The sequence below is a fragment of the Mustelus asterias genome, chromosome 12 (assembly GCF_964213995.1).
Source record: "Mustelus asterias chromosome 12, sMusAst1.hap1.1, whole genome shotgun sequence".
NCBI lineage: Eukaryota > Metazoa > Chordata > Chondrichthyes > Carcharhiniformes > Triakidae > Mustelus > Mustelus asterias.
In genome coordinates this window covers 104852490-106005922 of record NC_135812.1, presented here as the reverse complement: position 1 = coordinate 106005922, position 1153433 = coordinate 104852490, and the positions used below count along the sequence as shown (strand labels likewise).

Sequence of the window (1153433 nt, the reverse complement as noted above, 5' to 3'; positions counted from 1 at the left end):
GATGTTGCTTTATCTTAAGAAACACAGCAGCCAATTTGTACATAACAACTTCCAACAAACAACATCCTGATAAATGAGATCAACTCACCAAAATCAGCAGCTTTGCCATCATATTTAAACAGATAGTTTAGGGTCAGTCACCAACACAATGGTTACCAAGCCAATAACAGAAAACATTTGGTGTGGGCAATCAGGCAGGAACAGGAAGCCTAATTTTTTAAATAATCTTTTCAAAGCTTTGTGGAAAAGTGGGAGTTCTATCTCTGAGTGCAGCCGTTTGTGGATCAAGACATGATTGAAATCCACCCCAGCCCTCGTACCCTCCTGCATCCTCCCTCAGGCCTGCCCATACCCTCCCTGCCCAAAACACTGGGCTGACCGGTTTTGGGAGGTCCACAGGCCACTTCCTCCTCCGGTCATGACAGCTGCTTTTGGTGCTGCCAGGATTGATGGGGCTCTCAGCCTATCCAATTGGCTGGCAACTCCCCCTTGGGGGCTTCCTCCCCAATAAGGGGCAGACGTTTCACTTAGCCCTCGTTCAGCCCCCTCACAGGGCTTTATTGCTGTGGGATGGGAAGGTGTCCAGGGACTGGCTCCATTCTGACTTTCCTTCCAAGGCAGTGAGCCGTCAGCATGCCAACCCTCTGCCCCACCCCCACCAACCCTCTGCCCCACCCCCACACCTGCCAACCCTCTGTCCCACCTCCACACCTGCCAACCCTCTGCCCCACCCCTGCCAACCCCCTGCCGCACCCCCACCAACCCTCTGCCCCACAACTGCCAACTCTCTGCCCCACCCCCACCAACCCTCTGCCCCAACCCCACCCACTTCCCAAGTCTCTGGATGGAATTTGAAACCACACTGGTACTGCCTCATTCCAGAACCATTAAACAAATGGAGGCGGCTCCGCTACCATCCCCAACCTCAATGATGGAGAACCCAGAATATCAGTGCAATAGACAAGGTGGAAGCATTTCCAATCATCTTCAGTGTTGAGTGGATGATCCACCGGGGCCTCCTGCTGTGGTCCCCACCATCATCAGATTGAGGCAATGGAAACTGCAAAGACTATGTGTACTGACAACATTCAAGTTGTCCTTGCTGAAGACTTGTGTTCCAGAACTAGCCCTTAGCCAAGCTGTTCCAGTACAGCTACAATATTGGTATCTACTCAACAATGTGGACAGGTGCCCAGCTATGAAAAAACAGGCAGAAACCTATCTGGCCAATTCTCACCCCATCAATTTACTCAATTATCAACAAAGGTTGTAAAAAAATGACAGCCTAATAACTTCTATTTTGATAGGCTGGCCATGGAAACAGGTGAAAGCACATTCTCTGACTGCCTCATACATCACTCGACGCAGGCAGGAAATAAAGAATCAAAATAACTTTATAAAATCTTAAGGAGTTTATTGAGTATTATATAAATAGCTGTCTCTTCTTACTGAGAAAGACCCAAAGCAGTCTGCCTGGCTGACTGACACAGGACAGCTTAATGACTGTTCCTCTGCCCAGGACCGCAGCTCTAACATTGGCCTCAGCACCACACATTCCCAAACCTGAGAAGGTGAGATCACATGACCCATATCTGGACTCACTGTCTGAGTAAAGGTTGAACACAGTAAGAGTTTTAACAACCCCAGGTTAAAGTCCAACAGGTTTATTTGGTAGCAAATACCATTAAGCTTTCGGAGCGCTGCTCCTTCGTCAGGAGGAGATGACAAAGGAGCAGCGCTCCGAAAGCTAATGGCATTTGCTACCAAATAAACCTGTTGGACTTTAACCTGGTGTTGTTAAAACTCTTACTGTGTTCACCCCAGTCCAACGCCGGCAATTCCACATCACGAGTAAAGGTTAACCAGGAAGTAAGCCATGACATAAATTTATGAGCTTTGGAAATAAATAGTAGGGATCTACCTTCAATATTTGCCTCTTAATAAAGATAGAAAATAGAATAAATGATTGGTGTGAGGCACCCACCAATCCCTAGAATGGAAATGTACTTCCAAGCCAAAAACAGAAGAAACTTCCACCATTGCTACAGAGATGAGCTCTCCCCACCAACCACCACCCCCCCCACCCCCTCCATCACTCACCCAATCCAGAATCGGTTAACCGTTTTCACTGGTTTAGCTAATGTGTCACATCTACACTGTTGTCTCTAAATATATGGCTTTCAAACCACTGATGATTTCAAGCCCTTTTTTGATTAGTCTGTAATTCCCGGACCAAATCTTACAACGGTGTCAGAAGTGGGTTTCACGGCAGTGGTTCGAATCGTGAGCTTGGATCGTGAAAAGTAACAGTCTTTGTTAAATACGTGTGAGCATTGTTGAGAGTGGCAGAAAAGATCAGAAGAGTTTTGATTAAGTAAAACCGGAAGCACAATGGCATTGGCATTTCACAGGGCAGAGAACGAGGGCAAAGTGTGAGGTGAGAGTTTTAGAAGTGTTGGGGTTTACAACTGTATTCTCAGTAAACTTTCTGAGGATGTCCAGTGTTGAAATTCCTATGATAATACCTGATAATGTTTAAAGAGATAAATTTCCCAAGTGACCAACGGAAACAAACTGTTTAGCATTTTTACTGTAAGAAACAAACTAAAATCAACAGGTCAGAGGCTGGAATCCTGCAGCAAGTCGCTAAACTCCTGACTCCCCACAGCCAGTCCACAATCTACAAGGCACAAGACAGGAGTGTGATGGAATACTCTCCAATTGCCTGGATGAGTGCAGCTGCAACAACACTTAAGAAGCTTAACACCATTCAGAATAAAGCAGCCCACTTGAATGCTACCCCCATCTACAAATATTCACTCTCTTCACCACACACACACAGTGACAGCAGTGCGTACTATCTACAAGATGCACTGCAGGAACTCACTAAGATTCCTTAGACAGCACCTTCCAAACCCATGACCACTTCCATCTAGAAGGACAAGGGGAGTAGATACATGGGAACACCACCACTTGGAAGATCCCCTCCAAGCCACTCACCATCCTGACTTGGAAATACATCGCCGTTCCTTCACTGTCGCTGGGTCAAAATGCAAGAACTCTCTCCCCAACAGCACTGTGGGTGTACCTACACCATATGGAGTGCGGCGGTTCAAGGCAGCGGCTCACCTCCACCTTCTCAAGGGCAGCTAGGGATGGGCAATAACTGCTGGCCTAGACAGAGACGCCCATGTCCCGTAAACAAGTAAAAACATGGAGATGTTTACCTTTCCTCACCACTCCAGCTCGGAATTTCTGGTGTCTTTCAACAATTGATCCGCTCCACCTGAGTTTTCCAGATCTGTCTATCATTAAAGCGTACTTGGCCAAGTTGCCAATTATTTGAGAGTCTCATCTGTCCCGTTCCCTTTCCTTTGAACAGAAACTGAACTCTCAAAAGTCTCCTGGCTTGATCATTAAACCAGCTTTTCCTGCTTTTCCACAGCTGCTGGTGAACCCCAGCTTTCAGCAGAAGCTTCTCTCCTGGTTTGTCAGAGACTGCGAAATGTGCTGAAGCTGCCCCCTCAACGTCTCACTGGGTTTCTCTCTCCGACCTTCTCCTCCCGTGGAAATCTGAGACCAAATGGTCACTTCACCGAACTGAGATGTTTGCCAGGAATTCCAGACACACCCTTCCGAAAATTCTCTTTCACTTTGGATTTAAAGGGACATTTGGAAATGTGATTTTGTAACATTCAGTGTCGATGACACCAGAAACACAAACTTAATTTTTTTGAAAAGGGCAAGACGAGTTAGCACAGAGGGCACAAGTGTGAACCTGAATAAAATAAAAGAATGAATGGAAATATCAACTTATGAATCCGGAAGTAGGAGATTTTTGCTATCCTGCATAAGCAGGTTTGCCACAAGCAGGAAATACATTCCATACAGAGTGAAACAAGCGAAAAAAGAACAAGGATACAGCATATTACATTACATTATTGGTAGAAAATAATAGACTTAGTGAGGAGTTAAAACATGCAAGGGAGCTTAATTGACGGAGTTGGTTCAAACACAAACAGTTGGCTGCCCTGAAGCAGACAATATCCCAAGTTGACTTCAAATCCAACAACTTTAAGGGTTGAGAGTTTCAGGTTTTTAGGTGTCCAGATCACCAACAACCTGTCCTGGTCCCTCCCATGCCGACACTATAGTTAAGAAAGCCCACCAATGCCTCTACTTTCTCAGAAGACTAAGGAAATTTGGCATGTCAGCTATGACTCTCACCAACTTTTACAGATGCACCATAGAAAGCATTCTTTCTGGTTGTATCACAGCTTGGTATGCTCGGTCTGCCCAAGACCACAAGGAACTACAAAAGGTTGTGAATGTAGCCCAATCCATCGCGCAAACCAGCCTCCCATCCATTGACTCTGTCTACACTTCCCACTGCCTCGGCAAAGCAGCCAGCATAATTAAGGACCCCACACACCCCAGACATTCTCCCTTCCACCTTCTTCCATCGGGAAAAAGATACAAAAGTCTGAGATCACGTACTAACCGACTCAAGAACAGCTTCTTCCCTGCTGCTGTCAGACTTTTGAATGGACTTACCTTGTATTAAGTTGATCTTTCTCTACACCCTAGCTATGACTGTAACACTACATTCTGCACTCTCTCGTTTCCTTCTCTATGAACGGTATGCTTTGTATAGCACGCAAGGAACAATACTTTTCACTGTATGTTAATACATGTAACAATAATAAATCAAATCAAATAACATATCAGTCAACAGCAATTATTGGTGGGGCTGCCACCTCCAAAACTAGAGCAGGCGACCCCAGCCCTTTCTGGGGTAATGTAGGGAACACCCTCCCCCTTGCTCCCCCCACCCCTCCCCAATCCCCAACTCTGATCTACCTCTTCCTTCTCGGAAAGTCAAGAAAAGATCTGTGTATGTGGTCACCCAAGGCTGGGCCAAGGGAGCGTAGGCCAAGGCTGAGAAGAATAAAGGGAATAATGAATAACCACCCATGTTCACAGAGGAAGAGTTCAGCACCATAACCCTCTTTTGAGGTCTAGATTCTAAAGGAGGAGCAGAGGGTCTGCGCAAAGTGGCAACGTGGATGGAGAAGGTAGTCAAGAAGGCATACGGCATGCTTGCCTTCATCGGCCAGGGTATTGAGTTTAAAAATTGGCAAATCGTGTTGCAACTTTATAGAACCTTAGTTAGGCCGCACAAGGATTATAGTGTTCAATTCTGGTCACCACACTACCAGAAGGATGTGGAGGCTTTGGAAAGGGTACAGAAAAGATTTACCAAGATGTTGCCTGGTATGGAGGGCATTAGCTATGAGGAGAGGGTGGAGAAACTTGGTTTGTTCTCACTGAAATGACAGAGGTTGAAGGGCGACCTGATAGAAGTCTACAAGATTATGAGGGGCAAGGACAGAGTGGATTGTCAGAAGCTTTTTCTCAGGGTGGAAGAGTCAATTACTAGGGGGCATAGGTTTAAGATCCAAGGGGCAAGGTTTAAAGGAGATGTATGAGGCAAGCTTTTTACACAGAGGGTGGTGGGTGCCTGGATCTTGCTGCTGGGGGAGGTAGTGGAAGCAGATATGATGGTGACTTTTAAGGGGGTTTTGATAAATACATGAATGGGATGAGAATGGAGGGATAACGGTCCCCGGAAGGGTAGGGGGTTTTACTTCAGTCGGGCAGCATGGTCGGTGCAGGCTTGGAGGACCAAAGGGCCTGTTCCTGTGCTGTAATTTTCTTTGTTCTTTACTCTCGTAGTCAGTTTCATATCTAAGCTGATCTCAATCCTATCAGTTTCAATGTTGCTAACAAAATCTCTAAAATAAATGAAACTTGCCATAGCAACATTCAAACAGGTTCTGAAGCTTTGTGCGGTAACAGGATGTTGCTGCTCCATGAAATCAGTTATTCACTGAACTCACCTTTAGCAGCCTGTAGCTGAAGCTTTACCTATGGCTAAGGGAGGGGAGAAGCGGGATGGCGGTTAGCACTGCTGCCTCAGAGTAATCAGATCAGAAGAGTTTTGATTAAGTAAAGCCGGAAGCACAATGGCATTGGCATTTCACAGGGCAGAGAACGAGGGCAAAGTGTGAGGTGAGAGTTTTAGAAGTGTTGAGGTTTACAACTGTATTCTCAGTAAACTTTCTGAGGATGTCCAGTGTTGAAATTCCTATGATAATACCTGATAATGTTTAAAGAGATAAATTTCCCAAGTGACCAACGGAAACAAACTGTTTAGCATTTTTACTGTAAGAAACAAACTAAAATCAACAGGTCAGAGGCTGGAATCCTGCAGCAAGTCGCTAAACTCCTGACTCCCCACAGCCAGTCCACAATCTACAAGGCACAAGGCAGGAGTGTGATGGAATACTCTCCAATTGCCTGGATGAGTGCAGCTGCAACAACACTTAAGAAGCTTAACACCATTCAGAATAAAGCAGCCCACTTGAATGCTACCCCCATCTACAAATATTCACTCTCTTCACCACACACACACAGTGACAGCAGTGCGTACTATCTACAAGATGCACTGCAGGAACTCACTAAGATTCCTTAGACAGCACCTTCCAAACCCATGACCACTTCCATCTAGAAGGACAAGGGGAGTAGATACATGGGAACACCACCACTTGGAAGATCCCCTCCAAGCCACTCACCATCCTGACTTGGAAATACAGCGCCGTTCCTTCACTGTCGCTGGGTCAAAATGCAAGAACTCTCTCCCCAACAGCACTGTGGGTGTACCTACACCATATGGAGTGCGGCGGTTCAAGGCAGCGGCTCACCTCCACCTTCTCAAGGGCAGCTAGGGATGGGCAATAACTGCTGGCCTAGACAGAGACGCCCATGTCCCGTAAACAAGTAAAAACATGGAGATGTTTACCTTTCCTCACCACTCCAGCTCGGAATTTCTGGTGTCTTTCAACAATTGATCCGCTCCACCTGAGTTTTCCAGATCTGTCTATCATTAAAGCGTACTTGGCCAAGTTGCCAATTATTTGAGAGTCTCATCTGTTCCGTTCCCTTTCCTTTGAACAGAAACTGAACTCTCAAAAGTCTCCTGGCTTGATCATTAAACCAGCTTTTCCTGCTTTTCCACAGCTGCTGGTGAACCCCAGCTTTCAGCAGAAGCTTCTCTCCTGGTTTGTCAGAGACTGCGAAATGTGCTGAAGCTGCCCCCTCAACATCTCACTGGGTTTCTCTCTCCGACCTTCTCCTCCCGTGGAAATCTGAGACCAAATGGTCACTTCACCGAACTGAGATGTTTGCCAGGAATTCCAGACACACCCTTCCGAAAATTCTCTTTCACTTTGGATTTAAAGGGACATTTGAAAATGTGATTTTGTAACATTCGGTGTCGATGACACCAGAAACACAAACTTAATTTTTTTGAAAAGGGCAAGACGAGTTAGCACAGAGGGCACAAGTGTGAACCTGAATAAAATAAAAGAATGAATGGAAATATCAACTTATGAATCCGGAAGTAGGAGATTTTTGCTATCCTGCATAAGCAGGTTTGCCACAAGCAGGAAATACATTCCATACAGAGTGAAACAAGCGAAAAAAGAACAAGGATACAGCATATTACATTACATTATTGGTAGAAAATAATAGACTTAGTGAGGAGTTAAAACATGCAAGGGAGCTTAATTGACGGAGTTGGTTCAAACACAAACAGTTGGCTGCCCTGAAGCAGACAATATCCCAAGTTGACTTCAAATCCAACAACTTTAAGGGTTGAGAGTTTCAGGTTTTTAGGTGTCCAGATCACCAACAACCTGTCCTGGTCCCTCCATGCCGACACTATAGTTAAGAAAGCCCACCAACGCCTCTACTTTCTCAGAAGACTAAGGAAATTTGGCATGTCAGCTATGACTCTCACCAACTTTTACAGATGCACCATAGAAAGCATTCTTTCTGGTTGTATCACAGCTTGGTATGCTCGGTCTGCCCAAGACCACAAGGAACTACAAAAGGTTGTGAATGAAGCCCAATCCATCGCGCAAACCAGCCTCCCATCCATTGACTCTGTCTACACTTCCCACTGCCTCGGCAAAGCAGCCAGCATAATTAAGGACCCCACACACCCCAGACATTCTCCCTTCCACCTTCTTCCATCGGGAAAAAGATACAAAAGTCTGAGATCACGTACTAACCGACTCAAGAACAGCTTCTTCCCTGCTGCTGTCAGACTTTTGAATGGACTTACCTTGTATTAAGTTGATCTTTCTCTACACCCTAGCTATGACTGTAACACTACATTCTGCACTCTCTCGTTTCCTTCTCTATGAACGGTATGCTTTGTATAGCACGCAAGGAACAATACTTTTCACTGTATGTTAATACATGTAACAATAATAAATCAAATCAAATAACATATCAGTCAACAGCAATTATTGGTGGGGCTGCCACCTCCAAAACTAGAGCAGGCGACCCCAGCCCTTTCTGGGGTAATGTAGGGAACACCCTCCCCCTTGCTCCCCCCACCCCTCCCCAATCCCCAACTCTGATCTACCACTTCCTTCTCGGAAAGTCAAGAAAAGATCTGTGTATGTGGTCACCCAAGGCTGGGCCAAGGGAGCGTAGGCCAAGGCTGAGTAGAATAAAGGGAATAATGAATAACCACCCATGTTCACAGAGGAAGAGTTCAGCACCATAACCCTCTTTTGAGGTCTAGATTCTAAAGGAGGAGCAGAGGGTCTGCGCAAAGTGGCAACGTGGATGGAGAAGGTAGTCAAGAAGGCATACGGCATGCTTGCCTTCATCGGCCGGGGTATTGAGTTTAAAAATTGGCAAATCGTGTTGCAACTTTATAGAACCTTAGTTAGGCCGCACAAGGATTATAGTGTTCAATTCTGGTCACCACACTACCAGAAGGATGTGGAGGCTTTGGAAAGGGTACAGAAAAGATTTACCAAGATGTTGCCTGGTATGGAGGGCATTAGCTATGAGGAGAGGGTGGAGAAACTTGGTTTGTTCTCACTGAAATGACAGAGGTTGAAGGGCGACCTGATAGAAGTCTACAAGATTATGAGGGGCAAGGACAGAGTGGATTGTCAGAAGCTTTTTCTCAGGGTGGAAGAGTCAATTACTAGGGGGCACAGGTTTAAGATGTAAGGGGCAAGGTTTAAAGGAGATGTATGAGGCAAGCTTTTTACACAGAGGGTAGTGGGTGCCTGGATCTTGCTGCTGGGGGAGGTAGTGGAAGCAGATACGATGGTGACTTTTAAGGGGGTTTTGATAAATACATGAATAGGATGGGAATGGAGGGATAACGGTCCCCGGAAGGGTAGGGGGTTTTACTTCAGTCGGGCAGCATGGTCGGTGCAGGCTTGGAGGACCAAAGGGCCTGTTCCTGTGCTGTAATTTTCTTTGTTCTTTACTCTCGTAGTCAGTTTCATATCTAAGCTGATCTCAATCCTATCAGTTTCAATGTTGCTAACAAAATCTCTAAAATAAATGAAACTTGCCATAGCAACATTCAAACAGGTTCTGAAGCTTTGTGCGGTAACAGGATGTTGCTGCTCCATGAAATCAGTTATTCACTGAACTCACCTTTAGCAGCCTGTAGCTGAAGCTTTACCTATGGCTAAGGGAGGGGAGAAGCGGGATGGCGGTTAGCACTGCTGCCTCAGAGCGCCAGGCACCCGAGTTCAAATCTGACGACAGAGTGATGTTGGCATTGATCCCGAGCAGGTGTACAGCCCAGGCTCTGCAATGAGGAAGCTGATGACGTGTAGCACCTTGGGGCAAAACAAAGAAACAAAGAACAATACAGCACAGGAACAGGCCCTTCGGCTCTCCAAGCCCGCGCCGCTCCCTGGTCCAAACTAGACCATTCTTTTGTATCCCTCCATTCCTACTCCGTTCATATGGCCGTCTAGATAAGTCTTAAACGTTCCCAGTGTGTCCGCCTCCACCACCTTGCCTGGCAGCGCATTCCAGGCCCCCACCACCCTCTGTGTAAAATATGTCCGTCTGATATCTGTGTTAAACCTCCCTCCCTTCACCTTGAACCTATGACCCCTCGTGAACGTCACCACCGACCTGGGGAAAAGCTTCCCACCGTTCACCCTATCTATGCCTTTCATAATTTTATACACCTCTATTAAGTCTCTCCTCATCCTCCGTCTTTCCAGGGAGAACAACCCCAGTTTACCCAATCTCTCCTCATAACTAAGCCCCTCCATACCAGGTAACATCCTGGTAAACCTCCTCTGTACTCTCTCCAAAGCCTCCACGTCCTTCTGGTAGTGTGGCGACCAGAACTGGACGCAGTATTCCAGATGCGGCCGAACCAACGTTCTATACATCTGCAACATCAGACCCCAACTTTTATACTGTATGCCCCGTCCTATAAAGGCAAGCATGCCATATGCCTTCTTCACCACCTTCTCCACCTGTGACGTCACTTTCAAGGATCTGTGGACTTGCACACCCAGGTCCCTCTGCGTATCTACACCCTTTATGGTTCTGCCATTTATCATATAGCTCCTCCCTACATTATTCCCACCAAAATGCATCACTTCGCATTTATCAGGATTGAACTCCATCTGCCATTTCTTTGCCCAAATTTCCAGCCTATCTATATCCTTCTGTAGCTTCTGACAATGCTCCTCACTATCTGCAAGTCCTGCCAATTTTGTGTTGTCCGCAAACTTACTGATCACCCCAGTTACACCTTCTTCCAGATCATTTATATAAATCACAAACAGCAGAGGTCCCAATACAGAGCCCTGTGGAACACCACTAGTCACAGGCCTCCAGCCAGAAAAAGACCCTTCCACTACCACCCTCTGTCTTCTGTGACCAAGCCAGTTCTCCACCCATCTAGCCACCTCCCCCTTTATCCCATGAGATCCAACCTTTTTCACCAGCCTACCATGAGGGACTTTGTCAAACGCTTTACTAAAGTCCATATAGACGACATCCACGGCCCTTCCCTCGTCAACCATTCTGGTCACTTCTTCAAAAGACTCCACCAGGTTAGTGAGGCATGACCTCCCTCTCACAAAACCATGCTGACTATCGTTAATGAGTTTATTCCTTTCTAAATGCGCATACATCCTATCTCTAAGAATCTTCTCCAACAACTTCCCCACCACGGACGTCAAGCTCACCGGCCTATAATTACCCGGGTTATCCTTCCTACCCTTCTTAAATAACGGGACCACATTAGCTATCCTCCAATCCTCTGGGACCTCACCTGCGTCCAGTGACGAGACAAAGATTTGCGTCAGAGGCCCAGCGATTTCATCTCTCGTCTCCCTGAGCAGCCTTGGATAGATTCCATCAGGCCCTGGGGATTTGTCAGTCTTTAAATTCTCTAACAAACCTAACACTTCCTCCTTTGTAATGGAGATTTTCTCCAACGGTTCAACACTCCCCTCCGAGACACTCCCAGTCAACACATCCCTCTCCTTTGTGAATACTGACGCAAAGTATTCATTTAGGATCTCCCCTACTTCTTTGGGTTCCAAGCATAATTCCCCACTTTTGTCCCTGAGAGGTCCGATTTTTTCCCTGACAACCCTTTTGTTCCTAACGTATGAATAAAATGCCTTGGGATTCTCCTTAATCCCGTCTGCCAAGAACATTTCGTGACCCCTTTTTGCTCTTCTAATTCCCCGTTTGAGTTCTTTCCTACTTTCTTTGTACTCCTCCAGAGCTCCCTCCGTTTTTAGCTGCCTGGACCTACCATACGCCTCTCTTTTCTTTTTGACCAGTCCCTCAATTTCCCTGGTTATCCACGGTTCTCGAATCCTACCCTTCCTATCCTTTTTAACAGGCACATGCCTGTCCTGTAGCCCCAACAACTGTTCCTTAAAAGACTCCCACATGCCAGATGTGGATTTACCCTCAAACAGCCTCTCCCAATCAAGAGCTGCCAATTTCTGCCTAATCCCACTAAAGTTAGCCTTCCCCCAATCCAACACCTTACCCTTGGGACACCACTCATCCTTTTCCATCACTATCCTAAAGCTAACAGAATTGTGGTCACTATTTGCCACATGTTCCCCTACCGAAACTTTGAAGACCTGACCGGGCTCATTCCCCAGTACGAGGTCCAGTATAGCCCCCTCTCTAGTCGGGCTATCTACATATTGTTCCAAAGAACCCTCCTGTACGCATTTTACAAATTCCTCCCCATTCAGAGTCCCTGCTCTCAGCGATTTCCAGTCTATACCAGGGAAATTGAAGTCTCCCACTACAACAACCCTATTTTTCCTGCACCTATCCAGTATCTCCTGACATATCCGTTCTTCCACTTCCCTTGGGCTGTTGGGGGGCCTGTAGTACACCCCCAACATAGTGACTGCGCCCTTCCTGTTTCTAAGCTCCACCCAGAGTGACTCGTTACACGACCCCTCTGAATTGTCCTCCCTCTGCACCGCTGTAATATGCTCTCCAACTAATACTGCTACTCCCCCACCTCTTTTGGCCCCTCCTCTGTCTCGCCTAAAACACTTGTACCCCGGAATATTCAGCTGCCAGTCCTGTCCCTCTTTCAACCAAGTCTCTGTCACCGCAACCACATCCAAATTCCTCGTGAGCATTAAGGCCCTAAGTTCGTCTGTCTTACCTGCTACGCTCCTTGCATTGAAGTATAAGCACTTCAGACCTCCAGGCCCAGTGAGGTCATCCTCCCCCAGAGTGCTCTTCTTCTTTGCCAGCCTTGTCCCAGCCCCAAGCTCGTCCCCAGCCTCTACACTTGTAGACCTAATATTTTGATCCCCTCCCCCCTGCCATACTAGTTTAAACCCCCCCGAACTGCACTAGCAAAACTCCCAGCCAGGATATTCGTGCCCTTCCAACTCAGTTGTGACCCGTCCTTCTTGTACAGGTGCCATCCTCTCCTGAAAACTTCCCATTGATCTAGGAAAATGAAGCCCTCCCTCCTGGACCAGTCCTTTAGCCAAGCATTCAATTTTACGAACTCCCTATTCTTAGCCTCACTGGCACGAGGCATTGGGAGCAGCCCAGAGATGGCCACCCTGGAGGCCCTACTTTTTAGCCTATTTCCCAACTCCCTGAATTGCTCTCGTAGGATCCCCCTGCTCTTCCTATCTACGTCATTTGCACCAATGTGTACAATGACATCCGTTTCTTTATCTTCCCCTTTTAATATGCCTCCTATCCGCTCGGAGACATCCATGACCCCAGCACCAGGTAGGCAGACTACCATCCTGGAGTCCCGTCTCAACTACTAAATTACAATTAACAAATTTAATAGTACTTTGATCACTTTCATATTTGACATTTATAGATGTGATGTTTTGTGTGACTGTTGCCCTTAAAAGATTCCTCCAGGCTCTCTTCATCTCCCACCCCTCCTTTCTGGTGTCTGGTCTTCAAGACTCAGTCTTGGTGATGCCCTTCTGTTACTGTGAGGTGCCAGGTCTCCAAACATTAACCCAGCTGCGACTGATCGGTTAATAGAGAAACTAAACCTATATCCCATCAGTCATCTGACACATCATTTGACCCACCACAGATTAAGATCTTTATTATTTTCTCTTCAGTGTCTCAAAGCTTGTTAAAATTGACTCATTATGGTGACTGAAGTGGCATAGGATTTTATTCAAACAATTTGTCTGACTGTCCAACGATGTGCAGGTTAGGTGGATTGGCCATGCTAAATTGTCCCTTAGTGTGTAGGTTGGGTGGATTAGTTATGATGGACGTGCTGAGTTGCAGGCCTGGGTGGGATTATTGTTGGTGCAGACTCGATGGGCCGAATGGCCTCCTTCTGCACTGCATGGATTCTATGATTCTATTCTATGAAAACCTGTTCACAATGGAAGATGGCTTGGTGTCCAGGAGACACAGATTTGAGGTCACTGTCTAAAGAACAAGAGGTGACTTGAGGGATATAAATTGTCACAATGAGTTGTGATCATTCAAATTGTGTTGCCTCTAAACAGATTCAATAAGAATTTGGATCAGTATTTGAGAAGGAAATAAATGCTGCCATTTTGGGGAAGAGCAGAGATGTGGGATTAATTGGATAAATATTTCAGAGAGATGGTAAAGGCACAGTGGGCTGAATGGCCTCCCTGTGTGGTCTGTGATTTTATAATACCACACACAATGAAAATAAACCTCTTTCAAAGTTTACTGAGGTATTACCAGGCCATCTTATTACAATATTAGCATCAGGCGCAGTGCAGTGATACTATCTTTGTCTCTAAGTCAGAAGGGGGCATTTTTTGTTTAATTTTATTTATTAATGGGATTTGAGGTTTGTTGGCAGGATCAATATTTGTTGTCATCTTAATTTCCCTCGAGAAGGTTGTGGTGAGCTGCCCTCTTGAACCGCTGCAGTCCATATGAGGTAGGTACACCCACAGCACTGTTAGGGAGGGAATTGCAGGACAGTGATATATTTCCAAAGTTAGGATGGTGCGTGCTTTGAAGGGGAACTTGCAGGTGATGTTCCTCCTGCAATGATTTGCTGCCCTTGCCCTTTGTGGTGGTAGAGCTCGCAGGCTTGGGGAGCCAGGATTTGAGTTACTTACCACAAACCTCACAGCCTCTGACCTGCTTCATGTGACATGTTTGTATGACTCGTCCACTTAGGTTTCTGGCCAATGATAACCAGATGGTGGGAAATTAGGTAATGGCGGTTCTGTTGAGTGTCATGGGGGATGGATTAGATTCTTTCCTGCTGGAGGTTGTCATTAAAGTTAAAGTAAAGTTTAAAGTTTATTTATTAGTCACAAGTAAGGCTTACATTAACGCTGCAATTAAGTTACTGTGAAATTCCCCTAGTCGCCACACTCCGGTGCCTGTTCGGGTCAGTGCACCCTAACCAGCACATCTTTCAGGCTGTGGGAGGAAACCCACATGGAGAGAATGTGCCAACTCCGCACAGACAGTAACCCAAGCCAGGAATTGAGCCCGGGTCCCTGGTGCGGTGAGGCAGCGGTGCTAACCACTGTGCCACCCCCAGACAATTGTCTGGCATTGTGTGACATGAATGTTACTTGCCACTTGTCAGCCAAGGTCTAAACGTTGTCCAAGTCTTGCTGCAGGCAGAGACTGTCTACTTCTCTATATGAGGGTCTGTGAATGGTACTGAGTGCTGTGCAGTGAACGTCCCCTCTTCTGATCTTCTGTTGGAGGGAGGGTCATTGATAAAATAGCTGAGGGTGGTTAGGCCGAGGACTCAGCCATGAAGAAGCCCGGTAGCGATGTCTTGGGCCTTCAACAACCACTACCATCTTCATGTATGCCCTATGTGACTCCAACCCGCGGAGGATTTTCCTGGAACTTGCCAGTTGTACAAATCGGGATGACAGCGGGATTGGTGAGGCTGAACAATTGCCAGCCTGAAACGCTGTTAGATACTGAGCTGCTTCATTGACCAAAGTGAAAGACTTTTGCTCATAGTCCTTGCCCTCAGTTTGTGCTCTGAAGTTAGGGCCATTTCTGCTGGTGTTTCTTGCCTTTGTTCCACATTTCAAAACTCTCAGTTCCCGCAGCCTGACCATAGCTGTTTGGTGGTGACTTAACCGGAGGGTCACCACCTCAAGGTTGAGAAGGCAGAGCCTTCATGAATAACCTTAGCCAGTACGGGAATTGAACCCACACTGTTGGCATCACTCAGCATCGCGAATCAACCGTCTGACTCCCTCCAACGTCAAGCAGTGATCCAGACATTATTATGATGGCATTTTTGGAATCTTGCTGTGCACGATATGACTTCATGACTGTAAAACACTTTGGGGGCAGGAAAGGCACGATATAAATGCACATTTATCCTTGGGTGTAAACTCTGAACTGAGCTGAATTCAATGAGATGAGCAGGCAGGACAGGGAAAAGGAAGGAACATGGACCAGAAACAGTTGGTGAGAATAGCAAAGCAGCCGGCATAATCAAGGACCCCGTGCACGTTGGACATTCTCCCTTCCACCTTCTTCTGTCGGGAAAAAGATACAAAAGTCTGAGGTCACGTACCAACTGACTCAAGAACAGCTTCTTCCCTGTTGCCATCAGACGTTTGAATGGACCTACCTTGCATTAACTTGATCTTTCTCTACACCCTGGCTATGACTGTAACACTACATTCTGCACTCTCTCGTTTCCTTCTCTATGAATGGTATGTTCTGTCTGTATAGTGCGCAAGGAACAATATTTTTCACTGTATGCTAATACGTGTGACAATAATAAATCAAATCAAATAGTATATTCACAACTCAGGTGGCTGAATATATTGCATTTCAACATTAACTGCAGGTGGAAGACATCTGTAATTAAAAGTGAGCATTCCAAACTTTCAAAAATCACACTGCAATGAAACTATTTCAATTCGTCTATGCGTATCCCAAACAAGCCTCTTCCACCCATACTTCATCTAATCCTAACATAACAAAAAAAAGGGAAAGCAGCTGGATTACTGAAACTTTCCCACGTTAATTTTGCCCCGGAGGACAACCCAGCCAGTTTGTTGGCATTTATGGAGTCAAACAAAACCTACAAAAACACCCACATTCACATCGTGCTTTTATGTAGCAAAGTATCGTAAGGAAATTCAGAAGATTTTTCTCAATTAGACCATAAGACATAGGAGCAGAATTAGGCCACTCGGCCCATTGAGTCTGCTCCGCCATTCAATCATGGCTGATATTTTTCTCATCCCCATTCGCCTGCCTTTTCCTTTAAAGGTTTAACATTGAACAACAGAAGGAAATATTAGGGCAGATGGCCCCAAATCTTGGTCAAAAGAGGTAGATTTTAAGGGGCATTGTAAAGGAGGAGAGATGTGAAGAAGTTATAGTTCGGCAAACCTAGGCAGCTGAAGGCACGGCCACCAATGGTGGAGCGATGGAAATCAGGGATGTCGAAGATGCCACAAGAACCTAAGAAATAGGAGAAGGAGACGACCATAAGCTTGTTCCGGCATTCATCGCGATCATGGCTGATCCTGGGCCTCAATCCCATTTTCCCACCCACTCCCTAATCTCTTAATTTGCCAAAAATCTGTCCATCTCAGTGTTAAATGTATTCGACAATGGGACATCCACAATTCCAAAGATAAAGGCATGAGTGATTCATCTTCTAGAGTATTCTTGCCAATTTGATTGTCCCAATCTAAATGAAGACTAAAGTGCCCTTTTCCTTTGTTACAGGCTCCAATGATTTCTTGTTTAATACTCTGTCCATTGGTATAACTGCAGTTAGGAAGCTATTAACCACTCACACCAGTGTTTTCTGGCTCTTGTGTCATGATTTCAGCTGTTGTTACTCCTGGGCAGTCAGGTCCCAGAGCAGAATCCCAGCACGATAGATCATAACTTTTATTTTTTGTTTCGAGTCATGGATTAACAGAGTTGCAGGCCTGCTGATTAAGAAGAAAAGGTTCATTATAATACACTACTCCTTCACTCCCACTATACTTTTGCAGATATATTGCCACTGAAAGGTTGCCACTCAAGTGGATAGAGTTGTGTAGAAGGCCTATAGCGTGTTAGCTTTTATTAACAGGGGGTTGGAGTTTAAGAGCCATGGGGTTATGCTGCAACTGTACAGGACCTTGGTAAGACCACATTTGGAATATTGTGTGCAGTTCTGGTCACCTCACTATAAGAAGGATGTGGAAGCGCTGGAAAGAGTGCAGAGGAGATTTACCAGGATGCTGCCTGGTTTGGAGGGTAGGTCTTATGAGGAAAGGTTGAGGGAGCTAGGGCTGTTCTCTCTGGAGCGGAGGAGGCTGAGGGGAGACTTAATAGAGGTTTATAAAATGATGAAGGGGATAGATAGAGTGAACGTTCAAAGACTATTTCCTCGGGTGGATGGAGCTATTACAAGGGGGCATAACTATAGGGTTCGTGGTGGGAGATATAGGAAGGATGTCAGAGGTAGGTTCTTTACGCAGAGAGTGGTTGGGGTGTGGAATGGACTGCCTGCAGTGATAGTGGAGTCAGACACTTTAGGAACATTTAAGCGGTTATTGGATAGGCACATGGAGCACACCAGGATGATAGGGAGTGGGATAGCTTGATCTTGGTTTCAGATAAAGCTCGGCACAACATCGTGGGCCGAAGGGCCTGTTCTGTGCTGTACTGTTCTATATATATATATATATATATATATATAGAGGACGCGATGGCCTAGTGGTATTATTGCTAGAGTATTAATCCAGAAACTTAGCTAATGCTCTAGGGATCCGGATTTGAATCTGAATTTGAATTCAACAAAAATATCTGGAATTAAGAATCTACTGATGACCATGAAACCATTGTCGATTGTCGGAAAAACCCATCTGTCTCACTAATGTCCTTTAGGGAAGGAAAACTGTCATCCTTACCTGGTCTGGCCTACATGTGACTCCAGAGCCACAGCAATGTGGTTGACTCTACACTGCCTTCTGAAATGGCCGAGCAAACCACACAGTTCAAGGGAAACGAAGGATGGGTGATAAATGCTGGCCAGCCAGCGACACCCATGTCCCACACATGAATAAAAAAAGATTTGTAAGGATTACACAAACTACAAAATTTATCTTGTACTCAAATGTTCTCAGTAAATACACTTTCCATATAAACCAATGGATGAAATCTATTATCTCCAAATTTGCAGATGATGCAAAGTTGGATGGGAGGGTGAGCTGTGAGGAGGATGCAGAGATGCTTCAGCGTGGATTTGGACAGGCTGAGTGAGTGGACATATATATGGCAGATGCAGTATAATGTGGATAAATGTGAGGTTATTCATTTCAACAGCAAAAATAGGAAGACAGATTGTTATTTGATTGGGTGTAAATTGAGAGAGGTGGATACATGGAGTCATAGAGGTTTACAGCATGGAAACAGGCCCTTCAGCCTAACTTGTCCATGCCGCCCTTTTTTTTAAACCACTAAGCTAGTCCCAATTGCCTGTGTTTGGCCCATATCCCTCTATACCCATGTACTTGTCTAAATGCTTTTTCAAAGACAAAATTGTACCCACCTCTACTACCACCTCTGGCAGCTTGTTCCAGACACTCACCACCCTCTGTGCGAAAAAATTGCCCCTCTGGACACTTTTGTCTCTTTCCCCTCTCACCTTAAACCTATACCCTCTAGTTTTAGATTCCCTTACCTTTGAGAAAAGATATTGACTATCTAACTGATCTATGCCCCTCATTATTTTATAGACCTCTGAGGTCACCCCTAAGCCTCCTATGCTCCAGGGAAAAAAGTCCCACTCTATCCAGCCTCTCCTTATAACTCAAACCATCAAGTCCCTGTAGCATCTTTTCTGCACTCTTTCTAGTTTATAATATCCTTTCTATAATAGGATGGCCAGAGCTGTACACAGTACTCCAAGTGTGGCTTTACCAATGTCCTGTACAACTTCAACAAGACGTCCCAACTCCTATATTCTGACCAATGAAACCAAGCATGCTGAATGCCTTCTTCACCCCTCTGTCCACCTGTGAGTCCACTTTCAAGGAGCTATGAACCTGGACCTCTAGATCTCTTTGTTCTATAACTCTCCCCAATGCCTTCCATTAACTGAGTAAGTCCTGCCCTGGTTCGATCTACCAAAATGCATCACCTCGCATTTATCTAAATTAAATTCCATCTGCCATTTATCAGCCCACTGGCCCAATTGATCAAGATCCCGTTGCAATCCTAGATAACCTTCTTCACTGTCCACTATGCCACCAATCTTGATGTCAAGTACAAACTTACTAACCATGCGTCCTAAATTCTCATCCAAATTATTAATATAAATGACAAATAACAGTGGACCCAGCACCAATCCCTGAAGCACACTGCTGGTCATAGGTCCTCCAGTTTGAAAAACAATCCTTTACAACCACCTTCTATCATCAAGCTAATTTTGTATCCAATTGCAGTGAGACTTTGGTGTCCTCGTGCATCAGTTGCTGAAAGTAAGCGCACAGGTACAGCAGGTAGTAAAGGAAGCAAATGGTATGTTAGCCTTCATAACAAGAAGATTTGCATATAGGAACAAGGATGTTTTATTGCAATTATACAGGGCATTGCTGTAAGGCCACACCTGGAGTTTTGTGTGCAGTTTTAGTGTCTTGCTCTGAAGAAGGGTGTCCTTGCTATAGAGGGAGTGCAGCAAAGGTTTACCAGGCTGATTCCTGGGATGGCAGGTCTGTCATATGAAGAGAGACTAAGTTGGTTAGGATTGTATTCATTGGAGTTTAAAGCAGAGAGAGGAAATCTCATAGAAACTTATAAAATTCTAATAAGATTAGACAGGGTATATTCAGAAAGAATGTTTCCAATGCTGGGGGAGTCCAGAAGTAGGGGTCATAGTTTGAGGATAAAGGTAACCCTTTTAGAACTGAGGGGAGGAGAAATTTCTTCACCCACAAGGTGATGAATGTGTGGAATTCACTACCACAGAATGTAGTTGAGGACAAAACGTTGTCGGATTTCAATGAGAAATTAGATACAGCTCTTGGGATTAGAGGGATCAAGGGATATGGGGGGACGGGGGGGGGGGGGGGGGGGTGGGAGGGTGGGAGGGTAGGTGGGATCAGAATATTGAATTCGATGATCAGCCATGATATTAATGAATGGCGGAGCAGACTCGAAGGGCCGAATGGCCTCCTCCTGCTTCTATGTAACCTCCTACTGTAGTAATTTTGCATGCTTGTGTGCTTTGCAAAGATTGGGTTGTGGAATTACCTTTTTAAATATCTTCACGTCTTTATCTGGGTGTGTTTCAGGCTCAATAAGAATTAAGACCTTTTGTGTTTGAAGTTCAAGAAAGCCTGTCAGACTGGTTAATTTGCAATCCATACATAAATAGTTAAGCACGGACATTGATACCATTTTCCTCATCAATTACAAATAAACCCAATGACAGTCAGTTAAGGAGTGTGAAAGAAAGGGCAAGTCCTGGTCCGTGCCCTCCTCGATGGTAATAGCTGTGCAGAGCGAGGAAGGTCCAGATTACTGACCGTGCTTAAGAAATTTCAGACTAGATCTTTGGGCTGCCACTGTTCTTATAGAAATATCTCAAATGTTAATAACCACGTTCCTCTCATTGTTTAATGTAGGCATTAGCCCAAAGGGCAAAGAGGAGTATGTTAATTGTTCATGAAAAAACACCTATTGCAAAATTAACCCTTTCACATGCACTGTACAGAGTGAAGTGTGCAGCTGGTATCAATTCATAGCTAGCAGCTGGTTTGAAACGGCACTGAAAACACAACCCTCACAAACATTCATCTAATATCAACTTAAAAGTGTCTTTGCAAAAATGCTCACTTCATTAAAAAAATAGAAACTGAAATGTCAGTTGTAGGTAATCCCCTTTGACATTGAACAGCACCAGGTGTGGAATATTTAACATCAAACTGAAAATAAATTGATTTCTGGTTTGTTTTATTTATTGATTGTGTCCAAGCCAGGATTTTCCGGGGTCGGGGTGGGGCTGGGCGGGGGGGGGGGGGGGGGGGGGGGGGGGGGGGGAGGGAAAAGTCATGTTTCACATCGACTTAAATATAGGACACAATCGTCACATGGTTGGCACGGTGGCACAGTGGTTAGCACTGCCGCCTCACAGCACCAGGGACCAGAGTTCGATTCCGGCCTTGGGTCACTGTCTGTGTGGAGTTTGCACGTTAAGGAAAATCCCAAGACTTTTTATACATATATAAAGAGCAAGAGGGTAGCCAGGGAGAGGGTTGGCCCACTCAAGGACAAGGGAGGGAATCTATGCATGGAGCCAGAGGAAATGGGCGAGGTATTAAATGAGTACTTTGCGTCAGTATTCACCAAAGAGAAGGACTTGGTGGATGATGAGTCTGGGAAAGGATGTGTAGATAGTTTGAGTCATGTTCAGAGAAAAAGGAGGAGGTATTGGGGTTCTTGAGAATCATTAAGGTAGACAAGTCCCCAGGGCCTGATGGGATATACCCCAGAATACTGAGAGAGGCAAGTGAGGAAATTGCTGGGGCCTTGAGAAAAATCTTTGTATCCTCACTGGCTACAGGGGAGGTACGACAAGTTGACAATAGACTTCCCTGCAGTGGTACTGTTTTCTACTGTGGTACTGGGGGAGGCTTGGTTGCTGCTGGTGGTGATGCCGAGTCTCTCAAGTTTCCTGTTCTTGGTGTGCATGTAGATGGCATAGTTCCTTTGTCTCGTCTGCTTGGCAGAGTTTCGCAGCTGGTCTGCGTCCTGAGTGCAAGCCCACTGGCCCGCATTCCACAGGGACCGCTCCTTCTGTAACACCCTGGTCCACTCCTCCATCCCATTGCCATGCAACCTTCCCTTGTGATGCAGAAGGTGCCCCTTTACCTCCTCCTTCCTCACCATTCCAGGCCCTATACATTCCTTTCAGGTTAAGCAGCGTTTGACTCCTTCAGTTTGGTCTACAATGTTCACTTCTCTCAATGCAGTCTCCTCTACATTGAGGAGACTAAGCACAGATTGGGTGACCGCTTTGTAGAACACCTTCGCTTAGTCAGCAAGTATGACCCCAACCTTGCTGTTGCTTGTCATTTTAACTCAGCACCTTTCTCTCATACCCACATGTTTATTCATGTCCTGCTGCAGTGTTCCAGTGCAGCCCAATGTGAGCTGAAGGAGCAGCATCGCATCTTTCGATTAGGCACGTGAGAGCCCTCGGAACACAACATTGAGTTCGACAACTTTGCACTGTGACCTTTCTCCTCCATCTTAAATCTCCTTTTAAAAAATATCTCATGCATTTATTATCTCAACCCTCTCTTAAGATTAAGTTTATTCATTAATGTCACAAGTAGGCTTACATTAACACTGCAATGAAATTACTGTGAAAATCCCCTAGTCGCCACTCTGGCACCTGATTGGGTACACTGAAGGAGAATTTAGCACTGCCAATGCACCACACCCTTCCATTCAGTCCTGCCTCCTCTCCTCTCCCAGCCCCCCCCCCCCCCCCCCCCCGCCCCACTACCACCAACCAGGCCTTTTGTTCTTAAAGTTGCTACATCCTGTTGCAATCTCTCACAGCTACAGTTTGGTATCTAACAGATTTCTCCTTCTCTTTAGTTCTGGTGAAGAAGCAAACAGACTCGAAACATTAACTCTGTTTTCTCTCCCTACAGGTGCTGCCAAACCTGCTGAGCGTTTCCAGCATTCTCTGGTCTTGTTTCAGATTCCAGCATCCACAGTATTCGATTGCATCACATCAGGCTTAGAGTCCGACATGGGAATGTAAGTCACGAGATGGATTAAATTGTGGGGTTACAGCTCCCAACATAGAATCTCCTTTTATCAAAGACAATTTATCAATCAGTACCCACGACCTGTTTACCCTTCTTAACCAGATAATTTACATACAATTATTGTTCAAATCATTGTTAATGTTACGAAATAATTGCTTATAACCATGGCTTTTCAAATTACAGAAGCTGTCCTCCCACTCTGCATGGATTCAATATTTATTTTAAGTAAACATTCCACTAATCACTTTTCCGAAATCAAAATGAGGAAAATTAACATCTAAAAGTCCAAAAAGATCAATAATAACATCAACATGTTGAAGGATGTGTTAATTATTCTGTTGTTGAATTATACTTAATCCACTTGTGTTTCTCGTTCTCCCTCCTCCTTCTCTTGCAATCCAGAAGATCACCATTGGTCAATCTGGTGGTACAATCCCAGTTAGTGTTATGACCGGACGGGAAGATTCCAGAATGGAATCATGGCTTCAAAGACCATAACTTTTATTTTTTTTATGAACCGTGGAGGAACAGAGTCACAGGACTACGGATTAGTTTTATCAAAAGAAACTTTTATTAACAATGAAAAAAAACTGTATTATGATCCTTTATTCTCCCCTTACCTTAACAATTACACATACATTTTAAGATTAATGAGGATTCAAAATACACCTTAAGCTACAATGGTCCCTCATTAACACACAATGTCCCTTTTAAGAAGACAAAATGACTGTGGCCAAATGCTCTGGACCCAAGTTAGTTTTTGTGGATTTCTCCTCAGAATTCTCCCAGATGATTGTCACATGAAAATTTCCAAACTCCATCCCCAAAAACACACTTTAAAATCTTCTCTCTTCATAATTCTTTCCCTTAGCGGTTTGCATTCCAAAATCCAGTCCAGGTGTTCCAAATGACAGTTTTAAACAAAGTTTCCATTCTGCTTTTAACAGTGAATCTAGTCCAGGATTTTAACCAACCCCTTTAGGATTTCTTTCTGCTGTACAAATTGTTCGCAGTGCTTTAACTCTTGATTCCCAGACTCTAATAAAATGGCATCAAATGTTTGATTTATCTCTGAAGTCTGCTGTCCCACTTTAAATCTGGTTACTGCAATTGCCTCTTTAACTCCGAACACTTAGTTTACTTTTCCTTGAATTCTTCCGAATACCTTGGTCTTTGTTCTCTTAGTCCTGTCATCTTAAGACATTCTTTCTGTCCCAATTCCCTGGTTATCTGGGCTGTAACTTGTTCCTTAAGAAGCCAGCATCTTTGCAATCTCCTTGTCCTATCCAGCTTCTTCTTTGGCAGAGTTGAGAGATGTTCACTCCCCAGTGTGCTGTCTCCAACCGCAATATATCCAGCTAAAACGAAAACTTAAAAGCTTTTCTACCATACAAGGCCTCAGGTTGCTAAGCAACAGGTACATGCGTATGCCTTTTATTTGTTCTTCATTCCGTGACCCTCACTAAGTACAATGGAATCACAGTTGGAATTGAAACCAAGCCCCACACATGCAAAACACCTTTGTCCAGCATCTCCTTGGAAAGACGGAGGATGAGGGGAGACTTAATAGAGGTGTATAAAATTATGAAAGGCATAGATAGGGTGAACGGTGGGAAGCTTTTCCCCGGGTCGGTGGTGACGTTCACGAGGGGTCATAGGTTCAAGGTGAAGGGGGGGAGGTTTAACACAGATATCAGAAGGACATATTTCACACAGAGGGTCGTGGGGGCCTGGAATGTGTTGCCGGGCAAGGTGGTGGAGGCGGACACACTGGGAACGTTTAAGACTTATCTAGACAGCTATATGAATGGAGTGGGAATGGAGGGATACAAAAGAGTGGTCTAGTTTGGACCAGGGAGCGGCGCGGGCTAATTGTTCCTTGTTTCTCGTTTCAAGGCTTCATTCTATGATCATCTTGCTGGTGCCAGTACAGAGCGAGACTGCGGATAGTTGGGAACCTGTCTCGGGGGCAGGGAATTCATATGGTGTTCGTGGAAGTGGAAATGACTAGGGTTGGGATGAATTTTCCGATCAGGGCCATTGTGATCTCCTGGACTCGTTTCGATCGCCTCAGGGGGTCGGAGAGGAATTTCCCAGATTTTTTTTCCCCATATTGGCCCTGGGGTTTTCACTCTGGGTTTTCGCCTCTCCCTGGAGATCACATGGTCTGGAATGGGGGGGTGGGGGTGAGTTAATAGGTTGTAATGAACAAAGCATCGTAGCTGTGAGGGACAGCTCGGTGGATAGGATATTGGTATGTAGATAGGCTGGAAAATTGGGCGGGGATCCTGGATTCAGGATTCAATCCTGGACCGGGGAGCGGCGCGGGCTTGAAGGGCCGAAGGGCCTGTTCCTGTGCTGTATTGTTCTTTGTTCTTTGAATCTAACTCTAGGTTTTACCCTTCCAGGCACAGGGACATTAAATTAAACCCACATAAAACTATACCTTATTTCTAATGTTTACCAATACAAATATAAATCCCTTAAAGCTACCCTTGTTTTCCTAATAGTAGATTATTTGAGGATGACATCAATTCCCACCCTCAATTCACCAACCAGAAAGCTATTTGAATAGAGCGGGAAAGTCTACAGCTGCAACCCAGACATTTATTTTGGACTATAATCTGAAACCATAGTCTCCCAGTGGATAACCATTTCGATTTTAAAACTTTCTCAACGTTATCACTTTAACTATTAATAGACAGAATTTTAAGCCAGAGACTATAATCTGCAGTTTAAGAAAATATGTTTACGTTTAAAAAGAAAATAAACAAATGCGTGATAAATATTCTAGTAAAAAAAAGCCCCAGCAGCGCCTGCCAGAGTAAGACAAGAAGCAAATATCTTGGGGAGTGGGCAATTTCAGTTTAGTGATTCACTTGGATATCACAAGCAAAAAGTCCAGCATATGTAAAGCCGAGGTAAAAGGTAACATTCTCATTGCCGTGAGGCATTGATGGGAAATGCAATGGTGAAATTCTGATCTTGTTCTGCTTCCAGTGACCACGTACAAATATTGCTCCATTTTCTGTCCAGCCTTTCACCCGCTTCAACTTTTGGGTGACCTTGGAGTTCTTCCATACTTCTCCTGTAAGCCACTTCAATCTTCTTTCAGTTAAGCGGTTAGCGGTTAGCTTTTCCAGGAAACTTTTATGAACAATTTTGTCAAACCCATGCCCATTTCCCAAGAAAACATGTGTATAGATTTGTTTCTTTCTGGGAGGCAAGTTCTTCATTTTGTCGTCATGCAGTCTTTTCATTGTTTCAAGTGCTGTATTTAAGATTCTACCTTTGGTTTCATTGGGTTCCTGATCATCAGGCCAATAGAACAGAGTAAGCAAAAAACAGGCACTTGGACTGTAGTAGTTATTTTTCCAAAACTGCTGACTAAGTTCCCTCAGCTTCTGATATGTTAGCAACTTTGAAGACCTTGGTGCTACGCAAGCTAACGCAATGTGACTCAGTGTGAAGTTGACAAGATCATCGAGATCTAGTCTCTCTTTCTGATGGTCTTCAGGATACAGGGAGATTATTTTCTCTAGTTTTTCTGCAACTCGGTCAGTCTTTTGGTCAGACAACAGAGAAAAAATTGATGTGATGTTTCCTCCGCCATATTGGTAAATTCGTAGCCGTCTTACCAGTGGGGATAAATAATCATTGGAACTCTGTTTGAAGTTTTGCTCTTGCTGTTCTGAAAGAGTGAAATAGCGTGCATATATTTTTGCTTTCTTTATTAGCCATTTCCTAGGATTGTGTGCAGGGTCCTCTGTGCTACTGGTTTCATCTTCGTTATCTACATGTTTGTTGGTCTGAAAATAGCTTGAATCTTCAGATATCCATTCAAGTGCCTCATGTATTCCCTTTTGAAGGCCTTTCAATTTACCATGGAAGTTTTTCCAAGGTTCTTTAATTTCTTCAGGAATATCTTTACCCAGAAGATACTCTACCAGTTTTGTGTAGCTGCCATCTTTATCTTTTTCAAAGATGTCCAGTAGTGAAAGAAGCTGCAATAGATGACATCCAACCTCAACTTCACCAACAAAACCAGAGTTATTCATAGAATCTGCCTCTTTCTGTGCTGCCATCTGAGCAGCCCTGAAACAATCAATCGCCTTTAGAGCTATTCTTATTGCTTCTGTGAGTTTGTCACAAGTAACCTCCTCAGTTTGCCAGTGCGTTAGATCAAACAGTACATTAAGCTTTTTTCTGTACACTTGTCCTTCTGTATCCAAAATGAAAGAATTACGCGGCAGCTGATGCTTTGCATCTTCAGCCCACTTTATAGCATCAACAAAATGTTTGTCCATGTAATGCAGTCGTGCAAGCTGCTGTGCAAAGTATGGATCTTTCCCAAAGTATTCATAAGCTGCTACCAAAACTTCCACTGCTTTTTCTGGAGCTTTCTCCACATTGCGAATATCTTCAATAAGAGGAGAGAAAATGGTATCTGTACTGTCACCCTTGCTCCTTTTGTGACGTCGTATGAACAAGTCTCTAACGAACTTAAAGAACTCATCACGAGCAAACCTGTGTTTGAGAAATGCCTTCTCCTGAAGAAGATCCTTTGCAATTTGACTCTGAGGCTGATCTGACAACTGATGCAGTATTTCCTTCGCAACAAGAGGGTGCACAATTCGGACCGACCTAATCTCCGTGGTGCAGTCTCTGAAGTGTATGAACAAAAGGTGTGCCTGGTCATTCAAGGAGTTTATAAAGCTCTGCTGGCGCAAATGATCTATTTGAATACCAAGACTCAAAAATGCTTCACAATGAGACAGTGAAATGCTTGAATTCTCCACATAATGATTCAGCAAAGCAACATACTTTATCAGTTGAGTGACAGGTTTAGAGTAGTCAATGCCTTCTAGTAAATTTTTCACAAAGTCCCGGATGTACTGTTCTGGAAACTCTTCACTCATTAGAACGAATGTCAATATAAACTCTGGTTTAAAACATTCCTCAAGTCTTTTACGCTTGTGAGAAAACACTATCTTTTCGTCCTTTGTTAATTTGTGGCTAACAGCTACAGCTTCCAGTGGGATCTTTTTACACAGTTTTTCAGGATTATTGCATCTCCTGCAATTCAGAAGTATGAAAACTGTCCTCACAACATTGACTGCTTTACTGCCAATTGCAACTATTAATTCATGTTTAATGTCATCAAAGTAATCTTCATCAGCATCCTCAACAAGTAGTAATACTGGTAAGCACTGCTGAATATCATTTTCTTCATATCCAAGCAGCTGGATGGCGTGTTCACAGATTTTCCCAACAGCACATGATGGCTTAACAATCGCACACCGCAGGTCCTTTCGAGAATTCCACAAAACTTGTCGTGCTATGGTGCTTCCTCCACTGCCTGGATGATGAAATACATGGACTGTGGCAACTAACTGCTTCCCTGATGAACCCTTTAGTATGCCATCAATAATTTTAACAACTTCCTTGTAGGCATCTCGTTGTATTACTGCTTCACAATATCCTCTCTCTGCTAAGAGGAAATTCAGCCACCTGACTTTACCACCCCGATAAAATTCTCTCTCGACTTTGGTGAATTGCTCTGGATCTTCATAGTTAATTTCATCTTCACACTGATTGACACTCAGTATTTCCAATGTGAACATTCTTTCTTCATCCGCAGTTTTGAGTAAACACAGACCTCTCGTTGACACTGGTAAGTGCCTGTCATGATCAGTTAATGATGGGAGCATAGTTTGGATTGTGTCATTTACATGGTTTAGTTTCATCCCAACAATACTCATCTCGTCAATAGTTTCAACGCTGCATGAAGGCTGTGCAAGATTGGCCCATTTCTGATAGTTGTCTTCACACTCTGCAATACAAACAATGTCATTTCTGCCATTCATTTCTGCATAGAATTCATGGAACGTGTCCACCAGAGGCTGTTCCACTGGTGACAAAAGGAGGAAAAGTACAACAAAGGAACCGGCTGGTAGAATTTCATTGCAGATCAAGGAGACAGACCTCTTCAGGTATTTTTTTTTGCTCTTCACCCATGTACTCACATCACATGGTCTTTCATCACCACCATAATCATTGCAGCCATTGCAGAATATCCAACTGGCTTGATCGAATAAACACAAACGTTTCCTGAAGTCACTCATGCTCTCTCTGTCCTCATATTTGTAATTTTGTAAGAAGTGAACATTGGCTGTGTGATATTTTACGTACTGCTCAAAGAAGTCACTGGTCTTAGAATCAGGATCAAAGTCAAACACACAAAAGATTTTCAAATGCATCAGGAAATTTAATTTCTGTAAATCTTCTGGTTTACATTTGTTGATGACAATAACATACCATTGGCTGTTATCCATGCTCTTCATCCCGCCAGTTAGAAGGACTGAGAGTTTTCTTCCTAGATCCTCACAGACTCTGTTGCTTGGCACCTCTGAGTTTTCAGCTGCTTCCCTTCTTGTGTCTCTCTCATGCATACCCGAAATAAATTCATCCTGCTCTTCCTCACAAACAGGTTCAGTTTTTGCTCCACTTCTTTTGTAGATGGTTAATTTCTCATATTCTACTTTATTTTTCTTCTCACTAAAATTTGGAAGACGAATTCTATAAATTTTGTTTTTCACAGTCCTTATTGATGAGTTTACATCAACCTCGATAACAAATCTTCCTTCAGTTCCATCTCTGCTGATCACTTCCACAAATACAGGTGGCCAAATGCAAAGTCTTGCATCCTCATCATGTCTTGGGAAGCATTTATGAATGTAATCCAATGCATCAACATAAATGCTGCAATCTGTGACAGGTAAGCCTATTATTTCACCATGTGCGTGCCCAGAACTACTGTTACTATCCTCAACTCCAAAATGGATTGTACCATTAGTTCGAACATTCATGCATCCAGAGGCAAATTTGATAACTTCATGAGCAAATTTTGCTTGGAGTCGTTGTCTGTTCAACGTTGCGGCAATGGCAAGAGATTTGTATTCATGACAGGGGCAAATTAAATTTAGCACCCCAGTTTCTGGTGGAAGAACTTGGTTTCTTACATATTTAAAGTTAATATCATTCTTTTCAAATGGGCGAGGTTTGCATCGTATCTGAGGACTGTTTACATTCATATTTCCTTCAGTTATACTCGTGTGTTGTGAGTCAGCAGATCTGGCCAGAGTTTCTGACGCTGACACAGTAACCTGAACCTGGCTTTTCAATTTCCCTTTGCTTGGCAGAGTTTCTGTCTGTCGTGTTTGACTGGGAGCGCCTTTCTGACTATCTTGTGTTAAACAGACATTTTCTTGATCTCTTACTTCACTTGTGCTGCAATGGGACAATTCTAAACTCTGACTCTTCAATAACTCATCCCTTTTCTTCAAAATCAGTAGTATCTGACCTTTTGGTACATGCAGGTCTTTAAGTTCATCTTTGTTTATCACCTGCAGCAGAGCACCTGTGACTTGCTCTTCATACAATGTCTGTACGTGTTCAGCTTTTACCCGAATATATTGTAACCAGGTTCGTACATGGTTTTCATCCCAATCTTCCAGTCGTCGTTTTAATAATTCTTCTGCAAACAATTGAAACCAAAAATACTTTAAGTGAACATATGAAATTCAGGCTTTCAAACCACCAACAATACTCAGACTATACAACTTGTAAAAGTACAACTGTTTGAAGAGAAGTTTATTTATTAGTATCACAAGTCGGCTTACATTAACACTGCAATGAAGTTATTGTGAAAATCCCCTAGTCGCCACACCCCGGTGTCTGTTCGGGTTACACTGAGGGAGAATTTAGCACGGCCAATGCACCTAACCAACACGTCTTTCGGATTGTGGGAGTGAACTGGAGCACCCGGGGGAAACCCACGCAGACACGGGTAGAACGTGCAGACTCTACACAGACAGTGACCCGAGGCCGGTTAGCTCAGTTGGCTAGAGGGCGATGCAGAATGACATCAAAGAGGTGGGTTCAATCCCCATACTGTCTGTAATGGAGGCCCTGCCTCTTTTCCTTGTTCCATGCTTGCTGAGTGGTGCATTGCAAGCTATGAGTAGCCAGTCTCTCCTGAATGCAGGGAATACCTATGGTTATTTGAGACTATGGCTAGGAACTGTTATTTAACAAAGCAATTATTTGGCACAGATGAGAGTACGGCCATTCAGCCCATCAAGCTAGCTCCACCATTCAAATAGATCAGAGCGAATCATCTATCCCCATGCCAGTTTTCCCCACTACCACTGTCTTGAACATGGTCAATGATTGCCCCTCCACAAGCTTCTGGGATAGAGAATTCTAAAGATTGCAACACCTACCCATTATGATTCTGGAGATGTGTTGTAGAAATCACATGCTGTCTCTGTGAAAAGAATTTGCACAAATTAGTCAACATATTAATGTAACAAAGAGCAGCAACATTTCTGTGTTTGCAATTCAGTCTCGGGGAAGGCGACGGCCTAGTGGTATTATCGCGAGATTATTAATCCAGAAACTCAGCTAATGCTCTGGGGACCCGGGTTCGAATCCCGCCACGGCAGATGATGGGATTTGAGTTCATTAAAAAATATCTGGAATTAAGAATCTACTGATGACCATGAAAACATTGTTGATTGTTGGAAAAACCCATCTGGTTTCAACTGGTCCTTTACCTGGTCTGGCCAACATGCAACTCCAGAGCCACAGCAATGTGGTTGACTCTCAATTGCCCTCTGAAATGGCATACCAAGCCACTCAGATAGAGGAGCAATATTCAGGAAAATTACAGAAAGCTGCAGGAGTACAAAATCCTAATATAAATTATAGTTACAGTATAAAGAAAAAGAGGAGGGATTCTTGACGTATACAAAAAAACTTTCTTGATCAACCTGTTTGCAGCCAATGATTAAGGATAGCAATTCTGAATCTTGTCATCCGGAATGAAGTAGAGCGTATTTGGGGAATAGTGATCATATTACCAGGTTTAGAATGGTTAGGCAAACACACAAGGAACATTCATGTGTAAAAATACTTGAAGAAGGATAACTATAGCGAGTTGAGAAGGATCTGGGCTAGATGGATTGAAATTAAAAATCGGTGGGGAAATAGTATATTGAGATGGTTCAGATGCAGAATAGACACTTTCCCATGAGAGAGAGAAAGGAGGTACATGCTAAACTAGAGCTCTCTGGATGAGGTATGGAATTAAAATGGAAAGAATAAGGAGGGTAATGACAAATGTAGGGTATATTTTACATCAGAACACCAATATGAATATATAAATAGAGGAAATCTTAAAAAAGGAACATTATGGGAATGAGTGATACACATTAGAGCAAGTATTATAGAAAAATAGAGCACAGAAGGAGGCTATTAAGCCCTTCATACCTTAGTCTTTGAAACAGCTATCCAATTAGCTACATTTCCTCACTCTCTCCCCATATAGTCCTGCAATTCTTCCCTATTCAAGTCTAAATAGTGCTAAGAAAGAGTACAAGATAGATCAGCAACTGACATAAAAATAAACCCAAAAATATTTTCATTTGTTAAGGGGGTGTGGGCATTGCTGGCTGGGCCAGCATTTCTTGCCCAATACTAACTGCCCTTCGGAAGGCGGCCTTCCCGAACCGCTGCATTCCCAGTGGTGTAGGTACACCCAAAGTGCTGTTAGGGAGGGAGTTCCAGGATTTTGACCCAGCGGCAGTGAAGGAATGGCGATATATTTCCAATCAGGCTGGTAAAGTAGGAGAAACCAATTCCAGTGCCAGGGCTGTCACTACCCAAAGGGAGTAAGAAGTTTAACAACACCAGGTTAAAGTCCAACAGGTTTATTTGGTAGCAAAAGCCACACAAGCTTTTATTTGCTACCAAATAAACCTGTTGGACTTTAACCTGGTGTTGTTAAACTTCTTACTGTGTTTACCCCAGTCCAACGCCGGCATCTCCACATCATGACTACCCAAAGGGCACAGATTAGTGATTGTTAAAAGAACCAGAGGTGACTTTTTTTTTTACACAACCAGTTGTTGCGATGTGGATTGTAGTGGCTGAAAGCACAGTGAAAGCAAATTCAATAGCAACATTCAAAAAGAAATTGGATGCATTTTGCAAAGTTAAGAAGGATGATAGGGAAAGAATAGGGCAGTGGGGAGAAATTGGAAAACGCACAGGCACGAAAGCCAAAAAGACGTTCGTTATTCAGTATTCTATGATACTGTGTCTCTATGAAATAAGCTTGCACTGTTGCCATCCAGTACTCTCCCATAGTGCCATCCAGGTGATTGCCATGGGAACCAGAAACATTCATGTTTCTTCAATAAGGAGTCATCTTGAAGGACAGATAAAGGCTCACTGATGAGGTATTGTCTCATTCTTTCTTCCTCGCAATCCAGTCTTGATGTCATTTTTGCTATTCTCTGGTTTACCTTTTTTCATGATGTGGAGATGCCGGCGTTGGACTGGGGTGAACACAGTAAGAGTTTTAACAACACCAGGTTAAAGTCCAACAGGTTTATTTGGTAGCAAATACCATTAGCTTTCGGAGCGCTGCTCCTTCATCCTCCTGACGAAGGAGCAGCGCTCCGAAAGCTAATGGTATTTGCTACCAAATAAACCTGTTGGAATTTAACCTGGTGTTGTTAAAACTCTTACTGTGTTTACCTTTTTTCTCCAGGTAGGTTCACCCTTGGCAATGCCCAGCTCAACACCCAATCATCGACGCCTTCCCTATCTCCCCCACTCCTCACTTTCCATATTCATTCCCAAACTCTCCCCTCACCCCACCCACCCAATTCTCCTTCTTCCACCTGCCAACACCACTCCTTCCCATCCATCTCCCACAACTTCTCCACATCTAACAACCCAACCTTCCTTCCCATCAATCCCAACCTCTGGAGAGAGCAGTGGGGTTGAATAAAGGTCACCCCAATCTAACCATCTCATCTCTCTTCATTTACTCTCCCTTTCTCTAGCCCAACCCAACCCCCACTATAACTCTCTCCTCCTGATTCCTTCCAGATTTGCCACACGACTTTCATTTTCACCTCCTCTTTCTCCCTTCCTCCTTTTTTAACCAATTCACATCTCATCTTCCATCTCCCCTTCCCATTGCCCATCACTCTCTCCTTGACTCCACTCTACCTTGTAATGATCCCATTTCATCACTAATCTCCTCCCATTTCCAACTCCCACCTTCTTCCTGTCACACACACTCTAACTCTATAAATCAAGCCCTAATCTACCTGCTCTTCATTTCCCCACCAATTCCTCCTCCTTGTCCATTGCCCCTTCCTTCTTGATGTTCTCCATCTAATTTATCTTAATTGTCCACTTCATCTCCTCCCTTCTACAGCCCCGACCCAGATTTAAACCATTCCCGGCACTCTCTCTCCTCCCCATCTCTCCATTAATCCGCAGATCCCACTCATTTATTAACATCCTCTCCAATCGCTACCCTTTCTCTGGCCCCATCCCTATCGATCTGCCTCTTTTTCTCAGCTACATCTAGCCCTTCTCCTCTCCCCTTCGGCACAACTGCCCTGAGATTCCTTCATCTCTCCTTCAATCCTTTGTTCAACTCCCCCTCTCCTTGCCTCTCCAGCAAATGCAATTCAAAGGAACCCGGATCCCCGACAGCGACACCCGTGACAATGGAGCTTAGTTCCAGCAGCCACACCTTTTAATGCTTCAGTACATAACCCGATTCCATTTATGAAAATGCCAATTTCGCGAAGTGTGAGATTTTTAAAGAAAATAAATTTACTGCTAATTTCCGCACACTTTAAAGTGGGAGAAATAATTGAGTCTGAGACCAAAGGGTGGGGAACAGAGAATTCAACCAACAGGCGAGGCCTCGATAATACCCAGAGACATGGTCAAACTTAGCAAAATCTTTCCTCATTGAACTAATGACCAATACAATTGTACAGATAGTTCAAATAACAGTATTTTCAGTACCTTTAAAGCCGGAAATTAAACGCTGTTCGTCCCAGGCGCAGCTTCCAACCAAAGAAAAACTTGAAACTGAAACTAATTTAGAGGAAGTGAAAGTACCTACAGATATGACAAACTATCACATTATTGGCATTTTACCAGAAATCTCCGCTGTTCAACAACACCATCAGGTTCAGGGCCAGGGTAGGAGAGGTTTAAGTGATAGGTTCACTTAAAGTTTGGGAATAGCCTGACTTTAAAATGATGGACATTGGGAATGAGTGATATGCTCTAGCTCAGGGATAACTGTGGAAGGGGGGAGTGGGAAGGGATCAGCCGACTGGCATTTTTAGTATTTAAAATTAATTTGTGGGCACTGCTGGCTAAACCAGTATTTATTGCCCATCCATAATTGCCCTTGAAAAGGTGGTGGTGAACTACCTTTTCGAACCACTGCAGTCTCCGAGATGTAGGTGTATCCACAGTGCTTTAGGGAGGGAAAAATCTGCAGCTACTGGAAATCAGGATGCAATTTAACTGGAAACCGGAGAGAAAAAATGGGCAGTACGGTGGTTAGCACTGCTGTCTCACAGTGCCAGGGACCTGGGTTACCGTGTGGAGTTTGCACGTTCTCCCCGTGTCTGTGTGGGTTTCCTCCGGGAGCTCAGGTTTCCTCCCACACTCCAAAGATGTGCAGGTTAGGTGGATTGGCTATGCTAAATTGCCCCTTAGTGTCCCGAGATGTGTTGGTTAGATGGACTAGCCATGAGGAACTTGTGGGGTTACGGGGATAGAGTGGGGGTGAGGGCCTGGGTAACGTACGCTATCAGGGAGTCAGTGCAGACTCAATGGGCCAATTGTCTCGTCTGCACTGTCGGGATTCTATGATTAAAATCATGAACAGTGGGATTTTCTACAAATGTCACATCCTGCCAAAGCGTTTGTTTAAAATGTGCCTGATCATCCAGTCAGCTACCACTGTTTGCAATCCTGTAAACTAGCAGCAACTTGCTATTGGAGCTCAGTTGTGTATGCAGCAAGCAGCTCTCTGCGTGGAGGCCAGTCCATACTCCACTGCCAGTCACAACCAGTGCATTTAAGTAATCTACTTCACTCAACTGGAGGGCAAGGCTCACACAACAGATTGAGAGATTGAATTGGGGATTGCAGCTCTTCAGTACAATAATAAACCATTCAGATCCTCTAGCCCAGGGTTTCCCCAATTTGTTTCCAGCCATAAAACCCTTTTGACCTCCCAAGAGAACTGAGGGAACCCTGAGAAACATTCTTCTTACGTTGAAGAGTTGTTTTAGAGCAATTTGATTTATTATTGTCACATGTATTAACATACAGTGAAAAGTAGTTTCTTGCGTGCTATACAAAGCATACTGTTCACAGAGAAGAAAAGGCGAGAGTGCAGAATGTAGTGTTACAGTCATAGCTAGGGTATAGAGAAAGATCAACTTAGTGCGAGGTAGGTCCATTCAAAAGTCTGACAGCAGCCGGGAAGAAGTTGTTCTCGAGTCGGTTGGTACGTGACCCCAGACTTTTGTATCTTTTTCCTGACAGAAGAAGGTGGAAGAGAGAATATCTGGGGTGCGTGGGGTCCTTAATTATACTGGCTGCTTTGCCGAGGCAGCAGGAAGTGTAGACAGAGTCAATGGAAGGGAGGCTGGTTTGCGTGATGGATTGGGCTACATTCACGACCTTTTATAGTTTCTTGCGGTCTTGGGCAGAGCAGGAGCCATACCAAGCTGTGATACAACCAGAAAGAATGCTTTCTATGGTGCATCTGTAAAAGTTGGTGAGAGTCGTAGCTGACATGGCAAATTTCCTTAGCCTCCTGAGAAAATAGAAGTGTTGGTGGACTTTCTTAGCTATAGTGTCAGAATGGGGTCCATAAAAACATGCAAAAACCTAACTTATAAAAGACTTCTATTTATTTTGTGTACATATCTCTTTATAATTAAAAAAGTTCACTTATTTTTCAAAAAGTACTCAAGTCTTACCTGTTCGTCAATTTTAATGGGAGGAGGGATGCTGCTCCTTTGGTTCAATTGGTTAATGGGAGGGGTATGCACCGGGAAAACTGGGTTCTCATGTAGGGCACACACACATCAACCCCTCCCTCTCTCTCTCACTCTCCCACATGCCCACAATCCCAATTTGCCCCACACGCAACCTTTGTCCTGTTTTCTCTCCTTGCCACACTCTCCCACCGAAGGCCTTCCACCCCCACCAGCCACTCTGTCGCTTTCCTCATTGCTCCCACCTGCTCTCCCCATTGCTCTGCTGTCACTCTCCTTGTCACTCCTGCCCGCTCTCCCCATCAGCCCGCTGTCACTCTGATCTGGAAATTTGAAGGCTTAGTTTTCAGCTGATCCAGAGGCTGGAGCCCTGGGAACCTCCCACAGAACCTGGTTTGGAAAATCCTACTTTAGCCTATTTCATCGTTCAATTAGAATATTGCTGTGCCTCATCTCTACTCACCTTGTATCCACACCCTGATAGTCTTACCCGGCCTATCAATGGTCAAAGCTTAAATTGACACCCAGCTTCCACAGCCTTGAGGAGAGTACCAGATTTCTACTAATCTTGGCTGGAAGTCATCTCACAACACCAGGCTAAAGTGCTCACTTGATGAAGGAGCAGCGCTCCAAAAGCTCGTGATTCCAAATAAACTTGTTGGACTTTAACCTGGTGTTGAGAGACTTCTTACTGTACCCACCCCAGTCCAATGCCAGCATCTCCACATCTTGGTTGGAAATGTGTGCTAATTCAATGGCCATATTCTAATTTTAAGATTATGCTTCAATTGTTGTAAAAACTATTAAGTCCAGTCCAACTATTTTTTGCCTTAATAATTGAGGAATTGGAGGCGTATGGGATGATACTTGTTGCTACCCAAAAAGAAAGTACTTTCCTAAGGTTGGACCAAACATGGACTGTACAAATAAAGTATGCACATATTAATTCAAATTGTAATCAGCCTTAAACATCTTTATGTTGTGTGTGATTTTAGTCTATTTGGTTAATATTTTCTTATGAGTGGGTGATGAAATCATAATCCAGATGTTGACAAGTTTTACTGAGCTCAAAAGATATTTTGATTAAACTGAAATATCTCGAGTAAATGAATAGCTGCACTAACATTAACTCAGTTTGCCTCCCACTATTGGGCTCAGAAACTCGAATCAAGCCTAAAGCCCCCAATGTCAGGATAAGGAATAAGGAAAAAGGCCTTCGAGTTAATCCCCATTCCAGGAATCCAGTCCCACCTACCCACTTTAAACTTTCTCCCCAAAAACAGGTTTAATACCTCTTGAATCCATTGATGGCATTTCCTGATAAATTACTTCACAAATCCATCCGTCGTACTCTAAGTGCCATGTTGAGTGACAGAGGTAACCATGGTCCTTTAAACTTTCCGAGCACATAAGCCAGTCTTTAAAGTTGTCCAGTTGCTGCCTTTGCTGTTCTTCCATTAACCCTTCTGGTGGCGATTCAGCACTCGAATATTGGTGATGTGGCGATGCCGGTGTTGGGACTGGGGTGGGCACAGTAAGAAGTCTCACAACACCAGGTTAAAGTCCAACAGGTTTATTTGGTAGCACGAGCTTTCGGAGCGCTGCTCCTTCATCAGGTGAGTGATGAAGCTGTCACCTGATAAAGGAGCAACGTTCCAAAAGCTCGTGCTGTCAAATATTGGTGAATCTTTGATAAAATGTTATTATTCCTTCACAGGATGTGGATGTCACTGGCAAGGGCGATTACTCATCCCAAATTGCTTAAAGCATGATTTACCATTGCAATAATCCAGGCTGAAAATATGTATTGCATAAATTGCAGTCTCTAGAAAAAAGAGCACTGTTCTGCAGGTTATTTCTATTTCTTACACAAATCATTAATAATGCCTGGGGTGGTTGTAGGTGATAATCAGCGGGAAGTTTCCTTGCCCATCTTTGACTCGATTGCATGAGGGTTACAACCACAGTGCTGTTGGGAGATGCAGTTCCAAGATTTTGATCCAGCAACAGTGAAGGAACGGCGATTAAGTTGGGCCATGGCTTGGAGGAGAACTTGCAGGTGATTGTGTTTCTTAGCATCTGCTGCTCTTGTCCTTCAAGGTGGTGGGGTCATAGATTTGGAAGGTGTTGTTAAAGGACCCTTGGTGAGTTGCTGCAGTGCATCTTGTAGGTGGTACAAACAGCTGCCATTGTGCATCAGTGGTGCAGGGTGTAAATGTTTCAAGTTGTGAATAGGATGCCAATTGAGCAGGCTGTTTTATCCTGGATGTGAAGCTTCTTGAGTGTAGTTGGGATTGCAGTCTCCAGGCAAGTGGAGAGCATTCCACCACACTCCTGCTTTGACCCTTGTATACGGTAGAAAGGCTTTGGGAAGTTTATTTAGCACTTCATTTTTAGATGACACTGCCCATAGGATTCTCTCCTACACCCATTGAACCGTGTTAACTACCAGGCTTGATAATGGTAGAGAAAGAGAGAGAGATGCCAGGCCAAAGGGTTACAGATTGTCATAGAGTAAGAGGTTTACAGCATGGAAACAGGCCCTTCGGCCCAACTTGTCCATGCCACCCTTTTGTTTTTAAACCCCTAAGCTAATCCCAATTGCCCACATTTGGCCCATATCCCTCTATACCCATGGACGAAAAGAAATTGGTTTAGGTTGGAGGGTCACAGTTTTTTTTTTAACTGGTCGGTGCAACATCGTGGGCCGAAGGGCCTGTTCTGCGCTGTAATGTTCTATGTTCTATGTTCTATCCATGTAGCTATCTAAATGCTTTTTAAAAGACAACATTGTACCCGCCTCTACTACTACCTCCGGCAGCTTGTTCCAGACACTCACCACCCTCTCTGAAAAAATTGCCCCTCTGGACACTTTTGTATCTCTCCCCTCTCACCTTAAACCTATGCCCTCTAGTTTTAGACTCCCCTACTTTTGGGAAAAGATATTGACTATTTAGCTGATCTGTGCCCCTCATTATTTTATAGATCTCTATAAGATCACCCCTCAGCCTCCTACGCTCCAGAGGAAAAAAGTCCCAGTCTACCCAGCCTCTCCTTATAACCCAAACCATCAAGTCCCAGTAGCATCCTAGTAAATCTTTCCTGCACTCTTTCTAGTTTAATAATATCCTTTCTATAATAGGGTGACCAGAACTGCACATAGTATTCCAAGTGTGGTTGTACACAATTCATCTGCTGGGAGAGAAAGCTTCTCACAGCTACTTGTGGGCGCTCAGTTTGAGTTCAGATGGTGGGACACCCAGGGATGATTCTAGTAGTGTCTGAGTCACAAGTCGTACTCATCGAATCATACCGTACACACATCTGGTTGTTGCTTGACTAGCCAGTGAGGCAGCTTTCTCAATTTTGGTACAAGCCCCCAGATGTTACTGAGGATTTTTCAGGGTTGACAGGACTGAGAATGTCATTATCACTTCTGGTGCCTGGGTTGATGCCAGGTGGGGGTTCATCCAGTTTCATTCCTTATCAACGTTTCTGTAGCTGTTTGATATGATTGAGTGGCAATTTAAGAGTCAACCACATTGTCTGGAGTCACGGACCAGGTAAGGACAGCAGATTTCCCTCCTTAAAGGACATTAATGAACCAGATGGGGTTTTACGACAATCATTTAATGGTTACCATTACCAGACTAGACCAGCTTTTAATTCCCATGGTGGGATTTGAACCTGCACCCTCACAGCATTAGCCTGGGCCTCTGGATTACTAATTTAGTAACATTACCAATTACACCACAAGCTCCTTCACCCCCACCCTAAATGCCATATGAACTTCAGTAAAAAAAATAGGTGCCAAAACCTGCAGACCACAAATAGATATGATATTTTTAATATTGTATTGCTTTAATCCAAAGGACGATCAATAAAAAATTACATTTAAAGCATGATTTACCATTGCAACCGTCCAGACTTGCATAAATTGTAGTCTCCAGTTTAAAAAGAGCGCAGTTCCGCAGTTCTTGTCTGTTCCTTGCACAAATCCAGAATCATTAAAAATGCTTTTCAAAACATATTTAAAGCCACGTTATATCTTTACAAACTAGGGTGCAATCTTACGGCTGTTCACACCGGCGGGATTTTCTGGTCCTGCTGCCATGAACGGTGATTTGGCTGGGTGCCAAATTCCCTGCCCTCGCTTGCAGTTGGTAAGATTGCACCCATGTATTTTTTCCAGGATGAAACATGTACTGTATCACTATAGGTAGGTGATATCAGAGCTCTGTCTAACTCACTGTTATATCACCCCAGCACAGCAAAAGACAACCTTCATAATAGTTATTGTATATTTTTGGCAATTCGTCACAGTGCATCAAGTACAGCACAGAACATATAGCTGGAATGATTTAAAAGGCTTTAACAGGTATATCTTTCAGCTCTGGCACTTAATGAACTTGTGGTTTACAGTGTTAGCTGAACCTCAGTTCTTACTGCCTGGATTTTAGCTGTCTTTCTGAGAAGATCCATCACCTTACTCCCAGCATCTAAACAAACTTTCCTTTGAACAACATCCAACTATAATGCCTGGGGTCAGGCCACGTCAGGACATCCATCAGTGGAGCACTCCCAGTTTTATAGCCTTTAGCTGCACCCATACAGCTAACCAAGACCATTTAATAAAAACACTTTGGCTGGGAAACAAAACAAAATCAAGAAGCTTGTCATTTGAGAGAGGAAAACAGTAAAAGCACTCTCTACTATTGATATTTACCCCTGATGTGGAGATGCTGGCGTTGGACTGGGGTGGGCACAGTAAAAATTCTCACACCACCAGGTTAAAGTCCAACCGTTTATTTGGTATCCTACTCCACTCATCTGATGAGAGCAGCGCTCCGAAAGCTCATGATACCAAAATAAACCTGTTGGACTTTAACCTGGTGTTGTGAGACTTCTTACTGTGGACATTTTATCCCAGTTAAAATATGTTCAAATAATGGAATTCACCATCAAGTTTTTTTTTCTTTCTTAGTGTCACAAGTAGGCTTACATTAATACAGCTACGAAGTTACTGTGAAAATCCCCTAGTTGCCACACTCCGGCGCCTGTTCGGGTACACTGAGGGAGAATTTAGCACGGCCAATGCACCTAACCAGCACGTCTTTCAGATGGGAGGAAACCCACACAGACACGGGGAGAATATGCAGACTCCGCACAGGGTGGCCCAAGCCTGGAATCGAACCCGGCTCCCTGGCGCTGTGAGGCAGCAGTGCTGATCACTGTGCCACCGTGCTGCCCAAGAACCTGAACACATGCACAATGTGTTAATGGTCCAGTGTTAAGACAGACAAGGTAGATGGGAGAGTGCAAAAAGGGAAAAACACAGAAAGAAGCAGGATGCTATGAAAAATGGCAGTACCAATAATGAGCCTGGTCATGACGGAGAACCATTAGCAGTGGCCTGAGTCAAGGATCCTCTTTGGAGCTCCCGACAATCGTGCAGCATGACTATGACTCACAAAGGGAAGTGTAGGAACAGACAGCAGGTGGCGAGGACAAATTTTATCACTAACACAAAAGCAGACATACTGATAAAACCACAAGTGACAGGACAAACCACAGAGACTATGAGGCCCACAAACTGAGTTTGACCTAATTTGCAATACAGAGAAAAGGATAAGGATTGGCACCTGATTGAGATATGGTTTATTTTGAAGCAATGTGCATCTATCCATTGGATCCGCAAAAATGTATAAATATAGAGCTATGAGCTGTAAACAACAGGGCGTCTCTGAGCTTGACTTGGAAGGCTTCGCCTGCATGCACATGGTAAAAGCTTAAATAAATTTGCCTGGTTATGCTTCACTCAGGTCTGAAGGGCCAATCTTTACAAAACCCTCCAAACTGTGCTTTCGAGATCTAATGGAAAAAAGAATAATCCAGTTTCAATTATTCTTTCATTTAAAAATTGAGTAAACTAGACTTGTGAAAAAATCGTTTTCCAAGTAGAAAATTATGTCCTTGTGCACAGGAATGTAGTCAGCTAATGTTTCAGAGAGATGCTCTGCCAAGATGAGTGAGCACTAGACTATTTCTGGATAGACATATTGGGTCAGCTGGCCTTCCTCATCTGGCACAATAACAGGACGATGCCAATCTTCCTCCTCGGGTGTTTTCTGCCATTCAGTAAGATGATGGGAGATCAAGAAACTGGAGTACAGAACAGAGGACATTTACAAGAACGATTCCCAGGGTGAAGAACTGTAGCTACGAGAATAGATTGGAGGGCTTGGGACGGTTTTCCTTGGAGAAAAGAAAGGCTGAGGGGAGACATTATAGAGACATCCAAGATCCTGAGGGGGTATGGACAGGGTAAAGAGTGAGAAATTGTTCACACTCAAGAGAGCATCAAGACCTAGAGGGCACAAATTCCAAATACAAAAGGAGTAAAAGTGATGTGAAGAAATCTTTTCTCACCCAGAGGGTGGTTGGATTCTGGAATGAACATTTGAAAGGCGGTATTCAAAAGGGAATCGGATTGCTATCTGAAAAGAAAGAATCTGCAAGGTTACAGGGATAAGGCAGGAGACTGGGACTAGGTAGATTGTTCTTTCAAAGAGTCAGTGCAGACCCAATGGGCCTAATGGCCTTCTTCTGCGCTGCAAAGATTCTGTGAATGGTGATCCCTCAATTTCATTTTCCATATTGTTTGATACAATTGGCTATCAACCTCAGTGTTGAAATGTTCCCTGTCCTTACAACAATTTGTTGTAGTTAAAGACTGGAAGTGACTTGATGTAGGTGAGATCAGGAGTAGGATTTATACTTGGAATAGGAAACAGTGCAATTTTTTTGGGACTTGTTTGTGATGGTGAAAAGTCTACTTTGAACGTTTAAAATCACAATTCCCAATGATTTCAAATCAAAAATAAGTCACCAGCAATTCAGGTCCAATGGCATCATCACCAAATTAAGCATGGAATTGCATCAATTGTTGCAACCAGCTTCTGCACCAGCCTTTAAACTGCAGATCAAACATTAGTGCAAATGTCAGAACATAAAAAGGAACATATAGAATTGCATTTAATCACATTTCAAATATTTTTTTTTTTTTAAATGAAGACATTTACATTATTTTTCGCCACTCTTCTTTCACAACTAACAAACCAACACAAAGTTAACACTTATCAGAAATGTCCATTTAATCCTACCTCAGATACAATCCCCTCAAACCAAAGATGGATACAGATGCCCTAAATCAGCTTTGTACACACATTAAACATTGAAAAGACAAAACAATCACTCACCCGATGTAAAGGTAAACCCCCCAATAAATAAATAAGTTACCGTTTTTAATTATCAGCACATTAAAAAAAGATTTAAAAGATTAAAACATAAGCTGCACTATCCTGAGAAATAATGATTTTTCCTTTAAGTACCAAATACTGAGCTTTTACCACAAGCACACATTTTCAATAAATAGGTTTTAAGTTAAATGCAACATTTTATGTTACATCAGGGCTGTAGGAGACCCTGCTCCCTACAAGAGTCTGTTATCACAGCTCCACTGTCAACAAAACATTAAGCAGAGCTCAAGTACTTAGCCTATTTTAGAGAGGGAAGGACACTTGCCATGGGGGACCTGCAATAAGGTCACTTGCTGTCCCATCTTGGGTCTGAATTAATGCATAGTGGGGGGAAAAATAAAATAGGAAAATACGAAAGAGGAGATGATTTAATGTCACAGAAATTTCAACTGTAAAGACAATGATCTTTCATTCAAGTTGGGCAGGAAATGCAACGGGAAACATTCCAATGGCTCTGCATTTACCTCACCATTTCTATAATATCCTAGCATAAAATACATCTGCCATCTATTGTAATAGGCACAGGACGGAAATAAAGGCAATCAACCTTCAGCATATTTTGTGCCAACTGAACATACACGTTGGCTGTTCAAGCTGTTTTCACCTAAGGGTCTGTGGGTTAAACACTGAAAATTAAAGAGATTAATCTGTAACGCATAAAACCTGGTAACTGATGCTCAGTTTTTGGACTTCAAGAAAACATTTAAATTGCAAACACAGAACGGTGGCATAAAGCTACAAATACCATAAGTGCCCCAGTATAAAACCCTGCTCAAGCAGATCTGAAAGCACAGCTTTCAAAAAGGCTTTTTGTTTTGTGTGGATAACCACTCTCCCACTGATTGTCATTCATTCTTCACCTCCTTGGTTTAATTGCATTTTTGTCCCACTGTTTCAGTAGTCGCAGACCAGGGAACGCTGTGGGTCATCATGTTGTTTTGGTACGATTGAATATTTTGCCCTATTGAGTTGGGTGAACCAATGCAGCTGCTCTAATCTTTAGAACATGAATCAAATTGTCTTGGCATAATTTAGCCAACCACAGCCAAAAGTCCTTGCACCACTCAAAACCTAACCAGCATCCGTGAATGAACACTTTGTTTTGGTATTTCAGTGTTATAACATGGTTGTTACCCTCGGGTGAAGAATCATTTGATTTACATCCCTGAAACATGAAATAGTGAAACATGCAACAGCATCTGACAGTGCGGAGAGTCACAATTGCTTTTCTCACTTTTTTTTTAAAAAAAGACGACTTTCTTCCTGTAAGGAAAATATTTTCTTGTATTAAAAAGGTAGTTGTGGCAGTCAGACCGCAGGTCCTTAAATTGGAGAACCACTTTGTCTTGAATCATCCTGCAGGCCATTTGCAGTTTTCATAAGGCACTTAACAGTAGTTTGGTGATGTCTTCATTCTTTAAATGTCTATCTCCCAAACGTAGTCTCTTCGTATGCGCTGCGCGAAAAAGGCCTCTGGCTGGAATGTTTTGAAAAATAAACAATTTTCCCTTTAACCTTCTTTCCCCTTAGTTATATAAGTCCGTCAGTGACAGAGAGAGCTAACTGGCTTGGTTCCGCTGCCTCCTGATAGTAGTAAGGATGAAATAGTCTCTCCTGGCTGCAGACTCGCATGGCAAAATACGTGTGGCGTAATAAATGGGGGAAGCGAAAGGTAAAATAGTGAACAAACTCATCTGGGACCGAGCCCAAAGTTTCTTGCACTCCCTCTGGCAGCTCTCTGTAGTGGTGTTTCTGAAAAGAAAATGTGAAAATATGTACAGTCAAATATTTTTCTATTTTGCCTCGCAACGTAATGTCTATTTTCTAATCAAATGTCAAGGCTATCCTAGCACTCCACACTACAAGAACTAACTCTCATCCTAATGCACTTGGATATCTACACAACAAGGAGATGGCTGGTTGCAAATGTCTGAGGTTTAATGATTGTACCTTCCAATAACTTTTAACAAATTAGATCACTGCAAAAATATTCTGTCACATCACTAATAACTATAACATAGAATCCCTACAGTGTAGGCAGGAGGCCATTCGGCCCATCAAAGTCTGGGCTGACTCTCCCCAATGAAGCATTGTGCCCACCCCCCACCTCCCCGCCGCCATTTACCATGGCTAATCCATCTAACCTACACACTTTTGGAGACTAAAGGGCAATTTAGCATGGCCAATCCACCTAACCTGCACATCTTTGGACAGTCAGACAAATTGTTTGAATAAAAACCTATGCCACTTCAGTCACCACAATGAGTCAATTTTAACAAGCTTTGAGACATTGAAGAGAAAATAATAAAGATCTTAATCTGTGGTGGATCAAATGATGTGTCAGATGACTGATGGGATATAGGTTTAGTTTCTCTATTAACCTATCAGTCGCAGCTGGGTTAATGTTTGGAGACCTGGCACCTCACAATAACAGAAGGGCATCACCAAGACTGAGTCTTGAAGACACCAGAAAGGAGGGGGTGGGAGATGAAGAGAGCCTGGAGGAATCTTTTAAGGGCAACAGTCACAGAAAACATCACATCTATAAATCTCAAATATGAAAGTGATCAAAGTACTATTAAATTTGTTAATCGTAATTTAGTTGAAATGTTTTGCCCCAAGGTGCTACACGTCATCAGCTTCCTCATTGCAGAGCCTGGGCTGTACACCTGCTCGGGATCAATGCCAACATCACTCTGTCATCAGGAGGTGAACAAGTTGAGGCCAGAATAACCAGCTGAATCATCTTCCACCCCACCCTTTGCGCTACTGCCTGTTCAGTCTCATCCCACCAAGGTGAAGGTCAAAATAATGGTGCTCACTTAATGTACTCCAGCGATCTTTTGTTATATGGTGATAAACATATTAATGTAAAAAAAAAACACGAGTGAAATGCAAGGGGAGACAAGTATTTCTAGAAAAAAACTGATCTTCAAGCAGTTACATCACTCCAAAATAATAGTGACATCCTGTATTTAATGAGGCTTCTAAATCATGAACTAGGGTTGCAACACCATGGATATATCTAATTAAAACATTAAAAAGGAGGGAAAAATTACAGTACGAGAGAAAGCTAGCCGGAAATATAAAAAGAGTTTTTATGAATATTTTAAAAAGAAAAGTTAATAAAGTAAGCACTGGTCCTATAGACCGAGAGTCTGGAGAATTAATCATGGAAAACAAGGAGTTAGCAGATGAAGCGAACAATATTTTGCATTCTTCTTCATTATAGAGAATGCAAGTAACATCCTAGAAGTAGATATAAACCAGGAAATAGAAGGGAGGGAGGAACTCAGGAAAATTACAGACACCAGAGCAGTGGTACTGAGTAAACTGTTGGAGCTGTGAATTGACAAGAGTCCAGGTCTCTATCCTCGGGTCTCAAAAGAAATGTCAGAGAGATAGTTGATGCATTGGTTTTAATTTTCCAAAACTTCAGGCCCTGGAAAGGTCCCATTCGATTGGAAGATCACAAATACAACTCCGGCATTCAAAAAAGTAGGAGACAGAAAGTGGGAAACAACAGGCCAGTTAGCTTAACATCTGTCATACGGAAAATAAACAAGCTCAAAGTAATCAGGCAAAGTCAACATGGTTTTGTGACAGGGAAGTAATGTTCAATCAACTCATTGGAGATCTTTGAGGGAGTAACATGCTGTGGATAAAGGGGAACCAGTGGATGTACTTGGATTTGCAGAAAACATTAGACAAAAGTGCCACATCAAAGGTTATTACGGAAAATAAAATCTCATGTTATACATGTGTTAAAATCTGTGACTGTATTGGCAGTAGATGATGCTCCAAGTCACTGCTCAGGAATGTGTGGCAATTATGTAACCTGCCATCTCCAGGGTAACATATTGGCATGTTAGGAAGAATTTAAAAACGCATATTAAATGATGAGAGATTGAAGAGGTGTGAGATTCAGAGGATTCTGGGTGCCCGAGTTCACACATTACAAAAGGTTAGTGTGCAGGTATGACACGTAATTTGCAAAGCTAATAGATTGTTACCATTTATTGTGAGGGGAATTAAAAACAGAAGGGAGATTTTGGTTCAGTTATATATAGCAGCAGTCAGACCACATTTGGAATATTGTCTACAGTATTTAAGGATGGAAGGAAGTACATTGCAAGTAGTTTAGAGAAGGTTTACCAGACTAACACTTAAAATAGGTAGGCTGTCTTATGAGGAAAGGTTGGACCGACTAGGCTTATATCTACTGCAGTTTAGAAGAGTTAGAGATGACTTGATTGAAACATACGATATCCTGAGGAGTCTTGACAGGGTGGATATGGAGAGGATGTTTCCTCTTATGCGAGATTAACACATTTAATGGTACTTCGGTCACTTTCATATTTGAGGCTTATAGATGTGATATTTTGTGCCAACGTTGCCTTTAAAAGATTCCCCAGGCTCTCTTCACCCCTGCCTTTTTGGTGATTGGTCTTCAAGAGTCTTATCCTTGATAATGCGGCATAGCAATATCGTAAGCTGCTTGTTAACATTCCTGTGGAGCACCTTGAGGTTTTTTATTACAGCACTAAGGGCACTATATAAATGCAAGTTGTTGACTTGTAGGATACTACAGCTATGTTACAGCTGGAGGTTGACAGAGATCATTTGCTAGTTCAAGGATTAGTTCATCTGTTTTCAGATGATTTTTCCTCTGTCAAGGGTCTCGCTGCCTAATCCACTTGTCCAAAGTGACTGGGGCTTTGTGGATGGAGATGGCAGGTTACATAATTGCCACACATTCCTGAGCAGCGACTTGGAACACCATCTACTGCCAATACAGTCACAGATTTTAACACATGATCCAAATAATTCAGATGTACAACAGTTCATACAGTGATTAGCCATTTTATTACAGATTAGAGCACTAATGCTGGAAGAACTAGTGCAATTACCTTATTCCTCATTGCACGTAGCAAATCCCTCACTGAGCTCCCTTTGTACGATCGGAATTTTCTAAGATCTATAAAGGAAAAGATATTCTGGTTATTCTGAGATGAAACACAGGCAGTTGTACACAGCATCCTGGTCAACAGCTAGTGACCATGCACCAAAAGGAATAGAGATCAAACTGTAAATGGAGACAGGGAATTGAGTTTGTGCTGTCCAGCCCTCAATGACAGACACAGAAACTAGGATCAGAAGCAGGTTCACATACTCAAAGGCATCAAGGAAAAGACTCACTCCCCATAGAGAATGGGTTTTGTTTATAAATCACTGATAAAGCTTCAATGGAGTACTGAGGCGAATTTTGTGCAGCACACTTTAAGCAGCCTTGGAAAGGGTGCAGAGATTTATTAAAATAGCACCAAGGATGAGGGCTTTTAATGTGAAGTTACAGAAAGCTGAGATTGCTTTCTCTGTTCTAAGGGAAACAAAGGGGAGATTGGATAGAGGTGTGCAGAATTATTCTATCAAAACCCTTTATAAATAGAAACTGTTTCCACTGGGAGAATCAGTAACCAGAGGGCCAGATTTAAGGAAATTGAGAAAGTAACGAGGGGGGCAACATGGTGGCACTGCTGCCTCACAGCACCAGGGACCCAGGTTTGATTTTAGCCTTGGTTAACTGTGTGTAGAGTTTGCACATTCTCCCAGTGTCTGCGTGGGTTTCCTCCAGGTGATCAAGATGTTCTTTGGGAGAGTAGGTCCCGACTCAAAGGTCCGAATGGCTTCCTTCTGCACTGTAGGGATTCTATAGTTCTATGAGCATGAGATTTTTGTTTCTTTTTGGAATGCACTGTCTGAAGCAGATTTGATCAGGCATCAAACAAAAACTTCATTAGGAAGGATTTGCACGTCTATTGGGAACGGACAGGGGGATTTGTCTAATTGGATTGCCGTTGCCAAGAGCCAGCAGAGGCACATTGGGGCAAATGGCCTCCTTCTGAAGAGTAAAATTCTATAATTTCTTTATAAAAACCAATATAGAAATTAGTAGGCTGACAAATATTTTCTTGTGCCATTGCACAAACTGCATCCTTCACCCCATCACCTCCAATCCAGGCTCTTGCAGATTACAAAAAGCTGCATCACAGGCCTGTCTAGAGCTGGGGCAGACAGCCTGACTGAATGAGGAGACAGCAGGGGAAACCCTTCGCTCAAACTCATTCAAAACCATACAAGCTTCAAGAGTTGTGCCATCAAGCTGCAATTACACAATGGAGAGGCTGCAGCTGCCTGGTCTCCCCCAGTGCCCAACATCCATTTCCTATCAGAGATGGGCACAGTAAGAAGTCTCACAACACCAAGTTAAAGTCCAACAGGTTTATTTGGTAGCGCAAGCTTTCAGAGCGCTGCTCCTTCATCCGGTGAGTCACTCACCTGAGGAAAGAGCAGCGCTCTGAAAGCTCGTGCTACCAAATAGATCAGCTGGACTTTAACCTGGCGTTGTGAGACTTCTTACTGTGCCCACCCTAATCCAACGCCGGCATCTCCACATCATGGCTATCAGAGATGAACAAGGCAAAAAGGTTGTGGCAACTTGTATTCGAGAGGGAGGAAGCAGAAAATCAGAGGGAGACATTTGGGATGTTGATCGGAACACGAGCAGAATTCCAGGCCACTGATAACAGCTGCTGAGCGAGAGAGAAGTGAAATTAGGTGAAGAGATACAGGATAAATTTCCAAAGACTTACACAAACACACTAAAAAAAAAAATCCCCTTTTCCCGAGCACAATCAGGTAAAACAGTAACTTTACATTAGCTGTTTTCTTCTGTAATCGTGAAATAAAAATTGACAGGACAGTAAGAATTAACAGTTACCAATGGCAACAGCAGGAAAATAATTTTGCACAGCTACCTCCGATCTCTCTAACATGGGGTCAGAGGTGAGTACAGTACTCGCAAGGATGAATCAGCACAATTTTAACCAACCAATTATAGCAGAACACATGATCAGCCCACCTGTCTGCAGAGGTACAGTGATGTGCTCCTTCCAGTCACCTTGAACGACACTTCGTCCACCTCTCTCCAGTTCTCTTACTATTGGCCCATCCAGAGGCTCTTTCTCTATTCGATCACTGACATCCTGCAATCATTAACACAAAATTACAGGGCCCTGATATGAATTCCAAGTGATGTTGTGCAGCTGCTCTTAGCAGCAGTGGAATTTCTGATTTACAGATTTCAATGATGTACATTTTAGATTTTACAGTCACCATTTAAAAAATAAAATCAAAAAGCCCTTCCTCCCCCCGGTGTTTGAGTTGGTATTTTGAGTTTGTGAGGTACTGGGCCTGCAGAAACGATTATCTGTCTGTGCACAGTTAACTGATTCCAGCTGGAGATAGCGGAGGTTCAATCAATAATATATCGCCACACCAGGGAGCCGGGTGAAACCAAAAACTGGCTGATGGTTCCAGCTCACTAAAGGATGACCCCAATATGGATACAAACAGGATTAGACATTGTTTATTGACGTGTTGTTATACCATAGAGACCATAAAACTATGTCCATGGCTGGACTACCCTTTGGATAAAGTATGGGAGCACAATCCAAATTACTGCCTTCAAGAGAGGAGAGAAAACTTAATTGAGAAAGAGGAGATTCAAACAAGTCAGTCTACTGGGGTGGGGAACCTACCTGTGGACTGGATCCAGCTCAATTTCATCCAGCCCATGGCAAGTTTTCCAAAACAATATAGACCTATGACAGTAGCCCCTTTAAAATAGCATTTATCATTGAAATTGCTTTGGATAAAAGAGTCAGCTAAATTACTGTATTAATAATTAATATAATATTCAAATTTGTTGATGGTGGAGTGATTGGTTGCGTGTTTAGTACTGACATGGCAACTGTCCTAATTTTCAAATCTCGTGTCTCCTTTCCTGTCATGTCTCAATGCTCATTCCTATCCTCGCATCTGCAGGATGTTCGCAGACAATTCCAACCCTGCATGTTTACCTGTTGAAAAACAGCTACGGAAAACCAAAGAAAAGTGGAAGTGGAGTGTCGTGTTTTAAATGAAAAACAGACAATTTTTTTTGTGGAGGTGAAATGCAAACCCTGTGTGTCTGATTTGCTGAAAAGTGATTCCGTTACAAAAAGAGTCAACATGGAAAGACACTACAGCAAGAAGCACATCAATTTATAAACCGGAGGTGGAGACGCGCTGTGAACTGCATTGTTGTTTGGAACCACATACTGCTGTAAGCAGTTATTTTTTCAAAACTTCTTATTGCAAAGAATTGTCTATGTGCCAGATTAACAGGCGTGAATTTGGAAAACCAGTTGCAACAGGCAACATCATCAGTGCCAGCAGACGTAACAACACTCATCAAGGAAAAGAAAGCTCATCCATCACAATAAAACAGTGGATGAGTTGAACCTTTTTGGATTCTTGCTAAAAGTATTAAATGTTGTTTTTAGTGTGTGTGGGATCCGTGACTGATTTTGTCTGTGTGTGAATGGTCTGTGATAAGCTAAAGACTTCTCACCTCTGCTCTACAGAACAACATGGCGCACAATCAAATCCGGCCTTGGGTGACTGTCTGTGTGGAATTTGCACATTCTCCCCGTGTCTGCGTGGGTTTCCTCCAGGTGCTCCAGTTTCCTCCCACAGTCCAAAGATGTGCGGGTTAGGTTGAATTGCCCCTTTTTGTTATGGGGATTAGCAGGATAAATACATAGGGTTAGCGATAAGGCCTGGGTGGGATTGTTGTCAGTGCAGACTTGATGTACCGAACGGCCTCTTTCTGCACTGTAGGAATTCAATGATTCTAACTCCGGATGTTCCAATTTCCTCCCACAGTCCAAAGATGTGCCGGTTAGATGGACTGGCCATGCCAAATTGCCCCTTAGTGTCCAAAACTGAGGGGACTGGGGAGTAGGTGTGTAGGGTTACGTGGATAGGGCCTGGGTAAGATTCTGTGTCGGAGGGTTGGTGCAGATTCAAAGGAGGCGAATAGTTTCATTCTACACTATAAGAGCTCAATGATTCTTCTCTGACCAGTAAGCTGCTCTTGGTGGATTGGAGGTTTAGTCAGCTTTTCCAGTAGAATTTCAAACAGGAGAGTGCAGGTTGACTTTGTAAATCATTTATCCCTGTTATAATATTTATTTTTAAGACCTTATGAGCCGAACACCAGAATCTTTTTTTTAAATGTGCTATTTCAACACAGACATGGTTAGCAGACCACCCAGCAAATAAAGGAAGTGTCAAAAAACCTACCCCTCTCTCAAAGAGGCTGACAGGAGACAAACAATTTTGAAAAACCACTGAAGGAAAAAGCGCTCCATAATGAAGGTGCATTTCACAAAATTAACTTCCCTTCAAATACCCCCTTTTTCTAACTCAACAGCACAAAGCAAAGAAAACGACGAGCAGCAGCTCTTGGAGATAATAAGAGAAGGAACTGTGTGCTCGCTGGATGAAAAACAAACCTGGAAAAACTGAAGCTGTTTCTCAAGACTCCAAAAGAAAGGATTTTTCAGCACGCATTTTGCAGATGGGCGTTTCTGTGGGTCCATGTTCATCATCTCCTGAATTAAATCATGAGCAATAATATCCTCTAGAAAGAGAAATAAGGAATGACTGATAAATCCACCAAGAAACAATTGAATCCCTCTGGAGCTGCACTGGAGGAAGGGGGCGACTGTTTGGAGATGGAAACAATATTCTCTCCAACAGGCATTGGTCAACAACAACTTATATTTATATAGTGCCTTTAATGTAATGAAACATCCCAAGACATTTCACAGGAGCTTTATAAAAGCAAGCAAGCCACATTAGGAGATAACAAAAAAAGAAAATGCTGGAAAATCTCAGCGGGTCTGACAGCATCTGTGGAGAGAGAACACAGTTGACGTTTTGAGTCTGAATGATTTTTCATCCTCTGAACCTTTATGACTCTATGGCTTCTATGACAAAGAGCTATCCAGAGTCAAAACATCGGCTCTATTCTCTCTCTCCTCAGATGCTGTCAGACCGGCTGAAATTTTCCAGCATTTTCAGTTTTTGTTTCAGCTTCCAGCATCCATGGTAATTTGCTTTTATTTTACATGAGGAGATATTAGGTCAGATGACCAGCTAAAGAAAGGAATTTGGACCGAGGACTAAAACAATGGCTTCAATCTTCCCCCTATTTAATTGGAGAACATTTCTGCTCATCCTGTACTGGATAATGAAAAGGCGGTCAGGTGATTTTACAACACTGGAGGCGGTGGTGGTGAGCTGGACACGGTCAGCGTGAACACTATGCCATTGGATGTCATCAAGGGATGAGATAAGATTCTAAAGATCACAAAGCAATAGGAGAAGGCCCAGAATGCATCCACAGGGGACCACGAGAGGTAACAGTGCGGCATCAGGAAGAGAAGCCATTGCAATTGGCTACAATTAGATAGCTAAGAACAGAACCACATGACAGATTGCTGTTCGAAAGGTAACAGGAAGGATTCAGGATCCAGAGCTGCTCATCCAAACTGTCAACACGAGAGCAGAAGAGTTTAAAACATGTTCCAGACATCTGTAGGGTAGAAGGAGTTAAATCGTACAGCACTGAACGAGGGAAAGATGACCACTCTGTCTCAGATCACCCTGACCACGCAGTGTCAACTGGCCCACAAAAGGACAGTGGTAATGATTCAGAGTAAAGCATTACAAGGACCATTTTATAGAGAAATTACAGAACATAGCTGGACTGAATAACACCACCAGTTTAAAAACTCTGAAAAAACACAGCTCCTGCACAGGAACAGGTGCAGGCCAGTTCACTCCTTGAGACTGTTCCCTGCCACTCAGATCATGGCTGATCTGCAACCCAACTCCATATCCATTACTACCTTTGATTAACAAAAATATATCAGTCTCAGATTTCAAATTAATGATTAATGATCAAGCATCAATTGCTGTTTGAAGATCAAATCTAAACTTACACTACCTTTTGCATGTAGAAATATTTCCTTATTACGTTCCAGAATGATCTGTCTCTTCATGCCTCTAGTCCTGGACTCAGCCAAGAGAAACAGCTTCTTCCTGCACCCCTTAGTACATGTAACCCTAGATTAAATCACCCCATATCATTCCAAATTCCAAGGAGCACAAATCTAGTTTGTGTAATCTTTTCTCATAATTTGTTCAGGTATCAGTGTGCTAAATTTACACTGTACTCCATCCAGGATCAATAACCTCCATGCTTTGGTGGGATGTCCAAAGCAGCTCCCAGTACCCCAAGTGTGGTCTAACCAGCGCTCTGTATAGCAGAAGCATGACCTGCATTCTAATCTTCTAGGCGCAAAGGCCAGCCTCTGTGATTATACTCTGTACCAGTTCTTGACATTTTAAAATCTATCTACCTTGACCTCCGGGTCTCTTTGGGCCCTCGGGGTTTCTAGACTCGTCATTCAGGAAGTACATTTTTTTAGTTCCAAAGTGGATGGCCTCACATTTGCTTATATTGCAATCCATTTGTCATGGTTTTGCTCACTCACAATCTACTAACATCTCTTTGGAAATCTGTGCTCCTATCTACACTGCCAGCTATCTTTGTGCCATTAGCAAATACAGATCTGTGGTCTCCCATTCCACCCTTTCAATTGTTAACAAACAAGGTGAATATATGAGACCCCTACCACAGATCCTTGTGGAATACACTGGTCACATCCTGCCAACTGAGTAAATGAAAGCAAAATACTGCCGATGCTGGAATCTGAAATAAAAGCAGAAAAATCTGGATCAACTCAGCAGGTCTGGCAGCATCTGTGGAGAGAGAAACTTGAACTCTGTTTCTCTCTCAGGTGGAGTGTTACCTGGGTGCTTTGTACCTGGAGGTGCTCACACACCTTAGGGGCTGCTGATTTGGAAAGCGGTCAGGGACAGGAGGGTGTTACTGCAGCTGAGACAGGTAAGGGGTCCCAGAGGGCAGGAGTACAGGGGGCGGGGACACGCAAGAACGAGGGGCAAGAGAGAGAGAGAGGTACTCAGTAACACTTACCATGTACATCAGGCTTTAAATGTTGAAGGTTACACACGCCGAGTAAAATATTGGCTTGCCGCTGCAGGGCTTTTCCAAATGGGTGATTGCCTTCTGAGATCACATAATAGAACAAACAGCCAGCGGAGAAAATATCCACCACACATGTCTGGGAACAAAATTTCAATGTATTATGGATAATGAAACAGATTCAATTCCTCTTTAGAGAAAAACTAATCTGTCATATCATGATTGGAGGACGCAAATTCTTTTTCATGGTTAAATGTCAGTGATAAGATCATTTTCTTCAATGCTGGAAACAGTTTCCTTGTTTATACTGTAGCTTGCAGCACGATTTCACACAGATTCTGTACAATTGAGCTGCATGCAATCTTGGTGGAAAACAGATAGTCATTAAGTTGAAATATTTGGTTAAAAATAGATTTTTTTTAAAACTGCCAATGCTAAAAATCTAAAATAAAACAGAAAGAAAAGCTTGAAATACACTGCGCGCAAGTCAGTGCCTGAAGGAAAGGGTTAATTTTGAACTTTAACACAACACAAGTTAAAACAGGAACCTCTTTCTCAGGTACTGGCAGATTTGCCAGTGTATTTTTAACCTAATTTCAGTTAGCGACGGTGTTCAGAGAATGGACAACGACACTGGAATGAGTGAAACACACTTTCACTTGCCACTAAACGTAAATACTGTGCACTCCCAGATCAGAGGCAGCCCAGGGTAGCAGCAAAGCTCCCTCTGCAGCGTCTCAACAGCACCATCTTCAGAAAGCCACATGCCACTGTATCCATTTCCCTTGTCACCTCTCTGAATCACACTGTTGTATCAGCAGACATAAAGCACTCCCCACGATTTAGCACATCACTGAAACTTTTGATCAGAAATTGCCTTGTAATGACTTGAGATTATCCGGTCTCTGACCCATGTAGAAAGCAGCCAAGCTGCACTGTCTGATCAAGAACATTGTTAGCAAGTGGGTCCTCGGCACTGCAAATCACTTCAGCTTGCAGTTCAGCTGCTGTGTCCAAGTCCACAAAAGGGATGGTACTAGTGACGGCAGTTAAGTTGAGCAAGCAAGGATACAAAGGGAACCAGTCGTCCTTCAGGTCACAGAAACAACTATTGGGACACTTCTATTCTGTGGCCTTATCTTTGGCTATAGCCAAGAGTCAAAAGCAGGGACTGATGGGAGGTAGTATAGAATTCTTAGTATGAGGCCCTTCATTTTAGTTTTATCATAATAAGTAGACTAGGTTACGGTAATTATAAAGTGCCTAATATATATAGTGAGAATTCACAATGTGCCTGGAACAAAATATGCAAAGGTATTATAAACTGTACAACCACAAATTAACCAAGTATTATGTTATCAGTTTAAATTGTATTTTCAATATATATGTATTGTGCGCCTTGGCCAACTTTGCTCTGAATGCAGTATGATGGGAACACAATGGTAGACAGACCAAATTCTTTTAACACAATGGAGCACAGAAAGGCAGCTTCTCTTATCTGTTTTTGGATACACGAAAATCAGTTTAAACCAGAGGCCTGCTATTTAAGGAAGTAAATTCATTGATGGGTAGCGAAGCTGGCGCAGTCTCTCAAGCTGATAAAGGAGGCCCAGGTTCCAGCGAAAGAGTGACTCCTTTCACCAATTAAAAATCACAGATGTTGGCTATGGCCTGGGACACTGGTAATGACGTGGGTTAAGTTTCTTAGGTAAAGGGGAAGGAACCTACATGGGCAGTAAGCTAATAATCACCTATTCCTGTTGACAGGTGGAACGTTATTGGCTAAGATAATAATGGGTAATATTGTGATTGGGCCCTCCAATCCGATTGACAATACCGGGTGGGATATTGAAATGTTCAGAATAATATAATAATTTTACCTTGCAATATTATGCAGAGGGGACAGTCAACCCTCATTGACTGTGTCGCTCTCCTAATGCATGTAGTAGCAAATAAATTCCTTTTCGTTCTTTAACCAAATACTATCTTTCGCAGTCTATGTATTGGTTGAGTGAGTACCATGGGGAATTAGGGGAACACCTTCAAAAATTCCTCTTTCACTCGCGAGACCGCACTGGCCGGAAGCCAGAGAAGTTCTGGAACGTCAGGGAGGGAGGAGGATAAAGCTACACATCTCAGACACACTAGCAGCAAAAACTTGACAAGGAAGGTGACCATGACCATCCAGAAGACTGACCAAAGGAAGGAAGAAGCTGCTATCAAGACTCACCTTTGTGACGACAGATCAGAGGGACTCAGAGAATCAGGCCTGCAGCTTAACCAAACCATCTCTGGGGTATACTCTTGTTTTATATGGGTAATTTTAGGGTTAATAGTATTATTAATAAACTTATTGAACTTTTACTTGTGTTTGGCACAGTGTTTAGCACTGCTGCCTCACAGCACCAGGGACCTGGGTTCGATTCCCAGCTTAGGTCACTGTCTGTGCAGAGTTTGCACATTCTCCTCATGTCTGCGTGGGTTTCCTCTGGGTGCTCCGATTTCCTCCCACACTCCAAAGATGTGCTGGTTAGGTGCACTGGCCATGCTAAATTCTCCCTCAGTTTACCCGAACAGGCGCCGGAGTGTGGCGACTTGGGCATTTTCATAGTAACTCCATTGCAGTGTGAATGTAAGCCTACTTGTGACGCTAATAAATAAATAAACTTTAAAGTTTGTCCTTGTCCATCTTGCAAATAAGGGCACCGGGGTAAAACCTTTGAGTAAGTAAACTGGACAAAAGTATCTGAGGTTTTACAGGTACAACACATGTCTGCATGGGTTTCCTCTGGTTTCTCCCCACAGTCCAAAGATGTGCAGGTTAGGTGGAGTGGCCAGGCTAAATGGCCCCTTAGTGTCCCAAGATGTGTAGGTTAGGGGGTTTAGCGGGGTAAATACAGGAGGTTACGGGGATAGGGCGGGGTGCACTGGATAAGGTGCTCAGTTGGAGAGTTGATGAAGGAGGGCTAGAGCCTGAATAGAGTTGTAAATGTACATACACAGTGTACGAACAGAGACGGAATCTGCAGCTTTTAACTAAACCACCCAGAATTTCCTCAGACACACCAGAGTTTTAATGCATTGCCTTCAGAGACTCATCAGTGGTTCTCTTAATATTGAAGGCCCAGGAGTAGAATTCTATTTCCAGTGAGGGACAAGGATAGTCTGAATAATTGGCTGTAACATTGAAGATTGATTAGTCACAGATCAGTATTCATGACCAATAACCTGTCAGCACTGAAACACAACTGGAACAAGCTGGCAGAAAGGATGGCCTGAACTTTTCTTTTAAAAATGGCTCAATTCTGAGAGAGAAAGAGCAGGGCTGGTGCTCTGGAAGAACAAAGTCCTGTCCCCAGCTGAACCAACCTTGCCATCTCCACTTGTAAATGACAACCACACAAACTTTTCAATCAGTTGCGTGATTGGAGATATGGCCATCACATCTCACTCAGCAGGATGTTTTAAAAAAGCTTCAAGATACATGGCACAACACAAGAATTGAAATGGACGAGTTGAAGGCATTTTGTTTCTCAACCTGTAGTTTTTTTCACAGAAGACACCAATTTGGATGAATCCTGTTCTATGTTTCAAATTGGTAAAATTCTTCCCAATCATCTCCAGAGGATGGGATAGTCTGAAGAAAATAGTTACCACCTGCTGGCAACCCCAATCACTAACTCACCGGATTTGCCTTGCAATCCTCATTCAGCACCTCTGGCGCAATCCAACCTTCTGTGCCAGGCACCCCAGATCTGCGGCTGAAGCTGTGTCTGCCCACTGCCAGCTTCTTGCAGAGACCAAAGTCAGAAATCATGGCTTTCACTCTTCCATGGGCATTGGGCATTGAGATTAATATGTTGTGCGGCTTCAAATCTCTGTGAACTAATGAGAGTTTTGGTACTTCAGAAAAATGATAACATACAGGACTAGAAGGCAGAGAATCACTACAGCAACACTAACCCTTCCGAAGGACATTGCAGCGTCAAGTTGTAGAAAGATACAGTCATTACATTATAGGACAAATAGTCCAAAGAACTTTACAAATCTCACCATGATAACTTGAGAATTTAATTCAAGTTTAAAACCTAAACATTTTTTAAACTAGCATTAGTAAAAAGTAACCATTAAGTGGTCAGATTGCTGTGAAAACACAATTGGTTCACTAATATCCTTTAGGGAAAGGAACCCATTGCCTTTGCCTAGCCTATATGCAAGTTCCTAACCCAGTTCTGCGAATGTTCGCGAGGTTGATCCCGGGTATGGAGGGATTTTCTTCTGGGGGAGGGGTTGAGTAAGTTGGGCCTGTATTCATTGGAATTTAGAAGAATGAGAGGCAACCTTTTTAAGACATATAGGATTCTTAAGGGACTTGGCAGGGTAGATGCTGAGCGGTTGTTTCCCCTTGTAGAAGAGTCTAGGACAAAGGGCATAATCTCAGAGTAAGGGGTCACCCATTTAAGATAAAGGTGAGTAGGAATTTCTTTTCTCAGAGGGTAGTCAATCTGTGGAATTATTTACCACAGAGGGCTGTAGAGGCTGGGTCATTAAGTATGTTGAAGGCTGAGATAAGACAGGGTTTTTAATCAGTATGGGAATCAAGGGTTATGGAGATACGGCAGGAAAGTGGAGTTGAGAAATCAGTCATGATCTCATTGAATGGCAGAGCAGTCAATGGGCTGAATGGCCTACATCTGTTCCCAAGTCCTGGTCTTGTGTGGTTGACTCTTAAGCTGCCCTATGCAGTCAGTCATATCAAATTACAATTGTCCAACTGATCTTTGTTCCACAGAATAGCAACTGTTGAATAGAGTTTCATTACCTGTCAGTGGCACGTGAACTCTGCTTTTGCTTAGATTGCTTGTTCAGTCATAATTACTAGACTACTGCATCCTCTTATAATTAACACCTTTAATTCTGTACTTGACATGACTTGTCACTGTTTCGTTGCAGGAAGATTAGGCAATCATGTTTGAATCAACACCTCATCATTCCCATTACTGAAAGCCCCAAGTTTTGCTCTCGAAATGGATGATGGGGTTAATGCTCTGTATGGTCTGAATCTTTCACAACAGAAGGTCCCCAAGTTTGATGCCTGACTTCTGCTGAATCAGCTCCTTTCAGATTGGGTGGGTAGAAATGAGGAAAGACCAAATACAGATCAGATTCCTGCTCCTGACCACGGGCAGCTAACAAACATCTGCTATGTGACCTAGAGCTGTACCGAAGAAAGGGTCACCACCTACAATTATAGGAGCAAATATTGGTATCTTTGGAAGCAAATAATAATTAGTTAAACCACACTTGGAATAATGTGCAAGGTTTTATCTCCACATTACAAAACGGACATAAAGGCACAGAAGGTCCAACAAAAGCATTTCAAGAATGATATCAGGACTGGGAAGTTTTAACTATAATGGAAAAACTGAACTGGTTGGGGCTCTTATTTCTCAATAAACAGAAGACTGAGGATTGACTGAACAGAGATCTTTAAAATAAGGACGGGATTTGTTAAGGGAGACGTAGAGAAAATATCTTGCTTGTAGGGGAATTACATAACTATAAGCCATAAACATAAGACAGCTCCTAACAAGTATGACAGCTGAACTATTGGGTCAATATGAAACAGCACGACTGTGGTTGTATGCTGTTGTGTGCATTGGAGACAGTTTAAATCCTGAGTGCTGCTTACCAATATTCAGCGAGTGTAAATAAGCCAGGCCGGATGTGGTTTGCTGAAGTAGAGGAATAGGCTCCAGACCATGACGGTCAAAATCTTTTTGTTCAACGTACTGAGAAAGAGAAAATAGTTATTCCTTGTACAAGGAAACGACCAGCAGACACACAAAACAAAACATTATTTTTTTTTTAAAAACCTCAGGATTTGAAGAGCTTTCTTTCATGAACTAAACATAAATATTCTTGCCTCCCTAACCCTTTAGCTGCTCTCTCTCCTTCCTGGCTGATATCTACCACCCTGTAACCCACTGCAGCTTCTCTTAGCTCCTCCTTAAACCTTTAAAACATCTATTCCTTGCCCCTTTGAAGACATTTGGACAAGTGACTGAGCCAGGCAGCCCAACAGGATGCACCAAATCTTTTACTTGGTGCCTCCCCAGTAGAGACAGAACTTAAGTGTGGAATAGACTCCAGTTCCTACAACTCTTTGGCATTGTATGTTGGACATCCCTTGATGCTGCCTTTCAATCTCATTCCCAACCAAAAAAAAATTTTCCACAACCAGTGGGAATATTCATAGAATCCTACAGTGAAAAAGGAGGCCATTCGATCCATCGAGTCTGCACCGACCACAATCCCACTCAGGCCCTATCCCCATTACCCCATGCATTTACTCTAGCTAGCCCCCCTGACACTATGGGGCAATTTAGCATGGCCAATTCACCTAACCCGCACATCTTTGTACTGTGGGAGAAGACGGAGCACCCGGAGGAAACCCACGCAGGCACGGGGAGAATGTGCAAATTCCACAGACAGTAACCCAAGCCAGGATTCAAACCCGGGGCCCTGGCGCTGTGAGTCAGCAGTACTAACCACTGTGTCACCGTGCCGCCCTCAAGGTATTCCGTGATATCTCACCTCCTGCAGAGTGGCTGCACAGAGCTCAGTGGCGATATACTGGAATTGCCGATCCTTCTCTGTGCAGAAGTAACGGATTACATTTGGGTGCTCATCAGATTCACGGAGCAGCTGGACCTCACGGTCTGCAAAGCTGAAGCATTCTGGCAAAATCCTTTTCACTGCAACATATCGATCATCAAACTTGCCCCTTGAGAAGGTAAGTTAGTAAAGTTAACAAAAGCTAGAGCTTAAAATGTAATCTGCATTAAAGCTACTTAAGAAAGGTAGCTGCACTGGAATACAGTGTAGCCACTGTAATACATTCTGAAAATGAATCAACTTACTTGAACACAATAGTTCCTTCAGCACCATGTCCCAGGACATCTTTTGGATGAAACAAAATCTTTCCAACTCTCACGATATCAGAATCGTCATCTGAGAACAAAGGCAAGTAGATAAAGCTGATGTTTCCACTCTGGAACATGATGCAAGATAGTGACTGAATTTCTCCGAACAAGGCTAGATCTTTACCAATAACATGTTTACCTGCACTGGTTGAGTTTAATTTTCCTGACTACAAAGTGAGATGCTATGGACTAGCTACTCAGTTAGGCTGTTGCTAACATTTATTGGGACATAATCGCAAGGTGAAAGCTACATGAGCATGTTTCAATTTTTTCAGCAATATTCAGTCTGAATTAAAGTTTATTTAATTATTAGTGTCACAAGTTAGGCTTACATTAACACCACAATGAAGTCACTGCGAAAATCCCCTAGTTGCTACACTCCGGCACCTGTTCAGGTTCACCGAGGGAGAATTTAGCATGGCCAATGCACCTAACCAGCACGTCTTTTGGATTGTGGGAGGAAACTGGAGCACCCAGAAGAAATCCATGAAGACACGCAGGAGAACGTGCGGACTCCGCACAGACAATGACCCAAGCCAGGAACCAAACCGGAGTCCCTGACGTTGAGGCAGCAGGGCTAACCACTGTGCCACCCATGACATCCAATTATATCTCCATGCTGCCCAATTATATCTCCTACATGCCAAATACTGCAGGGTATGCAAACGAAGTGGGACAAGCTGGCTGATGCTATTTTAATTATCACCAACTACAAAACAGGACAACCCTGCTCCATTTTTCCCTTGCTTCTATTTTCCTGATATTATTGCCTCTTTATCTCACTGAATTAAAATTCCACAGGCTGCCATCAAGTTTTACCTCCGTCTTCTTGCTCTGTGGCTGAGCTGCCAAATTCTGAGATAGAGTGATTGGAGTACAGCGAATGGTTAGAGGCTCGTGGCGATGCACTCGGCGTGTTGGTGCTGGAACTTTCTGTTCGCAATCTGGACGACTCCAGGAAGTCTGATTCCGGACCCAAGAGAGGGGGGCGGAAAATGAGCTGCCGTTTCTGCATTAGTTCCAGCCTTTCTTCCAAGTGCTTCTGAAACTGTTGGTGCTGCAATTGTTGCTGCTGCTGCACAGTCTGAAAGAAAAAAAGCATTACTATTTTGATAACTCTCGCAGCAACATTTAAAACAATCCATTCCATTGTAGTTTGGCAGAATTTGTTTGCTTTTATGGTAATGATAGGATCTGATCTCGAATAAACTAAAGGATGGCCTAATACAACTGATCTTAAACTTTTATATTACAAAGGATAAAAGTTAAAGTTTATTTATTAGTCACAAGTAAGGCTTACATTAAGCTGTAATGAAGTTACTGTGAAATTCCCCTAGTCGTCACACTCCAGCGCCTGTTCCGGCACCTAACCAGCATGTCTTTCGGACTATGGGAAGAAACCGGAGCACCCGGAGGAAACCCACACAGACACGGGTAGAACGTGCAAACTCCACACAGACAGTGACCCAAGCCGGGAATTGAACCCGGGTCCCTGGTGCTGTGAGGAAACAGTGCTAACCACTGTGTCACCATGTCACCCAAGTTTAAGTGAGGTGTGAGAAGAGGTCATTTTGCCAATCCAGTTCATACCCTCCCACACCATCCCTCATTTAACACCCACCAAACTCCTTGTTTACCTCACAGATGAACAAGTGGCATCAATTTATATAAATTTCAAACTTATATAGACAAATCCACATTTAAGTTTTCATCATCCATGATAGCATTTAGCAGCTTAACTATTCTTAATAACGTGGTCTTTCCTTCGTTACTTATGAAAGCTGTTTCCAATAAGTTCAGTCACAATAAAAGTGAAGATGTATTCAAGATTTTAAACATTAGAAACTGCTTGCATGTTCATTTCCGTGATTGACCAGCAGAGGACATCCTAGTGTATGCTTTCTAATACATGAAGTGTATAAGGAAGTCCCAATTCTCAAACCAATTACAACCACCAAGCGTCTTTATTGTGGAGATTTATTTCCAGTGAATGCAACATCGACTGGCAAACTGAGGGGCTACAATTTACCAAAGTGCTTTCGAGCATCAGTATACAAGCTATCAAGCATCAGTATACATGCTATCGAACATCAATATACAAACTATCGAACATCAATATACAAGCTATTGATCAGTATACATGCTATCGAGCATCAGTACACAAGCTATCAAGCATCAATATACAAGCTATCAAGCATCAGTATACAAGCTATCGAACATCAATATACAAGCTATTGATCAGTATACATGCTATCGAGCATCAGTATATATGCTCCAGTCTAGGATGTCTTAAGGGTTCCCACTCCTGCCCATCTTATCAGGAAACCGTCAAATGAGCAAGACTCTTTCTCTCTGGAAGGATAAGGAGAAATCAGGACATGGTGCCAAGAACAACCTGAAATAGAACAGCAGAGCAGCACAATGGGAGTAATGTGTTTGTCTGACTTGTTAACAGAGGCTGAGTTTTACAGCATGGAAAAAGGCTCTTCAGGTCATTGTGTCTGAGCCAGCCATCCCACTTTCCCGCACTTGGTTCATGGCCCTGTATGCTCTGGCGTTTCAAGTGCTCATCGAAACGTTTCTTAAATGTTGCAACGGTTTCCATCTCTCCTCCTCCTTTGGTGATCACTTGCTAACGAGAATGATTGTCCACATAAGAAACTCTGGGTTACATAGATTCTGTAGGTCTTTGTGTAGCTGATGAGCCAGATCTTCGACTGCACACATGGCATGAGTTTCCAGGAGGTGGGTTCGGTCCTTGGACTCTAGATCATTGGTATTACTCTCTCTGACTACTACTTTTCCGGGCCTTCTCTTGCCATTAGGTGTCCTCAAAAGGGGCAATCAGGTCTCTTCTGAGCAAGGGTCTCCCAGGCAGTGGCCTCGATGTTGCATTTCATGACGCAAGCCTTCAGGATGTCTTTGAAGCACTTCCTTTGTCCTTTTGTCCAGGAGTCTTCCTTGAGCTGGGCAGATGATTTGCTTTAGCAGTCGGGACTCTTGACATCTTAAGCACATGGCTGGCCCAGCAGAGTTGGTTTCAGATGATTGTGGCCTCAATGCTGGTGCTATTGGCTCTATCAAGGACACTGATGTTAGTACGCCTGTCCCCCCAGCTAGTGTGGACAATTTGTCTCAGACAGCATTGATGGTACATCTTCAGGGCATTGAGGTGGCAGTTGTATGTAGACCAAGTTTCTGAGCCATATAGGAGATTTGAGAAGATGACTGCCTTGTACACAAGGACCTTGTTGCCAGAACACACATCGCATTATCGAAGACTCTTGTCCTTAGTGCTAGTGCTGACATGATGCCGAAGGGAAGATGTTTGTGTCGGAAAAGTTCCCGATGAGTTACTATCGTCAGCAGTGGTTGGGACTCTTCCACAGCATCCATTTGGAGATAGGCCTGTGACAGGTTCATCTTTGAAAATTTCTTCCCTCCTGCCAATCCGCTAAACAGGTCCTCAATGAGAGGAAGCAGGCACTGATCCGCACACACTGCTGGGCTGACGGTGACCTTGAAATCCCCACAGATTCTCACCGTGCCATCCATCTTCAAAACTGGAACAGTTGGAATGGCCCATTCGCTGGTTCCAGACTCCCCTGTTCAACAGTCATTCGAATTCTGCCCCCACTTTCGGCCAAATAGCATAAGGTACCGAACTCACCTTCAGACTCCTTGGACAAGTCTCTGGCTTCAACTGAATTTTGATCTTGACCCCTTTTACCTCATCCAGGGTCCCCTTGAACACTTCCTTATACTTACCTTGGACGTCTTGTAAAGCTGTTCTCAAATCCGCCAGCCTATTCACTACGCTCCAGTTTATTTTTAATTTCTGCAACCAGGAGCAGCCAAACAAAGCATGGTAGCTGCCCTTGACTACGTACAATGGTAATTCCTCACACTGACCCCATAGTTGTACCATTGTCCATATCCTTTCAGTGGCACCACTTACTCTGTACCGGTATGCAAGGTAATTTTGGCAGGTTTCAATGGCAGTGCTTTTAGTTTCTCTCTGTACACTGAGTCAGGAATCAGTGACGTTGCTGCCCCCGTATCCACATCCATGTTAATGGTCTTCCTTTCTATCTTGGGAAGGACCTAGAATCCATTAGCGTCTCTTCTGACTGATAAAATTCCATAAATTTCGGCTCCTCTGCTTCCTCCGCAGATTCAGCTGATTCCTGTCCCCTTCCTGGCTAGCAGCATATACCTTAAGCCTAATTCTCAGGTTAGTCTCTCTCTGACTTCCCTTTCCCTCTAAGCTGCGTCCTACAACTCTGGGCAATATGCCCCACCCGCTTACATGTGCGGCATTGGGCTTCATGAGTCCAGCATGTTGACTCTTTGTGGCCAGACTTGTCACAATGACAGCATTCTGTGGTTAACACCGCGTTCTGCTGCGCTTCGGCTACTTTGTGCTTGGGCACCGACACCCAACTGTGCTGCTTCATTTGCAGCCAGTTCCACTGTGGTAACTATTTCAAAAGCTGCTTTAAAGTCTAAGATTTTTTTTCGTTAAAAGTTTTCATTGGTCACTTCGTTACGGAGGCCACAAACTGAACGATCCCATAACGCATCTTGCAGGAAGCCGCCAAATTCACAGTGCTCTGCCTGTCTTTTTAACACAGCCACAAATTAAGCGATGGACTCCCCTTCCAGCTGTACTCTTTCATAAAACCAAAAACCTTCCGCTATCATGAGTGGTTTTGGAGCGAAATGGTTGCCTAACACCTCGCACAACTCCGGTAGGGGTTTCTCTGTCACCCTTTCGGGGCAGCACGGTGGCACAGTGGTTAGCACTGCTGCCTCAAGGCCAGAGACCCGGGTTTGATTCCCTGCTTGGGTCACTGTATGTGCAGAGTCTGCACGTTCTCCCCGTGTCTGCGTGGGTTTCCTCCGGGTGCTCCGGTTTCCTCCCACAGTCCGAAAGACATGCTGGTTTGGTGCATTGTCCGTGCTAAATTCTCCATCAGTGTACCTGAACAGATGTCGGAGTGTGGTGACTAGGGGATTTTCATAGTAACTTCATTGCAGTGTTAATGTAAGCCTACTTGTGACACTAATAAATAAACTTTAAACTTTTCAGGCTGTACAAGACCTCTTCGCACCGTGAACGTCCTACTCCCTACGGTGTTGAAAAAGACCGCCACCATAAGATCTTCATCTACATTATTGGCTTGTAAGTATGAATGAAGACACACTGTACATACTGTCCAGCTCTCCATTTCTTCATTGAACTGTCCCATCCCTCCGAACTGGCCCGCCATTTTCTGTTCCCGTCACTCACATTCAGTGGCCCCTCTCAGCTCGCGTTTCGCACTCTTCACGCCATCCACTCCCTCACCGACTGAGCTCCCTTACTCTTCGCATCGAATGCAACCCACGTTCCATCGCGACCGCTTCCCTACGACGATCTCAGTGCTCCTGGTTGAGGATCCTTCTCATTCTGGCCATCGACTGCAGCCCAAATCCCTTCACGACCATCGCCTTTGGCCCGATACCTAGTGAGTACCTTTTCTTTTGAGACATCAAGGCCCCCTAACGACTGCTTCCCTTGAACCTAGGCCCATTCCTGCGAGCCTACCCCGTTACCTCGTCAAATCCTGCCGTTTTCACAATCTTGGTGACGTCTGATCTTTCTCCCTTCTTCTGAAAACCTGGCGGACACGTGCAGTCTGTGGGCCATGACTCAGCCTCGTCAGCAGTTGTTAAATAGGAGGTCTAATTATGGACGGTAAAGAGACCATGAGGTAAATAGGTGTAAAGCAAAAAGGAATGGTTTATTCAACGCTGTGTCAGTAGCACAGTCAATACAAGAGTGCCGTAGAAAGCTCCACCGGCTTGCGCCCTGGGTCCACCTGACCCATTCTCTTTAAGGGGCAGACGCCCAACTACATACAAAACAAATGTTACCACAGGAGGTTTAGATCAAGCTCAGCAATGTTGCTGGCGACAATAATCTCTCCCTCAATGTCAGTAAAATGAATGAGATAGTCAACGACTTCAGAAAACGTAGTGGAGGGCATGACCCTGCCTACATCAATGGTGATGAAGTGGAAATGGTCAAGAGTTTCAAGTTTCTAGGTGTCCAGGTCACCAACAACCTGTCCTGGTCCCTCCACACTGATGCTATTATTAAGAAAGCCCACCAACGCCTCTACTTTCTCAGAAGGCCAAGGAAATTCAGCATGTCCACCACGACTCTCACCAATTTGTACAGATGCACTGTACAAAGCATCCTTTCCAGATGCATCACAGTTTGGTATGGCCCCTGCTCTGATCAAGATCACAAGAGATTACAAAGTTTTGTGAATGAAGTCTAGTCCATCATGCAACCCAACCTCCAATCCACTGACTCCATGTACACTTCCGCTGCCTCAGAAAAGCAGCCAGCAAAATCAAGACCCCACAAACCCTAGACATAATCACTTCCACCTTCTTCCGTCGGGAAAAAGATACAGAAGTCTGAGATCACGTACCAACTGACTCAAGAACAGCTTTCTTCCCTGCTGCCAGACTTTTGAATGGATCTATCATATATTAAACAGATCTTTCTCTACACCCTAGCTATGACTGCAACACTATGTTCTGCACCTTCTCTTTTCCTTCTCCCCTATGTACTCTATGAACGGTATGTTTTGTTTGTATAGTGCGCAAGAAACAATACTTTTCACTGTATCCCAATACATGTGGTAATAATAAATCAAATCAAAGAACAAAGAACAGCTGAGTGTCCCCAAAAAGCAACCAGCTGCAGTGAAATTGTATCCAGCAAATAACAGCCTTCAGCTGCTGAGGCCCCAAACTCTGGATCTATTTAAAAAAACTCTCCACCTTTCTCTGTTCCTTAAAAACACACCTTAAAATCTCTTCAAGCAACTTTTCCGTCTTTTTCCTTAATGGGGAAGCGTTTTCCAAACTCCACTCCCAAAAAGACACACTTCAAAATCTTCTTTCAAACAATGTTTGCCATTAGCTGTTTGCATTGAAAATCCACTCCAGAATTTCCAAATTATTCATTCAAACAAAGCTTCTGCTCCACCTTTGACAAGCAATCCAGCACCAGGTTTTCCACCTTTCCTTTCAGGTTTCTTTCATCTTAATGCTTTGATGTCAACTCCAAGATCCAAGCAGTATGGTTCAGTGTTGAGTTTTGTCTGATAATCCCTTCTATGAAGTCCCCTGGGATATATTGTCACATTAAAAATGATGCCAGGTTTACAAACCAGCAAACTGTGGGATGTGGAGAAGAATATGTGAAAACAACAAAACGAGGATGAATTACCGCTGAGAACGGGTCACTCGGATGATATTTGATTTTACTTCATGCACCTGTCCATCTCAAAACAATGCCCCAACCAAATCATCCATTATTTTGGTTACTTGACACAGTGTTGAGCATTACCTTAGGATAGGTGATGACAAAGGCCACCCATCCTGCCAGCAGAAAGGTACTAAAGACAATTGTGGCCATGTCCTTCAATACAGAATCCACAGGAGCTTCGAGCTTGGGTTGCGATTTGCTATATTTTTCTTTGAGGTCGTTAAGAATATCAAAATCCTCTGCAACATCATCAATGTTTGGGAAATGCTGTAAGAAATTTTTTCAAAGGTCAATATACATAATGCTACAGTAATAGATGTTTTCAGAAACGCATACATATCCAAGATTACATCAGTTTAGAGTACCAATACCTGTTATTTAGTGACATAAAATCACTGGTGTTGTGAAATGGTGCCATACCCAGAGATTTCTTCCTTTACCTGAAGGTTGGTAAAGTTGGTACTGAGTCATTCAGAACTAATTAAGTCACAAGCTTTAGCAGCAGTTGCTCCTATTCCAAGCTGGTGAAGCGCAGTAAGCACAATCATGTCTCCTTAACAAGTTTTCTTAAAGACTTGATTAGTTGTAAGTATTCGCATTCCAACCATTATTCATGTAAATTGAGTCTGTGTCTTTATAAGCTCTGTTTGTGAACAGAATTCCCACTCACCTGAAGAAGGGGCTTAGAGCTCCGAAAGCTTGTGTGGCTTTTGCTACCAAATAAACCTGTTGGACTTTAACCTGGTGTTAAGGACAGTAAGAAGTTTAACAACAAGTGAACAGGAAGAGGAAAGGATGGAATATCCCGACAAAATCAGCACGTTTCCTATTACTAATTGTCAATTCACAGGCCCAAGTGTATGCGTGTTGATATCGAGTGAGGAAGAGGTATTCCCATCAATGGTTAGTCTCCTGTTATAAAGAGAACTTTTCACTAAGTATGGGATTAGAGGAACAGAGGAAACAGGGACTAGAACAGAAAACTGTTCAGTAAAGTCAGACAGAGCTGAGAAGAAGTTGGCTAATGAAAAGACCAAAAGATATCTCAAGTGATTTCAAGGTTTACAAGATTTTATTACAAGTTGTGGAGCCCGAGTTGAAATAATTATGGACGGTGGCTGGATCTCAGAGTTGGTATCAAAGCATTTAAGACAAAGGAAACCTTAAAGGAGAGGTGGAAAATCTGGTGCTGGATTCCTTGTCAAAGGTGGAGCGGAAGTTTTGTTTGAAAGAATAGTTTGGAAAAACTGGAGTGGATTTTCAATGCAAACAGCTAATGGAGAGCATTGTTTGAAAGAAAATTTTGAAGCATGTCTTTTTGGGAGTGGAGTTTGGGAAAATACTCATCTGACAATCATCTGGGGAATTGATTGAGCCACGGAATATTGGTTGAGTGGCATCAGACATTTGAGTCAGAGTGGAGCTATTTTGAAAACTGCTTACATTTATGAAGCTAAGGGGGAGTAAAGGAGTAGTGTATTGTGATCAAACATTTCATATTTGATGTTTTTTCTTGTCACTAAAACTAATTAGTGCTCCTGTGACTCTGTTCCTCCATGTTTCCTTAAAAAAGAGGAAAAGTTGCGATTTTCTGAGCCAGGGTTCCATTCTGGAATCTTCCCATCCAGTATTAACACCAACTGGAATCGTAACATCCCTTATAAATTCTCTCATAGCTGCACCAATCCAACAGACTTGACAGACGCACTTTCTCAAATGGGATAATATTGTACAGAGCTTTGGTCAGATTCCATCTGAAGTACTATGTCATTTTTGGGAATAGGAAGCTTGCTGGTTTTGTGGGGATATTTTCCATCCTTTCCCCCCACTAACGGCGACAGTCCAGAGCACGTTTGTGAAAATGGTACTGGGGGAGGGTTAAAATATGAAGATTTGTTGCATACACTGGATTTTGTTTGGGGGCTGATCATGATAAAATGGATTCAATAGGATATATTTGGCATGTCAGCTATGACTCTTACCAACTTTTACAGATGCACCATAGAGAGCATTCTCTCTGGCTGTATCACAGCTTGGTATGGCTCCTGCTCTGCCCAAGACCGCAAGAAACTACAAAAGGTTGTGAATGTAGCCCAATCCATCACGCAAACCAGCCTCCCATCCAGTGACTCCGTCTATACTTCCCGCTGCCTCGGCAAAGCAGCCAGCATAATTAAGGACCCCACACACCTTAAAGAAGGACTCCACCTTCTTCCGTCGGGAAAAAGATACAAAAGTCTGAGGTCACGTACCAACCGACTCAAGAACAGCTTCTTTCCTGTTGCCACCAGACTTTTGAGTGGACCTAGCTCACATTAAGTTGATCTTTTTCTACACCCTAGCTATGACTGTAACACTACATTCTGCACTCTCTCATTTCCTTCTCTATAAGCGGTATGCTTTGTATAGCGTGCAAGAAACAATGCTTTTCACTGTATGCTAATACATGTGACAATAATAAATCAAATCAAATATACAGAAAACAATTCCTTCTGGTAGCTGAGCAGAGAACATGGGGATGTTATAAGATCTGACAGAGTCAATCTAGGAGGAAAATCAAAGCATTTTTTATTCCACAGAAACGGTGGTGGAAATCTGGAACTTTCCCCAAATGGCTTTGGAACAAGTGAAATTTTCAAGACTTGAGGTAGATAAGATTGTCAGGCAAGGGCTTTGAGAGATATCGAATAAAAGCTGGTTACTGATGCAAGAGTTCATGTTTAGATTAGCCATGATCTAACTGAATGGCAGAAGAGGTTCGAGGGCTGAATGGTCTCCTCCTCTTTCCAAGCTGCACGTTTTAAAAACACATCTTCTTCTGGAACATATCAACATAGTTTACAGGTCACACTATGTAAGTGCAAGAAACAATTTAGACATACATACATCTTCAAATATCTCATTCTGTGGGCTAGTGGCAATCACATCATCCGGAATTTTCTGTACATTCTCAGGAAAGTCACTTAGGATCTTGGTGTGGGCGGCTAGGGGCATTTCATGGTGACCTAAAAATAACAAATCCACAGCTCAACACAGCTGAAGCAGCAAATGACAAACATGAACTCAATTCAGGTTGCAACATAAGGAAAGACAAATGAATAGGACAGCGGTGTAAACATGAATGTGGTTAGGCGCACATTACAATAGTTATATCCTAATAGAGACAAAATTTGTCACATATTGGAATATTACAGACCAATCACTTCCCACATCAAAATCAAAAAGTTTTACAAGACCTCAGGAATGTTTTTCTATTTTACAGCTACACAAAATCAACCAAATCCGGTCGGTCTGATGGCTTCTATTAAATCTGCAACAAAACATTTGGCTTTATTGCCTAGCACAATAAAACCTAATAAACAGCCTTTGAAGAATAAATTCAATTTACATAAAGACAACAATTTAATTATTTTTGCTTTATCTCTGAGCTGTTCTTTCTCTCAGCCACAAAGGAATGCTGGAAGTGGAGAGAGAGGGTGTGTGAACTGCAGAACGCTTCACTGTAACCACATTTTTTATTTTGTAAACATAAGAACTAGGAGCCATCTGGCCCCTCAAGCCTGATCCGCCATTCAATATTATGACTGATCTTTTCGTGGACTCAGCTCCACTTAGCCGCCCGCTCATCATAACCCTCAATTCCTTTACTGTTCAAAAACCAATCTGTCTTTGCCTCAAAAACATTTGTGGTCAATTAATTTACACATTGATGTGAGGGAGGTGAGAATTCTTCCCCCTATTTTTACCTTGTTTTCTTTCTAGAGCTCCCAAATCATTAAGGCAAGTTACAGGTGGGATATATCAGCTTCTCACCAATATATTCATCACCATCGCTATTTTACTCTCCGAGTTGTTTTTCTTTTTCAAGCACCACTGACAATCAATGTCAAATTAAGGATGGCATGATATACGCTGGACCAATTCAACTCTGTTTATGAGGTCCTTGCAGCTTCAAAGAATCTGTCACGCCTTTGCCACAGACCCAGACCCCAAAGATGAAACAACATTGTGCTAAAGGATCTGCATTGCAGTCATCGAGAGCGACCAACTACACATTATCCACAACAGAAAGACATTAAAGTGAGTGACATTAATGTTCGAATCAGCACAGAGAAAATTATATTTCTTAAAACTTCCCGGCCCTCTCAAAGATAACAGTCTGCATGTTTTTCCTTTGTACTTATTTATTCAAGTCAACATTGCCTCTAATTTTTCTTTGTTGCGCACCTGTTCATCGCACTGTGCAGTCCCTTTAAGATTTTGGGCACTGTAATTATGCACATCTTAAGGGTGTTAAGAAGTCTCACAACACCAAGTTAAAGTCCAACAGGTTTATTTGGTATCACGAGCTTTCGGAGCGCTGACTCACCTGATGAAGGAGCAGTGCTCCAAAAGCTCGTGCTACCAAATAAACCTGTTGGACTTTAACCTGGACGACAACTTACTGTATATAAATTAACACTGCAATGAAGCTACTGTGAAAATCCCCTAGTCGCCACATTCTGGCGCCTGTTCGGGTACGCTGAGGGAGAATTTAGCATGGCCAATGCACCTAACCAACACATCTTTCAGACTGGGAGGAAACCGGAGCGCCTGGAGGAAACCCAAACAGACACAGGGAGAACAAAGAACAAAGAAAATTACAGCACAGGAACAGGCCCTTTGGCTCTCCAAGCCTGCACCGACCATGCTGCCCGACTTAACTAAAACCCCCTGCCCTTCCGGGGACCATATCTTTCTATTCCCATCCTATTCATGTACTTGTCAAGACACCCCTTAAAAGTCACTACCATATCCGCTTCCACTACCACCCCCGGCAACGAGTTCCAGGCACCCACTACTCTCTGTGTAAAAAAATCTGCCTCGTACATCTCCTTTAAACCTTGCCCCTCGCATCTTAAACCTATGCCCTAGAACATGCAAACTCCACACAGACAGTGACCTAAGCTAGGAATCGAACCCAGGGGCCTGGGCACTACAAGGCAGCAGTGCTAACCACTGTGCCACCGCACCATCCCACTGGTTGCCCACACAGCCTAGAAGATGGATTTAGAAGACTGCATGGTTCCACATTCCTGATCTAGTTTACTTTCCCTCCAACTCATTTTGCAATTTTGGTCATGTTAGCCGCAGAAAAGCTCTCATTCTGAGCTGATAAACCGCTCCCCACTTCATCCACCAAATACATTTCTGGAGAGCCCCTGCTATTACAGACATTCCTGGGGAAAGCCTGCTAACCCCGGTAACCTTTGGGGGGGGGGGGACCTTGAGCTTCGTCAATTATTTTGATAGCCCTGCCTCATGTTGTCCACCAGGGGGCACTTGAACACCATGTAAATACTCTTACCTATTAGAAACCACTGGTTCCTCAGGTAATCAATCGTATTTGTGACTCCTGGTGTGAACTTCACATCAATGCTGGGGGTAGTGTCACACTCCCCACGATCTGAGATTGTAATACGCTCTGTTTTGGGACCCTCAAGTAACGGGAATGCGCTACCCCTTGGCTGTGAACACAAAAAGAGCATTGAAGAAAGTTGTTGGAATACATTGCAATTAGAGGAACATGAAACATAGCATCAGGATTATCTATAAAACAACTCCCTTAAATCGCTAAACAATGCAAAACTTGTATTCCTTCGAGCACTGCCTCTTGGAAGCATCTTGTTCCCTCATTAAACACAAAGAAATGTTTTTTTTACAAAATACACAGATTATTGAAAGCTGGAGTTAGAGTCATTATTAAGCAGCAGGATGAAGTGAGGATAGGGAAAACCTGGCCACATGTGAGAACTGTGCAGTGTCTTAGCACAAACAAACTCTGTTCCTTACGCCCAAATAAGTTTAAAGTTTAAGTTTATTTATTAGCCTCACAAGTAGGCTTACGTTAACACTGCAATGAAGTTATTGTGAAAATCCCCTAGTCGCCACACTCCGACGCCTATTCGGGTACACGGAGGGAGAACTTAGCACGGCCAATGCACCTAACCAGCACGTCTTTCAGACAGAGGGGAAATTAGAGCGCCCGTAGGAAACCCATGCAGACACGGGGAGATCGTGCAGACTCCACACAGACAGTGACCCAAGCTGAGAATCGAACCCAGGTCCCCGGTGCTGTGAGGCAGCAGTGCTAACCATTGTGCCATCGTGCCGACCACAAACGTGAGCTAAGCAACTGTTTAAAAATAGGCGAGCTGGAATCAAAATTTATGATATTCTCAAAAAAGTAATTTTTTTTCGAAAATCAAAGGAAGTAATTGAAATGCTGATCGGTTGGTTAAAATAGTAAGCATTCGGTTACATTAGCAATCTCTGCTGAGTTAACTGACCCCAGCCAGAGTACCAACGGATTAGTAAAGGGCAAAGAACCATCAGCCAGAATCACCAGCCTGCTGAATGTAGAGGCAGCAGTCTCAAGCATGGGGCAGTGGGTGGACAGAGTCCAAACTGGTCCTTACCAAAGAGGAGATATACCATGGAGGAAAACAAACAGTAGCTGATGTCTGCAATATGCCAACAAACGCCTTTGTTTCAATAAAGTTACAGATGAATAACAAAAACTTTTATTTTAAAATAAGAGGGATACTGTATGGTACACAAATTTGCAACTGGATAAATAAAATTCCAAATACTTACCACAACAGCAACTCCTTCATGCACCAATGATGATGAGGCGTACAAACTGGTTGAGTATTTTCCCACATACAGAGTTGGCCTAAAAATGAAGAAGAAAGTTAAGATTAAACGGATTTCAGCGAGCCATCAGAATCCTGTGAATACATAATCAGGGAATTTTGCTATTTTTAACTTTTAAAGTATCCAGAAGCCACATCTTAGCTGTCAGGAAAGGCAAGTGATCTGTTCACACAGAACCGCCAATGATCTAGTCAGCTACAAGGACAAAGTCAACATCACAGCTGACTGGCCATTTAATTTTACAACATTAGTATTGTGAAATTCATGGGGAACTCATTGGGTACACATCCCTGACCCCTCTGATGGCCTGTTGGTCCAGTTCCCCATTACAGAGTATTCACAGAAGAGAAAGAGCTATATGACAGTGTTTATGTTCCTCCCACCTCCTCTTCATCTAACCTCAACCACATATCTCCCCAACCGTTTGCTCCTCATGCGCTTCTCCAACTTCCTGTTGAATGTCTAAAGTAGAACCTCTAATTATTAAATTATTAAAATAGAAATGCTTGTGTCTATGACTCAAATAATGACTCTGTGGAATGTAGGGACTGTTGTTATTGTAAGCAGTTGTTCTTTCCCAATAATGTCCCATGACCAGCAATGACTGTTTAATTGTTCTGTTTTTTGGTCCGGGTTTTTGAGGGAGCAATGTTGGCCAGTCCATCAGGAGAGAGCTCTGCTCTTCTACAAATAATACCATGGGATTTTTAACATCAATGCATAGAACACATGAGGTGGCCACTCGGACTACTGTGTCCATGCCAGTTCATAGAATCCCTACAGTGCAGAAGGAGGTCACAGACAGTGACCCAAGCCGTAAATCAAATCCTGGTCCCTGGCACTGAGGTTCTTCAAGACAACCTTCTCCCCATAGTTTGGTCATTTTTTTTCTTTTTAAGTACATAAACCAAATAAAGCAGCTCCTCCAATGACATTAGTTATTAGTCACACAGACCTGATGACTTTTGATGTCAGATTTTATGCTGAATTATAACTTACATCTGGTTTGTTCAAACAAGTTACAGCATTCACTATGGTTAAAAACTCAATGCAATGTCACAGATGTAATCAGCTAACGTGGGTGGGGCTTCCACAAACAGGGTTATTGCTGCTCAGCACCAAACCTGCTTTGCACTGTTTGCTGTTGTTCAGTTCTCTGCCAGCCTCTAGGCAGAGTGCTTCACAGAAGCAGTATCTTACCTTAAAGTGAAGGGGAAGTATCTCCTTTCGCCTCACTAGAAGCATTCCATAATCTCCCCATTCCCAAACATCTGATCACAATGCAGTAGTGACAATAGGCCATAGTTACATGCTCAGTACAAGCACACTGTTGCAGCAGGACACAGTGAGAGAAGAGAAGTGTCCAATTGCAAGGATTGGGATAGAACGGGAAGGAGATGGGATAGAATCCCCTGTTATATGTCTCAGGTTCTCCTTTTACATACTGTTTACCTTTGCTCATACAATCCCTACAGCACAGGAAGAGGCCATTCAGCCCATCGAGTCTGCACAATCCCACCCAGGCCCTATTCCCGTAACCCCACATATTTACCCTGCTAATCCCCTGATACTAGGGTCAATTTATCATGCCCAATCAACCTAACGTGCACATCTTTGGTTGTGGGAGGAAACCGGAGCACCCGGAGGAAACCCACGCAGACAAAGGGAGTACGTGCAAATTCCATACAGTGACCCGAGGCCAGAATTGAACCCAGGTCCCTGGCGCTGTGAGGCAGCAATGCTAGGTGACTGTCCAACCATGTCACCTTGTATGTACCAATTCTAACCAACATTTACATTCCCTCTGTCTTTACCACCACCCTAACAGTATAAATCTCATCCCATTTTCTTTGTCTTCAACTCTGACAAAGGGTTGCCCAGACTCGAAACATTAGCTCTAGTCTCTCTCCACAGATGCTGCGAGACCTCAGTAATTTGCTTTTAGGATGGAATCATGGTATGGTTCGATGAAGGTCATTCAAATCCTACTGAAATTTACACCCAAGATATTGTCCTTTTTCACAATTCTAACGTGCTTGCTTGCAGCTATTTTTAGATTGTTACGATATGGGATTATTGTTCAAGTTTTATATTGCTCTGCAGAACTCACTAGCTTAATGAGCAGTGGTAGAGTACTTACATCAGCTTTTGTTTGGTTTCTGCCTCTTTAGGAAAAGGATATTTCCACTTTGTGATGCGGCCCACCTCTCCCGACATGAATGTGAGGTAGCGGAGGGTTTCGATCCCGACATTTGTGTGCATCACTTTCCTCAGTCCTTCTCGCTGCCACATGTACATCGCCACCACTGGTGACGCGTAATTCTGAATCCAAAGAATGTCACCTGATTCGCTGTCCACTGTCACCACCAGGCCATCTCCATTCGACACAAAGTGGAGCATTTCTGCAAGGTGGTTAGAATTGGTACAGACAAAATGTTTAACTGCACCAAAAGAACGCTGGCAAAATGTTCAGCTTCTACCACTGACAGTATTGAAGACAATGGGGCTACACAAAAATGGCACATCAGGACAATCTTCTGGAGTTGGAGGGCTGGATACGAGTGTCAAAACCGCGACTGGACTACATATGGTTACTCAGAACTGTGACGCCGCACCCTCCACGCAAGACACAATGCAAACATGTCAAACTCCCACTTCCCATTTTGCCCTCACACTTTCCCCATCCTCCAACTTTCCTGCAAGATTAGTAAAGATTAATCTCTGTCAGGGCTTCACTGAAGTTAAAAGAAGCTGCTCGGGCAGTGGCAGTAAAAGAATGATGTCGGTTGCAATGTAATGCAGGTATGGCTACCTGGTGGTTACAGCACTGGGCTAGCAACCAAGAGGTTGGGTGTGCTAAACCCTCCAAGGCCAGCTGTAAAACTGAATTCAATAAATCTTCTCATTTGTGGGCTAACACCAGAACATCAAAACTGGTGGGTACCCAAACAAAAGACCCAAAAGGTTCACCAATGTCCTTGAGAGAAGGGAACTTTAGGATCTGTTGTAATGTTCATAGAATCATAGAACCCTACAGTGCAGGAGAAGGCCATTCGGCCCATCGAGTCTGCACCGACCACAATCCCACCCAGACCCTATTTACCCTGCTAATCCCCCTGACACTAAGGGGCAATTTAACATGGCCAATCCACCTAACCTGCACATCTTTGGACTGCGGGAGGAAACCGAAGCACCCGGAGGAAACCCACGCAGACACGGGGAGAATGTGCAAACTCCACACAGACAGTGACCCAAGCTGGGAATTGAACCCGGGTCCCTAGCGCTGTGATGCAGCAGTGCTAACCACTGTTCTTTTTAATTAAATAAACAAGAACACATTATGCGCTCTAACAATGGGTCATCCTGACTCGAAACGTTGGCTCTATTCTCTCTCCACAGACGCTGTCAGACCTGCTGAGATTTTCCAGCATTTTTCTGTGTGTTGTTGAAGCAAATTCAGCGGTTTGAAGAATTAACTAACTCTGCCTGGTCTGGGCCAGCAAGTGACTCCTGGTCCTTACTACTCAATGCCCTCAAGGCAATGAGGGATGGGCAATAAACGTAGCCATTGCCAGTGTGGCTCACGTCTAAGGAGCAAAAACTAAAAAACCGAAATTAACAATAACTTTTCCAAGCTGCAGTGTGATGCTTGTGTTCATTAGTTAAAACAGTCAATTTAGGTACAATATGAGCACAGAAGTGATCACATGACTGTACGGTTATTTCATATCTGCTGTTGCCAGGTAGAATTCTCAAAATGCACAGCAAGTTGCCTCTGCAGAGGCAGCAGAACAAGCAACTGTTCAACTCAAAGTATTCTTACTATATTCAGTGTCCTCATCGGGTAAGGTGGCAGAGTAATCGAAGTAGGTGGCATTCCATCGCAGTTCCCGGTTCTTGGTGTCGTACATGGTGATCGTGTATTCTGAAAACAAGAACGGCACAAAGGAGCCATTTGAGATTCGGGCACAGAAGGGATTGTGGGTGCTATTTATAGTCACTGGAATTCCATGTGCATTGAGATTAAACTGCATTCTGTCTCAGTCTGTGGCCAAGTTTCACTGACACAGCCTTAATCCAGTTGGATGAGGGCTCGTGCCAGAATGAAATGCATCAATTTTTTTTTTACCATGTCACATTCCCAATCTTCTCTACGTGCCCCACATCACACATTCAGTTTTCCTCATCAATTTGCTTCCTTTCTGAAAAGCATCAATTCCTCAGTCTTTCACACTGATGTTCCAGCTCCCAGCTATCCTCCAGTGCCTGCCTCTAAGTGGCTAGTGTTCATAAGTGAACAACGATGGTCCCCTCTCCCATCACAGGTGTAAGGTTGTTCAGTCACATCACAGCTAGGAATCACCATGTCCAGCAGTGGATAGAAATCAAGATTCCTGGCCCATTTCCCCCCTCCCTCACTTAGGGGAGCTGAGGTCAGTTCGAGTGCCTCGACCCTACTTTGAGATCAGCTAAATCTGGACTTGCCAAGAAAGCAACTTGCTGTTTGATGTGACTAACATGCAGAAACATGCTGAGCCACTGGGCGGAGCCAAAGTCACCCAATTAGACCAAAGCAAAGAAGCCTACACTTCTTTCAAATTACTGCAAACTGGGGGGTCCTCCCTCACCTGTGGCTTCTCCAACACACATTAGTGTTGATGTATAAAGGTGTATCATGATGAATTGATTCATATTTTAAATGGACTGACAGGCAGTGCCTACACTCTTCCCAGAGATCCCTGCCTGATATACATTCCCCCTAAAAAGGAGAAAATTAATTAAAATTATTGAGGAGCAACTATTACAAAAATACACTCCATTGGCAATTACCAACTACAGGAGGACGAAAAGAAATAAGAGGGAAAAAAAAGGAAAGATATTCTCCTGCTACCTCCCTCTTCCCTACAAACGTGTTTATGGGTACAGTTGATGAAACATCTCCACTGACATTGGTGCACTCTTGACTTGACAGGATCTTGCTTTTAAGAGGAAATATTACCCCAGACTTTTGCTACTAAAAGTGATCTGAAACTTTATCTCCAATTGACATCCAAGTCAACAAGAGCCAATTGACAGACACAGAGCTGCGGGCACAGTGGTTAGCACTGCTGCCTCACAGCGCCAGGGACCCAGGTTCGATTCCCGGCTTGGGTCACTGTCTGTGTGGAGTTTGCACGTTCTTCCAGTGTCTGCATGGGTTTCCTCCGGGTGCTCCAGTTTCCCCCCACAGTCTGAAAGACGCACTGGTTAGGTACATTGACCCGAACAGGCGCCAGAGTGTGGCGACTAGGGGAATTTCACAGTAACTTCATTGCAGTGTTAAGCCTACTTGTGACTAATAAATAAACTAAATAAAATAATAAACTAAGCTCATCCTTGCATTCAACTTTTGACTGTCTTTTCACGTTAGGCAGTCTACCCCACTACACAAAATGCAAAGAAGACAGCTCCTGTTTCATAAATATAACTTCAACAAGCTAGTCCACAGGACAGTAACTATAATCACCCAATCTTGAACTCGCACTGTGCTCTTTTAGGCTCAACTATAAACAAAGCAGGAGACAAATGACAAGTACTTATATCCACTCTAAAATCATTTCCTCAGGCAGTCCCCGTCTGGACAAACTGAGTGCCATCGGGAAAGGGAACAGAATCTCGAGTAACCTAGCTGTTTGCCATGATCAGGCGGTGCTGGATTTTACAATATAGTGATGAGCCCACAGGAGAGAATTAACTTTTGCAGACACTTTCATTCAGAAATTGTCAGAGATGTAACTCTTGCTTGGGTGTAATAGTTATAACTTTGCATGTATTTAAATTTAGTTCTACAATCATTATTTTAGCCTTGAACGCTGCTTAAGACCAGAATTAAACCCATCAAACATGGGAAATTTACTCCAGAGGCTATTACATTCCGGCTTTTAGCACATACACACATGGGACATATATAACATACCTGTACGTCCAAGGTATAGGAGAGGCGTTGACGGACACATGCTTTCCGCAAAAGTAGCTGTTAACGTCTGCTGCTTTACACCAGTCATTGGGTCCACAACGTACCAGATATCCTGCTTCTTTCCTGGGGGGGGGAAATAAAATAAAACTGCCTTTCAATAAACTGCATCACATTACTTCAGAAATTACCAAGCTACTCTTCATAAGGCACACCAGGAGACATGGATCCAGGGAGAACTAGCCAATTGGATACAAAATTGGCTTGCCGCTCGGAGACAGAGGGTGGTGGTAGAGGGTTGTTTTTCAGACTGGAGGCCTGTGACTAGCAGTGTGCCGCAGGGATCGGTGTTGGGTTCACTGTTGTTTGTCATTTATATGAACAATTTGGATGAAAATATAGGAGGCATGGTTAGTAAGTTTGCAGATGACACCAAAATTGGTGGTGCAGCAGACAGTGAAGGTTATCTAAGACTACAACGGGATCTTTATCACCTGGGCCAGGAATGGCAGATGACAATTAATTCAGATAAATGCAAAGTGTTGCATTTTGGTAAGGCAAACCAGGGCAGGACTTATACAGTTAATGGTAGGGCCTGGGGAGTGTTGTCAAACAGAGCAACCCAAGGGTGCAGGTACATAGTTCCTTGAAAGTGGTGTCACAGGTAGACAGGGTGGTGAAGAATGCGTTTGGCACACTTGCCTTCATCGGTTAGAGTACTGAGTACAGGAGTTGGGACGTTATGTTAGAACTGTACAAGACATTGGAGTCGTACAATTCTGGTCGCCCTGCTATAGGAAAAATCTTACTAAACTGGAAAGGGTGCAAAAATATCTACAAGGATGTTACTGGGACTGGGATGTTTGAATTATAAAGAGAAGCTGGATAGAAAACAAAGAACAAACAAAGAGAACAAAGGAAAGCTCAGCACAGGAACAGACCCCTTCGGCGCTCCAAGCCCGTGCCGATCATGCTGCCTTAACTAAACTAAAAAAAAAAGGCTGGGACTTTTTCTCCTGGAGCGTAGGAGGAAAAATAGCCAAGGTGAATAGCCAAGGTCTTTTCTCCGGAGTAGGAGAGTGCAAAACTAGAAGGCATAGGTTTAAGGTGAGAGGGGAAAGATTTAAAAGGGATCTGAGGGGCAACTTTTTCCACACAAAGGGTAGCGCGCATATGGAATGAGCTGTCAGAAGTGGTGGTAGAGGCGGGTACAATTACAAATTTAAAATACATTTGGATAGGTACATGGACAGAGGAAAGGGTTAGAAGGATATGGGCCAAATGCAGGCAAATGGGACTAGTTCAGTTTTGGAAACCTGGCCAGCATGGATGAGTTGGACTAAATCTATGATTTCAGATACAACGTCACAGATTGATTCAAGCCTTCCATTTCTTGTACTCCCGGGTATAAAGCAAGCTAAATGTCACACGATTGTAGAGGCTTCTGAGCCAGGTCTACTGAAACGGTACTGTTCTATAAATAACATCCCTTTAAGGAACACTTACAAAACAATTATTTCTCAACAGCCTACATTTTAAATTGACTTAACAACACCTATAACCCCCTAATTGCAAGAACTAATTTAAGTTGCAGGTGGCAACTATAAAAATACCACAGAATGCACTCTTGAATTTAATCGCAACATCTACAATCCACTTTAATGAATCCGTGAACAAAGGACTTATGGTACCTGTTCTAATCAAATGTTGAACTGTTTAAAGATTAGTGATTATCTAAAGCTTTGTTCACACCGAAGACTTTTTATAAACAGTCTGACTGGAATTAAAAAGTTTGAGTGACAGATCTCTGAGTAAACTATCACAGCTTGACTAGCAGCAGATACGATTTGGAGATATTAATTCAAAAGTTGTTTCCAGACTTTTATGATGTAGCAATCACGTCATCCATTAAATAAGCATTTTATTACCACTATTCTCCCCCACCACCCCAGGTCACCAATAAACAACATCAGATGGAAAAGATTTACCCGATTTTTACAATATCTCTCAATTTACGGTCTCTGCCAGTTACTAGCAGAGACAGAATCGACATGGAGCTGATTGTTGCTGGGTAATGACCAATGTGGTCACAGTACATCTATTTATAAAAGCAAAATACTGCGGCGGCTGGAATCTGAAACAAAAACAGAAAATGCTGCAAAATCTCAGCAGGCCTGACAGCGTCTGTGGGGAGAGAACAGAACCAAAGTTGAGTCAGGATGATCCTTTTGCTCTGACAAAGGGCCATCCTGTCTTGAAACATTGGCTCTATTCTCTCTCCATAGATGCTGTCAGGCTTTTTTAAAATTCATTTGTGGGATATAGGTATTGCTGCGTGGCCAGCATTTATTGTCCATCCCTATTGCCCTTGAGCAGAGTGGCTTGGTAGACCATTTCAGAGGGCATTTGAGAGTCAACCACATTGCTGTGGCTCAGGAGTCGCATGTTGGCCAGACCAGGTAAGGACGGCAGGTTTCCTTCCCCAAAGGACATTAGTGAACCGAATGGGCTTTTCTGACAATCGACAATGGTTTCACGGTCATCAGTAGATTCTTAATTTCAGATGTTTTTTTATTGAATTCAAATTCCACCATTTGCCGTGGCGGGATTTGAACCCGGGTTCCCAGAACATTAGTCGAGTTTCTGGATTAATAGTTCAACAATACCACTCGGCCATCATTGAGGGTCTGGATGACCTTTCGTCAGAGCTCTACCTCCACAAATGCTGTCAGACCCACTGAGATTTTCCAGCATTTTCTGTTTTTGTTTCAGATGCCAGCAACCGCAGTATTTTGCTTCATCAGAGTGTATTTGAAGTTTATTTATCGCAAACATTAAAGCTACATTTTGTAAACTTGTCCAATGCCTGCAAAGATTTTCTCCTTCCAACAAAGACAAGTGGTTGAGCATTGCACGTTGAAGTCTTTTCTTCCACACCCAGTTTTGGTACATTGTTTATAGCACATCTATCTTGGACAGGAACAGTTGTAATCAGAAAACAATTAAAGAGTAGTGTTTTGTGAAACTGGTAGTCCACTCACCCATGTATAGTACACCGTCAGAACTTCGACAAGGTGATGCCTGAACCAATTCAGGAATTGTGAACGGAAGTTTCTGTAAAAGAGAACTAATGGCTGTAGTTCAATTGCAGAAACTGGAAACAAGTTTTAAGTTAGGCAATACTGGAACTAAAAGGGGCTGCATTACATACAATAACACGTACTAAAACCTAACAGCAGAGTACATTCATTCTGAAATCAGGTGTCTATAAAATCTCCAGCTCTGGAATCTATTGGACTGATTTGGAAAGAGGGGGACCTGGACATGCCTGCAACTTCAGAGGGGCCAAGGGATAGCTGGTTTGGGACATTAATAAACCTCCACAATGAAGCACTAACTGCTCTTCTAAAGTTGGGGAAAGACACAAATTTGAGGCAGATTGGAAAATTACACAGAATTTACAGCATAGAGGCCATTCAGCCCAATTAGACCTGACTATACCCACATTATTCCAGCTTGATGCTCATACTTGAAATATAAAAAGTCCAATTTTCCAGCATTAACACTTACTAAGGTCAACAAAGTCATTCAAAACAAGAATTAATAGATAGCTTATTGATTGTAGAAGTATTTAGCAATTAGACTGGAGAAAATATGTTTTTGAACAGACACACATTTAAGTCAAACAGGTGGGACTATATGAGCTATAGCTTACAGTCAGTCCTTCATTGTTTTTGCCTCCCAGTGTATACAGGCTGCCGTCATTAGGATCAGGAAGAAATGCCGGTCTGCAAAGAAGAAATAAACAACTCATTGGCAACAGCATTTCTAATTATAGAGGATGATGAACCACCAGCCTCAGCTGGACCATTTATCTACACAGTACAGAGATCGACAGATAGCAAAAACCCAGGTGTTGCAAACACAAAACCAACTGGATTACACACTGCTGACATTATCCTTTTGTGAGGAGGGGCACACTGCAGTTAAGAGGTGCCAATACCTACCCATTTAGCAATTTAGTGTTACTCCCATGTACTAACATGGAGCAACGTGGGAGGAACACTACACTCCTGCATGTACTATAATGGAGCAATGTGGGAGAACAGTGCACACCCTGCCATGTACTATAATGAAACAATGTGGGAGTAACACTGTTTCATTACAGTACATGTCAGGATGTACAATGTGGGAGTAACACCGTACATCCTGCCATGTGCATGCAATACTGCACACTCCATTGTAGTTCCTTTAGAAATGTGAAATCAAGTAAAACCTCTGCAGCAGACTCTAATCCAGTACTTGAGCTAAACAGGCCTAGTGAGCTCCTTTAGTTTGAGCGTTTAATTTAGATGGTTCAATTCCAGCAACAGTACCCTCAGAGACACTAAGGTCTTAAAGTATTGTCCCTCTAAACATTTGCCCAGGTTCTCTAGCACTCGGTAAGCGGAGATACCCTGTGTCCTTGACCTTATATGTAAACAGATGCATAGTCACACTGAAACTTACTCTGTTAGATGCATGGGCACTTGAAGCACAGGATCTGTACAAGACAAAAAAAAGGACACTAAGTTTATAATTACACAGTAAGACAAAAATAAATAGGACAATGCAAATTATGAAGTCACCTAGAATTTCCATCGTTCCTGGTCCTAAAAGTTTTTTTTTTAAACTCATTAAGTTACAAAGTCATAGATTAATTACCCAAGGTCCCAGATTATACAAATCCATGCTCAGAAAAAGGTAACCACTTTACATTTGTTTAAAAAATGCACTAAGAGTATTAATGGAAAAACATGACTATATAATGGACCAAATGGCAATTTGATTTTATTCATTCATGGGATTGAAGTGTCACTGGCTGGGCCAGCATTTATTGCCCATCCCTAATTGCCCTCAAGGAGGTGGCTGTGAGCTACCTTCTTGAACTGAAGCAGTTCATGCCTGCATCAATAGAAGCTCCGTGTTACTGATTGTGGGTTCTATAGGCCCTTGCGTGGCTGATGAGCCTGATCGTAGAGCCTCATCTTTGACCGCACACTTGGCAGATGTTTCTTGGAGATGGGTTCAGTCCTTGGACACTGTGTTGCTGGTATTCCTTCCTCAGGCTCCTTTTCCGAGCCTCCTATTGTTGTCGGGTGTCCTCATAGAATTGTGTCCCTTCAATCAGGTGGTTTCTCCAACTAGCTCTCTTCTGCACAAGGGTCTCCCAGGACCTCGATGTTGTATTTCTTGAGGTAAGCCTTCATTCAGGGTGTTTTTGAAGCGCTTCCTTTGTCCTCTTGTTCGGGAGCCTACCTTGAGCTAGGCAAAGATGATTTGCTTTGGCAGTGCTCTGACATCCAAAACACATGGCCGGCCTAGCACAGTTGGTTTCAGATGATCATGGCCTCGATGCTGGTACTCTTGGCTCCTTCAAGTACACTGATGTTAGTGCGCCTGTCCTCCCAGCTGATGCGGAGAAACCATCTCAGACAGCATTGATGGTACTTCTCCAAGACCTTGAGGTGGCTTCTGTATGAAGTCCAAGTTTCTGAGCTGGAGAGAAGAGCTGGGAGGACAACTGCCTTGTACATGAGAATCTTGATGTCAGCACAAATTTTTATTTTTTATTCCAATTCAATCAAATCAAGTCCAATTCAGAGTCTCAACAAGTTGAGACATTCCCGATCCAAGCTGACAAGACAGGGTCTGCAACCCCTGTCTTGGACCTGATCTACATGAGCCAAGCTGATTGGAGTAGGTGCAGGTCTTCCTCCTCCAAGGCTTGATCTCATTTGCATCTTAGCCAAAAGGCCGAGATGCCGCTTTTAAAAATTGCTTCATATGAAAATGAAGCTTAAATGTAACCTAATGGCAGTGTCAGCACAAATGCTGCAGTCATCGAAGACTCTCGTCCTTACGGGTCCAAAAGTGGCACTTGCAGATTGGAAATGATGTTGGATCTCCACATCGATGTCAGCCTTACATGAGAGATGGCTTCCCAGATAGAGGACATGTTCCACTTTTGGGAGGGTTTCTCCATTGATCTTGAAGGAAAGAGGAACGGTTTCTTTCCCTGGGGCGGTTGGTAAAGTACTTGAATATTGAGGTTGAGGTGTGGAGACCGATTTTTTGGTATGCTCCCGCGAAGGAGTCAAACATAACTCGGAGATTCTCTTCTGAGAGAGTGGACATGGCGATGTCACCCACACGAGTTCCATGAGTGATGTCAGTGTTGTTTTCTTCTTGGGTTTGAATAGGTTGAGGTTGAAAAATATTCCGTCCATCCTGCAGATGGCGTCCACTCCACTGGGAAGCTTGTTCTTGACTAGATAAAGGATGGTGGCGATGAAGATGTAGAAAAGGGTGGGGGTAATAACACATCCCTTACTAAATATTAAATTTAAACAGCTATTAAAAGAAATGAACAGTTAAAGAGACAGGAATACCTTTACACTTAACAGTTCTTCCACCAACATTTCCTACAAGACATTGGCAAAAATAAACTCAGAACTAAAACCCCTTTTTAAGGCAACAGTCCATATACATTTTCTAATCTATAAAACTTCCAGTAACATTGCCACACAACGCCCTGCTGCTCTAGGGGAAATCTCAAACAGGCTCTCCTTTCAGAGGATGGTGCTCACAGGTCTGACTTCAGCAAGCACTGTCTTAGTCAAGATCTCACCATCACACCCAACAGCCTCACTTTAAATATGCTTCTTACTTTGATCTTCCATTCCAAACTTTAGATGGTCCTCTTTCCAGAATTGCGTAACTATTTTTATTGTTTGCTTTATATTTCTAAAGTAAACTTAGTAATTTGCCTCACAGTTATGATTTTCCGATTGTATACATTCCTTTTGAAATTCAACAGTCAACTTTAAAATCACTTCTCTTATCTGCCTCATGTAAATTCCTAGTTGGGCTGATTCCCTGGCCCCCTGTTCATTTCAACCACTTGCCTTCATATATGGCAGTACCACCACAGACCAAGCTGACCAAGTCCTAAAGAACATAGCTGCCCGATTAGGGCTGCGGCACATGGCAAGGGAACCGACACGTGGGAAAAACATACTTGACCACATCCTCACCAACCTGCCTGCCAGAGATGCATCTGTCCAAACAGTGGGGTGGTGGGGATTCAGTTGCATGGAAAATTAGGAAGTTAAAGGTAGGAGTGCAGGTTAGTGATAATTCCTAGGATCAACAAAAAGCAAAAGGTAGTGAGTGATATATCATATGAAAGTCATATTGCACCAAGGACTCGTACAAGAGGGGGGGGGGGGAATTGGATAATAAACAAGCTTAAAGGCTTTGTATCTGAATGCAAAAAGCATCCTGGATAAAATTAATGAGTTAACAGTGCAAATAGAGACAAATGGGTATGATTTAGTGGTGATTACTGACATGTGGTTGCAGGGAAACAAAGTTAGGGAATTGAATGTTCAAAGATACTCAGTATTTTGGAAGGGTAGCAGGAAGAAAAAGGAGGTGGTGTATCTTTGTTGGTTAAAAAGAGATCAGTGCTGTAGTGAAAAATGATATAGACACTAGAGTCCAAGATGTAGATTTAGTCTGGATAGAAATAAGAAATAGCAAAGGAAAAAAGTCCCTGTTGGGAGTGATCTATAGGTCCCCAAACAGTAGTTCCGCAGTAGGACCCAGTAAGAAAGGTATGGCAATAATCATGGGTGATTTGACAACTTGGTTAGCACAAATGTCACATAATTACAGAAATATTGCTGTTATTCTATGGGACACTACTGCAGTAAACTGGCTGGCATCAGAACAGTAGGTTTACTGACCCGCTAAGCAGAGTCAGCAAGGCCCAGAACATAGCCATGCACAACGTGCTAGCTGTTACTTAAAAAACAGACAAGTTTATCTTCATGGTTCCACCAGCTGTTTAAGATCCACTATGCAAAGCCAATGTTTGGACATTAGAAATGGCATAGCTGCCTCTTCGTGACAAACTCTTGGTACGAATTAGAAGACTTTTAGGATGTTGGAGGTTTGATCATCTCAGTCAGAGTTTTGTGGCAGACCCCATTGAGAAATGGTAGCAGCCTTAAGGGAAACGGCTAATCTACATCATTACAGGCCAGTAAGCTGAACGTCTACTGTAGTCATTAATTAAGGATTAAATTATCACATACATAGAGAAAAAAAACAGAGGTTGCTAGTAGGAATTTCAAAAGTAATAATCATGCCTGAGAAATCTCTCAAAATTCTTTTGAGGTGGTAGCATATGCTGCATGGGCTTTAAGAAAGCGCACGCAGAGGATGATTACTACCAAAGTTCAAAGTGTACGGAATTAGGGTTGGCGGTAGAAAAAAAGATTCAAAATTGCTTAGATGGGGAGAGAGAGAGAAGCTAAGGACAGTTTTTAAAGAGTGGTTTGCAGTAGGTGGTTGTTCATTTCTAGTTTGATCTCCGCTCACTTTGTGCAGTGATGTGAACACAGGGCTAGAGGGTACAGTGCCAAAATTTGCAGATCTCGGCAAAAATAGGAGAAAAACAAATTTCTTAGAAGTCCAAAGGCAGCCATAAAGGAATACTTATGAGATATAGGAATGTTTAAAGTTTATTTATTAGTGTCACAACTAAGCTTACATTAACACTGCAATAAAGTTACTGTGAAAATCCCCTAGTCGCCACACTCCGGTGCCCGTTCAGGTACACTGAGGGAGAATTAAGCATGGCCAATGCACCTAACCTGCATGTTTTCTGGACTGTGGGAGGAAACTGGAGCGCCCGGAGGAAACCATGGAGACATGGGGAGAACGTGCAGACTCCGCACAGACAGTGACCCAAGCCGGGAATTGAACCCAGGTCCCTGGCGATGTGAGACAGCAGTACTAACCACTGTGCCGCCCCTGGGGAATGGGGTAAGAAATAGATCTAATTCAAATGGTTCCACAATGTGTTACAATCCCAGTTGATGTTATAACTGGACAGGAAGATCCCAGAATGGAACCCTTGCCGAAAAGATTGTAATTTTTTACTTTCTCTAGAAAATGTGGAGGAAGAGTGCCATAGGACCATTAACTAGTTTGAACAATAAGGAAAAAAGTATTACACATGAAAACTTTGATTATGGTACCATATTCCTTTACTCCCCTTAGTTTCATGAATATACACAGATTTTAAGGCCAGCAAGAGTCTAATTTAACTTGTGCTAATCTTGGACATAGAACTTAACATCGAGTCCAGTTGATGGTCAATTATTGTGAAACACTTGCACTGCCTTTATAACCTCATATTTGTCCCTTAATACCTACATAAATTAGTATTACAAAGTATATCTTATGCTATAATGGTCTCAGTAACACACAGACTGGTTACGGTCCGACACTCTCCACTCTGTGACTTTGGAACACTGCCTCAGAAGGCAAGAAAATCAACAGTTTTCGAGGTATATGGGAATGTAGAACTCTAAATACAAACAGAACAGCTATGATCTTGTTGAATGGCAGAACAAGTGAGAGGTTGAATGGTCTACTTCTGCTCCTATTTTGTATGTTCATCCAAGTGTTAAAATTTCCAATGCACTCTTAATTTGAGGTTTTCCAGCACTAATATGCACCATTCTGTTGTTCATACAGTATAATTTGCATAATCAGAAACAATCCATGTTGCATCTTCCATGCAAGCATGTAGTTCTAATTACACCTACCCATTTCCAACAAGCTAATTCCATAGCCTCAAACCTCAATTATGGAGCATTTGCCACATTAAAAATGCTCAGCTAATACACCTGCCCCAATCCCGGTTCTTTCAATTATCTGAAATCTGTGTCCCCTGGTTAACTAGCCTCCTGTCAATGAAACTCTTCTTCACGATAACCGCCTTTATTAAATCTCCACTTACCCACCAATACTTTAAAAATCTCAGCTTCTAGTTTATCAAATAAACCTCCTCTAAACATTCTTCGAAAACCTTGGCTGAGGGATGGTGCTTAAAATTGAACACAATACTCCATCTTGAGGCCCAAGCAAATTTATAAAACTTTAATATAATTGCCTTACTGAATGTTTCTATTTATAAAGCAAATAAGTGTTATCAATGTGTCCTACCACCTACAAGGATTTGCATGTGATAACCCCAATTGTATGCATTCCTGCAGCTGTTTTTTTGTTTATATGTTTTCCTTGCTGTATGCTCAGCCAATTCAAAATGAGCACCACCCTTAAAAGAAGCTTAAAAGCAGCACAATGAGAAGTGACTCTTTATTCTACAAAACTTGGCAAGGAAATAACACAGTAAGAAGTTTAACAACACCAGGGTAAAGTCCAACAGGCTTATTTGGTAGCAAAAGCCACACAAGCTTTCGGAGCTTTAAGCCCCTTCTTCAGGTGAGTGGGAATTCTGTTCACAAACAGGGCATATAAAGACACACACTCAATTTACAGAATAATGGTTGGAATGTGAATACTTAGAGCTAATCAAGTCTTTAAGATACAAACAATGTGAGTGGAGAGAGCATCAAGACAGGCTAAAGAGATGTGTATTGTCTCCAGACAGGACAGTCAGTGAGACTCTGTAGGTCCAGGCATGGACCTCAGCAGAAACTGATAGCCAAGTTCCGCACACATGAGGATGGCCTCAACCGGGATATTGGGTTCATGTCACACTATCTGTAATCCCCACAGCTTGCCTGGACCTACAGAGTCTCACTGGCTGTCCTGTCTGGAGACAATACACATCTCTTTAGCCTGTCTTGATGCTCTCTCCACTCACATTGTTTGTATCTTAAAGACTTGATTAGCTCTAAGTATTTGCATTCCAACCATTATTCTGTAAATTGAGTGTGTGTCTTTATATGCCCTGTTTGTGAACAGAATTCCCACTCACCTGAAGAAGGGGCTTAAAGCTCCGAAAGCTTGTGTGGCTTTTGCTACCAAATAAACCTGTTGGACTTTAACCTGGTGTTGTTAAACTTCTTACTGTGTTTACCCCAGTCCAATGCCGGCATCTCCACATCAAGGAAATAGCATACAGGAGACAAAGGTCTGTGCATAAGTTCCTGAAAATGACATTCACAGACCATCTCAATCTGTGATTTATGAACCAAGACAACACAATAAGTATTGTCCATTAGTTCCTTCTTTCCTTACAGAAATCTCTCAATTAGTTCTGTTCAAAAAGGACAAATTTGGTCAAAATTACTGGATGCCACATTAGCTGAACCCAACGCATTCCTTACACATTTCAGTCTCAATGCATGATTCATGCACTAATGCTGCTGGAAGTCAATTCAATGATACTCAGGAGATTGAGTGAAGGGACTTGTAAAAGGAAGACTTGTCCTGATGCGGCAGGGAGATGAAATCCTGATGAAAAGCCTGGAGATGTTTGGAACTTTACCTACAAGGTTACATAGCAGCTGAGTGTGCCGTGACGCAGAGTTTTTGGTTGTGTTAATGAGACAATGTGGAAAGTACCTTTCCGTAGTTTATTTTAGCTTGCGTGTTACAGTAAAAGTCTTAAAACATGGAATCTAGTGGTGCGATTCTGTCGTTCACTGAGAAATTCATTTCTCTTTTTAAAAGTTATCAGTCTCTTCAGGGATCGTAACAAATTGCACAAAAAGTCAATGTTTAAATTGGTATGTTAATGTGGCTTCAAATACATGGTGGATCTGTGGAGAAAACCAGTTGAAGATTCAGGTGATAACCTCGATTTGTTTTTTGATACAGGTTTGAGATTATCAATTTCCAGAATAACCAGTTCCATAAAGAACATACTCCCCAGTTAATAAAAAAATCTGGCTCAACAAACACACATACTGTAGACTGGGATAGTTGCAGTATTTGAAACTGATTATGAAACAATTGTTATTACTGACAGGTCTCCTAGTTACAGTGTTAAGTTAAACTGGATTCCAGTACAGGGCAACTACCTCTACTTGCTGTCCTGCAGCTTTGGGCATTAGTTCAATATTCCCAATTAAGATAGAGTGTGGTGAATTCTCAAAATTACACATTTTGCTTCTAATCAATTCTAATAAAAAAATCAAATAGAAAGTATATATTTTTATTCATAGTAACTTCCCCTCCCATTCCAGAAGAACAAGGTAAATTGGTGCAGAACATAAAAAACACACACACACGCACACACACACACACAGGTGACAGTGTTGAGTTTGCACATTCCATCCGTGTCTGTGTGGGTTTCCACCGGGTGCTCTGGTTTCCTCCCACACTCCAAAGATGTGCAAGTTAGGTCAATTGGCCATGCTAAATTGCCCCTTAATGTCCCAAGCTGTGTAGGTTAGGGGGATTAGCAGGGTAAATACTTGGGGTTACAAGGATAGGGCCTGGGTGGGATTGTTGTTGGTGCAGACTCGATGGGTCGAATGGCCTCCTTCTGCATTGTTGGGATTCTATGATTCTAAGCAATGTTTAATTGCTGTTGCTGATGGACTAATTTAACTAACAGCAGCTCATAAATTCAAAACTCTGCTATTACAAGCTGTGCATAACCACATTCAAACTTTTGCTTCTGTTCAGAGTTCACTTCCCCACCACACAACCAGTCACAGCTTTGACAAGCTTAAAGATCTTTGTTAGATAGCCACCCAGAGGAAACTAAATTCAGCATTTTGCAGTAGCATCACATTTCACACTTTCTGAAATGTGCAAATACGTGACACACTCAAGTAAAGCAGTTTTCCATTGAATATTTTCATTGGTTTAACTCTTATGCCATGGATTTGACAAGAGAGGAAATAGATTTTTAAATACAGAATAAAGGCACAATAGGAGATGGGAGTGGAATACAAGGCAATTATCCAATTGAGGCCTTCGTGAAATGTGGCAAATTTGTACTCAAGGTCAATAGTTCCAGAAAATGGAACGGAAACAGGATTTACTGCTTGATCCTCAATGACCTAATTTGTTTTGTTGCAATTGTTGGCACAGTTCTAACAAACGTACAGAGACAAGCAGACCTGGGTGTGCACTGCATGGATGTTTGAAGACGGCAGGACACAGTGAGCAAAGCATATGGGGTCTTGGGCTTCATACGTAGAGGAATTGAGTACAATTGGAGGTGCAATTTGGAGGTTACACCAAACCTTTCATTAAACTCTGATTAAGCCGCAACTACAATATTATGTCCAGTTCTGATCACCACAGGTTTTAAGATGGATGGGGGGGTCCTTGACAGAGTGCACAGGAGATTTATCAGTATGGTTCCAGGGATGGGGAATAGTAACTACAAGATTAGGTTGGAGAAGCTTGGGTTGTTCTCTTTGGATAAGGTACTCAAAGAAAAACTGTTCCCATTAGCTGATGATAAAAGTCTAGGCCGAGGGGATACAGATTTAAGGTTTTGGACAACAGATGCTGGGGGGGGGGGGGGGGGGGGGTAAACATAGCAAGTTGTAATAACCTGGAACTTGCTGCCCATGAGGGCGGTGGAAGCAAAGATAGTCAATCACTTCAAAAAGAAATTGGATGGGTACTTGAAGAAAATAAACTTGCAGTGCTATGGGAAAGAAGCAGAGGGGAATGGGGCTGATTGGATTGCTCCACAAGAGAGCTGGCAAAGACTTTTGATAGGCCAATGGCCACCTTCTGTGCTGTAAATGAGGATATGTGAACTAGACACATGCAAACCAGACCAAATGTATTTCCGACAGGAAGGGGAAGAATATATAGGATTGAACAGGGGAGGCTACTGGGACGATTTTGGATTCTTCTAGCAATCGGCTGACATAAGCAAAGTGAGCCCCCTTCTTTGTTGTAACTCTTATAGGCATTGCAGAGAAGGAAGTTTGAATTTATCAGCTCATGCTGGTTTTGAAAGTTCCAGACATGAAAAAGCCAATATCTGACCCACTGCAACATCCAGTCCTCTCTCTGCTAATGATATGAATCACGAAGACAAAAGTTCAATGATCCACAGATTACTATATTTAACCAATATGTAAAAGCTGCCATGTTTAATGCATCAAGTGGAGGAATTAACTGACGGGAAATCACTTTGCTGCAAGGTATTTGACCTAGCTTATTCCTTTAACCTTTGAGCAGCCAGTCAGAAAGCAGAATTGGCAGAGATGTGGCAATGGGGCCCAGCCTTCCAACCAGAAAATGGTGTGGTTGTGACAGAGGGTGATTAAAAAAAATGCATCTAAATTGTGCCATCAATACCAGACTTCCAAAATTGAAATTCAAAATCAAATTCAAAAACACCAAATACTAATTTTAAACTGAACTTTTCGTGGTCGACTCCAACTCTTGAAGAAATTGCTTCTAAAGCCACATAATGAATGCAGACGAAGTCAAAAAGTCCCTGGAATTTGAAATTCCTTCAGAATGCTTTCCAACACACACATTCTTTACAATCAATTGCTGCGTCCTCTTAACAGTAATGAAAATTCTTCTGTAATTATTTTAAACAAAGTTGCTTTCAAATTATCACAAAATATTAGTTATCCTGTTTCATGTTACCCTTTCCACCATATACTTTCTCGTACAAACTAAAGAATCTTGCAAACGCAAGGGTCTGCAATAAATAATGAGGAAGAATGCGATTTTGTAGTATCCAGCATTCCAAATATAATACCAGATGAACAATATTATTGCAGAATCAAGTAGCACTGAGGCACAGGACGTAGGTATGGAAGTATAATTCCTCAATCCTAATTTTAGTTTCTAATTAGGAGGAAGTGCTGAGCAGAGGTCAAATGCTTTCCAATAATGAGAATTTTTAAAAAATCATCAAAACATTCTGGCCATCTGTTTTGCCACCAAATCAATGAAAGTGTTTGAGCATTCCTCTCAACCAATGGTGGATGGTTCATGCTTAGGGAGTGTGTTTGTCAAACATGTAAAATTAAAACGACACTATAAGTAGAGGCAAAATGATATATTCTTGTATTTCCAAGACACAAGAGATGCTACTTGCCTTCTTTCAAGGTCCATTTAATTGAGCCTGTTTGCTTGCTGACAGCATGTAAGCTTCCGTCCAGTGTTGATATAAAGAGTAGTGTTTCGGGCAGCACCGTGCTTGAACTTCCACAGCACTGTAGGAGACAAAAATCAACATATAAACTTCACCCAAGAAAGACAGTCCATTCTTCACCATTAATATCAATCCAAAACTTTAGAAAAGATCACCCCATATTCAATTTCTTTGCCAGAAAGGTCAGATTTCAACCACCAAAGAAACAGGGCAACATACTCCCTCCTTCCGCCTCCTCATGGAATAGCATGAATACCCAGCACTCAAAACATAACACAAGATGAACATTATTTCAGGATCAAGGAGTAGCACTGAGGCACAGGACGTAGGTGTGGAAGCATAATTCCTCAATCCTAATTTTAGTTTCCAGTTATGAGGAAGTGCTGGGCAGAGGCCAAATGCTTCCCAATAATTAGAATTTTTTTTTTAAAAATCACGAATAAATTCTGATGTGGAGATGCCGGCTTTGGACTGAGGTGGACACAGTAAGAAGTCTCACAACACCAGGTTAAAGTCTGACAGGTTTATTTGGTATCATGAGCTTTCGAAGCGCTGCTCCTTCATCAGGTGAGTGATAAATTCTGGTCATCCATTTTGCCACCGAATTAATGAAAGTGTGCGAGCATCCCCCCCACCCAACCACTAGAACACTGGTCTCCTATCTGGAAGTGATATGCTCCAACACAATAGCTGCTATCTACTTTAGTATTTAAAAAGCTGCAGGAAGAGAGGGCAGCTGTTTCAAAGATATCTGTTTCCATAAATGGAGTAAAACCACATACGATATAATTTTTGCATTCAATCCACTATTATAAAAGCTAAGCTTCAGTTCAAGTTCGGGATGTGGCTTGTGTGCATATTACTTTTCCTCTAGAAAAGGGCTCAATTTTGGGATGTGCTCCATGGTCACAGGAAATGTTTAGACCCCTCATTACAATACTTTATAGTTCACCCAATCAGCACTGGCAGTAATCTGGGAGAAGGTCACAAATCCATCCAATAAATTTTGAAACATCAGATGTGATGTGGAGGAACGACAAAGCTAAGAAAGACAAATTCTCTTGAACGGAGTTCATTTATGCTCATTTGGTTCCCACTCACAAACTGGGTCACCCAAATACAGAGGTTTAAGATTAGCCGATCACTTAACACTAATTTAGTTCATCAGATTTTCCCTTGGGAGTAACAGGCTGTAATAAAGTTAAATACATAACAGTGATCCTCTGAGCTCAATTCAAGGATTTGTTTAATGAAAACTAATAGAACCACACCTACTTCATAGTGAATTACATTTCATGCATAATACGAAACTCTTTCAGTACTCTCCCTTCATCTAACATTACCAAAGTAATGCAAGTTTAATCAAAGCAAACAATCATGCCAAGTTCCTTCTGGTCTACTAGCACAGGATAATTCCTACAGGTTCTGGAAGACACAACTCTTCATCTAATACTTTAACACTTTTACATCAGGATTTGAGCTTCATTAGCAGATCACTGTCCTTTGGTACTGATTGCATTTCCCCAGCAAAACATTCGCACTCCCTGCAATGCTAAATACAGACATCAGACACTAAGGCACCTGGAAAGGTTTGCTACCACTTGACAAAGAACACACATCAGGAAATCACTCATCTCAATGTATCCATCTTGCACAAAGGTGTTACGTCTAAGGAAGTTTCTTCAACCACCACCCACCTTCCATCTCCCCAACATGATGCTGGAAAGACTTCCCGCATGCCCAGTTTGAAATGAACACATTATTAAGCATATCTATATCTTTACTCCAAACCGTGTTACGTAATGAGATTTTATACAAATAGACAACAGTAGATTGATTCTACCTACAATCTTTATCTTTCTTTACAAGCCATTCGGCTTTGGGACTTTGGTCAAACTTCTCAGGAAGTTTCCTTTGGAATTTAACCTGCAGGTAGGATCATTAGCTTCCCCAAACAATGCAATGCAAAAGCCAATAAAGAGCTCAACATTCAATGAATGGCTATAAGTTAAAGCACACCCAACTTCAACATACCTCAGTAACCCTAGATATGAAACTAACTTTCTAGGAACACCTAAAAACAACTGCAGCCAAGAAACTTGATTGCCAAATCAGCTGGTTCAACATGGAATGTTGCTACCACCAGCCTCTGAACTGCCTTCCCATACTCAATAGCAGAATACTATGTCCCTGTTTGGTCAAGACCCGCACATGCGCGCATACAGTTGATAACCAGTTGAATACTACCATGCATATCATTATTGGAACATTATGCTCACCATCATTCCCTTGGCTTCCTGTCCTGGCAAACATCTCTCCCCCACATATCCACCCACAAAAATGTTAGGAAAAGTTTGCTATGCCCCCACCTGCCACTTAATGCTGAGCTATTCAATCCACCCCTGGTACAACTCCCATCAAGACGACCGATCTGGCAAAACCCTCCCACACAGGACTCCAACGCAAATTCCACCTGGACAAATGAATGGGAATCACTGGACATGACAAACAAGTACTTGGTCTCAAACTCAACCCAACAGCTGCCTGGTTTCAACCTTCCAAGAAAGAGTGGTCCATCCTAAACAGGTTCAGGATCAGCTACAGCCCCTGCTTGGCCAACCTCCACAGGTAGGGCATTAGTGCCAGCACCCCTTTGTGCCTGTAGGAGAGAGAAAACGGTGCACCACCTCACAGACGAGTGTCCCATTATAGAGACTCAGACATCCGTACCCAACACAGCAAGACCAACCAGAAGAAACTGCTTGGCTTAGGGACTTTGCGTTCACTAGATAAAACTTACAAGCCAGCTGAGTAATATTTTTAAAAGATTTGTAAACAGAACAGAACAAAGTACTGCAGATGCTGGAAATCCAAAATAAAAACAGATAGTGCCAGAAACACTCAGATCAGGCACATTTGTCCTGGTCAACATTTATCCCCCAACCAACATCACTAAGAAATTACACATTGCTGTTTGTGGCAACTTGCTGTGCACAAATTGGCCATCACTTGTCCTACAACCCTCACTATACTCCAGAAGTACTTGTCTGCTTTAGGACATCTTGTGGTTGTGAAGGGTGATTAATGTACAAATATATAATTACAACTCTTTCTTCCTTTCCTTCTTAAAAACAGAAATTAATTAGTTATACAAATGTCTGTGAAATTAGTCAATAGCTGCCCAGTGAAGGTGGTTGGCCCAGAAAAGCAAACACAAGTCATGTTCCCATTCCGTATCCGGCGCAGACTTCAGGAAACAGCATGAACGATAATCTCTCTCCACTGGTGCACACAAGTAGCCTTGTAGGAAAAACACAAGGAGGCTAATCCACTGAGCAGGGAAGTCAGTTAACCAAGAAAGAAAAAGTCATATGCACATGTACACTTCACTCCTTCAGTATTTCTAAGACTAAACCAATTAAAGGATCTTTTAAATCCAACACATCCAGTTGGATACTTTATCCTAGCAACCTAAAATTCTGAGGGGGCAAATTTTTACAAACATTGATGACCCCTGTAAGTGTGAATAACCAGCAGATGGCTCAGTGAAATGTGCAGTAGGATCTCAAGATAAGCAATTGTTCAGCAGCTGCTCCCTTTCTCACTTATTTCAAAGAGGAAGTCTTCACAGCCCCTTTGGTGTTCATGTTTGGTACAGTATTAGCACATTGAACCAAGCCATTCACCTCCTTCCCTCACTGCTCATTACAATTTATTACTTAAAACAAGCTACACCATGAGCGGCACGGTAACACAGTGGCTAGCACTGCTGCCTCACAGCGCTAGGGACCCGGGTTTGATTCCCGGCTTGGGTTTCCTCCGGGTGCTCCAGTTTTCTTCCACAGTCCGAAGGACCTGCTGGTTAGGGTGCACTGGCCATGCTAAATTCTCCCTCAGTGTACCCTGAACAGGTGCCAGAGTGTGGCGACTAGGGTATTTTCACAGTAACTTCATTGCAGTGCTAATGTAAGCCTGCTTGCGACACTAATAAATAAACATTAAACCATATAGCCCATTCACACTACAGACTGATAGAAATTGAGATGCTGCAGTTTTCCATGGCTGTACAGGTAAAGTCACAAATAATCTCAGCTACAAATCTGCATAGTCCAAGTACATCACCTGGCAGGTGGAACTGACATTGCTAGTGACACTAGTTCTGCCCATGTAACAGAAGTATTTTCATTAAATGGTAATGAAATTAAAAGTAGTGGCAAATAATACAGAATCATAGAATCCCTACAGTGCAGGAGGCTGCCATTCGGTCCATCGAGTCTGCACCAACCGCAATCCCACCCAGACCCTATTCCATTACCCCATTTACCCTGCTAATCCCCCTGACACTAGGGTCAATTTGGCATGGCCAACCCACCTAACTCGCACGTCTTTGGACTGTGGGTGGAACCCGGAGCACCTGGAAGAAACCCATGCAGACATGGGAAGAATGTGCAAGCTCCACACAGACAGTGACTCGAGGCCGGAACTGAGTCCGAGTCCCTGGCGCTGAGGCAGCAGTGCTAACCACTGTGCACCGCACCGCACCGCCCACAGTAGGTGCAGAAGAATCTAAAATAAAAACATTTTACTGAATGGTATGAATTGAAAAGTATCAAACAGGCAAAAAGGATTTTAAGCTCAAGTTTTCTACAGGGTACCAATATTGACTAGGTTGCACAAGTATAATTTTTTTGCTTTGTTTGCACTGTGTTGTGCCACCCACAGTTAACTGGACCCTTTGTGCTGCAGGAATAAGAAGCTGAATGCTAAATGAACAGGTAGTTTAAACAGCTAAAATAATCCAAGTGTAAAAATGGGTCAATTAATTCATGAAATTCATACATCTTTTAAGCATAACTTTCCTGAGATACAGAAATCCTCTACATGGTTTCCAACTGCAATGGGGTACACAATACAATTAACAAATAATAAAATGTCAAAGTGAATTAGCAAACCAAGTGCTCACAGAAATTGAAATATTTTGCCGACAAATCAGTAATGTGTTAAAATGCTGCACTGCTATAAACCAACGTCTTTGTGGCTCACTTTCTTTCCACCAACCCACCCCAAACACAATAATCCAACTTGCCCCAGAGGACTGAGCCTCACTAAAGGCACCTTTGTAACAGAACTCTAGGATTGCAGCAACACTGAAAAGCACACAGTACAGCACACTGTTTACACCAGCTACCAGACATGTTAAAGTAATAGCACTAGTGGAAATATTATTCCAAATCGTGGCTCACCAAATACAAACAATTGGCTGCAGGGCAGAAGAGGCCTCCCTTTTTATACAAAATAAAATGAATTGAAAACTCTGCTGCCGCATTCTAGCACGGAACAAGTCCTGTTTGCTCATCATCCCTGTGTGCTTGGCAACCTGCATTGGCTCCTGCTTGACCAATACCTCAATTTTAAAATTCTCATTCTTGTGTTCAAAGCCCTGAATGACTTCACCCCTCCCCATCCCTGTAATCTCCTCCAACAACTTTTGTGTTCTTTCACTCTGGTCTCTTACACATCCCAGACTCTCTTCACTCTATCATTGACATCCATGCTTGCAGTCTAAGTTCTAGAATTTACTTCCTAAACCTCTCCACTTCTCTCTCCTTTAAAGACCCTCCTTAAAACCTCTCTCTCGTTCACCAAACTTTTAGCAACATGTACAGAAGTGGCCCAGTACAGCGGAAAGGAATGAAGATATAGTCACGATACATGGGCACCAGCACAAAGGTTGCATCAAACCATAAGATCAACATTTTTACAAATAGATTGAGAATCTGCACGTTACATGGTTAATTCAATCAAGGAATTGAAACCACATTATAAAATAATCCAACTGCAAAACCATCTCAAGTCAACAGTTTTCAGTTGCATACATGATTTTGCAGAATTTATACATATAATTTATAACATTGTATTTGTCAATGTTCTCTATGTAGCAAAATTAAGGTGTCTTTAAGTAGAACCTAGTGTTATGTTTTGGACTGCCTGAGTTGATTATTTGACAGGACCAGGGTACTGTATGCATGTTACATAATTCATTCCTATACATAATGATTTATGCCCTGGTATTCAGCTGTAGTCAGTTACTCAAACAGTCCCAATTTCAATTCCCCCTGCAGGATATCACTGCGCATCCCGTGCAGTATGACAGGTTCTGAAAGGGCCAAAGATTAAAAACTTCAACACAAGGTTCAACCCAGTGCACAAAGATAATAAACAAGCAATCCTAGGAAACATTCTGGCATCTGCTGTTTTCTATATAACTAGACTTCATTTTGCAGAGAATAAATAAGGAATATGTTAAAAGAACTGAGTTCCGATGAAAAACCACAAGAGCAATGCTGCACAAACTTTACACAGCCACTGCAATCCAAAACCAAACAGCTGACCATGATGACTGAGCTCTTCCTGTTTTGGGTTGCCATCTAACACTGCCCCCATTACAAATTGAGGTTTTTTTTATTTTTGCTGTTTTTCATCACACAAAAGTGTTTTGCATGTAAATAAAACAGTATTTATGTAAATTAAAAAGAGTCTTTAAAAATAAAATCAGGTGAAAAGGAGTTGATTTTTATTATAATGCTTTTTTCACACCCACAGCTTGATTGGAGGAGCAGACAAAAGTCCAAATCCATTAAATTTGTTGCACTAAGTACAACACAGAATCAGGTTGCAAAGAGATAGAAATACACAGGTATGTCTGCACATATTAAAAACAGTGACTCTAGAGGATTGCTACTAATATTGCAAGTTCAATATTTTAACCTCTTCTAATTGACAGATTAATGGCAGCAGAATCACTAATAGAAATTCTATCTCTGCTGCTAATACAGGAATTCTGCCCCTAGAAAGGTTACGTAATTGCCTTCCAGGAATCTCAATTTTTGCCCCACAGAGTGAATGCTTGCCAAGAAAGTGATGTTATAACGTAATGTAGAGCAACTGTTGAAAACGAAGGGGAGGAACTATTTGTGTGAAAATTCTGAAGGTACCTTACTGAAGAAATTAATTAGCAACATATGGATTTAGAAGCTTACGGCATCACTTTCATTACATGCACACACAAGAACTAAACACAGAGCTTGTTAAGAAGAGAACTGTCCACCACTGTACTGTTCCATATTTGTTTACTGTGTTGTGGAACAGCATCAATTTAACCATAATCAAGTTAAAGATTAACTAGCTTATTTGGATCCTAAAGTCTCAGCTCATTGCACAATATATTTATTTGAAGAGAAAGGCATCCATCAACAGTAATGAAAACAACAAAAGATTCCTATATCACTGGTCTTTTCTTATTCAATGTCTTTTTGCAGATCACCACTGTTGCATTTTGTCATTCAGAAAATCAAACACTACAGCAAAAAGCTACAGAAGAATTAGAATCAGCTATGTACCTGGGCAGATAAAAACTATCACTCAGATAAAAAGTAAAGCGTTACGTATCTTGCGTATAGTGGTCAGGCTGCCTTAAGAGTTCAGAGTTCTGGCTTCCTAAGTGTAAAAAGGACACAGAGGCATTGGACAAAATGCAAAAGGAGTTACAAGGACGAACATCATTTAAATTAGCAACAATTAGAATAAAAAACAGATATTACAAAGAACTTCTTCACTCAATAGTAAGCTTTTGGTGTAGTGCAGTAGGCCGGTATTCACACAATTATTAGGAAAATCAAAATGAAATTGGTGCTGAAATGCCACAAGTGATCTGCTCCCCTCAACAAATGTTCGTTGACCATTGTTTTGTGCTCACAGGGAAGAGATTTCTGTGCTGCTATTTCTGTGTTTTGTAATATGATCAGAGGCACCAAGCACAATAAATAAAACTACTCTCAAAATAACAGAAACATAGAAGATAGGAGCAGGAGGCGGCCATTTGGCCCTTTGAGCCTGCTCCGCCATTCATTATGATCATGGCCTATCGTCCAACTCAATAGCCTAATCCTACTTTTTCCATATAATCTTTGATTCCATTTGCCCCAAGTGCTATATCCAGCCGTCTCTTGAATACATTCAATGTTTTGGCATCAACTACTTCCTCTGGTAATGAATTCCACAGGCTCACCACTCTTTGGGTGAAGAAATATCTCATCTCCGTCCTAAATGGTCTACCCTGAATCATCATGTGACCCCTGGTTCTGGACTTCCCCACCATTGGGCATATCCTCTCTGCATCTACCCTGTCTAGTCCTGTTAGAATTTTATAAGTCTCTATGAGATCCACCCCCCTCATTCGTCTGAACTCCAGCAAAAACAATCCTAACCTAGTCAATCTCTCCTCAAAAATTAGTCCCGCCATCCCCGGAATCAGCCTGGTAAACCTTTGCTGCACTCCCTCGAGAGCAAGAACATCCTTCCTCAGAAAAGGAGACCAAAACTGCACACAATATTCTAGGTGTGGCCTCACCAAGGCCCTGTATAGTTGCAACAACACATCCCTGCTCCTGTACTCGAAACCTCTCACAATGAAGGCCAACATGCCATTTGTCTTCTTTACCGCCTGCTGCACCTGCATGCTTACCTTCAGTGACTGCTGCACGAGGACACCCAGGTCCCACTGCACACGCCCCTCTCCCAATTTACAGCCATTCAGGTAGCAATCTGCCTTCTTGCTTTTGCTTCCAAAGTGAATAACCTCACACTTATCCAAATTATACTGCATCTGCCATTGATTTGCCCACTCACCCAACCTGTCCAGATCATTCTGAAGGATCACAAGTGTCACAAATGCTTGAAGGTTATTTCCCCAACGTCACCCATGAACAATATGTTTACACATGTATATTCTTACCCATGAAGTGAGAAATTCAATTTAAAGTAAGTCAGCAGCAAATCCTTTTTGCTGGTTAGTTTATTTCACTCTATTGCTCTGGAAGTTACCAATCTATCCATGTAACTGAAGTCCGTTTTCTCTGTCCTATCATTCTCGTGAATCTTTTCTCCATGCACTCTCATGCCTCCGCATCTTCCTATAGTGTCAAGCCCAGAATTGTTCCAATTGAGGCTAAACCAGTGCTTTATAAAAGTTAAAGGCAAAATTCTACAGATGCTGGAATCTGAAACAAAAACAGAAAATGCTGGAGAAACTCAATAGGTCTGACAGCATCTGTAGGGAGGGAATAGAGCCAACAATATTCTAGGTGTGGCCTCACCAAGGCCCTGTATAGTTGCAACAACACATCCCTGCTCCTGTACTCGAAACCTCTCACAATGAAGGCCAACATGCCATTTGCTTTCTTTACTGCCTGCTATACCTGCATGCTTACCTTCAGTGACTGGTGCACAAGCACACGCCCCTCTCCCAATTTACAGCCATTCAGGTAGCAATCTCAAATGCTCAGCTCTGACGAAGGATCATCCCGAGTCGAAACATTGGCTCTGTTCTCCCTTTATAAAAGTTCATCAGAACATCCTTGTTTTTGTACTCTATGCTTCTATTTATAAAGAGCCCTTCTATTTATAAAGAGCCATCTGCATTGTCATGATGCAAAAACATCAGTATAATTTGAAACAAAAAACAAGTTTCAGTTTGATACAGTTCCTTTCAGATCAGGATGGTAGTGGCACAGTGGTTAGCACTGCTGCCTCACAGCGCCAGGAACCCGCGTTTGATTCCCAGCTTGGGTCACTCTCTGCACATTCTCCCCGTATTTACTTGGGTTTCCTCCGAGTATTCCAGTTTCCTCCCACAGTCCGAAAGACGTGCCAGTTAGGTGCATTGGCCATGCTAAATTCTCCCTCAGTGTACCCAAACAGGCGTCGGAGTGCGGTGACTAGGGGATTTTCACAGTAACTTCATTGCAGTGTTAATGCAAACCTACTTGTGACACTAAGAAATAAATAAAGATCGATAGGATGAGGCAAGATGATTTACAGACAATTCATTTCATATGCAGTCAGTTTTGGTTTGTAGGCAAATACAGCAAGCAATTTGCATGCAAGGTTCCACCAATAGCACGCCTGCTTGCAGTAAATTGTCGCAATGCTTGGAGTTGATGCCATGCCTGTGCCAGACAATGTTTAACAGAGTTGACCACCAAGGCTCAAACCACTGTCTCAAGACAAGAAAGCTGCCAATGACAATGATGTTTGGATGTGATACTGATGGCAAGGAGGGGCACACATTCCATTGGCTCACAATTTTTTAGTGGAAGAGGCTCCACCAACTTAAAATAAAACCTTTGCCCACAACAGAAACAAATTTTATCAGAACTGCTTTCTCTCACCATTCTGAATTGCAAAGCGATTATTAATCTGGTTGCAGCTACTTTTCCTGGTATTCTTTAGGCCCAGCCCTAGTGTCTAGTCACCACGTTCTCCCTGAACAACCTCTAGATCTGGTGAGTAGAAGCAGATGATTTGCTACTGACTTCCCACATCCCCACACTCATCTGCTTTCTGCCATGTCATGGCTTGAATTGTTTTGAACTGTTCCTGTTTAATAAAAGGCCACTTTGTTGAACTTGTGTCCTATTGATGGGATCCAAAAGTTTGACATCATAGTCGAGAATAAACAAATTATGTTTTAACCAAAAGCAAAAAGAACTTTTTATTCATTCCAGAATGTGTTTATCACTGACACAGTCAACAGTTACTGCCCATCCCCGATTGTCCTCAAGAAAAGAAAGACTCATTAATGTAGCGTATTCATGACCACCAGATGTCTCAAATCATTTCACAGCCAGTGAAGTACTTTTGAAGTGGAGTCACTGTTCTAACACAGGAAACACAGCAACCAATTTGTGCATAGGAAATTTTCACAATCAATGTGATAATAACCAGATTGTTTGTTTGTGTAGTTAATTAACAGATAAATATTGGCCAGGACAATCAAAGAATCCCTGCCATTCGGCCATTCGGCCCATCGAGTCTGCAACAACTCTCCGACGGAGCATCCCACCCAGGCCCTAGCCCCATAACTCTACATATTTACCCTGCTAATTTTTAAAAATTCATTCGTGGGACATGTGTGTTGCTGGTTGGTCAGCATTTATTGCCCATCCCCAGTTGCCCAAGGGCAGTTGAGAAGTGCTGAATTGCTGTGGCTCTGGAGTCACATGTAGGCCAGACCAGGGTAAGGACGGCAGATTTCCTTCCCTAAAGGACATTGGTGAACCAGATGGGTTTTTCCGAAAATCGACAACGGTTTCATGGTCATCAGTAGATTCTTAATTTGAGATTTTTTTTTACTTAATTCAAATTCCACCATTTGCCATGGCGGGATTCGAACCCAATTCCGCTAACCTATACAGCTAGGGACACTAAGAGCAATTTAGCATGACCAAATCAACCAAACCTTTGGAATGGGGGGGGAAACCGGAATGCCCGGTGGAAACCCACGCAGACTCCTCTGCTTTTCTTCAAATTAATGCCGCGGAATCGCAGATGGATGGGCTTTGGTTTAATATCTCATCCAAAAATACACACTTGGGTAACAGCCTTGATTTCTGTGCTCAGGCCTTGGAATGTGACTTGAATCCAAAACCTTGCAATTCAGAGACAAGAATGTTGCCAATTGAGCCATTCCAAAGAGCAGATAAGGGTGAACCAACTTCTTGAACCGCTGCAGTCCATGTGAAGGAACTCCCAGAGTGTTGTTAGGTAGCGAGCTCCAGGATTTTGACACAGTGATGATAAAGGCACAGTGATATATTTCCAAGTCAGGACAGTGCTGAACTTGGAGGGGAATTTACAGGTGGTGGTGTTCCCTTGTACCTGCTGTGCTTGTCCTTCTTGGTGGTAAAGCTTATGTGATTGGTAGGTCCTATCAAAGAAGCCTTAACAAGTTGCTGCAGTATATCTGCGAACCGTGCGCACTGTAGCCAGTGTGTCAATGGTGGAGGCAGCCAATATTTAATGTGGTGGACAGAATGCCAATAGTTTAGCAATTTTGACTTATTATACAAGAATTGCAGATATACAGACCAGTCACTATTTGAGAGCTTCAATGAAGGATCGCATCCAATCTGCCTGAACAACATTTGTTTTGGCCGAGGTGGTATTGAGCTTCTTGAGTGCTGTTGAAGCTGCACTCATCCAGGCAAGTGGACAATATTCCATCACATTCTTCATTTATGCCTTGTAGATAGTCAAAAGGCTTCAAGGAATCAGAAGGTGAGTTAATTGCAATAGAATACCCAACCTCTGACCCGCTTTTGTAGCTGCAGTATTTAAGTTTCTAGTTAATGGTAACCCCAGGATATTTATGGTGAGAGATTCAGTGATGGTAATTCCGCTAAATGTCAAGGAGCTGTGGTTAGTTTCTCCCTTAATGGCAATGGTCATTGTCCGGCACTTGCAAGGAGTGAATATTACTAACCACTTATCAGCCCAAACCTGAATGTTGCCCAGTTCTCGCTGCATGCATGAACAGACTGTTCTTTTATGAAGTGTCGTAAATGGAACTTAAGACTACAATCACCTCCAAACATTCCCACTTTTGACCTTATCATGGAGGGACAGTAATTGAAGATGAAGATGGTTGGGTCCTGATAATCTCCCTCTAACAACATTATCATAGTTCATGCCAAGTATGGCTCCAAACAGTAGAGCGCTTTCCCCAATTCCCAGATATTTATCTGACATTAGTAGCCTTTTCAAAGCAATATAAGAATATCAGTACAGGAGGAGGAAATTTGGTGGCATAATGCTCTTCCAGCACTAACTGCATGTTACAATGTCCCTTTTACAATAGTAATTACATATTCAAGCTATCCATATGCCAGTGTTAGTTCCACACGGAAGCTGTGCCATGACATATTGAATCTTTGTTGACCTGTACTATTGTTGATTCAATGTGGAAACTTTCTATTCTATCACATTTGTCTGTTCTTTTTTGTTGTCACTTGTGTACAGATGCACCATAGAAAGCATTCTTTCTGGTTGTATCACAGCTTGGTATGGCTCCTACTCTGCCCAAGACCGCAAGAAACTACAAAGGGTCATGAATGAAGTCCAGTCCATCACTCAAACTAGCCTCCCATCCATTGATGACGCTGTCTATACTTCCCACTGTCTAGAAAAAGCAGCCAGCATAATCAAGGACCCCACACACCCTGGACATGCTCTCTTCCACCTTCTTCCATCGGGAAAAAAATACAAAATTCTGGGATCACGTATCAACCAACTCAAAACATAGAACATAGAACATAGAACATAGAACATTACAGCGCAGAACAGGCCCTTCGGCCCACGATGTTGCACCGACCAGTTATAAAAAAAAAAACTGTGACCCTCCAACCTAAACCAATTTCTTTTCGTCCATGAACCTATCTACGGATCTCTTAAACGCCCCCAAACTAGGCGCATTTACAACTGATGCTGGCAGGGCATTCCAATCCCTCACCACCCTCTGGGTAAAGAACCTACCCCTGACATCGGTTCTATAACTACCCCCCCTCAATTTAAAGCCATGCCCCCTCGTGCTGGATTTCTCCATCAGAGGAAAAAGGCTATCACTATCCACCCTATCTAAACCTCTAATCATCTTATATGTTTCAATAAGATCCCCTCTTAGCCGCCGCCTTTCCAGCGAAAACAATCCCAAATCCCTCAGCCTCTCCTCATAGGATCTCCCCTCCATACCAGGCAACATCCTGGTAAACCTCCTCTGCACCCTCTCCAAAGCCTCCACATCCTTCCTGTAATGTGGGGACCAGAACTGCACACAGTACTCCAAGTGCGGCCGCACCAGAGTTGTGTACAGTTGCAACATAACGCTACGACTCCTAAATTCAATCCCCCTACCAATAAACGCCAAGACACCATATGCCTTCTTAACAACCTTATCTACTTGATTCCCAACTTTCAGGGATCTATGCACACATACACCTAGATCCCTCTGCTCCTCCACACTATTCAAAGTCCTCCCGTTAGCCCTATACTCAACACATCTGTTATTCCTACCAAAGTGAATTACCTCACACTTCTCCGCATTAAACTCCATCCGCCACCTCTCGGCCCAACTTTGCAACCTGTCTAAGTCTTCCTGCAAACTACGACACCCTTCCTCACTGTCTACCACACCACCGACTTTGGTGTCATCAGCAAATTTGCTAATCCACCCAACTATACCCTCATCCAGATCATTAATAAATATTACAAACAGCAGTGGCCCCAAAACAGATCCCTGAGGTACACCACTTGTAACCGCATTCCATGATGAATATTTACTATCAACCACCACCCTCTGTTTCCTATCCGCTAGCCAATTCCTGATCCAATTTCCTAGATCACCCCCAATCCCATACATCTGCATTTTCTGCAGAAGCCTACCATGGTGAACCTTATCAAACAGCTTCTTCCCTGCTGCCATCAGACTTTTGAATGGACCTACCTTATACTAAGCTGATCTTTCTCCAGCTATGACTGTAACACTACATTCTCCACTCTCTCCTTTCCTTCTCTATGTATGGTATGCTTTGTCTGTATCGTGCGCAAGAAACAATAGTTTTCACAGTATACTAATACATGTGACAATAATAAATCAAGTCCAATACTTTAGCAAATTATTATACAAGAATTGTAGATATACAGACCAGTCGCTATCTGAGAGCTTCAATGAAGGATCTCATCCAATCTTCCTGAACAGCACTTGTTGTTGTTCTTTTCAACTCATGTGAATAAAATGAAGGGCATTTTTTTATTAACATAATTTACAGGTTATGTGAAAGTAGAGAACAGTCGTGTCAATATGTATATGTGTGACAAGAATTGTAATACAAGGCCATGCACAAAGACATATGTAGAATACCATGGTACAGCATAGTTACTTCTGCAAAAGAATCCTTCATCATGCATCACCCCATCTATAGTATTGGTAGCACAACATGCCACTAACTTTGACAAACAGTGGTCATTAAATGTTTTTCTTAACTTTATTTAAAGGGTGAGCAATGAGAAATAGTTATCTGCATAACACAGTAATTAGCCCCACTGCAGAACACTAGGACTTTACAATAACTACTATAGTAAAAGGGACACTGTAATAATTTTGTCTTACACTAATTAGACCCTGTAGCTACTTCCAAACAGTGGGTTTTTAGATAGAAACTCAATTTATGCAAATACTAATCAATAATGCAACCGCCACAAGCGGACGATTCAAATGTTGTGTATTAAAGTAGTTCCACAAAAGGGCATAAAATAATAGTGACATAAATAGAAATGTGTCGGTCCTATATGATGAATGAAGAGTTCATATTATCTAAATAGTAAAAGATTGCAGAGCTCTGAGGTTCACATGGATCTGGGTGTCTTAGTGCATGAATTGCAAAAGGCTAGTATGTAGGTACAGCAAGTAACTAGGAAAACTAATAGAATCATTTATTGAAAGAGTAATTGAATACAAAAGTAGGAGGTTATGCTTCAGTGATGCAGAGCACTAATGAGACCACGTGGGGTAGTGTGTACAGTATTGGTCGCCTTATTTAAGGAATGGTGCAAATGCATTGGAATCAAGGTTTACCGACCAATACCTGGAGTGGCTGGGTTGTCTTATGAGGGCAGGCTGACAGGCTAGGCTTGTATCCACTGGAGTTTAGAAGAGTGAAAGGTGACCTGATTTAAACCTTTAAGATCATGAGGGGTCTAACAGGGTGGATGTGGAGAGGATGTTTTTTCTTGTTGGAAAATCTAGAATTGGGGTTACTGTTTAAAAATAAAGTCAGCCTTTTAAAATGGAGATAGAACCATAGAAACCTTACAGTGCAAAAATAGGGCAGCCAGGCCATCGAGTCTGAATCGACCCTCCGAAAGAACATCCCAACCAGGCCCTCCACTCCACCCTCTCCCCATAACCCCGTGCATTTACCATGGCTAATCCACCTAACCTGCACATTTTGGCAACCAGAGCAACCAGAAGAAACTCACGCAGACATGGGGAGAACATGCAAACTCCACCCAGACAGTCACCCAAGGCCGGAATCAAACCACTGTTCCTCACCAGATGAGGCTTTTTTTTCTCTCAGAGGATTGAGTGTTTACGGAACACTCTTCCTGAAAAAGTTGCAAAAGCAGAATCTTTGATTATTTTTAAGGCCTATTAGATAGATAGATTCTTGTTAAGCAAGTGGGTGACAGGTTACGAGAGGTGGACGGAATGCAGATTTGAGGTTGCTATCAGATCAGCCATGATTTTATTAACTAGTAGAGCAGTCTCAAAGGGCCAAATGGCCTACTACTGCTCCTCGTTATTTTTTTTTAAGAACAAACTCCAAATCAGATGACTTACCAACATAAATCAGACAAACAGGTCGGAAGCTAATTTTTCACAACCCAAACTACTACAATGTCAAACGTAGGCCTCCCATATCCATGCAGAAAGCCTATTTCATTCACATTTTACTAAAATTTTGAAGGATTCTATATCTTCTAATGTAACAACCACATAAACAAAGCAGCTCCATTCTATCCATCTTTATCCATGTTGACTAAGTATTGTGACAAAACTGTGCCTTTAAGAAGTGTATCTGTGTCAAGTTTCTCGTGAACGAGATGTTAAGATCCAACTCCGTTTAAACAGTGTTGATTTGTCTACAACTGGCAGCCCACATGCTGAGCATGTAGAAGAATAACTGCTCCTAGTTATTGGGTGTTTGTTTTAATCTGAGTTAATGCAGTTGTGTTTTTTAGAGTTTGCCCTGGGGTTTTAGATTAGGATTGATTGACAAGAGTGTCATGTGAATGGGCAGACCTAGGCATAGAGAGAGAACAAGCAGGCAGTTGCTGTTTAAATTTGAAAGGAATAGCAGCTCTTTCTTTCTCCTTTTCTTTGGAAATTGAAGTGTGGGACCTGCTAGAAAATAGGTACCTTGTTCCAGAGGTCTGCAAAGCGCAACGGTGTTTTCTCCCTCTCTCTCTGGAGCTCTGCTGTGATGTGGAGATGCCGGCGTTGGACTGGGGTGAACACAGTAAGAAGTCTCACAACACCAGGTTAAAGTCCAACAGGTTTATTTGGTAGCAAATACCATAAGCTTTCGGAACGCTGCTCCTTTGTCAGATGGAGTGGAAATGTGCTCTCAAACAGTGCACAGCGACACAACATCAAATTACAGAATACTGATTAGAATGCGAATCCCTAAAGCCAGCCAGGTCTTAAAGATACAGACAATGTGGGTGGAGGGAACATTAAACACAGGTTAAAGAGATGTGTATTGTCTCCAGACAGAACAGCTAGTGAGATTCTGCAAGCCCAGGAAGCAAGCTGTGGGGGCTACTGATAATGTGACATAAATCCAACATCCCGGTTTAGGCCGTCCTCATGTGTGCGGAACTTGGCTATCAGTTTCTGCTCAGCGACTCTGCGCTGTCATGTGTCGTGAAGGCCGCCTTGGAGAACGCTTACCTGAAGTTCCAAGGCTGAATGCCCGTGACTGCTGTAGTTATTTTGCTATAGTTAGACTGTATTGTTAAATAAAGTTTGTTTTGATAAAAGCTTCCGAGTGGGTCAATAAAATCCCACCTGGAGCAGAACACCTTCTGCTCACACTAATGCCAAAATCAAAAATAGTTGGGGTCCAGTCTAACTTTGTAATATACCGTGGGAATTTCTATTCTGATCCCTAACAGTATATAACTCATTTATATATTCAATTTGCTATTAGATTAAGGGAAAAAAATCAGAGTGTTAGTCATACAATGCTTTTTACTAGCTCCCCAGTCAATTAGTGTTTCTTCTATGCGGTTTCAATTATCACAGTCTAGCTACAGTATTTGAATATAGCTACTGGACCTTCAGCTGGAATCACTTCAAATGGCAAAATGTATTTAAGCCTCATTTACTAAAAAGATAGGTCTGTGTTTCATTTAGAGAACCTGCTACAGCTCTGCACTGCCTTTTCACAGCATTAAGGAAAGTTCAGCTGAATCACACCTTTGTAAATCAGTGCCAGCTTTCTAATCTGGGTTGTAGAATATACACTATTTTTGTCCAAGTCACTTGCTTTCAAGGAGAAAAACACAAGATGAAAGATAACATCAAGAAAAGGGCCAGTTGCAAATATCTAACATAAAAGCCACATTAGACCATTTGTTCCAAACTCAAGATTGTGTCAGTAATATTTCTCAGGTGAAACATAAGTAATGCTGTCTCCACACCAGCCAGCACTGGCAGGTTCCTTTAACCAATGTTTTTCTTACCTTTCGATGCAGCTAGAAGCCAGGTGAAACAAGGCAATCCAAATAATGTCTTCATTTGAAAATAAAAACTAGAGATACTGCATCTTTCACATTCTCAGGATATCCCAAAGTACATCACAAGCAATCAATTACTTTCTGTTGAGAAAATCAGACACGAGGACTGGAGTAGGCCTTGTAGCCCCTTAAGTCTGTTCCACTCAACGAACAAAGAAAAGTACAGCACAGGAACAGGCCCTTCGGCCCTCCAAGCCTGTGCCGATCATGATGCCCTAACTAAACTAAAAAACAAACCTTCTGCCCTTACTCAGTCCCTCTATTCACTCCCTATTCATGAACCCATCCAGATGCTTCTTAAATGTTGCTAATGTGCCTGCTTCCACCAGCCCCTCTGGCAGCGCGTTCCAGGCACCCACCACTCTGAAAAACTTCCCCCGCACATCTCCCTTAAACTTTCCCCCTCTCACCTTGAACCTGTGCCCCCTTGTAATTGACACTTCCACCCTGGGAAAAAGCCTCTGACTATCCACCCTCTCTATGCCTCTCATAATTTTGTAAACCTCTATCAGGTCTGCCCTCAGCCTCTGTCTTTCCAGTGAAAACAATCCTAGTTTATTCAACCTCTCCTCATAGCCAACACCCTCGAGACCAGGCAACATCCTGGTCAACCTTCTTTGCACTCTCTCCAAAGCTTCAACATCCTTCTGGTAGTGTGGTGACCAGAACTGCACGCAATACTCCAAAAGTGGCCTAACCAAGGTTTTATATAGCTGCAATAAGATCTTGGCCAACATGTGACATAACTCCATGTATCTACTGCCTTTGCTACATGTCCCTAATACCTTTGGTGAGGATAAATCTCACTCTCAAATTTAAAATTTAGCAATTGAGTTAGCATCAAATTGTAAAGAGATTTTCAAATTTCGGCCACCCTTTGCTAGTGAGAAGTGTTTAACATGCCCATTATCACTAATCTATCTCGAGCCACTCAATTTCCTAGCCAGCTCAAAAATTTGCCTACAAAAATACTAACCATTTTACAGGCAAATTTGGCAGCCTACATGCATAAAACAAGGAACCACATAGAGCAATTGCTTGTCAATTGTTTCAGTTATGGTTGTTAAGGGATAAATGTTGGCCAAAATTGGTTTAATACCTAGTCTTTGAAAAAGTACATGTGATTATATACGCTGATCTGAACAAGCAGAGCAGGACTTCCATTTAACATCTTACCTAACAGACGCACATCAGTAAAATGCAAATATCTGAACATCGATTTCTGCTACAGTCATGCTTTAGTTTCGGTCTATGCTCAGAATAATCAGCAAATGCTTACTTTACCCTTGAAGTTTACTCTGTATTACTTGAAAATTATTGGGAATAAATAGGATAACAGACAGAACACTGACAGCTCCAAATGTCTAATTGCACTTGTTCTTAAAAAAGAAATGTTCATCTTAGTTGGAATGGCATGTGGATCAATTGATGCATTGTATCTCTGTACAGCAGTGGCTAAGGTTGTTTCCTCAATTCCTCAATATGATATTTTGCAAACTAGCTAAATCATTTGAAAGGCAAAATGCTTTACAGGTAAAAACTGTACATTCATCTACACTCCTCCCTTACATTTCCTACAGCCCATTATTGAGTTATACAAGATGTTAGCATACACACTAATACATGGTCAAAAAGGTGGGAAAGAAGTGACTAAAGACAGCAAGTTAACTTCTGGATTTCATCCGATTCATCAAAATGGCTACCACTTCAACACTACAACAGAGCAGCCAGCACTTAATTATAAACATCTAGAGGATCTATTAAACTGCAACCGAAGTAGAAAAATAAACAAGACTATGAAGGATGTGAAAGATCCATTAATACATTTGTTCTTGTATTTTTAGCTCTTTTGCGAGACTGAAATATTTAAATCTTTCAGCACTTGATGAACCTGTCATATTTCAAATGGCACACATTGGGCTGAATTTTGAGGCCATGAAGTCGGAGGCAACCCCATCTCAGCTGCTTGAGGGGAACCAAGCCTGATTTTATTCACATCTTAGAGCTAAAGAATTGCCCTCAGGGCACACACAGGTGGTTACTACTGTAACTGCACCGGGCCAAGTAACGCAGCAAGGGTAGGGTAAGAGGAGCAAGAGGTTATCGGGGAAGGCCGAAGATGACTGATGAAGACTGCAGGGGTAACCACTCCCACTGGGGAGGGCCCCTTCCGTTGGCCAGAGTGCCTGATTAGTGGCCCACCCCCACCACCCAAGCCCACAGGGAAGCCACCTGGGTTCACCAGGTAACCCCATGCAATGTCAGTTGCAGTTAGAAGATGCCAATTGGCCATCCTCTATCTTCCCCATGACTGGCTAAATGCCATAGCAGTAGCAAGGGGATGGGCACTGCACTCTGGCTCCCCCTCTTGATTTTTGAGCTCCCCCCAATCATAGTCCCGCAGGTCCCATAAAATTCAAACTATTGTTCCTGTTGCATAAGCTTAAGGATATTCTGCATTTTCCTAACATTAGCTGCAAAGGAGCAGCATAGAATATTAACTTGTATTGAATTTGCTTTATAAGCACAGAAACATGACAACAATTGATGGTTTATAGGACATGTACACTTGTTTCATTAATGAGGGGTTTCCAACTCCCATGACTCCAGAAGATACTATGAACCTATACAGGAAGTGGGAGATGAAGCAATAGCAACCTCAAATGACAACGTCAGAGGTTAATTTGCGCACCATACTTGGGGTCCCAGTGTGCCATAAAACACCTGGGATGAAGGCTAAACAAGTTGTTTTAATATTTATTGCTTCCTGAATTTTCACTTTATATATTTTCCACAGTATTGTCCAAAGTGCACACTACCTTCCTTTCCAGGCCCGTTCTACTGGGTGTCTCTTCCTTTTCCCTGCTTCAATGCCAGTGGCACACTTTTCAAACATTACTGCTCAGACCTCTGGAATTCCCTGCCCAAACTCTTCATAACCTTCAAAGACTTCCTCTTTGACCTCATCAGGACTAACCCCCATCTGATTATTCTCAAACAACATTTTTGTAGTCCAAACTCACCTTCCCTCTCCTTGTAAAACAAATGAGAGATTTCAAAGTGAAATGTACCACACAAACTGCAGTAGAAGCAAAATAAAATTCACCTTCATCAGACAACCTTTACAAATATTTACCTGCCTTGACTTGGTTTCCATATATAATGTCACCAATCTTTTAGGTCAGGTTCTCCATGTTTGAACAGACTGCTAGTTTTGTTCAATTCAGGAGTTAATCCTTTGACCTTGCAATGAACAAACTAGCAGCTGCATTTCCTATGTTACAGACAGGAGGGAGGATTAATTTAAATTGCATTAATTTTGCCCCCCACTTTCCATCTATCAACATAAAGGTGCTTTGATTTGTTTCCGTCTTTATAACCCGTGATATATTTACACAGTTTTCTATTAATAACCCCACAGCCAAATCAAGGGTTAATTAATTTGTTCAAAACATGAAAGGAGGAACAAATATTGCCTCCACACTCAGACAGTAAAGAGAGGGATAGAGAAAAGAAGGTTTTACAGTATAGAGACCATGGAGAAAATAAATATTGATTCACATGGGTTCCAGAGTCCAGAATCAAAGTGGGTTGAAAACTGATGCTGGATAATTCACTTTTCCAGTGGTGTTAACTTCACACAATGAGATAGGCATACAGAGATGAATCAATCTTGTAGATGATGGTACAGAATTTCCTGCAGAAGCAGAGTAAATGTGGGCAAGTTTTTCACCTGGGCAAAGCACCATATCTTCTTTTTAAGTTTAAGTTTATTTATTAGTGTCACGAGTAGGCTTAACACTGCAATGAAGTTACTGCAAAAAAACACTAGTCACCACACTCTGGTGCCTGTTCGGGTACACTGAAGGAGAATTTAGCATGGCCACTGCACCTAACCAGCACATTTTTGGATTGTGGAAGGAAATCGGAGCACCCAGAGGAAACCCATGCAGACACGGGGAGAATGTGCAAGCTCCACACTTTCTGTGAGGCAGCTACCTAGATGGGAAACAATAGACTGAGCTATGCAGTTCCACAAGCCAGAGTCCCATGTCACATAATTCTCACATTTCTACCATCGTTGACAAAGGATATGCATCGATCGTCTGGTTTCCACAGACTGTTAAATGTCTCAGCAATTAGAAATTGAAAGGAAGCTTGTGCAGTCTTTGTCTCAGCAGACAATCCATCTCCTATTGGCCAGCCTGGATTAATAAATGCTCTCTTTGAAGTTGAGCCGTGCAGTCCTCAGGTGGCTGTTAGTGCCTCCTCAGAGATAACGAGGTGCCCGTTTTCTAAAAGCAGCCAGGTAGCTTCTTTTGTTCAGGGTTCAGCGACAGACATTGGTTCAACAAAGGTCTTTGTTCAGTTTTAAAAGTTTAGAAATAGCAATGAGCATATATATAAATATTAGAGAAATAAGGTGTGACATCTTAGTCCCTCACACCTACAATATAACAGAGAGTAATATTTACAGTACTTGCCGAGTATTTCCAGCATTTTCTGGGATTTTTATTCCAGATTTCCAGCATCTACAATATCTTGCTTGTCTGCGAAAACGTACTTCACTGGCTGTAAAGCACTTTGAGATGTCCTAAGATTTTGAAAAGTGCTCCATAATGCAGATTTTAATTTTACCTCAACTCAAACGGGAACAGATCCATTTTCTAAACTTCAGTCGCAGATCAACAACTATTCCAAATTCAACGTAGGTGGGACAAACACAGCAACTTTATACAATAGCCTGTAGATAATCTCACAAAAGAGCTGGAATAATGATGCAGTTTAGCCTGTTTCGTAATTAAGACATGTAATTGAAGACCAAGTTCAGGGCATTCATCCAATCTTTTTTTTGAGATTTAAGTAATAAAGTACCACTTTTAATTAAATGTTCGCTACGAAATTTCAATGCAATTTTCCCCATTCCATCCTATTTTATGACTAGACAGTATGTTATTATACTGGACCTTTTGGACTAAGTGACAAATAGTCCAGTCATGAAAAATACTAAATGCAAGAAACAAAGTGTGACAATGTGTTGAACGTCTGATATATAGCAGTGAAAAACTATAACTTGGAATTTTATGGAACCTTTCAGATCCTCTGGAAGTCCCAAAACACTTCACAGCCAATTAAGTACTGCACTTCTGAAGTGCAAACATTGCTGTTACACAGGCAAAAGCAGCAGCTAATGTGCTCACAGCATGCTTGCAAAAACAGCAGAGATAAATTTGCTTGTGACTACAATCTTTATGCTGCAAATTCCCAATTGCAGTCCTCTGGGGAGGCAAGAGGAGAAAAGGCACAACTCACCCCATTTAGCTCGGGCACACTCGGGAGCAGCAGACAGGCTGCTATTGGCAGAAGCCTGAATGCAAGTTGCCCACCCATTTCTTTATCGCAAATGGAGAAGGATCACAAAAGAAAAGTTTTTTAAAAATTCCTTTTCTCACATGATAAATAGCTTCTGATCAAAAGAACGTGTAATTCTGTCCTGCAATGCTTTTTAGAATTTGCCCGTTATTAGAAGAGCTCTTTCAATTACATCGAATGAACTACTTTTTGAAATAGAATCACTGTCATAATACAAAGAAACAAGAAGAACAGTACAGCAGAGGAACAGGCCTCTTGGCCCTCCAGGCCTGCGCCAATCATGTTGTCCTATCTAGACCAACCGCGAATATCCCTCTATGCCCCATTTGTTCATATGCCTATCAAGATAGGATAATGTAAGAAAATATTGGCCAGGGCAGCAGGGTGCACTCCCCAACACTTCTTCATAAGTGCACTTTGGGGATTCTTGCATCCACCAGAGAAGATGGGGCCTCAATTTAACATTTGATCTGAAAGATGGCACCTCCATTAATGTAGCACTGCCTCAGTACAGCACTGGTGTATTAGCCTAGATTTTATGGTCAAGTCTCTTGAGTGGGGCTTGAACCCACAACCTTTTGATTCAGAGTGCTACCAGCTGAGCCATGGCTGATCGCATTATTCATCCTGCTGCAAGATCCCTTCAACACCTTTTCCTTCATCCACCTGTCTGATCTAATTCCTGGCTGCTGCTGCTCAATTCCCAGGAAGGAGGTAAAAAGCAATAAACAAAAACATATCAATAACTGAACTATGCCATCTAGATTCTGCACTAAAAATGTACAGTGCATGGCACTCAGCAAAATAAACCTTTCAATGGTTTGTTCGATGGTATGAGGAGACATTAAAATACACAATTCATTTGTGCAAGCGAAACATCTGATCATACTGCTAGCACCTGCAACATACCACTATTGACAGTGATCCAAAACCAGAATGAAACAGCTAGAAATGAGCTGCCAGCTCCTAATTTAAAGGCCACCTGCACCACTTTGAGCTGTGAAAGAGGATAAATGCTTAACCCATTCACATACAAACCATAACATTAGAGATTATTTCAAATCATTTTAATACAGGCTCACTACCATTCCATGTATTACAGAACAGCAAAGGCTGACAATTTTCTACAATCTTGTTGAACTGCTACAATTCAGTTACTCAAATGAGACCCCAACAGGCTGTCTCTGGAGGAATGTAAAGATCCCACGGCACTAATCAAAGAGCTCTTCAGATGTCATGGCCAACAATCTACATTCATTCAAATGCCAATGAGAACATCAGTAATCTATTTCTAATATGTGCCTAAGGCATTTTTGAGATATGTAATAAGGCAAAATAGAAAAATAAATACAATTTCCTTGTCACAAAGGTTTAGCATTAGTTCTGAAAACCTAATAATTAAGTCATTTTCTCAGTCCTTTTCCAAATTAACCCCAATTACATTTTTTTGTAATAACAGTAGAAGGCAATCTATGCGTGACTTTGGGCAATTTTAACAAAGGAACCACAGTAAGCAGGACTGCATTAAAAGGACAGATTAACAGAATGGATGCGTTACCATGTGTGGTAATGAGCTACACAGATTACTCTTGTGATCTGCAAGAATTAGTTGCGTCATTTAGGATGGTTTGTACAACTAGTTTCAACATCCCACAGCATCTGAAAGACAAGTTTTAAAAACACAGCAAGTGTTCAAACTGAGCACAAGATCACACTTAATTGTAATGTCCTGTAGGTCTCTGACAGCTGTCTTGACAAATACATGAATAGAATGGGAATAGAGGGATATGGGTCCTGGGATGGGTAGGGGGTTTTAGTTCAGTTGGGCAGCATGGTCGGTGCAGGCTTGGAGGGCTGAAGGGCCTGTTCCTGTGCTGTAATTTCCTTTTTGTTCTATATTGCTTCAAGTCATACAATGAATGTTCAGACAATAGGCCATTGACCTGAAATGTTAATTTTGTTTCCCACCCCACAGATGTTGTCAAAACCATTGGGTATTTACAGCATTTTCTGTTTTTACTTTAAATTTACAATATCTGCAGTATTTTGCTTTCATACCAGTTTGATAAGGTTTCCAAGGACAGACTGGTAATACAATACAATCTTTATACAAACATCAGGAAACGGGGTGGGGAATTGTAGAAAAAGTTGTGTCTGGGTTCACAAGTACAGGTCACTCAAGGAAAAAAAGATACGTATGGCCTTGTGCTGACTGTGTGAAAGTGCCTGCTGTGCTACAATGTACTGCTTTCGCAAGTGCACAGTAGCAAAATAATACAAGCAATGGAAAATGGGTTAGACAGCATGAGTGGCACACTGAAACCTTCATGCTGCTTTAACCAAGCGGCAAGGTGAAGGTTTGATCCCACAATAAACTGGTCCCCAATCTCAACTCAGAGTCTTCAGGGAAAGAGTGCCAGCTCGCTCCTCAAAGGCACAGGAAATTAAGCAGCATAGTCACTACCAGGCAATTTTAAGAGCAACACTGACAGAATATTAGATGGAGGGAATCATAGAAACCCTACAGTGCAGAAGGAGGCCATTCGGCCCATCGAGTCTGCACTGACCACAATCCCACCCAGGCCCTACCCCCACATATTTACCCGCTAATCCCGCTAACCTACGCATCTCAGGACTCTAAGGGGCAATTTTTAACCTGGCCAATCAACCTAACCCGCACATCTTTGGACTGTGGGAGGAAACCGGAGCACCCGGAGGAAACCCACGCAGACACGAGGAGAATGTGCAAACTCCACACAGACAGTGACCCCAGCCGGGAATCGAACCCAGGACCCTGGAGCTGTGAAGCAGCAGTGCTAACCACTGTGCTACCGTGCCACCCAAAGGGTGCATAGCTTAGGGAAACCAAAAGGAGGGAGAAATCACTCAAAAAAACATACACAGATTAATCCCAAGACATATGTGGCAGTTTTGTTGGGAATGCAATACACCCACACCTTTCCTGGAAACCTTGCCTGTGTAAACACTACACTTTACAATCTGCTTCACAAGTGTGCACAAACCTCAATCCTGATACACACGTCCAAATTTGCTGAAAAATGTCACCTTTACACCAAGCACTTAATAAGAACAATTAGATATTTTGCAGGTGGTTGGCAATGGATTAATTTTACTAAGCACAACAAAATAACCTAATTGAGGGAACACTATGCTTGGGCCAAGGTCTTGTATTAGGCTGTTATGTTTGGTTCAGGAATTCTATACAATGGGAAATGGCAAGTGCTCAAAACTGGGGAATGTCATGCGTGGTCAGGTATCTGTTTCCCTGACATCAATTTTATCACTTTCATGTAAGTAGTGTACTATGTTCCATTTCTGTCTCCAGCAGTACTCAGTGTGCCCAATAAGTGGTACCAGAGGCTTTCTTTGAAGTATAAATCAGATGCAATTACTGTCAACAGATGAGTTTTATTTCTGTAACCGCATTTTTGATCAGTTTTGACAGCTCATTACATTGCTGTGTAAGTCCGGCATTAGGAACCAAGTTGAAGGGAAAGGCAGTTTCTGTCAGAGTCTTCAAAGAGTTTTAATTTAAAAACTTATTGAAGGTATTTAGCTCATTTGCAGTAATTGAGGCATAATACTAAAATATGACAAAGAACAGCCTTAGTAGGGGACCCTCAGTACAAAGAATTACAACCACTTCTTAACCAGAACCGAACACTTCAAAACCACATCAAGGAATAATAGTGTAGTAGAGATTCTTCCCGTTTCCAATTTCTAGTTGATGGACCCTGATACAGGACAGCACAATGAACAAATTAAAAATTAAGCAAAAATGGCTCCACAAGTGTCTAGAAATGCAGGTCACTAGCACTTCAATGAGCTGCGATACGGATGCAAGGACATCAGTTCTAACCCTCATTCCAACCGACGCAAGTGCTGAGTTTGTGGTTATGCATTTAGAAGGTGGGACAAAGCAGAAAAGCACTTCCAGTGAGGAAGAAAAATTAGGAGCTGGTTACCAAAGACCATTCTCCTGACAACCAGTTAAAACTTCAGAGCACTCGAGCAGAATATTATTTAAATAGAGGGACTTGGGTGTCCTTGTACATGACCACAAAAAGTGAGCAGACTGGTACAACAAGTAATTAGGAAGGTAAATGGAACATTGGTCTTTGATGCAATGGTGGATTATAAAGTAGGGAATTCTTGCTACAATTCTATCGGGCATCGGTGAGGCCACACCTAGACCACAGCATAGTTTTGGTCTCTTTGTTTAAGGAGGGATATGCTTGCACTGGAGGCAGTTCAGAGAAGGCTCGCAAATCGAATCCTGGGATGCAGGGGGATCTCATAAGAAAAGGTTCAGCCTATACTATTTGGAGTTTACAAGAACGAGGTGTGATCTTATTGAAATATACAACATTCTCAGTGGGTTTGACAGGGTGAGATGCTGAGAGCATGCTTCCCCTTGTGGGGTGAAATCTAGAATTAGAGGGTGGAATTTCAAAATAAGGGGACTCCCATTTAAGAACAAGATGAAAAGAATTGTCTTCTCTCAGAGGATCTTTAATATTTGGAACTCTCATCCAGAGATACGTGAGGCTGGGGCAATGAATACGGTCAAGATTGAGTTAGACAGATGTTACATCTGTAAGGTAGACAGCTTCCACCTTTTTCCATCAGGAAAAAGATACAAAAATCTGCGATCACGTACCAGCCAACAGGAAAACAGTTTCTTCCCTGCTGCCAATAGACTTTTGAATGGACCTACCTTATATTAAGTTGATCTTTCTCTACACCCTAGTTATGACTGTAACACTATTCTGCACCCCATCCTTTCCTTCTCCCCTATATGCTCTATGAATGGTATGTTTTGTCTGTATAGCTCGCAAGAAACAATACTTTTCACTGTATCCCAATACATGTGACAATACCTTTCACTGTATCCCAATACATGTGACAATACCTTTCACTGTATCCCAATACATGTGACAATACCATATCAAATCAAATCAAAAGGGGGGCAGGCAGGAAACTGGAGTTATGCCACAATCAAATCAGCCATGATCTTATTGACTGGCAGAGCAAACTTGAGGAGCCAAATTGTTTACTCCTGTTTCGTTTTCTTATGTTATGTTCTTAGAGATGCATACCTGTCTGCCTTCTCACCCTGTAAGAATGCAATGTAACGAACGCCCACAGAACATTATGTACATTAGCTTGAAGAAACAAACCATAAATTGCTCTTCAAAATTATTTCCTCTGCTTTCTGCCAACTTTCTTTGCTTTCTACTTTCTCTCCTGAAGGTCAGTTTTTATGCTGAGGTTTGCTGGACAGTTCATTTTTCCACCTCTGTCCGAGGGGTGGCACAGTGGTTAGCACTGCTGCCTCACAGCACCAGGAACCCCGGTTCAATTCTCGACATGGATCACTGTCTGTGCAGAGTGTGCACATTCTCCCAGTGTCTGAGTGGGTTTCCTCCAGGTGCTCCAGTTTCCTCCCACAGTCCGAAAGACGTGCTGGTTAGGTGCATTGACCATGCTAAATTCTCCCTCAGTGTAGCCAGAGTGTGGCGACTAGGGGATTTTCATAGTTAATTCATTGCAGTGTTAATGTAAGCCTACTTGTGACACTAAGAAATAAACAAACTTAAACTCGATCAGAATATCCCTATCACTGTTTTCGGTGAGAATGGTTCAATGCATGGGAATAGATTGCAACACAAGACTTGTGCATTAAGTCATAAGCAAGTTGACTCTGGCCTAACTGAATGCCTTCACGAGTACAAATGGAGAGATGGTTATAGCATCTGCAGCTGAGTTTCAACAGCACACAACAGTTACGCCCAGCGCTGTGCCTGCATAATGTACATATATGATCTACAAGATCCACAAAAACTCAGCAAGTTTACTTCAACAGCATTTCCCTCACTTCACTCCCCTCTAACTGCTACCATCAAGAACAAGAGCAATAATGTTTTGGGAGCACCATCATCTCCAGGTTCCCCTGACAAGTCACGCACCAACCCGTTTTAGACACTGTCACTGGGTCACCATCTGGAATTCCAGACCTGTCAGTGAACCAGCAACATAAAGACTGCAGTTGTTCATACAGTCCCCAGTGCAGGAGGCCATTTGGCCCCATTGAGTCTGCACTGACCCTCCAACAGAGCATCTCACCCAAGCCCTATCTCTGTAACTCTACGTTATTTACTCCACTAATTCGATTAATTTACACATCTTGGGACACTAAGGGGCAATTTAACATGGCTCCTAATCCACCTAAACTGCACATCTTTGGACCATGGGAGGAAATCAGAGCACTGGAGAAAACCCACGCAGACACGGGGAGAACGTGCAGACTCCACACAGACAGTGACCCAAGCCGGGAATCGAACCCGGGACCTTGGCTCTGTGAGGCAGCAGTGCTAACCACTATCCACCCACCTGCTCAGGACAACCAGAGATAGGCGAAGATGGTGCTACACACCACACCAAGTTTTAATAAAAATGAAGATGCCTCTCGGTGTGATTTATTGTGTGGGAGTGAAGAGGATTAGAGAGAGCTCAGTTCTGACATAAAGCCTTTCACATTGCCCCCCACTCGGATCATTCTGCAATCTTGTGCCATGGAAGCAGAGGCTTCATCTCCCATTGCTGCTGGGATGGAGACGCTGAACACACCGCGGGAAGGATCAGCTCCTCACACCCGCCACAGGGCAGCTTTCCACCGGCTGTAACCGCAGCAGAGAGCGGGGCCTCGGGCCCAGAGCCGCTGCCGAGGCCTGTCACCCTCACAAGCCTTTCCTCCCTCCCCCGCCCGTCGGCGCCTTAGCCCCGGTCCGCACTCACCTTCCCCGGCAGCAGCCACCACAGCAACAGGCTGAGGACCAGCAACGAGACGCGAGGAGGCCGAAGCCCGGCCATGGCCACGCTGCTGTCGCTCGGTGAACACCCGCCCCACGCGCTCTCTCTCTCTCTCAGCCTCCCGCTCGAGCCAACGGAACCCAGCGGCCGGCTCCGGAGGCGGGGGGAGGGGCCACCGGCTATCCATCATCGGGGAGGGCGGGGCCAGCTCCGGGGGGAGGGGCCACCGGCTGTCCATCATCGGGGAGGGCGGGGCCAGCTCCGGGGAGGGGCGGGGCCCCGGCTGTCCATCATCGGGGAGGGCGGAGCCTACTCTTTGGGCGGGGCTCAGGATATCTGGCAACCAATAGCAAGGGGGCGGGCCATGTGTCCGCCATCCAGCTGCAAGGGGCGGGGCCAGTCCCCGCCAATCAACTGCAAGGGGTGGGGCATGTGTCTGCCAATCAACGACAGGAGGCGGGACAGAAGATAGGAGCAGGAGGAGACCATTTGGCCCTTAGAGCCTGCTCCACCATTCATTACTCAACAGCCTAATCCTGCTTCTTCCCCATAACCTTTGGTCCCATTCGCCCCAAGTGCTATATCCAGCCGCCTCTTGAATACATTCAATGTTTTGGCATCAACTCTTTCATGTGGTAATGAATTCCACAGGCTCACCACATCCAAAGATGTGCGGGTTAGGTTGATTGGCCATGCTAAAAATTGCCCTTAGTGTCCTGAGATGCGTAGGTTAGAGAGATTAGTGGGTAAATATATAGGGATATGGGGGTAGGGCCTGGGTGGGTTTGTGGTCGGTGCAGACTCGATGGACCGAATGGCCTCTTTCTGTACTGTAGGGTTTCTATGTTTCTTTGGTGGAGAAATGTCTCCTCATCTCCGTCCTAAATGATCTACCCCGAATCCTCAGACTGTGATCCCTGGTTCTGGACACCCTAAGAAGTCTCTCAACACCAGGTTAAAGTCCAACAGGTTTATTTGGTAGCAAAATCCACTAGCTTTCGGAGTGCTGCTCCTTTGTCTTAAGGAGCAGCGCTCCAAAAGCTAGTAGATTTTGCTACCAAATAAACCTGTTGGACTTTAACCTGGTGTTGTGAGACTTCTTACTGTGTTGACCCCAGTCCAACGCCGGCATCTCCATATCTGGACACCCCCTACCATCGGGAACATCTTCCCTGCATCTACCCTAAAGTAAAGTAAAGTTTACTTATTAGTCAGAAGTAAGACTTACATTAACACTACAATGAAGTTGCTGTGAAATTACCCTAGTCACCACACTCCAGCGCCTGTTCGGGACAATGCACCTAACCAGCACACCTTTCAGATTGTGGGAGGAAACCGGAACACCCGGAGGAAACCCACGCAGACACGGGGAGAACGTGCAAGCTGCACACAGACAGTGTGGAGTCTAGTCCTGTTAGAATTTTATAAGTCTCTCTGAGATCCCCCTTCAATTCGTCTGAATTCCAGCAAAAACAATCCTAACTTCGTCAATCTCTCCTCATACATCAGTCCCGCCATCCCCGGAATCAGCCTGGTAAACCTTTGCTGCACTCCCTCGAGAGCAAGAACATCCTTCCTCAGAAATGTCAATTCATGTTGTCAGCCAATCAATGACAAGTGGCAGGGAATTATCCACCAATCAGAGAGACCTGTGTCCAGTGGCCTCCCCCTGGGATCATGCAGGGCAGAAGAGGCCCTTCAGCCCATCGAGTCTGCACCAACACGTGAGAAACACCTGAACTCCCACCTATTCCCATCAACTAGCACTTGGCCTATGAATGGTGTGTTTTGTCTGTATAACGCACAGGAAACAATACTTTTTATTATTGTCACGTGTACATGTGACAATAATAAATCAAATCAAAATCGTAGCCCTCAATATGCTCATCCAGGATGTGAGGCAACCTACCTCTACCACTCTCCCAGGCAGCTTATTCCAGACCGTCACCACCCTCTGGGTAAAAATGGTTTTCCTCACATCTCACCTAAACCTCCTGTCCCTCACCTTGAACCTATGTCCGCTTGTGACTGACCCTTCAACTAAGGGGAACAACTGCTCCTTATCCACTCTGTCCATGCCCCTCATAATCTTGTACATCCCAATCAGATCAGCCCTCAGTCTTCTCTGCTCCAACAAAAACAACCCAAGCCTACCCAACCTCTCTCCATAACTCAAATTCTCCATCCCAGGCAGCATCCTGGTGAATCTCCTCTGCACTCCCTCCTGTGCGATCACGTCCTTCCTATAATGTGGCAGCCAGAACTACACAAAGTACTCTAGCTGTGGCGTCACCAAAGTTCTATGCAACTCCAACATGGTTTCCTTATTTTTATAATCTATGCCTTGATTGATAAAGGCAAGTGCCCCATATGCCTTTTTCACCACTCTACTAACATGCCCTTCTGTCTCCAGAGATCTATGGACAAACAAGCCAAGGTCCCTGTGTTCCACAGAACTTCCTAGTGTCATGCCGTTCATTGAATACTTCCTTGTCAAATTACTCCTTCCAAAGTGTAGCTCCTCACACTTTTCAGGCTTACATTTTATCTGCCACTTATCTGCCCATTTCACCATTTCGTCTATATCTTCTTGTAACCTAAGCCTCACTGTTAACCACCCGGCCAACCTTTGTGTCATCTGCAAACTTACTAATCTTACTCCCGAGGTAGGAGCACGGGAATGTAACCAATGAGTTGATTTTTTTTTTATTAACCTAGGGCAAAGTGAATTTTTATTCTGCCAGATGGCATTGTGCTCATTACGATGTACAAGTCTATCATGAAAGTCACATTTAAAAATTGTAAAATGTAAACACATAGCTAAAAAGACAACAAACACTTTATGTAAACAAAATTATAATGCCACATTACAAAATATAATGAAATAACACCTCCATAACTTTTCAAAGCTAATACTTGTGAAGATATCTTCTGCGTCTGTTAGGTTGCAGCATAAAGCAGAGTGTTTAATGATTGTCAATGGGTCTTATTGTTTAATGATTAGTGTCCTACCTGAATAATCCCTCATTTCAAAAAAGAAGAATGGGATGCGATTTGATATAAATTCAATATAAAAGTCAGTAGAGCAAGTCTCAGAGGTGGAAAAGTTTAGACACGGAGGATGCATCCTATTTAGATTAAAGTTCTTCCTACATCCGCTTACGGGATCATAGAATTCCTGCAGTGCAGAAGGAAGCCATTCAGCCCATGGAGTCTGCACCGACTCTCCAACAGAGCATCCCACCCAGGCCCTATTCCCATAACGCTATGGATTTACCCCCCTAATCCCCCAACCTACATTTCTTGGGACACTAAAGGGCATTTTAGAGTGGCCAATCAACCTAACCCACACATATTTGTCTGTGGGAGGAAACTGGAGCACCCGGAGGAAACCCACGCAGACACAGGGAGAATGTGCAAACTCCATACGGACAGTCATCCAGGGCGGAATTGAACCCGGGTCCCTGGCGTTGTAAGGCAGCAGTGCCAAACACTGTGCTACCTTCCCAGACCACTGGTTCCAGCATGGATCAGGAGAAGGCCAGCCCAATGGTACAGCTACTGGGGCAGTACGGCTATTAGTGCCCCATGAATCAAAAACCATTTCTCCCACACTTGTTTCTCAGCCACGCATTCATCTCTTTAATCTTATTTACTCTCTGCCAATTTGCTCATGCTTCAGGTAATAATCCAGACATTATTAATTTTGCAGTTTTGGTTTTTAATTTGGCCCCTAGCTGCTCATAATTCCTCAGCAAAACCTTGTTCCTAGTCCTACCATATTGTTGGTACCCACATGGACCATGACAACTGGATCTTCTTCCTCCCACTGTAATTCCTCTCCAGTCCTGAGCAGATGTCCCAAACCCTGGCAATATTGCCATCTGGACTCTCGCCCTGGCTGCAGGGAACTGAGTCTATCCCCTGACTATACCATCTCCAACTAACACAATATTCTTATTTATCTACCCTCCAATTGCCACCCCATGGACAGGTAACAGGTAAGAATGAGCATGTAACAATGAGAAGGAATGTAGGAGTGGCAGTAATGCAACAGGCAGTATTGGCAGGGAACACAAGGCAGTGGGCAGGAACAGGGGGCAGGAGCAATAAGCAAATAGCAGTGAGTAGGTACAACAGGTGGGTAGCAGTGGACAGGTGCAATAGATTGATAGCAGTGGGGCGGTAACAGGTAGAAATCAACAGGCAGCTGGTAGCTGCAGGCAGGTAGCAGTGGACATATAACCAATAAGGAGGTGGCAGGTACCAGCAGGCAAAGAATCGGTTGAAGGTAGCAGGTAGCAAGATCCGGTAGAGGCAATTCAAATGAAATGAGCCCCTAAACATGATCATCGATGGATGAGTAGTTTTGGTGCTGTAAAAATGTGATTTCCTCACCATGCTCACGTGTAGATTGTTATTCCTAGATCTCGGGCATTATTACACATTTTCTCAAAAAGCAACGTCAGCTTAGATGACAGTAAAGGGATATTGAAAGAGGGTGGCAGAATTTAAACCAGGGGTCTGGGGAGCCAGCAAGAGCCTCATGTTGCCTCTGACGGGGAGACCTGCCGTAAACTGGCCAGTAACAGGCATTCTCCTGCATTAAGTTGGCAATCCCATCTCCCAAGAACTGCTGGCCAATCAGGGGTCATGATGTGGAGATGCCGGCGTTGGACTGGGGTAAACACAGTAAGAAGTTTAACAACACCAGGTTAAAGTCCAACAGGTTTATTTGGTAGCAAAAGCCACACAAGCTTTCGAAGCTCTAAGCCCCTTCTTCAGGTGAGTGGGAATTCTGTTCACAAACAGAGTTTATAAAGACACAGACTCAATTTACATGAATAATGGTTGGAATGCGAATACTTACAACTAATCAAGTGCGGCACGGTAGCACAGTGGTTAGCACTGCTGCTTCACAGCTCCAGGGTCCCGGGTTCGATTCCCGGCTCGGGTCACTGTCTGTGTGGAGTTTGCACATTCTCCTCGTGTCTGCGTGGGTTTCCTCCGGGTGCTCCGGTTTCCTCCCACAGTCCAAAGATGTGCGGGTTAGGTTGATTGGCCAGGTTAAAAATTGTCCCTTAGAGTCCTGGGATGCGTGGGTTAGAGGGATTAGCGGGTAGAATATGTGGGGGTGGGGCCTGGGTGGGATTGTGGTCGGTGCAGACTCGATGGGCCGAATGGCCTCCTTCTGCACTGTAGGGTTTCTATGTTTCTTTCTATGTTTCTTTAAGAAACAAAACAATGGGAGCGGAGAGAGCATCAAGACAGGCTAAAAAGATGTGTATTGTCTCCAGACAAGACAGCCAGTGAAACTCTGCAGGTCCACGCAACTGTGGGCGTTACAAATAGTGTGACATGAACCCAATATCCCGGTTGAGGCCGTCTGCATCAACAGCTCTCCATTACAGGCAGTGCCACTGGGAGAAGTGGCGACTGCTGGTAATGCTGGTGGGACCCAGACCACTGATGAGATGCAGGAAGGTGGTCATAGGGAGGGGATTGCTGCCTAGAGCAGGAGGGGGACCAGAAGCAAGGGGAGGTTCTCTGTAGCTCTACGTATTTAGTTGAAATTATTACAGAATTGTTATAATCAGGAGACCATTCAGCCTATCGTAAAACTACAATATAGTATTTGTGAATAAATTGTGGATTAAATATCTGGGGTATGGAGCATTCACTGAACTTTATTTTTAACATGTAGAGTAACTTTGCTTGTGTCTCCATGTCGTCAACTCCATGTTTTCAGATCATAAGATTTTTTTGATGTAAAATCATTTGAAGAAACTTGTGCATTTTAAAAACTTTAAAATATTATCCGTATATTTGATTTAAAGCTGTCCTGCTGTCATCACTCTCCTGTTATCAACCAACATACCATTGCCTTAAACAACAAGACCTCGCATTTATATAGCATCTTTAACATCGTAAAATGTCTCAAGGCACTTCAATAGGCGTGTAATCAGACAAAATTTCACATTGAAACAAATAAGGAGATATTAGGACAGGAGGCCAGAAATGGCCAAAGGTTTTGAGCAACATTTTACAGGAGGAGAGGGAGAGACAGGTAAGAAACACCTGCTATAGTTTATGATTTTTCATACTGTTTTTCTCAAGCAATAAATTAAGTAAGAGAATGTGCGTCTCCCAATCCAGAACCTCTTTTGTTCCATACTTTACCAATATCTCGTATACCAAATAGGCTAGCAATTACCCAATTTGCAATAATCAGTTTGATTTAAAAAAAATAATAGTGTATAGTACACCGCAATATTTCACAGGTTAAAATGACTAGTAATTTATAAACCAACTACAGCAGAAAGCATGATAATCAGCAAACATTTAAAGTTTAAAATGATATCACGCTGAGAAGACATAAAAAAACTAAAAGAAATGGGTTTCTCTTCCATATTCTCTTATTCAAATTCAGTTTTTTTAAAAACAGATGATTGTTGGGCTGATAAAATGGCTACAGCTGTTCACATGCTGATAGTTCTGGAAGATTCTAAGCCGTTCCAATGGTCAAAGGTTAATTCATCAACCTCCTGGAATGTGACTTTTATTGTACGACCATTCCAGCCAAACCAACATGGAAGGAGTAGTAGACAAGACGTCTGCACCAGCCAGCTCTGAACAATGGCCAAGATGTTGGTGACTCCTGGTCTCCAACATTGCACTATTGGTTCCACAGTTAACTGCTGAAAACACGATGGATTTTAATGAGGGTCCTCGAAGAATATTATTAGCAGAATGGCTCGACACAAAACTACCCTGTCACACGACTGAGACTTGGGCTGTACGTATTACTTTAATTGTATAGCATTTGAATTCTGACTTTAGTTGCCATTTAACCTCGGAAGAAAAAAAAATCAGACTCCAGATAATTGCCTGCCTCTGACCTCAAGAAAGAATCCTATATTTCACCAACAGAGTGAACCAATTCCCGGAATACAAGAACGCTTGGCTACATCTTCAACCTGTAACCAACCTCCGAGGACAAAGATCAGGAATACTGCCAGAAAAAGTCACCTGAAAGAACTTTTGTTGCACATTGACTCACTGGATTCGGCCCAGGTGAATTAACGCCAATACCTTTTTGATTTTTCTAAAGTAACTCGCAATTTGTAACTTCTTTCCCTTTCTTTCTCTGCCTTTCTACCTTATATGCTTGTGAATGTCAATGTGTGTCATGGTACATCCCTGAAGTTTTGAATGGGTTAATGAATCCTAGTTTCGTTTCACCTTAAAGAATTTGCTGTGGGGGTTATTCGGAAAACCTATGGATGTGGTGTCTTTGGATTTTCAGAAAGCTTTTGTTAAAAGTCCCATGTAAGACACAAGTGTGAAAAATTAAAGCGCATGGGATTGGGGGAAATATATTGGCATGGATTGAGAATTAGTTAGCGGACAGGAACAGAATAGGAATAAATTGATCTGTTTTGGACTGGAAGGCAGTGCCCTGTGGGGAACCATAGAGATCAGTGCTTGGGCCGCAGCATAAAATAGGTCAACTGTTTGGATGAAGGGATCAGATGTAATATTGCCAAGTTTGCTGACAAAAAAACTAGGAGGAATGTGAGTAATGAGGAAGAAGTAACGAGGCTTCAAAGGTGATTTAAACAAGTGAAAAGTCAAATACATGACAGATGTCGAATAACGTGGAGAAGTCTGAAGTTATTCACTTTGGTAAGCAAAACGGAATGGCAGAGTATTATTTAAATGGTGAGAGATTGGGAAATGCTGATGTACAAAAGGACCTTGATGTCCTTGTACACCAATCATTGAAAGTAAGCATGCAGTTGCAGCAAGTAGTTAAGATGGCAACTGTATGTTGATCTTCACTGCAAGAGGATTTGAATACAGGAGCAAGGATATCTTACTGCAGCTGTACAGGGCCTTGGTGAGACCACACCCGGAGTATTGTGTGCAGTTTTGATCTCCTTACCCAAGAAAAGATTGACTTGCCATAGAGGGAATGCAGCAAAGATTCACCAGACTGATTCCTGGCGTGGCAGGATTGTCTTATGAGGAGAGATTGGGTCAATCAGACCTGTGATCACTGGAGTTTAGAAAAATGAGAGGGGATCTAATTGAAACATGATAATATAACTGCAACTGTCTTTAGTGAGAGATCTGAAACAGATGCCTTCAAAATCCAGACCAAGGTCAAGTAAGGCTGTGTGATAGGTGGAGAACTCAGTTATATCCGTGCCAAAACTAAACTGACCACCAGAGACACACATGATCTACAGTTTGTGGATGATGGCACTGTCATTTCCCACTCTGCTCCAGGTTTGTAAACCTCTCTCCTGGTGTCTTCAATTCCACATACAAGAAACTACAAGAAAGTCGCCAAAACAAAATTCACATAAACCCACACCTGGTGAGCCAAATATTCCATAAGCCAAGTATGTTGAAGGAAGAAGAGATGCTGTGCCAATGATCAGGTAGAGTCATAGCGTTTTACAGCACGGAAAGAGGCCCTTCAGCCCATTGTGTCTGCACCGGCCATCAAGCACCTATCTATTCTCATCCCATTTTCCAGCACTTGACTCGTGGCCTTGTATGCTATGGCATTTCAAGTGCTCATCTAAATACTTCTTAAACATTGTGAGGGCTCCCACCTCTATCACCCTTTCAGGCAGTGAGTTCCAGATTCCCACCACCCTCTGGGTGTAACAGTTTTCCTCAAATCTCCAAGCCTCCTGTCCTTTTAACTTAAATCAATGCCCCCTGATTATTGACCCCTCTGCTAAGGGGAAAGGTTCCTTCATATCCACCCTATCTATACCCCTCATAATTTTGTGCACCTTACTCAGGTCCCCCCCTTAGCCTTCCAAGGAAAACAACCCCAGCCTAACCAGCATCTCTTGATAGCTGAAACGCTCCAGCCCAGGCAACACCCTGATGAATCCCCCCTGCAGCCTCTCTAGTGCAATCACTTCCTCCCTATGGTGTGGAGACCAGGACTGCAAACAATACTCCCACTGTGACGTAACTAGTGTTTTATACAGCTCTATCATAACCTCCCTGCTCTCATGTTCAATGCCTTGGTTAATAAAGGCAAATATCCCATTTGCCTTCTTATTCACCTTATTTACCTGTCCTGCTGTCTTCAGAGATCTATGGACATGTACACCAAGGTCCCTCCGATCTTCTGTACTTCTGAGATTCAACTATTAATTGTGTATTCCTTTGCCTTGTTATTCCTCCCAAAATGCATCATCTCACACTTTTAAGCATTAAATTCCATTTGTCACTGTTCTGCCCATCTAACCAGCCCGTCTATATCATCCTGTAATCTAAGGCTTTCCTCCTCATCATTTACCACACCATCGATTTTTGTGTCATCTGCAAACTTACTTATCATACCTCCTACATTCACGTCCAGATCATTAATGAACACTGCAAACAACAAGGGATCTACACACCTAATCACAGAGAGATCAGAGAACTGAGGCAGGTGCATTGAGTTGGACATTGGAGGAGATGCTATGGAGGAGGACCTTATTGAAGCCTGCAGAATCAACCAGGGTCATGGTGAAAGCTGGTGAAATTTATAACTAATTAAGGCTATTTTGGTGCTGTTGTCATGTTGGAAACTTGATTGCAGAGATTAAAACACAAGAATGCTCTTCAGACAACTAGGGAGCCAGCACCAATCCCTGCAGAACACTGGATAAAAGCAGATTACTGCGGATGCTGGAATCTGAAACCAAAAGAGAAAATGCTGGAAAATCTCAGCAGGTCTGGCAGCCTCTGTGAGGAGAGATAGAGAAACAGATAAGTAGGCAGATTTTGGCAAGGTGTAAAAGTAACAGGATTGTTGTGGTAGGAGATTTTAACTTCCCCTATATTGACTGGGACTCACTTAGTGCTAGGGATGTGGATGGGGCAGAGTTTGTAAGGAGCATCCAGGAAGGCTTCTTGAAATAGTATGTAGACAGTCCAACGAGGGAAGGGGCCATACTGGACCTGGTATTAGGGAATGAGCCCGGTGGTCGGCGTTTCAATAAGGGAGCAGTTCGGGAACAGTGACCACAATTCAGTAAGCTTTAAGATATTGATGGATAAAGATAAGTGTTGTCCTCAAGTTAAGATGCTAAATTGGGGGAAGGCTAATTACAACAATATTAAGCAGGAACTGAAGAATGTAGATTGGGGGCAGATGTTTGAGGGCAAATCAACATCTGGCATGTGGGAGGCTTTCAAGTGTAAGTTAATAGGGATTCAGGACCGGCACATTCCTGTAAGGATGAAGGATAAGTATGGCAAGTTTTGGGAACCTTGGATAACGAGAGATATTGTGAGCCCAGTCAAAGAGAAAAAGGAAGCATTTGTCAAAGCCAGGAGGCTGGGAACAGACGAAGCAAGTGTGGAATACACCTGTACACCTAGAAAGAAACTTAAGCAAGGAGTAAAGAGGACTAAAAGGGGCCACGAAAAAGCATTGGCCAGCACGTTTAAGGAAAATCCCAAGGCTTTTTATACATACATAAAAAGGGAGAGGGATGGCCCACTCAAGGACAGGAGAGGGAATCTATGCATGGAGCCAGAGGAAACGGGCGAGGTATTAAATGAGTACTTTGCGTCAGTATTCACCAAGCAGAAGGACTTGGTGGACGATGAGTCAGGGAAGGGTGTGTAGATAGTTTGAGTCATGTTGAGATCAAAAAGGAGGAGGTATTGGAGTTCTTGAGAAACATTAAGGTTGACAAGTCCCCAGGGTCTGATGGGATATACCCCAGAATACTGAGAGAGGCAAGGGAGGAAATTGCTGGGGCCTTGAGACAAATCTTTGTATCCTCACTGGCTACAGGGGAGTTCGTGTCTTTATATGCCCTGTTTGTGAACAGAACTCCCACTCACCTGATGAAGGGGCAGCGCTCCGAAAGCTTGTGGCTTGTGCTACCAAATAAACCTGTTGGACTTTAACCTGGTGTGAGACTTCTTACTGTACAGGGGAGGTCCCAGAGGATTGGAGGATAGCCAATGTTGTTCCTTTGTTTAAGAAGGGTAGCAAGAATAGTCCAGGAAATTACAGGCCTGTGAGCCTTACATCAGTGGTCAGGCATTTTTTGGAGAGGATTCTTCGAGACAGGATTTATTCCCACTTGGAAATAAGTGGACGTATTAATGAGAGGCAACACAGTTTTGTGAATGGGAGGCCATGTCTCACTAACTTGATTGAGTTTTTCGAGGAAGTGACGAAGATGATTGATGAGGGTAGGGCTGTGGATGTTGTTTACATGGACTTCAGTAAGGGCTTTGACAAGGTCCCTCATGGCAGACTGGTGCAGAAGGTGAAGTCGCACGGGATCAGAGGTGAGCTGGCAAGGTGGATACAGAACAGGCTCGGTCATAGAAAACAGAGGATAGCAGTGGAAGGGTGCGTTTCTGAATGGAGGGCTGTGACAAGTGGCGTTCCTCAGGGATCAGTTCTGGGACCTTTGCTGTTTGTAATGTATATAAATGATTTGGAGGAAAATGTAACTGGTTTGATTAGTAAATTTGTGGACGACACAAAGGTTGGTGGATTTGTGGATAGCGATGAGGACCATCAGAGGATACAGTAGGATATAGATCGGTTGGAGACTTGGGCAGAGAGATGGCAGATGGAGTTTAATCCATACAAATGTGAGGTAATGCATTTTGGAAGGTCAAATTAGGATAGGAAATATACAGTAAATGGCAGAACCCTTAATAGTATTGATAGGCAGAGGGATCTGGGTGTACAGGTACACAGGTCACTAAAGTAGAGAAAGTGGTTAAGAAGGCATACGACATGCTTGCCTTCATTGGCCAGGGCATTGAGTTTAAAAATTGGCAAGTCATGTTGCAGTTTTATAGAACCTTAGTTAGGCCGCTCTTGGAATATAGTGTTCAATTCTGGTCGCCACACTACCAGAAGAATGTGGAGGCTTTGGAGAGGGTACAGAAAAGATTTACCAGGATGTTGGCTGGTATGGAGGGTATTAGCTATGAGGAGAGTTTGGAGAAACTTGGTTTGTTCTCACTGGAACGACAGAGGTTGAGGGGTGACCTGATAGAAGTCTACAAGATTATAAGGAGCATGGACAGAGTGGATAGTCAGAAGCTTTTTCCCAGAGTGGAAGAGTCAATTACTAGGGGGCACAGGTTTAAGGTGCGAGGGGCAAGGTTTAAAGGAGATGTACGAGACAGGTTTTTTTACACAGAGGGTGGTGGGTGCCTGGAACTTGCTGCCGTCGGGAGGTAGTGGAAGCAGATATGATAGTGACTTTTAAGGGGGCGTCTTGACAAATACATGAATAGGAATGATATGGTCCCCGGAAGGGTAGAGGGTTTTAGTTAAGTCGGGTAACATGGTCGGTAAAGGCTTGGAGGGCCAAAGGGCCTGTTCCTGTGCTGTAATTTTCTTTGTTCTTTGAGAGAAAGGAGCTGACGTTTGGAGTCCAGATGACCCTTTGTCTAAAGGTCTTTTTGACGGGGGGTCACCTGGACTCCAAACGTCAGCTCTTTTCTCTCCTTACAAATGCTGCCAGACCTGCTGAGATTTTCCCTGCAGAACACCACTGGACACAGGCTTCCAGTCACTTCTGTTCATTTCTGGACAACAGGAAGACTTTTCATCTAATGAGCAATTTCTTTCTCACATCACTAGTTTCTAATTTCTCTTTCTATCCCGTAATACTCTAGAATTCCCATTCCTGAGCTTCAATGTCCTTTCAATACTATTGATCAACATGTTACAAGGAAAATTCAAGAATGAAGAAGTGAAAAGAGTCTATAATTCTCCACAATGAAATAAATAACAAAATCAAATTATTGAGATTTATTTCACAACAGAAACAAACATTAATTAGGCAGTTTCTTAAACGCTGTTTTTCCCTTTGAAATTGCTTGCCAAATTATTCTTGTTAGTCTTCATTCCAAGTTTATTCGATATGCACCTGTCACTAAGGAGACATGAAGTTTCATAGCTTGATTGCACAGACAGGGCATTGTTATGTGAATTATATAGAGAAAAACTACCCATGCTGGTTAATGGTGTAATTTACTATCCTCTGACCCTTGCCAGTTATACATTATTCTGCTACATACATGGAAAAAATACCATTTAAGTCAGTTTTCAAAAGCGTTTCTACATGATAAACTGCTGAGTTTCAGTCTGTAAAGCAGAACTTGTTTTGAAACTGAGAAACTAGTTGAGAAAAGCTGTGAAACTGATTCCATCTGTTTACCAATGTTTCATTTGAAACTACTTCAAAACTGTTCTCAGGAGTTAGACTGAAAATCTTATTATGTTGTCCTCCTTGCCATAAATTGGAAATTGTTCAGTTGCATTACATGCAACACACAAACATTCTGACCAGGTGCAAGAAAGCCAAGGTCAACAGATCGCCTACAGATTTACATACAATTTTCTCTCACCAATAAGAATTGAATTTCAAAGAAAATTATATCGCAAAAATCAAGTATTTCTAGATAAAATCAAATAAATGATCTTACTACATTTCAGGTCAGCTGCCACAATTTCTAAGTAACGTGAGAAACTTGAATTGTTACCTACCTGATTTTAACCTTCAAAATTGAATCTTTGATCCCAGCTTAAATTTAAACAATAAGTTTCTTCTGTAGTATAATGAACTGGTTTATGCTTTTGCGAAAATATTAAACCAATTAACTAAGAAAAGTAATCTTAGAATCCCTACAGCACAGAAAGAGGCCATTCGGCCCATCGAGTCTGCACCGGCCACAATCCCACCCAGGCCCTACCCCCATATCCCTACATATTTACCCACTAATCCCGCTAACCTAACCTAATCAAAAGTAAATGAAAAACTACAGATATTGGAAAACAAAATGCTGGAAATACTCAGCAGGTCAGGCAGCATCCGTGCAGAGAAATATGAGTTAAGATTTCAAATGTGGACTGTTCATTACAACAGAATAATAAAACCTTGTACATTCAAAAAATGTTTCTAACCCACTAGACAAACTTGTACACTTATCTTGGAGAAATTAATGGGAATTTCTGAACATTCTTCTTGTTTTTAATGTACCTGTGATTATGTTTTACTTGAGAATTTACACAGAGTCATAGAGTCATAGAGGTTTACAGCATGGAAACAGGCCCTTCGGCCCAACTTGTCCATGCCGCCCTTTTTTTAAACCCCGAAGCTAGTCCCACTTGCCACGTTTGGCCCAAATCCCTCTATACCCATCTTACCCATATAACTGTCTAAATGCTTTTTAAAAGACAAAATTGTACCCGGCTCTACTATTACCTCTGGCGGCTTGTTCCAGACATCACTGCCCTCTGTGTGAAAAAATTGCCCCAATTTCCCTGAGAGCTGCTGATTGTGTGGTTAAAGAGTAGGAGCAGGAAATCAAAATAAGTTTGTTTGAAACCTATTGATTCCAACAAAAGCACGTGCTGGAGGTTGAAAGTAGGCTGAATTGACAATGCAACATAGGAACATTGGAGCAGGAGTAGGCCATTCAGCCCATTGAGCCTGCAATTCAACCAGGGCTGATCATCTACTTCAATGCCTTTTTCTATCATTATCCCCATATCCCTTTACACTATTGACATTTACTAAACAATCAATCTCTACTTCAAACATGCTCAATGACTGAGCTACCACAGCCCACTGGGATAGAGAATTTCAAAGATTCACAACCCTCTGAGTAAAAAACAATCTATCCTCATCTCAGTCCTAACTGGCTTCCTCCTTACTTTGAAATGATGTCCCCTATTTCTAGACTCCCCAACCAGAGGAAACATCTTGCATCTATCCTGTCTATCACTTTAAGTGTTTTGTAGGTTTTGATGAGATCACCTCTCATTCTTCAAACCTCTAGAGAATACAGGCCCAGTTTCCCCAATCTCTCTTCATAGGACAGTCCCACCATCCCGGGAACAAATCTGCTGAACTTTTGTTGCACTCCCTCTGTGACAATAATATCCTTCCAAAGGTAAGGGGACCAAAACTGCACACAATACTCCAGACAATTTCTCAATCCCTCTTGCAATAAAGGCCAACATACCATTAGCCTTTCTAATCGCCTACTGCACCTGTGTGTTAGCCTTCAATGACTTATTGACGAGGATACTGGTCCTTATGCAATCTATACTTTCTAATCCCTTACCATTTAAGGCATACTTTATGCGTCTGTTCCTCCTGCCAAAACGGATAACCTCACATTTTTCCACATTATATTCCATCTCTCATATTCTTGCCCACTCACTAAGTCCATCTACTTTGCATTTTCCACACAACACCCATTCTCACCTAGCTTTGTGTCTGCTGCGAACTTGGAAATATTAGATTTGATCTCCACATCCAAATCATTGATAGCTATTGTGAACAGCTTGGGCCCCAGAGTACTGATTCCTGGAGTACCCCATGAGTCACAGCCTGCCAATGTCAGAATGACCCATTTATCATGCACTGCTTCTACCTGTCAACCAATCCTTAACCCGTGGTAGTAAGAACATAAGAACATAAGAACTAGGAGCAGGAGTAGGCCATCTGGCCCCTCGAGCCTGCCCCGCCATTCAATAAGATCATGGCTGATCTTTTTGTGGACTCAGCTCCACTTACCCGCCCGCTCACCATAACCCTTAATTCCTTTACTGTTCAAAAATTTATCTATCCTTGCCTTAAAAACATTCAATGAGGTAGCCTCAACTGCTTCACTGGGCAGGGAATTCCACAGATTCACAACCCTTTGTGTGAAGAAGTTCCTCCTCAACTCAGTCCTAAATCGGCTTCCCCTTATTTTGAGGCTATGCCCCCTAGTTCTAGTTTCACCCACCAGTGGAAACAACTTCCCTGCTTCTATCTTATCTATTCCCTTCATAATCTTATATGTTTCTATAAGATCTCCCCTCATTCTTCTGAATTCCAAAGAGTGTAGCCCCAGTCTACTCAGTCTCTCCTCACAAGTCAACCCTCTCAACTCCGGAATCAACCTACTGAATCTCCTCTGCACCCCCTCCAGTGCCAGTATATCCTTTCTCAAGTAAGGAGACCAAAACTGTACACAGTACTCCAGGTGCGGCCTCACCAGCACCTTATACAGCTGCAACATAATCTCGCTGTTTTTAAACTCCATCCCTCTAGCAATGAAGGACACCCAGGTCCCTCTGCACAGCAGGATGCTGCAATTTTTTACCATTTAAATAATAGTCCATTTTGCTGTTATTCCTACCAAAATGGATGACCTCACATTTACCAACATTGTACTCCATCTGCCAGACCCTCGCCCACTCACTTAGACTATCTATATCCCTTTACAGACTTTCAGCGTCCTCTGCACACTTTGCTCTACCACCCATCTTAGTGTCATCTGCGAATTTTGACACACTACACTTGGTCCCCAACTTCAAATCATCCACTTAAATCGTAAACACATTAACACATTTAGGAGTACATTAACTCCTATCCCATGTGCTTTAATTTTGCCAGCCAACCTCCTGTGGGGGATTCCATCAAAAGCCTTCTGAAAATCCAAGTATTCTAGAACCTCTGTCTATTAATTTGACAGAAAATTATATTAAAGAGCCGAGTGAACATACTTTTTGTATTTTATCATTGTTATGGATATGAGGGTGTGTTGGATTGAATTATTGTTGCTGTTACCCTCTTCAGCCCATGACAGCAGTAGTTCTAATTTAATTTGTTTCCCGTAGTATCCTTTCCCTTGTTGAAATAAATTGTTTTATGTTTCTCAAATCTCAATTAATGAGATCCAATGTTAAAATAGAAATGTAGAAAATAGGAGCACTAGTAGGCCATTCAGCCCATCGAACCTACTCAGCCATTCAATGTGGTCATGACTTATCCTGTATCTCAACACCATACTCCTGTTCTTGCCCCATACCTCTTAACACCTTCACTGTCTAGAAATCTATCCTTTTCTTTCTTAAATAAATTCAGTGACTTGGCCTTCACAGCTTCTGTGGCAGAGAATTCCCAGGTTCACCAGCCTCTGAGTGAAAAACTTTCTCCTCATCTCATGGCCTATCCCATATCCTGAGACAATGATCCCTTCTCTAGGCAACCCCCACCCCCCACAACCCCCACCCCCCTACACCCCCCCACCCCCCACCACCCCACATCACCCACAGATACTCCCAACTCCCCAACCCCACCACCACACTCCCACACCCCTCCCACACACTCCCACAACCCCCCAACACATATCCCCACACACCCTCACACACACCCCTACCCCACCTTCACCCCCATCTCCTCTCTTTCACTCCCCTCCCCAACCAGGACTGAGATCTCTTTCGGCTTCCCAACCTAATAAATATTTTGTAAGGGTCAAGACTTGAGTCACGTGAAGCCAAATTCTCTGGGAATAAAGAGATTTCTTTAGACCCCGAGAAGTTTTGTCAATCACTCCACTTATCCTATTTGAAGCATAATCACAATACCTAAAATGAAAAGGATATGTTTATTACAAAACGATGATAATTGGTCAGAAATTAGGACATGTTACCTTATTTACTGGATAGTATGGCAGGGAAAATATTGAGGATGTGGGAGAGAATTTCTTCCTTACTCAACATGTTGAGACACAATGGATTTGAGCAGTATTCCTGAGCTGATATCCATCTGATTTCCACGTGGAATCTTTCGAATTTGAATGTGAAAATGATGCTTTGCACACTACCCTTAGTGCCTGTTTCTCTTTTCAGGCAAGAATTGTAAGTCTATCTCTGGTTAGTTGTTTCGGAAAGTTTTTATACGCTGTGATGGTCAGCATATTGTTGGATCACCCAGGCTTTCTCTTCACGTGACAAGTCCTTCATTTCTGCATTTGCTTTTGGGCTTCAGCCTTGAGCTGTTGGATTGCTGCCTTCTCGACTTGCAACCTTGAGTTGTCCTGCCGGACAATGAAGGCTGCTTGTTTTTGTTCTAGTATGTCTCATATTTCAGTATCACTTTCATCAAACAGGTCCAGGTATCGCTGGTGCTTGAACCCACTGGTCTGTGTATAGAAGTCTTTATTTTTTTATTTGTTCATGGGGCGTGGGCGTTGCTGGGAAGGCCAGCATTTATTGCCCATCCCTGAGGGTATTTAAGAGTCAACGACATTGCTGTGGCTCTGGAGTCACATGTAGCCCAGACCGGGTAAGGACGGCAGATTTCCTTCCCTAAAGGACATTAGATTTATTTATTCGCTCCTACTGTTCTGAAAATGCATGTGAAGAATTTCCAGCCTGATTGTTCCACTTGGAATGTCTCTCTTTGATTCTGCTGTTTTACGGCTAGATATTGGTTTTCTTTCTCTTGGAAGTTTGGGCCTTGCAATGTCTTGGTGTGAGGTGGATGTTCCGATTGAACAAGTTAATGATCTGTCCAGCAGGTGTAAGAACCCAGCATGAATCGAATATTGCAGAAATCACTTCAATCTTTGACCCAAACAATGACATAAGACCATAAGACCATAAGACATAGGAGCGGAAGTAAGGCCATTCGGCCCATCGAGTCCACTCCACCATTCAATCATGGTTGATTTCAACTCAATTTACCCGCTCTCTCCCCATAGCCCTTAATTCCTCGAATAAGACCATAAGACATAGGAGCGTAAGACATATGGACATAAGACCATAAGACATAATCCAGGCAGTGCCAATGCTTTGATCTAGGATGCCTCCATATGGTTTAGAATCAAAGAACGGAATCATAGGATCCCTACAGTACAGAAGGAGACCATTCGGCCTATTGAGCCTGCACCAACAACAATCCCACCCAAGCCCTATCCCCATGTATTTACCCTGCTAATCCCTCTGTTATAAATGGTCAATTTAACAGTGCAGAAGGAGACCATTTGGCCCATCGAGCCTGCACCAACAACAATCCCACCCAGGCCCTATCCCCATGTATTTACCCTGCGAATCCCCCTGACACGAATGGTCAATTTAACATGGCCAATCAACCTAACCCACACATCTTTGGACTGTGGGAGGAAACCGGAGCACCCGGAGGAAACCCATGCAGACACTGGGAGAATGTGCAAACTCCACACAGACAGTGACCCAGGACTGGAATTGAACTTGGATCCTTGGTGCTGTGAGGCAGCAGTGCTAACCACCGTGCCACCGCGCCACCCCTTTTGTATTTGTCCTTCTGGCGGAAGGGGGATTTTGTTATAATGAGGCCATGCTGAGCATACTTTATCAACAGGAAGACATCATTTTTCCCAACGGGTCAGCTCCAGAAATTGGAGTCACGGCTAATCCTGACATTAAAGTCCCCAGAAAGATGATTTTTTTTTCTTCTTTTCTGATGGCAGTGGGAGTATATAGAAATATAGAAAATTTATAGCATTGAAAGAAGCTATTTCACCCATTTGTATCTTTTCTAATCCAAAGAGTTATTCCGCCTGATTTCACTTTCCAGGTCTTGGTCTGAAGCTGTGTATGTTACAGCATTTCAATTCTTGCCCAAGTATGTTTTAAATTCAACAATGATGTCTGCCTCCACAATCCTTTCTAGCAGCTAATTCCGGACCCAGAAAAGAATTATGTCCAACCTCCCTCTAACAATTCCACAAATTACTAGTAATCTATGCCCGTGTTATTGGCCTCTCTGCTGAGGAGATCTTAGGATGGACAGATCTTCTATTCAGCCGCCTCATAATCTTATACATCTCACTTAAATCTCCCAACAGCCTCCACTGTTCCAAAAAAACTTCTGCCTTTTAAAAATTTGTTCTTGGGATATGGGTGTCACTGGCCAGACTGGCATTTATTACCCATCCTTGGTTGTCTTTTAGAAGGGAGTTTCAACTGAATGGCTTGCTTAGGCCATTTCAGAGGGCAGTTAAAAGCCAACAATGTTGCTCCAGGTTTGGAATCACATGTCGGCCAGACAGGTAAGGATTTCAGATTTCCTCCTCCGAAGGATATTAGTGTACCAGATGGATTTTTAACAAAGATTTTGCAGCTTCAAGATTGCTTGTATTGAGATGTGGTGATGAAGTGGATTAAATTTCCCCCAGCTGCCTTGGTGGGTTTTGAATTAAGGTGTTCGCAGCATCAGAACCACAGAATCCCTATAGTGCCATCCAGCCCATCGAGTCTGCATCGACTCTCCGAAAGAGCATCCCACCCAGGCCCTCCCCATTACCTCATCTCCATAACCCCACACATTTATCATGGCCAATCCACCTATCCTACACATCTTTGGACTATGAGAGGAAACTGGAGCAGCCAGAGGAAACCCACAAAGTCACGGGGAGAATATGCAAATCCCACACAGAGAGTGATCCAAGGCCAGAATCGAACCTGGGTCCTTGGTCTGGGTCGGTAGAATAGATTACTTATCCATTAACATTCCCATTGTGGCGCTGCCCACTACAAGAGGGCCTACATGAATGCAAGTAGTGATTATGAGTTTTAAGTATACTATGCAGTACAAAGTCTGAAAGACGTGCTGGTTAGGTGAATTGGCCATGTTAAATTCTCCCTCAGTGTACCCAAAAAGGCACCACAGTGTGGCGACCAGGAGATTTTTGCAGTAATTTAATTGCGATGTTAATGTAAGCCTACTAAATAAACTTTAAAACTTTAAACTGCATTGAACTGCTTGATAATACTGAGTCAAGTCTCGCTCAAATTGAGTTGTAGCTAATATATTAATGATAAGTTAAAATGCTTCTCTACTTCGTCCTTTGTTCACTGGGGCTGAGAGGTTTTAAATGCAGGGTGGGTACCTGAACCCATATTGCAACACACACTGCATGCCCCAAACTTCATACACTATTGAAAATTGAAATTAAATTATTTAATGCAGGTGGATCTCACAAAGTCCGGTTTCATCCTGAACTCTGGCTGGAACAAAGAGGTGACGCTTCCAATAAAGATTGAGATTGAATCTTTCTAAGGCTGGCTAATTGGGTTTCCCAATCATGCACATTGGGAGGATGAGTAGAAGGCCTGGTTGCAGGTAACTCGTAATACATGCTAGCTGTTGATATTGTGTTTATATCAGTTCATTGAAACATAGAATCCCTACAGTGCAGAAGGAGGCCATTCGGCCCATTGATTCTGCACCAACCACAATCTCACACAGGCCCTATTCCTGTAACCCCATATATTTACCCTGATAATCCCCGATGCTAGGGTTAATTTAGCCTGCACATCTTTGGAGTTTGAAACAACAACATCAGTTGTTGTTTTTGTATATTTATCATTGTGAACTTATAATGTATTTTGTTTAAAATACATCTGGATGAACTGTTTGCAACCCTGGAAGGTGTAGCTCCGGAAATGGCTTAGCCCCGAGAGGCGAAACCCCGGAAGGCGAAGGGTGACTTACAATGGACCCCATTCTCATTTGGAATGAGAGTTGTTGTCTACTGTATAAGGAAAGGCATATTTGCTATTGTTATTGTGTGCTGGCCTTGGAAAGGGTCCAGAGGAGGTTCACAAGAATGATCCCTGGAATGAAGAGCTTGTCGTATGAGTAACGGTTGAGGACTCTGGGTCTGCACGCGTTGGAGTTTAGAAGGATGAGGGGGGTATCTTATTGAAACTTACAGGATACTGCGAGGTCTGGATAGAGTGGACATGGGGAGGATGTTTCCACGAGTCGGAAAAACTAGGACCAGAGGGCACAACCTCAGGCTAAAGGGACGGTCCTTTACAACAGAGATGAGGAGGAATTTCTTCAGCCAGAGAGTGGTGAATCTGTGGAAGTCTTTGCTGCATAAGGCTGTGGAGACCAGGTCATTGGGTGTCTTTAAGACAGAGATAGATAGGTTCTTGATTAATAAGGGGTTATGGGGAAAAGGCAGGAGAACGGGGATGAGAAAATTATCAGCCTTGATTGAATGGTGGAGCAGTCCCGACGGGCCGAGTGGCCTAATTCTGCTCCAATGTCTTATGGTAGATTGTGCTATTGTATTAAGGATGGCATAATCACTGTTGACACTGTGTTATATTGATTTGTCGTTTTACAATTTATTATCGTGGGATTGTAATGTATTCGGGTTTGCAATTCATTGCTATGAAATTATAATTGAATTTGGTTTTGTATTTGGATAATTTGTTTTAAAAAAAATAAAAAGATTGGGAGGATGAGTAGAGGCGGATTCATTGGCTGCTGCAGGAGGTGTGACCCGGGCGAAGTGCCTGCTCTCTGGGGATGGCCGCGGTGAGATGGCTGGAGCTGGTGGAGTCAGCAGCGAATGTAATCCACCGACATCGGGCCAGTGAAGCATGTTTTACACGGCGGTGTAGCTCGGTATGTTAGAGAAAGGATTCTCCTTCCTGGAGAAGGTTTCATTTTGTGATTTAAAACGTTTGCAGCCTCTGATATTAAAGCTTCTGTTTTGGGTTTGGGTTTGCAGGCTGGCGGCTCCAGGCTGAAACCTCCGTGGGGTTTGTCGAGGGGAGGACTCGGGGCTGCTCTGCCCGATCCGGATCGCGGGAAGGGGGCAGTCTCGCTGACCCAGCGGCTGAACCGTGTCTCTCCCTCGGCCGGGCACCACATGGAGGCTGTGCCCCTCCCCAAGAGGAGCGCCTGAGGGTGAGTGAATGAAGAGAATGGATTCAGCAGCGGATTTTCACACTAATTATAAAACATAATTTAATTAAACATTTATATCGAGCGCTTGATCCCCCAGTTTGTTCCCATTGGTTTGGAGATTGTGTTTGACTGGACATCGTGATGATTCTTTAAACGTGTTAGACTTCTGATGCTGATGAAGACAACTTGAATCTGACTCCAGTCAGTTAAACTATCCTTAGTGCACGTTTCTCTCTTTTCTAAACAACTTTTCACCGAGTGTTAAAATTCCATTTTCTTACAGATGGTGAATTTCTGAATCTGCAGAAAGTGAAACCTCCCTAACAGGTAAACTAAAATGTTCAATTTGGGATATTCAATAGGGGATTTTCACAGTAACTTCATTGCAGTGTTAATATAGCCTACTTGTGACACTAATAAATAAACTGAAAAACTCAATTATATTAATGAGTATGGGAGTTGAATGTTTTCTCGCGTTTTGGGGGAAGGGGATACTTTTAGAGCAAAGGATTTTTAATAAAATGGGATTTGATTCAGGGATGCATTAAAAGATTTAGTGACTGAAGTAGAGACTATGTTGATCTGTACTGGGATAGAAGGGGAAACTGAGGAGGCTAAAACCCCAGACAGTTTGTACCTAGTGGCAATCTAATAGAACACTAAATTTAATCCTGCCTCGAGTTGAATTGGCTCCTATGGGAACACAGTCAGTGTACTAACCAAAGTCTCTGTGTAGGCTCGTACAATGCAAGAATGTTCTACTCTTTTCGGTCAGCACGGTGGCACAGTGGTTAGCGCTGCTGCCTCACAGCACCTGGAACCCGGGTTCAATTTCGGCCTTGGGTCACTGTCTGTTTTCCCGGTGTCTGCGTGGGTTTCCTTCGAGTGCTCCAGTTTCCTCCCACAGTCTAAAAGACGTGTTGGTTAGGTGCATTGGCCGTGCTAAATTCTCCCTTGGTGTACCCGAACAGGTGCTGGAGTGTGGCGACTAGCGGATTTTGACAGTAACTTCATTGCAGTAATGTAAACCTACTCGTGATTATGGGTTTTAAGTCCACTGTACAGTGCAGCAGCCTTTCTGGAAAGTTCTACTCCATTGAACTGCTTGATAACACTGAGTCCAGTCTTGCTCAGATTGAGTTGTAACTAATATATTAATAAGAAATTAAAATGCTTCTCTACTACGTTCTTTGTTTACTAGGGTTGAGAGGTTTTAAATGCCGGGTGGGTACCTGAACCCATATTGCAACACACACTGCGTGCCCCCAACCTCATCTGTTTTTGATAATTGAAATTAAATTATTTTATGCAGGTGTATCTTACAAAGCCCAGTTTCATCCTGAACTCTGACCATAAGACATAGGAGCAGAATTAGGCCACTCGGCCAATTGAGTCTGCTCCGCCATTCAATCATGGCTGATACTTTTCTCATCCCCATTCTCCTGCCCTTTCCCCATAACCCCTGATCCCCTTATTCTTATTAATCAAGAACCTATCTATCTCTGTCGTAAAGACACTCAATGACCTGGCCTCCACACCCTTCTGCGGCAAAAAGTTCCACAGATTCACCACTTTCTGGCTGAAGAAATTCCTCCTCCTCTGTGTTTTAAAGGATCGTCCCTTTAGCCTGAGGTTGTGCCCTCTGGTTCTAGTTTTTCCTACTAGTGAAAACATCCTCTCCACGTCCACTCTATCCAGGCCTCACAGTATCCTGTAAGTTTCAATAAGATCCCCCCTCATCTTTCTAAACTCCAATAAGTAATGGCTGGAGTTGGTGGAGTCAGCAGCGAATGTAATCCACCAACATCGGGCCAGTGAAGCATGTTTTACACAGCGGTGTAGCTCGGTATGTTAGAGAAAGGATTCTCCATCCTGAAGAAGGTTTCATTTTGTGATTTAAAATGTTTGCAGCCTCTGATATTAAAGTCTCTGTTTTGGGTTTGGGTTTGCAGGGTGGTGGCTACAGGCTGAAAACTCCGTGGGGTTTGTCGAGGGGAGGACTCGGGGTTGCTCTGCCCGATCCGGATCGCAGGAAGGGGACTGACTCGCTGACCCAGCAGCTGAACCGTGTCTCTGCCACACCCCCCCCCCCCCCCCCTGCCCAGGCCAGGCACCACATGGAGGCTGTGCCCCCCTCCCCAAGAGGAGCGCCTGAGGGTGAGTGAATGAAGAGAATGCATTCAGCAGCGGATTTTCACACTAATTATAAAACATAATTTAATTAAACATTTATATCGAGCGCTTGTCCCCCAGTTTGTTCCCATTGGTTTGGAGATTGTGTTTGACTGGACACTGTGATGATTCTTTAAACGTGTTAGACTTCTGATGCTGGTGAAGACAACTTGAATCTGAGTCCAGTCAGTTAAATAATCCTTAGTACAAGTTTCTCTCTTTTTCTAAACAACTTTTCACCCGAGTGTTAAATTTTCCATTTTCTTACAGATGGTGAATTTCTGAATCTGCAGAAAGTGAAACCTCCTCCCTAACAGGTAAACTAAAATGTTCAATTTGGGATATTCAGTAGGGGATTTTCACAGTAACTTCATTACAATGTTAATAAAGCCTACTTGTGACACTAATAAATAAACTGAAAAAAAAACTCAATTATATTTATTAATGTGCAAGTTGAATGTTTTCTAGTGGTTCGGGGGAAGGGGATTCTTTTAGAACAAAGGACTGTTTTAAAATGGGATTTGAGACAGGGATGCAGTAACAGAGTTAGTGACTGAAGTGGAGACCATGTTGATCTGTACTGGGATTGAAGGGGAAAGCGAGGAGGCTAAAACCCCAATATGGACTGCTTGGGACAAATGGCTGGTTTACATACAGTTTGTACCTAGTGGCAATCTAATAGAACACTCAATTTAACCTTGCCTTGAGTTGAATTGGCTCCTACGGGGAACACAATCAGTGTACTAACCAATGCCTGTGTATAGATTCATACAATTTAAGAATGCTCTACTCTTTTCAGGCGACACAGTGGTTAGCACTGCTGCCTCACAGCGCCTCGAATCCGGGTTCAATTCCGGCGTTGGGTGACTGTCTGTCCTCCCTGTGTCTGCGTGGATTTCCTCGGTGCTCCGCTTTCCTCCCACTGTCTGAAAGACATGCTGGTTAGGTGCGTTGGCCGTGCTAAATTCTCCCTCACTGTATCCGAACAGATGCCGGAGTGTGGTGACTAAGGGATACGGGGAGAAAGTGCAAACTCCACACAGACAGTCACCCAAGGTCGGAATCGAACCCAGTCCCTGGTCTGGGCCGGTAGAATACATAATTGTCCATTAACATTCCCACCATGGCTCTGCCCACTTCAAAAGGTGCTATATAAATGCAAGTAGTGATTATGGGTTTTAAGTCCACTCCGCAGTACAGCAGCCTTTCTGGAAAGTTCTACTCTATTGAACTGCTTGATAATAGAGTCCAGTCTCGCTTAAATTGAGTTGTAGCTAATATCATTTAAAATTATTCTCTATTTCGTCCATTGTCTACTAGGGCTGAGAGATTTTAAATGCAGAGTGGATACCTGAACCCATATTGCAACACACACTGCATACCCCCAACCTCATCTATTTTTAATAGTTCATCAGGCCAGTGAAGCATGTTTTACACAGCGGTGTAGCTCGGTATGTTAGAGAAAGGATTCTCCTTCCTGGAGAAGGTTTCATTTTGTGATTTAAAACGTTTGCAGCCTCTGATATTAAAGCTTCTGTTTTGGGTTTGGGTTTTGCAGGGTGGCGGCTCCAGGCTGAAACCTCCGTGGGGTTTGTCGAGGGGAGGACTCGGGGCTGCTCTGCCCGATCCGGATCGCGGGAAGGGGGCAGTCTCGCTGACCCAGCAGCTGAACCGTGTCTCTCCCCCTGGACGGGCACCACATGGAGGCTGTGCACCCCCCAAGTGGAGCGCCTGAGGGTGAGTGAATGAAGAGAATGGAGTCAGCAGTGGATTTTCACACATTATAAAACATAATTTAGTTAAACATTTATATTGAGAGCTTGATCTCCCAGTTTGTTCATAAGAACATAGTCACAGTAACTTCATTGCAGTGTTAATGTAAGCCTTACTTGTGACTAATAAATAAAGTTTAACTTTAAAACCATTGGTTTGGAGATTGTGTTTGACTGGACACCGTGATGATTCTTTAAATGTGTTAGACTTCTGATGCTGGTGAAGACATCTTGAATCTGACTCCAGTCAGTTAAACTATCCTTAGTGCAAGTTTCTCTCTTTTCTAAACAACATTTCACAGAGTGTTAAATTTTCCATTTTCTTACAGATGGTGAATTTCTGAATCTGCAGAAAGTGAAACCTCCCTAACAGGTAAACTAAAATGTTCAATTTGGGATATTCAATAGGGGATTTTCACAGTAACTTCATTGCAATGTTGATAAAGCCTACTTGTGACACTAATAAATAAACTTTAAAAAAACTCAATTATATTAATGAGTGTGCAAGTTGAATGTTTTCTAGTGGTTTGGGGGAAGGGGATACTTTTACAACAAAGGACTGTTTTAAAGTGGGGTTTGAGATGGATGCAGTGACAGAGTTAGTGACTGAAGTGGAGACCATGTTGATCTGTACTGGGATAGAAGGGGAAACTGAGGAGGCTAAAACCTCAATATGGACTGCTTGGGACAAATGGCTGGTTTCCATACAGTTTGGACCTAGTGGCAATCTAATAGAACACTAATTTTAATCCTGCCTTGAGTTGAATTGGCTCCTACGGGGAATAGAATCAGTGTACTAACCAAAGCCTGTGTATAGACTCATACAATTCAAGAATGCTCTACTCTTTTCGGGCGGCACGGTAGCTAGCACTGCTGCCTTACATTGCCTCGAACCTGGGTTCAATTTCGGCCTTGGGTGACTGCCTGTTCTCCATGTCTGTATGGATTTCCTCGGTGCTCCGGTCTCCTCCCACCATCTGAAAGATGTGCTGGTTAGGTGCATTGGCCGTGCTAAATTCTCCCTCTATGTACCCGAACAGGTGCCGGAGTGTGGCAGCTAGGGGATACGGGGAGAATGTGCAAACTCCACACAGTCACCCAAGGCCGGAATCGAACCCAGTCCCTGGTCTGATAGAATACATGTCCATTAACAAAAGGTGCTACATAAAAGCAAATCGTGATTATGGGTTTTTGAGTCCACGATGCAGTACAGCAGCCTTTCTGGAAACTTCTACTCCATTGAACTGCTTGATGATACTGAGTCAAGTCTTGCTAAAATTGAGCTGTAGCTAATAATGAATTAAAATGCTTCTCTACTTTGTCCATTGTCTATTAGGGCTGAGAGGTTTTAAATCAGGGTGGGGACCTGAACCCATATTGCAACACATGGTGCATGCCCCAAACTTCATACACTTTTGGAAATTGAAATTAAATTATTTTATGAAGGTGGATCTGACAAAGCCCAGTTTCATCCAGAAATATGGCAAGAACAAAGAAATGATACTTCCAATAAAGATTGAATCTTTCTAAGGCTGGCTATTTACTCATCCTCCCAACGTGCATGATTGGGAGATGCGGATTCATCAGGTGGTGTCCCCTGGGGAAGGTGCCTGCTCTCTGGGGGTGACCACGGTGAGATGGCTGGAATTGGAGTCAGCAGCAAATGTAATCCACTGACATCAGGCCAGCCAAGCATGTTTTACACAGCGGTGTAGCTCGGTATGTTACAGAAAGGATTCTCTTTCCTGAAGGTTTTATTTTGTGATTTAAAACGTTCGCAGCCTCTGACATTAAAGCCTTGGGTTTGGGTTTGCAGGGTGGCGACTCCAGGCTGAAGCCTCCGCGGGGTTTGTCGAGGGGAAGATTCGGGGCTGCTCTGCCCGATCCGGATCGCAGGAAGGGGGCTGACTCGCTGACCCAGCGCCTGAACCATGTCTCCCCCTGGCCGGGCACCACACAGGCGCTGCTCTTGGGGGCACAGCCTCTGAGGGTGTAAATGAAGAGAATGGAGTCAGCAGTGGAATTTCACACTGTAATTATAAAATATAATTTAAACATTTATATCGAGCGCTTGATTCTCTAGTTTGGTGATTGTGTTTGACTGGACAACGTGATGATTTTTTAAACGTGTTAGACTTCTGATACTGGTGAAGACAACTCAAATCTGACTCCAGTCAGTTAAACTACCCTTAGTGCAAGTTTCTCTCTTTTCTAAATGACTTTTCACCAAGTATTAAATATTCCATTTTCTTACAGATGGTGAATTTCTGAATCTGCAGAAAGTGAAACCTCCTCCCTAACAGGTAAACTAAAATGTTCAATTATGAATGTGGAAATTGAATGTTTTTTAGTGGTTCGGGGAAGAGGATATTTTTAGAACAAAGGACTTTTAAGAAGGGGATTTGAGACAGGGATGCAGTAACAGTTAGTGACTGAATTAGAGACCGTATTGACCTCGACTGGGATTGAAGGGGAAACTGAGGCTAATCTTCAATATGGACTGTTTGGGAGAAATGGCTGGTTTCCATACAGTTTGTACTTAGTAGCAATCTAATAGAACATTAAATTTAATCCTGCCTCGAGTTGAATTGGCTCCTACGTTGAAAACAGTGTACTAACTGAAGCTAATGTGTGGGCTCATACAATTCATATCTAGAATGCTCTACTTTTTCAATAGCACAATGGGACCGTTTGCATCCTAAACTGCCAGAAAAACCCTTTACAATCTTGTCCATTCCAGAACTTTAATTTTAGTGTAGGCTAAGTGTTACTGTTGATCCAATTTAATCATATCTGTCTCACTTTGTTACCACCTTTTTACTTCTGTTGGTTTAATCTAGGATTGAAAAAAAAGATTGCAGCGGCAATGGCTCCTGGATTACACCGTACTTGGTGCTGAAATCTGAGTTTCATCCATTTCTGTATAAAACCTTAACATTTGCTTAGAATCCAAGGGAATAGGGGAGATCCTAAATGAATACTTTGCATCGGTATTCACAAAGGAGAGGGACTTGTTGACCCATTAGAGAGAATCTCCATTACAATGGAGGAAGTGTTAGGTTTTTTAGGTAACATTAAAACTGACAAATCTCCAGGGCCTGATAGCATCTATCCTCGACTGCTCAGGGAGACAAGAGATGTAATTGCTGGGCCTCTGACGGAAATATTTGTCTCTTAATTGGACACAGGTGAGGTCCCTGAGGATTGGAGGATAGCGAATGTGGTACTGTTATTTAAGAAGGGTAGCAGGGATAACCCAGGTAATTGTAGGCCAGTGAGCTTGACGTCCGTGGTAGGGAAGTTGTTGGAGAGGATTCTTAGAGACAGGATGTATGCACATTTAGAACGGAACAATCTCATTAGTGACAGACAGCATGGTTTTGTAAGAGGGAGGTCGTGCCTTACAAATTTGGTGGAGTTTTTTGAGGAAGTGACAAAAACGGTTGTTGAAGGAAGGGCCGTGGATGTCGTCTATTTGGATTTCAGTAAGGCATTTGACAAAGCCCCACGTGGCAGGTTGGTTAAGGCTCATGGGATACAAGGAGGGGTGGCTAGATGGGTAGAAAACTGGCTTGGCCACAGGAGACAGAGGGTAGCAGTCGAAGGGTCTTTTTCTGGCTGGAGGTCTGTGACCAGTCGTGTTCCGTACTGGGACCTCTGCTATTTGTGATATATATATAAATGATTTGGAAGAAGGTGTAACTGGTGTTATCAGCAAGTTTGCGGATGACACGAAGATGGCTGGACTTGCGGATAGCGATGAACATTGTCGGATAATGCAGCAGGATATAGATAGGCTGGAAAATTGGGTGGAGAAATGGCAGATGGAATTTAATCCAGATAAATGCGAAGTGATGCATTTTGGAAGAACAAATGTAGGGGGGAGTTATACAATAAATGGCAGAGCCATCAAGAGTATAGAAACACAGAGGGACCTAGGTGTGCAAGTCCACAAATCCTTGAAGGTGGCAGCACAGGTGGAGAAGGTGGTGAAGAAGGCATGTGGTATGCTTGCCTTTATAGGACGGGGTATAGAGTATAAAAGCTGGAGTCTGATGTTGCAGGTGTATAGAACGCTGGTTAGGCCACATTTGGAGTACTGCGTCCAGTTCTGGTTGCCGCACTACCAGAAGGATGTGGAGGCTTTAGAGAGAGTGCAGAGAAGGTTTACCAGGACGTTGCCTGATATGGAGGGTCTTAGCTATGAGGAGAGATTGGGTAAACTGGGCTTGTTCGCCCTGGAAAGACAGAGAATGAGGGGAGACCTAATAGAGGTGTACAAAATTATGAAGGGTATAGATGGGGTGAACAGTGGGAAGCTTTTTCCCAGGTTGGAGGTGATGATCACGAGGGGTCACAGGCTCAAGGTGAGGGGCGAGGTATAACTCAGATATCAGAGGGACGTTTTTTTTACACAGTGGTGGGGGCCTGGAATGCGCTGCGAAGTAGGGTGGTGGAGGCAGACACGCTGGCATCGTTTAAGACTTGCCTTGATAGTCACATGAGCAGTCTGGGAATGGAGGGATACAAACGAATGGTCTAGTTGGACCAATGAGTGGCATAGACTTGGAGGGCTGAAGGGCCTGTTTCCTGTGCTGTACTGTTCTTTATTTGTAAGTTTAATGTAACGTGTAATTTTTGCAGCCCTTTGTCCTAGTATTTAATAAATAAATACTGGATCTGATTGATATACAACCTTCTATTTATGTATGCATTTATAATTAAAAGGTTTGAATACCTAAGTGTTTTTGGTCATTCTTTAATATAGGAGTGTTGCTGGAGAGCTGGATTCTCACACTCTCTTGCTCCCTGGCCCCTTACCCAAGCTTACCACTTTCCACGAGTGAGCCAAATGCAGGGAGAAACCAGCCTCTGATTGGATTAGTAGCTTCATAGCATTTTTCAAATTGAGCCCAGTTTAGGAACTGACCTATTTGGTGTACTGTAGTTACTTGGGCTTTTTCTACAGCACAATCTGCAGAAAGGCCATTTAGCCCATCAACTTTGCATCAATTCTGAGAAAGAACATCCCACTCGGGCCCTCCTCTCTGCCCTATCCCCATAACCCTGCATATTTACTCTGGCTAATCCACCAAACCTACATATCTTTAGACTGTGGGAGGAAAACCACACAGTTGCTCAATATTTAACCTGGGTCCCTGTTGCTTGAGGCAGTAGTATTAACCACTATGCCATCCAAATCAGTGACCTCTACCATCTAAAAGGACAGGGAAGAAAGTACTCCTCTCCAAGTCATACATCCTGACTGGGTCAAAATCTTGGAATTCCACAACAGCATCGTTTGTACCGATACCACAGACTGCAGTGGTTCAAGGTGGCAGCTCACGACCACCTCAAGGGTGGCGAGGGATGGGTACTAAATGCTGGCCCAGCTGTCAACACTTATATCCTGTTACCAATTAAAAATCTAGATTCAGAAATGCTGGAAGCTACAGACAAGTCCAAAGAGGAATTTTACTCCAGCCTCAAACAATCCTTAGGCCTGAATCCCAACAGGCAACAAACTGATCCTCCTCAGCAACTTCAACTCCAGAATTGGAAAGAACGGACTTCAGAGGAGGTGTAATTAGAGGGTTGGATAATCCTAACTCTGCTGCTGACAAAATACCTAAAACACAAACAACCTTGTCATAATGTATCTTGTTCTGTCAGCAGAACAAGTACCAGACGTCATAGTAACACCCTCTTGACACCTGCTCAAATACATCATCTGAGCAAGGGACCAAAGTGCATATCACTGCACCCCCCCCACAGGAGCTGATTGCTGGACAGACCACTCGAGAGAAAATTTATTAAATGTCTAAAAATCAGTAGCACAGATTTAAAGTGATTGGCAAAAGAACCAACAAGGCACAAGGAGCGACTTTCATGCAATGAGTGCATAATAGGATTTTTAATGCATTGGTTGGCACGGTGTTGGATACAGATGCAATAGCAACCTTCAAAAGAAAGTTGGCTCATTACTTGGGAGAAAATTGCAGGGATTTGGGAAAAGCAATGGAGTGGGATTAACTGGATAGTTGTGAAGAGTTGATGGGCAAATTGATGTATTTTGTACTATTCTAAAGTAAACTGGGGGGAGTGCTGATGTGATAATTTAACCTGAGGATCACCACACATCAGGCGAGGAGCAAGGTTGATGATGATGGGTCTTCACGAATAACCTCTGCCAGTACGGAAATTGAATCCGTGCTGTTGGCATCGCTCTGCATCACTAACTCGCTGTCCAGCCAACTGAGCTAAACTAACCCCCTGTATAAATGCACTTTAATAGGGTATATCTCTACATTAAAACAACTTGATTTGATTTTTCTCTTTTTGATCCGTTTAACCCCCCTGCCTCCTGGAATAACTGACCAAATGCTCAGTTCACAGGTTAAAAAAGTTAACAATCAGAGCGTCAGCATCCATGAAACAACATCATAGCATAAGTGAGCTACATCATCAAGAAATGAAAATATTGAAATTGAAAATAGATGGGGAGATCAGAACTTGGAATTGCTAAACCACCTATTCTGAAATTATAATACATATCCAGACAGTAAAGAATTCCAAGTAGTAATGGCTACTATTTTGGCACGTGTAATTATAGTACTATTTAGCTTGGTGACAGTTGCCCAAAGAATAACAAACCACACAAGTTGCTAGACTGAAGAATTTATTAAATAAAACATAGCAAGCCAGTCCTTCACAATGTTAATTTGATGTGAAGTACAATATGACAATTTATAAGAATCTTTATTTAATTTGGATTATGTATAGTGCATTTAGTCCATGGACTCATAATTCATTATTGCACACTTAATTCAGGTCACACAAAGGGCCTGACTACAACAAGACATGCAAAGGTTTTTTTCCAGCAGGCAAATATTGCCCATGGAAAGTAAGTAGAGAATAGCAAGAATGTGGGTTAAGACTGGAATGCAGTCAAATTGTGTTGTGGCCTTCGCATCCCTAGTATTAGATTGAAACAAAATACAATATTGTGCCTACAGGCCTAAATTAAAACAAATGTATAAAATTAAAAATACAACTTTATACACATCTTAAAATATATTACTTAGCTTTAATTAAACATTCTGCAAATAGTCATCAGCTTTCTCATATAAACTTCATCTTGAAAGACAATTTGTTAAATCCTTCACACTGTAGTCTTCAATTTTCTATTTGCAATTCATGTAGTGAGTGGCAATTTACGCACAAGTTGAATGTCTGCTGTGGGGAAACTTATGGCTCAAGAAATACATGGAGAAAAAAATATACTGAAAAGCCAAGACAAATTATAATAGCCAAGAGCACAGTGGCACTGAAGTACAAGTAACATTGACATTTCTGCAGACCTTGTATAGAAACATCACATACAAAATAAAGGCTCAGGATGGACACCCATTTTCTCACTGTAGGGGAACTAGAGAAAATCTGGTTTTAAAACAAATGTGACACTTAGGAGTTGGCCTACATGACAGATTTCCTTATACAACATTTTTATAGCTTCCCCTTCCTTCATTCAGAAAAATGCTACCAGGATTCTTCACCATAGTTTCAGTAATTTCCAGTAATTAAAAAGAGGTTAAAGTTTTTAATGAGAACATATCAGAAGGTTAACAAGTGGAGTTTGAAAGGCAAGTGCCTTCTCAATTACAGAAGCAGCAAGAGCCTCACGTCGTTTGGTCATATTTTGCAAACCACACAACCTTTAAAAGTAAACAGTAGATCCATTGTCATTGGTTATAGTTGTGACTGGCCAATTACTGAGTATGTTTAACTGTCAGTGAGGAACACCTTTTACAAGTCCTAACAATGCTATAAAAATTGTGAGCTTTTTAAAAAAAAACTAATATCAGAAAAATTGGATTAAGTGGTCTGATTATTACTTAACCTGCTCACTTAGATTTGAAAATTCTGACTCAGTTTACATTTGAGGGAATTGTCTATAATTGAGACGTTTCTACCATGCACTAGAATGATGAGGGAGAAAAAAACTCCTACTAGAACTAAGTGCCTTGCTCTTAAATATACCCATCCACTATTATGTAGAGCACTCTTAACTATATAATCTAAGGATTGAGTTTCTGTTATCACTGCTAGGTCATAGAAATGTAATCTGCAGTGGATAATAGCACTGTCCTATACAGTATAATATTTTTAAGGAATTGTAACACTTTTTATAAACCATAAATGTAAAACTTGAAAAATATACTTTTATATTATTTATCACAGTGGTTGTCACATAATCCTATAATTCCTCCCTCTTGCACAGACACACCACGTGAAAGTGGATTATTTCAGGAGCTGGTTGATCATGTTATCTTCGATCATGTGAACTAATAGGGAGATGTCAAAGAGTTGAAAAAGTATCTTGTGCAGCTATTTTACTCCTGAATTTGGGCAAAAAGGATGTGTCCATTTATAATGTGCATCCAATGAACGGTAAAAATGTAAGTTGTACAAAGTAACTTACCACACAATTTATAAAGTACCATCCAGATATAAAGGGAACAACATTGATCTTGCTTGCAGATGCAAACTTACCAGACTTTGTGTGCAGACTGTCAGCAGAACCCATCAGTCAATAAAAGAGGATGCAGTTGCAAATACACTTCTAATCATAAATCACCACAAAGCAATGAGCTGCAAGTATCCAATAGCAACTTACATGAAATTAGCAATTATAGACCAGCTTTGTCATTTTAGTGATGCATTATACGGTACTTTATAAATACTCAGATCCAACAAGGCAATCATGCATCAATTCTGCATCAAGGTTGTCTCAGGCAACCATACAATTACATGGATCTGGAAATCTTCTCTCAGACCTATGAGAACCTGACTAAACTGAAGCATTTCAGGGCAAACAAGTCATTTACAAGTACAATTACATATAGTCTCTATAGATGTCTGGGCTTTTATTTTCTTGGAATGACCTAGGCGATAAATGGGTTATAACAACATTAGCTGTTAACAATATGCATAAAGAGAGAGAGAGACATACACTCAGCAAACTGCACATACTGAGTACAACAAATTGCAAGTATTCCTGGAAAGGATAGTGGCACGAATGGTCCAAAAGACAGATGGTACAGCTGAAAGCACATGAACAGCAACTTCATAATACTGTAAACATAAAACTTTCGTACATCACAGTCGTTCAGCAACTTCTGTTGGTGTCTCCCTTAAAGGCCACACTGTGGATGAACGTGGGTCCATGGCAGAATGCATTATTGGAACATACACATCATCCATATTTGGCATAACAAATATTTTCTGCAAAATTCAAGAAGAAATTTTACTATTAGAATTCTATTAAAGCTCCCATGTCCATCGCAGTGCTATGTACATTTAAAATGATCCAATGTTACCTTAATATGAAATGTGGAAGGCAGAAGAAACTAGGGCTAACGGCTAAAAGGTCATAGTACAGAAAACTGTGAAAATGTTAAAAAGACAATTTGAAAGACACTATATCTGAACGAAGGAGCCATTGCAACAAGGTAGACAAATTAACAGCAAAATTTGGTATACACGGCTACAATAAGACATGGCTGCAGGGTGACAAAGGCTGGGAATTGAATATCCAAGGATACTCAATATTTAGGTAGGTACAAAGGAAAAGGAGGTAGAGTGGTATTGTTAATGAAATCAGTGCAACAGTGAAAGAGGATATTGGCTCAGAAAATCTCAATGTAGAATTGGTCTGAGGGAATTAAGAAGCAACAAGGGGTGTAAAACATTAGTGGGAGTTGTCCACAGGCCTCCAAACAGTAGTAGTAAGGTAGGGGGTGGCATTAAACAGGAAATTAGAGATGCCTGTAACAAGGGTGCTACAGTAATCATAGGTGACTTAAATCTGCATATAGATTGGGCAAATCAAATTAGCAGCAATACCGTGGTAGATGCATTCCTGGAGTGTGTACGAGATGATTTTTTAGGAACGAGTGTATGCATTGCTACAGTTATATGTTCCTTTCTGGCGTAAAAACACATCAAGGAAAGCAAAGCAGAGTACGAGAGTAAACTTGCAAGTAACAGAAAAGCATGAGGTAAACAAAATAGAGCAATGAAGACAAATGTAGGTCCCCTACAGTCCAAAACAAGAGAATTTATAATAGAGAACAAGGAAATGGCAGAACAAACAAACAACTACTTCAGTTCTGTTTTCATGGTGGAAGACACAAATAAATTCCCAGAAATCCTAAGGAATCAAGGGTCTACTGAGGAGGAGGAATTGAAGGAAATTAGTATTACTAAAAAAATAGTGCTGGTGAAATTAATGGGAATGAAAGCCGATAAATCCCCAGGGCCTGATAATCTACGTCCCAGGGTATGAAAGGAGGTGGCCATGGAAATAGTAGATGTGTTGGTTGTCATCTTCCAAAGTCCTGTAGATTCTGGAACAGTGCCATTATTTAAAAAAGGGAGAAAATAGGGAATTACAGACTTTTTAGCCTAACATCAATAGTCAAGAAAATGCTGGAGTCCATTATAAAGGATGGAATAACAGGACACTTAGGAACTATCAATAGGATAAGACAAAGTCAACAAGGATTTATGTTTGACAAACTGTTTGCGTTCGATAAGGTCCCGCATGCAAGGCTTCTAGAAAACGTGAGAGGGCATGGGATCCAAGGGGCTGCTGCCCTGTGGATCCAGAACTGGCTTGCCCAAAGGAAGAAGTTTAACAACACCAGGTTAAAGTCCAACAGGTTTATTTGGTAGCAAAAGCCACACAAGCTTTCGGAGCTGCAAGCCCCTTCTTCAGGTGAGTGGGAATTCTGTTCACAAACAGAGCATATAAAGACACAGACTTAATTTACATGAATAATGGTTGGAATGCGAATACTTACAACTAATCAAGTCTTTAAGAAACAAAACAATGTGAGTGGAGAGAGCATCAAGACAGGCTAAAAAGATGTGTATTGTCTCCAGACAAGACAGCCAGTGAAACTCTGTGGGGGTTACAAATAGTGTGCCATGAACCCAATATCCCGGTTGAGGCCGTCCTCGTGTGTGCGGAACTTGGCTATCAGTTTCTGCTCAGCGACTCTGCGCCGTCGTGTGTCGCGAAGGCCGCCTTGGAGAACGCTTACCCGAATATCAGAGGCCGAATGCCCGTGACCACTGAAGTGCTCCCCAACAGGAAGAGAACAGTCTTGCCTGGTGATTGTCGAGCGGTGTTCATTCATCCGTTGTCGCAGCGTCTGCATAGTTTCCCCAATGTACCATGCCTCGGGACATCCTTTCTTGCAGCGTATCAGGTAGACAACGTACATGGTACATTGTACATGTACAATTGTACATGTATAATTGTACATTGTACAACGAGCATGGTACATTGGGGAAACTATGCAGACGCTGCAACAACGGATGAATGAACACCGCTCGACAATCACCAGGCAAGACTGTTCTCTTCCTGTTGGGGAGCACTTCAGCGGTCACGGGCATTCGGCCTCTGATATTCGGGTAAGCGTTCTCCAAGGCGGCCTTCGCGACACACGACGGCGCAGAGTCGCTGAGTAGAAACTGATAGCCAAGTTCCGCACACACGAGGATGGCCTCAACCGGGATATTGGGTTCATGGCACACTATTTGTAACCCCCACAGAGTTTCACTGGCTGTCTTGTCTGGAGACAATACACATCTTTTTAGCCTGTCTTGATGCTCTCTCCACTCACATTGTTTTGTTTCTTAAAGACTTGATTAGTTGTAAGTATTCGCATTCCAACCATTATTCATGTAAATTAAGTCTGTGTCTTTATATGCTCTGTTTGTGAACAGAATTCCCACTCACCTGAAGGGGCTTGCAGCTCCGAAAGCTTGTGTGGCTTTTGCTACCAAATAAACCTGTTGGATTTTAACCTGGTGTTGTTAAACTTCTTACTGTGTTTACCCCAGTCCAACGCCGGCATCTCCACATCTTGCCCAAAGGAGGCAGAGAGTGTGTATAGATGGGTCTTTTTCTAAATGGAGGTCGGACACCAGTGGTGTGCCCCAGGGATCTGTTCTGGGACCCTTGCTGTTTGTCATTTTCATAAATGACCTGGATGAGGAAGTGGAGGGATAGGTTGGTAAGTTTGCCGACGACACGAAGGTTGGTGGGGTTGTGGATAGTCTGGAGGGATGTCAGAAGTTACAGAGGGACATAGATAGGATGCAAGACTGGGCGGAGAAGTGGCAGATGGACTTCAACCCAGATAAATGCGTAGTGGTCCATTTTGGCAGGTCAAATGGGATGAAGGTGTACAATATAAAAGGAAAGACTCTTAGTACTGTAGAGGATCAGAAGGACCTTGGGGCCCGGGTCCATAGGACTCTAAAATCGGTCCTGCAGGTGGAGGAGGTGGTTAAGAAGGTGTATGGTGTGCTGGCCTTTATCAATTGTGGGATTGAGTTTAGGAGTCTGGGGATAATGATGCACCTATATAAGATCCTCGTCAGACCCCACTTGGAGTACTGTGCTCAGTTCTGGTCGCCTCATTACAGGAAGGATGTGGAAAAGATTGAAAGGATGCAGAGGCGATTTACAAGGATGTTGCCTAGATTGAGTGGCATGCCTTATGAGGATAGGCTGAGGGAGCTCGGTTTTTTCCCCTTGGAGAGACGTAGGATGAGAGGAGACCTAATAGAGGTATATAAGATGTTGAGAGGCATAGATCGGGTGGACTCTCAGAGGCTTTTTTCCAGGGTGGAAATGTCTGCTACGAGAGGACACAGCTTTAAGGTGTTGGGGTGTAGGTACAGGGGAAATGTTAGGGGGAAGTTTTTCATACAGAGGGTGGTGGGCGAGTTGAATCGGCTCCCGTCAGTGGTGGTGGAGGCAAACTCAATAGGGTCTTTTAAGAGACTCCTGGATGAGTACATGGGACTTAATAGGATGGAGGGTTATAGGTAGGACTAAAAGGTCGGGATATGTTTGGCACAACTTGTGGGGCCGAAGGGCCTGTTTTGTGCTGTAGTTTTCTATGTTTCTATGTTAAACCTACTGGAGTTTTTTGAGGACGCAACTGGCAGAATAAATAAGAGTCGACCAGCGGATGTGATGGATTTGAATTTTCAGAAAGATTTTCAGAAAGTCCCACATAAGAGGTTAGTGTGGAAAATTAAAAGTGTATTGGATTGCGGATAATATATTAGCATAGATTGAAAATTGATTAGCAGACAGGAAACAGAGTAGGAATAAATGGATCCTTTTCGAAATGACAGGCAGTGACTCGTGTGGACTGACAGGGATCAGTGTTTGGGCTCCAGCTATTCACAATGTACATCAATTATTTGGATGAGGAAATCAAATGCAATATTTACAAGTTTGTCGATAACATAAAACTTGGTGGGAATGAGAGTGGTGAGGAGGATGTTAAGAGGCTTCAAGGTGATTTAGACAAGTTGAGTGAGTGGGGAAAAAACATGTCAGATGCAATATAACGCGATAAATGTGAAATTATCCATTTCAGATAAAGAAGCAGAATGGCAGAGTAATATTTAAATGGCGATAGATTGGGAAATGCTGACGTACAAAAGGGACCTGGGTGTCCTCATACACCAGTTATGAAAGCAAGCATGCAGGTAGAGCAAGTGCTTATATGTTGGCCTTCACTGCAAGAGGATTTGAGTACAGGAGCAAGGATGTCTTACAGCAGCTGTACAGAGCCTTGATGAAACCACACCTGGAATATTCTATGCAGTTTTTGTCCCCTTATCCAATAAAGAATATACTCGTCATTGAGGGAGTGCAGTGAAAGTTCACCAAACTGTTTCCTTGGATGGCAGAATTATGAGGGGAGATTGAGTCGACTGGAATTTCGAAGAATGAGAGCGGATCTAATTGAAACATATAAAATTCTCAGATGGCTGGACAAACTGGATGCAGGAGATGTTGTTTTCTCTGGCTGTGGAGGGGGGTGGGGAATGGGCAAGGGCAGGATATGGGGTAGGCCATTTAGGACTGAGATGAGGAGAAGCATCTTCACTCAGAGGGTGGCAAACCTGTGGAATTCCCTACCACAGAGGGCTGTGAAGGTCTAATCACTGAATACATTTCAGGAAAGAGATAGGTTTCGAGACTCTAAAGGTGCCAAGGAGTGGTGTTGAGACCATATCAGCCATGTTCATTTTGAATGGCGAAACAGGCTCGAGGGGTTGAATGGTCTACTTGTGCTTCTGTTTTCTATGTTTGCAGCCTCCATCGAGTTTTACTTGCATTATAAACAAAAGGATCATAAACTGAACTGTTATTGTTAGAAGTAAAACATTTACAACTTGTCAAGAATGTTAGAAATAATAATTTACTTAATAAGTTTAAAAACAAATTCCAGGCATTCTTCCACACCCTGTGCTAGTGAATACCACCAAGTCACATCAAAAATAACCAGTAAAGAACGGATGAAACTTAACCATTAGATTTACTGCAGCACTCAAATTAAAACTATACTTTTGGATGAAAATCTGTAGCAGCTTATCTAAATTACAAATACTCCAGTGTATGTGTACATGGCATATTTCAACATTAACTAAAGAAAATGTTCTATGGTGTAAAGGAGGATAGCTAACAATACTTTCCATATAAAAGTTCTTCCTTGTGTATTACCATGTGGACTGTCACTTCTGCTGAGAAATCTGGCTTTTGGTAGGCTACAGGGAAACCTCTAAATTGCAGGTGAAAGTCAGAACAGAGCCAGGAATAATCTCTCCGAGGCCAGTCTTCTGTCACCATCATCCTTCATTTACAACACGCTCAAAGTGCCGCTGGGTGGCTACAGTGCACAGGTCAGCTCTGGGGTCCTTCAACTGGCGGCCTGAGTGGAGCCAGCTGGTTTAAACCCCCGCTGCTCCTTCCCTATTGGGCGAGCCTCGACTCGCCTCATAGGGGAGCTTGTATTCTACGAGGCCTTGGAGAAATCTATTGACGATCCCCCGTGACCGTCATAACACAGGGAGTGTGAAGAACTTTTACATGAAACGAGTGGTAATAACCTGGAAGTTGCTGCCTATGAGTGTGGTGGAGCAGAGACGTGAATGATTTCAAAAGGAAATTGTTGAGCACTTGAATGAAAAAATAATTGTAGGCCATGGGGATAGAGCAGAGGAGTGGGACCAACTCAATTCTCCAAAGGGAGATGGCATACACTTGATAGGCTGAATGGCCTTGTTCTATGTCATAATGACATTATTTAACAGGGAGAGTGCATAAAGGAAGAGGGCTAGAAAGAAGCATGGAATGGCAGTGAAGTTTTCAGATATACTAAATAAGTTTCTTACCTGGAACTCTTGTTCAAGTTTCTTTTCTATCCAGTCAGTAACATGTGCAAAAGTAACTTCCCGCTCACCCAGTTTGGGTCGTGCTTTTAACTCTAGGTGTGGTGGCATTCTGAAACCATACCTTTAAACAAGAATTAAAGATCTCATCAGTCAACTTCAGAAACTTTAAAGCAAAATAATAAACCAGGTAATAGATTTATCAGCATTATGGAAACTTAAATCCACAGAGAAGCAATAGGACACAACAATGATTAACAGAACGACAAAATGTACTTCAGCTAACATACTGATAAGGTTCAAGTTAAACAGACACTTGGTTTGCAAGTTTATCTGATCATCGATAACAAAAGTTCAAACTTCCAGCATTACCAAGTGCACCCTCCCCCGACCCCGTGATGCCAGTATCTGTAAACCTCCTCCCCAGGATGCTGGCAGATGTTAACATCTCCCCCACAATGCCAGCATCTGTAATTCCTCCCCCCAAACACGATGCCAGCATCTCCCACATAACCAGCATCTGCATCCCCGCCTCCCACGATACTAATATCTGTACTCCCCCCCCCCCCACCATGGTATCAATATCTGTCCCCTGCCTCCACCATCAGTATCTGAAATATGTAAATAAAAGAAATAGGGGATGTGGGCCATTCAGTTCCTTGAACCTGCTCTGTCACGGCTGATCTTCTACGCCATCTCCACACTCTTGCCCTATCCCTTGCTTCCCTTGATCTGACTCAACATATCATTTGCTTTCCCCAATTGCTTTGTGTATTTGATGACACGGTCTTTGTGATTTCAGGCCCACTCTTAACTGCTCTCTCAAATGACTGAGCGACAATGGTTCAAGGTGGGGGGGGGGGGGGCGGCTCACTCCCAGCTTCTCAAGAGTAATTCAGGGTGAACAAGAAATGCTGGCCTTGCCAGCAACATCTATTTCCCATGAATGAATAAATAAAAGCTGCACTGCATTTCCTTCCCTCAAATAGCAGCATTCCAGTTTGGAATACCAATAAGACAAACTCCAGCCTGGATATAAAATCATATTAAACAACAAAGGATTGGCATGTCACAGACGAACAAAGTCCCACATTCTATGGCAGGCAATGGAAAAAGCCAATCTATGTTTTCTTACATATTTAGCGATCTCATCACTTCAAAAATGCATAATAGAGTTAATGCAGTAGTGGGTGACCACCTATAAAATTGCCTTGTAGAACCAGAGTGCAATTCCATTGAAATTTGTAAGTGAGCTTTCCCTTACCATATTCTGTCAGTAGGTGGTGGTGGAATATTCACAGCTAATGTTCCTTTACACTCCTGAACCTCGACTGTTAACAGCAGTGGTGTATTCGAGACCTCTTCAATTTTCTTCTTAATAAATTCTGTTTCTGTGGCTTTCTGGAAATACTTTGACTTTGTAATTTTATCCACAAGTCTCATTATCTTGCTTGGTCGATGTCCTCCCACATATCTGCACGTGGAAAATAGTTCATTTCTTATCACTGAGCATTCTGCATATTTCCATTTTGTTTAATTCCATGGTAATGGATATTTCTAAATAAACAGTTTTCCCATACATTGAATATTCATGGCATCTTCAAACATTAATTCTGAAATTCATTTGTGTTGATGGATTACTGATGGTGCGGAATCATGTTGAAAAAGCAAATGAAATACACCAAGGATGGAAATCATGTGTGCTTGCCATGGGGCGGCACGGTAGCACAGTGGTTAGCACTGCTGCTTCACAGCACCAGGGACCCGGGTTCAAATCCCAGCTTGGGTCACTGTGTGGAGTCTGCATGTTCTCCCCGTGTCTGTGTGGGTTTCCTCCGGGTGCTCCAGTTTCCTCCCACATTTTGGAAAACATGCTAGTTAGGTGCATTGACTCAAGGCGACTAGGGGAATTCCATAGTAACTTAATTGCAGTGATAATGTAAGCCTTACTTGTGACTAATAAAATAAATTTTTCAAAACTTTTAACTTTTGAATGTTTATATTCTTGTAACTCACCTTTAACTCACAAACTGAGAATGTAACTCTTGACTATTCTAAAATTAGTAAAATGAAACAAAATTTACACCTTGCTGCAGGATTTGGAATTGCAGCAGAACTGGTTGGTTCTGTGGAGCGTAAACTATTACAGCCCTCTGACAGTGCTATAATGAGAAAGCAGGTGCACCTTCATCTATATTTTTGCAACCATAATCACCTTTATTAAAGGAAATATGATGCTGTCATGATCCACATTAGAGTGAATCATATTACAGTCATCAGAAACCTGAACATTTTATCCAGGATCTTATTACATATTGTATGATAGACAGAAAGTATACACTGCTTTGGAAAGGCAGGGTTTGTTGCTTAAATGTTTCACATAAAACTTTCTCACTTCCATCAAACCATACACATGTGTGCAGGGTGGGGTAAAGGAAGTGCGTCCTGGTAGTGCACTATCCAACAGCTGCTTGAACAGCACCATTTATTGAGCTACAGACCAGGCTGCCAACTTTCAATCTCAGCTGGAAGCAATCCATAGGGCAAGGAGAAGAGAAAGTAAATGCAATTAAACAAGATGTGCAAAATTATTTTAAAGCTATCTAATATCCCAGAGTACCACAAATCTCTCGCATATGATTTATGGCGAATCAGCAATTCTTTCAGAGCAACTGGATTAATAAAACAGATTATATGGTGGGTAGAGTTCACTCTACAAGAGATATACTAGGATGGAACATTTCTAATATCTGGTTAAATGTCACTGAAATGTTCAGTGATTTTATTATTATTCTCAGTCTCAATTGACCTACCATTTTAACCACCATTAAAAAGGCATGCTGCACAGCCACCCAATACTCCCTTTCTCCCCCTTTGTTAATGATTGTGTTGCCAATGCAGTAATCACATTGTTTTAAAATTAGAATCAATTTGGAACATAAACAATTAGAATAAAGATAATCTTATTCTATGTGAGTGACAAAAAACACAGATCAATTAATGCACATTTAAGTTACTTTATAATGTACAATAAAATGTTACTTAATATTCATACCCTTCTGCAGCTGCTGCTAAAGTCTTGTCTCCTCCCAGCATATCCTGTGCATCTTCTTCATCTGAAGAACCAGCACTTGAGGACTCCTCATCACTATCAGCAAGACAATAGGCTTTTGGTCTACTCCTACATGAGGAGCATTGGAGGAGAAAGAAAAACAGGTTCAAACAATCATCCTGTTCCACATTATATTTTTATGAAGATTAAACCAAATAGGATCATGCAGAGGAAAGCTATAAAAAGTATTGTGAAAATTAAATTATTTTGCTCCCTAAAAGTTGAATTTTATTTCGATCCCAAAGGGTTTTCCAAAACATACAATGGTGGAAATTTATATTTTCTGAAACTACCCAATCTATTCTTTTAAAAACACGTAAATATAGCGTTCCCTGTAAAGAAATCACCACACTTTCTCAATCTAAAAGGAATTAATTCTAAAAGAGATTCTACCAAGATGTATAGTTTCTTTTCTTTCATTCCTAACTTTCCTCCATTGCCATAATTCTTTTGAAGGTTGGGGTAAGATTTAATCAGCAGCTGCCCTTCAGTATTTCACCAAAATGGCATTCTTTATGAAGAAATATCAAAAGTAAATACCGAGAAACATCAGAGACAACTCCAAAGATACTTCGTCAAGGAACTGAATCCAGGCATTCCTGGTCGAGTGAGTCAGTACACAACATGGTGCATTTACAAACAGAGCTCTTGGGGAGGGAAATACACTTTCCCTAATTTCTTGGTAACTACATGAGGGATTCCCAGTGTGCAGGTGTGATTGTGTACTTTGGAATTTTATGTTTCCATGGGATGAATGGATAGATGCAAGTGGTCAATTTAGAAAAAGCCTAGCTTGCAATGCTTCAGAATCATAAAAACATTAAACACAAGATTTTGACATCTGTGTTGAAGACTTGCATGGATTTAAGAATAACAGAGTAAATTTTGTTTAAATTTCTATCCTAATGATATTGCAGCTATGTAAGCACTTCCAGGTATAAATGAGTTGGGAATCTATTCTGTGAAGTCCACAATGAGCATTAACTTCATTTTTATACTTGATATTTACTGACAGTGATGTGTAATATTTGTGTGTAATTGTTATGCTTCATCATTAGAGATAGATATAATTCCTAAGTTTATTAAGTGTTAATTACTTGCTGTTTATTGGATACAGTCAACGGTGAAAATATTTACAAACTATCACTGATTTGGTAAATTCCCCACACACCTTCAATTTTGTTCCATAGAGAAGGGGCATTTTAAGTGATGCAAGAAAGCTTAGACCCATTTTGGCCCTACCCTTCCTCTACAGATGATGTAACATTGGTAAACGTGTTCTTGAGGCTACAAATGTCATTCAATACTGGGCCATAATCCCCTAGTTGAGAGTCCAACACTTTTATCATTGCAGTATTTAAACTGCCTCAACATTATAAAATAAATAGCTCAAATTATTTCTATGCCCAACACTACTTGATTTATTATTTCAATTAAGCTTCAAGATCCACTGTTTTTATAACATTGGCATCAGAATTCATCTCTGTAAATTAGTTGCACTGTGTAGCAGAGATGGAGTATTTTCAATGGAGAAAAAACTATTAAAGGTTACCTCAGAGAAAAGTTCAGAGGATGCATCATATAATATCTGATTGGAAATTCAACATATGGGAAAATACAGGACTTAGAAAGAGTTCAGTAGGGAACTGGATGGCACTGTGGGTAAAACTATCCTTTTACCTCTGAGACCCGGCATCAAATAGAGACCAGACTGTTGGGATGAAAGAGTCCTCTGTCTGCTGGCTGTAATGAAATGAGTCTGGTCAGTCTCAACCTATTTTTTTAAAATGGGTGCAGGTCCATATTCCAAAACTGCCAACAATTTAACACCAACTGGCAATCTCAAGCACACCAAGTATACAGGAAAGCTGATGTGGAAAATGGCAATGCCGCACTTTTGCAATATGGGATACTCCCTGAACTTAGCACTAGGACATTGCTGAGACCATGTAGAGGGATATGTAGCATCTGGCTGTAACTTTGAATGCTTGGAGTTTCTGTTGAGAGTAAAAACAGCAAAACCTTTTTGTTTTTAAGTTAATATTTCTAATTATGAGTTGTTCAAACATTTTAGAATATAATGCAAATGTTAATTTATTTAAAGAAAGGAGGAAGAGTAAATTGTTACCCATCCAGTTGTTGCAAATATACATTAATATGTTTATTTCTTTTCTAATAAAATGTGAATGTTTCACTGTGCAATCTTTAAGTTTGCTACAGCCATGACAGACATAGCATTTACAGCTGACAGCGATTATAATAATGTATATTTTCACAAATGCATCAAATGGATACAACAAAAAGAAAAAATGAAATAGACATTTAATAAGTAGTCAAATTAACATGTTTAAATCAGCAGTTTGACTAAATAGTTGCTAAGGGCTGGCTTTATTGCAGGTTGTAAGATGTTTTATAACTACACTTTCCCAAATTAATTTTGAAGACAGTTTACTTATATCTACAGTGCTGGACTTTCAACTAGGATGCATTCCTTTTGAATTCTCAGTCTCAATTAGAGTTTGTGTTTCCCTTGCATAAGGCAGTGATGGTATAAATAGCAAAATCTTCATTTATGAACATAATAGCTTCCTCATTTCAACAAGTGATCTGTGGTTATTTCCATTATTATAGGATGACTCTTCAAATCCTTTATAATTTGGCATCCACCTAATGTTTCAGTATTCTAAATGGTTACTGTACTGCAATTTTCCAAATTGTCCTATCACAAAAGACGATGCAAGGTATAATGCACATTTTTGTAGGTTTGATTCAAACTATGTGAACTTGGGTTACTGAGACTTACAGGCAACAGTTCAAGGGAGAACACCCTCAGAAAATTTACCTATCCATCCCAGGAGGCTGTGTTGCTTAGACACTGATCTGGATAATGGCTTAGCTGCAACTTGTTTACTGTATTAAATTCACTACAGTCCCTTTAAAAAATCATGTTAGCATACACGCTCAGAAAAAAACCGCATGCTTACCAAAATGCAAAGATGTAAAGGGGAACCGTCATCATGGGAGAAGAACCGGGAGAGCAATGTCTCAAATGTCAATTATTATCACATGCAAATAAAATATCTCAGTACAAGTTACATCCTTGTATATTTCAGAATTGAGACTTGTCTTGTCAAATACTTTTCTATGACGATGCCCCTTTAGTAACAGGCCATTATGGACAGATAATTCCATGCACACGCAGGATCAAGTAACAATGTTTACTTTTTGAATGGAATATTGACAGAAATACATTCCCACAGCTTACAAATGCTATATGGATTGTATATTACAATTACCACTCACCAGAATCACACAAATCCACAGATGATTCCGATCAAACACATTATAAATGGAGAAATGAAGGAAAAATGTATAAACAGAAGTTAGTGAAAACAGACCTTCTTTCAACTGAAAAGCACACACAATTGTGCAAAGAGTTGGTATTTTAATTTTAAATAAATTCATCTTGTGTTACGTATACAAGATAACACATTGCTGCATGTGCGTGTGTGTGTGTGTGTGTGTGTGTGTGTGTGTGTGTGTGTGTGTGCGCGCGACAGTGGTATGGTAATGTTATTCGACTAGTAATCCAGAGACTTGGGGCGATGCTCTGGAGACATGGGATAAAATCTCACCAGAGCAGCTGGTGGAATTTAAATTAATGGGTGGGATTCTCTGGTCTTGTCTGCAGCAGGAACCATTGCAAGCATGAATGAAAAATGTGGCGTTCCAGCCAAAACTCCATTCACTTTCAGCGGTATCGGAAAATTCCATCCCCGAACGAGGACAAACTATTTCGGCCAATAAATCTGGAATTAAAAGTTAGTCTCAGTAATGGTCACCGTGAAGCTATTAACAATTGTCATAAAAACCCATCTGTCCTTGAGGGAAGGAAATGTCATCCTTACCTGGTTTGGCCTACATGTGAATCCAGACCCACAGCAATGTGGCCAACTCTCAAGTGCCCTCTGAATCAACCTAGCAAGCTTCAGTTCAAGGGCAATAAGGAATGGGCAACAAATACTGGTCTTGCCAGCAACACCCACATGCCATGAAAGAATAAAACAACAATGTGTGTGCGTAGATAGCTTGTTAATAAATGCATTTTAAAAAAATGAAACTTTTGGAAGGTATTTCCAGTTAAACAAATTATCAAAGCAAACAAGCGAAATGGTGGAATACATGAAAATCACAACAGACTTAACATTTCACACAAAGGTGAAGCAAATTTTGGGAGATGGGTTGGGAGAGAAATTGATACATCAGATTCCTCACAACCCAGAGCGATAAAATAGAAGTAATTTTTCTGCTTCTTGGTTGTAAAGGTGTTGTTTGAAATGAGTTGGATGGTGGCAATCATCGCCACCCTCCTCCTCCGCCTGACTGAACTTGTTCTCACATTGACCAACTTCTCCTTTATCTAATTTCCTCCAAGTAAAAGGTGTGGCTATGGGTACCTGTATGGGTGCACTCTCCCCCTTCCTTTTCTCGGCACATTGATGACTGTATCAGTGCCATTTCTTGCTCTCAGCCTCAACTAGAAGATTTCATTAACTTTGCTTCCAATTTTCACCCTTCTCTCACCTTTACATTGTCCATCCTAGACTCTTCCCTTCACTTCCTCTGTCTTCATTTCTGGGTATATAATATCAATGAATATTCAATAAAAGCCAATGAATCCCAACAGTTACTTTGACTACAATTTTTCAAATACTACTTCTAAGGGTTCCATTCCATTCTCTTTGTTTCGCCATTGCATTTGTTCTGATGAGGCAACCTTCCATAGGAACATAGGAGCACACTTAGGCCATTCAACTCTTTGAGCCTGCTCCACCATTTGATAAGATCATGGCTGACGTGACTGTGATCTCAAATCCACTTTCCTCTCTACCCCATAGCCTCCTCGTCGATGATAAATCTAACTCAGTCCTGAATGAATTCAATGACCCAGACTCCATTGCTGTCTCATGAAGAGAATTCCACAGACTAAGACTCTCAGAAAAAACATTTTCCTTACCTCAATCTTTAAAAGAGACATCTCCTATTCTTAGACCGTGTCCCCTAGTTCTAGTCTCCTCACAAGAGGAAACATCCTCCCAGTTTCCATCCTATCAAGTCCCCTCAGGATCCTATATGTTTCAATAAGATCACCTCATCCTTCTAAACTCCATTGGGTCCAATCTGTTCAGCCTATCTTTATAAGATAAACTCTTCAACCCAGGAAAGAGTTGAATGAAACTTCTGTGAGCTGCTTCTAACACAATTATATCCTTTTTAGGAACAAAGGGACATAGCAGCAGGAGTAGGCCATTCAGCACCCCCCCCTAAAGAATTGAGGAAAGTGCAGAGAAATTAAATATACAGTTTGTGTCTGTCTTCACGGAGGAAGATACAAAATGTTGGGGAACCGAGGGTCAAGTGAGGCATTAATATTAGTAAAAAAAAGTAGTGCTGGAGAAATTAACAGGGTTGCATGTTGATAAATCCTCTGGACCTAATGAATGTTTAAGAGGTGGATGATCATCTTCCAAAATTCTGTAGATTCTGGAAAGGTGCCTGCAAATTGGAGGGTAACAAGTGACCCTACTATTTAAGAGAGAAGGGAGAGAACACATTGAAATCTACAGACCTGATAGCCTGACATCAGGAGTGGGGCAAATGCTAGAATCTATTGTGAAGGATGTGATACTGGGGCACTTAGAAAGTAATGGTGAAATTGGGCAGAGTCCAGAGAAATCATGTCTGACAAATCTGATTTTTAAAAAAAAGGATATTAAATAAGGGAGAATCAGTGGATGTGACGGATTTGGATTTTCAGGAAGTTTCAGTTAAAATCCCACACAAAAGGTCTGGAAACAATCCATGGTTGGATCACTTTTTCCATTAGTTTGTGGCACTTAAAGGAATATAAATTGGTTGTAAACAATGTATTCATTCTTTAGGAGGCTTTGCCTATCTTCCATCATACCTACTAATGTAGTTCCCCAATCTACCTCAGCCAATTTACCCCCTCATACCTTCATAATTTGCTTTGTGTAGATTATTCCAGCCTCTGTATTCAACGGATCATCTTCCAACATTTCTGCCACCCCCAGTACACAGGAATTAGGAGCAGAAGCAGAAAGCAGGCAAATTCAGCCCCTTGAGCCTGCTCGTCATTCAGTCAGATCATGGCTAATCTCGCGCTGGTCTCAAATCCACACAATGCCAAACATATCTTCATTCTATTTTTCAGCATTCCAAAGGGACCATTCTCTGTAATACCCTGGTCCACTACTCAATCATTCCCAACATCCCATGCCCTTCCCATGGCATAATTCCCTGCAAGTGCAGAAGGTGCAGCACCTAGCCTATTGCCCCCTCTTCTCACCCTTCAAGGCCCCAAACATTCCTCCCAGGTGAAACATGTACCTCTTTCAAGTTAGAATGCTGTATTCGCTGTCCACAATGCAGGAGAGTAAACACATATTGGACGATCTTGCGAAAGCCTCCATAAAATCTGCAAGCATGACCCTGGGCTTCCAGTTGCCTGTAGTTTTAATTCTCCGCTTTGCTCTCACACTGAGCTCTCTCTGTCCTTGGCCCACATCGCAGTTTTCCAATGAAGCCTAACGCAAGCTTGTTTTGCTTTCGGACTGCAACTGCTCATCATTCTGCCATTCATATCTCCTCTAGACACATCTTTTGTTTCTTTACTGTCCCATTACCACTACATTTGGCCTTGCACCATCAACTATTTTGTTATTTAATTTCTCCTATCCTTTCACAGACCTTCCCTTTTGTTCCTTTTCCATCCTTCTCCTTTAACTAGTTTAAGATTTAATTTCTAACTTTTCCCAATTCTGATGAAAGATCATCCAACTGAAACATTAACTCTGTTTCTCTCTTCACAGATGCTGCTGAGTATTTCCAGCATTTTCTATTTTTATATACTTTTCATGCAGTTTGACTACTAACCAGCTTGATACTTTTAAAGTATAGTTAGTTAGCCACTTAAAGAACACTACTCTTCTATTGTTTATTCAAGTAGTATTTTACTTTATTTTATAAAGTCATAACATTGACTAACGTTGGGTGGAAACATGTAAATGCAGACTTACTCACTTCTTTGTAAGTTACAATTCTGTTGGATAGTTTGTGCTTTCACCATTTTCATAATGAAACAAAGAGCTGTCATTGCATTCGAGTTTCTCAAGTTGATAAAGTGAAATGTTGTAAAGTGATAGGAGGTTCACGTGGAACATAAGCACCGGCATAAAGCCACTACATCGAATTATCTGTTTCTGCATTGTAAATACTATGCAAGAAGTTTAAGTTCAGGAACTTGCATCCTGTAGCAAGGATACTGCACGCAGAGAATGGATGGTGGACATTCAAGAGAAGGAAATCTGAAGTGGACCATAACATTACAAAGAAAGGAGGAATAAATTGGGGGCAACTACTTTACTAGAACAGAGAATGATCTAACAGATGTTTTCCATGTTATGAAATGTTTTTAATGAGTAAAAAGTAAAGTATTACTTCCACAGCCTGTATATAAAATACACATAAAACATGGAATGCTGTACAAGGCAAGTATCAAGGCAGAGACATTGGGGGTAATTTTAACCTAACCCATAAAAAGGGAATGAGACAGGATTGGGTCGCTCACCTGTTTAATACACAAATTGATTTTATGCTCCATTGAAGTTAAAGAAATGCAAAGTTAGGCAGAGTATAAAACAGATATTTAACTTGTACCGAACCGTTCCTGCTGGGCTGCTTAAGTTAAAATTATCTCAGATGCAGATTTGTCTTTTCACTATCAGGGCAGGGTGTAAAGGGGAAAAACAGACAGGGAGGAGCACCATTAACAGAACTCACCCCATTTTCTTTTATTTACTTGAAGGAAAATCAGGCAGACTCCACTACACATGCAATCGTTGCTGCCTGATTTTCCTTTCTCTGCTCTGCCCAGGTGACATTTTATGTCCTGACAGGATAGACATAAACATCATTTAAAAAAAGAACTGAACAAGTATTTGAAAGGGTACATGTGGGGGTTCACGTGATGTGAGCGCAGGAATGGCTGTGTTTCCATGAGCTCTGGTGCTATTCATCTTTTAATCCTTTCATTTATCCTGATGCACAGCCCAGGAGAGCCTAATCTTGAAGTGAAAACTCCATACTCTGTCCCAGGAAGAATTCTGGTCAAGTTTTGGGACAAAATGCTGAATAAGGTGATGAGAGAAGCAGCCAAAGACTGCCAGGGTGGAGCCGAGCCCTCAATATGGCAATTTGGTTCTTGACCTGGCGATGTCAAAAGCCATTATGATTACTTATAGACAACAAACTCGGCGCTTTGGAACAGAGGTTCAGTGTTCAATTGCTGAACTGCAGAGTATCAACAAGAAGCTAAATGAAGTGGAAGGAAGAATCATTATCATTGAGACTGCAGTTTCCTCAGTTGAGGTCCGCTTTCAATCCTTGGAAAACCAGCTAAATGGTATGTCAGATGAGAGCCGGGGCCGGAGGAGTGCCCCTATGACCAGCTTTCCTGTAAGGAGCTGAGGGCATGCTCCTAGCTAAATGTTTTGAAAACTGACTAACACGTTTTCTAATTCTTGACACGAAAGTATTAATCTTGAAGGGGCACATCATATCCTATTTACAAGGCCTGACCCCGACCGGTAGTCATGCGTTGCCATAGCTTTGATTGCAGATGTTTCGATGAAGTTGGAAAGCATTTGAAAGTGATCCGAATGCAGTTTGCCCTGCTTTATCCTGCTACCGAGGGCGACTTCTGATGGATCCTTAATGCTGTTTGACAATCCTACTAAGGATTTGATATCTCTAAATGCCATGGATGGCAATAAATTGGAGTCATAATCTGCATTTCATTGCTAATCCTGGACTTTACGCTTTTTCGTTACACTCCTCTTTTGATTTTGTGATGTTATTTATCATGTTATGATGTGGAGATACTGGCGTTGGACTGGGGTAAACACAGTAAGAAGTTTAACAACACCAGGTTAAAGTCCAACAGGTTTATTTGGTAGCAAAAGCCACAAGCTTTCGGAGCCTTAAAGCTCCGAGCATGCCCTCAGCTCCGAAAGCTTGTGGCTTTTGCTACCAAATAAACCTGTTGGACTTTAACCTGGTGTTGTTAAACTTCTTACTGTATTTATCATGTTGACAGGGGTGATCTAGTATATGAGCACCAAGGCAAAATCCGCCCGTCATCCTTTGAAAACCGGGGTCGTCCATTTGTTCATAATGGAATGCATCCCTTGGCATGTTCCTTTAATTACTCCAAGCTAAAGACACAAATTTGGGCTTGTTATGCCAGGGGTGCAAGGTGGCATGGGGGACAACCTGCATTCTGGGCCTGTGTCAAAATTGATTCCTAATGGTTTAATATCCTTAAAGAGCTTGAGTGTGTTGGGAAACATGCTGAGTAGGTTGTATGGCTGTGCAATATTTATCCTTTTTTTCTTCTGATAACCCTTGCATTTATAATGGTGGTATATACTATGTGGGTGTTTCATAGAAATCATAGAAATCATAGAAACCCTACAGTACAGAAAGAGGCCATTCGGCCCATCGAGTCTGCACCGACCACAATCCCAACCCCCATATCTACCCACTAATCCCTCCAACCTACGCATCTCAGGACACTAAGGCAATTTTTAGCACGGCCAATCAACCTAACCTGCACATCTTTGGACTGTGGGAAGAAACCGGAGCACCCGGAGGAAACCCACGCAGACACGAGGAGAATGTGCAAACTCCACACAGACAGTGACCCAAGCCGGGAATCGAAGCCTTGTATGGAATGCCTTGTATCTTTGTTTGTGCAGTTTGTTTCTGTATTTTTGTTATTTTGGGGTCAGAGAATCTCTGATGGGCTCTTGTAAAGGTGCCGACAGAGCACATCCTGGGAAAAGACACTGGCCAGAATTTTACTACCCCGCCAGCCACGGGAATCAGAGCGGGCGAGGGGTGGATAATGGGAAGGTCCGTTAACCTCGGGTGGGATTTTACGGTTTCGGGACGAGTGAGGCTGTAAAGTCCCACCCATTGTTTCATATCAATGGCAACGCTGATGTAGCTGGAGATGGAAGTAGTATGCTTTGGTACGCAACTAAGTGTGGTGCGAGAATCTTTGGTTGACCAGTCTTTTCTATACCTGTGTCATTATCCTATATTTAACTTGGCTGAATACGCAGTACTGTAGCTACTTTGAAAATCCTGAATGTAAGCTACGTGGCTCTGTCTCTAGTCTCCTATAAGTGAGGGCATGCACCATTATGCCAAGTACTCATGGCTTTACCTTGTTACCCTGTTTTCCGCCAATTCTGAAATATTCTTTTATCCTTGTATCTTTGGAGGCACCATTTGTAATAAATAATGAATGGTCCAAACCAACTGCATTGGTGCTCTGTCTCTTTCTGTATGTATATGTGGAAAAATGATTATGCTGTACTGTGTCAATTCTTGAAGGCATGTTGTGTTGTATTGTTCGTTAAAAAGGGGTATGTATAAGAGTGTGAAGAAATCATTGAAATGGGAAAAAGTCAATAGCTCTTGGTTGAAGAGCTCGCGCTTGCATAGACAATACTCGGCAAATGGCCTCCGCTGTTGTTGTAATATCCATGATACTTTGATTTTTTAATAATTTGTCAGCATTGATAGCAAATGTAATTCTACGTATTATGTTGAGTAAAAGATAAAGTACTGTCCTCCAGAAACAATTTCAAAACTACAAGCAAACATACGTAATACATTCCAGGCCAACTATTCAATCAAGAAAAACTCAGATAGAACTCAAAGACAAAGTGAGTTTTGACTTGTAGTTTAGGGGAGAGGAGGACTTGTAAGCTCCTTTTCAGCAAACGGATACATTTAGTGTCAAGGAGCTTCTTCATAAGAAGAAGCTGAAAAAGGTTCTTGCATGCTAGACGGTAAGAAAAAGGCAAGGATAATGTTGTATTTCCTGATATTCTGCCAGTTGCATAGAGCTCTTTAGTATATAATCAAGAAAACTAATTCTATTCAGCAATGAGATTGCATGCCTCATCACTGCCAAATATCCATTACAGTCCATTTCCATTATGTCTTTAGCTTGGCATGCAATACGAGAAATGGCTTCACATTGTACTTGGTGCCTAAAGGACTCTTTCCTTTCAGTGCAGTGCCAGAAAATCAAATTTTGATTTAAGAAATCTTACCCTTCTTTGCCAATGTCGCCTACTTTATATGCTTCTCCCAAAGGCTCCTTTCCCAGTTTGGTCAGGTTCATTTTAGTTTCCAAGGTCATTAGAAATGATCCATTGTAAGAAATCTCCAGATCAATCCACAATCCTGAAAAAAAAATATGGCTGAGTAACTGTCGCGAGAGAAGCAGTCTTCAAATGATACCCAAATTTTATCTTTTCAGCCAACTACTATGCGTAATTATTTGGGTAAAAGCTAACCGAAATAAGACAAATTAAAATGTGTATACATGATGAATAACCCACATTAATTTATTCAATGAGCTTTGTTATCAGGAATGTGCAATGTACGGACAAGAACTGTATTAGAATTAGATTTCACCAAGAATGGCAATAGGAATATGCACCCTGCCTCAATCATGTTACAATGGAGCCAATTTAAATTTACAGTTCCACAAACTATTTCTGGTCAATTGTAAAGAAAAATTGTTACAAGTTACTGCTACTTTCACAGCTCAATAACTGTCATGTAAAGTGGTACATTAGGATTCAGAATTAACAGAACTGCTCAGACAACAATGCCAATGTTGATCACAATTCCACAACTGTCTCTTGCAAATTAGATTACAGAATTGGGAATTTACTGCACTTTTATGGTTAAATAAGTCTCAAGACTCTTTACAAGTAAAAGGATTGAGAAACAGACAGCAAATCATTAAGTAAGAGAAACATGGTTATTCCCAGCATTTTCTGCTTTCACTATGGAAATTTATAGCGTTCTTAAAGACAATGAACCTATCCTTTAGGATGCCAAAATGGTAAATCTGTGTACATGACAAATATAATTCTAACTGGAATTATACCCCAAACACCAGCCTCAATACAGATACACATAACAATTTGATGCCACTTCTATTACTCATTGACCTATTCAAAAATGCTATTTTATGCTCCTCACATTCACGTGGTTATAAGAACTGGAGATATTTTCTTTGCTCCCATAGCATCTACCATTTCATCGCCTGATTTTGTGATAGAGTCAGAAGAATGAAATAAACTGCTTCAGCATCTTTTAATAAGAAGATTAACAATTCCATTGACACAGGGTAGTTTAAAATATGCTGTCATACAAAGCTCTTTGTGGTAAGTAATTCATTGTAAGCACACATGAAAGAGCTCTGAGCTATCTGCCAGGAAATTTTAAACGGTAAACTAATTTCTCAGATGGGTTATGTCACAGGTTAGTTTCTGCCAGAGCTGCTACATCACAAACTGTGATAGAAGCCTGAGTGAATGAAAGTCAGGTCTAAATGTTCAAAATAAAATACATCTGGACAACTTCCACCTAATTAGGATTCCACAACATTTTAACCATCATCAAATCCTGTATAAATTAGCAAACACATTCAGATAGCTCTTGTTAGCAATGCAAAAATTACATTGATGTAGTCGTAAAGGGTGTGTTGCTGAGTTTAAAGCTAAAATGACTGCCTCATCTGTCCCCAGTCTCAGTACTTTAATCTCAAAGTCTAGTGAACAAGGTACCGGTGAAACCACATCTTGAGTATTGTGAGCAGTTTTGGTCCCCTTATTTAAGGCAAGATATTATTTCATTGGAGGCAGTTCAGAGAAGGTTCACCAGGATGATCCCCAGTATGGAGTGACTGTCTTATGAGGAAGCTCGTTGGAATTTAGAAGAACGTGAGGTGATCTCGTTAAAACATATAGGATGCTTAAGGGGCTTGACAGGGTAAATGCTGGGAGGATGTTTTATCTCATGGGAGAGTCTAGGACCACAGGGCATAGTCTCAGAATAAAGAGGCATCAATTTAAGACTGAGATGAGGAGGAATTTCTTCTCTCAAAGGGTTGAGAGTCTTTGGAACTCTGTGCCACAGAGCTGTGGGGGCAGAATCCTTGTGTATATGTAAGGCTGAGATAGATAGATTTTTGATAAGGGAATAAAGGGTTACAGGGAAAGGCAGGTAGGTGGACATGGGGAATGTTGGGTCAGCCATGATCCTATTGAATGGCAGAGCAGGCTTGAGGGGCTGAATGACCTACTCTTGTTCCTATTTCTCTTGCTTTATAGTTGAAGAAAAATTTATAAGAAAAGGTAAATTTTCCATTTTGATCATTATCAGCGTGTGGCTCTTATCAACGAACACAATTTCAAAAGGGAGGCAGCACCATTTTCTTGGTCCATTTCCTCCATTGAATCCACTGATGTGGACAAGACACAGCCCAGGATCTGCCTTACAGCAGAGAACTCTTCAACTCAATGCCAGCAGTGATGGTCTGTTGTCGAAGGCACTGTCTCCATGTGGCATGTACCAAATCCACCACCAACCCTGATGGTTCAAGCAAAGCACTAGCTCAATGGCTGTTTGATGTTCAGATGTTTCACTAGGATGAAGAGTTGCTCCTTACAAGATAGTCTCCCTGACCAGAACCACAAGCAGGAAGTGAAGGGAGAAGACAAAGATTCCTTCAGTGCTTTAAAAAATATTTTGGTTTCACTGACCATTCCATGAGGTAGGCACACTGACATCAATGTGCCTGCTGTAAGCGCTGGGCACTGTAGTGAATACCATTCAAAATGTTGAATTTGTTTTGCTTTCTATTTTACTAACTATTTCTGACTGAATGTTAGCACTGTTCAAATTTAAATACATCAATTCCTTTCAATAAAGCTAATGTGCCAACTTGCCCGATATCAAATGTAATCACAATTCTCACTCCAGATGTAAGTCTCCTCTGCACAGTTACCAGCAGAAAAAACATAATTGGTTTCAGAATCTTATTTCTCATTTTCTAAATTTGAAGATTTTTTGAAACCCTTTAAGCAGCTTCAAGAAAATAGCAAATCATCTCAGCTATCAGTCGAGTTAGCTATATTTTTTCCAGGGCTCTTCCAATCATTGATGGCTGGTGTGAAGCAGATTCAAGCTCAATTTTCACCTTTTCCAAGTCACTGTTTAACTTCTCTCTTCAATTCCTCATTCTTCAGATGATCCAGAAGTGGTCCTTTTGCTTCCTCTTGATTTTTTTCATGTACCCCTTCCAACATCTTTTAACACCCATCCCTGCAGTACATAGAAACATACAAAATAGTTGCCCCTTGAGCCTGTGCTGCTATAGCTGAACCTCTATCTCAATGCAATACACCCATGCTCTCCCTATGCCCCATGCCACCCTTAGTGTCTAGAAATTCATTTCCTGCTTAGATATATCCAATGATTTGGTCTCCAAAGCCCTCTGCGGTAGGGAATTCCGCAGGTTCATCACCGAGTGAAGAAATTTCTCTTCATCTCAGTCCTAAATGTTCTACTCTGTATCCTGAGTGTCCGATTCCTTGCTCTAGATACCCCATGCTAGGGGGAACATCATCCCCGCATTCAGTCTGTCCAGCCCTGTCAGGATTGTATAATGATAAATGAGATCCCCTCTCATTCTCATCTGCAGTGAGTACTGGCCTAGTCAACCCAAACTCTCCTCATATGACAATCCTGTCATCCCAGAAATCAATCTGGTGAACCTTCACTGCATTCCCTCTATGGCAAGTACATCCCTTCTCAGGAAAATCCCGAAATCAATTGATGTGCTTTTTCTCAAATGAAACAAACATTCTTCACGCTTTCATTATTGCCAACACCTTATTACTTTTGTCTATCCACTTTATTTTCTTCACACACCTCCAAAACAGCACAGCGGTTAGCACTGCTGCCTCACAGTTAGCTACTGTGAAAATCCCCGAGTCGCCGGCACTGGAGTGTGGCGACTAGGGGATTTCCACAGTAGCTTCATTGCAGTGTTAATGTAACATACTTGTGACACTAATAAACTTTAAACCTTTAAAATCATTTCTCAAATCTCTCTAGAAGTCTCACATCTCTTCTCAGTATATGTTCCAGTATCAGATTCCATATCAAAATCTTTTCTTCAGTTCTCTATTTATATTGCCCAGTTAATATCCTCTTCCTTTACTAAATGGAATGTTTTCCATTGTAATCATTGCTCTCACCTCCTCCTCATTTTCAAATTGACCTCAAGTGCAAGTGAGCTTGAAATATCCGACCACATATCAGGATTGATTATGACTGTGCCTCAGTACAACAGGCAAGCAACTAGTGTGTTGGTGGGGGAGTGGGAAAGTGGAACCAACACATATTTAAGACCATAACCCACTGTGTGGCTTAGTATGTTTATTTAACACTGCTTTGTGCAATAAATGTTTTGTTCCAAGATCTTTACAATATGATGAAAACTAAGATATGAACAAAAGTAGTAATTAATGTATTGGAAATACTTTGATTCCTAAATGCCACTGATTTCTGGATCTACATCAATGAAATATTTCAGTGCAACTTTGAATCTAGAATATCTGACATTGAGTAACATTGAAGAAGTCACAATGACTTTTAACTGTGCTTACCTTGGTGATTAACTGAAGGTTTTGAAGCTTGACATATTCTCGGCATAGCAGCTCCCATATCAAGTTCAGTCAAGGTTAGCTCATTCATAAAATATGGCAGCTGGAACAGTATACATTAAACACGTGAAGTCAAATGTTGAGAAGGTTTAAAATTTAGTTTTAATCATGAAATTAACTTCTCAGTCAAATGCTGCCTTGATATCAAGGGTGGTCACTCTCATCAAACCTGTTTGAATTCAGCTCCTTTGTCCACCTGTGTACAAAGGCTGTAACAAGGACTGGAGCAGTGTGGTGGTTGCAGAACCCACACTGAACATCAGTGAGTAAATGATATTTGATATCACTGTCGATGCTTCCATCACTTTACTGCTAATGGAGAATGATGGGGTGATAATTGGTTGATTGGATTTGTTCTACTTTTGAGGAATCTATATTTTTCGCACCCTAAATCTAAAAGATTTAAAAGCGACCTGAAATAATACCTTATTTACAAAAAGTAAAGAAGCAGAAAGCAAATGTATGAGTTTCAGGTGAAATCGGTATTTTGGATTACACTAGCCCATTTCTGAACTACTAACTAAGAGACTCAAACTTGGGTACTTTAAGTAGAAGAATTAATTCAGCTTGTGATTGGCCACTAGCTAGGATGTGTCCTTCTTGTCAGTGTTCAGTTTTTGAAGTAAGGAACTGTGACAACAATTCAGGGCATTTCCGGTTTGCGAACAAGTTATTCATAGTTTATACCGGTTAGCCTCCATGCTAAGGAGAGCATTGTAAGTGGCTTAATTCTGTTTCTGGGCCATTTTAAATTTAAGTTCAGAGCGACTGATGCTGAAATTGAAGAGCACAAGTGAAAAACATTTCCATTCTTCAATATTATTTGTTACTTTTGTATTCAATACCTGAAAAAAGTGGCCATGTACACATATACTAAAGCAGGTTTGTATCTAATTATCATTTCCTCCTCTTCAATGAATGCTACTTTGCCCATACTTTGACTTCAAATTGATCATTTTCAGATGCCTAAAAATAACTTCAATAGATTTTTCAATGGATTTTGCAGTGAAAGGCAAATGAATGTCATTAGCCATCCATTACACTACACACTGTTGCATTGAAATTTGTGGCAATTGGAAATCCAGAACAACACAACATCCTTTCCCTGGGAATTTGGGACTGAGAGAGAACAAGGACAAGCAACTGAATCAAAGAATTGTTATGCCTAAAAGGAAACTATTTGGCATATTGTGTCGCCATCGGCACTCCAAATGGGTATCATGACTTAGTGCCCTTCTCCTGCCTTTTCCTCATACTCTTTCACATTGTTTCTATTTAAATGATCTAATGCCCTCTTTTGAATGCCTCAGTTGAACCTGCCTCCACCACACTTCCAGGCAGTGCATTCCAGACCCGAGCCACTCACCGTGTGAAAGAATATAGAATATAGAACAGTACAGCACAGTACAGGCCCTTCAGCCCATGATGTTGTGCTGAGCTTTGTCCGAAACCAAGATCAAGCTATCCCACTCCCTATCATTCTAGTGTGTTCCATGTGCCTATCCAATAACCGCTTGAAAGTTCCTAAAGTGTTTGCACAAAGACAATTAGCTGGTCAGAAGATTGGAAAGAACATAAAGAACTTCAAGGAATCAAAAAAGTTGATAAGGATAGAAATATTAGATTTCGAGAGAAAACTAGCTAGTAACATAAAGATGGATAGTAAGATTTTCTATAGATACTTAAATAAGAAGAGTTAACAAACTAAGTGCTGGTCCAATTGAAAGTGCATCTGGAAAGGAGGGCGATGGCAAGTGAATTACACAGGTATTTTGCATCGTTCTTCAATATAGAGGACAGAAATTGCTGTAAATCAGGAAATGGAAGGGTGGGAGGAACTCAGGAAAAATTATCATCAGGGAAGTGGTACCGAGCAAATTCTTGTGTTTTCAGGTTGACAATTCCCTTGTTCTGGGTGGACTTCTAGATCTTGGGGTGAACGAAATGGCTAATGAGGAAGAGAATTCCACAGGTTCACTATGGAAAGTTTTCTCACGTCACATTTGCTTCTTTCGCAAACCTCTTGAAATCTGTGCCCTCTCATTTTCGATCTTTTTACAAGCAGGACCAGTTTCTCCCTATTTACTCTGTCCAGCCCCCTCATGATTTTGAACATCTCTATCAAATTTCCTCTTAGCCCTTTTCTTTCCAAGGAGAACAGTCCAAACTGCTCCAATTTATCCTCGTAACTGAAGTTTCTCATTTCTGGCACGCACCATTATTGTAAACCTCTTTTGCACTCTCCAGTGTGGTCACACCCTTCTTGTAGTTTGGTACACAGAACTGTACACAATACTCCAGCTGAGATCTAACTAGTGTCTTGTATATGTTCAGCATAACCTCCATTATCTTGTACTCTATGCACTATTAATAAAACCCAGGATACTGTATGCTGTATTAACTGCTCTCTCCACCTGCCCTGCTATCTTTAATGATCTATGTACATATACAAACAGGCTCCTCTGCTTCTGCACCCCCTTAAGAATTGTACCCTTTATTTTATATTGTTTCTCCATGTTCTTCCTACCAAAATGTATCACCTCACACTTCTCTGCATTGAACTTCATCTGCCACATTTTTGCCCATTCCACCAACTTGTCTATTCCAGTATATCATTACTTAGATAAGGGGACCAAAACTGTTCATATTTTTCCAACTGTGGGCTAACTGGTGCCTTGCATAATTTTAGCAAAACTTTCCTACTTTTATATTCCACTCCCTGTGAAATAAAGGCCAACATTCCATTTGCCTTCCCTATTATCTGCTGAACTTGCATGCCACCTTTTTGTGATTTTGCATGAGGACCCCCAATTTCTGTTCTATGCTGCAGCTTTCGACAGCCTTTCGCCATTTAAATAATATCAGACTCCTTTATTCTTCCTACCAAAGTGCATAACTTCATATTTTCCTACATTATATTCCATCTGCCAAGACTTTGCCTACTCACTTATTTCTGATCTACACCGCCATTGAGGTCGTCACTGGATGATAAAAATAGAAAAGTTACTCCATCACCAGGACCAGCAACTCTCACTTAAGCACAGACAATTTAGTGCAACTTCCATAAATATCAAACAGTTTAAAAGATGAGAAAAAAGGAGCACAATATTATCATCCTTTCATTGTCAAATAGCTCAAAGCACCATTGTTCAAACTTATACCGATAATACCTACTTGGGAGGAGCTAAAAGCATTCCAAATAAGATTCCTTTTCAAATATCTAAGGGGCAGATTATATTTATGATCAATTTTTTTAAATGCATCCATGTGATGAGGGCATTGCTGGCCAGCCAAAGTTTATTGTCCATCCCTAATTGCCCTCGAGAAAGGGATGGTGCCTCTTCTGGAACCCCCACAGTCTCTGTGGGGTAGGTACACCCACAGTACTGTTAGGGAGGAAATTCCAGGATTTTGACCAATGAAGGGATGGTGATATACTTCCAAGCCAGGATGGTGCGTGATTTGGAGGGGAACTTGGTGTTCCCCTTAATATCTGCTGCCCTTGTCTTAAATAATGGCGTGGGTATGGAAGGTGCTGCCTAAGAAACCTTGGTAAGCTCCTGCAGTGCATTTTGTAAATGGTACACACTGCTGCCACTATTTGTCAGTGGTGGAGGGAGTGCTAATCAAGAAAGCTGCTTTATCCTGAATGGTGTTGAGTTTCTCCTGACTTGTGCCTTGTAGATCGTGGGCAGGCTTTGGGGAGTCAGGGGCGAGTTGCCAACCTCTGACCTATGGCTAGTCCAGTTCAGACTTGGAAAAGTGTAAGATTTTCCAATTTCTATAACCACACATTAGCAAAATGCAACTGTGTCATGGAAAATTATATTAACTGCAAACCAAAAGTTATACAGTTCAATGTTGATACATGGACTGAACATTTTCTAGTACATACCCTAATCTTGCTGAGTTTCATCTGGATTTTTCGCGACACCAAGTTTGACCAATATTTTTCACCCAAGAAGTCCCAGAAGACTCTCCCAAGCAATGCATTAACCCAAGCCACTTGTTGTTCTGAGTCCTCGATTTGACTGTTTGGCAACTGACATGTAAAGAAAATGATCAGGACTGTTAAATGACTAAAAAAAAAGTTAATGCATAATCACTGTTCCATTACCAGCAGGAATATTAACGTTTTTTTAAAGATGATAACATGACTAATGTTTTCTTGTAAAAAATCTGATCATTTTCACTACAACATTTATGAACTTATGCACTTTTTCAAAAGTTTGTGTAGCATTTGAGTTGGAATTATTGGACAGAGCAAAAATAAATATATACACAAGTTTATCTAATTCTAAAATTACACACAAATCAAAATACAGCAGATGCTGGAAACCTGAAATAAAAACAGAAAATGCTGGAAAAACTCAGCAGGTCTGGCAGCATTTGTGGAGAGAGAAATTTGAGTCTGAATGTCTTTTCTTCAGGGCTTGAACAAGTCATACAGACTCAAAATGTTAACAGTTTCTCTTTTCACAGATTCTGCTCGGCTGCTGAGTTTTTCCAGCATTTTCTGCTTTTATTTCTAAGATTACACAGTTGGACTCCCACTGGAAGACGCAAGTTGCGATCTGAAGATCTGAGACCAGAGTTTTGCAGAAGTCCCACTGCTGGGGTGGAGGGTTGGTGGCAAGGGTACTTTCTTTGGCAGGGGAGGTCACATTTTGGTGCTGGCAGCCAATTGAGTGGCTGCTGCAGGGAGTTCCATCCTATTAAGGTGGACAGAAGCCCACTCCCAAGAGCTGTTGGCTCAACTGGAGTAAAAAAATTCACTGAGGGCTGGTACGTGCTGCTGCAGATGCAGCCATTATCACTGGGGAGAGACCTCACCCATGGGCCATGAAATTCCAAAAAAGGACGGTCACACCCACAAGCCAGCTGGGAAGCCACCAATGAAGACAGGATGGGGCCCTTCCTTAACTGATCACACAGGTTGCTTATTTGCAGTCCTGGCAGCAGTCAATTTTCCACCACTCGCAAAATGCTGTGGCAGTGGGAAGATATTGGGTAACACCCTGTGCCATTTTGTCATCTCTCCTGACTCCCAGCCCATGACTAATGGGCCCAGAACATTCCAGCCTCAGATTCAGTGCTGGTTATATCATTTTAAGAGCAATTGTCAGAGGTGGACTGGTGGGAATGTTCTTTCCTGGAATCAACCAAGAAGCAACGCTGAACTTTCACGAAGTATATCTGCAGACTTCTGTCCTGCCTTAAACATGTTTTACAATAGTGTTCTATTTTTTAGAAAAAAATAAAGTTGTGTGGATTGGAAGAGAATGATCAAAAACCATGACTAATGTATTTGTTCTTACCTTATTATTAGCAGTGGGACTACTTTCTGCACTGTGGACAGGACTTAAGTTAGGACTGGAGACTTCCTCAGGAATGTACTTTGCCATGTACACAGCATAGTCCAGAAGCATTTTCTGGCGCACACCAGATGAGAGATCTTTCTGTTTGGATTGTGACATGATTTCTTCAACACTTCCCTTACTGCTATTGCGACTGTGTGTCAACATTCCTGACTGGCTATTGTGCCTACTGTGTGATGGCACAAAACCTAGAATAAAATGTGAATTTATTAGTCATGTGAACAAAAATGTTCACAAAAGCTTTACATCCAGCCTCAAACATTAAGTCAAAAATATCCAAGGCTACCAAACATACCCTGAAGGAGAATTGAAACAAATAGTTGGATGAGCAAGACTTCAAAAGTTGACATTAAATATAACCCTTATTAAATTTATTACTGGACAGTTCAAAACATTTATTACTGGAAAGTTCTTCAATTACTTACTATAAATGTTACTTCTCATATCCAGTTAAACTTTTCATAGCATTATTTAATGAGCTAAACAGGTAATATAAAGAAGTGCAGCAGTGGAGATTTGTGCTAAGATAGCAGTGGAACAAATCCATTGACAGTAAGGAAATTACAAACTGAGCGACAATATTAAAATGTAAATTCAGGATTACAACTTTCAAAGGTTGTAAATCTAACACATTTTGGACAGAATTTGTCTTCAATAATTTAGATTGAAATTGCACAACTTTATGAAGCTGAAGGTGAAACAGGTTAAGTCTTAAACATAAAATCAAGTCATTACCAATATTTCTTACAGAAGTAGAATACTAGAGCTTCTTTGCTACTTTCAAACATCTGTAACTCCCTCCAGCTCTCATTCCTCGAAGAACTCTTGTGTTCCTCTAACTCTGGTCACCCACGGATTTCCTCACTTCCTTCGCCCCTCTTTCCACTGTGCCTTCAGCCATCTTGGCCCTCAGTTCCAAAACTCTCTGCTTTGCCATCTCTTTATCTTACTTTAGTACCCTTCCTAAAACTTAATTTTGATCAAAGCTTTTAGTCACTCCATCTAATATGCATTTCTATGTCAATAATGTTTAATTTTTAAAATAAGATTCTGTGGATTGGAAGAAAATATCAAAAAGCATGACTATTTTTCTTACCTTGTTATTCACAGTGGGAATACTTTCTGCACTGTGGACAGGACTTAAGTTAGGACCAACTTTATGTCAACCATTTTAAAAAAAATTCGTTCATGAGATGTGGCTAGGCCAGCATTTAATGCCCATCATTAATTACCTTTGAGAAGTTAGGCAATGCTGCTTCCTTGAACTGCTGCAGTCCATGTGTCGCAGGAACGTTCACGGTGCTACTAGGGAGGTAGAGTCCCCCACCTGGAGTACATTCTGTGCCCTTGCCACCCTCAGTGCTCCATCTAAGTGCTGTTCAAAAGGACTACTGATTCATCACTGGTCGCCACATTATAGGAAGGATGTGATTGCACTGGAGGGGATGCCGAGGAGATTCATCAGCTTGCTGCCTGGGATGGAACATTTGTTATGAAGAGAGGCTGGGTAAGCTTGGGTTGTTTTTGTTGGAGTAGAGAAGACTGAGGGGCAATCTAATAGAGGCGCACAAGATTATGAGGGACATGGACAGAGTGGATAGGGAGCAGCTGTTCTCCTTAGTTGAAGGGTCAGTCACGAGGGGACACCATAGGTTCAAGGTGAGGGCCAGGACGTTTGGGGGGGGGGGGGTGGGTGGGTGGGTGGAGGAGGAAACCCAGAGGGTGGTGACGGTCTGGAATGCGCTGCCTGGGAGGTGGTAGAGGCGGGTTGCCTCACATGCTTTTAAAAAGTACCTGGATGAGCACTTGGCATGTCATAACATTCAAGGCTATGGGCCAAGTGCTGATAAATGGGATTAGGTGGGAGTTCAGGTGTTTCTCATGTGTCGGTGCAGACTCAATGGGCCAAAGGGCCTCTTCTGCACTGGATGATTCTATCAGCTGAGAGGGGGGACAATGGGTGATAACCAGCAGGAGGTTTTCTTGCCCATGTTTGATGTGATGCCATAAGCCTTCATGGAGTCCACAGCTGATGTTGGGGACTCCCAGGAAAACTCCCTTCTGAAGGTATATCACTGTACTACCATCTCTGGTGGGTTTGCCCTGTCGCTGAGACAGGGCATACCCAGGGATGGTGATTGTGATGGTGGTGTCTGGGACACACTGTTCGAGCTATGATTTGATTCGATGAGAATGACTATGTCAGCTGTTGCTTGACCAGTCTGTGGGACAGCTCTCCCAATTTTGGTACAAGCTCCAGATATTAGCAAGGAGGATTTTGCAGGGTCAATTCGGCTGGGTTTGCTATTGTTGTTTCCATGCCTAGGTCGATGCTGCGTGATCCCTCCAATTTCTTTCTTTTTTTTTGGAACTTATGTTGTAATATTTAATTAGCTCATAAAATTGTTGTAATCTGTTATAAATGTTCGAATGTGTAAAAAATGTCTGTATATTTGACTTTTGGAACTGTCAGATTATTCAGGCAAGTTATGTGCCCTTGCAAGGGATACAGAGAAACCAAGAAACTGAAGATATTGCAGTTTGACAACATTAGGCATAAGGGTGCGGATTTCAATTCAATTAAGATAGTGAGACTTTGGAAAAATTCCAAAAAGAAAAGTTGATGAGCATGAATATCCAGCAACTTTCCCAGAGTTGAAGAGTAGCTTGTTGTGTTCCAACAAAGCACAGAGGAGTTGGGGGGTTCAGTATAACTAAATCTAAAGTCAAAAGCTGAGTTACAATCCTAGGTAACAGTTTTAAGACTTTTAATGCTAATTAATGAAAATATTCATATGATTATGAATTTGAGAACTCAAAAATTTTTACTCCACCATTAAGTTCCATTTTGACATTTTCTGTACTATCTTATTAAATTACAACACTACATACTTGGAATTGCGCCAGTTTCGGGTGGCATTTCAAACAGTTCAATTAAGATTTATTCACACCCAAGCCTCATATAAATGAGTTTTAATGTACAGATGTCCACATTATTAGGATTCCGTGCAGTGAAATGTACACTATATTCCAAGATTTAGAGTACTTAATAAAATGAAGAAGGGAAAATAGGGCAACCTGCTCCATTTGAAAACTTTGCGACTAAACGCAAACATCATAGAATACTACAGTGCAGAAGAGGTCATTCAGCTCATCGAGTTGGCATTCTGACAGAGTATTTTACCCTGGCCTTCTCCCCCGCTCTGTCCCTGTAATCCCATACATTTATCATGGCTAATCCATCTAACCTGCACATCTTTGGACACTAAGGGGCAATTTAGCATGGCCAATCCACCTAACCTGCACATCTTTGGACTGTGGGAGAAAACCGGAGCACCTGGAGGAAACCCACATAGACATTTGGAGAATGTGCAAACTCCACACAGACAGTCACCCAAGGCCAGAATTGAACCCGGGTACCTGGAGCTGTGGGGCAGCAGTGCTAACCACTGTGCCATCGTGCCACCCATATTTTGCTATTAACAGCTTTACAAAGTTTATTTTTTAGATCTTCCACTTTTCCTTATCAATCATTTTCTCTTCTCCTTCTAAAGACTCAAGACTTTGTTGCTACATTGTTCTCAAGATCAGTGGCACATTGTCCAGGTAATTATTATTCATGCGTAGGCATTGATTTTGAGTGTAGGCGGCTCATTCAATTTAGAGACATCAGCACAGAATCCATTGCTGTGCTTACCTAATATCCACACTCATATACTTGTAGCAGAATTCACTGGATGGCAGCCAGAAGCAGTAATTCTGATCGAGTTCCTCATTGTAATTCCAGGACACTTAATACAATTATAATAGCCTTCTAACCTTAGCTGAAATCACCTAACTCAAGAGACTGAAGCTGGGATCTTTTGCTCTGTACACTAATTACTTATGAGATAAGCTTCCTCAGTCAGTCATCAGGAAATAACTGAAATTGTTATTTAACCAACTAATAAGGTTTAAACAAGGGCACAAGATAAATAAGAAAGGCTGAGAGAGACTGCAAACCAAGAGAGTAGGTGCCATGCATGGCTAATACAAATCCATATGGGAAAATATGAAGTAATACATGTTGCGACAAAGAGGAGAATTGAAAAATATCCTAAACAGAAATTTAAAGGGCAAGTAGACAGCAGCTTTTAAATTTGAGGGGCCTTTCAATAAATGCCAATGAGTGAAAGAGGATAAATCTGTGTAATACAGATAGAAAAGATATTGAAAGCATAGAAAAGGTACAATGCATGTTCACTAAGCTGTTGCCTGCTATAACAGGAATGATTACTCTGAGAAACTTGAAAATCTATCCCAGTGAATTCAGTCCTGAAGAAGTTTCAGCATAAATCTAAAAGGGTTAAAAATCCTGGATAGGTTTGAGAGGATGCATGAAAGATTATTTTCACTAGTCTATGAATTAATAACTTAAAATTAGTACCAGAAACATAGATCAGGGAAGTCAGAACTATTTTCATGCAATTGAATATGGAACATGTGGCTATAGAAACCAATTTAATTACAATACAAGGAGGAATGATGGCATAGAGAAAAGCAGGGACTTTGGATGAGAGTAGGTCATTAATGCTAGCTCAGGCACAATGGGTTCAGTGGCCTGCATCTCTGCAGAGATTATCATTCTAAATGTCTTCATTTTCCAATAAATTGTCTTCAATAAAACATGTTACATCGTATACATATATACCTTTATAAAACTATCCTCCCATTGTGATTTCAGTAGCATAGAAAACATTGGTTCACCTGGTATGCCACTTCCTCCAAGACTGGCTGGTCGCTTAGCATCAACTTTCGATTTGGAGGCTGAAATGAACCTCCTGAACCACTCTTCCTTTTCTCTACCAGTCCTTCCAAAAAGATACAAAACTTGGTCCTTCTGGCAAATTGGCTTTGCAGAATCTTGTGGCACAGATTTCCTTGGTTCCTCAAGTACCGTTTCAATTTTATCAGCAAGGGGTTTTTCCTCCACATTTTCCTTCTCTGTCTGAGTCTTGGACATGAAGTCATCTTGTCTGGCAAGTTCAATGCAAATCGGGTACTTTTTATTCCATACTCTTTTCCTGGCCAGACCCTTTGGAACTAAATGCACCTGTTAAAAATAAAGCTTACCATTTTACATTGTATTTTTTGTTTCAGTGTTTCATTAAAAAAAGGGTTTCTATTATCAAACAAAAATGAGTATAACCTTCTGTTGAGGTTCAGCAACATAAACCAAGACAATTGGTGACGAAAATCTAAGTTAGGAAATACAGCTCAGATAGCATTACTTTCCAATAAAATGACACCATAGATTTTACTTTTTGGCGGCTGACCACGGCGTGCCACAGGCCACCCATGTCACAGGATTCCATGTTTCATGTTTAAAGGAACCTACCACCTGAAAAAAGGAGAGGGTTTGGCACCCTCGCTGGCTGGCACATGAAAACTACAAGTCGGCTGTAATGGGCCAGTAAACCTTTCTTTTCTGAGGTGTTACCACCCTGGTAATGCTACATTTCAGCAGGTTAACATAGACACTAACTAGTTTACTCAGAAATGTTAGCTATTTGAACCATAGCTCAATGGAACGCAGGAAATCAGAATGCACACAGTGCACTAGTAAAACAATGCTATATTCCATTGAGATGAGCATTTGGAAGTACCCCCACTTGTTTGTTGCTGTTTTTATTTCTCTATTTTTGCTTGCTCCCAGTTGATCTTAAGCATGGCAATGTTGTTTTGACAAAATTTGGAAAATCAGTCCTATTTCGTAACTGTTTGTGTTGCTTTCCCACTTTATATTTGTCTATTCCCATATTCCAGAGAGCGAGCTCCTTCTTTCTCTAAATATGTCTCTTATATTTTGTAATTTCTCTACTTTTCTCATTCTTTAAAAAAATTTATTTCAAAAAGCAATGGGACAGGCACGTGAAAAAAAAAAGGGAGAACTATGGGGATTACACAAATAACAACAGAAATGTGGGGGAACATAGGGTTTAGTGAGGGAGGAACTGAAGAAAATCAGTATTAGTAGAGCAATAATGTAGGGAAAATTGATGGGATTGAAGGCTGCTAAATCTCTAGGGCCTGATAATCTACATCGAAGAGTACTTAAGGAAGTTGATGCATTGGTGGTCATCCTTCAAGATTCGATAGACTCTGGAACAATTCTTACAGATTGAAGGGTAGCTAATGTAACCCCACTATTTAAAAAGGGAGGTAGAGAGAAAACAGGAAATTATTGAAGTCAGCCTGATGTTGGTAGTGGGAAAATTCTAGAATCCATTATCAAAGATTTTATAGCAGAGCACATGGAAAATTGTGGAAAAATCGGTCAGAATCAGCATGGATTTACAAAGGGAAATCATGCTTGACAAATCTACCACAATTGTTCGAGGATGTAACTAGTAGAGTTGATGAGGAAGAGCCAGTAGATGTGGGTTATTTGGATTTTCAGAAAGCTTTCGGCAAGGTCCACACGAGGTTAATGTGTAAAATTAAAGCGCATGGGATTGGTGATAGGGAGAGGGAATAATACTGAGAGGGATAGAAAACTGGTTGACAGACAGGAAACAAGGAGTAGGAATAAATGGGTCTTTTTCCAGGCAGTGACTAGTGAGGTATCGCAGAAATTGGCGCTACGACCTCAGCTATTCACAATAACTATATATAGATGATTTAGATGAGGGAACTAAATGCAATATCTCCAGATTTGCAGATGACATAAAGCTGCGTGGGAGGGTGAGCTGTGAGGAGAAAGAAGAAATACTTCATTCAATGTGATTTGGACAAGCTGAATGAATGGGCAAATGTAATGTGGATAAATGTGATAAATATCCACTTTGGTAGCAAAAACAGGAAGGCAGATTATCTGAATGGCTATAAATTAAGAGGGGGGAATGTGCAATGAGACCCGAGTGTCCTCGTATACCAGTCACTAAAGGTAAGCATGCAGGTGCAGCAGGCAGTAAAGAAAGCAAATGGTATATTCGCCTTCATAGCAAGAGGATTTGCGTACAGGAGCAAGGATGTCTTGCTGCAATTATACAGGGCCTTGGTGTGGCCACACCTGGAATATTGCATACAGTTTTGGTCTCCTTATCTGAGGATGCTCTTGCTATAAAGAGAGTATAGCGAAGGTTTACCAAACCCGATTCCTGGGATGATGGGACTGACAAATGAGGAGTAATTGAATCAGTTAGGGTTATATTCGTGGAGTTCAGAAGAATGAGGGGGGATCTCAGAAACCTATAAAATTTAAACAGGACTAGACAGGGTAGATGCAGGAAGGATGTTCCCTATGGTGGGGGTGTCCAGAACTAGGGGTCAGTCTAAGGATACGGGGTAAACTTTTAGCAGTGAGATGACGAGAAATTTCTTCATCCAAAGAGTGGTAAGCCTGTGGAATTCGCTACCATTGAAAGCAGTTGAGGCCAAAACATTGTATGCTTTCAAGGAGGAGTTATGTATAGATTTATAAATCTATACATATTTATTTATAAACATGACCTGCCTTTCATGAATAACTAATTTAGTGGAATTCTTTGAGGACATTACAAGCGCGATGGACAACGGGGATGTGGTGTATCTGGATTTCCAGAAGGCATTCGACAAGGTCCCGTACAAAAGGCTGCCAAAAAAGATAAACTCAGGCTGGAGGGCTGAAGAAAGAAAAGGAGATGCCTTCGAAAAGATGAAAAATATTACAAATCTTACTTATTCTGCCCATTATCAAAGGGGTACACACAATTTGTGTTGCCTCTTCCTCTATTCACCAGTTTGTCGGTCTGTATTTTGCCTCTCATCCCAATGGATCATTTCCATTCCCAAAACAGGAGCACTCTGTCCTCCTTTCTGAATAGGGTCTCCATGTGCATCAATCTTCCCTACCCTGGAGCTTTCTTTTCCCACTTTCAAATGAGATGTTAAACCAAGGCTCCATCTGCTTTCTATAAGATTTTGTTTGAAGACAGCAAGAGTGTGCTCCCTGCATCTTGGACAATATTTATGTCTCCAACATCACTAAACAGCAGATTATCTAATTATTTATCTCATTGCTGTTTTCTTTATCAACACTTTATTTTCCCTTTCTGCTTCAGGAAGTGTCCTTTCTGGTCTCTTTTATCCTCTCGATACCAACTCTCAGAAAGAACCTACCTTGCCTATTCTCATAAATTTATGTTGGCTTGACAATATTTCAGCGCAAATAAACAGTCTCAGTCTCGTTCAGTTCCATCTCATGGTTGGTACCATATTTAAATATTCTGAAATCTATATATTTGCAAGTATTCTGGTACTCACCTTACTGTCTGATAGATCATAAATCTTCTGGCTGATGTATGTGGCTGTTGTCTTGGCCTCATTGAAAGAAGCCCTTCGAGAAATATTTTTATTCGGCTTTGAAAGCCTTAATACAGTCCCTTCAAGACGAGTGAAGACAGAATGGGTCAGTGTAGCATGGTAGGTTTCAGGATCATAATTGTAAATTTCATTCATCCAGCCCTGTAGAGGAGAAAAATGTAGAATAAAGGGATTGCACCATCTTTGAATATATTTATGTACCAGTGACTTTGTTCCCATCCATTGTTAAACAAACCACTAAAAATCAAAAAGCAACTGATTGCAAAGATTGGTAAGATACAAGATACAACAATTGGTTTAGGAACCAACTAGAAGCTTCAATGTTTTATTTTTCACTCCCAATAACTAAAACAATTTGCATTCAAGCAAAATTATTTGGATACAAATCCAAAATCATTGTTTTAGAAAGTTTGTGGTGATCTGAATTAGATATCAACTTGCATAAAGTTTAAAATTAGGCATTTCCTTCCACTCAGCCACTCTCTGATATAAGCGTTTAATTTTCTAGTGTAAAAATTTGCAGATATAACATAAATGAAATTTCTGAAATTCAATGGCTATGTTATGGCACTCCTTTCCCAGTAGTGGTAAGAGTTGGCAAATTATGTTGCAGTTATATAAAACCTTGGTTAGGCCGCATTTGGAGTATTGCGTGCAGTTCTGGTCGCCACACCACCAGAAGGACGTGGAAACTTTGGAGAAAGTGCAAAGAAGGTTCATCAGGATGTTGCCTGGTTTCAGGGGCGTTGGCTATGATGAGAGGTTGAATAAAGTAGGATTGTTTTCACTGGAAAGATGGGGGGGGTGAGGGGAGACCTGCTAGGGGTCTACAAAATTATGAGAGGCATAGACAGGGTGGATAGTCAGAGGTTTTTTTTCAAGGGTGGAAGTGTCATTTACAAGTGGGGGACAAGTTCAAGGTGAGATGGGAAAAATTTAAGGGAGATGTGCGGGGGAAGGTTTTCACGCAAAGTGTGGTGAGTGCCTGGAATGCGGTGCCAGCGGAGGTGGTGGAAGCAGTCACATTAGCAACATATAAGAGGCATTTGGATGGATACATGAATAGTAAGGAATAGAGGGTTACAGAGTAAGGGCAGATGGTTTTTTTAAGTTTGAGTAAGGGCATCACGATTGGCATGGGGTTGGAGGGCCGAAGGGCCTGTTCCTGTGCGGTACTTTTCTTTGTTCTTTGCTTTAAGATCATAACGCAGCAAATAGCAAACATCAGGTCTTCAACATGTGCTGAAAATTATTTGTTCTTCCAAGGACATAAATAATTTGGCATGGCAACATAGTTTCTGTTATTGAGCCTCTGACATAGCCAATGAACACAAGCCCTTTATTATATAAACGTTAGAAATCATCATAGAAATCATAGAAACCCTACAGTGCAGAAGGAGGCCATTCGGCCCATCGAGTCTGCACCGACCACAATCCCACCCAGGCCTTACCCCCACATATTTACCCACTAATCTACGCATCCCAGGATTCTAAGGGGCAATTTTTTTTTTTTTAACCTGGCCAATCAACCTAACCTGCACATCTTTGGATGTGGGAGGAAACCGGAGCACCCGGAGGAAACCCACGCAGACACGAGGAGAATGTGCAAACTCCACACAGACAGTGACCCGAGCTGGGGGGTTTCTCTTTGTGCTTTGCTATTTGCCAGAACCCATGGCGAAGCTGGGTAAAATACATTATGTGGAGATGCCGGCGTTGGACTGGGGTAAACACAGTAAGAAGTCTCACAACACCAGGTTAAAGTCCAACAGGTTTATTTGGCAGCAAAAGCCACTAGCTTTCGGAGCGCTGCTCCTTCGTCAGGTAAGTGGGAGTTCTGTTCACAAACAGGGCATATAAAGACACAAACTCAATTTACAAAATAATGGTTGGATTGCGAGTCTTTACATGTAATCAAGTCTTGAAGGTACAGACAATGTGAGTGGAGAGAGGGTTAAGCACAGGTTAAAGAGATGTGTATTGTCTCCAGCCAGGACAGTTAGTGAGATTTTGCAAGCCCAGAAAATGAGAGTGGAGAGAGGGTTAAACAAGCCTGGGCTTGCAAAATCTCACTAACTCTCACTATCTCTTTTTAACCTGTGTTTAACCCTCTCTCCACTCACATTGTCTGTACCTTCAAGACTTGATTACCTGTAAAGACTCGCATTCCAACTATTATTTTGTAAATTGAGTTCGTGTCTTTATATGCCCTGTTTGTGAACAGAACTCCCACTTACCTGACGAAGGAGCAGCATGCTCCAAAAGCTAGTGGCTTTTGTTACCAAATAAACCTGTTGGGCTTTAACCTGGTGTTGTGAGACTTCTTAAAATGCATTAAACAGAGGCAAATAGTTTTAAATGCTGGCTCTGCTGAAATTTTAACAAAATATCTTTGCAGTTTGATAACAGATTGCTTCAACAACCCATTTATTTTTCAGTTTTTCCTCATGTGGAAAAGGGTTGGGTGTGAAAAGAAAAATGAGCTGCTGCAATCTGCTATCAACTGAATTTATAGTACCAAGGCATTTGAATTAAAAAAGTCAAGTCTGGAACACAATAGGTAGAATTTTCCCATCCCACTCACCATTGGAATTGTAGCGGTCAGGACAAAGACCATGCAATGGTCCACTGACTTTGGGGAAGATTTTCCGGTCTTGGGACAAACGTGGCCAGAAAATCCCACGCAATATGTTAATTATTTTCCCCTCCATAGTTTTTGAAACTTTCCAGCAGAGTCTACAAAGTAAGGCCTTGATTCTTGCTCTTGGACATAGAAGATCCATGGTAAACATAGAAACATAGAAGATGGGAGCAGGAGGAGGCCATTTGACCCTTTGAGCCTGCTCAGCCATTCATTATGATCATGGCTGATCATCCAACTCAATAGACTAATCCTGCTTTCTCCCCATAACCTTTGATCCCATTCGCCCCAAGTGCTATATCAAGCCGCCCCTTGAAAACTTTTAATGGTTTGGAATCAACTACTTCCTGTGGTAATGAATTCCACAGGCTCACCATCTTTGGGTGAAGAAATGTCTCCTCACCTCCATCCTAAATGGTCTACCCTGAATCTTCAGACTATGATGGTAGTTTAAAAAGGAACAGGGGAATTCCCCTGGTGCTCTGAGAACATTTGTCTCTCAATCAACATCACTAAAACAGATTATCCAGTCATTTATCTTATTGTTACACAGGGGCCATGCTGCACACAAATTGTCTGCTGCTTTTCCTCATGCTGGGAAGAATGAACTTTAATTTATGAGCTCTTTAATTTATGTTCATGAGCTCAGCACACTTTATAACCTGTCAAGAAGCAAAGGTAGTTTTAAGTGATCTATGTTTGCAAGGTTGATTATTAGAAATAAGGTATAGATTTAAGTGAGTTTAATTTAGTGTTTCTGGGCAAAGGTTGAAACTCTAGTTAGATTCATATTAAACAAAGGTGTTTGCATGTATAGGGGTTTTGGTTTCAGTTCAAACTGTCTCTCTATCGTGCTTAGAATGTTTACCACGTGAAAGTTAAGCAAGAACTAGGAGAAAGAATGAGGTGTAGCTTAGCAACCAGGGGCCACTTTTAAGGAAAAGACCTGGTGTTTTTAAGCTTAACTGGACCCAGACAGAAGGAGCTTAGCAGCTAGGGGGAGAATAGTTCTCTCAGCTCTGCCAGAAGCAGAACAATGGAGTAATGTCCAAGAATGCAAGTCCCTGAGAAACTAAAGGACAGATAGTTCTAGAGGCCAGTGGATGAAAAGAGAAGTTCCAGGAAGTAGTCAATGGAACAAGAGGAACTGGAATTGGAACTGGGTACTGTTCATTGAAGTTAAAGGCACAGTTGAAAAGTGCAGACCTGGTGAAGTTGGCTAATGAGAAGTCAGAGAGATCTGCAGTAATCCTAAAAGTTATCTTACTATTGCCTGTAAAGTAATACTTGAAACAATTGGTGGCTGGATTCCTAAGAGTGTGTGTAAAAGCTCATGGTTATTCGAGACAAAGGAATACTGAGAATTGGAAATCCTGGAAGTGGATTCTTGCTGGAACCAAATGAGGAAGGGATTGTTGAAAGAAGATTCTAAGGCGTTAATTTTTGAGTGTGGAGTTTGGAAATACTCGTGTGGAAACCTGAATCCATAAGATTAATTGGCTCACAGTGTAATAATCATCTGAGGGGAATTTAAGGAGAAGTCCACAAAAGGTCCAGCTGGGTGATATCCACCACTGGGTTTCAGAGTGGGGTGCTGTTTGACCACAGTTAGCCTGCTGGGTTACAGGGATTGTGTGTTTATTGAGAACATCATAGCACAAGATACATTTTGTACCCTGTATTATCCATAAAATCTGGGTACATTTGTTTTTATTTGATATATTTTTGTCACATGTAGTGGGATACAGAGAAAAGTAGTGTTTCTTGCACGCTATACAGATAAAACACGCCATTCATAGAGTACATAGGGGAGAAGGAAAGGATAAGGTGCAGAATATAGTGTTGCAGTTAGGTAGGGTGAAGAGAAAGATCAGCTTAATATATGGTTTGTTTAAAAAGGGCTGCAGGGAAAAGCCTAGGAACTACAGGCCAGTGAGCCTCACATCTGTGGTGGGTAAATTGTTGAAAGGTATTTTGAGAGACAGAATCTACAGGCATTTAGAGACGCAAGGACTGATTAGGGACAGTCAGCATGGCTTTGAGAGTGGAAACTCATGTCTCACAAATTTGATTGAGTTTTTTGAAGGGGTAACTAAGGAGGTAGATGAGGGCAGTGCAGTTGTTGTCTACATGGACTTTAGCAAGGCCTTTGACAAGGTACCGCTTAGTAGATTGTTGCATAAGGTTAAATCTCACGGGATCCAGCGTGAGGTATCTAAATGGATACAAAATTGGCTTCTTGACAGAAGCCACAGGGTGGTTGTAGAGAGTTGTTTTTCAAACTGGAGGCCTGTGACCAGCGGTGTGCCTCAGGGATCAGTGCTGGGTCCACTGTTATTTGTCATTTATATTAATGATTTGGATGAGAATATAGGAGGCATGGTTAGTAAGTTGGCAGATGACACTAAGATTGGTGGCATAGTGGACAGTGAAGAAAGTTATCTCCAATTGCAACGGGGTCTTGATCAATTGGGCCAGTGGGCTGACGAATGGCAGATGGAGTTTAATTTAGACAAATGCGAGGTGATGCATTTTGGTAGATTGAACTAGGACAGGACTTACTCAGTTAATGGTAGGGTGATGGGGAGAGTTACAGAACAGAGAGATCTAGGGGTACATGTTCATTGCTCCTTGAAAGTGAAGTCACAGGTGGACAGAGTGGTGAAGAAGGCATTCGGCATGCTTGGTTTCATCGGTCAGAACATTGGATACAGGAGTTGGAATGTCTTGTTGAAGTTGTACAAGACATTGGTAAGGCCACACTTGGAATACTGTGTACAATTCTGGTCACCCTATTATAAAAAGGATATTATTAAACTAGAAAGAATGCTGAAAAGATATACTAGGATGCTACTGGGACTTGATGGATTGAGTTATAAGGAGAGGCTGGATAGACAGACATTTTTCTCTGGAGCGTAGGAGGCTGAGGGGTGATCTTATAGAGGTCTATAAAATAATGAGGGGCACAGATCAGCTAGATAGTCAATATCTTTTCCCAAAGGTAGGGGAGTCTAAAACTAGAGGGCCTAGGTTTAAGGTGAGAGATACAAAAGGGTCCAGAGGGACAAATTTTTCTCACAGAGAGTGGTGAGTGTCTGGAACAAGCTGCCAGAGGTAGTAGAGGCGGGTACAATTTTGTCTTTTAAAACGCATTTAGATAGTTACATGGGTACGATGGGTATAGAGGGATATGGGCCAAATGCGGGCAATTGGGATTAGTTTAGGGGTTTTTTAAAAAAAAAGGACGACATGGACAAGTTGGGCCGAAGGGCCTGTTTCCATGCTGTAAACCTCTATGACTCTATGGTAGGTCCATTCAAAGGTCTGATGACAGTAGGGAAGCAGCTGTTCTTGAGTCTTGTTCTCAGACTTTTGTATCTTTTTCCCAATGGAAGAAGGTGGAAGAGAGTACGTTCAGAGTGTGTGGGGTCCTTGATTATGCTGGCTGCTTTTCTGAGGTAGCGGGAAATGTAAACCGAGTCAATGGATAGGAGGCTGGTTTGCGTGATGGACTGGGCTTCATTCCCGATCCTTTGTAGTTTCTTGTGGTATTGGTCAGAGCAGGAGCCATACAAAGCTGTGATACAACCAGAAAGAATGCTTTATATGATGCTTCTGTAAAAATCTTTGAGTTGTAGTGGGCATGCCAAATTTCCTTAGCCTTTTGAGAAAGTAGAAGTGTTGGTGGACTTTCTTAACTATAGTGTTGACATGAAGGGACCAGAACAGGTTGTTGGTGATCTGAACACCTAGAAACTAGAAGATTTTGACCATTTCCACTTCATCACCGTTGATGTAGACAGGGGCATGTCCTCCACTATGTTTCCTGAAGTCGATGACTATCTCTTTCGTTTCATTGACATTGAGGGAGAGATGATCATTGTTTCATTTGTGAAGGTAAGTGGGAGTGAAGGAGTATTGTATTATAGTCAAACTTATGTTTAATAATTTTGTTGTTGTTAAAAGCTTATTGACAGTCCTGTAACTCTGTTCATCCACATATTCTAAAATAAATGAAAGTATGGTCTTTTGAGACAGGGTTCCATTCTGGGACTTTCCCTCCTTCCACCCAGTAGTATCAACTGGGATCGTAACAAATCAACAAAATACTTTTGAAGTGTAATCATTGCTGGAAAAGCAGTAGTTAACTTGCATACTACGAGCTCCCACAACCAGTAACAAAATGAGTGACTAAATCATCTGTTTGAAAGCTTTGATTGAGGTATTATTATTTGGCCATGACAGTAAATGAATTCCCTTGCTCTCTCTTGATTACTGTCATGGAGGGGTCTTTGACCTCAACCGGAGGGGTATTTGGGACCTTGCTTTAATAATATAACAGATAGTATGCTTTGAAAGTGCCTCATTGACTGAAGCCTTTGGAATGTCCTGTCACGAAAAACACTGTATAAATGCAAGTTCTTATTTTCACAATTGGAAACTAAACAGACCAATTTCGAGGGACTCGATTGTGAATATGATTAACAGTCCCAGTTGACTTCCCAGAAACTAGCATATTCCAATTATTGAAGAGTCTTCAAAGGCTTTTAGCAAAAATCAACAGCCTGGTTTGAATTTCAAAAGACTGTTACTTCCAGGACACAAATTCAATGATGCTGCTATATTTACAACTTAGATGGGATTTCTGACCGAGTGCCATTATTTCCAAGTAAATTATTTCAATAAAATAAATGGAGCTCAGCTTTCATATGCATGAATAATTCAGAAGCTGACACAATGCAAATTTGTATCATTGTAAAAGGCTCCTAGCCATAGTAATAGATTGATAGCATACTGCAGGAGATGTCAGTTTGTTTCCTAAAAGACTTAATCCTATCACTTCATCTTAAAGTTACAAAAGCGTCAACACAGATCTCATCTCCTAGAATACTTCAAAATAATAATTATTTTCATAAGATGGAACATTAATCAGAAAACCTATTGCATTGAACTGCCCATAATGAAACAGTAATCGGATAATAACTTACATTTTAAGAACAGCCTATTAGGAATTATAACTGAAGGATTGTTGGAAAAGATCAATTTTGAGATAGATAGGCAGAAGTCAAAGTGGTGAAGTGGAATGGTTTAGGAAGAAAATGTCAGAAAACAGGGCTGAGGTGGCTGAAGTAACTAATGTTGAGACAAAGGGAGGGAATATGATGTACCAAGCATCAGAGTTAATAGATGAAAAGGAACACCTATAGCTAGAAATGGGCAGAGCTGGAATTAGCCCAGCAGAGATTTGAGACCATAGAACATAGAACAGTACAGCACAGAACAGGCCCTTCAGCCCACGATGTTGTGCCGAGCTTTATCTGAAACCAAGATCAAGCTATCCCACTCCCTATCATCCTGGTGTGCTCCATGTGCCTATCCAATAACCGCTTAAATGTTCCTAAAGTGTCTGACTCCACTATCACTGCAGGCAGTCCATTCCACACCCCAACCACTCTCTGCGTAAAGAACCTACCTCTGATATCCTTCCTGTATCTCCCACCACAAACCCTATAGTTATGCCCCCTTGTAATAGCTCCATCCACCCGAGGAAATAGTCTTTGAACGTTCACTCTATCTATCCCCTTCATCATTTTATAAACCTCTATTAAGTCTCCCCTCAGCCTCCTCCGCTCCAGAGAGAACAGCCCTAGCTCCCTCAACCTTTCCTCATAAGACCTACCCTCCAAACCAGGCAGCATCCTGGTAAATCTCCTCTGCACTCTTTCCAGCGCTTCCACATCCTTCTTATAGTAAGGGGACCAGAACTGCACACAATATTCCAAATGTGGTCTCACCAAGGTCCTGTACAGTTGCAGCATAACCCCACGGCTCTTAAACTCCAACCCCCTGTTAATAAAAGCTAACACACTATAGGCCTTCTTCACAGCTCTGTCCACTTGAGTGGCAACCTTCAGAGATCTGTGGATATGGACCCCAAGATCTCTCTGTTCCTCCACAGTCTTCAGAACCCTACCTTTGACCCTGTAATCCACATTTAAATTAGTCTTACCAAAATGAATCAACTCACATTTATCAGGGTTAAACTCCATTTGCCATTTTTCAGCCCAGCTTTGCATCCTATCTATGTCTCTTTGCAGCCTACAACAGCCCTCCCTCCACCTCATCCACTACTCCACCAATCTTGGTGTCATCAGCAAATTTACTGATCCACCCTTCAGCCCCCTCCTCTAAGTCATTAATAAAAATCACAAAGAGCAGAGGACCAAGCACTGATCCCTGCGGCACTCCGCTAGCAACCTGCCTCCAATCCGAAAATTTTCCATCGACCACCACCCTCTGTCTTCGATCAGACAGCCAGTTACCTATCCAATCGGCCAACTTTCCCTCTATCCCACACCTCCTCACTTTCATCATAAGCCGACCATGGGGGACCTTATCAAACGCCTTACTAAAATCCATGTATATGACATCAACTGCCCTACCTTCATCAACACACTTAGTTACCTCCTCTAAAAATTCTATCAGATTTGTGAGGCACGACTTGCCCTTCACGAATCCGTGCTGACTATCCCGGATTAATCCGCATCTTTCTAAATGGTCGTAAATCCCATCTCTAAGGACCTTTTCCATCAATTTACCAACCACCGAAGTAAGACTAACCGGTCTATAATTACCAGGGTCATTTCTATTCGCTTTCTTAAACAGAGGAACAACATTCGCCATTCTCCAGTCCTCTGGCACCATCCCCGTGGACAGCGAGGACCCAAAGATCAAAGCCAAAGGCTCTGCAATCTCATCCCTTGCCTCCCAAAGAATCCTAGGATACATTTCATCAGGCCCAGGGGACTTATCGACCTTCAGTTTATTCAAAACTGCCAGGACATCCTCCCTCCGAACGTCTATTTCCTCCAGCCTATTAGCCTGTAACACCTTCTCTTCCTCAAAAACATGGCCCCTCTCCTTGGTGAACACTGAAGAAAAGTATTCATTCATCACCTCGCCTATCTCTACTGACTCCACACACAAGTTCCCACTACTGTCCTTGACCGGCCCTAACCTCACCCTGGTCATTCTTTTATTCCTCACATAAGAGTAAAAAGCCTTGGGGTTTTCCTTGATCCGACCCGCCAAGGACTTCTCATGTCCCCTCCTAGCTCTCCTAAGCCCCTTTTTCAGCTCGTTCCTTGCTAACTTGTAACCCTCAATCGAGCCATCTGAACCTTGTTTCCTCATCCCTACATAAGCTTCCCTCTTCCTTTTCACAAGACATTCCACCTCTTTCGTGAACCATGGTTCCCTCACTCGGCCATTTCCTCCCTGCCTGATAGGGACATACCTATCAAGGACATCCAGTATTTGTTCCTTGAAAAAGTTCCACTTTTCATTAGTTCCTTTCTCTGACAGTTTCTGTTCCCAACTTATGCCCCCCAATTCTTGCCTAATCGCATCATAATTACCTCTCCCCCAATTGTAAACCTTGCCCTGCCGTACGGCCCTATCCCTCTCCATTGCAATAACAAAAGACACCGAATTGTGGTCACTATCTCCAAAGTGCTCTCCCACAACCAAATCTAACACTTGGCCCGGTTCATTTCCCAGTACCAAATCCAATGTGGCCTCACCTCTTGTCGGCCTATCCACATATTGTGTCAGGAAACCCTCCTGCACACACTGCACAAAAACTTCCCCATCCGAACTATTTGACCTACAAAGGTTCCAATCAATATTTGGAAAGTTAAAGTCCCCCATGACAACTACCCTGTGACCCCCACACATATCCATAATCTGCTTAGCAATTTCTTCCTCCACATCTCTATTACTATTTGGGGGCCTATAGTAAACTCCTAACAACGTGACCGTTCCTTTCCTATTTCTAACCTCAGCCCATATTACCTCAGTGTGCAGATCCCCCTCGAAGTGCCTTTCTGCAGCTGTTAAACTATCCTTGATTAACAATGCCACTCCTCCACCTCTTTTACCAGCTTCCCTACACTTAGTGAAACATCTATACCCCGGAATGTCCAACAACCATTCCTGTCCTTGTTCTACCCACGTCTCCGTAATGGCCACAACATCGTAGTCCCAAGTACCAATCCATGCCCCAAGTTCATCTACCTTGTTCCGGATGCTCCTTGCATTGAAGTAGACACACTTCAACCCACCTTCCTGTCTACCGGTACCCACCCTTGACCCTGATACCTTCCCCAATACCTCACCACCCTCACTGACTTCTGGACTACCAAGTACGAGAATTCAAAAATTAGTGCATTGTGAAGCAGGGAACCAGTGCAGTTCACTAAGAACAGAAATGATTAACAATATGGATTTAGTGCAAGTTAAATGGTGAACAAATTGAAGTCCGCCATAAATGCTGCCAGGTCCTAAGCTTTTGAATTCTCTCTGGTTGCAGACACGGATGGGAGAGAATCAAAACCCTAATTCCCTTCTCTTACAGTCCATAATCAGTGGGATTTATGCACAGGAAAATTTGTGTTTCTTTCAGTCCTGGAGTGTGGGGTCAATTGGGATAGCCAGCAGCAAGTTTTTGTGGGTTTAATTGTTATTACGATTATTTATCCACGCATTCGTCCCAAAAGTCTAATGATACGTCACTCACACATACGTGAAAAATAGTTACAGAGAATAGTGCACTATTACCAATGACAAACAAAGGAACAGTTTATAGTTCATGTCTTTGGGTTGTCTTAGGAAAGATGCATACATTGTAGACACTTCTGAAGGTTAATCTTGGTGGATTTAAAAAACAGGAGTTGTTTATTAGGACTATTGCAGGATTCTCTTGAAGAGATGGATTGTTCAGCAGGTGACAAAGTTAGTTACTCGAGATCTTCTTACCAGGAGGCCAAATGTTTGTACTCCAGGTTTTAGAACAAAGAACAGTACAGCACAGGAAACAGGCCCTTCGGCCCTCCAAGCCTGTGCCGCTCCTTGGTCCAACTAGACCAATCGTTTGTATCCCTCCATTCCCAGGCTGCTCATGTGACTATCCAGGTAAGTCTTAAATGATGTCAGCGTGCCTGCCTCCACCACCCTACTTGGCAGCGCATTCCAGGCCCCCACCACCCTCTGTGTAAAAAACATCCCTCTAATATCGGAGTTATACTTCGCCCCTCTCACCTTGAGCCCGTGACCCCTCGTGATCGTCACTTCTAATCTGGGAAAAAGCTTCCCACCGTTCACCCTATCTATCCCCTTCATAATCTTGTACACCTCTATTAGATCTCCCCTCATTCTCCCTCTTTCCAGGGAGAACAACCCCAGTTTACCCAATCTCTCCTCATAGCTAAGACCCTCCATACCAGGCAACATCCTGGTAAACCTTCTCTGCACTCTCTCTAACGCCTTCACGTCCTTCTGGTAGTGCGGCGACCAGAACTGGACGCAGTACTCCAAATGTGGCCTAACCAGCGTTCTATACAGCTGCATCATCAGACTCCAGCCTTTATACTCTATACCCCGTCCTATAAAGGCAAGCATACCATATGCCTTCTTCACCACCTTCTCCACCTGTGTTGCCACCTTCAAGGATTTGTGGACTTGCACACCTAGGTCCCTCTGTGTTTCTATACTCTTGATGGCTCTGCCATTTATTGTATAATTCCTCCCTACATTATTTCTTCCAAAATGCATCACTTCGCATTTATCTGGATTAAATTCCATCTGCCACCTCTCCGCCCAATTTTCCAGCCTATCTATATCCTGCTGTATTGCCCGACAATGCTCATCACTATCCGCAAGTCCAGCCATCTTCGTGTCATCCATAAACTTGCTGATAACACCAGTTACACCTTCTTCCAAATCATTTATATATATCACAAATAGCAGAGGTCCCAGTACAGAGCCCTGCAGAACACCACTGGTCACAGACCTCCAGCCGGAAAAAGACCCTTCGACCGCTACCCTCTGTCTCCTATGGCCAAACCAGTTCTCCACCCATCTAGCCACTTCTCCTTGTATCCCATGAGCCTTAACCTTCTTAACCAACCTGCCATGTGGGACTTTGTCAAATGCCTTACTGAAATCCATATAGACGACATCCACGGCCCTTCCTTCGTCAACCGTTTTTGTCACTTCCTCAAAAAAGGCAGAGATACTGTGCCCCGCAGTTGCTGTTTGCAGACTGCCTTGGTTTTTCACCGTTTCTTGGAATAAGATGATTTGCTATCTGAAGACAGTTTTAATCTCATTATTAATATTTTTATTGCCCACCCAGGATGATTGAAGTGAGCAGACATTGCTATGCAATGGAAGATGGATGGTGGCGATTCACACCTACTTATGACTAAACGGTTTCTGCAACTCTCTTTTGTTAAGTTTCAAATTTGGAGAAATGAAGTCTAGACTTGAGTTTTGGGGAAGGTCCACAGATAATACAAGTTGTGAATTCCACAAATGCTTTCATCTTGTTATGTCCACTCAAGGGGTAGTCACTCCACTTATTGTCATTCAATTAGGAACATTCTGGAGACTTGAGGTAGTCTATGCAGAAATGGCAAAAGGCACTTGGCCCTTAACAGCCTTTTAATGTTCATTTTTAAGAGATGGTTGTTCCATAAAATTCTATGCTGAATACAGTCCACGTTAAATCTATGGCTATGAATGGACATGACAGTCCCTAAACAAGTCCATCTCTTTACCTCTCTATTCTCCTTCAAGTTGCTCATCAATACTTAGCCCTTTGACTGAGAATTTGGTCATCTGCCCCAAATCTCTCACATGATTCAGTATCAAATTTTAGTTGATATCACTCTTTTCAAGCATCTTGGGATATTTAACTACCTTAAAGGCACTCCATAAATAAAAGTACAGTAAAACCTTTATTATCTGGCATGCATGGGGGATGGTTGGTGCCGGTTAATCAAAAACGCCAGTTACCTAAGAGTTGCATTTTCAACCAATCCTGGGTGATCTCAAGGTTTACAATACTGCATAAAATTCTTCCTTATCGGCAGAGTAGGGAATCAGCTCAAACAAGAACAGAGAATTCTGGAAAAACTCAAAAGATCTGGCAGCATCTGTAGGGAGAGAAAACAGAGTTATCGTTTCAAGTCCGTTTGGTTCAACAGAACTAGAGAGAGGAAGAAATGTGTTAGATATTAAACTGCTGAGAGAGATTGCAGCAAGATGTAGCAACTTCAAGAACAGAAGCCAGATGGTCTGGTGTGTGGGGGGGCAGACGGGGGTGTGTGTGAAGGGGAGGCAGTTGAAGAGATGGTCATTGCATTGAGGCAATAAATGCATGAGATATTTTTTTAAAGGAAATTTAAGATGGAGGAGAAAGTTGTCGAACTCAATGTTGTGTTCCGAGGGCTCTCACGTGCCTAATCGAAAGATGCGATGCTGCTCCTTCAGCTCACATTGGGCTGCACTGGAACACTGCAGCAGGACACGAATAAACATGTGGGTATGAGAGAAAGGTGCTGAGTTAAAATGACAAGCAACAGCAAGGTTGGGGTCATACTTGCTGACTAAGCGAAGGTGTTCTACAAAGCGGTCACCCAATCTGTGCTTAGTCTCCTCAATGTAGAGGAGACTGCATTGAGAGAAGTGGATATTGTAGACCAAACTGAAGGAAGTGCAAGTCAAACACTGCTTAACCTGAAAGGAGTGTATGGGGCCTTGAATGGTCAGGAAGGATCTGTTCTGATGATGCCACCTTCCAAAACAGTGCTTTTTTTCTTCACTAAGGCTTCCCACCACCTGTGGTTAACAGGACACTCAACCGGGTTTGATCTATCTCCCACTCCTCTGCCCTCATCCCTTCCTCTCCCTCCAAGAACCATGATAGGGCCCCCCTTGTCCAGTCCACCCGTATCTGCATACAAAGGATTATCCTCTACCATTTCCACCAACATCAGCATGCTGCTATCACGAAACAGATCTTTACCTCACCTCCCCAGTCTGCATTCCACAGGGACCACTCAATCCCTAGTCCACTCTTCCTTCATACCCAACTCCCCACAGCACCTTCCCTTGCAAAAAGAGAAGGTGCAACACCTGCCCTTTACTTCCTCACCATTCAAGGCCGCAAACACTCCTTTCAGATTAAGGTGCTTTTCACTTCCACTTCCTTCAATTTGGTCTACTGTATTCACTGCTCCCAAAGCAGTCTCCTCTACATTGGAGAGACTAAACACAACTGGGTGACCGCTTTGCAGAGCACCTTCACTCAGTCCGCAAACATGACCCCAACCTTCCAGTTGCTTGCCATTTTAACTCAACACCTTGCTCTCATGCCTGTCATTGGCCTGCTACAATGCTCCAGTGAAGCCTAATGTAAGCAGCATCTCATCTTCCTATTCGGCACATTACAACCCTCAGGACTCAACATTGAGTTTAAAAAAAAAACCCATACATTTATTGTCAGTGCAATAATCCTTCCTTCCCCCTCCCTCCTACACCAGGTCATATTTGTTCTTAAAGTTGCTACATCCTGTTGCAATCTCTCACAGCTACAGTTTGGTATCTAACAGATTTCTCCTTCTCTTTAGTTCTGATGAAGAACCAAACAAACTCGAAATATTAACTCTGTTTTCTCTCCCTACAGGTGCTACCAAACCTGCTGAGCGTTTCCAGCATTCTCTGGTCTTGTTTCAGATTGCAGCATCCACAGTATGCTTATTTTAAGGAAACAGCTCTGCTTTATTGAAACTGAAGTATCTCAAACTCCAGGAAGTGTGTAGAGGAATGAACAGGGTTGTCAGCATTTCTGTGGATAGATTAACCTGTGACTAAGCCTTTTATTGTATCCGTGGATATATTCGCTTTGAACTGGCCTGTTATCATCCCCAGAGATGTCAACTCTTATGAATTGATTGCTAGAGACACAATTGCTCAATCAAACCCAGGTTCACTTACAATCTTGCCTAATTTTTAAATTATTGCATTCTGGATTTTAACTTCATTGTTTATGTTCGTCTCTTCTATTGCGCGTTTAATTATGAGTTTACCTACAAGTTTAATAGCTCATAAAAAAGTCGAACTCCCAGTTACTAGAAAATCCTGGTTGGTACAGTGCCAAATAACACAAATTTTACAGTAGTTGTTTCTTCAACAGTTGGCAAAGCAGCCATTGAGGGCGTTTATTTCAGCAGAAGTTATTGTATCGTCTTGGTAAGTAAAATTCTGTACGAGAGGTCAGGATGTAGCAGAGGGCGACTGTAATGCTGCTTCCTTCCCTGCCCCCACCCCTCCAACAGAAATCAGGAGGGGTGGGAGAACAAAGTTAATTTTAAGAGACTTACTAACTTTTTATCTACCCGAATTGGCTGATCACAATACTAAATTGTAGCTGGCAAGGACATCTGCGTAAAGTTGTCCATGTTTACATGCTGCCAATGAACTGAGCAAAAGAGTCAGGAAATTGTATTTAAAAATAAAGTTGTTCAATGTGGAAAATTGAGACAGATCTGTTTTTGTTGGTCTTTCCAAGTTGTCTTGAGGTGATGGTGGTGGACCTTTAACTACAGAAGCTCTTTTGATGATGGGGCTTCTAACATGCTATTAGTAAGGAATTCTAAGTTACTGAATCAATGACAACGAAAGAATAATAACGTGTCCAAGGCAGGACGTTGTGTGACTTGCAAAGGGTGGGAGCAGATGGTGCTTCCATGCTCTTTTGCGTTTGTCTTTGGTGATGGGGGTTGAATGAGTGGATGGTGCAATCAAAGTAAGCTTGATGAGTTATTAGAGTGCATCAGATAGACCGTGCACATGAAACTGTTACACACCAACTAATGGACAGAAGTCCAGTGTCAAAGACAATGATGAAGCGGTGAGAGTTCCATCACATTCCTAGTTCAAACCTTGTAAATGGAGGAGAGGGGATTTGGGGGACCATGGGCCACATGTTGCAGAATACTTCTGTGGGGAAAGCATTACCTTAACTGGTCAAAATTCAAGGATGCACGAAGTATGATCAGGCAGAAATAAGTATCCCCTTATTTAATCTATAGCAGATGAAATATATTAGAGTACCCAGTTAAAGGTGATTATCTGAGAATCTAAATGGCAAGGTTTTGTTTTAATTGGTTCATGGAATACGAGTGTTACTGGGAAGGCTAACATTTATTGCTCCCAATTGCCCTTGACTCAGTGTTATATTTGGTTTTACAGCAGTCCTGTGAAGTGCCTTGGGATATTTTATTACATTAAAGGATCTGGGATAGAGGGAAAGTTGGCCGATTGGATAGGTAACTGGCTGTCTGATCGAAGACAGAGGGTGGTGGTGGATGGAAAATTTTCGGATTGGAGGCAGGTTGCTAGCGGAGTGCCACAGGGATCAGTGCTTGGTCCTCTGCTCTTTGTGATTTTTATTAATGACTTAGAGGAGGGGGCTGAAGGGTGGATCAGTAAATTTGCTGATGACACCAAGATTGGTGGAGTAGTGGATGAGGTGGAGGGAGGGCTGTTGTAGGCTGCAAAGAGACATAGATAGGATGCAAAGCTTGGGTGAAAAATGGCAAATGGAGTTTAACCCTGATAAATGTGAGGTGATTCATTTTGGTAGGACTAATTTAAATGTGGATTACAGGGTCAAAGGTAGGGTTCTGAAGACTGTGGAGGAACAGAGAGATCTTGGGGTTCATATCCACAGATCTCTAAAGATTGCCACTCAAGTGGACAGAGCTGTGAAGAAGGCCTATAGTGTGTTAGCTTTTATTAACAAGGGGTTGGAGTTTAAGAGCCGTGGGGTTATGCTGCAACTGTACAGGACCTTGGTGAGACCACATTTGGAATATTGTGTGCAGTTCTGGTCACCTCACTATAAGAAGGACGTGGAAGCGCTGGAAAGAGTGCAGAGGAGATTTACCAGGATGCTGCCTGGTTTGGAGGGTAGGTCTTATGAGGAAAGGTTGAGGGAGCTAGGGCTGTTCTCTCTGGAGCGGAGGAGTCTGAGGGGAGACTTAATAGAGGTTTATAAAATGATGAAGGGGATAGATAGAGTGAACGTTCAAAGACTATTTCCTCGGGTGGATGGAGCTATTACAAGGGGGCATAACTATAGGGTTCGTGGTGGGAGATACAGGAAGGATATCAGAGGTAGGTTCTTTACGCAGAGAGTGGTTGGGGTGTGGAATGGACTGCCTGCAGTGATAGTGGAGTCAGACACTTTAGGAACATTTAAGAGGTTATTGGATAGGCACATGGAGCACACCAGGATGATAGGGAGTGGGATAGCTTGATCTTGGTTTCAGATAAAGCTCGGCACAACATCGTGGGCCGAAGGGCCTGTTCTGTGCTGTACTGTTCTATGTTCTATGTTCGAAAGGTACTTGTATAAATAGAAGTTGTTAATCAGCCACCTTCTTGGACCGTAGCAATGTCCATGGTGGAGGTACACCCACAGAGGGAGTTCCAGAATTTTGACCCAGTGACAGTAAAGAAATGGTGATGTAATTCCAAGTCAGGATGATGAGTGACTTGAAGGGTAATATGAAGGTGGGGGTCTTCCCTTGCGTCTGCTGTCCTGATGTTCTAGCTGGGAGAGGTCATGGGGCTGGAAGATGCTATCAAAAGAGCCTTGGAAAGTTGTTGCAGTGCATCTTGCAGATTGTACATGCTGCTGCCACTGTGTACTGGTGGCGGAGGAAGTGAATGTTTAAGACAGTGGGTGGGATACCAACCAAGCAGATCACTTTGTTCTGGACGGTATCAAGTTTCTTGAGTGTCGTTGGACTTGCAATCATCCAGCTAAGTACCCATCTTACTCTTGACTTGTGCCCTGTAGATGGTAGTCAGGCTTCTAAGAGTCTGGAGGTGAGTTATTTGCCACAGAGTTTCCAGACTCAAAGGACAAAGAACAGTACAGCACAGGAACAGGCCCTTCGGCCCACCAGGTCTGTGCCAACATAGATGCCTCTCTAATCTAATATTTTCTTGCCTCTACTTGGTCCATATCCCGCTATTCCCCGCCTATTCATATATCTATCCAAATGCCTCTCGAATATTATATAATCTGCTTCCACCAACTCCTTCGGCATTGCGTTCCAGGTATTCACTACCCTCTGTGTGAAAAACTTGCCCCATAACTCTCTCTTAAACTTTCCCCTCTCACTTTCAACCTATGCCCCCGAGTAATTGACCCTTCAACCCTGGGAGAAAGACTCTGACTGTCCACTCCATCCAAGCCTATCATAATCTTGTAAACCTCGATCAGGTTCCCCCTCATCCTTCGACACTCCAGTGAAAACAATCCAAGTTTGTTCAACCTTTCTTCATAGTCCACATCCTCCAAACCAGGCAATATCCTGGTAAATCTCTTCTGCACTCTTTCCAATGCATCAACATTCTTCTGGTAGTGTGGCGACCAGAATTGTACACAATACTCCAAATGCAGCCTAACCAAAGTCTTATACAGCAGAACATAATTTTCCAATTCCTATACTCAACATCCTGACCGATGAAAGGCAGCATGCCATACGCCTTCTTGACCACCTTGTCCACCTGAGTTGCCACCTTCAGGGAGGTTTGATAATTAAAGTGGGGTTGGTGTATTAGTTAGTTTTCAGCAGTTCTGATTTTCTCATTTTGGCAGCTATAGAAATGCCACAAACATCACAGACCGCTCTACATAGCCTTCACCAAGGCTTTTGACCTCGTCAACAAAGGAGGACTCTTTAAACTACTGTGGAAAATAGGCTGCCCGCCTGGATTCCTGGAAGTCATTTCTTCTTTCCAGTAGAACGTGCACAATTTTGTCAGTTACGATGGAACATGACTGGAGGCTTTAAAAATCAGCAGCGGGGTAAAACAGGGCAGCATCCTGGTGCCTACTCTCTTGGGCATATATTTCTCCATTGTGCTATTTTCCATTTTCAGTAACTCAAATGAGGGTGTCTACCTACATGCCAGAGCCGATGGCAAGCTATTCAACTTAGCAATACTGCCGAGACCAAATTGCATTGTGTCCTAGCTCACGAGTTACTGTTTTCTGATGATGCTGCACTGGCGTCTCAGACTGATGTTTACTTGCAACAGCTTCTGTCTCGGGCTTGCAAGGAGTTTGGATTGACAATTAGCGTAAGGAAGACAAAAGTTATGGCCAAGATATAGAGACTCCACCTTCCATCAACATTGACAGCCTCACTCTGGAGGCCATTGACAGTTTCACCTACCTTGGGTCAACAATTGTCAGCAATCTGCCAGTTGATGTTGAAATCAGCATTAGGATTACCAGGACCACAACTTTCATGTCACAGCTGAGAAATGGAATGTGGACCAATAGCAAATTAACCGGAAATACAAAGCTCCATGTGTGTCAGGCTTGTATTCTCAGCACCCTTCTTTATGGTAACAAAGCATGGACAACTTAGTGCCTAAACAGGCTTCCATCTCCACTGCCTTAGATTAATATTTGGCATCTCTTGACAAGACAGAGTATTGAATATGGAAGGACACCAGCTTGCAGGGGTCCACAGCATGTTTGCCTTCCTGGGTCAGCAATAGCACTGTTGGCTGGGCTGAATGGATGATAGCTGCATCCTCAAAGACATGCGATGTGGTGAGCTTGCAATTGGCACAAGACCAAAAGACATATTTGTGATACAAGGGCGCCTGCAAGTGAAATTTCAGGTTGACGAGGATTGGAATGGATGCATGGGAAGTCCTAATGGACTTCATTCTAGGGTTTTAGAAGAGCAGGCTAATGAGATAGTAGATGCATTAGTGTTAACTTTCCAAAATTCATTAGATTATGGAAAGGTTCCAGCAGAATGGAAAGAAGCAAATAAAAACCCTCTATTCAAGAAGGGAGGGAAGCAGAAATCAGGAAATTATAGGCCAGTTAGCTTATCGTCTGCAGAGGGGATGGTATTAGAATCAGTCATTAAGGAGATTATAACTGGGCACTCAAACTCAAGATAGTTGGGAAGTATCAGCATGATTTTATGAAGGGAAAATCATGTTTAACGAATTGACGAGAGTTCTTTGAAGGGGAAAATAAATACTCATAGGGCGTGACATATTAGCTTGGATTGAAGGTTGGCTGGCTGGCTGGCAGAAAACAGAGTATGCATAAATGGGTCTTTGTTTGATCTGGGAAAACAGATAAATAGAATATTTTTTTGACAAAAAAGGAGTGAGAGGGGAAACAACAGCTGGCCTTCAAGTTTTACTCCTCCAGTGAACATAAGAAATAGGACCAGGAGCTGGCCATCCAATCTCTTGAGCCTATTCCACCAAGCAATAAGATCATAGCTGATTTAAGCTCTACTTATCCCCTATCCCCATATGCATTGATTCCTTTAGCGCCCAAGAATCTATCAATTTAGTCTTGAATACACTCAACAACTGAGTCATAAGCCTCTGGGGTAGAGAACTCCAGAACAACACTTTGAATGAAAAACAATTCTCCTTGTCTCAGTTCTAATAACTCCTTATCCGGACACTATGATCCCTTGTTTTTAAACTCCCAAGCAATGGGAAGCAGTGTCTCACCATCTACCCTGCCATGACCTCAAAAAACACCTTGCATTCTTCTGAACTCAAGATTCTACTCAATATCTCCACAAAGAGTCTTCTCATCCCACAGCTCAACCTAATGAAATTATGTTGTACTCCCTCTAATGTAAGTACATCCTTCCTTAGTAAACTGTATGCAGCACTCCAGATGTAGTCTCATCAATGCACTATAATTGCAGCGACTTTCTTACTCTCATACTTAAAATCTCTCAAGCTAACGTTCCATTGGCCTTCTTAATTTCTTGCAGAGTGTATTTTATTGGATGAGAAGGTTAACAGAAAAAATCCGCAATATTCCTCCTCGATATTTGGAGAGACCATCATAATTAGTCACACTTCTCAACTCTAAGATTTCACACTTAGGGTATCTTTCACAGCTTATTACTTTGTCGCTTATTCTCACCAATAATTAGCTACTTTTTAGAAGGACTGATGTATCAATTGTTTTTCAAATTATACTCTTCCAACAGTTAGTTTATTTGGCTAGTTGGCTAGCATGTGATTCAGAATAATGTCAACAGTGCACGCCTAATTTGTGTTCCATCTGGGGTAAACTTGGGAGCTGACTCCTCATCCTGCTCCGAACAGGGGAAGACAATGACAAACCACCACTGGAAACACAAGCCGTGAAGACAGCTTAGGACAGAGCATCAGCAGACAGTGAGCCAAGGAACTGCCTTCAGGAAGAGTACACATGAATGAGTGTGTGGGAAACAAGATTCAATCCTCCTCTGAAACAGATTTCATATTCAGGCAAACAACCCATAAGTTTAATTGGAGTGTTCTATATATTCAGGAGAACATAAAGGCAAATTACTGTTAATTTTGTACCTCTAATTTTGAAATTACAAGTTAAACAAACATAATTATTTAGACTTAGAGGTTTAGAATGTTTCCTCTGAGTCTACTATAGCTTTAGCCATTTTTTAATGAACCCTTCACAAAATACCAATATCCTTTAAGTTACAGACAGCACTTCAGATGTGGCCTTGTCAATAAATGGCCGAAGATTAAAATTGTGTGCGTGTGAGAGATGTAATCCAACTTAACATTTTTGTGGAACAGGGGCTGGGAACTCCCAAGTCCTGACAGCCTCGGGGATTCACACATGTGCCATCCGTTCCCGGCTTGTTTATAATCAACCTTGCGCTTAAAGGGTTCACCCACCCTGACAACAGTGCTCCTCTGTAAAAAGAGGGGGAAAAGAATGAAAACGGGGACCGGGAGGGTCCCAGATAAGTTAAGAAAGTGGAGCAGAGTAAAAGGCTCCAAGTAGGTAAAGATTTTATAGTTGATAGACTTCACGTGTCAAGGGCTCAAGAAAAGCCCTGGCGATCAAAGAGGGCTCGGAAGAAGCCCTGAACATCTAAGATGGCAGCAGAAGCTTGGTGACTCCGTGTTAAGGGTCCCTGGGGCGAAGGTACCCCTTTAGAGCAGTACCATTTGTTTGGAGCAGTCAAAGAACTGAAGTCGTGCTTGTAAGTTTGTGTTGGAATGTTAACTCAGAAGTCCAGGAGAATGGAATGAAACAAGACTGAAAGCCTGCGAGCTAAGGCATTGGTGAGGCCGTCTGAGTTAGAGTGACCTTTGGAAAAAATTTCAAAATCTTCGAACGTGAAGACAGGAATCCCTTGTGAGAGAGAGGCAGAATTTCAAAGTTTATTCATTAGTCACAAGTAGGCTTACATTCACACGGCAATTAAGTTACTGTGAAAATCCGCTAGTCACCACACTCCGGCGCCTGTTTGGGCACACTGGGGGAGAATTTAGCACGGCCAATTCACCTAACCTGCACATCTTTGGATAGTGGGAGGAAACCGAAGCACCCGGAGGAAACCCACAGGGACGCAGGGAGAATGTGCAAACTCCACACAGACAGTGACCCACGCCGGGAATCAAACCCGGGTCCCTGGCACTGTGAGGCAGCAGTGCTAACTACTGTGCTGCCCCAACAAGATTGGTTGACTCAACAGTATTTACTGGCCACTGGGTGGGTTGCTGCAAACTCCTTGGGATCTACCTTAGTCGCACCTACCATTTGTTGTGTACTGTGGTGTATTCAACCACAGTCTGTCTATTATTAACCCTAAATGTAACTCTAAGGAATTTTCACAGTAGCTTTATTGCAGTGTTAATGTAAGCCTACTTGTGACTAATACATAAACTTCACTTTAAATATTAGACCACAAGATAGATATCGGAAATTGTTTTATCTTTCTGGCCTTGCACAGTAGCTTTTTCTTGTTTATTTAAAAGCCGTGGAATTGTGTGGCTTTATTCTGTTTGCAAATTGCTTGAATCTTAAACTTTGTCTATTTTAAACATAAGTTAATGCTCCCTAACATTTGTGGGCTGTGATCCAGGGTCATAACATTTGTCTCAACTTGCAAACAGGCAATCTCTTTTTGATTACCTTTATTAGATTGTATCAATGCTGATGGAATTGAGAGAGGCATAATGATAGGTCATGATTAAATACAGAACCAATCATATCCTAGTATGCCCTTGGCTTTTAAAACATTAGCTACAAATGCAGCAAACCTGTAAAAGGAACATACGCTAGCAGACATTCAGGAGAGGATGACAAAAGGACACAAGAAATTAATGGAAAGAATTATACTTGGATAATGGGAATAAGAGGCATATTAGGAGAGCATGGGAGGATTTATCAAGAATGGACATGAAAACATATTTACATTTTCTTTGACTGATGCCACAGGAGATCTATCCATTAGCTATGACTCAGTGGTAGCACCTTCACCTCTGAGGCAGACAGTTGAGAGTTCAAATAAAAATAAAACACTGCAGATGCTGAAAATGTGAAATAACTAAAAAAACAAAGAACAAAGAACAATACAGCACAGGAACAGGCCCTTCGGCCCTCCAAGCCCCCGCCGCTCCCTGGTCCAAACTAGATCATTCTTTTGTATCCCTCCATTCCCACTCCGTTCATATGGCTATCTAGATAAGTCTTAAATGTTCCCAGTGTGCCCGCCTCCACCACCTTGCCCGGCAGCGCATTCCAGGCTGGATAAACTCAGAAGGTCTGGCAGCATCTGTGGAGAGAGAAACAAGGTTACGTTTCAAGTCCATATCATAACGACTGGAAACGTTAACGATGTTTCTTTCTCCACAGATGCTGCTAGACCTGCTGAGTTTATCGAGCATTTTCTTTTAGTTGAGAGTTGAAGTCTGAGTCAGGTAGTTGAGAGTACAAGTCCTACTACAGAGACTTGAGTGCATAATCCAAGCTGGCACACACTAATGCAGTAGAGAGTGATGCCTTACAAGATTCCACCTGCCCTCAAAAGGTATGGCACTATTCAAAGAGAAGGGGACTTCTCTGTTCTGAAAGACGATCCACTGAAACAGCCATTATCAAAGTCACAGTTTACATCTTATGTTACTGGAACCATGGCAAACTATCCCTGCTTATCCTTCTCAACCAATCTGCACCCTGACGTGGTTGACGACGCCATCTTCCTCTAACCCCTCTCCTCAGTCACCCAGTTGAGTGGGTGGGACTGAGCTCACCTGGCTCTACTCATGTATCCAGTCATTACCTTTTTTTAAAAAATTCATTCGTGGGACATGGGTGTTGTTGGCTGGCCAGCATTTATTGCCCATCCTTGTTGAGCTGCCTTCTTGAATCGCTGCAGTCCATGTACTGTGGGTTGACCCACAATGCCATTTGGGAGGGTATTCCAGGCTCTTGACCCAGTGACCGCGAAGGAATAGCGATATATTGCCAAGTCAGGATGGTGAGTGGCTTGGAGGAGAACTTGCAGGTGGTGATGTTCCCATGTAGCTGCTGCCCTTGTCCTTCAAGATGGAAGTGGTCATGGGTTTGGAAAGTGCTGTCTAAGCATCTTTGGTGAATTGCTGCAGTGCATCTTGTAGATACTACACACTGCTGCTACTGAGCGTTGGTGGTGGAGGGAGTGGATGTTTGTAGATGTGGTGCCAATCAAGCTGGCTACTTTGTTCTGGATGATCTCAAGCTTCTTGAGTGCTGTTGTAACTGCACCCATCCAGGCAAGTGGGGAGTATTCCATCACACTCCTGACTTGTGCTTGGATTAGTACTAGAAACTATGATGTAGTTGCCATTACAGAGACTTGTTTAAGGGAAGGACAGGATTGGCAGCTTAACATTTCAGGATATAGATGTTTCAGGCGTGATAGAGGGGGATGTAAAAGGGGTGGAGGAATTGCACTACTTGCTAAGGAGAATATCACAGCTGTACTCTGGGAGGACACTTCGGATGGCTCATACAGCGAGGCAATATGGGTAGAGCTCAGGAAAAGGAAAGGTGTAGTCACGATGTTGGGGGTTTACTATCGGCCACCCAACTGCCAGCGGGAGATTGAGGAACAGATGTGTAGGCAGATTTTGGTATTAACAAAGTAACAGCGTTGTTGTGGTGGGAGATTTTAACTTCCCCTACATTGATTGGGACTCACTTAGTGCTAGGGGCGTGGATGGGGCAGAGTTTGTAAGGAGCATCCAGGAGGGCTTCCTTAAACAGGATGTAGATGGTCCAACTAGGGGAGGGGCCGTAGTGGACCTGGTATTGGGGAATGAGTCCGGCCAGGTGGTCGATGTTTCAGTAGGGGAGCAGTTCGGGATCAGTGTCCATAATTCAGTAAGCTTTAAGGTACTGATGGATAAAGATAAGTGTAGTCCTCAAGTTAAGGTGCTAAATTGGGGGAAGGCTAATTACAACAATATTAGGCAGGAACTGAAGAATGTAGATTGGGGGCAGATGTTTGAGGGCAAATCAACATCTGGCATGTGGGAGGCTTTCAAGTGTAAGTCGATAGAGATTCAGGACTGGCGCATTCCTGTAAGGATGAAGGATAAGTATGGCAAGTTTTGGGAACCTTGGATAACAAGAGATATTGTGAGCCTAGTCAAAGAGAAAAAGGAAGCATTTGTCAAAACTAGGAGGCTGGGAACACATGAAGCAAGTGTGGAATACAAGGAAAGTAGAAAGAAACTTAAGCAAGGAGTAAGAAGAGCTAAAAGGAGTCATGAAAAAGCATTGGCCAGCAGGATTAAGGAAAATCCCAAGGCTTTTTACACATATATAAAGAGCAAGAGGGTAGCCAGGGAGAGGGTTGGCCCACTCAAGGACAAGGGAGGGAATCTGTGTGTGGAGCCAGAGGAAATGGACGAGGTATTAAATGAGTACTTTGCGTCAGCATTCACCAAAGAGAAGGACTTGGTGGATGATGAGTCTGGGAAAGGATGTGTAGATAGTTTGAGTCATGTTGAGATCAAAAAGGAGGTGGTATTGGGGTTCTTGAGAAACATCAAGGTAGACAAGTCTCCAGGGCCCGATGGGATATACCCCAGAATACTGAGAGGGGTGAGAGAGGAAATTGCTGGGGCCTTGAGAGAAATCTTTGCATCCTCACTGGCTTCAGGGGAGGCATGATGTGGAGATGCCGGCGTTGGACTGGGGTAAACACAGTAAGAAGTTTACCAACACCAGGTTAAAGTCCAACAGGTTTATTTGGTAGCAAAAGCCAGGGGAGGCCCCAGAGGATTGGAGAATAGCAGTGTTGTTCCTTTGTTTAAGAAGGGTAGCAAGAATAATTCAGGAAATTACAGGCCGGTGAGCCTTACATCAGTGGTAGGGGAATTATTGGAGAGGATTCTTCAAGACAGGATTTATTCCCACTTGGAAATAAGTGGACGTATTAGTGAGAGGCAACATGGTTTTGTGAAGGGGAGGTCGTGTCTCACGAACTTGATCGAGTTTTTCGAGGAAGTGACAAAGATTATTGATGAGGGTAGGGCAGTGGATGTTGTCTACATGGACTTCAGTAAGGCCTTTGACAAGGTCCCTCATGGCAGACTGGTGCAGAAGGCGAAGTCGCATGGGATCAGAGGTGAGCTGGCAAGGTGGATTCAAAACTGGATCGGTCAAAGAATGATGTGGAGATGCCGGCGTTGGACTGGGGTAAGCACAGTAAGAAGTCTCACAACACCAGGTTAAAGTCCAACAGGTTTATTTGATAGCAAATACCATAAGCTTTCGGAGCACAGCTCCTTCATCTGACGAAGGAGCTGTGCTCCGAAAGCTTATGGTATTTGCTACCAAATAAACCTGTTGGACTTTAACCTGGTGTTGTGAGACTTCTTACTGTCCTTGGTCAAGGAAGACAGAAGGTAGCAGTGGAAGGGTGCGTTTCTGAATGGAGGGCTGTGACAAGTGATGTTCCTCAGGGATCAGTGCTGGGACCTTTGCTGTTTGTAATATATATAAATGATTTGGAGGAAAATGTAACTGGTTTGATTAGTAAGTTTGCGGACGACACAAAGGTTGGTGGATCTGCGGATAGCGATGAGGACCATCAGAGGATACAGCAGGATATAGATCAGTTGGAGACTTGGGCGGAGAGATGGCAGATGGAGTTTAATCCAGACAAATGTGAGGTAATGCATTTTGGTAGGTCTAATACAGATAGGAAATATACAGTAAATGGCAGAACCCTTAGGAGTATTGATAGGCAAAGGAATCTGGGTGTACAGGTACACAGGTCACTGAAAGTGGCAATGCAGGTGGAGAAGGTAGTCAAGAAGGCATACGGCATGCTTGCCTTCATCGGCCGGGGTATTGAGTTTAAAAATTGGCAAGTCATGTCGACGTTTTATAGAACCTTAGTGAGGCCGCACTTGGAATATAGTGTTCAATTCTGGTCGCCACACTACCAGAAGGATGTGGAGGCTTTGGAGAGGGTATAGAAAAGATTTACCAGGATGTTGCCTGGTATGGAGGGCATTAGCTATGAGGAGAGGTTGGAGAAACTTGGTTTGTTCTCACTGGAGTGACGGAGGTTGAGGGGAGACCTGATAGAAGTCTACAAGATAATGAGAGGCATGGACAGAGTGGATAGTCAGAACCTTTTTCCCAGGGTGGAAGAGTCAATTACTCGGGGGCATAGGTTTAAGGCGCGAGGGGCAAGTTTTAAAAGAGATGTACAAGGCAGATCTTTTACACAGAGAGTGGTGGGTACCTGGAACTCGTTGCCGGGGGGGTAGTGGAAGCGGATACAGTGGTGACTTTTAAGGGGCGTCTTGACAAGTACATGAATGAGATGGGAATAGAGGGATATGGTTCCCGGAAGCTTAGGGGGTTTTAGTTAAGTCGGGCAGCATGGCAAGTGCAGGCTTAGAGAGCCAAAGGGCCTGTTCCTGTGCTGTAATTTTCTTTGTTCTTTGTGCCTTGTAGATGGTGGCTAGGCTCTGGGGAGTCAGGAGGTGAGTTACTCGTCACAGTAATCCTAGCCTCTGACCTGCTCTTGTAGCCACTGTGTTAATGTGGTGAGTCCAGTTGAGTTTCTGGTCAATGGTAACCCCAAGGATGTTGACAGTGGGGGATTCAGTGATGGCAACACCATTGAATGTCAAGGGACGGTGGTTAGAGTGTCTCTTATTGGTGATGGTCAGTGCCTGGCATTTGTGTGGCACGAATGTTACTTGCTACTTGTCAGCCCAAGCCTGGATATTGTCCAGATCTTGTTGCATTTGAACATGGGACTGCTTCAGTATCTGAGGAGTCACGAATGGTGCTGAACATTGTGCAATCATCTGCGAACATCCCTGCTTGTGACCTTATGACAGAGGAAAGGTCATTGATGAAACAGTTGAAGATTGTTGGGGCTAGGACACTATCCTGAGGGACTCCTGCAGAGATGTCCTGGAGCTGAGGTGACTGACCCTCCATAACCATCTTCCTATGTACCAGGTATGACTCCAACCAGTGGAGTGTTTGCCCCCTGATACCCATTGATTCCAGTTTTGCTAGGGCTCCTTGATGCCACACTCGGTTTTTCTTCCCTCTCCCACATCATTACCTGAGGGGTCTCCCAAGGATCTATCTTTGGCCTCACCTGTTCTCATCTACATCCTTCCCACCAAAAGCATATCAGGTTCCATACGTGTGCTGACCTCAGCAAGCATTACCTCACCATCACCTCGCAACCTTTTTATTGCCTCTAATTTGTCACAAAGCTGATATCCACTACTGGATCAGTAGAAATAGCCTCCAGTTAAGTATTAGAAAACAATATCATTGTCTTTAGTTGTTTCACGCGTTCCATTCCCTAGCCACTAACTCTATCTCTGCCTCCCTACAGAGGCTGAACCAGATCTTTTGTAAATTTTGTGTCATATCTGACCCAATGATGAGTTTGCATCAACATATGTTCCATCACCAAGATAGCTTGCACATCAGGTCAAGAACTTCAAGTTTTTAGGTATCCAGATCCCCAACAACCTGTCCTGGTCCCTCCATGCGGATGCTATAGTTAAAAAAGCCCACCAACGCCTCTACTTTCTCAGGAGACTAAGGAAATTTGGCATGTCCGCTACAACTCTCACCAACTTCTACAGATGCACCATAGAAAGCATTCTTTCCGATTTCATGCAGCTTGGTATGGCGTCTGCTCTTCCAAGACCACAATAAACTACAAAGGGTCGTGAACGAAGCCAGGTCCATCACTCAAACCAGCCTCCCATCTATTGATACTGTCAACACTTCCTGTAGACAGTGTAACCAGTATAATCAAGTACCCCACACACCCCGGACATATGTGGGCAGCATGGTGTCACAGTGGTTGGCACTGCTGCCTCACAGCGCCAGGGACCCAGGTTTGATTCCCAGCTTGGGTCACTGTCTGTGTGGAGTTTGTACGTTCTCCCCATGTCTGCATGGGTTTCCTCCAGGTGTTCCGGTTTCCTCCCACAGTCTGAAAGACGTGCTGATTGGGTGCATTGACCCGAACAGGCGCTGGAGTATGGCGACTAGGGGAATTTCACAGTTACTTCATTGCGGTGTTAATATAAGCCTTACTTGTGACTAATAAACTTTTTAAAAAGCATACTCTCTTCCACCTTCTTCCATTGGAAAAAAGATACAAAAGTCTGAGGACACATACCAACTGACTCAAAAACAGCTTCTTCCCTGCTGCCATCAGACTTTTGAATGGATCCACTTTACATTAAATTGATCTTTCTCTACACTCTAGCTATGACTGTAACACTACATTCTGCACTCTCTCCTTTCCTTCCCTATGTGAGATATGCTTTGTCTATATAGCGCACAAGAAATAATCCTTTTGACGTTATACTAATACATGTGGCAATAATAGATCAAATCAAAAACATCCATTACACTGCCCAATCTCATCACCTCTTCTGCCTCTATGCAATGTCCTTTAACTTTGTTACCTCTAGAACGGATTGCTCAAATGATTTCCATATGGTTTCCCATTTTTCACTCTGCCTTGAGTTCATTCAAAACTCTCTGGGTGAAGAAATTTCTCCTCACCTCAGAACTAGAAGGTTTACCCCTTATCCTTAAAATCCTAACTCACACCAAGTCCTACTCACCCATCACCCCTGGGTTCACTGATTTCCATTCAAAACTTAAGTCTTTATTTTTAGTGTGAATGAAAACTTTAAACCAGCTCGAGTCCACCCTAAAGGGTCAAAATGACATTTCAAGAATAGCCTTACCTAACATGCAAGCAGAATATCTAAATGAACAGATATACATTGCACAAACATTAAAAATGAAGAAAGATTTTACAACAAAATATTTCATTCTTCAGGCTTTGCATCAGTCATGTAACCTGAAAGTACAATGTTTCAAAGTAAACCAAATTCCAAAGATTAAAATACTCCCACCTTAAATATTTCTGGTTCTTTTATATCCAAAGGTTCTGTAGTAAGATGTTCAAAATGAATCCTTCTTTGCAACAGTTGATAATCCCTCGACTTTCTTGGTACTACCAGCCAAACAATACCAATAGCTGTCATAAATCCACAGCCAATGCCAAGTAACAGCCCACTTAAATAACTTGGCAAAGGCAGCACTAAATAGGAATATACAAGCAAGGTAAAGAGTAATAAGGTCTTAAATGGAACTTCAGGTGGCTGTACTTCAGACTTAATTTCATCTTGTTCCAATAGTTTACTTTCTTTTTCAAATGCTTTTTCTCCAGTTAACGGCCCTATAGTTTTATCCCCGTCAATCTCTTCCTCAGTTTCCGCCTCAAATTCTGAAAGGTACAAGTCACAGAACTCATCATCTTCTTTGCTAGCAAGTACAGAAAGTGAGCATTTTTCTAGACCTAGGGATGATGTCTTCAGAGAAATTTCCTTTGTGATCCCCTGTGAGTTCTTAGTGTCCCCCTCTTTTGAAAGCTCATCCGTGGGTTTGGAACGACTTGTACTTGGAATGGAATCTTTTGTTGAACAGTCCCCTTCAGAATCATATTCCTCCTCTTTAATGCTATAGTTGTTGCTGCTTTCCAAATGTCCATTTAAACTGGCAAGAGTGGAAAGTTCTGTCGCACTAGACGATAAAGCCTTATGTCGAAGACTACTGGTCTCATCGCCGATTATTTTGTTTAGAAGTTGAAAAGGTTCATAAATAACTTCTGAAAGTCGCCGTTTAGTGTCTTCAATTCTAGCCTCCACTTCAGTTACTTTAAAAAATGACCTACCTTCTGATGGAGAGGTGATTGGGGAAGAAGGTGCAGTTTTAGAATCTCCTCCAGTGACACGAGGTTGCGTAAACTGTTTGAAGAGATGCAAGTTTATTCTGGAATCAGAGGTTCTAAATGGGACAGATTCAGATTCTTGTTTTGATGTGTCTGTTGACAGAGATTTAACTAGTGTTTTCATTAACTGCCTTGTCCTTAGAGGAGTTGTGGGTTCTTTTGGTTCTACTTCTGTTGAAAGAGATTTTACTAAACTCAAGAATGGCTTTGTGCTCGTCATCGAAGATGAAGGGACAACAGAATGCACAACATGTTGAGGCGAAGAATCAGATGTAGAAGCCGAAATTGTAGCTCTCACCTCTGAAGACAAACTGGTAGAATCCAACAGCTGGGCTGGTAATGAGAACAACGGCAATGCAGTCGTAGTAAGTGATTCAGAAGGCAACATTACTGATGTTTCCAATGGCTCTGAAGAGATAATTGTTGATGCCGAAGGCGAAATGGAAATTGTGACTGGAGTTGATGTTGCTGCCATATTTGATGAGGTAGCAGGCTCTGATAAAAGTTGGCCACCATGTTCACAAGTACCTTCATTTCCTTTAAGTTCTGATACAAAACTTTGGTCTTCATCAAGAGTTATGGAGGAATCTTCAAGTTTTTTTTCCTCTTCCTCCTCCTCTTCCTTACCAAAGGCAGAAAAGTGTATAGTGATGGTCTCTCTAGAGATGGAGCGTTGAACCTGCACTTTTGGTGATGACGACATAGAAACTGCTCTTTCTGCATGGCTACTGCTCTGACTTGTCATTGCAGTCTTGAGTAAGTATCACAGCCTAAAACAATAAAAAAAGTAATACATTATAATCCTTTGAAAGAGAAATTCATGATACAAATCACTAAGAAAAATATGACTATAGATTGCAAAGTTTATTTTTGCCCGTTCTTAAGATCTATCTCTACATTTCATCCTTTAACTCAAGCACTCCAAAACAAACAGTATTATCAAAGTGCTGCAAAGTAAAGCAGCTGAGCACAGAAATTGCTGCGATGAGTTAGAAACAATTTCAGAGCACATGCCAATTTGCTATAATTGCAGTGTATTCTGTAATAGTCAACATAAGCCAAGCAAACCTAGGAAGCTCCAAATGCTGAACTTGGAAGCAAGTAGGACAGAAAGATTTTGGATAAAATCCTAATTGTTTTCCATTAAGCTAAGCCATACAATTTATCTTTATGCCAAAATCAAGTTGTTAAATGTGTTTCACTTATTATTTTTCAAATGGATTTGTAGCCACCCCATGTTCCACAAAATCTATTTAATGCGGGAATCTTGTTATCCCTTTGCTGGTTCTTTCTTCCCAACTGCCAAACCTACCTAAAAAGGTTTGCACTAATACTTCAGCAAGTAACTTAATTATAGCTTTGATATCTTTATGAAGGAATAAATAGAAGTAGAACTCTACCTGGTTTTCCAACTACTTAACATGCTTAACAAGGACTAGATCCTAGAATTGTACAGCTACTAGTATATGTAGCACTGTCAGTTTGGCTCAGTTGGTAGGTCTCTCAACTCAGTCATAAGAATGCTCATTCAAGTCCCCCTCTAGGTCTTCAGCAAATAATATTTAAAAAGCAGAGAACTCTCACTCGAGAACCATCAAAAATACATCAATTGGTTATTCATCTCATTTGATATTTGTAGGATATTGTTGCGTTCAAATTGGCTGCCATTTTGATATACATGATCAACTTGGATGCACTTCAGAAGTCAGTCATTAGAAAATGCGATTTCCTTAAAGATATGATTGTGTTTAAAAAATGCCTAAACAGCCATATCCTGTAAAGGTTCTTTTTTAACAACTAGTCAAGACATTCCTAATAGAAACGCAGAAACTAGAAGCAGGCCATTTGGCCTGTTGAACCTGTTCTGCCATTCATTATGACCATGACTGATCATCAGATTCCATATCCTGATCAACCCATTCCCACCCCCCCCCCCCCCCTCACCTCAGAACTAGAAGGTTTACCCCTTTTCTTTAAACTATGACCCCTAGTTCTGGACTACGCTACCATTAGGAACATTCTATCCGAATCTACCCTGTCTAACCCTGTTAGAATTTTATAAGTTTCTATAAGATCCCCTCTCACTCTTCTAAACTCCAGTTAATATAATCCTAACCGACTTAGTCTTTCCTCATATGACAGACCTGACATCCCAGGAATCAGCCGAGTAAACCTTCGCTGAGTTAGAGAGAGAGATTGAATAGGTTGGGACTTTATTCCCTGGAGCGTAGAAGATTGAGGGGAGATTTGATAGAGGTGTATAAGATTTTGATGGGTATAGATAGAGTGAATGCAAGCAGGCTTTTTTTGCTGAGGCTAGGGGAGAAAAAAACCAGAGGGCATGGGCTAAGGGTGAAAGGAGAAAAGTTTAAAGGGAATATTAGGGGGGGCTTCTTCACGCAGAGAGTGGTGGGAGTGTGGAATGAGCTGCCGGATAAAGTGGTAAATGCGGGGTCACTTTTAACATTTAAGAAAAACTTGGACGGGTTCATGGATGAGAGGGGTGTGGAGGGATATGGTCCAAGTGCAGGTCAGTGGGACTAGGCAAAAAATGGTTCGGCACAGACAAGAAGGGCCAAAAGGCCTGTTTCTGAGCTGTAATTTTCTATGGTTCTATCTATGGTTCTATGTACTCCCTCTATAGCAAGGACATCCTTCCTCAGATAAGGACACCAAACTGCGTCCAATACTCCAGGTGTGGTCTCATCAACACCCTATACACTTGCAGTAAAACATCCCTATTCCTATACTCAAATCCTCAATGAAGGCCAACATAACATTTGCCTTCTTTACTGCCTGCTGTACCTGCGCGTTTACTTTCAGTGACTGATGCATGAGGACACTAAGGTCTCGCTTAGTATTCACCTCGCAAAATTTACACCCATTCAAGTGATACTCTGTCTTCCTATTATTGCTACCAAAGTGGATAACTTCACATTTATCTACATTATACTGCATCTGCCATGCAGATGCTCACATCCTTAGCCTATCTGAATCACACTGAAGCATCTCTGCATCCTCCTCACAGCTCACCCTTCCACCCAACTTTCTATCATCTGCAAATTTGGAGATAAAACATTTAATTCCCTCTTTCAAATCATTTATATGGTGAACAGTTGGGGTCCTAGCACAGATCCCTGCAGTACTTCACTAGTCACTGCCTGCCAATCAGAAAAAGACCCATGAATCTGCTATTCACTATATCATGTTACATATAGACTGGATGTACTACCAAAGGGAGTTGTGGAATGTAAATTTTATTTAAATAAAGTTAACAAGGAAGGTAACCGAACTCACCAAAAAGCTAGGCCAGCAATGGATGGCATACGTTTTTACAGGCACAAGCAAACAGATTTGATGTTATTAAAATTATGAAAAGGTTCGTACAGAAAATGAAAATATTAAAAACCTGCAGTGTTAAATATAATTTCCCTTCATTTTTATTTCTTCCTTTTCTGAAGGGATTGAGTCCTTGTTGAGATATGCTTCCCGGTAGTTCACTAAGTAATCATTATTAATGTAAACCTCAAAAGCAGAGGTCAAAGAGCCACAGAAGGGCAAAATAATAATTTGCAAGTCAAGTGTTGGTTGCATCCAATTCTTCCAGCAAGAGTTGCTGATAGAGATCGCGAGTGTGAACACTGACCGATTAACACTCAAATCTTTAAAAAAGAATCACAAAACAATTGCAGCAGCTCTCTTCTATTGCAACAGCACTGGCTAGGATCTGCTAAGATGTGGAGATGCCGGCGTTGGACTGGGGTAAACACAGTAAGAAGTCTCACAACACAGGTTAAAGTCCAACAGGTTTATGTGGGAGCAAAAGCCACTAGCTTTCAGAGCGCTTGCTGCTCCTTCGTCAGGTGAGTGGGAGTTCTGTTCACAAACAGGGCATATAAAGACACAAACACAATTTACAAAATAATGGTTGGAATGCGAGTCTTTACAGGTAATCAAGTCTTAAAGGTACAGACAATGTGAGTGGAGAAAGGGTTAAGCACAGGTTAAAGAGATGTGTATTGTCTCCAGACAGGACAGCTAGTGAGATTTTGCAAGCCCAGGCAAGTCATGAGGGTTACAGATAGTGTGACATGAACCCAAGATCCCGGTTGAGGCCATCCTCATGTGTGTGGAACTTGGCTATCAGTCTTTGCTCAGCGACTCTGCGCTGTCATGTGTCGTGAAGGCCGCCTTGGAGAAGCGTTCTCCAAGGCAGCCTTCACGACACTTGACAGCGCAGAGTCACTGGGATCTTGGGTTCATGTCACACTATCTGAAACCCCCATGACTTGCCTGGGCTTGCAAAATCTCACTAGCTGTCCTGTCTGGAGACAATACACATCTCTTTAACCTGTGCTTAACCCTCTCTCCACTCACATTGTCTGTACCTTTAAGACTTGATTGCCTGTAAAGACTCGCATTCCAACCATTATTTTGTAAATTGAGTTTGTGTCTTTATATGCCCTGTTTGTGAACAGAACTCCCACTTACCTGATGAAGGGGCAGCGCTCCGAAAGCTAGTGGCTTTTGCTACCAAATAAACCTGTTGGACTTTAACCTGGTGTTGTGAGACTTCTTACTAGGATCAGCTAACTCAGCATAACATTATTTTAAGTTGGTCCGAGAATTTTTTAAAAATTTATTTATTAGTGTCACAAGTAGGCTTACATTAACACTACAATGAAGTTACTGTGAACATCCCCTAGTCGCCACACCCTAGCACCTGTTTGGGTACACTGAGGGAGAATTTAGCACAGTCAAATCACCTAACCAGCACATCTTTCAAACTGTGGGAAGAAACTGGAGCACCTGGAGGAAACATGCAGACATCGCACAGTTACCCAAACTGGGAATCGAACCTGGGTCCCTGGCACAGTGAGGACACAGTGCTAACCACCATGCCAGCAATAGATGAAGAATATCAATTCCTTCTTGTACAGGATATTATTTGCACTTTTACAAGAATTTCTCATTTGGGGATGAAGCAAGCTACCCTGTTCCAATGTTGCTTAAATACGTGCCCTCATTTTAAAGTCATATATTCATTTTCCACAGTAGGAAGCAACAAATTCATGCAAAATGATTACTTGCTAATTACCTGGGCTGATTTAAAGATGGAATGATTTGTAAATTCATTAGCAAATAAAAGTAGAAATAAATAGAATTGATTAAGTTTAAATATAGCACTGAGACATGCAAATTATTTACATGCTTGAAAAACAATTGGCAGTGTTAATAAGTCAGTCATTCTCCAATGAAAGGAAGAAATGGGAAACCTGATCCTTAAGCCAGTTCATATACAAGACCAAGTCTTTCACGTATTGAAAAGTCTCAAAAACATCTCCAACAATAAAGTGCTTCAGGAAACTAGGAAGATTTGAGAGGCATTGACAATAATCACAAAGCCACTGAACGATAGGGAGGTAAGAATAGAATTTAATAGAAACCAACAAATGTGATGTTCAGCAATAAAACCACAAGACATTACCTAACCACTCCAATTTCTCAGAAATTAACAGGTTAACTATCAAATTAAAAACTTGATAATTATCTATATAATAACAATGAATGGCAGAAAACATTGAAAAGGAGAGATCTCACTTTGAAGAATTGGCAATCCAAGATGAAAGGCTACTGGCTGAGATAAAAACACTGGGAATTTAGGATAAATCTAAGGCAGGAGCAAGAAGTTAGTTTTATAAAAACAACAGGTACTTGCTAGCCAAGTTGTATCAAGTTGGGGCTAGGGAGAGGGAAACGAGGGAGAGAATGAGCACTGAATGAAGAGTTCGAGATCCCACTTTGGAGGGTTTGCTTATGAGAGGTTAAGTCGGCCCCAAAGGATGGCATGGTTCCTAAGTTGCCAGTGCTAAAAGTTTCAGAATGCCTCATGTATATTTTACCACGCAAGTCTTTCATTTTTGGGAGTGTCCGTTTATATGGGTTTCACTGCAATATTTCTTAAATTATTTAATGTTTGCATTCTTTAATGAGGGGAAGATAAATGTAAACCATGAAAATTATCACATTTAAAAAGAACATTTTGGTTGGCACTATTATAATAAAGCTGCAACCCCACTACAAAATGTCTCACCCCGTCTTTCCATCAAAAAGGTTATATATTTTATTTTCCTGTTAAGCTGGGTTTCCCCTGATAAAGAAAAAAACTTGCATACATAGGAGTCCCACAAATAAGAATGGTAATAAGCATATAATTTATTTTAGCAATTTTAATCATTCATTTGTGGGACAGGGGCTTCGCTGGCTAGCCAGCATTTATTGCCCATCCCTAGCTGCCTTGAGAAGGGACTGCAATTGATCTTTTTATGCCCAAGGGATAGAATGATGAAGGCCTTGATCCAAGGTCTCAGCTAAAGCACAGCTCCTGCTCCCGCAGTATTGCACTTGAACATCTGTCCAGATGTGTGTTCATGTCTTTATAAAGGAATTTGAACTTTTAACCTGCTGTCTCAGAGGCAAGAGTGCCATCACAATGCCACAGCTGATGGCAGAATAAAGATCAGAAGCTCACTATATGAGCACATGAACCTTCCAACTCATTATTGAACTGGTTCCTGAAGGATGAAATGTCCACTTCAGAGATAGTGTAAGATTTAACCATAATGGGGGGTTTTCAGCCATGCTAAAATTTAAATGGGAAATCTCTTCCCTATATTTTAAAGTAGAAGTAGTCAGGACTATTTTATAATCATATGTTACAATAAAATTGTCAGAACTTTTTATAACTGGAAGCTTGCATTCGAGAGCAAAGATTCAATTAATTGGTCCCTGTGATTAGGGGTTGTCCTATGATGAAAGGCTGAGTAAATTGGGCTTATGTTTTCTGTAGTTTGGAAGAGTGAGAGGCGATCTGATTGAAACTTACAAAATTCTGAAGGTAGTTTTATAGGGTGGATGCTGAGTGATCGTTTCATTTGGTTGGATTATCTAAAACACAGGGGCACAATCTCAGGAGAAGGCGCCGATCATTTAAATTGAGATGAGGAGAAATTGTCTCACTCAAAGGGTTGTGAATCTTTGGAATTCTCTACCCCAGAGGGCTGTGGATACGCATCCATTGAATACATTTAAGGCAGGGATAGACAGAGTCTTAGTCCCTCACGGAATTAAGAAATATGGAGAGTGGGCAGGAAAATGGGAGTTGAAGCCCAATATTAGACATGATTGCATTGAATGATAGAGCAGGCTCAATGGGCCGAGAGATCTATTCCTGCTCCTATTTTTTGTTATGTTCAAAGTTATTGGTCTTTACACAATAAGAATGTTAACGTAATTTGAATTGAAATAGTTTCAAAAACTGGCATGAAATGGTCCAAGACAACAATATACTGGATGAGTTTTGTTTTCTTTCATTTCAGAATCAGTATCTGAAATATCAGAGTTACAGTCAATTTAAAATATATTTTCAAAGAGAATGATTGAATAATTTAGGAACTTAAAAATGTTGACCTACTTTCATTTCTGATTTGAATATATTTGACAGGTGAAAAACAATGGAGACAATTCACCAATTGCAAGATAAAATATGGCACTTAGCCAAAGAAAGACCTTCAAATTTTCAGAATATTGAAAGGTTAATCTTGTTCTTTGTTGACGTAACAACAGTCAGGTGAACAAGTTCTGATTTTTTGCAGATTACAACTCAAGAAAGCAAAATATCAACAGTAATTTTTAAAAATTAAGCTAATTCACAGAGGTGTTATAGATTATATAGATAATTCAATGCTGGAAAGCAGATGGAAATAAATAATTTTCTACTTATGGTAATCATTCCCAAGGGAAAATATAAGCTTGAGAAGACAAAAATAAAACCTTGTACAAATATTTATAACATCTGCTCTTTCTGGAATCATAGTTCTTTCTGGAATAGAGATTCACAAAACGAGGGATTCCTCTGTAGCACTTCCTAGGGGTGGCATGAAGCTTCCAAAATATTTGTCTGACCAAACAATGGTATCAAAATCACTCATGCAAAAGCTGCAATTCCCAATTAGTAATGATAAAGTTAATTTCATGAAATAATTCCAATATAATTTTGTGAAATTTGAATCCAACCTCAACATTTCATGATCTTTATATTTGCAGTTCTGTGTTCACCACTGGTTCCTTGAATTCAAAAAGTACTGTAAGCACTCATGTTCAATTAAATTGAAGTAATCTGAAAACTGTTTCCATGAGCTCAGGGATAGGAAGGGTGTAGTCACAATGTTGGGAGTTTACTATAGGCCTCCCAACAGCCAGCGGGACACAGGGGAACACATATGTAGGCAGATTTTGGCAAGGTGTAAAAGTAATAGGATTGTTGTGGCGGGTGATTTTAACTTCCCCTATATTGACTGGGACTCACTTAGTGCTAGGGGTGTGGATGGGGCAGAGTTTGTAAGGAGCATCCAGGAAGGCTTATTGAAAATGTAGACAGTCCAATGAGGGAAGGGGCTGTACTAGACCTGGTATTAGGGAATGAGCCCGGTGGTCGGCGTTTCAATAAGGAAGCAGTTCGGGAACAGTGACCACAATTCAGTAAGCTTTAAAAGGTACTGATGGATAAAGATAAGTGTAGTCCTCAGGTGAAAGTGCTAAATTGGGGGAAGGCTAATTACAACAGTATTAAGCAGGAACTAAAGAATGTAGATTGGGAGCAGATGTTTAAGAGCAAATCAACATCTGACATGTGGGAGGCTTTCAAGTGCAAGTTGATAGGAATTCAGGACTGGCACGTTCCTGTAGGATGAAGGATAACTAGGGCAAGTTTTGGGAACCTTGGATAACGAGAGATATTGTGAGCTGAGTCAAAAAGAAAAAGGAAGCATTTGTCAAAGCTCGGAGGCTGAGAACACACGAAGGGAGGAATACAAGGAAAGTAGAAAGAAGCTTAGCAAGGAGTCGGGAGGGCTAAAGGGCGTCATAAAAAGCCACTGGCCAGCAGGATTAAGGATAAAGGCTTTTTATACATATATAAAGTGCAAGAGGGTAGCCAAGGAGAGAGTTGGCCCACTCAAGGACAGGGGAGGGAGTTTATGTGTAGAGCCAGAGGAAATAGGCGAGGTATTAAATGAGTACTTTGCGTCAGTATTTACCAAAGAGAAGGACTTGGTGGATGATGAGTCTGGGAAAGGGTATGTAGACATTTGGGTCATGTTGAGATCAAAAAGGCGGTGGTATTGGGGATCTTGAGACACATTAAGGGAGACAAGTCCCCAGGGCCTGACGGGAAATACCTCAGAATACTGAGAGGTAAGGGAGGAAATTGCTGGGGCCTTGAAAGAAATCTTTGTATCCTTACTGGCTACAGGAGAGGTAAAATACAAGGCAGGCCAAATAAACCTGTTGGACTTGAACCTGGTGTTGTGAGAATTCTTACAGGGGAGGTCCCAGAGGATTGGAGAATAGCCAATGTTGTTCCTTTGTTTAAGAAGGTAGCAAGGATAATCCAGGTAATTACAGACCGGTGAGCCATACATCAGTGGTAGGGAAATTATTGGCGAGAGGATTCTTCGAGACAGGATTTACTCCCACTTGGAAATAAGTGCACGTATTAGTGAGAGGCAACATGGTCTTGTGAAGGGGAGGTCATGGCATGCTAATTTGATCAGGTTTTGAGGACGCGATGAAGATGATTGATGAGGGTAGGGCAGTGGATGTTGTCTACATGGACTTCAGTAAGGCCTTTGATAAGGTTCCTCATGGCAGACTGGCACAGAAGGTGAAGTCGCACAGGATCAGAGGTGAGTTGGCAAGATGGATGCAGAACTGGTTCGGTCATAGAAGACAGAGGGTAGCAGTGGAAGGGTGCATTTGTGAATGGAGGGCTGTGACTAGTGGCGTTCCTCAGGGATCAGTGCTGGGACCGTTGCTGTTTGTAGTATATATCAATGACTTGGAGGAAACTTAACTGGTTTGATTAGCAAGTTTGCGGACAACATAAAGTTGGTGGAATTGGGGATAGCGATGAGGACCGTCAGAGGATACAGCAGGATATAGATCAGTTGGAGACTTGGGTGGAGAGATGGCAGATGGAGCTTAATCCAGACAAATGTGAGGTAATATATTTTGGAAGGTCTAATACAGATGGAAAATATACAGTAAATGGCAGAATCCTTAAGAATATTGATAGGCAGAGGGATCTGAATGTACAGGTACACAGGTCACTGAAAGTGGCAACATAGGTGGAGAAGGTAGTCAAGAAGGCATACAGCATACTTGCCTTCATCGGCCAGGACATTGAGTTTAAAAATTGGCAAGTCATATTGCAGCTTTATAGAACCTTAGTTAGGCCGCACTTGGAATATAGTGTTCAATTCTTGTCACCACACTACTAGAAGAATGTGGAAGCTTTGGAGAGGGTACAGAAAAGATTTACCAGGATGTTGCCTGGTATGGAGGGCATTAGCTCTGAGGAGAGGTTGGAGAAACTTGGTATGTTCTCATTGGAATGACGGAGGTTGAGAGGCAACCTGATAGAAGTCTACAAGATTATGAAGGGCATGGACAGAGTGGATAGTCAGAAGCTTTTTCCTAGGATGGAAGAGTCATTTACTAGGGGGTCATAGGTTTAAAGTGCGAGGGGCAAGGTTTAAAGGAGATGTACGAGGCAAGTTTTCTTTTACACAGAGGATGGTGGGTGCCTGGAACTCGCTGCTGGGCGAGGTAGTGTAAGCAGATATGATGTTGACTTTTAAGGGGCATCTTGACAAATACATGAATCGGGTGGAAATAGAGGGATATGGTCCCTGGAAGGGTAGGGGGTTTTAGTCCAGTCAGGCAGCATAGTCAGTGCAGGCCTGGAAGGCTGAAGGGCCTGTTCCTGTGATGTAATTTTCTTCAATGTCGACATCTCTCCCACACCATCCTCCAGAAACTTCAGAATTTTTTTTTTTAGGGTCAGATAGGTTATTTTAAGTAAAAAATGTGAGATTGTATTACAAGACATGAAGGCACTTCCTTTTATATGAAATTAGCCAATTTCACATGGATATTCTGCATTGAATTTCTGCAATTATTGAACTGCCTTTTTAATACTCTGGCAGCTTTGTCAACCAAGCACATGAATCAGCTGCAGATTGTTAAAAACATTTGTCAGAGAAGTGATTTTATTAAGGTGTAATTGACAGTTCTATCAAACACATTTACTCAGCAATAACCTGCTCACCAATGCTCAGTTTGGGTTCTGTCAGAACCACTCACTCCAAACCTCATTAAAGACATTAGTCCAAATGCAGACAAAACAGCTGAACTCAAGAGGTCATAGAGAGAGAATTTTTCAACCCATAGTGAATGGCGAGGTCTCAGTACCAGTCTTTGATATCAAGGCAGCATTTGACCAATTGTAACATCAAGGAACTCCAGCAAAATTGAAGTCAGTGGAAATCAGGAGGAAAACTCACCAGTTGGAGTCATACCGGGCACAAAGAAAGATGGCATGACTGTTGTAGGCCAATTATCTCATGCCCAGGGCAGTGTTGCTAAAGTTCCTCAGGGTAGTACCCTAGGTCTGACCATCTTCAGCTGCTCCAGTGTCCTAAAGTTTATTTATTAGTCACAAATGGGCTTATATTAGTACCGCAATGAAGTTACTGTGAAATTTCCCTAATCGCCACACTCCGGCACCTGCTCGGGTACACTGATGGAGAATTTAGCATGGCCAATGCACCTAACCAGCACTTTCAGCCTGTGGGAGGAAACTGGAGCATCCGGAGGAAACCCACGCAGATACGGGGAGAACATGCAGACTCCGCACAGTCAGTGACCCAAGCTGGGATTTGAACCCAGGTCCCTGGCGCTGTGAGGCAGCAGTGCTACCCATTCAGCCACCGTCCCTACCCTCCATCATAAGGTCAGAAGTGGGGATTGCTTACCTTTCACAACTCCTCAGATATTAAACAGTCTGAGCCAAATACAGCATGACCTTAACAGCATTCATGCTTGGGCTGATAAGTGGTAAGTAACATTTGAACCATTCAAATGCCAGACAATGACCACCTTCCCATCAGTGAATATTCTACTATCAACATCCAGGGGATATCATTGACCAGAAACTGAATTGGACAGGCCACATAATCACTGTGGCTACAAAAGCAGATCAGAAGCTGAGACTTCTGTGGCATATAATTCAACTCCTGGCACCACAAAGCCTATATGCGATTTACAAAGTAGTGTGATGAAAATCTCTCCAGTTTGCTTGGATTAGTGCAGCTCCAATTACATACATGAAGCTCACCATCATCCAGGACGTAGCAGCCAGTTCGATCGGCAGTTCTCCTACTTCCTTAAGTATTAATTTCTTCCACCACTGGCACAGAGGGAGCAGTGTGTACCATCTACAAAGCGTACTGCAACAAATCGCCAAGTCTCCAACAACACATTCCAAACCCATGACCTGTGCCATCTAGAAGAACAAGCCAGTAGGCACACAGGAATACCATTACCTGCAACTTGTCTTCCAGGCCACACAACCTGTCTTGGAACTATAATTTAATCAAACCATCTTTCTTTGTGCCCGGTATGACTCCAACTGGTGAGTTTTCTCCCCGATTCCCACTGATTTCAATTTTGCTGGCGTTCCTTGATGGAAAATTTGCTCAAACGCTGCCTTAATGTCAAGAGCTGGCACAGTGAATAACACCACTGTCTCACAGCGCCAAGGACCCGGGTTCAATTCCGGCCTTGGGTGACTGTGTAGAGTTTGCACGTTCTCCCTGCGTCTGCCTGGATTTCTTCCGGGTGCTCCAGTTTCCTCCCACAGTCCAAAGATGTGCGGGCTGGATGGATTGATCAGATTAATTGCCCTTTGGTGTCCAAAGATGTGTAGGTTAGGTGCATTAGCCATGGTAAGTGCACGGGGTTGCGGGGATAGGGCAGAGATGTGGGCCTGGTAAGGTGCTCTTTTAGAGTCGGTGCAGACTTGATGGGCTGAATGGCCACCTTCTGCACTGCAGGGATTCTATGATTTTATATCAGTGCTCCTTCACTGTTGCTGGATCAAAATCTAGATCGTCCTTACACCACATGCAGAGGTTCAAAAGGCAACTCACCACCACCTTCTAAGGGCAGTTCAGGATGAGCAACAAATGCTGGCCTTGCAAACAGCTGTTATCAAACAAACTAATAAAAATAAATTAAGATTGACCGATTCTAGAGGCATCAAATAATCAGTGAATGAGAAAACAGCCAAATCGTTCAGCAAAAGGTCAGATATTAAAGAATACAATTTTGCAATTGCAATTCCATTCCAATTCAATTCCAACTGCGATGTTCTCAGTGAGATTAGTACAATATATTTTTCAAAAATGGGAATAATCAAGGCTAGCATGTTTACCTACGAAGCTGAACTAGACATTTGGGATTTTCAAATATCTTAGAATAAGTAGATGGTATTATCAAAGTAGTACAGCTTATATAACATGTCGAAGGTCAAGAGTTCAGTAAATTCAGAAATTGCCTTCAAATAATAGCATACAGTCTTCTAAAATTTTCTCCTTAGATTGGACTGTATTGCCTCAAGTTACAATTGTTAATAAAGCAAGCTCATAAAGCACTTTCCTTTTAGAAAATGGTCAAATCTGAAATGTTAAACTGAGAGGATTGCGTTTTTTCAACAAAAAACAACTTGTTAGCAAAACTGAAACTCAGGAACAGAATTTTAGAATCCCTACAGTGCAGAAGGAGGCCATTCAGCCCATCAAGCCTGCACTGACAACAATCCCACCCAGGATCTATCCCTGTCACCCCACGATTTAACCTGCTAACCCCCCTGACACTAGGGGCAATTTTCCATGGCCATTCAACCTAACACACACATCTTTGGACTGTGGGAGGAAACCAAAGCATACAGGGGAAACACACACAGACATGGGGAGAATGTGTAAACTCAACACAGAAGGCAAAGACTCATGGAGAGTGGTTGTTTTCAGGCTGGAGAGAAGGATACAGTGCTATCCCCAGGGATTTGTGTTGAGACCGTAGCCCGTTTTAACATTTGCTAAAATGACTTGGCACACACAGCACAATTATTTCAAAGTTTGAAGATGACACAAAACTCAAATGCAGGAAGCAGTAAAGATAGTAACAGACCTCAGGAGGCCATTGACAGACTGGTGAAATGAGCAGAGACTCGACATTCAGAAATGTAACACAGAAGTAAGTAATACATTTTGGTAGGAAGAATGGAAGGGACAATAGTAACTCATTCCCCCTCCTTTTTGGGGAGCTGCCCCTTTTACTTTGTCCTGATTTAATCTGAGTTTGTTTACTTGGTTTGGTTTGACCTAAAAAGAGGACAATAGTAACTCATGAACCAATTTAAAATTTTAAGCAAGATACATCTGGGGAAGTAAGTACACATCTTTCAAGGTGGCAGGACAAGTTGTGGAAGGCTATTAAAAAGGTAATAAATCCTTGGCTTTATAAATAGTGTGGGTACACAAGCAAGAAAGCTATGCTAAACCTTTATAAAAGACTGATTAGACCCGAGATCTGCTACAATGGTACTAGGGATGAAGTTACTTTTATTCTCCTTTGAGCAGTGAGGTTCAGGAAAGATTTGATGAGTGGTTCAAACTTATGAACAGTTTTGTAAATAAAAAAATGACTTCCTGCAAAAGAACCACCGGTGACAAGGAAACATTTTTAGGCAGTTTGCTGTTCTGACCTGGCATGCAATGTTTGCAAGGTTGATGAAAACAGGTACAATAATCATTTTCAAAATAGAATAGAAGAGGCATTTGAAATGGTAAAATTTGCAGGGCTCTGAGGAAAAGAGTAGGTGCGTGGAACTAATTGGCTAGCTTTCCCAAAGAGCCAGCACAGGCACAAAAGTTGAATGATCTCCCTTTGTGTTGTCTCATTCAATGAAATTTGATCTAATCAAAAATTTGCCATTCCATCCAAACAACATTCATTTCCTCTGCTTAGGAATCGAGTTAGAAACATAGAAAATATGAGTAGGCCATTCGACCCTATGAGCTTGCTCAGCCATTCAATACAATCATGGCTGGTCTTGTATCTCAACACCATTCATCCGTGATCTCCCTACACCTTTTAACATCTTTAGATTCTAAAAATCTATTTATTTCCTTCTTAAATTATTCAGTGACTTGGCCTCCACAGCTTTCTGTGGTAGAGAATTTTACAGGTTCACTACCCTCTTAGTGAAGAAATGTCTCTTCAGCGCAGTCCTGAATGACATACCCCATATCATGGGAGTGTGACCCTTGTTCTAGACCCCCCCAGCTAGAGGAAATAACAACCCGACATCCAGTCTGTCCAGCTCTGTCAGAATTTTGAGTTTCAATGAGATTTCTTCTCACTCTCCTAAATTTCAGTGAAAATAAACCATTTGACCCAATCTCCCCTGATATGACAATTGCACCATCCCAGGAAACAGTCTGTAGAGTTGAACCTTCACTGCATGCAATGCTCCAGGTGTAGCTCACCAAGAGCCCATACAGCTGCAGTAAGGCATCCTTGCTCCTGTACTCAAGTCCTCTTGCAATGCAGGCCAACATACCATTTGATTTCTTAACTACTTGCTGTATCTGCATGCTTGCTTTCAGTGAATCATGTATGAGCATACCCAAGTCCCTTTTTACGTCAACATTTCCCAATCCAACAGCATTTAAATACTCTGCCATACTGTTTCTCTGTCCAAAGTGGATAGCTTTACATTCATCCACATTTTACTGCATCTGCCTTGTGTTTGCCCACTCACTAAACTTGTCTAAATCACCTTGAAGTCCCACAACAACGTCCTCATCACACATTCCCACCAAGTTCCACGTCATTAGCGAACTTGGAAATATTACTTTTGGTTCCCTCATCCAAATCATTGATATACATTGTGAATAGTTAACATCCAAGCACTGATCCCTGTGGGACCCCATTAGTTACTGCCTGCCACTTTGAAAAGATCCATTTATTCCTACTCTTTGTTTCCTGTCTGCTAAACAATTCTGAATCCACACCAATATATTACCCCCGAAACCATGCACTTTAATTCTGCACACTAACTTCTCACAGGACTTCAAAGATTTCTGTGAAAATCCAAATATACCACATCCACTGGTTTGCCCTTATCTATTCTGCTAGTTACGCCCTCAAAAAATTCCAGATGGGTGGACAAACATGATTTTCCTTTCATAAATCCATGATGATTTTGTCTAATCTTGTTGATATTTTCAAGTGCCCTTGTTATCGCATTCTTGATTCCTTAGCATTTCTGAGAAGTCATTTGTGTCTTCCTCCAGGAACACTGAACTAAAGTAGCTGTTTAATTGCACTGCCATTTCCTTGTTCTCTATTAAATTGTCCTGTTTTGGACTGTAAGGGACCTACATTTGTCTTCACTAATCTTTTTTGTAGTAGTGAAGTTTTTACAGTCTATTTTTATGTTACTCTCATATCCTAGTTTTTCCTTCTTAATCAATCTCTTTGCGCTCCTTTGCTGAATTTTGAACTGCCCCCAATCCACAGGCTTGCTACTTTTTCTAGCAACTTTATATGATTCCTCTTTAGATCTAATAATATCCTTAATTTCTTTGTTTAGCAGACAGGAAACAAAGAGTAGGAATAAATGGTTGAGCTGTTTTTCTTGTTGTGTTTTGCGCATGTATAACTTGTGATGCATACATTTAAAGTATTCCTTAAATACGAGCCATTGCCTATCCATCATCATATCTCTTAATTAAGTTCCCAATCTATCTTGGCCAACTCATATCAAATCTAGGTTAGCATGTTCCTTAATGGTTTCCTCAATATATTAGTCTAAAAGACCTTCAGTTTTAACTCAGTGTAGGAGTCTGCAATATTTACAATCAAATTAGCCTTAACTTGTTCTCAAAACAGGTATTCACCATATAATCCTTGCAGTTCAATGGAGGGAAAAATACTTCCATACCAAAAGTTTCTCATTTCGGTCTTGCTTCTAAATAGAACTTCTCCATTGTGTCAGTTGGTGGAAGTTTGCAACTGATATGCAGTGGGACAGATGGCACCTGGATACTGTAGAAATCTCTGAACTGTCAGTCACCAGGGTGATCTGTAGGTCATGGGAAACTTCCTATAATGCGCTGCAGGTACAGGTAGTGGCCTCTTTTCCCATTGTCTCAATCACATTTGCAAAAACAGGCTTGTGCCTGAACAAATTTGATGTTCCCTAATTAAAGTGGTTCTTGAAATGGTTCAGGGTGTACTTATTGGCTTTGCCATTTAGCTCCAAATAATTTGAACAACCCCCTTGAGTTGGGTGTGGGGGGAAATGGGGAAAGCAAAGGAAACACTGGAGGATCTGAACTGCATTGTAGGTACTTACCACACCAAACCATCTAAGCTGCCACTTAAATGCCAGACACTGAAGTTGCTCCAAATGTTCCTATGTCCAGTGAACCAATTTGCTATATATTTCATGTATTAAAAGTACAGGTCTCAAATCTAACAATCACAACACAATTTGGAAGATTTTATTTTAAGCCTTCTCAGACTTATTCAGATTTTATATAAGTTTGCAATGGACGACTGCAAGTTCCTGAACTCTGCAACCATGCAGCATACTGAAATGGATGGAGAGTCTTCAGGCTATTGCCTCTTGGACAGGATTTTAGCACAAGTTCAATCCTTTCACTGGTAATAATACTTGTTTCATTAATACTTGGAGAATTTTTCCCACATCCTAATTTTCCTTGAAATTGTAAATTACTGGAAAGATTCCCCTTCAAAATAATAAGGGATGTTGGATAATATCTAGGCTTAACTTTTAAGTGTTTTGTTCTATTAGAACACCTGATTTAGCCATTTGGAGGCTATACTCCACCATATTATACATTGTGTTTACTATCTTTGCTATACCTAGCAAAAAGTGATCACAACGGTAGCACTTCCCATTTTTGATCATGAGTTAATGCCAGGAAATTTGGCTGGTTTCTATATCAAAATGGAGTGGTTTACTAATGGGACACAGGTTACACTGCTAATCTTAACTGTTGGTCACAGAATTAACTTGTCCTTTTAGACTGGCCAGATTCTGATGCCAAGGAGTTGCATTTCTGACTTGTGTGTAAGGTTCCTCCCATCTACTTCAATGCATTTTATATTGTTTCCCATAAACTGAGTCACCAGGTTTATACCAGCAAAATGAACATAGTAAATATATTGATAAGCTTAATTGATGCAAAGACTAAACATTTAAAAAAGTTTCAGCTTCAGCTGTGAGATGACACTGAAACCACTCCAAAAGAGATTCAATAGTTTGCATATATGTAATGAATAATTCCTCCTTTAATTTGATTCCAGTAAGACAATTTCCTGCCTGCATCTTTGCAACTGAAAGGATTATTTGATCAGATACAATTTAGAATAATAGAATCTTATAGCACAGAAGAGGTCTATTATGCCTGTGCCAGCTAATTCTTTAAAAATAATCTAATTTAGTCCCACGACGCAGCTTTTCCCCGTAATGCTACAAATTAGTTCTCAAGTACATGTTCAAGTGTCTTTTGAAAGTTCCTATGGAAGTTGATTGTACCACTCTTTCAGATAATACATTCCAGGTCAAAACACTGGGGGAAAAAAATCATTCCACCTCTACTTCTTTTGCCAACCTGGACAAGAAAATTGCAAATGTTAAATTCATATTTCCTTCTAATAAAAAAAAACCCCATTCACCATTACACTCTTACCGCCGATCCTTTAGCTATTTACATACCCAGGTTACCATGATTCCTTTATTGCTATGTGCTTCTACTTTCCAAATAAGTCTGTTATATGTGATATGTTTTAAAAGTCTATATATACAGAGCGTCTACTTTCAACAATCTTCTGTTACTTCAAAGAGCATAATCAGGTTAGTCAGGCACAATTTGCCTTTAACAAATCCACACCGGCTGTTGCTTATTAACCCACGCTTTTTCAGGTGAGAATTAATTTTGTTCTTTTCCCCACTACTGGGCGTTGGATTGATTTACCTGTAGTTAACATTTGCAATTCTCCAGTCCTTTGCCAACACTCCAAAATACAAGGAGGATTGAAAGATTGTGGTCAGGGCTTCTATTACCTCCACCTGAGCTCAACAACCAAGGATACAGTACATACCGTCTGGACCAGATAACTTGTTAATTTTCAGTGATGTCAACATATTTGGTACCTCCTATCGATATTATTCTAATCTTATCCAGTGTGCTTAGTTCCCCTTCCTTTCCAACAACATTAACTTCATCCTGAAACATTAATTCTATTTGTCTCTCCACATATGCTGCCAGACATGCAGAGTATTTCTGGCAGTGTTTTTATTAACTTTTTATGTCAAGACACATACCAAGTACTCAGACAGTACATCATTCATACAAAATTTCCTTTTTTGTCCTTAATTGGGCCACAACTCCTTTAATTATCGTTTTAATTTGATATTTCTGAAAAAAACGTCCCTTTTCCAACTTGCACTTCCTTTGACACCAGAAAGCTCTATTTTGGCCGTGTCATCTTTTTCCCTTATGGGAAAATGATTTGCTTGTACCCACAGTTCCTCCATCCTGATAGGCTACCATTGTTCATTAACCGCTTTGCTGGCTAGTCTTTGTTTCCAGTTCACTTGTCCTAGATCATTTCCCAAATCACTGAAAGTCGCTGTCTCCTAGTTAGATATTTTCACCATTGATTTTTCTTTACCTTTTCCATTACTACAATTATGATCTCTCTTACATAGATGTTGGCCCACTGCAACACACTCAATGTGTTTTACTTATTCCCCAGAACTAAGTCCAGCGTTAGTTCCTCGTTAGAAACACATTCATTAAAGGAGTTCTCCTGTACACATTTGTGGAATTTTTTCATTCTCTTGACCTTTATTCTGTACTCCACCCACCCAGAGTCCAGATTATGGTCATTGAAATCCCTGACAATTACTATTCTATTATTTTTACACTTCTCTGAAAATTACCTACAGATTTGTTCTTCTATTGCCCTTACTACTTGAGGTTTATTGTAAGTAGCCAGAAATACAACAGCTCTTTTTTGTTCCTCAGGTGCCAGTAGAAAACTGGGTTTCCTATCTTTGAGCCGGCAGAATTCCCACTCACCTGAAGAAGGAGCTTAAGGCTCCGAAAGCTTGTGGCTTTTGCTACCAAATAAACCTGTTGGACTTTAACCTGGTGTTGTTAAACTTCTTACTGTGTTTCCTATCTTTGCCATTAGCATTTTTGTTCCAGCATCAAATGTCAAGACGAACATAAATTCTGGAGAAGTGTTAATTCTCGCCACAATGTTCCAAAATAGAGTTGTTTATTTTGAATTTAGTATACTAAGTTAGCAACTGCAAACACCGACTTCCATTCTTCCCTCTTCCTCTGCTCACAAAATTCTACACGCTTCTTTCTTTACCCAAGGGTGGAAAGAGTCATGTGTCCATCTTTTCGAAGCTCAAATTCCTCAGCATGATTACATTAGGTATAATGCTGAGAATCTTTTGACGCTCAATAAATGATTAACAAGAATAAATAGTTATGAATAAAATGAAAACAAGTATTTTTCACTGGAAGAGAAGGTAAAAGGGATCCAATAGAGTTTTTGCTCTTGGGATTTAGATCAGTGGTTCCCAACTAATGTATCACAGCACACCGGTGTGCTGTGAAGATCCCCCAAGTGTGCCGTGAAAAATAAAGTCAAAATTATTCGAAATTTCTTTAATGAAACTAAAAGTAACCTTTGCCTACAGTTCTGTGTTTTGCATCTCCAATACCCGATGAGTCTCTGCCTCCCACACGTGCGCCGGCTGGGAAAGAGTACATGTATGGTTTAGATTTTTTAAATGTTGGTCAGGCCCATGTACATGAACAACGGGACTTGGAGCTGAAGACAAAGGTCCCATGCGCCCGCATAAAAAGCGAAAATGCAAAAAGGACGCAAAAACCCTGGGAGAAGTGAGAGAGACAGAAAGAAGTTAAAAAAAAAGCAGGTGACAGGACAGAGGAAAGTTAAAAACAAAGCTCCCAGTAGGGGAAGAGGAGAGGGAAAATAGGAGGTGTGCCTCAAAATCTTTTTTTATAGTCTAGAGTCATAAAAGGTTGGGAACCACTAATTTAGATGACACTGCAAAGGCAGTATATTTTGCCTGTATAAATGATGGGAGCTTTTTAAAGGGTAAATAGTTAGAGGAAGTCATTTCCATAGGTTAACAACAATCAAGCATTGATTCAGGACTATCACTAAAACAAATCAAAATAAATGCTTCATACAAAGGGTCACTAGAAAACAAATGTTTTACTACAAGAAGTGGCTATTGAATCAACTACTACCATATTTAAGTATTTCAAAGGCATATACAAGAATTTAAGGAAGAAAAATGAGATTAAACAGTTCCAACTGCAGAACCAACACAGGCGGGTAGCATGAAAGTCTCCCTCAATGTTGAAAAGTCTATGATTTTATCAACTGGCCTTTGCAAGTTGCATGCCTCAACTATCTCATTGTCATTCTGTCGTCAAGTAGAGAACTGAGCAAAAGTATGTATAAAAGAGAAAAACAAGAATCTCTCAGGATTCCACTTCTGCATTTCCATGGAAAGCTGATAGCCATTGAATCTTGTTCGTGAGCATTTCCAATGTATCTTTCTAATAAGCTGCTAGGAGACTCAGCAAAGGTCTCTGTTTAGTAGCTCTAAAACAATACCAAAAAGGTTTAAAAAAGTTACACTCAAGGCGCATCCTTTAAACAAACATTTAACAGCATCTCAAATTGCATCATCTATAAAATGTGGTGAATATAAAGGCAGTTATTTTTATAAAGGGGTAAAATGAAAAACAACAAAAAATACACAGGGGGTGCAAAAATCCTCAACATTCAAAAATTGAACTATTCAATCATATTTCAATGATTGAGGTTTAATGCCTCTTAACTGCTCTACCTGAAGACTAAAATTTCAAAGCAACCTGTGTTCGTGTTAGCTCTGTAACTGGAACTGTTTAATTTATCTCCCTGTTCCTTAAATCTTTGTATGTGCATTTAAAATACTTAAATAAAATTATCTTAAATTTGCCATTTTCCTCATAAAAAGTTCATTCCAATGCACAAGTTTTCTTCCCACCTCTTAACAACACACAAGGATAAACAATTAAGCGATTATATAAATCACATAAAAAGGGCAGCATTTTTCAGATAATTTAAACCAGATTTACTGGTATGTTAGGTTGTACCGTGGGCGTAAACAGCCTCTTGAAGCAACCGACAGTTATAGTTGAAGAATCACTAACAAAATGGTTCTATTACATTCCAGAAGATTGTCACTATATTTACCAGCACAGATAGAAATTTAACAGAAAACATTTGAATTAGCTGGAGTCAAAACAATTTCATTCATTTGAGATCTGACAGCAGTATAAGATTAAATTGCTATGATATTATAGGCCAGTAACAATTTTTAGTCATTTCCTCCATTGTAATCTGCTGATTTCAAGCTAAATTATCAGTTTGGCCAAGTCCTTAGCAAGATTTCAATTTTCTTCTACCCTCCTCAGGCCTGATCCCTTTAAATTTAAACAATTTCATTTACTCTACTTTAAAATGTTCTATTAATTTCTGCTCTGTAACAATTTTGGTCCCCGAGAGACCTTGTTCTTTAAGTCTATCATCCCCTGTAAGAGTCCAAATTTGCAGGCTTCAGTGCTGTGGTATATATCTTAATTGCTGAATTAATTTAGCTAATCCAGATTAGATTCCTCTATCAAGCAAAATGCCCATGGTAATGTGGGGAAAGGAAAAGCCACCATTTAAGAAAAACAAGAGGAGTTACCAAGGTTCTCTTACACCATAAAAATTAGTATGTGAAATTAGTCTGGCAGCAAACTTACATCAAGATTGCAACCAAGTAATATGCTGGCAATAAATGGTGTTCTTGTCATTGACATCCACGTTCTGTGAACAAATATATTTTAAAAATCTGGAAAGATGGGAAAAACTGAAAACCAGAAACTTTAGTATTGAATTGGAAAAACAATCCCCAGGTAACATATTTCAGGCTTCGGCCCCAAGCATACTACAAGTAAGGCCAGGCCACTTCAATTTAAAGAATATATATAGGTTTTATAATAAATAAGCACTCAGTTTATCATGTGACTTAACATGTCAAAAACAAGTTCTATTCCTAGTAGAAATCTACAAATACACTAATACACAGCTGACAACACAAATGAATATAGATTAGGGAATTGTGTGTGTTGCAGGGAGCTAGAGAGAATAATAAAAAATAAGGGAAAGCGTCATAACACCAAGTGCGGGCCGGCATAGTTTAAAATAAACTGTATCCACTACACTGGCAAGTTCTCAAATTCAATTATATCACTTTTGAGAAATGTTGAGGAGACTAGCTTAAATTGGAAGAAAAACTTCATAACACAAAACTTAAAATGTTCATACAACAGGAATTTGTGGCATCAGATATAATCTATCTGCATTCGCACTATTTAGATATACCATGTTTTTTTTTTCATGTCTGCTTTATTAAAGGCAATGCCCAGGAATTTTAGTTTACAGACAACAGATTATAACTAATCATATTAGTTACAATTTTGGATTCTTGATCAACTTCTGGGAGGATAGCTCATTTCCTGTCTCAGAGACACTTAACCTTTTGAAATAGTTTGCTTTATGTAACATTTACACAACTATATTTTCTACAAATTTCAGGTTAATCCTCATCTTCATTGGATTCCACCGTCATTAAATTAATGTACATAAGAATATGACATAAGAGATGCAAGAGGTAGAACATTCAGCCCCTCAAGTCTACTCCACCAATCTATAAAATCATGGCTGGTTGTGGCCTCTGCTCCTCTTTCCTGCCGGTTATCCCACAACACTCAATTCCCTTAAAAATCAAAATCTTTCTAACTCAGCCTTGAATATATTCAATGATCCAATCTGCACTGCTCTCCGGGGTCAAAAATTCCAAAGATTAAATAACGATCAGAAAATTAATTGCTCCTGATCTCAGTATTACATGGGAGACTCCTTATTCTGAAATTGTGCTCCCTTATTTTAAATTCTCTAGCAGGAAAATCATCTCAGCATGGGTCTTGTCAAGACCCCTCTAACTCTTTATATGATTCACTGAGACCTCTCATTCTTCTGAACTCCGATGAACTTAGGACCGACTTGCTCAGCTTTTCCTCATAAGATTGCCTGTTAATCCCAGAGTTTAACCTGGTTACCTTCTTTGAACAAACTTAGTGTAAGTATATCCCTCCTTAAATAAGGAGCCCCAAAACCATATGCACCATTCTAAGCAGGGTCTCACCAGTGCCCTGTAAAGTGGTATCAGGACTTTCAAATGCCTTGCAACAAATGCCAACATTCCATTTGCTTCCATAGTTATTTGCTGTACTTGCATGCTAACTTGGTAACTCATGTAGATGACACCCAGGTCCCCATATCATGAAAAGTAAAACTCACAATTTAATTGTGAAACATTCGAGCACAAACAAAAATATAAAAATAAAACTTTTAGGTAAAGGAAAAATTTTAATTATAAACTAAATATTTTAATTGATTTAAAAGATAAACAGCTAATAAGTTATAAATAATACAAACAGCTAATACATTTTAAAAACAATCAGAACTTGTAACGCATTTTCAAATGAAAATTACCAACTTTTCTAGAAGTTTTACTTTGTTAGTATTGCCTTAGAGATGACAATTCATAAAATGTTACATTTGACAATGAAAAAGATGACTTTTAAACTACACAAGAAACTTTGATTGAACCACCAGTGCTCAAATGGCACCAACATCAACACTAACTAAAGAACTGTTTCATGAACGCCTTTACTGAAAGGTTAAGATCACCACAGAATTGCTCTAACTTGGAGAAACTAAACATTACTCCAAGTAAGAAGTCTCACAACATCAGGTTAAAGTCCAACAGGTTTATTTGGTATCACGAGCTTTTGGAGCACTGCTCCTACGAAGGGGTTTTGTTCCAAAGGAGTGCAGGTGATGGAAGGGTCATTCTTTACATAGGATGTAAAAACTCAGTTACTTCAAAGAGATACCATAAATACCAATGATAGCCCATTCAGAACACATTCTCCATCTGCAATCCCATTTGACAATACAGCATTACACCTCATTGCAATTAGTTTTTCTTCTCCTATTGACGATGAATGTTATGAAAGTACAATGTAAAGAACCACAACTTATCACAATCCCCAACAAAAATACACCCCTTCCACCTGGTGCTTCTATAGCATTGTGGCAATTACTAAAATATCTATTTTGTCCACTTCATTTCTAATTATCTTGCCCTCACTGTTCTCAATGAACCTTTAAGTTTCATCTCAAGTCTTTCACCTTTTAAATTCCCCATTTTTTAACTTCTAAATTAAATAATTCAAGAATTATTTACACATCTTCTTAATCAAGCTCATTCTTTCATCTGACCATCTAAATATGCCAAATGAAATTCATTAACAAGTAGGGTCTATACTTTATTCTTCCTTTTGTCAGTTTTACACAAAATTTGCTATTTTATGTCCGTTCTGCTGTTTTAAAAAAAAATCAACCCACCAGATTTGATATCTTCAGCTTGAGGCATCCAAAGCATCTATCTATGCTTGGAACTTCTGTGAATCTTTATTTGAACTGCTAATTATTAAAATATGTCAACTGCCATCTTTCTGTTTCTTGGCAATGCTGTTGCTTGCAACTTCTGCAACCTTCTTTCCACCACTCTTCTGTTCTGATGAATAGCTGCTGTTGTTCAAAAGCTATTTGGCTCATGTTTGTCATCTGACTCTAACCTTGATTTCAGCAAAGAATCTTTCTGCATTGTTGCACTGTTTAACCATGATGACCAATATTAAGTCAATCAGAATCCCTGCTTTCTGCACTTCACAGGACCTCTGGTCTAAAAACATTTTTGCCTTGGTCCCCAAGATGTACACAGCCAAGTTATCACTGTCATTTGTCATCACTTCAATTTTTCTTATTCAAAAACTATTTTCCTGCTACTTGGAAATTTGTTCAGATTCCCCTAATCAGTTTCTTAGCAGTACAAAACTAGAATATCGTTGTAGAGAGAAAAGTGTTGCTGATGTTTGTTTTGCATTCATCAGGACAAATGCAAGAATGCCAAATTTCAAACCATCATCAATACTATAGGACTATAGGACTCGGATTGGCTGAGGAGTTGCCATTTAAGTTTGCTGGAAGCAACATAAGTTCATATGCAGGGACTCATTCCTTGCAAATAAAAATACATTAAAGGCTTGTGCTTTTTTAATTATGCGGGAGGTTGTGGAGCCTTTAGTTTCCCTGTTGCTTTCTCCGTGGCAATGTCATAGCCTGGGTTGACATGGCAACTAGTCAGCACTCTTTTCTTCTATACAGGCAGTCCTCGACTTTACAACATTCTAGTTATGATGAACAGCACTTATGGCATTTATAAATTAACATCCTATTTCAACCTTACATTGGTTTCGACATTACAACACCACGTCAGCACGTTCAAACGTGTGAGCTGACATTCTATGCCACCATCTGTGACACTAGATCGGTCAAACTGTGTATATTAGGCTGGAAATTAGTGTTTTAGTGTTCTCAGAAGACGAAGGAAATTTGGCATGTCAGCTATGACTCTCAGCAACTTTTACAGATGCACCATAGAAAGCATTCTTTCTGGTTGCATCGCAGCTTGGTATGGCCCCTGCTCTTCCCAAAACCACAAAAAACAACAAGGTCATGAATGTAGCCCAGTCCACCACACAAACCAGCCTTCCATCCATTAACTCTGTCTATACTTCCCGCTGCCTTGACAAAGCAGCCAGCATAATTAAAGACCCCACACACCCCGGACACACTCTCTTCCACCTTCTTCCATTGGGAAAAAGATACAAAAGTCCGAGGTCACGTACTAACCGACTCAAGAACAGCTTCTTCCCTACTGTCAGACTTTTGAATGGACCTACCTTGCATTAAGGTATCCTGGCTATCCGACAGGAAGCAAAGAGTCGGAATAAATGGGTGTTTTTCCGGTTGGAGGAAGGTAACTAGTGGCGTGCCGCAGGGATCGGTACTCGGGCCGCAACTATTTACCATTTATATAGATGATCTGGAGGAGGGGACGGAGTGTAGGGTAACGAAGTTTGCAGACGACACAAAGATAAGTGGAAAAGTGAATCGTGTGGAGGACGGAGAAGATCTGCAGAGAGATTTGGACAGGCTGAGTGAGTGGGCGAGGATATGGCAAATGGAGTATAACGTTGAGAAATGCGAGGTTATACACTTTGGAGGAAATAATAACAAATGGGATTACTATCTCAATGGAAACAAATTAAAACATGCTACCGTGCAAAGGGACCTGGGGGTCCTTGTGCATGAGACGCAAAAGCCCAGTCTGCAGGTACAACAGGTGATCAAGAAGGCAAATGGGATGTTGGCCTATATTGCGAAGGGGATAGAATATAAAAGCAGGGATGTCTTGATGCACCTGTACAGGGCATTGGTGAGGCCGCAGCTGGAATACTGTGTGCAGTATTGGTCCCCTTATATGAGGAAGGATATATTGGCATTGGAGGGAGTGCAGAGAAGGTTCACCAGGTTGATACCTGAGATGAGGGGTTTGGATTATGAGGAGAGGCTGAGGAGATTGGGTTTGTACTCGTTGGAGTTTAGAAGGATGAGGGGGGATCTTATGGAGACTTATAAGATAATGCGGGGGCTGGATAGGGTGGAGGCGGAGAGATTCTTTCCACTTAGTAAGGAAGTTAAAACTAGAGGACACAGCCTCAAAATAAAGGGGGGTCGGTTTAAGACAGAGTTGAGGAGGAACTTCTTCTCCCAGAGGGTGGTGAATCTCTGGAATTCTCTGCCCACTGAGGTGGTGGAGGCTACCTCGCTGAATATGTTTAAAGCGCGGATGGATGGATTCCTGATCGGTAAGGGAATTAAGGGTTATGGGGATCAGGCGGGTAAGTGGTACTGATCCACGTCAGATCAGCCATGATCTTATTGAATGGCGGGGCAGGCTCGAGGGGCTAGATGGCCTACTCCTGCTCCTATTTCTTATGTTCTTATGTTCTTATTAAATTGATCTTTCTCTACACCCTAGTTATGACTGTAACACTATATTCTGCACTGAAATACTGATACGACTTGTTAACCTGTGTATTACTCTTTTACTAAGTAAACTTTGTAAAGGATATTATTAAACTTGAAAGAGTGCAGAAGAGATTTACTAGGATGCTACCAGGACTTGATGGTTTGAGTTATGAGAAGCTGGATAGACTGGGACTTTTTTCTCTGGAGCGTAGAAGGCTGAAGGGTGATCTTATAGAGGTCTATAAAATAATGAGGGGCACAGATCAGCTAGATAGTCAATATCTTTTCCCAAAGGTAGGAGAGTCTAAAACTAGAGAGCATAGGTTTAAGGTGAGAGGGGAGAGATACAAAAGGGTCCAGAGGGTGGCGAGTGTCTGGAACAAGCTGCCAGAGGTAGTAGTAGAGGTGGGTACAATTTTGTCTTTTAAAAAGCATTTAGACAGTTACATGGGTAAGATGGGCATAGAGGGATATGGGCCAAATGCGGGCAATTGGGATTAGCTTAGGGGTTTAAAAAAAAAGGCGACATGGACAAGTTGGGCTGAAGGGCCTGTTTCCATGCTGTAAACCTCTATGACTCTATGACTTGTTTCCTTCTCTATGAATGGTATGTTTTGTCTGTACAGCGCACAAGAAACAATACTTTTTACTGTATGCTAATACATGCGACAATAATAAATCAAATCAAAGTTTTATTCTGTTCAAATTTTTTGGTACAATCGTGATTTTAATTCATTTATATACTTGTTATATTTAATATGCGCTCAGACTCTTAGTAGAAAGTAAACAGGCAAACTGACAGTGATCAATGGATTCACTATGTTCCACACACTAACTGAGGAACTTGTGATGTAGATGATGTAGGCATCTACATTCAACTCAGTGACTTGAGGGGGCAACATTTGACAGCATTTAACACTGTCGGGGGCCCCTTGAGTCATTTCCATCTTGGTTCAGGAACCAATACCCCATTTATACCATTGTTCCTATGGCAAAATCAGTTTCAGCTTACGATGTTTCACCTCACAACATGGTTTTCAGAAAGCAATTATGTCACAAGTCCAAGACTTCATACGACCCAGGAGTGAAAATTTGGGGGAATACGAATTTTGTTGAGTAGGGGGAGGGGAGAACAGAAGTTGAGCATCATGAAAACGCAGGGGTTTCCAAACAAAAACATGAAAACCCAGCTATTCACAGGCTTTTTTTTAAAGCAACAATCAGGCCTGAGAGAGGCCACTCCCAACAACAACAAAAAAACATTTAAAGGGGCCTTGAAGCTGAAAAATCGGTCTCAGCCCCCCGGGAGCCATTCCTTCCTCAGAGTTTTCATCTTGTGAACCCCCCAGCTTGTGACCCCATGGGATCCCCAATCCACAATCTGGAAAGCCCTGATCTAACAGGACAAGGGCTGTGGGAAATTATCATCTCCAAGTAACACACCATCCCAAGTTGGACCTTTATCGCGATTCCTCATTGCCACAGGCAAAATTCTGAACTCTCTATATGTCAGCATTTGTACAAACACTGACTGCAGTAGTTCAAGAACTGGGCCAACAACACCAAGGGCAATTAGGGATAATGAATAAATGCTGGCCTTGCTAGCTACACCCATTTTGCAAGAATTAATTCTTGTTGAAGAGACAACAAATTTCAACGTCTAAGAAAGCCTTTTGACCAATAGCATGGTAATTTTAATCTTATATAATTTAACAACTTCAATTCAGAATTTCTATTTAATTCAATATAAATTGCTAAATGATAGCGAAAATGCAAACTGAAAGAATTTTATTCTTACTATATTTTAGAACCTATTTCAGCACAGAATTGTTTGGCGCGGCACAGTGATTAGCACAGTGATTAGCACTGCTGCCTCATAGCGCCAGGGGCCCGGGTTCAATTCCCGCCTCGGGTCACTGTCTGTGTGGAGTTTGCACATTCTCTCCATGTCTGCGTGGGTTTCCTCCGGGTGCTCCGGTTTCCTCCCACAGTCCAAAGATGTGCTGGTTAGGTTGATTGGCCATTCTAAATTGACCCTTGTGTCAGTGGGACTATCAGGGTAAATATGGTGGTTGGTGCAGGCTCAATGGGCCGAATGGCCTCCTTCTGCACTGTAGGGATTCTATGAAAAACAAATTTACCAATCAACCACAAAGCATATGGCTGGCAACAGCAAAGGACTTCTGTTGCACTTTAAAATCAAAAACATCTGTGCTATTAATTCCTCAAGCACATTAAATTGAATGTGCTTTCATATATGGATACTAAATGCCAAACAGAAAATGAAAGAAGGTGCAGGAACTGAGCTAAGTGGGCTAGAGCATATTGTTTACCTGGAATGCAGCCCAAGCTGATCAGATGAAAGTCTCTGTTTGTGCAAGAGTTAAACATAAAATGTGCATGGCCAGTCTCAACCCACTAGACAATAAAAACCTGTTCAAAATAGGTTGTAATTAATCAGCAGTTTTAGAAACCACAAGAATGGCTGATATTTCAGCAGTACATTGAACTTTATTGAAGGAAGCACTCAAAATATGTTAACATGCAATTTTAAGAAATGGCAGAGTATTTAAGATGTAAATTTACAGCTTTTTAAGAAATATTCACTTGTGGGGTGCACACTTCGCTGGTAAGGCCAGCATTCATTGCTTAATGGAAGGAGGAAGAGTTGGGTATCCTAAATTGCATTAAGGTAGACAAGTCCCCAAGGCCAAATGGGATCTATCCCAAGTTACTGCAGGAGGCAAAGGAAGAAATAGCTGGGGCCTTAACAGATATATTCACATCCTCTGACCACAAGCGAGGTTCCAGAGGATTGCAGAATAGCCAATGTCATACCCTTGTTTAAGAAAGGAAGCAAGGATAATTCAGGAAATTATAGGCCGGTGAGCTGACATCAGTGGTGGGGAAGCTTTTGGAGAAGATACTGAGGGAAAGGATATATGCACATTGGAAGAAAATGCACTAGTTAGTGAAAGGCAACATGGTTTTGTACGGGGAAGGTCATTACTCACCAATTTGATTGAGTTTTTTTGAAGAGGTGACAAAGATAATTGAAGGAAGGGCGGTGGATGTTGTTTATATGGACTTTAGTAAGACGTTTGACAAGATCCCACATGGCAGACTGGTACAAAAACTAAAATCTCATGGGATTTGAGTGGGCTGGTTAGATGGATACAGAACTGGCTTGATTACAGGAGACAGCAAGTAGCGATGGAAGGGCATTTTTCAGAATTGAGATCTGTAGCTAGTGGTGTTCCACAGGGATCTGTGCTGAGACCTCTCTTGTTTGTAGTATATTGAAATGATCTGGAGGAAAATGTAGGTGGCCTGATTAGTAAGTTTGTGGATGACACGAAGATTGATGGAGTTGCTGATAGTGCTGGGGATTATCAGAGGATACACAGGATATAGATAGATCGGAGACTTAGGCACACAAATGGCAGATGGGGTTTAATCCGGACAAATGCGAGGTGATGCATTTTGGAGGATCAAATTTAGGTGTGAATTATACTATAAATCACAGAATTCTTAGGGACATTAACATACAGAGGGAACTGAGCGTGGTGGCAACACAGGTGGCCAAGGTGATTAAGAAGGCATATGATTAAGAAGGTGATTAAGAAGCCGGGGCATTGAGTACAAGAGTTCGGAAATCATGTTGCAGCTATATAAAACCTTGGTTAGGCCACATTCGGAATATTGCGTGCAGTTCTGGTCGCCACACTACCAGAAGGACATGGAAGCTTTGGAGAGAGTGCAAAGAAGGTTCACCACCATGTCTCAACCAACACAAACAAAAACAGATTATCTACTCATTCATTCACTTGCTACTTTTTTGACTTTGCTGTGCTTATACCAATTAAATGTCCTATGGCACAATTTGAAATGCTGGAAGCTGTACTTGTGTCCTGTCCAATATCCATGTCTCAACTAACACCTGAGGAAGGAGCAACGCCCTGAAAGCTCATAATTGCAAATAAACCTGTTGGACTTTAACCTGGTGTTGTGAGACTTCTTACTGTGTCAACTAACACCAACAAAAACAGATTATCTGGACACTCATTCATTTTTTGACTTTACGGTGCTTATACCAGCTTTCACCTTTGCCCACCTACCACAGGCACAATGGCCTCTTTCTGTGCTGCTAAATCTACAAACAACAGTGACTACTTCCAAAGTAATCCGTCAGTTGTAAAGTACTTTGGGATGACAAATCACTAAACAAACAAAATCTTCCTTTCAAAAGAGAAATTACGTGTCAATTTGACAGATAAATGTTTTTGGAAACATATTAAAAATGTCAATACACTTGAATAATCAAAAACTGAAAGCTGTTGCTATTGCAGAGTGTACGGAACAGAAGCAGGCCATCTTGTACTTGTGTTGTCTTTAAAATATTTGCGGGATGCCTACGTTTTATGCCACAATCAAATTTTAGAAATATTTTACTAAATTTTGCTGTTAAATGAAGGCTCCCTTCCATACCACACCTTTGCTATAAACACACTCTTGTTTCCAAACAATATGGTGAAGGTCAAGAGTTAATTCAAAAGCAATATACCGTAACTTCCAGAAATCTGAAACAACAGAAAATGCTGGAAATACTCAGCAGGTCCGGCAGCACCTGTGGTGAGAGACTGAGCTACCGTTTCAGGTCAATAGCCTTTCATTAGACAGTTCTGATGAAAGGTTATCAGCTTGAAACGTTTAATCCACAGACACTGCCTCACCTGCTCAGTATTTCCTGTTTATACCTATTGATCATTTAAATTGTCAAATATCTACTATGGGATCTGTTTTAAGGTTAATATAAACACCTGAAATGCAAAAATCACACCAACTGTATTCAATTTACTTCAGTGAGCTTTCTGATCTATGTCTGAAAACATGCGACTGGTTACTACTCTTCATGGCCAACTGTGCTAACAGACACAAAGTAGAGATGCCAGCGTTGGACTGGGGTAAACACAGTAAGAAGTCTCACAACACCAGGTTAAACCTAGTGAGACTTCTAACAGACACAAACAGCGAAGCGCTGCTATTAAAGGAGGTAAAGTCACATCACTAACATATTCATGTAATTAGTCATGCCCATGGTCATTTCCATTTGTAGAGAGATTAGTATAGAAAATATATCTCTATAGAATGCATAAAGCTCACGCAATGGGAGAAATATACTGGCATAGATTGAGGATTGGTTAATGGACAAAAAACATAGAAAATAGGAGTAGGAGTAGGCCATTCGGCCCATCAAGCCCGCAACACCATTCAATGCTTGGCTGATCCACTATCTCAATGCCATGCTCTTGCTCTCTCCTTATATCCCTTGACACTTAATGCCTGGAAACCTATCTATTTCTTTAATATTGGGCCTCCACAGCCTTACGTGTGATGATACTGTGCTATTAATATATTTTGTTTAGGGGGACGGCTTTAAGGTTCAGTGTTTTTCTGCAAGGGAGTCGGTTTGTCTGGAGGAATGCAGTAGATGCTGAAAAAGGAGGATAGTAACTAATTTTAGCTAGTAATGTGGTACTTGGTCGAGTTAATGAACATCTGTTTTCCCAAGTTCTCCTGGAGTTTCAGAATAAGTTGACCGAATCATGTGATATTAGGTTGATGGAAGGAGCTAACCTTTTGCAGAGAAAACAGTTACATTTTCATTTTAGAAAGAGTGCAGTTGCTGAAGAGGGCTGTCTAAAGATAGCAGCTTACAAGCAGCTGTTTCTCTCTCTCTACAAAATCTCTCTGGAAGCTCCACAGCTGTTAACACAAGTCAAAGCAAGTATGCTTGAATTTGCTTACTAATTTTAAAGAGGGATTTAAGTCTATAATAAGAATATTGCTTAACTGGACCTGAATAGTAATAAGCCATAAGTTAAGAATTGTTTATTTTCATGTTTAAAGATTGTTCAATGATTAACAGTTAAAATGTTTCATTTTGTTAAAGTTATACTTAAACCGTGTCATGAATAAAGCTTGTTTTGTTAAAAGATCCCTAATTGGTCAGTGGAATTACTCCTGGAGCATCCTTTCCTTACATTAATGTCAAAATAGAAGAATTGTTGGTGTCTTGTCTGACTTCATAATATACATTGGGGCTTCTGATCTAGCACCCTGTGGTAGAGAACTCCGCAGGTTCACCAACCTTTTATGGAATCCCTACAGTACAGGAGGCCACTCTACCCATCGAGCCTGCACCGACGACAATCCCACCCTATCCCCGTAACCCCAGATGTTTGCCCTGCTAATTTCCCTGAAACGGGTCAATTTAGCATGGCCGATCCACCAATTCATCCCGCACATCTTTGGAATGTAGGAGGAAACCAGAGCACCCAGACGAAACCCACGCAGACACGGGCAGAATGTGCAAACTCCACACAGACCCAAGCCAGGAATCGAATCCGGGTCCCTGGCGCTATGAGGCAGCAGTGCTAACCACTGTGCCACCGTGCCATCCATTCAGTTTCAGTGAAGAAAAGTTTCCTCCTCGCAGTCCTAAATATCCTACCTCATACCCTGAGACCATGAGCCCTTGTTCTAGACCCCCAGCCACAGGGAACATCATCCCTGCATCCAGTCTGTCCAGCCCTGTCAGAATTTTAGATGTTCCAATGAGAGCCCCTCTCATTTTTCTAAACACAAATGAATATAGGTTTAGTCGACCCAATAACTCCTCATACGACAATCCTACCATCCCAAGAATCGGTCAGGTGAATTGTCATTCCATTCCCTGTATGGCAAATATATTCTTTCTTGGGTAAGAAGACCAAAACATCATACATTGCTCCAGGTGTGCTCTCAGCAGGACCATGTACAGCTGCAGTAAGACATTCTTTATCCTCAAATCCTCTTGCAATGAAGGTCAACATACCATTTGCCTTTCAAACTATTTGCTGCACGCTTGCTTGCTGAGAATGACTGCTGTATAAGGACATCCAGATCCTTTTGTGCATCGACATTTCTCAGTCACCATTTAAATAATACTCCATCATTCTGTTTTGCCTACTGTAATGGAAACTTCAGTGTGACATTATGCTGCACCTGCCATGTATTTTCCCACTCACTCAACTGGTCTAAATCAACCTGAAACCTCTTTACATCCTCCTCGCCACTCTCTATACTATATTGTGAATAGCTGGGGCACAAGCTTTGGTCCCAATAGTACCCCACCTTCCACTCAAAGATGCCATTTATTACTATTGTTTCCTGTCTGCAAATCAATTCTTAATCCATGCTAATATATTACTCCTGATCCCGTGTGCTTTAATTTTGTACGCTAACCTCTTTTGTGGGATTTTATTAAAACCTTTCCAGAAATGCAAATACACCACATCCACTGGTTCTCACTTATCTATTCTACTAGTTATGTCCTCAATAAACTCCTGTAGGTTTGTCAAACATGATTTCCCTTTCATAAATCCATGTTGACTTTGTCTAATCCCATTAATATTTTCTAATTGCCATGTTATCACATCAGAGAATAGGGACAAACGGATCATTCTCAGGTTGGTAGGCTGTGACTAATGGGATACTGTAAGGGTCACTGCTTGGGGCCCCAGCTATTCACCATCTATGTCAATGATTCTGTAAACTGTTGAATACCATACCTGGATGTTAAAAGGTTTGAAACAATTTCTCTCTGAAAATGTCATATTGCAAGTATTCTATCTAGAAGTAAATCCTGAACTGCTGCAAATCTGAAAGCAGGATATTTCAGAACACAGTTAAACAAGAAGGGCACTAAGGAAGGAAACAACAAAACTGGACAACTGAGGATACTGCCAATTCTCATATTTACTCAGTCAGTTCCTAGGGTTTTAAAAATACATTAGTTGGTGATTTCAATACCCTTTGTGATTTTAGTGAGCTTTCTTTGTAAGGGAAAGCAACCGTCTCCTTTTCAGCATGGATGTCCAGTCCCTCTACACTCCACCCACCACCAGGTCAGTCTGAGGGCTCTCCACCTCCTCCTTGAGTAGAGGCCCAAACAATCCCCATCCACCACCATTCTCCTTTGCCTGGCTGAACTTGTTCTGTCACTAAATAGGTTCTCCTTTAACTTGTCTCACTTACTGCAAATGAAAGGTGTGGCTATGAGTACCCACATGGGCTCTAGTTACGTCCATCTTTTTGTGAGTTATGTGGAACAATCCTTGTTCCAGTCCTACTCAGGCCCACTCCTGCAACTTTTTTTTCCCATTACATCGATGACTGCATCGGTGCTGCTTTACGCTCTCGTCTGGACCTCGAAAAATGTCAATTTTGCATCCAATTTCCATACCCCTCTCTCACCTTCCCATTAGTTTATTTATTGTCACAAATAGGCTTATATTAACACTGCAATGAAGTTACTGTGAAAATCCCCCAGTCGCCACACTCCGGTGCCTGCTTGGGTACGTGGAGGGAGAATTTAGCCTGGCCATTGCACCTAGCCACCACATCTTTCAGACTGTGGCAGGAAACCAGAGCACCTGGGGGAAACCCACGCAGACACGTGGAGAATGTGCAGACTCCGCACAGACATTGACCCAAGCTGAGAATTGAACCTGGGTCCCTGGTGCTGTGAGGCAGCAGTGCTAACCACTGTGCCGTCCATCACCGACACTTCACTTCTCTTCTTTGACTCCATTTCCGGTGTTAGACTGACCACCAATATTCATTACAAACCCACCAACTCCCACAGCTACCTTGACAACAGCTCCTAACACCCCACTTCAAAGAACAAAGAACAATACAGCACAGGAACAGGCCCTTCGGCCCTCCAAGCCCGCGCCGCTCCCCGGTCCAGGATTGAATCCTGAATCCCCGCCCAATTTTCCAGCCTATCTACATACCAATATCCTATCCACCGAGCTGTCCCTCACAGCTACGATGCTTTGTTCATTACAACCTATTAACTCACCCCCACCCCCCCATTCCAGACCATGTGATCTCCAGGGAGAGGCGAAAACCCAGAGTGAAAACCCCAGGGCCAATATGGGGGAAAAAAATCTGGGAAATTCCTCTCCGACCCCCTGAGGCGATCGAAACGAGTCCAGGAGATCACAATGGCCCTGATCGGAAAATGCTTCCCAACCCTAGTCATTTCCACTTCCACGAACACCATATGAATTCCCTGCCCCCGAGACAGGTTCCCAACTATCCGCAGTCTCGCTCTGTACTGGCACCAGCAAGATGATCATAGAATGAAGCCTTGAAACGAGAAACAAGGAACAATTAGCCCGCGCCGCTCCCTGGTCCAAACTAGACCACTCTTTTGTATCCCTCCATTCCAACTCCGTTCATATAGCTGTCTAGATAAGTCTTAAACGTTCCCAGTGTGTCCGCCTCCACCACCTTGCCCGGCAACCCATTCCAGGCCCCCACGACCCTCTGTGTGAAATATGTCCTACTGATATCTGTGTTAAACCTCCCCCCCTTCACCTTGAACCTATGACCCCTCGTGAACGTCACCACCGACCCGGGGAAAACCTTCCCAACGTTCACCCTATCTATGCCTTTCATAATTTTATACACCTCTATTAAGTCTCCCCTCATCCTCCGTCTTTCCAAGGAGAACAACCCCAGTTTCCCCAATCTCTCCTCATAACCAAGCCTTTCCATACCAGGCAACATCCTGGTAAACCTCCTCTGTACTCTCTCCAAAGCCTCCACGTCCTTCTGGTAGTGTGGCGACCAGAACTGGACGCAGTATTCCAAATGCGGCCGAACCAACGTTCTATACATCTGCAACATCAGACCCCAACTCTTATACTCTATGCCCCGTCCTATAAAGGCAAGCATGCCATATGCCTTCTTCACCACCTTCTCCACCTGTGACGTCACCTTCAAAGATCTTCCTGTAAGGACTCCATCCCATTCTCCCAGTATCTTTGCCTCGGTCACATCTGCTCTTTGAAAATGGAGATTCTGGCATGTCTGTTTTTTTCCTTAACTAAGGCTTCCCCCCACCTGTGGTTAACAGGCCACTTAATTGGGTTTGACCCATCTCCCACATGTCTGCCCTAACCCCCTTCCCTCCCAGAACCATGATAGGGTTCCTCGTAGTCCTCAATTTTCTCCCCACTAGCCTCCACATTCAAAGGATCATCCTGTGTCATTTCCACCAACTCCAGCATGATGCCATGACAAAACACATCTTTCCCTCACCTCCAATGTCTGCATTCCAGAGGGATCATTCCATCCATGACACCCTGGCCCACTACCCCATCACACCCAACTCCCCATCCCCTTCCAACGGCAATTTCCTTTACAATCACAGAAAGTGCAATACCTGCCCCTTTACCTCCTCCTTCCACACCATTCAAGGCCCTAAATATTAATTTCAGGTTAAGCCGTGTTTCACTTGCACTTCCTTCAATTTGGTTATTGTATTCACTGCTCCCAATGCAGTCTCTACACAAGAGAGAATAAACTCAATCTGGGTGGCCGCTTTGCAGAACACACTCCATCAGTCCGCAAGCTTGACCCTAACCTTCCTGTTGTGTGCCATTTTAGCTCAGCACCTTTCTCTCATGCCCACATGCCTGTCCTTGGCCTGCTGCAATGCAGCCCATCGCAAGCTGGAGCAGCAGCATCTCATCTTCCAGTTAGGCACATTGCAGCCCTTGGGGCTTAACTTTGAGTCCCATCTGCTCCCCATCCCCCCCTCCTTATTTTAATGTTCCATATATGTATTGTCTTGATACAAAACACACACCCCCATCTCACACCAGGCCACTTGCTTTTTGTTGTTAAAGTTGCTACATTTGATTGTAGTTTCTACATTCTCCTCCTTTCAGTTCTGATGAAGAGTCTGTGACTCAAAATGTTAACTCTGTTTCTGCTGTCAGATCTGCTGAGTTTCTCCAGCATCATCTGTTCATATACAGTCTAATCCTTACGTTTAAGTGGAGATGCATTCGAAATATTTAGGCCATTTAGCCCCTTAAATCTGTACCCCATACTATCTGACCATGGCTGATCTCTAACCTAACTTCACACACATTAAAGGGCAAAATCTCTCTTCGGGTTGACAGGCTTAAATATTGCTGCTCAACTAAAAATGTGGACTTTTAATTTTTGTAAAGCTGCAGGTGCAAGTTGCTGATGCAAACCATTTGATTTTGATTGCTCGATATTATGAAGTCTGTTCATTAGCCTTAAGTATTTAAAAATCTATTGTTTGGATAGATTTGGTCTTAATCAACTAAGAAATAGATCATGCATTTACATAACCTACCATATAAAATAGAAGGATTAGTTGACTGGTTTATATCCTTTGGTAAACTGCTGCATGATTGTTGCAGGTTAAGGAAGAGGAGAAAGAATGCAGCAAAAATATCAGGGACAAGAGCAAACCAAAATTAGCTATATTAAATATGACTCCACATCAACTGCTTTGTGAACGGCAACAGTCTGTGTGTTAGATACCATGCACTACTGGACATTACAGGATCACAGCTCTGCTGTATTTAGAAGTCTCAGGTTACTTATATTCTCATTTGCTCATAATTTTTTAATGGGATACAATAAAGCTATTTGTAATTACAAATAGTACTAGTAATCACTTGTACACGTGTCCATAGTTCAAGAATCAAGTTTCTACAGTTTAAAAATTAATACAGCCAGATCAATTCCACTATTCAGTTAAACAAAGCTACATTTTCAGAGAACTTACCCAATGGAAAACTTTAATTTAAACATTAAGTGTTTACCAATTACTTTTATTGTGTTTATTGAAATAAACTAGTTGTTCTACATAGTTGAAGACAATTCAAAATGTTGTTTATTGTCTACAATTAAGATAAAAGAAATGTCAGATCAACCATGGTCCTTTTGAATGGCGGAGCAGGCTCAAGGGGCCAAACGGCCTGTTCCTGTTTCTTATGGTCCATCAAGTGCAACTATTTAGTTTGACTCTGCATGCCCCTAATTTTGACAAAACTTTGACAAAGGGTCATCCGGACTCGAAACGTCAGCTCTTTTCTCTCCTTACAGATGCTGCCAGACCTGCTGAGATTTTCGAGCATTTTCTCTTTTGGTTTCAGATGACAGCATCTGCAGTAATTTGCTTTTATTAAGATAAAAGAAACCCAGGTGAAGCATGAGCTTCATGCCCTTTTTTTTACTTTGAGTGCAAGTTGCCTCTCCCCTCCAAGTGGCTCTATACAACTTTGGCCACCCTAAGCTTGCTACGCATACACTACAGCTGATTTTACAGCACCATAGTCATAATCACATCTAAATGTGTATGTGTAAGTAGCTTTATGGAAAAAGGCTACAGCTGTCAATTAAAGCTAGACAGGCAGAATTTACAATCTCGCTAGCAAAATTACAAAATAAGTCATATTGGACTCAAAACATTAACTGTTTCTACCTTAGTAAGTAATCTCACAACACCAGGTTAAAGTCCAACCTGTTGGACTTTGACCTGTTGTTGTGAGACTACTTACTGTGCCTACCCCAGTCCAACGCCGGCAACTCCACATCATGTTTCTATCTTTACAGATGCCCTCTTTTTAGGTCAAACCAAATAAACAAACTCAGATTAAGTCAGGACAAAGAAACCTGTTGAATTTCCCCAACACTTTGTTTTTATAACAAAATTAAATGTACTATATGGAAGAGTTTTTAAAGTGGACTACAGTTTCAAAAAGTAACTGATTTACAAGCAAGAATTCAGAAACTAAGTAGACTAAGTAGCTGAGTATTCGAGCTGTATGTACTGAATTGCTACAGATGGAAACTCTAAAAAAATGAATTCAGCATACTAGGAAGAAAATGTTTTAACATGCAGTTGGAATCAAAAGCCTACATTCAAATATTTTAAAGCCAAATCACCTTTAAATTACATTAACCACAAACTGCAAGAATAAAAAAAACTTGAATTACGTAGCACTTTGAAAGGTTCAGAAAGATGCAAATACTTAAAAAGTTTTGACTAAGCAAATTCTCGGCTCAAATTCAGCAAGATTCTGCAATACTGTGATAGAAATTTGGCTAATCTTTTAAAGAAAAAAGCACAAGTTAGGGACATGCAGAGCTAAATTGAACAGTTGCACTTGATGGACCGTAAGAAATATGAATAAGAGCAGGCCGTTTCGCCCCTCAAGCCTGCTCCGCCATTCAAAAGGATCATGGCTGATCTGACATTCCTTGGTGACATGGTGGCACAGTGGTCAGCAGTGCTCCTCACAGCGCCAGGGACCCGGGTTTGATTCCCAGCTTGGGTCACTGTGTGGAGTTTGCACGTTCTACCCGCGTCTGCGTGGGTTTCCTCCGGTTTCCTCCCATGGTCTGAAAGATGTACACTGGCCATGCTAAATTCTCCCTCAGAGTACTTGAACAGGCGCCGGAGTGTGGCGATTAGGGGATTTTCACAGTAATTTCATTGTAGTGTTAAAGTAAGCCCACTTTTGACGCTAATAAATCATAGAATCCTACAGTGCAGGAGGAGGCCATTCGGCTCATCAGGTCTGCACCAACAACAATCCCACCCAGCTCCTATCACCACAACCCAATGCATTTACCCTAGCTAGTCCCCCTGATACCAAGGGACAATTTAGCATGGCCAATCAACCTAACCTTAAAATAACCTAAAATAAACTTAATGTCTACTTTCCTGCCCTTTCCCCATAACCCTTGATTCCTTTACTGATTAACAATTGATCTGTCTCTGCCCCCACAGCTCTCTATGGCAAGGAGTTCCAAAGATACTCAACCCTCAGAAGAAATTCCTCCTCATCCCAGTCTTAAATTGGCACCCCTTTATTCTGAGACTCTGCCCTTTGGTCCTAGACTCTCCCATGGAGGGGGAACATCCTCTCAGCATTGATCTGTAAAGTCCCTTTAGAATCCTATATGTTTCAATGAAATCACCTCTCATTCTTCTAAATTCTAATGAGTAAACTTGCAACCTGTCCATACTGGGGATCATCCTAGTGAACCTTCTCTGAACTACCTCCAATGAATAATTCCTTAAATAAGGGGACCAAATCTGCTCATAGTACTCTAAACGTAGTCTCACCAGTATCTTGTACAGTTATAGCAAGACCTCCCCTACTCTTATACTCCAACCTTCTTGAAATAACAGCCAACATTGCATTAGCCTCCTGATCATCTGCTGTACCTGTGTGCTAGCATTCTTTGTTTTGTGTACAGTTGCCCTTAAGTCTCTTTGCATTGCAGCTTTCTGCAGTTTTTCTCCATTCAAATAATACTGTTCTTTTGTTCTCCCTTCAAAAATAAATACCTTTACATTTCCCCACATTATATTCCGTTTGCCAACATTTTGTCCACTTATTTAACCTATCAATAGATATATGGTTCAAATCAGAGCAAGTTGAACAATAAAATTCTTTCAGGAAAACTAAAATCAAGCTAGCCAAAAGGTTACATTTGAAGTGATTGGTACAACTTTTACACTATGGTCACAAATATTCAATGCCTATCATTAAAAACTATATCTTATCCTTCCTGTGCAATTCTTCCCTTTAACCTCAAAAATCAACTTTGCATTTATCCTCTACAAGAAAGTGAGAGCAAACATGTTTTCACACTATTGGGTAACAGATATCCCAGGTTCATCTTCTTGTTGGTGCAAATTATGTAGGATAAGCTTACCTGAATATTTTAGCATTCTTGTGATGAAGCTGGTCACAAATTTAAATGTCTAAGAAACTGCAGGTCCTAGCCCTCCATCCACATACATAGTTGCTCAATATAGCTTAAGCTGTTGGTCCTCAAAAGCAGGGATTGAGACCATTTACATAGAGCCTTTACAACATTGTAAAACATTCTACTGCGTTTCATAGGAGCATTAGCAAATAAAATTTGACATTGAGCCACATGTGGAGATATTAGGACATGTAAAAATCTCTCTGCTCTTGTATAATTCCATCCAGCAATAAATTTAAAAATGAGCATCATGATCAAAGAACAAAGAACAAAGAACAGTACAGCACAGGAAACAGGCCCTTCGGCCCTCCAAGCCTGTGCCGCTCCTTGGTCCAACTAGACCAATCGTTTGTATCCCTCCATTCCCAGGCTGCTCATGTGACTATCCAGGTAAGTCTTAAACGATGTCAGCGTGCCTGCCTCCACCACCCTACTTGGCAGCGCATTCCAGGCCCCCACCACCCTCTGTGTAAAAAACATCCCTCTAATATCGGAGTTATACTTCGCCCCTCTCACCTTGAGCCCGTGACCCCTCGTGAACGTTACTTCTGATCTGGGAAAATGCTTCCCACCATTCACCCTATCTATCCCCTTCATAATCTTGTACACCTCTATTAGATCTCCCCTCATTCTTCGTCTTTCCAGGGAGAACAACCCCAGTTTACCCAATCTCTCCTCATAGCTAAGACCCTCCATACCAGGCAACATCCTGGTAAGCCTTCTCTGCACTCTCTCTAACGCCTCCACGTCCTTCTGGTAGTGCGGCGACCAGAACTGGACGCAGTACTTCAAATGTGGCCTAACCAGCGCTCTATACAGCTGCATCATCAGACTCCAGCTTTTATACTCTATACCCCATCCTATAAAGGCAAGCATACCATATGCCTTCTTCACCACCTTCTCCACCTGTGTTGCCACCTTCAAGGATCAATGGTCAAATTCCAAGAAGCTACAAGAAAATTTACTTGGTTGCCATTACTATTTGAAATATTCGATAACCCAAATCTATTCTGAAATTGACCAAAATTTATTCTGGAATTAAAGCAATCAATTTTTTTTTTTAAAGTGTCAACAATGTGTGTGGACAAATCAACACCCACTGTACAAAATTAAAGTAAGAGCTTTAAATTCCTGACTAGAACTCTGACCAATATCCACTTTAACAGCAGCACAAGCAGGTTCCAAGAACATTTGAAATTTACCATTTCAGCAGATTCTGCAATTTGAGCATTATTTTAAAAATCTGGAATATTTTGCACAAATTAAAGCCTTTCCTCTCTCTCCCCCAACAAAATTGGCAATACAGAATCCCTACAGAGCAGAAGTGCACTGACTCTCTGAAAGAGCATCTTATCCAAGCCTGCCCCCAACACCTCCCCCCCACCCCCCTCCACATTACCCACGCATTTTACCATCTAATCCACCTAACCTGCACATCATTGAACTGTAGGAGGAGGAGGAGGAAACTGGAGCACTTGGAGAAAACCCACACAGACAAAGGGGGAGAACATGCAACTCCACACAGTCACCCAAGGCCGAATTGAACCCAGGTCCCTGGTGCTGTGAGGCTGCAATACTAACCATTGTACCACCATGCCACCTGTGTAACAAAATAAAAATTGCAACAAGTGTGCAAAATGACTAATCATTTTATCACTGGTGCAATAAGGTAAATCTGACAGTTGTTTAAATACTTGGACATCCAACTCAAGGAATCAAATCCCTTTATTTGCTATCATTCCATAATTTTCATTAGATGTGGTCACATCGGAATATTTAAGTGCATTCATGAGATCTCATCAGTAATCTATCATGCAGAAAATGAAACTATTTTTAATCAACTGAACTAAAGTAGTCTTATCCTTAAATGTTGCTTCACATTCTAAAAGCAGAAGTTGGTGTCACTTATTCACTACTTCCTTATGAAGGGTCAACAACTGAAACATAAATTTGATTTCTCGTTGCACAGTTGCTGCCGTGCTTGCTAAGAATTTGCAGTATATTCTATCTTTATGCCTTAGATGAAATCGTATCTTTAGAACATAAGAAATAGAAGACGACCATATGGTCAAGCCTGATCCACCATTCAATTTGAACATGGCTGATCTTGGGCTTCAACTCCATTTTCCCAGCCACTCCCCATATCATTTGACCCTAAGGCACCAAATGTCTGACTATCTCGGCCTTAAATACAATAATTTATTCAGTGATGGGAGTATCCACAATCCTCTGGGGTAGACATTTCCAAAGATTCACAACCCCTTTGCGTGAAGAAATTTCTCTCACCTCAATCCTAAATGAGGAGTCCCTCATCTTGAAACTGTGTCCCTTGTTCTACTCTAATGGTGAGTATTGCAGCCTCACAGCACCAGGGACCCAGTCAGGGGAAACAGCCCAAGTATCTACCCTTCAAAATCTATGGGCATGATCTTAGCAGCTGTACATGCCACGTTCCCGCTACAGTGAAATTGGAGAATTTGGCACCTAGCCAAATCTCCAAACACTGAAGCAGGAAGGGAAAATCCCGTCAGCATGAACAATGGTAACATCTCGGCCTATATGTCACAATAAGATCACCCTTCATTCTTCAAACTTTAGAGAACATAGGCCCAATTTACTTAGCCTCTCAAAGGTCAAACCTCTCATTCCACGGATCTAGTGAATTTATGCTTCCATTGCAAGTATATCTTTCCTGAAATATTGTCAGGAAATTGTGATAGGATGAAAAATCAAGGAAATCCTGTAATTGGGAATGTGTTCTGGTGATTTATATGTTTTTCAAAACTACTTAAAAAATGGAAGCTGTGTAGTGGTAGAGACAGTCTAGCTAAGTTGATGGAAGTATTGCTTTTGATATGTTGATAAGTTTAGCAACATTGTAAACAGGTGCTTACCTAAGGCAAGTTGATAACTATGGATAATAGAATAGCAAGCGTTTAAGTAAAGATTTTAGAGGTTCAAAGGAGGAAATGAGGTGTGAACTTCACAATTACATTCTAAAAGGTGGATTCACAAAATGAAGGTAATTAAGTGTGACTTCTGAGAAGGTTAGTTCAGATAAGGAAACATCAAAAGGGAAAAATGGTACATTAGGAGCAATTTCAACCATTGCAAGTTAACTGTTTCAAAAACGCAGCCCACAGCAGGAAAAGTTGCCTCACGGCATTCAATTCCCGGCTTGGGTCACTGTCTGTGTGGAGTTTGCACATTCTCCGTGTCTGCGTGGGTTTCCTCCGGGTGCTCCGGTTTCCTCCCACAGTCCAAAGATGTGCGGGTTAGGTCGACTGGCCATGCTAAATTGTCCCTTAGTGTCCCAAGGTGTGCAGTTTAGGGGGATTAGCTAGGTAAATATGTGGGGTTACGGGGATAGGGGCTGGGTGGAATTATTGTTGGTGCAGGCCGAATGGCCTCCTTCTGCACTGTAGGGATTCTATGACTCAAGCTGTGTCCGTGGAAAAGCCTGTTTGGAAAGCCAATTGTTTCGGCCTGCATCAGAAGCAACCCTGAAAGAGATAAGTGCCGGGTATGGCAATTATTACTGGATTTTGTCTACATTTTTAAACTCTATAGCATGCGGTTTAGGGAAGCTTAGCTCGGAGTTGGGGAAAATTAAGGAATTTGGAACTGGGTAAATTTAAAGATACTGGGTATACTCATTGAGTTAGTCAAGTGCATTTTATCATCAACTTTCTTGTTGTGCATTTTGTTTAATAAACATTATTTCTATTTAAAATCATCACAAAGACACCTGGGATATCCTTCTCCAGTTTTCATCTTTCCTCACATTAAACCAAATTGCAAAATACAGTTGAGAGCAGGTGTTTCAAGTTTTCCCTTTTGGGATTTGAAATACCCTAGCGTTTAACATCAGCTGTGCTCTTAACAATATGGGGACCAAATTTTTACATGCTGTTCTGGGTGTGGTCTCACCAAACCTGTACAATTGTAGCCAGATTTCTTTATTCTTAAACTTCAATTCCCGACAATAAAAAAAAACATGGCATTTGCTTTCGTAATTGATTGCTGTACCTGCACACCAACTTTATGTTTCTTGTACGAGTACACAAGTCTCTCCGAACATTAACATCGAGCCTGCACCAACAACAATCCCACCCAGCCCCCATCCCCACAATCCCACACATTTACCTAGCTAATCCCCCTAAACTACACATCTTGGGACACTAAGGGACAATTTAGCATAGCCAATCGACCTAGCCTTCACATCTTTGGACTGCAGGAGGAAACCGGAGCACCCGGAGGAAACCCAAGCAGACACGGGGAGAATGTGCAAACTCCGCATAGACAGTGACCCAGGCCAGGAATTGAACCCAGGGGCTGTGAGGCAACTTTACAATTTTCATACCTTTTAAAAAATATGCCACTTTTCTATTCGAATGACTGAAGCGAATGACCTCACACTTTTCCACATTATACTCCCATCTTCCTCCGTGACACACACACTCACATCCTATCTATATTTCTTTACAGCCTCATTGTGTACTCCTCATAGCTTCAGACTACCTAGCTCTGTGTACTCAACAAATTTAGTTACATCACTCAATTTCTCTTTGTCTAACTCATTATGGATTGTAAGAGCTGAGCACTGAACATTGCACTAGTCACAGCCTGCCAATTTGAAGATGCCCCATTTATTCCTACACTCTGCTTCATGTCCATTATGATGTGGAGATGCCGGCGTTGGACTGGGGTAAACACAGTAAGAGTTTTAACAACACCAGGTCAAAGTCCCAACAGGTTTATTTGGTAGCAAGTGCCATTCGCTTTCGGAGCACTGCCCCTTCGTCAGATAGAGTGGATATCTGCTCTCAAACAGGGCCTACAGAGACACAAAATCAAGTTACAGAATACTGATTAGAATGCGAATCTCTACAGCCTACCAGGTCTTAAAGATACAGACAATGTGAATGGAGGGAGCATTAAGCACAGGTTAAAGAGATGTGTATTGTCTCCAGACAGGACAGTCAGTGAGATTCTGCAAGTCCAGAAGGCAAGCTGTGGGGGTTACTGATAGTGTGACATAAACCCAAGATCCCGATTTAGGCCGCCCTCACGTGTGCGGAATTTGGCTATCAGTTCCTGCTCAGCGACTCTGCGCTGTTGTGTGTCGTGAAGGCCGCCTTGGAGAACGCTTACCTGAAGATCAGAGGCCGAATGCCCGTGACCGCTGAAGTGCTCCCCAACAGGAAGAGAACAGTCTTGCCTGGTGATTGTTGAGCGGTGTTCATTCATCCATTGTTGTAGTGTCTGTATGGTTTCCCCAATGTACCATGCCTCGGGACATCCTTTCCTGCAGCGTATCAGGTAGACAACGTTCGCCGAGTTGCAAGAGTAGGTACCATGTACCTGGTAGATGGTGTTCTCACGTGAGATGATGGCATCCCTGTCGATGATCCGGCACGTCTTGCAGAGGTTGCTGTGACAGTTCCGACGCGCCACAGCGAAAAACCGCACCAACCTCCTCAGAAGACAAACACGGGACATGGTGGACAGAGTACCCTTCGTCGTCCAGTACTTCCCTGGAGCGGAGAAGCCACGGCACTCCTCCGAAGCCTTCAACATGTCATTGATGAAGACGAACATCTCGCCAAGGCCATCCCCACCTCTTGCCTTCAAATAACCGCACAACCTCAAACAGACCATTGTCCGCAGCAAACTACCCAGCCTTCAGGAGAACAGTGACCACGACACCACACAACCCTGCCACAGCAACCTCTGCAAGACGTGCCGGATCATCGACACGGATGCCATCATCTCACGTGAGAACACCATCTACCAGGTACACGGTACCTACTCTTGCAACTCGGCCAACATTGTCTACCTGATACGCTGCAGGAAAGGATGTCCCGAGGCATGGTACATTGGGGAAACCATGCAGACGCTATGACAACGGATGAATGAACACCGCTCGACAATCACCAGGCAAGACTGTTCTCTTCCTGTTGGGGAGCACTTCAGCGGTCACGGGCATTCAGCCTCTGATCTTCGGGTAAGCGTTCTCCAAGGCGGCCTTCACGACACACGACAACGCAGAGTCGCTGAGCAGAAACTGATAGCCAAGTTCCGCACACGTGAGGACGGCCTAAACCGGGATCTTGGGTTTATGTCACACTATCAGTAACCCCCACAGCTTGCCTTCTGGACTTGCAGAATCTCACTGACTGTCCTGTCTGGAGACAATACACATCTCTTTAACCTGTGCTGAATGCTCCCTCCACTCACATTGTCTGTGTCTTTAAGACCTGGTTGGCTGTAGAGATTCGCATTCTAATCAGTATTCTGTAACTTGATTTTGTGTCTCTGTAGGCCCTGTTTGAGAGCAGATATCCACTCCATCGGACGAAGGGGCAGCGCTCCGAAAGCTAATGGCACTTGCTACCAAATAAACCGTTTGGACTTTAACCTGGTGTTGTTAAAACTCTTACTGTCATGTCCATTACCCAACCGTCAATCCATGCTAAAAGATTACCCTCAAGTCCATGAGCCCTTATCTTGTGAATAACCTTTTGTGACACCTTATTGAATTTCTTTTGGAAATCCAAGTTCACTACATGTACCAATTCCACTTTAACTACTCTATTAGTTACATCCTTAAAAACTCTACTGAACTTGTCAAACAGAATTTCCCTATTGTAAAACCATGTTGCCTTGTTCTAATGATACCATGCTTTTCTGAGTACATGAAGATTTACCAATTAATTCCTGCATTTATTCACAGCCATCCAGTTCGCCAATAATTCTCTTTTAACATCAAGCCTTTAGCTGCAGAGAGATGGAGCATTAAACCCAAAAACGCAATTAGTCTACTACACCTTAATTGTTTATCTGTAGTCACCAAGGTTTCTATACTATCCATTCTATATTCACTTCTTAGATTTTAATGTCTTTAATGACATGATGCATCTGTAGCAGTAGCAAGCTTGATACTAAAGCAGCCACATGCCCAGATAGCCTAGGATATTTGTCTCAATGTTACACATAACTCTCACACAAAACTCCAGATTCTTGGTGCACATTGCTAGTCACCTCCTGAAATTGATCTACCAGATGAAGCCATGAAATTAGTGTTTCTGTCATGAGGGTTAAAACTTCTCTCTCATAGATGAAGACTGAGCAGCACAGAGCTGGCAAAGAAGCTTTTCTGGTGATCAATGAAAGCAAAGTACCTGACATGAAATGGGTATTTTCTATTTATAACCAAAGCACATATGGAATTCAATTCATGATCTGAGAGCAGAAATAAATATCTTGAAGTTTGCAGTTTAAATCCATTCTGACAGTCACTCACATTCTAATGCTGTCTAATTATTTAAGTTCCTGGAATATGAGCAGAACAAATAATCTCTGAGCAAGGGCCGATTCCAAGGATACCAAAATTCACACAAACTGGCTTTTGCCCAGTGAGCCCAGCTTAAAAGTTTCAAGTTTGAGACTGAAAAGCAAATGTTTTCAACTTATGCCACCACAAACAGAAAAAGAAACATTTTCATGAATAGGAAAGTAAATGCTTTAATCCATTTATTCAGTAGACATGTGCGTAGCCTTTTACCAGGGCAAAGATAGAAATATCTCGATGTGTTTTTGGTGATCATTGTCACAATGTATTTGTGGCTTTAAACTGGGAGGTCCAGGTGCTAGAAACTTGATTGAAGAGATTAAAAGGTGGAATGATGAACATGGTGTCTACAACATAACCTAATCATTACGAACACCCTGTTCGACCAGAGGGACAAGCAGAAGACCTTATGGCAACACCCCCACTCCAAGTACTGGCACCTAATTGACTATATCAACATCCGACCAAGGGACCACAAAGATGTCTGCATCACCTGCACCATAACCGGAGCCAATGACTGTTGGACTAACCATCGACTAATCCATTCTCCCATCTCCATCACCTTGGCCCCAAACTGACAGGCAGAAAAAACTCTGCAGCAGGAGACTCAATGTCACTGGACTCAAAGACACTGAGAAGGGCTACTCAGTCAACGGCTCACAGCTAACCTAGCTTCAACCAATGAGCCAGAGCCTCAGAGTACCCACAATGCCTGGTCCACCTTAATAGCCACCATAGTCAGCATCTGTGAGGAAATGCTCAGGCTTTCGACCAGGCAACACCAAGACTGGTTCAACAAGAACGACCAGGAGATTCAGGATCTCCTCGATGGCAAACACAAGGCATTCCTGACCTGGCAGCTCCACCAAAACTCGAGTGCGAGGAAACAAACCTACAGGCAACTGAAGGCCGAGGTGCAACAAAGAACCATGGCCTAAAGAACAGATGGGCGGAAAGAGCACAGGAGACTCAGCCACTCATCGACAACCAAAATATATGCAACTTCTTCAGTGCAATTAAAGCAATCTATAGTCCGAGTACCGAGGGACAGAGGCGCTCCAGGAGAGGCGCGCAGTCAAGACTCGATGGAGAGAGCACTTCGAGGACCTCCTCAATCAAGACGCAGCCTTTAACGCAAGTGCTCTCAACACCATCCTGCAACACAGTATCTTAGCGCAACCACAGCTCAGTGTGAGGTCAAAAAAGCCATACGACGGCTGAAAAACTACAAGGCCTCTGGAATCCCTACTGAAATATTCAAATTTGGTGGAGAGACAAGAATCCACAACCTCATCATCCTTGCCTTAATTGTGACCATCTTGAAGACAGGAGGGATTTCCCTACTCTCCGCTATGGGAAAGCTCATCGCAAGAATGCTCTCCAACCACCGCCTCACAGTGGCTGAAAAGCTCCTCCGTGAGTCTCAGTGTGGCTTCAACCTATCAAAAGGCAGAACGGACATGTTGTCAGCTTGTCCTGCTTGTCCAATAGCTGAATTTGAAGAGGATGTTTCACAATCCCTCATGGTTGACAGAGTGTCGAAGGCCTTTGAGAAGAAGGGTGGAGTGTTGCTGTGGTTAACGGTGTTCCCTGCAATCTGCTGCAACAAATCCAGGAAATGTGCAGGGAGCATCATTAATCTTTGCACATGGTCTTCTTCAATCTCGCAAAGGCCTTCGACTCTCTGTCAACGTGAGGGATTGCGAAACATCCTCCTCAAATTCTGCTGCCTGAAAAAATTCATAACCATTCATCGCGTGCTCCACAATAACATATAAACTGTAATCCTCACCACAGACCCACATGTGTGCACAAACTGGGGTTAAACAGGGCTGCATCATCACATCAACGCTCTTCTCCATCTTCCTCACAGCAACACTCCACCCCATCACCTTGAAACTCCCTACTGGAATGGAGCTAACCTAGAGGACAAGCAGGAAACTGTTCAACCTCCAATGCCTCCAAGCCAGAACCAAGGCCACCCCAACCTCTGTCATCGAGCTGCAGTATGCAGACGACGCCTGGGTATGCGCGCACAAACCATCATCGATACATTCACCGAGGCATATGAGAGAAAGGACCTCAGACTAAACATCTGGAAAACAAAAGATTCTCTAACAGACCACTCTTGCCACACACGACGGCCCCCCAACCAACAAGACCTACAATGAGCCTCTGGACAATGTGGATCATTTCCCATACCTCGGGAGGCTCCTCTCAGTGCAAGCAGACACTGAATGAAATTCAACATAGACTTCAATGCCACTGCAATCTTTGGGGGCTTGAGGAATAGAGTGTTCAAAGTCTGAGACCTCAAAGCCAGCACTAAGTTCATAGTCTGCAGAGTAGCCCTGGTATCCATACTTCTGAATGCAACAAATACATAGACAGCTCAAATCCCTGGAAAGTATTACTAACATTGCCTCTGCAAAATCTTGCAAAACCACTGGCAGGATAGGAGCATCAACTTGAGCGTTCTCTCCCAGGCCAGTATCTCCAGTATCAAGGCACTAGTCACACTTGACCAGCTGCGATGGGTGGGTCACATTGTCTGCACAGCTGACACAAGACTCCTGAAATGAGTGCTCTACTCTGAGTTTCGCAATGACAAAGTATCACTAGGAGGGCAGAGGAAACACTACAAGAACACTCTGAAAACTTCTCTAATTAAATGCAATATCCCCATCAACACTTGGGAACTGCTTACCTTAGAATGTACAAACTGGAGAAGAAGCATCCACGAAGGTACCAATCATCTCAAGCGTCCCAGGTGGAGCATGTGGAGGCTAAGCATCAGCAACGGAAAGAGCACACAGAATCCAGAGCACCCCACCCACCCACCTCATCAAACATCACTTTGTGGCTCCAGGATTGGACTTTTCAGCCACCGCAGAATCCACCTCTCCGGAGCAAAAGCAAGTCATCCTCAACCCTGATGGACTGCCAAAGAAGAAAAGGATGCACGTGAAATTGGTTCCCAATGAAACAAATGAAAGACTTTAAAGAGGAAAGGTTAAAAATAGGACAGCTGTTGGATACAGCAAAAAGCTTGAAAGTTCATGAAGAAGGGCTAGTGATACTATTGAAGGATGTAGTGGGAGAGAAATATAGCCTGATAAGACAGGGGAATCATCAAACATTGTGTGTAATGAAAATTTGGGCTCAAGGGAGGGAGCGCTTATGCAGGTGACATGTTTATTCAGGGCCATGGGAGGGAAAAGCTACAATGATGTCAGGATAAGGGTATGGGAAAGGGGGGAGGAAAATAGGAACAGTTGAATGTTATAGCACCCGAACAGATGGTCTTCATCTTACAGACCACAAAATCTATAAACTGCACATACTTAATATTCAAGGTGAATATGGCAAAGTGGCAATTATATTTATTATGAGCTGAAACTCAAAGCTGAAGAGACAAGAGTGAATGAATTTTGAGCAGTTGACCCACCTCCACCCAAACACTGTTCCCTTCTCCCCATAAAAAGAGAACTGAATCCATATGACTAGTTAAGAGACTGGATGCATCATTATTTTAAAAATCTGGTTAAAAGAGTGCAAATGATGGTTATTCACCACAGCATGGTCTAGAGATACAAAACAAAGCATTTGGGTCAGGACAAGGTTGTGCTTGAGAAAATAAACAGTACATCAATCCATTATGTTATTTCCGGTCAAATAATAGTCTTCTTAATAAAACTGATGGTGGCCTGCAAAGTCACCCAGTCAGAGCATCTTCTCTCAGTCCAAGAACATGATCCCAGCCTTCCTGTTGCTTGCCATTTTAATTCAGCACCTTCATGTTTGCCCTTGGCCTGCTGTAATGCCCCAGAGAAGCCCAACGCAGGCTGGAGGAGCAGCATCGCATCTTTCTATTAGGCACGCTCTCGCCCTCAGAACTCAACATTGAGTTCAACAACTTTTGACTGTGACCTTTCTCCTCCATCTTAAATCCTTTTTAAAAACTATCCCATACATGTCTTGCCTCAATGCAAATCCCCCATCACAACCACCGCCACCAACCAGGCCATCTGTCTTTTGTTCTTAAAGTTGCTACATCTTGTTGTAATATCTCACAGCTACAGTACAGTTTAATATCTAATACAATTTAATACCTTCCTCTCTTTAGTTCTGACAAAGAGCCAAATGAACTCAAAACGTTAACTCTGTTTTCTCTCCTCTGCTGCCAGACCTGCTGAGTTTTTCCAGGACCCTCTGTCCTTGTTTCAGATTAAGAAGTCTAACAACACCAGGTTAAAGTCCAACAGGTTTATTTGGTAGCAAACGCCACTAGCTTTCGGAGCGTGCTGCTCCTTCGTCAGGTGGAGTGGGAGATCTGCTCACAAACAGGGCAAACAGAGACACAAACTCAATTTACAGAATAATGATTGGAATGCGAGTCTTTACAGCTAATTGATTAAACTTCTTACTGTGTTTACCCCAGTCCAACACCGGCATCTCCACATCTTATTCCAGATACCAGCATTCGCAGTATTTCGCTTACATTACTGAAGTGAGTGTGTTTAGCTGGTGAATCAGCTGAACACAGTCTCTTTTAATATGGTGCCCAAGTGTTTAACTAAGCAATACAAATTATGATGCAAGTTTATCACTGAGATATAAACTTTTAATAATAGACCAGGCTTATCTATTCATTATTTGTGTCGTAACACTGCAATGAAGTTACCATGAAAAATAAATAAAGGAGATATAAACTCTTAATAATAGACCAGGCTTTTAAATCTGAATCACAGACTTCACAAGGCATGAATGAATTATTATCAATCATGCCTGGTGATGGGTGAAGGTGCCTGAACGAGTTAAGCCAGTCAGACTGGAGTTGTGAAACTAAGCGTTAGAAACATAGAAACATAGAAAAACTACAGCACAAAACAGGCTCTTCGGCCCCACAAGTTGTGCCGAACATATCCTTACCTTTTAGGCCTACCTATAACCCTCCATCCTAATAAGTCCCATGTACTCATCCAGGAGTCTCTTAAAAGACCCTATTGAGTTTGCCTCCACCACCACTGACGGCAGCCGATTCCACTTGCCCACCACCCTCTGTGTGAAAAACTTCCCCCTAACATCTCCCCTGTACCTACCCCCCAGCACCTTAAACCTGTGTCCTCTTGTAGCAGCCATTTCCAACCTGGGAAAAAGCCTCTGAGAGTCCACCCGATCTATGCCTCTCAACATCTTATATACCTCTATTAGGTCTCCTCTCATCCTACGTCTCTCCAAGATAGAAACATAGAATTGTTTTCAATAAAATAGTAATACTCAATGAGCAAAGGATGGTTTTCATTTGAAACCTTGTTAAAATAATTGATTTATATACTCAAATACTCAAAGAAAGCAAGAGGGTCTGACTGGGAGCCATTATAGGTCAGCAAGCAAAAGGGTGACAGGCGAACGGACTTGCTGTATATAAGGAAACAGGAAGAGGTTTGGATGGTCTCATTTATAGAGGGTGGAATGCAGGACATCAGCCAAGAGCGCATTGAAATAGTCAAACCTAGAGGTCAAACGACATGGATGAGGTCATCAGAAATAGATGGTCTTGGAGATGGTGCAGAGATATGCTCGGAAACTCACCTCAGTGTCAAACGTGACACCAAATTAATGCAAAATCCAAAGTACAAAATTGTGTCATTCAATTTCACAGGAGAACCCACAGAGATTTTCCTACAAATCAAATATAAACAGTCACTTGGTAGTACATAATTTGAATATGGCTGGGGAGAGGGATCTTTTCAAAAGCTTTTCACATTGCACTCATTGGGACAGTGCAATGCCAAATTTCAAACGACTACAACAATTCACGCAGCAGAAGAAAGGTTGTGAATGGTTGGCAGGTCAACTCTGTTTGCCTGAGGAGTTGGCATGGAGAAAGCCACGGGGAAATCATAGGTTCCCTGTATTTCAGATAATTTAAAAAAGGTGCAAGGTTTAAACATATTCCTTTTGTTTGCAGAGAACAGATGCTTCCCTGGGAATGTATGTCACTTCTAGCCAGCATAAATGAGCCACGTTATGGAGCTTGATTATCTTAATTGGTTGATGTAGCTATTAGCACACTCAGATTTGTTCAGCAAGTGCTGCCAAATCATGAAACCACATCTAACATAGATGCCAAAGGTTTTACAAGAGCAGGCTGGTTTAGTAGTTTGTATTAGAACAAAGAAGAACAAAGAACAAAGAAAATTATACACAGGAACAGCCCTTCGGCCCTCCAAGCCTGAACCGACCATGCTGCCCAACTGAACTAAAACCCCTACCTTTCCGGGGACCATATCCCTCTATTTCCATCCCCTTCATGTATTTGTCAAGGCGATGCTTAAAAGTCACTATCGTATCTGCTTCCACTATCTTCCCCAGCAGCGAGTTCCAGGCACCCACCACCCTCTGTGAAGAAAAATCACTTGCCTTGTACATCTCCTTTAAAGCTTGCCCCTCGCAGCTTAAACCTATGCCCCCGAATAATTGACTCTTCCACCCTGGGAAAAAGCTTCCGACTATCCACTCTGTCCATGCCCCTCATAATCTTGTAGACTTCTATCAGGTCGCCCCTCAACCTCCGTCGTTCCAGTAAGAACAAACCAAGTTTCTTCAACCTCTCCTCATAGCTAATGCCCTCCATACCAGGCAACATCCTGGTAAAACTATTCTGCCTGTTAAAAACAACTGAATGAATTTACTGTTTGATTTGATCAGCCAATTGCTAGGATGTACATTCTAGCTCAAACAGTCAGTAGAAAATTGAGGAGAAAATATGTAAGGAGATTACAGATAGCTCCAAGAAAAAGAGGGTGGTAATAGCAGAGGACTTTAACTTTCCCAACAGTGACTGGGTCAGCCATAGTAGTAGGCGCTCGGATGGAGAGAAATTTGTTGAGTATATTCAGGAGGAATTTCTCATTCAGTATGTGGATGGCCTGACTAGAGAGGGGGCAAAACCTGACCTCCTCTTGGGAATAAGAAAGAGCAGGTATCAGAAGTATTAGTGAAGGATCACTTTGGGACCAGTGACCATAATTCCATTAGTGTTAAGATAGCTATGGAGAATGATAGGTCTGGCCCAAAAGTGAAAATTCTAAACTGGGACAATGCCAATTTTGATGTCATTAGACAGGAACTTTCAAAAGTTGATTGGGGGGAGTCTGTTGGAAGGCAAATGGACGGCTGGTAAGTGGGAGGCTTTCAAAAGTGTGTTAACCAGGGTTCAGGGCAAACATATTCCTTTTAGAGTGAAGGGCAAGCTGGTAGAAGTAGGGAACCCTGAATGACTCGGATTATTGAGGCCCTTGTCAACAAGGAGGAGGCACATGACATGCATAGGCAGCTGGGATCAAGTGGATCCCTTGATGAGTATAGAGTGTGTTGGAGCACACTCAAGAGAAATCAGGAGGGCAAAAAGGGGACACGAGATTATTTTGGCAGATAAGGCAAAGGAGAATCTAAAGAGCTTCTAAAAATACACAAAGGGCAAAAGAGTAACTAGGGAGAGAGTAGGGCCTCTTAAGGATCAACAAGGTCAGCTATGTGCAGAGCCACAAGGGATGGGCGAGAACCTAAATGAATATTTCTCATCAGTATTTACTGTTAAGAAAGGCATGGGTGTTAAAGAACTTGGGGAAATAAATAGTGATGTTTTGAGGAGTTTACATATTACAAAAGAAGTGGTGCTGGAAATCTTAAAAGTACATCAGGGTAGATAAATCCCCGGACCTGATGAAGTGTATCTATCCCAGGAAGTTGTGGGAGGCAAGGGAGGAAATTACCGGTCCCCTAGCAGAGATATTTGAAACATCAACAACCACAGGTGAGGTGCCTAAAGATTGGAGGGTGGCAAAAGTTGTGCCTTTGTTTAAGAAGGGCTGCAGGGAAAAGCCTGGGAACTATAGGCCAGTGAGCCTAACATCTGTAGTGGATAAGTTGTTAGAAGGTATTCTGAGAGACAGGAACTACAGCCATTTAGAGAAGCAAGGACTAATTAGAGACAGTCAGCATGGCTTTGAAGGGATAACCAAGAAGGTAGATGAGGGCAGTGCAGTCGATGTGATCTACATGGACTTTTGACATAAGGTTAAATCTAATGGGATCCAGGGTGAGGTAGCCAATTGGATACAAGATTGGCTTGATGACAGAAGACAGAAGGTGGTTGAAGAGGGTTGGTTTTCAAACTGGAGGCCTGTGACCAGCGGTGTGCCTCAGGGATTGGTGCTGGGTCCACTGTTATTTGTCATTTACATTAATGATTTGGATGAGAATTTAGAAGGCATGGTTAGTAAGTCTGCAGTTGACACCAAGATTGATGGCATAGTAGACAGTGAAGAAGGTTATCTAGGATTGCAATGAGATCTTGATCAGTTGGGTTGATGAATGGCAGATAGAGTTTAATTTAGATAAATGTGAGGTGATGCATTTTGGTAGATTGAGCCAGGGCAGTACTTACTCAGTTAATGGTAGGGCGTTGAGAAGAATTATAGAACAAAGAGATCTAGGGGTACAGGTTCATAGCTCCTTGAAAGTGGAGTCATAGGCGGACAGGGTGGCGAAGAAGCATTCGGCATGCTTGGTTCTATTGGTCAGAACACTGAATACAGAAGTTGGGACGTTGTGTTGAATTGTACAAGACATTGGTAAAACCACATTTGGAGTACTGTGTACAGTTCTGATCACCCTATTATAGAAAGGATATTATTAAACTAGAAAGAGTGCAGAAAAGATTTACTCAGATGCTACCAGGACTTGATGGTTTGAATTATAAAGGAGAGGCTGGATACACGGACTTTTTTTTCCTGGAGCATGGCTTACGGGTGATCTTATAGAGGTCTATAAAATAATGAGGGGCGTAGATTAGGTAAATAATCAACATCTTTTCCCAAAGGTAGGGGAGTCTAAAACTAGAGGGCATAGCTTTAAGGTGAGGGAGAGATATAAAAGGGTCCAGAGGGGCAATTTTTTCACACAGAGGGTGGTGAGTGTCTAGAACAAGCTGCCCGAGGTGGTAGTAGAGCTGGGTACAATTTTGTCTTTGAAAAAGCATTTAGTCAGTTACATGGGTAAGATTGGTACAGAGGGATATGGGCCAAATGCGGGCAATTGAGACTAGCTTAGTGGTAAAAACTGGGCGGAATGGACAAATTGGGCTGAAGGGCCTGTTTCCACACTGTAAACCTCTTTGACTCTATGGCATCTGACCAGCTCTTGACCAGTCAATATACCTGTTAGAATTCATATAACTCCACGCACTATAGGATTGGCCTCATCAGCAGTCTTGTAAACAGGGCCTGATTCATTTGCTCACATTGTAAGCTTGACACCGAAATACAGTGCATCAAAGCGATCCCGGAGGATAATTGTTATCCTGATTGGATCACTGCTTGCTCTGTATAGTGCAAACTCACAAATGAGCCAAAGGCTCACCTTCAGACCCAAGAAGTATCTACTCTATTTCAAATTACCCTGGAAAGGCAATATATCTCAAACATTTTAGAAGATTAAGCAAGCTGTTTCACGCTCTTACTATGGAATAGTTGCACAAGTAGTGACACTTGTATGGTGCTCACAGTAGTCCAAAAAAAATCCTGCCAACCAATTAGCAATATCATGTATGAATTTCAGTGCCAATGCAAAATGCCAGGTGTGTAGGCTGATCGAGAAACTCCACTTTATCCTCATGGACTCAGCCTAGTACAAAGCCCAAGGAACAGGGACTTTTACTTTGATAGTTTGCCAATGGCAACAATACTTCCACTGTTGACATCACATTATACAAAGACCAGTAAACGCCTCCAAAATTACTGAAAGTCAACTTTTCATGAGACCCAAAAGCAAAGGTCAAAGACATAAAAACTTCATATTGTTCTCATATTGTGCACCAGCAGTATTACAATGCAGTGAAATAGTTGTAGTTTATCACGAATGCTGAACTCCAGAAAACAATGCAAAATCGTGATCCCAAACTATGTATAATGGAGCAGACAGCAAGGCCAATTAATTTGAACAAAAACATTCAAATGCAAATTCTTTAAGTCTTTTATCAAGATCAATAACATGCCACAAAGATGCACTGATCATATTCAAAGAGTAAAAAACAAAAGCGAAATATTCACCAGTATTTCCACTATTACAATGTTTAGAATAAAAATACCATAGATTACAATTCAGCAAAGTCCAATGACATGAATGTAAAAAAGCTATTTTTACTTGAACTTGTATGAAACTTCTGGCTTTAGCAGTCAATGCTACTTTGAAACATGTACAATATGCACAAAATGAATGCAAGTTGTGCAGTGGAGGAAGCACTATTGAGGGAAAACCCATATTAATTGTGGTTTGATTTAGTCAGCTGAAAAACATCTCTGTTGGAGTTCTATGCCAGAAATATATAGAAACAATTCTGCTCAAGTCTATCTAATGAACATACTGCTGTTCTATAAAGTAGAATGTTGTATTTTAAATCTTTTCTTGCCAATATTCTCTGCTCCTTGCTGAAAGCTTTTGATGTGCTCAACACCTCACAGTAAGTTTTACTGACAATTATCTTAATTTAAAGAATATGCATCATTGTGAAGATTGAATTTTATCAGCCATTTAAATTACACAACTGCATTATCATACCACTTCAGTAAAACCTCAATTTTCTCACAATATTCCAGAAAAATCTATTGTATGTAATAAAGAAACTTGGCTGTACAGCAGTTAGCTACTTGTGTTAAATTCACCATAACCTATTACCAACTACCCTTTCCTGTTTTTTTGCTAAACACAAATGCTTTTAATGTCTCCATGAATTTTTTCTAATATGAACTGCATAAACAAATTATCCTCCAAATTTATTCAATTTTGCTTTTAGTAGCTATTGCTTACTCCTCAATACTGCATAACAAATCACTATATGAAAGCTGCAGCCCACCCTGGGTTACTGGCAAGCCAAATGAGAAATTCTCAGATAGTCATCAGCAGCACAAACTTATGAAAGGACTATTAGGTATAGCACATTGCTTCAGAAAAACTGACTTTATTTTACTGTACAGAAAGCACATCGCTGGCATTAGCCAAACATTCGAAGGGACAAGTGTTGGGTTCCATATGACATGAAAAGAAATCCTTAAGTTTATTTTGCCATTTTTAAAAAATTGACTTTCTGCCCCAAGTCACATGACCAAAGATTGTCCTGTTGTCTGGGGACATTGCAAGAACAAAGGAATTCTTTTCTCAGCTTCTGGAACCTTACAGTTAACTGCGAGGACCCTCTATTTACAAAAGACCAGAAAACTCACATTAGAACTCAGTGTTTACAGAACTGCTAACAGACTTGTATCACATCTGGGACTGTCCTGGCCTATTTCAAAGGGGAACGAAGGGGACGTCATTTGCATCTGATAAGCTCACTTGCTAGCAGTCAGTGGGTCTGTCTAAACAATGGCTTCCAAACACCAGGCCCTCAATATGGATCAATGACAGAGACATCATCAGGCTCGAAATCAAAGCTAGCTCCAGACACTGGTTAAATATTCCTTTTGAAGAAATTGGTGAGGAAGGTCACCTGACTAAATCTCTATATCTTTGAGAACTGAGAAAACCTGAGATTGCTGTTTTATCAACTGGATAGAAAACCACCAGCCTGGCTGAATAACAGCCTGACCACCTCTCAACTCCATGAAGCCCACTTGATTTTAAAAGTCTCTGATCAATGCCTGACAAGCGGTCTAAGCAGAGAAGGCCCATCATGTTGCAGAATACCTTATTTCAAAGATTTACATATTGTTGTTTCTAACCAGAAACTCATTGGAACTAAACCCCGACATAAAAGAAAACACCCTGTGGACTTTGATGCTGGAAATCACATGAATCAAATATTAATTTATGTGGTTCTTGTACAGCAAAACCCAATATTTTACCATGGATCAAGTTCCATTAAATCCTGACTCATTTTTCGTTTTGTTTAGGCATGAGGCAGTTTGCATTCATTAGTGAGCCACTTTGGGTTCCCATTTCAATTGCAGATCATGGCGTTGAATGATCCTTTGAGCAATCCTGAATTTTTGTCACAGAACTTAGATGCACCAAATATAAGTGGCATTCTTTTAAAAACATCCATCATCTATCATGCTACTGCAAATGAAAAAAAATCTACAATGTTTGACATCAGGCACAGTTGAAGAAAAAGCATATGGACTGCCAGAGATCAACACCGACAATCGCAAACCTCAAACTGACAGCTTTAACAGCCAACATGAAGCTTCTTCTCAAACTTCAGGAAAGACAAAGTTTCTGACCAAACAAGTCTTCCTACTATAAACATGCAAGTTCAGAAAATAGAAAAATGTAATGTTATTATAAGCTCATTAATTATAAGCTTTTTTTTAAAGCATTTTTTTAACAAGTAAAGCAATGACTATCTTCTATTGCAGAGTGCTGCATTGTCGCAGACACTCTTTTTCAAAATGTTAAACCAAGGCACACCTGCCTTTTGGGTGCACATTAATGATGCCACTGCACTATATATACATTTTGAACAACAGTTTTCCAGGATCTCCTGATCATTTCTTTCCTTCAACCAACATCACTAAATCAGATTATCTGCTCATTGTCACCTTGTTGTCTGTGGGAACTTGCTGTGTGCAAACTTGCTGCCTCGTGTTCCCCATTATAAAAAAGTGACTAACCCTCAAAAATGTTTAACTGGCTGTACAGTGTTTTGTGACATCTTGAAGTCACAAAAGAAATTACATAAACACAAGTTCTTTCTATTTGCCATTGATAAACTTTGACAACTATTGTTGGGATGAATTTCAACATTACAAGGATATAAAATAAATTAATGACTGGAACTAAATTAATTCAGAATTGGTAATAAATTGGTTCAATTTACTGAAAATAATTCAGCCAACTTCAAAGACAACACAAACAGTAACTTGTACTTCTCTACACACAGTCAGATACTTGGATGCAGGCATGTTAATCTTGACCACACAATGGAGAATGATACAGATAAGAGGGGTGGGGTAGGAGGCAGAAAGGAATGAGGAAAAGAAACTCAACTACTTCTAGCTCAAAATAAACAATGTACAAATATTGGAACTAGATTTAGTTCCTCAACGAAAGCCTTAAAAGTATCTGAGAAAAGTACACAAGATAAAAGTACGCACTGCCTAAGTTATAATAAATATGAAAAGAAAACAAGAACTCTAATGCATTAATACTGTGTGTGGCTTGCTTTTTAAAATTCACAGCTGGAAGTTACATGAATGAATAAATAATTAAATATATCTTCCAGGCTACCAATAAAAGAGAAGAAAAATCCCTAGTAAAGACTTCTGAGAATTGTGCTCATAAGGAAAACATGCCTCATGATGTCTTATTTAAATATACCGGAAGAGAATGGGAAACGTTTCTTCACAAATTACCCAGTCAATGATACAAACCATTTAAATACAAAACATGAATTTGTTGGATCCATTATAACATTTGATCCTGAAAACAATTTCAATACTTGAAAATAAACATGGTTTTCTTTTCCAGGGTGGCGGCATTGCGGTATTGCCACTGGACTACTAACCCAGCGACTCAGAACAATCCTCTGGGAAGCTGGGTTTGAATCCTGAAATTAAAAGTCTAATGGTGACCATGAAACCACTGTCGATTGTCATATAAAATCCATCTGGTTCACCAATGCTCTTCAGGGAAATTGTCAGGTCCAGCCTAAACGTGACCAGTGATGCCCACATCTCATGAACGAATATTAATTCATTATTCCTGGTTTAAAACAGCATCAAATAGTTGATCTCAAACAGGGAGAGCACTGCAATGGACCTCAGTATCTGAGAAAGAGAACTTCTATTCTTGATCTGCATCCAGCAAATTTTGATAGAAAATGTGTTGGACGTAAGAGGATCAGGTACCAATTTTGCTATTTGCTTTTATTGTGCCTACCAAAATCACTGAAGGTTATCAAAAATGAAGACTAGGTATTGGGACAAATACCAAGGGATTTCCAGTGAGCATATAAACATTTCACAGTGCTCAGAAGAGAAGTAGAATTGTTAAATAAAAAAAGAGGAGAAAGAAATGACCATTATCTTATCCAATGGCAAAAACTATTTGAACTCAATGAGATAGCATCCATCTATCATAATCAGGACCTCCAACAAACCCACTAATTTCAGCCTAATACGAACTTTTATGTAAACTGGCAGCTTAGTTTTTCCCACCACTGCCATATCAATCTTCATTTTCACATAGTCCCACCAACAATATCACTAGGGAAAAAATAATAAAACAGGGAAGGGTGTCACAGTTGTTAACACTGCTGTCTCACAGCACCAAAGACCAGGGTACGATTCCAACCTTGGGTGACTGTCTGTGGAGTTTGCATGTTCTCCCTATGTCTGCATTGGTTTCCTCCGGATGCTCCAGTTTCCTTCCACACTCCAAAGACGTGCAGGTTAGGTGGATTGGTAATGGTAAATGCATGGGGTTACGCGGATAGGGTGGAGGGGAAGGTCTGGGTGGGATGCTCTTTCGGAGAGTCGGTGTGACTCGGTGGGCCAAATAGCCTCTTTCTGCACTGTTGGGATTCCATGGATTCAAGACAAATTATAATTGGATTAAAATATTTCTTCCCAGGAAAATAAATTGTGAACAACTATGGAATTATTTATTTTGTTAAGAGATTTTGTAAAGCGTGACAACAATCACTAAGTGTCACAACATTTTGGAATACATCGCACCCCGTCTCACAAGTAACTGTGGAAGTGTCCTAAGCCATTTCCTTTCCCAAAATCCAAATGTCCAAGGATTTACAAACAATTACATTTGGAAACATTTGATTATTTTCTTGCAAAGTCAGATTTTCTCTCAAAAAGCCAGCTTTAAACAATGCATGTCAAAAACATTACGTTAAAAATACTCAAAATGCAGTAATTTATTTAAGTAACCGAGTAGCAGTCTACTCAATTACAAAGCGTGCATTTATATAGCACCTTCAGGTACTAACCCTAACTAACAACTTTCATACCTAAATTGATTTTCAAATAAAGTTCATTTTTTGTAGACAAATGCAACATCCAATTTACACACAAACAGCAATGAGATAAATAACCATGAATCTGTTCAGGTGGTTTGCCCAAGTGTTGAATCGCCCATGATCTTCTTCAAATAATGCCATGGGATCTTTACACCCATCTCAATAAGCAGGCAGCACACAAGTTTAATCTCTCATCTGAAAGTCAGAACCTTTCACAGTGAAGCAGTCATGATATTACTGTGCTTTTCTTTTGCATAGTTTGATGTTACAAATAATATATAAGAAATAGGATTAGATCATACAAGCCCTCGAGCCTGCTCCGCTATTCATAGTTGATTTCCAAGTCTCTCTGAATAACATCCAGAAGTTTCATGATGTTGAAATAAAATTCTGCTTTGCTGTTCTTACTACCAAAGTGAATAACTTCACGCTTTACCACATTATACCACCTTGTTACCTACTTAAGTCACTTACTTGACCAAGCTGCAGCCTTTGTGTCCTCCTCACCTAGCTTTGTATCAAACTTAGATACATTATGCTTGGTCTCTTCATCTATCTCATTACTGTAGATTGTAAATAGCTGAAGCTCCAGTACTGATCCTTGTAGTACTCCACTAGTAACAGCCTGCCAACTTGGAAATACCACACTTATGCCTACTCTGTTTACCAATCCTCTATGCTAATATATTACCCAACTCCATGAGCCCTCTATCTTTTGTGTGGCACATACCAAATACCTTTTGGAAATCCAAGTATATACATCTCCTGTCTCCCCTTTATACACTACTAGATACATCCTCAAAGAACTCTAATAAATTTGACAAACATTTTTCCTTTTAGAAAACCAAGTTGACATTTTGTCTGATCATACTATGATTTTCTAATTGTATTAAGACTTCCATTTTCCAAGTACCTTAAAACTTCCTTTTAAAACTCTAGTATATAATACAGTATAAGTTTGAGAAATCAGTCTTGATATTTTTTCAAAAATAAGCAATGGTGAAATAACGAAAAAACAGAACTATTTTTCCTCTATTGACATGGTAGAATTCCTTTCTCCAGTATTCATTAATCCTCTTGTGTGAACACAAAGACAGGCAATGTACTACTACCAGTTAGCTGAAAATCAATTTTACATAGGAACAGAACATGAGGTCAACGGATGCATCATAACTAGTGGTGTGATATCAGGCTGGCTATAAAATTAAAGTGGCAAAGGGTCAGATTCAAGTTAAGATATTTATTTCGCAATGCTCAATGCTGTTTATTTTACTTGTACAGTGTGGTTTCTGTAGTCGAGAGTGAATTTCCTGTGATGCCTATTAATAAAAATATATTCAACTAAAGCAGTAATAGATAATGCATGGTTGAGCACCAATTAACGATCAAGTCCAAATGCCTAAAATAAATCCACTACTCATACAAAAGGTGTAAACAGAAAACAGAAGTGTGTGATTGATTTAGCCAGAGACTAATTTGCTTGAAATTACAATAGCTTATGACACAAGTTGTATCTCATAGGCATAAAAAATATTGGAATATGAATGCAACATCCGCAATGTGATCGCAAGTGCCAAGATAATCAGAACATTAAAAAGGAAACTGGATAAACATATTAAGAAATTAAAAGGATTTGAAAATTGAATTGCCATTGGTATAGAGTTAGCACAGGCACAATGGACCAAACCATTTGTACTACTAATTTCAATTCCACCACCCTGGGGAAAAAAACCTCTCCTTGGCCTCAGACCTCCAATGCAACTTTAACACTATGTCAACAGCTTTGTTTCACAGAGACAACTGTTTGCTTGTAGGTGTATTCAAAAATCAGAAATAGAGTGAAAACCCATAATCAAATGGTGGGGTTGAAATTACATCAAAAGAAAGAGACTGGCAGTTCTATAGTGCCTTTCCACAACCACCAGATGTTCCAAATGATGCACTTTTAAATGTATTCACTATTATAAGGAAGGAAACAGAGCAGCTAATTTATGCACAACAAGCTCCCACAAACAACAATGCCATAATGAACAAATAATTTGTGTTTTGTGATGTTTGTTGAGGGATTAATATTGACCCAGACACCAGGGATAACTTCCCTGGTCTTCTTCAAAATGATGCCATGGGATCTTTCATATCCATCGGAGGAGACAGATGTGGCCTTAGTATAATGTCTCAAACAAAGATGGACAATGCACTGGAGTGTCAACCTAGATTGATGGGCTCAACTCCTGGAGTGGGACTTGAATTCAACATTCTGCTTCAAGAGGCAATAGTGCTACCAACTGACCATAACTGATGCACACCTAACCACAAGAGCTCATCATCATTCACAAACACTTACATCTCTGGCTAATGATGGCCACTGAATACCTTGACTGAAGTCTTTATCAGTCATGCCCAATCGTAACTTAGTAGACTACTAGAACAAATAATAGTATTTACCAAGCGATGTTACATTCAAAAGCACACTGAACAAGTTCCATAGTCCAAGACACCCCTTTGCACTCTATCAAGAGAGATAATGCTTGATTCCTATTATTGATTTTTAAACTGATGTTTAAATGTCTGCTTTCTTAATGATGGGTCAAAGATCAAAGCAAGCTGCACAACTGAAAGTACTTACTTTCAAAATGCACTATTTTTCACAAACTTAAAATATTACAATAGTTCTCATCTCCTAAGATCGCTAAACTAGCTAGAAATGTTAAATGGTTACCAGCTCCCAATAGACTGAACTACATTATAAATTTTATTTTGAACAATTATGTAGGGATAAGAAATATGCAAAGCATTAAGGAAAAGCCTCATCCATGTGGGGTAAAACAACTTTTTCAATACCAGAATAAAACTTGATTTCATCCATTGTAATGAGGGGGGGGGAGAGGAGCTGAATGCCCCTAAAAACTAGAAAGACAACTTATAATTTCTGATCAGATCTGTAAATCATAAATAGATGAAGAGTGAGGTGCAGTGAATAGCGGGAGCATGCAGACCTTGGTGGGATGAACCAAAGAGATAATGGGGTGTAGGGAGATTCCAATAATTCAGGTATGGGGTGAGGAATGGGAGCTCTAATGACCCAGGTGTGGATGAAGTATGACCCAGATATGAGAGGAGTGATTCAGTGATCAGACTGTGGCCAGAGAAGGGATCTAGTGATCCCAACACCAGGTGAAGAGAAACGATAGTGATCTTAGTGAGGAGTCTCACTTTGATAAGGGAAAAAGAGTGATCATGATCAGGATAGGGATGGGGGATCCAGTGGCCAAGGTATGGGTGGGGAACCCAGTGGCCAAGGTATGGGTGGGGAACCCAATGGTCAAAGTACGGGTGGGGGATCCAGCGGCCTCGGCACAGGACAAGGAGCGATCCAATTACCTTGGCGAGGGAGTAGGAGTGATCCAGTGGCTTTGGCATGGAAGGAGGAGCGATCCAGTGATCTCGGCACAGGAGGAACAATGATCCAGCAGACTAGACGCGAGAGGGGGAGCGATCCTGACCTGAGTGTTGGGTGAGTGATAGTGGATTTGACATGGGAGGGATCCAGTGACCTGTGAGAGAGGAAGGATTGTGCATGAGAATGGATTCAAGTGACATGTGGTAAGGGGTCCGGTGACAGGCATGGTAAGTGATCTAGTGACCAGTATGGATGGTGTTCCTTTGACCTTGTATGGGAATGGATTGATCAGGATGCAAGTAGGGATCTAGTATGGCACAGGGATTCAATGTTTATGGGAAGAATGACCAGTGTATGCGATGACGGGATCCACTGACCTTGTAGGGGGGAGGGGGAAGGAGCCTGGATCATGGTATGAGGATGGGGATCCACTGATACTGTCATGGGATCCAGTGACGGTATGGAGTGAGGGGGTGATCCTGTAACAACATGGGAGGAATAATCCAGTGGTCAAGGTATGGGGTGAAGGGATCCAGTGACCTCGGCCGGCTTGGTGATCCAGTGAGGGGAATAAGTGACCTCGGTACTGGGAGGAGAGGGGAATCCAGTCTGGGGGGAGAAGCGAGCAGGGCCTGAGGAGAAAGCGGGCTGAGAGCCCGGGCTCTCTCCAGCCTCCCCCCTCCCCCGGTCCCTGGGCTCGGTCACTGCGGGATCCAGCCGCTCTTTTAGCCGGCCACGGTGAGGAAGGATGAGAGGGAAGGTAGCGATTACCCCGGCCGAGGGACGGGTGTGAGGGGAGGGAGGGAGGGACACCGGAGCCGGCCGCTCTCCTTACCCCAACACTCTCATGGCTCGAGCCGCCTTCCCTCCAACCGCCCGCCCGGCGCTCGCGCCACTGTCCGCTGACACCGGCGCTGCCTGGGGAGGTAGGGCGCATGTGCGGGGGCTCTGCGCCTCCAACCCCGCCCCCCCTTCGGCGCATGCGCGCGCGGGGGGTGTGCTCCTCCAACCCCGCCCCCCTTCGGCGCATGCGCGCGGGGTGTGCTCCTCCAACCCCTCCCCCCTTCGGCGCATGCGCGGGGGCTGTGCTCCTCCAACCCGGGCCCCCCTTCGGCGCATGCGCGGGGGCTGTCCGCCGCCAACCCCGCCCCCTTCACCCCTTCTCAGACTAAACCAATCGATCTGACCTCCTATCGACCGTGGGAGGCATCATCTTCTTGGCGATGCTGTTTGTTGCACACTCTCTCACCAGGCCAACATTTTGCTGGTACACATATTCTGAATCTGTTTAATACTGTTTGCTTTTTGCTTTCCTCAGTTATTTTACATTACTCATATTTGGGGGATATTTATTGACCTGGTAAACCTCAAAGCTAAAGATGCAGCTTACACCCTGGAAGCACCAAATGTCACTCTTGTATTGGTGTTATAGCAGGCAAAATGCTTCCAGAGGCAGTACTTATGTGCATTTCCAACAACGGTCAATGAAGAAAATAAACAACTGGGGAAATCACTTTTCCAACCCATTACAAACATACGAAATAGGTGCAAACATAGGCCATTCAGCCCCTCTAGCCAGCTGTACCATTTAATAAGATCATGGCCAATTTGTTTGTGTTTCGAATTCCACATTCCCATCTACCCTACGATAATCTTTGATTTCCCTGCTTGACAAGAATCTATCCACTTCCACCACCTTCTAAATTCCAAAGTCGCATAAACTCTTGAGAGAACTTTTTTTTTCCTCATTTCTGCCCTAAAAGGGCGACCCTTACCTATATTTACAGCACTGGTTATGAGGCCAGGGAGGATCATCAAAGCTCTCCCTCTGGGCTTCATAGAGTACAAACTGCCTTATTGAGCTTGCTCAAGTTGAAGCAGCCAAGCCTGCTATTTTACCCAGATCGGTGGCTTAGGTTCCGAGGTGAAGATTACCTGACTGTTAGCCGTGGGAATGGCTCTTGCCTTTAGTGCACAATAAAGAGTGTTGGTGACTGGAAACTGGAACCTGGTTGAGTTGCTACAGCACTGAAACAGACCATTCAACCCAATTAGTCTGTACTGGTGTTAATACTCCATGCATGTGTTAATTTTAATTTGGGAAAAGCTGTTTTCATCTAGCCTATCAATTTGTATAAACAGATCAGCCAAAAGTGATATTGAAGGACATAGGTGAAGGACCTAGAGCAGGTGTCTGCAATCTGCAGCTCCATAGCTACATGCTATCAATCTAACCCATTTTGATGATAATTAAATTGCTTATTTTGTTTTTTGACCTTTTATTAAAAGGTCAAGAAGGTAAGAAAGTATCATTCAATTAACAATGTTTTCATAAAACTCTTAAAATGATGTTGAAATGTGTATCTTGTTTTTCAGTCTTATTGGCATTTGAATAACAGTATTTCAGTTCTTCGGCTAAATTTTTTTTAAAAGGCTCTTTTTAAGGTTACCGACCCTTTGGCCTAGGTTCACAGTGCAACTCCGAACTAAAAAGTAGTAAACAGTAAGATGACTTAGACCAAGGATTGGTAATTAGTTTATAAGCATGGATTTTGAAAGCTTGTAAATTGTGAGGAAGGGAGAGGGAGAGGGGCTGGGGAGGGGCGCTGACTGCAGATAGAGATCTAATGGACGTTTTGGTCCATGGAAAGGAATAGATCAGTAGTCAATGACATCCTGCAGTTTGTTTGTCACAGAATAGCACAGACACAAACCTATTGAAAGAAAGAGGACTGTGTTTGATCTGTCAGTAAGATACTTTATTCCTCACTGGTTTCCTACTTTGACATGATGTTCATCTGCCAAGAACCATCATCTTCCATGCAACATTTGATTATTTCTAGCTGTATAAATCTCAAGTCTTGTTCCTAAATGTCCATCCAGCATTTGTTTTGCAAAAGATGTCAGCAGATATTTTATTAACTGCTTTATCTGATGTAAATTCTGGACTTTGGCTTGTTAGAGATATTCAATCAGTTGGTTGCGCACAGGGTTATTACCTAATCTCCCTTGGCCCATATGAAAAAAAACACTATCTCTTTTGTTTGTACACCCAAGTTCTATGAGGAAATGTTACAATCAATCACAAGTTGGCAGCCTGCCGCCAATGATGCCATCGTTTCAACGTTTTGCATGCAGGCACAACAACAGTGTTGATGAAAAACTCAGCATTGCGGGCTGTATTTCTCCGTCACCCCTCTGCATGCAACTGCTTCAAACTAGGGGTGGGCACCACGACGCTGGTCAGCCAGCGATGCCCATGTCCCATGGAAGAATTTTTTAAAAAACTAGTTCAGAATGCTCAATCTGAAAAATGTATTTCAATTTGCAAAAATTAAACACAGAATGGTTAAAAGGCAACTGAAAACTGAAGTTTATGTTATGTCCACAAAACAAAATAACAGTGAACCGACGGCTGGGATAACGTGTTCAGAAAGAACATTAGCTTCCTGTTTGTTTGTAATGAGACTATTGCAGCTACTTATAAAGAACAGGAAATTATCCCCCAAACAACAAATGATGTCTATGTTCTATGGCTGAGTGGATGAATTATTGTGCTTATGCTTTTAGAATGTTAGGCTATCAAAACAGAAACATTAGCATTATCTTCAGTATGAGATATTTCACAGGTAGAAGAAGACATGGAGGATAAGGATGATTTATGATTTTTTTGCCATCCAAGCGAGCAAACAATATCTGTTCCTGAATGTTTACCAATGTAATGTTCACGAAGGGGCCCACTGGAATAGCTTGGAGTGACTTCACTTTCAGTTTCTCCTCCCTGTGGGAATGTATAGCCCCTCCCACACACCCATGACACTGTCAGGTTTGAGACCATAGCACTTTTGGCAATTATTTGCACTGAGATAAAACAGGAGTGGGCCATTCAACCCATTCTGTAAATTCACCTGCTCAGCTTTGCTCTATATCCCTTCTCACCCTTACCCATCAATCTGTCAACCCTTCTGTCAATCTCAATTGAAAATTTCAAATGATCCCCCCACAGCCTTTTGAGAGAGAGAGAGAGAGTTCCACATTTCCACTACACTTTATGTGAAAATATATCCTGATTTCACTCCTAAATGGTTTCGCTCTCATTTTAAAATTATGTTCTCTTTGACCACCAAAGAAAACTGTTTCTCTGTCAAATCCCTTTTATCATTTGAAATACCTCAAATATATCATTACTCAACCTTCCAAACTCAAGGGAATACAAGGCAAGTTTATACAACCTGTAAACTGACAATTATCCTGCAGCTGTGCCTAAAGAAATTCTGGAAAGTCAAGATCACAGTCCATAGAGGGAACAGCTTTCTAACTGTGGCTTCAAAAACAATAATAATTGGTTCATGCAACAAAGTCAAGAGCTATTTCTTGCACTAGAGGTTGAAATCTTGATATTACAAATAATATGCTTGGCTAGCGAAGGTTCTGGTGTAGCAGCAGTTTGCCTTGGCCTTGTTACACACATTTAATTTGTTAATTCCTTCCCATTCATGTAACTCCATCCACTGTCTCATGGCAAAATGTTTTTTTTCCACCTTCTTTAACTGCACCTGCACCAGATACCTGACCTGAACCCCGAGGACAGGGAGGTGACTTGATCCTCAGACTAAGCTAATGCTACTGTTTAATCTAGTTGGACAGAGAGGCATTAACACACAAAATAGCGGATAGCACTCAGCAGACCGGGCAACATTTGTAGAGAGCTAATATTTCAGGTCTGGTACCTCATGAATGACTGCTTCTCCTTTCTGTCCAGTGACTGAATGTGGAAATTCAGCAAAAGAATAGACCATAAAAGCAAAGTCACATCCTCCAACTGAGTGACCAAATACAATGGTTCATGGATTGGGTGGAGCAGCACATTAATGGGTTTTTGTGGAGAATGCAATGACACATTGGAGACACATCAGAATTCCACAGTGGCAATGTCACAATGGAAATGCAAATGAGGATGATGAGGAGCACAAATCTGTTCTGTCAAAATCTGAAATCAAGATGAAATAAAATGAGATGGCAGACAGTACTGACTGCTGCGATATAGACGATAAGATGCAGGAGCAGAGACCATTCGGCCCGTCAAGTCTATTCCACCATTTAATCAGATAATAATTGATCTGATCTGCTGTGTTATTGCTTCCTCACACACTCAATCTTTAGTGCAGTCTTCACATTAATGAGAAGTGGATTCAGACAGCCTTCAATGTTAGGATAAGCACCTAATTTGATTGCAGGAGCATGCCAAACAAAGTGAGGCCTCCTGCAGAGAGGCAGCAATCCAAATCTGGTTTAATGTTAGTCCAGTGCAAAGCTGCATTTTAAATATGTCCAAGCTGTCAGCACTTGGGTATGTTTAAAATTTCAGTATTTGCATTGTTGAGAGGATCCTAATTTTCCCACCACACTCTCCTAACCTGAAGGAAAACATTAACAGGCCTATGGGAAACAGCTGAGGAGTGGGATTAATTGGATAACTCTCCCTAAGAGCCAGCATATTCATGATGCTTCGATTGGCTTCCTTCTGTGTTGTATCATTCTGTTATCCTAGGAAGCCTCGCTGAGGGAAGAGGCTGTGAACAGATATCAAGTTGTACACATCTTGGAACTCCCTGGTATCTGACCTCAGCATGACCCACATCAGTGCACCACCCAAGTACAACAGTGGCGCCAATATCTCCAGGACATTCAGAAGGATTGATGAATGTTATAGGGCTGGATGAAGGTGATGTCATAACAAAAATAAAGTATTATTTGTCAGAACAGGAGTTTGAAATGCTCCCTAAATCAGCAGAATAATAAAATATCTTCATATTTTATTGATAACAGAAATGTAATAGTGATTACAGAACAGTTCTATTAACCTAATCAAGGGGTCTGGCTGGTTTATATATAGAGTCATAGAGGTTTACAGCATGGAAACAGGCCCTTTGGCCCAATTTGTCCATGCCACCCAGTTCTTAACACTAAGCTAGTCCCAATTGCCCACATTTGGCCCATATCCCTCTATACCCATCTTAACCATGTAACTGTCTAAATACTTTTTAAAAGACAAAATTGTACCCGCCTCTACTACTGCCTCTGGCAGCTCATTCCAGACACTCACCAACCTCTGAGTGAAAATATTGCCCCTCTGGACCCTTTTGTATCTCTCCCCTTTCACCTTAAACCTATGTCCTCTAGTTTTAGACTCCCCTACCTTTGGGAAAGGATGTTGACTATCCTTATCAATGCCCCTCATTATTTTATAGACCTCTATAAGATCACCCCTCAGCCTCCTACGCTCCAGAGAAAAAAGTCCCAGTCTATTCAGCCTCTCCTTATAACTCAAACCATCAAGTCCCAGTAGCATCCTAGTAAATCTTTTCTGCACTCTTTCTAGTTTAATAATATCCTTTCTATAATAGGGTGACCAGAATTGCACACAGTATTCCAAGTGTGGCCTTACCAATGTCTTGTACAACTTCAACAAGATATCCCAACTCTTGTATTCAATGTTCTGTCCAATCAAACCAAGCACGCTGAATGCCTTCTTCACCACTCTGTCCACCTGTAAATCCACTTTCAAGGAGCTATGAACCTGTATCTCTAGATCTCTTTGTTCTATAACTGTCCCCAATGCCCTACCATTAACTGAGTAAGTCCTGCCCTGATTCAATCTATCAAAATGCATCACCACATATTTATCTAAATTAAACTCCATCTGCCACTCATCAGCCCACTGGCCCAACTGATCAAAATTCCGCTGCAATCACTATCCACTATGCCACCAATCTTGGTGTCATCTTCAAACTTACTAACCATGCCTCATAAATTCTCATCCAAATCATTATTATAAATTACAAATAACAGGGACCCAGCACCGATCCCTGAGGCACACTGCTGGTCACAGGCCTCCAGTTTGAAAAACAACCCACTACAACCATCATTGTCATCAAGCCAATTTAGTATCCAATTGGCTACCTCACCCTGGATCCCATGAGATTTAACCTTATGCAACAACCTACCATGCGGTACAACGTTGACTGCACTGCCCTCATCCACCTTCTTGGTTACCCGTTCAAAAAACTAAATCAAATTTGTGAGACATGATTTTCCATTCACAAAGCAATGCTGACTGTCCCTAATCAGTCCTTGCCTCTCTAAGTGCCTGCAGATCCTGTCTCTCAGAATATCTTCTAACAACCTATCCACTACAGATGTTAGGCTCACTGGCCTGTAGTTCCCAGACTTTTCCCTGCAGCCCTTCTTAAACAAAGGTAATTTGCCACTCTCCAATCTTCAGGCACCTCACCTGTGGCTGTTGATGATTTAAATTTCTCTGCTAGGGCACCCGCAATTTCCTCCCTGGCCTCTCACAATGTCCTGGGATACACTTCATCAGGTCCCGGGGATTTATCTGCTTTGATGCACTTTAAGACTTCCAGAACCTCCTTCTCTGTTATAAGTACACTCCTCAAGACGTCACTATTTATTTCCACATGTTCCCTAACACCCATGCCTTTCCCAACAGTTAATACCGATGAGAAATATTCATTTAGGATCTCACCCATTGGCTTGTGGATCCACACACAGCTGACCTTGTTGATCCTTAAGAGGCCCTACTCTCTCCCTAGTTACTCTTTTGCCCTTTACGTTTTTTTTTATTCGTGGGACATAGGTGTCGCTGGCTGGCCAGCACTTATTGTCCATCCCTAGTTGCCCTTGGAGGGCAGTTGAGAGTCAACCATATAGCTGTGGCTCTAGAGTCACATGTAGGCCAGACCAGGTAAGGACGGCAGATATCCTTCATTAGTGAACCGGATGGGTTTTTCCGACAGTAGACAATAGTTTTATGATCATCATTAGATTCTTAATTCCAGATACTTTTTATTGAATTCAAATTTCACCCTCTGCCGTGGTGGGATTCGAACTCAGGTCCTCAGAACATTAGCTGAGTTTCTGGATTAATAGTATAGCAATAATACCACTAAGCCATCGCCTCCCCTATGTATTTGTAGCTCTTTGGATTCTCCTTTGCCTTATCTGCCAAAGCAATCTCGTGTCCTCTTGTTGCCCTCCTGATTTCTCTCTTAATTCTACATCCGACAACCTCTATATTCTTAAAGGGATAAAGAGAATAAAAGATATCCAGGAGGGAGCTACTGGAAAATTGAGGGATTTGGATGACAATGAGGCAGAGTTGGATTTACAGTGAAACATACAGAGACAATTAACCCTTTTCAGTTCAGAAACATAGGGAGTGCAGTGAGGTTTAACACATCTCAGTTGCTTTGTTGAAGAATGCATAATGTAGTTCACACATCAATCCTTGTCCTTCTGTGGCAGGCCACCTGAGTTTCAGATCAGTCTCATTCCCCATACATTTCTCAGAACTGACGTTGATTGAAGTCCAGCATCCCACATCCTGCATTGTTCTCATTCCCTGACTGATCGTTGTTTGGTCGGGTCACTGGAGGTCACAAGCCAAGTAGAGTTGGTAATAAGGAACTTCCTGTGACTATTCTACTGCCAAACAACTGACGCAGGCAAAGCTAACAAACCAGCAAAAGAACAAGGTGACATTCAGTTGAAAATAAATTCCAGTATGGCACATCATGGGGAAATAAGAGTATTAAAGGGGCATTTGTATTTGACAAGGGAATGTCTCCATCAATCCATCTGTTAGAATTCAACAGCTGATATTATCATTAGTTCAAACATGGTTTCCGCCTCTCTGCCACTTTGACCATTGAGTTAATGGGATCATTAGATGGGAGGGAGAATTTTGATGCAGTTTAGCAAATCAACCACGTAGTTCAAAAGTTACTGACAGATTTCATCAACTGATTTAGTTTCCCAGCACTGTTGAGTTACATAGAATTATAGTCATAGAGTTTTACAGCACACAAAGGAACCATTTGGCCCATCATGTCTGCACCAACATAGAATTTACAGGATAGAAACATGCCATTCAGCCTCATGGCCTATGCTGGTAGTTATGGTTCACATCATCCTCCCCCCCGCCCCCCCCCCCCCCCCCCCCCCCGCCCCCCCCCCCTTTCATACAACAGAAACATAGAAGATAGGAGCAGGAAGAGGCCATTTGGCCCTTCGAGCCTGCTCCGCCATTCATCACGATCATGGCTGATTGTCCAACTCAATAGCCTAATCCTGCTTTCTCCCCATAACCTTTGGTCCCATTCACCCCAAGTGCTATATCCAGCCGCCTCTTGAATACATTCAATGTTTTGGCATCAACTCTTTCATGTGGTAATGAATTCCACAGGCTCACCACTCTTTGGGTGAAGAAATGTCTCCTCATCTCCGTCCTAAATGGTCTACCCTGAATCCTCACACTGTGACCCCTGGTTCTGGACTTCCCCACCATCGGGAACACTTCCCAGCATCTATCCTGCCTATACCTGTTAGAATTTTATAAGTCTTTATGAGATCCCCCCTCATTCATCTGAACTCCGGCAAAAACAATCCTAACCTAGTCAATCTCTCCTCATACATCAGTCCCGCCATCACTGGAATCAGTCAACTCTATCAGCGTACTCGAATGCAAAGGCACTATTCTGTGGATGCTAGACTAGATTTTCCCAACTTCATCTCCACAAAGCTTCTTTGATTCTATCAGTGCAGACTCAATGGGCCAAATGGCCTCCTTCTACACTGCAGGGATTCTACAATTCTATGATAACTCGAGGTGTTTGGGAAAATAGAGCAGAACCTTGTCGGGAAGGCTCCCCAATGCTTTCCTGGTTTTCTCAGGGTTGGGCAGCCACTGGGAATGGTAAGGTCCGATTTAGTACCAATTTTGCAGCATCGCCTGAACTTTTCCCCAGCCACGTGTGGAGACCAGTAGCTCAGTGGAGGTGGCACTTCCGCAGCAGGCTGGGGGCATGGAGCCTCCACCTCTATCCTGGCATCCATACCAGCTTTGGAAGTCTTCCGTTCTTCTCTCTTGTGTTGGCCATTGAGGGCGCCTTCATGTTGAGGCACCCTCGCAGTCCCTGACCCACCTCAACAGAACCCACTTCTCCTGGTGGGCTGATGAGGTTCCAGAGCTGTCATAATCCAATTGGGCCTGCTGCATCGATGTAGGATGTCAGAGGCACACAATTAGGAGGTGATCACCGAGGAAGATTGCTGAAGCCGTCTCGCTGCCAGTGTGTGCGCGGGAACCCATTTTATCCCACGTCAAATCCCAACATCAGGGTCTCGAAGCCTCGAGTAAGGTCCAGCTCCATGTGCAATTTGGCTTCCAGATTCTCAGCATTAAAGCAGAGACTATGCTTCAAAAGTACATTTGGCTGTAAAGTGTTTTGCAGTGTCTGAGGTTGTGAAAGGTGCTATATAAATGCAAATCTTTCTTTTTGTTGTTAATTATAACCGTACGGTGGCACAGTGGTTAGCACCGCTGCTTCACAGCGCCAGGGACCCGGGGTCCAATTCCCGGCTTGGGTCACTGTCTGTGCGGAGTCTGCACGTTCTCCCCGTATCTGCATGGGTTTCCTCTGGGTGCTCTGGTTTCCTCCCATAGTCCAAAAGACGTGTTGGTTAGCTGCACCAGCTATGCTAAATTCTCCCTCAGTGTACCCGAACAGGCGCCGGAATGTGGCGACTGGGGGATTTTCACAGTAACTTCATTGCAGTGTTGCAATTCTTTAGAGGGATATGGTCCCCGGAAGGGTAGGGGCTTTTAGTTCAGTCGGGCAGCATGGTCGGTGCAGTCTTCGAGGGCCGAAGGGCCTGTTCCTGTGCTGTAATTATCTTTGTTCTTTGTTAATGTAAACCTGCTTGTGACACTAATAAGTAAACTTAAAAACTCAGTGATCATTTTTAAGGGTGATCTCCTGCTCCCCCTGCTGGTCAAAGAAAATTAGCGTCACACAATTCTCTCTCTATCCAATTTCCCATTCACTTCACTTTTCATTTTCAAATCCACAACCTGACAGACCGCTGGCTTGGATTTTATGCACACTATTGCAGACCATAGGCTGGTTCCTACTGTTCATCACCATTTGCGCTCCCATTATCTGAAATGGGAAATCCACCTCTAAACTGTATCCTGTGCAGGAGTCCCAGATAATGTGAATTACTTCAGCGATGGGACTGCTCAGAGTTCCCTGATATCAGTTTCGGATTTTATTCCTACCTTTTCTGTGACAAAGTGCTTGGCATTACACTGCACCACGGTCATGGAAGAATATAAGGATATGAGTGAAAAGAGCGGAAGGCTATGCAGCCACATGAGCCTACTCTGCCATTCATAAGGTCATGGTTAAAATACTACCTCAATTCATCCTTCCCACCTTGCCCCATATCCCAACTCCTTTAGTCTCCAATCTCTTATTGGTAACCGCCGTGAATGCACTGAACTACTGAGATAGAGAAGATTCACAGCCCGCTGAAGAGATCTTTCCTCACCTTAAGTCTGAAATGGCTGACCCCTCATCCTGAGACTGTGACCTTGGTTCCAGACTCTCCACAGTAAGAAGTCTCACAACACCAGGTTAAACAGGTTTATTTGGTAGCAAACCTCACTAGCTTTCAGAGCGCTGCCCCTTCGTCAGGTGAGTGGGAGTTCTGTTCACAAACAGGGCATATAAAGACACAAACTCAATTTACAAAATCATGATTGGAATGCGAGTCTTTACAGGTAAACAAGTCTGAAAGGTACAGACAATGTGAGTGGAGAAAGCGTTAAGCACAGGTTAAAGAGATGTGTATTGTCTCCAGACAGGACAGTTAGTGAGATTTTGCAAGTCCAGGCAAGTCGTGGGGGTTACAGATAGTGTGACATGAACCCAAGATCCCGGTTGAGGCCGTCCTCATGTGTGCGGAACTTGGCTATCAGTCTCTGCTCAGAGACTCTGTGCTGTCGTGTGTCATGAAGGCCACCTGGGAGAACGCTTACCCAAAGATCAGAGGCCAAATGCCCATGACCGCTGAAGTGTTCCCCAACAGGAAGAGAACACTCTTGCCTGGTGATTGTCGAGCGGTGTTCATTCATCTGTTGTCGTAGAGTCTGCATGGTCTCCCCATTGTACCATGCCTCGGGACATTCTTTCCTGCAGCGTATCAGGTAGACAACGTTGGCCGAGTTACAAGAGTATGTTCCGTGTACCTGGTGGATGGTGTTCTCACGTGAGATGATGGCATCCGTGTTGATGATCCGGCACGTCTTGCAGAGGTTGCTGTGGCAGGATTGTGTGGTGTCATGGTCACTGTTCTCCTGAAGGCTGGATAGTTTGCTGCCGACAATGGTCTGTTTGAGATTGTGCGGTTCTTTGAAGGCAAGATGTGGGGGTGTGGAGATGGCCTTGGTGAGATATTCGTCTTCATCAATGACATGTTGAAGGCTCCGGAGAAGATGTTGTAGCTTCTCCGCTCCAGGAAAGTACTGGACGACGAAGGGTACTCTGTGGCATGCCGCAGGGATCGGTGCTGGGGCCTCAACTATTTACCATATACATAGACGATCTGGAGGAGGGGACCGAGTGTAGGGTAACAAAGTTTGCAGATGACACAAAGATGAGTGGGAAAGCAAATTGCGTGGAGGACACAGAGAGTCTGCAGAGAGATTTGGATAGTCTAAGTGAGTGGGCAAGGATCTGGCAGATGGAGTATAACGTTGGTAAGTGTGAGGTTATCCACTTTGGAAGGAATAATAGTAAAATGGACTATTATTTAAATGGTGAAAAATTACAACATGCTACTGTGCAGAGGGACCTGGGGATCCTTGTGCATGAATCGCAAAAACTCAGTTTGCAGGTGCAGCAGGTGATCAAGAAGGCAAATGGAATGTTCGCCTTTATCGCGAGAGGGATGGAGTATAAAAGCAGGGAGGTCATGCTGCAACTGTACAGGGTACTCTCGGCCGCACCGAGAGTACTGTGTACAATTTTGGTCCCCTTATTTAAGAAAGGATATATTAGCTTTGGAGGGGGTACAGAGAAGGTTCACCAGGTTGATTCCGGAGATGAGGGGGTTAGCTTATGAGGAGAGATTGAGTAGACTGGGCCTATACTCATTGGAGTTTGGAAGGTTGAGGGGAGATCTTATAGAGACATATAAGACAATGAAGGGACTAGACAGGGTAGAAGCAGTGAGGTTATTTCCACTTACAATGGAAACAAGAACTAGGGGGCATAGCCTCAAAGTACGGGGGAGTCAATTTAGAACAGAGTTGAGGAGGAACTTCTTCTCCCAGAGGGTAGTGAATCTTTGGAATTCTCTGCCCAATGAAGCAGTAGAGGCTACCTCGTTAAATGTGTTTAAGTCACAGATAGATAGATTTTTAACCATTAAGAGAATTAAGGGTTATGGGGAGCGGGCGGGTAAGTGGAACTGAACCCACTATCAGATCAGCCATGATCTTATTGAATGGCGGAGCAGGCTTGAGGGGCTAGATGGCCTACTCCTGCTCCTATTTCTTATGTTCTTATGTTCTGTCCAGCGTGTCCCGTGTTTGTCTTCTGAGGAGGTCGGTGCGGTTTTTCGCTGTGGCGCGTTGGAACTGTCGATCGATGAGTCAAGCGCCATATCCTGTTCTTATGAGGGCATCTTTCAGCGTCTGGAGGTGTCTGTTGCGATCCTCCTCATCTGCGCAGATCCTGAGTATACGGAGGGCTTGTCCTTGGGGATGGCTTCTTTAACGTGTTTGGGGTGGAAGCTGGAGAAGTGGAGCATCGTGAGGTTATCCGTGGGCTTGCGGTACAGTGAGGTGCTGAGGTGACCGTCCTTAATGGAGATGCGTGTGTCCAAGAATGCAACCGATTCTGGAGAGTAGTCCATAGTGAGTCTGACGGTGGGATGGAACTTGTTGATGTCATCATATAGTTGTTTCAGTGATTGTTCACCATGAGTCCAAAGGAAGAAAATGTCATCGATGTATCTAGTGTATAGCATCGGTTGAAGGTCCTGTGCGGTGAAGAGGTTTTGTTCGAACCTGTGCATGAAGATGTTGGCATATTGAGGTGCGAATTTGGTCCCCATGGCTGTTCCGTGTGCCTGGATGAAGAACTGGTTGTTGAAGGTGAAGACATTGTGGTCCAGGATGAAGCGGATGAATTGTAAAATTGCATCTGAAAATTGGCAGTTGTCGGCGTTGAGTACTGAGGCAGTTGCAGCAATGCCATTATCGTGGGGGATGCCATCCCACCCCCACCATCGGACTCACCATGGACTATTCTCTGGAATTGGTTGCATTTTTGGACACAAGCATCTCCATCAAGGACGGTCACCTCAGCACCTCACTGTACCGCAAGCCCACGGATAACCTCACGATGCTCCACTTCTCCAGCTTCCACCCTAAACACGTTAAAGAAGCCATCCCCTACGGACAAGCCCTCCGTATACACAGGATCTGCTCAGATGAGGAGGATCGCAACAGACACCTCCAGACGCTGAAAGACACCCTCATAAGAACAGGATATGGCGCTCGACTCATTGATCGACAGTTCCGACGCGCTACAGTGAAAAACCGCACCGACCTCCTCAGAAGACAAACACGGAACATGGCGGACAGAGTACCCTTCGTCGTCCAGTACTTCCCCGGAGCGGAGAAGCTACGGCATCTTCTCCGGAGCCTTCAACATGTCATTGATGAATGAACATTTCACCAAGGCCATCCCCACACCCCCACTTCTTGCCTTCAAACAACCGCACAACCTCAAACAGACCATTGTCCGCAGCAAACTACGCAGCCTTTGGGAGAACAGTGACCACGACACCACACAATCCTGCCACAGCAACCTCTGCAAGACGTGCCGGATCATCGACACGGATGCCATCATCTCACATGCGAACACCATCCACCAGGTACACAGTACATACTCTTGCAACTCGGCCAACGTTGTCTACCTGATACGCTGCAGGAAAGGATGTCCTGAGGCATGGTACATTGGGGAGACCATGCAGATGCTACGACAACGGATGAATGAACACCACTCGACAATCACCAGGCAATAGTGTTCTTATCTTTTTGGGAAACACATCAGCGGTCACGGGCATTCAGCCTCTGATCTTCGGGTAAGTGTTCTCCAAGGCGGCCTTCACGACACACGACATCGCAGAATTGCTGAGCAGAGACTGATAGCCAAGTTCCGTACACACGAGGACGGCCTCAACCGGGATCTTGGGTTCATGTCACACGATCTGTAATCCCCACGACTTGCCTGGACTTGCAAAATCTCACTAACTGTCCTGTCTGGAGACAATACACATCTCTTTAACCTGTGCTTAACGCTCTCTCCACTCACATGGTCTGTACCTTTAAGACTTGATTAGCTGTAAAGACTTGCATTCCAATCATTATTTTGTAAATTGAGTTTGTGTCTGTTTGTGAACAGAACTCCCACTTACCTGACGAAGGGGCAGCGCTCCGAAAGCTAGTGGCTTTTGCTACCAAATAAACCTGTTGGACTTTAACCTGGTGTTGTGAGACTACTTACTGTGTTTAGAAACATAGAAAGAAACATAGAAAAACTACAGCACAAAACAGGCCCTTCGGCCCCACAAGTTGTGCCGAACATATCCCTACCCTTTAGGCCGACCTATAACCCTCCATCCTATTAAGTCCCATGTACTCATCCAGGAGCCTCTTAAAAGACCTTATTGAGTTTGCCTCCACCACCACTGACAGCAGCCGATTCCACTCGCCCACCACCCTCTGTGTGAAAAACTTCCCCCTAACATTTCCCCTGTACCTACACCCCAGCACCTTAAACCTGTGTCCTCTCGTAGCAGCCATTTCCAACCTGGGAAAAAGCCTCTGAGAGTCCACCCGATCTATGCCTCTCAACATCTTATGTACCTCTCTTCGGTCTCCTCTCATCCTACGTCTCTCCAAGGAGAAAAGACGAAGCTCCCTCAGCCTATCCTCATAAGGCATGCCACTCAATCCAGGCAACATCCTTATAAATCTCCTCTGCACCCCTTCAATCTTTTCCACATCCTTCCTGTAATGAGGCGACCAGAACTGAGCACAGTACTCCAAGTGGGGTCTGACGAGGGTCTTATATAGCCGCATCATTATCCCCGGACTCCTAAACTCAATCCCTCGATTGATAAAGGCCAGCACACCATACGCCCTCTTAACCACCTCCTCCACCTGTGGGGCTGATTTTAGAGTCCTATGGACCCGGGCCCCAAGGTCCTTCTGATCCTCTACAGTACTAAGAGTCTTTCCCTTTATATTGTACTCCTTCATCCCATTTGACCTGCCAAAATGGACCACTGCGCATTTATCTGGGTTGAAGTCCATCTGCAACTTCTCCGCCCAATCTTGCATCCTATCTATGTCCCTCTGTAACTTCTGCCATCCCTCCAGACTATCCACAACCCCACCAACCTTCGTGTCGTCGGCAAACTTACCAACCCGTCCCTCCACTTCCTCATCCAGGTCATTTATGAAGTTGACAAACAGCAAGGGTCCCAGTATAGATCCCTGGGGCACACCACTGCTGACCGACCTTCATTTAGAAAAAGACCCATCTATACCCACTCTCTGCCTCCTTTGGGCAATCGTGATGTGGAGATGCCAGCGTTGGACTGGGGTGGACACAGTAAGAAGTCTCACAACACCAGGTTAAAGTCCAACAGGTTTATTTGGTAGCAAATACCATTATTATGGTATTATGGTATTTATGGTATTTGCTTATGGTATTTGCTACCAAAGAACAAAGAACAAAGAACAGCACAGCACAGGAAACAGGCCCTTCGGCCCTCCAAGCCTGTGCCGCTCCTTGGTCCAACTAGACCAATCGTTTGTATCCCTCCATTCCCAGGCTGCTCATGTGACTATCCAGGTAAGTCTTAAACGATGTCAGCGTGCCTGCCTCCACCACCCTACTTGGCAGCGCATTCCAGGCACCCACCACCCTCTGTGTAAAAAACATCCCTCTGATGTCTGAGTTTATACTTCGCCCCTCTCAGCTTGAGCCCGTGACCCCTCGTGATCGTCACCTCCGACCTGGGAAAAAGCTTCCCACTGTTCACCCTATCTATACCCTTCATAATCTTGTATACCTCTATTAGATCTCCCCTCATTCTCCGTCTTTCCAAGGAGAACAACCCCAGTCTACCCAATCTCTCCTCATTGCTAAGACCCTCCATACCAGGCAACATCCTGGTAAACCTTCTCTGCACTCTCTCCAATGCCTCCACGTCCTTCTGGTAGTGTGGCGACCAGAACTGGACGCAGTACTCCAAATGTGGCCTAACCAGCGTTCTATACAGCTGCATCATCAGACTCCAGCTTTTATACTCTATACCCCGTCCTGTAAAGGCAAGCATACCATATGCCTTCTTCACCACCTTCTCCACCTGTGTTGCCACCTTCAAGGATTTGTGGACTTGCACACCTAGGTCCCTCTGTGTTTCTATACTCCTGATGACTCTGCCATTTATTGTATAACTCCTCCCTACATTATTTCTTCCAAAATGCATCACTTCGCATTTATCCGGATTAAACTCCATCTGCCACCTCTCCGCCCAATTTTCCAGCCTATCTATATCCTGCTGTATTGCCCGACAATGCTCTTCGCTATCCGCAATTCCAGCCATCTTCGTGTCATCCGCAAACTTGCTGATTACACCAGTTACACCTTCTTCCAAATCATTTATATATATCACAAATAGCAGAGGTCCCAGTACAGAGCCCTGCGGAACACCACTGGTCACAGACCTCCAGCCGGAAAAAGGTCCGTTGGACTTTAACCTGGTGTTGTGAGACTTCTTCCTTTGGGCAAGCCAGTTCTGGATCCACAGGGCAGCAGCCCCTTGGATCCCATGCCCTCTCACTTTTTCTAGAAGCCTTGCAAGGAGGACCTTATCGAACGCCTTGTTAAAATCCATATAAACCATATCTACCGCTTTCCCTTCGTCAATGTGTTTAGTCACATTTTCGAAGAACTCCACCAGGCTCGTAAGGCACGATCTGCCTTTGACAAAACCCCAGTCCAACGCCGGCATCTCCACATCCAGACTCTCCAACCAGGGGAAACAGTCTCTCAGCATCTGAACCCTGTCAAACCCACTAAAAATGTTTCATGTCAGCTTGACAGGAATAAGACCAAAGCTTATGGTGTGGAAAATAAGAGTGCAGCAGACCATTTGACTCCGGGCTTGGGTCAATGTCAGTGTGGAGTTTGCACGTTCTCCTTGCGTCTGCATGGGTTTCCTCCGGCTGCTGCGGTTTCCTCCCACAGACCGAATGACGTGCTGGTTAGGGTGCATTGGCCACGCTAAATTCTCCCTCCGTGTACCCGAACAGGCGCCGGAGTGTGGCGACTGCAGGATTTTCACAGTAACTTCATTGCAGTGTTAACGTAAGCCTACTTGTGACTAATAAATAAACTTTAAATTGGTTACTCCAGAGAAGAGAAATATTGACATTAAAAAAATTTGCCCAAATGCTGAAATGTTCATGGAAAAAAAATATTCTGTTTCACAAAGGAAATACTCATGTAACATTAAAAAAATCTTGTCTCATTCATACAGAAACTCTCAGATATCCCATGGCATTGCTTAGAAAGTTGGATGAGATCATAGAATCCCTACAGTCCAGAATGAGGCCATTCAGCCTGTCGAGTCTGCACTGACCCTCAGAAGAGCATCACACCCTGGCCCACCCCCCCTGCAGATCAGCACATCCACAGTAGCTAATAGAACCATAGAAACCATAGAACCATAGAACCCCTGCAGTGCAGAAAGAGGCCATTCGGCCCATCGAGTCTGCACCGACAACAATCCCACCCAGGCCCTATCCCCATATCCCTACATTTTTACCTGCTAATCCCTCTCACCCTCATACTGACCCGCTAATCTACACATCCCGGGACACTAAGGGGAAATTTAGCTTGGCCAATCAACCTAACCCGCACATCTTTGGACTAATTCACCTAACCTACAGACCAGTGGCAATTCAACATGACCAATCTACTTAACCTGCACATCTTTGGACTGTGGGAGGAAACCCACGCAGATACGGGGAGAATGAGTCACCCAAGGCTGGAATTGAACCCGGGTCTCTGTGATTTTGGAGAGAGAATTTTGAAGATTGGAAAATGCTTTGTAACATAGGAACAAGGGGAAGTCATCCAGCACATCCAGTCCGCTCTGCCCTTCACTTGGATCATGGCTGATCTGCACCTAAGTTTCATTTACTTGCCTTTGCACCATGATATCCATCCTAATTTCAATTGACTCCCAGAATCCACAAACTTCTGGGAAAGAGAATTCCAGATTTCCACTGCCAGTTTCTGAAAAAGTGCTTCCTGATTTCACCTTTGAATGGCTTAGCTCAAACTTTAAGATTGTATCCACGATTCTCAATCCCCCCCCAACAACACTAACAGTTCGTCTGTATCAACGCTATGAAATATTTTTAATATTTAAAGTTGTCACTGTGATTTCCTCTCAATTTCAGGCAAATTTGTAAAGTTATAAAAATAATCTTTAAAAATTACCAGTGAGAAATGCCTGCCGGTAAAAGCTTTTTGTTTGCATTCATCAGGATAGTTTGCAAGAATTTTCCAACCATAACGGGGGAACAATAATTTATACTGCATGAGAAGGGGGTACTGATTAGTTGGCAAATAGACTCTTAATTGGAGGAGGCATTGCCATAGAGAATGCAGCATGGAACAGTTAACTGTTAAAATGAAATAGTGCACTTACTATGAAGCAATCCAGGAAACTGTGAGAACCAGTTACAATCTTGTCCATGAGCATCATTCTCCATCTTCCTCCTCGCCTACCCCAACCCAGTGTTCAGTGCATGTTTACACAAATATTCACCATACTCCTACGCCAGGATTAAATTGCCAGCTTGGGTCACTGTCTGTGCGGAGTCTGCACATTCTCCCTGTGTCTGCGTGGGTTTCCTCTGGGTGCTCTGGTTTCCTCCCACAGTCCAAAAAGACATGATGGCTAGGTGATTTGGCTATGCTAAATTCTCCCTCCGTGTACCCGAACAGGCGCAGGAGTGTGGTGACTAGTGGATTTTCACAGTAGCTTCATTGCAATGTTAATGTAAGCCTACTTGTGACCAATAATTAAACAATCGGAGTGTCCCAGGTCTTCCTGATCCTGTCCTCAGTTGCTTTAACACATGCACCTCAATTGCTTGTGCATAATCAGAGTGGAAGCCTGGATCATTTTCGATCATTATTTATAGCCACAGTCAGGAAACCAGTTGCGAGCAAGCTTTCCCAGGCATGAAAGAGGGGAAATGGGAAAGGGAGGGGAGAGTCCAGGGCTAACTAGTGGAAAAGATGTTCCTGCTCACTCTTCTGCACTTCCCGAATGAGCAAAGAACCTGCTCACCCCTCTAGAGCTGGTGGGGAGGGTGGCAGGAGGGAGGAGTGAGGGCCAATTGATGACAGGGAATAGGAGAGAAAAAAATGGATTGTAAATGGGAATGAAAGTAAAACATTAGAAAAGAGACAAGGTACAAAATTACTGTTTGAAAAGCAAATGTTTAAAGTGCAGAATAACCTTCAGTTTCTTCTGGGAAGAGAGGTTATAAAATGACAGCAAACTACTGGTTCTCAACAACTGTGGTAAGTAGATGCCCTTAGTTTACATAAAGTCATAACCACATTTCTTCTACACCCGCTATTACCGGTGATTAAGTGGTAACTGCACTGCAGTCTGCTACAGCTTGGCTTTTGGGCCACTAGGTGGGGCAAAAGTTCAAAAACTACACAATTGAAGCTACTCAGCACCAAACTACCTTTATGAAACGGGATAAAGCTTCTTCACTGAACGACCGAATCAGACACGGACTTTGCAGTAGGGATAATGGTGAGGCCAGCAGTGCTCACCGTTGTTAAAGAGTGAATCACACGGCAGCTTTCAGCATCCACACATACTCAGTTAAATGTGGAATGGTGACATATTGTTGATGTTCATAGAATCCCTACAGTGCAAACGGAGGCCATTCGGCCCATCGAGTCTGCACCGACCACAATCCCACCCAGGCTCTATTCCCGTAATCCAACATATATTTACCCTGCCCATTCCCCTGACACATGGTCAATCCACCTAACCTAACACATCTTTGGACTGTGGGAGGAAACCGGAGCACCCGGAGGAAACCCATGCCGGATTAGCAATCCAGAGGCCTGGGCTACTGATCCAGAATGATCAGGTAGAATGCAATTATGACAATTGGAGAATTTTATAAATCTGGAATTAAAAAGCTGGTATCAGTTATGGTCATGATGTGGAGATGTCGGCGTTGGACTGGGGTAAACGTCAGTAATGGTGCCCACGAACCTACCAGATTATTGTAAAAAAAAAATCAGGCTCATCTGCCATCCGTACTCAGCCTTGCAGCAATCTGGTTGGTTGACTTTTAATCACCCTCTGAAGTTATTCAGTTGTCCAGAAAGCAGTTCATCAAATGCAATTTGAGATGGGCAATGAAACCTTGCCAGCAACAGCCATAACACGTGAATGAATTAAAACAAAACCTGGAAATCAGGAAGTTGCTGTTAACATGCCCTGCCCCTGCCCAATCCTCACTACACCATTACCTCTGACAGGCAGCATCCAAATACACAGAAATGAAGCTGCACTAGAATCCCACTGAGAGAGAGAGGGCCGATGCAGTCAAGTGTACCTGAATTTTTAATAGCATGGTAAAACTTAATTACTTCCAAACAACCTCCCTGCCACTGAAAATTTACCTTTACAAATATTGTGTCTGACTGCTTCAGATTTTAATTAAGATTCTAAAACGATGAAATACATTTTTTTTAAAATCCCCTTAAAATCATGCTGAGAGATCTTAGTGGGCCTCAGTTTCACAAAGCCACCTGACACCTCTAACAGTGCAGCATGCCCTCAGTACAGCACTTTGAGTAGCAGGACTTGAACTCATGACCTTCAGACTCAAAGTATTACCATTGAGCTACGTCAATACCATTCAATGCAACGTATCTGCCTCCAGGGCGACCATAATCGGTGGTTTTACCAGGAGATGACTTACAACACATGGCTCACACCACTGCACATCCCCTCACTGATTCAATGCATCGCCTGCTCTCACAATGAACACTGGGATTTCCTTTTCACCTGTTTTCATTCCCTCATTACATCCAGAGAGTTTTCAACAAAAATATTTTATTTTCTATTTTTGAGCTGGTTTGTGACCCGATTTCTGACCCAAATTCAGGAGAATAATGGAACCCAATTGATTGTTTTAGATCATATTTAATTCTGCTGCTTCTGCTTGTTTCATGTAAAGAAAAGCACGGTGGCTAGAAGGCAGGGTGACAGAAGGATCAGTGCAGAGTTTTGCCAATTGCAGGATATTTGTACTGTTAATTAATTCTCGGAATATGGGTGGTGCCAACAGTGCTGGCATTTATTGCCCTTGAGAAGACAATGTTGAGCTTTCATCTTGAACTATTACAGTCTGTGTAGTGAAGGTGCTCCCACAACGCTTTGATATGGCCAGTCGGAGGCTGACAACTTAGACAAGCAGCTAGTTTTATAACCCGTGTTAACAGACATTTTCCCTCCATTACTTCTTACATGGGCAAGTTCTGGTGCACAGAAGTCACTCCAAAGGGCAGTTAAGAGTCAACCAGTGCGGTGTGGCTGCTGGAGTCACAGCCCAGGCAAGAATGCAGATTTCATTTCCTTAAGGATATCAGTGAATTGTTTTGAGTATTTACAACAATTTGACCTGTTAACAATTAAATAATTAATATTTTAAAAAATTGAATTCAAATTCTCCAACGACCTCAGTGGGATTTTCACTCCGGTTCTCTGAATGATTAATCCGGTAACATAAGTGCTACACTACTGTCCCCACAACATTAACACACTCTCTTGGACCTGACCGCGTTAAGTGCAAGTCTATGCTTTTAGTAGTTTGGTCTTTGCAATTAGTTGTACTTGGCCGCTGCCGTGTTTCTGAAGGTGCAAATCACGACACCCTGTTTCATCACGGATGAATGTAGTCCAATCAGACCATTCGGAGGCTGACAACTTAGACAAGCAGCTAGTTTTATAACCTGTGTTAACAGACATTTTCCCTCCATTACTTCTTACATGGGAAAGTTCTGGTGCACAGAAATCACCATTTCTTATGAACAAGCACTGAGTGTGGGTGGTAAATAGAATAAAATATAAATTTTAAACAGGAAAGACCAAACAGAGACAGGGATACAGCACATGTTTTAAGAAGTTCATAGTTTACAGTGTAGGCAAAGTGGAATTTTACAAAATAAATCGATCTTGGGATCACCCCGACCAATTCTGTACAAACCTTATCTATAATACATAAAATATAAAAATATATTACTGGGACAATGAGAAGTTAATCATAGAAATCATAGAAGCCCTACAGTGCAGAAGGAGGCCATTCGGCCCATCGAGTCTGCACCGACCACAATCCCACCCAGGCCCTACCCCCACATATTTACCCGCTAATCCCGCTAACCTACACATCTCAGGACTCTAAGGGGCAATTTTTAACCTGGCCAATCAACCTAACCCGCACATCTTTGGACTGTGGGAGGAAACCGGAGCACCCGGAGGAAACCCACGCAGACACGAGGAGAATGTGCAAACTCCACACAGTGACCCGAGCCGGGAATCGAACCCGGGATCCTGGAGCTGTGAAGCAGCAGTGCTAACCACTGTGCTACCGTGGTTAGCACTGCTGCTTCACAGATTTACCCTTAACCGTTATGGGTAACCGTGAGATTTACCCTTAACCGTGGTTAAGGGTAAAGATATGGCACCCGGTGGAGACAGAGACTAGCACTCACTTTGACTACTGTGAAGAAGGTGCAGTCCCTGCCCATTGACTTGGTCAGTTCTAATAAATCAGTTAATCATACCATCCAAACAAGGATGTTTGATCTCGAGACCACAATCATTTTATACATATACTGTGGCAGCTACTTCTTGCACCACAACTGATACAGTTTAAATCAAATAGAGTTCAAAGTTTTCTGTAGTACTCGCTAAATAAACATCTTCCTCAGACGGTGCTGAGTCCGATATCTGTGGCTGCCACACAGGTAACTCATCCACTCTCCAACCAGTCGATCAACTCTTCGCTTGAAAAACCTCAGTCTTGTCTGAATCTCTAGATTCAGTGGCAGAGAATGACGGAGACTGTCTGGATCAGAGATTCCATATTTTTGGGATCAGGGAGACCACCTGCATTCCAGGATCATCCATTGGACCATTTGGCAAGCAGGCAATGCCATCACAGGAAACACCTAAAACACATGAAGGAAAAGTTCAGACAGGGCCACCCGACTTTAACACAGCTCTCTATCCACGGCAAATACACCAGGTGACATCCCGCGTTATTTCATACGAAGAGTAAAGCCAAGTGTAATATTCAGATCAGTCAGAGTTAGAGAGTGGAGAGATAACTGAATTAGATCGAGAAGAGGGAAGTGAAAAGGAAGCAGGTGGAAAGGTAGTGCAAGAAAGTAACTTTTGGAGTCTGTTAAACGGTTCAATTTTATTTATGTACTAGTGAGATTTAAAACACTCCAAAAGGAGAATTTCACAGTAACTTCATTGCAGTGTTAATGTAAGCCTTACTTGTGACTAATAAATAAACACTTCTCTTCTTTAATTGAGCAGCAGTTTTTTTCAGCTACAATTCAGTCTTTACACCTTTATCATTCAAAAACGATTGAACCTCATTAAACCAATTAGAACCACGTTATCCAATTAAAGAAACACCAGGTCCAGGTTCAATCGGGTGACCACCTGCTCCCATCATTTGTTTCGAGTAAGCCAGTTAGCAGATGGAGTTTTAGAAGGATCGAGGGCATGTTTTCATACTGGAGACAAAGCTGCCTTGATGGTTAATGATCCCTATAAGCACTCAGTGTCCTAGCCTTTCACCGAGTCCTCCCTTTATTCTCTCAGCATTCCAGACCTTGGTTTACATGCATGGCTAGAATGTGTGCTCTACCCCACATTCTTGCTGATGGCTAATGCCTAACTTTGACAGCACTTTACAACCAACCTGACTCTCAAGAAACTCACAAGGAAGTTGATGGAGAGCAGCGAGGAGGGATGAGGGAGAGGAGAAGTAAAGTGGAAAATGGGAGAGGGGAGGCAAAGTGCAAGGAAGTTAAGAAAATATTAAATGAGGAGGAGAAGATGGAAAAAGGAAGGCACGGGACAGGGAGGCCGGAATTTATTCTGTGATGCTCAGTGATAACGGGGTGTTTTGAAATGAGATCACGGAGTTCTGGTTACCAAAGAAAATGTTAGAGTTAGAGAGTGGAGAGATAATGGAATTAGATCGAGAAGAGGGAAGTGAGGTGTTTGTCATCAATGTGATGGTTGGGTTGGGGAGTTGTATGGGCTTCGTGGGAGGTGATGTTGTTGGGAGTGCAATAAAACAGCCTATACAAAATAAAATAGAGGGTATATTGTTCCAATCACACAAAAAAACTTCAAACATCTAGGTACAGCTCAGGAACATCGAAACAGAAGGAAGCCATTTGGCTCCTTGAGTCTGTTCCATGATTCAATAAGATGGTGGCTGATCTCTGACCTAACTGCCTTTGTCCCATTTCCCCCAATACCTTTGGTTAACAAAAATCTATCAAGTTCAGACTTAAAAATTAACAACTAGTCTGTTATTAATTGCTTTTGCAGAAAAGACTGATCTAATGTGTGTTGAAGTATTTCCCAGTTTCACTACTGAAAGATTTGCCTTGAATTTTTAAAAACTGTCCCCCCTCACTCTAGACTACCGATCCTGCAGAAAATGTTTTGTGTCTACCTTATCTGTTTCCTTAATATCTTTGAGCAAATCACCCTTCTCAATCCCAGGGAATACAATCTTAGATTGTGTATTATCTTTTTGTAATCCTTTTTTCATTCTGGTACCCAATACTGCTTATGGGTGTTTAAATCAGAGGCCAGTCGTAACCAGAGGTGTATAACGATAATGGGTCTGTAAGGAGTGTGTAGCATAAGGGCCTTTTGGCTAAGATCAAGCATCATTGGATCAAGCCCAAGATGGGATGCAATGCCTTTTCTTGTCAGTAAGAAGTCTCACAACACCAGGTTAAAGTCCAACAGGTTTATTTGGAATCACAAGCTTTCGGAGCACTGCTCCTTCATCAGATAAGTGGAGAGGTAGGTTTCACAAACACGGCATATATAGACAATGACACAATTACAAGATAATGGTTGGAATGCGAGTCTATCTTGTCAGCCTTCTGTTTCAATGTTCCTGAGCTGTACCTAGATGTTTGAAGTTTTATTGTGTGATTGGAACCGAAATCAGAGTCAGAGAGAGAGTCAGAGAGGTTTACAGCATGGAAACAGGCCCTTCGGCCCAACTTGTCCATGCTGCCCTTTTTAAAAAAAAACCCCAAGCTAGTCCCAATTGCCCACATTTGGCCCATATCCCTCTATACCAATCGTACCCATGTAACTGTCTAAATGCTTTTTAAAAGATAAAATTGTACCCGCCTCTACTACTACCTCTGGCAGCTTGTTCCAGACACTCACCACCCTGTGTGAAAAACTGCCCCTCTGGACACTTTTGTACCGCTCCCCTCTCAACTTAAACCTATGCCCTCTAGTTTTAGACTCCCCTACCTTTAGGAAAAGATAATGACTATCTACGTTGTCTATGTCCCTCATTATTTTATAGACCTCTATAAGGTCACCCCTCAGCCTCCTACGCTCCAGAGAAAAAAAATCCCAGTCTATTCAGCCTCTAAGAGCATTCAAATGGTTATTGGATAAACATATGGATGATATTGGAATAGTGTAGATTAGAGGGGCTTTAGATTGGTTCCACTGGTCGGCGCAACATTGAGGGCCGAAGGGCCTGTACTGCGCTGTAATGTTCTATGTTCTCCTTATAACTCAATCCATCAAGTCCCGGTAGCATCCTAGTAAATCTTTTCTGCACTCTTTCTAGTTTAATAATATCCTTTCTATAATAGGGTGACCAGAATTGCACACAGTATTCCAAGTGTGGCCTTACCAATGTCTTGTACAACTTCAACAAGACGTCCCAACTCCTATATTCAATGTTCTGACCAATGAAACCAAGCATGCCGAATGCCTTCTTCACCACTCTGTCCACCTGTGACTCCACTTTCAAGGAGTTTTGAACATGTACCCTGAGATCTCTTTGTTCTGTAACTCTCCCCAACACCCTAACATTAACTGAGTAAGACCTGCCCTGGTTCAATCTACCAAAATGCATCACCTCGCATTTATCTAAATTAAACTCCATCTGCCATTCGTCAGCCCACTGGCCCAATTAGAAACATAGAAAAACTACAGCACAATACAGGCCCTTCAGCCCACAAAGTTGCGCCGAACATGTCCCTACTTTAGTGATTACTAGGCTTACCTATATACCCTCTATTTTATTTTGTATAGGCTGTTTTATTGCACTCCTAATAACATCACCTCCCACACTGACCAACAACTCCCACGAAGCCCATACAACTCCCCAACCCAACCATCGCATTGATGACAAACGCCTCACTTCCCTCTTCTCTGACAAGGTCTATCTTGGACCTTGCTTGTTTCTCTTGTGTGGACCATGAATTGGATTCAATATGAATTTGGTTTTTGGAGTAAGCAAGGAGATGGATTTGGGTTTGCCCAGTCCACTCTGAGCATTGGCTTTGTAACTTTAAGAATGGAGTGAAAATTAAAAAATAAAATGTGTATAGTGTAAGTCACTAAACAGTGGGAAGGAATTAGATAACTTGTATAAAGATGCAAGAGCTACAGAGCAATGATAATGGGGACTTCAATTGCTGGGATTGCAGCAGTGCAACAGTCGGTAGACTAATTCCAGCAATGTGTACAAGGAACTTTCTTAAATCGAGTGTGTTTCCAGCATAACGAGAAAAGATGCAACGCTAGATCTTGTTCTGGAAAATGAAGTGGGGAAAGTGAAACAGGTAGAGAATATTGATCATAATATCAGCAGGTTTAGAATAACAAAGCCATGAATGAGAGTCCCAGTGGCAGATGAGCTGAGAAAGGAGTGAAGTCTGCCCATGGCAAGGAGGTGGAAATAGACAGTATGAGAGATTAATATGAAATAGAATAAGGTTTATGAAAATCATCACATCCAGAATACAGTTGAAACCGGGCAGAATACAGAGAGCACAGGAGAAACAGAAAAAAAGGCAGAGGATGCATGAGAAAACGTTAGTGCTAACATAAAAGGGAACCAAAAAGTATTTTACTACACATAAATAGTAAAAGAGTAGCTAAAAGAGGAAATGAATGACTAGGGTCAAAAAAAGAATATTTTTGCAGAGGCAGAGGACAGGGCTATGGTACTAAATGAGTACTTTGCATTAATGTTACTCACTAAAACAAAGAACAAAGAACAGTACAGCACAGGAAACAGGCCCTTCGGCCCTCCAAGCCTGTGCCGCTCCTTGGTCCAACTAGACCAATCGTTTGTATCCCTCCATTCCCAGGCTGCTCATGTGACTATCCAGGTAAGTCTTAAACGATGTCAGCGTGCCTGCCTCCACCACCCTACTTGGCAGCGCATTCCAGGCCCCCACCACCCTCTGTGTAAAAAACGTCCCTCTGATGTCTGAGTTATACTTCGCCCCTCTCAGCTTGAGCCCGTGACCCCTCGTGATCGTCACCTCCGACCTGGGAAAAAGCTTCCCACTGTTCACCCTATCTATACCCTTCATAATCTTGTATACCTCTATTAGATCTCCCCTCATTCTCCGTCTTTCCAAGGAGAACAACCCCAGTCTACCCAATCTCTCCTCATAGCTAAGACCCTCCATACCAGGCAACATCCTGGTAAACCTTCTCTGCACTCTCTCCAATGCCTCCACGTCCTTCTGGTAGTGTGGCGACCAGAACTGGACGCAGTACTCCAAATGCGGCCTAACCAGCGTTCTATACAGCTGCATCATCAGACTCCAGCTTTTATACTCTATACCCCGTCCTATAAAGGCAAGCATACCATATGCCTTCTTCACCACCTTCTCCACCTGTGTTGCCACCTTCAAGGATTTGTGGACTTGCACACCTAGGTCCCTCTGTGTTTCTATACTCCTGATGACTCTGCCATTTATTGCATAACTCCTCCCTACATTATTTCTTCCAAAATGCATCACTTCGCATTTATCCGGATTAAATTCCATCTGCCACCTCTCCGCCCAATTTTCCAGCCTATCTATATCCTGCTGTATTGCCCGACAATGCTCTTCGCTATCCGCAATTCCAGCCATCTTTGTGTCATCCGCAAACTTGCTGATTACACCAGTTACACCTTCTTCCAAATCTTTAGAGAAGAGGATATTTACTGCTGCACATATCCTCTTTAGAGAAGAGGATATGTGCAGCAGTAAAAGAGGAACTGATATTTGGATAGAATAAACATTTATAAAGCGGTACAGTACTTAAAAGGATGGCAGAAAGTAGAAACGTTACCCAGTCCAGAAGGGATACATTCTACCTTACAGAAGGAAGTAAAAAGTTGAAAATGCTACCGGTTTGACCTACAAACTTCCAATCATCCTTCAATACAGGTGAAACTAGAACTAGGGGGCATGGCCTCAAAATAAGGAGTTTTAAAAGAGCGAGGTTATGTTGCAGCTGTATAACAGAGGATTGAAAATTGAGGGATAAACCTTATGATGGGAAAACATTTAAAAATAACTGTCTAGGCCAAAATTAACTGGCATTTGGAAAAATGTAAGCTAATTAAAAAGTCAGTGTGGATTTGCTAATAGGCTGTGTTTGACGAACTTGGAGTTATTTGATGACATAACAGTGAGGTTGATGTTGTGTGAATGAACTTTCAAAAAGGTATTTGACAAAATACCACACAATATACATGTTGGCAAAAATAAAACTCACAGGATTAAGAGGCAGTGGCAACATGGATATGAAATTGGTTATGGGACAGAAACAGAGTGTAGTGTTGAACAATTGTTTTGTAGACAGAGGAAAATGTATACTAATGTTACTCATGGATCAGTCTTAGGACTATGCTTTATGATTATAACACGACGACAGGAGAACATAAACTGATAAAATAGGCAGAAACATAAATGAAATTTAGCACAGGACTGTGAAGTGATACATTTTGGTAAGCAGAAGAAGAGGCAATAAAAACCAAACTTTTTACAATTTTAAAAGGGAATGTAAGAACATGCTAGCTACATGCATACAAATCTTGTGAAAGTTGAGGACAATTTGAGAAGGCTGTTAAAAAAGCATATGGGATATTTGATTTTATCAATGGAGACACAGAGTACAAAAGAAAGAAGTTATGCTAAACCTTTATAAAACATTGGTTAAACTTCAATTGGAACATTTTGTTCAATTCTGGGTACAGGGAGGATGACAAGGTCTTAGAGAAGTTATAGAATAAATTTATGAGATTGGTACCAGGGATGAGAGACTCCACCATGTGGATGACTGCAGAAACTGGAGTTATTCTCTTTAGAATAGAGAAGTTTATTTTAAGAGGCGATTTGATAGAGGTGTTCAAAATCATGAAAGTTTTTAATAGATTAAATGAGGAGCAACTGTTTCCAGTGGTAGAGGTGTCAGTAACCAGGTTACACACAATTAAGGCAAAAAAAGGCAACTGGAATAACTTAGTTTGTTTAAATAAAATTATGTTCAGGAATGCATTGCATGGAAGGGTGTTGGAAATAGAAACAATTCTGAGGAGCATTTAATAAACACATAAGAGGAAACTATTTTCTATTTTTAGGCTGTGGGAAAACAAGGGGGGGGGGTGGAGAAATGGGATTAACTGAATGAACAGCTCTACCAAAAACAGCCAACACAGGCACAATAGTTGAAATGGCATCATTCTGTGCTGTATCATTCTTCAAATTAAAGTTCTCATCCTTAGGTTGAAATGGCTTCAGTAGCCAACTCACACATTCAAATACAGGTAAATAACATATCTGGTGTAAAATAATTGAGAATGTATAACATTTTCTGGATATGTCATATGTTTAATATTATAAAATGGTGCACAGGTAATAAATTTTGCTTCATAATCAATAGTGCACAACACCTGTTAATATGTTAATAATCTGGGCAACAAATAAAGACAGGCATATACCAGGTTAGGTTGGTGACATTGGGATTGCTCTCCTTAAAGGAGTGATTTGATAGAGGCATACAAGATTATGAAAGGTTTAGATAAGGTCGACAAAGAAAAGTTGTTCCCAAAAGGAATTTCAAAAGACAATTGGACGGACACTAGAGGGAAATAAATTTGCAGGGCTAAGGATTTAGAGTGGGGGAATGGATCTGCTTGGATTACTCGGCATGGATTTGATGGGCTGAATGGCCTCCTTTTGTGCCATCATGTTTCTAAATAATGTGCATAGTAACTTTATTACAATAAATGTTTTTATTTAATAATCATGGGCATAATAATTGTGGATGAGTAACAAATTTGGCCACAATAAATGCAGCTATAAAACAGAGTAAAACAAATCGATGTGGCTGTACATTAAATGTATATGTAATATTTTAAAGTAAAGTTTATTTATTAGTCACAAATAGGCTTACATTAACACTGCAATGAAGTTACTGTGAAAATCCCCTAGTCGTCACACTCTGGCACCTGTTCAGGTACACTGAGGGAAAATTTAGCATGGCCAATGCACCTAACCAGCACGTCTTTTGGACTGTGGGAGGAAACCGGAGCACCCGGAGGAAACCCATGCAAATACTGGGAGAACATGCAATCTCCACACAGACAGTGACCCAAGCCAGGAATCGAACCCTAGTCCCCGGTGCTGTGCCAACCATTGTGCTGTCCCTGCAATATGCCTATTTAATAAGCATGGGTATTACAGTAACTGTATAAATAATTCATTTGGCCATAGCGTTTTAACTAATTAATGTGAAAGGATGAAGAACTAGGAGATTTTCACAGTAACTTCATTGCATTGTTAATGTAAGCCTACTTGTGACACTAATAAACAAAGTTAAAAAGGCTGCAATCATTGAATCCCTACAGCTTTTATATGGCTCCTGCTCTGATTAAGACTGCAAGAAACTACAAAGGGTTGTGAACATAGTCCAGTCCATCATGCAAACCAGCCTCCCATTCATTGACTCCATCTATACTTCCCACTGCCTCAAAAGCAGCCAACATAATCAAGGACCCCACGTACCCTGGACATACTCTCTTCTGTCAGGAAAAAGATACAAAAGTCTGAGAACTGACTCAAGAACAGCTTCTTCCCCGCTGCCATCAGACTTTTGAATGGTATTATCATATATTAAGCTGATCTTTCTCTTCACCCTAGCTATGACTGCAACACTATATTCTGCAGCCTCTCCTTTCCTTCTCCCCTAAATACTCTGTGAAAGGTATGTTTTCACTGTATAGTGTGCAAGAAGTGATACTTTTCAGTGTATCCCAATACACATGACAAGAATAAATCAAATCAGTACAGGAGGCGGCCATTTGGCCCATTGAGCCTGCACTGACTCTCTGACAGAGTATTTTACCCAGGTCTTCTCCCTCACCTTATCCCTGTAACCCCACACATTTACCATGGCTATTTCCATCTAATGAAGAAGTAATGAATGCTCCAGATCATTGAATCATAGGATCCCAATAGTGCAAGCCATTCGGCCCATTGTGCCTGTTCCAACAACAATCCCACCTAGACCCTATCCTCGTAACCCCACATATTTACCCTGCCAACCCCCGACATTAAGGAGCAATTTAGCACAGCCAATCCACCTAACCTGCACATCTTGGGACACGAAGGGGCAATTTAGCATGGCCAATCCATCTAACCTGCATATCGGGCGGCATGGTCGCACAGTGGTTAGCACTGCTGCTTCACGGTGCCAGGGATCCGGGTTCGATTCCCAGCTTGGGTCACTGTCTGTGTGGAGTTTGCACATTCTCCCCGTGTCTGCGTGGGTTTCCTCCGGGTGCTCCGGTTTCCTCCCACATTCTGAAAGACATGCTGGTTAGGTGCATTGACCCGAACAGGTGCCAGACTGTGGCGACTAGGGGAATTTCACAGTAACTTCATTGCAGTGTAAGCCTACTTGTGACTAATAAATAAACTTTACTTTAACTCTTGGGACACTAAAGGGCAATTTAGCATGGCCAATCCACCTCTCTTTGGAGAGGAGTACATTGAGGAAAAAATGAAAGTTTGCCACGGCAGCCAAGGGACAGGAAGCCCACCTTACCCCTCAGCTCGTTGTCCAGGTTGTCAGGTCAGCTCCTGGAGCAGTTGAGTTTGATGGAGTAGGCGAGGTCAGCCAGGTAGGCCAGGAAGTTGAGGACGAGCAGGGAGGTGAAGAGGAGCAGCTGGTTCCGCCGGCAGTCCACCCGCGAGCACTCGTCCAGCCAGTCGGCGTGGCGGGTCAGGTGGAGGCCCCAGGCCAGCAGCACGGCCAACTGGAGCAGGGCGGCCAGGCTGCTGGAGGCCAGCAGGAGGCGGCTGAGGGGCAGCTGGCCACAGGCCCGGCACTCCCCCACCATCATCACTATGACAACCAGCGCCATCAGCGCGCAGGCGCACAGCGCGCCCACGCCCCACCACAGCCCGCTGCATTGTGGGTGCGCCACCGTTGCCAGGGTGACGCCGAGCAGGCAGGCCAGAGAAACCTCCAGGACCTTCAGCAGGCCGGGCCCGCTGGCCATGTAGCCGCCTCTCCCCTCCGCCTTGCTGATCAGCAGCTCGGCCGAGTAGGCCAGGAAAGTCAGGCATGAGGCGATGGTGGCGGCGGTCCGGTAGGGGCACGGGAGGCCGCTCCAGGCCGGAGGCTCGGTGGTGGCGGAGGAGGCCCGAGCCGGCCCCGCCACGCTCAGCACCAGCAGCGGGTAGGTGACCGAGACGGCCAGGTTCATCAGAGCGGCGAAGGCGGCCAGGGTGACGGGCAGGTTCTTCCAGGAGAGGGCGAGGAGGCTGTGGAACTGAGTGAACTCCACCAGGAAGATGAGCAGAGTGGCGGCGAAGGAGAAGCACCAGGTGAACATGGCCAAGGTGGCGAAGGGCCGGCTCGGCGGGGCCTCGTCCCTGCCCCCCGCCACCGCCGCCAGGCTGAAGGCTGTGCAGGCGAAGAGCATCTCCAGCAGCCGCACCACCGCCTTCGGGGAGGTCAGGTTACTCAAGTCGCTGAACCTGACCGGCATCTCTCCTCTGGGGGACCTCCAACCTTCTGCCAGCACACAGCCACCAAATATCCAACAGCTGTCAACACTGACACCGTCCCGAATGGGCAATAACCTACTACACCTGCCCTGCCTACCTCCCCGTCGTTATAGAGAGGCAGGTCGGCCGATAACGTTTCCTGTTTCGCTGGAAATTCTTGACAGAAATACCACTTTGTCAGATGTAAAGTGACCTACTTAGAAACCACAATAGCAACCATGCGAATGACTGTCAGGCTTAGGAAACCGCAGCTTGTCTAGGTGAGTCTAATCTTTCCAGCACGAGACAGCTGCCACAATAGTCTATTAAATGCAAAAGTTGACTGGGTGACAGGACAGGAATAAAGCAGCTGGTGTGGCAAACTTGCCATATTTTGGCAGGAACATCAGATCTCTCGACACATCCCAGCCATGTATCACAGAATTTTTGCAGCGCAGTTAGCTGCCATTCGAACCCATCGTATCGGCAGCGGCTCTCCGAATGAGTGCCCTTGGTGCCTCCTCCCCCTTCTTGCACTTTCAGATAACAATTGAGTTCCCTTTTGAATGTTTCCATTGACTCTGCCTCCACCACTCTCGGGTAGTGCATTCCAGATCTCAGCGAATTGCTGTGTGGAAACACTATTCATCAGGTCACTTTTGTTTCTTTAGCCGATTAATTTAAATTTGCTCCATTTCCTACTCAATCCTTTCATGAGTGGGAACGGATTTTCTCTATTTATGCTTGTCCATACCCCTCCTGATTTTGAATACCTGTCTCCCATCAGCCTTTTCTCCAAGGAGTATTGCCCTAACTTCTCCATTCTATCTTTCTAACTGAAGTTCCTCATCCCTGGAACCAATCCCGTGAATATTTTCTGCACTTCAATGCCTTCACGTTTTTCCTAATGTACAACATTCAACAGGACATACTCCAGCTGAGACCAAACTAATGTTTTATACAAGTTCAACATAATTTCCCTGCTCTTGCACTCTAAGCTCCGATTAATAAAGCCAAGGAAACTGTTTGCTTTATTAACTGGGCTCTCCCTAAAAATAACAGAAAAAAACAGGGTCAATAAAGGAAAAACATTCCAGTCAGACCCCCTTGGGTCATCAAAATCAGTCCAGAAGTTTACGTGGACCAACTGTTACCTTTGAAGTCCCTTATTGCTGCTTATAGTCAGTGATACTGCTGTTCTGACAGAATGGAGACAATCCAACTAAACTCAGTCAAGAAGCAATTCAGCTATCTCATCAAACTGCAATGTATTTCAAAGGCTCACTATGTTCATTGTGTATCAATTGAGTGTTTAAGTGTATTCAGCTGGTGGGTGTTTGTTTCTGCTCCTATTTATAGAGGCAGACTAAAGCTATGATTTTCTGATTTGCAGATGCATGTTTGTAACATGTCTCTGAATAAATGCTTATGGATAAAGATTATGCAAGCATTCAACCCTTCACTGCCTATCTAAAATAGTAAGAAGTCTCACAACACCAGGTTAAAGTCCAACAAGTTTATTTGGTAGCAAAAGCCACTAGCTTTCGGAGCGCTGCCCCTTCATCAGGTGAGGAAGGGGCAGCGCTCCGAAAGCTAGTGGCTTTTATTATCAAATAAACCTGTTGGACTTTAACCCGGTGTTGTGAGACCTCTTACTGTGTTTACCCCAGTCCAACACCGGCATCTCCACATCATATCTAAAATAGACCCCACAGGCTGGAATTTTACTGCCCCACCCGCTGCAGGAATCGGAGCAGGCAAGGGACGGAACATGGACAGGTCCATTGACCTCGGGTGGGATTTTATGATTTTGGGACAAGCGAGGCCATAAAATTCCATCCATTATGTTCTACTCTCGAAAGAGCTGCTTAACATCAAGTCTCTCACTAGGTTTACATAATAAAAGTATTACAATTATAAAAATGCTTACTGAGTGTCATCCTCTAACAAAGTGTTTTACCTTGTAACACATTTTAAATTGTGATAATGTGCGGACACATGGATGATGGGTTGACTGATCTGTGTTGTAAACATTTTATGTCTTAAATTTTACACTTCCAAGGATCTGAGGTACCAATCTCAGCTCCACTGCTCCATGGGGTAATCTTAAACTGAGGTTGAAATCCTCTCTGCGGAGAGAGGAAAGATCTGAAAGTGGATTATCCCAGGTCTCTGTTAGCAGGCTATCGAGCCCATGCCCCGTCTGGAGAGAGTAAGAAGACGTGCAAATAACCAGACGAAGCTCGTCCTTGCAGACAAAAATTATTTATACTGAAGACCCTTCATGGCGCACCTTGCCTCATTCTTCACAGTCTGCACTGCAGCTCATCCCTTCAGTGTTTGCACCTCACTTTCTAATTGCTCCATGCCTTTCACAGCTTACTTCTCCTCTCCACCTCATCTCGCCACAGAGTGAGTCCCAACTCTGCTGTGTCCTGTTCAAGGTAGTTTAACTTTTAGCAATGCTAAAATTATATCACTCACACTTTAATTTCAATATGGGCATTACTGGTAAAGCCACTGTTTATTGTCCATTGTTAGTTTCTCGGGGTTTGAATCACTGATAGCAGTTTGATGCAATTGAGTTATTCACTAAGCCACTTTAGATGGCAGTTAAAAGTTAATTGGTGTGGAATGGAGTCACATTGTGGTCAGGTCGAGTAAGGACAGCAGGTTTCCTTCTTTAAAGGCCTTCTGTTGGTTTGTAGCACAACCTGATCGACATCTTTGTAGTCAGTTTTACATCATCCAGATTTTAAAATGATTTGAAATTCTCAAACTGTTATGGTTGGGTTTGAACTCATTCTCTGCATTATTATTTTAATAACCACAACATCGAGGGCTGTGAAAAGCAAGCTGTGGTTTCACAACAATGAGGAAATTAGGCAGTGAAGGGTGAATGTGCCATCACTTTAAACTCTGCATAGTTTGCAAGAACTGATCACAGATGCCCTGAATAGAACATGTTCTACATCAATACCTCAGCTCACTTCTGCTTGGCGCAGCTTTTATTTTTAGTCTTTTTCATGTTGATTTTCCTCCCCACTGTGTTGAAAAAAATTATTCTGCAACAAGCTGGACCATGTGGTAGGGTAGTAGATAGGGAGATATATTTGGCATTAAGCAGAACCTGACCCAGGAGAGCTCGACACTGATACTGGGAGGAACCATGATTCTGCATGGGGTTTGGGTGGAAGGATAAGGAAGCCTCCTTCTCCCAAGTCCTGAGGAGATGGTTGTCTGCATCATGAGGCTGGCTGCATTTAGTTTTACTGAGAATGTCGGGATTTTCCTACCTTCTGCCCCTTCTAAACTCCCGGAACACCACCATCCATGGAAAGCGACTGGCCCGGGTAGGATGCCCTGATGAGCACTCGGATCCTGCGCAGACCAACTGGCAGGGGCATTCGCAGACATCTTTAACCTCCTTGCACCAATCTGAGGTCCCTACCTGCTTCAAGAAGATGACTATCATCCCTGTACCAAAAACAGCCAGGCAGCATGTCTTAATGATTGTCGCCTGGTGGCTCCAGTATCCATCATTATGAAGCACTTTGAGAGGTTAGTCATGGTACTGTTAGTGCGAGTGGGCGAATACGACCACTACGGACCCAGAGTCAGGTTCAACAATGGCACAGCTTTATTGCTTTACGTCGACGGAGATGGGGATGAGAAAAGTATCAGCTATGATTGAATGGCGGAGCAGACACAATGGGCTGAGTGGCCTAATTCTGCTCCAATGTCTTATGGTCTTATGAATTCGTCAAAATGACCTTGTCCGCAATTTGAGTGGCTTGCAGTCTCATGCGTAATCTTTGCAGCATGACAGGCAATTTTATTGCTCGGCCCAACATTATCCAGGATCCTGGCATCACATCAGACGGTCAGCCTATGGCATAAGTATAGTCCTGCTTTACAGGCTTTTGACACACATTTGGGATGCCCATCTGAGCACTTCTAAACAGGCCTTGCTGCATAGGCTGGAAACCACTGCCATACTGGTCATCCTACCTTTGAAGCCTCTAAAGTGGCTTCTACCGCTCGTGGAGCTGCACAACTGAATTATTCAGCTGTTGACTCTTAACTGTATTTGAAAGTGCCTCCTCAGGCAACTAGGAATGGACAATCATGTTGGCTATGCCACTGGTGTCTTTATTACATAAATTAAAATTCACTATCCATTCAAGCATGTAAGAACTGAGATAGGATGAGATTACAGGGTGATTGTTGGTTGTGTAGTATCACAGTATGAGTCAGTGCCAGGAGAGGAGGAGAGAAAATAATTAAATGGAGTGGGGGAGGGGGAGGGAAACTTAAAATAACAGATAAATGGAAAATTATAAAAGTTCACACTCCTAATATTAGATAAGCATCAGAAAGAGATTATCTTTTTAAAACTCTGAGCTGTTGCTATGTTTTGTAATCACATTTTTATATTCTGGAAAATAAAATGATTGTTCACATTCTGATTTATTGCGTCCTGGAGCTGTACTTTACGACAAATCAGATCAGCAAGGAAAAAAAAACTGATGTAGGGAGATAAATTAAGCATTGTTATGTCCCAAGATAGTAAATGTACAATACACATCATCCACTAAAAACAATGGCTTAGACATTTCCACACAGCTTCTGTTATTCAGACATTAAACACCATCCCAACCAGCAAATGTGGCAGATAGTCAGCTGAAAGGTTTGCTCCCCAGGCCCAAAAAGGGCTTTGCCTCTAATTTCAAGGTCAATTTGAAGTATTATTTGGTTGAATTATAATATTGGACAAGTCACCAGGACAGAACTCCCCTGTTCATCTTCAAATATGATCAGACCGTCAGTGGCATCATTTACATCCACAGGCACAGACTGACAGGGTCTCTGTTTAGTGTCTCATCTGAAGGACACATGAGTCAAAGCACTGATGTGTGTGCCTCAGCTGGCTGACAAGAAATACGTTAACTCACCAAAATCAACCTCGAGTGATTACCATCATCTGCAGAGCACGTGATGTCCACAGCACTGTGGCTTCTTAACAAGCGACAGCTCTTTTTTTTCACCAATAACCTTATTTTGTCTTTTCTTCAGTTGGAGCACTTAGATCATCAGATTCAGGTAATGTCTCCAACCTAACAAACCAGAAAATCTCCCTGTCCCTTCCTAACACCCACCTCCTAAACTTGACCAAACAAACACTAAAACCAAAAAAAGATTTGACTTACAAAGAAAAATTCCATTCGCCAAAAGGCCAACCAAAACTAATTTAAACAAAAACAAGAAATATGTTTCAAATCAAGCCCAATGTGGTTTCAGCATTCAGCTTTACTACTGGCTGTTTACTAATTCTCTCTTAACTTTCAAGTTCACTGTGTCTGTATATAATCATCTCACCCCTGTGCTATTGCCCAGTTGGAACTCTCCTGGCTGGCCTGCCATATTTTACCCTTTATATCTTCAGCTCATTCAAAACCGCTGCCATTTTCTAATTTGTAGCTCCTAATCACTCATCACCCTCTAAACTTACTGGCCAACATTGGATATCTATCCGGCAATGCCTCTGATTATTTTTTTTTTGTCAATCTCCCCATGGCCTTGCCTACTACTCCCTGCCTCTGTAACCTCCAAGAAACCCACCAAGAAATCTTGCATCTCTCCAAATCTGGCCTCTTGCACATCACCAGCTCTCTTTGCTCCATCATTGCTTGTCATGCTTTCAGCTGTCTACAGCTGTCAGGGGTGCTATAAAAATACAAATTGTTATCATTGTTTACAGAGCAACATGTTCCAGTGACAGAGCAAACACTGTTGTTGCTCTGCATTATCAGTGAAGATTAGCACGATGGCAACCTGTTGGTCCCACCTAAGGTGTTAGAGCCAAGACAAATGCTCAGGCAGCCTTCCTACAAATCCTGAAAAATTCTGAATGATGAACCCTCGATGTTTTTGGTGAAGTGTTAGAAGCCTCAGATTGTGTGTGGAGTTAAGCAACCTTGTTACCAACCATGAATGCTGGTGTGAACTGCCTATTTATTTGAAGTTTATTTATTATTGTCACAAATAGGTTTACATTAACACTGCAATGAAGTTACTGTGAAAATCCCCTAGTCGCCACACTCTGGCGCCTGTTCAGGTACACTGAGGGAAAATTTAGCATAGACAATGCACCTAACCAGCATGTCTTTCGGACTGTGGGAGGAAACCGAGCACCTGGAGGAAACCCACGCAGACACGGGGAGAACGTGCAGACACTGACCCAAGACCGGGAATCAAACCCAGTCCCTGGGCTGCAACAGACGTCAACCTGAACTGATATGAAGTTGTTATGGAATTGTAACAGCAGCATTCCAGTTCTAAAATGACTACTTCATTAAGATCTTAACTACTTAAGAGTTCCTAGTTTTATTCGTGTCTCTCTCCAATTTCCACTTTGCACTCAATTTATCCATTGAGATCCACCACCTCCACCCTCGACTCCATTCCCACTGAACTACTGGCCATCCAACTTCCATTCTTGGCCCGTAAGACATTGTAGATGTTTCCCTTACTTATGAAATGATCCCAAATCCCGTCAATTTTTGGTGTTTCAGGAAATGATCAAATCCCACTTTGAATGCTTCATTTGAGTCAGTATTTGCTGCACTAGAGGGCAGTCACTAACAACACAAAAGCAGAAAATGCTGGAAAATCTCAGTTAGCTCTATTCTCTTTCCACAGATGCTGTCAGACCTGCTGAGATTTTGCAACGTTTTATGTTTTTGTTTCAGATTCCAGCCTCCGCAGTAATTTGGCTTTATATTAGGACAGTCATTGAGTTTGATTTCCTTTAATCCACACTCACAAGATTGGTGGGGGAAGTGGAGGCCTCCCTTTCCCTGGAGTTTCCTGTATTGATAGCCAGTTCAATTCCTGACATGCTTCTGGCACAATCTTGTAAACACATGGAAACATATCGATGATCCCATTAAGATGGAAGTGGTGTTGCAATAGGATCAACACTGCAGCAGCAGAAGAGATAGGAAGGGGCATTAATGGTCTGTAGAATCTTCAAATGTAACAAACCTGCCATTCAGGACCAAGACTGAGACCAAAGCCTACAGCAATTTAAGGATTGGAGGGTGATGAAGGGCAAAAATTTCCCATCCTTTCAGCCACGGAAATTGTAGCGGGCAGTACAGGACCATGCAAAGGTCCATTGACCTCGGGTGGGATTTTCCGGTCTTGGGGCAAGCAAGGCTGGAAAATCCTGCCCGAAGTCTCTGCCAGATGCTATTACACTTACAACATTAGAGTCATTCCCATAGACTCAAACTCACCTGTCTGCAGGTGATCCTGGCTCACCTGACGAAGGGGCAGCGCTCCGAAAGCTAGTGGCATTTGCTACCAAATAAACCTGTTGGACTTTAACCTGGTGTTGTTAGACTCCTTACTGTGTTTACCCCAGTCCAACGCCGGCACCTCCACATCGTGATCCTGGGGAACAGGAACAAAGGCTTTAACAGGAAGGAAATAGGTTTGGAGGTCGGTCCCTAATACCCACCACCTGCCAGATACAGAAGGTGAAATCAAAGCCAGGGTGAGGAGCCTGTCGGGCATCTCCGCTCAAATACCCCAATGCTCTTCTCCCACCTTGATCGATAGGCAGGATGGCAGAAGACAAAAGGCAGGCCAAAGATCCTGAAAGTCAAGAGGTGATTGCGTGCCTTGAATTAAGCTGGTTACCTTTCTCAATTACATTACTAATGTAGCATAAAAAGATATGCCAATCGAGGGGGATCAACATGAGTTCCATAAACCCCAGCAGTTAGCAAACCCAAGACTCGCTCTGCCCTTAGGTCTCAAGAATTCAACTGGCTGCTTACTAGCCTGAGGGTTAGCAACACTCACAACACTTGCCCACCCCCTCTGTATTCCTTCCTGAACAGCGAACACCATCCACTTCTCTTATCTCCCCAATCACTTTCACCTCTCTTCAGCCACATCGCTCCTGCAGCTTGCCTGCCTATGAGGTGAGTAGAAAGACTTAACAGTGGGTATGAAAATAGCAAGACCCGCAGATCAAGTTTAGGCAAAGTCAGCAGCCACAATTAATTGGAGGCAGAAGTGAGGAACGTGTCACGTTGTCAGCTACAGGAATAATTGCAAAAATGAGTAGTATCAGAATTGGTACTTAAATGATAAAAAAACTCTTGATGGGTTGCAGTACAGTTATTGTGCCTAGTGGGGAATTTTTTTTATAAAACCACACCTTCCTCAGTTATTCTTACTCATTACAACCAGAAGGTAACTATTTTGGCCATTTTAGTTCGAAAGTTCCAATGGGGGCAGAAGTTGAGTGGGTGTGGGCTGGTTGATAACTATTTTCCAGGTTGGTAAGGCTGAAAGCAAAACAACTGACTAAGCATTGAAAGAAATCTCAGTATATTCTTACAAATTGTTCTGCCAAACTTAATGGCCGATGTCATATGAAGATCAATCAGCGAATTCAAAGAAATAAATTGTATTTATATAGCACCTTTCATAACCTCAGTGTGTCCCAAGATTCTTCACAGCCAGTTAAGTACTTGTCAAAATGTAATCATTGTTCTAATGTAAGAAATATGATAGCTGATTTGCCACAATAAACTGCCAGAAGCAGCAACATGAAAATGCTCAGATATCTTTTTCAGTGGTGTTGGTTGAGGGATAAATAATGGCTAGGACACTGGAAAGAATTCCCCACTTTTAGAATCAGTCTTGTCCACCTGAGATGACAAATGGACTTTTGGTTTTAACATTCAGCGGCAGAGTAGTTAGTACTGCTGGCTCACAGCACAAGGGTCCCAGATAAATTCCGGTCTTGTGTGACTGAGTGGAGTTTGTATGTTCTCCCCGTGTCTGCGTGGGTTTCCTCCGGGTGCTCCGATTTCTTCCCACAGTTCAAAGATGTGCAGGTTAGATGGATTAGTCACCTAATCCACCTAAATGTGTGGGGTTACGGGGATAGGACAGGGGGTAGGGCCTGGAAAACGTACTCTGTCGGAGAATTGGTGCGGGCTCAATGGGCTGAATGGCCTCCTTCTGCATTGTGGGGATTCTGTGACTGCATCCAAAAGATGTACTATGACAGTGCAACACTCCCTTAGTATTGCATTAAGAGTGTTCACCAGATTTTGTGCTCATGCGTCTGGAGTGGAACTAGAATGAACTCTCTGAATTTAAACTGCACTTCCAGCATCATTCCAGACTTTCAGAGCCTGGTACACAGTCTTTCCCAAAACAAATCTCAGTTCTTCTCACAGGGACCAAGGCTAAGCAGATGTTTTAATGCAGAGATCACTGAAAGGATCATATGGACTTGATACATTAACACTGTTTCTCTCTCCACAGATGCTGCCAGACCCGCTGGGGTTACCCAGCATTCTCTGTTTTTATTTCAGATTTCCAACATCTACAGTATTTTGCTTTTGTTTGCAATATTCAGGTTGTTTACGCAGCTTTTTATTTGCCATCAATCACCTGTTATGTCATAGAATCACTACAGTGCAGAAGGAGGCCATTTGTCCCATCGAGTCTGCACCGACCACAATCCCACCCAAGCTCTATTCCCATAACCCCACTTATTTACCCTGCTAATCCCCCTGACACTAGGGCCAATTTAGCATGGCCAATCGACCTAATCTGCACATTTTTGTACTGTGGGAGGAAACCGGAGTACCCGGAGGAAACCCACGCAGACACGGGGAGAATGTGCAAACTCCACACAGACAGTGGCCTGATCCCCTGGGTCGCTGGTGCTGTGAGGCAGCAGTGCTAACCACTGTGCCACCGTGTCGCCCTTTATCCATTGATTAAACCTCAACTTCTAATACTTCGGGTGACCACAACAGATAAGATTACTCCATGTCTGTGGTCCAAGGGTACTGGCTGTAGAAAAGTACTTCTGAGAAGCAAAAAAAAACTTATTTTAATATTCTAGCTCGAGCGAGTGCAAAACAAAATATTTAGTCTAAAAACCAGTTGCGTTGGGCAGCATGAAAAGCAGAGATAATTTAGGAAAACAGGTCATTACTGAACATTATTGAGTAATTAATCAAAGCACAACCACCACCATCCCCACCCATTCTGGTCCTGCCCCTTGTCCTGACCATCTGGGGACAGCACTCACCTCCGACCCCCAGCGTGGTCGTCATGTTTGGTCTCTGTTTTTTGGAGACCAATAGTCATTCCACCGGCGTGACACCACACTGGCGGGTGGGAATGGATGACATTCCCGGGAGATCCAGCATTAAGTTGGTTTTGAACATTTAGTACATGTTAACAAACTTGGTGGACGTGAACCTGATTACGTCCCCGGCGGGGAAGATCCCATTCTGAGATCTCCCCGTTGCAAGTCCCATTATGGCCCTTTCACAAGAGTTTCCGCCCATGGCGGGATTTTTGCCTGCGTCAAATGGAGCCAGAAAATCGCCCCCGATATCTCCAATGTCTTGGGGTCACTCAGATTTGGGGGGATTCCATGCTGCCCAGTCTTTACTTGTGGCCCCATATCAACTGGGTCCTCACCTGGTCTCCAGATCCCAGCATAGGCCTCAGGCTAATCTCTCCTTCTCCAGCTTTTGCACCAGCCCACTCCTCATGATCTCTGGCTCTGCTCCTCTAGCCTGCTCCATGCACCAGAGAACTCCACAGACTGACCATTTTCCCTGCCCGGCACTTTGCAGCACGATCATTGCCTGCTGACAGAGGCCCAGTGTGACTTCCCTGCTGCACATACGTGAGCAATAAGTGCTGGCCTTGCCAGTGATGCACACATTCCATGAATGAATAAAAAAAGGTGACTTTGGGATTCACCTGCAATCCCATTGTTACTGTATCACAGCTAGGGAACATAACACTTTCCCATTTGAGGCCCTCGGTGTCAGGATTAGATTTAAACACAGAGAAAAATGTAACAAATCTGAGAAATTTCACAAAGCCTGAAGAGGGCAGAATTTCCTCAAAGCCATTGTAAGTTTGATGGAAGTTCAGTGGAAACTTAGTTTGCACAGGCAGAAAGTGGGCCCTTCACCACTGCAGGTCTTCCCAAATCATTCAGATCAGTACTTTGGTGGCATAGTTACTGTCGGAAGCAGGGCACCAAGTAGCACTAACCATACCCCCACAAACAGCAATGTGATAATGACTGATAATCTGCTCTTGTGGTATGATTGAGGGATACATGTTGACCAGGACACTGGGGAAACCCCCCCTCCCCCTTCCTCTTCAAAATAGCACCATCAGATTATTTACATTTACCTGAGAGAGCAAGCAGAGTCTCAATTTAATATATCTATTTGAAAGGCCGCCCTGCCCCGTCGCCCCCAGCCACCAGCAGACACTTTAAGTGAGAAGATATTCTGTAAAAGGTAATTGACCTGAATGAAATAAGATCTATTTCTTCACAGACACTGCCTGACCTATTGAATATTTCCAGCATTTTCAGTTTTTAGTTAAAAACAAAACACCCTTTGACGTGGTTTCTCTGCACTATTTGAGTAAAAGAACAATGCTGCCCTCTGTTGGAATTTCCAGCTCATTTTGTGTCTTCAGAGTAAAGCCCATAATTCATCAGGGATTTTCCCGTGAATCTTTTCCCTTGCCCAAATCATCAGATCTCCGGAAATCAGATGTAACTAGTGTGAAAGTCCTGATACGCAGACCTACTTGGGAATTGCTCAGGAAGTTTAATCTTCCAGTAGTCAATTCCCCTGCTTCCCTGGACCCTGTGGGAATTCCTCCGACTCTGAGTTAGAATCGGAGGCTTTGGACAGATCTGCAGGACCTAGTCAGTTACCCAGGAAATGTTAGACAGATTAAAACCTGCATAATTCCACACCCAAATTACCCACCCAACTAACACTCAATCACCCGACTACCCTGACCCAATCCAACTACCCCCTCGACCACCGGAATAGCCCCTGAAACCCCATTAATCTCATCACCCCCAACCAACCAATCCCTTATCATCCGACTACCCTGTGACCCAACCCAACTAGCCTCTAACCACCCAACTACCCCTCGCCTTGACCCGACTGACTACTTCCCAACCACCTGACTTGTACCCCAACCTAACCATATCCCCAACTACCACCCGACTACCTAACTGCCACCAATCCAACTACCACCTGACTACCTACCTAACTGCCACCTGATTACCTACCCCAGACTACCACTTGACTACCTACCTACCACCCAACTACCCCCCAACCACCCAATTAATCCCTTGACCCTACTACCCTCTGACCACCCGACTAACCCTTTCCCTATTCCAACCCAACTACCCCCCTGATCACACTACCACCCCAAACGGCCCCTACATCCAACCCTATAACCCTCCCGACTACCTGCCTACTCTTCAACCCGACCTGATTAGCTCCCGACCACCCGGCTACTCTCCCAAACCAACCTGCTCAACCTACTAACCTATCCATCTCATCTACCTTACACCTATTAACATACAAATTAGGAGCAGGAGTAGGCCATTTGGCCCCTTGAGCCTGCTCTGCCGTTCAATTGGTCTGATTATGGTCTTAACTTCACATTCCGCCTACTCCTGATAACATTTGAATTCCTTCAAGGGGAAACATCATTTCAGCATCCCCTCTGTCAAGTGCTTCAGGATTATACATGTTTTAATAAGCTGAGTGACTCACCTCCTGACTCTCCAAAGCCTGTCCACCATCTACAAGGCACAAGTCAGAACTGTGATGGAATGCATTCCACTGACCTGGATGAGTACAGCTCCAACAATACTCAAGAAGCTCAACACCATCCAAGACAAAGCAGCCCACTTGATTGCTACCCCTTCTACAAACATTCAATCCCTCCACCACTGATGAACCGTGGCAGCCGTGTATACCATCTACAAGATGCACTGCAGGAACTCACCAAGTTTCCTTAGGCAGCACCTTCCAAACCCACAACCACTACCATCTAGAAGGACAAGGGCAGCAGATACCTGGGAACATCACCTGGAGGTTTCCTTCCAGGTCACTCACCATCCTGACTTGGAAATACATCGCGGCTCCTTAACTGTTGCTGGCTCAAAGTTCTGGAAACCCTTACCTAACAGCATTGTGGGTGTATCTAGACCTCAGGGACTGCAGCAGTTCAAGAAGGCAGCTCACCACCACCTTCTCAAGGGCAACTAGGGATGGGCAATAAATGCTGGTCTAGTCAGTGACACCCATATCACATAAATGGATTTTTAAAAAAACCTCTATCTCATGACTGGCTATTACTAAATACAATAGTTTGATCAATACCTTGATTTGATTTGATTTATTATTGTCACATGTATTGGTATACAGTGCAAAGTATTGTTTCTTGCATGCTAGACAGACAAAGCATACCATTCATAGAGAACATAGGGAAGAAGAGGGTGCAGAATGTAGTGTTACAGTCATAGCTAGAGTGTAGAGAAAAGATCAGCTAAATATAAGGTAGATCCATTCAAAAGTCTGATGGCAGCAGGGAAGAAGCTGTTTTTGAGTCGGTTGGTACATGTAGTTAATACAGAATAAAAATGCAGGACACGCAATGGCTAAAAATTACACGTTAGACTTAAAATGACTTCCTTGACCTTGTTCATTATTTCAGTGAATATAGTATAAAAATAGTCAAGTTACACTAAAAACCAACTACCCAGGCTACCTACAATGAACACAGTAAAATTGTACCCAAAGCACATTTTAATTGGCAGACACTGAAATGTAGAAAAATGTGGTAATTTTAACCATTCCGAGGAGAATGTCCTGTAAATGGTCATCTATCAATCTCCTGTAACTGCTCACCCATCAGTCATGTTTATTGTGAGATTTATGCGCTATGGGGCCTGTCTTTGAAACAATGACCACACAAATCAGGAAACAGAACAGCGTGTTATGCAACAGGAAAAGGCTAATTAATAATCTCGTTGTAAAAGAGTGACCATAATATGGCAGAATTCTCCATCAAGTTTGAAAACAATGTAGTTCAATTCAAAACTAAGGTCTTAAATCTAAACAAAGAAAACTATGAAGGTATGAGAGACAAGTTGGCTCTGGTGGATTGGGGAAATACATTAACAGGGACGATGGTAGCTAGGCAGTGGCTAGTATTTAAAGAATTAATATTTGGTTCACATCAAATACGTATTCCTTGAAGGCGCAAGAGCCCAACAGAAAAAATGAGTCAACCATGGCCAACAAAACAAGTTTAAGGTTGTATTAGAATCTTATAAAGTTACCAAGGAAGTAGTGAGCCTGAGGATTCGGAGCACTGTAGAACTCAGCAGAGGAGTACCAAGAAACGGATGGAGGGGGAATAAAATATGAATGTAAATGAGAAAGAAACATAAATATAGATGGTAAAAGCTTTCATGGGTATGTAAAAAGGAAAAACAAATGTGAATCTACTACAGGCTGAGAAAGGAGAATTTATAATGGGGAATAGGGAAATGGCAGAGGAGTTAAACAATTACTTTGGGTGGAATTCTACATTTATGAGACTAAGTGCAGTGGCGGGCAGCTCCGGAGGTGCCTTTCCCACTGGCCAGAATGGCAGGATCCTGTACCAGATTTTGCGTTTGTAACCTCACTAATTATGCGCGGATGACTTCCCCTCCGACCACCTGCCAGTTGAATCGTCTGCCCGGGTTCCAAGGTGCCGACGCCATATTTAAACCTTAGTCCAGCGCAGTCAAATCACTCTCTCCAGCCCGCCTGTTTTTACCAGACCGTGCAGTATGTCTGGAACCGAGAAGCAAAAGGCGAGTAGTCTTAAGAAGAAGGCAGCAGCAGCTTTCACCACCAAGGCCCTCAAGGCCTTGGGGATGTGAATGTAACAGTCAGGTGAAAGCATTTTGGTTTGGATATTTGCAATCCTTTTATTCCGAGGTTCAGCCTTTCTTACACTCAGTGTCCCCTTTTAAATTTAACATTCATGTGATGTCAACATCAGTGCAATCTGTTGCCGAATCCTTGTGTGTTGTCAGGAAAATATGTGTAATTCTTTATTAGAAGTGTATAATGGGAGAGTTCTCAATCCTTAATCCTCCAGGCTGAAGAGGGCCCATCAGATATGTGACACTCTGCGCTTCTGGGTTTCCTTACTGATAGTGTCCCAAGCCAAAACATACACTTCAGAATGAGAGCCTAATGCTGGTCCACATTTCCTCCACAGCAGTGTTTGCCTCTTTCCAAGGCATAGAAAGCATGTAGCCTCAACTCACATCACTGTTCTCCCATGCTGGACTTTAAATTGACAGTGAGAACATTCACAGGACACCAATAAGCACAGCCTGATCCTCATGAGTCATAAAACATAGAACATAGAAAAACTACAGCACAAACAGGCCCTTCAGCCCCACAAGTTGTGCCGAACATATCCCTACCTTTTAGGCCTACCTATAACCCTCCATCCTATTAAGTCCCATGTACTCATCCAGGAGTCTCTTATAAGACCCTATTGAGTTTGCCTCCACCACCACTGACGGCAGCCGATTCCACTCGCCCACCACCCTCTGTGTGAAAAACTTCCCCCTAACATTTCCCCTGTACCTACCCCGCAGCACCTTAAACCTGTGTCCTCTCATAGCAGCCATTTCCACCCTGGGAAAAAGCCACTGAGAGTCCACCCAATCTATGCCTCTCAACATCTTATATACCTCTATTAGGTCTCCTCTCATCCTACGTCTCTCCAAGGAGAAAAGACCGAGCTCCCTCAGCCTATCCTCAGAAGGCATGCCACTCAATCCAGGCAACATCCTTGTAAATCTCCTCTGCACCCTCTCAATCATTTCCACATCCTTCCTGTAATGAGGCGACCAGAACTGAGCACAGTACTCCAAGTGGGGTCTGACGAGGGTCTTATATAGCTGCATCATTATCCCCGGACTCCTAAACTCAATGCCTCGATTGATAAAGGCCAGCACACCATACGCCTTCTTAACCACTCCTCCACCTGCGGGACCGATTTTAGAGTCCTATGGACCCAGACCCCAAGATCCTTCTGATCCTCTACAGTACTAAGAGTCTTTCCCTTAATATTGTACTCCTTCATCCCATTTGACCTGCCAAAATGGACCACTACGCATTTATCTGGGTTGAAGTCCATCTGCCACTTCTCCGCCCAGTCTTAAGGCCCAAGTGTGAATGCTGGACCTGTCCTCTCAGCGATGGTTCGTCTATTCCCTCAGAAGTCACAGAATGGCTTGGAAGGCTTGAGGGGAAATCTCCTGATGATCAGACTTAGTTTTACTCCTCTTAGAACTTTTCACTATTCAGATACCATGGGCACATGTCCCATATCTCCCCTCCTCCATGGCATCAGTGTGATCATGTTATCCCTCAGCATGCTTCTGGACTTCCTTCAGCTTCTCATCTTCATCTTCTGAGGAGGGCACCTCTCCCTTCAGGTCACCCTCTGACAGGGCCTCACATTTCTACATAGCCAGATTGTGAAGGGCGCAGCAAACTGCAGTAATGTGGCAAACTCTCTCTGGTGCATATTGCAGAGAGCCACCTGCAAGGTCCAGGCAGCTGAATTGCATCTACAGCATTCCAATGGCCTACTCTATGAGGGAGCATGTGGTGGTGTAAACAGCATTATACCTTTCCTTGGCTGGAGTCTGAGGACGATGCATGAGAGTCATGAACCAGTATTTAAGTGGGTAGCCCTTATCCCCCAGCAACCATCTGTGCAGACTTTCTGACCCCTCGAAGATCCCAGGCACGTAGGAGTGACTGAGGATGTAGAAGTCATTGGAACTCCCAGGGAACCAAGCACACACATGCAGGATTGATTTTCGAAGATCAGATACCAATTGTACATTGACAATAGAAGCCTTTGCAGTTGATGAACATCAAGGGATGCTACCAGGGAGTCCACATCACGACATTGGTGCAATCTATTGCTCCTTGAACTAATGGGAACCCTGAGATAGCTGCAAAGCCAATGAATCTGAGCCTGGCTATCCTCTCCAAAGAAAAGTTTACATAATGATGGACCTTCCTGTAAAGGGCATTGGTCTCCTCCTGAATGCACACGTCTCCAGTTGTTCCCTGGAAAGACCCAGAGACAAAGAAATTGAATGCTACCGTCACCTTCAGGGCCACTGGCAGGGCAAAGTCTCCAAACCCAGGTGATGCTGCCAGGTCTTCTTGGTGCATGTGGCATATGTGGCGGACCAGATCCCTAGACAGTTAGCAGCCCTGCCCTGCACTTCCTCTCACTCATATGTAGAAAAGAGTTGTCTTTACAGTCTGGGTCTCTGCTCCTCAGCTTCCTGTTGATGCTCATGCTCACGCTGGCCATGTCCCCTAGGCAGTACCTCCTACTGGAGCTGTGTGCAGCAATGTTTTTTCCTCCATTGCCTCCTGCATTAAATGAGAATTTGTGGAAAAGCTTCCTGCACCACTAGATCTGTTTTCACTTTTGCCTCCTCTCTGAAGAGATATATTAAAGATCAGAATGGTTAAAGGGTGCAGAAATGGGGTTAATTTTCTGACACAGATTCTGGTAAATAGCATGCGGGCCTAAAAATCAGTTCTGTGCCCACACCAAACAGTTTGCAATCTGTTATAATTCAGGTCAGACACTCCAAAGTGTTTTATGAAGTCCGCCTGGATCATAAGTTTTGCAATTTGAATTTGGCTAAGGTGAGCATGAGATGTTTCACTTCAGGTATGATTCAACTGACCCACTAGGGAGCTTTTATCAAACAAAGTTTATTTAAGAGTACAGTTAACATGTATAGAAAGAAAATAACTTTTACCAATTACAAACAAGAAAAAAACAACCATGATATTGTATAAACCTTAACAGCTAAATACCGTTCCAACCAAACAAATCCCATAGACAAAACCCTTGCCACAGGTTTAGCACAGAAAATACAAATGCAGCCCTCAAGCTTAAAAGACATCCTGCTTATGACCCAACTGAGTAATGTGCTGTATGAATTTCAGTGCCGGTGTGATGCTGGGTATGTAGGTCGTATATCCCACAAACTGGTGGATTGAAATCAAACAGCATGTCCTGCTGTTTGCAACAGCAAGGTACAGATCCAACCAACCCATAGTTGCAAAACTCAAAAGTTTGTCCAACATTAGACGTGATTTGGAATTGGGCAACATTTGCTAAATAATCCTCAGTGTGCTAAGAATTTCACTGACAGCCAATTTAAGATAGTCAGGCTGGCAATGCGGTGTATTTGTGTATACTAGAAGCTACATATATTACTACACAGGATTCTGTTCTTTTAGATAGAAATAACATGTACACACATGTTCTTCAGCTAAGCAAAATGAATGACAGCCATCCACTGATTCATTCCTCAAGGCAATGCCTTGACCAATCAGAGTCAAGCTACCTGGTTTAAATTTCAAACAATGCTTGGTGGTTAACTGTTAATCACCACCAACTGGTGCTCCTCTATGGCAATGTCTCTACTAATCAGAGTCCACTTACCAACCAATCAGCAAGCACTCTCTTCTCATACAATATAAATGTGTTCTTTCTCCTGACATTGCTGTTCTTGACAATTGTCCTGATGAGTGCAAGATGAGAAGCTTCGACAAAATAGTCTGTATTTTCAGGCATTTATATAGCAGCTGTCGTGGACTCACGATATCTCAAGGTGCTTTTACAGATAATGAAATATTTTTGAAGTGTAGTCACAGTTGTAATTTCAGGAAACAATACGACAAATCTGCACAAAGCAAGCTCCCATGGAAGAAATTAAACCTCTTCATCCAGAGTGCGGTTAGAATGTGGGACTCACTCCCAGAAAGAGTAGTTTCAGCAAATGGCATCACTGCATTAATAGGGATGCAAGATTAATAGATGATGGAGATATTAATGAAGTGTTATGCAGGTAGGGTAACGTGAAAAGCAATGGAGGAATCTCATGTAGAGCATAAACGTCGGCAAGGACTAATTGAGCCAAATGGACTGACCCTTTGCTAAACACAATGGGTCTCATTCGTCCCTGCCCTGCTACCAGCGCAAATGGAGAATTTGGCACAAAGCCAAAACTCCAATCACTGCAGTGGTACCGGAGAATCCCAGTCGCGGATGAGGTTGGAGATTTCCAACGTATATATAAAAATAATCGGATCATCTCTTTCAGTGATGTTGGCTGAGCGATAGATATTAACCAAGACACTGGACAGAACCTCCTGCTCTTCTTCTAAAAAGTGCTCTGGGATCTTTTACAAAATCTGAGAAGGCAGATCAGACCTCGGTTTAATGTCTCATCCAAAAGACAGCACCTCTGACAGTGCAGCGCTCCACCCGAACTGTAGAAATATCAGCCTAGATTATGAACTCAAGTCTCTGGAGTAGAGCTTGAATCCCCAACCTTCTGGATCAGAGGCAACAGCGTACCCCTAAACTACAGCTGATACCAAACTAATTAATATGAGGTAGAAAACATTCATAAAAGAAATTAAACAACAAACTAAATAATCAGCAAGCGTAAAGAGAGCTTTCTAATTTATTTCTCGAACTGTTTTACAATTTTACCTAAAATCTGTTTAATCTTGTCGAATAAGAAATCTGGTAAGAATGAAGAGAATCGTCCTGAGAACTCGAAAGGTCAGGATGAATATTATTATCTGATTGAAGTACGTATTTAAATGGTTGGGGGTGGAAATAAAAGTAGGGAAAAAAGGAGAGAAAGAAACACTTTAATTTAGAAAAGAAGAAATGGTGAATAATTGATGGGGTTCAGTGCCCAAGGTAATTTCAGCAGCTCACACTATCTCACAAAGACATTTAGTAGTGATTGAGATCAAAGTGCTGGAAACCCCTGCTGCTAAACTGAAAGGCAAAACTGGCTGCTGCTCCTAATAATATCATCTTTATGCAACTAATAAACTGCACACTTCAGTCAAACTATATCATTACAGAGGACTTAGGGAGCTAATAATTTAAAAGCACAGAAACAGCCTTTGTTCTTCACTTTGAACCAAACAACATACTGTTGAATGAGGGGGAAACATCAAAGGTTTGTCACTATTACCAGAGTCACTAAAGGCATCAGACTGCAGAGCCTGGACCACAGCTCCTGACTAAGATTAAAGATCGGGGATTATCAGATCATGGGCAGTACCTGCTCTTTTCATTTTATATTAGTTACTGTCAGTGGACAGGATACCTAACCAATCAATGAATTTTTTCTCTTGTAAAAGGACAAGTGAATTAAACTTTTTTGACCCTTCCGATAATTCCTCTTTCTATTTCCGAACTTCTGTGATAATTTTTACTTCCCTCCTGTTGTCTTTCTTCAATAATATCAGCATAATCTTGGAAAACTGCTGCCATCTCGATTCATCCCAGTTTTATTCCAGAGTTTATAATCAGTTAGTGTTTGCTTGCTATTTCTGCTGTCTATTCCACTCATGCCCTTGCTCTTCCTCTTATCCTCATTGTCCTACACACTCTGTCTCAGCTTCCATGTACCCTCATCTTGTTAACCATTTGCCCTTATGCTATGTATGCATTTCTCCTCCTCCTTACTCTTTCCCTTCTCCCTGCGTCCTGCCTACTCCCTCATCCCCCTGCACCTTCCTCCTTGTCTCACTCTCTCCTTCCCCTCCTCCTCATTCTTGTCACCATTCCATAGAATCCTGACTGTGCAGAATGAGGCTATTCAGCCCATCGGATCTGCACCAACTCTCTGAAAGAGCATCCTATCCAGGCTCTCCCTTCCGCCCTATCCCGATAACCCCACACATTTATGTGAATCCATCCAACATACGCATCTTTGGACACTAAGGGGCAAATTAGTATGGCCAATCCACTTAACCTTTGAACTTTGAACTGTGTGAGGAAATTAAAGCACCCAGAGGGAAGTCACGCAGGCACGGGGAGAACGTGCAGACTCCACACAGTCACCCAAGACCGGAATTGAAATCAAGTCCCTGGCACAGTGAGGCAACAGTGCTAACCACTGTGCCACCAACCTTCCCTCAAAAGTCCTCACTTTCCTCCACAATGCGCTGCCAGGCAAGGTGGTGGAGGCGGACATACTGGGAACGTTTAAGACTTATCTAGATAGCCATATGAATGGAGTGGGAATGGAGGGATACAAAAGAATGGTTTAGTTTGGACCAGGGAGCGGCACGGGCTTGGAGGGCCGAAGGGCCTGTTCCTGTGCTGTATTGTTCTTTGTTCTTTGCAATTGTATAAGGTGTTGGTGAGACCACATCTGGTGTATTGTGTCCAGTTTTGATCTCCTTATTTGAGGGAAGAGGTGGTGGAATTGGAGGCAGTTCAGAGGAGGTTCACCAGATTGATTCTGGGGATGAAGGGGTTGAAATATGAGGAGAGATTAGTTTGGGCTTGTAGCCACTGGAATTTAGAAGGATGAGAGGGGATCTGATCGTGGTATTTAAGTTCTAAAAGTAATTGCTAAAGTAAATGTAGACCAAATGTTTCCTCTTATGGGGCAATCTAGAACAAGAGGTCACGGGTATAGGTTGAGAGGCGGTAGATTTAAAACTGAGATGAGGAGGAACTACTTCTCGCAGAGGGTGGTGAATTTGCGGAACTCGCTGCCCCATAGCGCGGTGGAGTCTGAATCATTGAATGGGTTCAAGAAGGAGATAGATATATTTCTAATTAAAAAAAGGGAAAGAGGGATATGGGGAAAAAGGTGGGGAGGTGGACTTGAGACCAGGGAGAGATCAGCCATGATCTGATTGAATGGCGGAGCAGACTCAAAGGGCTGAATTTGCCTACTTCTGCTCCCAATTCCTAGGTTCCCATGTTCCTTTCCCTTGCCCTCATCTTCTTCCTCACCCTCTCCCTACCCTCCCTCTTGCCTGCTTCTCCTCTTTCTCAGTCTTTCTCTCCCTTCCACTTGTCATTCCTTTGTTTCCCTATTCTTCTTCCTCCAAACATAGGGAAATCTAAATTTCAGATTGCCTTAGTATCTTCTGACATGGTTACTTATGTCTAGGCCTTATTTTCCAAAATGACTTTTCTGTTTAATCCTGCCATTGCTCTTTTAGTACCAATTCCCCGTCGAAATGTTGGCCCATCACCTTATATCATAGTCAGTACTATTCTCTCAAATAATTACAGGTCACTCCAATTCTCCGCACCACCTACCCCTCCCCCCACCCCCTTGCGAGTTTTATCCAGGGTGTTATTCAGTCTTGCAGGCCAGGGAGAAAAAAATTCAATCCCTGGATTCCATGGAATTAGCTGGTCTCAGCCAGGTTAACATGAAGTTGGTTACTGACCACTTTTCCAATGGATTTACCTGGTTTCCAGCTAAAGTTTATTTATTAGTCACAAATAAGGCTTACATTAACACTGCAATGAAGTAACTGTGAAATTCCCCTAGTTGCCACAGTCCAGCACCTGTTCGGGTCAATAATGCATCTCACCAGCACGTCTTTCAGAATGTGGGAGGAAGCCGGAGCACCCGGAGGAAACCCACGCAGACACGGGGAGAACGCGCAAACTCCGCACGGTGACCCAAGCCGAGAATCGAACCCAGGTCCCTAGCACTGTGAAGCAGCAGTGCTAACCACTGTGCCACCGCGCCGCCCAAGTTACTACTTGTCTACTTGTGCAGCAATGGCTTATTCTGTCTTGCTTTGTGCCTTGGGGTTGGGAAGTTTAATATATATTAGAGACATTCTAATATCTGTGAGGGAAAGTTCACATTGAAAAAAACACAGACGTTTACCCAGAAAACATTGCGCCACCATTCTTTTTTTTGTACTTTTCCAATTCAATCAAATCAAATCCAATTCAGAGTCTCAACAAGTTGGGACATTTCAGATCCAGGCTGACAAGACAGGGCAAGCGACCAAATTACCCTGTCCTGGGCCTGATCTACTTGAGCCAAGCTGATTGGAGGAGCAAAGCAATACCTCCTCCAAGACTTGAGTTCATTTGCATCTTAGCCAAAAGGCCGAGACACCGCTTTTAAAAATTGCTTCATATGAAACATATGAAGCTTCAATGTAACCTAATGACCTCAACCAAGTGCAGCATCCAATCCATACTACACTTGATCTTAGCCAAAAGGCCGAGAAGCCAGGGAAAAATAACAAAATAGCTGCTTGGAATCTGTTTTCATGGCAACCTGATGCAGAACTGGCTTTTCAAAAGCTTCTTACTGTAATTACAACTCAACTTCCTCAGGTGATTTTTAAAAAAGCGCCAATTACTAAAAATCTGAATGTGAAAACGTTGGAAATTCTCAACTGGTGTCTTAGCATCAGAAAGCTGAAAGATACAACAACAACTTATCTACCACCTTTAGTGTAATGGAACTCCCAAGGTGCTTCACAGGAGCATGAGAAGGAAAATTTAAACACTGAGCACCATAAGTCGAAATTGGGGCAAATGATTAAAAACTTAGTCAAGAGGTAGATTTTAATGAGCATCTTAAAGGAAAGTGAAGCGGAGAGGCAGAGAAGTTTGAGAAGGAATTCCAGACCTTAGGGCCTAGGCAGCTGAAGACACGGCCATCAATGCTACAGCAATCAATATCAAAGATACTCAGGAAGCCAGAATTAGATGAGTCCCGAAATCTCGGAGGGTTATGCGACTGAAGGAGATTTCAGGGATAGGGAGAAGTGAAGCCATGGAGAGAATTGAAAACAAGAATGAGACTTTTAAAATCAGGGTGTTGTTTGACTGGGGATTAATGTTGGTCACCGATTACAGTGATGATGGCTGAATGGGACTTGATGCAAGTAAGGATGCAAGAGTTTGGATGACCTCATGGGCAGCACGGTGGCACAGTGGTTAGCACTGCTGCCTCAGCGCCAGCGACTGGGGTTCAATCCTGGCCTTGGGTGACTGTGTGGAGTTCTCCTCGTGTATGAATGGGTTTCCTCCGGATTCTCTGGTTTCTTCCCACAGTCCAGTGTAGGTTAAATTGCCCCTTAGTGTCCAGGGATGTGTAGGTTAGTTGGATTAGCCATAGTAAATGCATGGGTTTACTGCGTAGGGCAGCAGGGGGGTTGAGGGCCTGGGTCAGAGAGTCAGTGAAGGCTCGATGGGCCGATTGTCCTCCTTCTGCACTGTAGGGATTCTATGGTTCTATGTGTACAGAGAGTAGAACACATGACACCAGCCAGTGTGCTGGAATAGTCAAGTTTAGAGAAAAGCATGAATGCAAATTTTAGCAATGTTAGGTAATGTTCTGAGGTTGAAGTATGTGGTCTTAGTGATGGTGCAGATATGTGGTTGGAAGCTAATCTCGGTGTCAAATATAACAAAGGTTGCAAAAAGTCAGATTTAGTCTCAGATTTTTGCCAGGGATGGAAATTGGGACCAGGAATAAAGACAATGATTTAAATCTTCCTTTCAATTAATTGGAGGACTTTTGTGTGCTCATCAAGTACTTGATGTCAGATAAGCATTCTGATAATTTAGAGATAGTGGAGGAGTTGAGAGAGGTGTTAGTGAGGTAGGGCAGGGTTTTGTCAGCATACAGTGACACAGAAGTTATGGTAAACTTTTATAAAACACAGGTTTATCCTCAACTGGAATATTGTGTCCTATTCTGGGCACCGGACTTGAGCAAGGATGTGAGGCAATCAACAGGGTACAGAAAAAGTTTATGAGAATGATCCTGTGAATGAGAGACTCGGGTTCTTGACCCTTCCAGCAATGGTAACAATTTCCCCCCAGCAACATTGTTCAAATCCCTTTAGATTTTGAACATCAAATCTCCTCTCAATCTTCTCTAAACAGAATAGCCCAGCTTCAACAATCTATCCACGTAACTGAAGTCTCTCAATATTTCATGATCAAACTTGACAAGAAGTAAGCACAGATATCTTCACACAGGACAACTGTGACATTATACACAACAACATGGCAGCTGTAACATCACAGAGCAATTGTGACATTATTGTGTACCATATTACAGCAGTGACTAGACCTCAGAAAGAAGTCAAGATTGTAAGAGTGGTCATTGTATCACAAGATTTAGATTAGTCATGGAGATAAGCAAGGAACAATATAAAGTAGGACTTCTAAATTGGAGGAGTGCTAACTTCAATGTGATGAGAAGGGATCTACCTGGAGTAAACCAAAGACTGACAGGAAAAGCTAATGGAACAATAGGCAATCTTTAAGGAGGAGTTGCTTCTTGTGCAGGCTAGATGCATTTCAACAATCAAAAACAGGGGTCCTTGGAGATAGAAAATGTGTTGAAACAAAAAAATGGTATATGATGTGTGTCAAATATATCCTTCAAGTGAGAAGCAGGTCAAATACAATAAGTTGAGAAGGGAAATAAAGAAGAAAAATAAAACTGACAGAGAGAATATGGGAACCCAAAATTGTTTACTAGAATAGTAAATAGTAAGTGGTAGCAAGAAGCAGGGTGGGGCCTATTGGGAACAAAGGGGCGAATTTTACCGTTCTGCCCGCCACGGGAAGCGGAGCAGGCGAGGGGCAGACCATGGATAGGTTTGAGCGCGACCATAAAATCCCACCCAAAGAGCGTGATATGTGCTTAGAGGCACAGGACAAGGTAAGAATACTGATTGAGTATTTTGTATCAGAGTTCACCAAGTAAGAGTATGCTAGGGAAATATTGGTAGAAAGAGGGAGGGCAGACATAATATCTGGGTGAAAATTGAGATACAGTAAGAAGTCTCACAACACTAGGTTAAAGTCCAACAGGTTTATTTGGTAGCAAAAGACACAAACTCAATTTATAAAATGATGGTTGGAATGCGAGTCTTTACAGGTAATCAAGTCTTAAAGGTACAATGTGAGTGGAGAGAGGGTTAAACACAGGTTAAAGAGATGTGTATTGTCTCCAGCCAGGACAGTGAGTGAGGTTTTGCAAGCCCAGGCAAGTTGTGGGGGTTACAGATAGTGTGACATGAACCCAAGATCCCGGTTGAGGCCGTCCTCATGTGTGCGGAACTTGGCTATCAGTCTCTACTCAGCGACTCTGCGCTGTCGTGTGTTGTGAAGGCCGTCTTGGAGAACGCTTACCCGAAGATCAGAGGCCGAATGCCTGTGACCACTGAAATGTTCCCCAACAGGAAGAGAACACTCTTGCCTGGTGATTGTCGAGCGGTGTTCATTCATCCGTTGTCATAGCGTCTGCATGGTCTCGCCAACGTACCATGCCTCGGGACATCCTTTCCTGCAGCATATCAGGTAGACAACGTTGGCCGAGTTGCAAGAGTATCTACCGTGTACCTGGTTGATGGTGTTCTCACATGAGATGATGGCATCCGTGTCGATGATTCGGCACGTCTTGCAGAGGTTGCTGTGGCAGGGTTGTGTGGTGTCGTGATCACTGTTCTCCTGAAGGCTGGGTACTTTGCTGCGGACAATGGTCTGTTTGAGGTTGTGCGGTTGTTTGAAGGCAAGGTTTGATGACATCTTCTCTGGAGCCTTCAACGTGTCATTGATGAAGACGAACATCTCGCCAAGGCCATCCCACACCCCCACTTCTTGCCTTACACATCTCTTTAACCTGTGTTTAACCCTCTCCACTCACATCGTCTGTACCTTTAAGACTTGATTACCTGTAAAGACTCACATTCCAACCATTATTTTGTATATTGAGTTTGTGTCTTTATGTGCCCTGTTTGTGAACAGAACTCCCACTTACCTGACGAAGGAGCAGCACTCCGAAAGCTAATGGTTTTGGCTACCAAATAAACTTGTTGGACTTTAACCTGGTGTTGTGAGACTTCTTACTGTGTTTACCCCAGTCCAACGCCGGCATCTCCACATCATGAAAATTGAGAGACAGGAAATACTGGAAAAGAGTGGCGACTCTAAGGATGGATAAGTTGCCTGTTCCAGATGGTTTGCATTCCAGATTGCAAGGGGAACTGGAGCTGGAGATAGTGGAAGGGCTTTTCACAAGTTTCCAATCTTTGCCAGTTGTGTCAAAGGATTAGAAAGTGCCAAATATGACAGAAGGTTTAAGGACGTTTCTAGTAACTACAAACTGGTCAGCTTGACAACAATGGTGGTGTGGGTAAGATTTTAGAAATAATAGTCGGGACAAAATGAACACCTGGAGATGGTTAAGTTTGTTAAGGGAAGCCAGCACAGATATGCAAAATGCATATTGTGTTTGACTAATTGAATTTTTTGATGATGTGACGAGGACACTTACGGGAATGCAATGAATGCTTTCTATGTGGATTTTAAGGAAGTATTTGACAAAATACCACATAAAAGGTTGTTTAATAAAATTGAGGCTCATGAATAGGAGGGTCAGTATCAACATGGATAACAAAATAGGTGAGAAAACAGTGAGTTATGGTAAATAGTCATGTTTTAGACTGGAGGAAGGTAGACAATGATGTTTCCCAAGGACCAGTGTGGGGAACACTGATTTTTCTGATTTTATTTAAATATTGGAATACAGAGTAAAATTTCCAAACTTGCTCATGATAATTTTCTTGGAGCTGTGACAAACCGTCAACTAAGACAGGACACAGATAAGTTAGTTGAATGGGTCAACAAGTGGCAGATGGAATTTAATACAGTTTAACATGATGCATTTTGGTGGAAGGGATAGCAAGAGGCAATTAGACTTAACAGCACAATTCGAAAGAGTGTATAGGAGTAGAGGAATCTGGAGGTTCATGTGCGTAGACCTATGAAAGTAGCAGAACATATTGAGAGAAGGCAGATGAGATCTTGGGCTTTAGTAACACTGTAGAGGTATTGAGTACAAAAACAGGGATGTTTTGCTAAACCTTTATAAAGCTTTGGCTCGGCCACAACTGAGTTCTGGTCACCACATTATAGTGGGGATGTGAGGGCCCTTGAAAAGATGCAAAGGAGATTTAACAGAATTATTCTAGGAATGAGGGAATTTAGAGATGAGGGAACTTAGCCACAAGGGAATTTAGCCACAAGGTGAGGTTGCAGAAACTGTGGTTTTTCTCCTCGGTACAAGGAGATGTACGCGATTGTAACAACAGGTTTAGAAATGGTAGACAAAGGAAAGCTGTTCCTGTTAGCTGATCGTATAAAGACTAAAGGGCGGAGATTTAAGATTTTGGGCAAGATATACAGGGGTAATGTGAGAAGGAACCTCTTTATGCACCGAGTGGCAATGACCTGGAACTCATTGCCTACAGTGGTGGTGGAAGTGAAGATGGTAAGTGATAACAAAATGAAATTGGATGGGCACTTGATGGAAATATCCTTGCAGGACTAAGGGGTTAGAGTGGGGGAATCGGACAGACATGATTGAATGAATCCGATGGGTGGATATTTATTCCTGCTGGGGCAGGTAGGTGCTAGTAACAGCACCAATAGCCAGCATGCCATTTTCCATCTCAAACCAACTTTTGGGTCATTTTTAGGCAGCTGGGATGAAGGGGTGGGGAACAGAGGGTCGATCTTATCAAGAGCCACTTGTGGCCAATTAAAGGAAGTCAAGTGCAATTTTCCAGTCAGCCTCTCAGTTTCCATAGGCGGCAGAGACTGGGTTAGCTGCCAAGAGGTTGCCTTCTGAGTCCAGGTAGGTTTGGAGGCTCTCACTGCCCGCTTGGGTGCAGCAGGCACCACTGGCCACCCTCTGATACTTCCGTGATTCCCACAGCTCTTTGGCTATTGGAGCCAATTCACCAGACGTTGAACCTACACATTGACCCAACCTCCCGGGAGTGTAAAAAATCCAGAACACTGTGACCCAATCACCATTTTGAGGACCATCTAAACAAATTAATAACAAAGTAAAAAATCATACTACCTTAACTTAGATCAGATATCTGCCCAGCAGACATTCAGTGTTTGATTGTGACTGAGCACAACAGGAAGAAGCATTCTGCTAGTAGATTATTGCTGGATCATGAGTGCATTCTCGTCTCAAGCTGTTAGGTTCATGTGGATCTACTGAGACAGATATAAAATATGAAAGAGGATGTGGGTCAGTCAGCTTGGAGACCTGCTGAGACCCTGCAAATCTCTCCCAGCCAGTTTCATATTTAACATGAAATTTAACTTTGGAAATGTGGTGCATGTTCTATAATAAATGTTTTGAACTGTCAGCAGCAAGCTGTACAGGACATTCAAGTACAGAAAGAAAGAAAGATTGACTGAAGTTGTTAAAGGATATTCCCAAGTATTGGTGGCAGTGTTAAAATAAGTTAAGAGTGAGGGGATATTTGGTGAGGAACAGCTTGTGTTAAAAAATATTCAATGAAGAATGAAAGAGTTACAGAACATTGATGTTGAATGAGATAGTCCATGGTGTGAGATATGCAGCAACACTGATGCAAGATATAAACCAGTAATGATGAATGAGATTACACTTAATACCATCTCTAATATTTCTCTTAATAATGTATCCAAAAATGCATTTAAAACTGTTTATTATTTTACTGAATACACTATCTGATACTGTATCAATTTAAAAAAAAGTTTATTTCTTAGTGTCACAAGTAGGCTTACATTAACACTGCAATGAAGTTACTGTGAAAATCCTCGAGTCACCATACTCCAGCGCCTGTTCAGGTAACACTGAGGGTGAATTTATCATGGCCAATGCACCTAACCTGACTGTCTTTCGGACTGTGGGAGGAAACCGGAGCACCCGGAGGAAACCCACACAGATAAGGGGAGAACATGCAGACTCCGCACTGATAGTGACCCAAGCCGGGAATCAAACCTGGGTCCCTCATGCTGTGAGGCAGCAGTGCTAACCACTGTGCCACCGTGCAGCCCAAATGCTGTACTCGATACAATATCATCCAAAAAACAGTTTCCACATGAATGCTGACAACACCCAATATTACCTAACTGCCTTGACCTCCCCGTTGCCTTTAATTGTCACACTGCTTGTTTGACATCCAGTACTGGATGAGCAAAAATTTCTTCGAACTGCAGATTGGGAATACCGAAACTATTGCTTTTGATCCTTTCCAAGAACTCCATTCCCTAGCCAATGACTCTATCCCTCCTCCTGTCAATTATCCATGCTTGAACCAGACTACTCACAACCTTGGAATTTATTGTAAGAAAACCTGCTAATTGACAACATCACTAAGAGTGTCCTTTTCCACATCTGAACTAAGATATGTGGAATATGATGAGGTTACAAATGCTACTGAAGTCCTCACCACTGTCTTGCTACCTCCAGACTTGATAATTCCAATAAATTCCTGTTCAATTTCTCATCTTCCACCCTCCACAAACATGAAGTCATCCAAAACTCTGCTGCCACTTTCCTAATTTGCACCAGGTTTTATCCGTCTATTGTCCCTGTGCTTGCCAATTTATATTGGCACATAGCTAAGCAAAGCATCAGCTTTAAGACTCTCATTCTTGTTTTCAAATTCCTCCGTACCTCTATTGTCCATTGTCAGAAAAACCCATCTGGTTCACTAATGTCTTTTAGGGAAGGAAATCTGCTGCCTTACCTGGTCTGGCCTACACGTGACTCCAGAGCCACAGCAATGTGGTTGACTCTCAATTGCCCTCCAAGGGCAACTAGGGATGGGCAATAAATAGTGGCCAGCCAGCGACATCCATGTCCCACAAATGAATAAAAAAAATCTCCTGCAGCCCTACAGTACTTCCCCAATTCTTGCCTCTTGAACATCAGAGATCTAATTGCTCCATCATTGATAGCGATGCCTTCAGCCAGCAAGGCCCTTCAGCATTCCTAAACCTCTAAGCCTCTCTCTCTTTCCACCTTCAAAACCTTTCCTTAAAACATACCTTTCTGACCAAGCTTTTGGACTCTGACCTAACACCTCTTTCTGTGGTTTGGTATCACATTTTGTTTGATAATGTTCCTGTGGTGAACCTTGTGGTGTTATACCACATTACAGGTGCCATTTAAATAGAAGTTATTTGTTGTTATACTTTATACTGAATCTTGTAGGATACATGATATCCTATATCAAACTTAATACTGTACCTGTTACTCTAATACTTAATTTAATACAGTATCCAAAACTGTATCTGATATTTTATTAACACTGCATCTGATGTGGTACTCAATAGTGTATCTAATATTATACTTAATAGCAGAACCAATGTCCCTCAGGAGAGTTTTTTTATGATGTCAGGTGTTGAGGCTTTGATCTCTGAATATTTGACACCAGCCTGCAAGCAATTTAACACACCTGCTGTACACACCTCACTCAACCAGGTTAAAGTGAGCCATTAAATCTGCAAGTTACACCGCTGGCCATCTCCAGCCTGTCCTGGAACAAATTAAATACTAATCTCCCTGCCTCTAAGGAATCTAAATGTGGTTCCATGCCTGCACCCCTCGCAGGAGGCCAGGCTCAGGGAAGATGGTGGTGGGAGGGATGGAGGGCATCTGGATTTAACTTCCAAATTGCAAGGGCAGTGCATAATTGTTGCTAGGAACTGGTATTTCAGTGACATCTTTAAATCGAAGCTTTATTTGTTAAATGGGGGACAGAAACCACAATGCCGTGGCTGTAGATTCGTGCTGATTATGCTGCCCTCTTGTGTCAGCTGGACTCCACTGCACAGTGTAAAGTAATTAAAGAACACTCCCCATGAGATAGTGAAGGATTGGGATTCAGGTGACACTTTAATGTCAACTATTTCTTAAACAAACTTGGAAAACTAATGCTGTACAATGGGGAAATCAGGAGACATTGTCCGATGTATCAGTAAAAAGATTGTGTCAAGGAAGAAAAGTACCAAGGGCAGGTTAACATCTCATCAGAAAGATAGTCGCACTGCCTCAGTACTGCAGTGAAGTACGGGGTCAAATCCCTGGAATGGCATTTAACCTCAGCGTGAGAGTGATACCCACTGAGACATGGCCAACATTTGGACTGACATAAAGACTCTATGGGCCGAAGGGCCTCTTCTGCACTTTATGATTCTTCAAGAGATTGCCTCAGAGAGGAGAGGAAAAAAGAATTATCTTCAACTCACTCCGTCAATCAGGCTCACTGATTGGAATATAGATTCCTTTTCAACAAGTTTGTGATTTCGTTTAGAAACTCAACTGAGATAAAATTTCCATGAACCCATTTCGAATGTCGCCTCACATTGCGGGCAAACTAGCTCTTCCTCCTTTGTGCAGAAACTAAAGGTTAGGCAAGGACTCCCTCCTGTACCAATATAATACTCCAGATTTCCCCATGAACAGACTCGATGGGCTGAATGGCCTCCTTTTGCACTGTAGGATTCTATGAAAACACATGGCCTCTCTCAGCCAGATTGACAACTTGGTGCAGAATGAGAAGATTAGCAATCTCTCCATAACAGCTATATTGACATACTATTTTAAACAGCTAGATTATTTGCAGAGAGCAGAGATGTCGCAATGAAAATAACATTAAGAATAAAACTCATGACACACACCAGTTAAATATGTCCAAACTCACTGTCAAGGTCTGAAAAATATTTGCAGTATTCAGCAGTTTGAACAATGGGAGTCTCCCACAGTTAAACCACTATAAAATATTAAAAGGGAAGAGGCTGCTTGCTGCATTAAATTGGATGTGAATGCGACAGATTTCAAAGAGATCAGAATAATGAATTTACATCATAAAATGCACATATTCCTTTCAAACTCCTCCTTGACATCTCAGGAAGGCACTTAATAGAGAACAGGTTCAAAGTAGCACAGATTCCTGCTGCTATTGAAAGCAGGAGGTGGCCAGGCCAGATCCCAATACTTGTTAATGTATTTCTCTCTTTTCTTGACTAAGTAAGCTCCTGATACTTTACTGCTGAATAAGCCAGAGCGAGCTACGCACAAAGACCTATTCTCACCCTGAGATTTGCTTAAGAAACTCCAAAGGGGGCAAAAAATATTGGATGAGATGTCCTCCAGTCTGAAGTTGTTTGATGAAATCAAAGTAAAATCCAAAAAGGAGGATTGAAATTTTCCTCCTTTTCTAATGCATTACAGCAGCCGAGAAAAATTGAAATGAACTTGGTTAACCATCAGCTGTGGCTCGGTGAATAGTATTCTCAGCTCTGAGTCACACGGGTTGTGGGTTTGAGTCCCACTCAGTAACACCGGAGTTCTAAATGTAAGCTGATAATTCACTGTCGAACTGACGGAGACCTGTGTTGGTGGGACATTAAAATCCATCCGCCCTCCCGGGTGAATGTAAAAGGTCAAATGGCGCCATTCTAAGAAGGTAGGAACGTTCCCCCTGTGTCCTGGCTATCCAATATTACCTAAATCAACAATTGCCTGCTGTATGGTTCATTGTGGGACTTAACGCCTTGTGGGTTCCCTCAACTGTGAAAGGAGTTTTGGACTTAAAAGATTTTTTGTCTTTATATTGCACCTTTCACATCTTCAAATTAATTTATAACCATTTCAAATCCATTAAAATCACATCCTGAGCTCCGACTGCAGGGCGGTATGTGACTCTTGCCACGTTGATGAATGAAACAAATTTCCACACAGCACAAACAGCAATGAGATAAATACTGGTCTTGGTTGGTCAGGCCACCAGGATAACTCCCCTGCACTTCTTCAAATAGTGCCGAGGCATCTTTCTCATCCACCTGGAGAGATCAATGAGGCTTCAGTTTAACATTTCCTCCAAAAGATGCCATCCCTGACAATAATCCCACTTTCTGATACTGCAGTTGCTGGTGCCAGATATTTTTGCCTCATTAAATTGCAATTGTCGTGTGTCACTTGACCACGTGGCTGATCTTTGTTCCTATCATAGATTCTCTACAGTGCAGAAGAGGCCATTCGTCCTATCGAATGCACACCAGCACTCTGAGCCAGTATCTTACCCAGGCCATCTTCCTGCCCTGTTCCTGTAACCCCACACATTTATCATGGCTAATCCCCCTAAACTACACATCTTGGGACACAAAGGGGCAATTTAGCATAGCCAATGAACCTAACCTGTGCATCCTTGGACTGCAGGAGGAAACTGGAGCACCCGGAGGAAACCCAAGCCGACACGGGGAGAACCTGTAAGCTCCACGCAGACAGTCACCCAAGGCCAGAATTGAACCCGGGTCTCTGATGCTATGAGGCAGCAGTGCTAACCACTGTGCCACCGTGCCACCCTCCTTCAATATTTCGAGAACAGCAGACAAGCTTTCCTCATGTCCAGGCTAACATAATCCTCCAAACAACACCATCAAAAACAGATCATCTGGTTATTGGTGGGATCATGCTCCACACAAAATAGCTTGCCATGCTTGCCCACATAACTGTGACTGGGATTCAGAAGTACCTTATTGGCTTTGAGATGGCTTGAGGATGTGGAAGGTGCGATATAAATGCAATCTCTTCATCTACTTCTGGATGGTGGGGATAGTTTCTGGAGAATGAAGTCTTGTTATTTAGGAAGAGACCCAATTATCAATGAGAGAAGGTGATGTTAAGTTCACAGATTGTAACTTTATTTATGTAAAGAAATATAGAAGTCCCCTACATCACAAACTGGAGGCAGTGAATTCAATGAACAAACAGCCTTATCTCACTACACATTTTCCTCAGTCTGTATATTATCAGTCCCAGTTAGGTTTAGGTTTCCCACCGGCTAATGTTTCACTATTTTGATTTTGTTTGAAAAAGTGTTAATCTGCCTTAATTATACAAAATTTACACTTAGCCACTGGAATGAAAAGATTTAGATCGCATCAATCGTTCATTACCTAGCAGTAATTACTGGATTGTGTTAGATGCATACATACATTATTAATTTATTATCTAACAGATACCAAAGACACCATGATACACTACACTGCATCAGATTTGAGAGAGTTCCCTTTAAAGAGCTTTATGCAAATGGGGAGCTGCTACGCTCTTGTTTCCTGAGTTTCTTTAATGTTGTATTCAAGGGTGCATAGAGCAGGGAACAGGCTTCAGAATGGAAATGTGCTCTTTTGCTGCATTTACCCAGTTAACATAGAAGTGGAATTATTTCAGAGTGTGTGCATTGTGCTCCTGTTCCTGAGTATCTAAGTCCCTCTCACTAAGATGGCAGAGATTTGCCAATCAGAAGCAAAATGCAGCGCGTTCTGGAAATCTGAAATTAAAAAACACTCAGCAGAATCTGTGGGGAGAGAAAACAGAGATTCGGGTTAGTATTTTTGGTGACAGTCATTCCTCCTGCTAAACACCTCACCTCCACCTTGTAGGTTCAATGGACACAGGCTTGAGCAGATATGGCAGACTACTAGTTTAACCATTCCCTGCTAGATCTGGGCTGGACAACCTCCACCTAGAACACCACTGATTCTGCTCTCGCCTGCCAAAACTGTTCACTATGTCAGGGTCATTCTGGAATGTAAAATTCGGCTCAGCTTCTCTGCTGCATGCAGTTTTCTTAAACTATTCTCTCCTGTCTTCTCCACCCTCACCTCCAACAATATGTGTGAAGAACTCATGAGCGCCTTTGTCACTGAGATTGAGACCATCCAGTTTGTTGTTTTTTGCCACTGTATTCATTGCCACTAGGCCCAGGTATCCTCTAATGCTCCCCCCAACCCTGTCCTAGCCAAGAACTCACACAATTCTCTGGCTTCTTTCCTGTTTCCCCTCATGCTCTCTCTGAACTCATCTTGTCCACCAGACCCACCTCCTGCTCCCATGATACTACTTCCTACTGCTGACCACCCAATTTCTCTTCCAGGCCCTCATGATAGCTGATACTGTGAGTGGTTTTTTTCTCTGCAAGTATTGTCCCCCTTCTGTTTCAAATCTGCAATCATCGCACATTCTCCTCAAAAAAAAGCCCCGACTCCTTCACCCTTGCAAACTATTGCCCCTCTCCAAAACCCTTGAATGTGTTGTTGCCTCCTAAATCTGTGCCCATCTTTGCAATGTTCGAATCCTTTCAATCAGATTTCTACCCCTGCCATCGTACTGAAATGACTTTTATCAAAGTCACAAATGACATCCTATGTAACTATGACTAAGGTGAACTATCCCACTTCGTCCTTTTTAGTCTATCTGCAACCTTTGACATGGCTGAACATATCATCCTCCTCCAATGCCTCTCCAACATCATCCAGCTAGATGGGACTGCATTCTTATCCATCAAACTGTAGGCAGAGAATCACCTGCAATAGTTTCTCTTCCCATTCTCACACCACTACATTCGGCATCAGCCCAGTATCTATCCTTGGCCCTTCCTATTTCTCATCCACATGCTGTCTCTTGGTGACATCTTCTAAAGACATCTTTTTAGTTTCCATGTACATGCTGACGTCACTCAGCTCTACCTCACCACCATCTTGCTAAATGTCTCTATCATTTTGACACTGTTAGACTACTTGTCCAACATCCAGTATTAGAGGAGCAGAAAGTTCCTCCAATTAAATATGGTGAACTCCTTTGCCTTTGGTCCCTGCTACAAAGACCATTCCTTAGCTATTGACTCCATGCTTCTCTGTGACAGTTCCCAAAGGCTGAACCAGAGCGTTCACAATCTCGGTGTCATACTTGACCCGGAGTTCAGTCTCTAACCACATTGCTGCACCGTCAATAAAATTGGCATTTCCACCTCAGTAATTTTGCCTGACTTTGACTCTGCCTCAGTTTATCTGTTGTTGAAACCCTCATTCAGTCTTTGTTATCAGTAGATTTGACTGTACAATGCATCCTTGACTGATTTCCCACATCTGCCCTCCGTAAACTTCAGGTCATCTAAAACTCTGCTGGCCAATCCCATTGATTTATTAACCCGGTATTCATTGACCTACATTGGCTCCTGTCGAATCTTGATCTTAAAATTCTCATCCTTGTTTTCATATCGCTCCATGTCCTCACTCCCTCTTATGTCTGTAATCTCCTTCAGTCCTACACAGTCCTAGTATCAGTGCTCCTCTAATTCTGGCCTCATGAGCATCTCCAATTTTATTTGCTTTGTCAGTGATGGCTGTGCCTTCAGGCGGCATGGTAGCGCAGTGGTTAGCACTGCTGCTTCACAGCTCCAGGGTCCCGGGTTCGATTCCCGGCTCAGGTCACTGTCTGTGTGGAGTTTGCACATTCTCCTCGTGTCTGCGTGGGTTTCCTCCGGGTGCTCCGGTTTCCTCCCACAGTCCAAAGATGTGTGGGTTAGGTCGATTGGCCAGGTTAAAAATTGCCCCTTAGAGTCCTGGGATGCATAGGTTAGAGGGATTAGCGGGTAAATATGTGGGGGTAGGGCCTGGGTGGGATTGTGGTCGGTGCAGACTCGATGGGCCAAATGGCCTCCTTCTGCACTGTAGGGTTTCTATGATTTCTATGAGGTATAAGGCTCTAAGCTTTGAAATTCCCTCTGTAAGCCTCTTCACCTCTCTTTTCTCCTTTAAGATGTTTCTTAAAACCTACTTCTTTGACCAACCTATCTGCTCTGATATCTAATTACATGTGTTTGGAGAAGGTTTGCAAACACATATTCCTCTCTGGACAGGCAGGAGGAGAAAGCAATGGAGGGATTCCCACTTGTTTGGATCATTGGTCATTTCCTTATGTGCAATATCCATCAGTGATAAAGATGCTTCTTTAACAAACCTCACTGAGTCTACAGTTATACCTCACTGAGAGACTCATCTAGCACAGTCTCCTCGATCATTACCCACAGAGCCATCCAACATTGTAACTCTTGTAACATTGCACACTTTCATTTGAATTGTTCCTGATCACAAATTCGGTCCGTACTTTATTTCAGGACGTTTTTCAAAATGTTCCCATTTTTTCTACAACAAAACTACAAAAATTCCAGATCCCTCCAACAGTTTTCCACCCAATTCCAGCTCCTACAGCACACCCAGCACTCAATTCCGTCACCTAACACATTAATCCCCCTGCCTTTAATACATACAAAGGTACATACTCTCAACCAAATCATCTTTGTCTGGTCTCTGTCTCCACCAACACAACCCCTCTCAACTCCAGAACTGCTCACTCACCACATGCTCTCCCCCATCAGTTAAAAATCAAACTTAATATTGTCTTACTAGAAAATGAGGCTCCTTATCTGTCAATACCTGTTACTGTCCTGCATTATACATCTCAAATCAATCATCTGAGCTTCACATTTAATCACCTGTAAGAGCAATGATGTTAAAGAGAAAGTCAGAATGTAACATAATAAAGAATTTATAACAAATTGAAAACTATTCATTAATTTTGATTAGTTTAAATTGTTACTTCAACTGATGCTCAGAACATCAACTACAAATACAGTTTCCAACAGGGATGGATTTACAATGAAACACACAGTGCCCTGGCATGGGGCCCCAAACTCAATGGGGCCCCAAAATGCAGCCTCTCGGATTGAAGTTTCTCACAGCCAAACCCAGACCCGCTTTCAATTCTGGCCTTGGGTCACTGTCTGCGTGAAGTTTGCACATTCTCCCCGTGTCTGCGTGGGTTTCCTCCAGGTGCTCTGAATTCCTCCCACAGTTCAAAGATGTGCAGGTTAGGTGGATTGGCCATGCTAAACTGCCCCATAGTGTCCAAAGATATATACGTCAGGGGATTAGTGGGGTAAATACGTGGGGTTATGGGGTAAGCTTGGGTAAATCAGTGCAGACTTGATGGGCTGAAAGGCCTCCTTTTGCACTGTAGGGATTCCACGAACTCTCCTTTACCCCATCCCCCTTCTTTAACCTCTATCCCCCCCTCCTTCACCCTATCCCCCTCCTTCAACCTCCACCCCTCTGTTTTAGATCCATAGAAAAGTTAAGGAAATCATTCAGCCCATCTTATCCATGCCAGCCCAATCAAACCCTGGTGCCCTTTCTAATCCCACCTTCCTGCACCCAGCCCATAGCCCTGTAGCTTACAGCTCTTAAGATGCAGATCCAGGTACTTTTTAGAAGAGTTTAAGGCAGAAAATGCCAGACAACCCCATCTTCCCTCTTTCATCCGCCATGCCCCCTCCTTTACACCATTCTTCCTTTTTCACCCCCTCATCCTCCTTCCTACACCCTTCATTCCCCCTTCTTCACACAGCCAGGCCTGTTTCATTGTTAATCCACCCTGCATTAGCCTAATGTCATTTGCATGTTTTTATTGAAAAATAAGCCTTTGCCAGTAGTCTCGGTTGCGGAAAGTTGATAGAACCGCTGGTAAATGAACTTCCCCCATAAAGTGAGTATTTTGTTGAAGGGAAATCACACAGAAAGATTGAGGGTGCCCCGCTCACACGCTGACAATGCCATAATTTTTGTCTGTGGATTGTCTACTTCTTGTCATAGTACGTTGAAAACAAAAAAGTAGAAACTGGCAGATGCTGCGAAGGCTGTGCCTTGACACCCACGGTTTGAATGAATACTGAGCTGTCCTACTGCTTTCAGAGAGTGCAGATCTCACGCAGCTGTCAGACGAAGGAGTCAAGGACAGTAATGGAGAGAGTTATGGCCTTGCAGCACCAATGAAAACCGCAGAAAAAAAGCTAAACTTCTGAATGCAGAGGAATTCAACAGTAAAGAGAATTTTTTGATGTGATTTATTATTGTCACATGTATTAGCGTACAGTGAAAAGTATTGTTTCTTTCACGCTATACAGGCAAAGCATCCCCTACCAGAGAAGGAAATGAGAGAGTGCAGAATGTAGTGTTACAGTCATAGGTAGGGTGTAGAGAAAGATCAACTTAATATAAGGTACGGGTGGCACAGTGGTTAGCACTGCTGCTTAACAGCACCAGGGACCCAGGTTCGATTCCTGGATTGGATCACTGTCTGTGCCATGCTAAATTGCTCCTTAGTGTCTTGGGATGCGTATGTTAGAGGGATTAGTGGGGTAAATATGTGGGATTGCGGGGATCGGGTCTGGGTGGGATTGTGGTCGGTGCAGATTCGATCGGCCGAATGGCCTCCTTCTGCACTGTAGGGATTCTATGATTCCTTGATTCTAAAAATATGTCTGGAATTAGATTATATCCAGCTGAACATGGAGGGAAGCTGGGAGAAAACGTGACCTGAGATTGGGGATGATTTGTGGATTGGAGAGGCGCAGGGTCACAAGAAAGGGTAGAAAATGAAGGCACAAATGGGCATGATGCATTTTCTGGAGACATCCAGTTTTTGTTGTGGATATGACAGAAAACTTGGCAATCTATGGTGCATAAGCATTCAAATTATTTTTTAAGCTTATTAATGTCACAAGTAGGCTTACATTAACACTGCAATGAAGTTACTGTGAAAATCCCCTAGTCGCCACACTCTGGTGTTTGTTCGGGTACACTGAGGGAGAATTTAGCATGGCCAATGCACCCTAACCGGCATGTGTTTCGGACATGGGAGGAAACCGGAGCGCCCGGAGGAAACCCACGGAGACACGGGGAAAATGTGTAGATTCCGCACAGACAGTGACCCAAGCCGGGAATCAAACCCGGGTCCTTGGTGTTGTGAGACAGCAGTGCTAATCGCTGTGCCACCGTGCCGCCCAGTTCTATTTGCACTTTTATTTCTTACTCATTGGTTTGTCCTCTTTGAATTTTTGGACAAATAGATTCAACGATGTTGTATGAAATTTGCAGTTCATAGTCCTTCGAGAGCTGCCTCAGCAGTTCACTGTTTGCGCTCTGATTGGACGAGAGGCTGAATGAGTGGGGCACGTGAGGCGCGGCTTCATGTGGTAGAACATGACAATGGAATGCTGGAACACACTGAAGCTTCCATTCCCTGGCGCTTCTTACAGTGCAACTGTGCCCACGATCAGCAGCTCAAGTGCTCACTGCATAGCTGCAACATTACACACGCTTTGCGCTGGAGAAGTTTGCCTTGTGTTCAGTAATCGGAATGCTTTGTAAACGGATAAATTGCTGATGTTAAGTGGAATCTGTGTAAAGTATTTAAAAATAACCTGGAAGCTTTGACTGACGTGGTTAGAAAGAATAAAACCACACAACAAGTAAAAATGAGTCAGACCCTACGCGCATATTTTCTGCAGTCTTGACTCGTTTTCTGGTTGTGAGGGTTTTTCATCGTGCTTTACCGATGCTGTTTTCTGTATGTTCTTGGTAGCCCGCTCCCCCCCCCCCCCCACCCCCGTGCCCCCCCCCCCACAAAACCCCCACATATGACTTCAATTTTGCTGTGTGGATTTTTATGTAATGTTGAACATTTTACCTACATGTGCTCAGATTTATTAAAGCAGGAAATGCTGCAAACACTCAGGCCAGGCAGCATCTATGGTGAGAGGAACAGTTAGCAGGCAGTATTTAATGGAGGCAACAGGGGTCTTGTCCGCCAGCTGGAGATCCAGTGAGAGCATTGCGTTGCCTCTTTTAAGGAGGCTTGAGTCCATACTTGCTCGCCTCGCGTTGCACTATTTTCATCTTTCTGCAATAATCTCGCCAAGGCCAGGCTTCCGTCACCATCGCCTTTTATCTACAATGTGCTTCAAGTGCTGCTCAGCAGCTACCGGTACACAGGTCAGCCCTGGAGACCATGAACTGCCGGCCAACTGTTTTGAATCCTCCCGTTGCTCCTTCCCTATTGGGTGACCCTCTACTCATCTAAATGGAGAGCCTGTACTCAACAAGGCCCAGGGGAAGATCCATTGACGATCCTCCATGGCCATCGTAGCATCCCTCCCCGTCAAATCCATTTCTTCCTGAGCACCCTCGCCACGGGAGGGTCTTTTCTGCCACTTAGCAATTAGCCTGGGATCGATTGGAGGCAGGGCCGGATCAGGAGTTGTGAAGGGGATTGGAGATCTTCACTTCCAAGCGGAGCGCCGTAAAGCCACCAACGCTGGTTCTTCCTGAGGCCTTGCTTCAGTTGGGGCGCTGGTCTGTTTCGCTTCCATCTTGGAATCTGTGTCCTCATCACCCGGTGGGACTGGCATAGGGTCAACAACATCTAGTCATGGCTTGATGCTGGCAGTGGTTGTCCCAATGGCTGGTAATAAGGCCGACACTGGCACGGGCTCCCTACTCCTGAGATGGTCCAGGTGCTTCCTGACAATTTTGCCCTGCACTTGAACTTTATAAGATATGGGCCCCATTTTTCTGTTATGCCTTTAATGAATTGGTGTGAGGACGGTACGGTGGCACAGTGGTTAGCAATGCTGCTTCACAGCGCCAGAGATCAGGGTCCAATTCCTGGATAAAAGCAAATTACTGCGGATGCTGGAATCTGAAACCAAAAGAGAACAGATGACCCTTTGTCAAAGCTTGTCGGCTTTGACAAAAGGTCATCTGGACTCGAAACGTCAGCTCTTTACTCTCCTTACAGATGCTGCCAGATCTGCTGAGATTTTCCAGCATTTTCTCTTTTGGTTTCAGATTCCAGCATCCGCAGTAATTTGCTTTTATTCAGGAATTGGACCCTGATCTCTGGCGCTGTGAGGCAGCATTGCTAACCACTGTGCCACCGTACCGCCCTCACACCAATTCATTAAAGGTATTGGAGCCAGGGGCATCCGGGTAGGTCAGGACCCCACATGCCACCAACTGGATCACTTTCTGCTTCACATCCCCCTCAATATTGTTAGCCCAGAAACAAAATACATGTACTCTGTATTGGTTCCAGTCTTCTATGCTTGCGTTTAAGTTTACTAAAGACAGCATTTTTCTTACTGGAGGATTACTTGTCTCGACAATAAAGGTTGGACGGAGAGAAGAAAAAAAATCATTTTACTCCTCATCGCCAATGTAATAATCTTGCCAAGGCCAGCGTTCCATCACCATCACCCTGTTTGTGCATAAAGTACTACTCATCAGCTAGTGTACACATCAGCCCCAATGTCCTCCGACTGCCGGCCTGAGTGGAGTCAGCTGGTTTTAAACCCCCCCCCCCCCCCGCCCCTGCTGCTCCTTCCCTATTGGGCGAGCTTCCACTCGCTTCATAGGGGAGTTCGTACTCAGAGGTCCACGGGGAGATCTATTCACAATCCCCCCCCCCCCCCCCCCCCCCACCCGGCCATCATAACACTTTCATTCTTACAAGAGGTAAGCTTAGATTGCAACAAGGAAATTATTCAAACAGGCATGTTTTTACAAATGAAGAAGCAGTGATTAATTTGTATATTTTCTTGGTGCTTTGGCATTTGGATTCTGTGGTGGGCGGCGGCGGTGGGGGGGGGCGGGGGGGGGGGGGTGCTGCAAAAATAAAGTTGAGCACAGGGTCCTACCAACTGTAAATCTGTCAGTGGTTTCCAATATTAACCCTCCTTTAGGGTCAATCTAGGTTTTACGTTTAAAATTTACCGTGAATTATTAACAAATTCAATATATTCCTTTATACTTTTCTGACTTTTTGCAAAGTTATTGAAAAAAGATAACATGACGTACAGAATATTCTCACTTTTTAAAGGATTTAATTTTGTTTTAAAGGGTCAATAATTTTGAAAAGGGCAGAAATGTGACTAATAAATCATTTATCCATGCCAGTGCATTCATTATTTTGTGATGTTGAACCCTTCCTCACCTTTCCTGCTCGCTCCCTGAGTCTTCATCAGATCTTTTTGGATTTGAGCAAGATAATAAGCATGCGAGAGAGTACACTGCACATCCATGGGAGTGAGTGATTACTTTCTTCTCTGTTGCCAAAGGGTTCGGAGGTCAGCTGTTGCTCACTTACCATCATAAAAAGAAATTTAACCAGCAGTTGGCCATACAACCCCTCAAGCCTGCTTCACCTTTTGAGGAGGGAAGGCAGTGGCGTAATGGTATTGTCACTGGACTAATAATCCAGAGATCCAGGCTAATGCTCTGGTCACCTGGGTCTGGAGCCCACCACAGCAGATGGTGAAATTTGAACTCAATAAAAATCTGGAATTAAAACTTTATTGATGACCATGAAACCATTGTCAATTGTTGCAAAAACCCAACTACTTCTCAAATACCCTTTAGGGAAGGAAATCTGACATCCTGACCTGGCCCACAACTTGTTTGGCCATTCTCTTAAATTATGTAACAAGCCACTCAGTTCAAGAGAAAGACAAAGGCCACAATTCTCCAGCCCTTCACGCCAACAGGATTCTCTGGTCCCCCTTCAGAGAACTGAGATTTGGCTGTGTGCCAAATTCTCCATCCTCGCTTGGAGCGAGAACGGCCAAACAGTTCTTGCCATAATCTTTCTCCCCGAAAGCACATTAAAATCCAACATTTTCTGTAAACTTTTCACACAGCGAGTGGTTCAGGTTGGAAATGCACTGCCTGGAAATGTGGTGGAGGCAGGATCAGTTAAAATATTCAAGAGGGCATTAGGTGATTACTTGAATAGAAACAATGTTCAGGGATATGAGGAAAAGGCAGGGGAATGGCACTAAATCATGATGCTCGTTTGGAGAGCCAGGGGAGTCATGATGGGTCAAATGGCCTCTAATTATGGAGGCCATTTGACCCATCATAACAATTCTGTGATTAGTTCTAGGCTAATCTTGTACCTCAGTTTGACTTCCCTGCCCTATCTCCATATTCCTTGAGCCCCTTTGTGTCCACAAATTTATGCCTTGAATATTCTCAGCCACCGAACATCTATAACCCCCTGAGCTAGAGAATTCCAGAGATTCACAAACTTCTGATAAAAGAAATTTCTCCTCATCTCAGTCCTAATTATCATGAGATCATGACCCCTAACTAGTTCTAGGCTCTCCAGCCAGGAGAAACAGCTCTCAGCAGCTATCTTGTTGAGCCCTTTAAGAACTTAATAAATGTCATGAGATTGGCTAATCCAACACAGATCAGGGATCAAATCTTTGGGGCCATCCTAGATGCCCCACATTGTAGTTATCTGTTGAGCGGCTGAGGAGCTCAACTAAAGCAAATTTGACAAGAATATAACGTCCACCAATTCATTCATCTCACCCTTTCTGCAGCTCCTGTCTTAATGCTTCCCTCTCTTAGAATCAAGAATCATCCCTACAGTACAGAAGGCCATTTGGCCCACTGAGCCTGCACTGACAACAATTCCACCCAGGCCCTATCCCCATGTATTTACCCTGCTAGTCCCCCTGACACTAAGGGTCAATTTTGCAATGCCAATCAATCTAACCTGCACATCTTTGGAGTGTGGGAGAAACACAGTAAGAAGTCTAACAACACCAGGTTAAAGTCCAACTTTAAAGTCCAACGTTGAACTTTAACCTGGTGTTGTTAGACTTCTTACTGTGTTTACCCCAGTCCAACGCCGGCATCTCCACATCATGTGGGAGAAAACCAGAGCACCCGGAGGAAACCCACACAGACATGGGGGGAACGTGCAAACTCCACACAGTCAGTAACCAAAGGCCGGAATTGAACCTGGGTCCCTGGTGCTGTGAGGTAGCAATCCTAACCACTGTGCCACCATGTTACCCCAAATGAGCTAGTGACTACTGCCAGCTGCACACTGTTTACACTCAGGCAGTTGCCAGTAACGTCTTGTGCAGGCTGTGGGGAGGATTGTTTCTGTCCTTAGCAGGGACACATCTTTCTTTCCTGTTTTAGATTTGGAAGATAGTCCTATCGCTACGCCAAAAAGAATGAGACAAAACTATACAATTATAGATCACTTATTTTATATTCCATTTTCCTTCTTATTGAGGCAAGGGAATGGGATACATTTTTATAATCGGTACTGACGGTTGTAATTTAGGAAACAGCAGCCAATTTGTGCACAGCAAGCTCCCAGCAAGAAAATAATATGGCAATCAATTAATCTGCTTTGGTGATGTTAATTGAGGTATTGATTTTTGGCCTGGGCACCAGGGAGAATTGCCCTGCTTTTCCAAATAGTGTTGTGGAATAATTTACGTCTTCCGTTTAAAGATTCATCCAAAAGACACATCTCCTGCTCTGCAGAACCCCCTTTAACTGGAGGGTCTTTGACTCCGAGGTGAGCCACAACTGACATCAAGAAATGGGTAACACTTCTCAAATGTCCCCAGGTCACAAGTAAATAAAATGAACCAGTGTGAAAGCAGGTTCACAAACATATTTAGGCTACAATTCTTAAAAAGTCAAGAATCAGTAACTTCTTGTGTCACTATAAACCACACAATTTTATTGTGTTTTATATTAGTTTGCACCACAGATGTCCTGTCAATGGGGCATAGCTCTGTTCCTACCGTAGTTCCTGCAAACTGTAATCGAATACTAATGACGGATTATGAACTCAAGATAACGACACCTCAATGAGGTGATTGAATAATGGCAACTTGCATTTATATAACGCCTTTAATGCAGTAAAACTCCCACAGGTCCTTCACAGGATTCTTTTCAGCAAGCCACAAAATAGAACAGATGATCAAAAGATTGGCTTTAAGGAGCTTCTTAAAGAAAGAGGGAGGTTGAGAAACAGGCATTTGGAGGCGAACTCCAGAGCCCAGGGATCATGGAGAGTTATGGAGCTGAAGGAGATTGCAGTAATAGAGAGGGACAAGACAAAGGACGGTTTAGGAAACAAGAGTGAGAATTTTAAAATAATGCCTTTTTAAAATCACGGAATTTGTCTGGAATGACTGATATCCTTAATGTGATATATTACATGGTGCCCTTAACACAGTGCACTCCATGGTACACCATGCAGTACACTGCACAGAGTATTAGGTGCTGCCATTAACACAGTACCCTAACTGGTACACTATATGATCCAACGTACGGTTCCTTTGTCAATTGCGTCTATGGGCACAGATCATTAATCATACATCTGGTATGAACTGTTGCTGATTGCTGGTGGGCCGGGTGGTGTAATAAGCGGGGGACCGTATTCTGTTACAGTGCACTTCCAGGACAAGGATGCACAACAAGATCCTTTGTGCTTGTGAAGAAAGATGGGAGATAAAGACGGCTTTTAACATATCAAGTGATTGTGGCAATGTAAGTGCGCTGGCACTGCCTGCAAGTACAATACTTTACATAAAGATGAACTGACAAATACCAGCCAACCTCCTTTAGGAAATGGTAACAATAGATGGGAAGTCACACAACACAGGCCCTGACAAGAGGCTGATTGTATTGTGCAGGTGTATGCTTGTGCCCTTTAACTACAGAACAGGATATGAGTGTGCATAGCCTGTAAAGGGATCCTGCATTCAACACATCAATCACAGAAACCCAACCAGACCCTTTCCAAATAACAGAATCACAACATGGCCCCGAGTCTCAAATCACCTGCCCATGGCTGTTCTTTAACTGTCCTACATTTCTGGGATGTTAAACTGGGCTTCAGCTACTCGGAAGACCTATTGTGGAGTGTGGTTACACACAGTGAATCCAGATAATCTTTTGGAGAGGTTGTGACCTGTTGCCCTTGTGGAATTCAGTACTAATTCCAACTTCTCTCGCTGACATTGACTTAATCGGCCAGTACATGTTCAACCTTGCTCTGAGGTAGTATACTGTGGCTTCTAAGAGGGGAAATGTGGGTTCAAATTCCATTGTGATGCTTAAAGACCTGACCTAGATCACCAGAACTGGTTCTCATACAGGCCAAAGTTCAATCCAAATCAGGGTTTTTATACAGTCCGAGGTCAGCAGGGTGCAATATTGAGAGAATACTACATTGTTGAAAGTGCATTTTCTGAATGACTCACAGTAGTGGGGGAATGCTACATTATCATAGGAGCTTTTTTGAATGATGCACAGTAGTGAGTGTGATGTCACAAGGGTTTGAGGATTGTGATAGGTGGAGTGGAGTTCACTCAGTTCAATAGCGCACACAGTTATCCAAACACAAAAGATGAATAATTATTTAAAGGTCTTCAGATACTCAGCAACATAAAGTTTTATTAATTTATTCATGTCACAAATAGGCTTACATTACGTTACTGTGAAAATCCCCTAGTCGCCACACTCTGGTACCTGTTCGGGTACACTGAGGGAGAATTTAACATGGCCAATGCACGTCTTTTTGACTGTAGGAGGAAACCGGAGCACCTGGAGAAAACCCATGCAGACACTGGAAGAACGTGCAAACTCCACACAGACAGTGACTCAAGCTGGGAATTGAACCCAGGTCCCTGGTGCTGTGAGGCAGCAGTGCCAACCACTGTGCCACCGTGCCACCCAAAAAGAAAAGAAATAAACACCTAGCTCTTCTTTGAGCCTAACTTTACACACAATATATCCCTATTTAAACCTGGACAGCTAATCTATTTCCCAGGGAAAACTCAACACAGTAGCCAACAGCAACAGTCCTTCAGGAGGTCAGATCACCAGAACGGGTTCTCATACAGGCCAAGGTTCAATCCAAATCAGGGTTTTTATACAGTCCAAGGTCAGCAACAAACACACAGTTATGCACACAGCAAATTCTTCCCTCTCCAAGTCACATTCACCAAGTCGGCCTCCTCCTTTACCATGATGCAGTGCTCTGTTTATATAGTCTGGCAAGGCTACACAGCTAATCCCCAATTGCACCAATTCCTACTAGGTGTTTTCCATCAGTCTGCCTTGTGACTTCTGGGTTGACTAGGGAGGCAGTGGCACAGTGGTAGTGTCACTGGACTAATAATGGGGGCCTGGGTTGGAATCCCACCAGGGCAGATGGTGAAATTTGAATTCAATAAAAATCTGGAATTAAAAGTCCAATGATGATAATGAAACCATGTTGTCATGAAAACCCATTTGGTTCACTAATGTCCTTTAGGGAAGGAAATCTGCTGTCCTTACCCAGTCTGACCTACATGTGACTCCAGACCCACAGCAATGTGGTTGACTCTTGAAATGGCAGTTCAGGGCCCAGCCAGCAACACCCAGATCCCATGAATGAATAAAATAACTTCCTGTGGCCATCTTAGTAGGGAGAAACTCTAATACGAAACTGGAGAATATTATGAGAAAAGTACTGCTCTTCCAGCACACAGCGCCTGGTGACACCACATGAGGGAATGTCACATTGTCAGGAACGCTTTTTCAATGTTGTAAAGAGAGTGCTACATTGTCAGAGGTACTAAACTTTGAATAAGACATTAAAATCCTGTTATGGCAGATGTTAGGAGATTAAATTGCAATATTATGGTGAGATTCTCCTCCTGGCCACTGCGAACAGAAACAGACCCATTGGACATTTACCTTGTGTCTGTAGGGATTCATGAGATGTCAACTGGCTGCTGTGAATGTGCAGCACTTGAGTAGATCTGTGAATGTGACTGAGTAACTGCTCTTCTCTGCACCGTCATGTGTTCCATTTCTGGTTTAAATCTAGCCCTTGCTTTTGCACAGGGTTGTGGTTCCATGGGAGACCCTCATGCTTTGTACCTTGTTGGTGATGGTTCTTCACCTCCAACCCCGCAGTCAGTGATTGCCAGCCATTATGTGAGCACAGGGAGCATAACGTGTTTCTTCCCAGTGGGAGGTGACTGGACGGCCTTCAGGAACAGTCCCATTTGACCCAAAATCACTGAGGCCAATTGCAGCACTCACTGTTAACACAAAGGCTGAGCTACTTCAGTGAAACAGAAGGTCAATTCCGTCCCAGTATGCCTCCAGCTGGCAAGTGAGGAAAAGACTGTTGTGGACACCACTTTCACCGTAGCCTCTGTCTGATGAATAAGGCTTATTTGTGAGGCTTTTATCCAGGTGGGAGCCTCAATGCTTAGAAAGGTAATATGTCCTGAGCTACCAGAGATTCCATCCTGGTCCTTCGAGCTGCTCCACCATTCATTTTGATCATGGCTGATCATCGAATTCAATATTCTGATCCCCCTTCCTCCCATATCCCTTGATCCCTTTGGCCCCTAGAGCTATATCTAAGTTCTTCTTGAAATCAGACAATGTTTTGGCCTCAACTACATTCTGTGGTAGTGAATTCCACACATTCACCTCGGGGTGAAGAAATTTCTCCTCACAGTTTTAAAAGGTGTACCCGTTATCCCAAACTATGACCTCTAGTTCTGGACTCCCCCACCATCAGGAACATTCTTTCTGAATCTATCCTGTCTAACCCTGTTAGAATTTTATAAGTTTATGTGAGATTCCCCTCTCACTCTTCTAAACTCCAGTGAATATCATAGAATCCTACAGTGCAGAAGGAGACCATTCGGCCCATTGAGTCTGCATCGACCTCAATCCCATCCAGGCCCTATCCCCAGAACCCCATGCATTTACCCTAGCTAGTCCCCCTGACACTAAGGGACAATTTAGCATGGCCAATCCACCTAAGACTTCTTAGCTTAAAGTATCTTTAAGACTTGATTAGCTGTAAAGATTTGCATTCTAATCAGTATTCTGTAACTTGAGTTTGTGTCTCTGTATGCCTTGTATGGTAGAAATAAACCTGTTGGACTTTAACCTGGTGTTGTTAGACTTCTTACTGTGTTTACCCCAGTCCAACGCCACCATCTCCACATCATGCCTTGTTTATGAGCAGATATCCATTCCATCCGACGAAGGAGCAGCGCTCCGAAAGCTAATGGCATTTGCTACCAAATAAACCTGTTGGACTTTAACCTGGTGTTGTTAAAACTCTTACTGTGTCAATCCACCTAACCCACACATCTTTGGACTGTGGGAGGAAACCGGAGCACCTAGAGGAAATCCATGCAGACACAGAGAGAATGTGCAAACTCCACACAGCGACCCAAGCCAGGAATCGAACCCAGATCCCTGGCAGTGAGGCAGCAGCGCTAACCACTGTGCCACCATCCCACCTGACTTAATCCTAACTGACTTAGTCTCTCCTCATAATTGCTCTTGAAAACGTAATGGTGAGCAGCTTTCTTGAATCCTTGCAGTCATGTGGTGTAGGTACACCCATAGTGCTGTCAGGGAGAGAGTTCCAACATTTTGAAGCAGTGACAGTGAAGGAACGTTCCCAGTTCCAAATCAGGATGGAGAGGGTATTGGCGGAAAACCTGTAGGTGGCAGTGTTCCCATACTGAGAAAAGACAAGAGGCTGGAGTGGAGCATAAACACCAGCAGGGACTGGTTGGGCCGAATGGCCTATTTCTGGGCTTTATATCCTATGTAATCCTATTTAATAACCTTTTCAGACAATCTGCACCCACCGCAGACATCTCCTCACCGTAAATTATCATCACACAACCTTACCCCTTCTCACCTCTCTTTCACCCCCTCACACACTCCCTCACCCTTCATCCCGCCTCACCCTTCCTCATACACCCCTCACAATGCCAGTCCCCCCACATCCCTCCTCCCTCACATCCCTCCTCACACACTCCCCATTCCTTTCTCCTCCTCCCCTCTCACCTCCCTCCCTCTCTGGCTCAGATGTGTTGCTGTCTCTCCATGCCCGTAACCCTGGGGTTGGTTTGTTTTTTTGGGGGGGTGGAATCAGTCCAGCCAGGGAGTCAGCAATTTGAGGAGAGGGGCTGAGGCAGCCGGAGGATAAGGATGAAAGCCGAGGATAACCCAGGGCAGGACTGACTGCACATCCACAGAATGTTTACAGGGGGGAGGGGAGTTTTATTAATTAAACATTTTATCATCGGCAGACAGACGAACTTCTGACTGTCCGAGAGTGCAGATGTGCAACATACAAGTGTGAGAAGCTAATTAAAGTGGAGCTTCACTGCAGGAGGGACGGGCAGCTGAAGAGAGATGATTGATTCACCTTGTCACACTCTCTGCTGGGTGTCAGAATTTAGGAGTAAATAAAGAATCACATTGTCCCTGAATTATCCAGCTCCTTTGTTTATCAAACTTCAAAGGTATAAGATTATCCGAACAGTTTCCCTTTGTGTTCCTGCAGAGGGAGCATCAAACCCGGGCTCCAATTAAATAGGATCGACTTTTTAAAAAATATATATTTTTCTTTAAACAGAGCCAGGTTATAAATGTTGCCCCCGCGATGTCATTTTGTAATTCCTAATATTGTGGGGTGAGTGAGAAACTGGGCTGAGCAGAAGGGGATCAGGTGGGATCCGAGCCCACAGCCTTCGCGGTGAGATGAGCTGATCCCAATCGTCCCAGAGGAACCTCTTCCGACTGGCCTCAGGACCCCCCGAGTGAAGATTCGGCTTGGTGGCTATCAATTGAGCGGCTAAATCTGGGGACTGGGTTGGGCCGCGACGCCCCTCGTGGCCGAATAGCTCACCGCCGCCGTGCCTGCTGCATGATCAGGTTAAGCTGCCGGGTCGGTGGACCCCAGCAGCGGGGACTAGGGGAGAGGGGAGGAGAGAGGAGGGGAGGGGGGGGGGGGGGGTTGCTTTAAAAAAATTAAACAACTGATTAATTTTTGGCTAATAAATGCATCGAGAAAGCTGAACTGGCTTTCCTAAACCACAAGTATCGTTAAATTGCAGTTATAGCTTGTTTGAAGCCTACTCTTTATTAACAGCCTGCAATGGAATGGGGACATAAGAGTCCCATTATCAGTAATCTTGAAAAATTCCTTTCATGTGCTGGCACCCTACACAATGTCCTTCTAACATTTATGACTTTTAACAAATACATTAAGGCAAAGGGATTATCAGCATCTGAAGAAATTCTTTGAAAAGGATATGCTAATTCCTAGGGAAGAGAAACATCAAACCCGTGCCAGCAAATAGCCAAGGGATCTTCACTTCTTTAATATCCTCTGAGTCGCTTTATCTCCTTACAGAACCTGTATCATCACATAAACAGGAAATGAAACAGTTTCAGCATCAAAGCCCCACTACGCCATGCTGTAATTTTAGATCAGGGCTGTTTTTTTATATATATATATAAAGGTTATCTCGAAACCTTAATCAAACCGTGGATATGTGTCTTTTTCAAAGAGCCAATTGATCATTGTCATTTAAAACCACCATCTAAAGCTCCAACAAGAACTTTGTTTTTTAAACTCCTTTCTGCAGTTGTTTTTCTTTTTCTACTGTTTAATTGACAGAAGGAGTACCCACAGAAACCTTGCTTATAAACTCCACTGATCTGTTTTAAGAGATAAGGCAGATATCTTATCTTTCCGTGTCTGCTCTCTTGGCTTTCTGTACAGAATATGAAGCTTCACATTCTTTCCACACCCAGGGGTTTAAGCATCTTCCCTACCCCCATTCCTCCCAAGTATAATCTCCGCCAGCCCTCCAACCCTCCCAGATCTCGGCACTCCTCCAATTCTGAATTCCTCACCAACCTTGATTTTTATTGTTATTGCCCCCCACCCCCATGCTTTCAGTTGCTTGGACCTTAGCTCTCAAATGCAAACATACAAGTCAGGAGCAGGAGAAGGCCACTCGGTCCTTTAAGCCTGCTCCGCTATTTGATAGGATCATGAACTGACTGTAATCTTCCGCCTACCCTTGATAACCTTTCACCGCCTTGTTTATCAAGAATCTATCTCTATCTTGAAAACGTTCAAAGCCTCTGCTTCCACTGCCTTTTGAGAAAGGAAGTTCCCAAGACTCATTACCCTCTCAGAGAAAAACATTCTCCTCATCTCTGCCTTAAATGGGAAATCACTTATTTTTAAACAGTGACCCCTAGTTCTCGGTTCTCCCACAAGAGGAAATATCCTCTCCACATCCACCCCTCAGGATTTTATGTGGGTCAATCAAGTCACCTCACCACGGGGAATTAGCTCAAATGATAGAGCGCTTGCTTTGCATGTGAGAGGTAGTGGGATTGATGCCCACATTCTCCACTCTGATTTTGGGGTGGCACAGTGCCTCACAGCTCCAGGGACCAGGGTTCAATTCCGGCCTCGGGTCACTGCCTGTGTGGAGTTTGCACATTTTCCCCGTGTCTGTGTGGGTTTCCTCCGGGTGTTCCAGTTTCCTCCCACAGTCCAAAGATGTGCAGGTAGGTTGATTGGTCATGCTAAATTGACCCTAGTGTCAGGGGGATTAGCAGGGTAAATATGTGGGGTTATGGGAATAGGGCCTGGGTGGGATTGTGGACGGTGCAGACTCGATGGGCTGAATGGCCTCCTTCTGCACTGTAGAGATTCTATTCTATTCTATGATTCCTACTCTTCTAAACTCCAACACATACAAACCTAGCTTGCCCAATCTTTCTTCAAAAGACAGTCTACCCATTCTTGGTATTAGTTTAGTAAATCTTCTCTGAACTGCTTCTAATGTATTTGCATCCTTCCTTAAATAAGGAGACCGCTACTGTACGCAGTATGCCAGATGTTGTATGCCAGTATACCAGATGTTGCCTTATACAATTGAAACATAACTTCCCTACTATTATATTCAACTCCCTCGCAAAAACAATAACATTATATTAGTTTTTCTAATTACATGCTCTACCTGCATCCTAATCTTTTATGATTCATGCACCAAGACACCCTGATCCCTCTGTACCTCAGAGCTCTGCAAACTCTCGCCATTTAGATAATACACTTTTTTATTCTTCCTGCCAAAATGGACACTTTCACATTTTCCCACATTATACTCCATTTGCCAGATCTTTTGCCCACTCATTTAACCTATCTATGTTTCCTTGTAGCCTCCTTATGTCTTCTTCACAATTTGCTTTCCCACTTGTTTTTGTACCATCAGCAAATTTCTTTCCCTTCATCCAAGTCATTTATATAAGTTGTAAAAGTTGAGTAAATCCCCCCCCCCCCAAACCTAAATATCTCTCTCCCTTTTCCTTTAAGGCACTCCAAAAAACATATGTCTTTGACAAAGCTTTTAGTTGACTCTCCTAATATCTCCTTATGTGACTTAGTGTCAGATTTTGTGCGTGTGCATCTATGTTAACCCAGGATAATAAGTTATTTGGTGATATTCACATAAGACTCTCAAGAAGCCCAGGCTTAGACCTCTGCAGTGCCTAATGGAGGAGTCCAGTAAGAAATCTCACAACACCAGGTTAAAGTCCAACAAGTTTACTTGGAATCATGAGCTTTCAGAGCTCGGCTCCTTCATCATGTGAGTCTCACCTGATGAAGGAGCAGTGCTCCGAAAGCTCGTGATTACAAATAAACTTGTTGGACTTTAACCTGGTGTTGTGAGACTTCTTACTGTGCCTACCCCAGTCCAACGCTGGCATCTCCACATATTGGAGGAGTATCACTGAGGGGCTGAACTCAATTGTATCTTCCCTCAATCACCCAGGATGAGTAGGGTGTGGGTGAGGGAAGAGAGTTGAATTTGGGATCTTCTGGCAAGTTCTGAATGGTCTCTTTGCTAAGCAAGTCATGGGGTAGGGGCTAAAGAAAGTTCTCCATGAGATTGTAATTTATCTTTGGAACATTGAGCAGGGAGTTTCGCATAGAATTACCGCCAGTCTACAGCACAGAAACAGGTCATCTGGTCCAACAATTCTACACTGGTGTTTACATCCCATAAAAGCCTCCTCCCCCCTTTCTTTATCTCACTCCATCAACATATCCTTCTATTCCTTCTCCTTCATCATGTGTTTATTTAACTTCCCCTTAAATGTACCAATGCTATTTGCCTGAACTATTCATTGTGGTAGCGAGTTCCACATTCTCTCCACTCACTTGATAAAGACGTTTCTCCTGAATTTCCCAATGGAATTATTAGTGACTATCTTATATTTATGGTCTCTAGTTATGGTCTCACCTGCAAGTTGAAACATCTTCTCTACATCTGCCCTAATAACCCTTTTCATAATCTTGAACGTAAGAACATAAGAAATAGGAGCAGAGTTGGCCATTCAGCCCTTCGAGCCCACTCTGCCATTCATTGAGATCATGGCTGATTTTCTACTTCAACACCATTTTCCTGTACTTTCCCCGTATCTCTTGATTTTTAATACATAGTTATCTATCAATCTTAGTCTTGAACATACTCAACAACTGACCACCCACAACCCTCTGGGCAGAAAATTCCAAAGATCCACCACCCTCTGAGGTGTGAAGAAATCCCTCCTCACCTCAATCCTAAATGGCCTGCCCTTAATTCTGAGACTGTGTCCCCTGGTTTTAGACCCCTTCCAACCTGGGGAAACATCCAGCATCTACCCTGTTAAGCCCTGTAAAATTGTTGCATATTCAAATGAGATCACCTCTCATTCTTCTAAACTCCAGAGAAGAAAGGCCCAGTCCACTTCATCTTTCCTCATAGGACAATCCCTCCATCCCAGGAATTAATTTAGTGAACCTTCGTTCCACTCCCTCTATGGCAAGAATATCTTTCCTTAAGTGAGGAGACCAAATCTGCACTCTACTCCGGGTGCAGTTTCACCAAGGCTGTATATTTTTGCAGTAACACATCTTTACTCCTACACTCACATAAAAGCCAAGATACCACATGCCTTCTTAATTGCTTGCTGAACCTGCATGTTAGCTTCTAATGACTCATGAACAAAGACACCCAAATCCCTTTGAAGTTCAACATTTCCCAGCCTCTCATCATTTACGAAATACTCTGTAGTTGTATTTTTCCTACCAATGTGGATAATTGCACATTTCTCCACATTGTATTCCATCTGACAAATTTTTACCCACTTGCTTAGCCTCTTCAAATCCTCTTATGGTGTCTTTGCATCCTCCTCACAACTCACACTTCCACCTAATTTTGTGACATATGCAAACTTGGGAATATTACGTTTAATCCCCATATCCAAATTATTTATATAGGTTGTGAATAACTGGGGCCCAAGTACTGATCCTTGCAGTGCTCCACTAGTCACAGTCTACCAATTTGAAAATGACCGATTTTATCCCTACTCTCTGTTTTCTGTCCATTAAGAAGTTTAACAACACCAGGTTAAGTCCATTAACCAGTACTCAATACATGTCTGCATATTACCCTCAATCCCATGTGCTCTCATTTTGTTTCCTAACCTCTTGTGTGGGACCTTATCAAAAGCTTTCTGAAAATCTCATTATATCACATCTACCTGTTCCCCCTTATCCATTCGGCGAGTTACATCCTCAAAATACCCAGTGGGCTTGCTAAACGTTAACTCTATCAGGTCACGTTTTAGCCTTTCCTCTTCCAAAGAGCTCCAACCTTGTCAGTCTTCCCTGGTAGATACAGCATAACCTCTCAGTTTTCAATTGTAACAAGAAAAGTAACAAGTGGGTACCCCATTGCCGGCATGGGCCATTTACACCAGAGACGTTAGGAGCCCTTTAATGAATTGTTACTCAACTGTAATCTAATTCAATGGGGGATAGTGAAATCTGATAAAGTTTCAATCAGATAGAAAGGAATTACAGTAAGAAGTATTACCCTGGCTGCCAGGCTGACTATTTCTGGGTTAGCTGAGAAAAGGAAAACAAGAAGCTGCCTTGTCATTGAAGTCTGCTCACAAACTACAGCAATTGATTCAATAAAACGTTCAAGATCAAAGCCTCCAGTTTGTTCCAGCAGCTTGTACTGGATATGACAAAGTGATGATTTATTTATTAACCAAGCTAAGAAATGAGAAACTTTTTGAAGTATTTTGTTTTTGATGAGCAGAGAGAGAGGTTGCTGCTTTCTCTCAAGTTTGATGATGAATTAAAGCCAAACAGAATTTGTTAATATTGATAGCTCGTATGTAGGAAGTATTGATGGCATCCTGCTTTTGTACATAATTTTCTTTTGCCCCTAAAGTAGGGAAAACAGGCTTTAGATTGGAGCCGGAATCATTTTCTGTCCTTCCCATTCTGCCGTTGTTTCAACTCACTTTGCTTCTTAAGATCAGTTCTGCAGATTCCACAACATTCTGATCCCTTGCCTTGTTTCCACAGTCTAATCTGTTTGCAGATGCTGACAGGTTTTAGATTTAAGGAAGAAAAATTACTCTGTTTCCACGGTGACTGCGGGTTTCAAAAAGGAACTCTATATATACACAACACACACAGAAACAAAACACGCTGACATTTTTGGGGTGACAGTGATAACCAAATAATAGAAGCAATGAATGTGGGCTGGAGATATCTGATGCATAGCCCAGCCCCTGGGGGCTGGAGACTCAGTGACATCCCTCTGTGCCAGAGGAAAGCGACAGGACTGCTGTCCACACTGGGCCTCAGACACAAGCTAGAAACAATAACATACCCCCATTCTCTGAAATATAACACATTGAAACCTGTCTTTGATCTGATACCTTCCCAGGGGAGCTATAAGGGGTCATTAATTACGCTGGACTCAACCTTCATTTATTAATATTAATTTGGCTTCAATAAGTTTGGTGCAAATGGGATCATTAAACTCTTTACACAATGCCCTGTGTGTTTAATGTTCTTTATCCATTCGATTTTATCTGGGTTATGTCCAATGGAAAGCGGGACATTGTCAGACTGGGGCTGTCCTTCACCTAGTACAGGCTCCTCATAAACTTATCAAGTGTGGGTTTAATTTGGAATGGTTCTCAGTCACATACAACCTTTTGAGAAAGTAAGGGAATGAGCTACGTGACTAATATCCACCCATCTGCCTTTTGGCTACACTATGGATGTCAGTCTGATTTCACAGATTGGTGTCTCACTGAGAGTCAGATGACATCTTCACTGGTAATGAGAAGACAGACATTAGGGTTAATGATGAGACTCCAAGTTGCTAGGCACTATTTTCCTCTGATTATGTAGAGTAACCCGCCCTTACATCTCCTCACAAAGATAAATGAAATTTAAATTTAATTTAATATAAAGAGGGTTTTTGTTGGAGGACCAGGGTTGAAAGAGGATGAAGTGGGGGCCTTGTCACCAGGGGCTAATTCTTGGACAATGCAGCCAGCACCACAGGCAATTAGTATCAGACTGAACCGTCCTTACAGTCCCTGGCAAAGCCTCCTCATTTAACACAATAACTAAACAGACAGCGGCAGAACCTGACTGTGTGACAGATCACAAACGCACTACCAAATTCCCAATAAAAAGAAATATCAAGATCTGGCTAACATTACAGATGAAGATATGGTCCTGATATGATTCATACCTTTCAATTGATTCAGTTTTCTTACATGTCCTTATTTTAGATGTGTTTTACCCCTTCTCTACATTGCAAATGGAATAAAGGGGATTTTCTCATGTATCAAGGATTCACTGCTGCCACTTTTGGGAATTGAGTTCAACTCTAGCTCACACCTGTAGTGTGAAATCTTGTACTCTTGCTGATGGAGGTGGGAGGGAAAGGCCTGTAATTAGGAGGGATGGTGGCGTCCAGGATCCCTGCTGTCTTCCCGTCACCGTCAAGAATTAATTTCTGGGCGCAAAGGCCTATGGTTGACCTTCCCACCTCACTGCCTATTGAGGCCTTTAAGTAGCCAATTAATGACCACTTAAGGCTTTCATCCACCATCACCGGTGTTAACTTAGTGATGAGTAGGCCTGTTAACCTTCAGCTTGCACAACAGGTAAAACTGTGGGGCCAGCTTGTCACCTCCAGGGATGCAGGCTCCCTCAATCAAAGGCACTCAGTGCGAGATTGAGAGACTGGATGACAGGAAGTGGAGGCTGCTGAGAGCCACCACCCTACATTTGATGCCTACCCCACTCTTCCTACAACTCCCATCCTGCAAAACCCCTTCCCGCCACATTACTTACCTGTGGCTTAGGTCACTGTGCGATCCTGGGACTCTGATGCCTGACGTCCTGGCAGCAGCCACAGCCTTCCCTCTGGCACTGCTGAGCTCCTGATTGACCAGCAGCTCTTGGTAGGTGAGACTTCCACTCCTGAGGTCTTGTTGCAAGGAAGGCCTTGCCATTGCCTGATTGGTTTGTGGTTTGATGGTCCTTCCCAAAAAGAGGCAGCGCGAGTCTCTCGTTAGACCTCCAGCCGGTAGACGAGACTCCTGAGTACTTTGCCCATTCCCACTGGAAACTAGGCGTGAATACAGAAAGGACTGATTGGGATCAACAGACACTCCATCTGATAGGCTGTAGTTGATCAGATTGTTAGGGTTCGATTACCTCTTAAAGTTGCGACAAATCAATTCCCTGACTAATGGGATGAAACTCTCTGCCCCTAACTGGCTGTTGTAAAGTAAAAGGCCGAGGAAAATGGATTGAGACCAGCCCCAGTGGGTGGATGTGTGCCTATGGTACAAAATTGCCCAATAGAATCCCTACAGTGCAGAAAGAGGCCATTCGGCCCATCGAGTCTGCACCCACCACAATCCCACCCAGGCCCTACCCCCATATCCCTACATATTTTACCCGCTAATCCCTCTAACCTACACATCTCAGGACACTAAGGGGCAATTTTTAGCATGGCCAATCAACCTAACCCGCACATCTTTGGATGTGGTAAATATATAATCTCTACCATTGGTTTTTATTCTTTGTGCCAAAAAGACTGAAGGCACAAAGATGATAGTGAAGGGATGAGACAGATTGAGTGAAAATGATCAAAGCTCCCCCCCGCAAGGTAGGCGATGAGAACGAGAATTTATAGAATCACCTTGAACAACAACAACTTGCATTTATATACCGCCTTTAAAATAAGGTGGATTTATAGAAACATAGAAAACTACAGCACAAAACAGGCCCTTCAGCCCCACAAGTTGTGCCGAACATATCCCTACCTTTTAGGCCTACCTATAACCCTCCATCCTATTAAGTCCCATGTACTCATCCAGGAGTCTCTTAAAAGACCCTATTGAGTTTGCCTCCACCACCACTGACGGCAGCCGATTCCACTCGCCCACCACCCTCTGTGTGAAAAACTTCCCCCTAACATTTCCCCTGTACCTACCCCCCAGCACCTTAAACCTGTGTCCTCTCATAGCAGCCATTTCCACCCTGGGAAAAAGCCACTGAGAGTCCACCCAATCTATGCCTCTCAACATCTTATATACCTCTATTAGGTCTCCTCTCATCCTACGTCTCTCCAAGGAGAAAAGACCGAGCTCCCTCAGCCTATCCTCAGAAGGCATGCCACTCAATCCAGGCAATATCCTTGTAAATCTCCTCTGCACCCTTTCAATCTTTTCCACATCCTTCCTGTAATGAGGCGACCAGAACTGAGCACAGTACTCCAAGTGGGGTCTGACGAGGGTCTTATATAGCTGCATCATTATCCCCGGACTCCTAAACTCAATTCCTCGATTGATAAAGGCCAGCACACCATACGCCCTCTTTACCACCTGATTTTAGAGTCCTATGGACCCGGACCCCAAGGTCCTTCTGATCCTCTACCGTACTAAGAGTCTTTCCCTTAATATTGTACTCCTTCATCCCATTCGACCTGCCAAAATGGACCACTTCGTATTTATCTGGGTTGAAGTCCATCTGCCATTTCTCCGCCCAGTTTTGCATCCTATCTATGTCCCTCTGTAACTTCTGACATCCCTCCAGACTATCCACAACCCCACCAACCTTCGTGTCATCGGCAAACTTACCAACCCATCCCTCCACTTCCTCATCCAGGTCATTTATGAAAATGACAAACAGCAAGGGTCCCAGCACTTTTAACAACAGCACCAACAAGATTAAAAACAAATTGCATCTAATAGTTCCACCACCTCAGGAGATTCCAAACAGCTTCACAATCAATGATCAATGATCACTTGAAACACAACCAAGTCACTTGGTCCACCTGGTCTATGTTAGTGTTTCTGATCCACATGAGCTTCTGCCCACTCTATATAACCCTATCAACCTCTCCTTCTGTTTCTTTCTACCTGAAGTATTTATCTTCCCTTTAATTGTGTCTGTGCTGTTTGCTCAACTCCAATAGGTAACGTTTCACATTCTCATCACACTCTGGGTAAATAAGTATCTTCTGAATTCATTACTGAATTTAACAATAACCAATATATGTTTATGATCCCCGCTTATGGACCCCCCACAAATGGAAACAACAGTGTTTACCATTGCTGCCTCACAGTGCCAGAGACTTAGAATCAATTCTGGCTTCAGGTGACTGTCTGTGTGGAGTTTGCATGTTCTCCTAGTGTATACATGGGTTTCCTCTGGGTGTTCCAGTTTCCTCCCACGGTCCAAAGATGTGCAGGTTAGGTGGATTGGCCGTGCTAAATTGTCCCTTAGTGTCCCAAGATATATAAGTTAGCTGGATGCATACGTGGGGGTTATGGGGATAGGGCTGGGGTAAGATGCTCTTTCGGAGAGTCGGTGCAGACTTAATGGGCTGAATGGCCTCCTTCTGCACTGTAAGGCTTCTATGATTCTATATTCTATCAAGATGTTTCATAATTTTAGTGATTTCTATCTGGACACCCCTAGAGCTTCTCATTTCTAGAGAAAGAATCCCAACCTGTACAATCTCTTCTGATAGACACTACCTTTAGAAAACAAGGAGAGGATTGGGAATAAAGGGAACTCCAGACTGAGAGGGAGACACTGAACGGTTTGAAATACGAGTGATCATATTTGCGCAGCCTCTTATGTATGTGCACCTCTTTGCCCAACACCTTCACTAGCTGGACCTTCAGCTGTCTGGGTTTTACACTTGGAATTCTCCTCTTAATCCCAAGTGATAACCCCCACAAGATCCATGGGGAATCACTGATTTAACTCCCTGTGGGACTTGTTGAGTATGAGTTCCCCTGGTAACAGGCAATGGTTTGTCCATTTGGAACCCAAGATTTTATAAGTTAGCCCCGGGACTGGGCCTGCTAAACTGTAGTCCCAGGCCGGGACTGGTGTGTGTACAGCATGGTAGTGGTTTTGCTTTGCATTCTGTAACTAAACTATGTTCCTTTCAGCCAGGCTTCCTGAGTCATCACATTGGTGACAAGAAAAGTTTTGGACAGCCTTGCCTTTCAACAAACGCAATAAGACAGGGATGGGGAGACATTAAAATGCTGCTGTTTGGGAAACTAGAACCTTACTATGCGGGTGTGGAGGATTGGCCCAGTGTGCTGAAAGAATGAGCTATTTCTTCTGGGCAAACAGGATAGAAGGTGACGACTGGCAAAAAGTCATCCTCCTGACTGCTTGTGGGGCCCCGACTTTTAGCATCATGAAAGGTTTAGCCTGTCCGGCAGCCCCGGATCCAAAATTTTTTGACAAATTGATAGCTATGGTATCGGACCACTCCAAACCGTCTGTTACATTGCAACACTACAGATTTAAACGGTAACTAGATTCCCTGGGGAACCAGTCACTGAAATCTTGATGAGACTGTAGAAATTGGTAGAACGCTGTGGGTACGGATCAGCACTTCCAGGAATGTTCAGGAATTGCTTAGTATGTGGAAATAATAATATTGCGACCCAAAGGAAGCTACTGACTGAATCAACTTTGGACGTCAAGAAAGCCATAGAACTGGCCCTTTCCCAGAAAATGTGGAAAAAAGAGCCAAGGAGGTTCAGGGATCCATAGACGGTACAGTCCTCAGCCTTGGGCGATCCCTATACCACAGAAACAAGTCCCCAGCGGGTAACGCTCGCATTTCCCATTTACTGCCAAGAAAGGGCGATTGGAGTCGGAGGCTGAGAGATTCCAGAACTGGACAGGAAGTCTCTTCACCAGACAGTGAGGGGTGAGCACATCTGTGCTACACTTGTAGTCATAGGATTCACCCCGGACAAGACTATCGAAACAAGCAAAATGTGTACCGCTCAGGCCAAAGGGGAAAGCCACCAAAGACAGGGCCTTACAAATAAACCAGCCCGAAAATGAGGAATTGATGCAGCTAAATTGCATCACCGCACCCAAAGTGGTTCCAATCATGCTCCAGGTAAATGGCCACCTCCTAGATACGGTGGTAGACACGGGAGTTGCTGTATCAATTATTGAGGAGCAAATCTTTAGGTGACTCCGATTGGGCATCTTGCCTTTAAGTCTGTGGGACACCAAGGTTAGAGTGGCCACATACACTGGTTAGAGTGGCCACATACCCTTACGTATTGTTGGGACCACTGTAACGCCAGTTATGCATGGGCAACAGACAGTCTGATCCCCCCTAATAGTGGTGCAAGGACCAAGGCCCAGCCTTTTGGGAAGGGACTGGCTACAGAAAATTCGCCTGGATTGGCAACAGGTCTTTAAAATGGGTACTGGCACTTTGTATAAAATCATCAGAACATATCCCAAAGTGTTCCAAGAAGGCCTTGGGAAGATTGGAGGTGCTAGGGTCACGATCTATGTGGACCCAGAGGCCCAACCTAAATACTTCAAGGCATAAACGGTCCCCACGCCCTGCGTGGCAACGTAGAGGCTGAATTGGAACGTCTAGAGGAAATTGGCAATATCTGCCCAATACAATTTGCAGAATAGGCCACGCCAGTAGTCCCAGATTTAAAACCTGACAATTCAGTCCGTCTCTGTGGGGATTATAAGTTGACGGTCAACAGAGCCTCCCACTTCAACAGATAGCCTGTGCCAAGCGTTGAAGACTTGCATTTGAAACTGCCTGGGGGTCACATATTTTCCAAATTGGACATGAGCCATGCCTATCTCCAACTGGAGCTTGAGGTATCATCCAGGAAGTATGTCACAATACTCACAAAGGACTGTACGAGTATACTTGCTTTGCCTTTGGGCTGTCTTCAGCTTGTGCCATTTTCCAAAGGGTGATGGAGAACATCCTTCAAGGGGTGCCCAGTGTTTCAGTCTACCTGGATGATGTTTTACTCTCAGCAGCTGCTGCAAAGGAATATTTGGAGAGTTTGGAGGAGGTTTTACGCGGTTTTTCTGGTGCTGGCGTTTGATTGAACAGGGAAAAGTGTGTATTCCAGGCCAACGAGGTGACGTACCTCGGGTATAGAGTTGACAAGGATAGATTATACCCTGTTGAAGAGAAGGTGAAGGCCATAAAAGGGGTTCTGACTCCAAGGAACTCAATGGAGTTTAAGTCTTTCTAAAGTCTCATAAATTACTACGGAAAATTCATATTGCACTTGGTGACCCTGCTGACACCCCTGCACGTACTGTTTAAAAAAACAGAAGTGGTCGTGCCAAATGCCACAAGAGAAAGCCTTTGCAAATATCAAACAATAATTGCTGTCAACAAATTTATTAGCCTATTATGACCCTGAGACCACTCATTGTAACCTGTGATGCCTCCACCTATGGAATAGGAGCGGGATTGTTGCACAGTTGGGATGATGGGACAGAATGTCCAATCGCGTGTGCATCACAAATCCTGGTGGATGCAGAGAGGAAAGTTGGTCATGGTGTTTGTGGTGAAAAAGTTCCACCAGTACATCTGCAATCGGCATTTCACTATAGTAACCTATCACAAACCTCAGTTTGGCCTCTAAGGAAGACGAGATGATTCCTCCCATTGCATCAGCCTGGATCTGATGCTGGGCAATGCTACTGTGTGCCTACGAATATGCCTTAGAACACCATCCAGGGAGACATATAGTCAACGTGGATGCCTTGAGCTGCCTGCTGCTATCCACCAGCCTATCTTCTTCTCCGAAGATGGATGAAGTCGTCATGACTCTGAACTTCATGGACAATCTGCTAGCATCCACCAACCAGATCCAGGCATGGACCGAAAAGGATCCTACAGTCGCGAAACTCTGTCCTGATGTCCTAAGTGGTGGACCACAAGGGCGTCCTAAGAAGGATTTGAAACCTCATCTCTCTAAATATCAGGAGTATAGAGGATGGCATCATTTTGTGGTGAACCTGGGTGATGGTCACTGGCCTGGACACGGGACAAATACTTCAAGAATTGCACAATGGCAACCCAGGAATTTCTAAGATGGAAATGCTCGCAAGGAGATATGTCTGGTGACCTGGCATAGACTGATATTGAAAAGCTGGGCAAGTGGTAAAAAACTTGCCAGGGAAACCAGAAACCCTGACTAGCAGCCTTGTTGCACCCCCGGGAATGGCTGGGGAGACCCTGCGTGCAAGTAAGTGCAGACTTTGCAGGGCCAGTTATGGGCTCCATGTTTTTAATCCTCATCGATGCCCATTCAAAATGGATCAAAATGGCCTCTACTACCTCTTCGAACATCATTGAGAAACTCTGTTAAACCTTCAGTATGTGTGGCATACCGGAGATTCTTGTGACAAGACGACGAGACCCCCCCCAATTTACCGGGGGGGGGGGGGGGGGGGACGTTTCAGACCTTCATGAGTACAAACAGAGCTAGGCACATCAACGGACTGACTGAGTGGGCGGTCCAGACATTCAAAAGTGGCGAGAAGAAACCAACACAGGGTCGGTGGAAACAAAGCTCATACGTTTTCTTTTCAACAATCGGACTAGACCACATATGACGATAGGAATAGCCCTGGCAGAGCTATTGATGAGCCAACACTTTCGGACGAGGCTTAGCCTTGCATTCCCAAATTTGGGAGGCAAAGTTTTGCTAAAACAAGACGACCAGAAAATGGGCCATGATGGTCAGAGACCAGATAGAGTCATCAAACCAGGATATATAGTCCACTTCAACGACAGCTTTCCATGGATTCCAGGAGTTATTCTCAATAACAGGACCGGCATCGTATCAGGCGCAAACCAGGGAGAAGACCTTCAAAAAACATATCGATCACGTCTGTCACAGAGACCTTTCCATGGAGCCAACAGATCTTACAGACATGCCACCATCGGCATCCCTCACATGGGCCTGTGGAAGGAACTTTCTGCTCACTATAACCTCAAGAGCCAGTCCTCAGGATGCTGATGATTCTGGCTCAGATATGGAGACAGAGGCAGCGGAAATGGAGTCAGAGGTCATTACCAAGGATGAACTCCCTGCAGTGGTTTTCAGCGCTCTGCACGAAAGAGGCGTTCACCAACCTGACCAGACCCTACAAGCGCTAGAGATGGGGCCATTGACAAAGAGACGAAGGCCCCATTGTCATGGGAGCGAGTGGGGCTCCTCAGATTCGGAGGAGGAGGGATGTGATAACCCCCTCACGAGATACATGGGAAATCACCGCTTGATCTCCCGGTGGGGCTCATTGAGTATGAGTTCCGCTGGTAACAGGCAGTGGCCTGCCCAGCCAGAATGTACTAGCAAATCCAAACCATGTTCCTTTCCAGTTGGGTTTACCGAGTTATTCCGATCAACACGTTCCTTTGCTTTTTATTTTTCCCCTCGCCACATCTCATTAAAAATGTTAATAAAATGGCAAAATACTAGGAATGCTGGAAATCTGAAATAAAAACAGAAAATGCTGGAATACTAAGCAGTTCAGGCAGCACTTGTGGGGAGAAAATTGGAGTTAACACTTCAGACCAACGAGCTTCCAACAGAGCCAGAAAAGTTAGTGATTAACAGATATGAAACAAATACATATATGGGGAGAAGGACGGAAGAGCAAAAGGAAAGATCTATGATAAAATGGAAAGCAGGAGAAATGAAATGTCAAAGGAGTGATCTTGCAAGACAAAATAGGGTGGTAATGGGATCAGTAAAGGATCAAAGGATGGGTCTGTAGGTGTAAATGGCAACAGCAGACATATTGCAATCTCTAATAACCTCCTATTTTGACAATGCCTTCAGTCAATTCCTGATATTTGTCACTGGGTCAAAATCCTGGAATTTCCTCCCGAGCAACTTAGTGGGAACACCATCCATAGCCTATTCATAGGGCAAGACAAGATTGGCAAGAAATGATTGCTTTACCAGCAATGTCCACATGCCAAATAATGAATTTTAAAAAATATTTACGACTACTGCCTTGGTAGCAATTCACTCTCCCGAGAAACTGCGTGGGAGATTTACTGTTAATTCAAATGGAGATAGAAAACAGAAACACAAGTTGGAAGGTGGTCTTGTGGATCTTAAAGGATCAGATCTCCCTGTGAATTTTCAGGTTACATCAGCACATGGTCTGCATTGGTTCAAAGACCCACCAGCCAACATCTGGGCAGCCAGTGATAAAAGACAAAACTCGAATTTCTACAGCTCCTTTCAGCACATTGGGACAGCTCAAAGTGTTTTGCTGCCAACAAATTGCTTTTCAAGGATAGTCACTGTTGTAATGTCGGAAATGTGGCAGCAATATGTGCACAATCTCCTACATAAAGAAATGGGATAACAGTCTGTTTGTAGTGATGTTGACCGAGGGATAATTTTTGTCCAGGGCATCAGTGATAACTCCCTCTGCTCTTCTTCAAAAGTGCCATGGGAAAAAGAACACATTTAAATATCTCATCCAAAAGATAGCATCTCTGACAGTGCAGCACTCCCTTAACATTGCACTAGAATGTCATCCCGGATTACTAAGAACGCAAGAACTAGCAACAGGAGCTAGTTCAGCTCCGAGAGCCTGCTCCGCCATTCAATACGACCATGGCTGATCGCACCTCAGCCTCAACTCCACTTTTCTGCCATTCACCATAGTCCTTCAAACCCTTACTAATTAAAATTCTGTCCACCTCTTCCTTAAATTTACTCAATTTACTCAATGTCCCAGCATCCACCACACTCCAGGGTAGAGAATTCCGCACACATGACCCTTAGAGAAGGAATTTCACCTAATCTCTGTTTTAAGTCTGCTACACCTTATCCTAAAACTATGACATCTTGTTCTAGATTGTCCCACAAGAGAAAACATCCTCTCCACTTCTACTGTGTCAATTCCTCTCATCATCTTGTACACATAGATCATAGAATCATAGAACCCTACAGTGCAGAAAGAGGCCATTCGGCCCATCGAGTCTGCACCGACCACAATCCCACCCAGGCCCTACCCCCCCATATCCCTACATATTTTACCCGCTAATCCCTCGAACCTACTCATCTCAGGACACTAAAGGGGCAATTTTAGCACAGCCAATCAACCTAACCCGCACATCTTTGGACTGTTCCTCAATTAGATCTCCTCTCATTATTCTAAACTGCAGGGAGTATAGGCCTAAACTGCCCAATTTCTCTTCGCAAGACAAGCCCCTTATCTCTGGAATCTATCTAGTGAATCTCCTCTGAACCGCCCCCAATGCAATTTCATCCCTCCTCAAGTAAGGGGACCAAAACTGTTCACAATATTCTAAGTGCGCTCTCACTAATGCTTTGTACAATAGCAGCAACACTTCACTATTTTTATATTCTATTCCTTTAGCAATAAATGCCAAGGTTCTGTAGGGACGTGTAAAGGAGGAAGAGACTGCAATGATTGTGTGTCCATGTTAGATACCCCATTCCCATCACTGGGGCCACTTTAGGTCAATATTTAAATCCATAATGAAATAAAATGTAGCCGCAGCCTGTCGAAAAATTGTCTCGTTTTGGTACAAAGGAATATTTTACTGAATCCAAAGCTTCATTAGCTGAGTGACAGGCTCCAAGTGTGTGAAATTGACCGGAAAGTGATGAGATTGTATTTTTTTCTCCAAGTGTTGCTGTCGTCTTTCAACATCAAAAATTCATGCTATAACTATGATCTTAAGTGCTGCTTGGTTTTGTCTATGCAACACTTTAACAAAAAGACTGTCAGCACTCAGCCAGGTTTCATTTTCAACAACTTCGCCCTTACCTCAAATACGTAGTGCCACTCAAACCCTCAACACTTGTAACCTGCAAGCTCAATTTTCCCTACCCTCCCCGGCCTCTGGTTCAGCTCCACCTCAAATTAAACTACAAACATCTGGCACTTGTTTTCTACCCTCCACTCCTTCCCTCACCCACATCCTCCAACGTGCTCTCTCCACTTGTGTTCCACTGGTCCCCACTCTACTCCTCTACATTCTCCCCAACCCCATTCAGCTCCTAGTGCTCTCGGGGTCTTTATGCTTTCCAGCCGGAGAACTACTTCCTTTCTGTTCCACCCCTACTGGCAGATCTCTAGTTGCCTTGGTCAATCCTCTGAGCTCTCTTGGGCCTCACTCTGTCTCTCTCTCTCTCTCTTTGTGCAGAATCCCCTTGGAAATCCACCTCACCGATCACAAGACAGGAAAATAATAAACTGGAACAGCAGGATGCCCACATGGAATAAAATCCGGGACCGTGGCCCTCAAAACAACAAAAGGGTTCAGCAAATAAAGTAATTTGAAAAATATAAAATTTTAATAAAGGCTACATCTCTTAATAATTACATAATTATTGTACCAATGATTCTTAAATCAAACTCTGTTGTAATGCATAATTTACAGAAAGTAGAATAAAATGCCATAAAACATGGTTACAACACTCAAAAAAAGCATAAAAATATCTTTATACATAAACCCTTATTAAAAAAGGGAGATGTGACCCTCAATACAGGGTGACACACAGTATTAATAATACCATGCAGGCACAGGTACTGTACTGGATAAACAAGAAACACTAGTAATAGTGTGTAAAACGCTTCACAATATTTACACAGGTATTGTACAAGTTACGTCCAGCAGTTGGCAAAAAGACAGTGACCGTTAAGAGTGCATTGGGTGAGAAGAGTCGATACTGGGGCCTGGCCCCTTCTCAGAACGACACTGGGACCTGGTTCCTCTGGGCATTAACACAGGCATGTATGTTAATTGTGCTGTTCTCATGAAAACATGCAGTAATTTCTGCTCTGGTATTTTATCATTCATTTTTCCTTTTCTAATTACGTTGGAATTTTGGATGGGATTTAATTCCCTACATCTTAAAAGTTTATCACCTTTGGAATTATGAATTTTAAAAAAATCTCTACTACACAATGGTCCGACTTGAACAGGAAAACAGGCTTTTGCACAACCTCAGCGATACAAAAGCAACCTGGTCCTGTCAGTGTAGATCAGGACACATATTGGCACAGAATCCAGAGTCCTACTGCAGCAAGAGAGGGGCCACAGACAATAGAGACAGAGAAAAACAGTCAAAGCTGCAATCCTGAAATACAGACACAATGTTGTGTTCAATGTCTGAAGGTGAACAGTGTGGATCTCTCCAGCAGAACAGCACTGTGTAACATCCTCAGTTCTGATAATGGATCATATTCCCGCACACTTGCTCTTTTCTTCTGATTTTTCAGCTCGCTCTACTTTGGAAATTGGGAGCTGAATTTGCATGTGCGATATTAGTGAGCAGCTATGCACTGGTGCAAAGTTCCATTGTTACTCCTTTCATACCCAGTTAAGCTGTTTCTTCTAAATGGGTTTGGTTACTCAACTTGTGACGTTAAACAAAAAAAAAAGAAATCAACTCCAACCCCATGTCATGTGGTTATGGAGCATCAATTCTCTGACCCAAGGTGCGCTCTCTTCAAGTAAGCCCTCTGCTGGGAGCAGAGCTTGAATCAGCCCTAGGACTGGGCAGCTTCCACATTTACCCCTCCACTGGTGAGAGATCTGAGAGTTGGCCAACTCTACAATACACATATGCATCATTGTAGTAAGGACATTATCATGGAGTATGTGCAGGAAGGGGTGGTGGTGTGTGTGTTGGGGAGGAAGGTGCAAGAAGAGTTCTGTGGATTTTCCTGGATTTGAAAGGCACTAGACTGCATGTGTGTGTCAAATGGAAGATTGACACAGGCAAGGCTGGTTGTCATTTCTGCCAGACCATTAAGACTTGGTGATGGTTCCGGTACAAATACAAAGCAACATCACGTTATATTAAGACATGGTCACTTGTTTCAGAGAAAATTCACAGCCAGCTTCACAATTTCATTTGAACTACACCAGAGGAGTGTTCCTCATTATTGTCACTAATGTTACAGGAAGAGGGAGGGGTTGTCACAGAGAGAAGTGGCTGCCGGTACCAATGGAAACGGTGGACACATCATTGCAGTAGTAGCATATCCACAACCCAAATACACAGATGCAAGTTCAATAAATATCAGGATGTGTCACTGAGCAGGGACAATACAGTGTCTGTTCAGTCCAAAGATGTGCGGGTTAGGTTGATTGGCCATGATAAATTGCCCCTTAGTCTCAGGGGATTAGCAGGGTAAATGCATGGAGTTACGGGATACGGTCTGGGTGGGATTGTTGTCAGTGCAGACTTGACCAAGTCTGCCAAATGGCCTCCTTCTGCATTGTAGGAATTCTATGATTTTATAGTCCCTCAGGAAGCCACAGTTATACCTGGATGTCTGTAAGTAACCAATAGTGGTCATTCTTTACAATGTAGCCCAGTATTTTTATATAAACATTTTTATGATCTTTACATCCTATGTAAGGCAAACATCACCACAGTTTCTTCATGCCTGAATTCCATTACCTCACAGCTTATTTCATCCTTCTGGAATTTTTCATAATTTGACTTAAAAATTAGTCCTTTTTAAATGAATTAATCGATTCGCTCCACTTTTCCCAAAATCTTTCCCTCGTACATGGGCAGTGTGCTATCGTCATTCTGAACTTCTTCAAAAACAGCCCCACAGTCAAATTCATTGCTGGCTCGCTTGAAATAGTACCTGTGCAGAGAGAGAGAGAGAGAGAGGGTGGTTAGAACAAGTGAAGCAAAACTGGGGTGGGGGAGAGAAAGGGAAGCTAGATACAAAAAGGCAGGCAAGGAGAGAGAAGGAAGAGGACAAAGAAAATGAAAAGAAGAGGAAAGGAGCAGGATCGGGTGGCGAAAGGCAAGGGAGGGACAGACAAGACAACAGCATTGGAACAACTAGTGCTTCTCACACATCACTGATACACAAAGCCCAATAAATAAAATCAAGAAACAGGAGTGAATCCAGAAAGCAAATCTATGGATTATTAAACCAGATGAATACATACAATGTCAATAAGATCCTACTAAATACATATAAATATTCCATATGATCAGATGTATTCCATACAAGTGTTTCTGCATATACACAGTGAGACAGGATGTTTCCTTTATACAAGATCATTTTTTCCTTACTCCCTTGAAAAAGCAGCAAGGGAGAGATAAATTTTTTTTAAAAAAAAGATAGTTGTTACGATTTGGAATGCACTGCCCGAATGGTGGATATTAACTCAAAAGGGAATTGGATAAATACTTGATGAAGGAAAAAAATCATTGCAGGGCAAATAGGGATAGAAATCTTTGTGTCATGAGGTGAAAGACATATTTATGATGTCGCTAAGACTGCCCATTTCATAGTCCGACCCAGCCCCTGCGCTGCTGAAAACCTAACCCATCACTGTAACTACTTCAATGCTCTCCCACATTCTACCCTTTTGTAAACTCGAGGTTATAAACACTCTGCTGCCTGTGTCCTTCCTCACACCAAATCCCATTCAGCCACCTCCGTGTTTCATAGAATCCCTACAGTACAGAAGGGGGCCATTTGGCCCATCGAGTCTGCACTGACAACAATCCCACCCAGGTCCTATTCCTGAACTCCACATATTTACCCTGCTAATCCCCCTGACACTACGGTCAATTTACCGTGGCCAATCAACCTAACCTGCACATCTTTGGACTGTAGGGGGAAATTGATGTGCAGGTTAGGTTGATTGGCCAGGTTAAAAATTGCCCCTTAGAGTCCCGAGATGCGTAGGTTAGAGGGATTAGTGGGTAAATATGTGGGGGTAGGGCCTGGGTGGGATTGTGGTCGGTGCAGACTCGATGGGCCGAATGGCCTCCTGCACTGTAGGGTTTCTATGATTTCTATGATTTCTATGATTGGAGCACCGGAGGAAACCCACACAGACACGGGGAGAACGTGTAAACTCCACACTGGCATGACCAGAGGCCGGAATCGAATCCGGGTCCCTGGCGCGGACAGGCAGCAGTGCTAACCACTGTGCCACTCCTGTGAGATACTTCACTTGCGCAGCAGAATTTCAGGCATCTGAGCACTGGCTACATTGGCTCCTGGGTCCAGCAAAACCAATATTCATCCTGGTTTTCAACTTCCTCCATGGCCTCAGCCTATCTCTGTAACCCCTTAGAATCCTCCAAGATATCTGTATTCATCTAATTCTGGCCTCTTGAACATCCCTAATGTTTATTACTCGACCATCAGTTGGCACACTGTCAGTGGATAAGGTCCAAACTCTGGAATTCTCTCCTAAACCTCTTCTTTAAGATATCCTCAAAGCCTACCTCTGTGACCATGCTTTTACTATCTGACCCAATAACATCTTATGGAGCTCGGTGACAAATGTTGCTTTATAATGTGCCTGGCAAAGCACGGTGGGATGTTAAAGGCGCTATATAAATACACATTGTTGCCATAGCACTTCCAGCACGGGCACATTGGGCTGATATGACCTCCTTTTTTGGATTGTCGGTTTCTGTGGAATAGAATTTTCCTTTGAGCGCAAATTGGTGACCAGGCACATATATCCTGCAAGTTTTGCAAAATATTTTCTCCCCAGCCCCCAAGTTTATAACCCAAGTGTAAAATCTGTCACGATCGGCAGCATTTTAAAATGTAAAATCAACAAAAACTGCTTTAAAAAACATTGCTCGAGATATTTAAGAGTGGAAGCTTGATGTAGTTGGATTAATACAGCTGAAAATGAGTTTAATGACCAAAATAATTAATGTCTGGACCACAAACTGAGTAACTTAATTTTAAGTAATTAAGAAACATCGTACAAAAAGCGTTTGTATACAGGGCTCAGTTTTGGGAAATTATATTGCAAGCTTTTGAAAAGATTTTTGTCAGTGTCCTTGAACCCTAAAAGATTCCTCTCTGAGGGTTCGCAAATGAGTGCAGAAGCTCATAATGCCACTTCATTTGATGTGAGGTTTGATTTGATTTATTATTGTCACATGTATTAACATAGTGAAAAGTATTGTTTCTTGCGCTCTATACAGACAAAGCATACCGTTCCTTGGAGAAGGAAAGGAGAGTGCAGAATGTCGTGTTACGGTCATAGCTCGGGTGTAGAGAAAGATCAACTTAATGCAAGGTAAGTCCATTCAAAAGTCTGATGGCAGCAGGTTTGCAGGTGTGTGGCCAGTTTTATGGGTGGGGACACTTTCCAATATGGTGCTATTTACAATCAACGCAAAAGGTTGTGGAAACGCGATTTGTGCTGAAAATTCTTCAATATCTGGCACTAATTTTGGGCAGATTGCCCTGAAAAAGAACCCTACAGAAAGGCGGAGGTGTGTTATTTTTCCCTCTGGCAGCTTGGTGCTGGTGTGTAAAGACACTGAGATTACTCTTCCACTGCAGCCACATCAGTCTCTGATAACACCCTGTATTAATAAGTGTGATTTACATAAATCAGTGATATGGCAATGTACACATCTGCCGGAACACAGGGAATGAAAAAGACCAAGGCAGATCTCATTAAATCAAAGAATTTGACAGCTGACCTGCTCGCCTCTCATCTCCAAGCTCAAAAAAATGAAAGAAATTGGCTTCAAAGACCTGCTTATTACACAGGCCTTAAAAATAGCAAAAACAAAATCAATGGCAGATGTTACAGAGAGTGCGGAGCACATCATGGGTCAGTTCCTGGCCCCCTTCACTCAGCCAGGCTGTTTCACTGAGTCACCTGCACCTTCACTCCCAGTGCAAACCAGTCTCAAAACAAAGCTGGAAAAGAATCCCCAAGCACAGGATATTGGTGCAAAGCCTTTTCATTATTGAAATAGACCCAACGCTCCTTCTGGAGAATTCCATGGAGTTTATTGTTTCAACAACAACGTGCATTTATATAGAGCCTTTCACACAGTAAAATCATCCCAAGGAACTCGCAGGAACAATAACAAAACCAAATTTTGACACCAAGCGTAAGTGGGTTTTAAGGAACATCTTAAAAGAGGAGTGAGGGGTAGAAAGGCAGACAGGCTTAGGGAAGGAATTCCTGATCTTAGGGCTGAAGGCAATGGTGGAGTGAAGGAAATTAGGGAGGTACAAGATTTGAGATTTGGAGGAGTGCAGATACGACAGGGGTTAATGCTGGAGGAGATTCCAGAGCTCGGAAGGGGAGAGGATTTCAAAACAAGGGTAGGAATGATAAATTTGAGGCAAATGATGGACTAAGAGCTCCCGAGGTTGAATAGCGCCGCCGACACAACTCTAACTAATGTCTGAAAATTAGCCTCCCACACAGCTGTCCCATGCAATAGACTCCAATAGCCCATTGAGGAAAGTAGAAAAAGACCCATTTACACAATGGCACAACAGAATTTTCCCCCCCACCTTTCCCTCCTCAGTCACCCATACCCCTCTAACCCAGGTTAACCCAGCTCCCAAAATCCGACAGGGAGTATTCCCATACCTGTAATTTCCTTTCTTGCTGAGCTGCTCCTTGAAGTGTGCCAGGGTCAGGCTGTGACCTTTCATTATCCGCCGGTATGGAATGTCCTCTCCGCAGAAGAAGTAAGTGACGACCAGCTCACCGGACTGAGCCGCATGCATAGGTGCCACTTGTTTCTTTGGCGCTTTGTGCCTGTGGAGACAAATGAGAGAAAAATCATCAATCGGGGGGGTCTCGCATCAAAAGCCAAGAAGAGGTTACAGGTGGTGAGGCAGGGAACCGAATCCCATAGACAAGGAGGGGCCCAGGTCCTAGTACCTTCCCCATGGCACCACGTTGAGTTTGCTGGTTGCAGCCAGGTCTGTCGGTGGGATGGGAGAAACGTTCAGGTTAGGGAGGGTCACTGTTTCACCTCCCTGGTGCTTACAGTTTGACTACTGGGTGTGGAACAAACTCCTCCGCTATTCTACGCCCACTCCCCAACCCCTGGACCTGAACAGCGACCTGACACAACGGTGGGTTTCTTCAATCCCTCAAGAATCAGCAGGGTTTGATAGAAGACATATCACTTGTTTATGGTTTCCTGTCACACTGCACAGTAGGCAATTAGCCCCCAGTGGTCAGTTCAAGTGTAGCTTAACTGGCAAATGGGAGCAGGCAGTGAAGACTATTTTGTGGTTACTGTTGGTAGGAACATTTGCTTTAGGCATCATCACATGGTGGCAGATTGAGTCACTTAGAGGCTGGACATAGAGACGGGTACAACCTAAAGAAAACATCCGATAAAACGATTGGCAGGTGTTTCTTGCACTCTGGAAACATTTAACCAGCTGTTGCCATATGTACACACTGCACTGAGAATAAAAAGGATGATGAAAATACATGTTGCAGAAACTCATGAACTCAGCGTTAATAGAGAGAAGAGGAAGACAAAGGGGACGTGAACTCAGATTAAAACAAAACTTTGGTGAAACCAAGGGTCAGTTCAGGCCGAGCTCTGCCTTTCAGTGATTGGTTTTTTTTTGTGTGGGTAAAATGCACAATTAGATCACAGGGTCCTGGGGCATCAGCAAACCAGTATTTGAGCTTCCATCTCAGTCTGTGCACAGGACTGTCTGGGACTTGGTGGTAAAGACAGCTGTTGAAGTTAAGGTCATCCAATTAAGAATAAAAAGCTACAGTCAGATGGTTTATGTGACTTCAAACAACCTCTGCCACACATAGAGAAGAGAGTGCAAGAGCGTGTGGGGGGGAAAAGAGAGGGGTACAGTTATTATTTAGGCCACTTTAGTTCTCACTATCCCATCCTTTCCGATCAGCTGGATCCAATAATCATTCAGGACAAAATAAGCTGCTTGATCGAGACACCTAATGTGCCATTTTAAAGATTCACTCCCTCCATCACCGATGCAGAGTGGCAGCAGTGTGCATCATGTACAAAATGCACCGCAGCAACTCGCCAAGGCTTCTTTGACAGAATCTTTTAACACCATGACCTCCACCAATTAGAAGCTCGAGGACAGCAGGAACATGGAACACCACCACCTGCAAGTTCCCTTCCAAGCCATTCACCATTCTGACTTGGAAATATATCGGCGTTCCCTCACTGTCGCTGGGTCAAAGCCCTGGAACTCCCTCCCTAACAGATATGTGGGTGCACCTCACACCACAGGGACATCAGCGGTTCAAGAACGCAGATCACCATCATCTTCTCAAGGGCAAACAGGGATGGGCAATAAATGCTGGCCTAATCAGTCACACAACATCCCACAAAAGAATCAATTTTTAAAAAATTGAATCCGGCTTCTTGCATTTGACTATTGTTCTCTGAATGAAGGAAATTGAAACAAGGATTTGAAGCCAAACACAATCTTTGTGCATCAAAACATATTGTTCTGCAATGTAACTGCCCCTTTTTTGAAATTTAAGATCAATTGCAGCAGAGACTGCTCTTGTTCCCTCTTTGATCTGAATTGCTTTTTTTTTCTCAAATGGGCACTGACTCCTGGAGCTAAAGTGTTGACTATAAACAAGAGAAAAGTCCAGTGAAAGCAAAGTTTTTCTTCCTCTCAGCTGTCTGTTTTTTAGTCTATTGGTGGTTGCAATAAATACGTTAAATGTCCTTTACTATTCCCTTCATCACAAGGGTCTGATTGGGAATGGGAAGTGAGATGGTACAACTGTCCATGCCAATATACAAAACATTTGTCCACTACCAGGAACATTAGTGACTCTCACTTGGGCAGCTGGTCCCCATAAACATTACATTGGCCTTAATTTGCAAGGTAGCCATCAGCCAGGGTTCTGCCCCTGATCCATTGCCTCCTACTGAAAACAGGATATCAAATTAGACTCAGCTGAAATACTCCCAGCAGTTTAACAGCAAGAACATTCAAGTTAATAAAGGATAGACAGCACATAGATACAGCTTCACCCTGTCACAAGTCAGTATCTAGTGGAGGAGAGGACAAAAAGGGGAGAAAATCAGGGCAGGGTGGGGGGAAAGAGAATTTAAAAAAATCTCCTGAACTCAGTATGCAGATCTTCCCAAACTTAACACAATGGAGTTTACGCTGTTTATTACTTACTCTTCCATAGGAGATGCGAGGAGACCAGTACTGGACAGTGACAGGCTCACTCCCTGTGACGGAGCACCATGATTTCTGTCTCGCTGTAAACTTGATGTTGAATATCTGAAAAATAACAAAAGACAATGTCCGTCAGAGTGTGGTGTGGTGTGGTATGTGAGAGAGAGAGATTGAGAGGGGGGAGAGTTGGGGTGAGAAAGGGAGAGGAAACACGGGAGGGGACAGTGAGCGTGTGAAAGGCAGGACAATCAGTCAGAGACAGACAAGAGAGGGAGCATGTGCGTGAGGGGACAGTTGGTGAGAGAGAGCTTGGAGATAAAACTCTTGGTAACATGGGGAAGCAGAATAAGTGAATTCTATACCTTTGCTTCTGAGTTTTGGAAACTTTCTTTTCCTCTTCCAGCCTGCGACGTGCCTCTTCCAATTGAGCGAGTGTGTTCGGTGGTGGGAGGGGCGGCATGGCAGGGTCCTGAATGAAGGGGTGGGATGGCTGAGCATTGCCCCGCTGGTGGGCACTCCCAATGTGTTGCCGGCTGGTGCGCTCAGCTGTACTGCCCCTCGGACAGTCTGTGACACTTCCTCTCTTCACACACTGGACACTGACGGGAGAGAATAGTTTGTTACCTTCCTAGGTTTTTTGACCTTTGATTGATAATCAGTAACCACCCCCTCATTGTTCATTTGCATTGGCTCAAACCAGCTGAACACTGGCGGGTCATTCAGCTTTGAGAGGCATCCTGCTTCACATCAATCTGACACTCTCACATTAGAATCGGTTTTCAAATTACAAAACCCAACCTAATCACTCTTAAAATAAAGTATTCTGAACGCACGCGCGCACGCACACACAACATGGTTTTAACTCCACCACGGCAGCTGGTGGAATTTAAATTCAAATAAATTTGGATTGAAAGTTAGTCTCTGTAAATGGTGACCATGACAACCATCATCGATAGTTGCAAGAACCCATCTGGTTCACTATGCCCTTCAGGGAAGGAAATCTGCCATCCTTACCCAGTCTGGTCTACATGCAACTCCAGAGCCACAACAATGGTTGACTCTCAAAATGCCTCCTGGAATGGCTTCAGCTCAAGGTCAACAAATGCCAGTGACACCCACATCCCACGAGAGAATAAAAAACAAACATCCCAGTTATACTAATCAACACACCCACCCACACACTTGCTCACATTACTGCACCCACACGAGCAGTAACTATCCCAGGTAGCAGCTCAGTCTTTACCTGTGAGGCCTGTGCTTGCTGGGCTGTCGTTCACTCTCCAGCATCCACTGCCACACGTTCTGTGCACGGTCTGTCTCCTCACCGGGGAGCTGGGGACTGGAGACAGGCAGAGCTCCCTCACTGAAAATTGGGCTGACACAGTCCGTCGTTACTTGTGCGCTCCTCCTGGGCAAGGAACTGCTCCGACCACTGAAGACAACCAGAGTGAAAGGAACATCAGTGGAGAGCTCTCCATTTCTGCTACTTCAAGGAGTGAGGACCACCTGCACCCCCACTCATTACCCCATTGACTTTAATAACCCCACAATTGACTCGCAACCTCCAGTGAAAATGCTGGCACAAGCTCGGACACAGTTTCAGGGGAGCAGAGGACAGCTGCTTATAGGCCAAATTGATCCATTGATTCAGTTTAGGCCACAAATTGAACCCCTGGACTCGCCAAGTCTTATTTCCCAATCATCCCCTCCTGGACTTTTTCTGACCTCCATTTAAGTGGCACTTCCTGTCTATTGCCTAAAGTAAACTCCATCAACCCTATACTGCACTAAGTGATCTAACCAGGGTCCACAACTCTCCCTGTGCCATGGGTATAAGGAACATAGAACATTACAGCGCAGAACAGGCCCTTCGGCCCACGATGTTGCACCGACCAGTTAAAAAAAAACTGTGACCCTCCAACCTAAACCAATTTCTTTTCGTCCATGAACCTATCTACGGAATAGAAGGCCATTCAGCCCCTTGAGCTGGTACTGCACTCATTTTGATCTGCCTCGTGGGCCAGTGCTCACATTAACAATATTTACCCAGTGAAACCTCTGAGGGCCACTTGTTTTCATAGAACTACAACTTCCTCAGTATTCAAAGGAGATTAACCTGGTTGAACAGGCAAACCTTGAGCCTCTCTCAGTGAACCACCATTCCCCACACAGGTCCAGGGGCTACGTGTGACTGGAATATCACCATCAACACTCTCACTGCCACCAGCCACCAAGAGGCAACATTCTGGGTATAATCTTGGCTGGGGAATGCAGCCTGAAGGGCAAGGATGATGATCTACTCGTAAAACTTATTTTTAAAGGACATGGGAAAATTACTGTACCCAGATTGTTAACCCATTAATGGCAGAGTTCCGCCTCGGGGAGCGTCAGAGCCCAGCGGCGGAGCTCCGCCTCGGGGAGCGCCAGAGCCCAGCGGCGGAGCTCCGCCTCGGGGAGTGCCAGAGCCCAGCGGCAGAGCTCCGCCTCGGGGAGCCCTGTAAGTAGCCATCAGAAAAACAGAATGGATAGGATTGGCCACAGTTACAAATCTGTGTGGACCATAAAGAAAAGCAATCACTATATGCTTGGTTTGATGCATAAATAGCGTCATTACAGAATATGTTCCATTGACTCGTTGATGCTTCATCAATGCATTGCTGGATTCCTAAATCTGAGAGACCAGCAAATCCCAGCCCTGTCCATGCTGGTCTTTGCTGGATCTGATAACTGGACTCTGCCTCAGTGTTCCTGACTCAGGGTCAGAGGAAATAAAGATGCCTAGGGCTCCTGGACAATACGAGAGGTGCTCATTTCCCAGCACCAAGGGTGGACAGGCCGAAGTTGAGCTGTGACACACCCCATGGTTAAGCAGTCCACTGATTCACTAACCTGGCTCCTGAGTGTTGGTGTTGGGGTAGTGGACGGAGCATAGTCCTCCTTGGGGAGAGGAGGGGTAGTAATGGGAGCAGATAAAACATTAAAAGGAAAAGGACGAGATCTTACCCAAGGGTAAACTGTTCCACCTGGACAGCCGGCATTTCAACCTTTGAGTGACTTCGACACTTGGCGTAGGAACAATAGTCTGTGCTGCTCGGACAGAGGCTGCTGGGACAGAGGCATTGCACTCTCTGAGCAGCCTCGGCTTCGATCTGTTCCTTTGTCTTGGGAACAGTGTGGTGGTGGATGTAATGATGGACGTACTTGGTGCTCTGTTTGCAGGCATACGCTTTGCTAGAAAGTCCTGGAGCTGTTGCCTGGGGCCCCAGAGCCGATTGAAACTTTGTCCCCCGGAGACAGTCTGGCGTCTGGGAAGGGGGAGAGTATCTCCCCACTCCTGGCGATTGGCAGCCCGGCGTTTTCAGCACCCGCGACAAGTGGTCATCCAGGATGGTCTGTGGGTCGTCATCACAGCTTCCAGAGGGCAGGAGAGCCAATGGGTGCAGCTGGTGCTGGGGGGGTGTGGGTTCCGTTTCTGTTTTTACTGTGGGGAGTTCACCATCTTCACCTTCATCCTGCAGTCGTACAGAAACGGGGCTTTTAATATTCACCGAGAGCAGTCACTAAATCTACGCTCCATCTCCCCCACCCTGACTAACCCCCAAACTCTACAACGGTCGCCATTCTACAACTACCCTCCTGCATCCAGTCTTGTTCATCACCAACCTCTGCCCTGCGCCCAAACCCTTCTTTCACATATCCCTCTGCTGCCTCCTTTCACCTGACCTCCACATTCCTCTGTGTGTGTAACTTCTTCCTCTCTCCAACCAGCTTTCATGCATGACCAACGTGGGCAGCACGGTGACACAGTGGTTCGCACTGCTGCCTCACAGCGCCAGGGACCCGGGTTCGATTCCCGGCTTGGGTCACTGTCTGTGCAGAGTCTGCACGTTCTCCCCGTGTCTGCGTGGGTTTGCGCCGGGTGCTCCGGTTTCCTCCCACACTCCAAAGATGTGCAGGTTAGCTGCATTGGCCGTGCTAAATTGCCCCTTAGTGTCCTGGGATGCGTAGGTTAGGAGGATTAACGGGGTAAATATGTGGGGTTACAGGGATAAGGTAGGATCCGAGGTGGGATTGCTGTCAGTGCAGACTCGATGGGCCAAATGGCCTCCTTCGGCACTGTATGGATTCGGTGACTCTAATTCCAAGGGTACATCCTAAAGAGGCTTATTTAAGGCTAGCTGCTTGGCTGAGAATCTCCCAAGATTGGCGGATTTTATATCCTGTTCTGAACTCACTGCCAGCTGAAATGGGGTGGGCAGAAAACCCAATGTTGCACCCAGTACCATCCGCCCTACCCAAAAGTGAAGAGGGAGGGTGAAAATAGGTTCCAATTACCCCAGCCCCTTCCCACACAATACCAGAAACACAGACATCATGCCAGCCCAATACAAGGGCTTTATTTGAAGAGACCATGTGAGGGTCTCATTATAATGCAGGCACTTTATTTCCTCAAACTGTCCTCACTGCCGTTCAGCATTTTAAAAGGGATCACGAGATTACACTGCCCGATTTGAACTGACTGGAGAGAAATCTAACAGAATCAGTAGTTACACAGAGATGTTTCATGCAGTATGATGATTCTAATTGCGTTTTAAAAACCCAATTAATTTCTGCCATAATTTCTTGGGAGTTGCAAGTTTCAAGCGATTAAAATTAAAATGACTTTACCCCCCCCCCTCCACCCACTCCAGTCCCTGGGTGAGTTTACCATCCTACCTCTTTAATCTGCTGCAGTCTCTCCTCCAAGCTGTCCATGGTGTCTCGCTCCCGCTTGAGCTTCTCCAGCCGGGAGATGAGCTGAGTGGCAAAGGCTGCTGGGTCTACAGGAGTCATCTCCTTCGGAAGGCGGTGAGTTCTCTACACGGAACAAGAGCACAACAGATAGACAACGTTTAGCTGTCTGTCCATCAGCCCGCACATTTTGGGGGAAGGGGTGGAAGGGAGAGCCGACAGAAGGGGGAGAGAGAGAGAGAGAGGGTGAGGGTGAGAGAGGAAGAGAAGGGGTGACAGAGAGAGCAAAAGATCAGGAAAGAAGAAAAGAGAGAGAAAGAAAACAGAAGCGATGCTTTTGTTCTTTTTCTTTTAATGCGTTTGTGTGTTTGGGTAGAGCCAGTTTCTCTGCTCATTGCGATGAGCTGGGGATTTTATGAGCTTCTTACAGTGGCCTCATGGAGCGACATCCTTCCCAGCAGCACTGGCCTAGGGCAAGAGCAGTTGGTTGTCCTGCTCATTCCCTCTGTAGTACAACCAGCTCATCAGTAGCTTCACAGAGTCTCGAGCTTCTTCAAAGAGTGTTGTCTAACATCAAAAAACATGAAGGTGGGAGGGAAGAATCTTTAACTGAAGTGGGTTATAAACAGAAAATGAAAATTAAAAAAAAGATGGAGGGAAGATGGAGTCAAACGGGTGCAGATCAGAGAAAATGTGGTAATTTATTTCCTGACTGCACGCTGGGGTAGCTTTGAGGATCTGTTGGCTCAACAGCTCCTGTGTTCTTTTTCACACTCTCACTCCACTTCTGTCTTCTTTGTAAAGCGTGAAGAGAATCAGCTCCAGGCTACTTGTGCTACACTGCTGGGCCCGGCTGCCTAAAGCTGCAGCTATCAAGGGAGGAGGGAGGCGATTGTAAATCGGGAGCAGAAAATTGCAGGCAAGGCAAGGCATGGTCTGCAGCAGCCCCAGCAAACAAGGGAGGGAGAGAAAGAGAGAGAAAAAGACTATCCCTTCTTCCTGTCGGTCTCTCGCGCTCTCTCCCAGCACCTACTCCAGGCTCTCATCTTTTTAAGCTGGGCACCGTACCCACCCAATGAAGCAAAAAAGCCTTCTCTAAGGCAACCGCACAGCAGCAGCAATGATGCGAGGGGCAGAGAAAGGAGTAGCTCTGTTGGAAGTTGTCACTTTACACACTAGCTGTCTTCTATTCAGCTCCTGATCAAAGCACAGCCTGGCAGAGAATGTCGATTGGGGAGCCCCAGGACAAAATAATCTCATTTCCAAGCTCGGGCAATAGAACATACGTTGTTTCCAATTTTTGTTTTTTTTAAAAAAAACACATTTTGGAGACAACAGTTTGCGAAACCTTTGAAAACGATTCTTACGCCAGTGATCGCCTTTTGCTTGTTTTGGGTGGTATGAACGTTTCGGGGGTGGTGTTGGGCGCTCTGGGGGCTGCGTGGCAGGGCGCTATGGAGGCGGTACGCAGGGGGCACTGCGTGGCAGGGCGCTATGGAGACGGTACGCAGGGGGCACTGCGTGGCAGGGCGCTATGGAGGCGGTACGCAGGGGGCACTGTGTGGCAGGGCGCTATGGAGGCGGTACGCAGGGGGCACTGTGGCAGGGCGCTATGGAGACGGTACGCAGGGGGCACTGTGGCAGGGCGCTATGGAGACGGTACGCAGGGGGCACTGTGGCAGGGCGCTATGGAGACGGTACGCAGGGGGCACTGCGTGGCAGGGCGCTATGGAGACGGTACGCAGGGGGCACTGCGTGGCAGGGCGCTATGGAGACGGTACGCAGGGGGCACTGTGGCAGGGCGCTATGGAGACAGTACACGGGGGGGGGGGGGGGGGGGGGGGAGAGGTCACTGCGCGGCAGGGCACTATGGAGGCGGTATGCAGGGGGGTCACTGTGGCAGGACACGATGGAGGCAGTACGTGGGGGGGGGGGGGGGGGGGGGGCACTCAGGGGGGCTGCATGTCAGGGGACTATGGAGGAGGTACTGTGGGGTGCAGCAAGGATACTACCCAAGGCCTGACAATACGCAATGGCAATCTGCTAAACACCCAGAGAGGAACACCCAGTCCAAGTGAATATAGTGAACAAAGTCACACAATATTCTTGTGAATTGTCCAAAGTATCTGTGATGCAATAAATGTGTTACATCTTGCTGGGGAGGGAGACTTAAAAAAAAACATCCAAGTAGAACCAGAATTTCCCCAGACTATAGGGGAATATCTCTCTGGGGTTCAGTACCAGGGGGCACTGACTCAATACACACCAACTGTTGGCAAATAGATCAGGGAAAATTCTGTAGGTTTGGTTCCTTCTGCATTCTCAAGAGTGAGTATTCCAAACACACAAGATGTAGATCCGAGGGCATCTCCCAGAGCAGATCAGAGGGCTGCCCCAAGCAGATCTGAAACCAAGTTTATCCAATTTGTACCAGATCTGAGCAATGAATCTGCCCGTGATCTTGTCACATTTCTATATTGCAGCAATCTGGTCTGGTGGAATCAGTCATGAAGATGCTCAGTAGCAGCAGTGTGTACTATCTACAGGATGCAATGCAGCAATTCACCAAAGATCCTTAGACAGCACCTTCCAAACCCACGACCACTCCCATCTAGAAGGACAAGGGCAGCAGATACATGGGAACACCACCACCTGCAAGTTCCCTCCAAGCCACTCACCATCCTGACTTGGAAATATATCACCGTTCCTTCACAGTCCTTGGGTCAAAATCCTGGAATTCCCTCCCTAACGGCATTGTGGGTCAACCCACAGCACATGGACTGCAGCGATTCAAGAAAGCAGCTCACCACCACCTTCTCAAGGGGCAACTAGGGATGGGCAATAAATGCTGGGCCCAGCCAGCGACGCCCATGTACAATGGATTAATTAAAAAATGATACTAACACACACACAGCCCAAATATTGTATCGCATACAACAACTTCTGTTTATATAGTGCCTTTAACATTGCGAAATGTCTCTGACACCGCATAAGAATGCAAAGCAAAGGTGATGTTATAAGGAGACAATAGAACAGGTGTTTAAACTCAGTGGAAAAGGAAGGTTTTAAGAGATATATTGAGAAAACGGGACCCAGAGGGGCACTGGACACTTACAGGAAAGTGAGGTAGTGAAACTTGGCCATTAGCCCTGACGCTGCGTTGCATTTCCCGCTGTTGCTGCTTCTTCTGCCGGTATGGAGGGATCCCATCTCTGCAAATCAAAGAGAAGGTGAGAGGGGTCTAACAGCATTTATATTGAAGTTTTACATGTTATCCAAGGTGAATAAGGCAACAAGCACTTCGGGAAGCTCACTTCCATCCATCCTGTATAAACCACTCTCTCTCTTCCGCGCCCACCCCACCCCACCCCCACACAGCCAAGCGCACTCCACCAGTTCCATCGTGCACTGAACCCCAGTTCCATCGTGCACTGTCCTGCCCTTTTTCACTTTGCTAATCTGCTCCACCCGAAGAACCAGGTGCTGCTGTCAAACCGGTTCCTCAGTCACTTTAAGACAGGGAAGGGGGCAGCTGCTATACCATCTCCACCCGCACCAACCCCCGCCCAAAAGAGCAACATGTTTTACTCTAACGTTACAACTCTAAAGATGGCTGGGGTGCTTTAACGGGAGATGTTCACTCACTCCCTGATGCTAGCCTTCCCCTTCCATGCTCTACAGTTGCTGACTGGCTGGGCAGGCAGATCCTTGGATGAAGGTTTTAGTTCTTGAGCTATAAGCCCTTCTGTTTGAACCAGTTGCTATCAGTTGCATCAACCCCTACTCACAGACCACAGCCAAGAGGTTTGTGTTACAGTAATACTGAGCTGGATTGCCACTTGAGGTGATGCGAGAGCAGTGTGGGTCAGCGGGTTAGAGGTGCAAGGTTCACTCCAGGGACTCAAGCACAATAATCCAGAATGACACTCTCAATGCAGTACTGAGGGAGTGCTGGAGAATTGAAGGTGCTGCCTTTTGGACAATATATCAATTTGAGACCCTGTCTGCTCTCTCAAGTTGACAATAAAGATCCTGGGACACTCTTTTGAGGAACACCAGGGAATTCTCACTGGTATCTTGACCATTATTTATTGCTAAAGAAGCATCATAAAAGCAGATCATCAAGTCAGTCATCTCATTGATATTTGCGGGAGCTTGCTATGTGCAACATTAGGGTGGCACGGTAGCACAGTGGTTAGCACTGCTGCCTCAGTGCCAGGGACCCGGGTTCAATTCTGGCATTTTGCACGCTCTCTCTCTATCCGCGTGGATTTCCTCCGGGTGCTCCGGTTTCCTCCTACAGTCTAAAGATGAGCAGGTTAGGTGGATTGGCCGTGCTAAATTGCCCCTTAGTGTCCAAAGATGTGTAGGTTAGGGGGAGTAGCAGGGGTTAAGGGAATAGGACATGCGTAGAATGCATTGTCAGAGAGTTGGTAGACTCAAGTGGCCCAATGGCCTCTTGCTGCACCATAGAGATTGTATAATTAGCTGCTGCATTTCCCACATTACAACAGTGCATATTAATAGTACTTAATTGGCCGTGCTTTTCTTCACAGGTCTTACCTGTCAAAAAAAAGTTGAATTTAATTAGCAGCTTTGAAATAATAATACCAGGAGGATTAAGAGACAAAATCTGACACAGAGTCGTACAAGGTCATCCTAGGTCAAATAATCAAAAGTTTGGTCAAAGGTAAGTCCTCTAGCATGAAAGAGGCGCAGAGAAACTTTGGAAGGAGGGGAATTCTAAAGTCCTTGGCAGCCGAAGACATGGACGCCAATGGTGGAACGATTAAAATTGCTCCTAAGAAGTGCAGGATCAAGTCCGGTTGTGAGGTTAGAGAAGGTTACAGAGATGGGGGACGGGGCAACACTATGGAGGGATTTGCAAACAAGGATTTAAATTCAAGACATTGCTAGTCCAGGAACCAATCCGTGTTAGTGGCACGGAAGATGGGTGAGCAGAACTTGGGTGTCAGTTAGGACATGAACAGCAGAATTCTGAATGACCTCAAGTTTATGGTGCATAGAATGGGAGACTGGGCGAGGGCATGTGAAATAATGGAGCATAGAGAGATGACAAAGGCATGGATGGAGGCTTCAGCAGAAGATGAGCTGAGACAAGGATGGAGTTGGGCAATACTATGGAGGTGGAAATGGGCAAGTCTTAGTGATGGCATGTATCTGTAGTTGGAGGCCCATCTCAGGGTCCAACATGACATTGATGTGGCGAACAGTCTGACTCGGCCTCAGACAGTTGCCATGGAGAGAAATGGTGTGGGCAGCTAGGGAATGGCACTTATGCCAAGAATGCTACCTGCCAACTGAAACTACCATCTCAGTATCTTTGAGTCCAAAGTGGGATTCAACAAAGTGGGCATGTGAAGTGTGCACAATTGATGACCTTGATCTGCTCATGCTACACAATGGCTCACAATCAGAATATTTTTGACAGACTGGGTTCACCCACACATTCACTGTTAGAATGAATGTTTGTGGAAAGAGTGTCTGATGAAGAAGACATTGACCATTCAAACAGTCCAGAGGGAGAATATTACCACCTGTACAAAGTGTGGTATTCCATACCCAGAGGGGTACTGATGGTGACGTGCACACAAATAATTGAAATTATATTAAAACACTACTCATTGGTTACAGATTTTATTTTCATATAACAAAATAAACAGAGATCAGGATATTGAATTTGATGATTGGCCAAGATCATAATGAATGGCGGAGTAGGCTTGAAGGGCTGAATGGCCTCCTCCTGCGTCTGTTTTCTATGTTTAGCAAGCACTGCCTAGTGAATCTGGACGATCTCAGGCTTTTGAGGCCCACTATATCTTCCAGCCCTTAACAATGCTCCTGAGGCAACTATCAAACCTTCCTGGAGCAATATTTGAAATAAGTCTTTAAACGGAACCCTGATCAGTTTCTGGCAGCTTATTGACTTAACGTTGCAAGAACCAATCAACTGCCATTTAAAAGAGGCCCAATTATCTAAACGTTTAAGGCCCAGATGTGCATGACCCAAGCGTGATGCAGCTCCTCTGCAGCTTTGAAAAGCTCAAACTCATGCGCATATGTGCCTGCAGTCTTTAGTTGGCAGCAGTTCTGAAGCAAGCCTCTGATCTTGCCAACATCAAAAGCTTGGTTTGTAAGATAAGGTAATGTTTGAAGTTCACACAGTCAGCCTGCCCCCTGCGTCAAAACGAAATCCATAAATAAGATATAAGCCAGCGAGAAGAAAAATCAGCTCTCGCCTTTCCCTGATTATCGAGAAAGGGGGAAATCTACATCACACCTTATTTAAAGCAGGAAAGTAAACTTTGATCTGAGAGATTGTCTCTGCTTCGCGTTTATCTCTGTGTTTAAAGTGCCTCTACTTGTTAATTAGGCCTTGTTTTGCCTTCTGTTAATCCCCACACCCCCCAACACAGAAACAAAGTCAGACAGTGATGGCCTGTTTGTGTAAATTACTTATTTCTTGCTGTTTGTCCTGTGCTGTTAAAACAATAGGCTTCTTAAAAAAAAAATGTGAACTGCATTTGTATTTTGTGTGTGTGTGTTTCCAGCTCTCGCCCACTCCAAACAGATTGTAACACAGCAGGCGTCATGAGTGTAATCGTGTGAAGTTTGCAAATCTGTGTTTCTGCAGGGAATGGCGAGGGGGGCGGGGGGTAAACTCCAGATTTAATTAGTTCAATGACAAAATATCTTTGCAGATCACTGCAGCCAAGCTCCCATTTAGAAAGAGACCGCAGGATCCCTACCCACCACTCTCCAAGCTTGAAGTTTAAAGTTAAATTTTATTTATTTATTTGTGTGACAATTAGGCTTACATTAACACTGCAATGAAGTTAATGTGAAAATCCCCTAGTTGCCACACGCTGGTACCTGTTCGGGTACACGGAGGGAGAATTTAGCATGGCCAATGCACCTAACCAGCACGTCTTTCGGACTGTGGCAGCACCCGGGGGAATCCCACGCAGAGACGGGGAGAACGTGCAGACTCTGCACAGATAGTGACCCAAACCGGGAATTGAACCCGGGTCCCTGGCGCTGCGAGGCAGCAGTGGTACCTGTACCCTTCGAATTCTGGCCTTTTGAGTCTCCCCAAACGTATTTACGCTACCACTGGACATCTCTCCAGATGCCTAGGTCCCAGGCTCTGGAATTCCCTCTCTACACCTATTCACTTTGTTTACCTCCTTCAGGAGGCTCCTTAAAACCAACTTCTTTGACCAAGCTTTTTGGTAATTTAAACTTATATCTTACGACGTGGTTCATTGTCATAATTTGCTTTATAATGCTCTGGTTGAGATGCTTCGGGTCACTCGATTACATTAAGGCCACTCTACAACAAGAACTGATTTAAAAACAAGGAAAATCACTCATTTCAATGTCGCCTTATCACGTCTCCCAGGAACAATTCAAAGCACTCCGAATACAATTAATTACCTCGTCTACACAACAACAGTGATGGGAGTTCAAATGAGGCGGTCAACTTGTGCCCAGCAAGATCCGAGAAAAAAAAGCAACATTAATGTTGTATAAAAGTTCATACAATCTGGGATCGTTTTAACAGCCTGCTAGATTCACCACTTCAGTAATGCAAGGCCTCGTTTTTTAACAAATCACTCCAGGACAGAGCAGCATTACCTCAGTGCTGCCCTGTAGCATCAGCCTCCATTATAAATGTTCTGGTCTTGCAGTGGAGAGAGAAGGAATAACAGCTTGAATCAAATCTCCTGTTCACCATGTGGACGTCAGTCGTTCATAACGTCTTGTCCAGTAAACAAAGAGTTAAGCAGAGCTGCCTTTTTACAGGTGGAGGGGGCAGTATGACAGGGGCGGAGGCTGGGAGAGGCAGAATGACCAACATTTGAGGGAAAGCACACTCTCGCACTGCATTGCAGTTCCTACACCCGTGCGTGGTAAAGATTACGTGCAGGTCGAGGGGCTGAAAGCTTTTCTGAATTAATATTAAATGCTGTTGGAATGAAGTGCTTTCAAAAAAAAAGACCAAGGTGAAATCCGATTTCGCAATCAACGGTTCCCCACTGAAAAAAATGAAACATCAGTGAAGAACAGCCAAGTGTCACCGAAAGAACGTCACTGCTCCCCTTCCCCTCCTCATTTAGGAATAAATCCCCATCAGTTTAATCAACCGAGCTCCTCTCAACTCCTCACTATTGTGAGATCAGCAACCAGCTAGGCTCCTTTCAAACGCTGCTTTACAGCCATCTCTCTTTCACTCCAGCAAGTGAGTTCCAAAGCAGCCTACAGCCCTCTTATTCCTCCACCTCCTCCTCCTCCCCCCCCCCCCCCCCCACCCAACCCTTCTCTTAAACTCCCTTAGACTAACAATAGACTGAAAGCGATTCAGCTAAGCCTTTCATCCACAATACACTTTTATTTCTCAGCTGTACAGATTCACCATTGGTTTTACTGCAAAGGTTTCTAATCCCGGCCATTTTCCAATCCCAGCTCACCCATCCTCAGACCCAGAAATGACTAACGCTCAGAAACGTCCTGTTGACACTAAACTGGAGGTCCATCCATTTCAGAGTGCCTTTTGTTAGGGGTCACCTCAATGGTGTGATGGGTAAATGGGTCTGTACGTGCACGGATGCAGGTGTATGTATGTATGTACATGTGTATGTCAATATATGTATATATGTGTATGTATGACTTTTACTTTAATCCCAGTGTATTTTTTTAAGAAAAAGATCTGTTTTGCCTTTGTTGCAGCCTGCTAAATATTTCACATTATTTCAAGAAAACATAGACATGGGCATTTTGAGCATTGAAGAAATTCTTCTCTAAATTAGTGAGTGCCATACTAAACTCCTACATTCCAGAGTCCGTTCCGACTGGGGAGGATCTTACATCCATTCCGTTGCTGAGGAATGTCAGCAGCGAGTTGCTTGACGACAGATGCTGCTTAAGAAGTGAGCGGCTTGCTATTCTTAACCAATAGGATACAAGCGAATCCTATCACCCACATCAAACAAGAACTGTCTCAGAGTTATATTGTGCTGCTGTATATTTTCACTCCCAGATAGTCGCCTTGGCAATCCCAGCAACAACCTCACTCCTTCACCACTTAAATTAAGTCACAAGTTTAGATTTTACAACAACCTTCCATTCCATTCTGCTGTCAGCACTTGCTGCTGATTCAGCCCCACAGTCCAGCTTGGTTAACCCAGATACCAAGCGTAGACAAGTTACGGAACCTTACTGGGCACCATGCCAGCCATCAGTGCAAAAATATAGGCCCACACATTGCTCTTGATTTATGCCACTTACCCGATCACTAACCCTTCCTCTCCTTGCCACCTTCACCCATTGGGGTGTATTCCATCCCAAAACACCCCTTCCTCCTCACCCACTGCCCTCCCCCAGCAGGCTGATACTGATTGGAGGTCTATGCAAGGATGTTGTTGTATCCTGCTTTAAGATAATTGGCAAAAGAGCCAGCGATTTGTATCTGGAAAGCACTGTTCGCAAGGGTAGTAGAAAGATATTCAATTGTAACTCTCAAAAGGGAATTGGATAAACATTTGCAAGGCTATGTGGAAAAAAAGCAGGAAGTAGCTTTAATTCAATTTAATACTGCTAGCACAGACCAGATGGATTGAATGGCCTTCTTTATGATTCTATATGGAAGGTCTTAGTTCCAACCAGCCATTTTGCTATCAGTACCATTGTGTTGAAAGCTCTTACCCGACCCTTTAGAGACCCAGTGACCTTTGATAACTTGACTCCCAGTTTATGCACCAAATCTCACATCAGATTAGATCCAGATAAAGATGCAACAGTGCAGCCAGTGCCTGACAGAGGCTCTATTGTCTCTGATCTCAACATCTCTCTGGGTAACAAGAGGCAATATCGAGGCGGTGTGATGCTCTCTGGCTCCAGTGCCCAGCAGAACCAAAGGAAGAGACTGCCAGGATGGAGTGCACCTGGAGTCAATCTAACCAGATACCCGTGTAAATATGTCCTGTGTTTCTATGCAAGGTAGAACTGTAACTCTGCCTTCAGGAGAAAACTGGGAAAGACAAATCATACCCTGTAAAAGTACCAACAATGATGAAATATTGAACTTGTGTCAAACCCAATCATGCCAACCTGTGCAGCTCACTTTACTTTCATCCGCCATTTCAAGAATGGTGGATGGATTGCACAAGAGGTCGAACCACAACTCATGTTGCTCCAGCTGGATCACAGTCATTGCCACTTACAAGTCAAGGTGACCTGCAGCTCAGACTTCACATTGCATCATTAGCGTTTCCAGCCATGTTTTCACTTGCACACAAGGAGGCTTGCCCTGAGCGTTGGAACAAGGTCAATGCCTTCAGGACAGGAAGAGTGGGGAGGTGCATGAAGAAAGTCTGGTCAGCTGATGTTCAGCCAAGTCGGAGGACACCGAGCAAGTCAAAAGGCCCACCACCAACACAACCATTCAATTGGCCTAACATCAGCCGACCAGACTTTCTTCACGTACCTCCCAACTCTTCCTATCCTGAAGGCATTGACCTTGTTTCAACAAGGTCCGAACAGTGACAAGAGAAAATGCTGGAAAATCTCAGCAGGTCTGGCAGCATCTGTAAGGAGAGAAAAGAGCTGACGTTTCGAGTCCAGATGAGCCTTTGAGCTTTGACAAAGGGTCACCTGGACTCGAAACGTCAGCTCTTTTCTCTCCTTACAGATGCTGCCAGACCTGCTGAGATTTTCCAGCATTTTCTCTTTTGGTTTCAGATTCCAGCATCCACAGTAATTTGCTTTTATCCAAGGTCTGGCCAGTGTTGCTCGCATCTAACGATCAAAACTCAGTGGCATTTACATTGAACCAAAGCTCCAAGCAGAGAATATAAACATGCACACATGGGTGGTCATTAAGCTGATGTACCAATGTGCCCTTCATCAAGATCACATGGCACATTCTTGACCAAAGACTGTCCCTGGGGACAGCTATGAGGAGAGGTACTGGAGTTTCAGTTAGTTCTACACAGCCCATCTCAAGTGGTAATACTTTTTCAAATGGGGGTAACTTTGCCATTTTGGGTGGCACCAGGACATCTAACCTGACCATGATCAATCACCATCAAAGTACCAGCATGCTAGACATTAGTAGACTCTGGGTGGTATTTACAACAACAGCAACTATTATAAACATAGCAAAATATCCCATTGCACTTCACAGGGGCATTATCAGACAAAATTGGACAGAGACAAATGAGACATTAAAACTGGTGACCAAAAACTTGTTCAAAAAGAGTTGGGTTTTAAAAAGGAGGCTGAGAGGCTTAGGGAGGGAATTCCAGAGTTTAGATGGCTGATCTCACGGCCATCCATAGTGGACCAAAGGGAATCGAGGATGGACAAATGGCCAGAATTGGAACAAAGCAGAAATCTTGGATGATTGTAGAATGTATGTGGGAGTTTACAAAGATACAGAAGAGGAAGACCATGGAGGGAATGGAACACAAGGATAAAACATTTACAATTGGGGCATTGATGGATTGAGAGTGGCTAGAGGTGTGATGGGTGAACAGGGTTTAGCACAAGGTAGGCCGTGGGCTGCAGAGGTTTGGATGAATTTAAGTTTGCAAAAGGTAGAAGACAAGGAGGTTGACCAAGAGACCTTGTGAATACTTGGGTCCAAATCTAACAAAGCATGGATAAGGGTTTCAGCAGCAGATGAGCAGAGGTTGGGAGGGTCCAGATCCATTCATTTTCTACAGTGCACTGTCAAAGTTGCACTTGGACAGAGTGGGGATAAAGGATCAACCCCAATGCAGCCAGACTCAAAGCCACCCATCCTTGAAAGCAAATTAGCAAAGAAGGACCGAGTGTTAAAGCACACCAGATACTTACACACTACTGTCTGTCATTGACATCGAGTCATCTGTCATGACGTCACTGGAGATTTCACTGTCATTTGCACTACTTGCTGGAGCAAAGACAGAGCCAGTTTGGACATGGTACGGGTTAACAGGGCCATTTCTCCCATAGGATCTGAAAAAGGACAGAATTTGACACAATTAATAATGTACAACTGGTCTTAACATCCTTCAGTGAAGTGTCAATCCATTCACAGACTTGAAAGAGCATTTTTCCTGATTTATTAGGGTGCCACAAGTCTAGAAAGTCCAAGGTTTGATCCTAGGTCTATGATTTAACTGTGCGATGCTGGTACATACACTGCCATTGGTCTGAGCGCTGCGAACCTAAGGAGGGGAGGGAATGGTCTGTGTTTCTGATCTGAATCCAGTGACTGGCTGAAAGTGCATGCGTAGGGAGACAAGGCTCAACTGGGATGGTCTCCACAAGCAACACTTGTTGCCTGAATCCAGACAAAAAGGACAGGGAAGCTCTGAAAGGGCCTTCTGCAACCATGGAAGCGGCAAGAGCCAGCAACTTAGGAAAATGCAGAGACAATGTCAAAACACCTAATGGTACAGGGGTTGGTAACAGACTAACAAATCTGCAGCCCAATGGAGTACACCATCTCTCATCATAGAAATCCTACAGTGCAGAAGGAGGCCATTCGGCCCATCGAGTCTGCACCAACCACAATCCCACCCAGGCCCTACCCCCACATATTTACCCGCTAATCCCTCTAACCTACACATCCCAGGACTCTAAGGGGCAATTTTTAACCTGGCCAATCAACCTAACCCGCACATCTTTGGACTGTGGGAGGAAACCGGAGCACCCGGAGGAAACCCACGCAGACACGAGGAGAATGTGCAAACTCCACACAGACAGTGACCCGAGCCGGGAATCGAACCCGGGACCCTGGAGCTGTGAAGCAGCAGTGCTAACCACTGTGCTACCGTGCCGCCTCATCTCAGCACTTGAGATCAGAGGAGACCAAAGGAGGCTGCACACTGTCCATAACACTTCCCCTTGCCCACCCGTGCCCTTTCCCTAGTCTGTGCTCTCTCAAACCTCTGAAAAGTTGTGGCATCTGTGGGTGTTGGGGATCAAGAAGATGAGGCACTGTTACAAAGAAATACTACAGAAAACAGGCGAAATGTCTAAACAATTCACCAAAACTGGGAACAATAAGCAAATTAACTGGTTTTCCCCTACATCCAAACAATTGGAACCGACTGTTCCAGCCTGAATTTTCCCCATCAGCATAACAGTGGTGTCATCTCCTGCTCTGAGCACTTGGCACTAATGGTCTTTGGGAGAATCTACACTAGGAGCACCGAGCAACAGCCAAGTCCCTGTGTCTTCCCCCAGCCCAACAATTGGAACCTACATTGCAATTTCTCTGTGAAACTGCAAATAGTCCATGGGAAGTCCGTGCAGTGAATGCAAGAATTCTGGGAGTGTGTACTGGGAAAGGCTGGGGTGACATTAAACACCTGATTCAGGGTCTCATAAATGGTTGTTTTGTAAAATATACATACAAGATAGCACAGAAAGGCACTGATTAAGATGGTACCTGACTAACAATCCAGAGTGTTCAAAATCCCACTCCCCCCAATAAAATAACTTTACAGCCAATGAAGTACTTTTGTGAAGTGCAGGCATTAATGTAAAGCAAGGCCCCACAAACAGGAATGCGATAACAATCAGATCTTTTGTTTGTAATGCTGGTTAAAGGATAAATATTGGCCAGGAGATCAGGAAACACATCCCTGGTATTGTACAAAATGTTGCATTTGATCATTCATGTCCACTTGAGGGGGCAGGGAGTGCCTCAATTTAACATCTCAACCAAAAGACAGTACCTCAGTACTGCACTGGAGGGCCAGCCTAGACTTTTGTTTTCAAGTCTCTGGAGTTAGCTCTTAATGTCCTCAAGGGCAACCAGGTGGGTCACAAAATTGGCCTTGCCAGCAATGCCCCACATCCTGAGACTGAACAAGGACATACACATGCCACTATCCACAATAAGTTACAGTGCAAAGCCAGACCCTATTGCATCAACAGTGTAATTGCACATTTGCAGGTATGTACTTTGTGTAGATCATTCATGTACAGCTTGCTATGGAGACCAATATAGAGCTGTGTGTTTTCACATTACTGAACCAATGATAGGTTTTTATGACAATGATGGTTTTGTGGATATTATTATTGAGATAAGCTTTCAATTATTAATTGCATTTAAATTCCACTAGCTGCTGTAGTGGGATTTGAACTCATGTAGTCCAGAGCCATGGCCTCTGGATTACTAGTCTGGTGACATTACCACTACACCACCACTGGCATGGAATGGTACAAATAGGCCATCTGTTGATCAACACCTTCCACATCACCCCTCAGAAAGGGTACTTATGATAGGGGTGGTGTAATACACAGCTGTTTATTCTACAACCAATGCTCCTGTGACTTGGCTCATTGGAGGATAGCCTGCTTTCTAATGACCGGAGGCAGCAGGCAAGTGGTCCCGTGTTCAAACTGGCCAGTCCTTAAGGGCATAAAAATCCAATTGCTATCAATGGACACACCTTTGAGTCTTTGGCGGAGAACATGAACCCACAATCTATGACTTGCTGATTTCTGGTAGTGTTGCTTGTGATAAGCCACAGGATTTGCTGTTTTGCAATGGAGGTAGTATCAAAGTGAGAGGGATAGTGTGACAGGAACTAAGAATGACACTTAACAGGGGCTACTTGTTGTACGTGAAAGCATTAATATATTATAGATTACCATTATCCTCCATTAATCAACTGTGGGTTATTACTGGATAAAACATGTAGGGCTGTCAGAATTCTGATTTAATTTGCTATCACAGATTAACCATACAAATAAGATATCTCCCCAATATCCATGCCACTGACCAAACAACAGAAATGGCATGACCCCACACACAATAAAAGTATAAGGACAAATGGCGGCACCTGGTACCTTGCAGTTGAGTCAGCGTTTACAAGTTATTCACTTCTAAAATGTTCAAATCACTCCATGGTCTATTTCCTCTCCAAATCTAGACCCTCCTTTAACCATCTTGAAATCTCTCCATTCCTCCCAATGTTAACTTCTTGCGTATCCCTCACTTCCTTCGCTCTGCTATTATTGGCTGTGCCATCATCTGCCTGAGCCCCATCTCTGGAATTCCCTCCCCAAGCCTCTCCACCTCCTTAACCTGGGCACACTGTCACTTTGAACAGGCTTTTTGGTTACTTGTCCTAATATCTCAAGCAACTTGGTGTCAAATTTTTCTGACTACGCTCCAGTGAAGCACCGCCTAACACTCTCCCAGCTTCCCACCCTGTGCTGTGGACAGTACAAGTGCAGTAAGGACCTGCCCCTCAAAATAAAACCTTAATAATGTATTAAAATACATTCTCGAAGATAGATACCTCCGAATACCCAACCAACTTTATTCCATGTAATTGATGCAAAACATCAAAATAAACTCTCCAAGTCTTTTCAATGATTGTCCCTCTTAGTTTCTCTCACTCACCAGTGAACTCTGAATATGATATGGTTGTGATTCTGTGGTTTCAAAGGACAGCCCAACATTTTTTTTTCCTGGGGTCTGCTGATTTTAATAACTGGAGTCACTTACACAAGACTTAGGGCTTAGGAATGTGCCAGCATGTTCTAGCTATTTTTTTTAAAAAGCCTTTCATGTTCCCATCCCCCATAGTGCTCTTGTGATTAGACCATGCAGGCTTGATTTAAGTGAGCAACACAGCTGCCCTAATAGTTAGCAGCACTTCCACTCATTCTAGTGGCTCCGAACCCTTTGTTACACTTGGACCGACTTACCCACTTTCGACCTCTGAAATAGCTCCACTCAATTCTCTCACAAACAACAGGCTTCTCTCTCCTACTGTGATGCATTCCACTATTTCACCAGTGATTTTGGCCGGGGGGGGGGGGGGGGGGGGGGGGGGGAAAGAGAGTGAGAGAGAGAGAAGAGAACATGAACACTACGAAGATATGAGCAAAGAAAGAGGGATAGAAGGGCCCCTTCTCTGTGAGAGGCCTACTGCAGTGTACTGTTGGGAGTTAACAGCATGACTAAAGTCTTAGGCCCCAGTACAGACTGACCTTTGCTGCAGGCCTTCTTTCAAAGAGCAGGTATTTAGCACAGCTGGGATCACATTCTTTAAAAGCATGCTAAGTTTCTGTCAGTGATTTCAATTAGAAGATAAAGAAAACGAAGAGAAAAAGAGGGGAGGGGGGAAAGAAACTGCAAGACTGCTGAAGAGGGACAAGAAAGAATTTAAATCTTGGGGCTAAATTAGTTCCACATGCTTCTGATGGACACTAAATTACAACATAAAAGAGAAAGACTTTTATGAAAGATTTAACTGTCTCAGATCAATCACTTCAAGTCAAGGAGTGTTGCTGATGTTCCTTTGTCCACCCCTGGAGTCTTCTGAATGAAGAAGGCCATAGTCTTTTGGTCTTTATCACTTTGTAATGAGTAATAGCCACATGTTTTGTAGTTAAAATAAAATAGCTCAAACTGATTAGGTAAAGGACCCCCCCTCTCTTTGGAGACAAGAAAACTTCCCATTCCAGGGGTTTGACACATCTGGAAGTGAAAGCTGTGTCTGAGCGGTTGTCTAAAACTTCCACTTTACTTAACATTGCATCCATTTGCATTGCAATTAAACCTCCCCTCTTCAAATATACGAGAACTCCCTCCACACTGCCTTTGCAGTACTACCAACATCTGACTGTAAACCCAATGAAGAACATAATTACTGCACCAATTCAAAGTTACACAAATTTAAATTCTCCTTTACTTTTTAAGCATAAAATCAATAAGTTCTCTTAAATACAGCTCATCTTAAGAAAACTGATTAAAATTGTTTTCCTGCGATTATGTTTTTTTTAACATGACCACATTGTGGTAATTGTACCCAGATGGGTTGATCGCTTCTCTGTTTTGCATCAGTTTGCCTATGAGCAGACTTTAAATGAAAGGTGGTGGCCTCCACTGGATGTTCTGCAAAGACATTCCACAAGATGGCCAATATTCAAAGTGTTTTCAGCTGTCAGATACCACTTGCTACATGACTTCAAGGAAACTGCTTGATGCTTCCCAGACCTTTCTTATCTCGTAGCTCAATGTAATACCACAGAAGTAACCTTTCTTGGATCTCCCCCTCTCTCTCTCTCTCTGCATTGTGTGTGGTATCAGTGCACCTCAGCAGTGTCTAAGCTGTGACAGTTACCCCGTCACAATGTGTCTCTCCATCTCTCTCACACGTGCTCACATTCATACAAACGGATGCTTCCCAAAATGAGAACATACGAGTAACCAGATCCAGCCCACTGTGAGCCAAGGGCATAATTATAAAAAATACAGAAAGCCTTGCCGTCTGCTGTTAAAACTGTTCCAAGGAAATACTGAGAGTGTCTGATCTATATTTTTACTGAGATGGATCTTTACTATAATTGAGGAACATTGCAACAAGCTGCAAGTTTACAATCTTGTCATTCAACCTCAGTAATTTAAGACAAACTTTGGTCCCAATAACTTGCACAAGACCAGCCTCACAAATGAATTCTTTGAGAGGACAGGAAACATGCAACCTGTCATCTGCTATTCGCCACCACTTTAAAAGCAGGGGAAGTATCCTTGATGTCTACAGAGAAGACTTAATGGGAGTCAGATGAGTCATCTGTGAGGAAAATTTAAAAAGTTAACTGAAATCAGAGTGCTGCCTGTTTGGAATTAACCCTTTTTTACCCTTGTACCAGCAGGTCCATAGTCACACTAGAAATGTGGATGTTCCTGATAGCCAGGACCTACCTCATTAATCAGATCGAATCAATGCATTGCTGCTTTATGGACCCAATGAGGCATTAGGTTAGTACAATACACTGGGAAACACCAAGAGAAAGAGGTTCTGGGGCTTACCCGTAACATTTGCCACTGCTGCCATCGGTGGAAGACCTCACTGAAGCGGTGGCTCGAAGTGCTCTGCTAGTCAATCCAACTCCGGGAGGGAAGCTCTTGCCTCCGAGGTCTGGGCACATCCATTCCTCCTCTTCATTCAGCGTCGGTAAGTAACCACAAACCACTTGTATACTCCCCAGCTCGCTGTTGCTGGCAAAAAGAGAATTCTCTCCCCCGGTCCTGACATACTGGAGATAGATATCTGATGTTAGAAACATCTGGTAGGAATTTTCTTCCATCAGGGTTTGGATCTCGGTCTGGGCCTGGTCAAACATTGCCGAGTCAATCTGCTGCTTCTTGATGCTGTCTTTGATGTAGGATTTGGTGGCTGCTTTCAGCTGCCTGGACACGGCGCTGTTCTCCACGTAGCGCTTGTGAATGGCTTTGGCCACTCTCAGCGTCTTGGGGTCTCGGAGGTCCATCTGCCTGAAGCCATTGCAGGCGAACCAGAAATCCAGGGTGTCCACGCCTTTCTCCCGCTCCAGGAAGGTGCGGAAGAGATGGGCTCCATCCTGGTCGCCCAGCAGCGAGTGCAGAGACTTGGTCCACCTGGTCAGCGGCGAGTCCGGAGAGGCACTGCCCTCGGGCTCGCCCAGATCGTCGTCCTCCCTCCGGGGGCTACAAGTGACAGCTTTGGGCTGGGGGCTTTGTTTCCGGGTGGTCTGGGAGCTGGGGGGCTGGCATCTGTCCCCTTCCTCCCCTGGCACCGGCGGCCGAGGGGCATCTGCTCGGAAGCTGCCGGCGTACGGAAGACAAGAGACCATCAGAGCGGTGCTCATGGCTGTGGCTGGGCCGGCTTCTCGCTTTCTCTTTCAATCGGCTTTGCAAAGCGCCTCTCCAGTCAGCAGGGGATCACACGGCCGCCTTCTGTCTGCAATAGAAATATCGATCTAATGAAACCCAGAGTCGTTCAACTTCAAACAGGACTAGAAGCAGAGAGAGAAAAAAAACCACACACACACACAGCAAGCAAGGCTTTTCAATCACATCTTTTGTGTGTGTGTTTCTAGCCGAGATATCTCTTCAAGCTAAACAAAAGTATCAAAAACCCGTCTTGAAGGTTATTGAAATGTGGAAGAGATATATAAAAAACACACACACACAAAAGGAAAGTTGTGGCTTTCAGTACAACTCTAGCCCAAAGTTTTTTTGTTGTTGTGTGGAGATGTGATTCTGATCAGTTGGTGGAGTTAGGATTTATACAGATAAAACCAACTGTACAGCATTTACTGTAACTTACACCCCCCCCTCCCTCCCTCCCTCTATCATCCACAATAAACCCAGAGCTCCCCCTCTCCCCTAACAGCTGCTTCTCATTTTTCCACACAAATTAAAAACACCTTGGCTTTTCCAGGAGAAAGAAGTTCCTTTGCACATAACTACAAAAAGATTGTTGGACGTTTAGATAATGCAATAATAAAAATTAAAAAAAGGGGGGGGGGGAGAGAGAAGACTCATGGGTTAAAACTTCAGTCTGGCAGCCAAATAAACTTTTACTTTATAAAACAAAAAACAAAAACTTTCCCTGCCACAGAACTAGCGATGAGATTGCATTGAGTCAGTGCAGTTGATATTAAATGTCTCAAAAATATAAATAATTCAAATTAATCGTGGAAAGCGACCCGAGCTAACTGCCCTAAGTGAAACATTACCATGGAGCCCCTCCTGGGTTACCATCAGATTAAGTTCTTCAAAAGGGAGAGACAAGCATCTCATCTCTCTGTTCAGAAAGCTGCTAAACCTCAGCAGAGACTGCACAAACCGAGAGTTACAACAGAAATAGCTTTCCCCACCTTCTGCATCGATTCGCAAGCACCACACTCTCTTCCCCCTCTCGCTGACTCTCCCCCACACACTCTCTCTTCTCCCCCCCCCCCCCCTTGCTGGGTGATCAGGCTCTGGGAGTGAACGCTTGTTTATTGCCCCCCCCCCCCCCCCGGGGGGCATCCAGCGTGAGTTCAAAGGGAGGTGGTGGTGGCGGAGCAGAAGCGAAAAAAAAAGCAAAGCGGGCTCACAGAGCCACCTTGCCAAATATTCCCCCCCCCCCCTTTACAGAGCGAGGAAAGCAGTCCCACTCTCCCTGTCTCTCTCTCTCCAGTCGCTCACAAAGCGGCCGTTCAAACCGCTTTCCCAGTTCAAAGGAATGTCAGAGTACATCAAAAGGACGGAGAGTGGCCATCAGCAGCAGACACAGGCTCAGAACTTACCATTCATCCATCTTTTACCTCCCAAACTGCCGAATTCTTTCCTCAAAAGACAGATATTATTACCCAGTCACCGTGCTGGAAGTGATTCGCGGTTGGCAGTGTTCATCTGGCTCTCTCCCCGTGTGTGAAGTCTCTTTCTCCGCCGTCCCCTCTCAAGATTGTTCGCCCTCTCTCTTTTCGCTGCTCCCTCTCAGCACCAAGTTACGTTTCACTCAAGTCATTCCACGCAGCAAATGTCCTCCCGGCTATTCCAGCACACAACACAACACACACTAAGCTGCGGTTAAAGTGTGGCCATCAAAGGGCTGAGCCGAGCGGGCAAGTCCAGCAAGAGAGATAGCAACACCAAGCTGCCAGCAAAGGAAAGCCAAGGGCACATCGGAGCAGGGCACAGCGCAGCGACCCCTCACAACTCCCCCTCCACACTGCTGACCGCCTCCTCGGGAATTAACTGCCCCAATCGCCTGCCCGGCTCCCTGTCAAGGATTTATAAACTTTCCAGGACCTTATCAAAGGGAATCCGTCTTCAGCCAACTCCCTGGGGGTGGAGACGTCAATAGTGACTGATGTGCCGCCCCAATCGCATTATCCCTTCGCTTCACAGTTGCTACATAAACTTTCATTACTCGCTGAAAGATACAATGTGAATATTCCGGGGCTGGGTGTTGCTTGCTGCTGCTGCTGCCGCCGCCGCCTCTCCTCAGCCTCTGGACAGGACTCCTTCAAAGTTTGACTTTTATTTTTTTGCACGCAATATGTGTGTGTGTGTGTGTTTGCGTTGCACTTTCAAACTGGCCCACAGGGACAGACACACAGACTCCGGCCTCCACTCTGTGAAGGGGCCTGTTTCAGGGACTTAAAGCGTGCAGGGCAATCGAAAACTTTTGAAGTTACTTTATGGCATCAACAGTCCCACCCCGTACTTACAGAGAGGCGAAAAAAGAAAGAACTCAATCCTTTCTGCCGAACTAAACCCGACATCCCACAATAACAATTGCACAATTTAAAAGATTTTAGTACAACCGTTTCAATGCTCTCAGAGAGTAAACATTAATTAACCCGCCTGGGAAACTTTGATTTTAAATTACACCTAACAGGTCTCTCTTTTTTGCATTGTCAAAACGTGGATTTGCATATCAAAGTTAGTAGAATGAGTTAATCATTTTCTTCCCCTTTTTGTCTTCAAGAAATTATCAGTGATCCGCACTTGAAACCCATCTGCACAAATCGTATTACAAAGTATGGAATTAAAAAGCCTTTTTTTTTTTTAAAAAAAAGCAATTGTTGCCTTTGATGGTGTTTGCCCTATTTAAGTGCAGCACGGTTATTTATACAGTTTGAGAGAGAGGTTGCTTCCAACACATGCAGACTTTTCCAATGTCTCAATGATTTCAGAATCCAACAGCAGTACGCTGGTATATATAAACAGGAATTTAAATAAAATTGCATTAGCCTTACCTGCAATATGAGTGAGCTAGTACCTTCACTTTAAAAGAAACTCAAACCAGGCTGGAAACATTGGAGAGAGTTTAGAAATACAATCAATAGTGGATTAATTTCCAAACCATGTACCTACCATCCCCACATCATGCCTACCGTCTATAGCAGGGTAAGCTTAGTATAGTAATATCTGAGCCATGCTAATAATAATATGTTAATATTTCTCAACTCCCATCACTATCAGTTGCAGGATATACAATCCACTTCAACATTGTGTAGATGCGAGATTAGAATTGGAATATCTACAGGAGGAAGATATTGGCTGCAGTTTTTTGATGATTCCCACATATCCAGTTCTCTGGAAACTCTGAAATATATTGAATAGGATTTTAGCAGCGAATGTTTCAGGATGCAGATACCTAACCGTTTTAAAGTGATGTCTCTTAAAGATCGATTTTTTTTTAAGCAGCAGGAAGTGAGACGTTGTGCCTTTAAATCGATTATCTATGTTAAATCGGAAGTGGTTAGTGAGGGGGAAAGCTTCTCCTGGTAAATAGCAGCGCAAAGGCAGGCAATCAAACATTAACTGGCAGGCACAGATTTACAGCCAGGACATTCAGGAGAGACCCCTGTAATCACAATGCAAATACCTTCTATCCCTGCACAGCCTTTCATTGTGCCGACTTTCCCCAGATTAAAAGAGAACACATTCTTTGGTCTCTTGGTGGGGGAGGAGGGGATGAGGAGTCTGGCTCCAACCGCTGGGCAAGCACTGTAGGCGGTAGAAACATGTAATCGAGGCCGCTGCCTCCTCCTCCCCTACCCCTCTCCAGGCCAGAGTCTGAATGTGCTTCTGTGCAGAAGTACAGCTTCATTAACACAATTCATTATAATTACAACGCCTTCCTTTTTGCTTAAGGATATTCCTGCTTATAGTTTGATATACAGTTATTTCTTTGAACATATTAACACCCAAATTAGGTAATTTTTAAATAAAATTAAAGCAAATTACTGCAGATGCTGGAATCTGAAACAATATAAACCCGAAAATGCTGGAAAATCTCAGCAGGTCTGACAGTATCTGTGGAGCGAGCTAATGTCTCGAGTCTGGATGACTTCTTCAGTGAAGGTTTACCAGGTTGATTCCGGGGATGGCGGGACTGATGTATGAGAGATTGACTAGGTTAGGATTGTTTTCGCTGGAGGTCAGACGAATGAGGGGGGATCTCATAGAGATTTAGAACATTCTAACAGGACTAGACAGGGTAGATGCAGGGAGGATGTTCTTGATTGTGGGGCTGTCCAGAACCAGGGGTCACCGTCTGAGGATTTGGGGTAGACCATTTAGGACGGAGGTGAGATATTTCTTCACCCAAAGAGTGGTGAGCCTGTGGAATTCATTGCCACAGGAAGTAGTTGATGCCAAAACATTGAATGTATTCAAGAGGCGGCTGGATATAGCACTTAGGGCGAACGGGATCAAAGGGAGAAAGCAGGATTAGGCTATTGAGTTGGACGATCAGCCATGATTGTGATGAATGGTGGAGCAGGCTTGAAGGGCTGAATGGCCTCTTCCTGCTTCTATCTTCTATGTTTCAGAGCTTCCATAGGTAATATTTTTATTTGATCAGGGGACGTTGGTATTGCTCACTACGCCAGCATTGATTGCCCATCCCTAATTTCCCTTGCACTGAGGGGCTTGCTACACAATTTCAGAGGGCACTTAAGAGTCAACCACATAACTGGGTCCGGAGTCACATGTAGGGCAGACCAGGTAAGGACAACAAATTTCCTTCCCTAAAGGACATTAGTGAACCAGATGGATTTTTACGCCAATCAACAATGGTTTCATGTTCACCATTACTGAGACTATCTTTTAAATTCCAGATTTATTAATTATATTTAAATTCCACCAGCTGCTGTGGTAGAATTTGAACACTTGTCCCCAGAACATTAGCCTGGACCGCATGGATTAATAGTCCAGTGATGTTCTTGAACATCTGCAGTTCATGTGGTGTAGATACACCAGCAAAATGTTAGAGAGGGAGTTCCAGAATTTTGACCCAGCAACAATGAAGGATGGCGATATAGTTCCAAGTCAGGATGCAGTGTGGGAAACTTGCAGTTGGTGGTGTTCCCATGTATCTGCTGCCCTTGTCCTTCTAGGTAGTCCAGGCAGTGGGTTTGAAAGGTGCTGCTGAAGGAGTCTTGGTGAAGCAGGCTGTAATTCATTCTACAGATGGTCCACACATTGACACTGTACGCAGTGGTGGGGGAATGGATGGTGAAGGTGGTTGATGGGGCGTCAATCAAATGGGCTGTTTATCTTGGATGGTGTCCATCTTCTTCGGTGTTGTTAGAGCTGCACTCATCCAGGCAAATGGAGTATATTCCATCACATTCTTGCACCTTGTAGATGGTAGACAGGCTTTGGGGGATCAGGTGGTGAGTTACTCGCTGCAGAATTCCCAGGCGCTGACCTGCTCTTGTAGCCACAGTATTTGTATAGCTGGTCCAGTTCCATTTATGGTCATTGGTAATCCCTGGGATGTTGAGAGGGGTGATATGCCATTGAATGTGATGGGGCAATGGTTAGATTCGCTCTTGTCGGAGAAAATTATACACATTACATTATACACATACATAATGATGTCTATTGTCCCAGTGAATTTTTATGAAATAGATTCAACGTTTGAAAAATTAATTTCAGAAACAATTTTCATAATGATTCCAACACTCCTAATTACATCCCCAAAACAAAAATTAAATGGTAGGTTTTAAAAAACAAGCAATAATTAGAACCTTTACGAAATCCCCTATTGATTCTTTTTGTTTGAAATCCCTGATTTTGTTATATATATATATACGTGGAGCGCTTTAAAAGTATTGTGAAGAAAAGTACAATGCTGTAATATACTTCCAAGCATGTAAAATAGTGTGGCTATTATCGTGTTGTTCATGAAAGGAAAAGCAGGGAGATATTTTCACTGAAATTGCAAGCAGAGCTTAGTCAGTGGATTTATTATGCCTGTTGAAACAAGTTTCCAAAGCTCCCTTCACTCAACAATTGTTTCCCTGACATCCTTGGGGGTAAAACAGTTTTACGTCAGGGCGTGGGTGTGTTAAGTTATCTGCCTCAATACAAGTTTTACAGAGGAAGCTGATACATTTATTGCAGTGAAGTACTCACCTACAAAGTTCAGTAAAATAACTGGTTCCTGAAAGCTCTGATGTCAGGAAGTAACACAGATCTTTCATTCTTTCTTCTGCAGTGTTTAAGGTCCTAATAGCAGAGTTTCTTTCTTTTCTGATTTTCTGCTCTTTTCTCTTGAGGGTGTTAACTTATCCCTCTGGATATGGCTGCATGATCTCTTCATCCATTGGGCTTGGAAAGTTGCTGTTGGACATGCCATTGGAATGTGGGGGGGCATCACAGCCAAGCCTGATCCTGCCCCCACTCAACATCCATCTGGTTGTTTTATCCATGAGAATTCACTGGGTAACAATCTGAAAGAGGTCACTGGGTAACAATCTGAAAGAGGAACCCTTGGCTAATTGCCCTCGTAGCCCCAGCCATAATGTAGTCTCTCAATTACCCTCTGGCTGGGATCAACCACCTCAACAAACTGGGACTTGTTTGAGGTGTATAACTTACTGCTACACTAGGGGATAACTTTATCCAGGAACTACTACATTACGGGATATCTTTACCCAGGAAGCCACTGAGGCAGCTCAATAGTAGAATCAATAACACATCAGTTCTACTAACAATACTCAACCACAAACTCAACTTCTCTTCCTTTTGGAAGACACATTAAACAAAGATAACATCGTTTGCTGGAACAGTTTTCGCCTCTTGGAGATGAGTTCAAATCCAGCTCAAATTGACAAGTTGAAACTTCTGCCATTTTCAAGTCAGTTCTTGGGGCAGATGGACAATTGAAATCTGCTCCCACTTTGAGACTCAGCTTGGCAGTCTGGGTACAAGGATGGTCATTGTGGGAAATGTTAGTTCTGGTAGAGTTGAGAGTGCTCTTAGGAGGTTTGGTTAAGGGAATATTTCAGGCTAAGGTCCTGTATTGCCTTTATTTGTCTCAAAAATATTCCTGGTTGTATATGAATGAATAATATATATACTGTTAAAAATCTAAGTCTAATATGCTAAAATAAAACTTAACCTAACCACAAATGGTCTAATTGGGCTATTTCCAAGGTTGGATTGTCACAATTGTTTGCAATTTATTTCAGATTTCCAGCACCTGCAATACTTTATTTTTTTTGCAGTTTAGTGTTGGGTTTCAGATATTCTCATAGCTCACAAGAAACAGCACCAGATATGGTGCAGACGCTTTGATCAGCAGGGAAGCAGCTGGGATGTAAAAGTCAAAAATCTATTTTATACAATCAATTTATATTTCCTCAAAACAAAGAAAAATAAAAGAAGTAGAACTTTCATTTGTAGTGTACTTTTTGTAATCTCAGGACATTCCAAAATACTTTACAGCTAGCGAGGTAACTGACGTGTTGTGACTGTTTGAAACTCAGTGGCTAACTTGTGCACAGCAAGCTCCCACTAATGGATAATGACCAGAGCATTTGTTTTTTAGTGGTCAGCTAAGGGATAAATCTTTGCCGTGACAGTAGGATAAACTTTCCTGCTTTTGTTCAAAGTAATGCCACTGGAACTTTTACCATCACCTGAAAGAGCAGACGGGGTTTCAGTCATTTCATCTAAATGTTGGCACTTCTGATAAAACTGCACTCCCTCAGTACTGCACAGGTGTGCCCACTCCAGCCTCTATGCAATTAAATAAATAGGGAGAGGAAAGATTCAATAAATACCAAAATAATACTGCCCTGAATGCTAGATGTGTTTTAAAATACATTACTGTGGCAAAGTAATAGAAGTTTCACACTGCATTTAAACTGTGCAGTAGCTGACCTGGGAATGATCAAAATGACTCTCGATGTAAAAGTATGAAAGTGCTTTGTTTCTCAGTGTCGATAATTTTCAATTTGCTAAGGACAACTCACAGCGATGTCTACTGAACAGCCCGTAAATAAAAAGCTCCTATTCCATTGCTGAGTTCCCAGTTTCCAGGTGTAGGGTAGACAGGTGATATACTGAGTGCTGAGTCTGTACTTGCATAGTGACTGCCCATTTGATGGCATGCTTCCTAATATTCTGCTTAAGTTCTTGATGTAACATACTAAGTCGAGGCAGCAACATTGGAGTTATTCAAAATAAAGATGAAGAGATGGGAAACGTAATCTCACAGGGATGTGTTTTGATAAACTAACCTGACTTTTCTCAATCCTGTCTGCTCTTTGAAGGCATATGATTAACTAACATATTTCAATGAGTTTGCTTCATGTTTTTTGGGTCTGTTGATTTATGTCAGATGTTGGGTGTATATTTGTGGGTTTGTTGGTATATTTTCTGCTTGATGAGCCGAATGGCCTCCTTCTGCACTGTAGGATTTCTATGATTCTTCTATGAATGTGTGGTCAGTTGGAAGAACTCTTGCCTCGGCTGCACTGTTGGAGGTGAGTCCTACCCCAGGACTTAAGCACAAGAATCTAGGTTGATATTCCTGGGCAGTACTGAGGGAGTGCTGCACTGTTGGAGGTGAGATCTTTCAGAAGAGATGTCAAATTTAGTCCTATGGGTGAATGCTTGGCCTTTCTAAAATCTTTCTTGGATGACAAAATAGTCCAAATTTAAGTAAAACTTGTGACTTATAAGAAAATCAAATAGATCTCTTCATGCTTCAGAACTCATCTGAAGAAGTTTGATGAAAGGTCATAAACCTGAAATGTTAACTCTCCCTTTCTCTCCACAGAGGTGGTTGGACTTGACGAGTTTTTCCCGCACTTTTCTTTTGTTTCAATAAAAGGCTTTCTTTCCTTGGTCTCATGTGTGACACCCAGGACCAAGCTGAGGTGGATCTGTGGCAAAAAGGTGTTACGGTTTTGTGGGAGAGGGTGTGGAGGAGACCGAGACATCTATAACTGACTGGTTGCTCAATATCCTGGAGAGGGGAACCAGCCTGACAACGAGCATGTCTCTTTGCCAAAGTTCCTCACATAGGGATCAGAGATTGTTGGAAGCAACACCAGCAGCAATTTGTACTTATTGATTAGTTAAGCAAAGCATGTAAGGAGTTATTAGGACGGGTGACCCAAAGTTTGGACAGAGATAAGTTTTAGACAAGCATCTTGAAGGAGGAAAGTGATACAGAGTCGGAGAGTCTTAGGGAGGGAATTGATGAGCCAAAGGGATGAATCGGGGACAATGAAGATGCCTTGAACTGGCTTTGGACTTGGATGTCTGGAACTCTGGGCTGTTTGGCACAAGCTGTTGTGTACAGACATTTGCTCAACCTGTCGGTCCAATTTCTCTGCTGAAAAATGGGAAGCCAGCATTACCTGATTGATGGGAGTGAGAATGGGGCGGCACGGTGGCACAGTGGTTAGCACTGCTGCCTCGCAGCTCCAGGGACCCAGGTTCGATTCCCGGCTTGGGTCACTGTCTGTGTGGAGTTTGCACGTTCTCCCCGTGTCTGCGTGGGTTTCCTCCCACAGTCCAAAAATGTGCGGGTTAGGTTGATTGGACATGCTAAATTAACCCTTAGTGTCCCAGGATGTGATAGGTTAGAGGGACTAGCAGGGTAACTCAGCGGGGATAGGGTCTGGGTGGGATTGTTGTTGATACAGACTTGATGAGCCAAATGGCTTCCTTCTGCACTGTAGGATTTCTATGATTCTTCTATGAATGTGTGGTCATGGTAATATCAGTTGGAAGAACTCTTGCCTCGGAGTCAAAGGATGGGGGTTCAAGTCCTACCCCAGGACTTAAGCACAAGAATCTAGGTTGATATTCCTGGGCAGTACTGAGGGAGTGCTGCACTGTTGGAGGTGAGATCTTTCAGAAGAGATGTTAATCCAAGGTTCCTGTTAGCTGAAGGTAAAGGATCCCATGGCATGACTTTGGAGGAGAGCAGGAAAGTTCACCAGTGGGTCTTGCTCAATATTTATCTCTCAATCAGCATTTCTAAAACAGATGACCCAGTCATTGTTACATTGCTGTCTGTGGGAGCTTGCTGTGTGAAAACTGGCTGCACCATTTGTACATCATAACAGTGACTTCACTTCAAAATTTGTTGGATGATTGTGAATTAATTGAGGAAAAAGAACATAATTTATTAAAACCAAACTGTGCTTAACTAACTTGATAATTTTTTTAACAAGGTAACAGAGAGAGTTAATGAGTGTATTGTAGGTGACATACGCCAGAATTCTACCATCCCGCCTGCCACGGGAATTGGAGGGGGTGAGGAGCGGACAATGGGAAGGTCCATTGACCTCGGGCGGGATTTTCCAGTCTTGGGTCGAGCGAGGCCGTAAAATCCCGCCTATAGTGTCCACGGATTTCCAATAAATGTTTGATAAGGTGACGTATAAAAGGCTTGTCAGCAGAGTCAAAGCTCGTGGAATGAAAGGTAGAATGGCAGCATCAATCTGAATTTGTTTAAGTGACAGGAAACAAAGGAAGGAGGTATAAAGTGGGGTTCTGCAGGGATGGATGTCTATATTAATGACTCAAACTTGGATGTGCTGGGCACAATTTCAAAATTTGATGATGAGACAACACTTGGAAGTACTGTGATCTGTGAGGAGAATAGTGATAAACTTCAAAAGGGCATGGATAGGCTTGTGAAATAGGCAGACACATTGAAGATGAAAATTTTAATACAGAGATGTGAGAAGTGATTCACTTTGGTAGGAAGAATGAGGAGAAGGAATATAAAATAGATACAATTCTAAAATGGATGCAGCAGCAGAGAAACTTAGCAGGGTATATGTACACGAATTGTTGAAGGAAGTATGGCAGATTGAGAAAGTGGTTAAAAAGCCGTATAGAATCCTTGGCTTTAGAAACAGGGACATAGAGTACAAAAGCAAAGAGGTTATGGCGAACCTTTATAAAACTTATCCCTCAATTGGAATATTGCTCCAGTTTTGGGCACCACACATTAGGAAAGATGTGAAGGTATTAGAGAAATTCATCAAGCCTCCTGAGACAACACCTTCCAAACCCACCGCCTTTACCATCTAGAAGGACAAAGGCAGCAGATACATGGAAATGTCACCACCTGCAAGTTCCCCTCCAAGTCACTCACCATCCTGGCTTAGAAATATATCGCCATTCCTTTGCTGTCACTGGGTCAAACTCCTGGAACTGCCACCCTAACAGCACTGTGGGCATACCTACGTCTCATGGACCACAGCAGTTCAAGAAGGCAGCTCACCACCACTTCCTTGGGGGCAGTTAGGGATGGGCAATAAATGCTGCCTAGCCAGGACCACAAATCAATAAAAATAAATGAGATTGCAGAAAAGCTTTATGACAATTGTTTTAAGGATGAGGGACTTACAGTTGAGGATAGGTTGGTGAAGTTGAGGCTTTTCTCCTGAGAGAAGAGGAGGTTGAGCAGAGATTTGTTAGAGGTGCTCAAAATCTTTAGGGGTCAGGAAAGAGTAGTCAGGGAGAAACTGTTCCCATTGGCAGAAGGGTTGAGAATCAGAGGACACCGATTTAAGGTGAATGGCAAAAAACCCAAAGCTGACAGGAAGGAAATCTTTTTATATGCAGCAGATCTGGATTGCACTGCCTGAGCCTGTGGTGGAGGCAAATTCAATCATGGCTTTCAAAAGTGAATTGGATAATTATCTGCAGGGCTATGGGAATAGGGTAGGGACTGGCTGAGCTACTCTGCACGGACATGATAGTTGAATGGTCTCCTCTGTTGTAACCATTAGTGGGACCTCATTGGTTGTAAAGAACTTTGGGACATCCTGAGATTGTGAAAGCCACTAAATGCAAGCATTTCTTTTGTTTCCATATATCCAGGGCATGGCTGCCAACCATAATTCGTCTTCAGAGGAGCAAGTGGCTACAGTGGAATTTCTAGAACTCCCATTCAGTGCGGACAATGTGCCTGTGTTGTGATCAGAAGGATGGTAACAATTGCTCACGTTTTGAATCAAGTTGTGCTTCTAAGCAGCTCTGATGAAGGGTCACCCAGACTCGAAACATTGGCTCTATTCTCTCTCGACAGATGCTGAGACTCTCCAACATTTTCTGTTTTTGTTTCAGATTCCAGCATCCACAGTATTTTGCTTTTATCCCAGTGCTTCTAACCATGGATGCTCATGAGGAGTTTCTGTTCTTCGCTTTGCTATGAGTTACAGTGATCAAGTAGAGACTATTCTCTGGGGGAAGGTGGGGTGAGGTGATGGAGTGGTTATTGACGGTTTTTTGGCTGTCAGTGGTGGTGGGGTGGAGGGGAAGTCAAATTGGACTCAAAAAGAATGCGTGCTGGTGGAAAATGGGAAACCTCTGTGATAAACTTGATAATCCGATACCTGAATCAGGTAACTCTGGTATTGTCATTGTTCAGTCAGCTGACTGCACTGGAGAGATGGACATGTTGCTGCAAGCTGGGAGTCTTCCTATTCTCTGAAAGGCAATGTTGCATGAAGCGATGACCTTGTTGGAAGAGCAGTGAGAATCTCACCAGTGTTTAGCTGGTTAAATTCCAAAAGTACGTGATGTAGACTTCTTTTAAAAATGGCAAGGCCAGTATTTATTGCCCATCCCCAGCACCCTTGAGGAGTTGGCAAAGCTTCATCATGAACTCCTGCCATCCGTGTGGATGGTTCCAGGATTTTGACTGTGTGAGGGCGAAGCAATGACTTGTTCAAGTCAGGATTGTGAGTCTTTGTCCTTGTCCTTGAGCTAGTGTATGTGGGGGAGGGATGCTCTGTCAAAGAAACCTTGGCAAATTGCTGTGGAGCTTCTTATAGATGGTACATACTGCTGCCATGATACGCTTATGGTGGAGTGAGTGGATATCAGATCAATGGATGGGCTGCCAATCAACTTTTGTCCTGGATGGAATTAAGCTTCTTGCATGTTGTTGGAGATGAACCCATTTAGGTAAATGTAGAGTATTCCTTCACACTCTTAGTTTGTGCCTTGTATGTGGCGGAGAGACTCTGGGGAAGCCAGAGGTGAGACACTCGCTGCAGAATTCCCAGCCTCTAACTTGTACTCGTTGTCAGGACATTTATGTGGTGGCTCCTGTTGAATTTCTAGTCAGTGGCAACTCTCAGGATGTTGGTGGTGGGGATTTGGGGGGTTTAGGTTGACGCTAATTGTGTCATTGAAAATCAAGGGGAGGTAGTTCGATTTGCTTTTGATGCTGCTCAGTGTCTGGCTCTTGTGTGAACATGATTTGCCATTTAGATATGTGCTTATAGGGCGAATGTGCACTCCACAGTGTGCAATCAGAAACTCTATCTGTAGACTCCTCATTAACTTGAGTTGGAGACCCTTCAGCATGCGATAGGTTCCCGAGCATCTGAGATACCTGACTGAACAAAAAATATTCACATTAGCACCCTATTTCTCAAAACATTCATTTCAAAACCCTTCTTCTTGATTACGGTTCCTCCTGTAGGATATCCCACAAGACCTCTGCAACCTCCAACAGTCCTGTTCTCCACTTAAACCACACACTGATATTGCTCTATCCATTTGTAACCCTATCCTTCTGCACAGCCTCTGAATTAAAAGGTTATAGGTTCAATTCCTACTCTAGAGACTTGGGCTCATAGTCTATATTGACACCTCAGTGCAATACCAGGGGTGTGCTACATTTCAAAGGTGCTGTCTTTCAGATAACATGTTAAACTGAAGCTTTGTCCAGCCTCTTGGGTGAATGAAGAAGATCTGACGGTACTATTTCGAAGAAAAGCAGGAACGTTTTGCCTGGTGTTCTGGCCAATGTTCATCCCTCAACCAACATCAATTATAAAACAGATTGATTATCTGGCCTCACCTTGCTGTTCTTGGTTGCTGGGTGCAAATTTGCTGCCATGTTCCTACAACAGTGACCATGCTTCAAAAGTATTCCTGAGGTTGTAAAATGCTTTGAGATGTCCTGTGTCTCTGAAAAGTGCTGTGGAAATACATGTAATTTCTTTCCATTCTATCTCACCTTTAATCCTGAGAGTATCTGAAACCCCTCTTCCCTGTGCCCACTTTTCCTGCCATTTAAACCTTCATTCGTTCATAGTTTCAGCTGTAATCCCCTAAATTATATCTTCAGCTCCACTCATGGTCTTCTCCTCCTTGAGAAGCACCCAAGAACTCTTGACCGGCTATTGTACAAACAACAACTGGTCCTTTGCACATCAGAAAGTTCTTGGGTGATGAGTTGGTGTCATTTTGATGTAAGATGGTAAGTTTAATAGAGTGAATGTTAGTGAGCTTGCTGGTGTACGTTGTGGGGTTGTTGCCCTGTGCCGATGGGTTTTCTGGTTTATATTGTGTTCATTGATCTATGTTAATGAGTTTGTTGGCTTATATTGGTGGGATACCTGGTGTATATTAATGGGTTAGCTGGCGTATATCGGTGAGTTTGCTGGTACATGCTGGGTGAATTTATTGGCGGATATTGTAAATGAGGAAGATGGTGGGAGTGGGAAGTGTCTAGTCATGATGCTCCTAGCTATCATGATGTGTTGGGAAGACTTGATGCACCAACTGGTCCTTTTCTGCTTTTCAATTTCATATGAAGAAAAACTGTATTCAAACACTCTTAAACATCCCTGAAACATTTATGTTATATAAACAGAAAGAGCGATGGTTCAAAATGACGTAAATAATGTTGGAAGTCTAAAGTAAAGTTTATTTATTAGTCACAAGTAGGCTTACATTAACACTGCAATGAAGTTACTGTGAAATTCCCCTAGTCGTTACACTTCTGGCGCCTGTTCGGGTCAATGCACCCTAACCAGCACATCTTTCAGACTGTGGGAGGAAACTGGAGGAAACCCATGCAGACACGAGGAAAACATACAAACTCCGCACAGTGAGCCAAGCTGGGAATCAAACCCAGGTCCCTGGCGCTGGGAGGCAGCAGTGCTAACCACTGTGCCACTGTGGAGCAGCTATATCTTAGTTGGAGTTGGCATTGGGGAGGGAGTGTGCAGTGGTTGTGGGGGGGAGGGGTGGATTGGTTAGGAGGGTGTAGCTGACATGCTTGGCAATTAAGTGAAGACACTTTGGCTAGAGTTGTGTCCGGACTCTTGTCTGAAAGCCATTGATCAGTTTCTCTGCCAATTACTTCCCTGGTCATTCTTTCACCTTGAAGGTTAAACTGCTCTGCTCATTGTCTGACCGTAAACGACCTTTCCTTTTGAAGTGATTATCCCTTTATCTATGGTGCCGATGTGGATACTGTGGAATTTTGTGCCATAATACTGGAAATTGAAAGCTGAAGGTGTGAATGCTTCTACTAACTGCTGTAGTTTTATATATAAAAAAAGTGTTGCCTGCAGTTGAACCAATAGAAGACAAAGGATAATGTTCTAATAATTACTAAAAGAAATGACAATAATTTAGCAGCAATGAGAGAACACATAAATACAGTTGTCAGACTCTCACCCGAGGCCCAATGGAAAGTAGCCTTTTAAGCCAAAGAGATACAATTAAAGTGTAAAGAATAGGCCTTTGATGTTGGCCTGGAAGTGGGAGAAACACTCTCAGTCAAAAAAAAAGGCTTTCTGTCCAGTAACATTGGTTACAGACCGTTAATAAGATCACTTTGAAGGGCTGAGGATGTCTTGCTAATCTGCCAATGTAAAATGTTAATGTTACTACACTGGGAAGAGCTCAAACCTTAAAGGTCATCGTGTTACGGCTGTTCCAAAGCAATTCCTCAGGGATAAAACCCTTTATATTAGCACTAACTCAAGGCGAAAGGTTTTCTTTTAAGGTACTAGTAAAATTAATTGGTCCATCATTGAGCAGACTTAAATCCAAAGTATTTAAAAATTATATGAAGTTTTTTTTTGCTCTTTTGTAGCTTTTCACCACCTCTCTCTGCTCCTCCTATACAGCTCTGCAGTTGTAATCTTCACCACAATTGAGAAGTGAGGGAATAGCCAATTCACAGAGAACAAGGGTAAATACAAATGAAATATTCTGGCTCATCTAGCTCATCCTTCCATAGAAACCTACAATTTCTTCGTTCTATTATCTGATATTCTAGTATTTTAATCAGGACCAATGGTCTACTTGCTCTTGGCTGTAGTATTTTCATTCAGTTGCCATTGGGGCTGCATGGTGGCACAGTGGTTAGCACTGCTGCCTCACAGTGCCAGGGACCGGGGTTCAACTCCTGGCTTGGGTCAATGTCTGTGTGGAGTTTGCATGTTCTCCCCGTGGCTGCATGGGTTTCCTCCGGATGCTCCGGTTTCCTCCCACAGTCCAAAGATGTGCAGCTTAGGTGCATTGGCCATGCTAAATTGCCCCTTAGTGTCTCAGGATGCATAGGTTAGGGGGATTATTATGTGGGGTAAATATGGAGGTTACGGGGATGGGGCCTGGGTGGGATTGTGGTCAGTGCAGACTCGATGGGCTGAATGGCCTCCTTCTGCACTGTACGGTTTCTATGATTCTATGCTACTTTGAGTGGACAAGTTGGTGCAAGTGTAAAGAGAAAACGACGATACTTGTACTGACTTTAAATTAGCGTACGGACTTACCACTTATTTCTGAGTCCAATTTCAAACAAAATAGCCATGTCACACATCCTTTTCAGCAGCAACTCTTTGCCACTGAGTTCCAGAGTGAATAATTGCCTCACATGATGCAGTGTGAAACAATTCTATACCAAGAACAAAAATGGTACTTTGCCTGTATAATTAAGTGAGAAGGGATGAACACTGATGAATAAATGGTTATTTTCAAATTGTGGTTTGGGTGAGTGGTGGCTGTTGGTGTGGCTTGTTTAATAATCCAGCTCACTGTTAACAAATGAGTTGAAAGGAGCTGGATCCATACCAACAAATCCTAGTCTCTTACACACCCCCGATTCCCATCACTCAACCATCTGCAGCTATGCTTTTAGTTACTCTGGCACGGTGGTACAGTGCTTAGCACTGCTGCCTCACAGCGCCAGGGACCCGGGTTCGATTCCCGGCTTGGGTCACTATGCGGAGTCGGCACGCTCTCCCCGTGTCTGCATGGGTTTCCTCCGGGTGCTCCTGTTTCCTCCCACAGTCCGAAAGACGAGCTGGTTAGGTGCATTGGCCATGCTGAATTCTCCCTCAGTGTATCCGAACAGGCGCCGGAGTGTGGCGACTAGGGGATTTTCACAGTAACTTCATTGCAATGTTAATGTAAGCCTACTTGTGACACTAATAAATAAACTTTAAAAAATCTTTACCTGAGTTTTGGAATTCCTTTCCTAAATCTCTCCACAACATCTTTTTGTGTAGCTCATTGTGAAATGTTGTCTGATCATGCTAATGTCATGGGATGTTATCCTATGTAGAATATGCCACATAAATACAAGTCATTATTATTGAAACGGACAAGACTCTTGAGGAATATAAAGATAGCAGGAAAGAGCTTAAACAGGGACTTAGGAGGGCTGAAAGGGGCCACGAAATGTCCTTGGCAGGCAGGGTTAAGGAGAATCCCAAGGCTTTTGATATGTATATAAGGAGGAAGAGGGTAGCTAAGGAAAGAGTGAGTACACTCAAGGACAGTGGAGGGAATTTGTATGTGGAGCCAGATGAGGTGAGTGAGGTCCTTAATGAGTACTTTGCATCAGTATTCACAAAGGAGAAGGATGTGGTGGATGGTGAATGTATAGAGTGGATAGTCAGAGTCTTTTTCCCAGGGTTGACACATGTTGAAGTAAAAAGGGCGGAGGTATTGGAGGTTTTGAAAAACATTAAGGTGGACAAGTCCCCAAAGCCAGATAGGGTCTATTCCAGGATACCATGAAAGGTGAGGGAAGAAATTGCTGAGGCCTTGGCCAAAATCTTTGTATCCTCTTTAGCCACGGGCAAGGTACCAGAGGATTGGAGAGAAGCTAACATTGTTCCTCGGTTCAAGAAGGGCAGGAGAGACAATCTGGGAAATTACAGGCCTATGAGCCTTACATCAGTGGTGGGGAAATTATTGGAGGAGATTCTTAGGGACAGGATGTATTTACATCTGGAAGAGAATAGGCTTGTTAGCGATAGGCAGCATGGTTTTGTGAAGGGGAGGTCTTGTCTCGCAAACTTGATTGTCTCACAAACTCATACACATAAAAAGCCTTTGAGGAAGTGACAAATAAAATTGACCAGGGCAGGGCAGTGGATGTTGTATATATGGACTTTAGTGAAGTCTTCAATTAGGTTTCCCATGGCAGGCTGATATGGGATCCGAGGCAGTCATATGGGATCCGAAGCGAGCTGGTAAGATGGATACAAAACTGGCTTGGGCATAGAAAGCAGAGAGTAGCAGTGAAGGGTACTTTTCTAACTGGAGGTCTGTAACAAGCGGTGGTCCACAAGGATCAGTGCTGGGGCCTTTTTTGTTTCTAACATATATAAATGATTTGGAGGAAAATGTAGGTGGTCTGATTAGTAAATTTACAAATGATACAAAAATTGGGGAGTAGCGGATAGTGAGGAGGATTGTCAGAGGATACAGCAGGATATAAATTGGCTGGAGACCTGGGACGAAAGATGGCAGATGGAATTTAACCCGGAAAAATATGAGGTGATGCGATTTGGAAGGTCTACTGCAGAAGGAAAGTATACAGTAAATGATAGAGCTCTTAGAAGTATTAGCATATGGAGGGATCTAGGCATGCAGATCCACAGTTCCCTGAAGGTGGCAACTCAGGTGGACAAAGTGGTCATGAAGGCGTACAGCTTGCTGGCCTTCATCAGTCGGGGCATTGAGTATAGGAATTGGAAAATCATGTTACAGCTGTATAAGACTTTGGTTAGGCTGCATTTGGAGTATTGTGTACAATTCTGGTCATCACACTACCAGAAGGATGTTGATGCATTGGAAAGGGTGCAGAAGAGATTTACCAGGATGTTGCCTGGTTTGGAGGATATGGACTATGAAGAAAGGTTGAACAAACTTGGATTGTTTTCATTGGAGCGTTGGAGGATGAGGTGGGACCTGATAGAGGTTTACAAGATTATGACAGGCTTGGATAGAGTGGATAGTCAGAGTCTTTTTCCCAGGGTCGAGGGGTCAATTACTCGGGGGCGTAGGTTGAAAGTGAGAGAGGGAAAGTTTAAAAGAGATGTAAGGGGCAAGCTTTTCACACAGAGGGTGGTGAATGCCTGGAATGCGCTGCCGGAGGAGGTGGTAGAAGCAGATTCTATAACAACGTTCAAGAGGCATCTGGATAGATACATGAATAGGCGGGAATAGAGGGATATGGACCATGTAGAGGCAAGAAAATATTAAAGAGGCATCTGTGTCAGCACAGACTTGGTGGGCCGAAGGGCCTGTTCCTGTGCTGTACTGTTCTTTGTTCTATTGACAAGGAGACTGGACAGTATCTACTGAGCTTTATAATTGTATTCATCAGAAAGTAACTCCTAGAACAGATAATAAATGGAAACTCAAATGGAAACAAATTACTTTATGCACCTGGAAGAATCAAATCAATTTTCTAACTTTTTTATATTACACAGACACAGTTGGAGTTTTTTGTATTGATGAGGGAGCAGAGAGGCCAAGTGAAGCGGTCCGAAATGTAGAGGAGATGCATTAGAGAAATTTAAGGGAGTCAGTTTTCCTAACCTGTCCCCCTCATGGGCGTTGTGGTCAAATTGTGCTGTGCTTGTTCAGTTCAAGCTGCACCTGATTTTGGTGGGCTAGGACATTGATAAGGAGCGTTTTTATCACCGACAGAGGGTATACCCCTAGCAGGCCCTGCACTGGCAAGTGGGCCTAGGAAGGTGAACAGATCAGTCCACCAGTCTTGTGCACATACTTTGGTCTTACATATAAAAGAGACACACGCCTTCACCGGACTCATCAAAGTCACCAATCTGAAGAGGATCCTGGAAAAAGCCTTCATCACCAGCTTCACAAGATGTCCCAGGATTGCCCAGACTTAAAATTGAGGCATTAAGGGTGGCAATTTCCTTTTACCACTCTTTTCTTGGTCACACAAAGCCAGCCCTTTACTGCACCCACAAAATCAGCTCAGCCCCTCAGGGGAAGCCTGAGGAACTAAGGGGTGCGTAAAGGGGTGCCGTTCAGGTGGAATGTATGTCCATCCCCTTTTCCCTGATGTTTATCCTCAGGAAAAAAGACCAGGATAATCAATGACAAAATTCGCAACTTAGAGAAGAGCTGAAAAAGGGAAGAACAAAGGAACTTGCAATTATTCAGCACCTTTTACAACCTCAGGATTTTAAAAAGCATTTTATACTCAATGAAATACTTCTGAAGTATTGTTGTTGTCAGTCTCTTAAAATGAGGATGATATCTGCTAGGCTCAATGATTTATATCTTCAGATGGCAGGCCATTCCTGGAGCCACAAGTCTTTGGCAGAGAGGATGAGAGTTATCCTGAGGAGGATCAGGAGAGCTTCTCCAGTCAGGGTTCTGCTCTCCTGCTACTTTCATTGCTTCTCTGCAGCAGAATTTATAAGGTTAGTTTCCAACTGGTGGATGAGGTGCTGCCTCATGGCCCAATTTGTGTCAAATTCCTCCCACATACCAGTGTCCATATGTCCCAATTTCAGTGAGATTTTCAGAGTATCCTTCAACTGTTTTCTCTGTCCGCCTTGAGATCAGGTGCTGTTCTTAAGTTGTGAAGAGAGGAACTGCTTTAGAACCTGTTTATTTGGCATGTGGATGCAGTGTCCAGACCAGTGGAGCTGCTTTTGCACAGCTCACAGTTGCAGTGCTGGAGGAATTGCTTTCGATGAGGATATTGGAGTTCGTTTGCCTGTCTTCCCTTTGCCTTTGAGTACCCTGTGGAGATCCTGCTAATGGAACATTCCACCATCTGCCTTTGTTAGTGATCCAAATCTCACTGCTATGTAATAAGGTGATGGCAACAACAGCATTATAAATTAAAGCCTTGTCATCTAATGGACATTGTGGTTGTTGAAGACCCGGTTGCACAGTTCATGGAAGGTTATGCTGACACAATTAATTCCGTGCTGGATCTCCTGCTTTGTGGTGACGTTTTGAAGAAGGTTACTGTCAAGATATGGAGTGCGTTCAACAATTTTGAAAGTCTCTTCACCAAAACAAATAGTTGGGGGTGTGGATGTGTGTCTGGGGGAAGGGCTGGTGGAGGGTTTTGGTTTTGCTGATGTTGAGTGAGCGACAGACCCTTGCTTGCAGTGTGGACCACAACTGCATATTGGCGTATTGTAAGCGGAGGGTCACCTTAATCTTGATTCTTAAGCCTGTTGAGGTTGAAGTTCCCCATTGAGTCAAAGCTCAGTTATAATCCTTTGTTGAATTTGGTCACAATAAGTTCCATGACCAGGCTGAGGTAGATGGTGAAGAGACTTGATGCAATGGCACAGCCTTGCATGATGCTTGCGGAACATGGGCTCGGTCTCCATCGCTGGCATTCCATCATGGAGGAGTTGCAGGATACGAACAAATTTTACTCGACATCCAAGTCTCCAGAAGACTTTCCAAAGGATTTTGACAGATCCCTACAGGTCGTGTAGAGCTTATTGTCTTGTTCGAGACACTTTTGTTGGATTTTGCATCTTGTCACTTCTGTAATATAGGAAATCCTATGTGGAAATTGGCTGCTGCAAGGTCCCACAAACAGCGATGAGATAAACAGTCAGATCATCTGGTTTTTAGGTGTTGATTAAGAAAGAAATGTTGGCCAGGATATCAGCAGAATTCCCCTGCGCTTCTTCAATTAGTCCTGTGAGATCTTAAACATCCGTCTTCTGACTCAGAAGATAAAGTGCCATGACTGAGCCAAGGTTTACAACTATAACCAGTATCAAATGACAAGGCAACCGGTAAAAAACAAGGTCAACTTCAAATGTTACTAAGTACTGAAACAAGTTAGTGAAACCTGAAGCTATAAATACAAACTTAATGAAAAGTACATTTAAAATGAGTTTTGCAGGAATGTCTTTACTTCGAGAGGTAAACATTTATGAAGTCATCTGAAAGTGCTGAAGTTACTGGTCTAGTAATCCAGAGATCTGGAATTGTAATCTGAACACGAGTTCAAATCTCACAACAGTTGGGGAATTTAAACTCAGTAAATTAAAACTAAAATCTGAAGCAGAAAGCTGGTATCAGAAATGGTGATTATGAAGCTGCCAATTGCCATAATATTCATCTGGTTCACTGTTGCCCTTTTAAGAAAGGAATTCTGCTGTCCTTAGCTTGTCTAGACTCCAGACTCTCAACAATGTGGTTGCCTCTTAACTGCCCAGTGAAATGATCCAATCAGTCACTCAGTTGTGTTGAAGAAGGTGGTTCAGTATTACCTTCTCAAGGGCTATTAGGGATGGGCAATAAATAGAGTCATAGAGGTTTACAGCATGGAAACAGGCCCTTCGGCCCAATTTGTCCATGCTGTCCCCTTTTTTAAAAACCACTAAGCTAGTCCCAATTGCCCGCGTTTGGTCCATAATATCTCTCTATCCATCTTACCCATGCCTAACTGTCTAAATGCTTTTTAAAAGACAAAATTGTACCTGCCTCTACTACTGCCTCTGGCAGCTTGTTCCAGACACTCACCATCCTCTGTGTGAAAAAATTGCCCCTCTGGACCCTTTCATATCTCTCCCCTTAAACCGATGCCCTCTAGTTTTAGACTCCCCTACCTTTGGGAAAAGATATTGACTATCTAGCTGATCTCTGCCCCTCATTATTTTATAGACCTCTATAAGGTCACCCCTCAGCCTCCTACGCTCCAGAGAAAAAAATCCCAGTCTATCCAGCCTCTCCTTATAACTCAAATCATCAAGCTCTGGTAGCATCCTAGTAAATTTTTTATGCGCTCTTTCTAGTTTAATAATATCCTTTCTATGATAGGGTGACCAGAATTGTACACAGTATTCCAAGTGTGGCCTTACCAATGTCTTATACATCTTCAACAAGATGTCCCAACTCCTGTAATCAATGTTCTGACCAATGAAACCAAGCATGCTAAATGCCTTCTTCACCACTCTGTTCACCTGTGACTCTACTTTCAATGAGCTATTTGTAGAAGCTCTTTGGATTCTCCTTTGCCTTATTTGCCAAAACAATCTCGTGTCCCCTTTTTGCCCTCTTGATTTCTCTCTTAACTCTACTCCTACATCCCCTATACTCTTCAAGGGATCCACTTGATCCCAGCTGCCTATGCATGTCATGTGCCTCCTTCTTCTTGACCAAGGCCTCAATATCCCGAGTCATCCAGGTTCCCTACTTCTACCAGTCTTGCCCTTCACTCTAAGAAGAATGTGCTTACCCTGAACCCTGGGCATAAAGGAGAAATATTTCTGGGTCATTTGAGGAATTGTGTAAAAACAAGGTTTTAAAGGATGCTATTTTAGCAAATTTGATACAAATTGGAAAGGAAGCTGGACTCAAGTCATTTGATCTGGTTAACACACTTTTGAAAACCTCCCACTTACCAGACGTCCCTTTGACTTCCCACAGACTCCCCCAATTAACTTTTGAAAGTTCCTGCCTGATACAATCAAAAGTAGTCTTGCCCCAATTTAGAATTTTAACTTTTGGGCCAGACCTATTGTTCTCCATAGCTATCTTAAAACTAATAGAATTATGGTCACTGACTCTAACACTTCTGTCACCTGCCCTTCCTTATTTCCCAAGAGGAGGTCAAGTTTTGCTCCCTCTCTAGTCGGGTCATCCACATACTGAATGAGAAATTCCCCCTGAAAACACTCAACAAATTTCTCTCCATCCAACCCTCTAATACTATGACTGTCCCAGTCAATGTTGGGAAAGTTAAAATCCTCTACTATTACCACCCTATTTTTCTTGGAGCTATCTGTAAATTCCTCAATTTCCCGCTAACTATTTCGGGGCCTATAGTACAATCCTATCAAAGTGATTCCCCCCTTCTTATTTCTCAGTTCTATCCATATAGACTTAGTGGCCGAACCCTCGGATTTATCCCCTTTCAGTACTGCCATGATGTTTTCTCTAATCAAAAATGCAACTCCCCCTCCTCTCTTACCTCCTGTTCTATCTTTCCTATAGCATCTGTATCCTGGAACATTGAGCTGCCAGACCTGTCCCTCCCTTAGCCATGTTTCAGTAATTGCTATAATATCCCAGTCCCATGTACCCATCCATGCCCTGAGTTCATCTACCTTGCCCATTGACCTTACTAGTAACACCCAGATCCTGTGAATGCATTTTAAAAATTACAGCACAGAAAGAGGTCACTCAGGCCAACAGTTTCATAGGAGCCTCCTCCCACACTTCCTCATCTCACCCAAATAATTTTTCTTTCCAACCCTTTCTGTCTCATGTCTTTATCTAGCTGCTCTGTAGATGTTAAGCTATTCACCCCATTTCTGGTGGTGTTAATTTCCATATTCTCACCACTCTCTGGGTGTGAACTTCTCCTGAAATCCATGTTGGACTTATTAGTTATTTTTTAAAGCTAAAGTTTATTTATTAATCACAAGTAGGTCTACACTAACACTGCAATGAAGTTATTGTGAAAATTCCCTAGTCTCCACACTCTGGCGCCTGTTCGGGTACACTGAGGGAGAATTTAGCACGGCCAATGTACCTAACCAACACGTCTTTCGGACTGTGGGAGGAAACCGGAGCACCCGGAGGAAACCCACGCAGACACGGGGAGAATTTGCAGACTCCACACAGACAGTGACCCAAGCTGGGAATCGAACCCGGGTCCCTGGCGCTGTGAGGCAGCAGTGCTAACCACTGTGCCACCCCCAAAAGTCTCTGTTGAGGGGATGGGGGGGACATTAGCTATTCTTGTGTGGCCCGTGTACCTAATTCTCCTGGATCTCAAGAAAAGCTTAACAAAAATACCTGTGTGAGCCATTTCTAGCTCCTCAGTCTTCATCTCTTGGGAAGGTTACAATGGCATCCCCTCTCAGATCTTGCAGTTAAAGTTACAGTCTGACCCTAGAACAAAATACCTTGCCTCTTCTGAGCAGGTGTTCTTGACACCTCAGTACAACAAGGTAATTTTCTGGGTAAATAACCACGATGCTCTCTCCAGGGTTAAAATCAACACCTTAGATTAATCTACCGGATAACATAGTGGCATAAAAGATATTTGGGGAGTTTAAAATGCCGCTGGATGGTTGGACTATTAGAAGGTTGGATTTGATTTCGTCTTGTTTATTGTGTTTTAGTAAGTTTTGTGTTTTCTCCCCCTCCTCCTTGCTTTTATAGGATTCCCTCTGCAAACAGCCCATTCTCTGACAGTCAATTAGTTTCGAAGCCTTTGTCAGGGCTGCACTGTAACTGGCCACGGGGAATGAGTCACTCTTTCTCTGATGTTCCCTCCCCGTGGAGAGACACTATTGTTCTGCTCTGCATCTTTCCTCCAGGATGGCCAAGTGTGTGAACTCGCCCCTGTGAGGTCTCAAGGGTTCTAATCTCTTCTTTTTTGCCAATCCTGCATTTGGGTTACTTTGAGATTCTTTCAAATAGTGTCAATTTTCTTTTCCAACCTACATTTTTATTTTTAAAAAGAAAGACCTTTTGGTGATGTGCAGCACTGTGGTGTCACGGTGGGTCAGAATGCAAGGGTTTAGGCTCGCTCCCCCTGATTCATCGGGGTTGATTGTGAGTGAGTTTGCCTGATGTAATTGGGTTGGTAACGGCTTCAGAATGGAGTCGGTCCACATTCTGCCCCATTCACACCAGCAACGTGATCAACTCCATTTTGAAAGAGGTCTTTTCTGTTGGGTACCCAAATTGCTCGCCTGTTTCAGGTGACAGGCTTAATATAGAAATTGGGATCCTGCTACATAAATAGAACTCCAACTAACAATCTCAGTCAGAACTGACTGGTGCCTGCACAGTCTCCCCCCCCCCCCCGCCCCCCGGGGCCCACGTACTGGCCCAGGGCAGCTAGCTTTGCAATTGTTAACCCTCAACTTCCCAATTTACCCATCTCCTGAGGCCTCAATCGATGAGCTGCATGTTTGGCATCCTGAAAGTCACCTGTGAGATTTAATATGGGGAGGGGAGGGATTCTTTGCTGCCAACTGACCACTCTCAAAGAGGTCACTCACAAACCAAAATAGACCCCATTGAGTTTCTGCTCAGTATTGTTGCTGGAAGAGGACTTTGCCATCCCGTTGGGAATCTCTGGATGGAAGTGGAAAGAGGAGAGTGGGAATAACTTTCCCTCTCTCCTTTCAGGGATGAACTTGGTCAGTAATCAACCTTCCTTCACAACATCAGTGGGGGTTGCATTGATTTTGTGTGACAGTGGAGAATGCACAATGGAAATAGAAATCGCAGCGAGCTGCCACTTCATTATCATCTGTTTTACTTTCACACAAAGTCCAAAATGACTTACAGTGTTTGGGGATCCCAGGCATGAGAAAGAGTCTTTCGAAAGGTTAGGTGAGACATGAGATGTGACAAAAGGCCCAGGAGGGATGGAGAGTATATTTTTGATTGTTTTTCAGGCAGCGAGTTGTTGTGGTCTGGAATGTGCTGTCGGAAAAGCTGGTGGAACAGATTCAATAATGACTTTCAAAAGGGAATTGGACAATTATGTAAAGGGGAGAAAATTACAGGGCTGTGGAGAAGGAGCAAGGAGTTGGATAAATGGAATGTTTTTTTCCCAGGAACCGGCAGAGTATGCTGTAGAATTTTGTGGTTCTCGAAAACGCATAAAAATATTCTGGCACCACGGCGGGGGTCAGTTTCTGAGTTCTGGTGAATGGAAGCCATCGATTCACCAATAAAGTTTCCAGTTTCTTGCTGTTATTCATTTGTAGGGAGAAGGTTGTGCATTTATTCAGCCTCTTTTCACATCGGTTAACTCTTAACCAATGTAACTTTCAGCAAAAATGACTAAAACGTTAAATAAAATCATACTGTGAGGAACATTGCTTTCATACCAGTATCTTTTTTCCACTATTTTATTTAATCCTCCAAGAACACTATGCTTCCCTGGTTTAGGCCTCTTGTAGATTTCTGGTTTCCTCTGCCCCATCAGGCAGCTATGACCTCAGATGCCGGGGCCCTAAACTCTAGAATTCCCTCCCTCCTTGTCTGACACTCCTGACAATCTACCTCTTTGACAAGGTGTCCTCATGTTTTCATGTTCGACTCAGTGTCAAATCTTCTGTGATAATGCCTTGGGACATTTTACTAGGTTAAAGGTGCTATATAAATGCAAGTTGTTGCTGTTAGCTTTACGCAAGGATTCTTCAGCCAGAGCCTGTGGTTAAAGTATGTTAGATAAAGCTTCAGGCTAAGCCTGGGCCAATTTAGAGTGCGGTTCACAAGGGCTGCCCGCTCTCCAAAGCGAGCATGTAAATTCAGCATCAATGTTCTATTCACATTACAACTGCCATGTAAAGGAGGCAGCATAAAGATCTCTGGAAGCATCAAAAGTATCCAAAACTCAGATGCGAGAGGGAGTTTTGGTGCCCTGCATCTGGGGACAAAGCTAAATGCCTGTTGCCAGTAGCACTGGTCATGGTGTTGAGTGCTAAACACTGGCAGCCTGCCCATATAAACCTGCAGCACAACTTTCATAAAGTAGCTTTGACTTTTATCCAGCATCAGGGCAGGAGGTGCAGCCACTGTGATAAAGTCACAAATGTGACCTTGGAATAAACTATGCCTAATTCTCCCGATGCTATTGATTCATACTGTAGAGTAAACAGAACAGGCTGGCTCCAACAGCAACCACATTTTGTTACATGATATAAAAGGGGTACAAGGAAAGGTATAAAGATAACTGATGTGATCTAGGCTAAGCCCACTTACATCATCTTTCCATGGCCGGTCTCTTCTTTAGAAATTGTGTTAGCAACCTACAAAGGAGTTACACTGCTGTCTCCCGAGGAAAGCATGAAGTGCTGTCACCTCCCTACTTATTAATGCGCAGCAAGAGAGGCTGTAATTGATGCCTACCTAACAAGCGTCATGGCCCCTTGGTGAGATCAGCTAGACTTGGCTTGACTGCTGGCTCCTTTTGTGTGACAAACTTCATTTTCTGTTTATTTGTCTTTCTCACATTGGAGCTCAAAAGATCAAGGGATGTTTGATTACTTGCTCACACTCTGTTTCTCACGCTCCATGGAGGAGTTAGTACCTAGGTGACATCTGTGTAGATGCTTGCTCCTATACTTGTTCATTTGCATTATTTTTACTTTACATAGTCAATCATCTTTCGATGCACTAAAGAAACAGTAGGGGTGAACTTTATAATAGACATGCTCTATGGGCAGGGTTACAAGTGCCAGTTGTGATGTGCAGGCACTTTGCTATTGATATTTGACTGACGTGTATATGCATCATGGACATGGAGGAGTCGGAGGCAAATAATACAGGTGACTTTAAGGGGAAGTTTGATAACTTCACAACTTGCACTTACAGGATGGCTTTAACATGGTAAAGTAGCCCAAGGTGCTTCCCAGGAGCACAATTTGACACCGAGACATGAAAGGGAGATAATAGGGCAGAGCGCCAACAAATCTGATCAAAGGTTTTAAGGAGTGTCTGAAAAGAGGAGAGGTAGAGAAAGCACCACTGGAAATGGTGGAGGGATTAAAATTGGGGATGAGCAAGTCAGAATTGGAGAAGCACAGAGATCTTGGGCTGGAGGATGTTGAAAAAATTGGGAGGGCTGTGAGGGAGTACACGAGGGAGAAAGGAATAGAAGGATACACATATAGATGGAGTAGGATGAGCTTTGTAAACACCAATGTGGATCAGTTGGGCTGAATGCTTTTTTCTGTGGTATGAATTATTTATTTATTCTTTCATGTGATGTGGGCGTCACTGACAAGTTCAGCATTTGTTCCTTTTGGCTAAGATCAAGTGTAGAATCGACATGCTGCACTTGGTTGAAGACATTAGGTTACATTTTAGCTTCATTTGAAGCAATTTTTTAAAACGGCATCTCGGCCTTTTGGCTAAGATGCAAATGAGATCAAGACTTGGAGGAGGTGCAATGCCTGCTCCAATCAGCTTGGATCATGTAGATCAAGCCCAAGACAGGAGGTGAGAGCCCTGTCTCGTCAGCTTGGATCGGAAATGTCTCACTTGTTGAGACTCTGAATTGGACTTGATTTGATTGAATTGGATAAAAAAAACATTTGTTCCTAATTGCTCTTGAACTGAGTGGCTTGCTATTTCAGTGAGCAGTGAAGACTCAACCATACTGATGTGAATCTGGAGTCAAAACCAGGCCAAAAATGTCAGATTTCTTTCCTTAAAGTGAACTAGATGGGTTTTTATGATGAGATGATTGTTTCATGGTCATCATTACTAAGACTAGCTCTTTTCTATAACTAATTGAGTTTAAATTCCACTACCTGGGGTTTTGAGGGTCAGTCAACTCTGCTCCAGGACATCTCTGCAGGAGTCCCTCAGGGTAGTGTCCTCGGCCCAACCATCTTCAGCTGCTTCATCAATGACCTTCCCTCCATCATAAGGTCAGAAGTGGCGATGTTCGCCGATGATTGCACAATGTTCAGCACCATTCGCAACTCCTCAGATACTGAAGCAGTCCATGCTCAAGATCTGGACAATATCCAGGCTTGGGCTGACAAGTGGCAAATAACATTCGTGCCACACAAATGCCAGACAATGACCATCACCAATAAGAGGCACTGCCCCTTGACATTCAATGGTGTTCCCATCACTGAATCCCCCACTGTCAACATCCTTGGGGTTAACATTGACCAGAAACTCAACTGGACTCACTACATAAACACAGTGGCTACAAGAACAGGTCAGAGGCTAGGAATACTGCAGTGAGTAACTCACCTCCTGACTCCACAAACCTGTCCACCACCTACAAGCACGAGTCAGGAGTGTTATGGAATACTCCCCACTTGCCTGGATGGGTGCAGCTCAAACAACACTCAAGAAGCTCGACACCATCCAGGACAAAGCAGCCCGCTTGATTGGCACCACATCCACAAACATCCACTCCCTCCACCACCAACGCTCAGTAGCAGCAGTGTGTACTATCTACAAGATGCACTGCAACAATTCACCAAAGATCCTTAGACAGCACCTTCCAAACCCACTTCCATCTAGAAGGACAAGAGCATGAGATAAATGGGAACACCACCACCTGCAAGTTCCCCTCCAAGCCACTCACCATCTTGACTTGGAAATATATCACCGTTCCTTCGCGGTCCCTGGGTCAAAATCCTGGAATTCCCTCCCTAACGGCATTGTGGGTCAACCTTAGCACGCGGGCTGCAGCGATTCAAGAAGGCAGCTCACCACCACCTTCTCAAGGGCAACTAGGGATGGGCAATAAATGCTGGCCCAGCCAGCGACGCCCATGTCCCATGAATGAATATAAAAGAAAAGCTGCCATGGTGAGATTTGAATCCATGTCCCAGAGCGTTAGCTTGGGCCTCTAGGATATCATTGCAGTGGCATTACCACTACACCACCAGCTATAAAGTATAGAAACTGGAAATCAACTGAATACACTTCTGTAAGTGTTTGTATCGATGGAAACACTTTTATGGGATGCATGTGCTTCATCAGACTGGTAGAACACAGATTCAAACCTGCAAATCCCTCTCATGATATGCTCTCAATCTCGGTCAGGTGGTGTCCACTGCTATTCTACAAGGGACAGAAATAAACGTTAAAAGCAGGGATAGTGTCACTTGGAGTGAGGAATTAACTGAATTCAAAGCATATGGTTCAGCATTCAGGTCTTCTGTCTGACAACATTGTCTTTTAACAATGATGTTTTCTACTATAGGTGTTTAGTATAATCCACTAAAAGAAAATGTTTGTATAAAGATTGCTCCAAAGTTCATGGGAAGGCTAAACATTTATCTCCATAAAACCCTGGGAATCCCAGTGGGAGGATCCCTAAATGACAATCAGAATGTTTATCTTGGCTGATTTCCCCCTTTTTCTTCAGTTCCGGAACGCCGATGCCAAATCTGGAGCATCTGGACCAGACCAGCTCACTCTGCACTAACCGGGAATTGAACCTGGAACCATCGTGGTCTGGATGGCACAGTGCCACGCTGGGTAGTACATCCACCAGACCCTGCCAACAAAGGCTATAGCCTCGAACTGACACAGCAATGTCAGCAAATGAATACGGAATGTTTTTATCTGGCGTTGCTCACTCTATCATTTTAATGGGGCTATTAATTGATTTTAAATAAATGCTAAAATGGTTAAATAAATGCTAAAATAAAAAGACATTGGTAAGGCCACACTTGGAATACTGTGTACAGTTCTGGTCACCCTATCATAGAAAGGATATTATTAAACTAGAAAGAGTGCAGAAAAGATTTACTAGGATGCTAACAGGACTTGATGGTTTGAGTTATGAGGAGAGGCTGGATAGACTGGGACTTTTTCTCTGGAACATAGGAGGCTGAGGGGGGATCTTATAGAGGTCTGTAAAATAATGAGGGGCAGAGATCAGCTAGATAGTCAACATCTTTTCCCAAAGGTAGGGGAGTCTAAAACTAGAGGGCATAGACCTCTATAAGATCCCCCCTCAGCCTCCTATGTTCCAGAGAAAAAGTCCCAGTCTATCCAGCCTCTCCTCATAACTCAAACCATCAAGTCCTGGTAGCATCCTAGTAAATCTTTTCTGCACTCTTTCTAGTTTAATAATATCCTTTCTATGATAGGGTGACCAGAACTGTACACAGTATTCCAAGTGTGGCCTTACCAATGTCTTTTTATTTTAGCATTTATTTAACCATTTTAGCATTTATTTAAAATCAATTAAGGTGAGACGGGAGAGATACAAAAGGATCCAGAGGGGCAATTTTTTCACACACAGGGTGGTGAGTGTCTGGAACGAGCTGCCTGAGGCAGTAGAGGTGGGTACAATTTTGTCTTTTCATAGAAATCATAGAAACCCTACAGTACAGAAAGAGGCCATTCGGCCCATCGAGTCTGCACTGACCACAATCCCACCCAGGCCCTACCCCCATATCCCTACATATTTTACCCACTAATCCCTCTAACCTACGCATCTCGGGACACTAAGGGGCAATTTTAGCATGGCCAATCAACCTAACCCGCACATCTTTGGACTGTGGGAGGAAACTGGAGCACCCGGAGGAAACCCACGCAGACACGAGGAGAACGTGCAAACTCCACACAGTGACCCAAGCCGGGAATCGAACCCAGGTCCCTGGAGCTGTGAAGCAGCAGTGCTAACCACTGTGCTACTGTGCCGCCCATTTAAAAACACTTTAAAAAGTGTTTAGACAGTTACATGGGTACGATGGGTATAGAGGGATATGGGCCAAATGCGGGCAAATGGGACTAGCTTTGGGGTTTAAAAAAAAGGGCAGCATGGACCAGTTGGGCTGAAGGGCCTGTTTCCATGCTGTAAACCTCTATGACTCTATGGTAAACAGAACAACACAATGTGAATGTATTATGCACTTATTCATAATTACTTGTATTGATTGGAGTTTTCAGTCATGCTCAGGCCCCGAAACCGCTGCTCTACAAATGCTGTCGCACCGTCACCTTCAGCAGCAAGACAAGTGTGGGAAGAGTCAAAACCTCTGCGCAGTCTTTGACAGGTCAATCTTTGTAATGCCAGGGGGCAGTGAAATGACATAGTTGGCTACACCCTCCATGCACAAGAATCTCGCTGCTTCTTTAATTTACAATTTTTGAACATTAGCGAGCAAGCTCTGATCATTTTGTACCTCAGACACTGCCGCAGATTTGACGGAGCACTCCTGCCCTCAATTTATTATCTTTTTAAATGAAAAATTATTTATAGGTTTGAAAAATAATTTCTCATGTAAAGCAGCTGGTCAGAGGGAGAGAGAAACCTACAATGGGGCACGTTAAATATCTGCCTTTAAGGAGAAAAGCACTTGGGCCTCGTGAATATGTTCCGGTTTACGAGCTATCGTCAAAAACAGTGTTGGTTGGGAGCATTCTCGCTGCCATCGGAAGGTTGGGTGGGGGGGGGGAAGGGAGGGGTGGGGAAGGGGTTTGGAACCCTGCCTGCCCTCCCACAGCAACAATCAACAATGGAAGAATAACAGAGGGGTTCTTCCCAGTGTCCTGGGGCAAATATTTTCCTCACAACCATCACTACTGAATTAGAAAAATGCAGGGAAAGCACAACAGGTCTGGCAGCATCTGTGGAGAGAGAAAATAGAGTTAACACTTCGAGTCCGCACGACTCTTCAGAGCCAAAGAAAGGGAGAAACGTGATGGATTGTATACTGTGTAAGACGGGGTGGAGGGTCAGTGATTGGTGGGAGTTAGGAGAGATTGCAACAAAGATGTGTTGGTCACGGGACAGGAAGTGTTAATGGCAGGAGAAGGTGTGAGCAGTTGCATAAAAGTAAGATATCCGAATGTGTTAATGGGAGAATTAAGGTCAGTGCTAAGTGAAAGCAAAACTAGATGACAAGTGACAGATGGGTGGGTGGGGCGGGGGGCGGGGGGCAGTGGGGAGCGGTTTGCACTGGGACAGAAAATGTTTTGGATATTGAAGAAAAAGGTCAAGATGCAGGAGAAAGGTCACAGTTGTTGAACTCAGTGAGTCCTGAGTGCTGTAACGGGCCCACGGCAAAGATGAGATGCTGTTCCTCCAGCTTGCATTGGGCTGCACTGGAGCATTGCAGCAGGCCAAGGACGGACATGTGGGGGTGACAGCAAAGTGCTGAGTTAAAATGGCAAGCAGCAGGAAGGTTGGGGTCATGTTTGCAGACTGAGGGTATGTGACTGAGTGAAGGTGTTCTGCAAAGTGGTCCCCAGGGTACAGGAGACCGCATCGGAAGCAGCAAACACAGTGATCAAATTGAAGGAAGTGCAAGGAAAATGTTGCTTCACCTGAAAGAAGTGTTTGCGGTCTTGGACAGTGAGGAGGGAGGAGGTAAAGGGACAGGTGTTGTACCTTCTGTGTGATTGCAAGGAAAGGTGACGTGGGAAGGGGATGAGGAGTTGGGGGTGATGGAGGAATGGACCAGGGTGTCAGAGGGAGCAGGACCTGGGGAATGCTGATGGGGAGTGTATGTGAGGGGAAGATGTGTTTTGTGGTGGTATCACGCTGTCTCCCTCTACGACTCACCCCAATTCAAGTTCCATCCCTCATGTTTTGAATCCACCCAGGCTTACAGGTATCTCTGGGATAAACCAGGCTCCTGGGACTGCTGTTCAGGCTGCATACCGAGATCCACACTCAGTGCCATCAGCTAAACACACTCGACCCCTCTCTCCAGTAGAATCGACTCACCATCTCTCAAAGCTATCCTTGCCCCAGTTCCATTTTCTTCTTCATCTCAAACGCTGTAACAAGGAGCTTTATCTCTTCCTTTCAGCTGACAGGAATGCAAGCTGCAACAATTTACTGACACCAATACCTCTGACCCCACCCCATCCCTCTGACCCCACCCCGTTCCTCTGACCCCACCCCGTCCCTCTGACCCCACCCCGTCCCTCTGACCCCACCCCGTTCCTCTGACCCCACCCCGTCCCTCTGACCCACCCCGTCCCTCTGACCCACCCCGTCCCTCTGACCCTATCCCGTTCCTCTGACCCCATCCCATCCCTCTGACCCCACCCGTCCCTCTGACCCCACCTCATCCCTCTGACCCTATCCCGTTTCTCTGACCCCATCCCATTCCTCTGACCCCACCCCGCCCCTCTGACCCTATCCTGTCCCTCTGACCCCACCCCCTTCCTCTGACCCTATCCTGTCCCTCCGACCCTACCTCTTCTTCTAATCCCAGCTTTGCCGTGTATTACACAGACTCTCTGACATTCCCCTATCTGATGCTGAACATTCTGTTCTCAGCAAAGGTCTCGGTTTCACTCTTTCACCCGCTCTCTTCACTATATTTCGAGCACAGTATGATGCTGAACTCTTCTTCCGTTACCTCCATCTCCATGCTCACTTCTTTGAGCAGGAGTCCTCCCTCCACCTCCAGTTTTCTCCTCCTACCTGGACTCCACCCTCTGGCCTCCTACCTGCTCTTCATCTTTTTATTCAGAACTGTTGGCGCGACATTGACTGCCTCAATTTTTCTGCTCCTCTCACCCAGTGCAACCTGCCTGCCTCATTCTCTCAGGACCTTTCCCCTCCTCCTCTGGGCCACCTGTCACTTGTTCTTCATTTGGCTTTCACTGAGCTTTACTCTCCCATCAACACATTCTGATATCTTACCTTTATGTGATTACTAGCACCTTCTTCTGCCCTTTCTTTGATTCAGGATCTACACATTTTTGTTGCAATCTCTCCCAGCTCCCACCAATCACTGACCTTCTGCTCTGCTCCACCCTCTCTTGTACAGAATTTAACCTTTTCGCTCTATTTAGCTCTATCCCAGGATAGGGTCAGAGGAAGGGGGTGGGGTCAGAGGGACAGGATAGGGTAGGATGCAGAAATGTGGGAGAGGTGGAAAGCTGGAAGAGGTAATGGGATAAGTAGTCACCATAGTCACATTGGGTGTAATTTTCCTGCCCCTTCCACCACGGGAATCGTAGTGGGCGGGACAGGACCATGCAAAGGTCCATTGACCTTGGGCCGTGATTTTCCAGACTTGGGGCGAGTGCGGCCGGAAAATCCTGCCCACTAACTTTGTTTCTCTCTCCACAGATGCTGCCAGACCTGCTGAGTTTATCCAGCCCTTTTCTGATTTTGTTTCAGATTTTGGCAGCTGCAGTATTTTGCTTTTATTTCTGACAAGAGATTGTTTGGTCATTATCTCATTGCTATTTATGGGACAATTGAGGGCAATTCAATTGCTCATCCAGAAACTTCTGCTCCAACATTAGTCAGGATATGAGTGTGAGAAAACGCTTCCTACATTACAGCAGTTAGTACATTGTTAAAAGTACCTCATTGGCTGTAAAGTACTTTGGGACATCCTGTGGTTGTGGTAGGGCTTATAGATGAATGAAAACATTTCTTTCAACTAAAGATTTGACATTTCCCAAGACTATACTCTGATTGAGACCAAGTGAAAAATATCCCAGAAATTGTGATGTTTGGCCAGTCTAAAACCCCTTTTGTTTTTCTAATATTGTCAAGGGATTTGAAAGGTCAATGGACGGTTTCAGGGAATCAAGCGTAAAAAAAACAAACATGTCACTGAAGATGCCTTTGATGCACCTTGATCTGTAACTCAGCACAAACTGACCATCTGACAGCAATGGTAGCTTGCAACTTTATAGCAGCTTTAACATAGTAAAACTTTTCAAGGTGAATCACAGGATAACAAACAGAGATATCAGGAGAGGTGACCAATACCTTGCCCAAAGAGTTCGGTTTTAAGGAAGGACTTGAGGAGAGAGAGGTAAACAGGAGGAGAAGTTTAGGGAAAGAATTTCAGAGTTTGAGGCTTAGGCAGCTGAGGACATGAACATGACTGGTGAACAGAAGGTGACTGGTGATAAAAGCACTTTGACAAAGGGTCGTCTGGACTCGAAACGTCAGCTCTTTTCTCTCCTTACAGATGCTGCCAGACCTGCTGAGATTTTCCAGGTAACTGGTGAGGTTTCAGGTAACTGGTGATGTTCAAGCGGTAAGAAATGGTAGGATGCAGAGATGTGGGAGAGGTGGAAAGCTGGAAGAGGTAATGGGATAAGTAGTCACCATAGTCCCAGATGATCATAGGTTCAAAGGGGAGAGCTGACTGGTGGCGATTTAACCTGAGGGTCATCACACCTCAGGCGGGGAGCAAGGTTGAGAAGGTGGGGCTTTCATGAATAACCTCAGCCGGAACGGGAATTGAATCCGTGTTGTTGGCGTCCCTCTGCATCACAAAACCAGCCATCCAGACAACTGAGCTAACTGGGAGTCCCACACCCCAAGATACTCAGGTAAACAATTCACATTTAAATTTCATTCATGAGTTGCCCTGATGTGCAGCAGCTATTGCTTCAGGCAAAGCACTAGGTTGTTGGGGATATTTACGTGCTGTCATTCTGCTCCATAGAACAATTAGAATCTCTGTATTAAAAATGAGTTTCCCATCCTCTATCCATTAGGACACATCTGGAGGAGATCTCCAGCTCAAGCAGAGGTGACTTTTGTTTCAGTAACCCAAGTTCTTCAAAAGCAGTACCAACAGTTATAGAGTCATAGAGGTTTACAGCATGGAAACAGGCCCTTCGGCCCAACTTGTCCATGCTGCCCTTTTTTAAAATCATTAAGCTAGTCCCAAGTGTCCATGTTTGGCCCATATCCCTCTATATCCATCGTAACCATGTAACTATCTAAATGCTTTTTAAAAAGACAAAATTGTACCCACCTCTACTACTGCCTCTGACAGCTTGTTCCAGACACTCACCACCCTCTGTGTGAAACAATTGCCCCTCTGGACCCTTTTGTATCTCTCCCCTCTCATTATAGAACATAGAACATTACAGCACAGTACAGGCCCTTCGGCCCTCGATGTTGCGCCAACCAGTGGTACCAATCTAAAGCCCCTCTAATCTACACTATTCCAATATCATCCATATGTTTATCCAATAACCACTTGAACGCTCTCAACGTTGACGAGTCCACCACTGCTGCAGGCAGGGCATTCCACGCCCTTACTACTCTCTGAGTAAAGAACCTACCTCTGACCTATATCTCTCACCCCTCAATTTAAAGCTATGTCCCCTCGTGCTAGCCAACACCATCCGAGGAAAAAGGCTCTCACTCTCCACCCTATCTAATCCTCTGATCATCTTGTATGCCTCTATTAAGTCACCTCTTAACCTTCTTCTCTCTAACGAAAACAACCTCAAGCCCCTCAGCCTTTCCTCATACGATTTTCCCACCATACCAGGCAACATCCTGGTAAATCTCCTCTGCACCCTTTCCAACACTTCCACATCTTTCCTATAACACGGCGACCAGAACTGTACGCAATACTCCAAATGCGGCCGCACCAGAGTTTTGTACAGTTGCAGCATGACCTCCTGGCTCCGAAACTCAATCCCTCTACCAATAAAAGCTAACACACCGTACGCCTTCTTAACAACCCTATCAACCTGGGTGCCAACTTTCAGGGATCTATGCACATGGACACCCAGATCCCTCTGTTCATCCACACTATCAAGTATCTTACCATTAGCCCAGTACTCTGTATTCCTGTTACTCCTTCCAAAATGAATCACCTCACACTTTTCCGCATTAAACTCCATTTGCCACCTCTCAGCCCAGCTCTGCAGCTTATCTATGTCCCTCTGTAACCTGCCACTTCCCTCCGCACTGTCTACAACTCCAGCGACTTTAGTGTCATCCGCAAATTTACTCATCCATCCTTCCACGCCCTCATCCAAGTCATTAATAAAAATGACAAACAGCAGTGGCCCCAAAACAGATCCTTGCGGTACACCACTAGTAACTGAACTCCAGGATGAATATTTCCCATCAACCACCACCCTTTGTTTTCTTACAGCTAGCCAATTCCTGATCCAAACCACTAAATCACCCTCAATCCCATGTGTCCGTATTTTCTGTAAAAGCTTACCATTTTAAACCTATGCCCTCTAGTTTTAGACTCCCCTACCTTTGAGAAAAGATATTGACTATCTAGCTGATTTATGCCCCTCATTATTTTATAGACCTCGAGGAGATCACCCCTTAGCCTTCTACGCTCCAGAGAAAAAAGTCCCAGTCTATCCAGTCTCTCCTTATAACTCAAACCATCAAGTCCTGGTAGCATCCTAGTAAATTTTTTATGCACTCTTTCTAGTTTAATAATATCCGTTCCATAATAGGGTGACCAGAACTATACACAGTATTCCAAATGTGGCCTTACCAATGTCTTGTACAACTTCAACAAGACGTCCCAACTCCTGTATTCAATGTTCTGACAATGAAACCAAGCATGCCGAATGCCTTCTTCACCACTCTGTTCACCTGTGACTCCACTTTCAATGAGCTATGAACATGTACCCCTAGATCTCTTTGTTCTATAACTCTCCCCAATGCCCTACCGTTAACTGGAGTAAGTCTTGCCCTGGTTCAATCTACCAAAATGCATCACCTCGCATTTACCTAAATTAAAGACCATCTGCCATTCGTCAGTCCACAGGCCCCATCGATCAAGATCCCGTTGCAATCCTAGATAACCTTCTTCACTGTCCACTATGCCACCAATCTTGATGTCATCTGCAAACTTACTAACCATGCCTCCTGCATTCTCATCCAAATCATTAATGTAAATAACAGGGACCCAGCACCGATCCCTGAGGCACACCGCTGGTCACAGGCCTCCAGTTTGAAAAACAACCCTCTACAACCACCCTCTGGCTTCTGTCATCAAGCCAAATTTGTATCCATTTAGCTACCTCACCCTGGATCCTGTGAGGTTTAACCTTATGCAACAACCTACCAAGCGGTACCTTGTCAAAGGACTTGCTAAGGTCCATGTAGACAACATCAACTGCACTGCCATCATCTACTTTCTTGGTTACACCTTCAAAAAACTCTATAAAATTCACTCACACAGCCATGCTGTCCCCAATCAGTCTTTGCGTCTCTAAATGCCTGTAGACCCTGTCTCTCAAAATACCTTCCAACAACTTACCCATTACAGATGTGAGGCTCACCGTCCTGTAGTTTCCAGGCTTTTCCCTGCAGCCCTTTTTAAACAAAGACACAACATTTGCCGCCCTCCAATCTTCAGGCACCTCACCTGTGATTATCGATGATTCAAATATCTCTGCTAGGGGACCCGCAATTTCCTCCCTAACTACGCACAACGTCCTGGGATACAGTTCATCAGGTCCCAGGGATTTATCTACCTTGATGCGCTTTAAGACTTCCAGCACCTCCTTCTCTGTTATATGTACACTCCTCAAGACATCACTATTTATTTCCCTAACATCCATGCTTTTGTCAACAGTAAATACTGCTGAAAATATTCATTTAGGATCTCACCCACCTCTTGTGGATCTGCACATAGATGACCTTGTTGATCCTGAAGAGGCCCTACTCTCTCCCTAGTTACTCTTTTGCCCTTTATGTATTTGTAGAAGCTCTTTGGATTCTCCTTTGCCTTATCTGCCAAAACAATTTTGTGTCCCCTTTTTGCCTCCTGATTTCTCTCTTAACTCTACTCCTGCACCCTCTGTACTTTTCAAAGGATTCACTTGATCCCAGCTGCTTATGCATGTCATGTGCCTCCTCCTTCTTCTTGACCAGGGCCTCAATATCTCTAGTCATCCAGGGTTCCTTACTTCTGCCAGCCTTGCCCGTCACTCTAAGAGGAATGTGCTTACCCTGAACCTTAGTTAACACACTTTTGAAAGCCTCCCACTTACCAGACGTCCCTTTGCCTTCCCATGGACTCCCCCAATTAACTGTTGAAAGTTCCTGCCTGATACCATCAAAATTGGCCTTGCCCCAAGTTAGAATTTTAACTTTTGGGCCAGACCTATCATTCTCCATAGCTATCTTCAAACTAATAGAATTATGGTTATTGGTCCCTCACTAACACTTCTGCCACCAGCCCTTCCTTATTTCCCAAGAGGAGGTCAAGTTTTGCCCCCTCTCTAGTCGAGCCATCCACGTACTGAATGAGAAATTCCTCCTGAATACACTCAACAAATTTCTCTCCATCCAACCCTCTAATACTATGGCTGTCCCAGTCAATGTTGGGAAAGTTAAAATCCCCTACTATTACCACTCTACTTTTCTTGGAGCTATCTGCAAATTCCTTACGTATTTGCTCCTCAATTTCACACTGACTATTTGGGGGCCTATAGTACAACCCTATCAAAGTGATTTCCCCATTCTTATTTCTCAGTTCCACTTATATAGATTCAGTGGCCAAACCCTAGGATATATCCCCTCTCAGTACGGCTGTGATGTTTTCCCTCATCAAAAGTGCAACTCCCTCTCCTCTCTTACCTCCTGTTCTATCTTTCCCATAGCATCTGTACCCTGGAACATTGAGCTGCCAGTCCTGTCCCTCCCTTAGCCATGTTTCAATAATTGCTATAATATCCCAGTCCCATGTACCCATCCATGCCCTGAGTTCATCTGCCTTGCCCGTCAGGCCTCTTGCATTGAAATAAGTGCAGTTTAATCTGGACTTCCCTTGCTCTCTGTCTTGCTTTTGCCTGATCTGTCTGGTACTGGAATTTCTGATACTGCCTTCTTTAACTTCTGTGCTGTCCTCAACCTTCTGTTCTGTCTCCCTACTGTTTTGGGTCCCACCCCCCTGCCAAACTAGTTTAAACCCTCCCGAGTGGCTCTAGCAAATCTGCCCGCCAGGATATTAGTCCCCCTCCAGTTCAGGTGTAACCTGTCCCTCTTGAACAGGTCACCCCTGCCCCAGAAGAGATCCCAATGGTCCAAAAATCTAAATCCCTGCCCCCTGCACTAGCTCTCAAGCCATGCATTCATCTGCCAAATCTTCCTATTCCTACTCTCACTAGCACGTGGCACCGGTAGTTATCCAGAAATTACTACCTTCGAGGTCCTGCACCATAGCCTTCTGCCTAACTCTCTATATTCACACTTCAGGACCTCATCCCTTTTCCTACCTATGTCGTTGGTACCAATATGTACAACGACCTCTGGCTGCTCACTCTCCTCCTTAAGAATATCCTGCAACTGCTCAGAGACGTCCTTGACCCTGGCACCAAGGAGGCAACACACCATCCTGGAGTCTCGATCACGGCCACAGAGGCTTGTCTGTGCCTCTAACTAGTTCCAAGTGATTTGAGAGTAGAGTCCAGTTTCTGTCTGTTTACATCTGTCACATCAACTACTCCACCTTGACTTGTTTCCACTATTGCTGCAACCCTCATTCACCTCTGGTTATGTCCACAGGCAGAACATCTCCAGTGTCCTTGTCACCAACTCCTGACTTTCAAGCATATAAATAAATGTAACTCATTGAAACTCTGTCCGTGTAGCCTATCCCTGCACATTGCCCAGCCTCATGTGTTCCACTGGGTTCCCAACTCTAATGCCTTGAATTCAAAACCCTTGACTTTGGTTACGATTGTCTCCATCGGTTCACCTCACTGTGGCCTCTAAAACCGGCCACCTTCATGTGTCAGTGTATATCCTGCATTCATCTGATTCTGGCAGCCGCTGCAACCCCTCTGCCGTCTCTCACAGTGAAGGAGTCCTCAGTGTTTGGGCCCAAGGCACTCAAATTCTTTGCATAAACCTTGACGCCTTGTTACCTCTCTCTTCACTTTTGCAGCCTATTTTCTTTGACCTTGCCTTTGGTTAATTCTCCTAATTCCTCTACCGCTGTTCAATGTCTTTTTCCGTCTTTATGAAGAACCTCTGGATGTTTGTTACCTTAAAGGCATTAAATAAATACAAGTTGTTGTTATTGTTATGGAGCGAATTGCAATTTAAATACTGCCAGAAGGAGCTTTATGCCATAAAAATGTCTGAGGAATGGCTGGAATTATGCTGTTTTGAGGCGTTTCAGCAACAGGATCAATGTTTTTCCAGCATTTTTACAAATCTTAACTTTTAAAATAATAACCTCCTGAAGGTATTGACTTAGGTTGGCACACAATTCTACCTGCCTGCGTGGCCAATTGAATTACCCTGTCCCTTAGCTTAGAACAACAAGCTCAGCATGATCAGGAGGTTATTATGGGAATGGCTTTGGCCTGAATGGCCAGTACTAATGGAGATAATTTACCCCACTCGACAATCTTCCTCAACCTTTAAAAATGTAAAGTGACTGTGGCACTTTTGGCAAATAGATTCCAGATTCAAAAATGGTGACCTAGCCAATAAAATGGCGGTTCAGGTTAATAAAATTAATTTTATGCACAAATGACTAAGTCTTTTTTTAAATGAAAATACATTATTGTTCGGACAGGCGCTGGGCAGAAAATTACTCCAGTTATGACTGAAAGCTCCCTTGAAGATGTCACAATTCATTCAAATAATCATAAAACAAGCATGCATGAAATAGATAATTTAATAAGATGTTAGCATTTAAAAATCAAAGCAATGTAAAAAAAACAAATGAAATACAATACAAAGCACAGATTTAAATGAAAACTTGATTGCTGGTGATAACACAAACTGCAGACTTAAATAATAGGAAAATATTGACAATGATATGTACAGATTATTAATACAGTTTATAAAAAAAGTATTTAAACATTTTGAAAAGCAAAAATAAAATGTGAAAAACATGTCTGATTGGAACAAAACCAAATGGAGAGGGAGACACAATACTGGCGGGGGAAACACCGGTTTTTTTGACCTTCAACACAATGAACTGATATTCAGCTGCTAATCTCACTGCTTCCCACACATAAGATGCTGGTCCTTACACAGAAACTGCTGATTCTGCTGGGATCCCATTCTGCGCCATGTTAGTTATATTAAAGGTATGAATGAGATAAAGAATTCAATCCAGTGCTTCATCATCTGAAAAAGTAAAATGACAGATTTTGTTCAAAATACAGTTAGCAGGAAATCAATAAATCCATTAATGTATTAAAAATTTGATGTCGTGCACACGCTCCACATTTACAATCAAACTGCCGATGGAAAGCTGTCCTGCAGTGATCACTCCTTCCTGCCAATAGAGGTGCATCGCTGGCAGGAGAGAGTAATTGCAGTTATTTTCTGTTTCACAATTGCTTTAATGATGGGGACTGAATATTACACAAAATAAGAGGCTCCACATTCAGTCATGCACATTACGTCTCGTTCACATAGCAGGCGCCAGTTGGGCAGGCTTAGAATTTACACATTCTTACTTCAAATATACGGGCACCCTGTGAATGGAGTAATCAGTGTGCAATTGTCACACTGAGATCTTATGTAGAATAGACAGGGTTCAGAGTGATGGAAAGTTTATATGTGACCACTGCATAAGTTGTGTACCTTGTTCCAATCAGGTCTGGTGTAGATTATGGAAAAATTCTACCTTAATTCCCTTTTCTAAACTGCTTTTTTAAAAAACATAATCATGAATAAAACTTGCCAATAAAATGCTGCCACTTCCAAAAAAGAGATCACTGATATTTCTCTTCTGGGTGAGTATCTATTCCATTATTTACAATGATTAAATGGTACTCGCATCACAGAGTAAGGCTATGGGGAAACAGCAAGGGAGTGGGACAAATTAAAAAGCACTTTCAAGGAGCTCGTGCCAGCATTGGTACGATGGGCTGAATAACCTTCACTGCTGTATCATTCTATCATTTTATGATTCCAAGTGTTACAGCCATGGCATAACAGACAAATGTTTATTGACTGACAATTAATATTTTATGGATCCAAATTGCAGTCAATTTACACTTATATAGCCTTGGCCTTTGTTTTAAATCAAAAATCTTCTAAGTTCTGCGTTCTGAGTAGGAAGCAATCTCTATTCTATTGCTTGGTGACATCAAACACACAATGCACCTCTTGCCTCTGTAACTTCCACCACAGGAAGGACAAAGGCACCAAATGTGGGAATACCACCACATCAAAGCCACAACTTATCCTGACATGGATGTACACCACCTTTCTTCATCAGTATTGGGTCAAACGTCTGGAAATCCTCTTCGTAACGCCAACAGTTAAGTCTGAGACTAAGGTTCTGAACTTAAGGAAAGCTAACTTTGAGGGTACGAGACATGCATTGGCTAGGATAAGCTGGCAAAGGATACTTAAGGTGTTGACAGTGGATAGGCAATGGCAGACATTTAAAGAACACATGGATGAACTTTGACAACTGGACATCCCTGCCTGGTGTAAGAGTAAAACGGGGAAGGTGGTTCAACCATGGCTAACAAGGGAAATCAGGGATAGTGTTAAAGCCAAACAGGAGACCAGAAAAAGCAGCAAACCTGAGGACTGGGAGAAACTTAAAATCCAGAGGAGGACAAAGGGTTTAATTCGGGAGGGGAAAATAGAATACGAGAGTAAGCTTGCAGAAAACATAAAAGCTCTCTGCAAAGGCTTCGATAGATATATGAAGAGAAAATGACTGGTGAAGACAAATGCTTTACAGTTAGAATCAGGTAAATTCATAGTGGGCAACAAAGAGATGGCAGACCAGCTGAACAAATACTTTGGATCTGTCTTCACTAAGGAGGACACAAATAACCTTCCAGAAATAGTAGGGGACAGAGGGGCTAGAATGAAGGAGGAACTGAAGAAAATCCTTATTAGTCAGGAAATTGTATTGGGGAAATTGCTGGGATTAAAACCCGGCAGGTCTCCAGAGCCTGATGCTGTGTCCCAGAGTACCTAAGGAGGTGGCCCGAGAAATAGTGGACGTATTGGTGATCATTTTCCAGCATTCTATAGACTCTGGAAGAGTTCCAGTGGATTGGAGGGTAGCTAACGTAACCCCACTTTTTAAAAAAGGAGGGAGAGAGAAAACGGGGAATTATAGACCTGTTAGCCTGACATCGGTGGTGGGGAAAATGCTGGAGTCAATTATTAAGGATGCAATAACTGAGCATTTGGAAAACGGTGACAGGATTGGTCCAAGTCAGCATGGATTCACTAAAGAGAAATCGTGCTTGGCAAATCTTCTGAAATTGTTTGAGGATGTGATCAGCAGAGTAGACAGGGGTGAACCAGTGGATGTTGTGTATCTGGACTTTCAAAAGGCTTTTGACAAGGTCCTAAACAAGAGATTAGTGAGCAAAATTAAAGCTCGTGGTATTGGGGGTAATGTACTGATGTGGATAGAGAACTGGCTGGCAGACAGGAAGCAGAGAGTGGGAATAAATGGGTCTTTTTCAGCGTGGCAGGCAGTGACCAGTGGGGTACCGCAGGGTTCAGTGCTGGGACCCCAGCTATTCACAATATACATTAATGATTTGGACGAAGGAATTGAATGCAGTATCTCCAAATTTGTAGGCAACACCAAGCTGGGTGACAGTGTGTGCTGTGAGGAGGATGCTGAGAGGCTGCAGAGTGACTTGGACAGGCTGGCTGAGTGGGCAAATACTTGGCAAATATAATATAATGTGGATAAATGTGAGGTTATCTACTTTGGTGGCAGTAACAGGAAGGAAGATTATTATCTGAATGGTGGCAGTTTAGGAAAAGGGGAAGTGCAACGTAACCTGGGTGTCACAGTGGAACAGTTGCTGAAGATTGGCCTGCAGATACAACAGGCGGTGAGGAAAGCTAATGACATGCTAGCCTTCATAGCAAGAGGATTTGAGTATAGGAGTGAGGATGTCTTGCTGCAGTTATGCAGGACCTTGGTGAGACCGCACCTTGAGTATTGTGTGCAGTTTTGGTCTCCTGGTGTGAGGAAGGACATTCTTGCTATTGAGGGAGTCCAGCAAAGGTTCACCAGACTGATTCCCAGAATGGCAGGACTGACATATGAAGAGAGACTGGATCGACTGAGCTTGTACTCACTGGAATTTAGAAGAATGAGAGGGGATCTCATAGAAACATATAAAATCCTGATGGGACTGGACAGGCGAGATGCAGGAAGTATGTTCTCGATGTTGGGGAAGTCCAGAACTAGGGGTCACAGTCTAAGAATATGGGGGTAAACTATTCAGGACTGAGATAAGGAAGAACTTCTTCACTCAGAGAGTTGTGAACCTGTGGGATTCTCTGCTACAGAAAGCTGTTGGGACCAGTTCGTTAGATATGTCCATAGAGGGAGCTGGACGTGACCCTTGTGGCTAAAGGGATTAAGAGGTATGGAGAGAAAGCAGGAGTGGGATACTGAAAGTGCATGATCAACCATGACCATATTGAATGCTGGTTCAGGCTCGAAGGGCCGAATGGTCTCCTCCTGCACCTATTTTCTCTGTTTCTGTTTCACCACAAAGATTGCAGTGATTCACGGAGAGTCCTTAACTTGAATGCAACCAGTATCACCCACATCTCAACAATAACGTCTTGCATTTATATAACATCTTTGATGAGGTAAATTGTTCCAAGGTACTTAACAGGGGCATTATCAAACAAAACTTGATATTGAATCACTTAAGGTAATTTTTTTTGAGAATCAAAAGTGCCATGAGGAAACTTTTTTTTTCTGCAACAAATTCTGATCTGGAATGCAGTGCCTGATAGAGCAGCAAAAGCAACTTCAATAATAACATTCAAAGCAATTGGATAATAATTGAAAAGAAAACATCCTCATGGTTCTTGGGAAAGAGCAGGGAACTTGGACTAATAGGGGAGCTCTACCAAAGAGAGACGATGGGCTGAATGGCCTCCTCTGCATTGTATGATTCTATAAATCAGAAGTGCAAAGGGACTTGGGAGTCCTAGTTCAGGATTCTCTTAAGGTTAACTTGCAAATTGAGCTAGTAGTTTGGAAGGCGAATGCAACGTTAGCATTCATGTTGAGAGAACTTGAATACAAAAGAAGGGATGTACTGCTGAGGCTTTAAAAGGCTCTGGTCAGACCACATTTGGAATACTGTGAGCAACTTTGGACCCTGTATCTAAGCAAGGATGTGCTGGCCTTGGAGAAGGTCCAGAAGAGGTTCACAAGAATGATCCTTGGAATGAAAAGCTTGATGCATGAGGAGTGTTTGAGGACTCTGGGTCTGAACTGGACGGAGTTTAGAAGGATGAGGGGGGATCTCATTGAAACTTACAGAATACTGAAAGGCTTGGATAGAATGGACATGGATAAGATGTTTCCATTAGTGGGAGAGACGAGGATCCAAGGACACAGTCTCAGAGTAAAGGGATGACTCTTCAGAACTGAGATGAGGAGGAATTTCTTCAGCCCGAGGATGGTGAATACAAAGAACAAAGAAAAGTACAGCACAGGAACAGACCCTTCGGCCCTCCAGGCCTGTGTCGATCATGATACCCAAACTAAAGAAAAAAACCTTCTGCCCTTACCCGGTCCGTATCCCTCTATTCCCTCCCTATTCATATAAGGCAGTACAGTGGCACAGTGGTTAGCACTGCTGCCTCACAGTGCCAGGGACCCGGATACGATTCCCGGCTTGGGTCACTGTCTGTGTGGAGTTTGCACGTTCTCCCCGTGTCTGTGTGGGCTTCCTCCGGATCCTCCAGTTTCCTCCCACAATCCAAAGATGTGCGGGTTAGGTTGGCCATGCTAAATTGCCCCTTAGTGTTAAGGGGACTAGCTAAGGTAAATGCATGGGCCTGGGTGGGATTCTGGTCTCCTTCTGCACTGTAAGGTTCTATGATCTATGGACCCATCCGGATGCCTCTTAAATGTTGCTAATGTGCCTGCTTCCAAACCTCCTCTGGCAGCGCGGTCCAGGCACCGGCATTCTGTGTGAAAAACTTCCCCTGCACATCTCCCTTAAACTTTCCCCCTCTCACCTTGAACCTGTGCCCCCTTGTAATTGACGCTTCCACCCTGGGATTGATAGATCCCATCCTGCCCTGGGGACTTGTCTACCTTAATGCAATTTAGGATACCCAACACTTCCTTCTTTGATATATTGACATTCTCTACAGCGTTCACACAGCTATCCCTGACCTCAACATCTGTCAAGTTCTTCTCCTTGGTGAATACCAATACAAAGTACTCATTAAGGATTTCATCCACTTCATGTGACTCCATGCATAACTTCCCTCTATTGTCCTTGAGTGGGCCTAATCTTTCTCTTGCTACCCCGTTGCTCCTAATGTATGCATTAAAAAGTCTTGGGATTCTGCGTGGCCTTGTTTGCTAAAGAATCTGTGGAATTCATTGCCACAGAAGGCTGTGGAGGCCAGGTCATTGAGTGTATTTAAGGTGGATATAGATAGGTTCTTGATTGGCAGGGGATCAAGGGTTAAGGGGAAAAGGCAGGAGAATGGGGTTGAAAAACTTATCAGCCGTGATTGAATGGCGGAGCAGACTTGATGGGCTGAATGGCCTAATTCTATTCCCATATCTTTTGGTCTTATAAGGAGATACCAAGCCAGATGAGCAAAACAGCAAACATGGTTTGAAGGGGCTGGTAACTGGTTGGCTATGATACTCATTGCAGTGATGCAATCCTCACAGTCTCAGCTCACGTGAAAGTACTGGCTGCAGGACAGCTCGAGCTCAGTGATTCCGTTATGAAGTGACCTCAGGACAAGGAGGAAGATGGAAGAGCTTCTCAGTGTAGCGGTGGCCGCCGTCAGATCAACAAAACAACTAAACCCCTTACTTTAACAATTCCATAAGGCCATAAGATATAGGAGCAGAATTAGGCCACTCGGCCCATCGAGTCTGCTCCGCCATTCAATCATGGCTGATATATTTCTCATCCCCATTCTCCTGCCTTTTCCCCAAATTCCCCAATTCCCAAGATGCCTTCAACGTCTCTCTGCTGGTCTTGGAATTTTAACTATTTAAAGGCTCTGTGTCATCAGCAGTTTCTGACCTGGAAAATGCAAAGTCTTCTTTACAAAGTTGCTTGTTAGGAATGAAAAAGGGGTGGTAGGAATTGGAATCTGCACGAACCTCTGGATATTTCCAGGAAATGTAACTTCCACGGAGAAGGATCTTTGTGAAGATAAAAATCCCACCCAAAAATAACCTTTATAAAGATAGTTTCAGTTTCGTTAGGTGATCCTGGGAACTCAGTGAGTTTATCCAGTGCAGAAGCTGAACCTCACTAGCCCGTAAAGTCCAGGTTGCGTCCATGGTCTGTGTAAGAGTTGGCTAATCTTTAGTAAGGCAGTCCGTTTCATGATGCGGCACGGTGGCACACTGATGCATGGACAGTGTTGCATGTGTGGCACAGTGGTTAGCACTGCTGCCTCACAGCACCAGGGACCTGGGTTCAATTCCAGCCTCGGGTCACTGTCTGTGTGGAGTTTGCACATTCTCCCCGTGTCTGTGTGGGTTTCCTCCAGGTGCTCCGATTTCCTCCCACAGTCCAAAGGTGAGGTGGATTGGCCATGGTAAGCCCATGGGTTATGGGGATAGGGTCTGTGTGGCAAGCTCTCATAGAGAATTGGTGCAGACTCGATGGGCTGAATGGCCACCTTCTGCACTGCAGAGATTTTATACCTTTATGACAATTTACCTCAAGTGTCTGGTATTAGGCAGAATTTCCACCCTGACGGCCATTCAGCAATATCTTTCAGAAAGTCTGTCTGTGGCCAGGGTAAGAGTTTTAACAACACCAGGTTAAAGTCCAACAGGTTTATTTGGTAGCAAATGCCATTAGCTTTCGGAGCGCTGCTCCTTCGTCAGATGGAGTGGATATCTGCTCTCAAACAGGGCATACAGAGACACAAAATCGAGTTACAGAATACTGATTAGAATGCGAATCTCTACAGCCAACCAGGTCTTAAAGATACAGACAATGTGAGTGGAGGGAGCATTAAGCACAGGTTAAAGAGATGTGTATTGTCTCCAGACAGACCTGGTTGACTGTAGAGATTCGCATTCTAATCAGTATTCTGTAACTTGATTTTGTGTCTCTGTATGTGCTGTTTGAGAGCAGATATCCACTTCATCTGACGAAGGAGCAGCGCTCCGAAAGCTAATGGCATTTGCTACCAAATAAACCTGTTGGACTTTAACCTGGTGTTGTTAAAACTCTTACTGTGTTTACCCCAATCCAACGCCGGCAACTCCACATCATGTGGCCAGGGAGGCAGTGATGCCCCAGGGTCAAATAGCCTCCCCAGAGTAAAGGATTCCACATAAATAATACCCACTTGATGAGCTTCCTGAGGGCTCTGCCCCCACACCCCCCAGAAAACCTCCATCAAAATAGTTCTATGGTTTGCAGCTACACTTGAGTTAAGTCGCTGTGGTAACAACTCCAGCTACTTGAACTGGTTCCGGGCAGCACCCTACTGCTCCACTCCAGAAACGGTGAAGGCACTGGGAGGTGCCACTGTTAAACTGGCTGTGAAGTGAGACACCCACCTTCTATTGCGGTAGGTGTTCAGCTCCTCCTGAAGAACAGATGCCCTCTTTTGAAGGAAAGTTACCTAAAGTACACAAAGGAGAAATGTCATGTAATAAATAAAATGTGTTTAAAGAAACTGACAGGTTTCAGTAGCTTGTGCTGTCCAAATTTATAAATGATATTAAAACCATTTGAGCTGAATGTAGCAAACAACGACAGGGCTCCAAGTTGATGTGACCTTATTCCTTCAACAACAACTTGTATTTATATACTGCCTATAATGTCATTAAAACATTATCCTCAAATTTTTTGTGCAGTGCATGAGCCCTTTAGATTATTTTGCACAGATGCACGGTAACTTTAAGTTGCTGACTTGTGCACAGTCTGTGTGGGAATCGTTGTACAGTTTAGTGAGAATATCAATCACAGGTCATTTCACAGGAATGTTATCAAACAAAATCTGGCACTGGGACACTTAAAGAGATATTAGGGCAAATAGTTTTTAAGTTTAAAGTTTATTTATTAGTGTCACAAATAGGCTTACATTAACACTGCAATGAAGTTACTGTGAAAATCCCCTACTCGCCACACTCCGGCACCTGTTCGGGTAACACTGAGGGAGAATTTAGCATGGCCAATGCTCCTAACCAGCACGTCTTTCGGACTTTGGGAGGAAACCGGAGCACCCGGAGGAAACCCACGCAGACACGGGGAGAACGTGCAGACTCCGCACAGACCGTGACCCAAGCTGGGAATCGAACCCGGGTCCCTGGCGCTGCGAGGCAGCAGTGCTAACCACTGTGCCACCGTGTTCAAAAGTTTGGTCTAAAAAGTATATTTAAGGAGCAACTTAAAGGAGGAAAGAGAGGATTAGGGAGGGAATTCCAGAACTGAGCATCCAGGCGGGTCCCCCAACCTCCATTTGTTAGCTAGATTAACTTGGTCACCTGCTCACCAAATGGATACTTGGCACTCCATCCCTGAATCCTCTAACATCCTTTTCCAAATCCAACTTTCTCAATTCAATTCAAACAAACACACAATATATTTTTGCTCAGTTTTTTGGTTCTGAGATTGGCTAAGTAATTTCTCAGATTGCGAAAAGTTCTGGACATGTGCAGGGAGGATGTTCCCACAGACACCAATACATAATTTTGCCGAATTCCTATTAAACTCTCAAAACATTAGCTGGTCACTGAGCAAGTTGAGAAAGGGGCTGGGATTCACTGCAGGCAGAACAGGAGGAGGTCAATGTTTGGGGAAAAGAGCAGTCATTATTTCCTCCCACCCTGTTTCAACTGAGTAGTAAAACTCCCCATTCTGTGTGTCTCAGTTTATTGCTGACCTCTCCATGTTTCCCTCTTACTGTGGTGATTTGTGAATTAGACAACTGCCTCCCTCCATGTTCAAAGTCCAAACAATTTGTATTTGTAATGTTAAGGCTGGGATTGGAAGTGTGCTGGGACGAGGATACAGGAATTAGCACCTTGAGCAACAGAGGGTAGGAAATTCATCCAACAAAATCCAAATAACGCAACACTGAAAGTTTACCAAATGACAAGTGACCATTTATTTGAATGAAATAATATTTTTCACTGCCATGTATTCCGACTGGTAGACTCGAGTTTTAGGATTTCACTATCAACAACAGCAAATAATGCGACGTCGCACAATGAATGGTTCTGTTGAGCAGCAGTTCAGATGTGATCCCACTGTTCCCCAGGTCATAGCCAAGCTGTAAAATGCTTTATACATGGAGACGTATCCAGAGTAAACATTCCAGTGTGCCTCGCAGCTTTGTACAGTAAGGTGAAAGTCCCTGAAAGTTGCGTAATAAAATAGCAGTTGCCTCAGTCTTGAAATCAAACAAAGATGAAAGTACAGGATAAATCCACAGTGTGACATTAGTGTGTGCAAAAACAATTGTTCCTGGGCTCTGTGCTGATAAGCTGTGATAATGGCTGACTACAACCTCCTGCTTAACTACTTTATGCCATCAACACTAAAATACCTTCCAGCTGGAATGAATGGGAAAAGATTTGGGGTTTGAGGAATAAGAAAAGGAAACAAGCCTCACTTCTCCAATGCTCATGATGTGGAGATGCCGGTGTTGGACTGGGGTTGGCACAGTAAGAAGTCTCACAACACCAGGTTAAAGTCCAACAGGTTCATTTGCTATCATGAGCATTTAGAGTGCCGCTCCTTCATCAGGTGATTCCTGATGAAGGAGCAGCGCTCCGAAAGCTGGTGATTCCAAATAAACCTGTTGGACTTTAACCTGGTGTTGTGAGACTTCTTACTGTGCCAATGTTCATTGATAGGAATAAATCATTACCAATGACCTACATCTAGCCAGTCTGTTGGTCTTGCTAGGAGTCCAAGTTGGGCATGGTGATATTGTCAGAGTGATGGAGTCCATTGTCAGTGCTACTACACTAGTGGAGTTTAATACTTTGTGGTTGGTCAAACAACAGGATAACACCCTTGAATTCTGCTCTGCAAATCTCCAGTTATTGACCTCTTATTGCTTAACTAAAGAATATTATCTCAGCACCGGGAGGAGGTTGGTTTTATCCCACTGTAATGTGGAATTAAATGGGTCAAAATGCAGACATGGGGAAATCTGAAGCAGAATCTCCCCGCGGAGTGGAAGGGCTTGTATTTACTCCACATCATCACCCCCCTTTCTGCATGTGGCTGAGGCCAAAGAACAAAATCTGCCCTATTTGCCGTTTGGTGTGGCACTGTCATCAGGCTGTGTTGGGCAACTGCAAATAACATAATGCAATCAACAGCAAAACGGCCAATGAGACTGAAATGGAACTGAGCCTTTCACCACAGGGTAGTGAGGGAATCAACAGGTACTCCCCAACACTGCTCCATCACACAGGCACTTCAATAAAGTCCATGTCTTGTGCTTCTTAAAACAACTAATATTCATACAGCACCTTTAACACAGCAAAGCTTCCCAGGATATGTTACCAGTCTGTTAGCAAATAAATTTTGATGCCAAGGCAGGGGGAGAGGATATTAGTGTCGTTGACTTGGTAAAAGGTTTTAAGTAGTGCCTTAAAGGAGAAAAGTGAGGCCGAGAGGCAGTGAGGCGCAGGGAGGGAATTCCAGAACTTACGGCTTAGGCAGCTGAAGGCACGCCCGGGAATTGTGAGGGATGAAAGTCAGGGATTCTCAGAGGCATACAGAGATCTCGGACGGTTATAGGACTGTAACAGATTTCCGAGATAGGGACGGGGAAGACCATGAGGAGATCTGAAAACAGTTTATTAAATGGAGTTGGCAATTGACTAGTTATTAAATGTTCCAAGATTAGTTATGGGTGCGGCTATCTGAGAAGAGTACATCTGCTCCGATGAGGCACTCATCTGATTGTTAACCAACCCGGAGCAGCAAGTAAAGGCTGAGTGTAGTAAGCTGTGCCAACTAGGAGATCCAGGTGGGGTGGTCCTGCCAGCTGGGCCCAGTTCCCCAGTGTTATTGAGGGGTTGCAGGGTCGGTAAAGTCAATCAGGGTTCCTGCTCCTGAATCGTTATCCCTACTGCAAAAATACATCTGCAATGGAAGCTGATGAAACTCCAGCTTGGCTCTGATGCCCTCCCTGGTCAAATTGTCTACCAATAACAGGCCATTCGGCCCATCGAGTCTGCACCGACCACAATCCCACCCAGCCCCTATCCCCATAACCCCACGCGTTTACCCTACCAGACCCCCTAACTCTAAGGGTCAATTTAGCATCGCCAATCCACCTAACCCGCGCACCTTTGGACTGTGGGAGGAAACCCTCCTTCACACCAGAAGACTGGTCACTTCGGGGAAGTCCCGGGGGTTACTGGCACCTCCCAAGCAAGCCAGCGCCTTCAGAAGAGGTGATGGGGGAAATAATAAGAGTTATAGTGAATGAAATGGTTTGATGAAAGATGAAAGAGTTTGCATTTTATGAAATGCAGTATTGGCAGCCCATGTAACAGGTGCACTGGCAGCTGGGTTGGCAGCAGAAATACAATAACTGGGGCTTGGCTTTCAATTTGGCATCAGGAAACTGACGCACACTGATCATTTCCAGGTCCCAACTAACATGTTGGCGCTAAGGATAGCGTTACGTCAGCAACATGTCTGCATTGCTGATGTGGTGCCATCTTTAAAGCAGGTTCCCCAAAGGGGCAAGTGGTGAGCTCAGCATCAAATGAATGGCATTAGATACTGCCAGGAGGCAAGTCCTGATTTCAGAGTGCAATCCTCAAAGGCAGATGGCTGCCATGATTGTTATTGTCTTGCGGAATAGAGGAGACGGAGATCGGAGGGCCAGCAACCTCACAGTGCAGACGCACGGTAAACAATTAACCAAAAGGTATTCCCCTGCTCTGCATGGAAAATCGTTTACTGGCCCTCCCCAGCCCGTTAACAAACCCCTCAAATAACTTACTGGTTAGCAAATTGGAGGTGAACAGGTCCATTGCTGCCCCCATCACCCTCCAAAATATGATGTGGAGATGCCGGCGTTGGACTGGGGTGGGCACAGTAAGAAGTCTCAGAACACCAGGTTAAAGTTCAACAGGTTTATTTGGTAGCACGAGCTTTCGGAGTGCTGCTCCTTCATCAACTGATGAAGGGGCAGCGCTCTGAAAGCTCGTGCTACCTTCCAAAATAGCAATGTATCCCAGAGACGTGGGGTCACTGGCATGCCACCTAGAAGCATGATTTTAAAATTGCGCCCACACTCGATCTCGCTCTGACCGGTAAGTAACAATCAGATTCTTGGTCTGAGCTGGTGAGAGAAAAAAAAAGTCAATCACTTTTTCTGTTCCTGATCGCTATCCCAAGAGGCCTCGTCAAACCCGTCTGCTGACTCTTACTTTGAAGGCTGCACAAAAAACCCAGCTATTTGGCCGAGGCGCCTTGACTTGGAACCATATCGCCATTCCCTCACTGTCGCTGGGTCAAAGTCCTGGAACCCGCTCGTGGCACTGTGCCGCATAGACTGCAGTGGTTCAAGAAGCTGCTCACCACCACTTTCCAAAGGGAAAGGCAAGGGTAAAATTGTAAGAAGTAGAATAGTTAATGGGAACCAAAGCATCAGGTTAGTATGTGAGGAGAAGGTGGAGGTGAATAGGATGAACGGTCGGGATCAGTCTAACCACCATCAGAGGTTAATAAAGGAGGTCAAATATGTGAAAAATGTAGTGCACAAGAAAATCCTGCAAGGGAAAGACAAACCAGTCGGACATATTTATAAACCCTTATTTGGAATAAGGTCAATGAGTTGACGGCACAAATAGAAACAAATGGGTATGATTTGGTGGGGATTACTGAAACATGGTTACAGGAGGACCAGGACTGGGAGTTGAATGTCCAAGGGTACTCAACATTCTAGAAGGATAGACAGGATGGGACAGGAGGTGGAGTTGCTTTATTGGTTAAAGATGACATCAAGGCTGCTTTAAGAATTGACATTGGCACTAAGGGCCAACATGTTGAATTGATCTGGGTGGAAATAAAATCAAAGGAAAGAACATCTTGGTAGGATAATTTACAGCCCTCCAAGCAATACTTCCAAAGGGCAGAGTATAAACCAAGAATTAATGAGAAGGGCGCAATGGTAATCATGGGTGGTTTTAACATGCATATAGACTGGATTAATCAAACTGGCAAAAGTAGCCTTGAGGGAGATTTCATTGAGTGTATGAGGAATTGTTTCTTAGAGCAATATGTTATGGAACCAACCAGGGAGCAGGTTATTTTAGATTTAGTATTAAGTAATGAAGAAGGGTTGATAAATAGTCTTGTTGGTAAAGATCCTCTTGGAAAGAGTGATAACAGCATGCTCGAATTTCGGATTCAGATTGAGCGAGAGAATACAGTGCCATACTAGTTTTATCTTCAGGCAGTGGTAATTATATAGGCCTGAGGAAAGAGTTGTCCCAAGTAAACTGGGCGCAAATAATTGAGGGCAGGGCAGTTGAGGAACAATGGCGGATGATTGAGGCATATAAAACTTTAAAAGGGATTGATGAAGTAAGTGTAGACCAAATGTTCCCTCTGGTGGGGCAATCTCGAACAAGAGGTCACAGGTATAGGTTGAGAGGCGGTAGATTTAAAACTGAGATGAGGAGGAACTACTTCTCACAGAAGGTGGTGAATTGGTGGAACTCGCTGTCCCATGGTGCGGTGGAGTCTGAATCATTGAATGGTTTCAAGAAGGAGATCGATATATTTCTAATAAAAAAGGGATAAGGGGATATGGGGAAGAGGTGGGGAGGTGGATTTGAGACCAGGGAGAGATCAGCGATGATCTGATTGAATGGCGGAACAGGCTCGAAGGGCTGAATTTGCCGACTTCTGCTCCTAATTCCTGTGTTCCTGTGTAAAGGGCAATTGGGGATGGGCAACAAATGTTGGCCTCGTCAGCGACAATCAAATCCCATGATAAAATTTTTAAAAAGGCACCCAATACGCACAGGCTGGGATAGTTTGAACCATTGGCTTCAGGAGAGTCGTTAAAAATGAAAAACACATTAATCGTTCTACTGCTGAGATTTACCTGAGACTTCATGGAACTAATGGTGTCTTCAAGCTCCTGTTGCACTGTGGCAGGCATCAAACCTTTGATTTTCATTTCATATTCCTGTTGGATATGAGTGATCTGACAAAAAAAACAAAGATATTGGGGATCACATTTCGCTTTTAAGCAAAGCCTGTCTGTTTTGGGATGAAATAAAATCAGTAAGCAATGGAATGGAATTTGGAGGCTTCTCAAAGAATTGGAAGTACTATTATTAAAGGTGCAGAAGTCTAAAGTAAATTTGATTTTAAATCTGCTCTGATTCCAAAACTGCTTTCATCCAAAGTTCATCTCACTGAAATGGTGCAAGACAAGAAACCTGACAGCAAAATAAAGGGAACTAACTCTGACATGCCTTGTGTCTAAATGTTTGGCGATTACAGCTTCAAATTCCATTCAATGTTTCAAACAAAAGCTGCAGAAACAGAGCTTATTAAATGACACAAGATGGGGTGTTTGACAGACACTGTGAGGAAGAGAACTCCTGCCCTAATAAAGATCTGGACTGGCACATGACTTCGTTCAGAGAAGGTTCACGAGGTTGATTCCTGGGATGAAGGGGTTTGTCTTACGAGGGAATATCGAGCAGGTTGGGCCTATACTCACTGGAGTTTAGAAGAATGAGAGGTGATCTTATTAAGATTCTGAGGGGGTTTGACAGATGCTGAGAGGATGTTTCCCCTCTTGGGGAATCTAGAACTAAGGGGTATGGTTTAAAAATAAGGGGCGTAGGCTAAATCATTGAATATACTCAAGGCTGAGTTACACTGACTTTTTGATTTATTAGGCAGTCAGGAGTATGGGGGCAGGCTGGAAAGTACAGTTCAGGCCACAATCAGATTGGCATGATCTTTAATGAACAGCTGAGCAGGCTTCAGAGGCCAGATGGCCTATTCCTGCTCTTGTTTCCTATGATCTTATAATAACAATAACCTGCATTTATATGGTGCCTTTACAGTTACAGAAATGTCCATCAGTACATCACAGGAGTATGATCAGCCAGGACTTTGACATTGAGCACATAAGGAGGCAGGACAGGTGACTAAAAGCCTGGTGTGACAAAGGAGGAAAGAGGTAGTGAGATTTAAGGATGAAATTTTGTTTTTTACACCTTCATGAGATGTAGGCATTGCTGACAAGGCCAGTATTTAATACCCATCCTTAATTGCCCTTGAGTAGATGGTGGTGGGCCCACTTCCTGAACTACCTTGTGATGTCAGCAGCCTCAGTGCTGGTAAGGAGGGAGTTCCAGGATTTTGAGCCAGTGACAATGAATAAGCAGTGCTTTCTTTTCAAGTCAGGACAGTGTGTGGCTTGGAGGGGAATTTGCTGCTGGTGATATCCCATGGTCTTGCTACCCTTGTCCTTCTGGGCCAGAGACCCGGGGTTTGGGGCAGGCTGTCGAAGAAGCCTTGGTGAGTTTCTGCAGTGCATCTTGTAGATGGTACACACTGCAGTGACTGTGCATCGTTGCTGGTGTAGGTTCAGGCCCAAGCAGCTGAAGACACAGCCATCGACAGCTGAGCAATAAAAATCCCAGGGGGACTTGAGACGCATTCTACTCCTTTATAGACAAGACCACAAAAGGGAAAACTCATGACATCACTTCATCAACAACTCTACCTGCTCTGCTAAATATTCGCAACTTGAAGGGAAGCAGGCATTTCAAATAAAAAGATATCAAAGAGGATCATATTGAAGTCGCGTCTGAACTCGCCTCAGCAATCTAGCATGGCAGGGCTTGCTGCAAATGGTAATTATCCTCTGACAGATAATGTCCTTTTAACTATAATCTGATGGGTGTGGAAAATATGGGCCCTTTAAGAAGGAACTGGGGAAATTGCTGAGGGAGGGGAAACTGACGTTTGCTGGGTGAGACTGCAGTGTCACGGCTAACAAAGAGGTCTGCTGGAGCTTGATACTGGGGAGCAATTTTCTCAAGGGAAAGAAAGACTTGCGTGTACGGACATAGATGTCCTGAAGCACTTTACGGCCAAAAAGGTGATTTGATGTGTAGACGACACTTGTGTTGTAGGAAATGCAGCAGCCAGTTTGTGCATAGTAAGATCCAATAAACAGCAATGAGGTAATGGCCAGATATAGCAAAGGGTTAAGGTATGAAGTATTGACCAGAACACCTCCGTGTTATTTCTTGAAAAGTGCCACTATATCTTTCATGTCACCCAAGTGGAAGATGGGATTTTAGTTTAATGTCCTGTCCAAAACACAGCACTACTGACAATGTAGCCCTCCCTCAGTACTGATAGTGAGAATGTCTAGATTTTGTGTGATTCCCGCCAGCCCTGGCCACGCGATCCGGACACCATTTTTCAGGTACTTTGGAGAAGGATAGCAGCGAGGAAACCGGCTCCTAGATTTACTGAGGGGTCCCTCAGCTGTATACTGGATGCCGTGGAGGAGAGGTGGGCTACAATATACCCTCAGGCTGGCAGGAGACCCTCTAACAAGGTGACAAATCCTGCCTGGGAGACTGGTGAGTGTCAGCAGCCTAAGAGGACGGGTGTGCGATGCAGAAAAAAGATGAATGACCTACTCCAATCAGCCAGGGTAAGTGCATCCGGTCTCCTCTCTGCACTCCATCCTTCCGTCACCCCCCCAGAATATCACCTGGATCCCACATGAGGCGAGAACCATGCAGCTCGCAGGAGCGGGCCTGTGCTGAGAGCGAGCTGTGCCTATGGGGGAAAAGTGAGGAGCCACTGCACCTTCATCCAGATGACCAGGCTCAAGTGAGTTCTGTGTAGTCCAAACCCTTGACCATGTACTAAAACCATGCCCCTGGCCCTACAGGAACACCTACCAAACAGCCAGGTTCATCCACCTGCAGTGTTCCACTGCCCACTCTCGACAGCACCTCGGAGGAGATCTTGGAGGAGTACACAGATGAACCATCGCAGCTGTCACCCATCGCAGAGACACACACCTCAATGGGTGACTTGAGCAGACACCCATCACTATCTGCTGAGCACCACACTGTTTCTGAAGCGCAGCAGGTGGAGGCAGGAACGTAGGTGTTCCTGTAGGACCAGGGGCATGGTTTTAGTACATGGCCTGGTCAAGGGTTTGGACTACACAGAACTCACTTGAACCTGGTCATCTGGATGAAGGTGCAGTGGCTCCTCACTTTTCCCCCATAGGCACAGCTCGCTCTCAGCACAGGCCCTCTCCTGCGAGCTTCATGGTTCTCGCCTCATGTGGGATCCAGGTGATATTCTGTGGGGGGTGACGGAAGGATGGAAGGAAGGAGGGATCAGACCATCAAAGGTTTGCTGGATCCCAGGACTCAGCCATGCCCCAGCAAGGTGCCATGCCTTTGGATACGTTCATCTCTCGGCCACTGGAGATGTAAAGGCAGAGTCGGGGATACCATGAGGGGGTATCAGTGACACTCCTACAACAGCAACGCTACATGGAGGAGTCCCACAGCCTTTTGTCGCAGGAGATGGTGCCAGCAATGTGTGGCACCCAGGCCAACATTGCAAGGTTGGAAAGCCTGGGGCAACAGGTCAGACCCATGACGGGAGAACTCCAAAGCCTAGCTCAGTCCCTGAGGACCATGACTGAAGAATTCAACCGTATGGTTCAGACAATGGTGGCCCCCCCAGAACTGGCAGTGCCAGATGCCATTTAGGCTTTTGGAGCTCACTCCAGATGCTGCTCCATCCCATGGGCATTCAGAAGGAGGGGGATCGGCTGGAGTACATCCCGGGGCCTTCTGTACAGGAGACCACGGGAGTGACCAGCTAATCTGAATCCCCCCCTTCCCGAGACTGGCACAACTCAGGCACAGCGGGCAGAACAGATGTGGCAATGCCAGTGCAACTGGAAGTAAGTTGGGTCCCTCTTGGTCCCGGCTCTCCAGAGGACATGGCTAAGGGCAATTCAGGCAACAGGGAATGGGAGACAGCTGGCTGCCTCCACCTCTGATCTGCACCCTGGGAACACACCCAGATGTAGTGGGCGGGTACGCAAGTCAAAGGAATTGTAGGGGCACAGTTTGGGCACGGGTGAAGTTAGGTACAGGTAGTTGGCAGTTGTTAAATCTGCATGTCACTGAATTAAATATTTTTTTACTCACAACCATAACGCCTCAGAATCTTTAAGTCTCCTCCCAGTGACATGGTGCTTCTCCCAATCGGGACACAGTTATTCTCACTGGTCCCCCATGTCCGCCCGATGGTTAGGCCCTCTCAGTACAATTGTTTCACTCACAGTGTAAGGACTCAGGCATGATTCAGTACATGCTAGACCCTCGCCCCTAATCCGCCTCTCGAGCAAAGGGACAAAGGAATGAAGCGCAGAGCTACACTCAGACATGAGCTGCAGAGTCAGCACGCTGGCAGCAGACAGACAGGAGTCAGACATAAGCAGTAGCTGAGGAGCATCAGAGACTGTTCCTAACTGCGAGTCGCCATCACCCTCCTGCACTGACTGGGCAGCCGGCACTCAGGGACTCCCCAGTCCCAGAATCCTGATGATTAAGATCTCAGCCACCTTCAGCCCCAGCGTTCACAATGTCCTGGGGGAGTGGAGTCGGGAGGGCGCTTGTCGGACAACAAGCTAGTCTTCCTCCATAAAATGGGAGGAGGTGAGGGTGCCTCTAGCGCATCCTCGCCCTATATCTGACCTCCATCCTCCGGATCCTCAGGGGCCTCTTCCTTCACTTCCTCCTGAATGTCTTCCTCATCCGAGGACATGTGCCGCTCCTCAAGGTCTTCTTCGGGAAGGTCGCTGCCCTGCCACAGGGCCAAGGTTTGTGTAGGGCACAACAGACCACCACAGTGCAGGAGATCATCTGGGGGTTGTATTGGAGGGCCCCACTGGATCTGCTGAGGCAGCAGAATTGCATCTTCCGGAGGCCGATACACTGCTCGATTACAGACCGGGTGGAACTGTGAGCAACATTGCTCTGGGCCTATTCTATGGTCTCTGGCCTCCGTACTGGTGCCATCAGCCAAGACTTCAGGAGATATCCCTTGTCCCCTACAAGCCACCCCTGCAGCCTGGTTGACCCTCCACAATGCCAGGGATCTGTGATTGGCTGAGGATTTAACTATTGTGTACGCACCCTGGGAAACGGCCACACACATGCATGAATGGGATCTGGTCACAGGCCAGCTGTACATTAACGGAGTTTATGATGGGGACTTCCTGGTGCCAAGAGTGCGATGAGCGACATGGGTGCAGCTGATTGCACCCTGCACCTGTGGCAGACCAGCCTGTAGCCCTCTTGTCCTGCTGGCCTGGCCCAGGTCAATTTGTATCATGTCCAAAGTCCCAGCATAGAGTGCATCTGTGACCTCACATCACCTGTGGAGCGCTGGAACGACCCTGCAGCGTAAACGTTGAAGGTTGCCACCACACGGGGCGACTATCCTTCTCTGCCACGTGGTGCCAAGCCAGCAAGGATGTTGCATAGGTGCCTCACAGTCTCCCTGGTGAGGCAGAGTCTTCCACAGCACAATCTAAAAGCATGAAGGACACCCGCGTCCTGTACACCTTTGGCCTTCTGCACCATCATTACCCCCTGCATGACCGGTGCAGCCTCTGGCCCCCTCAGCCTGCTCTGCGGCCCCTGCATGACCGGTGCAGCCTCTGGCCCCCTCAGCCTGCCCTGCGGCCCCCTGCATGGCTGGTGCAGCCTCCGGCCCCCTCAGCCTGCCCTGCGGCCCCCTGCATGGCTGGTGCAGCCTCCTGCCCCCTCAGCCTGCTCTGCGGCCCCCTGCATGGCTGGTGCAGCCTCCGGCCCCCTCAGCCTGCCCTGCGGCCCCCTGCATGGCTGGTGCAGCCTCCGGCCCCCTCAGCCTGCCCTGCGGCCCCCTGCATGGCTGGTGCAGCCTCCTGCCCCCTCAGCCTGCTCTGCGGCCCCCTGCATGGCTGGTGCAGCCTCCGGCCCCCTCAGCCTGCCCTGCGGCCCCCTGCATGGCTGGTGCAGCCTCCGGCCCCCTCAGCCTGCCCTGCGGCCCCCTGCATGGCTGGTGCAGCCTCCGGCCTCCTCAGCCTGCTCTGCGGCCCCCTGCATGGCTGGTGCAGCCTCCGGCCCCCTCAGCCTGCCCTGCGGCCCCCTGCATGGCTGGTGCAGCCTCCGGCCCCCTCAGCCTGCCCTGCGGCCCCCTGCATGGCTGGTGCAGCCTCCGGCCCCCTCAGCCTGCCCTGCGGCCCCCTGCATGGCTGGTGCAGCCTCCGGCCTCCTCAGCCTGCTCTGCGGCCCCCTGCATGGCTGGTGCAGCCTCCGGCCTCCTCAGCCTGCTCTGCGGCCCCCTGCATGGCTGGTGCAGCCTCCAACCCCCTCAGCCTGCCCTGCGGCCCCCTGATCTCTTGCCTGGGTGCCGCTGCATGTTGCTGCTGGAGTCTGTGCTCCTCCAGCATTGCAATAAGAAGAATAGTCGCTCCACTAGCTCCAAACCGATATCCACTGGATTCCTGCGAGGGATGAGACCGATAGAAAGTCAGGTTGCTGTCGCTGGTGGGTAACATCAGTACCTCCCTTGACCCACTGGCCTTCCGGACCTGGAAGCAGTCAGTCCCAGACCCTACCCAGCAGCGGCCCCTCACAGCTCAGCTACTTTCCCATCTCCTTTACGGATTCGCCCCGGTTTCCACACTTGCCCAATCAGAGCCACCTTTCTGCTCCCTTCTGGTTCTCCCTGATGCTCTCTAACAATGGGGGTTCTGACAGAGCGAGAGGTACTCACACACACCCAATGGACATCCCCTTGGGGGATAATGGATCTTTACTGGCAGGCATTCGATTCCAGCAGAGAAGCGAGCCCAGTGCCTCTTGATCCCATGCAACCAAGCATTGAGCCCTGACTACCCGTCCCTTTCCTTGACTTTGAGATGAGGCTGGTGACATTGTTAACTCTTGATGGCCAATGAGGCTCAGGAATGTTAGACGGCACAATTGTTTAATGCTTCAAGGATAGGTCTCAGGCTGGATCACTCTGACACCTCCCACACCGCAGACAGCAGACATACACAGCCCTAAAAGCACTTTTAAACAACAGACAGCGAGCGGACTTCAGGACCAACCCCACCAACCGCGACCCCCCATCCCGGAAAACCCTGAACACCCCCAGACAGCTCTGAGCTTCCCCTCCCTTCTCTGGAGCTGGCCAGTGGGCCCTGTCCTCTTGGACTCCCTGGTGCTCAGTGGAACTCACGTCCTTCCTCCCTCTCAGAGGGCATGGGGCCTGGTTCTTGTCTTGAAAAAGCGGCAGTAATGTACGCCAGCGTGAAGTCACGCCTGGTGGTAGGCAGATTCCATGAGGGCTGAAGATGCGACTTTAACCACGTTAATACATGGCAGCGGATTCAAATTCATTCATTCAGGTTTGCGCCCTTCCTGGGTGTGAACCTCACTGTGTCATAGGGAGGGCCCAGGAAGATTGCAATTGGAAATCCCATTTTTGGCCTCTCTGAGATTTAGTGACCGTGGTGGGATTTGCTGATGCGGCGCTAAATCCAGCCCCAGATCTCCAGAGTGGGGTTTTAACTCCATGACCTTCCAACTCAGAAGTGAGAGTGGGATCTACTGAACCAAAGTGTCAGCTGGGTGAGGGGTGAGGGAGGCACTGAGGAGCTTGCACTGTCCATGTGGACAGGAAGAAGCATCAGTGCTCTCGCTACCTTCAGAAACCGTGCAATCGGCTTTTACTGTAGGGGACAGAGAGGTATTCCCAAAATCTGACAGTAACCCAAACCCAATTTGTCAGAGGCATCTTTCAGCAGTATGTTCACCCGTTTTTCCTGTTCACCTGCCCAGCAATTACACAAGTGAAAACGACAAACAACTGATTCCTATCAAAACAAGAAAATCAAAAAAACCTTATCTGTAAAATAGTCCAATCCAGCAACATTTTGTAGCTATATATCGTCGTCATAAACTGCCCTAAGACGCTTCACAGAAGCATCATAAACAAACTTTGAAAAGCCGTATAAGGAGATATTAGGACAGATGGCCAGAGAGATTTGAATGAGTAAAGGAAGAAAGAGAGGCCATTGCGGCGTTGTCTCAGCCGAGAGGTCTCCTCTGTCAGACCCTGAACATATTTCTCTGGTATGATTTCCTCCTCATCCCCTTCGAACACACGGTAATTCTATTGTTTATCTTTACCTTTTCTAAATCCCTCAGTCGTGTTTTCTCCCCTTACAAAGCTCTCCAAAACTCTTTTTTCTTCTGCCTCTTAACCTGTTTCCCTTTCTTTGCTGCTCTGTACTTGTTTTTTTCTGGTTCAATAGCTCTCCTCAGATAGGAACATATGCAGGAGTAGCTCCTCGAGCCTGCTCCGCCATTCAATAAGATCATGGTTGATTGGATTGTGACCTCAGCTCCACTTTCCTGCCTGTCCCCCCGATAACCCTCAACTCCCTTGTCCTCAACAATCCGTCAAACTCTGTCTTGGATAAATTCAATGACCCGGCCTCCACTTCTTTCTGGGAGAAAACTCCATTGACTATGAGCCCTTTAGAGAAAATAAAATCGCCTCATCTCAGTCTTAACAAGGAGACCTCTGTGTCTCCTGATTCTCGTCTCTCCCACAAGTTGAATTCTTGACATCTACCCTATCAAGTCCCCTCAGCATCTCCTGCCCATGATAGGGGCTTCCAGAGCCACGTCTGTGAATGACACAGTCCTCTCTCTGCCCTGGCCTTTCACCTCCCTTAGTTACAGTTACATCAGTGGCATCCATAAGCAGCATCTGGTGAATCAATGCAGTTTGCGTTTAATAGGGACAGACTATCTTTACGAGCTGTAGGCTAACTAGAACTCACGTTAAGCTTGTGTGATATCTGGCCTCCGATTATATATGCAGCCAGCCAGCCAGTAGCTCTGGGCTTCACACAAAAATAATTTAAACATAGACGCAGCATAAATCATGCATGCTGCTTTCCTCAGCAGAAGCTGGCCAAATGATTAGGACATCGAATCCCTACAGTGCACAAGGAGGCCATTCGGCCCATCGAGTCTGCACCGACCCTCTGACAGAGCATTCCACCCAGGCCCAACCCCCCCACACGTTTACCCCACTAATCCCTCTAATCCACACATTACTCCCCCAACAATGGTGCAAAAACTAACCATCACAAGGGGTTTCCCATTTCCTCTCTGGGCAATTGTTCAACCAGTTCTGAGCTCTTCCCCAGAGCACAAATGAGGATATTTGTGTGAATCACAGAAACTTAACATGCAGTTACAGCAAGCAATCAGGAATGCAAATGATACGTTTGCCTTTATTGCAAGGGAGTTGGAATAGAAGAGTAATGAAATCTTGCTGTAATAATACGCGGCTATGGTGAGACCACACCTGTGTACAGTTTGGTCTCCTAACCAAATGGAAGATACTTGCCGTAGAGGAGCTGCCTTAAAAAATCACTAGGCAGATTCCTGATGAGGCAAGATTGATTAGAATGCAGAATTCAGAGAAATGAAACTTGGTCCAATTCTAATGGAAAAACTAATTCTTGAAGCTTCTTTTACAGGGTGGATGCTGAGAGATTATTTCCCTGGCTGAAGAATCTAGAATTAGGGAGTGATAATGTGAGGATAAGGGTTTAGTCATTTACTACTGAAATGAGGAAATTTTCTTCAATCAGAAAGTTGTAAATCTTTGGAATTTTCTCCCTCAAAGGGCTCTGGATGAATGATCATTGAAGATATTCAAAACTGAAATGATAGACTTTTGGACATTAAGGGAAAGTGGAGTTGGTGTAAAAATTCAGCCATGATCTTACTGAACTGAATATTCCTGCTCCATTTATTATGCTCTTAACATATTCACATGATGGTAGATTATAAGACCATAAGACATAGGAACAGAAGTACACCATTCGGCCCATCAAGTCTACTCCATCATTCAATGAGATCATGACTGATCTGATATAATCCTCAACTCCACTTTCCTGCCTTATCCCCGTAACCTTTGATTCCCTTATTAATTAAAAATCCTGTCTTATCTCAGCTTTGAACATACTTAACAACCCAGCCACCACAGCGCTGGTAAAGAATTCCACAGATTCACTCCCCTCTGAGAGAAGAAATTCCTCCTAATCTCTGTCTTAAAAGGATGATGTGGAGATGCCGGCGTTGGACTGGGGTAAACACAGTAAGAGTTTTAACAACACCAGGTTAAAGTCCAACAGGTTTATTTGGTAGCAAATTTTGGCATTTGCGACCAAATAAACCTGTTGGACTTTAACCTGGTGTTGTTAAGACTCTTAAACGGATGACCCCTTACTCTGAGATTATGCCCTCTGGTTCTAGACTCCCACAAGGGGAAACAGCTTCTCAGCATCTCCCCTGCCAAACCCCCGAGAATCCTATATGTCTCAATAAGATCACCTCTCATTCTTCTAAACTCTAATGTGTACTCAACCTCTCTTCATGAGAAAATCCCTCCACACCCAGGATCAACCTAGTCAACCTTCTCTGGACTGCTTCCAATGCCAGTATATCTTTCCTTAGATAAGGGGACCAAAACTGTTCACAGTATTCTGGATATGGGATAATTAGGGAGGCAAGACTTCCCTACTTTTATACTTCATTCCCTTTGAAATAAAGGATAATTGCCTTCCCTATTATCTGCTGAATTTGCATGCTAGCTTATTGTGATTTATGCAAACCCCCAAATCCCTGTGCTGCAGTTTTCTGCAGTCTTTCTCCATTTAAATAATATTCTTCTCCTTTATTCCTACCAAAGTGCATAACTTCATATTTTCCTACATTGTATTCCTTCTGCCAAGTTTTTGCCCAATCGCCTAAGCTGCCTCTATCCTTCAGTAGACTCTTTGCATCACCCTCACCACTTGCCTTCCCACCTATCCTTGTGCAAACTGCAAACTTGGCGATATTACATTCACTTCCCTCGTCCAAGTCTTTAATATATATTGTAAATAATTGTGTCCCCAGCACAGATCTTCTGCCATTTCCTGCTTCCCCATTATTATTTCCCCAGCCTCATTCTCTAAGGAGCCTGTGTTCACTTTGGCCTCTCTCTTCCTCTTTATATGTTTAAAGAAGTTCTTACTGTCTGTTTTATATTACTTGCTAGTTACCCTCATAGTTTATCTTCTGTATTATATTTTTGGTCACCTTTTATTGGTTTTTAAAACTTGCCCAATCCTCTGGCTCATCTCTAATCGTTGCTACATTGTACGTTTTATCTTTCAGTTCAATACTATCCTTAACTTCCTTGGCTGACCATGGTTGATTTTATCCCGTTCCTAGAATCCTTCTTCCTCACTGTGATGTATCTTTGTTGTGAGCCATGAACTATTTTCATAAACGAAACCCATTACTGATCAACCGTCTTTTCTGCTAAACACCTTTCCAAATCAACTCCAGCCAAATTCTGCCATGTTTTTTATTCATTTGTGGGACATGGGTATCGCTGGTTGGCCAGCATTTATTACCCAGACCTACTTGCCCAAAGGCAATTGAGGGTCAACTACATTGCTGTGGCTCTGGAGTCACACGTAGGCCAGACTAGGTAAGGATGGCAGATTTCCTTCCCTAAAGGACATTAGTGAACAAGGTGGGTTTTTCTGACAATTGACAATGGTTTCATGGTTATCAGTAGATTCTTAATTCCAGATTTTCTTTTCATTGAATTCAAATTTCACCATCTACTGTGGTCGGATTCGAATCCGGGTCCTCAGAACATTAGCTGAGTTTCTGGATTAATAGTCTAGCGATAATACCACTAGGCCATCGCCTCCCTCTGCTCATTGCTTCCTAGGGGTTCTTCTAATCTGAGATTGTTTACTAAACCTACCTTATTATACATTACTAGATTCAAAATAGCCTGATCGCTGGTTGGATCCATATAGGAAACTGTTCTGAATATAGACTATGAATTCTTCCCCTTGGCCACTCTGCCAGTTTGATTTTGCCAATCGACATGAAGTTTAAAGTCATCCATGATTAATGTATTTTCTTTTTTTTACATGTCCTCATTATCTCCTGATTAATTCTCCATCCTCCAGTATAGCTACGGTTAGAGGGCTTATAGAATACTCCCACCAGTGTCTTCTTCCCCTTGTTGTTTCTTACCTCCATCCAGATGGATTCTATGGACCCCATTTTACCATCAGGTTGTGCCCGTTTTCGGGCGCGAAAACTTGGTAAAGTTGGGCTTGAGGCGAGTAGCCCGATGTGCACCAGTTTCCCCTTTACCAAGGCCCGAAAATGGCCACGATCTGGACCGTGGCTGAAATGGGCGTGACAGTCATTTAATTTGCATGCGTTTAAATTGACTTAATGGGCTTTACGCCCAGCTTCACTGGCACTTCCCCCTTTACCACTGCGTTCGCCCATCCAGAATCGGAACAAAACAGACATGCTCCATTTAAGTCTGATTCGGGCGCTCCAGTTAGTGAAGAGGTAAGTGCCGAGCGTCCGACGGCTCTCTGCTTGAGACCGGGGGTGGGGAGGGTGGGGGGGGGTCCGCTGCCACTCAGCCTGAGATCAGTGGGGGGGAGGGGGGGGTTCGCTGCCACTCAGCCTGAGATCAATGGGGGGGGGGGTCCGCTGCCACTCTGCTTGAGATCGGTGTGGGGGGAGAAGGGGGGTCCACTGCCACTCTGCCTGAGATCAGTGGGGGGAAGGGGGCAGGGGCCCGTGATTGGTCTGGGTGGCGGGGGGTGGGGGGATAAGGCGGTCAGTAATGTTATGGGGGTGGGACAATGTCTATTGGGGCCGGGGGGGACATTAGCCGGCCCGGTAGGGATGTGGCAGGGGAGCTGCATTCTATCATCTATTTTCTGCGCATGCGCAGTTGGAGGCGCTGATCGGAGCTGCAGAATTCCGGGCGCGTTAAGCCCCGCCCACAGGCTTCTGCAGCGCGATTCAGAATCGCTGATATTTTTTCAGGCAGAGTGTGTATGGGGGCGCCTGAGAACAGGTCTAAAAGTCGGATCTGAAACACTCCCAATTTCAAGTCCACCCAGCACTTAGAATCAAAATGGTAAAATAGAGCCCTATATCTTCTGACCCAAGATCTTTCTTGCTAATGCACTTAATCCATCTCATTCTAACAAAGCGGCCCCACCACCATTTCCTTCCTGCCTGTCCTTAAGAAAAGTCACATGTCCCTGAATATTTAGTTCCTAGCTTTGATCTCCTTGTAACCATGTCTCTGTAATGGCTACATTCCTTCGTTTGTCCATTCAAAAACAGGGCAGTTATACAAATGCATTCAGCATTTTTTGCTAATATTGGCAGCAGTCATTTCTAAGCTGTGGTGCTTTCCACATGCATACTAACTGAAATATGCATCGAGTCCTCTGGGCATCAAGTGATTGCCACAGACAGTCACATGTGGAAAGTACCTGCTTGGACTACTGGGATTTAAAACGTCTCCAAATTGATGGAAGGAGTAATCTGCTATTTTGAAAGTGTTCCTTTCCAAAGTATGAGGCATTTTCTCAAAAAAAGAACTAACGTATATATAAAACACCTTTTGTTACCACAAGACATCCAACTTTCTAGCCAATGAAGCAATTTTGAAGTGTAGTCATTGCTATAGGGACACAGTAAGCACCCACAAACAATACAGAGATAAATCATTAGACAATCCGATTTACTGATGTAGGCTGAGGGATATAGATAGTCATGATGTGGAGATGCTGGCGTTGGACTGGGGTAAACACAGTAAGAAGTTTAACAACACCAGGTTAAAGTCCAACAGGTTTATTTGGTAGCAAAAGCCACACAAGCTTTCGGAGCTCCAAGCCCCTTCTTCAGGTGAGTGGGAATTCTGTTCACAGTTGAGACAATTAAAGACACAGTCCAACCATTATTCATGTAAATTGAGTCTGTGTCTTTATATGCTCTGTTTGTGAACAGAATTCCCACTCACCTGAAGAAGGGGCTTAGAGCTCCGAAAGCTTGTGTGGCTTTTGCTACCAAATAAACCTGTTGGACTTTAACCTGGTGTTGTTAAACTTCTTACTGGATATAAATAGGCCAGGGCACATGGAGATACTCCTCTGCTCTTGAAAATAGTCTGAGGGGTCTTTTACCTGCACCCAAGAGGACAGACAGGTCTTAAGCTCTTATCCAAAAGGTGGTACCTTTGACACTGCAGTCCTCCCAAGGCACTTCATTGGGTAACAATCTGTTTTCTTATGTGCTCAGTCTCTGGGACAGAACTTGAATCACCAGACTCTGGTTTAGAAGCGAGAGTTCTATCCAGAGCCACACCTGAATTCCCAGATTCGTATCGTTAACTGATGTACTCTTCAGAAGTAACTTCAACCAATCAGGATAACTTATTGTACTCACATTTCCTTTTGATGTTGCACTCTCTGATAAACAACTAATTTAAAAGAAGCAGATACTCTGTGAAGAAGCCACAGCGGGGAAACAGCTGCTGCAGGTCATTCCTCGTTCAGGATTGTAGAATCCAGAGGCAAGCTTTCCTTTTTTCCTCTGTTACACTGTTCAATTTTCCTCTCTTTCTCCTGGTGATACATATGAAATTCCACACTGAAAGGGCTGGCCCTCGATCAATGCTGATCACATCAGTGAGGAGTGGGCAAGTGTAAATTGGGTTAAAGAGTATCATCCTGGTTCAAGTCTGCTTGTCCGTCCCTCTTTATGGAAAAATATTTGCCACCAGTAAACAGGAGGTGGCAATTTGACACACAGCTGGACAATTAAAGACAGAGGGCGGGATTTTCCAGCCGTGCTTGCCTCAAAACCGGAAAATGCCACCCAAGGTCAATGGACCTTTCCACGGTCCGTCCCCCGCCTGCTACGATTCCCGTGGAGGGCGGGATGGGAAAACTCCCCCCATACACTCACCTACTGAGGTTTCATTGTAGGGGGGTAGGTACAGGGGAGATGTTAGGGGTAAGTTTTTCACACAGAGGATGGTGGGTGAGTGGAATCGGCTGCCGTCAGCGGTGGTGGAGGCAAACTCAATAGGGTATTTTAAGAGACTCCTGGATGAGTACATGGAGCTTAATAGAATGGAGGGTTATAGGTAGGTCTAGAAGGTAGGGATGTGTTCGGCACAACTTGTGGGCCGAAGGGCCTGTTTGTGCTGTAGTTTTTCTATGTATGCATCATCCCCAGTATACAATTCCTCTTCTGGTTCAATGAGATAAAATACACTGTGCAGTTCATAAAACCAGAACGATCAATGATTCTGTGTCTCTGGTGAGTTAGCTCGTCTTAACTGGGAGAGCAGGGATGATACAATTCCCTTCACTCTACGGCGGCACACTGGGGGCAACACAGTGGCACAGTGGTTCATACTGGTGCCTCATAGCGCCAGGAACCCAGGTTCAATTCCGGCCTTGGGTGACTGTGTGGAGTTTGCACATTCTCTCCGTGTCTGTGTGGGTTTCCTCTGAGTGCTCCGGTTTCCTCCCACACTCCAATTATGTGCAGGTTAGGTTGATTGGCCATGCTAAATTACCCCTTAGTGTCTGGGGGGTTAGCAGGGTAAATACGTGGGGTGAAGGGGATAGGGCCTGGGTGGGATTGTTGTCAGTGCAGGCTTGATGGGCTGAATGGCCTCCTTCTGTGCTGTAGGGATTCGATGATTCTTTCAGCATGTGAAGGGGAGATGGAGGAGTGGCTCATTGCCGCTAGATTCATGATGAGGAGATCCAGGAAGGATGTCCCATTATCTTCACAAGGTTTCTGTGAGCATTGCTCTCCTGTCGGACTGCTGGGAGCACAGTGATAAGGCTGTTGTCATGGGGGCACAGCGGTTGCCCACAGACCCTACATTGCAGGAAGATGATGACGTGCAGTGGGGACAGTGTGTGGAACCTCACACAGACTCTGTGAATGGCTGGCTCCTGTCTGCCTGATGACAGCTCACTCGCTCTCAATGGCGAGAGTCATATCATGGCGGTGCAGCGGGGAACGTTTCACCTCTCCTGATCTAACACCATTCTCTGTGAGCTGTGAGGTTCAGTGCCACCGGAGGCTGAGGCAGATGAGATGGAGCGGCATCCACAGCTCAAAGGTGCAGAGAGCACACACTGACAATGACTGGAGTCACTGCAAGAAACATCCCCATTCCCGACAAGATACAGGCATGACTAATGTGTTCAGTCACTGTGAAGGGACACCACCAACATCTGGGAACCTTGCACAACGCACATGGGGGAAGCCCTGGTCTGAGCCCCCTGGTCTGACCCCCCGGGTTCAGGGAGCCAGTTGTCAGGTTGGGACTGCAGGAACGCAGCTCATTAGAACAAGGAGCCACAGAAAGGGTGCAATTAGCAAGAGCTTCTTTACAGAACCTGTCCGCTGTGCCCTGTTGTCTGTGATGACCTTGGTGGGCATCCTCTGGAGGGCCGAGAGCTGGAGGGCTGCTGGGTGGCAGTGCCACCCTCCTCGGCCTGTGGAGCTGGAGCTGGCGGTCACAGGAAGAGAGGATTCAGATGGGTGGGGCATTCTTGACATCACCTGGGTGAATGACCCTGGAATGTGCACCAGCTGCCCCTCTCCCTAAGGGTGTCTGAGGGCCCCTGGCTTCCTCCTTGGGACTGAGCTGGCATGCCATCCTCTGGCATTGGCACTCATGGATCTCAGCAATGCACCATGGGGTACATGCTCTGCAGCAGTGCAGGACAAAGGTCTTACACTAAGGTTTCCATGGCAACTGCAACCCTAGCTGTGTTGACCTTGTTGTGTTGCAGTGTCAACACAATCACCTCAGATATAAGGTGAACAGGTTCCTCCCTGCAGCCTTTCAATCCGAGGAGTGTCTCAGACATCCCTTCCTGATTTTCCTGCCTTGCCTTTGGAGCTCCAACAACTGAGGCACGACTGAGTCCAGAGGCTGGGCCATCTGGCTGGGTCTCAGAGTCACAGTTATAGAGGTCTACAGCACAGAAAAGGCCCTTCGGCCCATCGGGTCTGCACTCAGCAGCTTCCCGCTTCCAGTAATCCTCCCGAGTGCCGGCACCTTCCTTCCTTCACCCGCCGTGGATCCGGAAGTGTGATGTGCCCTCAGATTGTGACCCCGAGGCTGCTCTGAAGTTAGGTCCCACCAAAGTATGTGAAGGGTTTGGGTGAACGTTGCTTCCCAGATGTGCCGACAGAAAGGAGAGCTCATGAGTTGATGGCAGGGGCCTTTAGAAACAGGAGACAGGGCTCACAGCGTTACTGTCTGATGGATGTTGTCGTGCTGGATTCTCACTTGGTTTATTACCGCCAACCTCACCGTCAGCGCAGAAGCTTCAGCATCCGGCCCGGCCAGCTGGATGGTTCTGTCCTCAAAGTCCGTGAGCTCCTTCAGCCATGCCATCCCTCTGCCCGTCTGGGGGCTCTCCCTCTTGCTGTGAGTCAACTTTCCCTGCATGGAAACAGATGGTGAGAGTGTAAGCAGGATCTGTGCCATGGGAGGTCATAAAGATGCCTGGCATGTATGAGTGGTGAGTGGGACATGACCCACAGGAGAGATGAAGATGTGTGTGGGAGAGCGAGTGGGGGTGTCTCTAGAGCGGCAGTGAGTGAGAACGCAGTGGATGTGCAATGGGTGTGAGAGTTGAGATTGATGAGAAGAGTGACTTACCCTGACAGAATGGAGGAGATCATTCATCCTCTTCCTGCACTGGACGGCTGTCCTCTTCTGCAGGGCGTTAGCGCAGACCACCTCCCATGCTGGGTTGGTGACTTTACTGGCTGGTTTTCTTCCTGTGTAGGGATAGAGGACATCACATCGAGCCTCCTCTGCATCCAGCAGCCTCTCCAGGGAGGCTTCTAAAAACTTGGGGGTGGATTTTTAGCAGCCATCACTTCCCGGCGATCAACAAAGTGTGGCTGGTGTGTGCTGGAGCGGCCACCCCACCACCAACACGGCGTGGAACCCCGTAGCTGAAAATGGTACTAAGAGCTGCACTACATGGTGGGAAAAGCCACCATTACCATTTCAATGCAACTTTTCCTATCCGCCATCGGCCAATTCCTGGGAAAGTCTCATCCAACATTTCAGATTGATGACTTTTCAGCAGAATTCAGGATGTTTCCAGCATATTCTGTTTTATTTCACATTTCCAACATCTGCAGTATGTTGCTACAGTTTTTAACTGTTGAGAGAGGCTGTTTCACTCACACTTGACTTTTTCTTCCTTGACTCGGGAAGTTACATTCACTTTCTGTCTCCCCTGATGATTCAGATCAGAGCCACATCCTTTGTGGCACATTGGCACATTTGCAAACTAGACCGGCTAGCAAGCTGAATAACTGAGATTTTAGTTTATGGAAGATTCTTTCGGGATAGCAGTGAAGAATCACTGACAGAGTGGCTTATGGCCTGCTAGGCTTGAACCCGACTTTCTTAAATATTGCCAAAGAGAGACATGTTGTCGAAGCTTTTCATCTTGCACTCATCAGGACAAACACAAGAATGCCAAATTTCAAATGATCATAACACTTTATACTACAGGAGGAAAGGGTGCTGGTTGGCTGGCAAGTTGATTTTGATTGTCTGAGATGTTGATGTGGAAAAAGCAACAGGGAACTACAAGCTCCTGGGTAAAAAATAGGTACAGTAAGAAGTCTCACAACACCAGATTAAAGTCCAACAGGTTTATTTGGTAGCAAATACCATAAGCTTTCGGAGCACAGCTCCTTCGTCAGATGGAGTGGATATCAGATGTCCACTCCATCTGACGAAGGAGCTGTGCTCCGAAAGCTTATGGTATTTGCTACCAAATAAACCTGTTGGACTTTAACCTGGTGTTGTGAGACTTCTTACTGTGCTTACCCCAGTCCAACGCCGGCATCTCCACATCATAAAAAATAGGTGTCAGACTTAGACACATTTCTTTTGTTTGCTGAGAATGGGTCCCTAGATATGGATGAATGCTTACATGTGGCTGCAGGGTTGGCCACATTATTTAAATACTGAAATTGTGAATTGGCGGCACGGTGGCACAGTGGTTAACACTGCTGCCTCACAGCGCCAGGGACCCGGGTTCAATTCTAGCCTTGGGTGACTGTGTGGAGTTTGCACATCCCCCCAGAGTTTCCTCCCACAGTCCGAAAGACGTGCTAGTTAGGCGGATTGTCATGCTAAATTGTCCCTTAGCATCAGGGGGATTAGCAGGGTTAAGGGGATAGGGCCTGGGTGGGATTGTTGTCTCGAAGGGCCAAATGCCTCCTTCTGTACTGTAGGGATTCTATGATTCTATGAATGAATTTTCAGATGCTGGTGAAGTTCAGTCCAGAATTGATTGATGTTATTGTAATACTAGTTGGTGCAGAGAACTGAGAGCAAGCAATGAGTTCATTGATTCATAATTATTCATAACTTCATATGTAGCTCTGGTCTTGTGCTGAAAGAGAGCCAACAGAGATGGGGGGCACAATTCAAAGCACAGATCAAATTTAAAGGGATGTGGCCACATGATGGTAAGTGGCTGCAAAATGCTGGAGGAGGAGGAGCTGGAGGAGCCTTTGGAAGCTTTTGGAAAGGATCTATTGTGGGTACCTCAACTTTTTGGAAGACTGAAAAAGGAGAAGGAGAAAGAAGTGCCAGGCAAAAGCACAAAAAGACAATAGAGGGATTTTAACTGGAATGTGACAGAGCAGCCCAGTACCTTCCTTTTAATTAATTCATGGGACATGGGCGTCGCTGGATGGCCAGCATTTATTGCCCATCCCTAGTTGCCTGAGGGCAGTTGAGAGTCAACCACATTGCTGTGGCACTGGAGTCACATGTAGGCCAGACCAGGTAAGGACGGCAGATTTCCTTCCCTAAAGGACATTAGTGAACCAGATGGGTTTTTCTAACAATTGACAATGTTTCATGGCCATCAATTGACTCTTAATTCCAGATATTTTCATTGAATTCCAATTCCACCATCTGCCATGGTGGGATTCAAACCCAGGTGCCCAGAACATTAGCTGAGTATTCTGGATTAATAGTCTAGCGATAATACCACTCGGCCATCGCTTCCTCCTCCAATGGTTGCACAGGTTGTCACATCAGCAGTGAGGAAGTTACAGATTTCTGCTAAGGATTTCTGCATGGTAGTACGAGTGCCAATAGTGGGCAACATAAATTATCTTTAGGTTTTTTATTGTAATGTTTGAACTTTAAACCTGGACTTGGTTGATTCTCAGTTTTTGAGCACAATAATGAGTTGTTAATAGAAGTGTTAACAGTTGTGCTGGTAGTGAGGGCGGCTGTTTTTGAGGTTTATGTGCAGGATGTGATATCAAATTAAGCAAACTATTGGCCATCTCCAAATGGAAATTTAATCTCTGGACAGAAAGGAGAACCATGTGTATTTACTCACCATGACTGAATTGTAGAATCCAGTAACTGGACCGGATACCTAGCGAGGAGAACATTACACCCTCACAGTCTAAATTGTCTGTTGATGCTATTTGCCTAGGGTCACAAATAAACAATGACAACTTGGGCAAGGTATGGTAGAGGCCTACTGTTAACGGTGAAACCTGATCCACAGGAAACCCTAAAGCACTGCACGGTCAATGAAGCGTAATCAATGTAATGCTGGGACCAGTTAATGCACAGCAATATCCCCCCCACCAAAAAAAACAATGTGATAGTGATAAGGCAATCTGTTTACATGATGTGGGTTGTGAGATAAATATTGGCAAGGACAACGGGAGAATCATAGAATCCCTACAGTACAGAAGGAGGCCATTCGGCCCTTCGGCCCTTCGAGTCTGCACTGACAACAATCCCACCCAAGCCCTATCCCCATAACCCCATGCATTTAACCTCCTAATCCCCCTGACAGTAAGGGGCAATTTAGAACTTCCTTGATCTTTTAAATTGAGCCCCTGGAGTTTTTACATCCAGTCTTACTGAGAGAGTAGAACGAGCCTCGGTTTGATAGGAAGGATGGATTGGCACTTCATAAAAGCAGGGGAGAAACTGGGAACAACAATCTATAGCATGCTGCATCGTTTGGAATTCAATTACACAGAAAAACCCAAGTACTGAATGATTACCAATTGCACACTTACTGAAAGAACACAGCTTTTCCTTTCAGAGTGGCTTGTGATTAGTTCATCTGAAATGTTTCCCCGTGCAGATGCCTTTGCAAGGCTGGAGTCATAACACCATGATTTAGCATAATCAAGGCTGCGCACATAATAATTATGAGCCATTTTCTGTGTTTGTTCTTCAAACATCAAAAATAGCACGGATTCCTGTAGCCGGGCTGTTGGGAAATTTCAAAATGCACTGGAGAGGCACATTCAGTCAATCTCATTTTATTATTATTTTGTAAAATTTGGCTTAATGTTGCATTTTAAAAATGTTTGTAATTATGCATGTTTAAAAAGCCACGTTCCCAGACATCTCTCAGAATTGCTGTGTTATTAATCTCCTGGAAGCCTCTGGTTACATGCTGTCAATTCCACACCTAAATGTTCCTGTGATTTAGCTTGATAGAAACCACATCTAACAACTCCTCGGTTCTCTGGCTCATACTTCTGAATCTGCTTTTTGTTGTCCCGATTTCTCACCTGGAGAGCTCTTTCTCTTTGTTGTTGCACACGGTAAGGTTACACTAAATTCAGAATGGTGCTGAGATGGCAACAAAAAGAGCCCCAGACAATGCAGCTGAGCACATTAATTCCCTCCCTGTTATTCCTGTGACTAAAGGATTTCTCAACTCACGTGATGCCACTGACTATGAACATGCTGCAAGAGACAAAAGTCCTGTGTGGGGGGAATTTCTGATGGAAATTTGTGCTCTTCAAGGTGAAAAGAATTAGTGCTTGAGACACAATGTTCTTTTGGTTTTGCCACTAGTATTCTTCGGTCAGGCAGGTCAGGTGGAGTTGCCGGCGTTGGACTGGGGTGGGCACAGTAAGTGGTCTCAAAGCACCAGGTTAAAGTCTAACGGGTTTATTTGGTAGCACGAGCTTTCGGAGCGCTGACTCGGCCAGCATTGTCTACCTGATACAACTGCAGGAAAGGATGTCCTGAGGCACTGGGGAGACCATGCAGACGCTACAACGGATGAATGGACACCGCTCGACAATCACCAGGCAGGAGTGTTCCCTTCCTGTTGGGGAGCACTTCAGCAGTCACGGGCATTCAGCCTCTGATCTTCGGGTAAGCCTTCTCCAAGGCGGCTTTCACGACACATAACGCAGAATCGCTGAGCAGAAACTGATAGCCAACTTCCGCACGCATGGGGACGGCCTCAACCAGGATCTTGGGTTCATGTCACACTATCTGTAACCCCCACGACTTGCCTGGGCTTGCAAAATCTCACTAACTGTCCTGGCTGGAGACAATTCATACCTCTTTAACCTGTGCTTAACCCTCTCTCCACTAATGTTGCCAGCACTTGTAAAGACTTGATTACCTATTAAGACTCGCATTCCAACCATTATCATGTAATTGAGTTTGTGTCTATATATGCCCTGTTTGTGAAACAAATCCTGTACTGACCTGATGAAGGGGTAGTGTTCAGAAAGCTTGTGCTACCAAATAAACCTGTTGGACTTTAACCTGGTGTTGTGAGACTACTTAGAGTGTAGATCAAGAACAGAGTAAAACTGCCAGATAATAACATAAGAACTAGGAGCATGAGTAGGCCATTTGGCCCCTCAAGCCTGCTCTGCTGTTCAATAAGATCATGGCTGATCTTTTCATGGACTCAACTCCACTTACCCGCCCACTCACCATAAGCCTTAATTTCTTTACTGTTCAAAAATCCATCCATTTTTGCCTTAAAAACATTTAACAAGGGAGCCTCAACTGCTTCACTGAGCAGGGAATTCCACAGATTCACAACCCTTTGGGTAAAGAAGTTCCTCCTCAACTCAGTCCTAAATCTGCTCCCCCTTATTTTGACGCTATGCCCCCTAGTTCTGGTTTCACCCGTCAGTGGAAACAACTTCCCTGCTTCTATCTTATCTATTCTCTTCATAATCTTATACATTTCGATAAGATCCCCCCTCATTCTTCTCAATTCCAATGAGTATAGTCCCAGTCTACTCAGTCTCTCTTCATAACCAACCCTCTCAACTCCGGAATCAACCTAGTGAATCTCCTCTGCACCCCCTCCAGTGCCAGTATATCCTTTCTCAAGTAAGGAGACCAAAACTGTACACAGTACTCCAGGTGTGGCCTCACCAGCACCTTATACAGCTGCAACATAACCTCGCTGTTTTTAAACTCCATCCCTCTAGCAATGAAGGACAAAATTCCATTTGCCTTCTTAATTACCTGCTGCACCTGCAAACCAACTTTTTGTGATTCATGCACAAGGACACCCAGGTCCCTCTGCACAGCAGCATGCTGCAATTTTTTACCATTTAAATAATAGTCCATTTTGCTGTTATTCCTACCAAAATGAATGACCTCATATTTACCAACATTGTACTCTATCTGCCAGACCTTTGCCCACTCACTTAGACTATCTATATCCCTTTGCAGACTTTCAGTGTCCTTGCACACTTAGCTCTACCACTCACCTTAGTATCATCTACGAATTTTGACACACTACAATTGATCCCCAACTCCAAACCATCTATGTAAATTGTAAACAATTGCAGTCCCAACACTGATCCCTGAGGCACATCACTAATCACTGATCGCCAACCAGAAAAACATCCATTTATCCCCACTCTTTGCTTTCTGTTAGTTGACCAATCCTCTATCCATGCTAATACATTACCTGTAACACCGTGCACCTTTATCTTATGCAGCAGCCTTTAGTGTGGCATCTTGTCGAATGCCTTCTGGAAATCCAGATACACCACATCTACCCATTGTCCACCGTGCTCGTAATGTCTTCAAAGAGTTCCACTAAATAGTTAAACATGACCTGCCTTTCATGAACCCATGCTGCGTCTGCCCAATGGGGCTATTTCTATCCAGATGGTTTGCTATTTCTTCCTTAATGATAGATTCAAGCATTTTCCCCACTCCAGAAGTGAAGCTAACCAGTATATAGTCACCCGCCTTTTGTCTATCTCCTTTTTTAAAAACAGATCAGAGTATAATACAGGTTAGATTTAGAACAAAGCTTCTTCCAATCGGTCAATAACGAGCTTCCTTTTTCTTTTCTTTTTCTCTTCATTTTTGGCACTGTTCATCCTGAATTGCCCTTGAGCAAATGGTGTTCAGCCACCTTTTGGAACCACTGCAGCCCCTGTGGTATCGATACGGATGTTACGGAGGGAATTGCAGAGTTTTCACTCAGCAGCAGTGAAAGAATGGTGATACGGTTCCCATGATGTGGAGATGCTGGAATTGGACTGGGGTGAACGCAGTAACAGTTTTAACAACACCAGGTTAAAGTCCAACAGGTTTATTTGGTAGCAAATACCATAAGCTTTCGGAGCGCTGCTCCTTCGTCAGATGGAGTGGAAACTCTTTGAGAGCACATTTCCACTCCATCTGACGAAGGAGCAGCGCTCCGAAAGCTTATGGTATTTGCTACCAAATTAACCTGTTGGACTTTAACCTGGTGTTGTTAAAACTGATACAGTTCCCAGTCAAGATAGCGAGGGAACTTGCAGACGGTGGCGTACGCGTGCATTGACATCCTTTGTCCTTTTAGGTGACAGAGGTTGTGCATATTGCAATCACTGTGTGCTGATGGTGGAGGGAGTGAATGTTTAAGGTGGTCTATGGGTTGCAGATCATGTGGGCTGCATTGTTCTGAGTGGTTTTGACCTTCTTGACTACTGTTGGAGTGGCACTCATCCAGGCAAGGAGTGAGTATTCTTGACTTGTGCCTTGTAGATCGTGAACAGGCTTTGGGGAGTCAGGAGTTGAGTATTTCACAGCAGAACTCCCTGGCTTTAACCTGTTCTTGATGCCACAATATTTATACGGTAAGCTTCTGGTCCATGATAGCCCCAAGGATGTCAATTTTTAAGAGTATTTCCACCTGCAGTAGTGTGATGTTCACATTTCTAAGGCACTATCCCTCTGTAGACTGCTAATCTAGTGTCAAGTGGCTTTGAGGAACAGTTTTCTGCTGTAGACACAGGTTCACAAAGAAATGGGTTAAAAATGTTCTTAAGCTAATTAAATCTTGATCTCTTATATCCAACAGGAAGACTTCGATCCTTGTGGACTGGACTTAAACTAGTCTCAGGAGTGAAAAGACAATTAATTGGTGGTGGGCAAGATATTGGAAACAATTCTGAGAGATAGGATAAGCTGTCACTTAAAAAGACATGGATTGATCAGGGATAATCAGCATGGTTTTGTTAGGGGAAGATCGCATCTTACTAACTTAAAATCATTTTTTGAGCAAGTAACAAGGAGGATTGATGAGGGTAGTGCAGTGGATATTGTCTTCATGGATTTCAGTAAGGTATTTGAAAAAGTTCCACATGGCAGACTGGTCAGAAAAGAGAGATCTCATGAGATACAGGTTGGATCCAAAATTGGCTCAGTGACAGCAAACAAAGGGTAATCGCTGATGGATGTTTTTGCGAATGGAAAAGTTCCTGTGTTGTTCCGCTGGGCTGTCTTGGAGCCCTTGCTGTTTTCTTGTACATATTAATGAGTTATATTTAAATGTGGGAGGCATGTTTGGGAAATTTGCAAATAACACAAAAATTGGCAGTGTAGTTGATAGTGAAAAGGATAGCTGTCGACTCCAGAATGATATCAATGATTTGGGTGAGTGGGCAGGGAAGTGGCAAATGGAATTCAATCCAGAGAAGTGTGAAGTAATTCATTTGGGGAGGGCAAACAAAGCAAAGGAATACTCGATAAATGGGAAGATACTGAGAGGAGTTGAGGAAGTGAGAGGCCTTGGAGTGAATATCCACAGGTCCTTGAAGGCAGCAGGACAGGTGGATAGGATGGTCAAGAATGTATATAGAATGCTTTCCTTTATTGGACAAGTATAGAGTACAAAAGCAGGGATATAATGATGGAACTGTATAAATGCTGGTTAGACCACAGCTGGAATTTTGTGTACAGTTCTGGTCACTGCATTACAGAAGGACATAATTGCTTTGGAGAGAGTGCAGAGAAGACTTACAAGAATATTACCAGGGCTTGAAAATTGCAGCTAAGAGGAGATTTGGATAGCTCAGGTTGTTTTCCTTAGAATAGGGGACGTTAAGAGGTGACCTAATTGAAGTGTACAAAATTATGAGGAGCCTTGATAGGGTAGACAGAAAAGACTTGTTTCTCCTAGCTGAGTGGTCAATTACCGGGGCCACAGATTTAAGGTGATTGGCAGAAAGATTAGAGGGACGTGAAGAAAAATGTGGTGGATGTCTGCAATTCACTGCCTGAGTTGGCGGTTGAATCTGAAATGTGGAAAGGTAAAAGATATCTGGATCTGGAACCTGCAAGACTACGGAACAGGTGCTGCAGAGTGGGATTACAATCAGCGGCTAGTTTCTTTTTTCTCTTTTCTGGCTGGCGCAGACGCAATGGGCTGAATGGCCTCTTTCTGCACCAAAACCTTTCTATGGTTCTATGTAGGCTGTACATCCCAAAGACTGGTGGATCGTTTCAAACAGCATGTCGCTGTTCGTAACAGGCAAGGTACAGACCATATCCAACCAGCCCATGACAATACACAGTGTCCAACATTAGATGTGATTCTGCGATTGGACAACTTTAGCTAAATAATCTTCAATGTGCCTTGCGAGATCAGAGTAAAGCTGCCTGGTTTAAATTTCAACAATGTTTGGCAGTTAACTCTCAGTCACCACTAACTGGTGCATTCTCCATAACAATGCCTCCACCAATCAGAATCCATGAACCAACCAATCAGCACTCTCTTATCATACAATATAAATGTATTGATTTCCCTTGCGTTGTATGCTTGTGAATGTCCTATGAGTGCAAGATGAAAAGCTTCAACCAAAATGGCTCTTAATTCTATGCTACCAAACGACTATTTAAGGACAGTATTTGATCCAATACTGTTTGAGAGGGGTATTAAGCCTCAATTTCTCTTCTACCTGTTTGATAGTATTTCATAGGATTTACTGCACAGAAACAGACTATTCGGCCCAACTGGTCCATGCTAATGTTGATGTTCCATATGAGCCTCCTCCCAGCCTTATTAATTCACCTGATTAACAGACCCTTATAGGGCTTACATAGAACAGGAACCGGCCCTTCAGCCCACGATGTTCTGCTGAACATGATGCCAAATTAAACTAATCCCTTTTGCCTGTCCTTACATTTTTAAAAAAAGCTGTAAAGCACCTTGGGATGTCCGAAGGTTGTGAACAGTGCTATTTGAATCCAAGTCTTTTTTATCTTGCCCTTGATGGGTTTTATTTGAATGTAAGTGCTTGTACAAGCAGCGGGGGTCATGCGGAGGAACAATAGGATTTTGATGTGCTGGCTTTTTCTAAACAACATTGCTAACAATCAGTGGTGTGATTTAACAGAAATGCGGCCCTCAGTTTATGCGTTAGCGAAATCTGGGAGAGTCCTGCTTTTCTTCTGTCCTTTTATTTAATGAATATGACAATTAAATTTTCGTACGTTTGCTAACTCCATATGCTATAGTGGATACTTTAAAGGCACAAACTCAGCATTCACACCAAAATTGTGTTTTCTGTTGCAATCGTTGTGACACACTGGGGCCATTGCCAGCCAAGGATAATTGGACTAGATTGCTTTGATTCAGTCCCACTAAAACAGAGCCAGAAACGTGGATCAAACCAGTTTACTAGTTTGATAGACGAAACAGAGATAATGAACACTCTGCTTACGGTGAGGTCCAGTTTTGCAATCCAAGCTTAGCATTCAAAAATTCTTAAAGAGTCACATGCGACACAAACCTTAGCTCTGTTTCTCTCTCGACAGATGCTGCCAGATCTGCTGAGTATTTCCAGAACTTTCTGTACTTGTTTTAGCATTCAAACCTATTGTCTCCTGTTTCAGGGCTAAGGCAAAGATCTAAATGTCTACTGTCTACTGGATCCACTACAGTTTGCCTACCGCCGCAACAGGTCCACAGCAGACGCCATCTCCCTGGCCCTACACTCAACCCTGAATACCTGGATAACAAGGACACCTATGTCAGACTCCTATTTATTGACTACAGCTCAGTCTTCAACACCATTATTCCAATGAAACTCATCTCCAAACTCCGTGGCCTGGGCCTCGGCACCTCCCTCTGCGATTGGATCCTGAACTTCCTAACTCACAGACCACAATCAGTAAGGATAGGCAACAACACCTCCTCATCCTCAACACTTGTGCCCCACAAGGCTGTATTCTCAGCCCTCTAGTATACTCCTTATACACCTATTACTGTATGGCCAAATTCCCCTCGAACTTGATTTTCAAGTTTGCTGATGATACCACTGTAGTGGGTCGGATCTCAAACAATGACAAGACAGAGTACAGGAATGAGATAGAGAATCTGGTGAATTGGTGCGGCAACAATAATCTCTCCTTCAATGTCAACAAAATAAAGGAGATAAGCAAGATAAAGGAGATTGTCATCGACTTCAGGAAGCTAGTGGAGAACATGCTCTTGTTTACATCAATGGGGACGAAGTAGAAATGGTTGAAAGCAGATCACCAACAACCTATCCTGGTCCCCCATGCTGACACGATAGTTAATAAGCCCACCAACACCACTACTTTCTCAGAAGACTAAGGAAATTTGGCATGTCAGCTATGACTCTCGCCAACTTTTACAGATGCACCATAGAAAGCATTCTTTCTGGTTGTATCACAGCTTGGTATGGCTCCTGCTCTGCTCCAAGACCGCAAGAAACTACAAAAGGTTGTGAATGTAGCCCAATCCATCACGCAAACCAGCCTCCCATCTGTTGACTCTGTCTACACGTCCCGCTGCCTCGGCAAAGCAGCCAGCATAATTAAGGACCCCACGCACCCGGGACATTCTCTCTTCCACCTTCTTCCGTCGGGAAAAAGACACAAAAATCTGAGGTCACGTACCAATCGACTCAGGAACAGCTTCTTTCCAGCTGCTGTCAGACTCTTGAATGGACTTACCTTGCATTAAGTTGATCTTTCTCTACACCCCAGCTATGACTGTAACACTACATTCTGTACTCTCTCCTTTCCTTCTCTATGAACGGTATGCTTTGTCTGTATAGCGCGCGAGAAACAATACTTTTCACTGTATGTTAATACATGTGACAATAATAAATCAAATCAAATCAAACCACCCTGCTTTATTTTCCCGAGCTACTGATTGTTGTTACACCAAGAGGAAAACGAAGCATGAAATTATGCAACAGGCCATGAAGTAAGTAAAAGTGGCTGACATGGAGGAATTTGGGCAGAAGAAATGCCACACTAGCCACTGGTGTGCATTGAGGGTCAATAACAAAAGAAGAATTATTGGAGTGGATTGTTGCAGCTGGCCCATGACAAGAAGTATATTTATTTTAATAGCAGAATCTCAAAAAATAATCTGCTCTTCATCATCATCATGTTTAACTCCTCAACCATAAAAAAATCCAACATAATCAATGGACAGGTTAGCAACATCACAAAATGTCTTGTCGTGACACTACGGACTTCCTACAGAAACTCAGCACACATGGAGCAGTTGAACCAGGAGCACTCCTCGTCACAATGGATGTCTCGGCACTCTACACCAACATCCCCCACGATGATGGCATTGCTGCAACTGCCTCAGCACTCAACGCTGACAACTGCCAGTTTCCAGATGCAATTTTACAACTCATCCGCTTCATCCTGGACCACAATGTCTTCACCTTCAACAACCAGTTCTTCATCCAGACACACGGAACAGCCATGGGGACCAAATTCGCACCTCAATATGCCAACATCTTCATGCACAGGTTGGAACAAGACTTCTTCACCGCACAGGACCTTCAACCGATGCTATACACTAGATACATCGATGACATTTTCTTCCTTTGGAGTCATGGTGAACAATCACTGAAACACTCTATGATGACATCAACAAGTTCCATCCCACCATCAGACTCACCATGGACTACTCTCCGGAATCGGTTGCATTCCTGCACACATGCATCTCCATTAAGGACGGTCACCTCAGCACCTCACTGTACCGCAAGCCCACGGATAACCTCACGATGCTCCACTTCTCCAGCTTCCACCCTAAACACGTTAAAGAAGCCATCCCCTACGGACAAGCCCTCCGTATACACAGGATCTGCTCAGATGAGGAGGATCGCAACAGACACCTCCAGACGCTGAAAGATGCCCTCATAAGAACAGGATATGGCACTCGACTCATCGATCGACAGTTGTGACGCGCCACAGCAAAAAACCGCACCGACCTCCTCAGAAGACAAACACGGGACATGGTGGACAGAGTACCCTTCGTCGTCCAGTACTTCCCCGGAGCGGAGAAGCTACGACATCTCCTCCGGAGCCTTCAACATGTCATTGATGAAGACGAACATCTCGCCAAGGCCATCCCCACACCCCCACTTCTTGCCTTCAAACAACCACAAAACCTCAAACAGACCATTGTCCGCAGCAAACTACCCAGCCTTCAGGAGAACAGTGACCACAACACCACACAACCCTGCCACAGCAACCTCTGCAAGACGTGCCGGATCATCGACACGGATGCCATCATCTCACGTGAGAACACCATCCACCAGGCACACGGTACATACTCTTGCAACTCGGCCAACGTTGTCTACCTGATACGCTGCAGGAAAGGATGTCCCGAGGCATGGTACATTGGGGAAACCATGCAGACGCTACGACAATGGATGAATGAACACCGCTCGACAATCACCAGGCAAGACTGTTCTCTTCCTGTTGGGGAACACTTCAGCGGTCATGGGCATTCGGCCTCTGATCTTCGGGTAAGCGTTCTCCAAGATGGCCTTCACGACACACAACGCAGAGTTGCTGAGCAGAGACTGATAGCCAAGTTCCGTACACATGAGGACGGCCTCAACCGGGATCTTGGGTTCATCTCACATTATCTGTAACCCCCACGGCTTGCCTGGACTTGTAAAATTTCACTAACTGTCCTGTCTGGAGACAATACGCATCTCTTTAACCTGTGCTTAATGCTCTCTCCACTCACATTGTCTGTACCTTTAAGACTTGATTAGCTGTAAAGACTCGCATTCCAATCATTATTCTGTAAATTGAGTTTGTGTCTTTATGTGCCCTGTTTGTGAACAGAACTCCCACTCACCTGACGAAGGAGCAGCGCTCCGAAAGCTAGTGGCGTTTGCTACCAAATAAACCTGTTGGACTTTAACCTGGTGTTGTGAGACTTCTTACTGTGTTGAGTATGTAAACCAGACTTTCTTCAGAGTCATCAACACCGCAAACCAGATAAACTAGGCCAATAGGTTTTATTGGTAAGGGCATTAAGGGTTATTATGAAGGAGCAGTTGAGGTACAGATCTAACCTAAGCTGAAACTTCCAGCACAGTAACGTTGATGGGCTACACTGTCAGAGGTGCAATAGAATCATAGAATCTACAGCGCAGAAGGAGGCCATTTGGCCCATCGAGCCTGCACCATCAGCAATCCCACCCAGGTCTTGTCCTATCCCCGTAACCCCACATATTTACCCTCCTAATCCCCCTGATATTAAGGGGCAATTTATCATGGCCAATCAACCTAACCTGCACATCTTTGGACTGTGGGAGGAAACCAGAGCACCCGGAGGAAATCCATGCAGACACAGGGAGAACGTGCAGACTTTGCACAGACAGTCACACGAGGCTGGAATTGAACCCGAGTCCCTGGCACTGTGAGGCAGCAGTGCTAACCACTGTGCCATCGGACTATCCCATCTTTTGAGAGAGATGTTAATATGAGGCTCCATCTGTCCTCTCAGGTGGGCATAAAATATCTCCTGACACTAGTTGAGGAACAGCAAGGAAATTCTTCCCATTGCCCTGGTCAATCCTTATCCCTCAACCAAATCACTAAAACAAATTAAAAGCAAAATCCTGTAGAAGGATCATATAAACTCAAAACGTTAACTCTGTTTCTCTCTCCACAGATGCTGCCAGACCTGCTGAGTTTATCCAACATTTTCTGTTCCTGAAACAAATTATCTGGTCATTTATCTCTTTGCTGTTTGTTATAATTGAATTAACTGCCGCATATCCAACATTACAACAAGTGATTACACTTCAAAGAACTTAATTGGCTGCAAAGTGTTTAAGGATATCCTGAGATTGTAAAAGGTGCTATAAAAATGCAAGCTGTTCTTTCAAATTGGATGTGGAAACAGACTCAACTGGCTGAGTGGCCCGTTCCAGTTCCTGAGCTAATAGAGATGATTGCAGGAAGGGAGTTACTTTAACAAGCAGCTTCTTGCATTGAAATGTATTGAGCACCTTTCTTCAAAGCCTAGGAAACAGTGTCGGATTAGAGAAGGGTGAAGTGAGTCAGAATGATGCATAAGAAACATAGAAACTAGAAGCAGGCGTAGGCCATTCAGCCCTTCAAACCTGCTCCACCATTCATTTTGATCATGGTTGATCATCGAATTCAATATCCTGATTCCCACTTCCAACTTGTATCCCTTGATCCCTTTAGCCCCAAGAGCTATATCTAATTTCTTCTTGAAATCACACAACGTTTTGCCTTCAACTACATTCTGTTATAGTGAATTCCACACACTTACCACTCTCTGGGTAAAGAAATTTCTCCTCACCTCAAAAAAGGTTTACTCCTTATCCTCAAACTATAACCCCTAGATCTGAACTCCTCCACCAATGGGAACATTCTTTCTGAATCTACCCTGTCTAATCCTGTTAGAATTTTATAAGTTTCTATGAGATTCCCCCCTCACTCTTCTAAACTCCAGTGAATATAATCCTAACCGATTTAGTCTCTCCTCATATGACAGACCTGACATCCCAGGAATCAGCCTGGTAAACCTTTGCTGTACTCCCTCTACAGCAAGGACATCCTTCCTCAGATAAGGACACCCAAACTGCACACAATACTCCAGGTGTGGCCTCACCTATAAGGACTCCATTTAATGCTAGATTGGAGGGAGATGAACTATTTCTCCCTTCAACAGATGTAGATTATACAGGTTATAGACAGGAACAGGTCATTCGGCCCAACCAGTCCACACTGATGTTGATGCTCCACTTGACCTTTTCCCATCTACCATCATCTAAATCCGCCATTATAACCATCCTTCCCCTTAAATGTCTGTCTGGCTTCTTCTTAAATGTGTCCATACTCCCTGTGGCAATGAATTCCACATTCTCATCACTCTCTGGGTAAAGACATTTCTTCTGAATTCCCAGTTGGATTTCTTGCTGAACAACTGATACTGAACTGATGGCCTCGAGCTATGATCTTCCCCACATGGGGAAATATTCTCTCTATTCACTCTATCAAAACCTTTCATTATTTAAAGACTATTTTAAAAGTGTGGTCACTCCTCAGTCTTCACTTTTCCAAGAGGAAAAAGATCCAGCCTGTTAACCTTTCCCTGATATATATACCCGTGCATTTCTGCTATCGTCCTTGTAAATCTCAGTGCTCTCTCCAGTGCCTTTATATCCTTTTATAATGTGGTGACCAGAACTGCACACAATGCTCTAAGTGTGGTTTAACCAAGCTTTAATGAAAGTTTAGCAATAACTTCCCTAATGTTCAGTTTTATTGAAGGTCCCAATTTAAATTAATTTGGGAAATCTCAAATTCCTAGTGTCTGAGAATCTATTAGCGTGAAACCCTGTATAATTATTGGTACTAAAATTAGCCATCTCCTTCAGAAAGGCCACAAAAATAATTGGTGTGGGAAATGGGAATGTAACACTGAAAGCAGACGGTGCTTTTCTGAAGTTGTCATTAGGTACACTGTTGGAATTTTACCCTGTATCTGACCTGTGATATTATCTTCATACAGCATTAGTTGGAAAATGTTTCTTTCCTCAGTATTGGCATCCACCATACTGATGGGTGGAGACCATAGGTTGAGTACATTGTGATATATAGGAACCAACTGAAGCATCAATCATGTAATCAGAGAGTACAGAAGAAGTCACTTGGTATCCAATTAGTTCCATTCTCTTGCTTTTTCCCGATAGCCCTTTTCAAGTATTTATCTAATTCCCCTTTGAAAGATTATTACTGAAGCTGTTTCCACCGCCCTGTATTATCCTTAACCCATTAAGTATTGGACTGCTTTTGTGTCTTGTCAGTTACCTGTTCCTGAGCCTCCAATTCCTTGTCTTGTATCTCCATTTCTAACGCCTTGATCTGGTTACGATAGCTTTCTGTCTCAGCCTCCAGAGCCTAAATGAAAAATCAGCAAAGAGAAAGAAGATCATTCGGGTTACTGACGTAGGCACTCCAACCTTTACAAAGACAAATGTGATGTCAACAGACCTGTTTATATTCACCAGATTTGCCATGTGATTCTCACTGCAAAATGAGATTGGTGTACTTGTCCTATGTTTCTCTAATACACCTACAGTTCGGAGGATTGTTAGCGAACAGACTCTTTCTGTGGAAAGCTCTCTTCAAGGACTGGCATTGAAGGTACAGCTTCTGAGCCTCTCAAGGCTCTCTAACCCCATTCACGATTTCACCCACAAAAGCTTAGAATCATAGAAAAGATACAACACAGAAGGAGGCTGTTCTATCCATCTTGTCCATGCCAGCCCAAGGACACCCAGGTGCCCTTTCTAATCCCACCTTCTTGCACCCGGCCCATAGCCCTGTCACTTACAGCACTTAAGGTGCAGATTCAAGTACTTTTTAAAAGAGTTTAGGGTCTCTGCCTCCACCACCAACTCAGGCAGCGAATTCCAGACACCTACCACCCTTTACGTAAAAAGGTTCTTCCTGCAGCAGTTAATTCAAAGAACAAACAAAGAACAATACAGCACAGGAACAGGCCCTTCGGCCCTCCAAGCCCGTGCCGCTCCCTGGTCCAAAAGGCAAATGGAATTTCGTCCTTCATTGCTAGAGGGATGGAGTTTAAAAACCGCAGGATTATGTTGCAGCTGTATAAGGTGCTGGTGAGGCCACACCTGGAGAACTGTGTACAGTTTTGATCTCCTTGAGAAATGAAAAGATCAGCCATGACCTTATTGAATGGCGGAGCAGGCTCGAAGGGCCAGATGGCCTACTCCTGCTCCTAGTTCTCATGTTCATGGCCCCTCTACACCTACTGCCATTTATCTTGAATCTACGTCCCCTGGTTCTAGAATTCTCCACCAAGGGAAACAATTTTATTCTGTCCCCTCTATCTCTCTCCTTCATAATTTTGTATACCTCAATCACATCACCCCTCAGCCTTCTTTGTTCCAAGAAAAATAACCCCAAACTATCCAATCTCTCCTCATAGCTACAGTTTTTCTGGCCCTGGCGACTTGTAAACTTGCTCTGCACTCTCTCCAGAGCAATTACATCCATCTACACAAAATCTCTGTACCTAGCCCTCCTTAACCAGGAAGCTCCTTAACCAAACTGGCAACACGTAAGAAGTGATGTGGAGATGCCGAACAAGTAATTTGTTCTTTGTTTGTTCTTTGAATTAACTGCTGCAGGAAGAACCTTTTTACGTAAAGGGTGGTAGGTGTCTGGAATTCGCTGCCTGAGTTGGTGGCGGAGGCAGAGACCCTAAACTCTTTTAAAAAGTACTTGAATCTGCACCTTAAGAACACGTAATTCAACACGTAAGAAGGACAGGGGGAGATCAGAAAGTACAAACATAACCAAGATTATAATATTTACATTCACAAGGCAATTCAAAGAAAGAGAACCAATGAAGTACTTCTGAAGTGTGGTCACAGTTGTAGGAGACACAGTGGCCATTTAGCACATGTTAAGTTCCCACAAACAGCATTGAATTAAATGTTCAAAAGATCTGCTCCAGTGATGTTGCTGAGGGATAAACATTGTCCAGCACAACATCCCTGCTCTTCAAATAGTACCACTGATTTTTTGTATCCAATTGAGTGGGTAGATAGAGCTAGCATCTCTGACAGTGCAGTATTCCCTCTGCACTTCATTGGAGTCTCAGCTGGGATTATGAGCTGAAGTCTCAGTGGAACTCGAAACCACAACTTTCTGAGCCCACAGTCTCCTAACACCACTCACTGCTCTGCAAACCTTATCCGCCCATCCTCCCACACCTTTTGTGGCCTCACCCATCGTCTACTTCCTGCAACAAGCCATGCATTTTCTGCTCTTAAAATTATTTAACAGAAAATTGCGGAAAGCACATGCCAGGAGTACAGAGGGATAAAGTGCAGTCAGGGCAGGCTTGATGGGCCGAAGAGCCTCTTCTGCACTGCAGTATTCTGTAATTATGATTGTGCACCAAGAGAGAGGTTTCCAACTTAGACATTTTAATGGTAAATCTTCATAAATTTATGAAATCTAACTCATTAAATATTCAGAATTATGTTGTTTACGCAGTTTTAAAGATTTTACATAAAAAATAGAACTCTGTGAGTCTCATAAATGATTCTGGAAAGGTTTTTAAAACTGAATTCTCAGCAGCAGTAAGGAACAACCATTTCACTTTATACAATCGGTTTTATTTTCTAATTGCCAACAATAATCCTTGACTTCAGGTGCTCTGCTCACAGGTATTGCCTGATGTTAACACATTTAAATAAATGCCAGGAATGTCGCATTGAAGCCTTGGCAAATTCAATCTTCAGTTTCTTTCAAAGTCTCTTTTGCAAGAACAGGCAAGAAACTCTCTGATTGTCTCAGAATGGGAAGTCATACTTGCCTTCCACTGACTTGGCAAAATGCTGCAAACCACACACACTCTACAAGGCACAAGTCAGGAGTGTGATGGAATACACTTCACTTCACTAGCCTGGACAAGTGCAACTCAAGAAGCTCATCACCATCCAGGTCAAAGCAACCCACTTGTTTGTCACCTCATCTACACCTTAAATATTCACTCCCTCCCAAGGCCTGAGAGAGGGTGGTGTACATGGTGCTAATCACCAGGGCCTGAGCCAATAAGAATGGATGACATTAAGTGTGAGAGTGAGTGAGAATGTGAGAGTGAAGGTGTGAGAGAGTGAATGTTTTTGTAAGTGTGTGTGAGAGTGAGAGGTAGTAACCATGTACATGCACACACGGGGAGGCGATGGCCGAGTGGTATTATCGCGAGACTATTAATCCAGAAACTCAGCTAATGTTCTGGGGAGCCGGGTTCGAATCCTGCCACGGCAGATGGTGAAATTTGAATTCAATAATTCAAAATTAAGAATCTACTGATGACCATGAAGCCATTGTTGATTGGTGGAAAAAAACCCATCTGGTTCACTAATGTCCTTTAGGGAAGGAAATCTGCCATCCTTACTTGGTCTGGCCTACTTGTGACTCCAGAACCACAGCAATGTGGTTGACTCTCAACTGCTCTCGGGCAATTAGAGATGGGTAATAAATGCTGACCCAGCCAGCGACGCCCATGTCCCACGAAGGAATAAAAATGAATAAAACCGTACACGCGAGCGCACCCACACACACTGTCCAACTTCCCCAAAAACCTGTCCACACGGTGGGCTGGGAGAGAAAAAAAACCCAGGCTGAAAGACAACCCACTTCCAACCAGAGGCCAACTCGACGTGTGTACCACTGGAGGGAACACAGGATCAGTGTTAATTAAACTCAACTCCTTAACTTGTCCCTGGTCCCCTCCCCTTTCCCTGTGACCAGGACTTGGGGTCTAGTCTGATTACGGACCTAAAAGGTTGACGCTGTTTCTCTCTTCTTAGATGCTGCTTGGCCTGCTGGGTATATTTCCAGCATTTTAGTTTATATTTTGGTTTTCCAGCATCTGCGGTACTTTGCCCTTCCCTAATTGCCCTGGAGGAGGTGGTGGTGTCCATGCTGCAGTCCATGTGGTGTAGGTACACCCCCAATGCTGTTAGGGAGGGTGTTCCAGGATTTTGATCCAGCGATATAGTCCCATGTCAGGATGGTGTGTGGCTCGGAGGGGAATTTGCAGGCGGTGGACAACATTCCGGCTTGGGCTTATAAGTGACAAGTAACATTTGTGCACACAAGTGCAGGTAATGATTCTCCACAAGGGAAATCATTTCCCCATGAAATTCAATGGCATTACCATTGCTGAAACCCCTACTGTCAACATCTTGGGGGTTGCCATTGACCAGAACTAAACTGGACCAGCTATATAAATATTGTGGCGCCAGAACAGGTCAGAGGCTGGGAATTCTGTGGAGAGTGATTCACCTCCTAACACCCCAAAACCTGTCCACCATCTACAAGGCACAAGGCAGGAGTGTGATGGAATACTCTCCATTAAATGGTGGCCTAAACAGTGAAGCACACATTCCATGAAAGAATAAATAGTTGTTTAGCTGTCCATCATTCCCGACTAGACATGGCAGAACTGCAAAGCTCCCTCTGAGGAATTTACAGGGATAGTGAAGCCATAAACACGAAGATGGGAATTTTAAACTTGATGTGTTGATGGACTGGGAACCAATGTTTGTGCTTTTTGGGACTAGTTTCTCCCATCCTCTCCACTAAAAAAGTTGGGATATGACTCTGTTAATGTGGAGCAGCCTGTGGTACCTTGTTTAAGTGGATAATAGGGGCCAATTTTAAGTGGATGGGATTTGAATGAATTGAGAACTTGCCCTAATTAATGTCAGCAGATTTTTGAACTGTGGACGTATCACAGTCAAGCCGAATTGTGCCTTCACTCCATGGCTACAGATATAGACATTTTCTATCGGGTTTCACTTGATTGCAATGAGTGAATTTACCCTCTCCACTGAAACCAATTGTTAACAACCCAATTGCTCCTCTTGCTAATTCAGCAGAGGGTAGCAATTAATCCTGGGAGAGTTTGCTTGGTTACATACTACTTTACAGAGTTATTAGGGCAGAATAAAACATTACTATTATGTCTTAATCAGAGTTTGGAGAACACAGTTTGAAATGTCCAATCGAGACACTCAGTTACTTGGTCAACTGACCGAACCAAATATTTAAATCTAAGCAACCAATCAGCTTGGCCAAAAGTACACACACCTACTTCGAGGGGGAGCAGGGTCGAGTTTGATGGGAATCAATTTTCTCAATGGGTTTCTCTGTTTTGAGGGTGTGGGCTCCATTACCACCCTTGTAAAAAAAAATTGCAAACAACCAGATTTTACTAAACCACTAGACTACTCTTGTGGAGTCAGTGGAATAATATGGCACTGTAATTTGTTTAGTTAGGATTAATGGCTTCTTTGAACAATCACATCTTTTACAAATTCCACATTGGAAATATGCTTTGCGAACCACAATAAATACAGTGTCTTTTGAAAAAAAGGAGAAGAAATGTTATGGTTTTAGGATAAGCCACAATTTATATTTCCACATATGTGACATTCCTTCATGATGGGAATTTTTGCCTACAGAACAATGAGTACTCCAGGCCAGCGTCCTTTGATATCATGATGCTGCTTCAGTGATTTATTTACTGAATGGGGAGCAATGGTTTGAGTTCTCCCACTGGGATACTGGGTGAAAGCATCATGCATAATTAAAACTCATAGCTCCAATCCCTGATCTGTACTTTTAGTTGTTTGTCTTTGCGGGGGTGGTGACAGCGGTGCTACAATTGGCTTTAGGGCCCTGGGATTTGGGAGGGGGAAGAAATTCAACCAGTGTTCCTCCATCTGTCAAAGCCCACCAACGCTCTACTTTCTCAGAAGACGAAGGAAATTTGGCATGTCAGCTACAACTCTCAACAAATTTTACAAATGCACCATAGAAAGCATTCTTTCTGGTTGTATCACAGCTTGGTATGGCCCCTGCTCTGCCCAAGACCACAAGGAACTACACAAGGTTGTGAATGCAGCCCGATCCATCACGCAAAGCAGCCTCCCATCCATTGACTCTGTCTACACTTCCCACTGCCTCGCCAAAGCAGCCAGCGTAATTAAGGACCCCATGGACCCTGGATATTCTCTCTTCCACCTTCTTCCGTCGGGAAAAAGATACAAAAGTCTGAGGTCACGTACCAACCGACTCAAGAATAGCTTCTTCCCTGCTGCTGTCAGACTTTTGAACGGACTCACCTTGCATTAAGTTGACCTTTCTCTACACTCTAGCTATGACTGTAATACTACATTCTGCACTCTCTCCTTTCCTTCTCTATGAACAGTATGCTTTACCTGAATAGCGTGCGAGAAACAATACTTTTCACTGTATGTTAACACGTGACAATAATAAATCAAATCAAATCAATAACCATTGACCCCCTGCTGACAGTCTGACAGGTAGTGGCAGTCAGCCACGGATATTCCTTCAACATTGGGTTCTGGCAATAAGTGCACCGGGTTGGTCTTGGTCCTGACCTCAATGACCAAGGTCACCAACCCACCGGGTTGGGCAGATTTAAAATATTTGCGGCAGATATTGATGCTTTCTGGTGGGAGAGAGGCCAGCAGTATCAGCTGATTGCATTAGACAAGGCGGCCCTTTCATTTGGTGAGGCCACTACTTTTAGGAAGACTGCATGGCAATGCTAAGATATCAATTATGGGAAATATGCCATTTGCCTTGATCCCAGATTACTTTATAATATCCATTCTGGATTTGGAGGGAGCAGCACAATTTATTCAATATTTCCTATCAGTTCCAGTGAAGCTGGTGGGACGATTTCTGGGATCATTCCCGCTGGCCTAGAATTGACCCCAAAACAGGCAAAACCAATCCTCATTGTTCAGGCTTGCACTTGTGTGTTTGGGTAAGATAGTCGGTGATTAGCTGGTGCTTGTGGAATTGGACACTAACTAAAGTTACTGCCTTCAGAACAAATGGGGGGCAACTGAGGGGGAAAAACACTTGACTGATCTGTTTACTGGCATACTGCTGCAGCTTTGTTCCCCATCCAGCATCTGAAACCATGTTTGTTCAGCAAGGAGGAGTCTGGGTCTATAATCGATGGAGTTTAGAAGGATGAGGGGAGAGCTAATTGAAACTTACAGAATACTGAGAGGCCTAGATTGAGTGGACGTGGAGAGGAAGTTTCCACTAGTGGGAGAGACTAGAACTCGAGGGCACAACCTCAGAGTGAAAGGACGCTCCTTTAAAACTAAGATGAGGAGGAATTTCTTCAAGGGTGGGAATCTGTGGAGCACATTGCCACAGAGGGCTGTGGAGGCCAGGTCTTTAAGATGGAGATAGATTGGTTCTTGATCAATAAAGGGAGCAAGGGTTACGGGGAGAAGGCAGGAAAATGGGGATGAGAATCATATCAGCCATGATTGAACGGCGGAGCAGACTCGATGGGCCGAATGGCCTAATTTTGCCCCTATATCGTATGGTCTTATGGAGAGGACCTGAATGTTTGGCTATCTAAAGAGTTAATCATGCCTGTCAATAATTAACGATACAGCCATTGAACAATCCCAATAAATACTAAACATAAAAAGTAACCCCTCCCAAACCGTGTACACAGCTCCACCATGGAAGTGTGTAAATAGCAGGCCTCAGCCCCAGTGTTCGTGATAAAGAACAGCAACATGCCAATGTTTAGGTGACTCAGCTGTAATTATCACCAGCCTAGCTGATTCCCTTCGACCTGGAATTGGTTAACAGTTAACATTTTGCTTCTAGCTCTACATGCAAACGTTTTGGCAGATACAACAGGGGAAATAAGATTTTAATTATTACTTTGCCTGTTGCATGTGCCTGATCTCCATTTGCTGCCTGTCAATTAATGTTCTAAGCAAGCTTTCCATGGAGTAACCATGTGGCCAAACCTACATTCCAACATTCAGGGATGTTTTTATGTGCCAATTGCATGTGTTACTAGATAATCCAAGTCATCTCTTTACTTGCATGTTGTAGAATCTGGGTTCAAAGCGGCATAAAGTTTTGAACAGTAAAGGAATTAAGGGTTATGATGAGCGGGCGGGTAAGTGGAGCTGAGTCCACAAAAAGATCAGCCATGATCCTATTGAATGGCGGAACAGGCTCGAGGGGCCAGATGGCCGACTCCTGCTCCTAGTTCTTATATTCTTATTGCAGGAATGCTGAAGTACCATTATGTAATGTACTTCAATGGTGTCCCTCACATTATATATAACAAACTGTCTCTCTCTAATGAAGAGAGATACTAATGGCCCTTTGTGGGCCATAGCTAATTACTTACTCACTCCCAAGTACCAGCATTAGTGTGGCTTTAAGTTCATAAGAATGGAATTAGAAAAGGCTATTCCGCCCATCAAATTTCTGAATCCTACAGAACAAGTAGAACTAATCCATCTACAAAGATCTTTGCTCCACTTACACAATTCCCTATGAGGAAAGTTTTGTATAAATATTACCTGAAGCTAAATTCTAGAATATTCATTCTTTCATGAATCTTCTGGATGAGTCTCTAAACCAAGACCCGGTTTGCCCTCTTAGCTGGGTGTAAAAGATCCCCTGGCACTGTTTCAAAGGAGAATAGGAGAGTTCTAAATGTCCTGGCCAATATTTGTTCTTCGATCACAAAGGAAATAAAAATCAGATGATCTGATCCTTATCACACTGCTGCTTATGGGAGTTTGCTGTGCACACATTTGCTGCCACGTTTCTTGCATGACAACAGTGACACATATCAAACCTACCTGACTGGCAGTAAAGCAGAACGGCACGTTCTGAGGTTGTGAAACATTTTCTCTTTTTATGCTGCGAAGCCTGTACGATACAAATACATGTATATCTATGTACAAAAGGTCATGAATGTAGCCCGATCCATCACGCAAACCAGCCTCCCATCATTGACTCTGTCTACACTTGCCGCTGCCTCGGCAAAGCAGTCAGCATAATTAAGGACCCCATGCACCCTGGACATTCTCTCTTCCACCTTCTTCCGTCGGGAAAAAGATACAAATGTCTGAGATCACGTACCAATCGACTCAAGAACAGCTTCTTCCCTGCTGCTGTCAGACTTTTGAATGGACCTACCTTGCATTAAATTGATCTTTCTCTACACCCTAGCTATGACTGTAACACTACACTCTGCACTCTCTCGTTTCCTTCTCTACGAATGGTATGTTTTGTGTGTATGGCGCCTAAGAAACAATACTTTTCACTGTATGTTAATACATGTGACAATAATAAATCAAATCAAATCTGGCCTGCTGGTTGTTGTAAACATCATCTCCTCCCCACCCTCACAACCAGCACAGGAATCATCATGTCCCACGTCCCAAGGAATATTTGATTATCTCAGCCTATAACTAATCCTGAGAGCTCAGAAGCCATTTGCAACTGAACATTTATTTAGTTCTTTTTTGGAGCTAATTGACACAGGTGAAAGACACATTTACACAGCAGATGGAGTACAGCTGCTTAGACAAGAAACAGTAGGCTGGTTAGGCTAGGTAAAAGCATTGTATGACATTGAGCATTATACAACCACAGTTAGGGACAGACGCAAATGCAGTGCTGCAGGTAACAGCAAGTAAGATCAGATTGTGGTATCAGAGTTGTGCTGAGAAAAGGGTTTCAAATATCCTTATTTTAGTATAAAATTGATATTCAACAATGAGGGTTTATTGGAATCTAACAATGGATATAATATGCTGGCGATATTAAAATTTGTACAGTTCATTCTGAGTTGAAATGTTGCTATTCAATATCACTAATTAATACATTAACAATTCCGATATAAAAATTGTTATTTTAACAAAGGCTTAACCCTAACATGGCAGAGGAGTTTTGTACGTGTGTGTTAATAGATTTGTCACTGCAACTGAACAACCATAAATTCCCCAGTGTCTTTGGGGCAAAAGCAATGTTAAAGCGATATATAAACAAATTGCTCCTGTGAAAACCAGAAAATGCTGGAAATCCACAGCCACTCAGGCTATTTGATTCCAGCACTGGTTTTTCTGAACCCCAATAAAACTGTTCCGAAAACATTCCAGTTCTGCTGAAAGATCACGACCTGGATTAACTCTGTTTCTCTCTCCGCAGATGCTGCCTGACCTCGTGGGTATTTCCAACATAATTTTTATTATACACTTTATAAAATGCTCTAGATTGTATTACAAATGCGTGTATTGTAAGATTACTTTTGGTTTGAAAGTTGTAATTTTTAAATGCATTATAAATGAAAGAACACCTGGTTAGAGGGCCAGGCAGACAGGCCTGATGTAATTACAGACCAAAAGGAGACTGATGTTATTAGCGAAGTCAATGATGTGAGATGTTAAAAGTTAAATAATGGGAGCCTCATTAACTATCTCTTAAGGAGATGGTTTCTCTGTAAGAGATCGGTAGAGGTTTTAAATTATTCATTTCTCCAGATCAAAGATGGTATTTGGCAGTCTGGGAGGAAGTCTGTATCTGGGGAGGTTTGAAACAGACAGAGAGAATCTGCTAGCAGCCAGCACAAGGAGCAAAGAGACACTCAGGAACCAGAGGCATTTCTGATTTGGAGTCACCACTCAAAGATGAAAGTGAGGCTGTGCTAAGGCTAGGTAAATCCACATTTGTGAGGTGTTGACGTAGGGCTGGAGGGATTGCCTAGTTGGATGGTGAAGGGAGAATCCCTACGAACTTCTCGTTTAGGAAGTAAATACTGAAAATAAGTAGAATCGGAGTGAATTCCTGGGAGCTGTGACATATCTTGGTTTGGTTCCAGAATTGAATGACCATTCAAGAAACTGACCTAAAAAGTGATTCTTGGTTGAAATTAAAAGTAGAATATGGAGTGTTCTGTTTGGAATGCTGGTTTAAAGTGAGTGCATATGAGATGTGGTGTTAAATTAGTCGTGTTTGTTTTGACATATGTCACAGTAAAAGGTTTGATACAAAATGTGGAACTTGGTTGCATGGTCTTTTCAGTTAATAACAGGGAATTTGCATTTCTCTTTAAATCGTTATCAGGCTCTATGGAGATTGTAATAATTGTTCTCTCTGTTTCCTGTTCTTCTAAAGTTCCCATTTGCTGTTTTTACTTCTAAATTTTCATTGGAAATTACATTTCTGCATTATTGAAAATATTTTCTATTCAGATATTTATTCTCACAGTAATAAGTGTTAATTGTGCATTTCTTCTTCCAGTTTGCCGTCCATCCTTTGCCTCTTCAATCACTGAGTTTTGATAGAGAGCTGGTAGCAAAATATACCATAGAATCCCTACAGTGCAGGAGCAGGCCATTCGGCCCATCGAGTCTGCACCGACTCTCCAACAGAGCATCGCACCCAGGCCCACCTCCCACCCTATCCCCATAACCCACATACTTACCCCACTAATCCTCCTAAACTACACATCCTGGGATACTAAGGGGCAATTTAGCATGGCCAATCCACCTAACTAACACATCTTTAGCTGAATAGCTTCCAAGTAAAAGGAGCAAATGGAACAAACCACAAAGGCAAATTCCCCCCTCCCCAAAATAGATGCCCATTTATGCTCTGGGTTAAAATTGACACCAGATTAATTTATTGCAAAAAGGGAGAAATGAAGTTATCTCATTTATCTTGCAGGGATCGATTTGATAAAGTCTTCAGTGGATACCCTATCATTGTTTGGCTGTCACTGGTTCTAAAACATCCTTAGGAGGAATTTTGTTGGATGATTGTGATGGAAGACATTCATTGTGTTTGGTCTGGCATTTAAAGTCAGCCGACTCATGCAGTCAGCAAGAACAAAGTATAAATAATCAGATCTCCACACCTGGAATAATTGCTTTTTAACTGCACGCTGTATCAGTCTCCAAATTCACTTCCCTCAAACAAACAGTTCTTTCAGAAAAACTACAGCTCAGAAGGCAAGATAATGGACAATGGAATATTTTTGGAGATGAATCAAAAACTGGCTTGATTATTTCTGAAGAGGGAATTGGGCAATATGGCTTTGCCCACATCCTGTCTGTGAATAACAAAGAAAAATCAACACTAGCTCCTACCAGCTATTTGAAGTTCTTACCCTTGAGTCCCAGCCTTTTGGTACTTGGAATCTTTTCTTTGTTCCCTACTGGGGATACAAGAGCGGACAGCAATCTCCAAACACTTTTGATTGGTCGAGATGAAATAAGTGAGAGATGGAAGGCATGTGATATTTACTCTTCCCCTCAGATTTTCTCACCATACAGGCTGTTGCCTGGTTATAACTTGGCAGATGCCACAGTAGAGAGTGGAAACTCATTCTGTGAGCAAGTCACAGGTTTAAATCTACTTATGAACTATTCCATGCCAGAGTAAGGTCATTGATATTCTGTTGCTTCTCTGAGACATGTGTTCTAAATGGTTTGTTACGTATAAAGTGCTTTCTGTGAGGGCAAAAGGGAGGGATTTTTTACTTAGATGCAAGGAAAAGATAATATGCCTGGAAAATGAAACCTCGGGATCTCAATTGACAATAAGTTGAAGCTAACCCAACAATGCTCGGTGGCAGTGAATATTGCAAATAGATAGTGTGGTGAATAGTAGGACCATTTTGAGATAAAATTGTGGTGCAATCCTGCAGTTTATAAATCATTGGTCCACCTGGGCTGGAATTCTCCAGCTGTTCATGCACCGCTGCCAGTGAGAATGGAGAGTGGTTGGGGTGTGGAATGGACTGCCTGCAGTGATAGTGGAGTCAGACACTTTAGGAACATTTAAGCGGTTATTGGATAGGCACCATGGAGCACACCAGGATGATAGGGAGTGGGATAGCTTGATCTTGGTTTCAGATAAAGCTCGGGCACAACATCGTGGGCCGAAGGGCCTGTTCTGTGCTGTACTGTTCTATGTTCTAATTTGCTGCACAGCCAGATCTCCATCCACTGCAGCGGGACTGGAGAATCCCAGCCGCCAGCAAGGTAGGAATATCCAGCCCCTGAACTTTGAATACTGTGAGCATTTTTGGTTGACACTATACAGAAAGAATATTGGAACTATTAAAAGGATAAATGAGCAGCCCAAGAGATGATGGGAATGAGGGAACTTGAAAACCAGAAGAAATGATGTAAATTGGTCACATCCTCAGTGTAAAAGAGTGAGAGGGACATGATTATTGTTACGAGTACAACAATGGGACGAGATAATAAAGACCAGGACAGTAGAATTGGGAGGCACAACCTACAATTAAAAGTGGCTAAATTAAAAACTAATCCGAAATAGGTTTGGATGCAATGTAAACCTGGGGTACCACCCAATCCTGCGGGATTCCTGTTTGCCATTTCCCAGCCAATTAGGTACTTTTGAATTGCAGTCACTCTAGCAGACTGGGGAAATGGAACACACTGAATTCTGCTTCTTCCCATTGGGTCTGGTGTAAGGCGATTGGTGTAAGGTTTAAGGTGATTGGGGAGAGATCCAAAAGGATCTAGAGGGGCAATTTTTTCCACACAGAGGGTGGTGAGTATCTGGAACAAACTGCCAGAGGTGGTAGTACAGGTGGGTACAATTTTGTCTTTAAAAAAGCATTTAGACAGTTACATGGGTAAAATGGGTATAGAGGGACATGGGTCAAACGCGGGCAATTGGGACTAGCTTAGTGGTTAAAGAAAGGGCGGCATGGACAAGTTGGGCCAAAGGACCTGTTTCCATGCTCTATGACTCTTCTATGATTCTATGGTAACCATTCCTTTACAACCCCATTTTCCTGAACCGGTCAGGTGAAAATAAAAGATCCTAACTGATGAGCCGTTAACTTCCTTCATCTCCTGGCCAACAGTCTTCTCTCAACCAACACCATCAAACGGCACTTTAACTACATTCATCTCATCACTGGAGTCGGACGGCTGCCAGATTCTCCCAATATAATAGTCAATCCTTTACTTAAGGTAATCCATTGTGTGAAGGACTCTGATTTATCTCGATGTAACAATATGATATGTAATGTAAGGATTATTATTACTACCATCAATAGGAAGTTTAATCCCAGAACAGAAACTCAGATGGATACTTCCCTCTGGACATGGAACCCTTCACCAGTGCATGATGCACCAGTCACCAGCCAGGCTGAGAAGCCGACAGCCTCACCCTATCAAAGCAAGTGAAATGGGAGTTAACTTCTTTACTGTGTTTGAAGTGTTTGTTGATTTTTCTGTCCCTTCCCTTTCTCCCCCTCTAAATGTATTCAAATTGTTGGGTATCTTTCAGTTCTCATTCTGCTGAAGGGTCACACCCAAAACATTTTTCCTTTATAGATGCTAATGGACCTGCTGTGTATTTTCAACATTTTCTCTTTTCATCTGCGGTGGGAGTGACAGGAAGCCTCAGGCTAGAACTTGTGACCTCCCAATTAGGCCTTTGTTACATTTCCTTAAATGACAGGCTCTAAACTATTTTTGTGGTATGGTTTTCTCTAAAGTGATGAGCACAATGTTCCAGAATTATCTCAGGCTGTAAACCCTTAATCTACTGTATATACAACATCAGTTTTGTAGGCAGAGCGGCTGGGATTGAACCATGGGTCTTTGTGGCTTGTGTAGCTCCATGTCACATCAGCATCACATTCAGGAAATCAAACCTTTTTATATTTTTTAAACAGCAAACTAAACCTGCACATAAACTCAGTACCTGGATGAGTACTTGGCACGCCAAAACATTCAAGGCTATGGGCCAAATGCTGACAAGTGGGATTAGGTGGGCAGGTCAGGGCCTTTCATGCGTCGGTGCAGACTCGATGGGCTAAAGGGCCTCTTCTGCACTGTAGGATACTGTGATTCTGTGATAAAATCTTACAGTACAGAAGGTGGCCATTCAGCCCATCATGCCTGTGTTGGCTCTTTGGAATGAGCAAAACAATTAGAAAATGCCGGAAATACTCAGCAGGTCAGGTAGCATCTGTGGAGAAAAACGGAGCTAATATTTTGGGTCACTGAAGACCCTTCAAGAGAAAAAAATGCAAAAGAAAAATCATCAATTTAAAAAAATCTAATACGATGATGATACTTAGGAGCATAATATGTGGATTGGAAGAAACTCATAAAGAGGGGGAAGCAGTGGCATAGTGGTATTGTTGCTGGACTAGTAATCCAGAGAACCAACGTAATGCTCTTGGGACCCGGTTTCAAATCCCACCAGGGCAGATGGTGATATCAAATTAGTTAAAATCTGAAATTATAAATCTAATGATGACCATTGTCGATTATCATTAAAAACACATCCGGTTCACTAATGCCCTTTTGAGAAGGAAATCTGCCGTCCTTACCTGTTACTCCAGATCCACAGCAATGTGGTTGACTCTAAACTACCCTCAGGGATAGACAATAAATGCTGACCCAGCCAGTGACGCTCACATCCCATGAACAAATATGTAAAAAAAACAAACCTATGGCTGGTGGGGCAGAATGGTTTGTGCACCTGATCAGTGGAGCTAAAACAAGAACAATAAATACTGGATATACTGGGGATAACATGTCCCCAACAAGTGGAACTGTGTTCGGGAGATAGGGCAGAAAGATTGGATTTGCAAAAATTTTTCAACCGTATCCCCCATCTACTGAAAATGCAACTACTTCAAGTTTAACCGTGACTGGCTGAGTCACCTGCTCTGGAGAGGTGGGGCAATAAAAGAAAAACATGCATTTATGTGGTTCATTTCACAACTTCAGGACATCCTAAAGCGCTTCCCAGTATCAAAGTACTTTTGAATTGTAGTCACTGTTGTAATGGAGGAAAATGACAGCTAATTTGCACACAGCCATTTCCCACAACCAGCTATGTGATGATGGCCAGAATGATGTGTTTCTGTGATGTGGATTGAAAGAGATACATATTGATCAGGACATTGGGGTAATTCCCCTGCCGGTCTTTGAAAAAATTCCACGGGATCTTTTACATCCACCTGAAAGGGCAGATTGAGCTTGGCACCAGAGAGTGCAGCACTCCCTCAGTACCGCACTGGTATGACAGCCTAGATTTATCTACTCAATTCCTGCAATTGGATTGAATCCACAATCTTGTGACTCAGAAGGTTGGAGACACTGAGCTGTTATGCTTGAAGAAGAGAACACTGAGAGGAGATTTAATAGAGGAATCAAAATCACGAGGGGTATGGACAGAGTAGACAGGAAGATACTTTTCCGAGTGGTGATAGTCAGAAGCTTTTTCCCAGGGTGGAAGAGTCAATCACTAGGAGGCATAGGTTTAAGGTGCGAGGGGCAAGGTTTAAAGGAGATGTACGAGGCAGATTTTTTACACAGAGGGTGGTGGGTGCCTGGAACTCGTTGCCGGGGGAGGTAGTGGAAGCAGATACGATAGTGATTTTTAAGGGGCGTCTTGACAAATAAATGAATAGGATGGGAATAGAGGGATATGGTCCCCGGAAGCGTAGGGGGTTTTAGTTAAGTCGAGCAGCATGGTCGGTGCAGGCTTGGAGGGCCGAAGGGCCTGTTCCTGTGCTGTAATTTTCTCTGTTCTTTGTTGTTCTGGTGGAAGGACTGAGAACCACAGGACACCGATTTAAGATGATTAGCAAAAGAAGCAATGGTAACATGAAGAAAACTTTGTTCCTGGAATGTTTAGGATCTGCACTGCCTTAGATTGTGATGGAGCCAAGTTCAATCATGGCTTTCAAAAGAGAATTGAATAATTATTTGAAGAGAAAGTTTTTGTAGGGCTATGGGGAAAAGGTGAGGGTGTGGAACTAGGTGAGTTGGTCCTGCAGAGAGCCGGCACAGACAAAATGGGCCAAGTGGCCTCTTTCTGTGCTGTAACCATTCTATGATACAATAGTCAATGAAATTGAAGCAACACAGCTACAGTGGAGAGAGATACATTGTGTTTGATTTTATTATTGTCACATGTATTGGTATACAGTGAAAAGTATAGTTCTTGTGTGCTATACAGACGAAGCATACCATTTATAGAGAGGGAAAGGAGAGGGTGCAGAATGTAGTGTTACAGTTGTAGCAAGGGTATAGAGAAAGATCAACTTGATAAGAGATTGAATTAGAGCACTGTTAGAGAGTTTATAAGAGTAAGATTAGAGTTTTAAAAGAATAGAATGAGAGTAAAAGATAGAATTAGAGGGTATGCTGGGCACAGTTTGCAAGAAGTCACCTCGCGCCATCTTGAATTGGAAGGCAGTGTCGAACCATTTGTACTTTTCACAGTATTTAACAAATGCAATTGATCTCCCATTTTTCCCAGACAACATGATCACTTATTAATGTATACACGGATTCATTACTGGCCAGGAACAGGAGTTACTGTCAGTGTCAGACGTATTTTGACTATCTTGCAGTGTAGAACTTGCTTTTCTTAGTAATCTCCTCTCAGATTTGCTTCAAGGTGATTTGAAATGCTTGAAGGTCAAACAGTGTGTTGGTCTAGCTTTTGATCTCTCCCACCTCACAAAGATTTACAGTCAGTATGTAAAAAAAATATTCATTCGCCTTCAGCTATATTAGAAAATCATAGTAACAAAACATTGAATGCTAAGTAGTGAGTCACTAATCTTCTTGCCAATAAAAGTTTTGGGTTTAGATTGGTGTGTATAGTAATAGTTTAGGATCTAAACGACATGGTTTCTCCATACATTAGCCTTTCTCTGACGAGGCTTCCTTTCTGTCTCTGTATAACATCCAATGCATCTCCAGCTCATGATTTCATAATGTTTCTAACAATTCACCCAATTTTCCCCTCCCATCCTCTCAAGGTTCCACAGGTGCTGGCAACTCTCCAGAGAGATTTTCAAGCTTTATTTACTCCTGAGGCTAGTGGCTGAATGATGGGAGTCCACCACCACCCCCCCCCCCCCCCCCCCCCCCGCACTGAGAATTAGCGGGGCCAATTGCAGTGGTTCTGTAGCTCTCTGAGATCAGCTGAACATTGGGGATTAAAAACTGCTACCTTTTTTGGCTTCTGGCTCAGTAATACACTGCAGGGGTAGATTAACCAGTGAGATATAAAGTGAGCCTGAAAACTTGTTCTGCAATTACATTTCATGTGATAATTGATATAATGACAAACCAATTATATTAGGTGTCAGCTGTAGCTCAGTGGGTAGCACTCTCTCTGGTTATTATTTCTTTCCTGTACGTGGGAGCTTGTTTTTGCAAATTGTTTGCTGCATTTCCTACATTACAACAATGACTACAGTACAAAAATACTTAACTGGAAGTAAAGTCATTTGGGACGTCTTGAGGTTGTGAAAGACACTAAATAAAATGTAAATTCTGTCTTTCTTAGTTCTTGTTTAGCTGTGTAGATTACCACACACTATTGGAAGTGATTCTGTATAGCGTACTATAATCATGTTATATTAGTATAATGTTGCATGTGACAAATCGAATAACATATATCAGAGGCTTTCAAAGAAAGTTGGTCACTTGAAGGGCGGAATGCATTTCGAAACCTCCTTGACTGGACCGGTATTCAGTTGCTCTTTAATACAGGTGTACAAAAAAGGTAATTGAATGTTGTTTGGCTGATCATGCATCATATTCCTGTTACATGCAGAGCTACGGATGGTCAGGTGATTGACCACACCTCTTTGTGGGCAAAGTACAATGTTATTCAATGGAATTCACAGAGGACCTCCCTCCTTGCAAGTCTCACATGCAATCATTACAGAATCTAGTGTTGGGCTGGTCAGTGACTGGTCTTCTAGCCGCACCTAGGATTTTCTTTCTCTTCATATATATGTACACAGGGGAAGGCGGTGGCGTGGTGGTGTTATCACCGAACTAGTAACTCAGAGACCCAGGGTAATGCTCTGAGAACCCGGGCTCAAATCCCACCAGACGGTGAAATCTGAATTCAATAAAAATCTGGAATTAAAAGTCTAACGATGGCGATGAAGCCATTGTCGATTGTCGTAAAAATCCATCTGGTTCACTAATGTCCTTTAGGGAAGGAAATCTGCCGTCCTTACCTGGTCTGGCCCACATGTGACTCCAGACCCTCAGCAATGTGGTTGACTCTTAAATGTCTCTGAACTGGCCGAGCAAACCACTCAGTTCAAGAACAATTAGGGCTGGGCAATAAATGCCCAGCCAGCGACGCCCACATCCGCTGAACGAATAAAAAAACCCATACATACAGGAGGAGTAGGCCATTCAACCCCTCAAGACTGTTCTGCCATTTGTTAAAATGTAATTGCGATCCTGCCTACCCCTTATACACTTTGACTCTCTTGTCAATCTAGAATCTATTCAACTCAGCCTTACAAATATTCAATCACCCAGCTTCCACTGCTATCTGAGGAAGAGTTCAAAAACCCCGTGAGAAAAACAAATCCCCTCATCTCAATTTTAAATGGGAGACCCCCCTATTTTTAAACTGTGCCGCAAGTTCTATCCTCTCCCACAAGACAAAACATCCTCTCAGCATCCACCCTGTCAAGCCTCCTTCAGTAAGGTCGCATCTCATTCCTCTAAACTGCAGTGCAGACAGGCCCAGCCTATACAACCTTTCCCTATAAGATCATCCTGGAATCAGTCGAGTGAACCTTTTCTGAACTGCTTCTATTGCGGTCTCAATAACACCCTACTATTCAATTGTAGGAAAACTTTCCAAGTATTCCATTCCTTTTGCAATAAATTACAACATTCCATTTGCAACAATGGTACCCAACGTGGGCTGTCTAACAATTCTCAATCTTCCCTACTGACAGCCATTGTAAAAGATGCACTATATCAGTACTTTTCTCTCTATATTGTGACATACTCATTAATTGAACTAAATGACATTTTCTCTCTCACCACGACTGCACTTCCTAGATTTGTCTATTTAAATGGTGATATATTGGGAAGTGTGAATGTACAAAGATACATTCTGGGGTCTTGGGAAGAAGGGCTGGTATGTGTCTGTGTGCTAGTGTGTGTGTGTGTGTGGTGGGGAAGCGGACTGATTGCAATGAGTATGGGGGGTTGGGGATGGTGGGGGCGGGGGGAGGGGAAGAGAGAGGGGTGGGGGGAGAGGGAGAGAGTGTGGCTGGGGGGTGGAGAGGGTGGAGTGAAGACCTTTGTTGAGTCTTCTGCCACTTGGGAATATGGAGAGCTTATCTGAGTACATAAAATAACACTTTTACAAGTGCTTAAAAAACCCAAATTTCCCTGTTTATATATTATTATACACTGCTCTATAATAGGCGAATTTCAATAGATCTTTTCCGAATGTTACTATGTTGCTGTTTGGTTTTGCTGGTATCTGGGGTTTCATTCATTTTCAAGTGCTCAAATGCGGCCACATTAGAAAATATTTTCGGAAGCTCTGTCTTTAGACATTCAATTTCCACACTGAGTTGTGTTCTCAGCCAGCCACCTAGCTGTGGCAGGTAAGGACACATTTCTACCATATTTCTACTGCAGCTTTCATGCCAGAAATGAGCACAGATAGGATTCAATTCCAGACTCAAACTTATGTTGCAGACACCAGTGTCATTGAGTTCACTCTGCTCGCAAAGGGGTCCGACACTGTCAGGACTCCAGTCAGTGGTGATACTGGTCTGAAGATGAGCCCAACTTTTAAACTGCATCGTTCAGCTTGGTCCACTGATGTTGTGAAAGACTTGACCACAACCACAACCTTGGCTCAGTGGTTGCACTCTTGCCTCTGAATCAATAGGTTGGGTTCAAACTCCACCTGAGTGACTTGAGTACATGACATAACAGTTTAGCTGACAATCTAATGTACTACTGAGGGATTGCCTCAATCATAGAATCCTTACAATACAGGAGGCCTTTTGGCCCATCGAGCCTGCAAGGACAACATATCCGTAACCCCACATATTCACCCTGCTAGTCCACTGACGCTAAGGGGCAATTTAGCATGGCCAATGCATCTAACCAGCACGTCTTTTGGACTGTGGGAGGAAACTGGAGCACCCGGAGGAAACCCACGCAGACACTTGAAGAACATGCAAACTCCACACAGTCACCCGAGGCTGGAATTGAACCTGGGTCCCTGGTGCTGTGAGGCAACAGTGCTCACCACTGTGCCACGGTGCTGCCCATGTTGGAAGGTTTTGATGAGACATTAAACCATATTCTGTTTGACCTCTTAAGTGGTTGTTATCTCATCACTCTTTCTTTATTTTGTGTGGCAATTGAGAGGGTAAGGATTTACCAGGATGTTGCCTTATATGAGGAGAAGCAAATAGAAAGATTTGAAAAATTGGGAGTGTTTACACCGGATTATGCAATGGTCTGACAAGGTATTTGAAGGGATGGAACAGAGTAAATAATGAGGAAGTGATCTTGAATGAGGGGACACATATATAATGCTAAACATCAGAGAGCGAGAACAAAAAACAGGATCATCTTGTTTTTACAGCAGGTTGTACTACTGTGGAATGCATGATTAGAGTTGTAATTGGAACTAAGATCATATAAACTTTAAAGAATAAATAGTTGAAGAAAAGGTAATTTAAGGCATCTGGGAAGAAATAAGATTGATGAGATTCAGACTACTGCTTGCATGAAGCTTTCCCTAAAAGTAGTTAGTTTTAAAATCATAATGTGCACCTCATACTGACTGAAATTCATCTGCCATTTTTTTACCCACTCTGCCATGTAAAGGAAGGCAGCTTGGGACTCAATGGTCAGTTTCTGTTATGTAATTTCCACGTTAAAGAGACTGGCCTTGGGAAGAAATTTTGGTTAATTTAAATCATTCAGGCAATCTGAGAATGGGTCCCGTTTTGTATGAAGGGTGTATGCTTGGAATGCTGACTCAGCCGTTTCTCTCTCCACAGGCGCTAACTGACCCAGCTGATTGTTCCATCATTCTCTGTATTTTGTTTCAGATTGCCAAGATTTGCAATTTTTGGCATTCGGTTTCAAAGCGTGTGAACAACCTTTGGTCCAGGAAGGAGGTGATGAGGTAGAGTTGGGTAATATTGACATGTATCTGAAAGTTGATCCTGTTTGGGGAGTTTGGAGCTGGTGAGGAGGAGAGGTCCAAGTCAGCCCTTTGGACACACCGTTGGCAACTGTATGAGAAAATGAGAAGTCAATGGCAGCCTACATCGGTCCTGAACAGAGAACCACAAGAAGGCAGGGGTGAGAAATGTTTGAGTGGCTCTAATGGGAAAGCTAGTTGGCTCTATGAAAGTATTTTCTGCCTGGCTGGATGTACAAACCTTGTTACGCTCTAATACCACAACAATCAGATAAGATGTTCCTTCCATCAACATTTGCAATACAAGAGGAACACGGGGGTGTTAAAAATCCCTTTGATTACCTTGATACCTCTATCATTATCTCTAATCAACAACCTCTTCTCATCTTCAAATCTTCCCACAGCTTCTTGGAGTTGTCTCTCTGTAGCCAGCTGCTGTCGGCTGTTCACTTCTCTTAAGGCTGTAATAGTAGTCTGAAGTTCAGCTACAGTCTGAAAAGAAAACAATAACTGAAAATCCCAGTTGCTTAAACATGACTATTTGCTTAGGTTTGAAAATGCTTTGAAGCGCGATAATAGCTGTGAAAATATTTGAAACTGTATTTATCAGCTGCCAAATGCAGAGAAGATTCAAACTTTCTCAGGATCTTTAATTGTCATGGAATTTTGTCTGAGGCACAGCAGATAAAAACAAGCATGTTGCTACATTTTTATTTGTCTGCGGGATCCTTAATATTCTCGATCAACAGGTACGAGATGTATTCAGCTGGCCCAAAATGCTGTGGATATTCACGCAGCACCATCATTAACAAATTATCACTTTCATTTGCTTTGGTTTGAGGAGGAATTGGTTAGCCTCAACACAAAAAAATCAGAAGGACAGGAGGCCAGGAATTGCTGTCAGTAATATGAATGTTTAACACAGCTGTACCAAGTTTCTCTCTGCACTATTTTAACAATGCTCTTATCCTATCTATCTCATCACTCAACAGCAGGCCTTAACCCCAATGCCACAGGACAGCACCAGTGCAAACTTTCCCTTTGTCCTCATCCCAGAAAGGGTTGTTAGTATACCCTGTATTATCAACAAGCAATCCCAGGTTAGGTGTAGCTGAAGAGGAAAGCTCCTTCTTGGATTGAACCATTTCCCATAATAGTAATATTTGGAGCTTCCTTCTCTGAGCAAAAGTACCAATTTAATACTAATTTGTGCCAAATTATGAATTATTTTGTGTCGCACCCATTTAAAACTGGGTGGAGACTGCCAACTTTATCATTTGGGATCCTTCTGCAATGGAACCAGAGCTTCATCATGTGCTCAGAGGGGTTAATTACGGCATTATCTGCAACTTCAGATGGACAGAATCATACAAATGAAACAAACTATGATTAACAGTTTTCTTTTGATTTTGCGATTGGGAGGGCGGCCGATCTACAAAATGATCCAGAAAATATTCACAATTTCTAGATAGACTGGCTGTCCACCTGACAGCGGACAAGTTGTTTGATAAGTAAGTTATCAGGATACAGTAGTTTGTTCTATATGAAATTAGTAATCCCTGAAATGACAAGAGTTCTTTATTGGTCGACTCAAATCAGAGATTAGGACTGATTTTTTGATCAAGCTCAGTTACTCATACTGATTCTTCTCAATGGTCACAATTAAGGTACGATCATTTCTAGCACTTAAATAGACAAGATGTTCATAACAGTTTTCTGATGGTTCATCTAACTTTGTCATGACCATTCATATAGAATCATAGAAACTCTACAGTGCAGAAGGAGGCCATTCGGCCCATCGAGCCTGCACCAACAACAATCCCACCAAGGCCCGATCCCCATAACCCAACCGTAACCCCTAATTTATCCTGTTAATCCCCCTAACACTAAGGGGCAATTTATCATGGCCATTCCACCTAACCCGCACACCTTTGGACTGTGGGCGGAACCGGAGCACCCGGAGGAAACATGCACAGACATGCTAAGTGGTAACTCCACACAGACAGTGACCCGAGGCTGGAATTGAACCCGGGTCCCCGGCGCTGTGAGGCAGCAGTGTTAATCACTGTGCCACCGTGCCACCCATGTATCTTGTATACTTAAGCAGCAGAAATGATTAGTATCTTAACTGTCTGACCACTGAGAAGAATCTGTACAGGTAAATAGCTTGCTTCAACATTGAGGCTAAAGTCAATTCATAATTGACGGTAACACTGGCTGAAAGGGACTTTATGGAGCCTTTGTCCAGATGACACGTTTTAGGCACGATCCACTCAAAAGTTACTGAAAGAAAAGACAACACTACCGGACTAAATTAGTCTCATTTAAGGCAAAAATTACATTGCTATAAATTCCTGAGTTTTTCTGCTTCTTTGAAATGATCTTACTTGTAAATAAACTTGACCAAGATTTTTAGCCTGAAGATTGGCTGTGTGGCATTTACTGATAACCCCTTATTAATGATTGCCCAACTAAAGGAAATGGTCTTTCTCCGTTCATTTGTAATCTATATTCTGTCATTCATTTTATCAAAACTTTAGAAAAATGGGCTGAAAAATGGCAAATGGAATTTAACGCAGACAAGTGTGAGATATTGCACTTTGGAAGGACAAACCAAAGAAGAATGCATAGGGTAAATGGTAGGACTCTGAAGAGTGCAGTTGAACAGAGGGATCTGGGAATACAGGTACAGAATTCCCTAAAAGTGACGTCATAGGTGGATAGGGTCGTAAAGAGTGCCTTTGGTACATTGGCCTTTGTAAATCGGAGTATCGAGTATAAAAGTTGGAGTGTTATGGTAAGGTTATATAAGGCATTGGTGAGGCCGAATTTGGAGTATTGTGTACAATTTTGGTCACCTAGTTACAGGAAGGATGTAAATAAGGTTGAAAGAGTGCAGAGAAGATTCACAAGGATGTTGCCGGGACTTGAGAAGCTGAGTTACAGAGAGAGATTGAATAGGTTGGGACTTTATTCCCTGGAGCGTAGAAGATTGAGGGGAGATTTGATAGAGGTGTATAAGATTTTGATGGGTATAGTTAGAGTGAATGTAAGCAGGCTTTTTCCGTTGAGGCTAGGGGAGAAAAAAACGAGAGGGCATGGGTTAAGGGTGAAAGGAGAAAAGTTTAAAGGGAATATTAGGGGGGGCTTCTTCACGCAGAGAGTGGTGGGAGTGTGGAATGAGCTGCCGGATAAAGTGGTAAATGCGGGGTCACTTTTAACATTTAAGAAAAACTTGGACGGGTTCATGGATGAGAGGGGTGTGGAGGGATATGGTCCAAGTGCAGGTCAGTGGGACTAGGCAAAAAATGGTTCAGCACAGACAAGAAGGGCCAAAAGGCCTGTTTCTGAGCTGTAATTTTCTATGGTTCTTCAGAGATTAGGACTGATTTCTTAATCAAGCTCAGTTACTCATACTGATTCTTCTCAATGGTCACAATTGGTCTTCATAATTTATAAATCTTCAATGAGATCTCCTCTTAGCCTTCCCTGCTTTAATGGCAATAGTATCTGAAGTCTTGTCATCCCTGATGTCATCCCAATGAATCTAAGGTGAAACCTTTCAGGTTTTAATATCCTTTTTTATACATCATCTAAAACTGCACTCACTACTTCAATTGTGGCTTAACCATGTTTTGTATAAACCTAATGTTACTTGTTTTCAGTCCTCATCTCTATGTCCCGATTTACACAATAGAATTCCAGACATTCTTGGGGAAGCGATGTACAAGCAAACTACAAGGGACTGAATTCTAAAATGCGTTACGAATAACTCAGGCATGCAAAGGATCTGAGAGTTTGTATCAGAGGACCAGATGGGTATGGTTGGTTGGTAGGTTGAAAAGGAACCTTGGAAAGTTCAAGATTGATGTGCCTCGAGTGAGAGAGAGTTTGTTGACATACACCTTTTTAGTGTTAAGGTTATCCTGGATCTTGGATGGAATATGTTTATAGCATTTTAATTATACATTTATTTATATACTATTTTTTCATTTTTCACAGGATGCGGGCATTGCTGGCTATGCCAGTGTTTTTATTGTCCATCCCTAATTGTCTTTGACAAGGTGGTGGTGAGCTGCCTTCCTGAACCATTGCAATCCATGTGGTGTAGGTACACCCACAGTGCTGTTAGGGAGGAAGTTTCAGGAGTTTGATCCAGTAAAAATGAAGGAACGGTGATATAGTTCCAAGTCACAATGGTGTGTTGCTTGGAGGGGAACTTGGAGGTGGTGTTCCCATGCATCTGCTGTCCTTGTCTTTTTAGGTGGTAGAGGTTGGGGTGTGGAAGGTGCTGTTCAAGGAGGCTTGGTGAGTTGTTGCAGTGCAGACTGTAGATGGTATATACTATTACCATTGTGTGTCGGTGGTGGAGAGAGTGGATGTTGGTGGTGGTGGATAGGGTACAAATTAAGCAGGTTGCTTTGTCCTGGATGGATCAAGCTTCTTGAGTGTTGTTGAAGCTGCATCCATCCAGGCAAATGGGCGGTACTCCATCACATTCCTAACCTGGGTGTGGTAGATGGTGGATAAGCTTTGGCGAGACAGGAGGTGAGTTACTTGTCACAGGATTCCTAGTTTCTGACCTGCTCTGATAGCCACAGTAGTATTTCTATGTCTGTTCCAGTTCAGTTTCTGGTCAATGTGCTCTTTCGATACCAATCAAGTAAACAAACTCAAATTAACTTAGGGACAAAGTAAAAGGGGCAGCTCCCCAAAAGGAAGGGGGGAACAGCCCGAACCAAAAACAAAGTCGAAAGGAAACTTAAAACGTCAAACCAAAAGGTGATTATCGGGGTCGATAATACACCCCAGCCCCTGCGGCGCCCAGCGGTCGCGGAAGGCGTCAACCGTGCCCGTGGACACCGCATGCTCCCTCTCCAGAGACACCTGGCCGCGAATGTAGCCGCGGTAGAGGGGCAGACAGTCGGGATGGACGGCCCCGTCGATTGCCCGCTGCCTGGACCTATTGATGGCGTGTCTCGCCAGGCCCAGGAGCAGGTTCACGAGGAGGTCGGCATCCCAACCCGCCCCTCTCCGCACCAGGTGCCCGTAGATCAGGAGCGTGGGACTGAAGTGCAAACAAAACATCAATAAGAGGTGTTTGAGGAAACTAAAAAGGGTGTGCAGCCTAAAACACAGAACGTAGACATGGTCCACGGACTGCACGAGGCCACAGAAAGGGCAGTCTCGGGAGCCCGTGTACCGGAAAAACCTACGGTTGCACGGTACTGCTGCGTGCAGCACCCTCCACCCCAGGTCCCCGAGATAATTGGGGGAGTTTCTGGTCAATGTAACCCCCAGGATGTTGATAATTGGGGACAAGGTTAAGGTTTGGTCTTGCTAGCATACAATAAATGTTAGTCAGCAATTAAGTTTTACAAAAAAGAATGTTTGATTGAAATTGTTGGAGGTCCTGGAAGAATAATGTAATGTTTTATGATGGATTATACAAATTATCTGAGCTTGTTATAAAGTTTATTGCTTAAAGAAAGAAAGTGGAATCTGTCCATAGTGTATTAATTAAATTAAGATACACAGGTGAAGGGCATTATGTAATTAAGTACTTTGATCACATAGAAATCGGGGACAGCTGGGACACTGGGTGTGGGAGGAGAGGTATACATCAATAAATTCATCCAGTAAAAAGCTGTGTGTCTTGGTTTTGACTGCGCCAACTGGCTTGGATTCTGTTAACTTTGGTAGCAGAGAATGGTTGGCCTAAAAGTAAAGACTGGAAACTTTGGCTGGAATGATCTAGCCCTTCCCACCAGCGGGATCTTCTAGTCCTGCGGAAGCTGATCCTCCATTGTGTTTTTCCCCTGTCGCAGGGTGAGTGAGCGACCCAAAAGCCCAGAGACTGGACTGGAAAATCCTGCTGGTGGCCAATGGCTCATCATATCCACTTTGGGAAAACCCACTTCGGGAGGGCTGGAAAATCCCAGCCCAGGACTTATTTTCAGATAGAAGGTTGTTTTAGAGATACTTTGGAGAATAGCTGAAATCAAGTGCAAAATATCAGGATGATAATTTTCCACTGATGTTTTGTGAAGCTGAACCTTACAACCAATGGAAGAATGATGTGGATATGTGATGATGGGTCATGTCCTTTAGAAAGGAAAAGCAAGGTTTGGCCTTAGAACTTGATGCTCATCAATTGGACACTGAGGAAGGTTTGGATAAACTTTGAAAATTTATGGACAATAAAGATAATCTGTTAAATGTGTATAGACATGGTCAGACATTGATAAAGTTAGAAAGATGGGTGGTTATTCCATAGAAGACTATATCATGGAATTTAACAGGTTACATACAAGATTGCAGAAATCCTATTTGGATATCCCTAATTCAGTGTCTGATTTCAAATTGCTCAATTGTGTTAAAGTGTTGAACATGGATCGGCTCCTGGTCTTGACTGGAGTTAGGTTCTTAGAAAGAGATATGCTTTTGGAACGGCTGTCCAAAGCTTTAAAAAAACTTCTGGGGAAACATTCATTGTCAGCCTCTTTCCTGTCCCAATGAGACATTCAACAATAACACAGAAGATGGAGGATTCAACAGTGGCAGCATTTTGAGACCATTTAGATATGGGGCGCAAGCATCAATATTAAAGAAGAATCAGAAACAAAAGAAATGGAGTTGCTCGCATTAGACTGGGGTGGACACAGTAAGTAGTCTCACAGCACCAGGTTAAAGTCCAACAGGTTTATTTAGTAGCATGAGCTTTCGGAGCACTGCTCCTTCATCAGGTGAGTGCTAAAAGAAATGAAGATAGAGGATCTTGTGGCAGCTTTAACAGACAGGAATTGGATAACTATGGCAGGAGCATGAACCCCTGCAATAACTGAGGAATGCTAATCAGGTGTTTCAGGTATGACTTGAAGTCAACACAATGACACAAAGCTTTACTGAGAGAATTTATTGACTTAGTTCCGTCTTATATCTCTCCTCCCACACCCAGTGTCCCAGCTGCCCCCTATTTCTTTGTGATCAACTTAATTAAACAATGCCTTTTACCTGGGTATCTTAAAATTAACATACAACGGATATATTCCCCTTTCTTGAAACAGTAAACTTTATAACACACTTCAATATTTTAGAAACAAATCAAAGATTTGTACTAAATTGTCTGAAATGGAACAACTGGATTTTTGAAATGGCACAAGGGAGATTTGTAAGGTGATAGAAACATAGAAAAACTACAGCACAAACAGGCCCTTCGGCCCCACAAGCTGTACCGAACATATCCCTACCTTCTAGGCCTATCACCCTCCATCCTATTAAGTCCCATGTACTCATCCAGGAGTCTCTTAAAAGTCCCTATTGAGTTTGCCTCCATCACCACTGAAGGCAGCCGATTCCACTCGCCCACCACCCTCTGTGTGAAAAACTTCCCCCTAACATTTCCCCTGTACCTACCCCCCAGCACCTTAAACCTGTGTCCTCTCGTAGCAGCCATTTACACCCTGGGAAAAAGCCTCTGAGAGTCCACCCGATCTATGCCTCTCAACATCTTATATACCTCTATTAGGTCTCCTCTCATCCTACGTCTCTCCAAGGAGAAAAGACCGAGCTCCCTCAGCCTATCCTCATAAGGCATGCCACTCAATCCAGGCAACATCCTTGTAAATCTCCTCTGCACCCTTTCAATCATTTCCACATCCTTCCTGTAATGAGGCGACCAGAACTGAGCACAGTACTCCAAGTGGGGTCTGACGAGGGTCTTATGGTGGTGGTACTAATCACTCAGAAGGAATTGTACTGGTCACTAGAAGCTTTAGTTCGGTGATGGGTGCTCTGGTAGTGGACTCAATCAATTGTGCCATGTTAGACAGTATGTAGAGTGGATTAGTTAAAAATGTTACTTTTGGATTCTCTAAATAATAAAGATCAGAGTAAAGTTCATACAAAAGTTCTTACTTAGGGTTTGGGGATGATAATATGTGACAATCATTAAAGAGACTGGTACTCCAGTGTAAAATAGCTGGCCAATGATAAATTTAAAAGTATGTGAGAAAATATGAACATTGTTGTAATGAACGAGGCAGTGGAAAGTCCCTTCAGTGGTGTGGTTTGTGAGGGAAATCACACAGTAACTGATGATGTTTCACAAAATCTTAGCTGGCCAACTGAGCTGTACACTGACATCTGCCGTGGGGAAGAATTCACTTCAAAGGGGGGCTACAGTCCCTACCAATTAGTTTATGGGAGAAATAAAAAAATAGCTTCAGTGATGTGAGATCATCTCGCAGCCTTGGGAAGGGAGTACAATTAGCTCATTTTCTTCATGTTGGAAGGAGGGCTTTCATCAAGGCTGAAATTTCGGAGAAAGTTAGGCAAGCTTTATGGCTCCGCATAAGGCCATCAGTAAACTGTAATCCAGGGGGCATGATGTAACGTCCAAACTATATTCGGGGTTGTGGGTTTTACACAAAAAGAAAAGACATGATTTGCACACGTAGATTCAAACTAAGAACAGGGTTATTCCAGGAGGTCTTGCCTGTACAGAGTATAAACTGAAACTAAAACCACAGCCTGTGTAACACCCTAATGACATCAGCACCAAATCATGTGATCAGCTCTTAAAGCAATCTGCAACTACTTAAATATTTAAAACTGAAAGAGAAAATGCTGGAAAATCTCAGCAGGTCTGGCAGCAGCTGTAAGGAGAGAAAAGAGCTGACGTTTCGAGTCCAGATGACCCTTTGTCAAAGCTCAGTATCCGCAGTAATTTGCTTTTATTACTTAAATAGTTAAATCCTTTCCTCTTTACTTCTGGGGTCATGACAACAAAATACTACAAATGGTATTCATTGGTTCAATAATAGTCTAGACACGGTACAATGCATCATTAATCATACTCAGCAATAAGAAAGTCAATCAGGACGACATCTAAGTCTCTTTGGTTGTATATAATGTTCTGGAAAGTGGCTGTCTTTGACCCTAGGAGTATGATTTGGAATTTCAGCAGACACTACTTTTCTTGGAACTAATTCTGCATCATGCTCACATGGTGTTTTTGAAACCACCTAAAGAAGGGAAACCATGGAAATTAAACAAATGTGTTTATGGGTTGGTATTTCAGTTAGGTCCATCCTGTTGAAAACGGGTTGGTTTCAGCTGAAAGCAGACCCAGCAATGTTCTACTGGTATCATAAGGAGAAACTAGCTGTCATCTTTGTGATGAACATTGATGAATTTCTGTGGGGAGGTTCTACAAAATTTGAGCAATAGGCGGTGGAAAAATAAAGAAGGAGTTTAAGATTGAAAGTCAGGCTTCAGGAGTCATTAATTACTTAGGGTAATACATTAAGCAGAATAAGTCAGAACTGACCTTGAATTTTTTTAAAAATTTGTTCATGGGTGTCGCTGGCTGGCCAGCATTTATTGCCCATCCCTAGTTGCCCGAGGGAAGTTGAGAGTCAACCACATTGTTATGGCTCTGGAGTCACAAGTAGGCCAGACCACGTGAGGATGGCAGATTTCCTTCCCTAAAGGACATTAGTGAACCAGATGGGTTTTTCTGACAATCGACAATGGTTTCAACTCAAATTCCACCATCTGCCATGGCAGAATTTGAACTGGGTCCCCAGAACATTAGCTGAGTTTCTGGATTAACAGTCTAGTGATAATAACACTAGGCCATCACCTCCCCATGAACCAACAGTTTGATTGAGAAAATGTCAATCGCTTCCCAGTAAATCGAGCCAGGTCCTCACAAAGAGAGGATCCTGCATCCAAGGAAGATATAGACCCAATTAAGAAGTTTGATTGGACAATTGAACTGGTTGTGCACTCAGACTATACCTGATGCCAGTTATGACATATTGAGACTGAGTACCATGATGGAACATACTACAGTTGAGGAAGTTCTAAATTCAGAGAAATATGCACTCATATCTCCAAGATATTAGGTTAGTCATTTTCCGCAATGCTTCACATGCTAATCTTCTGGATGGATGTTTTAGTACAGCACGGTTTATCATATTCTTGGTGGGAAAGAATGATAAATATTGTCCATTGGCCTGGGAAAAATAAAAAAGGTGGTTTAAACCTCTTTATCTGCAGAAACACTGGGCAGGATTCTCTTGTCCCACTGCAGTGAACAGAGATTTAGCTGAGCACCTAATTCACTGTTCTCTCTGGCCGTGGTGATGGGGCATGAACAGTGTGAGAATTTCAACCACTGACCCTAGTTGAAGCAATGGCAATAGGATTTTACTTAGCAAACATTCTGAGGGAAATCCTATAGAAGGGGCATTCTGAGAAAGGTTTTCCCATTGAATGTTATGCGGATAACCATTGTCGATTGGATTACACACATTCAACAAAGAGTACGACTGAGAGAAGGTTAAAGATTGATCTTGCTAGCATAAAATAAATATTAGTGAGAAAAGGGATCTCTAAAATAAAATGGGTCTAAGCAAGTCACTAATTATCAAACTGTTTTGCAAACAGGAATGCTTGTTTGAAGAAATTGTTAGAGGTTCTGGAGGAGGGACATCTTGCATTATGATAGATTAAGCAAAATGTGGAAAAACATGATTTTACTCTGATTTTGTTTGAAATTGTTTAAGTGCGTTATAAAGTTTATTGTTTAAAGAAAAGGCAATCTGTTCGGGGTACATTAATTATGTTGTTTGTATTGTTAAGATACACAGGTGAAGGGCATTGTTTAATTAAGTACTTTGATAACATATAAATAGGGACAGCTGGGAGAGGGAGAAGAGTGTTGAGATGGAATAAAGTCAGTTAATGCAGTAAAGAGTGACATCCTGGTTTTGACTTCAGCAATTGGCTTGGATTTTGTTAACAGAACTGGCCTGCTGGTGAACTGGCCTGCTGGTGAACAGGACTTGAGGGCCAGATCGATTTAGTGAGAAAGACAGTGAGATTGCTTGTGGTGCCACATTTGTGAGGGGAGTGCGATGAGTTCTTGTAATTGTGTAAGATGTATCTTTGTTGTATTGACTATTTAAAGTGAAATTTATCTTTTTAGGAATCATTTGTCTATAAATTCATGTTTGTTTCTGATTCATATTAAAGTAAAAGCTATAAAGAGTTGGTAATTTCTTCATTTGTAAATGTGGCTATTATGGTTCCCCATGGAGATCATAAAGTTCTTCCTCAGCTATTTCCTTCTGTTATGTTTTTTCCCCATCTACATTTAGCCTTTCTAATCTGCCTTTTTATCTATTGATTGCATTTTCAATATTCATTTTGTTAGTTCTAATTTTATCATATGCTAACATAGAATTACATGTTCACTTTTTATTCACAAGACATTATTCTTTTGAAGAATCCTCTTTTTGCCTTGTTAAAACCCTTCAGCACCACACCCCTCCCTAATCCATTGCAGCCCAACATTTGTCCTATTCCCAAATCCTTAATTTTTCCAACTCTGCATCCTCCCTCACTTGCTGCTGCCTGAATCACTCTGCCCCATGGCGGCACGGTAGCACAGTGGTTAGCACTGCTGCTTCACAGCTCCAGGGTCCCGGGTTCGATTCCCGGCTCGGGTCACTGTCTGTCTGGAGTTTGCACATTCTCCTCGTGTCTGCGTGGGTTTCCTCCGGTTTCCTCCCACAGTCCAAAGATGTGCGGGTTAGGTTGATTGGCCAGGTTAAAAATTGTCCCTGAGATGCGTAGTTAGAGGGATTAGCAGGTAAATATGTGGGGGTAGGGCCTGGGTGGGATTGTGGTCGGTGCAGACTCGATGGGCCGAATGGCCTCCTTCTGCACTGTAGGGTTTCTATGATCTACCTGTAACTGGTGTAGTTTTATTCCTTCATTTGTGGCCCATTTGCAATTGCCTGCGAGAAGGTGGTGTTAAACTGCCTCCTTGAGCCACTGGGTTCATACGGTGTAGGTACGCTTGCAGTACTGTTAGGAAGGGCTTTCCAGGATTTTGTTCCAGCAACAGTGAAGGAACAGCGGTATAGTTCTAAGTCACTATGATGTGTGACTTGAAGAGAAACTTGCAGGTGGTGGTGCATTGCCATCCTTATCTTTCTAGGTGGTAGAACTCACAGGTTTAGAAAGTGCTGTCGAAGTAGCCTTGGTGAGTTGCTGCAGTGCATCTTATAGATGGTATACACTGCTGCCACTCTGCATCAATGGTAGCGTGGATGGAGTACCAATCAAGTGGGCTGCATAGCCCTGGATGATGAACTTGAGTGTTATGTCAGCTGCACTCAGCTAGTCAAGTGGAGAGTGTCCATCACACTCCTGATGGTGGGCAGGTTTTGGGCAATCAGGAAGTGAGTTGCTTGACAGAGAATTTCCAGCCTCTGACCAGCTCTTGTATTTAAATGGCTGGCTCAGTTCGTGGTCAATAATGACCCCAGGATGATGTTGGAGGTTTCAGCTATGGTGATGCCAATGAATGTCAAGGGGAGATGGTTAAATTCTTTCTTGTTGGTGATGATCATATGTCTGGCACTCGTAGTGTGATTGTTATCTGCCCAAGCCTGAATGTTGGCCAAGTTTTTCTGCACGTGGGCAGACTGGCTGACTCAGTATCTGAGGAGTAGCAAGTAGCATTGAACCATCAGCAAGCAACCTCACTTCTGACCTTTTATATTGAAGCAGCTGAAAAATATTAGCCCTAGGACAGTACCCTGAGAAGCTTTTGCAGTGATGTCCTGGGCTAAGATGATGGGCCTCCAACAACCACAACCAACTTTCTTTATGCTAGGCATAGAATCCCTACAATGCAGAAGGAGGCCATTTGGCCCATCGAGCCAGCACCGACAATGATTCCACCCAGGCCCTATCCCTGTAACCCCACGTATTTACCCTAGCTAGTCCCCTGACACTAAGGGTCAATTTTAGCATAGACAATCAACCTAACCCGCACATCTTTGGACTGTGGGAGGAAACCAGAGCACCCGGAGGAAACCCACGCTGACACGGGGAGAACGTGCAAACTCCACAGTCACCCAAGGTTGGAATTGAACCCGGGTCCCTGGCGTTGGGAGGCAGCAGTGCTAACCACTGTGCCACCCAGAGTATGACTCCAACCAGTGGAGAGATTTCTCCCGATTCCCATTCAGTTCCATTTTGTTCAGGCTCCTGCATGTTAAGTGCTGCCTTGATTTCAAGGGTAGACACTTTCAATGCACCTCTGGAATTGAGCACTTTTGTCCATGTTTTGATTGAGGCTGGAAAGAGATCTGGAGGTGAGTGGTTCTTTTTAAAGAGTTTTGCATTTTTTTTACTTCATTCTTAAAGTTACAAAGCCAATGCTCTGAGTGGACTGGGCAAACCCAAATCCATTCCTTGCTTGCTCCAAGAAACAAATTCAAATTCCAATTGATGGTCCTCGCAAAAGAGAAAAACAAGATCCAAGGTGACTAGATAAGGCATCGCACCATCTTGGGCTTGATCTTAGCTGGAAGGCCGCAATCCAAACTGAGGATTGCTGAGCAGATTATTGCTAAGTGCTGCTTAATAGCACTGTCGATGACACCTTGCTGATTGAGGTAGAATTGGCCTGCTTTTTGTAGACAGGACATAGCTGAGCAAGTTTCAACATCACTGGATAAATTTCGATGCTGTCGTTGTACTGGAAGAGCACACTTCATAATCCTCTCATATTTGTAGATTTTTCACTGCTGATCTTGTTCATCTTTGCTGGGATTTGTACAAAGTTGAATCACCTGCCCAAATGTCAAACTCACATATTGGTGGAGCATGGAAACCTGGCAATAGATTCAGTGTGTCGTGTGATAGAAATATGTCATAAAAATGTCTCCTAGAATCAATAAGAAATGGGATACATGCTGGAAGCTTCCTGACTTCAGAATTGAAAACCCAAGACCCACAATCTCCATAATAACAAGTATTTGAGTGCACTCTGATGTACAGAGACACGGTACCTTAACTTCAGCAGCTGAATAACTTTATCGTGACCATACCTTTAATTGTCCCCATTCCTTTAAATTTGTCTTACAGATAATGTTTCTCTCCCTTCCCTAGACGCACCAGAGCTGGTGCCTGGTGATGTGAATAATTATGTAAATCTTAGACCTAAACACTAAACACTGTTTGCGTTTGATCTTGAGAATGGGATTTTCACCGGCTCTTAACAATTTAGAATTACAATGAAAATGAGCTCCAATGAAAACTCTCTCTCCTGGTTCGAAATAGTTAATTCATTTTCTGCAATGTTGACTTGAGATCTGAAACCACTTGTCATTGCGTCTGTTAATGTAGTCCAATATTGTATACGGTATTCTGTCAGTTCATTAATCATTACCAAGAAAAATAAATAGGATCGCTATGCAGCTGGCACAACAGTGATGATTACAAATGCTATGGGTGTTAAAAGGCTGTATCTATGGACACCAAGATTCATGTTTTAATTATCCTCTGTCAGAGTGCAGCTTCATCTGGCACATGCGCGTAAGAGGAAGTTTAGACAGGTGTACATGACAGATTTTTAAGTAAACACCCAAAGAAGGAAAAGGACAATATCATGTCCCCGCTTCTATTTCTTGTGTTTTTGTTCACTGTATGTTGACCTGTGTGCCGAGAGAGATTGGAAGGGGATGTACTCGGAACAAGACTGGATCAATTAAAATTGCTGCTTTTCTGGTTTCTGATACTTTCTGTTTCCATTTGAGAAAATTAAAATAAATGGAACTCCATTTTTAAAATTCTTTCATGGAATGTGGGTGTCGCTGGAATGGCTGCCTTTGTTTCCATTCTGGAAAGCCCTGAGCATCCAAGGATCGGTTTAAACAGTTAGATTGTAGTATTCAGGAAAAGGCCATTTAGAGAATCCAATTTATCTTTTCTAAAATTATTTTTCAATTCCTTGGCAGAAGCAATGGATCTTCCTCATTGCTGGGCTTGTAGACAATCAGCAGTGATAGGTGAACAGGACTTGATGAGATTTAGGATATGGGCAGCAGCGACCTCAAGTTTACAGAGGATGCTGGGTAGAAGGTTGGCCAGGAAAGCATTGTAATTGTTGAGTCTAGGTAACAAAATGTATTAATACAGGAGGATGGGTTTTGCCCCCCCTGCTGTGTGAGCAGAATCGAGGCTGGTTCAGGATGGAAGGTACCTCTTCAGTAGCTCCACAATGAGTGGAAGCATTTTGCAAAGCTAGCCGCACTTGTAATGGGCTAGCTGGGAACTGAGAGCTTAGCGCAGTTCAGCATCAAGGACAACCTTCGGGTCATTTTACCATCATGGATTGGCACTGGAACAGATTGAGGAGTAGATTATTTGCCTACGCATTCGGGAATTGAACATTATATATGACAGATGGACCTAAAGGAAGGAAAGAAGCTATCTCCCTCCTACAATTTGCCCATTTGGTTACAGTGTCAGATTAGAACCAGCTCTGACTTTTGATACAGAGAAACATCTTTTACCACAAGTCCATCAGGCAGTGGTCTGCACATAATGTTCTAGAGACTATTTGGGAAAAGGAGGTGGTGGATCCTGTCGGATGGTTCCCTGAGCTAACTAAGGTAATTTGGCAGAACGCCTCATCACCAGAATTTTCAAACAAGCACCAAGCCCAAGGTTGGCTGGGGGTGAGAGAGACCCTCCCTGTCACATCCTTCCTACAACCCCGGAGTTTCACCCCATCTGCATGTTGCCCTCTAGGTGACTGTGGTGGGGGAGAGACCGTTGTCCACCTCCTTGTGGAATGTGCCTTTGCAAAGAAGGTCTGGAGAGAAATAAGGTGGTCTTTGTCAAGGTTCATCCTGTGTAGCTCTGCAGGACAGGCTGTTCCCAAGGACACACACCAAGATCAGCTGTTGCTGGAGGATCATCAACTCGGTGAAAGACGCTCTTTGGTCTGCCCGAAACTTGTTGGTCTTCCAGTGCAAAGAATTGTCCTCGACCAAGTGTTGCAGACCGGTTCATTCCAAAGCCCAGGGCTACGTGCTGAGGGACGCACTAAAGCAGCTGCTGTAGAGGTGCAATGTGGGGGAAGGTTGCTGTCTAAGACCTTTCAACCACAGTGAACTGAGGGGAAGGGAATTGTATCAAACCCCCTCAGGCTGCATGAATCACACTGAATGTGTACAGTGAATATTACATGGATCACAATTGCAAATTGTACAATGTAGACAACTTAAATATCTTTTTGCAACATTTGTAATGATCATTTTGAAATATCTGTAATGCTTCTTTGACTGGATTGAAGCACCAACAGGATCGATGTAGAAACCTGAATATTATTGCACTGTGTGTGATGGCCATTTTGAAATGTTTGTAATGTTCTTTCCAATATTTTACAATAAAGTATATTTTTGCAAAAAAAAAATCACTTGTGAAAGCAACTAGCTGTTGGGTGATGAGTAATTCACTTTACATTTAATCAAATGTACATTTACATTTAATCAAATTTAACCAAATGGGGTCAGAATTGGTGGGTGCTCACAAGCATAATCTTTACCGGTCCCCCTCCCCCAACCGGGAATGTCAGGAGTCTGCATTTTTTTTTTAAATGATGGGAAATAATTGACCAGTGGAAGGACAATTCATCATCATGGATCAGGGCCTGTTTAAGATGCCATGCCTATCGTTATTCAATGCCCTACACTCGGTGCCTTTCCAGGGGCCGGAACATCAAACTTTTGGAGTTCCTCCCTCTGGTTCTCCCATCAGCCCATTCTTTACCTTGCAAAGGGTTTGCAGTAGCTGTACCTCTTCCAAAACTTCTGAAACTCTCAATCAGCGGAGATCCTATCACAACTGGATTCCTACTGATTCCAGGTTGGTGCGGAATGCCAGTTTCCTGCTGTAGACTGGTGGAACACCTGGGAATTTTATTCCTTACAACAATGAAATCCGTGGATTCTTGTCACCCAGTTGATAGAAATGCTTATAATGTCTTCTGCATTTGTGGTAGGGTTGGCGACACTGGTCAAGTCCATTCTGAGAGATTTTCTGATCTTCCTCTCTAGCTGCCTGTAGGCCCCCGCCCCCCTATCCTCCCAACGCTCATCTGAACAACACCTCCACTCTAGCGCTGCACTGCCTTGACCAGAGACTCCGTCATCCAATTAGGTGCTTCTTGACTGTCAGTTAAAATGTCTTTTCTCCTCCATCTCCAATTTAAGGTCTCAATTCACTGAGTTTTATTTTAATTGCTGGAACTTCTAGGACAATTCGGGAAAGTTAGTGATCCCATGTGGGAGACGATCAAAATATCCACAAAATTGCAGTGCATTCCATCGCTGAAAACAGATGACTGGTGTATTTTTAAGTAATTTTACTGGAAAGTCAGTTAACTTGAAGCCACAGCATAGTTTCATTTTGGATGAAGGATACGGCTGCTAACAGGATTGATAAGAATGGCAGGGACTGATCCACTGTGTATTGTCGCAACTCATACAGCACAGCTCCCCTGCAAAAATCACAATGCTTTTGAACTTTTTGTCAGTCAAATGGGAGAGTCTGCAGTTTATTGTGACCACACTTCACCAGGAAAGAAGGTTATTACTTGGGTAAAGTGAACAACAGAATCCGTAGTGCAATGTGTCTCGAGTGGGTGTTGGGAGTAAATGTTAAAGAGGGTGCTGAGCACTAGATTAGACCAATTTTGTCTGTGGGAGAGCCACATGAAAGCTACTAATGGCCCATTATTGCTATTGCATCAATGTTCTTAGTCATAATTATATCACATTTGTGGATACACAGGCATGCTATTTAGCCCAGATGAGTAGGAGTAATGCATTAAAAAAAAAGGCACTTTATCCTATTTGAATGCTTCTTTAGCCAGAGCTTACATTTTCACCCTTTAACTACTAGGATAGATTGTTGCTTCCCCTTATATCAATATATTTATTTCCTTTCTACTTTCTTTATTTCTCTGCTTCTACTCTTTTTTCTTTTGATCCCTGAGGTGTTACCAGCATTACCCACAGCCTGTGTTACTTTCTTAAAATTGGGTGTAACTGAGGATATATGGGGGGGGAATTTTCCCATCCCGCCCGCCCGCCCGCCCGCCAGGGGAATCGTAGGGGGAGGGACAACCGTGCAAATGTCTATTGACCTCGGGCGGGACTTTCCGGTTTTGGGTCAAGCATAGCTGGAAAATCCCGCCCATGGTGTTTAATGACTGAACCATAGAATCCTACAGTGCAGTAGGAGGCCATTTGGCCCACCAAGTCTGCACCGACCACAATCCCACCCAGGTCCTATCCCCATCACCCCATGCATTTACCCTAGCTAGTGCCCCTGACACTAAGGGGCAATTTAGCGTAGCCAATCCACCTAACCCGCCACCTGGTTCCATGTATGGATTCGTCAATGTATTATTATGTTTTTATTTTAAGTCTGGGAAGTGAGTTAGGTGCAGGAAGAACAGTTTGTCGAGAGAACCAGTGTGGATAGAAGGCCCCATTTTTGCAACTTCAAAGCACATCTCAACAACAACTTGTATTTATACAGCACCTGTGATGTAATAAAACATTCCAAGGTGCTTCAGAGGAGCTGTTCTAAAAAAAGATTTGACACTGAGCCACAGAAAGAGATTTATGGGCAGGTTAGTGAAGGTTTTAAAGAGTGTCTTAGAAGAGGGGAAAAAAGGCTGAAGTTTATGGAGAGAATTCCAGTGCTTAAGATTTTGCACCTGAAGGCACGGCCACCAATGGTGAAGAGATTAAAATTAGAGACGTTGAAGAAGTTAAAATTGGAAGAGTGCGGATATCTCCCTGTGTTGCAGGACTGGGCGGTATTATAGAGGGAGAGTGAGGCTATGGAGAAATCTGAAAATGAGGATAAGAATTTTCAAATCGAGGTAATGTTTAATCTGGAGCCAATGTAGATCAGTGATGATGTGGAGATGCCGGCGTTGGGCTGGGGTGGGTACAGTGAGAAGTCTCACCACACCAGGTTAAAGTCCAACAGGTTTATTTGGTAGCACGAGCTTTCGGAGCATGCTCCGAAAGCTCGTGCTACCAAATAAACCTGTTGGACTTTAACCTGGTCTTGTGAGACTTCTCACTGTCGATCAGTGAGCACAGGGGTAATGGGGGAACGGGATGTTGTGCAAGTTAGGGCAGCAAGATTTTGGATGAACAAGTTTACGGAGGGGAGAGTGTGGGGAGGCTAGCCAGGTGTGTGCTGGAATAGTCAACAGAAATATCTGCGATGGATGCTATCCATCTTCCACATGAGAATGAAATAGCTTTGGGAGGGAGCAAATGAGTATATTCAGAACAAAAGCTCTGGCAGTCTAAAAATCAAAATGAATGAAGCGGTTCTGGATTGAAAAGGGTTAAGGTTGTTTAAGTAAAAGGAATGCTGCAATATGCAAAGAATTTAATGAATAAAGCCTGTACACCCACTTAATCTCATTAGGATACTGTTTTGTAATTATAAAAATCCTCTCTGTGTTCTTTCTTTCCATAGTTTTGTCACCCACTCCGGCCATTGGAAGCACAAGATATTTTCTTTTTCAACACAAGCTGTCAAGAGATCAGCTCTCACTGAATCTTATGAAATGATTGCCAGTCTTTCTCTGGGATGGATGGGCAGTCCTGTTCACTGTTTCTGTGCACTTTTAATTAAACCAACTGCCTTCGGTTTTGGAGGTGGGCTTACTGAGGCAGATGGCAGCTGGTTCATGCCTTACTGTCATCTCCACTGATTAGATCTACTGTATGACAACAATGAGCTATGCAAAGGAGAATGTTTTGTGTACTTTGATTGTGTAGGGTTTTCATAACAGCTTTATTTCAGCTGCTAACAGACAACCTCTTGAATTTTAAGCACAATACTTACAGATGCAAAAAAAAAAGTAATAATTCCTAATTAATTTTATTACGGTGGCACAGGATTAGATCTTCAAAGCGTTCTCTTTAGTTCAGATGGGCTGTAATGTGTAACTAGGATCTGCAGACATTTTGAAAGTGTGGAGGTGGTTCTTAAGGAAAGATGATTTGGTAACATGGGTTTACTGACAGTTCACAAACCTGACATGGTTACTGAAGTTTCTGAATCTCTGGGCCATACCTGTGAAGATTTTAAAAGCCTCTGGCTGTATTCTTTCTCAATCTGCTTCAACTTGTTGCTGGTCTGTAAAAACAAAAGGAGAAATGTAACATGAGATAGGCAAAGAGGAAGAACGTGCACAGACACTCGCTGTTGACCTAGGCGCTTGGCACCTAATCGGTATGCCTGTCACTTAGGATCTGGGCTCCATGCCAATTCCAACGCCCCTTCATGGTAACCGAAAGCACAGGGCCTTGCTTTGATCTCCAGCCAACTAGTCATCACTTGAAAGGAAAAATCTACCTCTGCTGCCAATTATTAGAAAACATAAAGGGCTTTCTGGATGAAAAATGACAGCATAAAGTTTATCAGAATGACTTCACCTTAGTAAAAACAGAAACACATGCTCTGATGAAGACTGTGAAGGTACAATATGACACGTATGCTTTAGAGTGCCAGATGATTTTTTTTAAGGAGAGTCTGGGAGCAGTGCGAGGTGGCGAGGGGGAGGGATCTGAGAAAGGGAAAAAAAATGAGAAAGAAGCTACACAGTTGAATCCGCCTGAGGGAAGAAGCAACAACATTCTCTAACGTACAGCAGAGATACAGCCTGCTTTTGAAACTTCAAAGGAGTTTGCGCACTTAATGTAAATGTGGCCATTAGCAAAACTGAACTCCACCTTTTTGCTGTAAGACCATTAAATATGATTACTGCCAACCTTATTATAGTTTAAGCACAGAAGAACTGACAATTTAATGAATTTTGGAAAAAGGTTTATGCAAATAAATGATCTTTAATTATAATTATAGACTTCATTGTATAAAATGAAATTGCAATGTTTTAAAACAATATCTCTCTCCATAGGAAATTATTTGTTCCCCTTCTCCCCAACCACTTCTCACCATCACTCGACTGAGAGGGCGAGCTGTTCAGGCTCCTGTTGCTCGAGTGTTTGGGGATGGTTTGATGTGATCAGCTGATTTTTTTCCCCCTCCTTCCCTGTGAGTAAAGTGTGTTGTCTAGATTTTCACCACTCGCTCATGGTATAGCATAGTAATGACAGAATGATGCAACACAGAAGGAGGCCATTTGACAAGTTTTCCGGCTATGATGCAAGAGTAGGGGAATTGGACCCATTGGATAGTTCTTCCAAAGAGGTAGCACAGGCCTGTGCTACCTCTTTGGAAGAACTATCCAATGGGTCCAATTCCCCTACTCTTGCATCATAGCCGGAAAACTTGTCCCCTTCAGGGATATATCTAATTCCATTTTGAAAATTGCAATTGAATCTGCTCCAATCACCCTCTCAGGCAGTGCATTCTAGAAATGTTGAAATGTTTGGCTTGGAAATGGAGTGAGAGCAGAGAAAAGGATGGAGGCAGTGAAACTGATTATTATTTTTAACCTTAAACACAACTTGAATATTTAATACCAGGCTCGATATACTCTCACTGGAACCCTCAGTGCATGGGCGGAAGGTCATGAACAGTGGAGAGCATTAGCAGATGATTAAGGCTCTGTAATCAGCGTAGGCCTGTTTATGTAAGGTCTTACAGCAACGCTGCAAATCAGCAAGTGCACTGAATTATAGGAATAGAAGGATTTCCTTCAGGAGACATTCAAAAGGCCTGTTTGAAAGGATGCACGAATATTACAAGAATGCAACGGCTGTCATCAGTATCAAAACCACACAATGAACTGTTGGGTTTAGAGACAACCCTACCACCCCCCAAAAAATAATTTCCAAAAGGGTTGCTTCCAAACTGAATACCGTGCAGATGTTGGAATCAGCAGGTATTGAAAAGAGGAGAGATGTGACTATGAAAATAAAGCTTCAAATGAATTTACCTGTACGCTATCACACTCCTGGCACTGGTTTGAATCAGGCTGACAAAAATGTTGCACTGGCTGCAACAGCAATGCCTTAAATTCAGCAACAGTGGCATTTTCCAGAGACCTTCCACTGTCATTTGAAGTGTAAGAAAGCAGTGCCAACCAACCAAACCTAATGAAATAAGTAATGAATGCTCAATCAGTGGGAATCCCATGACATGTACTTCACGTGGTCTTTAGGATGGCAGGGGAGAGGTACTTTTATTTTTTGCTTTCTTTGTTTAGGTCTCCTTCACCATTCACTCTTGAAGGCAACTGGTAGGCCTCTCTGGCTTCAGGTGGAAGAGGATGAGGGCACCTCACAATAACTCAACCTCTGACTGTCTCTTGTTTGCTGTGGGAATCAACTAAGTTCCACTCAAAGCCATGGCTCTACTAGTGTACAGCGCACTTCACCTGAATCAGCGTTTTGGCGCAGGAGTAGCTACTCTGCACAGTAATGGCAAACTTGGAAGCAAAAACATAAGAAATAGGAGGAGGCCAAATGGACCCTGAAGTGTGCTCCACCACTCAATAAGATCACGGCTGATCTGATCTTAGCCTCAACTCCACATCCCAGTCTGTTCCCCATAATCCATGACTTCTCCTATGCTTCAGTAATAACGCCTCTCATTCTTCTAAACAACAATGTGCATAGATCAACCTGCTCGAGTTCTCCTCATAAGACAACTCCTTTGTCCCAGGAGCCAAGAGAGTTCACCATCTCCAAATTGCCTCCAATGTAAGTTTCTTCCCGGTTACACAAAGGGACTAATAATATGTAATACTCTAGGTATGATCTCACCAAAGCCCTATACAGTAGCAAGACTGCCCTACTTTTAAAGTCTGTCCCCTTGCAATAAAGACCAATGTGTTCCAAATTACTCGCTGTACCTGCATGCTAACTTTGTGTTTCATGTACAAGGACACCCAGACCCCTCTGATCTCAGCATTCTGTACTCTCTATTTAAATAATATTTTGCCTTTTTGCTCTTCCTACCAAAGGGCACCACCTCACATTTTCCCAATAATACTCCAGATATTATTTTTGCCCACTCACAATCGAGCTCTATAGCTTTGCAGACGCTTTGTGTCCCCCTCACATCTCACTTTCCTACTGATCTTTGTATCATCAAAATAATTGGCTAAAATACACACTGTTCCTTCATCCAAGCTATTAATCAACGAAGCTCCACTCAAAGCCAAGGCGCTACAGCACACTTCACCTGAATCACCCTTCATGACACATGAGCAGCTGCTCCACACGGTAGTGGCAAACTTGGAAGTAAAAATAAAAGAAATAGGAGGAGTAGCTCATCCATCCCTCAATCCTGCTCCACATTCAATAGGATCATGGCTGATCTAACCCTGGCCTTGGCTGTAAACAGTTGAGGCCCCAGCATTCCACTAGTTACAATTTCTGTTTTCTGTTTGTTCGGCAATCCTTTATTCACTTTAACATATAATCCCCAACACCATAGACAGAATTTCATAGGCCCCTGTCGGGGAGTTGGGGGGGGGGGAGCTTTAATTAGCTGGGTGGCTTTCCTGCCGCCCTCTTGCCTGCCCCAATCTGTCAATTTTACTGGGAGCAGGAAGGCTGAGGGTAGTCCACCAAACTTTGCTCCAATTAAGGCTTTTAAGTGACCAATTATTGGCAACTGAAGGGCCACTGCCAGCAGGACGAGTTCAGGATAGGGACAAGGGGCCTCAAGTGGGAATCCTCCAAGTGCTCCCTCCTTGCCGGGCCTTACCATCAGTACCTCCATCCCACTGCAAGACCCAAGACTTAACTGGTTCAGGGGGCTTGGGCACTTTGACTGGTTGGGCTGCTTGTAAGCCTACCAGCAGCCACCGCTCCTCATGGTGCTACTGGGACTACAGAGCTGCCAACCTCTCTGAGACAAGACTTGTGCCCAAGTGAGGAAGTCTTGCCTCCAGCCAAGTAACGCTCCATGGATGCATTCTCTACTGTCTCTCTGGGTGGCTGTGTGGGGAATCTAACAATTAGTTTGCTGAGCACTTTATATCTAGTGATGCCTTCTCCTTCTCTCTTGCCCCCAACTTTCTATTATTATTGGGGTGTTTTAGTGTCTTTGACCATGAAGACAGATACAAAATATTTGTGCAAAGTCTCTTCCATATTGTTGGTTCCCATTAATTTCTCAGTCTTTTAGAAATCCACACACATTACATCTACTGGTTCTCCTTTCAGCACTGCTTGATTTTATTGAGATTTTATAAACATCCTGCGACTACTTCCTTAATAATGGATTTCAGCATTTTCTCAATGGCAGATGTTACGCTAACTGGCCTACTGTTTCCTGCTTTCAGCCTCCCTCCTTTCCTGAACAGAGCAGTTACATTTGAAGTTTTACAATCCATTTGGACCTTTCCATTCTGTAAGATTACAACCGATGCATTCACCATCTCTGCAGCCACAGCTTTTAAGACCCTAAGTTGCAGGCCATCATGTCAGCTTTTATCCCCATTAGTTTGCTGAGTACTGTTTCGCGAGTAATAATTCATAGAAACCCTACAGTACAGAAAGAGGCCATTCGGCCCATCGAGTCTGCACCGACCACAATCCCACCCAGACCCTACTCCCATATCCCTACATATTTTACCCACTAATCCCTCTAACCTACGCATCTCAGGACACTAAGGGGCAATTTTAACATGGCCAATCAACCTAACCCACACATCTTTGGACTGTGGGAGGAAACCGGAGCACCCGGAGGAAACCCACGCAGACACGAGGAGAATGTGCAAACTCCACACAGACAGTGACCCAAGCTGGGAATCGAACCCAGGTCCCTGGAGCTGTGAAGCAGCAGTGCTAACCACTGTGCTACCGTGCTGCCCCTCCCTTCCTTCCTTCCTTCCTCTCTTGCCCCCTGATTTTCTACTATTATTGGGGTGTTTTAATGCCTTTGACCATGAAGACTGATACAAAATATTTGTTCAAAGCCTCTGCCATTTTCTTGTTTCCCATTATCAATTTCCCACTCTTATCCTCTAAGGGATCAATTTCTACTTTAGCGACTCTCTTCCTTTTTATATAGTGGAAGCAGCTCTTTCTGACTTACTGCTAGTTTATTGTCATAATCTACTTTTTCCCTCATTATTATTTGTATTGAACTTTCTTCGTACTCTTGCTGCAGAAGTGCCAGTGCTATTTGCAGAATTTGACAAGAGAGATTAAAGTCCGAAAGATGTGCGGGTTAGGTGGGTTGGCCATGCTAAATTGGCCCTTGGTGTCGGGGGACTAGCTCGGGTAAATGCATGGGGTTATGGGGCTAAGGCCTGGGTGGGATTGTGGTCAGTGCAGACTCGATGGGCTGAATGGCCTCCTCCTGCACCGTATGATTCTATGATTCTAAAGCTAGCCCTTGCCGTTCCAGCTTTCTAAAGATATTTCAGATTTTACAACATTTGCTGGTGTCCTGTTTAAGACGACACACAAACTTAGGCACCAAGAGTTAATTTTTGTCAATGAAAAGAAAAGAATGTTGAAAAAGAATTCCAATCATTGGGTTTAGTTTTTGTTTGCAGCCACAAGACAAAGAACAAAGAACATTACAGCACAGGAACAGGCCCTTTGGCCCTCCAAGCCTGCACCGACCATGCTGCCCGACTGAACTAAAACACTACCCTTCCGGGGACTATATCATAAGAACATAAGAACTAGGAGCAGGAGTAGGTCATCTGGCCCCTCGAGCCTGCTCCGCCATTCAATAAGATCATGGCTGATCTTTTTGTGGACTCAGCTCCACTTACCCGCCCGCTCACCATAACCCTTAATTCCTTTACTGTTCAAAAATGTATCTATCCCTGCCTTAAAAACATTCAATGAGGTAGCCTCAACTGCTTCACTGGGCAGGGGATTCCGCAGATTCACAACGCTTTGTGTGAAGAAGTTCCTCCTCAACTCAGTCCTAAATCCGCTTCCCCTTATTTTGAGGCTATGCCCCCGAGTTCTAGTTTCACCCGCCAGTGGAAACAACTTCCCTGCTTCTATCTTATCTATTTCCTTCATAATCAGATATGTTTCTATAAGATCTCCCCTCATTCTTCTGAATTCCAATCAGTATAGCCCCAGTCTACTCAGTCTCTCCTCATAAGCCAACCCTCTCAACTCCGGAATCAACCTAGTGAATCTCCTCTGTACCCCCTCCAGTGCCAGTATATCCTTTCTCAAGTAAGGAGACCAAAACTGTACACAGTACTCCAGGTGTGGCCTCACCAGCACCTTATACAGCTGCAACATAATCTCGCTGTTTTTAAACTCCATCCCCCTAGCAATGAAGGACAAAATTCCATTTGCCTTCTTAATTACCTACTGTACCTGCAAACCAACTCCTTGAGATTCCTGCACAAGGACACCCAGATCCTTCTGCACAGCAGCATGTTGCAATTTTTTACCATTTAAATAATAGTATATTAAGCTGTTATTCCTATCAAAATGGATGACCTCCCATTTACCAACATTGTACTCCATCTGCCAGATCCTCGCCCACTCACTTAAATTATCTATATCCCTTTGCAGACTTTCAGCATCCTCTGCACACTTTGCTCTTCCACCCATCTTAGTGTCATCTGTGAATTTTGACACACTACATTTGGTCCCCAACTCCAAATCATCTATGTAAATCGTAAACAATTGCGGTCCCAACACTGATCCCTGAGGCACACCACTAGTCACTGATCGCCAACCAGAAAAACACCCATTTACCCCCACTCTTTGCTTTCTGTTAGTTAACCAATCCTCTATCCATGCTAATACATTACCCGTAACACTGTGCACCTTTATCTTATGTAGCAGTGTTTGGTGAGGCACCTTGTCAAATGCCTTCTGGAAATCCAGATACACCACATCCACAGGTTCCCCATTGTCCACTGCACATGTAATGTTCTCAAAGAATTCCACCAAATTAGTCAAACATGACCTTCCCTTCATGAACCCATGCTGCGTCTTACCAATGGGACAATTTATATCCAGATGTCTCGCTATTTCTTCCTTGATGATAGATTCAAGCATTTTCCCTATTACAGAGGTTAAGCTAACCGGCCGATAGTTACCTGTCTTTTGTCTACCTCCTTTTTTAAACAGTGGCGTCACATTTGCTGTTTTCCAATCTGCGGGAACCACCCCAGAGTCCAGTGACTTTTGGTAAATTACCACTAGCGCATTTTCTATTTCTCCCGCCATCTCTTTTAGTGCCCTGGGATGCATTCCATCAGGACCAGGAGACTTGTCTACCTTTAGCCCCATTAACTTGCCCAACACTACCTCTTTCGTGATAATGATAGTTTCTAGGTTCTCACCTGCCATTGCCTTCCTGTCATCAATTTTTGGCATGTTATTTGTGTCTTCCACTGTGAAGACTGACACAAAATACCTGTTCAATGCCTCAGCCATTTTCTCATTTCCAGTTATTACATCCCCCTTCTCATCCTCTAAAGGACCAATGTTTACTTTCGCCACTCTTTTTCGTTTTATATATTTGTAGAAACTTTAGCTATCTGTTTTTATATTCTGAGCTAGTTTACTCTCATAATCCATCTTACCTTTCTTTATAGCTTTTTTGTGGCTTTCTGCTGACCTTTAAAGATTTCCCAATCCTCTAGGTTCCCACTAATCTTTCCCATCCTATTCATGTATTTGTCAAGACGCCCCTTCAAAGTCACTATTGTATCCGCTTCCACTATCTCCCCCGGCAGCGAGTTCCAGGCACCCACCACCTTCTGTGTAAAACACTTGCCTCGTACATCTCCTTTAAACCTTGCTCCTCGCACCTTAACCTATGCCCCCTAGTAATTAACTCTTCCACCCTGGGAAAAAGCTTCTGACTATCCACTCTGTCCATGCCCCTCATAATCTTGTAGACTTCTATCAGGTCGCCCCTCAACTTCCGTCGTTTTGAGGCATAGCCTCAAAATAAGGAGAAGCAGATTTAGGACTGAGTTGAGGAGGAACTTCTTCACACAAAGGGTGTGAATCTGTGAATTCCCTGCCTAGTGAAGCAGTTGAAGCTACCTCATTAACTGTTTTTAAGGCAAGGATAGATACATTTTTGAGCAGTAAAGGAATTAAGGGTTATGGTGAGTGGGCGGGTAAGTGGAGCTGAGTCCACAAAAAGATCAGCCATGATCTTATTGAATGGCGGAGCAGGCTCGAGGGGCCAGATGACCTACTCCTGCTCCTAGTTTTTATGTTCTAGTGAGAACCTAGTTTCTCCAACCTCTCCTCATAGCTAATGCCCTCCATACCAGGCAACATCCTGGTAAGACATCCTTTATAATGGTGGCGCGCCTTCTCCCTCATAGACCATACAATCCCTGTTCCACAATCTAAGCATGAATGGTTTAATTAATGGAGGGATATAGGGACTGATAACTCAAGGCAGTTAATAAGAATATCGATCCAAGAGTGGAAACAGAAGATGAACATATGCATGTGCAATAAAAAGATACTGTTCTTGGGATGGTGGAGAAGAATAAATGAGTTGACAATTTTAGTTAAACTCCTTGAATGATAGAGTCAGTGTACTGACTAATCAGCCGACATCTCCAAGTTTCACCTGCAGTCGTTGCAAAGTTAGTTAATCTCCACTGGCGCAAGGGGGGAGAGAGGCGCCACCTATTGTGTGGAAGCTGGGTGAAGACTGGATCAGGCTCTGCACTCCAATGTGAAATAGTTTGTCATCATTAACCATCCAGGATCTCTCATGAGTAATATTCACCTGGGTGAGGTACCTGGAGACACCCTCTCTTAGAGTAAGGCATCCGTGTCTTCAGGCAGAGTAGCTAGGGAAGAAGAAAAACTGGAAAAAGACCCAGTTTTACCAGAACATTAATGGAGACATCTGCATTGCTCAGCTGCCAGCCATTTAATGTTTGCCACTCTGTTTGAAGATTGTTTCCACACATTTTACCAAGTAGTAACTGCAATTTACCAGGGCCTCCTCTAGTATTACGTGCAGTTAATTAAACATTTGGACAAAGTATATTGCCCACATCATTTTGATAGTTATGATTACATTCTAGGCAGTTTCACTATAGAAGAAAGAAAAGTGACCATTTACTGAGCAGAGCACCAGCAGAGTACAAAGAACTTTCACTGCCCACATTTCCCAACCTGAAATCATAGAATCCCTACAGTGCAGAATGAGGCCATTCGGCCCTTTGTGCCTGCACCGACAACAGTCCCACCCGGACTCTATCCCTGCAACCCCACTTATTTACCCTGCTAATTCCTTGACACTAGGGGCAATTTAGCATGGCCAATCAACCTAACCCACACATCTTTGTGGGAGGAAACCGGAGCACCCGGGGGAAACCCATGCAGATACAGGGAAAACGTTCACATTCCGCAGTCACCCGAGGCCGGAATTGAAACTGGGTCCCTGGCGCTGTGAGACAGCAGTGCTAATCACTGTGCCACCGTGCCACTGTGCCAGCTAGAAATATGCTGGAAGGGTGACATTTAGGTTAGTTCTGATTTTTTTCTGGAGACCTTGTGGGGGTGACCGTAACTAGGGGCCTGGTGTTGCTAAATTATCAGCCAGCCTGTCTGACACCCAGTACTGGATGACTGAAATTTTGTCCAATAAATACTGGAAAGACTGAAGGCATTGTTTTCAGTCGCTATTCCAAACTCCGTTTCTCAGCTACCTTCATTCCCCTCCCTGACAATGGTCAGAGTGTATCAGTCTGTTTGTAACCTTGATGTCACATTTGATTCTGAGATGAGCTTTCAACCTCACACTTGCGCCATCACGGGGACCAACTATTCCCATCGTCAAGACATCGCTGGATTTTGCCTTCGTCCCAGCTCATCTGCTACTGAAACTCTCACCCCTGCCTTCATTTCCTCTAGATTATTCCAACACACTCCTGGCTGGTGTCTCACATTCCACCCAGGTCATCCAAAACTCTGCTGTCCATGTCTTAACTCAAAGCAAATCCCATTCTCCTATCATCCCTGTGCTCAGTAGCTTTAATTGGCTCTGGTCAAGCAACATCTTGATGTTAACATTCTCATTTTCAAATCTCTCCATGGTCCTGCTCCTCCCTATCTATGTAATGTCCTCCAACCTCACCGCTGCCAAAGTTTCTTGGGCGGCACTGTGGCACAGTGGTTAGCACTACTGCCTCACAATGCCAGGGACCTGGGTTCAATTCCGGCCTCGGGTGACTGTCTGTGTGGAGTTTGCACGTTCTCCCCGTGTCTGCGTGGGTTTCCTCCGGGTGCTCCGGTTTCCTCCCACAGTTCAAAGATGTGCGGGTTAGATTGATTGGCCGTGCTAAAATTGCCCCTTTTTGTCAGGGGGATGAGCAGGGTAAATATGTGGAGTTCGGGAATAGGGCATGGGTGGGATTGTGGTCGGTGCAGACTCGATGGGCTGAATGGCCTCCTGCACTGTAGGGCTTCTATGATTCAATGATTCTCACGACCAGTCGAGATAGCTGTGCTTCTTTAATTCTGGCCTCTTGAGCATTACCAATTATAACAGCTTCACCTTTTGGTGGCTGTGCTTCAGTATCCCGGTCCCCAAGCGCTGGAATTTCCTCCCAACACCTCTCTATCTCCTTTACTCCTTTAAGACACTTCTTAAAACATGCCTCTTTGACCGAGCTTTTGGTAATCTCCTTACGTGGCTCAGTGTCATACTTTTATAATGCTCCTGTCAGGTGCCTTGGGACGTTACGTTAAAGGTGCTATATAAACATAGTTGTTGTTGTAGTCATGTAGTCTCTGCAAAAATCTATTCCAGTAAGGAGGAAAGATTCTGAGAGAGCGATAAACCAACCATGGCTAACCAAGGAAGTTAAGGAGAATATTAAATTGAAAGGAAAAGCATATAAGGAGGTAAAGGTCAGTGGTAGCCTTGAAGACTGGGCTAAATTCAAAATCCAGCAAAGGAGGACTAAAAAGATAACGAAGAGAGAGAAAATAAAATACTAGAGTAAACTAGCCAGGAATGTAAAAACTGACAATAAGAGCTAATTTAAACATATAAAAAGGAAGAGGCCCCTTAGAAAATGAATCTGGGGAGATATTTATGGGGAACAAGGAAATGGCAGAGGAGATAAACAGATATCTTGCATTTACAGTGGAAGATACTTCGAACATCCCATTAACACTAAAGAATACAGGGGAGGAATTAAACACCAATGCTACAGAAGAAGGGTTAGATAAACTAATGGGGCTAAAGTCAAATATATCCGCTGGCCCTGATGGCTTGCATCCTAGGATCCCAAAAGAAGTAACTATAGTGATCATAGATATATTGGTTGTAATTTTCCAAAAATTCCTGAAGTACCGGAGGATTGGAAACCTGCCAATGTGACACCCCTGTTCAAAAAGGAAGGGAGGAGGCAAAAAGCAGATAACTATTGGCTGATTAGCCTAACATCTATTGGAAAAATGTTGGAATCAATTGTCAAGGAAATAATAGCAGCACATTTAGAAAACTATAATTAAATCAGGCAGAGTTAGCGTGGCTTCATGAAAGGGAAACCGTGCCTGACTAATTTATTAGAGTTTTTCGAGGAATTCTCAACCACAGTGGATGGAGGGGAACCAGTAGATGGGGCAGCACGGTGGCACAGTGGTTAGCACTGCTGCCTCACAGCACCAGGGTCCCGGGTTCGATTCCCAGTTTGACTGTGTGGAGTTTGCACATTCTCCCCGTGTCTGCGAGGGTTCCCTTCGGATGCTCCAGTTTCCTCCCATACTCCAAAGATGTGCGGGTTAGATGGATTGGTCATGCTAAATTGATCCTTAGTGTCAGGGCAACAACTAGGGTAATACACGGGGCTCTGGGGATAGGGCGTGGCTGGGATTGTGGTTGGTGCAGACTCGATGGGCCGAATGGCCTCCTTCTGCACTGTAGGATTCTATGATTCTATGTATTGTATTTAGGCTTCCAGAAAGTGTTTGACAAACCTCACAAAAGGTTAGGTCTTAAGTTAAGTGTTGGAGGTAGTATATTGGCACAGATAGAGAATTGGCCAATCGGTAAGCAACAGCGAGTGGGGATAAGGGGTTCCTTTTCAGGGTGGTGACCTGTAACCAGTGGGGCTCCACAGCGATCAGTGCTGGACTGCAACTATTTATGATATATAATGACTTGGAGGAAGGAAATGAATATATTGTAGCCAAATTTGTGGACGGCACAAAAATAGGTGGGAAGGCAAGTTGAGAGAGGGATACAAACAGTTTGCAAATAAATATTGATAGGTTATGTAAGTGGGCAAAAAATTGGCAAATGGAATGTAATGTGGGAAAATGTGAGGCTGTTCATTTTGGAAGGGAGAAGAACAGAACAAAGTATTATTTAAATGGGGAAAAACTGCAGAAAGCTGCAACACAAAGCGACTTGGAGGAACTTGTGCACGAAACACAGAAAGCTAGCACACAGTTTCAGCAGGTAATCAGAAAGGCTAATGGAATGTTAGCCCTTATTTCAAGGGGGTTAGAGTATGAGAGTTGGGAAGTCTTGCTGCAACTGTATAAAGTGCAGGTGAGACCACATCTGGAGTACAGTGAGCAGTTCTGGTCCTCTTATTGAAGGGGTGGTTAGACTGTTGCCTCACAGCGCCAGGGACCCGAGTTCAATTCCTGCCTTGGGTAACTGTCTGTGTGGAGTTTGCACATCTCCCCCGTCTGTGTGGGTTTTCTCCGGGTGCTCCGATTTCCTCCCACAGTCAAAAGATGTGAAGGTTAGATGGATTGGCCATGCTAAATTAGTGTCCAAAGATGTGTAGTTAGATGGATTAGCCATGGTAAATATGCAGGTTACAGGGATAGGGTGGAGGGGAGGGCCTGGGTGGAATGTTCTTTCGAAGAGTTGGTGCAGACTCGATGGGCCGAATGGACTCTTTCTGCACTGTAGGGATTCTATGGATAGGATGATCCCAGTATGGAGAGATTGCCTTATGAGCAAAGGTTAAATAAGGTTGGGATTCTATTCATTGGACTTTAGAACAATGAGCGGAGATCTCATTAAATTAGATTCTTGGAGGCTTAACAGGGTAACTGCTGAGAGGATGTTTCCCCTCATGGGACAGAGGGCATTGTCTCAGAATAAAGGGGTGCCAATTTTAGACCGAGGTGAGGAGAGCTGTGGGGAAAGTGTTGTGTATATGTAAGGCTGAGACAGATAGGTTCTTGATCAGTAAGGGAATCAAGGGTTACAGGGAAAGGGCAGGAAAGTGGACACAAGGAATATCAGATCAGCCATGATCCTATTGAATGATGGAGCAGCCTTGAGGGGCTGAAAGGCCTACTCTTGTTTCTATTTCTTATAGGCTGATGAGGTAGTCACTAATAATAGGGAACTCAGTAGAAAATTATTTGCTACAGAGTGGTTAAAATGTGGAACATGCTATCACACGGAATAGCTGAAGTGGATTGCATGAATGCATGGCTAATATAATTCCTGTTTAAATAAGAACAGAACTTGCCCAGGCAATTATAGACCTGACTGCTTAACACTGGTGGTAGGAAAAATAATAGAATTCTTATGAAATGAGAGAATGGAAGAATATCTAGAAGCAGAAAATATAATAATGAATAGTCTGCACGGAATTCAAAAGCAAAAAGCTTGCTGGACCAACTTTATGAATTTTTTGAGGTGGTAACAAAAAGAATAGACAATGGTAATGTGGTAGATGCAATTTATTTGGATTTTCAAAAGGCTTTTGATGAGGTGCCCCATAATAGACTTATGAATAGGTGATAGTGTGGAGTCAGAATTAAAGTGGCAGAATGATTTACTCTTTGGCTTTGAGAGCGAGGATAGTGGCAAGGGGTGTGAAATGGTATTCCACAAGCATCGGTGCTAGGAACACTGCTGCCCACAATTTATAATTCATGACTTGGACCTTGGAATCAAAAGCACTGGGCTGGATCCTCAAACCTTGCCCGTGGCTGGGATTCTCTGGTCCCGCTACAATGAACGGGAGATTTGGCTGAGCGCCAAATTCTCCATTCTCACTGACAGCGGCGGCTGAGCGTGAACAGCCGGAGAGTTCCAGCCACGATGTGCAAATCGTGAATGACTCCAAATTTGCAGGGGCCAGGGTGCAGAAGGTAGTCAATATTGAGGAGGACTATAATTAATGACATGAGGACATTAATCAACTTGCAGAATTGGCAAATCATTGGCAAGTCAAGTTCAACACAGATAGACATGCGATTGTGCATTTTGGTAAAAAGAACAGGGAGGTCACATTACTTGGAAGCTTCCAGTCTAGGTGGGGTAGAGGAACAAAGGGATCTTGGAGTACAAATACATTAGTCACTCAAAGTTGCGCCACAGGTTAGTAAAGGCATAAAAATGCAAACCAAACAGTGGACTTTATTTCCCGAGGGATTTAATTGAAAAGTAATGAAGTTATGCTAAACTTGTTTCATTACATTCAATCACTAGAACAAGGTATCGAAGCTTGGTTAGACCACTATTAGAGTGCTGCTTGCAGTTTTGGTCGCCATATGATTAAAAAGATGTAGAAGCATCAAAGTTGGGGCAGAGAAGATTTACAAGGATGGTACGAGGAATGTGTGGGGATATATATCAGGGAAGGATGGGCCCGATTTTACCATTTTGATTCTAAGTGCTGAATCTGGGAGTGTTTCAGATCCGACTTTTAGACCCGTTCCCCGGCGTCCCCATATGCACTCTGCCTGAAAAAAATCAGCGATTCTGAATTGTGCTGCAGAGGTCTGTGGGCGGGGCTTATCGTGCCCAAAACCCTGCAGCTCCGAACTGAACCTTCAACTGTGCATGCGCAGTAAAAAAAATAGAAAAACGCTCCCCTGCCACATCTCTCCCGGGCCCGATAATGCCTCCTCCCCCCGGCCCCCATAGACATTGCCCGAATCCCACAACATAACTGTCCCCCTTATCCCCCCACCCTCGCCACTAACCAGACCGATCATAGCCCCCTGCCCCACTTCCCCCCACCGATCGCACACAGAGTGGCAGTGGGCTCCCCTGCCCCCCCCCACACCAGACAGCCACCTGACCCGCCTCCCTCCTCCCCCCCCAACCAGAGAGCGATCTGACCTGCTTCCCCTCCCCTACCAGAGAGCCACCTGACCCACCTCCCTATCCGCCCACCAGAGAATGATTTGACCCCCCCCCCCCTACACAACCGCTGGAAGCTCTGAACTGACCTCCTCAGAAGCTGGAGTGCCCGAATCGGACTTTTGCGGACCATGCCTGTTTCGCCCCGAATCTGGACAGGTGAACGCAGTGGTAAAGGGGGAAGTGCCGGTAAGTTTGGCAAATGCATTTAAATTGACTTCGCGCCCATTTCGGGTGCAGTCCAGACGGCGGCCATTTTCAGCGATTGGTAAAGGGGGAATGGGCGTGGAGGCGAGCGCGGATCGCGCTACTTGCCTCATGCCCGACTTTACCAAGTTTTCCTGCACGAAAACAGGCGCAACTTGATGGTAAAATCGGGCCCGAAGGGTCCCTTTGTTGTTCAAAAAAGATGGCTGAGGAGGTATCAAATAATTATGACAGGTTTCGATCGAGTGGATACAGAGATACTGGGGAGGCGATGGCCTAGTGGCATTATCGCTGGACTATTAATCCAGAAACTCAGCTAATGTTCTTGGGACCCGGGTTCGAATCCCGGCATGGCAGGTGGTGGAATTTGAATTCAATAAAAAAAATCTGGAATTAAGAATGTACTGATGACCATGAAACCATTATCGATTGTCAGAAAAATCCATCTGGTTCACTAATGTCCGTTAGCGAAGGAAATCTGCCATCCTTACCCGGTCTGGCCTACATGTGACTCCAGAGCCACAGCAATGTGGTTGACTCTCAACTGCCCTCTGAACAAGGGCAACTAGGGATGGGCAATAAATGCTGGTCAGCCAGCGACGCCCATGTCCCATGAATGAATAAAAAAATACTGTTTCCTTTTGTAGAGATGAGCAAAACAAGAGGTCATCAATGAAAGACAGTCACCAAGAAACCTAATGGGGAATTCAGAAGAAACTTTGAGGTGGCACAGTACTGCTGCCTCACAGCGCCAGAGACCCACGTTCGATTCCTGGCTTGGGTCACTGCCTGCGTGGAGTCTGCACGTTCTCTCCGTGTCTCCGTGGGTTTCCTCCGGTTGCTGCAGTTTCATCCCACAGTCCGAAAGACGTGCTGGTTAGGTGGATTGGCTATGAGATAGGGCAGGGTGGTGGGCCTAGGTAAGGTACTCTGTCAGAGAGTCTGTGCAGACATGATGGGCCGAATGGCCTCCTTCTGCATGGTAGGGATTCTATGATTCTCTACCCAAAGAGTGATGGGAATGTGGAATTCGCTACCACAGGAAGTGGTTGATGCCAAAAGTATACATATATCTAAAGAAAGTTAGCCAAACATGAGGGAGAAGAGAATAGATGGTTGTGTTGATTGAATTAGATAAGAAAACATAGGAGGCTTGACTGGAGCACAAACTGTGGCATGGACTGGTTATGCTGAACGGCCAGTTTCTGTGTGATCTTACATCATCCATTTGAGGGGAAGCTAGATAAACACAGGAGGGAGAAAGGAATAGAAGGATATGCTGATAGGGTCGGTTGAAGAGGTTTGTGTAGAGCAGAAACACGAGCCTGAATTATCTGTTTCCATGCTGTAAATTCTATGTAACTTCCAAAGCAGTTAGCTTCGCTGGCTTGAGTATCTTGTGTATTTAACGTTAAGATATTCAGATTACGGAGGACAGTTAAGAGAAATGCTGAATTCTGGCAGGGGCAGCAATCACAATGGTCCAGTTTCTCACTTGTCTACAGACTCAGACAACTTTCCTGCAGCCAGCTATATAGAGTACACCGCCACAGAATAAGGAATAGCCAGAAAGGGCATAGAACTGCATCAGCTGAATCACGAAAGATACAGGTATTGTCTCCACTCACCTGATGAAGGAGCAGCGCTCCGAAAGCTTGTGGTACCAAATAAACCTGTTGGACTTTAACGTGGTGTTGTGAGACTTCTTACTAGTTACCCTGAGAAGGCGGTGTTGAACCTTCTACTTGCACTTCTACAGTTCTTATGCTGATGATGCTCTCACATTGGTGTTACGTAGGGAATGCTGGGCTTTTGACCCAGTCATGATGTGGAGATGCCGGCGTTGGACTGGGGTAAACACAGTAAGAGTTTTAACAACACCAGGTTAAAGTCCAACAGGTTTATTTGGTAGCAAATGCCATTAGCTTTCGGAGCCCTGTTCCTTCGTCAGATGGAGTGGATATCTGCAGATTTCCACTCCATCTGACGAAGGAGCAGTGCTTCGAAAGCTAATGGCATTTGCTACCAAATAAACCTGTTGGACTTTAACCTGGTGTTGTTAAAACTCTTACTGTCTTTTGACCCAGTGACAGTCACAAGTCAGGATGGTGTACTACTTGAAGGGGAACCTCCAGGTGACGAAGCTCACGTAACACTGCAGATCTTGTTCTCCTTGATGGCTGAGGTTGCAAGTGAGGGAAGTGCTGTTGAGGTAACCTTTGTGAGTTGCTGCAGTGCATCCTGTAGATCACATTGCATTCATAGTGTGTTGAGAGGGTGGATATTGTGATGAATGGTATGTTGCTGGAGGACACTCTCTGGCCCCGCACACTCATGTGCAGATTGGACAGGGGCTGGAGAATTGCAGGGGAGCGGCCATAATGCATTCAGCACTGGGGAGAACCCCCTTTGGGATTCTCCCAGCCCCCGCACCCTAACGTAATCTGGTTCACACCCAAAGCTAAAATAACATTTCTCCTCCTTTAGGTCCATGTCTCTCCCAGCACTATCACTGCGAGGAGGTCCTTCCTGCCGCTTAGCGGTCGGTTGGAGGTCTGTCGAAGGTGGGGCTGGGTCAGGCGGTGCAAACTGAAGAGGGGTCCTTTGTATCCGGAGGGAGCGTCGCAGGGTTCCTCCTCAGGTTCCGTTTCAGCCCAGGAGGCTCACTTCTCCAGCCTCCATTTCCGAGTCCATACCGTCACTATCCGGAGGAGTTCACACGGAGTGAGTGGCTGACACTGGCAGCGGCCATCTTCATGGCCAGTAGTGAGGCCTGCTCAGGCATGGACTCTGAGATGGTCCAAATGCTTCTTTAGGGTTTTACCCAGAATTTTGACCTTGTAAGATATTAGTCCCATTTTCTCCGTAATGATCCCAGGGACCCCAATGGCACCATCCCTGAAGTTTCTCACGCGAACCAGATCACCCATTGCGAAAATTCTTTCTGTCCTTGCAGAATCATAACTTATTTTGTTGGCTGCGAAACACATTGCAACATCTTAATGTTGTGAAGGAGGCTATAGAAATGTAAATCTGTCCATCTGTCTTCCTTATTCTCACTGTGCCCATCAGTTGTTGAACACGTGAAGCAGTTGTGCGTGTACAATAAACTAGGCAGCCCTAAAACAAAAACAAGCTGAAGCTCTTGTGTGTGTGCTTGTAGTTGTGTAAAGGGCCTGGGTAAACACAGATGAGCTAAGTTTTGAAATGTCCCCCCCTCCCTTTTCCCTTTCGCAATCCGCAATGTGTGCCTGTGGGCTGTGCTGTCAGCTGGAGCATATCTGTTCAAGATAACTCATGCACAACCTCTGACATTAGAACACATGGCATTGTATCTTGTTGGTCAAAGTTGCAGCCCAACAACATTGCCGTGCGATGCCTGCCCATTATAATAATGATGCTAAAAATTTAAAAAGGCAAAGAATATTCTTCTTTCAAATCTATCTAGTGCCTAGGCAACTACATGCTATCTAACAAAGCAGGGCATCACAGATGAGCTAAATTTTGTCTTCATCCAAGGTACATCTCTCCACACTTTCCACAATAGTCTCTGCAATTTTAGAAATGTCATTTTGTGAAGGACTTTGTAACTAAATGGTATCGCGAGTCTGGCAATGTCATTATTCTTATTATTCATCGTTATTATTATTATGGGCAGGCATCGCACGGCAATGTTGTTGGGCTGCAACTTTGACCAACAAGATACAATGCCATGTGTTCTAATGTCAGAGGTTGTGCATGAGTTATCTTGAACAGATATGCTCCAGCTGACAGCACAGCCCACAGGCACACACTGCGGATTGCGAAAGGGAAAAGGGAGGGGGGGGACATTTCAAAACTTAGCTCATCTGTGTTTACCCAGGCCCTTTACACAACTACAAGCACACACACAAGAGCTTCAGCTTGTTTTTGTTTTTGTTTTAGGGCACAGTGAGAATAAGGAAGACAGATGGACAGATTTACATTTCTATAGCCTCCTTCACAACATTAAGATGTTGCACTGTGTTTCGCAGCCACTGAAGTATAATTGGTGTTATGAGTGACAGTAGTTGACAGGTTTCTGAGAATAATCAGGGAACGCGAATCAACCAGAAGAACAATCATCAAATCATTAATTTTATTTGATAGCTACTTCTCCTTGACCTTTTACTCCAGTTGTCTAATAAACTGAGCTTTGGGGCTCCCTTTTAAATAATCTTTGAAGTTTTATTCATTTGAACACGTGACATTTTCATTCCTGAGCTCAGTAAGTTTATATTTGTGCTCGGAGCAGGAAGGATGCCAATCCTTGCTCAACTTAGTAATCGCTGATCAAAGACGACCCGGCCAGATTGTCACCCGAATGGGCCCTTTCCAACCAGGATCTTTGCGAAGTTGTTTTTTTAACTGCCCATACAGAGCACTAGATATTGACAACAGGCTCCGCGGGGAGGGGCTGGGGGAAGCATTTCAGATTGAGAGCACCTCCCCAGAGGATAACCCCCCTTTGAAGTCGATATTTGCCTTACAGAGGCTGCCCTGGATTCATCCTTTAAAAGGAAATGAAGAAGGGCAGGAACAGAACACAATGAAATAAAAAGGAAAGCAAAGAAAATCCACTTTATTTCACACATCAAGGCTTCTTTGGGCACTGTATGAAGTGAAGTATAATTAAAGAACCATTGATGCATTTTCACTTTTGAGACAGGATGTAGGCGAGCAGGTAGGAGCTGCAGATGGTGTTCAGCTTTCATTTTATTATCTTGAAGGTGATATTTGAGTTTACTCAATCAATTTCAACTGTCTTCACAAATAGCTGCTCTGTTTTGTGTTTTTCCCAAATTTGTCATCTTTTCCCAACTGCTGAATTTGCTGGCTTGTACTGGGAGCCAATTCCACGATTATCCCTCTGATACCTTGTTCAATATTTCATACATGAGCCCGGACAGGGACTGTAGAAGGTTTTCAAATACGTGTCAATGGATCCTGTCCTTGCCCATGCGCTATCCAGCTGTGGTCCAGAGCTGAGAATACAGGCTAACTTCCCCATCCCTGCCAATGAATCATAAGGCTTTCAACATCTGGACTGAAATCAGTTAACTGTTCATAGTACACACATCAGTCCTGGGATCTGCCTGTTTTGTATGTTTCAGTGTCACTTCAGTTTCATTATCTATTGACGCCTCAGAGGAAAAGTCAGTGAACTAAGGAAATTTGGCATCTCACCAACTTTTACAGATGCACCATAGAAAACATTCTTTCTGGTTGTATCACAGCTTGGTATGCTCGGTCTGCCCAAGACCACAAGGAACTACAAAAGGTCGTGAATGTAGCCCAATCGATCACACAAACCAGCCTCCCATCCATTGACTCTGTCTACACTTCCCACTGCCTTGGCAAAGCAGCCAGCATAATTAAAGATCCCACGCACCCCGGACATTCTCTCTTCCACCTTCTTCCTTCGGGAAAAAGTTACAAAAGTCTGAGGTCACATACCAACCGACTCAAGAACAGCTTCTTCCCTGCTGCTGTCAGACTTTTGAATGGACCTACCTCGCATTAAGTTGATCTTTCTCTACATCCCAGCTATGACTGTAACACTACATTCTGCACTTTCCCGTTTCCTTCTCTATGAATGGTATGTTTTGTCTGTTTAGCGCGCAAGAAACAATACTTTTCACTGTATGTTAATACATGTGACACTAATAAATCAATCAAAAAAAATGTTAATAGAAATCTCTTTCTCATCATTTCTGTTATCATTTGGAGGGTTTGCAGAGAATTTGAAAAATAACTGCAATAAAAAGCTTGGGGATGAAGGAAATAGAGAATTATGATGCTAGATTTAGATGAGGAAAAATGGGTGAAGGCTCAGTGGAACAGAAACACCAGCATGGACTAATGCTACCGAATGGCCTGTTTCTAGGCTGCATATCCTATGTAATTTTAACATTAAAACATTTAACATTACTGGACAAATGTGAGGTAATGCATTTTGGAAGGTCTAATACAGATAGGAAATATACAGTAAATGGCAGAACCCTTAGGAGTATTGATAGGCAAAGGGATCTGGGTGTACAGGTACACAGGTCACTGAAAGTGGCAATGCAGGTGGAGAAGGTAGTCAAGAAGGCATACGGCATGCTTGCCTTCATCGGCCGGGGTATTGAGTTTAAAAATTGGCAAGTCATGTTGACGCTTTATAGAACCTTAGTGAGGCCGCACTTGGAATATAGCATTCAATTCTGGTCGCCACACTACCAGAAGGATGTGGAGGCTTTGGAGAGGGTACAGAAAAGATTTACCAGGATGTTGTCTGGTATGGAGGGCATTAGCTATGAGGAGTGGTTGGAGAAACTTGGTTTGTTCTCACTGGAGCGACGGAGGTTGAGGGGCGACCTGATAGAAGTTGACAAGATTAAGAGAGGCATGGACAGAGTGGATAGTCAGAAGCTTTTTCCCAGGGTGGAAGAGTCAATTACTAGGGGGCATAGGTTTGAGGTGAGAGGGGCAAGTTTTAAAAGAGATGTACGAGGCAGATCTTTTACACAGAGAGTGGTGGGTGCCTGGAACTTGTTGCCGGGGGAGGTAGTGGAAACGGATATGGTAGTGACTTTTAAGGGGCGTCTTGACAAATACATGAATGAGATGGGAATAGAGGGATATGGTCCCCAGAAGCGTAGGGGGTTTTAGTTAAGTCAGACAGCATGGTCGATGCAGGCTTGGAGGGCCGAAGGGCCTGTTCCTGTGCTGTAATTTTCTTTGTTCTTTGTAATCCTATGTAAAATCATTTAGTCTCAAAATGTTAATTCTGTTGCCAGACCTGTTGCGTTTGTTCAGCATTTTCTGTTTTTATTTATAGAAAATAGGAGCAGGAGGAGGCCATTCAGCCCTTCCAGCTTGCTCCACCATTCATTACGATCATGGCTGATCATCCAACTCAATCGCCTGATCTCGCCTTCCCCCCATATCCATTGATCCCATTCACTCTAAAAGCTAAATCTAACTCCTTTTTGAAAACATTCAAAGTTTTGGCCTCAACAGCTTTCTGTTGTAGCAAATTCCACAGCTCACCACTCCGAGTGAAGACATTTCTCCTCATCTCAGTCCTGAAAGGTTTACACCATATCTTTAGACCATGACCCCTGGTTCTAGACACCACCACCATCGAATATCCTTCTTGCATCTACCCGGTCTATTCCTGTTCGAATTTGATAAGTTTTTATGAAATCCCCCCTCATTCTTCTAAACTCCAGCGAATGTAATCCTAATCGACTCAATCTCTCCTCATACATTAGTCCCACCATCCCAGGAATCAGTTTGGAAAATCTTCTCTGCACTCCCACTATGGTAAGAACAATCTTCCTCAGATAAGGAGACCAAAACTGCACACAATATTCCAGGTGTGGCCTCACCAAGGCCCTGTATAACTGCAGCAAGACATCCCTGCTCCTGTACTCAAATCCTTTCGCTATAAAGGCCAACATACCATTTGCCTTCTGCTGCAATTGCATGCTTAACTTCTGTGACTGGTGCACGAGGACGCCCAGGTTTTGTTGCACATTCCCCACTCCTAATTTATAATCTGCCTTCCTGTTTTTTAGCTAAGTGGAAACCTCACATTTATCCAAATTACACTGCATCTGCCATGAGTTTGCCCACTCACTCAAATTGTCCAAATCCAAATGTATCTCCGCATCCTCCTCACAGCTCACTCTCCCACCCAGCTTTGTGTCATTTACATTTAGTTCCCTCATCTAAATCATTAATATATATAATGAATAACTGGGGTCCCGGCACTGATTCTTGCAATACCCCACTAATCACTGTCTGCTCTTCGGAAAATGACCCGTTTATTCCTACTTTTTGTTTCCTGTCAGCCAACCAGTTTTCTATCCACCTCAATACACTTCCCTCAAACCCATTGCTTTAATTTTATATGCTAATTTTTTATGTGGGACTTTGTCGCAAGCCTTCTGAAAATTCAAATAAGTGGAGCCATCCAATGGCTCCCCCTCATTCCTCCCTCTCACTAAACCCAGTGTTCCCCAACATTTCTGGTATCTTATCTGTGTCCTCCTTTGTGAAGACAGAACCAAAGTATATATTTACTTGATCAGCCATTTCTTTGTTCCCCTTGTTTCTGACTTTAAAGATCTTCACTAATTTTTTTCTCCTCACATACTTATAGAAACCTGACAGTCAGCTTTTATGTTCCCCGCAAGATTACTCTCGTACCCTCTTTTCCCCTTCTTAATCAATCCCGTGGTCCTCCTTTGCTGAATTCTAAACTGTTCCCAATCCCAGTTTTTTTTCTGGCCAATTTGTCTGCCTCTTCCCTGGATCTAATACTCTCTCTAATTTCCCTTGTAAGCCATGATTTGGCCTCCTTTCCCGTTTTGCTTTTGCGCCAGGCAGGAATAAACAATTGTTGCAGTTCACCCATGCACTCTTTGAATGTTTGCCATTGCCTTTCCACTGTCATCCCTTCAAGTAACATTTCCCAATCCATCAAAATCAACTTGTGCCTCATATTATCATTGTCTCTTTCATTAAGATTCAAGACCCTGGTCTCAGAATTAGCTACATCACTCTCCATCTTGATGAAAAATTCTATCATGTTATGGTCACTCATCCCAAGGGATGTCGCACAAAGAGATTGCCAATATTCCTCTCTCATTTGACAATACCCAGTCTCGGATGGTCTGTTCTCTAGTTGGTTCCTCAACATATTGGTCCAGAAAACCATCCTGTATACACTTCAGGAATTCCTCCTTTATGGTATTGTGACTAATTTGATTTGCCCAGTCTATATGCAGATTTAAATCACCTATAATTACCGACGTTCCTTGTCCACGTGTGTCTCTAATTTCCTGTTTAATGCTATTCCCAACATCAACACTACAGTTCGGGGGTTTATGTACAACTTCCACTAACATATTTTGTCCCTTAATGTTTTTCAGCTCTACCCATACTGATTCCACATCGTCAGAGCTAATATCTATCCTCACTATTGCATTAATTTCCTCTTTAACCAGTAATGCAACCTCACCACCTTTTCCTTTTTGTCTGTCCTTCCTAAATACTGAATACTCCTGGATGTTCAATTCCCATCCCAGGTCCCCCTGCAGCCATGTCTCTGTAATCCCAACTGTATCATACCCATTTACATCTATTTGTGCGATTAAATCATCCGCTTTATTGCGAATGCTCCATGCGTTAGGGCACAGAGCTTTACGGCTTGTCTTTTTAACATTACTGGAGCCGTTCCCACTATCATTAACTGTGGCTCTGTTTGATTCTGGCCCTTGATTTCTCTGCTTTTCACTTTTCTTATTCCACTTTCTGAAATTTGTTCTTGCCCTTGATTCCCCCTCCTCTGATTCCTTGCATAGGTTCCCATCCCCCTGCCATATTAGTTTAAACCCTCATCTGGAACAAACCCTGATATGGAACATATCAGACGCTGCGACAATGGATGAATGAACACCGCTTGACAATCACCAGGCAAGACTGTTCTCTTCCTGTTGGGAAACACTTCAGCAGTCATGGGCATTCGGCCTCTGATATTCGGGTAAGCGTTCTCCAAGGCAGCCTTCACGACACATGACGGCGCAGAGTCGCTGAGCAGAAACTGATAGCCAAGTGCCGTACACATGAGGACGGCCTCAACCGGGATATTGGGTTCATGTCACACTATTTGTAATTCCCACAGCCTGCCTGGACCTGCAGAGTTTCACTGGCTGTCCTGTCTGGAGACAATACACATCTCTTTAGCCTGTTTTGATGCTCTCTCCACTCACATTGTTTGTATCTTAAAGACTTGATTAGCTGTAAGTATTTGCATTCCAACCATTATTCATGCAACTTGAGTCTGTGTCTTTATATGCCCTGTTTGTGAACAGAATTCCCACTCACCTGAAGAAGGGGCTTGGAGCTCCGAAAGCTTGTGTGGCTTTTGCTACCAAATAAACCTGTTGGACTTTAACCTGGTGTTGTTAAACTTCTTACTGTGTTTACCCCAGTCCAACGCCGGCATCTCCACATCATTGCTGGGAAGTAGCCACAGGAGATTCCTGCACTGCCTGCCCAGACCTCCTGCTTTGTATAGCGGTCACTCATTCCCTTCCTGCCTGTGGAGACTTACTCTGCAGTGTGACCACCTCTCTATACGTGCTATCCAGAATACTCTCCACCTCACAATGCACTACATTGTCCAGAGCTGCCATTACAGCTCCAAAATCTTGGCATCCAGGACCTACTGCTGAAGACAGTTCCTGCACACATGATAGCCCTGGGGACTGGAAATGTTCTGGGCTTCCCACATGGAACATGAGGAGTCCACCACGGCTTTGAGCTTTCCTGCCATGACTTACCCTTTAAATTAAGCCACTGGAAGATGCTTAAAATCAAATACTCTAGGGCCCTTCTTCCTTGGTCCTTGTTATTATATTATTTATAAGCCAGTGGCATAGTGGCATTGTCACTGGACTAATAATCCAGAGACCCAGGGTAATGCTCTGGGGACACGGGTTTGAATCCCACCATTGCAGATGGTGAAGTTTGTAATAAAGAAGTCTGGAATTAAAAGTCTAAAACTGACCATGAAGCCATTGTCATAAAACCCCATCTGGCTCACTAATGTCCTTGAGGGATGGAAATCTGCTGTCCTTACCTGGTCTGACCTGTATGTAATTCTAGATCTACAGCAATGTTGTTGACTTTAAATGCCACTAGGTATTTGGAGTGAGATGTAGATGGATGAATGAAAGAGTAAGGCGCAGGAATGATGTGGGGGCAGCATAAAAAAGAAGGAATGAGTGAGAGGTAGCTGGTGGGAGTGAAAGGTGGAAGGGATAATCGGCAGGGAATGCTCCAGATGCCTGGTTCAAATTGGAAACCAGCTTCTGAAACATTTCAAATTGGAAATGGGTTAAATGGATGCTTCCCATGTGAAGACGAGGTATGGCGTTTCAAGGGCAGTCTCAGGCAGACAGAGTGGAGAAGAAAAAGGGCAGAGAGCCAGAGGTGGGAGAATGTGGGAGCTGCTGGGACAGGCAACATGGCGGACAGAGGGAGGTCAGCAGGATGAAGGGGCTTGCGTGTGGTGGGAAAGAGAGGGGTAGTAAAGGAGAACTCGAGAAGGGCAAGCTTGGGTAGCGGAGTGGGACACTGGAGATGGGCTGATCTTCATCAACTAGCTAAAAATGAACAGCAAAGTTAAAATTGGTTGAGGTAAAATCAATTCAAACTTTGTTTTGCATCAAACAAAATGGTGGAGAGAGCCGGGAGACTTGCAATTCAGCGTGAATTAGACATTGCAGTCTGTATCTGCGCTGTGACAAGCAGCTGTTTACATAGGAAAAATTCCATTGTAATTATCTGCACAGACAGTATTGAATGTGATTTATCATATTAAAGTATTCCCAAAACTTTGACAACAGAAAAGTGAACCACATACATGCACAAGATTTTTAAATTTAGAAATAATAAAATAATTTATCGAAATAATTTTCAGTTTTTTAAATGACAACTAAATGAATAAACCTCAAGACCAATGGGCTGCACTTAATAAAACACAAGAAAAAAAATTGCAAGCAAAACTACAAAAGAATTTGGAATAATAAACTCCAGCAAATAATCGATTTGCTCCACATTTCTGATCTCTTTTTCACTTCAATAATAGATTTCCTGGCCTAATCTCTTTGCCACAAGTTATGCAAACTTCCTGGCGCAATTTAATGGAACTCGGCAGAAAATTTGTGGGGAGCGAACTCCCCGTTCGCCCCTTGCAATATTATTCATTGCAGCGCTGTTGCTGTATTATCACCACATGCAAGTGATGGGAATACATGGCTTGACGCAGTTTCCTTCACTCTGCCTTAGCAGCACTGGGTGCAAAAGCAGTTAGGCATTCCTGGCACCCAATGATGCTGTGGGTAAGGTAGCAGCAGGGAGATGGAAGTAACTCAGTGTAGAGGAAATCTAGGCTCCTAAATCTGAAGATTTCAGGCAGCTGTCTTTCGATGTAAGTAGGTCATCAAAGTGCAGCTGAATATTGCACACAAGGAGCAGCAGAGTGGGTCTTAAATATGAAAAATTACAAAGTACAAGTTCACAGTCAACCTGAGATAACTGTTAAGGAATGGTTTCGGAACAGAAGATCTAAAATTACTTTAAGCAACTGATTCAACAAGATGATTAGGATCTGGCTAAATGATAGTGAGCTGATTGTGTTGGATCACTGTTTCTTGTTCCCATACTCTTGACTGTTGGATAAAATGGTTAGAAAGATTGCAGATTCACCTAGTAAAAACACTCAAACACTTATCCACTTCCTGAACTATTTTCCGAAGGCCAATGTCACTTCCTCTGGGCTTCGCTGCAATGTGAATTGACCTGTAAAGGACAATTCTGGATATCAAACTCTCTTGCCAAAAAGTTTTTTTAAAAATCTGTCAAAGGAAAAGGGTAATAGAAGCACTATCCAATCCTTCATATCTGTACACATTTTCTGTACACATGTAATAGAATGCATAAAGACAGGTATCTCCACAACAAAATTATAATGGCAAAGGTTTCACAGTGGGTGAATAAACTGTTTATGCAGCAATATATTTTATCATTAACATAAAGTACACTAAATCCTTTGTGTGCATCACAGGCTAAGCTGGTTAATATATTTCTCCCCATATCTGGAAGCATTGGTAGATTTCGTAGATGCCCCATGCAACTAGGAGGCTGATGGGCCATTTATGAAAAAATCAAACCTTAAAACACAAAAATGAAACTATAGCCTACAAATTACATTTGCAATAATGTGCACAAATGTTTAATTTATCTCAATGAGACTTCATTTTAGCAGTCAGCTGAAAAGAGTTGAAACTGTGTTATGGGTTCATTTAATGCAATTTGAAAATCTTAACCTGAGGCTCAGACAATAGTTATAACCAATCTGGAGGCTCAGACGATGGTTACAGCCAGTCTGGAGGCTCAGACGATGGTTACAGCCAGTCTGGAGGTTCAGACGATAGTTACAGCCAGTCTGGAGGCTCAGACGATGGTTACAGCCAGTCTGGAGGCTCAGACGATGGTTATAGAAACATAGAAATGTAGAAGATAGGAGCAAGAAGAGGCCATTTGGCCCTTTGAGCCTGCTCCGCCATTCATCACGATCATGGCTGATCGTCCAACTCAATAGCCTAATCCTGCTTTCTCTCCATAACCTTTGATCCCATTTGCCACAAGTGCTACATCTAGCCACCTCTTGAATACATTCAATGTTTTGGCATCAACTACTTCCTGTGGTAACAAATTCCACAGGCTTACTACTCTTTGGGTGAAGAAATGTCTCCTCATCTCCGTCCTAAATGGTCTACCCCGAATCCTCAGACTGTGATCCCTGGTTCTGGACTCCCCCACCATCGGGAACATCCTCCCTGCAACTAACCTGTCTAGTCCTGTTAGAATTTTGTAAGTCTCTATGAGATCCCCCCTCATTCGTCTGAACTCCAGCGAAAACAATCTTAACCTAGTCAATCTCTCCTCATACATCAGTCCCGCCATCCCCGGAATCAGCCTGGTAAACCTTCGCTGCACTCCCTCGAGAGCAAGAACATCCTTCCTCAGAATAGGAGACCAAAACTGCACACAATACTCTAGGTGTGGCCTCACCAAGGCTCTGTATAATTGCAACAACACATCCCTGCTCCTGTACTCGAAACCTCTCGCAATGAAGGCCAACATGCCATTTGCCTTCTTTACCACCTGCTGCACCTGCATGCTTACCTTCAGTGACTGGTGCACGAGGACACCCAGGTCCCACTGCACATTCCCCTCTCCCAATTTACAGCCATTCAGGCAGTAATCTGCCTTCTTGTTTTTGCTTCCAAAGTGAATAACCTCACACTTATCCAAATTATGCTGCATCTGCCATTGATTTGCCCACTCACCCAACCTGTCCAGATCATTCTGAAGGATCTCTGCATCCTTCTCACAGTTCACCCTCCCACCCAACTTGGTATCATTTGCAAACTTTGAGATGTTACATTTTGTTCCCTCATCCAAATCAGTAATATATATTGTGAATCGCTGGGGTCCCAGCACCGATCCCTGTGGCACCCCACTAGTTACTGCCTGCCAAATTGAAAAGGACCCATTAATTCCTACTCTTTGTTTCCTCTCTGCCAACCAGTTTTCTATCCATCTCAATACAATTCCCCCAATCCCATGCGCCTTAATCTTGCACAATAATCTCTTACGCGGGACTTTGTGAAACGCTTTCTGAAAGTCCAAATATACCACATTCACTAACTCCCCCTTGTCAACTCTACTAGTTACATCTTCAATGAATTCCAACAGATTTGTCAAGCATGATTTCCCCTTCATAAATCCATGCTGACTCTGTCTGATCCTGCCACTGCTTTCCAAATGCTCCACAAAAAAGTCCTTGATAATAGATTCGAGAATTTTCCCCACTACCGATGTTAGGCTTACTGGTCTATAATTCCCTATCTTCTCTCTATCTCCCTTTTTGAATATTGGAGTGACATTAGCTACTCTCCAATTTGCAGGGACTGTTCCAGAGTTAATAGAATCCTGCAAGATGACCACCAATCCATTCACTATTTCTAGAGCCATTTCTTAAGTACACTGGGATCTAGATTATCAGGCCCTGCGGATTTATCTGCCTTCAATCCCATCAATTTTCCCAGCACCATTTCTCTACTAATATTGATCTCCCTCAGTTCTTCCCTCTCACTAAATCTTGCCTTCTACAACATTTCTGGTATCTGGTTTGTGTCCTCTTTAGTGAAGACAGAACCAAAGTATGTATTCAGTTCCTCAGCCATTTCTTTGTCCCTATTATACATTCCCTCATTTCTATCTGTAGGGGACCTACATTTGTCTTCACCAACCTCTTTCTCTTCACGTATCTATAGAAACTCTGGTGTCAAGGTCTTTATGTTCCCTGCAAACTTACTTTTGTACTGTATTTTCCCCTTCTTAATCAATCCCTTGGTCCTTCTTTGCTGAATTCTAAACTGCTTCCAATCCTCAGACCTATTATTTTTCTTGGCCAATCTATATGTTTCTTTCTTGGATCGGATACTCTCTCTCATTTCCTTTGTAAGCCATGGATTGGCCCTCTTACCCCTTCTGCTTTTGTGCCAGACAGGAATAAACAGTTGCTGCAGCTCCCCATGCGTTCCTTGAATGTTAGCCATTGCTTATCCACTGTCATCCCTTGAAGTAACTCTCCCCAATCTATCAAGGCCAATTCATGTCTCATAGCTTCATATTTTCCTTTACTGAGATTCAGCACCCTCGTCTCCGAATCAGCTATTTCACTCTCTTTCTTGACAAAAAATTCTTTCATGTTATGGTCGCTCATCCCCAGGGGTCTTGCACAGCTAGATCGGCAATGATTCCATTCTCATTACACAGTACCCAGTCTAAGATGGCCTGCTCTTTAGTTGGTCCCTCCACATATTGGTCAAGAAAACCATCCCGTATACACTCCAGGAATTCCTCCTCTACGGCATTGTGGCTAATTTGATTTGCCCAATCTATGTGCAGATTAGAATCACCCATGATCACCGATATCCCCTGATCACATGCATCTCTAATTTTGTGTTTAATGCCATTCCCAACATCACCACTGCAGTTTGGGGGTCTATATATGGCACCCACTAATGTTTTTTGCCCCTTGGTATTTCTCAATTCTACCCATACAGGCTCCGCATTGTCAGAGCTCATATCCTTTCTCACCATTGTGTTAATTTCCTCTTTAACCAGCAGTGCCACTCCATCACCTTTCCCTTTATGCCTGTCTTTCCTCAATACTGAATACCCTGGGACATTCAGTTCCCACCCCTAGTCACCCTGCAACCTTGTCTCCATAATCCCAATTACATCGTACCCGTTTATTTCTATCTGTGCGTTCAGTTCATCCACCTTATGGCCAGTCTGGAGGCTCAGACGATGGTTAGAGCCCGTCTGGAGGCTCAGACGATGATTAGAGCCAGTCTGGAGGCTCAGACGATGATCAGAGTCAGTCTGGATGCTCAGACGATGGTTAGAGTCAATCTGGAGGCTCAGACAATGATTAGAGCCAGTCTGGAGGCTCAGACAATGGCTATATTTGAAAAGGAACAATGCTAGGCATTATGGGTAAACTGCTCATTTGGAAAGTCCCAGTTGAGATTTTCTGTTTTTAATGTACAAATGTGAGGTTTATGCTAGAAATTTCACATGCATTTGCTCAGCTGTGATAATTTTTTAAATTCACCTTTGGATGTATCAATCAATCTGTACATTATCACTGACACCACAATTTTGATTAGATTTGATTTATTATTGTCACATGTATTAACATATAGTGAAAAGTATTGTTTCTCACGCGCTATACAGACAAAGCACACCGTTCATAGAGAAGGAAAGGAGAGAGTGCAGAATGTATTGTTACAGCCATAGCTAGGGTGTAGAGAAAGATCAACTTAATGCAAGGTAGATCCATTCAAGAGTCTGATGGCAGCAGGGAAGAAGCTGTTCTTGAGTCGGTTGGTACGTGTCCTCAGACTTTTGTATCTGTTTTCTGATAGAACATAGAACATTACAGCGCAGTACAGGCCCTTCGGCCCTCGATGTTGCGCCGACCAGTGGTACCAATCTAAAGCCCCTCTAATCTACACTATTCCAATATCATCCATATGTTTATCCAATAACCACTTGAACGCTCTCAACGTTGACGAGTTGCAGGCAGGGCATTCCACGCCCTTACTACTCTCTGAGTAAAGAACCTACCTCTAACATCTGTCCTATATCTCTCACCCCTCAATTTAAAGCTATGTCCCCTCGTGCTAGCCAACACCACCCGAGGAAATCCAAGGCGATGGAAGAAGGTGGAAGAGAGAATGTCCGGAATGCGTGGAGTCCTTGATTATGTGGCTGCTTTGCCGAGGCAACTGGAAGTGTAGACAGAGTCAATGGATGGGAGGCTGGTTTGCGTGATGGATTGGGCTACATTCACGACCTTTTGTAGTTTCTTGCGGTCTTGGGCAGAGCAGGAGCCATACCAAGCTGTGATACAACCAGAAAGAATGCTTTCTATGATGCATCTGTGAAAGTTGGTGAGAGTCATAGCGGGCATGCCAAATTTCCTTAGTCTTCTGAGAAAGTAGAGGTGTTGGTGGGCTTTCTTAACTATAGTGTTGGCATGGGGGGACCAGGACAGGTTGTTGGTGATCTGAACACCTACAAACTTGAAGCTCTCGACCATTTCTACTTTGTCCCCATTGATAGGTGCTGTCAGGCTGGAGCCATAGTTTCAATCAAGACCATGTACTTTACAGACAGCTCTCAAAGTCGATGAAGGCAAAATCTTACTGCCTCAAACACTAAAAAGATGATTTTTAAAAAAATTAGGGCAATTTGGGAAAATATCGTAGCAATAGGTGCTCTCTTTTGTTATTCCTCCTTCTCAGGCCTTCACTTGTTATGTCTCCATCCTGGGCCCTTCACATGGTATCCCTCTATCCTGGGCCTTTACAGGGTTTCCCTCTGGTCCTGGGCTTTCATGTTAATGCCACTGCTCTGGAATATCATTTGGTGGCTTTTGAGATCATAAATTTAATGTGATGGATTACAGATGTTGACATAGGAACACAGGATCAGGAGAAAGCCATTCAGTCCCTTGAACTTGTTCTAGCATTCAATGAGACCATGGCTGAAATGTGACTTACTCCATATACCTCGAATCCTCTAAATTTCTTTAGATGACAAAAATCTATCAATCCGAGATCTAAAATTTACAGTTGAACAAGGGGAAGAGATGACAAAACTTTCCAAACACACACATTGTGTGTGTCTTCATTCTCGAAAGGTGTTGCTTTAATACTTAGACAAGGTCCTCTAGCCCGACACTGGCCAAACAGTGCAGTCTTCACCAAGCTGCTTCAGGTTTTGTTTTATTCAATTGTGGGACGTGGGTGTCGCTGGCTGGCCAGCATTTATTGCCCATCCCTAGTTGCCCTTGAGAAGGTGATGGTGAGCTGCCTCTTGAATCGCTGCAGTCCATGTTCTGTGGGTTGACCCACAATGCCGTTAAGGAGGGTATTCCAGGGTTTTGGCCCAGTGACTGCGAAGGAACAGCGATATATTTCCGAGTCAGGATGGTGATTGGAGGGGAACTTGCAGGTGGTGGTGTTCCCATGTATCTGTTGTCTTTGTCCTTCTAGGTGGAAGTGGTTGTGGGTTTGGAAGGTGCTGTCTAAGGATCTTTGGTGAATTGCTGCAGTGCATCTTGTAGATAGTACACACTGCTGCTACTGAGCGTCGGTGGTGGAGGGAGTGGATGATTGTGGATGTGGTGCCAATGAAGCGGGCTGCTTTGTCCCGGATGGTGTCGAGCTTCTTGAGTGTTGTTGGAGCTGCACCCATCCAGGCAAGTGGGGAGTATTCCATCACACTCCTGACTTGTGCCTTGTAGATGGTGGACAGGCTCTGGGGAGTCAGGAGGTGAGTTACTTGCTTCTGACCTACTCTTGTTGCCATTGTGTTTACGTGGCGAGGCTAGTTGGGTTTCTGGTCAATGTAACCCCAAGAATGTTGACAGTGGGGGATTCAGTGATGGTGACATCATTGAATGTCAAGAGGTGGTGGTTAGAGTGTCTCTTATTGACATTATGACATTATGGTCATTGCCTGGGATTTGTGTGGCATGAATGTTACTTGCCACTTGTCAGCCCAAGCCTGGATATTGTCCAGATCTTGTTCCATTTGAACATGGACTGCTTCAGTATCTGAGGAGTTACAAATGGTGCTGAACATTGTGCAGCCATCGGCAAACATCCCCACTTCTGACCTTATTACGGAGGGAAAGTCATTGATGAAGCAGCGGAAGATGGTTGGGCCTAGGATATTACTCTGAGGGACTCCTGCAGAGATGTCCTGGAGCTGAGATGACTAACCCCCCCGACATACACATCTTATTATGTACCAGGTATGACTCCAACCAGTGGAGAGTTTGCCCCCTGATACCCATTGATTCCAGATTTGCTAGGGCTCCTTGATGTCACACTTGGTCAAATGCGGCCTTGATGTCGAAAGCTGTCACTCTCACCTCAACCTCTGGAATTCAGTTTTTTGTCCATGTTTGAACCAAGGCTGTAACAAGGTCAGGAGCTGAGTGACCCTGGTGAAACCCAAACTGGGTGTCACTGAGCAGGTTATTGCTGAGAAGGTGCTGCTTCTGTTGATGACCCTTTCAATCACTTTACTGATGATTTGAGAGTAGACTGATTGGGCGGTAATTGGTCAGGTTTGGATTTGTCCTGCTTTTTGTGTACAGGACATACCTGTACACATTTCCACATTGTCGGGTAGATGCCAGTGTTGTAACAATACTGGAAGAGCTTGGCTAGGAGAGCGGCAAGTTCTGGAGCACAGGTCTTCAGTACTATTGCAGGAATGTCATCAGGGTCCATTGCCTTTGCAGCATCCAGTGCCTCCAACCGTTTCTTGATATCACATGAAATTAATGGAATTGTCTGGAGACTGGCATCTGTGATGCTGGGGACCACTGGAGGAGGCCGAGATGGATCATCCACTCAGCACTTCTGGCTGAAGATTGCTGTGAATGTTTCGTCTTATCTTTTGCACTGCTGTGCTGGGCTCCTCCATCATTGAGGATGGGGATGTTTGTGGAGCCTCCTCCTCCGGTGAGTTGTTTAATTGAGGATCTGAACCGTCAGTTGTGGGATTGCTTAGTTCTGTCTGTCACTTGCTGTTTGGTATGCAAGTAGCCCTGTTTGGTAGCTTCACCAGGTTGACACCTCATTTTTAGCTATGTCTGGTGCTGCTCCTGGCATGCCCTCCTGCATTCTCCATTGAACCCAGGGTTGATCCCTTGGCTTGTTGGTAATGGTTGAATGGAGGATATGTCGGGCAATGAGGTGACAGATTGTGCTGGAGTAGAGTTCTGCTGCTGTTGATGGCCCACAGCACCTCACGGATGCCCAGTCTTGAGTTGCTGAACCTGTTCGAAGTCTGCCCCATTTAGCACGATGACAGTGCCACACAACACGATGGAGGTTATTCTCAATGTGAAGGCGGAACTTTGTCTCCACAAGGACTGTGCGGTGGTCACTCCTACCGATACTGCCATGGACAGATGAATTTGCAGCAGGCAGGTTGGTAGGGATGAGATCAAGTATGTTTTTCCCTCTTGTTGGTTTCCCTCACCACCTGCTGTAGTCCCAGTCTAGCGGTTATGTCCTTTAGAATCCGGGCAGCTCGGTCGTGGTAGTCTTACCGAGCTACTCTTAGTGAAGAACATTGGAGTTCCCCATCCAGAGTACATCTTGTGCCCTTGCCACACTCAGTGCTTCCTCCAAGTGGCGTTCAACATGAAGAGTGCTGATTCATCAGTTGAGGGGGGACGATATTTGTAATGTACAGAGGGTTTCCTTACTCATGCAATGAGTGGTTGTGCTGTGGTGGCATACGGAAAGTAGTGCAGATGTAGAACTGAACCTGTACAGCGAATCCTTTCTCTTTGACAGGCACTCAGACGGAGTGCCAAGTTTAAACAAAATATTCCCCTTCCACCCTAATGTCGGACATAATGAAAGATTGGAAAATATGTAGCCTCAGGCTACTCTCACTTTCTTGTCTAAGAACCACACTGTCTAAATTACAGAAGCAAGTTGCTACCCAACTGACTTCAAATGATGCACAATCCAGAGAAACTTAAATATGGGTGAAAATTAAATTGAAAGCAGACATAGATAGAGAAACAGAATTATTTTTTAACCTTTTGGCCTGTTTTGGAATTTGTACCACCTTCAAAGTATGGTTCTATAGTACTACTGGAAGGTACTCAAGATCTACTCATAAAATTTTTCATGGTTACAACAGTTGACAAATAGTTATTAACTGGTCTATTCTTTCAGCATTTTTCAAATAGTATTATCTAACTGAGAAATACACCTATTGTCTGACTGGTATTTCAAATTGCCCAGAGGTGACGTAGCTGCAGTTCCCCCAAGCACCAACAAGGACAACATGAACTGCCAGTTCTGTACAGAAGAACACAAGAAATAGAAGGAGTAGGGCACCAGGCCCTTCAAGCCTGCCCCGCCATTCAATTCGATTTGATTTGATTTATTATTGTCACATGTATTAGCATACAGTGAAAAGAATTGTTTCTTGCGCGCTATACAGACAAAGCTCATAGAGAAGGAAAGGAGCGAGTGCAGAATGTAGTGTTACAGTTATAGCTAGGGTGTAGAGAAAGATCAACTTAGTGCGAGGTAGGTCCATTCAAAAGTCTGATGGCAGCAGGGAAGAAGCTGTTCTTGAGCCGGTTGGTACGTGACCTCAGACTTTTCTATCATTTTCCCGACAGCAGAAGGTGGAAGAGAGAATGTCTGGGGTGCGTGGGGTAATTAAAACATTGTTAGAGAGTTTAAAAGGGTTAGAATGTAGTTTTAGAAACAAAGGACGACAGTAAAAGATAGAATTAGAAGGTGTGCTGGGCACAGCTAGCAAGAAGTTGCCTCGCTCCAGCGCCCAATCATGGCTGATCTATACCGGCCTCTGTGCCATTTCCCCATAGTCCTCTATTCCTTGATATATCAAATATTTATCCACCTCCACTTTGAATACTTCTAATGATCCAGCCTCCCTAATCTTCGGGGTAGAGATTCACCATCCTCTGCGAGAAGAAATTTCTACGCACCTCAGTTTTAAATGACCAGCCCTTTACATTGTAGCTGTGTCCCCTTGTTCAATCGAGACTCTCCCATTAGTGAAAACATCTCACCATCTACCCTGTCAAGTCCCTCAGGATCTTATCTGTTTGAATAAGGTCACCCCTCACTCTTCTAAACTCCAAGGAATACGACCCAGACTATTTAGTCTCTATTGATAGGTCAACCCTCTCATCCCAGGAATTAGCCTGGCGAATTTCCCTTTCACTGCCTCAATGTTACGATATCCTTTTTTCGATAAGTGGACCAAAACTGTACACATAATTTCAGTTGAGGCCTCACCAACACCCTGTACAATTGCAGCAAAACCTCCCTATTTTTGAACTCCAACCCCTTTGCAATAAAGGCCAAAATGTCATTTGCCTTCTTAGCTACTTTTGGACCTGCTTGCCAGCTTTTTGTGATTCATGCACGAGGACACCTAGATCTCACTCCTCTGTACGTCACTCACCTGCAGTCTCTACATTTAGATACTAATCTGCCTTTTGATTCCTCCCGCCAAAGTGCATGAGCTCACACTTCCCCCACATCAAACTCCATTTGCCAGGTTTTCACTCAGTCGCCCAAACTATCTATATCCCTTTACAGAATCCCAATATCCTCATCACAACATGCCCGTCCACCACCTTTTTATCATTCGCAAATTTGGAAACCTTACATTCTGTTCCTTCCCCCAGGTCATTAATGTAAATAGTGAACAATTGTGGGCCAAGAACTGATCCCTGCGGTACTCCACTAGTTACATCTTTCCAATCTGAAAAGGACCCATTATTCCAACTGTTTTCTCTGTAGATGCCCATGCTGATCCCACACTGGAATCTTTAGTCAGGACAGGACCCACAGAAGACAATGATGTCACTTACAGCTTGGATTCACTCAATTACGAATCTAGAACAAAGAAAATTACAGCACAGGAACAGGCCCTTCAGCCCTCCAAGCCTGCACTGACCATGCTGCCCGACTGAACTAAAACTCCCTACCCTTCCAAGGACCATATCCCTCTATTTCCATCCTATTCATGTATTTGTCAAGATGCCCTTTAAAAGTCACTGCCGTATCCGCTTCCACTACCTCTCCCAGCAACGAGTTCCAGGCACCCACTACTCTGTGTAAAAAATCTGCCTCGTACATCTCGTTTAAACCTTGCCCATAGCATCTTAAACCTGTGCCCCCTAGTAATTGACTCTTCCACCCTGGGAAAAAACTTCTGACTATCCACTCTGTCCATGTCCCTCACAATCTTGTAGACTTCTATCAGGTCACCCCTCAACCTCCGTCGTTCCAGTGAGAACAAACCAAGTTTCTCCAACCTTTCCTCATAGCTAATGCCCTCCATACCAGGCAACATCCTGGTAAATCTTTTCTGTACCCTCTCCAAAGCCTCCACATCCTTCTGGTAGTGTGGCGACCAGAATTGAACACTATATTCCAAGTGTGGCCTACCATCCAACCCCCCATTTCATCAGTGAAGCCAATATCACAAGTTGTGCATGTTAAATGGCTTTATTAAAAAATACAAATCTGTTCAGAATTGTCATCTATTTAAGCTCGATAGCACATGTAATCCAAATATATTGAATCCCTCACACAGCTTAAGAATGCGCAGAGACAAATACTTGTTACTTGTAGATGAAGAAGAATGAATAGTTCATTAGTTAGTAGATCCAACATATACAGTCAGCACTTTTTTGCCTAAAGGTTTCTTGGTGACTAGGTAACAAAGCTTAAAGTTGCATCCTATAAGAGTTCCTTGGCCTTCACTCTGAGTTACTCTAATCTTCCATTTACATCATCACTTTTTACATGAGGCTCCCAACAATAAGGTGAAAAGGCCAATGCATCAGATGGTATGGTACAGCACTACATTACCAGCAAATGCCCGTGCTCCCCACACAGCACTTTCCACCTCTTGACATGCCATCAGTGAAAATGATGAGCACTCGACAGGCAGCAGGGACAGTCATGCATGGGTCCTTCATGGATAAGCACCTGGTAAAGGCCTTCAGACAGCTTGCCCTCTTCAGCTGGGACAGTTTAGCAGAGCACAAAACTGTCAGACGAGCAGTAAAATGACCCAATATTCACTCAGAAGAACTGGAAGCATTGCAATTTATAGGGTTTCAGGTGAGCTCCACACCGCCACAACATTGCTTGGGTTACATGCATTTATTAACATGATATCAAGCACTTGGTTTTGCAGCTAAAATAGAAAATATCCATAATAATCCTCTACAAGTAAAGTGCTGAAATTAGGTGTTTTAACCTGTGGTACGCCATATCAAGGCAGGGAGAACAAGACAGCTTAAATTAGCTTTTATGTTTTGATGGCCTAAATTTAAAAAAACAGCAATTAGGTGAGTAATTGGCCTAATTAAATTTATTTTAATCTGTAATAGACTCTAACAGTGTAAAACTGACATTCTACACTTCACAAAGATGAAAATATAACCTACTCAGTCCTGGGTTCCATATCGCTTTCATACCACTATCTGCCAAGCGCATTCAAATGGTATTAGACGGGTATTGGTATTCCAAGAGTCTAGTCGTTACCGTGGTGATGGAGGTATTGCCTATAACAAAAGCTGCTTTCATTCTTGTCCTTGGTGTTCACACAATATGCCGTCTTATAAGCCGCTGTGAAATACCCTGCCAAGCCAGTAGTGTAAACAGGCAAACTGATCGTAGCAAACCAGTATGTTTATTGGAGCGGTTTGCCCCACAAAATATGGAACAAAAGAGAAAACGCACAGGGTACAAGGTATCGCTGGCCCGTCCCATGTGCCTCTTCCCAGCCAATTCTAGAAAAGCATTGTCACAGCTCTGATTGCTTCGTTGGAAAATGGGGAATTGTGGAAAAATAGAAATGATTAGGTAGAGCCAATAAACCCTAATTATCTGAGGTGTAGCCAGCAACACAGAGCCTCCTAGGCAGCATCCAGGAAACTGATCCTCTGGCCATTTCCAGAACAATTTGCGGACAGGAATGAAGATGCCAGGATAGGTTCATTACATTTTTAGTTAAATTGGGTGCTTTGCCTGAATTCACAAACGCAGGTGAGGAGTTGCCTACTGTTCACACAGTGACTCTGGGGCCTGGTCTGCTTAAGCAGTCCTCTTGAAAGTAGATACGATGTTTATCTGCAATTTTTGTGTTCATTTTCTAGACAAATTTGCAGAGGTTTGACCTATGTATTAGAGTAATTTTCTTCTGGGAACTTAGCCATTTTTGACTTTCTTTTGCTGCCAATTCTTTCCTTCAGTATTCTTTGTTTTGGCAGAACTCTTTAAAAATTCATCCTTGGGATATGGTCTCACTTGCAAAGCTGGCATTTATTGCCCACTCCTAGCTGTCCTTGTGAGGATGTGATGGGCCTCCTTCTTTCAGTGCTGCAGTCCTCTGGTGAAGGTACTCCCATGATGTTATAAGGTGGGAAGATTCACCATTTTGAGCCAGCGAGAATGAAGGGATTTAAATGACACCATCTGAAGTGCTGGATATTGCATTCCTTATTGGTTTCCAAATATGCTGGACCTTTTCGGTGAGGTAAAGGTGTTCATGAAAAGTCACCAAATGCATGCGCAATGGCACCTGAGGCCTCGTGTCTGCATCCATCAATCTCCATGACCAGTGCTTACTGTTGTCTTTCCATGCACCTGGATATATTACTAGAATCTATCACGAAGGAGTGACTGAACGCCTTAAAAACTTTCAAATGATCAGTGAGTCGGCATGGATTTGTAAAAGGGAGCTCATGCCTGATTAATCTGATTGAGGTTTTTGAAGAGTTGATCAAAGTAGCACACAGTGTGATGTCTATGGATGTTATTTATATGGACTTCCAGAAAGCATTTGATAAAGTCCCTCACAGAAATCATAGAAACCCTACAGTGCAGAAGGAGGCCATTCGGCCCATCGAGTCTGCACCGACCACAATCCCACCCAGGCCCTACCCCCACATATTTACCTGCTAATCCCTCTAACCTACGCATCTCAGGACTCTAAGGGGCAATTTATTTTTAGCATGGCCAATCAACCTAACCTGCACATCTTTGGACTGTGGGAGGAAACCGGAGCACCCGGAGGAAACCCACGCAGACACGAGGAGAATGTGCAAACTCCACAGACAGTGACCCAAGCCGGGAATCGAACCCAGGACCCTGGAGCTGTGAAGCAGCAGTGCTAACCACTGTGCCACCGTGCCGCCCTCACAAGAGACTGTCAGCAAAAACTGGAGTTCATGGAATTGAAGGCAAATTATTGATATGGTTCGGAAAAGGATATAATGAGACAAAAAGTAGAGATAATGTACAGATAATCTAATTGGCAAGAATGTGACTATGGTGTCCTATAAGGATTAGTGTTAGTGTTTCAACTATTCATCATTGTAACAGCTCCACAGAGGCAAAAGTCCCATCACCAAGTTACTTTATTTACACCATAGGTCTGTACACAGCCAGCTCTCCAGTTGCTCCCTGCTGAATGCAGACTGGGAGACTGACACATCTGCTTTAAATAGGGAGCATGAGGCTCCCTGATTTAACCATCAATTAAGACTCATCAGGCACTTCTTTTTGGTAGGAAGACTCATCAAGTATTTCTTTTGATACCAACCAAGTAAACAAACTCAAACTAACTTAGGGACAAATTAAAGGGGGCAGCTCCCCAAAACCTGAACCAAAAACAAAGTCGAAAGGAAACTTAAAACATCAAACCAAAAGGTGATTATCAGGGTCGATAATACACCCCAGCCCCTGCGGTGCCCAGCGGTCGCGGAAGGCGTCAACTGTGCCCATGGACACCGCATGCTCCCTCTCCAGGGACACCTGGCCGCGAAGACTCATCAGGCAGTTCATACTCTAGCAAGCCAACCTCATTAGTCTGGCTGAAGTCATCACAACCATATTAACGACTTAGGTGGTAGGATAAGAATTGGCTGATGTCACAAAGATAAGCAGCGCTGTAAGCAGTGTAGATAGAAGTGTAGATAAAAATTGCGAAGAGCTACTGCTTGTATGTTGGGTCAAGTGACGTCTTTGTGTGCTGTAAGGTTCTACAAATTGAAGAAATATACTGATACACGTTAATACCAATAAAATGGCCATGGCGCTCTCAGAAAGCAGCGTTACAGCGGTTGCACTTTTCTGAAGACAATCATTCTTAGAAAGCCAGGGTTAACCACTTCAATCCAGAGCTGCTGAGCTAAGTCAGGAATTTTCTAACAGCAGGGGAGGTCCTTGGGATGAAAGCCCAATCTTCTGTGTATTCTACCATCACCACCACCTACAAGACAAATCTTGTCGTATGAGGAATGGTTGAGGACTCTGGGTCTGTACTCGTTGGAGTTTAGAAGGATGAGGGGGGATCTTATTGAAACTTACAGGATACTGCGAGGCCTGGATAGAGTGGATGTGGAGAGGATGTTTCCACTAGTAGGAAAAACTAGAACCAGAGGGCACAACCTCAGACTAAAGGGACGATCCTTTAAAACAGAGATGAGGAGGAATTTCTTCAGCCAGAGGGTGGTGAATCTGTGGAACACTTTGCTGCAGAAGGCTGTGAAGGCCAAGTCATTGAGTGTCTTTAAGACAGAGATAGATAGGTTCTTGATTAATAAGGCGATCAGGGGTTATGGGGAAAAGGCAGGAGGATGGGGATGATAATCATATCAGCCATGATTCAATGGCAGAGCAGACTCAATGGGCCGAGTGGCCTAATTCTGCTCCTATGTCTTATGGTCTTAGATCTGTCACCCAGTTTTGACACGGTGAAAATGTGTTTGCAAAAGATCAATGATTTGTACAATTTTTGAAATTCTACTATACAGAAGTTGCAGCAATTCACACTGACTGTCTGCAAGCTCTCCGATGTGCCCCACAATTAATTGCACAGTCTTCATGCTGGTATCAGCAAATCTCTTCACTCGGAGCCAGGAGAAGGGCCTGGCTGACTTCATCAAAATGGTGGGCAACTTTTATTTAGAACATAGAACAGTACAGCACAGAACAGGCCCTTCGGCCCACGATGTTGTGCCGAGCTTTATCTGAAACCAAGATCAAGCTATCCCACTCCCTATCATCCTGGTGTGCTCCATGTGCCTATCCAATAACCGCTTAAATGTTTCTAAAGTGTCTGACTCCACTATCACTGCAGGCAGTCCATTCCACACCCCAACCACTCTCTGCGTAAAGAACCTACCTCTGATATCCGTCCTGTATCTCCCACCACGAACCCTATAGTTATGCCCCCTTGTGATAGCTCCATCCACCCGAGGAAATAGTCTTTGAACGTTCAGGCAATTAACGTGTATCAGTATATTTCTTCAATTTAGGCAATTTACATATTTCTTCGATTGGCCATTGGCTCCAAGTCCCAAATAGACATCTTTCTTTGGTACACTTCCTGCACAGCGAGATGAGACGTTAATTCTTGGACCCATCTGTCCTCTCAGACAGTAAAAAGATCAAATGGCATTATTTGAACAAGAGCATGGGCATTATTGACAGCGTCCTGGACAACATTCAGCAAACATCACCAAAACTGACCATCTGCTTATTAACACATTGCTATCTACAGGAGCTTCCTGTGAGCAAATTGGCTGCTACAGTTTCAATATTCCGACAGTGACCACACTTTAAAAAATTGCTTGGCTGTACAGCACTTTAGTATGTTCTAAAGCTGTGAAAGGTGCTATATAAATGCAAGTTATTTCCTTTCCCTTGCATCGGGACCTCCAAATCTTCATTGATCTATTCTTCCCTGCTGCCAACAAACGTTTGAATGGACCTACCTTATTTTTTTTATTATTCATTCATGGGACATGGCTGGCCAGCATTTATTACCCATCCCCAGTTGCCCTTGGAGGGCAGTTAAGAGTCAACCACATTGCTGTGGCTCTGGTGTCACGTGTAGGCCAGACCGGGTAAGGATGGCAGATTTCCTTCCCTAAAGTACATTAGTGAACCAGATGGGTTTTTCCGACAATTGACAATAGTTTCACGGTCATCGTTAGATTCTTAATTCCAGATATTTATATTATTGAATTCAAATTCCACCATCTGCCGTGGCGGGATTCGAGCCCAGGTCCCCAGAGCATTAGCTGAGTTTCTGGATTAATAGTCTAGCGATAATATCACTAGGCCATCGCCTCCTAAGTTGATCTTTCTCTACGCCCTAGCTATGACTGTAACACTACATTCTGCACCCTCTCTTTTCTTTTCCTTCTCCCCTGCGTACTCTATGAACGGTGTGCTTTGTCTGTATAGCGCACAAGAAACAATACTTTTCACTGTATCCCAATACATGTGACAATAATAAATCAAATCAGAAAGGTTATGTCAGTGTTAGCTTGGTGTTTTTACAGATTCTTTATCTAAAAATCAACTGATTGACTAACAAATATTCTATCATTTAGATAATTATAAATCTATTTATCCTAATTTTGACAAAATACCATGTTAAACTGATACAAACAATCACTGATCCACCACATGTAGCTGCAGACACCCCAGGCACCATATTAGGCACTGGTCGCATTGCAATTCTAGGAGGTGGGGGGTGGGGGGGATTTCACATTTATTGAAAATGAACCAGAGGCTTCTCTCAACGCCCAGAGAATGAATGCAGCTCGGTTCAAGCTTGCTTTAAAAAGAGAGAACACAAAATATACATTTTTAAAAATACCACAGATTTATGCATTTTTTTTAAAGCGTCAATCTTTTGAAGCTTTTTAGAATTTTTGTAGATTCAGAAAAGCATCTCATCCACGTATGGATTGTGAAAGTATAAAAGATCAAAGCAAAGAGAAACTGAAAAAAAAGGCAGCGTCTGCACTGTGTATTCCATTCAAAGTGCCTGACTTCAACACTTAACGGTAATCCTTAAATTGTAAATTCCATGCTTCAAAGAACAAAGTGACTGTGAAATGTTGACAGTGTTATGCATACTGCAGCGCTCCGCAGAGGAAAATTCTTCATGACAGATAATCCGAAATTATGTGATTTATACAATGTTTATCAATAGTTTGCAAATGGCTTGGAGCTGTCAGCACATTGATGCGAGTCTGTGAATATCGTTTACTCATTGTGGACATGCCTGTAGTTCCGGTACAGCTTGTCTCCAATGTTTGTTACATATATATTACATATACATACTAAACAAAAGCAATGAATGTTAAAAATTAGGAATGGTTACGTCCCGTAAAAACCAACTGACTTATTTCCAAAGTAATTGTTTCTTTTTTGTTGCTTACTGTGGTTCAGATGCAAAACTTACAGTAAAACAGCTGCTTCTCGGATGAAATGAAAAGCACAAAAATGGGAGTGGTGCTGAAAGATGTTAAGGTCTATTGATGGAACATACAACAAACCATCCATTTCCTGATATACAGCTGCAGAGAAGATGAATAAAAGTAAAATAATGCATCAGGTGGAGAGTGTGCAGCATACCGACATTCTTTGCCATTGGACGGCCTTGGGCTTGCCTCCAGTATTATCCATGAAGCAGATTAATCAATCCGGGCTGTGACAGGGGGAGGGATTTTGCTTGCTCACAAAATAAAAAACAAACTGGGGAGAGTTACAGAGATCTAGGGGTTCAGGTTCACAGCTCATTGAAAGTGGAGTCACAGGTGGACAGAGTGGTGAAGAAGGCATTCGGCACGCTTGGTTTCATTGGTCAGAACATTGAATACAGGAGTTGGAATGTCTTGTTGAAGTTGTACAAGACATTGGTAAGGCCACACTTGGAATACTGTGTACAATTTTGGTCACCCTATTATAGAAAGGGTATTATTAAACTAGAAAGATTTACTAGGATGCTACCGGAACTTGATGGTTTGAGTTATAAACTGGGACTTTTTTCTCTGGAGTATAGGAGGCTGAGGGGTGATCTTATGGAGGTCTATAAAATAATGAGGAGCATAGATCAGCTAGATAGTCAATATCTTTTCCCAAAGGTAGGGGAGTCTAAAACTAGAGGGCATAGGTTTAAGGTGAGGGGGGAGAGATACAAAAGGGTCCAGAGGGGCAATTCTTTCACACAGAGGGTGGTGAGTGTCTGGAACAAGCTGCCAGTAGAGGCAGGTACAATTTTGTCTTTTAAAAAGCATTTAGACAGTTACATGGGTAAGATGGGTGTAGAGGGATATGGGCCAAACGCGGGCAAATGGGACTAGCTTAGGGGTTAAAAAAAGGACAGCATGAACAAGTTGGGCTGAAGAAGTTGGGCTGTAAACCTCTATGACTCTAAATTGGACCCAAATAAATTGCATGCCTGCCTCACTTAGTCAGTATCATTATCGCACAGAAGGAGGCCATGCAGCCCATCTTTTCTACGCTACTTTTCTGAAGAGCAATCCAGATAGTCCCTGCTCTATACCTGTATTTCCCCCGAGCGTCTGTCCAGTCTCTTTGGAAATTATTCGTCATCTCCGCTTTCACCACATCTACCCATGACTCTCGCCCAAAACCTCAAATTTGTGGCTCCTAGTTCTTGTAGATCAGCTAATGGTAACTGCTTTTCCTTGTCTTAACTTAACTTTGGGCAGAATTTTCCCAAAATTTGTCAAGAGTGTGGGGTTCTGACTGAAAACCGGCATGTAGTTCTCCAGAAACACAGCTGGCTTTTCGGAACAGGTTTTCCGCCATTTAATACACAGCAAATCTGAGGGTGTTGTCTACACCATCACTTTGGTGGGGTGGGGCTTAATCGAACCAGCAATGGTGGCTCCATAGCGATCAGGGCGCCATCTTGAAAGGGCACCCTGATCTGCATTAAAAATAAAGTTCCCCCACCCTGGACGATCACAGAGGACCCCCTGCCCAACATGGAATCCATGCAAAACAGAGGTATTGGGGGTACTCTTCCATTCCCCACCAATATGGCAATATCACAGGCACCTTCCCCCTTCAGAGGAGTCGTTTCCCCTACCTCACAGTCATTGCTCCCCCTGCTCTGCTCACAGCCATTGCCCCCCCCCCCACCCCCCCAATGCCAACCTGTGCCAAGAGGCAGTACCGACCTATGTCATGGTCAGTATCAGGGCGCTGCCCGGGCATGTCCCTCTCTCCCAGGGGCTATGCTTACCTTGGCGCCCCTGGTATGTTTCCCTTGACTGATTCTCATTCTTATACAGCTTAGGACTATTCAATAAGGGGGGATCATGTGGCTGGGAAGCCTGTTAATGAGATAGAAATTTATAATAATATATGGAACTAAGATTCCTGCCTTTTCTGGGACAGAAGCCTTGTTACGTCATGGCGAGGGGCGGGGAAAATCGGAAACCAGATCTCGCCAGTGAGAATCTTGCTTCCTGACTCTTGTGGGATTTTGCGCCCGTGTCACCGTTTGTGCTCACGGTGAACACGAGTGCAGAATCCTCCCCCCCACCGTATCTACATTCTCCTCCACTCTGCAGTCATTCTGATATGTCTCCTTTGCACCTTCCCAAGCACCTGTAGATTCTTCCTAAAGTATGGTGATCAGAACTGGATGCAATACTCTAGTTGTAACCTAACTAGAGCTTCATAAACATTCAGCAGAACTTCCTTGCTTTGTGCTCAGTACCTCCATTGACAAAGATCCCCTATGCTTTGCTAACTAGCCTCTCAATATGTCCTGCCACCTTTTAAGATCTATGCACAGCAACCCCCTGGACCCTCTGTCCCTGCACACTGTCCAGTACTGTACATTAAGCATAAGTTGTTTCTCCATATTCCCTCTGCCAAAATGCAATACCTCACACTTTTCTGTATTAAATTCCACCTGCCACTTACCTGCCTGTTCTGTTAGTCTATCTATGTCCTGTTACAGTTGATTGTTATCATCCTACAAGTTTGGTATCGTAGACAAATTTTGAAAATTTACTCTGTATTCTAATACCAAAGTCATTGATATATAGGTACAAAGCACGGGTCCTAGTACAGACCCTTGGAGAACATTGCTGTCTACCATCCTCCAGTCTGAACAATAACTATTTACAACCACTCGCTGTTTTCTGTCCTTAAGCCATTATTTTATCCAGGCTGACATTGATCCTCCTATTCCATGAGCCTCAGTTTTATTAACTAGCCTTTCATGTGGTACTTTGTTCAATTGTTTTCTTAAAATCCATACAGACAACATCCACTGATTCTTTCATCATCCTTTTCCGTTACTTCATCAAAAAATAATCAGTTAGATTAATTTCATTAAAAAAAAATCAGTTTAGAGGTGGTATGGTGGCACAGTGGTTAGCACTGCTGCCTCACAGCGCCAAGGACCTGGGTTCTATTCCCAACTTGGGTCATTGTCTGTGTGGAGTCTGCACGTTCTCCCCGTGTCTGCGTGGGTTTCCTCCGGGTGCTCCGGTTTCCTCCCACAGTCCAAAGATGTGTGGGTTAGGTTGATTGGCCATTAGTGTCCCAGGATGTGTAGGTTAGAGGGATCAGCGGGACAAATATGTGGGGTTATGGGGATAGGGCCAGGTTGGGATTGATGTCAGCACAGACTTGATGGGCTGAATGGCCTCTTTCTGCACTGCAGGGATTCTATGATTCTTTCTATGATTTGTCAAGCATGTTCTGCCTTTTCCAAATCTCTGCTGTGTCTCTTTAACTCAAGCATCTACAAATGTCTTTTCATAGTTCCTTGATTATTATTTGTAAAAGTATGCTGACCACTGATGTTAAACTAACTGGCCTGTAGTTATTAGGAATGTCCTTACACCCTTTCTTGTATAAGTGTGTCACATTTTCCAATCCTCTGATACCTCCCTGTATCGAGGGAAGATTGGAAGCTTAGTGGCTGCTTGATGAACAGCAGTGATAGAGGAGCAAGTCTCGCTTGGTTGGAGAATGATGTATAGTGCCAAAGACCAACAAAAAGGAAGAGAAATAAATGGGTTTAAAAATAACACAGATAGAGACACAGCTGGTCGTTCCAAAAAAAATCAAAACTGCAAAACTGTAGGATATGACATGTCTATTGGTGAAGGAAATGTTTGACAGTGAAACATAGGGAAGATGTGCTGGTACGAGTTCAAACACAAGCCTTTTATCCTGTGGAAAATAAATATATCTGCAGTTAACAAACATCTGTTTAATGGCTAAGTACAGAGGAATCAACTGCAAGGCCCTCACTGTAGGTCTATTTTCCACCTGCACTACTTTTTCTCGTACCCAATATAAAAGCCAGATCCCACAGTATTTCCTAAAACTTTCTATGAACTGAAGTCAGACCAGGTTTGCAAAGTAACCTGGGCCAATGTGTCCATTTAATCCCAGTGAATTTACCTACTACCCACATCACTTAATCTACCAGCACAACAATTCTTTGAGATCTCTGTATTCCTCCACTGCAGGACTCTTGTGAATCCCTAACATTATTTCTCCCCACCATTGGCGGCCATGCCTATATTAGTGTGCCCTAAGCTCTGTAATTCCTTCCCTAAACCTCGTTCTTCCTTTAAGATGCCCCTTAAAAATTTTAAAGTTTATTTATTAGTGTCACAAATAGTCATTATTAGTTAATTGCATTAACACTGCAATGAAATTCCCCGAGTCGCCACACTCTGGCGCCTGCTCGGGTACAGTGAGGGAGAATTTAGCATGGCCAATGCACCCGAACCAGCACGTCTGTCGGACTATGGGAGGAAACGGGAGCACCCGGAGAAAGCCCACGCAGATATGGGAGAACTTCTCTTTGACCAAGTTTTGGGTTTGTTCTAATACTCTTCATTAGATTTGGTATCCATTGTTCTAATGGAGCAGCTCATTGTTCTAATGGAGCAAGGCTGAGAGGAGCGATTTGAGGCCACAGTAGAAAGGGTAAGCGATCGACTTTTATTACTTACTTTTTCGCGGGGTTTCTTTGTTATTAACTTTAAGGGAAAAGCGGAAGTAGGCCGGGCGCGGGATGACCTGGGAGGAAAATTTGTTTTTTTTAAGCGCGCGGGATGTTTAAAAGCAGGCCGCACTATCCAGCGGGCAGCATTGTAGCGGGCAGCGGAGTGAGCAGGGAGCAGAGTGAGAGCTAAAGGGCTTTGGCTCATCGGGCTTCGGCGTGAACAGGCAGAGGCAGGGTAGGTTTAGATAGTTTTTCCTGTGTCATTGGAAGAAAGGGGGAATTATGAGTGTGAGGCCAGTTTGTTGTTCTCAGTGTCAGATGTAGGAGGTCCTGGAGTCAGCTAGCCTCCCGGACGTCCATATCTGCAGCAGGTGCGTCGAGCTGCAGCTCCTAAGGGACCACGTTAGGGAACTGGAACTGCAGCTCGATGACCTTCGTCTGGTTAGGGAGAATGAGGAGGTGATAGATAGGAGTTACAGGCAGGTGGTCACACCGGGGCCACGGGCGACAGACAAGTGGGTCACGGTTAGGAATGGGAAGGGGAATGGTCAGGTACTAGAGAGTACCCCAGTGGCTGTGCCCCTTAAAAATAAGTACTCCTGTTTGAGTACTGTTGGGGGGAGCATCCCATCTGGGGGAAGCAACAGTGGCCGTGCCTCCGGCACAGAGTCCGGCCCGGCAGCTCAGAAGGGTAGGGAAAGGGAGGATGAGCAAACTGACCACAGCACCAGGGTACAGGGAGCCGTTCAAGTGGGGGGAGAAAAAAGAAATACCGTAGAAATTGGGGATGCTGTTGGGGGGGGGACGACTTAGCAGGGGTAAGCCATGGTGTACAGGTCAGTGGCTCAGAGTCTGTCCTTGTGGCTCAGAAGGGAAGGGGGGAGAGGAGTAGAGGATTAGTCATTGGGGACGCCATAGTTAAAGGGACGGATAGGAGATTCTGCGGGAACGAGAGAGACTCGCGGTTGGTGTGTTGCCTCCCAGGAGCCAGAGTCCACGATGTCTCGGATCGTGTTTTCGAAATCCTTAAGGGGAGGGAGACCAGCCCCAAGTTGTGGTTTGCATAGGCACTCAAGACACAGGTAGGAAAAGGGATGGGGATGTAAGGCAGAAATTCAGGGAGTTAGGGTGGAAGCTTAGAGCTAGAACAAACAAAGTTATCTCTGGTTTGTTACCCGTGCCACGTGATAGTGAGGAGAGGAATAGGGAGAGAGAGCAGTTGAACACGTGGTTACAGGGATGGTGCAGGAGGGAGGGTTTCAGATACCTGGACAATTGGGGCTCTTTCTGGGGTAGGTGGGATCTCTACAAACAGGATGGTCTGCACCTGAACCAGAGGGGTACCAATATCTTGGGGGGGAAATTTGCTAATGCTCTTCAGGAGGGTTTAAACTAATTCAGCAGGGGGGGTGGGTACCTGAATTGTAGCTCCGGTGTACAGGAGGTTGAGAGTAGTGAGGTCATGGATGAGGTTTCAGGGAGTGTACTGGCAGGCAGGAAGGTGGTTTGAAGTGTGCATCCGGAATAAGGTGGGTGAGCTTGCAGCATGGGTTGGTACCTGGGATTTCGATGTTGTGGCCATCTCGGAGACATGGATAGAGCAGGGACAGGAATGGTTGTTGCAGGTTCCAGGGTTTAGATGTTTCAGTAAGTGCAGGGAAGGTGGTAAAAGAGGGGGAGATGTGGCATTGTTAGTCAAGGACAGTATTACGGTGGCAGAAAGGACATTTGATGAGGACTCGTCTACTGAGGTAGTTTGGGCTGAGGTTAGAAACAGGAAAGGAGGTCACCCTGTTGGGAGTTCTTTATAGACCTCCGAAAAGTTCCAGAGATGCAGAGGAAAAGATTGCAAAGATGATTCTGGATAGGAGCGAAAGTAACAGGGTAGTTGTTATGGGGGACTTTAACTTTACAAATATTGACTGGAAAAGCTATAGTTCGAGTACTTTAGAGGGGTCAGTTTTTGTCCAATGTGTGCAGGAAGGCTTCCTGACACAGTATGTAGATAGACCAACAAGAGGCGAGGCCACATTGGATTTGGTACTGGGTAATGAACCAGGCCAGGTGTTAGATTTGGAGGTAGGTGAGCACTTTGGTGACAGTGACCACAATTCGATTACGTTTACTTTAGCAATGGAAAGGGATAGGTATACACCAAAGGGCAAGAGTTATAGCTGGGGGAAAGGAAATTATGATGCGATTAGGCGAGATTTAGGTGGCATAGGTTGGGGAAGGAAACTGCAGGGGATGGGCACAATTGTAATGTGGAGCTTGTTCAAGGAACAGCTACTACGCGTCCTTGATAAATATGTACCTGTCAGGCAGGGAGGAAGCAGACATGTGTGGGAACCGTGGTTTACTGAGGAAGTTGAATCTCTTGTGAAGAGGAAGAAGGAGACTTATGTTAAGATGAGACGTGAAGGCTCAGTTAGGGCGCTTGAGAGTTACACGTTAGCCAGGTAGGACCTAAAGAAAGAGTTAAGAAGAGCCAGGAGGGTACATGAGAAGTCTTTGGCAGGTAGGATCAAGGAAAACCATAAAGCTTTCTATAGGTATGTCAGGCATAAAAGAATGACTAGGGTAAGATTAGGGCCAGTCAAGGACAGTAGTGGGAAGTTGTGCGTGGAGTCTGAAGAGATAGGAGAGGCACTAAATGAATATTTTTCGTCGGTATTCACACAGGAGAGGGACAGTGTTGTCGAGGGGAGTACTGAGATGCAGGCTGTTGGACTGGACGGGATTGAGGTTCATAAGGAGGAGGTGTTAGCAATTCTGGAAAGGGTAAAAATAGATAAGTCCCCTGGGCCGGATGGGATTTATCCTAGGATTCTCTGGGAGGCTAGAGAGGAGATTGCAGAGCCTTTGGCTTTGATCTTTGTGTCGTCATTGTCTACAAGAACAGTAAGAAGTTTAACAACACCAGGTTAAAGTCCAACAGGTTTATTTGGTAGCAAAAGCCACACAAGCTTTCGAGGCTCTGAGCCCCTTCTTCAGGTGAGTGGGAATTCTGTTCACAAACAGAACTTATAAGACACAGACTCAATTTACATGAATAATGGTTGGAATGCGAATACTTACAACTAATCCAGTCTTTAAGAAACAAAACAATGGGAGTGGAGAGAGCATCAAGACAGGCTAAAAAGATGTGTATTGTCTCCAGACAAGACAGCCAGTGAAACTCTGCAGGTCCACGCAACTGTGGGAGTTACAAATAGTGTGACATAAATTCTGATTCTAGGATCGCATGATAAAGACTCAGGAGGAAAAAAGCAGAAATATTTATGTGAAATAGCGTGACATAAACCCAATATCCCGGTTGAGGCCGTCCTTGTGTGTGCGGAACCTGGCTATCAGTTTCTGCTCCGCGACTCTGCGCTGTCGTGTGTCGCGAAGGCCGCCTTGGAGAACGCTTACCCGAATATCAGAGGCCGAATGCCCGTGACCGCTGAAGTGCTCCCCAACAGGAAGAGAACAGTCTTGCCTGGTGATTGTCGAGCGGTGTTCATTCATCCGTTGTCGCAGCGTCTGCATAGTTTCCCCAATGTACCATGCCTCGGGACATCCTTTCTTGCAGCGTATCAGGTAGACAACGTTGGCCGAGTTGCAAGAGTATGTACCGTGTACCTGGTGGATGGTGTTCTCACGTGAGATGATGGCATCTGTGTCGATGATCCGGCACGTCTTGCAGAGGTTGCTGTGGCAGGGTTGTGTGGTGTCTTGGTCACTGTTCTCCTGAAGGCTGGGTAGTTTGCTGCGGACAATGGTCTGTTTGAGGTTGTGCGGTTGTTTGAAGGCAAGAAGTGGGGGTGTGGGGATGGCCTTGGCGAGATGTTCGTCTTCATCAATGACATGTTGAAGGCTCCGGAGGAGATGCCGTAGCTTCTCCGCTCCGGGGAAGTACTGGACAACGAAGGGTACTCTGTCCACTGTGTCCCGTGTTTGTCTTCTGAGGAGGTCGGTGCGGTTTTTCGCTGTGGCGCGTTGGAACTGTTGATCAATGAGTCTAGCGCCATATCCTGTTCTTATGAGGGCATCTTTCAGCGTCTGGAGGTGTCTGTTGCGATCCTCCTCATCCGAGCAGATCCTGTGTATACGGAGGGCTTGTCCGTAGGGGATGGCTTCTTTAACGTGTTTAGGGTGGAAGCTGGAGAAGTGGAGCATCGTGAGGTTATCCGTGGGCTTGCGGTACAGTGAGGTGCTGAGGTGACCGTCCTTAATGGAGATGCGCGTGTCCAAGAATGCAACCGATTCCGGAGAGTAGTCTATGGTGAGCCTGATGGTGGGATGGAACTTGTTGATGTCATCATAGAGTTGTTTCAGTGATTGTTCAGTGATTGTTCAAGAACAGTGCCAGAAGACTGGAGGATAGCAAATGTTGTCCCCTTGTTCAAGAAGAGGAGTAGGGACAACCCTGGTAATTATAGACCAGTGAGCCTTACTTCTGTTGTGGGCAAAGTTTTGGAAAGGTTTATAAGAGATAGGATTTATAATCACCGGGAAAGGAATAATTTGATTAGGGATAGTCAGCACGGTTTTGTGAAGGGTAGGTCATGCCTCACAAACCTTATTGAGTTCTTTGAGAAGGTGACCAAAGAGGTGGATGAGGGTAAAGCGGTTGATGTGGTGTATATGGATTTCAGCAAAGTGTTTGATCAGGTTCCCCATGGTAAGTTTTGCAGAAAATACGGACACATGGGATTGAGGGTGATTTAGTGGTTTGGATCAGGAATTGGCTAGCTGTAAAAAAACAAAGGGTGGTGGTTGATGGGAAATATTCATCCTGGAGTTCAGTTACTGGTGGTGTACCGCAAGGATCTGTTTTGGGGCCACTGCTGTTTGTCATTTTTATTAATGACCTGGATGAGGGCATAGAAGGATGGATTAGTAAATTTGCGGATGACACTGAAGTCGGTGGAGTTGTAGACAGTGCGGAGGGAAGCGGCAGGTTACAGTGGGACATAGATAAGTTGCAGAGCTGGGCTGAGAGGTGGCAAATGGAGTTTAATGCGGAAAAGTGTGAGGTGATTCACTTTGGAAGGAGTAACAGGAATACAGAGTACTGGGCTAATGGTAAGATACTTGGTAGTGTGGATGAACAGAGGGATCTGGGTGTCCATGAGCATAGATCCCTGAAAGTTGGCACCCAGGTTGAAAGGGTTGTTAAAAAAGCGTACGGTGTGTTAGCTTTTATTGGTAGAGGGATTGAGTTTCGGAGCCAGGAGGTCATGCTGCAACTGTACAAAACTCTGGTGCGGCCGCACTTGGAGTATTGCGTACAGTTCTGGTCGCCGCATTATAAGAAAGATGTGGAAGTGTTGGAAAGGGTGCAGAGGAGATTTACCAGGATGTTGCCTGGTATGGTGGGAAAATTGTATGAGGAAAGGCTGAGGGACTTTTCGTTAGAGAGAAGGTTAAGAGGTGACTTAATAGAGGCATACAAGATGATCAGAGGATTAGATAGGGTGGATAGTGAGAGCCTTTTTCCTCGGATGGTGATGGCTAACACGAGGGGACATAGCTTTAAATTGAGGGGTGATAGATATAGGACAGATGTCAGAGGTAGGTTCTTTACTCAGAGAGTAGTAAGGGCGTGGAATGCCCTGCCTGCAGCAGTAGTGGACTCGTCAACATTGAGAGCATTCAAATGGTTATTGGATAAACATATGGATGATATTGGAATAGTGTAGATTAGAGGGGCTTTAGAATGGTTTCACTGGTCGGCGCAACATCGAGGGCCGAAGGGCCTGTACTGTGCTGTAATGTTCTATCTCCTTTTGTCTGATTGCGGTTCTGTCAAGTGCCTTAGGACATTTTATTACTCTACACATTTTACTACAATTTACATATGGGCACAAGGGTTAGCACTGCTGCCTCACAGCGCCAGGGACTGGGTTCGATTCCTGGCTTGGGTGACTGTGTAGAGTTTGCACCTTCTCCCCGTGTCTGTGTGGGTTTCCTCCAGGTGCTCTGCTTTCATAGAATCATAGAAACCCTACAGTGCAGAAAGAGGCCATCTGGCCCATCGAGTCTGCACCGACCACAATCCAACCCAGGCCCTACCCCCATATCCCTACACATTTGCCCGCTAATCCCTCTAACCTCTGCATCTCAGGACACTAAGGGGCAATTTTAGCATGGCCAATCAACCTAACCCACACATCTTTGGACTGTGGGAGGAAACCGGAGCACCCGGAGGAAACCCACGCAGACACAAGGAGAATGTGCAAACTCCACACAGACAGTGACCCAAGCCGGGAATTGACCCAGGTCTCTGGAGCTGTGAAACAGCAGTGCTAACCACTGTGCTACCGTGCCACCCACAAAAGTCAGGAGTGTGATCATAGAATCCAACAGTGCAGAGGGAGGCCATTCGGCCCATCAAGTCTGCACCAACCACAATCCCACCCAGGCCCTATCCCTATAACCCCATGCATTTACCCCAGCTAGTCCCCCTGACACTAAGGACCAATTTAGCATGGCCAATCCACCTAACCCCCACATCTTTGGACTGTGGGAGGAAACCGGAGCATCCGGAGGAAACCCATGCAGACACAGGGAGAACGTGCAGACTCCACACAGTAACCGAAGCCGGGAATTGAACCCAGGTCCCTGGCACTGTGAGGCAGCAGTGCCAACCACTGTGCCACTGCACTCTCACAGAGGTTTCCTCCCACAGTCCAAAGATGTGCGGGTTAGGTGGATTGCCATGCTAAATTGCCCCTTAGTGTCAAGGGGACTAGCTAGGGTAAATGCATGGTGTTATGGGTATAGGGCCTGGGTGGGACTGTGGTCGGTGCAGACTTGATAGGATGATTGGGCTCCATCTGCACTGTAGGGATTCTATGATTGAAGGCACAAAACAAATGCAAGTTTTTGTTGTTATTCGTCATGCTGAACACTTTCATAACAGATTAATGTAGCAAACATACTTATTTCAAGGTAGAATAATTCACAGAAATAAACAGTTGTTGAAGTTAGTTCAGATAACACTAATTAAAAACATCAGTTGAATTAAAGCAGTTGAATTCCTTTGAATGGCTTTCTTTGGAGATCTTAATTTATTCATTCACAGGATGTGGGTGTCGCTGGCTAGGCCAGTATTTATAGCCCATCCTTTAAACAATGGATAGAAAAATACTTCTTGAAGGGAAAGTCACCACTTGATCCCTGCGCACCAAGTTATGGAGGTGTTTTACCCATTAATATATTCAAAGTATTGGCTGGAATTCTCTGGCCGTTCACGCTTCACCGCAGCTGCAAGCGAGGATGAAGAATTTGGGGCTCAACCAAATCTCCATTCACTGCAGGAGGACCAGATAGTCCTACTGGCGTGAATGGCTGGAGAATCCTGCCCATCATCCTTGGATCTGTAAAACCCTTTGCAAAACCAATCTGTAATAAAGGGGCAGATTTGACCTAGAAACACGAAGCTGCTTAATAAATATACAACTCATTTTGATAGCTAGCTGCTATCTGTGTAGGGCTTGCATTTTTTTTATCATGTCGCCAGCTAGGCCTTCATTTATTGCCCATCCCTGATTGCCCTTGAACTGAGTGGCATTTCAAAGTCAACTGCTGTGGATCTGGAGTCACATAGAGGGAAGACCAGGTAAGGATGGCATTGAACTAGATGGGTTTTTACCACAATCGACAATGGTTTCATGATCATCATTAGACTTTTAATTCCAGATTTTTAAAATTGAATTCAAATTTCACCATTTGCCGTGGTGGGATTCGAATCCAGGTCCCCAGAGTATTACCCTGGGTCTCTGGATTACTTGTGACAATACCACTACCTCAGCACCTTCCCTATATTATATCATGTAATATTTTAGCTTTAAATAACCTGATGACAGATGTTTGATTAACAAGGAAGGCAAGGGTTATGGGAGGCATGCAGGAAAATGGAGTGAAGGCCACAATCAGATCAGCCATGATCTTATAGAATGGTGGGATAGGTTTGAGGGGCCGAATGGCCTACGCCTGTTCCTGATGGTCTTATGATGAGACTTCTCAACAGTTTCTAGTATTTTGGAACAGGCATAGTATTGGTAAACCTCGCTTCTTGCTGATAGGATCACACACAGCCAAAATAATAGTTTCATTCTCTCACCATGCCATTCCTAACAGCACTTTGACGGTGGTATTATTCTTAAAATGAAAATGTCCTTGGAAAATGTCCTGACTGAAAATTGGCAGGGACTTAGCTCTTTTGAGCCTGGCCATTTGTGAAACAGGACCACAGGACTGTTTTGTGGCAGAGCTGTTACCCACCCCATAGAAGCTCACTTGTGTCTGGGGCACAGTGTGGTCATGGTATGGGAATAATCCAAAAGTGTAATACTTGCTGTGTTAAACGTGTTATATGAAGCTCAAAAATGCTTTGTAGCATGGGACAGAGGGACAGTGGAGCACATGTCAACAGATCCCAGAAGGTAGCAGGACAGGTAGATAAGTTGGTTAAGAAGGCAAACTGGATAATTTTCTTTATTAGCCAGGGCACATAATATAACAGCAAGGAGGTTATGTTAGAACTGAATAAAACACTAAAATAAAATACTAGTTTGGTCAAAGGTAAAGTTCTGGTTACCATTTAACAGGAGGATGCTTGAAAGAGCATACAGAGGAGAATTACAGTACGTTTCCAGGAATGGAGAATTTTAGCTATGAGGAAGGATTGAATAGGTTGCTGTTCTTTCCTTTGGAACAGAGGAGGCTGAGTAGAGGTTTAATTAAAATGCATAAAATTGAGGTGTCCCAGTAGAGTGGATAGGACTCCCTTGGTAGACATGTCAGTAACCAGGGGATAGGATTTAAAGTAATTGGTAGAAGATTTAGAGAGGAAGGACATTGAGCAGAATCCCTTTCACTCAGACGGTGGTGATCTCATCACATTGTAAAAATACTTGGATATCCACTTGAGGAGCTAGAATCTACCAGACTATGAACCAAGGCTGGGAAGTGGAATGAGGCTAGCTAACTCTTTTTTTCATCTAACACGACACAACAGGCCGAACGGCCTTCTCCTGTGCTGTAAGTTTTTATGGTTCTACGACCTGTGCAGTGTACAACACCAGCAATGGAAACGAAACCCTCATGAGCCTTCCAATAAATCTCAGCAGCAAATAGCAAAGAAATTCTTGAGTATGTTGACTGAGAGGCTGTGCTACACTGCTATCAAAACCAACCCGCTCCCCAACACCACTGTCTTGCTCCAGCTATGTACCTGCAACTGTAAGAAGTTACCTTATGAATTTTGTTGTTTTTCCAGGACTTGAAGAACAGCAAAAAAAAAAGATTGGTAAAGGAATATTTAATGAAAGTAGACTACATGTTGATAGCTTTCAAAGAATAATGAACCAATCACGGAATTAGATTTCCAGAAAGGCAATCAAATTTCCAGAATTGATGGAATTTGACATGGTCACTCAGAGCAAATTGGCAACCCAGAAAACATATTGTGCGTTGCATGACATGAAACCTGCACTTTAATTAAAAAGCTCATCGTTGATTCACTGCAAGGAATGTGGAGGAGGAGTTGCTAACACATAAATTAAGAGTAGTGCTTAAAATGTACATCTGATCCCGTTGTAACTCAGGCACCTCCCTGGAAATGAGGTATCTGTTGCACTTCCACTTGAATTTTGGGACGAGCTGAGTTGCTCTCGCAAAAGGCCGGCATAGACACAGAAGGCTGAATGGCCTCCTTATGTGCTGAGACCATGTTATAATTCTGTTAAACAGTTAAGGAGGCTGGCACCGCACAGAGCAGCAAATTACAAATCACTAAATTTAAAAACTAAGATAAGCTGTTTGTAAACAGCTACCATTAAAGAAGCAAGGAGTGGGATCATTGCAGTTTCCAGCTATTGCTGAAAGATCTATCCCCAGGCATTTTCAAATGTGTATTTTTCATTTATTTATCCACGTCCCTTTCAAAAGTTATTATGGATTCTGCTCACTGTTGCTTTTGCTAGGGCACTGCTTGTTCTAATAATCTTCTTTCTTTATTCTTTTGGTTATGATCTTAAATGTATGTCCTAATTAATTACTGATTCACTGCCCAATGAAGACAGAAATTTTGATTTATTCAATCAAGACTTCTCATCATTTGCAACATTTTTATCATATTAAAGGCACTGATCCAAAAGGCAGTCCTGAGCACCTTGTAGAAGCCCTCTCCTCTGATTACTTTGAAACAAACCCAGATAACGAATTTCACCCCATTATCATAGCCCAGTTATCCATGCATTTTTCCTCTAATTTGTTTACCTATCTCTTCCTGAAACATATTCCTTGTGTTTCTGCCATTTAAAATATATTCTTAATTGTATAACTGATCTTACTCTATTACTGAACTCTAACCAAACAGATTCAGCTTTGCACTAGCTCCAAGATCACCCCTGCGAATGTCCACTATGTCAAGAATATTTGTGATAATTCTTGACTATTATTATTAACAAAAGTTAACAAGGGAACATACTATAATAGATTAATAATGGGTAATGAGGCAGATTTAGTTAGCAGCCTAATGGTGTATGGACGTAGCATGAAAGAGCTCAAAGGGAGAAATGTCGAACCGTTACCAAGATTCTAGATTTAGGTAAGGCTGACTTCAATGTACCGAGAGAGAGATGACCATACTACTGTATTCATTTTACACCGATGACTGTGTGGCCAAATTCCCCTCCAATTTGATTTTCAAGTTTGCTGACGACACAACCATAGTGGATCGGATCTCAAACAATGACGAGACAGAGGACAAGAATGAGATAGAGAATCTGGTGAACTGGTGCGGCAACAATAATCTCTCCCTCAATGTCAACAAAACAAAGGAGATTGTCATCGACTTCAGGAAGCGTAAAGGAGAACATGCCCCTGTCTTCATCAACGGGGACGAAGTAGAAAGGGTCGAGAGCTTCACGTTTTTAGGTGTTCAGATCATGGGGTCCCTCCGTGCCAACACTATAGTTAAGAAAGCCAACCAATGCCTCTACTTTCTCAGAAGACTAAGAAAATTTGACATGTCAGCTATGACTCTCACCAACCTTTATAGATGCACCATAGGAAGCATTCTTTCTGGCTGTATCACAGCTTGGTATAGCTCCTGCTCTGCCTAAGACCGCAAAGAACTACAAAAGGTCGTGAACGTAACCCAATCCATCACGCAAACCAGCCTCCCATCCATTGACTCTGTCTACACTTCCCACTGCCTTGGCAAAGTATAATTAAGGACCCCACGCACCCCGGACATTCTCTCTTCCACCTTCTTCCGTCAGGAAAAAGATACAAAAGTCTGAGGTCACATACCAACCGACTCAAGAACAGCTTCTTCCCTGCTGCTGTCAGGATGTTTGAATGGACTTACCTTGCATTAAGTTGATCTTTCTCTACACCCTAGCTATGACTGTAACATTACATTCTGCACTATCTCATTTCCTTCTCTATGAACGGTATGTTTTGTCTGTATAGTGCGCAAGAAACAATACTTTTCACTGTATGTTAATACATGTGATAATACTAAATCAAATCAAAATTATCCAAAGTAAATTGTGCAAATATATTAATGGATCAATTTGACGTGCTCATAAAAAAATTTGAAGTGTCAGAGAACCAGTTTATACTCCGAAGGGGCAAGAGCTCCACTTGCCAAAGAAAACAGCCATAGACAGCTAAAGAGATAAGGAACAGCATACAGCAAAGAAATGCAAAAGATAGTACTGATCTTGGCAACTGGGAGAGATATGTAAATTAAATGGGCTGGCAAAGGGTGAAAAACAGGTACTAAGATCTCAAAAAACAACTTGAAAAGAAACTTGCAAAGTTATTAAAAACAACACCAAATAATTTTACAATTATATTCGGAAAGAGAGGACAGTCTGACCCCTGGGAAGCTGATCATGGTGATATGTCAATGAAAATAGGCAAATTACTAATGTGTTGTAGAATTACTTTGCATCAGTATGAGGAAGAGGTTAGCCCACAGGAAACCCCAAAGAAATTAATATTGAATTGGGCTGGGGTCTTATCAAAATTAATGCAAGCAAAGTACAGTTATGAAGAAAATAATGGCACTAATGGCAGTCCAAAGATGTGTAAGTTAGGTGGATTGGCCATGCTAAATTAAATTGCCCTTTAGTGTCCAAAGATGTGTAGATTAACCATGGCAAGTGGTAAATGGGGTTACGGGCATAGGACAGGGTGTGGACCTGGTTTAAGATGCTCTTCCGGAGAGTTGATGCAGATTCGATGGGCTGAAGGTCCTCTTTCCGCACTGTATGGATTCTATGGTTCTAAAGACTGACAAATCACCAGGAGCAAATGGTTCCTATCCCTAGGTATTAAAGGAAGTAAGTGAGAACATGGTCGGTGTCTGAACTATCATCCTCCAAAGTTCTCTCCCTATGGAAACTGCTTCTTTAGATCGGAAAATTGTGCCTCTCCATTTGCTATTAATGAAAGATGAGAGAGGGAAGCCAGGGGAAGTCATAGACCAGCCAATTCAACATCGGTTGTTGAGAAATTACTACGGACTATTTATAATTGTGATAGCCCATTTGCTTTGGGGGGATGGGGAAACCAATCATAGGGGTAATGGTCCCTGTAAGAGCTAGGCTTCTTGAGAACCGGATTTCTGGTAAATGGCCACTACCTTCCAGTAAATGATCATGTGACCAGGTTGCTTGGGAGATAAACAACAGAGAGCAAAAAGTCAATATGAATTAATTATGGGGGTGGTTGGTCCTCTGTTCAATTTTAAAGTTTGGAACAAGCTTGAATGAAAGAATTTGGTTGAAATTCTTGGTATTGGCTAAAAAAAAGTGAACACTCTTGTTAACCAAAGACTCTAAAGTGAGTTTAACTCCTGGCATAGCCAAGTTGATAAGAAGGGCGGAGTTTCAAATATAGGAATCCATAATTAAAGGATATTAGATCAGTAAGGTTCAGACAGAAGTGGTTATGCTTCAGCATGAGAGATGCCTATGTTGAATGGGGAGTTTGAAACTGTAGGATAGTTGAAGGAAATTTGAAAGGAAAAGCTTGCTAGAAGTAAGCAGAAGGCCCAAGAAATCTCAGCTCTTACGCAAATCTTTGAAGCAGTACTCAGACCCCGTGGTTCAACTTCCAGTTTTTGGTAAGTATCTGATTTGAGATCTTGGGTGTAAAACTAATAGGTGTGAAAGGAAAGTGGATGTAAGGAGTTCCATTTAGATTATAAGGAATTAATTTCATTCTACATTTGATATCTTTAACATAACTGATTATTTAAACAGAGTGTTGTTATTAGGATTTATATTCTTTGATTTTGGAGTAATAATTTTCTTTTTAAAACCATGAACTTTGTGGCTTCATTCATTTGGCAAACACCTGCATTTTCAGATTCTAAGTATGTGACTCTCTCCACCAAGATCATAATGTGCCTAAGGATAGGGTGACCAAAGATTCTGAAAATTTCCAATTGACCAGAGAGAACCAGCATGGATTCGTAATGGGTATGTCACCCCTGATGAAACTGATTGGAATTTTCCGGTGAGCTGACTGAACTGGTGGACATGTCTACAGATGTTATTTATATGGACTTCCAGAAGGCGCTTCATTAAGTGACTCATAAGAGATGTTAGTTAATGTTGAAGTTGATAGTAATTTGCCTTTGATTCTGTCTGGTTCAGAAATCAGCTGAGTGGCAGGAAGCTGAGTAGGGCTAATGGTCAGGTACTGTCATTGACAGGATGTGACTAGCTGTGTCCCACAAGGTTTTCAAACATTCAACATATTTATTAAAGACTTGGGTCCTGCAATATAAAGCCACATCGCCAAATCTGTTGAACTAAGAATAGGCAAACATTATAAGCCAGCGAGATGAAAACACAATAGTATAATGTGGTATCAATAGATCATGGACAAAATTGTGCCAAATGGATTTTAATATAAGCAAATACAAGGTCATCCCACTTTGGACCTAAAAGGGATAGATTGGAGTACATTCTATACAGTGAAAAGTTAGAATGAGTGGAAGTTGGAAATCCAGGTATGTGATCATTAAAACATCATAAACAGGTACAGAAAATATTCAAAAGTCTAATGGAATACTGGCCTTTATATCTAGAGGAATAGAATGCAAGGGGTAGATGTCATGCTGCAGCTGTACAAAGCCCAAGTTAGATCACATCTGGAGTATAGTGAGCAGTTCTGGGCACCGTACTTTTGGAAGGATACCATAGACACCATAGTGCAGAAAGAGGCCATTCGGCCCATCGAGTCTGCACCGACAACAATCCCACCCGGGCCCTATCCCCGTATCCCTACATATTTACCTGCTAATCCCTCTAACCCCCTCATATTTACCCACTAATCCACGCATCCCGGGACACTAAGGGGCAATTTAGCTTGGCCAATCAACCTAACCCGCAAATCTTTGGACTGTGGGAGGAAACCGGAGCTCCCGGAGGAAACCCACACAGACACGGAGAGAATGTGCAAACTCCGCACAGACACTGACCCAAGCCGGGAATCGAACCCAGGTCCCTGGAGCTGTGAAGCAGCAGTGCTAACCAGTATGCTACCGTGCCGCCCCAAGATACATCTTGGAGATGTGCAGAATAGAGTTATCAGAATAATACCTGGACTCTAAAGGTTAAACTGTGAGGATAGATTAACCAAACTAGGATTATAGACCCTGGAATTCAGATGGTTAAGCAGTTATTTGATTACATTTTCAGGATATTAAGGGAAACAGATATAGTAGATAGAGGAACTATTTCCACTGATTGAGAAGTTTAGTGGGGCAGCACGGTGACACAGTGGTTAACACTGCTGCCTCACAGCGACAGAGACCTGGGTTTGATTTCCAGCTTGGGTCACTGTCTGTGCGGAGTTTGCACATTCTCATGTCTGTGTGGGTTTCCTCCGGGTGCTCTGATTTCCTCCCACAGTCTGATGTGCTGGTTAGGTGCATTGGCCTTGCTAAATTTTCCCTCAGTGTACCCGAACAGGTGCAGGAGTGTGGCAACTAGGGGCTTTTCACAGTAACTTCATTGCAGTGTTGATGTAAGCTTACTTGTGAGTAGCAAATAAACTTTAACTTTTAGGACTCGGGGGCATAATCTAAAAATTAGAGCCAAACTTTCAGGAGTGAAATTAGAAAACACATACACAAGAAGTTAGAACGCATTTTCACAAATGGTAATTGATGCTAGATCAGTTGTTAATTGTTAGTCTGGGATTGATAAGATTTTTTTGTTAACTAAAGATGCTAAGAGATATGGACAAAGGTGAGGTGAGCATATGGAGTTGATCAGTTATGATCTAATTGAATGGTACAACAGGCTCAAGGGGCAAAATGACCTACACCTGTCCCTCAACTCACATCAATTCTCTTGCACCATGTTTTCTCATGAACTATTCCAACAAAGTGACAGCTTCAAAATTAATTAATTGCCTGTGAGAGATGCTGTGTAGATGAACATTCTTTATCTGACATAGGAAGCGGATGAAAGTACACAAGCCACAAGAAAATGTTTGCACACAACCACAAAACTGAAATGTTATTTGCAAAACGTTGTATCTGTGGCTGTCCTTCCCTGAGAAGCCAGAAACATGGGATTTCCCAGAGAAATCGCTCTATTAACTGAATGAAGAAGCTCAGCTGTGGAGCAGATGAGAACTGCAGATTTCATCAGCGTCACAATCTGCACATGACAATTCCCAGAATGCAGCTTCAGGTGGCTTATCTTCCGAGACTAATGAACACCACAATTTGAACACTTAACAACCGAGCACTTTCTTTTGATCGACAGGAAAACAGGATATTAAAGATGAGGCCACAGCTTGCTATGTTTATTTCCCCTGGTCCACCTCATACAGAGTGATGGTAAAGTGCTGACAACACAAACTCCAGAAGGCACCTGTTATGACCCTAAAGGTAACTAGGGACTTGGTGTTTTCCAATATAAATGTGTAAAGCATTGTATGAACTTCAACTGAGGTAATTGCTGGACAAAATATTGTAAATAATGATATGTGGGATTATTTGTATAAACAGAATGTTCTGGCAGATCAATCATAGTTTCAGCTATTATTCCAGAGACACCGCCCTCTCACTCTGGTGTTACTCCAACGTTGAGTCCCTGAACCCCCCCCTGGCATTCTCTCAAAACCTACCAGTTATTGAAAATATGACCCTCCGCCCACATTCACCCAGCATCCACAATGCCTCTCAGAGAGAAGAATTTTGCAGCCGCATTGGGCTGGATTTGACAGAATGCTGCGGATCTGCCGCCTTGGCTGAAAAGATAGGGGAGGGGGTGTGATGTGGGAGCTCGCCCTTGATCCCCATAGCTGCCCCGCCGTCATTTAACATGGGAGCAGACTCACGTCCGTCTAAGGAGGAAGTCCCACCTTAGACAGCAGCTGACCGATTGGACGACCGACAACTCTGCAGTCCCGGTAGCACCAGCCGGGAGCGGTGATCCCTGCTAAGGCTACAGTTAGTCCCACCATGTTGAAGAGCCCAGTCCGGAGTCGGTGCAGGGAGTCGGGGCCCAGGTTCAATAAGCTAGGAGAGAGGATTAAATTGAGTTTTGAGCTTAGGAAGGGAAGTGACCTTTGCTGGGGATGGGGAGAAGTGTCTCCACTAGATTCAGGGAGCCTGCAAAGGCACATCAACTCCACAGCTAAAATTGTCTGGTTTCCCCCATAGTGTGGGCCTCCCACTGCTGGGAGTAAAATACTGGCAGGGGGCAGGATGAGGCCCTTAAGTGGCGATTAAATTAGCTGCTTAAGGGTTTCAATATGCCCAAGAGTGGTCAGGCCCACTTGACACTTTTCCCAACCCCCATAAAAGTTCAATAAGGAGTCTCACAACACCAGGTTAAAGTCCAACAGGTTTATTTGGTAGCACGAGCTTTCGGAGCGCTGCGCCTTCATCAGGTGAGTACCAAACATCAGCAGCGCTCCGAAAGCTCGTGCTACCAAATAAACCTGTTGGACTTTAACCTGGTGCTGTGAGACTCCTTACTGGGCCCACCCCAGTCCAACGCCGGCATCTCCACATGATAAAATTTCAGGTCAGGGGCAGGCAGTGGGAAGGCACCCGCTGGATTTTTCATGCCCCTTCAAATATGGGGGAGTGTAAGATTCAGCCCATAATTCGAAGCAGCCTTGTTACAGGTATAAATTTATTTATGTAGCTAAGGTGGGCATCGTCTACCTGCAATGGCATGAGGACAAAATGTGTTCATTTTGAAGGAACTATTCAGAAAGAAACTCTGCCGGAGGACATTTCACACAAACTTTATCCAAATCTTTTGATATGGTTAGAATACGGAGTAGCTGAGGTGAACAGCATGGAATCATTTATTCCGGAGAAAGGAATAGAAGGACGAGTGAGAGAATTGGATGCAGAGGAGTGAGCAAAGGCTCATGTGGTGCATTAACACCGGCCACTTTCTGTGCTGTGATGTACACACCATGTCGTTCATTGTCTCCCAACTCCAGAATCATCCCTGACAATAGCATAACATCAGAGTCACTGTAAGTAGCCTGACATTTACTAGTAAATGGAAAAATGTGGAGTCCATCACAATTCTGAGATTTTGCTTTGTAACAGATACAAATCCATGTTAAATGGAGAAAGGCAGCCATTCTGACTGGTCTTTCTGTCCTTGAAGAGCATGAGATTTACAATCCGTCCAATGAAAGAAGACCTTTGCTAACCTCAGGATGTGCTTATTTACTGCCATGAAGTTTTTCCTTATAGAACACAGTTGAACCTGATGATGGTGATACACAACATAAAGCATGTCAGACGGGATGATAAACTTGTCCTTTTAAAAGGATACATCATGTTGATATCCTGTCCCAACCCATAAGCAATTTTAGGAAAGGTGGAATTGCCCTATGTTCACCTGTATCTGGCTGCGCTACCACCCCAGTCGCTGAGTGCGCCAAACTATTCTACAAACATCGACAGCTGTGGTGTCAATGTGCCCTTTTTGTGAATGCTATGCAGCACCACCATATCAATCAAACAGTATGTGATGTTTCCCTTTAACAAACAAAACATTTTATTTTGCTATTTAGCTATTGCATGGCCTCAATTTTAAGTCTGATTGCTTTTTGAAATAATCTCAGGTACAAAAATAGCAGCATAACTATTTTAAATGCTCCACCATTGGTGGCCATACCTTCAGGTGCCTAGGCCTGAAGATCTCAAATTCCTTCCCTAAACCTCCACTTCTCTCTCTTTCTCCCTTTAAGGTACTCGTTAAAATCTACCTCTTGACCAAGCTTTGCCTGTCTGCCCTAATGGAGCCTTAGGTAGGTCATTGTCAAATTTTGCTTTATAATGCGCTTTTATTACATTTTAAATTCTAGAATAATACAAGTTGTCGCTGCAACCATGAGCAATGCCACAACTGATGTACCAGCTTGATGACTGCATTGAACATGCTGGATCAACTCGGAGTTGTAATTCTGTCATACCATTGTACATGAAATGCGGCAACTTGAAAGAACCAGATTATGAATCAGAGACTTTGCATGCAGTTGACAAAAACAAATCTGGATATTAAGATCCTGTGTAGCAAATGAGCTTGTTAAAAGAGACAGCTACACCTTAAATGGGATTGTTGACAGTAGAATTATAAGATTCTGCAGCAAACATCTGTCTAATTAGCCAATATAATTATAAAAACATCAAGCCAGGAGGCAGTACTTGGAATCTGGATAAAGGGGGAATCACATGCTCCCCATACAGGATATCAACATGATGTATCCTTTTAAAAGGACAAGTTTATCATCCCGTCTGACATGCAATATGTTGTGTATCACCATCATCAGGTTCAACTGTGTTCTATAAGGAAAAACTTCATGGCAGTAAATAAGCTCATCCTGAGGTTAGCAAAGGTCTTCTTTCATTAGACGGATTGTAAATCTCATGCTCTTCAAGGATAGAAAGACCAGTCAGAATGGCTGCCTTTCTCCATTTAAGATGGATTTGTATCTGTTACAAAGCAAAATCTCAGAATTGTGATGGACTCCACATTTTTCTGTTTACTAGTAAATGTCAGCATAATGGCATTCCTAAGGCAGTGCTGAGTAAGTATAATCACTGTTAAATCCATATCTTCAGCTGATTGGAACAAAGGATCATTAAAAGTTATAGAATCCAGAATGCTACGACCCAATGAGTCCACGTCACGGATGAATGAAGAGTTTTTAAAAATCAACTTCAAATATATGTGGACATAGAGGAGTCAGCTTCCTCCTTCTAGCTCTGTGGGTTGGCCTCGACTCTGTCTTGGCTTTATTTGTGTCTGGATAGAATAGTTCAAAGTTGGATTCAGCAAGTTGTCAGGTCGAGCGCTCCTCATTTGGATCATTACTACTTTACCAGCAACAATTCCTCTCACCTTCGCAGTAAATTTGCACTGTGTGCCCTTTGCAACCCGAGTCTTTTTATTTTTCTTCCAGACTGTATAAAACACCTTGGGGCTTCCGGCTATTGCTCTGCAGATACAGCTTACCAGTTGTGGTTTTAGGACCTTCGGACATAATGATCTTGGTGTGTGCGTGCGTGTGCGTGTGTTAACTTTGTAGTTGTGTTCCTGGAATGAAATTGAAATATTAAGTGAATCAGATTTTCCCTGTCCAGCCAATGTAAAGCTGTAGCTCGGTTCTGCAGAACCCTTGTTGTCAGAAAAAGTTGAAATGCTGTAGATTCTGAAGTTGAAATTCCACTGGGTTGAAATACTGAACATCGCAACATTCCTATATTTGTAAACAAAACAACTTGTAAAATAAAATTTAAAATGACCAAATAAATATGCTAATTCTACTTGCTCCCTGATCCTCCCACTCCCCAAATCTCCTACTTGCCCATCTTCCTTCTGCTCCTTTCCACTCCCTAGGAGATGGGAAGGAAGGCAAGTGGGAGAAGGAGTTGGGGGGGGGGGGCACGGGGAATAGAGTGGAGGATGGGGGGGTGAGCAGGGATGGGGATTGAGCGGGGGAAGGGGAAAAGCAAGAAACGGGTAAGCAGGAGGTGAGTGTGAGGGGGAGATTGGGGGGATGAGCGGGAGATGGGGGTGTGAGTGGGAGATGGAGGAGGTGAGCGGGAGACGGGGGGGGGGGGGGGGAGCGGGAGACGGGGGGGTGAGCGGGAGACAGGGGGGGGTGAGCGGGAGATGGGAAGGGGGTGAGCGGGAGACGGAGGACGAGCGGGAGACGGGGGGGGGGGGGGATGGTGAGCGGGAGATGGGAGGCGGTGAGTGGGAGATGGGGATGAGTGGGGGGGATGAACGGGAGATGGGGGGGTGAATGGGAGATGGGAGGTGAAGGGGAGAGGGGGGGTGAGCGGGAGATGGGAGGCGGTGAGTGGGAGATGGGGATGAGTGGGGGATGAACGGGAGATGGGAGGTGATGGGGGGGTGAGCAGGAGATGGGAGGTGAAGGGGGCGGTGAGCGGGAGATGGGGATAAGTGGGGGGGATGAACGGGAGATGGGAGGTGAAGGGGAGATGGGGGGGTGAGCGGGAGATGGGGAGTGAACGGGAAGGTGTGGGCACGGAGAGACAGTGAGTGGCTGGATCGGGGAGTGGGAGAAGGGGTGAGCTAAAATGGAAATCACAACATTGTGTTGTCCATACTGACCCCATCATATCTACAATGTCAAAGCTGAACAACTTAAAACAGGGACGTATTGTATATGCAGAGTACTATCATCAAAATGCTGCATTACTTGACCAGGAATCAGACAATAAAGATATTAGCACATGATGTTGTCATGGCAACAAGCTGCTGCTACCACAGTAACAAATTTGCTGGTTTCATTATGACGAGTTGCAGCTCAGAGAACCCAGTAACAAACAGGTCCTACTCTGCTGTCAACCTAAAAAAATGTCAGAATTGAGAAAAAGACAGTTACGTTTATATCGCACTTTTAACAACCTCAGGATGCCCTAAAGCGCTTTACTATCAATTAAGTACTTCTGAGATGTCGTCGCTGTTGTAATGCGGAGGAAATGCTACAGCTAATTTGCACACAGCAAGTTACCACAAACAGCAACGTTATAATATAATGACCAGATAATCTGTCCTGGGAAGAAAGAGACAGGAGCAGGTCATTCAATCCCTCGATCAACATTCAGATCACGGCTGATCTGCATCCTAACTCCATTCACCTGCTTCAGCTCCATATCTTGCCGAACAAAAAAATCAGATTGAAAATGATTAATTGAGCATTTTGTGGGAGAGAACTGCACACTTTTACCACTCTCTGCATGAGAAGTATTTCCTAACTTCTCTCCTGAGCGACCTGGCGGGTTTAGATTTTCAGATCACATCGTCTTGTCCTGCAATTCCCTGACCAGCAGGAAAGGCCTCTCTCCTGTTGGAGACAATCATTGGTTGGCACAAACGTTATTTTCCATATATCGGCTCAAGCCTGAATGTTGTCCAATGTGGCTGCATTCAAACATGGGCTGCTTCAGTGTCTAAGGGGTTGCAAATGACACTGCAATCATCGACCAACATGCCCACTTCTGACTTAAAGTTGGAGAGAAGGTCAAAGCAGCTGAAGATGGTCGGCTATAAGACACTATCCTGAGGAACTCCTGCAGTGTTGTCCTGGGGCTGAGTTGATTGGCCTCCAACAAACACAACCATCTTCCTTTGTGATCTGTATAATTCCAACCAGCGGAGAGTTTCCCCACCCGGTGTCCATTGAATTCAATTCTGCGAGAGTTCCTTAATCCCACACTCAGTCAAATGGTGCCTCGATGCCAAGGACAATCGTTCTCATCTGGCTTTGTAAATTCAGCTCTTTTGTCCATGTTTGAAGCAAGGTTGTAATGAGGTCAGGAGCCGAGTTATGCTGGTGGAACTGAGGTTTGGTCAGCAGGTTACTGTTGAGCTATTTGTGTGCATATTGCATACATTCAGCTGCAGAGACACTGTGTGGAGGACATCTCACCATTCTTCCAATCATTCTAGACTTCAGTTTGTACGATGTTGAGATGCCATCAACCATTTACAACGTGAAACACCAGAAGTTTCGATTACTTTCCCAGACCAGCCAGGAATGAGAGTAGAAGAAGGATGATTTGCAAATATTTTGTCTTTCAACAATTAATATTTTAGTAATCTGCTTCATGGGAGGGGTAAAAAGCCTGCTACATGTACCTTGTGGCTCAGTATTACCTAACCACCACTCACTAAATGCCTGCCTCCACTGTCTAAAGAGTCCATATAATTACTCAAATAATTAAAATCTTCATTTTCAAACTGTGTAGGTTGAATATATTGTCAGGTAATACAGCCCTTAGAGCACATGGACTTCTTCAGTCTGCTTCTTTGACCATTTCCTCAGCAATGCAGAACACATAAAAACTGCACCCCTGACAACATATAACATCAGGCTCCTAAACATAGCACTGAAATGTCAGACACTAGTGAGATCAATTACAAAAATGGAAAAATACGGGACTTTTCTGACACTCATTCGTCTTCCTGAAGTCACTGGTTCCACAAAGTGACTAATTCAACACATCTTCTTTGAGAGAGCAAGGAAAGTCAAGAAAAGATCCAAAATCTTTATCTGCAGACGCCCCAGAGATGCATTGCAAACTGTTCCGTCTCTTATGTACTTTACGGGTCAAATATTAAAGGTTTAGGTAACCACTGAGTTCATTTTATATTGAACAGTGTATGTGTTTTCAAAAATATTTTTTTGGGGGGGGAGGGCGGGGGCTCTCGCCATTGACATAATGGGTATCCCAACGTTAAACGCCAGGATCCCCACTGAATATATTTAAATATCATTACCAGGCCTTTATGTCTGATAGCCCTTCCATGTTAGGGGAGTTGGGATCCAGCCCTTCCCTTTATTTCCCCCAATGAGTGCCTGAAAAGACGATGGAGGAAGCTGACCTCGGGGTCGGAAGCTTTCCTATCTGCTGTGCCACTCTGCAGGAAAATGAGAGCATTCTGCCCTTTGCATCGGCATCTCTCATACAATGCTGGCATCTGATAAAGAAAATCTAATTCAAGAAAAATAAGTACAATTACCCAAAACAATCAAAGGGTGCTGTATAATTAAAAGAATGTAAAAAAGATTTCCTAAAGATCAAAGAGTTTGAATCGTGGGGAGGTTAAGATGAAGAAGTCAGCATGCAGAAAACCGCAGGTGTGTGCTTGTCTCCAATCATCTCCAGTTAAAGCCAGCAAACTCCCCACTATATACCATCCCTGTTAGATAGCTCACACAGTGCCTTTTTGCAAATTCTCTCTTCCAATGGTCAGTTTTTAACCAACAAAATAACTAATGGTCCACAGCAGTTCATCAGAGTATGTTATTTATTTCAAATATCCACAAGAATATATATCTTTCTATTTGTTGAAAGGACTGCAGTGAGCATTGAAAAGACTGTGAGCCCAATGATTTAAGACATAGAATCATAGAATCTACAGTGCAGAAGGAGGCCATTTGGCCCATCGAGCCTGCACCGACAACAATCCCACCCAGGTCCCATCCCCGTAACCCCACATTTATACAGTCCTAATCCCCCTGACACTAAGGGGCAATTTAGCATGGCCAATCAACCTAACTGCACATCTTTGGATGGACATTGTTAGCTACAGCTCAGTGAGCAGCACTTTCAACTCTGAGTGAGAAAGTGTGGGTTCACATCCCATTCCAGAGACTTAAACACAAAGATTTACCCTGACACTCCAGTGTAATACTGAGGGAGCGCTGCACCGTTGGGAGGTTTCATCTTTCAGATGAGATGTTAACCGAGGTCTTTCTCACGTGGACACAAGCGATCTTTAGCACTATTTTGAAGGAAAGTGGTGAAGTTATTACTCGTGTCCTGGTCAATATCTAGCTTTCATCATTTAATGATCGACATCATTAAAAAGTATGATGATCTGGTCATTGTCACATTGCCATTTCTGGGAGTGCACAAATTGGTGCCAGATTTCCTGCATTATACCAGCAACAGCAATTCATTGATGTAAAGTATTTTGGGATGTCCTAAATAAACTCAAATCTTTCTTTCAAAGTGATACCTCATCAGCTGTAAAAAGATCTTTTGTTGATTTACAGTACTGTAGTTAATGGCCACCAGCTTACCTGAGTAATGCATATTAGATATTGAACTTGGAACTTTTTACATCCATCCGCGGAAACAGACTGGGACTCGGTTACATGCCTCATCTGAAAAACAGCACGTCCAACAGTGCAACACTCCCTCAGTACTGTGCTGGAGTTAACCAAGATTAGTGTGTTCAAGCGTTTGGAGAGGCAATTGAACTTGGAACATTCTGATTGAGGTTAGAGTGCTACGGACTGAGTCTTGGCTTGTAGCAGTAACTATCTGTAAAGATTTCACATAACAGAAATCAAATCAGAAGATAAAAATGTAATTCTGAGTTGCAAGAGCGACGGTGTAGCCAGAATAACCAAAGCAATTTGCCTGGGAGAGTACGGGTGCTGAGGTTTCTGGGCATGCAATACAAGGCCATAAGGAGCCCATTCCCACCTCAGTCTGAAGAAAACACTTTGATCACTTTACTCCAGTAACTGAAGGGCATCCACGTTATTTTAATAAAACCCGACTGGGTCCAGGTAGCTGTGTTAATGCTCCACTTTATTGCTTTTCTGTCATATTTCATTAGTGAGAGCGGAGACATCATGTAAGTTAAGGTTTAATTTAGACAATGTGCACAGATGTGGAATGCAGCAAGAGGGGTGCAACTCCAGAGACACATACCAAAATAATCAGCAGCAGATGCCCTTGAAAGAACGCCTCATCCTGAGATACTTGCTGCAACGCACAGTGTTCAGTTTAACTGCTAAAGTCATTCACCTTGCTGCTGGAAAACCTAATCTGGGGACCTGGCAACTGAGAAAACCTGGTCAGGAGCGGAGAGGAGGCTGTCAGTGTTAGGATCCAAAAGCCACAGATACGGCTTGTTTCATCAGTTATTAGTTTAGTTTCTGGAGGAAACGTTTCCTTCAAGCACCAACTTTCTAAATGTGTTTGGGATTTTGCACAGATAAAACCTTCACCTGAGATCTACATAACTTGAACGAGGAATCATCAAACACCCCTTTATAAAATCTCAGGAGCAAAAATGAAGACTAATGTTCATTTCCTTTTTGTGTATTTCTGTTTGGAATACCTTTGCTTAAGCAGCTAGGCCATCATCACTGGGATGGTATTGGAGGAGTTAATGAAGCTGAATTAACATACTCATGGTTGAAGACACAGAGCGCAATTCTCCCAAAACATTTCCAAAAGCGGTGAGATTCCTGCCGGGTGGGTCAGTGTGATCCAGATCGCAATCCACCCACTTTTGGAGCCTGATGAGATTCCTGCCGGGGAAGACATGTCTGGGACCTAAAGATGTCAGCCAGGTTGTTTTCACAGAGATCAGGGCACCTATTTTAAAGGGTGCTCTGATTTCCAGACAAAACCTCCTTTTGTCCTTCTCGCTGGCAGCGACCTTCCCCCTACTCAGAGGCAACTGCCCCCTCCAAGTGAGCTAAGGCCCCATTCCCCACTTCAAGCCCACCCAAAAGTGCCAATCTGGTATTGCCATGGTGCCAGGGGCCGGTGGCAGAGCACTGCCCAGCCATGTCCCTGACCACCTCGGGGCTGCAATGGCCTCCAAGAGACCAGGAGAGCTTCATGTTGCGCTGGTGGGTGTCTGAATCCCGGGAATCGGGTGAATATGGCTAAAACTTGAAATTGTATTTAAATCGCGATTGAAATATGCTAATCTGGTTCGCACCCTCGCGAGGCGCAAACTAGATTATGTAATCGGCCAGGGGTAGGGAGAATCCCAAAAGGGGTTCTCCCCAGTGCAAAGCACGTTACGGCCTCTCTTGCGTGATGTTCCGGTCATTGCGATTTGTGCCTGCGTGCACGGTGTCAGAGAACCGCCCCCACTGTCTCAGAAGTAGTTTGGGATTGGCAATCACACCTGTATGAACTTGGCTCCTTCACACCACAAGCGATAGTTTTAGCTCTCCATACTGCCAACAGGGAGTTACAGCTTCAAACTGGAAATTCAACAAGCTGTACACTCCCAGCGCAGTACCAAGGGAGAGTGGCTCAGCCGTAAATGCCTTCTTATAGCAGAGACACTAAATCAAAGCCCTATCTGCCCTCTCTGACAGACAGCAACGGCTTCATATCATCGTTTTGAAGAACGGAAATGGGGATCTGCCTCGGACAAAGTTACTGTAGCAGATTATCTGGTCACTACACATTGCCCCCTGTGGGCACTTGCTTTGCACAAATTGACTGTCATGGTTCCTATATTCTAACTGTGAGAACACTTCAGAAATACTGCACAATGTATTTGTGCTTGTGAAAGGTGCTATATAAATACAATGTTTTTTGCACATTTACCTGTGCACTGCACACAATCTTTCTAGCCGTTCAGTTTGTTTAGAGAATTACAGGGCGTTGATGCATAAGTTTCTCATTTGCTCTGATGGTAGAAGCTTGTTACTTGCCGCAGACACTCTGTTATCCTACATAATTTCACAATGCCACTCAGATCAGCAGTGTTCATTGTGTCAGTAAAAGGAGTCAATATATTCCAAAATCATAACAGGTCTCAGAGTTGACCATGATACTTTATGGTGTGCACAACCTAATTCTGGCTGATACACAAATCCTACTTCTTTTTTCAGGACATAAAATACGACATGAAGGTGCAACCTAGTCACAATTTAAATTACACAGAAATTGCTACATAGAAATATGTCCAACCAGTCCATGTTGATTTTATCCTCCACATTAGTAGTCCTGATCCCATGAGCCCAGCCTGTTTCCATATTCCTGTGTCCCACTGTCCTTCAAGCACCTATCTGACCTATTTGCATCAATGGTGACCGCCAGTACAAGTGCTGTGTGATAAAAGTTTCTTTCTCATTGTGCTAAATCTGATACAGTTATTCTTATATTAATGTGCCCCTGGTCATAGAGTCATAGAGGTTTACAGCATGGAAACAGGCCCTTCGGCCCAACTTGTCCATGCCGCCCTTTTTTTTAACCCCTAAGCTAGTCCCAATTGCCTGCATTTGGCCCATATCCCTCTACACCCACCTTACCCATGTAATTGTCTAAACACCTTTTGAAAGACAAAATTGTACCCGCCTCTACTACTACCTCTGGCAGCTTGTTCCAGACACTCACCACCCTCTATGTGGAAGAATTGCCCCTCTGGACCCTTTTGTATCTCTCCCCTCTCACCTTAAACCTATGCCCTCTAGTTTTAGACTCCCCTACCTTTGGGAAAAGATGTTGACTACCTAGCTGATCTACGCCCCTCATTATTTTATAGATCTCTATAAGATCACCCCTCAGCCTTCTACGCTCCAGAGGAAAAAGTCCCAGTCTATCCAGCCTTTCCTTATAACTCAGACCATCAAGTCCCGGTAGCATCCTAGTAAATCTCTTCTGCACTCTTTCTAGTTTAATAATATCCTTTCTATAATAGGGTGACCAGAACGGTACACAGTATTCCAAGTGTGGCCTTACCAATGTCTTGTACAACTTCAACAAGACGTCCCAACTCCTGTATTCAATGTTCTGACCAATTTCTGACCAACCTCTCTCTTTAAATTCTTATCCCTTAATCTTTGCCAGTAATCTACAGGATTGTAACATGGCAAGTATTTTCTGATAGTTCATTACACCACATCTGTTCCTGTTCTCCCATTCCATTTAACCGTCATCTCCTCAAAAGGTTTGTCAAACATAATCTTCTTTTCTAAAATCTGCGTCGGCTGCATCTCATTTTTTGCTCCTCGGATAGATATTTAATTGGAATTTTAATTAAAGATTTCAAAATCTTCCCTGCCATAGTTGTTAAACTAGCTGGCCTGTAATTACCTGAGTTAGCTATGTCTCCTTTTCTGAAAACGGGTATTACATTGAACACTCTCCTGTTCCGTGGCAAACATCCACTCTCAAAAAAGCCTGAAAGAAAAGTTCTGAGGCCTCTGCCATTTCTTCTCCCATTTCCTTTTGGGGGCCTTTAATGTATCCCATCAGTTCACGGCACTTTGTTTTGCTTTAGCTTGCTAACTAACGCTAGTACCTCTCATTCCACCCTCAACCAATTCAGGTTTACCTCCTCCCCAGTATCCTTCTCTTTTGTTCCCCTGATTGGTAGAAATCTCAAAGGAAGTCCTGACTGCAAGACTCCATTTGTTTGACCCATAGTAAATTGTCATTGCGTCAGCATTACTGCCGGAAAGATTAACCTATAATCAGTTACAGTTTGAAAAGGATTTAAGAATACATGCAGAAACTCCAAATTGTACTGCATAATGCAGGAAATCTCACTAATATGCTGCCCCACAAGCTGCAAATATTACTAATTTATAAATATCAGATGTGCTTTAAGGCTTCTAATGCAAACTACTCCAGCGGATAAACTGTAATGCTTTGCCACTGGATGGTGCAGTACATTGGAGCAGCGCACAATAGAAAACATGCATTCCTCATTTTAAAACACCATTGGGATAGAGATGTTTCCCAAGCTGGGACAAGTTTGACAGAAACAAGGCAGAAATATGCCATCTAGCAACTGATTCGTTGTAGCATTGTTGAAGGCTGGCACTAGGGTCTCGTCATCTATTGGGCATAATCGCTTTCAGATAACAGGGAAAAAACGAACCTCTTCAATCCACACTTTTATACCGAGTAGTTTTTTTAAAACAATGCCTATTTAGCCAGCGATGTGATGTTCTTCTTTCCTTGGTCAGCATTTCAGATGCAATGAACTACTTGGCTACTTTTAACTCCAATTTGTATGTTTACAGTGTCTATAGATGTAGGAGACCATCTAACACTTCAATCAGATTCACTTTGAAATAGTTTCGAGTGGTTGAACTTTTCTCATGAGAAAAGGTTCTCATTGCCTATTGACACACGACTTCAACCCATCAACGTCGAAGCGATTTATCCTGCCAGATAAATCACTCAACTCTAATAAAAATAAATCCTTGATACATTCATATGATATCTTCCATTGCAAGAAACTGAAGCCATGCCAGAGAGACTCAAAATCTCAAGCTTTGGGAGAATAAAAATAGCAGCGGGTCATGCCGCTTAGTGAACACGATAGACTTTTTAAGAAGCTCGGGTCAGAATGCTCTTCATTGTTACTACATTGTATGTCAGAGTTAAACAATAGCATCATTGGCTATTTCAAACTGCAAAGAAAATTATGCCCTTCTGTTCTGTTTGAATATTACTTGACTGTGGCAAAGAAGATACCTCAGAATACAGTCATTAACATTGCATGCACTTGACATTTAAAGTTTGATGATTGCAGAGTTTAATTACATCAGGCTCAACTTCTTAACTTTTTAAAATTAATAATCTATTTCAGTGAATTTCACAGATGGAGCATAAAAAGCCAGGCAATTTCAGAGGCTTGTCAGTAGCATTTTTTCAGTCCTCGGGAAAAGGGAGATAAGGAAAAATAATAAATCAACATGAACAACTTAAAATTTCTATCTTTCCCTTCTCATATTATTCCAAATCACTAGACCAAAATCAGAAATGGGTTCCTTTAACTGAGTGAAGTGTCCATAAAACAAGTTATTCCTTACCGGTATTATGGTATTGTAAGAATTGAAAAAAGTGACAACCTGCACAATCCAAAATCCTAATAAGCTCTGGAGTTCCTTTTATGGTTCTCTACCTCCCTCTCTCTCCTTCTTTCAGAGGTTCCATAAAACCTGAATCATTGGTCAAGCTTTTGGTCACCTGGCCTACCATATTTTCACGTTGTAGAGATGTCGGCGTTGGACTGGGGTGGGCACAGTAAGAAATCTTACAACACCAGGTTAAAGTCCAACAGGTTTATTTGGTAGCACGAGCTTTCGGAGCGCTGCTCCTTCATCAGGTGAGTGGAGATGTAGGTTTCACAAACACGGCATATATAGACAAAGACACAATTGTAAGATAATATTTTCAAATGGCTCGATATCTTCTGTTTGATAATCGATCCTAGGAAATGTCTTCGAACCAATGTTTTTCTTTGGTACCTTTCGGTATTTTATTTCTAATCAAAAAAGCCAACTCAAGTTAAGTCCAATCATGATCCCCACATGAGGGACCAATAAGATCCAAGCTGACAGGATGAGGCATTGCACCCCCTCCTGGGCTGGATCTCACGCTTCATCTTAGCCAAAATGCCGAGATGGCTTTGAAAAATTGCATCAGGTAAAGCCTCAGTTGAACCTCATTGGCTACCCTGATTCTTTACAAACCATGATCACAGGTGTCAGCACACCCCTTGTGCAATGGGGCTGGCCTCATACCCTGCCTAATCATAGTTTCACCCTTGCCAGGTCTTCGGACCAATGTTGCCTTTCAGATTCAGAGGTGTGCGGCCACAAAGCAGTCCAGAACTTACCCCTCAGCGGACAAACAGGCTCTGTACAAGGAGCAGTCCCTTTAAGGTGTGGGTAAGTACAACCATGCAATAACCTTAGAGGACCTTGCAGGGCCACACACAGCAAAGAAAGTTAGAGGGATTTCGCTTGGGACATTTATTTATGCTATTGGCATTATATTAATGTATGCTCTTGTTGTGGAAGTTAATTATTAACACTGCATTATGAGCTTCTTCTATCCCCTGCATCATTTGTGTGTAAATGGGGCAATCTGCGATGGTCACAGTATTCAGAAAACATAAGCACAGGAACAGTCAGCCTACCTTTTCCACAACATGTTCCATTTCAGTAGCACTGGTCTTCTGCATCTCCAATTTCATCCTTTCCATCTCAGCTTTCAGCTTGTTGACTGCAGCTTCGTGATCACGCAATGCTTTCTGTCTCTCCTCCTCACGTAGTAGTCCCAACTCAACCAGCTGTTGCTTTCTCTGAGAGTTGACCTGGATAAGTTCTTCACGTAACTGGTGGACCTGGCTCTCCAACTCTGCGATGGTCTGTGAAATTAGCAACAATCTCTTTTAATCATTGGATTGGGTCACAAATCTACATTTGATGACAATATCTTATTAAAATGGCGAGACCAAAATTGTTAATATGAGTTGGTTTGCAAACTACTTCTGAATGGACAGTATTCAAATATTGAGAAAGTAAATGGTGCTCGTTGTCATAATTCTCATTTCTTTTTTAAAATCTCCGCCTGCATGGTATATACAAGTACTTTAAGAAAAGGGTCAGATACCCTGATCTCAGGCAGCACTCTCACCATAAAGCATGCTCACAAGAATATCCTTAGAAAGATGTTGGAACAGAAGATAGTAAGCTAATCCACATTTAAAAGCTCTGGAAGGGGAAAATGGACTTTCCGATCTTTTATTTGGAGGCAGGCTTTCTTAAAGGAAGCTGAAGTTAGTCAAGTCTGACACATATCAATGTCAATCCACTTAGTATACTCCTCAAGCAACACTGTGAAGGAGCAGGTGTGAGATAATTATTGCACACAGGTTAGGTTAATACTCCCGTGCAGTACCAATGTTGTGCTACATTGTCTGAGGATGCGCCTTTTGGATGAGATGTTAAACTGAGGCCCCACTTGCACTCTGATGGAAAAGATCCCGTGACTTATTTTTAAAAAAGGCAGCTGTTCCAATGTCCTGGCCAAAATTTATCCCTCAACCAACAATCATCACGAAAGCAAATGATTTTCTCATTGGTACAGTAAGTAATCTCACAACACCAGGGTAAAGTCCAACAGGTTTATTTGGTAGCACGAGCTTTCAGATGAGTCACCTGATGAAGGAGCAGTGCTCCGAAAGCTCGTGCTAACAAATAAACTTGTTGGACTTTAACCTGGTGTTATGAGACTAGTTACTGTGTCTACCCCAGTCTAATGCCGGCAACTCCACATCATTTCTCATTGGTGTGTTTGGGGGATTTGTCAGCGTGCAATTTGACTAACCTTTAGCCATTGCTACAATGTTGATCACACATCAAAATATATTTAATTACACTTGAAACACTTTGGAATGTCCTGACGCGGCAATCATTCTTTCTTTCAGGTATGATTCAAAGGTAGGATCACCATTCTTTCCCCAGGAAGGTCCTTTTTGACCCCATTTTCCTTGGAAACCTTCATACATTTTAGCTCATCCAGAACTGTGGCCCACATATCCTACCCTGTACTATCACTGAATAGTTTCACTCATCCATTGTTCCCTCTCCTCACTGACGTTGGTGTTACGCACCCATCGCCCCTAATTTAAAATTCTCAATCTGATAGCGAAGGATTAAGCTATCACTCTAAACCTCTCCAATCCTACACACATTCTGCATTTCTCCAGTCTGACCTCGACTGCATTACCCTCTCCCTTTGCCCCACCAGTGGCATTAAGCCTTCAGCCAACCAGATGCCAGCTGCGTAATCCCCTCACTAACCCCTCTGCCTTTCCGAGATACCTTCCTCATTTAAGATCTTTCGTACAACTCACCTCTTTAACCCTTCCTAATAATGCCTTCTTTGTCACAGCACCCTTTTTTGTCGTTGCTGTTATTGAATAAATATATTCCAAAAGCATAAAAGCCAGGAGGAAAATAAAAAAATGTTTCACAAAGGTGAAGTTCTCCGTAAGGGGTTGATTTTAAAAAAAGTTTATTTATTAGTGTCGCAAGTAGGCTTACATTGACACTACAATGAAGTTACTGTGAAAATCCCGTCATCACTCCAGCGCTGAATGCTAGTTGTTAGTTACATTATAGAGATCACTAATTAATTCACATGTAATAAACAACAAAAGGAACACTATTAGAGTATGCCCACACACAATGGCTTAATCAGTAAATGCAGTGTCCAGTGTAACTCCATGGCCTATAGATCAGTTATCTAATCACACTGAGGGCTGCACATTGGGAAGACCTGCCAAAGATCCTGTGACTATGCTGTATCTGTGAACGTACATCAAAGACAGATTTAGGCTTAGCTGCGATGCCCCCCCCAGATGAACAATCTGTTGACATTTGCTGTCTAAGCTTATCATGAGAAATGGTCGCTTGGGCACGATACAAAAGGGTGACCAACAGCTGCAAAGAGTACCTCAGCAGGCAGCGGTGCCATCAGGAAAACGTGGCCCTTTGTCTGAGGAAGGAGCGCCGTTTTACCGATGGTGATAATTGGACTCAAGCCAACTCATAGCTGGAAACTATTCCATCAAGATGCAATTTTACGCACCACTGACTTATGAATGAAGGTGCGAAAAGCACATCCAGAAGAACAAAAGTTTTCATCAAACAAAATCAGAATCAATGAAGCAATGATCATTCAATGTTGAATGTCAGCGATAATTATTGAGAATTAAATAAATTTTTATTGAATAAAACAAGTTTCAACTGATTACAGGAGGTCTGTTGTGACGGCCAAGAAAATCTGTGATGTCTGTCAGAATTTTTGAAAAATATCCTCGGGATATGGGATCGCTGGCAAGGCTGGCATTTATTGCTTGATTCCTATTTGCCCAAAAAGGGTGATGGTGTTTAGCCATGTCATTGATGGGCAGCACAGTGGTTAGCACTGCTGCCTCAATGCCAGGGAGCTGGGTTTGATTCCTGGCTCGGGTCACTCTGTGTGGAGTCTGCACATTCTCCCCGTATCTGCGTGGGTCTCCTCCGGGTGCTCCAGTTTCCACCCACAGTCCGAAAGACGCGCTGGTTAGGTGCATTAGCCATGCTAAATTCTCCCTCAGTGTACCCGAACAGGCGTCAGAGTGTGGCGACTAGGGGATTTTCACAGTAACTTCATTGCAGTGTTAATGTAAGCCTATTTGTGACACTAATAAATAAACTTAAAACTTACAGCAGCCCATATGGTGTTAACATTCAGGTACAGAAAGAAATTAGGAAGGCAGTGGACATGTTGGCCTTTATTGCAAAGGGATTGGAGTACTAGATTAAAGAAGTCAGTGCTCTAATTCAGTCTACACAAAAGAGGACACAAATCAAATGCCAGAAATGTTGGAGAATGCAAGATTAGTGAGAGGGAAGAACTGAGGGAGATCAATATTAGTGGAGAAATGGTGCTGGGAAAGATGGAGGGATTACAGGCGGATAAATCCCCAGGACCTGATAATCTACATCCCAGAGTACTTAAGGAAGTGGCTCTAGAAATAGTGAATGCATTGGTGATCATCTTCCAGGATTCTATAGCCTCTGGAACAGTCCCTGCAGATCAGAAAGTAGCTAATGTCACTCCAATATTCAAAAAGGGAGGCAGAGAGAAAATAGGGAATTATAGACCAGTAAACGTAACATCGGTCGTGGGGAAAATTCTTGAATCCATTATCAAGGACTTTATAGCAGAGCATTTAGAAAGCAGTGGCAGGATCAGACAGAGTCAGCATGGATTAATGAAGGGGAAATCATGCTTGACAAATCTGTTGGAATTCATTGAAGATGTAACTGGTAGAGTTGGCAAAGGGGAACCAGTTGATATGGTGCACTGGGACTTTCAGAAAGCGTTTGACAAAGTCCAGCACAAGAGATTATCATGCAAGATTAAAGCATGGGATTGTGGAAGTGTATAGAGATGGATAGAAAACTGGTTTTGATTTGATTATTGTCACATGCATTAACATAGTGAAAAGTATTGTTTCTTGCGCGCTATATAGACAAAACATACCGTTCATAGAGAAGGAAACGAGACAATACAGAATGTAGTGTTATAGTCATAGCTAGGGTGTAGAGAAAGATCAACTTAATGCAAGGTAAGTCCTTTCAAAAGTCTGACAGCAGTAGGGAAGAAGCTGTTCTTGAGTCGGTGGTTTGTGACCTCAGACTTTTGTATCTTTTTCCTGAAGGAAGAAGGTGGAAGAGAGAATGTCCGGTTAGCAGAAAGGAAACAAAGAGTAGGAATTAATGGGTGCTTTTCAATTTGGCAGGCAGTAACTAGTGGGGTGCACAAGGATCGGTGCTGGGACCCCAGCTATTCACAATATATATTACTGATTTGAATGAGGGAACAAAACGTAACATCTCAAAGTTGGGTGAGAGGGTGAACTGTGACGAGGATGCAGAGATCCTTCAGCATGATCTGGACAGGTTGGGCGAGTGGGCAAATCAATGGCAGATGCAGGACAATTTGGATAAATGTGAGGTTATTCACTTTGGAAGCAAAAACAAGAAGGCAGATTACTACCTGAATGGCTGTAAGTTGGGAGAGGGAAGTGTGCAGTGGGACCTGGGTGTCGTTGTGCACCAGTCACTGAAGGTAAGCATGCAGGTGCAGCAGGTGGTAAAGAAGGCAAATGGCATGTTGGCCTTCATTGCGAGAGGTTTCGACTACAGGAGCAGGGATGTGTTGTTGCAATTATACAGGGCCTTGGTGAGGCCACACCTAGAGTATTGCGTGCAGTTTTGGTCTCCCTTTCTGAGGAAGGATGTTCTTGCTCTCGAGGGAGTGCAGCGAAGGTTTACCAGGCTGATTCTGGGGATGGCAGGACTGATGCATGAGGAGCAATTGACTAGGTTAAGATTGTTTTCGCTGGAGTTCAGACAAATGAGGGGGGATCTCATAGAGACTTACAAAATTCTAACAGGACTAGACAGGGTAGATGCAGGGAGGATGTTCCCGATGGTGGGGGAGTCCAGAACCAGGGGTCACAGTCTGAGGATTCGGGGTAGACCATTTAGGATGGAGGTGAGGAGACATTTCTTCACCCAAAGAGTGGTGAGCCTGCGGAATTTGTTACCACAGAAAGTAGTTGATGCCGAAACATTGAATGTATTCAAGAGGTGGCTGGATATAGCACTTGGGGCAAATGGGATCAAAAAATATGGGGAAAAAGCAAGATTAGGCAACTGAGTTGGACAATCAGCCATGATCGTGATGAATGGCGGAAGAGTCTCAAAGGGCCAAATGGCCTCCTCCTGCTCCTATCTTCTCTGTTTCTATGTAATTCAGGCTTGTCCAAGGTACTAGCCATAAACTGGATGTGGCCTGTGATGCCCCTCTACTCAGCCCCTGAGTCAGTTTCCAAATTCCTATCAACCAGTTGAGTTTCAATTCAAGATTCTGCTTAGAGCTGCACCTCTATTCAGAGGCTGCTTTGCTTCCACATTTGCTGCTGATAGGCTGATTAGTGAGCATATCAGCAGCAAATGAGGGAGAGAAACAGTCTGCGATTGGTGGAGCAGTGAACAGTCTTCTGATGGTTGGTGGGTGAAAGAAATGAAGATATGCCGGTTCTAAAGCCTGGGCGTCAAACTACACGGCGGCTGGAGCTCAGGGAGACAGATGTAGCAGGGCTGGAGCTTAGGGAGTCAGGCGCTGTGAGGCTGGAGCCCGGGGTGCCAGACATTGCGAGGGTGGAACCTGGGGACACAGGGCTGGAGAGACCAAGGTCTTGGTGAGTCAGGAAGAGCAAAGTTGAATTGGGCCCTGGGAGGTTGAAGTTTTTTTAAATTTTGGTGAGACAAGGGAGGTGATGGTGACTGAGGGGGTGAGTGGTAAATATTGATTGAGTGAGTGACTGAATGGGTGTGTGGGAATAAGTAACTGGGTTTATGGGAGTGAGTGAGTGTATGTGTGTGTGTAAGAGTGAGTAAGTGACTGAGTGTGTGTTTGTGGGATTGAATGATGGGGTGTGCGTGAATGTGGGAGTAAGTGACAGTGTGTGTGTGTCAGTGAGTGACGGGCTGAGTGGGTTGGGGTGAGTGTGAGTCTGCCTCAAGTCCAGTCTCAGTTCCCTCACTCACTCTCACTGCCACATACCAACACGCACACAGGCACGCACACACACGCGCCATTTTTATTGCTTACTCTTTCTTTAACTCAACAATTTATTGTTATGACATTTCTTTCTTTAAAACCTCAACCTTTCCTTGGAATTCAGTGCATTGTTGTGCCAAATCTTATCTTTCCGAAATTTGCTTAATGATCCTTTTGAGTGGGAAAAATATCCAAATGTTGCCCCTGAGCGAAAAGGTTGGACAATTCTGCTCTTATTGTGCAAGCACAAAAACAGAAAATGCTGGAAAATCTCAGCAAGTCTTGACAGCATCCGTGGAGAGAGAATAGAGCCAATGTTTCAGGTCTGGACGAGGATCATCCTGACTCGAAACGTTGCACAAGGCTTTGGTGAGGCCACACCTGAAGTACTGTTTGCAGTTTTGTTCTCCATATTTGAGCTTGCATTGGGGGTAGTACAGCCGAAGGTTCACTGGATTGGTTCCTGGAATGAGAGGGTTTCCTATGGCGAGAGACTGAGTAAATTGGCCCTATATTCTCTGGAGTTTAGAAGATTGAGAGATGATCTCATTGAAATATATTGTTCTGAATTCTGATTCTGAATGGGGGTTTGACAGAGGTTCTTTCCCCTGGCTGGGGAATCTAATGTGGAGATGCCGGCGTTGGACTGGGGTAAACACAGTAAGAAGTTTAACAACACCAGGTTAAAGTCCAACAGGTTTATTTGGTAGCAAAAGCTACACAAGCTTTCGGAGCTCTAAGCCCTTTCTTCAGGTGAGTGGGAATTCTGTTCACAAACAGAGCATATAAAGACACAAACTCAATTTACATGAATAATGGTTGGAATGCGAATACTTACAACTAATCAAGTCTTTAAGAAACAAAACAATGTGAGTGGAGAGAGCATCAAGACAGGCTAAAAAGATGTGTATTGTCTCCAGACAAGACAGCCAGTGAAACTCTGCAGGTCTAGGCAACTGTGGGGGTTACAAATAGTGTGACATGAACCCAATATCCCGGTTGAGGCCGTCCTCGTGTATGCGGAACCTGGCTATCTGTTTCTGCTCAGCGACTCTGCGCTGTCGTGTGTCGCGAAGGCCGCCTTGGAGAAGGGGCTTAGAGCTCCGAAAGCTTGTGTGGCTTTTGCTACCAAATAAACCTGTTGGACTTTAACCTGGTGTTGTTAAACTTCTTACTGGGGAATCTAAAACACATGGGCACAGTCTGAGGATAAGGGCCTGGTCATTTCAGATTAAGATGAGGAGAAATTTCTTCACTCAAAAGGTTGGGAATCTTTGGAATTCTCTACCCCAGTAAATTATGGATACTCCCATCGTTCAATATATTTAAGGTTGGTATAGATTGATTTGAGGGAATCAAGAGATATAGGGAGTGGGTGGGAAAGTGGAGTTATGGCCGTGATCAGCCATGATCTTATTGAATGGCACAGCAGACTGTATAGTCTACACCTGCTTCTAGCTCTTATTTTGGAGGGAGTGTCAGTACTTTGGCCCAGCAACAGTGAAGGAATGGTGATCAATGTCCGATTGTCAGAAAAACCCATCTGGTTCTCTAATGTCCTTTCGGGAAGGAAATCTGCCATCCTTACCTGGTTCTGGACTACATATGACTCCAGAGCCACAGCAATATGGTTGACTCTCAACTGCCCTCTGAAATGGCCCAGCAAGCCACTCAGTTTCAAGGACAACTAGGGATAGGCAGTAAATGCTGGCCTTCCAGCGGGGTCCTTGTCCCATGAATGAATAAAAAAAAGTCCGGATGGACTTGGAGCGAAACTTGGGGAGTGTTCTCAGGCGCCTGCTGCCCTCGTTATTCTAGGTGACAGAGATCTCCTAGAAGGCTTAACCATGAAATCAAGCCTCAGTGTTGATAGTGACATCAATCTCAATGGAAACAGCTGCGAGGACAAATTTAATCCTTAGAACCAAGAGATTCATGCAAATCATCTTCAACTACAAGTCATGCATGTCTGAGAACGAGTTATCTTGAATAACCTCCAGAAACACTCAAAGTCTATTAAGCCTTTCATGGGAAGACAAAAGAATAAAGCTCTCTCTAAATTTTCAGGATTTTATTCGGGGCTCCTTGCTCTTTGATCAAAACATTCTTCTCCAGTCCAAGAGGTGGGAGTGAAGAAAGCGTTAGCTTTGGTCTATAGTTCCTCTAAGTAGGAGTGTTGCCATGAATTAACATATCCCAAAGCCATTGCAGGTGACTGCCTGAAATCATGTTGATGAAGGTCAGAGAGACCGGACATTTATTTGGAAGTTGGTGAGCATCTGTGCTGGTGAATAATTCATCATGGAGGTTTTGTGGTTGGTGCTTGGAATCAGAACATTAGTATGCATAGATTCAAGTTGATTGGTATAACTACTGTCTGGAGTAGATACTAGACCTATAAAGACAGGGAGAAGGCAAATAGAGAAAAAAAGCAAGAATGCTAAAAATGAAAAGTCATCCCATCTACATCACCGAGACAAAATGGCCCATGTAAACAGTCAATTTTATATATTCTGAAGAATTTTAATTGTGCACATTCTAAGAAGCTGTGTGTGAGGTGGAATGAAAGGAACTGTAAACACCTTCACAGAGTCGACCTTTTAAACACAGTGGAGGTGCATGTCTTGCTAGTTTTGCAATTTCAAAAATGCACCTTCCAATTAGCCATACAAGGGCAAATCAAAAACCCAGAGTGCTTGCGTGCACAGGTGTATGGGGAACAGCCGATACGAAGCAGAACGGCATTTAATCATGCTTATTGACTGGTTATTAATGATCATGAAAGATGATCTGCACTTTTGACATAGTCAATCCAGAGTCAACATGACAGCGTGCCAAGTAGCATCGAGGTAGCGTACAGGTCTGGGTTCATATATCGTAAAGACCCCAGATCAGTTTCCCTTCAGAATAAGAGAATAAATTGAACAGCAATACCCTTGCCACATTTTTTTTTTGAAGTGATACATGAAAGGCACATTGACTTTACAGGCTTGTTGTTCCATTTCTTAAATATTTTACAGTGGTTTTAGGAGAATTTCTGTTGCAGAGGATGATTCTGTAGAGTACAGCCTAATTATGATAATTTCAGAAATATTCAACTATCATTAATTTATTTGGTGAAATTTAAAGAAGGTAGTTAGAACGGTTTCTGGCGTAGTATCTAAGTGAACCAGTTGTCCTATGCTTGCACGTCCTGCAGTGACATGTATACTGAATACAAATTAGAAGCTGAATCTTATATCTGTGTTGCAGTTCTCATTTTCTATTCGAATACTGTACTGCAATCTTAAGTCTCAGGTGGATGAAAGGAAAGCATCTCTCTGAATATTAGCTAATGCCACATTTGCAAGTCTTGAGAAGATCAGTGTGCATAAGATCATTTCTAGCGAGCAATATGTGAATTGCTTTGTACTGTTCCACTGATGGAAACTATTCCTGGTCTGGGATTAAACCCTTTTCATCATAAAGCCCCATCTGGTCCTAGGTCCACGTCAGTCAAACCTTTCCCTTTAAACTTATTGCTTTGATTCCAGATCAATTTATTCAACTGCATTTGTGTGACTCAATGAAAGGACAGCATCATTTAAACCAAAAGTACTTCCTTCATGTAACGGCCATAATTAAAAACAATGGTTGTGAAGGAATAAAAACAGACTAATATTTCTGATAGCGCTTCAAAGGCTGACAGCTGTCAGTGGCTTTGAAGATGCTAATCAGAAACGGAGCAAGAAGTTTCCGTTAAGGGCTGTGCCTGGAAAACAAGTCAGCTTATAATGAATTAAACCATCTCAGAGGCATCCTTGTGTTTGCAATTTATCAGGGTATGTATTTTCCTGTTTATTGCATGCCATGGTAACTCCTCGGCAGATAACTTTGTTTTTTGCAAGCAGGCAAAGGAATGCTACATAATTATTCTACCTAATTCTAGTTAACTAACTCTGACCAAGGGAAGGAACACATTGAATCTGTTAAAAATGTTTAAAGGTCACAAAAAATTAAGATATCAGTGTTGGGGAGAACTGAGTTATCATGAAATCCAAAATGCCAAAGAGCCATTGACTCTCACAGATGCTGTATTGATGACACTAATTATATCTTCAGGCTGCACAGCTTTGGGAAGGATGGCCCTGATAGGCTTGAGAAGTGAAACGGTGGAACCTTAGCAAATACTACACTCAGCTCAGATTAGGGTCAACTTGTTGCAATGATATTGCAAGTCTCATGGGAGAATAAATGAGGACTAATGTGGGTCCCTCTAAAATAAAGGCGATGACGTGGTCAAATAATAACTCAAAGGAGAATTGTATAAGAATGATAATTCTACTTGTAACACATCATAATGACAATCTCAAATCACAAAGCAACATACTTTCCCTTGAAAATATACCGATGTACTAGTAGGGAGTTCAGGAGCATCAGTGGCTTGTGGGGAAGGAGGCAGCTAGTCTTAACAGGACTGAATCCAATATTCTTGTCAGAGGTTCATGAGTATGGTATGGAAGCATTGGCACAGTAACATATAGAAACTGAGCACAATTATGATCCAGACCTTCAGATGCCCAAAAAGCTTCATCACAATCCTACCAATTGCTTCATGCTGACTTGACAGCAATTGTCCAATGGGAGATTTGAAACAGATGCCTTCAAAATCTGGATTGGTGTCGAGTAAAGCTGTGTGATGGCCCCCATTTCTATATAGACTCTACTTGACAGTGGCTATTCGCCCCATCAAAGATCAATTGCCCTCTGGTGTCAGTATTAAATGCAATCCACAAAGAAGTCCAAAGATGTGCAGGTTAGGTTGATTAGCCGTGATAAATTGCCTCTTAGTGTCAGGGGGATTAGCAGGGTAAATACATGGGTTTGCGGGGATAGGCCCGGGGTGGGATTGTTGTCTGTGCAGGCTCGATGGGCCGAATGGCTTCCTTCTTCACTGTTGAGATTCTACGATTTAAAACTCTTTAAGCTCCACGAGCATTCGGGCAAAACCCCTGAAGCATTAACTATGATGGACTGGACACTGTGTCCAGATGGCCGAAAAGGGTCTCTTCCATCAGGTCCTTTTTTTTTCAACTCTCAAATGGTCAGCCTTCTGGGGAGGATAAAGAAAACGCTACAAAAATACTCTGAAGCTCTCCTTGAAGCACGGCAGCATTGACATTCGGACTGGGAGGGGCCCGCTACTAATGATTCAAAACGGTAACTACTTGTCCACCAGGCTGCATGTTTTCAGTCTAAACACCTGACTGGTGAGACAGATGACAATACCTCGTGGAACTGGGTCCTGCCAAATGTGTCTAAAGTTCTGTGGCTTGAGAATTGGCTTATTGAGTCACATGAAGACCCATGACAGAAAACCTTGACCCTGAGTAGGCATCATCTTGGAATAGACTGACAGCTGCTGACAACAGTGGAAACAGATAAGAGGTAAGGTGTATAAAGGATTAGTGTTGGATAATACTAGAGAAGGAAGTGGCATCATATTAATCAGGAGCAGACCACAAAGGACCATGAGAAATACAAACACGGGTTTCGAATGCACGTATATAAATGCACAAAGTGTGGTGAAAAAGGTGGATGAGCAACAAGCACAAATGGTGGGAATATGATGTTGAGGCAATAACGGCAATGTGACATTAAAATGCTGAAGGTGGGCTGCTTCATATTCAAGGATACAAAGTGTTCAGGAAAAATAGGGAAGGGAAAGAAGGAGGTGGTGTGACAGTACTGATTAGGGAAGACATTGTAGTGTTAGAGAGCAGGAGTAGGCCATTCAGCCCCTCAATCCTGCTCCACCACTTAACATCAGGGCTGATCTAATGGTAACCTCAAAACTGCGTCTCGCCTAGCCCCGATAACATATCACCCCTTTGCTTCCCAAGAATCTATCCAGCTCCGCCTTAAAAATCTTCAAAAATCTGCTTCCACCACCTTTTCAGGAAGAGAATTCCAACGACTCATGGCCCTCTGTGAGGAAAGAAGTCTCCTCATAGGATGTGGAAAAGATTGAAAGGGTGCAGAGGCGATTTACAAGGATGTTGCCTGGATTGAGTGGCATGCCTTATGAGGATAGGCTGAGGGAGCTCGGTCTTTTCTCCTTGGAGAGATGTAGGATGAGAGGAGACCTAATAGAGGTATATAAGATCTTGAGAGGCATAGATTGGGTGGACTCTCAGAGGCTTTTTCCCAGGGTGGAAATGGCTGCTACGAGAGGACACAGGTTTAAGGTGCTGGAGGGTAGGTACAGGGGAGATGTTAGGGGGAAGTTTTTCACACAGAGGGTGGTGGGCGAGTGGAATCGGCTGCCGTCAGTGGTGGTGGAGGCAAACGCAATAGGGTCTTTTAAGAGACTCCTGGATGAGTACGTGGGACTTAATAGAATGGAGGGTTATAGGTAGGCCTAAAAGGTAGGGATATGTTCGGCACAACTTGTGGGGCCGAAGGGCCTGTTTTGTGCTGCAGTTTTCTATGTTTCTATTTCCATTTTAAATGGGGAACCCTTTATATTTAAACAGTGACACTGATTTCCCCTCTCCACATTCATCCTGTCAAGTTCCCTCAGGATTTTATATGTTTCAATCAAGTTGCTTCTTACTCTTCTAATCTCTAGTGAATACAAGTCCAGTTTGTCCAATCTTTCCTTATAAGACAACCAACCCATTCCAGATGTTAGTCTGGTAAACCTTCTCTGAACTGCTTTCAATGCACTTCCATCCTCCCTTAAATAAGGAGACCAGTGCTGTACACAGTAGTCCAAATTTGGTCTCATTAGTGCCCTGTACAACTGAAGTATAATCTCCCTACTTTTGTATTCAATTCCTCTTGCAATAAATGATAACATTCTATTAGCTTTCCTAAATACTTGCTGTATCTGTATATTTTAGCGTTAGGACACCCAGATCCCTCTGCACCTCAGAGCTCTGCAAACTCTCACTATTTAGATAATATGCTTCTTGTCTATTCTTTCTGCCAAAATGGACAAATTCTCATTTTCCCACATTACATTCTATTTGCCAAATATTTGTATTCTCAAAGAGAAGATATCTTTAGGGATTAAAGACAGAATCAATCTGGTTAAGATTAAGAAGCAAAAAGAGTAATCAGAGATGTGCAAAAACTGTAGCAAAGTGATACTGGGGGACTTTAATTCTTAAATATAGATTAGGATAACGTTGGAGTAAAAAGCAAAAAGTGGGGGAGGAATTTTTGAAATATGTTCACGGGAACTGCCTTGACCAGTATTTTCTAGATCCATTTAGGAAGGAGGCATTGCTATATCTGATGCTGGGAAATGAGGTTGGCCAAGTGTCTATGAGCGAACACTTGGGTAAGAGCGATAATTGTATCATAAGGTTCAGAATAGGATGCAAAGCTGGGCTGAAAAATGGCAAATGGAGTTTAACCCTGATAAATGTGAGGTGATTCATTTTGGTAGGACTAATTTAAATGTGGATTACAGTGTCAAAGGTAGGGTTCTGAAGACTGTGGAGGAACAGAGAGATCTTGGGGTCCATATCCACAGATCTCTAAAGGTTGCCACTCAAGTGGATAGAGCTGTGAAGAAGGCCTATAGTGTGTTAGCTTTTATTAACAGAGGTTGGAGTTTAAGAGCCGTGGGGTTATGCTGCAACTGTACAGGACCTTGGTGAGACCACATTTGGAATATTGTGTGCAGTTCTGGTCACCTCACTATAAGAAGGATGTGGAAGCGCTGGAAAGAGTGCAGAGGAGATTTACCAGGATGCTGCCTGGTTTGGAGGGTAGGTCTTATGAGGAAAGGTTGAGGGAGCTAGGGCTGTTCTCTCTGGAGCGGAGGAGGCTGAGGGGAGACTTAATAGAGGTTTATAAAATGATGAAGGGGAGAGATAGAGTGAACGTTCAAAGACTATTTCCTCGGGTAAATGGAGCTATTACAAGGGGGCATAACTATAGGGTTTGTGGTGAGAGATATAGGAAGGATATCAGAGGTAGGTTCTTTACGCAGAGAGTGGTTGGGGTGTGGAATGGACTGCCTGCAGTGATAGTGGAGTCAGACACTTTAGGAACATTTAAGCGGATATTGGATAGGCACATGGAGCACACCAGGATGATAGGGAGTGGGATAGCTTGATCTTGGTTTCAGATAAAGCTCGGCACAACATCGTGGGCCGAAGGGCCTGTTCTGTGCTGTACTGTTCTATGTTCTAATAGTAATGAAGAAGAGCAAGGAACAATATAAAGCAGAACTTCTAAACTGGAAGAGGGCTAATTACAGTGGGACAAGAAGGGATCCAGCAAGGGTGAAAGTAAAGTGGATCCAAAAACTGACAGGAGGAACTGTAAAGGAACAATGAGAGGGTGGTTGTAGAGGATTGTTTTTCAAACTGGAGGCCTGTGACCAGCGGTGTGCCTCAGGGATCAGTGCTGGGTCCATTGTTATTTGTCATTTATATTAATGATTTGGATGAGAATATAGGAGGCATGGTTAGTAAGTTTGCAGATGACTCTAAGATTGGTGGCATAGTGGACAGTGAAGAAAGTTATCCCCAACTGCAACGGGATCTTGATCAATTGGGCCAGTGGGCTGACGAATGGCAGATGAAGTTTAATTTAGACAAATGCGAGGTGATGCATTTTGGTAGATTGAACCAGGGCAGGACTTACTCAGTTAACGGTAGGGTATTGGGGAGAGTTACAGAACAAAGAGATCTAGGGATACATGTTCATAGCTCCTTGAAAGTAGAGTCACAGGTGGACAGAGTGGTGAAGAAGGCATTCGGCATGTTTGGTTTCATCGGTCAGAACACTGAGTACAGGAGTTGGGACGTCTTGTTGAAGTTGTACAAGACATTGGTAAGGCCACACTTGGAATACTGTGTGCAATTCTGGTCACTCTATTATAGAAAGGATATTATTAAACTGGAAAGAAGGCAGAAAAGGTTTACTAGGATGCTACCGGGACTTGATGGATTGAGTTATAAAGAGAGGCTGGATAGACTGGGACTTTTTTCTCTGGAGTGTAGGAGGCTGAGGGGTGATCTTATAGGGGTCTTTAAAATAATGAGGGGCATAGATCAGCTAGATAGTCAATATCTTTTCCCAAAGGTAGGGAGTCTAAAACAAGAGGGCATAGGTTTAAGGTGAGAGGGGAGAGATACAAAGTGTCCAGAGGGACAATTTCTTCACACAGAGGGTGGTGAGTGTCTGGAACGAGCTGCCAGAGGTAGTAGTAGAGATGGGTACAATTTTGTCTTTTAAAAAGCATTTAGATAGTTACATGGGTATGATGGGTATAGAGGGAAATGGGCCAAATGCGGGCAATTGGGATTAGCTTAGGGGTTTTAAAAAAAAGGGCGGCATGGACAAGTTGGGCCGAAGGGCCTGTTTCCATGCTGTAAACCTCTATGACTCTATGAGTGATCTTTAAGGGGATTATTTTTCAGATACAAGGGAACCAAGGCCAGCGAGGCAGATAGAAAATACAATGTAACAAACAACAGCATCCCTGCTGATACCGGCCTGTAGGTGTATTTGCACATGAGCTCATTTGCTTTGCATGTGTAATTTACCCCATCAGTTAATGCCAAGGGAAGTTCCCGTTTTTCCTAAGTTCTTCTCAGTATCTTTAATCAGCACCCAGCAGAAAGTAAATCTCGAGGTAAATCTGATTTGATCAATTATTAGGGGTTAACCAACAATGGTACCACAAATCTAACAGAATCTGCTATTACATAATGGGTTAAGGCTTTCCTACCAGCCCGCAAGAGGAAGTACGCCCTCTTGACATTACAGCATCAACAAATGCACATCAGATTAATTCTTCATGTGAGAACCAGGCCAAATACAAGAAGTTGAGAGGGAAAGTGAAGAGGAAAAATAAGACTAACAATGAGAGAACATGAGAATAGAATGATAGTGAGCATAAAAGGGAACCCAAAAAGTTTCTACTAGCTTGTAAATAGCAAGTAGGTGGTAAGAAGCAGGGTGAAGTCTATTAGGAACAGGGAGTATGAGGGAGTTAGAAGCACAGGCCAAGGCAGAATACTTATTGAATGTTCTATATGGCCTTTACTAAGGAAGAGGATGCTGATAAAATATTGGTAGATGTGGAGTTTGTGGAGATAATGGATTGATGGACAGGAAAGGCTGGCTATGCTTAGAATAGATAAGTTGCTTGGCCCAATGCCTTGTATCACAGGTTGCTAAGGGAAGTCGGGTGGAGATAGTGGAAGGGCTTTCCTTAATTTTCCAATTCCGCCTAGATACAGGAGAGGTGCCAACGGATTGAAAAATGGGCAAAGGTGGCATCCTTGTCCAAGAAAGTTGTAAGAGCATTCCTAATAAGTACAGGTCAATCAGGATATCAGCAGTGGTGGGTAAGGGTTCAGAAACAATTATCAGGGAAATAATTAATCTGGTACTTGGAGAGGTTTGAGTTAATTAAGGAGAGACAGCACAGATTTGGAAAAAAAAGGCTTCACTAATTTCATTGAACTTCTTCATGAAGTAATAGAGAAAACTGATGCAGGAATGCAGTGGAAGTTATCGATATGCTTTTTAAGAAAAAGTTTTGACAAAGCATCACTTAAGAGGCTGGTTAACAAAACTAACGCTCATGAAATCGCAGGGTCAGTGCCAGATTGGATAAGGACAGAAAAATGTGAGTAGGGCTAAATGGGTGCTTTTGAGATTAGAGGATAGTAGATAGCGCTGTTCTCTAGGGCCAGTGCTGGGATGACTGTTATCTGATGCTTGAGGAACATCGCTGTCCACTATCCTCTAAACTGAAGAACGAACATACATAAATGTTTCTGAATACAGACTTGAGGGGCAGAATGAGCTCTTTCTGTGCCATATCCCAGCAATTCATAGAATCCATAAAATTCCTGCAGTGCAGAAGGGAGCCATTCGGCCCATTGAGTCTGCACCAAAAGAGCATCTTGCCCAGGTCCAAAATATTCCCAAAACATATCTATAAATGCCATGGAGAATCACTAACACTGAACTGCAATAAAGGGCAATCATGCAGCTCAAAATTGCTATATTAATACAACTGAGAAAGTGGTTAGATCTGTAAATGTGAAGAAGGTGGCATCCTTGTTCAAGAAAGGGCGTAAGAGAATTCCTAATAAGTACAGGTCAATCAGGATAGCAGTGGTGGATAAGGGTTTAGAAACAATTATCAGGGAAATAATTAATCTGGCACTTGGAGAGGTTTGAGTTAATTAAGGAGACAGCACAGATTTGGAAAAAAAAGGCTTCACTAATTTCATAATGGTTCAATGTTAGAAATAAAACGTGGCCAGGGCTGTGACATAATTAACTCTACCTGTGAGACTGGAACGCACTAATGATTCTTTCAGTAATGCATGCCTGGTCAGCCGTACTAGTGGAAATATGCATCACCTGACACTGCTGTTTATCAATCACGGGAAAACAATTGGCCTGATATGATATTTAACACTAAAATATTTAGAAACTCAATGCTTTACACTTTGAAATTCTATTTACCTGCTTTGTCAATTTACAATCACACAAGGTGAGCAGGTACGGTGCATGAAGTGGGATGGAATTCTCTGGCCATTCACGCCCCACTGCCTCTGCAAGCGAGAGTTTGAAGCTCAGCCGAACCTCCGTTCACTGAAGCCAGACCGGAGGGTCCTGCGGGCGTGAACGGCCATGAATTCCAGCCATGATTCTGTCCGCACAATTTCTTTTCCCTCATGTATCTTCACATCATACTGAATAAATTCACTGGCAATTAATAATTTGTTATTTTTAAAAACTGCGTTTCCTCCCAGTGTAACATCTTTAAATGTGGTTTTCTATTTGTCACCATTACAGAAGATATTCATTCTTCAACAGAAATGCACTTCATAAAACACTTGTGAATATACCCAACATGAACCTTATAATTCAACCCCACATTGCTCCAAAAAGAATGATCAAGAATATATAATCCATGGATTTATAATTGATAACTCATAGTTGTCATAGTAACAACCACGTTACAGTCAAATTAATCTTTATATCTCACCGCTCTAATCTCACCTCGCTCATTATCTTCTATTCGTAAGTCACTTCTTCACATTTACAGATCTAACCGCTTTCTCAGTTTTATTAACAATATAGCAATTTTGAGCTGCATGATTGCCCTTTATTGCAGTCCAGTGTTAGTGATTCTCCATAACATTTATAGATATATTTTGGGAATATTTTGGATCTGGACAAGATGCTCTTTCAGTGATGGGCCAAATGGCCTCCTTCTGCACTGCAGGGATTCTATGAATTGCTGGGATATTCAGGTGGCCTATCAAATTACTCACAGCAGACATCTAGCCCATAATAAGAGTCTGGCAACATAACCATGGTGTGGAGATGTCGGCGTTGGACTGGGGTAAACACAGTAAGAGTTTTAACAACACCAGGTTAAAGTCCAACAGGTTTATTTGGTAGCAAATACCATTAGCTTTCGGAGCGCTGCTCCTTCGTCAGATGGAATGGAAATCTGCTCTCAAACAGGGCAGAGACACAAAATCAAGTTACAGAAGGCTGATTAGAATGCGAATCTCTACAGCCAACTAGGCCTTAAAGATACAGACAATGTGAATGGAGGGAGCATTAAGCACAGGTTAAAGAGATGTGTATTGTTTCCAGACAGGACAGCCAGTGAGATTCTGCAAGTCCAGGAGGCAAGCTGTGGGGGTTACTGATAGTGTGACATAAACCCAACATCCCGGTTTAGGCCGTCCTCATGTGTGCAGAAACAGATAGCCAAGTTCCGCATATACATCTCTTTACCCTGTGCTCAATGCTCCCTCCACTCACATTGTCTGTCTCTTTAAGACCTGGTTGGCTGTAGAGATTCGCATTCTAATGAGTATTCTGTAACTTGATTTTGTGTCTCTGTGCCCTGTTTGAGAGCAGATTTCCACTCCATCGAACGAAGGAGCAGCGCTCCGAAAGCTAATGGTATCTGCTACCAAATAAACCTGTTGGACTTTAACCTGGTGTTGTTAAAACTCTTACTGAACATAACCATGGAACAGAGTCTGTGGTCAAGCAATTGTATCATAGAATTCCTACAGTGCAGAAGGAGGCAAATCGGCCCAATGAGCTTTCACCAACCACAATCCCACCCAGGCCCTATTCCTGGAACTCCACATATTTATCCTGCTAATCCCCTGACACTCGGGTCAATTTAGCATGGCTAATCAACCTAACCCGAACATCTTTGGAGTGTGGGAGGAAACTGGAGCACCCGGAACAAACCCACGCAGACACGGGGAGAACGTGCAAACTCCACACAGATAGTGACCCGAGCTGGAATTGAACCCGGGTCCCTGGCGCTGTGAGGCAGCAGTGCTGACCACTGTGCCCCCCCCCTCCCTGCGAGCACAGCAGACTCAAATCCCTTGTTTCGTGGCTAGATAATGAGGTGCTGCTGCTTGAAGCAACTGGGGTTTTCTTGTTTGGCAGTTCAGGGTACCATCTTCTGAGGGCCAGCAGTGCCACACTCCTGGCACGAACTGTCAGCCAGGGTTAACACATTGTACAGCACCCAAAGGTATCCTGAATGGGTGCAGAATAAAGTGGCATACAAAATATGCATGTTGCTATATGTCGCCTGTCAAACTGCTCCACATCTGCTGTTGACTCATGCCAAACCCTGCCACAGCCAGCTAGCTCTTCCTTTGCTATCATGTGTGCAGAAACTCCATCAGATGATGTATTCAGGTTGCATCTTGCAAACTCTTACAAGCTTCTTCCCTGCTGCCATCAGACTTTTGAATGGACCGACTTTCTCTCCACCCTAGCTTTGACTGTAACGCTATATTCTGCACCCTCTCCTTTCCTTCTCCCAATGTACTCTGTGGACAGTAGGTTTTGCCTGTATAGCTCGCAAGATACAATACTTTTTACTGTATACCAATACATGTGATAATAATTAATTAAATTATTCACATCTTCCAAGATTCACATATACAATCACTGCGGTATAATCTACCTGTGTGATGCATGGTTACTTATTGCCATGATGTGGAGATGCCGGCGTTGGATTAGGGTGAACACAGGAAGAGTTTTAACAACACCAGGTTAAAGTCCAACAGGTTTATTTGGTAGCAAATACCATTAGCTTTCGGAGCGCTGCTCCTTCGTCAGATGGAGTGGAAATGTGCTCTTAAACAGTGCACAGAGACACAAAATCAAGTTACAGAATACTGATTAGAATGCGAATCCCTGCAGCCAACTAGATCTTAAAGATACAGATAATGTGAGTGGGGGGAGCATTAAGCACAGGTTAAAGAGATGTGTATTGTCTCCAGACAGGACAGCCTGCAAGTCCAGGAGGCAAGCTGTGGGGGTTACTGATAATGTGACATAAATCCAACATCCCGGTTTAGGCCGCCCTCATGTGTGTGGAACTTGGCTATCAGTTTCTGCTCAGCGACTCTGTGCTGTCGTGTATCGTGAAGGTCGCCTTGGAGAACGCTTACCTGAAGATCAGAAGCTGAATGCCCGTGACTGCTGAAGTGCTCCCCCACAGGAAGAGAACAGTCTTGCCTGTGATTGTCGAGCGGTGTTCATTCATCCGTTTGTATCTTTAAGATCTGGTTGGTTGTAGGGATTCGCATTCTAATCAGTATTCTGTAATTTGATTTTGTGTCTCTGTGCACTGTTGGAGAGCACATTTCCACTCCATCTGACGAAGGAGCAGTGCTCCGAAAGCTAATGGTATCTGCTACCAAATAAACCTGTTGGACTTTAACCTGGTGTTGTTAAAACTCTTACTTATTGCCACACAGCATGCACATTAGGATGGCTATACAGCCACCTTCGATGACTCCTCTGCTCCGGGAGGTGCAGTAACATGATGATATTGGCAGTCACCTTATGCTGCTATTAATGTTTAGCAGGAAAGGAATTTAAAATGTTGGCTAACCTGACCGATGCCATCGATTTGAAATTAAAGTGGGCAGCACATTAATGACATTGCATATCATTTCTGGCCGAGCCTGGAAAGGGCTTCAAGCAAAAGGATTGAAGAAAAGTGATCTTCAGTTCCTCCGTTAATGTCCCTTTGGTTTGGGTTTGGACGCAGGTGTCCTTATAGCAGTTCTGCTGACCTGGAGTCTGCACAACCAGCTCACTGCAGCTATTGCAAGGCAGATGTGTCAGATTCTGCAAATATGGTTGTTGGTATAATCACACATGTGCGCAGTCTGGTTTTACACCTCCTGATCTTCCTGCAATGCTTTCCATCATCCTTTGATATATTATCTTTCTGAAGCTTCAAACCCAACCAATCAGGGGAATAAACAGCTATCCCCAGCTTAGACTTGGACTGTATAGTGCCCAGTGTCAGACGGTCTTGGGAACCGTCTGGAAACAGTTGGCCAAATATTTTTTCAGCTATGTGTGGATATACGTAAGTGTATAAATGTTAATGGGAAAAATAGCTTAAATTATACACCATTATTACATTAATGGCACAGCAAAATTCTTTCAAGTATCCTATTCAACTTTCATAGAATCATAGAATGCCTATAGTGCAGAAGAGGCCGTTCTCATTTCTTTAATCTCACTGGTGTTGGTCCTGTTGTTGCCCATCGAGTCTGCACCTACTCCCTGACAGAGTATCTTACCCAAGCCCTCTGCCCCACCCTATCCCTGTAACCCCACACAAATATCATGGCTAATCTTGGGACACTTGGGGCAATTTAGCATAGCCAATCCACCTAACCTGCACGATGCAGGAGGAGTGTGGGAGGAAACCAGAGCGCCTGGAGGAAACCCACGCAGACACGGGATGATGTGCAAACTGTATCGCACTTCAAAGGAAAGTATAAGGAAACATCGGAACTTTCCAGCAAGACAGCATATCAGAGTCACAATATCTGCAGCCTCTTAACTGAGATCCAACTTATCCAATGATCTTCTTATTAAATGCCATTTGTAACTCACCCCCATATCAACCCCGTCTTAAAATAAAAGTTGACAGCCTGAATCCCAATCTATACTTGAGCAGCAGAATAATGCATTCTGTGCTACATGACATGCTGTCCTGTTCCTGTTTCCCAGTCCAACGACGGCATCTCCACATCATGTCTATAAAACAACACATTCTCTGATCCACTGTGAACAGTGCCACGGGACACGAGCTAAAATATGAGCAGAAAGGAGTAATTACGAGACAGTAATCTTACTTTGACAAGATTATTGACTTTAAATCACTCGGGGGGGGGGGGGGGGGGGGGGGCAAATGTTCCATGTAAAATAAAGCATTGAAATCTTCATTTTAACTTATCACATGGTCAAAGAAGTTTACTAAAAAGGAGTTCAATAGTGGTAACTGCAGACATCAGAACTGTTTACTGCCGATTGCAAAACTGGCCGGAAAACTTGAAAAATCACAGGTCAAATCGTGCTGGAAAAACAACAACTTCACAACGCATATCATTATTAACGTGCAAATCAAGGAAAAGAAGCAATATCACTCAAGTTGTGAATCTCCACGAACTTGCGCTACTCGGCTGTTTGCATTGCATAAACCGCATCGAGCCTCCAGCCAAGTTTGATGAACTTGCTATATTTGCATATTATTTGTCCATTAGATTCCCGGCAAAAACCTAGAGCTTAATGTAAGTCTCCTTTTAATGACACAATAATTATTAATCCAATGCTAATCAGCCTGTACGACCCCGATACGGGGGAATTTAAACTGCTGAGTCTCATTTTTGCATGTGGTAAAGTTTTGAGTTTTAAAACATTCCAATTTAAAGTACACTTTTTTTTTGTCTCTTCTCTTCCGTAGTCACATCTTTTTTTTCTCCTGTACCTGATTTAAGTTTATTTTTTAAAGTTTATTTACTAATCATAAGGCTTACATTAACACTGCAATGAAGTTACTGTGAAATTCCCCTGGTCGCCACACTCCGGTGCCTCTTCGGGTCAATGCACCCTAACCAGCACGTCTTTCAGACTGTGGGAGGAAACCGGAGCACCCGGAGGAAACCCACGCAGACACGGGGAGAATATTCAGTCAATTCAACTGAAAGCATGTTGAAGTATAAGGGTGCAAACTCCACGCAGACAGTGACCCAAGCCAGGAATCGAACACGGGTCCCTGGCGCTGTGAGGCAGCAGTGCTAACCACTGTACCACCGTGCTGCCCTCAACTGTTTTATTAATTGCCGCCCCCAATTTATTAATTGGAGGCTCGATGCAGTTTGTACAGCCGAGTGGCGTAAGTTCGTGAAGATTCACGACTTGAGTGATATCGCTTCTTTTCCTAAATTTGCACATTAATAATGATATGCGATGTGAAGTTGTCTTTCTAGCAGGATTTGGTCTGCAATTTTTCAACTTTTTTGGTTTTGCAATCGGTAATAAACAAATTTAACTCATTTTCACCCAGAGCAATATACTCTCATTACCTGTCATTGGATTTTTTTCTCATTCCTTTAATCTCATGATGAAGATTGTTGGTTCTGTTGTTCATTCATTTGCCAGATGCTCTGTTGCCCTCACCAGGCCACTTTTGGCTTGCGTTTCCAGAAACTTACAGGCCAAAAGCTATTTTGAGGTCTGACTAACGAATGATATACATTGCGAGATGTCTCACTCCAGCACTGTTTAGCCCCACATTTGTAGACCTGATGAGGAGGATGCCACAAGACACAGAGGAACATTGAAAATCCAGCAGAATAAATTCATGCTCTAAAAATGGCATTCCAGAGTTACAATGTTCTTGATCCTCAAATGTTCTCCCCTCAGTAGTCACTACAAAATAAAACATTAACCTTATTTCTCTTTCCACAGAGGCTACCAGAACTGCAGAGTATTTCCAGCATTTCTAGGTTTTTTATTTCAGACTTTCTGGATCTGCAGCATTTTGCTTTTGTTCTATAGGACAGTCCGTTATTCTAATATTTCATCTTTACATTCAGAGATTTATTGCTGGTATCTCTTGTTGACAAAGGCACCATTGACCACATTGGAATTCAATCCTTACAATATTTTATACAACAAACAGCACTAACAGTGATAAAATTGGTATTTCTAGAATGAGCTAACCTGCTGCAACTCTGTTGTAACCTATGTGAGGGACCTCATACTGTATATTTTTGTCAAATATCTATAGATATGTTTATTGCTAATACTAAAATTTTGAACACTGAACAAAGACTTGTAAAATGGCTGAAATCATGTCTGTTTATGACCCATGAACAAAAGAAGGCACATTGAGGTTTCAGGGAAACTCACACCTTGACATCTCTGAGGAGCTACAAATGACTATTTACAGACTGCAAGGCACAACTTCAAAGAGAGCTACACGAAGGCCAATTGTACTTGATAACCCAGGCTAGCCAGTGGAGACAGAACATCTACTCAGGCAATGGCCTCTCAAACATTCCTTTTAACTCACAATGGCCGAGACGTTATCAGCCTGCAACACAAAACCAACAACCTGTCCTGGTCCCCCCATGCCAACACTATAGTTACGAAAGTCTACCAATGCCTCTACTTTCTCAGAAGACTAAGGAAATTTGGCATGTGCCTACGACTCTTCCCAACTTTGACAGATGCACCATAGAAAGCATTCTTTCTGGTTGTATCACAGCTTGGTATGGCTCCTGCTCTGCCCAAGGCCGCAAGAAACTAGAAAGGGTCGTGAATGAAGCCCATCCATCATGCAAACCAGCCTCCCATCCATTGACTCTGTCTACACTTCCCACTGCCTCAGAAAAGCAGCCAGCATAATTAAGGACCCCACGCATCCCGGACATTCTCTCTTCCACCTTCCGTTAGGAAAAAGATACAAAAGTCTGAGGTCACGTACCAACCAACTCAAGAATAGCTTCTTCTCTGCTGCCATCAGACTTTTGAATGGACCCACCTTGCACTAAGTTGATCTTTCCCTATACTCTAGCTATGACTGTAACATTACATTCTGCACTTCTCCTTTCTGTCTGTATGAACGGTATGCTTTGTCTGCATAGCACGCGAGAAACAATACTTTTCACTGTCTATTAATCCATGTGACAATAATAAATCAAATCAAATTTCCAGACACTGGATAAATATTCTTTGTTGAAGGCATTATGAAGAGGTAAAGTCATGTGACATGGACCTCTGGCTTGTGGAACAAGTAATATTGTTTTGCTAAGCTGCATTGCCCAGTCTGCTAAAAGACGAGCAGGCCACACGGAAGGAACTCTGGCCCAAGTTGGACACCTGGCCCCATCTACCCTGCTTCAGCTAGAAGTCTGTAGCAATGTCTACAGGAATGATACATCTCTGTATGCATATCTCATTGTGTGAACTCAACATCAGCGGAAAGTGAATTTTCCAGCATCTGTTTTCAGTCCATTGACTTCAGCGAAGGAAAGCCCAGTGGACATTGATCTCTGTATTGTAAATCCTTCCTTTCCCTATCCTGTCTTTACTTATCTGATTACACAGGGGACATTGTGAACCCCTCTTTTGCATTTTGCATATGTGTAAATAAACTAACCCTTGAGTTCATCCTATCTTGAGTTTGCTGTGGGGTTATTAATAGAAAATTGGCTCGCACCGAAATTAGGAAGTTGGGAAATATGCCACCAGTTATAAAGAGGGAAACAAATTAAATTTCTGATTATGTATGGGCGGTGAGAGGAGAAATTATGCTGTTTAAGTTAACCTGCCCCTGTCTACAACAGAAATCGGGAACTCAAATCCAGGATTTGAAATTGACCTGAGTCCAAGTTTAAGACATGAGTCAAATCTGATATAAACCGATTTCCAGACACTGGATAAATATTCTTTGTTGAAGGCATCGTGGAGAGGTAAAGTCACGTGACATGGGCCTTTGGCTTGTGGAACAAGTAATATTGCCTTGTTGAGCTGCATAGCCCAGTCTGCTAAAAGTTTAACATCTGACTAGCAGGCCACACTGAAGGAGGTCTGGCCCAAGTTGGACGTCTGGCCCAATCTACCCTACTTCAGCTGGAAGTCTATCCCATTGCCTACAAAACTGATTCACCTTTGCATGTGTATCTCATTGTGTAAAGTCAGCATCACTGGAGAAGTGAATTATCCTGCATTGGTTTTTAGCCAACTGACCTCCATGGAGTAAAAGAATATTTATTCTCTCTGTGATCTCTGTACAAAGAACAACGAACAATACAGCACAGGAATAGGCCCTTCGGCCCTCCAAGCCGCTCATGTGCCCACTAGACCATTCTTTTGTATCCCTCTATTCCCAGTCTGTTCATGTGGTTATCTAGATAAGTCTTAAACGATCCCAGCGTGTCCGCCTCAATCACCTTGCTTGGCAGTGCATCCCAGGCCCCCACCACCCTCTGTGTAAAATACGTCCCCCTGACATCTGTGTTGAACCTTGCCCCCCTCACCTTGAACCCGTGACCCCTTGTGTTCGTCACCTCCGACCTGGGAAAAAGCTTCCCACTGTTCACTCTATCTATGCCCTTCATCATTTTATACACCTCTATTAGGTCGCCCCTCATCCTCCGTCTTTCCAGGGAGAACAACCCCAGTTTACCCAATCTCTCCTCATAGCTAAGACCCTCCATACCAGGCAACATCCTGGTAAACCTTCTCTGTACTCTCTCCAAAGCCTCCACGTCCTTCTGGTAGTGTGGCGACCAGAACTGGGCGCAGTATTCCAAATGTGGCCTAACCATCGTTCTATACAGCTGCAACATCATATTCCAACGTTTATATTCTATACCCCGTCCAATAAAGGCAAACATGCCATATGCCTTCTTCACCACCCTCTCCACCTGTGCTGCCACCTTTAAGGATCTGTGGACTTGTACACCCAGATCCCTCTGTGTGTCTATACTCCTGATGGTTCTGCCATTTATTGTATAGCTCCCCCTTACATTAGATCTACCGAAATGCATCACTTCGCATTTATCTGGATTAAATTCCATCTGCTATTTCTCCGCCCAATGTTCCAGCCTATCTATATCCTGCTGTATTCTCTGACAATGTTCATCACTATCCGCAACTCCAGCAATCTTCGTGTCGTCCGCAAACTTACTGATCACACCAGTTACATCTTCCTCCAAATCATTTATATATATCACAAACAGCAGAAATCCCAGTACAGAGCCCTGCGGAACACCATTAGTCACAGACCTCCAACCGGAAAAAGACCCCTCCACTGCTACCCTCTGTCTTCTATGGCTAAGCCAGTTCTCCACCCATCTAGCTAGCTCGCCTTTTATCCCGTGAGATTTAACCTTTTGCACCAACCTACCACGAGGGACCTTGTCAAACGCTTTACTAAAATCCATATAGACGCCATCCACGGCCCTTCCCTCGTTAATCGTTTTTGTCACCTCCTCAAAAAACTCAACCAAATTTGTGAGGCATGATCTCCCTCGTACAAAACCATGCTGTCTATCGCTAGTGAGATTATTCAGTTCTAAATGCGCATATATCCTTTCTCTAAGAATTTTCTCCAACAACTTCCCTACCACGGACGTCAAGCTCACCGGCCTATAATTACCTGGGTTATCCTTGCTACCCTTCTTAAATAACGGGACCACATTTGCTATCCTCCAATCCTCTGGGACCTCACCTGTGTCCAGTGAAGAGACAAAGATTGCATCTCTCGCCTCCCTGAGGAGTCTAGGATAGATGCCATCTGGCCCTGGGGATTTGTCTGTCTTAATGTTTCCTAAAAAACCTAACACTTCCTCCCTTGTAATTGAGATTTTTTCTAACGGGTCAACACATCTCTCTCAGACACTACCAGTCAACATGTCCCTCTCCTTTGTGAATACTGATGCAAAGTATTCGTTTAGGATCTCACCTACTTCCTTTGGTTCTAAGCATAATTCCCCTCCTTTGTCCCTGAGAGGTCCGATTCTTTCCCTAACAACCCTCTTGTTCGTAACGTATGTATAAAATGCCTTAGGATTCTCCTTAATCCTGTCTGCCAAGGACATTTCGTGACCCCTTTTTGCCCTTCTAAGTCCCTGTTTGAGTTCTTTTCTACTTTCTCTGTATTCCTCCAGTGCTCCATCTGTTTTTAGCTGCCTGGACCTCATGTATGCCTCTTTTTTCTTTTTGATTAGACCCACAATTTCACTGGTTATCCACGGCTCTCGAATCCTACCTTTCCTATCCTTCCTCTTTACAGGCACATGCCTGTCCTGCAGTCCTATCAACTGCTCCTTAAAAGACTCCCACATGCCAGATGTGGATTTACCCTTGAACAGCCTCTCCCAATCAACAGCCACCAAATCCTGCCTAATCCGGCTGTAGTTAGCCTTCCCCCAATTCAGCACCTTACCCATAGGACAACACTCATCTTTTTCCATTACTATCCTAAAGTTTTCAGAATTGTGGTCACTATTTGCCACATGTTCCCCTCCTGCAACTTTGATGACCTGACCGGGCTCATTCCCCAGCACTAGGTCCAGTATAGCCCCCTCTCTAGTTGGAATCTTTCTGTAAATCTTTCTTTTCTCTATCCCTCTCTTTACTATCTGATTACAAGGAGGGACACCAGGAACCCTTATTCACTTTTTGAAGATGTGCAAATGATCTACTCCTTTGAGTTCATTCTCTCCGGAGTTTGCTGAGGGGCAATTAAAAGAAAATTGGATCACACCAAAACCAAGGAGTTGAGAAATGTCCCACCGTGCAGAAGAAGGGAAACAAATCAAAACAAATCATTTCTATGCCTTTTAGCTTTGACAAAGGGTCATCTGGACTTGAAACGTCAGCCCTTTTCTCTTCTTACAGATGCTGCCAGACCCACTGAGATTTTCCAGCATTTTCTCTATCGGTTTCAGATTCCAGCATCCACAGTAATTTGCTTTTAAATCAAAACACCTTTCTGTTTAAGGACATGTCGTGGGAGGAGAAATTGGTGACGTTTAATTTAACCTCCTCTCTTGTCCGTAACACGTAACTGATGGTGGTAATCCATCAAATATCAAAGGTGGTGACCCTTGTTGGAAAGAGAATTCGTCCTGATACATGCGCTGATGACTGTCACAATCGATACAGAGACAAACGCTCCTGGATGTTTCACAGACAAAAGCAGCCAGTCTAGGATCAACAGCCTGCTGCAATTCAGAGTTTTCCTTTTCGTTCAAGAGATCAATGTGAGCGTACGTGGAACATTTGACATGGTCACATATTGCTGCTTAGTAGCTCATGTCATCAGCCAGTGGGTTTTCTGTTTTTGACATTGATAATACAGAATTTGAAGTTACGCCAGGCATCCCTTTGTATTTTCTATGCTGTTCACCTTGCTTCAGTTTGTTAACCAGGAACTCTTGACCATAATGAGTATTCCATTTTGTTTTATGCTGTAGCTGGGGGACTGTGACCGAATTCATGCACAAAGTACACGCTCTTCATTTCCACCCCAGAATACATGCTGGAACATTCATCATCACCAATTCAAGCTTCCATTCTCGCGAGCATTTCCAAATCTTCAAACTCCCCAAATAACATTTGGTTTGGATTTAAAAGGATCAGTAGTTTACACTCTATTCTCAACCTGTCCAGTTCCTCCCGCACCCCCCACCCTCCCCTCCTCCCTTCACTGCATTTGGAGGCCAGGATTAGTATTTGATATGAAGGCATCCTATTTTAAATATTTGAGATTGACTTTTATATATTAAAAGCAGCAGATTTCCAAACTAACAAGGGTGCCACTATCAAAGTAAACCAGCTTTAAAATTCCCTGACAGCATGCAAATAGTTTAATTAAGGCTACTACCCTACATCTGCTCTGACAGCTGGCATGGAATGAGCAATGTAGCATGGAATAAATCTCTGTGGACAAAGAAATACTTCTTCTTTCTAGTCTTATTAGATCAAAAAGTTAAACTGAATTTGTTCGAGGCCTATTTGTGCAGTAAGTTACATATCCATATAGTCTAATTGAAGGACAAATTCAAATGCTGATAATGTTGAGCATCAAACCTCCAATCAACCCTTGTGAGCAAAACCTAACTTTCACATTATTTCGTTCATTGCTTCTTTTCAATCCAATCTTTCGAAAGTTTTTCCTATATCATCAGAAATACGTTCAAACCCTTCTGAAACAAATTGAGCACGACATCAAGCTGGCCTCCAACCAAGTTCAACTGAAATCAAAAGTTATCCTTCATCCAGTTACATTTGAATATTTAATTCAGGGGTGATTAAATAGACTTGCTGGCAATCTGAAAAATTCTCCCATACCATTTGGCTGTTGAGGCAAACAGAAGCAACTTGGAAAGGTGCACGCTATAATTTTTTTAATGCGCATATTTATTTGAATTAAACATTTTCACTCAACGTACTGTTTCAACAGGATAAAATAAAGCCACATTATTTGATGAGCAGCTGATTTTTCTTGCGACAATATATTGTGAAGCCAAGCGCCAATGCCATCGGAATAGACCCATTGGAAACAGCACATCCCTTAACTTGTGCCCCCACTACCAAGCAGGGATGAGATGGAACCTCGGGGAAAATGGTTCACATGCAAAATGAAATAAAGAGTCCCCTCGCACCAAAATTTCCCAATTTGTTCAAGTCATTCATTTCTGACTTCAGGAGGCCGCGGTTCAAATGAAATGTCTCAGCTTCACGGTACGTTCCCTTAGAAAATTGCTTTTCCATTAACCAATCCAGTTTGTTTTGTGCTGCTCACAATGCACCTCATTTGAATATGTAATTGATATTATTCAAAACAAACGCGCATGCATTAATATCCCGAAAATCATTAAATTTCTCCAGCGTTCCGTTTCCGTTTGCAGTTTCTAAAATACATACAGGAGGTTGGGATTTTGTTGAGGTTTCCACCTTTTCAAGATGGTCTATTCACAAATGATGAAAATTAATAGTTCTAATGGAGCACGATAAGCAGACTGGTCTGACCAGGCAAAACGGTTTGGCAAGCTTCAGTTATCTAAATAAATAAAACAATTTTCCACTCAGTTTTAAGATAATGGAGCCATTTTTGGTGTAGTCATCACCCCAAAAATGTTGAACAAAAATCTGGTATGTGTGTAAGTCATGAGAAGAGCCTCCGCCATTGTGGGAAATTGTGTGTGGAACCCTGAACCCTTCGGAGCTTCGAGTCCCTCAACAAATGCAAAGCAGTGGCTCAAACACAGCGGACCCGCCCTTGCACATTGCGTTGGGTTTTATTCTTCTTTTGTTAGAAACCATTTCATATTCATGTTCAACGCCAAACAACTGCGGATCCCTGAAGTTGTGGTTCATTATTTTTTTTCCTGAATAAAATTACTTTTGAAATAAAATATTAAGTTCATGCACCGTGCAGTGCGGATGGCTCAAGATGGGCAACATGTTAGCAGCGCCAACTCCGCATGGGCAAGCTGACTGAAAGAGAATAACCCTTGCGGTCACATCTTAGGGTGTGAACAATTTAAACCCATTTCTGCGGTGATGTGCAAGGTAACAGTAAAATGCTTTAGAGGTTGCTTCTAATGCATTCAACTCCCTTCTTTGAATCGGTATTCTTCAAATAAATGCTCTTCAGGCATCAACCTGACAATTTTAATATCATCTGGGGCTATTTTTGTGCTGGTTTTACTGTACTCGCTGACGGTGCAGACATCGAACTATATCTCACCGCATTCCCTTAATCTTTCTGCAGTGGTTTCAAGCAGGCCTCTTTCCTTCCTGCTGATAGAGTTAGGTTTTATAGCTCAAAAACACAACACATCTGAAAGTTTTTTTTTTATAAAAAAAGCTCAGAACTAATCTAAATCATTTTCCATGCTGACAATGCACATTTCATCCATAAGTTTGATGTTTCAAATGTGTCCACAGTTGGGGGTTATTCTGTCAAATGGCTTCCAACAGTGACTCTTAAGTTTAGGGATTGGGAAGAAAAAGCAACAAAAAAAAAACTCAAGGGGAGAGCAACGTGTCTAAACCTCACAAATTCGAGAATGCTCCGCGGCCAGGATATCCAGTAGTGCAAAAAAATGAGGGATTTTGGGGAGAAGGTTGGGAGGGGGGTGGGGGGGGGGGTGGGGGGGGGGGGGGGGCAGGGGGGTGGGAATAAAAATGATGCGTGGCTTCCCACAGAGCAAAATAAAAATAAATGATAAAACGTGAACATTCGACTTACGCGTTTGACAAAGGAAGTACGATTCCCAGTTTACGGGAGAAATCCAAATAATGGGACCGTGACTCCAGGTGAAAATGAAAGGCCAAAGTCTATCGCATCAGGGGATGTTTTAAAGCTGGCAACATGCAGTTTCTGCAGATTAAGCTTATTTATCCCCATCCGGCATTAGAACACTCTTACGCCAAGGGCAGCACGCCCCCACTAAATCGGCGATCAGGCATGCAATTCCAACGCTCCCAAAAAACGTATTGCATTATTACCATATTAAAGTAAGATTTTTTGTTATTATTTTAGCAAAATAGACAAAAAGAAACGTCAGCCATTTTCACCTGCGAGTCTCGCCTCCTCCATTCCTGGGTCTGGTTCTCATGTTCTACTATGGCGGCGCGAAGCTGCTTCTCCAAGTTATCTATCTCGCGTTCGTGCTCTCGGACCAGGCTGTCTTTTTCCGCGTTGTGCTGCTGGAATAGGTGCGTCTTCTCCTGCTCATGCTCCAGCTTCAATTCTACTATCTGATTGGACAAGGAAGAGTACTGTTCATCAATACTACATCACTGTTGCCATGACAACAATTCTTCTGCTGCATTTTTCCCTCTCCTAATTCCTCTTAAATTGATCAATTTGTCGAAAATATTTCTCTTTCTTTTCCACCCCAATGCGAGACAACATTTCTGTGACATTGTGCCAACGCCCCTCTGCAGGTGCTAAAGCACTCCATTGAATTTGCTCATTATATTACCTGCTCAATCTTATCGACCCCTCCCACCCCATTTTTGCAAATTGCCTATAAATCCACAATACCCCTGAATAGAAAAACAATAAATCCACCAATATCTTTTGTAGAAACTCCGACTATATACATAGATATATATTATTTCTCTGTTGCAGCAATAACTGGCCTAAAACTATATATCTATAAAACTGTAAAACCTAATCCTTATGGAACCGTTAAATGCCGATTTCTGCAGCTATTCAAATTAAAAATGAGGGCTCAATGAAAACACGCACAAAAGGTTTTTTTTCCCCTTAAATCTTTGCAGAATGGAATTTGGATTTTGTTTTTGTGGAAAAATCAGCAGGTTACGATTCTACAGTTCCATTTCCATGCAGACAAAAATCAACCAACTTACAGTCGTTTTATATGAAAGCCGGAGCATTATCTCGCTGTCAGCTACGTGATTCTGAAATAAACAGACTTACGTGTTCAGCAGGACGCCTGCTGTGCTGGTAGCTCGCTATGATTACACATAAAGCAGTCTATTCCCCAATATTCTGTTCTCAGTCCCTACCAAGCTGGATACTGTGACCTGGGCCAATCCTCAGCTCTTCTGACTAGGTTTGAATGGTAGTATGAAACCGAGGCCTACTTTCTACTGCTTTGATACTAATCCTCCCAGACTGTGCACAATGGCACCCTACCTGGCCTTCTGACTATAGGCAGCTAGGCTGGCTTTGAAGCAGGTGATGAATAGGGGCCTGCAGGATGCCAGATTTCAAGCAAATGCCAGGCCACACAGCTGCTAGGAACAGTCACTTACATTTTTCTTCAGTTTTGGTTGATTTTCGTCGAGATGTCGTTCGGACCAAAAGATATAAGCTCATTTTAAGCACAGACATTCTCTTGTTTAACAGCTGATGGCTAGATCACTCTCAAATGTTTCTACATGCGCAGGGCATTCTAAGAGCACTTAACCCTTAGGCAACTTTCAAACTGAAATCAATTAATAAATTCGACCCCAAGGGACGTCTCGATTCAAACTTTCTTTACACGTTTCACCACAGACACACTCAATCTTGAAAATGGTAATGCTTTTCCTCCCTTTCCTCCGCACGCAAACAATAAAGCCAAGGTTTGCTGTTTTGCGACGACTTTGCTAGTGTATCACTACATTACAAACCCGCATTGTGGAGCACTGCTCTAATATTCATCAGTTTCGATTCCACTGCCCTGTACTGAACTGATTCCAACGCTGCTTACGTTCGTGACGCAGCCCTACATATTTCAATTATTTATTATTTCAAACAGAAAGATGCTTAAAAAATTGAAGAGGGATTAGGCACGCAAGCAGAAGACAAAGAAAAAAGCAATGGCAGGCAACATTTTGCGGTTAGGACTTTTGTGCTCGCCCATGAGGGGAAACAAGAATTCGCAATTTTAAAGCAAAACCGATGTCTAGTTTAAAAGAAAACAGGTGCACTGGAAGGGCATTCATAGTTAATGCTAATTAGTAACAAATACTTTTACTGATATTAATACGAACGTTTTTCTTTCTTCTCCCCACAACACCCCAAAATGATTAAGCAGTAACCCCTTGTCGTATCTTCTTCAGCCATCGCAATGTAAAGAGACACTTTTCACCGCGGATGCTTCCTCTGCTGGCTTGGCCAGCGACGTGTGGGAGGTGGGTTCATTCTACTTGGACCAGTGTAACGATTAGCCTCGACATGGGTAATACTTTGTACCTCTTCATTATAATGAATGCACCTTATCCTTATTCCTCCTTTCATTCTCATCTTCCTTATAAGGCAAACAGATCGTTGCTCCATCCCACCGCCCCCCGCAAGACCTATTTACCGCAGCATCACTGGTCACTCTATGCAACGCGCAGTACACTTGAATGCTAAAATGACAGGTTCCCAAGGACCCTGATATAATGAGTGTAAAGATAATGTGGCAGAATCAAAATCACTATTGTTTTACACTCAATCCTCCAGTGACCCAAATTATTCTAAGCATTTTCTGAAAAGACAGAAAATCTTTGTTTCTATAAAAGTAAAAAAGAATGTGACTATGTAGACCTGTTGTTCATATCGCTGCTTGAGTTCCTCCAACTGCCAAGAGAATTCTTTTGATTGCTTCTCTCGGACAGATTTTGATCTACTTAGATCTGCCTCAACCTTCTCCATCTATAAAATGCAAAAGAGAGAATTTTTGATTTGACACTGTAGTCATAGAGACAAAAATCTATAACTATTTCACTCCACCAAGTACAGCTTTAAACAAAACGTGTCCAGTATGTGGTTAAACCGCGATTACGTTTCAGCAGCTAATTTTTGTTTTCTACTTAAATACAATCAAGAAATATTCTTTACTGCTAAACACCACCAGCAACAGTTAAAAAAAAATCAAATTTTATAAAGAACAAAGTTTAAAAAAAATCTGATGACAAAGTAAATCAATCAAATCAGGATCAGAAGCAAACTTCAAATGCATTTGCCACTTTCCTTTGCATAAAGACCTCCTTCAGTTACAGATTCTGTCCCTGAGGCATCAGCAGACTGATCTGAGGAATATAAATTATACAGTGAAAACTGAAACTATCAAAGCAGCAGGTTAACCCATTGTGCAGTTGGGTAAAGGATGGTTCGAAGATACGCAGTGACTGGTTAAAACTGTTACTGGTCCGGAGTTGTGTCTTCATTGAGTGCTGGTGGCACTGACACTGGCAGCGAGATAGTGCATGTTGAACAAGTTGGCCACCCTTTTTATTCCAGCTCCTGTGAATCTGGTTTGTAATTTCACAGCCGACAGGAACGATACTTCAGCCGTATGAACCTCTTGAATGTTATGTTCACTCACATTATTTACCTGCAGCAATGTACCAAGTTCCTGAATCCACTTGAAGATGTTCTTGACAATTTAGGAACATAAGACATAGGAACAGGGGTAGGGCATTCAGCCCTTTGAGCCTGCTCTGCCATTCAATTAATACATGGCTGATCTGTTTTTCTATTTTCCCTCCATAACCCTTGATTCCCTTCTCTATCAAGAATTTGTCTTGAGTAAATTCAATGACCCAGCTTCAAATGTCCTGTGGGGAAGAGAATTCCCCACACTAATCATCCTCAGAGAGAGAAAACAATTGTCATTTCCATCGTAAAAGGGGGACCAATTGTTCTTAAGCTATGCCTCCTAGTTCTAGTCTCTCCCACAAGTGGAAATACCCTGGTATCCACGCTCTCAAGAACGCTCAGGATCTTACATGTTTCAATAAGGTCACCTCTCATTCTTCTAAACTCCAATGGCTATAGTCCCAATCTGTTCAACCTTTCTTCAGAAGGTAACTCCCTCTTCTCAGGAATCAGTCAAGTACTCTTTCTAATGCAATTATATCTTTTTTTCAAATCAGGAGACCAAAACTGTACACACTATTCCAAATATGGTCTCACCAATGCCCTGTACACATGCAGTAAAGCTTCCCTACTTCTATATCCAATTTCCTTTACAATAAATGCTAATAGTCCATTTGTCTTCCTAATGATTTTTGGACCTGCATACTAACCGTTTGTGATTCCTGCACCAGGACCTAGCTCCCCCCCATACCACCAAATTTTGCAATGTCTCTCAATTTAAAAATAAAATACTACTTTTCCATTCTTCTGCCCTGTGGACAAGTTCACATTTTCCCATATTATCTGCCATCTGCCAAATATTTGCCCATTCACTTAACATGTCTTTATCCTTTGCAGACTCCACACCTTTTCTTGACGATCCATTTTCCTGTCTATCTTTGTGCCATTGGTAAATTTAGCTACCATATAGTCGGTCCTTTCATCCAAATCATTGATGTAGATTGTAAATAATTGAGGGCCCAGAACTAATCCCTGTGACACTCCACTAGTTATAGCTTGTCAACCCATAAAAGACCCTTTGATCCCTGCTCCCTATTAGCTAGCCAATCCTTTATTCATACTGATATGTTACCCCCTATACCATGTGCTCTTATCTTGTGTTGTAACCTTTAATGTGGCACCTTATCAAATGCCCCCTTGAAATCCAAGTGCACCACATCTACAGGTTCCCCTTTATCCACTTTGCCTGTTATCTCCTCAAAAAATGTAATTAAACACAATTTCCCTTTCACAAACCCATGTTGACTCTGTCTGATCAAATTACAATTTTCTAAGTATCCTGTAATAACCTCCTTAATAATAGATTCCAACAATTTCCCAATGACAGATTAATTTGACGTTAGTCCACAAATGACAGAATATTAGTGTGATTTAGAGGCCCAATGGATTACTCGGTGCTATGGTAAGAAGTAGGTTTGTGCCTGTGATCCCATGCACAGTAAGTTGGTGATGTTACCCTTTCTGGAGAGAGGTCCTCAGGACGGATTCAATGTTTTGCCAAGTAGGGTAGAACAGGTCATGGAAGGGGAACAAGATTCTCATATAGCTTTAAGCAACTTGATCAGGGGTGGTGGAAACCTGAGAACACTGTTCTATTCCAGGCCAAATGATAGGGTAGTGTCCTTTGGAGACAATTGAATAATGACCGTAAAAAAAACAAGGAATGAAAATGTTTTCAATCTTTCTTTCGCTCATAATTCACAACCAATGGTTGGACATGTAAACTACATGTGTCGCTAATAAATAAACTTTAAAAAAAACTACCTGTTCTTTATCCACAGAAGGAATACTTGCCAATACTTGCCATCAATGCTTGAAAGTCCTTTTTTACCATTTACACAAACCTCCATTAAAAACTGTTACCAAATTTGGTTGGTGAGACCATCAGGCACCAGGTAGAAGCAACAAGAGATGTGGTTCTGTGCAATGGGTCAATTCCTGCTACTCCCTCACTATATGGGCAAACCTGCACGGAGTTGAGCATCACTCCACTTTGGTCTAAAAATGCAATGTGTCGCTGACAGCTCAAGGTATTTAAGTCTATTTGAGATCTTTGTCCCTCGTGCCAGTCATACGCATCACGCTATATTTCCTCAAAAACGGTGACGCACTGCGAAGGTCAGTGATGAAAACGGGAGCTTGAAAGTCTGTCAAAGATCCTCAGTCCACTGAAAGTTAGGAGCCTCATCCTTCACTGTCAGAAATGACTGCCTCAGTTAAATGCTTCCTTTTAAGTTGTGCTAGTATGTGCGAGGTGAATTTTTAGTTTTTCACTATGTAACCAGTTCACTCAGACAACAGGTATCAAAGATTAGAAATCTAAAGTACACAAAAACCAATAGAGGGGAGGGAAGGAAATTAAACCTGGTTCTGTTTAAAATTATGTCTCATGGACTGAATGGTGCAATTAGCAACTTCAACTCAGGTCTGAGATCCAATGCAAAGGAAAAAGCCAGACTATCAGGATTAGCTGTAGAATAAGAGAATTGCCACTGTAACCAGGCCTCGTGACAAGTTCATCTTCCCAGCAGAATTCTACAAACATGACAAACACTATGGGGCTGAAGGCCTAGCAGTTTTTGGTTTGTACCCCAGCATAAAAAATGATGACAAAATCAATGTACAATCAAAGGGTGGGGCAACTGCACAAAGATTCTGCTTAAACACTTGAACATTGAAATCAGAAAAAAACACAAGGCAACTTCCGTTGCTCTTCACTGAATCAAATGACCAGAATTTTGTTCTATCCCAATGAGAGGGGCAAGTAGGGGGAAAAATGGGAAAATATTCATACTCAAAGAGTTCTTAAGGTTGAAAAATATTGTTAATCATAGTTTTTCGATATGAATTAGCATTTTGCATTTCTTTCCCACTCTAGCTTATCTTTAATAGAGTCATAGAGGTTTACAGCATGGAAACAGGCCCTTTGGCCCAACTTGTCCATGCGCCCTTTTTTTTAAACCCCGAAGTTTGTCCCAATTGCCCACATTTGGCCCATATCCCTCTATACCCATCTTACCCATGTAACTGTCTAAACGCTTTTTAAAAGACAAAATTGTACCCGCCTCTACTACTACCTCTGGCAGGTTGTTCCAGACACTCACCACCCTCTGTGTGACAAAATTGCCCCTCTGGACCCTTTTAAGTTTACATTTATTTATTAGTGTCAGAAGTAGGCTTACATTAACACTGCAATGAAGTTACTGTGAAAATCCCCCAGTCGTCACACTCGGGCGCCTGTTCGGGTACACGGAGGGAGAATTTAGAACGGCCAATGCACCTAACCAGCATGTCTTTCGGACTGTGGGAGGAAACTGGAACACCCGGAGAAAACCCACGCAGACATGGAAAGAATGTGCAGTCTCCACACAAGCTGGGAATCAAACCCGAGTCCCTGGCGCTGTGAGGCAGCAGTGATAAGCACTGTGCCACCGTGCCGCCCCGTTCTTTGATACGAATTAGTATTTTGTGTTTCCTCTCCACTCTCGCTTATCTTTAGGCATCAGCTTTATTCTATTTTCAAGCTCAGTGTATCATCCTTAATCAACTTTCTAAGAGAATTGGAGAAAACCAATAAAAACTATCTGGGAGAGGGTAAAACCTGGGAGATAGTCTCCATTTTGAGGTAACAGCAACTTGCTGGAAGTCTATCACCCTCTGGTCTCCTGGACAGTAAGACTGGCTTGTTTGATACAAGCAGTTATACTGTCATCAACTAGCTGCCTGCAGATCTTTCTCTTTCCCAGTCTTGGAAACTTGTGCTTCAGCTCAAACCCAATTAAATATTCGGCAGCAGCTGTGGCAAAGCTGTGGCTCTGGTTTCTGGTGTGAGGAGCAAACAGTGGCAAGACAGCTTTATGGACTTTCTGAGTGAAAGCTTGCGCAATCGAAAACAACCTGTACATTTGGGGTGGCACGGTGGTTAGCGCCAGGGACCTGGGTTCGAATCCCAGCTTGGGTCACTGTCTGTGTGGAATTTGCACGTTCTCCCCATGTCTGCGTGGGTTTCCTCCGGGTGCTCCGGTTTCCTCCCACAGTCTGAAAGACGTGCTGGTTAGGTGCAGTGACCCGAACAGGCGCTGGAATGCGGCAACTAGGGGAATTTCACAGTAACTTCATTGCAGTGTTAACGTAAGCCTTACTTGTGACTAATAAAAATAAACTTAAACTTCAAACATTTGTCCCATCAATCTGAAAATAGCTGAAAACAAAAACAAGTCATGGTAGACTTGCAACTTGAGCTGGGGCATCTTCATCAAAATGCCCCACTTGATGCTGAATCCAGTCCAACCACTCTCAAATTCCACTCGACCCAGGCACTGTTATTACACAGCTTTAAATGGCTGAGGATGAGTGTATGAAATCTGAAAAATGAACATTTGATTAATCTGATGTTTAAATTCCCGACAATTGTGCTTCACTAAAGTGAGCGTTTTTCCAGCTAAATATTTCCACTTTCCAAAAAAAGACGTCTAATTGGAAAACTTGATTATTCTTGCAGTCAATTCATTTTTGTTTATAGATTCACCAGATGGCGCTGCATTGTGCACTGGGTAATAATGGGTTAAAAACTATAGCGTTCCACCTGAAAAACAAACCCACTCCAATGATTTCCCCCAATTTATCAGACTGCAGTTTAATTTCTAATAATGCCAAAACTATCCCAATCTTCAGTCCACAACAAACACAGACTGGAATGACAAGAAAGCTGGCGATAAGTTAAACGATGAACGATGAAACAGATTTAGTTGCTGCCCTAAAAGTTACTGTGTTGGACTTCATAGCTTACCTCACTTCAAAGCATGTCATTTGGAAGCAATCTATTCTTATGCATCAGTGCTGGGATCAATTAGTAACAGTGGAAAACTGAATTCCTTACAAGAGTGTTTCCTGATTTGAAGCTAAATTTTTTTTCCCCCCCTCGGCAAAATGAACTTGTCCTGAGGAACCAATGGTGCTGTAAGGATTATGCAACCCACAAAATCCACACTTCCAAAGTAATTACACGGTCAACTTTCAGTGTGATTTCAGGATGAGCATGAGGTGCAGTTAAAAAAAAAAACAGCCTGAAAGTATCCGAGTTGCTGCGGGTACAGACTTTCCATTCCTGCCAGGGACCGTACCATTCCTCTGATCCCTAATTTTAAGGCAAAACACATAAGCCTTGGTGAAATGCAAGGAGGGGTTTGTGGATGGATCCAAGTATTTAGCGCTGCTCTGAGGACTGTTTCTGTTCAGAAAGAAAGCACTTGCATTTACATCACGCCATTCATGACCCCAAGATATCCCAAAGCCCTTCGTGGCTAATGAACTATTTCTGAAGAGTAGTCACTGAAGCAATGTAAGGCGGTGCAGCAACTCATCTGCAACAAGGTCATGATGTGGAGACAAGGTCCCACAGAGTAACAGGATAATCATATTTTCTTTGTAAATTATGTTGGTTGAGTTTGCAAACCAGGAGAATTCCTGGTTTTCTATAAACAGAGGGATCCTTTACACCTGCCTCGGTTTCACCTGAAACATGACACTGCTGATAGTGCAGCACTCCTTCCGCACTCCACTGGAGTGGAGTGTCACCCCAGATTAGGAGCAGGACTCGCTGAGACTCTGGAGCAGGACTTGAACTCACAACCTTCTGACTTAGAGGCGAGAGTACTACCGAATGAGCAAGGCTGACACTTAGGAAAATTAACAAAAAAGAGGAAGAATACAGCTTTTCAATAACAAATCATTGTATAACATGGGTGATGAGACTTCAAAAAGGTCAATTGAAAAGAAAACTCCAGATTAGATTGACTTGAGTCAATTGAAAGTGTTGTTTTGCACACAGCAGGAACATGTGATAAGAAATGCATCTATCTTCACAGCGAGCAAGTTCTGGGAGAGTTCTTATTCTGGCTTTCATCTATTTTCAATGCCTTTTCCTCTGTTTTTACATAAATGTATCGACTCAGACAGTTAACAAAAAGATTAAGAGTCATATTCCAAAAAATTGTTTAACCCGTTCAAATGATTTGTCCAATTGCCTGTCATCTATTCCAGCCTAATACCCGATACATGTATTTGGTACGTGTAAATTTTCAAACTTGTTGAATTCCTAGAACTAAAATGAGGGCCCTTCATTATCTGGCAGATCAAACCAAGATTTCCAGTCATGAAGGCAGCAGTCCAGCAGCTCAAGGTTGACACCCTGAGACAAATCCAGAAGGCCAAGGGCATGTGGTGAGAAGAGAAAGTCTTGAGAGATCTAACAATATACTGACCATCAGAACATGAAAGCTATTTTGAAGCTACCAGGGCTATATATAGACCAAGGTCAAATGGATAAAATCTCCTTTGCTCACAAAGTTAAAGTTTATTTATTAGTCACAAGTAGGCTTACATTAACACTGCAGTGAAATTACGGTGAAAATCCCCTAGTTACCACACCCCAACACCTGTTTGGGTTCACTGAGGGAGAATTTAGCATGGCCAGTGCACCTAACCAGCAAATCCTTCGGACTGTCCATTGGCGAGCAGATTGAAAACCAGATCAGCTACGATGGCGAATGTTTGACAACAAAGAGTTCCACAATTCAAAAAAAAATCCAAGTGTACAAAGCAGTTGTCGTCACCACACTCCTGTACTGCAGTGAGACCTGGACTGTGCATCAATGGCACATAAGAGAGCTAGAGAAATTCCATAAGCAATGCCTCCAGATCTATCCCCTGGATTCATTGGGAGGAACAGTGAACAAATGCTACTGCCCTTCTTGACAAGTATTCAGGCAAATTTCCTGAGAAATAAACTTTGATGGACTGCACACTGTTCAGATAGCTGAAAAGCATCTCCTTCACCAGGTCCTGTTTTCTCAACTCTCAAATGGCCAATGTTCCATGGGTGGACAAAGAAAATGCTTCAAAGACATTCTGACTCTCCTTGAAGTGCAGCAGCAATGACGTTTAATGACCAGGAGGAGCTTGCTCCCAACTAATCAAAATGGCGACAACTTGTCCATCAAACTGCATCATGCTTTGAGTCACAATGTCTTAACGAATGGTGGCAGAGAGGAAAGAAAAGGAAACAAATCCTGCACTCCGGAATCCACTATCCCATGGGGAATCCTGCCCCATTGTGCCCAAAGGTCTATGAGTCAGAAATCAGCCTGTCAGTCACATGAAGACCCATAGCAGAGACATGTAAGCCTGAGTAAACGCCATCCTTGAATCGAGGGACAGCCAATGATGGTGAATTCCAACAGGTACTAGTGTATATATAGCCTGCTCTTTATTCAGAATCACCCTTTGATGAATAACATTACGTTATGGTGGAGTAAAATCCTGAATGAAATTCTGAATTTAACACATTGCTACCAAGGAAGAAAATTTGAAATAAAATGTTCGAAAGTCTCAATGATCTCTTGGATAAATCTGTTATAGCCTCCTCACAAGCAACAACTCCAACTTCCCCAATCTTCACTGTCGCCAAATTTCCTGCCCACCCCATCCACTGGGGCTTAATCTCACCAACTCTGCTTCCAGCCTACTCATCTATTCCACTGCTGAACGCCTGAACTCTGCCAAAGCATCAAATTGTCTCTCTCTGATTTGCCTCAAGTTTATTCACCTGCAAACATGGTGCTTGCCATCCAAGGCTTTAATGTGGATGATTGAATTGACATCATGGCCTTGATGGAAACTTGACTTATGGGTGACCAATCCTTATCCCTCCCCACCCAAGTCTCCACACCTGTTTATACTTTGATTCACTAGCCTTGCCTGAACTGCTGTGATTATGTACTGATGTGGCCCAAATCGCATCCCTGACCTCTTCCTAGTCCATAGGTACATTCTCATCCTTTGAGCACCTCATCTTGTTCCATTCTTCTGACTTCCTTATTTTCCATAGCCCAGCCAAGCCTCACCCTGAACTTCTCGTCCATATACCTCCATTCATTTCCTTCCTTAGCCTCTGGACTGAGTGACTTCTGATCCTCAGTGATTTCAGTTGTCAGCACAACTCAACTCAACTTGCTTTCTTCTCCAAGAATATTTCCCTCCTGCTTTCCCTTTAATCTCTCCCATCACACAAATGTTCCATCCCTTGGCACTGCTATCTTACGTGGCCTCTCCTTTCAAGGACAGATAAGAATAGCACCAATCAACTGTTTGTATTCCTCACCCCCCTAAAACATTCCTCTTCTGATCCTGTCATAGAATCATAGAATAGTGCAGATGGAGGCAATTCAGCCCATCAGGTCTGCACCGACCACAATCCCACACAGGCCCTATCCCCTTAACCTCATGCATTTACTCTAGCTAGTCCCCTGACACTAAGGGGCAATTTAGTATGCCCAATCTACCTAACCCGCACATCCCTGGACTGTGAGAGGGAACCGGAGCACCCGGAGGAAACCCACGCAGGCACAGGGAGAATGTGCAAACTCCACACAGACAGTGACCCCAGCCGGGAATCGAACCCGGGACCCTGGCGCTGTGAGGCAGCAGCGCTAACCACTGTGCCACCCCAGAAAAAACTCCCTCAAATCATTTACAACTGCAGTGTCAAAGTCCCAACCCCATGCCTTTGGTCCTCCACTCACCATCATACTTCTGTAAGCTATCGATCTTTTCAATCACTGTTTCCACCCAACCCAGGTGAGATTCCCCCAAAGTTGTTGATCCGAGTGAGACCCCTCGATTTGTCACCAATTTGGGATGCCGCCTCCCCCAAAATCGTTACAATCCCGGCGAGGAGGGATGAACTGATTCCCTGTCTTTATTTAACCCCCTCTGTTTGTCACAACAAGATTAAATTTAATCTAAAAGGATTCTTTTTCATGGATACCTTTTTCCCAGACCCAATAGTTTGGTTTGAAAAGGAGTTAATTTAACCAGGCTTTCTTGGGTTAAAGAGAGAGTGAGTTTATTAATTACAAAAGGTAAGAAAATGGTCAAACACATGCAGATACATTCATACAGATTAGAAGGGAGAATTGGGTTCAAAGTAACTAACTATAAAAAAGGGATACAGAACAGTCCTTGATTTGTGAGCAGTAGGTGATTGAGTGTTGCGATTCAAGAATCCAGTTGAGGTGACTTTAACAGGTGAATAGTTGGCGTTCCGATTCCAGTGTTGTGTGGTTTGGTGGAGAAGCTTCTCTTTTCAGCTGCGGTCTTTGCTGACTTCCACAGTCAGAGAGAGAGATTGAGAATATACCTGAAAATGGCTCTTTGCAGGAGTATTATGTGTGTGGTTGCTGGCTTTTAATTCTTGGTCAAAACTCGCAGCACTTGTTCTCACAGAACACACACACACTGACAGACAACCTAGGGCAACTTTTCAGCTGGCTTTTAACCCATTCTTTGCATATTCCAAGTGGGTAGGCGAATCCACAAAATCTATCTGGACATTACACAGGATATCTCTTGTCTCCATCGGAGATGGCAATTAGCTTCTGGATAGTTTTAGAAGCACCTTGTCTGGCAACCAGGTGGGGTTCTATTGTTTCTCAGAGCAATTCTGCAGCACGTCAGCCAATGGTTTGTGTTCATTATAAAAACCTCAGGTATTATTTAAAGTCCAATATTTCTGGGTGTAGTTCAGTGTTTTTTCTTCGTTATTATGACATCAGTCCCTTAGCATCACTTTTGAAAGTACTGTTACCAATCAATTCCTTCTTCACTTCCACCTTTGTTCCCTCAAATCTAAAGGATGCAAACATCAACGTATCCGGCACTCAACTAGTTTAGCCATTTGTCAGCAGATCTGGCTGGACCATGCCAAGCATCATCAACGCCTCCCCTCCTCTGCCAACCCTGCTTCCTCTCCCAAAACATGATGAAATGCAAAGTAATCCCAGGTTCTTTCCTCCACTAATTATTATTGCCTTAAAACCCACTTACTTCCACACTCACCTCCAGCCATTAATGTGAGGAGCTCGTAGGCTTGTCACTAAGATTGAGAAAATCCACTCACCTGCTTCTGTTGCTGATGAATCCACAGTTTTCTCTCATTTATCTCCTATTTCCATGCCTACCCTGTTCAAATTCACCTCATTTGTGAGACCTACATCCTGCTGTCTCTATCCTACTCCCGCTGAACTGCTGGCCACCTCCCAATTTCCCATTGCAGGCACCATTGATAGCTGATATGACCCCTGGACTCACTGACTGACCTTTCCTGCTTGTTAACCAATTTATCAAGCTTCAAATTTGCATCAAGTGATTGTTCAAATCGCTTTACAGTCTTATCCCTCCCTATCTCCCAAGATCTATCACTCCTACAGGCCTCTGGGAACTCTTTTCATACAATCCCTACAGTGCCAGAAAGAGACCATTCGGCCCATTGAGTCTGCGCCGACTCTCTGAAATAGCATCCCCCCCAGGCCCTCCTCTCCATCCTCTCCTCGTAGTCCCGTGCATTTACCATGGCTATTCTCCCTAACTTACACATCTTTAGATGCTAAGGGGGAATTTAGCATGGCCAATCCACCTAACCTGCACATCTTTGGGGTGCAGGAGGAAACCGGAGCACCCGGAGGAAACCCACGCAGACACGGGGAGAGTGTGCAAACTCCACACAGTGAGTCACCCAAGGCCAGAAACGAACCCGGGTCCCTGGTGCTGGGAGGCAGCAGTGCTAACCACTGTGCCACCCAGCACCGTCTTCCATGCATCCCCGATTCCTTTCTTTACAGCCATGTAGGCTCAAAACTCTGGAATTTCCTTCCAAAATGTTCTGTATCTTTTTCCTCCTTAAAACCCACCTCTTTTAGTTACCCATCGTCAGTATTTATCTAATTACACTTCAGTGAAGCATCCTGTCACATTTTTCTGCCTTTCAGATGCTGCACAGATACAAATGATCATTGTTGTTGAAATACACAGCAGGTCAATCAGTCTCTGAAGATAGAAAGATAGATTAATATATAGTGTGGCCATAGGCTACTGATTTGAGTTTGCATGTCAAATAAATGTCTTTTCTCTTCAGGAACTCCCCCAAATCCATGTGCTTCTTGTCAAATGTGAGAGAAAATGGAATTTGAAGACTATATTGCATCAATGTGGATAAAACATTTGGCTGATGATAAAATGCATTGCTGCCAAATGTGTAATCGAGAAGAATTCTCAGAAGCAGCCAACAAGAGCCTGGATGAGGAGAATAAAATGTGCTGTTACCACAGCCATGGAAGAAGGTTTGTTTGAGTTTTAAAGCTGAATACAGCCACATTCTGCATCACACTCTTTAAGCACATGTTTACTGTTAGTTACAACTCAATATACACAGAGTGGGTAGGAGCACACACTTAAAAGAACACTGGTTGAGGAAAACAGGTGGATTAAAGCCATGTGAACCTCTGCTACTCCACATCTAATTACATACTTTTTTTTTGCAGCTTCAGGGTTTATGCCAGCCTGTTTTCTCCAGCAAGAAGTCTTGGGACTGCTTATCTCGCAACAGCACCTTTTTTATGTACTTAGCATGGAGAGGTATCACTGCTGGAAAATAGATCATTTCACGCTTTCTGTATTGGCACCATGTACTTTACCGCTAACGTAAAGCTAAGGCTGTGTCATAAATTGAAGAGATGAAGATGGAACTTCCCATTCCAGCGAGTCTCTGATCTTCGCTGCAACTATCTTGGGAGGTGTCTGGCGGAGGCTAAGTGTGTGTGTGTGCTGTGCAGGAGGGGGATACTGAACGGTGCTATTGCTAGTTCAATCTCAACACTGGGTCAATAGCCAAAAGCTTTCCTGACTTCTCACTCAGAACTGGAAAATGGCCTGCAGGATCAGAACAAGGTGAGGAAAAAAGATATATTTGAACAATCTAGGCGATTTGAAATAGATGCCAATCTATCTCGTTTAGTAGTTGGAAGCAGCACTAAGTCAGCAGCTTGCAATGAACAAGTCACCTCAAAAATACAGTGATTCATTTTTTCACATTTTAAATACAGTTTCGGAAAACGAGAAGCTTTGTTTTGCTGTTTGGGTGGGTAATGACGTGAAACAACTGAAGCACACCTTCGGCCTCCACTAGTGAAAAACATTTCAGAGGTAGTTAGATGATTGTGAAAACTTGCACTTGCTAATAAAAGCAGAAATAGTCTGGCACAAAAGCTTAATAAATTCCTTCGACTCAATAGCAGAAGCTTCACCTGCTGTTTCATTTCAGAGTAGACCTTCTCAGAATTCAGCTCCACCTGTCTCTTGAATTCTTCCAAAGCTGCGTCTGCCTTCTGGGCTTGGAGCTTCTGCATCTCAGTCACCCTTGTCAGCTGGTCTTCTTTCTCGCTAAATAAGCACAAATATTTCAGTAATATACTCTTTATAAGTATCTTAAGTCTCACAGAATAAACCCACCATTAACCTTTATCTTCATGTAATAAAACTCTTGCGCAGGTGAGATTCACACCAGAGATGCTACACTCCCAGAGATGTTATCTTTCAGAAAAGGCTCTATCTGCCCAGGTGCTGGTAGAAGATCCATTGGACTATTCAAGCAAGAACCAGGAAGATTGTCCAGATATCCTTGCCGACATATCTTTCAACTAATGACCAGAACAAATTGCCTGGGTGTTTATCTCACTGCTGGGTTTCAATACCTCTGTCACATCATCTGACTTCATCTCTGTCTCAGCTCATCTGCTGCTGAAACCTCATTCATTACCTCTAGACTTGACCATCCCAATGCACCCCTGGCCAGTCTCCCACATTCTATCCTCCTTAGACTTGTGGTCATACAAAACCCTGCTATCCATGTCCTAACTTGCAACATGTCCCATTCCCCTATCATTACTGTGAATACTGACCTACATTAGTTTACAATCAAATAATGTCTTGATCTTAAAATTTGTATCCTTATTTTCAAATCCCTCCATGGTCTCATGGGTGTTGATTTGTTGGCAAGTTACCTCTGATTGGTTGAGGTGTTAGCATGGACCTTTAATTCAAAAAAAATGCGATGCCTGGACATATTCTTTTTACCTGCAGAGGGAGGGTCCATGCATATGAATGGTGTGCCATATTGAGAGCCCAAATGATAATTTAAAATTGTTTTTAATGTTATTCCTCGCACACTCCAGATTGTTCACAAAGTGTTGCCAAGTCGCAGAATCACATTTAACATGAAACATTATGTTGAGTTTTACAAGCGTGGGCTGGTTGAGTATGGTCAGTACTCTGTCTATTGGTACAGGTTGGTTGATGTGATCTGCCATCATTGGGATGAATGGCCTACGTACCTGGCCTTTGTTTGCTATAGGCAGAGGACAATGACAAGGAGACAGATTTAGGGAATAGATCTCCATTGCATCAGAAATTCCCATTTCCAAGACTCAGAAGTTCAATTTAATAGTAAAAGCTGGTACATCTCGAGACATGAGGTGCATTGCCCTCCAGAGGATTGCCAACGTACCCCACTAGGAAGGCCCAAGTGAGGGAAATGTCCTGAATGTACAAAGGATAGTTTGGTCAAGGAGGGATTTCACGCGGTGTCAGGGAGGGGAAGCATGGCCACCCTCCTTGCAGGACAGATACTATGATAAATCAGTAGTGCTGTAGCCACTCACAGGCCCCATGCAAATGAAACAGCCTCTTATTGACCTCACAAACTAAAGTGAGTTTAGTCCAGGATGGTATGTTCCCAGCGTAAAGTTCATAAGTTCATAAGATATAGGAGCAGAATTATGCCATTCAGCCCATCGGGTCTGCTCCGCCATTCGATCATGGCTGATATGCTCCTCATCCCCATTTTCCTGCCTTCTCCCCATAACCCTTCAACCCATTACCGATTAAAGATCTGTCCAACTCCTCAAATTTACTCACTGTCCCAGTATCCACCGCACTTTGGGGTAGCGAATTCCACAGATTCACAATCCTTTGGGAGAAGCTCTGTTTTAAATTTGCTATCTCTTATCCCAAGACTATGACCTCTCGTCCTAGAATGTCCCACAAGAGGAAGCATCCGCTCCACGTCTACTTTATCCAGACCTTTTATCATCTTGAATACTTCAATTTGATCTCCCCTCATTCTTCTAAATTCCAGAGAGTATCGGCCTAAACTGTTCAATCTCTCTTCATTCGACAAACCCTTCATCTCTGGAATCAACCTAGTGAACCTCCTCTGAACTGCCTCCAATGTCACTACATCTTTCCTCAAATGCGGGGATCAAAACTGTGCACAATACTCCAGGTGCGGCCTCACCAATGCCTTGTATAGTTGCAGCAATACTTCCTTACCTTTATATTCTATGCCTTTAGTTATAAATGCCAACATTCCATTCACTTTCTGTATTAGCTGCTGTACCTAGGATAAACAAAGCGATTGTGGCCTAAGGATTTTCGAGGCCATTATTTTGTATGATTGGTGCACTGATTGGATGGAGTTGAGGGCAATCATAGCCAGGACAATTGTCTCACAATTTTGACTTTGGAAGTTCATGATAGCACAGCAGGCCTTGGAATATGTCTGGATCCATGATTCAGCCAACAATGGTTAGCTCTTACCTCCGTTTATTTAGTGTTGAAACATTACAATTACCATCACAAGGCACTATGGTCTCAGGGCCCAGCGAGACATTCATCTGGGGACATCGGATAAGGACATAGATCATAGAATAGAATCCCTACATTACAGAAGAGGCCATTTGGCCCATCGAGTCTGTACCGACTACAATCCCACCCAGGCCCTATTCCCGCAACCCCACGCATTTACCCTGCTAATCCCATGACACTATGGGCAATTCAGCATGGCCAATCAACATAACCCACACATCTTTGGACTGTGGGAGGAAACTGGAGCACCCGGAAGAAACCAACATAGACACGGGGAGAATGTGCAAGCTCCACATAGACAGTGACCCATGACTGAAATTGAACCTGGGACCCTGGCGCTGTGAGGCAGCAGTGCTAACCACTGTGCCACCATGCCGCCCAGGCAGGACTGAGTTCAATTCTGCTGGTTCCCGTGGATGAATATGACATTCCTCAATATTATCACACAATCCTAAATGTCAATAGAGGAGAGATCTGAACAACCACAGGTGCCTTTCAGTCATCCCTATATTTTACACAAAGTGCAATTCCCCCTCTGAATGGCATCATTTACAGGAGCAAGAAGGAAGCACCAACCATTCCCAGCAACTGGCTGTATTGCAGAAAGACAGGATATCACCAAAGCTCAATGCAGACTAGAGTGGCTCTACTGTAACAAATGGCCAGTGAGAGGAAATCAATGAGTAATTCAAAGGGTATGTACAGCAAAGCGTAAACATCTAAACTGGATTCTTCATTCATGACAGCACCTTTGAAGTCGGCTTTTGCAATCTTTAATAAGAAATTAATTTGCACACTTCCACTTCTCTAGATTCCTTCCTTTGTCTGACTGTCTGATTTTCCTTTGAAACGTCTTTTCTGCAGGGAATGGGAATGCTGCTTTGATACATTTTAAATGTAAGTGCTGCTGGCTCTAACAGTACTGCTGTTGATGTGCCATGTATTCAAATTCAAAAAGTAAGAGCAAGTGCTCAGTAGGTCAGACCTGAGGAAGGCAAGTTTATGGGGAAGGTTAGATGGTTGTGTGCATCTTTTCTTGCCTATACATTTGTAAGGGTCTTAAACCTAAAAGATCGAGTGACTGACTTCCGTTCCCCCCCTAGTTACTGTTGGACCTGCTGAGTTTTCCTAGCTTGTATTCTTTTCATTTTTGACTTCCAGCTTCTGCAGTATTTTGCATTTTATTCAAATTCAAACATTGCTACTGTAACTTCAAACAGCTAGGACGTACACGGTGTTGACGTTCGTGCTTCTGAGTTTTTTAGGCATAGTACAAATGTAGCGCTCACTAACATTCCGTCAATGACTCAAGGAATGCTGCAGTACATTAAACCCCTGAATGATAGAATACTGGTCTGTAACTACACAGCGAGCTCCTGGATTCAACCGTGGGAGTTTATTCAAGTGGATTTCGCCACTGGAAGAAAATCCAACACTGTTAATTCCAATTTAATGAGAATTTTATACTTGCATAGTGTAGCAGTGGAGAAACCCTGCCATTAAGTACTCAACTTTGTTATCTTTTCCTGGAAAGCAAGGAAAAGAGGGAACAATATCGCACTTCAGCTTGGTCAACACCCCACAGCAATCAAATCATGAATTGAGGCAAAAGGAGCAATAAGTATGCAAAGGACTAAAGGTGACGGAAGGCCATATTCGGACTTCCCTGGAGGTACAAAGAGCCCGTAAGCAAACCCCACTACATATCAAACTATGACGTGAATGAGTGTTACAAGGTCTACGTACACAGCAATGGCTAATGCTAATATTAAAAGATTTTGGACAGTTATTTTTCAATCTTCAACTTTCTCCAGTGTTCGGCCTTTTGATTCACTGTTTTGACTTGCCCACTTGATCTCAGGAAAATCTGGATATCAATGCAGAAGCTGCCTGGCAGTGGAACGCTGACCAAAACGTAATGTGGTGTCACAGCGCTGATTGTACAACAGCTTTAACTAACTATAGAGGCACATTTTACATGAAAATATTTTCTATCGTTTTACCAAAATATCAGTTCAAGATTTAAAGAAAATATTCTGGCTGAGAAATGAGATATTGAGATATGAGATGCCATTAGGAAGGCAGGAATTATCACACCTCAGGCCGGGACAGAGCTGAAATAACAATCATTACATCAGATCATCTTGTCTGGATTAACCATAGAATCCCAATGGTGTAGAAGGAGGCCATTCAGCCCATCTGGTCTGCACCGACAACAATCCCACCCTATCTCCATAACCCCAGGTATTTACCCTGCTAATCGCCCTGACATTAAAGAGCAATTTAGCATGGCCAATCTGCCTAATCTGCACATTTTTGGATTGTGCAAGGAAACCGGAGCACCCGGAGGACACCCACGCAGACACGGGGAAAACGTGCAAACTCCGTACCGACAGTTACCCGACATTGGGAATCGAACCCGTGTCCCTGGCGCTGTGAGGCAGCAGTGCTAACCACTGTGCCACCGTGCCGCCCCGTTAAATTCAATTCCATTGCTTTGTAGGTTTCAGTAACTCATCCAAACTACTTTCATCACAAATTATGTCAATAAGATTTGGAACAAAATCAAAACTGTGTATCTAAACTTTATTCTTGTTTTGCTATTTTTAATTGGATTTCTGTGGAACTACAAAATGGCTGCAATAGGTCACATGACTCAAGATTGACCATCCCATCTGTTCTGGGAGACACCAACAGAAATTAAAAGAGCAAAAGTGTTCCATTCTCAATCTTGCAGAATCTCACATCCCATTGTGTGGTCACATTATAATCACAAAACTAGATGACTGACAAACAGCCAGGCCAATCACATCAAAACTTGGTGTACTTGAAGCAGTGTTAACAGCCAACATTTCGCTCCGAAGGGAAACAATTGATTTTGAGCAGAAGCACAAAGACTGCTTGTGAGGCTGCAATTAAGTAATTAACGGACCATGTCACATGACCCCCATGCTTCCAGCCTTTTGGATCTATTCTATATCTATTTCTAACCTGACAGCTCAGATTGTTGATTTAACAGCAGCCGGAAAGAACTCCAGAAGCTCCCAGCTGACCATGCCACTATGTCTCATCTCCTCGAAGCTTGTTTGATGTTAACAGTCTCTGAACAATACCAGTCTAAGCACAGAAAACACGTAGTGCTGCATAGCCCTTCGCTTCAAAGATTTCCATGTTGCCGTCTCCGACCGAAAACTCATCTGGATTGGACTCCATCACAAAGGAAACACCCTCTGGACTTTCAATTCTCGGACGCTGAAAATCATATGAACTAATATTCATTTCTGTGGTACTTTTATAGTTGTTGTCCATAGTTGTAAATCTTCCTCTTTTCTATCATCCTTCTTACTGTATATATGTGTGTCTTTAGAATCCGTAGAATCCCACAGTGCAGAGGGAAGCCATTCGGCCCATCGTGTCTGCACCAACCACAATCCCACCCAGGCCCTATCCCCATAGCCCCATGCATTTACCCTAGCAAGTCCCCCTCAGACTAAGGGGCAATTTAGCATGGCCAATCCACCTAACCCGCACATCTTTGGACTGAGGGAAGAAACCGGAGCACCCGGAGGAAACCCACGCAGACACAGGGTGAATGTGCACACAGAAAGTGGTGTAAGCCAGGAATCGAACCCGGGTTCCTGGCGCTGTGAGGCAGCAATGCTAACCACTGTGCCACCATGCCGCCCCCGCCTTTGTGAGGTTGAGAACACTACCCCTGCCCCCCCTGGAGTCTGCTGCGAGTTATTATTAAATTGAATCACAGAAATTGAGGGTTTGGGTAAACATGCCAGGGTCAACATTTTAAAAAAATCAAAAAACATCCCTGCATATGGACAGACACGGAGAGAATAAAAAGGTGTAATATCTCTCTCTTCCGTCGGTAACACATACCATCAGTTCTTATTGTGATTATTCTTCTTTCTAACGCATCGCAATTTAAAAATGACAGATAATGGAAAACCTTCCTTTCTGCCTTCTCCTGAAGACATCAATTCTTGCCAGGTATAATTCCACAAGTGGTGAAATACCTCTGACACTTCATTCAAACAGATAATCTGCATGTACCATCTTATGATGTGGAGATGCCGGCGTTGGCACAATTTCACAAGCTGTACTGTCTGGAGACAATACACATCTCTTTAACCTGTGTTGAATGCTCCCTCCACCCACATTGTCTGTACATTTAAGACCTGGCTGGCTGTAGAGATTTGCATTCTAATCAGTATTCTGTAATTTGATTTCTGTGTCTGTGCACTGTTTGAGAACAGAGACCACTCCATCTGACGAAGGAGCAGCGCTCCGAAAGCTTATGGTATTTGCTACCAAATAAACCTGTTGGACTTTAACCTGGTGTTGTGAGACTTCTTACTGTACCATCTTAACCAAGGGGTTTAAAGGGAGAATTACAGCTGAGCTTGATCTTATTCTCATTCACTGTAGCTCTGGGTGATTCACTCACCATCACTCCTCGTTCCTGGGCAATTGTTGCATGCTAGCTGCCTATGTTAAGCTAACTCTGCACACTATGCAATAAAACTGGTCTAACTCAGGACTGTACAGAGCCATGCCTTGTTCCATGAGGCTATCGGGAAGGCTGACATTCCCTCTTTCACAGAATCACAGAATACTACAGTGCAGAAGAGGCCCTTCAGCCCATCGAGTCTGCATGAAAAGGCCCTGATCTGCTCTTCTAATCCCACTTGCCAGCACTTGGCCTAAAGCCTTGAATGTTATGGCGTGCCAAGTACTCATCCAGGTACTGTTTAAAGGATGTGAGGCATCCCGCCTACTCCACCCTCCCAGGCAGTGCATTCCAGACTGTCACCACCCTGTATGTAAAAAACTTTTTCCTGAAATCTCCCCTAAAACCTCCCACCCCTCACTTTTAACTTGTGTCTCCTCGTAACTGACCCTTCAATTAAGGGGAACTGCTGCTCCCTATCCGCCCTGTCCATGCCCCTCATAATCTTGAACACCTCAATCAGGTCGTCCCTCAGTCTTCTCTGCTCCAGAGCAAACAACCCAAGCCTATCCAACCTCTCTTCATAACTTAAATGCTCCATCCCAGGCAGCATCCTGGGGAATCTCCTCTGCACCCCCTCCAGTGCAATCACATCCTTCTGATAATGTGGCGACCAGAACTGCACACAGTGCTCCAGCTGTGGCCTCATCATCTTTAAAAAATTGATACAGTAAGTTGTTACTTATGCATATGTGATCCATGATACTGTGAAAGCAATGCAGCATGCTTTTGAGACAAAGATCCATGGTGAGTTTATCCATTGAGATAATTAAACGTTTGTAGCTGTACAGGCACACTATTCCCCACTGTGCCCTTTCTTCCGATAACCCAATATGTGATAACAAAAAGTGGACACTAATGAAATCATGCTAAAAATAATTGAGATGTTAACTTATTGATGAGAGAGTGTTCCTGGCCAGATGCACATCAGCCAATTATATACAAATACGTATGTATTATTGGCAGCACATTATTGAGCCACCCTGAATCTTGCAATGAGTACGTTTGGCTAAGACATAGTACAGCAGTTTCAAGATGCATCTTTATTGGCAGTGGCAGTAACTGGAAAATAAAGTCATTTAAACAAAGCTGGCTGGCGCACCAGCTTGGCACAGCTCCATAAGCAGTAGGCAGCATATCTGCAGTTTAAGGATATGTACCAATTTTTCTTTATAGGTTTGAAATGTGTTGCTGGCCACTTTTTATCCCTTCCTAGTACAGTATGCTTTGTGGTCATAAAAGGAATATTTGATCAGAAGCAGGTTATTTAGTCCCTTGAGTTTGTTCTGTTATTCACTGAAATCATGGTTTTTCTGTGGTCTGACTCCACAGACCTGCTTTTTACCCAAATCCCTTAATACCTTCAGTTAACAATCTTCGATTTAAAATTAAACAATTAAGCTAACATCAATTGCTTGCAGAAAAGCTCCAAACTTTTACCACAATTTGTGAGAAGTGTTTCCTAACTTCATCTGTAGTGTACCTTACCATGGCATCAATCCATCTCAAGTACTTCATACACTGAATTACATTTGGTGTACCACAGTTATTATTGTGTCATTAAAGGCAGTAGCAATGTCACACAAGCAAACATGATGTGGAGATGCCGGCGTTGGACTGGGGTAAACACAGTAAGAGTTTTAACAACACCAGGTTAAAGTCCAACAGGTTTATTTGGTAGCAAATGCCATTAGCTTTCGGAGCAGCGCTCCGAAAGCAAATGGCATTTGCTACCAAATAAACCTGTTGGACTTTAACCTGGTGTTGTTAAAACTCTTACTGTGTACAAGCAAACAGACAGACATATGAATTAGGAGCAGAAATAGGCCACTTAGCCCCTCAAGCCTGCTCTGCCATTCAATAAGATCGAGGCTGATCTGATTGCAACCTCAACTCCACATTCTCACCTACCCTGATAACCTTATCTACCTCATTAAAAATATTCCAAATCTCTGCTTCCAGTGTCTTTTGAGGAAGAAAGTTCCAAAGACCCATGACCCTCAGAGAAAAAACATTCTCCTTCTCTCTGTTCTAAATGGATGGCCTCTTATTTTTAAACACTGACACCATGCTCTGGATTCTCCCACAACAGTCAACATCCTTTCCGCATCCATCCTGCCAAGACCCCTTGCATCTTGTACGTTTCAATCAAGTCACCTCTTACTCTTCTGAACTCCAGTGGGAAGGAGCTTAGCCTCTCCAACCTTTTCTCATAAGACAACCCACCCCTTCCAGGTATTCGTCTGGTAAACCTTCTCTGAACTTCTTCTAATATGTTTACATCCTTCCTTAAATAAGGAGACCAATGCTGTATATAGTACTCCAGATGTGGTTTCATCAATGTCTTGTCCAGCTGAAGTTCTCCCCACAATTCACCCCACAATAAACAATAACATTCCATTAGCTTTCCTATTTACTTGCTATATGTTTACATTAGCCTTTTGTGATTCATGCATTAGAATATCCAAATCACTCTGAGTCTCAGAGCTCTGTAATCTCTCACCATTTAGACGATATGCTCCTTTTTATACTTCCTCCCAAAATGGACATTTCACATTTTCCCACATTATACTCCATTTGCCAGATCTTTGCTCACTCAATCAACCTATCCATATCCCTCTTTATGTCCTCCTCAAAACTTATTTTCCTATTTTTGTATCATCAGAAAATGTAGCAACTATACTTTCAATCCCTTCATCCAAGTTATGTACAAAGTGCCGCTTTGACAAAAGGTCATCTGGACTTGAAACGTCAGCTCTTTTCTCTCCTTACAGATGCTGCCAGACCTGCTGAGATTTTCCAGCGTTTTCTCTTTTGGTTATGTAAATTGTAAAAGGTTGAGGCTCCAGCACTGATTCCTGTGGCAGACCACTTGTCACACCTTACCAACCAGAAAATGGCCCATGTTTCCTGAAGCAAGCCAAAGCATGACCGGTTAACCTCAGGGAAATGGATGACTCTCTGGCAGGCCCCTGCCACAGCAGATCAGCTGAGCACTGGCAGGTTTCGCTGGGAGTATGACGATAACGTGCTCTACAATGTTTCCTCTTCTTGAGCAGGAATACCCCTCCACAGCACAGTGAACAGGTTTGGGAGTTTAGCAGAGGAGAGGAATTCAACATAAGAAATAGGAGCAGAGTTGGCCATTCAGCCCTTCAAGTCCACTCTGCCTTTCATTGAGATCATGGCTGATTTTCTACTTCAATACCATTTTCCTGCACTTTCCCTGTATCTCTTTGATGTTTTTTAATACGTAGATATCTACCAATCTTAGTCTCGATCATAATCAACAACTGACCCCCCACAGCGCTATGGGCAGAGAATTCCAAAGATTCACCATTCTCTGAGTGAAACAATTTCTCCGCATCTCAGCCAGTAATAGACTGCCCCTTATTCTGAGACTGTATCCCCTGGTTCCAGAACACCTGATAGCCAAGTTCCGCACACACGAGGACGGCCTCAACCGGGATATTGGGTTCATGTCACACTATCTGTAATCCCCACAGAGTTTCACTGGCTGTCTTGTCTGGAGACAATACACATCTTTTTAGCCTGTCTTGATGCTCTCTCCACTCACATTGTTTTGTTTCTTAAAGACTTGATTAGTTGTAAGTATTCGCATTCCAACCATTATTCATGTAAATTGAGTCTGTGTCTTTATATGCTCTGTTTGTGAACAGAATTCCCACTCACCTGAAGAAGGGGCTTGCAGCTCCGAAAGCTTGTGTGGCTTTTGCTACCAAATAAACCTGTTGGACTTTAACCCGGTGTTGTTAAACTTCTTACTGTCCAGAACACCTAGTCAGGGGAAACATCCTTCTTGCATCTAATCTGTCGAGCCTTGCTCTCAGCCTTCCCGGGGAGGGGGCCTTAATGGCCTCCAGTTCTACCGGCGAGGCCAACACGACTGTTCCCCGTTCATAGGGAACAGGTGTTTTCCTCGACGGAGAGAACCTCTCCCGGTGAGGTCAGAAAGGCGAGCGAGTCTGGACAATTTAGTGCCGGGCTCGCTACTAACATTTAAATCAGCATCTCAATAAATTAACATAACTTATTCAGCCTCTCACCCATTTCCGGCAAGAGGCTGCTCTCGCCGGAATTCCGGCTCTCTCAAGATTGGGAGAGCCGAGAAACTGGGCGTGATCCTGAGTTCTTGGCTCTTGCGCAATTTTACCAGCTTGCTCTGCCCATCGGTGGGAGGGGCAAGCTGGTAAAATCCCGGCCAGTGTTTCGAGTCCAAATGACTCTTCAACAGAACATTTTCTGTTGTATTTCAGATTTCCAGCATCCGCAGCATTTTGCTTTTAAATAATACATCTAGCCTAGCTCAGTTGATGGGCAACTATCTCCAAGTCAAAAAGTCATGGATTGCCTCTTACTTCAGGATTCAATGATACTCTAGGCTGAGACTGCAGGACAACACTGAGCAGGTGATGAAAGGTCAAAGGGTCTGCCTTTCAGATGAGAAACCAAATCAAGGTCCCATTCCTTTGATTCGAATCAGCATTAATGATCACATCACTATTAAAAGAGAAGTCAACTCCAATATCCTGGACAACATTCCTCCCTCGGCCACATCACATTAATTGTTCATATATCTCAACCCACTGTGAGAGATCCAGCTGTGCATAAACATTATCTTAGTCACAACATTTCAAAGTAATTAGTCACAATGCGAACAACTTTGCAGAGACTTCTGAGAGGTGTGATAAGTGTAATACACTTTGAAAGTTTATTTATTAGTGTCACGAGTAGACTTACATTAACACTGCAATGAGGTTACTGTGAAAATCCCCTAGTTGCCACACTGAGGCACCTGTTCGGGTACACTGAGGGAGAATTTAGCACGGCCAAATGCACCTAACCAGCACGTCTTTCGGACTGTGGGAGGAGACTGGAGCACCCGGAGGAAAACCAGGCAGACTCAGGGAGAATGTGCAGACTCCGCACAGACAGTGACCCAAGCCAGAAATGGAACCTGGGTCCCTGGCGCTGTGAGTCAGCGGTGCTAACTACTGAGCCGCTGTGCTGACCAGATAAGCCCTAGCAAATAAAAATAAGACCAGAAAATGCTGGAAATAGCGCGCAGGTCAGTCAGCATCTGAAAGAGGAAGAAAGGTAATTGGTTCAGGTGGAACTCACAATACAATCCAAACCACTGATTTTTTAGTAATTCAGCACCCCATAAACCCCATTATTAATATACTCATTATGGGCTGCCTTGGCCCAGACTCATTAATCATCTTTCAAACACTTCCACTGTTCAATCTTAAGAAAAGGATCATTCGGCGTTCATGATGGAAAGTCACAAGTAGCACAGTAAGAAGTCTCACAACACCAGGTTAAAGTCCAACAGGTTTATTTGGTAGCACGAGCTTTCGGAGCGCTGCTGGGCTTTAACCTGGTGTTGTGAGACTACTTACTGTGCCTACCCCAATCCAACGCCGGCAACTCCACATCATCACAAATAGCAGAAAGAGAGCTAAAGGGATTGAATTCCGAGAGGGGAAGAAGAGGGCAAGAGGAAAGCAAGATGTTAAAGATTGGTGGAAATAAATGGGAAAGATTTTTGGTAATCAGCAAAGCCGACGAAGCCATGATCCCAATCCTCCTCTTTCTCTTCCAGATGCTGAGTGAGGCGCTTGATATTTCTATCATTTCCTGAAGTTAGCATCACATTCCTGTGGATGTTCTGAGCGAGCTTCACCATTGTGCTTCAAGATGGCATCAGGACGACCTAGTAATTAACTGCTAGCCACTTATTATTCTGCTCTCTCATACCCTGCAAGCAATGCTACAAATAGCCCCATAATCAAGCTAATTATAAAAGACCAAAAAGAACTTGCTATCAAACATTCATGATGTTTTATGTTTTTTTAATCAAAGCTGCAGAATCTTACATCTATTACAAGAGCAAACATTAAATTCTCTCCCCAAGGTCTTATTTGACCAGGTTTTGTCTTTCCCCTTGCGAATATTTTTGTGCCTATGAAGTATGGGGTGCAGTGTTGGGGATTGGAACACTGTCAATAGTAAGCACTCGGGTCAGGCGCATCTCAGTATTTCCCTCCACTACGCTCCGATAAAGTCTCTCATGTCTAATCTCAGAATAGAATTTCTTCTACACCCAGTGGAATGTTTTTCTATTTCTTATACAAACTCTTGTGTTAAACTGCCAAGTTCAGATGAAATAAAGGAAAGCTGAAGTTGTCATGTTCACTGGAAACTGAGTTGAGACTGCTCAAATTTACTTCACATGTCCCTTGCACTTAGCAGGCAAAGAGGATTGAGAATCATAGAATCCTTACAGAGCAGAAGGAGGCCATTCAGCCCATCGAGTCTGCACCGACTCTCTGATAGAGTATCTTACCCAGGCCGTTTCCCCCACCGTTTCCCTGTAACCCCACGGCTAATAACCCTAATTGTTGGACATTAAGGGGCAATTCAGCATGGCCAATCCTCCTACGTTGCACATCTTTCAACTTTGGATTTCCGGGAACATTTGAATCCAGGTTGCAGAGTTGTGGGCTGGAATTTTAGCAGCTCCTTGAGAGATGGGCTGGGAGGTAGAGGCAGTGGTAAAACGGTGGCAGAGACTCAGGAGGGATGTCTGATGTTTTCCTGGCATCCCAAGATATTTCCAAAGGTGGGAATGGCAATGCAGCAGACAGCCTATTAATGGCCATTTTAGCAGGGTACTGGGATTTTCCCGGCATCAGAACAACCCCCTGTTGCGTTGGGAAAACACCAGGTACATGAAGATGACCTTTAAGTGGCTTCCTGTGGGGGTTGGTGGGGGGTGGGGAGAGGGGTGGGGGGGCTGGTGCACACGGAGCACCGCAGCAGCAATGGATATCCTTGCAACTATAACAGCCCTACTCGAGAGTTCACTTCTCCAATCAGCAGGACCAGACTGCCTGGTCCAACTCATTCAAAACAATTCTGAACTGGTCCTTCAAGGGTGTCTCAACATGCAGAGCTTCAGCTGCTCTGTTTGAAGGCCAGGTCACCAACCCTGATTGGACAATGGGAGGTGGACACTTGTTTGGTCACCGTCAGTAAATTCCCCGCCACGGTTCTGCTGTCCATCCGCACGGATTCAGTCCTGGCAGCAGGACTCACGGCATGCCGCTAAATTCCAGCCAAGATCCCAAGAACCTTCCATCACAAGGTTCGTCACCCCAGCAGGCTTTCAATGTAGAATGTGCCAAACAGTGCACTCAGTGGATTTACCACAGAATTGCTACTTCTGACAAAAAGAAATCTTCATAAAGACATTGGGAGGAATTTTCCCATCCCGCCCACCACGGGAATCGTAGCAGGCCTGGGGGGGGGGAGGGGAGAACGACCACACAAAGGTCCATTGACCTCGGGCGGGATTCTCCGGTTTTGGTGCGAGCATTGCCGGAAAATCCCACCATTGATCTATTAAGTCAGATGCATAACCAGGAGAGTTGGAGGGAGTATCTAATTAATGGTTGCGATGGTTTATACATAAAATAGTACCTTTGAATTAACAGCAAGGTGGTAATCTAACAGAGTACAGAGGATATCCTCAATTGCACAGCAAAGCTTGGCTAATTTATAATTAGATTGCAGATCAGAAATTCTCTCGGACGCTGGAGAGGATTGCAATTTCCTGTACATGAGAGAGTGATAAAACACTAGACTTAGATTCCCATGGCACCTGCTAGCAGACGCCATGTATAGAAAATACTAGGTCTGCTTTTGTTGGGTGACATTCACACTTGATTAGCAACTGTAGACTCATCACTGCACGTTTTGGGGAAATTATTTGCAGTTGATTTTCAAGAATTTCTGCCCGTTACATACCTGGGAGTGATTACAAGGCACTGATCTCATCAAGAATTTCAGATTATAATCCGCAACAGGAAGGATGGAGAGGTTTATAATTATTAACTGATGCAATCCAGGATATCATTCAATGATTGATTTTTTAATGTCCTCCCTCACAGGTTGCTGTGAATATTGACCACTCTCTACCATGAATATACAGACTCTCCCCCCAGTTCCTATAACATCAAGCTGCCTTCAAAGTAACAGAATATAAGTAGGCTCTGTAGCGTGCTTGCAAACAGGTCAACAGTCTGCATCACACATCACAATCTTGCACCGTGATAAAATCCCCAGTATGAGAAGCTCAGCCTGATTTTTCTTTGGACGGTGAAAGTTGTCATTAATTCTACCTCACTTCATATTATTTCCAAGCTCCGGTACCTTCACACGTGCACTGACAGTAAAGTTCAAATAAATCCCAGTTAATGCTCTCATACCAAAGAACATCCTCCTTATCTCTAAAAAAACAGCTGCAACTAGTTTTGAGGATAATAAACTATCACATCAGGCAACAGCTGGCATCCCAACAAGTTCTACCGTGGGTGAAAGTGAAATAGTTCAAATCCTGTATCTTAGTTACTTGTCACATAAAACTTTTTTTGGGATCAAGTGCGAAACAAACATGCCCCTGCATCTGTAACTCTAGGAACCATCAGTTCAGCTTAGATTATGGGCAACCAAAATGTGAAGACTATAGCACCTAATTCATTCCATTAGTTCATTGTGATAACCTCCCTCCAAATCCAGTGGAAAAAAGCTCATTCTTCTTCTGATAATATTGGCCAGCTGACCCAGGGACTAAAACACCAGTTTAGACTCTTACAACATTGGAGGAGGCCATTTGGCCCCTTGTGTCCATCTCAGCTCCCTGGAAGAGCTACCAAACAGCCATACTGTACCCCTCTGATGCATCCCCACAATGCTGATTTTTTTCCTTTTTAAATATATATTCAATTTCACATATACAATACCATTTTGAAAGTTATTATTGAATCATCAATCCTTTCTCTTGCCAATTATCTTAAGTCTGTCTCCTATTATCTCTGACCCTGCTGCCAGTCCAAAAAGCTTCTTCATATCCAAGCTATCAAAACGCCTCATAAGACTTGCCAACTTAAAATGCTAAGCAAGTATGGCTCCAGAGGTACATAAAAAGCACTCCTGTAGGTTCAGCTCAGTATTGGGTGGAGAGGCTTACGCTGGAGTGAACTGGTGACAGAGGGTGGAATTTCCCTAAAAAATAGCAACTGTCAGGTTCAGACTGAAAATAGGTGTGCTTCTCCCCAGAAACACAGCAAGGTTTTCACTCCAACTGTGTTTAGCGCACCACTCTGGCGTGGCAGGGCCTGATAGAGCTGCCGCACAGAGATCCCCTTCGCCACGGACATCGGGACGCCCGGCAGGACAGACAAGGGGACCATCCAAACACTCGAACACAGGGGGCCAACCTCCCCCTATCACTAAATGGTTGGGTGACACCCCTCCTTCCCCCAAACACCAGACTGGCATCAGGGTGATCCGACTGTCCCCATAACAGTATTTAAACCCACGGAGAACGGGCGCTGAGATTCGCAGCCAGAGTCCAAACCGAGGGCTTGGTGTCAGTCTCAAAAAGTTATTGAGGAGCTGAGAGAAAAATCGAATTCCACTCAGTATCTGCACCAGTAGCAAAACAATGTTGACAGAAGCTGCCCCAGTTTCCCCAGTGTTTATAGTTGGAGGTTCCCCATATCTGTGGAGCGGGGTTTGCTCCAGTGTGTGTGTGGCGGGGGAGGAGGGTATGCATTTCTTTTTAGCACAGATCATTTTAAAGGGTGGCGTGATCTCTGTGAAGCTGGCATTGCCAGCATCACCCTGCCCTGACACCGTGACAGCATGGACCACGCCTGCAGAGTGCTGGATTATCTGGGGAGGAAACCCGGTTGTGTCGCTGGAGAGCTGCATGCCGGTTTTCCCACCTCAGCCAGTCCACTATGGTGGAAAATGTGGTGCGTAGTTACTGGCAGGATAAATTCCATTAGTACTAACCTTTCAGCAACAACATATTATGCCATCTCTCTGAGGTGGGTTCCTACTCAAAGTGAGCCCATTTCTTTTTACATTTCAGCAAACCCTAATGTTAATTTGATTCTGATCATCCAGTTCCATTATTCAATCAGTTAATGAAACACACCACTTTGATCTTTGGAGTAAAATACTCTGTCTTCTCTTCAATTAGAAATACAATAATTGCAATTGATTTCTAAATCAAGAGATGCAGTTTGGACTTGATGTACAACGACAAGCAAATCCAGATTCGTGCTAGGGTGACTTCATTCAATGCTAATACTGACAGCGTTCCTCGTTATTGAATTAGGATTTCACATGAAAGAATTGATCATTGTGATGCAATCACTGTAAGTCTGACAAATTACAATTCAATTGAGTAACAGGGAATAACATGGGCTATATTTATTACAAATCTGTGATCCACTGTTATGGAGTGTCATTTTGAGTACAAAGTGATATTATAAGGCTTTCTCCTATGGAATTATTTTACTGGGGTTTGTTGAGGGTTCCGAGCATGTTTATATAGTATATTTATTAGTGACAAGTAAGGCTTACATTAACACTGCAATGAAGTTACTGTGAAAATCCCTTAGTCGCCACAGTCCGGCGCCTGCAAGAGGGTAGCATCCAGCAAGGGTTGTTGGGGGAAGCCACACTGATTTTAAGAAAGCTCCAGAAATTTTAGGGGGCATGAAAATTCCTGCCTGCAATGCTGAAGATATTCCTAGGTGGGGGCACTGCATCAGATGAAGAAAGAGGTTGCAAGCAAAAAGGTGAAAGCAGTGGAGTGTTTTCCATGCGGTGGGCCACACTATGCGAATCATAGCAAATTTACGGAAGCTGTTTGTCTCCGGTGCAACGAGGGCCATTTAGCGAAGAAATGCTGGGGTGTGAAGAGCAAGGCGAAGGCTGAGCAAGAAAATTTGGCGGGCTTTTGAGTCTGCAAGAAGGTGACCTGTAAACAAGACCCTGTTTTATTAGTGCTCCTGTTTTCATAGTTATTACTGTTATTGTTAGACTTCATTATTTATTCATATAAAGAAGTTCCTTATTTGTGGTCGGAAGACACCACATCCACTGTATGTCCTTACCTGCTAGATCTGATTTGGTGGAAGGAAACATGTATCCATCACCTGTACACAAAGGTGGCCACTGCATTAACCTTTAAGGTTGCACCTGACTGAACTCCAAGGATGAAAATATGTACTGTGCAATAATAGAAATAAAAAGGGAGACAAATTCTATGTAGTTCAGGGTAATGGAGTATTTCATTTGTTTATCCTGGGAGGAGATCAGCAATAAGAAGGTTGTAAGGATTTTAAAGGTAACCCTAGCCACTACAATTCTGCAAATTTTGCAGGTCTGCTTGTTGGGAAAACCATATCTTCACAACTTATATATTTTTAAAATTTGTAATTTGCATTAATTTGCATTATTTGGACACTTGGATTTTTTTTTTACAAAAATCTCATGAGTTTACCAACGGACTGGAATTTTCCGGTCGTGCAGGCCGGCGGGATCATCCGAATTTCCCGGCGGCATTCAACAGGACACCCCAGTGACAGCGGCGGGACCATAAGATCCCACCGCTGGTTAATGGCGGACCACCTCCTCTGCCACGAAACATGCGGCAGTTGCATAGAAAATACCACCCAATGTCTTTTCCTAGACAGCATGGTGCCCGAGGGGGAAGAATTGTTTGTTTGTTTGAAATGCAATTATTTTAATTGTTAGCGGAGAAGAGCTTTAAGTTTTGAACTGCTGTTTTTGAACTCAGTTTGGGGGAATAAGCCCGGGAGGAAGGCTGCCAAACTCTCCCTGCCTTGCCTGAAATTCTGTGTGCGGTTATCCACCTATAGTCGGGGAATCCGCATCTGAGTGTAGCTTGTTTGCATTGAGAAACCTGCTAAGCTGAGCCAAGAAGAATTTATCCAGCTCTATATTCTCCTCCATACCGAAGCTCCACTGGTGAGAAGTGCCAGACTGGGACCAGCAAGTGAATAACATGGGCTATGTTTATTATAAATCAATTATTCACCACAATGGAGCTCCAGATCAACAGCATTGAAACCTTGCAAGCTTTATCCTTCATTTTATAAAGCCTATCCTCCAGAGATCCTAACTGTTTGTCCTTTGTTTGTGCGTGTTAACGCAGTGGGGTGTTTTTAAAAGGAATGGACAATTATACTTCCAGAGTATAATTGTGTGTTAACCAGTTCTTGCAACTTGTTTTAAAAAATAAGGTTTGTTTTATAATAAATCAATCATTCTGAGTTTATTGAAAGATGCCTGTTACTCTGTGTCTAACAGTATTGAAGGTAAATAATTGAACATTTTGAGGAGTGAATTAAACTTTTAAACTAATGGTGCAACTTGCGGAGTAGTGAGGCGAGATAAACTGCACGCTCCTTCCATCCTGGTTGTAACATATCTTATTTCACCCTCAGGTTCCTGTTTTTGACCACACTGAGCTGTAATAACGGAAAGTAAACAGATTGCTCCTCACTGTGATCTTTGTTCCTATTAAGATCACACGCAAAAACAACAGAATAATAATATTTCACAACAAGTCAAGCTAGTTAAAAGAACGTATCAATGATCAATCAATCAATCATCCAGATACACATTTCTCAAAACGTCCATTTTTTATATAAAATCAGCCCCACTTGGGTTTGCAATTTTCCTCTAACTGACCGATTGTGAATTTCCCGAACATCCCATCAGCAGACCTCGTGGTTTCAGCTCTCATTTCGCACTCTTATTTGCTTTCACTGTCTCAGGGTGTTCAGCTGCACTTTCTGACAGTGGGTGATGAAAAGATGTGCAGGTTAGGTTGATTGGCCAGGTTAAAAATTGCCCCTTAGAGTCCTGGGATGTGTAGGTTAGAGGGATTAGCGGGTAAATATGTGGGGGGTGGGATTGTGGTCGGTGCAGACTCGATGGGCCGAATGGCCTCCTTCTGCACTGTAGGGTTTCTATGATTTCTATGATTTCTATGATTCCAAAACCTCCTCCCTACAACAGGACAGCCTGTAAAACTGTTTGCATTTTAAGTTGCAGCAAAACCATCACTGCTTCAAAGGTTTAACCATGCCCCCCCCCCCATTAAAATATTCACATTTTTAAAATTTAAATGCTACTTGTGCTGAATATTTACAATGAGAACTCAATAAAATGAGAAATACCATCACTTATTATGACCCCTAGAACTCAGGACAACTGAGTCATCGCCCATGCCAAGTTCTTGAATATTTCACGTGATCTGTCCCATCTCTCCTTATTTCATTACCATTTCTTGTCTAAAGATCTAAAAGCTGTCTGTATGCAAAAAGGACAGTGATGGGAAAATTCGAGGACTAACATATTCACCCATCCTAAACCTCGCCAAGAATTGAGAAGGAATTGCTGCACTCATAATGTGTAGCAATATTAGAAGGATGGTCCAGAAGATTTCCTCTGGCTAATATTTCTCATATCATAATTTAAAAACATATACTTATGTCCGCTACAAATAAAAGCCTCAGGAATTATCCTTCCCCTCCCTTATTATCGTAGACTCTGGCTCAAAAGAAGCATCCCGTCATAACTGAAGCTTTACCATTCCCTACACCAATATAATACAACCTTCAATGATTTCAAAAGGAAAGTAGAGGAGTTCATGAGTGCAAAGAGTGAAAGATATGCTACAAGTCTGAAATGAGATAGATGATAAACTTGTGTGGAATATAAATGGCAGATAAATTGGGCAGCAAGATGGGACAGTGGTTAGCAATGCTGCCTCACAGCACCAGGGACCCCAGTTCAAATCCTGGCTTGGATCACTGTCTGTGCGGAGTTTGCACGTTCTCCCCGTGTCTGCATGGATTTTCTCCGGGTGCTCCAGTTTCCTCCCACAGTTCGAAAGACTTGCTAGTTAGGTGGATTGGCCATGCTAAATTCTCCCTCAGTGTACCTGAACAGGCGTCGGAGTGTGGCGACTAGGGGATTTTCACAGTAACCTCATTGCAGTGTTAATGTAAGCCTACTTACGACTCCAATAAAATAAATGTTAAAAATTGGGCTGAACACTGAACAAACTTGAAAAGATTGATAGGTTTTTAATTAGCAATGGGATGAAGGGTTATGGGGAGCGAGCAGGAAGGTGGAGATGAGGCCGAGATGAGATCAGCCACAATCAAAATTGAATGACGGGACAGGCTCGAGAAGATGAATTGTCTACTCCTGCTCCAAGTTCTTATGTTCTTATGAATGGCCTAGCTCTGTTTTACATATCTATGTAACACATGCTGCCGTGAATGTGGGGTTCAGTTTTAAGTCCCATGATCTTAAATTCCCAATTTCAATTGTATTGTTGTGGAGACATACTGAGTGAGGGACAGGCTGTGCAGACAAAGCTGTTATCAGGCCACTTTTACACTCCTCCTTGCAACTGAATAAAAGTTGGGACTAACAGAGTATGTATCTGCCCAGACTCAGCCACAGGAGAGATGTCTGGCCTGGCAAGAGCTGAAAGCGAGAAAGGGAAAAAGAAAAGGATTTCATACCCTCAGTAAGAGCCAAACAGCTGTCTATGCATGATTATTACTATCTGTGAAACACGTTTCTTTTCTTTGATCATCTCTTGAAGCTTCAAAGTTGGGGATTATATGTTACAAACACTTTTATAATGTGATACCATCATACTGGTCCAGCAAAACCTGCGTTAAAATTAGATCCACCACAAGAGCAAAACAAATCTCAAAGATCACTTCTTCCACATAAGGCCAACACTTGGTAATCTGGCCCAACATTTAACACAGGTTGGAAGTGAGGGACATTACTACATGCCAAAGTGCTCTCCAGCTCCAGTGCTTGGTAAGTGAAAACTCATGCAACCCTGATTGGGATGAAATATATTTTATTATTTGTTTCTGGAATGTGGGTAATGCTGACAAAGCTTATATACTGCCAATCCATAGCTGCCCTGAGACGATGGTAGTGAGCCTTGAACGACAGCAATCAGGTGAGGTGCTCACACAATGCGCGGGATTTTATGGCCTCGCTCGAGCGAGACTGGAAATTCCCACCCGAGGTCACTGGATATTTTCGTTGTCAGCTCTCGCCCGCTCCGATTCCATGGCAGGCGAGGCGGTCGAGTTCCGGCGTTTGTTTTGAATTGGACCTGGAAATTTATCTTCATAAAAATCTTATCAACTTGTAATTAAAGGTTTGAATCTGTAGCTGTAAAAATATTAAAATCTGACTTACTCTCACTTCGGGGCTAAGTCAGCTGTGCAACAAAGCAATCTGTGCTTACTGTTTTGCGGTTAAGATGGAATTCACATTCTAAAGTTAAAGTTTATTTATTAGTCACTGCAATGAAGTTACTGTGAAAAGCCCCTCGTTGCCACACTCCGGCACCTGTTCGGGTCAGTGCACCTAACCAGCACATCTTTCAGAATGTGGGAGGAAACCGGAGCACCCGGAGGAAACCCACGCAGACAAGGGGAGAATGTGCAAACTCCATACAGACAGTGACCCAAACTGGGAATCGAACCCAGGTCCCTGGCATTGTGAGGCAGCAGTGCTAACCACTGTGCCACCGTGCCGCCTATATAAATAATAGCTGAATAAAAGAAACAGTTGATCTTTGTGATCACCCCCCAGGACTTACATGGGGAATCCCTGATTGACCTCCCTGGAGGACTCGCAGAGTACGAGTTCCCGGGTGCTTGGTAATTACCTTACCAGGTGGAACTCATACCCTGAGCCCTGTATAAAGTGCGCCCATTATCACATTGTCCCAGTTGGGACCTGTTTGTGTTCACCACAGGCTTGTGGTTTTACTTAACTTTTACTTTGTACAATAAAGCACTGTTCCTTTACAGCCGACTCCTGGAATTATTCCAATCTTAAATTAGACCAAATTATAATTTGCATTCTCCCATTCCCAAGATCTCACACCCCCTTTTGGTGGCTTTACTATTTACATCAGAATCTACTGATACTCTTCATAGAATCCTGACATTGCAGAAGGATGCTATTCAACCCATCAAGCCTGCACCGACACAATCCCACCCCAAGTATTTTACCCTACTAGTCTCCCTGACACTAAGGGGCAATCTAGCATGGCCAATGCACCTAACCTGCACATCTTTCGGACTGTGGGAGGAAACCGGAGCACCTGGAGGAAATCCATGGGGAGAACGTGCAAACTCCACACAGATAGTGACCCGAGGCTGGAATTGAACTCGGGTCCCTGGCGCTGTGAGGCACCACTGTGCTCAGCACTTTGTCACCCCAACTCTTGGTTGACCAGAGTGAAATAAGAACATAAGAGAGTAGGAAAATAGGAGCAAGAGACATATGGCCACTCGAGCCTCCTACCCCATTTAATCCAATCAGAAATATTTGATATCTGCACAGGCTAAACTCAACACTCCGCAATGCTCACACTTATAGCTTTTCTTGGTATGATTTACCTTATTCAGCATTCAGTTATATCCAATTGCCTACAGAATACAATTTCAGTCATAACAATATGCCATTTGGCCATCAACCCCCAACAATTATTTCCATTTGGAATAACCTCAAAGTTTTTGCTCCCATCTTCTTGCTTGCTGGACTATTCCAAACATTTGTCACAATTTGATTAAAGCCAATTTTCCTGATATCTGGTTCAAATTTACTTTTCATTTGTTTCTATTTATATCCTCTGGTCCTGCTTCCTTTGTGTGCTTTGGAGTTTATGGTAGCGACCATTTTATGTACTTACATAGAAACTAGAAGCAGGAGGAGGCCATTCGGCCCTTTGAGCCTGCCCCGCCATTCATTTTGATCATGGCTGATCATCGAATTCAATATCCTAATTTCCCCCCTTCAATCCATATCCCTTGATCCTTTCGCCACTAGAGCGATATCTAATTTCTTCTTGAAATTGGCTAAAAAAGTTCTCTTGACTGTAATTTGATAATTTTGTGCCCTTCACACTGTTTGTATTCCAGTTGATATTAGTGCACTCGTGTTTTTGCTCTTACTCGTCTATCTCTCTCTTGCAATTTGGGGTCTATAGTACACACCTAGTAGTGTGGCTGTCTCATTTTTATCTCTGAATTCAACCCAGAATGACTCATTTGTTGATTCATTCAGTATAAAATCCCTCCACACAGCTGTAAGTGATTCACAGAAACATAGAAACTGGAAGTAGGCCATTCAGCCCTTTGAGCCTGCTCCATCATTCATTTTGATCACCGATTTCATTATCCTGATATCCCCTTCTCCTCCATATCCCTTGATCCCATTAGCTCCTGGCATTATATCTAATTTCTTCTTGAAATCAGACAACGTTTCGGCCTCAAATACATTCTGCAATAGTGAATTCCACACATTCACCACCCTCTGGGTGAAGAAATTTCTCACCTCAGTTCTAAAATGTTTACCCGTTAATCCTCAAACTAGTTCTAGACTCCCCCACCATTGGGAATATTCTTTCTGAATCTACCCTGTCTAACCCTGTTCGAATTTTAAAAGTTTCTATGAGATCCCTTCTCACTCTTCTAAACTCCAGTGAATATAATCCGAACCAACTTGGTCTCTCTTCATATGACAGATCTGCCATCCCAGGAATCAGCCTGGTAAACCTTCGCTCAATAGCAAGGACATCCTTCCTCAGATAAGGACACCAAAATTACACACAATACTCCAGGTGTGGCCTCACGAACGCCCTACACAATTACAGCAAAACATCGCTATCCCTGTACTCAAATCCTCTTGCAATGAAGGCCAACATACCATTTGCCTTCTTTACTGCCTGCTGTACCTGCATGATTACTTTCAACAACTGATGCACGAGGACTCCAAGGGCTCATTGAGTATCCACCTCTCTCAATTTACACTCATTCAAGTAATAATCTGTCTTCCTATTATTGCTACCAAAGTGGATAACCTCACATTTATCTACATTATACTGCATCTGCCATGCACATGCCCACACACTCGGCCTGTCCAAATCACGCTGAAGCATCCCTGCATCTTTCTCACAGCTCACCCTCCCACCCAACTTTGTATCGTCTGCAAATTTGGAGATAATACATTCAGTTCCCTCTTCCAAATCATTAATATATAATGTGAACAGTTGGGATAGATCTAGCATAGATTCCTGCGAAACTCCACTAGTCACTGACTGCCAATCAGAAAAAGACCCATTTATGCCAACTCTTTGCTTCCTATCTGCTAACCAGCTTTGATCCATCTCAAGACATTACCTGCAATCCCATGTGCTTTAACTTTACATAGTAGTCTGTTATGTGAGACCTCGTGGAAAGCCTTCTGAAAGTCTAAATAAACCGCATCCATTGGTTCTCCTCGGTCAACTCTACTAGTTACATCCTCAAAAAATTCCAATAGATTTGTGAAGCATGATTTCCCTTTTGTAAATCCATGCTGACTTTGTCTGATTATACCACTGCCTTCCAAATGTCAAGTTAAGAATCCTTGATAATTGATTCTAGCAACTTCCCCAGTACCGACGTTAGGCTCACTGGCCTATAGTTCCCTGTTTTCCCTCTACCTCCCTTGTTGAATAGCGGGTTTACATTCATTACCCTCCAATCTGCAGGAACTATTCCAGAGTCCAAAGAATTTTGGAAAATCACCATCAAATGTTAAATGAAATGACATGAGATTTTCCCCTGAGCTGCCTTTCTTCTAGACTGCAGAGTTTAATATTCTCTAATCTCTCCTTACAGCTCATCCATTATGCTTGTGCTCAGTCATGCTGGTCACGTCTGCATCCATTATAAAGCTGATATATAATTTGTGTGTCAATGTGACTAAAGCTGAACTCATAACTTTTGCATGGATTATTTTTATTGTCTTTCCAAATGTCAATTCTTCAGCTTTTGGTTTTCAGTTGGATTCTGCGATATACTCTAGTCAGTCACATGTCTAATGATGTGGACTATCTGCCCGTGTTTACTTCACTGACACGAGCTCCGTTAACTCAATGGTACCTTTGCCGATCCATAGTTTGCATTACAGTTGGCTCCCCAAATCTGAAGGCATTTATACTATGGAGTATAATTGACAGGGTGAAACTCCCACATCTCCAGCAGGTTCCTCTCTTGTAAATATTATCTATTTCTCCTAGATTCTGTTCTAGATCGCCCTACACTAATTTAATTCCATTCATTGGCAGTTATCAGCATTGGCTGTGCTAAATTCTCCCTCAGTGGACCTGAGTCTGCAGAGTCTGCACATTCTCCCTGTGTCTGCTTGGGTTTCCTCTGAGTGCTCCGGTTTCCTCCCACAGTCCGAAAGATGTGCTGGTTAGGTGCAATGGCCATGCTAAATTCTCCTTCAGTGTACCCGAACGGGCGCCGGAGGGTGGCGACTAGGGAACTTTCACAGTAACTTCATTGCAGTGCTAATGTAAGCCTACTTGTGACACTAATAAATAAACTTAAACATTAGGATTTATTTTCCACTTGTCCACCCAACTGCACAAATTACTTGTTTCACTTGCTAACCTTTTCATTTTGTTTCCACTTGCAATGTTTAAAGAAGAAAATTCATCACTGAAAATGCCCACTTTCACATTTGCACCTTTGATCTAAGATGGCCCATCAGCAGTACCTGCAGGTAAAATTGTGAGAGATAAAGGCCTGGCTTTGAGCCAGGGGGTGAGTCCTATGTGTCTATTGTGAAATTGGGAAACCCAGAAAGTTTCCCAAATGTCTTGCCAAATTTAACTGCAGAGGACCTTTAAGTGGGTTTCCTGCACACAGGCAGCCTGACTAATAGGTTGGAGGCCCTTTAGGCAATAAGCCTACTTCACAAGGCCAAAGCCTACGAGAAGGCAGGTTAATTGTTGGGGGGGCGGAATTGAGATAGAACATTGGGGCTAGTCAGTCATGGCCCAGGGGATCAGAGGAAAGCAGCTGGTAGTAAGGAGGGTGCAGATGAGGGAAGGGGGCCCTCCTGTTCTAAAATATTACAGGGAGGAGGGGGTAATAAGCAACTTGTTGGACCTTGAGGAACCAGTCCAGTTCCTCCTGAACTACAAGCAGCGCTGTAAAAGGTTCTGGATTCAGCCCAATTCATCTCCTTTAAACTGCTGAGTTTCCTGATACAATAAGTAGTCTCACAACACCAGGTTAAAGTCCAACAGGTTTAGTTGGTACTTTAACCTGGTGTTGTGAGACTACTTACTGTGCCTACCCCAGTCCAACGCCGGCAACTCCACATCAGAGTTTCCTGATGCCCAGGAAACCCGGTCACATGGAGTTAAAAGCAGAAGGAGTAATAAAATATAGACCCAGCCTCATTATAATAATTAAATGATAAACCTCCTCCCCATGAGTATTAAAACTGGAAGTGGGTGGCTGTGGTTCCTGTTCCTGATATTTTTTATTTTTATTACACAATCCAAACCGCTGGTTGTTGGGAGTTAATATTCGGCCCAAGGTCTCTTCATGCTATCAAGTTCAAACAGCTAGAACGTAATTCCAGAATACACAATCATCAGAGGCAAGAACATGTTGGGGCACAATCATTTTATTCCATCACATTCAAAAAAATAACAGCACCTCTGCAGGAATTTCAGTTTTCAACTTGGGCAAGGGTGACTGGCATATATAACCAAGGATAAAAAACATGTTCTTTTATGACTGTTGTTAGATAACTAATTTGTGTACAGAAAAATCCCACAAACCTGGACACTAAATTAACGGGGTCTCTCATTGTCCAGGAACCATTACAGCTCGGGCATTCATACTATGACCAAGACTAGAAATGAATGTCAACTTTGGCCTTTGGCTGATCTTAAAATTCACAACTCTTTTGTTCCTAAAGAGTAAGTTTATACCAGTTCAGTCTGTCGCAGTACAGGGTACAGTAAAAACATGTGTGTAGATTCATTGTGTTGTACGGGGCACCACAAAGTGCCCGTTAAGTTTCTCTCATGCTGATTCAATCCATCTTGCAGGACAGGGTACATTACAACGCAGATTCTGCAACCTGAGCATGTGTGTAGTGTGTACAGTTTTCCTATAGGCATCCATAGTATTCAAGCCACATAATACACGGATTACCTGTCAGTCTCTAAGAAACATAATGCCAGTTTTTTTTCAAAATTACCTGAAGAAAATCCTGGAACAAAATTTCAAATTTTGGAAAATATTTATATCACACATTTAAAAAAAGGCTGCGTGCAAAGAGGTGGGAGAAAGGACACTCTTGATTACATGCCTGTTGTAGCTTTAGTTGGTGTTCAAATTACACACTTGAATCTTCAGAAAACACACAAAGCTGAGAGAAATACACAAATCTTCTGTCCTTACCTCAACTTGAGTCCATTTATACAAAAAGAAATAAATTGAATGTTGAAAACAAACGTCTCTAAATATCATGGATATTGTGTGGCAAAAATATAAATATTCTAATTGCTAGCACTTGTGGAACACAACGAGGAACAGACCTAGGCAGAGGGAAACAAAAATACACTTCCAAAACTAATCACAATACACCAAATTTAACAGAGATCACTTGGAAAGTTACAAACTCGAGTTGAAAGTTCCTCCCTCCTCCCACCCCATATTAGACTTCTTGCCCTCTCTCCCTCCCTGCTCACTGAAACCAGAAACCCACAAATAAACCGCCTCACCCGCTCAAGTTGTGTCATAGCTTCGGGTTCCCCTTCCTTGGTGATACCAAGCTAAAGGATCGCCTTAGTGCTGCAAACTCCAAGATTGCCATCCATTTCTATCAAAGTCTTGGACCATTTGCCAGAATGCCCAAATCTCAGGATCATTCTCTCAAAGTAGAGGGCAGTCCCTTATCGAACTAGATTCACTTTCCCTGCCCTTACTGTTAAATATCAGATATCCAACATCAACTGGTACATCTTAAATACCATCCTGATGTGCATTCTCATCTTTAAAACTGGGATAAACATTTAAATACATGGAATTAGAAAATATTGTTTAATCTATCATGCCAGCTTGTCACTCCTAAACTTGAGCCATCTGTATTTATCATACGTTAACTTTAGGTCAAGTCATCCCTGCTCTCAATTTGTATCTCCAGATTCTGCAGCATTGCGCTCCACAGCACCACCTCGAACTTACCGAACTTAGCTCTTTCAGCTCCAGACTAACTTTAGCAATATCTCCCCGCCACTCCCCCCCACCCCCGCTTCTCCATGTCTGTCTCTCTGCCCTGAGAGACCAAATTTTGACAGGATGATCTTATTGACCTGTTTATACTTCCCATACATTTCTTCTATTTCAATACAGCAGAGGGACTTGTGCCCAGGTCACAGATGCCCTATATGGATCACTAGTAGCTTCTCAACCAAAAGGTAGTTCTCTATTTCTCTGTGAGGAAGTATTTAATTCTGCTTGCAGCTACCCACGATGAACTCACGAAAGATCCCACTACTTTTTAGCACAGTGCATAGGAGAGGTAACAAGAATTTCAGATTTTCCTCACAAAGGTTTTCCAGGCCAAAGGTGTGCGGGTTAGGTGGATTGGCCATGGGAAATGTGTGGGGTTACAGGGATATGGTGCCGGTGAGGGCTTAGTTGTCAGAGAGTCAGTGCAGACTCGATGAACTGAATGGTCTCTTCTGCACTGTAGAGATTCTATGATTCTAAGAACACCTCAAATTAAATTGACCACAATAAGAATTTATATACAAGTGCAAGCTGTTGTCAATTTTAGTCCAATTCACAAAGGTGCATAAAACTGTCTGCTTGAGTTAATTTTTCATCCTCTAGCCACAGTAGACTGCAGGTTTCAGCAAAATCCAATCTAATGTGTTTTGGCAACAAAACCTTTACACCCTTTATCTCGGAATTGATCAGTCAGCCCAAAGGCAAAAGCATGTGGAGAATTTTCATCACTACCTGGGTTTTCATTATATAGGTGCCAAAATTCATCAAAAACTTCTGTAAGAGCTACGTCCATTTTTAACAAGGAGAAATGTAGATTTTTCACTGTAATTGATAACACACTAGTGAAATTACAAGGACATTCAATCCTCAAGACAAATATTTTGAATATTAATGAAAAATAACTAATATTCATAACCTACATGTAATAATGATTCTTTAGCACTTCTTAAACAGCTGAGGAGTCTAACTAGTATAACTATCAAGGTTCCTGGTGGTGCAGTTGAAGTCTGTGCAATTTTTCTCAATAAGGTTAAGTGACAATTACAAAACCTTAATTTAGTGGCCTTGCTCCTCATGCTTACTCCTGGAACCCTCTAATCCCCAATATATTAAGGACACAAGAGGAAACTGTTTTGACCTGAAATCATATCCAAGTTAAATTGCAGCTCAATGACATGTATTTGTATTACTACAAACTGGAAAAACTAATCATATTTGAATGTGGAGGAAAACAATGGGACTAAAACATTACATTTATATAGCATCTTTAACATAGAAAAATGTCAGAAGGTGCTTCACAGAAATGTAAAAGATAAAATAGGTCATTTTCAGGTTGGTAAGATGTGACAAGTGGATTGCCTTGGGGATCAGAGCTGGGACCTCAACTATTTACAATCTATTTTAATGACTTGGATGATGGAATCGGATGTATGGTTGTTAAATTTGCTGATCACACAAAGATAGATAGGAAACTAAGTTATAAGGGGACGCAGTGTTCACAAAGGAACATAGGTAGGTTAAGTGTGTGGGCAAAACTTTGGCAGATGGTGTATAATGTGGGAAAATGTGAACTTGTCCACTTTGCCAGGTGGAAGCAAATGGCAGCAAATCATTTAAATGGGGAGAGACTAAACACCTTTTGGCTAAGATCAAGTGTTTGATCAAGCCCAAGATGGGGTGCAATGCCTTATGTTGGTCTCTCTTGTGGGGACTATGAATTGGATTCAATTTGAACGTGATTTCTGGAGTAAGCAAGGAGATGGGTTTGGGTCTGCCGGTCCACTCTGAGCATTGGCTTTGTAACTTTAAGAATGAAATAAAAATCTGAAATAAAACTGTGGTCCAGAGGAATCTGGGAGTCCTGGTACATGCTTCACTAAAAGTTAGTATGCAGGTACAGCAGGTGATTAAGAAGGCAAATGGACTGTTGCTGTTTATTGCAAGGGGAACGGAATATAAAAGAAGATGTTTCGTCGCAGTTGTTTGTTTCTGGTGAGGCTACATCTGGAGTACTGTGTGCAGTTTTGTTCTCTTTATTTATAAAAGCACATAATTGCATTAGGAACAGGTCAGAGAAGGTTCACGCGACTGATTCCTGGAATGAGGGGGTTATACTATGCGGAAAGATTGGGTAGTTGGGCCTGCATCCACTGGAGGTTAAAGAATGAGAGGCAATCTTACTGAAACATGTAAGGTCCTGAGGGAACTTAGCAGGATGGATGCTGAAACGATGTTTCCCCTTGTGAGAGAGATTAGAATCAGGGAACAGAGTTTAAAAATAAGAGGCCTCCCATTTAAGAGTGAGATGAGGAGAATTGTTTTCTCTCAGAAGGTTGTGAGTCTGTGGAACTGTCTTCCCTGGAGAGGGGTGGGGGTAGGGTCACCAAACACCTTTAAGGCTGAATTAGATAGATTTTTTGATTGACAACGGAGCCAATGGGCATTGGGGGTAGGAAGGAAAGTAGAGTTGAGGTTACAAACAAATCAGCCATGATCTTATTGAATGGCAGGGAAGGCTCAAGAAGTTGAATGTCCTGTTTCTAATTTATAAGCTGGTGTATAAAATTGACACCAAGACAAATAAAGAAAGATTGTGACAGATGACTGAAAGGTTGGTCAAAGAGTTAAATTTTAAGGGGGGGATTTTGGAAGATGGAGAGGTTTAGGGGGCAATTGTAGAGCTTAGGACCTCATAGTTAAAGGCAGGTCAAAAAATGCTGAAGCAAGATAAATGCTGGTAAATACTTATTCAAGTTAGGCTGCACAACTGAAAATGGCACGGTTCTGCAATGATATTATAGATGGCATACTGGGAATAAGTATGTAATACAGGAAGGCATTTCCATTCCAAATCACCTTGTGTCAATCCTCAACACTCTTTGTCTAAAGTCAAAGCTAACATGTAAAAGGGCAGCACAGCGTGCAACAAGAGCAGAAAACCAGAAATAACCTACCATATTTTAATAAGCAATAGTTGATAAATTTGACAGTCTGAAATATATTAGGACAGTCTATGTAGGAATACACAACTGTAGAAAATATTCATTACACATATACTAAAGCAGAATACTGCGAATGCAAGAAATCCTCAGTCAAGCAGCTGGAACTCTCAAGATTTCTGCTTTCCTTATCCAATCTGGGAGTTACATAGAGCAACAATGAATGGGTGATGGCGGGGTGTGGGGGAATTTGATTTATTGTCACATGTATGCAATGATAAGTATTGTTTCTTGCGTGCTATACAGACAAAGCATACCGTTCATAGAGAAGGAGAGGATGCAGAAAGTAGTGTTACGGTCATAACCAGCGTGTAGAGAAAGATCAACTTAATATAAGGTAGGTCCATTCAAAAGTCTGGTGACAGCAGGAAAGAAGCTGTTCTTGAGTCGGTTGGTATTTTTGTATCTTTTTCCCGACGGAAGAAGGTGGAAGAGTGTGTGCCGGGGTGCATGGGGTCCTTGATTATGCTAGCTGCTTTGCCGAGGCAGCAGAAAGTGTTGACAGAGTCAATGGATGGGAAGGGAGTGGGGGGGGGGGGGGGGGGGAGTGGTTAAAGGATTTCCTACAAATGGTTGGGTAAAAGGTGGACAGTATAGACAAAAGGTTGGAGTCAGAGAAGTAAAGGGGCGGAAAGGGATACAAGACTGGAGGAAGAGGAGGTAGAAGTGAGCTATGGAAAGATTTGAAGACCAGGATTTGAAATGTGGTGCATAGAGGACAGTGTGGACAGGGTGAACGGATGAGAGGGGCTTGGTGCATTACAGGATATGGACAGCTGAGTTTAAGACAAACTAGAATTTATAGAGGAGGAAGTGCAAGCTCCTGTTTTAAGACTCTCCTTAAAACCCAACTCTTTGACCAAGCTTTAGGTCATCTATCTTAATATCTCTTTTATGCATCTTGGCGTCAGACTTTATTTGATAAGTTTCCTCTGAGGTGCCTTGGGGAATTTTACTTTTGTTAAAGGTGCTATATAAATGCAAGTTATTGGTATTGGTGAACACTGGAGAAATTGCATCAGGTGATGGAACATAATTAAGTACAATAATGGAAATACCATCATTCAGGACATCACATAAGGAAAAATAAAGATCTCTGCTGTTCAGGGAACAAATCAGTCATAAATAAAGCTGCTTTCAGATAAAAGATTTGTTGCAGATTGCAGAAAATGTGGGCATAAGCAGCAGAAGAAGAAAGTAATTGATTTGAGTCAAAGTAGCCCCGGCAGGATGAGTGCACAGGCAAGATCCATGAAGATCAAATGTTACAATTTTCCAACAGTAAAGGGAAGGCAGAGTGGAGAGATTTCATAGGGAATCAACAAATAAAATCCAAAGCCAGGGAAAATCTAATAGAAGTACTTACTGCCTTTAAAACCATAAAGCAGTGCACCATTCCTGAAGGAATAGTCTCTATTCTTGTTCCAATATCAATTTTCTTAGAACATAGAACATAGAACATAGAACATTACAGCGCAGAACAGGCCCTTCGGCCCACGATGTTGCACCGACCAGTTACAAACAAAAAAAAAAGTGACCCTCCAACCTAAACCAATTTCTTATCGTCCATGAATCTATCTACGGCTCTCTTAAACGCCCCCAAACTAGGCGCATTTACAACTGATGCTGGTAGGGCATTCCAATCCCTCACCACTCTCTGGGTAAAGAACCTACCCCTGACATCGGTCCTGTAACTACCCCCCCTCAATTTAAAGCCATGCCCCCTCGTGCTGGATTTCTCCATCAGAGGAAAAAGGCTATCACTATCCACCCTATCTAATCCTCTAATCATCTTATATGTTTCAATAAGATCCCCTCTTAGCCGCCGCCTTTCCAGCGAAAACAATCCCAACTCACTCAGCCTCTCCTCATAGGATCTCCCCTCCATACCAGGCAACATCCTGGTAAACCTCCTCTGCACCTTCTCCAAAGCCTCCACATCCTTCCTGTAATGTGGGGACCAGAACTGCACACAGTACTCCAAGTGCGGCCGCACCAGAGTTGTGTACAGTAGCAACATAACGCTACGACTCCTAAATTCAATCCCCCTACCAATAAACGCCAAGACACCATATGCCTTCTTAACAACCTTATCTACTTGATTCCCAACTTTCAGGGATCTATGTACACATACACCTAGATCCCTCTGCTCCTCCACACTATTCAAAGTCCTCCCGTTAGCCCTATACTCAACACATCTGTTATTCCTACCAAAGTGAATTACCTCACACTTCTCCGCATTAAACTCCATCCGCCACCTCTCGGCCCAACATTGCAACCTGTCTAAGTCTTCCTGCAAACTACGACACCCTTCCTCACTGTCTACCACACCACCGACTTTGGTGTCATCAGCAAATTTGCTAATCCACCCAATTATACCCTCATCCAGGTCATTAATAAATATTACAAACAGCAGTGGCCCCAAAACAGATCCCTGAGGTACACCACTTGTAACCGCACTCCATGATGAATATTTACTATCAACCACCACCCTCTGTTTCCTATCCGCTAGCCAATTCCTGATCCAATTTCCTAGATCACCCCCAATCCCATACATCTGCATTTTCTGCAGAAGCCTACCATGGTGAACCTTATCAAACGCCTTACTAAAATCCATATATATCACGTCCACTGCCTTGCCCCCATCCACCTCCTTGGTCACTTTCTCAAAAAACTCAATAAGGTTAGTAAGGCACGACCTACCTGCCACAAAACCATGCTGACTATCACCTATCAATTCATTACTCTCCAAATAACTATAAATCCTATCCCTTATAATTTTTTCCAACATCTTGCCGACAACAGAAGTGAGACTCACCGGTCTATAATTCCCGGGGAAGTCTCTGTTCCCCTTCTTAAATAATGGGACAACATTCGCTAACCTCCAATCTTCTGGTACTATACCAGAGGCCAACGACGACCTGAAGATCAGAGCCAGAGGCTCTGCAATCACTTCTCTTGCCTCCCAGAGAATCCTTGGATAAATCCCATCCGGACCAGGGGATTTATCTATTTTCAGACCCTCCAGAATATCATGCACATCCTCCTTATCAACTGTAATACTGTTAATTCTACTCCCCTGCAACCCAGTGTCTTCCTCAGCTATATTCATGTCCCCTTGCGTGAACACCGAAGAGAAATATTGGTTCAATGCTTCACCAATCTCCTCCGGTTCCACACATAACTTCCCTCTGCCATCTATAACTGGCCCTAAACTTGCCCGAACCAGCCTTCTGTTCTTGACATACCTATAGAACGCCTTAGGATTCTCTTTAACCCTATCCGCCAAAGTCTTCTCATGTCCCCTTTTAGCCCTTCTAAGCTCGCTCTTCAACTCCCTCCTAGCCAATCTAAAGCTTTCTAGTGCACTACCCGAGTGCTCACGTCTCATCCAAACATAAGCCTCCTTTTTCTTTTTAACCAACAAAGAAACTTTTTTGGTGCACCACGGTTCCCTAGCCCTATCAATTCCTCCTTGCCTGACAGGGACATACCTATCACAGACTCGCAGTAGCTGCTCCTTGAAAAAACTCCACATGTCGGACGTTCCCAGTCCCTGTAATCTCCTAGTCCAACCTATGTTTCCTAATTCTCTCCTAATAGCCTCATAATTACCCTTACCCCAGCTAAAACCACTGGCCCGAGGTTCATGCCTATCCCTTTCCATCACTAAGGTGAACGTAACCGAATTGTGGTCACTATCACCAAAATGCACACCAACTTCCAAGTCTAGCACTTGGTCCGGCTCATTTCCCAGCACCAGATCCAATATAGCCTCACCTCTAGTTGGCCTGTCTACATACTGAGTCAAAAAACCTTCCTGCACGCTTTGAACAAAAACTGACCCCTCTAACGAGCTAGAGCTATAACAATTCCAGTCAATATTCGTAAAGTTAAAATCCCCCATAACAATTGCCCTATTACTTTCACTCCTAAGCAGGATTGACTCAGCAATCCTTTCCTCAACCTCTCTAGAACTTTTAGGAGGTCTATAAAAGACTCCCAACAGGTTGACCTCTCCTCTCCTATTTCTAATCTCCGCCCATACTACCTCAACAGATAAGTCCTCATCAAACCTCCTCTCTGACACTGTGATACAATCTCTGACCAATAATGCTACCCCTCCCCCTCTTCTACCTCCTTCCCTACTTCGACTAAAACATTTGAACCCCGGGACCTGCAGCATCCATTCCTGCCCCTGCTCTATCCATGTCTCTGAAATAGCCACAACATCGAAGTCCCAGGTACTGATCCACGCTGCAAGTTCACCCACTTTATTGCGAATACTCCTGGCATTGAAGTATACACATTTCAAACCCTGCTCCACCTCACCTCTGCAATGCCGTGTATTGCAGTCCCCATCCATGCATCCCTCACTTTCAGCCCCACTACTCAGGATCCCTCTTTCCCTTCTTTCTCTTCCCCTTGGGGTTAGTCCTGCAGGCACCCACTGCTTAGCCAATTAGCTATGATCCTTTTTGTGATCGATAACAGTTGAACGTTAGCACAACATCTGACCATGAAAGTCTTACATTAAATTCAGCCTTATCCTTACCCAAGATCCACAAATGCAACTTTTAACGGGGGTCAACTGGGACCAAGAACGCAGCTGATTTTTTGCAGGATTCTGAGGCCAGTTGTTGCGCTCCTATCACAGGGTGAGTTGCCTCAGTAAAACAAAGGCTTGGACCTGGACTGTCCCTGGCTCTGGATAAGCTCATTATGATGTGGAGATGCCGGCGTTGGACTGGGGTAAACACAGTAAGAGTTTTAACAACACCAGGTTAAACACCAGGTCTTTAACCTGGCGTTGTTAAAACTCTTACTAAACTCATTATGCCATTAGGGTTACATCCCAAGTTATGGTATAAATGGAGAATGGAGTGAACTCCTGAATTCAAACGATAGCAAGTGTAGAAAATGCTGGAATTATACAGCAGGTTAATCAAAAATTGCAAAGAGCAAATATACATTTCTGATTTTATCCTTCAGTTTTTCTAGAAGCTTCGATGTGGACCTTTTAAACTCTCATTCATTTACAAGAGGCGCGGTACATTTCTGGCATTTTCTCTTTTTCTTTCAGGTTCCAGGCGTTTGTAGTGTTATTGGTTCATACCCTCAAACTGGTGTTTTCAAACAGGAGACTGACTACATTATTACAGGTTACAGAAAGAACAAGATGCAGCCCAGCTTACACGTGTTCAAATTCACTGACCACAGGATTATATTGATGAAAGCTCACGTGCATTTTACGACCACAGAACAGATTTGATTTTAATTGCCAGAATTTAGACTAGAGGCTCAATGCTCACTCAAAACCTGCAGATTCCTTTCATTCATGGAGGCAAAATCTTTGGAGTAGTTTAGGAGGCAATGTGAGGCAGGATGTAAGTTGAAGTGAGCTCGGTGGGAAAATGCACTCATTTTCTCTTCCCCACTCCCCATTCCAATTCCACCCCTGCCACTTCCTGTCTCTCAGTTTTCAGAGCAGCGGGAATGTAGTGTACCCCAGAGTCCATGCCAATGATGCATATCAATCAGCTGTCTGGAAACAAGAAACACCAGCCTTTGCTCATTTTTCCCTCTGATTTTCTTTCCTGCCGCGGGCCAGGCTAAAATCAAAAACTCATTTAAAAAGCGCTGTCTACACTAATTGTACCGAGACAATGGCATTTGTAGCATTTTCCAACGCTCTAGTGGACATTAAAGGTATCTAGAGGGACAGTAGATGGTGCAGTGCATTTGCTCACTACTATTTTCCTTAACAATCTTGTATCTGCCGGGTGAAAGAGTACGAAATGAAAGGAGATTGGATGATTTCAGCATAGTTCCCAACAGGCAGGAGCCCACAGCACAAAACCATCTTCACTTTAACCACCACAATGGCATTCTTGTTCATAGTGACCTTACAGATGGCTGGAGTGGCAATTGTCACAATGACATTGCTACAGTACAGACTGTTCTTCTGAGGCTTGAAATCTAGCCAATTGTTGAAGCAGATGACAAGGAGCTTTACATTGTGTCTGGCCCATACTCCTCACCTGGGAGCATGGTAAGCGCCAGCAAATATTCTATTTGCAAGCAATGAAATTCCTGAGGAAGGTAACATCTGTTCAAAAACATTTTATGAAAATAAAACCTCACATAGATTGAAATATATCTTCCTATCGTGATATTCATTACAAAGATGATGATATTTTTGTATTAATACTTCTTTCCTTTCATTCACAGGATAGGACATCACTGGCATGGCCGGCAGTTATTGCCCATCTCTAATTGTGAGGTGGGTGGTGAGTTGCCTTCTTGAACTGCTGCAGTCCATGTGACATACTTCCAAGCGTCTCTAAAATTTTGCTCCTCGAAATTTTGCCGTCATCCTCCTGCTTTATTATGAGAAATAGAATCATAGAAACCCTACAGTGCAGAAAGAGGCCATCTGGCCCACCGAGTCTGCACCGACCACAATCCCACCCTACTCCCATATCCCTACATATTTACCCACTAATCCCTCTAACCTAAGCATCTCAGGACACTAAGGGGCAATTTTTAGCATGGCCAATCAACCTAACCCGCACATCTTTGGATTCTTCCTGCCAAAGTGGACAACTTCACATTTTCCCACATTATACTCCACCTGCCAGATTTTTGCTCGCTCACTCAACCTATCTACCTTCTTTATCCATCTGCAAACTCTTTGTCTTCTTCAGAACATGCTTTCCTACCTTTGTGTCACCTGCAAATTTAGCTACCATGCCTTCAATTCCTTCATCTAACTCATTGATATAAATTGTAAAAAGTTGAGGCCCCAAACATAGACCCCTCTGGGACTTTGCTCACCACATCCTGCCAACCAGACAAAGACCCATTTATGCATACTCTCGGTTTTCTGCCAGCCAGCCAATCTTCAATCCGAGTTAACATGTTACCCACTACACCGTGAGCTTTTATTTTCCGCAATAATCTTTGATGTGGCACCTTATCAAATGTCTTCTGGAAATCCAAGTAGAGCACATCTACAAGTTCTCCTTTATCCAGAGCACATGTTGCTCCTTTAAAGACCTCCAATAAATTGTTTTAACATGGTTTCCCTCTTACAATATCATGCTCTTCCAATTACCTTGAATTTTTCTAAGCGCCCAGCTATTACCTCTTTAATGATTGATTCTAACATCGTCCCCACAACTTTCTTTTTTTAAATTAATTCATGGGACATGAGCATTACTGGCTGGGCCAGCATTTATTGCCCATCCCTAGTTGCCCTTGAGAAGGTGGTGTTGAGCTGCCTTCTTGAATTGCTACAGTCTATCTACTGTGGGTTGACCCACAATGCTGTTAGGGAGGGAATTTCAGGATTTTGACCCAGCGAGGGAACGGCGATATATTTCCATATATCTTCTACCCTCATCCTTCTATATGAAAGCGGTTGTGGGTTTGGAAGATGCTGTCTAAAGATCTCTGGTAAATTGCTGCAATGCATCTTGTAGATAGTACACACTGCTGCTACTGAGCGTCGGTGGTGGAGGGAATGAATGTTTGTAGATGTGGTGCCAATCAAGCGGGCTGCTTTGTCCTGGATGGTGTTAAGTTTCTTGAGTGTTGTTGGAGTTGCACCCATCCAGGCAAGTGGGGAGCATTCTATCATACTCCTCACTTGTGTCTTGTAGACGTGGATAGACTTTGGGGAGTCAGGAGGTGAGATTCTCGCCGCAGTATTTCAAGCCTCTGACCTGCTCTTGTAGCCACTGTGTTAATGTGGCGAATCCAGTTGAGTTTCTGGTCAATTGTAACCCCAAGAATGTTGGTAGCGGGGGAATTCAGTGATGGTAACACCATTGACTGTCAATGGGGTGGTGGTTGGAGTGTCTGTTATTGGTGATGGTCATAGCCTGGCATTTGTGTGGCGCGAACGTTACTTGCCACTTGTCAGCCCAAGCGTGGATATTGTCCAGATCTTGTTGCATTTGGACATAAACTGCTTCAGTATCTGAGGAGTCGCAAATGATGCTGAACATTGTGCAATCATCGGAAAATATCCCCGCTTCTGATCTTATGATGGAGGGAAGGTCATTGATGAAGCAGCTGAAGATGGTTGGGTCTAGAACACTACCCTAAAGAACTACTACAGAGATGGTGGCACAGTGGTTAGCACTGCTGCCTCATAGCGCCAGGGATCCAGATTCGATTCCCGGCTTGGGTCACTGTCTGTGTGCAGTTTGCATGTTCTCCCCGTGTCTGCGTGGGTTTCCTCCGGGTGCTCCGGTTTCCTCCCACAGTCTGAAAGACGTGCTGGTTAGGTGCATTGACCTGAACAGGCACTGGAGTGTGGCGACTAGGGGAATTTCACAGTGACTTCATTGCTGTGTTAATGTAAGCCATACTTGTGACTAATAAATAAACTTTACTTTAACAGAGCCAACGTTTCAAGTCTAGATGACCCTTCACCAGAGCTGCTAGATGACTCTTTGTCCACTCTGTTGGCTCTATTCCCTCCCCAGAGATGCTGTCAGACCTGCTGAGATTTTCCATCATTTTCTGATTTTGTGGCGAAAGAACTCTGTATTTGTAGCCAACTGAACTGGGGCTAAAGAAACCAGAGTCAACCAGTCAACTTTCCAACAACTCAGCTTTCAAGTGTGTTTACCAGGTCTAAGCAGCAAGAAAGAAAGAACCTTCATCTATTTCCACAACACTCTTCAGTTGCTGTTAAACGCAGACTAGATTAGATTTTAAGAGCAACGTTTAAGAACAAAATTAACACTTTAAACTCCTTCACTCACAAACTCCAAGTATGCACTCAGTTCCTCAGCTGGATTCATCATTTATCAGCCCATTTCTGAGTGCTGTCCAGGTCTTTCTGCATGTGGGCATGAACTGCCTCATTACCTTAGGAGTTGTGACTAGAATTGAACACTATCAGCAATCATCAGCAAACCTCCCACTTCTGGCTTCATGACAAAGGGAAGATATTGTTAAGCAGCTGAAGGTGGTTGGGCCGATGACATTGACCAAGCTGAACATACTATTAATGCTGCTGTGTAACTACAGTCTCTCCAAAATGATTCTTTATTTGGAGCAAAGTCTAGAATTTCAGTGATGGGTACACCCGAGGTGTCAAACAGTGTGTAGTGGGGCTTCCGCCTGATGTAGTGAATTCAGGTGTAAATGTTGGGTTTAGCTCCCCAATGATTACACATGAGGTCCCAGTTGGTTGGTGCTGGGGGTTTACAAACAGTCAGATAGGAGCTCCAGTAAAGCTGCAGCTGCTTACGAGGGAGCCTCTGCCAGTTGAAGAGACGTGGTCATTGCAGGTACATTACATGCTGGGGTTTTTAATATTATTTTTCTCCACAGAAGATCATTGGGAATGAACTAAGTATTAGACCGCAATATAAAATGGAAGTACGCATTGCTCAAAACAAATTGTATTCACAGAAGGTTTAAATAGATATAAGTTGCAGCTACTTGGTGAAGTGGAGGTGAGTTTGATTTGTCAGTGAACCAACTATCTTTGTTACCCAAAATGACCAGGAGGCATTAAAAATCATTAATTCATCCTAATGAATGAACAAAACAATCACATTAAGTATGACAAGGGCGACTAAAAAGAGAGAAAAAGAATTGTGACAAGGGTGTCTACTGCTTTGAGTCCAGGATGGTATGATGAAGTAGTCAGCATGCCTCATAGACTAATTAGCAAATCATTGAACAAGGAAGGTGCTGAAGGTACAGCCCTTGGGAACACAGAAAATAACCAGAAAGACAGACCCAGAGACAGAAGTTGAATTGGAGGCGGTGAGGTACAGGCCTCGAGTTGCAAGCACCAGGTTATTTTTACACTGCTAGATTGTTGAAAGGAAATATCCAGTAAGTTGGTTCACAAACTTGGGGGTGGCACGGTGGTTAGCACTGCTGCCACACAGCGTCAGGGACCCAGGTTCAATTCTCAGCTTGGGCTGCCTCACAGTGCCAGGGACCCGGGTTCAATTCTCGGCTTGGGTCACTGTGCGGAGTTTGCACGTTCTCCCAGTGACTACTTGGCTTGCCTCCGGGTGCTCTGGTTTTCCTCCCACAGTCCAAAGATGTACGGGTTAGGTTGTTTGGCCATGCTAAATTGACCCTAGGTCAGGGGATTAACAGGGTAAATATGTGGAGTTATGGGAATAAGGCCTGGGTGGGATTGTGGTCAGTGCAGACTCGATGGGCTGAATGGCCTCCTTCTGCACTGTAGGGATTCTATGAAAAGGGGCAAGTTACATGTTCAATATTTTTCCCTCAAGTATTCAAATAGAAAAACATGGTTGAGTGAAATAATTGGAATTTTCTTACTGTATGTTCAATTGCTATCTGTAAAATGAAATGTCATCATTTGCAATGGGCCTCATCTGATCGGAGTGTTTCTTAGTTCACTATTTGAAAGATTGGAGAATCGTACTTAAGGACACATGAAAGAGAGGTGATATCCAATGTAGATCAGATGGACATGCCATAACTTTGAGTCATGCTATAATGCAACTAGATATTAGCCAGTGCAGGCGTACACTTGGACAAAGATACCAGGTCCACTTTTAGGAGTGGCCAGTATTATTGTATACAAATACATAGCTAAGCGGGTGTAAAAGTTTTGCGTATGAAAGAAATTTCTTGACTGCAAAATTGAATATGACGTGGTAGAAGATTGCAACCTGATGTGGAGCTGCAGTGTGAGATGGGTGTGAGGAGAGCTACACAGAATGTACAGCAAACATGTGAGGGTATGATGTCCAATGGCAATGCTGTGCCCATAAGCCACAGGACCTGGGAATAGATGTTGACTAAACATTAGGAAAGTTGACAAATCTACCCAACAATATATAGGCATTTCCCCACTCTCCTCACTGTCCCAACAATCCCTCCAGGTGAAGCAATTTACTGTGATTTTAATTTAGTCTGCTGCATTTGCTGCTTAAACGTGTTCTCTTCTGCATTGGGGATAACAAACCCAGACTGAGTGACTGCTTTGTGGAAAACCTCCATTCAGTCCGCAAGCATGACCCCAACCTTCGGATCACTTCCATTTCAATTCACTACCTTGCTCTCATGCTTGTGTTTCTGTCCTTGATCTCTGAGGAAGGATGCCCTTGTGCAACCAAGGTTTACCAGGCTGATTCCTGGGATGGCAGGACTGTCATATGAGGAGAGACTAAGCCAGTTAGGATTGTATTCATTGGAGTTTAGAAGAGCGAGGGGAAACTTATAAAATTCTAACAGAATTAGAGTCATAGAGACAGTGTAGATTCAGAAAGAATGTTCCCAATGATGGGGGAGTCCAGAACTAGAGGTCATAGTTTGAGGATAAGGTGTAAATCTTTTCAGACTGAGATGAGGAAGAATTTCTTCATCCAGAGTGGTGAATGTGTGGAATTCACTACTACAGAAAATAGTTGAGGTCAAAACCTTGTGTAATTTAGGTGATGTATTTTGGTAGATCGAACCAGGACAGGACTCACTCAGTTAATGGTAGGGCATTGGGGAGAGTTATAGAACAAAGAGATTTAGAGATACAGGTTCATAGCTCCTTGAAAGTAGGGTCATAGGTGGACAGGGTTGTGAAGGCAGCATTCAGCACGCTTGGTTTAATTGGTCAGAACATTAAATACAGGAGTTGGGACATACTGTTGAAGTTGTACAAGACATTGGTAAGGCCACACTTAGAATACTGTGTACAGTTCTGGTTACCCTATTATAGAAAGGATATTATTATCTCCCCGTGTCTGCGTGGGTTTCCTCCGGGTACTCTGGTTTCCTCCCACAGTCTGAAAGATGTTCTGGTTAGGTGCATTGACCCGAACAGGCACCGGAGTGTGGCAACCAGGAGAATTTCACAGTAATTTCATTGCAATGTTAATGTACACCTTACTTGTGACTAATAAATAAATACAAATAGAAAGAGTGCAGAAAATATTTACTCGGATGCTACCAGGACTTGATGGTTCGAGTTATAAGGAGAGGTTGAAGAGGTTGCATAGGCTGGGACTTTTTTTCCCTGGAGTGTAGGAGGCTTAGGGGTGATCCTTATAGAGGTCTACAAAATAATGAGGAGCATAAATAAGGTAGATAGACAACATCTTTTCCCAAAGGTAGGGGAGTCTAAAACTAAAGGGCACAGGTTTAAGATGAGGGGGCAGAGATACAAAAGGGCCTAGAGGGGCAATTTCTTCACACAGAGGGTGGCAAGTGTCTGGAACAAACTGCCAGAGGTAGTAGAGGTGGGTACAATTTTGTTTTTTAAAAAGCATTTAGACTGTTACATGGGTAAGATTGGTATAGAGAGACATGGGCCAAAAGTCGGCAATTGGGATTAGCTTAATGGAAAAAACTGGGCAGCATGGACAAATAGGGCCAAAGGGCCTGTTTCCATGCTGTAACCCTCTACGACTCTAAAATTTCAAGAAGAAATTAGATATAGATCTTGGGGCTAAAGGGATCAAGGGATATGGGGGGGGGGGGGGGGGGGGGGAAGGGGGATCGGAATATTGAATTTGATGATCAATCATGGTCAAAGTGAATGGTGGAGCAGGCTCGAAGGGCCGAATGGCCTCCACTTCCTTCTATTTTCTATATTACAAAATGTTGCCTTTCAGCTTGATACTGCTGGCCAATGAAAAGCTCTCAAAAACAGCTTCTTCCCTGCTGCTGCCAGACTTTTGAATGGATCTACCTTGCATTAAGTGGATCTTTCTCTGCACCCTAGCTATGACTGTAACACTACATTCTGCACTCTCTCGTTTCCTTCTCTATGAACGGTATGCTTTGTCTGTATAGCGCGCAAAAAAACAATACTTTTCATTGTATGTTAATACGTGTGACAATAATAAATCAAATCAAATCAATGAATCCTGCGGTTCTTTCAAAGCTCAACGTCCACATTCACAGGTGGAACTCAAATGGTGCTGATGACTTAAAAGGAAAGGATTTCACATTAGAAATGCTTGTAACACAACCTAGCTGCATAATGCATGTTTATTTCCTCACACACTACAGATGTGCCAGGCCTGCACATATGGTTGGTGAGATAGTGGTGGAGATGAACAGTCTGACTGATGCCAGCTGATCTTCGTGGTATGCTTCCTTTGATCCTCTTCAGCTTCAAGCAATAAAATCTGTTGCAAGGTGCATCAAAGCGCGTCCTTATTTACTGAAAAATTGCCACTGGAAAATAGTATCTTTTTAGCTCCCTCAGTTAAGTGAGAATGTTACTGGCTTTTATTGCCCAGAGTCAATGGGGGACTTAATACTGGGAGAGACTTCTGCCCAAAATAATATGCATGGTTGCATATTAGTGCATTATTTATATCATCATACATTAGCTATAAAACTAATTATACCAGCTGAAAACGTGGGGTGGGAATTGCCATGGTGCGTACTCAGAATGGAAACCCAGTGATTTCACAAAGAAACAACTTTTTCAGTTCCTGTTAGCAGAACTTTGAAATTGTATGTCTTTTTATTTAATACACGATCTTTGTGGCCCACAGTAAAGCTGCCTATCTTCAACATACAAAACCTGCCCCCAATTCCCAGATGTTTCAATCAAAAGTTCTCTGGTCTCATGTAAAGGATTATTTTAGCTTTTGCCAAAGCTGGATATAACTACGTAACTAAAATACCATTCCCTTTTCTCAGCTTTTCTGAAACCATTAAATACAATTCCTGCATATTTCTGTCCTCTGTTCCTACTTCACATTCTGCCCCCTGGAGGGAAGGTCAACCAGCATGCAAGAAAGGGCAAACAGAATGCCTGGTGATAGACTATGGAAACTGTGACTGTTATTGCTTAAATGGATTTCAGATGCTGATAGGCCATATACAATAAAGAACAGCTGTATGTTTTTCAAGCAGGCTTATTTCTGCCTTCACCCACTCACTGACAACTAAACCCATTACAATGTTCCCTGACTTGCCTCTGGCTGAAATGGGTTTGCATCAAAATAGTTCAAGAATCAGCAAAACAAGTTTCGAACAAGGAACTGGAAATGCTTGGTGCGAGAGAGAACAAGGTTAAAGAGGAGGTCTGTTCATCTGAAATGCTACGTGAAACCATGCGTCATAAGAAAAGATCTTGAATAGAGTCTCTCAAATTTGCTTTATTCCTGGGTTTTATGCTCTAAAACAGCCAGTTGGAAAAGGTTAGCTACAGATGACTCTTCAGGCACATCCAAGCAGCAACTGCTGGGACGTGGACAACTCATGTTGTCACAGAGCAGACTAGCTTGATGAACTAAAAAGGCAGGATTCCGCACAAAATGTCTGTTCCTAGACTCATCCGACCAGTAGTTTTAAAACACAGAACATGTTTTCTCTCAAGTTTAATCACATCATCTGTAAACCTCATTTAACTTACTACCTTATAATCATTTCCAGATATCCATTAGTTGCGATATAAAACTGAAGTATGTATGTATTTGATGGTATTTTCAGATACATTGAGGCACAACTAAAGTTGGTTTCTCGTATATTTTTCTCACTAGTTCAGATTTCTCCCACATCCATACAATGTTAAAGGACATCGGTGCTGCTTTCAGCTAGAGTCTGATGCTGATACAGCCTGTTTGTTTCATAGCTGTCGCAGGATGTCCTAGAAAAGGTCACACTGAATCATAGACCATAATGTTGTTTGTAATATACTTTATCTTAAAGCAAAGATACAAACTGAGATATGATGACGTTATTATGTTGCTAGTCTTGTCACTGCAGTTTGTCAGAGTCACTTTTCCAAATCGGCCATACCCTTTTGTATGCTTCTTACAAGCAGACACGCAGAATGCAGAGCAGTGCAGAGTTCTGATACCAATGCTGCTTATTCAGTCAGAGCAAGTAGGCACCCGTTCCAAAGCAGCTGAGGGTGAGCTGGGTCTTCATTAATTATTTCCCCTCAGGTGAACAAGCATTCTTGAACTATCTGAATTTCTAAATCAATAGTCTGGCGACGTATCTGCTATCCCTTCGCCAATATTCAGGAATTATTTGGAAGTTTTCCAAAGCACTTAACTGGAAGACAATTTCTGAAAGCATGACACTTTATTTTTCTTTTGCAAATAAATTCAGGTCCTTTGCATCTTGTTTATTTGTTTAGCACGTTTTTAAAAACCTCAAAGACAGGAAGGGTCTGCAGCATTATTAAAGTGTCTAAAGTCAGTACAATGAGAAACGAAACACACATTCGATGACATTTTCGTTTTTCTTTCTGTAGTCACGTCACTGGCCTCAAGCCGAGTGTGAATTCCGAATGAACATTGTGAGTGACAGCCAGAAAAGAAGACAAAGCTGAAGCTCGACAGTCCAATATTTCCCTTCTCCTTAGTACAAAAGCAATTTACTGTCATTAACCTAAAAGTACATGATGCGGTTCAAAGGAATGATGCAAAAAATATGCCCTAATCCCAAAATTACAGACTAGATGCAGTCCACTCCTTTAAGGTTTAACTCTAAATCCTGTTGCCCTACCGACTGTATAATCTCACCTTTGGACATTTACCTGAAGCTCAACAAACACAAAGTATATTACTAGGTTTCAACAAGGGTAGGTTGAATGCACTTCATGTACATCCATCGTATAACTGGGAAAGAAAATACCACATGCAAAGCAATAACATTGTAGAGAGATTATTGTTGGGCAAAGGAAATTTAAAGTTATCAGGGGTAGATGGGAAACACAAACAGACCAGCCATGATCTTTATCCAATGTCAGAACAGACTCCAGGGGCTGAATGGTCTATTTCTGCTCCTATGTTCATTTAAAATGGGCTCCTTGCTGCCAGGGATGAAGACTAAATGCAACCGCCAAGTGATTACATACAATTTGAAACTTCAATAATTCTGCCACATCCAATTATTTCAGAAAAAATGTTGTTTATTTTTAAGACAACAAACTTAAAAGTAATGTGTATGCAAAACTCTCAACTGGGAAACTGATCAGGGGCTGCTGTGTTAAAAGTGCACACAAATGTGTTTGTGTTCGCCACTGATTCTAATTCTATTTGCGTTTAAGAAAGAACTTGCATTCAGACAATCTCAGGAAGTTCCAAAGCATTTGAAACCCAATGAAAGTGAAATTATTGTCAAGATGCAGGAAATCTGACAACCAATTTCTGCACAGCAAGACCCCACAAACATCAGTGAGAATAACCACCGGATAACATGCACCGGAATTTCCTGGCCGTTCACAGCCCACCGTCTCTGCGGGCAGGATGGAGAATTTGGCGCTCAGACAAATTTCCGTTCACTGCAGCGGGATCAGGGGAACCCCCCATCACCTCCCTCCCCACACCCACCCCCCTTCCTACACCTCCCCACCCCCCCCCCCCACCTCTACCATCCTCCTCCCTCCATCTCCACCGCCCCCCCCCCCAACCCCCTCGGTGTGAATGGCCGGAAAATTCCAGCCATGCTTTTTAGTGATGTTGGTTGAGGGGTAAATATCGGCCAGGGCTCAAGGGAGGTCTACCATGGTTTTATGCGCCATTGAATCTTCTGCATCCACATGAGAGGACAGACTGTACCCTCAGTTTAACATCTCCTCTGACAGACATATTGCACTAGACAGTCAGCTTAGACTTTATGCTGCCGTCTCTGGAGTGAAACCTGAACCCACAACATTCTGTCTCCCAAGCGTGAGTGCTGCCAATTGAGCCACACTTTTAGAATAGCCTATTTCAAAGATTAAAGGCACTAGAATTATATAACAAGGTGGCTCGGACAATCAGGAATGGAGGTGTGTCATGTGATATCAATGGTTTACCACACCACACAAGTGACCAATCCAATCACAGATAAACTCACAATATATTTTGTATTACACAAATCGCAAGTCTGAGTTTAGACATCTTGTGTTCTTTTTCAAATATTTTAACACAAATATGTAAATTGTAGCTTCGCTGCACGTTGTACATCTTTTACACAATCTCAAACCTTGCAAATTGGTCTTTAAGTTGCTTCTCCTGGAGCATCCTACAAATCTTATTCCTGGACACTTCAAATCAATTTCCGTAAACTGCGCTTGCATGGCTCTGAATGCTCATTTTATCAGGACAGGCATATGACTGAGTGCTATTCTATGCAACTGCCTGAAAATGGCTAAATGATATCCATTTGGGCCGAAGCTCAAGTACTGGCATTTTGTGCATTTCAATTTTAATCACGTCACCAATGGCAGCTGCCTTCACTTGTCTAGGCCCTTGATGTAGGTGTTGAATATTGTTTCATATTCATTAATGAAGTGTTCATAGTCTTAAATAGGGTAACTGTATGGCATTTATTAACTACAAGAACTGTGTACATATATAAATGAAGTGTTCAAGCTAGGAGCTGTCTCCATGTTTGCGTGTACACTCAGTTCTGTCCAACACTAAACTGATTCCTAGGTGCAGGTCATGTGTGATGCATATAGAAGTTCATGTTTCAATGGACCTTCATTCCTAGGATGGTGGTGAGGAGACATTTCTTCACCCAAAGAGTGGTGAGCCTGTGGAATTCATTACCACAGGAAGTAGTTGATGCCAAAACATTGAATGTATTCAAGGGGTGGCTGGATATAGCACTTGGGGCAAATGGGATCAAAGGTTATGGGGAAAAAGCAGGATTAGGCTGTTGAGTTGGACAATCCGTGATGAATGGCAGAGCAGGCTCGAAGGGCCGAATGGCCTCCTGCTGCTCCTATCTTCTATGTTTGCCTGGACATTCATTTATTTTGGAATCTTTCTTCCTTGGTTATTGGCTGGACCTTAGACTCTTTCAATTTATTTGTTAGATCTTCAATCTGTTGCACAGAACTCACCTTTCCTGCTTTTAAATTCTGGAGCTGCTCTTCCAGACTGCGCATTTCATCCTTCATGTTGGGTTGAAGCTCAAGAAGTTCATCAGTTTTGAGTGTTAATTATGCTTTCAATCAGCTGTTCTGATTCATCAGCAATTTATTCTCCTGCTCTCAGCATTTTGCACGATACTTACCAAAGATCTAGAGATTTCTGATGCTTGAGGTTCATCAAATTGTAATTGAGGATCCATTTTTATTCCACAAGTTCATCACCTATGCGACTCAAATTCTCCTTAAGTGTACTACTTCCTGTGAGAGGCATTCCACTGTTCTCATTAGTTCTCTTTCTTAACAAATGCATTTTTCATATGTGAAAGTTGATTTGCTGAACTGGCAGGAGTAGAATTACGTTGAGCAATCATTCAAGCTCGCATTCTGTAATTATGCTTCTGCTAATTGTTTTTGGGATTCCTCACACTCTTTTGTGGGAATTCCTACTTTCTCTTGCCATTCTAGGTTCTTGATTTTCACCTTATGTTTCCTTGGAAATGTAATGTTTTTCCAAGTTGTCTTCCAAGTGTCCAACCATTTCCTTCCGCTCTATAGTCTCTTTGTTGTACTTTGGTGACACACCACAAGATGTTATTTGGGCAGACCGTGAACTATTTGGTTCATTGATGACTTTAGTGTCACATGCATTTTCAAGCTTGAATCTTCCATTCAAATCCTCCGATTCAGTTCCGATATGAACATTTTCCAACCATATTTCGTTTTCCTTTTGCAAGGCTTGTTTATTTTGGGTTTCATCAGAAAACTTTACTTCATTCACAACCAGCTGCTTGCTCCACTGTCACCTGTTGTTGCAGTTCAGGTAATGGCAGATGATTTCCAAAAAGATACAAGAAAGTTCCTTGCCTCCTTGGCACCCTTGTGTGGTTGACTCGAGAATTGTCTTTCGCTCTTTCAGCACTTTACTGGGGTTTTTCATGCCTCCTTTTAAGCTTTATGCACTCCTCAACTTGAAAATCAAAATATTCGTCAAAGTTAATATTTCATCAAAGCTGGTTGAGGATTCATCAAAGCAGTGTATCATCAGCAAGTTGATCTAACCAGTATAAAGAGGGATTAATCTGGACTTTTTCTGACTTGTTACTTAGATCAGTATTCCAGTACTCCAGTAGTTTAAAAAATATTTCCTCTAGGATGTCTAACTTCCATGATGTCTGGGCTCTGAATGAGTCCAAAATAATCTGATAACTTGGATTTTTGATCCATGATTAAAAAACTTTGTGGGTTCAGTCTTAAATTCAATAAGGCGCCACTGTTTATTTGAAACCAAAGGGTTTTCCCCTCATTTCAGATCCCACTACTAAGGTACATGTAAACCACATTCACTGCACTATCCTCATCAATCTTCCTTGTTACTTCCCCAAAAAATTCAATTAAGTCCTGTACAGGACCTTGGTGAGACCACATTTGGAATATTGTGTGCAGTTCTGGTCACCTCACTACAAGAAGGATGTGGAGACACTGGAAAGAGTGCAAAGGAGATTTACCAGGATGCTGCCTGGTTTGGAGGGTAGGTCTTATGAGGAAAGGTTGAGGGAACTTGGGCTTTTCTCTTTGGAGCGGAGGAGGTTGAGAGGAGACTTGATAGAGGTTTATAAGATGACGAGGGGGATAGATAGAGTGAACATTCAAAGACTATTTCCTCGGGTGAATGGAGCGGTAACTAGGGGGCATAACTATAGGGTTCATGGTGGGAGATATAGGAAGGATGTCCGAGGTAGGTTTTTTACTCAGAGAGTGGTTGGGGTGTGGAATGGACTGCCTGCAGGGATAGTGGAGTCAGAAACTTTAGGAACATTTAAGAAGCTATTGGATAGGCACATGGAGTACTTCGGGATGATAGGGAGGAAATAGCTTGATCTTGGTTTCAGACAAAGCTCGGCACAACATCGTGGGCCGAAGGGCCTGTTCTGTGCTGTACTGTTCTATGTTCTAAGTTAATAAGACACAGCTTTCCTTTAACAAAACTATGCTGACGATCCCTGATTAATCCACGCCTTTCTAAGTAAGTTTATCCTGGCTCTCAGAATTGATTCTAACAATTGGCCATCACCAAAGTCAGCCTGACTGGCCGATTATTATTTGGTCAATCCCTTGTACCCTTTTAAAACAATGGTACAATGTTTGCAGACCTCCAATCTTTTGGTACCTCGCCTGTACCTAGTGAGGATTGAAAAATGATCCTCAGGGCATCCGCTATTTCCTCCCTGGATTCCTTTAGCAGCCTGAGATACAATCCATCTGGCCCTGGTGATTTATCCACCTTCTCAAATGTCAGTCCTGCCAGTACATCCTCTCTCATTATGCTATTCGTATCAAACATTTCACACTCCTCCTCTAACTAGAATGTTAGAAACTAGAAATTAAGAACTCTGCCCACATCTTCTGCATCAACACAAAAGTTACCTTGAACATCCCTGGTAGGCTCTACCCTTTCCTTGGTTACCCTCCTTCTCTTAATGTACTCATAAGACATCTTTGGGTTTTTTTGATTTTACCTGCGAATATTTTATCATATACCCTTTTTGCTTTCCTGACCACATTTTTATTCACCCCTATATTTATTTTATTCATTGACAGGATGTGGGCATCGCTTGCTAGGTTAGCATTTATTGCACATTCCTAACTGCCCTTCAGAAGATGGTGGTGAGCTGCCTTCTTGAACCACTGGAGCCCCTGAGGTGTTAAGGAGTTCCAAGATTTTGACCCAACGACAGACAGCGAAGTAACGAGTGAGATAGTTCCAAGTCGGGATGGCGAGTGACTTGGAGGAAAACCTCTCGGTGTTGGTGTTCCCAGGTATCAGCTGCCCTTGTCCTTCTAGATGGTAGAGGTTGTGGGGTTTGGAAGGCGATGCCTACGGAGCCTTGGGGTAAATATTTTCTATACTCCTCCCGGCTTTCTAACATAACAATTTTTTTGTGATTGCCATAAGCTTTTTTTCTGCTTTATTTTACCATGTGCGCTTTTAAATAACCAAGGGGCTCCAAATTTGGCAAGATCACTCTTTATCTTTGTGGGGACATGTCTTTACTGTGCCTATAGAATCTCACTTTTGAATACCTGGCACTGGCCTGTCACTGAATTCCCTTCAAGGAGCTGTAACCAATCCACTTTCGCCAGATCCTCTCAGCTTTGTAAAATTTGTCCTTCACCAATTCAGAACTTTTGCTCCTGTTCTATCTTTATCCTTTTCTATAATTATGCTAAATCTAACTGTATTATGGGCTTTATCACCAAAAAGGTCACCACCCACTGTGACTTCATCCACTTGCCCAGTTTCATTTCCAAAGACTAAATCTCGAATTGTGCACCCTCCTGTTGGGCTTGTTATGTTCTGGCTAAAAAAGTTCTCTTGACTGTAATTTGATAATTTTGTGCCCTTCACACTGTTTGTATTCCAGTTGATATTAGTGCTCTTGTGTTTTTGGTCTTACTCTTCTATCGCTCTCTTACAATTTGGGGTCTATAGTACACACCTAGTAGTGTGGCTGTCCCATTTTTATCTCTGAATTCAACCCAGAATGACTCAGTTGTTGATTCATTCAGTATAAAATCCCTCCACACAGCTGTAAGTGATTCACAGAAACATAGAAACTGGAAGTAGGCCATTCGGCCCTTTGAGCCTGCTCCGTCATTCATTTTGATCACCGATTTCATTATCCTGATACCCCCTTCTCCATATCCCTTGATCCCATTAGCTCCTAAGACCATAAGACCATAAGACATAGGAGCGGAAGTAAGGCCATTCGGCCCATCGAGTCCACTCCACCATTCAATCATGGTTGATTTCAACTCCATTTACCCGCTCTCTCCCCATAGCCCTTAATTCCTCGAGAAATCAAGAATTTATCAATTTCTGTCTTGAAGACGCTCAACGTCTCGGCCTCCACAGCCCTCTGTGGCAATGAATTCCACAGACCCACCACTCTCTGGCTGAAGAAATTTCTCCTCATCTCTGTTCTAAAGTGACTCCCTTTTATTCTAAGGCTGTGCCCCCGCGTCCTAGTCTCCCCTGTTAATGGAAACAACTTCCCTACGTCCATCCTATCTAAGCCGTTCATTATCTTGTAAGTTTCTATCAGATCTCCCCTCAACCTCCTAAACTCCAATGAATATAATCCCACGATCCTCAGACGTTCATCGTATGTCAGGCCTACCATTCCTGGGATCATCCGTGTGAATCTCCGCTGGACCCGCTCCAGTGCCAGTATGTCCTTCCTGAGGTGTGGGGCCCAAAATTGCTCACAGTACTCCAAATGGGGCCTAACCAGTGCTTTATAAAGCCTCAGAAGTACATCCCTGCTTTTGTATTCCAAGCCTCTTGAGATAAATGACAACATTACATTTGCTTTCTTAATTACGGACTCAACCTGCAAGTTTACCTTTAGAGAATCCTGGACTAGGACTCCCAAGTCCCTTTGCACTTTAGCATTATGAATTTTGTCACCGTTTAGAAAATAGTCCATGCCTCTATTCTTTTTTCCAAAGTGTACAACCTCGCACTTGCCCACGTGAGCTCCTAGAGCTATATCTAGTTTCTTCTTGAAATCAGACAACGTTTTGGCCTCAAATACATTCTGCAGTAGTGAATTCCACACATTCACCACCCTCTGGGTGAAGAAATTTCTCCTCACCTTTCTTTAACCTAACTAATTATGCCCACTACTTTTACTTCCCTGCCTATACTGTTTGAACACCTGATATTCAGGGATGTTGAGCAGCTAATATTGCTCCTCTTGAAGCCAAGTTTCTGTTCTAACAATGAAATCGTGCTACCATATGTTATCTATGCCCTCAGCTCATTGGCTTTGTTTGCATTTAAATATATCCCTTTTAACACTGCCAACTGTGCTGGACACTTTTGAACTTCTGCTTCTTCTGTCTTACTAATTTTCTGTCTCGCCCTCTCTGCTCTGAATTTATCCTACAAGATTAAACCCTCCCCAATAACACTAGCAAATCTCCCTGCAAGGATGTTTGTCCCAGTCCTGTTCAGGTGTAGCCTGTCCGACTCGTACACATTCCACCTTCTCTAGAAACAGTCTCAATGCCCCAGAAATCTGAAGCCCTCCCTCCTGCACCATCTTCCCAGCCGCACATTGATCTGGTGTACTCTTTGATTTCTATACTCAATAGCAGATGGCTTTGGGTTAGGGTTAATCCAGAGATTATGACATTTGAGATCCTGCTCGTTAATCTCTTTCCCCAACTCCCTAAACCCAGCCATCAGGGCGTCATCCCTTTTCCTGCCAATATTGTTGGTACCAGTGTGTTCTACGATCTCTGGCCATGCACTCTCCCCTATCAGAATGCTCTCTAGCTTGGTGCTATCCATGGACATTTGCACCAGGGAGGCAACATACCATCCTAGAATCACTTCTACGACATCAGAAGCATCTCTCTGTTCCCCAAATCCCCTACCACTATTGCGTACCTGTCTTTTCTCCTCTTGCTCTGCGCAACTGAGCCACACACGGTGCTGTGGTCATGACGCTAGCTGCTCTCTCCAAAGGAACCCTCTTCCCTACTGGTACTCAGAACCAAATACCTGTTAGAAAGTGGGATGTCCTTAGGGCACTGCTGCAGTACCTGTTTGACTTTCCTGTCCATCTGGAGGCCACTCAGCCCCTCTCTGTGTCCACATTCCTAAGCTGCAGGGTGACCACCTTCTGTAACATGCTACCCACGTAGCTCTCATCCACGCTAATACAGCTCAGTGACACTAGCTGCTCCTCAAGTTCCAAGATGCAGCGCTAGTGTTTTTGTGTTTGGTGACACTTTCTGCACACATAGTGGTCCTGGACATGGGTAGCGTCCTGGAGACCCCACATGGACAGGAAGTGCACTCAGCAGGTGTGAGCAGCCCTGACACGCCTCAAATTATTTATTTACTGCACTAAAATCAGAAGAAAACAATGAAAAGTAATTAATTTTAAATAGTTAATTTATAATTAATAATCTCTACAACTTCTGATAAGCTTTATTATTACCAATAAACCTTACCAATAAAATAAAACCACACAATTACCAATAAATTACCAGAGTTGCAAAGTTTAAAGTTTGATTTTTCTTTCTTTTCCAAATGTTTATTGACCTTTCCTCAAAATACTGAACTAACCCAGCTATATATACACATCCCTATTTCCAAACTATTATATATTCTATTCCATACATTCTATAACAGTTTTCAATTAGGCAAAATTTTTCTTCTTTTCGTGCAGATACAATGTTCCTCATAAAAGTTGTCCCTAAATAATAGTTTACCCAAAACGTGTGAATCTTTGAATGCCAGGAAAGCTAGTAAGCTGTGACATACAAGGCCTTCCTGGATTCCACTTGGGACTTACCGCTGTCCACAGTCTAATAGTCTCCCAGCAGCTGTATCTAAGAAAACAAACCCTTCTCAACAAGTATTCTCTACAGCAAACAAAATATAGGTAGGCAAGAGCCTTTCTAATGTAAGGTTATCAACCTGAAGCATTAACTCTGTTTCTTGCTTCACAGATGCTGCCGGATCTACCAAGTATTTCCAGCATTTTGGGTTTGGATTACAGAAAGGGCCTTTCAGAATTGATCCAGAAATCGTGCTTGTGGGAAAAACAACTGAATTCATAAATACCATATTACATTCCTTGCAGATGTCGCTCAGTACTTCTAATGTAATGAATTAGTTTGAGTGCAGTTAGTTATAAAATGGACATCTATGGCAGCCATTTCACACAGCAAACTCATACAAGTGATAGTAGTAGATGAAATGACAATATTGGTACTCAGAATCCTTACAGTGCAGGAAGAGGCCATTCAGCCCTTCATGTCTGCACCGACTCTCCGAAAGATCATCCGACCTACGCCCTTCCCTCTGCCTTATCCTCATACCCCATGCAATTACCATGGCTAATCCACCTAACCGACACATCCTTCGAGTGTGGGGGGAAACTGCAGCACCTTCAGGAATCCTACACAGACACAGGGAGAACATGCAAACTCCACACAGTCACTCAAGGCCGGAATCGAACCTGGGTCCCTGGCGTTGTGAGGCAGCAGTGCTAACCACTGTGCCACCGTGCCGCCCTATTCCTGAACTTGAAGGGAAGCTATCCCAGACTCTGGAAGAACATCTGCTCTTTCACAATTACCACCACAAGATCTTTAATATCACCAGAATTTGCACATGATCTCAGTTTAATACATTAATACAGGAGTTCTCAAACTGGGAGTCATGGTCATGAGATGCGCTTTTGGGGTCATGAGCTCCGAAGCAGCAATGTGAAGCTCAGTCTGATTCGTTAAAGGGCAAGGTCTCTTTAAATGCTTGTGTTTTGTTAGTCTGTGAACATGGCCTAATGGACTGCTGTCTGAGGCCCAATTACTGTCACAGAAAAGGCCTGTGAATAGGTTGGTATTTGTTTTTGGAAATCCCCTGCCTTTTCATCATGCTCAACAACTTTCAGATTTTCACTCTGGGGACACACAACGTCCAAGGCATTAGAATAGGATCACACTGCGAAACGGTTGGGGCGGCACGATAGCATAGTGGTTAGCACTGCTGTCTCACAGCGCCAGGGACCTGGGTTCAATTCCAGCCTCGGGTCACTGTCTATGTGGAGTTTGCACATTCTCCCCGTGTTTGCGTTGGTTTCCTCCGGGTGCTCCGGTTTCCTCCCACAGTCCAAAGATGTGTGGGTTAGGTAGATTGGCCATAGTAAGTTGGCCTGTAGTGTCAGGTTAACTACGTTGGGTTAAGGGGACAGGGCCTGGGTGGGATTGTTGTCGGTGCAGGCTCAATGTGTCAAAAGGCCTCCTTCTGCGCTGTAGGGATTCTGTGATTCCATTCTACGATACTGCATTAATACTTCCAATGCTCAGTAATGCACTAAAAATGACAAACTAGATTAGATGCCCAGACCTCTAGCGTTGGGTTTGAACCCAGACTGACCAACTTCAAAAGTTAGAAGCTTTACTTGCCCGGCCAAACTGAAAACTGAAATGAACTATTTTCAAAATAAAGCAAAAAAGGTCATCTTTACCGAAAGGCCTCTTCGAACTTCCGAATTTGTTTTACTGCATCGGTTTTCTCCTGGTCTCTCTCAGTCTGCAAGGCATGAATCTCAAATAAAATAAAAAATAAATGATTAATTTGTTGGATACATTTTGCAGTAGGAGCAAAATCAATTGTTATATTATCATTTTAAAATACTTGATAGCAAGGGAAAAACTTTTATTGCTGCGAATAAATCAAATATTCTGTAAGTACAGTCAACAGCTTGGTGGATAAAATAAATCTCTGCTGGTAGACACATTGCTGAATCACGGTCATGCTCTTGAATAAAACAAATGGAGCCTTGATATTCTGTCTGCTTTGGGGCATAATTCACTCGCACTGGGAGCAGAGGGAGCAATTTAGGCTCAAACCTCTTTCTATTCCTTCTGACAGGGAAGAAAAATTCTTATTTGGGAGAGGGTTGGTGCAGGGAGACACTTTCTGCCTGCATCCCTTTTGTCATCACATCGTTTGTAAGAACGGAACGAGTAGGATGCCTGGAGATCCTGAAGAATTCCACCCAACTAGTTCCAAATCAGCATATTTCCTTCACACACAGAGAGTGGGGTCCACAGTTAAACAACCTTTAAAACCACCCCCCAACTCTTTCCCCCTTTTTCTCCCCCACTTTCTTACCATTTCTCCCGCTTTGCTTCCCTTTTTCCTCCTTTTTCTCAATTTTCCGTCTCTCCCACTAATTTCCCCCCTCTCCCCACATCTTCACCCGTCACAGTTTACCCTTTGATTTCAGCTTCTCTGCCCTTTGGCCTTTCACACCGTCTATTCTCTCTATGGGTTGCCATGAGCAGCCTTTCCTCTTGTATAAGACAGTATAAATATCTCCCACTTTTTAGGCCCTTTTAGCTTTGACAAAGGGTCATCTGGACTCAAAACGTCAGCTCTTTTCTCTCCTTACAGAAGCTGCCAGACCTCAGAGATTTTCCAGCAGTTTTTCTTTTGGATCCAAATGCAATCGATTGAACTGTTAGTGAGGAAGCAGCCATGGAATAATTTCTATGAGTTTCATGATTAATGTTATACTGGCTTATGCCTCTGTCCTCAGTAGCACTATATTCCTGGGATTTCATTTGTTATCCCATGTTAATCAATGTAGCTGCTTATTGACTGTTTATGCCATAATTAAATTCATTTCTTTATTGTGAAGATCACGGGGGATGAAAAGCTAGTGGAGAAAAAGGAAGCAAAGGTTTTATTGACCATGGGCAGATTTCACTCGCCTGGAAAGCTTGGGGCTCAGTCGTCAATAACAGTCACAACTGTCCAGTCTCCAACCTGACTGTGAGCGAATATGCAACTCACCCTCAGATCTCTGTGGACCACCATCTCCAGTTTTTCCAGAATTTAGTCCACACTTTATAAATTGTGCTTTTCTAAAGCTGCTGAAAAAATGGGTCCAGCAGGTGGAAATAATAAAGGCACGCTTTCAATGATTATCTGGCTCTGAAAATCCCTGGTCTGGTCAGAATTTTAAAAGCTCCTTTAAAAAAGGACTATAGATATTGATGGTGGAGTGGTGGTAGCTGGGGTTATTTCTGAAATCCTTTGTATTGTTTAGTCCCTGGTATCCGTCGTGCTGTTCTGGAAAGGTAAGAGGCAGAGGGTGGAAGGGTCTGCTTCCCAGAACATTCCAAATTGCGTCCAAGTGTTGGCTCATAGGCCAGGTAGTTCATACACCCTCTTGGGTCAGAGATGGTGGTTAGCGATCCAAGTGGATAAAAGGAAAGGAAACATTCCCCATAAAATAAATTAATTGTAAATTACTAGGTTTTATATTTATTTCCTACTGCACTGACAGTTTTAAAGGCAGTATTTCAAGTTTTAGTGCTCCTGTTATTACAAACACTGCACCCACTACATTGTTAATCAGTGGCTTATATGCATAGCTGGCACAGCACTAATATTTCAAAAACTCAAATCGTCAAGCCGTTCTTTCATCTCCCTTTCATTGACTCTTCTTTATTACATTAGTGAAAATTAGAGGTCCTCCCATGCCTTGTGGTACTTCCAGCAAACACACGTTAGAGAAAACACTGGCCATCATTTCCCAGTCCCTGAAGGCATAAAAGGGATCCTTGCAGCTGTTCTAATTGCAGGGCCCTACAGCTTGAGCATGGTTGCTAGTCTTTTACAGCTTTATTGGGATGGAAAGCAGCAGGTCATCAGCACAAAGCAGGTGTGCCGTGCACATATAGAATTCTTTACGTTGCACCATCCGCAATTGGTGGCTTACAGCAGTTAATGATGCCATCCCATTTAGTTTCAATGGAACTTTCTATTTAATGCCACACAAACAGCAATCAGAACTAACTGCAACTGGTTAATTTAAGGTGTTCCAATATACAGGACAATAATTTTCCTGCCATTTTTTAAAAAAACATTATGGTTGAAAGGATACTGCTTCCAAAATGAACATACAGGCCGGAATTTTACAGTCCTGCCCGCCACGAGAATCGGAGCGGGCGAGGGGCGGACAATGGGAAGGTCCGTTGCGGGCGAGGGGCGGACAATGGGAAGGTCCGTTGCGGGCGAGGGGCGGACAATGGGAAGGTCCGTTGCGGGCGAGGGGCGGACAATGGGAAGGTCCGTTGCGGGCGAGGGGCGGACAATGGGAAGGTCCGTTGCGGGCGAGGGGCGGACAATGGGAAGGTCCGTTGCGGGCGAGGGGCGGACAATGGGAAGGTCCGTTGCGGGCGAGGGGCGGACAATGGGAAGGTCCGTTGCGGGCGAGGGGCGGACAATGGGAAGGTCCGTTGCGGGCGAGGGGCGGACAATGGGAAGGTCCGTTGCGGGCGAGGGGCGGACAATGGGAAGGTCCGTTGCGGGCGAGGGGCGGACAATGGGAAGGTCTGTTGCGGGCGAGGGGCGGACAATGGGAAGGTCCGTTGCGGGCGAGGGGCGGACAATGGGAAGGTCCGTTGCGGGCGAGGGGCGGACAATGGGAAGGTCCGTTGCGGGCGAGGGGCGGACAATGGGAAGGTCCATTGACCTCGGGCGGGGTTTTATGGTTTCGGGGTGAGCGAGGATGTAAAATCCCACCCACAGTGAACATTTTTCTTTTTTAAAAAGTCAGAAATGCTTGGTGTCATTTCTGTCACAAATCATCGTCCGCAAGTGATGCAATTACACATTCACTATGATTTATTTCACTGGCCGGTGTGTTTGGAGGCAAATGATAAAAAGTCTGGCAAATAATGTTTCAGTGTTGGTGTTCCTAGAAGGACTCAATCCTGTCCAGTTGTTCTTGGGAGGTGTATCCTCTGAACTTATTAAACCTTTCACTTATTCACAAAGAAAGAATAAGTGTACAGTATGGTCAACTGCACCAATGATAATGAATTATCACCAATGAAAAGGCCAAATGGCCTCTTCTGCACTGTAATATCCTGTGATTTATCTGTCTTTCTTTGCAAGAAAAATGTCAAACTAACACTTGAGTATGGTAACTCTGAACATGGGTAATTTCATCTTCCAATTTATAATGGCCCAGTAGCTACACTTACAAACTCAATAGCTGCAAAAGTGAGCACTCGGGAAACTTTGTTATCTATTTTACCATCTGACAACTATGCTTCGAATAGGCCCAATGTTGCTCAATGTGATCCAATCTAATCCTGTGGTGATCAACGTGATCACACTTATTTCTAGTGAGTCCTGGTGTCCACATTTTCAACAGCATAGAGACCATCCTCCTCACCTTTAAATTATTATTTTTCCTAGTCTTGAACTGCATTGAACCTGTCCACAGGAATCATCTCTGGTACTATTACGAGGGGGCCTCGACAAGACAGGTGGACTTTTAATGTAGGTTCAAATGTGAAACATTCATATGTTTTGCCAACTGATTGACTGAAGCCACAATGAATGATGCATACATGTGGAATTCATATTGTAATACTGAATCACGTTCCCCACCCATTTTCTTTTTTGCTTTTGGTAAGTCTGTTAAAACACAACAAAACAAATACCCATCAATTAAACTGCAAATTATTCACAGCGTTTACTTCTTGGTTAAAGTCGTGTGTGAATTTACAAGTCCTAAAGATTTCTTCCAGTGATGCAGTAAATCCATTTACTGACACATATACAACTTTCTGTTACCCCTATGTCGTCCACCTGTGTCAATGTTATTAATTGTGTAATAACAGGCATCTCGCTGCTTTATCGTTTATTCCATTACCTTCTTTTCATGAAAGTGCTCCAGATGCAGTCTTTCTTGCTCAAACCTTCCCACTTGATTCTGAAAAGAAATGACATCTCAGAGGAGGATTCATTCACTGATATAAAATATCATTAGCTATTACAAATTACAATTAAGATTTTCTAGGTTCACTTTGTAATTTTCTAACTATGTCAGGGGTTGTGGGTTTTAAAGAAAGAAGAAATAGACGAGCTTTGCACACGTAGATTCAAACTAACAACAACAGATTTATTCTAGGAGCTTTTCTAGAAAATGAAACTAAACAGCAGCCTGTTAAACACTCCAATGATGATCACCATCAAATCATGTGATCAGCTCTTACAGCAATCATGCAACCAGTTAAATATATATCTCTCCCCCTTTACTTTTGTGATCATAGCAACAAATTATCATGATGCTATACATAGGATCAATAATACTCTAGACACAGCACTGTGCACCATTAATCATTATATACAGTCAATGAGAAAGTCAATCAGGAGGATGTCTATTCCTCTTTGGTTGTATACGACATTCTGGACTTTGGCTGTCCTTGACCCTAGAAGTATGATTTGGAACTTCAGTAGACACTTTTTCTCTTGGAACTAACTCTGCATCATTTTCATGTGGCATAGTAGCAAAGACACAATCATCAGGTGACTCAGATTCAACTAGGTCTTCAACTAGGGACTAAAGAAGTTGGTATTTTTGGAGATGATTTCAAGATAACAACAATTGGTCAGCATGGCGTTGCCAAAGTAGCTCATCTTCAGTTTGAACTGTGTGGGAAATTGGACCTGTTTTTGCTAAAACTATGGCTGGTACCCATTTCTCACTCATGGTATAATTACACACTAACACTCAATCTCCTTGTTGCAATGAACGCTGTTTTGTTCTCACTTCTTGTCTAGCAACTTGAGATTGTTACTGACGCTCTATATGTCTGAAGTTTCTCGAAGTAATAACAAATCAAATGTAGCTCTCAACTTTCTCCAAGCAAAGTAATGCAGGTGAACCTTGAGGAGTCGCATGAGTAGTGCTTCTGTAAGATGCCAAAAAGCTATTCACACGCATGATAACTTACCTTGCTCTCTTGAAGTTTTTAAAAAATATTTTAAGGATTCTACGAATCATTCAGTTGTCTGATGTGTCAACCATTGTCTGATGTATGATACGATGTGGATTTTATATGCTGAATACCATTTCCTTTGAGATAATCTTCAAACACTTGTGAAGTAAACTGTGAACCATTATCACTAACAATCTGTTCTAGTTTACTAAATCTTGCAAAAAATTCATCAAATGTTTCAATGGTTTGTCCAGTTCATAGAATCCCTACAGTGCAGAAGGAGGCCATTCACCCCTTCGAGCCCGCACTGACAACAATCCCATCCAGGTCCTATCTCCGTAACCCCACATATTTACCCTGCTAAACCCCCTGACACTAAGTCAATTTACCATGGCCAATCCACCTAACCTAAATATTTTTGGACTGTGGGAGGAAACTGGAGCATCTGGAGGAAACCCACGCAGACACATGCAAACTCCACACACAATCACCTGAGGCAGGAATTGAATCCAGGTCCCTGGTGCTGTGAGGCAGCAGTGCTAACCACTGTGCCACCTGATGTAGTAGATCATATGATACCAACTTCTGGCCACTTTGAGTGTGCATCAATTGTGACTAAGAACACGTAACCTCAAATGGACCACTAAAATCTACATGCAATCATTTTAGGCAACTCCCAAAGTGTAAAGGAGACAATGGTGGTGTATTCCTTATTCAAGCACAAGACTGACACTGTCCCACTATTTCTTCAATCTGAGCATACAGATCCGGCCACCAAAAATAACTACATGCTAACTCCTTTATCCGGACTGCACCAGGAATTCCTTCATGTAGTTGTTTAAGAACTCTTTCTTGCAGTCCAGGATGAATGATCACCCAGATTCCCCACGATAGGCACCCACCTTGGATGGTCAACACAAGCTTTCTTGACACATATGGTTTCAAATGAGGATGCGGATGATGCGTTCCAGCTATTATTCCCTTCAAACCAGATTCATCAGCTTCATCATTTCTGGTCTGTTTCTGAACTTGAGAAGCTGTCACGGGCAAATGGTCAGCTAGCGAAAAATAAGGAATACTTACAAAACTAGTTGGTGGCATCTGCTCAATAGGTAAAGGTAAGCACGATAATGCATCAGCTTGGCACTCTGATTGATGATATTTTATATTGTAGGAGTGTGCAGATAAGATCAGTGACCATCTTTGCAATCGGCTAGCAGCTAACAACAGTGTGCTTTTAGATGACCCAAAAATAGTATTTAAGGGTCGGTGATCAGTCAATAATATGAAATAATGACCATATGAATAACGATGAAACTTTTGTACGCCAAAAATTATACAGAGTGCTTCTTTTTCTAGCTGAGCATAATTAGATTCAGCACTAATCAGAGTACGCAAAGCAAAAGCTATTGGCCATTCTTCTCCCGAAGGCATAATATGTGAAATGACTGCCACAACTCCATTGGGTGAAGCATCGCAAGCAAGCAGTAATGGTAGCTTCAGATTAAAATGTATCAATACTTCAGACTTCTGAAAAGCAGTTTTGACTTCCTTGTATGCTTTCACACATTCTGTTGTCCAGTCCCATGACTTTCACATATAGTAAACTATGTACTTCAATAATGTATCTAAGTTAGGGACAAACTTGCCATGATCATTTACTAATCTTAGAAAGGACTTCAATTCTGCCCTGTTCATTGGACATGGTATTTCTAAAACAGCATTCATCCCTTTAGCTACTTTATAAAGGCCTTTACTATCAATAACGTGACCCAAATACTGGACTGAGGTCTGGAAAAAGTCACACGTTTCTTTCTTGACCACAGACCATGTGCTTGAAGATGTTCCAATTTTGCTTCTAAATTATTCAAGTCCTCCAGTTCACTGGACCCTGTAATTGGAATATTGTTCAGGCAACATTGTACACCAGAGAGACCACTTAAAATCTGATCCATCAATCTTTGGAATAGGACTGGTGCGGACGTTATTCCAAAATGCAATCTTTTACAATGAAAAAGACCTTCATGAGTAACGATAGTAATGGTTGAGATTCAGTGGCTACATTCATCTGTAAATAAGCTTGTGAAAGATCAATCTAGCTGAAATCCTGCCCACCTGATATCTGAGCAAACAAATCTTCAATTAAAGGAAGGGGATATTGATCAGCACAAAACATTGGATTCATGGTCGTGTTAAAATCACGACAAGTACAAACTCAACCATCTGGTTTCATGGCAGGTATGATGAGGGTAGCCCAGTCACTCATTGTAACTGGCTCTAACAGCAGTGTTAAAAAATCATACTAATTCTTGGGACAAACTGCATATGGCACTTTTTGGCGAACAATTAGGTTTTATCTTGAGTTTCACTTGAACTCTCTTCATTGGGCCAAATGTGTCTTCGAATACACTCTTGTATTTTCCAGGTGTTGTAGGTCTGTTTTGGCAATGACCCATCTGTTGACTGCACTCCAGTTAAGCTTTATCTTCTCCACACATGATCTCCCAGATACAGCTGGAAAATTACCACAGACCACATGGAGAGGCAACTCCGTTGTTCGTCCACTCAACTCTACATTGACAATGACGTAACCTTTTAGGCACGATCTCTTCCATGCATGTCTTTAAAATCAGATTAGCTGGTTATAAAGGAAGATGCTTCAGCTTTTGTTGGTATGTAGTCTCAGGAATTAAAGATACAGCAACACCAGTATCAGTCTCCATCCTAATAGGATGTATACCTAACATCGGAATCACCCAAAATCTGTGATTCACCCTGTATGGGTAAGAGGTTCAGTTGGAGCTCTTCACCATATTTCTGGACATTCTCCTGTTCGCAACTGTAATTATTTTCTTCCAAGTTGTAAATTCATTTGTAGAATGCAACCCGTCCTTCTTCTTGAAGCTACCCAGATTTTTCTTCTGAATATTCTTCTCAAGAGACGTTGGTCTAGCCCAACAAGCGAGTAAGCTTTGGTTCCTGGCTTTGCTGGATGAACAAGTACGGAGCAAATTGAAGGTTTTACTTCCTATTGTACTGAGAAAAGCTGGTATGAATAACTTGCCTGCAATTTTATTCGCTTATACCAAGTACTCAAAATGCTCGGCATAGGAACTCCGTGATTCTTTTCTTCATTGAAAGGACCCTAATTGATCCGTCATTTCTCTTGCAAGCACTAATGGCTCAAGATTGTTCAGTTAATATTTTTTTTACTGTCTTCCCAATACTTCGCTTTATACACTGGAGACTGTTGACTTGATACAAGTTATTTTTCAAACAGCTCAGCCGTACAGCAAGCATCCCTTCTTTTCAAACGTGCCAGATACTGCCTGGAATCTCACCCTTTTCTGATCGGGAAACCTGCTTTTGTTAAAAGCACACAGAGAGCTTTCACCTTTCTCAAATGTGTAGTGAATTTCCTGCTCTGCCGCTACACACTGAAAAACGTGCATGGACCCTGCAGCTTCGAGGAGACTAGCTGATTTGGTTTTTTCCGGTAAGAAACACAATTTTTTTTTTCTTATTTGGTCTTCCCTCACTAGTACTTCAATCTTTAATCCTGTTGTTGACTTTCCCCAGCCTTCTAATATTCGAAGGGGTTCACCAGAGCCTGACCTCATCCTCTCCTCATGCAGACAGCTACATGTTTGATGAAGAACACTCAGGATTCTTACCGCTGATCATTTCATAAAAATCTGCTTTAATCCTCGTGAAGATAAATATTTCTGGTCTGCACTGGGTCACTTCCATGGTATTCTTTACAGTCCAGCAATGCAGATATCGTATTGGTTATTTGATGAAACTAGAGAGGGGATGACAAGACTATTCTAATCTTCACCAACATGTTTCCATGTGACAGTCAGCCTCATGTGGGCTGGTGTGTTTACATAGTAAAAAAGGTTAAACAGTTGAACACAGTCAGGTACAACATGAAACAAAAAAACTGAATACAGAGGTGCACAATTTCAAACTCAACAACAAGCAGATTAACTTGAAAAAAGATCAGGTCTTTCTTTCACTGAAGATTTTCAACATAATTTTCTGAATTGTTTTCATTGAAAATGCAATATCCTATACTTAATCCAGTTCAACTGTTTTGACTGCCTGAGGGATCCAAAACAGACACACAATTTAAATACAGTTAGAACCTTCTAACATCATAATCACCTATTCCATTTACTTCTCAACGATGACCAACTCAACATACTGCGTGATAAAACGGAGTCCTATTTTTCCAAGAAAGGTCAGACCCAAATTACGATTATGCTCAAATCTGGTTGCAAAGCATTCATTTATGAATCTCTTCTGCAGGCCTTCATTTGATGACTTGATCAAAAATGTAATCTAAGAATGGATAATGGCCACATCCCCAAATACATGCTTTTTGGTGAGCTTGCTTTCACATAAGACCAACAGCTCACCTACGTCTGCATTGCAAAGCTGTTTGCAAGCGAGACCTCAAGTTGATCGAGACTGTAACTGATGAGTGGAAAGTCCTCCCTGTTGACCGGAGTGCTTGGAGACAAGTGGATGAAAGCCATGGAAAAAGCAGAGGACAAAAGAAATGACCAGATGGTGGAAAGAAGAACCCACTGGCAGAAAAATACATCAGTTGACATCAGGCCTTCATTATTTGTTTGTGCCAGCTGCAGAAGGCACTGCCACTCTCAAATCGGCCTCTACAGCCACAACAGACAATGTTCAAAACAGGTATGCATACACCCACGGTGAAGCCCATCGTCTCCCGAGATGGACAGATGCCATCGTAATCCAAGCAAAACTAACACTGCATGGATTTCTACACACACCAACTATTAGACTTCTACAACATGGCTTCATCTCCAATGAAACTGGTAGAGGGACACCTAAGGAAGGATGTGCTGCCCTTGGAAAGGGTTCAGAGAAGGTTCAGAAGAATGATCTCTGGAATGAAGAACTTGTTGTATGAGGAACGGTTGAGGACTCTGGGTCTGTACTCGTTGGAGTTTAGAAGGATGCGAGGGGATCTTATTGAAACTTACAGGATACAGCGAGGCTTGGATAGAGTGGACGTGGAGAGAATGTTTCCATTAGTAGGAAAAACTAGAACCAGAGGGCACAACCTCAGGCTAAAGGGACGATCCTTTAAAACAGAGACGAGGAAGAATTTCTTCAGCCAGAGTGTGATGAATCTGTGGAACTCTTTGCCGCAGAAGGCTGTGGGGGCCAGGTCATTGAGTGTCTTTAAAACAGAGATAGATAGGTTCTTGATTAATAAGGGGATCAGGGATTATGGGGAAAAGGCAGGAGAATGGGGATGAGAAAAAAAATCAGCCATGATTGAATGGAGGAGCAGACTCGATGGGCCGGGTGGCCTACGTCTGCTCCTATGTATTATGGTCTATGGTCTAACTTCAGCAAGTGAAAATAATTTTAGTTCAATGTGCTCTTGAAATCAGATTGCCATCAGTTGCTCTGGGCATAACACAAGATTTACTGAAACTTTTCTAAGTTGAGACATAATTAAATGTTTGAATACTGTGAGGTAACAGAGAGGGTTGATGAAGCTAATGTGGTTGATGCGTTGTACATGGACTTCCAAAGGGTGTTTGTTAAAATGCCACACAACATGTTGGTGAGCAAGGCTGAAGCCCATGGAATAAAAGGGACAATGGCATCATAGATATGAAGTTGACTGAGTGACAGGAAATATAAAACAGTGGTGGTGTTATTTTTCAGACTGAAGGGAGGTTTACAGTAAGGTTATTGGTTATACTAAGTCCCGGCAGATTGGAGGGTGGCAAATGTTGCCCCACTGTTTAAAAAAGGAGAGAGAAAATTACAGTCCAGTAGCAGGGAAAATGCTAGGATTCGTTATAGAGGATGTGATAACAGGACGCTCAGAAAATATCAATGAGATTAGACAAAGATTCAAGAGTTACGAAAGGGAAATCATGTTTGACAAATGTAGAGGTTTTGAGTAGGTAACTAGGAGAATAGATAAGGGAGAACCAATAGATGTGGTGTATTTGGATTTTTAGAAAGAATCATAGAATCCCTACAGTGCAAAAGAAAGCCATTTGACCCATCAAGCCTGCACCGACTTAAATTCCTCCCAGGCCCTATCCCTGTAACCCCACGTATTTACCCTGCTAATGCCCCTGACACTAAGAGGCAATTTATCATGGCCAATCAACCTAACCCGCACATCTTTGGAGTGTGGGAAGAAACCAGAGCACCCAGAGGAAACCCACGCAGATACGGGGAGAATGTGCAAATTCCACACAGACAGCCATCCAAGGCCGGAATTGAACCCTGGTCCCTGGCGTTGTGAGGCAGCAGTGCTAACCACTGTGCCGCTTTTGATAAAAGTAAAGTAAAGTTTATTTATTAGTCACAAGTAGGCTTACATTAAGACTGCAATGAAGTTACTGTGAAAATCCCCTAGTCGCCACACTCCAGTGCCTGTTCAGGTACACTGAGGGAGAATTTAGCATGGCCAATCCACCTAACCAGCACATTTGTCAGATTGTGGGAGGAAACTGGAACACCCGGAGGAAACCTACGCAGACAAGGGGAGAACGTGCAAACTCCACACAGACAGTGACCCAAGCCGGGAATCAAAATCAGGTCCCCGGCGCTGTGAGGCAGCAGAGCTAACCACTGTGCTACTGTGCCTCCCCCAGTCCCACATAAAGTCCCACATTAGAGATAAGTGTGAGAAATTAAAGCATTTGAGATTGGAAGGAACATTTTGGCATGGATTGAGAATTGGTTAGTAGACAGGAAACTGAGAGTAGGAAAAAGTGGGTCTTTTTCAGAGTGATAGGTGGTGACTCATGGGATATGGCAGGGATCAGTGCTTGGGCCCCAGCTGTTCACAATATACATCAATGATTTGGATGAGGGAATCAAAAGTTCCCTAAAATATTTCTAAGTTTGCTGATGACACAAAACTAGGTGGGAATGAGTGGTGAGGAGGAAGTAAAGAGGCTTCAAAATGATTTAGACATATTGAGTGAATGGGCAAATACATAACAGATGCAGTATAATGTGGAGAAGCCGAATGGCTGCCTCCTGCTCCTATTTCTAAAGGGTCTATTCCAGGTCCACTGCTTTTCTTGATCTAAATTAATGGAATGACGTGGGCGTGCTGGGCACAACTTCCAAATTTTTGGATGACACAGAACAACAAATTATGAACTTTGAGGAGGATAGTGATAGACTTCATGAGGACATAGACATGCTTGTGGAAAGGAAGGACATGTGGCAGAAGTGTAAAGTTGTATATTTTGGTAAAAAGAACAAGGAAAGGCAGTGTTAAGTAACAATAGAATTCTAATGGGGGTGTAGGGACCCCGTGGGGTACGTGAGTAAGTTGCTGAAGGTGGCAAGGCAGATTGAGGAAGTAGCTAATGAGGCATAAGCATCCTGGGTTTTATAAGTAGGGACATAGAGTACAAAAGGAAGTATATTATAGTGAACCTTTATAAAATGCTGGTTCAGCCTCATCTGGTTTCACAATTCTGGGCACCAAACTTTAGGAAGGCTGAAAAGGCATGGGAGAGAGTACTGAAAAGATTTTAAAGAATGGTTGCAGGGATGAAAGAATTCAGTTATGTAGATAGTTTGGAGAAGCTGAGGGTGTTCTCCTTAGGGAAGAGAAGAAAGAGAAGAGAAAAGAGGAAAGAAGGGAGAAGAGAAGGAAGAAGATTGAGAGAAGATTTGATGGAGATGTTCAAAATCATGAGTGTCCAGACAGAATAGATGGGAAGACACTGTTCCCATTGACAGAAGGATCAAAAACCAGAAGACCGAGATTTAAGATGAATGGCAAAAGAACCAAAGTCAACATGAGGAAAAATTAATTTCATACAGCGTGTGGAATCTGGAATGCAATGTCTGCAAGTGTGGATCATTAACTGAAGGGGAAACATTTGCAGGGCTAAAGGGAAGGGACAGCTCGCCAAGTAGCTTTTGCAGACAGGTGAGATGGGCATTGACTGGCTGAATGGTTTCATTCTGTGCTGTAACCATTCTATAATTCTGTGATCACCTTTCCATGATCCAGCCTTCTGAGAACCTACCCTCAGTTGTTGCTGTTTCTGATGTTCACTTTCCTGCAGTTCTTTCTTCAGTTGTAAGACATTCTGCTCCAGTTCCTCAATAACATCAGCTGCCTGGTGCGTGAAGAAGAGGGAAAGATGAACAACGGTGAGGTTAATAACCAAGGCTGATATTACACTTCCGCACAATACTCACTCAGAATACAACAAAACTGTGTCCACAGACGATGACATAACTGTAAAAGCTGGTGTGTTGTGAGGCACAACACTGCTGTGAGGACAAAAAAGAGAAAATGCTGGAAAATCTCTGGGAGCATCTGTAAGGAGAGAAAAGACCTGACGTTTCGAGTCCAGATGACCCTTTGTCAAAGCTTCTTTTCTCTCCTTACAGATGCTGCCAGGCCTGCTGAGATTTTCCAGCGTTTTCTCTTTTGGTTTCAGATTCCAGCATCCGCAGTAATTTGCTTTTATCCAATGTTGTGAGGATTTTGACAAACGAAGACAAGCAAACATGTTCCAGTATTCACTCTGAAGGACCACACGTGGAAAAACATGGAAAGTAGAAGCAGGGGTAGGCCCTTTGGGCTTACTCCGCCATTCATTTTGATCATGGCTGATCATCAAATTCAATATCCTGATCCCATCTTCACCCGCCCCCCCCCATATCCCTTGATCCCTTTAGCCCCAAGAGCTGTGTTTAAAAATCAGTGAATTTTACAGATCAAAGATTTTGTGATAAACAGGGTGAGCTTAAAAGTTATTTTATATACAGACAATGAGGAGGATGGTGCTTTCTGTATACCTTGGCTGCTGAGTGTGCATGCTCCTGCTTTACATAGTTGAGCTCAGAGTCATGTTGATTTTGCATTTGCCGTACAGTTTTCTCATGGCCCGCCAACATGTGCTGCTTTTCTTTCTGAAGAGAGCTGTATCTGAGGGCGAAAGAAAACAAGCAACTTCTTACAAAGCTTCTCACCAACCTAAGCGGGACTTTCCGACAGCAAGCTTACTTTTAATCAATGGCAGGAGTTAAAACATTTCTTTCCGGATCATTGTTCACGTACTGCTCGACTGGCACTGGGTTACAACAATCAGCAACATTTTAATTACTGAATGAGAGGCTGAATGATTTCATTTGAGAGTTTGCGTAACACTCATTTGCCATGTTATGGTGCAGTTTACTAGTTTTAAAGAAAAACTGTAAAATAAATGCCTTTTGAATGATATATGCAACAAAGAAGTTCAGATATTAGATGGCTGCTTCACAGATTGGGGGTCAAATTATATGATAAAATGTGCCAAAGCAAATTCATTTGTCCCCGAGTCAAAGGGGTGTGGATTCAAGTTCCACTTCAGTTTCTGAGCACAGTTACTCAGGCTGACACTCCATTGCAGTACCGTGAGAATCCTGCACTGTCAGAGGTGCGATCTTTCCGATGAGACATTAAACTGGCCTTCTGAGATGCTTATAAAAGATCCCCTACCATCCTGGCCAAAATCTCTCCCTCAAACAGCATCACAGAAACAGATTATCTGGTCATTCTCCCATGGCCATTTGTTGGAGTTTGCTTTGTCCAAACTGGCTGCCATGTTCCCTAAATGTGACGATGCTTCAAAAGTACTGAAATCTTCCCTTCTTTTTAGAAAAGTCAGAAGTCATCTTAATAACCTCGAAACAGAATGTTGTAAATTATTTCCCCACCAATGCACATAAAGTTTATCAGAGATTGAGGATAATAACTGGATTGGAAATGCCATAACTAATTTGAAAGCCTATTATATAAAAACACAGAAACATAGAAAATAGGCACAGGAGTAGGCCATTCGGCCCTTTGAGCCTGCACCACCATTCAGCATGATCATGGCTGATCATGCATTTCAGTATCTCACTCCCGCTTTCTCTCCATATCCCTTAATCCCTTTAGCCACAAGGGCCACGTCCAGCTCCCTCTTGAACATATCTAACAAACTGGCCCCAACAACTTTCTGTAGCAGAGAATTCCACAGATTCACAACTCTCTGAGTGAAGAGGTTCTTCCTCATCTCAGTCCTGAATGGCTTACCCCTTATTCTTAAACTGTGACCCTTGGTTCTGCACTTCCCCAACATCAGGAACATTCTTCCTGCATCTAGCCTGTCCAGTCCCACCAGGACTTTATAGGTTTCTGTGAGATGCCCTCTCATTCTTCTAAATTCCAGTGAGTACAAGGTCAGTCGATCCCGTCTCTCTTCATATGTCAGTCCTGCCATTCTGGGAATCAGTCTGCTGAACCTTTGCTGGACTCCCTCAATAGCAAGAATGTCCTTCCTCAGACTAGGAGGCCAAAACTGCACACAATACTCTATGAATGTGTGGCCTCACCAAGGCCCTGTATAACTGCAGCAAGACATCCTTACTCCTATACTCAAATTGTCTTGCTATGAAAGTCGGCATGCCATTAGCTTTCCTTATTGCCTGCTGTACCTGCAGGCCAATCTTCAGCGACTATTCCACCATAACACCCAGGTCACGTTGCACTTTCCCTTTTCCTAAACTGCCACCATTCAGATAATAATCTTCCTTCCTGCTTTTCCCACCAAAGTGGATAACCTCACATTTATCCGCATTATATTGTATATGCCTAGTATTTGCCCACTCAGCCAGCCTGTCCAAGTCACTCTGCAGCCTCTTATCATCCCCCTCACAGCACACACTGCCACCCAGCTTAGTGTCGTCTGCAAATTTGGAGATATTGCATTCAATTCCTTCGTCCAAATCATTCATGTATATTGTGAAAAGCTGAAGACCCCCCAGCACTGAACCCTGTGGTACCCCACTAGTCACTCACTACCTGCCACTCTGAAAAGGACCCATTTATTCCCACTCTCTGCTTCCTGTCTGCCAACCAGTTCTCTATCCACGTCAAGACATTATTCCCAATACCACGAGCTTTAATTTGTGTGGGACCTTGTCAAAAGCCTTTTGAAAGTCCAGATACACAACATCTGGATACTCTGCCAATCACATCTTCAAAAGATTCCAGAAGATTTGTCAAGCACGATTTCCCTTTAGTGAATCCATGCTGACTTGGACCGATCCTGTCACCACTTCCCAAATGCTCAGTTATTGCACCCTTAATAATCGATTCCAGCATTTTCCCCACACCAATGTCAGGCTAACAGGTCTATAATTCCCTGTATTCCCTCTCCCTCCTTTTTTAAAAAGTGGGGTTACATTAGCTACCCTCCAATCCACTGGAACTCTTCCAGAGTCTATAGAATGCTGGAAAATGATCACCAATGGGTCCACTATTTCTAGGGCCCCTTCCTTGAGTACTCTGGGATGCAGAGCATCAGGCCTTGGGGACTTATCGCATTTTAATCCTAGCAATTTCCCCATGCTAGACCCTCTGTCCCCGAGTATTTCTGGAAGGTTATTTATGTCCTCCTTAGTGAAAACCGATCCAAAGTATTTGTTCAGCTGGTCTGCCATCTCTTTGTTGCCCATTATGAATTTACCCGATTCTAACTGTAAGGGACCTACATTTGTATTTACCAGTACTCTAGAAGCTTTTGCAGTCAGTTTTTATGTTTTCTGCAAGCCTACTCCCGTATTCTATTTTCCCCTTCTGAATTAAACCCTTTGTCCTCTGCTGGATTTCAAGTTTCTCCCTGTCCTCAGGTCTGCTGCATTTTTGGGCCAATTTCTATGCCTCCTCTTTGGCTTTAAGACTATCCCTGATTTCCTTTGTTAGCCATGGATGAGCCACCTTCCCCGTTTTACTCTTACGTCAGACGGGGACGTACAGTTGTTGAAGTTCAATCATTTGCATCTTAAACACGATTGATATTAGATTGTTGATAGGTTGTTGAATAGCGCATGTATAAATTGGATATATAATAATGGATTAAAAACAATAAGGTACTGCAGTCAGAGACTAATTTTCAATTCTGTAACTATTTTGGTTATGTCATAGACAGGATGTTAATTTTGTAACAAAACTCACTACACAATATACAGTAGAACATTGAAAGAGCAAGGTGAACTCAGCTGTTAAAAAAAAGGACTTATACACACACACATATATATATATAAACAAATTCTGTGTGTGTGTGTGTCTGCGCACACGCGTGTGTGTGTGCACAGGTATAATATATATATATATATACACACCTAAGTTGCAGCTATATAGAACCTTGGTATAGCCGTATTTGGAGTATTGCGTGCAGTTCTGGTCACCACACTACCAGGAAAGTGCAAAGAAGGTTCTTCTGGTCTCGAGGGTGTTGACTATGAGAAGAGGTTGAATAAAACTAGGATTGTTTTCACTAGAAAGATGGAGGCTGAGGGAAGACCTGATAGAGGTCTATAAAAGTATGAGAGACATAGACAGGGTGGATAGTCAGAAGCTTTATCCCAGGGTTAGAAAGGGGCACAGTTTCAAGGTGAGAGGGAGGAAGTTAAAGGGAGATGTACGGGGGGGGTTTAACACAGAGTATGGTGGGTGCCTGGAACGCGCTGCCAGAGGAGGTGGTGGATGCAGGCATATTAGCAACATTTAAGAAGAATCTGGATGGGTCCATGAATAGAGAGAGAATAGAGTGATATAGACCGAGTAAGGGCAGAAGGCTTTTTTTTTAGTTTAGTTGAGGCATCATGATTGGCACAGGCTTGGAGGGCCGAAGGGCCTGTTCCTGTGCTGTACTTTTCTTTGTTCTTTGTTAGCAGCTGAAAAAAGTCTCTGATAACATTACCAGTAGGTGATTACATTCCGGAGTCATTGCTACAAGATTACAGTAATTGAACCTGCAGTGGATTAGTGGAGAATAAATACTACTCTAAACACTGTCATGTAGGAGAATGGTTAAAGGGGAAGGAATATGTGCAGAATACCAGCTGATAGGAATTCTATTGACATTTTTTTGTAACCTGATATTTCATTATTTTCATTTGATTGCTCGAAAACATAGTTTTCCACAGCAAAGAATTGTGTAAAGAAATTCCAAACTAAACACATCATTCCGTTTTTAATGCTCATTTTGCAACCATTTTGAAATATTTCATGGAACACATTTGGAACATACGTTATAACTGGCCTCAAGCAAACATTTAAAGACTGTTTTTAAACCAAATCAGAACCATAAATGATCAAAGAGTGAATGTGCAAATCCATATCAAGCCACATTATTTCTCTGTTTGAGGACTGAAATCACACTTCTGTCCCAGAATGAAAAATTCAACCATCTTTCAAAAGGCTGATATTTAAAGGATAAATTAAAATTGTGTTCATGTTATTAACCTCATTCAGCAGCAATTTAATTGTCCAGTTGTTATCGGCTTTCTTCTTTGTAATAATTTAGTCAACCTTCCAAGCTTGAGCTTTAAAATGATTGAAGAACTAACTTCAAAGAAGCTGTGTTTCTTTAAACTTGCTCCTGGAAACAGTAGGCAGAAGCTCAAAAATAGCTAAATAAAAACTTTTCAATTTAATAGTTGTGAGATTAAGTGCCAGGAAGACTAAACAGGCTGGATCAAAAAAAAAAGATTTTGGGACAATTCAAGTTAAAAGAGTGAGCAGAATTAAAGGCCTCATTATTAGAGTTTAAAGTTTTTAAAGTTTATTTATTAGTCACAAGTAAGGCTTACATAAACACTGCAATGAAGTTATTGTGAGTAGTCGCCACAGTCCGACGGTGGGTGGGAGAAGGTCAGGGGTTATAACAAAAACAACTTGTACCTATGTAACACATTTAACATAGGAAAAATGTCCCAAAGATCTTCCCCCCGAGTGATTATCAAGCAAGGTTTTGATACCTAACCACATAAGGAAAAATTAGGGCAGCTAAAAGAGGTCGGATTTAAGGAACATTTTAAAAGGAGGAAAGGGAAGTTGAGAGGTTTAAAGAGGGAAGGCCAGAGCTCAGGGCCTCAAACAGTTGAAAACACAGCCACCAATTGAGGAGCAATCAAAATAGGGTATGCACAAGAGTTCAGCGACTCACCAAGGCTTCTTTGAAAACACCTTCCAAACCTATACCACCAAGAAAGACAAGGGCAACAGATGCATGGGAACACCACTACCTGCCAGTTCCCCTCCAAGCCATACACCACCTTGACTTGGAACTATATCGCCGTTCCTTCACTGTCGTTTGGTCAAATCCTAGAACTCCCTTCCTATCAACATTGTAGGTACCTACACCACATCGACTGCAGTGGTTCAAGGCGGCAGCTCACCACCACCTTCTCAAGGGCAATTAGGGATAAACAATAAATACTGAGCCAGCAATACCCACATCCTGTGGACAAAAGAAAAAAAGGAATTGGAAAAACGTAAAGACCTCAAAGAGGAGTCTAGCTGGGTGAGGTTACAGAGGTAGGACAAGGGCTTGAAGGAATTTTAAATATAGACTTACTTAACCAGTAGCCGACGAAAGCCAGTGAGCAAAAGGATGATGGATGAATGGAATTTGATGCAAGTTAGGATACGAGCAGCAGAGTTTTAGATTAATTCAGTTTCTTGAATGTAGAAGATGGGACGCTGGCCAGGCGTGTGTTGGAATAATTAAGTCTAGGGATAATGAAGGCATGGCGCTTGGTTTTAGTAGGTGAGCTGTGGCAGCAGTGGAGTCCTGCAATGTTACAGATGGAGAAATAGGTGATCGTAGTGATGGCATCGATATGTGAATCTCGGGATCGAATATGACATCAAGGTTACAAAGTCTTTGGCAGCCTTAGATAACTCCATTGGAGAGAGATGGAGTCAGTGATCACGAAATTGAGTTCGTGGCAGGGACCAAAGACAGTAACTTCACCTTCCCATTATTTAATTGGAGGAAATTTCTGCCAATTCAGTCCTGGGCGTCAGTCAAATAGTACTGAAGAGTGAAATACAGGAAATATGCCACAAAAACGCACTGTACACGCGCACAATGTATTTTTTATGGCGGTGGACACTGGGGCATCCAAGTGACTCACCATGGAGAGGCAGTAGAGTTAATTAACATATTTAAATCAGGCCCCAGTGCACAATTGCAAAATTGACCGCTGCTGCATGGATCGTCCTTGGATTGGGAAACCCAGCATTGAAAGGAAGGTATGAACTCCTGGCTCCATCAAGCTAAGTATCTTTTCCATCAGTATTGGCAGAGTTTCCTCTTTAATACCTTTACCAAACAGGCACCATGCAGCTGAAGCACTGCCCAGCCTTGTAATGGGGAGACAAATCCCCCACCAACTCAAATGCTTCTCATTGTCTTAACGGACCATTCACATCAATTTCAGCAGCCGAGTCACTGCTGGGCACAATGTTGTTGCTTCAAGAGTCTGATGTCAGGCATATAAAGAACAAAGAACAGTACAGCACAGGAAACAGGCCCTTCGGCCCTCTAAGCCTGTGCCGCTCCTTGGTCCAACTAGACCAATCGTTTGTATCCCTCCATTCCCAGGCTGCTCATGTGACTATCCAGCTAAGTCTTAAACGATGTCAGCGTGCCTGCCTCCACCACCCTACTTGGCAGCGCATTCCAGGCCCCCACCACCCTCTGTGTAAAAAACGTCCCTCTGATATCTGAGTTATACTTCGCCCCTCTCACCTTGAGCCCGTGACCCCTCGTGATCGTCACCTCCGACCTGGGAAAAAGCTTCCCACTGTTCACCCTATCTATACCCTTCATAATCTTGTACACCTCTATTAGATCTCCCCTCATTCTCCGTCTTTCCAAGGAGAACAACCCCAGTCTACCCAATCTCTCCTCATAGCTAAGACCCTCCATACCAGGCAACATCCTGGTAAACCTTCTCTGCACTCTCTCTAACGCCTCCACGTCCTTCTGGTAGTGCGGCGACCAGAACTGGACGCAGTACTCCAAATGTGGCCTAACCAGCGTTCTATACAGCTGCATCATCAGACTCCAGCTTTTATACTCTATACCCCGTCCTATAAAGGCAAGCATACCATATGCCTTCTTCACCACCTTCTCCACCCATGTTGCCACCTTCAAGGATTTGTGGACTTGCACACCTAGGTCCCTCTGTGTTTCTATACTCCTGATGACTCTGCCATTTATTGTATAACTCCTCCCTACATTATTTCTTCCAAAATGCATCACTTCGCATTTATCCGGATTAAACTCCATCTGCCACCTCTCCGCCCAATTTTCCAGCCTCTCTGTATCCTGCTGTATTGCCCGACAATGCTCTTTGCTATCCGCATATGAAGGACATTCCCAGACAGCAGAGCTGGGTTTGAGTGATTAGTGTCTCAATGCTGGGAATATCGGCTTGGGAAAGGACGCCGTTGTTGGACTGCCTTTCTTACCACTGGATTTGGAGGCATTGTTGGGGGTACTTCCCAATTCTCTGAGGTGCCTGTTGTGGGTTGCCCAAGTCTCCAAAGCAAATAGGAGCACAGGGATGACAGCTGCCAGGTAAACACAATCTCAATCTTGGGTTGAGATCCCAGTCCTGAAATATTCTTTCCCTTAGTCGGTCGAAGGCTGAGCGGGCACAGTGGAGACAATGTTGAATTCTGTTGTCTATGCTTGCCTTTGTTGAGAGGAGGCTCCCAAGATATAGAAAATAGTCCACATTTTCCAGCATCTCTCCATTGATTTTAATTATCAGGGTTAGGTTTTGTGCTGTGAGAGCTGATTTGAAGAAAATGTTTGTTTTCCAGGTGTTTAGTGAAAGGCCCATTTTCTCATGTGCTTCAGAGGAGTCAACTGGTGCTCAGTTTCCAAGTAAACACACATTAGTGTCATCTTCATGCACAATGGCAACGGTTGGACTGATTTTGTTTTGGATTGAAGGCAGTGTAAGTTTCCTGTGCGTTCCGCAGATTCTCTCCACGCCTGTGAGTAATTTGCTGGAAGTGAGGTGCAGTATTACAGTGAGGAAGATGGAGAATGGAAATGTTGTTCATATGCCTGACACCAGACTCCTGAAGCCAATGTTCTACTTGGAGCTCAGTTGGGGCAGGAATCTCCCAGGATGTGCAAGTGTTGTAGGGATGTCCTCAAAGTAACCTTAAAGAGGTCAAACATCCCTACCAACTCATTGGAGCCCTTGGCTTATAACCAACCAAAATGAAGAAAGTTAAATCAGGAAGGCACTGAACACATTGAGAGACTTGTCAGGAGCATGTAGAGACAAAGTTGAGGTTCCGTAGAGAGCACGCAAACTTCCAAACATCTGATCTGCCTGACCCTCCAAGCACCACCTAGGTGGCCGCGTGTCGTAGGGTCTGTAGATCACTCATTGGACTCATCAACTTTTTCAGAACCATTGAACTCGAGTGGAAGAAAGTCATCCTCAATGTCGGGGCATCTACCTCAGAAGGTTACAGTGCAATGAGCACAGAAGAGGTGGGCGGGAGTGATTACTCAGCAGATTGAGTGCTCTCCATTGCATCATCAGCCTCAATGAATCTGGTTTGGAACATTCAGTTATTACTCACTTCAATGGAGCTGTCTGCGCCTTTATTTCTTTTTTAAAAAAATAGACCAGAAAAAGACATAAATCACAAGGAATCACTAAATACTGCTTCTGTTAAAAATACAGAAATTCAGCTGCAAGGCTTCATGTGTTCCTTCTCCTCTCACTGGAGTCTACACCGATTGATGGTTACCTATTAGAATAGGCGGCCTCTCCATTGTTCTTTTGCTCATCCAAACTCATCAATTCAAAAAGATCTGCAGTTCCATCATCCCTAGTCAGCAAGTTCCATTCCTTTCTCACCCGGGCTTCTGGCCTATATTGGCTCCCAGTCAATCACGTCTTAATTTTAAAATTTTCACTCTCATTTTCAAATTTCTTCATGGCCTCACTCCTTCCTATTTCTGTAATCTCTTCCAGCCCCACAACCCTCCAAGACATCTGCACTCCTCCAATTCTAGCCTCTTGTGCAGCCCCAATTTTAACTGTCCTTGCACTAGTGGCCAAACCTTCAGTTGCTGAGGGTCCAAGCTCAATAAGACCCTCACTACATTTCTCCACCTCTCTACCTTACTTTCCTTGTTTAAGATACACCTTAAAACCTAACTCTTGGTTAACGCTTTTGGTCATCTGACCTAATATCTCCTTATGCAGTTTGACGTTATTCTTTGTTATATAATGGTGTTGGGAAGCATATCGGGATATTCAAGGTTCCATATAAATATAAGTTGTTGTTCCACTCTAAATGTCTCGACAGCTCTACCTAGGAGTCCACTCAACATGTTCTGTTTGAAGAACATCTTGACACTAACCCTAAATCTTCGACTTGCCTTATCCAATGTTTTACCGACACAGTTTAAATTGACGGAGCATTCTGAATTTACCCCAACAACGCAGTTTCCTATTTCATGCCCTTTTGTAAGGTCCCCTCTCAGTGACAGTAGTGGCTAAGTTCAATGCTGTGACACGCATTGTTCTCTTTACAGCTGCCTTCAAGTGCACCACCTGTTACATAATGTGCAAAAAGCAAACATTCTGAGAACATTGGATAAAAGCAAATTACTGCGGATGCTGGAATCTGAAACCAAAAGAGAAAACGCTGGAAAATCTCAGCAGGTCTGGCAGCATCTGTAAGGAGAGAAAAGAGCTGACGTTTCGAGTCCAGACGACTCTTTGTCGAGGCTTTGTCAAATTTTGAGAACAGTCTACTACAATTATGGGCTACTTATTATTGAGCACCATTTGCATCCTTTCCTTTCATTGTTATCATACTTTTCCTTGAATTTATGTTTTCTTGTACCATAGAACCATAGAAAATTACAGCTCAGAAACAGGCCTTTTGGCCCTTCTTCTCTGTGCCGAACCATTTTTTGCCTAGTCCCACTGACCTGCACTTGGACCATATCCCTCCACACCCCTCTCATCCATGAACCCGTCCAAGTTTTTCTTAAATGTTAAAAGCATTTACCACTTTAGCCGGCAGCTCATTCCACACTCCCACCACTCTCTGCGTGAAGAAGCCCCCCCTAATATTCCCTTTAAACTTTTCTCCTTTCACCCTTAACCCATGCCCTCTGGTTTTTTTCTCCCCTAGCCTCAGCGGAAAAAGCCTGCTTGCATTCACTCTATCTATACCCATCAAAATCTTATACACCTCTATCAAATCTCCCCTCAATCTTCTACGCTCCAGGGAATAAAGTCCCAACCTATTCAATCTCTCTCTGTAACTCAGCTTCTCAAGTCCCGGCAACATCTTTGTGAACCTTCTCTGCACTCTTTCAACCTTATTTACATCCTTCCTGTCACTAGGTGACCAAAACTGTACACAATGTGTTAATAAAGTGAAAGGTAGCATTTACAAGGAACAAACTTATTTTGTCACTCAAGCTCAGTGCAATGCACTCCCAGGCCAGGTGCAAGATTAGAAAGTAAAAAGTCTACTCCAAGATTAGAAAGTAAAAAGTCTACTCCTAAGTTGTTCCTAAGTGCATGACGGAACAAGTCATTTCACACTATTTTCAGGACACTACATACCTCATCTTTACCTCCTGCAGCTCCAAGCACACCATCTGGCAGCGCTGTTCCAGTTCTCCTTTCTCCTGGGTTAGTTTCTGTCGCAGCAGATTGCTATTCTCGGCCTCTACGGTCAGCTGCTGTACGCGAGCCTCCAGTTCTTTCACCATTTGGTTCTGTGGGCGCAAACAACTAATTAAATACACTCCCGACCCCAAGGTTTGTTAATATAAACTATGGGTTTGAGGATACACCAATCCACCAAACAGATCACTTCTGAATATAGTCAGGTAACATGAAGCAACTTCTGTGGGCACAATCTGTCAGATTTTGCTTCCTGTCCGTGGAAAAGGGCAATTTAAATTCAAATGTCTTCTCAACTGAAATAAATGCACTGACTATGTCTTGACATATATGAGCCCAATTCAATCGTCACAACATGATTTTCTCTACACGCCCTCAATACATCCTCAATGGGTACTTACAGCCCAAAATGTCACAATATTCAGTGATGTGGAGATGCCGGCGTTGGACTGGGGTGGGCACAGTAAGAAGTCTCACGACACCAGGTTAAAGTCCAACAGGTTCATTTGGAATCATGAGCTTTCAGAGTGCTGCTCCTTCACCAGGCGAGGGGAGAGTTGGGTTCACAAACACGGCATTTATAGACAAAAACTCGCATTCCAACCATTATCTTGCAATTGAGTCTCTGTCTATATGTGCCGTGTTTGTGAGCCCAACTCCCCACTCACCTGATGAAGGAGCAGCGCTCCGAAAGCTCGTGATACCAAATAAACCTGTTGATTTTGAACCTAGTGTTGTGAGATTTCTTACCACAATCAGTGCTTCTCTTTGGATTCCTGCCATTTTCCGAGTCCAAAACTGTGGCTGGTGCACAACAGATGATGATTTGAGGTCAAATGTTTGCTTCGTAAGTTCACTGAAAATCTAAAGCTCAACAATATATTTCTGGCAACAGCTATAAATTAAAGTGCAAAAAATGCTTTTCATTTAAAGATATTGCTTTCTGTTCCCAGTTTACATTTGAAGAACTTCTGAGCAGCCAAGTCATAAATCAGATATCTGATCCACAACAGGGTGAGTGTTAGCCTGTTAAGAAACTCAGAGATGGATTTAAGGGATTTTTAAAAATTTGATTTGATTTACTATTGTCACATGTATAAAAGTATTGTTTCTCACACGCTATACAAAGCATAGAGAAGGAAAGGAGAGAGTGCAGAATGTAGTGTTACAGTCATAGCTAGGGTGTAGAGAAGGATCAACTTAATATGGGGTAGATCCATTCAAAAGTCTGACGGCAGCAGGGAAGAAGCTGTTCTTCTGTCAGTTGGTACGTGATCTCAGACTTCTGTATCTTATTCCCGACGGAAGAAGGTGAAAGAGAGAATGTCGGGGGTGTGTGGTGTCCTTGTTTATGTTGGCTGCTTTTCCGAGGCAGTGGGAAATGTAGATGGAATCAATGGATGGGAGGATGGGTAAAAAGTTAGAAGCAAGGTATATTTTGGGTAAGTTTAATTTAATATTTCTGCAGCTGGAAGGGAACTTGTGGATGGATTGCGTGTTGAAATAATGTTTGGCTATTCAGTGGTTAACTTCAGTTCCTGCCAAAATTCAAAGCGATCTACCACAGCAACAAGTTTAGAAGTCAGAAGGAAGGGTGGGGCCGGAGAACTCTGTCTTCATAACTGTAGCAAAAGTGTGGCAGGTATTATTGAGACATGAGAGGGAACTGGGAAAAAGATTGCTCTCTCAGTACCGTTGAAGGTTGAGAAAGGCTGTAAAAATGGAGTAAACTTGTAAGAAAGCCAGCTCAACAGACTTAGAGAACAGTGTGGGAAAATAGATTTCAGAATACTCAAACTAAATAGAAAATAAGGTATATTCCAGAAGTGTAATAATTCTGCAAAGCTCAGTCTTCTGTCACCAAGAAACTCTTCATTGACAACAAGAAGGAAGAGCCACACACGTGCTTACATGTAATCCATAAGACCATAAGACATAGGAGCAGAATTAGGCCACTCGGCCCATCGAGTCCGCTCCGCCATTCAATCATGGCTGAAATTTTTCTCATCCCCATTCCCCTGCCTTTTCCCCATAACCCCTGATCCCCTCATTAATCAAGAACCTATCTATCGCTGTCTTAAAGACACTCAATGAACTGGCCTCCACAACCTTCTGCGGCAAAGAGTTCCACAGATTCACCACTCTCTGGCTGAAGAAATTCCTCCTCATCTGTTTTAAAGGATCGTCCCTTTAATCTGAGGTTGTGCCCTCTGGTTCTAGTTTTTCCTACCAGTGGAAACATCCTCTCCACGTCCACTCTATCCAGGCCTCGCAGTATCCTGTAAGTTTCAATAAGATTCCCTCTCATCCTTCTAAACTCCAACGAGTACAGACCCAGAGTCCTTAACCGTTCATAACGGCATAATGCTTCATAAAAGCATAATTGCTTTTTCTTACAGGTGAAGATTCTTGACTTAAGGAGATTATCCGGAGAGAAAAAAATTTGCTCTTACTCCTTGTTGCCAATGTAATAATTCTGCCAAGGCCAGTCTTCTGTCACCAAGAAACCTTTTATTGACCACAAAAAGGAAGTGCCGCACTCACGACTTACAACCTGTAGTCTGTACCTGGGGATCTACAACAACGGTCCAGGGTTGAAGCAATGGGTTTTAACCCCCCGCTGCTCACTTCCTATTGGGTGAGCCTCGGCTTATTCAATAAGAGAGTTTGTGCTCCACAAATCCCATGGGGAGATCTATCAATGATCCCCTGAGCCCGTCATAACAAGGCGAAATCAGGGAAAAGAGAAACACGAGCTCAGAGTTAAAGAAGCCATTCTATTTAACTAGATTTATAGTTGCAAGAGGACTTTGATAGGCAACTGAAATTTTTGAAATAATTCTATTAAGAAGCTGTACCTTGAAAGTTAAAGAAATCGACAGTGAGAAGAAACAGTAATCCAGCTGAGGCAGAGGAAACTGAGAGATTGGTTCGAAATTCTGACAGGAATAACTGCTAAAAGTGAGTTAAAAATTCACCGATAAAAATTACCTGGGGAAATTCTGAGGAAGAATCCACAAACTGCAAACTTGTGTGCTAATGAGACCATTGTAGCTTTGAATGTACTATGTCATCCATGTTAATCTTAAAACCTGTGTATATTTGCTAAGGGAGAGAAAATGATTATTGTAATATAATCCATTTCTTCCATATTTAATAAATGTTTTCTTTTGTTGATAAGAACTAATTAGTGGTCCTGTGACTCTGTTTCCTCTCGGTTTGATAAAAAAAATAAATGAAAGTTATGGTCTTTGAGACAGGGTTCCATTCTGGGATCTTGCCATCCAGTTATCACACCAACTCGGATCCTAACATAACCCAAACGTCTTTCCATATTCTTGAACTATATAAGGATTAGTAGTTAGAATAAGGAATCTGGGTGACTTCATTGGTAGATATTAGTGAGTAGTGAAAATGAACTGAGAGTCCACACTCTTGAACATATTCAACCTGTTCTGCTCATGGTTAAAATAAAAGATCCAGTAGGTCTGAGATAGTACTGGGAACCCTGACATTCAGTCAGCTCTCTCTCTACTATTTGGAAACACGCTGATCCTCAATAATATAATTATAACCACAAACAGCAACTGGTGTATTTATTAATGGTTACTCCATTCTTGAAGTTACAAAGCCAATGCTCAGAGTGGACCGGGCAAACCCAAATCCCTCTCCTTGCTTGCTCCAAAAGCCAAATTCAAATTGAATCCAATTCATGGTCCAAAAAAGGGAGACAAACAAGATTCAAACTGACAAGATAAGAAAGCATTGCACCCCACCTTGGGCTTGATCAGATGCTTGATCTGAGCCAAAAGGCATCTGAAACTCAAAGTGTTGTAGGTGAATGGAATGCATTCTGCACATGAATTGAGAAATTTGCGAGTGGGTTTTATACCGTGCTCCAAAATGTCACAAGTTTAAAGTAATTATTTTTGAAACACTGAAGCATTATACTTTGTAGAAAGTCATTTTTGAAACATAAACATGTGATATCAAACATCTGTTGTTCATAAACTAAAAGTATGCTTCAAGCGTTTAATGGCCAGGCCGCATAAATAATTACTCCTGCTGGAACCCACAAATAGGTACAGCTGTTGTCTGATTAAGCAGAAAGGAAGATTATTCAGTCACAGGCAAGTATTTTGCTCACCACAAAATTAGTAAAGTCAGCAAATTAACAGGAGAAATAACAAAAAACACCAGTCTCTCCAAGAGGGAAAATCACAGGCCTTCCTCTGATTTGAATTGATTTGTCACATGGATTGGGATACAGTGAAAAATATTGTTTCTTGTGTGCTATACAAAATATACCGTTCATTGAGCACATAGGGGAGAAGGATAGGCTGCAGAATGTCGTAGAAAGATTAACTTAACATAAGGCCATTCAAAGGCCTGATGGCAGCAGAGGAGAAGCTGTTCTTGAGTCAGTTGGTATGTGATCTCAGACTTTTGTATCTTTTTCCCAACGGAAAAGGTGAAAGAGAGTACGTCCAGGCTACGTGGCGTCCTTGATTATGCTGTTTGCTTTTCCGAGGCAGCGGGAAGTGTAGACGGAGTCAATGGATGGGAGGCTGGTTTGCGTGATGGACTGGACTATGTTCACAACCCTTTTGTAGCTTCTTGCGGTCTTGGTCAGAGCAGGAGCCATACCAAGCTGTGATATATCCGGAAAGGATGCTTTCTATGGTGCATCTGTAAAAATTGGTGAGAGTCGTAGCAGACATGTCGAATTTCCTTAGCCTTCTGAGAAAGTAGAGGCATTGGTGGGCTTTCTTAACTATAGCGTCGGTGTGGAGGGACCAGGACAGGTTGTTGGTGGTTTGGACCCTAGAAACTTGAAGTTCTCGCAAATTTCCACTTCATCCCTGTTGATATAAATAGGGTAAGAGTTTTAACAACACCAGGTTAAAGTCCAACAGGTTTATTTGGTAGAAAGTGCCATTAGCTTTCGGAGCCCTGCTCCTTCATCAGATGGAGTGGATATCATAGAAACATAGAAAAACTACAGCACAAACAGGCCCTTCGGCCCACAAGTTGTGCCGAACACATCCCTACCTTCGAGACCTACCTATAACACTCCACCCTATTAAGTCCCATGTACTCATCCAGGAGTCTCTTAAAAGACCCTACTGAGTTCGCCTCCACCACCACTGACGGCAGCCGATTCCACTCGCCCACCACCCTCTGTGTGAAAAACTTACCCCTAACATCTCCCCTGTACCTACCCCCCAGCACCCTAAACCTGTGTCCTCTCGTAGCAGACATTTCCACCCTGGGAAAAAGCCTCTGAGAGTCCACCCGATCTATGCCTCTCAACATCTTATACACCTCTATTAGGTCTCCTCTCATCCTTCGTCTCTCCAAGGAGAAAAGACCGAGCTCCCTCAGCCTATCCTCATAAGGCATGCCACTCAATCCAGGCAACATCCTTGTAAATCTCCTCTGCACCCTTTCAATCTTTTCCACATCCTTCCTATAGTGAGGCGACCAGAACTGAGCACAGTACTCCAAGTGGGGTCCGATGAGGGTCTTATATAGCTGCATCATTATCCCCGGACTCCTAAACTCAATCCCTCGATTGATAAAGGCCAGCACATCATATCCACTCCATCTGACGAAGGAGCAGGGCTCCGAAAGCTAATGGCATTTGCTACCAAATAAACCTGTTGGACTTTAACCTGGTGTTGTTAAAACTCTTACTGTGTTTACCCCAGTCCAACGCCGGCATCTCCACATCATGATATAAATAGGGGCATGTCCTCCACTATGCTCCCTGAGGTTGATGACTATTTCCTTCATTTCACTGACATTGAGGACAGCATTTTCCGGTCTCACTCACCCCGAAACCTGAAAATCCCATCCGAGATCAACTGACCTTTCCATGGTCCGCCCCTCGCCCACTCCGATTCCCGTGGCGAGCGGGACGGTAAAATTCACCCCTTAGTGAGAGATTATTGTCGTTGCACCATTCCACCAGATTCTCTATCTCTTTCCTGTACTCCGTCTCATAACTGTTTGAGTTCTGACCCAATACGATGATGTCATCAGCAAACTTGAAAATGGAGTGGGAGGGGAATTTGGCCACACAGTCATGCTCGGAAACATAAAGCTTTCACTTCCTTTCAATCATAGAAAAGTGAATAGCAGAAGGGGAAAGAAGAATCGTAAAGGTATGAGATGGACATAAAATATGCAAAGAGAAACATACCATCCACACAATAGAAGCAACCAATAAATTTGTCCTTCCTGTAGCAAGATACAAGAGTGGCACTGCGACTTCTGGGCTGTTGGTAGTCACACTCCAATTTATTCATAAATTTCTAAGCATTGCTATACCCTCATGTCAAATGAAATGAAGTGATCTGGGACCAGGAGGTACAATTTACTCAATCCCTTCAGCTAATACTAGAGTAATTAGAGTCATAGAATCATAGAGGTTTACAGCATGGAAACAGGCCCTTCGGCCCAACATGTCCATGCCACCCTTTTTTTTAAAAACCCCTAAGCTAATCCCAATTGCCCGCATTTGGCCCATATCCCTCTATACCCATTGTACCCATGTAGCTATCTAAATGCTTTTTAAAAGACAAAATTGTACCAGCATCTACTACTACCTCTGGCAGCTCGTTCCAGACACCCACCATCCTCTGTGTGAAAAAATGGCCCCTCTGGACACTTTTGTATCTCTCCCCTCTCACCTTAAACCTATGCCCTCTAATTGGAATGACAATGAGAGGTTGGAAACTTTGGGGCCAATTCTACCTGGCAAAAATGGGAGAGTCAGCAGTTAGTATCAGCCAGATGACTTACACAGTACCATCCAGCTCCAAACCCACTGTTTGGAATTTGAATTCATGCATCTGAGCATTGAAACATAGAAACCAGAAACAAAAGTAGGCCGTTCAGCCTTTCGAGCCTGCTCCATCCACACAATAGAAGCAACCAATAAATTTGTCCTTCCGAGCCTGCTCCTTTATTCATTTTGATCATGGATGATCCCTTTTCCCCCATTTCCTTGATCCCTTTAGCCCTTAGAGCTATATCTAATTTCTTCTTGAAATCAGACAATGTTCTGGCCTCAACTGCATTCTGTGGGAGTGAATTCCACACATTCACCACCCTCTGGTGAATAAATTTCTCCTCGCCTCAGTTCTAATAGGTTTATCCCTTATCCTCAAACTATGACCCCTAGTTCTGAACTCCCCCACCAATGGGAACATTCTATCTGAATCTACCCCATCTAACCCTGTTAGAATTTTATAAGTTTCTATGAGATCCCCTCTCACTCTTCTAAACTCCAGTGAAAAAAAATCCTAACTGAGATAGTCTCTCCTCATAAGACAGATCTGCCATCCCAGGAATCAGCCTGGTAAAGCTTCGCTGTACTCTCTCTTCCTCAGATAAGGACACCAAAACAGCACTCAATAGTCCAGGTGTGGCCTCACCAATGACCTATACAATTGCAGCAAAACATCCCTATCCTTTTATACTCAAATCCTCTCACTGTGAAGGCCAGCATACAATTTGCCTCCTTTACTGCCTGCTCTACCTGCGCACTTACTTTTGCAATACACAAAGACTCCAAAATCTCGCTGAGTATCGACCTCTCTCAATTTACACCATTTAAGTAATAATCTGTCTTCCTATTATTGCTACCAAAGTGGATAACCTCATGTTATACTGCATCTGCCATGCACATGCTCACACGCTCAGCCTGTCCAAATCACACTGAAGCATCTCTACATCCTCCTCACAGTTCACCCTCCCACCCAACTTTCTATCATCTGCAAATCCCCCTTCCTCTCTCTCTCTGTCTGGCTGCTTGTTCCTCTGGCAGTTTGCAGTCTGCCTATTTCTTCTGTCTCTCTGCTCATTCCCTCCCTCTCTGTCTCTCTCTTTTTTTCTCTCTCTCTGTCTGTCTGCTTATTCACCCCCCTCTCTCTAAGTGGCTGTTCATTCCCTCCCTCTTACTCCCTCTCTCTGCCTTACTCTTTCTCTGTGGCTGCTCATTCCTCTTGCAGTTTGCAGTCTTCTTCCAAGTCTTTAATATGTAATGTGAACAGTTGAGGTCCTAGCACAGATCCCTGCGGAAGCCCACTAGTCACTGACTGCCAAACAGAAAAAGACCCATTTATGCCAACTCTTTGCTTCCTATCTGCTAACCACCTTTCTATCCATCTCAATACATGACCTGCAATCCCATGTGCTTTAACTTTACATAGTAGTCTGTTATGTGAGACCTTGTCAAAAGCCTTCTGAAAGTGTAAATAAACCACACCCATTTGTTCTCCTCGGTCAACTCTACTAGTTACATCCTCAAAAAATTCCAATAGATTCGTCAAGCATGATTTCCGTTTTGTAAATCCATGCTGACTTTGTCGATTATAACACTGCCTTCCAAATGCCGAGTTATGAAATCCTTGGTAATTTACTCTAGCAACTTCTCTAGTACCGAAGTTAGGCTCACTGGTCTATAGTTCCCTGTTTTCTCTCTACCTCCCTTTCTGAATAGCGAGGCCCACTTGGGGGTCCTTCTGTAAATATTCAGATCAGGGTCAGATGACATCCTTGTGCGTGGCTGCAATTTTAAGAGCGGTGAGGCCATCATGCTGACATATATTTATACATCCCTCCACTGCATCACCACTATCAGGAAGGAGGTCTGTAGACAACTATTAGATTCTTGTATCCTCTTGTTCCCCAGTAGTATTTGCACTATTTGATCACCTTTACTGAAGTCCTTCTTTCTGCTTCTGCAGTTGTGTGCTTGATCAATATTGCTGCTGCCCTGTTCTCTCCCGATTTCCCAATGTCCTCCAAAGATCCTATAGTCCGGAATAGTTAACTCTAAATCATGCCAGCTTGCAGCCTCTAATGGTTACCACATCACACATTTGCAGCTGATTTGTGCTGCTTGCACTTGCTGTGTTTCTTGTGCCACATGCACCTGTCTTCCTCTTGCTTGTGACATTTTGCTGTTTTACAAATTTAAGTTCAAGTTGGACAGCCCGGTGACAGCACTGTTTATTGTTAGGTGGTTTGCCTTCAATCCTGCCACAAATTTTCATAGGCTACATTCATTCATTGTAAGGCTAACAATTGGCTGCGACATGACAACTTTCAGATGGTCCACCCTATTTTTAACTAATGTCATCACTTTGACATTTGTAACTCAACTATCACATTCGTGTCTGCACAGAGCATTTACCTGGCTAATTGTCCCTATCTTGTCCATATATCTTGCTGGCCTTTCCCTCAGTGTTACTGTTTGAGTTACAGGATTTACAGTATGTTTATCTCCCCTCCCGCCACCACTCAGTTAAAATGTTTCTCCATTGGCTTATTTAACCTTTATACCCACAACACTCTGTCGATAGTCAACCAGACACCAGCATCTCTACTCCTAACAACATACTGGGTCACCATACTCTGAAACATCTACACCAGAACACACCAGCTTTCCCAAGATTGTTTATCTGACTGTGAAGCCGTGTAATTGAAGCTCAAAGAATGTAAATTGATTTACTTTGTGCATCTGCATACATTTTGGGTTGGACTTTCTGGCCGTGCTCGCCCCAAAACTGGAAAATCCCACCAGGTCAACGGATCTTTGCATGGTCTGTCTCTGCCTGCTACGATTCCTGTGGCGGGCAGGATGGGAAGCCACCCCCGTCCCCCAACCCCGTGTTCATCTGGAATGAGGTTGGCTGCCTCTTTGTTAAGCTGTGGAGATGCCGGCGTTGGACTGGGGTAAACACAGTAAGAAGTTTAACAACACCAGGTTAAAGTCCAACAGGTTTATTTGGTAGCAAAAGCCACACAAGCTTTCGGAGCTCCAAGCCCCTTCTTCAGGTGAGTGGGAATTCTGTTCACAGATTCTGTTGTTAAACTTCTTACTGTCCTTGTCAAGCAGCATGGACACAATGGGCAGAATCTTCCAACCGTTTAAACCAGTGGGATTTTCTGATACCGTTGCAGTTATTTGGAGATTTGGTTGAGTGCCAAATTCTCCATCCTTGCTTGCAGCAGCGGCGGGGAGTCAACGGCTAGAAGATCCCGGCCAATGATCCACATTGCCTCATGTTTTAGTGGTTTCTATGATTCGTTCAGTTGAGGCAGGTCCAAATTATACATGCAGCACACATCCTTCCAGATTCTGATCCTCCCAAACCTATGAACTTAACACATAAGAACATAAGAACTAGGAGCAGGAGTAGGCCATCTGGCCCCTCGAGCCTGCTCCGCCATTCAATAAGATCATGGCTGATCTTTTCGTGGACTCAGTTCCACTTACCCGCCCGCTCACCATAACCCCTAATTCCTTTACTGTTCAAAAATCGTTAAAAACATTCAATGAGATCGCCTCAACTGCTTCACTGGGCAGGGAATTCTACAGATTCACAACCCTTTGTGTGAAGAAGTCCCTCCTCAACTCAGTCCTAAATCTGCTTCCCCTTATTTTGAGACTATGCCCCTAGTTCTAGTTTCACCTGTCAGTGGAAACAACTTCCCTGCTTCTATCTTATCTATTCCCTTCACAATCTTGTATGTTTCTATAAGATCTCCCCTCATTCTTCTGAATTCCAATGAGTATAGCCCCAGTCTACTCAGTCTCTCCTCATAAGCCAACCCTCTCAACTCCGGAATCAACCTAGTGAATCTCCTCCGCACCCCCAGTGCCAGTATATCCTTTCTCAAGTAAGGAGACTAAAACTGTACACAGTACTCCAGATATCCTTTTTCAGGTTATAGTTTTTTGAATTATTCCCATTTGCTCCATATTTGGCCTCTGCCACAGCTCTGATTCTCATCATTCCATCATTGTCAGCCATGCCATCAACTGCCCAGGTCCTAAAGCTCTAGAATGATCTTCCTAAAGTTCTCCATCTCTCTCTCTCCTCCAATAGGATGCTTTTTAAAAATTTACCTCTTTGACCTCTCTCCTGCAATTCCTCCTTACATAGTTCCATGTCACATTTTATTTGACAACCTTCCTGTCGAGTGCCTCAAGATGTTCTCCTACATTAAAGGTCCTATAAAAATGCAAGTTGTTGGTTCTGTAGTTAGTGCGCTCGGATTTTAGCCCAAGACAGTGTCTGGAAAGATGTTGTCAGTAGCAAAGAGTCTGTAGCTCCATTTTCTGAAACTTACGACCTAAATACCCCCACCTCCCTCTCTTCCTTCAACATGGTCCTCACAACTCACTTCTTTGTCTAAGTTTTAGACTAGTATTTCTTACCTCAAAACTGTCTTTCAATGTCTTTGTAAATCGTTATGCTGAAGACACTATAAATACAAACCTTTGTACATACAAACAACAGTGGAAACAGATGAAAATTAGTCTTTGTAATGGTTTCACTTTAGAATTGGAGTCTTTCTCCTCTTCTTCATATTATAAAAGAGATAGCCAAACAAACATTTATAATCTTAACTTTATTGTCTATAAGCCCACAGGTGACACTTAACTCTGGTGATCAAGTTGAAATGTTTTATCTGATGCAGTATTTTCGATTGGACTACTATTCACTGAAACGTGAGACTGTTCCATCGTTCCATAAAGAAGTCATCTCTGGGCTATTTTGTTTCAAACCCAATGATGACCTCACAGTTGTTCACGCCTATTGTCATGTTTCTGGTTAAAAGCGGCCATCAAACATCCTGTACATGGGAGATTGGCCTGGAGATAGTTGGATTCCCCAACTGAAGCTACTGGGATAAATACAGGGGGAAAAAATCGTCAATCAACAGAAGCAGCTGGTGATGACAGCATCATCATTAGAAATGACCACCAACAGATCAAGATAGCTTACTGTGTGTAGACACTGATTGACAATGGCCTGCAAGATCCATTATATCCAACAGCAACACTGATTACATGTACTTATGAGAGATACGGTGAAAGATCTGTAGTTCATGCACAGTCACCATTAAAAACCTCAAGGAAAGATAAATAGTTTGTCTTTAGTTGGAATGTGACTGATAAATATTTTAAAGGACCAAATAATCTATTGTGGAAAGGAAAGAGAAAGCATTCTAAAATTATACAGGGTGTTATGTTCTAAACTAGGCAGCCAGGAATCTCAATCTTCCTTTCTTTCCTTTCCAACAGAAATGATATAAGCTGGTTGTTGAATAAATCTCTCTGTGTTCCCAAAGGGATAGTGAATCCAGGGGATCTGGAAATCCCTTAATTGATTAGTTTGTGAATATGGCTTTTAAAACAGTATTTCTTTATGATCAGAAAAGGGCCAGTGACAAAAACCATTCACAGATGCCACACTTCACAATAACAAAAGTGCTCATTACCCAAAGCAAACATGTTGTCCTCTGCGTTTGGATCACAATCCAACAATAGTTTTTAATAAAACTCATTGGTACTGTTTATCTATACTTTTTAAGTTGGTCGTGGGCATCAATCATTGGCTTTTTTTAGCGTGTGCAATAACCACCGAACCAGGGAACAGCTTCCGCAGTGGTTAAATGAAGCTCCCAGAGACTCTCCACTATAATTCATCAGGGGACAGTCTGTCATGTGAGTCATTGATTGGGGGGCGCCACAGCTGCAGGCCGGGTTCCCCGCAAGGCCCCACTTGTGCCGATTTGCTGCACAAAGACCTTGATCAGTGAGGAAATGGTTGAGGTGTGCCCAATGTTGGCAGGCAGGTTGAAGCCAGGTGGGCAAGTTGTGGAACGTATGATAAGGGAGTGGTTTTTAGTCGGTTGCATTTCTGCTATTATTCCTTGGTACTGTGGTCTTAGCCATTCAGGCTGGCATGATAGGAAGCGAGCAACAGATGGATTGGTAAGGTTCTTGTGTAGCAGCAGGTTTGGGTTGATGTAAACTTTGCCAAGGAGCTTTCTTGTTGCAATCTCCGAGAGGGCGGGATGTTGCTCAGGGCTGGGAGCCGAGTTAATCAGAGTTGATATGCATTGTGTTGTTGAGCTAGGTATCTACAAGACTGGTATAGGATGAGTTGGAACATACTGGTGCTCAGTATTCTGCAGTCCAGTAGACGATGGCAAAGCTGAGGTCCTTAAGGTTTGAGCATCTGCACCCCTTGAAGAGGCAGCAAGTTTGCTGAGGAAGTTGTTTCACATTTTGCTGCTGTCTTGCTCAAATCTTTTGATATCAGATCATTTGGGTTTAATTCATACCAATAAACTTTTAGAGTGCATTTGATAGTTTATTTGATGACAGAAAACACAATACAAAATCTAATAAAAATAACACTGTTGCAGTAGAAAGATGATTTATTAATTATATGGAGAGGTTTCTTCGTCTCAATCATCTTCCCTGAAGTGATTAACTGGGATACAATCTAATGTCACAAATTGCTTCCCAAAACTTGTCCAAATGATCAGCCTTCGTCTGCAAGCCTAAAAGTCAAAGTCAGCAGGTCAGCTGCTATTGGGAGCAAAACAGGTAATTCATAGGAATATAGGAGCAAGACGAGCTCAATCACTCCTTCAGCCTTTCAATGAGATTACGGCGGAATTGTATTTAACTCCATCTAGCTTCCTGGTTCCATAAAAACAAACTATTAATATCAATTTTGAATGTTTCAATTGACTCCAAAACCTCAACAGCTTTTTGGAGGAAGAGAATTTCAGATTTCCACTACTCTTTGTGTGGAGAAATGTTTCCTGACATCTGCCTTGGACAGAATAGTTCTACTTTTGAGATTATTGGCCGGTATTTTACGACCTCGCTCGGGCAAGGCTCGTAAAATCCCGCCCGAGGCCAACGGAGAATTCCGTTCTGTGAGCCGCACCCACCCCGATTCCAGGGCGGACGTGGCGGTAAAATTCCGGTATATGTATCACCTGGTTCTGGACTCCTACACCAGACAAAATGGTTTCTTTCTGCTGTATCGAATCATTTTAATCAGCACCACCTCAATTACGAGTCTTTAATCCTCTGTACTCGTGGGGACACAAGTTTAATTTAACCCTCGAAGTCCTGCTAGCATTCTGAGGGATTTGCACCGCACCTCCTGCGCTGTTAGTATATCCTTCCCGAGGTACAATATCCAGAACTGAACATAATACTTCAGATTCCAATCCTGTTCCTACAAACTACATTCACTTGTCGACTTTCCAGCAGGAATCATTAATCGACATCCAGGATGAGAAATCTTAGCCAATTTCTTTCTCCTTAACTCAAGAACACCTGGGTTATTTGGAACCATCATTCTGTTATGTCCTGATCTAATAATGAAGTCAATTGTTTAAGTCGAACTCTTGGATTTATGTAAATATGGAAATCTATTGTTTGCATAAAGATTCTATTTTGCCAAAAGGCTACCACATTCTGTAGAATGCAAAAATCAGCGTTGATATACACACTTGTGCCAGCAAAATGTGCTGCATGGTCACACCTTCATGCTTTTGATTACCAGCAAACATGACTTTTCCATTAGTCTGACTAAAATTGGGCTTTATAGTGAATATTTATCCTAAATAACTAATCACTACAGTAGGGGAATTTTCACCAAATCAATTCTTCAGCGCTATTACACATACAAGAAAATCATTCTACACAGTTTGATGGGGTTATACAACACCACATTCTCGCAACGAAGTTTGAACAATAAGCTCAAGTCTGAACATTACTTTTGGGATTGCAGTTTAAAATATCCTTCTTCTCCTCCCTATGCTAATTATAAACACGGATTAAAAAGTGAATGAGAAAAGGGATGTGGTGATGCATCTTTTGTTTGGCTTTTTGGTCTCTGCCTTCTGGCCTAGAAAACACAAGTGTGACGCCACTGAAACAGGATCCAGTCAAGTAAGCTTTGTCTGGGCAATTAAATCTATCACATGATGAAGAACTTTCATCTGACCATTGCTGACATGGTCAAAGGTTAACAGCAGCCAAGATAACAGATGAATACAAAGATCATTAAGAGATCAGCAAGGCCATCTTCTGGAACCTTTCTTGCTCAATTGCATTTAATAATGGGCACTTATATATGTCAGTGTCAGTTGCAGAGGAGCAACATTATACAAGCCTCTTGAGTCTGACTGGCCTTGTTTATACTCCCACCTGGCACTGAACTCCAAGCAGAAAAGGCAGTTCCTAAAAACACTCAGGAAGAGGGGATGCCTGACAACCACTGAAGTTAAAGTCAGTTGTTTATATTGTTAGCTGCAGTTCATAAGAACTGCATACTTGTGTTCAGTTGCAAGTTTTAAATGTGACCATGTCTGAAGATGGGTTTTCACGTTATCTACATTCTTTGCCAGAAGTGTAAAATTGGATGGATTTTGCTCTTCGTTTAAAAATTAATCCCACGTTCAAATAATTTTTTTTCTATGTTTCTATAGCTCTTGGGGCTAAAGGGATCAAGGGACATGGGAGTGAAGGTGGGATCAGGATATTGAATTTGATGATCAGCCATGATCAAAATGAATGACAAAGCAGGCTCGAAGGGCCAAATGGCCTACTCCTGCTTCTAGTTTCTATGTTTCAAATAAAAGGTTCCAGGAGTGCCGAGCGATAGCTGCGATGATCACATGACTGGACTCATCGAATGAAAGATAGGCCTTTAATTTTAAAATATTTTATACCGTGGTCACTTCAGTGATCCATGTTAAATAAGTTAAACCCTCACTTATAACTTGTGGCACAGTGGTTAGCACCACTGCCTCACAGTACCAGAGACCTGGGCTTGGATCACTGTCTGTGTGGAGTTTGCACGTTCTCCCCGTGTCTGCGTGGGTTTCTTTCAGTAAGAAGTTTAACAACACCAGGTTAAAGTCCAACAGGTTTATTTGGTAGCAAAAGCCACACAAGCTTTCGAAGCTCTAAGCCCCTTCTTCAGGTGAGTGGGGCTCACCTGAAGAAGGGGCTTAGAGCTTCGAAAGCTTGTGTGGCTTTTGCTACCAAATAAACCTGTTGGACTTTAACCTGGTGTTGTTAAACTTCTTACTGTGTTTACCCCAGTCCAATGCCGGCATCTCCACATCATGGGTTTCTTTCCACAGTCCGAAAGACGTGCTGGTTAGGTGCATTGGCTATGCTAAATTCTCCCTCAGTGTAACCCGAACAGGAGTGTGGCGACTCGGGGATTTTCACAGTAACTTCATTGCAGTGTTAATGTAAGCCTACTTTTGACATTAATAAATAATCTTAAACTTTAAACATCTGAATATCCCAGTGCATTCAGACAATGGGGAAAAGAAAGTTTTTTTTGTTGGGAAATTTCTATTTCTGACCAATAGCAGCCGCTGTGCAAATTGATGCCTCTGAATCTTGGGTATTATTGTAGAACTCATTCCATCCTCAGTGCAGTGAAGGCCACAAGGGGCAGGAAACAACCCAACTGCACCTCCTTCCTGGACAACTAACTATAACGGAGTAAAAACAAAATACTGCAGATGTTGGAGACCTAAAGTCAAACAGAAAGTGCTGGAAAAACTCAGCAGGTCCGGCAACATCTGCGGAGAGAGAAACAGAGTTCGGAAATCCTGAAGAGGAGTCATATTGGGCTCGAAACATTAATTCTGATTCTCTCTTCCCAGATGCTGCCAGACAAGCTGAAATTTCCCAGGATTTTTTGTAACATTTAAAAAAAATTTCCACCACCGTACTATTTATGGCAAACTTTCAATCTGAACAACAGCCCCCAGGAGACACAGGAGCAGTTGTGTAGACAGATACTGAAAAGGTGTGAAAAAAGCAGGGTAGTTGTAATGGGTGACTTTAACTTCCCCCATATTACAGCCAGGGGCTCGGATGCAGAGCAATTTGTTAGATGTGTCCAGGGGGGCTTTGTGATACAGTATATTGACAATCCAACCAGGGAGGGAGCCACACGAGACTTGGTATTGGGGAATGAGCTAGGTCGGGTGATCGATGTTTCAGTAGGGGAGCATTTTGGGCTGAGCGACCATAATGCCATAAGATTTCGGGTGGTCATGGATAAGGACAAGAGTGGCCCTCGGGTGAGGGTGTTTAATTGGACGAGGGCCAATTACATCCTCATTAGACAGGAACTGGGGAATGTGGATTGGGAGCGGATATTTGAGGGCAAATCCACCTCTGACATGTGGGAGGCTTTTAAAGGCCAGTTGATTGAAGCGCAGGACAGACATGATCCCGCAAAAATGAAGGATAGAACTGGCAGGATTTGGGAACCATGGATGACAAAGGAAATTGTAAGCTTAGTAAAAATGAAAAAGGAAGCATAGGCATTAATCCATAGGCAAAAGGAAGTCTAGGCATCTAAAAACTGGCAAAGCCCTTGAGGAATACAGTGAAAGTAGAAAGGAATTTAAACGTGGAACTAAAGTGTCCAGAGGGGCAATTTTTTCACACAGAGGGTGGTGAGTGTATGGAACAAGCTGCCAGAGGTAGTAGTCGAGGCGGGTACAATTTTGCCTTTTAAAAAGCATTTAGACAGTTACATGGGTAAGATGGGTATAGAGGGATATGGGCCAAATGCGGGCAATTGGGACTAGCTTCTGGATTTAAAAAAAGGGCGGCATGGACAAGTTGGGCCGAAGGGCGTGTTTCCATGCTGTAAACCTCTATGACTTTATAACTAGGAGGGCTAAAAGGGGCCAAAAAATATCTTTAACAAACAGGGTCAAGGGGAATCCCAAGGCTTTTTATGCACATATTAGGAGCAAGAGGGTAGCAAGAGAAAGAGTGTACCCACTCAAGGATAATGGAGGGAAAAGCTATGCGTGGAATCATAGGAAGTGGATGAAATTCTTAATGACTACTTTGTATCGGTATTCACCAAGGAGAATAACATGACTGATGTTGAGGTCGGGGATAGGTGTGTGAGCGCTCTTGAGAACATCAATATATCAAAGGAGGGACCGTTGAGTATCCTAAATTGCATTAAGATAGGCAAGTCCCCGGGGCTGGATGGGATCTATCCCAGATTACTGCAGGAGGCAAGGGGAGAAATAGCTGGGGCCTTAACAGATATCTTCACATCCTCTTTGACCACAGGCGAGGCTCCAAAGAATTGTGGAATAATCAATGTTGTTCCCTCGTTTAAAAAGGATGCAGGGATAATCCTGCAAATTATAAGCCGGTGAGCCTGACGTCTGTGGAGGGGAAGCTTTTGGAGAAGATACTAAAGGATAGGGTATATGCACATTTGGAGGAAAATGGACTAGTTAGCGACAGGCAGCATGGTTTTGTACAGGGAAGGTCATGTCTCATCAACTTGATTTGAGTTTTTTTGAAGAGGTGACAAAGAAAATTTATGAGGGAAGGGCTGTGGATGTAGTTTATATGGACTTTAGTAAGACATTTGACAAAGTCCCACATGGCAGACTGGTACAAGAACTAAAATCGCATGGGATTCGGGGTGGGCTGGCTAGATGGATACAGAACTGGCTTGGTCATAGGAAACAGAGAGTAGCGATGGATGGTATTTTTCAGAATGGAGATCTGTAGCTAGTCTTCACAGGGATCAGTGCTGGAACCTCTTTTGTTTGCCTTCATCAGCCGGAGCATTGAGTACAGGAGTTGGGAAATCATGTTGCAGCTATATGAAACCTTGGTTAGGCTGCATTTGGAGTATTGCGTGCAATTCTGGTCCCAACATTATCAGAAGGTCATGGAAGCTTAGGAGAGAGTGCAAAGGAGGTTGACCAGGATGTTGCCTGGTCTCGAGGGTGTTGCCTATGGAGGAGAGGTTGAATAAACTAGGATTGTTTCCACTGGAAAGACAGAGGCTGAGGGGAGACCTGATAGAAGTCTACAAAATTATGACAGGCATAGACAGGGTGGATAGTCAGAGGCTTTTTCCTAGGGTGGAAATGTCAATTATAAGGGGGCAAAGGTTCAAGCTGAGAGGGGGAAAGTTTAAGGGAGATGTGCGGTGGAGGTTTTTCACGCAGAGAGTGGTGGGTCCCTGGAACGTGCTGCCAGAGGATGTGGTGGATGCAGGCACATTAGCAACACTTAAGAGGCATTTGGATGGGTACGCGAATAGGGAGAGAATAGAGGTTTACCGATCGAGTAAGGGTAGGTTTCAATTGTAAGGGGAATAGATAAATGTTTCTGTGGCAGCAAACGAGACTCCAGGATGGAATGTTGCCTCCCTGGTGCTAGGGGCAAGGATGTCTCAGAGTGGCTTCAGGACATTCTGGAGAGGGGAGGAGGGGGGCGGAGGGGTGAACAACCAAAGGCCGTGGTACACAGCGGTTCCAATGACATAGGTAAAACAAAGGATCAAGTCTTAAAAGCCAAATCTAGTGAGTTAGGAAATAAGTTGAATTGTAGAATCTCAAAAGTAGTGATCTCGGGATTACTACCTGTGCCACATGCTAGTCTGAGCAGAAATTGCAGGATATATCAGATGAATACATGGCTGGGAAAATGGTGCAAGAGGGAGGGTTTCAGATTCCTGGGACATTGGGACTGGTACAAACTGAATGGGACACACTTGGGCAGGACCGGGAATGATGCAAGTATTTGCTCATGTGGTCGGGGAGGGTTTAACTAGAATAGCAGGGGGATGGGAACCTAAGCACGGTGACAAGGGAAAGGAAAACAAGGACAGTAATAAAAGAGAGAACAGTAAAATGCAAAAATGGTACACAGGATAACCAAGGGCGAGATGCGATTAGGGCCACAGTACAAAGAAAAGTTAAGATGATTAAAAATGGCAAAAAGGCTTTGCATCTTAAAGCACGGGTGAATGGATATGATCTCACAGCCATTCCAGAGGCATGGTTAAAAGGAGATTAAAACTGGGAATTTAATATTCAGGAATATTTTGATCTTTCAGAAAGACAGACTGGAAGAAAAAGGTGGTGGGGTAGCACTGTTATTGAGAGATGAAATGAGGACAGTTGTGAGAGAAATCCAGGCTCAGATGATGTAGAGTTCATTAGGGTCAAGATAAAAAACAGCAAGGGAAAGGAGACGTTGGCAGTAGTATTCAGACCCCCAAAACGTAGCCATAATGTCAGAAAGGGTATAAATTAACAAATAATAGGAGCATGTAAAAAGAATAGAGCAATAATTATGGGTGACTTAATGTTGATTGGGTTAATCAAGTTGGAAAAGGTAGCTACCACATTGAATTCATAGAGCACGTTAGGGATAGTTTCCGAGAACAATGTCAAAGAGCCAACCAGCGAACAGGCTATCTTGGATATGGTAATGGTAATGAGATAAGTTTAATAAATTACCTCAGAGTAAAAGATCTCCCAGGAAATAGTGATCATAACATGATGGAATTTAATATTATTTGGGAGTGAGAAACTTGGGTTGGAAACAACTGTGTTTAACATAAATAATGGAAATTAGAATGAAGAGGTTAGAGTTAGCTGAAGTGGACTGGGCGGATAGATTAGCAGGAAAGCAAGCAGAGCAGACAGAGGTAATTCATGGCTCTCAGCAAAGACGTTTCCCAGTAAGGATGAAAGATTCTAAGAGAGCGATTGGCCAACCAAGGAAGTTAAGGAGAGTATTAAGTTGAAAGAAAAAGCATATAGGAGGTAAAAGTCAGTGATAGGAATAAATAGATCTTTTGTGAAGTGGCAGGCAGTGGGGTCCTACAGGAATCAGTGCTTGAGCCCCAGTTACTCACAATTCATATCAATGGTTTGGAAGAGGGAACCTAAAGTAATATTTCCAAGTTTGCTGATGACATGAAACTGGGTGGGAATGTGAGCGGTGAAGGGAATGTTAAGAGGCTTCAAGGTGATTTGAAACCCGAGGTCAAGCCTTAGCAAAACTGGAGTCAGTGGGAATTGGGAGTCATGCCTGCCACAGGCGTGCTGTGGGTGGCACAGTAGCACAGTGGTTAGCACTGCTGCCTCACAGCGCCAGGGAGCCAGGTTCAATTCCCGGCTTGGGTCACTGTGTGTGTGGAGTCTGCACATTCTCCCCGTGTCTGCGTGGGTTTCCTCCCACAGTTCAAAGTTGTGCAGGTTAGGTTGATTGGCCATACTAAAAATTGCCCCATAGAGTCCTGAGATGCGTAGGTTAGAGGGATTAGTGGGTAAATATGTAGGGATATGGGGGTAGGGCCAGGATGGGATTGTGGTCGGTGCAGACTGGATGGGCCAAATGGCCTCTTTCTGCACTGTAGGATTTCTAATGATTCTATGATTCTGTGACAAAGGTTGTGGTGGTTGGAGGTCAATCATCTCAGTTTCAGGACATCACTGCAGGAGCTCCTCAGAGCTCCTAGAATCCCTGCAGTACAGAGATTAGAACCTTCCGGCTCAGTGACGAAAATGTTACCCACTACGGCACAGATGTCACTAGTCAAATATTCACGGGAAAACCACGCACGAGCCACAGAATTGTTACAGCGCAGAGAGAGGCCATTCAGCCCATCGTGTCCATACTGGCTCTCCAGGCGAGCATTATGGCTTAATCCATCCATGATCCTTTTACAAGTGGAAATCATAGAATCATAAAATCCTACAGTGCAGAAGGAGGCCATTTGGCCCACTGAGTCTACACCAACCACAATTCCACCCAGGCCCCATCCCCATAACTCCATGCATTTACCCATGCTAGTCGCCCTTGCGATTTAGCATGGTCAATGCACCTAACCCGCACATCTTTGGACTGTGGGAGGAAACCGGAGCACCCGGAGGAAAACCACGCAGACACCAGGGAGAACGTGCAAACTCCACACAGACGGTGACCCAAGCCGGGAATCGAACCTAGGCCCCTGGCACCGTGAGACAGCAGTGCTAACCACTGTGCCACCGTGCTGCCATATCTACCCTATGGCAAAATCCTATGCTGGCTATCTTCCTACGCTGTCTACTTTCCATTTGTTTACATACGGTGCAATTCAACTGCTTACCCTGATAAATAAGAAGAAATATGTTCCGCTGACATCAAATTATTCTGCTATTTTCACTCAGACTTCTATCAAAGTGGCTATTTATTTTTTTTAAAACTGAATGCAGTGTCAAAGCTATTGAAATGTTGTAGCTGCTTGGCTTTGACAAGTTCATATGAGAATTAGTGTATTAAACAGGAAATTTATAGCTAATAGAATGACAAAGAGTGAGTGGAATGTTCAGATAAAATGACAAAATGCAAATATTCAACAAGTGATAAATATCCCTTGCCAGTGACTTGAAGTTTATCCACAAATCTCCCCAGCCACAAAGATACAAGGAACTGAACTGAATTGATTTATTGTCACATGTATTGGCATACAGTGAAGAGTATTGTTTATTGCGAGCTGTTACAGATAAAAACATACCGTTCATAGAGTACATAGGGTAGAAGGAAAGGAGGGTGTAGAATATGTTGTTACAGTCACAGCTAGGGTGTAGAGAAAGATCAGCTTAATATGTGGTAGGTCCATTCAAAAGTCTGATGGCAGCAGGGTAGAAGCTTTTCTTGAATCGGTTGGTACGTGTTTTCAGACTTCTGTATCTTTTTCCCAACAGAAGAAGGTGGAAGAGAGTATGTCTGGGGTCCTTAATTATGCTGGCTGCTTTTCCTGAGGCAGCGGGAAAGGAGCCAATGGGTGGGAGGCTGGTTTGCATGATGGACTGGGCTATGTTTACAACCCTTTGTAGTTTCTTGTGCTCTTGGACAGAGCAGGAGCCATATTTGATTTGAATTATTGTCACATGTATTAGCATACAGTGAAAATGATTGTTTCTTGCGCACTATACAGGCAGAGCATACCATTCATAGAGAAGGAAACGAGAGAGTGCAGAATGTGGTGTTAGCAAGCTGTGATACAACCGGAAAGGATACTTTCTATGGTGCATCTGTGGAAATTGGTGAGAGTTGTGGAAGAAATGCCAAATTTCCTTAGCCTTCTGAGAAAGTAGAGGCGTTGATGACTGTTGCAGGGAGATTTTGGAGAATGCCAAGAACTGCTCAAAGACCCATTTACTTCAGCAGGACCAAAGAAACAAAGAAAAACAGGAGCAGGCTTTTCGGCCCTGCCTTTTCCCCGTACCCCTGTACAGTGTATCGATTCAAGTAATCATCTAATGCCCTCATAGAGTCAGAGGTTTACAGCATGGAAACAGGCCCTTTGGTCCAACTTGTCCATGCCGCCCTTTTTTTTTTTTAAAAACCTCTAAGCTAATCCCAATTGCCTGCATTTGGTCCATATCCCTCTATACCCATTGTACCCATGTAGCTATCTAAATGCTTTTTAAAAGACAAAACTGTACCCGTCTCTACTACTACCTCTGGCAGCTCGTTCCAGACACTCACCACCCTCGGTGTGAAAAAATTGCCCCTCTGGACACTTTTGTATTTCTCCCCTCTCACCTTAAACCTATGCCCTCTAGTTTTAGACTCCCCTACCTTTGGGAAAAGATATTGACTATCTAGCTGATCTGTGCCCTTCATTATTTTATAGACCTCTATAAGATCACCCTTCAGCCTCCTACGCTCCACAGAAAAAAGTCCCAGTCTATCCAGCCTCTCCTTATAACTCAATCCATCAAGTCCTGGTAGCATCCTAGTAAATCTTTTCTGCACTCTTTCTAGTTTAATAATATCCTTTCTATAATAGGGTGACCAGAATTGCACACAGTATTCCAAGTGTGGCCTTACCAATGTCTTGAACAACTTCAACAAGACGTCCCAACTCCTGTATTTAATGTTCTGACCGATGAAACCAAGCATGCCAAATGCCTTCTTCACCACTCTGTCCACCTGTGACTCCACTTTCAAGGAGCTATGAACATGTACCCCTAGATCTCTTTGTTCTGTAACTCTCCCCAACGCCCTACCATTAACTGAGTAAGTCCTGCCCTGGTTCAATCTACCAAAATGCATCACCTCGCATTTATCTAAATTAAACTCCATCTGCCATTCGTCAGCCCACTGGCCCAATTGATCAAGATCCCGTTGCAGTTGGAGATAACTTTCTTCACTGTCCATTATGCCACCAATCTTGGTGTCATCTTCAAACTTACTAACCAAGTCTCCTATATTCTCATCCAAATCATTAATATAAATGACAAATAACAGTGGACCCAGCACTGATCCCTGAGGCACACCGCTGGTCACAGGCCTCCAGTTTGAAAAACAACTCTCTACAACCACCCTGTGGCTTCTGTCAAGAAGCCAATTTTGTATCCATTTAGATACCTCACCCTGGATCCCGTAAGATTTAACCTTATGCAACAACCTACTATGTGGCACCTTGTCAAAAGCCTTGCTAAAGTCCATGTAGACAATATCAACTGCACTGTCCTCATCCACCTTCTTGGTTACCCCTTCAAAAAACTCAATCAAATTTATGAGACATGATTTTCCACTCACAAAGCCATGCTGACTGTCCCGAATCAGTCCTTGCGTCTCTAAATGCCTGTAGATCCTGTCTCTCAAAATACCTTCCAACAATTTACCCACCAGGGATGTGAGTTCCCAGGCTTTTTCCTGCAGCCCTTTTTGAACAAAGGCACAACATTTGCCACTCTCCAATCTTCAGGCACCTCACCCGTGACTATCGATGATTCAAATATCTCGGCTAGAGGACCCGCAATTTCCTCCCTAGCCTCCCTCTTGAATACATCAATTGGAACTGCCTCCACCACACTTCCAGACAGTGCATTTCAGACCACAAACACTCTTTGTGTGAAAAGGTTTTTTTTCACATCACATTTGCTTCTATTACGAATCACCTCAAATCCGTGCCATCACATTCTTGATCCTTTTATAAGCGGAAACAGTTTCTCCCTATTTACCCTGTCCAGCCCCCTCATTGTTTTGAACATCTCTATCAAATTTCCTCTTAACTTCTTCGCTCCAAGGAGAACAGTCCTAACCTTTCCAACCTATCCTTATAACCAGTGCAAGTGGCATGGTGGCACAGTGGTTAGCACTGCTGCCTCACAGCGCCAGAGACCCGGGTTCAATTCCTGGCTTGGGTCGCTGTCTGTGTGGAGTCTGCATGTTCTCCCTGTGTCTGCGTGGGTTTCCTCCGGGTGCTCTGATTTCTTCCCACAGTCCAAAGATGTGCAGGTTAGGTGAATTGGCCATGCTGAATTCTCCCTCAGTGTACCCAAACAGGCGCCGGAGTGAGGTGACGAGGGGATTTTCACAGTAACTTCACTGCAATGTTAATGTAAGCCTACTTGTGACTAATAAATAAACTTTAGCTGTAGTTTATCATCCCTGGAACCATTCCTGTAAACCTTTTGCACTCTCTCCAATGCATTCACATCCTTCCTATAGTATGGCGCCCAGGACTGCGCACAATATTCTAGCTAAGGTCCAACTCGTATCGTTTATAAGTTCAGCATAACCTTCTTGCTTTTGTACTCAATGTCCCAATTAACAAAGCCCAGAATACTATAACAAAGCCCAGAATACTATATGCTTTATTAACTGTGCTCTCCACTGTCTTGCCATCTTCAATGATCTGTGCACATATACACTCAAGTCCCTCTGCTCCTTCACCCTTTTAGGAATTTTACCCCTTATTTTATATCGTCTTTCCATGTTCTTCCTACTAAAATATACTTTTTTGACAACAGATTCGCCACTCTTAATCAAAGTTTGAACCAGTTGATGACACTACTATTTCATGCATCCCTAATGTCTTACTCCATGCCCAAGTAACAATCAGCACATCCAAAACACATCTTTTATTTTTATAGATCTCATTGCTAACCTTGGTGAAAAATTGAATTAAGGTTGTCTTGGTGTGACATTGCAATCCTCTAACCCACTGAACTGGGGGCTTTTCATTCCAGTTCAATACATTAAAATTTCCTCAATCACATACATCAGTAAAGTTTAAAACTATGTGATAATAATCTGAAATAAAAGGAATGCAACCAAAACCATTGTAATTACCAATCATCAGAAAAAAGCCATTCGCTCTGCCATTATAGGGGAGGCACATTTTATTTCAAGTTGCCCAAAAAGGGAGAGATACAACACATGAAAATACAGTGAGAAGTCTCACAACACCAGGTTAAAGTCCAACAGGTTTATTTGGTAGCACGAGCTTTCGGAGCGCTTCCCCTCATCATCAGATGAATGGAGAGTTGGGTTAACAAACAGGGCATATATAGACAAAGGCACAGCTACAAGATAATGGTTGGAATGCGAGTCTTAACAGGTTACCAAGTCTCTACAGATACAAACAATGTGAGTGGAGAGAGGGATAATCACAGGTTAAAGAGGTGTGAATTGTCTCAAGCCAGGACCGTCAGTAGGATTTTGCACACCCAGGCCAAATGGTGGGGGTTACACATAATGTGACATGACTCAAGATCCCGGTTGAGGCCGCAACATGAAAATACAGTGTGTATTTGGTCTGGGAGTCACAGATTATACAAAATGGGGGTCAACATCACAAATGGTTTAAAACAGTTAATTTAAGAAGCAACAGATTAGTTATGATACATATGCTAAAAAACAACATGCAACAGATTAGTTATGACATATGTTAAAAGAGGGGAGTACAGTTTATGGGACAGATGAAGTGAAGTGGTGCTGATTACCACAATTGACAGTGGCACTCTCTTCTGCTTTTGGTCTTTTGAGCTAACCAGGGAACATAAACCAAATTTAGAAAGCTTTTTTTTAACATCCGAAGTACATCTTCACTCCCAGGTGCTTGTTTATCTACCTTATGTCTGGTGTGCGCCCCTGCTAATCGCCCGATCACCAAAGAACAGGGTAATTCCTCTTATATCCGTCCCCCAGCCCACAAAGTCACCTTGTGGTATATTTCTTACTCGGACATCTTGTTAACCTTGCTCGGACAGTTTGTTTCGATATGGGGTATGAGATCCTGCCTTGTCTGAAATGCCTTGCACCAGGCCTTGTGCTAGAATCATGTCCCTGGCAAAGATAAGAGTCACGCTGTCCTGCATCTGTATCAGCTCTGGCAGGCTGCAACTGAGTCTTTCTTAAGTTTAAAGAGGGAGAGAGAGAGGGAGCGAGAGAGAGCGATTCCAAGAATATTTAATTAACTTCTGAAGATTTTATAAGGTCATTAGGCAGCCATTGCTTACAAGTGAAAATATTTGAACTGGGCATCAAAACTTGTTTGTGCAATATTATTAAATTGCTGTGTTTGTATCTATAGATATAGAGCAATACAGCACGGAAAATCTAGTTCCAATGTCCACTATCTGAAACCAGAAGACAAAATGCTGGAAAATCTCAGCAGGTCTGGCAGCATCTGTAAGGAGAGAAAAGAGCTGACATTGTGTCCAGATGACCCTTTGTCAAAGCAGCTTTGACAAAGGGTCATCTGGATTAGAAACGTCAGCTCTTCTCTCCTTACAGATACTGCCAGACCTGCTGAGATTTTCCAGCATTTTGTCTTTTGGTTTCAGATTCCAGCATCCGCAGCAATTTACTTTTATCCACTATCTGAAACCTTACTAACCTATGTTTAAAGTTTATTAAAATTTATTTATTTATTAGTCACAAGTAAGGCTTACATTAACACTGCAATGAAGTTACTGTGAAATTCCCCGAGTCGCCACAGTCCGGCCGGCGCCTCTTCGGGTCAATGCACCTAACCAGCACGTCTTTGGACTGTGGGAGGAAACCAGAGTACCCGGAGGAAACCCATGCAGACACGGGGAGAACGTTCAAACACCACACACACAATGATCCAAGCCGGGAATCGAACCCGGGCCCCCTGTGAGGCAGCAGTGCTAACCGTGCTGCCTACCCCATTAAATTAGACAAAATTAAACTGCTGGAATTATAATATCTTGGTGTCATTCTAGGATCATACTTCACATTATTCTTGTTTGCATGGAGACACAAAGAATCTCAATCAGTTCAGAGAACTTCACACTTGTGCGCAAATGAGAGACAACATTCCTTTAATGCCACTCTGTTCACACAGATTTTGCACATCAACAGCTTGGACAATCCTTCATGAAGCAAAGAAAGTTAGTTTGGACAAACAATCTAATCTGCACTGACTGGAGGCCCTTTCATCTTAAGGCATTCCTTGAACTCCTCAGTGTTTAATTATTAAATCCTAAGCAGCGCAGTGGAATCTGTCTGCTTTTGAAGGTTTTCAAAATTCAGGCCTGCTGACAGGAAATGTTTAATCCATTGCTTATTTTCGTAAGATACGACAAGTGCTGCATGCTAATTTTTTTTAAAAAAATATCATCCTCTTCAAATGATGCAGCAAAGTTTCCATTGACGAGTCTCTGGTCTAATCAACTTTCACTTCACAAAATGTCCACAGAAAAAAAAGAAATCAAAAGTCACTGTTTGATCATTCAAACTAACAAAATAATTTAGACTAAACAATTTATACAGGTTTATGACTCTACGTCAGATCTAACAAAATGGATCACAGTGTGCACCTTAATTGCTTTATAAAAGGGAAGAATTATTTAACACGGCAAGTGACTGCAGTGATTTTTACCACCGACTTATCATGACTAGTGAGGAAAGGTTTCATTAGAATCTTCGTGTTCACGTGTTGCGAGCACGGGAGCGGCTGCATGTTTGCGAGCTCTGGCGCTACTTACCTTTCATCCTGATGCAAGTCCTGTAATTAGTTGATCCTGATGTATATAATCTGTGCAATGTTTCTGGAAAATCCCGGTCAACTTTTTTGACTGCGGGGAGCCGAATTAATTCAAAGAAATCCTTGTTTGTGAGATGCAGTTGGAGCTGGCCTGGGTGAGGCCTGGTTCACAGCGCTGGCGTCGCTGGTGAGGAGGCCCATGCTCGGGTGCTGCTGTTGGGCGAAGACCACACTTATGAGAGAAAACGTGGACAAAGTATTCTGCTCCCGGCCACAGGTTGTGGGTGATCACTACAACAAACTGCGAGATAAACTACAAAGAATGAATGGTGCAGAGACGATAACCCTTTCAGACGGGAAGGAGGTTTCCCCGATGAAGACTCACTTTCGATCCTTGGAAATCCTGCTGCTTGGTATATCGAACATCCTATTTAAGTCAAGGGGACGAGGTTGGATGAGGACATTGCTGAGCTAGTCCCCCTGTGGTGAGATTCCTGACTGATTTTGAGAACTGGCTGCCATGCTGCTTGTTTGGGAAGGGTGGCTTCCTGGTGAGCATCTTGTCCTGGGGGACTTTCTTTCTGTTATGTTGCTGCACGAGGATGGGTGCACCATAGTGCCATGTTTCCGTGGCCTTATCCTGTTGTCCCGATTCCCCACACTTTTTCTGTTATCCTTTCAACATCCATGCAGGAGGAGGCACCGACCATAGTGGCAGGGATTGTGATGGCTGATTATTTGTACTGAACTTCGCTGGTCTTCTTCACACATGTGTGAAATGTTGATCATTCTGTATTCGTCCTGAGTCCTGGAAATGTGTCATGCATTGTATTGAATATAAAGTTGAAAATTCTCAACAAAAGCATCATTAAAAAGTCATTAAGAGTTACAGAAATGTTATGTGCCAGGATCACTAGAGTGCAGCTAAAAAAGAACATACGGATAAACAGTAGAACAGCTTAGTGATAAAGAACTTTGAAAAGAAATGTATTCTGGAAGCTTTTCATCTTGCACTCATCAGGAAAAACCAAGAACACCAAATTTCAAACAACCACAACAGGAGAAAAATAGGTGCTGATTGCTTTACAAGTCAGTTCTGATTGGCCGGCAATTCAACTCTGACTGAGGCATTGTCATGGAGAAAGCTCCCATGTTTTCCGATAATTCAAAAAAAGTCACAGGCTTGAACATATATCTCAACGCAGAAACAGCACGTTAAAACTCTCTTGCAGGACAATAACTGTCCTGATTAGATTATTGTCCGCTGTACATCACACAAAATTGTAAATGGGCCAAAGGCTGCCACCTTTGAACCAGAAAAGTACCAAGTCTGGCTCAAATTACCCTGGGCAGCCCAAGTGTCTCAAATTAAAGCAACAGGTTAAGCAAGCCTTTTCGTGCTACTACTATGCAGAAGCACACGTGACATTTTCCACTAATGGGATGCCGCCATCAGTCCAAAAAGGCATTCTGCCTATCAAAAAATTGAGCACGTTGTGTGTGAATTTCAGTTCTGCTGTGATGTCAAGTACGTAGGCCTTATGACTAGTTGATTGAATCAAGCAACATGTTTCTTCGGCTGTTCATAATAGGCACAGAGTTTACACCATACTCAACTGGCCCACATTTGCAAAACGCAAAACAAAACATCTACTTTTAGATGTGATTCCATGACTGGGCAGCACTTGCTGAACAATCATAAGCGCACTCACCAATTGAAGGTCATCAGTCGAGCATGTAATGTGGCTCATTTACTCTTACTAGAAGCCATGTATGTTTAAATGCAGGGACTTGTTCTCTACAGACAAAAGGAATATGTTCAAGTCTTGCCTGACTTTTTGAATTACCTGGAAACATGGGGAGCCTATAGTTCATAGAAATCATAGAAACCCTACAGTACAGAAAGAGGCCATTCGGCCCATCGAGTCTGCACCGACCACAATCCCACCCAGGCCCTACCCCCATATCCCTACATATTTTACCCACTAATCCCTCTAACCTGCGCATCTCAGGACACTAAGGGGCAATTTTATCATGGCCAATCAACCTAACCCGCACATCTTTGGACTGTGGGAGGAAACCGGAGCACCCGGAGGAAACCCACACAGACACGAAGAGAATGTGCAAACTCCGCACAGACAGTGACCCAAGCCGGGAATCGAACCCAGGTCCCTGGAGCTGTGAAGCAGCAGTGCTAACCACTGTGCTACCGTGCCGCCCCATGGTAATGTCTCAGCCAGTCAAAGTTGGCTTGCCAACCAATCAGTAGCCCTTTTCTCCTCTGGTATAAATTGTGACCATTCAAAAATTGGCATTCTTGCATTTGTCCTGATGACTGTAAGGTAAAAGAAACTTCACAACATGTCTCTCTTTTCCACATTATTAAACAGAAGAAGTACTTCTTCCAATACTTACAAAATTATGCATCACAAAGGCAGAATTCTCCCAGTGCTCTTTACTACACATTGCATTGTTTTTGGGAAGCCCATCACGCAAATCTGGAAGTTACAATTGCTTGAGGAAGGAGAGATTGCCAGAGATTACCACCACCTGCTGTATTCTGGACTACCAACACATCACTGAGGTCAAGTTGTAACCTAGGATTGTGCTCCTAAACTTCCTTAGAAGCAATATAAAGTAAGTTCTCACTTAAAGTTGTGCTGGAATTGTTGAAAATCACATCTTTAACTGAAACAGCTTTAAGTAAAACATTGGTTCCCAGAGGAAATAATGTTAAAACTGTATTGACGTTCAGTGGGACCTTGCTTATCAGAAAAATAAAACAAATTTTAAAACATTATACCCTCCAAGTTGAAATATTTTATATTGCTAAATTCCTACATTGGTAAATGAAATAACTTGTAAAATGCAATAAGTTTAAAAATATAAACAAAATGCAACTTTCTACTTACAATACCTTCTGCTCACCACCAATCCTCAAACCAGGCACGGTGGCACAGTGGTTAGCACTGCTGCCTCACAGCGCCAGGGACCCAGGTTCAATTCCCGGTTTGAGTTACTGTGTGTGTGGAATCTGCATGGGTTTCCTCCGGGTGCTCCGGTTTCCTTCCACAGTCTGAAAAACGTGCTGTTAGGTGCATTGGCCAGGCTAAATTCTCCCTCAGTGTACCCAAACAGGCACCGGAGTGTGGCGACTAGGGGATTTTCACAGTAACTTCATTGCAGCGTTAGTGTAAGCCTATTTGTGACTAATAAATAAATTAAATAAATAAAACCTCCTGCTTCTTGGTCCCCTTGGTCACTAAAGACCCTCCCCAATTCTCTGAGTTGCAGCCTCTCCCCTTCCCCAATCCTCCAAGTTGCCCCCTCCCGAATTCATTCTTTGCAGAACATGACTCACCCTCTCACCACTTCCCTCTCCTAGGCTTGCGTTCTCATTCTGTTCCCGTTGCTAAGCTGGGCTGCTACAATCCACGTTTTAATTACATGCACCCGTTATCCTCCCCGAACCCTCGCTGTGAGTGAGGGTTCCGAAGAAAATCAAGGCAGGAGCAGCTTCAACATTCATTTAAAATAACCTTGGATTGGCCCAGCTCAGCACTACACCATCAGGACTCACATTTCCACAACATCAGAACTGTGGCTTCGGGGTCTAGATCTGGATCTTGACCAGGAATGCAAGTCGAGGTGAGGGAAGCGGCAAGGGGGTGCATCAGGTTCAGAGAGAGGCTGCAACTCGGAGGTCGGGATGCAGACAAAGGCTGCAACTCGCTGGTCAGTGAGTGGGAGAGGCCGCAACTCGGAGTTTGGGGAGCAAGGAGAGGACACAACTCAGAGGTCAGGGAGAGGAAGGACACAACTCAGGGTGGCAGGGGAGGGGGGAGGCCTCAATTCGGAGGTTGGGGAGCAGGGAGAGGTCACAACTTGGAGGTCAGAGCAGAGAAGAGGCTACTCCAAAATGGTATCAATGCTGTCATTGGAATCATGCTGGAAACAACATTAAAATGAATCTTGCACCGCTTAACGAGATTACAGACCCCATTAACTTACCGACATTAAAGCGAAACAATGTTAAATGGGGAATTGTAAACAAGGACCTACCATAAAATATAAACTGCCTACAAGCATGTGCCAGAATAAATTGTAAGACCAACTGCTAAAGTTACTGACTGTGCATTCTGGGTACGTGACTGCAATAACACATGTGCATGGTTAGAATAACTTCCAAGTACAAAAAGTACACTATTGCAAATGATGCCCCAGCACTCTCGCTGCTCCTAATAACGGTGCTCTGTAACAACGTTACCCAATTTGACTCCACTCCTCTACATCTGTCTCATCATTCATTCCCTCTGCACCATGAATCTTGCTGTCACTAGGTCACGTCTGATACTCTCTCCAAATCCCTGCGATTTGCCACTTTTCACTGACTCAAAGTCCCGTAAAATCCTTTCTTCCATCACGCCCCAGGTTTTCTCTGGTTCCCCCTCTTTATTTTCTCATTGTTAAGCAGTTTGAGCAATTATTCTACAGGTACTGAAGAACTGTAAGCTTTGTTAATGACTGGTTTAGAAGTCCATATGCTGACATATATTCGGACTGCGAGCCCACTCCTGGGATTGCAAATATCCACAATTTACAAGAAAACATACCATTTATTTATTTTGAAGTTTTTTGTTCTCTAATGCCAAAACTTACAATGAACTTTACAGTGCTTTACTAATGCATTCACACAGGAAGCTTTAGAACTATAACCTCATTTTGACTTGATTTGATTTGCTACTGTCACATGTGTTAGTATAAAGTGAGAAGTATTGTTTCTTGCGTGCTATTCAGACAAAACATACTGTTCATAGAGAAGGAAACGAGAGAGTGCAGAATGTGGTGTTACAGTCATAGCTAGAGTGTAGAGAAAGATCATCTTAATGCAAAGTAAGTCCATTCAAAAGTCTAAGACAGCAGTAGGGAAGAAACTGTTCTTGAGTCGGTTGGTATGTGACCTCAGACTTTTGTATCTTTTTCCCAAAGGAAAAGGTGGGAGAGAGAATGTCGTGTGTGTGTGTGTGTGTTGGGGGTCCTTGTGTGTGTGTGTGTGTTGGGGGTCCTTGTGTGTGTGTGTGTGTGTGGCGGGGGTCCTTGTGCGTGTGTGTGTGGGGGGGTCCTTAATTGTGCTGGCTGCTTTGTCGAGGCAGCGGGAAGTGTAGACAGAGCCAATGGATGGGAGACTAGCCAAGAAGCAGCCTTTTGGAATTGGATTGTGGCAATTTTTTCTACATTATATGTACACCAATTACTAATGGAGCATTGCGAAGTAATTTAAGTTTTTCTTAAAAAGTGCCTGGTACTTACAGTGGCCTTAGTCTGAGCAGCATATTCTGTCTCCATTTTGCTGAGGCGTGAATTGGTGTCATTGAGGAGTTCTTGAATATTCTCTGTGTGTTTCTTCTGTAGTTCAAACTTCTCTTGCTCCAGTTCTGCTACAACATTGTGTAACTGCATTTCAAAACATAAATCATGCATTAGTAGAAGATTGATCATTGGTAGCTAAAAATGGGTGTTAAATGATCCTTATTTTTATTTTCAGCAGCAACTAAGACAGCTTCTGTTTTGTGACTGTCCCCAAGAACTAATCATTGGATAGTTGGTATACAAAGCAACCCATAATCTCCTGAGGATAGATGTGACCACACAATCAAATCTCAACATGTCAGTGGCCTGCCAACAACACACAAGGCAATAAAGTTACTGAGTGATGTATTTTACTTGCTCGACATCAAGTTCATCTGAAGATCAACACTGTGAAGGTCTTGGAAAGATTACAACAGTTACATTAACATTCTGGTATTTCTGTCACCGTCCTACACTGAAATGTGGCCAACATTTCAAATATGTTTTATGCCTGTTTCTGAAGTATCATATTAATCCAAATTGAAGGAAGTTTTACTCACAGGTGCATATCTATTTTCAAAGACTCATGCACCAAGCATTATGCATGATGAAACTGGTTTCTGCTTTATTCCCGTGCATGATGCATAGAGATTCTCCCAGAACACTTGAGCTGATAGGGGAAGATGTTGCAAGATCTGTGTCTGGGTGCACTTAAGAAATCGAGCCAAAGTAAATACCATGTAGTAGGGCAAGTCAGAGAATGCACATGTACAGGAACCCACCCAATGTTCTTACTTTTCCATGTAAACACACTTGCTGGTTTACAATTGGTCTCTTCTAACCAGAATATACACTAGTTTGCCTTTTGGGAGATAGGAGAAATGCACCTGTGAATTTTTTTTAAGTGTACATTTCGCATTATGTGGGATTCACTGTCATGACTGCGGGCAATGCAGTAAAGGTAAACTTTAGTAATAGACAGTAAGGTTAACTCTTGACTACAAGGGACACAAAATCTGTTTGCAGTAGAGACCAGTGACAATTAACCTGAGCAAATGCCTAATTCAGAATGGAAATTTATAACATGAGCTACAGATAAAGCAAGGGAAAGAAAGGAAAAATGTTTACATTTATTTTGCACCTTATCATATCTTTGGGATATTTCAACCAATTTGCAATCATGTAGATTACTTTTGAAATGCAGTCACTATTCTAGTGTGAACAAATGAACCAACAGTTCATGCACAAAGTCCCACAAATGGTGAACAAAGCAGCATAACAATCTGCTCCAACCATTTCATCAACACCATTTTGATGCCTGTGGACTCTGTAAAACCTTTCCTCTCTCCCATTCGGGTCCTTCCCCTGATATACAACTCGACTTTCCTTCCTGAAGTCCACGATTCCTTGGCTTGTCGTGTTCCAGTCTCCACTAGCAAAATTAGCAACCCTTCAGGATCATCCTGGAGAACAAGGTAACTCTTAACTTCTTTTTTCCTTCAAACCTCGCTACAACTCTGAGGAGCTCACTGATTCCTGCCATCAAGATCAAGACCTAACCTGAGATGGTCGAGAGCTTCAAGTTTCTAAGTGTTCAGATCACCAGCAATCTGTCCTGGTTCTCCATGCCGACGCTATAATTAAGAAAGCCCACCAATGCCTCTACTTTCTCAGGAGGCTAAGGAAATTTGGCATGTCCACTGCGGCTCTCACCAATTTTAACAGATGTATCACAGCTTGGCATGGCTCCTGCTCTGACCAAGACCACAAGAAACTACAAAGGATTGTGAACGTAACCCAGTCCATCACACAAACCAACCTCCCATCCATTGACCAAAAACAGCCAGCATAATCAAGGACCCCACACACCCTGGACGTACTCTCTTCCACCTTCTTCAATTAGGAAAAAGATACAAGAGTTTGAAAACACGTACCAACAGACTCAAGAACAGCTTCTTCCCTGCTGTCATCAGACTTTTGAATGGTCCTATCATATATTAAGCTGATCTTTCTCTTCACTCTACCTGTAACCGCAACACTTTATTCTGCACCCTATCCTTTCCTTCTTCCCTATGTACTTTATAAACAGTATGTTTAGACTATATAGTGCACAAGAAATAATACTTTTCACTGTATAGCAATACATGTGACAATAATAAATCAAATAGTTTCTTTCATAACTTCCCTCAGGCTCTCTCCACCACCTCCAGCTCCACTGATCCCATTCCAACTGCTGACTAAGCAATTGCACTTCCTTGCCCTCTGTCCTGCTAATTGACATTGTAAATAGTTCCCCCTCCTCTGGTCCCATCCCCTCTCTTTCAAAACCAACATCATCAACCCCCTGTTCATCAATTCTACTGTTGACCTCTCTTGTTAACAGCGACTCCACCTCTATCCTTTAAACGCCAAGATATTTAAACATGCTGTCACCTACTTAACTCTGTCCATCTTTCCCACAATTTCATACTTGAATTTCTCTGATTAAGTTTCTGTCCTTACCACAGCCTGAAAAGCCTTAACTAAATTCACAGATGACATCCTCTGTGACTAGCAAATCATTCCTCCTCATTCTGTCTACAGCCTCTGGCACAGTAGACCACGATGTGGAGATGCCGGCGTTGGACTGGGGTAAGCACAGTAAGAAGTCTCACAACACCAGGTTAAAGTCCAACAAATAAACCTGTTGGACTTTAACCTGGTGTTGTGGGACTTCTTACAGTAGACTACACCATCCTCTTCCAACATCTCTCCGCAGTTGGCCATTTCATTAGGTCTATCTTTGCTTTGTTCCACTTTTACCTATCCAATCATGGCCATCTCCTACAATGGCTCCTCTTTCCACCCCTGCACCATCATCACTAAGATCGCTCAGGTATCTATCTTCAGCATCCCTCTTTTTTCTCATCCACAAGTCTTCCCTTCAAAACATCATCCACAGCTTCCACCACATGATGTCAACACCCAGTTCTCTCTCTCCCTCCACAACCTCTTTCAACCCCTCTACCTCAGTGTTGTCAGACTCCTCCTCCAACATCCAGTATTCAGTAAAGGACAATTTCATCCCATTAAACACTGGGAATGCTGAGGCAATCGTCCATACCTTTGCTACCAATTCCATCTGCCTTCTCGGCCAGTTTCAGGCTAAACCAAATGGTTCACCACCTTGACCACCTCCTATTCCAATGTGCTACACAAGTTCACCCAAACTTTGAATTCTATCCCACACCAAGTTTCACTCACCCATCACTTGAAACCTGTATTGGCTCCTGGTCTCTCAAAACCTCAAATTTAATTTTTTTATCCTCATATACCCCACCGATCCCAATGGGAAGAAGTAATTGCAGAAGTTGTAAATTTGATGAGAGAGAATGTACTTGCAATTTTCCTGCTTGTGTAAACTCATGGGCTATCTTATAGACTTCGCAAAACCAAACATGCACGCTAGCACTGCTGCTTTATAGCGCCAGGGACCCAGGTTTGATTCCCGACTTGGGTCACTCTGTGAATGGAGTCTGCATATTCTCCCCGTGTCTGTGTGGGTTTCCTCTGGGTGCTCCGGTTTCCTCCCACATTCTGAAAGACGTGCTGGTTAGGGTGCATTGACCTAAACAGGCGCTGGATTGTGGCGACTAGGGGAATTTCACAGTAACTTCATTGCAGTGTTAATGTAAGCCTTACTTGTGACTAATAAATAAATAAACAAACATTTATTATAAAATAAACGAGAAAGAATGCAGAAAAGACTTACTAGGATGCTACCAGGACTTGATGGTTTGAGTTATAAGGAAAGGCTGGATAGACTGGGACTTTTTTCTCTGGAGCGTAGGAGGCTGATGGGTGATTTTATAGAGGTCTACAAAATAATGAGGGGCATAGATCAGCTAGATAGTCAATATCTTTTCCCAAAGGTAGGGGAGTCTAAAACTAGACGGCATAGGTTTAAGATGAGTGGGGAAAGATACAAAAGGGTCCAGAGGGGAATTTTTTTCACACAGAGGGTGGTGAGTGTCTGGAACAAGCTGCCAGAGGTAGTAGTAGAGGCGGGTACAATTTTGTCTTTTAAAAAGCATTTAGACTGTTACATGGGTAAGATGGGTATAGAGGGTTATGGGCCAAATTGCGACTAACGTAGGGGTTTTAAAAAATTGGGACTAGCTTAGGGGTTTAAAAAATGGGCAGCATGGACAAGTTGGGCCAAAGGGCCTGTTTCCATGCTGTAAACCTCTATGACTCTAATTCCCACAGCCTCTGTCCTAGGACACAGTTTTCTCCCAATCACAGAGCTGAAAAACTTTATCCATGGAAGTGGAGTAACAATTTTAAAAAGCATGCACACATGGAGAAGAAAATAACCCAAATCTTTAAGTATTTTAAACCCTTACCTTTCTCTCCCAATCATTTTTTAAAGAATCAGCACTCTGCTCAGCGATCTTCTTCAACTCAACAATCTGGTTCTCTTTACTTTCCCGGATAACTTGTGATTCACGAACCAGGCTCTGAACTGTCAAAATGTATGAACATAGGATTGAGTACACTGGATAAAGCAATACAGAAAGCTATTTGCCACAGATGTGACCTCTTAGAAGCAGTAATAGTGCCTCTGGTTCCAGAAGTACAGAGTTAGGAGGATTGGCCATGCTAAAATTGCCCCTTAGTGTCCCCAGATGTGTAAATTAGATGGATTAACCATGGTAAAATGTGTAGGGCTACAGGGATAGGGCGGGGGAGAGGGACTGGGTAACGTACTCAGTCAGAAAGTTGGTGCAGACCCAATGGGCCGAATGGCCTTTTCTGCAATCTAGGGATTCTATGATTCTACCCAATGAAGCTTCCTGACTGAAAACTTATGGCAATCAACAAAGTATTGTTGTATTTTTATCTGAGGTTCAGATCCATTACTGGTTCAGACTGGTCCATGTGCACCCTATCCATGGCCTGCTAGGCCACTCCCATTGATGTAGGGAGCACAAGGAAGGGGGTTTTTGATTCTCTTGGCATAAGTCGCACCATTTCACCAAGTCCATGATGTCTAAGTCAAGGCTGGACCCCAGACTTGGCTCCTTTTCACCTTTGATATTCCAGGGTGGCCATGATGTAGTTCTGTTAAAATCGGACACCACCCTCGGCAGGATAACTACTCAGCACCCCTAGGGAATGATCCTGTCTTCAACACTGAGCTCGCCTTTCTTAGCCAGGCAAGGTTTAATTTCTTCTGAGGGTTGTCCTTGGAATCCACCATGTAGGATCATATGACTTGTTTTAGACAAGATTGCATCCTTTTATATCCAGGTCTTAATTTGCCTTGCAGACACCTGCACAGGCTGCAAAAACTTTAGGGTCACCACATCCTCTCTGCTGGAAGTGGAGTGAGGCTTTTGGCAACACCAGGTAACTCAACGCGTTGGTGTTGGCTATCCTGGTTCCAGGGCAGCGCTCGAGAAGGTATTCGCAAGCCGCAAGTAACAAGGCCCAATGCTGTACCCGGGCGCAGGCAATAGTGGGGGGGATTGCCTTGTCTTCTTTAAAAAGCTCCAATAAAGGTTTGTGGTCGGTAACTATTACGACATGCAAGTTAATACCAGGGGTCCCACAGAATACCGGTCGACATTGAAGCAATGGGTTTTAACGCCCCACTGCTCACTTCCCATTGGGCAAGCCTCCACTCACTCAATAAGGGAGATTGTCCTCCAAAAAGCCCAAGGAGAGATCTATTAACGATGCTACTGCCTTTGAGGCCAGCAGAACAGCTCTGATATTACACCAATAATGGGTGCAAGAGTACAAGTCAAAATGAAAAGGAAAATCATCTTCGATTCAGATACGTCACCTGAACCGATGGTGGTCTGCCTCCCTGAAAGGAGTAAGAAGTCTATCAACACCAAGTTAAAGTCCAACAGGTTTATTTGGTAACATCCCTGAAAGGATACAGGGTTCACATGGAAAAGGGGAAGTGCTAATTAAAGAACATTATGGAGCCATTGCTTTGTGGCTATCAGCCTCTGTGTGAACCCTTCAATTGGACTTTCTGTAAACATTAATTCCCAAGCTTTAATAGCCTATTTAAGAGAAACAAAAGTCTTTGTTTCCTCATTCAATTCATGTAAAAAAAAATCCAACTCTGTTCAAAAAAAAAAGAATTTGTTGCAAAGGGAAACTTTGTGTTGTGGCAGCAAACCGCAATTTTGACTTTGGATTACCTCTCTTTTCCAGCTTCTTATTCATCTCCTCTGCTTCCTTTTGTTTATTTCTGTACAGCCTCTTTAGCTCTTCAATCTCATTATTTTTCCTGTCCAAAATCTGGAACAAGACACACAAAAAAATCTGAAAATCCAGCACAATCCTGCTTTAAAAGGGGTTTTTAATTCCAGTACACACCTCATTTTAAAAAAATATTCATTGACAGGATGCAAGTCTCATCGGCAAGGCCAGAATTTATTGCTAATCCCTAATTGCCTTTGAGAAGGTGGTGCTGAGCCACTTTATTGAACCACTGCATGTGGTGTAGGTACACGCACAGTGCCATTAGGAAGGGAGTTGCAGGATTTTGACCCAGTGACAGTGAAGGAACAACGATATAGTTCCAAGTCAGGATGGTGTGTGGGTTCAAGTGGAACTTACAGGTGGTGGTGTTCCCATACATCTGCTGCCCATATCCTTCTAGGCAGTAGAGGTTGTGGAAAGTACTTGGTCATGGGTTTGGAATAGAAGCAGTTCAGTTCTACGAAAAATCAAATTCAATAACCAAAAAAAAAAATTTTAAATTAAAAAATTCCTTTGAAGACAGCATCGCTAGAAGTGGTTTGAGCACTGGTACATTGATAGATGTGGTTAAGGTATTAATTTTAGTAACATTACAAATAAGAGGTTAATTGAGCCAAAGACACAAATGCCACTGTAAATAATAACCAGCTGTTCTTACCAAATTTATTCAACCATCAGTATTGTTACATTTTTAAAGAAAAATATTAAATATAAAGTGTAGAAAAACACTGCTGTGAGATGTTGCAATATTTGAGTGCAAAATCGTAATTCAGAAGTGACTGGTACCGGTCTATTATTCTGAACTCAAAACATCAATGAGAAAGAATGATGTACAAAAGCCCAGGCTTGAATTCAAATCGTACAACCCAACAAGGAAGAGTTGGCCGTTCGTCTCCTCCAAGCCTTCACTATTAAAACCCCTTCCCCAGATCAACAATAACAAGTTAGATGTTCAGTGTTTGATCAAGAAGTTGCTGTTTGAAAATCGAACTATTGGGGGCGATTCTTCCATCAGAGATTCAAGCAGCGCCCGATTTGCACGTTTTGCGCTGGGTGTCCGGGCCCGAGGATGTCTGGGCCCGAGGATGTCTGGGCCCGAGGATGTCTGGGCCCGAGGGTGTCTGGGCCCGAGGATGTCTGGGCCCGAGGATGTCTCCCAGCGCTGGATCTCTAGTGCTGTCAGCTCCATGCTGGAAATCGGTGCGGAGCTGCATAATATATGCGGCTGCTAATTTACATATCATCTCCATGCCATTAGCGGGCCCGCTAGCATCTACCCCCTGCCCCCACCGCCAGGAGTGGTTCACTCCAGTAGGATTAACAGTAGCTCCCCACTTGCGGGGAGCTGGTAGCCGACCCCACTGGAGTGTCAGTGGGGGTGGGGGGGGGGGGGGTATTGCTCCCTTGACAGTGCCAGCCTGGGCCCCCTGGCACTGGCCAAGGGGTAAAGTGCCAATGCCCAAGGGAAACCTTGGCACTTTCCACTAGGCATGGGGCGATCGGTGGGGCTGGGGGGGTCCGGCTGCGACTCTGCAGTCAGGATCGGTAGGGGAGGGAGGGAGGCCAGCGATCGGGGCTGCTGGTTTGGGAGGGGGTGGGCTGTGACCGGACATGTTTGGGGGCCAGCGATCGGGCCGTGGAGGGGGAGGTGGCACACAGGGGCCACTGCGCATGCGCCAATTTCAGCGTTGACAGATCGGCGCATGCACAATGGCCTGCTCAGCCTAGGCTAACGGCCTCTCCAGCGGGGATAGGCCCTGCCCACTGATTTTCAATGGAATTTATGCTGAGGCACTCTGCAGTGCACAGAGTGTGGGAGATTCTTTTTTAAACTCCCGCTGAAAAGAGCAGCGTGATTTACTCCAATTATTGCACAAATTCGACAGCCAGAGTTTTTTTGGGAGAATCACCCCTGTGGTATTTATGAGCTCTGAAAAGAAGCAATTACGTGGCACAGCGCAGACACTAAAAAAAATACAAAAACTGCAGCAATCCCTTGGTCTTTTACCAAGTGAAAAGTAGATTAGACTCAGTCATCTATTATGCTAATTAGTAGCCAATGAGTCTTTGGTGATGAATTTATGTTACAAAGGGAAGAAAAGATTTATATATAAACCTACACGGACACATGAAACAAGTTACATTTACCACCTCCATGATTTATTGAATCCAATATTCTCTTGGCAATTAAATTACCTGCCTCACTTTGTAACATTTTGCACAGTTCAGATCTGTTAACTTTTATATTTCAGTACAGTTGCAGAAAATACAGACGCATGCGATTGAGGGTGATTTAGTGGTTTGGATCAGAAATTGGCTAGCTGTAAGAAGACAGAGGGTGGTGGTTGATGGGAAATGTTCATCCTGGAGTTCAGTTACTAGTGGTGTACCGCAAGGATCTGTTTTGGGGCCACTGCTGTTTGTCATTTTTATAAATGACCTGGATGAGGGCATAGAAGGATGGGTTAGTAAATTTGCAGATGACACTAAAGTCGGTGGAGTTGTGGACAGTGCGGAAGGATGTTGCAGGTTACAGAGGGACATAGATAAGGTGCAGAGCTGGGCTGAGAGGTGGCAAATGGAGTTTAATGCGGAAAAGTGTGAGGTGATTCACTTTGGAAGGAGTAACAGGAATACAGAGTACTGGGCTAATGGTAAGATACTTGGTAGTGCGGATGAGCAGAGAGATCTCGGTGTCCATGTGCATAGATCCCTAAAAGTTGGCACCCAGGTTGATAGGGTTGTTAAGAAGGCGTACAGTGTGTTAGCTTTTATTGGTAGGGGGATTGAGTTTCGGAGCCATGTGGTCATGTTGCAGCTGTACAAAACTCTAATGCCGCACTTGGAGTATTGCGTACAGTACTGGTCGCCGCATTATAGGAAGGATGTGGAAGCATTGGAAAGGGTGCAGAGGAGATTTACCAGGATGTTGCCTGGTATGGTGGGAAGGTCTTATGAGGAAAGGCTGAGGGACTTGAGGCTGTTTTCGTTAGAGAGAAGGTTAAGAGGTGACTTAATAGAGGCATACAAGATGATCAGAGGATTAGATAGGGTGGACAGTGAGAGCCTTTTTCCTCGAATGGTGATGGCTAGCACGAGGGGACATAGCTTTAAATTGAGGGGTGATAGACATAGGACAGATGTCAGAGGTAGGTTCTTTACTCAGAGAGTATTAAGGGTGTGGAATGCCCTGCCTGCAATAGTAGTGGACTCGCCAACATTAAGGGCATTTAGATGGTCATTGGATAAACATATGGATGATATTGGAATAGTGTAGGTTAGAGGGGCTTTAGATTGGTTTCACAGGTTGGCGCAACATCGAGGGTCGAAGGGCCTGTACTGCGCTGTAATGTTCTATGTTCTATGTTAGTTGTTACTGGGCATTTAAAACCAAAACTGATAAAAGGAATCGTTACAAATGGGAAGAAGAAAGCACAATGAAGAAGAGCTGGCAAAGAAATACACTAGTTGAATAAACCCCTGACATGGTTTGCAGCATTTGAAAGTGCTGTACAAATGCCAGTTGTTGAAATACGGAGAGTGATATTGTCCTAGAAATCAGCAAAGGTCGATGGCAGGCGGGAAAAATGATGTTGAGCCGACCAATGGCAATCACGGCTTTGCCCACCATGTAGTGCTACAACACAGGGCAACTTGCACGCCAAACAGCAGAAGCGACAAACAATAGACAGAGTTAAGCGATCCCACAAGCAAAAGAGCAATTCTAAGCTCTGCAATCCTGCAACATCCAGCCGTGAATGGTGGTGGATAATTAAACAATTTACTGGAGGAGGCAGCTCCACAACTATCCCCATCCTCAATGTTGGAAGAGCCCAACACGTCAGTGCAACAGAGAAGACTGAAGCATTTGCAGCCATCTTCGTTCAGAAATGCCAAGTGGATGATCCATCATCCCAGCCCCCTCCTGACATCCCCTACATCACAGATGCCAGTCTCCAACCAATTTAATTCACACCACATGATATCAAAAGCAGCTGAAGGCAATTGCAAAGGCAATGGGCCCTGACAATATTCCAGCAATATTACTAAAAATCTGTGCTCCACAATGGGCCACACTCCTAGCCAAGCTGTTCCAATACAGTTACAGCGCTGACATCTACCCAGCAACGTGGAAAATTGCCTAGCTATGTCCTGTACACATAAGGCAGGACAAATTCAACCCGGTCAATTACAATCCCATCAGTCTACTCTCAATCATCAGCAAATTGATGGAAAGTGCTAGGAAGCGACACTCACTCAGCAATAACCCACTGCCTGATTCTCAGTTCGGTTTTCCCCAGAGCTATTCAACTCCTGACCTCATTACAGCTTTGATCCAAACGTGGACAAAAGTGTGAAAAGAGGTGAGGTGAGAGTGAGTGCCCTTGACATCAAGGCAGTATTTGACCACGTGTGGCATCAAGGAACCCTAGCAAAACTGGAATCAATGGACATCAGGGGACAAACTCTCCACTGGTTGGAGCCACACCCTGCACAAAAGAAAATGGATGTGGTTGTTGGAGTCCAATGATCTCAGTTCAAGGACAGCAATGCAGCAGTTCCTCAGGGTAGTGTCCTAGCCCTAATCATCTTCAGCTGCTTCATCTTGTCCTTCCCTCCATCATAAGGTCAGAAGTGGGGATGTTTGCAGATGATTACACAATGTTCAGCACCATTCGCCATTCCTCAGATACTGAAGGAGTCTATGTCCAAATGCAGCCAGACCTGGACACCATTCAGGCTTGGGCTGATAAACGGCAAGTCACATTCGTGCCATGTGTGTGGCAGGCAATGGCCATCTCCAACAAGAAAGAATCCAACAATCTTCCCGACACATTCGATGGCATTGACATTGCAAAATCCCCCGCCTTCAACATCCTGGGGATTATCACTGGCCAGAAACTGAACTGGACCAGCCGTATAAATAATGCAGCTACAAGAGCAGGTCAGATGCTGGGAACCTTGCAGAGAGTATCAGACACCCCCCCCCCCCCCCAGGCCTGTCCACATTCTACAAGTCAGGAGTGTAATGAACTACTCTCCATTTATCTGGGTAAGTGCAGCTCCAAAGCTCAAGCAACTTGACACCATACAGGACAAAGTGCCTGCTTGATTGCCACCCCATCCACCACCTTTAACATTCACTCCTTTTACTATCAAAGCACACTGGCAGCAGTGTGTACCATCCACAGAATGCACTGCAGCAAATTACTAAGTTTCTTCAACAGCACCTTCCAAACTTGCAACCTCTACCATCTAGAAGGACAGGGGAAGCATGAGCATGGGAACCCCACCACCTGCAAGTTCCCCTCCAAGTCACTCACCATTCTGACTTGGAAATATATCACCATTGCTGAGTCAAAATCCTAGAAGTCCGTTCCCAAGATCATTGCGGGTGTTCTGACAACACACAGACTGCAGTGGTTCATGAAGGCAACTCAACACTACCATCTCAAGGGCAATTAGGGCAACAAATGCTCTCATGGCCAGGATGCCCATAACCCAAGAAGGGATAAAAAAAACTAAACCTAATTTGATAATTGATTAAATAATTATAAACAATATTCAATTAAACAATCAAACACAAGGATAAAGTTAAAACTCAATCAAGAGAGATATCAACTCAAAAGGGTTCTGAATTTTTCAATGAATTGGAATCTGGGGAATGTAGGCAGTAAACATGAAGTAAAATGTTTCATTTAACTCCCTATAAAATAAAGTAACATCAGCACAGGAAAACTGATTGATGAGTAGCTGGTGAGTCTATTCATTTGAGTTAAAGAATCATAGAATGGTTGCAGCACAGAAGAAGTCATTTGGCCAACTGTGTCCATGTCAGCTCTCACCTAGTCCCACTCCCCTGCCTTTTGCCTGTAGCACTGCAAATGTTTTTTTTCATCATGTAACAATCCAGTTCTCTTTCGGAGGCTTCAATTGAACCTCCCTCCATCATAATCTCAAGCAGACCATACAAGACTCTAATCACACATTGTTCAAAAAATGTTTTCCTCACGTCACTTCTTTAAATTGGTGGCCTCAGGTTCCTCCCTGTGCTATCATCATTCAATGATTGCATGATTGCAACATAGAACATGGGGGAGTCATGGGGGAACATGTGGTCAAACATTTAGGACTGAGATGCAGAGAGATTTCTTCACTCAAGAGGGGCGTGAATCTTTGGAATTCTCTATCTGGACTGCTGTCATCGAACCATAGAACCATAGAACATTACAGCTCAGAAACAGGCCTTTTGGCCCTTCTTGTCTGTGCCGAACCATTTTTCGCCTAGTCCCACTGACCTGCACTTGGACCATATCCCTCCACACCCCTCTCATCCATGAACCCGTCCAAGTTTTTCTTAAATGTTAAAAGTGCATTTACCACTTTATCCGGCAGCTCATTCCACACTCCCACCACTCTCTGCGTGAAGAAGCCCCCCCTAATATTCCCTTTAAACTTTTCTCCTTTCACCCTTAACCCATGCCCTCTCGTTTTTTTCTCCCCTAGCCTCAGCGGAAAAAGCCTGCTTGCATTCACTCTATCTATACCCATCAAAATCTTATACACCTCTATCAAATCTCCCCTCAATCTTCTACGCTCCAGGGAATAAAGTCCCAACCTATTCAATCTCTCTCTGTAACTCAGCTTCTCAAGTCCCGGCAACATCCTTGTGAACCTTCTCTGCACTCTTTCAATCTTATTTACATCCTTCCTGTAACTAGGTGACCAAAACTGTACACAATACTCCAAATTCAGCCTCACCAATGCCTTATATAACCTTACCATAACACTCCAACTTTTATACTCGATACTCCGATTTATAAAGGCCAATGGACCAAAGGCACTCTTTACGACCCTGTCCACCTGTGACGTCACTTTTAGGGAATTCTGTACCTGTATTCCCAGATCCCTCTGTTCAACTGCACTCTTCAGAGTCCTACCATTTACCCTGTACGTTCTTCTTTGGTTTGTCCTTCCAAAGTGCAATATCTGTCGCTGCTCAATTGTTAAATATATTTAAGGCTGAGATAGACAGGTGTGTGTTCTCCCAGGGAATCAAGTGATCTGGGGAACGGGCGGGAAAATGGAGTTGAGGTAATGACCATCCACCATTGTACTCAATGGTGGAACAGGTTCAAAGGGTCACAGACTATTCCTGCTCCTATTTCTTATGTTCTTATTTGGGAGTCCTACTCTTTTTCTTTCAGGGAACAAATTTGTTCTGAACTCTTTCAGTCTTCTCTGTAAATACCTCCCATTGCTGTGATACAGATTGACCTTCAAGTATCTATTTCGTGTTACTAAATCACATTTCGGCTTAGTAAAGATGGCATTTTCCCAACTTAATTTTTTTATTCTTGGTTTATCATTGTCTTTTTCCATAATTTTGCTGAATCTAAACGAATTATAATGGTCTGTAACTTCCAGTGGAGTGGCAATTGAGTGGGACTGCCATTCCACTCATAGTTACTTATCTTTAAATCCAACTGCTCCTGTCTCGCCCCACCTTTCTACTCAGGCTGAGTAGAGCACTGGGTTCCTGATGGCCAAAGCCTTGAATAAAAGGAGCTGGATTTTTATCAGAGGATATCCAGAGGTTCAAAGGACTTTGCGACTGGAATTGATGCCATATATGCTTAGCGGACATGAATCTATGCGATCTATCCTTCTTGTATCTGCTATTTAAAGTGTAATTTATGGTTCATATTGACTACAATTTGCCTGTTAATTCATGTTTAATTCATGTTGATTTTGGTTTGATTGTTAAAGAAAATGTTATAAAAAGTGAAACCTTGTCCATTGGTTTTTCATTGGGGTCGTTCATAGAATCATGGAATCCTACAGTGCAGAAGGAGGCCATTCGGCCCATCAGGTTTGCACCAACCACAAACCCACCAAGGCCCTATCCACATAACCCCATGCATTTACCCTAACTAGTCCCTCTGACACTAAGGGGCAATTTAGCATGGTCAATCCACCTAACCCACACATCTTTGGAGTGTGGGAGGAAACCCATGCATACACGGGTAGAACGTGCAAACTCCACACAGACAGTGACCCAAGCCAGGAATCGAAGCTGGGTCTCTGGCGCTATGAGGCAGCAGCGCTAACCACCGTGCCATCCCATTCGGTAAATGTGGTTCTTCAGTTTGTTGGTCACCAAAGGGACCATAACACTCTTCTGAATATGTGCTGCGGATCCCATTCCCCTGCTGCGAAGCTAATTTAAACCCTCTCCAACTGTGCCAGCAAACCTGTAGTTCTTAAAACTATAAAAATAGAGAGAATAATACTACAAATGAACCATTCATAAATTTAATGACTCAGATTTTCCCAGTAAAAAAATCAATTTACTAAATACACTGTGGCCTGTTAATTTCCAACAACCAATACAGAAGATAATGGGAGTCATTCATTTCTGCCCGTGTAGGTCCAGTGTCAGTGTTGGTTGAACTGTGCAGGGAGTATCAAATATACTTCACCTGTGCTCCGCATCAGCAAAACAGAAAAAAGATCTTTCATCAGATTCATCTGTCCAAAGCATTTTATGCTGTCACTCGCAAAAAATAACAAAAGAAAGTTCAGCTGAACAAAAAATTACAACCTGCACATCAAAGCTTAATCAGGAGAGGGTCAGAGGCTTGTCCTGCTTTGTACTGATTCTCACCAAGCCAGACACTACTGGTCATCATCTGTGGTAAATATACTCAAACTAAGTTAATATGCCCCAAGATGCACCTGAGCAAATATTAGCATCCAACACAGAATGCTTTGATGTGAGGATGGGAATCTGCTTTTAGCACAGAGACTTCCTGTCTGCTGTTTCAGTGATTGAAGGAACCCCAACAGTAACCGTCCCACATTCTACAACTTTAAGGAATAATCTGTTGTGGCATCTGTTAAGTGTGAGATCCAAAAGGAGGCCTCAAAACTAAATCACCCTGTCAACCCTTTCAGAACTTTGCTCTCAGGAATTAACAAGATGGATCAGGCCACACTGGGGTTTCAGGAGCAAAGTCAGATTCAGATGAAGACCCCGTTTAATATTTTTTTCATGAAGGCAAAATTATCCTTTCAATAATCCACCAGTTTATTTAGCATTTTGTGTCCTTATCACTCTTCCCCAGACTCTACAAAATTAGGCCAATTTATCACAGCCATTAGTGCTAGGCAGAATGATGTGATGCTTTAATGTGGTTTTACAGAAAGTCATTATTTTAACAAAGCAACTACTTAGTATTCCCAGCATCAAAAGTTAGTAAGAAATCTTTGAATTAAACTAAACTAGTCCGTTTCTCTTTGAAGAAGGTGTTATTTTCTTGTTTTCCTTTTTCAAAATCATTACATACGAACATGCGAGTATATGAATTAGGAGTAGGCCACTCAGATCCTCAAGCCTGCTCTGACATTCAATCAGATCATAACCTCAACTCTATATTCCCACCTACCCCCAGTAACCTTTCATCCCTTTGCTTATCAAGAATATCTATATCTGCCTTAAAAATATTCAAAGACTGCTTCCACCACTTTCTGAGCAAGAGTTCCAAAGACTCCCGACTCTCATAAAAAATTCTCCTCACCCTTGTCTTAAATGGGCAACCCCTTGTTTTTAAACAGTGACCTCTAGTTCTAGATTCTCCCACAAGAAGAAACATCCTTTCCACATCACTCGATCAAGATCCCTCAGGATCTTCTATGTTTCAATTAAGTCACCTCTTACTATTCTAAACTCCAGTGGATGCAAGCCTAGCCTTTCCTCATAAGACAACCCACCCATTCCAGGTATTAGTCTGGTAAACCTTCTCCGAACTGCTTCCAATGCATTTAGATCATTCTTTAAATAAGGAGACAAATACTGTATACAGTACTCCAAAGCCTTGTTAACTTGAAGCATAATCTATCTACTTTCGTAATCAATTTCCCTCTAAACAAACAGTAACATTAACTTTGAATCATAGAAAAGATTCATAGAGTCCCCACAGTGCAGAAGGAGGCCGTTTGGCCCATCAAGTCTGCACCGACTCTCTCTGTAAGAAGTCTCACAACACCAGGTTAAAGTCCAACAGGTTTATTTGGTAGCAAAAAGACTCTCTCTGACAGAGTTAAAGTTTATTTATCAGACACAAGTAGGCTTATATTAATATTGCAATGAAGTTCCCCTAGTAACTTACCCAATACCTTTCCCCCAACCTATCCCCATAACCCCATACATTTGCCCCGCTAATTTATCTAACCTGCACATCTTTGGACAGTGGGAGGAAATCCACGCAGATATGGGGAGAATGTGCAAACTCCACACAGTCATCCAAGGTTCGAATTGAACCCGGGTCCCTGACGCTGAGAGACAGCAATGCCATCATGCCACTAATTACTTGCTGTACCTGCATACTAACCTTTGGTGATTCACATACTTGGACACTTAGAATCCTCTGCATCTACAAGAATGAGATAGAGAATCTGGTGAACAATAATCTCTCCCTCAATGTCAACAAAACGAAGGAGATTGTCATCGACTTCAGGAAGTGTAAAGGAGAACATGCCCCTGTCTACAACAATGGGAACGAAGTAGAAAGGGTCGAGAGCTTCAAGTTTTTAGGTGTCCAGATCACCAACAACCTGTCCTGGTCCCTCCATGCCAACACTACAGTTAAGAAAGCCCACCAATGCCTCTACTTTCTCAGAAGACTAAGGAAATTTGGCATGTCAACTACGACTCTCACCAACTTTTACAGATGCACCACAGAAAGCATTCTTTCTGGTTGTATCACAGCTTGGTATGGCTCCTGCTCTGCCCAAGACTGCAAGGAACTACAAAAGGTCATGAATGTAGCCCCCAATCCATCACGCAAACCAATCTCCCATCCATTGACTCGGTCTACACTTCTCGCTGCCTCAGCAAAGTAGCCAGCATAATTAAGGACCCCACACACCCCGGACATTTTCTCTTCCACCTTCTTCCATTGAGTAAAATATACAAAAGTCTGAGGTCACGTACCAACCGACTCAAGAACAGCTTCTTCCCTGCTGCTGTCAGACTTTTGAATGGACTTACCTTGCATTAAGTTGATCTTTCTCTATACCCTAGCTATGACTGTAGCACTACATTCTGCACTCTCTTGTTTCCTTCTCTATGAACGGTATGCTTTGTCTGTATAGCACACAAGAAACAATACTTTTCACTGTATGTCAATACATGTGACAATAATAAATCAAATCAAATCATCTCAGAGCTTTTTTTATTCTTCCTGCCAAAATGGACAATTTCACATTTGCCCACATAATACTTCATTTGCCAGATCTTTGCCCACTCACTTAGCCATCCCTACATCCTTTGCTGTCTTATGTCCCCTTCGCAACTTAGTTTAAATTGTACTGATTTTATTTATTGTTTTGCTTTGTTGAATTACCTGTTCATATATACCAGCCTTACTAGTTGCATGGCTACCTGTATATGCTAGCCATACAGATGCGCTGATACCTTTATATGCAGCCTTACAAGTGCATTGCTACTTGTATGTACCAGCCTAACCAGATTCACAGTCATCTATCTGTATATGGACCCTTACCAAGTGCATGACTGCTTGTATATGCTTATCTTACAAGGTGCCCGAGTACTTATACTGTCCTGGTTCTAAATGAGACTATTTCCCTATTGTTTAAAATAGATTTTGGATCTGAAGGAAGATTAAAAATGATCTGCATCAGAACCAAAAGACAAGGTTGGCAAGGAGACGGAAAAATTCATTATTACAATCCAACAATAAAATTTATTGAAGTGTGAAAAATATCGCCCAAAGATGAATTATATTCACAATTGATGGTAAGGCCTGTTTAGTCCTGGAATTAAAAGTAATAGTGGAGGAGCAAGGGTTCCAAACCACTCCGTTCAAAATAACTCCTAAAAACTGACTGAGGGGGAAACGGGAACTTTTACAAATAGGACAGCTGAGCTTGTTGGAGAGTTTCCAGTCTATTGTACTGCATCCAAAGCACAGTATCATATTTAAAATATGGCTAATTTCATTCAATATCAACAGATTCGACTTGCGACATCTGATGTTTTGTAACTAATAGCAGCTGTCTCTTGCAAACTACTGAAGTTTGATCTTTAAATGAGCATGACCATGACTTTTCTTGTAGGAAAGTCAGAAACATGACTAACCACATCAAAAAGTGGCAGATAGCTCTTCAGTTTGAATCGGCTTCAAGGTTACAGAGAAAAATATGAAGGAATCCAGTAATCCACGGACAACAGACTTGTGTAGAACAAGGTCCTAATCTCAAGACCCTTGGATGTTTTGCCAAAAAGCAAATTGTCATTTGCCGCTTGTTGTAAACGTCCAGCAGTCTGTTTGGCATTGCACGAACTGCAGCAATTGAATTTACAACACTCGTAATTGAAGCGCTAATGTCAGTCTCAGATTTTCCGACAGTCACTATTTTGGACTCTGCTCACTGATCATGCTGAAAAAGTTAACTTGTTTTCCTGGTTTAGAAAGTGTGAATTACTTTCATGCCTGCATACGCATAGAATAATTCGATTGAAATGACCATATGGTAACAGGCCATTCAGAATAGCAAATCCAAGGTGGTAAAACATAAACATAGAAAATAGGAGGAGGAGGCCATTCGTTATGATAATGATTGATCATTAAGCTCGATAGCCTGATTCCGCCTTCCCCCCTTTTCCTTTGATCCCTTCGCCTCAAGTGCTGTCTCAAGTGCTGCATCAACTGTTTCTTGAAAACATTCAGTGTTTTGGCCTCAACTGCTTTCTGTGGTAGTGAATTCCACAGGCTGATCACTCTCTGGGTGAAAATATTTCTCCTCGTCGCTGTCTTAAACAATCTACCCTGTATCCTCAGACTGTGAAGCCTGATTCTGGACACCCCGGACATCGGAAAATCCTTCTTGCATCTACCCGGTCTAGTCCTGTTAAAATTTTATAGTTTTCTATCAGATTCCCCCCTCATTCTTCTGAACTCCAGTGAATACAACCCTAACTGACTCAATCTCTCCTCATACATCATTCACACTATCCCAGGAATCAGCCTGATGTAAGATCAATTGTAAGATATTTCAGATGGAGAAGGAGAATCATAGAATCATCCAGTACAGAAGAGATGCTTCGGCCTACTAAGTCTGTACCAACATATGAGAAACACCTGACCTCCCACGTATCTGCACCTCCGAATTATCTGCACTCCAAATTATCCTCCAAATGAGAAGCAATTCCAATTATATGCGTCTATCTTGTTCCCCATCCCTGCATCTCCTTTTCCTTCAAGTAACTTTCCAACCTATTTTCAAGGTTTAAATGATCACTATTTCAATCATTAACTCCAGTAGTTACAACTCTGAAAAACAATTATGAGAGGCATGGACAGAGTGGATAAGGAGTAGTTGATCCCATTAGTTGAAAGGTCAGTCACGAGGGGACATATGTTCAAGGTGAGGGGCAGGAGGTTTAGGGGATATGAGGTAAAACATTTTTACCCAGAGGGTGATGATGGTCTGGAATGCGCTACGTGGGAGGGTGGTGGAGGCGGGATGCCTCACATCCTTTAAAAAGTATCTGGATGAGCACTTGGCACATCATAACATTCAAGGCTATGGACCAAGTGCTGGTAAATGGGGTTAAGTGGGAGGTCAGGTATTTCTCATATGTTGGTACAGGCGTAATGGGCCGAAGCATCTCTTCTGCACTGGATGATTCTCCTTCTCCATCTGAAATATCTTACAATTGATTTTACATCAATGTTACATTATTCTAATTCCCTGAACTACAAGCAGCAGTCTGTTTCCATCTACACAATTCAAGATAGAGGTAGATGTCACATGGAAAAACGTGGGCTGATGAGGAAGAGCCAACATGGATTTCTAAAGAGGAAATAGTGTTCAACTAACTTGCTGGAGAGTTCAGAAGACAAAACAGAAAGGGTCATTGAGGGTAATGCTGTTGATGTGGTGTACATGGTCTTTCAAAAGGCATTCAATACAGTGACAACACAACAGACCCGTGAGAAACATTATATTCCATGGAGCAAAAGGGACACTAGCATTGTGAAGACAAAATTGGAAATAATAGGAAACAGAGAGTAATGGTCAATGGGTATTTTTCAGGCAGGAGGAACATTTGCCACAGTGTTCTCCAGGGGCTGGTATTGGGGGCCTTGCTTTTCCTGGTTATATAATAATGATCTAGATCTTGGCGTGCAGGGGACAATTTCAAAGGCTGTAGATGATACAAAGCTTGAAAGTATTGTAAACCGTAAGGACAGTGTGGAACTTCAAAAAGGCATAGACTAGCTGGTGGAGTGGGCAGAAATGTGGTAGATGAAGCTCAATGCAGAAAAGTAGACGATGCATTTTTGTGGGAAGAACATGGAGAGACAATATAAAGTATGGGGTAAAATTCTTAAAGGGGTGCAGGAGCAGAGGGAGCTGGGTGTACATGTGCAAAGATCATTGAAGGTGACAGGACAGGTGGTGAGGCCAGTTAAAGCAGCACATGGCATTCTGGGCTTAAATAATTGGGGCATAGATTACAAAAGCAAGGAGGTTATGCTGAATTTATACAAGACACTAGTTAGACCTCAGCTGGAATATTTGTGTATGGTTCTGGATACCACGCTGTAGGAAGAATGTTAAGTATTGGAGAGAGTGCAGAAGAAGTTTACAAGAATGGTTTCAGAGATGAAAAACTTCAGTTATGAGGATAGATTGGAGGGGTTGGGACTGTTCTCCGTGAAGAGAAAATAGCTAAGAGGAGATTTGATAAAAATATTCAAAATCATGAGAGGGCTGGACACTGTAGATAGGGAGAAACTGTACCCACTTGTAAAAGGCTCAAGAAGAAGAAGGCACAAAGATTTGCAAAAGAAGCAAATGTGAAGCGAGAGAAAACTTTTTCAGTGAGTGACTTGGGTCTGGAATGCACTGCCTGAAAGTGTGTTTCAACTAAGGCATTAAAGAGGGCATTAGAACTTGAGTAGAAACAATTTGCAGGGGTGTGGGGAAAAGACAGGGGAATGGCACTAAGCCACAATGCTCGTTTGGAGAGCTGGGTGAGACATGACAGGCTGAACAGCCTCCTTCTGCGCTGTAACAATTCTGTGAGTTGTAACAACCTCCAGCAAATCATCCTGTAATCTCATCCAATCTAACAAAATACCTCACAGGAACTAGGTACAAGTATGAAATTAGCCAATTTCAAATTTAAATTGACCAGGAAAAGGATCAGCTGTAAAACATGTGACCGGTGACTGCAGCAAAAAGAATCTTTTTCTGAACTAAAAACAGAAGCCTACATGAGATGGGCTGCGGTGATTCAAGGTGGCGGCTTACCAGCACCTTCTCAAGGGTAATTAGAATGGACAACAAAGCCAGCAATCCTCAAATCCCATGAAAGACATTTTAAAAACTGGGTGCTGCACCAAATATCATACACAAAAAATGATTAGAGGTGTCACAACAAACCAAGCGGGAACTTGTCACCTATTTTAATAGACATCTTTGATTCCAATCAAAATTAAAATCATAAACTGACTGATTTCCTTTATGCCTCAGTCTCAATGTCTGAACTTGCTCATACTGTGAAGCACCCAGTTAAATCACCTATATCCAGTATAATCTGAGTTGGCCCCTTTGCATATTCCCTATTAAGGCTCAGTGCCAAGCCTCCGACAGATTGCTCCATGATCCCCAACATTAACTCCTTCTTCAGAGTGTAAGGTGAAATTAAAAACAACATTAAGAAAAATGTGACATTTTGTAGAACTGTTTTAAATTTCAGCAATTTGAATCACCCTGAACAATATCACCTGCCTTTCAACAAAGATAAATTATAATCTACTAACCAGCTCACGCCAACCTCTATGCTCGGTAGGGTGAAAACTGCACCAATAAACCAACTTACCCATCACTGGTCGAACACTGCTAAAATTTACTCAGACATCCACACAGTTGGTCGTCTAACTTGATTACATTTATTGATAGAATTGCAACATCAGCATATGGAGGGAGGCACTTAACAAGTAACAATGTGACATCCAATCATACAGCTCTTGACAAGTTTCTTATAAACTGGAGCATTATCTTACTTAATGTAACTGAAAAAGTGCTGCAATGTAACAGTTCATACAAAAAGAAACATTGAAATTCTGCACTCAAAGTTAAATTGTGTTACATACCTCACCTTTCCAAATGCTGAGATTTGAAATCCTTCATCATGGACTCTAGCAACTTCTCCGACATTCAACTCACTGGGCTATAGTTCCCTGTTTTCCCTCCTCCTCCCTTTTTGAATAGCTTAGAGGCAGCACTGATATTAACTCAAGTCTCAAACAGAAGAGGCTGCCATTAATGACCCCACCCAAAGGAAACGCAAGTACAAGGAATTCCTCGAGATACAAGCACAGAAACAGGAACCTGGAATAGCGGCCTTTGAGAATCACGTAAGTGCGTTATACTCGAACTTGCATGGGTTTTCAGCAAACACATTCATAATTTTTAAAAATAATAATGATCAATTTTTTTGTCATTTGTTTTTATTTTTATGAGATCTCCCACAACCCAGGCCTCCCCGCCCGTGTTGCCTTATTGAAAAAGAGAAACTGTTTCATCCCAGGCTGACGGGACATGTTTTCCTCCTCCTGTTTCAGAGTGCACAGTAAGTAGCCTCACAACGCCATGCTAAAGTCCAACAGGTTTATTTGGTAGCACGAGCTTTCGGAGCACCGCTCCGAAAGCTCGTGCTACCAAATAAACCTGTTGGATTTTAACCTGGTGTTGTGAGACTACTTAGTGTGCCTACCCCAGTCCGACGCCGGCAACTCCACAGCACGGAATGAAATACCCAAAATATTCTCTGTCTTCTTATTGGACTGATATCCCAAAGCGAGAGATATTAATAAACTTTGCCAATTTACCTTTTGAACATCAGTGTCATGCTTTTGCTGCAGTTTGAGCTTTTCCTCATGGAATTTTGCTTCCAGCATCTTTGTCTTCATCACTATCTTTTGATTAAAAACAATTAAACAAAGGGTGTTACTCAATATGCTTCCTACCCTAAATTAAAGAGAATATGTAATGCAAGCCATGGAATTTATTTACTCATATCATCATTTTCAATGCAAAGTGTACTCACCAAGAATTATACTCTAGATGTTTAAAATTACACTTTGATATTTCATTTTGACAACATTTGGCTTAATGTTTTATTTATTGAATTTATTCAGGAAAAAAAAACTCAGCAATTTCTCATGCTGGAAATTGATACATTTCATCGCCATTTAAGCCAGAAACCATTTGACAATTTGTGATCATTGTTCACGTTGCTGTTTGCTTGCTATTGCAATGCACTTTTCTTCAGCTCTTCAAGGACAGTTGAGTAGCCTCAGACAGTGAACTAAAAAAATGGAAGGATGGTGCAGTTGCAACAGTATATTTTAAGCATTATAAACATTATTAATCTCATCACTGACTGCTTGCTAATAGTGCAATGCTGTCCACAGCACACTGCGTTCCTGAGTGGGGAGGATTTGAATACCCAATTCACAACTCCTCACCTGTAGGCACCCAGTTTTAGCTATGTCAGGCAGTGCCAAATGAAGGTCAAACAAACAGCAACAAAGGTCACACTTTAGGTAGAATATTAAAGCTTTGGATAGGGTGCAGAGAAAATTGACCAGAGTGCCAGCTGAGACAGAACACTTCAGTGTTGTGGTGGGGCTTTGAGAAGTAAAGTTTATTTATTAGTGTCACAAGTAGACTTACATTAACACTGCAATGAAGTTACTGTGAGAATCCCCGAGTCACCACACTCTGGCGTCTGTTTGGATACACTGAGGGAGAATTTAACATGGCTAATGCACCTAACCAGCATGTCTTTCCAACTGTGGGAGGAAACCGGAGCATCGGAGGAAACCCACGCAGACACGGGGAGAATGTGCAGACGCCACACAAACAGTGACCCAAGCCAGGATTCGAACCCGGGTCCCTGGTGCTGAGAGGCAGCAGTGCTAACCACCGTGCCGCCCCAGTTAAGAAGTTGGGCTTGTTCTCCTTACAGCACAGAGGGCTGAACAGAGCAGATAGGAAGAAACTGTTTCCACTGGCAGAAGGGTCACTAATGAAAGATCACTGCTTTGCAATACAGCTATTGGTAAAAGAACCAGAGGAGGAAATAAAAAGACCTTTTTTTAAGGCAGCAAGTTTTTATGATCCAGAAGACACTGTTTGAAAGATTGTGGATATGCAACAGAAACTTTCTAAAGAGAATTGGATATATACTTGATGGTGGACTCTTAAATGCCCCCTGAAATCGAGGGCAGATGGGATGGGCAATAAATGGTCGCCTAGCCAGTGACGCCCACATCCCGTGAATGAATTTTTAAAATTGCATGGCTATGGGTAAACAGCATAGTGATGCGAGTATTTAGATAAGAGATCTAGCACAGGCACAAGAGCTCTCCTTCTGTCCTGTAAGATTGCGCAATTCTATGACAAAGATACTCCAAGGGATTCTGATAGTTGTTCACAGATACCTCGTCCTCCAAATTATCAGCCTCAATGTTCAAAGATACGTTTGTTGATTTGCCGCAACAATACAACAGAGGGACAAAACAATGCAGCAACCCGTCTGTAAAGGTGCAACACACTGTGACAACTCCTCTGTGCTGAGTGATGGCATGTCACCACTGAAACAAGTCAGCAGTATACAAAATGCAACCATTTATTAGGAGGGCTGCTTCCTTGGTATCATGCATCGCATCCAGCAAAAATGCCCGTGGCCTAGTCTGTCACAAAGACCTTCCATATGATAAACTTCATTTTTCCCATAAAAAATGATTTGATGCCTCACTAATTTGATTTTCTAGTCTGCTGCGCTGTACATTAACTGCGAGCACTTTCTCTGATGGTTAATTTTTTTTTTGTTCGAGCAGTTCTCTGGTTACCAATTTCAGTTATGCTGGTCTTGCACGTATTTACTAAAAAAATTATAATCCATCTGATCTGTTTAATTTCCTACTTTATAAACACAACTCTCTGCATACGGGCTCCTCGTTATCTGATGCCTACGGCTCCATCTGCTTTGAACTACTGATCAGTGCTGTTAGCTTAGCTACTCTTATCTGATCACCTCTGGGCCAAAGACGACATCTCAATAGATGAATGTGCTTCAGCTTTTTAATGGGCACATTGCTTACACCAGCGTGAGTAGGAAGAACAGAAAGGTAATGGGGAATAATCTAATACTCAGACACAACTGATAAAAGCAATGAATCTATCTGCTTGCTGTTTACTCCCTGCCTTACCTCAGACTAAAGTACACATCCAATAGCACTCACTTGTGTCAATAAACACAAGGATTCAAATAAAGTGGTTTGCACGGGACAGCTTCAAAAACCACATCTAATCATTTGCACCTTCTTTTCCTCTCTCATATTTATATATATTGCATTGGTGACCAATTATGATGCGAGTTTGTCCCCGGGTTATTCAGGCTATATCAAAGAATCATAGAATCCCTACAGTGCAGAAGGAGGCCATTCGGCCCATCATGTCTGCACCAACTCTCCGAAAAGCATCCCACCCAGTTCCTATCCCTGTAACCCCACATATATACCCTGCTAATCCCCCAACCTACACATCTTGGAACACTAAGGGACAATTCAGCATGGCCAATCCAACTGCCCTGCATATCTTTGGACTGTGGAAGGAAACCGGAGCACCCGGAGGAAACCCACTTAGACACAGAGAGAACGTGCAAACTCCACACAGTCACCCAAGGCCGGAATTGAACTGGGGTCCCTGTGTTGTGAGGCAGCAGCACTAATTATTGTGCCACCGTGCTGCCCTGTGTATAGTGTGTCCCAGTCCATCCCAACCACGTCCTCTCTCAATGCCCACATCTTTCAAAAAAATGTAATAACACTTAGCGTCCAAACAGCTGATGAAGAAACAATTTATTTATAGGAAGAAGACTATTTCCAAGAAACATTGACAGCAAAGCAACAGCACTATTGACACTAACATCACCGACTGTCCAGGCCCCGACTGCAGGGTCAAAAGCTCACTCTCCAGCTCAAGAATCGCAGGTGCTCCCAGTGATCGGAGTTCTAGAGGTTTGTCAAAACCTCAAACGAGAAGATCACGTGGTCACCAAGGTCGCAGTGGCATCCTTCCCCCTTCAGGTCCCCTATTTCTTAAAGATCATGACAGTCAATACCTGAGTTTCTCAAGGGATTTCAGTTAATGTTGAAAGCAACAGAGTACAACTGGTTGGGGTTTCTTTGAGGGTTGGGTTGTCTCACTCTGGCCAGCCTCTCCATCAGCTTCTGTCAGTACCAGGGCATCCTCTGCTAGTGTTTCTTCAGCTTCCGCAGTAACAGGTCCTGGGCTTGGCTCTCTTAGCATTTTGGACAATATTAACTGTGGGAAAGTTTAGGGTTGGTGATGCTACTGGCTCTGATGGAGGCTTTTTTTTTCCTGGCATGGTCTTAATGTTTCCTCTGAATCGTGTCCTGGGCTCTCGCCTCGTACAATACTGGTCCAGTCTTTGCTGCAAAAATTCCTGACAACCAGCTTGGACCGCTCCCAAAGATCCTCTTGAAAGCTTCATTCTTCACCGTGAATGATCGCTCTGCCTTCAAGGAATACTGATACCATTTTTGGATATTTTTGCCTAGGCTCCATCCTTCCATCCAAATTAGAAAATACGCAGCAAACGTGTGTGCAACCAGCGCCAATCAGTGTTTCTGCCGGGGCTACTCCCGTTGATGTGTGGAGTGGTTCGATAGGCTAATGCGCAACTTTGGTGTCCATGTATGCTGGTGACTGCTTTTTTATTCTGGATTTGGAAGTTTGCACAGCTCATTGTGTCAAACCGTTTGATGATGGGTGCTCTGCTTCACAGATTCAGGCAGTGTTTCCACGAAGTTCAAAGTCATTCGGAATTCTTCAGGCACTGGCGGGGGAGTTGAATTTACAGGCAATGATAGGCAGCTTAAAGCATCAGTGTTGGCTAGCTGGGTTCCTTCAATACTCCAAGCTGTATTCATACGCTGAGAGCAATAAGGCCCAACGTTATATTCAGGCAGAAGCAATAGGAGAGGTTGCTTTGTCTTCTTTGAACAGTCCCAACAATGGTTTATGGTTCATTACTATTGTGCAAAACCTTCAATATACATATCGGTGTAATTTCTTAATGCCGAATACGACCACTAATCCTTCTTTTTCGGTTTGAGAGCATCCCTTTTCAGCTTCAGAGAAGGTCCTTCACACGTAAGCCATTAGCCTTTCAGTTTGATTCTTCAATCTGTGAGAAAAAGTACAGCTCCAATTCCATAGGGAGATATTTCCCAGGTAAGGAAAAGCTCCTTTTGTGGGTTGAAATGGATCAGTGACTTGTTGACAGAAGTTGTTGCTTCACTTGATTGAAAACCTCACTTTGAGACCCCTTCCAAAACCACCTTTGGTGTTTTTTCAGCAAGGTTTGCAAATGTACTAATAAGGTGACTGAATTCGGAATGAATTTTCCATTGTAATCTAACATACTCAGGAAGAAATTTAACTCTATGGTATTCCTGGGAGCAGGTGTTCCCTTTGTAGCCTTTACCTTTTCTTCCAAGTAGTGCAATGCCTCGGCGTCTACCTTGTATCTCAAGTAGGCCACCTCACTGGCCTGAAAGATACAATTTTTTCCTTTTCAAATGCACTCCAGAACTTTTTTTTAAAAAATACCTCTTTGGCTAAATGCTCCTCTTCCACAGAAACGGTAATCAGCACATTGATTAAACTGCAACTCCGGATAACTCCTGTAATAAATTTTCCATTGTCCGTGAAAAATCATGCATGTCAATGATGGTCCAAATGGTAACTGGCTATACTCCTACAATCCCTTGTGGGTGTTGATAGTGACATAGCTCCAGGATGACTCATCTAATTCAAGCTGCAAGTAAGCTTGTCTCATATCATAAATGTCAAGTAGCGAGCAAATCTGACATATCGATTCTCAATTTTGGGCATGGGATATTTGTCTAATTTGGCCGTTCAATTGACAGTTACCTTGTAATTCTGTAAATATGGACCGACTTGTCCAGTTTGATGACAGGAACAATAGGTGTGGCCCACTCTGCAAATCGCACTGGTCTTAAGATGCCCAGATCTTCAATGTATAAAGTTCTGCTTCCACCTTTTTCCAACATGGAATAAGGGACTGGTCTTGCTTGGTAGTACTTTGGCGTGGCTTTGAGGTCTATGTATAAGCCTGGAGTCTCTTTATTTTTCCTAGTTCTTCTTTGAAAACCACGGGATATCCCCCCCCCCCCCCCTCACTTAATTTGAATACCCCTATCCTGTTTAACTTAATATGTTGGAGACAATCTCTCCCCATCAGGCTTGGTATTTGTCCAAGTATGACAATATGCAGGAGTTGGACGGACTGCTGTCTGTAAGCTACCGTAACCATCGTGGTTCCTTTGATTTCAAGCGTCTCTCCCACACAAGTGGTTAGCCTGGCTGCGGTGTTTTCCAACTTCAATGATTGGACCCCATCTTAAAATTAACGGTAAGTTTGTTCCCCAATGGTGGTTGCCGAAGCCCCGTTATCCAATTTCATTTACAAAGGACATTTGTTCCCTAACAATACCACGGTTATTGGAGTCACTTTGCCCACGTCAATGGGGTACAGTGTCAACACATTTCGCTCAGGAGACTGGCACTCCCCCATACTATGGACCGTCGCTTTCCTGAATTGTACGGGCTCTGTTTATTTCTACATTTATGCCTCAGGTGACCTCTTCTACTGGACCTAAAACACACTGCATCCCGAAACCTGCACTTCTCTGGAGCATGGTTACTGCCACATCTAAAATATTTGTCAAAATTTCTCATTCGAACAAGAAAACCAGAACAGCTGGTTTTACCTGTTTTATACTTCAATCTCACTTCCTTTGCTTGAATAGGTGCTTATAACTCTGGAGCTGCTACTGCAACTGCTTGCAACCCTTCTCCCCGGCTGGCGGACCTCGCCTTCAGGCATGTTTTGCAATTCTTGAGTGCCCTTTTCCATGGACAAAGCTATTTCCACAGCAGCCTTTAAGTCAAGCTCTGACTCCGCTAGCAATTTCTTTTGGATAGCTGTGTTATTTATGCCACACACCAGCCTATCCCTCAACGTATCATTCATGGATGTTCCAACCTCGCAATATTCTACCAGTTTCCTTAGTTTCCATGAAATCCGTAATAGATTCACCAGGGGCCCTCCCTGTCCAATTAAATCTGTATTTTTGGTGAATGATTAAGGGCTTCGGGTGATAATGGTTCCTGACCAGGTCTACGAGCTCGGTGAATGGTTTTGAATCAGGAGCCTCTGAGTAGGTCAAACTTCTTATTACGCTATGACTGGGTGCCGCAAGCTGTCAGCAAGATAATCCTCTGCTTCTCCTCCCCTCAATGCTGTTGGCTCTAAAAAAGTGACACACATGTTCGACGTATTGAACCCAGTCTTCTCCATTTGCATCCAACAGTTCGAGCTTACCATCAAACGGCATGGTGATAACTCTTTAACTTGGAGTGGAAAGTGCTTCTTTTCTTGCAGTCTGCAATGGATGCTGGATTCCATCCTTGTCACCAATGTAACAACAAACATCTGGCGTCCAAACAGCTTGCGAAGTATCAACTATTTACTTATAGGAAGAAAAGACTTTTAACAAAAAACATTTACAGCAAAACAACAGCACTATTGAAACTAACTGGGGCTGTCCAGACCCTAACCATGGGTTTTAAAGCTTGCTCCGAATCATGCACTGCAGTCCCATTGGTCGGGGAGTCACGTGGTTTGCCGAAATCTCGGACGAGAAAATCACAAGATCTCCGAGGTCACTATGACCTGGTATGACTCATGGGCATCGCTGGAAATGGCAGCAATTATCATCCATTCCTAACTGCCCTCGAGAACATGATGGCACCTGCTTGAACTGCTGCAGCCTAACGGTTTTGATATAACCGAGTGGCTTGTGAAGCCATTTCAGAGGCAGTTAAGAGTCAAACAATTGCTGTGGGTCTGGAGTCCCAGGTAAGGAAGGCAGATTTCTGAAGGATAGTGAAAGTCTTGTAGCTGTCGGGTCATCATTACTAACGCCAGCTTTTTATTTAATCAACTGAGTTTAAATTCACCAGCTGCCATGGTGGGACTGGAACTCACGTCTCTGGATCACTAGTCCAGGCCACAGGATTACTAGTCCAGTAAGATAATCATGTTATGCTATCATACCTCAGTATGTGTTCTTGCCAGCTTGGATTAACAAAATTATCAAACTTCCCTTTGAATGTGTCTATGCTATTCACTTCAACTACCCCGGGGGTAGAGTTCCACATTCTTGCCACACACTGGGTAAAGAGTTGCTCCAGAATTGGATTGCCTAGCTTTTATTTATTAACCTTAGTTCTGACCTTACCTGCAAGTGGAATCATTTTCCCTACATTCGCCCTCTAAAATACTTTTGCAATTTTAAAGGCCTCTGTCAGGTCACCCTTGTTCAACCGTATCTGATAAATAAAAACTCTCATTTCTGGCATCATTATAGAACATGTTTAGACTTTCTCCAGTGTATCTATATCAGTGGTTCCCAAACTTTTTTCACTGGGCCACACTTTCGGAATAAAAATGTGCTCGCGCCACACTGAATTTTTTATTGATAAGAAATACATTCAAAAACAAAAAAAAAACAACTCCTAGCAGTGCTTGATTCATAACATAGAACACAACTACTTTATAATATGATCATGGGACATCGTCCTCAGCATCACTTGATGCTCTTGCTCTCACTTTGGAAAAATATCTATCCATGCTCAAATATTTCTTTGATTGTCCTTGAATCTTCCCGCCACACTTGCCATCCTCTCTCGCCGCACCAGTGTGGCGCGCCGCACCCTTTGGGAACCACTGGTCGATATCTTTTTTTTGTACAGGTTGAGAACCCTTTATCTGAAAATCCTAAAACCAAAAACCTCACCTTTTTGAACCTCATGACCTTTAGTGTGGAAGTCTCTGATCCGACCCGAGCTGACACAAACCTCACCGACCGCACACAGCCTTCAATGCGGGAAGTCTGGTTGTTTGTCTACACTGTTTAACTTCTGATGTTTATCTGCACTGTTTACCTTGTGAACCCTCTCCTACAACCTGAATCGCAGATGACACCATGGGTGGGAACTTATTCCAGATACCCCGTATTTATTATTCAGTGGTACATCTTACTTTCCTCGCCATTTTCTTTTCTTTAGACTACCGCTAGCCTAGGCTTCGACCATTGTAATACAAGTAGACCAAGGCCAATATATGGTATCCAAAAACCAAATTTATCTGAAATCCAAAACGCAATTGGCCCCAAAGGTTTCAGATAAAGGATACTCGATCTGCATGGAGACCAAAATTATCCAGTGGATGTGGTCTATATGGACTTCAGCAAGGCGTTCGATAAGGTCCCCCATGCAAGACTTCTTGAGAAAGTGAGAGGGCATGGGATCCAAGGGGCTGTTGCCTTGTGGATCCAGAACTGGCTTGCCTGCAGAAGGCAGAGAGTGGCTGTGGAGGGGTCTTTCTCTGCATGGAGGTCAGTGACCAGTGGAGTGCCCCAGGGATCTGTTCTGGGACCCTTGCTGTTTGTCATTTTCATAAATGACCTGGATGAGGAAGTGGAGGGATGGGTTGGTAAGTTTGCTGACGACACCAAGGTAGGTGGTGTTGTGGATAGTTTGGAGGGATGTCAGAAGTTGCAGCGAGACATAGATAGAATGCAAGACTGGGCGGAGAAGTGGCAGATGGACTTCAACCCGGATAAGTGTGTAGTGATCCATTTTGGCAGATCCAATGGGATGAAGCAGCAGTATAATATGAAGGGTACCATTCTTAGCAGTGTAGAGGATCAGAAGGACCTTGGGGTCCGGGTCCATAGGACTCTTAAATCGGCCTCGCAGGTGGAGGATGCGGTCAAGAAGGCGTACGGAGTACTAGCCTTCATTAATCGAGGGATTGAGTTTAGGAATCGGGAGATAATGCTGCAGCTTTATAGGACCCTGGTTAGACCCCACTTGGAGTACTGCGCGCAGTTCTGGTCACCTCATTACAGGAAAGATGTTGAAGCCATTGAAAGGGTGCAGAGGAGATTTACAAGGATGTTGCCTGGATTGGGGGGCATGCCTTATGAGGATAGGTTGAGGGAGCTTGGTCTCTTCTCCCTGGAGAGACGAAGGATGAGAGGTGACCTGATAGAGGTTTACAAGATGTTGAGAGGTCTGGATAAGGTAGACTCTCAGAGGCTATTTCCAAGGGCTGAAATGGTTGCTACGAGAGGACACAGGTTTAAGGTGCTGGGGGGTAGGTACAGAGGAGATGTCAGGGGTAAGTTTTTCACTCAGAGGGTGGTGGGTGAGTGGAATCGGCTGACGTCGGTGGTGGTGGAGGTAAACTCGTTGGGGTCTTTTAAGAGACTTCTGGATGAGTACATGGGATTTAATGGGATTGAGGGCTATAGATAGGCCTAGAGGTAGGGATATGATCGGCGCAACTTGTGGGCCGAAGGGCCTGTTTGTGCTGTGGCTTTCTATGTTCTATGTTCTATCCACATTATTCCGAGTGTGGTCAAATTTCCACACTGCTTTAAGGGAGAAGCCTTCATTTGCATCATTCAAATATATCTTTTTAGGCACCAAGTCAAACTTAACTTGATCTATGCAAGCCAATGCACAGGAGGTTAAAGAGGTACCAATGGAGCTGGGATGAGGTGGCTGGCGCAGGGAACAGGAAGCTAGATGCTTCTCACCAATCCCGCCAGAATATTTAACCAAAAGAGAAAATGCTGGAAAATCTCAGCAGGTCTGGAAGGAGAGAAAAGAGTTGACGTTTCGAGTCCAGATGACTCTTTGTCAAAGCTAAAAGGCATAGAAAGTGGGAGATATTTATACTGTGGAGTTCCAGAATCTGCAGTAATTTGCTTTAAGCCAGAATATGATAGTAAGTTAAAATGGGATGCACTTTAAAACTCCAGGCTTTCTACTGTGAACAAACTTACATCGGCAAAAGCTTTGGCAAAGGCCACCTGTCTGACCTCTCGCCTGGAATGTTACACGGCAAAGAGGGAAAAGTGGGATTGGAAGAAAATGCAAAACAACTTGCTAAAAACATGAAACAACTCATTGGTGTCAAAACACACAGCTCCAGTCACTAGCTGTTTAAGCTACTAAAAATCTTGCACAATTACTGTCCATAAACCTTACTTCCTATTGTACTTAATTTAATTAAATTACTTGATTAAAAGGACCTTATTTCATGTTTTGGGTGTTTAATAGTGCGCATCAAACTGGTTACTAAACTTGTTTACCATACTGCAGTGCTTCCTAAAATACCTCACCTGAAGGTTTGCTGAAACTGGTCTTTTATTCTCCATATTCATACTATGAATAACAATGCTGTCGTTACTTTGCAAATTCAATTTTAGACATCTTCCATGTTGCAATTACATGACATTAGCATTGGAAATGCCAGCTGGCCCAATTCTGTTCATGGCTGTATACGTACTTAATTATTAGTAGCTCCGATATGTCAACATTTTACCTGAAATTCATGAACCAAATTTTAGATGCCATTTTTCTGTTAGCAATGTACATTTTACTCAAAATAAATTTAAAAGAAAATTTTGAAAAAACAGCCCGCCCATCCACCACTCTCCCATAGCTGGTGAATTAATATTGGTCTATTTTTGTTAAGATAGGATTGTTACACATTTGCACGTTTTTAATCTGATTACTTAGTTTGTCTAAGTTTCTTGACGAAAGTCACACTGCAACTCAGCCTTGGGGCTCTGAACATGCTTTTTAAATAAAATCCCATTGTTAAATTTTACATTTCTTTATGTAACACAATTACATGTTCCCATTGAATTGCCGCTTGTGTCTCTTGAAACCCTCATTAGGTTTTTTACTTCAAGGACTTAAAAAGCCTGTGATTCAAAGGGCTTTCAACCAAATCTGTGCATTCTCAATATGTGTAATTCACAGAATTCCCCAGTATGCTGTCCGATTCTTAGAAGTTCCAATTTCCCAGCATTCACATCGAGCTTCAATGTGCCTTGAAGGGTATGTCTCCTCATCCTTGAATCAATTTGTTTGCCTTTTCCTGCGCAAAATTGTAACTGGAATTTCATAGAATCTTGACAGTGCATTCGGCCCATCGAGTCCGCACCGACCACAATCTCACCCATAACCCCATGCATTTACCCTAGCTAGTCCCCCTGACACTAAGGGGCAATTGGCATGGCTAATTCATCTAACCCGCACATCTTCGGACTGTGGGAGGAAAGCGGAGCACCCTGAGGAAACCCACGCAGAGAATGTGCAAACTCCACACAGACAGTGACCCAAGCCGGGGCCTGGTGCTGTGAAGCAGCAGTGCTAACCACTGCGCCACTCCTTTCTAAAGCTTTATTTCAGTTGTCCATGTGTTTTATGGACAGAAGGTGAGTTAACTTAAACATGTCCATCCTTAATTTAAACAACTAATTTTGCCTCACACCGCCCATCCATAAACAGAAGGATGTTTTTATTTTGTTTCCCTCTTTTTTAATGGTGACGCTTTTTCCCAATCCTCTGGTTTTGGTGTGATCCAATTTTCTATTAATAACCTCACAGCACATTCAAGCTAAGTTGATTGCAAAACACAAAAGAATTGCAACATCACCTCCACACACAGACAGTAAAGAGAGGGATAGAGAAGACCATAAAACATAGGAGCAGAATTAGGCCACTCGGCCCATTGAGTCTGCTCCGCCATTCAATCATGGCCGATATTTTTCTCATCCCCATTCTCCTGCCTTTTCCCCATAACCCCTAATCCCCTTATTAATCAAGACCCTATCTATCTCTGTCTTAAAGACACTTAATGACCTGGCCTCCACAGCCTTCTGCGGCAAAGAGTTTCACAGATTCACCACTCTCTGGCTGAAGAAATTCCTCCTCATCTCTGTTTTAAAGGAGGTTGTGTCATCTGGTTCTAGTTTTTTCTATTAGTGGAAACATCCTCTCCACGTCCACTCTATCCAGGCCTCACAGTATCCTGTAAGTTTCAATAAGATCCTCCCTCATCCTTCTAAACTCTAACAAGTACAGACCCAGAGTCCTCAACCATTTCTCATATGAAAAGCTCTTCATCCCAGGGATCATTCTTGTGAACTTCCTCTGGACCCTTTCCAAGGCCAGCACTTCCTTCCTTAAATATGGGGCCCAAAACTGCTCACAATACTCCGTATGGGGTCTGACCAGAATCTTATACAGCCTCAGAAGTACATCCCTACTCTTGTATTCTAGCCCTCTCAACATGAATGCTAACATTGCATTTGCCTTCCTAACTGCCGACTGAACCTGCGCGTTACCCTTAAGAGAATCTTGAACAATGACTCCCAAGTCCATGTGTTTCTGATTTCCTAAGCATTTTCCCATTTAGAAAATAGTCTGTGCTTCCATTCCTCCTTCCAAAGTACATAACCTCACACTTTTCCACATTGTATTGCATCTGCCACTTCTTTGCCCACTCTCCTAACCTGTCCAAGCCCCTCTGCAGCCCCCCCGCTTCCTCAATACTACCTGTCCCTCTACATATCTTTGTATCATCTGCTAACTTAGCAACAGTGTCTTCAGTTTTCACAGTACAGAGACTACGGAGAAAATAAATATTGGTTCACATGGGTTCCAGAGTCCGGAATCAAAGTCCATGGAGTTCAGTGGGTTGAAAACTGATATTGGATAATTCACTTTTCCAGTGGTGTTGACCTCACACAAGGAGCTAGGCATGCAGAGATGAATCAGTCTTGTAGAAGATGTACAGAATTTCCAGCGGAAGCAGTATAGACAGGAGCCAAGTATTCCACCTGGGCAGAGCACCTTGTCTGTGAGGCTGCTACTCAAGATATGAAACAACAGACTGAGCTATGCCAGCCATTCAGCCCATCGACTTCATGTTGGTGTTTCTGCTATACTCACCTTTCCTCATTAAATCTTTCAGCATAACCATCTCTTCTCTTTTCTCCCTCATATCCTTGTCCAGCTTCCCTTTAAACACATCAGCAAGCCAATAATACTTGTTCTCCAAGCCAGAGGCTCATGAGACACGACTCGCACATCACCATCATCTTTGACAAAGGATGTGTATCCATTGTCTGGATTCCACAGATGTGCAATGTCTCAGCCATTAGGAATTGAAAGGAAGGTTACAGAGCTTTGTCTTACTAGATGATCCATCTCCTTCTGGCCAGCCTGGATTAATCAATGCAGATGGCCTTTGTATAGCTCTCTTTCAATCTGGGCTGAGCAGTTCACAGGTGGTTGTTAGTGGCTCCTCAGAGATAGTGAGGTGCATGTTTCCCTGGAACTACCAGGTAGCTTCTTTTGTTCAGGGGTCACAAGCAGATATAGGGTAGCTAGCCATTTTAAAAGTCTTCTAGTTTTTAAATTTTAGAAATAACAATGAGCATATCTACAGATATTTTATAAAAATATACAGTGTGAGGTGTTAGCCCCTCATAGGTGAATCTGACTAAGCTGATTGAAGCAAATAATATTGATGTGTTTAAGGGGAAGCTGGACAAGAATATGAGGAAGAAAAGAGAAGAGATGGTTACGCTGAAAGATTTCAGGAGGAAAGATGAGTATAGCAGAAATACCAACATGAAGTCGATGGGCTGAATGGCTTCTCTGCATGTCGCAAAACCACAAGCTGTTCTCCTCACCCAGAAGATTGCTAGCCATCACTCCACCCCACCCACCCACTCCCTGAGCAAAGAAGGTGAAGGTGGGATCTAATACAAGAAATTCAAAATTATAAAAGGCTTTGATGGAGTAATTAAGAAGAAATTGTTCCCACTGGCAGGAGAGGTTATAACCAGAGGACATGGATTTAAGATAATTGGCAAAAGAATTAGGGGATTGAAATGGAGACATGTTTTTACAGAGCATGTTGTTATGATCTGGAATGCATTGCCCGAAACTGTGGTAAAAGCAGGTTCGACAATAACTATGAAAAATAAATTTGATATATTCTTGAAAAGGAAAAACTGCCAGGCCGTGGGGAAAGGGCTGGGGAATGGAACTCATTGGATAGTTCTATCAAAGAGCTGGCATGGGCATGATAGGTTGAATGTCCTCATTTTGTGCTTGCATCTGTGGACGCTCCCTACTTTTGTATTTAATTCCTGTGTCACATTATTGTTATTTTTGTTCAACCCCAGCTGGTATCATAATTTTCTCATGCTATTGCAATCTGCAAAGTTCGCTGAAAATAAAACATTTTGATGACTTCAAGATTTATTTATTTCCAGAAATTGGGCATTTTGGCTTTAATCCAACAGGCCATTCAAACAAAGATGTTTCATCACTACTCCACACTATCATTACTTAGTGCGATTCGCTTGTCAACATAAACAGTATAAGCTTCCAACTTGGTGAAGGCAACACCGCACGAGATCTACCAATGTATCCAAAACAAGCAAAAATCACCAGGCAGCATTTCTGATCTTCCCTTCTTACTGGAGTGAGTTTTAATCTGGCTGTAGGAAATGACTCCAAATTGACACGATTTGAGATGAATGTACAAGTTTTACACAAACAACTTCACTACGTCATCTACATCATGTGCTTCCTCATGCACATGGGCAATAATCACCACGGCAATGTAGACATTTAGTGACTACTTCACCTTGAAGTAGTCCATTTTGTCAGAAACATTTGAGCTTTACTTTGTATAACTTAGCAATGCATTTCAATTTGAAACAGCACGGGAATGTGGAAAGAATCCAAAACTAAACTTTGCATTGAAAAGGTCAGGATGGCAGAGAGAGGGAAAGGGTTCATCTGTCCCACATATTAAAAACTGAACACAGAGACCAGATTTAATGTGCAGCAACTGCATGACACCCAGTGAAAGCCACTGGAAAGAATAAAATACCAATGCAGTTCTTAAAGTTAAGTGGAGTTGCTTGGTATTAAGGCAAAAAAATCAACTAAAACCTTCACTATTATTCTTATGAAAAATTCATAATAAAGTATTTCAGAACTGAATTGGATTAAAAATCCCATGCAAATGGAAAATAATAAACATAAGAACATAAGAAATAGGAGCAGGAGTAGGCCATCTAGCCCCTCAAGCCTGCTCCGCTATTCAATAAGATCATGGCTGAACTGATAGTGGGTTCAGTTCCACTTACCCGCCCGCTCCCCATAACCCTTAATTCCCTTAATGATTAAAAATCTATCTGTGACTTAAACACATTTAACGAGGTAGCCTCTACTGCTTCATTGGGCAGAGAATTCCAAAGATTCTCACTTATAATTCTCTAACTTGGAACTTCATGACTGAATAATTATTAGTGAAATGAAGTTACACAAAATATTCAATTACCTCACACTACATTTATCTTCTTATTCCTTGTATATTTCTGATAAATCTTTGAACAATCCTTTCCATATTGATAACATAGAAACATAGAAAACTACAGCACAAAACAGGCCCTTCGGCCCCACAAGTTGTGCCGAACATATCCCTACCTTTTAGGCCTACCTATAACCCTCCATCCTATTAAGTCCCATGTACTCATCCAGGAGTCTCTTAAAAGACCCTATTGAGTTTGCCTCCACCACCACTGACAGCAGCCGATTCCACTCGCCCACCACCCTCTGTGTGAAAAACTTCCCCCTAACATTTCCCCTGTACTTACCCCCCAGCACCTTAAACCTGTGTCCTCTCGTAGCAGCCATTTACACCCTGGGAAAAAGCCTCTGAGAGTCCACCCGATCTATGCATCTCAACATCTTATATACCTCTATTAGGTCTCCTCTCATCCTACGTCTCTCCAAGGAGAAAAGTCCGAGCTCCCTCAGCCTATCCTCATAAGGCATGCCACTCAATCCAGGCAACATGCTTGTAAATCGCCTCTGCACCCTTTCAATCTTTTCCACATCCTTCCTGTAATGAGGCGACCAGAACAGAGCACAGTACTCCAAGTGGGGTCTGACGAGGGTCTTATATAGCTGCATCATTATCCCCGGACTCCTGAACTCAATCCCTCGATTGATAAAGGCCAGCACACCATACGCCTTCTTAACCTCCTGGTGATTAAAGAGATCAAGGGGTATGGGGAAAGTTTGGGATAATGGCATTGAGGTAGATCAGCCATGTTTTCATCGAACTGAGGAGTGGCTTTGAGGGGCCGAATGGTCTACTCTTGCTCCTGTTTCCTTTCTTCCCATTATTCATAAAATCTGTTCTCAGAATTGCACACAACACTAAGTGATTTAACAGCATTTTGTACAAAGTCAACATTACTCCCTCACATTAATTTTCAATCTCCGCGTACATCTACCTTTTAACAGTTTTCTACCGGCAAACATTTTAAAGATTTGCACCCCAGATCTCACGTTAGGGAATTCCTCAAAAGACTCAACTAAAATTGTAAGACATTTCACAAAGCCATGGTGGCTCTCTTTGACTGTGGAAGTAGATTCAATCGAGATATTCAAGAGGGCAATTGATGATGACTTGAATAGAAACAATTTGCAGGGGTGTGGGGAAAAAGGCAGAGGAATGGCACTAAGTCATGATGCTCGTTTGGAGAGCGGGTACAGACACAATGGGCCAAATGGCCTCCTTTTGCATTGCGATTCTGAGATGTCCTTCCTGACATACTGTGCCCAGAACTGAAGAGCAATACTCCAGATGGGAATTTAATTACAATGTACACAACTGGAACATAACTTCCTCAATTTTGTCTTCCAACATCCTTAAAATAAAGGCCAGCATTTTGTCTACTATCTTTTGTTTAATTTTTGGGCGCGTGCATCAAATTTTAGCTGTTTATCTAATTGCACACCCAAATTTATTTGCTCTTCCACATTGTGTAGTCGTTCTCCATTAAGAAAATATTCCAATTTCTATTCCTGGGATTCAAGGTGGACATCGCACACAGTGAACACTAGCGCACTGGATATGCTGTGTCTATGGATGGTAACAAGAGGTATACAGACTTCTGGAACAAGTTTAATAAGGCTCTGCACAAGAGATTGGGGAGCACGGTGGCACAGTGGTTAGCATTGCTGCCTCACAGCATCAGGGACCCAGGTTCAATTCCCAGCTTGGGTCACTGTCAGTGCGGAGCCTGCACGTTCTCCCCATGTCTGCATGGGTTTACTCTGGGTGCTCCAGTTTCCTCCCACAGACCGAAAGACATGCTGGTTAGACCATAAGACATAGGAGCAGAATTAGGCCACTCGGCCCATCAAGTCTCCTCCGCCATTCAATCATGGCTGATATTTTTCTCATCGCCATTCCTTTTCCCCATAACCCCTGATCCCCTGTATCCAGGCCTCACAGTATCCTGTAAGTTTCAATAAGATCCCCCCTTCATCCTTCTAAACTCCAACGAGTACAGACCCAGAGTCCTCAACCGTTCCTCATACGACAAGCTCTTCATTCCAGGGATCATTCTTATGAACCTCCTCTGGATTCTTTCCAAGGCCAGCACATCCTTCCTTAGATACGGGGCCCAAAACTACTCACAATACTCCAAATGGGGTAGGTGCATTGGCCATATTAAATTCTCCCTCAGTGTTACCCGAACAGGCACCAGTGTGTGGTGACTAGGGGATTTTCACAGTAACTTCATTGCAATGTTAACATAAGCCTACTTGTGACACTAACAGATAAACTTTAAACTTTCAATTATTACTGAAAATAAACGTGCATAGAACTGGCTGTAGTGTTCTAACATGAGGTAGTCATTGGTTAAAAATTAGAAGATGGAAAACAGGTAAAGAAAACTTTGTCTTATTAGCAGGATAAGAGGAGCTTTGTTTCACTGTGCTTCAGTTGTGGAGGGAGTGAATGTTGAAGGTGGTCAATGGGGTGGCAATCAAGCGGTCTGTTTGGTGTTGCGTTTCTTCAGTGTTGTTAGAGCTGCAATCACCAGGCAAGTGACTTGTGCCTTGTAGATGGTGGACCGGCTTTGGGGAGTCTAGAGTGAGTTACTCATTGGGGGATTCTGAAATTCTGACCTGCTCTTGTAGCCACTGTATCTATATGGCTGGTCCAGTTCAGCTGCTAGTCAATGGTAACCCCCAGGATGTTGATAGTGGAAATTCAGCGATGGTAATGTCATTGAATGTTAAGGGGGCGATGGTTAGATCCTCTTGTTGGAGATGGTCATTACCTTGCCCTTGTATGGTGTGAATACTACTTGGCACTTATCAGTCCAAGCCTGGATATTGTCCAGGTTTTGCATTTGCACATGGACTGTTTCAGTATCTGAGGAGTTGCGAATGATGCTGAACATTGCACAATCATCAGTGAACATTCCCCCCTTCTGACCTTATGATGGAAGGAAGGTCATTGATGGAGCAGTTGAAGGTGTTTGGGTCGAGGACACAACCCTGAGGAACTCCGGCAGTGATGTCTTAAAACTGAAGTGATTGACCTCAAACAGCCACAAGCATCATCCTTTGTGCCAGGTATAGCTCCAACCAGCAGAGGGTTTTGCCCTGGGTAATCTTCTACATTATTGGGTATATCCCAGTGCTGTAGCTGCATTGGAACAGCATGGCTCGAGGCGCAGCTAGTTCTGGAACACAATTTTTCAGTATTATTGCTGGGATGTTGTCAGAGTCCATTGCCTTCAGTCATTTTTTGATATCAGGTGCAGTGAATTGAATTAGCTGAAGACTTACATCTGTGATGGATCATCCACTCGGCCCCGCTGGCTGAAGATTGTTGCAAGTGCACGTTATCTTTTGCATTGATGTGCTGGGCTTCCCCATCATTGAGAATTGGAATATTTATGGAGCCACCTCCTCCAGTAAGTTGTTTCATTGTCCACCACCATTTACAACTGGATGGCCAGGACTGCAGAGCTCCGATCTGATCTGTTGGTTGTGGGGTTGTTGCTGTTTGGCGCATAAGTAACCCTGAGTTGTGGCATCACTAGATTGGCACATTTTTAGATATGCCTGATGTTGCTCCTGGCATGCCCTCCTTCACTCTTCAGGGTTGATCACCTGGCTTGGTGGTAGAGTGCGGGATATGCCAGACCATGAGATTAGATTGTGGTTGTGTACAATTCTGCAGTTGCTGATGGCCCACAGCATCTCATGGATGCCCAGTGTTGAGTTGCTAGATCTGTTTGAAATTTAAAGCTGTTTGAAATCAAAATCATTTAGTATTGTTGTACTGCTACACAACATGATGACGGTATCCTCAATCTGATGCGGGACTTTTGTCTTCATACGGAATATGTGGTGGTCACTCCTACCAATACTGTTATGTACAGACACGGATGCATCATGACTTAGTGCCATTCCTCTGCCTTTTTCCCCATACCCCTGCAAATTGTTTCTATTCAAGTCATCATCTATTGCCCTCTTGAATGTCTCGATTGAATCTACTTCCACAGTCAAAGAGAGCCACCGTGGCTTTGTGAAATGTCTTAGAATTTTAGTTGAGTTTTTTGAGGAATTCCCCAACATGAGATCTGGGGTGCAATTCTTTAAAATGTTTTCAAGTAGGCAGATTGGTTGGTTGAAGCCAAGTATGTTTTTTCCTTTTATTGGTTCACTCATCACCGATCACAAACCCAGTCTAGCAGCTCTGTCCTTAAGCACTTGGCCAGCTCGGTCTGAGGTGGTGCTAGCGAGCCACCCTTGGCGATGGACATTGAAGTCCCCCACCTAGAGTACATTCTGTACCCTTGCCATCCTCAATGCTTCCTCCAGGTGGTGTTCAACATGGAGGGGTACTGATTCATCAGCTGAGGGGGTACATGGTAATCAGCAGGAGGCTTCCTTGCCCATGTTCGACCTGATGCCATGAGACTTAATGGTGTCCAAAGTCAGTGCTGAGGACTCCCATGGCAACTCCCTTGTGACTGTATATGAATGTGCCGCCACCTCTGGTGGGTATGTTCTATTGGTGGGTCAGAATCTAACCAGGGATGGTGATGGTGGTATCTGGGACATTATTTGAGAGGTCAAGCTGTTTATTGACTAGTCTATGGGACAGCTCTCTCAATTTTGGCACAAGCCCCCAAATGTTAGCAAGGAGGACTTTGCAGAATCAACATGGCTGAGCTTGTCGTTGTCATTCTGGTACCAGATGGTCCATCTGGTTTCATTCCGGATGGATTTTCTTGTGGTTTGATACAACGGAGTGGCTTGCTGGGCCGTTTCAGAGGACATTTAAGAGTCAACCACATTGCTGGAGTCACATGTAGGCTAAGACAGGCAAAGGCGGCAGATTTAGACGATCAGCCATGATTGTGATGATGGCGAAGCAGGCTCGAAGGGCCATATGACCTCCTCCTGCTCCTATCTTCTATGTTTCTATATGGGTGAGTTTAGTGTTATTCAGAGATCAACAGTTACATTTGTTCCAAAAGCTACTCTGGCAACCATGGTCAAACAACAATTTACAGGTTAGCAATGAGGACAATATTAAATCTAATACTCAGTATATAAAAGCTTAAAATATAATGGATGTTACTACTCAGGGGTCAGTGAGGAATCTCAAATTTTCTCTTAGAGATGTTACCTCTGGTATATCGCTCCCTCAGGACATTAAATAAATTAAGATTCCATTGCAAACCATTTTCTTGATGATCTCAGAACCAGCCATCCATGAATGCCTTTCCTTTCTCAACAACTTCAATCTGAATAATCAAATTTGCATTCCTCTCTCCTCCCTCTCAACTCCAACATGTCACCTGACACAAGAACGGAGGACGCTGGATAAACTCAGCCAGCATCTATTCGGAGAGAAACAGAATTAACGTCGAGTAAACAGGCTCTTTGTCATCTGACACTCCTTGGCTGGGAAGAGGACTTCAATAAGTTGACCATCTAAGCCTAATTTTAAAATTACTACATACATTCTCATTTTGTCCTGCTTAGTTGACCTTACAGTATTGGGTTCCACACTTTTCTCTTGTTTAAGTTGACCCTCCTACAAATGAACAACTTTGAGTATTTTAATTTGAAACTCAGTAGAAATGTGGGATCAGCTGCAGCTACAACATACATTTGCAGAATAGCAACTGAAATAAAAATCTCTGCAATAATTCTCTTCCACAGAATTTTTTCCAATTCCTGAAAAACAAACAATTATCATCCAGCAGCTCTATGCAAGCATTGTGTGTGTCACCTGCAGCACACTCGGGGTTCCTTCAATGAGATAGTGGTCCTCTGAGCCAGATCCAGCATGTGGGTGATCTACACCTGTGATCAATTGACTCACCAAGTCCACACTTGATCAGACACTTGGGTTGCTCATGCTCATGAAAGTGAAGATAAAATACAGATTTAGTTAGGGAATTGGCCGAGTGTCAAGATTCGGATAGTAGACATAATGAGGCGGCACAGTGGTTAGCACTGCTGCCTCACAGCGCCAAGGACCCAGGCTCGATTCCAGCCTTGGGTGAGTGTCTGTGGGGAGTTTCCATGTTCTCCGTGTCTGCGTGGGTTTCCTCTGAGTGATCCAGTTTCCTCCCACTGTCCAAAGATATGTAGGTTAGGTGGAATAGCCATGGTAAACACGCAAGGTTATGGGGATAGGGTGGGGGGAAGGGCCTGGGTGGGATGCGCTTTGAGAGATCCGGGGCAGACACGATAGGCCAAGTGCTCTCTTTTTGCACTGTAGGGGTTCAATGATTCATTGGGATTCTTTGATGCCACAGTTGGTCAAATGCTGTTTCTATGTCAATGGCAGTCATTCTAACCTCACCAGTTCAGCTGTTTTGTTCACCAAGCCTGTAATGAGATCTGGCTGAGTGCCCTTTGCAGAACCCAAACTTAGAGTCAGTGAGCGGGTTGTGACTGAGCAAGTACCATTGATGGCACTGTGAACAACACTTTCCATTACTGTGCTGATAATTGAGAGTGAATGTTTATTTTTTTATGACTGTCACAAGTAGGCTTACATTAACACTGCAAAGAAGTTACTGTGAAAATCTGATGATGGGTGGTGATTGACTAGAAATTGAAGTGGCTGAAGACTGCCATCCATCATAGTAGAGACTTCAACAGAAGGCCAAGATGGTTGCAAATCCTTTAACCTTATCTTTAGCATTGATGCATTTCTAAATAGCAAAAATCTAGAAATGGTGAAGGTCCAGGTACACTGATAATTAAAATATCATTAAGATGCACATAAAAAGCAGAAAGACTAACGGAATGTCAGCAGCATCCATTCTAATGAAAACTCATCCACTTGAAACTTTTAACTGACCCCGCTCAGTATTTCCAGTATTTTCTATTTTATTTTATCATATTGACACTTGGAATCCAAAAGTTAAATTATGAGAAGAGATTACAAAAACTAAGGTTGTTTTCCTTGGATTTTGAAAGGTTAAAGGGTGATCTGGTCACAGGTCTCAGGATATTAAGGGGAACAGAAAGGATAGTGAGAAATTATTTCCACTGGTCGGGTAATCAAAGATTAGGGGCATCGTCTAACAATTAGAACCAGGAGTGAAATGAGGAAACATGTCTACATGCAAAGGGTGCTAGAAGTTTGGAACTCTCTTCTGCGAATGGCAATTGATGCTAGACTAACTATTAATCTCAGTTTGAAGATAAACAGAGTATTGTTAATCAAAGGCATGCATTAAGACATATGGGGCAAAGACAAACAAATGGAGTTTAACTGAAGATCAGCCATGATCTCAGTGTCAGAGTCGTAGAGGTTTACAGCATGGAAACAGGCCCCTCGGCCCAACTTGTCCATGCCGCCCTTTTTTTTTTAAAACCACTAAGCTAGCCCCAATTGCCCGTGTTTGGTCCACTGAATGATTTGATTTATTATTGTCACATGTATTAACATAGTGAAAAGTATTGTTTCTTGCACACTATACAGACAAAGCATACCATTCATAGGGAAGGAAACGAGAGAGTGCAGAATGTAGTGTTACAGTCATAGCTAGGGTGTGGAAGAGGTTCAAGAGATTAAACTGCCTACTCCTGTTTCTAACTCTTAGTGCGCGCCTAGGTTCATCCATCTCCATTTTCATTCGTTGAAATTAGTTCTTTTTAAAATATATTATTTTTGAGAGTTTAATCAAATTCACAGCAACAGTGGACAGCTGGCAGTAAGTGTGGTTTATCACTTTAAGATCAGTAAATTAAAATCATTTGAAATGTAAATGAAATTTAATACATCAGTTTCTTTAAAAAAAATCAGAATCAATAAAAGTTAAACAAAATCTACTTAATTAATGAAAATAACAATTCCAAAAACATTTGCTATTCTTCCCGTAAGATATCGGCAATAAATCTCAAAAGAACAGCTTGATTCTCGCCTTTCTAAGATGTGGTTAATGTCGTAACAGTACATGTGTTTACACATTAAAGAACCATTAACAGGTGCAAAGGATGTTCTTTTGGAAAACATTGGACCAGGAACACACACATATTTCAATCATTTAATTAAATTTCTTGCTCAATTTCTGCATGGAGACAAAACGTTACGGTGCCTTATATTGGAGATAGGTTTTCTCAGAGAGTCCAGAAGCTTACATGCATAACTTTTATGTGCATCCAATAAAAAGGAAACCATTACACTAATGAAGGCAGTTCAGCTGGAACTGAAAATTTATCATTTTCATCTGTACAGTTTAAATTCTTTACCACTCAGAAGGTACTAGACCACCACTGAATTTTGGAAACGCATCTGTATCCTCCATGACGATTCCCCCCAACATAACACTGGAAACCAATGTGATCTCCCATGATGGCAATTTCAATTTACTCACACTGATATTCAGAAGCAAATAAGAACAAGATTGCAGCCTTATTGTGCATCCAGGAATAAACGTTGCCATTTGTTACAGGAACCCAAGTAAAGGTCATTTAGAGATCAAGTCATTAACTTGATTAAAGTGGCATTTACACAGTGCTGTTTTTTCTTCAAACCTTATAATTTTTCAGGTTGGATTTAGTGCACCCGTCATGGTGGGAAACACGGCAGCCAGATCCATTTACTTGTGGGAGAGACCTCACCTCAGTCTCCAGATGGCGGGAAAGCCTGACTCAATTACGTTGCAGGCAGGAATGAGCCCATGGGAGAAATTTACCCGCTCAAGACTGGTTGTCAGTTAGGCTCATTATTGAGCCAATTGACATCAATTACCCATGAGTCCACTGGAATTCCATGACAGCTCAGGGATTACGTGCAAGTGGCATAGTTTTCCCATGCCTACATAAGACTGCCAGGGTCTTTCAAAGGCATTTAGTGCCCGATTAACTTTGAACAGGAAGATGGCCGATTAAACCCATGCCCAAGCCCTTGCTTTGAAAGCCCTTTCCCTCCCCACCTTTCCAGCAACCCTCATCCTGCACTCACTCACCGATGGTCCGAGATCTTCAGCAATCCTAGGTTTCTCCCCGAGCGCAGCCATCACTCTGAATGCTAGCCTCTAATTGGTCAGCAGCTCTCGGGTACAGGATTTTTGTCCCCAGAGTGCTGAATTCCGGGGAGGCCCAGTTCTAGCCTGTTAAGTGCCTGACAGGCACTTAATCTGGGCAGGCCTGAGCACATAATCCAGGCTGATACTTCAGTGCAGTATCACAGCGGTTCAAGAAGGTCGCCACTTTTTCAAGGGCAATTCACGATGGACAACAAATGCTGACCTAGCCAGCGACACCTATATCCCATGAATGGACTGTTAACAAGTATTGAGGAAGTGCTGCACTGACAGATGCGCTGTCTTTCAAACAAGACAAAGGGTGGCATGGTAGCACAGTGGTTAGCACAGTTACCTCACAGCGCCAGGGATCGATTCCCAGCTTAGGTCACTGCCTGTGTGGAGTCTGCACGTTCTCCCCGTGTCTGCGTGGGTTTCCTCCGGGTGCTCCGGTTTCCTCCACAGTCTGAAAGATGTGCTGGTTAGGTGCATTGGCTATGCTAAATTCTCCCTCAGTGTACCCGAACAGGCACTGGAGTGTGGCGACTAGGGGATTTTCACAGTAACTTCACTGCGGTGTTAATGTAAGCCTACTTGTGACACTGATAAATAAACTTTAAACATTAAACTGAGACCAGGTCTGTTCTTTTAGGTAAACACAAAAGATCCATTCTGTGGATGGAGAAAGAATGGCTGCAACAATAATTTAACAACAGTAATGGCAATAGCACCTTTAAAATGGCTTTTCTGGCTGAGAGTTGAGCATGCTGGGACTTTTGGTCAACTTATAGATTAAAACCAGATGCAGGTCGTAAAGTTGCTCTGGTCTGAGAGCTGTGATCAGAAGCTTCCCAGATAAGAGAAGTTGTTTACATTAACGAAAACAATGTGGCTTCGATTTATATGGCTGTTATGAATGGGACATGTCAAATGAACTAAGCACAGTGGTGTCATTCAAAAATAATTGCATTGGACGTTCGGGCCATGCGATCGATTTCTGGTTACACAGTTGGCTGGATGACAGAGAATCTTCCGGGAGTGAGTGGAGAATCGTGGATAAAATGATATGTGAGCCTTTGTTTGCCAGCGATAACTCGAAGAGACCAACCATTGCAAGAAAACCTGTACCATGAAAGATGCTTCAGAGAAGAAGATAGATTCTACATTGAGGATATTCCTTGGCCAAGGTTTTCCTATACTCGGTAGTGTCTATTTTCAGTGAAATAGTTAAAGTTGATGTTCAGTTAAAGTTAATATGCAGTTAACAGCTAACGTTCAGTTGAAAGTTGATTTTCAGTTAAGAGCTAAAGTTCAGTAAAGAATTGAGTTGAAACTGTTTATGTTTGAGTTGGTACTAGAAGTGTTAAATAAAGGAAATGTTGAATTACGGTCCTTGTTTGTCTCATTAAACTGGAATACTTGGAAGGTGTTTAAATTAAAAGCTGTATAACAATTCAAAAAAAACAGAAGAATTTTCCAGGTACCCTGGCCAACATTTATCCCACGGCCAACTCCTGAAGCAGATCATTTGATTACTTGTTTCATTGCTACTTGTGCAACCTTGCCATGAACAAATTGGCGAACGTGATTCCTTGTACTTCTGGGAGGCTCTGAGGTTGCAAAAGATTAAAAGTGCAAGTTCTACCTTTTAATTATTTTTGTGCAGATGCAATATTTGGTAAATTGTTTCCTTCACACAGAGGTAAAAATAAAGGATTGTGAATTCAGCATAACAACAATACAGAAAACTGGGTGAGCAGCCAAGAACATGGCACATGACACTGGATAGGCTGAAGAGGAGATTGCAAATTAAAAAGTAGTGATTAGTTGGTCATGACACTGGATTGAAAAGGCTGAATTTGATAAGAAGGGAAAAAGATAAGCAATTTCTCAGGAAGTAGTTTACGGTAGAAAAATGTATAAGGATATATAGGACAGCATACTTAGAGCTTAGAAGAAATGGAGACAATCACGCAATCCATCACGCAAACCAGCTTCCCATCCAGTGACTCTGTCTACACTTCCCGCTGCCTTGCCAAAGCAGCCAGCACAAACAAGGACCCCACGCACCCCGGACATTCTCTCTTCCATCTTCTTCCATCTGGAAAAAGATACAAAGGTCTGAGGTCAAGTGCCAACCGACTCAAGAACAGCTTCTTCCCTGCTGCCGTCAGACTTTTGAATGGACCTACCTCGCATTAAGTTGATCTTTCTCCACACCCTCGCTATGACTGTAACACTACATTCTGCATTCTCTCATTTCCTTCTCTATGAACGGTATGTTTTGTCTGTATAGCGCGCAAGAAACAATACTTTTCACTGTATGTTAATACATGTGACAAAAATAAATCAAATCAAATGAGAGAAAATGGCTGCAGTGATAATTGACTTGAGATAAATAAAATTGCAATGGAGAATTATGTTGGAAGTTCGTGGCTAAAGAAATGACACCTATTAAGTGAAACTTTTTTCTTTTTTATCCCCTAGTAATGTAAAATGCATGTTAGAAGATTCATCTAGATATGGTACGATGGCCATGGACTTTTACAGAAATAAATGACTCCAAGAACAGAAAGTAGTTTACACAAAACTGAGAAGCAGTGAGAAAATGTGGGAATCCCATTGGAGATCCAAAAATTTCAATAAATAGAGGCAATGGTGGAGCCTTCAGTGGGAAAGTACAAGCTCTTTGTTGAACTTGCAAGAAACAGGAAGAAACTGCATCTTCAAATCATTTTTATTGTCCTACTCAAGATGATCAAAATGTAACGACTTAACTGTTGCACTACAAAGAAGGTAGATCGCTTCCACTGAGGGCATGCAAAGTGAAATCATCAGCAAGGGTGACTATGATTAGTTAATAAGGGCAAGAGACCAATACATCGAGGGAATGTAACAAACAGAGAAGGTAGACGGGTTCTTGCTTTAATGCTTCATCCACATGACAGCACTCCACCAGTGCAAACTCTCGACATACTACGATGAAGTTTCCTCAATCTAGGTGAAGTGCTCACATTCTGGATTGGGATGCGAATCCTCAACCCTCTGATCCAAAGGGAGGTGTGCTATCAAGTGAGCCAAACTGAATGGAGATGAAGAGTTTTGCTGAGACGCAGCAGTAGCTAGTTTAGAAGTGCATGACACTGCACTGTTCATAGAATCATAGAATCCTACAGTGCAGAAGGAGGCCATCAAGTCTGCACCGACCACAATCCCACCCAGGCCCTATCTCATAACCCCATTCATTTATCCTAGCTAGTCTCTCTGACACTAAGGGGCAATTTAGAATGGCCAATCAACCCAACCCGCACATCTTTGGACTGTGGGAGGAAACTGGAGTACCCAAAGGAAACCCACGCAGACATGGAGAGAACGTGCAAACTCCACACAGACAGTGACCCGAGTCAGGAATCGAACCCAGGTCCCTGGCGCTGTGAGACAGCAGTGCTAACCACTGTGCCACTCATACATGAGTGAATATAGGCTCGAGTAGATTGGTCACCGTTTTATAATCAATATTTGGCGTTAATTTTCACTTTCTTCACCCACAGAGCCTTCACCCTGTATGTTCATGCCACCAAGCTTGGGGGAATCACAACCTTCCTCCCACACCGGTGACACAGTGAAGAGGGGCAGCTGCTGGCAAGGGCTATCAATGTGCTGCCAGGCTGTAAGATGGATGTGAACACCTGGAACCCTGATGTGAGTGGGGCCTGTAGTAGCTGACGCTGCACATCCCATGTTTCTGAAACCTATGACGAGCCCATTTGACGGCAGGGTGCATTAAGCTCTCTGTCAGGCAGGAGTCAGACATGTCGCTGAGGATGGGAGGAGCATCACTCTGTCCTCAATGCAAGTCATCATCATTCACCCAGAAGGTCTGACCAATAGCTGCAGCGCCCTGCACATGATGCCTGGCAACAGCATGGGAACATACTGCTGGAAGCACATCACTGGTGAGATGTTAGTCCCCATGGTGGAAGAGCTGGTCGCTCCCTAATCCTGCTTGCCCCAAAGTGAGACGCCATGGGCCATCCCTAGTGTGTCGGTCCAGCCAGATCCTGACCACTACCCTCCTCCTCTGCGTGGTCATCTTCACCAGCCTCCTCAACATCCTCCTCATCTGAGGAGGTAAGAAGAACATAACAACATAAGAACTAGGAGCAGGAGTAGGCCATCTGGCCCCTCGAGCCTGCTCCACCATTCAGTAAGATCATGGCTAATCTTTTTGTGGACTCAGCTCCACTTACCCGCCCACTCACCATAACCCTTAATCCCTTTACTGTTCAAAAATGTATCTATCCTTGCCTTAAAAACATTCAATGAGGTGGACCTGTACAAGAAGGACGGATTGCATCTAAACTGGAAGGGCATAAATATTCTGACCGGGAGGTTTGCTAGTGTCACACGGGAGGATTTAAACTAGTTTGGCAGGGGGGTGGGAACCAAAGCAAAGGTGAATTAGCTAAAGGGGAACCAGAGAGTAGGGCCAGTAAGACTCAGAGAAACAGCAGGCAGGGTGCTAATCAAAGAGGGTCTGGTGGACTGCAGTGCATCTGTTTCAATGCGAGAAGTGTAACAGGTAAGGCAGGTGAACTTAGAGCTTGGATTAGTACTAGGAACTACGATGTTGTTGCCATTACAGAGGAAGTGACGAAGATGATTGATGAGGGTAGGGCAGTGGATGTTGTCTACATGGACTTCAGTAAGGCCTTTGACAAGGTCCCTCATGGCAGACTGGTGCAGAAGGTAAAGTCGCATGGGATCAGAGGTGAGCTGGCAAGGTGGATACAAAACTGGCTCGGTCAAAGAAGACAGAGGGTAGCAGTGGAAGGGTGCGTTTCTGAATGGAGGGCTGTGACAAGTGGCGTTCCTCAGGGATCAGTGCCAGGACCTTTGCTGTTTGTAATATATATATAAATGATTTGGAGGAAAATGTAATTGGTTTGATTATTAAGTTTGCGGACGACACAAAGGTTGGTGGATTTGCGGATAGCGATGAGGACCATCAGAGGATACAGCAGGATGTAGATCAGTTGGAGACTTGGGCAGAGAGATGGCAGATGGAGTTTAATCCAGACAAATGTGAGGTAATGCATTTTGAAAGGTCTAATACAGATAGGAAATATACAGTAAATGGCAGAACCCTTAAGAGTATTGATAGGCAAAGGGATTTGGGTGTACAGGTACACAGGTCACTGAAAGTGGCAATGCAGGTGGAGAAGGTAGTCAAGGAGGCATACGGCATGCTTGCCTTCATCGGCCGGGGTATTGAGTTTAAAAATTGGCAAGTCATGTTGCAGCTTTATAGAACCTTAGTTAGGCCGCACTTGGAATATAATGTTCAATTCTGGTCGCCACACTACCAGAAGGATGTGGAGGCTTTGGAGAGGGTACAGAAAAGATTTACCAGGATGTTGCTTGGTATAGAGGGCATTAGCTATGAGGAGAGGTTGGAGAAACTTGGTTTGTTCTCACTGGAACGACGGAGGTTGAGGGGCGACCGGATAGAAGTCTACAAGATTATGAGAGGCATGGACAGAGTGGATAGTCAGAAGCTTTTTCCCAGGGTGGAAGAGTCAATTACTAGGGGGCACAGGTTTAAGCTGCGAGAGGCAAGCTTTAAAAGGAGATGTACGAGGCAGATTTTTTTCACACAGAGAGCAGTGGGTGCCTGGAACTCATTGCCGGGGGAGGTAGTGGAAGCGGATACGGTAGTGACTTTTAAGGGGCGTCTTGACAAATACATGAATAGGATGGGAATAGAGGGATATGGTCCCCAGAAGGGTAGGGGGTTTTAGTTGAAGACATTGGAAGTTTCGAGCCAATGGCAAATTAGTTACCAAAATATTTAATAGTAGTATTCTATTACAGAGGTTAGATATACAGTGGAAATGTAATGCTGAAAACCATCCTGTGATCATGTATTCATTCAAAATGCTTGAGGAGTCTGGGCCTATACTTGGGAGTTTAGAAGGATGAGGGGGATCTAATTGAAACTTGCTGAATACCGAGAGGCCTAGATAGAGTGGACGTGGAGAGGATGTTTCCACTAGTGGGAGAGACTAGAACTCGAGGGCACAACCTCAGAGTAAAGGGACACTCCTTTAAAACAGATGAGGAGGGATTTCTTCAGCCAGAGGGTGGTGAATCCGTGGAACCCATTGCCACAGAGGGCTGTGGAGGCCAGGTCATTGAGTGTCTTTAAGACAGAGATAGATAGAGATCAATAAGGAAATCAGGGGTTACAGGGAGAAGGCAGGAGAATGGGAATGAGAATCACATCAGCCTTGATTGAATGGCGGAGCAGACTTAATGGGCTGAATGGCCTAATTCTGCTCCTATACCTTATGGTCTTATAAAATGTCAGGTTCATGGATGTCAGTTAACAAGATGGCATTAGTTGGTTTACTGCATTTTGATAGAATAAGTTTCTTGGCACATAGCAAGAACCAGAAGATGATTATCATCAGGAATTGCTGGAATCTAGAAGAATGGCAAACTCCATAGACAAGCCAGTGTGATGGAACATAACTCAGGAATTGCAGGAATGTTTTGTTGCCAAGGTTAAGATTAGAGTTACATTAGAAAAATTAGGCTGAAGAGTCAGTTTTATTTGACAGGGGGCCAGAAGGAGCGACTGCTTGAGGGGCAAAAATAAGTTAGTATGTCTTTTCAATAAAGTTACATCTAAAAGTTTTACTCACAGACTTAAACGTTATAAACTTAGCTGAGGATGATTCGATCTGATCAAGAAGCCAAGTGCAATAGGAAAAACAGCTTTTAATAGAAATGGCAGGGATGATTTCACATCGATCGGGTATCAAACAACAAAATAAAATTGCTGCTTATCTCAAGATATAATACTATTTTAGAGGCTCCAACACACTCTCAGTGATATATTTTTGTACTTCACTAGGAAAGAAGCTGCAACTTCCTTTTACTACTAGCATGCTAGCTATCTTCCTTTTCAAAGTAAAATACAAATGCTATTATGTATTCTGCAGTGAGCTCCTATCTCAGTTTGTCAAGAACAGATGTTAATTCCCAGGTTAGGTTAGGGCACAGAGAATATAAAATCAACTGTGCTCTAATGTATTTGAGTTGATTACAACGGAGAACAGACGGAGATCAGGAAATAAGTGGGTTCCCATTTTCTTGGCTTAGAAATGGTACTTGGATGAAAGAAAAAGGATTTTTTTTCACCAAAATATGGAGGGCTAAGTGGACAAATGCACTATGTGGTACAAATGTAAGTCAGATGTCAGTAAGTCCAGAGTCAGAGTTTGCCAATCCCAGCTGGGGAGTGTTGTGATTATCTGAATATTTCAATGCCGAGACTCGATTATTATGCATCATCCCTTGCGGATGGCCCTTGCAGTTAAACAGTCAACCACCAAATGAGAAATTCTTGCTTGCGAAGTAACTGAGGACCACTGCTGCCCATAGCGCTGCATCCAATTAACAGTATACATACTCAAGATTCAGGGGAAGAAAATATGAAGATGAAAATGTATGACACAAACAAGCAGGAAAAGCTTACCACTAAGAAATACATTGACGGGTTAATGAAGAGTAAACCTAAACAGAATATTTAAGGTTTCCAAGGAGGAGTGACTGCAAGTATTATTGATTTCTCAGACACACGTTCTTGGATCTTTCAGCTTTGATTTTAGTAAAGTCATCCACAATAATGGGGCACTGTGGTGAGCATCGCTGCCTCACAGCGCCAGGAACCCGGGTTCACCTCCGGCCTTGGGTCACTGTCTGTGTTGAGTTTGCACATTCTCCCCGTGTCTGCGTGGGTTTCCTCCGGGTGCTCCGGTTTCCTCCCACAATCCAAAGATGTGCAGGTTAGGTTGATGGGCCATGCTAAAATTGACCCTATTGTCAGGGGGATTAGCAGGGTAAATGGGTGAAGTTGCGGGAATAGGGCCTGGGTGGGATTGTAGTCGGTGCAGACTCGATGAGCTGAATGGCCTTCTTCTGCGCCGTAGGGATTCTATGATTCTAAGAAACCAGCGAATTCACAAGATACACATGGCTGAATTGTGAAAATTAGACACTACTTGCAGTGGCAAAGGCTTGTGTACTTGATGTTGAGATCTTCAAGATCTTTTTCACTTTGTTCTGCAATCAATCATTGCTGCATCAGAACAGGAACATGCCATATAGCCCCTTGACTCTGTTTCACCTTTCAGTTAGATTATGGTTGATCTGTGTGTGAATTCCATTTATTCTCCTTTTCTACACCTCCCTTGATATCCCAACAACAAAAAATACTATCAATCCCAGTTCTATGCTAGTCAAAGGTGAAAACTCTTTGACTAATATTATGGACAGGGGACAGAGGCAAACCTTATCTTTCTCATCATCTGTCTACAAACAGAGGTGTTTTGAAATAGACCATGGTGTGTTTTCCCAAAACCTCTGTTTGTGAAGTTAATTTTAAAGCGACTCACAGCAAACTCTCTGTAAGATTAAATCGGAAGTATTGTTTATTTGGACAGTCAAACCCAAGGCATGATCATCGCAACTGCATACACATACACTCAAGCACATAAGGAGACTGCAAACAAAGGAGTTTTACAACTAGGAATAACCTAAAACAAAAAAACCCCAAGATATGGAAATTAATTCATGCGAATGTCAGAATTGGATGAGAGCTCCTTCACGAACGAGTTAAAGTTCAGGTGAGTTCAGCTAGCTGAATGCAGGAGAAATGATGACGCAGCAAGATAAGGTTGGTATACAGAGACTTGGTTTGCTCTGCAGCTGATGGCAGGTATCCTCCAGAGAACAGAGCCTTTGAGGAGATTTAGACTTGAGGCAGGCTTTGCTGTCCGCAGGCTGGACATTAACAAAGAACAAAGAACAATACAGCACAGGAACAGGCCCTTCGGCCCTCCAAGCCCGTGCCGCTCCCTGGTCCAAACTAAACCATTCTTTTGTATCCCTCCATTCCCACTCCGTTCATATGGCTATCTAGATAAGTCTTAAACGTTTCCAGTGTGTCCGCCTCCACCACCTTGCCTAGCGCATTCCAGGCCCCCACCACCCTCTGTGTAAAATATGTCCTTCTGATATCTGTGTTAAACCTCCCCCCCTTCACCTTGAACCTATGACCCCTCGTGAACGTCACCACCGACCTGGGGAAAAGCTTCCCACCGTTCACCCTATCTATGCCTTTCATAATTTTGTACACCTCTAAAGTCTCCCCTCATCCTCCGTCTTTCCAGGGAGAACAACCCCAGTTTACCCAATCTCTCCTCATAACTAAGGCCCTCCATACCAGGCAACATCCTGGTAAATCTCCTCTGTACTCTCTCCACAGCCTCCACGTCCTTCTGGTAGTGTGGCGACCAGAACTGGACGCAGTATTCCAAATGCGGCCGAACCAACGTTCTATACATCTGCAACATCAGACCCCAACTTTTATACTCTATGCCCCGTCCTATAAAGGCAAGCATGCCATATGCCTTCTTCACCACCTTCTCCACCTGTGACATCAGCTTCAAGGATCTGTGGACTTGCACACCCAGGTCCCTCTGCGTACCTACACCCTTTATGGTTCTGCCATTTATCGTATAGCTCCTCCCTACATTATTTCTACCAAAATGCATCACTTCGCATTTATCAGGATTGACTACCCTGGGAGACAGCAGACTACCCTGGGAGCCCAGGAATGTAACATCAAAGTCCAATGGTCAGGAGTCAGTTTCAGGTCAACAATCAGTTTCCATGTCTCTGGTCAATTTCCATTGTTCACTTTAGAGGATAAATGGTGACCATTAGTATCTCAGCTGGTATGATGGCTCTCTCTATATTAAAAGTCCAGGTTAGGGAGGCACCCATCTGCAGTTCTTATGTTTCAATGATAGTTGTAAGATTCCACAAGGATGAAGGTTGAACCTTGTTCTGTATTTTTTTAAAATTCATTCGTGGGACATGGGCGTTGCTGGCTGGCCAGCATTTATTGCCCACCTCTCGTTGCCTGCGGGCAGTTGAGTCAGACACACTGCTGTGGCTCTGGCGTCACATGGGGACAGCAGATTTCCTTCCCTAAAGGACATTAGTGAGCCAGATGGGTTTTTCTGACAATCGACAATGGTTTCATGGTGAGCTTACATTAACACTGCAATTAAGTTACTGAAAATCCCCTAGTCGCCACACTCTGCCGCCTGTGCGGGTACACTGAGGGAGAATTTAGCACCTAACCAGCATGCCTTTCAGACTGTGGGAGTAACAGGAGCACCCAGAGGAAAGCCACTCAGGCATGGGGAGAACATGCAGGCTCCACACAGACAGTAACTCAAGCCAGGAGTCAAACCCGGGTCCCTGGTGCTGTGAGGCAGCAGTGCTAACCACTGTGCCACCATGTCGTATATTTAGAAGGAGATAAGGATAGTCGAGCATAAACTAAGGCAGAAAGAGTGGACAAGCCGCAGGAGTGCACTTCCATAAGACACCAGTTTATACTTGGATCATGACACCATATTGAAATCTTTTGAATATCAGCTGCCCAATGGTTAGGTAGTGCTAGCCCACCAATCCATCTTCCTCTTTGAAATATTGCTTTATGGACTCCAGGAGTCCTGCATGCCCAGATAAACATCGATGTCAACTTGTTGACCATAACAAAAAATTTCAGTAAAAGATAGGGAGACATTGAAAAAGAAACAAGAACCTGGCAGAATGCTAATTTTTATAGATTGAACTTTGCCATCCAGGGAAATGGATATAGCTCTTGGTGCTAAAGGGATGAAGAGAAAAGGCAGGGGGAAGGAACGAGAGAAGAGGGTGGGATCAGGATATGGAATTTGATCATCATCTATGATCAAATGATTGAGCAGGCTCGAAGGGCCAAGTGGCCTCCGCCTGCTTCTATTTTCTATGTTTCTATGAAAGAGGCAACTTACCCCCATGCTGTACTGCCTTAATTTTGGTGACCAGGTTCGTAAAGTTTGCGATGCGCTGCAGGAGAGTGTATAATGTTCACACTCAGGTAGCAAAAACCCGCAATAGATATACAAAATGGGAAAGCTTCTGGGGGGGAATCTGGTTCTGGCAATAGGGTTGACTGGAAAACACTTTTGTTGATATTCAACTTATAGCCAGAGCGTGAGATAAAGGTGCTGAGAATATTCATTGTCATCAATACAGGTAGTAAGGTTAGTAATATATAATAGAAGGTCATCAGCATATAAAGACATACACTGTTCCACACCAGATCGGTGCTATCCTTTAACAGTGTTGATGGCTTTAAAGCTATGGACAATGGTTTGGTTCTATCACCAGAGCAAGGGTAGCCAAATGTATTGGCCACAACTCGATGCATCAGCCAAGGTGTCCTCAGAGGAATGGGAATTCGCAGCATCGAATTGCTATGAAAATGTAAATCCTAAAAATCTGATGCTGTCATTCCTCATAGCTGGAGGACGATCTGAAACAAGAAGCTGGTCCACAAATGCACATTTAACAGGCCCATCTCTAGTGACCCCGAGTCTAAACAGTGGCCAGATATTAAAAGCATAATTTCCAGTTATTACTGCCATAAAATCTAATGAGGCATCAAACAGTTACCCAGTCAAGAATCAAGTATGTGCCACTATAGGAAAGAATCACCCTCGGCCCTGGTATGTCAAATAAGTGATCTTCTCCATTAAGTATGATGCGGAGATGGGCAGGGTGAATCAGCCCGAAGCTTACTCCTTTCCTGTACAGCATGGACTTGTTAAATGCTGCCTGCCCCTCTTGCCAGATCTGCACTTATGCCCAGGTAAATCCTAATTGGGTGGTCTTGGTAAGTGACATTGTAGTGCTCCTTTGCCCATCAAAGAACAAGTTCCTTCTCCTTGTAGCGATGGAATCATATGACCATGGCTTCCAGGAGGGGTAGGGGGAGGGTCACCTGGACAAGGTTTCGTCGAAGGGTAGGGTGAACTCTGTCGAACTCCAGGTGTTTGGGGGAAGTCTCCTCACCCATCACCTCTTTGAATAAAGTCAACACAAACCATGTTGGGGTTTGGCTTCTGGTCCCCTCTGACAGACAAACAATGATTGGTTTTGTTATCTATACCAGTTTTCCAGGTCATTATCTTTGGCCTGTAGCAACACGCTCACCTTAATCATCGCAGTCAGCTTAAGCTCCAGCCTACAGATCCTGTCGCTGTGATCTGAGAGGGCTATCCCAATGTCGATTGGGGCGCTCGCGTGAGGATCAACAGCTAGTCGAATGGTGTCGAGGGAGGACCGAGTTAGACCCAACAACTCCTCCAATTAATTTTAGCTTCAGGGCCAAACTTTATCAGGAGTTATCGAGCTCCACAACAAGAGTTACATTCAGGGTTTCAGTTGTCAAAGACGTGAGGGAGCTAGTCACCATCTTAACTGGAGTTGCCTCAGCAGACGTGTCCTTTTCATTCAATTTTTTCCTACCTGCATGCTTCAAATTCCTAGGTACATTGGGATGAACTTAGTACATGAGCATTTAGGATAGTTTTTGCGGTCTTTAGCACGCACCAAAAAATCTGTTCTGTGTGGATGTGCCTTGAACTCCCATGCATCTTCACAACACTGCCCATTTTGCCTGCTTGATCTGCTTTTGCTACCAAATAAACCTGTTGGACTTTAACCTGGTGTTGTTAAACTTCTCACTGGATCTGCTGCACCCAGTTATAAGTTACCGTTTCATAAAACAAGCGTTTGTGGGTGAAAAATTGAAGCTGACTACTCCTGCAAATATATTACGCCATGCCTGAAAAGTGGGGCGGGGGACACGGGTGCTACTTATATGCCAAGTATATGCAAAGACACAAGCTGAAATTTTCTGGCCATTCCCACCAGTAGGATCTTCCAGTCCCACCACCAGCGAGCCCCCACCGCAGGTTCCCAGGGTAAAACCCCATTGACTACAGCGGGCCTGGAAAATCCTGCCACCAGCCAATGGTGGGCTGCCTCTGCCACCACAAAGAACACCACAGTGGTGGCAGAAAATCCCATCCATAATTTTTGTGGCCTGAAAAATTGAGTTGTCTTATGCGCCAGGCCAACTTATACATTGCGACCTACAGTATTAAGTTTCCCTGCATTCTTATTCTTTCCCATCAGCCTACAATTCAATGCAGTGTGCGTGTAGGCTAGTGTGGGTGGGAGATGACTTTTAAATGACTTTGGAACTTTTAAGCTAAATCAATTAAACCATACCATTACAACTAACAGGATGAGCATGTACTTAACCACATCACAGCCTGCAACTCAGCAAATGTCATTCAAAAACATTCTAAGATCTCTTTCCCACAATTTAAGCCCATCTATGAGTACATCTCAGATTAAAAGCAAAGCACACATTCTGTAAACCCGATGACATTCTGAAATGGCTGATCAGAAAACCAGAATTTGTTACGATTGTTGTGGAAGTTTTAGAAAATAAATCGCAGGCTAAAGGTGAGCTTGAGTAATAATGTCAAAGATTTGAGAGCAAACCCCTCACCTGCTTGCTGCAGATGGCATGTAACAGGCAACAGACTGTTAGACTCGAGGAGAGGAAAAAATACTGCATTTAATACAGTACTTTAATCTAGAAACTGGATACTTCTGGAACTTGGTTTCAAATCATTCTTTTCTTTATATTCATTCGTGGGACATGGGCATCGCTGGCTGGCCAGCATTTATTGCCCATCCCTAGTTGCCCGAGGGCCAGTTGAGAGTCAACCACATTGCTGTGGCTCTGGAGTCACATGTAGGCCAGACCAGGTAAGGGCAGCAGATTTCCTTCCCTAAAGAACATTAGCGAACCAGATGGGTTTTTCCAACAATCGACAATGGCTTCATGGTCATCAATAGATTCTTAATTCCAGATTTTTTTCATTTGAATTGAAATTCCACCGCCTGCCATGGCGGGATTCAAATCCAGGTCCCCAGAACATGATCTGTGTTTCTGGATTAATAGTCCAGCGATAATACCACCAGGCCATCGCCTCCCCAACTCATTGAGATTCAGAAAGTTATGAGTGACCCACGTGAAATGGCTGTCGGGTTCAAACCCAGCTCCTTGTAGGCGTGTGCTCATAGCATCAAACTGCCTACAGAGTGCCACTGTGTGGGGCAGCATGGTGGCAACAGTGATTAGCACTGCTGCCTCAGCACCAGGGACTCGGGTTTGATTCCCGGCTTGGGTCACCGTCTGTGCAGAGTCTGCACGTTCTCCCCGTGTCTGCGTGGGTTTCCTTCGGGTGCTCCGATTTCCCTCCCACAGTCTGAAAGATGTGCTGGTTAGGTGCATTGGCCATTTTAAATTCTCCCACAGTGTCCCCCAACAAGTGCTGGAGTGTGGCGACTAGAGGATTTTCACAGTAACTTCATTGCAGTGTTAACGTAAGCCTACCTGCGACACTAATAAATAAACTTGAAATCTGGTAACCTAATTCAAAAAGCCCGTAAGTGGATAGCAAACAAAATAATTTAACCTGGTGCACTGGTGCAGAAGGAGGGGCTCTTCCAATGTTGGGCTTACATCATATTGCTGGGGCAGAGCTCAGGGAGTTTTAATCTCCATCTGGTCGTGCTGCACCCACAGTTAGAATGCTCAATGCTGACAGAGTGGGAAGTAATGTGTTATTTGCTGAGATTGACGCCTCTCATTTCGACAAACAAGCACAAAACCACTAAGTACGTACTTTAACCTTAGCACCCCAAGCTGAAATGGATTGGCTTGCATAAAAATTACAACTGTTGACTTTTAAATCAGTTATTACATGCTGTTCATATATGTTTTTCATCTCTGTGACAGAGCTCTTGGAGCTTTTGAAAATACTGCTTTTAATAAGGACCAACAAATACACAACAGATGTGAGACAAAGCAATTTACTACCCATGAGTATCTATTAATAAACGAAAAGGATGATGGAAACCACTAATGCTTGTATTGCAAATTTCATTGGTTTGTTTTGATGATATGCTATTTATTTTCTGGTACTGGGCACAAATCCTTGGATACAACAAAAAAAATCTCCATTCTGCATGAATCTGGTTTCCCGCTGATATAATGGTTTAGAAATTGCTGTTGTGTGCTAATCAAGAGTTAACAGAATATTACTTCAGGTTTTAGGGTTATACAGAGAAAGTTGATTCACTCTTAGGTTTATTCAAGCGTGTACATTTAGCACTCAAACAGCAGGCCACCTAATGGACAGGCACAATAATGATTGCCAAGTTGTATTAGTTGAGTACACAAAACTCCAAGTCATATAGAACTATATTGCCGCTCCTTCACAGCTGCGGAGTCAAAATCCTGGAACACTCTTCCTAACGGTGCTTCCTAACGGGTTTACCTACACCTCATTGACTGCAGTACTTCAAGGCGGCAGCTCACCATCACTTTCCCAAAGCAATTAGGAACGGGGAAATAAATGCTGGCTGAGTCAGCAATGCCCACGTCCCGTGAGCAAAGAAAAGAAACACGCATTCAAATCCCTAAAATAGCACAAGAACTACTTGTAAACTCTTGGCATTTTACAGCACCATGAAGTTGGCAAAGCCAAGGAAATGCTGCTTCAATAACTAGGCATTGTAAGCACTACTTAGAAGTCATCAAGAAATGAGGAAACAATCTATGGAATGGGTAGCAAAGTGGAAGACTGTGAAACCAGTGGCTTCTCCTTCACTCAATGCTGGTACCATAATGCTCCCATCATGTAACACTACAAGTGGCTGTCACACACAGACACACAATCAATCACCAACACCCGATCATGCAAAGATACTCGTGCTTGAAGGTGGTTACTTAATGCGACATTCTACATTTTCTTTGCTCTAGAATGGAAGAACATGGTTTCAATAACCAATATTGAATTCTCCTGATGTTGAAGTCTTGGATTCTAATCTTCAAGATGTTTTATTGTCTGGAGTCAACATCACAAGAGATGACACTGAGCCAACCTTGAGCTACAGTGTCCCAGTTGTGAAAAGTTCTGCTCTCAAATACATCAGCCAACATGCTGAGTGAATGCCCTGGAGCATGCCGCATGTTGGAGTGGATGAAGCAGTTGCTTTTCAAAGCAACACCACATCTGGCCAATAAAGCATCCCTCTGCAAGAAACAGCAGACATGCCAGAAACGGAGCAGGACCAGGCAGCCACTGAAGGAGCAGATGCACAGCTGGAGGCTTATTTTAATAGACCACAACTTGAACAGGTAAAAGTGCAACTGAAAGCTGAAAAAATAGCCACCATGGAAATTCCACACATCAGACAGCACATTTACTCTTAACACTGAAACATACTGCACCAAAAAAAACACAAAATGAACACTACAGCACCAAAAACTGACAATATTCAGAAAGTTCACAATGGCTTAAATCAATGTTCTGCAGTTGATTTTTCTATTATATTGTGCTAATGATTTATAAACCTGTGCTGAAGATTTGTACTCCTGTGTAGACTACTTTTGGAGCACAACAGAAAACAGTAGCTGAGGGAGTGCATAAGAACCTCCAGGAAAATTAAGAAATGAGGCATCTTACACTCTTATTGAAATGTGTCTTCTATTAATAAGAGGCGCACCAGCCTTCATCGTTATTTCCACAAGTTCTCCCTTGCTATCCCAATGTGTCAACATATTCAGGATTCTATTCTTGTTCAATTTCAAAACCTCTTTGGAACACTAAGTTAAGCTACATACAGCAATTGACAATGACTTGAGACCTTGTGGTTGACTGGCTGTCCTGTAATTCAACCCCTGATCCAAGCACAGCTTCAGGAGCACAATAGTATTCTTCAGAATCATTCTGGTGATAGTATGAACTACTTCTTTTCTGTCCCTGGCTTCCTCAGTGATAAGAGCAAGAGGATCATTAGCCACAAATGGAGGAAGTAGACTGTCTTCCACGATCCACCCTTTCACTCATCATTCCCTTCTACACTAAGCTGGCATGGGCAACTGATGGAACATAAAATTAATGCAATAGTTGATAGGAAAACACATGCGGACCTGCATGATGCTCATTGCAGACCAGCAGCATAGATGAAGCAAAAATCTATTTAATTCATGTAGGTCAGTGCATTCTGCACAGTGGCTCAAAGGGCAGCATGGACACAATCTATGACTCCGGGACTTTTGGAAATCCAAAAAAATTGCAGCCTCCTCCTGCCACTTTTCCAAGTTGCTGTCGAATATGATGAACACTTTGGTTAAATAATGTGTCTGTTATTTCATTGATGTACCACTGTACAGCAAACTGGCTGAACTACAAATGTGTACAGTGCCAACATTTCAAGTCAGAGCTGACAAAGGGTCATCCTGACTCAAAACGTTGGCTCTATTCTCTTCCCACAGATGCTGCCAGACCTGCTGAGATTTTCCAGCATTTTCTGCTTTTGTTTCAAATCCACAGAATTTTGTTTTTAATTGTACAGTGTTCGGTTGGAAGGATTTGGACACATGACTTTGACAGTTTTTTGGGAGTTTTCCCAAAAGAACGGGCACATCTCTGCTTCTCTGAAAAGCCTTAGTCTCCTAAGGCTGCTTTTCAGTCTTGCCCAGGTCGCTGCGACTGAAACAGTAGATCCAATGTACAATGTGGTGGCATAATCAGGTTGTACATGTTGCATGATACTTTCATCACACTTTTCTTCTCTTGCTGATCCTCCTCAGCCACATGCTATCCTAGTGAAACATTGAATTTAATAACTATTGGATGTTCAGTCTCTGAGACCAACCATGCAGAAGTATACTTGAGATTACCATCAAGTAGTATGTTGCCTCTGCTGCAACATTTGACTGATGCATGTAGTGGGTACAGACTGCACTCCCAATTCATTAGCTTTGCTTAGTATGTCACACTTCTCCATTAAGCGCCTGTTACATCAGCCATAAGCCAAGGGAGCTTAACCTGCATCTTCAGTGCAACAGTGGACAGAAACCACTCGCCTTCGACAGCAAATTCAGGCAATGTGCACCATTCCCCGCCCCACTGTTACTATTTGCTAAATTCCAAGAAAAACTGGGATTGCAGCTAATGAAGGCTCTTTGGCATCCGTTCCAGTTTATTTGGAGTAACTCCGGGATCAAATCTGGGACATTCTGGCTAATTACTTATTGGAGATAAACTTGCTGAGGCATCATGGGTGCCTCATCTACATTATCCCAACTTTGCTTTTTTTCTGCCCAATCTATCAATGCTATATTTATTTTATAATAAAATTTTAAACAAGCTGCTTATCCACTTCCAGTGCATCCTGTCATCCACTTTGGCACGGCCCGAATCAGAGGCTTATTTTAACAGAATAGTTATTCCAGCTCAGTGTGTGCATGGATCCCAATATTAGGGGAAGGCAGGGTTCAGCTTGATACCCTTCCTGAAAATTAACCTGCCAACACTGTCAAAGGATCATATATCAATAATGATCAACTGAGCAAAACACCAGGGGTACTTGGTGCCAATGCAACGATGAGCAAGAAACCTCTTCAGGAGAAGATGAGAGAAAAAGTGACAAGAAAAAAGGGGAAACAAAAATAAATGAAAAGCAATATCAAATATTATTCTTGTAAAAGCTGAAGACGTAAACATGTGTCTGGCTCTGGGAGGCTGGGGGCATTTCCTAGGATTTCCTGATAATCCAAAAGCACACACCAACATATCCCACAGGTTGAGTAAAGTCAGATATTTTCCCCAACAAAGGAAGGACATTTAAAGCACAGGTCATGCAGACATCACGTCCACATCTCCCAGCAGCTGGGTGCATTTCCCAGCCTTTATTCTCTGAGAATACATGAAAAGAGGATATAGAATGGAAGTTAAATACTCTGCACATACACTCTGACACAAAAAGACATGAACCCAGCAGCCCTATTAGTATATTTTAATCTACTATTTTTTCATGTTAGAATGTATTCAGATTCAGGGAGTGGTGGTGACAGTGAAGGGGCACTCCCAGACTCTCACCAACTTTTACAGATGCACCATAGAAAGCATTCTTTCTGGTTCTATCACAGCTTGGTATGGCTCCTGCTCTGCCTAAGACCGCAAGGAACTACAAAAGGTCGTGAATGTAGCCCAATCCATCACGCAAACCAGCCTCCCGTCCATTGACTCTGTCTACACTTCCCACTGCCTTGGAAAAGCAGCCAGCATAATTAAGGACCCCACGCACCCCGGACATTCTCTCTTCCACCTTCTTCCTTCGGGAAAAAGATACAAAAGTCTGAGGACATGTACCAACCGACTCAAGAACAGCTTCTTCCCTGCTGCTGTCAGACTTTTGAATGGACCTACCTCGCATTCAGTGGATCTTTCTCTACACCCTAGCTACATTCTGCACTCTCTCATTTCCTTCTCTATGAACGGTATGCTTTGTCTGTATAGCACGCAAGAAACAATACTTTTCACTGTATGGTAATACATGTGACAATAATAAATCAAATCAAAGTCAAATCAAAATCAGACATACTGGTTGCAGAGAAGCAAGAACATGGCAACATTCACGTTATCTGATGGATGACATCACATTTCTTTTGCAAAGGTCTATGCAAGGAATGTAACTGAGACACTTGTGGTGTGGTGTGGTAATCTAATACTGTCCGTTTGATTGTCTCCTTGGACCTCTTCCCCAAAATAGAAACAAAATGACCACCCTTTGTAATGCAAACCTCCAACAAGATTCCATCTCAAAGGAAAGCTGTCAATGCCTCTTTCCCTTTAACACACCTGTTTGAACGTTTCCATCAGATGGTCTATAATATGCAATAGGAAGTTTATGACCATCACTTTCATTTTAACCCTTCCGAGGGGGCTCTGTGCAAAAAATATGAGGATTCAAGCCCGATTCCCTTTCTTAGTTATACGTGGCTCTAGCATGGAACAATCACCCAGAGGGCAAAGGGCAGCTCAAGACTCCAAAATCACTCAAGCTTCCCTCCTTGTGGATCAGCCAAAGAACAGCAACAATTGTGCCATAGAGCTGTGTATTAGATTACACCAGCTTGTTTGCCAAGGCAGATAAGAGTAGGAGTGGAAGTGGAAGAGCATGCATCTGGAGGAATCATTAAGTTAAAATGTTTATTCCAGTCTTATGCCAAAACCCATGATTCAGCTCTGAGAAATAAGGAGCAGCAAATAAGCAATGTGGAGACTCAGAATGAGCAGGAAACTGCAAGAAGCTACTTTAGACATCAAAGCAACATTTCAGCAGGTCATCAGACAGCCCAATAAAACTGAAGCCAATGGTGGAGGGTTGGCAATTTTGTCAAGAAAGAGCTGATGCAAAGGAAGATTTTGTGGTTACGGGAGGTCTGTCAACGGAGTCCAGAATGTCACTACAGCAGTTCCTCAGGGAAATATTTTCAATTACTTCATTAATAACTTTCCTCCAACTTATGCATAACACCAGGGGCAATGTCATGGGAACGGCATCACCTCTGAATTCTAGCAAAGGTGGAGGTGAGAGAAAACGAAGGGGGCTCGTTTCCATATCTGCAATAACATTTCAATCAGTGAATAATGTCAAAATTACTCAGCCATATAAAAAAAATACATAATATTGCTGATAATGAAATTCTGAAATCAAAACAGAATCTATGCAAAACACTCAAATAGAAGGAAAATACTGTGGTTGCTGGAAATCAAAAATAAAAGCTGGAAACCCTCAGCACACCAGGTAATATTTCTGGTCAGTGATTTTTCAAGATCTAATCCCCCATGCTTCTCCATCCACAAGTACTGCCTGACCCGTTGACTGCATCCAGCATTTTCTATTTTATCATCAAATTATACCACTGCCAACATTTTTTGAGGCAACAGAGGAACTGATATTTTAGTAGACCAAATAAAATGAACTGAAGAATTAAAGAAAAGACAGTGACAGACAACAAATACAATGAACTGGAGGGAATTATGTTACTTGTATTTATATGAAAAACACAAACCTCTGAGCCTTTTTCTTTTGAGATTTTTGTTATTGCTTCACCCACAATGTATTAACGCTGTGAAACACGGTCTAACCAATGCATAATCCTACGTTTACTGAAGAGCCACATACTGATCACAGGTGTCCTCAGATAATCAGAAGCAGAACCTTTCGCTTCCCCGCAAAATGGTGACCACACTTCAAACGTAATTCATGTCAAGTGCTTTGGGGCATTGCTTTGGATAGGAATAAAGACACCGTGGCTGGAATTCGCCAGCTGTTCATGCCAACGGAATTCTCTGATCGCGCCACCAGTGCACCCCCGCCCGCGGGTTTCCCGGTCGTGTGGGGTGGCTTCAATGGGAAATCCTATAGACAGTGGCAGGACCAGAGAATCCCGCCACCAACGAACAGCGCATTGCCTCCTGCAGCCGAGAAACACGCAGCTGGGAGGTCAGAGAATCCCGCCTGTACGCTTGCAGGGTCTGGTGGAAGAAAGTTCTCTCTGCTTTTCTCAATGTCTCTGAATTCTCTCTGCCGGTCTGCTCCCAATTACCCCACCCAGTTTAGGCTCTGGACATGCCTTTCGCACGTCTCCAATCGGTCAGGATTCTCCCTGTAACTACTCATTCCCCAGTTCAAATGATCTTTCCACATGACTGGTGATTGTAACACCACTGTTTAAGAAGGGAGGAAGGCAGCAGACGGGAAATCATAGGCCGGTTAGCTTGACTTCGGTCATTGGCAAGACATTAGAGTCCATTATTAAAGATGAGATCATGGAATACTTGGAAGTGTATGATAAAATAGGACTGAGTCAGCACGGCTTCGTAAGGGGAGGTCATGTCTGACAAATCTATTGGAGTTCTTTGAGGAGGTAACAAAGAAGTTAGATAAAGGAGAACCAGTGGTCATGATTTATTTAGATTTCAAATCATGATTTATTTAGATTTCCACCTTTGCCGTAGAAGGCTGTGGAGGCCGGGTCATTGAGTGTCTTTAAGACAGAGATAGAAAGGTTCTTGATTAATAAGGGGATATGGGGTTATGGGGAAAAGGCAGGAGAATGGGGATGAGAAAAGTATCAGCCATGATTGAATGGCGGAGCAGACTCAATGGGCCAAGTGGCCTAATTCTGCTCCTATGTCTTATGGTTTTATGATTGGCCAAATCTGAGCTCAGTTATTTGCCTGTTACAAGTTTGGCATTGCTGCTAAAATCTGGCATATATAGTGTAAAATACCTCTTTTTGTTTCCTTTTGTTCTTCCTTTATCTGCATTTTGCTTGGTTTACTCCCAAACCACATTTGCAAGATTTTTGAAAGATAATTCCAAAATTCAAATAAAAAGCTAAAAAAACAAACTGTGTACATAAACAGCAGAAAGCAAATTAGGAACAGAACTTTTGAATTTATATGAAATTCATAAACCACTCAAGATTTACTTTTGCGATTTATAATAGCTGAACTTTGAATGTTTTAACATTATCACTTGCAACTATCCACATTTCTGTATTTCATTCTTTAAAGCGATCAAGTTCAGCACGAGTATAGGCATTTCACTTTGCTGCTATCCATTCGGAAGAAGGGCAGAGCAATTTAAAAAAAAATAATGACACCATAATTTATTTTACTAAAAACCTGACAGCAATTCAGAAAAATACACGGATGCATCTCTACAGATAAGAGTAAAAACATTTGAATCCCTCAAGTTCACACTGTGCTGGTTGCTACAGGGGCATGAAGTGAGGCTAACACAGCAACGAGAGGGAGACAGCAGCAACTCCAGAATGTACAGGTTCTTGCTCAAAGGGAACAGGGTATCATGATGGGAGGTAGGACCCATTTCCACATTTTGTGCATACATAACGGGGCCTTCAGCCACATGCACCGAGAGTGTTTCTTTTACATAAACCTTCGATCTATTTTGGAATCCTTTTCCAGTTTGGAATGAGCAAAAGGCAAAAGCGCTATTTCATAACACAATCTGTCCCCAGTTCACTTCCAGTTGTATTCTGAGACATGAGAAACAGGATGCAGTAGTTACCTCACTTGATAACTTTCAGAATTAGCCCGAAAGCCCAGATTAGTCACCTCACATGAACAATCTTGTCACAAGCAGTTGACAAGAACTTTATTTTTTTCTGCAGTTCTGCAGCAGGAGTCTGTACCCAATATATGACATTCCTAAAATATTCAAACCAATGCATGTAACCTTCCCACCCTTGAATTGTCCACTTCTATCCACTCTTCTTGTGATGGTGCTGACTTTTGCTGGGTTCCAGGTGCATGGCTACCAATGGCATTACAGCAACACATATCTTCCTACCTCTTTTTCATGCATTCGAACCAGAGTTTGCTCATTGCAGAATGTGCTAATATTTCCCAGACTCGCTTTTGGTAAAATCTATAGAAGAAAAAAGGAAAAACAAAGTGGTTCAGTGATCAAAGGGGAAGGGTAGGGGAAAAGCCTTCAGGAAACTCAATTTCATGATTGAAGGATCCAATATCAGTCTCTTCACTTTCCCTACCCATCAGCGTTTGGGAATCTAACACCTACCGGAGACACAGGTATTGGTTTCTCCCGTAAATATCTGGGGTTTTCAATCTGGAAAAACAAAAACAAGAATTGCTATTGATCATGGATCTCATTTTCCCTTTTAACTCTCCAACATAAACACACAAAATCAAGTGACTTCAAAAGACAGGGCACCTAAAGAGCAGTTCCTCTTTACCAATCAAAGCTGTATTTAGAATTGTTTAGTTTTATCATATGGATTGTCATTCAAGTCCTGACCATACATACCCTTCTGATGATAGAAAATGGAAGAAACATGCGTTAAATCCAAATGGCCCTATTTTTGCCTAATCCTGGATTTTAAATTGACCAGAAAAACACTGAATAATTTCTTCACATTCAAATGTAGTAAACAACAATGTTTCCAAGGTTTGGGGTTTTAGGCCATCAGATTACAGGATCATAGAATCCTTAAGTGCAGAAGGAGGCCATTCAGCCCATCGAGTCTGCACTGGCCACAATCGCACTCAGGCCCTATCCCCATACCCCCACGCATTTATCCTAGCTGGTTCCCCTGATACTAAGGGGGAATTTAGCATGGCCAATCCACCTAACCCGCTCATCTTTGGACTGTGGGAGGAAACCAGAGCACCCGGAGGAACCCACGCAGACATGGGGAGAATGTGCAGACTCCACACAGACTTTGACCTAAGCTGGGAATTGAACGCGGGTCCCTGGCGCTGTGAGGCAGCAGTGCTAACCACGTGCCATACCGCCCTCACCACTGTGCCACCATGTCGCCCTCAGATTAGATCTTGTTGTGTTGACCCAGCAGTGATACATTTCAAGATAATCACAGCACATCTTTTAGCTCAACAGATGGAACTTGCACAACCTTTTGGGGTTATGGCCTGGTCCTACGTTGTGTCATGTCCTTACTCACTAGATCATAGGATAATGGTGCAGTGGAGGAGTGGAAACATTAGACAATATTCACAGTTTTAGTTGCTCTGCCAAAGATTCTGCCTGGAAAGTTAATACATGAACTATGGCTGAGGGCAGCATCAAATGGTAACCTTTAGTGAGTTATGCCTGAAATATTTGTTTGATTATTTCTATGTAAAATGACTTTCAAACACTGGCTTCCAATTCTCACAATTATAAACAGTAAGCCAATCTCAGAAGGTGCAACAAAACAAAGTGCTTCTGCATAAACCGGATTAAAATGAGTATGGTTTACTACACTTCCTCCAGATAGGAAGGCATGTGGATGTGAAAGCAGCTTGTGGCTATCAAAACAATTCAGGCTTCCATATTAAATGACAATAAGATGATTCAGTTGCTCCTATTCCAATTGAATGCTATTGAATGAATCAGAGAATTGGCATCTTATCCCTGTGTGGATACTGACTCCACTATGAATTTATGATTATCATTTTGTTTTCTTATTTCTTGCATCCTTTCATTTGAGCAGCGAATGGCACTGATGCTGCCGAAACTGACTTGAGAAGTTGCCAAATTTGACACCAGGAGGAAGCCAAACCACAGCATCATTAATTCGCAACACGCTACTCATTGAATCATTTCAATCATGTGCACATTGATTAAGCTTTATCATATCTTTGGGCTCAGAAACTACTCACACAATATGGGAGATTATTATAAGGTCCCAAGAGTTGGAAAGTGCATGACTGCTCCTGAAAATTATTGGGGATCGGCCAATAAGTGAACAAGAAGTGAAAACCCAATTTAATTTGTCACAATGAAATCTTGGCATCTCTGCTGAATTAAATCTTAATGGAGCTACATGAAGAAATTAATGGGTTAACCATGGACCATAAATGAATGAGCCTGCGTAAGTCACAAGTGATAATCAGTTCATCGCCCCCTCATTGTTAAAACAAGCTTTTGGCACAAACTGAAGCATGCTTCAATAATCTGTGGAATTGCTCAAGAGTCTGGATGAACATTGAGCCCCCTTCCAATCAAAAGAAAACTTTTGAAGCCTCAGCTATGATTTTGTTTTGTTGGAGTTCCGAAAACTTTTAGTTTTGTGAATAAGGAGCACATGAAAATGTTGAAGTATGAACACATCTTCTATATTTCCCAGTGAAACCGAGGCTGCTCTGAGGAATTAGGGGATTCAAGAATGGAGAGGATTGTACATGGCCACAGAAAGGACTGGAGATGAAGTTTCAGATGAGTTCAGAGACAATTAAGCATTTTTGGACTGGTTCCTGCAATGTAAATAAATCATCTACCAATAAATAAATAAATAATCATCTACCAATGCTACATAAATAAGTAACTTTACACATTTAACTGATATACTTGCTTAAATCAGTGTTGTCCATATGTTAGCCACATGTGGCTAGCTGAGAATCCAGATGTGGAAAATTGTATCTTTGATTAGTAAATAGAAACTGAGTAACAGCATGTGATTTCAATAATCACAAAGTACATACACGTACTTTAAATTTTTAGTATGTTTGTCGCTGAAGTTAGGAGACTAAACGTACACTGGATTTTGATGCTTTTTAGGTGGTTACAGCTCGTGAGTTACTTGCTAAAGTGGTGTGTAACAAGGGTGAAAATGTGGACTACAGCAGAGGAATGAATTGATTTGTCACATGTATTAGTATACAAGAAAAGTATTGTTTCTTGCACACTATACAGGCAAAGCATACTGTTCATAGGGAAGGAAAGGAGAGTGCAGAATGTAGTATTACCGTCGTAGCTAGGGTGTAGAGAAAGATCAACTTAATGCGAGGTAGGATCCATTCAAAAGGCTGATGGCAGCAGGGAAAAGGTATTCTGGAATCGGTGTTCTCAGACTTCTGTGTCTTTTTCCTGATGGAAGAGAGAACGTCCGGGGTACGTGGGGTCCTTAATTATGCTGACTGCTTTTCCAAGGCAGCGGGAAGTGTAGACAGAGTCAATGGATGGGAGGCTGGTTTGCGTGATGGATTGGGCTACATTCACGACATTTTAGTTTCTTGGGGTCTTGGGCAGAGCAGGAGCCATACCAAGCTGTGATACAACCAGAAAAGGATGCTTTCTATGGTGCATCTGTAAACGTTGGTGAGAGTCGTAGCCAACATGCCAAATTTCCTTAGTCTTCTGAGAAAGTAGAGGCGTCAGTGGGCTTTCTTAACTATAGTGTCGGCTTGGGGAGGGGAGAATCAGGAGAGGTTGTTAGTGATCTGGGCACCTAAAAACTTGAAGCTCTCAACCATTTCTACTTCGTCCCCATTGATGTAGACAGAGGCATGTCCTCCACTGTGCTTCCTGAAGTCGATGACTATCTCCTTCGTTTTGTTGACATTGAGGGAGAGATTATTATCGTCACACCAGTTCACCAGATTCTCTATCTCTTTCCTGTACTCCATCTCATCATTGTTTGAGATCCAACCCATTACGGTGCTGTCATCAGCAAACTTGAAAATCGAGTTGGAGGGGAATTTGGCCACAGTTATAGGTGTGCAAGGAGTATAGTAAGGGGCTGAGGATACAGCCTTGTGGGGCACTGGTGTTGAGGATGATCATGGAAGAGGTGCTGTTGCCTATCCTTACTGTGGGCTAGGAAGTTCAGGATCCAGACGCAGAGCGAGTCACAGAGACCGTTTGGAGAGAATAGCTATCATTGTGATCAGCTCAATTAGAATAATCATTCCGGGAACACAGGAGCAAGCTCTTCCAGTATCAAACAGGTGCAAAAGTTCATGGCACGGCAAGAGGTTGAGGCTGGACAGCAGCAATATACCTGCTACAATTTACCAGCCAATATTCTTAGCACTCATTATGAAGTAAAAACATTGCTAATGGCGGCTGGACAAAAAGCTGGCTGGCTCTGATATATTCATAGGAACATAGGAATTAGGAGCGAGAGCCGGCAATTCAGCACTTCGAGCCCGCTCCGCCATGCTATGTAATCATGGCTGATCTCCATCTCATTCTAACTCCACTTCCCTGCCTGTTCTTCATAACCCTTTATCTCGCTTTTGATCAAATATTTATCTATTTCTTTCTTGAATCCATTGATTCATTTTGTATCCATTGCACTCTGGGGCAGTGAGTTCCATAGATTCACAACCATCTGTGAGAAGTAACTTCCCCTTATCTGTCTTGAACCTCCCCCCTTTTACTCTACAACTATGACCTCTTGTCCTAGATTGTTCTAGAAAGGGCAACATTTGGTTAAAATTTACTTTATCAATTCCGTTGAGTATTTTATATACCTCAATCAAATCCCCCCTCATCCTTCTGTACTCCATGCAAGAATTCTAAAGCTTAGGGAGAAAGACAGTTAAGTTTCAAAGCACATTTACCTGCACTGAATGTATGAATAATGAGGGAATCAAAAATTGGGGTCTTAAATGTAAGAGAGTAATTCAGAAATCCAATAAGAAATTCAAGAGATACTTTGTGACCCAGTGAGTGGTTAGAATGTTGAACTCTTCACCACGAGGAATAAGTGAGTTTGACACTGTAGATGTATTTAGAATCATAGAGTCAGTGCAGAAGGAGGTCATTCGGCCCATCGAGTCTGCACTGAGCACAATCCCACCCAGGCCCTATCCACACAACCCCACGCATTGACCCTAGCTAGTCCTCCTGACACTAAAGGGCAATTTAGCACGGCCAATCCACCTAACCCGCACATCTTTGGAGTGTGGGAGGAAACCGGAGCACCCGGAGGAAACCCACGCAGACATGGGGAGAATATACAAACTCCACACAGACAGTGACCCAAGCTGGGAATTGAACCCGGGTCCCTGGCATTGTGAGGCAGCGGTGCTAACCACTGTGCCACCATGCTGCCCAGGAAGGGAAGGGAAGGAGAAAGGAATAGAAAATTATTTTGATATGGTGAGATAAAGCTCATGTCAAGCATAAAAACCAGCATAGACCAGCTGGACCAAATAGAACGTACAGCACAGAAATAAACTATGTAAAAAAAGAGATTTTTAATGAAAATTATTATATGCAGTTAAAATGTTGTTGCTACTGGGTATTAACATTAAATAAAAGAGTCTTGAAAAGATGGATTGGGCCAAATCTTTCAAGGAGTAGCAATGACTGTCAGAAAGCCCCAACACTTCTACTTTTTAAACACCAAAGCGGAGCTCCATATTTCCCATCCAGACTTCCCAACCGAGATCTTCAGAAATGTGGGGCATGCCTGCCCCCTTTTTACGGCACTAGCCATATTTTGGTAAGTATTCATTAACAACTACAAGGGCCGGTTTGTCGGCGGCGGTGGGGGGGGGGGGGCGCGACTCCAAGGGCCGTGAGGGGGGACTCTGGGGGCCATGGAGTCATCCAAGGTTTGGAGGGTCAAAGGGAAGTCTGAGGGTCAGCTGGGTGGTTGGAGGGTCAGCGGGAGGTCATTTACTGAAGCAAAGAGAGAACACACCACTCATTTTTCATTATTACCTACCAACTGCAAACTACTTTAGATTAATTCATATTCAATCAAAAATTTGATTAGTAACAATAAATAAGAGTTTGTGATAATTAACATTGAGACAACTTATCATTGTTTCACTTATTTGCTATTGTCGAGAAATGTGGACACTGAAATCAATAAGGCGTTGTTGGCAAAGGGATTTTCATTGTACTTTGAAACTGAATTCTTGTTCACACTGGTTGAAGAATCATTAAGGGGGCAGAGACACAAGATCATTCCTATAAGAATGAAGGCGATGGAAGATGATTTTGTTCTTCCCCATACAACATTATTAAAACAAAGAATGCTTTGCCTTAAGCAACAATTGAAACAAGACTTAAAAACAATAACTTTCATATATGTAGCGCCATTAACATAGAAACATCCAAGACCCTTCATGGGTGTGTTATAAGACAAAAAATAATATTGTGAATAAGTCACCAATAAAATATCTCTTGTGCTAACTGATTACACAATATTGCTATTGAAGTTACATTCTGAAGTCTTCCATTTTTGGGTGTACTTTATTTGATAACTGCGTTAAATGATAACCAAGTGTACGAACTCAGGAAACCTGACCTCAGGAAAGGAACATAGTTTATTACAGAATGCAATGTAAAACCACCACCATAGTGTACACACACTAGTCCTTGTTTGGGACTGCAGTTCAGCAGGCCCAGTCCTGGGTCTGCCTTATCAAAGGCTCAGGTAATGAGTTCCAATTGGGCAGGACACTGCCTGTTACCAGGGGAACTCGTACTCAACGAGCTCCACAGGGAGATCAATCCGTGATTCCCCATGGACCTCGTGGGGGGCCATCACACGAAGTACTTCAAAAGAGTAAAACAGGATGCAGCAAAATCAGATTACAGTAGATGTCTCCAGTTGAAGAACTGCAACAAGCACACAAAGTAAATGGCTTCCTTCTGTGCTGTAATTGTTATGTTTCTATATGTGAAGATACTGGAACAATGCACTGCATCAAATAAACGCAAAATACTGCAGATGCTGCAATCTGAAACAAAAACACAAAATGCTGGAAAATCTCAGGGTGACGTGTTGCTCTCCTGTCCACATGTCCGTCCTTGGCCTTTTGCAATGTTCTAGAGAACCCCAACTGAAGGACCTCATCTCCTGATTGGGCACTTCACAGCTTTCCGGACTGACATTGAGTTCAACAACTTCAGAGCGTGAACTCCCTCCCTCCACCTTCACCCCATTTCCATTTATTTTATTCAATTTCATTTCATCTCATTCATCCATTTTCTCATCCTTCTTTTTCACTTCTATATTTCCACTTCTCCATTCCAGCTCTCCTTCTTTCCACACCCTCCTCCCGGCCCCCCCCCCCCCCCCCCCCCTCTTTAGGGCAACTGCCACATTCCTCAGGCAGTCCTTTAACAATCTGTACCTCTGTTCTGCCATTCTCGCAATCTGATCATGTAATGGACACTCTTAGCACCTTCTCAGCTTTCTGTATCCTCATTTACATTCCCTTTGTCCAATTTCACACCAACTCCACCCCAACAGTATCAATCTTTGCTGATTCTCTTTGCTCTTCTTGGCTCTGATGAAAGGTCATCTAAACTCAAAACGTTGGCTCTATTCTCTCCCCACAGATGCTGTCAGACCTGCTGAGATTTTCCAGCATTTTCTGTTTTTGGCACTGCATCAAATGTCTGGGACCCTTAGTTCTTCACACAATGAATTGCTGACGTCAGCCAGGATCTGAGAGAAACAGGGAGCAAAGGCTGGCTGTTTTTCCCAACAGGGATGGCAGGAAAACAAGAGGGTAAATAGCGTCTAGCTACCTTTGTGGTTGACAATACAATGACATTGGCAGAACCTGAAAGCAGGTTCCCTTCTTGGCTTCACAGCTGGGAAGGGAACAGGCATGTGGTTGTCAAGGAGGAATATGCTTTCTTCCCTTCTATTTCCTCCCTTCCTCATCTGAAGCTGTCAACACTTGCCAGGGTATGGTTGGTCATCTGCCAGGACCTCACCAAAGCAAAGAGGAACATTTTAAAAGAACAAGGGGAATACTTTGAAAACATATACATGTACCACCATACGTAGTGAGTACTTCTGAATTTCCTTTTACCGAGGGAATAATGAATGCCTGAGAATGACACATCTGTCCTCTAATCAAAGAGTTCAACTCTAAACCACAAAAACAAAGCTCAAGCTGTTCATTACTTTCCTTTGAACCCTCCGATTAGAGATTAGGCTTCCTGGTATTTGTTTGTATTTTTGTATACACACACATTTTCATTTAGTTGTTGGCTCCTTATCCTGTTTTTCTAGTGATGACAGTGTTTCCCTGACAAATGCTGATGTTTAATTAAGTAGATTAGTCAAAGTAGATAACGGAGAATGAATAATTTTCATCCCATCACCGATTGCCAGGATTTACTGTAGTTGGCATATGGTCCCGGATTTTAAATGCTGTCGCCGTGTTTCTTTTAATTAGGTGGATACACAAAGCCTGCCTGGCTTTTGCGGTTTACTTTTTATGACAATCGTGGTATTTTACCATCAGAACCAAATTCGCAATTATAAAAGTTACAAAGAGATTGCAATTCTCTTACGTACTTTTATAACAGATGTAGCCTTCTGCCCCTCTGCAGTCCAGAACATTTCCCAGGGTAGTTCAGTGCTGCAGCTGTTTGTGGTGTCGCCTTCACTGACTACTGAAATGACTTTGAAGTTTATAGAGGCCAATACCATTCTATTTGCTCTCATGCAAAGCCACAACTAAAGGATATGGGATGACTGTACTCACTTTGATCTGTTTATTACTAATATTGTATTCTCAATTGAGTTAGTCACTGAACTGCAAAGCTATTGTGTGGCTATTGGTTATTCTATTTATATGACGAATGAGAAACTTGACAAACTGCCGAGAATTTAGACGAGATTTTAACTGTTTGTATGATTACCCTCAAGGAAATTGTCTCGCATTTAATTCCAAAAAGTTAAAATACAAGCTTTATTGAATCACAATATTAGGATGCATTAGCAATAGTTTATTTAAAAATCGCCTAAAATCGGAATTGGACTCACTGACAGTGACACAGTGGTTAGCACTGCTGCCTCACAGCGCCAGGGACCCGGGTTCGATTCCCGGCTTGGATCACTACCTGTGCAGAGTCTGCACATTCTCCCCTATTCTGCGTGGGTTTCCTCTGGGTGCTCTGGTTTCCCTCCCACACTCTGAAAGACGTGCTGGTTAGGGTGCATTGACTATGCTAAATTCTCCCTCAGTGTACCCTAACAGGTGCCAGGGTGTGGCGACCAGGGGATTTTACTTCACTACAGTGTTAATACAAACCTACTGTGACTAATAAATAAACTAACTTTGATGTGATTGCTGTTGTACTGGTAGGGCTGAGACGCCCAGAGTCTTCCTTGCTTCAAGTGCACCCTCTGTGGGTGAGATTTCCTGATTCTTCAATGAGTTATTTGACAACAAAAAATACTCAGAACTAGAGAAAGGAGAGAATCAAAGGTAGATGAGAAAAGATCACTCCTGTATGAGGGGAAGGAACAGAACTGTTATAAGGGAGGCCTATCGTATCATACCTACAAAAGGTAACTACACAGCAGCACTGTGAATAGCCAAGGAATTGTCTGAATGTTAAACCACCCTGTCATCTGAAATGACAGTAGACAGCAAAAAAGGGGAAAACAATGGAAGAAATCTTATTTAACAATGATATTTAACATAGAAACCCTACAGTGCAGAAGGAGGCCATTCGGCCCATCGAGTCTGCACCGACCACAATCCCACCCAGGCCCTCCCCCCACATATTTTACCCGCTAATCCCTCTAACCTACACATCCCAGGACTCTAAGGGACAATTTTTAACCTGGCCAATCAACCTAACCCGCACATCTTTGGACTGTGGGAGGAAACCGGAGCACCCGGAGGAAACCCACGCAGACACGAGGAGAATGTGCAAACTCCACACAGACAGTGACCCGAGCCGGGAATCGAACCCGGGATCCTGGAGCTGTGAAGCAGCAGTGCTAACCACTGTGCTACCGTGCCGCCCTGAATATTTCTGAATGAAAAGCCTCAAGTGATAATCGTAATCAATGTTAATCTAAGCTCAGTAACATGTATTGAATCATGGTTGGACCACATTATATTGTGAACAGTTCTTGTCTTCACTTTTAAAAAAAATGTCAAGGCAATGAACAGTGAGCAGAAAAAGTTATACCCATTAGAAAAAAAATTAAACACACTGGAGCTCTTTTCTCGAGAAAAAAGGGAGGATTGAGTTGTGTGAGACCTGATAGAAATCATAAAGAGATTATGAAGGAGTTGATCGGGTAGATGTAAAGAAGAAAGCTTCCACTTACAGGAGAGACCAGAACGAAGGGTCATAAATATAAGATAGCCACTAATAAATCCAATAGGGAATGTAAGAGAAAATTATTTACTCAGGATTCGTTTAGATTCTGTATCTCTGCTTCCACAAGGAGCAGTTGAAGTGAACAGCACTTCATGAAGTAAACTAGATAAACATGAGACGGGGAAGGAATAGAATGATAGGAAGGGTGGAAGGCTCATGAGGAACATAAAAATATGGACTTATTGGATCAAATGACCTGTTTCTGTGTTCTAAATACTATGTAACTATGTAAACCAAAAGCAAACAAACAGAACATACCCCAAGATTCCAGCTATTTAATCTTGCTTCAAAGTCACTCTCATCAGAAGATGTAACTGGTGTGGGTTCAGAAACCGCCTGGAAATACAATTTAAATACATTATATACTAAACTGTCATGAAACAAAGGGTTGCAAAGTGAAGAACAAAACTAAATCCTTTCAGAGACTTTCTGTATAAATTACTTTGCTGAAATTTGAAAACCGTAGCTAAAATCTTGATCTTTAGGCATTACTTTGTACAGAATATTTTCTCACCACTGCCCACGCTGCAGTGGTAAACTTGTTTTTGCCACTAGGCAATGACCATTAATCCAGAAACACAGCCAATGTTCTGGGGACCCGGGTTCGAATCCCGCCACGACAGATGGTGGAAATTGAATTCAGTAAAAAAAAAATCTGGAATTAAGCACAGTGGCGCAGTGGTTGGCACTGTTGCCTCACAGCGCCAGGGACCCAGGTTCAATTCCAGCCTCGGGTCACTGTCTGTGTGGAGTTTGCACGTTCTCTCCATGTCTGCGTGGGTTTCCTCCGCGTCCGCCAGTTTCCTCCCACAAATCCAAAGATGTGCAGGTTAGGTGCATTGGCCATGCTAAATTCTCCCTCAGTGTACCCGAACAGGCGCCGGAGTGTGGCGACTAGGGGATTTTCACAGTAACTTCATTAGTGTGAATGAATATAAGCCGACTTGTGACTAACAAATAAACTTTAATTTTGAATCTAATGATGACCGCGAAACCATTGTTGATTGTTGGAAAAATACCATCTGGTTCACTAATGTCCTTTAGGGAAGGAAATCTTCCGTCCTTACTTGGTCTTGCCTACATGTGACTCCAGAGCCACAGCAATGTGGTTGACTCTTAAAGGCCACATATTCCATTAGCCTTTTGCATTAATGTTCCAGAAACCAATACTCTCATAAGCAAGAATGTTCCAACTAAGAGGGCTTTCACCAAAAACTGTGAAAATGCCAAGACTTGCATTCATAGAGTGCCTTTCATGACCAGACATCTCAAGCACTTTAAGTACTTTTGAAGTACAATGTCCGAGTGGGTTTCCTCCAGGTGCTCCAGTTTCCTTTCTCAGTCCAAAGATGTGTAGGTTAGACGGATTAGGTATGATAAATGCGTGGGGTTATAGGGATAGGACGGAGGGGAGGGCTTGGGTAGGATGCTCTTTCAGAAAGTCAATGGGCTGAATGGCCTCTTTCTGCACTGTAGGGATTCTACGATTCTATTCTAGGAACTGTAATCTTTGTTGTCAGAAACATGGCAGCCAATTTCAGCACATCAAAGTCCCACTAATTGAAATGTAATAATGACCAGATAACCTGTTTGTGTGATGTTGATTGACAAATAAATATTGAGTCAGGACACCAGGGATAACTCCCCTGCTCGTCTCAAAAAAAGTGCCGTGAGATCTTTCACGCTTATCCGAGTGGGCAGATGGGGCCTCGGTTTAACATCTCATCTGAAAGACAGTACCTCAGACAGAAAATGCAGCACTCCCTCAGATCTGCACCAGAGTGTCAGTCTTGATGTTTGTGCTCAGGCCTGGAATGGGATCTGTACGCAGAAGCTTGTGCCTCAGCGGAGGTGCCAACGACTGAACAGTGGCCGATACACACAAAATACCAACGCGCAAATGCCCTTGTAAGCACATTTTCCCCTCAGATCTCATTCATTTCCTTGACAATTTTCAGTTGAAATGCATTTTGTTTTTTCTGCACTATTCCATGGGGATAACTGTATTCCTTTTATAGAGTGCAATTGTTCAAACCATAACGTTGGAGAATTAGGAACAACATCAGGACAAACTGAATGGAAGGATGAAGTTGGAGAGGAAAAAGAAGGAGCTACAAGAGTGAATTAAATGAACATAGGAAATGAAAATAAAATTAATAATAAACCATACAGAACAAAGGCCATCAAAAAAGAGCATCGATCCAAAGAAAAACTTGCAAATACAACAGGTGCGAAAAGTAAGTTCAGAAAGGAATAGCACGTGGTCATGGTGGAGAAAATAAAATCTCAAAGGGTTGTAAATGAAACAGAGATTAACAAAACATACATCTGAAAATTTGGCAAGAAAATGAAATAAACAAACCAACCAAAAAAATGTAGACCAAAGGGGAGGAAACCTCAAGCCACAAGTTTGGCAAAGGGTTGGATTCAATCAGCCACTTCAGTGGAGTTCCAGTATGGCATGGGCATTTCAGCAGTTTACCAATCAACAACCAGTACATTTACGTGGGAGCTGGGAACTGCAATCGAGTTAACACAACCCCCATTCAGCCCGAGGATATGCATTAGCATTAAGCCCTGGTTAATGCAATGAAAGTTTCCACAGTTGTATTCAAAATAAAATGATTGAGGTATTCTTCTGCTGGGTTCCTATTAAATTCAAGAATAAACCTTCACCATGTTGTTTGTCAATCTCAGAGGCCACGGGAAAGGTTGCTCTGAGAGATTTCAATCTGACACAGGCTGATATAACGCTGAACATTGGTTAGACGCAAGTGAACTTCAATTTGCATCTTCCATACCATAATTTCTGACAAAGGATTATAAGTTACCATATAAGTCATCAATACAATTTCACCAAAATGGCACATAGCTTTAAAGTATAGAAGTGGTTTCAAAAATAGTTCTCACTGGAATTAGGATCTTTAAAGCTCATTGGGCTATTGAGCAATTTGATGCTCATCCAAGTATAAAATTGGGACTCTTGTCTCACCAACTAACTGAAGTGTCATTTTTTCCTATGGACTGGAGGGAAACATATGTAAGATAGCAAATTGGAAATCATGACCTTAACTTTACAGACAGCTATGTTTTGAAATCAACAAGGAATAAGGCCATAATAGATTTAGAGATGAATATCACAAAGTTAACAAAATGACTGTGGGAAAACATCTTACAAATATTGTTCTGAAACGCGCTGCCAGGGGTGGTGGTAGAGGCAGATACAATAGGGGCTTTTGGGTTAGTACATGAATATGCGAAGAATAGATGGATATGGACCAAGGGCAGGCAGAAGTGATTAGTTTAATTTGGTGTCAGGTGTGGCACAATACGTGGGCCGAATGGCCTGTTTCTGTGCTGTACCCATTCTATTTATGAATGAATTTGAAATTTGGTTCGAGATGGACAAAGGACTGTCACAAACCAAGGAACTTTAGTAAGGCAAACTTTGAAGGGATGCAAAATAAATTGGGCACAGTAAATTGGGCTGAGTTGTTACTGAGTAAGAAGTATTCACAGATGTTTTTTGGTTCAATACAAATCCAGCACATGTACCATAAAGACAAAAGGTCCACATGTGCAGCTGAGTAACCATGGTCAACAAACAAGGTAATGGACTGTATGAAGCTTTAAAAAAAAAGGCTTACACAAAATGGGAAATAGAAATCCACCAGACTGCGAAAGGCATAAAAATATCAAGGGTTTTAAAGAGGAGCAACAAGGGAGCATGAACAGAAATTAGCAAGAGTAATCAAATCAACAGTAATTTTTTCAGAAATATATCAAGGGAAAGAGTGGTGAGGGGGCAAGGTCAGTAAAAGACAGATGGGTTAGTACTATGGTGATGATGGCGGCAGATTGTAGGCGAAGCTCATGGGAAATCCTGTCCCTGTGGCAGTTGGTATGATTGGTGCTGACGGAAGAGGCCAAATATTGATCTACAGGTTCTCGAGGTTTTGGAACATTGTAACTCCGAGATCGGACAGGATTCGATACAAGTTGTTCATGCCTTTCTTCAGCAGCCTGGTTTTAAATTTTCAGGTTGCTTTCCTGGTAGTGTGCCAGTCTCCTGTTACCACAGCTGAATGCCAACCAGACAGGTCTTTTGAAATGATCTTTGAAGTGTTTGTAAGGTGCACCTCAGTCTCGCCTTCAGCAGCACAGTTCACCATAAAACACTGCTTTAGGCATTCTGTAATCCTCCATGTCTGACAGGTGTCCTGCCAATGAAATTGGCATTGTAAGAGAATACATTCAATACTAGGCAGATTGGCTCTTTTAAAGACTTCAGTGCTGATGTTGCCCTGCCATCTGATGCTCATGATGGATCGAAGACCAACGTTAGGCAATAAGGAAATGGCAGACTTGTAAAATGATAGCCATGGTCCAGTTGATGGTCTCCAAATCAGAAGATCATGGGTTCAAGTCCCATTCCAGAACTTAAGCATGAAAATCTACATTGATACTTAAGTGCAGTATTAAGGGAGTGCTGCATTGTCAGCTGAACTGTCTTTTAGATGAGGCATTAAACCAAAACCCACTCTGTCTTCCCAAGTGGACGTGGAAGATTGAATGGTGTTAGTGAAATAAAAGGGAGGTAATATCCAGTGTCCTGGACAATGTTTATTCTTTAATCAATATCCATAGAACCATATAATCCCTACCTTGCAGAAAGAGGCCACTCGGCCCATCGGGTCAGCACCAACTCTCCGAAATAACATCCCCCCCCCGGGCCCTACCCTCCACCCTATCCCCACTACGCCATGCATTTACCAATCCACCTAACCTACACATCTTTGTGCAGTGGGAGGAAGCCCATGCAGACACGGGGAGAACATGCAACCTCTACACAGTCGCCCAAGGCGAGAACTAAACCCAGGTTCCTGGCATAGTGAGACAACAACAGTGCTAACCACTGTGCCACCACATCAATAAAGCAGGTTATTTGATCATTTACGTATTGCTGTTTATGGAGCATATTGTGCAGACGTTAGTTGCCATGTTTCCTACATTACAACAGTGACTTCACCTCAAAAGTATTCCAGTGGCTGTAAGTATTTTTGGATGTTCAGAGTTTGTGAAAGGCGCGATATCAAAGAATCGCAGGAGGCCATTTAGCCCATCATGTCTGCACCAGCTGTCCAAATGAGCAACTCACCTAGTCTCCCTGTAACCCTGCACATTCAATTTTTCAAATAACAGTCTAGTTTCCTTTTGAATTCTTCAGTTGAACCTGCCTCCCCCATCCTCCCAGGCAGTGCATTCCAGACCCTAACCACACACTTGGTGAACAACTTTTTCCTCATATTACTGTTGCTTTTGCTAATTGCTTTAAATCTGTACCCTCCTTCTTGTTCCTCTCAAGAGCAAGAACCAGTTTCTTACAAACCTTCATCCAGCCCAAAAAGCATCTGTTTCCTGTCTGAGCCAACTCTGTATCCATGTTGTTACTGTCCCTTTTATTCCATGAGCTGCAACTTTGCTCACATGTAGGTTGAGTGGCACTGTACCAAACATCTTTTGGAAATCCATGTACACCACATCAACAGCATTGCCTTCATCAACCCCCTCTGTTACCTCTTCAAAAAACTCCTAACAAGTTAGTTGAACACAATTTTCCCCTCAAGAAATCCATGCTGCCCTTCCTTTATTAACTCCTATTTGCCCTGAATTATTGTTTCTAGAAGTTTCCCTACCACCAAAGTTAAACCGACTTCCTTTATGACATGATGTAGACCATCAGACCCTGGGACTCATCTGCCTTTAATCCTAATAGCTTATTCAGTACATCTTCCCTCGTGGTGGTGATTTATTAAGCTCTTCCTTTTCAACAACTCTGCATTACCTGTTACTATTGAGATGGTTCTAGTGTCCTCCACCGTGAAAACCAAAGCAAAATATTCATTTAGTCTCTCTGCCATTCCTGTGCTCCTAAGATACTTAGATGAGGAAGGAACATCCATCCAAACTCCCTCCAGTGTGGTATCCAATTGTTTCCTGAATGATTCTGATTCTTTCACCTTCAGAACAATTTAGCATTTATATAACATTGCTGACTTATTGACGTCGATCGAATGAGACTTAATGACAGGTGACCAAAAGCCTTGGTCATAAAAGTAGGTTTTAAGAGCTCGAGAGGCAGTGACATTGAGAAAGAGAATTCCAGAGTACAGGGTATACATATCTGTATCGAGCCATCAACAGGGTTTTTCTTCATTGGTACTTGCCAAGTAAATCAAACTGTTGGATTCGTTGTTGCTCACTCAACTGTTACTAAATAGGCTATTTAAAAAATAAGTTCATTGTTTCAGGAAATCACTAGTTTTGCACTATGGACTGAATGTTTTGAAATGCAAAAATGAGACAGAGTTCACTCTTTAAAAGCTGAAACAATTCATGCTAAACACAGCATTTTAATTATATTAATAGATGTGAATTTTCTTTAAAACATCTATCATTGAGTGATGGTGGAAAATGATACAGGGCCTCACAGGCAACATGAAACAACACACAGGATCCCACAAACTTCTGAGTGCTATTAGATGAAAGTGCAGCTTTCCAAGGTCTACTTCCAAATGAGGAATATGTGAGTTTAAACACAAAACGTCAACTTTACATGACCTTTTCATTTGATAAAGATTTGAAAGTTAAGGATCGCAGGAGGTGGTAAGACACTGGTTAGGCAGTGTCTTTTTCCCACACAGCAAGCTCCTGATCCCAACTGTCCCACAGGGAAGTCTCCACAATGCGTTTCATGCCTTTCCCACAGTTAAAGAGCAGTAAAATTATTAGAGGTGATTAACACCAAGATACTTTGGTGCACTTTCCAATGGTTCCATTGAAAACTAGCATTGATATAAATTCAGAAAATGCTGGAAATACTCAACAGGTCTGGCAGCATCTGCGTGGAGAGGAACAGAGTTCATGGGCAGGATTTTACAGCCTTGCTCAACTCGAGACAAAGATCAACGGATGTTTCCATTGTCCGCCCCTCACCTGCTCCGATTCCATGACGGGCGGAGCGGTACAATTCCGGCGAATGTTTCAGATTGACTTTCTGATGTTTGGAGCCACAACCACCGACGCATACACAAGACTTTTCACCATATTTTTTAACAGGAGTATGAAATTGGGAGATGGCAACATTTGAAGAAACCAATAAGTGTGGAAGAAACAAAAGTGGGACAAATAAAATCAATTTGGTAACAAATTGAAAATCACAATTCAAAACTTTTTAGGTTTAGCTGAATCCGTAAAGTGCTGTTATTTTTCAACATTGTCAGTATCAAATAAATTAATACTCTTGTTCTTTAAAGTCCTCTCGTGCTGAGGTGAGGATCTGTTCTCATCTCCCTCAACTTACTCCAAGTGATTATTTTTACCCAAGAGCGTCAATTTGGTTCAATGTTAGCACACTCACTGGAGTTAGTAGATTGTGGGTTCAAGATTTATTCCCAAGACTTGAGTATGGTAATCTACGTTGCCATCCCAGGGCCATGTTGAAGGAATGCTGCATTGCTATTTTTCGGGTGAAATGTTACACTGAGGTCTCATCTGCACTCGAAAAGATCCCATTGCACCAGTCAAGGAAAAAGAGAGATCTTGTGGCCAGCATTAATCTTTCAACCAACATGAAAACAGATTAGTTCATAATTTATCTAATTAAAGCTTGTGGGACCTTGCACTGCCCAAATTGGCTGCTGTGTCAACTGACGTAACAGTGACAATGGTTAAAATAATTAATTTGAGGTGAAGCATTTGGGACATTCTTTGATGTGGAAGGCACTGTTTAAATGCAAACTCGTTCCTACTTTCTTAACATACGCATTCCACATCATACCCGGGGTATTTTTAGTGCAAAAATGCCTGAATTTTAATTAACCCTAATGCAAAACCCCAGAGCACGAAATATAGAGAATGGTTTTTAAAAGTTTAATGGGGGTTGTTTTATCAATGAATTCACGGACAATGAGAATCTGTCTTCCTGTTGCCTGTACTTAGTACAAAGAGCTGGGGAGTGAGAGAAGGGTAATTACAAACAGTTTTCAGCAATTTCATTTTTAAAATAGGCATTTTAAAGTGAGAAAAATGATGATCTTTATTTATAATGGCTGAAAATTGCTCCCTCCAGATAAACCTACACTAATAAAATGCAAGAAACCCAACAGCAGTTGTTTTCAATGACACTGAAGGATTAATAAAATCACTGAGGAAAGCCTGGAAACATATGGGTGTGCGCTTTGGAAAGCTATCCCTGCAAATCATGTTTTAATTCCAGTTGTCAGTCAACCAATAAAGATTATATACAGCTAATATTTTTAGTGCATTCAAACTAAAATGGAAAGGAACTGTCTACATGAGGGGTCTGGATAGCTTGGAAGAAATATGGTGGTTAGAAATGCAGACTTTATGCTGTTATTAAATATTAACCATGTGACACTAAGACTCAGAGGAATAATACAGCATTTATTTACAAATGATTTGGAAAGAATGTTCATTCGATAAAAGCAAAATACTGCGAATGCTGGAATCCGAAACAAAAACAGAAAATGCTGGAGAACCTCAGCAGGTCTGACAGCATCTGTGGAGAGAGAATAGAGCCAATGTTTTGAGTCTAGATGACCCTTCGTCAGAGCTAATTCGATATTCATTTGAGTTTATTCGAGGTAGACAGTGTGCTCTCTATTAAAAAAAATCAATTGTGCCTTCAAGCTTATATTCACCATCAATGAATCACCTAAATCGGTTCAATTATCTACCATAGTTGAAAATTTGATTTGATTCATTGTCACATGTATTACTTACTATACAGTGAAACATATTGTTTCTTGCATGCTCTACAGACAAAGCATACCGTTCATAGAGAAGGGAAGGAGAGAGTGCAGAATGTAGTGTTACAGTCTTAGCTAGCATGTAGAGAAAGATTAACTTAATGCGAGGTAGGCCCATTCAAAAGTCTGATGGCAGCAGGGCAGAAGCTGTTCTTAAGTTGGTTGGTACGCGACCTCAGACTTTTGTATCTTTTTCTCAACGGAAGAAGGTGGAAGAGAGAATGTCCGGGGTAAGTGGGGTCCTTAATTATGCTGGCTGCTTTGCCAAGGCAGCAGGAAGTGTAGACAGAGTCAATAGAGCGGAGGCTGGTTTGAGTGATGGACTGCATTCACGACCCTTTGTAGTTTCTTGCTGTCTTGGGCAGAGCAGGAGCCATATCAAGCTGTGATACAACCGGAAAGAATGCTTTCTATGGTGCATCTGTAAAAGTTGGAGAGAGTCATAGCGGACATGTCAAATTTCTTTAGTCTTTTGAGAAAGTAGAGGTGCTGGTGCGCTTTCTTAACCGTAGTGTTGGCATGGGGGGACCAGGACAGGTTGTTGGTGATCTGGACACCTGAAAAGCTCTCGACCATTTCCACTTTGTCCCCATAGATGTAGACAGGGGCATGTTCTCCATTACGCCTGCTGAAGTCGATGACTATCATCTTCGTTTTATTGACATTGAGGGGGAGATTATTGTCGTCGCACCAGTTCACCAGCTTCTCTATCTCATTCCTGTACTCGATGTCATCATTGTTTGAGATCTGACCCACTACAGTGGTGTCATCAGCAAACTTGAAAATTGAGTTGGAGGGGAATTTGGCCACAGAGTCATCGGTGTATAAGGAGTATAGTTGGGGGCTGAGGACACAGCCTTGTGGGGCACCGGTGTTGAGGAAGATCGTGGAGGAGAAATATTACAAATAAGAATGGAAGTCATCCATTTTGAATGGTTAAATGAACTATTGCATGCACCAGATGCAGGATTCTCTTTAACTTGTGCCATTTTGCCAGATACTATTTATTAATGGATACACAACAGCAAAAGTGGGAACAAAGAGGATTTGTAGTTCAGTTATTAAGGATTTCTTCACAAGGTAATCAAGTTGTAGGATGGTTTTCAAGGGCATTTGATCAAAGTTCAAAACAAGTTATTTTTATCTGATATAACTCATTGGCAAGCCCATATTTAGAATACTGTGTGCACGTCCTCAAATACCTCTTGTGGATAAATACATCACACAGTGTGTACTAAATATACAGGCCAAAAAGATTTCCAATTCAATTACTGATCTGCACCGAGTATAAAGACAACAGTATTTTTGTCCTTCATCAAACAGGGAACATTTTTAATATCTTGTGCCGTAAAGCTTAGCAAAATTAAAAATAAAATAGACACTGTTGTTCATCCACAAAACATCAATAAGTGAATGAAGCTTTAGAACTCTAATATATAAGTTTAAGATAACAGGAGCTTTGTTTTAGCTGCCTATCAAATTAAAAGTACAACATATATAAAAAATATATATTGTACATATAAAATGACTAAACTAATTTGGGGAAAGCTGTGCCACATCATTCTACATAGAATAAGATTCATTGGGTGGAATTGCAGCCGGTGGGATCTCTCAGTCCCGCTGAAGTTGACCCCCACTATGGGTTCTACAATGCCAGGGCGGGCAAGCCATGCAAACTGCCATTGACTTCGGCGGGACTGGAAAATCCCACCAGCAGCCAATGGCAAGATGCCTCCACTGTGTGAATGGCTGGGAAATTCCAGCCCGTGTGTCTGGATTGTAATCTAGAAACGTCCATCAATGCCGCAAGTCAAATTGAACCATTTGAAGTTCAAGTCTTTAGCACAAAAACCTCGGCTAACTCTTCAGTGCAGCACAGAGAGAATATTATCTTTTGGATGAGATGTTAAACTGAGGACCTTTTTCTTGCCTCAGGTGGTGGTAAACAGCACTATTTTGAAGAGCAGGAAATTATCTCCAATGACTTGGTCAATCAGCCTTTTATCAACTTCACTTTTAAGTTATTACAGTGGTCTCCATGGGAGCTTGCAATAGGCAACTTAGCTTTTTTTAAAAAATTCATTTACATGAGGAGGGTGTCACTAACTAGGCCAGCATTTATTGCCCTCGAGGTGGTGATGAGCTGCCTTCTTGAACTTCTACAGTCCCCGAGGTGTAGGTACATCCACAGTGTGCTAGGGAGTTCCAGGATTTTGACCCAGTGACAATGAACAGCAATATATTTCCGAGTCAGAATGGTGAGTGGAATCTCCAGGTGATGATGTTCTCAGGCAGCTGCTGCCCTGTCCTTCTGGAAGGTAGCTGTTGTGGGTTTGAAAGCTGCTGCCGAAGACACCTTGGTGAGTTCCTGCAATGCGTCTTGTAGATGGTACACACTGCTGTTGGTGATGGAAGGAGTGAAGTTTGTGGAGATGGTACCAATCAAGCAGGCTGCTTTGTCCCGAATAATGTTGAGCTCGAGTGTTGTTGGAGCTGCACTCATCCAGGTAAGTGGAGAGTATTCCATCATACTCCTGACTCGTGCCCTGTAGATGGTGGATAAGCTTAGGGGAGTCAGATGGTGAATTACTCACTGTAAATTCCTAACTTCTGACCTGCTTTTGTAGTGTTTATATCGCTAGTCCAGTTCACTTTCGAGTCAATTTGATGCCATGTTCCTACATTACAACAGTAACTACACTTCCAAGTACTTCATTGGCTATGAGTGTTTTGGGATATGCTGAGGGTGTGAAATGTACTATATAAATGTAGGTCTTTCTTTTTAAGTTGATATTGGAAACATATTGCTCGGGTATGTGATTGCATCAGGGATTTGACGGAAACCTATTTTATTCTAGTTTCACAGGTCATCAGGCTACATACGGATTAGTTCTAAAGAGCATTTTAATCCCCTTTCGATTAACTCAATCTTTATTGTCTTATTCTAAACACTGAAGCCAGAAAGGAGGAAATGATGAACAGAAATATTCATAGCAAGTCCATATCCTGGAACTCTTGATCTACCAGCTTTGTGGAAATATCTTCATCACTGGACTGCAGCAGTGAAAGGAGGAGGCAGCATACTATCACCTTCCCAAGGACAACTGCCACTGATGCCCATATGGGCAGCACGGTGGCACAGTTGCTAGCACTGCTGCCTCACAGCGCCAGGGACCCAGGTTCAATTCCCGGCTTGAGTCACAGTCTGTGTGGATTCTGCACATTCTCCAGGTATCTGCATGGGTTTCCTCCGGGTGCTCTGGTTTCCTCCCCCAGTCCGAAAGACGTGCTGGTTAGGTGCATTGGCCATTCTAAATTTTCCCTCAATGTACCCGAACAGGCGCCGGGAATTTTCACAGTAACTTCATTGCAGTGTTAATGTAAGCCTACTTGTGACACTAATATATAAACTTTAAATTTTAAAAAAGATTCCAAGAATGGATATTTTTTAAAACCTCAGGCAGAGGAAGAAACTACTTAGCTATCAGTTCAGCCAACAGTTTTCTGTGTAAGCAATTCCCATACCAAAAGTGCATGCAGTTTGGACATCCTACCTTGAAAAGCATATAGTAAGTTCTGATAAGAGTAGAAAGAATAATTCAAGCACTTGTGGCCCTAAATTATCTAGAGGCATTCTAAAAATGAATTTTATTTTTGTCAGCTTGGCTCAGTGGTATTCTCCCCCGAGACAGAAGGTTGTGTGTTCAAGCCCCAATCCAAAGATTCTGTAACCAAGATTGACACTGGTGCAGCACAGAGGCAGTGCTGGTCTTTGGCCTCGCCCTAAGACCGGAAAATCCCGCCAGAGGTCAACAGATCCTTGCATGGTCCTGTCCCGCCCACTATGATTCCCGTGGCAGAAAGATTCCATCCATCATCTTTAGAATGAGGCATTAAACCAAAGCTCGGTCTGTCCTCTCAAGAAGATGTAAAAGGCACCACTGTGGTTTTCAAAGAAAGACAAGAATGTTCTCCTGGTGTCTTAGCCAAAATTTATCCCTCATCCAACAACATAAAAGAAGATTTTCTGGGTATATGTTATTCACTGATACTTGTGGGACCTTACAGTTCATAAATTGGCTGCAACATTTGCTGACATTACATCCATGTCCATACTTCAAACAACTTAATGAGCGTGAAGCCCTTGCATCTTGAAGATATCAATGATGCTATGTTATGCAAGTTCTTCCTTCTTTCTATTGAATCAAAAGTGAAGAAAGTCTAGAAATTAGAACTGGTTTCCCCCATCTGCCTAATAAACACACGGAAGAAATTTCCTAAGTCAATTAGTTCCTTAAAAAACAGCAGGTTAAATCTCTGCTTCTGAGTGTGATTGGGTTGTAAGGCTGATATTATTAAGCAGTTTGTATACAGCAAGATGGCTCTAATGACTACATATGACTGCGTAAAATAAAAGCTCATGAAATAGGGGATAACATGGATTGAAGATTAGCTAGCTAACAGAAGGAGACTTGTCATAAGTGTGTCTTTTTCTAGTTAGCAGATGTGACGAGTGGAGTGCCATGGGGATCACTGAGGCCTCAACATTTTACAATTTATATAAATGACTTGGATGAAGGGACTGAAGGCATGGTTGCTAAATTTGTTGATGACACATAGATAGGAAAGTAAATTGTGAAGTGGACATAAGAAGGCTACAAAGGGACATAGTGAGTGGTAAAAACCTGGCAAATGGAGTAGAAGGGCAAATGTGAAATTGTCCCTTTTGGCAAGAAGAATAAAAAAGCTTATTATCTAAATAGTGCAAGATTTCAGAGTTCTGAAGTGCAGAAGGACCTGGACGTCCTAGTGCATGAATCACAAAAGGCTAGACAGATCCAGCAAGTAATTAGGAAAGCTAACAGAATGTGACTGTTCATTGTGAAGGGAATTGATTACAAAAGTATGGAGGTTATGCTTCAGTTGTACAGGGCATTGGAGAAACCACATCTGGAGTATTATGCACAATATTGTTCTCCTTATTTAAAGAAAGATGTAAATGTATTGGAAGCAGTCCGAGAAGGTTTACTGGACTAATAGCAGGAATGAGCAGGGTGTCTTATGAGGAACGGTTGGAATGGTTAGGTTTGTATCCACTAGAATTTAGCAGAGTAAGAGGCAACTTGTTTGAAACTTTTAAGATCCTGAGGGATATTGACAGGGTGGATGTGAAGCCGATGTTTCCTCTTGCTGGAGAATTCAGAACGAGTCACTTTTTAAAAATAAGGGATCACTCATTTTAGACTGAGCCAAAGAGAATTCCTCTCAGAGGGTCGTGAGTCTCTGAAACTTCTTCAAAAGGCAAAGGAAGTAGAGACTTTGAACATTTTGAAGGCACAACTCAATAGATTCTTGATTAACAAGGGGATGAAAGGTTATCAGGGCTAGGCAGGAATGCGGGGTTGAAGTCACAAGCAGAGCAGCCATGATCTTACTGAATGGTGGAGCAGGCTCGAGGGGCCTACTCCTAATTTGTATTTACATAATTATATTTTCTAATGTTCTTATAATCCTAACTTCAGAAGTGCAACTGCTGGTGTTTTCTACAGCAGGCATCTCTGCATCTTTTGAAATCAAATCCCAATTTAATGTCAACAGTTGTTACATTATGATCATAGAAACCCTACAGTGCAGAAGGAGGCCATTCGGCCCATCGAGTCTGCACCAACCACAATCCCACCCAGGCCCTACCCCCACATATTTTACCCACTAATCCCTCTAACCTACGCATCTCAGGACTCTAAGGGGCAATTTTTAACCTGGCCAATCAACCTAACCCGCACATCTTTGGACTGTGGGAGGAAACCGGAGCACCCGGAGGAAACCCACGCAGACACGAGGAGAATGTGCAAACTCCACACAGACAGTGACCCAAGCCGGGAATCGAACCCAGGTCCCTGGAGCCGTGAAGCAGCAGTGCTAACCACTGTGCTACCGTGCCCTGTGATCAGCCCTGTGCCACAGTCATTCACTGGGAAGTGGATACAACCTCCTCAAACTCACCTCACTTGGATCTGTAACAATCTGAAAAGCTATCAATCTGGCCCACATCCTCGAGTGAAGGGCAAAGTTTTAATCGACCGCATCTCCCATCCCCAAGCACTTAAAATCCCCCAGAAATCAGGCTAGAATACTCATTTAACCATAGTGCTGTGGCAAAATACTACTCACCTATTGAAGAACCCAGCCTCAGGTTAGATGCGTTTAACTACAATGCTTAACTTTATCTGTTCTTCCCTCACTCCAGTCTTGCACACAGGAGACGGGATTAGGTAGCTTCGGAGCTCCCTCTCTGACGAAGGGTTACAGACCTGAATCATCAATCGATGCTGCCAGATTTGCCAAGTGTTTCCAGTCTTTTTTAGTTTCTAACCTCTCTAAGAGTAATTAGTAAACAATAAATTACATCCCCCCAATAAAGTGACAACATTAAAATGCATTTTAAAGGGAAGTCACGAATTCCAATCACGTACAAGCTCTTGTTTGATGAACTTGACCATACAGAGAGTGTTAACAGCACAAGTAATGATGTCCACTGTGAATCACACTTTTGTTTAGAATACTAGCACCACAACTGTACCCGAGTGGTGAAATACCTTTTTCTGAAGCACTGCACCTCTTTTTATGCCTGCAAAATCTGGAAAATATTAGCTTTTTAAAAGATTTATATACTCTCAGCCCTACCAGTTAGTCACTCCACACCCCAGCCCTGATTACATGACAAGCTCAGACTTTTGTCGATATAATTCTGTAACGCTAGGAAGTGCATAATCCGCCTTCTAATGTCCTCACCTTATTCACTATCTCAACTGAGCAATATAAACCTGTGACATTCAACCAAGTTTAACCAGCCACCATGGAAGAGGGAGCACGAGAGAGGGGGAAACCGCAGGGTGTGAACTCTGCAGTATGATACTGTGCCAAATCTTAAAATTTCTGTCAATTGATCTTTTGCACAATTGAAGAAATATACAATTTACAGAGCATTTTTAATTCCACAGTATTTTATGGACAATCAAATTATACAGCACAGAAGAGGCCCTTCGGCCCATCGAATCTGCACTGACACATTCGAAACACCTGAACTCCTACCTAATCCCATCTGCCAGCACTTGGCCCATAGCCCTGAATGTTATGACGTGCCAAGTGCTCACCCAGATACTTTTTTAAAGGATGGGAGGCATCCCGCCTCCACCACCCTCCCAGGCAGCGCATTCCAGATCGTCACCGCCCTCTGGGTAAAAAGGTTTCTCATCACATCCCCTCCCAAACTTCCTGCCCCTCACCTTGAACCTATGTCACCTCGTGACTGACCCTTCAACTAAGGGGAACAACTGCTCCTTATCCACTCTGTCCACATCCCTCAATCTTGTGCACCTCAATCAGGTCGCCCCCTCAGTCTTCTCTACTCCAATGAAAACAACCCAACCTACCCAACCTGACTTCATAACTTAAATGTTCCATCCCAGGCAGCATCCCGGTGAATCCCCTCTGCACCCCCTCCAGTGCAATCACATCCTTCCTATAACATGGCAAACAGAACTACACACAGTACTTTAGCTGTGGCCTCACCAAAGTTCTGTACAACTCCAACATGACTTCCCTGCTTTTGTAATCGATGCCTCGATTGGTAAAAGCGAGTGTCCCATATGCCTCACCACCCTACTAACAACAGATTTTTTTTGCCTCTTTTCATTTTCCACTCAAAATATGACCTATCCACAATGTATAAACGTTTCCTACTTATTTTAATAGGGTGTTGAGCAGGTACTGCCAGCAAAGAACCACTTTGTTGAACACTCCTCTATGTCTATAAAGTAGAAAGTAGCCACTTACAGTACAGCAGAAAGTAGTTACTTCAATAAGAGCAGAAATTCCCAGAAATCCATAAGATTTATTTGAAACATTAGCCTATCATTTTCCTTCTCTGCCCAATGCTCTGTACTTCCAAGATTTCCTGATTTCATTTCATGGTCCCAGCATTCAATGTTTTTCTGCAAATCTATGGTCAGTAACCTTAAGTACACAGAGTAGTTTTTAAATCGTGAATTTAAAAGAAAGCTGTGCCAAGTATGAATATGCCAGTGACTTAATAATCATGTTCACATTCTTCAGATATGAAGAACTACTTAAAGAAAAACAGACAACAGGTTTCCTGACTACAAACCCAAAACTGCACAAGTAGAACACAAGAACTAGGAGCAGGAGTAGGCCATTTGGCTCCTTGAGCCAATAAGATCATGGCTGATCTTTTCATGGACTCAGCTCCACTTACCCTCCCACTCACCAAAACCCTTAATTCCTTTACTACAGCCATCTCCTTAGGGTGACACAGTGACACAGTGGTTAGCACTGCTGCCTCATGGCGCCAGGGACTCGGGTTCGAATCCCAGCTTGGGTCACTGTCTATGTGGAGTTTGCAAATTCTCCCCATGTCTGCGTGGGTTTCCTCCGGGTGCTCCGGTTTCCTCCCACAGTCCGAAAGACGTGCTGGTTAGATGCACTGGCCGTGTTAAATTCTCCCTCGTTGTACACGAACAGGCTTTCCAAGAGAAGTTTGGCATGTAGACTTTTCTCTTCATGGTGAAGCTAAATCTTGGTTTGGTGCATGAGACATATCATCCAGATGCTTGAGATGTCAGCCAAACAATTCATTTGACACCATCATGGTGTTCATGGCCAGGACTATCACCTTCCTGCAGATGATTACCTGGAATCATGTGCATGTTCATAACATGGATGTCAGTACATGGAATATTAATACAAACCTAGAGAAACTCCTAACAAATGACAACCTTACAATAAAGGAACACAACATTAGAAACGAAACACCTGCACTCATTTATCTTACTGTTATGTTAGTGGTAATATTTTCTTCATCTGATCTACGTGTTGGACTTGGAGAACTTGAATGTGATGTTACCTTGCCATTGTACGTGTGTCTTCGCCTGTAACAAAACCACAAAATAGTAACAATCAGTATTCCAGGAATGTAAATTGCACAGCTCAGAAACATAAGGGTAAAGATAACCATCTTATACAGGGGAACACCTACATACTGTCACCATGTATGAATAGTACAGGATTATATTTAATAACTAAAATATGTCTTGCAAGTCAAATGATGGTCAAGATAAGAACAGCTTTGAGCTGTTGTTAAAAACATTACACAATTCTCCAATGCAGGTTGCAATATCTTATAGCTCAGCTTCTGTTTGTAAATGAGTTTCTCCCTTACTCTGGTTACTCTCTCCATTTGATACCAATCACCATTCTTGTCACCAGTCCAGGTATGGACACGACAGCTCTATAATCAGCCAATATGAACACAATTGGATTAGATAGTGTTTCCTCACCACTAATCCATTTGTCTGTGTGGAGTTTGCACGTTCTTCCCATATCTGCGTGGGTTTTGTCCAGGTGCTCCAGTTTCCTCCCACAGTCCAAAGATGTGCAGGTCAGGTTGATAGGCCATACTTAATTGTCCCTTAGTGTCCCAAAGTTAAAGTTTATTTATTAGTGACAAGTAGGCTTACATTAATGCTGCAATGAAGTTACTGTGAAATTCCCCTAGTCGCCACACTCCGGCGCCTGTTCGGGTCAATGTACCTAACCAGCACCTCTTTCTGACTGTGGGAGGAAACCGGAGCACCCGGAGGAAACCCACGCAGACACGGGGAGAATGTGCAAACTCCACACAGACAGTGACCCAAGGCCAGAATTGAACCTGGGTCCCTGGTGCTATGAGGCAGCAGTGCTAATCACTGTGCCACCCTTGGCCCTCTCCTATTTCTCACCTACATGCAGTCCCTCAGTATCATCTGAAAGCCTAGTGTTAATTTTCACATGTACGCTCACTGCACCCAGCGCGACCTCACCACTTTTCTCAACTTCTCCATTGTTGCTAAATTATCAGACCAACATCCAGTGCTGGATGAACAGAATTTTCCTCCAATTAAATATTAGGAAGATTGAAGCTATTATTTTCTGCCCCGCTCCAAACTCTGTTCCCTCGATACCGATTCTGTCTCTTTCCTTGGAAAAAATCTGAGATTAAACCAGTTCTGTTCACAATCTTGGTGTCACTTTTGACCCCAAGATGAGCTTCTGACCTTGTACTGGTGCTGTCACTAAGACTGCCAATTTTCACCACCATAACATGATATTTAGCCCCGGTCTCAGTTTATCTGCTGCTAAAATCCTCATTCATGGTTTTGTTACCACTAGACCTGAGCATCCCAATGCACTCTCGGCTGGTCTCCTCTACCCTATGTAAACTTAGGCCATCCAAATTCTGTTACCTGTGCCTTAACTCTCAGCAACTCCCATTCACGCATCACCCCTGTGCTCGCTGACCTATGCTGGCTCCCAGTTTAGAAACATCCTGATATTAAAATTCACATCCTTGTTTTCAAATCTCTCCCTGGTCTCACCCCTCCCTATCTCTATGACCTCCTCCAGCCTCAAAAACCTCCGATATACCTGCACTCCTCCAATTCATACCTCTTGACATCCCTACTTTTATTTGCTCCACCATTGGCGCTGTGCCTTACTTAGGCCCCAAGTTCTAAAATAACATTCTCTGCCTCTTTACATTGATTTCCTCCTTAAAACCTTAGACCAAGTTTCCATCATCTAACCAAATATCCCCTTATGTGGCTGTGTGTGGTATTTTGTTTTATAATGCTCCTGGGCAACACCTTGGGGCATTTCATTACCTTAAATGTGTGTCTGTGCGTGTGTGTCTGTGCATCTGCGTCTGTGCATGTGGCTATGCCTGTGCATGTGTGCTTGTGTGTGTCTGTGCCTGTGCATGCGCACGCTTGTATATATGCATGTATTTGGGCGGCACAGTAGCACAGTGGTTCGCACTGCTGCTTCACAGCTCCAGGGACCTGGGTTCGATTCCTGGCTTGGGTCACTGTCTGTGTGGAGTTTGCACATTCTCCTCGTGTCTGCGTGGGTTTCCTCCGGGTGCTCCGGTTTCCTCCCACACTCCAAAGATGTGCGGGTTAGGTTGATTGGCCATGCTAAAATTGCCCTTAGTTTCAGGAGATGCGTAGGTTAGAGGGATTCGTGGATAAATATGTAGAGATATGGGGGTAGGGCCTGGGTGGGATTGTGGTCGGTGCAGACTCGATGGGACGAATGGCCTCTTTCTGTACTGTAGGGTTTCTATGATTTCTTTTCTATGATTCTATATGTGTGTCTGTCTGTGTGTGCTAGGCAGAATCCAATAGCTATTATAATTTCTCACATGCAGTCGACACATAATTAAAATTAATTTCACATTTTTATCCTAAGAAATACCAGACACATTTAAATACCAATAGCACTGTCTGTACAATGCAGAATTTAAAGTAAAGTTAAGTTAAAGTTTATTGATTGGTCACAAGTAAGGCTTACATTAACACTGCAATGAAGTTACTGTGAAATTCTGGATTTTCACTGGAAATTGCAGGATTTCAGTAAAGGGTGAAGTTCTGACCCATCCAGATCAGATTTAACAAGGAGGCACAGGGGAAACATACTAACCAATCAAGGAAGGCTTCCCTTCTGGGAATGCTGAAACACGTTCTCCGACAACATCCTACAGAATACGTGAAGAGTTCTGTGAGAGCGGAGAAGTGCCAGTCACTGAGCGAGATGTGGGGGGAATTAAATTCAGAAATGTGATATCTATAAAATACTTCACTTTCCATTGTGCTTTTTCTATGAATAATTAAGAATTCAACTTTTGCTCATCTCAGAATGTTGCAAACATCAATAAACGTTAAACTGTAAGAAAAAAATAAAAAATAGTGCGCATCCACTTAATTCCTGCAAGCTTAGGACATGTCAGCCATCAGAAAGCACTTCAATAATAAAATGCAGTCAATGGGGCATCCCATAATTAAACCCAGCTGTAAAACTGAACTTGTCCATGATGCACTGATGATTTAAAATGTACAAAGCTAAACAGATGCAACAATTTCCTTATACAACTATCCCATCTCAACACCAATCCCATTCCTTTGCCGTTGTGCCAGGCTTAATCAGATTTTTACAATCTCAAAGAAAGAAAAAGGCTTGCATTTATATAGCGCCTTTTGCAACCTCAGACTAAATGTTTTACAGACAATGAAGCTCTTCCAAAATCTAGTCACTCACTGTTGTAAAGTAGGAAATGTAACAGTCAATTTGCACACACAAACCATTCAGCCCATCGAGCCTGCTCCCCCATTCAATACGATCATGGCTGATCTTGGGCTACAGCTCCACTTTTCCGACCCCTCCCCACATCCCTCAATTCCCTGAGGGACCAAACGTCTGTCTATTTCAGCCTTAAATATATTCAACGGTGGATCATCCACAACCCTCCGGGGTAGAGAATTCCAAAAATTTACAACCCTTTGAGAAGTTTTTCCTCATCTCAGTCTTAGGCCACTTATGCTGAGACTGGCCCCCGTGTTTTGGATTCCCTGACCAACAGAAACAGTGGCCACCCTATCGAGCCGCTTCCGAATTCTACTGGTTGCATTGAGATCCTCTCTTATTCTTTTAAACACCAGAGAACATCAGCCCAATTTACTCAGCCTCTCATCGTAGGCCAACCCCCTCATTCCAGGGGGCAATTTAGTGAACGTTCGCCTTAAGCCTCCAATGCAAGTGTATCCTCTTTCCTAAATGTGGAGAGCAAAACTGCACACAATGCTCCAGATGCAGTCTCACCAAAACCCCGTACAACTGCAGCAAGATTTCTTTATTTGTCCACTCCAAATCTACAAACAGCAATGTGATAATGATCAGATAATCTGTTTTCATGATGTTGGCTGAGAGATAAACATTGGACAGACACCAAGGCGTATTGCCCTGCTCTTTTTCAATATAGTACCATGGAATGTTACACATCCACTCGAAGGAGCAGGTGGGGGCTTCGGTTAAACCTTCTTTCCAAAGGATGGAACCTCCAACAGTGTAGCATTCCCCTCAGTACTACATTGAAGTGTCAATCGTGGAGTGGAATTTGTACTTGCATTGTGCTAACTCAGAAGAGAGAGAGTGCCACCACTAACCCACAACTGATATCCTATTCAACCCCCAGCTGAGCTTATGATTTAATGTTCTCCCTCAGAAAGGTAACTTATTTTTACCTCTAACATTAACCCTCTTCACTCTTACTTCAGCCCTGCTGCCACTAATTGTGTCATTTATCAACCTCTCCACAAATGCAAAGATATTGGAAATACTTTGCAGGTCAGTCAGCATCCAGAGAGAGAAAAAGAGTTAGTACTTCAGGTCAATGACCTTTGAGCTGCCTTGCCATAGAGGCCACTAGATAATAAATGGAAATAAGAACTATGTCCGATCTTTCCTTTAATTAGCCTATGGACACATTTACCAATCACAGCACCCCTATTACCATGACTGAAATCAGCTAATAGCATGATTATAGAATCACTGAATGATTTAGCACAGAAAGTGAACATTTGACCCAACATAGTGTCATAGAGGTTTACAGCTTGGAAACAGGCCCTTCGGCCCAACTTGTCCATGTCACCCTTTTTTTTAAACCCCGAAGTTAGTCCCAATTGCCCACATTTGGCCCATATCTCTCTATACCCATCGTACCCATGTAACTGTCTAAATGCTTTTTAAGAGATAAAATTGTACCCACCTCTATTACTACCACTGGCAGCTTGTTCCAGACACTCACCACCCTCTGAAAAAACTGCCTCTCTGGACCCTTTTGTATCTCTCCCCTCTCACCTTAAACCTATGCCCTCTAGTTTTAGGCTCCCCTACCTTTGGGAAAATATATTGACTATCTAGCTGATCTGTGCCCCTCAATATTTTATAGACCTCTATAAGATCACCCCTAACCCTCCTACGCTCCAGAGAAAAAGTCCCAGTCTATCCAGCCTCTCCTTATAACTCAAACTATCAAGTCCTGGTAGCATCCTAGTAAATCTCTTCTGTACTCTTTCTAGTTTAATAATATCCTTTCTATAATAGGGTGACCAGCACTGCACACAGTATTTCAAGTGTGGCCTTACCACTGTCTTGTACAACTTCAACAAGACGTCCCAACTCCTGTATTCAATGTTCTGACCAATGAAACCCACCAACATGCTCATGTTGACTCGCTGCAAGAGTTATTCATGTAGTCCTATTCAGCCTGCCCTGTCCTTCAAAGTCCTGCACATTTATCCCTTTCAATCATTCAGTTAATTCCTTTTTGAAAGTTACGACTGAATCTGCTTCCACCGCCCTTTCAGGCAACGTATTCCAAATCACAACTCTCACAGTATAAGAAAAATTACCTTGCCTCTAGTTCTTTTGCCTATTACCTTAAATGTGTGTCCTCTGACTGTCAGCCCTGCTGAAACAGTTTCTCCTTTTTTACTCTACCAAAGCCCTTCAAGACCAGGATAGTTTTATCAAGTTTCTCCTCAATCCTTTTTGCTCCAAGAACAAACTTTTGAAATCCAGCATCACTAGTACCATTGTAGAAAATATCCAATAAATTCTTCAAAGGCGTTGACATGTTCCTTAAATAAAGTAGTGCTCAGAATTGGACCAATACTCAAATGGAGCCGAGCCAGTATTTTATAAAGGCTTAGGATAACTTGTATTTTTTTCCTCTGTTAATAAAGCAAAGGATTGAGTATTTTTTTCACCGACTTCTCAACTTATCCAGCCATCTTCAAAGATCGTGCGTCTACACTTCCAGGAATCTCCATTCCCTTAAAATTACTTTTGTTATATTGACACTCTTCATTCTTCCTACTAAATCACTTCAATGTCTTCAATTCCACCTGCCCACTTCACTAGTTTGTTTCTGCTTTCCTGAAGTCTATTGAGGAGTTAATTTGGGAGATCCCTGATCTATATGGCTCAGGACAACAGTGGACAATGCTTTTAATCACTGACTGCAGCAAGATTTCTTTATTTGCCCAGAGGTACAACGAAAACCCAAAAGGTCAATTTGAACAATATCACTGTGGTGATGCGCAACATCTAACAGAAAAGTGAAATGAACATGTGCACAGTTTGCCAGTGCCTTATTTCTCAATGCGAGTGAAATTCTATTCAAATTTTAAGACATTGGGATTTGCATTTATTTTATAGCACAAATGCTTACCTCTAAGCATTGAATGCAGAGGTAAAATTAAAGTTAAGGCTGCGGGAAGTGACTTGGTTAAAGCTGTGCTTGAGAGAAGAAACGTGCAGTACCAGAGTTCCTAATCTTACATCTATAATTCCTCATGAAGAGGAGTAAAAATCAAAATGGAGAGTCATCCGTGAGCCAGCTGGTTGAGAAGATTGGCAGGGCCCCAAGAACAGGTCACTGCCAGAGAATCCTGCACAGGAAGAGAAAAGGGGAATATGGAAGGTTGAGATTCCCTTCTTTATAAATCAAATCCAGCCTGCTCAGAATTCATTAACACATCTTAAATACTAAAGTCACTTGATAGTTCTTTTACCCTTCTGCACTGTCGGGATTCTATGATTCCACCCATCAGCATCCCACAAAACAAGTCAAGACTATAAATTGCATCTACAATATTCAAACTGCAATATTAAAAAAAGAACAATTTTAGCCTCACGTTAATGAAAGCTAACTTAAAAATTACATGATTTTTCTTTCCATTTTTAACTATCAAATTAGCATATTTAATTTTTCCCTCCAGAGAGTAAACAGCAGTCATTGAAATGTAGAACAGTTCTAAAGGTTAAGGTTATTGAAGGCTTTGCAAACTGGCCGTTGCATTTCCTAAAGAAAATATATTGAAGTTATGTATTGTCCATAACACAAACAGGGACAAAACTGGTTATTTGTGGCATCGTATACAACCCATTTGTTTTTGGAAAACCATGCAGATTTTCTTTGCATAGTGTTGGCTCCCAGGATAATGAATGTTGTGTGTGATCCAATGCCAATAGTTCTTAAATCTGATACAGGTTTTAAGTTCTCTTCTGCTCCTTCTTTCCAGCATGCTCAAAATAAACTGACCGATGCACAGGGAAAAAAATCTTCATCTCCTTTGAACTGCAGCAAAATAAACAAGCCAAGCCCAGTTTGAAGCCCCAAAGCACTGTCATCCTTCAGAGAGATTGAGCGACTCCCAGTGAGGAAATTAAAATCTCAAAGCTTCAAAACAAAACACAAAATTTCAGCATGAACACTTAAAGAAACACACACTTCAAATTGGGCTATCCTTTGCATTTTTTAACAATCTTAAAACATAAAACATTATCTGATTAAAATGTAGCAAGACTAATAACTCGAGGTGACTCGATGTGGCTAGTAACAAACTAAAAGATTTATTGGCTGAGAAGAATCATACAGTGCAGAAGGAGACCATTCAGCCCATCGGGTCTGCACCAACCACAACCCCACCCAGGCCCTATCCCCGTAATCCTATGCATTTACCCTAGCTAGTCCCCCTGACACCAAGGGGCAATTTAGCTTGGCCAATCTGCCTAACCCGCACATCTTTGGACTGTGGGAGGAAACCGGAGCACCCGGAGGAAACCCTCGCAGACAGGGGGGAGAACGTGCAGACTCCGCACAGACAGCGACCCAAACCGGGAATCGAAGTAGAGCCAGCTCCAGGAGGCAAGCAAGTGTGCCCCTCATCAAGTTCATGTCTATCAGCCTTTGAACTGGAGATTTCGATGCCCACGGTGGGACCTACTGGCGCTGTGAGGCAGCAATGCTAACCACTGTGCCACCCCTCCAAGAACTACCTACAACTATACAGGTCTACTCCCAACAACACCCTAACTCCCACTGCGGCCTTCCAGCCTATTGGCCCAGTTTCGCACGCTTTGGTTCTGGTCTGATCACATGGCCCATGAAGGATTGCCCATTAAAGGGGCCACACTACCACACTCCTTCCCCCCCAAATCTCTCAGACTATCTTTTCATGAAACAAAAAGACAAATAGTTAACACAGAGGCAGACAAACAACAATATTACAGAAGCGACACTAGGGAAAGACAGTTCATAACGTCAGCCAATTTGGAAACCTCCGGGCACTTGGGATACACTGCAACTCTGTCAGGAGTTCTTCAGCAGTCAATGACACAGGAACCACTGATGGAGTGGAAATGCTAACCACCTTTGGAGCTAGGCTCTTGCCGGCCTCTTCTTCTGCCACAGCCACTGAAGTCAGAGATGGCCTTGGTCCCACCGTGGGCATCGAAATCTCCAGTTCAGAGGCTGATAGACATGAACTTGATGAGGGGCACACTTGCTTGTCACCTGGAGCTGGCTCTACTTGCCTGCGTAAGTGGTCAAAATGCTTCTTTACTTGATGGCCATGGGCCTCCACCACATATGAGACTGGCCCCATCTTCTCCACAACTTTCCCTGGTACACAGACAGGTCTGCCACAGAAAACATGGTGGCCAACATTAAACAACCTGTCTCCTTTCAGAGAAAGAAGTCTCACAACACCAGGTTAAAGTCCAACAGGTTTATTTGGTAGCAAATACCATAAGCTTTCGGAGCACTGCTCCTTCGTCAGATGGAGTGGAAATGTAGTCCTTTCAGACAGTCATGATTTCTGAGAGGTTTGCATGGCCCTCCACCCGCCCCGACAAATTTGGGAAAAGTAAACAAGTACACAGATGCCGACCCATTAGCAATTCCGCAGATGCGACCTCAGTGGTGGCATGAGGTGTAGTGTTGTAGGACAGCAAAAAAATTGCTAATCGCAATGGCAGCAACCTATGAGCCTGTTTCAAGGAAGCCTTGAATGTCTGCACAGCTTGTTCCACCAACCCATTTGAGGCAAGATGATAGGGGGCAGTCCTGACATGACGAATACCTAAGATTTGTCAGCCATGAATGCCATTCCTTGTCCGAAACCAACACTTTGGGAAGTCCACGTACCGCAAAGATCTACCTCAGTTTATCAACGGTAGATGTAGCTGTGATGGATCCTATGAGCAGAACGTCCAACAACTTGGAATGGGCGTCTACTGGGATTAGAAACATGTGCCCCATAAAGTCCCAACAAATCTACATGCTGCCGCAACCACAGACAGTCTGGCCACTCCCAGGGTTGCATGTTCGCTTGTGGCGGTAATGTTTGCTGGGTCTGACAACTTTCACACTGCCCAACCATTTGTTCCATTTCTCTATTAATGCCAAGCCACAAGACATAGCTTTGGGCCAACGCTTTCATTCTACTCTGGCCACAATGGACATCATGTAACTGGCCCTCCCACAATAGCAACCCCATCTTTGCAGGTTATCTCATCCCTGCATTGCGAGGACAGCACAGTGGTTACTGCTGCCTCACAGCGCCAGGGACTTGGGTTCAATTCCCGGCTTGGGTCAATGTCTGTGCAGAGTCTGGACATTCTCCTCGTGTCTGCGTGGGTTTCCTCCTGGTGCTCCGGTTTCCTCCCACAGTCCGAAAGACGTGGTGAGGTGCATTGGCCATGCTAAATTCTCGCTCAGTGTATCCGAACAGGCACCGGAGAGTGGCGATTAGGGGATTTTCACAGTAACTTCATAGTAGTGTTAATGTAAGCCGACTTGTGATGGCTAAACTTTTAAATAAACTTTTAAAAAGAATAAGGCGATAGTTGGTCTGCTTTGTCGAAGTACCATCGTCAGTACCACTTTCATAACCTTCGACAGCAATGTGTCCCTATCGGTCCATGACTTAATGTGGGCTGCTGAAACGAGCAGGGCATTCAAAACAATTCCAGGGTAATACTATCTCCTTTGGAACAGGTGGCGATGGTATGGTCTGTAGCAGTGGGAGGCAGCTAAGTGCATCTGCATTTGAGGTGTGTTTTCAGCCTATGCTGGAGGGAGGGCATTGTTCTAAGTTGCCAGCAATAAGGTCCATCTCTGTACCCTGGTCGAGGCAATAGGTGGCACTGGTTTATCCTCCGGGAAAAGCTCTAACAATGGCTTATGGTCTTCCATGACGGGGAAGTGTCGTCTGTAGATGTAATGGTGAAATTTCATCACCATGTAAATGACTGCTTTCTTTGTCAATTTGTCAGTATTTATTCTCAGCATCTGCAAAGCAAACAGCGTTGGCCTCTCTGCCATTCCATGGGATAGAAATGCTCTAGCTGCGTATGGCGATGCGGAGGGGGGGTTGGTCCCCGAATGTAACTGACCATTCCTAGGAAGGATTTCAGTTCTGCCACATTCCTAGGCACCGGCACACCCTCAACAGCTTTCACCTCGTCTTCGAGGGGGATGCAACCCCTTTGCATGTACTTTAAAACTGAGGTTCGCAGCCTCCTCAGCTTGAACAAGTACATTCCTCACATTTTAAACATGCCAACTTCCATTAACCTCTTTAGGACCTCCTCCAGGTTTGCGCCATGTTCTTCAGGAGACACACCTGTAATTAGGACATCATCCAAATACATCAACGCTTTGAGGATTCCTTGTAACAAGCTCGCCATAGTGCGCACGGCCTGATAAGACAGCAAATGGTAGTCGGTGTACTGATGTAACTAACTTTTTTGGTGTCCTCTTCCAGTCCCAGCTGTTGATAAGCATGACTTTGATTTGATTTGATTTGCTAACTTATCATAGCGGACCTCCATCCTCTGAATGGGCTAACAATCCAGCAGAGCTCCCCTGTTTACCATTAGTTTGTAGTCCCCGCAGATTCCCACGATATGGTCTGGTTTCAATACGGGAACAACTGGTGTGGCCCGTTCAGAAAACTGCACAGGCTTGATGCTGCCCAGGTCTTCCAACCTTTTCAGTTCAACCTCTACTTTCTGGTGTAACACACTGGGCATACTCAAAACAGCTAGGCGTAGCCTCAAGGTTTAGGTAAATTTTAGCTTTAATCCCTTTTATCAAACCCAGTTCTCGCTGAAATACCTCCTGATATTTAAATAGGAATTCTGTGAATCCCCCCCCCCCCATCCTCGACATTAAATATTTCCAGATAGTCTGGTTTTATTTATTTTAACCAGTCCTGTCCCATGAGACTAAGTCTCTGTCCTTCAATCACCATGATGGGTAGCTGAGCTGACTGGTTCCTATAGGCATGGAGGTTGTTCTCACTATCTTCAGTGTCTCTCCAGTATATGTCATCAAAATAGCCTCAGAATAACTAAGGCTTAAAGGCTGCTGTTCCTTCTGGAGATGTTTAAATGGCTTTTGCACTTATGACAGTGGCTGCAGTACCAGTGTCAACCTCCATTTATAGGGGGCAGCCATTAACCATTAAAACAATCTCAATGGCAGGCATCTTGCTGAGTTGGACCTTATTGAGTGTGTAAACCTCGGATCCCTCCTTTGGTTCCTCCACCAGCTTATTCACAGGGGTTGTATTCATAATTTCCTTCTTTTCTAGAGCATTCTGTGCAGCCTCATGCATTCTGCATCTAGCTCGCAGGCGACCCTTCTTTTTGCATCTGAAGCAGATCAAATTCTTGCACTGGCCCATCTCCTGGGGATGGTCTCTCCTACACCACAAAAAAGCCTCCGACCCTGGTACTGAACAATTCTTCTCAGATTCTGCACTCAGGCTGTTCCTAGCAGCAGCTGCTTCCTGCCATAACTGGTTCACAAGCCTTGCTCAGTGCACTCAGTCACTTGGACCATCTCTACTTCTTTTACCAGTGAAATCTTGGTTTCAGCAAACAGCTCCTTTTGGATGTTGAGGTTGGTGATTCCACAAACCAAACGAACCCACATCATGAAAGGAGGCAATGGCCTAGGGGTCTTATTGCTAGACTATTAATCCAGAAGCTCAGCTAATGTTCTGGGGACCCAGGTTCGAGTCCCATCATGGCAGATGGTGGAATTTGAATTCAATATAAAAAAAACTGGAATTAAGAATCTACTGATGACCACGAAACCATTGCTGATTGTCAGAAAAACTCATCTGGTTCACTAATGTCCTTTAGGGAAGGAAATCTGCCGTCCTTACCTGGTCTGGCCTACAGGTGACTCCAGCGCCACAACAATGTGGTTGACTCTCAACTACCCTCTGAAATGGCCTAACAAGCTACTCAGTTCAAGGGCATTTAGGGATGGACAATAAATTCTGGCTCAGCGAGAGATGCCCATGCCCCATGAATGAATAAAAAGTCTCCCAACGAGGGCCCAAACTCTGAGTGCTCAGCCAGCTGTTGAATTTTGCCCATAAAGCCAGAGACTACCCCTCCTGGTTCCCTAAAGGCAGAATGGAATTTGTACCTTTGCATGATAACAGAAAGTCAGGGGTCATAGTGACCATTAACCAAATTGACTAACCAGTCGAAGGTTGTGTGTCTGGAGCTTTGGGTCACGTCAAACTCCTCATTAGATTGTGAGTGTGTGGGCAGCGGATTGTAAGCAGTATCACCTTCTGCTTGTTCTCTGCCGTTATTGCGTTTTCCAAACAAAGATAACAGTCTCTCAATGTACTGCCCCTAACTTCAGAGTTGAACTTCGAGTGAACACTCTCCTCCCCCTCTAACTCTGCACTGAAAACTTTCAACGACTCATCAGGTCCATCCTCGTCACCAGTGTAATAACTCGACTCAATGTGGCCAGTAAGAAACTAAAAGATCTATCGGAGAGAGAGCAGAGTTAACGTTTCGAGTCTGGATGACTCTCCTTCAGAGCTGTCCAGCGCTGACAAAGAGTCATCCAGACTCAGAACATTAGCTCTGCTCTCTCGACAAGGATGCTGTCAGACCCGCTGAGATTTTCCAGCCTTTTCTGTTCAAAGCAAAAGCTTTCCATATTATCCTCCCAATATGTCCTGTCCAAAAGGTGATTTCATGGAACAAATGAATCATAGAAGCTACAGTGCAGAAAGAGACCATTTGGCCCATCGAGTCTGCACCGACAACAATCCCACCCAGGTCCCATTCCCGTAACCCCACATTTTTACCCTCCTAATCCCCCTGACACTAAGGGGCAATTTATCATAGCCAATCAACCTAACCTGCTCATCTTTGGACTGTAGGAAGAAACCGGAGCACCTGGAGGAAACCCAGACACGGGGAGAAACTCCACACAGACAGTCACCTGAGGCTGGAGTTGAACCCGGGTCCCTGGCGCTGTGAGGCAGCAGCGCTAACCCACTGTGCCACCGTGTCACCCTTCGCAATGATTTTCTACCAGAAGCTTAAAAATCCTACAACAGCGAGGTGGGCAGCAGCAAGACAATTGTGTCTCTGTGAGAACACGAAGCACCTGCAGGGTTTACCCCAGTCCATGCAGGATTATTCCTGTTGACTGATAGGGCTTTCTGCAGCAGTTGGCACGAATTACCTTTCAATCCATCCTCACACTTTGATAATGAGTGAGGTTATGTGACGGGGATGGAAGATGGCTAGAGTTACAGGTGCCGAGATCAAACAAAGCTAAGGCTCATGATTCTTGATGGAGGATGAGGTAGCAGTCTTAAAAGAAAGAAATCAGACACTAATTTTTACTTATTCAAACACCAGCATGTTATTCTGCACTTGGCTGAAGAGAAAAAACACTGCTGGATAAACTCTCCCGTCAGAAAATAGTATGAAATGGGGAGGTGCCGGGGGTGGTGGCAGAAGCAGCACGTCTAATGCATTAAGTTAGTTTTGCAATAGAATCTTTGAAGGTGAAAAGTAGTGAGCGATGCAATTAATAATCTGTTAAATTAATTAAAACATAGCTGGTAAAGGCAATTTCTTTTACTAATAAACACAATATTTAGAATACTTTAAAAAGAATCGTTGGTGGACCCCAAAAACTTTGCAGAATTGTTGTATCATATTACTCAATTTATCAAACCATGAACTCACTGGCAACAGTTAGATTAGAAGTATGTTCAAGGTGTCAATTGTGTTGGTTTACATAGAAAGAATTTCAAAAGTAAAGCAAAGAATACCACTGATTTTAGTCATATTTCTGAGTGAACAAAATTAGATGAAGCACTCAATCGCCCGGCATCAAATTATTTAAAAAATATATGAGAAAAAAGGAGAAACAAAGTTCAAAGAAAGAAAGCGCAAACCTAGCAAGTGTCAAATGCGATGAGTTTACATTAAATACAAAACATCGTCTTTATTTTATGGAGACATTCTCGTGCAATGAATTATTAACTTTTTTAAAAAGTTTATTTATTTGTGTCACAACTAGGCTTACGTTAACACTGCAATGAAGTTACTGTGAAAATCCCCTAGTCGCCACACTCCAGCACCTGTTCGGGTACACTGAGGGAGAATTTAACATGGCCAACACACCCTAACAAGCACGTCTTTTGAACTGTGGGAGGAAACCGGAGTACCCGGAGGAAACCCACGCAGACTCCGCACAGACAGTGACCCAAGCCGGGAATCGAAGCTGAGTTCCTGCGGCTGTGAGGCAGCAGTGTTAACCACTGAGCCACCATGCACCCATATGGTAGGGTCCCGGTTAACAATTACTGCTCAAATGTTTTGAATTTAATACTTTTGTCCAGATTACATACTTTAATACAGGTTTACAGACCTGGCCATCTACAGATAATGTTTTGGGTGGTTTATGTAGCACAGGCACCAAGGAAGCCAATAATCAAGAACACAAGAACTAGGAGCAAGGAGTAGTCAAGCCTGCTCTGCCATTTGATAAGATCCAATTGTGGCCTCAACTCCACATACTTGGTCTGCTCAATAATCCTGGACTTCCATGTCAATCAATAATCTATATAACCTCGCCTTGAATATATTCAATGACACAGCCTCTAAAGTTTCAAAGTTTATTTATTCGTGTCACAAGTAGGCTTACATTAACACTGCAATGAAGTTACTATGAAATTCCCCTAGTCGCCACATTCCGGTGCCTGTTCAGGTACACTGAGGGAGAAATTAGCATGGCCAATGCACCTAACCAGCTGCCTTTCGGACTGTGGAAGGAAACCCGCGCATGCGGAGGAAACCCACACAGACACGGGGAGAACATGCAGAATCCGCACAGACAGTGACCCAGGCTGGGAATTTAACACAGGTCCCTGGCACTGTGAGGCAGCAGTGCTAACCACTGTGCCGCCCCACCACTCCTCTCTGGGGAAAATAATTCCACAGACTCATAACCCTCTGAGAAAAAAAAATTCTCCTCGTCCAGTCTTATATGGGAGATGAGAATAAAAGAAAATGGAGTTGCAGCACGTGCGTTGGTTACAGTCAACAAGGCAAGTTTATTGATAAGTTGTTCACTGTACAAAGGCTTGGGGTAGATGGACTAAAAGCCACAGAGCAGCCAATGATGTCATGAGCTAAACATGTGGCAGCACAATATTACAACATCAACCCAAACATATAACATCAAATAACCAATATATTTTTACCTAGTCATTAAAACATATATACAAGGACAGGCAACAAATCATTACACATTAATAATAGTTAATAGCAAAGACAACTTGGTGGACATCTATCCAGCACTGGTTGCCTTCCGAGGATTTAGTTGTTCTTTCCCTTAGAGGCATTCACCGATTCTTCGGTGCCTCACAGTCTCTTTTGCAGAAGAAAGACTTGTGACAGCAAAAGATTTTTGCAATCTCGGTCTCTGCTGCTTGACCCGAAGTTGCAGTCACAGTATCTGATAGTATGGACGGTGGTTCATCCCGAGATAGTTCTGGCACACACAGGGCTGGCACACTGATGCGTGTCGCTAACAACTGATCTGCACTCCGTTTCCACACTAGCTCTTCTGCACCCTTTCCAATGCATCAACATCCTTCCGGTAGTGTGGTGACCAGAATTGTACTTGGCTACAATACGTTTGGTCTCTTCATCCAAGTCACTGATATACTTTGCAAATAGTTGAGGCCTCAGTACTGAAATGAGTGGAGGCAGAAGTGAGGTCAAATGATGTTATGGAGATGGAAATAGACTGCCTTAGTGAGGGTACAGGTGTGTAAATCTGAAGATCATCTCACAGCCAAGTACATCACCATGGTTGGGAACAGTCTGGTTTAATCTCAAACAGTGCCAGGGAGAGGGATGGGGTCAGTGGTAAGGGAATGGGGCTTATAGAGGTGACATTGCTTTAAAATTCCAATTACATAATACATTCTGCTCCTCACCTCACTCCATGCTTGGTCACCATGTTGAAAGAAATTACCAATTCAACCCTAAATTCCAAGTCTCAAATACCTTGTCAGTTTTCTTTTAGTAACGTCAGTGATTTTCTAGCTAAGATTCAATGTTTTAAAAAAATACGCTGCAAAATCTCTTTTCCAACTGTTTCTTAGATCTTCGGGGACACAAAATAAGAGGTTTAACTACGAAATTTTTGAAAAACTCAAAAGGACAGCTGTTAGCTGGGCTATCCCATTGGAAAAAATTGCTGGAAACACCAGCTTCAGACAAGGCAACCAGAATAACATTTGAATTTACCACTTCAGCTACACAATTGATTAATGGAAATATAATTTCCAAGATCTACCAAATGGGATCCTCTAAAGCACTTGCCACAATATGTTCCTGGAAGTCACCAGGGTGAAATATGCGGCCCCGATCAATCGCTGAACAACACTCCAAGTGCAGCAACATTCCTAAAATGGATACAATCAGAGCTCATGGGAGGAGGAGAAAAATCCATTGGAACAATATGAAAATAGATATTTGTATCGGGTTAAATGTGAGGCATTCTCGGTGTGTATCCCCAGTCACACTTTAAATTATTGAAAAATATAATACTGAAAAACTTAGAGGAAGCACAGTTTCCAATTGAAATTGAAAGCATGTGAGAAATTGTCTGACACACCACAATTACGAATACCAAATTCTTCATACATGATTCAAATTTTACAGTGAATCGGACTTTCTAAATAGAGATATACTGGAAAACAGGTGGGGGGGCGGGGGAATCAATCATGACCACAGTTTTTGGATTGCATTCATTTTTGAACAAAATTTGAAAAACTATACAAGTCATTGGCAAAATTCAATGAGTTAAAGTTAAATTGAATGTAGCTGTAACTTAGCCAATAGCTAAGCAAAAATGTTCAAGGTTGGAGATGGAAGCCAAAGGGAAAAAAATGGACAGCCTTAGCAGATTAGGCAACCAAACTCAAAGGAAAAACATTCAACAACGTATACTTAAATAGCATATTTAAATAATAAAACAACTTCAGGCATCTGACAAGAGGTTTATCTTGCAAAACATGACACGAGTCACATAAGGTAATATTAGTGATGGTGATCGAAACATTGGTCACAGAGGTAGTTTAAAGGAGCCTCCTAAAGGACAAAACAGAAAGGAATAGGCGGAGAGGTTTAAGGAAGGAATTCCAGACCTAAGGGTTCAAGTAGCAAAAGATACAGCCACTAGTGGTGGAGCAACTAAAATCAGGGAGCTGAAGAGTTGGTAGAGCACAGAAATCTCAGAGGAGTCCTGGAGTTGAAGGAGATCAACAGCAAAGGGCAAAGCCAAGGAGAGATTTTAAAACAAGGATGATAATTTTAAAAATCAGGACATTGCTAGACCAGAAGCCAATGTGAGCACAGGCAGAGCAGATTTACTCCAGGTCAGGGCAGGAGCAGCAATGTTTGGATGATGTCAAGTTAATGGACGTCGAATGTGGGAGGCTGTCCAGAAGTGCATTGGAATAGTTAAATGTGGAGGTAACTAAGGCATGAATGAGGTTTGCAGCAGCCAATGAGCTGTGGCAGAAAGGAAAGAAAGATATTACAAAAGGTGGAAGCAGGTGGTCCTAGTGATCATGTGGATATGTGGTCAGTGGCACATCCCGCAACCAAACATGGCACAGAATACTTCAGCTTATCCAGCACTCGGTGTTGGACAAGCAGTTTAATAATTGAGTAACAATGTAGGAATCGAGAAGGGTGGAGGTGTGATGCAGGTGGGTGCCAGTGTACATGAGCAAGCTGACACTGTACTTACACACAAACAAATTACATAGAAGCAGGAGTAGACCACTCAGCCCTAGAGTTGCTCCGTCTTTCAATAAATCATAGCTGATCGAAATTGCATCCTCAACTTCACATTCTTGCCTACCCCGCAATAACCTTTCACCCTATTGCTTTTCAAGACTTCTATTCAACTGACCACACCTGGAACAGTTTTGGTCCCCTCATCTAAAGAAAGATATATGGGCACTGGAGACAGTCCAGAGAAAGCTCACTATGTTGATCCCAGGGATTTTCTTATGAGGAGAGGTTTGAGTTAGTATCAGACTATTCATTGGGGTTTAGAAGAATGAGAGGTGACCTTATTGAGACATATAGGATTCTCAGGGGGTTTGACAGGGTAAATGCTGAGAGGTTGTTCCCCCTTGTGGGGAGAGTCAAGGAGCAGAGGGTATAATCTCAAGAGTAATGAGTTGCCCATTTAAGACAGAGATGAGGAAGAACTTCTTTTCAAAGCCCACAGAATCTTATTTGTTTTAGTTTTAATCAATCTATACACATCTAGCCCCCTTTGGGTGGCCTCGATGGCCCCCTTCACTCCAGTGGGGTTGGGCCACCCGCTGGAGTGAACCACTCCTGGCCGGGTGGGGTGGAGGTTCTCAGAGAGACACCAGCGGGCCCGGATATTATAGTCCTGGGCCTGCTAATCAGATGTAAAATACATTTAAATGAGAATTAGCATAAATTATGCAGCTCCGCACCGATTTCTGGCACGGAGCTAATGGCACCCGAAATCCGGGTGCTGGAGACCTGCAGAGGCTGTGGTGCCTCCGCTTTAGTCTCCCGGCCAGCTGCGCTACAACATGCAGCACAGCGGGCTGGGAGAATCGCCCCCGACATTCGGATAGATGTCAGAGCCACCGGATGGTAGTCATCAAGACATTAATGTCTTCTTGAAGCAGGAAGGGGCCTCAGATCGGTGTAAGGAGAGGTTAAAGATGTCTGCGAATACCCCTGCCAGCTAGTCCATACAGGATCTGAGTGCACGTCCGGGTACCCCATCTGAGCCAGTCGCTCCGGGCCAGGTGAGGGTGCTGTTGCTGCAGAAATGTCATGGTGAGTGGAACAAAAAGAAAAACATTCCCTCTACGAGGTGTTGAACTTCCTATCTGAATTCATCAACTGTCAGCATTCACCGTATGAGAGGTTTACAAGTCTTGCGTGTGGAAAACTCATTATATCAGTTTTACCTGGCACCTTCCGAAACTTGTAATCAGATCATCTGGTTCTGCACAATTAACTCCTCCACTCACCAGATTCCACTTAGGATATTAAATGTGAATCATGTTCCTCCCTTCAGCCTTTTATTTTCCAAATAACAAGGTGAGCTCTGTGCTTCTCCATAGATCAATGATGTGAAGCCTAATGACATTCTGGTTGTCCACTAAAGCCTTTTGACCTGTGCACACTGACCAAAAATAGATTCAATATTCCGAGTGAGATCTCACCTATGCTTCATCAACTGTGGGCCACATTCCCTTTCATGTGCTGCATAGAACTACCCAGAAATTCCTTTTCAGCTTAGTTATCTTGTCATTTCAACAATACTGCCTGCTGTCTTTCACTTTATAATCTATTTGTCTTTGACATTTGGCCTTTTCTAATTTTTTCTCAATTCATAACAATCTGATGTCTTGCAGTTCCTTCTGATTACATCTTGGGTCATTTGGTAACTCTCTCTATAATTGGGTATGATAGTGCATTGGCATTTCCTATGTTATAACAGGGACTACACTTCAAAAGTACTTCAGTGGCTGTGAAGCACTTTGGGACGTCCTGAGCAATTGTCTTTAATTTCTCCTTGCTGTGCATGGCCAACTTGGTGCATCCTTTAAGATTGTTACTCAAACATGAGACAAAGATCTTACATGTCTTAAAGGGATGTTGCATGAATGTTCTGTTCAGGGTACAAACAGGACTGCTGCGTAGCCATGCACCCGTGCAGCTTAGAGAGAGCATCGACCCTGCGTTTGTGAAAAGTGCTATGTAAATGCAAGTCTTTTATTTTCTTGGAGAAGTTGAGTTCAAACCTTATTGCAGATTTCAACATACTTCAGCGCAGTACTGAGGAAGTGTGCCATCTTTGGGATGCGATGTCAAACTGCAGTTCGTGGGATCTTTGTTGTAAACTAATTAGCTTCCACATATCTCTTCATTATAACAGCAATTGCCCTTCTAAACTAATTCCTTTGGGTGTGAGACGCTTCCACAAGTTCTGGGGATGTGGATGGTGGTAGAGAACCGCCAATCCTTCTGTCATCTCTTGGCTTTCTTCGATCCTGTGTACTTTTTTTGTTCCTTTCCTACTTCCTCTTAAACACTGTTCCAATCAAAGAGGCCATCAAAGGGGATTACCAAGCAACAGATGTGAGGATTGAAGAAAAATAAACTTTGTTTTCCCATCAAACCCACAATATGACAGGATTTTTATAAGCAAATGACATCTTTTCAAGAAAGCAACGCCACAAGGCATCTCAGAGAAAAAGCCAATAAGAGTGAATGTGTATTTATATAGCATCTTTCACATCCTTAGACCATACCAGAATGTTTAACTGACACCTAGTTACTTTTGAAATAAATTCACTATTGCTTTATAGTAATAGATGAAGAGTTAAAAGAGGTGACTTAATACAGAATTGAAGTGATGGATTTGAAGATGTTTTTGAAGAGGTTTGTGGAGAGAATTTTGGGGAGTAGGATCTAGATTCGTACGGACTGTATCCCAATGGTAGAGGGGAGGGAAGCAGGCATGGCTGGAAAATTACCTTAGGAAAAATGGAGGAAATGGATTGGGATAGAAACATAGAAACTGGCAGCAGGAGTAGGCCATTCGGCCCTTTGAGCTTCCTCCGCCATTCAATATGATTTTTTATTTTAATTAATTTCAAGGGATGTGCTCATCGCTTGCTAAGCCAGCATTTATTGCTCATTCCTAGTTGAGAAGGTAGTGATGAGCTGCCTTCTAGAACTGCTGCAGTTCATGTGGTGTAGGTACATATACAGTGCCGTTAGGGAGGGAGCTCCAGGATTTTGACCCATTGACAGTGAAGGAATAGTGATATATTTCCAAGTCAGGATGGCGAGTGGCTTGGAGGAGAACTTCCAGTTGGTGGTATTTCCAGGTATCTGATGCTCTTGTCCTTCTAGATGGTAGTGGTCGTGGGTTTGCAAGGTGCTGCCTAAGGAGCCTTGGTGAGTTGCTGCAGTGCATCTTATTGATGGTACACATGGCTGCCACTGTGCTTCGGTGGTGGAGGGATTGATTATTTGTGAAAGGGGTAGCAATCAAGTGGGCTGCTTTGTCCTGGATGGCATCAAGCTTCTTGGGTGTTGTTGGAGCTGCACTCATCCAGACAAGTGGAGAGTATTTCATTACATTCCTGACTTGTAGATGGTGGACAGACTTTAGGGAGTCAGGAGTTACTCATCACAGGGTTCACAGCCTTTGACCTGCTGTGGTAACCACTGTATTTATATGGCTAGTCCAGTTCAGCTTCTGGTCAATGGTAACCCCCAGGATGTTGATAGTGCGGATTCAATGATGGTAATGCCATTGAATGTCAAGAAGTGATAGTTAGATTCTCTCTTATTGGAGGAGATGGTCATTGCCTGGCACTTGTATGGCGTCAATGTTACTCGACACTTGTCAGTCCAATCCCGGATATTGTCCAGGTCTTGCTGCATTTGGACACGAACTGCTTCAGTATCTGAGAAGTAGTGAATGGCTGATCCTCGATCTCAGTGCCACATTCCCGCTTTTTCCCCATACCCCTAGATGCCAGTAATAGAACAGAAAGATGTACAGATGGAAAATGTTACACAACCTTAAAATTCTCATCTTTGTTTCCACATCCTCCATGTCCACAGACTGCCCTATCCCAACTTTCCTCCAGCCCTTCGATGCTCCAATTCTGGCCTCCTGCGCATTCCGATTTTAATTATTCTAGCCTTCAGCTTCTGAGGTCCAGAGCTCCCAAATTCCCTCCAGAAACTTCTCTGCCTTTCCAGCTCTTTATTTCTTTACAACTAGCCTGAAAACTTCCCACCTTGACCAAGTTTAAGATCATCTGCCCTTATGTGCTCAATGTCAAATTTTGCTCAATAACATTCCTGGGACCTTGGGACATTTTACAACATTCAAGATGCTACATAAATGCAAATTGTTGTTACATAAGCATTGCGCTTAACGTGATGGAAGAATATATAAACACAAATTTTGAATCAATGCATTGCCCCTTAAGGAGCTAAATGACTGAAGGTCATAAAAGACAGACATGATAAGTGAATAAACCTTACTGCAACAGGATGCAAGCTGCAAAGGCTGCAGTTTATATCAAGTACAGCTTTCAAACCAGCAATGATAACATTGGAGTAATCAAACACAGAAGCCACAAAGCATAGATAAGAATTCCAACAGCAATGAGAATGACTGGTGATGCTGATGGTCAATGTTGAGTAAGTGAGACCAAGTGGTTTTTAGGGATGTATAAATTATATAGATATTGAAGTCTAAGAGTTGAAGGACACAAAAGTTGTACAATATGAAGTTAAACTTGTGTGAAAGCAACCAGGTGGAGGGTTAACTTCAGTCCTGTCAATATTAATTCAGAGAATGATGGGCTGTATTCACAACTAAATATCTGGCAGGCAATCTAATAATAGTGTTGGCCATGGAGTTAAGGGTGAGTGTAAAGAAGTAGTGTTGAGTGTCATCAGCGTACATATCAGAGCTGACCTATGCCCAAGGATAGTGCTGTTATTGATTACACATAGCCAGCAGCAGAATGGCACAAATAATCCAGTAATTTGTGGCGATTAGTAATTCATGGGCACCTCTACAGTGCCAAAAGTTGCTGACTCATTTTCACATGCCATTCAAAATTTTTTTCCTGAAGCAAATTCCGGCCCATTATTCGCATTTGTGACAATGGAAAACATCAGAGACAGATTTTATTTTAAATTGAGCATACATTATCCTTCTATTCAGCCTTTTTATCCACTTGTAGCTGTCACTGGGCCACACAATTCCCACTGCCATTAAGGTAGCCAGACTACCTGCTCTCAAGCATCCATCAATTTTACTCTTCATTCAGTCACTAGAGAACACAAGTCAGCATCCAGTGCGGACCTTCCTTCATGTTTCACACTTCACTGCAGAAAGATACACTGTACGCTACCTCTCAAAGCAGCGCATCGAAAACTGGGGCTGGGGGGAGGGGGGTGTTCAGGAGCTGATGGGCAAGGGTTTGGGATTTGAATCCATCCACACTGTAGTTTCAATACCCGATGGGCTCTGATGGAAGGTCACGTTAACCTTGTTTCTCTCTTCACAGATACTGCCTTTTTTTTCCTATTTATTTGTGGGATGTGGATGTCGCTGACTGGGCCAATATTTATTAGCCATCCCCAATTGCTCATGAACTGAGTGACCTGCTCAGCCATTTCAGAGAGCATTGAGAGTAAACCACATAACGTTTAAGTTTATTTATTAGTGTCACAAGTAGTCACAAAAGTAGTGTCACAAGTAGTGTCACATTAACGCCATGAAGAAGTCACTGTGAAAATGCCCTAGTCGCCACACTCTGCTCAACTACACAGGAGGGAGAATTTAGCCATGGCCAATGCACCTAACTAGCACATCTTTCAGACTGTGGGAGGAAACCGGAGCACCCGGAGGTAACCCATGCAGACATGGGGCGAACGTGCAAACTCCACACAGACAGTGACCCAAGCCGGGAATCGAACCCGGGTCCCTGGCGCTGTGAGGCAGCAGTTCTAACCACTGTGCCACCATGCTGCCCATAGCTGTGGTTCTCGAGTCACATGTAGGGCCAGACCAGGTAAGGATGGCAGATTTCCTTCCCCAAAAGGACATTAGTGAACCAGATGAACTTCTACAACATTCGACAATGGTTTTGTGGTCAGACTGTTCACTGAAATCAAATTTCACCTCTGCCATGTATTCGAACCCTGGTCCCCAGAGCATTACCTTGCTCTCTGGATTACTAGTCCAGTGACAATACCACTACATCATTGCCTCCCCAACTAACACCTGACCTGCTGAAAACAGAATTTTCTTTCTTATTTCAGATTCCAAGCATTTGCTTCGGTATCCAATGTCATCCAGTTAATTCAGATTAACAATTGAAAATAAATATAAACGTGTTAATTATACATATGTACATTTGTATGATCATACATACAAATTAGGAGTAGGCCATTCAGCCCCTCGAGCCTGCTCCACCATTCAATAAAGTCATGGCTGATCTGATTATAATCTCAACTCCACATTCCCGCCTATCCGTCAATAACCTTTCACCACCTTTCTTATCATCCAAGATCAAATCCCTAGATTTTCCTCACACTCATTTCAATATGAAGTGATTATGCACAAACAGCATTAAAGTGAACTGAAAGTTATTCATTCCTGAAATTTATTCAAGATTAAATTTCATGCTTAAAATGACAGAACAACACAGCAATAGTCAATGGTGCAAAAGCAAGTTAAATCTGAAAAAAGTCCAAAGTGAGTATACACAGACAAAAAACAAATATAATCTGACCTAATTCCCAAGTAAAGCTGTGCGTTCACTGAATATGTAGCACCATCTTCAGCTCAATCTGCGGTACTGCTAAACAGCGCCCAGTTTAAACAGACACCAGAAATGTTCCAAAACACAGCCCCAGTGAACATGACCACAGACAACACAAAACAACGTGGAACCTGTGAGGCACATTAGGATTTTAAACTTTTGGCATTATGCAAACATCAGAAACACAACTACGGGATCAGTCTGGTCTAGGAGCTCGCCGCTGGGCTTAGGCCCACAGTCATCAGAAGTGAGGTTGCAACCTGCTGAGCCATGCTTAGTAATTAAAAGCGAACATACTAACGTGGAAATAATAATTACAAAGTCCGTCACATTAAGCCCCATGTTGCTATGTAACAACAACTTGCATTTATGTAGCATCTTTAGGTCACTTTTAAATGACAGTGGCAGAGTGGTTAGCACTGCTGCCTCACAGCGCTGGGGGCCCAGGTTCAATTCCAGTCTTGGGTGACAGTGTGGAGTTTACACGTTCTCCCCGTGTCTGCGTGGGTTTCGTCCAGGTGCTCCAGTTTCCTCCCACAGTCCATAGATGTGCATGTTAGGATTGGCCATGTTAAATTGCCCCTTAAGGTCCCAAGATGTGTAGGTCAGGGAGATTAGCGGGCTAAATACATGGGGTTATGAGGATAGGACAGGGGATGGCAAGTTGCCCTGTCGGAGAGTCGATGCAGACTTGATGGGCTGAATGGCCTCCTTCTGCAACATAGGGATTCTAGGATACTATGAAATAACAAGGAGGTGCAAAGGTCAATTTCTGCATTGCGTGCTCAGACAAACAGAAATGTGATGATGATTAGATTTTTATGATGTTGATCGCCCAGGACAACAGGTATATTTTAAACAAAAAAGCAAAATACTGGAAAAACTGGCAATCAAAGCTAAAAACAGAAGATGCTGAAAATACTCAGCAGGTCAGGCAGCATCAGTGGAGAGAGAAACAGAGTTAATGCATCCAGGTCGTTGATGACCTTTTCCGATTCACAGTTGAATTGATCCTGTCAGGACACACACTTTCCAACAGATTTTACTCTATCGCAATCAACAATCAGAACCTGGAGTGCTGGGCCACCATAAGATCAGCTAAATCAGCACGAACTGGTAATTGAATCTGGAACAATGACTCAGCAACTCATAACCAACTCGATCAATCCTCCTGGAACAAACCTGCTTATACTGTCTTATCCAAATTGGAATTTATTTCTCAAAATTGTGAGATGATCATTAGCAAATACAGGAGGTTCTCAAGTCATCGAGTACAGAACAGAAAGGTTTTTGCCTTGAAAAACCTGGGCAAAAATCACTCATTTAAAATGAACTTGCATTCCAAATTACTCCATTCACAGCACCAAACAAAGAGTGCAAACACAGTTCTTTATTCTTTCATCATCTCAAGTGGAGATTATTGAAATTCTTCAGCACAATAGGAAAAGTTAGTTCGAAAGCACTGCAAGGAACTATAACAGGGCTCAGAATAGGTTATTAAAAATGACAGACCTGTGAGTAGCACGTGGGGCATCGTAAGATGCATCATCTTTAGGGGAGCTTCTCCAGGAGCTACTGGATTTGGAATCCCCTGCACCCAGCTCGCCGGTCACCCAGTCTGGTATTGCCTCAGCTTGGTGATCAAGAGGTTTCGTAAAACTGGGCTCGTCAAAGTAGATTGACTGCAATTAATAAAACAAGCATCAGAGCTGACTTACTGACACGTCCTGCCCCAAAAGACAGAGATCAGACACTTCATCATCCAGTAATTTCCTGACTCAGTTTCAGCCGATTCACAATATCTGCTTTTTCTTTTCATTTCCCTGATCTCTTTCCACAGATGAGAAAATGTTTAACGCTAAATAGCTTCACAATGTGTTATTAATGGACACAAGGAGAGACATTATCATTTCTTCAGTAGTCAGTAAGTAGCCTGCATTGCATATTGGTCCTCTGGCGTGCTGCCACTCAAAGTCCTCCTACATGACGAGCTTTAAATTCCAAGCCACTGTAATGCTACAAGGTGCCTGCCATTTTCACACGCTTCCTCACAGCAGTTACAATGGGGATTGGTAGAGGTCTACCAGCTGCCCTATCAGAAAGGGGGCAGTAAAAGAGAAAACCACCTTTAAAATATTGTAAGTTCTGCACGATGTAAATCGTATCTGAGAGACTAAAAGAAGTGACATATATGCTCGAAAGGTTTTGGCAACCATTACCTGAATATTAAGAGGCCTATACTTGTGTCTTGTTTTTGGGTTGTGTACCATAACAGCCATTAGATAAATCTTTTACACTCATTTTGTTGAGGCTGTGGTATGGAATAGGCTGCAATTGCCAGCAGACAAGGGGAGGCATTGGCCCATACTCCACCGTAGTAATGATGGGAGAACTGTCAGTGTTTACTGCCATTACTCCTCTAAAATTGACAGTAAATTTAGGGAGTCTTTAAATGCACAGAAGGACACAAAGTTGGTAGTTGACTCGACACTTCTTCAGGAGCTGCTGACTGCAAATTCCAGACCATCAATCTACGTTAGGCATGAATCCAGATCCACAGTGGAAAAGAATACTCTAAACCAGGGTAAATCCACACATTTGCCTTTCCGGGCCATATATGTGCATTCAATGTACATGTGGGAGGGCCATGTACAATGTTAAATGTTTCCTTCAATTTACCACTGAAAATATTTGTCCAAAATCAGTCCATGTAAAACTACCAGGCCCACAAAATTCAAACAAAAAAGACAAACTAGCAAATAATCAAAATGACCAATAGGATGTGGTTGCCTGGGCTTCAAGGGCAGGACTGTCAGGGCTTGGGGATCAGATGTAGCTCTAAGACACTGATTGAAAAACCCTAGCATAATCCAGTCCACAAATATTAGAGTAGGGTCCTTTCTGAAAAAAACATTCTTAATAGTCGAATTAAACAGAGAATGTTAATAATCCATTGACTCCGTCTACCTTTCCCGCTGTTTCAGGAAAGCAGCCAGCATAATCAAAGACTCCACATACCCCGGACATTCTCTCTTCCATCTTCTTCCGTCAGGAAAGATACAAAAGTCTGAGAACACGTACCAACCGACTCGAGAACAGCTTCTTCCCTGCTGCCATCAGACTTTTGAATGGACCTACCTTAGATTAAGCTGGTCTTTCTCTACACCCTAGCTATGACTGTAACACTACATTCTGCACTCTCTCCTTTCCTTCACCCCTATGTACTCTATGAACGATATGTTTTTTCTGTATAGCTTGCAAGAAACCATGCTTTTCACTATATACCAATACATGTGACAACAATAAATCAATTCAATGACATTAGAAAAAATAACTACAAATAGTTCAAGAACTTATTAAAACAATTAAAATATGTCTGTCTTTAATTCAGAGTATTTCAGTAATGTTGCTGTTTAAACTGTTGCAGTTAAGTCAGCAGTCCTAATATGTTCAACGCAAACTCTTATTACCCAGTTGGTCTTGACAGCATAGCTCTCAAAAAAGTGTTTACATGAATTATTGATTCTGGGCTCAGCGCAATCAGCTCAAACTGTCCCGACCTTCCAATCCTATCGGCAGCACAGTACAGAATCTGGAAGTTAAAAATGATCCTCCCCTGAATGGTCACGATGCACAACACATCAATGGTGCAACACACTATAGGGACATATGCCCCACAAAATGGGTGGCATTTTACAGCCCCTCCCGCCAGCGGGATCCTCCGGTCCACTGAAGTCAATGGACTTTCGAATGGCTCGCTGCATTTTCTGGCTTCACCCTTGCTGCAAAAGGTGCCATAAAGTTCTGCTCAATGGATTTTTGACCAGGGTCAATCTCCCCGAGCTACTTAAAGTTTATTTATTAGTCACAAATAGGCTTACATTAACACTGCAATGAAGTTATGTGAAAATCCCCTAGTCGCCACACTCCATCGCTTGTTCGGGTACACAGAGAGTTTGGCATGGCCAACACACCTAACCCAGCATGTCTTTCGAACTGTGGGAGGAAACTGGAGCACCTGGAGGAAAAATGGGGAGAACGTGCAGACTTCGCAGACAGTGACCCAAGCCGGGAATCGAACCCAGGTCCCTGGTGCTGAGAGGTAGCAGTGCTAACCACTGTGCCGCCCACACATGCATGATCTTCTGGCTCTTCATGCCGGCAGGACCTTCTGGTTCCGCTGAAGGCGCACCTCCGCCATGCGTTTCCCGGTGGAGCAGGGTGGAATCAATGGGAAATCCCATTAACAGTGTCGAGACCAGAACATCCCACCGCCTGCACCACCTCCTGCCGTCGAGAAAAACACTGCGGCGTGGCCAGAGAATCTCAGTGTACTTCTAGCAGATGTCATAAAAGTGGAACACATCAGCTGCCTGTCTTTTGTGGGGGATAATACATAATGATCATGCATGGTAGGAAAATCTAAATAATCAGGTGAAGGGGAAATACATGAAAAAATGTAATAAGAAGCTTCAGAACAGATCTCATAAAATTTCAGAGTCCTAAGGAAGTAGGAAAAGAAATTACATAACCATGGGTTGAGGGGGAATTTGGGACAGAACCAAAATTGCCCTTTCATACACAAACATCCCATTCCTTTGTCTAACCAACAGAAATTACAATTAATGAAAGTGCCGGGTTATTATGTAGATAGGGATATGATGTAATGCTAACAAGGGAAATACACCGTACAATGTATTTCCTGTCAATTACAACCTAGCAGCACTTGGCACAGATTCACCTGTGGGCAACTGATTTCCTATGGCAAAGTTTATTTATTAGTGTCACAAGTAGGCTTACATTAACACTGCAATGACGTTCTTGTGAAAATCCCCTGATCGAATAGAATAGTGAATCTAATAGTGATCTAATAGAAGCTACAGCTGCAATTTTTTTTTTACTTTAGTGGTTCACCTACATTAACAGCAAGATACCACAGCCAAATGCATTTCCACATTCAGATGAACATATACCCCTTGATGTGTGCATGGCACAGACACATATCCAAACTACATACACCACCTCTGACCCCAGAATATGGGACAGAGTCAGGACCTCTGGACTCCTAGGCCAAGTGAAGTTCTACCCCTGCCTCCAAAGACCTTCCCACAATTTCTAGACCTGTATTCTTTGCGAACTCATTGATAAAATACGCATGTAATGCCAAAATCCAGCCAGTAATGATACTAATCTTAATAATGGCAGAGCCTCAAAAATAACATATACAGAATATTATCTCCATAAAGACATGCAATTCTTGAACTACTTATTAGTCACAAGGAGATTTACATTTACTGTGAAAATCCCCTTGAACTATTTCTCTTTCAATGTAGGAACTATTTTGCTGAACATTTTGTACCATATAAGAAGGCAGAGTCTTAAGTGATCCAAGTTCCGGTCTGTGTGTGAAAGGCCCTTCAAGCACTCCCCGTCTCAGCATGTGCAGTAAAAGCTTGGCGTACATGTTTCGATTTTTGCGTCCCATGACTCCTGCTCCAGCTCCAGATGGGTCACATAATTTCTTGATCCACAGGGCACATCTCTGGCGTTCTATTGCGTGTAAATAGAAGTTTTAAGAACACAATTATTCTCTCAATGTACGATAAATATACCATGAACTGTGGCACAGCGATAGAAAAATGCATATTATAGCAGAATACAGGTCAGATCCACCATCAGGAAGCACTGATCTAAAAAATAAGTCAGAGAAGAACATAAAGAACATATTACCATCAATTTGGTATGCGTATGGCGGCAGCAAGACTTAGTCTGGTATTAGTAAACACATCAAAGGTGGGTTTCTGATCAGAGAACAATACTACAGAGAACTAATGGAATTCATTTCCTACAAACACAATTGAAAAGCTATATAGTTGAAAACAAAAACTTGGTGTCACATGTGATCCCAAAATAAACTTGTGACCTCTTTTTGTGTCAACACTCAGACCACCTATTTCCATCTCCAAAATTTGCTTAACTTCACCCTCTCCTCAAGAGAGCATTGGAATAATTGCGTCTAGAGGCAAGGATGAACTGAATTAGGATTTCATCTGCAAGTGAAATCCTAATTCAGTTCAGCCTTACCTCTAGATGCAATTATTCCAATGCTCTCTTGGCTGGTCTCCCTCCAAACCTCTGCTGCTCATTTCTGACTCACTAAATTGCACTCCTTTATCATCTCTCTACTTGTTGACCTACATTGGCTCTCATTGTAGCAACATCTTGATTTCAAAATTCGAATTCCTGTTTTCAAATCCCTCCATGTCCTTGCCTCTTCCTATCTCTGGAATTTCCTCCAGCCGTACAAACTCCCGAGATATCTGCACTCCTCTAATTTTGGCCTCTCCTGCATTAATTTTAATTGGTCCACCACCATTCAGTTGCCTCGGCCCAAAGCTCGGGCATTCCTTCCCAAGACCTCGCCATCTCGATATCTCCCTTCCCCCTCTAAGAAACTCCTTCAAACCTACCTCTTTGACCAAGCTTTTGGTCATCTAACCTAAAATCTCCTTGTGTGACTCAGTGCCACCGTTACATTAAAGGGGATATATCAATATAAGCGGTTTTAAAGTACTTAATCCGATGGGTTTTCAGTTGAGATGGGCAAAGTGTTTTATGATTACTGAAAGGCAAACTATTCAATATCCACTGTATCCTACGCTTCGTAATATTCAAAATCTAAACAGAATCAAGGACAGCCAGCTTTTCTTGTCACTACTCCTGAAAGGCAAGTGGCTTAAATTTCTTGAACAATCATCCCAGAGCAGTAAGGCTACATGTACATACAGAACTCAGCACAATATATATACAAATTCTTCATCTGGAAGTGAAGACAACGAGGGCTATCAGGCTAAAAAGGAATAGACACAGTAAGCGGACATCATAGTCAAGCCCAAACCTATCTGCTCTGGAAATTTACCCATGTGGGAGGGGAAACGCACACAGCTTCAGGAGTAATGCCCTTTGTCAAGTGTCCCTTTCTAACCCAATAATACTGAAGACAATTGTAGAACACTGTAGCTGCTGCAGCTACAATCAGGTAATTTAACAAAGAGAGAGGAACAAACCACAGACCTTTCTGGTTTGCATGACTCATATGCTCAAGAGATAAACTTGCTAAGTCATCAGGATAACTTTTTTTAAAATCACTAGGCTGTAATAATGAAATATTGGCAAAATGGTTATCAAGGTAGTTATATTAGTGCCAGCAAGCGCAAAGGACAAAATGTTCAAGCTCTTACTATGATTTATGAAGTTTTCACCACTCCCAATTGTGTATCTGGTTTGAAGTTCACTTCTATCCATTAATTATTGCATACGTCATCAATTACAAAGCACATAACTGTCATAACATTTCTCTTCAATCCAATAACAATTTCATCATACTCTGCACTATCGATTCAACAGTACTTTCATAGAACTGATTTCCATTAAAATTAATGGCCGTGCTGCTGCCAGATCCTTGTTTTGCCAGTACATTAGAGCATCAGGCAGCTGGGCAAAGAAAATCTTCCAGGAACAAAGAGAGAAGTGAAGAAACAGTCCTTCACACTTCTCACCAAAAGAGGCAGTCGTTAAACAGGAGTATTGATTCCCTCCCCAAGTCGGAGTATGCAAAGCAAAATACTGTGCATTTTTATAAAAAAGTGCCCAAACAATAGCCTAAAGCCATTTCTGGTCTTCAAGAGGCTGCAATCTAATTCCCTGAGCCCTAGAGCCTCAGTTCCACTTGTGCCTAGATATTCTTTTAGTCGCTGGTTTGTCCTTTTTCAATTGTCAGAGCCGAAAGGTCTGGAAAGAGCAGTTTTTTAACCCACTGTTTCTACTGGCTGGGGCGTCTAGCACTATAACTATGGTTTCAAAATTAGAGTAAGAAGTTTAACAACACCAGGTTAAAGTCCTGTTGGACTTTAACCTGGTGTTGTTAAACTTCTTACTGTGCTTACCCCAGTCCAACGCCAGCATCTCCACATTAAAAATTAGAGCCAGGAGTGAAATTACAAAATACTTCTGCACACAAAAGGGCGGTAAAAATATGAAGCCCTCTTTTGCAAACAGCAATGAATGTTGGGTCAATTGTTAGTTTTAAATCTCGGAATGTTAGGCTTTTGTTAACCAAAGATATTAAGGCATATGGGGCAAAGGTAGTCGATATGGAGCTAGGACACAGGTCAGCCATTATCTCAGTGAATAGCAGAACAAGCTCGAGGGGCTAAATGGTTCCCTTGGTGGATAACAGCCAGATCTGTTAAGTGTCAGTGATTTCAGATAAATGCAAATAAGAACATAAGAAATGAATAGGAACATTGGATTAAACTTTACACATGACCAACAGACCCATGATGAGGGCCCTGAGCAGTTCACAGACACGAAGTTTGGATATCCCTGCTGTACATCAATTAGCAAACGTGGATAGTCACTACAAACATGATATCATGAAGCAAATGAAAGCAGCAAGGAAAGTAGTAACATTACTCTAGAAATGCTGCTATTCACTGCTGCACAAACCAGTGTGTGCACAGATCAGAGAACCTACAGGTGAATACCCATTCCAGGTGCAGAAGTCAAAACTTAGTTAAAATTGCATAAAATCTCAAAAAGATAAAAAAATTAACCCTGATGTTTAATCAGGGCACCGTTGGCGGTTCCAAGATAACTTAAACTACCTAAGGAGAATATGGCATATTACCTGGTCTCAAACATGAACTTTCTTCCTTTTAGAGCTTACCTGACTTGTGTAAAAGTTTCAGAACGTACGGTTTCATGTCAACCAAGTAGTGGTCAAATTCTGAATCCAGTTTCTCCCAGGTTTCTTCCTTGTTTGCCATTGCGATTCTTCAGCAAATGTACCTGTTAATAATATAGAACAAATAATTCAGAAGAACTGTTTTTTTAAAAAAAAATCAAATTCTGCCAAAAAGATTGGTCACATGTTGCTATTCACATTAATCTCACAATAGGAGGTCAAACTACCCTCTAAAAGCATAAGTGGTACAGAGATCTGGAATTAAGACAGGGAAGAAAGTTTATTTACGAAAAAAAAAACTCAATTAAGATCATTTTACATCAAAATTGATTTACTGCCACTTGAGGCAATCTCTTTCAAGAGGATTGGACTATACAGTGTGGTAGGACCTTGAAGTTGCTGACTGGTTGGTCGTTTCCTGGAAGTTTTGATCACATGACATCCTGGCCAATGCATCATACACAAATGCTATTTCGTTGACCTTACAAAAGGTTGGATCCCTCTAGTCGAGTAAATTCGAACTTATGCACCAGAAATTTGAAAAATCAAGAAGTGCAAAAGAGGAAGTTTAAAGTTTATTTATTAGTGTCACAAGTAAGGCTTACATTAACACTGCAATGAAGTTACTGTGAAATTCCCCTAGTCGCCACAGTCCGGCGCCTGCCCAGGTCAATGCGCATAACCAGCACGTCTTTCAGAATGTGGGAGGAAACCAGAGCATCCGGAGGAAACCCATGGGGAGAACGTACGAACTCCACACAGACAGTGACCCAAGCCGGGAATCGAACCTGGGTCCCTAGCACTGTGAAGCAGCAGTGCTAACCACTGTGCCACCATGCCGCCCAGATGAGTACCATGTGGGCAGCATGAAACCATGAGTAGGGGAGTGATTCGCCAAGGGGAAAGCAAATGAACAAGGAAATTTGATTCCATCAATAATTAATAGCAACTCATTGGAATTACTGAACAACTAATAGTAATACCAGTAACGTGAAGATTCCCCTCACAACCAGCAGCAACACAATGATTCGCTGATAGTCGATGTTGTCCCACTATCCTACCTGCAACATGTAGCAATGATATAACCCACTGACACTCAACCTGAAACTACAACTAGAAACTTCCTGCACAGTGCAATATGCAGTCAAGAGTCCTCAGTCCATGCCACTTTTAATAGGCCCAATTCTCTATCCCCTTGGAACCTACTTTGAATTAAGGCTGTGTATGAAGATGATAACCCTGACTGAAAGCATCAGAGTCAATCTGTATTTGGGCTTCACACTTTGAAACCAGTTGGCACCAACCAACCGAAACTAAAGAAAGAAATGGTAAAAGGGAGTGAATTTGGTGTTTGATTCACGTTTCGTAGAAGCACATCCCCTTAAATCAGCACAAACATTTCTAAATCACACTCTGAGCTCAGACTTGATAAGGAATAGTCGTCTTAGAATGACTTTAGAGGACAGCTCTGGTTCCTGTGCCAGTGAATTCTCTCTGCTCCAATCTCATTCACCTCACCACCAGGAATCTTTTATATTCCTTCTATTCCCTCTTAAATGGTGTTCCAGTCTCTATCACAATTGAAAGCTACAGTGAAGCATCCCATTATCAAACAGCCATTGTTTCAAGAACCTTCAAGTCCCATTCTCCCACTCTATTCCTGTAGCCCTGCACATCTATTCCCACAAGTATCAACCAATTTCCTTTGGAAAATCATTCATCATCTCTGTTTCCATCACCCTAGTAGACAGCAAGCTTCAGGTCATTAACACCTGCTGCATTAAAAAGTTCTTCTTCATATTTTCCTCACTCTTACCCAAAAACCTTAAATCTTTGTCCCCCAAACTTTGACTCCTAGTCCTCGTACCATCAGTTAATGGCAACAACTTTCCTGTGTCTGATTTATCCAACCTGTCATAATCTTGTACACTTCTATCAGATCTCCTCTCAGCCTCCGTCACTCCAAGGACTCCGCTTCTCCAATCTAACCTTGTAGCTAAATTCCCGAGAACCATTCTGCTAAGTATCCTCTGCATCCTCGCAAGGACCAGAACTGGGTGCAATACTCTAGTTATGGCCCTGCTAGAGCTTTATAAAATGTTCAGCACAACTTTCTTGCTTTTGTACTCAATATCTCAATTTAAGAAACCCCATGATTCCATGCACTTTGCTAACTACACTCTCAATACATCCCATCACCTTCAGATACCTCTGTACCATTATGTCTGTATTGTCTCTCCGAATTCTTTTTGCAAAAATGCATTATCTCACACTTCCCGGTATTAAATTCCATGTGCCATTTTTCTGTCTATTCTGCTAGTCTATTTACTGTTGCAATTGATTGGTACCAATCACTCTTTGCCATATCTCCAAGTTTGTTTACATTATATGCATGTTACTTACTGTTTTCTGTTCTTAAACCAATTTCTTTCTTATTCAAGCTGACACTAACCACCCTATTTCATGATCTCAATTTTAATAACCAGCCTTTTATGTGTACTTTATCAAAGGCTCTCTTAAAATCTATACAAAGTCCATTGCATTCTCTTCACTGACCTTCTGTTAATTCATCAAAACATTAAGTTAATCAAAAACAATCCTTGCTAGCTTCACTTAACTCAAACTTCTCCATGTACTTGTTGATACTTTTCCCAAAATCTTACCCACTACCAACATTAAACTGACTGGCCTGCAGTTACTGGGAATCCCTTAACCATTCTTGAATAAGGACGTCAGATTTGTCACTTTTTAATCCTCAGACATCTCTCCCATATCCAAGGAAGATTATGACAGGAACTTCCATCTCCATTGCCCTTAGCAATCTGGGATGCAAACCATTCAGTCCAGGTGATTTATCCACCCTTAAGCATAGCCAGCCTTTCCACTACCTTCTGCAATTGTCAGAACAGGACGAATGTGGCATTCATTGTCCAAAGATGGGCAGGTTAGATGGACTGGCCGTGCTAAATTGCCCCTTAGTATCTGTGTGGGTTAGGGAGATTAGCAGGGTGAATGCGTGGGGTTATGCGGATAGGGTGGGCCTGGATAAGATGCTCTGGAGAGTCGGTGCAGACTCGATGGGCTGAATGGCCCCCTTCTGCATTGTAGGGATGATTCCATTTCATTTTTGTAGCTTGGTGAATTGAAGGACTGTCCAATTGACCTGTCACATTTATGCTGGTACTAGGTCCTCAATTAAAGCTTTCCATTCTAATCCAATTTTCTTGTTCTATACCTGTATCCTTTGCTTTTTCTTCAAGAACTTATCAAATTTCCTATTAGATGATGCTCTATTTTCTGTCAAGATCATCACTTACCGTAAAATCATTTCAAATTTCTATCGTTTGTTTTAATCTTATATTCTCTTCTGCTTTTATTTATTCTCACATTTCCCATAATTAAAGCTTGCATACTTGAAACAAAATGTGGGAGGCAGTTACCTGGCAACTGCACTGTTTACAGCAAACAAATCACAATACTACTTGTAAGGTCGGACAGGAATTGCCCAACTATCTTTAGTCAGGAGTTCTGTTGGCAAACACAAACTATGAGGATCAGCAAAGGTACCATCAGACTAATAGGTACAATTAACTGAAGTTGGATAAAAGCTAGACAGTATGCTTGTTGGTAAACTGGGCCAGTATTGAAATATTCAAATCCTTGAACATTTCAAGATATACCTGGTATCGTAACACCACTGGACCATGATTCCCCCAAGGCAGCATCAGCAAGTTACAGATATTGCATGTTCTTCCTAATGCCAGAAATTGGTTCTGCACCATTTCAGTTTGCTCAGTAAAGTTAAAAGTTTATTAGTGTCACAAGTAGGCTTACATTAACATTGCAATGAAGTTACTGTGAAAGTCCCCTAGTCATCACACTCCAGCGCCTGTTCGAGTACACTGACAGAGAATTTAGCATGGCCAATGCACCTAACCCGCACATCTTTGGACTGTGGGAGGAAACCGGAGCATGCAGAGGAAACCCACGCAGACACAAAGGGAACGTGCAAATTCCACGCAGACAGTGGCCCAAGCCGGGAATCGAACCTGGGTCCCTGGAACTGTGAGGCAGCAGTGCTAACCACTGTGCCACCGTGCTGCCCCACTCCATTTCTTTATAATGCTGCAAGTAGGAGAACCATTAAGCTTAAATGGGCTACTGGGTACAAATACAACAAGAGCAACTATATGAAGACTTCCCAACTACTTTATGACCACGTAATAAAAGGAATGCCAAGCCAAGGTGGTGATAAAAAGAACGCCAAGTCAAGAAGGCGATAGTCAAAGAAGGGCTTCCCTTTACATAACTTATCACAGGACAATCCAAAGTTGCTTCATGGCTAAAGAAGTACGCTTGCCATGTAATCGTCTGTTGTAATGCAGAGAATGCGGTAACGTCTGGATAATCTGTTTTTTTGTGATGTTGTTTGAGTGATAAATATTGGCTAAACACTGGACATAACTCTCTTTCATTATAGAGCCAAGGGCCTTGGTCACTGTCTCATCTGAAAGATAATGCCAGTGCCGCACACCCTCAGTACTGCACTGAGTATCAGCTTTGATTTTTGTGCTGAAATCTTAATATGGGACTTGAATACACAGCCTGATAACTCAAGAGGCAATTGGTCTACCAACTGAGCCATAGCTGACACATGAGGAGGAGTGACCACAACATGCTCAATGAGTTGAGTTTTAAGAAGGGTAGTCAAAGAAGAACACTCTTATGTCTATGCCTTCTAGTTTTAGACTCTCTTACCTTTGGGAAAAGGTATTGACTATCTAGCTGATCTATGCCCCTTATTATTTTATAGACCGTTATAAGATCACCCCTCAGCCTTCACTTTTACCCATTAAGCATCCATGTATACCCTACAATAATAATGGGATAGCCGTGGAGCACTTTGGGACATCCATCCTGTGGACGTGAAATGCAATACATAAAACGCAAATTGCTCTTAAGCAACGGCTATTTCCATGAGCAGATACCAGTCTCAGATTGGGAGCTGAGCAAAACTGAAACTGAAGATGTCCAGCTAACATTAAATCACTTGTAAATTTAAAACCTGCCATCTGAAGCCTCAGTTGTTTACATGCCAGGAAAACACTTGTTCTATCAACATGTACAAAGATAAACCTCAGGCCATTTTAATTCTACTTGCTTCTCTCTCCCCATTTCCAGTATAAAATCAACTCAAACAAAAGAAAAAGGTTATAAAAAAGTACTGGGTCTCAATTTTGATGAACTTTTTTTGCTGCCAAATAAATGGTCAGAGTTTCAGCAGTAATAATCACAATGGAGAGAGTGAGGTAAGCATGGATGCAAGATAACAAGTTCAGCTAATGAAAACAATCATACCACTGAAAAAAAAAATCAAACATTTCTCGGCCTTTTGGCTAAGATCAAGTGTAGTTTTGGCATCCTGCACTTGGTTGAAGTCATGAGGTTACATTGAGGATTCATTTGAAGCAATTTTTTAAAGCGGCATCTCGGCCTTTTGGCTAAGATGCAAATGAGATCAAGCCTCGCAGAAGGTGCAATGCCTGCTCCAATCAGTTTGGATCATGTAGATCAAGCCCAAGAGAGGAAGTGGGATGCCTGTCTTGTCAGCTTGGATCTGGAATGTCTCACTTGCTGACACTTTGAATTAGACTTCTATTGGATTGAATTGGATATAAACAAAAAAAAAATTCTCAGCGTGGAAAGTCAGAAGGACTCCTGTAATGAGAAACCACCAACACTTATTCCTGAGGATAATGGGGACAAACCACACAATCTTCAAGCAAATATTACTGAAATGTAATACACAAGTATTGCGATTGATCAAGACAAAATCTCTGAAATTCTCTGTTGACCATCTTAAGTGCGCACAAGTTATTTCCACATTTAATACTGAAGGAGAGAAACAAAATGACACAAATACCAATGGAAATCTGTTCAGATTCCGATGTTGAATCAGGGAGACAGGCAGTTATCCAAATATACTTCATAGAAATCTACACAAAATAGAGAAGTTTAAAATGATACAGAAGCAAAGTACTGCAGATGCTGGAAATCTCAGAAGAGAAAATGCTGCAAATCCTCAGCAGATCTTGGAGGCACCTGTGGAGAAAGAGTTAACGGTTCAGATCTGTGACAAATACTGCCAGATCTGTGAGTATTTCTTGCATATTAAGCTTAAGGTTCTCTCAGTATCCAGCACAAAGTATCCAAAATAACCAATTCACCAACTGAAGTTGTGTGACCAGATATTAGTTTCATTTTCAACAACTTCGTTTTCCTGATTTTGAGAGAATCTATCATAAAATATGTGGCCAAATTCCCCCCCCCCCCCACTGGATTTTCAAGTTTGTTGATGACACCACCACAGTGGGTCGGATCTCAAACAACGAGATGGAGTACAGGAAAGAGTTAAAGAATCTGGTGAATTTGTGCGATGACAATAATCTCTTCCTCAATATCAGTAAAATGGAATAGTCATCGACTTCAGGAAGCATACTGAGGAGATGTCCTGCCTTCATCAATGGGGATAAAGTGGAAATGGTCGAGAGCTTCAGGTTTCTAGGTGTCCAAATCACCAACAACCTGTCTGGTCCCTCCACACTGATGCTATAGTTAAGAAAGCCCACCAACGCCTCTACTTTCTCAGGAGGCTAAGGAAATTCAGCATGTCAGCTACAACTCTCACCAACGTTTACAGATGCACCATAGAAAGCATTCTTTCTGGTTGTAGCACAGCTTGGTATGGCTCCTGCTCTGCCCAACACCGCAAGAGACTACAAACGGTCGTGAACGAAGCCCAGTCCGTCACACGAGCCAACCCCCATTCACTGACACCATCTACACTTCCTGCTGCCTTGGAAAAGCAGCCAGCATAATCAAGGACCTCACACACCTCGGACATACCCTCTTCCACCTGCTTCCATTGGGAAAAAGATACAAAAGTTTGAAATCACACCAACTGACTCAAGAACAGCTTCTTCCCTGCTGCCAGACTTTTGAATGGACCCACCTCATCAAGTTGATTTTCTCTACACCCTAGCTATGACTGTAACACTACATTCTGCACGCTCTCCTTTCCTTCCATGAACAGTAAGCTTTGTCTGTATAGCACGTGAGAAACAATATTTTTCAATGTATACACGTGACAATAATAAATCAAACGCGTTATCTACTGAAAATCCTCAAGATGGGTATGGTACTTTTCCTCCAATTCTTATCACAAACTTTAAGCAATGTCAACACAGATAAAATCAGTCGGCCAGCTTTCTTGCTCAAGCAAGAAATTTTATAGCGTTCAAAGTTGATACTATGGTTCTTCAGGAACTATGAGTTAATAGAAATTAAAAGTTTCTTTATAGTCAGCAATAATCTTGAATTTCATACCCCTCCCCCTTACCCAACTAACACTTTTGTGAGGTAAGGAGCACAGGGAGAATCTTACATGGAAAACACTTCTGTTCCAGCTACGTTCTCTTTCACAACTTTTCAAATTTTACAGATTGATGCCAACTTTTCAGAGCATTCTGCAAATTACCACAAAGTCAAAAAGCAATTTAGTCATGAATGCATTACACTGGATCCACTTACTAGATAAATACACCGAGATAAATCCATCTCATCCGTTTATGCAATGAGGGCAAACAAATACTTAACGCATTTAATACTTTGAGAAAACCCTGTGTAACTATTATAAATACCAACAGGCTTACCACTAGATCAATAAGGGTGTAATGAGTGCACAGGGTATCTGTTGAAAATTTTTCAGGATGCTTTGTCAATGCAATGTTTGCTCTATACACATGCAATATCAGATATTTTAAGAAGCTGTTATAAAGAGTTTAAAACTCGCACTGCAATTTCACATGTCCACATACAAAGAAAAGAAAATTTGATGACTATTGACTCTCAGCCTGACATCTGGTCAACTCAGGCCAATGTACAAAATTTAATATGACAAAAGATGATTTAGAAAAAGTTGGCTATTTACAATGGGATCATTTAGGCCTTCTGGCAAAATATAAAGATATTTGGTGCTGGATCATCAGAGTAAATTCTCCAACAATTATTAGTAATAGGACTTCAATGCAAATATCCTTATTACCAGGAGATGGTATTCAAATTTCTAACCCTCTGTCAAGTAATGAAACAAACATGAAAAGCAACAGTCACGTTCTCCAGCTAATGTATTGATGCAGTGAAATGTCCAATGGAATTAGAAAACAGCTATTTGTCCTCCTGACCTCTCCAAATAATTGTAAATGCATCAGAAAATAATCAAGTGACTTTCTCAAAGGGATTCTAAAGGAGGGAGGAGGTGAAGAAAAATAAACTAGTGGACATTTGACACTTTATGGGGCAGACGCGATGACTGAGGATAATTTCCTTGGCCAATATCCAAAGTCAACTCAAGAACTCTGCAGACAGGTTCATGGCAGCAATACAGGGTCAACATTCTCCTCAATTAAGCATTCCCTCTCGACATCCAGAAGTGGCGGATTTGTGCTCTGCACATCCTTTATATGCATTGTTGAGTTTGCTACTCATCTTCATGGAAAAGTAGTGTGTTCAATTAAACGACTTCACACAGTCATCATTCATTCAACAGCTCCATCTATTTGAGGAATAGTATGATTTTTACATAACGCTGTAAAGCACAGCAACTTCAAGATGAATTGCGGCATCGCAGATTTTTGGTATGTCATTATTCTTCAAAGAAACTCCTTCACTTTTGAGTTTCCAATCTCCTGGCCTGCTTGAAGAACTCCAGAGCAGAGGACAGTGTAGTTAAAAAATAAAACTGTAGTTGTCTGCTGCAGCTCCTCAGGGAATACATATACTTCTGGTGGTGATCTCAGAGGTTCAAGTCTGAATTGTTAATATATCAAAATGTCATTGATTAATCAGCAGACATGCCAGTTCTGGCTTTGCTCCTTTTCATGCCAAATTAATGCAAATGTAAAATGAAATACACACACCAATATTACGATTTTAAAAATGCAGTGGAAAGTGTCACCCTGGATACATTTTGTATAGCCAATTTTTCCACCCAAACTTTCTTCCACAATTTTTGGTCTATTTGGGTAATATTTTTCACTCTACCCATCACGAATTAGGCAACTAGATCCAGGTCCACTGCTGAACCCAGGAGAAGACATCATGGTGGAATTACACTCCAACTTTCCTGCCATACCATTTTCATACAGTACAAAGTAACTTTAAGATTGAGATTAATAGATTCGTAATACATAGGGCATTAAAGTTTATAGAGCAATAACAGATAAATGGAGTTGATGTACAAATCAGCCATGATCTAATTAAATGGCAGAACAGATGAGGGTGGCTGAATGGCCTCCTCCTGTTCCTATGCAGGGTAAAATTAGGAATCCATGCCAAATGATCTATGTCAGAACAAGTACTATCAAAAACATTGTAAAATCCCCAGTGATGGGTTCAGTAATGGGAGTTTGTAGAGACACCTCAAACTCAATGCAGCAACAGCCCCACTCAAATTGACCCAGCAATCCCCAACTCAATCTGTCCAGTTATGAACGAATAACTGTTAGGCTCCAGGCAGTTGCCGTCACCCACTCTTGTTCACCCTTCAAGGCAAAAATAACTGTGTTCATCATCTGCGGTGTTCTTGCAGGTCGATAAGTGACTTAAGGCCAATCTGCATTCCAAAGCATCTGCTGCAACTAGGACAGGATACCATAGACAGTTGAGTTTGGATGACTCAGGATTTCCTTTCTTTGCATTTTCTTTCTGCCTCTGGTATGCACCTGCTTTCAAAGGCGGCCGCACCATTTTGTTTTTGGTTGCACCAGATGCAGCAATCGTGGGGGAGCTTCTCCCAGGACTCAAAGCCAAAATGCAAAGTCTTCAGGGTGCAGCACTTTGACTACCATGAAGACACACACAATACACAAGCTTTCCACAAAACATTTGCTTGGGTAAGTGAATGCCTGGTATTTTGGCTACACGACCAGCCCAACTTAGTTGGACTGTCTCAATAAGGTTGGATTCTTGGCATACCAGCTCAGGTGAACACCTCGGAGTCCACTATTTTGTCCTACCATCTGATCTTCAGAAGCTTCCGAAGCTAGCTCAAATGAAAATGGTTGAGCTTCTTGGCATGACCCATTTCTCACACATGCAGAGCAAAGTGGATAGGACTATTACTCTATAGACTTTGTTTGGTCAGCAAACTGACTTCTCTTCATTCCCAGACTCATGCTCAAAGTCTGCCAAAGGCTACACTGCTTTGGCAATTCTTACAAATGTGTTGTCATCCTTATGGACAGCTGGAGAGTGCGTGTACTGCCGAGATAATTGAACTTATCCACTGCTGACAAGTTCTGGTCATGGGCTGAAATCTTGAGCTCGAGATAGGGCTTTCCAGTAGGAAGCTGGAACATTACTTTAGTTTTCTTTGTGCTGATTATAGCACCAAAGTTGCCTCAAGCATGGAGATCAAGTCTACGTTACATTGTGTGGCCAGCTGTGAAGCAGATAGTCCACAGTCATTGGCAAATAGGAAATCATGAAGTTCTACCTTGGAGACATTGGTCTTTGCCCAGCATCCTCTGAGATTGAGCAGCTTCCCATTCATGCGATATCGGATTTCAATGCCAGGATCACCATCATGGAAGGCAATAGAGTGCCTGACAGAGAAAAACATGCTGAAGCTGGCACTGGCACACAGCCTTGTTTAACTCCATTCGGATTGGGAAGGTGTCAGATGGCTCACCATCATTCAAGGCGAACGCAAGCATGCCATCGTAGAACTGCAACCATTGTGATGAATTTCTCAGGTAGCCTCATTTCTCCATCACCTTCCAGAGGCCCCCACAGCGACTGTGTCAAAAGCCTTGGCCAGGTCAACACACGTGGTGTAGGTCCAGATTCCGTTCTTAGCATCTCTCCTGGAGCTGTACAAGGGCAAACACCATATCAGTCAGTGGATTCTGAAATTGCCCCTTGGGTAGCAGATCCTGGTTCAAATGCTGTAAAAAGTGGTCCAGAAAGATTCCAGAGAAGATTTCAATGGTGATGTACAGCAGTGGGAATTCTCAGTCACAAGATTGGCAAGTTCCTTTCTGCTTGTACTGGTGAATGACGGGGACAATGACGGGGACGGAGACATGGGGACAATGACGGAGACACGGGGACAATGACGGAGACACGGGGACAATGACGGAGACACGGGGACAATGACGGAGACACGGGGACAATGACGGAGACACGGGGACAATGACGGAGACACGGGGACAATGACGGAGACACGGGGACAATGACGGAGACACGGGGACAATGACGGAGACTAATTAACCATTCACTAGACAGTGATCATCCACGAAACCAAAACCAGTCGTCCACTCAAACTTAGGTGACAATCATCACCCTTTAGAGCTGGAAGGATAATCGTCACCCTTTTGACCCGAGAGGATGGTCATCACCCTCAAACACAATACAAGAAATAGGAGTAGGTCACCAGGCCCTTCAAGTCTGCCCCACGATTCAATATGATCATGACTGATCTATACCGGCCTCAATTCCTTTTTTGTGCTGTTTCCCCATAGCCCTCCATTCCTCGATCTATCAAATATCTATCCACCTCCATTTTAAATACTTTTAATGATCCAGCCTCCATCAATCTTTGGGGCAGCGCATTCCAGAGATTCACTACCCTCTGCGAGAAGAAATTTCTACACACACCTGTTTTAAATGACCGCACTTTATCTTGAAGCGATGTCCCGTAGTTCAAGACTCTCCCACTAGTGAAAACATCTCACCATCTAACCCTGTCAAGCACCTCAGGGTCTTATCTGTTTGAATAAGGTCACTCCTCACTCTTCTAAACTCCAAGAAACACAGACCCAGACTATTTAGTCTCTCTTGATAGGACAACCCGCTCATCCCAGGAATTGCTCTGATGAATCTCCTTTGGACTGCCTTCAATGTTACTATATCCTTTGTTAGGTAATGGGACCAACACTGGAGGGGGACCAGAGAGAATGGTTGTCACCCTGCAGACCAGCAGACATGAGATAGGAGGGCAGTACAGTGGCACAGCGGTTTGCACTGCTGCCGAAACACCAGGGACCTGGGTTCGATTCTCGGCTTGGGTCATTGTCTGAGCGGAGTCGACACATTCTCCCCGTGTCGGCGTGGGTTTCCTCCGGGTGCTCCAGTTTCCTCTGGTTAGGTGCATTTGCCATGCTGAATTCTCCCTCAGTGTACCCGAACAGGCGCTGAAGTGCGGCGACTAGAGGATTTTCACAGTAACTTCATTGCAGTGTGAATGTAAGCCTACCTGTGACACTAATGAACAAAAGTTATCACCCACTCATCAGTCACTGGAGTGAAAGCAAAATGAGAGCTGTTGACATTGCTGGTAAGGACAGGCCACTGACCTGAAGCGAGGGTTGGGTTTCTATCCACGCCAGCCCGCCGCTGACAAAAGGCCAAAGAAGGGAGGGGAGGAAGGGAGGGGAGGAAGGGAGGGGAGGAAGGGAGGGGAGGAAGGGAGGGGAGGGGAGGAAGGGAGGGGAGGGGAGGAAGGGAGGGGAGGGGAGGAAGGGAGGGGAGGGGAGGAAGGGAGGGGAGGGGAGGAAGGGAGGGGAGGGGAGGAAGGGAGGGGAGGGGAGGAAGGGAGGGGAGGGGAGGAAGGGAGGGGAGGGGAGGAAGGGAGGGGAGGGGAGGAAGGGAGGGGAGGGGAGGAAGGGAGGGGAGGGGAGGAAGGGAGGGGAGGGGAGGAAGGGAGGGGAGGGGAGGGAAGGGAGGGGAGGGGAGGAAGGGAGGGGAGGGGAGGAAGGGAGGGGAGGGGAGGAAGGGAGGGGAGGGGAGGAAGGGAGGGGAGGGGAGGGAGGAGAGGGGAGGCAGCACCCAAACAGGACAGGACACTTCCCGGGTCGGTGTACACACTGCTCACCCTGCTCCCCAGACCTGTGTACACACACTGCTCTCACCCGGGCCTGTGTGCACACACTGCTCCCCCCGCTCCCTGGGCCTGAGTATGCAGCGCTCTCACCCGGGCCTGCGTACACACACACTGCTCCCAACGGGCCTGCGTCTACGCACACATGCTGCACCCCCCGCTCACCGGGCCCATGCGCGCACGCTGCTCTCGCCGGGCCCGCCCGCGCGGGCGCGCGCTGCTCTCGCCGGGCCCGCGCGCGCTGCTCCCGCCGGGCCCGCCCGCGCGGGCGGGCGCGCGCTGCTCCCGCCGGCGCGGGCGGGCGCGCGCTGCTCCCGCCGGGCCCGCCCACGCGGGCGGGCGCGCGCTGCTCCCGCCGGGCCCGCCCACGCGGGCGGGCGCGCGCTGCTCCCGCCGGGCCCGCCCGCCCGGGCGGGCGCGCGCTGCTCCCGCCGGGCCCGCCCGCCCGGGCGCGCGGTGCTCCGGCCGGGCCCGCCCGGGCGGGCGCGCGCTGCTCCGGCCGGGCCCGCCCTGCTCCGGCCGGGCCCGCCCGCGCTGCTCCGGCCGGGCCCGCCCGCGCTGCTCCGGCCGGGCCCGCCCGCGCTGCTCCGGCCGGGCCCGCCCGCGCTGCTCCCGCCGGGCCCGCGCGCGCTGCTCCCGCCGGGCCCGCGCGCGCTGCTGCCGCCGGGCCCGCGCACGCTGCTCTCGCCGGGCCCGCGCACGCTGCTCTCGCCGGGCCCGCGCACGCTGCTCTCGCCGGGCCCGCGCACGCTGCTCTCGCCGGGCCCGCGCACGCTGCTCTCGCCGGGCCCGCGCACGCTGCTCTCGCCGGGCCCGTGCACGCGCACGCTGCTCTCGCCGGGCCCGTGCACGCTGCTCTCGCCGGGCCCGTGCACGCGCACGCTGCTCTCGCCGGGCCCGTGCACGCGCACGCTGCTCTCGCCGGGCCCGTGCACGGCACGCTGCTCTCGCCGGGCCCGTGCACGCTGCTCTCAGCGGGCCCGTGCACGCTGCTCTCACCGGGCCCGTGCACGCGCACGCTGCTCTCACCGGGCCTGTGTACACAAACGCTGCTCTCACCGGGCCTGTGTACACACACGCTGCTCTCACCGGGCCTGTGTGCACACTGCTCTCACCTGGTTTGTGTACACATACGCTGCTCTCACCGGGCCTGTATATACACACACACTGCTCTCACCGGGCCTGTGTACACGCTGCTCTCACCGGGCCTGTGTACACGCTGCTCTCACCGGGCCTGTGTACACGCTGCTCTCACCGGGCCTGTGTACACGCTGCTCTCACCGGGCCTGTGTACACGCTGCTCTCACCGGGCCTGTGTACACGCTGCTCTCACCGGGCCTGTGTACACGCTGCTCTCACCGGGCCTGTGTACACGCTGCTCTCACCGGGCCTGTGTACACGCTGCTCTCACCGGGCCTGTGTACACGCTGCTCTCACCGGGCCTGTGTACCCGCTGCTCTCACCTGGCCTGTGTACCCGCTGCTCTCACCGGGCCTGTGTACACGCTGCTCTCATCGGGCCTGTGTACACACTGCTCTCACCGGGCCTGTGTGCACACTGCTCTCACCGGGCCTGTGTGCACACTGCTCTCACCTGGTTTGTGTACACATACGCTGCTCTCACCGGGCCTGTATACACACGCACTGCTCTCACTGGGCCTGTGTACACGCTGCTCTCACCGGGCCTGTGTACACGCTGCTCTCACCGGGCCTGTGTACACGCTGCTCTCACCGGGCCTGTGTACCCGCTGCTCTCACCGGGCCTGTGTACCCGCTGCTCTCACCGGGCCTGTGTACCCGCTGCTCTCACCGGGCCTGTGTACACGCTGCTCTCACCGGGCCTGTGTACACGCTGCTCTCACCGGGCCTGTGTACACGCTGCTCTCACCGGGCCTGTGTACACGCTGCTCTCACCGGGCCTGTGTACACGCTGCTCTCACCGGGCCTGTGTACACGCTGCTCTCACCAGGCCTGTGTACACGCTGCTCTCACCGGGCCTGTGTACACGCTGCTCTCACCGGGCCTGTGTACACACACACTGCTCTCACTGGGCCTGTGTACACACACACACACACACTGCTCTCACCGGGCCTGTGTACACACACGCTGCTCTCACCGGGTCTGTGTACACACACGCTGCTCTCACCGGGTCTGTGTACACACACACTGCTCTCACCGGGTCTGTGTACACACACACTGCTCTCACCGGGTCTGTGTACACACACACTGCTCTCACCGGGTCTGTGTACACACACACTGCTCTCACCGGGTCTGTGTACACACACACTGCTCTCACCGGGTCTGTGTACACGCACACTGCTCTCACCGGGTCTGTGTACACGCACACTGCTCTCACCGGGCCTGTGTACACACACACTGCTCTCACCGGGTTTGTGTGCACACACACTGCTCTCACCGGGCCTGTGCACACACACACTGCTCTCACCGGGTTTGTGTACACGCACACTGCTCTCACCGGGTCTGTGTACACGCACACTGCTCTCACCGGGTCTGTGTACACGCACACTGCTCTCACCGGGTCTGTGTACACGCACACTGCTCTCACCGGGTCTGTGTACACGCACACTGCTCTCACCGGGTCTGTGTACACGCACACTGCTCTCACCGGGTCTGTGTACACGCACACTGCTCTCACCGGGTCTGTGTACACGCACACTGCTCTCACCGGGTCTGTGTACACGCTGCTCTCACCGGGTCTGTGTACACGCTGCTCTCACCGGGTCTGTGTACACGCTGCTCTCACCGGGTCTGTGTACACGCTGCTCTCACCGGGTCTGTGTACACGCTGCTCTCACCGGGTCTGTGTACACGCTGCTCTCACCGGGTTTGTGTACACACACACTGCTCTCACCGGGTTTGTGTACACACACACTGCTCTCACCGGGTCTGTGTACACGCACCCTGCTCTCACCGGGTCTGTGTACACGCACACTGCTCTCACCGGGTCTGTGTACACGCACACTGCTCTCACCGGGTCTGTGTACACGCACACTGCTCTCACCGGGTCTGTGTACACGCACACTGCTCTCACCGGGTTTGTGTACACGCACACTGCTCTCACCGGGTCTGTGTACACGCACACTGCTCTCACCGGGTTTGTGTACACGCACACTGCTCTCACCGGGTTTGTGTACACACACACTGCTCTCACCGGGTTTGTGTACACGCACACTGCTCTCACCGGGTTTGTGTACACGCACACTGCTCTCACCGGGTTTGTGTACACACACACTGCTCTCACCGGGTTTGTGTACACACACACTGCTCTCACCGGGTTTGTGTACACGCACACTGCTCTCACCGGGTTTGTGTACACGCACACTGCTCTCAGCGGGTCTGTGTACACGCACACTGCTCTCAGCGGGTCTGTGTACACGCACACTGCTCTCACCGGGTCTGTGTTCACGCACACTGCTCTCACCGGGTCTGTGTTCACGCACACTGCTCTCACCGGGTCTGTGTACACGCACACTGCTCTCACCGGGTTTGTGTACACGCTGCTCTCACCGGGTTTGTGTACACGCACACTGCTCTCACCGGGTTTGTGTACACGCTGCTCTCACCGGGTCTGTGTACACGCACACTGCTCTCACCGGGTTTGTGTACACGCTGCTCTCACCGGGTCTGTGTACACGCACACTGCTCTCACCGGGTTTGTGTACACACACACTGCTCTCACCGGGTTTGTGTACACACACACTGCTCTCACCGGGTCTGTGTACACGCTGCTCTCTCTGTTTCTCCGCTGACGGCGCCGCCACTGTTCAAATCTTTCAGCCGCCGGCCGGATGGCGCCGCCTCGTGACGCACTTCCGCTAACGGCAGCCCGGCCGTTTCCATAGCGACAGCGGACTCTCAGCCCCGAAGGCCGCGGGCCTCAGACTGCAGTTGGGGATAACTGTGACCCCCCCACCCCTCCCCAACCCCCCACACCCCAACCCCCCTCACCACCCCTCACCCCAACCCCCACCCCCCCTCACCCCAACCCCCACCCCCCTCACCCTAACCGCCCCCACCAACCACCCCCTCACCCCAACCCCCCTCACCCCAACCCTCACCCCAACCGCCCCCCCAGCCCCATGTCCCACCCTCCCCCCCCCATGGCAGGATAATGTCTCACCCTGACACTCACACTAACCCTGACACTCACTCTCAGCCCCGAAGGCCGCGGGCCTCAGACTGCAGTTGGGGATAACTGTGACCCCCACCCCAACCCCCCTCATCCCCCCACCCCAACCCCCCACTCACCCCAACCCCCCCCCACCCCAACCCCCCCACCCCCCCTCACCCCAACCCCCCCCACCCCCCCTCACCCCAACCCCCCCCCCACCCCCCTCCCTCCCCAACCCCCCACTCACCCCAACCCCCCCCACCCCTCCCCACCCCAACCCCCCTCATCCCCCCACCCCCACACCCCAACCCCCCCCACCCCCCCTCACCCCAACCCCCACCCCCCTCACCCTAACCGCCCCCCCAACCACCCCCCTCACCCCCACCCCCCTCACCCCAACCCTCACCCCAACCCCCCCCCACCCCCTCACCCCAACCGCCCCCCCAGCCCCATGTCCCACCCTCCCCCCCCCATGGCAGGATAATGTCTCACCCTGACACTCACTCTCAGCCCCGAAGGCCGCGGGCCTCAGACTGCAGTTGGGGATAACTGTGACCCCCCCACCCCTCCCCCCCTCACCCCAACCCTCACCCCAACCGCCCCCCCAGCCCCATGTCCCACCCTCCCCCCCCATGGCAGGATAATGTCTCACCCTGACACTCACTCTCAGCCCCGAAGGCTGCGGCCTCAGACTCACCCTCACCCCGCAAACTAAGCCTTACTCTCCTGGCAGGATAATGTCCCACCCTCACACTGAACCTCAGCTCCATGTCTCACTCTCAGTCCCGTGTCTCACCCTCATCCTCCTCACCAGCCCCATGGTAGCACCATGTCTCACTCTCGGGACAATGTCTCACATTCAATCTGGTTCTCACTTGTATTATTAATTTGACACCTGTCCTGTGTGCACTTTTTCTGCTTCATCTTGCTGTCTATCTGTTTCAGCATCCAGGGAGCTCTTCTTTCGTCGCCCTACCTTTCCCTATTGGAAAATATACTTCGACTGTCCCCAAATCATCTTTTTAAAGGCAGACCATTGTCCAATTACATTTTTGCCTGCCAAACTTCCATTCTAATTTATCTGGGCCAGGACCATCTTCAACCTGCTGAAATTGGTCTGCTACCAATTATATTGTAGTTGCTGAACTATAATGTGCACTTTCCTTATGGAGTAAAGCCACCTAAAATTGCCTGCGTTTTACAGTGCAAAGGTTATCCCCAATTGCCCAAATCATTGTTCTTTTTAAAATCCTGCTGCGGTTTCAGGTCCTGGAAAATGCAGCAAGTATTTTCACCCTAGATTGCTCCTTTTTCTTTTCCACGGGTAATCAAAACCTTATAATGCTATGATCTATGTATTAAGGAGAAAAATATAGCTATTTCTCACTCTGGAGAAAACCAGACAAAGAGTCTTGGAGTTTTAGACAAGACCTTTATCATGAACTGTAGTAGGGGCTGGCCCTAGTGCCCCAACTCGTAGCATGCCAGAGAGAACACTGACTCTAGGATTGTACAGACAGTTATAGTTAAAATCCAGTTTCAAGAAATTAGACACCTGGTGTGGAGAGGGGTGGGTCGGGATGGCGACCTCCTCGTGAACCTGCTCCTGGGCCTGGCAAAACACGCCATTTACAGGTCCAGGCAGCGGGCGATCGAGGGGGCCATCCATCCTGACTGTCTGCCCCTCTACCACGGCTATGTTCACGGCCAAGTGTCCCTGGAGAGGGAGCATGCAGTGTCCACGGGCACGGTTAATGCCTTCCGCGCCCGTTGGGCACCGCAGGGGTTGGGGTGCGTTATCGACCCTAATAATCACATTATGATTTGATGTTTTTAAGTTTCCTTTGTACTTTGATTTTTGTTCGGGCTGTTCCCCCTCCTTTTGGGGAGCTGCCCCTTTTACTTTGTCCTGATTTAATTTGAGTTTGTTTATTTGGTTTGACTTTAAAAGAGGCCAATCAAAGATATACATTTGCACTGAAGTTATCTAAATCTGCTCACAACTATCAATTAGGTTTACATCATGCATAATATAAGGGTACAGTTGTCCAATTACAACTTGTGCATGTCTACCTAATTATAATATCACCAAGCCCATATTTCTTTCTACTTATCTATTAACTTCCAGACATGATTATGATAACTATATTTCTAATCCGTATGTCAACTCCCCTGTCCTATTGTCTCTTGTTAGGACAGACACTGACACAAGCTGCAACTGTGCATAATTCAACAGAGGTCTTGTGTGTATGCTGAGTTCTCCTTTGTAACTGGGAGTTTTATGGTCCTTGACACTTAAGTGGGTCTTTAATTGAGACCGATGATTTTCTCATAATTTCCCTGTGTGACTGAGTTTAGCAACTTGCAGCTTATGTCATTTTAAGACTTGTGTGATTATTAACCCTTTCAATCTATGCTCCCTAAAAGTTCTTCTGTTGACACTTCCTCCATTTGATGTATCTCATTCCTCAGAAGCCTCCTTAGTTGCTCAGCCCAAAACAAACTGATCAAGAAAGTTCTCCTGAATGCACAGCAATTCTCCCTCCTCTCTGCCCTTTGCACTCTTATTATACTAGTCTATATTAAGATAAGTGAAATTCCCCTTTATCAGTAATTCATAGTTTTAGTAGTTCTTTGTAATTTACCTGCATATTTGCTCCTCGATATTTTTCCATCTAGTTGGTGTCCGATAGAATATGTTCAGTGGTACAGTGTCTACATGACTTCATATTTCTTTTGACCTGATATGGACCACAATCTTTGGCTGTTCACCATCCCCCTTCAGAATGTGCAGCTGCACAGTGCCATCCTGGACCCAGGCATCAGGGAGACACCTGAGGCTGCAGTAGCACCTAACTATTGAATCCCCTATCATTATTGGGTTCTCAGTCTGTCTCCTCCCCTTGTACAGCTGAGCCACGATAGTGCTGTGGTCTTGGCGACGACTGTACTCCCCAAAGTAACCATACCTCTTACCAGTAATCAGAACTGAGTACTGAGTAGAGAGGAAGATGTATTCGGGAGACTCCTGACCTGGTCATCCTTGTCTGAATTGTGGAGACACTCTTAAATTGCAGCTCCTTGTAGCTCCCAGCCTCACGATGCACTGCACTGATGCCAACAATTGCTCAGGTTTGGAAACCCAGAGCTTGAGTTCCTCCAACTGACAATGTTTCCTGCATATTTGATTTTCCAGAACACAAGAAACATCCTGGATCTTGCCTGGGATGGAGCATTTGAACTATAAGGAAAGTCTAGATAGGCTTGGATTGTTTTCTTTCGAGCAGAGAAAGCTGAGGGGGGGATGTGATTGAGGTGTATAAGCTTATGAGGGGTATGGACAGGGTGAGTCGGGAGCAGCTGTTCCCTTTGGTTGAGGGGGTCAATCACAAGGGGGCAGAGTTTTAGGGTGAGGGGCAGGAGATTCAGAGAGGATTTGAGAAAACATCTTTTCACTCAGAGGGTGGTGAGAATCTGGAATGCACTGCCTGGGAAGGTAGTGGAGGCTGGAAAATTTATAAACTTTAAAAAATATTTGGATGAGCGCTTGAAATATCATAACATTCAAGGATATGGGACAAGTTCAGGAAAATGGGATTCGCTTGCCTTTGGTGATAGAAATTGTCGGTGCAGAATCGATGGGCTGAAGGGCCTTTTCTGCACTGCATGACCTTATGGGGCGGCACGATGGCACAGTGGTTAGCACTGCTGCCTCACAGCACCAGGGACCCAGGTTCAATTCTGGCCTCGGGTCACTCTCTGCACATTCTCCCCGTGTCTGCATGAGTTTCATCCGGGTGCTCCAGTTTCCTCCCACAGTCCACAGATGTGCAGGTTAGGTGGATTGGCCATGCTAATTTGCCCCTTAGTCCCGTGTCAGGGGGACTAGCTAGGGTAAATGCATGGAGTTATGGGGACAGGGCTTGGGTGGGATTGTGGTCGGTGCAGAATCGATGGGCCGAATGGCCTCCTTATGCACTGTAGACTTCTATGACTATGACTCTCACAAGGCACAGAATGTGCATTTGATGAAACTGAGGTGCCTTGCCATGCCTCTACTTACTAGACCACTAACTTCAACAGGAATAAATTTAAGCTTTACAAAACTCAAGATTTAAAGCTCTCACTTTTTTTTACCTGGTTTAAAGTTCCTTATCTTAGATCTTTCCTCAATACTTTTTATCAGAGTCTTAGTTCCCTTGAACTCAGCACCTGCTGCTTGGTGGTTTTGTGATGCTTTTGTTGCTTTCTCCATAGCTGTGTTGTATTTATGCACTTTGATCCCAGGATGAAAAACATAGAGAACTGTGCACTGATCCCAATATGCAAGGAGTACCAAGGGATTGATTAAGAAGGGAAAAATAGAGTATGAAAATAAGGTAGCGGGGAACATAAAAACTGACTGTAAACGTTTTTATAGGTATGTAAAGAGAAAAAGATTGACAAAAACAAATGTAGGCCCCTTCCAGTCAGAAACAGGAGAATTCATAACGGGGACTACAGAAATGGCCGAGGAATTAAATTTGTACTTTGCTTCAGTCTTCATGAAGGAAGACATGAATAATGTACCAGAAGTTCTGAGAGAAACAAGTTTTCGTGAGGAGTTGAACGAGATCAGCAGTAGTAGAGAAATGGTTTTGGGGAAATTGATGGGATTGAAGGTGGATAAATCTCCAGGTCCTGATAATCTTCATCCCAGAGTACTTAAGGAAGTGGGCCTGGAAATAGTAGATCCATTGGTGATTATTTTCCAAAATACTTTGGACTCTGGACTGGTTCCTACAGATTGGAGGGTAGCTAATATAAGCCCACGACTTAAAAAGGGAGGTAGAGAGAAAACAGAGAACTTTAGACCAATGAGCCTAATGTCAGTACTGGGGTAGTTGCTAGTGTCCATTATCAAGGATTTCTTAACTCAGCATTTGGAAGGCAGTGGTATAATCAGACAAAGTCAGCATGGATTTACAAAGAGAAATCATGCTTGATGAATCTATCGGAATTCTTTGAGGATGTAACTAATAAAGTGACATAGAAACAGAGAAACATAGAAAATTACAGCACAAAACAGGCCCTTCGGCCCCACAAGTTGTGCCGAACATATCCCTACCTTTTAGGCCTACCTATAACCCTCCATCCTATTAAGTCCTCATCCAGGAGTCTCTTGAAAGACCCTATTGAGTTTGCCTCCACCACCACTGACGGCAGCCAATTCCACTTGCCCACCACCCTCTGTGTGAAAAACGTCCCCCTAACATTTCCCCTGTACCTACCCCCCAGCACCTTAAACCTGTGTCCTCTCGTAGCAGCCATTTCCACCCTGGGAAAAAGCCTCTGAGAGTCCACCCGATCTATGCCTCTCAACATCTTATATACCTCTATTAGGTCTCCTCTCATCCTACGTCTCTCCAAGGAGAAAAGACCGAGCTCCCTCAGCCTATCCTCATAAGGCATGCCACTCAATCCAGGCAACATCCTTGTAAATCTCCTCTGCGCCCTTTCAATCTTTTCCACATCCTTCCTGTAATGAGGTGACCAGAACTGAGCGCAGTACTCCAAGTGGGGTCTGACGAGGGTCTTAGTTGACCAAGGAGAACCAGTGGATGTGGTTTATTTAGACTTTCAGAAGGCTTTCAACAAGGTCTCACATAATAGACTACCAAGTAAAGTTAAAGCACATGGGATTGCAGGTAATGTCTTGAGATAGATAGAAAGCTGGCTAGCAGATAGGAAGCAAAGAGTTGGAATACATGGGTCTTTTTCTGATTGGCAATCAGTGACTAGAGGAGTTCCGCAGGTTCCTCCTGGGAGGAAGGGGGAAATGCAAGGGCCCCACTGTTCACATATATTAATAATCTGGAAGAGGTAACTGAATGTATTGTCTCCAAATTTGCAGATGATACAAAGTTGAGTGGGAAGGTGAGTTGTGTGGAGGATGCAGAGATGCTTCAGCGTGATTTGGACAGGCTGAGTGTGTGGGCATATGCATGGCAGATGCAGTATAATGTGGATAAATGTGAGATTGTCCACTTTGGTTGCAATAATAGGAAGACAGATTATTGCTTGAAAAGGTGTAAATTGAGAAAGGTGGATACTCAGCGAGACCTTGGAATCTTCGTGCATCAGTCACTGAAAGTAAGTGCACAGGTACAGCAGGCAGTAAAGGAGACAAATGGTATGTTGGTCTTCATGGCGAGAAGATTTGAGTATCGGGATAGGGATGTTTTGCTGCAATTGTATACGGCATTGGTGAGGCCACATCTGGAGTATTGTGTGCAGTTTTGGTGTCCTTATCTGAGGAAGGATGTCCTTGCTATAGAGGGAGTACAGTGAAGGATTACTAGGCTGATTCTTGGGATGGCAGGTCTGTCATATGAGGAAAGACTAAGTCGGTTAGGATTATATTCACTGGAGTTTAGAAGAGTGAGAGGGGATCTCATAGAAACTTATAAAATTCTAACAAGGTTAGACAGGGTAGATTCAGATAGAATGTTCCTGATGGTGGTGGAGTCCAGAACTAGGGGTCATTGTTTGAGGATAAGGGATAAATCTTTTAGAACTGAGGTGAGGAGAAATTTCTTCACCCAGAGGATGGTGAATGTGTGGAATTCACTCCCACTGAAAGTAGTTGAGGCCAAAACGTTGTGTGATTTCAAGAAGAAATTGGATATAGCTCTTGGGGTTAAAGGATCAAGAGATATGGGAGGAAGGGGGAAATCAGGACATTCGATGATCAGCTATGATCAGAATGAATGGCAGAGCAGGCTCGAAGGGCTGAATGGCCTACTGCTGCTTCTAGTTTCTATGTTTCTATCCAATTAATACAAATCCATTATTAAGTTTAAATGAAGCAAAGATATGTATTTAATTAACAAAGATTTTATTTGTTCTTGTGATTTCATGTGTCAACCAAATAGAATTAAATAGAATTACCTTGGAATAGATAAAAGTGGTGTAATTTAGATTTTGGCAATAAATTATATGCTTAAAATGTATGGTGGCACCAAGCTACATGATTAATAGCAGCACAACGCTACGCTTGGCAGCTCAGTTGATGTCTGAAAAAAATCAGTAGTTGCTTGTTCGAAAAAGATAGCTGCTGCAAATATAATGTGACTAGTATTATGGATCAATGGTACTAATTGAGATTTGTGAACATTTTATAAAGCTTTGATCATTTTTCATTGTAAACGATTCTTTGCTGATGAAAATAGTTCCATTGCTCCAACTTTAACACTGTTTTATTTCCGATGGAAGTGATCGAAAATTCATTTGGTAGGACCAACCTGAAGGTTCTGGAAAAAACATACACAAGGTTATTTAGTTTGTGTCAGTGAAATTCCATCTTTATTTCTCCAGCATCATCCCTCCCACCTGTCACTTTCTCCTGTCAAATGTTCCTCCCATTCATCTATCATATAATAAATCCGACATCTGCGTACATTCCTTTTCCCCTGTTTATGATGGTAATTTCCTATATAAACTTACACTGTAACTACATCTTCCTGGCAGTAACTTTAAAATAAGGATTGACTTTCTGTCTTCATGCCCTGGCCCACTTAAGCTCTGTTTCACCTGAAACTATACTTAGACATGACTTCCTATGCATGAGACCCCACAGGAGATCAACGAACTTGAAATTTCGATAGGCCTGCTCTACCAACACAAGTGCAGGGGAACAGAATACACAGCAGACCAAAGTAAAGGCTGAGGGCCTTGTCCCAAAAAGATGGAGGCAGGGTCATGTATTAAAACTCCTGCATTCAAAATTTTAATTAGGCACTAGGTGGAACGCAGACGTATCGGCCGGGATGTTCCGCTCCTTGTTCACATTGGCTGGGTTTGGCAGTGAGAGTGGAAAATATTGCGAGAAGACCTTAATCACATTTCATATCAATGCAAATACAAGATGCGATCATCCCTCTCCCCGCTTCAGTGGCAGGCCAGGTGTCCTGCCATTCAACAGAGAATCACTGAAACCCTACAGTGGGGCAGCCACGGATGAGATTGGACAATCCCACCCTGTGTCTGTATAATAGTAATAGAAGTAATGCAGCTGTATTCCTTCACAGACATTGGCTTATACCAGCTGAGATTTCTTTGTCAACTTTTCAAACAATGAAAGATTATTAAATTGTAAAAATTGGCAGAATTTTCCACGCCTGCCAGATGCAAGAATCGGGCTCTTAATTTGGCTGGACGCAAAGAAATCTGTTCCTTGTTAATTGCATAGACTGTGCGAATTTTATATTCCTGAATTTCAAGTCGGCTTAAAGGTGGGTTGCTTTTCCTGACAATGTCAGGAACCCCATTTGCGTTCATAAGAACCTCTAATGCATGTTGATTAAAAGGCCTTCGCACCAGAGTTATGTTCATCCTCCAAATTAAGTTCCTCACTGGTGAGAATTTAGGATGTTCATTTTTACGACTCTAAGTGGTGTGCATCTGGCGAGCTTCACCTCTTCCATGACTTTAATGCCCATAGGTGTTGCTTTCACCTTCTTGGGAACCTCGAGTAACTTAACTTGAGTAGCAAACGCTGCACAAAGGCTGGACAAGGGAAGCAGGCTTTCTGGGGATTGGGGGGAGTGCCTTAGAGGGGGGAGTTGGTGGGGGTCTTGGGGGCTGAACTCAGGTTCCTGGTGATAGGAGAAAACAAGTCATAGTCAGATGGGGGAGAGGGATGTGTTAGGATGACAGGCCCAGGTTGAGAGTTTAGTACGTGAAGGTCACATTGGGGGTGTCATGGAGGGGGACCAGACAGATGGCTTGGATAACGGGAAAGACAGGGTCAGGGTGGACATGGGGACAGTAATAGATGTTGGCTCTGAGTGAAGGGAAAGCACGTGGAGGTGGATCTTGAATGGGTCCAGGTAAATGTGGGAGATTCAAGGGTCACAAAGGGGAGAAGAATATGATATTGGGTGGGTCAAAGTTGACGGGGGAGGATTAAAGGCGGTGGAGTGAGTATGAAGGTGACATGCATTATTTTTCAAACCTGACTTTGACCACACAGTTCGTCAGTCAGTGAGTTCTCCTCAATGGGAAGAGACTGTTTTGGGGGTGGGTAGAGTTCAAGATGAGCACTACTGGCTGACTGAAGGGGCACCCTATTGATGATGAGGCAACTGGGTGTCACCATGCTCAGGAATGTTCCCCTCTCTATGGTGAAACCTGCATTGCAGAAGCTTTGTTTCTGACTGTTGAGTCTCATAACATCGAGATCCCAGCAAGGTTTGGAGCTGCTATTCATTCTGTGCCATTTGCCATCAGCTGCAGCTTGAGGCAGAGATGAAGGGGGTGAGGGAAGTGGATGTCTCCAAGGGCCAAATCTGGTGGATGGCAGCCAACTCACAACTCCAAAGCCCCATCATCCCAGGTGAATGGTCATTCTCAACAGGAGTTCAAGCGGTTGGTCTTTCTATGTTGCCAAGACAATGGTCTCCTTTTAGACACGAGGGTAAATAGAGACAAGTGGAGTCACGGGTGAAGAGCCTGAAGATTGGAGAGTGGCAAATGTTATGCCTTTGTTTAAAAAGGCTGCAGGGAAAAGCCTGGGAACTACAGGCCAGTGAGCCTCACATCTGTGGTGGGTAAATTGCTGGAAGGTATTTTGAGAGACAGGATCTACAGGCATTTAGAGATGCAAGGACTGATTAGGGACAGTCAGCATGGCTTTGTGAGTGGAAAATCATGTCTCACAAATTTGATTGAGTTTTTTGAAGGGGTAACTAAGAAGGTAGATGAGGGCAATGCAGTTGATGTTGTCTACATGGACTTTAGCAAGGCCTTTGACAAGGTACCGCATGGTTGGTTGTTGCATAAAGTTAAATCTCACGGGATCCAGGGTGAGGTATCTAAATGGATACAAAATTAGCTTCTTGACAGAAGCCACAGGGTGGTTGTAGAGAGTTGTTTTTCAAACTGGAGGCCTGTAACCAGCGGTGCGCCTCAGGGATCAGTGCTGGGTCCACTGTTATTTGTCATTTATATTAATGATTTGGATGAGAATATAGGAGGCATGGTTAGTAAGTTTGCAGAAAGATTGCTCATATAGTGGACAGTGAAGAAAGTTATCTCCAATTGCAACGGAATCTTGATCAAGTGGGCCAGTGGGCTGACGAATGGCAGATGGAGTTTAATTTAGACAAGTGCGAGGTGATGCATTTTGATAGATTGAACCAGGGCAGGACTTACTCAGTTAATGGTAGGGCATTGGGGAGAGTTACAGAACAAAGAGATCTAGGGGTACATGTTCATAGCTCCTTGAATGTGGAGTCACAGGTGGACAGAGTGGTGAAGAAGGCATTTGGCATGCTTGGTTTCATCGGTCAGAACATTGAATACAGGAGTTGGAATGTCTTGTTGAAGTTGTTCAAGACATTGGTAAGGCCACACTTGGAATACTGTGTGCAATTCTGGTCACCTTATTATAGAAAGGATATTATTAAACTAGAAAGAGTGCAGAAAAGATTTACTAGGATGCTACCGGAACTTGATGGATTGAGTTATAAGGAGAGGCTGGATAGACTGGGACTATTTTCTCTGGAGCGTAGGAGGCTGAGGGGTGATCTTATAGAGATCTATAAAATAATGAGGGGCACAGATCAGCTAGATAGTCAATATCTTTTCCCAAAGGTAGGGGAGTCTAAAACTAGAGGGCATAGGTTTAAGGTGAGAGGGGAGAGATACAAAAGTGTGCAGAGGGGCAATTTTTTCACACAGAGGGTGGTGAGTGTCTGGAACAAGCTGCCAGAGGTAGTAGTAGAGACGGGTACAATTTTGTCTTTTAAAAAGCATTTAGATAGTTACATGGGTACGATGGGTATAGAGGGAAAAGGGCCAAATGCGGGCAATTGGGATTAGTTTAGGGGTTTTTTAAAAAAGGGCAGCATGGACAAGTTGGGCCGAAGGGCCTGTTTCCTCTATGACTCTATGAATAGTGTCAGAGGGAGACACCTTGCAGTTAGCTCGGGTGGGGTGGAGATGGCATGTCTAGACAGAGTTCAAGCGAAGGGCTCAGCACTGGTCTGCTAGCTTTGAGATGGAGGGAAACCTGTAAAGGACCTTATCACGAAATGTATCACTCCAATTCTTTCTAACATCCACTGAATTGTCAATGATGCAGGTGCAGAAAACCCTGCCTTGGTAATTGCTCTCATCCAGATGTAAAGATAGAGAACCCATCACAGATTGGCACAGAGCCAGGGGGAGCAGGGGCCTGAGCAGCAAGTGGTGGTGGGGGGGGGGGGGGGGGGGGTGGGGGGGGGTGGGGGGTGCTCTAGAAAGTCAAGGTGCTGAGGAACATGGACCACTGCACCAGCGAGCATTGGCCCGATCATGGATGTATCGCAGGCAGTGCTGTTATCTGGAGATGAGCGAAAGGTAATGTCAGAGGCACTCTCATACATCCCCGCATGTGGTTGCTCACATCTGCCACCTTCTTCAATACGGGCTATGGCTGAAAGGACTCTGGAGCAATAATGAGAAGCTCCTGGCCTGCATTGAGTGAATGGACATCCCGGTACTCTTTCAATATAGTGCCCCATGAGCTAACAGCAGAGTGGGCAACTTCTTGCCCACCCCGTCACCGGATTCACTGAGTTCCTTGCAGATATATAATTATTCAGCTGTCTTGGCGCCCAATGGAAATCCCAATGCCTTTCCTGTTTGCCACTGGACTTTGTCTCCAGAATAGAAAATTCCACTCTATGTAGCCAATGTAAAAGACTTTCAAACATCTTCATACCGTGAATCATTCTCACCTTCAAAGCATGATGGAATTTCAACGTGACTATCTATGCACTGAGTCAGAACTGGGTATCCACAGTTTTGTTTCGTGTTTTTGCAGTAAAAAGCCACCCTTTCTCGATGTAATACTCTCTTATTTGGGAGATCATTTATCCAGTACTTCCTCCCATTGTAGAATACACGACCTCTCTTTATGGGTATAATGCATGGAGCTGGTAAAGTAAAACACAGCTTGTAAATAAATTTTGTTTCCAAACACATTACTCATAAAGTTTCACTGTCCTATTTAAGATCTAACAGCACTGCAGCGTCACTGAGAAAATAAACTGTGGCACATAAGATTCTCAAGTCAGTAATTTGACCATTCCTGCAGAAAAGCAGACTCCTGCCCCAAACACCAATCCAAATCTCACAACCTGTTATCACTTTGATAGTTGAGATTTGGTTAGGTGCATTGATCGTGCTAAATTCTCCCTCAGAGTACCCGAACAGCCGCTGCAATGTGGCGACTAGAGGATTTTCACAGTAACTTTTTAAATATTCATTTGTGGGACATGGGCGTCGCTGGCTGACCAGCATTTATTGTCCATCCCTAGTTTCCCGAGGGCAATTGAAAGTCAACCACATTGCTGTGGCTCTGGAGTCACATGTAGACCAGATCAGGTCAGGACGGCAGATTTCCTTCCCTAAGGGACATTAGTGAACCAGCTGGTTTTCCCGACAATCAACGATGGTTTCATGGTCATCAGTAGATTCTTAATTCCAGATATTTTTTTATTGAATTCAAATTCCACCAGGTCCCCAGAACAGTAGTTGAGTTTCTGGTTTAATAGTTCAGCGATAATACCACTAGGCCGTCGCCTCCCTTAAACTACATTGCAGTGTTAATGTCAGCCGACTTATGACACTAATAATCAACTTTAAGCGTTTTAAACTGAGATTTACTAGGCAGGCTATGTTTATATCCATGCTACAATTTGGAATCTTCAATTATAACTTGTATTTAAATAACACCTTTAACATTGTAGCAATTCCTAAAGTGCTTCACAAGAGCTTTATCAAACAAAATTTGACATCAAGCCACATAGGATGAGGAAGGTTTTAAGGACCATCTTAAAGCAGTAGAGAAAGTCAGGAACTCCAGACCATAAGACCATAAGACATAGGAGCGGAAGTAAGGCCATTCGGCCCATCGAGTCCACTCCACCATTCAATCATGGTTGATTTCAACTCCATTTACCCGCTCTCTCCCCATAGCCCTTAATTCCTCGAGAAATCAAGAATTTATCAATTTCTGTCTTGAAGACGCTCAACGTCTCGGCCTCCACAGCCCTCTGTGGCAATGAATTCCACAGACCCACCACTCTCTGGCTGAAGAAATTTCTCCTCATCTCTGTTCTAAAGTGACTCCCTTTTATTCTAAGGCTGTGCCCCCGCGTCCTAGTCTCCCCTGTTAATGGAAACAACTTCCCTACGTCCATCCTATCTAAGCCGTTCATTATCTTGTAAGTTTCTATCAGATCTCCCCTCAACCTCCTAAACTCCAATGAATATAATCCCACGATCCTCAGACGTTCATCGTATGTCAGGCCTACCATTCCTGGGATCATCCGTGTGAATCTCCGCTGGACCCGCTCCAGTGCCAGTATGTCCTTCCTGAGGTGTGGGGCCCAAAATTGCTCACAGTACTCCAAATGGGGCCTAACCAGTGCTTTATAAAGCCTCAGAAGTACATCCCTGCTTTTGTATTCCAAGCCTCTTGAGATAAATGACAACATTACATTTGCTTTCTTAATTACGGACTCAACCTGCAAGTTTACCTTTAGAGAATCCTGGACTAGGACTCCCAAGTCCCTTTGCACTTTAGCATTATGAATTTTGTCACCGTTTAGAAAATAGTCCATGCCTCTATTCTTTTTTCCAAAGTGTACGACCTCGCACTTGCCCACGTTGAATTTCATCAGCCACTTCTTGGACCACTCTCCTAAACTGTCTAAATCTTTCTGCAGCCTCCCCACCTCCTCAATACTACCTGCCCCTCCACCTATCTTTGTATCATCGGCAAACTTGGCCAGAATGCTCCCAGTCCCGTCATCTAGATCGTTAATATATAATATATCGTTAATATATAAAGAGAACAGCTTTTGGCTTAGGCAACTCAAGGCACCTCTACCAATGATGAGGCTTTGAAATTGAGGCATTGCCAGAGCAGGAGCCAATATAAGTCTGCAAGCACAGGAGTGACAGGTGAATGGGATAGAAACAGCATCGTTTTGCATAAGCACGTGTTTATGATCATAGAATCATAGAATCCTACAGTGCAGAAGGAGGCCATTCGGCCGAGTCTGCACCGACCACAATCCCACCCAGGCCCTATCTCCATAACCCCCTTCATTTATCCTAGCTAGTCTCTGACACCAAGGAGCAATTTAGTATGGCCAATCAACTCAACCCAACCCGCACATCTTTGGACTGTGGGAGGAAACTGGAGTACCTGGAGCAAATCCATGCAGACACGGAGAGAATGTAAAAACTCCACACAGACAGTGACCCGAGTCAGGAATCGAACCCAGGTCCCTGGCGCTGTGAGGCAGCAGTGCTAACCACTGTGCCACCCGTACAGGAGTGAATATAGGCTCGAGTAGATTGGTCACTGTTTTATATTGAATATTTGGCGTTAATTTTCACTTTGTTCACCCACAGAGCCTTCACCCTGTATGTTCATGCCACCAAGCTTGGGGGAATCACAACCTTCCTCCCACACCGGTGACACAGTGAAGAGGGGCAGCTGCTGGCAAGGGCTATCAATGTGCTGCCAGGCTGTAAGATGGATGTGAACACCTGGACCCCTGATGTGAGTGGGGCCTGTAGTAGTTGATGCTGCACATCCCATGTTTCTGAAACCTATGATGAGCCCATTTGACGGCAGGATGCATTAAGCTTTCTGTCAGATGGTGGAAGGCTAGTTTGGAGAGTGTTTGAATGGTCAAATTTACAGGTGGCCAAAGCACAGACGGGGGTTTCTGCAGTGGATAAGCTGTGGCCAGCAAAGTTGGGCGATTTTCCATAAGGTGGAAGGGAGTAGGCAGTCAGTAATGGCCTGTATATGTAGCCGGAAATACATCTCTCAGCCAAACATGACATCAGATTGTAAACAGATAGACTGTTGCCAAGGTGAGGGTTAGAATCAGTGGCTACGGACCAGAGTTTGTGGTGGGGACAATGTCTTTGGTCTTCCCAACAATTAGTTGGAGGATATTCCTGCTTGTCCAGTGACTGATGCTGTGAATGATATTACAAAGATCAATCTCACTTAAAGCGAAAGCTATAACAGGACCATGAAATTGTCTTTTGTGCCATATTTACCAGGGTGAAGTACAGGTTACAGATTTATCATTCACATTATCAATGCTGGGAGCAATCTGAATAATAAATTAAATGAATCATAAAAGGAATCTATTAACACAACATAAAATAAACTGGATTAAATGCATTTTTACTTCAGCCAACAACACTCCTGTGCTATCTCAATCCCTTGATGTACAATGAACTTTGTTGTCCATAGCTTTCTTGATCCGAGCCTTGTAATTCCAATTTAATTTGCCTCACCTCGGCATGTGGGTTTATCAGTCCAGTTCCCTGTCTTCTCACACGTGACTGTCTTTGAGCCATCCAGAACGTAATTTTGAACGCAGCCATACTCAATAGATTCCTTGTAGTTATAGATGTTTTTGAGTGCAAATACCATAAATCCATTTACTATTTTTGGTGGAAATCCACATTTCACTTCTATAATACAAAAGAAAACAGCTTGTGAATTAGGCTTTAAATTTGATGTTCTTCATCACTGTTTTATTTTTTAAACTTATTTTTAAAAAATTTATTAGTGTCACAAGTAGGTTCACATTAACACTGCAATGAAGTTACCGTGAAAATCCCCTAGTCGCCACATTCCGGCACCTGTTTGCACTGAGGGAGAATTTAGCATGGCCAGTCCACCTAACCTGTGCATCTTTGGACTGTAGGAGGAAACCGGAGCACCCGGAGGAAACCCACGCAGACACGGGGAGAATCTGCAGACTCTGCACAGACAGTGACCCAAGCTGGGAATTGAACCCTGGCTCTGTGAGGCAACAGTGCTAGCCACCGTGCCGCCCCAAAAACAACAAGTTGGTGCATTTTCTGTCCGTCAGTGATGCAGTCAACAAGATTATACGCAGCAATTTTTGTGTCAGTCACACCCATATGTGCCAGTTCACGTGGCATCACTCCCTGTAAACGGGGGAAGAGACATCAGGAGGCACATTAGAGATGGCAAGTTCAAAATAATGTAATGGCACAGAGCGAGGTCATGATGCCTGTCCCATCTTTTTGTCAGTGCAACACCACTTCCTAATCTCTCCTAAATAAACTGGATATTTACAGTTGCTAGGCCCGGGGCAGCATGGTGGCACAGTGGTTAGCACTCCTGCCTCTCAGCGCCAGGGACCCGAGTTCGATTACCAGCTTGGGTCACTGTCTGTGTAGAGTTTGCACATTCTCCCTGTGTCTGCGTGGCTTTCCTCTGGGTGCTCCGGTTTCCTCCCACAGTCTGAAAGACGTGCTGGTTAGGTGCATTGACCAGAAGAGGCGCTGGAGTGTGGCGACTCGGGGAATTTCACAGTAACTTCATTGCACTGTTAATGTAAGCCTTACTTGTGACTAATAAATAAATAAACTTTAAAAGTTTGTTGAAAGGGAAGCCTGCAACCTTCTACATTACTAATTGGATTTGAGGTTCTTTAACTGTCGTGTTTTTTGGATCATTCTTTTCTTATGCTCAGTGATGCGGGTGAACAGGTCGAATCATGGATTTGCATTTTGTCCTCATTATTCCTATTGTCACTCCTCACACACTGGATGCCACTTTCTGAATTCCACTGAATTTGGATTACTTTGAGGACTGGACATGTGTGGACATGGAGAAAACCAGTATACATTGCAGGAGACAGATTCCTGCATTTTCACTGCTTCCATTAGCAGTTTATTTATTTATTAGCAATGGAGGACTTATTAGGACTTGTATCAAGGTCCTTTGGATCTCAGTATTTGCAGGAAATCTCCACACGGAAAGTCTGAACATTGAAGAAGTCTGTTTTTCCTATTCCCCATGACTCACGGTGGCTTTCTCAGGAGGTCTTGTCTATTACTAAGATCCTTAATGTGTGCATTGTGTTTTGATTTGAAATACTGATGAGTATTTTATATCCTTTTTCTATTCCCGGCCATGGGGATCAAATGCGCACCTCAATATGCCAACATCTTCATGCACAGGTTCGAACAAGACTTCTTAACCACACAGGACCTTCAACCGATGCTATACAGTAGATACACCGATGACATTTTCTTCCTTTGGACTCATGGTGAACAATCACTGAAACAACTCTATGATGACATCAACAAGTTCCATCCCACCATCAGATTCACCATGGACTACTCTCCGGAATCGGTTGCATTCTTGGACACACGCATCTCCATTAAGGACAGTCACCTCAGCACCTCACTGTACCGCAAACCCACGGATAACCTCATGATGCTCCACTTCTCCAGCTTCCACCCTAAACACGTTAAAGAAGCCATCCCCTATGGACAAGCCCTCCTTATACACAGGATCTGCTCAGATGAGGAGGATCGCAACAGACACCTCCAGACGCTGAAAGATGCCCTCATAAGAACAGGATATGTCGCTTGACTTATCGATCGACAGTTCCGACGCGCCACAGCGAAAAACCGCACCGACCTCCTCAGAAGACAAACACGGGACACAGTGGACAGAGTACCCTTCGTCATCCAGTACTTCCCCGGAGCGGAGAAGCTACGGCATCTCCTCCGGAGCCTTCAACATGTCATTGATGAAGACGAACATCTCGCCAAGGCCATGCCCACACCACCCCTTCTTGCCCTCAAACAGACCATTGTCCGCAGCAAACTACCCAGCCTTCAGGAGAACAGTGACCACGATACCACACAACCCTGCCACAGCAACCTCTGCAAGACATGCCGGATCATCGACACGGATGCCATCATCTCACGTGAGAATACCATCCACCAGGTACACAGTACATACACTTGCAACTCAGCCAACGTTGTCTACCTGATACGCTGCAGGAAAGGATGTCCCGAGGCATGGTACATTGGGAAGACCATGTAGATGCTACGACAACGGATGAACGAACACCGCTCGACAATCACCAGGCAAGACTGCTCTCTTCCTGTTGGGGAACACTTCAGCGGTCACGGGCATTCAGCCTCTGATCTTCGGGTAAGCGTTCTCCAAGCCGGCCTTCACGACACAAGACAACGCGGAGTCGCTGAGCAGAGACTGATGGCCAAGTTCCGCACACATGAGGACGGCCTCAACCGGGATCTTGGGTTCATGTCACACTATCTGTAACCCCAACGACTTGCCTGGGCTTGCAAAATCTCACTAACTGTCCTGTCTGGAGACAATACATAGAAACATAGAAAAACTACAGCACAAAACAGGCCCTTTGGCCCCACAAGTTGTGCCGAACATATCCCTACCTTTTAGTCCTACCTATAACCCTCCATCCTATTAAGTCCCATGTACTCATCCAGGAGTCTCTTAAAAGACCTTATTGAGTTTGCCTCCACCACCACTGACGGCAGCCGATTCCACTCGCCCACCACCCTCTGTGTGAAAAACTTCCCCCTAACATTTTCCCTGTACCTACCCCCAGCACCTTAAACCTGTGTCCTCTCGTAGCAGCCATTTCCACCCTGGGAAAAAGCCTCTGAGAGTCCACCCGATCTATGCCTCTCAACATCTTATATACCTCTATTAGGTCTCCTCTCATCCTACGTCTCTCCAAGGAGAAAAGACCGAGCTCCCTCAGCCTATCCTCATAAGGCATGCCACTCAATCCAGGCAACATCCTTGTAAATCTCCTCTGCATCTTTCAATCGTTTCCACATCCTTCCTGTAATGAGGCGACCAGAACTGAGCACAGTTCTCCAAGTGGGGTCTGACGAGGGTCTTATATAGCTGCATCATTATCCCCGGACTCCTAAACTCAATCCCTCGGTTGATAAAGGCCAGCACACCATATGCCTTCTTAACCACCTCCTCCACCTGCAGGGCCGATTTTAGAGTCCTATGGACCCGGACCCCAAGGTCCTTCTGATCCTCTACAGTACTAAGAGTCTTTCCCTTTATATTGTACTCCTTCATCCCATTTGACCTGCCAAAATGGACCACTATGCATTTATCTGGGTTGAAGTCCATCTGCCACTTCTCTGCCCAGTCTTGCATCCTACCTATATCCCTCTGTAACTTCTGACATCCCTCCAGACTATCCACAACCCCACCAACCTTCGTGTCGTTGGCAAACTTACCAACCCATCCCTCCACTTCCTCATTTATGAACATGACAAACAGCAAGGGTCTCAGAACAGATCCCTGGGGCACACCACTGGTGACCGACCTCCATTTAGAAAAAGACCCATCTATACACACTTTCTGCCTCCTTTGGGCAAGCCAGTTCTGGATCCACAGGGCAGCAGCACCTTGGATCCCATGCCCTCTCACTTTTTCTAGAAGCCTTGCATGGGAGACCTTATCGAACGCACACTCATCTCTTTAACCTGTGCTTAACCCTCTCTCCACTCACATTGTCTGTACCTTTGAGACTTGATTACCTGCAAAGACTCGCATTCCAACCATTATTTTGTAAATTGAGTTTGTGTCTTTATATGCCCCGTTTGTGAACAGAACTCCCACTCACCTGATGAAGGGGCAGCGCTCCGAAAGCGAATGGCTTGTGCTACCAAATAAACCTGTTGGAATTTAACCTGGTGTTGTGAGACTTCTTACTGTCTATTCCTGGAAGCCAGTTGTTCAGTTGGAGCCAATCTTCACACACTTGTATATTTATTTGTACAATACAATCGCAGGCCTCCTAACCTGACAAATACAGTGGTCGGAATTTTACCATCCCGGCCGTCACAGGAATCGGAGTGGGCGAGGGATGGACCATGGAAAGGTATGTTGACCTCGGGTGGGATTTTAGGGTTTCTGGGCAAGGCGAGGCCATAAAATCCCACCGAGTGGGTAGAATTTTTGCATATTTTTGCGAAGTGTGGCAGCAGCAGGAAAGATGGTGTGGAAGGCACTGGCCCCAATGCCGGTTTCCTCCGTCTCATTGTCAGGCACATAGAAAAGAAACGTTCCAAGGGGTGGGCCCAACGATATGAGGCTGGTGAGTGGGCTCTGAATGAGACACTCCACGTAACACCACCCCCACCACCCCCCCCACCGCCCCACTGATTTTTTCAGCAGGATTTTTAAAATGAATCTTCCACACTCTGTGCATCACAGAGAGCCTTAGCTTGAAACATGCTAAAAATCTGTGGTTGGGCCTATTCCTGCTGGAGAGGCCGGCAGCATAGCGCTGAGTGAGCCACTGCGCATGCGCCGATCTGTCAGCGCTGAGATCGGTTAATGTGTAGTAGCCCCACACTGCTGGCCTCCCGATCACTGGCCAGCTCGATCGCTGGCCAGCACCACAGTTCCGCATCGCTGCCCTTGCGGCCCTCCTTGATCTCCCCCCACCCCCCCCCCCCCCCCACCCCAGCAGTCCCGATCTCCCAACACCGCCCCCCCCCCCACCGCAGCCCTGACCCCAATGGCATGCCGACCCCCCCCCGACCCTTATGGCCAGCCCCAATCGCTGGGCCCCCTCTGTCACTGATCCCAGTGCAGAGAGGCAGCAGGACCCCCCCTACTGGTCCTGCCCCCTTGGCACGGCCCAATGCCCAGTGGGCAGTGCCAGGGTGCCCCCTGGGCATTGCTACTTTGCCCTTTGGGCAGTGCCAGGTTGCCAAGCTGGTGCTGTCAAGCTGGCAATGCCCAGGGGGCACCCCCCCCCCTTACCCCCTGACCTCACTCCAGCAAGGTCGGGCCGCCAGCTCTCCATTAGTGTGGATCTGTTGTCAACCCCGCTGAAGTGAAACACACTGGGGGATGAGGTGGGGGTGGGGGGGGGGGCGGAGGGGGTGGGGGGGGGTGTGGGGGGGGGGGGCGGTGGGGGTGGGGGGGGGTGCGGGGGGGGCAGTGGGGGTGGGGGTGGGGGGGGTGCGGGGGGGGGTGGGGGCGGGGGGGGGGGGTGGGGGGGGCATTGTCAAGAGGCTGGTGAACCCGGAGACTTCAGTCCCGGGTCTGCTAATGAGATTTAAATTTCCATTAACATAATTTATTCAGCTCTGTGCCGATTTCCAGCACAGAGCTATACGACGCCGGAAATCGGGCGGCCAGAGACGTGCGGAGGCCTTGGTACCCAGCAGGAAGCCCGCTACACGGCCTCTGCTTCTGTCTCCCAGCCCGCTGCGCTGCTCTTGGGGGAGAATCGCCCCCAACATCCCGCTCCCTACCTGCTTGGGCCTAGTTCCCCCTGAGTTCAGCACTCACATAAACTCCACTGGCAGATTCTGCTTGCCAGGTGCATGCTGTGGGAGGCCTGGCATGATAGCATGAGGGCTGCGGAAGGGGGGGAGCTATCAGGAGTAAAGGCCTGATAATTACATTTGAATGTCTTCAAATGGTGTTGGGATTCCCATTATGTCATTGGTGGGGCGGGGGAATAATCGAGATGGGAAAACCCACAGGTGTAAATTGCATTTTGGGAATCCCGCAGGATTTCGTGCTCCCACCAGTGACCCTGCCGCCTGAAAGCAGGAGTGGAAAATCCTCCCCAGTGTCTGTTTAAAGGGAATCATGTGAATCACCAGTTAAAATTCATGACCTAAGTACAATTAAAAACAATTAGTTTACAATTAACAGTCTTCAAGACATTTCCCTTGGGTTGAGCGATCGGCATTCCCCAATTCTGGAGAAAACTTTCCACAACATATGTGCAGAACAGATATCAGACACATGGCCATTGAGAGTATAGTACAACTGGGAAAATATTAATCAGCCCGGATCCCCTCCTAAGACACCTTTACAAAACTCTCAGATCCTACACAGCACCCATGTAGGGAAAGTGGTGGAGTGTTCAAAGGAAGAAACATGAAAAATAGAAGCAAGAGTTGGCTATTCGGCTCTTCAAGCCTGCTCCGCCATTTAATTTGATCATGGCTGATCATCAAATTCCCACCCATATCCCTTGATCCCTTTACCCTCAAGAAATATAGAAAGTACATACCAACGTTGATCCTCAACTGTACAGAAAAACGTAACACAACCGAAAAGTTCCCTTACTGGGGTGGTCTATGTGTCTGTGTCTCATAATACTACCTTGGATCTGAGACATGTTGAATTATTGTATGACAATGCACAACTACAATCTCTTCTAAAAGCTGTGTTGCCCCAGTACAAAATCTCTAACTGAAAAGTTCCATGTTAATTGCTAAGTGTTTTCCTGCTCCAATTTGCAATTTGTTTGCAATATTTAATTTCCTGAAATAAAATGAGGAGGAGAAATAGAAACTATGAAACATTGTTGATGCGGCTTCAGAACACCAGAAAGGTAACAAACCCTTCAGACATACTTCCAGTCATGTCACCTGAATAATATAGCAGTCACACACTGGATCTTTCAATCAGACAAATTTCAGAGCAAGGTACACATGGCAGAGACTCCTGTTGTTTAATTTCGCTTTCACTTGCCTTTACATTGAGGCGTGTTTGTCCATCTTCCGTTGGGTAAGCAAAAGCCTGTTTCATTTCCCATCAAAGCCAGGCCTTTCTTACATTCATAGTAAACCATGTCGCCAAAGATAGGAGCAGCATTAGGCCTGACTGGGGTGCGAAAATGGACTACTCCATTTTCTGGTGGAATTGGCGGTGGACATTGCACAGCTTTAGAAAATACAAAACAAAGATAAGCATGAATTGGGGTGGTAGTACGAGTTACTGTACACTGCCTGTCAATATTAAGTCAAAGGTAGCATAGAACAGGTTAGGTTGTGAACAAAATGTTTATTTCATATTGTTCATTTTCCTTGCAAGTTTTTATTTTATTTTTCCTTCCCATGTCAGCTAGAAAACTTTTCTCTGTTGAGAGGACACACACCGTTGGCAGTCTATAGCTAACCTCTGGTAAATATGCGAGTGGCCCAACAGGATCTGTAATCAATGTTTCAAGTCAGGATGACCCTTCATCAGAGCTGCGACGAAGGGTCACAGAGCTCTGATGAAGTGTCATCCAGACTCGAAACGTTGGCTCTATTCTCTCTCCACAGATGCTGTCGGACCTCCTGAGATTTTCCAGCATTTTCTGTTTTTGTTTCAGATTCCGGCATTCACAATATTTTGCCTTCAGGACTTGTAGTCCACTTATTCCCAAAATGGAAGTGTCTCGTCTTCTTTTGGCTTCTCTTGATGGTAAAGCTGATATAACAAACAACCTATCAATGAGATGGAGGCAGTCTAAATATTCTTCCTACTTCCCCAAATGGTTCTGCTTTCCGAACGGCCTGTTTCAGAAGATATAATTCCCTGGTTTAGCAATCGGACATTTAAGCTGCTCCCAAAATTCTGATAAATTGTGTGCAAAAGGAAGAATTTTCCCTTCCTCATTCTGAAGAAGTCTACGCTGCATTGACATCAACAAACAAAGATGTATCTCCCCTCCCCAATTTTCTGCACTCCTCACCAAAAGTCCTGATCCTTGTTAAAGGTAAGAATGTTACCATTACGCCACAGGACCTCCTACTTAAGAGGTCCGGACATTTTTTGCCTTTCTTAACAGTCCGTTGAGTCATCTGTGACATTCAGTATGATCGTGGCTGATTTCCTAACTCAACTCAACCTTTCTGAGCGCTCCCTGTGTTCCTTGATTCCCTGAGACCAAAAATCTGTTTACCTCATCCTTAAATATATTCAATCATGTTGTATCCATAATCCTCTGGAGTAGAGAATTCCAAAGATACATTATGCATTATCCAAGATGGCGCTGGAGCGAGGTGACTTCTTGTAAGTTGTGCCCAGCATACCTTCTAATTCTATCGTTTACTCTTGTTCTATGCTTCTAAAACTTTATTCTAACTCTTTTCTATGACTGTAACACTACATTCTGCACTCTCTCATTTCCTTCTCTATGAACGGTATGCTTTGTCTGTATGGCGCGCAAGAAATAATACTTTTCACTGTATACCAATACATGTGACAATAATAAATCAAATCTTTGAGCGAAGGATTTCACCTCATCTCAGCCCTATGTTATCAGCACCTTACCCTGAGGCCTTGCCCCAGTGTTCTAGATTCCCCATCCAGAAGAAACAACTTCTCAGAGTCCACCCTATCAAACTCCTTCAGGATGTTGGATGTCTCAATGATATCACTTTCTTCCAAACTCCGGACAGTATAAGTTCAATTCACTCAGGCTCTCATCATCATCGTTTCCATCCCAGAGAACAATCCAGTAAACCTTCATTCAAAAACCTCCAAGGCAAGTTTATCTTTCTTTAAATAAGGCAAGGAGGTATGTGATGCAGTGAGTAGCATCCTGCCTCTGAGCCAAAAGCTTGGGTTCAAGTTCCGCTCCAGGATCTGATGGCCAAGGAAGTTGTGTTCATAGAAATCATAGAAACCCTACAGTGCAGAAGGAGGCCATTCGGCCCATCGAGTCTGCACCGACCACAATCCCACCCAGGCCCTACCCCCACATATTTACCCGCTAATCCCTCTAACCTACGCATCTCAGGACACTAAGGGGCAATTTTAGCATGGCCAATCAACCTAACCCGCACATCTTTGGACTGTGGGAGGAAACCGGAGCACCCGGAGGAAACCCACGCAGACACGAGGAGAATGTGCAAACTCCACACAGACAGTGACCCAAGCAGGGAATCGAACCCAGGTCCCTGGAGCTGTGAAGCAGCAGTGCTAACCACTGTGCTACCATGCCGCCCCAAGGCCAAGGCCAAACCTCTAAATCCTTCCAACATATACCAATAGCAGGAGGTGAAAGTGAGAGAGATTCCTGGTCAGCCAGGTGATAGAAAGAAATTGGAACCTTGACCATCATTATCCAAAGCTCCAGTCTACAATGTGTATGAAGAGTTGAAGTTTCCACAGCAACCCAGACTGTTCGGGGGGGTGGGCTGGTTGGCTCAGTTGTCTGGATGGCTGGTGTGAATCAGATTAGTGCCATCAGCATAGGGTTCGATCCCCATGCCAGCCAGTGTAAATTTGGGACCTGTCTCCTTGCCCTATCCATTGGGCCAGGGTGCTGCTGGTCAGACATGCCTTTAGGCACAGAACACAAGAAAAAGAAGCATGGAGATTAAAATTGTGCACAGTGCCCCAGATGTGGTCTCACCAAAACCCTGCACAATCATATGTAGTAAGACTTCTTTATTCTTGTAATCCAATCCCCTTGCAACAAAGGTCAAAATGTCATTGACCTTCCTAATTGCAGCTGTACCCGCATGCTAACTTTCTGTGTTTCTTGTATGAGTACATTCAAATCCCTCTGAAACGGTAACATTTGTAGGTTTCATGCTTTTTAAACACTATTCTGCTTTTCTATTCTTCTGACCAAAGTGAATAACTTCAGACTGCCCCATTGGACTCCACCTAGCGTCCTGTTGCTTACTCATTTAGCCTGTCTTTATTTCTTTGCAGCCTCTGCAGCCTCACAACTTGCATTCTCATCTACACAGAACAAAGAACAATACAGCACAGGAACAGGCCCTTCGGCCCTCCAAGCCTGCACCAATCATGTGTTCCTAACTAGACCATCCGTTTGTATCCCTCTATTCCCAGTCTGTTCATGTGGCTATCTACATAAGTCTTAAATGATCTTAGCGTGTCTGCCTCAATCACCTTGCTTGGTAGTGCATTCCAGGCCCCCACCACCCTCTGTGTAAAATACGTCCCCCGCATATCTGTATTGAACCTTGCCCCCCTTACCTTGAACTTGTGACCCCTTGTGTTTGTCATTTCTGACCTGGGAAAAAGCTTCCAACTGTTCACCCTATCTATGCCCCTCATAATTTTATAAACTTCTATTAGGTCGCCCCTCAACCTCCGTCTTTCCAGGGAGAACAACCCTAGTTTACTCAATCTCTCCTCATAGCTAATACCCTCCATACCAGATAACATGCTGGTAAACCTTTTCTGCACTCTCTCCAAAGCCTCCACGTCCTTCTGGTCGTGTGACGACCAGAACTGGACGCAGTATTCCAAATGTGGCCTAACCAACATTCTATATAACTGCAACATCATATGCCAACTTTTATACTCTATGCCCCGTCCAATAAAGGCAAGCATGCCATATGCCTTCTTCACCACCTTTTCCACCTGTGCTGCCACCTTTAAGGATCTGTGGACTTGCACACCCAGGTCCCTCTATGTGTCTATACTCCTGATGGTTCTGCCATTTATTGTATAGCTCCCCCTTACATTAGATCTACCAAAATGCATCACTTCGCATTTATCTGGATTAAATTCCATCTGCCATTTCTCCGCCCAATTTTCCAGCCTATCTATATCCTGCTGTATTCTCTGACAATGTTCATTGCTATCCACAGCTCCAGCAATCTTTGTGTCGTCCGCAAACGTACTACTCAGACCAGCTACATCTTCTTCCAAATCATTTATATATATCACAAACAGCAGAGGTCCCAGTACAGTGCCCTGCGGAACACCACTAGTCACAGACCTCCAATCAGAAAAAGACCCCTACACTGCTCCCCTCTGTCTTCTATGGCCAAGCCAGTTCTGTACCCATCTAGCTAGTTCACCTTTAATCCCGTGAGATTTAACCTTTTGCGCCAGCCTGCCATGAGGGACATTGTCAAATGCTTTACTCAAATCCATGTAGACGACATCCACAGCCCTTCCCTCGTCAATCATTTTTGTCACCTCCTCAAAAAACAACCAAATTTGTGAGGCATGACCTCCCTCGTACAAAACCATGTTGTCTATCGCTAATGAGATTATTCAGTTCTAAATGTGTATAGATCCTATCTCTAATAATCTTCTCCAACAATTTCCCTACCACGGACGTCAAGCTCACTGGCCTATAATTACCCGGGTTATCCTTGCTACCCTTCTTAAATAACGGGACCACATTTGCTATCCTCCAATCCTCTGGGACCTCACCTGTGTCCAATGAAGAAACAAAGATTTTTTTAGAGGCCCAGCAATTTCATCTCTTGTCTCTCTCAGTAATCTAGGACAGATGCCATCTGGCCCTGGGGATTTGTCTACCTTAATGCTTCCTAAAACAGCTAACACTTCCTCCCTTGTAATTGAGATTTGTTCTAACGGGTCTATGCATCCCTCTGAGACACTACCAATCAACGTGTCCCTCTCCTTTGTGAATACTGATACACAAAGTATTCATTTAGGATCTCACCTACTTCCTTGGGTTCTAAGCATAATTCCTCTCCTTTGTTCTTGAGAGGTCCGACTCTTTCTAAAGAACAAAGAACAATACAGCACAGGAACAGGCCCTTCGGCCTTCCAAGCCTGCACCGATCTAACATTGTAATGTCAGCAAACTTCGAAACATTACTCTCTATCTCTGTCTAAGTCAGATTGTAGGTGGCTGGGGCTCCAGGGCTGATCTTTGCAGCATTTCTAGTCACAGCCTGCCAACTTGAAAATGTCCCATTTATCCCTACTCTTTGCTTCCTGTCCATTAACCAATACTCCAATCCAGCAGTGCTCCCAATTGTTACATCAACTGGCTGACACCAACTAATTAAACACCAGCCCAAAATCTTTGGGGGCAGCACGGTGGCACAGTGGTTAGCACTGCTGCCTAACAGTGCCGGTTCAATTCCTGGCTTGGGTCACTGTCCGTGTGGAGTTTGTACATTCTCACCGTGTCTGCGTGGGTTTCCTCCGGGTGCTCCGGTTTCCTTCCACAGTCCAAAGGTGTGCGGGTTAGGTTGATTGGTCATGCTAAATTGCCCCTTAGTGTCAGGAGAACTAGCTAGGGTAAATACATGGGGTTATGGGGATGAGTGGGATTGTGGTCGGTGCAGACTTGATGGGCCGAATGGCCTCCTTCTGCATTGAAAGATTCTATGTTTCTATGAGGTATACACGATACACTGCATTTTCACTCATTAAGCTCTAAGGTGATGCTGCACATCTGTAGGAGTTAACTCAGCTTTCTGGTTTCATCTTATTGATTCTTCCCAGACGATTCAGCAGCCACTATATTATTAAAAATATTTTTCTTAAGAAAGAACCAAAAACGTGTTCATGTTACAAAAGGTCCTTGTTGTTGCGAGTTTATGAGAGGTCACAGCTTTGTGAAAAAAGCATTTGACAACATTTGAAAAGAATTGCCAGATGTATTTTTAAAATGCTTTTGATCACTAAATCAATAAAGGTGATTGGTTCATTGCAGTTACTCCCCTGAGAAAGATTCAACCCCAGTGTTAAATGGGTCTCAAGCCTTATGGTGAAGAATAAAACTGGACACCAATCCTTTTCCTTTATAATAGGCTTATTTACATAATGCAACATTTCATATGTCTGTCTTCTACCTACTAACCCCAGTGTCCCAGCCATCTCTCTTTATATGTGCTCTAGGTACTTAATGCCTTTCACTCATGTAATTTAAAAATATATTAACATATCCCGAACACCAAGCATCCAACTGTTCTTCAAATTATTGTCCATTATGCAACCGTAGTGTACGTAATGTAATTCCTCTCTACCTTTAGATGTTTCTAAGTGGATGATTAAACTTGTTATGAATAGTCAGAAGCTTTTCCCCAGGGTGGAAGAGTCAATTACTAGGGGGCACAGGTTTAAGGTGCGAGGGACAAGGTTTAAAGGAGATGTACGAGGTAGATTTTTTACACAGAGAGTAGTGGGTGTCTGGAACTCATTGCCGGGGGAGGTAGTGGGAGCGGATACGGTAGTGACTTATAAGGGATGTCTTGACAAATACATGAATAGGATAGGAACAGAGGGATATGGTCCCCAGAAGGGTAAGGGGTTTTAGTTCAGTGGGGCAGCATGGTCGGTGCAGACTTGGAGGGCTGAAGGGCCTGTTCCTGTGCTGTAATTTTCTTTGTTCTTTGTTATGCAACACGTGTACAAAATGCTTACGTTCACAGGTCCGTGACTGATCACTCCAGGCCCCATCATGTAGACAGGTGCTGTGGTTTGATCCATGAAGAACGTATCTGAACAAATAAAGTTAGGGTTACCAACAGTGTTAAACAAAACAAGAGGGAACAATCAGCATTCTGCATTTCATTGCAAAACCTCGGTCATTTAAGTTTTAATTTTAACATTCTCCCCGATAGAAACCTTCAGGAATACAGCAGTGGAGAAGGTGGGAGCGAGGGAAGAATTTGCAACTCCCGCCCCACTCTACTCCGTTTCCAATCTCATGTTATCGTGTGGGTGGAAATATGCAGTAGAGGCCAGGCATTCCTCCCAAGTAAGGGGAGGTGGAAAATCAAGTCAGCATTGGGCAGGGTATTGGTGAGGCCACATCTGGAGCATTGTGTGCAGTTTTAGTGTCCTTATCCGAGGAAGGATGTCCTTGCTATAGAGGGAAAACAGTGTAGGTTTACCAGGCTGATTCCTGAGATATCAGGTCTGTCGTATAAGGATAGACTAAGTCGGTTTGGATTATATTCATTGGAGGGCGGCATGGTGGCACAGTGGTTAGCACTGCTGCCTCACAGCGCCAGGGACCTGGGTTCGATTCCCGGCTTGGGTCACATTCTACCCGTGTCTGCCTGAGTTTTCTCCGGGTGCTCCGGTTTCTTCCCACAGTCTAAAGATGTGCGGGTTAGGTTGATTGGCTATGCTAAATTGCCCCTTAGTGTCAGGGGGACTAGCAGGGTAAATATGTGGGGGTGCGGGGTTAGGGCCTGAGTGGGATTGTGGCCAGTGCAGACTCGATGGGCCGAATGGCCTCCTTCTGTACGTTAGGGGTTCTGCGAGTTTAGAAGAGTGAGCGGAGGTCCGATAGAAACTTATAAAATTCTAACATGGTTAGACAGGGTAGATTCAGAAAGAATGTTCCTGATGGTGGTAGAGTGCAGAACTAGGATCATAAGGTATAAACTTTTTAGGACCGAGGTGAGAAATTTCTTCACCTAGAGAGTGGTGAATCTGTGGAATTCACTACCACAGAAAGGAGTTGAGGCTAATACTTCCTGTGATTTCAAGAAGAAATTAGATATATGTGATAACCCCCATGACTTGCGTCACTGATTGGCCTCCTATGGGACTCATTCAATATGAGCTCCTTGGGGATTAGTAATTAACTAACCAGGTGGAGCTCGTATACTGAGCCCTGTATAAAGCAGGCCCCTGAGTGGGTCCATTATTCTTTTTGTCCCAATCGGGACCTGTTGTGCTCACCACAGGCCTGTGGTTTTTGTTTTACTTTATGTTGTGCAATACAAGCACTGTTCCTTTACAGCCGACTCCTGGAGTTATTACGATATAGCTCTTGGGGCTAAAGGGGCCAAGGGATGTGGGAGGAAGGTGGGATCAGGATATTGAACTTGATGATCAGCCATGATCAATGGCAGAGCAGGTTCAAAGTGCCGAATGGCCTACTCCTGTTTCTATTTTCTATGGTTCTGTTTCTAGCCCTTCCACACCTCCCAGCAAAAAGGACAGGCGGAGGCAACAGCTTAGTGGTATTATCGCTAGACTATTAATCCAGAAACTCAGCTAAAGTTCTGGAGACCCAGGTTCAAATCCCGCCATGGCAAATGGTGGAATTTGAATTCATTAAAAAAAAATCTGGGATTAAGAATCCACTGATGACCATGAAACCATTGTCGATTGTCGGAAAAACCCAACTAGTTCACTGTGAATTAGGGAAGGAAATCTGCCATCTTTACCTGGTCTGGCCTACATGTGACTCCAGAGCCACAGCAATGTAATTGACTCTCAACTGCCCTCCATGGGCAAATAGGGATGGGCAATAAATGCTGGCCAGCCAGTGACACACATGTCCCACGAATGAATAAAAAAATAGAAACCCTCCCTCTCAATCACAGTTTATACTTGACACAGTGAGAAAGACGTGTGGAAGGCAATATTAGAAAAACAAGTATGGCTTTGTCAAGGGGAAAAATAACTTGAAAGCAGGGTTAATCCCCGCCATCAACCCCGTGTGGGTGTATTTTCTTGTTGCTGTTCACTTTTACCCACTCATTCTTCTTCAGTTCAGTGGAAACATGACGGTAATGTGCGCTAGCACTGATTTACGAGAAACTAACCCTCATTCATGTGTTGACTTCATATTAAATTTCCTTTCCAGTAAAGAATTTTTAATAGAAGTTCAGACTTGATAAAATTATTTAGCCAATAAATTACAACACCTACGACAAACCATTGACAGACTGGGATAAAAATAACCAGCTTCTACATCTTTATGGCAAAGCCATTTATGAGGTAATTGAATCTATCAAAAGTAATAGTAAACAATGTTTAAATAAAAGGCAGACACTGTGAAGTAAATCCCAGTGTTACTACCACTTAAATCAAAAGGTGCTACTGATGAGCGTGACATGCCCAAAAGGGAACTAATATTAAATAAAATGAAGTGATGGAATAAAATTGATGGGAATACTCTCCGTGGGAATACTCTCTTTGCACCATTATGGACTTCTTCATAAGTTTTATTACCTTGAAAGACAGTTTTATGGTTTCTTCTGCCAATATGATACAAAACTGATCTACTTTCTAAAGCGTGTGGGTTGTAGGAGATGAGAAATGGAAGCAAGATACATTTGCCAATTATGTTTTCAGTACACAAACTGTACATTGAAAACAGCTAACTGGGGAATCTCTTCACTTATATGTAAAAAGAAAACAACTTTTCTGTCGTAGTACTCAGGAATGCTAATTTTTTTTAATGACAAATTTTTTTAATGAGACAAAGAAAGGTGATTCCTGCAATCAGGGCAAACCAAGTACACCCAGGGAATTGAGGTGGCTGTGACATTGGTTAACCCGTCCTGCCTCACTTTGTCTTCCTGAGACAAAAATTACCCTCTCTGCTGGGCTACCTAAAAGAAGATTGAGATAGGATAAAAAGTACCTGTGACAAAGCTTTAATAGACTTGGATAACATTAATGCAAGAAACATTCAAAGGGTTAGCTTCTCAAAACTGTTCTGTTGCAAGGTCATCAACCTGAAATGTTGCCCGAAATTTTCCGGTTGCCCAAGCCAGTGGGATTCTCCAGTCCCGCTGCAGTGAACGGAGATTTGGCTGAGCGCCAAATTCACCCTCCTCGCTTGCAGTGGCAGTGAGGCGTGAACGACCAGAGGATTCCAGCCATCAACCCTGTTCCTCTCTCCATAGATGCTGCCAGACTTGCTGAACATTTCCAGCATTTTCTGTTTTTATTTCAAATCTTAAGCATTCACAGAATTTTGCTTCTGTCAGATTGCAGTAATCTTGTGCTTGTGATCGCCTCAGATCGGAGTGGCAGGGGGTTCCAGGCAGAATAATTAGCTCATGCCTTGATGTTTTTTCTCCCATCTCAAGGATCTTTCAGAACATTAACAGACAGAGAGATTTGGGCGTGCAGGTCCACAGTTCCCTATTAGTGGCACACAGGTGGCCAAGGTGATTAAGAAAGCATATGACATGCGTGCCTTCATCAGCCGGGGCATCAAGGACTCGAGTTGGGAAATCATGTTGCAACTATATAAAACCTTGGTTAGGCCACATTTAGAGTATTGTGTGCAGTTCTGGTCACCACACTACCAGAGGAATGTGGAAGCTTTGGAGAGAGTGAAAAGAAGGTTCACCAGGATGTTGCCTGAACAAAGAACAAAGAAAATTACAGCATAGGAAAGCCCTTTGGCCCTCCAAGCCTGCCACACTGCCCGTCTAAACTAAAAACCCCACTCTTCCAGGGACCATATCCTTCTATTCCCATCCTATCCATATATTTGTCAAGACACTATCGTATCTGTTTCCACTCTCTCTCCCAGCAGCGAGTTCCAGGCACCCACCACCCTCTGTGTAAAATATTTGCCTCGTACGTCTCCTTTAAACCTTGCCCCTCGCACCTTAAACCTAAGCCCCCTAGTAATTAACTCTTCCACCCTGGGAAAAAGCTTCTAACTATCTACTCTGTTCATGTCCCTCATAATCTTGTAGACTTCTATCAGGTCATCCCTCAACCTCCATCGTTCCAGTGAGAACAAACCAAGTTTCTCCAACCTCTCCTCATAGCTAATGCTCTCCATACCAGGCAACATCCTGGTAAATCTTTTCTGTACCCTCTCCAAAGCCTCCACATCCTTCTGGTAGTGTGGCGACCAGAATTGAACACGTGCAGCCTCACTAAGGTTCTATAAAGCTGCAACGTGACTTGCCAATTTTTAAACTCAATACCCTGGCCGATGAAGGCAAGTATGCCGTATGCCTTCTTGACTACCTTCTCCACCTGTGTTGGGGGGAGGTGGATTTCAGGAACACTGGTAATGGGGAAGAGAAACAGAGAAATTGGTCCTGTAATTTTTTAATCAAGAAAGCTTTATACTTGATAGTGTTTATTGTTTCGCTTCCTTTATTACTATGTTTAATATTATAAAAACCAACAGATGTGCACTAACCCCCCAGTATAACAGCATGATGCTCAGTTTCAATACTATAATGAATGGGATTGCTGAGTTGCAGGTAGTGTTAGGGACCAGATCAGAAACTATCAAGGTATATTATGAAGTTAGCCTAGATTATCTCTATAGTTCCAATTTAAGCAATATCCCCAAAGACATACATCCTTCTTTGGAGCGAGTTAGCACCAAAAGCAGATATGCTCACATGAATGTTATATTTCTAGCCTTTTAACAATTCCTGACAGAGATGCAGTGAGACACCTGTCTCCTGACTTCCATATAACAGTTCCCAGAGAAAGATCTACCTTCAAGCAGCAGAACTTCAGAGAAAGAGATCTATTTTCTGGCAGATCCCAGTTTCCAATCTCCAGAGAGAGAAACGCCTACTTCTCTCTCCAGGTCCCAAACATCAACTGAACTGTGTTTCTCTCTATGTGCCTAGCCCCTCCCAGTCACATGACCTTTCCTGCCAAACCCCCAATCAACCACTACTCTGAAAAATCCCTGAGGAAAACACTGACATAAAAGCCCTGCATTTGTCCAGATTAAAACAAATATTCTAGCAATTAGGATCAATTATGCTGCTGCAGCAACAACAGGGGAAGGTGGCTATAGACAAAGCAGCATCGATTATAGAAGGAATTGCTAAAAAAAACTGCACAAGAAATGTGGCACAAATACATTTCTTAAAGGCACAGTATCGTCACAGTACTGAGGTTATATTTATGCTACAACTATAGCATCATTGCAAAGTGGCTTTGCTTCATACTACTGCAATTCTAAATACAACCAAGGAGCTGCTCTCACTTGGTTACATAATCAGAGTGGCATCCAAGTCCAGAATTCATGCTTCAGCTTATAAGCACCAGTGCAAAGCAATTTCACATTGCACTGATGCTGCAGGTCCAGGTAACACTTTTAAAACAAAAAGATAATGATAGTGGGGAACAAAAAAGTGCTGGAACACATGCAAATATTTCCCAGCACTTCCACAAGAATGACCAAGAATTAAATGTATTTACTGGATAAGTGCATAATGCCATATAATACACATTGGATTGTATCAGTCCCATGATGTGAATGTCTCTATGAAATCTACTGGTAATGGGAATGCAAGAACAGCCCAGCCCCTTTCCCGGGATCCCCCTCTTCCCGAAACTCTTAGAAAGATGACGTATTAGGAAAAGTACAGTGTGGCCAATAGAATTGCAGACAATAGCAGGATAATGAGATTTTTAAAAGGCAATCTTGCTGAGAATCTGTGCAGAAAGATGGACTAAATGGCTTCTGTTTCTATTGTAATGTTCGATGGATATTTAAGCAGAAATGTGCCATAAGACTGGTGAGAGTTAGGAAAGACACACAAGTGACTGTGCAGATATATCTCAGTGGCATTTAGGGTGGTGTGGGAAACTGCCAGACTGTTAAAGTGTATAAATCAGAATTCTAATGTTTAAGTTGTTCAAATTTTAGTTTGTGCATTGTTAATTTATTCCCAAATGTGCACTGTTTGCCTTCTTCTCAATGAACTGTTCCAATGAAAATGACATGGTCGTATATTTAAACATCAAGACAGAAATATATCTAGGATTTCCTAATATCTATCTGAAGGCCAGCAGCTTGTATAATCGATTGGGGATTATAAACTGGGAATCTAATGGCATCATAACATAGCATCACTGTGTATCTATCTACCTTTGCTAGTATTTAATGTACTGTATAGTACGTGCAGGGTGGAACAGTGGCACAGTGGTTAGCCCTGCTGCCTCACAGCTCCATGGACCTGGGTTCAACTCCCTGCTTGGGTCACTGTCTGTGCGGAGTTTGCACGTTCTCCCCGTGTCTGTGTGGGTTTCCTCCCACAGTCACAAAGAAGTGCGGGTTAGGTGCATTGGACATGCTAAATTGCCCCTAAGTGTCCCAGGTTGCGTAGGTTAAAGGGATTAGTGGGGTAAATATGTGGGGTTGCGGGAATCAGGCCTGGTTGGGATTGTTGTTAGGCTCAATGGGCCGAATGGCCTCCTTCTACATGGTACAGTAAGAAGTCTCACAACACCAGGTTAAAGTCCAACAGGTTTATTTAGTATCACAAGCTTTCGGAGTGCTGCTCCATGATCAGGTGAGTGGACTGCACTGTAGGGTTTCTAGGTTTCTAATTATACAAATCAGGACTTTAAAACTTTGAACATTACCCTGTGCCCTTTTATTTCAGTTCTCTACTAAATTATAATATAATCCTAAATAGTATGAAAAGCGATCTCGGTACATCTATTTGTGCGTCTCAATTACATGTTGACTGATGTATTTTCACTGCTTCAATATTTCCCTGTCTTGTAACGCATTTATCTGAAAATTCAACATTTGCTGGAATTGCTGGTATTCAAAGTAGGGAAGCAAAATAATCTTACTGGTGAATTTCTAGTTTCGAATCAGGAATTGAGGGGGGGAATTCTCCAAACTTGTCATACTACCGACGGGAATCCTGATGCCCGTTGGCCAAGAATCAGGATTCCTGCCAGGCGTGAAGGCTATCGGAATTCACCCGATCCAACTCACCAGCCCCGACCGGGCTCCCGCCCGGAGAGGCGGGCAACCCAATAATAATGCAAACCCAGTAACTGTAACATAGTTAGCGGGTTTGACGGCCCATTTACCAGCCCCCTACCATTCACCTGCCCACCCCCCCAGCAGGGACTGTACCAGACGGGCTTTGGTGATGGTAATCACCAGCATGGACACAGTGTGCTGGGTTTTGAGGGTCCAGGGGAGCACCATCAACCTCTCAGAAAAGAGGGGCATCTTCCCCCCCCCACTCAAATCACAGGTCATTCCCCCCCACCCCCACACCATGCAGGTATGAGAGTGATCCGACCCAACCCCCCACTCAACCCCACTCCCCCATCAAACCACACAATCAGGCCCCCCTCCCACTCAGACCCTCCCGCCACCTACCCCTTCCCCCTCGGTCCCCCTCTTAGGCCTCCTCTTCCCCCTCCAAACCAAACTCAGGTTCCCCCTTCAGGCCATGTGCCTTGGTAGTGCCAATGGTGCAGTGCCTCCTGCACCCTAGCACTGAGACCCTGACCTTGCACCTTGGGTTCCAACGTGGGGGGGGGGGTCAAGGAGGTCAATCCAGTGCCCCTCTGCCACTGCCAGGCTGAAGATGAAGGGTCCTGGGGGTTGGGTAGGCTTGGGCTGGCAGCACGGGGTTGACCTCACCACTCTCCCCTGGGATGGGGGTCAGATGGCTGGACTGCCCCTTCTATCCCTGGCGGACCTGAAGATCATCTGCAAAATGGTGATTTCAGGCAGCCTGTGATCAACATCATCATTCCAGCTTGTCAGATGTGCGAATTCTGAAGTGGTCAGGTCACTTTAACCTCAATGTCCCGTGGTCACCTGACTGGATTTTAAATCATTGCAGCACTCCATTCTGCAGCAGAGATTGTCAGAAGCTGCAGGTGTGAGCAGACCCCTTTGAAGTCTTCTCCAGAGAGGAGATGTCAATTTCACCTGGCCGGTGGGAGGAAGGTTCCATTGTGCACAACTGTACATTCAGCCCAAATGTATTCATGCAGCTTAGATTTGAGGTCTCTGAGGCTTCATTGCAAGCTGAAACCTTTGAAACCCTCTCAGTTGCATTGGAAACCTTTGACCTCTATCAATTTCAATATGCAGTGCTTTGAAAGAGGCTTCCATTGACAGCTTAATAGATTTCTACTCATGCTGCAGTCACCTGTTTTCACTTATATTTCACTTCACGCTTGAATGAATCTTAAGTACCTTCTTTGCTCCTAACCTCAATGTTTATACAGATTCTAAGCCTGATTGACAGTTGTGGTTTCTTCAAAAGAAATAAATGAACATTGGGATCTGAGGGGGAGGGGGCCTGAGTGGAGGGTCTGAGGGTGAAAGGGGAGCTTGAGTGGAGGTCTGGGGGAGAAGGGGGGTCTGAGTGGGGACTAAGGGGGAAAGGAGAGTTGGGTTGGGTAACCCTCATGTCTACGTGTTGTGGTGGGAGTGGTTATCCATTATTTGTGGGTGAGGGTGGATGCTCCCCTTTGGTGAGGGGTTGGTGGTGCCTCCCTGGTCAGTGTGGGGGGGACACCATTTAGTTTTCTTTGTGGGGGGGGCTTGTCTCTGAGCACGAAGATTGAGGTGCTCTTTAAAAATGGCACCGTGACCTTAGAACAGCGGGTCTGGCTGGCGGGTTCCCCAAAGTGAACTCCTTTGTATCTTTCAGGTAGGTGAATCCTACCTGACAGACGCTGCCAATACCAGTGGACAACACTCTAGCTTTCCAGCAGGTGTGTGTACCTTGCCTGAAAACCGGGGAATTCCCCCTTGAATGTTTTGAAACTTCTTAGTAAGATTCAAATGAATGAACTATTACAACTTAATAAATACACAATTAAAGTGGGGATTTAAGTGTATTTGCAATGTTTTACTCTGTTTCTAGAGAAGTTGGGAAACAATAATGTCATTAAAATGGATTCTCCAAAAAGATTCAAGTCAAAGGACCACTTTGATTCTCTTCCTGCCATTCGATTGGTCAAGAACAATGGCATGGGTCTGAAAGAGGACTTTGGGAGGGCAAATGATGCGGAAGAAAAGGAAACTTAACCAGTGTTACCAATCTTTTAACTGTTTGACTCTGCCTACACTTCCCGCTGCCTTGGCAAAGCTGCCAGCTTAATTAAGGACCCCCATGCACCCCGGACATTCTCTTTTCCACCTTCTTCCGTCGGGAAAAAGATACAAAAGTCTGAGGTCACGTACCAATCGACTCAAGAACAGCTTCTTCCCGGCTGCTGTCAGACTTTTAAATGGACCTACCTCGCACTAAGTTGATCTTTCTCTACACCCTAGCTATGACTGCAACACTACATTCTGCACTCTCTCCTTTCCTTCTCTATGAACAGTATGCTTTGTCTGTATAGCGCACGAGAAACAATACTTTTCACTGTATGTTAATACATGTGACAATAATAAATCAAATCAAAATCAAATCAAATATCAGGTGCTGTTGTAGAATCATTGAATAATACTCACCCTTCGTTGCAATTGTAGTAAACCTGTTTCCCAAACGTGAAGTCTGTTGCATGCATTTCTCCATTATCCAGCAATTTTGGCACAGGACAAGATCTTGCTTTTAGGGAAAAAAATATTAAATCAGAATTATTTTAAATGTTTTGTTTTGCATAATGCCAACCAATGTATTTATTCACCACATGCAGAAGAGTTGATCCCGAGATGTGAGTATGCAATTTAATCAAGATGCCCTGGTAATTACCTATCATAATGCTGAAGCTTTGTTAGAGTCTTCAATGCTTATTCATGTACTTTATTAACACATATTATGGCCCTCAAATTTACTGGCACCCTCAAAAACCACAAGGTTGGCTCTTCTAAAGCTTGCCTAAAGTGGGGGTGGGGGTTGGGGGTTGGGGGGGACAGCACGGTGGCACAGTGGTTAGCACTGCTGCCTCACAGTGCCAGGGACCCATGTTCCATTCCAGCCTTGGGTCACTGTCTGTGTGGAGTTTGCACATTCTCCCTGTGTCTGTATGGGTTTCCTCCGGGTGCTCCGGTTTCCTCCCACAGTCCAAAGAAGTGGGGGGGGGGTCGATTCTCTTTCTTCCCAGCCCCTATCCCTGCACCTACCCCCCCCCCGCCCATCAGGGCCAACCAAGCCAAGCACCATCCAAATGCCATGTTCAGCTTTTCTTTATCAGTCTTTGCAGTGAATTTAATAATTATCCTGGCCACCTGTTTCCCAAAGATTTCTATATTTATTGGACATGTATGTGCCCCTCTGATCTTCCAGAAGCAGGCCGGGAAATGTTCCCTTCATTATTGGATATTGAGTGAGAAAACTGTCCTGAATGTAGCACAATAATCCTCTCTCTTCTCAACAGAAACTTTGCAATGACCTTTCTGCTGTTCAGCAGTCTTTAATATACGCTGAGTAATGTGATCAGTCCTTTGCTGTTACTTAGCTTAACCCAAGCTTGTTCTGTTTAGATCACATCTCCATTACATATTTCAACTCACTGCTGTCAGTCGCTGTTTTTGTGTCAAATCTTTTTAACTTTAAGTTGTGAATTTAATTCTCTAACCCAATTGCTGCTGTCGTGCATTTATATTCATACATTTCCATAGAATCCCAACAATGCAGAAGGAGGCCATTTGGCCCATCGAGTGACAATTTAGCACGGCCAATCAACCTAACCCGCACATCTTTGGAATGTGGGAGGAAACCGGAAACCCATGCAGACACGGGGAGAACGTGCAGACTCCACACAGACAGTGACTCGAGAGTTTAGTGATTCAGATCATCAGAACTAGCAATGGTTAGAGAGGTAGCAGTTTTAAGCAAGCGCAGAGATGAAGGAAAAGGAGGGGAACAATATGTGGGTCAAGTGGATTGGCCATGCTAAATTGATCCTATGGGTGGAGTTTTCCCGTTCCGCCAGTTCCGGGAATCATAGTGTTCAAGGGGCGGGGGAGGGGGTGTGGGAGGCGGGGGGAGGCACCTTGCAAAGGTCCGTTGACCTCGAACGGGATTTTCCAGTCTTGCGGTGAGCGTGGCCAGACAATCCCGCCCTTAGTGCCAGGGAGATTAGCAGGGTAAATACGTGAGGCTACGGAGATAGGGGGTCTGGGTGGGATTGTTGTTGGTGCAGGGTCGATGGGCTGAATGGCCTCCTCCTGCACTACTGTTAAGATTCTGTCTTTCTAAGTCTTGTGATGGGGCAGTTGACAGGAGGGATTAAATGACAAAGGGAATGATGGCAAAAGGCCAACGTGGATGGTATTAGGACAAGAATGAAACAAAAGACGGGTCTGGCGAAGGTGTAAACAGCGGAACCATTGCTAATAGCTGCTGTCAGGGAATTATGGGAGCTGAGGTTCTGATCTGAAGTTGTTGAACTCGGTGTTGGGAGTTGAAGTTAAAACCGTTTGTTGTAGTTCTTCCGGGTTTCTCAGGATTTGTGAATTACTTACGTTCACACCTGAGTTTGGGTCGGTTCCAGACCCCATTCTTCGGGCAGATCAGCTTGTTGAAACCCAGTCCTCTGTACCCAGAGTGGCAGGAATACACCACCTCTTCCCCAGGTTCATACACCCTTTTTCCATTCATAACATTGGCATTGTTCACTTGTGGTGGTCTGCCGCAGGCTGGAGGCAAGGGGAGAAAGCCGCTGTGATTTTCAGTGCAACATATTTTTATTTGTTTCAATGTATTTCTTCCCTGCCTTTCAGGATTCCCATCCCAACATTTGCAACGGAGGGAAGTTGAAAAAATGGAATTGGGAAAGGCCATTCTGTCCATTTCATTCATTCATCCAACAGCCACGTTTAACAACATGGACTCCACTCAACTCATTTCATCAGCAGAGGTAGGTAATGCCTACAAAGAAATTTCTCATCTTGAAAAGAAAGTTAATAAAAAGGCATTTGAATTTTCAATAGGCCAACACTTACCCAATACTTACCAAAATAATTAGCCTCCTGTGTCCAACAGTCTCACCCAATCACCCCAATTCCCAAAGACTATGGCCAGACTTTTACCACCGGAGTCAGGGCGGGTGAGGTTCGCAGAAGGGCATTCTCCGTTGGCCTCGGGGTGGGATTCTACAAGCCTCGGGCAGGAGAGGTGGTAAAATTCCAGCAAATGTTTTCGCCCAGAGAATGGTCAGCCTGTGGAATTCGCTACCAGAGAAAGTAGTTGAGGCCAAAACATTGTGGGCCGGATTTTCCAGCCGCGCTCACCCCAAGGCCAGGAATTCCCGCACGAGGTCAACAGGTATTTGCATAGTCCGTCCCCACCCCTGTCCGCTACGATTCCCGCTGTGGGCGGGATGGTAAAATTACACCCTGTGTGTTTTCAAGAAGCAGTTAGATATAGCACTTAAGGTGAAAGGGATCAAAGAATATGGGGGGAAGTCAGGATCTGGCTGTGGAGTTGGATGATCAGCCTTGATCATAATGAGTTAGCAGAGCAGGCTCAAAGGGCTGAATGGCCTCATCCTGCTTCTATTTTCTATGTTTCCATGCATCCTGCAACAATCACCCACACACCAGACACCAGAATCCACCATCACCCCCACCACACGTCAATTCCCCATCCCCCACCATACACCAATCCCCACTGCCCCCCACCACACATCAACCATCCCACCCCCTACCTTACACCAAGCCCCCTTCATCACACATCAATCCCTCAACCCCCACCAAATGCCCATTAACGCCTCCACCACACACCAACACCCGAGCACCAAACATCAGCCCTCCCCCCAGGCCCCCACACACCAACTCCCACAACACCCCAACTCCCCACCCACCACACACCACCCGATGGGGCCCAATTAAGGGCCGCTCCACTTCTGGCCCCATGAGCACTTTGCTCGCATCAGAGGACAATTGGACAATGCTAATTGGTTGCTGCCACTGAAACGCCTCCCCCAGGGATCCACCACCCAGTAGCGTCGGGTCAGTTCCCGCTTTCGGCCCCAGCCGTGGGACTTCAGCCTTTGTCAAGAGATTCAACCCTTCATCTTGTAGCTTCAACCCACTCTGACTGAGTGTATTTCCTTACCCTTTTCATGCAAAAACTCAGGTATTCCGTCACCTCACTCTGTTTCTCCCTTAGTTTAGAATCCTGTCCAAAGGAAGACACTTCCAAGGGTGTAATATTCCCTCAAGAATACATAACAGCATCAGCCAAGGTTATGTGCTCAGGTCCCAGAGTGGAAGTGTCCTCAGCAACAATCACCCACACACCAGACACCAAAATCCACCAGCACCCTCACCACACATCAATTCCCCACCATACACCAACCCCCACTGCCCCCCACCACACATCAACAACTCCATCCCCTACCTCATACCGACCCCACACTAACTCAGAAGTGGGAATGCTGCCAGTTGAGTTGTATAAAGTCTTGGACCCCGACATTCATTCTGCCCTGATTAATTGCTGACATCTTCTCCGGAGCCTTCAACATGTCATCGATGAAGACGAACATCTCGCCAAGGCCATCCCCACACTCCCACTTCTTGCCTTCAAACAACCGCACAACCTCAAACAGACCATTGTCCGCAGCAAACTACCCAACCTTCAGGAGAACAGTGACCACAACACCACACAACCCTGCCACAGCAACCTCTGCAAGACGTGCCAGATCATCGACACAAATGCCATCATCTCACATGAGAAAACCATCCACCAGGTATACGGTACATATTCTTGCAACTCGGCCAACGTTGTCTACCTGATACGCTGCAGGAAAGAATGTCCCGAGGCATGGTACATTGGGGAGACCATGCAGACACTATGACAACAGATGAATGGACACTGCTCGACAATCACCAAGCAGGAGTGTTCCCTTCCTGTCGGGGAACACTTCAGCAGTCAAGGGCATGCAGCCTCTGATCTTCGGGTAAGTGTTCTCCAAGGCTGCCTTCACGACACACGACAACGCAGAATCGCCAAGCAAGAACTGCCAAGTTCCACACACATGAGGACGGCCTCAACCAGGACCTTGGGTTCATGTCACACTATCTGTAACCCCCCATAACTTGCCTGGGCTTGCAAAATCTCACTAACTGTCCTGGCTGGAGACAATTCACACCTCTTTAACCTGTGCTTAACCCTCTCTCCACTCGCATTGTGTGCACCTGTAAAGACTCGCATTCCAACCATTATCTTGTAAATTGAGTCTGTGTCTACGTATGCCCTGTTTGTGAACCCAACTCTTCACTCACCTGAAGAAGGAGCAACGCTCCGAAAGCTCGTGCTACCAAATAAACCTGTTGAACTTTAACCTGGTGTTGTGAGACTTCTTACTGTGCCTACCCCAGTCCAAGGCCGGCATCTCCACATCATAATTGCATTCCAACCACTGGCTAAAAGCTGACTCACTACTCTTCCTTTTGGACACAGTGATCTCTGCACATTCATTTTCCCTCCATTTTTTATTTAATATGCCTCATCAGGAAGTCCTTGTCCTTTTCCCTCATTGGGAAGTGATTGCATGAGGATTTGCAGGTGTCCACCCACTTCCTCGGATTTCAGACAGCTGTGAATGGAACAAAGTCTTGATGGGTCAACTCAAGTAGGATGACCGAGGCACCCCTAATCTCACAGCTACACCAGTGAAGTAAACTGGAATATCTGAATATCTAGATTATTGGGCTGTGAATGTAATGAAAGCGAGTTTCAATAAGAGATCATTTGTGCTCCGAATGTGAAGTCAGGATAAAGGATCAGCCATTTAATGCTGGTATGAAGAGAAATCTCTTCACTTCTTCTAATCTTTGGAATTCTCTACGCCAGTGGGCTGTGCTTGCTCAGCCAGTTGTTGAGTTTATTCAAGACTGAGATTGATAGCGAATCGAGCAACGTGGAATAGTGCAGGAAAGTGGAGTTGATGGGGAAATTTGGCCGTGGTCGTGTTGAAGCGTGAAGCTGGCTTGAGGAGCTGAATGGTGCACTCTTTATGTCCTTAGGTTCATGAAACCAAGACCAATGATTAAAAATTCATGAGCTACTCTGTTCAGATTTTCCATTTGCATTTAGACCACAAGACCATAAGACCATAAGATATACAAACAGAATTAGGCCACTCGGCCCATCGAGTCTGCTCAATCATGGCTGATATTTTTCTCATCCCCATTCTCCTGCCTTTTCCCCATAACCCCTGATTGCCTTATTAATCAAGAACCTATCTATCTCTGTCTTAAAGACACTCAATGACCTGGCCTCCACAGCCTTCTGCGGCAAAGAGTTTCACAGATTCACCACTCTCTGGCTGAAGAAATTCCTCCTCATCTCTGTTTTAAAGGATCGTCCCTTTAGCCTGGGGTTGTGCCCTCTGGTTCTAGTTTTTCATAAGATCATAAGAATTACGATCAGGTGTAAGCCATTTTTGTCGTTTATCTTTCTTTCTTTCTCTTTTCTCTCTCCAACACTGATTATTTGTTGCCCTTGACTGCTGTGGGAGGCAAGGGAAGAGATTGCAGGGGCTCTGACCCAAATTTTCACTTCCTCTCTGGCCACGGGAGAGATGCCAGAGGACTGGAGAACAGCTAAAGTGGTTCTGCCCTTTAAGAAGGGTTGTAGAGATAAACCAGGAAACTACCAACCAGTGAGTCTCACGTCAGTGGTAGGGAAACTATCAGAGAAACTTCTGAAGGAGAACATCTACCTCCATTTGGAGAGGCAAAGCTTGATCAGGGATAATCAGCATGGCTTCATCAGAGGGAGGTCATGCCTAACAAATTTGATTTAATTTTTTGAAGAGGTGACCAGGTGTGTAGATGAGGGTCGTGCAGTCGATGTAGTTTATATGGATTTCAGCAAAGCCTTTGACAAGGTCCCACATGGAAGACATGTAAAGAAGGTAAATTCACATGGGATACAGGGTAGTTTGATAAAGTGGATTCAAAATTGGTTCAGTTGTAGGAGACAGAGGGTGATGACAGAAGGCTGCTTTAGTGACTGGAAGTCAGTGTCCAGTGGCGCACCACAGGGATCTGTGTTGGGTCCCCTATTATTCACCATTTATATAAATGACATTAATGACTATGTGGGGGGTAGGATTAGTAAGTTTGCAGATGACACAAAGATTGGCCGGGTGGTTAACAGTGAGACAGAGTGTCTTGGGTTACAATAAGATATAGACGGATTGGTCAAATGGGCAGATAAGTGGCAGATGGAATTTAGTCCTGAAAAGTGTGAGGTGATACACTTTGGAAGGAGTAACTTGACAAGGAAGAACGCAATGAATGGTAGGACACTAGGAAGTTCTGTGGAACAAAGGGACCTTGGCGTGTTTGTCCACAGATCTCTGAAGGCACGAGGGCATGTTAGTAAGGTGGTGAGAAAGGCATATGGGACACTTGCCTTTATCAATCGAGGCATCGATTACAAAAGCAGGGAAGTCATGTTGGAATTGCATAAAACTTCGGTGAGACCACAATGAGAGTGCTGTGTGCGGTTCTGGTCACCACATTATCGGAAGGGTGTGATTGCACTGGAGGGAGCACAGAGGAGATTCATCAGGATTCTGCATGGAATGGAACATTTAAGCTATGAAGAGAGGTTGGGTAGGCTTGGGTTGTTTTTGCTGGAGCAGAGAAGACTGAGGGGCGACCTGATCGAGGTGTACAAGATTATAAAGGACATGGGCAGAAAGGACAGTTTATTTATGGTCACAAATAGGCTTACATTAACACTGCAATGAGGTTACTGTGAAAATTCCCGAGTTGCCACATTCCGGCACCCATTCAGGTACACTGAGGGAGAATTTATCATGGCCAATGCACCTAACCAGCGCATCTTTCGGACTGTGGGAGGAAACCGGAGTGCCCGGAGGAAACCCGCGCAGACACAGAGAGAACGTGCAGACTCCGCACAGACAGTGACCCAAGCTGGGAATTAAACCCGGGTCCTTGACGCTGTGAGGTAACAGTGCCAACCACTGTGTTACCTATGGAGTGGATAAGGAACAGCTGTTCCCCTTAGTTGAAGGGTCAGTCACGAGGGGACATAGGTTCAAGGTGAGGGGCAGGAGGTTTAGGGGGGATGTGAGGAAAATATTTTTTACCCAGAAGGTGGTGACGGCCTGGAATGTGCTGCCTGGGAGGGTGGTAGAGGCGGGATGCCTCACCTCCTTTAAAATGTATCTGGGTGAGCACTTGGCACATCATAACATTCAGGGCTATGGGCCAAGTGCTGGCAGATGGGATTAGGTGGGAGTTCAGGTGTTTCTAATATATCAGTGCGGACTCGATGGGCTGAAGGGGCTCTTCTGGGTTGTATGATTCTATGATTCCGTGGTTTATTTGATTCCCGCTTCCATTTCTCTCTCCCTGTTTCCCTATCATTCTCTCATTATGGCTTCCCTTTATTTTTGGATTAATTTCTCTCCATGATTATCTTTTTCCATTATTTACATTCTTAGTCCCTCACATTGCACTGACATTTTAGCAGCAATAAGGAAATTATTAAAGAAATCCCAGTGTCCGGGGACAAGAAAACTCGTTCCTGTTCCGAGGATCTTTACTCTGCTGGGATTTGGTGCTGAACTTCATCTGCATTTTCAAATCCTTTCATTGCAAAAATAAATTTGCAAACAGCGGAATATCTGCTTCAATTTGACCTTTTACATGTTTTAACATTTACCAATAAATGTCACAAGGACAGGCTGACCTTTGAAGGAGTTCTGCTTGTTCATTTTGGGTTCTGTTTGTGATTGCTAAAACAAAACAGGTGAGTTAGTGCAATGCATTGGAATGGCAATCTGTTTCATTGACAATTCCAGTTCCAGGGACAAATCTCTACAATTGGCAAAGCTTCCGTTTACACTTGTTAAAATAGGACATAAGAACAGAAGGAACAGGAGAAGGCAGAAGACCATTTGACCTCTTGATCTATAAGATAATGACCAAACTTCTATCTCAGCTACACTTCAAGTTTGAGTTTATTTATTATTGTCGCAAGTAGGCTTATAGTAACACTGCAATGAAGTTACTGTGAAAATCCCCCGGTCACCACACTCCGGCATCTGCTCGGGTACACTGAGGGAGAATTTAGCATGGCCAATGCACCTAACCTTACCACGCTATTCTCATATCCCTTAGTGTTCTTAAGATCCAAAAATATGTCATAGAATCATAGAATCCCTACAGTGCAGAAGAAGGCCATTCAGCCCATCGAGTCTGCACCGATCACATTTCCACCCAGAGCCTATTCCCGTAACCCCTCAGATTTACCCTGCTAATCCCCCTGACACTAGGGTTAATTTATCATGGCCAATCAACCTAACCTGCACATCTTTGGAATGTGGGAGGAAACTGGAGGACCCGGAGGAAACCCACGCAGACATGGGGGAGAATGTGCAAACTCCACACAGACAGTGACCCGAGGCCGGAATTGAACCTGGGTCCCTGGCGCTGTGATCTCTGATGTTGATCTCTGATTTGAGTTTATTTAATGACTGAGCACCTACAGCGTGGGTGAGGCAGACAATTCCAAAGGTTCACAACTCTTCGAATGAAAATAATTCTCCTCCTCCCCATCTTATCCCGAAACTATGACTGTTAGTTTTAGATTCATCAGCCAGGAGAAACACTCTCCCTTCAACATCAAGCTCCATGTAGGTTTTCTATGTTCTCTTTTGGCTGTGTCTCTGAGTCAGAAGGTTCCTGGTTCTAGTCCTAGTGCAAAGCTCAAGCACAATCAAGGCGGGCACTCCAGTGCAGTACTAAAGGAGTGCTACACTGTCAGCGGTGCTATCTTTCAGATCAGATGTTAAACCAAGGTCTCACCTGCCTGTTTGAGTGGATGGGCAGCACGGTAGCGCAGTGGTTAGCACTGCTGCTTCACAGTGCCAGGGACCCGGGTTCGATTCCCGGCTTGGGTCACTGTCTGTGTGGAGTTTGCACATTCTCCCGTGTCTGCGTGGGTTTCCTCCAGGAGCTCCGGTTTCCTCCCACAGTCAGAAAGACGTGCTGGTTAGGTGCATTGACCTGAACAGGCGCCAGAATGTGGCGACCTGGGGAATTTCACAGTAACTTCACTGCAGTGTTAATGTAAGCCTTAGAAATCATAGAAATTAAAGGGACCCTACAGTGCAGAAAGAGGCCATTGGGCCCATCAAGTCTGCACCGACCACAATCCCACCCAGGCCCTACCCCCATATCCCTACACATTTACCCACTAATCCCTCTAACCCACGCATCTCAGGACACCAAGGGGCAATTTTAACATGGCCAATCAACCTAACCCACACATCTTTGGACTGTGGGAGGAAACCGGAGCACCCGGAGGAAACCCACGCAGACACGAGGAGAATGTGCAAACTCCACACAGACAGTGACCCAAGCCAGGAATCGAACCCAGGTCCCTGGAGCTGTAAAGCAGTAGTGCTAACACTGTGCTACCGTGCCTTACTTGTGACTAATAAATAAACTTTAACATTAACTTACGTAAAAGAACGCATGGCACTATTCCGAGGAAGAGCAGGACTGTTAGAATCCATACAGTGCTGAAAGAGGCCATTCAGCCCATCGAGTCTACGCCAACTCCGAAAGAGTGTCTCACCCAGGTGCCTCCCCTCTATCCTATTCCCATAACCCCACACATTTACCACGGCTAATCCACCTAACCTACACATCTTGGGACATTAAGGGGCAACTTAGCATGGCCAATCCACCTAGCCCGCACATCTTTGGACTGTGGGAGGGAATTGGAGCAACTGGAAGAAACCCACACAGATACGGGGAGAACATGCAAACTCCACACAGACAGTCACCCAAGGCTGGAATTGAACCCGGCGCCCTGGTGCTGTGAGGCAGCAGTGCCATCCCAGTGGCAGTGGTTATTCCCAGTGTGCTGGCCAATAATTATCCCTCAACCAATCTCACAAGATTACCCAGTCATTGTCACATTGCTGTTTTTGGGAGTTTGCTATACTCACTGGCCACCGCATTTCCTGCATTAAAACAGTGACAACTTTCAAAAGTACTTCATTGGCTGTGAAGTGCTTTTGAATGAAGTACAAAGTGCTTTCTTTGCTTTATAAACTCCGGGGAGTAACGGCCCAGTCTACTAATTTTCCCTTTATAGAACAATAAAACAATTCCAGGAGTCCAGCAAACCTTTCTCGGACTCCCTCTACCCAAGTATCTCTTTCGTTGGGCACATTATAATATATCATATCATGCAATACATCGTGACAGAACAGCCAGCAACCAGATAGGAAACATCCTATGGTGCACAGGGATAGAAAATAAGAATGTAATTCATGCATTTTCGATTTGCATCACCACCTCTCCCGGTTGTGTGAGTACAGCCCAACAAAGGAAACTAAATAGTTTTAAGATTCGCTTGCCCTGCCCCGAGAGAGTTCTCAATATTCGCCCAGCCCATTGGGAAGAGGGTTTGGATTACGATTCACAGCACATTTCCCAATGTCAGTTTACAAAGGGCCCCGACTAGATACCTGTCATCCTGCCAGTCTATTCCCGCTTGGTTAGCAAATTGTTTGAAAAGCAGGAGACAGAGAGTCGGAGTAATGGGCAGATACTCAAATTGGTAGAATGTGACTCGCTGATTTCCACATGCTGTGTTGCAGCTTCAACTGAATTTATTCATCAATTAAATGATGGGTTGAAAGCCACATATCCAAGTTTGCTGATGACACAAAGATAGGCAGTATTCTAAGCAGTGTAGATGGAAGCAAGGGTGGCACAGCGGCACAATGGTTAGCACTGCTGCCTCTCAGCGCCAGGGACCCGGGTTCAATTCCAGCCTAGGGTGACTGTCTGTGTGGAGTTTGCACATTCTCCCCGTGTCTGCGTGGGTTTCCTCCGGGTGCTCCGGGATTCCTCCCACAGTCCAAAGATGTGCGGGTTAGGTTTATTGGCCATGCTAAATTGCCCCTTAGTTTGTTTGTGAGTATGAGTTGTGTAATGCCTCTGGCGACAGGCTAGCAACCTGTTCCAGAAATAATTAGCTACAGAAACAGACAAAAGTCTGACCTATGCAATATCAGGATGTGGGAAGGTTGAGAGAGAGAGTTGGAAGCAAAAAATTACAGAGATATTTATAGATTAAGTGAATAGACAAAATAACTTCAGTGTTAAATCATCCACTTTGGACTATATATAAAAGCCTTGATCACCCTACATGGTGAAAAGTGAGAAATTGTAGAGGCAAAATGGAGAAAGAGACTTGTGGTCCAGGCGGATAAATGACTAAATGTCATAAACTGGTGCAGGATATAATCAAAAGGATGATCGAATGCTGGCCGTTGACAAGGGGCGGCACGGTGGCACGGTGGTTAGCGCTGCTGCCTCACAGCGCCAGGGACCCGAGTTCAATTCCGGCCTCGGGTCACTGCCTGTGCGGAGTTTGCACGTTCTCCCCGTGTCTGCGGTGGGTTACCTTCCGAGTGCTCCGATTTCCTCCCACACTCCAAAGATGTGTGGGTCAGGTGGATTGGCCATGCTAAATTGACCCTTAGTGTCAGGGGCATTAGCAGGGTAAATACATGGGATACGGGGATAGGGCCTGGGTGGCATTGTTGTCGGTGCAGACTCAATGGGCCGAATGGCCTTCTTCTGCACTGTAGGGATTCTATGATTCTTTGAAGAATACAAGGGGTTGGTAACCTTGCTTCAGTTGTATGAAGTGCTGGTTAGGCAACCCATGGAAGCAGCTCTGGGCACCACACCTTTGGAAGGATATATATTGGCTTTAGAGGAAGGCAGCATAAATTTATTAGAATGATAACTGGACTGTAAAGATTAACTTAAAAGTAGAGATTACACAAACTGTGGTTGTGTTCCCTGGTATTTAGAACACGAAAGAATAATCTGATTGAAGTTCTCAAGATTTCTTTCTTCATTTGTGGGACATGAGTGTTGCCGGCTGGGCCAACATTTGTTCCCCATCCCTAATTGTCCGTGACCTGAGCATCTGGTGCAGCCATTTCAGAGGGCAGTTGAGAGTCAACCACATTCTCTGGGGTCACATGTAGGCCAGACCAGGTAAGGACAGCAGATTTCCCTGACTAAAGGACATCAGTGAACCAAATGGGTTTTTCCAACCAACAATCGGCAGTAGTTTCACGATCGTCAGTAGATTCTTAATTCCCGATATCTTTTATTGAATTCAAATTCCACCATCTGCTGTGGTGGGATTCGAACCCGGCTCCCCAGAACATTGGCTGAGGAATTCATAGGATAGATCGAGAGAAACTACTTCTGCTGGTCGGAGAGACTGGGACTGGGGGAACAAGCCTAAAAATTGGAGCCAGGCCTTTCAGGAATTAAGTTAGGAAACAGTGAGAATTAAGTTAGGAAACAGCACGGGCAAAGGGAGGCAGAGGTTTGCAACTCTCTTCTGCAAGTGGTAGCTGTTACTAGATCAGCTGTTCATTATAAAATGAAAGGGATTAAGAGATTTGGGATGGAGTTGGGTTCATGGAGTTAGGTTGCAGATCAACCATAATCACATTGAGTGGCAGATCAGGCTCCAACTGCTAAATGGCTTCCTCCTGAACCTGTTCCACGGGAATGGTATGTGATGCTGAAGGTATAAAGGATAAAAGTAATGTCTTTTTTTATTAGCCAATAAAAAGCTCTAAAAATAATGAAACTTTAAGGGATCAGTTTCCCAAAGTGCTGGGGGTTTAAAGTAAAAGTTTATTTATTAGTGTCACAAGTAAGGTTTACATTAACACTGCAATGAAGTTACTGTGAAAATCCCCTAGTCGCCACACTCCGGCACCTGTTCGGGTTACACTGAGGGAGAATTTAGCACGGGCCAATGCACCCTAACCAGCACGTGTTTCGGACTGTGGGAGGAAACCGGAGCACCCGGAGGAAACCCACGCAGACATGGGGAGAACGTGCAGACTCCACACAGACAGTGACCCGAGCCGGGAATTGAACCCGGGTCCCTGGCGCTGTGAGGCAGCAGTGCTAACCACTGTGCCGCCTCCAGTTAAACAACGTCTGAGCCATGCAGAACAACAAGGTCCCAACTTCAATCTTGTGTATGGACAGCACTTGAATTAGCTGTTCTTCGACAGAGTAACAGTGGAGGGAGTTACAAGGAACTACAAAGAGTTGTGAATGAAGCCCAGTCCATCACGCAAACCAGCCTGCCATCCATTGACACTGTCTACACTTCCCGCTGCCTCAGAAAAGCGGCCAGCATAATTAAAGACCCCACGCACCCCGGACATTCTCTCTTCCACCTTCTTCCTTCGGGAAAAAGATCCCAAAGTCTGAGGCCACGTACCAACCAACTCAAGAACAGCTTCTTCCCTGCTGCCATCAGACTTTTGAATGGACTTACCTCGCATTAAGTTGATCTTTCTCTACACCTTAGCTATGACTGTAACACTACATTCTGCACTCTCTCCTTTCCTTCTGTATGAACAGTATGCTCTGTCTGTATAGTGCGCAAGAAACAATACTTTTCACTGTGTACTAATACATGTGACAATAATAAATCAAATCAAATCAAAGTTAGTCTGAGTGTCCTTGGACTTGATCATTATCTAATTGGTACCATGCATGAGCAGAGATTGAATGAGGACAGGACTCAGCACAGCTACGATGCAGACCATTATCATCGAATAGAATCCCTACAGTACAGCAGAGGCCATTTGGCCCAAAGCGTCTGCACTTACAGAGAGTATCTTTCCCAGGCCCTCTCCCCCACCCTATCCCTGTAATCCCACACATTTACCAAGGCTAATCCCGCTTACCCACACATCTTTGGACACTAAGGGGCAATTTAGCATGGCCAGTCCACCTAACCTGCACATCTTTGGACTGTGGGAGGAAACTGGGGCACCCAGAGGAAATCCACACAGACACGGAGAGAACGTGCAAACCCCACACAGATAGTCACCCAAGAATGGAATTGAACCCGGCTCCCTGGCGCAGTGAGGCAGCAAAGCTATCACTGTGCCACCCTTAACTATCCTGACTGATTGGTACTCACTAGCTACGCTCCCACACAACTGATGGTCAATTTGGTCAGGTACTTGTCCCAGACAGAATACAGCAAGGACTCTGCGCCCTCTGGAGAGAATCAGAAAGAGAAATTGAGAGAAAAGGGAGGGCAGAAAGTTCATTAAAGTTTTTACCTGCTGAAACATATTCACAAAAACACAGTTGATAAACCAAAGCAAGGAGGAAATATTTGGTAATCATTTTCGCGAAAGCTGAAATGTAGAGGCCACAAAACGAACGGTTGTTCTTGCAGCTGGATCCCAATGCTCTGGAAATCTGACGTGATCAGAGGGGTTGTTTCTATCCCAAACACTCGATTAAACCAATAGAGAAATAGGTTACTGACCGTGGAAATGTAAAAATGCAAATCACCTCTGGATGACATTGTGAAACTTCTGATTTGGGTATTTCTCAATCCGCACACACCCCAGAGCAGAGAGGGGGCAGCTTTGGAAGTTTGAGTGTTGCGATCTGAATGTCCGAGCTCTCTCAGAACATTCACATGGTCAGTCAAAGATAGAAAACTTCTGGGAAGCTGAAATAAACATCAAATACTGGGAGAGGAAGACAGGCCAGTTAGAATCTGAGTTAAAGGAAATCCATTCACGTTTAAGGGTGGAGTCAATAGAATCATTGAATCCCTACAATGATTCAGAAGGAGGCCATTCAGCCCATCGAACCTGCACCGACCACAATCCCACCCAGGCCCTATCCCTGTAACCCCATCTATTCATCCTGCTAATCCCCCTAAACTATACATCTTGGGACACTAGGGGCAATTTAGCATGGCCAATCAACTTAACCCGCGCATCTTTGGATTGTGGGAGGAAACCGGAGGAAACCCACACAGACACGGAGAATGTACAAATTCCACACAATCACCCAAGACCGGACTTGAACCCGGGTCCCTGGCACTCTGAGGTAGCAATGCTAACCACTGTGCCACCGTGCCATCAACTCTTCTCAGAACATCAATGCATGACCTTTTCTCCAACTACTGATCTCCAGTGTATTTCCAATAAATTCTGTTGTGAATTAAGAAGGCAGATTCAATGTGATTAGTTTTGTATTTGATTATGTCTGACTGTTAACAAGATCGACGCTTGTCTAAGGTATTCTGATTGTAACATGAACAGTAATGGGTAAAAATGGTGGTGAATTTAACTTCTGCTGATAAATCAGGAATAAAAGTAATGATGACCATTAAACTATTGGGTTGTCGTAAAATAAAAACATCTGGTTCACTAATGTCCTTTAGGAGAGGAAATCCTCCATTCTTACGTGAACGTGGAGGCTTTGGAGAGAGTACAGAAAAGGTTTACCAGGATGTTGCCTGGTATGGAGGGTATTAGCAATGAGGAGAGATTGCATAAACTGGGATTGTTCTCCCTGGAAAGTTCTCCCTGAGAGGCGACCTGATCGAAGTTTATAAAATTATGAGGGGCATAGATAGGGTGAACGGAAGTTTTTTTCCCAGGGTGGAAATGACAATTACAAGAGGGCACAAGTTCAAGGTAAAGGGGGGAAAAGTTCAATGGAGATGTGCGGGGGAAGTTTTTTACACAGAGGGTGGTGGGGGCCTGGAATGCACTGCCACGTGAGGTGGTTGAGGCAGACATGTTAGCGACATTTAAGACTTAGCTGGACAGACACATGAACAGGCGGGGTGTAGAGGGATACAAAGAACAAAGAGAACAAAGAACAAAGAACAGTACAGCACAGGAAACAGGCCCTTCGGCCCTCCAAGCCTGTGCCGCTCCTTGGTCCAACGAGACCAATCGTTTGTATCCCTCCATTCCCAGGCTGCTCATGTGACTATCCAGGTAAGTCTTAAACGATGTCAGCGTGCCTGCCTCCACCACCCTACTTGGCAGCGCATTCCAGGCCCCCACCACCCTCTGTGTAAAAAACGTCCCTCTGATGTCTGAGTTATACTTCGCCCCTCTCACCTTGAGCCCGTGACCCCTCGTGATTGTCACCTCCGACCTGGGAAAAAGCTTCCCACTGTTCACCCTATCTATACCCTTCATAATCTTGTATACCTCTATTAGATCTCCCCTCATTCTCCGTCTTTCCAAGGAGAACAACCCCAGTCTACCCAATCTCTCCTCATAGCTAAGACCCTCCATACCAGGCAACATCCTGGTAAACCTTCTCTGCACTCTCTCCAATGCCTCCACGTCCTTCTGGTAGTGCGGCGACCAGAACTGGACGCAGTACTCCAAATGTGGCCTAACCAGCGTTCTATACAGCTGCATCATCAGACTCCAGCTTTTATACTCTATACCCCGTCCTATAAAGGCAAGCATACCATATGCCTTCTTCACCACCTTCTCCACCTGTGTTGCCACCTTCAATGATTTGTGGACTTGCACACCTAGGTCCCTCTGTGTTTCTATACTCCTGATGACTCTGCCATTTATTGTATAACTCCTCCCTACATTATTTCTTCCAAAATGCATCACTTCGCATTTATCCGGATTAAATTCCATCTGCCACCTCTCCGCCCAATTTTCCAGCCTATCTATATCCTGCTGTATTGCCCGACAATGCTCTTCGCTATCCGCAATTCCAGCCATCTTCGTGTCATCCGCAAACTTGCTGATTACACCAGTTACACCTTCTTCCAAATCATTTATATATATCACAAATAGCAGAGGTCCCAGTACAGAGCCCTGCGGAACACCACTGGTCACAGACCTCCAGCCGGAAAAAGACCCTTCGACCACTACCCTCTGTCTCCTATGGCCAAGCCAGTTCTCCACCCATCGAGCCACTTGTCCTTGTATCCCATGAGCCTTAACCTTCTTAACCAACCTGCCATGTGGGACTTTGTCAAATGCCTTACTGAAATCCATATAGACGACATCCACGGCCCTTCCTTCATCAACCGTTTTTGTCACAAGTGGTTGTCTAGATAGGACAATGCGATCAGTGCAGGCTCGGTGGGCCGAAGGGCCTGTTCCTGTGCTGTACTGTTCTTTATTCTTACCTGCTCTGGCCTACATGTCGGCCCACCCACAGAATTTTTCTTTTTATTTATTTGTGGAACATGGGCGTCACTGGCTGACCAGCATTTATTGTCCATCCCTAGTTGCCTGAGGGCAGTTGAGAGTCAACCACATTGCTGTGGTTCTGGAGTCACATGTAGGCCAGACTAGGTAAGGACGGCAGATTTCCTTCCCGAAAGGACATTAGTGAATCAGATGGATTTTTCTGACAATCGTTTCATGGTCATCAGTAGATTCTTAGGGCAGGACTTTCTGGCTTTGCTCGCCCCGAAACCGGAAAATTCCATCTGAGGTCAACGGACCTTTTCATGGTCCGCCCCTCACCCGCTCCGATTCCTGTGGTGGGCAGAACAGAAAAATTAACGCCTTAATTCCAGATTATTTTTTATTGAATTCAAATTCCACCATCTGCTGTGGCGGGATTCAAACCCAGGTCCCCAGAACATTAGCTGAGTTTCTGGATTAATATTCTAGTGATAAAACCACTAGGCCATCACCACGCCATCAACAATTGTGCTCAACAACACTTAAGGATGGGTAATGAATGCTGGCCTGGCCAGTGATGCCTAAATCTTGCAAAAGGATATTTTACAAAAAGTTAAACTCTCATATTAAATTTCAGTTCTAAACTGTCAGCCAACTGCCTGTGTCACTCACTCATAAGCACTCTCTCCTTTCCTTCTCTATGAACGGTATGCATTTTGTCTGTATAGCGTGCATAGAACATAGAACATAGAACATTACAGCGCAGAACAGGCCCTTCGGCCCACGATGTTGCACCGACCAGTTAAAAAAAAACTGTGACCCTCCAACCTAAACCAATTTCTTTTCGTCCATGAACCTATCTACGGATCTCTTAAACGCCCCCAAACTAGGCGCATTTACTACTGATGCTGGCAGGGCATTCCAATCCCTCACCACCCTCTGGGTAAAGAACCTACCCCTGACATCGGTTCTATAACTACCCCCCCTCAATTTAAAGCCATGCCCCCTCGTGCTGGATTTCTCCATCAGAGGAAAAAGGCTATCACTATCCACCCTATCTAAACCTCTAATCATCTTATATGTTTCAATAAGATCCCCTCTTAGCCGCCGCCTTTCCAGCGAAAACAATCCCAAATCCCTCAGCCTCTCCTCATAGGATCTCCCCTCCATACCAGGCAACATCCTGGTAAACCTCCTCTGCACCCTCTCCAAAGCCTCCACATCCTTCCTGTAATGTGGGGACCAGAACTGCACACAGTACTCCAAGTGCGGCCGCACCAGAGTTGTGTACAGTTGCAACATAACGCTACGACTCCTAAATTCAATCCCCCTACCAATAAACGCCAAGACACCATATGCCTTCTTAACAACCTTATCTACTTGATTCCCAACTTTCAGGGATCTATGCACACATACACCTAGATCCCTCTGCTCCTCCACACTATTCAAAGTCCTCCCGTTAGCCCTATACTCAACACATCTGTTATTCCTACCAAAGTGAATTACCTCACACTTCTCCGCATTAAACTCCATCCGCCACCTCTCGGCCCAACTTTGCAACCTGTCTAAGTCTTCCTGCAAACTACGACACCCTTCCTCACTGTCTACCACACCACCGACTTTGGTGTCATCAGCAAATTTGCTAATCCACCCAACTATACCCTCATCCAGATCATTAATAAATATTACAAACAGCAGTGGCCCCAAAACAGATCCCTGAGGTACACCACTTGTAACCGCACTCCATGATGAATATTTACTATCAACCACCACCCTCTGTTTCCTATCCGCTAGCCAATTCCTGATCCAATTTCCTAGATCACCCCCAATCCCATACATCTGCATTTTCTGCAGAAGCCTACCATGGTGAACCTTATCAAACGCCTTACTAAAATCCATATATACCACGTCCACTGCCTTGCCCCCATCCACCTCCTTGGTCACTTTCTCAAAAAACTCAATAAGGTTAGTAAGGCACGACCTACCTGCCACAAAACCATGCTGACTATCACCTATCAATTCATTACTCTCCAAATAACTATAAATCCTATCCCTTATAATTTTTTCCAACATCTTGCCGACAACAGAAGTGAGACTCACCGGTCTATAATTCCCGGGGAAGTCTCTGTTCCCCTTCTTAAACAATGGGACAACATTCGCTAACCTCCAATCTTCTGGTACTATACCAGAGGCCAACGACGACCTGAAGATCAGAGCCAGAGGCTCTGCAATCACTTCTCTTGCCTCCCAGAGAATCCTTGGATAAATCCCATCCGGACCAGGGGATTTATCTATTTTCAGACCCTCCAGAATATCCTGCACATCCTCCTTATCAACTGTAATACTGTCTATTCTACTCCCTTGCAACCCAGTGTCCTCCTCAGCTATATTCATGTCCCCTTGCGTGAACACCGAAGAGAAATATTGGTTCAATGCTTCACCAAGAAACAATACTTTTCACTGTATATTAATACATGTGACAATAATAAATCAAATCAAATCAAATAAAATCATTGTGAGAGGAGATATGATATATTCCAAATGAATGGAGCTGTAATCAGTTGCACTTATCCACCTCTTCCTTGTATTATTAAAAGGGTGCGGAATGGTTGGTAGGGGTGAAACTGAGGGCCCAGGGATCAGAACCTCTTGCTGGGAAGATTTCTGGTAACTGACTGATTTTCCACAGGACAACAACATTTTAGCAATGTTGATTTAACTTAGCGCAAACATTGCATTGCAGAGACAAGGTCCATCACATCAACTTCAGTCAGTCAACACAGGCAATCGCCTAATGGTTAAGAATGGTTATTTATGAAGAACTTTTAACTCTTTAGCAGCTGATCCTGAGTTCCGTGTGTTTCAGAAGGAAGTATCGCGGTCGCTGCTGGTCCGGTTACTTTTCACACAATTTCTCACAAACAGTTTCTGTATTGTGCTCAGTAACACAGATTTGGTGCCATTTTAAAACATCAGCAACACAGGATTGGATGAGCTGATGTTTATGGAGAATGGGGGATGAGAGGCCAGTGAGCAGAGCTATGGAGATAGTAGCACAACAATGATCGCAATACAATGAATGGTCTATTCATTCCTCAGCTTATTACAGCTGCTCTGCTATGAACTGCAACACCTGTGATAACAGAAGGAAAATTACAGCACAGGAACAGGCCCTTCGGTCCTCCAAGATCATGCTGACCGACTGAACTAAAACCCCTACCCTTCCAGGGACCAAATCCCTCCATTCCCATCCTATTCATGTATTTCTCAAGACGCCCCTTAAATGTCACTTTCGTATCTGCTTCCGCTAGCTCCCCCGGCAGCGAGTTCCAGGCACCCACCGCCCTCTGTGTAAAAAACTTGCCTTGTACATCTCCTTTAAATCTTGTTCCTTGCACCTTAAACCTATGGCCCCCAGTAATTGACTCTTCCACCCTGGGAAAAGGCTTCTGACTATCCATTCTGTCCATGCCCCTCATAATTTTGTAGACTTTTGGCAGGTCGTCCCTCAACCTCCGTCGTTCCAGTGAGAACAAACCAAGTTTCTCCAATCTCTCCTCATAGCTAATGCCCTCCATGCCATGCAACATTCTGGTAAATCTTTTCTGTATCCTCTCTAAAGTCTCCAGATCCTTCTGGTAGTGTGGCGACCAGAATTGAACACTATATTCCAAGTGCGGCCTAACTAAGGATCTTATCTCTTATTTCATCAGTTAGTCATTTCATTACTTTGACGAGTAGAGCAGGTCATTGGCATTTGCCATCTATTGAGCAGCCATCCCTGTCTGAACTACCAGATCATAGAATCCCTACAGTGCAGAAGAAGGCCATTCGGTAACTTTTGAGTCTGCACCAACCATAATCCCACCCAGGCCCTATTCCTGTAATGCCACATATTTACCCTGCTAATCCTGTCACTAGGGTCAATTTAGCATGGCCAATCCACCTAACCCGCACATCTTTGGACTGTGGGAGGAAACCAAAGCACCCGGAGGAAACCCACGCAGACACGGGGAGGACGTGCAGACTCCACACAGACAGTGACTCAAGCCAGGAATTGAACCCGGATCCCTGGCACTGTGAGGCAGCAGTGCTAACCACTGTGCAATCGTGCCGCCCATAATGGAGGAATTTCCTACTTTTTGTGTACAGAACATACCTGGGCAATTTTCCATCTTGCCAGATAGATGCCAGTGTTGTAGCTGTACAAAACAGCTTGGCTAGGGCAGCAACAAGTTGTGAAGCACAAGTCTTCAGGACTATTGCCAGAATGTTGTCAGAGCCCATTGCCTTTGCAGTATCCGGTGCCTTCAACTGTTTCCTGATATCACACAGAGTGAATCAAATTGGCTGAAGACTGACATCTGTGATGCTGGGGATCACCGGAGAGGGCCACTGGTGAAAAGTGGTGTTGGAGAGGACCTGTTAAAATAGTCATGGCATTCTGTGTTGATAGATAAGTATCTAAACTTCGGGATGCTAAGATGACAGAGGTATAAATATTTTTTTTCCAGGAGCTGTAATTACATGGAATCAAAATAAATTAGAGTCATAGAGGTTTACAGCATGGAAACAGGCCCTTCGGCCCAACTTGTCCGTGCCGCACTTCTTTTTTTAAACCCCTAAGCTAATCCCAATTGCCTGCATTTGGCCCATATCCCTCTATACCCGTCTTACCCATGTAACTATCTAAATGCTTTTTAAAAGACAAAATTGTACCCACCTCTACTACTACCTCTGGCAGCTTGTTCCAGACACTCACCAGCCTCTGTGTGAAACAATTGCCCCTCTGGGCCCTTTTGTATCTCTCCCCTCTCTCCTTAAACCTATGCCCTCTAGTTTTAGACTCCCATACCTTTGGGAAAAGATATTGACTATCGAGCTGAACTGTGCCCCTCATTATTTTATAGACCGCTATAAGATCACCCCTCAGCCTCCTACGCTCCAGAGAAAAAAGTCCCAGTCTGTCCAACCTCCCCTTATAACTCAAACCACCAAGTTCCGGTAGCATCCTAGGAAATCTTTTCTGCCCTCTTTCTAGTTTAATAATATCCTTTCTATAATAATGGGTGACCAGAACTGCACACAGTATTCCAAGTATGGCCTTACCAATGTCTTGTACAACTTCAACAAGACGTCCCAACTCCTGTATTCAGTGTTCTGACCGATGAAACCAAGCATGCTGAATGCCTTCTTCACCACTCTGTCCACCTGTGACTCCACTTTCAAGGAGCTATGAACATGTACCCCGAGATCTCTTTGTTCTGTAACTCTCCCCAATGCCCTACCATTAACTGAGTGAGTCTACTCTGGTTCAATCTACCAAAATGCGTCACCTCGCATTTGTCTACATGAAACTCCAACCAGCATTTGTCAGCCCACTGGCCCAATTAATCAAGATCCCGTTGCAATTGGAGATCACTTTCTTCACTGTGCACAATGCTACCAATCTTGATGTCATCTGAAAACTTACTATATTCTCACCCAAATCATTAATATAAATGGCAAATAACAGTGGACCCAACACTGATCCCTGAGGCACACCGCTGGTCACACAGGCCTCCAGTTTGAAAAACAACCCTCTACAACCACCTGTCAAGAAGCCAATTTTGTATCCATTTAGATACCTCACCCTGGATCCTGTGAGATTTAACCTTATGCGACAACCTACCATGCGGTACCTTGTCAAAGGCCTTGCTAAAGTCCATGTAGACAACATCAACTGCACTGCCCTCATCTATCTTCTTGGTTACCCCTTCAAAAAACTCAATCAAATTTGTGAGACATGATTTTCCACTCACAAAGCCATGCTGACTGTCCCTAATCAGTCCTTGCGTCTCAAAATACCTTCCAACAACTTACCCACCACAGATGTGAGGCTCACAGGCCTGTAGTTCCCAGGCTTTTCCCTGCAGCCCTTTTTAAACAAAGGCACCACATTTGCCACTCTCCAATCTTCAGGCACCTCACCCGTGACTATCGATGATTCAAATATCTCGGCTAGAGGACCCGCAATTTCCTCCCTCGCCTCCCACAATTAAATAATTATTAAGGATTTTGGAAAGGTGAAGGTTAAGAATGGGATTATAGGTAAAACTCAGAAGTTTAAACTTCAAAAATCAAATACTCTTTGGTAAATAATGGTTGCATTCCAACTAAGAAAATGGGAATGTTATCAATGCAGTGATTGTTGAACAAAAGGCAGGAAAATGCCACAGAAATAACCAGGAGAACCTCGGGCTTGTTATAATGAAGCCATATGGTTCACTCATCTCCCTGAGGCAAGGAATCCTCTATCCTTCCTCACCTGGCCAGTATGTGCCTCCAGGCCCAACCAGCATTTCATTTTTATTAACATTTGAAGTCACTGAGCAAGCCATGTTGTATTTGTGTTCTGTTCAACGTATCAGCACAATGTTATATCTGTGCTGTATTCTCTATATACCAGTACCATGTTGTATCTGTGTTGCATTCTGTGTACCTGTACCACGTTGAATCTCTGCTGTATTTTCTGTGTACCAGTACCATGTTGTATCTGTGCTGTATTATCTGCATACCTATACCATGTTGTATCTGTGATGTATTCTCGGTGTACCAGCACCATGTTGTATCTGTGCTGTAAACTGTGTGTACCAGCACCATGTTGTATCTGTACTGTATTCTCTATATACCAGTTGCATGTTGTATCTGTGCTGTAAACTGTGTGTACCAGCACCATGTTGTATCTGTGTGGTATTCTCGGTGTACCAGTACCATTTTGCATCTGTGCTGTATTCTCTGTGTACCAGTACCATGTTGTATCTGTGCTGTATTCTGTGTACCAGCACCATGTTGTATCTGTACTGTATTCTCTATATACCAGTTGCATGTTGTATCTGTACTGTATTCTCTGTGTACCAGTACCATGCTGTTTGTGTATATGTTGAGTATAGGAATTGGAAAATCATGTTGCAGCTGTATAAGACTTTGGTCAGGCCGCATTTGGAGTATTGTGTACAATTCTGTATATATATTACTGTATATAATTCTTTGATTTCTTTATCCAAAGATGTGCGGGTTGGGTTGATTGACAAAGCTAAATTGCCCCTTAGTGTCCCGGGATGTGTAGGTTAGAGGGATTAGCGGATAAATATGTAGGGATATGGGGGTAGGGCCTAGGTGGGATTGTTGTTGGTGCAGACTCGATGGGCCGAATGGCCTCTTTCTGCACTGTAAGGTTTCTATGGTTTCTATTATGTTTTCCTGTAATGTTTGTGGCCATTAACCTTGGGCAGGAAGCCACAGGAACAAAGATAAATGGGGCATTTGGATGGATATTACATTTAATAAGTAACTTGGGAAACCAGTAAGATAGAATGAGAACAAAAATGGTTATTTGTGCAACAAATAACCAACCAGAGTAAGGAACACTTGAATCTCTGCGACACTAAATCACACCTGAGATATCGAACTAAAGAGTCTCGATATCTGTGGAGTCCTGGAGATAGAACAAAGAACAGTACAGCACAGGAACAGGCCCTTCGGCCCACCAAGTCTGTGCCAACACAGATGCCTCTCTAATCTAATATGTTCTTGCCTCTATTCGCTGCCTATTCATGTATCTATCCAGATGCCTCTTGAATGTTGTTATAGAATCTGCTTCCACCACTTCCTCCGGCAGCGGGTTCCAGGCATTCACCACCCTCTGTGTGAAAAACTTGCCCCTTACATTTCTTTTAAACTTTCCCCTTTCACTTTCAACCTATGCCCCCGAGTAATTGGCCCCTCGACCCTGGGAGAAAGACTCTGACTATCCACTCTATCCAAGCCTGACATAATCTTGTAAGCCTCTATCAGGTCCCCCCTCATCCTCAAACGCTCCAATGAAAACAAGCCAAGTTTGTTCAACCTTTCTTCATAGTCCATATCCTCCAAACAAGGCAACATCCTGGTAAATCTCTTCTGCACCCTTTCCAATGCATCAACATCCTTCCGGTAGTGTGGTGACCAGAATTGTACACAATACTCCAAATGCGGCCTAACCAAAGTCTTATCCAGCTGCAACATGATTTTCCAATTCCTATACTCAACGCCCCGACCAATGAAGGCCAGCATGCCATACGCCTTCTTGACCACCTTGCCATCTGAGTTGCCATCTTCAGGGAACTGTGGATCTGCACTGCCTAGATCGCTCTGTATGCTAATATTTCTAAGGACTCTACCATTTACTGTATATTCTCCTTCTGCAATAGACCTTCCAAATCGTATCACCTCACATTAGTCCGGGTTAAATTCCATCTGCCATCTTGCGGCCCAGGTCTCCAGCTGATTTATATCCTGCTGTATCCTCTGACAATTCTCCTCATGATCTGCTACTCCCCCAATTTTTGTATCATCTGCAAATTTACTAATCAGACCACCTACATTTTCCTGTAGGCCCCAGCACTGATCTTTGTGGAATATCGCTTGTCACAGGTCCCCAGTTAAAAAAGTATCTTTCCACTGCTACTTTCTGCTTTCTATGCCCAAGCCAGTTTTGTATCCATCTTACCAGCTCACCTTGGATCCCATATGATTTAACCTTCTGTATCAGCCTGCCATGGGGAACCTTGTCGAAGGCTTTACTAAAGTCCATGTATACAACTTACACTGCCCTGCCCTTGTCAATCTTTTTTGTAACTTCCTCAAAGAACTCAGTCAAGTTTGTGAGACACAACCTCCCCTTCACAAAACCATGCTGCCTATCGCTAATAAGTCTATTCACCTCCAGATGTGAGTACATCTTATCCCTAAGAATCTTCTCCAATAATTTCCCCACCACTGATGTGAGGCTCACGGGCCTGTTTCTTCCCAGATTGTCTCTTCTGCCCTTCTTAAACAGAGGAACACTGTTAGCTACTCTCCAATCCTCTGGTATCTTGCCCGTGTCCAAAGAGGATACAATGATTTTGGCCAAGGCCTCAGCAATTTCTTCCCTCATCTCTCTCAGTATTCTGGGATAAATGCTATCTGGCTCTGGGGACTTGTCCACCTTACTGTTTTTTAAAACCTCCAATACCTCCTCCCTGTTTAATCTCAATATGTCCTGGAATGTCAACATCCTCCTTTCTACACTCACCATCCACCACATCCTTTTCCTTTGTGAATACTGAAACAAAGTACTCATTAAAGTCACTCACCCACCTCACCTGGCTCCACACACAAATTCTCTCCACTGTCCTTGAGTGGACCCATCCTTCTTTAGCTACCCTCTTCCTCCTTGTATACGCATAAAAAGCCTTGGGATTCTCCTTAATCCTGCCTGCCAAGACATTTCCTGGCCTCTTTTAGCCCTCCTAAGTCCCAGTTTAACCTCGTTCTGGCTATCTTTGTATTCCTCAAGAGCCTTATCCGTTTTCAATTTCCTGAAATTTAAGTGCCAGAGCACATTAAAAATGGTGGGCATCTGGAGCAGGAATGGTACATGACTCACATGGGTGGAAAACCTGAACTCACAGGGTCATTTGAACTCAGTGCTGAGTTAAAACAGACAACACTTCCACTCTGCAGCCAGGGCCTCATCCCACAGTGTATGAGTTACTTGTTTTTAGAGTGGATGCAAATGCTTGTTAAGGGTGTTTAAGTTCTGTAGAACTATCAATCTGTCAAGTTATTTAAATAGCCTGCACTTTAAAAATGGAGAAAGAATCGGCCTGTCTTTGTTTGTGTCTTGAAAAAAATTCTAGCAATTTTAATAGCCGGTTGTTGGCATAACCCTAAGTGCTATCAACATAGCAATATTCCTGCTGACTGCTTTCCATAACCTAACATTATCACAATGAGAACTGCAGGTTTATTGACAACTCGAAGAGGTTATTAAAGAATTTGTTGTCTTTGATATGTGGTTTATGAAAACAAATGTTTGTTTTTCATAGAAATCATAGAAACCCTACAGTACAGAAAGAGGCCATTCGGCCCATCGAGTCTGCACCGACAACAATCCCACCCAGGCCCTACCCCCATATCCCTACATATTTTACCCGCTAGTCCACGCATCCCAGGACACTAAGGGACAATTTTAGCATGGCCAATCAACCTAACCCGCACATCTTTGGACTGTGGGAGGAAACCGGAGCACCCGGAGGAAACCCACGCAGACACGAGGAGAATGTGCAAACTCCACACAGACAGTGACCCAAGCCGGGAATCGAACCCAGGTCCCTGGAGCTGTGAAGCAGCAGTGCTAACCACTGTGCTACCGTGCCGCCCCAAATAAGGGATTAAGTAATTGAGGGCATTTAAATGTAATGAAGTGACTTTTAACAGTGGGTGTGTTTTTGTAGTGTTATACATATTTAGAACTCGATTTTATGTCATCTCAACATGGACCTCAAGGTCTGTCCATGCTGGTTACGAGGTGAGTTGGCATGGCGGGTATAGGGGAAAGGGTGGTTGGTGGGTGGGGAGGAATGAGTTGTCACTAAGTTGGCCAAGGGGCTATAAGGTGCCATCAATTCTGGTGGGGAACATGTGTTGGCATAAATGAGTATTGCAGCGTGGTGTGGGAGGAGGAGAGCTGTGTTTTATTGGTGAATATCCATCCCGAATTGGGCAGAAGACATGATTCACACTGTTTTCTTGCGCTATTACAGTTCAGTACAAATACTATTTTCCACTCTTCCCTTTTGGACCCTCTTCCTGTGGAGAAGCAGCCCCGCTCTGGGGAAAAACAAGCTTCAATGAGCATCAACGGCTCTCAGTTAAACTCTGAAGCAAGTCCTGGTTCATTCTTCGAGGGACCTGCACTTCTAACATTGTCAAGCTGTGTGTGTGTGTGAGACCTGCAGGAATTAAACACCCAAGGAAACACCAGGGACGATGTCCCAGTGAACCAAGGTGGGCTTCAGCACCTGGCAACTCCAGTGGCTGTCTTTGATCGGCTGGCCCGAATCTATCCCACACATGATCCCTTCCCTCCCGAACGAAAATCCCACCATTCAGGCCACTCTCTCCTGAAGTGAGCACGGTGAACTGGGAGGATGTTTCGAACCTTCCCACCAGCGTCAGGAGAGAAAACTCCAAGATGAGAACTTTAAAGACACTGAAATTACCAAATCCATACTGACCATGGTTCCTTTTTGTCAGAAGTGGCAAAGATAATGTTTGGTCTGTGACCCGAGCCTGTACTCTCTAACCGAGAGAAAATTGCGTCCTTGGAAATAGCTTCTAAGGGGTATCGAATCAAACTGCAATTCTCCCGATGTAAAGGTACATGACAGGTGCGCAAAACATTTGTCTAATAGAACCATCGAATCCCTACAGTACACAAGGAGGCTATTTGGCCCATCGAGTCTGCGCCGACCACAATCCCACCCAGGGCCTACCCCCGTAATCCTTCATATTTACCCTGCTAATCCCCCTGACACGAGGGTCAATTTAGCATGGCCAATCAACCTAACACACACTGTGGGAGGAAACCGGAGCGTGTGGAGGAAACCCACGCAGACACGGGGAGAATGTGCTAACTCCACACAGACAGCGACCCGAGGCCAGAATTCCTGGCACTGTGCTAACCACTGTGCCACTGTGCTGCCCCCTCACACATTTCCCTGACCTCTGCCTGGGCACCTTGTCCATAATGGTAGGATTGAGATCAAGTCCTCGGCAATCTGGGAAATTAAACCCTCCTGTCCTTGAGTGCCACAGTGTAAGGACTGGAGGAAAGTATTCCTTCTGACAGCTGGAAGAATCAACCTCCAGAATCGTTGCAAAAAGGATGTAGTTGAAGGAAAAGAAAGATTTGCATTTCGATTGTGTCCTTCACTCCTCAGGCAGTCCTAAAGTACTTTTCAGCCAATGAAATACCTTCAAACTCAGCAGCTAATTTGTACACATAGAGCTCCAGCAAACAGCAATGAGATAAATCATCCAATCATAGAATGGTTCCAGCACGGAAGAAGGCCATGTGACTCAGCGTGTCCAATAAGCTGTCTGCAAAAGCAGCTCAGCTCATTCCACTCCCCCTGCCCTTTCCCCATCCCCTGGCGGATTTTTATTCTCTTCTGGTATTTTTCCAATCGAAAGCCCTAATTGCACCTGCCTCCACCACACTCAGGCGGTGCATTCCCGATCCTAACCACGTTTGCTGGCAACTCTTACCACCTGGCACTTTATCAAATACCGTTTGTCAGTTGAAGTCCATATACTCCACATCAACCACGTTACCCTCATCACCCACCTCTGTTGTCTTATGAAAAAACTTAAGTCAAGCTCATTACAACATCCCTGCTGGTTTTCTCTAATTAATGAGGGGAGATCTTATAGAAACATATAAGATTATGAAAGATAAGATAGAAGCAGGGAAGTTGTTTTCACTGGCACTGAAACTAGAACTAGGGGCCATGGCCTCAAAATGAGGGGGAGCAGATTTAGGAGTGAGTTGAAGAAGAACTTCTTCACCCAAAGGGTTGTGAGTCTGCAGAATTCCCTGCCCAGTGGAGCAGTTGAGGCTACCTCATTGAATGTTTTTAAGGCAAAGATAGATTTTTGAATAGTAAAGGAATTAAGGGTTATGGTGAGCGGGCGGGTAAGTGGAGTTGAGTCCACGAAAAGATCAGCCATGATCTTATTGAATGGCGGAGCAGGCTCGAGGGGCCAGGTGGCCTACTCCTGCTCCTAGTTCTTATGTTCTTATGCTATCTTTATTTGCCCAAGTGATTGAACTGGGTAAATTATGTGGCTCTCCAGTAAAGTTGTTCCTAGGTCCTCAGGCTACACCTCGCTTTTTCAAGCCCACGACATTATACCCTACGTCAAGAAAGGCAAAGTGGAGGAGGAGTTAGAGTGACTGCAGGGGCTTGGAATCATTGAGCTTATTGAGTTCCCTCGTTGTCAGCCAACCAGTATAAAATCATGTACAGGGTAGGGGAGGGCAATGCAAATGCAGACACACTGGGTCGTCTCCCTTTCCTGGACTTGCCCAGTGAGGCAGTGGGTCCCAGCACAACCATAGCCAAGGTTCCAGGCGTGGTTTGGGGGAGGAGGGGAAGTGAAGGTGAACGCAGGACCCCATGAGCGGCAAATCTGCCCGTGACAGCGAGCATCCTGGGACGGTGCAAGATTTCTCTTTGCCCAGAGGGGGAGTGTGGGCCTCCTCATCGGTATGTTTCAGGCTTTAACTCCAAAGCAACCTCTTAGCATTCTGTGAGAAAGATCTTTCACATTTCAGTAATGGCTCAGTGAACAACACATTTATATCAAAGTCTAGAGGTCATGGATTCAATTCCCACTCCACAGACTTGAACACAAAATATTAGGCAGCAAAAAGTGTGAGAAATACTGTCAGAGATTCTGGTCGTTTACTTGCGACTTCATAAGCAGAGCACGGCAGCACCCCTATCGCATCCAGGGCAATATTAAAACCTATTATGTCAGGGAGAGAGTCAACCTGAGGGAACTCAGTGCTGGAGACCAACAGGTGAGGGTGGCCATTGGAAGCCAGAGAGAGAAAACATTGTCAGAACCCAATCGACAGTAAAATCTCGCGGTGAAGCCGCAGGGTTGCAGGTTGTCATTGGTTATTCTGGGAGCCCGTGGGGTCTAGGGGGGAGTGGGGCAAGGGTGGGGGGGGGGGGGAGCAGGCCAGACTGAGCTGGGAGAGAGCGCGAGCATCAGGAAGTGAGCTGATAAAAACTAAACATGAGGTCAGCACAAGAGAAGCTGCTGATTGAGTAACTGGAGGGTTTTTTTTATCCATTGTTCCAAGTCAGGTCGGATACTTCAAGGTGTTCTATGAAGCTCAGCTGATCTGTAACGTTTTATGTTGAATTTGGCTAGGGATGAGCATGAGAGGTTTCACTCCAGGTGTGATTCAACTGACCCACGTGGAGCTTTTATCAAAAACAAAGTTTAATTAAGAATATTGTTGACATGTATAGAAAGACAAATAGCAAGAACTTTTAACAATTACAAACAAGAAACACAACAGCCACGATAATGTGTAACTCTTAAGGAAATATCTCTAATGTGTTCCAACCAAAGCCAACATCCAATACACAAAACCCTCCAAATAAACACAATACAGCCTAGGTTATTGCCCACTCATTACAGGAATCCCGCCTCCTGGGTTGAATGCTGAAAATTCCTTGCGAAGAAACTCAGAAGAGGTTGTAGTCGAATCTGTTTCCCAAAACACAGCTTCTTTAAGGCAGAACAAAGCAAAGAGAAAAAAAACAGGGAGCGAAAGAGACTGCTTCTTAGCTTGCTGCTAAACTGCTTCGCAAAACGAAACAGAAAGCCCAAAGGTCAAACCCCTATCACCTGACTGCCACAGCTTAGCTCCAACCCCAAAGACATAGCTAAAGCAGTAAGCTGCATGATTTTAAAAAAAACTTTCTAAAAGGTACACTCACTATGACACCATCTTTAATGTATTTTCATTCATTTCAGTATGACTAATGAAACAAAAGCATGGCGGGAACCTCAGTCCCGTGCATGACACATCCTGTTCCATGTGGGAACTCCAGGATGCTTCTTCTGTCCTGAACAACCACATGTACAGGGAGGAGCAGCTCAGGGGAGGAGACATTGCTGGTTCTGGAAATTGAGATGGGTCAAGTGAATTAGATGTCACTGGGGGAACCTTTAGAGAACAGTGATCGTTATATCATAAGGGTTAGGTTAACTGTGAAAAAGAACAAAGAGCAAACTACAGTAACAGTGTGAAATTGGAGGAGTGCCAATGTCATTGGAGTGAGAGCTGCTTTGTCCGAGGTAAATCAGAATCAAAGTTTGACAGACAAAACTGTGATTGAGCCTTTATTGAAAGAGGAAGTAGTTGAGATACAGAACGGAATAACAATTGATAAGAGGAGGCTGGTTGTATTAAAGTTGACACAAAACTGGGAATGGACTGAATGCATTGAATGCTGATGGAAATAAGATTTGAAATTGCAGATGTATAGGCCACGATTTTCCAATCCTTCTGTGGTAACTTGACTAAGGCAGACAAACGTGTTTGATGCTTAATCAATAAGATGACATCACTTGTGCATGCTCACGCTTTCCACTATAAGTCGGGCAGCATGGTCAGTGCAGGCTTGGAGGGCCGAAGGGCCTGTTCCTGTGCTGTAATTTTCTTTGTTATAACACTTGATAACACTCCTCCCCCACTTAATTTCAATCCCCCTTAAGAAAAGAAACATAATGAAACTCAGGTCCCAACTTTACATCAGTCTCTCGGGAGATTTGTGACGATGCCGTGACCTGCGCGGTACCACTTGCGACTCTGTGGACACTGGTGAGACTTGTCTCAGTTGAGCTGGGATTGTGGGGGCAGCTATGGGCACAGGTAGAGTATCTGTGCATGAACATCCCTCATCCTGTCCTGGAGCAGAGTCCACTGTACAACAGGAACCTGTCAACTTTCCACAGCAGCATTTCCTTCTGCTGTGCGGTCTGGAACTTCTGGTTGTCTCAGAGACGTGACACAAACAAATGTGATCCTGGTGTCTGCGGGAGACTCTTCCATTGGTCGGTTTCACTACCAAAAATATGGGACCACCTCAGTTGAGAATAATTCCATGAAGCCGTCGATGGTTACTGCCAGAATTCGTTACATAGACTCAATCATTTTGATTTGATTTGATTTATTATTGTCACATATATTAGTATACAGTGAAAAGTATTGTTTCTTGATGATTACAAACATGTGACCCATAAAAAGCTCTGCAAAGGCCGCATGAAGCCTCGACCTTGGACAGTCAGGCCACTCCCACGGATGTGGTGGTGCTGCTGGCGCCATCTTCTGGTTGATCTAGCAGGCAGAACAGGACTTGTCCCCCAAGTCCTGAATCACATTAGTTCACCAAACATACAACCTGGCTAACCGTTTCATTCGGGTTTAGTATTCTCTGGAGAATGTGAAAGTCTCTCAAGCAAGAAAATTGTCTATAGAGGAAACAATGTCCAAAATTCTCCCATCTCGCCCGCAGCGGGAATCGTAACAGGCGACACGGAACATTCGGAGAATCATTCAACGGTTCATTGAGCTGGGGCGGGGATTTCTGGTCTTGGGGAGCACGCGGCCGGAGGGTCTCGCCCAATAGGAATCGGCTCCATCAGCAGCAAGTGCAGGAAGTAATCAGCTTGTGATTGGATGAGCTGCTTCTCCACTTTTTTGCAACTATCTGTTGGGCCGGTGGAAAGTTCCAGGACCCTTGTCCTCAGCACCCTGCTGTTCAGCACCCTGCTGTTCAGCACCCTGCTGTTCAGCACCCTGCTGTTCAGCTCCCTGCTGTTCTTGACCCTCCTGTTCAGCACCCTGCTGTTCGGGACCCTGCTGTTCGGGACCCTGCTGTTCTTGACCCTGCTGTTCTTGACCCTGCTGTTCGGGACCCTGCTGTTCTTGACCCTGCTGTTCGGGACCCTGCTGTTCTTGACCCTGCTGTTCGGGACCCTGCTGTTCTTGACCCTGCTGTCCGGGACCCTCCTGTTCGGGACCCTGCTGTTTGGGACCCTGCTGTTCGGCACCTTGCTGTTTGGGGCCCTGCTGTTCTTGACCCTGCTGTTCCGAACTCTACAGTTTGGGACCCTGCTGTTTGGGACCCTGCTGTTTGGGACCCTGCTGTTTGGGGCCTTGCTGTTTGGGACCCTGCTGTTTGGGGCCTTGCTGTTTGGGACCCTGCTGTTCGGGACCCTGCTGTTCGGGACCCTGCTGTGCTGGACCCTGGTCCTCGGGACCCTGCTGTACGAGAGAGACCTTGCTGTTCAGGACCCTGCTGTTCGGGACCCTGCTGTTCGGGACCCTGCTGTTCGGGACCCTGCTGTTCGGGACCCTGCTGTTCGGGACCCTGCTGTTTGGGACCCTGCTGTTCGGGACCCTGGTCCTCGGGACCCTGCTGTACGCGAGAGACCTTGCTGTTCAGGACCCTGTGCCTGGGCACAGTGAGTTTCAGTCTACACCCCCTGTGCTCACTGTGTCTGCCAGTGGCCTGTTAGAGGCAGGTGACTGGGGAAATGTCAGGTGCATTGTAGATTTGCTTCACAAAGCAATTCGAACCCTTCCCCTTTGTTCAAATTGGTTAATTCAAATGAAATAATAAAAACCATATGCAGCATTGCTCCAATGTTGCCTGTTTAAAATTGGTTCATTTGAACAGACAATTCCAAGCCTTGGTGAAAGTTTGATCGATGTATTAGTTACGTGTTTTGACATTTCATCTGTGAAGAGTCAGGTGTGGATAAAACTTCTAATTACTGCCAGCCAGGCGACAAAGCCCCGTTCCAGTAATTATCGAATCTGTTACAGAACCTAAACATAGCCCGTCAGTATTCAAACATGAGCGATGGATACAGTAACAGGTTTACACATATTCACGAGTGTGGTGTGGGTGTCCATGAGTTGATATGTAAGCTCATGTGTTGAAATGAATGGTGTGCTTTTCTCACTCCTGGTACGTGTGACCTATTCACTGTTGCTTTGAGAATGTCTACGTGTACGGCTTAGCTTGATAAACGTCATGGTGTCCGCTGGTTTGTAAATGGTGTTAGCACTGATGAGTGCTCAGGGATAGCTGTTGGAAAGGCAGCGAGACAGTGAATACAGGGCTGGGGAGGTGTCAGAAACCGAGTTGAGCTGGAACAGCAATTACCAGCCAGGAAGGAGATGGCGTTGAATGAACCAATTATTCCTCTCTTCCCTATCACAGAGGTCCAACTAATTAACCTTCCCAGACACAGCCTGTCCTGTTATAAGTGGGAAAGGAAAGGGAGCTGAACTGTAATGACTTCAACAAAGCCCACGAGGTTGGCCTCTTCGAGTATGAGTTCCCTGATTGAGGTCATAATTGCCCACCCAATCATATTTACCCAGCTAATCCCCCAAAACTAGCGTCAATTTAGCATGGCCAATCAACTTAACCAGCACATCTTTGGGCTGTGGGAGGAAACCGGAGCAAACCCATGCAGACACGGGGAGAACGTGCAAACTCTACACAGTGACCCAAGCCGGGAATCGAACCCAGGTCCCTGGCACTGTGAGACAGCAGTGCTAACCACTGTGCCACCCATTTAGAATCCTGGAGTGTCAGGGCTACTGACACTCTGGATTCTGACTTTGTACCTGAAGCACTCTTAGGAGTGGGATTGAGTTTGTCAATAAAGGGAACCTGGTGAAGGGACACCAGCCTCGGAGAAGTTATTTCAGCAACAACTTTGGATTCTTTTAACTTTGAGCACTAAAACCTTGGGGCACCACAGGAGACGGGAATGCCCCCCTCTCACCATCAGCGGGATTCATGACGGGGGAGGTTAGAAGACATGGTGGGATGTGTGCAGTTCTAGTCACCCTATTATAGAAAGGATATTATTAAACTAGAAAGAGTGCAGAAAAGATTTACTAGGATGCTACCGGGACTTGATGGTTTGAGTTATAAGGAGAAGCTGGATAGACTGGGACTTTTTTCTCTGGAGCGTAGAAGTCTGAGGGGTGATCTTATAGAGGTCTATAAAATAATGAGGTGGTGAGTGTCTGGAACAAGTTAAGTTTATTTATTATTCACAAGTAAGGTTTACATTAACACTGCAATGAAGTTACTGCAAAATTCTTCTAGTTGCCACAATCCGGCGCCTGTTTGGGTAAATTCCTTTAAGACTGTGGGAGGAAACCAGAGCGCCCGGAGGAAACCCATGCAGACACGGGGAGAAGGTGCAGACTTCACACAGACAGTGACCCAACCTGGGAATCGAACCCAGATCCCTGGTGCTGTGAGGCAGTGGTGCGAACCACTGTGCCATCATACTGCCCCTGTACAAGCTGCCAGCGGTAGTAGTAGAGGTGGGTACAATTTTGTCTTTTAAAAAGTGTTTCAACAGTTACATGGGTAGGATGGGTATAGAGGGATATGGGCCAAATGCGGGCAATTGGGATTAGTTTAGTGGTTAAAAAGAAGGGGCGGCATGGACAAGTGGGGCCGAAGGGCTTGTATCCATGCTGTAAACCTCTATGATTCTGAAATTGGTGTCCCGACCACGGGAAATGAGGTTGGGATCTTCCTTTCCCGACTTTCATGGCGGGCAGATGACAGGTTAACCTTCCTGCTGAAGCTCAATGAGAAGCTCATTAAAACATCAACAGGGTCCTATTGAATCAGGTGCCAGAATCCCACCACCCCGTCAAACCTTCCATCCCACCAGCGGGGATGTTCCCGTCTTCACAAACAGAGCGTGTACCCAGCGAGGGGCGGGGAGTCGTGGGGGGTTGGCTGGGTTAGAACATTCATCACCACCCTCAACTTTTCCCTTTACCTCCGCCATTTTAAGTTGACATGCACTTTTCAGCTCCAGTTTCCGAATGTTCAAATTCTCTCTTTCTCCTTTTCTTCTGCCAGGGCGATTCTTTCCCTTTCTTTTTCCCCTATCAGTCATTCAAGCAGTTTGATTTCCTTTTCATTTTGTTCCTCTCTTTCTCTGGCATTTTCTGCTGCAATTGCCTCCCTTTCTCTTAGTTCTGCAACTGTACAGGACCTTGGTGAGACCACATTTGGAATATTGTGTGCAGTTCTGGTCACCTCACTATAAGAAGGATGTGGAAGCGCTGGAAAGAGTGCAGAGGAGATTTACCAGGATGCTGCCTGGTTTGGAGGGTAGGTCTTATGAGGAAAGGTTGAGGGAGCTAGGGCTGTTCTCTCTGGAGCGGAGGAGGCTGAGGGGAGACTTAATAGAGGTTTATAAAATGATGAAGGGGATAGATAGAGTGAACGTTCAAAGACTATTTCCTCGGGTGGATGGAGCTATTACAAGGGGGCATAACTATAGGGTTCGTGGTGGGAGATACAGGAAGGATATCAGAGGTAGGTTCTTTACGCAGAGAGTGGTTGGGGTGTGGAATGGACTGCCTGCAGTGATAGTGGAGTCAGACACTTTAGGAACATTTAAGCGGTTATTGGATAGGCACATGGAGCACACTAGGATGATAGGGAGTGGGATAGCTTGATCTTGGTTTCAGATAAAGCTCGGCACAACATCGTGGGCCGAAGGGCCTGTTCTGAGCTGTACTGTTCTATGTTCTATGTTCAATCTGTGAACACGCCATCCAGCTGCTTGGATATGAAGACAATGATATTCAGCAGTACTTACCGGCGTTACTACTTGTTGAGGATGCTGATGAAGATTACATTTATAACATTGAGCATAAATTAAGTGTTGCAATCGGCAGTAAAGCAATCAATGTTGTGAGGACAGTTTTCATACTTCTGAATTGCAGGAGATGCAATAATCCTGAAAAACTGTGTAAAAAGATCCCACTGGAAGCTGTAGCTGTTACCCACAAATTAACAAAGGACGAAAAGATAGTGTTTTCTCACAAGTGTAAAAACTTGAGAAACATTTTAAACCAGAGTTTATATTGACATTCGTTCTAATGAGTGAAGAGTTTCCAGAACAGTACATCCGGGACTTTGGGAAACATTTACATAAGCTTTGGCAAAGGGTCATCGGGACTCAAAACATCAATTCTTGGGCGGCATAGTGGTTAGCACTGCTGCCTCACAGCGCCAGGGACCTGGGTTCAATTCCCAGCTTGGGTCACTGTCTGTGCAGAGTCTACATGTTCTCCCTGTGTCTGTGTGAGTTTCCTCCGGGTGCTCCAGTTTCCTCCCACAGTCCGAAAGACGTGCTGGTTAGGTGTATTGGCCATGCTAAACTCTCCCTCAGTGTACCCAATCAGGTGCCGGAATGTGGCGACTAGGGGTATTTCACAGTAACTTCATTGCAGTGTTAATGTAAGCCTTACTTGTGACTAATAAATGAACTTTAACTTCTTTTCTCTCCTTACAGATGCTGCCAGACCTGCTGAGATTTTCCAGCATTTTCTTTTTTGGTTTCAGATTCCAGCATCCGCAGTAATTTGCTTTTATCCATGTTTTTTACTAGAAGGCATTGACTACTCTAAACCTGTCACTCAACTGATAAAGTATGTTGCTTTGCTGAATCATTATGTGGAGAATTCAAGCATTTCACTGTCTCATTGTGAAGCATTTTTGAGACTTGGTATTTGCTCCAGCAGAGCTTTATAAACTCCTTGAATGACCAGGCACACCTTTTGTTCATACACTTCAGAGACTGCACCACGGAGATTAGGTCGGTCCGAATTGTGCACCCTCTTGTTGCTAAGGAAATACTGCATCAGTTGTCAGATCAGCCTCAGAGTCAAATTGCGAAGGATCTTCTTCAGGAGAAGGCATTTCTCAAACACAGGTTTGCTCGTGATGAGTTCTTTAAGCTCGTTAGAGACTTGTTCACGCGACGTCACAAAAGGAGCAAGGGTGACAGTACAGATACAATTTTCTCTCCTCTTATTGAAGATATTCGCAATGTGGAGAAAGCTCCAGAAAAAGCAGTGGTAGTTTTGGCAACAGCTTATGAATACTTTGGGAAAGATTCATGCTTTGTACAGAATGGGTTAAAAGCCAGCTGAAAAGTTGCCCCCGGTTGTCTTGTCAGTGTGTGTGTTCTGTGAGTGGACTGCAGTGAAAGTCAACAACCACAAACATAATACCCCTGCAAATTACCATTTTGAAGATATATATCTTAAATCTTTCTCTCTGACTGTGGAAGTCAGCTAAGTCAGCAAGGACCACGGTTGAAAAGAGATATGTCTCCGCCAAACCACGCAATACCGGAATCGTAAAGCCAACTATTGGCCAGCTGAAATCAACTCTACCGGAACCTCGAAATTGACTCTTCACCTGCTGAAGTCAACTCTATTGGATTCTCGAATCAGAATGGCCGCAACACTCAATCATCTACTCCCCATAAGTCAAAGACAGTTCCATTTAACCATAAGACCATAAGATGTGGGAGCAGATTTAGGCCACTCGGCCCATCGAGTCTGCTCCGTCATTCAATCATGGCTGATATTTTTCTCACCCCCGTTCTCCTGCCTTTCCCCATAATCCTTGACCCCCTAAAGTATTAACATTTTTTAATACTTAGTTACCCTGAACTCCATTCTCCTTTCTAATCTGTACGAATGTATATGCACATGGTTTACCATTTTCTTTAGTAATTAATAAACTCACTCTCTCTTTAACTCATAATGTGGAGATGCCGGCGTTGGACTGGGGTGGGCACGGTAAGAAGGCTCACAACACCAGGTTAAAGTCCAACAGGTTTATTTGGAATCACAAGCTTTCGGAGCGTTGCTCCTTCCTCAGGTGAGTCACTCACCTGACAAAGGAGCAGCACTCCGAAAGCTCGTGATTCCAAATAAACCTGTTGGACTTTAATCTGGTGTTGTGAGACTTCTTACTGTCTCTTTAATTCAAGAAGGGCTGTTTAAGTTGTCTCCTTTTCAAACATAACTATTGGGTTTGGGAAAAAGGTATCCACGAACAAGAATCCTTTTTAGATTATATTTTGTTTCACCCACAGAGGGGGTTGAATAAATACAGGGAACCAGTTCGTCCCTCCTCACCAGGGAGTGTAGCTATTTGGGTGGGGGAGGGGCGGTGAATCAAATTGGTGACAAATTGAGGACTCTCACCTGGATCGACAACTTTGGGGAACCTCACCTGGGATGGGTCGTAACAATATAGACAGCTAGTTGGATTGTGAACACGTCTGATAAAAAACAAAGTCGTAGTCTGTTAATTCCGTGGCTAGTAACCAACCTCCTGACTCCCCAGAGCCCAATCTCCATGTGCATAACACAGGTCAGGAGTGCGAGGGAACACTCTCCACTTCCCTTGATGGGTGCAGCTCCAACAACACTTAGAGAGTCATAGAAGCTTACAGCATGGAAACAGGCCCTTTGGCCCAACTTGTCCATGCTGCCCCTTTTTTAACCACTAAGCTAGTCCTAATTGCCCGCGTTTGGCCCATATCCCTCTATATCCATCTTACCCAGGTAACTGTCTAAATGCTTTTTAAAAGACAAAATTGTACCCCGCCTCTACTACTACCTCTGGCAGCTTGTTCCAAAACACTAACCACCTTCTGTGTGAAAAATTGCCTCTCTGGACCCTTTTGTATCTCTTCCCTCTCACCTTAAACCTATGATCTCTAGTTTTAGACTCACTTACCTTTGGGAAAAGATGTTGACTATCTACCTTATCTATGCCCTTCATTATTTTATAGACTTCTATAAGATCACCCCTAAGCCTCCTACACTCCAGGGAAAAAAGTCCCAGTCTATCCAGCCTCTCCTTATAACTCAAACTATCAAGTCCCAGTAGCGTCTTAATAAATCTTTTCTGTATTCTTTCTAGTTTAAACTCTTGAGAAGTTTGACCCCACCCAGGGCAAAGCAGCCCATTTGATTAATACCCCAGCCTCAACACTCACACTCTCCATTGCCGATGCAGAATGGCAGCAATGTGTACCATATACAGGGTGCACTGCAGCTAGTCTCCTTCAACAGCACCCGCCAAACATGCTGTACCAGCTAGAGGGACAAGGGCAGCAGGGCATGGGAATAGCACCAACTCCGAGTTACCTTCTTCTCCACACCCTGTGGCTGTGCCTTCACTATGGCTGGGTCAGAATCCTGCAATTGCTTCACTAACAGCGCACCACCTGGTTCAGTAGAGCAGCAACCCACCATCTTCTCAAGGGCACTTTGGGATGGATAATAAATGTGGTTGTGACAGTGACGCCCATGTCCCATTTCAGAAACACAAGGTGAGTGGTGATGTGAGTTGGGAGAAGAACGTCCCACGGTAAGAATCACTCCAACTGTTATGACACAGAGGTGATGTGTTCCTCTGCGTGATTTTGGAATCACCAAAGGGATATACCTCATCTCGTCATCTTAAATAAGTGTGTGTGAGGGAGTAGGAAGTTAATAGTTTTGGTAAATTATAGCAGGATCGGGCACTCTCTATCATGAACAATTAACATGTCTTTATTTAAAAACTGGTGACAACCTTATTGAAACAATTAACAAACTGAATAAACTCCCCAATAGAATGCTGTCCGAATAACACAAGACTCATGAATGAAACAAAGGCTTATAAATTCCAGTCATTCTCAAAAGGATATATATACAACCAGGCACTTGTTAGAAACCTGAAGGTCTTTGCTATTCAAGTCTGACACATCTTTCGAGTTGATCTATTTTCCGACTGCAGATGGTAACTTTTATGAAGTGGAGATGCCGGCATTGGACTGGGGTAAACACAGTAAGGAGTCCGAAAGCTAGTGGCGTTTGCTCCCAAATAAACCTGTTGGACTTTAACCTGGTGTTGTTAGACTCCTTACAACTTTTATGAAGACATTCATCAAACTGCAGGATTCTATATGAGAGACTTGCCTCTCCCTTCTTCTGACTAAAGAGGTGACAAGGTTACACGAACCGTTATTTCCCCTTGTCCAGGTTTAAATACCTTGAATTACCTCACAGTATTCCTTCAATTTGAGTGGCTTGATGCTGTCAATAACACTCAAATTTGAGTTCAATTGGTTCTGTGTCTTTGAGTGCTTGCTTTAAACTCATTGGTCCAATTCAAAAGCCTGTTTTGCTCTGCTGGAACTCTGGCTGCGAGGCTTTGGATACAATGTTGCAAATTTAGGTTCTCCAGCCGGCTTTATTCAATATAAAAACCCAAGCACAAAAACACATGCTTTTTAAAGAGACAATGCCGTATGATCTCTTCTTTTGGTTTCAGAATTTCTGTTCAATATTTACATTTTCAAACGCCACATTTTCCACATTGTATATGCAACTTCATAACACAACTTTCAGATCCTGCCACGGAATTTAGAGTGGGCAGGGATAATTCCAGCCAGAGATTCACTCCAACAGATTAGTTTCAAAGTGTTTGACAATCATTCACCCGGGAGCTTCGGCTGCAGATAGTTTAAATGTCTGCAAATTCCACTCCAGATTTCTATCTCAACAATCCATCAACAGAGATAGATTGGAATAAAATCCAAGCATCCTTTGGATTCTTCACATCTGAGATTCTGCAGATTAATGGGTCCCTGCAACATTTTCTGCTTTTATTCAGCAAACTCACGGCCTGGCTTCTGATCTGGGAAACTTGCACATCACCCCTGGGTGCCAGGCAATGACCATCACCAATAAGAGACACTCTAACCACCGCCCCTTGACATTCAATGGTGTTCCCATCACTGAATCCCCCACTGTCAACATCCTTGGGGTTACCATTGACCAGAAACCCAACTGGACTCACCACATAAACACAGTGGCTACAAGAGCAGGTCAGAGGGTAGGATTACTGCAGTGAGTAACTCACTGCCCTTGTCCTTCTAGATGGAAGTGGTCATGGGTTTGGAAGGTGCTGTCTAAGGATCTTTGGTGAATTGCTGCAGTGCATCTTGTAGATCGTACACACTGCTGCTACTGAGCATTAGCGGTGGAGGGCTTGGAAGTTTGTAGATGTGGTGACAATCAAGCAGGGCTGCTTTGTCCTGGATGGTGTCAAGCTTCTTGAGTGTTGTTGGAGCTGCACCCATCCAGGCAAGTGGAGAGTATTCCATCACACTCCTGACTTGTGCCTTGGAGATGGTGGATAGGCTTTGGGGAATCAGGAGGTGAGCTATTCACTGCAGTATTCCTAGCCTCTTACCTGCTGATATGATTCTCGTCCCCATTCTCCTGCCTTTTCCCCATAACCCCTGATCCCCTTATTAATCAAGAATCTATCTATCTCTGTCTTAAGACACTCAATGACCCGGCCTCCACAGCCTTCTGTGGCAAGGAGTTTCCACAGATTCACCACTCTCTGGCTGAAGAAATTCCTCCTCCTCTGTGTTGTAAAGGATCGTCCCTTTAGCCTGAGGTTGTGCCCTCTAGTTCTAGTTTTTCCGACTAATGGAAACATCCTCTCCATGTCCACTCTATCCAGGCCTCGCAGTATCCTGTAAGTTTCAATAAGATTCCCCCCTCATCCTTCTAAACTCCAACAACATATGCCTCAATCTGAAACATACAGAGGCTGGGCTGGCGATAGATAGGAACAGTAAGAAGTCTCACAACACCAGGTTAAAGTCCAACAGGTTTATTTGGTAGCAAATACCATTATGGTATTTGCTACCAAATAAACCTGTTGGACTTTAACCTGGTGTTGTGAGACTTCTTACTGTGCTTACCCCAGTCCAATGCCGGCATCTCCACATCATGACTACGATAGATAGGAAACCAGGATAGTGAGAGAATAAGGGTGGGATTTTCCAACCGCACTCGCCCCAAAACCGGAAAATCCCACTCAAGGTCAACGGACCTTTATATGGTTGCACCCCCCCCCCCCCCCTCCCCTCCGCCGCCCACTACAATTCCCGTGGCGGCCGGGATGGGAACATTCCACCCGAAGTGTTTCATCTTTGAGTTCTGGGAGGTTTGCAGCTCCCGGGATGGGGTGTAATTTGTGACCACCTGCACCATCAGGAAGCACCAGCTCTTGTGGATCGCTGAACACTGTGACCTGGGAGGAGGTGCATTTCTGTACAATCTGTGATTCCCGGTGCCCCGGGGTAAGCAGCTGACAGTCAACCTTCATGCTCTGTTGGGAAAATCAAATACAAAGATCAGCCACCCTAGAAAAAGCAGCAGCTTTATAACCTTACTGTGATTAGGTACAAATCGCTATAGAACCCCTACAATGCCGAAGGAGGCCATTTGGCCCATAGAGTCGGCACTGACCCACTTTTTTATTATCTTCCCCAGGTCCTAACCCTGTAACCCCACACATTTACCACGACTAATTCCCCTAACCCACACATCTTGGGACACTGAGGGGCAATTTAGCATGGCCAATCAACCTAAACTGCACGTCTTTGGAGTGTGAGAGGAAACCGGAGCACCTGGAGGAAACCCACGCAGACACGGGGAGAATGTGCAAACTCCACACAGACAGTGACCCGAGGCCGGAATTGAACCCAGATCCCTGGCGCTGTGAGGCAGCAGTGCTAATCACCGTGCCAGTGTGCCACCATTTTGAATCCTCATTGATTGCAGAGTCCAAGAACCTAGCAAGGATGAGTGAGAATTCAGTTCTAAGGCTGAATTTAAAAGTCTTCAGGCCATTAATTAGTCAGAGCTTCTGTTTTATTCATCACCACTACCAGCCTGCCAGCACCAAACCATATGGCAGCCAAACTCTGTTCAAAAAAACAAGTTTCAAATCTCAGCCAAAGCTGGCAACCACTTGTAATCTAGTTAAAATACTCCAAAAACATTCTAAAGGACCCAAACCTTCAACCATAGAATCCCTACAGTGCAGAAGGAGGACATTCAGCCCATCGAGTCTGCACCAATAACAATCTCACCCAGGCCCTATCCCCACGTATTTACCCTGATAACCCCCTGTGACACCAAGAGGCAATTTAGCATGGCCAATCCACCTAACCCGCACATCTTTGGACATTTATGGGAGGGGACTGGAGCATCCGGAGGAAACCCATTTGATCTCATGGGATAAAGGGGGAGGTGGCTAGATGGGTGGAGAACTGGCTTGGTCACAGAAGACAGAGGGTGGTAGTGGAAGGGTCTTTTTCCGGCTGGAGGCCTGTGACTAGTGGTGTTCCGCAGGGCTCTGTATTGGGACCTCTGCTGTTTGTGATTTATATAAACAATCTGGAAGAAGGTGTAACTGGGGTGATCAGTAAGTTTGCGGACGACACAAAATTGGCAGGACTTGCAGATAGTGAGGAGCATTGTCAGAGGCTACAGAAGGATATAGATAGGCTGGAAATTTGGGCAAAGAAATGGCAGATGGAGTTCAATCCTGATAAATGCGAAGTGATGCATTTTGGTAGAACTAATGTAGGGAGGAGCTATACGATAAATGGCAGAACCATAAAAGGTGTAGATACGCAGAGGGACCTGGGTGTGCTGATCCTTGAAGGTGACGTCACAGGTGGATAAGGTGGTGAAGAAGGCATATGGCATGCTTGCCTTTATAGGACGGGGCATAGAGTATAAAAGTTGGGGTCTGATGTTGCAGATGTATAGAACGTTGGTTCGGCTGCATTTGGAATACTGCGTCCAGTTCTGGTCGCCGCACTACCAGAAGGACGTGGAGGCTTTGGAGAGAGGACAGAGGAGGTTTACCAGGATGTTGCCTGGTATGGAGGGGCTTAGTTATGAGGAGAGATTGGGTAAACTGGGGTTGTTCTCCCTGGAAAGACGGAGGATGAGGGGAGACTTAATAGAGGTGTATAAAATTATGAAAGGCATAGATAGGGTGAACGGTGGGAAGCTTTTCCCCAGGTTGTGGTGACGTTCACGAGGGGTCATAGGTTCAAGGTGAAGGGGGGGAGGTTAAACACAGATATCAGAAGGACATATTTTACACAGAGGGTGGTGGGGGCCTGGAATGCGCTGCCAGGCAAGGTGGTGGAGGCGGACACACTGGGAACGTTTAAGACTTATCTAGATAGCCACATGAACGGAGTGGGAATGGAGGGATACAAAAGAATGGTCTAGTTTGGACCAGGGAGCGGCACGGGCTTGGAGGGCCAAAGGGCCTGTTCCTGTGCTATATTGTTCTTTGTTCTTTGTTCTTTGTTCTTTGACACAGGGAGAACGTGCAAACTCCACACATTCAGTCACCTGAAGCCTGAATTGAACCTGGGTCCCTGGCGCTATGAAACGGCAGTGTTAATCACTGTGCTACCGTGCCACCCAAATCTATAACATGACTGTAAAAAATCCATCCCTTTAGGTTTAGGTTCACGATTGCTGTGGGAACCCACCAGGATCCAACAAGTATGACTCCTGCTCTGCCCAAGACCGCAAGGATCTACAAAAGGTCGTGAATATAGCCCAATCCATCACGCAAACCAGCCTCCCATCCATTGACTCTGTCTACACTTCCCGCTGCCTCGACAAAGCAGCCAGCGTAATTAAGGACCCCACACACCACGGACATTCTCTCTTCCACCTTCTTCCTTCGGGAAAAAGATACAAAAGTCAGTTCACGTCCCAACCGACTCAAGAACAGCTTCCTGACACAATATGTGGATAGGCCGACAAGAGGTGAAGATATATGATAGCTTCCTGACTAGATAAGGAAGCAGCGGCTGGACAAGTGAATTCGCTACTCAAACATCCAGGAGCCCAAAACATGAGATTGACACATCACATCAGGAAGGGTCCCAACCCTGCTATCCCACCTACCGAGAACAGTAATGACTACTCTACTGTACTCAGTCAGTTCAATAGCTGATGATGTCATTGCAACGAAAGGAATAAACCTATATTGAGGTAGGTTTGAAGGTATTCTGATACCAAATAAACCTGTTGGATTTTAACCTGGTGGTGTGAGACTTCTTATTGTGCCCACCCCAATCCAACACCGGCATCTCCACATCATTCCCTAATTCAGGAAGTAACAACATTTTAGAATGAGCAAAAGTCAACATATGAGTCCAACAGTCTAGAGAACCTTTTTTAGCTGTGACAAAGGGTCATCTGGACCCGAAACGTCAGCTCTTTTCTCTCCTTACAGATGCTGCCAGACCTGCTGAGATTTTCCAGCATTTTCTCTTTTGGTTTCAGATTCCAGCATCCGCAGCTATTTGCTTTTAGTCTGGGGAACCTGTTGACTTTTTCAAAAATGAATTAGTTTAAAGTTTATTTTAGTGTGTCACAAGTAGGCTTACATTAACACTGCAATGAAATTACTGTGAAAATCCCCTAGTCGCCACACTTTGACACCTGTTCGGGTACACTGAGGGAGAATTTAGCATGGCCAATGCACCTAACCAGCATGTCTTTCAGATTGTGAAAGGAAACCGGAGCACCCGGAGGAAACCCATGCAGACACTGGGAGAATGTGCAAACTGCACAGACAGTGACCCAAGCTGGGAATCGAAGCCAGGTCCCTGGCGCTGTGAGGCAGCAGCGCTAACCACTGTGCCACCATGCCACAATAGCTGAAGGCTGTGACCATGGCATCCTCAGGTCAGAGCTCACAAGAGACCGAATTGTTGTTGGAGTTGCTGATGATACCTGTTCGGACATACTACAGGCTAAAGGAGGTCCAACTCATTGCGAGGTTATGTCATGGTATAGAACAGCGTCAACTGTCCAACTCATTAAGCAACAAAGAGACAGGGAGACTCCAGTAAGACAATACCCAACCAGACCACACGATGGTGGGAGATCAGGTCAGTGCTGTGGAGCCAAAAGGCCTCACAGGCAAGATCAATTTCCAGCAATCTCTGTGCAGAGTTTCAACTGCAGTCTGCTGGGACACTTTGGAAAACTATGTGGGGCTAAAACATCCAGCATCCCAAAGCACGAGATTAACGTATCTGTTATATATTTGAGTGGCTGCATGGTTGCTTTAAGAGCAGGTCACATGACTTGATCATGACGTCATTGGGGTGTTTCACAGGCTTCTGTCTTAGGGTGCGATCTTACAAAAATAATTCTTCGTGCTGATCTGGGTAGAAATGGATCAATACGCTATCCGACTGTAATTGATGGCTTACCCTCACAAAGACGCCCTCCTGTGGCTCTCCCCATGCCCATCTCTGATGCTTTTTCAACAAAGTATGTAGGGCTGCCATAAGGTTGCCAAGTTTGGAATGATAATAATTTACGAGGCCAAGAAACGATTTTAATTCTGTCGTATTCCTTGGTGTTGGTGCCTCTTTTACGGCTCTTACCTTTTCCTCGACTGGGTGTAGACCAGGACCTAGTGGTAGAAGGACCGGACTGTTATTGCCTATATGTAACTGGGGTTACCATGGTCCTTACTACTTAGAATGGCTCTCCTGTATAAGTTGCCAATCTTGCCTTAGTATTCCTCAACTTGAGTGTAGAGATGCCCAATCATAATCTTCTAAATTCTTGCTCCCCTACAATGGATATTGCTGCCCCCATGTCCACCTCCACATCCAAGGGGTGTCCATTCACTTTGAGCTGTATCTGTATCAGGGCCACCTATGGTGTGGTGACACAATTTAATAGTGCTAGTTCCTCCTCTTCAGCCCAACTTATCTGATACGTTCTATTTTGGGGTGGCTTCACCCTTTGATATGGGACTTGCACGCTCTGCTTGTTTTGGTATATTTTCTTAGGGCCCGGTTCCCTGGTTGCATGAACAGCGCTGGCTGCTCCCGAAACTGCGGGACTGCCTCTCATCCAATGCCGGGATTTCCCGGTTTTCTTGCTTGCTTGCTTTTCCTCGCCCAAGACTGGGGGTCACGATTATGTTCAACTGTGGACCTGGGTCTGCAGTAGGAGGCTTGTCCGAGCTTAAGGACGTTATTGTCTACAGACCCTTGCAGCTCTTGGGCACCTTTCTCCAGATTTTCACAAGCTAAGGCCAGCGCTATGACTTTATTTAAATCTAGGTTTGGTTCTGTCAAAAGCCTTCTTTGGGTTGCTAGATCATTTATGCCGCACACTAAACAATCTGTCAGCATTTCCGACAACGCTGGGCCATATTCGCAAAGCTTCACCGGTTTTCTTAGCGGCATCAGAAATTCCATCACTGGTTCCCCTGCATTCCAATTGTTGTACTGAACTTGTACCGTTGCAAGATACTGAACTTAATAGAGGTTTATAAAATGATGAAGGGGATAGATAGAGTGAACGTTCAAAGACTATTTCCTCGGGTGGATGGAGCTATTACAAGGGGGCATAACTATAGGGTTCGTGGTGGGAGATACAGGAAGGATACCAGAGGTAGGTTCTTTACGCAGAGAGTGGTTGGGGTGTGGAATGGACTGCCTGCAGTGATAGTGGAGTCAGACACTTTAGGAACATTTAAGCGGTTATTGGATAGGCACCATGGAGCACAGCAGGATGATAGGGAGTGGGAGAGCTTGATCTTGGTTTCAGATAAAGCTCGGCACAACATCGTGGGCCGAAGGGCCTGTTCTGTGCTGTACTGCTCTATGTTCTATGGATGGTTTATGACTGTAATGATCTGCCACCATTTCTACTCACTCAAAGGTCATGGGCTCCGATGTTGCCGGATACGTCAGAGATTTTATAAGACTGAATGTTGCAGCTCCACACGCAATCATCAGGATGGTCTTTTGCCAATTATCTCCTTCTATTTCATTAGCCCGAAAGAAGTACCTCATTCTCTCAGCATATTGTGGCCAGTCCTCAATACTCATGTGTAGCTCCAACTTCCTGAAAAATGGCATTGCAAAACCTGAACGATACAGGCTTACCAGGATTGCCAGAACATTCCTTTTACCTTGTCGCCAGTACAATAACTCCAGGAGTCGGCTGTAAAGAAACAGTGCTTTTATTGCACGAAGTAAATTAAAGTAAAACCACAAGGCCGTGGTGAACACAAACCGGTCCCAACTCAGACAATGCAACAAGGGAGCCACTCAGGGGCCTGCTTTATAAAGGGCTCGGTATTCAGGCTCCACCTGGTAAGGTAACTACCAATCACCTGGGAGCCCGTATTCTACGAGTCCTAAAGGGAGGACAATCAGCGATTCCCTATGCAAGTCCTGGGGGTTATCATCATGTTCAACCTGACAAACCTCTGAACCTCTTCATGAGACCAACTGAAGAAACCCTTGCCACAATTCCCATTCCATCTACCTCAAGGACTTGTCTGGATTCCTTTTGAAAGCATCTAAGGGGAGGCGATGGCCAAGTGGTATTATCGCTCGACTATTAATCCAGAAACTCAACGAATGGTCTGGGGACCCGGGTTCGAATCCCGCCACGACAGATGGTGGAATTAGGAATCTACTGATGACCATGGAACCATTGTCGATTGTCAGGAAAAACCCATCTGGTTCACTAATGTCCTTTAGGGAAGGAAATCTGCCGTCCTTACCTGGTCTGGCCTACATGTGACTCCAGCAATGTGCTAGACTCTCAACTGCCCCCCAGGGGCAACTACGGATGGGCAATAGATGCTGGCCAGCCAGTGACGCCCATGTCCTACGAGTCAATGAAAAAAAGCTATCTGCCTTAACCATTCCTGTGGCAGTGAGTTCCACATTGAAGCCACTCTCTGAGTGAGGAAATTTCTCCTCATTTCTCTGGTGGATTTATTAGTGACTGTCTTGTAATTGTGGCCTCTTGTTTAGGATTCTCTGACAAGTGAAAACATTCTCTGCACATCTGGCCTGTCCAATCCATTCATCATTTTAAAACAACTATCAAATCACCTCATTAACTTTGAAAAAGACAGAAAACCCAACCTGTTTAATATTTCCTGAGTAAAACTTCTCAGTTTTACAACCGTACATGTGCCTCGCGCTTCCTCCGGTGAGTTTTCATCAGCAGCTGGAGAGAGATATCGCTGAAGCAATGGGTTACCTGACAGTGTGAGGAAACGTAATGAGAACCAGCCCAGCTGCACACCTGGAGAGTTTCAGTGAGATGTTCTGGCTGTTCCCAGTTTTCAATCTGATTAAGGAATCTGTCACCTCAGACTCAACAACAACAAAAACCTGTCCTTCTCTAGTGCCTTTAACTGTAAGCAGCACGCTGGCACAGTGGTTAGCACTGCTGCCTCACAGTGCCAGGGACCCGGGTTCAATTCTCAGCTTGGGTCACTGTCTGTAACCAAATGAGAAAACGCTGGAAAACCTCAGCGGGTCTGGGAGCATCTGTAAGGAGAGAAAAGTGCTGACGTTTCGAGTCTAGATGACCCTTTATCAAAGCTGTCCAGACCTGCTGAGATTTTCCAGTGTTTTCTCTTTTGGGTTCAGATTCCAGCATCCACAGTAATTTGCTTTTATTGGGTCACTGTCTGTGCGGAGTCTGCATGTTCTCCCCGTGTCTGCGTGGGTTTCCTCCGGGTGCTCTGGTTTCCTCCCACAGTCTGAAAGATGTGCTTGGTTAGGGTGCATTGGCCGTGCTAAGTTTTCCCTCAGTGTTACCCGAACAGGTGCCGGAGTGTGGCGACTAGAGGCTTTTCACAGCGACTTCATTGCAGTGTTAATGTAAGCCTACTTGTGACACTAATAAACAAAAAAAACTTTAAACCTAATAAAACATCCCTTCACAGCAGCATCAGAAAACAATATCAGTCATTAAGCCACATGAGGAGATATTAGGACAGATGGTCCGAGGTAGGTTATAATGAAATTCGAACTCAGCAGTGGATTTTTAGAATTCATTCCATCAGATGTATTTAAGTCCTCTGAAAATAAATAAAGCAAATATCTGGTTATGAACCGAATTAAAAGGTTAGAGGGTGAGTGTAGGAATGGCAGTTTCAATACTCTATGTAATGAGTGACGGAAGGTCTCTAAATATTGTCTAATCCCCCAAGCAAACACAACTATAAGAAAAGAGTATTTGAAGCAACATTTTCCCCCTGTTCCTCTCCCAGCTCAGTCTCCACAGGGTGGAATTTTCCACTCTGGCAGTGGGAACCGGGAGCAGTGGCCCACCAATCACACAGAACTCCAGCCCCCAGGTTCAGTGACACCTCCATCAAAGTGCTGCGCAATGCAGTGGAGGCCCCCACCCTGAGCAGGGGGAGGCTGTCAGACTCATCCTGCATGGGAGGAACTCTCCAGGGTGGTCAGTGCCCAGGGTCTCCACCAGGGGGCTGTCCTGCAGTGTCGGACACGGGTGAATGATCTCATCCACTATGCCAGGGTAAGTGAGCTTTCAACTGCTCACGCTCACCTCACTGAATGGCACAGGGCACATGGGCCTCAGTGCCAAGGGCACCATTCATACAGCCCGTGCTACTCAACCTAATACAGTGATGCCTCATATCCCCACTGTCGTCCACCCAGTCCGCAGGTGGAGAGGCCACAGCAGATCCCTGACCCTTCCACACAGACAGTGCAGGTGCTATCTGGGGGAGGAGAGGTGAGAAAGGTGGGAACCGCTGCCCTTGTCTGTGTCCTTTCGTCCATGTCCCTGAGTCTGTGTTTCCTAGTATGTGTTCCCCAAAGAACCATGAACAAAGAGCAGTACCGCACAGGAACAGGCCCTTCTGCCCTCCTGCGCCGATCACATTGTCCTATCCAGACCAACCGCCTGTATCCCTCTATTTCCCATCTGTTCATGTGTCTATCCAGATAAATCTTAAATGTGGCTAACGTGTCTGCCTCAACCCCCTCACTTGGCAGTGCATTCCAGACCCCCACCACCCTCTGTGTAAAAAACTCCCCCCGCACATCTCCACTGAACCTCTCTCCACTTGCCTTGAACTTGTGCCTCCTTGTAATTGTCATTTCTGTCAATGCCCCTCATAATTTTATAAACTTCTATCAGGTCACCCCCCTCAGCCTCCGTCTTTCCAGGGAGAACAATCCTAGTTTATTCAATCTCTCCCCATAGCTAATACCCTCTGTACCAGGCAACATCCTGGTAAACCTTCTCTGCACTCTCTCCAAAGCCTCCACGTCCTTCTGGTAGTCTGTATCCTCGAATCTGTATTTAAAGGTGGCGTCGGTCCAAGCAAGGCTGGAAAATCCCGTCCTATGAGTCTATATGTTGTCACTGGCTGTGCAGGAGATATGGCTGTTCCTAGAGGCAGCTATGATGGTGTCTTTGAGGTAATTACTCATCCCAGCTATTAACAATAATTGCTCTGGATTCAACCTCGCTCCTATTTTACTATCTAAAGCTGCCAAATCTCCACTCATTGGGAGATGGTGTGATTAATTCTAATGAATAACAATGAGGCTATCAACAATCTTCTTATTGCTGTTTTTAGATGTAAAAGTGCATTCGATGCTAATAGCTTCGTACAGCGTAAAAATTACAAAATGATCACATATGTTTTCTTATCATATCCGGGGGGCTTCTCCAGTTTCCAGACCCCAGCGTTGTTTCTGTGTAGTAAAAGCCTGTTCTCTTTTCTTTATAATTATGTCCCAACTGGATCATCCCTCCTCTGGGAGTTCATTCACATTATAAAAACAATCTAAATGTTCTACTACTATTCCCGTGTGCAAATATGTCCTCAGAACACAAGGAATTCTGTGCAACTAGATCATAAGGCAAGAGAAAGGAGGAAGACAAAAAGTCCATTGAAAGAAAAAGGAGGTGGGCGGGTGGGGAGGAGGGAAGAGTGGAAGATCTTTTTATTTATTCACAGGATCTGGGCGTCGCTGGCTAGGCCAGTATTTATCACCCATTCCCAATGGCCTTTGAGAAGTTGATGGTGAGCTGCCTTCTTGAATTGTGGCAGCCTTCATGATGTAGGTGCACGCACAGCGCTGTTAAGGAGGGAATTCTAGGATATTGACTCTCGACAGTGAAGGACCAGAGATATAATCACAAATCAGGATGCCCCGACCGATGAAGGTAAGCATGCCGTATGCTTTCTTGACTACCGTATCCACCTGCGTTGCCACTTTCAGTGATTGGTGAACATGTACACCCAGATCTCTCTGCCTGTCAATACTCCTAAGGGTTTTACCATTTACTGTATAATTCCTATTTGCATTGGACCTTCCAAAATGCATTATCCCACACTTGTCCAGATTAAACTCCTTCTGCCATTTCTCTGCCCAAGTCTCCAACCGGTCTATATCTTGCTGTATCCTCTGACAATCCTCTTCACTATCTGCAACTCCACCAATTTTTGTGTCACCTGCAAACTTACTAATCAGATCAGCTACATTTTCTTCCGAATCATTTATATATACTACGAACAACAAAGGTCCCAGAACTGATCCCTGTGGAACACCGCTAGTCACTTGGAGGGGAGCTTGCAGGTGTTGGTTTTAGGTGGTGAATGCCTGGAACGCACTGCCGGAGGAGGTGGTGGAAGCAGATTCTATGACAATGTTCAAGAAGCATCTGGATAGATACATGAATAGGCAGCGAATAGAGGGATATGGACCACATAAAGGCAAGAAAATATTAGATTAGAGAGGCGTCTGTGTCAGCATAGACTTGGTGGGCTGAAGGGCCTGTTCCTGTGCTGTACTGTTCTTTATTCTGTCTTCGTTCTTTGTTTGCTGCCCTTGCCCTTCTTGGTGACAGAGATCGCAAGTTTGGAAAGTTCTGTTGAAGGAATCGGTGAATAGCAGTGGAAGGGTACAAAGAGCAAAGAAGAAAGAAAGTACAGCACAGGGTCAGGCCCTTCAGCCCTCCAAGCCTGCACTGACCACGATGCCTGCCTAAACTAAAACCGTATACACTTACAGAGTCTGTATCCTTCCATTCCCATCCTATTCATGTATTCGTCTAGTTGCCTCTTAAATGCCGCAATCGTACCTGCTCCCACCACCTCCCCAGGCAGCGCGTTCCAGACACTCACCACCCTCTGTGTAAAAAACGTGCCTCGCACATCTCCTCTAAACTTTTCCCCACACGCCTTAAACCTATGTCCCCTAGCACTTGACTTTTCTACCCTGGGAAAAAGCATCTGACTATCCACTCTGTCCATGCCCCTCATAATCTTGTCGACCTCTATCAGGTTACCCCTCAATCTCTGTCGTTCCAGTGAGAACAAACTGAGTTTATCCAACCTCTCCTCATAGCTAAAACCCTCCAGACCAGGCAACACCCTGGTAAACGGCTTCTGTACCCTCTCCAAAGCATCCACATCCTTCTGGTGGTGTGGCGACCAGAATTGTACACAATATTCCAAATGAGGCTGAACTAAGGTTCTGTACAGCTGCAGCATGACCTGCCAATTTTTATATCAATGTCCCGACCGATGAAGGTAAGCATGCCGTATGCTTTCTTGACTACCTTATCCACCTGCGTTGCCACTTTCAGTGATCGGTGGACATGTACGCCCAGATCTCTCTGCCTGTCAATACTCCTAAGGATTTTACCATTTACTGTATAATTCCTACATGCATTGGACCTTCCAAAATGCATTATCTTGCACTTGTCCAGATTAAACTCCTTCTGCCATTTCTCTGCCCAAGTCTCCAACCGGTCTATATCTTGCTGAATCCTCTGACAATCCTCTTCACTATCTGCAACTCCACCAATTTTTGTGTCATCTGCGAGCTTACTAATCAGACCAGCTACATTTTCTTCCAAATCATTTATATATACTACAAACAACAAAGGTCCCTGTGGAACACCGCTAGTCACAGCCTTCCATTCAGAAAAGCACCCCTTCACTGCGACCCTCTGTCTTCTGTGCCCAAGCCAGTTCTGTATCCATCTAGCCAGCTCTCCTCTGATCCCGTGTGACTTCATGTTTCGTATCAGTCTACCAAGAGGTGCATCTTCATTACCACAGGAAGTAGTTGATGCCAAAACATTGAATGTATTCAAGAGGCGGCTGGATATAGCACTTGGGGGCGAATGGGATCAAAGGTTATGGGGAGAAAGCAGGATGAGTTGGATGATCAGCCATGACCGTAATGAATGGTGGAGCAGGCTCGAAGGGCCGAATGGCCTCCTCCTATTCCTATCTTCTTTGTTTCTATGTTGTCAAGGGCTTTACTGAAGTCCATGTATACACCATGCACTGCCTTTCCCTCATCTATCCTCTTCGTCACTTCCTCTAAAAACTCAATCAAGTTAGTGAGGCATGACCTCCCCTTCACAAAACTATACTGTCTATTACTGATAAGTACATTTGTTTCCAAATGTGAGTAAATCCTGTCCGAAGAATCTTTTCCAATAATTTCCCTACTACTGACGCTCACTGCTCACCGGCCTATAATTTCCTGGATTATCCCTGCTGCCCTTCTTAAACAATGGAACAACATTGGCTAACCTCCAGTACTTTTCTAACTGGAGGTCTGTGACAAGCGGTGTTCCACAAGGATCAGTGCTGGGACCTCTGTTGTTTGTAATATATAAATGATTTGGAGGAAAATGTAGGTGGTCTGATTAGTAAATTTGCAGATGATACAAAAATTGGGGGAGTAGCGGATAATGAGGAGGATTATCAGAGGATACAGCAGGATATAAATCGGCTGGAGATCTGGGCCGAATGATGGCAGATGGAATTTAACCCAGACAAATATGAAGTGATGTGATTTGGAAGGTCTACTGCAGAATGAAAGTGGTAAATGGTAGAGCTCTTAGAAATATTAGCATACAGAGGGATATAGGCGTGCAGATCCACAGTTCCCTGAAGGTGGCAACTCAGGTAGACAAAGTGGTCAAGAAGGCGTATGGCATGCTGGCCTTCATCAGTCAGGGCATTGAGTATAGAAATTGGAAAATCATGTTGCAGCTGTATAAGACTTTGGTTAGGCTGCGTTTGGAGTATTGTGTACAATTCTGGTCACCACACTACCGGAAGGATGTTGATGCATTAGAAAGGGTGCAGAAGAGATTTACCAGGATGTTGCCTGGTTTGGAGGATATGGACTATGAAGAAAGGTTGAACAAACTTGGATTGTTTTCATTGGAGCGTCGGAGGATGAGGGGGGACCTGATAGAGGTTTACAAGATTATGACAGGCTTGGATAGAGTGGATAGTCAGAGTCTTTTTCCCAGGGTCGAAGGGTCAGTTACTCGGGGGCATAGGTTGAAAGTGAGAGAGGGAAAGTTTAAAAGAGATGCAAGGGGCAAGTTTTTCATATAGAGGGTGGTGAATGCCTGGAACGCACTGCTGGAGGAGGTGGTGGAAGCAGATTCCATAACAATGTTCAAGAAGCATCTGGATAGATACATGAATAGGCAAGGAATAGAGGGATATGGACCACGTAGAGGCAAGAAAATATTAGATTAGGGAGGCATCTGTGTTGACACAATCTTGGTGGGCCGAAAGGCCTGTTCCTTGATGAAGGCCAGCATGCCATACGCCTTCTTGACCACTTTGTCTACCTGAGTTGCCACCTTCAGGGAACTGTGGATCTGCACGCCTATATCCCTCTGTATGCTAATATTTCTAAGAGCTCTACCATTTACCACTTTCATTCTGCAGTAGACCTTCCAAATCACATCACTTCATATTTGTCTGGGTTAAATTCCATCTGCCATCATTCGGCCCAGATCTCCAGCCGATTTATATCCTGCTGTATCCTCTGATAATCCTCCTCATTATCCGCTACTCCCCCAATTTTTGTATCATCTGCAAATTTACTAATCAGACCACCTACATTTTCCTCCAAATCATTTATATATTACAAACAACAGAGGTCCCAGCACTGATCCTTGTGGAACACCGCTTGTCACAGACCTCCAGTTAGAAAAGTACTGGAGGTTAGCCAATGTTGTTCCATTGTTTAAGAAGGGCAGCAGGGATAATCCAGGAAATTATAGGCCGGTGAGCAGTGAGCGTCAGTAGTAGGGAAATTATTGGAAAAGATTCTTCGGACAGGATTTACTCACATTTGGAAACAAATGTACTTATCAGTAATAGACAGTATAGTTTTGTGAAGGGGAGGTCATGCCTCACTAACTTGAATGTTCTTTGTTCTTAGAGTTGCTGCACTACATCTTGTGGACGGTACATGGTGCTGCCACTGTGTGCCAGTGGTGGAGAGAGTGAATATTTGAGATGGTGGATGGGGTGCTAATCAAACGGTTGTCCTGGATGTTGCCGAGCTTCTTGAGAGTTGCTGGATCTGCATTCGTCCAGGCAAGTGGAGAATGTTCCAGCACACACCGAGCTTGCGCCATGTAGATTGTGGAAAGATATTGAGGAACTAGGAGGTGAGTTACTCACTGAAGAATTCCCAGCCTTTCACCTCTTATGCCCACAGTATTTATATGGCTGATCTCAATAAGTTCCTGGTCTATTTCTCTAAGTTTCTGACCCCAGGAGATTGATGATAACCCTGTTGAATATCAAAAGGAAATGGTTAGATTCTCTCTTGTTGGAGGAGATGGCTATTGCCTGATGCTTGAGTCCACTAGTGTGAATGTTGCTTGTCGCTTATCAGCCCAAGCCTGAATGTTGTCCAGCTTTTTCTGCCTGTGAGTATGGACTGCTCCAATAACTGAGGAGTTACAAATGGTACCAAAGGTTGTGCAATAACCAATGAAAATCCCATTTCTGAATTTAGGCTGGAGAGTTGGTCATTGATGAAGTATGATTGATGATTGTGCCTTGTACGGAACTCCTGCCGTGATGTCCTGGGACTGAGATGATTGACCTCCAACAACCACAACCATCTTTCTTACCAGTGGAAGCTTTCTCCCCCTGATTCTGATTGACCTCAATCTGGGGCTCTTTGATGTCACACAGGGTCAAATGCGGCCTTGATGTCAACGACAGTCGCTCTCCCCTCACCTCTGGAAATCAACGTTTGGCCTGTGTTTGGACCAAGGCTGTAATGAGGTCAGGAGCTGGGCAGTTCTGACACAACCCAAACTGAGCAGGTTATTGGTGAGTTGGTATTACATATCAGCAATATTAACGACACCTCCCATCAATTTGCTGATGATTGAGTGATGGATTGGATTGGATTTGTCTCTTTTTTGTGGACAGGACATAGCTAGGCAATTTTCCGTATTGTCCATAAGACCATAAGACCATAAGACATAGGAGCGGAAGTAAGGCCATTCGGCCCATCGAGTCCACTCCACCATTCAATCATGGTTGATTTCAACTCCATTTACCCGCTCTCTCCCCATAGCCCTTAATTCCTCGAGAAATCAAGAATTTATCAATTTCTGTCTTGAAGACGCTCAACGTCTCGGCCTCCACAGCCCTCTGTGGCAATGAATTCCACAGACCCACCACTCTCTGGCTGTCAGGGAGAGGCCAGTGTTGTAGCTGTACTGGAACACCTTGGTTAGAGACATGGCTAGTTTGGGAGATCAGGTCTTCGGTACTAATGCTGGGATGTTACTACAAACTGGGATGGAACTACAAAAGGTCGTGAATGTAGCCCAATCCATTACGCAAACCAGCCTCCCATCCACTGACTCTGTCTACACTTCCCGCTGCCTTGGCAAAGCAGCCAGCATAATTAAGGATCCCACGCACCCCAGACATTCTCTCTTCCACCTTCTTCCTTCGGGAAAAACATACAAAAGCCTGAGATCACGTACCAACCGACTCAAGAACAGCTTCTTCCCTGCTGCCATCAGACTTTTGAATGGACCTACCTTGCATTAAGTTGATCTTTCTCTACATCCTAGCCATGACTGTAACACTACATTCTGCACTCTCTCATTTCCTTCTCTATGAACGGTATGCTTTGTCTGTATAGCACACAAGAAACAATACTTTTCACTGTATGTTAATACATGTGACAATAATAAATCAAATCAAATCAAATCAGATGTTGTCAGGTTCCATAGCCTTCACTGTACCAGTGCCTTCAGTGTTTCTTGATATTACATGGAGTGAATCAAATTTACTGAAGACTAGCTTCTTTGATATCGAGGATCTCATCAGAAAGCTGAGATGGATCATCCACTTGGCTCTTCTGGCTGAAGATGGTCATAGATACTTCAGCCTAGTCTTTTGCACTCAGGAGCTGGACTCTCCCATCATTGAGGATGGCAATGTTGGTGGAACCTCCTGCTCCAGTGAGCTGTGTAATTGTCCACCATCATTCATGACTGGATGTGGCAGGAGCGCAGAGCTTAGATCTGATCCACTGGTTGTGGTATCATTTCCGCTATTTAGAATTCATGTAGTCCTGTGTTGTTGCTTCACCAGGTTGGCACCTCATTTCTCGCTATGCCTGGTGGTGACCCCGTCATACTCTCTTGCACACCTCATTGCACACCTCTCCACTTGGAGCCGGCAGTTTGCAGTGTCGATGGTAGTCATGAGGTGGAGATGCCGGCGTTGGACTGGGGTAAGTCCAAGTGGAGAGGATCTCCAAGAAGATCGTGCATATTGACACAGACATCAAGTTTCTACAAAGATGCAAGAAAAGCAGACTTGTATTCCAACCACTATCTTGTAAATTGAGTTTGTGTCTATATGTGCCCTGTTTGTGAACACAACTCCCACTCACCTGATGAAGGAGCGGTGCTCTAAAAGCTTGTGGCTTGTGCTACCAAATACACCTGTTGGACTTTAACATGGCGTTGTGAGACTTCTTACTGTGTTTACCCCAGTCCAACGCCGGCAACTCCACACCACACCTCATTGAACCAGGGTTGGTCCTCTAACTTAATGGCAATGATAGACTGACGGATATGCTGGGCCATGAGGTTACGGATTGTGTCGGAGTACAATTCTAGTGCCGGGTATTTCTCGTTTTGAACTGTTAGATCTGTTCTGAATCCATCCCATTTAAAACGTTGGTGGTGCCACATAGCACAATGGAGGGCATCTTCAATGTGAAGATGGAATTTTGTCTTCAGAAGAATTGCGTGGTGGTCACTCTTACCAATATTGTTTGAGGCAGATGTACCTGGGATGGGCAGATTGATGATGATAAGGTCAGTAGGTTTTTCTGTCATGTTGGTTCTTTCATCACCCGGCTCAGGCCCAGTCTGGCAACTATGTCCTTCAGGACCTGGTCAGCTGAGTCAATAATGGTGCGACCGAGCCCTTCTTGCTGATAGTGTTATGGTCCTGGGTCAGATCCCCAAGCTTTTGGAATGATCTGGCTCGGACCCCGTAACTTTTTGTTTAAAGTAGACCAAGTTTGATATCCGAGGCACTTGCTAAGAGAATAAAGTCACAAAATTCCACAGGTTTTGACCAAACAAAAATGAACTTTACTATATATGTCAGAAAGATAACACAATTTCCAATATCTGTCTTATACACTAATATTCAGGGTTAACATGAGGCACATGTGGATTAACAGGCAAACTGTGGACAATCACACCACACTGCACAATAAATGGCAGATGCAACCAAGACAGATTCCACGGATTTCTCAGCAACCCACCAGATGTCAGTAATCGCTGTGGGTCGATCAACCTTAATGAAATACTGTCTCTCTCACAAGGGAGTGCAGTCTTTACCTTTAAAGATCGGGCCTTGGTATTCTCTCCAAAGATGTTCCCCAACTCGGACGGCCTCAGTAACTCCAGACTGTGGGTGTTGGGCAACATGACCCAATTTTTGTGCTTGTTTTTGTGCCGGGACACTGGGTCCATCCTCAGCCTGAAGAACTACAAAATATTCAATTATACAAGTGCTGTCTGCGTCTGACCCACACAGGTGTGAATCTCCCAAGGCATTGCTTGGAGTTGTATTTCCCAGCCTCTCGCAACGGGGTAAGTGCGGATCTTTTGACAAAGGACATTGAATTCCCTCAGCTCGAGCACATTATGTCCCCTTGTTACCCTCAGTGCTTCTTCCAAGTTTTTAAAAGTTTATTTATCAGTCACAAGTAAGGCTTACATTAACACTGCAATTAAGTTACTGTGAAATTCCCGTTCAAGACCATAAGACCATAAGACCATAAGACATAGGAGCGGAAGTAAGGCCATTCGGCCCATCGAGTCCACTCCACCATTCAATCATGGTTGATTTCAACTCCATTTACCCGCTCTCTCCCCATAGCCCTTAATTCCTATAAGTTCAACATGGTGGAGTACTGATCCACCAACTGAGGGAAGGCGGTAGGTGGTAATGAGCAGGAGATTTTTGCTCATCTTTGACCATGAGATTTCGCGGGGTCCAGAATCAATGTCAAAGATTCCCAGAGTAACACCCTCACCAATCTAAACCACTGTGCTGTGACCAGGGATGGTGGTGTCTGGGACTTTGGTTGTAAGGTATGGTTCGGTGGGTATGACTAAAAATCTAAAACTAGAGGGCATAGGTCTAAGGTGAGAGGGGAGAGATACAAAAGGGTCCAGAGGGGCAATTTTTTCACTCAGAGGGTGGTGAGTGTCTGCAATGAGCTGCCAGAAGCAGTAGTAGAGGAGGGTACAATTTTGTCTTTTAAAAAGCATTTAGACAGTTACATGGGTAAGATGGGTATAGAGGGATATGGGCCAAATGTGGGCAATTGGGACTAGCTTAATGGTAAAAACTGGGCGGCATGGACTAGTTGGGCTGAAGGGCCTGTTTTCATGTTTTAACCTCTATGACTATGTCTGGCTGTTGTTGACTGGTCTGTGGGGCAGGTGTCCCAATTTTGGCACAGGTCCCTCAGTGAGAGGACTTCATAGCGTCGACTGGGCAGGGTTACCTTTGTCATGAGAGAGGAGAAAAATGGAGAGGAGGAGAGGAGATGAAGGAATAGATGAGGGAGGAGAAGAGAGAAACACTTACCAAGGCCCCTGATTGTGTCTATCCCACCTACTGCACTTCTGTCTTCCATTTTTGCAATTTTCCCAGCGAAGACCAGAACCACTCCCTCTGTTCAGCTTCAATTCCACCAGCCTCTGAATTTAGCAGATATACAATGACGAGCTGACCAGGTATTTCTGGGTGCTATACATACAATGATGATGTGTTGTACATACAGTTAAGTTTAATGGTTTTTGGGGGATACAGTATATGGGAGAAATATTATCTGGAGAGCATGGCCCATGGGGGATAGAGTCTGTAGTTGGAGGATAGAGTGTATACAGAGGAGCTTTCTACCTGATTGCACTGTTTCTTTTCAACTCAATTCTCCCGATATCGGCATTAGTTGATGGAAAAAATTGCAGAATGTTAGCCTCAAATTGTGTTCCATTCAATGTGAGTTCCTGCCACCTTCAGCGCAGGTTTCAAAAACATTATGTTGGAGCCAGGTTTTATCCACAAACCTGGATAAGGATTTTTATCCACAAACCTGGCTGTGTCCCCAGGCTGAATTAACTACTGTTTGGAATTTCCCCTGACGCCACTAATTTGTGAGATTTTAAAGAGGCCCCAAATATTCTGCTGGATCTTCTGTGCGCAAGGGCAAGATGTCAGTAATCACTGTGAGTCAACCTACCTTAGTGAAATTCCCTCTCACAAGGGAGTCCAGTCTTTACCTTTAAAGATCGGGCCTTGGTATTCTCTCCAAAGATGTTCTCTAACTTGGACGGTCTCCGTGACTACATACTATGGATCCAGGGCAACATGACCCAATTTTTGTGCGTAGGCGCACTTGCTTTGTTTTCAGCCCAAGGGTGGCACAGTGGCACAGTGGTTAGCAGTGCTGCCACACAGCGCCAGGGACTCGGATTCAATTCTGGTCTTGGGTAACTGTCTGTGTGGAGTTTGTACCGGTTTCCTCCCACATTCCAAAGATGCATGAATTAGGTGGATTGGCCATGGTAAATTGCCCCTTAGTGTCCAGGGGATTAGCAGGGTAAATACATGGGGGTTTTGGGGACAGCGTCTGGGTGGGATTGTTGTCTGTCTGGGCTGGATGGGTCGAATGGCCTTCTTCTACACTGTAGGGGTTCCATGATTCTATAAGAAAGGTCTTGAAGCATTATTTTAACTTGGTGAAGGGGTGACGACTGTATGCTAATTGAAGTAGCAAATAGATTTGTATTTTGTGCATTTTTAAAAAATCAGGTTTGGCAATTTAATATCAGGTTATTCACAGACCCAGTTTGCAGCTGAATTAATCAAACTTACTACGAAATTACCACTCTTGAATATATCAAAGAATATTTTTATAGCAATTTTGAAAAATTGGTTTTAATTGTGCTGTTTGATTGCATTCGTTCGCAAAACATTTTGCATTTGACATTATGCAAATTAAACTTGGCAGAAAAAAGATTTTCAACACAGCTGCAATTTTGGATACAATTTGCAGCAGAATTTCCAATTGCGCCTATAGTGGAAACTCTATTCCTGTAAGTAGGGGAATATCTTGTATCCAGGAGATATAGGGATGTAATAAAACAAGAACATTAAAAGTAGGAGCAAGACTAGGCCATTTGTCCCTTGAGCCTGCTCCATTAACCAATAAGACATTGGTTGGTCTATCTCGCTTTCCTGCCCCATCCCCATAATGCGGGGCTATCCACTTTGGTAGCAATAATAGGAAGGCAGATTATTATTTGAATGGGTGTAAATTGAGAGAGGTGGATACTCAGCCAGACTTGGAGTCCTCCTACATTAGTTGCTGAAAGTAAGCACACAGGTGCAGCTGGCAGTAAAGAAGGCAAATGGTATGTTGGCCTTCATAGCGAGAGGATTCGAGTACAGGAGCAGAGATGTCTTGCTGCATTGTATAAGGCGTTGGTGAGGCCACACCTGGAGTATTGTGTGCAGTTTTGGTGTCCTTATCTGAGGAAGAATGTCCTTGCTATAGTGCAGTAAAGGTTTATCAGGCTGATTCCTGGGATGGCAGATCTGTCATATGAAAAGAGACTAAGTCGATTAGGATTATATTCACTGGAGTTTAGAAGAGTGAGAGGGGATCTCAGAGAAACTTATAAAATTCTAACAGGGTTAAATAGGGTAGATTCAGATAGAATGTTCCCAATGATGGAGAAGTCCAGAGCTAGGGGTCATAGTTTTAGGATTGAGGTGAGGAGAAATTTCTTCACCCAGAGGGTGGTGAATGTGTGGAATTCACTCCCACAGAAAGTAGTTGAGGCCAAAATGTTGTCTGATTTCAAGAAGAAATTGGATATAGCTCTCGGGGCTAAAGGAATCGAGGGATATGGAGGGGAAGGGGGGATCAGGATATTGAATTTGATGATCAGCCATGATCAGAATGAATGGCGGAGCAGGTTCGAAGGGCCGAATGGCCTCCTCCAACTTCCATTTTCTATGTTTCGATCCCTTCATCCGTTTAGTGTCCATAAATCTATCAATCTCTGTTTGAATGACCATGCATCCATAGCTCTGGGTCCCCAGCTCGGAGCTCTCTCCCTCATCTGGGTCCCCAGCTCAGAGCTCTCTCCCTCATCTGGGTCCCCAGCTTGGAGCTCTCTCCCTCATCTGGATCCCCAGCTCGGAGCTCTCTCCCCATCTGGGTCCCCAGCTTGGAGCTCTCTCCCCATCTGGGCCCCCAGCTCGGAGCTCTCTCCCCATCTGGGTCCCCAGCTCGGAGCTCTCTCCCCATCTGGGTCCCAGCTCGGAGCTCTCTCCCTCATTTGGGTCCCCAGATCGGAGCTCTCTTCCCCATCTGGGTCCCCAGCTCGGAGCTCTCTTTCCCATCTGGGTCACCAGCTTGGGTCACTCAGAAAAGTATATTCTTCCTTAGGTAAGGAAGCAAAAACTGTTCACAATATTCCTGGTGTGATCTCACCAAAGCCCTGTATAATTTCAGAAATATTCCCTGACTCCAACTGCCTCACTCTAAAGGTCAACACCTGATTTGCTTTTCTAATTACTTACTGTGGCTGCATCTTATCTTTCAGTGATTCATATACAAGGATTCCCAAATCCCCGTGAATCCCAACATTTCCCAGCCTTGCCGATGAAAGAAATGTTGAAGCTTTTGATCCTGCACTCATCAGGACACTGCTCAAGAATACCAATTTAAGGGGAAAGCAACAATTTATACAGTATGAGAAGAGTGCTGATTAGTAGGCTCTGATTGGTAGAGGCATTGCCATGGAGAATGTACCAGTTGATAGTGACTGATGGCTAACTGCCGAGCCTTGTTTGAAATTTAAACCAGGCAGCTTGACCCTGGTCAAGGCATTGCCCTGAGGAATGAATCAGTGAATGGCTGTCACTTATTTTATTTAGCCGAAACAGGTGCAATGTGTGTACCTGCTCTTTCTGTCTGCAAAGACAGAATATGCTGCTTCAAGTACACACAATTGCGATTTCCCAAGCTCTTCCCTTTTACAAAATATTTTGCTTTTCTATTCTTCATATAAAAGTGGATCATTTCACCGTTCCCCACATTATCATCCATCTCTCACCTTCTTTCCCAATCACTTAACCAGTTTATATCCATATAATTTAATGTTTATTTATTAGTCACAAGTAAGGCTTACATTAACACTGCAATGAAATTACTGTGAAATTCCCCTAGTGGCCACAGTCTGGCGCCTGTTCGGATCAATGCACATTTTTTCAGAATGTGGGAGGAAACTGGAGCACCCGGAGGAAATCCACACAGACACGGGTAGAACGTGCAAACTCCGCACAGACAGTGACCTAAGCCGAGAATCGAACCCGGGTCTCTGGTGCTGTGAAGCAGCAGTGCTAACCACTGTGCTACTGTGCTGTTTATATTTGATTTGATTTGATTTATTATTGTAACATGCATGAGTTTACAGTGAAAAATATTGTTTCTTGCACGTTTTACAGACAAAGCATACCGTTCATAGAGAAAGAAAGGAGAGAGCGCAGAATGTAACGTTACTGTCATAGCTAAGCTGTAGTGAAAGATCAACTTAGTGCGAGGTAGGTCCATTCGAAAGTCTGATGGCAGCAGGGAAGAAACTGTTCTTGAGTCGGTTGGTATGTGACCTCAGACATTTGTATCTTTTTCCCGATGGAAGAAGGTGGAAGAGAGTACGTCAGGGGGCGTGGGGCCCTTAATTATGCTGGCTGCTTTGCCAGTCAATGGATAGGAGGCTGATTTGTGTGATGGATTGGGCTACATTCACGTCTTTTTGTAGTTTCTTGCGGTCTTGGGCAGAGCAGGAACCATACCAAGCTGTGATACAACCAGAAAGAATGCTTTCTATGGTGCATCTGTAAAAGTTGGTGAGAGTCGTAGCTGACATGCCAAATTTCCTTAGTCTTCTGAGAAAGTAGAGGCGTTGGTGGGCTTTCGTAACTATAGTGTCGGCATGGGGGGGACCAGGACAGGTTCATGGTGATCTGGACACCTAAAAACTTGAAGCTCCTGTGAACTGCTTCCTTTCATACTTAGTTTTGTATCACCATCAAAATTGGATTGAATACTCACAGTCCCCTCATCTAAATTATTGACATAGATTGTAAATAGCTGACATTCAAGCCATGATCTTTGCAGCATCTGACTAGTTACAAACTGCCAACCTGAAAATTACCCATTTGTTCCTACTCTCAGTTTTCTGGCCATTAATCAATCCTCAATCCATGAGAATATATTACCCCCAATCACATGAAGCCTAATCTTGTGAGGCACCTTATCAAATAGCTTTTGAAAGTTCAAATATACCAAACCCACTGGTTTCTCCTCCTGTAACTTGCAAGTTGCACCCTCATCTCTTCAGCTACTGAAACAGTCTGTGTCCACCTGCATTGAGATCTGGACCTCATTCAACATTGGGTTAATAAATGACAGATAGCATTAGCGGCACACAGCTTCCAAACAATAAGCATTTCCAACAAAAGAAAATCTAGCCATCTCCATTTGATGCCCAACAGCACAACCATTGCTAAGCTCCCCAACATCCTGGGGTGGGACTACAGGTCACTAGTGAGCAGACACTGAACTGGACGAGACATTTAAATACTCTGGCTACAAGAGCAGGTCGAAAAGTAGGAATTCTGCAGCGAATAAATCACCTGATTCCCCAAAGCTTGTCCACCATCTACAATAAGAAGTCTCGCGACACCAGGTTAAAGTCCAACAGGTTTATTTGGTAGCACGAGCTTTCGGAGCGTCACTCCTTCATCAGGTGAGTGCAAGATTTGGATCACAAATGGGGCATATATAGACACAAGCTCAATTGCAAGATAATGCAAATCTTAACAGGTAATCAAGTCTTTACAGGTACAGACAATGCGAGTGGAGAGAGGGTTAAGTACAGGTTAAACTGTACTCTTCAAAATGTACTTAACCCTTTCCCCACTCGCATTGTTTGTCCCTGTAAAGACTTGATTACCTGTTAAGACTCGTATTCCAATCATTATCTTGTAATTGAGTTTGTGTCTATATATGCCCTGCTTGTGAACCAAATCCTGCACTCACCTGATGAAGGAGCAGCGCTCTGAAAGCTCGTGCTACCAAATAAACCTATTGGACTTTAACCTGGTGTTGTGAGACTTCTTACTGTGCTTACCCCAGTCCAACACTGGCATCTCCACATCATCTACTATCTACAAAGCACAGGTAAAGAGTGTGATGGAGTGTGCAGCTCCAATAATGCTCAACAAGCTTAACGCCATCAAAGGTGGTGATCGACACCCTGTCCATCATCTTAAACACCCACCCCCTTCACCACCAGGGCACAGTGGCAGCAGTGTGTACCATCTACAAGAGGGAGTACAGCAACCTGCCACGGCTCCTTTGACAGCATCTTCCAATATGTGTGACCTCTACCAGCTAGAAGGACAAGGGCAGCAGATGCACGGGAGCAGCACCACCTGCAAGTTTCCCTCCAGGCCACTATACCATGCTGATCTGGAACTAAATCACCGTTCCTTCAATGTTGCTGAATTCTGAGAATCCTTTTCTAACTGCACACACCATATAGACAGCAGAGGTTCAAAACTGCGCCCCACCACCTTCTCAAGGGCAATTGGGGAGGGGCAATAATTGCTGGACTTGCCAGTAATGCCTTCATCTCAAAAAGTTCAGAAGGGGAATTTCACAGTAACTTCATTGCAGTGTTAATGTAAGCCTTACTTGTGACTAATAACTAACCTTTAAGATTTGTCAAGCATCATTTTCTTTGTATAAATCTGTGATGACTCTGTCTAATCATATTGTGTTCTTTCAAGCGTTCCATTACCACATCATTAATAATGGGTTCTCTAACTTTCCTGACTGTTGATGTCAGGTTAACTAACCAGCAGTTCCATGTTTTCTCGCTCTCCTTTCTTCAGCTGTGGGGTTACATTTGCGACCTTGTAAATCACATGGACTGTGGCAGCATGGCCCCTTTAAGGGGGTGATCCCTGAGGGCCATGTGATGGAATGATAGAAATCCTACAGTGCAGAAAGAGGCCATTCAGCCCATCAAGTCTGCACCGACCACAATCCCACCTCATAACCCCATGCATCTACCCTAGCTAGTCCCTCTGATACTAAGGGGCAATTCAGCGTGGCCAATCCACCTAACCCGCACATCTTTGGACTGTGGGAGGAAACTGGAGCACCCGGAGGAAACCCACGCAAACACGGGGAGAATTCTGCAGACTCCACACAGACAGTGACCCAAGCCGGGAATCGAACCCAGGTCCCTGGCACTGTGAGGCAGCAATGCTAACCACTGTGCCAACGTGCCGGCCTGTGGTGATGTGATTGGCTTTTGCTACCAAATAAACCTGTTGGACTTTAACCTGGTGTTGTTAAACTTCTTACTGTGTTTACCCCAGTCCAACGCCGGCATCTCCACATCGTGATGTGATTGGGCCAGACTCAATGGAGAGGCAGAGCGGGAAGCTGAGCCAATCGGGAGCAAGGGAGGAACCTCAGTTGGAGCCAGGGTGGAGGAGAGAGTGGGCGTGTATTGCAGTTCTGTCAGACTCTTGTTTGTACATATATAAATATTGTTGGTAATAAACACTTCATAACTTGAAGCCACAACAAATCACCTTCAAAGTTATTAGAGGGACATTTTAGAATCCAATGAATACTAAAATCAATTCATCCACTATCTCTGTAGCCACTCCAAAGATGTGCAGGTTCGATTGATTGGTCATGATAAATTGCCCCTTATTATCAGTAGGAGGGTAAATATGTGGCGTTACTGGGATAGGACCAGGGTGGGATTGTTGTCGATGGGCCAAATGGCCTCCTTCTGCACTGTAGATTCTATGAATCTATAATTCTATGATCTGTTCTAAAACCCAAGCTTGTAGTCTGCAGCTTCTGTGGGGTTTGGTGAATTCCACCTGCGCCAATTTCACCATCTCCTTTTTGTCTGATATTAATTACTTTAAGATCCTCGCTTTCCTCAGTTTCCCCCACTAAGATCTGATTTTTTTTTTTTGGCTTGTTTTCTTCTGTGGAGACAGAGGCAAAATATTCTCTGTCCAAGGGTCACCCAGACTCGAAACGTTGGCTCTATTCTCTCTCCACAGATGCTGTCAGACCTGCTGAGATTTTCCAGCATTTTCTGTTTTTGTTTGAGGCTATTTATTTAATGACTCTGCTGTTTTTGTGGTTCCACATTATGATTTCTCCTGTCTCGGCCTCTAAGGGCGTGTTCACAGTCGCTAATCTCTCCCTTTTTGTATACCTGTAGAAGCTCTTATTATCCATTTGATATTTCCCGCTGGTTTTAATTCTATTCCATCCCAATTTGCCCACCCTTTTCAGATTGCATTCCCAATTGTCGATTCTCAACTGTTTCTAGCAGCATCATAAGTTTCTTTTTTTAACTTCTTCTTTCCTCATCCATGATTGGGCTGCTTTTCCTGTGCATGCGTGTGCGTGCGTGTGTGTGTGTGTGCATGTGTGTGTGCATGTGTGTGTGTGTGCGTGTGTGTGTGTGCATGTGTGTGCATGTGTGCGTGTGTGTGCATGTGTGTGTGTGTATGCGTGTGTGTGTGTGCATGTGCGTGTATGTGCGTGTGTGTATGCGTGTGTGTGTGTGCGCATGTGCGTGTATGTGTGTGTGCGTGTGTGCGCGTGTGTGTGTGTGCGTGTCTGTGAGTGTGTGTGCGTGTTTGTGTGTGTGTGTGCGTGTGTTTGTGTGCGTGTGTGCGCGTGTGTGCGTGTCTGTGTGTGTGTGTGTGTGCGTGTCTGTGAGTGTGTGTGTGCGTGTTTGCGTGTGTGTGTGTGCATGTCTGTGAGTGTGTGCGTGTGTTTGTGTGCGCGTGTGTGCGTGTGTTTGTGTGCGTGTGTGCGTGTCTGTGTGTGAGTGTGTGTGCGTGTCTGTGAGTGTGTGTGTGTGCATGTTTGTGCGTGTGTGTGCATGTTTGTGTGTGTGTGCATGTGTTTGTGTGAGGGTGACGGTGTTTAATTCCTGAAAGGAATGGATGTTTGCATGTACTGTGTATATGGGTGAATACACTGTGTGGGCAAGTACGGTATACTTGTTGTAAGCCAGTCTAAATGTTGATATGCCAGTGTCAGTTGTGGTGGCATTTGAAACTCCAGTGAGCATTGAGTCATGGAACTCGAAGATTAAAGCAAAATACTGCGGATGCTGGAATCTGAAACAACAAACAGGAAATACAGGAAAATCCCAGCAGGTCTGACAGTGTCTGTGGAGAGAGAACATAGCCAACGTTTTGAATATCTCCACTTTCTCTCTATGGACCTACTGCCAGACCTGTTGAGATTTTCCAGCATTTCATGTTTTTGAGTAATGGAACTCGCCTGGTTGGAAAATCAAAAGAGAAGCGAGTGTTAGCACTCACCTGGTAATCTACCATCCAATTGAAGATGGGAATCATTGGTAAATGTGTACCGCAGTGTGTGTGTGTGGGTCCGGGGGGGGAGGGGGGGGGGGGGTGGCAGTGTGTATGTGTGTGGGATGTGGGGGAGACAGTGCAGTGTGTGTGGGCAGTGTGTGTGTGTGGGCAGTGTAAATGGGCAGTGTGTGGGCAGTGCAGTGTGTGTGGGCAGTGCAGTGTGTGTGGGCAGTGCAGTGTGTGTGGGCAGTGTGTGTGTGTGGGCAGTGTAAATGGGCAGTGTGTGGGCAGTGCAGTGTGTGTGGGCAGTGCAGTGTGTGTGGGCAGTGCAGTGTGTGTGGGCAGTGTGTGTGGGCAGTGCAGTGTGTGTGGGCAGTGTGTGTGGGCAGTGCAGTGTGTGTGGGCAGTGTGTGTGGGCAGCGCAGTGCCAGTGCAGTGTGTGGGCAGTGCTGTGACAGTACAGTGTGCGTGTGCGTGGGGCAATGCAGTAGGTAATGCAGTGTGTGTGGGCAGTGTATGCGTGTGTGTGTGCGTGGGGGCAGTGTGTGTGGGCAGTGCAATGTGTGTGTGTGTGGGGGGGGGAGGGGGCAGTGCAGTGCTGTGGGCAGTGCAGTGTGTGGGCAGTGCTGTGCCAGTGCAGTATGTATGTGGGCAGTGTAGTGCTGTGTGGGCAGTGCTGTGCCAGTGCAGTATGTATGTGGGCAGTGTAGTGCTGTGTGGGTAGTGTATGTGCTGTGTGGGTAGTATATGTGCTGTGTGGGCAGTGCTGTGCTGTGTGGGCAGTGCTGTGTGGGCAGTGTATGTGCTGTGTGGGCAGTGCTGTGTGGGCAGTGTATGTGCTGTGTGGGTAGTGTATGTGCTGTGTGGGCAGTGTATGTGCTGTGTGGGCAGTGTATGTGCTGTGTGGGTAGTGTATGTGCTGTGTGGGCAGTGTATGTGCTGTGTGGGCAGTGTATGTGCTGTGTGGGCAGTGCTGTGTGGGTAGTGTATGTGCTGTGTGGGTAGTGTATGTGCTGTGTGGGCAGTGCTGTGTGGGTAGTGTATGTGCTGTGTGGGCAGTGCTGTGTGGGCAGTGTATGTGCTGTGTGGGCAGTGTATGTGCTGTGTGGGTAGTGTATGTGCTGTGTGGGCAGTGTATGTGCTGTGTGGGCAGTGTATGTGCTGTGTGGGCAGTGTATGTGCTGTGTGGGTAGTGTATGTGCTGTGTGGGCAGTGTATGTGCTGTGTGGGTAGTGTATGTGCTGTGTGGGTAGTGTATGTGCTGTGTGGGCAGTGCTGTGTGGGCAGTGTATGTGCTGTGTGGGCAGTGTATGCTGTGTGGGCAGTGTATGTGCTGTGTGGGCAGTGCTGTGTGGGCAGTGTATGTGCTGTGTGGGCAGTGTATGTGCTGTGTGGGCAGTGCTGTGTGGGCAGTGTATGTGCTGTGTGGGCAGTGTATGCTGTGTGGGCAGTGTATGTGCTGTGTGGGTAGTGTATGTGCTGTGTGGGCAGTGTATGTGCTGTGTGGGTAGTGTATGTGCTGTGTGGGCAGTGTATGTGCTGTGTGGGCAGTGTATGTGCTGTGTGGGCAGTGTATGTGCTGTGTGGGCAGTGTATGTGCTGTGTGGGCAGTGTATGTGCTGTGTGGGTAGTGTATGTGCTGTGTGGGCAGTGTATGTGCTGTGTGGGCAGTGCTGTGTGGGCAGTGTATGTGCTGTGTGGGTAGTGTATGTGCTGTGTGGGCAGTGCTGTGTGGGCAGTGTATGTGCTGTGTGGGCAGTGTATGTGTTGTGTGGGCAGTGTATGCTGTGTGGGCAGTGCTGTGCTGTGTGGGCAGTGTATGTGCTGTGTGGGTAGTGTATGTGCTGTGTGGGTAGTGTATGTGCTGTGTGGGTATTGTATGTGCTGTGTGGGCAGTGTATGTGCTGTGTGGGCAGTGCTGTGTGGGCAGTGTATGTGCTGTGTGGGCAGTGTATGTGCTGTGTGGGTAGTGTATGTGCTGTGTGGGTAGTGTATGTGCTGTGTGGGTAGTGTATGTGCTGTGTGGGCAGTGTATGTGCTGTGTGGGTAGTGTATGTGCTGTGTGGGTAGTGTATGTGCTGTGTGGGTAGTGTATGTGCTGTGTGGGTAGTGTATGTGCTGTGTGGGTAGTGTATGTGCTGTGTGGGTAGTGTATGTGCTGTGTGGGCAGTGCTGTGTGGGCAGTGTATGTGCTGTGTGGGCAGTGTATGTGCTGTGTGGGTAGTGTATGTGCTGTGTGGGTAGTGTATGTGCTGTGTGGGCAGTGTATGTGCTGTGTGGGCAGTGCTGTGTGGGCAGTGTATGTGCTGTGTGGGCAGTGCTGTGTGGGCAGTGTATGTGCTGTGTGGGTAGTGTATGTGCTGTGTGGGCAGTGTATGTGTTGTGTGGGCAGTGTATGCTGTGTGGGCAGTGCTGTGCTGTGTGGGCAGTGTATGTGCTGTGTGGGTAGTGTATGTGCTGTGTGGGCAGTGTATGTGCTGTGTGGGCAGTGTATGTGCTGTGTGGGCAGTGTATGTGCTGTGTGGGTAGTGTATGTGCTGTGTGGGCAGTGCTGTGTGGGCAGTGTATGTGCTGTGTGGGCAGTGCTGTGTGGGCAGTGTATGTGCTGTGTGGGTAGTGTATGTGCTGTGTGGGCAGTGTATGTGCTGTGTGGGCAGTGTATGTGCTGTGTGGGCAGTGTATGTGCTGTGTGGGCAGTGCTGTGTGGGCAGTGTATGTGCTGTGTGGGTAGTGTATGTGCTGTGTGGGCAGTGTATGTGCTGTGTGGGCAGTGTATGTGCTGTGTGGGTAGTGTATGTGCTGTGTGGGCAGTGTATGTGCTGTGTGGGCAGTGTATGTGCTGTGTGGGTAGTGTATGTGCTGTGTGGGCAGTGTATGTGCTGTGTGGGCAGTGCTGTGTGGGCAGTGTATGTGCTGTGTGGGTAGTGTATGTGCTGTGTGGGCAGTGCTGTGTGGGCAGTGTATGTGCTGTGTGGGCAGTGTATGTGCTGTGTGGGCAGTGTATGTGTTGTGTGGGCAGTGTATGTGCTGTGTGGGTAGTGTATGTGCTGTGTGGGTAGTGTATGTGCTGTGTGGGTAGTGTATGTGCTGTGTGGGCAGTGTATGTGCTGTGTGGGCAGTGTATGTGCTGTGTGGGCAGTGTATGTGCTGTGTGGGCAGTGTATGTGTTGTGTGGGCAGTGTATGTGCTGTGTGGGCAGTGTATGTGCTGTGTGGGCAGTGTATGTGCTGTGTGGGCAGTGTATGCTGTGTGGGCAGTGTATGTGCTGTGTGGGCAGTGTATGTGCTGTGTGGGTAGTGCTGTGCTGTGTGGGTAGTGTATGTGCTGTGTGGGTAGTGTATGTGCTGTGTGGGCAGTGTATGTGCTGTGTGGGCAGTGTATGTGCTGTGTGGGTAGTGTATGTGCTGTGTGGGTAGTGCTGTGCTGTGTGGGCAGTGTATGTGCTGTGTGGGTAGTGTATGTGCTGTGTGGGTAGTGCAGTGCTGTGTGGGTAGTGCTGTGCTGTGTGGGCAGTGTATGTGCTGTGTGGGTAGTGTATGTGCTGTGTGGGTAGTGTATGTGCTGTGTGGTTAGTGCTGTGCTGTGTGGGTAGTGTATGTGCTGTGTGGGTAGTGTATGTGCTGTGTGGGCAGTGTATGTGCTGTGTGGGCAGTGTATGTGCTGTGTGGGTAGTGCTGTGCTGTGTGGGCAGTGTATGTGCTGTGTGGGCAGTGTATGTGCTGTGTGGGTAGTGTATGTGCTGTGTGGGTAGTGCTGTGCTGTGTGGGCAGTGTATGTGCTGTGTGGGTAGTGCAGTGCTGTGTGGGTAGTGCTGTGCTGTGTGGGCAGTGTATGTGCTGTGTGGGTAGTGCTGTGCTGTGTGGGCAGTGTATGTGCTGTGTGGGCAGTGTATGTGCTGTGTGGGCAGTGTATGTGCTGTGTGGGCAGTGTATGTGCTGTGTGGGCAGTGTATGTGCTGTGTGGGTAGTGTATGTGCTGTGTGGGCAGTGTATGCTGCGTGGGTAGTGTATGTGCTGTGTGGGTAGTGTATGTGCTGTGTGGGCAGTGTATGTGCTGTGTGGGCAGTGTATGCTGTGTGGGCAGTGTATGTGCTGTGTGGGCAGTGTATGCTGTGTGGGCAGTGCTGTGTGGGCAGTGTATGTGCTGTGTGGGCAGTGTATGTGCTGTGTGGGCAGTGTATGTGCTGTGTGGGCAGTGTATGTGCTGTGTGGGTAGTGTATGTGCTGTGTGGGCAGTGTATGTGCTGTGTGGGCAGTGTATGCTGTGTGGGCAGTGTATGTGCTGTGTGGGCAGTCTATGCTGTGTGGGCAGTGCTGTGTGGGCAGTGTATGTGCTGTGTGGGCAGTGTATGCTGTGTGGGCAGTGCTGTGTGGGCAGTGTATGTGCTGTGTGGGCAGTGTATGTGCTGTGTGGGCAGTGTATGCTGTGTGGGCAGTGTATGCTGTGTGGGCAGTGTATGCTGTGTGGGCAGTGTATGTGCTGTGTGGGCAGTGTATGTGCTGTGTGGGTAGTGTATGTGCTGTGTGGGCAGTGTATGTGCTGTGTGGGCAGTGTATGTGCTGTGTGGGCAGTGTATGTGCTGTGTGGGCAGTGTATGTGCTGTGTGGGCAGTGTATGTGCTGTGTGGGTAGTGTATGTGCTGTGTGGGCAGTGTATGTGCTGTGTGGGCAGTGCTGTGTGGGCAGTGTATGTGCTGTGTGGGTAGTGTATGTGCTGTGTGGGCAGTGCTGTGTGGGCAGTGTATGTGCTGTGTGGGCAGTGTATGTGTTGTGTGGGCAGTGTATGCTGTGTGGGCAGTGCTGTGCTGTGTGGGCAGTGTATGTGCTGTGTGGGTAGTGTATGTGCTGTGTGGGTAGTGTATGTGCTGTGTGGGTAGTGTATGTGCTGTGTGGGCAGTGTATGTGCTGTGTGGGCAGTGCTGTGTGGGCAGTGTATGTGCTGTGTGGGCAGTGTATGTGCTGTGTGGGTAGTGTATGTGCTGTGTGGGTAGTGTATGTGCTGTGTGGGTAGTGTATGTGCTGTGTGGGCAGTGTATGTGCTGTGTGGGTAGTGTATGTGCTGTGTGGGTAGTGTATGTGCTGTGTGGGTAGTGTATGTGCTGTGTGGGTAGTGTATGTGCTGTGTGGGTAGTGTATGTGCTGTGTGGGTAGTGTATGTGCTGTGTGGGCAGTGCTGTGTGGGCAGTGTATGTGCTGTGTGGGCAGTGTATGTGCTGTGTGGGTAGTGTATGTGCTGTGTGGGTAGTGTATGTGCTGTGTGGGCAGTGTATGTGCTGTGTGGGCAGTGCTGTGTGGGCAGTGTATGTGCTGTGTGGGCAGTGCTGTGTGGGCAGTGTATGTGCTGTGTGGGTAGTGTATGTGCTGTGTGGGCAGTGTATGTGTTGTGTGGGCAGTGTATGCTGTGTGGGCAGTGCTGTGCTGTGTGGGCAGTGTATGTGCTGTGTGGGTAGTGTATGTGCTGTGTGGGCAGTGTATGTGCTGTGTGGGCAGTGTATGTGCTGTGTGGGCAGTGTATGTGCTGTGTGGGTAGTGTATGTGCTGTGTGGGCAGTGCTGTGTGGGCAGTGTATGTGCTGTGTGGGCAGTGCTGTGTGGGCAGTGTATGTGCTGTGTGGGTAGTGTATGTGCTGTGTGGGCAGTGTATGTGCTGTGTGGGCAGTGTATGTGCTGTGTGGGCAGTGTATGTGCTGTGTGGGCAGTGCTGTGTGGGCAGTGTATGTGCTGTGTGGGTAGTGTATGTGCTGTGTGGGCAGTGTATGTGCTGTGTGGGCAGTGTATGTGCTGTGTGGGTAGTGTATGTGCTGTGTGGGCAGTGTATGTGCTGTGTGGGCAGTGTATGTGCTGTGTGGGTAGTGTATGTGCTGTGTGGGCAGTGTATGTGCTGTGTGGGCAGTGCTGTGTGGGCAGTGTATGTGCTGTGTGGGTAGTGTATGTGCTGTGTGGGCAGTGCTGTGTGGGCAGTGTATGTGCTGTGTGGGCAGTGTATGTGCTGTGTGGGCAGTGTATGTGTTGTGTGGGCAGTGTATGTGCTGTGTGGGTAGTGTATGTGCTGTGTGGGTAGTGTATGTGCTGTGTGGGTAGTGTATGTGCTGTGTGGGCAGTGTATGTGCTGTGTGGGCAGTGTATGTGCTGTGTGGGCAGTGTATGTGCTGTGTGGGCAGTGTATGTGTTGTGTGGGCAGTGTATGTGCTGTGTGGGCAGTGTATGTGCTGTGTGGGCAGTGTATGTGCTGTGTGGGCAGTGTATGCTGTGTGGGCAGTGTATGTGCTGTGTGGGCAGTGTATGTGCTGTGTGGGTAGTGCTGTGCTGTGTGGGTAGTGTATGTGCTGTGTGGGTAGTGTATGTGCTGTGTGGGCAGTGTATGTGCTGTGTGGGCAGTGTATGTGCTGTGTGGGTAGTGTATGTGCTGTGTGGGTAGTGCTGTGCTGTGTGGGCAGTGTATGTGCTGTGTGGGTAGTGTATGTGCTGTGTGGGTAGTGCAGTGCTGTGTGGGTAGTGCTGTGCTGTGTGGGCAGTGTATGTGCTGTGTGGGTAGTGTATGTGCTGTGTGGGTAGTGTATGTGCTGTGTGGTTAGTGCTGTGCTGTGTGGGTAGTGTATGTGCTGTGTGGGTAGTGTATGTGCTGTGTGGGCAGTGTATGTGCTGTGTGGGCAGTGTATGTGCTGTGTGGGTAGTGCTGTGCTGTGTGGGCAGTGTATGTGCTGTGTGGGCAGTGTATGTGCTGTGTGGGTAGTGTATGTGCTGTGTGGGTAGTGCTGTGCTGTGTGGGCAGTGTATGTGCTGTGTGGGTAGTGCAGTGCTGTGTGGGTAGTGCTGTGCTGTGTGGGCAGTGTATGTGCTGTGTGGGTAGTGCTGTGCTGTGTGGGCAGTGTATGTGCTGTGTGGGCAGTGTATGTGCTGTGTGGGCAGTGTATGTGCTGTGTGGGCAGTGTATGTGCTGTGTGGGCAGTGTATGTGCTGTGTGGGTAGTGTATGTGCTGTGTGGGCAGTGTATGCTGCGTGGGTAGTGTATGTGCTGTGTGGGTAGTGTATGTGCTGTGTGGGCAGTGTATGTGCTGTGTGGGCAGTGTATGCTGTGTGGGCAGTGTATGTGCTGTGTGGGCAGTGTATGCTGTGTGGGCAGTGCTGTGTGGGCAGTGTATGTGCTGTGTGGGCAGTGTATGTGCTGTGTGGGCAGTGTATGTGCTGTGTGGGCAGTGTATGTGCTGTGTGGGTAGTGTATGTGCTGTGTGGGCAGTGTATGTGCTGTGTGGGCAGTGTATGCTGTGTGGGCAGTGTATGTGCTGTGTGGGCAGTGTATGCTGTGTGGGCAGTGCTGTGTGGGCAGTGTATGTGCTGTGTGGGCAGTGTATGCTGTGTGGGCAGTGCTGTGTGGGCAGTGTATGTGCTGTGTGGGCAGTGTATGTGCTGTGTGGGCAGTGTATGCTGTGTGGGCAGTGTATGCTGTGTGGGCAGTGTATGCTGTGTGGGCAGTGTATGTGCTGTGTGGGCAGTGTATGTGCTGTGTGGGTAGTGTATGTGCTGTGTGGGCAGTGTATGTGCTGTGTGGGCAGTGTATGTGCTGTGTGGGCAGTGTATGTGCTGTGTGGGCAGTGTATGTGCTGTGTGGGCAGTGTATGTGCTGTGTGGGCAGTGTATGTGCTGTGTGGGCAGTGTATGTGCTGTGTGGGCAGTGTATGTGCTGTGTGGGCAGTGTATGTGCTGTGTGGGCAGTGTATGTGCTGTGTGGGCAGTGTATGTGCTGTGTGGGCAGTGTATGTGCTGTGTGGGCAGTGTATGCTGTGTGGGCAGTGTATGCTGTGTGGGCAGTGTATGTGCTGTGTGGGTAGTGTATGTGCTGTGTGGGTAGTGTATGTGCTGTGTGGGCAGTGCTGTCCGGGCAGTGCATGTGGGCTGCGCGGTGCCCGTGGCGCTGCAGGCGGACCGGCCAGCAGCAGGGGGCGGTGTTGAGCTGCCGGCCTGCCCCGCTCTGACAGGCTGTGTCTCTGACGCTGCGGCTGCTGCCGGGCGGAGCTCCCGCCGCTGATAAAGGGCGAGGGTTCGGTCCCGGCCACCCCTCACTCAGCCCCGGCCGCTCGCTGCAGTGTTGAGTGTGTGGGTGGGGGTGGCTGTGTGTGTGGGTGGGGGTGTGTGTGCAGGGAGGTGTCCAGTGCTTTTATTCACTCTTTGCGAGGAAGATGGCCGATGCGGAGGGTGAGGGTGGCGAGACCGTCAATCGGTTCGCCCGCCAGGGAGCCCTGCGGCAGAAGAATGTGTGCGAGGTGAAGGATCATAAATTCACCGCCCGCTTCTTCAAACAGCCCACATTCTGCAGCCACTGCACCGACTTCATCTGGTGAGTGAGACAGAGTGTGTGTGTGTACCCCACCCTGGCAAAACCCCCCTCCACCAACCCCCCCAAACTTACCCTGCGACCCTCCCAGTCCCTAAACTTTCCCCAAACCCCCTCCCACCCCAAACTCACCCTGTAACTGTCCAAACTTTCCCCAAACTCTGCAACTCCCCAAACCCCCTCCCCACAAACTCCAAACTGTCCCCACACCCAAACTTCCCCCAAACTCTGCCGACCTCTCCCTCACCACAGTCCTTGCTTCACCTCACCTTCCCTGTCCCCTTCTCTCTCTGGATATTTTCATCTCTGGGTCTCTCTCACTCTCTGTCTCTCTCTCTCTGGATCTTTTCTCTCACTCTCTCTGTCTCTCTGGATCTTTCTGCTATTTCTCTCTCTCTCTCATTCTTTCTCCTTCCCTTTTTCACCCTGGTTCTGTTTTGCTTCCTGATCTAATTTTGTTTCATAATATTTTTGTGACGTTTGATTCTCTGTGTTTCCTGATTCTCCTCCTGTTTTCTTAATCCTGTCGCTGTTTTTTAACTGTCGGCCTTGTGAGTGTTTGTGTGTGTTGAGGGGGTTATTTATAAATTTCTGTGTTCCTTTGCCCTAATGCTTGTGGTTTGTGTTTTGATTGCAGGGGATTTGGTAAACAGGGCTTCCAGTGTCAAGGTAGGTGAGAGTATCTCAATGTGTCTGTGAGTAGGGAGGGAGCTGGGGGAGTGAGGGGGGTGTCTCTGCAAGAAGCTGATTTCTTTCCCACACTTGTGGCTTTCTGTGTGTGTGTGTGTTGGAGGGGGAGGGAACTGGATGGAGAGAGCTGCTGGGAGGGTCGGGGGGTGTGAGTGGGGCAATAGGGAAACTGGTAACCAGAGAGAAAGAGGGAGAACTATACCATCCCCTGTTATAAACTCAACACAACTATTGCATCTTACCTGGAACACAGTGTGGAGTTTCTCCAGTGCTGGGTGCTTTGCTTTCAGTTTTAACATGGTGTTTATTCAATCGATACGCGGCGAGATTGAGGAAGTCGTGACTTTATGCTTTTAATACACAAGCTTCTCGTTGTTGTGGCTGTCAGTGTTAGTTAGACTCGGTGAGATCTGTGTCCAGAGAGTTTGATTCCCCCCCCCCCCTGTCTGCCCCTCATTCTAGGAGCTTGGTATGTTTTACCCATTTGGAGTGTGTGTTTGGTAGGGACGTGCCAGCCCCTCTATCCTTTCATTACAGTTACAGCGTGCACAGCCCCTCTGACTGGGTCACACTCTATTGGAGATGGGGCTGTGTGTTCATGATGTGGACGGGAGTCAGGGTGAGGTGCTTTGGAAAGTGTGAATGAGTCGGAAAGTCTCCGGGTGGCTTCTATTCCGCTAGGAAGACTTGCAGTGTCACAATGTGTCAATCCGAGGTTCTGTATCTTTTAGGCCCTTTGATAGAAGCAGCCTCCCTCCTTACTGAGCTGGTGAAGTCAGCCTGCTTGAAGTCAGCCGGCCAGAGGCAAGCCCTGATGCTCTGGCTAATTCTCAGTGTGAGGAATCCAAAGCTTCTCCGATTGCTTCGGGATTGCATTCTGTAACTTTTGAAATGTTACACTGGCCCATCTGTGTGTTTCCCTTTCCCGACCTTGTGTTCTGAATGTTATGAGAGTCTCCTGCAGTGTAAAAAAAAAACAGCTTTCTCTCCTTGAGTTAAACAAAAATAATGTTTCCTGGAAAACTTGCAATTTGCATCTTTCTAATGAGATGTGTGACCACCTCGGGCGAATGCCCTGTGTAGGATTGATGTTAGCACTATTTCTGTTTTCTCTGTCTAATGCATACACACACACACAGTGCAGTTTGGAGCTTGGAAGCTTATCCTCAGTTCAATCTCGGCTACAATCCTTCCTACGTAACTAAGGAATGCATTTCTAAGTAAAAACACGGCCTGTTCAGACAGCGTTCCTTGCAGACTTGTGGCCCACTCCTTTTAACTGTTGTTCTCTGACATACAAACCTCCCTTGTTTGTGTGTGTTTGCAGACTTGCATTTTCTGTTTTGAGGTTGCAAGTGACATTTGCCCCGTGAGCCAGTTGCTCCGTTGACGGGAGCCCCCAGGCTGTTTGGTGGCAGGGATGTACGGTGTGGTGTGGTTCAGTAGCGATTCTGAGCTGGAGCTTTCTGTTTAAGGAAATGTTACTCACCGAAATTGTAACAGTGGGTATTGCTACTGCAGTGGGAGTTTCCAGGCAGATATGACAATTACTTGTTTCCCTTTTACCTAACAATTGTTTCCTTTTTATGACTCCCTTGTCTCCTCAATTGCAAGTCAGCCGGTTCTGTGCTAATAGGCCACAGTTTAGCCGCAGTGCCCAGTGAGACAGCAACTGTGGCCCCAGATTCAGAGAAAGCTTTTATTTTTGCTGGACGCTACTGATTTGATTTATTATTGCCACGTGTATTGGGATACAGTGGAATGCACTGTTTCTTGCGTGTTATACAGACAAAACCATACTGTTCATAGAATACATACGGGAGAAGGAAAGGATAGGGTGCAGAATGCAGTGTTACAGTCATAGCGAGGGTGTGGAGAATGATCAACTTAATGTAAGGTAGGTCCATTCAGAAGTCTGATGGCAGCCGGGAAGAAGCTGTTCTTGAGTTGGTGGGTTTCTTCCGGGTGCTCTTCCTCCCACAGCTGGTATCTTTTTCCCAACGGAAGAAAGTGGAAGAGAGAATGTCCGGGGGGTGCGTGGGGTCCTTGATTATGCTGGCTGCTTTTCCGAGGCCGTGGGAAGTGTAGACAGTGTCAATGGATGGGAGGCTGGTTTGAGTGATGGACTGGACTTTGTTCACGACCCTTTATAGTTTCTTGCGGTCTGGGTCAGAGCAGGAGCCATACCAAACTGTGAAAAATCCAGAAAAGATGCTTTCTATGGTGCATCTGTTAAAATTGGTAAGAATCGTAGCGGACGTGCCAAATTTCCTTAGCCTCCTGAGAAAGGAGAGGCGTTGGTGGGCTTTCTTAACTATAGCATCAGCGTGGAGGGTCCAGGACAGGTTGTTGGTGATCTGGACACCTAAAAACTTGAAGGTCTCGACCATTTCCACTTCATAACATAACGTCTGATAACACAGCCACCTGGAGCCTGTCCCTGGCTGTAAGGTACCACTCTGCGAGATCTGGCCCCTTCACTGTGTTGACAGTCACCCACTGAGGCTGCACCGCTTTGTGGGTGTGTAATCATAACGCTCTGAGCTACTGAAGAAAAAAAATAAAAACGCGAATGTAAAAGTGGGAAAATGTAGAAACAGCCGGAGTTTCTGGGATCTGCTGCTTGGAGCTGCAGAGACGCAGCTGCTGAGTCAAGTCAGGGCCGTGATGGCCAGATCTTTAGACATGAAGTGATCGGAAGTTCTGGGGATGAGAGGAGTTCATAGATCATAGAATCCCTACAGTGCAGAAGGAGGCCATTCGGCCCATTGCATCTGCATCCACCGCAATCCCACCCATAACCCCATGTATTTACCCTAGCTATTCCCCCTGACACTAAGGGGCAACTTAGCATGGCCAATCCACCTAACCCGCACATCTTTGGACTGTGAGAGGAAACCGGAGCACCCGGAGGAAACCCACGCAGACACGGGGAGAACGTGCAAACTCCGCACAGATGGTGACTCAAACCAGGAATTGAACCCGGGTCCCTGGTGCTGTGAGGCAGCGGTGCTAACCACTGTGCCACTGTGCCGCTGAGTTGAGCTTGCTTCAAACATCAGTTTCTAGGATGGCGAAGCAGAGGAACTTCCTCACTCTCATTTCCTCTGCTTTTGTGGAGGGAGAAAAAAGAACAGTTTGTGTTCCGGTTTAGTGAGCTGGTTCTTTCTGCTCAGATGCAAACCAGCCTGCTGGGTATCTCCCGCTGGCGCTGCTGGGGTGGCACAGTGGTTAGCACCGCTGCCTCACAGCGCCAGGGACCGGGGTTCAATCCCGGCCTTAGATCACTGTCTGTGCGGAGTTTGCACGTTCTCCTCGTGTCTGCGCGGGTTTCCTCCGGGTGCTCCGGTTTCCTCCCACAGTCCAAAAATGTGTAGGTTTGGTGGATTGGCCATGTCAAATTGACCCTTAGTGTCCCAAGATGTGTAGGTTAGGGGAATTAGCCATGGTAATTGTGTGGGTTTATGAGGATAGGGCCTGAGTAAGATGCTCTGTTGAAGAGTTAATGTAGTCTTGATGGGCCGAATGACCTCCTTCTGCGCTGTAGGGATTCTATGACTCAATGAAATGGATGCTGATCATTATTACTAAGATATGCAAGAAGGGGCATGTCTTGAATCAAAAACAGAAAATGCTGGAAAATCTCAGCAGATCTGACAGCATCTGTGGAGAGAGAGTAGAGTCAATGTTTCGAGCTGAATGACCCAATTGGCTCTATTCTCTCTCCACAGATGCTGCCAGAGATTTTTCCAGCATTTTCGGGTTTGGTGTCAGATTCCAGCATCTGCAGGCATTTGCTTCTATCTTCGGGACGTCATGAATGTTGTTCCTGTCTTCATGGGTAGAAGTGGAGGAATACACTGAGGGAGGGGAGGAGGGGGGTTTCCTGTCACACGGACGCAGCCAGGTTTTGATTTTGAGCTCGGGGTCTGTTTGTGTGCGCACTGAACCAGAGAAAAGCTGCCGCTTTCCACCTGGGTCGTGCGCTTCTGATGCAGGGAGAAGGGAATCCAAGTCGCTGTTAGATCTTTGCTGCTTTGACTTTGGCAGAGAGACAGGCACTGAACTCTTAGATCGACTGAAATGTGGCACACAGTACGCCGCACTTTTGTCTTTGAGTCGTAAAGCTCTCAGTGACATAAAAAACTTTAACACTCACACACACACACACACACACACACACAGCAACTCCAGGATCTCCCAATGGGGATGCGATGGCCTAGTGGTATTATCGCTAGACTATTAATCCAGAAACTCAGCTAATGTTCTGGGGATCTGGGTTCGAATCCCGCCACGGCAGATGGTGGAATTTGAATTCAATTTTTTAAAAACTGGAATTAAGAATCTACTGATGACCATGAAACCATTGTCAATTGTTGTAAAAGCCCATCTGGTTCACTGATGGCCTTTAGGGAAGGAAATCTGCCGTCCTTACCTGGTCTGGCCTACATGTGACTCCAGAGCCACAGCAATGTGGTTGACTCTCAACTGCCCTCCAAGGGCAACTAGGGATGGGCAACAAATGCTGACCAGCCAGCGATGCCCATGTCCCACAAATTAATTAAAAATGTTATACAACCATTGAAGTCCAGTTGCTTTTAAATGACAGCCAATTAGCGTACAGCTATCTCCCACAAACAGCAATGTGATGCATTTTTTTTTAGTAATGTTGATTGAGGGATAAATATTGGCCAATAATACAACAGCAACTTGCTGTGGACGCTGGAATCTGAAACAGAAAATGCTGGAAAGTCTCGGCGGGTCTGACAGCATCTGTGGAGAGAGAATAGAGCCAATGGCTGGAATTCCACCATCTTGCCCACCACGGAATCGGAGCGGACGAGGGTCCGACAACGGAAATCTCCATTGACCTCGGGCAGGAATTTCCGGTCTCGCCCGAGCGAGGCTGTAAATCCCGCCCGAAGTTTTGAGTCTGGATGACCCTTCACCAGACCAGTAAATACGGGTCAGCTCACCCCTGCTCCTCTTGGAAAAATTGGAATTCTTTTTACAATCACGTGAACAAGCAGATGGGACAATTGTTTAACGTCACACCCAAAAGCGAGTAGTCTGACCACGCAGCTCACCCCCAGCACTGCACAATGTGTCCGCCTCTTTTATTGTGTGTCTGAACTTCAGACTTGGCACTTGAACTGCACCACCTTTGAACTCGGGGGGGGGGGGGGGGCGAAAGGGAACAACACATGGCTGGATCTCAGCCGTCACAGTTCTGGCTACTCGAGCATTCAAAAAGTACAGTACCCCTGCCGGAATGTGAGCCGCCCCCTCTCCTGACTGCCCCACCCGCTGACTACATGCTCTCCTGGGAGAGAGAGCGAGCAGTGAAGGAAAAAGCTGTAGGCAACTCAGAATGAAAAGCACAGGAGAAATGTCTCTGACTCCCAAAAGCAACAGTCTGAGAGACCACAGAAACCACTAAATCTTTTATGGCCCCAGCTAACTGACAATCTGTCCTGTGTTGCTGCAAATGTTTTCTCTCAGCAACTTGTCAAGTTCCCTTTTTAAAGGATCCTGTTGAATCCATACCCCTTGCCACTTGCAGCATTCTATTCCAAGAAAGCATGACTCTGCAAAAAGAAACATTTCCTGGCTTCTGAACGGACTGACTCCCCAATTCCTTTTATTTTATCGACCTCTGTTGTCACACCTCTAAACTCGACATTCCCCTGAAGTAAACAATTAAAATCTCGCTCCCAATTCTGATAACTAAGGACCTGAAGTGTTGGCCCTGGTTTAATGGCCAGCTCTCTCACCTCAGAACTATGATGGCACAGTGGGTTAGCAACTGCTGCCTCACAGCGCCAGGGACCGGGGTTCAATTCCTGGCCTTGGGTGACTGTCTGTCTGTGTGGAGTCTGCATGTTCTCCCCGTGTCTGCGTGGGTTTCCTCCGGATGCTCCAGTTTCCTCCCACAGTCCAAAGATATGCGGATTAGACAGATTGGGGCCATGGTAAATATGTGGGGCTACAGGGATCGGGCCTGGGTGGGATTGTTGTCGGTGCAGGCTCGATGGGCTGAATGGCCTCCTTCAGCACTGGAGGGATTCTATTAATAAGGAGATCGGGAATTCAAGTCTCACCCCAAAGACTTGAGCATGTAATCCAGGCTGGCACTCCCGAGTGTGGCACTGTTGGAGGTAAACACAGTAAGAAGTCTAACAACACCAGGTTAAAGTCCAACAGGTTTATTTGGTAGCAAACGCCACTAGCTTTCGGAGCGCTGCTCCTTCGTCAGGTGAGTGAGTGAGAACTCCCACTCCACCTGACGAAAGAGCAGCATGCTCCAAAAGCTAGTGGCGTTTGCTACCAAATAAACCCCTGTTGGACTTTAACCTGGTGTTGTTAGACTCCTTACTGTGTTTACCCCAGTCCAACGCCGACATCTCCACATCATGACTGTTGGAGGTACCATCCTTTGGTGGTGTGCCACTGTCGGAGATGCCATTTTGTGTCTGTCATTCTCAGGTGGAGGTAAAAGATCTTCGTGCTACTTGGGTTCTCCCAGGTACCATGGCCGTTATTTCTCACTCAACCAATGTCACACAGTTTTTGTGGGAGCCTGCTGTGTTCAAATTGGCTGATGTTACATGTGTGACTACACGAGTGCCTCACTGGCTGTAACGTGTTTGGGGCATCCAGAGTTTCTGATAAATGCTTCAGAAGTGGTGTTATTTCTTTGTGTGCTAGGCTGATGCTTGGTCGCAGTGCTCCACACCGCAGTGTTGCAAAACCCGCGGCTGGACCAAGTGTGGCAGCCGGTTGTTTCCTGTGCCTCTCACTTTCACTAAACCCTCTGAAAACTAGCAGCAGTTGGAAGTGTGTAAAATGTTGATTGCAGGGGGGAAAGGGATGAAATGCTCCAAATTGTAGCAGAGCTGTGAGCACCTGCTCCTTTCAAATCAGTTTCTAATTTGTGTCATGGTGAATGGTAAAATGACACCGGTTTAGAAACTGTTCTTTGTGATCAGTTGTCACTTAAATGTGAAATTTCCTGAAGCTGTTATTATCGCTGTGCACATTTCTCAGAGCAGCGTTTATGTAATCTGTGTTTAACATTCTGTTCACTGCCCCTGAACAACCAGTGGCTGATAATAATCGGGGTAAAATCTCTGTTGGTCTAATTCTCCTTCCCTTGAATATCGTGCGATTTTAAAATAATAATGAGTAGAAGTGGTTATGCTGCAACTGTACAGGACCTTGGTGAGACCACATTTGGAATATTGTGTGCAGTTCTGGTCACCTCACTATAAGAAGGATGTGGAAGCACTGGAAAGAGTGCAAAGGAGATTTACCAGGATGCTGCCTGGTTTGGAGGGTAGGTCTTATGAGGAAAGGTTGAGGGAGCTATTGCTGTTCTCTTTAGAGCGAAGGAGGTTGAGAAGCGACTTAATAGAGGTTTATAAGACGATGAGGGGGATAAATAGAGTGGACGTTCAGAGACTATTTCCTCAGGTGGATGTAGCTGTTACTCGGGGGCATAACTATAAGGTTCATGGTGGGAGATATAGGAGGGATGTCCGAGGTAGGTTCTTTACTCAGAGAGTGGTTGGGGTGTGGAATGGACTGCCTGCTGTGAGAGTGGAGTCAGACACTTTAGGAACTTTCAAGCGGTTATTGGATAGGCACATGGAGCACACCAGGATGATAGGGAGTGGGATAGCTTGATCTTGGTTTTGGAAAAGGTTCGGCACAACATCGTGGGCCGAAGGGCCTGTTCTGTGCTGTACTGTTCTAAATGCTACTTCCTGGGTTTGAATGTGTTTGCCTTCCACCTTCTTGCTTCATGAGTTTGTTTTGAATTTTCTTCATATTATTTGGTCGAAATTTCTGTTTCCCTTTCGCAATATATCAACAGGAACTGTTGTTCATTCTGGTTCTGAAGCACATGAGAACACCTTCACCTCTCCTCCACTCTCCCCATCTTTATAAACCTGCATTGGATCCCCATAAGTCTATGGCTTCTAAAGGAAAGTAAAGTTTATTTATTAATCACAAGTAAGCTTACATTAACACTGCAATGAAGTTACTGTGAAAATCCCCTCGTTGCCACACTCCGGCCCCTGTTCGGGGACACTGAGGGGGAATTTAGCGCGGCCAATGCACCCTAACCAGCACATCTTTCGGACTGTGGGAGGAAACAGGAGCACCCGGAGGAAACCCATGCAGACACGGGGAGAACATGCAAACAAAAGAGAAAACGCTGGAAAATCTCAGCAGGTCTGGCAGCATCTGTAAGGAGAGAAAAGAGCTGACGTTTCGAGTCCAGACGACCCTTTGTCAAAGCAGACAAACTCCGCACAGACAGTGACCCAAGCTGGGAATCAAACCCAGGTCTCTGGCGCTGTGAGGCAGCAGTGCTAACCACTGTGCCACCGTGCTGCATTTCTCGAAAGCGCAGCGTTCCAGCACCTTGAGCCTCTCTAAGATGCGTTAATCTTTCTCTGCTTCCTTTCCATAATATTACCCACTACGTGAGGAGATGAGACTGGGCAAAGTGTTCTAACTTGGGCCTGGCCAAACTGGTAAGTTTAGCCATTTGCCGTGACGTTGCCCATGAGATCTACACCCTGGATATCGTGTTCTCGCTTCCCTTTTCCTTTTTTTTGCTACTCTGTCTCTCACTCTCTTGCTTTCTATTTCTCACCCACCCACCCTCTCTCACCCACCCACCCTCTCTCACCCACCCACCCTCTCTCACCCACCCACCCTCTCTCACCCACCCACCCTCTCTCACCCACCCACCCTCTCTCACCCACCCACCCTCTCTCACCCACCCACCCTCTCTCACCCGCCCACCCTCTCTCACCCACCCACCCTCTCTCACCCGCCCACCCTCTCTCACCCACCCACCCTCTCTCACCCGCCCACCCTCTCTCACCCACGCACCCTCTCTCACCGGCCCACTTGCTTTCTTGCCCAATGCCCTCTCTTTTTCTCTCTCTCTCTCTCTCTCTCATCTGCCCGCTCTTTCTCTCTCCTTCTCGCCCTCTGTCCTCTCTTTCTTTCTTCTTGTGCTCTCTCTCTTTCTCTCGCGCTCTCACCCGCCCCACCCTTGTTCTCTTACCCTCTTACAGTTTTGGGACGAGCGAAGCTGTAAAACCCGCCTGCTCGCTCATTCTTTGTTTCTTTCTGTCTTTACTTTTAGCATTCATTGGAGAAATGTCCAAAGATTCCGCATGCGTAAAGCTGTGCTTTGGTTGCTACAGTTGATCATCATTTGCCACTCAGTAGCCCAATCCCCCACTGCACCAGGAATCAGAGGAAGTTGAGAATCGACAGTCTGGAGCTTTGCACAGATTTCGTATCTGCAAACTAGCAGGCTGTGTCCCTGTGTCAGCCAATTAAACAGTGAAGAGCAGCGGACCCAGTACCAATCATAACGTCTCATTGTGTTCCCAAAAAAAAAGTTCTTCTCACCTCCCCTCTTGTTTCTTTTACCCGGTTATCTTAAATCCATGTCCACTGCTTACGGGGCGGCACGGTAGCACAGTGGTTAGCACTGCTGCTTCACAGCTCCAGGGTCCCGGGTTCGATTCCCGGCTCGGGTCACTGTCTGTGTGGAGTTTGCACATTCTCCTCGTGTCTGCGTGGGTTTCCTCCGGGTGCTCCGGTTTCCTCCCACAGTCCAAAAATGTGCGGGTTAGGTTGATTGGCCAGGTTAAAAATTGCCCCTTAGTATCCTGAGATGCGTAGGTTAGTGGGATTAGCGGGTAAATATGTGGGGGTAGGGCCTGGGTGGGATAGTGGTCGGTGCAGACTCGATGGGCCGAATGGCCTCCTTCTGCACTGTAGGGTTTCTATGATTCTATGATTCTTACTGACTCTCCCACACCTGAAAACAGTTCCTGTATCGTAGAATCCCTACACTGCAGAAGGAGGCCATTTGGCCCATTGAGTCTGCACAATCCCACCCAGGCCCTATTCCCATAATCCCACTTATTTACCCTGTCCCTCCCGCTGACACTAAGGGGGAATTTGCTAGGGCCAATCCACCTAACCCGCAGATATTTGGACCGTGGGAGGAAACCGGAGCACCCGGTGGAAACCCACGCAGACACGGGGAGAACGTGCAAACTCCACACAGACAGTGACCCAAGGTCGGGAATAGAACCCGGGTCCTTGGCGCCGTGAGGCAGCAGTGCGAACCACTGTGCCGACCCTTACTCACAAATGTGAAATTAAATACCTCATTAGAGGATCAGGTAGGCCAGGGTCGCAATGCTGTGAAGAAGCTGTTGGCAGTAGAGGTGTTTTAAGATGTTAGCGAAGATACTGGTAGTTAGTGCTGGGCTGACTTGCCTGGGTCTGTGGAGTTGTTAAGAGGACAGGCTTTGCAACTGTCCTTTAAGGTGAGTTTAATTGTGTGAACGCCCCCTTGTCTCGACTGTTGGATAGAGTGAGGGCTTGGCTACTTATTACCCCGGGACAGAAGCTGTTGGGCTGGAGTGTTCAGTGTTGATTGTCTCCTGACTTGTGGACTTGGTACAGACAATGACAAGCCCAGTGTAGACCAGCCAGATTCGCTGAGGGCCGGTGCTTAAGAAGATATTTTTAAAAATAGATAGACAAAGGCAAAATACTGCACTTGCTGGAATCTGAAACAAAAACAGAAAATGTTGGAAAATCTCAGCAGGTCTGACAGCATCTGTGGAGAGAGAATAGAGCCAACGTTTTGAGTCTGGATGACTGAAATAGCTCCACGGGGGCGAAAGTCCCGTCACCAAGTTACTTTATTTACACCGTACGTCTGTACACAGCCAGCTCTCCGGTTGCTCCCTGCTGAATGCAGGCTGAGAGTCTGACACACCTGCTTTAAATAGGGAGCATGAGGCTCCCTGACTTAACCATCAATTAGGACTCATCAGGTTGTTCATACTCTGGCAAGCCAACCTCATTAGCCTGGCGGAAGTCACCACAATGACCCTTCCTCAGAGCTGAAGACAAAGAAAATCAGACAAGATGGGGGTGGGGTTGGGGGGGTGTAATTGATAGGAATGGCATTGACAAAGGGAATGTAAATGGTGATAGTAAAGGTAGGAATGGTGCTTCAAGCGTCCATTTAAGAGATCGGAATTAGTAAAAAGCAGAACAGAGATGCGGAGTGCAGGAATATGGCACATGGCCCTCCTTGAGGGTTGGGTGGAGGAGGGGGGAGAGGAGAAACAAGATGGAAAGTGAGATTTTAGAAGTGGAAAAATAAAAATGATGGGGAGTGGGATGTCAAAAGGATTCCCGCCCCAAATAGCCATGGTGGGAGTTATGCCGCAAGTGGTCATTATCCCATTGGGTTGCCCTGAAAACCTCTTCCTCCGCCCTGCCTGTTGACTCCTATACATCTCTTCATTCCTCTTCCTACCAACTAACTAACCCTTGAAAACAAAACCATTACACTTCTCTATTCACGCTAGCAAGTGCTGGGCTAGGAGAGAGTTCTAGATGTGAGTTTTTTGAAGCTAGTTTCAATAGATAATGAAATTAGGTGAAAGTTGGGTGTGGTTCTTTTTCATAAGGCTAAGTTTGCAGTTGTTACACCAGATGATGGGTTAGCTGTTTTAAGTATATCTTGTTTTTTTTTAACAAAAAGTACTGAGGTTGCACGTGCTGTTTCTGATGTGGTCAAACCCAGATCAGATATAATTTTAGATTTGTATTTTTCGACTGTAAAGCTGCATTGCAGACACAGGGATTTCTTGTGGAAATGCTATATTTGGAGAGTTGCCGAAATGCGAAATGGGTTCCAGCTCAGATTTATTAATTTACCAACTGCTGTGTTTGAAATTGGGAGGTGATTGGAGAGATTCACTCCGAGATGGTGCCAAAGCGCGAGTGAATTCCCCGTGGGTAGCACTTGGCATCTGTACAAGAGCTTTCCCGTGGCAGATACTGGCAACTCCCCACATGAAGCATCACTTGGCACCTTGCCCAGATCTTTGGGTTTGAATCCAGCCTGGATTGACCCTGTTAATGCTCCCTTAGCTGTAAGGGGAGTGGGAACAGGAGTAGGCCATTCAGTCCCTCGAACCTGTCCCATCGTTCATTGAATAAAAACAAATTACTGCGGATGTTGGAATCTGAAACCAAAAGAGAAAATGCTGGAAAATTTCAGCAGGTCTGGCAGCCTCCAAGGAGAGGAAAGAGCTGATGTTTCACGCCCAGATGGCCCTTTATCAAAGCTGAAAGGCATAGAAAGTGGGGGATATCTATACTGTAGGGTGAGGGAATGATGCTGCCAGACCTGCTGAGATTTTCCAGCATTTTCTGTTTTGGTTCCATCATTCGTTGAGTTCATAGCTGATCTGCTTTGTAGCTCCATATACCTTGGCTCTCTATCCCTTAATAACCTCGACTAGTTCATTTTGGATTTAAAATCATTAATTGGTTGAATGTTTGCTGCTTTTGGATCTTGCCACTTGCTCTCCTGAATGAGTGGTTTTCAATGGGAGATGAGTTTAAAGCAGCTTCCTCTTGGCAAAGGACAACTTGTGGTTCAGAACTATTGGTTCTTTAGATGGCTGGAGGCAGCAAGGGCAGGGGAGGAGGGAGAAGAGAGAGAGGAGAATGTTATTAGTGCAGTGTTGGGGGGAGTTTGAGATTGTACAGGATGTTGATCACACTTTGTGCTTTACCTGACCAGACAGCGTTTGATGACATTGTTTTAATGGTAAATGGGATAGTCGCGTGGACATTTTCTTCCTGTCATCTTTTATTTTCAAGATGCAGCTTTGCCGAAACTACCCGTGGTTCCCTCAGGCTGGTCTGCAGGAGCAGTGATGGCTTGTACCAGCCGCCCACGCTCCCAGCAAAAAAAAAGCTTTAATTGAGGTTCCCTGACTTGCATTTGTACAAAAATCGACTTTGCCTCACCCGTGTTTTTAAATTCGTTCTTGGAATGTTTGCATGGCACACCTTGTATTGGCCATTCTGCATTGCTCTTACAAAGAACAAAGAACAATACAGCACAGGAACAGGCCCTTCGGCCCTCCAAGCCCGTGCCGCTCCCTGGTCCAAACTAGACCAGTCTTTTGTATCCCTCCATTCCCACTCCGTTCATATAGCTGTCTAGATAAGTCTTAAACGTTCCCAGTGTGTCCGCCTCCACCACCTTGCCTGGCAGCGCATTCCAGGCCCCCACCACCCTCTGTGTAAAATATGTCCTTCTGATATCTGTGTTAAACCTCCCTCCCTTCACCTTGAATCTATGACCCCTCGTGAATGTCACCACCGACCTGGGGAAAAGCTTCCCACCGTTCACCCTATCTATGCCTTTCATAATTTTATACACCTCTATTAAGTCTCCCCTCATCCTCCGTCTTTCCAGGGAGAAAAACCCCAGTTTACCCAATCTCTCCTCATAACTAAGCCCCTCCATACCAGGCAACATCCTGGTAAACCTCCTCTGTACTCTCTCCAAAGCCTCCACATCCTTCTGGTAGTGTGGTGACCAGAACTGGACGCAGTATTCCAAATGCGGCCGAACCAACGTTCTATACATCTGCAACATCAGACCCCAACTTTTATACTCTATGCCCCGCCCTATAAAGGCAAGCATGCCATATGCCTTCTTCACCACCTTCTCCACCTGTGACATCACCTTCAAGGATCTGTGGACTTGCACACCCAGGTCCCTCTGCGTATCTACACCCTTCATGGTTCTGCCATTTATCGTATAGCTCCTCCCTACATTATTTCTACCAAAATGCATCACTTCGCATTTATCAGGATTGAACTCCATCTGCCATTTCTTTGCCCAAATTTCCAGCCTATCTATATCCTTCTGTAGCTTCTGACAATGCTCCTCACTATCTGCAAGTCCTGCCAATTTTGTGTCGTCCGCAAACTTACTGATCACCCCAGTTACACCTTCTTCCAGATCGTTTATATAAATCACAAACAGCAGAGGTCCCAATACAGAGCCCTGCGGAACACCACTAGTCACAGGCCTCCAGCCGGAAAAAGACCCTTCCACTACCACCCTCTGTCTTCTGTGACCAAGCCAGTTCTCCACCCATCTAGCCACCTCCCCCTTTATCCCATGAGATCCAACCTTTTTCACCAGCCGACCATGAGGGACTTTGTCAAACGCTTTACTAAAGTCCATATAGACGACATCCACGGCCCTTCCCTCATCAACCAGTCTGGTCACTTCTTCAAAAAACTTCACCAGGTTAGTGAGGCATGACCTCCCTCTCACAAAACCATGCTGACTATCAATGAGTTTATTCCTTTCTAAATGCGCATACATCCTATCTCTAAGAATCTTCTCCAACAACTTCCCCACCACGGATGTCAAGCTCACCGGCCTATAATTACCCGGGTTATCCTTCCTACCCTTCTTAAATAACGGGACCACACTAGCTATCCTCCAATCCTCTAGGACCTCACCTGCGTCCAGTGACGAGACAAAGATTTGCGTCAGAGATGGTGATGGTGAGCTGCCTTCTTGAAGAGCTGTAGTCTGCAGGTGCTATTAGGGAGGGTGTTCACATTTACAGTAAATAATTCCAGTTGACAAACCACTGTGTCTACTCAACTCATCCCAGATTTCGTTCAGATATTGGGTGGCACGGTGATTAGCACTGAGGCCTCACAGCACCAGGGACCCAGGTTCAATTCTGGCCTCAGGTCACTGTCTGTGCAGAGTTTGCACGTTCTCCCCGTGTCTGAGTGGGTTTCTTCCGGGTGCTCCAGTTTCCTCCCACAATCCAGAGATATGCGGGTTAGGTTGATTGGCCGTGCTAAATTGCCCCTTGGCATCAGCAGAATTAGCAGGGTTAATATTCCTGGTAACAGGAATAGGACCTGGGTGGGATTGCTGTCAGTGCAGGCTCGATGGGCCGAATGGCCTCCTTCTGTACTGTAGGGATTCTATGATTGCAAATCTAATAAGAAATCTGAAAGACGTGCTGGTTAGGTGCATTGACCCGAACAGGCGCCGGACTGTGGCGACTAGGGGAATTTCACAGTAATCTTCATTGCAGTGTTAATGTAAGCCTTACTTGTGACTAATAAATAAACTTTACAAAACTTTAGAACTTTTAAATAATCCTGGAAGCAGTGATCACACTCTGTGCTTTACCTGACCAGAGAGTGTTTGATGGCAATGTTTCAATAGTAACTGGGATAGACACACAGACATGTTGGTCAATAGGGACTCTACAAGGTCCAATTTAAATCCGTCTTCTGGATACTTGTTCTGCCTTCCCCCTTCCCCAGCCTCCATGTGTGTTACTCATCTATTCCAAATCTGTTTGATCCTTTCAGTGAAAAATACCTTGTTGGGCTATTTCCTTTTATCCTCTTTCTCAATTTGAAAAAAAAAGTTCCATTATCTGGTTTGAATTTCCTCCAACCCTTCTAAAATATTAGATATTCTTAAATATCTGGATGTAGAATCTATCTGGGTAGAGCTATGAAGCAACAGGGGTGGCAAACATTAAGTGGGAGTTGTCTACAGGTCTCCAAACAGTAGTGGCAATTAAACAGAAAAATTGAGATGCATTTAACAAGGGTGCTATAGTAATGAGGGGTGACTTTAATTTACATATGGATTGGGCAAACCAAATTAGCAAGGAAAACCTAACAGCAGAATTCCTGGAATGTGTACGAGTTTTTTTTAGACCAGTGCATTGAGGAAGCACCCAGTGAACTGGCTATTCCAGATTTGGTATTATGCAATGAGAAGGAGTTAATTGATTCTCTTGTTGTGTGGGCTCCTTTAGGAAACAGTGATCATAACATGATTGAATTCTTCATTAGGATGGGAAGTGAAGGGGTCCAATCTGAAACCCTGACCCTAAATCTAAACAAAGGAAACTACGAAGGTACGAGGCATATCTTCGCAGAAATGCAAAAGAATCAAGAATCTAATGAGAAGGAGGAATTGAAGGAAATTGGTATTACTAGAAAAATAATCATAAACTCGATCATAGAATCCTACAGTGCAGAAGGAGGCCATTCAGCCCATCGAGTCTGCACCAACCACAGTCCCACCCAGGCCTTATCCCCACAACCTTGTGCATTTACCCGAGCTAGTCCCCTTGACACTAAGGAGAAATTTAGCATGGCCAATCCACCTAACCCGCACATCTTTGGACTGCGGGAGGAAACCGGAGCACCCGGAGGAAACCCACGCCGACATGGGGAGAATGTGCAAACTCCACACAGACAGTGACCCAAGCCAGGAATTGAACCCGGGTCCCTGGTGCTGTGAGGCAGCAGTGCTAACCCACTGTGCCGCCGTGCCGCAGTGCTGGAGAAATTAATGGGACTGAAACCTGATAAATCCCCAGGCTCTGATGATGCAACCTGGCTAAATGTTTTATTCAGGTAGCACCCAAGTGAGCCTCATGACTTCATCCAAAATTGTGAACATTCAGAGGGTGGGATGCCCATTCTGGACCCCCAGAGGATACAGCCATCCTGCCCGCTCAGCTCATCTTTCCATATTGTATATGGTCTCAACTCATCAACTCCTAGAACCATTAGACAGCCTTGCATGAGGAATCTCTTCAGCTGGGAGAGAACTGGGCCCTGGTCCCTCCACTGCTTAATCTATTTAGCATTCTCTGGAGAATGTGAAAGTTTCTCAAACAAGAAAATTGTCTCTGGAGGAAACAATGTCTTGGTGGGATGTGTCTGGTAAAGGGAGACCGTGTTTCCATTGTCCTTCCCCGCCTGTGATGCTGCTAAATTCCTCAATAGCTTGTAAGTCTTTGCCACGCACGCACACTCCAGGAAATGACACTTTCTTTAGCCTCATTTGCAAATCCGTTCGCCAAGAAAAAGTGTTCCAACTTTTCCACATTCGGCCCAGTCCCTGTTCTCTTCCACAAACTCACTGGCCCAGACATAGCCATGGCGCTGATAACTTATCTTTTTTGTTTGACCGCCACTCGTGTTGCAAGCTAGCTACTCTCTACGCAAAGCTTTGCCACACCATGCTGAACCTTCAATTTTTCTTTCCCTTTTATTTTGCCGTTTTTCTCTTCCTCGCCAACATGCTGTGATAACTTGGCCACAAAAGTTAGTCAAACACATTGTGATATTCAATCATCTTCACTTATAAAACTATTGAAATGCTGTTTAGATGGACTGGGAACTGGAGACGGTTAATTACACAGGTCCCTCGTGATAAGACTAGACTGCGAAAGCCCGTGTTACCAATGCTGTCAGTCGCACATACTCATGGCCGTTAAAGACATCAGTGTATATATATTCAAATAGTTAGATGCCTATCCTTCACAATACAACAAGGCATTCAGTTTGTTTTCTGAACTATGAACAATGTATGGTTGGTTTTAGTAATCCAGCCACCCATCCTCTCCCTCCCTCTTCTTCCTGTTCAATATCTTGCACACATTTTGATTTTGTTCTGTGCTTTACACTGTTGGATGTCATTTCTTCCTATTAAATTGCAACTGCCTGCAGCCTGTTCCTTCTCTAATTTTGTACATGCTGAGAGTCGCTGTTTGATAACAACTGCAAAGCTGGCCTGTGTTTCCATCATGCAAATCACTCCTACGGTGGTTAGAAACCGTCTCACGATGCCAGCTCTCGGCACATCTTGGACAACCCAGAAGCCAGCCTGTGCCCAGTCACCATCTGCTGTCACACGTAGCTCGCTTGCACAGAGTCTCGGGGTTAGAAGCTTCTGGATTCATGTTCCTCCCCAGCGTTTGAGCGTAAAAATCTAGGCTGACACTCAAGGGGAGTGCTGCACTGCCCGAGGTGCCATTTTCAGATGATACTTTAAAAACAAGCTCCTGTTTGCCGTCTTGAGGTGGGCAAGATACATCTTGTGGGACAATTTTTAAGAAAAGCAGGGGGTTATTCCTAGAGTCCTGGCCAATATCTAGCCCTCAGTCAAAAGCACGTTAACATGCTATCGGCTGGTTGTCACATTGTCGTCTGTAGGAGCTTGCTGTGCACAAATTGGCTGCTGCGCTTCCTACATTTCAACAATAAAAGCTCTTGAAAGTACTCCATTGGCTCTAAAGTGCTTTGGGATATTGTGAAAGGTGCTACAGAAATGCAAGTCTTTCCTTTTGATGTGTCTGTGTGCGCAGTCACCAGATTCTGTCTATCCTTTGGGTCCAAGCTCTGGAGGTTGAGGGCAATCTTTCTGTTGTCTATCCTGTGCCACGGGCGCAGAAAATGGATGGGACAGAGGTAAGATTTAGAAAAGGAGAAGCAAAGGGGGATAAAGTAGGGGGAAAGAATGGGGGGGGGGGGAGCAAACTAAAGAAAGACAATAAAGAAATAAAAGGGAGGGAACAGTAAAAAAGTAAAATAAAATGAAAACCAAGGGGTCGCGGTGGGGTAGAGCTAATGATCTGAAGTTGTTGAATTCGATGTTGAGACCGGAAGGCTGTAAAGTGCCGAGCCGGAAGATGAGATTCTGTTCCTTCAGTTTGCGTTGAGGTTCACTGGAACATTGCAGCAGGCCAAGGACAGACATGTGGGCATGGGAGCAGGATCGTGTGTTAAAGTGTCAAGCAACAGGAAGGTCAGCGTCCTGATTGCGCACAGACCGAAGGTGCTCAGCAAAGAAGCTCAATCATATCTCATTTATGGTTTCAAATTCTAACAATGGGTGATTGAGCAGGTGTTAATGGCCGGACGTAGGAATGACATTGTGGAAGATGTCTTAAAGTGGAGGCTTATTGAAGAAATAGTCTCACATTAACTTTGTAATTACCTCTGTAGATGATGCGACCTTGGAAAGTCGTTCTCTATTTAACACCATGTCCCAACCACCCCCCCGCCCCCCCCCTCCCGCCACCGCCCCGCACACACACGCACAGGCAACACGTAAAATACAGGTGGGGAGGGGGGAATCACACTGAGGTGTGCGCTGTAGTTGGAACTAGCACAGGATACATATGGTATGATATTGCCTCAGTGAATATGATGTCCAGTGTAGTCTGGGGGGGGCGGTGGGGAGAGAGTGGGGTGTGTAGTAGGGGAGTGAGCCTGGGAGTGAAGAATACTGGGAAGAAGAGTGGCTTCAATGTATCCTGATGAGATTTGTGTATGCATTTTCCTTTATTGAGGTGAGGAGGATAGTGATAGTCCGATTCGAACCACAGGAAAGTTACAGCACAGAAGGAGGCCATTCATCCCATCTTGTCCACCCAGATGCCCCTTCTAATCCCACCTTCCTGCATCTGGCCCACAGTCTCTTGCCTCATTTTCCCAGCAAAATCTATCGCTTCACATTTCTCTGCAATGAATGTGATCTGTCACGTGTCTGTCCATTCCACCGGTCTGTCACTATCCTCCTTACAGTGAAATGTACATAATTGAAATTGAAAACTTCTCTGTCCCATGACCAGAGTACCATGATGGAGAAATCTGCTGGACTTTTGCCTGCTAACGTTTGGGAATTGGTGAATATTTATACAGGAATTTTCCCCGACAGTCTGTGCTGGGGTATCGTGTCCGTATAGAATGACTACAGTGCAGAAGGACCCCCGTCATTTCCCAGAGCCCTGCAAATATTTTCTCTCCAGGTAATTACCTGATTCCCTCTTGAAAACCAGACTTGCATCTGCTTCCACCGAACTCTTGGACACTGCATCACAGATCCTAATTACTTGCTGTGCAGTGAAAGGTTTCTCCTCATTTTCCTGCTGGTTTTTCTGCCAATCCCCACAGATTAGTGCCCTCCGTTTCTCAAAGCTTTGGCCACTGTGAACACTTTCTCTCTATCTACTCTGTCCAGACCCCTCATGATTTTAACACTTCTATTATATCTTCTCTTCTCTCGGGAATACAGCCGCACCTCCTCTAAGCTATCCTGATAACTGAAGTCCCTCAACCCTGGAATTATTCTCATAAATCTTCCTGAGCTCACTAATGTCTTTGCATCCTTACTAAAGTGTGGTGCCAGGACTGGGCACACTACTCCAGTCCATAGAATCATAGAAACCCTACAGTGCAGAAGGAGGCCATTCGGCCCATCAAGTCTGCACCGACCACAATCCCACCCAGACCCTACCCCCATATCCCTACATATTTTATCCGCTAATCCCTCAAACCTACACATCTCAGGACTCTAAGGGGCAATTTTTTAGCATGACCAATCAACCTAACCCGCACATCTTTGGACTGTGGGAGGAAACCGGAGCACCCGGAGGAAACCCACGCAGACACGAGGAGAATGTGCAAACTCCACACAGACAGTGACCCAAGCCGGGAATCGAACCCGGGTCCCTGGAGCTGTGAAGCAGCAGTGCTAACCACTGTGCTACCGTGCCACCCTGTGCTACCGTTGACCCTGTGTTTTATAAGAGTTCGCTAGAAACCCCTTGCTTTTGTCCTCTCTGCCTCTGTTTCTGAAGCTCAGGAGCCCGTTTGCCTTTTAATCGCTTTTGGAACCTGCCCAGGCACCTTCAACAATTTGTGTAAGTGACCCCTAGGTCCCTCGGCTCCTGTACCCCCTTTGGAATTGTATCATTCATTTTCAATCACCTCTCCTCATTCTCCCAACCAGAATCTATTAGTTCTCACTTGCTGCATTAAACTTTATCCTGTTGGACTTTAACCTGGTGTTGTGAGACTTCTTACCGTGTTAAACTTTATCTGCCAGGTGTCTGTCCATCCCATCACCATGTCTGTTTTTGATTTGATTTATTATTGTCAGCTGAATTGGGATCCAGTGAAAAGTTTCTTGCGTGCTATACAGACAAATTATACCGTTCACAAAGAAGGAAAGGAGAGGGTGCAGAATGTAGTGTTAGAGTCATAGCTAGGGTGTAGAGAAAGATCAAATTAATACATGGTAGATCCATTTAAAAGTCTGATGGCAGCAGGGAAGAAGCTGTTCTGGAATTGGTTGGTACTTGATCTCAGGCCTTTGTATCTTTGTCCTGACGGAAGAAGGTGGAAGAGAGTATGTCCAGGTTGCCTGTGGTCCTTGATTATGGTGGCTGCTTTTCCGAGGCAGCAGGAAGTATAGACACAGTCAATGGATAGGCAAACTCCACACAGGCAGTCATCCAAGGCTAGAATCAAATCCGGGTCCCTGGTACTGTGAAGCAGCAGTGTTTGCCACTGTATACCCAGTTACCTCATCAAAAAGCTCAATCAAGTTAGTTACAGATTTTTCTCTGGACAATCTGCGTTTATTTGCCTTAATGAATCCACATTGCCTAAGTGACTATTAATATTATCTTGGATTATCACTTCTGCAAACTTGCCCACCACTGGGGTTAAACTGACTGATCTGAAGTTGCTGGATTGAACCGTACACTTTTTTTGAACATGGTGTGATATCTGTGATTCTCCAGTCCACTGGCAGCACCCCAGTAACTGGGCAAGATTGCGAGCCGAGCCTGCTCTGTTTCCATCTTTCTTCCCTTTGTATCCTTGGGTACAGTAAATCCAGCCTTTCGAAAAGTCTGCTTGACCAATCTTTAGCCTATCCAGTATCTACAAAACTACAACTTTGGCTGCACCTCGCTGCTTGGTAAGGAGTGTGTCTCCACGTGTCCTTTGCCACCATGCGTAAATCCCCTTGTTGGTTTCTTATTCGTCTTGTTCCTTTTTTACCATCTCCTATTCTCAAGGACCTCTGGAAGACTTTTGGATTCCCCCTTTTGCCTTGTTTGCCAGTCTCCTCTTGTAATCTCTCTTTGTTTCTCTGTTACTTTTTTTCACTTCTCCTCTGGACTTTTTATATTCTCACGGTGGTTCTCACTTTAGGACGGAGTGAACTGAATTATTTCATTTTTTCTTGTAGCGAATTCACAGTTCCACAGGCCTCGGGGCTGGTGGGGGTGCGGGGGGCGGGGGGGGGGGGGGGGGGGGGGGAGGGGGTGCGGGGGGCAGGGAGGGGGGGGGGGGTGCCGGGTAGGTTTGGAACCGAGACTATGGTCAGGAACTGCTCTGTTATTAATCAGTGGGAAATGTCTTGTTGGTTTTGGGCCAATCTGGTTTTTGTTTCGTCCTGAAGTATCTCTGGTTGATGTGAAATATGCGGATCAAATATTTAAATATCTTGTTGCGCCATCTCTCATTTAAGTTTTTATCCGATAATTAGTGACGTTTCACGAAGGGAATGGAAGCAGCAACTTCGAAAGGAGGAAAAAGGAAACATTTTTATTGATATCACATCTTTCACTACCACGAAATGTCCCCAAGCACTTTGCGACTAATAAAGTGCACACTGTTGTATTCTAGGAAATGTGACAGTTAATTTGCACACAGCAAGATCCCACTGATAGCAATGTGATAATGACTGAGGGAGTGCTGAGCTGCAGGAGATGCCGTCTTTTCAAAGAGGTGTAAACTTGGTGTCATCCAAAACTCTGCTGCCTGTTTCTTAACTTTCACAAAGTCTCCCTCACCGACTACCCCTTTGCTCACTGACCTATCCTCGCTTCCGGTTAACAGAGGCCTGGATTTTTAATATTCCCATCCACTGCCTTCAGATCCCCCCATGGCTCTGCCTTTCCCTATCTCTGGAATCTTCTCCAACCCCCACAACTCTCCAGTGTACTACTTCAGCATCCCCAGTATTAATAACTCCACCCTTGATAACTGTGCCTTCAACTAGTGAGGTGCAGAAACTCTGAATTCCCTCTCTTCCCTGCTTTAAGATATTACTTTAAGACATTAAGACAGTCCTTCTTAAACAGAAGCACAACATTTGCCACCCTCCGATCTTCAGGCACCTCACCTGTGACTATCGACGATTCAAATATCTCTGCTCGGGGACCCGCAAATCCAAACCCAAAAATCCAGGCCTCTTTTAACTGGGAGCGAGCTGGAAGTCTTAAAGTGCATCAAGGTAGGTAAATCCCCAGGACCTGATGAAGTGTATCCCAGGATGTTGTGGGAGACTAGGGAGGAAATTGCAGGTGCCCTAGCAGAGAAGTTTGAATCATCGATAGTCACAGGTGAGGTGCCTGAAGATTGAAGGGCAGCAAATGTTGTGCCTTTGTTTAAGAAGGGCTGCAGGGAAAAGCCTGGGAACTACAGGTCACCTTTCCTAATATCCCCTTTTGCGACTTGTCATATTTTTATAGCGCTCCTATGAGATGTTTTATTACATCAAAGACTCTATATAAATACAAGTTGTTTTACTCTTTAAACCAAGGCCCCCTGAGCACTCTCGGCTGCGACCATTTCCAGGCCTCTGTCTCTCAAGAATTTTCTTTTTATATTGATGATCTTGTGAAGCTCTGAGCAGCCTTGATCGGAGCAGGAATGTACAAAGAGAAACCAAAAGAGAAGATGCTGGAAAATCTCAGCAGGCCTTGACAGCATCTGTAAGGAGAGAAAAGAGCTGCTGTTTCGAGTCCAGATGACCCTTTGTCACAGCTGCTCCAGTGTACAAAGAGGATCTGTCCCAGTTTCCAGTCAGTAATTGTGTGAGCGTGAGCTTGGGACTGTGTCTGGAAAGGAGAAAGCTCGGTGTTCTGGGCCTTACTGAGAGCAGGCGATCCACTTAGCCCTTGGTGGATGCTTCCCTAACCATTAGTGTTCAAAATAACAGCACCAATAAAAAACGGAAAAATCCAATTCCTCACCTTGGGTGATGTATGTACACGTGCATTGGCAGAACTGTACTGGTCCAAAGGCAACACTTTACAAGTCTTGTATTTAAACCTTACTGCTGTAGGATTGAGCGACCTTGTTTCGCCTGGATTCAGGGGCAGAGACATCTCTGCGCGTGTGCTGGTCTCTAAGGGTGGCGGGCAGCATCAGTTGAAAAGGCTGTGAAAATGGCACTGGCTTTATTATAAAGTCTAACTGAACCTGGGAGTAATTAAGGTTGACCATCGCTGGTTGTGTCCAGGAAAACCACGAACGTGCATTTTTATAGCGCCTTTCTCATGATGGCCCCAAGTGCTTTGCAATCAGTGAAGTAGTTTTTGAAGTGTAACCAGGGCTGTACTGTCGGAATGGGGTCGGCAATTTAACACAGCAACATCCCACAAACAGCATTGTGACGATACCCGATTGGCCAGGATAACTCCCCTGTTCTTCTGTGAAATAGCACCATGGGATCTTTCCTGTTTGTCCAGGGAGACAGAGTCCGGGCCTTCGTTCAATGTCTTACCAACAAGGTAGCGCCTCTTACTGTGTGACCTCTGCCCTGGAGTGTGAGCACAGTAAGAGTTTTAACAACACCAGGTTAAAGTCCAACAGGTTTATTTGGTCGCAAATGCCATTTGCTTTCGGAGCGCTGCATCAGTTGATGTAAACTGAAGCGCTGCTCCGAAAGCTCATGGCATTTGCGACCAAATAAACCTGTTGGACTTTAACCCCGGGTTGTTAAAACTCTTACTGTGTTTACCCCAGTCCGACGCCGGCATCTCCACACCACGACTACCATCGACACCGCAAACTGGAGTGTGAGCCCAGACTAAAACAAATTACTGCAGATGCTGGAATCTGAAACAAAAACAAAAAGTGCTGGAAAATCTCTGACAGCATCTGTGGAGAGTAGAGCCAACATTTCGAGTCTGGATGACCCTTCGTCAGAGCTGAAGACAAAGAAAAGAGGACAGGATTTATACTGTGGGGAGGGGGGGGGGGGGGGGGTGTGGTAATTGACCAAGAAGGCGGAGACAGAAAGATGAAGGGAATGTAAATGGTGGTGATAAAGGCTGAGAAAGGTGCTAATAGCGTCACATTAAGAGATTGGAGTAGATAAATGGGCAAACAAAGGTGCAGGGTACAAATGACAACCTGAGGCATGTGGCAGACGGAAAGGGCGGAGGGGAGGGGAGGGTGTGGAAACAAGATTGAAAGTGAGATTTCTAAGATGTGGGCTAATTAAATGATGCAAGAAATGAAAATTTAAAAATAATGGGAAGTAATAAAAACGGATTAATAAGATAAAATAAAATGAAATAAATGGGAATGGGGTGAAGGTCGAGGGGAGAGTTCATGCTCTGGAGTAGTTGAACTCGATGGGCACTTTACGGCCTTCCAGTCTGAACGATCGGAAGATGAGGTGCTGTTCCTCCAGTTTACATTGGGCTTTACTGGAACATTGCGAAAGGCCCAGGACAGACACGTGGACAGGGTGATGTGCTGAAATGGCAAGCAACAGGAAGGTCTGCTTGCGGACAGGTCGAAGATGTTCTTTCTGCAAAAACGGTCACCCAGTCTGCGTTTGGTCTCTCTGATGTTTAGAAGGATGAGGGGGGGATCTTATGGAGACTTATAAGATAATGCGGGGGCTGGATAGGGTGGAGGCGGAGAGATTCTTTCCACTTAGTAAGGAAGTTAAAACTAGAGGACACAGCCTCAAAATAAAGGGGGGTCGGTTTAAGACAGAGTTGAGGAGGAACTTCTTCTCCCAGAGGGTGGTGAATCTCTGGAATTCTCTGCCCACTGAGGTGGTGGAGGCTACCTCGCTGAATATGTTTAAAGCGCGGATGGATGGATTCCTGATCGGTAAGGGAATTAAGGGTTATGGGGATCAGGCGGGTAAGTGGTACTGATCCACGTCAGATCAGCCATGATCTTATTGAATGGCGGGGCAGGCTCGAGGGGCTAGATGGCCTACTCCTGCTCCTATTTCTTATGTTCTTATGTAGAGTAGACCGCATTGGGAGCAGCGAGTACAGTAGACCAGACTGAAGGAGGTCTAGACTATTACGTTCAAGTCTCTGGAGGGGGATTTGAACCCATGATGATGTGATTTGGAACTGTGTGTGTGAGTTAACTCTGAACCACAGCTGCACTGACAGCACCTTTGAAGTACCAAGTTTACTTTTGATGCCATTTCTGGTCTCGGCTGTGGTTGTGGATTTGTGATTTTTTTAAAAAAAATTTGAATAGGATAGAAAACAAAAGCCATTTCATTGCCACATCAATAATTCAGAAAAGAGTTTTATTCCTTCATGGCACGTGGGCGTCACTGGCTGGACAGCATTTATTGCCCAACCCTAGTTGCCCAATGTGAGAGTCAACCACATTGCTGTGTGTCTGGAGTCACATGTAGGCCAGACCAGCAGATTTCCTTCCCTAAAGGACATTAGTGAACCAGATGGGTTTTCCCGACAGTCAACAATGGTTTCATGGTTATCAGTAGATTCTTAATTCCAGATATTTTTTATTGAATTCAAATTCCACCATCTACCGTGGCGGGTTTTGAACCCAGGTCCCCAGAACATTAGCTGAGTTTCTGGATTACTAGTCCAGCGATAATGCCACTAGGCCATCGCCTGTGGTGTTATCGCTGTGATAGGCAGCCAGACCTGAGCACAGTTTGTCCCTCGACTGACCTGCCCTGGCTGTCGAGCTGATGAAGGTATCCCTTTCTCAAATTCTACTCTCAGTTAATGTGTGGGGTTTGTGGGGATGTCATTAGGCCATTCAGCCCCTTGAATCAGAATGCTGCTGCCTCCCTCCTGGTTAGCACTGCTGCCTCAACATCAGGGACCCAGGTTCAATTCCGACCTCGAGTGACTGTCTGTGTGCACATTCTCCCCGTGTCTGCATGGGTTTCCTCCGGTTTCCTCCTACAGTCCAAAGATGCACGGGTTAGCTTGATTGGCCATGCTAAATTGCCGCTTGCTGTCAGGGGGATTAGCAGGGTAAATACGTGGGGTTACAGGGATAGGGCCTGGCTGGGATTGTTGTCGGTGCAGGCTCGATGGGCCGAATGGCCTCCTTCTGCACTCGAGGGATTCTATTCTGTGATCCCAAGCTGTGCTTTTAGAGCCACATCCTGGTCCCGGAGATTCCGATGCTATCTGCTTTCCCAACATAAAGACTGTCTTAGCACAGCCTCCGTGTGTGTGTATCCACCTTGAACGTAACATTTTGTATTTTTTATGTTTGTGGGAATGTTACACGGGGACCTTTGCAAAGTCGGGAGGCCGTTTGGGAAGCTGAACAGATTCTTCGGGAGTGAGCTTGTAGCGAACTTGACACTAACGTGATTTACTGAGAGACTTTAGTCATGTCATATTACGCTAATCTGCTCCCTGTTCTACTTCTCACACCTTAAGCCACTAAACCAAGAGATCAGTGGTGGATTAATAATGGATCAAACAAATCTAAATATATAAATACGTGGAAAGCTGCAACGACACTTTCACACTCAGTTTCACACATTGTGTGCGTCTGGCCCCTGCGCCCCCTCAGAACAAAGAGGCATCAATTTAAGACTTGAGATAAGGAGGAATTTCTTCTCTCAGCAGATTATGAGTCTTTGGAACTCCTTGCCACAGAGATTGGTGGGGTCAGAGTCCTTGTGTGTATTTATGGCTGAGATCGATAGACTTTTGATCAGGAAGAGAACCGAGGGTTACCGGGAAAGGGCAGGAAAGTGGATGTGAGGATTAGCCATGATCCTATTGAATGGCGGAACAGGCTCGAGGGGCCAAATGGCCTCCTCCTGGCGCTATTTCTTATAGTCTTACACTCTGGCATTCAGCTACCTTCTTTAAAACCCTCTTTCAAACCCTTTTTGCCACCTCTCAAGAACATAAGAACTAGGAGCAGGCCAGGCCATCTGGTCCCTCGAGCCTGCTCCGCCATTCAATTAGATCATGGCTGATCTTTTCATGGACTCAGCTCCACTAACCCGCCCGCTCACCTTAATTCCTTTACTGTTCAAAAATTTATCTATCTTTGCCTTAAAAACATTCAACAAAGGAGCCTCAACTGCTTCACTGGGAAGGGAATTCCATAGATTCATAACCCTTTGGGTGAAGAAATTCCTCCTCAACTCCATCCTAAATCTACTCCCCCTTATTTTGAGGCCATGCCCCCTAGTTCTAGTTTCACCCACCAATGAAAACAACCTCCCTGCTTCTATCTTATCTCTTCCCTTCATAATTTTTATATGTTTCTATAAGATTCCCCTCTCATTCTTCTAAATTCCAATGAACATAGTCCCAGTCTACTCAGTCTTCAAATAGCTCCTCTCTTTTGGAGTTCGGAGGTTTCCTGTGAAGTGATCTGCAAAGATTTTCTGTGTTAAAGGGATTATATAATTATACTGTTGTTGGTTATTGGGGAGATTGCGTAGAATGGGCGTATATTCCCCAGAGTTTAAAAGGAGTGGTAGTCTAATTGAAAAGTGTACATCCCAGTATAAGGGATCACCCGACTGTCAAAGTGCATCTCACCCAGGCTCTCCCCTACCACCGCATCCCCCCGCCCCCCCCCATCCCTGTAACCCTGCGCATTTACCATAGCTAGTCCCCCAAACCCGAATGGTCTTTGGACTGTGGGAGGAAACCGGAGCACCCAGAGGAAACCCACGGAGACATGGGGAGAACATGCAGACTCCGCACAGTGATTCGAGCCCGGGTCCCTGGCGCTGTGAGACAGCAGTGTTAATCACTGTGCGGTCCAGATAGATTAAATTTTAGGTTATTAAGGGATCTGGGGATAGGGTGGGAATGTGGCACCGATCGCAAAGATCGACCGTGATCTTGCTGAATGGCAGAGCAGGCTTGAGGGGCCGAATGGCCTCCTCCTAATTGTGTTACATCGCTTTCCAGCATCAGAACTGCTTTCGTTTGCACAACATGAGGCTGTGACCAGGGTCAACTTGTTTAGATTTCTATCTTCATTCCACAAACCCTGAGAGAAGCCACATTGGGTATGAAGCTGCCTCTTGAGGCTTCCACCAGGAGACTCCTGGATCAGCAAGTAATGGATCATTGAGCAGCTTTGCATACACTGACCAGGAGAGAGTTCCCGACATTAATGATATCTGACTCTTGCTGTGTGAATCTTCATTTTGGATCAACAACGGCTCCCAAACATGAGTGATATCTGTATTGAGGACCCACCCACATGTCACGTTTTATATCATAGAATCCCTACAATGCACGAAGAGGCCATTCGGCCTATCGAGTCTGCACCGACCACCTGTCTGCTTGCACCTACCTGTTTAGCTCCAGTCTGCATCGGTTCTTTCCTTCCACTTACCCCCGTTTCCCAGCCTGGAATGCTGTAGAATTCCGATGCTGCCTCACCAGCTCATCACAATCTGCATTTTTCCCACTTTGCAGTTGACCATGAGACTTTTGTTTGTGTTTTTGTTTGTCCCTGTTGTTTACTTGGAGTGCTCCGTCCATAAGGGGCGGCACGGTAGCACAGTGGTTAGCACTGCTGCTTCACAGCTCCAGGGACCTGGGTTCGATTCCCGGCTTGGGTCACTGTCTGTGTGGAGTTTGCACATTCTCCTCGTGTCTGCATGGGTTTCCTCCGGGTGCTCCGGTTTCCTCCCACAGTCCAAAGATGTGCGGGTTAGGCTGATTGGCCATGCTAAAAAAATTGCCCCTTAGTGTACTGGGATACGTGGATTAGCGGGTAAAATATGTAGGGATATGGGGGTAGGGCCTGGGTGGGATTGTGGTCGGTGCAGACTCGATGGGCCGAATGGCCTCTTTCTGTACTGTAGGGTTTCTATGTTTCTATATGGAACAAACAGACCATGTGCCACGTGAGAAAACGATAGCTGTGGAGGCTATTGGGCCACATTGTTGTAACATGCTGACCTCCCATAATGCTGTGCTTTTCGATGGGTCTATAACCAATCTTTGCTGTGCTATAATGTTCCAGGTAGTTGTGTTGTCCCTGCTGGCTGGAAAAGGCATTGCAGCCAAACAGCTTGACTGGAGCAGACCACATCCACTGTTCTTGCTGGCTGATTTTGATTTGATTTGTTATTGTCACATTTATTAGTCTACAGTGAAATGTATTGTTTCTTACACACTATACAGACAAAGCATACTGTTCATAGAGTACATAGGGGTGAAGGAAAATAGAAGTCGCATCATTTAGTGTTACAATCATAGCTAGGGTGTAGAGAAAGATCAACTTAATATAAGGTAAGTCCATTCAAAAGTCTGACAGCAGCAGGGAAGAAGCTGTACTTGAGTCGATTGGTACGTGAACTCAGACTTTTGTATCTTTTTCCCGACGTAAGAAGGTGGAAGAGAGAATGTCCGGGGTGCGTGGGGTCCTTAATTATGCTGGCTGCTTTGCCGAGGCAGCGGGATGTGTAGACAGAGTCAATGGATGGGAGGCTGGTTTGTGTGATGGACTGGGCTTCGTGCGCGACTCTGTAGTTCCTTGCGGTCATGGGCAGAGCAGGAGCCATACCAAGCTGTGATACAACCAGAAAGAATGCTTTCTACGGTGCATCTATAAAAGTTGGTGAGAGTCATAGCTGACATGCCAAATTTCCTTTGCCTCCTGAGGAAGTCGAGGGCTGGCTGAGTGAGCTATTCTTTCCTGCATGAAAACCAGGAGTTTGGGAAAGCTGCCAGAGTCCTGGACTCAGAGACATTGTGCTCGCTCTGCCTATTCATTGATGCAGAATAATTGTGAGGTGTCTTATTGCGTTATGATGCAGGCATTGATGATCCAATACTCTCTCCTGCGAGCTACTGATCAATAAAGCCAGCAGCCACTGTGAAACATTCACTGATCTGGAGGATTCATCTCTCCCTTCACCTTAGATTTCAGTCCAACACTTTGTGTGAGTGTGTGTAGATTTAAATACTTTTCTTCCCCCATTCTGAGAACCATTTAAAGTTTTGTAGTGAGGCAGTTTTGAATTCCTGTCTGTGCTGGCTCAGCTTTGGGAAAGGGGAAATGTGATATTCATTATGGTGCACACTCTGATATATTGAAACATTGAACACAGCACTCTGGAGCAGGGTTGCTGTGAGGTATAAGGTTTGTGTGATACTTTGGCACTATATAACTAGCTTTCACATTCTGTGACCTGACCACCTTGAGTGTGTTTATATATAGGCTTTCTGTCTCTTTTCCAAGAGGAATCAGATCAGAGACACACACACCTCTCTGCCTCTGTGTGTGTGTGTGTGTGTGTGTGTGTGTGCGCCTCTCTGCCTCTCTCTGCCTCTGTGTGTGTGTGTGTGTGTGCGCCTCTCTGCCTCTCTCTGCCTCTGTGTGTGTGTGTGTGTGTGTGTGTGCGCCTCTCTGCCTCTCTCTGTCTGTGTGTGTTTCTCTCTCTCTCTTTCTCCCTCTTTGTCTATCTATGTGTGTGTGTCTCTCTCCCTCTCCCTCTTTGTGTGTTTCTTTCTCTCTTTCTGTCTTTCTCTTTCTGTCTCTCTCTTTCTCTCTTTTTCTCTCTGTGCCTCCTTGTTTAGCAACATCTATATCTTTAGCCAGCTCACTACCATGGTTGAAAATTCCTTCCTTCTCTATCTCCGCTTCCTTCCCTGGATCAGTCGCCTCCCTGTGCCTGTTGATGCCTCCATCTGATGCCTCTCGACAGCTTAGCATTCATAGAATCATAGAAACCCTACAGTGCAGAAGGAGGCCATTCGGCCCATCGAGTCTACACCGACCACAATCCCACCCAGGCCCTACCCCCACATATTTTACCCACTAATCCCTCTAACCTACGCATCTCAGGACTCTAAGGGGCAATTTTTAACCTGGCCAATCAACCTAACCCGCACATCTTTGGACTGTGGGAGGAAACCGGAGCACCCGGAGGAAACCCACGCAGACACGAGGAGAATGTGCAAACTCCACACAGACAGTGACCCGAGCCGGGAATCGAACCCAGGACCCTGGAGCTGTGAAGCAGCAGTGCTAACCACTGTGCTACCGTGCCGCCCTCATCTCCTGCACTATTCTCAGAGGCATTTCATTGGATGGATGGAAGCAATTGTTCAATTCCTGTCCAAGAAAGTGACCGCTTCTCTCCCAACTGCCCCCCCCCCCTCCTCAAGTTTTAAAGAAAAAATGAACTCTCCATGAATATCTTTTGATTTGTTGGAAGATGCTTTTACCTGTGAGATGTCTCTGTCTTTGCTGAGCTGGTTTGATGATGTGAATAGTGAAAAGTGGTTCAGAGGTTTTGTTGTAAACTAGTGACACTTCAAAGCAGCCTGAGTACCAGGCCCAGGAACACAGCAAGCAATCAGCCTCCCAAGACAAACCACCACCTCTCAGTGAGTGACCAAGGTTCTTATCCTTTGAGAAGATTAAAACTCCTGCAAGCGACATCTTACCAGCTGAATTGTATTTGGCTCTCTGGAACTGGATTGGTCCAGATCTACTAGAAGTCCGAGCGAATGTTCCGGTTGGGAGCGTGTCTGAATCCATGAGGAAAGGTATCATTATCCTCATCTACAAGTGGAAGAGGGAAAGGGAAGCAATTAGAAATTGGTGACCTATTTCATTGTCAAATGTGAACTATAAAGTTCTGTCCAAGGTCATCGCCAGTCGTGCCAGGTCTGCTCTGGAATCGGGGATCCACCTAACATTCCTGATAGACCGTCATATCCATGAGTGGTGTGAGGCTGAGAGTGGGACAGGAGGGTGCACATTAGCCTGGATCAGGAGAAGGCCATAGACAGAAGATCATACGCCTACATGATGGATGTATTGTCTAAAATGGGGTTTGGGGAGGGAATCAGCAATTAGATCCAACTGCTCTCCACCAATATCAGTGGCTCAGTTTCAATCAATGGGTGGGAATCAGAAAGCTTTCCATTAAATCTGGAGTCAGGCAGGGCTGCCCTCTCTCTCTCCTCTCCTGTTTGCGTGTTGTATAGTTCAGGAATTTTCTGAATCCATCGGGAAGGATTCGGGTATTAGAGGAGTGACTATCCCAGCAGCGACACTCAGGTCAAAGGCTCTCTACATGGACAATGTCTTCTGCTTGGGTCCGCTGTTGGTGTGCAGGTTGATCTATATCTGCGACCAGTTTGAACTGGCCTCGGGTGCCAGGGTAAATTGTGGCAAGAGCGAGGCCGTGTTAGTTGAGAACTGGGCAGACTGATCCTTCCCCTTCACCGTCAGGTCAGGCTGCCTGAAGGTGCTGGGGTTATGGATCGGATGGGCCGGGGCATGTGTTAGAAACTGAAAGGAAAGTGAGTAACCATAGTGAACCAAAGACTGGGCATGTCAGAGCAACGCTCCTTTCCCTGTGCAGGTCGGAATTTGGTCATCAGGCGTGAAGCACTCTCGGTGTTGCTATACGTGGTGCAGGTCAGGCCCATTCCTCACTCCTGTGCTGTAGGAATCACCTGAAATATTTTCCGCTTCATCTGGGGGTCAAAAATGGACCGTGTTTGCGAGAGCACAATGTACAAAACTCGAGATAAAGGAGAGAAAATGTGTCCAACATCGTCCTAATCCTGATGGCCAACTCTGTCTGCATCAAGCTGTGTGTAGATTCTCGATACGCACACACGAAGTGTCACTATGTGTTGAGGTTCTACTTGTCCTCAGTGTTGTGAAGGGTGGGTCTGGCCACACGCTGCTGAACGCTATAAGTAGTTAGATTGTGCTGTAGCATGTGACTCTCATGGAGAAACATGCAGAGACACACCTTTGACCACAAGTCCATCAGGCAGTGGTCTGTACATAATGTTCTAGAGGCCCTATGGGAAAAGGAGCTGGAGGATCCTGTCGGATGGTTTCCTGAGCAAACTCTCAAGGTCATTTGGCAGACTGCCTCATCACCAGAATTTTCAAACAAGCACCAAGATATAGCTTGGCTGGTGGAGAGAGAGACCCTCCCTGTCACATCCTTCCTACAACCCCGGGGTCTCACCCCATCTGCATGTTGCCCTCTAGGTGACTGTGGTGGGGGAGAGACCGTTGTCCACCTCCTTGTGGAATGCGCCTTTGCAAAGAAGGTCTGGAGAGAAATAAGGTGGTCTTTGTCGAGGTTCATCCTGTGTAGCTCTGCAGGACGGGCTGTTCCCAAGGACACACACCGAGATCAGCTGTTGCTGGAGGATCACCAACTCGGTGAAAGACGCTCTTTGGTCTGCCCGAAACTTGTTGGTCTTCCAGTGCAAAGAATTGTCCTCAGCCAAGTGTTGCAGACCGGTTCATTCCAAAGCCCAGGGCTACGTGCTGAGGGACGCACTAAAGCAGTAGAGGCGCAATGTGGGGGAAGGTTACTGTCCAAGGCCTTTCAACCACAGTGAGCTGAGGGGAAGGGAATTGTATCAAACCCCCTCAGGCTGCATGAATCACACTGAATGTGTACAGTGAATATTACATGGATCACAATTGCAAATTGTACAATGTAGACAACTTAAATATCTTTTTGCAACATTTGTAATGACCATTTTGAAATATCTGTAATGTTTCTTTGACTGGATTGAAGCACCAACAGGATCGATGTAGAAACCTGAATATTATTGCACTTTGTGTGATGGCCATTTTGAAATGTTTGTAATGTTCTTTCCGATATTTTACAATAAAGTATATTTTTGCAGAAACATTTGCCTCCCAGCTGCAACCACATTTCTCTGGGTTGCTGGGAATTTGGGGACTGTCCTGTTTGTCGCAGGGAATACCCGAGGACATTTTTCAGAGTTGATAATCGAGCTCAGGAAGATTACCTGGTTAAGAATGGAACTTGTCTTTTTTGATATCACAGCAGGTTCTGATCAAAATTGGTGTAAAGAGAAGTGGAATATTTATGATTGATATTCCTCAGTGCTCACAAATCACAACATTGATGGTTTATAAGGACTGGGGCATCATACCATGTAATACATTGTATCTATTATTCTGCCAATGAAATGCCTGTACAGCGTACATTTCAATTCATTGAAAGGCTGATTGCTATTTGATTTGATTCATTATTATTGTCACATGTATTAGTATACAGTGAAAAATATTGTTTCTTGCGCGCTATACAGACAAAGCATACCGTTCAAGGAAAGGAGCGGGTGCAGAGTGTAGTGTGACAGTCATAACTAGGGTTTAGAGAAAGATCAGCTTAGGAGGCGATGGCCTAGTTGTATTAATGCTAGACTATTAATCCAAAAACTCAGCTAATCTTCTGGGGACCCGGATTCAAATCCCACCACGGACAATGGAATTCTATAAAAAATATCTGGAATTAAGAATCTACTGATGATCATGAAACCAATTTCGATTGTTGTAAAAACCGATCTGATTCGCCAATGACCTTTAGGGAAGGAAATCTGCCGTCCTTACCCGGTCTGGCCTACATGTGACTCCAGAGCCACAGCAATGTGGAGAAACATGCAGAGACACACCTTTGACCACAAGTCCATCAGGCAGTGGTCTGCACATAATGTTCCAGAGGCCCTATGGGAAAAGGAGCTGGAGGATCCTGTCGGATGGTTTCCTGAGCAAACTCTCAAGGTCATGCATTGCCTCCAAGGGCAACAAGAGATGGGCAATAACTACTGGCCAGCCAGCGACACCCATGTCCTACGAATGGATAAAAAAAATAAGATAGGTCTATTCAAAAGTCTGATAGCAGCAGGGAAGAAGCTGTCCTTGAGTCGGTTGGTACATGACCTCAAACTTTTGTATCTTTTTCCCGACGGAAGAAGGTGGAAGAGAGAATGTGCGTGGGGTCCTTAATTATGCTGGCTGCTTTTCCGAGGCAATGGGAAGTGTAGATGGAGTCAATGGATGGGAGGCTGGTTTGCGTGATGGACTGGGCTTCGTTCATGACCTTTTGTAGTTCCTTGCAGTCTTGGGCAGAGCAGGAGCCATACCAAGCTGTGGTACAACCAGAAAGAATGCTTTCTATGGTGCATGTGTAAAATTTGGTGAGAGTCGTAGTGGATTAGATTATTCGGGTGAGAGTTCAGATCCCTGTAGATAAAGTAAGTTTGCAGACGCTGCGGTGCCAGCATCTTTTTATTCCGAGACATTCTAATATATGTTTGTGCTTCTTTATGCTTTGAATTAAATGCTTTTTGTGTTGCACACAGCGTGAATGTCATGTGCCCGTACATGGTTTGTATGATTTATTGCCCACAAGGTTTGTCTTTTAATTCATCACCATAGCTTGCCCTGTGTATTCAAGTAATAGAATCTGCCAGTTCTATTGTGAGATCAGTCCTCTTCAATTAGAATAACATTCGTTGAAGCATTTATAGCTGGGAAATTTTGATTCGATTTATTATTGTTACATGTATTGGCATATGGAGAAACATATTGTTTCTTTTGCGCTGTACAGACAAAGAATACATTGGGGGAAAGGAGAGGGTGCAAAATGTAATGTTGCAGTAACAGTGTGTAGCGAAAGATCATAATATAAGGTAGGTCCATTCGAAAGTCTGATGACAGCAGGGAAGAAGCTGTTCTCAGACTTTTGTATCTTTTTCCCCATGGAAGAAGGTGGAAGAGAGAATGTTTGGGGTGCGTGGGGTCCTGGATTATCCTGGCTGCTTTTCCCTAATAAGAGTTTTAACAACACCAGGTTAAAGTCCAACAGGTTTATTTGGTAGCAAATACCATTAGCTTTCGGAGCGCTGCTCCTTCGTCAGATGGAGTGGATATCTGCTCTCAAACAGGGCACAGAGACACAAAATCAAGTTACAGAATACTGATTAGAATGCGAATCTTTATAGCTACATTTAAAGATACAGACAATGTGAGTGGAGGGAGCATTAGGCACAGGTTAAAGAAATGTGTATTGTCTCCAGACAGGACAGCCAGTGAGATTCTGCAAGTCCAGGAGGCAAGCTGTGGGGGTTACCGATAGTGTGACATGAACCCAAGATCCCAAGAACCGGGATTTAACCTGTGCCTAATGCTCCCTCCACTCACATTGTCTGTATCTTTAAATGTAGCTGTAAAGATTCGCATTCTAATCAGTATTCTGTAACTTGATTTTGTGTCTCTGCCCTGTTTGAGAGCAGATTTCCACTTCACCTGACGAAGGAGCAGCGCTCCGAAAGCTAATGGCATTTGCTACCAAATAAACCTGTTGGACTTTAACCTGGTGTTGTTAAAACTCTTACTGTGTTTACCCCAGTCCAACGCCGGCATCTCCACATCAATCTTTTCTCTAGCCAGTGTGAAGTGTAGACAGAGTTAATGGATGGGAGGCTGGTTTGCATGATGGACTGGCGAAGGAGGAGACTGTAAGTATTTCGGCCCCTCAGTGATGACTTTATATTGAACCATTTCGAAATGTTTTTTGTTCAAACTTTGGCTAAAAATGTTAAGATTGTGAAATGAAGACAGGTCATTGCTGTGGAAAGTATGGTGTTTGGAAAGTCTTTCAAAAATCCATTGAATGATGTTTACATCCCAAGGCCAGTGGGTGTGAAGTTAATTGGATGGGTTGTTTGACGGGCACATGTTAGTTAAAAATAGGCTGCTTTCCAAAGCCAACTTCCATCCCAGGGACACCATTGATTATTCATTCCACACGCGGTGTAGAAAGTGCTGACCCATTGGGAACTGTGCAGAAAATCAAGTATTGTTCTGGTTTTATTCCCATGATCACGGTGTTGGAGGGGAATTGTTCATGCTGGCTCCTGTGTCCTAGATATTAGGACATTGAAGAAAAGCAATTGATTTGAAAGCCTTGAAATTGCTTTCTTTTTTTAAAGAAAAATTATTCCATCCTTAAAGTTACAAAGCCAATGCTCAAAATGGACCAGGCAAACCCATTTCTTGCTTCCTCCAAAAGTCAAATTCAAAATCTAATTGAATCCAATTCATGGTCCCCACAAGAGAGACAAAAAAGATCCAAGCTGACAAGATAAGGCATTTCACCTCACCTTGGGCTTGATCTTAGCCAAAAGGCTGATTCTTAAGGAACAATTCTGGAAGGTGTTAACAAGTCCTTTACAGAAAGATCAAAGAATCTAATCGGAGGATGGTAGTATTTATGCAGATGATAAGGGACAAGATAGCCAGAGGCTTGGACTAATGCTTCAGAGAGACAGCAGCTGGAGGAATTTCAATTCAATTAATTAGTAAATCTGGAATAATATGCTAGTGCCATTAATAATGATGATGAAACTACCAGATTGTTGGAAAAACCCATCTGGTTCGCTAATGTCCTTCAGGGAAGAAAATCTGTTATCCTTACCTGGTCTGACCTACACATGATTCCAGAGCCACAGCAATGTGGTTGACTCTGAACTGCCCTGTGAAGTTCCCCAGAGAGCCACTCATTTCAAACGGTGACAGAGTATACTGGAGGGGGGGGAACCTATTCCACATGCATTGCGATGGTTCAAGAAAGTGACTCCTCACTACAATCTCAAGGGGCAATGAGGGATTGGCAATAAATGCTGGCCCTGCCATGGCTGCTCACATCCCAAAAACCAGATAGATGTTCCATCAATGACATTGTATAATCTAGAACAGTGATGGGCAACCTCGGCTAGTGAATGGGTCGCGTGAGTGGCCTTCCTTCAGCTCTGTGATTTGATTTGATTTATTATTGTCACATGTATTAACACAGTAAGAGTTTTAACAACACCAGGTTAAAGTCCAATAGGCTACCAAATAAACCTGTTGGACTTTAACCTGGTGTTGTTAAAACTCTTACTATATTTACCCCAGTCTAACGCCGGCATCTCCACATCATGACATATATTAACATCCAGCGAAAAGTATTGTTTCTTGTGCGCTATACAGACAAAGCATACCGTTCCTAGAGAAGGAAAGGAGAGAGTGCAGGGGAGAGTCATAGCTAGGGTGTAGAGAAAGATCAACTTAATGTAAGGTAAGTCCATTCAAAAGTCTGACAGCAGCAGGGAAGAAGCTGTTCTTTTTCCCGACGGAGGAGTTGAGTGGGCCACAAGATTGAAATCGGACTTGTTCACCAACCATGGCCCCATGAATAAGATTGAATGCATTTAATACATGCTGAATATTTCATAGGTTATAGAAAGTGCTTAATCATTCATACATTAACATAGCTGTCATCAGCTTTAAGTGGTTAAGGCAAAAGAGATATTTACGCACGATTGGACACAGAGGGAGCATATGGCTCTCATGGTCAATGTTGTGACCATCCGCATGCACCTCACTTCACTCGCTCTTGCTTTGGATGTGCATATCTTCAGTTACGCCAGTCGGACAAAAGCTACTTGGATGGAAATCAGCACAATATGGCAGCCCTGCATGTGGGCAACAGTCAACAAAATGTCTCGTGGGCCGTACTCAGAACCCTGAAGTGGGCCCCCAGGTCACAGGTTGCCCGCCATTGTTCAAGAAGCTCTGTCCAGTGCTGGTGTGGCCAGGACACCAGCCATGGATGGGATTGAGAGTCCCAGGTGTCCCTCATTGACTTTCTCTGGGTGCTGGGGACACAGGGTTTAGTCGGCAAATTAGCTGAGAGTCCTGGCCTCTGGTTCCCAGGTGTATTCATCTGATGGTTCTTTTCCTAGATGATGCAGCAGTGAATGAAGCCATTTGGCTCATTATCCCTGTGATGGCTGGCTGTTTGTTAGAGCTATCCAATGAATTCCACTCCAAGTCTCTTTCCCCATTAAGTTTTAAAGTTTATTTATTAGTGTCACAAGTAGGCTTACATTAACAGTGCAATGAAATTACTGTGAAAATCCCCTAGTCACCACACTCCAGCGCCTGTTCGGGTACACTGATGGAGAATTTAGCATGGCCAATGCACCCTAACCCGCACATCTTTGGACTGTGGGAGGAAACCAGAGCACCCGGAGGAAGCAGACACGGGGAGAACGTGCAGACTCCGCACAGACAGTGACCCAAGCTGGGAATCGAACCCAGGTCCCTGGTGCTGTGAGGCAGCAGTGCTAACCACTGGGCCCCATTAGCTCTAAGTTCCTTCCAGTTCTCTCCTGTACATTGCTGTTGATCTGCTTTCTCAGCCCTTCCAGGCAGCACATTTCATCCACAGTTTGCTGTGCTTTGTTTCAAACAAGTTCCCTGATGTCACTTTGATATTTGACCCGTCTACCGCTGGAACCAGTTCCCCCTTATTCTCGTTTCGACCCTCATTCCTCTGTGTCGCTGTACAGTACACTGGCCAGGAGCTTGGGTGTGACTAATTCTGTTACTGATTAGTAAATGAGTATTAGGTGTTCAATACGATCTTACTATTCCTATTGGCACGGCTAAGGCAGGTGAACATGAGCTTGTTCTGCATTTGTTGGTAAATGGTAAGACACAATGGAAGAGTTTTTATTGTTCAACGTGCTTTACTTCCTTGGTTACTGAACGGTGGTGGATGTTAGTTCAGTAAATATGATGTGGATTGTGCACATGTGTGTGTGTAAAGTGGTTTCAGCTGGGATTCACGCATGCGGCTAAAGCTGCCAGGTTGGCCTCGCCTGCGGATGATCAGGGATTTCTATTGGTCAAGACTTGGCGGGAGATCAGGACTGTATCCCCAGGTGTAAGGATTGTCCTTTGATGCAACGGTGTTTGACCCCGAAGTTGACAGTCTCCCTCAGTTTTTCCAACAGGCGCGTTTGGAGGGTGAACAGAATTGCTGCAAGTATTGAGCAGGCCCTGGGGTCAGAGACAGAAAGTGGGCTAATATTTGAACAGCGCTGGGAGAAGATTTTCATTCCCTCCCTTACCGGAGAGCAGCTTGGCTGAGGTGGAGCCATGGGAAGGAATAAAAGTAAAAGTAAAGTTTATTTATTAGTCACAACTAAGGCTTGCATTAACACTGCAATGAAGTTACGGTGAAATTCCCCGAGTGCCACAGTCCGATGCCTGTTCGGGTCAATGCACCCTAACCAGCACATCTTTCAGAATGTGGGAGGAAACCGGAGCACCCGGAGGAAGCCCACACAGACATGCGGAGAGCATGCAAACTCCACACATTCAGTGACCCAAGCCAGGAATCGAACCCAAGTCCCTAGCGCTGTGAGGCAGCAGTGCTAACCACTGTGCTACCGTGCCGCCCTTGGGAATGCTGTCTCTGTCTGTGTCAGCTACGACTCTCTCCAACTTTTACAGATGCACCATAGAAAGCATTCTTTCTGGTTGTATCACAGCTTGGTTTGGCTCCTGCTCTGCCCAAGACCGCAAGAAACTACAAAAGGTCATGAATGTAGCCCAATTCCATCACACAAACCAGCCTCCCATCCATTGACTCTGTCTACACTTCCCGTTGCCTCGGCAAAGCAGCCAGCATAATTAAGGACCCCACGCACCCTGGACATTCTCTCTTCCACGTTGGGGAAAAAGATACACATACCAGCCGAGTCAAGAACAGCTTCTTCCCTGCTACCATCAGACTTTTGAATGGACCTACCTCGCACTAAGCTGGTCTTTCTCTACACCCCAGCTATGACTGTACTCTCTCGTTTCCTTCTCTATGAACGGTATGCTTTGTCTATAAAGCACTCAAGAAACAATACTTTTCACTAGATGCTAATACATGTGACAATAATAAATCAAATCTAATCCTTTTCTCTCTCTCTTTTACCTTCAATCGTTGTTTGATACATCTCAGAATGAGGACATGCAGATCACTGGGCCTGGAGTAGGTCTTTGAGCGAGCCATCTGATTAGTCTCTCCGCTGCTCCTTCTCCCGAGCCCTTCAATTCCTTCCCTTGCTTTTTTGATCGTTTACAAGGATCTGTACGGTGTAATCTTGGATTCTGATCAGTTGGCACCTGTACTCTATTATCAAACCAGGAAGGAGAACTGCACTCTCCTTCCAGCCACTGCGATTGCTATTGGCTATATCACCGCCTGCCTCGTATGGAATGTACGACTTATTTGAATATGTCTACAATGGATTCTAAGGGCTACATTGTAACTTTTGAATGGACCTACCCTTATATTAAATTGATCTTTCTCTACACCCTAGCTATGACTGTAACGCTACATTCTGCACTCTCTCGTTTCCTTCTCTCTGAAAGGTATGCTTTATCTGCATAGCGCAAGAAACAATATTTTTCACTGTATACTAATACATGTGACAATAATAAATCGAAGCAAATCAGATGTACATCACAAGTCTCTGAGAGGTGGAAGCTGTGTAAATCTTGATAACTGCTCATGCAGTCAAGGTGCTGCTCACTAACGGAAGGGAGTTGGTGGACAAGAGATTCTTTTTTTAAAACCATCTTGATTCTTTGTACCCGATCCCTCCCACAGCAGTGGGTTAACGATCCATTGACGATTGTTGGTGTTCCCGGTGCCATTGGGAATGTCAGCATGTCCAATCGGCCAACGCCCACATACAATTGCTGCCAAAATGAAAACCCTAAAAATGCTGCCCTCACTCTGCAGGGAGGGGGGGGGGGGAGGTGGGGGGGGGGGGTTTGTACAGATTGGCACAAAGTTCAGACATGTCATTTCCGAGCCACCAGTTTCTCCTGTGTTAATGGGTCGACTGCTGGGGGAAAGGAGGGTAAATGATTGGGCTCCCAGGATCGAGGCACATAATGAGCGCTTTCAACGGAACAAATTAATCAAAATGACACCAGCCATCACCTGATCCCTTGGAAGCTTCATGCAAATTCTTCAGAGGCACTTTTCATTAAATATTGGGAAGAGATAAAAATCAACTGTCTTCGGTTTTGCGATTAGCTCCATTAGTCTCTCTGGCAACGATCTGAAGTGAGCCTGACTGTTCCCAACATCAGTGACGCTGGGATGTGCTTCTGGGCATCACCTAGCCAGCCTACTTCCACTTCTGGGACATCAGCCCACCAGCTGCACTGTTGATAAAAGCCACGTCCATCTCATCTCACCTCCTGGATTGACTTATCTCTGCTGGCCCACCTCCCACTCACTTCGATCCTCTAAACCTGTGCCGCTAGTATCCTTACTCACACAGAGGCCTGTTCATCCCTATGGCTTCTTTCGGTCCCACAAGTCTTTAGAACTCTGCTCTTCCCCAGGTCTGGCCTCTTGACCAATCCATCACGCAAACCAGCCTCCCATCCATTGACTCTGTCTACACTTCCCGCTGCCTCGGGAAAAGCAGCCAGCATAATTAAGGACCCCACGCATCCCGGACATTCCCTCTTCCAACTTCTTCCTTTGGGAAAAAGATACAAAAGTCTGAGGTCACGTACCAACCGACTCAAGAACAGCTTCTTCCCTGCTGCTGTCAGACTTTTGAATGGACCTACCTTTATATTAAGTTGATCTTTCTCTACACCCTAGCTATGACTGTAACACTACATTCTGCACCCTCTCCTTTCCTTCTCTATGAAAGGTATGCTTTGTATAGCGCACAAGAAACAACACTTTTCACTATGTATTAATACATGTGACAATAATAAATCAAATCAAATCTTGACCATTCCTGAATTTAGTCATTCCGCTATTCTCCACCAAGCTCTGTAATTCCCTCTGTAAACCTCACCATTTCTCCATCTCTCTCTGCTCCATTTTGACCATTTGATAAAAGCTACCACTTTGGCCAAGATTTTATTTTTATCTGCCCTATTGGCCAGAATTCTCTGGCTATTCCCTGCCCACCACCGCTGCTGCTCAGCCAGATCCGTCCACTTGCAGTGGGACTGGAAAATTTTTTCTTTCATTCATTCGTGCGACATGGGCGCCATTGGCTGGGCCAGCATTTATTGCCCATCCCTAGTTGCCCAAGGGCAGTTGAGAGTCAACTGCATTGCTTTGGCTCTGGAGTCACATGTAGGCCAGACTGGGTAAGGACGGCAGATTTCCTTCCCTGAAGGGCATTAGTGAACCAGATGGGTTTTTCCGACAATCGACAATGATTTCATGGTCATCAGTAGATTTTTAATTCCAGATATTTTTTATTGAATGCCAAGTCCACCATCTGCTGTGACCGGATTGGAACCTGGGTCCCCAGAACATTAGCTGAGTTTCTGGATTACTAATCTAGCGATAATACCACGAGGCCATCGCCTCCCCTAATCCTGCCCAAAACCTTTACATTGCCTACATATGGAATGTTGTTTGATAACCCTTCTCCTTTGGGGTTCTTTTAAACATTTTAGGGTGCTGTATAAATGCAAGTTGTATTGTTATTGTATTTGCAAAGGCTGGTGTAAGGCAGAGATTCGGAATTTTTCTGTGTTTGCTATGATTTGCTGGTGATATGGATGTTCTTGTGTGACCTGCTGTTGACAGCTTTTGCAATTAAGAACAGTTACACCTCTGAGTTACCGTGTGACCCATATAAACCAGTGATATAATGATTATAAAACCACTGGATTGACACAGAAACATCTCTGAACAGAATTTATCTCCTTTATTAGTGACGTGGGACGGTAGAGCTGGAATAAACCCTTCTTATCAGAGCAACCCGAGTCACATTGTTCCAGATGACAAATTGTTGATTAGAGTTCATTACAGGTTGTCTTTTTTTTAATACTTTTCCAATTCAATCAAATCAAATCCAATTCAGAGTCTCAACAAGTTGAGACATTTCAGATCCAGGCTGACAAGACAGGGCGAGCGACCAAACCACTCTGTCCTGGGCCTGATCTACATGAGCCAAGCTGATTGGAGAAGGGGGAGGTTCCTCCTCCAAGACTTGAGCTCATTTGCATCTTAGCCAAAAGGCCGAGATGCCGCTTTTAAAAATTGCTTCATATGAAACATGAAGCCTCAGCGTAACCCAATGACCTCAACCAAGTGCGGCCGACCATGGGGTGTCGACCATACACTTGATCTTAGCCAAAAGGCCGAGAAGCACATTACTGGTTGTCTTTGACAGGGTCACATTCCTGACGGTTGTGATGATATTTGACTGTTCACAACTCGAAAGCATCAGCCTTTGAAACTGTGTTCCGATCGTTGGTTGGAGTGTAGAAGTGTAAGGGGCGACTTGATTGAAACTTATAAGATGCTGAAGGGGGCTTGACAGGGTGGATGTGGAAAGGATGTGTCCTCTTGAAGAATCATAGAATCCCTACAGTGCAGAAGGAGGCCATTTGGCCCATCGAATCTACATCGACTTTCTGAAAGAGCACCTTATCCAGGCCCATTTTCCCCTCACCACCCTATTCCCATAACCTACACGTCTTGACACTAAGGGGCAATTTAGCACGGCCAATCCGCTGAATCCCTCTCGTGGGAGGGTGAGTCACTGTTTCAAAATAAAGGAGTAAGAAGTTTAACAACACCAGGTTAAAGTCCAACAGGTTTATTTGGTAGCAAAAGCCACACAAGCTTTCGGAGCTCTAAGCCCCTTCATGGAAATAAAGGACAAAGATGAGGAAATATTTTTTCTGATTGTTGAGAGTTCAGAACTCTCTCCCTCAAAAGATAGCTGAAGCCGAGGCCATACATATTCTTGTGGCAGAGGTAGATTCTTAATAAATGAGGGGGTGAAAGGTTACCGGGGTGGGCAGGGGTGGAATGTAAAATTGAGGTTAAAATCAAATCAATCAAGACCTTATTGAATAGCCCAGCCAACTGAAATTATACAAACTGGTTCTATCTCCGAATCCATGCCAACTGGCCATATGGTGATAAATGCAAAATACTGCGGATGCTGGAATCTGAAACAAGAACAGAAAAATGCTGGAAAATCTCAGCAGGTCTGACAGCACCTGTGGAGAGAGAATAGAGCCAACGGTTCGAGTCTGGGTGACCCTTCGTCAGAGCAGTTTGGTGGGCTGGCTTTGTCAGAACTGAGCCGCCTCTTTCACCCCACAACACCCCAGCTTCTGGGGGTAAAATTAGGAGACAAAGCTTCAGGTTTTTGCTCACCAATACTGAAATGGGTTGGGTTTCAAAAGGAAATAGATACTTAAACTTGTAGAATTCTGGAGACCAAAAATTGTCGACCATACTCCACGTAACTGAGAGAATGTAAGGGCACCCACGTTGATGCAATGAGAGATTTACTTGAAGTGATGATAGAACTGAGAGGTTTAGTAGGAAAGATGGAACACACTGGGTTGAATTTTCTTGCCCCTCTCGCTACGGGAATTGTAGCAGGTGGGGGTGAACCGTGCAAAGGTCTGTTGACCTCGGGCGGGAATTTCTGGCCTTGGGGCGAGCGCAGCTGGAAAATCCTGCCCACTGAGGCCAGATCACAGAATTCTACAGTGCAGAAGGAGGCCATTCGGCCCATCAAGTCTGCACCGACCACAGTCCCACCCAGGCCCTACCCCCACAACTCCGTACATTTATCCTAGCTCGTCCGCCTGACACTAAGGGGCAATTTAGCGTGGCCAATCCACCTAACCCACACATCTTTGGAGTGCAGGAGGAAACCCACGCAGACATGGGGAGAATGTGCAAACTCCACACCGACAGTGACCCAAGGCCGGGAATCGAACCCGGGTCCCTGGCGCTTTGAGGCAGCAGCGCTAACCACTGTGCCACCGTGCTGCGAGGCCTCATGAGCATGGCAACATTTGACAAGGTTGACATCGAAAAATGATTCAACTTGTGGGGAGGACCAGACCTTGCGGACCATAAATACAACGTACTCACTGTCAGAGAAATGACTTGGAGAGAGTGGTTAGAATGTGGAACTTGCTATCCCACGATGTACTGAAGCAGATAACAAATGCGGGAGATTTAATTGGATCAGATGAAGGAGAGTAGGAGGAGGTTAATGTGAAATGTAAGACAGCTTGACTTGTTGAGGCAAATGGCTTAGTTTACTGGAAATGCTTATAATGTCGTGTCTGAAAACAGCTCCTTGGTGTGGCACTCCTTTGACACTATTTCCACAGACAGTATGGCACTCACATCCTCTGTGTGCTGTCTTGGCACTGTCCCTGCCATTGGTGCGGTGCTCGCTTGGTGCCCTACCCCTGACTGTGCCCCACCCCCCCCCCCCCTCCCAGCTGCCTGCAGATGGTGTGGGCCTCCCGCGGTCTTGCACTCGGGTGTCGGTCTAGAGTTTTCCCAGTGTTCCCCTGCCAAAATGAGCCACCTCTTATCTGACAAGTAATGTACCATCCCCCCCAAAACTAGCCCTGTGCTCACCGCCTGTCTATCTCTGTTAGCAGGGAAAACAGTGCAGAACGACAGGAGACGCAGAAAGGTCTCCCTCGAGCTAATCTCTGACCGCCTGCTTCTAAATGCACTAAATTGAACTGTGTTCCAATCTTTCCGCTATGTTTAACATCGCTGTGTCGCAGCGCGAGTGTGGAGTAATCCGGTTGCCCAAAGCAAGGCGGCACGGTGGCACAGTGGTTAGCACTGCTGCCCCACAACGCAAGGCCTCGGGTTCAATCCCAGCCTGGGGTGACTGTGTGGAGTCTGCACGTTCTCCCCGTGTCTGCGTGGGTTTCCTCCGGATGCTCCGGTTTCCTCCCACAGTCCAAAAGACATGCTGGTTAGGTGCATTGGCCATGCTAAATGCTCCCTCAGTGTACCCGAACAGGCGCTGGAGTGTGGCGACTAGGGGATTTTCACAGTAACTTCATTGCAGTGTTAATGTAAGCTTACTCTTGACACTAATAATTAAACTGGGAGCAACTGACAGTCACGAAAAGCAAGCTACTCTGTCATCTTTGTGAATTTGAAGGAATCACCAGGGCCCGAGGAGCTTGATCAGACTGTGTGATATTTTTGGTTCTTGGTTTGTTTATTACCTTCAGTATTCTGTTTCAAGCTTACAGTCTGATCCCATTGGAAAGTATTAAACCGCCCAGAGAATCAAATATGTGACAGCGATACATTACAGATGAATCACTCTATTCCAAATCCCTCCAACTATTGAATAAGATGCAAATGTCTCAAGCACTGCGTAGGATTATTATTCCTTCCTACTTGTCATGGTTTAATCTTGCTTCCTACTTCCTCTAGATGATAAACGAGCAAAATTACTCTTGGCATGTACCGACTTTTAGGTTTCTTCCCCCATCAGTAAGCTTTATCCTTGCAAATACCAGTTGGAAATGGAATGATGGCATTAACCACTCGTGTGTTAACCATCATACACAGGACGTGGCAGTGTCTCATTGGCTTCTAGGTGAAGTACTCTGTGGTTAGAAGGGGGGAGGGTGTATGGAGGGTTGGAGAGTGAATAAAGGTAAAGTCACCATAGTCCCAGATGACCACGGGCTGACTGGTGATTTGATTTGATTTGATTTTGATTTGATTTATTATTGTCACATGTATTAACATACAATGAAAAGTATTGTTTCTTGTGCGCTATACAGACAAAGCATACCGTTCATAGAGAAGGAAACGAGAGAGTGCAGAATGTAGTGATACAGTCATAGCTAGGGTGTCGAGAAAGATCAACTTAATTCAAGGTAAGTCCATTCAAAAGTCTGACAGCAGCAGGGAAGAAGCTGTTCTTGAATCAGTTGGTACATGACCTCAGACTTTTGTATCTTTTTCCCGACAGAAGAAGGTGGAAGAAAGAATGTCTGGGGTGCATGGGATCCTTAATTATGATGGCTGCTTTGCAGAAGCAGTGGGACGTGTAGACAGAGTCAATGGATGGGAGGCTGGTTAAAAGATGCCTCTTTCCTGGCACCAGTAAGAACTCACAACTTATTTCAAGGAACATTTTCTGCCATTTAAACTTCCAAGATTTCCCCTCACGACATCACCAACTTTCTTCATTCTCCCTCCTGCAGTAACACAAGTGCTGCATTGGTTTGAACTCAAGGCAGCAAGTGCAGTGCCCATGTACCACCACCCCAGTGCTGGACACATGCAGTGGGGTATGTAATGCACCAAAGAATGAAAGGTTTTGTGAGCAGACAACCTTTCTTTCACTGACATTGGCTTGGGTCAGTTTCTGAGGAGATGGAGATCCCATTTGACTGAATTTATTCTCTGCTCCTGAGAGACTCGAGAGCAAAGTTCCTGAATATGAATTCATCCTTAAGATTGGTACTTTTGATGTCTTGTTTTCTGCAGGCAACCTCTCCATAATCCCAGATATTTGGGTTTATGCCTATCCTTGTATCTGATCCTGTGTATCTTTAACAAGTCTAATTGACACAGCGTTAACCACTGCTGCTGGGCATCTGTGCCACATAATCCATTACTCATTGGGATCAACGTAAATCCCTCTCATCTGAAGTCTGGTGCGAGATATTACAAAGAACAAAGAACAATACAGCACAGGAACAGGCCCTTCGGCCCTCCAAGCCCGCGCCGCTCCCCGGTCCAGGATTGAATCCTGAATCCAGGATCCCCGCCCAATTTTCCAGCCTATCTACATACCAATATCCTATCCACCGAGCTGTCCCTCACAGCTACGATGCTTTGTTCATTACAACCTATTAACTTACCCCCACCCCCCCATTCCAGACCATGTGATCTCCAGGGAGAGGCGAAAACCCAGAGTGAAAAACCCCAGGGCCAATATGGGGGAAAAAAAATCTGGGAAATTCCTCTCCGACCCCCTGAGGCGATCGAAACGAGTCCAGGAGATCACAATGGCCAATGCGTCTGTGTTTAAATACTGTGAGTGACTGTTAATGTCTTTTGTTTGGACATAACTTGAATTAGTTTTTCAAGAATATTTTGAAGTTATCTGGTACAGGTCAATGAATTGAACCATCCATTGAAGTAGGGCGCAGGGTTAGTGGTTACTGGTTTTAATTGACTGCTGTGGAGATATGGGCAAGACTTATACAATGGGATGGGGTCAGTGATTATGAACTTATAAAATTGATATGATGCAGCCTTTGTCCAGTCAATAAGTTGTCCTGTGCCCTTTTGAGACATAGAATAATGCTGACTAGTTCATGATTTAAATTAATAAATATATAGTGTAACCTTCTGCTAGACTGATATATGGTCACAAAGACCCATTCTGGGTGTAGTAAAATGGATTTTTGCCTGCACTGAAATTATATTTGGTATCTTTGTGGTGCTAGAATCAACAGTAAGGGATCTATTCAAGGGAACTATTACCAACCCTTACCAAGATTGATGTTGTAACTGTCTCCTGATTAACAATATTCTATCCCCATTCTGTGTCACAGTTTGAATACAAATTTGAATAACCTCGTTTCAAACCGGATTATGCATCTCTTCTGACATTCTCCGAGACCTGATGGAATTCTATCGTTCCTTTACTCGCTCCTGCTTTCTGCACCTCCCCCAAGATGCTTTGATTGTTGTTCAGTGTGCTGGTACTCGGAGATTGGGCTGTCGAGACCATTGAGAACAAACATCAACCTTGGTTCATTGGACAGCAGGGGAGGCGATGGCCTAGTGGTATTATCGCTAGCCTATTAATTGAGAAACTCAGCTGACCTTCTGGGGACCCGGGTTCAAATCCCGCCACGGCAGATGGTGGAACTTGAATTCGATTTTTAAAAATCTGGAATTAAGAATCAACTGATGACCATGAAACAATCGTTGATTGTCGGAAAAACTCATCTGGTTCACTCATGTCCTTCAAGGAAGGAAATCTGCTGTCCTCACCTGGTCTGGCCTATATGTGACTCCAGAGCCACAGCAATGTGGTTGACTCTCAACTGCCCTCTGAACAAGGGCAAGTAGGAATGGGCAATAAATGGCGGACAGCCAGTGACGCCCATGTCCCATGAATGAATTTAAAAGGAAAACTCCTTGCTCTGAGTCACATCTACTCCAGAGACGCGAAACTGTAATCTCGGCTGACATTCCCAATGCAATACTGAGGGAGTGCTGCACTGTCAGGGGTGCCATCTTTTCAATGAAACAAAGGCCCCACCCCCCAAAACTGCCAACTTGGGTAGACAGAAAGACCCAAGGACGCTATCGGAGGATCAACAGGACAGTTCTGATGAAAAGTCATCAACCTGTCATCACCCAATGGGTGCTCTGTTTTACTTTTCACAGATGCTGTTTGACCTGAAGAGATTTCCTGTTCTTACTGGAGGTGTTAGAAATCGGAAATATTTTGCTTTTGTTGTACCAACTTATTTTTCCCCCAAACATATCCACTGGTCATATTTCTGCTGCTTCTCTCTTCACTCCACCTCTAGGCCGGCTTGTAATTTCAGAATGGTTAATGAGCGGGGAGAGTGACGCTGAGGTTGCTATGTGGTCAGTGTGCAAGAGATATTGTATCATGTCATCCTTCAATGTTTCAGGTTTCAACTGCCACTGCTCTTGATTTCAAACATTTAATTATTGACAGGAACACGGTTCATGTAGAAATATTCTGTCTCTGTCCACATCATGTTTTGTTTGGCCAATCCGCAGTTATGTTTTGAATTGCTGGGCGGCCCGGTGGCCCAGTGGTTAGCAGTGTTGCCTCACAGGGACCCGGGTTCGATTCCCGGTTTGTCACTGTCTGTGTGGAGTCTGCACGTTCTCCCCATGTCTGCGTGGGTTTCCTCCGAGGGGCTCCGGTTTCCTCCCACAGTCCAAAGATGTGCGGGTTGGGTGGTTTAGCCATGCTAAATTGAACCTTTAGTGTCAGGGGAACTAGCTAGGGTAAATGCCAGGATGGGATTGTGGTCGGTGTAGACTCGATGGGCTGAATGGCCTCCTTCTGCACTGTAAGGACTCTATGATTCATTTTGCCAGACATGTCGCTGGCTGGGCCAGCACTTATTGTCTGCCCCTAACTGTCCTCCATTTCAGAGGTCATTTGAGATTCAGCCGTGACTCTGGAGTCACATGTAGGTCAGACCAAGTAAGGATGGCAGATTTCCTTCCCTAAAGGACATTAGTGAGCCAGATGGGTTTTTACGACAGTTGACATTGGTACTCGAGGATTGGGTTGTAGAGTCCGTTGAGAACAAGCATAGTCTTGGTTCATTGGACTTTAAATACCAGATTTTTTTATTGAATTCAAATTTCACCATCTGCAATGGCGGGATTCAAACCCGGGTCCCCGGGTCTTGCTCTGGGTCTCTGGATTACCAGTCCAATGACAATGCCACTCCCTTCCCAAACGCTATGATTGGAACAGTCCTGAGTTCAATCCTCATGATTTAGGTGATCTCGGGCGTGGGATTGAGAGGCTGCCATTGGCCACGTGACCTCTGATGCGAGTACAGTGGGAGGGTGCCTAAAGGTCACGTATCCATCCCAGTGGTCTCCCAGCTGACCTGCCACTTTGCACCCAACATAAACTCAAGGGCATCCATCACGCACGCTCACATGAACCAAATCTCATTCACCCATTAGCTGTGTGCTCACTGATCTACACTGCCTTTCCATCTGGAGAATGATATTTCCAAAATTCTTATCCTTATTTTAAAATCATTCCATGGTATTTCCTGTGCCCTCTCTCTAATGTTCTCCAGCCCCAAGACCCTCTGAAAACTGCAGTTCCGGCCTCTCTTGTGTACTCCTGATTTTCACCACTCCCAACATCGGTCACTAAGTCTTTTGGTGCCAAGGCCCTCACCTCTGGAACTTCCTCCCAAAACCCCTTTACTTCTTTATTTCTCTCTCTCTCTCTCTCTCTCCTCCTTTTAAGACACTCTCTAAATCCCACAGCCGGAGCTCTTATCACCTTGCCCGCCCAGAATCGGAGCGGGCGAGGGTCCGACAACGGAAATCTCCATTGACCTCAGGTGGGAATTTCCGGTCTCTTTGACCAAGCATCTGACCTCTTATCTCCTGATGTTCCTCAGTGTCAAATCTGATTTGCCAGTGCTCCTGTTAGAGTACCTCGGGACATTTTCCTACATTTACAAGGTGCTATATAAATACAATCAGTTGTTACATGAATAAGATGGGAATAGAGGGAGATGGTCCCCGGAAGAGTAGGGGGGCTTTAGTTCAGACGGGCAGCATGGTCGGTGCAGGTTTGGAGGGCCGAAGGGCCTGGTCCTGTGCTGTAATTTTCTTTGTCCTTTGTTGTTCTTTGTTTGCCAAGCACAGGTTTGCTCCTTCAGGAGAGAAAGGGTGTCTACATGCTAGCTGATTGCATGGTCTCTGCAATAACCTCTGAAGCTTGTAGCTAGCTGTGTGTCTGTTATTAACACTCAGCTCATTTTCCAGTTGTGAGATTGGTAGTAATTTGTTGCTGGTTTCTTTGCCCTGTGTACTTGGTGCAGTTATTAACCTTAATTGAAACAGAGTTCATGGTGGTGGCTTGAGACACAGGGAAATATTACACTTGGGATTGTGTATGTAATGGATGCCAAACAAGGTCATTAGAGTTTGTTGAATTGAGCTGTCCTAGACTGGGGAAATCTCTGACTGGGCTGTTTTATGGCTGGGTGTATTACATGCCACTTGAATTGAACAATTGTGATAAACTACCTTGGTTGCCCTCTGTTTCCAAGTCAATCCCAGTGATTGACTTTCCTTAATGGTTTTCAGTCTGTGAGGATGTTTGCGGTGATTGGAAACTTCTTGCGAGTTCTTCAGTTCGCCATCTGTTTCACTGAGAAAAAAAATTGGATCATTACTCGGAATTTCAGAAAACAATGGGGACACAGATTGGTGCATGGTTTGAGACAGCGAGTTCAAATCTGCAATTTGTTTGCTGTCTAATTGAGAAGTCGAGTTGGAAGGTTGATGGTGCTGGGTAGTCACTACGAGACCAAGGAAATCGAGAAGCAAGCGTTACGTGATGCGGGCACTGCGATTTTAGTCGGTATATTTTGTGGGAAGAAGGGAACCCAAGAGTTTTAGCGGTTCTTTGGAAAATCTGCAGTTGGAGACAGGGCAAATTTTGGGACCCGTGCAAAGAGGGCGAGTTGGTGAAACTCCATCTGGGAAGCGGGTTGGGGCACGGGAAGAAGACTAGGGAGGGGTTCATAGAATCCCTACGGTGCAGAAGGAAGCCCATCAAGTCTGTACCAACTCTGACAGAAATTCTTACCCAGTCCCGGTAACCCCGCACATTTACCATTGCCAATCCACCTAACCTACACACCTTGGGACACTAGGTCAATTTAATACGGCCAATCGACCTAACCCGCACATCTTTGGACTGTGGGAGGAAACCGGAGCACCCGGAGGAAACCCACGCAGACACGGGGAGAAGGCGCAAACTCCACACAGCCAGTGACCCAAGCCGGGAATCGAACACGGGTCCCTGGTGCTGTGAGGCACATAAAAGTACCCCAGTTGCACTTTTTCCCGTGCTCTGCTGAACAGGTGTGGATTTGGGTTGGTTGCTGCATTTTGGCCGCTGTATAGTGGACAAGGAACGGGCGTAAACCTGGCTGTTAACTCAACACCAGCTGTGACTCATCTCAACATGGCTGCTGCTGCTGTTGGATTAACTCCCTGTCGATGGAGTTGATCCCCCCCCCCGCACCTCCCCCGCCTCTCTCTCTCTTTTTCAGACAGGATTCTTCTTGCTACTTGGGACATTAAATATTAACGATTTACTCGAGTTTGTTCTTGCAGTTCAGCAAAAACCAGTGCAGCAGTGAAACGGACTGATCAATATCTGAATCATTCCACTTCTTAAGCCGGTGGGGGTGGAAAAAATCATGGTGTGCAGAAAATAATTTCATTCTTATTTCATAGAATGTTTGGTTCTTAAATACACCAAATATTAGGTTGTTTGCTAATCTCTCTGGTTTCAGCCGAACATCTGTTTGGTGTCAGAAGGATGTGTAACCATATTCTTTGATTCTGGATTGCTGAGTCCGGGTTGCTGTGTTTAATATTTCTCTTCCATGTAAGAATTCCGTATAATACAGAATTCCATAGCATTCGACATGTGTTCTCAGCACTGGTCTGACTCTCTGTTACATTGAGATCTTCCTGTCTATAAACATCACATACCTGCAGATCCAAAGTATGGAACATTTTGAAAAGGTGTTTTTTTTAACTGTTTTAAATTATTTTGCGTTGTGTTTGATATCTCCCGGTGCGTCCGTGATACCACTCAGCATGTGCGTCTAATCTTTACTCTGCTTTTGTTGAAATCTGGCAGTGTTATTGGTTGAATCAGATCTTTTTCCCTTGGTGACCTTTATCATTTTGACATTTAAGAGGATGAGCAGAAGCATTAGGAGAAGGATTCAGCCACACATTCCCTCAGTCTCCACTCTCGCTCATTACCATCTTGGCTGATCTTCAACCTTGGCTCCATTTTCCCATTCTTTTTTCCCTCAATTCCCTTAGTCCAAAAGTCTCTTAGTCACCGACCCGAACATACTCGATGACTGCGCCTCTACAGTCCTCTGGAGTTGCTGGTTGCAAAGATTCACCCTCTGAATTTCTCCTCATCTCCATCCGAAATGATCATAGAATCCCTACAGTGCAGAAGGAGGCCATTCAGCCCATCGAGTCTGCACCGACCACAATCCCACCCAGCCCCTATTCCCATAACCCCATGCATTTACCCTTGCTAGTCCCCCTGACACTAAGGGTCAATTTAGCATGGCCAATCCACCTAACCCGCACAGCTTTTGGACTGTGGGAGAAAACCGGAGCACCCAGAGGAAACCCACGCAGACACGGGGAGAACATGCAAACTCCACACAGACAGTCACCCGAGCCGGGAATTGAACCCAGGTTCCTGGTGCTGTGAGGCAGCAGTGCTAACCACTGTGCCATCCAACCCCTCATCCTGAGACTGTGACTCCTAGTTTTAGATTGTATTTATATAGCATCATTTAAATGTCGGAATATTTCCCAAGGTATCCTTTGGGAGCCTTGTCAAACCAGACTTGACACTGAGGAACATTGGGAGATATAAGGTCAGGTGAACAAATGCTTGGTCACAGACACGGGATTCAGAGAGTGTCTTGAAAGGAGGAGAGAGATCAATTCTGATTTGATTTATTATTGTCACATGTATTAGCACACATTGGAAAGTCTTGTTTCTTGCGGGCTATACAGACAGAGCATACCGTTCATAGAGAAGGAAATGAGAGAGTGCAGAATGTAGTGTTACAGTCATAGCTAGGGTGTAGAGAAAGATCAACTTAATATAAGGCAGTTCCAATTAAAGCATTGTTAGAGAGTTTAAAAGAGTTAGAATGAAGTTTGAGAAGCATAGAATGAGAGTAAAAGATGGAATTTGAAGGTGTGCTGGGCACAGCTCGCAAGAAGTCACCTCGCTCCAGCGCCATCTTGGAAAAAAACAAGAGGTCAAAAGGAAACCGCCTCTGCTGTCAAGCCCTCTTATAGGGGGGGTAGTTACGCATTGCAATGAGATCCCCCCTCGTTCTTCGCAGAGGTGTACGGCTCAGACCTTCCACATAGGACCACCCTTCTCATCCCAGGGATCCATCTATTATTTTTGAGTTCAACAGGAAGTATTTTCCCTGCATAATGGGGGTGGGGGTTGCCAGGACAGCACTTCCCGCTCCTCCCTACACTGAGTGAGCGCTGGGCCCATTGGAGTTGATCACATTGGTGTGGATCTGGAAGCACATCCAGACCCGGCCTAGTGAGGGCTGCAGGTCATTATCGCCAAAGGACATTTGTGAAAACCCGTGTGGTGCACCACGATCTGGTGATATCAATAATGCTGACCACAAAACCAACTTCTTATTCTAGATTTATTTAAACATTTGAATCTAAATTCCCCAGCTGTAAAGGTGGGATTTGAATGTATCTCTGGACCCTTACAGCTCCAGGGACCGGGGTTCAATTCTGGCCTCGGGTGACTGTCTTTGATTTGATTTATTATTGTCACATGTATTAGTACATAGTGAAAAGTATTGTTTCTTGCGTGCTATGCAGACAAAGCATACTGTTCATAGAGAAGGAAAGGAGAGAGTGCAGAATGTGGTGTTACAGTGATAGCTAGGGTGTAGTGAAAGCTCAACTTAGTGTGAGGTAGGTCCATTCAAAAGTCTGACAGCAGCAGGGAAGAAGCTGTTCTTGAGTCGGTTGGTACGTGACCTCAGACTTTTGGATCTTTTTCCCAACGGAAGAAGCTGGAAGAGAGAATGTCCAGGGTGCGTGGGGTCCTTAATTATGCTGGCTGCTTTGCCAAGGCAGCGGGAAGTGTAGACAGAGTCAATGGATGGGAGGCTGGTTTGCGTGATGGATTGGGTTACATTCACAACCACTGTCTGTGAGGAGTTTGCACGTTCTCCCCATGTCTGTGTGGGTTTCCTCCGAGTGCTCTGGTTTCCTCCCACAGTCCGAAAGATGTGCAGGTTAGATAGATTAGCCATGATAAATGTGTGGTGATAGGACGGGGGAGAGGGCCTGAGTAAGATGCTCTTGCCGGAGAGTTGGTGCAGACTCGATGGGCCGAATGCCCTTCTCTGCACTGTAGGGATTCTATGATTAGCCAATGGATCACTGGTCCTGTAACATTACTCGGGAGTTACAGCAGCACAGGGTGTAAACAGTCAAAAAATGATTGTCTCTGGGGGAGCAAGTATTAGCTAGATGAGACCGTGGATCCAGAGAATGGTTTCCGAGTCTCATTTGTGCTGAGGTTGCGTTATGTGTTATTGTCTCACTTCCGGGATGTGCCAGGCATATCCAGCGCCATTTGTAACTAAACGACGTGTGGCATCTCCCCATCTGTCACCATGCTAACTGACAACAGCAGCTTTGCCTGTTGGAGCATCATTGTTGGAAAATCCAGTTACTCACCTGTACCTTTTCTTCTCCTTCTCTGTGTTTCCTGGGCTCCATGCTGAGATACCCCTCTGTGGGGAAGGCTGGCAACTCTCCGGCTCCTCCTCCCAATGGGCTAAGAGTCACCCATGGCACTCGGAACAGCCAATGAAACTCAAAAACATTCTCCCTCCAGCTTCTCTGCTCCAGTCTCATTTCCTCCAGCCCCTACTCTTGGCTATTGTTCTCCTTTGCTGGTATTAGCCAGTTAATCTCTGAAGATTCTCCACGGCTTTAATGAGCTCTGGAGACCAGAGGTCCCCTTCCTATGATTGGTATAGGGGTTAGCCTCACAGCGCCAGGGACCCGGGTTCAATTCTGGCCTCAAGTCACTGTCTGTGTGGAGTTTGCACGTTCTCCCCGAGTCTGGTGGGTTTCCTCCGGGTGCTCCGGTTTCCTCCCACACTCCAAAGATGTGCGGGTTAGGTTGATTGGCCATGATAAATTGACCCTTAGTGTCAGAAGATTAGCAGGGTAAATATGTGGGGTTAGGGGAATAGGGCCTGGGTGGGATTGTGGTCGGTGCAGACTCGATGGGCCGAATGGCCTCCTTCTGCACTGTAGGGATTCTATGATTCTATCTATTCTAAAACTCCCTACACTTCTGGAGACCATATCCCTCTTCCCACCCGATTCATGTATTTGTCCACACGCCTCTCAAAAGTCACTATTGTAGCTGCTTCCATTACCTCCCCTGGCAGCGAGTTCCAGGCACCCACCACCCTCTGTGTAAAAGAAAACTTGCCTCGTACATCGCCTCTAAACCTTGCCGCTCGCACCTTGAACCTATGCCCCCTGGTAATACTTTAACCGCTGCCTTTTACAAGTTGTGCAATGTGCAAGTGTTTCCAGGGGAAATAGCAATGTGTTTATCTTTCTGCAACAACCTACAGGTCTGAGCATTAATTATTTCAGTTTCATTTTATCATGGCTGTTGGGCAATAAAATCCAGACAAGTCAAGTTTCAGCATCTTCATAAGATAGAATCATCGAATCCCTCCAGTGCTGAAGGAGGCCATTCAGCCCATCGAGCCTGCACCAACAACTATCCCACCCAAGCCCTATCCTGGCAACCCCATGCATTTACCCTGCTAACCCCCTGACACCAAGGGGCAATTTAGCAAACATGTGGGGGTTAGGATGGTTGGCCATGCTACATTGCTTCTTAGTGCCAGGGGAAATAGGGTGAATACATGTGGTTATGGGGATTGGGCCTGGGGTGGGATTGTTGGCAGTGCAGGATGGATGGACCAAATGGCCTCCTCCTGCACTGTAGGGATTCTATACATGTTTGGACAATGGGAGGAAACTGGAGCACCTGGAGGGAACCCACGCAGTCACGGGGAGAACGTGCAGACTCCGCACAGTCACCCAAGGCCGGAATTGAATCCGGGTCCTTGGCACTGTGAGGCAGCAGGGCAGCAGTGTTAGCCACTGTGCCACCGTGCTGCCCAAGTGCTCAGTAACTATCTCCTGCAATTTGGTTTCAGTGTGATCAATTTTCCAGCAGTTTGGTGCACTCTGAACCCCATACAGATCGCAACCGGGCATTGCCCTGATAATTAATAAAAGCAAATTACTGCAGATGCTGAAATCTGAAACCAAAAGAGAATCATAGAATCCCTACAGTGCAGAAAGAGGCCATTCGGCCCATCGGGTCTGCACCGACCACAATCCCACCCAGGCCCTACCCCCATATATTTATCCACTAATCCCTCTAACCTACACTAAGGGCAATTTTAGCATGGCCAATCAACCTAACCCGCACATCTTTGGACTGTGGGAGGAAACTGGAGCACCCGGAGGAAACCCACGCAGACACGAGGAGAATGTGCAAACTCCACACAGACGGTGACCCAAGCCGGGAATCGAACCCTGGTCCCTGGAGCTGTGAAGCAGCAGTGCTAACCACTGTGCTAACCACGGTGCTACCGTGCCGCCCAGAAAATGCTGGAAAATCTCAGCAGGTCTGGCAGCACCTGTAAGGAGAGAAAAGAGCTGACGTTTCGAGTCCAATGACCATTTGTCACTCACCTGATGAAGGAGCAGCACTCCGAAAGCTCATGATTGCCAATAACTGTTCTGACTTTAACCTGGTGTTGTGAGACTTCTTACTGTGCCCTCCCCAGTCCAACGCCGACATCTCCACATAGAGAGAGGGAGGGAATACGATCAATGTATTCATGGCGTGTGCTGAGAGATGTGTGCGGTACGCTTTCATTTATCAGTATTCATCTGCCTAAGAAGCTGTATCTATTCATGACTCGTGTTACTTCCTTGACAACACACCTGAAGTAAAAATAAAATTTGACAAGTTGCCCAACTTGTTTCTTGTTTTTTCCAAGAACGAAATGTAAGCAGAAATGCTATTGAAGTGTCAGGAATGCCTCCGAGTGAGGGCTCATGGGGCAGGGAATACAAAGGCGCACTGTTTGATAGGGGCTCACAAACCGCCATGAGCGAAATCAAAGCCAATGGAAATCTGTAGCCTGACATTTGGAAAAGGAGGCGGAGGGAGAATGAGGCGTGAGATACAGACTGCAATGATGCGAAGGGAATAGAGCCGCCCACTTGATCATGTTATATTTAGATCGAATCTGAATCCCAATCGCGAATACATCGAACTATTCCAGGAAGGTGTGGGGATGTGTCATTCGCAGCTGTCAAGCGTGCAGCTAATATATCCCAAATTGAAGAGAAGACGTATTTGCTCTTTGATGGTTGTAAAGGGACATGTTTGACACTCCCAAATACAACAACTTAGACGCTCATTCGAATGATCCATTGCTGTATAGTAACATTAGACCCATTGTGTCTTCCCATGTTCCACTCGCATAGTTCCCCGCTTCCCCATCTCCCTTAATATTTCTCTTTGTCAAGGAACTGTTGAACCTTTTTGAATTTTAGGAAACCAAAGGTAGTTTTAAGAGATTCATATTTATATGGCTAAACATTAGAAATAAGGTCTCGTTTTAACAAAGGGCAGGGAAAATTACAGCACAGGAACAGGCCCTTCGGCCCTCCAAGCCTGCACCGACCATGCTGCCCGACTGAACTAAAACCCCCTACCCTTCCCGGGATTATATCCCTCTATTCCCATCCTATTCATGTATTTGTCAAGACCCTTAAAAGTCACTATCATATCTGCTTCCACTACCTCCCCTGGCAGCGAGTTCCAGGCACCCACCACCCTCTGTGTAACAAACTTGCCTCGTACATCTCCTGAAGAACAACTTTAGGTCGGTTTAATTGAATGTTCTGTGCCTGGAAGGGAGCTGTAGTTAGATATCATGCTGAACAGAAGTATTTGTCCGTGTGGGGGGTTAGTTTCAGTTCCAGCTAAGATACTATTACTAGGAATGATTTTGTACCAGACGAAGCTGAGAAGAAATTGTTTGGTGAGGATACTCGACAAAAGTTTTCGAAAAGTAATCTTAAAGTTTATCTACCATCAGAGAGCCATGTCATGAAGAAAGATAGTTGCTTAGCAAATGGAGAGGCTCTGTAAGGGGAGCACAAGCTTTCTTTCTTCTCTTAGCTTCAGTTCTTCAGTTTCAGCCGAAAGTTGGAGGCAGACAGTGAAGCCGTGAACCACTCTCTCAGCTCTGCTATGGAAAGCTAAAGGGGGGGAAACCAGCTCTTTTAGCCTTGCTGTAAGAAAAACCCTACAATGGATAATGGTTCAGACAGCCAGTGCCGCAAATCTAAATGGAAACTGGCTAAAACGCTGGAGAAATGAAGAAACGTTTCCAAAAGGTCAGGAGTTAAAGGGAACAAAGAAGAAACTAGGGAATAGAACAGGGACACCAGCTGAGAAGAAATTGATTGGTGAGGATACTAGACAAAGGTTTTCTGAAAGTAATTCTCAAGTTTAAAATGACTTACTATTGTCTATAAATGAAGTTTAAGAGTATTGAATGGGTATCTGAATTTGTATAATGGTGAAAACCTGGTGTGGACTTGACTGCTAAAAGTGGAATAGATCACCTGGTATTTTGAAAAACAGGAACTGGATTTTGGAATGTGAACCGCTAAATGAATGTATTAACACGAGAGATTTCAAAGCATATTTTGGGAGTGGAGAGTGGAACCGTTCATAGGACAATAACCTGGGGGCTCTGAGGAGGAATCTGCAAACACTAACTTTGTGTGCTAATGAGACCATTGTAGCTTTAAATGTACATATGTCATCCGTGTTGGTCTTAAAACCCATGTGTAATTGTTAAGCTCAAGGTAGAGTAAAGGAGTATTGTATTATAATTCATTTTAATCATTTTTTTACTTGTTAAAACTAATTAGCGGTCCTGTGACTCTGTTACTTCATGTTCGATTAAACAAAAAAAAGTGATGGTCTTTTGAGCCAGGGTTATAGAGTCATAGAGGTTTAAAGCATCGAAACAGACCCTTTGGTCCAACTTGTCCATGCTGCCCAGTTTTTACCACTAAGCTAGCCTCAATTGCCCGCATTTGGCCCATATCCCTCTATACCCATGTAACTGTCTAAATGTTTTTTAAAAGACAAAATTGTACCCGCCTCTGGCAGCTTGTTCCAGACACTCACCACCCTCTGAGATCCCATTCTGGGATCTTCCTGTCCAGTTATAACATCCACTGGGGTCATAATATGAAGAATACATGCAATCTGCATCAACAGTTTCCTTACTGCGATGACATCCAGACTGATCGACTGCTGTCCCCTTCTAATTTGGTTTTGTTGTACCTGGAATCCTCGGAATAGTACAGCCATTGGGCCCATCACACCTGAGCCTGTTCTTTTCATGCCTTTTGCAATCTTCCCTTCCTCCTTTCTCGGCCTTTTACTACCCAACGTTGGTACGTTGGTGTTGTCTGGCTTTTCAGTTCTCCGCATCATGATTGTTGGCAACCTAGATCTAGGGGTACAGGTAACTCCTTGAAAATGGAGTCACAGGTGGACAGAGTGGTGAAGAAGGCATTCAGCACGCTTGATTTCATTGGTCAGAACATTGAATACAGGAGTTGGGACGTCTTGTTGAAGTTGTACAAGACATTGGTAAGGCCACACTTGGAATACAGTTCTGGTCACCCTATTATAGAAAGGATATTAGTAAGCCAGAAAGAGTGCAGAAGAGATTTACTAGGATGCTACCAGGACTTGATGGTTTGAGTTATAAGGAGGGTCTGGATAGACTGGAACTTTTCTCTCTGGAGCATAGAAGGCTGAAGGGTGATCTTATAGAGGTCTATAAAATAATGAGGGGCACAGATCAGCTAGATAGTCATGTCTTTTCCCAAAGGTAGGGGAGTCTAAAACAAGAGGGCACAGGTTTAAGGTGAGAGGGGAGAGATACAAAAGGGTCCAGAGGGGCAATTTTTTCACACAGAGGATGGTAAGTATCTGGAACAAGCTGCCAGATGTAGTAGTAGAGGCGGGTATAATTTTGTCTTTTAAAAATCGTTTAGACAGTTACATGGGTAAGATGGGTATAGAGGGATATGGGCCAAATGCAGGCGATTGGGACTAGCTTAGGGGTTTAAAAGAAAAAGGGGCAGCATCGAGTTGAGCCGAAGGGCCTGTTTCCATGCTGTAAACATCGATGACTCCATTATAGCCCTTGACCTTTCACCTAGGTTTCCCGGGGTTTCTCGAGACTAAAATATCCTCATTTTAGTCTCTTCCTGGCTTTGTTTTTGGGGAATCACTAATTGACCTTTCAATAGGACTCGTTGAATACGAGCTCCCTGGGGATTGGTAATTAATCAACTAGTTGGAGCATGTATACAGAGCCCTGTATAAAGCAAGACCCTGAGTGGGTCCATTATCCTTTTAGTCCTGGTTGGGGCCTGATGTGTTCATCACAGCCTCGGGGTTATTTTTTATTCCCATTTTGAGCTATAAAGCACGGTCCCTTCACAGCCAACTCCTGGAGTAATTATGGTTTTTCTGGCAAAGTTCCACTAGTTGGATGCTGGAACCCACTTGATCTAGTTATACAACAACTAGCCAATAATTAAATGTCTTTATAAATGGAAACAAAAGCTCAAATGGGTATTGAGCTTGCTTTATGGGGATGTAAAACATTGTAGAGCAGTGCTTGCAGTAATTGGATTGGTGAGCCGATGGTTAGGAACTGTGCCCTTGTGTGTGGGTGCCCCAGATGGAACCTTTCTGCTTGGCCGTTTTTATTTTGACCGGCTAGCCTGTGGCTCCGCGTGCCGGTCATTGGAAACCTTGACGTTCAGTTAGCAGAGTCTAGGTTTGAGAAGGTTGAAGTCTGCTGATCTTGCAGTGAGGCCCTGGAGGATATACATAGTGAGCGGAGAGTGGAATGATGTTCCATTCAGTTGTACAGAGTGGACCTGTGTTGACATCCTGCCATATCGTGCAGATTTTGTGGCTGCCAACCCTTTTCCCTAAATTATGCTGCAAAAAGATTTTGATTAATCCACTGTAATCCTGTGGTTTTTCATTGCGTCACAGAGAGAAGCTTAATGGCCAGTGCCCGTAGTAAGTACAGCCTATCCTGTAAATACCATCCAAGCTGCCAGGAGTCCCATTAATTGATTATCTTTTTTAAAAATTATATATTTCACACCAATAACCCAGCAGCTTTCAACTGCTACCCTTGTCTTTCCTGTTGGATTTAACCTTTTTCCCTCTGGAAGGTTTTTTTTGAAGGCTAGCGGCCTACATATGAAATAGGACCTTCCGACCATCGGAGTTGCTCTTTGTTTCCACTTTGTGGATGGACAATAGGACAAAGCAGCTCCACACAGTCATCAGAACATGAACAAGGGTTTAATGTCCACTGAAAAACCACTTTTTCAGAAGTAACAGAGACTGAGCCTGGGCAGAGGGGAAGGCAGACTGGGATTGTTGGTACATAGAACCCCTACAGTGCAGAAAGAGGCCATTCGGTCCATCGGGTCTGCTCTGACTCTCTGACAGAGCATCTTACCCAGACCCTATCCCTGTAACCCCATGTATTTATCCTGCTATTCCCCTAAACTACACTACCGGCACGATAGCACAGTGGTTAGCACTGCTGCTTCACAGCTCCAGGGACCTGGGTTCGATTCCCGGTTTGGGTCACTGTCTGTGTGGAGTTTGCATATTCTCCTCGTGTCTGCGTGGGTTTCCTCCGGGTGCTCCGGTTTCCTCCCACAGTCCAAAGATGTGCGGGTTAGGTTGATTGGCCATGCTAAAAAAAATTGCCCTCAGTGTCCTGAGATGCGTAGGTTAGAGGGATTAGTGGGTAAATATGTAGGGATATGGGGGTAGGGCCTGGGTGGGATTGTGGTCGGTGCAGACTCGATGGGCCGAATGGCCTCTTTCTGCACTGTAGGGTTTCTATGATTCTATGAAACTCAAAAACAGCACCATTCTATGATTCTTGTATGATTTTGAGACACTAAGGGGCAATGTAGCATGGCCAATCAACCTAAACTGCACTTCATGGGCATGTGGGAGGAAGCCCACGCAGACATGGGGAGAACAGGTAAGCTCCACACACACAATCACCCAAGGTTGGAATTGAACCCAGGTCGCTGGGGCTATGGGAACACTGTGCTGTATAATAGAGTAAGCTGTTTTCTCATCCCCTCCTTTCCCCCACATCCAAGATCCTGTTGGAGTAAAATCAAAATTAAAGGACACAAGATGGTTACCTGGCACAAAATGGACTCTGGGGAAAGACATTCAGATGTGCTGACTTGGGCACAGACATTGCACAGCAAGTTAAAAACCTGTTAGTGTTTGAATTGCTGCAGGAAACAGATCAGATCTTGAGGCACCTTAGCTGCTTGAGATAAAGCAGAACCAAAACAATGAGTTTTGATAACAAGATCAGTCTTTGATGGGGGAAATAAATGCATAAATGTATCTACTCTATGTATAACAATGTACTAACGACTAATGTCCGTACTTGTCCATTATTTGAAAATGTATAAAAGATGCTCAACTGCCATTTGAAAGTTGAGAAGGTGACTGCGTGCACTGCGGAGAGCCCAGTGCTTCTCCCAAAGCTTTGTCCGATAAAACAGCGTGTTGAATCTTTAAGTCTGACTCCGAGTGGTGATTTTCCCACAACAATCCCATGGTGCTATTTTGAAGAGGAACAGGGAAGTTCTCCCCAGTGTGCTGCGGTCAGTATTTCTCCCTCCGTCACCATTGAAGGACGAGCTGGTTAGGTGCATTGGCCATTTAAAATTCTCCCTCAGTGTGCCCAAACAGACGCCAGAGCGTGGTGACTAGGGGATTTTCACAGTAACTTCACTGCAGTGTTAATGTAAGGCTACTTGCAACACTAATAAATAAACTTTAACACGAGAAGCAGGTTATCTGGTCGTTATCAAATTGCTGTTGTAGGAACTTGCTGTACATAAAAATAGTGACTGTGTTTGCTGCATTACAACAGTGATTACATTTCCAAAGTACTTCATTGGCTGTTAAGTGCTTTGGGAGCATCCTGAGGTCATGAGAAGTTCAATAAAAAGCCCTTTATTTTTCTATCAAATAATTGAAAGTTAGACTTGTTGCTTTTGATTCTATTTTCTCCCTCTGGTTCTCTCCCTGGCGATGCGCAGAGCCAGTTACCCTCAGGATCTTCTCCAAGTTGCCATTTTGATTTGATTTACTATTGTCACATGTATTAGCATACAGTGAAAAGTATTGTTTCTTGCGCACTATACAGACAAAAAATACCGTTCATAGAGAAGGAAAGGAGAGAATGCAGAATGTAGTGTTACAGTCATAGCTAGGGTGTAGAGAAAGATCAACTTAATGCGAGGTAGGTCCATTCAAAAGTCTGATGGCAGTAGGGAAGAAGCTGTTCTTGAGTCGGTTGGTACGTGACCTCAAACTTTTGTATCTTTTTCCCGATGGAAGAAGGTGGAAGAGAGACTGTCGGGGGTGCGTGGGGTCCTTAATTATGCTGGCTGCTTTGCCGAGGCAGCGGGAAGTGTAGACAGAGTCAATGGATGGGAGGCTGGTTTGCGTGATGGACTGGGCTACATTCACAACCTTTTGTAGTTTGCCATTCTCCAGATTGGGAAACCTAAGGCAATGCGAGGCAGAGAGAGAATCTGGGATTATTCCCGTTGGAGTAGAGAAGGCAATGAAGATGTCTTAATGGAGAGCTTTACAATTTCTTAAGGTTTTTGAAGATGTTGGAAAAGTCTACTTCCTATTTTTGGGACAGCAGTGAAGAGAGGCCATGACAATAAGACAGGAATTGCAGGGAGAGATAATGAGAAATATTCATGTGGAATTTCAGAAACATGAGCCTGACACACACCAATAGACCAACCAGCTTTGTCCCATGTAATTGTGATACCTCGTGCATCTCAGAACATAGAACATTACAGTGCAGTACAGGCCCTTCAGCCCTCGATGTTGTGCCGACCAGTGAAACCCATCTAAAGCCCCTCTAATCTACACTATTCCAATATCATCCATATGTTTATCCAATAACCATTTGAATGCTCTTAATGTTGACGAGTCCACTACTGCTGCAGGCAGGGCATTCCTTGGTAAAGTCTTGGTAAAGACCTCCCCCCCACACACACACACACACACCCCAACGACCTGTAACTTCTGGGGAAAGATGGAGAAAAACAGATGATAAATCCAGACTAATAAGGGAGGAAAATCTGGAAGTTCTTCTCTTGGTCCCTTTATGTAACTCACAGCGCCAGGGACCCGGATTCGATTCCCGGCTTGGGTCACTGTTTGTGCAGAGTTTGCACATTCTCCCGTGTCTGCATGAGTTTCCTCCGGATGCTCCGGTTTCCTCCCACACTCCGAAAGACATCCTGGTTAGGTGCATTGGCCGTGCTAAATTCTCCCTCGGTGTACCCGAACAGGCGCTGGAGTGTGGCGACTAGGGGAATTTCACAGTAACTTCATTGCGGTGTTAATGTAAGCCTACACTAATAAACAAACTTAAACTTTTGTTTAGTCTAGCAGATCACTTTTTCTGGTTGGCAAGATGTAACTAGTGGGGTGCCACAGGGTTCAGTTCTTGGACCCCAACTATTTACAATCTATATGAATGAGTTGGATACAGGGATTGAAGGTATTATAGCCAGATTTGCAGATGACACTAAAATAAGTGAGATAGTAAGTTGCAATGAGGAAATAAGAAATTTACAAATGGATATAGATAGGTTAGGTGAGTGGGCCAAAATGTGGCGGCTGGAGTTTAACATGGCTAAGTGTGAGGTTATCCATTTTGGTCAAAAAAATAGAAAGGCAACTGATTAAACAGAGAGAGACTTTGGGGTGCCTCAGTGCAGAGGGATCTGGGTGTCCTTGTGCATGAGTTGCAGAAAACTGGTATGCAGGCACATCAGGTAATAAGAAAAGCAAGTGGAATTTGGCCTTTATAACTAAAGGAATAGAGTATAAAAATAAGGAAGTGTTGCTGTAACTATACAAGGCATTGTGAGACTGCACCTGGAGTACTTACTGTGTACAGTTTTGGTCCCCTTATTTGAGGAAGGATGTGGTGGCAATAGAGGCAGTGCAGATCCACAGTCCCTGAAGGTGGCAACTCAGATGGCAAGGTGGTCAAGAAGGCGTATGGCATGCTGGCCTTCATTGGTCGGGGCATTGAGGAATTGGAAAATCATGTTGCAGCTGTATAAGACTTTGGTTAGGCTGCATTTGGAGTATTGTGTACAATTCTGGTCGCCACACTACCAGAAGGACGTTGATGCATTGGAAAGGGTGCAGAAGAGATTTACCAGGATGTTGCCTGGTTTGGAGGATATGGACTATGAAGAAAGGTTGAACAAACTTGGATTGTTTTCATTGGAGCGTCAGAGGATGAGGGGGGACCTGATAGAGGTTTACAAGATTATGACAGGCTTGGATAGAGTGGACAGTCAGAGTCTTTTTCCCAGCGTCGAAGGGTCAATTACTCGGGGGCATAGGTTGAAAGTGAGAGGGTGAAAGTTTAAAAGAGATGTAAGGGGCAAGTTTTTCACACAGAGGGTGGTGAATGCCTGGAACGCGCTGCCGGAGGAGGTGGTGGAAGCAGATTCTATAACAACGTTCAAGAGGCATCTGGATAGATACATGGATAAGCAGGGAATAGCGGGATATGGACCACGTAGAGGCAAGAAAATATTAGATCAGAGAGACATCTGTGTCGGCACAGACTTGGTGGGCCGAAGGGCCTGTTCCTGTGCTGTTCGTTGTTCTTTGTTCAGCTCAGAGGAGGTTCGCTAGATTGATTCCAGAAATGAGGGACAAAAAATAGCAGAGTATTTCTGGCGCGAGAACCAGGTGGTTTTCTCCAGAGAAACTAGTCCGTTTTCTCCCCAGATGTTACGACACTTTGCCCAAAAAAAATCAAGGGGGTGTATTTCACAAGACCCGACTGCACCACGGTATTTAAGGTTATATTTTTCAAGAAGGAGTGTACAATCTTGATCCTCGGTGAAGCTGGAATGTGGGCTTCCTGACGAACACCGACTGCAAAAACAAAGAACTCAATTCACTCATAAACACCGTTACAGCCGCGAAATCGTTAAGACACAATTTTTCTGCTCTTGGTTGTATTGAGGGTAAGATGAAGATAATAGGTTGTAAGTGATTATATACAGCTGAAAGGCCACATAAGATCAGAGGTGACGCATCTGAAGGTGTAAGATGAGGATTAAATACAAAATGTCTAATTTTGGTATTTTGCAGTCAGTGTGAAAGCACATTCCATTTGCACCTTTTTTGATCAGAATCAAAGTAACCGTCTTCAGGGTGAGTTACAAAATGTTTCCTTGCAAGGTCATTAATCCAAACATTCACCTCCCTCTTTCTCTCTCTGAATAGAGC

At 43.8% G+C, this 1153433-nt stretch overlaps 9 protein-coding genes, 1 long non-coding RNA gene, 4 other non-coding genes and 1 pseudogene across 25 annotated transcripts in view; 6 read left to right on the top strand and 9 right to left on the bottom strand.

Moving 5' to 3' along the window:
• Positions 1–3359, bottom strand: part of LOC144501785 (sterile alpha motif domain-containing protein 9-like) — a 15476-nt gene extending 12117 nt beyond the window's left edge. Inside the window, exon 1 of the mRNA XM_078225796.1 lies at positions 3228–3359. The gene's annotated coding sequence lies outside the window, so the exon portion shown is untranslated. The remainder of the gene's footprint in view (positions 1–3227) is intronic.
• Positions 3360–23727: 20368 nt separating this feature from the next.
• Positions 23728–35155, bottom strand: samd9l (sterile alpha motif domain containing 9 like). 2 transcript variants are annotated; one of them, XM_078225795.1, is made up of 4 exons: positions 35067–35136; positions 32499–32591; positions 31451–31494; positions 23728–30702 (listed from the first exon to the last, which is right to left on the bottom strand). In XM_078225795.1, exons 3-4 carry the CDS (start codon positions 31452–31454, stop codon positions 26033–26035), a joined length of 4674 nt encoding a protein of 1557 aa, XP_078081921.1. In that variant the 5' UTR covers positions 31455–31494; positions 32499–32591; positions 35067–35136; the 3' UTR covers positions 23728–26032. The 2 variants fall into 2 exon arrangements, with proteins under 2 accessions (XP_078081921.1, XP_078081920.1); XM_078225794.1 differs by lacking the exon at positions 32499–32591 and having other exon boundaries at positions 35067–35155.
• Positions 35156–40907: 5752 nt separating this feature from the next.
• On the bottom strand, positions 40908–128825 carry ern1 (endoplasmic reticulum to nucleus signaling 1). 4 transcript variants are annotated; one of them, XM_078225810.1, is made up of 23 exons: positions 128659–128790; positions 98215–98332; positions 87825–87858; positions 87031–87103; positions 86357–86429; positions 83319–83441; positions 81186–81287; positions 79503–79764; positions 77303–77381; positions 76014–76173; positions 73553–73671; positions 70748–70933; positions 68935–69063; positions 64156–64420; positions 63274–63364; positions 62948–63137; positions 62043–62142; positions 60036–60235; positions 56342–56489; positions 53790–53917; positions 51311–51434; positions 49299–49366; positions 40908–46140 (listed from the first exon to the last, which is right to left on the bottom strand). In XM_078225810.1, the coding sequence occupies exons 1-23, from the start codon at positions 128731–128733 to the stop codon at positions 45919–45921; spliced, it is 3069 nt and encodes a 1022-aa protein (XP_078081936.1). In that variant the 5' UTR covers positions 128734–128790; the 3' UTR covers positions 40908–45918. The 4 variants fall into 4 exon arrangements, with proteins under 4 accessions (XP_078081936.1, XP_078081938.1, XP_078081937.1 ...); XM_078225812.1 differs by lacking the exon at positions 128659–128790 and adding an exon at positions 100788–100892; XM_078225811.1 differs by lacking the exon at positions 68935–69063 and having other exon boundaries at positions 128659–128825.
• A 21995-nt stretch (positions 128826–150820) lies between these two features.
• LOC144501797 (uncharacterized) lies at positions 150821–159892 on the top strand. The gene is made up of 10 exons (XR_013499199.1): positions 150821–150923; positions 151030–151208; positions 151492–151535; positions 153161–153365; positions 153651–153697; positions 154939–155117; positions 155482–155525; positions 156969–157184; positions 157409–157455; positions 157993–159892. It is a non-coding gene; the product is annotated as an uncharacterized LOC144501797 (long non-coding RNA).
• On the top strand, positions 151344–151406 carry LOC144502157 (small nucleolar RNA SNORD104). The gene has a single exon (XR_013499294.1). It is a non-coding gene; the product is annotated as a small nucleolar RNA SNORD104 (small nucleolar RNA).
• Positions 153500–153562, top strand: LOC144502155 (small nucleolar RNA SNORD104). Its single transcript, XR_013499292.1, has one exon. It is a non-coding gene; the product is annotated as a small nucleolar RNA SNORD104 (small nucleolar RNA).
• Positions 155333–155395, top strand: LOC144502158 (small nucleolar RNA SNORD104). The gene has a single exon (XR_013499295.1). It is a non-coding gene; the product is annotated as a small nucleolar RNA SNORD104 (small nucleolar RNA).
• Positions 156897–304099, bottom strand: tex2 (testis expressed 2). Of its 2 annotated transcripts, XM_078225809.1 has the most exons (13): positions 303989–304099; positions 233726–235373; positions 202882–203082; positions 199345–199690; positions 194539–194786; positions 193116–193262; positions 189164–189263; positions 184745–184877; positions 173478–173603; positions 171687–171896; positions 170426–170546; positions 164311–164437; positions 156897–157136 (listed from the first exon to the last, which is right to left on the bottom strand). In XM_078225809.1, the coding sequence occupies exons 2-12, from the start codon at positions 235346–235348 to the stop codon at positions 164312–164314; spliced, it is 3381 nt and encodes a 1126-aa protein (XP_078081935.1). In that variant the 5' UTR covers positions 235349–235373; positions 303989–304099; the 3' UTR covers positions 156897–157136; position 164311. The 2 variants fall into 2 exon arrangements, with proteins under 2 accessions (XP_078081935.1, XP_078081934.1); XM_078225808.1 differs by lacking the exon at positions 156897–157136 and having other exon boundaries at positions 161822–164437.
• Positions 157260–157322, top strand: LOC144502156 (small nucleolar RNA SNORD104). The gene has a single exon (XR_013499293.1). It is a non-coding gene; the product is annotated as a small nucleolar RNA SNORD104 (small nucleolar RNA).
• A 22210-nt stretch (positions 304100–326309) lies between the features above and the next one.
• Positions 326310–341766, bottom strand: LOC144501783 (myeloid-associated differentiation marker homolog). Of its 2 annotated transcripts, none has more exons than XM_078225792.1 (2): positions 336358–341766; positions 326310–327392 (listed from the first exon to the last, which is right to left on the bottom strand). In XM_078225792.1, exon 1 carries the CDS (start codon positions 337304–337306, stop codon positions 336386–336388), a length of 921 nt encoding a protein of 306 aa, XP_078081918.1. In that variant the 5' UTR covers positions 337307–341766; the 3' UTR covers positions 326310–327392; positions 336358–336385. The 2 variants fall into 2 exon arrangements, with proteins under 2 accessions (XP_078081918.1, XP_078081919.1); XM_078225793.1 differs by having other exon boundaries at positions 326849–327392; positions 336353–341766.
• An 18379-nt stretch (positions 341767–360145) lies between these two features.
• LOC144502085 (U2 spliceosomal RNA) lies at positions 360146–360348 on the bottom strand (annotated as a pseudogene).
• Positions 360349–406820: 46472 nt separating this feature from the next.
• axin2 (axin 2 (conductin, axil)) lies at positions 406821–440469 on the bottom strand. Its single transcript, XM_078225814.1, has 11 exons — positions 440296–440469; positions 438050–438959; positions 432082–432222; positions 423317–423413; positions 420187–420327; positions 418474–418982; positions 416714–416902; positions 415833–416069; positions 415471–415575; positions 412904–413074; positions 406821–409155 (listed from the first exon to the last, which is right to left on the bottom strand). Exons 2-11 carry the CDS (start codon positions 438865–438867, stop codon positions 409029–409031), a joined length of 2535 nt encoding a protein of 844 aa, XP_078081940.1. The 5' UTR covers positions 438868–438959; positions 440296–440469; the 3' UTR covers positions 406821–409028.
• Positions 440470–481678: 41209 nt separating this feature from the next.
• On the bottom strand, positions 481679–965494 carry cep112 (centrosomal protein 112). Of its 3 annotated transcripts, none has more exons than XM_078226009.1 (27): positions 965396–965494; positions 948709–948830; positions 945340–945530; positions 941493–941662; positions 915365–915461; positions 897941–898018; positions 887858–887905; positions 887627–887704; positions 839834–839920; positions 822839–822938; positions 821024–821142; positions 816600–816743; positions 782785–782939; positions 772141–772270; positions 771360–771452; positions 762225–762284; positions 758013–758092; positions 700146–700281; positions 687172–687279; positions 684702–684884; positions 652276–652506; positions 571790–571852; positions 552146–552295; positions 530228–530317; positions 496092–496193; positions 489556–489620; positions 481679–482153 (listed from the first exon to the last, which is right to left on the bottom strand). In XM_078226009.1, the coding sequence occupies exons 2-27, from the start codon at positions 948806–948808 to the stop codon at positions 482150–482152; spliced, it is 2862 nt and encodes a 953-aa protein (XP_078082135.1). In that variant the 5' UTR covers positions 948809–948830; positions 965396–965494; the 3' UTR covers positions 481679–482149. The 3 variants fall into 3 exon arrangements, with proteins under 3 accessions (XP_078082135.1, XP_078082136.1, XP_078082137.1); XM_078226010.1 differs by having other exon boundaries at positions 915437–915461; XM_078226011.1 differs by lacking the exon at positions 897941–898018 and having other exon boundaries at positions 915437–915461.
• Positions 965495–972655: 7161 nt separating this feature from the next.
• On the bottom strand, positions 972656–1018955 carry LOC144502064 (beta-2-glycoprotein 1-like). The gene is made up of 8 exons (XM_078226071.1): positions 1018803–1018955; positions 1006135–1006308; positions 1004179–1004275; positions 994626–994702; positions 988218–988403; positions 981155–981355; positions 977560–977757; positions 972656–973089 (listed from the first exon to the last, which is right to left on the bottom strand). Exons 1-8 carry the CDS (start codon positions 1018867–1018869, stop codon positions 973025–973027), a joined length of 1065 nt encoding a protein of 354 aa, XP_078082197.1. The 5' UTR covers positions 1018870–1018955; the 3' UTR covers positions 972656–973024.
• A 64494-nt stretch (positions 1018956–1083449) lies between these two features.
• Positions 1083450–1153433, top strand: part of prkcab (protein kinase C, alpha, b) — a 450914-nt gene continuing 380930 nt past the window's right edge. For 3 of the 4 annotated variants that reach the window (XM_078225787.1, XM_078225789.1, XM_078225786.1), the window contains exons 1-2: positions 1083456–1083816; positions 1084451–1084482. In XM_078225787.1, the coding sequence (XP_078081913.1) occupies positions 1083659–1083816; positions 1084451–1084482 (190 nt within the window). In that variant the 5' untranslated portion in view covers positions 1083456–1083658. Of the gene's footprint in view, positions 1083817–1084450; positions 1084483–1153433 lie in introns of all 4 variants that reach the window. The other variant, XM_078225790.1, reaches the window with a different exon arrangement.

Coding starts and splice junctions, on each gene's coding strand:
- ern1 (XM_078225810.1), bottom strand. CDS start 128,733: ATGGCCGGGCTTCGGCCTCCTCGCGTCTCGTTGCTGGTCCTCAGCCTG. Junction 87,104..87,824: donor GTGCCCATGCATCTAACAGA/GTAAGTTTCAGT, acceptor TCTTCTTTGCAG/ACCGGCATTTCTTCCTGATC. Junction 70,934..73,552: donor AGAATGAGATATTTGAAGAT/GTATGTATGTCT, acceptor AATTTCTTACAG/CATTTCCCAAACATTGATGA.
- tex2 (XM_078225809.1), bottom strand. CDS start 235,348: ATGACAAGTCAGAGCAGTAGCCATGCAGAAAGAGCAGTTTCTATGTCG. Junction 194,787..199,344: donor TGGAGGAAGTGGCATACCAG/GTGAACCAATGT, acceptor ATTTTATTCTAG/GTTTTGTGCCATCACACAGT. Junction 193,263..194,538: donor GTCCCACTGCTAATAATAAG/GTAAGAACAAAT, acceptor TTTACATGTCAG/TTGCCAAACAGTCAAATCGA.
- LOC144501783 (XM_078225792.1), bottom strand. CDS start 337,306: ATGCCGGTCAGGTTCAGCGACTTGAGTAACCTGACCTCCCCGAAGGCG.
- axin2 (XM_078225814.1), bottom strand. CDS start 438,867: ATGAGCACCGCTCTGATGGTCTCTTGTCTTCCGTACGCCGGCAGCTTC. Junction 432,223..438,049: donor AGCAGTGGCAAATGTTACGG/GTAAGCCCCAGA, acceptor GTCCTTTTTCAG/ATCCTATGGGAGAAATGGCC. Junction 413,075..415,470: donor CTCGCATCTCCTATGGAAGA/GTAAGTAATAAA, acceptor TTGTCTCCACAG/GCACAAAGCGCCAAAGAAAC.
- cep112 (XM_078226009.1), bottom strand. CDS start 948,808: ATGGCAAACAAGGAAGAAACCTGGGAGAAACTGGATTCAGAATTTGAC. Junction 758,093..762,224: donor AGCACTTTCATGAAAAGAAG/GTAATGGAATAA, acceptor ATTTTATTTGAG/ATTCATGCCTTGCAGACTGA. Junction 496,194..530,227: donor AATTGGAGGCTCAGGAACAG/GTAACTGACAAG, acceptor TTTTTTTGTCAG/ATCACTCATATCCAACAGGA.
- LOC144502064 (XM_078226071.1), bottom strand. CDS start 1,018,869: ATGATTACCAAATATTTCCTCCTTGCTTTGGTTTATCAACTGTGTTTT. Junction 988,404..994,625: donor TCAGTCACGGACCTGTGAAC/GTAAGCATTTTG, acceptor TATTTTCTAAAG/CTGTGCAATGTCCACCGCCA. Junction 977,758..981,154: donor TGATAAACCCACATGCCGAG/GTGAGGCAAATT, acceptor TTACTTTACCAG/CTCCATGCATTATACCCATA.